Source organism: Stenella coeruleoalba (assembly GCF_951394435.1).
Source record: "Stenella coeruleoalba genome assembly, chromosome: 13".
NCBI classification, from domain to species: domain Eukaryota; kingdom Metazoa; phylum Chordata; class Mammalia; order Artiodactyla; family Delphinidae; genus Stenella; species Stenella coeruleoalba.
Window position 1 is genome coordinate 66,559,532 of NC_137159.1, and position 1,095,200 is coordinate 67,654,731.

At 43.1% G+C, this 1,095,200-nt stretch overlaps 5 protein-coding genes across 7 annotated transcripts; 2 read left to right on the top strand and 3 right to left on the bottom strand.

The window, feature by feature from the left end:
• Nucleotides 1-146,826: 146,826 nt before the first annotated feature.
• On the top strand, nt 146,827-868,882 carry ALK (ALK receptor tyrosine kinase; the record flags this gene model as incomplete). Its single annotated transcript, XM_079941115.1, has 29 exons — nt 146,827-147,493; nt 360,349-360,474; nt 379,969-380,133; nt 546,394-546,595; nt 682,609-682,736; nt 740,023-740,154; nt 747,884-748,015; nt 750,181-750,281; nt 769,128-769,297; nt 789,390-789,484; nt 789,655-789,783; nt 809,834-809,996; nt 820,207-820,357; nt 825,868-825,999; nt 826,748-826,892; nt 829,496-829,678; nt 830,919-831,017; nt 831,499-831,651; nt 832,649-832,753; nt 834,677-834,863; nt 835,546-835,636; nt 835,766-835,830; nt 837,230-837,359; nt 843,440-843,537; nt 855,056-855,148; nt 857,388-857,489; nt 864,664-864,798; nt 865,482-865,572; nt 867,459-868,882. 29 exons carry the CDS (start codon nt 146,827-146,829, stop codon nt 868,140-868,142), a joined length of 4,854 nt encoding a protein of 1,617 aa, XP_079797241.1. The 3' UTR covers nt 868,143-868,882.
• A 3,401-nt stretch (nt 868,883-872,283) lies between these two features.
• CLIP4 (CAP-Gly domain containing linker protein family member 4) lies at nt 872,284-939,574 on the bottom strand. Of its 3 annotated transcripts, XM_079940725.1 has the most exons (17): nt 939,292-939,574; nt 938,823-939,053; nt 934,577-934,724; nt 926,667-926,806; nt 925,807-925,900; nt 924,566-924,727; nt 922,723-922,841; nt 919,518-919,754; nt 916,980-917,115; nt 910,796-910,936; nt 905,320-905,409; nt 904,347-904,490; nt 900,673-900,807; nt 897,463-897,586; nt 892,853-892,917; nt 885,106-885,178; nt 872,284-879,493 (listed from the first exon to the last, which is right to left on the bottom strand). In XM_079940725.1, exons 3-17 carry the CDS (start codon nt 934,707-934,709, stop codon nt 879,172-879,174), a joined length of 2,115 nt encoding a protein of 704 aa, XP_079796851.1. In that variant the 5' UTR covers nt 934,710-934,724; nt 938,823-939,053; nt 939,292-939,574; the 3' UTR covers nt 872,284-879,171. The 3 variants fall into 3 exon arrangements, with proteins under 3 accessions (XP_079796851.1, XP_079796852.1, XP_079796850.1); XM_079940726.1 differs by lacking the exon at nt 938,823-939,053 and having other exon boundaries at nt 939,296-939,574; XM_079940724.1 differs by lacking the exon at nt 938,823-939,053 and having other exon boundaries at nt 939,292-939,573.
• A 24,224-nt stretch (nt 939,575-963,798) lies between these two features.
• PCARE (photoreceptor cilium actin regulator) lies at nt 963,799-972,389 on the top strand (the record flags this gene model as incomplete). Its single annotated transcript, XM_079941311.1, has 2 exons — nt 963,799-967,544; nt 972,215-972,389. The coding sequence occupies 2 exons, from the start codon at nt 963,799-963,801 to the stop codon at nt 972,387-972,389; spliced, it is 3,921 nt and encodes a 1,306-aa protein (XP_079797437.1).
• An 11,477-nt stretch (nt 972,390-983,866) lies between these two features.
• On the bottom strand, nt 983,867-1,027,280 carry TOGARAM2 (TOG array regulator of axonemal microtubules 2; the record flags this gene model as incomplete). Its single annotated transcript, XM_079940820.1, is given in 20 exon segments — nt 983,867-983,957; nt 983,959-984,211; nt 988,159-988,245; nt 994,321-994,537; nt 995,601-995,793; nt 997,695-997,731; nt 997,734-997,788; nt 998,191-998,308; nt 1,002,876-1,003,034; nt 1,005,000-1,005,235; nt 1,012,076-1,012,242; nt 1,015,223-1,015,269; nt 1,018,770-1,018,960; nt 1,019,672-1,019,883; nt 1,020,500-1,020,726; nt 1,020,728-1,020,785; nt 1,021,215-1,021,262; nt 1,021,265-1,021,316; nt 1,022,194-1,022,333; nt 1,027,177-1,027,280. Coding segments are annotated over 19 exon segments (2,580 nt in total). The 5' UTR covers nt 1,022,326-1,022,333; nt 1,027,177-1,027,280.
• Nucleotides 1,027,281-1,037,668: 10,388 nt separating this feature from the next.
• WDR43 (WD repeat domain 43) lies at nt 1,037,669-1,084,872 on the bottom strand. The gene is made up of 18 exons (XM_079940460.1): nt 1,084,625-1,084,872; nt 1,077,709-1,077,846; nt 1,073,707-1,073,828; nt 1,064,520-1,064,640; nt 1,063,613-1,063,752; nt 1,059,289-1,059,391; nt 1,058,708-1,058,772; nt 1,056,622-1,056,793; nt 1,055,027-1,055,113; nt 1,053,678-1,053,809; nt 1,052,214-1,052,345; nt 1,045,940-1,046,026; nt 1,045,311-1,045,342; nt 1,044,258-1,044,321; nt 1,042,099-1,042,212; nt 1,041,522-1,041,591; nt 1,039,333-1,039,382; nt 1,037,669-1,039,231 (listed from the first exon to the last, which is right to left on the bottom strand). Exons 1-18 carry the CDS (start codon nt 1,084,847-1,084,849, stop codon nt 1,039,049-1,039,051), a joined length of 2,037 nt encoding a protein of 678 aa, XP_079796586.1. The 5' UTR covers nt 1,084,850-1,084,872; the 3' UTR covers nt 1,037,669-1,039,048.
• Between the last annotated feature and the right edge of the window lie 10,328 nt (nt 1,084,873-1,095,200).

Sequence of the window (1,095,200 nt, forward strand, 5' to 3'; positions counted from 1 at the left end):
CATTCTTACAGTCAGGTGGGTAACAGAGTAATTCTGGAATAGGACACAAAGGGCCCAAACATCCCCCCAAGCTTGTCTCAATGTAACTTATCTAGATCCTATCCACTGAGGGTGATGGGACTTCTGATATACCCTTGTTTTAGTCAAGGTTGGCTTGGGGACTGTGTGGGGCTTGTCCTCAAAGACTTTGTTGAACAGGGCTGGGTAAGGCCAGGGCTAACAGGAATTATACTTTGATTCAAATCTTTAGTAAAATAAAATATTTCCAATTTAAGAAGCTGAAATGAGGAGCTGGGTCCCAAGGGGAACTGTACTATTTTGTTACAAACTAGTTGTTGCTTCATTTTGGTGAGAATTAAGCTTTTCCCTGAAGTCACTGGATGGTTTGATGATCTTCATAGCAATTATAGATGCAGTCTGGAAGCTGGTGCCAGATGAAAGGAGCTGTCCCTGCGGTCTTTATCCCTGTGTGCTTTATTGACTGGCAAATATGACACAGAGAATTTCAAGCATAATGATTGCTCATCCAAATAGATCAAATCATATTTCTAAAAGCTGTCTTTTTTTTCAAAGCTAATACGTTTGTTCCTAACTCACTCTGGGGCATCGAGTTGTAAGGAACAGATTGGAAATTATTTTATTGATTTTTTTTCTTTTTTATTTACCAAAAGTGAGAGTGATTTCTTTTCCCTGAGTGTTGCTCAGCTGTGAGTATAGCGAAGGACATTAGGAGGTTTGGGTAGAGTTGTATTGGAACAGTTACAGCCTGACTTTGCTGCCCTGGCACATAAACACTCAGGAAAGTGCATTGTGGAGTGAAAGAGCAACTTCACTCTACTGTCTAAAGGGCAAAGTCAACTTTTCTTTATGGCCCTGGCTTAAGTGGCCATTGGAAGAGCTCAGTGGCCTGTGTAAGCAGTGCTCAGCAGACTCACAGCCTCACCAAGCCCTCGAGATCATAGCATGGGACAGCAAAGGCCATTCTCTTAGCTGAGATTCTTTGGGAATTGTCTGATTCAGAATCTTCCTTTTCTCCTTGGCCTCCAGTCTTTTATCAGGAGGGAGAATGAGAAGAGTTTATCTCTGTTGAATCCAGGAGAAGGAGCTTTTCTTGCTACTTACAAGAAGGAGGTGTTGGGTGAGGAACAGGAAAACATTTTTTTCTCTCAATTTTTTCTTTCTCAAGGACTCTCCCCGTTTCCACTTCCAAATTGTTTAAACAATTAACAGTGAAATATCATGTTTAGGATGTCTTCACATGGCCCTGTCTGTTTTTTGTTCCCCTCACTGATTTCGAAAGTTATGCAAAGTGGAAATTTTTATGTGCACTATTAGCAGACAGTAATGACTTACTTACATGACACTGTGCTAAGTAGCTTTACATGCATTACTTTATTTAATCCTCTAAGGAACTCTATGAATTAGGTTATTATATCTGCCTCCAATTTACATAGCCAGAAAGTGTTGAACCTGGAATTCAAACAGAGGCGTATCACCTGAAACTTCAGGGCCTATGCACTTCACCATAAAGCAGCACCACTTCCCAGCTCACTGAGAGTGAAGACATACCTAATCAGGGAGCTTGCTCTGAGGGCCTGGCTTCAAGGTATAGTGGCACCTCCTCATCCTAGCCAAGGTCTTATTGTGGGGCTACCACAGTGATCAGAGCCAGGCAACCCCATAGAGGTGCAGCAAGTTCATTTCTGACTATTTATACTACCCCGTATGACATGCCCCATTCACTGACAACAGGTGGTAGAAGACAATTCTTAAATGTAAGAGAAAGATGCGCATTGGCCTGCAAGCAGCACTTCATCATCATGACAGAAGGAAGACAGTTCACTACCTTATTGAACTTGTGCGTTACCTATTGCTTCATGTTGACCCAAACTGTGTGAATAGATTTTTAATTATAGCTGCTTAGACCTCAGAGTTCTGGAGGTCTCTGAAGAGACCCTGGAACTAGTGTTAAAAGATGGACCCTGGCATCTCCTGGATGCTCGGACTATGAGCACCATGAGAGGAATTCTTCAATGCTATAAACGTTAAGATGTTGCAGATGTACTCCATTAAAATGAATCAGTATCCTATTAACTTGTATGTGTTTGATGTGACCTGTTAAATTGATAAGCACCACCCATGCCTCTCACATAGAGACATAAAGGTAATAAAGCAGTAGTTTTCAATCCTGGATGCACATTAGAGTCACTTATAAAGCCTAGCAATACCTGGGTCCTACCTGAGACCAATTAAAGCAGCCTCTCTGGGTGTGAGGTCCAAGCATCAGTATGTTGTCAAAGCTCTCCAGGTGATTCTAATGTATGTGGGGCTGAGCACCACTGGAGGAAAGCTAAGTCAGCTGTAAAACTGTGTTAATAAACCATGTCCTAAGTAAACTATGATACAGATGGGAATTTGAGCATTAGTGTGCAGTCAGTTGACTAGCCCGGAAGAGGTCTCGGTGGTGGTAGTGGAGTTGCCCACAGTGATAGCTTTGTGGAAGCTAGGTAGGGGAATGGTAGAGAGTGAGGGATAAGCTGATTGTCTGGCAGACATTGCTACAGCAGCTTTGAACTCTGGTGGAATAACTGGCTACGACTATGCAGGACATGGGGTCAGCTGGCTATAGTTCCAGCCAGGTGGTGGCATTGGTGTATTGTTGTGTGAAGGTTTGGGGTGTAGGGATGCAGGTACATAAGGGTGTAAAAGCTGTTGGAATTATGGCAGCCTTATTGAGCAAGATTATAGACCTTGGAGACATATAGGGCAATGGCAGCAGCCCCAGGCCAAAAACAGTGGACACAGAGCTAGGAGGGATCAGGAAGTCCAGGCCTCACAGGTTTCCAGGCCAGTCAGACAGCTGTAAAGATTTCTGTCCTACCAGAATCCCTGTTGGATGCTTCCTTTTTGAAGTTTGTGACATGACCTACCTTAGAAAAGCATCTCTTAGGAACATTTAGAACTGTGCATCTGCAAGTTTATATAGTGATAGTGAAGCGAGGACATTGTAGAGGATGTTATATTCAAAGTGTTTGTTTGCATGGTCTTCATAATTAATGTGCAACTCCCTGTCTGACCCTCTCACCCCATCCCCCACCCCCAGCAAGAATAACAATGCATTGTAACTAGTCCAGAATTTAAGCCTACAAGAAGGCAAAAGTTTGGAGACTCCTAGAGGGAAAACAGGAGGGAAAAAAGCCTCCATCTCTGAACCTAGACCTGTGTCTTAATGGAATCCTGCTTATTCAAGTAGTTGCAAAGGAGCTGGAACGGAATGCAGAGATGTGGCTCAGCCCATTCTGCGTTCTGCATATGAATGGAGACTGGTCATTCAGTCACTTGCTGGGCTTGGAAACTTACAGATCTGGGGCCCAAAGAGGCTAAGGCAGGGCCCATTGTCATTTCATGATGTGGTCCTGTCTCCCATCACCGTATCACCATAGCTCAATGGATGTCCCTTAATGGACTCCAGTCCCTCCCTTCAAGGAGCCCACAATCAGGTAAAGTGGACAGATAATGCACACAACCATCTCTAGGAGAGTGCAGGTTTAAACAGTGGTGTAATACTTCCACCTGCATCCTCACTGTGTTATGAGAATCAGTTAGCCAATATAAGTATAACGTGCAATAGCAGTTAAGGTATTATGTTATCAAAATTCAGGATCTTAAGCTATATTTCAGCTGTATTGCCATATTTTTCATGTCAGAACCTGATGTTTAGTGCAAAATCACCTACACTTTAGAAATGAGGTGAAGCCTGCAGGAACAGGAAGTTCTTAAGCATTATGTCAAGAGGATGCCATTACAATATTTATACATGCTCTGGTTTAAAGTAGCTCCTTAACTATAGTCTTCTTCCTTGCTCCTTCTTCCAAGCAAAATGATGAGACCAACTTTGACATATGGAAGAATTTCTGCAGTGCAAATTATTCTGGAGGAGAAAAACAAAACATGGTTTGCAAATGCTGTCAAGGAAATGTTTCTTTCCAAAGGCTGTAAGCAGAACAGAGCACGTACTAGTGGGTGTGTCTTGTGGCTCTGCATGGCTGTGAATGAGAGGACCATGGGGATGTGTATGCCAGGAACTTCACCCGTGTTCTCCACCCAGATGTTTTACTACAGTGCTTTTATGATCCCGGCATTTTCACCTTGAAATCTTCAAGACATTAAATATTCCAGGCAGCGAAATTCTTACACCTCTGTCTGTCATTATTGTAGACAGGATGACACCTGTATATTAGTGAATACCTTGGCCGTGCTCTTCCAAGAGTTCTGTATTCTTGGATCCCACCCTGAATAGCCTTAAAAGCATCCTTAGAGGGAATGTTTAAATTATGAAGACTATCTCATTTTTCCTGCAGGCTCTTTTTGAGTGAATCTCTTCATAGTCTTACTGAGTGGGAAATGGCGTTGGAGCAAAGGAGAAGCAATGATGCTTTTATCTTACAGCACTTACACACATAGGTGGACAGTATGTGGGGAAAGGAATCATTGCTTTGGTAACGACACCTCATCCAGTGTTGTGCAGCAGCAGTGAAACAGGAACCAGATACACAGCAGAACTATTTTGCTATGAAACACAAAAGGAGCAGAATAGTGTAGTGGATAGCAGCATAAATTTTGAAGTCTGACAAAACTGGCTCTGTCATTTACTAGTTGGATGATTTTGGATGCCGTATTTAACCTTTCAAGGCCTGAGTTTCCTTAGCTTTAAAATGGAGGATAACTGCACTTACCTCATAGAGTTGTTGTAATAACGCATAGAAAGGGCTTTAGCTCAGGACGTGGTGCATTGTAAACACTTAAACACAGGTCCTACTGAAGATATGAAGATAGCCTAGAGCATTTGCTTTACTGACCGATAAAATAAGTACTATTATGTCTGTAGCTGGATGAGAGGTTATAATAGATAAATATTCATGTGTGACTGCAACAGGATATTCATCTCCTGATTTAAATATGTTTCTTTATGACATCATGAAGTTGGGAACTCTCCAAGTGATGCATAGGTGCACAAAGAATGTTACAAACATGTAAAACTACACTTGAAGCTGTCTTCCTAAAGTAAGAGCAAAAACACTGGGTGAAATAGAAATTAAAAGTTCTGTTAAACAAAAAAATAACTTAGTGGCTTCTTAGAAACATAATTTTAATTTTTGTCAAATTAATACATATGTATAATTAAAACAATCAACTAATACTACAAAGTTTATGTTAAAAAACTGTAGGTCCCTGTTTACCCCATTCACCTTAGAGTTCCACTCACCATTGGTAAAGACTTCCAACTCTTTAATTTGGTTGTTTTCTATTTAGCTCCTGTTTCTATTAACATACAATTTATGTCTCATAGTGAGTTTTCAATTCTATATATTATCTGTTGACTTCCATTTCCTCAAATGACTGGTGATTTTTGGACAATCATTTATATTGAATGAGGTCCTAGAAAGTAGATTGGATTTACCTCCCAAGCAGGGAAAGTAGACAAATCTGAAACCCAGGTTGGGATTGTAAGACACTTGTTGACTTGCTTTTCATCTTCAAAGAACTTTGTTGATACTGTTTTCTTTGTCTTTTTGGGCCACTGTCCTATTTATTCCTTTACGGTCATTTTAGTGAGGTTTGAGATGGAACCAGAAATAAATGCTAGGAGTCCATCTATGTGGAAAAATCACATCTATAACTTGTCAGTAGCCTTTGAGAGGCTACTAAATAACAATTTATTTTTATTTATTTTTATTTTTTTTTGCGGTACGCGGGCCTCTCACTGTTGTGGCCTCTCCCGTTGCGGAGCACAGGCTCCGGACGCGCAGGCTCAGCGGCCATGGCTCACGGGCCCAGCCGCTCCGCTGCATGTGGGATCTTCCTGGACCGGGGCACGAACCCGTGTCCCCTGCATCGGCAGGCGGACTCTCAACCACTGCGCCACCAGGGAAGCCCTAAATAACAATTTTTAAACATTACCAGTTACAATCAAATTTTAATCAGTCATTTCCTGTGGGAAATGACAATTCATGTAGAGGGGAAAGAGAGGATTTTACTTCTTATGGCACACACTTTAAAATATATACATAATATACATACACACACATATATATATGTACATATATATTTTTTAAAAAATTAAACTACTCATGATTAATACAAGGACACTTCAGACAAGTTAGTCATCTGCAGTCGTTGTTGTTCAAAAACTACACTATACCAGGGGATGAGATTGTGGTTAGGATTGAAGTTTCCATTCTTTCATTCCCATTTTGAATTGCTCAAAGTTCTGAGGAAAAAGTCTTTTAGGTTATTTTATGCCAGCCTAAAATGGCTTTGGGAATGTTAAAAAAGATTTTTACTCACTTTGAACAAAAATTGATAAGGCCTTGCAATGAAAAACAGTATTTTCTATGATGATGTCTATTGGACTCTAACCATGTACTAACTACAGAATGACTGAATAGGTATTCCAAAATTACTAAACAGAGTAAAGTTAAAGGTTTCAGTAAGGCGTGAAAAGTAGTTTGCCTTTATCTGCTGCAGTTGTCTTGAGTCCAAGAGTGAAAGGCCTAAAGGCAGTAATAGCAGCTGTAGTAACACACCAAAAAACTCAGAGTAGAGGAGAGTCAAGACCAGAATTTGGACCTCTGTAGTTCCATCTTGGTTTCAGCCATCATGCTAAACACAGGAACCAAGTGCTTTTAAACAAAACTGAGAGGTCAGAGGGTGGCATTCTGCCTGGGATGTTTGGAAAAAGCTTTATCAAGAAAAGGACGTCTAAGGTGGATAATATGTCACTGCTCACATGGGCAGTGTCTACTCTCAAGCCTCTGTGAGTTTTAGAAGGAATATATGATTGTAGGAGGTAAAGGACTTGCTGGTACTCTTCATGTTCCTCATTTTACATAAAGATATTCTTGATTTCCATGTAAGGAATGACTCTCTACTTGGAAACTTAGACTCACTGGATTGTAAAGCTACAAAGATCAAGTCAGTATGGTATTGGAATTAAGATAGACTTGTCAATCATTGGCATAGAATTGACAGTCCTGGAACAGATCATCCTTATATGGTCAATTGATTTTCAGTAAAGGTGTCAAGGTAATTCAGTGTGAAAGGAGAGCCTTTTCAATCTGTGGTGTGGGAACAATTGGTTATTCTTGCTGGCACTCTTCCTTTTTCTCATTGCATATGATAAAGCTATTCTTGATTTCCATAAGAGAAGTGACTCTCTACTTAGAAACTTAAAATTACTGGACCACAATGGAATTAAATTAGAAATCAACACCTAGGATATTTGAAAAACTCCCAAATATATGGACATTTAAACAACATACTTCTAAATAATATGTGGATCAAAAAGAAATTACATGGAAATTAGGGAGTATTATGAACTAAATGAAAAATGAAAATACAATGCATAAAAATTTGCAGAATGCATCTAAAGAAATGATTAGAGGAAAATTGATAGCTTTAAATGCTTCCATTAGAGAAGCAGAAAATATTAAAATCAATTATCTAATCTTCTACATTAACAAATAAAGGGCAAATTAAACCCAAAGGAAATAGAAGGAAGAAAAGAATAAAGATCAGAGAAGGAATCAATGAAATTTTAACAGGCAAATATTAGTGAAAATCAATGAAATCAGAAGCTCATCTGTGAAAAGATCAGTAAAGTTGATAAAAATTTTGTTAGACTGATAGCAGAGAGAGAGAGGGAGAGGGAGAGAGAGATTGAAAGATTGAAAGAGAGAGAACAAGAGAGTCAAATTCTTAGTCTCAGAAATGAAACAGGGACATCACAGTAGATTTTACAAACATTGAAGGGTAATGAAATGAAAAATTTTATGCTAATGAACTTGACAACTTAGATAAAATGGATAAATTTCTTGGCAGACATAAATTACCAAAGCTCACTCATAAAGAAATAAATTGAATTGTAGCAAATCTATTGAATACATTGAATTCTTAATTAAAAAACACAAACCTTCCAAGCCCAGATAGCTTTATTAGAGAATTTCATCAAGCATTTAATGAGTAAATAATAGCAGTCCTATGCAAACTCTTGCAGAAAATTGAGGAGGAAGGACCACTACACAATTCATTTTATGAGGCCACTATTACCAAACCCAGATGAGATATCACAAGAATAGAAGACCACAGACTAATATCCATCATGGACACAGATTTAAAAATCTTCGCAAAGTTTAAACAAACTGAATCCAGCAATATGTAAAAATGGCAGTATACCATGACCAAGTGGAGTTTATCCTAGTATTTAAGGTTGGTTTAACTTTATCAAATCAATCAATGTATACACCATGTTAATAAGATAAAAGGTAAAAATTAGTTATTTAATCATCTAAATAAATGCAGAAAATGCTTTTGAGAAAATTCAACAAAATAAAAACTCTCAGCAAACTAGGGCTAGAAGGGAACATCCTTAATTTGAGAAAGGGCATCTATGAAAAACCTACAGCTAACCTCACACTTAATGGTGAATGTGTTCCATCAAAGGTCAGGAATAAAGGAAGAATCTGCTCTCGTCACTTCTATTCAACATTGTAATGGAGGTCTTAGCCAGTGCAATAAGGCAAGAAAAAGAAACAAAAGACATAGAGATTTGAAAAGAAGAAATAAAACTTTATTTGAAAATAATGTTAGCATGTACGTAGAATGTTCTAAGGAATTTCCAAGAAAAAAGGAACTAGAACTAAGTGAATTTAGTAAGATTGCATGATACAAGATCAGAAAACCAAAATTAGCTGTATTTCTGTATACTAGCAAATAACAAGCCAGAAATAAAATTTTAGAAATTTCGTACACAATAGCACAAAATACTCAAATAAATTTAACAAAAGCTTTGTAAGACTTCTACACAGAAAAATATACAACATTGTTGAGAGAAGTTAGAGAATACCTAAATAAGTAGAGAGCTATGCCAGGTTCATTAATTGGAATACCCAATATTGTAAAGATGACTACTCTCCCAAAATAGATCTATAATTTCAATGTATTCTAAGTTAATATTCCAGTTAGCTTTTTTTTAAAGAAATGAAATTGACAAGCTGATTCTAAAATTTATGTGGCAATACAGAGGACCCAGAAAAATCAAAACAGTTAAAAATAAGTTGAAGGGGTTACATTTCTGCTTACAGAGAATACTCTAGTTATAGTGATCAAGCCAATATGGTATTGGCATAAGGATAGACTTGTAGATCATTGGCACAGGATTGAGAGTCCTGGAGCAGATCACTCTTATGTGGTCAATGATATTCAGTAAAGGTGTCAAGATAATTCAGTGATGAAAGAATAATTTTTTCAGTGGGTGGTGCTGGAACAAATGGTTGTTTATGTGGAAAAATGGACTTTGGCCCTTAATTCATTGCCATACACGAAATTAATTAAAACTGAATTAAAAAGTGTTAAAATCATAACAAATTTGTAAGCAAACATAAAAGAATCTTTTAAGCAACATGCATCCAACTAGAGATTATCATACTAAGTGAAGTAAGGCAGAAAGACAAAGACGAATACCATATGATGTCACTTACATGTGGAATCTAAAAGTCAGAAAGAGAAAAACAAATACCATATGCTAACACCTATATATATGGAATCTAAAAAAAAAAAAGGTTATGAAGAACCTAGGGGCAGGATGGGAATAAAGATGCAGACCTACTAGAGAATGGACTTGAGGACACCGGGAGGGGGAAGGGTAAGCTGGGACAAAGTGAGAGAGTGGCATGGACATATATACACTATCAAATGTAAAATAGATAGCTAGTGGGAAGCAGCCGCATAGCACAGGGAGATCAGCTCGGTGCTTTGTGACCACCTAGAGGGGTCCTTATCCCTCCTTATCCCTAGAGGGATAAGGGGGGTGGGAGGGAGGGACACACAAGAGGGAGGAGGTACGGGGATATATGTATATGTATAACGAGTTCATTTTGTTATAAAGCAGAAACTAACACACCATTGTAAAGCAATTATACTCCAATAAAAATGTTAAAAATAAAAAACAAACGACACAAATGAAACTTTCTGTGAAACAAACAAAATCAGGGACATAGAGAATAGCCTGGTGGTTGCCAAGGGGGAGGGAGGTGGGAGAGGGTAGGAGTGGGAGTTTGGGATTAGCAGATGCAAACTGGTATATATAGAATGGATAAATAACAAGGTCCTGCTGTGTAGCACAGGGAATTATATTCAGTATCTTGTGATAAACCATAATGGAAAAGAATTTGAAAAAGAATGTATATATGTATAACTGAGTCCCTTTGCTGTACAGCAGTAATTAACACAACCTTGTAATTCAACTATACTTCAATAAAGATAAACTTAAAAAAAACAAACAAAAAGATCTTTTAAAACTTGGGTTAGGCAAAGATTTCTTTGATAGGACAAAAAAGCTTAAACCATAAAAGAAAGAAATTATAAATTGGATTTCATCAAAATGAAAAACTTCTGCTCATATAAAAACGTTTAAGAAAAGGAATGAAAAGCCATGAATAGGGAAAATTATTTGCAAAATATATATCTGATAAAGTACATACAAAAGTGCAAGGAACTTTTCTACAACTCAGTAGTAACATAAAACAAATAATTTAAATAATGGGTAAAAGATTCAAACGGACATTTTACAAAAGAAAATATCGAAATGCCCAGCAAGCACATGAAAAGATGCTCAACATTATTAGTTATTAGGGAAATGCAAATAAGACCTCTGTGAGCTATTGTTCATATTCCCAAGAGTGGCTAAAGAGATTGACAGTAGTAAAGTGTTGAAAATAACATGGAACAGCTGAAATTCTCATATTGCTAGAGGAAGTGAAAAATAATACAGCCTTCTTAAAAACAAGTTTGGCAGGTGTTTTTTTTTTTTAAATAAAGCTAAACATACACATGCCATATGACCCAGCAATTCTGCTTGCTATCTATACAAGAAAAAAACCACACATGATCACATATGGAGACATTATTCATAGTAATCTCAAGTTAGAAACAACCCAATATCAACCAACTGGTGAATGGGTAAATAAAATATGGAATATCCAAACAATGGAATATCACTCAGCAGTAAAAAGGAAAGAACTACTGATAATCACAACATGGATGAATCTTAAAACCATCATGGTAAATTGAAGATGTCAGACACAAAAGACTCCATACCACATATTGAATAATTCTGTTTAGATGGGATTCTGGAAAAGGCAAAACTATCATTGTAGAAAGTAGATAAGTGGTTGCCTACTACCCCAATGTCAGGGATTGGCTGCAAATAGGTATAAAGGAACCTTTATATCTATGGATGAATTGGATGAACTAAATGGATGAATTACAAGTAATTTATACTTTAATAAAAAATATAAAAATACTGCAGAAAGCCATTTACACAAGTAGCTGGCTTTTTTTCTAGGACTCTTAAAAAAATGTTTTAGCTCTAATTGTTTTCCTTCCTTCATGGTGGCAGTATGTGGTGGCATGAATTTTGGACTTTCAGTAGTTCTGCATGTGAACTCTTAGATGTAGTTGAGCAAGCCTTTCCTGGAAGTATTGGGGTAAAGTGGGGGTAAAAACCTAAATCCAGATCACATTTGATTATTTTGAGAAATATTTAAAAAATAGTTTAGACCACAAAAAAATGACCTGAAATTTTTGGCTAGAATTCTTTCCATCAAAAATTTGCATGCTTGTTTATTTGCATTTTTTAAGATTCTGTAGTGCCCTCTTCCTCCTGTCCCCTTGTTTAATGTGTTGGTGAAGAGAATGATTTCTCCATCTGTTTCCACAAGTGGCAACATCTTATGCTTCTGGAGAATAAATGATGAGAATGTAAATGTTCCTTATTGAATGACCATATTTTGCCTACTCTGTGGTTGACGATTATTTTTAGAGAATCTTCTAGAGGTCTAGGTCTCAACAATGAGAAGAAATAGTAAGCTTTTTGTATCCTGAGCAAAGAAAAGTTGGAACAAAATAGGAGTTGGATTAATGCTTATGAGAAATAATACATTTTTGTCTTGGTTTCTTTGTCTTTCTCCTTTTCTTTCTCTCATTATCTTTCTAGCTTTTATACACACACACACACACACACACACACACACACACACGCACGCGCGTACACCCCTTCATAACAATTGTGACATTTGGAGCTAGAAATGAAGAAGGTAAAATAGAAGTCAAAAAATTCAAAGGCAAAACTTTAAACGAACCATTTCCATTTCCATGATTTTATCCTAAGGAAAAATTAAGTACATGAACAAAGTTTAAGTTATAAGGTTTTCATCTCATTTTTGTGAATAGTAAAACATTTTTGTAGTAGTGAAAAACCAATCTAATGTTAACCAATCTAAATGTCATGTAGGGATTTTATTAAATAAACTACTGTAATTTTATACAGTGGAATAGCATGCAGCCATTAAAAAACCATGTTATAGAATATTTATTCTACTACATGGGTAAATGTTATTTTGCTAAGCACAAGGTCAGGTTTGCTTCCATGACTGGTGGGTCCTGGTCAGGTCTACTGTGGGACCAATAACTCTTTAAGAAACAGTAGACGAAATATACCACTGTGGTGCTGCAAGAATTTCCTTACATAGTTTTAGAATGGACCCGTGAATGCTGGCAACCCCCAATGTCAGGGATCCTTTACCACTTGCTTCTTAAAGTGCAATCCATGCACTAACATCATCCTTGCACCTGAGACTTGTTCGGCATGCAGAATCTCAGTCCCCACCCCAGACCTAATGAATCAGAATCTGCATTTTAACAAAAGTCCCACGTGGTTCCTATGCACATTAAAGTTTGAGAAGCCTTGCATTAGCCTGACTCTGTGAGGGCTGCACAGGCCATCAAACTTTGGGTGCCCTTGGAGAGCTGCACTAACTTATTTGTGCCCTTGGTCTTGTAAATAACTTTGCACTGCATGATTTGCTGGTTTGGAAGTCAGTCTCAGTGAAAACAACATCAATGGAGTTCAAGCCACTATTCTCTCCCATCTTTGAACCAGATCAGCCTTTGTTATCTGGACTAGCTCGTATATATGATTCTAGATTCTAAAATGATTCTAGTTCCTAAAATGTGTTCACTGGGACACTGGTTCATTCATTTTCTCAATATTACCACTTATTAAACCCAGCTCTGTTATAGGCACTGGGGTTACAGCAGGGAACCAAACAAAATCTGTGCTCTCATGGGGCTTATGTTATATTTGGAACTGGTATGAACAGATTAAAAAAATAAGAGCTACGTGGGATTTGTGGCCATATATATTTATTAACTGAAGTTTCTCACATGCTTTAATATATTATTGGGCATTTATAAGTTACTATGGGGTAGAGAGGGTAAGGTGGGCAGAGGTTGAGGATATTCTGTGCAGCATTTGAAAAACTGATTTGACTGGAGCCTCTTTATTAAGGGGATCCTGGAAAGATTCATGTTTTGCAGAAAACACTTTGACAAATGTAATTCCAAAATCTTAAGAGTGAGAGGATTTCTTACTGTTGTTATTGTTATTCAGCTCAGTAGGGTAGGAATCTATTTTTCACAAAATTCAGAGATGTTTATTTCTTCTCTCCTTCACCTTCAAGTAATGATACTTTATACTTATTTAACAACTAACTCCATTGATGCTTAAAACATGCTGACATTACTCCATAATGATGTTAAGGGCAAATGAAGTGAGAGGCTGGTATCCTCACCCACATTTAATAGATGAGAAATTGTGAAAGGAGAAAAAAGTATTGGAATAATAATAACTATAATAGAGTGTGACAGCCAGAATTCTAAGATGGTCCCCATAACCTTCACCCATCATGTTACTCCTGTGATGATATATCTTATATGGTAAAAGGGATATTGCATATGTAATTAACAAAATTAGTCAGTTTACCTTAAGATAAACAGATTATCTGGTGGGCCTCACCTAATCACATGAACCCTTTTAAAAGGAGAGTTTTCTCTGGCTGATGCGTTGATTTCAGCCTATGATACTCAGAGCGGAGAACCCAGTCATGCTGGCCTGGACTTTTGACCTTCAGAACTGTGGATCTTGTTTTAAGCTGTTAAGTTTGTGGCAATCTGTTTCATGTCAGTAGAAAAGCAAAACACAGACCTAGAGAGTGATTGTGCCTCTTATTTAACAAATGAAGAAACTGAAGCCTATGGAAATGAAGTGCTTTGCCTGATAGGAGTGTCTTAGAGGGTCTTTGAGGTCGCTTCCGGAGGTCACTTGCATCTTTAAAATGCAATAGTTTTGTTTTTAATTTATTTTATTGAAGTATAGTTGATTTACAATGTTGTGTTAATTTCGGTTGTATAGCAAAGTGGTTCAGTTATATATATACATTCTTTTTCATACTCTTTTAAAAAATTTATTATTTATTTATTTATTTTTAAAACATCTTTATTGGAGTATAATTGCTTTACAATGGTGTGTTAGTTTCTGCTTTGTAACAAAGCGAATCAGCTATACATATACATATATACCCGTATCTCTTCCCTCTTGCGTCTCCCTCCCTCCCACCTTCCCTATCCCACTCCTCTAGGTGGTCACAAAGCACCGAGCTGATCTCCCTGTGGTTTATCACAGGATATTGAGTATAGTTCCCTGTGCTATACAGTAGGACTTCGTAGTTTATCCATGCTACAATATTATAATAGCTTGCATCTGCTAATCCCAAACTCCCAATCTATCCCTCTCCCACTCACCCTCCCCCTTGGCAACTACAAGTCTGTTCTTTATGTGAGTCTGTCTCTGTTTCATAGAAGTTTGTGTCATATTTTAGATTCCACATATAAGTGATATCATATGGTATTTGTCTTTCTCTTTTTGAGTTACTTCACTTAGTTTGATAATCTATAGTTCCATCTATGTTGCTGCAAATGGCATTATTTCATTCTTTTTATGGCTGAGTAGTATTCCATTTATAAATGTGCCACATCTTTTTTTTTTTTTTAACTTAAAATGGAAATTTTATTTTCCTTCTATACATCATGACTGGGGGGGGGTCATCATTTTATTTATTTATTTATGGCTGTGTTGGGTCTTCAATGCTGCAAGCAGGCTTTCTTTAGTTGCGGCGAGTGGGGGCCACTCTTCGTTGCAGTGCACGGTCGTCTCATTATGGTGGCATCTCTTGTTGCAGACCGCGGGCTCTAGGTATGTGGGCTTCAGTGGTTGTGGCACTCGGGCTCAGTAGTTGTGGCTCATGGGCTCTGGAACACAGGCTCAGTAGTTGTGGCGCATGGGCTTAGTTGCTCTACAGCATGTGGGATCTTCCCGGACCAGGGCTCAAACCCCGTGTCCCCTGCATTTGCAGGTGGACTCTTAACCACTGCGCCACCAGGGAAGCCCCATTCTGATTACCACATCTTCTTTATCCATTCATCTGTTGATGGACATTTAGCTTGTCTCCATGTCTTGGCTATTGTGAACAGTGCTGCTATGAACATAGGGGTGCATGTATCTTTTCGAATTATAGTTTTGTCCAGATATATGCCCAGAAGTGGGACTGCCAGGTCATATGGTAACTCTATTTTTAGTTTTTTGAGGAGCTTCCATACTGTTTTCCATAGTGGTTGCACCAACTTACATTCCCACCAACAGTGTAGGAGGGTTCCCTTTTCTTCACACCCTCTCCAGCATTTGTTATTTGTATACTTTTTTTTTTTTTTCTTGCGGTACGTGGGCCTCTCACTGCTGTGGCCTCTCCCGTTGCGGAGCACAGGCTCCGGACGCGCAGGCTCAACGGCCATGGCTCACGGGCCCAGCCGCTCCGTGGCATGTGGGATCTTCCCAGACCAGGGCACGAACCCGTGTCCCTGCATCGGCAGGCGGACTCTCAACCACTGCGCCACCAGGGAAGCCCATGTAGACTTTTCGCTGATGGCCATTCTGACCAGTGTGAGGTGGAACCTCATTTAGTTTCGATTTGCATTTCTCTAATAATTAATGGTGTTGAGCATCTTTTCACGTGCCTGTTGGCCATCTGTATGTCTTCTTTGGAGAAATGTCTATTTACTTCTTCCACCCATTTTTTGATAGGGTTGTTTGTTTTTTTGTTGTTGAGTTGCGTGCCTGTGATCCATTTTTAATAAACTAATGTGTAAGGTGTAAGGTCAGTGTCTACATTCAGTTTTTTTTTATGTGAATGTTTAGTTGTTCCAGCACCATTTGTTGAAAAGACTATTCCTTCTCCATTGAATTGCCTTTGCTCATTTGTCAAAGATCAATTAACTGTACTTTTGTGGGTCTGTATCTGGGCTCTATTTTTTCGATTGAGCTCTTTGTCTATTTTTTCATGAATACCACCCTGTCTTGATTAGTAACAGCTAAAGTTGTAGATCCAGTTCTCCGACTTTGTTCTCCTTCAGTATTGTGTTGTCTCTTCTGAGTCTTTTGCCTTTCCATATAAACTTGAGAATCAGTTTGTCAATATCCATAAAATAACTTGTTGGGATTTTGATTGGGATTGCATTGAATCTACAGGTCAAGTTGGGAGAATTGCTGTCTTAACAATATTGAGTCATTTTTGGAAAATATGATTTGCCACACTTGATGAGGGCAGGAACATTTTTGCCTCTTTTGCACTGTTATAGCCCCCAAATCTAGATGAGCATTTAACAGGAAATAGATGCTCAATAAATATTTTTATTACATGAATAAGTAAGTCTTTCCAATAGAATGTCCAGCCATGCATTCTACATCTTTTAAATCATCACCCTGTCCTATGCTCTGTGCCAAACCTGGGTGGTGGTGGTCCCATACTCATTTGGACTTCTCTGGACTCAGTTGATGGAACTTGGAGCCTGAGGCTATAACCTCTTCCATTAAAGAGCACAGCATGGGGTAGCTGTCACATGCATACTCAGCCCACCTCTTTTTTTTTTTTTAACATCTTTATTGGAGTATAATTGTTTCACAATGGTGTGTTAGTTTCTGCTTTATAACAAAGTGAATCAGTTATACATATACATACGTTCCCATATCTCTTCCCTCTTGCGTCTCCCTCCCTCCCACCCTTCCTATCCCACCCCTCTAGGTGGTCACAAAGTACTGAGCTGATCTCCCTGTGCTACGCGGCTGCTTCCCACTAGCTATCGATTTTACATTTGGTAGTGTATGTATGTCCATGCCACTCTCTCACTTTGTCACAGCTTACCGTTCCCCCTCCCCATAGCCTCAAGTCCACTCTATAGTAGGTCTGTGTCTTTATTCCCATGTTGCCTCTAGGTTCTTCATGACCTTTTTTTTTTTTCTTACCTTCCATATATATGGGTTAGCATACAGTATTTCTTTTTCTCATTCTGACTTACTTCACTCTGTATGACAGACTCTAGGTCCATCCACCTCACTACAAATAACTCAATTTTGTTTCTTTTCATGGCTGAGTAATATTCCATTTTATATATGTGCCACATCTTCTTTATCCATTCATCTGTTGATGGACACATAGGTTGCTTCCATGTCCTGGTTACTGTAAATAGATCTGCAATGAACATTTTGATACATGACTCTTTTAAATTCTGGTTTTCTATGGGTATATGCCCAGTAGTGGAATGGCTGGGTCCTATGGTAGTTCTATTTTTAGTTTTCGAAAGAACCTCCATACTTTTCACCATAGTGGCTGTATCAATTTACATTCCCACCAACAGTGCAAGAGGGATCGCTTTTCTCCACACCCACTCCAGCATTTATTGTTTCTAGATTTGATGGCCATTCTGACCGGTGTGAGATGATATCTCATTGTAGTTTGGATTTGCATTTCTCTAATGATTAATGATGTTGAGCATTCTTTCATGTGTTTGTTGGCAATCTGTATATCTTCTTTGGAGAAATGTCTATTTAGGTCTTCTGCCCATTTTTGGATTGGGTTGTTTGTTTTTTTGTTATTGAGCTACATGAGCTGCTTGTAAATTTTGGAGATTAATCCTTTGTCAGTTGCTTCATTTGCAAATATTTTCTCCCATTCTGAGGGTTGTCTTTTGGTCTTGTTTATGGTTTCCTTTGCTGTGCAAAAGCTTTGAAGTTTCATTAGGTCCCATTTGTTTATTTTTGTTTTTATTTCCATTTCTCTAGGAGGTGGGTCAAAAAGGATTTTGCTGTGATTTATGTTATGGAGTGTTCTGCCTATGTTTTCCTCTAAGAGTTTGATAGTATCTGGCCTTACATTTAGGTCTTTAATCCATTTTGAGTTTATTTTTGTGTATGGTGTTGTGTTCTAATTTCATACTTTTACATGTAGCTGTCCAGTTTTCCCAGCACCACTTATTGAAGAGGCTGTCTTTTCTCCACTGTATATTCTTGCCTCCTTTATCAAAGATAAGGTGACCATATGTGCGTGGGTTTATCTCTGGGCTTTCTATCCTGTTCCATTGATCTATATTTCTGTTTTTGTGCCACACTGTACTGTCTTGATTACTGTAGTTTTGTAGTATAGTCTGAAGTCAGGGAGCCTGATTCTTCCAGCTCCATTTTTCATTCTCAAGATTGCTTTGGCTATTTGGGGTCTTTTGCGTTTCCATACAAATTGTGAAATATTCTGTTCTAGTTCTGTGAAAAATGCCAGTGGTAGATTGATAGGGATTGCATTGAATCTGTAGATTGCTTTGGGTAGTAGAGTCATTTTCACAATGTTGATTCTTCCAATCCAAGAACATGGTATATCTCTCCATCTATTTGTATCATCTTTAATTTCTTTCATCAGTGTCTTATAATTTTCTGCATACAGGTCTTTTGTCGTCTTAGGTAGGTTTATTCCTAGATATTTTATTCTTTTTGTTGCAATGGTAAATGGGAGTGTGTTCTTAATTTCACTTTCAGATTTTTCATCATTAGTGTATAGGAATGCCAGAGATTTCTGTGCATTAATTTTGTATCCTGCTACTTTACCAAATTCGTTGATTAGCTCTAGTAGTTTTCTGGTAGCATCTTTAGGATTCTATCTGCAAACAGTGACACCTTACTTCTTCTTTTCCAATTTGGATTCGTTTTATTTCCTTTTCTTCTCTGATTACTGTGGCTAAAACTTCCAAAACTATGTTGAATAAGAGTGGTGAGAGTGGGCAACCTTGTCTTGTTCCTGATCTTAGTGGAAATGCTTTCAGTTTTTCACCATTGAGGATGATGTTGCCTGTGGGTTTGTCATATATGGCCTTTATTATGTTGAGGAAAGTTCCCTCTATGCCTACTTTCTGCAGGGTTTTTATCATAAATAGGTGTTGAATTTTGTCGAAAGCTTTTTCTGCATCGATTGAGATGATCATATGGTTTCTCTCCTTCAATTTGTTAATATGGTGTATCACATTGATTTGCGTATATTGAAGAATCCTTGCATTCCTGGAATAAACCCCACATGATCATGGTTTATGATCCTTTTAATGTGCTGTTGGATTCTGTTTGCTAGTATTTTGTTGAGGATTTTTGCATCTATGTTCATCAGTGATATTGGCCTGTTGTTTTCTTTCTCTGTGACATCTTTGTCTGGTTTTGGTATCAGAGTGATGGTGGCCTCGTAGGATGAGTTTGGGAGTGTTTCTCCCTCTGCTATAGTTTGGAAGAGTTTGAGAAGGATAGGTGTTAGCTCTTCTCTAAATGTTTGATAGAATTTGCCTGTGAATCCATCTGGTCCTGGGCTTTTGTTTGTTGGAAGATTTTTAATCACAGTTTCAATTTCAGTGCTTGTGATTGGTCTGTTCATATTTTCTACTTCTTCCCGGTTCAGTCTCAGCAGGTTGTGCATTTCTAAGAATTTGTCCATTTCTTCCAGGTTGTCCATTTTATTGGCATAGAGTTGCTTGTTGTAATCCCTCATGATCTTTTGTATTTCTGCAGTGTCAGTTGTTATTTCTCCTTTATCATTTCTAATTCTATTGATTTGGGTCTTCTCCCTTTTTTTCTTGATGAGTCTGGCTAATGGTTTATCAATTTTGTTTATCTTTTCAAAGAACCAGCTTTTAGTTTTATTGATCTTTGCTATCGTTTCCTTCATTTCTTTTTCATTTATTTCTGATCTGATCTTTATGATTTCTTTCCTTCAGCTAACTTTGGGGTTTTTTTTGTTCTTTCTCTAATTGCTTTAGGTGCAAGGTTAGGTTGTTTATTTGAGATGTTTCCTGTTTCTTAAGTTAGGATTGTATTGCTATAAACTTCCCCCTTAGAACTGCTTTTGCTGCATCCCGTAGGTTTTGAGTCGTCGTGTCTGCATTGTCATTTGTTTCTAGGTATTTTTTGTTTTCTTCAGTGATCACTTGGTTATTAAGTAGTGTATTGTTTAGCCTCCATGTGTTTGTGTTTTTTACCAGTTTCTTCATATAATTGATATCTAGTCTAATGGTGGTGTGGTCGGAGAAGATACTTGATACGATTTCAACTTTCATAAATTTACCAAGGCTTGATTTGTGACCCAAGCTATGATCTATCCTGGAGAATGTTCCATGAGCACTTGAGAAGAAAGTGTATTCTGGTGTTTTTTGATGGAATGGCGTATAAATATCAATTAAGTCCATCTTGTTTAACGTATCATTTAAAGCTTGTGTTTCCTTATTTATTTTCATTTTGGATGATCTGTCCATTGGTGAAAGTGGGGTGTTAAAGTTCCCTACTATGACTGTGCTACTGTCGATTTCCCCTTTTATGGCTGTTAGCATTTGCCTTGTGTACTGAGGTGCCCCTATGTTGGGTGCATAAATATTTACAATTGTTATAGCTTCTTCTTGGATTGATCCCTTGATTGGATTGATCCCTTGTCTCTTGTGATAGTCTTTATTTTAAAGTCTATTTTGTCTGATATGAGAATTGCTACTCCAGCTTTCTTCTGATTTCCATTTGCATGGCATATCTTTTTCCATCCCCTTACTTTTGGTCTGTAAGTGTCCCTAAGTCTGAAGTGGGTGTCTTTTAGACAGCATATATACAGGTCTTGTTTTTGTATCCATTCAGCGAGTCTGTGTCTTTTGGTGGTAGCATTTATTCCATTTACATTTAAGGTAATTATTGATATGTATGTTCCTATTCCCATTTTCTTAATTGTTTTGGGTTTGTTATTGTAGGTCTTTTCCTTCTCTTGTGTTTCCTGCCTAGAGAAGTTCCTTTAGCCTTTGTTGTAAAGCGGTTTGGTCGTGCTGAACCCACTCAGCTTTTGCTTGTCTGTAAAGGTTTTAATTTCTCCATCAAATCTGAATGAGATCCTTGCTGGGTAGAGTAATCTTGGTTGTAGGTTTTTTTCCTTTATCACTTTAAGTATGTCCTGCCAGTCCCTTCTGGCTTGCAGAGTTTCTGCTGAAAGATCAGCTGTTAACCTTATGGGGATTCCCTTGTGTGTTATTTGTTGTTTTTCCTTTGCTGCTTTTAATATGTTTTCTTTGTATTTAATTTTTGATAGTTTGATTAATATGTGTCTTGGGCGTGTTTCTCCTTGGATTTATCCTGTATGGGACTCTCTGTGCTTCCTGGACTTGATTAACTATCTCCTTTCCCATATTAGGGAAGTTCTCAACTATAATCTCTTCAAATATTTTCTCATTTCCTTTCTTTTTCTCTTCTTCTTCTGGAACCCCTGTAATTCGAATGTTGGTGTGTTTAATGTTGTCCCAGAGGTCTCTGAGACTGTCCTCAGTTCTTTTCATTCCTTTTTCTTTATTCTGCTCTGCAGTAGTTATTTCCACTATTTTATCTTCCAGGTCACTTATCCGTTCTTCTGCCTCAGTTATTCTGCTATTGATCCCTTCTAGAGAATTTTAAATTTCATTTATTGTGTTGCTCATCATTATTTGTTTGCTCTTTAGTTCTTCTAGGTCCTTGTTAAACGTTTCTTGTATTTTCTCTATTCTATTTCCAAGATTTTGGATCATCTTTACTATCATTATTCTGAATTCTTGTTCGGGTAGACTGCCTATTTCCTCTTCATTTATTAGGTCTGGTGGGTTTTTACCTTGCTCTTTCATCTGCTGTGTGTTTTTCTGTCTCTCATTTTGCTTAACTTACTGTGTTTGTGGTCTCCTCTTTGCAGGCTGCAGGTTCATAGTTCCTGTTGTTTTTGGTGTCTGTCCCCAGTGGCTAAGGTTGGTTCAGTGGGTTGTGTAGGCTTCCTGGTGGAGGTGACTAGTGCCTGTGTTCTGATGGATGAGGGTGGATCTTGTCTTTCTGGTGGGCAGGTCCACGTCTGGTGGTGTGTTTTGGGGTGTCTGTGGCCTTATTATGATCTTAGGCAGCCTCTCTGCTCATGGATGGGGCTGTGTTCCTGTCTTGCTAGTTGTTTGGCATAGGGTGTCCAGCACTGTAGCTTGCTGGTCGTTGAGTGGAGCTGGGTCTTGGCGTTGAGATAGAGATCTCTGGGAGATTTTCGTCGTTTGATATTACGTGAAGCTGGGAGGTCTCTTGTGGAACAGTGTCCTGAAGTTGGCTCTCCCACACTGACTCCTGGCTGGAGCACCAAGAGCCTTTCATCCACATGGTTCACAATAAAAGGGAGAAAAAATAGAAGGAAAGAAAGAGGATAAAATAAAATAAAATAAAGTAGAGTAAAATAAAATAATTAAAATTATTAAGAAACAAAATTTTAATAAGTAGAAAAAGAAATAAAGCAAAAAAACGGATGGACAGACCCCTAGGACAAATGGTGAAAGCAAAGCTATACAGTTAAAATCACACACAGAAGCATACACATACACACTCAGAAAAAGAGAAAAAGTGGAAAAAATAATATATCTTTGCTCCCAAAGTCCACCTCCTCAATTTGGGATGATTCGTTGTCTATTCATGTATTCCACAGATGCAGCGTACATCAAGTTGGCTGTGGAGCTTTAATCCACTGCTCCTGAGGCTTTGGGAGAGATTTCCCTTTCTCTTCTTTGTTCTCGCAGCTCCCGGGGTTCAGCTTTGGATTTGGACCTGCCTCTGCGTGTAGGTCGCCTGAGGGCGTCTGCTCTTCGATCAGACAGGACGGGGTTAAAGGAGCCGCTGATTCAGGGGCTCTGGCTCCCTCAGGCTGGGGGGAGGGAGGGGTACGGATGCGGGGTGAGCCTGCGGTGGCAGAGGCCGGCATGACGTTGCACCAGCCTGATGCGTGCCGTGCATTCTCCCGGGGAAGTTGTCCCTGGACCATGGGACCCTGGCAGTGGCGGGCTGCACAGGCTCCCGGGAGGGGAGGTGGGGATAGTGACCTGTGCTCGCACAGAGGTTTCTTGTTGGCGGCAGCAGCAGCCTTAGCGTCTCAAGCCCGTCTATGGGGTGCGCGCTGATAGCCGGGGCTCGCGCCCATCTCTGGAGCTCCTTTAAGCAGCGCTCTTAATCCCGTCTCCTTGCGCACCAGGAAACAAAGAGGGAAGAAAATGTCTCTTGCCTCTTCGGCAGGTCCAGACTTTTTCCCGGACTCCCTCCCGGCTAGCCGTGGCGCATTAACCCCCTGCAGGCTGTGTTCACGCCGCCAGTCCTCTCCCTGTGATCCAACCGAAGCCCGAGCCTCAGCTCCCAGCTCCCGCCCGTCCCGGAGGGTGAGCAGACAAGCCTCTCAGGCTGGTGAGTACTGGTCGGCACCGATCCTCTGTGCGGGAACCTCTCCGCTTTGCCCTCCGCACCCCTGTTGCTGTGCTCTCCTCCGTGGCTCCAAAGCTTACCCCCTCCGCCACCCGCAGTCTCCGCCCGCGAAGGGGCTTCTAGTGTGTGGAAACCTTTCCTCCTTCACAGCTCCCTCCCACTGGTGCAGGTCCCATCCCTATTCTTTTGTCTCTGTTTATTCTTTTTTCTTTTGCCCTACCCAGGTACGTGGGGAGTTTCTTGCCTTTTGGGAGGTCTGCGATCTTCTGCCAGCATTCAGTAGGTGTTCTGTAGGAGCCGTTCCACCTGTAGATGTATTTCTGACGTATCTGTGGGGAGGAAGGTGATCTCCGTGTTTTACTCTTCCGCCATCTAGAAGCTCCTCAGCCCACCTCTTGTTAGCGGCCTCATCAAATAAAGTGCAGGCCTCTTCCTCTCTCTGGCAGTCTGCCTTCTGTTTTAAGACCCCAAGAGCCCCGGCTGGAAAGACTGCCAGTAAAGTCATCCCTGGACATCTGTTCTCTACGGGGCAGGTAACTTGTATAACCAGGCAATCACTGATTGGTTGGCTAGGCCTACCTTTTCTCGGAGAACCAAGCATAGAAACTTGGTTAAGTTTTGGTTTGCTGACTTGGGTTTAGCATGAGGGACTTCATCTTGGGCCTAGTCTGGCTACTATAACAGGACAAAACCCTTTTGTCTAGAATTGTTCCATTTCATAGAAGAGAAACTGATTAAACAAACTAAAGTGGTAGGGGAGCTCCTGATTTTAAAACTTGGCTTCTCTGTGGAGTCAGAGGAACCTAATGTTGTCAGCCTACTCTGTTCTCTGCCCCCAAGGCTGCATGGGCTGCTTTCTCTGCCCTTCTGAACATTTATTTCTACCTCTGTTTGCCCAGAGCCCATCCTGGCCTCTACCTGGTAGAGCCTCTGAACCTAAATACCTCCTAGCTTGACTCCTCATGGTTGATTGACTCAGTCTCTGATTGTCCTTATTTGATATTGTTGGCTTTCGGTGGGGGGTGGAGTTGAGGTATTTGGGATCAGGTGTCCACTCTCGCCCTGTGGATGGGGCAGTCTTTAAGAAGTCCATTATGGAGACTGCTATTACAAGTGCCAAGCAAGGGTGGCTGTCACCTGGTTTTGTGCAGCTCTTTTAAGAAACTGCTTCTGCCCTGGCAAGACACACCATATTATAAAGATCCCATTCTCTTCCCTCCTATTCTCTATGAACCCTGTTATCCAGAGATCTTTTATGTCATTTCCTTTGTCACTTAATCTTTAATTCAGCTCTTTCACCCTTCAGCTTTTTCTCATTGATGCTTTTGTCTCTTCTTGGATTAGACTATCTGGAGGGCCTTTAGGGACATACATTTTATGACTCCACATGGTCCTTGGAACCTTCCCTTTCCCTATTTGTTCTAAGAGCAACCCCAACCTCAGTGTGTCCTGGCTTTGAGGGCAAGGACCAAACAGCCATGGCTGGAATGATGGTGACCAGATGGGATAATGCTGATGATATTTGTTTCAGAGGCCCAGCTGCTTGGCTGATGTAAATGCCAGGTGATGTCCATGAACATGACAACTGTGTGGGCTCCAGGGCCACATTCAGCCCTCTGACTCTTCCTGTGAGTCACCCTCACTGGGGGTTGTTGAATCACTACAATCAGGAAAAGGTACTAATACTTGGCACTGAAATTTAGTAGCTCTACTAGCCTAGGGACTTCATTGACTGGAGGGAGAATCAATGACAGGCTCTTTATGACCCAGGGCTTCTACTTAGCACTCCCTAGGCCATCCCATCCAAGAACAGGAACTGTGCTATCTTTGAATGGACATTTGAGAGAGAAAAATTTCTTTTTGTTGTTTTATATCCCAGATATTTATTCCTCTTCTCTACAACTCAGACCTACATCCTATATATCAAGGTGATTATAATCTGGCCTTTGGAAGGTGGGGAAACAATTGATTAGAGATGTTTGGGAATGTCTGACCTTGGCAAGCTAGTAGCTATGATGTTATTAGACTCATAACTCTGTCTTTGGGGAAGTATGTGTTTAGTAGCATTGTTATTCTATGTTTGCTTGCTTAATTGCATCTCTATGCAACCCAGTTTATGGTGTCAAAAGTGCTTTTTTGCTTTCTTTGAGTCTGTTCCACATTCGTTTTTAACTTTTCTCAATTCTGATCAACTCCTCGAAACATTTTCTGCTAAGAATTCTGTTGGATTACTGTAGATTAAATGTCTGAGTTTGGCTTCAGAAGATAAGGATTCTAAGCCTTGGTTGGTTGGTAACTCAGAGTGAGCTTGGACAAGTCACCCTGAGGAGGATGAAGATAAATGGTCCTGGCTCTGTTAACATCAAAAGAGAAAACTTATTGGAAGTCATTTTACTTTTCTGAGCCAGTGCTCTCATTTTAAGGAGTTGTTATACAAATGAGCTTTGGAGCAGCCAGATGTGGGTTCAAATCCCAATAGAAGCATTGATTAGCCATGTGGTCTTGGATCAGTTTCTAAGTCTCATTTTCCTTTTCATCTGAGAAGTGGGGAAAGAGTATCTCATTACATTATGTTGGAGTTCAGTGAAGTGATTTAGATAAAGCATGATATGCATTATATTGCAGCCTCTCCCCAACTCCCCAGCACATCCTGTCCCCGTATTCACCTCTATTTTTTTCATAGCATTCATCAATTTTTAGATTCTATATCATTTACTTATTTTGTTTCGTATCTGTCTCCTCCCACTAGCTCCACAGGGATAGAATTTTTTTGTTTGTTCTGCTCACCTGCTGTATCCCCAATGCCCAAAACATAAGCATTCCATAAATACTTGTAGAACGAATGTTAAATGAATGTGATTCTTGTAGAAAAGAAAAAGAAAATTTATCAGGCTTTTTCTGCAAAGGGCCAGATAGTAAATATATTAAGCTTTGCAGGCAGTTCAGTCTCTCTCCTAAAGAGTCAACTTGGTGTATAGTCTGAAAGCAGCCCCATAGACAGTACATAAACAAATAAGTGTGGCTGTGTTCCTATAAAATTTCATTTGCAAAAAAACAGGACTTGAGCTGGATTTGGTCTGTAGGCTATAGTTTGCCTGTCCCAGCTATAGACACATTGGGTGGTTCTGAATTCTGATGTCATTCCATTTATTTATTTATTTATTTATTTATTTGCATTGGGTCTTAGTTGCGGCAGGCGGGCTCCTTAGTTGTGGCATGCGAACTCTTAGTTGCGGCATGCATGTGGCATTTAGTTCCCTGATCGGGCGCCCTGCATTGGGAGCGTGGAGTCTTAACCACTGCACCACCAGGGAAGTCGCCTGACGTCATTCCTGTAAATCATTAATTTAGAAACAGCCCCATTTGGCTTCCTTTGGTAGGAAAGAGGGAAAGCCCATCTTTGATATTTTCTCTTTGCCCTCCAGATGCGCTCTCCTTGCTTCTCCCTGCTGCCTCTGTCCTAGGGGGCTGACCCTAGATGGCTTTATCCTTTGCCCTCTTGCTTCTGGTTGATTTCAGTGCCTTAGAGGCACTGGCAGGTATTCAGAGCATGGGAGGGGAGGGGGATTGGGGTGCTTATTCTTCAACTTCCTCCCTGCTGCAGTGGAATGGGGAGACTGAGTTCCTTTCCTATAGCCCCAGCTCTTTGCAGCTTCCGATTCTACTGTTTCTTGATCCAGGACTTAGTCATTTTTTTTTTTTTTTTGGTGCGTTCTCTTAGCTCTTTTCACACCTTTGTAAACAGTGCCTTCATTAAACTTGCTTTTCTTACCAGCTTTAGAGGGGCTGTCTGTTTTCTGCCAGGTCCCTGACTCATGTACTGTCCAAAGGAAGAAACACGTAGTGGGAGCCAACTACAGCCTCCCTCATTCCTCATCCTTAACTGCAGGTGCTCCCAGCTCTCCTGTAGCAGTTTCAGAGCTTTTGTTTTTTGTAAGACTTTGTGTTTTCTCTTCTTTTCCTGCCAACAAGGGCAGATAAAAGAGAAAATGACTTGCCTGAGGTGGTAGGTTGACAAAGAAATGAGAGATTCTACTTATTTCTCAAATTCATCAAAAACTAGAACAGAGTGTCTGAATTTTTCAGTTCTAGACCCAGACTTTTCACTCAGTAGCCCTGTCTCTTTAGACAAGTTATGTAACTTCTTTGAGCCTCAGACTGGTTATCCTTAAAATGGGCATAATAATCCCTGCTATGCAAATTTGTATATTTAGTATGATTACAACTTAATGAAAAGGAAAAACTCAACAAAATGAATTCTTAGAATGTGATATACTATTGAAAAAATGTTAAGCATGAAAATCTACAGGTAGTTTTTTCCCTTCCTGTATTTTCCAAATTTCGTAAGTGTTTACTGTTTTTGTTTAGAAAGAAAGAAAAAAGCACAGTCTCTGTCAACTCTACAAAGTGGCTCAGTAAATGAAATGAAATGTTGTATATGTTGTATTCAAATGCACTTTGAAAACTGTAAAGTGCCATGAGAATTAGAATTACTATGATTAATTTACCCTGTGGGTTTGAAACACTGTGATTCAGTAAGTGACCCTTTGCTTGTCTAGAGGGGACTCCTTTTGCCAGGCCCTTTACTCTTGGGTCCTCAAAGCTCAAGGAGATATTACAGGCATACCTCGGAGATATTGTGGGTTTGGTTTCAGATCACTGTAATAAAGTGAATATTGCAATAAAGCGAATATTGCCGTAAAGCAAGTCACATGAAGTTTTTGGATTCTCAGCATGTATAAAAGTTATGTTTACACTGTACTGTAGTCTGTTAAGTGTGAAGTAGCATTATGTCTAAAAAACCATAGCTTAATTAAAAAGTACTTTATTGCTAAAAAATACTAACCATCAGCTGAGACTTCAGCAAGTAGTCTTTTTTTGCTGTGGAGGGTCTTGCCTGGATGTTGATGGCTGGCTGACTGATCAGGGTGGTGGTTGTTGAAGGTTGGTGTGGCTTATTTCTCAAAATAAGACAATAATAAAGTTTGCCACATCAAATAGACTCTTTCACAAATGATTTTTCTGTAACATGCAATGCCGTTTGATAGCATTTTATTCAAGAACTTCTTTCAAAATTGGAGTCAATCCTCTCAAGTCCTGCCCTGCTTTTTCAACTAAGTTTATGTACTATCCTAAATCCTTTGTTGACATTTCCACAGTCTTCACAACTTATTCACCAGGAGTAGAGTCCATCTCAAGAAACCACTTTCTTTGTTCATCCATAATAAGCAGCTCCTCATCTGTGAAAGTTTTGTCATGACATTGCAGCACTTCAGTCATATCTTCAGGCTCCACTTCTAATTATAGTTCTTTTGCTGTTTTCTGCCACATTTGCAGGTACTTCCTCCACTGAAGTCTTGAACCCTTCAAAGTCATCCATGAGGATTAGAGTCAACTTCTTCCAAACTTCCATTAAATGTTGGTATTTTGACCTCTTCCCTTGAATCACAAATGTTCTTAATGGCATCTAGAATGGTAAATACATTCTAGAAGGTTTAAAGTTGACTTCGACCAGATCCATCAGAGGAATCACTATGTATGGCATCTATAGCTTTACAAAATATATTTCTTACATAATAAGACCTGTAAGTCAAAATTACTCCTTGATCCATGGGCTGCAGGATGGATGTTGTGTTAGCAGGCATGAAAACATTAATCTTATTGTATATCTCCATCAGAGCTCTTGGGTGACCAGGTGCATTGTCAATAGCAGTAATATTTTGAAAAGAATCTTTTTTTCTGAGCAGTAGGTCTCAACAGTGGGCTTAAAATATTTGGTAAACCGTATTGTCAACAGATGTGCTGCCATCCGGTCTTTGTTGTGCCATTTATAGAGCACAGGTAAAGTAGATTTAGCATAATTCTTAAGGGCCCTAGGATTTTCAGAATGGTAAATGAGTATTGGCTTCAACTTAATGTCACCAGCTGCATTAGCCACTAACAGGAAAATCAGCCTCTCCTTTGAAGGCTGGCATTGACTTCTCTCTTGCTATGAAAGTCCTAGATGACAACTTCTACAATATAAGACTGTTTCATCTACACTGAAAATCTGTTGTTTAGTGTAGCCACCTTCATTAATGACCTCAGCTAGATCTTCTGGATAACTTGCTGCAGCTTCTACATCAGCACTTGCTGCTTTACCTTGTACATTTATGTTATGGAAATGGCTTCTTAAACTTCATGAACCAACCTCTGCTAGCTTCAGACTTTTCTCCTGCAGCTTTCTTACCTCTCTCAGCCTTCATATAATTGGAGAGTTAGGACCTTGCTCGGGATTAGGGAATGTTATGGCTGGTTTGATCTATTCAGACCCCTAAAACTTTCTCCATATCAGCAATAAAGCTGTTTCTTATCATTTGTGTGTTCACTGGAGTAGCACTTTTAATTTCCTTCAAGAACTTTTCCTTTGCATTCACAACATGGCTAACTGTTTGGTGTAAGAGGCCTAGCTTTTTGCCTAGTTTTTGACCTATCTCAGCTTTTGATGTGCCTTTCTCACTAAACTTAACCATTTCTAACTTGATTTAAAGTGAGAGACATGTGACTCTTCCTTTCACTTGAACACTTAGAGGCCATTGTAGGGGGTATTGACTGGCTTAATTTCATGCTGTTGTGTCTCAGGGAATAGAGAGGCCTGAAGAGGGGAGTGAGCAGCCAGTCAGTGGAGCAGTCAGAACACACACAACATTTATACATTTACTGATTAAGTTCGTCACCTTATATGGGCATGGTTTGTGGTACCCCAAAACAGTTATTGTAGTAACATCAAAGATCGCTGATCACAGATCACCATAACAAATACAATAATAATGAAAAAGTTTGAAATGTTGTGAGAATTACCAAAATGTGACACAGAGACACAAAGTGAGCAAATGCTGTTGGAAATAGAGCATTGATAGACTTGCTTGATGCAGGGTTGCCACAAACCTTCAATTTGGCAAGAGTTTCTTTTCTCTTTTTTTCTTTTTATGGCTGCACCATGTGGCATATGGGATCTTAGTTCCCTGACCAGGGATTGAACCCACACCCCCTGCCTTGGAAGCGTGGAGTCTTAACCATTGGACTGCCAGGAAGGTCCCACCACAAACCTTCAATTTGTAAAAACTACAGTATTTTTATAGTGCAAAAAAAAGCGAAGCGCAATAAAATGAGATATGCCTATACTGGAGGTTGGCAGAGACCCTGATGCTCTGTTTCACTTCTCCTGTGGTACAACCTACCCCTCAGGTTGCCCTTTCCCTTGGGCTGTCCTGATTTCAGCATCAGTTATTGCACCAGTGTCCTAAGGGATTTCCAGAAGCACCTTGCACAGCTCTAGGCCCCAAGGTCTTTTTGCCTGCTACATGAGCTCAGACCCTGCTAGATAGGGGCAGCAGGCACCAGTCCCTCCTCTTCATCACATTCCTGTGCCTGAGCTCATCCTCTGCATGTGCCCTGGCCCTCGGGATTGAGGGAGGATTACAGAATGGGGCATCACGGGCGTTTTTTATTGACCCTCTTTTCTTGTATGTTTTTAGGATGAATCCTTTCCTTTGTGCCTATACGGCATGATGTTTAGTGTTTGCCTTCACTTACCCTCCCAAAGAAATGACTTTCCTAAAGTGGCCCTTTTTTTGTTATACACACACATGTACAGATAAAGCTGAAGTTCCATTTTCCTCCCTTCGTAAAGTCAACCACTGTCATGAAATGAATTTGGGTTTATATTTTATATTAATGTTTTCTGATTTAGAAGTGATGGATCATATTTATGTTCTTTTAATTGTTGCCTTTAAAATTTTTGAATAAAAGTTTTTATTGAAATGTAGCATACATTCAGAAGTTGTACAAATCCTAAGTGTACAGCTTGATCAGTAGTAGTAAGGAGGGGTGGTGGGAGCAGTTCATTGCAGCTTTAGGCAATGAACTGCAGCTTTAGGCAATGAACTGTGGCGGGGAGGGGGGGCGTTCACTGCAGAGAGTTTAAAAGCAAGAGAAAAGCAACCAGGCTGCTTTTTAGTATCATTGTACATTGGCCATTGCTGTGGTAGACCACTCTCATGGTCCCCCTACCTTGGGACACCTCTTCAGGTTGATAAATATCATAGGGTGAACACATCCATGAACTACTACCCACATCTAGTAATGGAATCTGCCAGCACCCTGGAAGACTCACCTATACTATCACAGATTTGTTTTGCCTATATTTTAATCTTATATAAATGGAATAATACAGTATCTACTCTTTCAAGTTTGGCTTCTTTTGCCCAGTATCATGTTTGTGAGATTCACGCATATTGTGTGTTCCAGTAGTTTATTCATTTCTGTTGTTGTGTAATATTTGATTGTATGAGTATACCAAAATGTATTTATCCATTCTTCAGTTGATTAACATTTGGGTTGATTCTGTTTTTGAGCTATTCTGGATGCTGCTGCTCTGAATGTTATTGTGTGGTTTTTTTTGTTTTTTTTTTTAGTTTATTTTATTTTTGGCTGCGTTGGGTCTTTGTTGCTGCGTGAGGTCTTTCTCTAGTTGAGGTGAGTGGGGACTACTCTTTGTTGCGGTGCATGGGCTTCTCATTGCGGTGGCTTCTTTTGTTGCAGAGCACGGGCTCTAGGTGCACAGGTTTCAGTAGTTGTGGCATGGGGGCTCAATAGTTGTGGCACACAGGCTCTAGAGCACACGCTCAGTAGTTGTGGTGCACGGGCTTAGTTGCTCTGTGGCATGTGGGATCTTCCCAGCCCAGGGCTCGAACCCATGTCCCCTGCATTGGCAGGGGGATTCTTAACCACTGCGCCACCAGGGAAGCCCTGTGTGTGTCTTTTGATGCACATATGTAGGCATTTCTATTGGGCATATACTGAGAAATGGAATTGCTTAGTTACAGAGTGTACAGTTGTTCAACTTTAGTAGATATTATCACTTTTTTAAAATGGTTATGCTTATTTATACCCCCGCCAGCAATGCATAAGAGGTTCAGGTGTTCCGCATGCTCACCAACACTTTGTGTAGTCAACTCCCCAAATTTTAACCATTCTGGAAGAAGTGTAGTGGTATTGTATGTGGTCTTAATGTGCACTTCTTTGATCTCTAATGAGTTTAAGAAACTTTTATGTTTATTGGCCATTTGGATACTTCCTTTGTGAACTGCCTGTTCAAGTCTTTTGCTCCAGTTCTGATTGAATTGTCTGTATAATTGATATGCAAAAGTTATTTATATAGTCTGGATAAGCTCGTTTTTTCAGTTATATGTAATGTCTTTTCCTCTATCAATGTTGTGTTTTGAAGCACAGTAGTTTTTAATTTTAATATATCAGTAGATCAGTTTATCAATTTTTAAATTATGATTAGTGCTATTGTATCTTGTTTAAGAAATCTTTACCTGCTACTAAGGTTAATTCTCTTATGTTACTGTCTAGAAGCTTTATTGTTTTGCATTTTATATTTAGATCTGTAATCCACCTGGAATTGATTTTTATGTATAGTGTGAGAGAGGGGTCAGTTTTTTTCCTATGTGAATATCCAATTTACTCAGTAATTGTAAAGTGATGAAAGTAATCATCATGGTTTTGCTCCCAGTCTCAGAGGAAAAGCATTCAGTGATTCAGTGAAACGCAGTGTTTGCTGTAGGATTTTTGGTAGCCATAGTTTGTTGGATGAAGAAAGTTCCCTTCTACTCCGTGTTGGCTAAGTTAGTTTTTTCTTTCAAATCATGTGTTGATTTTCATCAGATGATTTTCCCTTATTTATTAAACTAATTTTTGAAAATTATTTTTCAATTAAATTAGAAAATTACATTGATAAATTTTTAAAATGTTAAATCAGTTTTACTTTTTGGAATAAAACTGCCTTGGTCTTGATGCCTTATATTCTTCTTGTATATTGTATTTTAGTTGTTGCATAAATGTGGGTCTTGCCCCCCATTGCTTTGAGAAAGGGGTTTGCCTTGTACAGATTTGATAGCCCTCCCCCAATAGTGCTGAGACCTTAGGAGATGCCCAGTGAGTTCTTGTGGCAGTAAAGGGCCATTAATCCAAGTAGAGTCAGTCATTTTTCCTTCCTGCAGTCTGGTGAGTTTGACAGTTTGGATGGTGTGATTCTCACAGTGGCTAAGGAGCAGCTCAGGAATGCTAATGAAGGGCTTCCTTTGGTAGTCTCCTGTGAGTCAGCAAATGAGCTCTGTAACTTGGAGAGCCAGAAGTTAATTAGCGCCCCAGTATAGACAGACCCTGATGGAAATAAGGGAATTTTGCCTGTCAGAGCAGACCACTAAGCAGTTTTAAAGATGAGGCCAGGATTGGGGACGTGAGGCAAAAGGTGAACGGAAGCCAGAGCTAGGGTTTATGAATAAAAGTCAGTAAGGAACCAGGAGAGGCCAGAACACGTGGCCTACACAGGATGAGGAGCGGGCCCCAAATCTGGGTATCGCTGTCATCAAGAGTTGCTGTTGACTCACATCTCTCCCTGGTAGCAGAATAGAAGAGAGAAATGCAGGAGTTGTGTGCAGCATGAAGAGCTGAAGCAGATCACCTGCCAGTGGGCGACGATGGATGAGGGATTTTAGGTGTCCTGCATTGCGTGTTCATTTTTCTTTGAGACAGGATGGAAAATCTAAAACCCCACCTGCTTACAAGTTTACTACAATAACCCAAAGAATAAATAATTTGCCAGGCAATATACCATGGATAATGTTCTTCAAATGAAGTCAACTAGACTATAGACATCAGGCAAAGATCAAAGATTGGGGCCTTCCTTGCCCCAAGCTGCATAAGTGATGTCCACTGTAAGTGTTGGACTTGGATGTGCTGGTCGTGCTGGGAAGAACTTCAGCCAGAAAAAGTGTCACTCCCTTGGCTTAGGCAGACACTTAATTAGGTTAGGAGAAATGCCAAAAAGCAACCTGTTGAAAGCTAAACTATTGGAAGGCACCGTGGATAAAATATGCAAAATCCCATGGAGGCAAAAGTAAAGAGGCCTGTAAAACCTCCTGAAATGGGTTTAATCTTCTTTTTCTCCTACTGTGGAAGCTCTGTCCTCTTTACCATTTAAGACCCACGAACAGATACTCCTCATACACTCCCCACCTGAATTTTAATTTATTTAGTTTTAAATAAATTTATTATTTATTTATTTTTATTTTTCTCTGCGTTGGGTCTTCGTTGCGGTGCGTGGGCTTCTCATTGCAGTGGCTTCTCTTGTTGCAGAGCATGGGATCTAGGCGCACGGGCTTCAGTAGTTGTGGCTCGTGGGCTGTAGAGCACAGGCTCAGTAGTTGTGGTGCATGGGCTTAGTTGCCTCCGTGGCATGTGGGATCTTCCTGGACAAGGGCTTGAACCCGTGTCCCCTGCATTGGCAGTTGGATTCTTAACCACTGCACCACCAGGGAAGCCCCCCGAATTTTAATAGTAGGTTGAAGATGGAAAGGAGGCTCCTGATTCTTTCATGTCTGATTCAGGTGTCCCAGCCATTCTGTGTTCCCTAGGAAATGTGCAGAATGGAATGGCGATGATCAAAATTCTGCCTAGTTTAAGCCCGTTCTTCAGAAGTTTAACTATTTGAATGAAATGTTGCTGATGTGCCATACCCATTTCTTACTGCAACAACAATAATACAATAGTGATGTCACCTGGGGCCTCCATAGCCAGAGGAAGGCCTAAGCCGGTCCTCACGGTTTATGCAGATTCATGGTCCTAAGTTGCACTGGACTGGCCAGATGTAAAATTCAGCCTCATCACACACTCACCTCCCCCCGCCCCACCGCGCACTTCTACCAAGGTTTTTTATTAGTTAGTAATTTTGCTACAGATTTGAGGCATGGTGGGGTGGGGTGGGAAGAGGGTGCAGGAGGTTATATTCTGCCTGTCAAAGCCACTAGCTATCTCCCTAGCTTTCCCCTTGCTACTCCCTCATGTTTTTCTCTGCGTTTTCTTTTAGAAATCCTTTTTCTTGTCACATGCAGAGAAGTTTCGCTACCTTCTCTGAGCTCTTGGTACCAGTGATATCCATGCTTTACAGGTTGTATATATCTTGGGTGAGCTTCTCAGGGAAGTTTTCCTACACAGGTGTCTCTTCCTAAGAGATTTGGTACCAGCCCCTTTTAAACACTTTGAAGTGGGCATCATTATCCTCTTTTTACACTTGAGGAGACTGAGGCCTGGAATGAGTTCGTGAATTGCTTAAGTTAACACAACAGGGCCAGTATCCTAAATGAGGTTGCTTGACCCCAAATCCTATGCTGTTTCCACTACTCCATGCTGCTTTTAAGGGCTCCTTGTAAGCATTGCAAAGCCTTTTACCTCCATGACCTCTCCTGTGGTCAGGTAGGAAGTGGGTGCACTTTGTCAGCCTTCATACCATATTGTTGCACAGTGCTTTCACTCACTTTATTTTATGAAAGCCTGCGAGTAACCCCTGTGAGTAACCCCTCACGTGTAAGTAAGCCCTATTTAAAGAAGAGGAAGCTGAAGTTGGGGAGGGAAGTGACTTGGCTAAAGTCCCACCGCTGGTGAAGAGCATACCCGAGGCTAAAACCCAGGCCTCTCCCTTCGAGTCCATTGCTTCTTATACTGTCACTTGACACAAACGCGAAAGGTCAGAAGTTTGTAGAATCCTACTGATTTCCACTTGGTTTTTCAAGATAATGTTTAGCCTAGAACGGAAAGAATAATTGGCTCAGCCACACATGTGGGTTTATCCTACACCTGTCCCCAGGGCTCAGCTCGTGTCTGAAGCTGTGTCATCTCCAGGAGTAGCTGGTGGGTATTAAACCCTGGGAAGGCCAGAGGAGACCTGAAATGGCTGGGCCTTCACATTTATTTTCTTCCCTTCCCTTGGCTTTTTGTGGAGCTGAGCCTGTGATTAATCAGGCTGTGAAGCAAAGGAAATAAAAAAAAACTGCCATGGAAAGAACTCTTATTTATTTAAAATTGAAAAAAAAAAACCCAACTCAGAAAAGACTGAAACATGTTTCCAATATATAGATTTGATTATCTGGCTGTGAACAAGGGGACCTAGTCATTTAAAACTAAAGATTAGATATTTGGCGAGTTTGTTTGATGAATCATTTGTTCTGGGAGGAGCCCCAGGATGGTCAGGCTTCTTTCATCTTCTCTCTGTACATTCTGAGGTGCTAAAATTGCTCTAATTGTTTGATGTCACTTTTTCTCAAGGGCCAGTGTAGGGATGGAGTCAGAGAGGCCCAACATGTCTAACCTATAGGTTTGAACAAGGCTTGTCATCTGAGCAAGGGAGCCCTAGGTGTCTGTCACCAGGAATGACCATTAGACCACCTTCCATGTAGCACACAAATGCGCCAGCACATTTGCTTTTGACTTTGATGGTGAGTATCCATCAGAAACACAGCCCTTATTCAGCTGGGAGCAAAGATGAATGCTTCGTTGAGACAGCAGAACAGAATGGAGGCCATAGGAAGCTGTGGATATTATTATTGTTCTCTAGGGCAGCTCATAGACGAGAAAACCTGGCAGTGAGCGCACAGGAAGCAGTAACTGGCGGATATAATTCCGGCAGTATGAACACTGGGACATATTGTTCAGTGCTTGTAGTTGAATTGCAAAATAAAATCCCGGTGGACAGAAGACCCCTCTTCCCATGAACTCATGCCCTCTCCTCCCTCAAGCTGCTGTGTTCACAACAGGTTTCTCTATTACTCCGCTACTGATTAATTTTCTTCAGGTGCAGTTCTGATCATGTCCCTCTCTTGTTTAAGAACCTGGAGGGGCTCCCTCTTGTCTACAGAATAAAGCGAATTTGGCACTCAAGTTTGCTTTACCATGCTCTCCTTGATTTGTCTGCTCCCACCTTTTCCACATGTCATCCACGCTTCCCTTTTTTCACTCTGCGTTTCAGCCACTGTGTTCCCCATACCTGCTTTCCCTTCTTTTTCAGTTCATGCCTTTCCTTTCTTTTCTTTCCCAAATGCCCTAAAGCTCATCTTTGCATGCAGCCATTTTCCCCATGATTTTAGAGCACTGGTGAAATGATACTTCCTTCTTTAATTCTTCTCCTCCAACTAGACACGCCTTCTTCCTCCTCTGGGCTCCCACAGTACTGTGTCTTTCTTAGCATAGTACCTATCACCTTCCGCTTTGTATAATAGTTGCTTTGTAGGGTTTCTTTTCTGCATGTCTTTACCTCATATGTTCTTTGAAGGCAGATTCCTTATTGTGTCTATCTATTCTGGGGTCAGGCAGGATGTCTTGGGCAGAGTGGGCATCCTGAAATGTTTGATGAATGACTGAATGAATGAATGAGAGGTTTACTGAGGCAAAGGTTAGCAGTCTTTGACCCAGGTTGACACCCAGTGCTTGCTTCTGTCCATCCTTTCCTTCCTTCTCTGTTTTCCTCTTTTACTTTTCCCTCTTCTCTCTTTACCTTCTCTTTTTCTTCTTCTTCTTCTTTTTTTTTTTTTGTTTCACCTGCCCCCAAGCCTTGGTCTCTGAATAGCTCTGCTGGGCATACCTGATCTCTCCAAGTGCTGATTCCTGTGATACAGGGAGTTTTCCATAGTCCCAACAATTTATTTTTGGATTTTTAAAAATTGAAGTATAATTGACCTAAAACACTGTGTTAGTTCCTGGAGCATAACATAGTGATTCAGTATTTCTCTACATTACAAAATGATCACCATCATAGTTTCCATCTGCCACCATACAAAGTTATTAAAATATTATTGGATATATTCCCCACGTACATTTCATCCCTGTGACATTTATTTTGTACCTGGAAGTTTGTACCTCTTAATCTCCCTCACTTATTTTACTCATTTCCCCCACCATCCTCCCCTCTGGCAGCCACTTGTTTTTTCCCTGTATCTGTGAGTCTGTTTCTGTTTATGTGTGTTCATTTGTTTTGTTTTTTAGATTCCGCATGTAAGTGAAATCATATGGTATTTGTCTTTCTCCTTCTGACTTGTTTCACTTAGCTTAGTACCCCCTAGGTCCATTTATGTTGTCACGAATAGCAAGATTTCATTCTTTTTTATGACTTAGTAATACTCCATTATATATATATAAATATGTATATATATGTATGTATATACACATTTTCTTTATCCATTCATCTATTGATGAACACTTAGGTTGCTTCCATATCTTGGCTATTGTACATAATGTTGCAGTGAACATAGGAGTGCATATATCTTTCAGAATTAGTGTTTTTATTTTTTCAGAAAAATGCCCACAAGTGGAGTTGCTGGATTATATGGTAGTTCTATCTTTAATTTTTTGAGAAACCTCCATACTGTTTTACCTAGTGGGTGTACCAACTTACATTCCCACCAACAATGCACAAGTGTTTCCTTTTCTTAAAATCCTCGCCAACACGTATTATTTGTGGTCCTTTTTTTAATGGAATCAAAATATTTATTGCTTTTGGCCCAAGGGCCTTTTAAGGTTTATAGAACAAAGATGAGAAACAATGGCTTTTTTTTTTTTATATGGTAAGGATTGAAACAAAACTAAGGATGAGTTTTTGAGCATGAGACAAGGTTTATTTTAGAAATTCATCTCATAAAAGAAAACATCAGAGCAGTACTTTCTCACACAATTTTAATTGTTGCTTTGATTAAAACATGAAATTGTCAGTTCAAATAAAACCTTTAGTAACTCCACTTTGAATTTACATTAAGCCTAAGCCATCTGTTTGGCTAACTATGGATGTTAACAGTTGTGTTGATACGTCATACTACCTCATCAGATTGGTAGTATTAAATGAATTAATATACTTGAAACATTTAGAATAGGACTTATCATGTAGTTAGGGCTCCATACATTTATTTAGTCATCATTTTTATTACTAAACTTCACCACTTTAAAACATACTTTTTTTTCCTTTGCATTTGTTGCAGCATTTCTGAAGTTGGGATAGTGTTCCATAAACTGATTAGTAGCATTTTTTTCGTTCTTAGTGGTACATAAAATGAGTGTTTCTCTACAATGAGGTACCACCTCACACCAGTCAGAATGGCCATCATCAAAAAGTCTATAAATAACAAATGTTGGAGAGGGTGTGGAGAAAGGGAACCCTCCTACACTGTTAGTGGGATTGTAAGTTGGTGCAGCCACTGTGCAGAACAGTATGGAGGTTCCTCAGAAAACTAAAAATAGATTTACCATATGATCCAGCAATCCCACTCCTGCGCATATATCCAGGTAAAACTATAATTCAGAAAGGTAGATGCACACCTATGTCCATAGCAGCACTATTCACAATAGCCAAGACATGGAAACAACCTAAATGTCCATCAACAGATGAATGATAAAGAAGATGTGGTACATATATACAATGGAATACTACTCAGCCATAAAAAGAATGAAATAATGCCATTTGTAGCAACATGGATGGAACTATAGATTATCATACTAAGTGAAGTAAGTCAGAAGGAAAAAGACAAATACCGTATTATATCACTTATATGTGGAATCTAAAATATGACACAAACGAACTTTTATGAAACAGAGACAGACTCACAGACATAAAGAACAGACTTGTGGTTGCCAAGGGGGAGGAAGAGGTGGAGGACAGATAGACTGTGAGTTTGGGGTTAGTATATGCAAACTATTACATATAGAATGGATAAACAACAAGGTCCAACTGTATAGCACAAGAAACCATATTCAGTATCCTGAGATAAACCATAATGGAAAAGAATATAAAAAACAATGTGTGTGTATATATATGTATCTCAATTACTTTGCTGTACAACAGAAATTAACACAACACTGTAAATCAACTATACTCCAATAAAAAAATAAGAGTTTCTGACAACTGGTAGTGTGTTTAATTCAATAAAATATATTATTTATTTATTTATTTATTTATTTATTTATTTTTGCGGTACGCGGGCCTCTCACTGTGTGGCCTCTCCCGCTGCGGAGCACAGGCTCCGGACGCGCAGGCTCAGCGGCCATGGCTCACGGGCCCAGCCGCCCCGTGGCATGTGGGATCTTCCCGGACCAGGGCACGAATCCGTGTCCCCTGCATTGGCAGGTGGACTCTCAACCACTGTGCCACCAGGGAAGCCCTATATTATTTATTATTACTTGTTTGCTATTCTCATTATTATTTTTGGATGTTTTACTATATTTTTCTATTCCACAAGTGATTACCTCTCTTTACACAGGGATAATCAAATACATATCTCATATGTGCTCTTTTCAATAACAGCCATTCTGACAGATGTGAGGTGATATTGTGGTTTTGAGTTGCATTTCCTGGACGATTAATGATATTGAGCATCTTTTTATGCTTCTGTTGTCTATCTGTATGTCTTCTTTGGAAAAATGCCTATTGAGGTTCTTGCCCATTTTTTTTTTTTTTACAACTGGCCTCCTGTTTATATTTCTTTTTTTTTTAACATCTTTATTGGAGTATAATTGCTTTACAATGGTGTGTTAGTTTCTGCTTTATAACAAAGTGAATCAGCTATACATATACATATATCCCCATATCTCCTCCCTCTTGTGTCTCCCTCCCACCCTCCCTATCCCACCCCTCTAGGTGGTCACAAAGCACCAAGCTGATCTCCTTGTTCTTGCCCATTTTTTAATCATGTTGTTTGTGTTTTTTTTTTTTTTGATGTTGAGTTGTATGTGTTCTCTGTATATCATTATCAGATATATCATTTGCAAATATCTTCTCCCATTCTGTAGGATGCCATTTTGTTTTATTGACAGTATCCTTTGCTGTGCAGAAGCTTTTTAGTTTAATGTCCTCTCATTTGTTTTTGTTTTTATTTCCCTTGACTGAGGAGATAGAGCCAAAAGAATATTGCCAAGACTGATGTCAAAGAGCATACTGCCGGGCTTCCGTGGTGGCGCAGTGGTTGAGAGTCCGCCTGCCAATGCAGGGGACACAGGTTCGTGCCCTGGTCTGGGAAGACCCCACATGCCACAGAGCAGCTGGGCCCGTGAGCCATGGCCCCTGAGCCTGCGCGTCTGGAGCCTGTGCTCCGTAACGGGAGAGGCCACAACAGTGAGAGGCCCGCGTACCGCAAAAAAAAAAAAAAACAAAAAAAACAGCATACTGCTTATATTTTCTTCTACAATTTTTATAGTTTCAGGTCTTACATTTAAGTCTTTAATTCATTTTGAGTTTACTTGTGTATATGGCATGAGAAAGTAGTTCAGTATGATTCTTTTGCATGTAGCTGTCCAGTTTTCCCAACCCCATTTATTGGAGAGGCTGTCTTTTCCCCATTTTATATTCTTGTCTCCTTTGTCATAGGTTGATTGACCACATAAGTGTAGGTTTATTTCTGGCCTATTTGATTCTGTTAATCTATGTGTCTGTTTTTGTGCCAGTACCATACTTTTTTGATTATTGTAGCTTTGCAGTATAGTTTGAAATCAGGGAGCATGATATCTCCAGGTTTGTTCTTTCTCAAGGTTATTTTGGTTCTTATGTGTTTCCATACAAATTTTAGAATTATTTGTTCTAGTTCTGTGAAAAACGCCGTGGTGTTTTGATAGGGATTGCATTGAATCTGTAGATTGCCTAGAGTAGTATGGTCATTTTAACAATGTTTATTCTTTCAATCCATGAGCACAGTATATATTTCCATCTTTTTGTGTCATCTTCAATTTCTTTCATCAGTGTCTTACAGTTTTCTGAGTACAAATCTTTTGCATCCTCATGTAGATTTATTCCTAGGTAATTTTTTGATGAAATTGTTAATAGGAGTGTTTCCTTAATTTCTCTTTCTGATAGTTCATTGTAGTGTAGAAATTCATCAGATTTCTATATATTAATTTTGTATCTTGCAACTTTACAGAATTCATTGATGAGTTCTAGTAGTTTTTGGTGGTGTTCTTAGGATTTTCTATGTATAGTATCATGTCATCTGCAAACAGTGGCAGTTTTATTTTTTCCTTTCCAATTTGGATTCCTTTTATTTCTTTTTCTTGTCTGATTGCTGTGTCTAGGACTTCAATACTATGTTAAATAAAAGTGGTGAGGGTGGGCATCCTTATATGATGTTGACTGCAGATTTATCATATATGTCCTTTATTATGTTGAGGTATGTTCCTTTTATACCCACTTTGTGGAGAGCTTTTAGCATAAATGGATGTTGAATTTTGTCAGAAGCTTTTTCTACATCTATTGAGATGATCATGTGATTTTTATTTTTCAATTTGTTAACGTGGTGTATCATATTGATCAATTTGTGGAGCTTGAACTATTCTTGCATCACTGGGATAAGTCCTACTTGATCATGGTGTATGATCCTTTTAATGAGTTGTTAAACTCAGTTTGCTAATATTTTTTTTAAAATAAATTTATTTATTTATTTTTTGGCTGCGTTGGGTATTTGTTGCTGTGCACAGGCTTTCTCTAGTTGCGGCAAGCGGGGGCTACTCTTCGTTGTGGTGCGCGGGCTTCTCATTGTGGTGGCTTCTCTTGTTGCAGAGCATGGGCTCTAGAGCGCAGGCTCAGTAGTTGTGGCGCACGGGCTTAGTTGCTCTGCGGCATGTGGGATCTTCCCAGGCCAGGGCTCGAACCTGTGTCCCCTGCATTGGCAGGCGGATTCTTAACCACTGCACCACCAGGGAAGTTCAATTTGCTACTATTTTTTGAGAAGTTTTGCATCTGTGTTCATAAGTGATACTGGCGTGTAATTTTCTTTTTTTGTGGTGTCTTTGTCTGGTTTTGGTATCAGGGTGATGCTGGCCTCATAGAATGAGTTCAGAAGCATTTTTTTCCTCTGAAAGTTTTTGGCATAGTTTGAGAAGGATAGGTGTTAACTCTTCTTTAAATGTTTGTGGAATTCACCTGTGAAGCTATCATCTGGTTCTGGACTTTGGTTTGATGGGAGGATTTTTTTTTCTTTTTTTTATGGATTCAATTTTGTTACTGGTAGTCTGTTCATATTTTCTTTTTTTTCCCTTCCTGATTCAGCCTTGGGAGATTGTATGTTTCTAGGAATTTATCTGTTTCCTCTTTGTTGTCTATTCTATTGGCATATAGTTTTTTTGTAGTAATCTTTTTAATGCTTTGCAGTTCTGTGTCAGTTGTAATTTCTCCTCTTTAATTTCTGGTTTTATTTGGTCCCTGTCTTTCCTTTTAAATTTTTCTGGCTACATTTTTATCAATTTTGTTTATCTTTTCAAAGAACCAGCTCTTAATTTCATTCACCTTTCTATTTTTTCAGAGTCTTTATTTCTGCTCTGATCTTTATATTTCTTTCCTTTTAGTAACTTTTGGTTTTGTTTGTTCTTCTTTTTCTAGTTTCCTTAGGTGTAAGATTAGATGGTTTATTTAAGATTTTTCTTGTTTCTTGAGGTAGACTTATATTGCTATAAACTTCCATTTTAGCACTGCTTTTCCTGTGTCACAGATTTTTGGATTGTTGTTTCCATTTTCATTTGTCTCTAGGTTTTAAAAAATTTCATCTGATTTTTTTCAGTGACCCATTGGTTTTTGTAGTAACATATTTTTTAGTCTCCATGTGTTTGTGTTTTTACAATTTTTTTCCTGTAGTTGATTTCTAGTCTCATTCTGTCATGGTCAGAAAGGATGCTTGATACGATATGATATGCTTGATACGATATGATATGCTTGATATGATTTCAGTCTTCTTAAATTTATGGAGACTTGTTTTGTGACCTAGCATGTGATCTATCCTGGAGACTGTTCCATGTGCACTTGAAAAGAATGTGTATTCTGCTGCTTTTGAATGGAATGTTCTATCTATCTATCTAGCTAAACTCCATCTAGTCCAATGTGTTTTTTTTTAAAGGCCATGTTTCGTTATTGATATGTGTGGATGATCTGTCCATTGATGTAAAGGGGTGTTAAAGTCCCTTCCTATTATTATGATATGTACGTTTCTCCCTTTATGTTTGTTAGTGTTTGCTTTATGTATTTAGGTACTCCTTTGTTGAATGTGCATATATATTTACTATTGTTATAACTTCTTGTTGGATTGACCCACGTATCATTACGTAATGTACTCTTTGTCTCTTGTTATAGTCTTCATTGTAAAGTCTATTTTGTCTGTCTGTATGATTATTTTTTATTTATTTATTTTTTTGCGGTATGTGGGCCTCTCACTGCTGTGGCCTCTCCCGTTGCGGAGCACAGGCTCCGGATGCGTAGGCTCAGCAGCCATGGCTCACGGGCCCAGCCGCTCCGTGGCATGTGGGATCTTCCCGGACCAGGGCACGAACCCGTGTCCCCTGCATCAGCAGGCGGACGCTCAACCACTGCGCCACCAGGGAAGCCCCTGTATGATTATTTTAAGTTGATGATCTCTTAAGTACAAACACATTCTAACAACTGCATTTTTACTCCCCCTCAAGTGATGTTTAATATTTTTGACATCATATTTTACATCTTTTTGTTTTGTGTATCCCTTAACTACTTATTATGGATATAGATGATTTTACTACTTTTGTCTTTTAACCTCTCTACTGGCTTTATAAGTGGTTGATCTGCCACCTTTACTGTATGTTTGCATTAACCAATGAGATTTTTCCCTTCATAATTTTTATATTTGTAGTTTTGGTCTTTTCTTTTCCATACAGAGAAATCCCTTTAATGTTTCTTTTAAAGACAGTTTAGTGCTACTGAACTCTTTTAGCTTTTGCTTGTCTTAAAACTCTTTATCTCTCCTTCAAATCTGAATGACAGTCTTGTTCAACAGAGTATTCTTGGTTATAGTTATTTTCCTTTCATCCCTTTAAATATATTGTGCCACTCCCTTCTGGCCTTCAAAGTTTCTGCTAAAATGTGAGCTGATGGTCTTATGAGAGTTGCCTTGTACATAACTAATTGCTTTTGCTTTGCTGCTTTTAAGATTTTCTCTCTATCTTTAATTTTTGCCATCGTAATTGCAGTGTTTCTTTGCGTGGATTTCTTTCGGTTCATCTTGTTTGGGACTCTCTGTGCTTCCTGGATCTGGAAGTTTGTTTCCTTTCCCAGTTTAGGGAAGTTTTCATCTATTATTTCTTCAAATAAGTTCTCTGCCCCTTTCTCTTTCTCTTCTCTTTCTGGAACACCTATAGTGTGAATGTTAGTATGCTTGATATCATCCCAGGTCTCTTAAACTCTCCTCATTTAAAAAGATTCCTTTTTCTTTTTCTGTTCAGCTTGGGTGATTTTCACTACTCTTTCTTCCAGTTGGCTGATCCATTCCTCTGTATCCTCAAATCTACTCTTGATTCCTTCAAGTGTATTTATTTATTTCAGTTATTGTATTCTTCAGCTTCATGTGGTTCCTTTTTTATATTTTTTAACTCTTTGTTAAAGTTCTTACTGTGTTCATCTATTCTTTTCCTGAGTTTGTTGAGCATCTTTATGATCATCACCTAGAACTCTTTATTGGGTAGGTTGCTTATCTCCACTTAATTCTTCTGGGGTTTTGACTTGTTCCTTTGTTTGAAATATATTCCCCTGTTGCCTCATTTTGCCTAATTTGCTGTTTTTATTTCTATGTACTAGGTAGATCAGTTATGTTTCCCCATCTTGGAGAAATGGCCTTATGCAGCAGATGTCCTTTGGGGCCCAGCAGTATACTCCCCTCTGGTAACCAGACCTATATGCTCTAGGGGTGCCCTGTATGTAGGCTGCATGGGCCCTTCTGTTGTGGCAGGGACTATTGTGGGTGCATGACAGGTGGGGCTGGCCCCTGGCCCAGTTGGCTGCCAGGCCTTGCCTCATGTGGATGTTGCTGGGCCACTGATGGGCAGGGAAGGTTCTTGTATGGCTGGATATGGAGATTAGGGGGGCCTGGGGCTGGTGAAGGCCCATTGGTGGGCAGATCAGGTCCTGGGCATGCTGGTGGGTGAGGCCCTGTTCTGGGTTAGCTGGCTACAGGACACTTTATGGGGCCCTGGGGCTGGTGCAGCCCTGCCGGTAGGTGGGATTGGGTCCCCAAGTGGCTGGCTAATCAGCCTGGGGCATCTTGGGACTGATGCCTACTGGCAGGTAGGCAGGTAAGCCCTTGGTGCTAATAGGCTACAGGTAGGACTCCAAAATGATACTTGTGAGCATCAGTTTCCTTGTGTTAGAATGGTGTCCTCCAAGTGGCTGGCACCTGATTTATGTCTCCTGGGGGAGTCCCAGTTGCTTTCTGCCTCTCTGGGAGGCTCTTCAAGATCAGCAAGTGGGTTTTATCTAGGCTTCTTTCAAATCACTGCCTCTGTGCTGGGTCTTGGAGTATGTGAGATTTTGTGTGCACCGTTTAAGGGTGGAGTCTCTGTTTCCTACAGCCCTCTGGCTCTCCTGTATTCAAGCCCTGCTGGCCTTCAGAGCCACGTGTTCTGGGGGGTTGTCTTCCCAGTGCAGGACCCCAGACTAGGGAGAACCTCTGCAATTGTGATTCTTTTCCTGTTTGTGGGTTGCTTACCTGGGAGTGTGGGTCTTGACTATACCATGTCTCTGCCCCTCCTACCCATCTCATTGTGGTTCCTTCTTTATATCTTTAGTTGTGGAAATCTTTTCTACTAGTCTCTAGGTCCATTCTCATTAATAGTTGTTCTGTAAATAGTTGTAATTTTGGTGTGCCCATGGGAGGAGGTGAGCTCAGGGTCTTCCTACTCTGCCATCTTGTCCACACTTGAAACAAATTTTAAAGAAGAAGAACAACAAAGAAACTGTAAAGTCAGAATGGTCTGGTATGAGGAAGATAGGGACCTTTCTCTATATGATGCTTGTTTGCTTTGGAGAGTACATTTGAAAATATGCATTTGTGGAGCATTCTCTTCTGTCCTCTGGGAAACAACAAGTACTCTTTCCTGGCTAGTGTCTCTGCTTACCTCCAGTAGAGGGTTAAGTATGGAGGAGGCAGATGGGTACAGCACTGAATGGCGGCCAAGCCGCTTTTCTTACCAAGATCATTCTACAAACCCCACCTCCCTCTGCAGTCAAGGTTACTGGATATAGTGGTTTGGCTTAAAGAAGCAGGAAACCAGCAAGGTGCTAGGGAAACACCAGGTTGGACTTGAGTCTGGCTTTGCCACACACTGGGGTGTAGGGGGGAACCTGCCAACGTATAAGGGGCTCAGTTTCCTCTTCTGTACAGTGAGAGAAGGGATTGGATCATCTCTGTGGTCTTTTCTAGATCAGACTCTTCAGAATTTGTGATTTGAGATTCCAGATCCAAGAAAAGACTGCCATGGCTCAGCCTGAGCCAGGGCCAGGAGGTGGCAGCACCTGCCCTGTTCAGAGCCCATAGCCTCAGCTGCAGCCGCAGGTTCTGGGCCGTCACTGCTGTAGAGCTGAGGTGGACATCATGCTGCACCCGTGGTTGGACTCTTCAGTTATGTCCCACTGCAGGTTGTTTGTAGTGTCCTGGGTCATGACTGCCAAGCCCTGAGTACAGGAAACACTGATTGCTCCCTCTCTGCCTGCGTCTGACTTCACCTGGCATGACACACACAGACCAGGGCACACTCATCCCCAATGAGGCCCTCGTGACTGGCTCATATCCGGGCAGCTCTCTGGAGCTCCTTGACGCAGACTTGGGTCTCCCCCAGGGCAGGTGAGAGACACATCCATGACTAAGTGCCTGTGTTCGCCCACTCTGAATATGCACTCCTGTCTCCCAGGGACCCCTGTGCTGTTTTTAACAGATGCATTTGCTCACGGCAAAAATGGAAATGCGTGATGCGTGGCATGACTGATTGAAGTACAGAGAAAGTGACTTGGGGGCTGTCCCTCAACTTGTGCGGAGCTTTTACTAATACATGGGGATGGATATAGACACTGAAAATGCAATGGGATGTTTGAATTGCAAGGAACCTGCGAGATTATCTAGTTCAGCGGTTCTTAGTCTCTGCAGGGCATCACCCAGGAAGCTTTTCAGATAGCCAGCTCCAGCCCCACTGAATAAGAATCTCTGGTGCTGGAACCATGGAATCTGTATTTTTAACAAGCTCCTCAGGTATGTCTAATGTGGTTGGTCTGTAGAAAGGCATTTAAGAGCCACCATACCATCTAGTCTGTAACAGTGCATTCAGGGAGCTTATTAGAAACAAATCGAAGTGTGAAGCCCAGCACTATTTTAACAAGCTCTCCAGGTATAGGGGTGACCAACTCATCCTGGCTTGCCTAGGACTTTCCTGGTTTTAGCACTAGAACTCCAATGTCTCAGGGCCTCCCTCAGTCATGGGAACACAGGGATGGTTGGTTCCTTTATGAGGTGACTTTTGTGCATGGTAAAGTTTGAGTGGCACTGGAAACAATCTATTTCCCAGTTGAGGCGATGGGGGCCAGAATGGAAGCAGTTTGCTCATGGACATGCAGTGAGTTAGTGGAAGAGATAGGACAAGGCCTCCACGCCAGCATCCTGGCCCTTCTTGGAAACACTTTGCTGTAAGTTGCTGCCTCACTCTTTCCTACTTTCTGCTAGGAGCTAACCCTGGAGGGGCTCATTACACAGTGGCCATATTCGGGGTGAATAATCTGTATTATTATCTGTATTCTATGGCCTAACCTGAGTGAGGTGTGCAACAATGACAGGTACAGGTGCCATCAGACTTTAATGAATTCTTCCAGGTCTTCTCTTGGCACAGGTGGGTAAGGTGATTTACAGTTTAATGCATTTCCATTTGACCATAATCCCTGGGATAGCAGCATTACTGAGATGGAGAATCCTTGAGAAGGGATTCATACCCAGGGGTATGATCCAGTTGAGTCAGGGTCCTTGGCTGCTCTGCTGCCTCCAGGGTCCCGCCAGAGGACCTGGGATAAATCCTAGCATTGCTCCCTTTGTTCTCTCACCATTGGCTGACAAGACTTGCTAGGCTGTGCCTGATGATCAACAACAGTTTTGATTTATTTATTCCAGAGTGCCTACTGCATTACCAATTAGGTAGGAATGGAGTAACAGGCCAGAAGACTCTTGTGATACAGTGGTTTTCAGACTGGAACATGTGGCAGACTCACCTGGAGGGCTTGTTAAAGCGCAGATGCCTGTGCGACTGGTGATTGGTACATTATTAGCGTCTGAGTGACTTTATCATGTGATACTCATTGATGTCACCAGGTTGGCCTAAATGTATAAGGCAGGGCACTAGATGATTTCTAAGGAGTCTCCCAGCAACAGAAATTTTTACTTATAAATAAAGAATATGTGTCTTTACGTGTGATGTACTTTCATTATCAGTGTTCCCGCTTTCCCTAAGCATCCCTGTATATAGGCTTATATTTAAAATCTCACAAATAGAGAACAATTCTTTTGATGTAAAGGTTTAGCATAGAAATATCATTAACATATAAATATCTAAGACTAGGGGAAGAAAGAATACTAACATTTATTCAGAGCCTGTTGTTTCAGCTGTCACAATAACAGAAATATTAAGCCTTATCAGTCATTTGTACTTAAAACCTCTTAATCTTGGTGTCTGTGGTGCAAGAGTCTCCTGATTTCCTTCCTTTTACCTCCCTGGCCGTCCTTCTCAACCCCCTTCACTAGCTCCTCCTCTTCCTGACTTCTTAATATTGGTGTGCTCAAGGCTTGGTCCTAGGCTCTCTCTCCCTGGGGAATATCATCTGTCCCCTCAGCTTAAAACCCCATCAATATGCTCGTGACTCCAAATTATACCTTCAACGTGGACCTCTCTTCTAAGCTCCAGCTGTCTACCTGACAACTTTACTTGGATATCTTTAGACACCACATATGAAACTTGTCTAAAGCCATATTATATATAAAATCTATTTCTCTATCTCCATAGCCCCTTCTCTAATCTAGGCTACTACCATCATCTGTCTTCTGAGAAATACAATGGTCTCCTTCTGCTTTATTCCACAGCAACCAGATGATGCTCTTAAAATGGAAAGCAGGCAATCTTTCCCATACTGAAAACCTTTTAGAGACTCCCCATCCACATTCCTCACCATGACCCACAAGGGCCTGTAGGAGCTGGCTGTGCCACCCCTCTAAGCCTTATCTCATACCATGTTTCTCTGCAGCCCACATGCTCCAGCTATATGCTTTCTTTTGGTTTCTGGAGCACAACAAACTTTGTCACACCTTTGTATGTGTTGTTCTCTGTACTTGAATGTATGTTCTTTCACTGTATTGGTGTGGCTGGCTCCTCATCCTGCAGGTTTCAGCTTAAACATCTTGATCTTCCAACATCCTTCTCTGACCATCCCATCGTAAGCAGGTGCTCCATGACTTGTCATTTTCTGTTTCAGCCTCTTGTTTACATCTGTCTTTGACCTTACAATCTGTACCTATTTTATGCTTCTAGTCTGATTCCTTGTGTCTTGTCTTGCTCCCCCATTGGGCTGTGGGCTCTATAAGGGCAGGGAGTTGATGGTGGGAAAGAAGCTGACTTCACTGTCTGGTGCACAGAGCAGGCACCAGAGAGTGAGTGAATGTATCAGATTCCATCTGGAGCATATAACCCTGTTCAGGGGTACCAACCATGGGAAAGAAGGAAAGAAGAATGGAGGAAGAGATAGAAGGTTCAGACACGAGGAGCCATGAGCATTGCCAACAAATAACGTGGCCTCCGAATTTTGCTTTAGACTGGCCTGACTGCAGGTTTCCCAACTTGCCTGTAGTATAAGTCATGAGCCTGTTTCACAGACCTTCTTCCTGTGGGTCTTATTCTTCTCCCCTGAGCATCTCAGTAGCCTCTCTTGGGGCATGAGGGTGGCAGTATTTTAGTGCATCCTCAGATCTGTGCCTTTTGGAATGAGTTTGAGGGAAGGAAGACCTTGCTTGTGGTGGAGAAGTGCTTATGCAAAGTAGGGCAGCCATCGAGAAGTTCCCATCTCTCCTCCCTCTCTTATGCTTAGAATACTCAGACAAGAAAAAGCCCCGTACCTCAACAGCCAGAGAGGGCAAGAGATATGGAAGGTAGTATTGTGTATTTGAGGACGAATAGGAAGCAGTAGGTTCTGAGTGTGAGCGAGTAAGAGAAGGTAGAGGATACAGAGTTCTGCTCTGAAAATGACTTGTCAGCCTCTTAGCTAGGCTTGGTCCTGGGTATGAGCACCACAAGGTGGTCTTGGTGTCTGCTTATCATTTATTCATTCCTATATTCATTCATTCATTCAGCAAACATTTATTGAGCACTTGTGATTGGTGCTTTTCTAGGCACTATGGAGATAAAGATGAATGGAATACAATCCCTGCTCTTAAAAGTCACAAAGTTCATTACAGTCATTATGATAAGAACAAACATAGCTCTATGCATAAGTCCCTATGGGAGCACAGAAGAGGAGTCCTAACTCAGCCTGTATAGTCAGAGGAAGCTTCTGGAAGGAATTAACACCTAAACTGAAACTTTGAACAGAAGTTAGCTAAATAGAGGATAGGGGAAGGAGGTGCAGAAATTTATTTATTCACTCTGTAATTGTTGATTGAACCCTACTCTGTACCAGGCACTGTGATAGTTATTTATCTTCTTTTGGAGGCTACCCAGGAAACAATTGCGTGAAGTACTAAGCTTGGTGGGGAGCAGGGAGCTATGGGAGAAGCATAGTATATTGATTTAAAGCATGGATTTTGATCAGACAGAACTGGAATTCGTTTTAAATGTAGGCTTTCACCACTCACTATGTGACATGAGCAAGTTGCCTAAAGTCCCTTCACCTCGGGTTTCTCATCTGTACAGTGGGGGCAGTGATAAACATCTACTGTTGTTGTGAGACTACAATGAAAAATTTATATTAATAATTTAACATGAAGCCAACACATAGTAAACACCCAATAAATGATAAATGTTATAACTATCATCATTATCATTGCAGTAAATTATATAATTAACTTCAATATTTTTTCCTCCCTTACCAGTAAGAGGATTCAACATCCTTTCCCTTTTCCATGTGACTTACAGTGTCTCCCTGTGGGAGGAGTATACGCCTCAGTCCAATGATGGTGAACTTGGCCATGTGACATACTTTGGTCAACAGATGTAAGGATGTCATGTGTACCATGCCTGAGGAGAAGTGTTTAGAGGTGTCCCATGTTTCCAAAAGAATGTCATGTTATAGATTGGGACTGCTCCATCAGCCTGGGCCCTAAAATGAGAAGACGCAGGGAAGAGAGCTGATGTGAAGCCACTGTCATGTAACACGGGAAGAAAGTTAAGAGCTAGTTGTAAGCCACTGAGATTTTGCAGTTGTTTGTTATTGCAGCAAAGATAACTAATAATATTATCATCTTCTCATAGGAGAGGAGAATTAAGGAAGATTCTTTGGAGAAAAGTATTTCTAGGTTGAGCCCTGAAGATGTTCTAAATAGTATTTTGACATAGTGGATGTGGTGGGGAGTATTCCAGGTGAAGGGGAAAAATCCTATAAAGATTCCTGAATTCAGAAGAAAGTGTTGCTCATTAGAGGAATGAAAAAAAGTTGAGAATGAGAAAGGGAGAATGGAAATAAGTGCAGCTGGAGAGAGAGTTGGGGCCACATCATGAAGGGCTTTGTAAGCCATGATAAGAAATTAGCACTTTCTTGTAAAGATAAAGGAAGACCATTTCATGATCTGCTTTTACATTTTAGAAAATCATTGCAAACACTAGGTTAGAGGTGCAAGGAGACATAGAGAAGTCTGGTAGAATTCCAGGAAAAGGATGATGGGCCTGAGAGAACAGAGGGAAGTGGATAAGTGTGAAGTATGTTTAGAAAGTAATGGCAACTTCTTATGTGAAATTTGAGGAGAAGGAGTCAATGATGAGGCCCAGAGTTAGAGATTAGGTGGGTGATGTTCATGGAGAGCATAGGCGAGGAGCGTTTTAAGGGAGGCAAATGAGGAGTATTTTTTGGCCATTTTGGGTTACAGGTGCATGAGAAACACTGACATTCCTCCTAACAACAGCAGTATACCCAGCTAAAAACTACATTGTCCAGCTTCCCTTGCAGCTAAGGAAAGGGGAAGAGTCAAGAGGAAGTGATGGTGCCAATGATATGATAATGCAAACTTTTCCTGAATTCTCCAGCAGACTTCAGCTTGTCACTCACTGGCTAGAACAGTACTGTTTATCATTTTAGGTTTGGTTTGTATTCTCCACAAACATTTTCCTTGTGTGCATATTTTATGATATATAATTTTTGTTTTTCTGTAACTTGCTGTTTTTTAACTCAACAATATATCTTAGAATCTATTCAAGTTGTCACATACAGACCTACATCATTCCTTTTAACTGGTGCATAGTATTCCAATATGAATGAATGTATTACCGGTTATCTGATCACTCTGCCATTGATAGATGCATATATGGTTACATTTGTTTGTTTCCAGGTTTTGCTTATACAACCATGCCATGAGGGGTATCTTTGTACTTGCTTCTTTTTTTTGTAAGAGTTCTGTAAATGTTTCTTACAAAAACAAATCTAACAAATAATGTCTGGGACAAATAATGGAATAAAGAAGGGTCAGCAGGTAGGCATGTTTTCAGTTTTAACAGATACTGTCAATTGACCTTCAGTGTGGTTGTATTGATTTTTACTCCTACTGGTGATGCAAGAGAATAGCTGTTTTCCCATATTCTTCTCCCACATGGTATTATACTACTTAACATTTGGATCATCTGATGAGTGAAAAATAGTATTTAAGTTGATATTTTCATGTCTATTAGAAAGACTGTACATTTGTTTGTTTATTTCTCAGTTGTAAATCTTCTATGAACTGTTTGCTCATATCCCCAGACAATATTTTTTAACTAGGCTGTCCTTTTCTTGTTGATTCCTCAGAGTCTTTGAATATTCTGGATACTTGTCCTTTCTTTATATTTACAAATATTTTAACTTAGTTTTTTAATAATTATTTAATGCTGTATTTTAATATATAGCATTAGGAAAAGTCAGATTTATTTATCTCTGTGATTTTTACTTTTGGCATCTTTATATCCAAGGACATCAAAATATTATTTTATATTTTCTTCTATTTCTTTTATAGCTTTCTATTTTACATTTAGGTATTTATTTCATCACCTAACTGTTCTCCCTCTTCAAAGAGACAGCCTCCTGCTCTAATATCAGTTTTTGAGTAATCTATCTTTCCTCTTCTTATTAGAAATGCTCTATCAATCAAATTCCCATATATACAAAGGTCTGTTTCTGATTCTCTGTGTATTCCATTGATCTATTCCTTACAATGACAGATGGGCTGTATTTACTTCTCCAGATCCATTCTCTATCCTTTTTTACCATGCCCGCTGCCCTGGAAAGCTGTATGGAATATATAGACTACATCAAGAGACACTCCTACACTTGGGCTTCCAGGTGGGTTTGACTAATGGGGGATCTCCAGTAACGGAGGGAGTGACCAGGATGGGGTTGGGGTATTTATTCTCCTGGCTCTCTTCCTGCAGGGTTGCTTTGGGCTGGCTGTGTCCTGCTATGGAAGGTCACATATCTTCTCAACTCCTTCCTTCTAGATTTTGGATTCCAGATTATCTTCCTGTGGGGTAATAGCCCCATTTTGCATATTCTGGGGTAGGGATGGCACTCTTCCTTCTGATTTCCCTAGACCCTAGATCTATATCGTGTAAGTAGCCGGTGTGTAAATAGCCCCTTTATCAAAACTCCCTGGAATCATCCTAATCTGAGTGTACTCTTAGTCTCTTGCTGGGACCCTGAATGATACAGTCACATTGAGATTCTGACTGGGATTGAATTTAATATATAGATTGTTTTGGGGAGAGATGAAATACAGTATTAAATCTCTGTATCCATAAACATAATTGATCTCTATTCATGCCTTTAAAAACTTTCAGTAAGTTTTTATGTTTTTTAAATAAAAAACGCTTTGCATATATATATATATTTTTTTGCGGTACGTGGGCCTCTCACTGCCGTGGCCTCTCCCGTTGCAGAGCACAGGCTCCGGACATGCAGGCTCAGCGGCCATGGCTCACGGGCCCAGCACTTCGTGGCATGTGGGATCTTCCCGGACCGGGGCACGAACCCGTGTCCCCTGCATTGGCAGGTGAACTCTCAGCTACTGCGCCAGCAGGGAAGCCCCCGCTTTGCATATTTTTACTAGATTTATTTTTAGGTAGCTTTTGTTTCTGTCATGAATATGATCTCTTTTCGAAAATATTTTAAATTGATAAATCCTAGTTTATTAAAACGTCACTGATTTTTGTGTAGTGATCTGGATACTTTGCTAAACTCTCTGATGAATTCCAATTATTTTTCAGCTTATTTTCTTCAACTTTCTAGGTATATAATCTCATCTGTGGGTAATAAAAGTTTTATTTTCTTTCAAATTTTTAAATAACTTTAATTTCTTTCTCTTGCAGTTTTTCTTTTTTTGGCACTATGCTGAATAATATTAATGATAATAAACATTCTTTTCTTGCATGATATTGATAGGTGTCTTCACCTAATTAAGCATCTGTTTCTCATTTGCTACAAGTTTTCAGAATAATAAACAGCTGTTGACTTGTATTAACTGCTGTTTTTTAAATCAGTGTGTTTTTTATTAGTCTGCAAATGCACTTTATATACTTTTGAAAAATATTAGTACATAAATGTAGAAGACATGTTCTATTTAAAGACAGTATTTGAAATGGATTTTCAGAAAATTAGCTCACAGGTTAGGAAATGTGGGAAATGGATGTAGGAAATGTTCTCAAATGTGACTTCCAAAAATAACCAAAATAGCAACAATCATACAGTGAGTGCTTATTCTGTATTAGGCACTGTCTCAAGTGATTTTTTAAAAAACTTTTAATTTTGATATAATTTTGGATGTATAGAAAAGTTGCAAAAAATGGTACATAGAATATTAATATACTCTTCATCCAGCTTTCTGTAAATGTTAACATCTTAACCATAATCATAGTACAATTCTCAAAACCAGGAAATTGACACTGATGCAAGACTATTAACTAATCTACAGACCTTATTTGAATTTCATCAGTTTTCCCACTAATGTTCTCTTTCTGGTCCAGGATCTAATCCAGGATTTCACATTGAATTGGCACATCTCCCTGATTCCTTTAGTCTGACAGTTCCTTGGATTTTCTTTGCCTTTCATGAACTTGGCACTTTTGAAACATCCATGCCAATTATTCTGTAAAGTGTTTCTCAGTTTAGCCTTGTCTGATGTTTTCTCTTGAGTAGATTGAAGCTAAGCATCTTTGTCAAGAATACCACAGAGGTGATGTGCCCTTCTTAGTGCATATCATATCTGGGGGGACATAGTGTTGATTTGTCCTGTTACTGGTCATGTTAACTTCACCCACATGATTAGGATGCTGCCTGTCAGGTTTATCCAACATAAAAGTCACTCTTTTCTCCTCATAATTAATAAGAATTAACTTATTTAATTTGTAATTAATAACAATTTTGTGGGGAGATACTGTCCTGCTTCTCATACTTTTTTGTCTACCATACTCTTATATTTTCTTCTCTTTATCTGTTTTGAATTATGGATAAATTATTACAGATTTATCTTCCAGTTCTCTAATTTTCTCTTCAGTTATATCTACTTTACTACTAAACATTTATTGTATTTTTAATTTCAAAATCTCTGATTGGTTCTTTGAAGAATTACCTATTTGAAAACCTCTTATTCCTATTTTATTGATAAAATGTGTAATTAATTTTTAGGAGGATTTTAACTGCATCTTTGAAAAGCCCTTTAAATTTTTTTCTATTACTAGTTCCCCACATGGAACTTCTTTACATTGTTGGAGAGTTACCTCTTATGTTCACCTTCATCTGATACTTAATAATTCTTGGTTCTACATTCATTTTTAGTGACAGCCTTCTCCCCTGTGACCCTGGGACATGCTGGTTTCTTTCCAGTTAGCTAGATGCCCTCTCAGCTGGTGTCATCAGGTGTTTCTTGGCATGGCAGGTGAGACAGCCTCCTGTGCTTCCGGTCATGGTGACTGATCAGTTTCCCACGTAAGTCTTGCATTGTCTTCTCAGGGAGTGTCAGGAATACCCTGTGGAATCTTAGCTTATAACATGCCTTCCTATCTACTTTTTTCCCCCAGTATGCTGCTCAACTTCAGATATACCAAATTTTCTCTCCTTACATGTATTTATTAAAATTTTAGGGGTTTTGGGTACATGACACTTAATGTATGCTAGGCACTGTTCTAAGTGCTTAACATATGTTAACTTATTTATTCCTGGCAACATTTCTGTGAAGTGGGTATTTTTTATCTACATTTTATAGATCAGGAGAGTGAGGCACAGAGATATTAAGTGGCTTCCCCAAGATCACAGAACCAGAGTATTGCCAAACTCAGGTCTTTTAAATCAGATACAAATCTTCCTCTTGCACTTCTCTCCTTATCAGCCAGTGGGCCCAGCAGCTTCTGTAGCCGGGATGCTCCAAGATAACATCCTACCACTCACGTAAACCCTGTAACCACAGAGGCTGGAATTGCTCGAGCAGCAATTAGTTCTGCTGATGCAACCCACAGGACCCTCAGGGCACAATGACATGTTGGATTTTGGACCTTGTTCTTCCTTGCTCTGCCTCTGCTTCAAACACTGTTCTAGGATTATGTTGTCGAAATAAGGTTATTGTAGGCGTCAATTCCCGGTGAGACCTTAGAAAAGTAATTTTTCTTCCTTTGAGCCTGTTTTTTCCAACTGTAAACAAGTAGAAGATTGAGAGTGAAATGGAAGAGGGAATTTTTAGATTTTTTTTCTTCTCTAGTTCTAAGGATTCTTTGAATCTATAATTCATACATACTCATTTTTTAATCATTTCATTGTGTTTTGCCATGTTTTAATCCCCCTTTATTTTTTGTATGAATCAGTCTAAAAATTAAATTAATACATTAAATTTTTGAATAATATACAAGTGCTTAAAATGAGAAAAACACTGTCTGGCTTTCCACCTCTTCTCCTCCCAAATATTACTCCCTGAAGATAACCACGCATGACTGTCTCTGGTTTTAGTTCTCCTGGAGGTTATTTCCATACCTCTTAATAATGTGTGTTTCACCATTACTTGATTTATGAGCTCCAGAAATAATCTATTGGGCCCTGCTTTGAAAGATAAGGATGTACCTCCCCTGTTATGGCCTAGGGGGGAGAACCTTTGCCCCAGCTCTATGATCTCAGCTAAATCCCGGGGGTGGTACCTCTGCAAGATGGGAAATTCCCCAAGTTTGGCTGCTTAGGCAATGTGGAGGCCTTATTCAGGTTTGTGAAGCTGAAAATGTTACCACAGGGAGGCACTGGAGACAGCTTATGACTGTACTCTGAGGAGGGGCTTCCTACTCTGGGGAATAGTGGCTTAGTTTTTAAAGAGGTTAATTAAGAGGGAGTACAGTGATTGTCTCAGATCAGCACACAGTTTTTTGCTCCCAAGAGGGCCTTGTGGCATTGGGGAGCCAAGGAACAGGGGCTACTTTACTATAATTCATGTTTGTTGTTGTTCCAAGCAGTGGGAAATAGCAAGGTCACCTGAAATAGGAATAGCTGAGTGCCCAGAAGTTCTCTGGCCATGCCCAGTGACTGGTATGGGAAAATTTGGAAGTGACCTACGTTATCAAGTTTCTTCCTTCCTGCTGGGGACCCGGAGAGCATCCTTTGGAACCTTTGGGCGCAGGGACTGTGGATAGGTGCTGGGAGCAGGTGGCTGCTCTCTGACAATTAGATTGTACCACAGGAGGCCTGGGGAAGAGTAGGAGCCACAGAGAGGACAATCTTGCAATGCTGATCATCTTTCTTACCAGCGTGGTCTTAGTAGTTCAGAGACCATTGTCACATGCCTGTCACCTGTCAGGCTCTACCCATTCAAGAGTCATAGCCGCTACTAAAGTGCACATTGGCATCCACTTCTCTGTGATACAAGTGCCTTCATGCCTCAGAGCTCCATCAGGAGTCCTCCTCACCTCACTGCTGTTACCACCTGGAACGCAGGGACTGCCAGCCCACACAGAGTGATGATGGGACAGCCCTGTGGACCTCAGCAGAGGGGAGACTTGGGGAAGGCCACACATCTCTACACTGCCCTGCATCTTCCATCCTCCATCTCACCTCCATACAGAGCTGAATGGCTGGTGGCGATAAATTAAGATAATTACAGTATTAGAGGAAAAAAGGTGATGAACCAATGCTTGCTTTGACTTTTTCCATAGTCCAAGGGGAAAAAAACCTAACCAAATAATTAAACTCTTCACTGGGACCCCCCCCCCTTGGGTACACCCTGATACCTAGTCTCGCCTCCTGTGCTTGAGGTTTCTTTTTCACTCCATTTGTGAGAGACTTTTTCCGTTATCCAACATATAAAACCTCCACCTTTTGAAAATTTAAAACTCATAACCTGTATCACAGAGGTGGATCTCATCCCAGAATCTACTCTTTTCACTATACCTCAAACCAGGGACTTGATCTGTAACAGCATAAATGGGATGGGGAGGAGATACTTGGATGGGGTAGGCCAGGGTTGGCTTTGGCACTCCAAGGTCTGATGCCCACTGGAAATCCCTCCATCACTGTGATGGTAGGCCCCTTCTTTATTCCTTGTCTTCAAACCTGTACGCGTGCATGCACGCACACAGACATCTCACAAAGACACACAGTATTTCTCTGAGACAGTGGTATAAAGGAAAAAGAAACATCATTTCTGCAATATCATCTGCATAGATTGTGCTGCCAGGAACAGAGAGAGTGCTTCATCAGTTGTTCTTGTTCATCCTCCCGTATGTCCCAGGCCCATTGCTCTAAAGAGAAAGATGGTCAAAGACCCTGGACATTTTCTTTTTTTAATAATAATAATATTAAATTATAATATTAATAATTTAATAATGATGTAATAATCATTTAAAATAATCATTTGGCCTGAACAAATTCTTAGATATGGTGTCTTCCTCCCTCAGTCTGTAGCACTCATCCGGAAGTGGTGGCGGGCACCGCCACTCCCATGATGACTGGTGTATTACCCTGTTTTATATATCAGAAGGAGGAGACTCATAGAGGCTTTCTGGTACCTTCAAGGTCAGATGTGGTGGAGCCAGGACTAGAACCCAGATCTGGTGAGTCCAGGCCTAGAGCTCTTTCTACCACATTAAAATGGAAGAGAACATTGCTGAGTATATATCTTGTTAAAACAGATTACAATGCCAGTAAAGAAGAAATTAGTGTGAGGATGTACAAGACAGGGGGATCTAGAGTTCAGAATAGATCAAGATATCACTATATTTTCCAAGAAAACCTAAGGAAGAAGGATCCTGTCTGTTAGCTTGGTATAGGAGGACTTGTTCTTACTCTTCAGCCAAATTTTATATTGGCTACTTCAAGGATCTTAGTTTATTCATCTAAAGACAGGAGAGTTTGGATTATGATTGTGCCTTTCCAACCCCAGCATTCTGTGATGTAAAAAGCTAGCATAACACATGATATGAAGTATGGAGAATGACTTCCTTGTCACATGTTGACTCAGGAATGGTAAAGCCATGTAGCAACAAGGCTAATCTTATAGCTGTAGTGTATCTAAGGTCATCGAGTTAGCCTGGCCCTGCAGCCACAGTGAAAAGAAGTGCTTCATTTCATGATTGTGGAAGATGATTGGCCATTATTACGAGCAAAGAACTCATATCGAATTCTCTGTGAGGTTAAACAGATCTTCAGATAAGACACTTGACATGTGAAAGGAAGCTTAAGTGGGTCAAGAAAAAGAGCTGTTGGCTGACACTGAAGGATTCAGGAAGGTCAGATACACGTGTGAAGCGGGGGCCCATAATCTACAAGACTGATGAAAATTTTAAAAGGACAGAAATTTGGTTTGTACAAATAGACAATTATCTGTAAGAATGATGGTTGAGGACTTAAACTGAGAAGAAAGAACAGATTCATTTTGAGAGAATGCTGAAGGAGGAAGGTTTCTGTAATGATCATGCTGTGCATTTGATTAATGATCAGAAATAGTCAGGACTTGTCATTCGTCTGTATCTCTCAAGGGAAGCTGGACACAGTAAAGGATTTTTGAGGAAAACAGTATCTGGTCAAATAGTTCCTTCTATCTCTGACTCACCTCTCTAGTCTACTTATAGTCACAATTCTTGATCTGGAAGCCCTTATCAAAAAATATGGATAATATTCATCTCACAGATTGTTGTAAAAATGTGTATGAAATATGTATGTGTATGAAAGGGCATGGCTACTTGAAAAATCCTCAACTAACATTATTGCTATGCTTTACGGGGACAGCAATAAAGGGGGTGAGAAGGCAGTGTGGTATTTTGGTGAGAGCCATGGCTTTGATATCAGGCAGCGTGGATTCTAATCCCTAACCTGTCACTTATAGATAAATCGCTTAACACCTGGAGTCTCATATTCCCCATCTGTAAAATGGGGATAACAAATCTCACTTGCACAGGTGTGTGACTTAAAGCCAAAATGAATAACATATGGGAAGACTTTGCAACTGCTAAAGCACTGTATAAGTGTGAGGAATTATAAATATTATTATCACTTGGGTCCCCAGTTTATGGGATTGAAAGTCAGCTACTCCAATGACAGATGAGTGGGAATACATGAATGATTACCCTCAAAGTATACTTTTGCTCTTTGCCATCTATCACCAATAAATACTTGATTTACATTTGAAATTTGGCAACCCGGAAAGCCATTAATCCAAATAAATACTCAGCGCTCTGCAAAGCAAAATGTTTCCCAGCCAGAGCCTCCGCCTGCTCTGTGACGCTTGCCTTGCACATGTGCAGACAGACTCATTTGCTGCTGGTGCTGTCTATACTGATTCACCCCTCAGTCAGTCAGCAGCCTGGCATAGGTTGCCACTGTGCATGCAGCAGCTTGCAGGATCTGCAGGCAACTACAGAGGAAGGACAAACATTGTCCTTACGAGCTGACAAGCTAAGAGCTCCTGTCATGAATGACTACTGTTTCTGACTGTCCAGCCTTCATTTACCCTCTTCTGGTAAGAAAACATCAATTTTCCTTTTGTTAACCATCCTTCCCCCACTCTTGCCAGTGTTATTTTTGGGAGAGACTGACCTTAACCCCTTGCTCTAGAAGTGGGGATACAACCCAGGCCTTCTAAACAGAGAGAGCCTTGATGATTGGTTCTGGGAAGGGCAAGTCAGTTTGACCCATTAAATGTCAGGTCCAGAGGTCTTGCTCAAATATTGAGAAAAAAGTCTTTCTGAGCCTCAAGAGTACTATAGACAGCTTCCTGGTATTATTTCTGAGCACCTGGATCTAGCTGGACCTGAAGCTTACATTGGACTTTGAAGCTTACATTGGACTTTGAAGCTTACATTGGACTTTGAAGCTTATTACCCCAACCAATGAATTCCTTTTGCTTGCTTGTTCATTTGTTTGGTCTAGTCAAAGCTGTGCATAGCTTTGTGCATAGTTATAGCAGTGTTCGTTCCTTCAGTCTACACACTACTTATTGGGTGCTTTCTTGTGTCAGGCCCTGTGCAGGGAATTTTGATGACAAAGACATGGGCTCTCCCTTCATGGAGTTTGCAAACTAGTAGGAGAGACACAGAATATTAAAATAGAATATAGTAATTATAATGAGTGATATATGTATGAGGCATTAAAGAGCATAAAGTGGAAGTCCTTAACTCATCTAAGAGTATGTCAGGTGTGGAGGATCTGGAAGGGTCTTCTACCTTGAGGAAATAAACCCTGAGAGGGTACTTACTGGATGAGTAGGAATTATCCAGGAAGTGATGGGGAGGAAAGGAAATATATGCTTGTTTTACCTCTGAGATATAGAGAACGGTGTGTGTGTGTGTGTGTGTGTGTGTGTGTGTGTGTGTGTGTGTAGGTATGTATGTATGCGTGTGTGTGTGTGTTTGTTGAGGGTTGGGGACTAGAGATGAATTACAAGCAGGTTCAGGATTCTAGAATGAAAATGAAAAATCTCATTGGAAAGTGTTAGGATACTGGAAGGAATCTGGATGATGGGAGGAGTCCTTTTAGCTATGGACTTCTCTTGGGTTTTTGACTTCATCCTGTAGGTCATCCATGAAATGTATAAAGCAGGAGAATGTTTTGAAAGATATACGAGCAGCTATATAGAGAATGGGTTTGAGAAAGACACACTTGGAGGGAAGGAAACCAGTTAAGAGGCTCTTGATGAGAAGCCTAAGTTTGAAGAGACAAATATAGATTAGAGAAATATTTTGCAGGTAAAATTTGTAGTGTTAGTGCCTGGTTGTGGGGGAAAAAGATAATAGAGTCTAAATTTTTTTGGCTTGTGTGACTAGTGAAGGTAGATGACCAACTAAAATGATGAGGTTTTTTTGGGCATGGTAAATTTAAGGTACAAGAGGGATGACTGGAAAGATAGACCCATCCATCAGGCAGTTGGATATATAAATTTGTGGCTTGATAGAGAGGTCTGGGTTGGAGAGAGACATTTAGCTGTCATCAACATGTAGTTAAAATGATATTATCTAAGGAGAAAAGTGGGGTATAAAGAGTAGAGCATTTGGAAAGAACCCTGAGTACACCAATACTGAAGCATTGCGCTGGAGTAAAAAGAACCCTGAAAGGAGGCCCTGAAAGAATCGTTAGAAAGATAGGAGAAGAACCAGGAGTGTGTGGTCTCCTAGAAATCAAAGAATAGAGCTTCATGATGGAGAGCGTAATAATCTGTACCACATGCAGTAGAGTATAGGAAAAAAAAGGTTATTCCAAACTACCTATGGTATTTGAGTCAGGAAGTCATCTAGTGATTATAGAGTTGGTTCAGTAGAGGAAGGATGGGAGTGGGAACCAGAGTGGAGTAAGTTGAAGGTGACAATAACTATGACCACTCTTTGAGAAGTTTACCTAAAAAGAGAGGGAAAAGATGGTATAGTAAATGGAAATGGACCCAGTATCAGGGAAGGTTTCCTCTTAAGGACTGGAGCAATATGAGCATATTTCCAGGATAACAGGAAAGAGAGAGATACCAGAAAGGGGGAAGTGGGACATATAAAATGAGAAGGTTTGGGGATATAGCAAGACTTTAGAGCCGGGAGTGGGTGTGGTCAAGGGCACCGTGGATAGTTTGGCCTTGGAAAGGAGGACATGTTATGATAATGGGAGGAAATTTTTTAGGATGGTTATGGGTTTTAATAATTGGATTGGGGAAATCTTTGGGAAGAATACACGTTATGGCTCAGTTTCATAGAAGTAGGAAATGGCGGGGCGAAGGTTGGAAAGTTGAGGACATAATACCAGATAACTGTTTTTCCTCATGTGGCCAGTTGTTTCTAGTTGGCCAGGAATAGACCATGACCAAAAAGATAAGTAGCTGAATGGCACATGGCCCAAAGGCCTTGTCTTTTTCTTTTCTTAAGATATAATTTACTTGCCATAAAATGTACCTTTTAAAAGTGGTTTTTAGTATCAGTACATTCACAGTTGTACACCTATCACCACTGTCTAATTCCAGAACACTTTAATGACCCCCAAAATAAACCCAGCTAGAAGTCACTACCTATTCCCCCCATCCCCCAGTCTCTGGGCAACTGTTAATGTATTCTCTGTTTCTATAGATTTGCCTGTTGTGGATATTTCATATAAATGGAATCATACAATATGTGGTCCTCTTTGTTACCGACTTCTTTCACTTAGCATAATGTATTCAAGTCTCATCCATGTTGTAGCATGCATCAGTACTTTATTCCTTTTTATTGCTGAATAATCATCCATTGACAGATACTCCACATTTTGTTTATCCATTCATCAGTGATGAATATCTGATTTGTTTCATTTTGGGGGTATTATGAATAATACTCTTAGGAATATTCCTATACAAGTTTTTGTGTGGACATGTATCTAGGAATGGAATTGCTTCGTCACCTGATGTTTATGTTTAACTTTTTGAGGAAATGTCAAACTGTTTTCCAAAGTAGCCGTACCATTTTATTTTCCTACCAGCAGTATAGAGTTCCAATTTTTCCATATCTTCACCAACACTTGCTATTATTACTTTTTCAAATAATTATCTTAGTGGATGTGAAGTGGTATCTCATGGTTTTTATTTGAATTTCCCTGATGGCTAATGATGTTGAGCATCTTTTCATGTGCTTATTGGCATTTATATATCTTCTTTGTAGAAATATCTACGCAAATTCTTTTCACCTTTTAAAATTAGGTAATTTGTCTTTATACTGTTGAACTGTAAAAGTTCTTTATGTATTCTGAATACTAGATCTTTAGTAGATACGATTTGTAAATATTTTCTACAGTTCTGTGGATTGTTGTCTTTTCACTTTATTGATAGTAGAGTATCATTAGAAGCACAGATGTTTTAAACTTTGATGTAGTCCAATTTCTCTATTTTTTATTTGATTGCTTGTGCTTTTGGTGTCATATCTAAGAAACTATTGCCTAATCCAAGGTCATGAAGATTTACACATATGTTTTCTTCTAAGAGCTTTATAATTTTGACTATTACATTTAGATTTTTAATTCATCTTAAGTTAATTTTTGTATATGGTATGGGATAGAGGTGCAAATTCATTTGTTTGCATGTTGATATCTAATTGTCCCAGCACATCTGTTGAAAAAGACTATTCTTTCCCCCTTTTAAATTGTCTTGGCCCCCTTGTCAAAAATGAATTAACCATAAATGGTTTATTTCTGGATTCTCAAGTCTATTCCATTAATCTATATTATCTGTTTCTGTTCTTCTGACAGTACTACAGTATCTTTTTTTTAAATTAATTTATTTATTTTTGGCTGTGTTGGGTCTTCGTTGCTGTGCATGGGCTTTCTCTAGTTGTGGCGAGTTGGGGCTACTCTTCGTGTGGTGCGCGTGCTTCTCATTGCAGTGGCTTTCTCTTGTTGTGGAGCACAGGCTCTAGGCGCGCGGGCTTCAGTAGTTGTGGCATGTGGGCTCAGTAGTTGTGGCTCGCGGGCTATAGAGCGCAGGCTCAGTAGTTGTGGCGCATGGGCTTAGTTGCTCCGTGGCATGTGGGATCTTCCCGGACCAGGGATTGAACCTGTGTCCCACTGCATTGGTAGGTGGATTCTTAACCACTGCACCACCAAGGGAGTCCCCAGTACTACAATATCTTGATTGCTGTAGCTTTGTATTAAGTTTTGAAATTGAGAAGTGAGTCACTATTTTTATCAAGATTTTTTTGGGTTATTTTGGGTTCCCTACATATCTATATTAATTTTAGGATGAGATTTTCAGTTTCTGCAAAAAGGCCAGCTAGGATTTTGATAGGGATTGTGTTAAATTTGTAGATCAATTTGGGAAGTACTGCCATCTTAATAGTAGTCTTCCAATCCATGAACGCAGGTGGAAATTAGGTTACTGACTTGAGATTCCTTCTTTTTTAATAAAGATTTTAAAGCTATAAATTTTATATTTGAAGTTTTGGTCTAATAAGCACAATATCTGGGTTTTTCAAGAAACTGGGAAACTGAACTTAGAAAGTCTTTATTTGCTCAAGGTCACATAGCTAATAAACAATATAGCAAGGTTGTAATTTGGAGACTGAATGACTCAAAGTTTGTTTTATTTGTTCTCTATTGCTTTTTTTTTTTTTTTTTTTTTTTTACGCTTAGTCTTCAAAGAGTGACTTTATGTCAGGTGCCAGGGATGTAAAGGATGCTAAGATAAATAAGCCCTGGACTTTGGTCTCAAGGAGCTAACACATTAATTGAGGGAAAGAAATATGTAGATAAATGAGATAGAGTAGTACAGGTGCAGATCTAGATGCCTCTACTGGGATAGTTGTGGTGCAGAGGTGAGGGTGAGGAGTGCTGCCTATGAAATGGGAAAACTTACTCTATTTTAAGTGCTATCAATAGGATCTGAGTTTTACCAGGTAAATAGGATGCCAGAGGGGCCGAGTGACCATTGTGTCTGTGTGTTTTTGATGTAAATACTCCCTTCTCCTGTCTGTGAGGGTCATAGCTTCTTCCTTCATTTTGGTTTGGGAAGAGGGAATAGCATCTTGGGCTCAATTTCCTGTCTGTTTCAGGGGCTTGACACAGCACCACGGAGTTTCGTTGCTGGAAGGAAGGCCTGGTGCATTTAGACAAAAAAAAGAAAGACTTTCAGAAATATGAAGGGACTAAGGTGGCAAAAGGACCTGTTGGATTTGTCTTCTGTGTGGTATTGTGGGCAGGTCACAATGAAAAAGGTCACAATGAAAAAGGCAGGCAAGATTCAGAAAGCATGTGGGCCATTTGGTCAATCTTGGTTTTCCCACTTTGGGCAAGAGATACTTTACTCTCTTCTTTATAAATAAATAAGAGAGGAATTGCAATGATAAATAGCAATTGACTCCTGGCTGTTGTATAGGAAAGACAGTAGGTTGAGGTGGAGTCTGTGGTGATGGGAGAGCAGGCGACCCAACTGAAGTCAGCAGCAGTATTGGCTCAGGCAGTGTGTTGACATGTGGAAATGTGGGCCTAGTTTTCCCAGGTCTACTGATTTTTCAAGAGAATTTGGAAAGTTAGATTTTTTAATAAAATCACTCAATTTTTAAGTGTAGGCAATTTTTTTAAAGACTAGGTGGGCTATTAATCTTCAGGCCAAACATGATACATCTGCAAGCCACTAGTTTACAGCCTTCACCAAATCAGTTTGCAGCCAGGACCCAGCATTTTTGGCTTTGGGGACCAGCTTTTAAAGCATATAGGAACCTGGGATAACTTTATCCCTTGGGGAGCATAATAGCACCTGTGCTGGAGTGGGAATCATTCCTCCTATCTGGGGTCAGACTGACATGTCCTTACTTGCTGTTCCTGGCTCCTTTGGTGAGCCATGCTTCGTGCTTCTGGTTTCCCCCGAGGTCCTTCCTTACTTGCTCAGACACCTGAAGCAGTTATCTCTAGAATGATTGGGGAACACCAAAGAATGCAACTTTCTGGGAATCCCACCAGGACTATGCTGTTCAATATGGTAGCCACTACGTAGGTGTATATGACTGTTCAGCAATTGAAATGTGGCTAGTCCAAATTGAAAGGTGCTATAATACATGTAAGATTTCAAAGCCCTTGCTGTGAAAAATAGTGTTAAATATCTCAATTTTTATATTGCTTACATGTTGAAATGATATTTTGGATATATTGGCTTAAATAAGATGTATTTTTAAAATAATTTACCTGTTTTTACATTTTAAAAGTGTAGCTACTAGAAAATTTAAAATTGCATATTTAGGTGACATATTTCTACTGAACAGCACTGCACTGGGTCCTTCCCATTCCCAGGGTAAATTGGGAAAAGATGATTGCTCATTCTATTCTCATTATCATGGGGACATCTACTCTGAAGCGCATGGGAGATGATGGGACTGTTGTGGGGGAAATAGCCGGGACTAGAAATGTCACATCACTTCTGACAGTTATGCCTTTAAGACAGGCGAATATATGCCTGTAGAGTGGCCACTGAACCATGAAAGGAAATGCAGTCTCAGGGGATGCCTGCAGGCTGACTGACTCTCACAGATCCATTGTTACTTCCTTTTATTTTGACCTCTGACCCTGGGTTCTACTTGTCATTACTCTCTCAGGATCTGGCACATATTTGGACTTGAGGGAGTTGCCTGGGCCATTTTGAATAATAGCCTTTTTTCCTGCAATCAGCATAGAACTGAGCCAAACACTGAGTGTGGATGAGTAGGTTCAGGGATGAGAGGGTCCTTCTATCACCTCATAGCCAGAGTACCACCACTGGAGTCCCTTTTCCTGGCTGGTGTTGGAGGCTGGATAGTGGCCCCCAAGCACTCTGGCTCTGGATGAGAGATTTATTCCCTTAGACCCCTGACAGAAGTTAGGAGTCTGTGTGGTAGACTCCACCCTGCTCCGTACCCCATGGGCCAAGGGGTATTGGGAGGATACCAAGAGAGGCAAGAAAAACCTGGAGCTGAAGTGTGTTCTGTCATCTGGGAGTGCGTGCTCTACAGGAGTGCTGAACGCTGAGTGTGCCAGCAGGAATTTTAACCAGCAGAAGAATCAAAGCAGTAGGGATGAGGGTGCAAGTGTTGGATTAAAAGCATTAGAAATCACTTTCAAAAACACTGTGCTGCATACTACCACCAGCATTATCATAGAAAGGTCCTTTTCTCCTTCCTTCTTTTTGCTCTCTTCCTCCTTTCCCTCCTGTTTCCTTCCCTCCCTCCCTTCCTCTCTTTTCCTCTTTTTGTGCAGGGGCATGAACCTGCCAACATATCTTTGCAATCTATCAGAGCCCTGATTTATACCACTCAGAAGTTTGCATGGCTGTCACCTCATTAAGGTGTTTGTGTCCTGGCAGAGCCTGAACTTGAATCTACCTTGAAGGTGTAATTGTGTGTTGCTAATGTAATGGCTGAAGTTGCCCATGCAAAGAGCAACATGGAAAAGGTCACAGGAGGAATGCAAGGTCACAGAGCCACCTGAAGCGTGCTCAGGATTGATTTGCTCATTTACTCCAATTCCAGAGAGAAGTCTCATGACAGCAGGTAGGACTTGCAGGGGGGAAGGATTGCAGCATGGGCTTGTGCAGATGGGAATGGAGAGGAGTTTATTGTGCTTTCCAACTGCTGAAAGCCTCACTGAGAATCTGAGCACACATAGAGCAATAGCCCCAACCCAGATGCCTGTAAATATGGATGAATCGATGGGAGAGATGGTCGCCTCTCCCCTAAAGATGGCTTGCTATTTCCTCAGCATTAGCAGATTTATCTGCAAAACAATATAGGAAGTTTTTTTTTTCCTTCAGAATAGATACAAAATCCAGGCTTGCTCTCCAGTATTTGATCTACTTCCCAGATTCCTTGGGGAGGTGGTGTGGCATGAGAGATGTGGCTAGATCCACCACTGTGATGCTTTTCTTCTCCTCTCACCCAGGGGAGAATGGCTGACTATACCACAGGGGCCCTCTGCTCCCTTAGATTATATCACATTTATGACTTCAGTGAATATTTATTAAGCACCTGAAATGAGGTGTACCAGGTGCTGGAGGTACTGCAGGGAACAAGGTAAGCATGAAGCCTGCCCTGGTGCTCAACCACTAGCTGAGGATGCAAGCAGTTGCAGTTTGGTAAGTGCTATCATGAGGGACAGAACAGGGTGCCAGGCCTGCACAGAGAAGAGACATCACACCCAGAGCATGTAGCACAGGGAAACCTTCCCAGAGGCAGAAGACCCTGTGAATCCTATATTCATGGATTCATGAAAGGGACTTCAGAATTCATCTTGTCCAATTCTTGCAACAGTGAAGAAATTGAGTACCCCCTCACCCAGAGAAGTAAAGTAAAACCCCAAGTTTACAAGAGCTGGTAAGTGGAAGACCAACTGAACTCAGGCCTCTTTTCTTCACCCTATTATTCTGTTCCATTAAAGTCATTCTTTTCTTATAATGTTGGGTGTTAAACCAACTGAATTTTAAGACATCAGATGAAAGAATTGATAGGGACCACAGTATTGCTATTAATCACATAACCGATATTAGAGAATATGACTGTCCTTAGGTGGAGGTTGAACTCCAGGACTAGGATGAGCTGTGCACCCTGTCCTAGAGGTACTGGAGCTGAGACAATGCATGCACCTGTGGATGGCTTACTTTGAAGAGAAAGAGGAGATCTCGAAAAGGGCTAGGCTACCTTCCCCAGATTGTCTTCCAAATGCAGCATTTGGATGGGCCACTCAGTACCTCCCAGGGCACAGTGAGTGACAGGACAGGAGGAACCAGGAGTGCTATGTTAAGGGAAGAAGGAGGAAACACCAGAAGAAGGGAATAAATACTCTCCCAAAACTCACGTTCCATACTCATTCATTTGCCTGTCAAACTATTTTTGAGCACCTTCTCTTTCTCTGTGCTAGGTGGCAAGGATTTAATGATGTTATCTTGGCTACTAGAGAAGTCATTATTTAGTAATAAATAGTATTTTCCTTGAAGTTTAACATTAGGAGAGGAGGGGTTATTAAACATAAATTCCAAGCAACTCAATCAGTAGTTCACACAGTGCCTTTTTTCCGTCCTTTGAGTTTCGTGAAGAAATCCACATGGGGCACCACTTGCTATTATAAGGCCCTTATCTCAGCTTTGCACAATCCAAGTCACTGTGAGGTGGGAACTGAGTTCTGTCCTTCTGTGCTAAGTATGGAACAATTGTTTCCCTCTTCCCTGTGGCTGCCAGCTGGTCCCATTATGCTGTCACGCCATCACTCCCTCTGTTCCTTCCCGCTACCCCTCCCCTTCCAGTATAAAGCATCTCTTTTCCTTCTCCCCTACCCCGCACCCCGTAAAGAAGGACCACCAGCCTTTGACTCACCTCTCTTCCAAAATTTTAGTGACTTGTCTCTTTCTCGGACTATGCTTAACTGATGTCACAGACCCCTCATTTTGGAGGGGTCTCAGTATAAGTGGGCATTGACCTTAATATAAGTGAGTTTTCTGTGGTCTTACTTTTGGCTCCCCCAAAAAGGAAACCCTGAGAGAAAAATATGGATTCAAGTTATTTATTTGGAGGGGCAGCATCAGGAAGTACCAGTAAGGGAGTGAGAAAGCAGTAGAGAGAAGGGAACCAAGTCAGCCAAGTGTGGGGTAATGAGTAAGTCACTGCTGTGGAACCTGGGGCTCTGTTCCCAGGCCCTGTGTGCAGCGTGCCTCAGAGTTGTTCCTGAAGGCTGAGGAAGTCAGCATATTTATCCACCAGCTCTCAGGCCTCTCTAGGTAAAGGTTGCTCCTGTGGCACCAACTCCCAGAGCAGCCTGGAGGCCAGACAATGCTTTGAGGCAGAGAGACAATGCAGAAAGCCATCCACGTGGAAAAAACTGTGTGGTGACCTCTGGGGTAAGCTGGGGGTGTGGGCAAGGCACTGACCACCTAAGCCATTCTTTGCTAATCTCTCTTTCTCTCTTTTAAAAATAGATCTTTATTGGAGTATAATTGCTTCACAATACTTTGTTAGTTTCTGTTGCGCAACAAAGCGAATCAGCCATATGCATACACATGTCCCCATGTCCCCTGTCTTTGCTAATCTCTTAATCCACTGTTTCTTTCATTTAAAAATATTTACTATACTTGTCGCACTTTTCAATTTTATATTAATTTGTAAGTTCATACGTCTAATATCTGTCTTATTTGCTACCGTATACCCAGTACTTAGTTCAGTGCCTGGAACCTGGGAGATCCTCAATAGTTATGTGTTAATTGAATAATTAAATGAATGAATGACTCCATACCTTTGCATCAGCTTTCTGTTCTTGAGGCGTGTCTGGGACTACCTCTAGGGCTTTAGTTACAAGGGGTAAGGGAGGAGGGAGGTTGGAAGCTATACCTGAATATAGGTAGTTTTCTTCCTGAGAACTTCTATAGGAGTGGGGCATGGCTCTCATTAAAATGTGTGCACTCCTGACTCTCGTAGCTTAAATCTGTAGGGAAACTCTAAGATCCCTTCAATAGCTTACTCATTTGACAAATATCAAGCACCCACTGTGGGTAATACACTGTTTAGAGGTATAAGATATACAAGCAAGGTACAAGATACAAGTCTTGTTCTCACAGACCTTACAGTCGAGTTAGGGGTAATAACATAACCCATGTAAATTACAAAACACCTTACAACCAAGAGTTGGATTACACATCTCAGACTAAGTATTAAGTATTTGTAGGGTTCAGAATCATCAGGGGGATTCAGTATAGCAAAGGGGAATGGAGCAAGCTCTGGACTTGTGAAGAGACTTCGGTTTGGGTTCCTTCTCTATCACTAGACTCTAAGACTTTTTTTTTTTTTGCGGTACGCAGGCCTCTCACTGTTGTGGCCTCTCCCATTGCGAAGCACAGGCTCCGGACACGCAGGCTTAGCGACCATGGCTCACAGGCCCAGCCGCTCTGCGGCATGTGGGATCTTCCCAGACCAGGGCACGAACCCGTGTCCCCTGCATCGGCAGGCGGACTCTCAACCACTGCGCCACCAGGGAAGCCCTTTTTTTTTTTTTTTTTGAGCTCTAAGACGTTTGAGGGCACAGACTAGAGTTGATCCTGAGAGAAGAACTACTCACAATATTTAGAGCCCACAGGAGCTACCTCATTCTTTGCCCCAAGGCTGAGCAGTATGGATTACATTAACGGTGCTGATGCCCTCTGGTTTCTGTTTGGTTTTGACCAATGGAGAACCCAGTTGGTGTGAAGAGAGTGAGGCCAGGATATTGGCATTCCATGGCTCCCTCCCTGTGGTCACCTTGGCCCAGCTACTGACTCTTTCCTAGTCTTTCCTTCAGGGGTCCATTTACCTGAGCCTCTCTCATTCCCTTGGGTTTCTGCTAGCTCTGGATTCCCACACTAACCTTTAGGTTCCCTGTGTCTTTCCTACATCTTGGTAAATAAACCCTCTTTGAATTATCCAATTTCAACATGCCATCTCTTTTCTACTGGGACCTGTTACAAAAACTCAGACCCTGCCCATAAGAAACTAACAGTCCAGTAGGAGAGAGAGTTCCAGACAAGACCATTCTTTTTTGTTGTCATTGTTATTTATTTATTTTAAAATTTATTTATTTATTTTTGGCTATGTTGGGTCTTCGTTGCTGTGTGCAGGCTTTCTCTAGTTGTGGCGAGCAGGGGCTACTCTTCGTTGCGGTGCACAGGCTTCTCATTGTGGTGGCTTCTCTTGTTGAGGAGAACAGGCTCTAGGCACGCGGGCTTCAGTAGTTGCAGGACGCGTGCAAAGTACTTGTGGCTTGCGCGCTCTAGGGCACAGGCTCAGAAGTTGTGGCACATGGGCTTAGTTGCTTTGTGGTATGTGGGATCTTCCTAGACCAGGGTTCGGACCCGTGTCGCCTGCATTGGCAGGAGGATTCTTAATCACTGCACCACCAGGGAAGTCCAAGACCATTCTTAATCAAAGAAAAAGTGAAGACAGCATGCTGATGAGCTGACAAAGGTGTGATGATTCAGATTATAGGTAGCTAGAGGGCCTTTTCAAATTTACTTTGGAATATACAGGTGATAAAAACTGTTACAGAAGAGATTATTAACTATAATTACACTAATTTAATTGTGGCAGCATGATTTACTGAAATAGTAATTGGGGCTTTGTTTTTCACATCATTATTAGAGTATAATTACTTTATAATGGTGTGTTAGTTTCTGCTTTATAACAAAGTGAATTAGACATACATATACATACATCCCCATATCTCCTCCCTCTTGCGTCTCCCTCCCACCCTCCCTATCCCACCCCTCTAGCTGGTCACAAAGCACCAAGCTGATCTCCCTGTGCTATGCGGCTGCTTCCCACTAGCTATCTGTTTTACATTTGGGAGTGTATATATGTCCATGCCACTCTCTCACTTCATCCCAGCTTGCCGTTCCCCATCTCCGTGTCCTCAAGTCCATTCTCTATGTCTGCGTCTTTATTCCTATCCTGCCCCTAGGTTCGTGAGAACCATTTTCTTTTCTTTAGATTCCATATATATGTGTTAGCATACAGTATTTGTTTTTCTTTTTCTGACTTACTTCACTCTGTATGACAAACTCTAGGTCCGTCCACCTCACTATGAATAACTCAATTTCATTTCTTTTTATGGCTAATATTCCATTGTATACATGTGCCACATCTTCTTCACCATTCATCTGTTGATGGACACTTAGGTTTCTTCCATGCCCTGGCTACTGTAAATAGAGCTGCAATGACTATTGTGGTACATGGCTCTCTTTGAATTATGATTTTCTCAGTGTATATGCCCAATAGTGGGATTGCTGGGTTGTATGGTAGTTCTATTTGTAGTTTTTTAAGGAACCTCCATACTGTTCTCCATAGTGGCTGTATCAATTTACTTTCCCACCACCAGTGCAAGAGGGTTCCCTTTTCCCCACACCCTCTCCAGCATTTATTGTTTGTAGATTTTTTGATGATGGCCATTCTGACTGGTGTGAGGTGATACCTCATTGTAGTTTGATTTGCATTTCTCTAATGATTAGTGATGTTGAGCATCCTTTCATGTGTTTGTTGGAAATCTGTATATTTTCTTTGGAGAAATGTCTGTTTAGGTCTTTTGCCCATTTTTGGATTGGGTTGTTTGTTTAATATTGCAGTGCATGAGCTGCTTGTAAATTTTGGAGATTAATCCTTTGTCAGCTGTTTCATTTGCTAATATTTTCTCCCATTCTGGTTGTCTTTTCGTGTTGTTTATGGTTTCCTTTGCTGTGTAAAAGGTTTTAAGTTTCATTGGGTCCCATTTATTTATTTTTGTTTATATTTCCATTTCTATAGGAGGTGGGTCAAAAAGGATCTTGCTGTAATTTATGTCATAGAGTGTTCTTCCTATGTTTTCCTCTAAGAGTTTTATAGTTTCTGGCCTTATATTTAGGTGTTTAATCCATTTTGAGTTTATTTTTGTGTATGGTGTAAGGGAGTGTTCTAATTTCATTATTTTACATGTAGCTGTCCAGTTTTCCCAGCACCACTTATTGAAGAGGCTGTCTTTTCTCCATTGTGTATTCTTGCCTCCTTTATCAAAAATGAGGTGACCATATGTGTGTGGGTTTATCTCTGGGCTTTCTAACCTGTTCCATTGATCTATATTTCTGTTTTTGTGCCAGTGCCATACTGTCTTGATTACTGTAGCTTTGTAGTATAGTGTGAAGTCAGTGAGCCTGATTCCTCCACCTCCATTTTTCTTTCTCAAGATTGCTTTGGCTATTCGGAGTCTTTTGTGTTTCCATACAAATTTTGAAATTTTTTGTTCTAGATCTGTGAAAAATGCCAGTGGTAGTTTGATAGGGATTGCATTGAATCTTTAGATTGCTTTGGGTAGTAGAGTCATTTTCACAATGTTGATTCTTCCAATCCAAGTACATGGTATATCTCTCCATCTATTTGTATCATGTTTAATTTCTTTCATCAGTGTCTTACAATTTTCTGCATACAGGTCTTTTGTGTCCTTAGGTATCTTTATACCTAGATATTTTATTCTTTTTGTTGCAGTGGTAAATGGGAGTGTTTTCTTAACTTCACTTTCAGATTTAACATCATTAGTGTATAGGAATGCCAGAGATTTCTGTGCATTAATTTTGTATCCTGCTACTTTACCAAATTCATTGATTAGCTCTAGTAGTTTTCTGGTAGCATCTTTAGGATTCTCTATGTATAGTATCATGTCATCTGCAAACAGTGACAGCTTTACTTTCTTTCCAATTTGGATTCCTTTTATTTCTTTTTCTTCTCTGATTGCTGTTGCTAAAACTTCCAAAACTATGTTGAATAATGGTGGCGAGAGTGGACATCCTTGTCTTGTTCCTGATCTTAGAAAAAATGGCTTCTGTTTTTCACTATTGAGAATGATGTTGGCTGGGATTTTGTCATATATGGCGTTTATTACGTTGAGGTAATTTCCCTCTATGCCTACTTTCCGGAGGGTTTTTATCATAAATGGGTGTTGAATTTTGTCAAAAGCTTTCTCTGCATCTATTGAGATGATCAAATGGTTTTTATTCTTCAATTTGTTAATATGGTGTATCACATTGATTGATCTCTGTATATTGAAGAATCCTTGCATTCCTGGGATAAACCCTCCTTGATCATGGTGTATGATCCTTTTAATGTGTTTTTGGATTCTGTTTGCTAGTACTTTGTTGGGGAGTCTTGCGTTTATGTTCATCAGTGATATTGGCCTGTAGTTTTCTTTCTCTGTGATATCTTTGTCTGGTTTTGGTGTCAGGGTGATGGTGGCCTCGTAGAATGAGCTTTGGAGTGTTCCTCCCTCTGCTATATTTTGGAAGAGTTTGAGAAGCATAGGTGTTAACTCTTCTCTAAATGTTTGATAGAATTCTCCTGTGAAGCCATCTGGTCCGGGGCCTTTGTTTGTTCAAAGAATTTGAATCACAGTTAGTTTCAATTTCAGTGCTTGTGATTGGTCTGTTCATATTTTCTATTTCTTCCTGGTTCAGTCTCGGAATGTTGTGCTTTTCTAAGAATTTTTCCATTTCTTCCAGGTTGTCCATTTTATTGGCGTATAGTTGCTTGTAGTAACCTCTCATGATCCTTTATATTTCTTCAGTGTCAGTTGTTACTTCTCCTTTTTCATTTCTAATTCTATTGGTTTGAATCTTCTACCTTTTTTTTCTTGATGAGTGTGGCTAATGGTTTATCAATTTTGTTTATCTTCTCAAAGAACCAGCTTTTAGTTTTATTGATCTTTGCTATCGTTTCCTTCATTTCATTTTCATTTATTTCTCATCTGATCTTTATGATTTCTTTCCTTCTGCTAACTTTGGGGTTTTTTTGTTCTTTCTCTGACTGCTTTAGGTTAAGGTTAGGTTGTTAATTTGAGATGTTTCTTGTTTCTTGAGGTAGGATTGTGTTTCTGTAAACTTCCCCCTTAGAACTGCTTTTGCTGCATCCCATAGGTTTTGGGTCATCGTGTTTTCATTGTCATATGTTTCTAGGTATTTTTTGATTTCTTCTTTGAATTCTTCAGTGATCTCTTGGTTAATTAGTAGTGTATTGTTTAGCCTCCATGTGTTTGTAGTTTTTACAGATTTTTTTCCTCTAATTCATATCTAGTCTCATAGCACTGTGGTCGGAAAAGATACTTGATAAGATTTCAATTTTCATAAATTTATCAAGGCTTGATTTGTGACCCAATATATGATCTATCATGGAGAATGTTCCATGAGCACTTGAATTAACGTATCCTGGTGTTTTTGAATGGAATGTCTTATAAATATCAATTAAGTTCATCTTGCTTAATGTATCATATGAAGTTGTGTTTCCTTATTTATTTTCATTTTGGATGATCTCTCCATTGATGAAAGTGGGGTGTTAAAATCCCCTACTATGATTGTGTTACTGTCAGTTTCCCCTTTTATGGCTGTTAGCATTTGCCTTATGTATTGAGGTGCTCCTATGTTGGGTGCATAATATTTACAATTGTTTTGTCTTCTTGGATTGATTCCTTGATCATTATGTAGCGTCCTCTTTGTCTCTTATAATAGTCTTTATTTTAAGGTCTATTTTGTCTGATGTGAGAATTGCTACTCCAGCTTTCTTTTGATTTCCATTTGCATGGAATATCTTTTTCCATCCCCTCACTTTCAGTCTTTATGTGTCCCTAGGTCTGAAGTGGGTCTCTTGTAGACAGCATATATATGCGTCCTGATTTTGTATCCATTCAGCCAGTCTATGTCTTTTGGTTGGAGCATTTAATCCATTTACATTTAAGGTAGTTATCGATATGTATGCTCCTGTTACCATTTTCTTAATCTTTTGGGTTTGTTATTGTAGGTGTTTTCCTTCTTTTGTGTTTCCTGCCTAGAGAAGTTCTTTACCATTTGTTGTAAAGCTGGTTTGGTGGTGCTGAATTCTCTTAGCTTTTGCTTGTTTGTAAAGGTTCTAATTTCTCCATCAGGTCTGAATGAGATCCTTGCTGGGTAGAGTAATCTTGGTTTTAGGTTTTTCCCTTTCATCACTTCAAATATATTGTGCCACTCCCTTCTGGCTTGCAGAGTTTCTGGTGAAAGATCAGCTGTTAACCTTATGGGGATTCCCTGGGATGTTTTCTGTTTTTTTTTCCTTGTGGCTTTTAATATTTTTTCTTTATATTTAATATTTGATAGTTTAATTAATATGTGTCTTGGCGTGTTTCTCCTTGGATTTGTCCTGTATGGGGTTCTCTGTGCTTTCTGGACTTTATTGACTGTTTCCTTTCCCATATTAGGGAAGTTTTCAACTATAATGGCTTCAAATATTTTCTCAGTCCCTTTCTTTTTCTCTTCTTCTACTGGTTTCCCTGTAATTCGAATGTTGGTGTGATTAATGTTGTCCCATAGGTCTCTGAGAGTGTCCTCAATTCTTCATTCTTTTTTCTTTATTCTGCTCTGCAGTAGTTATTTCCACTATTTTATCTTCCATGTCACTTATTCATTTGTCTCCCTCAGTTATTCTACTATTGATTCCTTGTAGAGAATTTGTAATTTCATTTATTGTGTTTTTCATCATTATTTGTTTGCTCTTTAGTTCTTCTAGGTCCTTGTTAAAAGTTTCTTGTATTTTCTCCATTCTATTGCCAAGATTTTGGATCATCTTTACTATCATTACTCTGATTTCTTTTTTCAGGTAGACTGCCTATTTCCTCTTCATTTGTTTGGGCTGGTGGGTTTTTATCTCGCTGCTTCTTCTGCTGTGTGTTTCTCTGTCTTCTCATTTTGCTTAACTTACTGTGTTTGGGGTCTCCTTTTTGAAGGCTGCAGGTTCGTAGTTCCCGTTGTTTTTGGTGTCTTCCCCTAGTGGCTAAGGTTGGTTCAGTGGGTTGTGTAGGCTTCCTGGTGGAGGGGACTGGTGCCTGTGTTCTGGTGGATGATACTGGATCTTGTCTTTTTGTTGGGCGGGACTGCATCTGGTGGTGTGTTTTGGGTTGTCTGTGACTTTATTATGATTTTAGGCAGCCTCTCTGCTAATGGGTGGTATTTTGTTCTTGTCTTGCTAGTTGTTTGGCATAGGGTGTCCAGCACTGTAGCTTCCTGGTCCTTGAGTGGAGCTGGGTCTTAGCGTTGAGATGGAGATCTCTGGGAGAGCTTTCGCCTTTTTGAAATTACTTGTAGCCAAGAGGTCTCTGGTGGGCCAAAGTCCTGAATTTGGTTCTCCCTCCTCAGATGCACAGGCCTGACACCTGGCTGGAGCATGAAGACCCTGTTAGCCACACAGCTCAGAAGAAAGGCAAGAAAAAAAGAAAGAAAGAAAGAAAAATAAAATAAAATAAAGTTATTAAGATAAAAAATTATTAAAAATAAAAAATTAGAAAAGAAAAAAAAGAAAGAACAGAGCAACCAAACCAAAATACAAATCCACGAATTATAAGAAGTGCTGAAAACTATACTAAATAAAACAAAGCAAAACAAAACAAAAAACCCATAAAAACAGACAGAAAGAACCCTAGGACAAATGGTAAAAGCAAAGCTATACAGACAGACTCACACAAAGAAGCATATACATACCAACTCACAAAAAGAGAAAAAGGAAAAAAATAATTTATGTAGATATAAAAATATAAAAAGGAAGATAGCAACCAAATCAATAAACAAATATACCAATGATAGTAAACTCTAAATAGTGAACTAAGATAAATGTAAAACCAGAAACAAGTTGGATGTAGAAAGGAAACCCGAAGCCTACAGTTGCAACCAAAGTCCACTGCCTCAATTTTGGGATGTTTCATTGTCTATTCAGGTATTCCATAGATGCAGGTTACATCAGGTTGATTGTGGAGATTTAATCTGCTGTTCCTGAGGCTGCTGGGAGAGATTTCCCGTTCTCTTCTTTGTTCGCACAACTCCTGGTGTTCAGCTTTGGATTTGGCCCTGCCTCTGTGTGTAGGTTGCCTGAGGGCATCTGTTCTTTGTGCAGACAGGACGGGGTTAAAGGAGCAGCTGATTAAGGGGCTCTGGCTCACTCAGGCTGGAGGGATGGAGGAGTACGGAATGCAGGGCAAGCTTGTGGTGGCAGAGGACGGTGTGACTTTGCAACAGCTTGAGGTGTGACATGTGTTCTCCTGGTGAAGGTGTCCCTGGATCATGGGTCCCTGGCAGTGGCGTGCTGCACAGGCTCCTGGGAGGGGAAGTGTGGATAGTGACCTGTGCTTGCACACAGGCTTCTTGGTGGCTGCAGCAGCAGGCTTAGCTTTTCATGCCTGTCTCTGGTGTCTGCGGTGATAGTCAAGGCTCACGTCCATCTCTGAAGCTCGTTAGGTGGTGCTCTGAATCTCTTCTCGCGCACCCCGAAAAAATGGTCTCTTCCCTCTTAGGCAGTTCCAGACTTTTTCCTGGCTAGCTGTGGTGCACTAGCCTCCTTCAGGCTGTGTTCACGCAGCCAACCCCAGTCCTCTCCCTGGGATCTGACCTCTGAAGCTCGAGCCTCAGCTCCCAGCCCCCGCCCACCCCGGTGGATGAGCAGACAAACCTTTCATGCTGGTTAGTGCTGGTCGGCACCGATCCTCTGTGCGGGAGTCTCTCCACTTTGCCCTCTGCACCCCTGTTGCTGCGCTCTCCTCTGTGGCTCTGAAGCTTCCCCCCTCACCGCCCACTCCCCCGTCTCCACCAGTGAAGGGGCTTCCTAGTGTGTGGAAATTTTTCCTCCTTCACAGCTCCCTCTCAGAGGTGCAGGTCCCATCCCTATTGTTTTGTCTGTGTTTTTTCTTTTTTCTTTTGCCATACCGAGGTACATGGGGAGTTTCTTGCCTTTTGGGAAGTCTGAGGTCTTCTGCCAGTAGGTGTTCTTCAGGAGTTTTTCCACATGTAGATGTATTTCTGATGTATTTGTGGGAGGAAGGTAATCTCCATGTCTTACTCCTCCCCCATCTTGAAGCAAGGCTGGGGCTTTGTTTTTAAAGCTATACAGTGTGCATTTTCTGTACCCCACCGAGGCCTCCCTCATCCCAGGAGCTTCCTTCTCCCCCCAGGAGACAGTGATTCTCCTGGCTTTTGTTTTGCCAAAGTCTGTGCTTCAGGAGGGAATGTGCTGAGCTTCAAGAGAAGGGAAGAAGGTGGAGGCAAGTGCCTGGCATCCAAGAGCCTCAAGATTTTGAAACTGTCAGAGGAGAAAGAGGATTTTAGAACATCCCTGAAGACCAGGAGAGAAAGAAAAGTTCTTAGGTTCATGGTAGTAGGCACCAGTGTGTGGCCCTGGAAGGTACTGCAGGGAGGAGGGAGGACCTCAGAAGAATGGCTCCTTGGGGCACCAAAATAGGCTGGACCTGGTACTCTGGACACTCAGCCTTGGGCCATGAGCCCAGGAAAGAGGAGATGCTCACCTTTGTGAGATTTCATGGGCTTGGACAATGATCATATTAGCGATAGACCATGGACCATAGAGCCATTCCTGAATGATGCACACACACTAGGCCAGGTCCCTGGGAACTTTGCCAACTCTGGGTGAGGAAACTATGCCACAATAGTGACTATAGTTGAATTTCCTACCAACCCAATGAGATGGGGTCTCAGAAAAGAGTCAATTTTATTTCAGGAGGTAAAAGTAATGTAAAATTTCTTATGTTCCATTTTATGGAATAAATTCATACCTGCTACACATGGGTACCTCATCTAGGACTACTGAGAATGCCAGTATAGCACATATCTGTACCACAGATGGATTGATGACTGCCATAGCACTGGGACTGATGAGTTTTGAGGAAGTGGCTGTTTCTCTATTGGAAAAGTGGTGGGCAGAGATGAGTGTGAACTCTTAGAAGTCACTGCTGATTTGGAGAACACCATGCACTAGTGATGAAACTGAGTTTGAAAGAGTACTATAGAATGCTTTAAACTTTGGTTTGATACCCGGTAGCTTATACAATGTTTGGAAGGAAGATAATACAAGTGTAGCTTTGTTAGGTTACACTGACAGTGTTAATTTCTCTGAAATTCCCCAGAGGATACAGAGACATTTGAGACTCACAGAAGGAGAAATTTAAGGCCCTATCTCTGCTTTTATTTTTTAAAAACAAACAAAATTTAATCTCTTTCTAGGATAGAAAGGCATCAGAGACTGATATCACCAGAGTCCCCAGTAAAAAAACTATTTCCCAAGGATTATGATGGGTAGAGAACAGATGTCCAGGGATGATTTTACTGGCAGTCTTTCTAGCCAGGGCACTTGTGGTCTTAGAAGAGAGACTGCCAGAGAGAGGAAGAGGTCTGCACCTTATTTGATGAGGCCGCTAACAAGAGGTGGGCTGAGTATGCATATGACAGCTACCCCATGCTATGCTCTTTAATGGAAGAGGTTATAACCTCAGGCTCCAAGTTCCATCATCTGGGTCCAGAGAAGTCCAAATGAGTATGGATCACCACCCCCAGGTTTGGCCCAGAGCCTAGGACAGGGTGATGATTTAAAAGATGTAGAATGCATGGTTGGACATTCTATTGGAAAGACTTACTTATTCATGTAATACAAATATTTATTGGGCACCTATATCCTGTTAAATGCTCATCTAGATTTTGCGGCTATAACAGTGCAAAAGAGGCAAAAATGTTCCTGCCCTCATGAAGTGTGGCAAATCGTATTTTCCAAAAATGACTCAATATTGTCAAGATAGCAGTTCTCCCCAACTTGATCTGTAGATTCAATGCAATCCCATTGAATTCAGTGCAATCAAAATCCCAACAAGTTATTTTATGGATATTGACAAACTGATTCTCAAGTTTATATGGAAGTTTATATGGAAGTTTATATGGAAAGACAGAAGACTCAGAATAGACAACACAATACTGAAGAAGAAGAACAAAGTCGGAGAACTGATTCTACGACTTTAGCTGTTAGTAATCAAGACAGCGTGGTATTCATGAAAAAATAGACAAAGAGCTCAATCGAAAAAATCGAGAGCCCAGATGTAGACCCACAAAAGTACAGTTAACTGATCTTTGACAAAAGAGCAAAGGCAATTAAATGGAGAAAGAGTTGTCTTTTCAACAAATGGTGCTGGAACAACTAAACATGCACATACAAAAAATTGAATGTAGACACTGACCTTATACCTTACACATAAGTTTATTAGAAATGGATCATAGACATGCAACTCAACAACAACAAAACAAACAACATAATCAAAAAATGGACAGAATAATTAAATAGACATTTCTCCAAAGAAGACATACAGATGGCCAACAGGCATATGAAAAGATGCTCAACATCATTAATTATTAGAGAGATGCAAATCAAAACCAAATGAGGTACCACCTCACACTGGTCAGAATGGCCATCATCAAAAAGTCTACAAATAACAAATGCTGGAGAGGGTGTGAAGAAAAGGGAACCCTCCTACACTGTTGGTGGGAATGTAAGTTGGTGCAACCGCTATGGAAAACAGTATGGAAGTTCCTCAAAAAACTAAAAATAGAGTTACCATATGATCTAGCAATCCCACTCCTGGGCATATATCTGGACAAAACTATAATTTGAAAAGATACATGCACCCCTATGTTCATAGCAGCACTGTTCACAACAACCAAGACATGGAAATAACCTAAATGTCCATTGACAGATGAATGGATAAATAAGATGTGGTACATACATACAATGGAATACTACTCAGCTATAAAAAGAACAGAATAATGCCATTTGCAGCAACATAGAAGGAACTAGAGATTATCATACTAAATGAAGTAAGTCAGAAAGAGAAAGACAAATATCATATGATATCACTTATATGTGGAATCTAAAATATGACACAAATGAACTTTTATGAAACAGAAACAGACTCACAGACATAGAAAACAGACTTGTGGAAGGGGGAGAGGGGTTGGGAAAGGGATGGACTGGGAGTTTGGGGTTAGTATATGCAAACTATTACGTATAGAATGGATAAACAACAAGGTCCTACTGTGTAGCACAGGGGACTATATTCAATATCCTGAGATAACCCATAATGGAAAAGAATATAATAATTAAAAAAGAATGTATATGTATTTATAACTGAGTCACTTTGCTGTATACCAGAAATTAACACAACATTGTAAATCAACTATATTTCAATAAAAAATTTTTTTAATTGATCATAGGCCTAAATATAAAATGCAAAAACATAAAACTTCTAGAAGATAACATAGGACACATCTAGGTGGCCTTGGGTTTGGTGATACGTTTTTAATACAATACCAAAAGTATAATCCATGAAGTAAAAAATTGCTAAACTGAAGTTTACTAAAATTTAAAACTCCTTCTCTGTGGAAGACACTGTTAGCAGAATAAAAAGTAAATTAAAGATTGAAAAAATATCTGCACACATATCTAATAGCACACATATCTAATAGCAACTTGAATGCAAAGTAAACAAAGAAGTCTTTAAACTCAACAGTAAGAAAACAGATAACTGGGTAAAAGGTCTGAACAGACACCTCACTAAAGAAGATATACATATGGCAAATATGTGAAAAGATGCTCAATGTCAGATGTCATCAGGGAATTAAAAATTAAAACAATAATGTGGTATCACTACACACCTGTTAGAATGGATGAAATCCAAAAAACTGACAGCACTGAATGCTAATGAGGATGTGGAACAGTAGGAACTCTCATTTATTGCTGATGAAAAGATAAAATGATACAGCCACTTTGGAAGACAGTTTGGCAGTTTCTTACAAAGCTAAACATAGTCTTACCGTGTGGTTCAGCAATTGCACTCCTAGATATTGACCCAAATGAGCTGAAATCTTATGTTCACATGAAAACCTACAAGTGAATATTTATAGCAGCTTTATTCATAATTACTACAAACTGGAAGCAACCAAGATGTCCTTCAAAAGGTGAATGGATAAACAAATTGTACATTCGTACAACAAAATATTATTTGGTGATAAAAAGAAATGAGCTATCAGGCAGACCACGAAAAGACATGGAGGAAACTTAAATGCATTTTGCTTAGTGACGGAATCAATACGCATGAAATAGCTACATGCTGTATGATTCCTACAATATGACATTCTGGAAAAGTCACCACGTTGTAAGGCAGTCCCAGCTACATGGAGACGTTATATGATGGTGTTCCAGACAGTACTCCCAGCTAATGTCCCAGATGACAGCATCAACTACTAGACATATGAGTAATTCTTAAGGTAATTTTAACCCCCTGATGTCAAGGTACCCTCAGCCTTCTAATCTTATAGCTGAGGACGCAGATATGAGCAGAGGCAAACCATCCCCACATTCATTGCCTTTGTCTGAAATCCTGATACACAGAATCCATGAGCATAATAAATGCCTGTTTTGTGCCACTAAATGGTGGGATAATCTGTAATGAATGACTGGAACATTATATCTCATATTCTGGCTACCATTTCAATGGTAGAAAATTAATTCTTACATGGTGCTTGTCAAGGAAGACTCAGAAATAAAAATATTTAGAATAGAGGTTTACCTGCAAAGAAGTTCAAGATAGTGAGGACTGTCTCTCCAAATTATAAAAAAAACTAACAAACTGAATTTCTGTGTTAGTTTCCTAAATTATCAGAAACTTAGTGGCTTAAAACAATGTCAATTTATTATCTTGAGTTCTGGGGTCAGAAGTCCAAAATGGGTCTCAGTAGGCTAACATCAAAGTCTCAGCAAGTCTACATTCCTTCTGAAGGCTCTAGAGGAGAAACTATTTTATTGTTTTTTTCTAGCTTCCCAAGGCAGCCCACATTCCTTGGCATGGATGCATTCTTCCTTCTTCATTGGGCCAAGTCCTCATGCTGCTGTCTCTGAGTCTCCCTTTTATACTTCCCTCTTCCACTTATAAGGGCTCTTGTGATTTAATTGGAACCAACCACAAAATCCAGGATAATCTTCCCATTTCAAGGTCAGCTAATTAGCAAACTTAATTCCATCAGCAAACTTAATTCTCCTTTGCTCTATGTCTTCACGTACCACAGATTCTGGGGATTAAGACATAGATATCTTTGGGGACCAATTCTGCCTACCAAAGTTTCAAACTAGCTTTACAATCAGTGGATGGGTAGGTATTGATTCTCTATTTAAATGTAACAAAAACATTCAATTTTTAAAACAAATTGTGATGGGCGATGAAAAGTGGATACCGTACAATAATGTGGAACAGAAGAGTTTGTGAGGTACCACCACCAACCACACCAAAGGCTGGTGTTCATGTTGTGTATATGGTGGGATTGGAAGGGACTCCTCTATTATGAGCTCCTTACAGAAAACCAAATGATTAATTGCAATAAGTACTGCTCCCAATTAGACCAACTGAAAGCAGCACTCGATGAAAAGCGTCCAGAATTAGTCAACAGAAAATGCATAATCTTCCATCAGGATAATGCAAGACCGCATGTTTCTTTGATGACCAGGCAAAAACTGTTACAGCTTGGCTGGGAAGTTCTGATTCATCTGCTGTATTCGCCAGACATTTACCTTCGGATTTCTGTTTATTTTGGTTTTTACAAAATTCTCTTAAAGGAAAAAATTTCTGTTCCCTGGAAGACTGTAAAAGTCACCTGGAACAGTTCTTTGCTCAAAAAGGTAAAAAGTTTTGGGAAGATGGAATTATGAAGTTGCCTGAAAAATGGCAGAAGGTAGTGGAATAAAAGGGTGAATATGTTGTTCAATAAAGTTCTTGGTGAAAGTGAAAATTATGCCTTTTATTTTTACTTAAAAACCAAAGGAAGTTTTCTGCCAACCCAATATTTCCATTCCTTAAGGTGGTTTTCACACACTTTTTTATCCATCTACAAACTTTGCATGTGGTAGGTTCTCAATAAATGTTGATTGATTGACCCCCCTCCCCGCCCCCAAAAAGTACAAGTAGGGAAAGTAAGCATATTCACATACAAATTATATTGTTCTGTGGAAAAAGAATAATTAAAATGACATGCAGAGCAATCTGAAACCCATATGGGATGCTGAAACCTGCCCTTCTTGTTCTTGTTTATCTCAGTGAACTCTTAGGGTAACTTTGTGAAGTAGGTGGGATGGATCTGTTATCCATATTTTACAGATGTGAAAGGAAGTTGCAGGGAAGGTGCATGACCTCTCTACAGTCACCCAGGGATCACTATAGAGCCATCCTTGAACTCTGTCTCATGTTTCCAAATCTAATGCTTTTCTCTTGTATACTCTGATGCCCAAGAATCCCCTTGGTCTCTTCCTGTAAAGGTGGATTTCCTGCACGTGTGAAAATCTTACATTTGCTTTTGTTTTCCCCTTTTCATCCTTTCCTGGCCTAAGGGATTTCTATTTTCCCTACTCTGTTTTATGATTTCATTTCCAGCCTGTTCTTCATATGGAACTTGATATTTTGGGGCATTGTCAGGGACCAGCCAAGAAAAGCCAGCACAGAGCAGCTGTGTGAGTGTTTTATCTTTCTCTCCTCTATTACTTGTAGACGCTCTAAATTTTATGCTTTTATACCATTGTGTTTGGACTGGCAACAGCTGATGAAGTCTGAACTTATTCTTAAGTGATGATCAAACTTCCAAGTGTCTTTTAGGATTGTCAAGGGGCAGAGAGAGCCAAAGTCACCAACAGCCCCCTCATTTGAGCATTCACTAACATAACCATCCATCTAGCTTTTTTTTTTTTTTTTTTGCGGTACGTGGGCCTCTCACTCTTGTGGCCTCTCCCGCTGCGGAGCACAGGCTCCAGACACGCAGGCTCAGCGGCCATGGCTCACGGGCCCAGCCGCTCCACGGCATGTGGGATCTTCCCAGACCGGGGCACGAACCCGTGTCCCCTGCATCGGCAGGCGGACTCTCAACCACTGCGCCACCAGGGAAGCCCATCTAGCTATTTAAAAATATTTATTGGACATATTTGGAGAAGTGGAATTGTTCAAGATTACTCAGCCAGTTAGCAGCAGAGGTGGAATTAGGAGAAAAAAGAAAGAGATGGAATTAGAACGCAGTCAACTTCCCCAGCTACACTCATCACCATCACCAAACCATTAATAGAATGTCATGGCAAGATGGTGTGGTCAGGTTGTGAGGACTGCTCATCTCCGTCAGTCCTCAGATGCCATTTTCTAAACATTTTCAAATTCAGGGATTTGTTGACATTGGGAGATGTCAATGTACAGAGCAAAAGACAAAGCTTGGGGTAAGATTGGGGTTTGAATCCCAGCTCTACCAGATATTAGTTGTGTGCAAGTAAGTTAAATAATTCTGAATATTACTCTCTTCTTTGTCTAATGAGAATAAGATAACTATCTTTCTAAGACATTTGTGAGGAATAAATGATATGGTTCACATGAAAACCTATGAAACTATGTGACACATAGCAAGTGCTCAGTAAATACCTGCTTCCTCCCTCCTAACTGTCTGCAGTGCATTCATCTACTCCTCAGCTCTGTCCCTGAGGAAGGAGACACTGAGGGTAGGTCAGGCATACCTGGTAACTGAAATTGTAGTCTTGGTTCTGCTGTTGCCCTGGATTAAGATGCAGCCTAATACTGTACATTTTTAACATCCATAAAAGTGTGGGTAGTCAAGCCTACTCCTCCTAATAACCTCATGAGGTTTGGTAAATGTGCTGAGCTCCTAGGCCTGAAAAATCTGTAGAATGATTTAAAAAAAAAAAGGAGGCTCGGCTTCTAATATCACTATGCCAGTGTGTAGAAAATAAGCAACCAGAGCAACTTGCCAGTGATTGAGAACTGTAAATATTTCGGTCCAAAACAAATTTATAATTGGTCAGAAAGCATTTGATTAATAGCCCCAGGGATTGAAATCCTTTATCAATGTAGTTACTATCGTTAATAGACATGTATTAAAAAACAACTATGCTCTAGGCAGGCTACAAATGAGAATATTTAAACACAGCCCAGATCTACAATGAAAGGATATCGAAAAACAAGCCAAGCATGCATAAATGAGAAATGTACTAAGGGGAGAGGGGGTGTGGGATTAGACTAAGGTGAATCAGGATACCCCCTGAGCACTGCATATGCCATGGAACTCAAAGTCTGAGAAAAAAGATGGGGGAACTGGTCCAAAAGAAAACAGGGAAAATGATAAAACAAGCTTTGAAGGATGATTAAATGCTTTGGGTTGATTCCCCTACAGAAGAAAAGTTTCAGGTTTATAAGACTCCAGCTGTCCATTGTACACATGCACATCCATCCAACTCTCAAATGATTTCCCTCTCTTCCCCTCTGCCCTTGTTGTGATCAATTTCCAGTTTTACCACACTGCAAGTCCTCTGAGGACAAGAATCATGTTTGTCTTTGAATGTCAATCCACTAGTGCTTGTACAGAGTAAGGTGCCTACCTCATATTTATTGGACTATTGAGTTATTAGAAGGGAGGATGGATGTAGAGTGGTGAGGCCACAGCTTGCTCAGAGGAATGAGAAAGAACGGTTTTTTGTCACTACTCAAAAAAGTGTCCTGACACATTAGTGGTAAGGGTATTTGTTTAAATGCTGCAGTGGACATCTGTTAGTTGCTTTCCTAGCATGTGCTGCTGCCTCCCCCATCTTTCTAATAGCACAGAGTTTCCTTCTGTGCTGAGGTGGGGATTACCTCACCTTCAGCCAATTAGTGTAATCTCATCTTCCTTGATTGGGTGTTGTTCTAAGGCCAGATGATAACCCAGGCCTAAGCTAATACTCGGTGCATGGGCATACCTTGGCCACTCTGATTCTTTCAGGTTGGTCCAAATCAAAATGAAGATTGTTAGTCTGCTCCAGGTTTTGGAGAAGAGAAGTTTCATGTTTCTCTCTTTGCTCTGGATGATGTAGAACATGAATATTGTGTTGGAATAACTGTAATCACTTTGCTTCAGTCAGAGATGAAGCAAGTACATGAATAAGGGTGAAACCTGAGAAATGGAACACAATTCTGAATCAAATGGCCCTGAAGACAGCTCTACATTGTGGTTCTCTGTATGAATCAATACATTTCCTTCATGTTTAAGTCAATTTGACTTGGATTTTTAGTAATATTCATAACATAATGCATACTAGGTGATGCACCTGTAATTCTGCCATCAAAGTTGGAATCTGAGAGGCAGTGGCATGGTGGTTAGTAATTCAGGTCTGGCTCCACCACTCCATCACCACCTCTGACACTGGGCATGTTATTTGCACTTTCTGAGACTCAGTATTTCTCATATGTAGAATAGAGTAAGGATAATAGGCTTGTGAGGATTAAATGAGGTAACGCATATACACTGCTAAGCATATGAGACTTCAGAGGAAAGTAGCACAACAGTACTGACATGAACTACACAACTTTGAACAGTCCTACCTGGGATTTTGAGTATAAAAAGACATGTCCTGAGTTATAATTGAACTTCCTTGTCACATTTCTCTTACTTAAGCTCACACACCTAAAGTTCTTTGTGTCTACTTCCTAGAAGGTCAAGTCAACTCAAATGGTTAATTATTAATAACACTGTCCATTTTATTGTGCTTTATTCATTGTATTTTAGTTAGGGTTCTCCAGAGAAACAGAATTAGTGAATGGGATGAGAGATGGAGATATACAGATCTCTCTCTCTCTCTCTCTCTCACTCGGTGTTGCTCTATTTATTTATCTATCTATCTATCTATTTATTTATTTATCTATTTATCTGTTATAAGGAATTGGATAACACAATTATGGAGGCTGAAAAGCCCCAAGATCTGTAGTCAGCAAGCTGGAGTCCCAGGAAAGCTGGTGGTGTAAGTTCCAGTCCAGGTCGAAGGCCGGAGAACCTGGATTGCTGATGGTATATGTTCCAGTCCAAGGGCGGGAGAAAACTGATGTCCAACTCAAGCCAGCAGGAGGCTGAGGTTCCCTCTTACTCAGCCTCTTTGTTCTATTCAGACCTTCAGCTGACTGGATGAGGTCCACCCACGTTAGGCAGGGCAACCTGTTTTACTCAGCATATTATTTCAAATATTAGTCTCATCCAGAAACTCCATCACAGACACACCCAGAATAGTGTATGACCAAATATGTGGGTACCTTGTGGTACAGTCAAGTTATACATAAAACTAACCATGATAGTCAGTAATCCAAAAACGTTTATTGAATACCTCCTGTATGCTAGGTGTTGTTCTAGGCACTGGGGATATGGGAGTATAAGGGTGAGAAAGAAAGAGAGAGAGGGAGGGAGGGAGAGAGGAAAGAAGGAAGGAAGGAAGGGAGGGAGGAAGGGAAGAAGGAGAGAGAAGAGAAGCGAAGAGAAGAGAGAGAGGAAGGAGGGAAGGAAGGAAGGAGAGAAGGGAGGGAGAAAAGAAGAAATGGAGAAAGAAAGGAAGGAAATCCCTATTCTCATGAAGGTGTTTTTTCTGAAAGTTTCTTCATACTTTAGTAAGTTCTATCTCTTTATTGTCTCATTTAATCCTCATAATAAACCTGTGAGGTGGTTTTGACAAGTATTGTATCTTCACTGTACAAAGGAGGAGATAGAGACACAGAGAGATTATTTTGTTGACTTGGCCAAGGTCACAGAGCTCCTAAGCAGTAGAAACAAGACTAGAATTGAAATCTCCTGAAACCAATGTAATGCTGTTTTCACTATACTGGATTTTTATGTACCTGTTTACCCACAGAGAGCTGCAAAGTTGAGAAGAGTCCATTTACAGAATTAGCTATCTCTATTCTACAGTCTGTTTAGGGACAGACAGTGCTATCTGAAGTGTCAAATCATGTGTAATGACTATTACTACTCTTTTGCCGACACACCCTAGCAGCCTTTCTTGCCTTTGTCCAGTGGACAGATGCATTTGAGAAACACACTTGGGTTGGCATCAGTTGACCACTTAATTCTCAACTGAAGATGAGCTCTTGCTTCGTTTAATGGCTCTTAAAATGTTGACATACATGGGGGCACAAAACAGCACTCTTTCTTGTTTTTCCCTCCTAAAACCACAATAAATTATTTAAGGAAGTTTTAATGAAATGCATCTGTCACTTATTAAGATGGATGGCTGGAAGGCAGCTTTCCATTACTGGAAATGGCAGAATCAAATTAGGAAATAACAGTCCTCAGCATCTTCTCCAACTGGCGTTAGCATAATGTGTTGGGGAAAATGCCACCTCAGCAGAAAACTGCTATTGTGTGGGCCAAAGTTCTTTCCCCAAAAGGGTTGTGTTTACCAGTGGTGTTCCTCTTCCCCTTGGTAACTGAAATGGCTAAGCTTGAGAGGGAAGCTTCCTTGCCTAGGACAACTTGCCTTGGCATTTGGAGGTTGGGGCCTCTATTTCACAGCACCCATTCAACAAATACTGGATATCTACTATGTGACCAGCACTCTTTTGACCTTGGGGGTTCCCAGTGAGAGCAAAACTATGTTCCTGTTTCACCTTGCTACTACGCATGATGGGGACACAGTAAATAAAGTTCAGAAAGTGTTTCATGCTATCAAGGTAATAAAGCCAAGCCATAAAGTAAAGAGTAGGTGGAGGAGGGGTTTATTAGAGAGAATAAGATCTCTTTCACAAGTCATGAAACCAAGGCCCTTATTTCAGGATAACCACTGTATTTTTTCTCCAGAGGGAAACTGTGCAGTTAGCATTTTGTTATTATTGTTGATGATGTTAAAAAGGATTTTTGAGATCGTTTAATTCATCTTCCGTCTAAATAAAGGAGTCCCTTTTTCAACAACCTAATAAATGATAGTGGACTAGTCACCTTTTCCTAAATATATCTAGATTCAACTCATATTTTCACAGGAAGAAAAATCAACTGAAAATATTTGTTAATCCATATAGTCTTTCAGCCGACAGTTATAGGCCTCTGTTACGCACTAGGCACTAAGGAGGAAGCAGTGAACAAGGAGCAGGGCATCAGCACGCCATTCATTTTCATACCACTTTATCCTTATGAAGAACTGTCATGCATGATTTTAACCTCTCAACCATCCTGCAAAGTAGGCAGAACAAGTATAATCAAGATATGGAAATTTATGATTGTCCTCAGTGCTATTCTCTAAATATTTCTGGCTTTCTGTTTTCTGAGCACAACCCTTTTAAGTAGTTGTGTCGGTGTGACATGCTCTGGCCAGTGAAATATGAGGATATCATGTCACCAATGGACAGAGGTTCTTAGGGGACCTTTCCCTTCCCACTTTTGTGGTGATCAGGATGCTTGTGTGCCCAACACTGAGAAACCATGGTGAACAAAGATCCCTCCTGCCCCACACTGGATCTGTAGTGTGAGCAAGAAATTAAACTTTTGTCATATTAAGCTGCTGAATTTTATGGTGTTATAACTGCCCCCTGACCTGGCCACAACTAATAAAAGGTTTCATCTGATCACCTTTCCTCACTGGGAGCTTACTCTCTTGTGGAGCAACTTAGCATCTCAGAGAGAGTCCATTCCACTGCTAGAAGTTCTAGGTGTTGGGAAGTTCTTCCATCAAAATTGAAATGAAATCTGCTTTCCCATCATCCCCCCTGGCTCCTCACTCTTCCCTCTGGAATATCAGTGGAGAAACCTACACCTCCTTCTACATGGCTGCTCTTCATATAGTATGACAGGTGTCATGGCTTCCCTCAGAGCTTTGTTCTCCAGGAGAAATGTGACTGATACCCTCAAACTGGTTCTTCAATGACGTGGTTCCCAGATGCCTCATTATTCTTGTTTCCAGTCTCTAGATACACTGTAACTTACCATTGTAGCTTTTAAATGGGGAGATCATACTTTCAGGTGTTTTATGATCACATCTACTACAATGAAACCTATTTTTTATGCTCAGGTACTGAAGCTAAAAAAATTATTAAAATATTTAGTAATCTTTTTTTTTTTTGTGGTACGTGGGCCTCTCACTGTTGTGGCCTCTCCCACTGCGGAGCACAGGCTCTGGGCATGCAGACTCGGCGGCCATGGCTCACAGGCCCAGCCGCTCCGCGGCATGTGGGATCTTCCCGGACCAGGGCACGAACCCGTGTCCCCTGCATCGGCAGGCGGACTCTCAACCACTGCCCCATCTGGGAAGCCCAAGATTTAGTAATCTTTAAGGCAAAATCAATCATATACTTTCTGCTTAAAACCCTTCAAAGGCCAGCATTGTGTTTAGGGTAAAGCACTTGCAAGACTGTAGGTGATCTGACCTCAGCCTCCTTTTTCAGTTTTACCTTCACTGTGTTGGTCTTTTGCCTGTTTGCCCTCAGATCTGTTCCTTTTCCTCCTCTACATTACAATGGGGCTGAAAGAATGCATTCCAGGGCTCTCCTTTCGGCTGGATTCCACCTAGGTTTGGCCTAGCAAAGGCATTGGTGGGGGATGAGGGTGGGGAGGGTATTTCTACTCCCCAACCGCTGTTCCAGGTCGGGTGGTGTCTCCAGAAATGGCTGCATTTTCTCTTTCTCCTTCTGGCTCCAGTTCCCACCAGGCTGTTGTGACCTCTGTAGCCCTACTCCTGACAGGCAGTCATCATTGTGCTGTGTGGCCTCTGCCAGCTAGCTCCAGCTCTGGGCTCTGGTAACCCTCCTCTGGCTTCCTGTTGTCACTGATCACTGAGCTGCTTCCTCATCCTCTCTTTATCTTCTCAACTCTTCTATCACAGTTGTAAAAAAAATTCCCTCTATTAAATTTACTGTGTTTGAAATACCTAGAGAGGTTTCTGTTTTCCAGCATTCTGCTCTCAGCCACAGTGAATATTTTTCAGTTCTTGGGATAAGCCATGTTCTTTCTTGCATGTCTGAAACAGTTTTCTCTTTTCCCTCCCAAACATGACTAACTTCTATTTATTTTTCAGTTCTCAGTATAGGTACCTCCCCAGAGGTTCCCTTAGCACTGTATGGTCACTTTTATCAGTGTGTTCATTTACTGTTGAACTGACCATTACCCTTTGGAATTATGAGCTCATGGCAGGCAAAAGCCATGCCTACCTTATTTATTGTATTCCCAGAACCTAGTGTCTGGCTCCTAGAAGGTGTTCAGTGAATAACGGAAGAATAAATGAATTAGTAATATATGTAAAACATGGTTTTAAACTCAGCATTCTGTATTTTGAAAAGTGAAGTGAGTGCCTTGGTAGATATCAATGATGTCTGGAACTTTGAAGGTGATGAGGAGTGTTTTGGTGAGGCCTTGTATTGTGGCTTTACTTTGTACAGAGACATGTATGACATTGATTTATATTTTGGATGTCTGTGAGGCATGAAATTTCTTGAGTTTTTTACTGCAAAGGAGATAACCTTGGATGAGGAATTGTTGTTGCCAGATGTTGTACCAGATGATCATGTCATTGGCATTGGCCCAAGATGCTGTAAAAATGTGCAGAGGGCACAGATTGTTGGCCAGGGCATCCTCTAGTGCTAAGGTGACCACATGAGGTTTGGCCAGTGGTGCTGACCTTGGGTCCCACCCTTGACTAGGGATGTACTGGTTAGGGGTACAGCAGCTCTCCAGTGGGCTTTATCATGTATGATGCTGCCACTACCACCCATAAGTATATAGACTTCCCTTTCTGGTCACTCAGTTGGTTCCGAGGGGCTCTCCAGGTAGCCAGCGAGCGGGTCTGGGAGAGGGATGATCACCTCTGGTGCCATTGCATCTATCTAGGTATTGAGGACAGGGGAAGCTATCTCCTCTTGTAGGTCCAGGTATTCCAGTGGGCCCAGATTTGGCCCTAACCTGTCAGTACTATTTCCATTTCAATAAGGAGGCCTCTGTGACCATGCTGAGCCTGTAGGATGCTGCTTTTGTGACGTAAGACATAATGGGCAGCTGGGTAAAGATTGGTCTCGTAAAGCTGAGTAAAGTCTGGACTCAGGGTCTGTGAGAGCTTCTACGCATCTCTAGAGGAACCCAATATGTGGCCATCAGTTGCTGCTTTAATATTGTATAGTATGAAGCTGAAGAGTTTATTGCACTGAAAGTTCATGAGCAATTTATGGCCATCATGGGTGGTCCAGAAACTTCAGGAGGGGGTTGCTAATGCCTGTACAGTGAAGGAGTCTTCAGAGGGCACTAATGGGATTGCCTGTTGCATTGCAATTTGGACAGATTTTAGAGACTTTTGTTGTAGGGAGCCCCATTCAAAGTGGGCTGATTTGTGAGTAACAACATAAATGGGATTTAGTAAAATTTGTAAGTGAGGAATATATTGCCTCTAAATTTGAACAGATCCAGCAAGTGTTGGGCCTGCCTTAAATCAGTGGGTGCAAATAAGGTGAGGAGTTGATTCCTTTACCAAGTAATGCTCAGAAATGTTATTGAAATTGTAGAGCCTTGAATCTTATGGGGAACAATGACTCAGCCCTAACTGAAAAAGTCTATGACAAATGTTTGTATCTCCTGTGTGAATGTATCCTTTGAATCTCCTCAAAGGAGGATGTAGTCAGTGTGATGTCATACTTGTGTTCCTGGAGAAAATGCAATGCAGTTAAGATCTTGCCTGCGAAGAATGAGTGTGATGGCAGGGCTCCCCATGGGGAGGCAAGTGAAAGTATATTGTGTTCCTTCAAAGGGGAAGGCATATTTCAGTTGAAAGGCTGTCAAAATGAGCAGTGAAGAGAACATGTTAGCCAAATCTATAACAGCATAATACTTTGCAGTTGCTGATTGAGTGGAGTCAGTAATATCAATGATATTAGATATGGGAACCTTAATTGAGGGAATTATGGTATTAAGGTTAGGGTAAACCACTGTTAGGTATCATTTATTTCCATCAAGTTTGGGCACTGGACAAATTGGGTTATTAAAGAGGGAGACAGTAGAAACAATGACCCCTTCCTTCAGTAAGTCTTGCATAATGGCTTTTAATTCCTGTGGATCGTGTTTTAAAATATATTGAGCTATATTAACTGCTTTAACCAGGTTAAAGGGAGGTGTGGTGAAGGCCTATGGGATCCCATTTTGTGAAACCAGCTATAAGTGCCAAAGACGTTGTTTAATTCAAACTTATTGCTTATTGAGTCGGGGTATCCATGCCCACTATGGGATATTTTAGGGAAATTAGTGCTATGACATTGGGGAATTCAGGTAAGACAAATAATGCTAATGGTTAAGATGAGGCATTGCTGTTTGCCCTATATTTTAATGTCCCATAACTCCCCTAAGAACATAGGTAGGACGTTGTTTAAATTTTGTGGGACCCCAGGTATAATTGTAACTTGACCCCAATATTGACTAAGGCCATGAAGATTTGCCAGTTGTGGGGAGGCCAATGAACCACTAGAGAGATATAAGGGAAAATTGTCCCTGGGTGGTGGCTTGTACCTCTGGGAGTTGCTGAGTACCTAGTAGCAGGTTTGTGGCAGTTGCCACTGCCTAAAATCAGGATATTGGATGGTGGGCCCTTGGGGTGTCAGGGGCATGAGAGTCATGAAGGTCTGGAGGCAACTTGCTATATATCTGGTGTGGCCTGGCATTGGGTGCCTTGTAGCTTCTGCATAGTTTGCTGTAATAAAGCTTGTAACTCGTCAGGGGTTGTGCCCAAGATTAAATGATTGGGAGACCCAGATTTCAGAGTCTCCAATATTAGGCCTTTTGATGAGGTTGTTGGTTTTGGGGAGGCTGATTGCCTGGAGGTCCTTGGTGAGGCAACAAATAACTCTGCACCATCTAATGCTTTCTTAATGAGGCAGCCTGGCTAAAAGGCGGAAGCAAGTCTTTTCGATTCTTTGGGGATGACCTTTAAAAAAAATTGTCTGGTACAGCATCAAAAGGCCCTGTTCTGGGGTAGTAAACACTTCTGATTGATTGGGATGTTTCTCAAAATAGTAATAAATACATTGCATCATGCCAGTTTTCCCCAATAACTATTATTCTTCCTTCAAGTTTTTCCAACTATTGAAGGCATGAACATTTACAGTGGTGGCAGTGGGATGGGTTCATTTCCATGTTGTGAGCACCCAGTAGATGAGAGGAAAGACAGGGAGATGAGCTCTAGAATGCTGTGGGACAGTGCATATTATGGTCCCATTTCAATAGATCAAATGGGTTGCTCAATAAATTATTAATTTTGGGATCATGAGGTATGCCTGCCAACTAACAAATCTCAACAAGTGTTAACATTAATTCTGAACTGTGTTATAGAGGTGCAATAGCCAACTGGTTCCCTTTTCATCTTCCCATTGAATAAATTCTTATAGTCAGTTTTGAATTTCCAGTAGGGCAAATCACAGACCTCTGTTATAGTTTCTTTTTCCTCCACCCGAATAAAAGAGTTTTGAGTAGTTATAAGGAACACTTCGGGGGAGGTCTTGCCCTGTCCTACCTTTAAGTTTCTCCATTTGGGGAATTCCAGTCAGCGTTATAAGGGTCAGGAATTTCACGCCCCACATAACCTCACCCACAAATACCATCTGTTTTGTTGACTGTGGCGCCTATGCTCCACGGTGGAGTTGGAATGGCCGCTGAGCATGCTGATAGGTGGTGGCACACAGAGTCTTCGGTGTTCACTTTTTCAATTTTCCAGTAAATTTATAGTTTCCTCTGGCCCCTTTGGGGAATTGGGATGACACATACTGGTACATTTTCATTAGTATCTGTGCCTCACAGATTTCCCCTCTCCAGTGCTGAGGATCACAATCTTTTTTATGACAGAAGCAAAGCAGCAACAGCAGAGAAGCAGTTTCAGCTGCACAGAGACCCGGTGAGCCGAGTGCCCTGTGGAGCTTGTACCTTAGCATGCCACATACTTAGTTGTTCTTTCTCGTCTTGAGCAACCACCAATGGCACAGTTGTATGTTTGTCCCTGAGTGTTCTCTAGAGAGTCATTCTCAGCCTGGAGTTGGTCAGGCTCAGCTTATGGTAAAATCAAGACACATGGTTCACTCTGAGACGCAAAGATAGATCTGGGCCATGACACACCACCCAGAGTGACTTTAAGGAAGGCACCAATCCCATTTAGGGACTCCTGTACCTAACTGCCAATTATCAAAGTTTTTGATTTAGGTCAGTTAGATCTATAACAGAGTCTCAGTCGGACTCAGCCTGTGCAGCACAAACTAGCTCAGCTCAGAGTGTAAGCTCGTCAGCAGGCCACAGCACAGCTCAAAGGGCATACGGGCCAGCAGGCAGCAGCTCCAAATGCATACTTCCTAACAGGCAGCAGAGCTGGTTAGCAATCCAAAAATAAGAGCACAAACACCCCTAGGTGGTCGTGGTCATTGCCTAGACCATCATGCTTACGATGCCTGTTGTCTTGTGGTTGCCTTGGAGGTTGGGATCAGTCCCTCACCCCAAATTTGCTTGGATGTCGAGACTGATGATGGCACACATGCACCAAGAAAGCATGAAAAAAAGTTCATTTCTCATATATTGGGGCTTTCTGGAGAGAGCAGTTCATGCATCCAAGCCATTTTGAAATGGCTTGAGTGAAACAAGGGGATAGCGGCTTTGGTTTTTACTGTGGTTAGGAGGGCAGGGGCAGAGTGAGTATTCCCATGCATATCCAGGGTTTGTGTGGTTTGGAGTTCTCTGCTGATGCCCAAGGAGAGAGCACCAGGGCTTTCTTACCAGCTTGTCAAATGTGGGGCAAGGGGGCAAGAGGGAAAGAGATGGGGTGGAGCCTGTCAAATATAAAAAATGGAATCAGACTCTTTAATACACTGATACAAAATGTTTTACAAAATTCTGATTTTGGCTTAAAAACTCAAATTGTATCATTAGCAACAAGTTTTGTCAGGTGTTTTCTAAGAGTGACAGTCTCACTTTGCTTTTGACAAAGTATCTGCTAAATACACAAGTCTGAATAATCATAGTTTGTTAGTCATTCTTTCAAGTAAAAGTGTTCCATGGAAAGAGTAGTTAATGCAGCCTGCAACTCAATCGCACAAGGGCTTTTACTCAGGACAGCCACAGAACTTGGGTATACAACAGAAGTGCTTTATGTTTACTTCCCATTTTCTTACACAGACTATTAAGAGACATTTACTTAGGTATCAAGATTTAATGAAATTAAGCCTGTTTACTGCTTCATTAAGGAAATTGGTAGAGAAAGTGCACTTTTCTCTTGACATGAGTGCATGGCTGTGAAGAGCATCATGTCATGACTACTGGTACAGTTGGTGGTGTGGCCTTGGTTCATGCTAAGATGCCAGCAGTCTTACCTAATGTTGCCTCTGTACCATCAGTGAAAATGTCAACTCAGTGAAAAGAGCAAGTAATGTCTTAGTATTATTATGAAAGTAGTTTTGAACTCATAGCTCCCCAAAGTATCCCAGGTACCACCTTGCCCCCTTACAGATGTTTGCATCTCACAGCTTGAAAACTGCTGGACAAGATCAAAATCAAGTGGCAAGGAAGTATACTTTTCCCTCCCTGAGGTCATAGTACGAGGTTGCTACTACAAGGGGGCTGAAGAATGGGACCAATAATTCAACGTACCAGGATGGGTGTCTTATCAATCTCAGCTTGTGTTTAACTGAACTCACTCTCTTAATTTGCATTTTGTTCCAGGTTCTGTTTAGAGGAATCAATAATAAACAATGAATAAGATGTTCCCAGATGAGTAGAGGTTGGACACACTGCAATAAATGATCATAAAGCACTTATAAATAGGTCCTTTGATAGAAGTACATACTTTGTGATAAGGTAGCACAGTAACTAAATCTTCACATTGGGTTCAGAAAAGATTTAACTAAGGATGTGATGTTTAGGCCAAGTCTTAAAGGATAGTAGAAGTAGTTCAGGTAGGGAAAGAAGGATAGGAGCTTTCGACTGAGGAAATGACATGTGTAATGACAAGAAGGTGACAGAGTGAAATCTGCTGACATTTCTTCAAAACCAGCTCCAACTCTGGGCTTCTATGACTGTCTCAGCGACCCCTTTGTTAATCACCGCAGATTACAACTTGAGGCTTATTCTCATCTCTGCCTTCTCCTCTTTATCTGTTCTTTCATTGGTTCATTCATTCATTTGTTCATTTACTCATTCATCAAAAGCATATAAGCACCTGTTAGATATTTTTACAGAGTTGCATCTTATCCAGGTTGGAGCTCAAAAGTCTGAAGTGGAGAAAGTAGGAAATTACTTGGAGTCCATAGTTAACTTCTGAAAATTCTTTAGATCACCCATCAAGAACAATATATATAATTTTATGAAGACACCAAGAGGGGGTTCATGTAAAAAAGGACCTTTACATATTAGACTTACAGAGCCCTTCTGTGAGATGCTTACACTATGAGAGGCACATGGTAGCTGAGTCCTAGTGAAGGAATCAGATTCATAGATTCTGGTTCATGCTCATTCCCTGAAACATGACCACTGAGAGGAGTAGCAGGCAGATGAACATGACGTTTTTCATTGTTCCTCCCTCTTTCTCATGCATGCACATACACACTCCCATAGTTGAATTTATATAGATAAATGCATGTACAGTGAGACTGCCTGCCTTCTATTTTGTCTCTGGTTATGTTGGCACTTACCATTTCTTTTCTGCCACCTCTGTCACCACTCTGCTCAGAGCTGCTGGTTTGCTGTTATGGTCCTGGGTAGCTGGCCTCCTGCGTGCTTCCATCCATTCTCTGCATTAGAGTCAAAGCCTATATGATACCCTATTGCCAGCTGAACACTCAGCACAGACAAGTTTGTACCATGTAATTTTTAATCTCTCTGACTTCTTTTTTCTTTCTTTTTTTTTTTTTTGCGGTACGCGGGCCTCTCACTGTTGTGGCCTCTCCCGTTGCAGAGCACAGGCTCTGGACGCGCAGGCCCAGCGGCCATGGCTCACGGGCCCAGCCGCTCCGCGGCATGTGGGATCTTCCCGGACTGGGGCACGAACCTGTGTCCCCTGCATCGGCAGGCAGACTCTCAACCACTGCGCCACCAGGGAAGCCCTATCTGACTTCTTTATTCATTGAGAATGTGAGGTCTTTGAGGGTAAAGATCATCTCTTTTACTCTCTGTATCCTCAGACTCTCTACTTAGTGGGACCTTCATGAATTCTGGTCCTTTTTGATGATGGTAAAGGTTACATTGAAGTATACATTGTGCCCATTGCATGCAAGTTGATGCCACTTGGGGTTTTTTTCCTCCTATATCCATTCAGCTCCTCCCGCCCTCTGCCTTAAGGTAATCAATGAGCTGACAATGTTTACTCATTTGTGAGCTCTGCTTCTAGGAGACCTAAAGCTGTCAATCACTTATCTTTTGCAGGTCTGTTTTTCAAACCTGATTCTCTTAAAGTCCCTAAAGCAAATACAACCAGTTCTTAAGCATTTACAAGGTTGTTCTGCATAAGAGCAATCACCCTGCTGAGTGAGTTCTTCCTTTTGCCTGGAGGGGCTGTGTGTCTAATGGAGCACCACATACAACAGGGGGGCTCTTCCATGTGCCTCGTCCAGGTGTGTGAAAGAGCAGGGGACCCCCATCCATGCAACACTGCATAGAGTGGAAGTTTAATAAATGTTCCTTATTATTTGTGCCCAACTTCTTTCTAAGAAGAATTCAAGGTAGATTACAAAGAAAAATAAGTTAATCATAATAAATAAAAGAGGCAAAGAAAAAAATGTAAGCTGAAAAAATGTTAGTGCAGAAATGTACACTGTGATTCTATACACTTGTAAGGGCGTGTCATTTATTTGCGCCTTGCTTTCTTGGAAGACCCTACAGTTGGAACTATCATAGGGTCACAGTGTCCTGAGGTTAAAACAATACAGTCAATTGAGAAGCACAATTGCTATTATTGAATCCAGAGAGAAACATCTCTCAAGGATTTCCATAAAGAGAATCCCTATAGTAAACAATGTCCTTGACAAAGTTCTTACAGTAGATGCAGTAGTGGGTTTCTTAGGGCTATTTCTTATAATGTCCCCAAACATAGCCTTAGAAAGGGAGTAGGATATCTTGGAGAAAAGAGGCTTCCTTTGAGTCTGGGAGGGGAGAGGATAGTCCTGAACTAGACCAAGGCAGGGCTGGGCAGGGCTAGGCCAAGCAGGGCTCGCTGGGCAGGATTGAGCAGAACATGAACTGGTTTGAGCAGGGCTTAGCTGGGCAAGGCAGATTGGGCAGAACCACACAGTACTGAGCGGAGCGAAGCGTGGCTGTGCTGTGCTGAACAGGTGCGGGCAAGGACACGCAGGCTGGGCAGAAGTCAGGAGGACTGGGCAGAACTGGGTAGGACTTCTAGGGCTGAGTGGACCAGGGCAGAGTAAGGCAAGGCTGGGCAGGACTGGACAAGACTGAGCAGGTCTGGGCAGAAGACAAAATATAGGAGGGCAGGATCTCAGACTCTGGGAGGAGTTGCTGAAAGAAGGAAAATGTCCTCTGTTCCCAGTAGTCCCTAGAAACTGCAACTGCAGAACTCATCCTCCCTGCAGCAGGGAGGCTGCTTGCCCTGTTTACACTATGGCTTGTGAACCCTGAGGTCTCCCCTGAGGATACTGCCTGGATTATCATGCTCTGAATGAATAGTATCATGGTTGGTGAAGACCATTTGGATCTAATATGTCCTCTTCCTGGAAGGCCCTTCTTCCCTGGAAAGTTCCTTGTCCTTCAAGACCCAATACAAATGGCACTTTGTCTGTGCCACATTCCTGATGCCTCAGCTCTATAATTTGCTGACCCTTACCTGCATCAACCTTGAAGCACCAATAATTTGTATCTGTGTCATTCTAGCGCTGGTTGAAATTCATCCTTTCCTTCCTGCTTGTTCATCATCATGAGTGAAAGTGATGTTACATGAATGATCTCTAATTTGGCACACCTAATATTAGTAACAAATGATTTGTAGTATGCTTCACAATTAATATGTCAGGACATCTCTATTTCAGGAAAGAAAGTGGGGCACGAGAGGATGGTCATGTCTCAGGTCTCAGGCAAGTCCCTGGGACAGCCACCAAGTGTGGGTTCTTGGCTTCATGCAGGAAGGAATTCAAGAGTGAGCCATAGTAAAGTGAAAGGTTTATTCAGGGAGACACGCACTCTGTAGACAGAGTGTGGGCCATCTCAGAAGGCAAGAGGTCCCAGCGGACCAGGTTGTCAGTTTTTATAGGGGTGATTAATTTCATAGGCTAATGAGTGGGAGGATTATTCCAGCTATTTGGGGGAAGGGGCAGGGATCTCCAGGAATTGGGCCACCACCCACTTTTTGGCCTTTTATGATTGGCCTTGGAACTGTCATGGTGCCTGTGGGTGTGTCATTTAGCTTGCTGATGTATTACATGAGCTGTACTGAGGCTCAAGATCTAGCAGAAATCGACTCATCTGCCATCTTGGACCTAGTTGGTTCTAACCAGTTTATGTCATGTCCTTAATGGCTATGTCATTCTTTTATTTATTTATTTATTTTTAAATGTTTATTTATCTATTTGGCTGCGTTGGGCCTTAGTTACAGCATGTGGGATCTTTTTGTTGGGTGAGTGGGGCTTCTCTAGTTGCAGCGCATGGGCTTCTCTCTAGTTGTGGCACGTGGGCTCTAGAGTGTGGGGGCTCAGTAGTTGCGACATGCGGGCTTAGCTGTCCCATGGCATGTGAGGTCTTAGTTCCCCGACTAGGGATCGAAGCTGTGTTCCCTGCACTGGAAGGCAGATTCTTAACCACTGGACCACCAGGGAAGTCCCCATTCTTTTAAAGGTTGTGCCCTGCCTCCCTCCTGTCTCATCTTTACTGGGAACCACTTTCATGGACTAAGATAGATTTTACTGCAGGATGAGGAACTAGAGTTGGAAGGGTCATTAGGAGGTCTTATTAGGAAACAGGCCCAGGGAAGATAATTGACTTACTGGAAGTCCCCCAGAGAATTCAGGGGAGAACCTGAGCAAACTTCTTTTGACTCTTGGTCCGATGTTTTCCCCTTCAAGACTTTTCAAAAACATGTGACTTTATATCTCAGGGAGCTCTGGGTTAATGGCTCTGAAACCAAGATTCTCAAAATGTGGATCAATAACTCTCAGGATTTGGGGATTTGTAGAAACCTTTCTGGAATGATACTTCCCACCCTGAACTTATGATCCCTTTCCCCCATAATCCTATAGCTTCTCCAGGGGCTTCTTCTCTTTTTAATGAGGAGCCCCTGAAGTTGAGTGAGAATCACAAATAAACACATCCAGATCAGCCTGGTGGAAAGAGGATGGACCCTAGAGTCAGACAGACCTGGGTTTGGATCCCAGATTCATAACTTGAGTGAATCACTTACCATCCCTGAGTCTCAGTTTTCTAATCTGTAAACTGGAGAGAAGAGTATCTCATAGGATTGTCATGAGGAATACGAGGTAATAAATGTGAAATGCTTAGCACAAAGTAGGTGCTCAATAGACATATTTTTGGCATTCTCCTTAAAAGAGTCCTCAGATGTAATTTAATAGAGTCTGTTCATGTCTGGGAGTCAGTTCAGAACAGCAGGCTGTTTAGGAGTACAGGCTCTGAAGTCAGACTCCATCCCTAGTTCAGAGCTTTGCGTCACGTAATTACAGGCTATGCCAAGTTGCATAGGTGAGCCTCAGTTTTCTCATTGCCCCTGCTTTATAGAATCATTTTGAAGATTAAATGAAATACTGCGTGCACATGGTTTAGCTGTGCAATGCTTAGTATCCATCAATGCCAGCCATTACCGGCAGTATTATTACCTTATTAAAACACTTTAGACAGATGACAATGAAAATCTTCCAAAGGCTGGGGCTCCCTGCAGCAGACAGCAACTCCTCCAGCTCTACCAACAGGCCTGCTGAACCCTGCAGACACCTCCTGTCTCTGGGCTTGATCCTCTAGCCATTATGAAAATGCAGGGAGCCTCGTGGCAGGTGCCTCTCCCTCCCTATACGTGGTGAGCCTCACTTGTGTAAAGCCTTAGAAGCACATCTGAAAACTATGTACCAAGTGCAGGGGCCCTCTCCTGCCCCCCTCACCCAACTCAGGGCTTCCCTGATCCCCAGCCTCCTCTACTCTCCCAGGGCTGCTGTTGTAGCTCTGGATCCAGGACGACTTCTTAATCCACTGCCCCTCTCCCCACTGCTTGGCTGTCCCTCATTAGCAGTGCAGATTTTCCCAGCCAGGACCTGCCTAATCCAGGGTTTGAAGCTTTACCCAGGTAAACATGTAATGAGCGCAGAACACAGTGGACTCCATCCTGAGGAGGTCAGGAGGATGGGGAAGCAGACCCCTGGGGCCGGGAACAGGAGCTGGAGGAACAGCTGCTGCTGGCATCTGCACTTGCTGCGCCCTACCTCCCCTCCTCTCAGTCTTAGCTGCCCCGGCAGGCTCCGTGGGGGCGTGCACTGGGCTGGCTTCCAGCACCTCAGAGCTGTGGCTCTCATCAGATCAGGTCATGTAACTCTGCCCCCCCACCCATGGCTGAGGCAGGGACACTCGGGGAGACCAGATCCATGATGTAACTGGGCAGCCACTGGCAAGCTGGACTGACAGGGCAGGAAGGGCCCCTCCAGGAGCAGCCTCCTTAGTCATCCCTGGGGGAGGGTCAGGGCAACAACAATGCACTTTCTCTCCCCACAAGGTCCTGTGCCTGGCTGGACCCCTGGGGACTTGCACTGACTCCGAAGGATGATGAGGTCCCAAGACATAGACCTTGAAAGAGGGCGTCTCCAGGGGTCTGTGAGACACAGTGAAATGAAACCACTGCTTTGGAAACTATTTTCATATATGTTATATATGTATCATGTCGAGTTCCATAGTTTGCCTGTGAGGTGGTCAGGGCACATTTATATCCCCAGTTTATAGATGGGGGAACTGAGGCCTAGACAAGATGAGTAAAGGGCCTGATGTTGCTAAGTGAATCAGGCAGGGCCAAGACTAGAATCAGAATTTAGGTCTTCTGACTGTAGTCCATACTCTTCCTAAGGGAGTCAGCTGCTCCAGGCAACTTCACCAGAGGTCTCATCTGCTCCTAGGGAAGGTACTCAGAGAGACCCTAAAAGGTGGCTAGGCCAGGATGTCAGCGCCTGATATAATATGAGTGCTGGGAAGGCTAGTAGGGGAACGAAAAGAGCTCTGATCCCCACTCAGCCAGGCAGCTTGGGTAATCAGTTACTCCACAGAGTCTGTTTCATCTTCTGAAGAATTGGTACAAAAAGAACTGTTTTCCAGATATCCTGGGAGTCTTGTGAGACTAAAATTAAATGAGATGAATGTGAAAGTGTTTTGTAAATTGTAAACAGTCATAAAAATGTATATCATAGTTAATGCAGAGTCAAGGAACCAGGTTGGCAGAACTTACAGAGGAAAACCAACAAGGTAAGAAGAAAGGAGAATATTAAAATAGGGCTGGTTTTCTTTTCTTGTCTCCTTCCATCTTCTACCTTTAGGCTGTCTACTCTTTAAGGGAGGTACTGACATATTTTATTTGATACAGAAATTCCAAGACCAGCTTTAAGATGAAAATGACTTTATGAGATAAAACGCCAACATATATTCATAACTTTCCTTGAACTTCAGATTTTAAGCATGTTATTATATTGATAATTTTAATACCACTCTCTCTACTCCCAAGAATACAAATTACGTATTTATCTGTTTGACACTATGCATTAAAATAAAAACAATTCAATGTGGAAGTGCTAATATAATTTGCACACAGATGCCACTTAAAAATCATGTCTTAAAAATGTCACACTTACCTTGAACAAGTTTTAGTGGGGATACATTACAAAGCAGAGGGAATAAATGCATCATATCAAAAGTTGTAAAATATAGAATCCTTAATCAACTGCAAGTGCAAGTTTAGACTCCAATAAAGGAAAGTAATTATGTGGGTGAATACTTATTTTATTTTATTTTTTGACATCTTTCTTGGAGTATAATTGTTTTACAATGGTGTGTTAGTTTCTGCTGTATCACAAAGTGAATCAGCTATACATATACATATATCCCCATATCCCCTCCCTCTTGTGTCTCCCTCCCACTCTCCCTATCCTACCACTCTAGGTGGTCACAAAGCACCGAGCTGATCTCCCTATGCTATGTAGCTGCTTCCCACTAGCTAGCTGTTTTACATTTGGCAGTGTATATTTGTCAGTGCTACTCTCTCACTTCATCCCAGTTTACCCTCCCCGCCCGCCATGTCCTAAAGTCCATTCTCTACATCTGTGTCTTTATGCCTGTCCTGCCCCTAGGTTCTTCAGAACCTTTCTTTTTTTGTTTTTAGATTCCATACATATGTGTTAGCATATGGTATTTGTTTTTCTCTTTCTGACTTACTTCACTCTGTATGACAGACTCTAGGTCCATCCACCTCACTACAAATAGTTCAATTTTGTTTCTCTTTATGGCCGAGTAGTATTCCATTTTGTATATGTGCCACATCTTCTTTATCCATTCATCTGTCAGTGGGCACTTAGGTTGCTTCCGTGTCCTGGCTATTGTAAATAGTGCTGCAATGAACATTGTGGTACATGACTCTTTTTGAATTATGGTTTTCTTAGGGTATATGACCAGTAGTGGGATTGCTGGGTCGTAGGGTAGTTCTATTTTTAGTTTTGTAAGGAACCTCCATGCTGTTCTCCATAGTGGCTGCGTCAATTTACGTTCCCACCAACAGTGCAAGAGGGTTCCCTTTTCTCCACACTCTTTCCAGCATTTATTGTTTGTAGACTTTCTGATGATGCCCATTCTGACTGGTGTCAGGTGATACCTCATTGTAGTTTTGATTTGCATTTCTCTAACGATTAGTGATGTTGAGCATCCTTTCAGGTCTTTGTTGGCAATCTGTGTGTCTTCTTTGGAGAAATGTCTGTTTAGGTCTTCTGCCCATTGTTGAATTGGGTTGTTTGTTTTTTTAATTTTGAACTGCATGAGCTGCTTGTATATTTTGGAGATTAATCCTTTGTCAGTTGCTTCGTTGGCAAATATTTTCTCCCATTCTGAGGTTGGCTTTTTATCTTGTTTATGGTTTCCTTTGCTGTGCAAAAGCCTGTAAGTTTAATTAGGTCCCATTTGTTTATTTTTGTTTTTATTTCCCTTCCTCTAGGAGGTGTGTCAAAAAGGATCTTGCTGTGATTTATGCCACAGAGTGTTCTGCCTATGTTTTCCTCTAAGAGTTTTAGTTTGGCCTTAGATTTAGGTCTTTAATCCATTTTGAGTTTATTTTTGTGTATGGTGTTAAGGAATGTTCTAATTTCATTGTTTTACACGTAGCTGTCCAGTTTTCCCAGCATCACTTATTGAAGAGGCTGTCTTCTCTCCATTGTATATTCTTGCCTCCTTTAACAAAGATAAGGTGATCATAGGTGTGTGGGTTTATCTCTGGGCTTTCTATCCTGTTCCATTGATCTATATTTCTGTGTTTGTGCCAGTACCATACTGTCTTGATTACTGTAGTTTTGTAGTATAGTCTGAAGTCAGGGAACCTGATTCCTCTAGATCCATTTTTCTTCACAAGATTGCTTTGGTTATTCGGGGTCTTTTGTGTTTCCATATAAATTGCACAGTTTTTTGTTCTAGTTCTGTGAAAAATGCAATTGGTAGTTTGACAGGGATTTCATTGAATCTGTAGATGGCTTTGGGTAGTATAGTCATTTTCGCAATGTTGATTCTTCCAATCCAAGAACATGGTATATCTCTCCATCTGTTTGTATCATCTTTAATTTCTTTCAGCAGTGTCTTATACTTTTCTGCATACAGGTCTTTTGTCTCCTTAGGTAGGTTTATTCCTAGGCATTTTATTCTTTTTGTGGCAGTGGTAAATGGGAGTGTTTCCTTAATTTCTCTTTCAGATTTTTCATCATTAGTGTGTAGGAATGCAAGAGATTTCTGTGCATTAATTTTGTATCCTGCTACTTTACCAAATTCATTGATTAGCGCTAGTAGTTTTCTGGTAGCATCTTTAGGATTCTCTATGTATAGTATCATGTCATCTGCAAACAGTGACAGTTTTACTTCTTCTTTTCCAATTTGGATACCTTTTTTTTTTTTCTCTGATTACTGTGGCTAAAACTTCCAAAACTATGCTGAATAATAGTGGTGATGGTGGGCAATCTTGTCTTGTTTCTGATCTTAGTGGAAATGATTTCAGTTTTTCACCATTGAGAATGAGGTTGGCTGTGGGTTTGTCATATATGGCCTTTATTATGTTGAGATAAGTTCCCTCTATGCCTACTTTCTGGAGGGTTTTTATGATAAATGGGTGTTGAATTTTGTCAAAAGCTTTTTCTGCATCTATTAAGATGATCATATGGTTTTTCTCCTTCAGTTTGTTAATATGGTGTATCACATTGACTGATCTGCGTATATTGAAGAATCCTTGCATTCCTGGGATAAACCCCACTTGATCATGGTGTATGATCCTTTTAATGTGCTGTTGGATTCTGTTTGCTAGTATTTTGTTGAAGACTTTTGCATTTATATTCATCAGTGATACTGGCCTGTAGTTTTCTTTCTTTGTGACATCTTTGTCTGGGTTTGGTATCAGGGTGATGGTGGCCTGGTAGAATGAGTTTGGGAGTGTTCTTCCTTCTGCTGTATTTGGAAGAGTTTGAGAAGGATTGGTGTTAGCTGTTCTTTAAATGTTTGATAGAATTTGCCTGTGAAGCCATCTGGTCCTTGGCTTTTGTTTGTTGGAAGATTTTTTTTTTTTCGGTACACGGGCCTCTCACTGTTGTGGCCTCCTCTCCCATTGCGGAGCACAGCTTCCAGACGCACAGGGTCAGCAGCTATGGCTCACGGGCCCAGTGGCTCCGTGGCATGTGGGATCCTCCCGGACCGGGGCATGAACCCATATCCCCTGCATCGGCAGGCGGACTCTGAACCACTGCGTCACCAGGGAAGCCCCTGTTGGAAGATTTTTAATCACAGTTGCAACTTCGGTGCTTCTGATTGGTCTGTTTATGTTTTCTATTTCTTCCTGGTTCAGTCTCAGAACATTGTGCTTTTCTAAGAATTTCTCCATTTCTTCCAGGTTGTCCATTTTATTGGCATATAGTTGCTTGTAGTAATCTCTCATGATCCTTTGTATTTCTGCAGTGTCAGTTGTTACTTCTCCTTTACATTTCTAATTGTATTGATTTGAGTCTTTTCCCTTTTTTCTTGATGATTCTGGCTAATACTTTGTCAGTTTGTTTATCTTCTCACAGAACCAGCTTTTAGTTTTATTGATCTTTGCTATTGTTTCCTTCATTTCTTTTTCATTTATTTCTGATCTGATCTTTATGATTTCTTTCCTCTGCCAACTCTGGGGTTTTTTTGTTCTTCTTTCTCTAATTGCTGTAGGTGTAATTTAGGTTCTTTATTTGAGAGTTTTCTTGTTTCTTGAGGTAGCATTGTATTGCTATAAACTTCCCTCAAAGAACTGCTTCTGCTGCATCCCATAGCTTTTGGGTCATTGTGTTTTCATTGTCTTTTGTTTCTAGTTATTTTTTGATTTCCCCTTTGATTTCTTCAGTGATCTCTTGGTTATTTAGTAGTGTATTGTTTAGCCTCCATGTGTTTGTATTTTTTACAGTTTTTTCCCTGTAATTGATTTCTACTCTTATAGTGTTGTGGTTGGAAAAGATACTTGATATGATTTCAATTTTCTTAAATTTACCGGGGCTTGGGCTTCCCTGGTGGCGCAGTGCTTGCGAGTCTGCCTGCCGATGCAGGGAACACCGGTTCGTGCCCCAGTCCGGGAAGATCCCACATCTCGCGGAGTGGCTGGGCCTGTGATCCATGGCCGCTGAGCCTGCATGTCCGGAGCCTGTGCTCTGCAACGGGAGAGGCCACAACAGTGAGAGGCCCGTGTACCGCAAAAACAAAAAACAAAAAAACAAACAAAAAAAAGATTTTTTAAAAGACAAACCTTTAGCTATACTGACATAGAAAAAGAGAGAAAACACAAATTGCCCAATATTAGGAATGAAAAAGGGACATCGCTATATGTAATGAATGTAATTATAAGAGAATATTATAAATCACTTTATGCTAACAAATTCAATAATTTATATAAAATGAGCAAATTCCTAGACAGACACAAAAATATCAAAACTGACTCAAGAATAAATAGAAAATTTGAATAGGCATACAATGAGTAAAAAATTCTGATTAGTATCATCCCACAAAGAAAAGCCCAGGCCTAGTTGAATGAATTCACATATATGAATCAAATATATGCCAATCTTACACAAACATTTTCAGAAAATAGACAAAAGAGCTCTTCTCAGCTCATTCTTTGGGGCCAGTATTATCTTGACACCAAAGCCAGACAATGATATCACAAGGAAAGAAAACTACAGAGCATTAGTCTTCATGAAAATAAATGCAAAAATTCTTAAACTAAATCCAGCAACATAGAAAGGATTATGCTCAGTGACCACATGGGATTTATTTCAGGAATCCAAATGGATCAGAGACTTGAATATGAAAAACAAAACCACACAAGTGCTAGAATAAAACATGGGCAAAATCTGCTATGACTTGTGTATATTCTTATTAATTCTGCTTTGAACTTTGTAAAATCCAGATTTAATAACAGAAAAGATAAATTTGACTACATCGAAATTAGAAGAAACTTTTCAATGATAAAAAATTCATGCAACTTGACTCATAATAAGAGAAATTAAAATTAAGATTATACTGAGATACCATTTTTTATCCTTCGGAATTAGGACTGGAAAACAGGAACTCTCATTCATTGCTGGTAGGAATGTGAAATGGTACAACTCCTATAGAGGGAATTTGGTAATATATAACAAAATTACATATATATTTACCTTTGATCCAGATATCCCTTGAAATATACCTCTGACAATAAAGAATACATATCTTCTGGGGTATTCATTACGCCTCCCTTTACTTCCTATTCCTTCACCTCTCAATTTCTGTGAGCTGAATCATACATTGCTAAAGTTGAGAGTATCTACATGATGTTTTGGAATTATAATTAAGTTTTCTTTGCCTTAACTCTAAGTTGATTCCAAAAGTGGAAGCCAACACAAAGCTTTGAGGTTATTTATGAGGAGGTGCTGACTGTTCATTGCAGAGCCAAGTACAATACTATGCTCCAGTTACCAATCTTTCTCTGTAGTTGCAATATCTTTCCTCTTGTACATCTTAAGGGGAAAATCCTCAGATGGATTTCTTTATTACATTCCACCACTTGCTCCAAATCATGTCGTATTTAAGCTGATTTCATATTTGGATTTTGCCTTTCTTGTGCTTGCCCCTCCTCAACCCCTATCCTAAAGTTATGAATTGTACATTTTTCTTGTTAAGAGAAGACTTTTCTCCCTATTCCTTTTACCACTCAGTCTGTCTGTTTTTCAAAATCCAGTTCATTTCTTCTTTAAGTACAGTGATCTCCTATTCTTTGTCAAGCCAGCTGCTTCATATTTGGACCATAATTTTCCTGAGAGCTTTTCATTTTTCTTGGAGTATCTTTTTTATCTTTCTTTGTATATCTAACACTTAATACACAGCAAATGTGCCCCCCCCTCAAATGTTTGTTAAATGGATTCATGCATCCATGTGCTGAGGGGAATACATAGTAGCTAGAAGGAAATTCCCATATATATTTATTAAAATCTTTCTTTCCACTGCTCTCTCCTTTTCTTGTCCTTCCATCTTTTCATTCACTGATTCAGCAAACATTTGGTGAATAACTCTTCTTAAGGGGTTCTAAATCAAATAGGAAAAGGGAGCTATAAAGTAATAATTACAATACAATAAATGTTGTGTTCTGATAGTTTTCTGAATGTAAAACTGACATATAAACAAGTAAGTCTTCACCAAAGGGGATTAAGCTCCTACTACATGTCTGCCCTCTGCATAGATTAACTCAGTTGATTCTCACAGTAGGGTTTTCATGTCTGTGTAATACATCTTTTGTTCATCTTATAGGTGAGAAACAGGCTCAGGGAGATTTGGGCTGTGCCTGGGTTCCACAACCAGCAAGTGACTGAGACATTGCTTCATCCAGTTCTTCTGACTTTAAACTCTTCTGCTCTGTCAAGTGTCGGGTGCCGGCCACAGGTAACTTTTACGTCTCCCAGAACTTAACCCTGCTCAGACATAAGACTGGCAGACAGAAAACACAGAGTTGGATTTAAGAAGATTGTTCTGACTATAACTAATACCCTGGGGGCCTTTAGGGGAAAACAAGCCCAGTGTTTATTGGCCTCACACAACTCTTTTAGTCTCAGCACCTAGCTTCTGTTCTAAGGAGTCCTGGTTTCCCCATCTTGCAGCTGGTCCTCAAACCCACATGGCCAGGCCCCAGCTGCTGGGCCCAAAGGGAGGTGCAAACACAAGCTCCAACCTGCAGCTTCCCTCACTGCTCTGGACATGGGCTTTGCATCAGCTCTGCCTGCAGGGCTTTGTTTAATTATTGTAAACCTGCTGACTTTGTGCTTTGCGGGGTTTCTGTTTGTTTGTTTTTTAAGTACTGGATACTTAAGTTTAGTAAGGGATCTGGAGGAAGGAGTACAGCATTTATCCATCATTGGCCATGTCATTACCAAAAGCAGTTGGTAATTTCCAGGCCAAGATTGTGCTGGAGCCAGCAGTCAGGAGCTCAGCTTGGAGTCCAGGGGTGCTGGGAGCCCTGAGGGACTGCAGAGCCACCTGTTGTACATCGGCAGGCATCCAGACATCCAGGCATAAGGCAGGGGCCTAGTAATGGTGGGGAGGGAGACACAGGCCCCAAGAGCCAGTCTAAGGGGCCCTGCAGAAATGCCAGCTTTGGAAAGTGTGGCAGAGGGAGAGGACACAAACACGGTACATTGCCCTTGAACACCATGTGCTTTTCTTGCTGTGCCATCGAGCACCTCTCGAGGGGGGATGCCGCTGGGAGGGCACAACTGCCCATGCTCTTCCTGACAATTTGCCCTCAGGGTTCATGTAACCCTTTTGAGCATATTCAACCCCCAACTTCACCTCTTATAAAAGCTCCCAGTGAATAATGGGTCAGTATATCTCAGGTTGGAAAAGAGAAGATCACACTGTTCCAGGGAGGGCAGAAATGTATGTAGAGGTAAGGAGCATGGACTTGAAAATCAGAATAAGCACTTTTCCAGTTTCACCTGAGTCACTTCTTATCCTCCTAAACTGGGCAAGGAACTTAGTTTCTCTAAGCCCATAAGATCTATACAGTGGGGCAAATGCTACCTACCCAGTAGTTCGGTGTAAAGAATTAATGAGATAACATTTAAAAGGCATAAGATACAGTGCAAACGCTTGCTGAGTCATGGCTGAGTAAAGGACTCTTAGTCTTACCCCGTGAATAGGCTCAAGGGATTCCTCCATGTTCAGTGGACCCTAGACTGAGGATCCATGCATGTTAGATCCTCTACATGAACCCACACCTTCTTTCTCTTTCTGGGTTTGGCTGATTGTAAAGTACTCAGATTAAGTGTTTTTCTTTGCCTGGAAGTTTCCCTGACCCCCACCAGGCAGTAAACTCCAGGAAGGCAGGGAGTGTATTTTCTTTTTATATTCCAGCATCACTTATAGTGTGTGGTGTAGAAAGATCCAATATGAGCAGAACTGAATTCAGGGTCCAAGTTTGTCAGGCCAGAGTCAGGTGCCTGCTGTGGAGGAGGTAGGGTCAATAGCGTGGCCTGTGCCTTTAACAGAACAGGATCCAAAGCAGAGCAAACTCTTATTCCTGCGTGCCTTGTCTGAGCTGGGAATACCTGTGGGCACTTTAGGCAGATGTAAGCCATTAAAGGGAGAAGAAAAAAATGAAAGGAGAGAAAAATAAGAGGAGAAACAGGAAAAGGAAATATAGACTTGTAATGGGTCCATTATAGATCTTTTCTGATTGCACAAAAAAATCATTGCTTGACTGCACATGAAAATGGAAGAAGAGAAAGAGATGAAGAGCATTAGGGAAAGGACAACCAAACAATGCCTCTGTGAAAAGACTTGGCTCTGTGTCATGCAGTAAATAAGCTCTAGTGAGATTTCAACAACAGGAGGAGGAGAGTATGGGGGCCACAGGGCTCCAGCTCTGGAGTCAGATTGTCTGGTTGTGGGATCCTAGTTCCACCAAATAGCCACTCAGCTAGCTCTTTTAAAACCTGGTTTTCTGAGTCATACAATGTAGATAATAATAATACCTTGTTGTTGTTGTAAGGATTAAATGAGATGATCAGTGTAAAAGCAGTTGTCAGACTGCTTGGTACATAGTAAGTGCTCAGTAAATTATATAAATGTTGATGATTTTTTCTGACTGTCGCAGGCCTGACTCCAAAGCCTCAGAGAGTTAGGGGAAAGTGGGATGAAGAGGAATCTTTGTATATAGGGTAATATGGCCTAGAACAGATCTTCTCTTATCCCAGTTATGTTCATTGAGATGCCCAAAACATTTGTTGCTATGGCTCTAATGGAATTAGTCATATGGAGAGATGAAAATAAAAACAACAGTGGAAAGAATGATCCTGGAGTCAGAACACCTGAGTTCTGGTCTAAATCTCACCACTGCTCAGTTTCGTGACCTTGGGCAAGTTCTATAAGCTCTCTGGGTCTCTGCTCACTCCTCTGCAAGTAAAAGAATTGGTCTATAAGGTCTTTTTTTTTTTTCTCTACAGCAATCATTGATTCTAATATCCAGCCAAATGGAATTCAAACATTTTTTCCTTCTTGTCTACATTTGCTTGTTACCCTACCCATTTGGCTAGGGGCTGCAAATTGATTAATAGGCAAAGCAAATCTCACCAGACAGGTTCTTTGTAAAGGGAATTGATACTGAATAAGTACAAGTTATATCTAGCACTATATGTTTAAGTACTTAAGTTTAAGAACCCAAAGATTTCTGGGGCAGAGGGGAGGGGAGGGAGTGGGCACGAGAAATACAGAGCTTCCTTAGAATGCAGAGCATGATCAGGCATGGGTGTGCATTGGTCCCCTTCTAAAATACAAGCAGTGAGTGAATATGGCAGGGGTTTCCATCTCAGGGAAGAGAGAACCAAGAGCAAACCACAGTGATTGATTATACATAACCAAAGGGTTGTCTGATGGTGAACAGGGGTGAGCTGTCTGATGGAAGAGGACATAGCCTCCCATGGCACTCCAGGGGAGAATGATGGCCAACAGGGCAGATTGCAGATTTCAGTGTAATGTAAGAAGACCCTTCCATTTCATTTAAAGCAGGATCTGGAAAACTTTTTCACTAAAGGGACAGATAGTAGATATTCTAGACTTTATAGGCCATACAGTCTTTGTCATATTTACTCAACTCTGCCACTGTAGTATGAAAGTAGCCATAGGCAATACATAATAAGCATGGCTGTGTGACAATAAAATACTATTTACAAAAGCAGGTGGCCGGCCAGATTTGGCCTGGGGGCCGTAGTTTGCTGACCTTGTCATTAGAGGAACCCTCCCCCACAACTTCACAGGGTGGACAGTGTTCCAGTGGAGGTCGAAAGACCCTCTTAATAGTGCCAAAGTGTATATCCCTGCCTTGGGTACGTGTTCTGATTAGCTGGCCTGCAGGGTGCCTTTAAACAATAAATCCCATGCTTCTTAGAGGGTGGACATAGGGTGAGACCATGGGGTCCTGAGCGTCTGAGAGGGGGCAGAAAATCTTGGAAGGAGAAGCTGGGGCTGATAAGACAAACTCCATGATTAACCTGGAGCTGCTGCTGTCTAGTTTGACGCTTTTCAATTTTGATTTTTTTCTCTTTGAAGGAACAAATTTGGGCAGATTTGAAGGGGATCTTGTAGAGATGGTCAATTACTAATATAGCAGATGGGAAATTTTTTCTTTTTTTTTCTTCTGATATTTTGGTTCCCTTCACCCCATTTGCCCAACATACACACACACACACACACACACACACACACACACACACACACACGCACACACACACACACACACACACACACGCTTCACCACTCACGAGTTGTGTTTACATTTTCATGCAGACCAGCTGGATATAGAACAGGCATCTAAGAACCCCAAAGGAGCACAGCCTGAGCAGAAAGCTGTCGTTCTACTTCACCCCATGGCCTCCTTTTCTTACTTTGCTCCCTCACAATACCATGCCCTTCATTGATTTCCTTCATAATCTGTTCAGTCTTCCTTAAAAATATATCAGGACTTGGAAGCAGAAGGAGGGCTTTGGAGTTGCCGGAGGGACCATTAAGTGTACATACACCAGGCTGCTATTATCTGACTCCAGGCCACCAGGCTCTGCTGCATGTGGAATGTTAAGACACTGGGCTCCTCCAGGGACTGCCAACTGTGGATCCTGTAACAAGCCACTGATAAGTCTAATCTTTGTAAAGCCCAGCTCAGGTGGAGCCACGCAGGATTCTAGTGCTTTACCTGGCCATTCCCTTCAACCAGGAGGGGCTAGGCATCCTTATAGACTTGCAGTGAATTATCTTTCAGTTTTGTGGTGTAGCTGACTGCAGATTTCTAAGACCTGGCCTACTGGACACTTGCATTTCTGTTATTTTAGCATCTTCAGTGTTTCAGAGTAGAAATATGATGGGAGTTGGGGGTCACACCATTTGGGTTCAAGTTCTGGCTCCATCTTTCAGTAGATATGGGGCCTTGGGCAAGTCTCAGCCTTGTGAGATTTAGGTTCACCATTTTTGAAATGGAAATTTAAAAGTAAAATAAAACAAAGGTGTGCTAAGTCCAGTGGATTCTCTTTATTCGTGGTAGTTATGTTCTGTAAAGGAGATGAGAACTCTGAATTAGTGAATACTGAATCAGTGCTCCTGGGGGAAATGCAGAGTTAGGTTTCTGTGAGCCTCTGTCGCAAAAGTTTAATTAATCTATCAATACATAACGCTGGTTTTCTGTGTGTTTCTATTTAAAAACATTTAATATCTATCACTGATTCATTAACATTAAACGCACGGCCAACAGCACTGTGACTCACGTCGGAGTGCAGCCTGTCTAACACGCGCATTTTCTCCGCCTTCTTGCTGTGCAGCACTCCAGCAGCGCAGTTGGGGACTACCATAAACAGTGGAATCACTAATACACAGCACAAAATGTGAAAAACGTGGCACTAAATAGACAGCAGAAAGGACCCTGGTTTATAGTATGAAAACTGAGACCAAAAGAATACCACCTTGTTTCACCTCATTGGGAATGTGTACAAAAATGTTTGCTGCTCTGCACATGTCTGTGAGTGACAGAGAAAGCACTGCAGGTATTGATTTGGGTGTTACAAATAAGTTTTAGTGAGTAGGAGAATTTGCAAATATCAAATGTATGAATAATGATGACCGACTGTGCTTGAGACTCATCATGAGGATCTACTGTGATAAAGTCCAAAGGACCCCATCTAGTACGCAAAGCCCTCCAAGTTCTAACTTCTGCCTGCTTTTCCAACCCTTTCTGTGGTTGCTGTCTGACACACACCCCATTCTCCAGTCATCTTTGCTGTTCTTTGGTCAAGGAGTGCTGTTTCTTACTTCTGTGCCATTGTACACACTATTTTCTGCCTCAAGTGCCCTCTTTATCTCCACAAAGCTATTATTCTACTCAGGGAATGCTAATAGGTAGAAAATGTGGTCTTTCACACATTCTATATAGTTGCCTCAGAATAAAAGGATTTGATTTTTAAGATTTATTTTTTAAGTTGCATGTAAGTCATGGGACAAACGTGAAAATTTCCTTTCATTAAGGACCAGTTTCTTCTGATTCTCCTAATCGTCAGCTCTTGCAGAAACTCAGTCCTGGTGAATGCTCTCAGTATCCAGGGTTGGGAGGAAATTCCTGCTTCATTTTTCCAGGCTTTTGTACTCAAGATCTGTGAAACTCTTACTGTTAGCCTGTGGTTTCCACCCTTGACCTAAGCTTTCATTACATGAGACCCTTTGGAATGGTAAGGTTGGAACATTCATAATCAAAATAACATCAGAAACCAAAGTCAACCGTTTATATCTCAGAATAATAGTCCATCCCTCAGTCCTGGTCACTCCAGGTCAGAGCTGGACTTCCTAGAGATGTGGAACCAGTAACACAGCGAGTCCCATGAGTCTGGATCCCAGGTAATTGTCTCTGACAGCTTGGCTAGATGTCCCTGCCAGCTGGGTTTGAGCTCCCATCTGTTCTTCCTACCCTTTGGACAGGTCTGCTCCATTCTTGCCTTGTTTCATGCCTGCCTCTATCTGTTCCTGGGGCTTGTTTCCATGTATGTTTCATCTTCACTGCTGCCAGCTAATTTCCAGCTGCTCCTGGCTTCTCCCACCTGCATGAGCTGCCTTCCTGCCACCCTTCCTGCCAAGGCTCTGACTGTGCCACCTGACTGCAAGAAGAGGTGGCACCAGGTAGTGAAAGAACACTGGGTTGAGAGTTAAGTAGACGTGGGGTCTGGCTCTGGTCCCACCTCTCGTTATCTGGGTATTGTTCAAGTCCTTTATTTTTCTTTATCCCAGTTGCCCCATCTATAAAATGAAAGGATTGACTAGATTGCTGAGGGCTTTCCCAGCATTCACATTGTGTGATGCTATGAGTTTTTGGAAGGGTGATGGATGGGATGGACCTGAGTTGTCCACAGGTGGCTAAACTACCTTTGACTAGCTCCAGGGCTAATGAAAAATCTGCTCCATGACTGCTTGGTTGAAAAGGTCCAGCCTCCTTTTCTGCATTTCCCAGGCTTGATGGTGACAACACCTGTGTGAGTGCTGTTGACAAAAATAAAAACTGGGCAAAAGTAATAACAATATGGAGGGTACATTATTTGGTTTTCAAAGTAACCTCACATTCATTCATTACTTATCTTCTGGAAGAGAAAAACCTCTCAGGGTATCAGTAAAAGTCTTATTTCTCACTTTTCTGATGCTGTTTGGTGGCTTAGAGATTGGCTCAAAAAGGAAACACAAGCGGCAAATGCTCATGAATCAAAGCAAGAGAATGTTCACTAATTGGGGGCATTTACAATTTAAAATAAATGCGACATGTTGATGATGATGAGGGTGGTGCTGTTGTTGTTGTTGGTGGTGGTGATGATGATGATAATGATAACAATAGCCAGCACATACAGAGCATATAATGTGCGAGGGCCTGTGCTAGGTCTGAATACATACTATCTCATTTAATCCTCAGAGTCACATTGTACTATTGTATTATCCAAGGTCACGCTAATATTGTATAAACAGCAAACCCAGATCTGCTTAGGGGGCAACCGTAATGTTAGTAATAATAGTCTTTTACATGTACTCTCAGTTTATAAGCCATTTCTCATAGATGATACATTTTCTGTTTTGACTTTGACAACAACTCTAAGACATGGAAAAGATGGATGTATCTCATGTTATGGATAAGCTTGTAAGCTGAGATTCGCAAAGGTCTTAACTCCTAAGAGACCAGGCCAACACACTCCTAAGAAAGAAGTGATGAAGATCACTTCGGGGCCTGCATTGGTGATTCAAGAAGGACAATTCCATCGTTGTGATTTATACAACAACAAAGAAAGTAAAGCGTTTACTCTCATGTAGCAAAAGCATTTGCTTAATTGCATGCCCTTTGGCTGTGTTGAAACCTGATTTGGAAATATCTGAGACCATGAAAAGTTCTTACAATTCTTTAAAAAGAAAGCGGTTCCCCTTTTCCTCCGTGAGCTTGGGCTTATTGCTTTTTCTTCGTTTTTTGTTTTTGTTTTTATTATTGATTTTTGTCCTGGTGGCACTCTGGCCCTGCCTGCCCAAAGCTCATTCCTTAGGTCAGTGGAGGGGGGGTTACAGTATTATTGCAGCTACTGCTGCTCTCTGCCCCTCAGTGATGGCTGCTTTTTCTGCTGGGTTTTTCTTTGAAATCATTGAACTTTGAATTTTTATGCCTGCTTAATTTCCAGTCTGTGTTGCCTTGGCTGTGGCCAACCCTTAACCCAGGTGCTGTGCAGAGAGTGGGGTGATGGGCAGTGGAGTGGAGTTGAGGCTAGGGCCCTTCTCCTTCCCACGCTGCTTTCATTCTCCTCAAGGTCAGCCAGAGGGCTCAGACAAGAATAAAAGACAATCTCAGTGTCCTCACTTCCGGTTTCTACATTCAAGAACTTTATGAACTCGTTCTTTTCATCTTTCTTCACATTTCTGCCTTGTCTCAGCTTGCTGCCATGTGCTTTTCTGAGTAACTTTCTTCTTATTTCATCTTCTGAGTCATTCATAAGGATGCTAATCATTTAGAAGGATGGGAGCTTTCCCTACCTGGAGAATGCTTTTTCCTGAACTCATGGAAAGTCTCTTTGATTTGCCCAAGAAGCAAGAAAATGAAATCTAGACTAAGTGGGAAAATATTCTGTGTGAGTAACATATTTATAAGCTCTGGGTGTTATATCAAATCCCCACATTGTGGAGAAGCTTGCTGCCTGCTCCCATTGGCAGAGTATGTAGTTGCCTATATAGTGTGTTTTAAAGTTTGCTAGAAAAGGCTTCCTGCCTCTAAATATGTTGCCTTGCACTCTGCCATTACAGATATATAACTTAGTGTTAAATAATTTTGCCTTCTATGTTCTTGTGATAGGGGTGAGAACTTCTTTCAAAATCAGAATACTCCTAAGGTGATTTTCAGCTAGAATTGTGTTTGACTCGGTAACAGAGTCTGGATTGAGTTTTACCAGGTGCAGCAGATGCCTGTCTATATGCTTCTCACTGCTACTGAAAATATCCTCAATCTTGGTCCGAGGGTTTTTTCAGGCTGTGGAAGTATGTCTGGCCTGTGTGTACAGCAAGCCAGTGTGCTGGAGAGTTAATGCCCTGCAAAAGCAGCCTTCCCCCAAGGATGGATGGGATTTCATGGGTACATGCTCCAACCCCCTCTCCCCTTGGTGGGATAATTCTGGTATGTGTGCTACATGGTCTCTTGGACTTCACCAGTGGGACTAAGCTCCAGTTTCCCACTGTGGTAACTGAATAGATGACACACCATTTTTGGCTTCCTTCCCTTCCCTGTGTCACCATCTCCTGGGATTACTTCCCAAATGAACAACAGTTGAATTCCTATCTGAGGGCTGCTTCTGTGGAAACCCAAACCTAGACACCAAGAAACAGTAGGAAGGCAGAGTCCACAAAGCATGAAGGATCCAGGCTGCTTCTTCCAGCTCTACCACCTTGAGTCTGTGGTTTTCAATGTCATGATGGCAAGAGAGCTGCTGCCTCTCTAGGCATTAGGTCCATATTTCAGTCAGGAAAAAGGAGAAGACACCGAAAGCCAAGACAGAGACCAAGATCTCCCCCGTCAGAGGTTTTGCCATTTTAAATGGGAAAGGTTACCTTCTCCAGAAAGTTCTGCCTGCACCTTTTTTGTCTGAATTGTGTCACCCCCACTCCCACTGTTAAGGGAAACACTGACTGAAACCTCCAGCCCTGGCCAGGCAAGATAGTAGCCACTTGCATGAGTTATCTTAGAATAGGAGGTCCTGGTAAGGAGTGCGGAACTAAAAAGCTACCACCAACTAGAACAACTTGGGAAAGGTCAAAAGGAGAGAGGAGATGCCAGTCCATATGTCCTACCAACCTCCCAGAATCCTTCTTGCTGGAATCCATCTTGGCTGAGTGATGCGGGTGCCACCAGGAAAGACCCTGAGTCAGAATGATTGGCCAGAGACAACCCAGGAACTAATTCCATTACTATAAACCTGAGACCGCAAGCCACGTGGCAGAGCAGTTCTCCTGGGTTCCCTTACCCTGCTGCTCTCCCCCTTCCCAATATAGTCTCTTGCTTTGTCAGCATGTGTGTCTCCTTAGACAATTCATTTCTAAGTGTTAGACAAGAGCCCCACTCTTGGCCCTTGGAAGGAGTAACCCCCTTCCTGCAACACCACTGTAGTGGATACTGGGGAAGCAAACAGTTTTAGCTGAGCATATTACCCTGACGAACAAAACTGGGACTCTCATTGTAAAATAAAAAGAGAATGGATATTGGGCAGGCAAGTAGCAGTATTTGTCACAGAAGTTAATGCCTTATGACGTATTACTAACATCTGACTGGCATGGTTTTTTAGACCCCGCTGCTCGAAGTATCTGACTAGCAGCATTGGAGTCACATGGGAGATTGTTAGAAATGCAGGATATCAGACCCACCTTTCACCTGCTGAATCAGGATCTTCTTCCCCCCCCGCCCCGTGTCATGCGATGCGGCATGCAGGATCTTAGTTCTCTGACCAGGGATGGAACTCATGCCCCCTGCAGTGGAAGCCTGGAGTCTTAACCACTGGACTGCCAGGGGATTCCCCAGAATCTGCTTTTTACCAAGACTCTCCCACCAACCAGGTAATTTGTATGCACAATCAAGTTTGAGAAACCTTGTCTTAAATCACTTTCCTTGGTTTTGAGATGAACAAGGGCATCCGTAACTCTCAGTATCCTTTCCTTGGCCTTGCGAAGTGCCTTCTCAGTGGTAAATTTCTGTGGAATGACTAAGTCATGCCAACCCAGGGTTGGAGGAGAAGCTTCCTCCCTCATCCCTCACAATTAAAGTGATCCCCTCTCCTTTAGACTGCTCCCCTCCCCCGTGCCCTTTGCATCTCTCTTTTCTGTATCATAGTCACTTTTGAACTTCTCTCATTGTTCTCTTGGACCAAAAAATCTAGGATCTTTTTCTCATTCATCTTAGCATCATTCCCACCCCATTCTCTCTCAACACCCAGCTGAGTGCTTTGCTAGGTTAAATTGAGCTGAATGAAACCTTCTTCTATACCTAGTTCCACCTTTTTTTTCATTGCTTTGACTATTCATTTCCATGTTCCTTTTCTTAAAATACAGCACATCCCACAACTAACAAGGTAGTGTTTACTTTCTGGATTTTTCTAGCATTGTTTTAAATGACTATGGTATTGCATAAATAGAAAAATGGAGTGCAGAGATTTCAAACAGTTTTTGGCAGCAGGATTCTTTCTGCAAACATAGAAACTTAGTGTATGCTCAGATTTGAGGCAAGCTGCTGTGCTTTAGTGAAGTGGTGGAGGCCAGGACCCCCAGCCATGGGCCTCCCCTGCAGTTTCCCTTTGAACCCCCATCGTCCTTAAGTGTTTTTGACCACAGTACAGTTGGGTGAGACAAAAGACTCCATGGCCCACCCATCCCCTCTTTTGGTGATGGATAGGAATTGGAGAGGATAAAAAAGAATTGGAGAAAAACAAATCATGATAAATTTGTTGCTAGTGAGAAATATTGGTTGGCCAAAAAGTTCCTTCAGTTTTCAAGTAAAAATAAGAGACTCATTTTCACCAAGAACTTTATTGAACAACATATTCACCCTTTTGTGTGTTCCACTACCTTCTGCCATTTTTCAGACAACTTATAACTCCATCTTCCCAAAACTTTTTATCTTTTTGAGCAAAGAACTGTTCCAGGTGCCTTTTACAGTCTTCCAGGGACTGGAAATGTTTTCCTTTAAGAGAATTTTGTAAAGACTGAAATAAATGGAAATCCGAAGGTGCAGTGTATGGTGAATACAGTGGATGAATCAGAACTTTCCAGCCAAGCTGTAACAGTTTTTGCCTGGTCATCAAAGAACATGCGGTCTTGCCTTATCCTGATGGAAGATTATACGTTTTCTGTTGACTAATTCTGGACGCTTTTCGTCGAGTGCTGCTTTCAGTTGGTCTAATTGGGGCAGTACTTGTTGCAATTAATCGTTTGGTTTTCCGGAAGGAGCTCATAGTAGAGGACTCCCTTCCAATCCCACCATGTACACAACATCACCTTCTCTGGATGAAGACCAGCCTTTGGTGTGGTTGGTGGTGGTTCATTTCGCTTGCCCCAGAATCTCTTCCGTTCCACATTATTGTACAGTATCCACTTTTCATCGCCTGTCACAATTTGTTTTAAAAATTGAACGTTTTCTTTACGTTTACATAGAGAATTGCATGTGGAAATACGGTCAAGAAGGTTTTTTTCACTTAACTTACGTGGAATCCAAACATCAAAGCGATTAACATAACCAAGTTTGTGAAAATGATTTTCAGCGCTTGATTTGGATATTTTGAGTATGTTGGCTATCTCCTGTGTGGCATAATGTTGATTGTTCTCAATTAATGTCTGGATTTGATCGCTATCAACTTCAACTGGTCTGCCTGACCATGGAGCATCGTCCGGCGAGCAATCTCCAGCATGAAACTTCGCAAACCACTTTTGACACGTTGGATCAGTCACAGCACCTTTTCCTACACTGCACAAATCTTTTTTTTTTTTTTAACAAATTTTTTATTTTAAAATAATTTTGGATTTACAGTAGAGTAATTAAGATAATACAGAGAGCTCCCATCCACCTCCACGTAGCCTCCCCTAATGTTAACATCTTCTATAACTGTGGTACATTTATGTATTTATTTATTTATTTTTTTAACATCTTCATTGGAGTATAATTGCTTTACAATGGTGTGTTAGTTTCTGCTTTATAATAAAGTGAATCAGTTATACATATACATATGTTCCCATTTCTCTTCCCTCGTGCATCTCCCTCCCTCCCACCCTCCCTATCCCACCCCTCTAGGTGGTCACAAACCACCGAGCTGATCTCCCTGGGCTATGCGGCTGCTTCCCACTACCTATTGATTTTACATTTGGTAGTGTGTATATGTCCATGCCACTCTCTCACTTTGTCACAGCTTACCCTTCCCCCTCCCCATATCCTCAAGTCCATTCTCTAGTAAGTCTGTGTCTTTATTCCTGTTTTACCCCTAGGTTCTTCATGACATTTTTTTTCTTAAATTCCATATATATGTGTTAGCATACGGTATTTGTCTCTCTGTTTCTGACTTACTTCACTCTGTATGACAGACTCTAGGTCTATCCACCTCATTACAAGTAGCTCAATTTCGTTTCTTTTCATGGCTGAGTAATATTCCATTGTATATATGTGCCACATCTTCTTTATCCATTCATCTGTCGATGGACACTCAGGTTGCTTCCATGTCCTGGCTATCGTAAATAGAGCTGCAATGAACATTGTGGTACATGACTCTTTTTGAATTATGGTTTTCTCAGGGTATATGCCCAGTAGTGGAATTGCTGGGTCATATGGTAGTTCTATTTGTAGTTTTTTAAGGAACCCCCATACTGTTCTCCATAGTGGCTGTATCAGTTTACATTCCCACCAACAGTGCAAGAGGGTTCCCTTTTCTCCACACCCTCTCCAGCATTTATTGTTTCTAGATTTTTTGATGATGGCCATTCTGACTGGTGTGAGATGATCTCTCATAGTAGTTTTGATTTGCATTTCTCTAATGATTAATGATGTTGAGCATCCTTTCATGTGTTTGTTGGCAATCTGTATATCTTCTTAGGAGAAATGTCTGTTTAGGTCTTTTGCCCATTTTTGGATTGGGTTGTTTTTTGTTTTGATATTGAGCTGCATGAGCTGCTTGTAAATTTTGGAGATTAATCCTTTGTCAGTTGCTTCATTTGCAAATATTTTTTCCCATTCTGAGGGTTGTCTTTTGGTCTTGTTTATGGTTTCCTTTGCTGTGCAAAAGCTTTGAAGTTTCATTAGGTCCCATTTGTTTATTTTTGTTGTTATTTCCATTTCTCTAGGAGATGGGTCAAAAAGGATCTTGCTGTGATTTATGTCATAGAGTGTTCTGCCTATGTTTTCCTCTAAGAGTTTGATAGTGTCTGCCCTTACATTTAGGTCTTTAATCCATTTTGAGTTTATTTTTGTATATGGTGTTAAGGAGTGTTTTAATTTCATACTTTTACATGTAGCTGTCCAGTTTTCCCAGCACCACTTATTGAAGAGGCTGTCTTTTCTCCACTGTATATTCTTGCTTCCTTTATCAAAGATAAGGTGACCATATGTGCATGGGTTTATCTCTGGGCTTTCTATCCTGTTCCATTGATCTATATTTCTGTTTTTGTGCCAGTACCATACTGTCTTGATTACTGTAGTTTTGTAGTATAGGCTGAAGTTAGGGATACTGATTCCTCCAGCTCTGTTTTTCATTCTCAAGATTGCTTTAGCTATTCAGGGTCTTTTGTGTTTCCATACAAATTGTGAAATTTTTTGTTCTAGTTCTGTGAAAAATTCCAGTGGTAGATTGATAGGGATTGCATTGAATTTGTAGATTGCTTTGGGTGGTAGAGTCATTTTCACAATGTTGATTCTTCCAATCCAAGAACATGGTATATTTCTCCATCTATTTGTATCATCTTTAATTTCTTTCATCAGTTTCTTATAATTTTCTGCATACAGGTCTTTTGTCTCCTTAGGTAGGTTTATTCCTAGATATTTTATTCTTTATGTTGCAATGGTAAATGAGAGTGTTTTCCTAATTTCACTTTCAGATTTTTCATCATTAATTTATAGGAATGCCAGAGATTTCTGTGCATTAATTTTGTATCCTGCTACTTTACCAGATTCATTGATTAGCTCTAGTAGTTTTCTCATAACATCTTTAGGGTTCTCTATGTTTAGTATCATGTCATCTGCAAACAGTGACAGCTTTACTTCTTTTCCAATTTGGATTCATTTTATTTCTTTTTCTTCTCTGATTCCTGTGGCTGAAACTTCCAAAACTATGTTGAATAATAGTGGTGAGAGTGGGCAACCTTGTCTTGTTCCTGATCTTAGTGGAAATGGTTTCAGTTTTTCACCATTGAGGATGATGTTGGCTGTGGGTTTGTCATATATGGCCTTTATTATGTTGATGAAAGTTCCCTCTACGCCTATTTTCTGTAGGGTTTTTATCATAAATGGGTGTTGAATTTGCACAAATCTTTTTTTTGCATTTCAGTTGCATTTTTACCTTTCTTGAGATAATAAAATGTATTATGCCAAAAATGTTGCTTTTGGGCCTTCCCTGGTGGCGCAGTGGTTGGGAGTCCGCCTGCCGATGTGGGAGACGCGGGTTCATGCCCCGGTCCGGGAGGATCCCACATGCCGCAGAGTGGCTGGGCCTGTGAGCCATGGCCACTGAGCCTACACGTCCAGAGCCTGTGCTCCGCGGCGGGAGAGGCCACAGCGGTGGGAGGCCCATGTACCACAAAAAAAAAAAAAAAAAAAAGTTGCTTTTTTTCTTCCATCTTCAATATCAAAATGGCTATACAAAAATTCGCCAATTTTGATAAGTTTTTTTTTTTAGATGCACACTGATATGACAACTGTCACAATACAATCTAACAAAACTGTTCTGAATGAAATTAATGACAACTAAGTGCTGCCAGAGCCATCTTACGGAAAAAGTCGAATGAACTTTTTGGCCAGCCCAATACATATTGCATAATATTCACATTATAAAAGAAGAAAGTGAGCATACACAAGTCTATATATGCTTAAAAGTGCCTTGTGATTTTAAAACAACTCAGTGATTTTATCACACTTTCTTTGACAGAGGTTCAAGTTATTCCAATGGCACAAATTCACAGGCAGCACATAACACATTAAGTGTCCTTATAAAAGCAAATTAGCACAGGGATATAGATGACTAATATTAAACTTTAATAATTGGAAAAATTGTAGGCCCAAAGTACTGTTAATGCAGCCATATATCACTACACACCATAGAGTTAAACAAATAACTGATAGTACTCTAAATTAATATTAATGAAGCAAAATGAACAGCAGTTTATATTTTGAAAAATTAAAAGTAGCAGCTCTTGAAAACCTCACCAGCTCACAATAGTGTGGTAATCTTGTTGGTAGTAGAATCACTTGGAGTATTATTTGCATTGAGTGAAACTCACAATGGCACTGAATACCTGGTGATAAGAAAGCCGACTTCCTAAAGATTGTTGGTGTACAACTACCTCTAAGGCATTGCACTCACAGTTAGCAGGAGCTGGGAAAGGCGGCCAGGCTTTTCAAGGTGTCCTCACTTTTTAGTGGGTACTGAATTAAACTCCTCTGCAAACTCAAATAGTGAGTACATTTTTAGTTTATGAACGCCAACATTTAATAACCTTGATAACTCAATTTAAGTCGTTACTAAGTAGCCCATAATTCCATGTCATGATGAAAGTCTACAGAACACTCATCATTCCCTGAAGGAAGGGAGACCTCTTGTATTCACCAGACTTTGAAAATCACTGCTCTAAAGAAGTGGAGAGAGAGGTTAGAAAAATGCTTTGCTTCCCTCGTAGGGGCTTCCTTCATTATGTCATGCTGCTGGAGATAGAAGCTAAACTCACCAGTTGGGCTCCCTCAGTAGGCCAGGCATGCATTCATGTCCCTGCAAACTCGCCTTGATGTGGTGTGACTTGCAGGGAAGCAACTGGAAATTCATTAGTGGAGTCCCCGTAGGCCCTAGGAGGCATGTCAGTGGGGCAGCTTCTGAGTGAGGGTTCCTTAATGGGCTGAGCTAACTTTACTCTGTTGCCTAAAGACCAATTTAAAAGCAGTTCAGTAGTTCTGCCACTTCTCACCACATTTGACTCCAACAACAGGAGCTGCCTGTGGGACTCCTCAGTGTTCAAAGGCCATTTTTCAAAGTGAGTGTAGACAGTTTGTAGATATGGCTGTTCATCTGAAGGGTTTGTTGTCCTTACCTGTGACCATAAACTCGGGCAGGCTGCAGATGAGACCTGCTCAGCTTCAGCAGGCTTTGGGGGAAAAGAGGAAGCAGGAAGGGGGCAGAGGTGGTTACAGGGCAACCAATTCTCTCCTACAAAAATGGGAGCCAGCAGATCAGTGATGGGGCAACAAGGGGATGCAGCAGATGCCATTTTGCTCCTGTTAACCTTAATATCTGAGGCAGTTCAAGAGCAGGCCTGGGTTCTGAGACACTGCAGAGTTAGAGGCAAGCTTGCTTCATAAATATGACATACAGAGCTTTGGGTACATGCCCTTTATGGCTGGAAAGATCTCATTGTTATAGTTTCTCATGGCCATCACAGCAAAGGCTGACTTCTTTAAAGAAGGTTCCAAGTTACCTCATCTAGTCCCAGGTTTAATGGACATGTCTTACCCACTTCTTTCAGAATGTCCATTAGAATCTACCCAGGAGTGATTTGCATGTCTCCATCTTCCAATAAATGCATGGGAACCCTTGGAGACTCTGGGTCAAGATAGTTTAGAAATAATGTTTGTTTCCCCTAGGGTGGCCAGAGCAAACAGAGAGAATTCTAAGAACAGCCTGATGATTTAACTTAGACCTGGAAGAGTTGAGGAAGAAGGGCTGGACTTCCTAGGCCCTGGAGGGAATTTCATTAGCTCTTGTAACAGTGATGGAACTGTAAGGCGGTGCTTCTCTTCAAATGTTGGTGTGCATAAGAATCAGCAGGTCTTGAGTGGAGCCCAAGATTCTGAAGTTTTAAGCAGGCATCCCAGGCTATTCTTATGTTCTTCAGGAATTACTGCTTTTAGGTTTGGTTTTACAGCCTGCACAGGGATGACAATTAGTTGGTTTGGGGTCAGGATAAAAAAGTGTGTCTGAAATGACTCGGAGGCTAGGGCTGAAATATGCTTTGTGAGTCAGAGACAGACAAGGACTTAGGGGGTTCAGGAAAGAGATCAGTGGTATATGAATAGGTTTGGTTTCAAAGATTTTGTAGGCATGATCTCCTTTTCTTAAATATTCCTTGAACATTAGTTAGGCCTCAATATTAACTTCTCACTCAGCACCCTAAGCTGAAACTTGTGTATTACCTCCTTTATGGTAATCCCCTTTAGAGGAGAATGTTTAAAAATATCTTATTCCGGTCCTCAGGTCAAGGTTTACCACCTGATTCTGGACAGCAAACTCATTCCTCCAGTTTGAGATGCACACACACATTATCTGGCAGATGCAGGATGGGGGCACAATGATTAATTGGGGGGATCTGAAATTTTGATGGGAGCATGGAGTTTGGAAATGTAAGAGTTGTAATTCAATAAAAAAGTTGTATTTCTCAAGGCATATCCCAGATCAGGCTTAATGGTGAGATATTAGAATCATTCTCATAAAGTTAGGAGCAACGCAAAGCTGTACACTACTGTCATTATGATTTAATTTATTTTTGGAGGAGATAGCCAATAAAACTTGGTAAGAGAAGGAAAGATGGTATAAAAATCAGAAAGAAGCAAAATTATCATTGTTGGCAGGTGATATAGTGTGTACTTGGAAAGTCCAAGAGGATCAACTGAAAAACCATTACAAGCAACAAGTGTATTTGGTAAGAAAGTTAGATATACAAAATGAGTATAGAAAAATCAGTAGCATCCCAATATATAATACCAATAACCAGTTAGAAACTATATCTGAAAGAAAAAAAAATCTGTTTACAATAGCAAAAGAAACAGTAGGAATGAACATTACAAGGAATATGCAAAAACTATATGAAGAGATTGTTAAATGTTACTAAGAACCTGTTTTTTTTTTTTAAAATAAAGACCTCCTGTTTTCTTGATAGAAAGATTCAACATTATGAGGATGCAGATCTCCCTATGTTAACCTGTAAATTTTAAGTCATCTCAGTAGATAAAATAACAGGGTTTTTTAAAAACTAGTTGAGTTCTACAATTCATATGGCAAAATAAAGGAGCAAGGATAGGTAAATTCTGTAAAGGAAGAATAATTGGGAGGAGGGGACAGTTTTCTACCTATTATATTCCTGGAGAGGGGTAGACAGATGGATCCATGAACAGAATGGGGGAACCAGGAGGAGATCCAAATGTAGGCAAAAAATTATTTTATAATAAAGTGGCATTTCTTATCAGTGGGGAAAAGGTTTTTTTATGAAATAAATACTGAGTTAATTCAATGAGTCCCATTAGGAATCAAATTAAAAAATAAAGTTTGACTCTAATTCTTTACCAAAAAAGTCCAAATGGATTAAAAAATTGAAGCATAAAAAACAATCCCATTTAAAATCATGTCAAAAAAAAATACAAACGAATCAACTTAACCAAGGCGTTGAAAGATCTACACACTGAAAACTGTAAAACGTTGATAAAGGAAGTTGAAGATGATTCAAAGAAATGGAAAGATATCCCATGCTCTTGGATTGGAAGAATTAGTATTGTTAAAATGGCCATACTGTCCAAAGCAGTCTACAGATTTAATGTGACCCCCTGTCAAAATACCCATGATAGGGCTTCCTTGGTGGCGCAGTGGTTGAGAGTCCGCCTGCCAATGCAGGGGACACGGGTTTGTGCCCTAGTCTGGTAAGATCCCACATGCTGCGGAGCGGCTGGGCCTGTGAGCCATGGCTGCTGAGCCTGCGCGTCCGGAACCTGTGCTCCGCAACGGGAGAGGCCACAACAGTGAGAAGCCCGAGTACTGCAAAAAAAAAAAAAAAGCCCATGACATTTTTCACAGAACTAGAACAAATAACCCTAAAATTTATATGGAACTACAAATACCCCGAATTGCCAAAGCAATCCTGAGGAAAAAGAACAAAGCTGCAGACATAACCCTTCCAGACTTCAGACAATACTACAAAGCTACAGTAATCAAACAGCATGGTATTGGCACAAAAACAGACATACAGATTAATGGAGCAGAATAGAGAGCCCAGAAATAACCCCACACACCTATGGTCAACTAATCTATAACAAAGGAAGCAAGAATATGCAATGGAGAAAAGACAGGCTCTTCAACAAGTGGTGTTGGGAAAGCTAGACAGCTACATGTAAATCAGTGAAATTAAAACACTACCTCACACCATATACAAAAATAAATTCAAAATGGTTTAAGGCCTAAATATAAGACATGACACCATAAAATTCCTAGACGAGAACATAAGTAAAACATTGTTGGACATAAATCGTAGCAACATTTTCTTAAATCAGTCTCCTAAGGCAAAAGAAATAAAAGCAAAAATAAATGGGACCTAATCAAACTTAAAAGCTTTTGCACAGCAAAGGAAACCATCAACAAAATGGAAAGACAACCTGCAGAATGGGAGAAAATACTTGCAAATGATGTGACTGATAAGGAGTTAATATCCAAAATCAATAAACAACTCGTATAACTCAATATCAAAAAAACAAATCACCCAATCAAAAAATGGGCAGAAGACCTAAATAGACTTTTCTCCAAAGAAGACATAGATGGCCAACAGCCCATTAGAAGATGCTCAACATCGCTAATTATTAGAAAAATGCAAATCAAAACCACAATGAGGCATCACGTTACACCATTCAGAATGACAATCACCAAAAAGTTTACAAGGAATAAATGCTAGAGAGGGTGTGGAGAAAAGGGAACCCTCCTGCACTGTTGGTGGGAATGTAAATTGGTGCAGCCACTATGGAAAACAGTGTGGAGGTTCCTTTAAAAACTGAAAATAGAGCTACTATATGATCCGGCAATCCCACTCCTGGGCCTCTCTCTGGAAAAGATGAAAACTATAATTCAAAAAGATACATGCACCCCAATGTTCATAGCATCACTGTTTATAATAGCCAAGACATGGAAACAACCCAAGTCCCCATCAACAGACAATTGGTTTAAAAAGATGTGATATATATACACACACACACGCACTCACGCACACATATGAATATTACTCAGCCATAAAAAAGTGAAATATTGTCATTTGCAACAATATGGATGAACCTAAAGTATATCATACTAAGTCAGAGAAAGACAAGTATTATATGATATCACTTATATGTGGAATCTAAAAAATAATACAAACGAATCTATATACAAAATAGAAACAGACTTACAGACATAGAAAACTTATGGTTATTAAAATGGAAAGGGAGGGAGGAAGGCTAAATTAGGAGTATGGGATTGATAGATACAAACTACTATACATAAAATAGATGAGCAACAGGGATTTACTGTATATCGTAGGGAACTATATTCAATATCTTGTAATAATCTATAATGGGAAATAATCTGAAAAAAATATGTATGACTGAATCACTTTGCTGTACACCTGAAACTAACACATTTTAAATCAACTGTACTTCAATACAAAATTAAAACGTAAAAACTCATAAAAATACTAGAAGAAAATATAGTGTAAACTTTAAAATATCATATGTGTGTTGGGTCGGGGGGGTATTGTAATCCAGAAGCCATAAAAGAGATTATTAATTTGATAGTTGCAAAATTTGTTTTGTGTGGTAAGATAAAACAATCAAAAGGCAAAAGACAAGAGATGTGTTAGTTTCCTTAACACTTAAAGAAACCCTGTTAATTAATAAGAAGGAATCAACAAATCAAAAGACAAATGGACAAAGTATATAAGGAGGGACTTTACAAACAAGAGGATACAAAAGACTTTTCAAAAAGAAAAATATACTTTGATCTACTCGTAATAGAAGAAATGGAATTTAAAAGTACACTGGGATACCATATTTTTAACCATCAGATTTTAATGATGAAAAGTTTGATAGCAGTGTGATGATGAAGCTGCGAGGAAACAATCACTCTCAACTATTTTGGGTATAAAAAGTGATATATTCTCTGTGGAAGACAAATTGGCAGTACTTATTTTAAATCTGCATACCCTTTGAGCTATTTTACCCCTATGAATTTATTATAGAGATATACTTGCAGTTGTAGAAAATGAAGAGCATACCGAGTTATTCTGTGCAATATGTATTGTTATATAATAGTAATAATGGAAGCAAAGATTTAAAATAAACTAAATTCCATCAGTAGGAGCTGGTTGAATACATGTGGAACAACCATAAAATAGAAGGAAATATAGCCACTCAAAAACACCAAGGCTGTTTTATAGGTGCTGTGATGAAATAATCCCAAATACATATTTTCATAATAAGAAAAGAGCTACAGAGTATATGTATAGCATGCTACCAATTTGTATGTGTGTGCGTGTGCGTTTGTGTGTGTCTGTGTTAGGATCTGTATCAACAGATCTCAAACATTTTGGTCTCCAGAGGCCTTTACAATCTTAAAAATTATTGAGGACCCCACTCAAGGGTCCTCAGTTGTCTTAGAAAATTCTAGAAAACCCAAGAATACACAAGCACACACTCCATTAGCTGCCAAAGTGATGACATGATCACATATCATGAAGCTTCTGGAAAACTGCACTGTACACTTGTGAGAAAATAAAAGTGAAGCATTTGAGTCTCTGTTTTGTAGATAAGTTCATTTGTGTCATATTTTAGATCCCACATTTAAGTTTTATTATGTGCTGTTTATCTTTTTCTTTCTGACTGACTTCACTTAGTATGATAATCTCTAGGTCCATCCATGTTGCTGCAAATGGCATTACTGCATGCTTTTTTATGGCTAACTAGTATGCCGTTGTGTATATATACATCTTCTTTATTTAAAAAAAATTTATTGTAGTATAGTTGATTTACAATGTTGTGTTAGTTTCAGGTGTACAGCAAAGTGAATCAGTTACATATACATGTACATATATCCACTCCTTTTTAGATTCTTTTCCCATATAGGCCATTACAGAGTATTGAGTAGAGTTCCCTGTGCTATATAGGTCCTTGTTAGTTATCTATTTTATATATAGTAGTGTGTATATGTCAATTCCAATCTCCCAATTTATCCCTCCCCACCGCTTACCCCCTGGTAACCATAAGTTTGTTTTCTACATCTGCAGACTTGTGGTTGCCGAGGGGGAGGCTGGGTGGGGGAGGAATTACTTGGGAGTTTAGGATTAGCAGATGCAAACTATTATATACAGAATGGATAAACAACAAGGTCTTACGGTATAGCCCAGGGAACTATATTCAATATCCTGTGATAAACCATAATGGAAAAGAATATGAAAAAGAATGTATATGTGTATAACCAAATCACTTGGCTGTACAATAGAAATTAATACAACATTGTAAATCAGCTATACTTCATAAAATAAATTAAAAAAAAAGTGAAGCAGGTAAATAATGCCTTGGAATTATGAGAATACTTTTGACCTTATGGACTCCCTGAAAGAGTCTTGAACCCCAGGGTGTTGGACCACACTTTGAGAACCACTGATCTACACATATGTGATTGTATATGCACAGAGGAGTTCTGCATGAATACCCCAGAAAAGGTAAAATTGTTGCCTCTGGAAAAGGACACTGGGAAGACCAGGGAACCCTGGTAGGAGAAAGATGTACTTTCACTGCATAACTTTTCAATTCTATGCATGTGTTAGTGGTTACATTTTTTATAAAGAAACTTAAGGATCTAAAGAAATGAACTGAAATGAAAACAGATTTATGAACTATAGAATTAATCAGAGTCATGGATTAAGATCGATGTACAGGAATATTTGTCACAGGATTATTTATAGCACCATGTCCAAAAATAAAGACTGGTTAAACAAATTATGGTACATCTATACATTGTAATTCTCTGCAGTCATTAAAAATCATAAATCCCTGGAATGTTCTGTGATGTGGGAAAATGCTCACAATATAATGTTAAGTTAAAAAATTGTGTAGGATATGACTTTGCATGAACCAAATTGTAGTAATTTAAAATAATACTGGAAGGAAATATAACAAATTTTGAGTCATTATTTTTGGGTGGTGAGACTATGGGTTATTTAAACTTCCTTTTAATATATTTTTGAATTTTTCAAATTTCCTATAATTAATATGTATCACTTTTATAATCAGAAATAAAATGCTATAAGAGAAAGGGAAAAAATGGAAAGTATTAATTCCCAGGGCTCTGAGGGGATGCGTAGCCTCTGTTATAGGTGCTGATGGAGCAGTGAAGTGTTTTTGAGGGGTATCCCGCCTCTGGTTGCTAGACGAGCCTTACCTTGGTTGATGATCCATCTTGGTGGATGTTTGGGGACAGGCAGCACCAGCTGTGATGGATTGGTCAGCAATGGCGTGGCTTGGCTGGGGAAGCAGGTAGAAGGGGGGAGAGAGGAACCTAGTGAAATGGAAGGAGTGGTATACTTGTTATACATTACTTCATAACAAATTAATCCAACCTAAAATAAGAGTAAACATTATCAACTCACAGGTTATGTGAGTCAAGAGTTTGACCTCAATAAGTGCTCTGCCTCAAGGTCTCTTATGAGGTTACAGTCAAGATGTCAGCTGAGGCTGTAGGCATCTGAAGGCTTGACCCAGGCTGGAAGATCTGCTTCTAAGGCAACTTATTCACATGTCTGGCAAATTAGGTTGACTATTGGCAGGAGCCCTTTGTTCCTTGCCACACAGACCTCTTCATAGGGCTTCTTGAGTATCCATATGACATAGCAGCTGGCTTCCCCTGGAGCAAGTGGTCCAAGAAAGCCACAGTGTCTTTTATGGCCAGACCCAGAAGTTGCACACTATCATTTCCACATATTCTGTTGGTGACACTGGTGAGCCCTATTCAGTGTCTGAGGGCAATGCACAAGGGTGCAAACATAAGGAGATGGGGCCATCTTTGAGGCTGGTTACCACTAGTGGACACCTGCTGTTCAAAGTAATAGGCAAGGCTTCAGAGCTTGGCTAGCTTGGCTAGCATGGCTAGTGTTCCACGGCCAAGCATCCTAGACTGGTGGGAAGTTTGAGGGTTGTTACTACACAGTGGGGACTGACTAGCATGGCCATACTGAGGCTGCTAAGCCACCAGGAACCATCTGGCAGAATTTAGAATTTGGAAAGGGGAAGGAAGTATGAAGGAGGCCCTTTCCTCCTGAAACTAGATAGCTCTCCCTGTTTACAGGACTGCTGTCATGTGCTCGGGGCCCAAGTATTAGTCACTGGTATTACAGCCTTGCATCCTGGATACTTTGGATCAGCATGATGTAACTTTATTTTATATAAATCCTTGAAATACCTGCTACGTGTGAAAAATGCAGCATCCAAATTGCCTCATATGTGGAAAACCTGCTATACACAGAGGTCGCATCAGACCACATGTCCAGATTTGTGGATTTGAAAATATGGTCTTTTTGCATCTAGGTTTCCCAGTACTGGCTGAATCCACCTGGGTACTCAGTTCACAGCAAAGAAGAGAAATCAGAGGACTTTGGGGCTCAGTCTTAATGGGATAATCCAGGTCAGTTCTGGATAGCAGGGTGAGTAGTGTTAGGGTCAGATACCCCTATGCTTGGAGAGCAGTGTCTAGGTAGGATCTTTGTAAGGAGTTAGTGCCAGGAAGGACTAGTGAGAGGGAAAGGGCAAGTGTCCCACCTTGTCTTAGTTTGATTTGCCAGGAGCAAAGTCCATCCCAAATTTTCTCAAAAAGTGAGGTGTTTAGGGCTTCCCTGGTGGCTCAGTGGTTGAGAGTCCGCCTGCCGATGCAGGGGACACGGCTTCGTGCCCCGGTCTGGGAAGATCCCACATGCCGCGGAGCGGCTAGGCCTGTGAGCCATGGCCGCTGAGCCTGTGTGTCCAGAACCTGTGCTCCGCGACGGGAGAGGCCACACAGTGAGAGGGCGGCGTACCGCAAAAAAAAAAAAAAAAAAAAAAAAAAAACTGAGGTGTTTATTGCAAGGCCTGATGGAAACCATCAGTTTTTAGGAAAGGGGGCATTATGGTGCCCCACTATTCATGACTCACATGTCAATTCCACACAGTCTCTGCTTCCTAGTTGGAGAGGGAAGCTGATTGGCTCAACCTAGCCTGGGGATGGGCCTCTCTAGAGTCAGGTGTTCACTTCTGGTCTAATCAACCATGGCCATGGCCTGTGTCCCATGATAATAAGCAATGCTTACTCTTGGTTGTGGGCCCAATCAGAAGAAGGGGGAAGGGGGAGAAGATGGGCATCCATGGGAGAGAAGACTGGGAACTAGTATGCATACACCTGGGCCAACAAGAGATTGGCTCATAGAAACCAGTCAGTGGAGAGCAGATTTCAGAGGAAGGGTATTGACTAGGGGGAGGGCCCTGTAAGAACAAGGCTAAGCTCAGCCCATTAAGAAATTAGGGAGGGCTTCCCCGGTGGCGCAGTGGTTGGGAGCCCGCCTTCTGATGCAGGAGATGCGGGTTCGTTGCCCCAGTCTGGGAAGATCCCACATGCCGCGGAGCGGCTGGGTCCGTGAGCCATGGCCACTGAGCCTGCGTGTCCGGAGCCTGTGCTCTGCAATGGGAGAGGCCACACCAGTGAGAGGCCCGCGTACTGCAAAAAAAAAAAAAAGAAAAGAAAAAAAGAAATTAGGGATAAGGTGTGGCTTGATCACAGGAACAAGACAAAAATAGCAGTTATTCGAAATAGGATTCAGTGATTAGCTTGAAAGGCAATTGATGCTAAGCCATCTGATCTTAATTCCTCCTAAGTAGAACCGAGATTCGTCTCTGCATCTGGGTAGGGTTCAGTCAAAGGGGTTCAGTCACCCCTGGGTCTGAATAAGAAAGAAAGTCCGGGACAGAAGACCAGGCAGGACAATGCAGATGTAAAATGATGGATCAGATAGGACTGGCCAGTGGGAATTGCCTGTTATTTTGATCATTAGGACAACTGGAGCAGGTAAACTAGATGTAATCTATTGCTCAGAGATTGACCTGTCTACGATGTATCTGATGTATCACACAGACATGATTAGGCTCTAAGATACCAAAGCCTTCTCCTTGATGCCACTAAAAGTCACAGGCCAGGGCACTAACCTGTGTTGGCTGAAAGTCAGAAAGAACTAAATGGAATGGATACTGTGTTGGTTTGGAGCCCTTAAAAGATTTTTCAAAAGGACTACATTGATAATCAAATTACCCAAAAAGTTTTACTTTTATCTTCCCTGACCAAAAAGGATATTTAAAAAGACAAGAAAATATTAGGATAGCAGCAGGTGATAAAACCAACACGTGCTAGTTGTAGTAATAGCTCATGGCCTTCTTCCCTAATGTACTGTGCTTCAGCAAACATGGGGATTGCTGTGAAGTACATAGTGGTGAACTGTTTGCTTTGCTCTCTCTTGTTGTTTCTTCTCTCTTCAGTAAATGTGAGATTTTTTATAGTTTCCGGGAGAAAGCTGTCACTCTTTGGTGTTTGAGAAGGGTTTTTTCTGTGTCTCTGTGGCCTCTTATATCATGCCTTGTGAGGGATGAGAGCAGACCAAGCTTTTCTGTTTTTCCACGATGACATATGCAAACACTGAGAGGCTGTGCTCTCCTGTTGGCTGTGGATCCCAGGAGAGTTAAGATCGTTTTTTCTCTGGGTAACACCAGTCTTCTAGATCCTGCCTGGTCTAAGTCATCTAAGTCAACACTTTCAGGTTTTCCTTTTCCTTGGGAATCAATGGGTCTGTTTGTTGGATATTTCTCCACCTTGTTGGCTCTCTCATAATAGGATACGTCATCATATGGATATTTCCAGCCAGAGTTATGAGTAAGAAAGGATGGGTCATTTCCAGGTTGGAACTTTTAGTTTTTTGGTGCAAGACCCTCTAAGTTCACAGTAGAGGTTAGCTGCTCCATAGCCTGGATCCCTAAATGATTATGATGATCAGAGCTCTCTGCTGACCTGAAATGGATATGGGTTTTGAGAATATATTTCATCGTTAACGAGATTTGTTTTTTTGTTGTTATTACAGCATAACCTAGCTATCCTGACTGATATACTTTCTTCATGGAAATCAAATTCTATTATTATTTATTATACAAAACTATTAAAAGTATTTGTAAAAGGAAAAAAAAATCACCCATAATTTGCCACCCCCAATAAGCCTATTTATCAGTGTTTTCCTCCAGTTTTTTGTTTTTGTATTTGTAATTTTTGCTTAGTTATAGCATAGACATGAATTCAATTTTGTATTCCGGATTTTCTCATTTAATTTTATCAAGACCTCATGCTAGTAGGAACCTTGTCTGTTTTCAGATTCATCACAGTATCTCTCCTTGGCACCTCATGTAAAGCCAAGCAAATAGTAGGTGCTTAATAAATAATGGTTGAATTAACAACTCTAGCTACTTTCCTCTTAGCATGATGATTATTAGAAGGTATCTTATGTATGACTGGCCAGCAATTGCAGGCTATAGATTCAGAGCTCAAGTCTGTCTACTAGTACAGACACATTTTTTTTTTTTTTTTCCGGTACGCAGGCCTCTCACTGTTGTGGCCTCTCCCGTTGCGGAGCACAGGCTCCGGACGCGCTGGCTCAGCGGCCATGGCTCACGGGCCTAGCCGCTCCGCGGCATGTGGGATCTTCCCAGACCGGGGCACGAACCCGTGTCCCCTGCATCGGCAGGCAGACTCTCAACCACTGCGCCACCAGGGAAGCCCGGACAGACACATTTTTAAAAAGAAATCTTTGTTTTATTTTTCCTGTTTTTAGCATTAGGTTCAAACTCTTTTTCTGGTTCCCTTGGAAGTTCATAGTCTCCTTCTAGTACCTGTCAGCTGTGGTCCTTTGTCTTGAATAAGACCTTTTGGCCACTTGTAGAATCTCATACAGAATTCAGCGTGGACAGTGTCTTAAAACTATACCTGGTTCTTCTTCTAATTTGATGTATGAGCCAAGAGAAAGCAAGGATTTTCCCAAGATCCATAGAGCCTCTGAGAAGGAAGGTTGTGATTAAAATCTTGTTTCCTGAACACAAATCCACAGTTCATTTGAATGTTTCTTCTAGGTCACATTTCCTGCTCTTGTTCCAGGGTAAGCTACTCTGATTATGAGTTTCCAAATGTCTTAGCAATAAGTATCTTCTAATGTCTAGCTTCAGCTCATCTTATTGATTTTTCTCCTACCTTCTTTTCCTTCTCTTGCTTCTCCTCCTCTTTTCCTCTCTCTCCCTTTCTCCTTTGTCCTCCTCCTCCTTCTTTTTGACCAACTGAATGCCTGACTTAACCCTGTAGGTCTCAGTCAGATTTTACAGTTCTGATGTGTGTTTTGCCTTAAATCACACTGCCTGGATTTGAAATGCTGTTTTTATTACTGCTCTTCTTATAGAGAATTCAAACACCTCCTTATCTGAGTTGTCCACTTGACTATTACCAGAAACTGGGAATTTCCTGAGGAGGGTCTTGTGCTTTCAGTGTCCTTCTTGGCCCTTTCCTTTCCCAAGTTATCAACAAGGTGACCCAGAGCAGCCCACCTCATTAACTGTGTCTTCATGGCTTCCAGTATCTCCTGTCTGCTCTCCCTGCTACTCCCACTCCCTATATCTCTCTTTTTTGAGTTGGGCTTTCAGTTTCTTCCTTGTTCACCTCTACCCATTTCAGTCTGTTCTCCCACACTCCACTTTCTGTCTTGTGAGGTCACCAGGATTTGAGAACATGGACTTCTTAGTCAGGTATCCAGGTTTCAATTCTGTAATAAATCCTGTTACCTGTGTAGTCTGTTGTTGGGAAGTTACCCTCTCTGAGCTTCCATTTGTGATCTGTAAAATAGAGATACTGTTACTTCCCCTCACAGTGTTAGTGTGACTCTTAAATCAGATAATACATGAAAATTATTTTGAAATGTGCTGGTCCATAATATGTGCACAAGACATGTTAGTTATCACTTCTGCTCACACTTTTAATCTTTCTGTCTCTATCTTCTCCATTTGCTCTTAACTGCTCTTTTCCATCTCCCATGCTTAGATAGCAATGATATAGAAGTGTCAAAATTATAGCTGTAGGCATGAGGAAGAGGCCAAATTTGTCTCAGTGAGATGTGTAAATTTTGGAGGAAAAGAATCACTGGTTTGAATTCCAGCTCTTATTTACTTGCTGTTTGACCTTGGGCAAATTATTTTGCGTCTCTGAGCCTTAGGTGTTTTGTCTCTATAATGGAAACAGTAATATATATCTTTCCCCAAAAGGCCACTATGTGATGTGATACACACACACACACACACACACACACACACACACACACACACACTCTCTTACAGATGCATATGTATAGTAACCAGTAGCCTCTAGCAATATTCATTTTGTACTTTTTCTAAATTATCTAACAAAAAGAGAACATTTTTGAGATTCAGTGTGATTTAATCTATATAGAGAGGCACTTCTCTCTATAGGGAAATTTGAGAAAATTTATAAAAGCATGAGAATTGAGACCCTTGTGTTCACTAGGTGCGAAGGCAGTGGTCCTGGTGATTATCTGGGAAAATGTTAAACCCTGGCGGGTGTCTTAAGTTGAAAGTCTCTGCAGCCCCCTACTGGCCATTGATTGTAGCTGATTCATAGTTAGTGACAAATTTCTGGAGTCAGTTTGACAAGAATTATATAGAGAAAAAAGGACTGGAGTGGGGAGTGAAAGGACCTGCGTTTTAGTCTTTTTAATATTTCAAATAGAAAATTATTCTTTCACTAGTGTGCATGCCAGTGAAATATGATGAAAATCCAAACATATTTGCTCACATACTAGGAAATTATTAACCTCCATACCTTTTCCTTCCTCTTTCTTTTTCTCCCTCCTTCCCTTCCGCCACCAAGGTAGGAGCATCATTTCTTCTCTGGATCAGGTCTTGCTTTGTTGCTCAGTGAGGGAGATTCAACTCCACTCTGTGCACCAAGGATTGTAGTTTTGTCTACGATTCTAGTGAACCACTTGTTATAAACACAGCCATTATCCAGGTTCTGTGATAGAAGCTCGGGAGAGATGAAGGGAGAGACTGGAGATAGAGCCCTGACTTCACAGGTGAATAAAAATGGCCTGCAGTTCTGAACTCTCACTCCCAAGGCTGTGAACAGGAATGCCAGATCATTATTCCTTCTAGCTAAGTCATTCCTAGATGTTCTTAGCCTGTTACCCATGGAAGGGTATGGGAGAGCAGTGGTTAAGAGCACCTGAGTAAGAGCTTGGGAGGCAAGTAGGACTGTGTGACCCTAGGAAAATCAGTTAAGATCTCTGCGACTCAGTTTCCTTACCTCTAAAACTAGAGTTTAAAATATTTACCTTGCAGAGAGTAAAGGAGGTGACACATATTTAAGCACCATTCTGAGAAAACGCGGGGTGACTGAGATCTGAAATATTTGTTGTAGCTGAATCGCAACTCTGTGAGATTGCCAGCCGCTTCCCACCCTCCCCCTAGTACCTCCCCTCCCCCCCCGCCATTTTTTCTTGTGTGGATGGTGGGATCGTTAGGTTCCCAGGAATGCGTTCAAATAATGGAAGGGTCAGAGAAGATTATGTCTCAGGGCTCTGATCCAAGCTCCGAGTTGGCAGTGTCGCGCTGCCCCTCCCCCCTCCCTTCCCCTGGCCTCCAGTTTTATTCCAGAACTGCTTTTCCGAAGTCGGACCCGTTTACTCTCTTAAATGCAAAATTAGAGAGAATGCTTGATTACAAAGGCCTCTTCCAGTCCTACCATTCATCCAAAACACGCCTCTGTTCACACAGCAGCGAAATAGGGCAGGGAATCTGGAGGAGGGGAAGGAGGGAGAGAGGGAGGAGGGATGGATGGAGGGCGGGGCGGGCTCTGTGCTTTTCTCAATGAAAGCCGAGGCCTCTGCAGATTTGCATAGGAAGCCGACCTCGCCGCGCCATTGGCTGGCGGGTGCGAGCGGGGCGGGGCGGGGCTGAGTGGGCCCAGCTGCGGAGAGGAGTTGGCATTCGAGCCCCGCCCCCGCCTCGGCCCGGCCAGCTCCGGGCTCGCGCTCTCTGCTCCTCCAGCTGTAAGTGGCGGACGCCCAGGCAGCTGCGATAGAGCGGCTCCGGGGGTGGCAGCGGTGGTAGCAGCTGGCACCCCCGCTGCAGCGGTCCGGAGGGTCGCGGAGCACAGAGGCGACTTCCGGCCGCGCTCTGGCCAGCCACAAAAGACGCGGGAGCTGCTGATGAGTGAGGAGGGGGCAGCAAGATTTCGGGCTCTCGGGCCCTGAATGCTTTCACTCCGCTGCTGCCGCCAGGGCCGCTCTGGTGCCTGGGAACTCTTGAGACGCCGGAGGAGAGCAAGGACGCTGAAAACTTGAGCGGCGGGGGCTCGATTCAGGTCCAGAAGTTCAGCGAGAAGTGCAGTCCGAAGACCTCCCGCTGCGGAGGGTCGAAGGAGGGTGCGAGAGAAGGAAGCCGGTGCCCTCGGTCACCCCCCCCTTTCCCCCCCCAGACGAGGAAAAGAAGCTCAGAGGAGCCGAAAACAGCTCAGGAGGCGGCCAGGACAGCAGACAACAGCTCTAAGCCACCGTTCCCAGCAGGAAAGTTGCAGAGGATTGGAGGCCGCTCGAGAGCGGACACACCACAGCTCAGGCCGCGGGGGGCAGGAGAGGACGGTACCCAATTGCCATCTCCCTTCAACCATAGTAGTCTCTCTCGTTCCAGAGCGCGGGGAGCTACGGACGGGGGCGCGGCTTTCCGCGCGGCGCGCGAGAGGCACAGGGTCCCAGCTGCCGAAACCTTCGCGCTTCAGGGTCTCTTGACACGCCCCTGAGCCTCCAGCAGCGTTTTGTTGAGATTCCTGCTCGCCTCCTTGCAGTTGGAGGAAAGGGAATCGAGTGCACGCACAATCCCCCTGAGATCAGGTGGAAGGAGCCCTTCAGGACCAACGACTGTTCGGAGCCCTTTCCCATTTGGGGGGGTGGGGGGAACGGAGGGCGAGGCTGGATCCCGGAGACTCGGGAGACTAGTATAAACAACCCTCCTTTGGCGGGATGGGAGCCATAGGGCTTCTGTGGCTGCTGCTGCTGCTTTCACCGGCAGCCTCAGGCTCCGGGACCGGGACCGAGACCGGCCAGCGCGTGGGCTCACCAGCCATGGGGTCGGCGCTGCAGCCCCGGGAGCCGCTCAGCTACTCGCGCCTGCAGAGGAAGAGCCTGGCGGTGGACTTTGTGGTACCCTCTCTCTTTCGCGTCTATGCTCGGGACCTGCTGCTGCCGCCGCTGTCCCCTTCGGAGCCGAGGGCCGGCCGGCTGGAGGCGCGCGGCTCGCTGGCTCTTGACTGCGCCCCACTGCTTAGGCTGGTGGGGCCACCACCCGGCGCCAGTTCTCCCGCCCCGGCCCGGGCATGGACGCTGTCCAGGGTGCTGAAGGAAGGCTCGGTTCGCAAGCTCCGGCGCGCCAAGCAGCTGGTGCTGGAGCTGGGAGAGGAGGCGATCCTTGAGGGCTGTGTAGGGCCCCCAGGGGAGGCGACTGCGGGGCTGCTCCAGTTCAACCTCACTGAGCTGTTCAGCTGGTGGATTCGCCACGGCGAAGGACGGCTGAGGATCCGCCTGATGCCCGAGAAGAAGGCGTCGGAAGTGGGCAGAGAGGGAAGGCTGTCCGCTGCGATCCGCGCCTCCCAGCCCCGCCTTCTCTTCCAGATCTTCGCGACCGGGACCGGTGAGCAGCTCCCGCCCGAGCGTTTCGGGATTTGGTTTCTTAGAGGCATCAATTTGCAACCACTATGAACTAACCCTCGTTTCCAGAACCTCAGGCTGCGGTTCTTAGCTTTCTTTCCTCCTTCCACAAACCTCCTTCCCCAGTTAGACTGTATTTTCTTATTTTCTCCATGAACGCAGTCACTCCCCAAGGGGACTCTCCTTTCCTCCCCAGCAACCAAGTTGGGAAAAAAGTTTCCTGTTCTTGGAAGAATAACTCTTTCTACTGACTTTACACAGGGTCTCAGCCAAGATTGGATGCCCTTCTTCTGGGGCTCCTGGGACAGTTGAAATCCCTCTAGTCTGTGTTCTGAGAGCTTGGTTCTAGATCTCAGAACTGTTGCCCTTCTTCTTTTCGCTTTGTTCCTCTTCCGGGCCTCCACAGATTTTGGAAATGTGATACACTTTCTCATGGAATATAGAACTCCTTTTCATATTACTGAATCCCACCCAGCTATCCCATCCAAATGCTGGCTTACCTAGAAATTGCCTCTTTTTCATTAATTCATTCTGCTCTCCACCTAACCCCAGGCTGCTAGCCACTCATAGACTCTTGTTCTTCCTCTCAGATGTGTTGGGAGAGCCCTAGAGGAACTAAGGGACAGGGGACAGGACGGAGCTGTGGAGAGAGGGAGCAAAGTTGCCAAGATTGTTTCCTTTGGGGAGTCACTCTGAAGCCAGGAAGAGACAATAGTTGATTTCCCTTTCTTTCCCTGTCCCCAGTTCCTTCTCTCCAATTCTTAGCTTGAATATCTGCAGCAACAGATCTGGATGACAGTCTCTGGCAGGCCTGTTTCACTGCAGATCTCTCTGCTGGAGACTCCTGAAATGGGGTTTCTGTTTCATTTACTCTCATTTTCTTCCCATATTCACTGAGTTGGGGATGTTTATTCAGACACTTACTTCTAACTCTTCCCATAATATCCATTGACTGGGAAAACCAGGTGGCTTTGAATGGATGTTTCTCTTGTAAGACCATTGGGGAAAGGCTTGTCAATAAAATACACAATGTAAGTGAATGAGAAAGCACAGAAAAGAAAGCATGACTTTTAAAAGCCTACACTAATTTCATTGGGCAAAACCCAGCATCTTTTCTGTCATTCTTGTTGTCAGAAATAAATGAAATTCTTATGCTCCACTGGTTACTAATGTCTTTTATTCATTGGATGGAAAGCATTGAAAAAAAGCCCATTGTAGAGCTACAGGTATCTCCCATGCTTGTCCCAACACACACACATGCTCCCACATATACCCAATAGTCTAATGCAGCAGGGATATTCAGAAGCTGAGGTTTCTCAGTCATTGCAGAGAAGGCATACTGGTATGTGGTCCGCATGGAAAACAGAGTCTGGATGCATATTTCAGCATTAGCATTAGTGGCATTGGCACCTAAAATGACCCCTTTGTGTTCAGTTTTGGAATTTACACTAGCTCATGGTAAGAGACAGGGTCTGATGAATTTGACAGTGCTTTCTGTGAACTGAGATAGGAGGCCAATACTGTTGTCTCACTACAGATACTTTTATTTTTTTGGAACTAATTTATTTATATATTTTTAAACATCTTTATTGGAGTATAACTGCTTTACAATGGTGTGTTAGTTTCTGCTTTATAACGAAGTGAATCAGCTATACGTATACATATATCCCCATATCTCCTCCCTCTTGTGTCTCCCACCCACCCTCCCTATCCCACCCCTCTAGGTGTTCACAAAGCACCGAGCTGATCTCCCTGTGCTATGCAGCTGCTTCCCACCAGCTATCTATTTTACATGTGGTAGTGTATATATGTCCATGCCACACTCTCACTTCGTCCCAGCTTACCCTTCCCCCTCCCCATGTCCTCAAGTCCATTCTCTACATCTGCATCTTTATTCCTGTCCTGCTCCTAGGTTCTTCAGAACCATGTGTGTGTGTGTGTATATATATATATATATATATATATATGTGTGTGTGTGTGTGTGTGTGTGTGTGTGTTAGCATACGATATTTTTCTCTTTTTGACTTACTACACTCTGTATGACAGTCTCTAGGTCCATCCACCTCACTACAAATAACTCAATTTCATTTCTTTTTATGGCTGAGTAATATTCCATTGTATATATGTGTCATATCTTCTTTACCATTCATCTGTCAGTGGACACTAAGGTTGTTTGCATGTCCTGGTTACTGTAAATAGTGCTGCAATGAACATTGCGGTACATGACTCTTTTTGAATTATGATTTTCTCAGGGTATATGCCCAGTAGTGGGATTGCTGGGTCATATGGTAGTTCTATTTTTAGTTTTTTAAGGAACCTCCATACACTACAGATACTTTTGTAAAGAACAGCTGTGCTTTAATGTTGTCTTGGCTTCTGTGGTTTATACATGCTACGTTCTCTTTTAGTGCTTAATGTTTTTGTAATGGATATAAAAATTATTTCTCTGGGAATGCAGATTTTCTTCCACTTTCATGTCTCTGAGCATCTCTGGAACCTTCCCATCATTTCTTGTTAAATGACCGTAGGCTCTAGCAGTGTAGATGTTGATGATAGGCAAAAAGGGCCCTTTCTACAGCCCTGAACTTACCTACTATAAACAGGCAGGTTGCTTGAAGTTATCAGTGTTGCCTGTGAAGAGTCACACGCTTAATGCTTTTGAAGAATATACTCCAGTCAAGCGTTAGATAGGGAGTTGAAGCTGCCGAGTGAGGGAGTTTCATGTAGAGATTAGTGTGTGCCAGGAGCTGCTCTGCTACTGGCAGTAGGGAAGCACAATGAGCATCCCAAGTCCTCCATCAGCAACACAGTCCGTTTGGCAGCTGGACCAAGCCCTTATGCATCATTCGATACATCTAGCAATGGTGGTTTTAGAAAGAGCCAGGATTCTGCTATTAAAAGGCTAGAAATTTTGGCCAAGCATTTTTCATCAGGATTGGGATCAAATGTTTATTGATGGGATCAAATAAGACACTAAGTGTAACTGGATGAGGTCCCGATGACCTCCAGAGAGACAGCTTAACTGAAAAGCACTTCAGGCTTTGTGGTGACCGCACTTGGAACAGGCTGGACTCTCCTGCTCTGAGACATATGCTGTCTGCAGTTAGGCAGCCGGCCATGCAGGACTAGAGGCCTAGCTTCTCGCTTTACCACTGCCTCCCCAACCTCATTTAGATACAGTCTCCACTTAAGATTCCCTATGGAGGGAGTGGACACACCCTTCCATATCATGTTTCATGTTTGGGGCAGCATATACTATTGTGGTTTCATTCATTTTCTTGTATGAAAATTGAAGCTTAGGTTCTCACACTTGGATTGATTTTACTGTTTATCATGTTTGAGGAAATGGGTTTCTTCTTTTTATATAGGCTCTGATTTGTAGAAAAGGCATTTACCTGTTCTGTGACATAGGATCTTCAATTAAGCAAAGGAAAATAGGCGCAACTAAGTAAATTTCTCCCTGCTTCTGCCCAAGTAACTAGTGGTCTGGTCTAGAGGGGCGTAATCTTGCTGATGGGACTATCTGTGGGGAGGGAAGCAGAGAGGATGGGTCTTCTTCCACCCCTTGTTTTGAGGGGCCTGGGGCAGTCCATTTATCTCAGACTAAAGACAGGGTACCAAACCAGAGCAGGACCATGGCTAGGAATGTGGTAAAAAATGGAAGGCACCTAGTCAGGACAAAGCAATACCTTCATATCATTTGCAGTTTGGGCTATCTGACAGAACAAAAGAATGTCTAAAGAGGCCTTATAATGCATGACATACTAATGTCTTTTCTTTATGGGTTGTTTTGAATTCATAAATGGGATTGACGTTTCGAAGTCTGAAGTAGTTCCCCAGAGCACCCATTCATGGAAAAGAGGTAGAGAGACAGCTTCTGGGACTGTACAAATGGTGTGCACTATCTTGGGACAGCCCAAACCACAAAAAAGTTGTCTGCCTGGAGGCTACCACATTGCCCATAGCTCCACTTTGTAACCTGTTTTGTAGATGTTTTGACATCTTGCTTCTGCCATCCTCCATGCAGAGGCCTAGAGGATAATGACCTGTGGGGTAAGAGGGCCTGTTTCCCTGTTAATACCCTCCTTCCCACTCCAAGAAAGGGGATATATGATTTGGGACTTTATATGTACCACGGAGAGGCCTAAGCAATTTGGAGTAGGTGTATGCAATGCAACACCCCTTGACCCTTGACCTCACATAACTGTCAGTCCCTTCCCATTTCATTTCTGGAAAGGGCAAAGAGAGAGAAGGAAGATAAAGAGGAGAAACTGGAGCTCCCAGAAGGGATATCGGTTATTGGAGGTGAATTGGGAGGGTTGGAACTAGTCCAGAGAAGAGCAGAGAGCTGATTTAAGAGTGGAAGGGACTGATTTATGATGAAAGATGAAAAGAATTAAATATATATGGCTGGGCTAAGCGGTGATGAAGGGAAAGCCATGGTAACAATCTACAAATCTCTGAGGAGGGAAAGTGGCAGTGAAGAAGAAGAGTTATTTAGTGTGGCCCACAGAAGTAATAGGATGAGACTTTCAGAAGGAAACTTCAGGTTGGATATCAGGGAAACCTTATTTTCTGAAATTGATATTCCTCTGGCTATGGAATGGAATTCCAAGGGAGCAAAAGTGTAAGGTGAGATGTGGGTCAGACAAGCCACAGCATTCATAATTAATCAGTTCTGTATTTTCAAATGTTGAGAAACTGCAACAGGCAGGAGAGCCAGGATGGGGACCAGCGGCAGGAATCAGGATATTTTGGGTTACAACTCTTGAGATTCTCTGGGTATTGATGTTTCCAAGAGGAAAAAAAAATAACTGCATATGTAACTCTGAAGTTTGTGAGAAGTGCTTACAAGAAGATTGTTTGTATCTTGGAAAAAATATTTTGAAATTACTGAGTTTATTCTTCTCTGTCCCCAGATTAAACAGAGTGTTTCTCTGGGGTTTTGGTATATTCAGTAGGCGGAGGCACACTCACCTAGGACTATGCATCTAAGATGCATTTGTAGGTGTGTGTGGCATCAAGTCCTTGGGCAAGACAAAAGGTACCTGGGTCTTGAGAAGATGAGATCAGTTCTAGGTTTGGTGAACTCCTACTGGTACTGAAAACCCTTTGAAATGCTGAGAATATATACAGCTGTTTGAAAGATGGGATTCTTCTAAATCCAGTTGACCCTTTCACAAATTTACAAAAGAGAAATAAGATTCATAAGGGGTTTGTGTGTGGGATGTTGGAGGAGGGAGAGTGTTATCGTTAATATAAATGAGTGCTTTTATAAGGCAGTTTGTCTGCTGCAAGTGAAGAGGGATGGGCCTGCGGGTAGGAGAAGAGGAGAGTTGTGTGAGCAAAAGCTGCAGCCTACTGCTACTCTTAACATTACTGCCTGACAACTTCACTTCATAGAAATTTGCCCAGCCTGATTTATAAAAGACATTTTGCTTTTTTAAATAGCCATTCTTGATGTCCTGTTACAGTTGTATGGAACTTTATAATTTATAAATCACTTTAATATTTATTATTGTTACCAGTCCTACAGTAGGAAGAGCAAGTATTTGCTTTATTTTATAAATGGAGTAACTGGAATCCAGAAGTTTGATAACACTTTTTCAAGGACATTCAGATAGAAAGTTTTAGAACTGGAAACTTTCATTTATGTGTTGAGAGGTTATGAGTTGCTAGAGGATGTGGTAGGTACTGACTAGGACCACAGATCCTGCCTTCAAATCAGAGCTCTTTCCACTACAGGAATCATCTCAAGGTTCATGTTATAAACAACCAAGACATATAAATAGAGGAAAAGCTTTACATTATCTTTGTCAGAAGGCCATACAATAAATATTTGTTGGGCAATAGCCATGACTTGGAAATTTTTCTTAAAATCTTTTTTTTTTGAAAGTTGTTTTGTTTATTTTTTAATTGAGGAGGTGAATTTTTAAAAATATTTATTTGGCTGTGCCGGGTCTTCACCGTGGCACACGGGATCTAGTTCCCTGACCAGGGATCAGACCTGGGCCCCCTGCATTGGGAATGCAGAATCTTAACCACTGGACCACCAGGAAAGTACCACATTTCTTAAAATCTTTAAGGCCCAGTTTCATCTTTTGAAAAATGGGTATAGTAATAGTTCCTATCTCAAGATGTCGTCATGAATATTAAATTAGATGATGCATGTAAATCCTTAACCCAATGTCTGACACATCATAAACTGCTCCATCAATATGAACAATTATAATTTTTCCTAGAAGCAGCAACACCCCAGCATCTGGTTGTGTAGCTTGTGCACTCTACAATTCCAAGGGTTCTATATACATTTTAGCCTATTTGAATGGTGCCATCTGGAGTTGTGCAGTCCTCATGTGTGGCAATACGTGGCAACCCTGGCAGAAATTGTGGTACTGTGCATTCCCCATGCAACTAACTTCTAATTCCTAAGAGATAAGAGGTGAGATCCAGTGGAAGTAGGGAGTGGCCAGGGTGGTAGTTTCTATTGTCCAATCATGGAAGGCCTGGTTTTCCCAGAAATATAGATGAGAAGGGGCGTTGAGGTGTGGTATTTACTTTATTCCTATCAACTATTATCCTCTTATAGGTCTTTTGACCTTGGATTCAGTCCAGAGATTCAAGTAGCATATTTACAATCCAATTCTTTGTTCTTCTGTAGAAATAAACCAAGCCTTAACTTTGTGAAAGTATGAAAACTAATGCCAAGGAAGAAAAGATAGAGGCATTACAGAACAGTGGTTTTTAGATGGTGGATCTTCCCTGAGAGTGATCTGTGCAGTCCAGGTCCCACCATGTCCACAGACATGCTGGACCACTGGCCTCTGATAACTCCTTTATTGTAATTAGCTGGAGCTGTGCCCTTCCTGTACACTTCTAGCCTCACTCTTCATTGTCAAATGGAGAGATGGAAAGGTCTAAATGGTAATGGACATGAGCCCATGAAAAGCAATTAAATCTTTGAAATTCCATGGAGACACATAGCCCATGGACTTGAATGGGAGGCTGACTTAGGAAAATACCTCAACCTAAAATAAGCTGTTAAGCATCTACACTGGATTTTATAGGTGGTGGGTTTTTTTGTGAGCCAGAGATGAGCCATTGCCTCCAAAAGATGCACATGGACATCATCTGTGCTTGGGAGTAGAAGAAGATGGGTGTTGGTGAGGATGGTTATAGGTCCAGGGGTCATGTGGGGAGAGCTGCAAATAGAACTAGCAAGGAGCCCTGTAGATGCCTTCTTCCTTAGAACCATTGCCTTGTCCTCCGATCTAGGTTGTGGCCAGTGTTTCTTAACCTAGTGATGACCTGGGCTCTTTCACACAGTAAAGGTGTGAGATAGGAGCAGTTAAAAGTAAGCGTTGGCCTGGTGGTGAGGTAGTGGAAGGGGGGAGGTACCCCAGTGCCTTTTTGGGTGAACCACATTTCTCAGAAGAACTTTTATTTTCTTCAGTAAATCTTGTGATGAAATTTCCAGCTGGACTGTTCTGAGCTTGGGTCCTTTCCCAGGGAAATTCTGTCAGATTCATTTGGTGATATAACCTAGGCATTCCAGAAAGTGGGAGGCCCCAGAACAGGGCAGGAGGAGAGCTCCCTTGGGGCAGATTCACCTAACCAAATGGTTAATTAAGAGTCTTTTTTCCTTGAATCGTCCCTTTCTGGCTAAGTAACAACAGGTGCATGAAGAGGTAGGCAGCCAGAATTCCCTGGAGTAAGGAAAATGCTAAAGGGTAGGTATGAAAAAAAAGTATGAAATTAAAAATAGAAATCTAAGCATGCTTAAAGGAAATCAGGCAACTAGCCAAAAGAAATCAGAAGGAAAATCTCAACCATTGGCTATATTTTTCATTTTCTCTTATTTATATTTTATTCAGTTTTCACTGGAATATAGGTTCATGAGGGTGGGCATGGGCAGAACTCCTCTATAGATCCTTTTTACATTCTCAGCCCAGATAATTAAAATAAATATTCTTCGGTGAACTGAACACTAGATTAGGAACTAGGAGGCCTAGATTCTTTTATGATATTTTCCTTTATTGGATTTGAAATAGTGTGCAACTCCTTGAGCCTCTGGGTGTTTGTTCCTAAAGGAGATAATACAGATCTTGTCTTGACTACCTCATGGATTCGCTACGAGCATTGTATGAGATAACCTATGTGGAAGGCTTCAGTCTGGATTATTCAGAAATAAATATATAGGGCAGTAGAAAAAATGAATATACAAGATCATGAAAGGTACTGAGTTTCTGCTTTATCCATCCATGGTTTCAGCCAACCCTTGGCGTTAGGAGCAGCTGTACAAGGTCCCAGACTTTGAGGCAGGCCTTAAGTTTCAGTTAACAGCTCAGAAGAACTGAGAAGGGGTTGTGTAGCCCTTCCCCAAGGTTCCTAAAGTGAGATTCTTTCATTGAAATCAGTTTGCTCAATTCCAGAATTCTCTGGAAATGGATCTCTGGTAGTGGGACATAGGAACCTGTATTTTAGCGTCAGAAAATGATTTGTTTTTAAATTAAGGGACAATAAATACAATAAAGTGGATTGAGTGCATTGATCTTGTGTACAGCTTGATAATAATTCACATATACAACACCCATATAATCACCGTCCAGATGAAGATGCAGAACATTTCTAGCATCCCCAGAAAGCTTGCTCCTGTCCTTTTGCAGTCTGTCCACCCCCTAACTAAGGTAACCATCCTTATCATCCATTAGTTTTGTCTATTTTTGAATTTCATGTAGATGGAATCATATCACATGTACTATTTTGTGTCTGGCTTTTTTTACTCAACATGGTTTCTGTGGGGTTCATCAATGTCATTGTGTGTACCAGCATTCTTTCTTTCTTTTTCTTAAATTGCTGCGTTGTATTCCTTTATATGAATATAACACCATTTATTTATACATTTTCCTGTCAAGGAACTGGACTTGTGCAAAATCAAAAGTAAAAGGTCCTATTCTAAATAATGGGTAAAATAATAAGTCAAAGATTTGGGGTTGAAGCCCAAGGCTACTTATTTTCTTCTTTGAACTTCAGTTTTTCTTATTTGTAAAGTGAGAAAAATAATATCCACCTCCCAGGGTTACTGTGATAATTAAATAGGATAAGGCATGTAGTAAGCCCTGACACACAGTTGGTATTCAACAAGTGTTAGTTTTTTCCCCAGTTCTTGATTATATTTCTTCCATTGGTGGCCAGAATGGATTCTTCAAAAGCTTCCTAAAGCAGGGAAGGGGGGCCTTGTTACAAATGAGGTCATTAACTCACAGAGGGAAAAGTAACAACCAAGGACCATGTAAGTTACATGTAATAACTCTTAATTTTATTTTAAATAAGTAAAATACTTTAAATAAAACAAACATTTCTTGCACTCAGTCAAAATTAACAAATAAAATATTCAATAAATAAATCAAAAATTTCAAAACTCTTTGGTCTTATATTCAGGTCAAAGAAGAGAAAAAAATGTAGAGCGGACAGAAAAAGGTGGGCAGAAACACAACAATATTTATATATATAGAGAGAGAGAAAAATGAGAATGACAGAGATATAAGTGGAGAAACTGAGAGAGGAATGTATAAGAAGAGGTAACCCAGGAAAATAGAGGGCAGGAATTATCTTCTGGACACTGAGATGCATAGATATAGAAAACGAGACCAAAAGAGTGACAGAGGGAGAGGGGGAGGGAAGGAGGAAGGGAGGAACACTTGATTATTTTTGGTCTGGAAGGATTATTTTTGCCCTGGTGTCTGAACTTATGACCAACATTATATAATGGTTATTTTCAATTTTATTGAAGTATACTTCACATATAATAAAATGCACCTGTTTGATTTGTTTAATAAATGTATACATCTGTGTAACCACCGTCTTAATTATTACAGTATATAGAACATTTCTGTCAACCCCTAAAAGGTTCACCTTTTGCAGTGAACCCCCTGTACGTCCTGCCCTAGGCAATGTCTGATTTTATTTCTATCGCAGTAGATTAGTTTTGTCTGTTCTGGAGGTTCATATAAATGGAGTCATACAGTATATTCTCTTTTGTGTCTGGCTTCTTTCGCTTAGAATTCCAATGCTTTTAAGATTTTGTTGTGTAGTTGTGTGTATTAGTAGTTTGTTTCTTTTTATTGCTCAGTAGTATCTCATTGTATGAACATACAAGTTGATCCTTGAACAACACGGGTTTGAAGTGCGAGGGTCCACTTATATGTGGATTTTTTTCAACAGTAAATACTACACAGTCCGCAGTGGTTTGAATCCACTGATGTGGAATGACAGATATGAAGGAACTGAACCCTGTATTGGGAGGGCCAAATATAAATTATATGCAGATTTTCAACTGTAAGGAGGGTAGGTGCCCTTAATTTCTGCATTGTTTAAGGGTCAACTGTATTACAATTTATTTATCCATTCATCTGTTGATGGACCATTAAATTGTATCAAGTTTGGGGCTCTCATGACTAAAGCTGTTATGAACATTTTGTGTATAATTCATTTTGTGGACATATGTTGTCACTTCTCTTAAATCATATGGAATTGTTGGATTGTATGGTAAATGCATGTTTAACATTATTAGAAATTGAAAACTATTTTTCCAAGGTAGCTGTACCATATTATACTCTCATCAGTGATGTATGAGAGTTCTACTTGCTCCATCCACATCCTTGAAAATACTTGGTATTGTCAATGTGTGGTGGCATTTCATTGTGGTTTTAATTTGTGTTTCTATGTATTGGTTAGCCAACATTGCATAGGAAATCACCCCCAAAGTTAGTGGCTCAAAATAATAGTAAATAATTTATTATCTTTTATAGTTCCTGTGAGTTAAGAATTTGGGAAAAGCCTGACTTGGTGCTTTTGGCGTGGAGTCTCTCATTGTGGGCAGATATCAGCCAAAACTGCAGTCATCTTAAAGCTTGACTGTGGCTGCAGGATTTACTTACAAGGTGCTTTGCTCACATGGCTGGCCATCTGATGCTGGCTACTGATGAGGTCTCAGTTCTTCACCAGGTGGTCCTCTCCACAGGACTGTTGGAACATCCTTGTGACCTGGTGTCTGGCTTCCCTCAGACTGAACTTCTATTGAGGTGATCATATGGTTTTTCTACTTCTACATTATTTTTTTAATAAATATGATGAACTGTAGTATTTAATGTTCAAATATTAAATTAGCTTTAAATTCCCTGGATAAACCCCACATGGGCATGACTTATTCTCCTTTTTTTTTTTTTTTTTGGCTGTACTCGGGCCTCTCACTGTTGTGGCCTCTCCCGTTGCAGAGCACAGGCTCCAGATGCAGGCTCAGCGGCCATGGCTTATGGGCCCAGCTGCTCTGCAGCATGTGGGATCTTCCCAAACCGGGGCACGAACCCGTGTCCCCTGCATCAGCAGGCGGACTCTCAACCACTGTGCCACCAGAGAAGCCCCTTATTCTCCTTTTTACATATTGTTGGATCAGCCCACTAATACCTTGTTGAGGATTTCTGCATGTTCATGAAGATTACTGGTCTATAGATTTCTTTTCATGTCTTTGACAAGTTTTAGGGTCTAGGTAATGCTGAGATCATAAAATGAGTTGGGAAGTGCTCCCTCTTCTTTTTCCTGGAAGAGAATTGTAGTTTTTTCTTTCTTCAATTATTTTTAGTAGAATTTGTTACTGAAGCCGTCTTGGCTTGGTGTAGACTTTGCTGGAGTGTTTTTTTTTGTTTTGTTTTGTTTTTTTTGCGGTACGTGGGCCTCTCACTGTTGTGGCCTCTCCCGTTGCGAAGCACAGGCTCCGGACGCGCAGGCTCAGAGGCCATGGCTCACGGGCCCAGCCACTCCGCGGCATTGGGATCTTCCCAGACCGGGGCACAAACCCGTGTCCCCTGCATTGGCAGGTGGACTCTCAACCACTGTGCCACCAGGGAAGCCCCAGCTGGAGTGTTTTTAATTACTAAGTAGATTTATTTAATAATTATAGGATTATTCAGATTATCTGTTTATTTTTGAGTGAATTTTAGTAGTTTGTTTGTATCCTTAAAGAAATTGGTTCATTTCATCTTATTTGTTGAATTAATGCAAGTTAGGTTGTTCATAATATTCCCTTATTTTTTTTATGTCTGTAGGGTCAGTAGTGATGTCCCTTCTTTTACTCTTGATGCTGGTAATTTGCAACATCTCCCTCTTTTCTTTGTCATCATTCTGGTTAGAGAATGACCAATTTACCAATTTTATTGAATTAAAAAAAAAAACTTTTGTGATATTGATTTCTTCTATATTATTTTTCTTATTCAAATTTCATTGATTTCTGCTCTGTTTTTATTATCTTTCCTTCATTTTGTTTGCCTTGGGTTTAATTTGCTCTAATTGTTTCTAGTTTCTTAAGATCATTGATGTGAGATTTTTTCCCTCTATTTCAAATATAATCATGTAATGCTAAAATTTCTCCCTAATAACTGCTTTAGCTGCATCGTACAACTTTCATTATGTTGTAATGAAATTTCATTTATATTCAATTAAAGTATTTTCTAATTTTCCACTTGGCTTTCTCTTTGACCCATGGTTATGTATAAGTATGTTTTATTTCTTAATATTTGGAGGATTTTCCAGATATCTTTCTTTCACTGATTGCTAGTTCAGTTCTGATATGATCTGAGAATATACTTGGTTTGCTTTCAATAATTTAAAATTTGTTAAGGTTTATTTTATGGCCCTTATCTTGCTGAATTTCCATGTATACTTGAAAAGAACATGTTTTCTGTTATTGTTGGGTGGAATGTTCAATCAATGTCAGTTAGGTCGATTTGGTTAATAGTGTTGTTCAGGTCTTTTATATCCTTGGTTTTCTGTCTGTTTGTTATATGTGTCACCAATAGAGGAGTGCTAAAGTCTCTAGGTTTTTGTTTGCCTCTTTCTCCTTTCAATTCTATCATGTTTTGCTTCTCTATTTTGAAGCTCTGTTATTTTGAAGCTCTGTTATTATGTGCCTACACATTTAGGATTGGTATGTATTCTTCATAATTTGCCTCTTTGATTTTATGCAATATCTCTTTTTATCTCTAATGATATTCATATTTTGAAGTTTCTTTGATATTAATATAGCCATTCAGCTTTCTTTTGATTAGTGCTAACATGGTATATCTATTCTATCCTTTTACTTTTAATCTATATATTTATTTAAAGTATATTTCTTATTGAAAATGGTTGGATTTTATGAGTTTTTTTAAATTTTTTTTAAAATTCAGTCTCACAATGTCTATCTTTTACTTGGTGTGTTAGACCACTTGTATTTAATGTTATATTTGATATGGTTGGATTTAGATCTACAATTTTTATTATTATTATTCTCTGTCTCTGGTTTTTGTTTTTCTCTTGTCTCTTTCCTGGCACCTTTAGAGTTAGTTGAATATTTTTCAGTTTTAATTTATCTGTTTTTCTGCTGCATCTCTTTGTATTGTTATTTTAGTATTTGCTCTTGGGATTTTATATATGTATAGACTTTCACAGTTTATTTTGAGTTGACAGTTTACTGCTTCAAGTAAAATATGGAAGGCTTACAACTATATATGTCCCTTTACCCACCCCCTTAATATTATAGTTGTCATATGTGTTATATCTACATAACTTAAAATCCTGCTAGACAGTATTTACAATTTTTTCTTTCAGCAGTTATTCGTATTTTAAATAACTTAAGAGGAGAAAACTTGTCCTTTATATTTACTCAGATACATACCATTTCTTTTGTTTTTCCTTCTTTCTTAAAGCTCCAGATTTCCCTATTTTATCATTTTCCATCAATCTAAAGAATTCCCTTTTGAATTTATTTTAGAACAGGCCTTCTGGTAACAAATTCTCTTAGGTTTTCCCTTATCTGAATGTCCTTATTCCCCCTTCATTTATGAAGAATATTTTTACTGGGCACAGAGTTCTGGGTGGACAGTTCTTTTCTTTTTGCTCTTTAAGAATGTTGTTCCTCTCTTTCATAGTTTCTGGTGAGCATTCTGTCATTAAATTGTTCTTCCCTATATGTAGCTATTTTCAAGATTTTTCCTTTGTCATTGGTTTTCAGAAGTTTTACTATGATGAATCTGTGCATGAAATTTTATTTGATTCTCTCCTCTTTGCAATTTGTTGAGATTCTTGATCTGTAAATTTAGGTCTTCCATGATATTTGGGGAGTTTTTCAGCCATTATTTCCTTTTTTTGCCCCTGCACCAATATCTTTCTACTCCCCTATGGTACTCTAATTGCACAACTATTAGACCTTTTGATATTGTCTCACATGCTCTTGAGGCCCTGCTAATTTATTTTTTCAAATTTTTTTTCTTTCAGTTCTGCAGATTGGACAGTTTCTGTGATTTGTCTTCAAGTTTACTGAATCTTTACTCTGTCATCTCTATTTTGTGATAATTTTTTATTTTAGATATATTTTTCAGTTTAGATTTTCCGTTAAAAAATTTCTATTTACCTACTGAGAACCACCTTTCCATCTCTTTTCCAGAATGTTTATGTTTACCTCATGGAACATAGTTATAACAGCTTCATTAAAGTCTTTGATAATTTCAGCAACTGATCATCTTGTTTTTGGCATCTGTTGATTATCTTTCTCCTTAAGAATTGGTCACTTTTTTTGTTCTTCTTTACATATTGTGTAGTTTTAGGTTGCATCCTGGAAAATTTGAACATTATGTTGTTTGGTCTGACACTTGAGTGTGGTTTAAACCTTAGTTTTGTTCTTAAAGCCTTTGTTTTGTTGCTTTGAGTCTGTCCACCCAAGTGCTGCTCACAGGTGAGCTGGAACCTTGGGTCATTTTCTTTACAGAATTAACATATTTCCTTCTCCATCTCTCTCCTCTTCTAGATTTTCCTTAAATTCACAGTTTTACCCACTTGTACTACTGTGGCACAACTCCTGCAACTAGGGTTGCCTTCAGGCAAAACAGAGAGATAAAGAGAAACAAAACAGGGATTCTCTCCATACTCTTTAGCCTGAAGGGGTCCCTTTTACCCAGTCTTCTGGCCTGAAAGATGTGTTTTTTACAGGGTTTCTATTAGAATTTTGGCTACGGACACCACCAGCTAAGCTAGCTCTCTTGAGGGCTTATTGTGAAATGAGAAAAAAAGATAAGAACAAGCAAAGAAGTGGAGATCTCCCTCCATACTCTCTGGATCACAGGGCCCTTTTCCTGGCCTTTTGGCCAGAAAGAAAGGATTTCTCCAGGTATCCTTATGAGCTGCTTTTCCAAGTTTTGACTTTCTTCCTCAATATTCCTGGTTTTATTTACTTCTCAGAGTCCCTTGATAGTTGTTTTTGTATTTTGTCCAGAGTGTTTGGTTGTCAGCTGCAGGATAATAGGATTTAGTGGGCTTACTCCATCTTGGCTGTAGTAGAAGTTCCTTGTTCCTTTTTGAGTCACTTTCAATCTACAATATTTTTCTTTCATCCATTAATATTTAGTGTTGTACCATTCTTCTGTATTTAAATTTGCTCAGATTCTGTTTGCTAAGAGTGTCTTTATTTTGCTTTTATTTCTGAAGATTTTCACTGGATATACTTTTAGGTTGATAGCACTTTAGTGTTGTCCTGTTGTTACATGGTTTGCATTGTTTCTGATCAGAAATCAGAGAAATTTTTATCTGTATTTCCCCTTCTGTTTCCCTCCCTACCATCCCTTGGTTGCTTTAGGATTTTGTGTTTATCATGGGATTTCAGCAATTTGATTATTATGTGTATTGTGGTTTTCTTTATGTTTTTCTTGCTGGGATTTGCTGAGCAACTCTTGGTTCTGTAGGTTTATATTTTTCATCATATTTGGAAATTTTTCAAACATTTTTTCTGCTCCCTATTCCTAAGAATCTAATTACAATTATGTTATACAATTAATGTATTCCCACATTTCATTAAAGGTCTATTAATTTTTTTTCAGCCCTCCTTCTCTCTCCACTTTTGTCTGGATAGATTTTTTTGCTTGTTTTAAAGTTCATTCCCTTTTTTTAAAAAATAAATTTATTTATTTACTTATTTGTTTATTTTTGCTGCATTGGGTCTTCATTGCTGCTCACAGGCTTTCTCTAGTTGCAGCGAGTGGATGCTACTCGTCATTGCAGTGCGAGGACTTCTCATTGCGGTGGCTTCTCTTGTTGCGGAGCACAGGCTCTAGGCACACGGGCTTCAGTAGTTGTGGCACGTGGGCTCAGTAGCTGTGGCTCACGGGCTCCAGAGCACAGGCTCAGTAGTTGTGGTGCACGGGCTTAATTGTTCCATGGCATGTGGGATATTCCCAGACCAGGGCTCAAACCTGTGTCCCCTGCATTGGCAGGAGGATTCTTAACCACTGCACTACCAGGGAAGCCCAAAGTTCATTCCCTTTTCTTCTACAGTGTCTAATCTGCTGATAAACCAGCCCATCTAATATATTTTCAGTTTTGATATTATATATTTTTTTAGCTCTAAAATATCTACTTCCATTTATGTTTCTCTCCTCATTATGTTTATGTTTTTTTAAAAGTCCTGAACATATTTATAATAGCTGCTTTAAAGTTCTTTCTGAGGTAGTCTGGTACCATGGGAAAGAGCACAGCCATTAGAATCAGACTTCCTGGGTTCAGATCTTAGCCTTAATGCCTACAAGCTGGGCTGATCATAGGCAAGTTACTTATTAACCTTTCTGGGCTTCAGTTTCCTCAAAATGGTACAAAGAGATTATCTCTCTTGGAGGGCTATTGTGAGAATAAATGAGATAATACCTAAAGCTCTTAAAACAATAGTGCCTTGCACATAATAAGCACTCAATAAACATTGACTGTTATAATTTTTTAAGTTCCTTTCTGCTAATTAAATTATTTCTCTCATTTCTGTGTCTGTTTCTATTGACCAGTTTTTCTCTTGGTTAAATGTCACATTTTCCTGCTTCTTTGTATACCTAGTAATTTTTTATTGGATGTTGCATATTACAAATATTACATTGTTGAGTATGTGGATTTTGTTGTCTTCATTTAAAGACTGTTAACTTTTGTTTGCCAGGCAGTTAATTTACTTGCCCATCAATTTGATACTTTTGAGGATTATTGTCAAGTTTTACTAAAGGAGTTTAGAGGAGCCTTTATTCTATGGTTAATTTAGGTTTTGTCTTAAGATTTGGCCTTTCTACGGTCTGCACTGAAAGCCTTAAGTGTTCAATGAGGTTTTCTACTCTGGTTATTAAGCACTTAAACATTTCCCAGTTCTGTGTGAGCTGCAGAAGTTTTTCAGCTTGCACTTCCCTCAGAGATGTTCTTTTCCTGATAACTATTCTTTACCCAGCCTTGTGTAATCTCATCCTATGAATGCACCTTAATACTCAGCCAAAGACTCAAGGGGACCCCTGTGCAGTTTTATGGAGTGTTTTATCTCTCTCCATCTAGATGTTCCTTCTCTGGTTTGCTCCTTGATAATTCAAGCTGCATCAGCCTTCCCAAACTCTGCTGTCTGTTACCTCAGGCCTGTGAGACCACCTTGCTCTATTTGGATCTCTCCTTCCTGTATCAGGGTGTGGTAAATGCCTCCAGGCAGAAAATCAGGGCAGTGCTAAAACCTACCACATTTTATTTTCCCTCTCTCGAGGATTATAATCTTGTGCTACTGATTATCCAATAAAAACAGTTTTTTCATATATTTTGTCAGCTTTTTATAATTTCACAGCTTTTTATGACAGAAGGGCTAATCCAGTGCTTGTTGAGTACTCCATCATAGCTGGGCATCTGTATGATGAATTTGGAGATCAGAGTCATATTGGTTTGTTTCCAGAGAAACAAACCCCATGTAAAAAGATGTGAAAAAAGAGGGAAGAAAAGTGAAGGGAAAGAATACAGAAGACCTAGTTTCTATGTTGTTGATTCCCAACAGTAGATCCACAGAGAATCTCTCTCCCACATCTTCCCCTGGCTCCAGGCACACCCAGAGTTGTCCATCTCCTGCTGCCACCAGTAGCAGAACCGGTCCATTTTACTCAGTGAGCCCATTTTGATTCCTTCTTCCAGGATTTAGGTTTAAAAGCACAGGGAAAGACCACATTTCTAACCAAAGATGGAAGAGAAAAGGGTTTCTTTGAAACTGATCAAATGCAATTAAGGCAGAATATACAATTCACATACCTTTGATTAACCTTTACCTAGAGAGAAATGATTGGTGATTAAGAATTAGATGAGGTGAATAATTATATCAGGAATCTGCCTTCGAAGAAATCTCTTTCAGCACTAGAGAAAAAGTTGATAAAAAACATATAGATATAGATGAGAGGGCTCACCAAAGAGAAATCAGACAAAGGAATTCTTTTTATGGATACCTATAAGTTTGGACTTTTGCCTGAGGAAATGCTATTTATTGGTTTGTTTTTTTACTGAGCACTTACCAAGTTGAATGAAATACAATCTCTTTCTCCCAGGAGGAGTTCACAACTAGCTGGGGAGAAAAGGCAGACAAGCCATGCTAATAAATAACTCCAGTGAAAGGTATCACTTGAATGGTGGACAAATGATACAAGTGGTTATAGTGGTTCAGTGGAGGCTTGAAGAGGTCAGTTCCTGCTGGGGTGATTAGGGACAGGTTCAATCTGTACCTCCAGATCCCAAAAACCATTCCTTTACAGTCTGATGAGCTCCACTTGTTCAGTGCATGATAGGAGAGGTGAAGTTCCTCTGAGACAGGAAATTATACCTCTGAAATTTTAGAAAGAATAAACTTATTACCTTTTGGCAGGGAGTCAAGTCAAAGGATATCTACTGAGAATGATGGTTTTCTTTTGGGATTACAATAGAAGTGAGTTAGAAAAAACATCCAGAAGGAGGTGATTTGAGAGGTCTTGGAGTGAGTACATAATTTGACTTGAAAAAGAGAAGGTCAAAGGACCTTTCAACTTGGGGCAATAACAGAAAATAATGCCCAGAGGAAGAACAACTGGTTAGAGAGAGAAAGAGAGAGAGACAGACTGACTGTGGTGTGTGTGTGTGTGTGTGTGTAAGAAAGTAGAACTAGCCAGAACAGAAAGGTCTAAGGAGTATTGGGGGTTGAGGGGATGGGTACTGAGTCAGATACTCTGAATTAGATGTGGGACTGCCTTATTGAGTCAAGAATTTACATTTGATGCTGAAGAAGTCAGAAAGTGTTTAGTTCTTGAGAAGGGGTGATGCATGTTGATTGCACATTGACTGAAGATTCTTTAGGAAATGTAGTTTAGTCATGGGTTTCAGGCCTGGACCACAGGGAGGGCTGGTAGTTGGATCTGAGCCCTGAGAGGCTGTCCTATGGGCTCAGGAATGAGAGACTCAGAGACACCGAGATGTGAGGGAAACAAAAAGGAAGAAGTCAAAGGTCTAAGGTTTTGGGCCGGGGACGCTGTAGACTGGTAGTGTTACTGATAAAGCAGACAGTTAGAATGAGGATCTGGTCTGGGGGAGAGTGGCTAGCATGGTAACAGTTGTAGTGGGTATCCATCTGAGGATCAGGTTATCTGGTATGCACATGGAGATGTGGAGTGGAAACAGGAAAAAGTGAGAGGTCCAGACAGAAGATATGGATGTGGGAGCTATTTACATGGAAGGAAGGTCACACCTAAGATTTAAGAAGGCTCAGAATTAGGCAGTGGAATGGAGTCAATGATGTTATCAGAAAGAACTTTGTTACAAGAAGGAAGAGAGGCCGCTGGATTGTGTGGTGTCATGGAAACTGAGGGAGACAGATGTTCCATAGATGAGTAGAAAGGTCATTGTGTTTGACCAAGAGCCTTCTGGAGAGCAGTCATAGGCACAAGGAAGTTTAGAGGCAGTGCTGAGAAATTGGAGCAAAATGTGCTTATGTAGTAGTTCAGGGAGTCTATCTGTGAAAGGAAGAAGAGAAGAGAAAGAGACTGAGATGTCAGTGATGTTAGAGGGTTCAGCAGAATGAAGAAAGGGTGTGTTAAGGATAGACAAACTTCTTAGTGTTGAAAATCAGAAGGGGAAAAGCTAAAGAGAAAGGAAGCTTCAGGTACCAGAAAGAAAGGGGATAATTGTGTAGCAAGACCACTCAATCTAGGCATTGCAGACTCTTATACAGGCCTCAGATGCCATTCCATCCAGGCTCTGTCTGCTTCTGCAGTCTCTTCTTTACTAGTGTTACTGCCATTTCATCTTTTAAAATATGTCTGGGGGCTGGGGAATCACTATTTTATGAGACTGCCCTGTGCTTGCTGGACAGATCTGTTGGAAAAATATTTAATACTGGCTGAATTCTACTCCTCCGTAACTTAATACTAATGGTAACAGCTACAATTGAACAGTTTTACAGATTACTGTATTTAGTCCTCACTGTAACACAGTAAGGTTGATTTTATTATTATTCCCATTTTATTAGATATTCCCAGATAACTAAGTCTCAGAGAGGTTAAGTCACTGGCCAAGATCACATAGCTAAGGAGAGAAGGACCTGGTATTTGAATCCCAACCAGTTTAACTCTACCCCTATAATCGCTATGTCTTATTGCTCCTACTTGTGACTGTTATTCGTTCCCCAAGTAGTGTCCTTTCTCCAATATGAGGGCCCTTTAAATGTTTAAAGTCAGTTATCCTACATATGCTGGATAATTTCCTTTGTCTCCTCCTTCTTTTCTTTCTCTTCCTTTTTCTCACCTTTTTCTTTTCTTTTTTTTTTTTTAAATTGTTAATTCAACAAATAATTATTGAGCAGCTTCAGAATATCAGACACTGTGGTAGGTGATGCACAGATAGCAATGAATAAAACAGACCAAGGCTTTGCCCTCATGGGGTTTATAGACTGTGGAGGGAAGCATATTGAGTGTGCAAATTAACAAATACATATATAATAAGAAAAGATGATGAATGCTGTGAAGAAAACAGACATTCTAGCCTCCCTTGTCAGTTTTCCTCATAAACTCTGGGTTTCAGAGTGCTCACTATGCTTCTTTCCTCCTGACGCCTTCTCCTCTTAAGGGGTGTCCTTCAGATGAGGACAGTTTCTGCTGCTGTGATCTGATCATTGTGGAGCACGTTGAGACTCTTAACTGGGAATCCTTGTGATACTGCAGCTTAGAGGTAGGAATGGGCAGAACCACAGGCAGGGGTGACTGGAGAGAGGACAGATGTGCAGAGGGCCATGCAGAGATGAAGGATGGAGAGCCCAGGAGTGGGGACAGATGGTTTCAATCCATTCCATGAAGTATGAGCAAAGGTCATGCTAAATAGATCACGAAGCCATGCATCCCCTTCCATTCCACAGATCCTGCCTTTCCCTTCATGCTCCAGCCCCTCTGAACCCACACATCTGCTTTACAAATGCAGCTGAGGAGGAAAACACTGAATACGCATGTGTCACAATGGGCAGCTAAGGTCAGAAATGTGCTACAGAGAAAGGTTTCTCCCCTTTCTCCCTTCCCTCTTTCCTTCCTTCCCTTCTAGTCCCCTCCTCTCAACCCTCCCCTCCCTCTCTCCCTCCCTCCCTTGCTTCCTTCCTTCCTTCTTCTTTCCTTCCTTCCTTCCTACCCTCCTTCCTTCCTTTCATAGTATTAGTCTTAATACCATAGTTTGGAAGACTCTGGTTGGAGAAAAATGTCAAGAAGTACAAATGCAGATTTGATACATCTGACCTTTCTTCTCTTCAGAACAATAAATGTCAAATAGCTTAAAATGACAGCCAGGATGGCTAGAGATTATTTATGTCCTTAAATATTTAGAAACATAGTTTAGACTTAAGTCTAATTTACATGAAGATTCTGACCAATGAGAATCATAAAGACTTTTAAGGGGCCAGCATAAGCAGTGATGTTTACATTTAAGAAAACAGAAAATGTTTTGAAAAAGCATTCTGAAAAATCAGAATAGAATGAAGTGGTAAGTGATTCCTGATAAGTAATGAGAACACTTGATAATATCAAGAAAGTATTTTGTGACACAAAATTGTGTTTGGGTTTTTTATATCTGCATGGTGTGGTTTGGTAGCATTCCAGAGAAAGACCTACAATCCACATGTCCTGTCCTTTGATTAAATACAAAATATTATATATATGCATTTTTACTTGAATCATTTATCCGCATTTTACTAAAGACGTTTTACTGTTAAAACAGAAGGAGGGAGAATTATCTTGCTCCAGCTGTGTAAATCCTGATAGAAGTATATAATCCTTCAGCCTGTGGAGGGTGTCATTCTTTACTCTACCTCATACTCAATTATCATCAGGAGCAGCAGCGTCCCTTTTAGAGTAGAGGCTCTGAAAGGTGTTTTTTGTTTTTGTTTTAAATAACAGCCACATGGCACAGGGATATCGGCTGGGTGCTTTGTGACCACCTGGAGGGGTGGGATAGGGAGGGTGGGAGGGAGGGAGACGCAAGAGGGAAGAGATATGGGAACATGTATATGTATAACTGATTCACTTTGTTATAAAGCAGAAACTAACACACCATTGTAAAGCAATTATACCCCAATAAAGATGTTAAAAAAAATAACTATGAACATTAGTTAACCCGTTTACTTCTGAAATGACACATCATTGCATTGTGTTAAGAAAATAGAATCTGAAGTTAGTTCTGGTTCTGGTACTCAACTCCAGAACTTAGAAGTTCATAAAGTAGTGAGACAATAACATTTTTCTGCTCCTGGAAGTCTCATCTGTAAAATAGAGATTATGTAATAATAGAGATCATTATAGCATTTGCTTTATAGGGTCCTTATGAGGAGTAAATGAGATGATTAAAAGAAGAGTTTAGTACAGCACCTGCCACATGGTTAAAGGACTGGAAATATTATTTATTATCTTCTATTTTAGTATTATTGTTGTTTTATTAATAAAACAATATTGTTTTATTAATAAAAAAACTATTTTTTTGTTCCTTTTTTATATCATCTTTGCTGAAATTTAGCTGTATTCAGAATTAGAGTTTATCCTTTATAAAATACAATTAAGCAAAGAACCCAAAAGAAAGCTTTAAATGTTGTAGACTAAAGCAGCCTATTTGCTCAAAGAGCTAAAGTCATCAGAAAATCAGTGCCATCCCATTGTGCATTTCCTAAGAGTTCCATATGGATCCAGCAAATCTTTTCTTTGTTTCTTTTTTAATGTCAAATAATTTTAATTAATTCATGAAGATTATTTCTAAACTCTTAGGGTATTCACTCTAAGATCTTTTACTTTCATAGCAGAAAAAGTCCTTATTTCTATAATGAACTATGAAGTTTGAAAACCTATGTAAGTTGAGGCAGTGGAAGGAGGCAAGAGAATTTTGGACCAGGAGTCATGGGATTAGGTTTTCATTTTAGGATATGCTGACTTGTCCTATTTGAACCTAGGCAAATCACCTAAACGTTCTCAGTTGTAGTTTCTGTCATGTGAAATAAGTGAGTTCTAATCTCTACTATCCCTTTCCTACTAAAATTCTGTGATTCAAACCTATTTCCAGGGCTGGTTTTTTGAAGCATTACTGGGAAGATCCTATTTCTATAAACAGTTGCAGGGTTAATTAGAATTTCATAGAGCAGTGATAGGAAATGATAACCTTCTCTGATTCTTATATGTTGGTAACTAGCAGATTTTGATAAGAATTGTTTACCTCTAACTAATATACCTTTTCTCCACATCTATACCAGCATTTGTCATTTTTGGTCTTTTTCATGATAGCCATTCTGACAGGTGTGAAGTGATACCTCATTGTGGTTTTGATTTGCATTTCCCTGATGACTAGCGATGTTGAGCATCTTTTCATGTCCCTGTTGGCCATCTGTATGTCTTCTTTGGAAAAATGTCTGTTCAGGTCTTCTGCCCATTTATTAATTGACTCATTTGTTTTTTTGATATTGAGTTGTATGAGCTGCTTATACATTTTGGGTATTAACCCCTTATTAGTCATATCATTTGCAAATATTTTCTCCCATTCAGTAGGTTGTCTTTTCATTTTGTCAGTGGTTTCCTTTGCTATACAAAAGCTTTTAAGTTAATTAGCTCTATTTGTTTATTTTTGCTTTTGTTTTCTTTGCCTTAGGAGACAGGTCCAAACAATATTGCTATGATTTATGTCAGAGTGTTCTGCCTATGTTTTTTTCTAGGAGCTTTGTGGTTTCTGGTTTAATTTAGGTCTTTAATTCATTTTGAGTTTATTTTTGTATATAGTGTGAGAAAATGTTCTAATCTCATTGTTTTACATGTGGGTATCCAGTTTTCACAGCTCTACTCATTAAAGAGACTGTCTTTTCTTTATTGTATATTTTTGCCTCCTTTGTCATAGATTAGTTGACCGTAAGTGCATGGGTTTATTTCTGGGCTCTCTATTCTGCTCTGTTGATCTATGTGTCTGTTTTTGTGTCAGTACCATAGTGTTTTGATTACTGTAGCTTTGTAGCATAATCTGAAGTCAGAGAGCATGATGCCTACAGCTCTGATCTTTCTCAAGATCATTTTGGTGATTGGAGTTCTTTTGTGTTTCCATACATATTTTAAAATTATTTGTTCTAGTTCTGTGAAAAATGCCTTTGGTATTTTTTTTTTTTTTGCCTTTGGTATTTTGATAAGGATTTCCTTGAATCTATATTTTGCCTTGGGTAGCATGGTCATTTTATCAATATTAATTCTTCCAATGCATGAAGAATATATGCATATATACTTTTTTTTTTTTTTTTGCGGTATGCGGGCCTCTCACTGTTGTGGCCTCTCCCATTGCGGAGCACAGGCCCCGGACGCGCAGGCTTAGCAGCCATGGCTCACGGGCCCAGCCGCTCTGCGGCATGTGGGATCTTCCCAGACCAGGGCATGAACCCGTGTCCCCTGCATCAGCAGGTGGACTCTCAACCACTGCACCACCTATACTTCTTAATAGCTTATCGGCTATTTCTTTAACATTGTTCTCCATTCAGCAGATAATCATAGAGACCTCTTGTGTGTTTAGAACTTTGTAAAGTCCTATAGGGTAAAAGACAATAATCGTAAAATGTGGTCCCTGACTTTAAAGAACTTATAGTTCAATAAGGAAGACCAAAAATATGGGATTTGGAGTCAAAAGTTGGAGATTCAAGACTTGACACCAGCATCGATTAGCTTCATGATCTTCATTTAAGCTCTTTTGAGTCCTAGTGAAGTGCAGGGGATGATTCCAATCTCACAGGGTTGTTGACAGGCTCAAATAAGATTATATATGTAGAACAGTGTTCTGTAAAATTGAAAGCCCTGTTAAGCATTACACCAACTATTAGAAATGATACAAGAGGGTGTAGATGTAAAGGCTAAATGTCTTAGAGCAAAGAACAGTGAGTAGGGGGTTAGTGAGTAGAGACTTCCTGATGGAGCTGAGGCTTGATGGGTTCTGGAGATGAGTAGGGTTTGGATAGTCAGGATGAAAGAAGGAGACCACTCCAAGTGGGGAGCATGGAACATGGAGCATGGAGTGAAGGTTGCTCAATTCAGTTTGATTAACTCAACCAGTCCTCCTGGATTACCTAATATGAACCTCATGCTCTACTGGGACTTCTCTGTTTGGAGAAGAAATGTTGTGTTGGAAAGTACAGTTGGGTGGACAAGATGGGATCAGGACATGACAGGAGGGCCTTGGAGAGCAAGTAAGAATGTTTAACCTCCTCATGGCAAGAAATAGGCAGCCATCAATAGGTCTGATATGAATAGCATTTTAGGAAAATGAAATTGGTAATGGTGTGCAGTCTGGATTAGTATGTAGAGACTGGAGTCTGTAATCTGGGGTGGAGGGTGGGGGAAGATTTGGAAAGTGGGATGGTGGAGAAAAGGATGACTCCAGAAAAACTTAACAGACTTTCATGTCAGAGGCAAAAGAGGGAGGAATCCAAGTTTTTCTAGAACTTTTTACCAGTAAGATTAGAATAACAATGGTTCATTTGATAGGAAAGAAGAATTGGGGGAGAAAAGAAATTTGGGAGGAAGAGTTGAGTTCCATTGGCGCATGGGGAGTTGAGATGGTAACCAATTCCAGGCAGCAACATTCTGTAGGCAATTGGAAATGCGGGACTAGAACTCATATAAGAAGTCAGGGTTAGGCATGGGGATTTGGGAATCATCAGCACAGAGACTCATAAATTATGCACTTTGCTTAGGCTTAATTTCATGTTTTTTAGAAGATAAGAGAAATGAAAAGCTTGCTGAATTATGGATTATGCAACTGTATTAAAAGTAATTCTCCCTTTCCCCCTCCCTTCTGTCTCCCTGATGATTTTTGTGTTCTGTTCTTCTCTCTGATCCACTTACCCTTCCCCTAATACTTTATAAACTGAGGGACACAATAACCTCTATTTCTGTCAGATCAGAAGATTGTCAGTGAAGAGATTAAGGTGATCAGGAATGTTTACCAGAAAATATGATGATCCTCTTGGCACCTTCTCCAATCCTTCAGAGATCAGAGGGATACAAACTTTCTCTAGAGGAAAACAACCATTTATATTTATGGGAGGAAATATTAAAGAGCTAAATTCTCAGTTCCCTGGACAGCCCCACTGTTTGTTTTGCAGCTTTTATTAAGTAAAGCAGTGATTCTCAGCAAGAGACAGAGCTGCTTGGCAAATAATGTAATCAGATGAAGTAGGGTTTTCAGACCTGGTGGGTGGACTTGAAGTTGGGACTCCTCTCCTGGCACTCAGTTTTCATTTGTGGTTTGAACTGAGTTTGCACAAATAGCAGATACAGCACTCAAAGTTGAATTTTCTTTAGTTTATCCTCTTCTTCCTCCCCTTCAAAGAGAAAAATTTCCCAGCAATTTGCTTAGATGTTCTCAAGCATTACCTGGTACAGAGAGTATCTACTTGACTTTACATAGGTAATAATGAGGAGGAGGAAGTTGGAGAAATAAGACACATGGTGCTAACATTTATTGAACATCTATTATATGCCAGGCACTTTATAGTCATTCTCTCATTTAATCTTCACAGCTGCAAAAGATGGATATTTTAATCTCTGTTTCACAAATGAGGCTCTGAGGGGTTATGTAACTTGCCCAGATCATGCAATTAGTAAGTGACTGAACTGGGATTGGGATCCCCTAACTGGGGTTAGTTTTCTAAGCCTGAATGTTTCTTTTTTGTTTCAAACTTGTGCTTCCTTTCCATCCCTATTATAAGCAGAAATTATTCTTTAAAAAAAACACTTGATTGTAATTTGACAGAGGCCTGTGGGGTAGGATGAGAATCCAGTAGTTCTCAGATCCATCCATTCCTCAGCTAGGTCACTCATTTCCCATCCCTCTCTCCTTCCTGCTTTCTCTTTTGTTTTTCCTTTACCTATCATAGTGGGATGCCCTCTTCTCTCCTTACAATTCTCTCTCGAGGTGGACAGGTTGAAGGATGAGGCAGAGTGGTAAGGAAATACAGCACCAGGTCCTTCATTTTTCAGGGCATCCTGTGTATACTTTTCGTTGACCTTCTGTGGAGCCTGGTCAAGGGCATGTGGATACTACAGTTTGGCTGCATTACAGCTTCTGATTTTCATGTTGACTGTGGACAGACATTGATAGAAGTACCAACTACATACAAGGTACCATAGTGGGTGCTAGAAAATTACTTTGAAGTAAATAAATTGAAATTTCCTTAAAATTAAAAAAAATGTGTTTAAATATTGGATATTTAAGAACTATGGGTCAAGGATAAAGGAGTGTGGAAGAAAGAGGAGCAGGCCACAGTCCTTAGAAACTAACAAGTTCCTGGGGATAAAAGGCAAGGACGGCTTGATGTGTGGCCCTGGCCACCTGCCCTTGTCCACTACACAGTCACTCTTTGGTCCACAGCCATCAGCTGTCCAGGGCTCTCTATTAGGCAGCCCATTTTCAGTGACATCCCTTGGGTGGCACTCCATGCAGATGCTCTCCTCCCCTTACCTTTTTCTCCTCCTCTGAAATCTAATACATGAATGAATGGATGAGTTGGCCTACCCTTAGGGTAGATGTATCTGGGAAAGACCCATTATCTGGGCAAGACAGGGAAATTGGAGTGGGCCAGGCCCCTCAAAGCACTCCCAGGTCAGTCAGTGCATGTTGACTACAGCCTTCCAGCAAAGTGTTGCTAATAGTGAGGATTTTAGGTCAATGAGGAGGCAAGGCCAGCTGTGAAGATGAACTGAGATGCTGCGCATGAGGCAGTCACCACAGCACTTGGCACGTGGTAAGTGCATCTCTAGATGTTATTTGTACCATGATTATGCTTATTCTCATTGAAATCAGTTAAAATGCTTTTGTCTGCAAGTAACAAAGACCCAACTAAAAGTAGCTGAACGATCTTTTATAATGAGAAGTCAAGAGTTGGTGTGTCTTTAGGGTTGGTTAATTCAGGAGCACATGGAAAGGCAGGAGCACAGGAGCACCCAGGTCCTTTCTGTCTTTCCACTCTGCCTTCCGTAGGGTGGGTGGCTGCAGAAGCTCCAGGCACCTTCACATGAAGCTGAAAAAGGGCAGAGTTTGTCCTTTGTTCCTTCATAAGAGAATGGAAAACTTTTACAAAGGCTGCTAGTCGTTTTCCGCTTGTGTCCCATTTGTTAGGGCTACCTCACATGACTATGCCTAAATCAAGAGGAAATAACACAATTCACATAGTCTCAAACTTGACCTTGCATCAGAATCATTGGGAGGGCTTGTTAAAACAGACATTGCTGGGCTGCATCCCCAGAGATTCTGAGTCAGTAGGTCTAGGGTAGGGCCTGAGAATTTGCATTACTAACAAGTACTCTGTTAGCATAGGGGCCACACTTTAATAACCATTGGCTTAAACTGTTCAGTAGTCATCTCCCAAGTCTAGAGCAGTGCTCTTGAAGTACATAGATATCCCAAACCTGATCAGAGTTGAGGCTCTGTTAGCAAGAAGGAAGGGGGAAAATGCCTGCTGGTTAGTCACATCATCATTTTTAATTTTTGGAGTTATAGAAAGGGCAGAAGGTTTCATATTAGGCTCTTGATTCCCTCTGGGTCATATCTTGTAGGGGTGCTTTCCTTTCACTTAGGACAATCCCAGAGAACGTCTGGATTACCAATTCAACTCAGCTGAAGACAGGAGAAATTTCACTGTCATGCTATTACATGGGCTCTTGGACCTCAAATATTAAGTTTAGTAGACCACTGGAGATGGCAGTGGCTGCTCCTTCCCCCTCTCTCTTCTTCCTCATCTTCCTCTTCTTCCTTCTTTTTTTGTCCCTACAAACTTCAGCATCATATGAAACTTTCATATTTCAGAGAACCAAATTCTCCCTTGTCCTGCAATGTGTCCACTCCAAGCTTCCCACTTTGGGGCTGTGCAGCTCCTTTGGTAGCAAAGGCTGAGGGCCTTATAGCTGGAATCTGAGCAGTCACAGGCTCAGTCATCAGGAAGCTTGATGCTGTGGTTACTTCTAAATGAACAGTCATTATGGATGCTAATTGAACTTGAAGTTAATGAAAAAGGGTTATTTTACAGGGCTTAAGTCGAGGCCAAAATTCTTATTACAAGTTAATTATTCTCCTTAAAAGGCACTATTACAGCCATGATTGTTTCTTATCAACTTTTTCTCTAGTGCTGAAAGAGATTTCTTCGAAGGCAGATTCCTGACATAATTATTCACCTCATCTAATTCTTAATCACCGATCATTTCTCTCTAGGTAAAGGTTAATCAAAGGTATGTGAATTGTATATTCTGCCTTAATTGCATTTGATCAATTTCAAAGAAACCCTTTTCTCTTCCATCTTTGGTTAGAAATGTGGTCTTTCTCTGCACTTTTAAACCTAAAACCTGGAAGAAGGAATCAAAATGGGCTCACTGAGTAAAATGGACCGGTTCTGCTACTGGTGGCGACAGGAGATGGATAACTCTGGGTGTGCCTGGAGCCAGGGGAAGGTGTGGGAGAGAGATTCTCTGTGGATCTACTGTTGGGAATCAACAACGTAGAAACTAGGTCTTCTGTATTCTTTCCCTTCACTTTTCTTCCCTCTTTTTTCACATCTTTTTACATGGGGTTTAAGCATTCAACATAAGAGTTTGGGGGCAACACATTTCGATTCATGTTGACACCCAATTCACCATCACAGCTCTGTGCTTTTGTCAAGCTATTTCTTCTTTTGGGTGCCCTTTCCATTCCTCTCCAACTGTGGCAATGCTCTTCATATCTCAAGTCTCTGCTTAAATGTCAACTCTTCCAAGCCACATAGCCCCCACCCTGCCTCCTTCAAGAGGGATTTACTACCTCAGAGCTGTGACTGCATGCCTTGCCCGGCTGTTTCTATGGCAGTGTCTGTCTTCTTGCATCCCCTCTGCCACTCCCGTAATACCACTGCAGGGAACAGTTTGTGGACCCCCATGGGACATTTAGTTTATGCCCCTTACAATGGAGAGACATATGCCAGAATCTTTTGGCACCAAACACAATGCCTGTGAAATGAATAGAAGGCCAGGGAAAGCCATAGACTCATAACCTGTAGCCAGCCCCCGCTTTTCACTCCTGCCATTGGCAATACTGGAAAGCCACTGACTCACTCCTGTGGTCCTCCTTTCAAATGCCCATTGGCCATAAGGAAACTCCTAGAAGAGCCAATAGCCAATAACCTGCTGATAAACCAGTAATTAACTGGATTGAGGCTCACAATTAACATGGTGAGGGACCTCCTGAATTAAGCCTCTGGAAGTACTATTAAAATGCAAATATAATCCAGAAGGAGTAAAATAAGAAACCATGACCAATCATGCAATACTCATTTACAAAGGCCATGATTTCTTTTCCACATTATTTAACCAGTCACCCAGTAGGTTTCTGAAGGAATGGTACAGGAGCAGGACCACGGTTTAGCCAGGCTGACAGCCACAGCATAGGGATTCTTGGAGCTGCACCTTCCATTCTCAGTTTTTGTCTCTCTGCCAAGACTTCTAGTCATATAACTTTCAACTCACAGCCCATTCTCTTTTAGAGCAAAGCTTTGTCTTTTAACCCTTGTTCACATTGTTTCTTTCAAAATGAAAAAAAAGATCTCCTAATGGAACCCCGATTCACTCCAGTGTTGTCTGCCTTCCTAGGTTGTCACTCATTCACAGTGCAAAATGGCGAGGAGGAGGCTATCCTGAATAATAAATTTCAGGGCTAATTAAGAATTAGAGAGAGAATTAGGCTCAACCAGCAGTCCTTGTGTGTGCCACTGTAACTTGCCAACCCCAAATCCTGCCTTATCTCCAGGCATAAAAGCCACATTAAGTTTTAAGACCTGACTCAATAATATATTATGGATAATGATGACACCTTGATATTAAGTCTTCAGAAAGGAACCTGGGCATATGACTTGACATATTGAGGTTTTACCACTGATAGAAATGTTAGAGTTTTATGGCTTTCACTGATTGTTAAGCAAATACTATATCTTTCTATGGAAAATACTAACCCAAAAAGTGCATTTTAAGAGGAGTATGTGTAAGCAGAGTGTGTGCTTGTGTGTATGTGTGTGTGTTTAACACATTGCCATACTTAGATAGTTCCCTGTCTTTCTCTAAATGGAAAAGCAAAATACTTGAGAATTTAAAGGGAGTTGAAAGTCAAAGAATATCCTGCATTAAAAAAAGTGCTTAGTAGGGCTTCCCTGGTGGCGCAGTGGTTGAGAGTCCGCCTGCCGATGCAGGTGACACGGGTTCGTGCCCCGGTCCGGGAAGATCCCACGTGCCGTGGAGCGGCTGGGCTCATGAGCCATGGCCTCTGAGCCTGCGCGTCCAGGGCCTGTGCTCTACAACGGGAGAGGCCACAACAGTGAGAGGCCCGCGTATGGCAAAACAAAAAAAAGTGCTTAGTGCAGTCTGACTGCACCACAGCTGCCAGGCCCTTGGCCGACGCAGGGAGCCCCGCAGCGATGTGGACTAGGCCGTGTGGATGACAGGCTCTTGGTGCTCCAGCCAGGCGTCAGGGCTGTGCCTCTTAGGTGGGAGAGTTCAGGACAATTGGTCCACCAGAGACCTCCCAGTTCCATGTAATATCAAACGGCGAAAATCTTCCAGAGATCTCCATCTCAACGCCAAGACCCAGCTCCACTCAACGACCAGCAAGCTACAGTGCTGGACACCCTATGCCAAACAACTAGCAAGACAGGAACACAACCGCACCCATTAGCAGAGAGGCTGCCTAAAATCATAATAAGGCCACAGACACCCCAAAACACACCAATAGATGTGGACCTGCCCAGCAGAAAGACAAGATCCATCCCCATCTACCAGAACACAGGCATTAGTCCCCTCCACCAGGAAACCTACACAACCGAGTGAACCAACCTTAGCCACTGGGGGCAGACACCAAAAACAACGGGAACTATGACCCTGCAGCCTGTGGAAAGGAGACCCCAAACACAGTAAGTTAAGCAAAATGACAAGACAAAGAAACACACAGCAGATGAAGGACCAAGGTAAAAACCCACCAGACCTAACAAATGAAGAGGAAATAGTCAGTCTACCTGAAAAAGAATTCAGAATAATGATAGTAAAGATGATCCAAAATCTTGGAAACAGAATAGAGAAAATACAAGAAATGTTTAACAAGGACCTAGAAAAACTAAAGATCAAACAATTATGAACAATACAATAAATGAAATTACAAATTCTCCTCAAGGAATCAATAGCAGAATAAATGAGGCAGAAGAATGGATAAATGACCTGGAAGATAAAATAGTGGAAATAACTACTGCAGAGCAGAATAAAGAAAAAAGAATGAAAAGAATTGAGGACAGTCTAAGAGACCTCTGGGACAATATTAAACGTACCAACAATCGAATTATAGGGGTCCCAGAAGAAGAAGAGAAAAAAAAAGGGACTGAGAAAATATTTGAAGAGATTATAGTTGAAAACTTCCCTAATATGTGTAAGGAAATGGTCAAGTCCAGGAAGCACAGAGAGTCCCATACAGGATAAATCCAAGCAGAAACACCCCAAGACACATATTAATCAAACTATCAAAAATTAAATGCAAAGAAAATATATTAAAAGCAGCAAGGGAAAAACAAAAAATAACATACAAGGGAATCCCCATATGGTTAAGAGCTGATCTTTCAGCAGAAACTCTGTAAGCCAGAAGGGAGTGGCAGGACATATTTAAAGTGATGAAAGGGAAAAACCTACAACCAAAATTATCCAGCAAGGATCTCATTCAGATTTGACAGAGAAATTAAAAGCTTTACAGACAAGCAAAAGCTAAGAGAATTCAGCACCAACAAACCAGTTTTACAACAAATGCTAAAGGAACTTCTCTAGGCAGGAAACACAAGACAAGGAAAAGACCTACAATAACAAACCCAAAACAATTAAGAAAATGGTAATAGGAACATACATATCAATAATTACTTTAAATGTTAATTGATTAAATGCTCCAACCAAAAGACATACCCTGGCTGAATAGATACAAAAACAAGACCCGTATATATGCTGTCTACAAGAGACCCACTTCAGACCTAGGGACACATACAGACTGAAAGTGAGGGGATGGAAAAAGATATTCCATGCAAATGGAAATCAAAAGAAAGCTGGAGTAGCAATTCTCATATCACACAAAATATAATTTAAAACAAAGGCTATTATAAGAGACAAAGAAGGACACTACATAATGATCAAGGGATCAATCCAAGAGGAAGATATAACAATTGTAAATATTTATGCACCCAATGTAGGAGCACCTCAGTACATAAGGCAAATGCTAACAGCCATAAAAGGGGAAATCGACAGTAACACAGTCATACTAGGGGACTTTAACACCCCACTTTCACCAATGGACAGATCATCCAAAATGAAAATAAATAGGAAAACACAAGCTTTAAATGATACATTAAACAAGATGGACTTAATTGATATTTGTAGGACATTCCATCCCAAAACAACAGAATACACTTTCTTCTCAAGTGCTGATGGAACATTCTCCAGGATAGATGATATCTTGGGTCACAAATCAAGCCGTGGTAAATTTAAGAAAATTGATATAGTATCAAGTATCTTTTTTGGCCACAATGCTATGAGACTAGATATCAATTACAGGAAAAAATCTGTAAGCAATACAAACACATGGAGGCTAAACAACACACTACTTAATAACCAAGAGATCAATGAAGGAATCAAAGAGGATATCAAAAAATACATAGAAACAAATGAAAATGAAAACATGACGACCCAACACCTATGGTATGCAGCAAGAGCAGTTCTAAGAGGGAAGTTTATAGCAACACAATCATACCTTAAGAAACAAGAAACATCTCAAATAAACCACCTAACGTTACACCTAAAGCAATTAGAGAAAGAAGAACAAAAAAACCCCAAAGTTAGCAGAAGGAAGGAAGTCATGAAGATCAGATCAGAAATAAATGAAAAAGAAATGAAGGAAACGATAGCAAAGATCAATAAAACTAAGAGCAGGTTCTTTGAGAAGATCAACAAAATTGATAAACCATTAGCCACACTCATCAAGAAAAAAGGGAGAAGACTAAAATCAATAGAATTAGAAATGAAAAAGGGGAAGTAACACCTGACATTGCAGAAATACAGAGGATCATGAGAGATTGCTACAAGCAACTATATGCCAATAAAATGGACAACCTGGAAGAAATGGACAAATTCTTAGGAACGCACAACCTTCTGAGACTGAACCAGGAAGAAATATAAAATATGAACAGACCAATCACAAGCACTGAAATTGAAACTGTGATTAAAAATCTTCCAACAAACAAAAGCCCAGGACCAGATGTCTTCACAGGCGAATTCTATCTAACATTTAGAGAGGAGCTAACACCTATCCTTCTCAAACTCTTCTAAACTATAGCAGAGGGAGGAACTCTCCCAAACTCATTTTACAAGGCCACCATCACCCTGATACCAAAACAAGACAAATATGTGACAAAAAAAGAAAACTACAGGCTAATATCACTGATGAACATAGATGCAAAAATCCTCAACAAAATACTAGCAAACAGAATCCAACAGCACATTAAAAGGATCATACATTGTGATGAAGTGCTATTTATCCGAGGAATGCAACGATTCTTCAATATACGCAAATCAATCGTGATACACCATATTAACAAATTGAAGGAGAGAAAGCATATGATCATCTCAATAGATGCAGAGAAAGCTTTCGACAAAATTCAACACGCATTTATGATAAAAACCCTCCAGAAAATAGGCATAGAGGGAACTTACTTCAACATAATAAAGACCATATATTACAAACCCACAGCCAACATTGTCCTCAGTGATGAAAAACTGAAAACATTTCCACTAAGATCAGGAACAATACAAGATTGCGCACTTTCACCACTGTTATTCAACATAGTTTTGGAAGTTTTAGCCACAGCAATCAGAGAAGAAAAATAAATAAAGGAATCCAAATCAAAAAAGCAGAAGTAAAGCTGTTACTGTTAGCAGATGACATGATACTATACATAGGAATCCTAAAGATGCTACTAGAAAACTTAGAGCTAATCAATGAATTTGGTAAAGTAGCAGGATACAAAATTAATGCACAGAAAGCTCTTGCATTCCTATGCACTAATGATGAAAAATCTGAAAGAGAAATTAAGGAAACACTCCCATTTACCACTGCAACAAAAGAATAAAATACCTAGGAATAAACCTATTTAAGGAGACAAAAGACCTGTATACAGAAAACTATAAGACACTGATGAAATAAATTACAGATGATACAAAAAGATGGAGAGATATACCATGTTCTTGGACTGGAAGAATCAACATTGTGAAAATGACTCTACTACCCAAAGCAATCTACAGATTCAATGCAATCCTTGTCAAACTACCAACAGCATTTTTCACAGAACTAGAACAAAAAATTTCACAATTTGTATGGAAACACAAAAGACCGTGAATCGCCAAAGCAATCTTGAGAAAGAAAAACTGAGTGGAAGGAATCAGGCTCCCTGACTTCAGAGTATACTACAAAGCTACAGTAATCAAGACAGTATGGTACTGGCACAAAAACAGAAATATAGATCAATGGAACAGGATAAAAAGCCCAGAGATAAACCCACGCCCATATGGTCACCTTATCTTTGATAAAGGAGGCAAGAATATACACTGGAGAAAAGACAGCCTCTTCAATATGTGGTGCTGGGAAAACTGGACAGCTACATGTAAAAGAATGAAATTAGAACACTCCCTAACACCATACACAAAAATAAGCTCAAAATGGTTTAAAGACCTAAATGTAAGGCCAGACACTATCAAACTCTAGAGGAAAACATAGGCAGAACACTCTATGACATAAATCACAGCAAGATCCTTTTTGACTCACTTCCTAGAGAAATTGAAATAAGAACCAAAATAAACACATGGGACCTAATGAAACTTAAAATCTTTTGCACAGCAAAGGAAACCATAAACAAGATGAAAAGACAACCCTCAGAATGGGAGAAAATATTTGCAAATGTAGCAAATGACAAAGGATTAATCTCCAAATTTATAAGCAGCTCATGCAGCTCAATATCAAAAAAACAAACAACCCAATCCAAAAATGGGCAGAAGACCTAAATAGACATTTCTCCATAGAAGATATACAGATTGCCAACAAACACATGAAAGAATGCTCAACATCATTAATCATTAGAGAAATGCAAATCGAAACTACAATGAGATATCATCTCACACCGGTCAGAATAGCCATCATCAAAAAATCTACAAACAAAAAATGCTGGAGTGGGTGTGGAGAAAAGGGAACCCTCCTACACTGTTGGTGGGAATGTAAATTGATACAGCCACTATGGAGAACAGTATGGAGGTTCCTTTAAAAACTACAAAGAGAACTACCATATGACCCAGCAATCCCACTACTGGGCATATACCCTGAGAAAACCATAATTCAAAAAGAGTCATGTACCACAATGTTCACTGCAGCTCTATTTACAATAGCCAGGACATGGAAGCAACCTGAGTGTCCATCAACAGATGAATGGATAAAGAAGATGTGGCACATATATACAATGGAATATTACTCAGCCATAAAAAGAAACGAAATTGAGTTATTTGTCGTGAGGTGGATGGACCTAGAGTCTGTCATACAGAGTGAAGTAAGTCAGAAAGAGAAAAGCAAATACCATATGCTAACTCATATATATGGAATCTAAAAAAAAAAAGTTATGAAAAACCTAGGGGCAAATCAAGAATAAAGACAGACCTACTAGAAAATGGACTTGAGGTCACGGGGAGGGGCACCGGTAAGCTGGGACAAAGTGAGAGAGTGGTAGTGTATATATGGACGTATATACACTACCAAATGTAAAATAGATAGCTAGTGGGAAGCAGTTGCATAGCACAGGGAGATCAGCTCCGTGCTTTGTGGCCATCTAGAAGGGTGGGATAGGGACGGTGGGAGGGAGGATGATGCAAGAGGGAACAGATATTTGGATATATGTATAACTGATTCACTTTGTTATAAAGCAGAAAGTAACACACCATTGTAAAGCAATATGACTCCAATAAAAACGTTAAAAAAAAAAGTGCTTAGGATAAGAATGAAGCATTAGATAACATTAGAGCACCCTGATTTTTTTAATTTTAGAAGAAAATATCCTGGCTAGAAGGCATGCTACTTGGGTTCTCAAGTCTCTTACTAATTAACTAGATGATCTTAGATAAGTTATTGAGAGTTTAAGACCTAACGCTTTGTTGGTTATTTTTTTGTTGTGTTGTGTTTTGTTTTGTTTTGAGTTAGTTTTTGCCTCCATTTCTCATATAACCCTCCTAAGCAGCCCTATGAGGGAAGTACGTACACTTTTCCCACTTCACAGAGTCTTAGAGAGGTTAAGTCACTTACCCAAGTGGTAGGGCAGGGCTCTTGCCCAGGGCTCTTGGACCCCAACACCCACCGTCAACCACCATGCTGTGCTGCTGTCTTGAGTCCAACAACACCTTCCACAATGCAAATACTCAGTGAGTGCCTACTGTGAGCCAGGCACGGGGAAGGGGACAGAGACAGAAGTGGCCTCTGTTCTCAGAGCTTGCAGATCAGGACAATTAAATTCTCTCTGGGCTCCTTGATCTTCTACTATAAGAAAAGAGTTCAGGTCATTGATATCCCTTCCAGCCTGAAAGCTTATGAGCATTTAAACAATGACTTCTACTCTTCCATCTCTTTATTAATATTATTAGTCACATGCTTTTATTGGATGGCTGTCATGTGCCAGGTGCTCCACTAAGGGTTTTTATAGAATTATTGAATTTAGTCCTCATACCAGTCTAGGGAAAGACTGCAGATGAGGAAATGGAAGCTCAGAGAAGTTACCTTGGCCAAGGTCATTTCGTTTATAAATGGCAGAGCAGAATTTGAACCCAGCTCTTTTAGATCCATGATCTCCCCCATGTAAACAACTTCTTGAGCTACTGCTCTTGAAATTTAATAAGCTCCATTCATTTAAATGAGCTAATCCCTATTACTACAGATATCATGAAAACAGAATTCTAGGTAACTGAGCAAGTCTGAAGCCTGGGCAGCAGCCTGCTTATTATAGGCAACATTGTACACCAGAGAATTCAGACCTGGACAGCCTCAAACCTGGTGTTTTGTTTGTTTGAAGCTGAGAATGAATCTGGAAACCTTCACAGCAGTGAGAGTTAACATTTCACCACAGTGAATTGAACTTGGGAAGTTGTTAGTTATAAAAACAACAACAACAATAGCAAAGGACTAATGTTTATACACCCCTTTATAAGTTCCCAGGCCTTTCTGCATCCATTATCTCATTTGATAGAGGAAAAGAACAATGGAATGAGTTGGAAGCCTGCAAATATATAAAATGATATTATTGAGTCTGTCAAAGAGAAACTCAGAGCAATGAGAAAAAGGAGCGGGGTCACTCGTCAGAAGCAGACAGGCTTATCTTTAAATACCTGATCAGGATGGTGGCTGAGCAGTAAATAAATGTAAAAGAACCATGAAGCTGTGAATAAATGGAGCAAGCTTTTTCTGAATGGAAAATAGCTGAAATTCCAGAGCCAGGGAAGGGGAGGGGTGGAAATATTCAGAAATTATGGCCTGAGAAGAATCTCTAAAGCTGTCAGGCAGCAGGCGATGAGAACAGCCCATCAGGAGTGGCCCAGAATAGATGGGGCTGTAAATCAAGAGGGGGAGCATTATGGCCATCACAAGGCACCGCTGTGCCTTGCTGGGGAATGGACTGGAAGACTTTATGAGAGCTGGGTCTACCTGGCTCTGGGCATGATGGAGTTGACCGTGTCAACCTTGGGAAGGCTCAAAATTCAACTTGCTTTTAAAAATGGGCCTGAGGGGTTACTTAGATTATCTTGAAGATCTGCAAGTCATTTTTTCTCTCTCTCAAGAGCGTATTTAAAATAAAAAAAGATTATATTCTGTTGGGAAATAATGTGTGCGTGGGAGGAGGGGAGAGGTTCTGGATATATAGGCTTCTATGTGTTTGAATTCCATCAGTGCCCATAGAAGCAGTCTGGAGTGTTGGTGGTGGAAGGGGTGGTCTTGGTTCCAAGTCCCAGACAGGCCACTTACCTATCAGTTATGTGAGCAATCCCTTCAGCTCTCAGCCCTCAGGTTTTCTCAGCCTCAAATTATCATCTATAGAATGGGGACAATATCCCAATTATAGATCATTGTGAGGATCAAATGAACTAATGATTGTAAAGCACTTGACATAGGGTCTAGTGCAGAGTACGTTATCAGAAGCTATTATTGGACAGGGAAATAGGCATATCTCTTCATTCAGGAATCACAATCAGCAAATGAAGAGTGTAGTAGAAATCTTTCTCTGAGTTATGCTGCATAAATAACCTCAAACTCCTGTTGCTTTACAACATTTATGTATTTCTCATTCATGCTGCCTGTTGGTTCCATGGATGGCTGGTACTGTCAGTTCCAGGCTGTCAGTAGGTTCAGATCTGCACCATGCATCTTCTCATTCTGGGATGCAGGATGAAGGGACACCTCTTATCTGAGCCTCCATATTCTCATGGCAGAGGAAACAAGTGCAAGAGAGCTCTGAGAGCCTCTGCTTGGAGCTGGCACCTTGCCACTTCTAATACATTCCAGTTGCCAAAGGAAATACTAAGCTAGGCCAACATCAGTGGGGCAGGGAAGTATATTCTCCCATGGTAGATGGAGAGGGGAGACTAAATATTCGCAGGACAATAATCGAGTCCATCTCAGGGGGTATGCTTGGGATCATGGCTGTGTGCGCACAGTCATCTGACTGGGTCAGGAGGAGATTGACTGAACTCAGTCGAGCCGCTGTTAGGTAAACAGTGGACATGAGGTTGGAGAATGGGCTTTTGTCGAATCTTGCTCTTGGCTCTGGCATTGTGTGGAGAAAGGCTGGATGTCAGGAGGGCAGTGGCTGGGTTCTCCCCACCGCTGTTGCCCTCAGGTATTGCTGCATCTGTGGCTCCGCCTGTGACATGGCAATGACTTCCCTAACCAACCCCTTCAGCTCTCAGCTTTCGGGTGGCAGTTCCAGGTCTGTGTGAGCTGATGGTGAGTCAGTGTCTCCCTAAGCAGTTGGATGTCAGTGTTAACACTTGTTCCCAGACAGCATCAGAATTCAGTGGTTTCTTATAGTTCTCCCCAGAATCATAAAGTGTCCTTCTTTATGGGCCTCAGACTTGTCATTTTTAGATGAGATGTGGTGGAGTGATCTCTAAAGCCATTTCCGGTTTCTATGGCCTTTGACCATGATGATTTGACAAGCGTTTAGGAGGCATGTATGAAATACTTGATATGAAACTTCCTAATGTAGATGTGTTAATGGCAACATTATGCTCATTAAAGCTGCATTGCATTACCCACATTACTATAAAAGGGTAATTGTCACGCGGCATCCTCTCCAGGTCTCCTGTTACACTGGGGTGCTTGTTTCTCCTACATCCTCTTTAAAAAAATCTGCTTAAAGGCTGAAGGGTGTCACTAAGGTGTGTATGACTGATCATTATTTCCATTTTTGGAGGAGATGAGTCTTTACCTCCAAAGGAATGACTTTCAAATACCATGATGTGGCAAGTGTGAAGAGGACGACACTTTGGGCAGGAAGCCCCCTCTTCTTCCTTTTTCCCAATTTGATAAATATTTATAGAGAACCAATCCCCATGCTTTCATTTATATTGACTTACTTAATCCTCACAAAACCCCCCTGAAGGAAGTCAATATCCCCAACTTACAGATGAGAAAACCTAGTTCCAAAGAAATGAACTTACCTACAGTCATACAGCCAGGAAGGGCAGATCTAGGCTACAAACTTAGGTCTATTTGCCTGCAGTTCCCCTTTTATTACATTTTGATGAGATGTGCACTGAGCTAAGAGTTGGGGGCCTCTGTCCAAGACTTGAGCCTGCTTCTGGCCTGAGTGGCCTGAGGCAAGGCTCTGACAATGTGGAATTGAGGCAAGGGAACATTTAGCTACTAGGAGACCTTTGTTTTCAAATCCAGTTCACAGTTTATTAATTCTATGACTTTAGATTAGTTACATTTATATGACAGAACTTATGATACCAGCCCTGCCCACCCCACTGAGATTCTGGGGCAGTCTGAGGACATAATAAATGTGAAAATACTTTGTAAACTGTTTAATATTATTCAAATATAGACACTGGTGGTGGTTCTCCTTAGAAGGAAATGGGAACAAAGCTGACTGCCACTTCCCTTCTTAAAGAGAGGTTCTGCCTGGAAATGAAATCCTACCCCACAAAATGTTTGTTTTGAGGGTTCCAGGATGCAAGAGAAGGAGTATCAAGTCTGTAGCTACTTTGTAGCTACAGAGAGAACAAAAGACAGAATTTCAAACTCACTTGTAGAAAACCCAGTACACAGAAATCCAGATTTCTACCAAAGGCATTCGGGGATTCAGGCTCAGGCTTGTTTGACTTGGAAACTCCCACTTTTTCATCCTAAAACACTAATTAGGCTAGGAACTAACAGAGGTTACCAAAAATGACATGGTCCCTTCACTCTAGTGACATACAGTCTGACTGGAGCAGGGAAAAGGCACACTTTCACAGAACAGCTAAATCACAGTGCAGTGTGGTATGGGGTATTGGGTCTATCACCAAGGTGAATATCTGGTTAAGACAGAGGGTGAAGCTTGCTTCTCTCCTACTGTAGGCAGGAGAGAAGGCCCTGTGTTCCACCTAAAAGTGTAATGGCCTAGAAATACTTGTTTAGAGGACTGAAAACCTCAGGATGTATATGTTTTTGGAAACAGTGCTCTATAGTATGTTTGTAAAGCACCCTGTGTTCTCTTAAGACTTCACTTGACAAAATGTGTATCAACAAACAGCATGCAAATCCCTTTTTTATACCAACAGTGAGTTTCCCACGAGTCAGTAGGAAATGCTAGGATAGGATGTTAGGGTAAAATTTTTCCAATGGTAATGAAACCATCTTAGAAATTGACATGTAACTTGGTATTTTTTCCAAGTGGTTTTTAAATGAAAGTATAAATGATGCAAAGATTGTGGGTATAGTAAGAAGAAATCCTTTTTGGAAAATTAATAGGAAGTCACTGTACATGTCTTGAACTTGACTTCTGTGAAATTAAAGTGCTCCAGGGCTTCCCTGGTGGCGCAGTGGTTGAGAGTCCGCCTGCCGATGCAGGGGACATGGGTTCGTGCCCTGGTCCGGGAGGATCCCACATGCCGCGGAGCGGCTGGGCCCGTGAGTCATGGCTGCTGAGCCTGCGTGTCCAGAGCCTGTGCTCCGCAATGGGAGAGGCCACAACAGTGAGAGGCCCGCGTACCGCAAAAAAAAAAAAAAAAAAGTGCTCCAGAGCTACTACAACATACTGAAAGAAGCATACATGATTTCTTTTGGGTAAATCACAGCGTGTTTCAAGACCACCGGTGCCCATGTGCCTCTGAGTTCTGAACTAGGTTCAGTGACTGGAGCAGCACAACACCTGAAAGTTCTACATGTGATAAAACCTGTGCTTATTTTTATTTATTTATTTTATTTTTTGCAGTACGTGGGCCTCTAACTGTTGCGGCCTCTCCCGTTGCGGAGCACAGGCTCCGGACGTGCATGCTCAGCGGCCATGGCTCAAGGGCCCAGCCGTTCCATGGCATGTGGGAACTTCCCAGACCGGGGCACGAACCCGTGTCCCCTGCATTGGCAGGTGGACTCCCAACCACTGCGCCACCAGGGAAGCCCAAACCTGTGCTTATTTTGATTGAACAAATGGCAAAATCCATTAAAAAATAGGTGCTACAGATATGGTAATTTGTAACAGTTGAGAATTAGCCCAGAAGTTGCCATATTGTATCTAGAGGTTTATATTTCTTTGAATCCTGCTTTGAATTGTATCATTTCTTAAATAAGAAAATGTAAGTTAATATAGTTGTGTTAACATTGGTCATTAGCTAATACATAAGTTCATTTTTTATAGAAAAAAAATTGATTGAACTGTGTGCTCAATGCCTCCAGGCCCAAGGCTCCATACCCAGGAATAGCCATAATTGGGACATTGATGTGTATGACCAGAACCCGAGGCATCAACGTTTATTGGTCAGCAGCTAGCTGAGTCACAGATATTGTCTGAATCTCCAAGAGGTGATAAACCACCAGTGAGTCCTCTTCTCACAGTCATCTTTATGGATGTGTCTCTATTCAAATGAATGGTGGAGAAAAAGGTACCCAGAAGGCTTTATGACTACCTGACCTGACATCCTCATGTGCCAGAGGTTTTCCCTTTAGCCATTTTAAGCTCCCTGTGAAATCTAAACATAAGGATATTTCTTTCTTTTGAAATAAAGGTCTTTGAACATAGCAGCTCTTCCAGTAAGCCTGAGAAGAGATTAGTTGGCTGAGTTCTAAATTAAATGAAGCTACCAGAGAATGAGACAACAGAAACAGTAACAAACAGGAAGGATTTGGGTGCAGTGGAAGATGCAACATAACGGGTTGTCAAAACCTTTTCTTTTTCTTTTTTTTTTAACATCTTTATTGGAGTATAATTGCTTTACAATGGTGTGTTAGTTTCTGCTTTATAACAAAGTGAATCAGCTATACATATACATATATCCCCATATCTCCTCCCTCTTGCGTCTCCCTCCCACCCTCCCTATCCCATCACTCTAGGTGATCACAAAGCACCGAGCTGATATCCCTGTGCTTTACGGCTGCTTCCCACTAGCTATCGTTTTTACATTTGGTAGTATATATAAGTCCATGCCACTCTTTCATTTCATCCCAGCTTACACTTCCCCCTCCCCGTGTCCTCAAGTCCGTTCTCTACGTCTACGTCTTTACTCCTGTCCTGCTCCTAGGCTCTTCAGAACCTTTTTTTTTTAAAGGTTCCATATATATGTGTTAGCATATGGTATTTGCTTTTCTCTTTCTGACTTACTTCACTCTGTATGACAGACTCTAGGTCCATCCACCTCACGACAAATAACTCAATTTCGTTTCATTTTATGGCTGAGTAATATTCCATTGTATATATGTGCCACATCTTCTTTATCCATTCATCTGTCAATGGACACGTAGGTTGCTTCCATTCCCTGGCTATTGTAAATAGAGCTGCAGTGAACATTGTGATATGTGACTCTTATAGAATTATGGTTTTCTCAGGGTATATGCCCAGTAGTGGGATTGCTGGGTCATATGGTAGTTCTCTTTGTAGTTTTTAAAGGAGCCTCCATACTGTTCTCCATAGTGGCTGTATCAATTTACATTCCCACCAACAGTGCAAGAGGGTTCCCTTTTCTCCACACCCTCTCCAGCATTTATTGTTTGTAGATTTTTTGATGATGGCCATTCTGACTGGTGTGAGATGATATCTCATTGTAGTTTTGATTTGCATTTCTCTAATGATTAATGATGTTGAGCATTCTTTCATGTGTTTGTTGGCAATCTGTATATCTTCTATGGAGAAATGTCTATGTAGATCTTCTGCCCATTTTTGGATTGGGTTGTTTGTTTTTTTGATATTGACCTGCATGAGTTGCTTGTATGTTTTGGAGATTAATCCTTTGCCAGTTGCTTCATTTGCAAAAATTTTCTCCCATTCTGAGGGTTGTCTTTTGGTCTTGTTTATGGTTTCCTTTGCTGTACAAAAGCTTTGAAGTTTCATTAGGCCCCATTTGTTTATTTATGTTGTTATTTCCATTTCTCTAGGAGGTGAGTCAATAAGGATCTTGCTGTGATTTATGTCATAGAGTGTTCTGCCTATGTTTTCCTCTAAGAGTTTGATAGTGTGTGGCCTTATATTTAGGTCTTTAATCCATTTTGAGTTTATTTCTGTGTATGGTGTTAGGGAGTGTTCTAATTTCATTCTTTGAAAGTAGCTGTCCAGTTTGCCCAGCACCACTAATTGAAGAGGATGTCTTCTCTCCACTGTGTATTCTTTCCTCCTTTATCAACGATAACGTGACCATATGTGGGTGGGTTTATCTCTGGGCTTTCTATCCTGTTTCATTGATCTATATTTCTGTGTTTGTGCCAGTACCATACTGTCTTGATTACTGTAGCTTTGTAGTATACTCTGAAGTCAGGGAGCCTGATTCCTCTGGCTCCATTTTTCTTTCTCAAGATTACTTTGGCTGTTTGGGGTCTTTTGTGTTTCCTTACAAATTGTGAAATATTTTGTTCTAGTTCTGTGAAAAATGCCAGTGGTAGTTTGATAGGGATTGCATTGAATCTGTTGATTGCTTTGGGTAGTAGAGTCATTTTCACAATGTTGATTCTTCCAATCCAAGAACATGGTATATCTCTCCATCTATTTGTGTCATCTCTAATTTCTTTCATCAGTGTCTTATAATTTTCTGCATACAGGTCTTTTGTCTCTGTAGGTAGGTTTATTCCTAGATATTTTATTCTTTTTGTTGCAATGGTAAAGGGGAGTGTTTTCTTAATTTCAATTTCAGACTTTTCATCAGTAGTGTATAGGAATGCCAGAGATTTCTGTGCATTAATCTTGTATCCTGCTACTTAACCAAATTCATTGATTAGCTCTAGTAGTTTTCTGGTAGCATCTTTAGGATCCTCTATGTATAGTATCATGTCATCCGCAAACACTGACAGCTTTACTTCTTCTTTTCCAATTTGGATTCCTTTTATTTATTTATTTATTTTTCTTCTCTGATTGCTGTGGCTAAAACTTCCACAACTATGTTGAATAGTAGTGGTGAGAGTGCCTGTTAGTATTTGCCTTATGTATTGAGGTGTTCCTATGTTGGGTGCATAATATTTACAATTGTTATATCTTCTTCTTGGATTGATCCCTTGATCATTATGTAGTGTCCTTCTTTGTCTCTTGTAATAGTCTTTGTTTTAAAGTCTATTTTGTCTGATATGAGTATTGCTACTCCAGCTTTCTTTTGATTTCCATTTGCATGGAATATCTTTTTCCATCCCCTCACTTTCAGTCTGTATGTGTCCCTAGGTTTGAAGTGGGTCTCTTGTAGACAGCATATATATGGGTCTTGTTTTTGTATCCATTTAGCGAGCCTGTGTCTTTTGGTTGGAGCATTTAATCCGTTCACATTTAAGGGAATTATCGATATGCATGTTCCTATTACCATTTTTTTAATTGTTTGGGGTTTGTTTTTGTAGGTCCTTTTTTTCTCTTGTGTTTCCCACTTAGAGAAGTTCCTTTAGCATTTCTCATAGAGCTGGTTTGGTGGTGCTGAATTCTCTTAGCTTTTGCTTGTCTATAAAGCTTTTGACTTCTCTGTCAAATCTGAATGATTTCCTTGCTGGGTAGAGTAATCTTGGTTGTAGGTTTTTCTCTTTCATCACTTTAAATATATCCAGCCACTCCCTTCTGGTTTGCAGAGTTTCTGCTGAGAAATCAGCTGTTAACCTCATTGGGATTCCCTTATGTGTTAACTTGTTGTTTTTCCCTTGCTGCTTTTAATATTTATTCTTTGTATTTAATTTTTGATAGTTTGATTAATATGTGTCTTGGGGTGTTTCTTCTTGGATTTATCCTGTATGGGGCTCTGTGCTTCCTGGACTTGACCAACTATTTCCTTTCCCATATTAAGGAAGTTTTCAACTATAATCTCTTCAAATATTTTCTCAGTGCCTTTCTTTTTCTCTTCTTCTTCTGGGACCCCTATAATTTGAATGTTGGTGCGTTTAATGTTGTCCCAGAGGTCTCTGAGACTGTCTTCTATTCTTTTCATTCTTTTTTCTTCATTCTGCTCTGCAGTAGTTATTTCCACTATTTTATCTTCCAGGTCACTTATGCATTCTTCTGCCTCAGTTATTCTCTATTGATCCCTTCTAGATAATTTTTAATTTCATTTATTGTGTTGTTTATCTCTGTTTATTTGCTCTTTAGTTCTTCTAGGTCCTTGTTAAACTTTTCTTGTATTTTCTCTATTCTGTTTCCAAGATTTTGGATCATCTTTACTATCATTATTCTGAATTCTTTTTCAGGTAGACTGCCTATTTCCTTTTCATTTGTTAGGTCTGGTGGGTTTTTTCCTTGCTCCTTCATCTGCTGTGTGTTTCTCTGTCTTCTTATTTTGCTTAACTGACGTGTTTGGGGTCTCCTCCTCACAGGCTGCAGGTTCGTAGTTTCCTTTGTTTTTGGTTTCTGTCCGCAGTGGCTAAGGTTGGCTCAGTGGGTTGTGTAGGCTTCCTGGTGGAGGGGACTATTGCCTGTTTCTGGTAGATGAGGCTGGATCTTGTCTTTCTGGTGGACAGGTCCATGTCTGGTGGTGTGTTTTGGGGTGTCTGTGGCCTTATTATGATTTTAGACAGCCTGTCTGCTAATGGGTGGGGTTGTGTTCATGTCTTGCTAGTTGTTTGTCATAGGGTGTCCAGCACTGTAGCTTGCTGATCGTTGAGTGGAGCTGGGTCTTGGCGATGAGATGGAGATCTCTGGGAGATTTTCACTGTTTGATATTACGTTGGGCTGGGAGGTCCTTTGTGGACCCGTGTCCTGAACTTGGCTCTCCCACCTCAGTGGCACAGCCCTGACTCTGGCTGGAGCACCAAGGGCCTGTCCTCCACACGGCTCAGAATAAAAGGGAGAAAAGAAAGAGGAAGATAAAATAAAATAAAGTTATTAAAAGAAAAAATAGAAACTAATTATTAAGAAAAATACTTTTCTTAAGTAATAAAGAAAAAAGAAACGCACAGATGGAACCCTAGGACAAATGGTAAAAGCAAAGGTATACAGACAAATTCACACACAGAAGCATACACATACACACTCACAAAAAGAAAAAGGGAAAAAAAAAAAATATATATATATATATCGTTGCTCCCAAAGTCCACCTCCTCAATTTGGGATGACTCGTTGTCTATTCAGGTAGTGCACAGATGCAGGGTACATCAAGTTGATTGTGGAGATTTAATCCACTGCTCCTGAGGCTGCTGGGAGAGATTTCCCTTCTCTTCTTTGTTCGCACGGCTCCTGGGGTTTAGCTCTGGATTTGGACCTGCCTGTGTGTGTAGGTTGCCTGAGGGCGTCTGTTCTTCGCTCAGACAGGAGGGGGTTAAAGGAGCCTCTAATTCAGAGGCTCTGGCTCACTCAGGCTGGGGGGAGGGAGGGGTACGGATGTGGAACGAGCCTGCGGCGGCAGAGGCCGGCGGGACGTTGCACCAGCCTGAGGCGCGCCATGTGTTCTCCCTGGGAAGTTGTCCCTGGATCCTGGGACCCTGGCAGTGGCGGGCTGCACAGGCTCCTGGGAGGGGAGGTGTGGAGAGTGACCTGTGTTCGCACACAGGCCTCTTGGTGGCTGCAGCAGCAGCCTTAGCGTCTCATGTCCGTCTCTGGGGTGCGCACTGATAGCCGCGGCTCGCATCCGTCTCTGGAGCTCCTTTACGCAGCGCTCTTAAACCTCTCTCCTCGCGCACCAGGAAACAAAGAGGGAAGAAAAAGTCTCTTGCCTCTTCGGCAGCTCCAGACCTTTTCCCGGAATCCCTCCCGGCTAGCCGTGGCGCACTAACCCCCTGCAGGCTGTGTTCACGCCGCCAACTCCAGTCCTCTCCCTGCGATCCGACCGAAGCCCGAGCCTCAGCTCGCAGCCCCGCCCGCCCGGGCGGGTGAGCAGACAAGCCTCTCGGGCTGGTGAGTGCCGGTCGGCACTGATCCTCTGTGCGGGAATTTCTCCGCTTTGCCCACTGCACCCCTGTTGCTGCGCTCTCCTCCGTGGCTCCAAAGCTTCCGCCCTCCGCCACCTGCAGTCTCCGCCCGCGAAGGGGCTTCCTAGTGTGTGGAAACCTTTCCTCCTTCACAGCTCCCTCCCACTGGTGCAGGGTCCGTCCCTATTCTTAGTCTCTGTTTATTCTTTTTTCTTTTGCCCTTCCCAGGTACGTGGGGGAGTTTCTTCCCTTTTGGGAGGTCTGAGGTCTTCTGCCAGCATTCAGTAGGTGTTCTGTAGGAGTTGTTCCACATGTAGATGTATCTCTGATGTATTTGTGGCGGGGAAGGTGATCTCCACCTCTTACTCTTCTGCCATCTTGAAGCTCCTCTCTTCTGCCCATATTTGGATTGGGTTGTTTGTTTTTTTGATATTGACTTGCATGAGCTGCTTGTATATTTTGGAGATTAATCCTTTGTCAGTTGCTTCATTTGCAATAATTTCTCCCATTCTGAGGGTTGTCTTTTTGTCTTGTTTATGGTTTCCTTTGCTGTGCAAAAGCTTTTAAGTTTCATTAGGTCCCATTTGTTTATTTTGTTTTTATTTCCATTTCTCTAGGAGGTGGGTCAAAAAGGATCTTGCTGTGACTTATGTCATAGAGTGTTCTGCCTATGTTTTCCTCTAAGAGTTTGATAGTGTCTGGCCTTACATTTAGGTCTTTAATCCATTTTGAGTTTATTTTTGTGTATAGTGTTATATGAAAGGGTAGCATCTGCATAACTTGGAAATTTGTTAAAAATGCAGAATCCTAGGCCCAACCCCACCCCTGCTGAACCAGAATCTGCATTTTTATAAGATTTCTAGGGTGGCAGTTTAAAAAGTGGGCCCCAAATCGTTGATACTTTCATTGACAGGTGGGGAGTCTATGTTTCCTGTCCTTGAATCTGGGCAGGCTTGTGACTGTTTTCACCAATAGTTAGTTATTGCAGAAGTGACCCTGTATGACCTTTGGAGAGTAGGTCAGAAATGGCCCTGTAGTTTTCTCTGAGATGCTCACTGTGGGAGAAACTAGCTGTCATGTAAGAAATCTGAGCGCCCTCAGATTGTCATGAAAGCATGTTGCTAATCTGTCTCCCCTAAGCCTAGTCTTCCAGCCACCCTTGCCAAAATGCTGGACATATGAGTGAGGCCACCGTGGAACTGCAGACCAGCCCATCCACCACTGAATACCACCAAGTGACTCTAGTTGGTGCCATAGGGAGTGGAAGAGTCAGCTAAACCAAGCCCTGCCTGAATTTCTGAACCACAGAATTCATGAGATATAATAAAATAGTTGTTGTTTTAAGCCACTACATTTTTGTGGTCATTTGTTACCTAAAATGTATCAGTACCAGATGAACTGTACGCCCAATAAAAATTTGAGAAGCACTAGACAAAATGACAACAATAACTCACTCAGGGAGGCATTGAGAGAAATGTCAAATGCTAGGGTGGTTTAAGATGTTCCTGATTTCAAGTGGGAATGCTGTTCTTTCAGCCTTTCTCTTCTTGTCTTTACTGTGTAAACCACAGCAAGTCTTAAAATAAGACTGAAAACTGACATCTATTAAGTGTCTACACTGCCAAGCATTGAGCTAAGTAAGTGCTTTACTGTGTTATATCAGCTACTCTTCATGTGACCCTATGAGTGAGGTCTAATTATTCCTATGTTATCAATGATGGAACTGAAGCAAAAGAGGTTATATAACTTGCTCAAGGTAAACCACCAGGAAGTTAAATGTAGGTCTCTATGATTTGAATTTCCCTTGACTGCGCTCGGTTTTCTGTTCATGGCACATGGTTGAGATGCATTTGCCCTCAGGCCAGACAAGGTACTGTCAGTTAAGAGCACTCTTACTTTCTTCTCTTTCCTCCTGGGAGGAAATGAACATGGCTGGTACCATAACCTGAGTTTTGAGTTTCATCTTTTTTTATATCCAGTCTCTGATGGAAGGGCTTACAAAGACCAAGATGCAGGTAACTAGAGAGATACAGGACCGGGGTGCTGCACATATGTGTTGAATTGTTCTTAGGCAACAGGTTCAAATGTAATTAACTGGCCTAAGAGAAAATCCTGTCTCAATCTTCAATGAGTAAGTAGATCAGAGCCTAGTTTTTAACCCCATTGAGTTGGAGCTTCTCTGTATATATCTTTTGGGAGAGAAATGTATTTCAATTCAGCATCTTCTACTGAGTGCCACTGTGTGCTTGGTGCAATGCTGGCACTGTTGGGGGTGCCATTACAGTGGTGAAAGAGACTCAGCACCTCCATCAGGACTTCCTCATCATGTACTAATGAGTATCACTGGGCAGAGGCCAGAGGATAGTTGGCCCAAGATAGGCCTGTGCAGATTTACCAGAGAGAGATGGGGTTAAGAGCATCCAAGGAGGGGCATACTTAGAGCAAAGGCCTCAAATAAGGAAAAGGCCAGAGGGATTGGGGAATGGCAAAGAGACCTCAGTGGCTAGAGTTAGTTTCAGGCTTTGCATTGTGTGTGTGGATAGGGAGGGGCTAGGATGGGGAACCCCCATCTTGTTGACCTTCCTAACAGGAAAATAAGGGATTCTTAGTTTTTGGTAAAATTCCCTGTCAGTATCAGCAGTAAGTTTACTTGTTTTTCTGTTTATTACCAAGGAAAAATGTTTGGATATTAGCTGGAACTGCCAGATTCAGCAAATAAAAACATAGGATGCCCAGTTACATTTGAATTTCGGATAAACATGTTCCATACAATATTTGGGATACACATGTGCTAAAAATTTATCTGAAATGCAAATGTAACTGAGTATCCTGTATGAGGCAACTTTAGTATTAGGAAAACATAAACAGCCCCTTGGACGTCTCATGTCTATTCCACAGATGAAGTGAAACCTACTTGGTATTGTCTAATTTTTATAAATAAATGAAGTTTCTAAACCCAGTGTAATAGTTTATGTGTTTATAGTTTATTGTGTTTTGTTTATACATTATTTTTTGTTTCTTTTTTTAAAATGACCTGTTTGCAGTCTGTCACTGGTTTCTTCCTGTCTGCCTTTATTCTCTTGATTTTAACACTTCCAAATCTGACAGCCAGTTCTGGAAGGTGTTCTGCCTCAAGCTAAGGTTTGCCATGAGGTGACACCGAGGCTCTCATATTGATAATCCTTCATTACCTTTTGCGTTTCGCAGCAAACTTGGAAATGTTTGTGTATTTAGACAGCCTTAAGAAAGTGTCCCTGCTTGCAGATGGACAAATTGGGTGGAGGCTGTGGTGTGGTTGGGGGGTCTTCACCAGGCTCAGGATCAGGAAACACAAAAGGACATGCCCCACCCCTGGGACTCACTGGACTGAGGAGCCTCTAGTTTCTTCCTCCAATTTGATGGCAGTAGAAATTATAGAGAATTTGAGTTCTGAGGCCAGGGAAGGGGGAGGAGGACATGCAATGAAAATAATGATGAGAGTGATTCATTTTGACCTAGAGTAGTTGAAGAGGAAGTGGGAAGGTGAGGAATTAGGAAAAGTTTCATGGAGGAGGTGGCATTTCAGCTGAGCATTAAAAAGTCAGGCAGAATTTTTAGCCCATTCTTGCCTGTGGAATCTCATCCACTCTCCCAGTCCCATTACGTTACTTTGTAAAGACTACAGTGGCCCACCTTGTAACAGCAGGCGGAGGAGTCAGGGAGACAGCCAGCACCCTGCTGTGTCTGGATGTGCTGGCCGGGGAGCCCGGCCCATGGGCACGAAAGTTTGCTGTGCCCAACAATGCCACCATGTCCTTTGCTCCAGAGTCAGAACAGTTCAGCCCCATGTATCTCCCTTGCTTCCTGTAACATACAGAAATGCCGCTCTTTGAAACTTGGTAAAGGCACCAACCTTTCAATCAGAAGAGGGAGGATCATAATTAATGATAATAGCCCTGTTTTAATTACAGCTATTTAGCAAGTTAGCAGAACAATAACAGTAACACAGCTCGACCCTGAATGGGACAGGAGCAGCCTGCTCTTTCTCTCAGCATTCACATGGTGCCCCTGGAACTTTGCAAGGCTCAGCTCCCTGTAACTGGAGGGATTGCAAGTGAGGACTAAGCAGTCTGCAGCTCCCTTTAACCCAGAGAAATCTTTCTTCCTTGCTGTCTTCCAGACAATTTGCATCTCATGCCAGGTGCATCTAGCTTGAGTCAGTGGCCTCTGGGGCTGCAAGATTGAAGACAGACCCACATTCTGTTGGGGTAGAGGCAAGAGCTGTGTGTGCAGACCCCAGTGAGCCCCCTTTTGAACCATCCATTCTTGGCTCAGTTCTCTGTCCTGGCCAGACAGCTAATCCTAGAAAGGTAGCCCTGGAAGGGACCTTAGAGAACCTCTAATCCAGAGACTTTCAAACTTCTTAAGGCCAGAAGAGCTGCTCTACTTGAAGGAGAGGGGTGAGAATGCCACAAAACCCTGCTCACCCCGCCTCTATCTTGCCTCTTGTTATAGCTGCCTGGTTGCTCCATGGAACCCTTAAGACTCCTTGAAGAAGTTGTTCATCACCCTCATTTTTAAAATTGGGGGAATAGAGGAAATACAGCTTTCTTACATCTAAGCAATTAGATACGGGAAGAATTAAAACCTGGATCTCCTCTCTCTCAGGCATGTGCCCTTATAAAAAACCCACCTAAGCTACTCTTTCAGTGCTGAAAACCGAAGTCCATGTATCCATAGATCCCCAAGGACCTATAATAGAGGAAAGGAGGAGCCTAGGTAGGTCTTGAGGTGTAGAGAGCCCCTAAGTCAGTGGCTTTTAAGCTGTGTGCCACAAGTGGATTGGAGAATTCTTTTGTGTGTTTGTGTGCGACACTTATGAGCACCCTTTTTTCTTTGTAGAGAAGAGGGTCTATAGTTTTCATTAGATTTCAGTGAGATTCATGATCCCAAATATTTAAGAACAAAACCCAAGCTACTGCTTCCTTTCCAGATCATATCAGCACACCCTCCTGCCCTGGGGCACATCAGCCTTCCCAGCTGGTTCTTTCTACTTCACAACTAATTCCAAGTGACCACAACCTAATGGAGATAGAACCTGACAGGCAGCAAAGGCGTGGAGCAGAATGGAGAGGAGCAGGTTCTTCCCCAAGGCAGCCAGGGGGAGATTGGCTCTGAGAGATGACAAAGTGGCCTTGTCATTAATGAGGGAGATACCTCTCCAAGGATTGGTCTGCAGAAGAGACAGCACTTCCTCAATGCAATCTCTTCTGACAAGACCCAGACTTTAACAGATGCAGAAGAAATCTGTAGGATGGGGTTTCTTGGATCTGCTTTAAATCTGCCACAGCACATTGGCAGTCAGAGGAAATTATCACAGATGATAAAAGAGTTGGATTAGTATCAGATGACTGTGAAGTAATAATTTGTCCTTTTGAAATAATTCAGGTGGCCTTTCTTCTCTGAGAAATTCAACCCATGAAGTTTTGGCCTTGTTAGTTACCAGATTTACAGGAAACTTACTGGCTGCTTCTTACTGAAGGAAAAGAGAAATTTCTCCCTAAAAGACTTGTTGTGGCAATCTTCCTTCCTCTTCTGATTCATAAGTGGGCATGTGTTTGTTTCCAAGGAACAATAACTCTGTTGCTTTTGAGAGCAAAAGGACAGAATAAGCTGGTGTACTACAGCCACCCCATCTTTTGAGTCAAGATGAATAGACGTCCTCGACACCCCAACTTTCTATGTCAGTCTCCTGGGACATGGTTTGGGAGGGGAAGGCATTAGACCAAGGAGCTGGAGCAGAAGAGTTTAAAACAGGCTGTCTGGTCACACACCATTACCAGTCATGACTGGATCAAGGATCCAGTGTAAGGATCTTGCACCAGAGTGTAAATCATTTTCATCACTGAGTTTGCAGGTTAGTTCAGCTGACATTTTTTTCATTGCAAGACCTTCTTGCAGGAGGATGCAGTGTGTTGCTGCTTGCTTGGTGTACACTCCTTATTTCATCATGGCCTGGCACTTTGAGAAGCACTGGTTGAAAATGAAAGTATTTCCTCAAACAGCTTTGTCTAAAGGTTGGAAGTTTTCCAGGCCAGATGCTCTCAGAATCCAGGAGAATTGATTGGAGGAGAGCTTCTTGTCAGCTGGGTCAGGTCTGTGTGTCCTGGTGCTGCCGTGCAGACCTGGGCTACCTGTGAATAGTAGCCCCTCAGGACCATACACTGGAAAGCTGAGTGCCCTAGTCATTGAGTGCAAAGTCATGGTCCTAGAGTCATTGTTGGCAAAGGGTGCTGAGTAGAATTACCTCCCCTGGGGGCACTGGGGCCCACCAGGGTGGCACTACCTAGCATTAGTCCTGTTTCTTGCCTGTTCTCTGCTTAGTGCCTCTGCCTAGACTCTGCCCAGCCAGCCTGCTGTGTTCTCGTGCAGCTCCTTGCCCTGGCCTCTCTTCCAGCTCCATCTATTCGCCTTGCCTTTTTGACTCTGGATTCCTGGCCGATGTAGTCTCCTGATGCCACTTTCCTCATAGACCCAGTGACCCTGTACCCCACACACTTGCTGACTGTAATCCTTCCCAGTCCCTCAGCCCAACTGTCTGCTGGGCTTGGTACCCTGTGCTGGCCTAGCTCCCTTCCTTTGAAATTCTCTTTGCTCCCAAATCTTATGGCAAGGGAGTTCCTTCATCATGGTTATTAGAAACTGCTTCATTCTCCAGAGTAGTGGAAATTCTAAGATCCCAGTAGTGACCTGGGCCTGCTGGTAACATCCAGACCTGAGCTGGGTAAAGTTGTTAGAAAATGCCCCAGCAGGACAGTGCAGCATATTTGTCAGAGAACAAAACTGAGGCTTGGTATTAAATCTGAGGTTGATGGTTTACCAGCTTTTGGAGCTCAGGCAAGTCACGTGACTACCAAACCTCAGTTTCTCAGTCTGTAAACTATGGACAATCACAGGGATGTGTGAGGACAGTAGATGCAGTGGACACACACTTAACACAAGGCTTGACTTATGACAGTTTCCAGTACTATCACTTAACCACCCGGAGACCTAATTTCCCTAAAGACCCATGACTTTCTTCTCTGTTTTTTTCTCTCGAGTTTCTACTTCTCGGTGGGTAGAATACTGCAGCGCCACACTAATATTTCTCAGAGGCAATCAAGTCCCTTTGCAAATGGTAAACAGGTGGTTTCTTGGTAAACAAAAAGCTGTGTACTTGATTTACCCTGCAATCCAACAAAATGAAGGAGACAGCCTTTTATTCTGTACAATAACAGAAAAGCCATTCTTACCAAACAATAACTCTCTTCAATTTGTCTCCCAAGTTGGGGTGGATGGAATAATCACCCCTACAGACTGCAGTAAGCAGGTGCCCCCCAACCCCTGCCCTCTGATCTGGTGGACATGTCTCTCCTCTGGGCCTTGGAAGGAGTCCAGTGTACTGGTGCTGGGTAGAGGGAAGAGGGGCTTCCTTGCCTCTGCTTCACTGGGAGCCACGTGGCAGCTGGTCATGCTTGGGGGAACGGCAGCCTCCTGGGCAGTCTGCTGCATCCTCCTACCACTGAGCCAGGGGCAGCCACGAGGAGCAGCCCCTGAAGCCCACCTGCCCTGAAGGTCTGGGCAGAGCCTCTGTGTGGAAGGACTGGTGAAGTGGGGATCTTGCCCATAATTTGCCTCTGCGTTCTGTGAAATTCTGAGCCAATTAAATTGATGGTGGACTAGGGCCTCCGGAAACAACTAACTTACTCACTAAATGAATGAATGAACAAATGAACAAATGAGCTATTATTTATTTAAAATCTCCTGTGTGCGAGACACCATTCTAGGCACTAGGAATACAGTAGTAAACAAAATGGGAAAAAGTTCCTGCTCTCATGGTGTTTATATTCTGGAGGGGAGAGCAGGCAATAAACCAAGAAATACATAGCATATCAAGGGACGATAAAGGTTAGGGAGAAAGTGAAGCCTGCTAAGGGCGTGGACAGTGATGATGATGCTTTTTTACGGGCAGGGCAGGCTCTGTGCCAAGTGATGTTAGAGTAGGAGTGGGAATGATGTGAGAGACGGAGCCATGAGCATGCCTGGAGGAAAGATCTCCAGGCAGAGGAAAGAGCAAGCGGAGCTCTGAGGTGGATGTCTATTTTGGTCCACAACAGCCTCCAACTTTAGCTTAAAAACAAGGGGAGAAAAAGTTACATATTTATTTCTAATATCTAAGTATGACCCCATGGGGGTCAAAGGAGACACTGATCTTTGAGCAAATTACTCATTGGACCTCAATTTACTCACTTATGATGTAAATGTGCTGGATTAGGTTTGCTCTCAGCTCCCTTCTGTAGGATAGGGTTTGGAGACTGATTTTTGTTATGGGTCCTGGGAGGCTATGAAAGCAGAGACAATCTGGGATCAAGGCATTATACATAGCTGTGGTATCTGTGTTTGCTTCAACCCTTTAACGTTCATATGTGGTAAAGGGACACTCAATAAATATTTGCTGAATGAATGACCTAGAAGTCAGGCAGACAGATGAGGGCCAGGAGAAGCTATTCAGAAATGCAGCAGACACTTGGGAATGAAGGGGCTGGGTGGTTAGATTTGATGACCTTTCAGGTCACTTTCAGTCCTGAGAATCTAGTTAAACTCCAGGGTTTGTTTGAATACAGGTGTTTTTGTTTTTTTTTTGAATACAGGTTTTGCTACATATCAAATTATCTCAACATTTAGTAGTAGCTTAAAACGGCAAACATGTATTATCTCACAGAGTTTCTAAGGGTCAGGAATTCAGGAATGACTTAGCTGGGGCTCAGATTCTCTCCTGAGGTTGCAGTCAGCTGTTGGTCAGGGCTGAAGTCACCTCATACTTGGAGCAGGGCTGGAAGACCTGCTTCCCAGACAGATCACTCATGGGGCTATTGGTGGAGGCTTCAGCTGCTCATCCTGAGGGTCCTCCACACCAGGACCAGAACCCCTGCACAGAGCTGCTGGAGTGTCCTCACCCACACCAGGACCAGAACCAGGACCAGGGACTAGAGTGAGGCAAGTTCTGGCTCTGCACTTCATAATGGCAGCTAGCTTCCCCCACTGTGAGTGACTCAAGAGGGAGGGAGCAAGCCGGAAGCAGCAGGATTTTATTCTATTAGTTGGAGGCCAGTATGTAGGTCCAGCTCATAGTCTAAGGAAGGAGTATGTAAGAATTTGTGGACTTGCAAAAATCACTACATTCACTTTTTAGCCATGGGAGCCTCATCAATTACTTTCCATCCTCAGGTGCTCATTTCTAGCTCTTAGCATAGTGCTTAAATTATGCAAGGCATTCGATTAATGTTCGTTTGTTTGTCTAGGGGAAAAGGCAAGAATGGGTGGACAAAGGGCTGAGTGGGTGGTCAGATATTTAAAAACACATGGGCCACACCCAAGAGATTATAATTCAGTTGGTTTTAGGTGAGATTTGAGGACAGATACGACTTTTTAAAAATAAATTTATTTATTTTGGCTGCGTCGGGTCTTCGTTGTTGCGCGTGGGCTTTCTCTAGTTGCAGCCAGCAGGGGCTACTCTTCATTGCGTTGCGCGGGCTTCTCATTGCGGTGGCTTCTCTTGTTGCGGAGCACGGACTCTAGGCACATGGGCTTCAGTAGTTGTGGCTCACGGGCTCTAGAGCACAGGCTCAGTAGTTGTGGCATACGGGCTTAGTTGCTCCATGGCATGTGGGATCTTCCCGGACCAGGGCTTGAACCCGTGTCCCCTGCATTGGCAGGAGGATTCTTAACCACTGTGCCACTGGGGAAGTCCCAGACACGATTTTTTAAAAAATGTTTTGTGCTTATTAAACTTTTTATGTATTTATTTCTTATTGTGGTAAATTATACATAACATAAAATTTAACCAGTTTTAAGTGTACATTGACATTAAATGTATTTACAGTGTTGTGTAACCAACACCAGTGTCCATTTCTAGAACTTGTTCATTACCCCAAACAGAAACTCCGTACCCATTTAACAGTAACTCCTCATTTTTCCCTGCCTTCAGCCCCTGGTAACATCTAGTCTACTTTATTTCTCTATGAATTCACTTTATCTGGGTGCTTCATATCAGTGGAATCATGTAATAATTGTCATTTTGTGTCTAGCTTATTTCACTTAGCAAATGTTTTCAAAATTCATTATAGCATGTGTTAGAATTTCAGTCGTTTTAAGGCTGAATAATATTACATCGTATGTATGTACCACATTTTATTTATCCATTAATCTGTTGATAGTCATTTGGCTTGTTTCCACCTTTTAGCCATTGTGAATAATGCTGCTATGCACATTGGTGTGCAAGTATCTGTTTGAGCCCCTGCTTTCAATTTTTTTGGGATATAAACCCAGAAGTGGAATTGCTGGATCATATAATTCCATGTTTAACTTTTTGAGAAACGGCTATATGTTTATAAAAGCTCCTCAGGAAATTCTGATTTGCATCCAGAGTGATAAAGACTGATAATAGGTGAGGACTTCTAAGGAGGTTCATCTGATGGGAGGGGAAGGACAGAACTAGGAGTCAAGGCAGATCTTGGTAGTTAAGTCCACGCTGTTTGCTTCTGTGTAAACTCACCTCCAATATCATTCATGAAGTCCCCTCTGATATGAGAATAACTGTATGCAAGTCCAGAATCCACTCTTGACCTCCCCCAATGGCTTCCTGTAAGACTTTCAGAAATGATTTCCCCACATGTATCTCAGTTTCCCCATGTGAAAACCCATATCATGCCTGCTTTCCTTCTCTATTCCTGGCATGTTGAGAAATGACATTGGTAATGTGGAGATAAAATCTCTGAAGCGTGCTTGAACAGTGTAAACAGTGCTTTCTCTGGATGCGTGTGGGCCGAGAGGTCCTGTCCATGATATGGTAACTGCTTTAGGTAAGGGCTCCAGCAGTGTCCCTTACTGTGCACGTCTTAATTTTCTCATCAATTTTTGAGTTCCTTTCAAGAGGGAGGGAAATGTCTGTAATGATGTATCTGATACAGCTTGTCATTGCCAAGGTTTCTTTCAAGTATGCCAGCCTTTGTCACACCAACAGAGCACTTTTTTTTGTACTGGGCTTCAGTTGACAGATGTCGAGTGTTGCTTGGTTCTGGGTGGTAGGGATGGGGCCCAGTGAAGGAAGCCATAGATGAGGAAATAATCTTGCAATTTTTTAAAGCCACGAAAGCAATCACACCAAGTATTTTGGGATGCACAAATCCTGGGGCAGTGGGTCAGGAGGATTTGTACATCCATTTCTTTGCATCAGTAGATTTGGTTAGTAGTTAGTTCATGCTTTGAGAGCAGAGCAATTTCTATTTGCACTTGGTGAGGTCATTGTAAGAATGGCCCTTTTTGGAACTTGTATTTCTCTACTGCTAAATTTGGGCCATGCAGAAAAAAAGAGCTTCCAGACCAAACCAAGTTCCCATGACACATGAGGAAATAGCTACTTTATTGACGACATTAAAAGGGTCAGGTTTTTGAGGCCCAGTGCAGAGCGGAAGCGCTTCTCATGCAACTCTGATCTGGGTGACGAGGAAACGGTGGGGCTTCTGATTGTTCTGGAGGTGGTTCCATATCACAGGCACCCGAGAAGGGTGACTCCAGCTCAGTTGGCTACTGCTCTGCTCAAGATACAGCCACTGGGAGGCATCTGCTTCTTCCTGTCTGGCTTCCATTGAGATGCAGCTTTGACTTCAAATGCTGAATTCTCTTCCTAGAGTTTGGCTCTAGGCATCTTCTGGATTCTGTCTCTGGGCAGATTTCTAGCATCTTGGTTTGTTCCACTGATTTTAGTTGCCCCTCTACCTCTCTGTCTGAGCTGAAACCAACACTTGAGCGCGGTTGTTATTACTGTCTCCCCATCATCACCACTAGGTTTCCCTTTCTGAGGGCCTGTATGTCTCAAATGCCAGAGTTCTGGTCGCACCTCAGCTTCTGTTGCTCCCTTGGCGTATGCTGGCCTGTTACTTTGATAAAACATCAGAGTCAGTGGCAAGAGCTGCAGCCTGGAGTGGACACCAGCAGTGCCCCAGTTTCCTGAAGGGAGTGTGGATGCGGACACAGCAAGCTGAGGAACCCACCCAGTCTAAGTCACTTCCAAAGTAGACTTTGGGAATCCCCTGGGGCTCTTCCAAGGAGAGATGTTATACATCTTTTTTTTTTTTTTTTTTTTTTTTTTTGCGGCACGCGGGCCTCTCACTGTTGTGGCCTCTCCCGTTGTGGAGCACAGGCTCCGGACGCGCAGGCTCAGCGGCCATGGCTCACGGACCCAGCCGCTCCACGGCATGTGAGATCTTCCCGGACCGGGGCACGAACCTGCGTCCCCTGCATCGGCAGGCGGACTCTCAACCACTGCGCCACCAGGGAAGCCCTATACATCTTTTAAACTGCTTACTTTTTGATTGGTAAATGCCCTAGCCAACTTGAAAGTGGGGAGGAGTGCTGGTTTTGGACAAATCTATAGCAGAGATGAGGAAGAAGAAATTTAAAGAAATATATAGTTATGAGAGGCCTTAATGATTATCTACCACATATTTTATTGTTTTGTCCACCTGTTTTGTCTCCTGACCAGATGAGAAAACTGAGGCCTAGAAAGATCATAGGATGTCCTTAATGTCATGCAGCTTTTCACCAGTCAGCTGTATCCCCTGACTTGCTCTTTTCTTAAATTTTTTAGATTTATAAGTTCCCAGTTCTTCTGCATTAAGAATGTTCTGGAGACCAGTTCAGTCAACCTCCTATCATTATTTAAATATTCTAGGGTCTCTTCTATGAAAGTATCTAGAACTTTATAAAAAAGTGATGTAGGTGGAGAGTGTGAGGTTTCCTGAAGCTTGGGTCTAAGGGTCAGTGTGTCCAACAGGCCCATGAGATTATCAGCCCTGTATGTAATGATACACAATCTGTGGCTTGGAGGGCAACGGGTTGCATGGTTTCTTTGGCAAGGAGGGGGTGTCACAAGGCAGGCCTCTCTACCAGATATGCGTGTTTTTTCTCCATTCCGATGAGGCAGGTACTATCGTTGTTCTCAAATTGTGATTGCTTCTTTAAAACTAATGCCAAGCTTCTGTCAGAGATGGTCTGCCATATGCTGTGAACCAGCTGTGTGGCCTTGGACAAGTCACTTTCCCTCTTTAGGCTTCAGTTTTTCTCCTCTGTAAAAAAAGGGGAATTGCTAATACCTGATTTTTAGGGGTCCATGATTCCATGACCCATGTGCTATCAACAGCATTTACTATAGAGTGATCCCAAGCCTCTTTTTAAGCACATCTTCAATTTCTACATTTCTCACAGGCTTTTTATGGTCAGGAATATAATTGGGACCATTGGTTGGGAGTTGATTCCAGAATCAAAGGTTTTGTTGCTGTTAGATGCTGGGCCTACTCTGATTTGATTTTTCCCTTTTCTTGTTGCTTGTGTCTAATGGGCCTAAGCTTCTCACTGCCGTGTGGTTAGACAAAAACCAGCCTTGGGCTTCTATCTATGGAGCACTAGCTGGGTGGGGGTGGGAGGACCCCCATGAGGGAATGTAGTGGCTGATCCCATGAATCCTGTCCAGGACATTCCATCCAGGAGGATTTAAGGGGTCAGTGCAGGAGAGTTGTGTGGATATATTATGGCCTTCATTCTAATTGGAGATAACCCTAGGGGAGCCTGGATTAGTCTAGATACAAACTTCTGCTAGGCCAGAGGAGGCCTGCAGTGGCGGTTGGCCGTGGGCTTGGTTTCGCTGGGATCTCTCTTCTGCAGTCAGGCATCCCCCTCCTCAACTCTGGGCTTCTACCAACTTTCCTGAAGCCAGTGAGGTCTACGCCAAGGTTCATGTGTGTTGAACAGCTGTACCTCTGTGTTCCCACAATGGACTGGAAAAGGAACATGAAACACACCTATCCACAAACTGAAGGCTGAGGTGCAAGACAGTCCTGGAGTCATTACATTTGGCCCCCTTTCCTCCAACAGTGGTTATATGAACTGCCCTGTGATATGGCATGGCCTTGTGGTTCTTGTGGGCAATGAGGATTGCTCTTCATCACAGACCTATAGCACTTAATTTCTCTTACAGGGGAATTGGGAAACAAATCTTAATCAGTCTTGCCCTGATTTTATTTCCCTAAAAAAAGTCTACCAAAAAAGAAATTTATAAAGTAAATAAGGAAATTCACTAGTATCTCTAGACATAACCAGCACTATTAGTTTGAGGCACATCTTAGAATTTTTTCTTTGAGGAGAAATACATATAGTTGCATATTTTTAATTTTATTTAAAATTTGATTACATTTTCCACATCTTTTTTATTTATATATTTTTTAACATCTTTATTGGGGTATAATTGTTTTACAATGGTGTGTTAGTTTCTGCTTTATAACAAAGTGAATCAGTTATACATATGTTCCCATATCTCTCCCCTCTTGTGTCTCCCTCCCTCCCACCCTCCTATCCCACGCCACTCGGTGGTCACAGACCACCTAGCTGATCTCCCTGTGCTATGCGGCTGCTTCCCACTAGCTATCTATTTTACGTTTGGTAGTATATATATGTCCATGCCACTCTCTCACTTTGTCACAGCTTACCCTTCCCCCTCCCCATATCCTCAAGTCCATGCTCTAGTAGGTCTGTGTCTTTTATTCCCATCTTACCCTTGGTACTTCATGACCTTTTCTTTTTTTTTTTCTTTTTTGCTGTACGCGGGCCTCTCACTGCTGTGGCCTCTCCCGTTGCGGAGCACAGGCTCCGGACGCGCAGGCTCAGCAGCCATGGCTCACGGGCCCAGCCACTCCGCGGCATGTGGGATCCTCCCGGACCGGGGCACGAACCCGCATCCCCTGCATCGGCAGGCGGACTCTCAACCACTGCGCCACCAGGGAAGCCCTATGACCTTTTTTTTGTCTTAGATTCCATATATATGTGTTAGCATACGGTATTTGATTTTCTCTTTCTGACTTACTTCACTCTGTATGACAGACTCTAGGTCCATCCACCTCACTACAAATAACTCAATTTCGTTTCTTTTTATGGCTGAGTAATATTCCATTGTATATATGTGCCACATCTTCTTTATCCATTCATCTGTCGATGGACACTCAGGTTGCTTCCATGTCCTGGCTATCGTAAATAGAGCTGCAATGAACATTGTGGTACATGACTCTTTTTGAATTATGGTTTTCTCAGGGTATATGCCCAGTAGTGGGATTGCTGGGTCATATGGTAGTTCTCTTTGTAGTTTTTAAAGGAACCTCCATACTGTTCTCCATAGTGGCTGTATCAATTTACATTCCCACCAACAGTGCAAGAGGGTTCCTTTTCTCCACACCCTCTCCAGCATTTATTGTATCTAGATTTTTTGATGATGGCCATTCTGACTGGTGTGAGATGATATCTCATTGTAGTTTTGATTTGCATTTCTCTAATGATTAATGATGTTGAGCATTCTTTCATGTGTTTGTTGGCAATCTGTATATCTTCTATGGAGAAATGTCTATGTAGATCTTCTGCCCATTTTTGGATTGGGTTGTTTGTTTTTTTGTTATTGAGCTTCATGAGCTTCTTGTAAATTTTAGAGATTAATCCTTTGTCAGTTGCTTCATTTGCAAATATTTTCTCCCATTCTGAGGGTTGTCTTTTGGTCTTGTTTATGGTTTACTTTGCTGTGCAGAAGCTTTGAAGTTTCATTAGGTTCCATTTGTTTATTTTTGTTTATATTTCCATTTATCTAGGAGGTGGATCAATAAGGATCTTGCTGTGATTTATGTCATAGAGTGTTGTGCCTATGTTTTCCTCTAAGAGTTTGATAGTGTCTGCCCTTACATTTAGGTCTTTAATCCACTTTGAGTTTATTTTTGTGTATGGTGTTAGGGAGTGTTCTAATTTCATTCTTTTACATGTAGCTGTCCAGTTTTCCCAGAACCACTTATTGAAGAGGCTGTCTTTTCTCCATTGTATATTCTTGCCTCCTTTATCAAAGATAAGGTGACCATGTGTGCGTGGGTTTATCTCTGGGCTTTCTGTCCTGTTCCATTTATCTATATTTCTGTTTTTGTGCCAGTACCATACTGTCTTGATTACTGTAGCTTTGTAGTAAAGTCTGAAGTCAGGGAGCCTGATTCCTCCACCTCCATTTTTTGTTCTCAAGATTGCTTTGGCTATTCGGGGCCTTTTGTGTTTCCATAAAAATTGTGAAACTTTTTGTTCTAGTTCTGTGGAAAATGCCAGTGGTAGTTTGCTAGGGATTGCAATGAATCTGTAGATTGCTTTGGGTAGTGTAGTCATTTTCACTATGTTGATTCTTCCAATCCAAGAACATGGTATATCTATCCATCTATTTGTATCATCTTTAATTTCTTTCATCACTGTCTTATAATTTTCTGCAGGTCTTTTGTCTCCTTAGGTAGGTTTATGCCTAGATATTTTATTGTTTTAGTTGCAGTGGTAAATGGGAGTGTTTTCTTAACTTCACTTTCAGATTTTTCATCATTAGTGTATAAGAATGCCAAAGATTTCTATGCATTAATTTCTGTGCATTAATTCTACAGGTCTTTTGTCTCCTTCGGTAGGTTTATTCCTAGATATTTTATTGTTTTTGTTGCAGTGGTAAATGGGAGTGTTTTCTTAATTTCACTTTCAGATTTTTCATCATTAGTGTATAAGAATACCAGAGATTTCTGTGCATTAATTTTGTATCCTGATACCTTACCAAATTCATTGATTAGCTCTAGTAGATTTCTGGTAGCATCTTTAGGATTCTCTATGTATAGTATCATGTCATCTACAAACAGCAACAGCTTTACTTCTTCTTTTCCGATTTGGATTCCTTTTATTTCTTTTTCTTCTCTGACTGCTGTGGCTAAAACTTCCAAAACTATGTTGAGTAAGAGTGGTGAGAGTGGGCAACCTTGTCTTGTTCCTGATCTTAGTGGAAATGGTTTCAGTTTGGTGAAATGGTTTCAGATCTTTGCTATTGTTTCCTTCATTTCATTTTCATTTATTTCTGATCTGATCTTTATGATTTCTTTCCTTCTGCTAACTTTTGGGGTCTTTTTGTTCTTCTTTCTCTAATTGCTCTAGGTGCAAGGTTACGTTGTTTATTTGAGATGTTTCCTGTTTCTTAAGGTAGGATTGTATTGCTATAAACTTCCCTCTTGGAACTGCTTTTGCTGCATCCCACAGGTTTTGGGTCGTCGTGTATCCATTGTCATTTGTTTCTAGGTATTTTTTGATTTCCTCTTTGATTTCTTCAGTGACCACTTGGTTATGAAATACTGTATAGTTTAGCCTCCAAGTGTTTGCATTCTTTTTTTTTTTTTTGCAGTACGCGGGCCTCTCACTGTTGTGGCCTCTCCCGTTGTGGAGCACAGGCTCCGGACACGCAGGGACAGTGGCCATGCCTCACGGGCCCAGCCACTCAGCGGCATGTGGGATCTTCCCTGACTGGGGCACAAACCCATGTCCCCTGCATTGGCAGGCGACTCTCAACCACTGCACCACCAGGGAAGCCCCACGTGTTTGTATTTTTTACAGATCTTTTCCTGTAATTGATACCTAGTCTCATAGCGTTGTCGTCGTAAAAGATACGTGATATGATTTCAATTTTCTTAAATTTACCAAAGCTTGATTTGTGACCCAAGATATGATCTATCCTGGAAAATGTTCCATGAGCACTTGAGAAAAATGTTGTTTGGATGGAATGTTGTTTTTGGATGGAATGTCCTATAAATATCAATTAAGTCCATCTTGTTTAATGTATCATTTAAAGCTTGTGTTTCCTTATTTATTTTCATTTTGGTTGAAGTCCCCTACTATGATTGTGTTGCTGTTTATTTCCCATTTATGGCTGTTAGTATTTGCCTTATGTATTCGGGTGCTCCTATGTTGGGTGCATAAATATTACAATTGTTATATCTTCTTCATGGATCGATCCCTTGATCATTATGTAGTGTCCTTCTTTGTGTCTTGTAATAGTCTTTATTTTAGAGTCTATTTTCTCTGATATGAGAATTGCTACTCCAGATTTCTTTTGATTTCCATTTGCATGGCATATCTTTTTCCATCCCCTGACTTTCAGTCTGTAAGTGTCCCTAGGTCTGAAGTGGGTCTCTTGTAGACAGCATATATACGGGTCTTGTTTTTGTATCTATTCATCCAGTGCATATCTCTTGGTTGGAGCATTTAATCCATTTACATTTAAAGTAATTATCGATATGTATGTTCCTATTACCATTTTCTTAATTGTTTTGGGTTTGTTTTTGTAGGTCTTTTCCTTGTCTTGTGTTTCCTGCCTAGAGAAGTTCCTTTAGCATTTGTTGTAAAGCTGGTTTGGTGGTGCTGAATTCTCTTAGCTTTTGCTTGTCTGTAAAGCTTTGAATTTCTCTGTCAAATCTGAATGAGATCCTTGCTGGGTAGAGTAATCTTGGTTGTAGGTTTTTCTCTTTCATCACTTTAAATATATCCTGCCACTTCCTTCTGGCTTGCAGAGTTTCTGCTGAGAAATCAGCTGTTAACCTTATGGGGATTCCCTTATGTGTTACTTGTTGTTTTTCCCTTGCTGCTTTTAATATTTATTCTTTGTATTTAATTTTTGATAGTTTGATTAATATGTGTCTTGGGGTGTTTCTTCTTGGATTTATCCTGTATGGGGCTCTCTGTGCTTCCTGGAGTTCACCAACTATTTCCTTTCCCATATTAGGGAAGTTTTCAACTATAGTCTCTTCCAATATTTTCTCAGTGCCTTTCTTTTTCTCTTCTTCTTCTGGGACCCCTATAATTCGAATGTTGATGTGTTTAATGTTGTCCCAGAGGTCTCTGAGACTGTCCCCTATTCTTTTCATTCTTTTTTCTTCATTCTGCTCTGCAGTAGTTATTTCCACTTTTTTTATCTTCCAGGTCACTTATCCGTTCTTCTGCCTCAGTTATTCTGCTATTGATCCCTTTTGAGAATTTCTAATTTCATTTATTGTGTTGTTTATCTCTGTTGTGTTGCTCTTTAGTTCTTCTAGGTCCTTGTTAAACGTTTCTTGTATTTTCTCCATTCTATTTCCAAGATTTTGGATCATCTTTACTATCATTATTCTGAATTCTTTTTCAGGTAGACTGCCTGTTTCCTCTTCATTTTTTAGGTCTGGTGGGTTTTTTCCTTGTTCCTTCATCTGCTGTGTGTTTCTCTGTCTTCTCATTTTGCTTAACTTACTGTTTTGGGGTCTCCTCTTCACAGGCTGTTGGTTCGTAGCTTCCGTTGTTTTTGGTTTCTGTCCGCAGTGGCTAAGGTTGGTTCAGTGGGTTGTGAAGGCTTCCTGGTGGAGGGGACTAGTGCCTGTGTTCTGGTGGATGAGGCTGGATCTCGTCTTTCTGGTGGGCATGTCCACGTCTGGTGGTGTGTTTTGGGGTGTCTGTGGCCTTATTATTATTTTAGGCGGCCTCTGTGCTAGTGGATGGGGTTGTATTTCTGTCTTGCTAGTTGTTAGGCATAGGGTGTCCAGCACTGTAGCTTGCTGATTTAAAATATCTTTGTAAACATGATTTTAATTACTGCATAATATTTTCTTTAATAGATATATCATAATTTGATTAACTCTTTCTCTAATGGTGGAAATTTACCCTAACTTGTTTTCAAGTACTTTTTTCTTTTGATTTGCTATTATGCATTTTGCCAACTTACTTCACCAAAGATTATTTAAATGTATACTTCCACCAGTAATGTATGAGAATACTCAGCTCACAATACAGCATTATTATCATTTTGCTATTATTATAGATGAAGATCATTATTACCTCATTATTATTTTAATTCAAAATTCTTTGATAACCCATCAGGTTGAGTACTTACCATTTGGATTTTCCCACTTCAAATTTTTCTGTTTGCATTCTTTGCCCATTAATCAATTGGGATCTTAGTGTTTTTGTTTCGTTTGTTTGTTTTTTGGTATTTGCTCATTTGCTTATAATCTTTGTTGCAGATATTATTCGTTAGTCATTGTCTTTTAAAATTGCTTATAATTTTTTGGCATGCAGCTCAGTCTGACAGTATTTTCCTTTGTAACTCTTTGCTTTTAAATTTAGAAAGTCTTTCCCCACAAGAAATAAAGTATTCCTTTATCCATATTTTCTTCTGTTTTATTATTTGATTGTTTATATTACGCTCTTTGATCATACTGAATTTATTTAAGTGTAGGATCTAAATTGATTTTCTACTGAGTAGTTAACCAGTTCTTCCAGTATCAATTTTTAAATAATCTTCTCTTCTTTACTGATTTGTGATACTTCTTTTAACTTTTTAATAAGGTTTGTTTATGGCCTATTTGTTCCTTTTTGTTGATCTCTGTTAGGGGTAATGTTGGGAATATTAGGCAGTTCCTAGTTCAAGGGACAAAGAAACACATTAATCTTACCTTAGCCAAACCACTTGCCTCCCTGAGAGGTACCTAAGGAAGGTATAGGCACAAAGGACAAGCAAATTAATATTTTATTTTTAGCTGGCGTAGGCTCTACACTCTAATATGTATGCTCCAGTTTTCTCTCGCTGCATAACAAACCACTCAAACTTAGAGGTATAAAACAGCTACTTTATTATGCCCATGGATTATATGAGTCAGGAATTGGAAAGAACATCACAAGGACGTCTTGCTTCTGCTCCACGATATCTGAGGCTTCAGCTCAGAAGACTCAAAGTCTGGAAGAGACTGATGGCTAGGGGCTGGAATCATCTGAAGATTTGTTCAGTCATCTGCCTACTGATTGAGGGTGGCTGTCAGCTGATATCTCAGATGAGACTGCCAGCCAGAATACCTGCTTGTCACCCCAGGTGGCTATATGGGATTCCTCACTGTGTGGTGGCTGGGTTCCAAGAGTGAGTGTCCCAACAGAACCAGACACAAGCTTTACTACCTTTTATGGCTCAGAAGTTACGTAGGATCATTTTTCTGCCAGTCTCAAGACTTAAGGTGATAGAAGGAGTGTTAAAGTCACATTATAAGGACAGCCTGTGGGAGACAGCTTCTCATGATGGCAGAGTAGAAGGATGTGTCCTCACTCCCTCTTGCTAGAGCACTAGAATCACAACTAACTGCTGAACAATCATTGACAGGAAGACATAGAACTCACCAAAAAAGATACCCCACATCCAAAGACAAAGGAGAAGCCACACTGAGATGGTAGGTGGGGTGCAATCACAACAAAGTCAAATCCCATAACTGCTGGGTGGGTGACTCACAAACTGGAGAACAATTATACCACAGAAGTCCACCCACTGGAGTAAAGGTTCTGAGCCCGACGTCAGGCTTCCTATCCTGGGGGTCCAGCAACGGGAGGAGGAATTCCAGAGAATCAGACTTTGAAGTCTAGCATGATTTGATTGCAGGACTTCGACAGGACTGGGGGAAACAGAGACTCCATTCTTGGAGGGCACACACAAAGTAGTGTGTGCATCGGGACCCAGGGAAAGGAGCAGTGGCCCCATAGGAGACTGAACCAGACCTACCTGCTAGTGTTGGAGTGTCTCCTGCAGAGGCAGGGGTCGGCTGTGGCTCACCACAGGGACAAGGACATAGTCCGAAGAAGTTCTGGGAAATACTCCTTGGCGTGAGCCCTCCTGGAGTCTGCCATTAGCCTCAGCAAAGAGCCCACAGGCTCCAGTGCAGGGTCACCTCAGGCAAAACAACCAACAGGGAGGGAACTCAGCCCCACCCATCAGCAGACAAGCAGATTAAAGTTTAACTGAGCTCTGCCCACCAGAGCAACACCCGGCTCTACCCACCACCATTCTATCCCATCAGAAGCTTGCACAAGCCTCTTAGAGAGCCTCATCCACCAGAGGGCGGACAGCAGAAGCAAGAAGAACTACAATCCTGCAGCCCGTGGAACAAAAACCACATTCACAGAAAGGTAGACAAAATGAAAAGGCAGAGGACTATATACCAGATGTAGGAACAAGATAAAAGCCCAGAAAAACAACTAAATAAAGTGGAGATAGGCAACCTTTCAGAAAAAGAATTCAGAGTAATGATATTGAAGATGATCCAGGACCTCAGAAAAAGAATGGAGGCAAAGATCGAGAAGATGCAAGAAATTTTTAACAAAGACCTAGAAGAATTAAAGAACAAACACCTAGAAGAATTAAAGAACGAACAAACAGAGATGAACAATACAATAACTGAAATGAAAAATACACTAGAAGGAATCAATAGCAGAATAACTGAGGCAGAAAAACAGATAAGTGACCTGGAACATGGAATGGTGGAATTCACTGCCATGGAACTGCATAAAGAAAAAAAGAGTGAAAAGAAATGACGACAGCCTAAGAGACCTCTGGGTCTCTTTAAACGCACCAACATTTGCATTATAGGGGTCCCAGAAGGAGAAGAGAGAAAGAAAGGACCCGAGAAAATATTTGAAGAGATTATAGTCAAAAACTTCCCCAACATGGGAAAGGAAGTTCAGAGAGTCCAGGCTGGATAAACCCAAGGAGAAACATGCTGAGACACAGAGTAATCAAATTGACAAAAAAAAAAAAAAAAAAAAAAAAGGCAAAGAAAACTAATTGAAAGCAGCAAGGGAAAAACAACAAATAGCATACAAGGGAACACCTGTAAGGTTAACAGCTGATTTCTCAGCAGAAACTCTACAAGCCAGAAGGGAGTGGCATGACATATTTAAAGTGATGAAAGGGAAGAAACTACAACCAAGATTACTCAGATTAGATTACTCTAATCTGAACAGCAAGGATCTCATTCAGATTTGATGGAGAAATCAAAAGCTTTACAGACAAGCAAAAGCTAAGAGAATTCTGCACCACCAAACCAGCTCTATGACAAATGCTAAAGGAACTTCTCTAGGCAGGAAACACAAGAAAATAAAAGGACCTACAAAAACAAACCCCAAACAATGAAAAAAATGGTACTAGGAACATACATATCGATAATTACCTTAAATGTGAACGGATTAAATGCTCCAACCAAAAGACACAGGCTCCCTGAATGGATACAAAAACAAGACCTGTATATATGCTGTCTACAAGGGACCCACTTCAGACCTAGTGACACATACAGACTGAAAGTGAGGGGACAGAATAAGATATTCCATGCAAAGGGAAATCAAAAGAAAGCTGGAGTAGCAATACTCATATCAGAAAAAATAGACCTTAAAATAAAGAATGTTACAAGAGACAAGAAAGGACACTACATAATGATCAAGGGATCAGTCCAAGAAAAAGATATAACAATTATAAATATATATGCATCTGACAGAGGAACACCTCAATACATAAGGCAACTGCTAACAGCTATGAAAGAGGAAATCGACAGTAACACAGTAATAGTGGGGGACTTTAACATGTCACTTACACCAATGGACAGATCATCCAGACAGAAAATTAATAAGGAAACACAAGCTTTAAATGACACAGTAAACCAGATAGATTTAATTAATATTTATAGGGCATTCCACCCAAAAGTTGCAGAATACACTTTCTTCTCAAGTGCACATGGACCATTCTCCAGGATAGATCACATATTGGGTCACAAATCAAGCCTCGGTAAATTTAAGAAATATGAAATCATATCAAGCATCTTTTCTGACCACAAGCTATGAGATTAGAAATCAATTACAGGGAAAACAATGTAAAAAACACAAACACATGGAGGATAAACAATATGTTACTAAATAAGAGATTACTGAAGGAATCAAAGAGGAAATCAAAAAATACCTAGAGACAAATGGCAATGACAACACAATGATCCAAAACCTATGGGATGCAGCAAAAGCAGTTCTAAGAGGGACGTTTATAGCAACACAATCCTACCTCAAGAAACAAGAAAAATCTCAATTAAACAATCTAACCTTACACCTAAAGGAACTAGAGAAAAGAGAACAAACAAAACCCAAAGTTAGTAGAAAGAAAGAAATCATAAAGATCAGAGCAGAAATAAATGAAATAGAAACAAAGAAAACAGTACCAAAGATCAATAAAACTAAAAGCTGGTTCTTTGAGAAGATAAACAAAATTGATAAACCATTAGCCAGACTCATCAAGAAAAAAAGGGAGAAGACTCAAATCAATAGAATTGGAAATGAAAGAGGAGAAGTAACAACTGACACCGCAGAAATACAAAGCATCCTAAGAGACTACTATAAGCAACTCTGTGCCAATAAAATGGACAACCTGGAAGAAATGGACAAATTCTTAGAAAGTTATAACCTTCCAAGACTGAACCAGGAAGAAATAGAAAATATGAACAGACCAGTCACAAGTGATGAAATTGAAACTGTGATTAAAAATCTTCCAACAAACAAAAGCCCAGGAACAGATGGATTCACAGGTGAATTCTATCAAACATTTAGAGAAGAGCTAACACCCATCCTTTTCAAACTCTTCCAAAAAATTGCTGAGGAAGGAACATTCCCAAACTCATTCTACAAGGCCACCATTACCCTGATACCAAAACCAGACAAAGATACTGCAAAAAAAGAAATTTACGGACCAATATCACTGATGAATATAGATGTAAAAATCCTCAAGAAAATACTAACAAACAGAATCCAACAACACATTAAAAGGATCATACACCATGATCAAGTGGGATTTATCCCAGGGATGCAAGGATTATTCAATATATGCATATCAATCAGTTTGATACACCATATTAACAAATTGAAGAATGAAAGCCATATGATCATCTCAATAGATGCAGAAAAAGCTTTTGACAAAATTCAACACCCATTTATGATAAAAACTCTTCAGAAAGTGGGCATAGAGGGAACCTACCTCAACATAATAAAGGCCATATATGACAAACACACAGCAAACATCATTCTCAATGGTGAAAAACTGAAAGCATTTCCTCTAAGATCAGGAACAAGACAAGGATGTCCACTCTCACCAATATTACTCAACATAGTTTTGGAAGTTCTAGCCACAGCAATCACAGAAGAAAAAGAAATAAAAGGAATCCAAATTGGAAAAGAAGAAGTAAAACTGTCACTGTTTGCAGATGACATGATACTCTACATAGATAATCCTTAAGATGCCACCAGAAAACTACTAGAGCTCATCAATGAATTTGGTAAAGTTTCAGGATGCAAAATCAATGCACAGAAATCTCCTGCATTCCTATACACTAACAGCAAAATATCAAAAAGCGAAACAAGGAAACAATCCCATTCACCACTACAACAAAAAGAATAAAATACCTAGGAATAAACCTACCTAAGGAGGTAAAAGACCTGTATTCAAATAACTATAAGACACTGAGGAAAGAAATCAAAAACAACACAAACAGATGGTGAGATATACCATGTTCTTGGATTAGAAAAATCAACATTGTGAAAATGACTGTACTACTGAAAGCCATCTACAGATTCAATGCAATCCCTATCAAATTACCAATGGCATTTTTTACAGAACTAGAACAAAAAAATCTTAAAATTTGTATGGAGACACAAAAGACCCCAAATAGCCAAAGCAACCTTGAGGGAAAAAAACAGAGCTGGAGGAATCAGACTCCCTGACTTCAGTCTATACTACAAAACTACAGTACTCAAGACCATATGGTACTGGCGCAAAAACAGAAATATAGATCAATGGAACAGGATGGAAAGTCCAGAGATAAACCCACGCACCTCTGGTCAACTAATCTATGACAAAGGAGGCAAGCATATACAATAGAGAAAAGACAGTCTCTTCAATAAGGAGTGCTGGGAAAACTGTACAGCTACATGTAAAAGAATGAAGTGAGAACACTCCCTAACACCATATACAAAAATAAACTCAAAATGGATTAAAGACCTAAATGTAAGACCGGACACTATAAATCTCTTAGAGGAAAACATAGGAAGAACACTCTGACATAAATCACAGCAAGATTTTTTTGACCCACCTCCTAGAGTAATGAAAATAAAAAACAAATGGGACCTAATGAAATTTAAAATCTTTTGCACAGCAAATGAAACTGTAAATAAGACGAAAAGGCAGCCCTCAGAATGGGAGAAAATATTTGCAAGCGAATCAACAGACAAAGGATTAATCTCCAAAATATATAAACAGCTCATGGAGCTCAATATTAGAAAAACAAACAACCCAATCAAAAAATGGGCAGAAGACCCAAATAGACGTTTCTTCAAAGAAGACATACAGATGGCCAAGAGGTACATGAAAAGCTGCTCAACTTCACTAATTATTAGAGAAATGCAAATCAAAACTGCAATGAGGTATCACCTCACACCAGTTAGAATGGGCATCCCTCAGAAAATCTACCAACAACAAATGCTGGAGAGGGTGTGGCGAAAAGGGAACCCCCTTGCACTGTTGGTGGGAATGTAAATTGATACAGCCACTATGGAGAACAGTATGGAGGTTCCTTAAAAAACTAAATATAGAATTAACATATGACCCAGCAATCCCACTACTGGGCATACATCCAGAGATAACCATAATTCAAAAAGGCACATGAACCCCAGTGTTCATTGCAGCACTGTTTACAATAACCAGGTCATGGAAGCAACCTAAATGCCCATCATCAGACGAATGGATAAAGAAGATGTGGTACATATATACAATGGAATATCAGCCATAAAAAGGAATGCAGTTGGGTCATTTGTAGAGATGTGGATGGACCTAGAGACTGTCATACAGAGTGAAGTTAAGTCAGAAGGAGAAAAACAAATATTGTGTATTAACGCTTTTATGTGGAATCTAGAAAAATGGTACAGATGAACCGGTTTGCAAGCCAAAAATAGAGAGAAAAATGTAGAGGACAAACGTATGGACACCAAGGGGGGAAAGTGGGGAGTGGTGGTGGTGTGATGAATTGGGAGATTGGGATTGACGTGTATACCCTAATATGTATAAAATAGATAACTAATAAGAACCTGCTGTATAAAAAAAGAAATAAATATCATACAACAGTGCCTCCCAGGACAAACACTGTGAGTTTTGTTATTTGTTTATACCACAAATCCATTGAGCTGGGAACAGGGAGTTGGGTTAGAAAGCAAGTTTCAAGGCATGAGGGGGCATGTGTAAAAGTAACTAATAAATATTTGTTGAATGTAAAAATAAAAAAAAGTTGAGCATGTGGGATGCAAGATATTGTTGTTGCCATCTTTTGATGAGGTACATTATCAGGGCAGGAAGCTTTGACAAGCTGGCCTAGAACATGAGGCTTAGAATATTTCTCCTGCTTGATGTTCTCTTCCCCGAGATACACACATGGTTCGCTGCCTCAATAACTTCATATATTTGCTCAAAGTCACCTTCTTAGTGAAGTCTCTCCTTACCACCCTATTTAAATGTGACTTCAGGGCTTCCCTGGTGGCGCAGTGGTTGAGAATCCGCCTGCCGATGCAGGGGACGCAGGTTCGTGCCCCGGTCCGGGAAGATCCCACGTGCCGCGGGGCAGGTGGGCCCGTGAGCCATGGCCGCTGAGCCTGCGCGTCCGGAGCCTGTGCTACGCAACGGGAGAGGCCACAACAGTGAGAGGCCCGCGTACTGCAAAAAAAAACCCAAAAAAAAACAAAAATAAATGTGACTTCACCCACACCCTGGAACTCTCTATTACCCTTCGTTGCTTTATTTTTTCTTCAATAACACATCATTTAACATGCAATCTAGTTAATTTTATCTTATTATTTATTGTTTATTTCTCCTCTGTAGAATATAAACTTTACAAAGGCAGAATCTTTGTCTATTGACGTTCATGGATGTCTTATAAGTGCCCAGAACAGTGACTGGTACGTAGTAGGTGCTCAAAATTATTGAATGAGTAAATAGATGAATCAAGGGCAGGGGCCCCTCATCCCTTTCTTTCTCCTGGCCACCTTCCTTCTTGGGGCTTCTTTTAAAGCCAGATGAGACAATCAGCCCATCTGTTTTCCTTCTTTTTCCTCTTCTTGACTTCTGGAATACATACTCCCACCTTCCTGCTTTAACTCTATAGCCTTTCTACTCACCACTCCCTCCTTAATGGGTAGTCCTCAGTCTGTTTCAGCTGAAGCATTAGGAGTGCTCTCCAGGCTCTGGGCCTCCCAGGTCCATCATACCTGCTCCTGCCACCCTTGCTGTCCACCTGCTTCTGCAGGGCCCGTGTCTTCTCTGTTGTCACCCACCATGGGAACTGATGGCACTGCTCCCTGGGCAGCTGCCCATTCCTCCATCCTCACCAACTGTGGCTGTGTCATCTCCTTCCACCACACTCCTCACTCAAGCAGTGCAAGGACACTTTGTCCTCAGGACAACTCTGGGAGGCAGGAAGGCCAAATATGGAGGAAATGAGGAAATTGAAGAGCCAGTGTAGTAAAAGAGTTTGCCGAGGTTACAAAGAACAATAGCTCAAGCTAAGATGCCATGACTTGGAGTCCTTGCATCTCCACTTACAGGCCTCTATTTCCTTTTGATGTGGTGACAGTCTTATTTTGTGACTCTGGGCCGCTTCTCAGTCTCTTTGTGTTTCAGTTTTCCCGAAAGGGGATTACAAAACATCCTAAGGCAATTGTAAGCCCTCAAGTTGTCAGGGACAAAACAGCAATTCATGAATCAGTTGAGTAGCATGAGCAGAGCAACAGAATGGTTGAATATCTCTTTAGGACAAGTGAACCTTGTAATTAGATCAAATTACCTTCCAGAAATACCATTTTGACTGTTCTTGATACAGAAGTTACATACTGAGCAAATGACGGTTTTGGGTTATGGTACTTCTACTCCAGCTGCCTTCACTCTGGAGGACATTATGACAATCTCCTGATTTTTTTAAGGACCAGACTTCTTTGAAGGGATGTAAGGACACAAGAAAATAACTTTATTTTGCCTTCTTTGACATGCTCATTTGAGTTCTGGGCCTCGATAAAATGAAGACTATTTTCTAGAAGTTTCCCCTTCAACCTGTCATTCTGCTGTTGTTCAGTGAAGTATCTATCCTGTGGAATGTGGAGTGGGCTGCAGGCTTTCTTTATGTAAATATATTAATCCTTCTGTCACCCTGGAAACTGTCATCCAGTGCCAGCCAGATAATGAATTTCACCCGTCAGATATTGAGCCAGTGTATATATTTTTGCCAAAAGGTAGAAACTGACTTGTTTGCAAGTGGCAAAAATGCCTAGGAATGCACAGTTGTGACAGGCACCCTGGGTTTCCGTTGCTCACTGCCGCCTATGAACCACAGATCAGAGAGAGCAGGAACAGAGAGCCCCCAGGAGCCACACCGGGTTGCGTGATGCGCTTGTCTTGCCCACACGACAGTTGCAAGAGTTTTGGATTTTCAAACAGGTGACTTGTTCTCCATGTGGCACATTTTCAATAGGTCTTTAAGGACTTTTTTCCTTCAGTCCCTTCTCTGTTTCAGTCTCTCTCGACGCCTTTAATCATGGAGTTCTTTTCATCTGCAAGCTCTAATTCCTCCTCATGTAGGTTCTCTTTAGTCCTCGCTAGTCCCTGCCAAATCTGCATATCATAGTGATCAGCCTTCAGCGTAGGAATGTAGCTCATAAGTTTAACCTGTAAATAGAACTGCAGTTTAAGCTCCTTATTACCATAGAAATTAAAAATTCTTCCACTCCCATGTAGGTTTGGTCCTTAGACAAGGTCCGCTAAACCCGCCAACCCCTAGTGGGCTGTGAAAGCCTTGAGCATGCCGCACACTGAGCTGGCACCTCTCCTGAAAGGCGGCAGACGCTGCCAGCTCCCCCTGCTTGAGGCCCCCAGTGTATTGCTCATCACGCTGTCAACTGCGGCTCTGTAGACATGAAGGGGTTTCATTGCTCTTCTTTTCACTCCAGTTAACCAGAGAGTCAGGGGGAGTGAGTTCAGTTCCTGGAACTGAGCTGGAGATAGGAAATGATGTGGAGGAGATGATCTCCTGAGAATCGAGGTGGACTCATTCTACTTCCTGAGGAGTGGGAGGAGACCCTTCTGCAGCCTCTAGGCTGGTCAGGGTCAGCCTACATTTTCCCCATAACCTTGTCTTTCTCTGCCCTGAGAAAGACATTGATGTTGCTGTGGCTTTAGAAACAGTGGAAACAACTGTTTATTTTTCAAAACATAAAGAACTAATTTCCTGCCAAGCACTGGGCTAGATGCCAAGGATATGATGCTGAATAGATTGGTCCCTGCCCCCAGAGAACTTTGGGCCCTGGGGAGAGAGACCTTCGGCATCCAGAGACCTGGTTTCAAGTTCTGAGTCCTCTCTTACTGGTAATATGACTTTGGGCAATAATAACAATATCAATAACAATAATAACTTCTATTTTGGAATGCTAACTATGTGCCAGACAGAATGTTAGGTGATTTCACACACATTATCTATTTAAATAAATTTGCCTTTTCAACTTTCAGTTTCTTTGTACCAGACAGACTTTTTGCCAGCCTAGGTTTTCCTTCACCACAGTCCCTACCCTCATGCCCCCATGACCACAGTCATGTGATGTAGGGATGGATATCTGAGCAAAGATGGGCCAACAGTTTCTTATCCTGGAATTTGGGGATAGGAGTGAGTTGTGTCAGGAGAGAGAGTAGAATGTGAATCTATGAGTGTCTGGGTATGTGGATTGTTATACATCAAACTGAGGAGCAGAGGAAGTCAATTCACACATGAAAAACAAATAAAGCAAATTGGCAGAAAGGTGGAGACAAAAGAAGCTGAGAGGGGTCGTGGGAGTTTCCCAGGCCCAGGTGCCAGTGTGCTCTGGACGCCCAACTATTTGCTTGTTCTTGGGTTCTCTGAGACAGCCTGAGTCCTCGCAAAATCTTCCCTTGTTGGCTGGAGCTAGTATGAATTGTCTCTCTAGCCATTGTAACAAAAGGTCCTAAATAATGCATTTCTTTTGTGCAAGGAGAATTGTTGTCAAAATTAAATGAGATCATGTGTCTGAAGATACTTTATAATCTGTAAGGATATATTTAAAATACATGGGATTATTGGGTGATGAGGATGACCGTGATGATGACAAGATGAGGATGATGATGATTAGCATCAAACAATGATAGACAAGCTAAGTTCTCTATAACATGTAAGATGGGGAGAATTTTCCAAGAGAGATCAAATGATGATGATATAGCTAGATGTTGGGTGGAATAGACCAGGATTTGGTGCTGAACCCAGTGGCTTCCAGGATGATTTAGGAGGTGATCTAGAAGTTTGAGTTCAGTGAGGATGAAGCTTGCATCAGGGGAGCAGCTGCAGTCCCTCTTGAAAGAGTCTCAGGAAGTATTGTCCTAGATTTGCCAGAAAGGGTCTCCCCCTCACCCAAGAAAGGGAGGGCTTGTTTCCTCCTTCTGCTCCTGGAAATCCTAACTCTAATCCCACTATTTTGAAATAGTTCTGGCCAGCTTCTCAGTAAAAGTGGGGGCTAAGTAGCAGTCCCATTGAGTGAACGTGCCCTGTGAAGTCATTTTAGGGTGGCAGAGAGGTCATGGCCATGTTGGGAAGATGTCATTGAGCCAGCCACCAGCTCTGCTAATTTAATTACCTGCAGGTAAGTTCTGCCCTGGATTGACAGGGGCAAACCCATTCAACTTAGTAGCATCAGGCCAGAGTGTGGCTGAGAGAACCTGGCTGACATCTCTGACACCTTTGATGGATATCAGCCCTGCTTGATTCCAGTGTCCTTCAGGGTTGAGGATGGTAGGTGTTTGTCATCACAGTGTGACTCACATGAACTGCTGGCTCTATACACATCTCTTCTAGGAAAAACACTGTCCTTTCTCCCAAGATGGATGTGTCCTCTCAAGCTGCAGACTCTTCCATCGTTAGAGACACCCTGGCACCTGAGACTGTTACAGAGATGTGGCATGATCTTTTTCTCTCATCCAATGGATTTAACCTCTTTTCTTTGTGTTCTCTTCCCCTGGTCATTAAATGAGAGAATATATATGGGAAAGTGGCATGCAAATACATTCATTTATTCAGCACATATGTATGTATTGATTGACTATGTGCCAAGCACTATAGTAGGATTTATCAATGCACTGGAAAGAGAAAGACATGATATCTTGGGACTTGAATTCTAGGAGCAGAAACAGAGAAAAACACCATGCAGTAAAGCAGTGGAAATAATCTTATATTGAAGTGAATGTTGTAGAGGAAATAAACCAGGGGCAGAGGTAGAGAAAGAAAGGATCCACTTAGTTTGGGAAGCCAGGTAGTACTCCTTTGCCAAGACCCAAAAGAGGAGAAGGAACCTGCCCTTCCAGAGAAGAGCATTTCAAATAGAAGAAACAATGTGGGTCAAGGCCCAAGGCAGAAGAACCAGTTGTGTTCAAGACATGGAATACGGCCAGTATAACTGCAGTGTGGCAGATGAAGGGAGGACTGGCATGTGTGGGTAGCTAGGGGGAAGAACACAGACTCTGGAGTCAGACACACATGGGTTTGGATCTCAGCTCTGTCCAACTAGCTGAGTGATCTTGGGCAAGCACTTAACCGCTCTGTGTCTCAGTTTTCTTATCTGGAAAATGGGGACAATAGTATTTATATCTTGGGTTATCATAATTATGAAATGGCATAAAGCATTGTTTCTGTCCAAGGCTTCTGAGAACCAGATGCCAAGACAAGATTAGGTGTGCAACAGATTTATTGGGAGAAATACCTTGAAAAAAAAAGTTAAGGAAGCCAGAAAAGGTGGTGGGTCTTCAGATGTTGATGCAGGTCTGACACCTACAAAGGAGAGGGGAAGGAAAGCATTCCGAGAAAGATTTGACCAGGCCAGAGGGGAGCCCTTGAGCCAAAGCTGCTTGTTGGCAGAATCTCATAGTGGTATCACTGCTTTGCTCAGTCGTTGTCTGGGAACTGCCAAGGCAGAAGCGTGGCCTTGCTGTGGACTCTCGGAGTCAGAGGGGTGGCTGCTGAGGCTGCTGGTCAACCGCGTTCCTGTAGCAGGACATCTGAGCCGTGCATTTTCATGGCTGCCGACAGTATACGCCTTAGCAGACTCTTCTGGTACATAAGAGGTGTTCAATTTAAGTGTAGCTTTTGTTAATAAATTATTATTTCCAAGAAATCTTAATAATCACTGTTGTTATCTTACCCTTGTTTTCTTGATTCTTTTTCTCTTTTTCTCCTCTGCCTTGGCTGTCCCCTAGCCAGCTGGTAGAACCTCCGGACATTACCCATCCTCATGGTTGAGCAAGGGAGTTCCTAACAAGAGTGAGCAAGCAGTTGCCATATGCTGGGATTTGAGAGATAACAATAAAATTACCTTTTCTTAAAAAAAAAAAACAAAAAACCTGTCACATTACCAGAAGTTCCATCATTAAGAATTTCCTCCTTTGGATAAGCCTCAGACCACAGCTCCCAAGGGCAAGATTTCAAAGTCTCTGTCCTTCCTGCCGTGGCCTCCTCCCCTGTCTTTTTGCTGCCTGCCCCTGATTCCTCCATTTATTTGGAACCATCTGTTGATTATTTAATACATATGGGTGAAGTCAGTGGTTTTAAAGTTCTTGAAAATGGCTTGTTTTCAACAACTTAAGCTGCTTGCCGCCTTCTTTACACATGTCACTAATGCATAGGTCTGTCTCTTGAGTGAGCAGAGGCCAACTTCATCTCCAGGGTCTTTTTGGACCAGCCTGGCTGCTATCCCAGAACTGACCACTTGCTGAACAACCGCTGTCTACATTGGACCCTCCAGACCCTGCATCTTCTTGTCACTCCTCTTATCATCTATGGAGGGTCCTGTCCCAGTGCATGGCCCCTCTAGTGGGACATGGCCCCTCTGTATTCTGCCCCATCCACTCAAGTTGTTAAATAAAACAAAGTGGCTATCTCCTGTGAATGTCAGAAAGTTCAACTCCATAAGACCCATCGTCTGTGTAGCCCACTGTTAGCACATAAGAGATACTTTGTGAAAGGGGTAGTTCAACTTTGGGTATGAATTATTACCTCAAGCGATGTTCCTTATCCTTAATTATATGCTGTTATCCATAAAATGTTAGCGCTCCTATGATTCCACGTATGTAACATTATTGAAATGACAAAATTACAGAGCTGGAGAACAAGTTAGTGGTAACTGGGTGTTGAGGATGGGGGCGAAAGAGAGGTGGGTGTGGTTATAAAAGGGCAACACGAGAGATCCTTGTGGTGATGGAAATGTTCTGTACCTTGACTGGTGGTGGTGGATCCAAGACCTAACAGATGTGATAAAATTGCACAGAACTAAACACACACATACACATACACACACGTACACATACACACACACACACACACACACACACACACACACACGAGTACAATTAAAACTGGGGAAATCTGACTAAGACTGCTGGATTATATCATTGTCAGTATCCTGGTTGTGCTACTGTTATGCAGCATATTACCTTGAGGGAAACAGGGTAAAAGGTACACAGCAGGATCTTTCCTTATTATTTCTTACAACTACATGTGAATCTACATTTACCTCAAGATAAAAAGTTTAATTAAAAAAAATGTTAGCACTCCTAGTTCTAATCCTCAGTGGTATTTGTTGAACTGAACCATTTATTTATTCTTTGTCAGTTCTGCCTCTTGGGAGCAATAGATTTCATGGGGCTTTCCTTCACTTAATTAGAGAATGTTTCTACTTCCTTTCCAAAATGTACCTCTGGCTTCAGCTTCTCCAGTGTTCTTATTCTTATAATTCATGATTTTGAAGACATCACTCATACGTCCCTTGGTGCTCTTGCATATGGACTGAAGAATCCCAAAAATTTTAGAGTAACCTCAGTGTTCCTTTGATAGTTGAAACTGCTCTTCTCTGGTTCCCCACCTGTGAATTTTTTGTTTTCTAAAGCAACAGGGATCAGACCACACTCAGCTACAGTCCAATGGTGACTGCACCATGATTCAGTATAGTCAGAATGGGATCTTCTGTTTGGTTTTTATTTTTCCTCTTCCTTTCTTTTTCTTTCCTATGTTTTTGGCTATAGAAACACATTAAGTAGACCTTTGGGGTCCAATTGTGGAGATACTCCCAGGTGAATTCCCTAGGTCTTAACTGGGAACTGAGAACTCTGAATTCTTTAAGTTGGAGAAAACTCCCCTGCTGCCTTTCCCCACCTAATCACATAATCTCAGAGGATCTTGTGGCTTCTTCAAATCAATTTGCCAATTTAATACCCCAAAAAAACTTACTGTCATCTGCAAATTCTGAAAGTGCATTGCACATTCATACTCTGGGTAATTTATAAATAAGGTAAACAATTTTGAGTCCAGTTCTAAATTCCACAGAGATGCATATTCACCCCTTCTAGATGTTTCCTACCTCTAGGTCAGGGTCCTGTATTTGCCAGATCCCATCCCCACAGTTCTCTGCCCAGCACATGCAGTTACACAAGGACAGCTAAGATGACCTAGCTAAAAAGTAAAACTAAGAACCATGGTCTAACTTACTACAGAATCCTAGAGACAGAAAAGACTGGGAGGTCACCTTATTTCTAATTCAGCACTCCTCCTAACTCAAGAACTTCACTTGTTAGACATTCTTTCTTATGTTGAGTTCTCAGCTATGTGCCCTCAGGAGAGACACAGGTCCTTCCACCTACGATGCTTCTCCATAAATTGAAACCCCTGTCCCCTCCGTGTAACACCCACACGCACCTTCAGCCTTTTGTGCACATCAAAGATAGACAGACGACACGACCAGTCCTCCTTTACCCACTTAGATGGGAGGCGTGATTTGGTGAAAGCAGCCTGATGGTGGATTTACAACCATCTGGTTTCAGATATCTTTTCCTGTACCTACTAACTGGTGACCTTGAGCGAATTACTAACTCATCCTCAGACTGCTTCTTCACATGTAAAACCTATCTCAAGAGGTGAGGGGAGAAGTAAGTGAAGTCCTGTATGTAAAATGCCAGGCACATAGTAGGTGCTTTCACCATGACAACGTATGTTACTAGTAGTAGCTGTAGTAATTTACTAAACACTTACTATGAGCTAGATACTGTATGTACCAAGCACTCCACATGCAACATTTATTTTATTCCTCATAACAATCCTATGATAATGACATTATTAATACTGATATTTCCTGCTTTACAGATGAGAGAGCTGGGGCTGGGTTAAGTCACTTGTCCAAGGGCACATAGCTGGAAGATGGTGGAAACAAAATTCAACCTCAGGTTTTCCTGACACCAGAGGAAAGACTCCTAACCTACAGCTCCATGTCATCTGTTTTTCCTCTTCCTCCATCAGAGAAGCTCAATACATTAATCAGGCAGTCTCGTCACATCTTTTCTTGGGACGAGACGGCGAATCAGTAAAGAGCATATGCATATTTTAACTGGAAGAAGCCACAGTACCTCTCACTCGATGTTAATGTAATTATCATGAATTTCAAATTAATGTCATCTGAATTAATGGGGTCACACATTAAGGAACAAAACATGATCTTTAGGGTACTTTTTGGTGTTAAAATGTGATGATTCTATACACATAGAAAATTACAGGGAAGTAAACAATGAAATAGTTGAAGAGTTGGGAAGACTAAACAGAGGCTAGTTTTCATCAGGATTGACCTAGGAGCTGTAAAGCCATGGATGTGCAAAATTGGCAGGGCCTCTGTCTCTCCAATCTTCTCTGACCTGGTGGCTCTAAAGTGAGAACCAGGACTTGTAAATTCCTGTAACCACTTATTTAAGGGAAGCAGGGAGACCTCTGTCAGTGTGTTGATTCCTACTAATTAATTTTTAGGAGCTGTTCTTTTAATTTTTCCTAAAGTTCAAGGATGTAATCCTTAAATATTGACCAACTAATTAAAGGTTATATATGAGCCTATTAATCAAGATTCTTCTCTTTACATTTCCATTTTCCCAGCTGTATGAGGCAGCAATCTCTTGATAGCAGGAGGAAAGGAGTAGCTCTTCCAGTGTCGTTCTCAAGAAATGAGGATGGCACTGCATAAAGAGATGGGTCACTTGGCCATTTAGGCTCAGCACCGTGCAGCGTGAGCTCAAGACTCAGACTGATTCAGGTGTAGGTGTAAGTCTCTTAACCTGTGAGCCTTGGTATGTTCAAGTGTAGAAAGGAAATAATGATAACCTTACTACAGGGTGACTGTGAAGATTAAGTGGCATAATGTATGTTAAAAGTTTCCAATACACTGGAAACCATGGTGCCGCCTCCTTCATTGGTTCATTTAATAAATATTTATTGAGTCCCCCTGTGTGCCAGGCCCATGCCATGCACCAGGATTACAGTGGATTACATTGTTTACAGTGGAAAATAAGGTAGGTTGTTCCTGTCCTCAAAGACCTCACAGTCCAATCAAGAAGACAGACCAGGACTTCCCTAGTGGCACGGTGGTTAAGAATCTGCCTGCCAATGCAGGGGACATGGGTTCGAGCCCTGGTCCGGGAAGATTCCACATGCCATGGAGCAACTTAGCCCATGCGCCACAACTACTGAGCCTGCGCTCTAGAGCCCGTGAGCCACAACTACTGAGCCCGCGTGCCACAGCTAGTGAAGGCTGCGCACCTAGAGCCCATGCTCTGCAACAAGAGAAGCCCCCGCAATGAGAAGCCTGTGCACCGCAACAAAGAGTAGCCTCCGCTTGCCGCAACTAGAGGAAGCCTGCGTGCAGCAACGAAAACCCAGTGCAGCCAAAAATAAATAAATAAATTTATTTAAAAAAAGAAGACAGACCAAAAAAAAAAAGTCACAGATAAAATATGTAATTATAAAATATGATAAAGGACATGGGAAAGAAACAGGGCTATAAAAGAGAATATGCCAAGGGCTGGGGGGAAAAGGAAATGGGAAATTGCTGTTTAATGGGTATAAATTTTTCAATTATGCAAGATAAATAAGTCCTAGAGGTCTCCTGGATGACAGTGTGCCTGTAGCTAGCAATCCTGTATTGTGCACTTAAATTTTTGTTAAGAGAGTAGAGCTCATGTTAAGTGTTCTTAGCACTGTAGAATAAAAATATATACAAATAAAATGAGTGTATTTAACAATAAAAAAGTGTGCACACACATCAAGGCACTCATATTAGTAAAACATTTAGGATATTGCCTGGTACAGAGGATGTGGTATATCAGTGTGTGTTGAATAAAATAAATACGTACAGGTATTAGGGCTTTATTCTAAGAAAATAATCATGGGACGTGCAGAGATTTAATTGCAAGGATGTTTAACCCAGGGTTGTTAATCTAAAGTTGGAAACAACCTAAATGTCAAACAATGGATGACTGACTAAGTAAATCATATTAATCCATAAAAATTAAAGAGAACCCAGAGAGTGTTAATATAGATCGCACAGATAGTGAAGGGTCTGAGGATGTGAAAACTGATATGTGAAGGATGAGAAAGTCCCATCCTGTTCAGGGTGGGTGGAGGGTGGGGGTAAGAGGAGAACATTCCTGGTGGAGGGAACAGTAAATAGAAAGGCTGGGAGGTGGGGAGAAGCCTGGCAAGTCTGAAAGATGAGCCCCAAACAAGGAGAAAACGGAAGGAAGAAGGAGAATCTGAGAGGCTGGGGAGCCAGGCAGGGTCTGATCCTGCCTGATCTCCAGGCTGTAGGAATGAGTTTAAATTTTATTCCAAGTACAATGGATGGGAAGCCTTTGAAAAGCTTTAAAGTGGGAGGATGGCACAATCTGATTGACATGTTAAGAAAACTGCTCAGATGGCTGCATGGACGATGGATGGGGAGAAGGACAGAGGTGGAAGCTGGGAAGCCGGTCGAGAAGCTGCCGGACCAGACTAGGTAAGAGTTGATGGCAGCTGGCCTGGCATGGTCCAAGTGGGGAGAGCAAGGTGGCTCTGAGATACTGTTTGGAGTCAGACAAGTAGGACCTGTGACAGACTGGGCATCCAGTGAGAGAAGGTAAAGAATTAAGGATGAAGCCTGGGTTTTTGGTTTAAATAACAGGAAGATAAAGCTGTCATTTACTAAGATGGGGAAGACTGGTTTGTGAGGAGAAACAAAAAGTTCAGCTCTGAACATGCTGGATTTGAGATGTGTGTGAAATATCCAAGTGGGGAGATCAGACAGGCTGTGGAGGAGTTAGGATTGGAGGTATAAGTTTTGAAGTCCTCAACCATACTGGTGGTTTTGAAAGCCTACATCAGTAAAGGTGGTTTTATATTCCCATTTAATAATAACAACCACTAGTTTATGAGTTTTCTCTATGTTGTTCTCAGTTTAGCTGTCAAACACACCCATTAGGTTGTGTACCATCAGGAGTTGTAACTGAGCGACTTAGGACAGGGGGAGTATTTGTGGAGGAAGATTCCAGAACTGTTGGAAATCTCTGCTGGGAAATCTACTTCTGCAGTTCTGACTCCTACAGCTAGGACTTGAGAGATCTTCTCCACATTGCAGAATGCATCAACAGCCACTGTCATACTCCTTGGACCACCTGGGGTGGCCCGTCTTGGTGAGCCTGGGTGATGGTGGGTGAGGCTGCCAACCTGATTTTTGAGTCTGGAGAGGTTAGGGAGCCACACAGATTTCACTGCAGAAGAGCCACATAGACTTCACTGCAGCCACAAAGATTTCACTGCACAGCCTTGGCACTGACACACCCCATCTGCTTGTCTTATTGTCACCTGGGTGGAAGGCTGTGATGCCCATAGAAAGGTAAGGAGGTGTATGAATTATTAATGCATTGCTACTTTAGCCACCTTAGCATATGCTCCTCCAAGGAATCAAACTTTGTGCCACAGGTCATGGGATAAACACTACATAATGGGCTGGAGTTCTTATACCTGTAGAAGCACCTAGGGGAACAGAAGAGAAAAATCAGTAACAATTTTTGCTCTGTTCTCTATCTTCCCCCACAGGCAGATATGGCCAGAACAGAGTAATAAAATGAAAAAGTTCTCTTGGGCTGAAATGTAAGACAATGCTGGTTTTAGCCCATGTTCTCCTGCTTACTGCCTCTCTGCCCTTTTCCTACATGTCCCCTGAGCACCCCGAATCTCAGCCAGTCTATCTGAGGAACAGGAGCAATCTCTGCCTGCTCTGCCCTTCTCCCAGAACCATCTTAAAGATTAAACAGGGCAATAGGTGGCGGTGCTTTGGTAACATTAAGGTGCCATAGAAATATGAGATTTCTGTTTTCATTTATTCAGGCACTGCCCTGCCCTCGTGGAAGTTACAGTTGGTGAGGAGGCTAAACACTGAACAGACAATGGCAAGCACGGACGTAAAGGGGACAAGAAGAGGTGTCCTTGGAGACTGTAACAAGGGGGGTGGGGCACTTGGTCTTGACCAGTGGTTCTCAAAGTGTAGTCCCCGGACCAGAATCACCTGGGAACTGGTTAAAAATGCAAATTTCCAGGTCCCACCCCAAACCCAAGGAATCAGAAAGACTAAGGGCTTGTGTTTTAACAAGCCCCCCAGGAGTTTCTGACCCCTGCCCAAGATTGAGAACCACTGGTCTAGGCATTCAGGGAAGACCTTCCTGAGAAAATGAGCTCAGTGAAACCTGAGAAAGAATTAGAATTTGGTCAAGACAAAGGGGAGGGAAGTGTGGGGTTAAGAACACTGTTCCAGAGGAAGGTCCTGGCACAAGAGAGAACTTGGTCCTTTTGAAAAACAGAAGTCAGTCCAGTGTGGTAGAAGCAAAGGAAGAGCAAATGGAGAAGGGTGTGAACGGAGCAGCCAGTGGAAGCAGCCTTGTAAACCTTGGGAAAGATTTTTGCAGTTCGTGCTCAGGTCCATGGGGAGCCATTAAAGGGTTTTGAGCAGGGAAGGGCTTTTTCTGGTCGATAACGTGCTATTGTACTTTTAGAACATTTCCTTACAATTCAATAAGGCAGTTAATTGTCTTAATTAGAACTTCCACTAATTCAGGAAAAGACAATATAACTATTGGACCAACCCATGGAAATATATTTGCCTCTAATTGTGTTTGGCACTGTGCTAGGCATGATAAAAAGGATGCAGAAAAAGATGTCTCCTTTCAAAGGATTGAGAACCTGGGTGAGAAGACAGATGAAAGTACACACGCAGCTCCCGGTGAAGCATCCCAGACATCTTCACGTTAAATCTCTAATGGCCTGGGTTGGCCGTGGTAGGATTCCAGAGACTAAGTAGTGAATGAAGGGTGGGGGCAGTAAGACAAGGCTTCCTGGGAGAGGTGGGCACAAGCCTGGCATGGCAGAGAAGGAGGGCCTGAGAGAAGGTGTAGGGACAGGATTAGCTAGGACTCTTCCTGTATCCTGAGGGAGCAGCCTTGACAGGATTTTACAGTTCACATTGGGAAGTACTGGAAAATATGCTGGGAGGAGCAGGCTGAGACCAGATTGTGCTACCAGGCCCAGGGAGGGGAAGCCCCTGGACTGTCCTGACCCCAGATGAAGCCATCCTTGGGGTTGTGGGCAAGGGCACTGCTGGGAGGCCTCAAGCAGGGAATTTTCTGCAATCACCGCTGGGAATATTTTTTCTGTCTCTTTCCCAGGCTCTTGGGCATCCCTGATAGTTGACTGCTTCACACTTGTTTTTAAATCCTTTTATTGAACTATATTAATCATAGGAAAAAGTCACAGATCTTAAACTAACAGTATAAAGAATCTTACCAAATGAACACACCTTTGTTACCTTCACCATGATCAAGAAGCAGGACATGGCAGCGCCCTGAAATTCCCTGTCCCCGCCGTTCCCCTTCCAGCTGCGTCCCTCCGCTAGAGAATCACTGTCCTTTTTTTGTACCGTACGTGCTCTTTGTTTCTGGCTTCCCACCGTTACACGTGTGAGGTCCATCCATACCATTGCCTGTAGTCATAGATTATTCCTTTTCATCGTTGTATGCTAGTCTGTCGTGTAAGTGCATGGCCATTTATTCATTCATTCTACTGTTGATGGGCGTGTAGGTAGTTTCCAGTGTGAGGTTAAAATGCAACAAAATAATACCTCACACCAGAGGTATCAACAATACTTCAATTTAGAAAAAACGGAAACGTCTGTCGAGCACTTCGTCTTGTGCCACGCACCTACTAGGTGTTTTATATCCCTTGCCCCCTGTAATTCTTACACAGCCCTGTGGGGTAGTTTCTGTTCTTTCCCCCATGTGTGGATGGGAAGCTGAGGCGTGCCTGGCCCAAGTCACATGCCAGGCCCATACTCACGAGTATGTCATGGGTAACGTTGAAAGCCAGGAGGTCGGGCTCTAATCTGTGCTCTTCACTGCCACACGGCTGGTGTCAAATGAGTGCAGCCAGCAGGAAGGGCCATGGGAGGAAGGGCAGACAGGGCACCACGCCCAGACAGGGCCGTGGGAGCCCCCACTTCTCAGGGGAGGTGGAGTTTGGGTGGGACCTCGAAGAAGGGGTGATACTTATGCAGGCGGAAAAGAACAGGCAGGTCCTGGGAGATGGGGGACCAATCTGAGCACACTCCTAGGGTGGGCGAGGGGAATGCTGGGGGCCCAGGGAGGCTGCCAGAGGAGGTGAGACCATGGGGAGAGTTGGCATGTCCTGGTTGTACTTAGAGTACAAACTCTAGGAGGATATTGTGGCAGGTCCATCCACCAAGTGCTGCCTGAGTTGATATTGCCCACTCCAGGGTCTCTACCACTTGGCCACTGCTTGGCTCTCTGGCGGTCGAATCTCTGTGGCCCTTACTTCTGCACTTCCTGTGAGCTCAGCTTCCCTTCCTGAGTCAGCTGCTGCCCACCGCCCCCAGGACCAGCCTCCCTTTGGAAAGGCTCCCCCATCTTGTCCTCCTGCACCTGTTGTGGGATCACAGCTACAGGGAGTTCAGAGCCCAGACCTGCCTGAACCTTTCCCTCCCCTCCCCACAGAGCTGAGAGCTTAACCTTCACTCCCCATCCCAGGGAACCCTCTGGACGACAGACAAATCCATTAACACTTATTAAGGTTTTAAAGGCTGGGTATTAAAACACTATGCAGAAAGCCCTGCAGGCTAGCAGAGACAGTTTAGAATTCTCTACTCGTCCCCCTTTCACCACTAGCAATTTGATAATTATCTTGAAGACCATATGGTTTGAAAGCCCATCATCTGCATAGAGATGTTCCTTTCCTTCCTCCCTGTAAGTCTAGCTCAGTGGTTTTTAAACCAGCTTGTGAAAAAGCCTTTCTGAACCAGGTGGTAAACATGAAGCAGAGCACATATGCTGCACTTTATAGCCAATTTAAGGGATTTTCAAGTATAGTTTTGACTCTATGCAATTTTCACCTTTTGCGCTGACTTTGGAATTGAAGTCCCACTGTATTGCTGAGCTGGCTGGGAAGAAACTCTTCCTCCTGCCCCATCCCTGGGGGACTAAGGCACACTCACACCCTCTGCCTCTGAGCCCCCAGGGACCCTGGCAGCTGCATACCCAGTCTTGCCAGCAGCCAAGAGGACACTTCTTGGAGACTTGGAAATCTCTGCCACCTTATGGAGGGATTTAAATCCAGTTGGCTCCTAAGCTGAGCCTATAGTGTTGGAGGCAGGAGCCTGTCTCCCCCACTAGACAATGAGCTCATCTAAAGGCAAGACTGTTTCTTCTTTTCCGCTCCTTTTCTCCCTCCCCCGCTTCCTCTTCTTTCTTTCTTCCTCCTAGCCCCTCCTCCTGTCTTGCTCTCTTCCCTCTTCTTCGTCCCTCCTTTTCTCCTCCTCATCCCCCCTTTCTCCCCCCTATCCCCCAATCCATATTTCCACCACTGAACACAGTGCCTGGCACAAAACAGCTCTTCTGTAAAGTGTGATGGATGAATGAATGTCATTATTTGGCTTCAGAGGAAAATTCACTCTTTTTATTTTTCAGTCTGGGATGCTTGGAACTGGATTGTCATTCACCTTTCTGTCTTTTTCATTATTCCCTGAAAGCACAAACGCAATTTAGGCTATAGTGAAAAATGAAGAGCATTAGACCAACCTTTTAAAGTTGCTTGGTCAGTACTTCCTGCTTGCTTGTACTTCATGGTGCTGTCATCACCGGGTAATTATAACATTAAGTATGTACCTGATTAGCAAGTTGCTTTCAATTAAAATTCCCTGTTGGTTTCCTAGCACCTCAGGGCTCCTGGAGCATTCATTCAGCTCCTTGGGCTGCTGGCAAAGTTTCAGCTCCAGGGGGGATAGGAGCAGACTTCCAGAGGTCCTGGTCAACATCCTCCCCAACTTTCCCAGTACTATTTTGCCAGCTGTGTGGTAAGCAGCTCCAGAAGGGGGATAGCTATTCATAAGGGAGTGCTGAGGCCCTGCAGAGAGGGACGGGAACCCCTGCAACCAGAGCTTCTCTTGGAGATTCGTAAGCCATATTCAACCTGAGATTCTTCCCTGTGCCTTAGCTGGTGGGCCCACCTGGCTTCTCTTCCCATGTTTCCATGCAGAGGAGATGGCAAGGGTGTCAGATCTGTTTCTACTCCTATTCCCTTCACGTGTATTTACAAATTCTATAGCTCAGCAAGAGTCTGGTTCTAGAGGCAGGGTGACCTGCTTATAAATCCTGGAGCAAATGATTTTTTTCTGAACTTCATTTCCTCATCTGTAAAATGGGCATAATAATAGAACCTATCTCTTGGAATTCTTGTGATGATTAAATGATATATATAAAGAGCTTCACATAGTTGCTGGCATGTAATATACTCTCAGTAAGTGGTGTCTACGACTATCATGATAATGACTACTACTACTACCACCACCACCACCAGTAGAAGTAGTACTTCTACCCAGTGAGGAGGTTGCCCAATTTTTGGCAGTCTCCAGAGGAACATGGCATCCCTTTATTGCAATGTTGAATGTCCTTTAATGCCAGGGAGAGGAGGTGGGGATTGGACCACTCAGAAGACTATGGGTGGAGAAAGGAAGCCATTCACAGGATAGACTGAATAGGCTGTGGAGACTGAGAAAGTCTAAATGTGGAGCAACATCAATATTGGGACCTCAACATATGTGCCGGTAAAATTCACTAATACTTAAAGTAAATGCCTATTTCTTTTACAAAGGATTATATCCCCCTTACCATATAAACAAAAAAAAAGTATTACTATTTTATTTCAAGAAGTATTTATTGGGCACTCACTGCATGTCTAGTAGACATGATAAATATTTATTCAATCACCCAGTGACCTTTTGTATGCTTACTCTGAGTTGGGTGTAGGTGTACAATGGTGTACTATGGGAGTTGCTGTACAGAAGGAGGAACTGAGGCACAGAGAAGTCAGGAGCCTTTCCTAAGGGGACACAGTGGCAGGCTTCCTCTCACTTATCTTGGATCCCTTTCTACTGTAGTGCACTGACATATAGTCTCTGCTTTCAAGCAGATTGCAGTACTTCTTATGGAACAAAAGTTATAAGCAACAGATCATTGAGAGCAATCATTCATTCAACAAATATTTATATCCCTACTGTGTGCCAGGTTCTAGGTGATGGATGAATACAAGAGACAAGTTCTTGTTTTCATGGAGCTTATATTCTAGAGGGGAAGACAGACAATAAATAAGCATATATATATATATATATATAAACAAGGCAATTTTACATAATGATAAATATTGTGGAGAAAATAAAACATGAGACCAGCAGGGCCAGACTGTGGAATATAAGACATCATATTCCCAAGTCCTAAATTAAATTTCTTACAATCATGGCCTCAAAATGTATGACCCAGTATGCAAGCACTAAATATAGACGAGACCATTGGCAAAGTCTTCCTTCATGAGGTAGGATTTAATATGAGCCTTGAATGGGAAATGGGGGCTATACATTGTGTTAAAGAGAACCCTGTCATGAACCAGGACACAAGGCCTTTTAAGAGAATTTGGAGAGCCGGATTTCCCCAAATCTGCCTTGGAGCACAGATGTTTTGAGACGCTCCTCAACCAAAGTCTTCTGGGAAAGTCTTTTAACAGTTTTGGGAAATTATAAACTAGATTTCCTTCTCTAGGGTTGAAAAGAAGCTATAAGGGATTGGGGACCTTGGATTATAAAAGATGCAAGGACACCTCTTGCATCTTTTATAATCCAAAGTATCCCAAATTTACTTGACCATAGAATTTTATTTATTTTCAGAACTCTTATTAACATCCCCTAGAATTAAGGTATAAAAGAGCACCCTTTGGGAATCACTGCTGAAATAGAAACGGGGGTTTACATGGGCCTGAGGGATCAGTAGCCTCAGCCCTGGGATCCCAGGGTGGATGATTCACCACTTGTGCCCACGATGGCTCATGCTGGTGATCCTCTCCGGTGACTCAAATCATTGAGTTTCAACTGTGCCTTTGTTCGCTATGATCCACTTGCCATATTTTCACTTTGCTAGCAGAACAAGGGAGGCCCTGGAGAGAGGAAGTGAGTAGACATGTATTCGTAATCCCCCCTCCCCCCCAGCCTAGCTGTGACTGAGCTGGTTATGTGAATGCTCTTGGGCCTTAGACGACAGCCCTGGGAACCTCCAGTGTCAATGTTCTGAAGGGGTCGATATCCACAGGCTATGAGGGGCCTTTCCTTGGGATGGGCAGCGTGTGTGTGTGTGTGTGTGTGTGTGTGTGTGAGAGAGAGAGAGAGACAGAGAGAGACAGAGAGACAGAGACAGAGACAGAGAGAGACACAGACATGGAGGCAGGAATCGGGGTGAAGATGAGTGTATTCTTTGCTATACACTGATGCTAGTGACAACAAAACCATATTTTCTAACTTCAAGCTCTAATTTCTCTGCTGGTGACAGTGAACCTTAGTTAGTCAATCTGTTAGATGACTCAGGGTTGATTTTATGCTCATGAATCTTAGAGACGTAAGGGACCCTAGTAAGAAATCATCCAGTACACTCTCCCAGTAAGAACCAGGACAATGGTTCTAACCTTTGGAGGGTTGTGGACCCCTTTGGGAATCTAATGACAACTATGGACCTTAATCCTGGAGAAAAAGCACAGGGATGTATTCAAATAACATTTCACCTACAACATCAGAGGTTTACAAGCATTTTTACATTGCTTATCTATAATATATTCAATAACCTTTTCTTGAGTACCCATTTAAATATCCATAATTGAGTCCCTTTGCTCCTTGGGATAAAGTGAAAACATTTTTTCAAATGGTACACATGGCCCTGCATGATCTGTCCCTGCTCCCCACTGCCCTCATCTGGCACTACTCGTTCTCTATGCTTCCGTTTGCTACCCATCTAGCCATACTGTTGCCCTGCTGAGGGTTCTTGTGCTCACCTTGCTTCTCCTTTCCACAGGGCCTTTGCATATGCTGTTCCCACTACCTAACATGTTCTTTCTTCCCTTGTTGCTCAGATTAATCCTTCTTATCCTTCAGATAGCAGTTCAGGGGTTACTTCCTCAAGAAGGTTTCCTTGACCTTTACCAGGTCCTATATATCAGATTATCCATTCTATGTTCTCATTAACACTTGTGGATGTTTCTTTCAAAAGTACCTGTCATAGCTGAGTTTTACCTCTCTTTGTGAGATTAACTGGTTGATGTCTGGCTGCCCACTAGACAGTAAGCTTCATGAGGGCAGGGACTGGGTCTTTGGTGCCTAATGATGTGCTTGACACACAGTAGGTGCTTGGTGGTAATGGTGTGTGGGATGAGAGGATGCTCTTTGGTCACCAGTGTGCACTATATCTCAAGGCAACACATTCCATGGTCCCAGGGCTTCTGTTGGCTTCTGGTTTTGATAAGTAACTATTTATTGCATGTCCATTATACTGACAAATTGTGAGAAGTTTTGTCCTTCTCTAAGTAAATCAGTGAACACTTTAGTCTTTACAAAGCTGTTGGCCAGGTCTCTACAATGTAAATTTCCCTCAATGATTAAATCTACACCTAGAACTTGGACTTCACTCTGCCCATCCTTACGCTGTAGGAGTGTATGATAACCATATCCATCAGTAGCCATCCACACAATCACATTTGCAGTTTGTTCCTTCCTTCCTTCTTTCTTTTCTATCTCCTTCTCTCCTTTCTTCTAGCACTTGCATAGCCACCTTCAGGAGTTAAGAAGTTGTCTACACACCCACACAACTCTTGGAGGAAATTGTATGTGTAGGCGTGTACCTGTTGAGTGGGAGTGGGTGCAAAGTATGGCACAATTTCACTACCAGTAATTCCATTTCATAGTTGAAACTAACTCTGTGTGGTCGTGGGGCACTAAGATCCCTTCTAGTGGACAAGGCCCTGGCCTTCCACCCTCAGTCCCATTCCCCTTCTCTCTACCAACGGGACCTCATAATATCAGTATTACTCAAGTCTCACCCGATCATCCTTACCTGTTCACCCTTCCCTGGACATTTGGTCAAGCCATGTCCTGGGGACTTCTCACAGTGGGGAGGAGAGATTGTGAACCTAGCCTCACAAGAGGTGAGAAGCCAGAGAACTTCCCCTTTATCATTTCCTCTGCCCGTTATGCTAGAACATTTGCTAAAAATTTCCCTTCCCCTCAGCATCCTATCACCAAAGTCCAGATATCTATGAACTTTGAGCCCATAGTTCCCCAGATACAACTTACTTCCCCACTTGTAAGAGAGGAGTTTGGATGGAACTAGGTGTGGAAAGGGATGTTTCTACAGCCCCAGGTGCTCAGGGCACACTGCTCTTGTTGTTGAGACTACACAGACAAATATAGCACTTGGCAAAGCTGCTGTCATGGAAATGAGCCCTGCCTGCTCAATACTGCCTCACCTTCTCTCCCCAGTGCTTGATCCATGCTGTGGAGGCCTGGAGGATGGTGCTAATCAGCTCCTGCCCTATTGCCATTGGAAATGTCCAGAGCCCTTACTGCCCCTTAACTACAGCTGCCCCTAACCCAGAAGCGTGATTGTTTATCCTTGGAGACTTGAGTGGTGACTGTGTAGTGGGTGAGAAAGTCCATTGTTAAGTGAGAAAAAAACCAAAAAACAAAAACTGACACATAGGATGTAGCTGTGCACCCCAGTGGAGCACTAGAGTGATGATCAGTGAGCTCCTAAAACACCCCCCAACCAGTTCAGGTTCACCCTCCAGTTTCTGCTTTTTCTGAGATGTGATGGCAGGGCTCTTTTTGAGTTCCCATGATCAGGTATACTTCCAATAAATTCTTTGTTACTTGAGGTAACTCGTTGCAACCACAAGAGTCTGCCTAGATAGAACCTCTCCTAGGGTTCTTCATATATTTTTAAAGTTGTCATAAATATACCTGTCACATTTTCCCTTTCAAATTGTAGACACCTTGAGGCAGGTTTCAATTCATAGTCATCTTTCTAGCTTCTGATACAAATTTGTTAGAATAAAGAGAGAAAGGGATGGAGGGAAGAAGGGAAGGAGAGGAGGCAGGGAGGGAAAAAAGGAAGAAGGAAGGAAGAAGAGTAAGAAGAAAGGAGGAAAAAAGAGAAGGATGGAGGGAGGAGGGGCAGGGAAAGTAATTTTACGAGGTATGTGACCTGTACAACCTGCATGTCATCATACTGTACACCATGGCTGGGTAGGAGTGGGGAGGAGGTGGGATGAGGGTGAATGAACGTTAGTGGCAGAAGAAAGGCCAGACAAGCCCCTGATTCAGAGCAGAGTTTAGTTTTTGGAGAAATTAGTTTTGATGGATATTTTTGGAAGTTGAGAAAATGGAAGTCTGTTTCACTGCCAAATCTGCCTGTTTCAATTTGGCAAACACAGATTTCTTCACCCTGTTTTGTGTTTCAGATGGCGCTGAAATGAGCAGTGCTGGCTAGGCTGTACTGACTGGGCTGGTTGTTCACTAAAGCTCCCTGAGACTCACTGATCACTGAGCACAGCCAACAGAGGCTGCCTGCTATTCCCCAGAAGACCAATAGAGGGCTCTCAAGAATACTGAGCAAAATCGGGTGGAAGTCACCACCCAGAGAGGTTCAACTCTTAATGGCAGTGATTATTATGCTTACCTAACACAAATGGATAGAACTGGATTCAGATGGTAAAGGTACAAGTGAAGGGGTACCTGCCATGAATGCAGTAGAATAAGTTGCTACATAGGAAGGAGCTCAGATTAGGTTAGCTTGTATACAGTATGTATATAGTATGCTGGATATATTAAGACTTGATTCTGTGAACTGTTGTCTTGGAAAAAAAAATCACTTAATTTCTCTAGACCTCAGTTTGCCTACTTAAAGAAAATAATGGGGTGATACTGAGATAGTCTGTATTTATGAGACTTTTTAAGACATAACCTTATATTACTATAACTTAAAACTACATTGAGAACCAATCCGACAAAACATGGCTTACTCAAAAGGAAGAGGGTTAATTCTGTCCCCCAACACAGGCCTAACAAAATGGTCCTATTATCCACGTGGAGTAATAGTTTGAATAGGGATGCTGTCTTTGATGATTAATGAGCTAGACACAGTGTGGTGAGAGTGAAAGATAACATTAACTATAGCCAAAAGACTTAGATTGAGATCTTGACTTTATTTACTAGCTAATCACTTTACCTCTCTGAGTCTCAGTTCCTTCATCTGTAAAGTTGGGGTAATACAAATTTCCTTGCCTACTCCAAAGTGTGAAGGTCAGATAAGATAGTGTAACAGAAGTACTTTGCCTATTGCAGTGTGTCACAGAAATGTTCATCTATTAATAGATGCACTAACTTACATGGTCCTAATTTACTGACATAGTATGTGTGAATGCCTTGAGTCCTTTCGTTCCTGAACTTAAGGTCTCATGCAAACAACATGATAGCCATAGTTTTTCATTGTAATCTTCTTTCAACAGAAAATAAATTAGAAAAGTAATATTTCTGAAATGCAGAGGAACAGGAGCTAGATTTGCAGATCTTAAAACTGGAAGAGAATTCAAGAGACTAAGCAAAAATGAAGCAACTGACAAAGGATTAATCTCCAAAATTTACAAGCAACTCATGCAGCTCAATATCAAAAAAACAAACAACCCAAATTCTGCCCAAAATGGGCAGAAGACCTAAATAGACATTTCTCCAAAGAAGATATACAGATTGCCAACAAACACATGAAAGAATGCTCAACATCATTAATCATTAGAGAAATGCAAATCAAAACTACAATGAGGTATCACCTAACACCAGTCAGAATGGCCATCATGAAAAAATCTAGAAACAATAAATGCTGGAGAGGGTGTGGAGAAAAGGGAACCCTCTTGCACTGGTGGTGGGAATGTAAATTGATACAGCCACTATGGAGAACAGTACGGAGATTCCTTAAAAAAGTAAAAATAAAACTACCATATGACCCAGCAATCCCACTACTGGGCATATACCCTGAGAAAACCATAATTCAAAAAGAGACATATACCACAATGTTCACTGCAGCTCTATTTACAATAGCCAGGACATGGAAGCAACCTAAGTGTCCATCAGCAGATGAATGGATAAAGAAGATGTGGCACATATATACAATGGAATATTACTCAGCCATAAAAAGAAACGAAATTGAGTTATTTGTAGTGAGGTGGATGGACCTAGAGACTGTCATACAGAGTGAAGTAAGTCAGAAAGAGAAAAACAAATACCATATGCTAACACATATGTATGGAATCTAAAAAAAAAAACCCAAAATGGTTCTGAAGAACCTAGGGGCAGGACAGGAATAAAGATGCAGACACAGAGAATGGACTTGAGGACTTGGGGAGGGGGAAGGTTAAGCTGGGACGAAGTGAGAGAGTGGCATGGACTTATATATACTACCGAATGTAAAATAGATAGCTAGTGGGAAGTAGCCGCATAGCACAGGGAGGTCAGCTGGGTGCTTTGTGACCACCTAGAGGGGTGGGATAGGGAGGGTGGGAGGGAGACGCAAGAGGAAGGAGATATGGGGATATATGTATATGTATATGTATATCTGATTCACTTTGTTATAAAGCAGAAACTAACACACCATTGTAAAGCAATTATATTCCAATAAAGATGTTTAAAAAAATGACTAAGCAAAACCACATGATTTATACCCAATACTGAGACTATATTTGAAGTAGGAACTAAGATTCTTTTGTTTCCATTTATTTATTCATTTAATCGTTCATTTCAGTTGCTTGATGCTCTAAGAATACAATTTTTGGAATTAGGGTAAGAACTAGAGTCTAGCAACGGGCTTGTCTACCTATCCATCCCTTCAAGCGTATGTTGGGATGTACCCATTTGCCAGACACCATGTTAGATGCAGGAAGCAATACAAAGATGTGCAAACCTTGATCCCTCCTTTCAAGGAAAGTGTAGCACTCTGCCTGTCATTTGTAAGTGATATAGAAATAGAGATAAATTTTGTTTTTGTTGTTTTAGGATAAATGAGACATGGATGTCAAGGAGGTAGTATAGTGTTTAGGAACAAAAGCTATGGAGTCAGACAGCCCTGGTTCTAATCCTAGATCTGCTAAGTAGACCACCTTTGTCCTTGAGCAAGTTATTTGGCTTTTCTAAGCCTTGGTTTCCTCTGTGTAAATCAGGTTAATGTTATCTACCTTGAAGAGTGGCTGAAGGAATTACATGACCTGATTATTAATTAGTATGCTACTATTTTAGTAGCATATAGTAAACCCACAATACATGGTAGTTATTATTGGAATCATTATTGTTGTAGAGAGCCACAATACCAAGCTATGCTAGATTTCATAAGACAGACGCTGGGAGCCATGCAAGTCCAGAGAAGGGAGCACTCAGCGAAGGCCCTTTGGGGACACTTAAAGGATAAGAGGATTTTCCATTGGCAGATATAAAGAAAAAGTCATTCCAGAGGAGTGAAAGGCCCATCCCTCTGGGAGGGATATGGGCAAAGCAGGGAAGCAGGAGAGAATGTGAGGAGTGCTGGGAATGGAGAGACATTCATTTTGCCATGAACAAAAAGCTCATGTTGTGATCTACTTTTAACGTATTCATTCTGAGTTTGAAATTTCCTTAAAGATATCTTGTCATGTCTCTCTGTGTAGGAAATTGCCTTGATTATCCTAATGTTTTGCTGGTCTGAATTGGAAGGCAGTTACTTGAAATCTTAAAGATGATGAAATTTGTCTTCTGGAATTCTGAGCTACTTTTTCCTCTGCCAGTTTTCCATCTTGCTGGGGCCACCCACCCTGCCCAGTCAACCAGGATCTTCATTTACTTAAAAAAACTTTATTCATTTTTCTTAATACATATGTAATATATGTTTATTGAGGGGAAATTAGAATAAGAAAAACTATCTCTTGTGACCCCCGTGGTATTTGACTCAGCCATCCTCACAAAACACATTCTTTTTTTTTTTTTTTTTTGCTGTACGCGGGCCTCTCACTGTTGTGACCTCTCCCATTGCGGAGCACAGGCTCCGGACGCGCAGGCTTAGCGGCCATGGTTCACGGGCCCAGCCACTCTGTGGCATGTGGGATCCTCCTGGACCGGGGCACGAACCTGTGTCCCCTGCATCGGCAGGCGGACTCTCAACCACTGCGCCACCAGGGAAGCCCAAAACACATTCTTAGAAAAGCTGAGAAACTAATATATAATAAGGTCGAATGGTTTTCAGTGTGGCCCTATTTAAAGGCCATTTGATTTTTGAAGAGGCATAGAGCTTCAAGGTAAATTACTTGGAATTTCAGGCATCCATAGGCACATATGGACGTCATTTTGGGTGGTAAAATGATACCAGTAAAATGATATTTTTGAAGTATTTTGTACTTTAAAAATAAAAGTACATTATTGACCACTTATATACAGATGTTGATTTTATTTTTACTTCTTAAATTATTTTATTGAAAAATAATATATATTCCAAGAAATGCACATTTCTTTAGTGTACAGATTAGTTTTTTTGTGTGTGTGTGTGGTACACGGGCCTCTCACTGCTGTGGCCTCTCCTGCTGTGGAGCACGGGCTCTGGACTTGCAGGCTCAGTGGCCATGGCTCACGGGCCCAGCCACTCCGCGGCATGTGGGATCTTCCCGGACCGGGGCACGAACCCACGTCCCCTGCATTGGCAGGCGGACTCTCAACCACTGTGCCACCAGGGAAGCCCTACAGATTAGTTTTGACAGTTGCATGTACCTGTATAACCCTTATCCTTATCAAGATGTACATTACCATCACCACAGAAAGACCCCTCATTCCCCTTACCTGTAACCCCTCCTACATAGGCAACCAGTCATATTTCTTCCACATAGATTATTTTTGCCTGTTCCAGAACTTCATATAAATGGAATGATACAATATGTGTTCTTTTGTGTCTGGCTTCTTTCATTTAGCATAATATCTGTGAAATCCATAAATGTTGTGTGTATCAGTTTATTCCTTTTTATTGATTAATAGTATTCCATTGTATAATTATATTAAAAACTCTTTATACATTCTCCTGTTGACGGACATTTGGGTTATTTACAGTTTGGAGCTATTATAGATAAAGTTCCTGTGCACACCTGTATGCAAATCTTTTATCTATCATTAATTTTTAGCAGTTTGATGATGATGTACCCTGGTGTAGCTTTCTTTGTATTTATCTTGCTTAGAATTCATTGAACTTCTTAGATCTATAAGTTTGTATTTTCCATCAAACTTGGAAAATTTTTTGTTTTTGCAAAAAATTTTATTTCTTCTTTATTATTATTTCTTTATAATATTGAAGAAATATTATTTCTTCAAACATTTTTTTCTGATCCAGGCTTTCTTTCTGTTAAGCCTATTACCTGTATGTTACACTGCTTAATATTTTCCCAGAGATCACTGAGGCTATATTCATTTTGTTCTTGTCATCCTTTTTTCTCTATTTCTCTCTACTTTTAGTTTGGATAGTTCCTATTGCCTGGTTTCGAATTCACTGATCTTTTCTTTTGCAGTGTCATCTGTTGTTAAGCCCATCCAGTGAAATTTTCATTTTGGACATTGTATTTTTCTCTTCTAGAATTGCCATTTGGTTTTTTTTTCATTTACCATTTCTCTATTATTTCTTCTTTGTTTTCTCATTAAATTTATATTTTCCTTTTAATCTTTGAACAAATTTAAAATACCTATTTTAAAGTCATTGACTGCTAATTTATTCTTCTCTATCATTTCCAATGTGTTTCTACTAGACTTTTCTCCTGGTGATAGATCACATTTTCTTGCTTTTTTTTTTTTTTGCCCATCTGCTAATTCTTTTATTGTATGCTGGACATTATTGATGCTACATCATTGACTGCCTGGATTTTGTTGTCTTCCTTGATAGATAGTTTAATTTTGTCCTGGTAGGCAATCAATTTACTTTTGAATCAGTTCAATCCTTTCAAGGCTTGTTTTTAAATTTTCCTAGGTAAGACATGGAACCTAAGGCTAGCTTAGGCCCACCATTAAGGACTGGACTTTCTGAGGTCTATACTGAATTAATTGAGGATTTTCCACTGTGTTGGTGAGGACTCTCATGTCTCCCAGTCCTGTGCAATTTTCATTAGATTGAAATACAATTTCTAGGATGCAAGGGAAGAGTTATCCTCTGGTAGTTTTTGTTTCTTTGGTAGATGTTATTTCCCTGGCCCTGTGAAGTCTGCCCTGCATATGTGCAGTGTAGTGTTCAGCCAAAGACTAAAGGAGACTTCTCTGCAGGTTTGTGGATCACCTTCTTTGTATAGCTCCCTTGTTTCTGGTACCATATCACATAATTTCCAACCACCTCAGTACCCCTGAAACTCAATGCCTGTCTCCTGGGCTAGATCATGTTTGGGCCCCCCCGTGTTGTACCACAGTACAACAAGTGCCTCCAGATAGAAAACTGAGTCAGTTATGTGGCTTATCTCATCTGCTGCCCTTTTCTCAGAGGTCACAGTCTTCTGCTGCTTGCTATCCAATTTCTGAAATAGTAATTTCATATGTTTTCATTAGGCCATATATATCCTGACCAAGTAAAAGACCACACAAAGTAATTCTTGTTAGTTCATTTTGAATATGGAGAAACTAATGCACTCACCATGGATTGTCTAATGTTACTAATTACCAACCCATGGGAAAGCTGGAATAGTAGCAATATTTTTCAGCTCTTGGTTTCTCTAAACCCACCACAGAGTCTTTTGGAGAAAGTATCTGTAAGCAGATTATGGGGATAAATTGCTACTCATGGAAAGCAAACCATATTTCATAGAGGGGCAACAGATATCAGGGTTCTAAGCTCTGATTTACTATAGAAGTCATTAGTAAAGTTCACCCCTGGATGCTTTTGCTCGGGTGGGGCCATGGAACTAGTTCTGGACAATGAGTTGTTAGCAGCAGTGATGTGCGTTAATTCTGAGGGAACACATATTGCTGGCTGAGTCTTTCTGTTTCTCTTTTCATTATGTCATGGTAACTGGCAATGTTCAAGATGATGGCTCTGTAAACCTGTGTCTTTGAGTGATTAAGTTGAGCAGAGACAGCTTCTTAACTCTCAATGGACAGGTAGCATGGACAAGAAGTAATCCTTGTTTTAAGCTACTGAAATTTGGGGTGTTACATGTTTTCATGGTATAACTTAGCCTATCCTGAATGTCAGAGAGAACTTTGATAAAACTTGATTGTCTTGGGTTGGTTCTCCAGAAACAGAACCTGAGATAAAAATTAGCATGCAAGTGACTTGCTAAAGAAGTGCTCCCAGGGGAGAATACTAAGGGAGTGGGGGAAGCACGATAGGGAAGGGAAGAAACTAAGTTAAGGTGTGATCTCAGGCAAAATTCCCTCAGCTAGTGTGCTGCAACCTGATTTTACAGGGGAATTCTGCAGCTTAAATTATGCCTTGGTGTTTTCCCAACTCAAAGCGAAGGAGTTAGGCTTTCTTATGCCTACACATAGCCAGGGTTGGGGAGAGGAGGTTGGTCCATGCAGAGTCAGTAGAAGGCTGTACAAGGGGATTTGGGTGAAGCACTGGTGTGGTCCACTAGTGTGATCACAAGGGAGGAAGAAAAGGCTCAGTACCTTCATTTTCAGTTATATATAACAAGAAGACTCATAAATTTATTTTTTATGAAAATGGCGTGGAATAAATGCACTGTAATATTATTTGAGGATAGAAATGCTAGTGGTTGCTGAAGTCTCAGATGGAAAGGCCATTTCTTCCTTATGTCAGTATGTTTTGACTGTTGATATATACTCCATAGTAGAGCCACTGAATATGCCTCCCAAATATTTCTAATTTCTCCTACTTTCTCAGCTTCTGAATCAACTTAGAGCAAAATAGAGCTTCAAGATTTGCCTTCAGCTCGTGTTGTTATTTATTATTTGCTGGCTACCATGCTATACAAAAAGACATGGTCACAATTGCTTGTTTCCTTGTCACCACTTGATTTACCCCCTCACTACCCAGCCTGAGTGATGGCTGCCTCTTTATTTGGCTTAGATCACAAGGTTTGGGGGAGCTTGTCTTAAGGGGAAATTTTTCTTAACTAAGAGAGCTGAATAAGTTGCATTGTCTTTCTGCTCTTTTGAAAGGTAAAGCAAATGGAATTTTGCCTGCCATGATTTGAAGTGAAGGTGTGTGCTTTTCTTGCTGTAGTTGATGATATAGTTAGTGCTGAAGGCGGATCGGGGAACTCTGGTCTTTGTGGCTTTGGTGTGAGTGATGTGGAAAGACTTCTAAATTTGGTGCAGTAAAGTGGTTTGGGACCAATTGCCAATTCGGGAGTATAGAATCATACCCCTCTTTTTCTTTCCCTCCTTTTTTTGTGATCTCCCCTTCCCACACTCACACACCTTGTATTTGTTGACATTTCTGGACAGAGTATTTCCTGTTGCAATCTCAGTTCTTCATCTTGATTTCCATTATATTGGCATTATAGCTGATGTGTAAACCAACTTCACTATTAACTTTGGCAAATCTTTACCGTCGCCTCCCACTCTATCTAGTTTCTATATATTAGCTTTGCCCTAATTGTTTAGAGTTGATCCTTCCCCTAGAATTTTCCGCCTCCAGCTCTGTCAACCCATTTCCCAAGATAACCTGTCAAATCAGTTGAGAGAATTGATGAGACTGGCTATTTGGCATTGTGTCAAGCCCACAAAACCTGGCTAACTCAGCTGAACTTTTCACTTTTTATTACTAACTGGGTGGGTATCATGTAGACAGTAGACATACCATATAATTAGAACTCTCAGTCAGTAAGAAGCATTCTTCTCACCTTGTCCCCAGACAGCATTAGCTGAGAAGTCAGTGGTTTTGACCTTACCAGATCTGTGACCTTACTGGACACATTATCTAATTTCACTAGCATTTTGGAGTTTCACATTTCTGATGTGTATCTTAGGACAATTTTAATAATATATTAAACATTTGCATGGCCCTTTGCAGTTTACAAAGTCCTTTTAATTGGGCTAGGGCATTTGTGTGGGCCCTGTGTGCACATGCCTCTCTCTCATGTTCATTCTATATATTCCACCCCTCCATAGGCAACCAATTTTGGGTTTCTTGGTTGTTGCTCTGTTGTTTTCCCCCTTGAGAGATCCACCCCTTTCTCTTCACCTCAGTTTCCTGATTCTGACACATTGAGCTCTGTCTCTGCTTCTTGGACATACTCCTGCTTGTGAGACCCCCTGCCAGAAACTGATGTGATGGGACTCTCCACACTTAGCTTTCTGAAATTACCGCCTGCTTGTCCCATAATCTTGCTTTACCTCTTCCAGTCGTGTCATTTGTCCAGAGTCCTGTGGAATTAACTTCTGAGAATCCAAAATTCCAATCCAGTCTTTTCATGATGTTGAGTGAGATGTCTCACATTACAGTCCCTTGCTTGTTCATCTCCATAGAGGTGACAAAGCAGGCAGGGGACCTCACCTCCCAGTATAATAGTGAAAATTCACCCTTAACTCAAGATTCCTTTCCTGTTGCTAGAGTTACTCCAAATAGCCTGTTAAGTACACTGAGATATTTGTATGATAAGACCTTACCCAGCTGAAGAGCACTGTGAAACTGCCACTTTGCTAGCAGTCTCAGAATTAAGCATGCAATGAAAATGGTTAGCCAGTTCAGGAGATAGCAGCCATTAACTTAGACAGATAATACCTTGCACTTGCTGTATATTTGCTCACAAATAATACCTTGCACTTGCTGTATAATAATGAGTGCTATTAAATATGAATGGCCTCATTTGTCCTCCTGGCATGTGTGTCCCATAGAGAGTGACACATATGTATGTGGCCATTTAGCATCTTGGGAAATGTAGCCTAGACAAGTTAAGAGATTTTTATCCGTAACCAAGGCTAACTATTAGGTGTTGAACCTTGGGAAGGCATTGTATTTGGTAGACTCGTGCCATAAAAGCTGTAAATTAGAACGAGGGTGGGATGAGAAGCCAAAAATATAAACTGATTTGGGTCAACAGTGTTGGGACGGGTCAGCATGGGTCACAGTGCAAACAGTAAAAACAGAAGAGGAGCTGATTAGGAACTAGGAGTTCGGCCTGTAGTGGAGTTGTCGTACCTAAGGGCACAGGGGAAAGAAGATCTAAACTGTGCTTCTCAAAGCTTAATATACATACCAGTCTCCTGAGGATCTTGTTAAAATGCAGATTCTGATTCAGGAAGTTAGTGGTGAGTCCTGGGACTTTGCATTTATAACAAGCTCCCAGGTGGTATTGATGCTGTCTGTTACTGGATCACCTTGAATAGCCAGGTCTCAGGAGTCCTGGGCTGGGGACTGGAGAAGACCTTGCACCAGTAGGACTTCTCTTAGCTGAAGTATCTTTTGAAAGCCCCAGATCTGTTTCTAGGATTGGGGAGGTAATGACTGTCAATGGGTCATACTGGGTTATGCCCATATCCTGGAAATCGACCAGTGATTTTTCTTAGACTGCATTAGGAGCAACCCTACTCTTTGAAGGTTGGGGATTTTTCCCCCTGCATGATTAATTCAGTTGAAAGGAGAGAGAAGTCTTTGCTGTCAGTGTCTTTGTGAAGGACAAAGTATGTATTTGTTCACAGAGTTAAAAGAAATGACTGAAAAACATTTTCCTGAAGGTATTTACAGCCAAGAGCCTCACTAAAACATCCACTACACATTGAATAGAGGGGGTGATAGGCTACACAAACACTCTGTCTCAGCAAATCCAAGCCAAGTCAGTGTTAAACGTCTCAGCAGCCAGTGGCTCCGTGCCACTTCAGTTTGCCAAGGGAGTGATGAAGGATGCCCAGATTGGAAAGCAAAACCTTGGGAGAGACAGCACATTACGGCATCAACTTAATGGAAATATCAAATCTTCACCCAGAGGCTGACAGCTCCTGTGCTTCTATCAGCCCAGAGTATTTGCTGAGACTTGTAGCTACTGGAAGAGAGATCAAAGTCCAGGAGGGGGAAAGAGCCTCACAGACCAGGGCCATACCAGGCTGAGGAGTAGGTATATACGCTTATAGCTTGCAGCAACAGGCTTCAGAGAATCTGGGTCAGCTTTGCACTGGTACCCTGGGATTTTTCTAACATGAGAACTCAGTAGTGTTAGGATGGGTTCACAATTCACTGAGAATTAATCTAATGAATAATGTATTTCCTTCTGTAAATGGAAATTATCTTAGTAGTGGACCCACCTCCTTCATGTGACTCTAAATAAACTAGTCAGAACAGCTGTGAAGAGCCTAAAGCACGTACAGCCTTGCTTGGTAATGATCTTAGGCTCCATGCGGTAGGACTGCGGGTAAGGGATGTTCTTGCTCCCTGATCTTACAAACAGACATTTGGACTGCTTCTCACCCAGCTCTCTGGTCTTGGGAGGGATACCAGAATTTACAAGCTCAACTCCAGTAGGCCCTAAGGGTAGAGCTGGGTTAGTTTAGCCCCATCCGCCCTTCATCCCAGGGCCCTTTGCAAAGCCAGTGGTGGGAGCTTTCTCAGGCTGTGGAACCAGCTTCTCAGAAGGGACATGAATCACCTCAGATGGAGTTTGAGACTGCCGATTAAGTCCCTGACCCTGCCCTCAGCCAAGAGAGCTCACTAAACAAATTGGACTGGAAATAATAACCAGAAATCATCTTTAATAGGTAAACTCTGCAAAGCACTCGTTACTTGATAGCAATTCATAAGCAGAGAAGACCTGTACATTAGAGAACATCACATCATTACAGCGAACTACATGGAGCAAGTGTGTTTCCTGTTGGAAATGTCTGGCTTGCCCCTTCTTAGGTGGTCAGTGGGGTTTTGCATTAGACAGTGAACCACAAATTAGGGATTTTGAACACATTCCTTAGCCTCTCTGACCTTGACTCCTTCCATATAAAATCATCTTAGAGGCCTACCCTTTCAGCTCTGATATTTTAATTTTTCTGTGCTGGACAAAAGCTATACAACGACAGATGCTTCTGAACTGTGTGCTGTTCTGAGACCATTACTTGATATCTCTAAGCCTCTCTTTTCCTTCTAGCAATATTTGCTCCATCACAAATCTCATGATCATGCTTGAAAGATACTGGATTAAGACCAGTTTCTCTGTTAATGTCTAACACTTGGATTTGAGTTCATATATTTGGAAATCAATCTCCTGTAAGAGTACAGCAGCTGAAGGCAAACCTTTCTGAAATGTCACACCATTAACATGCCCCCTTAAATGCTATAAAGTTTGACCCCGGACTGATATCAGCATAGCATGTGCCTGTAGACTTGCAGCCATGAGCTTAGCTAAAAGCATTCTGAGTGTCAGTCCAGTTCTCTGTTCCTAACGGCAAAGAAACCAGGAGATGCCCTCTCCTCTGTGCTCAGTCAGTGCTTGGGGTCCGAAAGACGTGGCAGGTAGCCAGGGAGAACGAGATCTGTTTTATTGTGCCGATTAATCATGAAGGGCAAGACAGGCATTGGTCTGGTGTTGGGTTTTTCTCCTGAGAGTGTGAGAACATTATTCTCCTCATTCCTTGCACACCAGGAACATTTGCTGCTGCTTCAAGCACAGAAAGGGTTGTATAAACATTTTAATATTGCATGAGGCTTGTATAAGATCGACTGCGTTTGTGAATGCTAAACCCTGATACATAAAGAGACAGAGAGAGTAGAAAAAAAAGAGAGAGATTTTTTATCAACTGGGGAGACTGTAGTAATTCAGAATGTTTTGATGATTCTCATTGTAGAATTTTGTTATGGTGATATATCGAAGCCGATGATAAATCAAGCCCCAAATGCCACAAACTACAGGGATATTTTCTGTTTTTGCTTGATTTTTCACACACAAAAAAGTCTTATTAAATCACAGCCATTCTCTCTTCCTTTCCCCCCAAGAGTTTGGGTTTTGCACTTGGATTTCTACTATCCCAGATGGAGAGGCAGGGTTCATATAGATTATAAAACTATTGTGATTTTCTCCTTCCTACAAAACAGACAACCATGACAGAGCTTCTGGGGAGGGCGTGGTAGGGCAGCACAGGGCAGGCCAGTCCCAGGTGGGTATCTGTCACCTGAAAGGGCCTGAGGAAGGGCAGCTGTGTAAAGAAAACTTATTTTGTTTGGTTTAACATCCGTTGAGTCAGAAGAGCAAGCTGTGGATCACCAGGCATCCTTAGTAATGGTTCCCCAGCCTCCTGAACGTCTTTCTTGTAATCCCTCTCCTTCAAGCTCCACCACCTCCACATCTAACTGCCTTATTTTGTTGTTTTGGTTTCTAGCTTGTAACTATTCCTTAGATGCTTCCATGTTTCTTCATCTCCTTCCTAGTCCAAGTTCAAATCATCTCCTGTCTGAATCACTGCACTGGCATCCTAGATAGATTCCTTTATTTTCATCTAGTCAATCCCTGGTACACAATAGTGATTTTTTAAAAATAAAACATAAAATAAGCTTTCCAAGATAAAAACCTATTTCCATTACAACCATGCTTAAAATCACTCAGTGATCTCTTCTAGAATGCCTTTAGATAGAAATGATCTTTAAGCTGGAGTATCTGGTCCTTTAGATCTGCCTCCTGCCTACTCTCCAGCTTCAACTGCCACCATTCCCTGCCTTGCACCTCATTGTTCAATCCTGTTGCTTTACATTCCTTGAAGTACCAAGTTCCCTTGTTCCTCTGGCTTTTCACACACACTTTGTGATATTTATTTAGTTCTCTCCTTCTCCCCCTTGACTGTAATTAGGACATGGACTGAACCATGCTGCTCATCTTTCTCATTGTTGTGCCCCAGTGACTAACAGAGAACCTGGCCTTGTGATAGGCATTCAGTACATATGTGATGAATGAATGGATGGACAGATGAAGAGATGAAGCAAAGAAGAGTCAATGTCTGGAACAGACTTTTTGTACTATAGCTCCTTCCACATATTGTACAATCATTGAATTTAGAGATAGAGGCCAAACAGGGAGGGACCTTAGGGAGAATATGACCAGCCACCTCATTTGATAGGTGAGGAAACCAAGTCAAGTGATTCACTCAACATCATACAGCTGCTAGTGGGCCAAGACTAGAATCAAGGTCTTCTACTGCCTATTCTATTAATCCTATATCCCTTGCCATACCTCTAAAGATTTCATATTTGTCAGCTCTTAGAACTTTAGAGCTGGGAGGAATTTCTTTGTCATTTTATGAGTGAGGAACATTGTTGAGGGTCAGAGAGGTAGAGGGACTTCCTCCAGGTCAGTTTTTGCAAATTGACCAAGTCCTAGAGAACAGGATGGGCACCAGCCATTCAGTTGGAGCCACTGCCAAGCTGAAGTGAGGCAACTCTTGAGCCAAGAGCACATGACTTTTGACTATGCATGAGGCCAGGATGGTGCCCCTAGCAAATGGTCAGAATTCAGATTCAGCTATGCCAGTTTCACATTTCCTCTGCCTTCGCCCAGCTGAGAGCTGGTTCTGCCTTTGTCTTACTGCTCTGGCACTTTAGAACCCTAGGCAGGTCCTGTAAACTGCCAACAGATTCTAGACCAGCCAGGTGGAGTTCCAGATCTACCCCTTGGGCAGTGGGGAGCCATGGAACCACTCACCTTTCTGTGCTTTGGTTCCTCCCTTGGCTGAATCAGGAGGCATCCAGGGCCTGGGAGATGACTTTACTGTATTACCGTGAAAATGTACATAAAATCCTTTGGGCTCCTTAGGGAAAAGGACAGTGTAAATTCCAGACATCTTTGTTATTTCTTTCTGTAGAAAAAGACCTGATTTGAGGCTTAGAAGCTAAGCAAATAGGGACTGAGAAGCTTTGTGAGATCATTTTGCTTACTAACAGGCCATGAGGAATGTCAGGAGAACATGGAGGATAGTCACCTTGGAGAGGCCCATCAGCCCTCAAATCCCCTGTTCTGGGGTAATGTTTAGGAGGGTGACTGTGGGGAGGAGTGGTTTAGACAAGATTGATTTTCCTTTGCTAAAACTTAATCCTGACTGGCAGCAGGAGATTGAGTTTCTCTCTATTCCCCGAGGTCTGAGGAATGGGTACAACAGAGAGAGGTCAGGACAATTCAGTTTGTGAAATGCATTCCAGAGGTCTTTCCATTAGTGCCGGGAAGATGTCAGGACCTGAGTGGTCTGGAGTAACTGAGCTCCCCAGGACCACTCCAGATGTACTTTATCATGGGTGGGTGGCCAAGGCTGTGGGTGGTGATGGCTTCCTTTTCATTCTCATTTGTGGGGGCTGGTCTTGGTCCTTTCAGGGAAGGAGGATTGAGGAAATTCAGGGATCAGAATTTCTTACTGAGAAGGCCCCAGGGTCCTGAAGTTCAGGGCTTCTTCACTTTCATCTCCTATGCAAGATAAATTTACCCAGATTCCTGCAAGTCCTCCTGCAGTCTTCCCAAGAGGTAGATTCTTGGGGACAGGGTGCAATAACAGAGAAAATGAAAACCAAGCAGGGTGGGAGATGGCAGAAGGTGGGGCTAGGGAGAGCTCTCTCCATGACTCGCACAACCTTCCTCTTCTTGATCGGGCACCAGTGGGTGGAAGAGCACAAGGTGGGTTCTACTTGGTGGCACAAATTTTATTGTATCTCACAGTTTTGGTGGGTCAGGTGTCCGGACATGGCTTAGCTGTATGGTTTAGGCTCAGGGTCTCTCCTCAGGTTGCAGTCAAGTTGTTGGTCAAGGCTGCAGTCATCTGAAAGCTTGACTGGGGCTGGAGGATCTGCTTCTGTGATGGCTCATTCTTGGCCTCAATCACTCACTATGTGTACCTCTCTGTAGGGCTACTTGACTGAGCTCATGACATGGTAGCTGCCTTCCCCAGAGGAATTGATGTGTAACCTAAATTTGTGAGTTATGTGCTATCACTTCCACCACATTCTATTTATTGCAAGTGAGTTGCTAAAGAAAAAAAAAAAAAACGAAGAAGGAGTATTAGAGAACGTGTGGACAGCCTGTTACCCAAGGCATCCCAATCTTAGGGACCTATGTTTTCCATCTTCATGTCAAGTGAATGTGGGCACTGGAATTTTCCATTCCTCGCCTGCAGTGGGACCCAACCCCAAGAAAGACACATTGCATTCTGGCCCACTGAGGTAGCATCATGCATCAGGGAGTGTGGATGGCGTAAGCAAGCAGTCACTTCTGGTAACATCTTTCAGTGCCCTGCTGACTGTGGGGAGGCTAGTTCTCCAAATGAAGTCCTTTTAGCAAAAGAGAACAAAGGTGTACAACATTGTAAATCGACTGTACTTTAATAAAAAATGATAAAAATGATTTAAAAAAGAGAGAACAAAGGTACATACATCCTCATGCTGCATGTATTTGTTTTAACCCTTACCTAATGCCCTGACATAAGTGCTACCATACAATTGGTAACATCAGTTTGGTATGGCAGTGAATTTTTCTGTACACAATAGGGAGATGTGAAAACATCAGGGTGGGTGGGAGTCTAGGGCTTCACCCAGTTATCCCTCTCATGGTAATAATTGATAACACTCAGAGAACACTTAAAAGGATCCAATCACTGTTTTAAGCAGTGTTAACTAATTTTCTTCACTCAACAATTCTGTGAAATAAATGCTGTAATTCATTTACAGATAAGAAAACTGAAACACAAAGAGGGTATATAACATATCCAAAGTCAAATAAGCAGCAGAATGTTTTTGAGCCCAGCAGCGTCTGGCTGCTGAATCTGGGCTCTTAGACGTAAGTCCTGGTGGCTTTACACATAGCCTTGAATGAAAAACAAACACACAAACACACAAACAAAAAAACTCCCCCCAAAACAGGGGATAAGGCAATGTTTCTCGATTTGTAATGTGAGTATACATCTCCCAGAGTCCAGGGAAATCTCTTAAGATGCAGGTTCTGATTCAGTAGGTCAGTTGGGGGCTGAGTCTACATTTTTAACTCATTTAACTCATTTAACTCATTTTAAGTCTACATTTTTAATTCTTTTGGGAAAAAGGTTCTCCGCCCAGTCTGGACTTGAGAATCACGGGGGTAGAGTGGAGGAGGGAGATGTTAAAGAAAACAAAAATGAGAACAACCCTTCTGCCCAAGTCCCACCCTGAAAAGTTCTGATTCACTTGGTCTGGGGTGTCTTCCTGGGGAAGCAGTATTTTTAGAAGCACTCCAGGTGATTCTCATGTGCAGCTAGGGTGTAGAACCAATACCCTAGGGATAAATCTGCAGTCCAGGACCAGACTAGTCTTATTTCTTTTGGCAGAAGCTGTGGCATAGGGTCCCCAAGGTGAGGGCCACCCCATGCTGGGCCAGGCATTATCAAACTCTTTATCCGCTATGGAGCTGCTGAAGGGATTGGGGACAGAGCAGCTCAGAGCTACGTTACTTATGCAACAGAATATTCTCGGAGCAGAGCGCTAATGGGCTGCCTTGCTTTGGGGGAGAACAGCAGGTCCCAGGCTGGAAAGCCTGCTTGCTGTTCCGGCCAGCGTGTGCTGGGGATGCAGTACACGCGCCTGGCTGGGCTTCCTCTGGCATCGCATTCTGCATGACACTTTTTGTTTTCATTATGCCTAAATTTGGCCTGCCCAGAGAGCGTGATTAAAATGAAAACCTTATTCTAACCGGGCTCAGAAAATGGGGGAAGGAATCTAAAAATAGGCCACGGAAAAGGGAAGAACTCAAATGGTATAATGACCAAGTTGGTTCAAACACACACACTTGCAGTAATTTCTCTTGGAGAGAGAAGACAGCAGTGACATCCACACAGGTGTTTGTATAATCCAGGTCACATCAAACTCCTCTCTGCTTTACAAATTCAAAGCCCTGGAAAAATGGAAGCAGACAGTAGTAGGAGATAATAAGAGGAATAACAAGTCTCACTCCCTGCTTCTCGCACAGTGGTGCTTGGTGTGCCAAGAGGGTGTCTGTAATGCACTTTTGTTCTCTGCAGAGAAATACTGGATGGTGGGAAGAAACATGTCCTTAACTTTCTAACACAAAGCCTGAGGAGGACTGGCTATGGACACTTGGTTTCTAGTTTCATTCCTTGCTTTCTCTGTAATTAGATAACCCACCCTTAAGAGCTCAGCTTAAATTTAACTCCCTGTAGAAGGCGCCCTCTAGTCCCCTGGCCTAAGTTAAGTTCTCCAGTTCCCAACACCACCTCTGTTTCCCCATTAGGGGACTTGCTTCTCTTTATTACTTTTGTTTGATCTGTGTTTAGCTCAGCCGTACACCTCCATGGTCTTTTACAATACAAGACACTTATTAGATGCTTAGTATGAATGAATGAATGAATGAATGTATGAAGTCTTGGGAAAGACATTTAAGTTCCCTGGGCCTCCTTGTTCAAGTCAGTAAAATATTGATAGAGAGGAGTTTGGGCAGGTGACCTCAAAACTCCCTTTCTCTTCTGAGTCTCCATTAAGAAGGCTTTACTTTTTGTGGCCTAGCAGTCCACTCTTGAGGGACAGAGTGGTTGGCTGGGCACACCAGTGGCAGAATGCATGGCCCCAGCCTTGTTGCTAAGACTTAGGAGCAGAAAAGATCACTAGAAGAGATACCATCTTGCAATCACATTGTGTATTCATCTCACACCTCATCCCCTCAACACATTCGTGCTGTGTGACCTATAATTTATTCTAGTGGTTTGGTGTTGTGTGTGTAGGCTCTGGGGTCTTACCCTGGCTCAAATCCCAGGCTTTACTAAGCTGTGTGACCTAGAGCAAATTACTACTTTCCCTCCCAGTGCCTCCATCTTGCCCCTTGTAAAACAGGAAGGATAATTTTTCTACTTTTTAAGGTTGTTATGAGGATTTAATGAGTTAATACACATAAAGCACTTAAAGCAGGGCCCAAAGTAGGCACTCAATAAACGTCAAGTTTTTTTTTTTTTTTTTTTGGTAGGAGTTTATTAATTAATTAATTAATTTATTTTTGGATGTGTTGGGTCTTCGTTTCTGTGTGAGGGCTTTCTCTAGTTGTGGCAAGCAGGGGCCACTCTTCATCGCGGTGCGCGGGCCTCTCATGGTGCGCGGGCCTCTCTTGTTGCGGAGCACAAGCTCCAGATGCGCAGGCTCAGTAGTTGTGGCTCACGGGCCTAGTTGCTCCGCGGCATGTGGGATCCTCCCAGACCAGGGCTCGAACCCGTGTCCCCTGCATTAGCAGGCAGATTCTCAACCACTGTGCCACCAGGGAAGCCCGTGTTTTTTTTATTATTCCCATTCTCTTGTATATTCCTGTCTCTGCCCCTTTGTCTTTATTCATGAGCTCCCACTCCTCTACTGAAATCTGATTCAGCTTTCAAGGCCCAGCCCCTCATAGACCATAGATCACAGCCTGTCAAGCTGGGAGGAGCCGTGCAGATAATTAAATCCAAATAACCTCATTTTACAGATGAGAAGTCGGAGGCACAGGGAGTCTCAGCCAATTGCTCAGGGTAGCAGAGTCAGCTGGTGTAGCGCTGGCCCCAAACCTGGGGGACGGACCCTACAGCTAGGGTTTTCCTTCTGACACTGGGTAGCCTCCCTCTTTGGAGCTCAGAGCTCTTCTTGTTGGCGTCTTTCCTTCTGGTGCTTGCTCTCTTATGAAGTCTTTTCAGTAGGATGTGGTTAGTAATCACTTTTAGAATAGACTTTCTTGATTAATCTTACATCCCCATTTGTTAAGCAGGTTGTTTTTGTCCATAGTAGGTATTCACCTCTAATAATAATGAGCTATATTGGATTAGGACATCATTATTTACAAAGTACTTTCTGATATGTTGCTATCTCATTGATACAAAAATGCCAAGAGGCAGGGATTATTTTTATCTTCTCTAGAGAAGAGGAAACAGGGTTAGAGAAAGGAAGAGAATTGCTCAGAGCCACCCAGCCAACACAGAGGGGAACTTGTCTGTCTGCAAATGGCCCTGCTCTTCCTTGCTTGCCCGAATGAATGAATCTATTACTTAACGTTTCATGTGGATTTGTCTTGTTTCCTTCACTAGAAGGCCTGGGCCGTGTGTTAAGAATTATTTATATTCTCAAAGGGTCTACAGCAATCACAGCAGTCTCACAATATGTGTTTGTTGAAGAAATAAGTAACAGTTTTCACTGCTGCCTTCAACCTTAAAGAGGTAGGGTCTGTCCAGATACACACATATCGTTGGCTGTGTGGCCTTAATCCACTTACTTCCCAGTCTGTGTTTCTCTTTTCTGTACAATGTGGTTAAAGCTATTTGCCTCCTTTCAAATTGTTGATGATGCTTTGAGAGCAGGCTGGCAACTAAACTTTTGTGGTCTCCTCAAGCTGTTAGAGCATAACCCCGGGAGAAAGAGTGGGTATGGGAGCTTTAGAGGCTCAGTCTTGGGGCAGAGTCTTTCAGGATTGTATCAGGAAGCAAAAGTTGGTGGGGGGGGGGGGGGCATGTTCAGGAGGTGGGAGGGAGGCACATGACTAACCCACTCCCACACCCTGTTCCCTCAATCTTTAATTTCATCCTTATTTCATGAATTAATGATGACACCACTGCCTTAATATTATTCATTAAAGCAGTTGATTCCATGCACCTCTGCATGGCCTCCTCTCTGAATCCCACAGAGAGACCTCTCCACAATCTAACAGCAGAGGCTTCCAAGAGCAAACCTCCTCTCTCAGAGAGGGACCAGCACAAGAAGGGGGCTTGTGCAGTATCCAGGTGCCTCCCTTGCCTTCTAGGTCCCACCAAAGAAATCTGTTTAAACAGATGATGGACCAGGAATACTGGAGTCACTCAAAGACTTGAATGAACAGTCCCTACCCCCTCCGTTTTATTTTTAAATAAATTAGGAATAGCCGTAGAAACATAGAAAATTTAAATTGAACCCAGAGGGGTTACAAATTTAAATGCCTATAGGTGTAGGCAATTTATGTAATGAAATGAAAGAATGAAAAAAGCCCAGTCTGATAAAATGGTACAAGCTGGCTTCAATGAAAGAGGTCAGGCTTAAGTGGACTCTTGCCTTATGGGAATGTGGGACCATAAATGAAGGCTTGCTGTTTTTAAGTGTTGGCAACTGATTTAAATAAAAACAAATTAAAATGACACACACAAAAACTGTGGGATAAACAAGACTGTAGGGCAGGATGCAACCTTGGATACCAATTTGAGATATGGGATGGGTGACCGCATTCATGTAGCTGACACCAAAGGCCCTAGCCTTGGGTGGGAGAGAAGCTTTTTTTTTTTTTTTTTTTTGCGGTATGCAGGCCTCTCACTGTGTGGCCTCTCCTGTTGCGGAGCACAGGCTCCGGACGCGCAGGCTCAGCGGCCATGGCTCACAGGCCCAGCCGCTCCTCGGAGTGTGGGATCTTCCTGGACCGGGGCACGAACCCGTGTCCCCTGCATTGGCAGGCAGACTCTCAACCACTGCGCCGCCAGGGAAGCCCGGAGAGAAGCTTTTGAACACGTTCTGGAGGTCAGAAAGTTTTGGCTACACACTTCCTTTTTTAAAGTGTGCCCCTAAGCGGTGTTTAGTGGTGATTCTATAAAGAAATGCAGGTACTGTGTTAAATACTGTACACACTTTGACTCATCCTCACAGCTTTGCAGTTTGGCTATTATCATCCCCATTTGGCAGAGAAGAAAACAAAGGCTAAGGAAGCCTAAGTAACTTACCCAAAGTCACACAGTTGTGAAGTGACAGAAGTAGGGTTTAACCCTAATTTGGACTGCTGTGCTAGGAATATCTGAGATTCCAGACACAGTCACAAAGCACTCTAGATTTTTATGGTTCTCTGCTTGTAGCCGGCAACATACCAGAAAGCATATAACACTAACGCTGGATCTGCTCATGTATTATCCTTTTATTCATTCCAGATTGGATTAGAGGGTCTCTAAGACTTGACATTCTGTGGTTCTGGGACACAAACACAACTACTACTGCTACTAACATTTCCCTGTGTCGACAGCTTACTAGTTGCCAAGCTCATTTAACTGCATGTAATTCTCACACCAACCCTATGACATAGGTATTAGTCCCATTTCACAGAGGAGGAAACTGAGGCTCAGAGAAGTTAAATAACTTGCTCAAGCATGCAGTTAATAAGGCAGTCCCAGGATTGGGGCTCAGGTAGGTCTGACTCTTAACCCCTGAGCAAAGGTGAGGTGCAGGTTTGGAAAACAGGCGTGGTCTGTCTTCCCAAGGGCCCTGGAAGAGCACTACTGAATCACAGCTCCACCACGTACATTAAGTACAGTGTGACACGAGCAAATCACTTAGCCTCACTAGTGCCTCTTCTGTAAAATGAGGTAATAGTAGCACACCTCCCTCCTGGGGTTGTTGTTGAGTTCACCTGTGTAGAGTGCGTGGAGCCATGCCTGACACATACTGAAGTGTTCCATGTTGTTTCACTTTCTTTTTCCATTGCCCAGAACCTGTGCTCTCACTCCCTAGGAGGTCAGCTGCACATCTGTTCCTCCCTTGAACCACTGTGGGGGAGATTTGGCCCAGACTTCTGGAGAGAAGCTTAAAAGATGTTACGGAAACATTAACTTATCCTTTGTTCCTCTCCTTAAGTGTCTTTCAGCCATGACAGCCACGGACTTAATAGAATTCAGTTCACTAAAGTTCTATTGGTTCTGGATATGAGTTATAGAAGGAGGTTTCCCAGGCAGCTGCTTATGGGACTGGCAGTATAATAGCTATTTGCCACATAATTATGGATTAAAGGATTCCACAAAGACAACACACTTAGATAGTTTAGATGAGGGACTCAGGGCAGGCAGGGCAGGTGTGGATGCTGCAAGGGTGTGTTGTAGAGTTCAGCATTGGTCCAGGGAACAAGTTGTCAAACTACAACGGAGCATTATTTGTGCAGGGGGAGGGGGCCTTCTGTTTTTTGAGGAAACATGCAACCAAGTTCTAGGAGGTTGATTTTTATGCTTCTATTTTCATCTAAGTAATGAATTCAATAGACTGTCTTGAGGGAGACATTGCCCCCCTGTTTGTGATGTAACAAGAATGTGTATTCAGCCTTGCAGCCCTCGATAGGTTTATTTCCTTAGCCTGCTTCCCTCCTCCCCAATCCGCTCTCTAATTCTTACACCTCCGTCCTTAGCGCCAGAGATTCTAGCTTGTGACACCTCTGCTGTGCCCTTCTTTGAAGCTTGCTGGCCAGACTGAAAGGGATGATTGGCACCTTCACCTAAATACAAGAAAGAGAATGCTGACCAGAGGGAGGGGAACCCCAGAAAAGACATCTTCGTGTCTCCTTTGACATCTGGCACAGTGTGAAAACTTAGTAGGTGCTCAGCAAATGCTGGCTGGAGGAAGGCATGAACATGCTGTGCTCATAATCAGCCAGATTTATGGGGATGCTTCTCAGTCCTCCATCACATCCTCTATGAAGTCTTTCCTGGTTGCATCTTCATCCAGAAATAATGTCTTCCAATCTAAAATCCCATGAAGTTTATTACCTCTTAAGAGAGTACCACACTTCACTTCTGTCGTATGTAAGTCTTGGTTCCCTGGCAGGACTGCACACATCTTCAAGTCAGGACCAGTTTGACCCCATCTTTATTATCTGTATGGTACTAGCATGAGCCCATTAGTGAGAAGTGTGCGCATGTGTATATGTATGTGTGAACTTGAACAGCACTTTTTCTGTGAGGGTAGTCCACACTGCAACTCCTAAGTCTGTCTCTCCCACCAAATTGTGAGCTTCTCCAGGCCAGAGGTTGTGTCCTACACATCTTCGCCTCACTAGCGCATGGCAGAAGCTCATGCTCCTCACACAGCCATGTGTATATTCCCCTACGTGACTGTGCTCGCCATCTCTTTGCCAGGGATGCACATTTCTACTTTCTTTCAAGACCCTGCTCAATTACTTCACGCCCACCAGAAGAAGATGCACTGAGAAGAGATGATTTCTCCTTTATCTGTGCCATCACTATACCTAATAGAGAGCCTGGCTTATAGTAGCCGGGCAAAGAGATTGTTGAATAAATAACATACAATTAATACTTTATACTTTCTGAATAGAAGATGGACTCTGGGAAAGGAGACCAGACTCCACTGTGCACCTATTTCTTTTTTTTAAAATTTAATTTAATTAATTAATTTATATATTTATTTATTTTGATATGTATGTCTTTTTTCTTTTTTAAAAATTTAATTTAATTTTTTATACAGCAGGTTCTTATTAGTTATTCATTTTATACATATTAGTGTATATATGTCAATCCCAATCTCCCAATTCATCCCACCACCACCACCCCCGCCACCACTTTCCCCCCTTGGTGTCCATACGTTTGTCCTCTACATCTGTGTCTCTATTTCTGCCTTGCAAACTGGTTCATCTGTACCATTTTTCTAGGTTCCACATATATGCGTTAATATACAATATTTGTTTTTCTCTTTCTGACTTACTTCACTCTCTATGACAGTCTCTACGTCCATCCACGTCTCTACAAATTTCGTTCCTTTTTATGGCTAATATTCCATTGTATATATGTGACACATCTTCTTTATCCATTCATTTGTCGATGGGCATTTAGGTTGATTCCATGACCTGGCTATTGTAAATAGTGCTGCCGTGAACATTGGGGTGCATGTGTCTTTCTGAATATGGTTTTCTCTGGGTATATGCCCACTAGTGGGATTGCTGGGTCATATGCTAATTCTATTTTAGTTTCTTAAGGAACCTCCATCCTGTTCTCCATAGTGGCTGTATCAACTTACATTCCCACCAACAGTGCGAGAGGGTTCCCTTTTCTTCACACCCTCTCCAGCATTTGTTGGTTGTAGATTTTCTGAGGGATGCTTATTCTAACCGGTGTGTGATGATACCTCATTGTAGTTTTGATTTGCATTTCTTTAATAATTAGTGATGTTGAGCAGCTTTTCAGGTGCCTCTTGGCCATCTGTATGTCTTCTTTGAAGAAATGTCTATTTAGGTCTTCTGCCTATTTTTGGATTGGCTTGTTTGTTTTATTAGTGTTGAGCTGCATAAGCAGTTTATATATTTTGGAGATTACTCCTTTGTCCGTTGATTCGTTTGCAGATATTTTCTCCCATTCTGAGGTTTGTTTTTTGTCTTGTTTATAGTTTCCTTTGCTGTGCAAAAGCTTTTTTTTTTTTTTTTGGCTGCATTGAGTCTTCATTGCTGCACTCAGGCTTTCTCTAGTTGCCTTGAGCAGGGGCTACTCTTCATTGTGGTGCGTGGGCTTCTCATTGCAGTGGCTTCTCTTGTTGCAGAGCGCGGGCTCTAGGCACATGGGCTCCAGTAGTTGTGGCACAAGGGCTCAGTAGTTGTGGCTCACAGGCTGTAGAGCGCAGGCTCAGTAATTGTGGCACACAGGCTTAGTTGCTCCGTGGCATGTGGGATGTTCCCGGACCAGGGCTCGAACCCGTGTCCCCTGCATTGGCAGGCAGATTCTTAACCACAGTGCCACCAGGGAAGTCCCTGTGCAAAAGCTTTTAAGTTTCATTAGGTCCTATTTGTTTATTTTTATTTCCTTTACTCTAGGAGGTGGGTCAAAGAAGATCTTGCTGTGATTTATGTCAAAGAGTGTTCTTCCTATGTTTTCCTCTAAGAGTTTGATAGTGTCCCGTCTTACATTTAGGTGTTTAATACATTTTGAGTTTATTTTTGTATATGGTGTTAGGGAGTGTTCTAATTTCATTCTTTTACATGTAACTCTCCAGTTTTCCCAGCACCACTTATTGAAGAGACTGTCTTTTCTCCATTGTATATCCTTGCCTCCTTTGTCAGAGATTGGTTGACCATAGGTACATGGGTTTATCTCTGGGCTTTCTATCCTGTTCCATTGATCTATATTTATGTTTTTGTGCCAGTACCACATTGTCTTGATTACTGTAGCTTTGTAGTATAGTCTGACGTGAGGGAGTCTGATTTCTCCAGCTCTGTTTTCTTCCCTCAAGATTGCTTTGGCTATTCGGGGTCTTCTGTGTCTCCATAGAAATTTTAAGATTTTTTGCTCTAGTTCTGTAAAAAATGCCATTGGTAATTTGATAGGCATTGCATTGAATCTGTAGACTGCTTTGGGTAGTGTAGTCATTTTCACAATATTGTTTCTTCCGAACCAAGAACATGGTATATCCCTCCATATGTTGGTATCATCTTTGATTTCTTTCCTCAGTGTCTTATAGTTTTCTGGGCACAGGTATTTTACCTCCTTAGGTAGGTTTATTCCTAGGTATTTTATTCTTTTTGTTGCAGTGGTGAATGGGATTGTTTCCTTAATTTGTCTTTCTGATCTTTTGTTGTTAGTGTATAGGAATCCGGGAGATTTCTGTGCATTGATTTTGCATCCTGCAATTTACCAAATTCATTGATGAGCTCTAGTAGTTTTCTGGTGGCATCTTTAGGATTATCTATGTAGAGTATCATGTCATCTGCAAACAGTGACGGTTTTAATTCTTCTTTTCCAATTTGGATTCCTTTTATTTCTTTTTCTTCTGTGACTGCTGTGGCTAGAACTTCCAAAACTATGTTGAATAATAGTGGCAAGAGTGGACATCCTTGTCTTGTTCCTGATGTTAGAGGAAATGCTTTCATTTTTTCACCATTGAGAATGATTTTTGCTGTGGGTTTGTTGTCTATGGCCTTTATTATGTTGAGGTAGTTTTCCCCTATGCCCACTTTCTGGAGAGTTTTTAACATAAATGGGTGTTGAATTTTGTCAAAAGCTTTTTCTGCATCTATTGAGATGATCATATGGTTTTTATTCTTCAATTTGTTAATATGGTGTATCACATTGACTGAATTCCATATATTGAAGAATCCTTGCATCCCTGGGATAAATCCCACTTGATCATGGTGTATGATCCTTTTAATGTGTTGTTGGATTCTGTTTGCTAGTATTTTGTTGAGGATTTTTACATCTATATTCATCAGTGATATTGGTCTGTATATTTGTTTTTCTGTAGTATCTTTGTCTGGTTTTGGTATCAGGGTGATGGTGGCCTTATAGAATGAGTTCCTCTGCAATTTTTTGGAAGAGTTTGAGGAGGATGGGTGTTAGCTCTTCTCTAAATATTTGATTGTTTCACCTGTGAAACCATCTGGTCCTGGACTTCTGTTTGTTGGAAGATTTTTAATCACAGTTTCTATTTCATGACTTGTGATTGGTCTGTTCATATTTTCTATTTCTTCCTGGTTCAGTCTTGGAAGGTTATACCTTTCTAAGAATTTGTCCATTTCTTCCAGGTTGTCCATTTTATTGACATAGATAGTCTCTTATGATGCTTTGTATTTCTGTGGTGTCCATTGTAACTTCTCCTTTTTCATTTCTAATTGTATTGATTTGAGTCCTCTCCCTCTTTTTCTTGATGAGTCTGACTAAACATTTATCAATTTTGTTTATCTTCTCAAAGAACCAGGTTTTAGTTTTATTGATCTTTGGTATTGTTTTCTTTGTTTCTATTTCATTTATTTCTGCTCTGGTCTTTATGATTTCTTTCCTTCTACTAACTTTGGGTTTTGTTCGTTCTTCTTGCTATAGTTCCTTTAGGTGTAAGGTTCGATTGTTTATTTGAGATGTTTTTTGTTTCTTGAGGTAAGATTGTATAGCTATAAACTTCCCTCTTAGAACTGCTTTTGCTGCATCCCATAGGTTTTGGATTGTTTTTGTTGCCCTTTGTCTCTAGGTATTTTTGATTTCCTCTTTGATTCATCAGTGATCTCTTGGTTTTTTAGTAACGTATTTTTTAGCCTCCATATGTTTGTGTTTTTTACATTGTTTTCCCTGTAATTGATTTCTAATCTCATAGTGTTGTGGTCAGAAAAGATGCATGATATGAGTTCAGTTTTCTTAAATTTACTGAGGCTTGATTTGTGACCCAGGATGTGATCTCTCCTGGAGAATGGTCCGTGTGCACTTGAGAAGAAAGTGTAATATGCTGTTTTTGGATGGAATGCCATATAAATATGAATTAAATCTATCAGGTCTATTTTGTCATTTAAAGCTTGTGTTTCCTTATTAATTTTCTGTCTGGATGATCTGCCCATTAGCGTAAGTGAGGTGTTAACTTCCCCTGCTATTATTGTGTTACTGCCGATTTCCTCTTTCATAGCTGTTAGCATTTTCCTTATGTATTGCGGTGCTCCTCTGTTGGGTGCATATATATTTATAATTGTTATACCTTTTTCTTGGATTGATCCCTTGATCACTATGTAGTGTCCTTCCTTGTCTCTTGTAACATTCTTTATTTTAAAGTCTATTTTGTGTGATACGAGAATTGCTACTCCAGCTTTCTTTTGATTTCCATTTGCATGGAATATCTTTTTCCATCCCCTCACTTTCAGTCTGTATGTGTCCCTAGGTCTGAAGTGGGTCTCTTGTAGACAGCATAAATATGGGTCTTGTTTTTGTATCCATTCAGGGAGCCTGTGTCTTTCGGTTGGAGCATTTAATCCATTCACATTTAGGGTAATTATTGATATGTATGTTCCTATTACCATTTTCTTAATTGTTTTGGGTTTTTTTTGCAGGTCCTTTCCTTCTCTTGTGTTTCCCACTTAGAAAAGTTCCTTTAGCATTTGTTGTAGAGCTGGTTTGGTGGTGCTGAATTCTCTTAGCTTTTGCCTGTCTGTAAAGCTTTTGATTTCTCTGTTGAATCTGAATATGATCCTTTCCAGGTAGAGTAATCTTGGTTGTAGGTTCTTCCCTTTCCTCACTGTAAATATATCATGCCACTCCCTTCTGGCTTGTAGAGTTTCTGCTGAGAAATCAGCAGTTAACCTTATGGGAGTTCCCTTGTATGTTATTTGTCATTTTTCCCTTGTTGCTTTCAATAATTTTTCTTTGTCTTTTATTTTTGTCAATTTGATTAATATGTGTCTCGGCATGTTTCTCCTTTGATTCATCCTGCCTGGGACTCTCTGTGCTTCCTGGACTTGGGTGGCTGTTTCCTTTCCCATGTTGGGGAAGTTTTTGACTATAATCTCTTCAAATATTTTCTTGGGTCCTGTCTTTTTCCCTTCTCCTTTTGGGACCCCTATAATGTGAGTGTTGGTGCATTTAAAGTTGTCCCAGAGGTCTCTTAGGCTGTCATCATTTCTTTTCATTCTTTTTTCTTTATTCTGTCCATGGCAGTGAATTCCACCATTCTGTCATCCAGGTCACTTATCCATTTTTCTGCCTCAGTTATTCTTCTATGGATTCCTTCTAGTTTATTTTTCATTTCAGTTATTGTATTGTTCATCTCTGTTTGTTCTTTAAGTCTTCTAGGTCTTTGTTAAAAATTTCTTTCTTCTTCTTGATCTTTGCCTCCATTCTTTTTCTGAGGTCCTGGATCATCTTCACTATCATTATTCTGAATTCTTTTTCTGGAAGGTTGCCTATCTCCACTTCATTTAGTTGTTTTTCTGGGCTTTTATCTTGTTCCTTCATCCACTACATAGTCCTCTGCCTTTTCATTTTGTCTCTCTTTCTGTGAATGTGGGTTTTGTTCCATAGGCTGCAGGATTGTAGTTCTTCTTGCTTCTGCTATCTGCGCTCTGGTGGATGAGGCTATTGAAGAGGCTTGTGCAAGTTTCCTGATGGGAGGGACTGGTGGTTGGTAGAGCTGTGTGTTGCTCTGGTGAGGAGAGCTCAGTTACACTTTAATCGCTTGTCTGCTGATGGGTGGGGCTGAGTTCTCTCCCTGTTTGTTGTTTTGCCTGAGGTGACCCAACACTGGAGCCTGTGGGCTCTTTGGTGGGGCTAATGGTGGACTTCTGGAGGGCTCACACCAAGGAGTACTTCCCAGAACTTCTGCTGTCAGTGTCCTTTTCCCTGTGGTGAGCCACAGCCGCCCACGCCTCTGCAGGAGAACCTCCAACACTAGCAGGTAGGTCTGGTTCAGTCTCCTATGGGGCCACTGCTTCTTCCCCCTGGGTCCTGATGCACACACTACTTTGTGTTTGCCCTTCAAGAGTGGAGTCTCTGTTTCCCCCAGTCCTGTCAAAGTCCTGCAGTCAAATCCACTAGCCTTCGAAGTCTGATTATCTGGAGTTCCTCCCGTTGCTGTACCCCCAGGTTGGGAAGCCTGATGTGGGGCTCAGAACCTTTACTCCAGTGGGTGAACTTCTGTTGTATAATTGTTCTCCAGTTTGTGAGTTACCTATCCAGCAGTTATGGGATTTCATTTTATTGTGATTGCACCCCTCCTACCATCTCAGTGCAGCTTCTCCTTTGTCTTTGGATTTGGGGTATCTTTTTTGGTGAATTCCAGTGTCCCCCTGTTGATGATTGCTCAGTAGTTAGTTGTGCTTCCAGTGCTCTTGCAAGAGGGAGTGAGAGCACGTTCTTCTACTCCGCCATCTTGAACCAATCTCTTGCACTTATTTCATTGTCATATTTTATGTCTGTCTCCTCTCCTAGACTGTGTATGTGTGTGCGAGCACATGCATGTATGTGTGTGTGTGTGTGTGTGTGTGTGTGTGTGCATGTGTATGTGTAGCCCGAGTTCCCAGCTCAGTGCCTGATACATAATAAGTGACCCATAAATATGTGCTGAATGCCAGAAACCCAGGTGAGAGATGTTATGGGAGGAAAAACAGCCAGGAATGATTGGAGCATGGTGGACTCTGTGAAGGACCTTGGGGGTTGAGGTCTCCCTATAGATATGGCATCTGTAGTGATGGTTGAGATCTCCCCTCCCCTTCATGTGGCATCAGCCTAAATCAGCTGAGCCAAATCAGTGGTTCTTTGTACTTCATTGGGCTTCTGGTTCCTAGAGCCAGGCTCCATTTTGGTGACACCAGTATTGTTACAATTCCTCAATAGAAGGCAAATGGAATTTAATCTGAAACTCCATGAAATAGGAATGGGATATATATGGAATAATAATGTAAAGTTCTTGGGGGGCAGTGCTGCAAAAAGATACTCAGTGGTTGGTATTAGCCCTGTGTTTTCCTCCCCTCAGGGGTGTGTTGGAGTTCAGCTCACACAGGTCCCTGACAGCCAATTATGTGCGTTTCTTCCAAATCCTGTTCAGCAGCTTTTTGTTGATAGCCAGAAATTGACAATTGTGGGAGTATTTACACCACAGAAATCGTCAAATGCTACAAATCAGAGCTTATCTCCTCTCTTATCCCCAAAGTTGGCTGTTAAACATTTATCAGTGTACCCATGACACCCCCCTTCCCTCTCCTCCAGGTTTTGCTTGTGCATACTTGATTTTTTGTTGCGTGTAGCTTCAATGGGTCCAAGCATAGTGAGATATGTGAAGGAGAATTGGGTGAAGGTGGACTGTGCTGTAACCTGGGTCTCATATCTTCTTTCTTCAGGCACCTGCATCCCCCCGGCTAACACTTGGTAGGCACAAAGAGGCATGGAGGACCTAATTACTGTCATTTAAAAATAGGGATTTACCTTGTCCTCTTTCATATTTGTCTGTGTCCCACCCCCCACCCCCCTTTAGTTTCTTTCCCCTTGCATCCTCTACTTAATTTTTTTCAAGACTTTACTCTATTTGTGCCATCACTTTGCCACATTAGCATCACAGAATCTGGGAACATTTGAAAAGGAAAGGACTTAGACATCATCTGTTACCTAGGAAGGTATAACATAAATATATGTTATTTCTTGTACCAGATTGAATCCACTGATTGAGGCGGCCCTGTATTCTGAGTCTGTATGTGAGCTCAGTGGGAATGAGAGCCAGAATTGATTATTTATGTCTGTTAAGGGTGTGGGATGTGGGAAGCAGGTCTGGCTTTGTGCATGTCATGTAGTTGAAGATCCTAAGTTCAATCCATCTCATGAAATAGATAAGAAAACTGAGGATCAGAAGATTAAATGGGTTGCCAGGGTCACACAGCTTGTAAGTGGGTAACCTGGGATTCAAACCCAATTTCTTTTTCAATGCCTCACCTTGGATTTCATTTCTGCAATGAGATATTCAGCCTTGATGGAGGAGAAGAAAATCATCAATAACATGAATTTTAAATCCAGATCAGAACTAGGAATGGAGAGGCAGAGAGATTACAAATCTTACAACACAATCTACCATCCTCTCCTTGGTTTTGTTGCTTTTGTGCTTCAGAGTTACCTCCTTGTGTGAAATTAGCTTGTGTTAAGTGAAGAACAGGATATTTCTTGTTTGAGGCAAACAATTAGTCCCATCTCACCCCCTGTCAGTGAGTTGTATGCTTGATAATTTGAAAGCTCTGCCTATGCATAGCCTTTGGAACCAGAGAACATCCAGTTTGGAGGGACTATTAAATTTGGTCTAATCCTCTTCTCTTAAGAAATGGTTTGACCTCATGATGATGCAGTGTAACTACTACTATTTTTTAGTATCTCATGGGTTGACAATCTCCACATCTCTTTTAGGTACTTATGGGAAAGATTTTGACCCCATCCTACCAACCCTCTCTCCATTGTGCTACCTCCTCAAGCTCCTCCCCATATCATGCTCTTAAATTCCGAAGGAGGAGTTAAGATGTGCCCTTCCTACCTTTCCACCTTGCCCTTTCTTCCTCACAGCCTGGCGTTAGACTATGTGAATTCTCCTCATTTTTGTGTCATTTTACAACTCTTTTAAGACTTCATCTCTTTGGACCCTGTATGAGTCTGTTCAGCTGCTGTAACAAATATCACAGACTGGGTGATTTAAACAATAGGAGTGTATTTTCTCACAGTTCTGGAAATTGGAAGTCCAAAATCAATGAAGGTGCCTTCAGGATTGGTTTCTGGTAAGGCTTCTCTTTCTGGCTTATGGATGACCACCTTCTCACTGTGTCCTCACATGGCCTTTCCTCTGTGGGTGTGTGGAGAAAGCTATCTCTGGTGTCTCTTCATTTTCTTATAAGGAAACCCATCCTACCAAAGTAAGGCCCCTCATTTAACCTGATTACCTCCCTAAAGGCCCTATCTCCATTATCTCCTCTTAGGGCTTCAACCTATACATTCTGGGGGAACACAATTCAGTCCATAACAGACCCTTAATATAAAGCCCAGGAGATAGTAGGACAGGTGTTGTGATTGCCTTTTTATCAGCCTAGGGTCTGAGGCTCAGAAAGCTGACAGTGTTGCCAAGTGACTTGCATAGTTTGCCAGGCTGGCCAGTGTTGAAACTGAGGAGAGAAGCTGTTTTCTGACTCTGCTCCTGACCTCTTCCCATTGTTCTCTGAGGTCCCTCAACACAAGTCACCCCCAACTACAAAATACAACAGTTTTTTTCTCAGTCTTCATCTTCTTGACATTTAACAATATGACTACATACCCATTATTTTTTTTAATGATGACATCTTAATTAATTTAAATCGTAAAGGAGAAACTGTACCCAGAACACCACCATCTTGACACCATAGCTCTTCTCTTTCGTCTGTGTTACATTTCAAGTTTTGTCCATTTGTATTCATTAGACTCAGATGTAATGAGTAAGTTGGAGCAGGAAATCCATGGGCTTGTCAAGCTTTTCCAGTCAATGACTTGGGAGGATTCTAAAGCTATGGGCAGATACAAGCCCAAGCAGTACGAACTGGTTGCAGATAGACTGGTCCTTTTCCATGAGGCTGGACTATCCAGCAGTTACTTTGTTGCTGTCTTCATAAACCAACTGGCCAATACTAGTTGCTCTCAGGAATTTTCTGGCTTTATGTATATCTCTGGGAAGTAATCATTTGAATTCAGGACAGGGCAGCAGAAGATACATCAAGAGCCCCATGAGGCCTATGCTTTGACTGTATCTCAACATGGTAAGTGGGTGTCATTGGGATTTCATATACTATTCCGAATGTCCTGCATACCCACCCCTACCATCAGGATAAAGGCCTTGAGGAAGCAAGGTGCTAGGCATATATATCAAGAAGCAGCCCTCTCCTGCCCTTAAACCAAGCTTCCTTAATGACAGGGAAGTAGTGAAGGCTAGTAGAATGAATATTGATGGAATCAGACCAAGTATAGTTCACATTTCAACTCTGCCATGCAGCCGTTCATTCTTTAATATCCTCCCTTGTTCCAGCAAAATTTTAAAAAGCCCTGCTGCCTTGTTACTTGCCATTGGGGTGACATTTGTAAGATACTTAACTGATTTCTGACTTTCGGTATAATGGAGATTCTAAGAGCCACTTTGCAAGGCTATTTGGAGAATTAAACAAAATAACGTGTGAAAGTTCCAAGTGTAACACGTGGCACATAGTAGGTGCCCAGAAAACAGTATCTGTTATTTAAAAAATGGATGTGTGTGCTTGTGTTTGCAAAGCCTTGTATAAGAAAATGTCCCTCATCCATATTCTTCTTTAAAACTCATATGCTAGTGGATGCAGTTTAGCTTCTGCATAAAGTTTATGCTGCCCTGGCATCATCAGTAAGGGGCTCAGCGGTCTGATGAAGCAACCCCTGGAAAGGCTTTAGGATTTGAGAACAGCAGGTGATTATGGGTGGGGCTAAATTATTTACTTCATCAACGTGTCTCTGGGCTTTATCATGCAGACCTGTCATAGGAAGCTGTACATAAAGATGAATAATGGATCCTTTAACTCAGGGATCTGAAAGGTCGCTGGGGCCGTGACAGTCATATGAAGTTGTGTCTTCTGCATCCATCAAGATGCAGTTGTGTATGGATGTGAGGCATGGCAGGCAGCATGAGGCTGGATTTTGCTTTCCACTTAGTATTCTGGCCACACTGGGCTGCCATGTGGAAAGGCGATGATTAGCCCTCTGGAGGCCCAGAATACTGTACTTAACACCATTCTTTGCAGCCACTACCTCCTGTGGTGGTGCATTCAGGCCAACAGAGGTGTTGGAGAATGGACCAGGGAGTGTAGGATAAGGCCGTGTCTGTTTTTCCATCTGAGAGGCATCCTGGCTTGAGCTCACTTGTTATCTCCAGGGACCTAGGAAATTGATAGAAAAGGAAAAGAAAATGAGGCAAAGAGACTAATTCTGTCACCACCATGTGATGTACCCAGTGGGGGTCAATTGACTGTTCTTTGTACGTTTCTTGGCCTGATAAGGAGGGACTGACTCCTGCCGAGGCTCCTGGGTCCCAGAGTTTTAGAGAAGTCATGTGGCTTCTCTGAGCTCCCCATGCTTTTTGGACAAGGCTGACTTTCACCTTCTCTCCTCCTTCATAGGGGCCCAGCAACAGGAGTGGAAGACACCAACCAAATGTGCCACTTTGGGCAAGCCATTTCCTGCTCTGGGCCCTTGTTCTCTGAGCTCCAGTCACATTAGTGCCGCATCATCCATGTCCTATTTGTGTAACATGTACTTAATATTTTTTTAAATGGACTAATTTTTTACTTCAGTAAATTTATGTTTAAAGAAGAAACCTCATGTCATTATAGCAAATGGATATGGAAAATACTTGAAAGAATATTTAAAATGAATACCGAGCAATGAGATTAAATTCTTGCTAGATGCTTTGGCTAAATCAAAGGTTCTACACCTGAAGCTTGCTCTCTCTCTGTTAAAAACGGAGCTTGACAAGTGTTAGAGAAGTGTTAAAGACATAGTAGCATCCAATTGAGACTTTGTTTTTGAGGTACTCAGAAGGGATAAAAGAGAACTGAAACAGGAGTAACTTTCTCACGATGTAATTTAATGACATTTATTATCTTGTCCTTGTGTCACCTGCAGCGTTCCCTGGCCCATCTAAAATCCTAACATACTAACAGTGGTATGAATCCTATACTTTGGGGGAAACTGTACTAGGAAGCTTTAGTTCCCTTTCAACTCCAGATTTTTATTACTTCCATCTATTATCCCTAATGATCCCGTAATTAACTGTTTCTATTTCCACTTTCACTTCTACTTGCTTACTGGCTGTATTAAGCCGATATTTGCTTGAACCGCCCACCCAGCACTTTGCACCTTCAAAAAGCTCCCACATGCTAATTAAAAACTACTGACACTTAAATAGCAAATTACTGGAACCTGGAAGCAGACCAAGGAAGGAGCCCCTGAGAATCCCCCTGCCCATGGCTCCTGCCCCTGGCATGCCTTGGGCCCTTGAGTGCAGAGCCCTCCCTAAGGGCTGCTGCCATTCCGGTGAGTAATGCTTTGAGACAGATGCAAAATCGATAGCACTAGACTCACACTGCTCCAGTTATCTTACATTCTTTTTCGTTCACCCTCCCTTGGCTTCCCCTAGGTGAGAGTATGGGGAGAGATTCATCTCCTCCCTTGTTTCTTATTGTATTACTGTTATAGCCACAGGGATGAGAGTGACAGATATTTCTAGGTTGTCAAGGGAGAGATGAGAAAGATGAGCTCTTTGTAGCACCTGACAACTCACCATAAAGACCCAAAGTGCTATTTGTGTTTTTTTTTTTAAATAATGTTTTAATTGTCATCTTCGGTCTGCACAGATTGTAATCCTTGCTGAGGATCACTCCCAAGTGAAAGTGCTTTAGGTGGTTGAATTGTCTGAGATCTCTTTAATGAAGAGGTATGTCTGTGTGTGTGTGTGTTTGTATGTCTATGTTTTCCCTGACAATTGTCTAACATAGACCTAAGATCTTTTCCTTCAAGACCCCTGCTTGTCCTTTTTACCACCATCTAAGTTGAGACCTTCCTCTGCGGCTCCCTCTTTTTGCTTCCTTTCTCTTAGACATCCAGAAATAGCTCGTTACCCAGGCCTGGATGTTCCTTGTGTGGCAGGAAAGTTGTCATGAATCAGTCATTTTGTCCCTATTCTTGTCTCATTTTATAGGCGATGGATCTCAGGAACAGAGAGGGTAGGCATATTCTGAAAGGTCAGAAGTAGGACTAATGGGCGGCACCCTCACATCTGGTGAGCACCCTAAACCAAATGCTGGCCTTCCTCTAGCAAATGGAAAGCACCAGAGGTATGGTGGGAGCCATGGGCCCTACCTCCAGGCAAGGAAGTTTTTATTAGCTTGAGAACCTCTCTGACCTTCTGTTGCCTTATCTGACAAATATGGACAGTCCTCCAGGCTTTACTTACCTCACCTCATGGTCAGGGTCATGGTCACAAGCTGCATGTGAGGTGGTGGTATGAAAGTCCTTTGTGACCTAAAGAATGCTGGGCCAAATATAAGGCTTCAGGGACCAATTCATACCCTACACCCAGCCCCTCTTCAGTTCCTACGATGTCCTTAGTTCCAGGTGGAATGACATGGCATCAAGGGGGGCAGAGCACTGGCTGCTTGTGAGCCCCGCTCACCTGTCTGCGGGGTCAGAGGCAGCAGGCAGGCACCCTTAATGTGCACTTAGAAATTCATCTGTAAATACAGTGGTTAGCTTTTGGAGGATGAGATAATTGTTCTGAAAATATTGTAACTGCTGGCTTTACAGATAGGCAGTCTTTTACATCTGCAATACAGTAACGAGAAAAAGAAAAGGAGATTTCGTTTTCCTGGTTTGCCTCTGAGTATTGTCTAATTGTCTTCAAAAACAATTGACTTGGTGTTTCTTACCCAGCTTCTAATACTCAGCATACATATATTATGTCTCCCAGCTTACTTACCTATTTACCATTGTTGCTTGGGGAAGGTTAATTTCCTCAGTCTAAGTTGTTTGTTCCCTGAAAATGCTGCCTTTAAGGGACACTGAGGCCAATCCCATGGAGATGAGCAGGGAAATGGAGAGCGATGTGGTTTACTGAGACACAGATCCGCAGAATGGTTTGGGTCCCCTCCCCCAGCCCTCCACCTCCAAGCTTGGGATCCCGTTATCTAGCTGCATAACTGTCTTTAATCTACATTTCACTGTAGACAACCCGAAACAATGTTTATTCTACATGAATGAATCAACCCTGGTGCAGCCAATTTATTTCTCGTAGTAGGATAAAAAGACAATTTCCACATGATGGATCTGAACAAACATACAGCAACCTGAATTAATGGTTAAGAAGGTGAAGACCAGCACCCTGACAGCCCAATGTTATTTTTATCTCTAAACAGAGCCAGAGACCATTGAAACTCTCTATTCAATTTTCCACACCTTGACTATGACGAATACCCCAAACATGATAGTGGGATGGCAGACTCGTGCAAACGACCAATTACTATTTTAAGAAGTTAATGACAAGTTGCTGGTCATTTAATTATGGTAAAACAACCAGTTGGGCTTCCCTGGTGGCGCAGTGGTTGGGAGTCCGCCTGCCGATGCAGGGGACACGGGTTAGTGCCCCGGTCCAGGAAGATCTCACATGCTGCGGAGCGGCTGGGCCCGTGAGCCATGGCTGTTGAGCCTGCGCGTCCGGAGCCTGTGCTTCAACAACCAGTTGAAGTCAACAGACAAGGGTTTGCTTGTCCATATTCAGCTTTTCAATACTAGCTTGCGGGAGCTGGATCTCTTCTGGCCCACTCCCTGCCCAAGTCTGCTGCCTGATGAGCTAAGTTGTTCAGAACCTCACATTAATGGAGTTGTAGCAATGGTCTGAATTTGGTCTGAATTACATGGACAATTGCCCAAATTGCCACTTTGTTTTGCTCGCAACGACACAGCTTGTTGAGAACGAGTATCTCCCTGAGGTTGCTTTAAAAAAAAAAAGACTTGGCATTTAATAAAAGCAATTCCTTACTTGCATTATAGTTCAAGCCATTTAGATAATTAAAGAATTCCTTTGAATACATCTTAACTATTTTTAAAAGTTCTCTTATTTTTTAAAAACCCCATTTAGGTTATTTGCACATTCAAAAGGAAACAGAGAAACTGGACTAAACCAGAATGCATGGTTTGGGGTTTGGTATAGAGAGGATGGCTATAATTGTCTAAAATATGTCTTGGACTTTCTTTTTGATTTTCAACCTCCTCCTCTTTTGTCATTGTTGTTACAAACCCAACTGATAACCAGATTAGTTTCAGGGTTTTGTTTCTTTTCCCCTTTCCAGTGTAGGTACAAGGGAAGAGAACAGTGGTTTAAAACTCGTGCTGGCAGGGGGAGATGGGAAAAACAAAGATCCTGCATAATCTGCCAACTTAATAATGAGCCCCTGAATACAGAATTGGCTATGAGAGGTCCTCCCCATTTCCCTTTAGTGACAGGCAAGACCATGGAGTTGCCCACTACAATCAACTATTCAGCTTTCTTCTCCTCTCATTCACTCTCCATACTTTTTTTTTCTTTTTAACGGTACGCGGGCCTCTCACTGTTGTGGCCTCTCCCGTTGCGGACCACAGGCTCCAGACGCGCAGGCCCAGCGGCCATGGCTCACGGGCCCAGCCGCTCTGCGGCATGTGGGATCTTCCCAGACCGGGGCACGAACTCGTGTCCCCTGCATCGGCAGGCGGACTCTCAACCACTGCGCCACCAGGGAAGCCCCACTCTCCATACTTTGACTGAGCTTAAGTGCGTGACTATTTTGGGAGGCATGAATGGGTTTCTTATGTGACTGAGCAAAACATATTTGTACTTAATTTGGTCTGGGAGATTTTATTTTGTTTTGTTTTGATGTTTAAACCAAATCAACATTTGAAACAGAACTATTTTCTTTGATAGTACAGTTTACCTTATAGAACTAGAGGTAGGTTTTGATTTGGAATATATTATTATTGTCATCATTATTATTTATGCCCTTCTAGACCCAGGGGTTAAGAAGTTGTTAATTCTGTGATGTCCCAAACAGTTTTACCCTGAGACTGCATTGCAGTGCAGTGGTACAAAGAATCCTAACATAGGAGTTAAGTGACCTGGGATCCTAGAGCTGACTCTTCAGTCAACAACTGTGACTTCAGGCTGTGATTTCTCAGCCTCAGTTTCCTCAATATGAAATGATGGGTTCCTGGAAGATTTCTAGAGCCTCTTTTAACTTTAATGGTCTGTGTTCTCCTGGCAAATAGAGAGGTACATTTCTTTTCTCCTGGAAAAAGAGAAAAGTCAGACAGGGATTCAGCAGAAAGAAAGAAAGCAAAAATGAAAACGTTAAAGGAAGAAAATGAAGCAAAAACAAGGAATAGAGACCAGTTTCTCTTGAAGTGGCTGTGTTGCCTTCTGATCCTTGAAGGAGGCTGAAGGTAGCACAGCAACAGCATACACAATGCACAATACAGGCAAAACCTATATGTCTTGGTGCTGAATTCACAATCATTAAAAACATGAGAAAACTGAAGCTTTGCTCAGTACACGTGGCAACTAGAATGCTCTCACTCTCTTTTTTTTAACAAAACAGTCTCTGGGATGGAGCGATAGATGACTAGTCATTGAGCTTAAACAATTCTATGCATTTTTCAAATTAGATGCAATGAAGGGGAACTGCAAATTGGGAAAGCAAATGGGTTATTGTTTCCTATGTTTCTTGTTTTCTTCTCTTACTCTTGGTAGGAGACATTTCTCACACCACCCACTGGTTATTACATATAGTTTTTCTTTTCCTCCGTTAAGTAGGTGGGAGAGAGGTCTCCTGCTCCGTCATCTTTTCTGGCTTAAAGGATGTACCTATCTTTCTATCTGTGGATTCCTGGGAGCCTGGGGTGGCTGCTTCAACACCTGTCCCTCCCTGGGGAAGGAGAAGGCTGTGCATGCCCTTAGGGTTGTTCTGCTCTGTGAGTAGGACCCATCTGAATCTAGATGAGAGAGAGAGAGACAGAGACAGAGAGAGGGAGAGTGAGCCTATGGGAACTAACAGCATGCCTACTCTCAGCTGCAAGGCTCTGTTCTGTTACCATGTATCAGAGTTGTAAAATGACTAAGCTGTGAGTTAGCTCCCCAAATTGTCTTGCTCAGGACCTGGAGGCCCCAAGCCTTGGGGAAGCTGTAGTTCTTCCCTTCTGCCTGCATTCCTTGGTGGTGGTTGTGGATGGGATAGATTTGAGCCAAAGGACTCTTCTTGGATCTCAAAGAGAAAAATCGGCTATTAAGTCCAATGTGGGGGAAATCTGAATGCCTCAGGGCCCTGGCCCCTCTGAAAGCTCTCCAGTTGTCAGCTGGAAGCTCCGGGGCCCTTAACCCCAGTGTTGTTTTTTTTGGGGGGGGGGGTTGTTATAAGGGGCTGTGAGCAGTCTGTCCCTAGTGAACAGCTGCTTCTAACAGGGATCCTGTTCCACAGCAACTTATTCTCTGTGTAGACCTAAACTCCTCCTTCCAACTCGCTTTTATAGAACCATCTTAAGATTACGTTTAAAACAAGACAGGGTATAAATAACAAATAAGTTAAATGAATGAATGGTTCAGGGATTGCTGGATTGATGAAGATACATGCAAGGATTTATTGGTCTGCCCAGAGGAATGTTAAGGGCTGACTCAACCTGAGGCCTTTCCTTTGGCCAGCATGGTGGTGGCTGGACCTACCTTAGGTCTTTATTCTCTGAGAGACTGATCCTGCTGTCTCTTGGCCATGAACTCCCTGCCCCAGCTTTCACCCTTTTTAGCCTCAGTCAGGGCATCACCTCCTCTGAGGGATTTCCTCCCTCTCCCATGTTCCTCCCCATCACTCACTTCTAAGCAGTGTGGGTGTCCCTCTTCTGGGCCACCATCATTCTTAGAGGATTGAATGTACCACAGTGAACTACAGTTGTTACTTTGCATATTTGCCTCCCCTATTTGGAGGTAGGGCCTTTGCCCTCTTCTGCACCCAAAGGCTACACAGTGCCTGGCACAGAGAAAATTCTGAATGCAGGTACACTGAGTGAATAAATGAATAGATGAATATATGACCACTGGCATCATGCCTTTTGGGAATCCACTTTTGCACTCCTTGTTCAGTCAAATGCGATTTGTTAATGATAGTACAGTAGTATGTCTCTCATTTTGAGATCTTTTTTTATCATGATTTTTTATCCATTTCTCTTTTTGGCCAACTATTCTCTAACTTTTAAAAAATGCTGAAATTCTAAGGTTCTTAAAGTGATGTTTGGTCATTCTTTCCAACCCATTTCTTCCCTATAGCCCTTTTCAGAACCACTTCAGCATCCTCTTTGCTGCCCTGGCTGGATCTCAGTGGATCACTCAGGAGGTTTTTTTGTTTGTTTGTTTGTTTTTAAAATTGGAAGTTTCTGAAAATGTTTCTTCTTTAGTCAAAAGAGAAATGAAGTGAAAAAAACATGGAATGAAGATCTCTGGAAGCTTTATTGGTTCTGTTGTAATCTTTCTGGTGAGAAATGCCACACCAAAAGGAGCTAGCTGGTGCAGCTAGCTAGGTTTAGATTTCAGATAGTTTTACATCCCCACATCTCACTGATTCCTTACCATAGCTCTGTGACAGAGGAGAGCAAATATTGATATTCCCATTTTCAAGGTGGTAAAACAGAAACTCAGAAATGCTTAATGTCTTACTCAAGTTCTCACAGATAATAAGCTCAGAGGCAGGACTAGAGTCAGGGCCCCTGATGGAACACAGTGTTCCAGCCACTACGCTCGCCATGCTCTCATTCTTTCTCTTTTGTTTTTCAGGAAAATTCTGCAGAAAAGTCAGAATCCCTCCCCCTCTAGGAATAAGCTTTCTGTGCATATTGCCCTTAGGGGCTGGATAAAAGCTTCTCTACCTAAATGGCATTTGAAGGATGAGTGGAGTTGTTTGGGTTACCATCATCCTACCTTTGGATGTCTGTGGAGGCACGGCAGGTTCTAGATGTGGGGGCAATTTACAGAACATGGTCAAGGATCAACCCCTACTTCTCGAGAGCTTCGCCATTCCCTAAATGCACATGAAAGTACCTTTGCTAGAAAGACCTGGACACTAGGAGCAGGGAATTTGTAGTTTGTGATGGGAAAACCAAATTCTACATATTTTCTATCCCACACAAAGTCTATGTTATGGATTATTTCTAATTTCCAACCAATGATTCTCATTCCAGAAATATTTGAAATCATAATTTTCGAGCGGCAATAAAAAATAATTCTTAATTTCTTAGCTTTTCTTTCAATGGGATGCATGTGGATAATTTGCACCTGTGAATGAACCTATGGCTGAGAGTACTTGGCTATTTCAAAATGGAGGGTAGCTGGTGAAGGTACTGATTTCGTAATAAAGCACTCAAAATACTTTTATACATGCACACAGAAAAAGAGGATTTGGCTGTGTTAAAATTACCAAAACGATGGCAGTTATTCCCCTTTTGAATTTAGATTTCTGAGCTTGTTTCCTGATTATCTAATGTAGTAAATGATACTGGCAGGTGTGCTCACCCTCTCCTTCCTGAATCAGTGCTTGATGACAGTTCCAGTGCAGTGCTCTCCTTGGTCTTTAACCCTCAGGCAGTCTTCCCTACCCCAGCTGTAAGACTTGCTTACTGACCAGGGAGATCCAAAGCTCACCACCCACTCTCTTCTGCACATGGTCCCACCCACTCATGTATGCCTTCCCCTTGTGCCCCTTGGATGGCCAGGGCTAAAGCCTTACTTGACTCAAGCTCTTGGGTCAATGACTACATGAATATACGAGTCTAGTCCTTTGGTAAAAGTGAAAAACTCCTCACATTTCCCTCTCTTTTAAAATCTTCAACAAGTATTTATTGAACACCTACCTTGTGTATAGTTATGGACATGAGTAAGAAAGAGTCCCTGATCTTAAGGAGATTTAAAATATAAGAGTGGACAAATAACAAACCAGTGCATAAGTAGTTCATTCATTCAACAAATATTTGGTGAGTATTTATATGCCAGGCATTTGAGATATATTGATGGATGAGACAGACAAGGTCCCTGCATTCAGGGAGCCTATAATCCAGAAAGGGAGAGAGATAATTAAACAAACAGTGACAGTAAGGAGTAATAAGTGATTTGATGGGAGTAGGGAGGATGGGGTGCTCTGGGACCTCCAAGCCAAGGAGGCTACTTTAATCAACTGGGTCTTAAGTGAGATTCAAAGGAAAGAAACCAGATATGATTGGGGATGAAGGGGCAAAGATCAGAGGATGCTTCAAGGAGTATTTGAAAAAAAAATCTATGAAAGATTGATGAATCATAGCAGGAGGAGAGCATTTTTGGTGGAGGGGATAGCATGAGCAGCACATGGAGGTGGGAAAGCAGAGAATGTGTTCAACGAATACAGAGTTATCTGGACTGGTTAGAATACAGTGCGTTCACCCAGTTGTGGAGCCAGCACTGTTAACAGAGTTCAGAACAAATCATTTTTAAATTTATGTCAAAAATCTTTAAAAATGAGTCAAATCTGAAGAAAGGTGGCTAGAATACTATTATAAATCTCCATATACACTTCTGTTAGATTTTCCAATTCTCAATATTTTGCTACATTCTCTCTCTCTTTTTGTGTATACACACATACATGTATGTATATGCTTATATATTTGTAAAGGAAAAGCTCAGCTTTTTCCCTTTCTATGTAAGGAAAAACACAGTTCTTATCTACTGTGTCTTTCTTTATCCTGTGTGTCTCTTTTACCTTCACAGAGAACACTTCACTTCTCACCAAATATGTGGAGGATTTCCCTCGTACCAAGCAATTCTCTGCAACATAATTTAACTCGATTCTGATGCCATCTACCCGAAGACAGCGTCAGATCCCACAGATTAAGGGCTCAGTCCCACAAGACTGAGTCCCTTTAGCCCCCACACACACTTGAGACACCAGTTGCAGGCCCGGGTTATCACCTGAGCTTCTGATCCACCAGTGTAGGTCAGAGGTTCCAGTGACCCCTTCCTTGGGTTCAATTAATTTGCTAGAGCGACTCACAGAACTCAGGGAAACACTTGCTTACATTTACCAGTTTATTATAAAAGGATATGGTAAAGGATATAGATGAACATCCACATGGAAGAGATGCATAGGGCGAGGTATGTATGAAGGGACGTGGAGCTTCCACACTCTCTCTGAGTGTGCTGCTCTCCTAGCACCTCCATGTGTTCACCAACCCACAGGTTCTCCAAACCCACTACCATTAGAATTTTGTAGAGGCTTCCTCACATAGGCACAATCAATTGTTAACTCTCATCTCCAGCCCCTCTCTTCTCTCTGGAGGTTGGCCAGGGGCGTGGGGTAAAGCTGTAAATTCCAAATTTCTAATTATGGCTTGGTCTTTCTGTTGACCAGCCCCCATCCAGGAGCCCAGCCAGGGTCACCTCCTTCAAACAAAAGATGCTCCTAGTGTTCTTATCATTTAGGAAATTACAAGGGTTTTAGGAGCTCTGTGCCAGGAACTGGGGGCAGAGACCAATACATATTTATGTACATCTATATATAATTTTTTGTTATTGTTGTTGTCACTGAACCATTTGACAGTAAGTTGTAGATACCATGACCCTGTGTCTATCTCCTAAAACCAGACAAATGGGATTTTATTTGTACTTACTCTTTTACATTAACAAAAACAACTTATTAAAAGGTAGCTCAACTGCCCCCTACCGCATGACATTCATCATGCACATTTTCACACCCCACTCCCTCCAGCCTCAAGTTTCCTTTAAGGTAGTTTCATCTCCACCTGCATCTTTCTGAGCCTTGAAATGAACAGCTGCCAAGTAGCCAGGTTGCTTGGAGAAAAGGAACAAATTTAAACAACTCCAAAGTCGTTTGCAGTCTCTGCTGGCTTGGAGGAGACAGGGCCATCTGTGCTTCCTGCTCGTATCTCAGGACCCGAAAGAAAGTATTCTGAGGCTTAGGAGAAAATGACATAAAATTAATCCATTCCACTCTCAGAGATCATAATGAAGCTGAAAAAGAGGTACAAAATCAATGCATTCTTATTATAATTTCCAGATTGCCATCTTCCCGTTTGTTCAGATGTGAGTCTGATGGCTCAAATTGGTCTTTGGAATATTTAAGAAGCTTTTTTGGTCCCTTAATATTGGCTTATCAGTTCCAGTAATTTTACCTCCCAGAATGAAATTGGCTGCTAACACTTGGAGGAAATCCATGCTGTATTTTTTGGTAAGTTTTGCTGATCGTCACCCACCAGGCTACAGTAAATGTGCTTCTGGTTTATTAGGAAGACAGCTGTGGAGACTGGATGCTTTATCACAAAACTTCTGGTCATCCCAGGAGCTCTTCCCCAGCAGAGAGAGCCTTTGTCAAGCATTTATCGATTTTTCTTCCTGCACAACGCCTTAGATCTCCTGTTTAGAGGCAGTCTTCCCATTTGACTTCTGGGATAAGAGAGAAAAATCAGGCCTGCAATAAGCGATCCTTTTATTCCTCCTTCAAGGCCATGTGTCTGGGTTTCATAGAGATTAAGAAGCAAGAGAATGGTAGAAAGAAAAAGTGACTGAGTTTGAAGACCAAATCCCATTTTTCAAGTGTTGCAAAGTAATAATTGGAATATGCATCTATATTCTGTTTATAAAACTTTATTGTAAAATAATACACATTATTTTTTAAATGATGGAAAATACAGAATAAAATAATAGTCCATAATTCTACCAACTAAAAATTATTATTTTTTTTAACATCTTTATTGGAGTATAATTGCTTTACAATGGTGTGTTAGTTTCTGCTTTATAACAAAGTGAATCAGTTATACATATAGATATGTTCCCATATCTCTTCCCTCTTGCATCTTCCTCCCTCCCACCCTCCCTATCCCACCCCTCTAGGTGGTCACAAAGCACCGAGCTGATCTCCCTGTGCTATGCGGCTGCTTCCCACTCGCTATCTATTTTATCTTTGGTAGTGTATATATGTCCATGCCACTCTCTCACTTTGTCACAGCTTACCCTTCCCCCTCCCCATATCCTACTAGAGAATATCCATTCTCTAGTAGGTCTGTGTCTTTATTCCCGTCTTACCCCTGGGTTCTTCAGGACCTTTTTTTTTTTCTTAGATTCCATATATATATGTGTTAGCATATGGTATTTGTTTTTCTCTTTCTGAAAAATAATTATTTTTAACAACTTAATATTTCCTGTCAGTCTCTTACTTTGTGAATTTTAAACATAGAAGTGAAAATATATTACAGGAACATTGTTTTTTTTTTTTTGCGGTACGTGGGCCTCTCACTGCTGTGGCCTCTCCCGTTGTGGAGCAAAGGCTCCGGACGCGCAGGCTTAGTGGCCATGGCTCATGGGCCCAGCCGCTCTGCGGCATGTGGGATCTTCCTGGACCGGGGCATGAACCCGTGTCCCCTGCATTGGCAGGCGGACTCTTAACCACTGCGCCACCAGGGAAGCCTTTTTTTTTTTTTTTTACAAGAACATTTTTAAGATCATATTTTCACTTAACATTACATAAACTCTTAATAAACATCTTTTTTAGAGGTTACATAATATCTTATGGATGTCTGTAATTTACTTTGTCATTTCTTATTTCAGGCAGCTAGTTTGCTTCCTCGTTGTTCTGGTTTGTTTTGTGTTTCCTATAAAGATTGCAGCAATGAGTATTCTTATGCAAAAAGCTTTTATCAGATCATTTTCTTGGGATGGATTTCAATAAGTTAAATTACTGGGTCAAAAGGTAGGAACATTGTAAAGGCTATCTATGTTTGCTTTCAGAGAGTTTTAAGAAATGCTCTACCAGAACAGTTTATACTCCCACTAGCAGTATATAAGAATGCTTATCTCACTGAACACTTGCCAGAACTGAATATTACTTTAAAAATACTTTTAAATTTAATAGGTAAAGAAAAAATGCAATCTTATTTTAAATTGCAATTCTTTGCTTACTAGTGAGTTTGAACAATTTTCCACGTTTGTTAACAATTTGTGTGTGTATTTTTTTTAACATCTTTATTGGAGTATAATTGCTTTAAAATGGTGTGTTGGTTTCTACTGTATCACAATCAGCTATACGTATACATATAGCCCCATATCCCCTCCTTCTTGCCTCTCCCTCCCACCCTCCCTATCCCACCCCTCTAGGTGGACACAAAGCACCAAGCTGATCTCCCTGTGCTATGTGGCTGCTTCCCACTAGCTATCTATTTTACATTTGGTAGTGTATATATATCAATGCTACTCTCTCACTTTGTCCCAGCTTACCCTTCCCCCTCCCCATGTCCTCAAGTCCATTCTCCACGTCTGCGTCTTTATTCCCGTCCTGCCCCTAGGTTTGTGTGTATTTTTTGTTAATGTCCACAGACTTTTAACCTACTAGTCTCAGTGTTTTTCTAAATTATTTGGATGATATCAGGAGTAACCACTGTTTGTTGTAAATTTTCCCAGTTCGAAAGCCTTTTACATAATTTTTATGCAGTTTTAAAATTTCATGTTGTCAAATTTTCTTCCTTTTTCTTTTAATTTTTAAATTGCTTTTAATCTTAGAAAGTCCTTTCTTTTCTAGAGATGCATGAGATACTACTTTGTATTTCCACTGAGTTTTGTTATGGATTTTTTAAAACATATTTCATTCTATCTACCTTTTTATGTGGTGAATGATTTGGATTGAGATGCCAAATGAACTTTTTCCCACATAGTTAACCAATGGCTCCAGCAATATTTATTGACTAATCCTGCCCTCCCAACTAAACTGAGATACTGTTTTTATCATGTATTAAATTCTCACATAGACCTGGGTCTGTTGCTGAGTCTCCGTTCAGTTCCACTGGTCTCTTTTTGTTGTCAGCATCACACTTTTTAATTTTCTTTTTCAAAAAAGATGAAAACCTTTTTAAACTATTTGTTGTAACAGAGGAATTTTAGAATAATTTTTTCGAGTTCCAAAGAAAACCTATTGGTGTTTTTGTTGAAATGGTTAAACCTATACACGAATCCAGCCTTCTTCAAGATTCCAGGTTTTTATTTCATCAGTTCATGTTATGATCAGAACTACTGATTCATAAATTAGACAGTAATACAAATTTTCAGATCACTTGGTGCATCTGAGTTGTTTGGAAAGAACTCTAAAATGGAGTGTTTCAAGTTCCCTAGAATTTCAGTTGTTAATTGATCATTAATGACAAAGTCTGTCTCTGGGTCTATATTAGACAAAACGTAGAAACTGGTTGAATGTAAGTCAATGGATGAATGAATGAGATTGCAGATGGGCCATGAAAAGCAAAAGATCTGGCTTACCAGAGGCCTTCAGTGCCATTTGGGCCAAGTGACTGTTAGTTGGAAATTCCTGATTTCAAGTCTGATAGTATCTACCAGTGGTTCCCCATGTATGATACAGAGATCAGAAACTCAATATTTATTGAACTATACTAGGCATTTTGCTAGGTGCTTTTCATGTGTTATCTAACAGAAGAAAAAAAGGTAGAAGAAAGTGAGAGACTTGCCAGAAGTCATGGAGCTTGTAAGAGGTAGAGCCAGACACAAATTCACATTTCTTGGTCTATAGAGTCTTCACAGTCTGTTTCTGTTCCTATAGCCTATGCATGGGCAGGTCAAATGAATCAGTTCTTAAAGAAGGTTATTTCATCTCTTCTAATTTTAATGTGTCAAAAACAGCAAAGGAAGTAACATCTTAGAAATAGAGTCCCAGTAATGATTATTTATTCTTGGAAAAGACCCAAAGATTAATCTTTTGTCCCTATTACATGGAAGTAGATCCACAAAGACATGGGTCACAAGTCTACCAGGGGTGTGCTTGGGGACCAGAGGACTTTGCATAGATTAAAGTCCAGTCCATATCAATTGTGATTGCATAGACATGAAGGCTTGACCTGGTGTCTAGTCTTAACAAGAGCAGACCTTCTCTTATCTGCTTTCCACTCTGCTGCACTCCATCCAGGCAAGATAGTCTAATTATGGCATATGCAGGATTATGAACTGTGGTTTACTCTTCCTAAAAAAAAAAATGACATTAATGTTGCTGTAATCATTCTTTAGCTGCATGTATTAGAGATTCCTTCCCCAGAGCCCCAAACACTTTGCAAATACGATCTCGTTAACCTACATGCCAGCCCCCTGTGGTAGGTCAACCGTCTTGGCGGCATTCGGAAATTGAATTATGCAAAGAGAAAGTGGTCTTTTCAGAGCTGCCTGTCAGCTGAGGATGGGATCAAAATTAACAAGGAATCTTAGAATGTACAGGGCCCTAGATATCACCTGGTCCAAAATTCTTGTTAAATAAACAGGAAACTGAGGCCCAGAGGGACCATATCACTAAAATCCAGGATTCTCAATCATGGCTGTTTGTTGTCATCACCTGGGAAGCTTTAAAAATATGTACCCTTGTCCAGGTTCCCATCCAGACCAGTTTAATCAGTGTCTTTGGGACCTCCCTTCATGAATGGTTTTAAAAGCTTTGTAGATGATTCTAACGAGTAGTCAGAGTTGAGAGTTAGGTGGACAAAAGCAAATCCAGGGACAAAAAAAAAAGCAAAACCAAAACCAAAAAAAAGCAAAACCAGGGACAAAAGCAAACCCAGTTAGGGATCTGTCCATGGCATCCCTTTTTCATTCTACATCATATAGTTTGGCTTATGGCAAAAGTTCTTGAGGTTTTAACAATCCAGGCTGACATCTTTGAAACGGGAAATATCTGTAATAATTTCATCACTTTTCACTTTATTTCATCAGCAGAGACACATTGCAAAGCTGTGGCAACATGATGCTGAAGTAACTGTGTTATTCCACCGAGCCAGTCAATCAATCAGTCAGTTCACTGGACAAAATCAGTCAGATCAGCTAGTTGGCTGACTCAGCCATTTCAGGTAGAAGGGTCCGGCTAGTTGTCTAGGTGTAGACATTACTTTTCTAGACCTTGCCTTTTACAGGAAGGTGTGTTGATATTATATTCATGTGTTATATTATTTTCTGTTGTAAGCTCTGTTCTGGGGAGCACTGGAGAAGCTCAGCATTAGCCTTGTAAAGGAATAAATGAAACCCTATCCTCTGGCATTATAGGGATTAGAGATTCAAGCGTTCCTCACTGTGCCCATAGTGAGTGCTCGATAAATGGTAGCAATTTTTATGCTCACATTGCCCTGGGATATTGTAGCGACCTAGACCCAGTTCTAGACAGGCACATGTGCATGTGAGCGTCGCGCGCATGTGCGCGCGGGCACACACACACACACACACACAGTATACCAGTATGGAGCATGTTTTTAGATTTAGCTCTTTGCACACTTGGTTAAAGGTGAAGGTGGGAGGAAGAAACAACAATCTATTCATACTTTCACCTCCAGGAAAAAAGCAGCTCTACAGAAAGTGGCACTGATGGGGGAACTGGAAACACAAACAACATAAAGCTGTGTCTGAATCAGACAGTGCAGTTCCTCTTACCTTTTAGCCTTCTGTGAGGTACAGCTCTTGTGGGTCCCTTGGCTCCAGCTCCTTAGTCCGCTGGCTCCTGAAGCCAAAGCCCCTTGACCCTGGAACCTGGGATCACTGTTGTCCATCAGCTCTGTAGTTCTGCATATCCTTTTCAGTTTTATTATTTCTGACAATAAGCCAGTCTGATTGAAGTCCTGTCCAGTCCTGCCTGTGACCTGAGTCTCACTCAGTCTCACCTGAATCCCCAAGTCGCTGTACAACCTCGGTTCTCCCTAGCCTCTGCATCACACAAGCAACAAAAATGCTCCCAGTTTCCAAGGCAGGCTGCTGGGGATCTGTCTAGACCTCTCTGGTTTCCGCAGCTAGACCTCTTCCTTCCTTCCCTGATGAAGTCTGTTACATTCACTCGTCCACAGGAACATCCCCTCACTGCCTGCCTCTCACACACTCTAGCCCTTCTTGTCTCGAAACCCGTCATGACAGGTGCTGCGGCACGTGGCCAGGTCGTGAGCCATGTACCTGAGGCACTCGGCAAGTTATCACTAGGCTCCTTAATCTAAACAGCTGTTTCACCGTCAGATGGTTGGGTGAACTGAGACAACTGAATTTGCGGTCCTTAAAGACAGGTCACAGCCTAAAGACCAGGCAGAGGCTCTGGAGCACGTCTCTTATTGACTGTAATCACTGCTTGCTTTCAAGAAACTCTCTTACCTTCATAGAACTCCTTAATATCTGCAGCAAATGATGATGTGTTTCCATTTCTACAAACTATGCTTACATGCCATGCCTAACCAATATTTTCATATACCAACACTTTCAATAAAGACATGGACTTTAGGCTCACTTTGGTGAGATTAATGTTTACAGAAGAGTGCCAAAGAGGATCCTTGGTGACTTTGGTCCCATTCTTTGGTGTAGGGCAGAGTTGGTTATGTAGTCCCAGACACCTTTTCAGCATATGGTAAAAAAGAAATCTATCAACTCTAAAATGTTCCCTGGGTGGATGAGATTCCTCTGAACTTTTCCTGTGCATCCTAATATCAAGGGAATGGAAGATAAGGAGTAGTCAGAACCCATAGGGACGTGGTGATGGGGAGACCAGAGTAGGGGCCAGTGGTGATTCATGGCTGCCATTCATACTAAATTCCTTTTTCTGCTGCAGGGTTCATTTTTAGTCTCATCTGCTTTCTCTCTGGGTCTTAGCCTCGTGGCCTGCACAAATTCGTTTGCCTTGCTTCTTCTTTTACACGTTTTCCCGTATCACATGGGCTCATACCCGTGTAACTCTTCTTTGTTAATGCAAGGCTGTGTGAAAGGTTGTGGAGAAATGAAACTTTTGTAAATCTAATCATCTTTCAAATGTACTCAGGAGCTTTCTATTTAATAGGAGTCAGGCTTGAGTCTTGCACAAAATGAAAAAGACTTTAGCAATCTCACTCACCAGTTTGTCTTCACTGAAAGGTTGTTTTTTTTTTTTTAAATCATGAATTTTCTTAAAGCTCTGCCTCACTTTCCTGAAGCAATGAACAGGTGTCTGCAGTTTGTAGGACCTTGGTATACTCTGCTGAAAGAGCTCTGATCTCCCCACTCCCCTCACTTACTACCCTTGCTTGTATCCAACACTTTTTACCTAACAGCACATGTGCACCCAGGTATTCTGCAGTTCTTGGAGGGAGGTAGGGCAGGTCGGGCTCATGCACAGCCATTCAAGAAATTTGTGGCAAGAATCTACACCCTGTTTTCCTGATTTATAAGCAAGTGCTTGTCCCTCACTTCGCTACACTGTCTCCCTATAGTAGGATTCACCCTACAATGGGATACTTCTTGTCAATGATTTAGAGCATGTTCACCTTGATCCCTCCTTTCTCCATCAGAGGCACATTCAAAACTGCTGTTGGTTGAAGATGCTGCCTTCTTGGATTCTTCACAGATCCTCTACTTGAACTACACTTTATAAACTAAAGCAGAAGGGAGCACTGGCTCTCTTGCTAAACAATTGGGAGAATGGTTTAGGAGGCAGTATAACATAGTGGGATGGCTGGCTTGGGTTCTTGGGTTTGATCATGGTCTAATTAATTATTATCATTGTGAACTTAGACCAGTTTCTAAACCCCTCTGAACCTCAGTTTCCTCATCTATAAGATGGATATATTAATTCAACCTCAGAAAGTTGTGAATATTAGAGAAAATGTGTATACAGCATGGTAGGTGCTGAATAAATAGAAATCATCATTATCCTTAGTGTTTACTAGAACTAAAGTTGTTTTGACCTCATCTTTGTTTTGTCCTTACCTCCCCACTTTGTCTACCCTTCTGTTTCCTGTTACACTGCTCTTCTGGTTTTCTGTTTTCTGTCTCCTCACTCCCTAATTTCTTCTTCTCTCTCTTGCTCCCTCTCACATCTAACGTTATGGTATTCCCATTCTCTTCCATCAAAGGGTCATAAAATTTCAAATCTAAAACAGCTCTTGGATATTCTTGGATCCAGCTCCTGTGTGTCCGATGAGACAACTGAAGCCCAAGGAAATTGACATTTATACAAGGTCACCAGGTAGTGGAACCCTGGAGAACTCAGGTGGATGCTCAGCCTACCTGCTCCTTTATGACTCTGTCTCGGGGGGTGAACACGTGAGGGATGACTATCCCCAGGGAGCCTAGTGGGGAGAGGGATGTTACAGTGCTTAGTCTCCCTAAAGGACAGTGTTTTTCTTCTTTCCTTTCTAACCTCTCAGGAGCATTTTATATTTCAAAGTTCTTTGATAAAACAGCTATAAACCAGCTCATCTCCTGGGGCAGCAAAACTCAGATGAGATTTCTCCTGAAACTTTCTTGTTGTTGAACTGGGGGTATTTAAAAAATTTTTTAGTCATTAAAAAAATCTACAGTTGCTCAGCAGGGATAGTACATCATGAATGAAAAGTAGTGGGCCTTTGATCTAATTTTGTGTGTGTCTGCTTTCTCAATTATAAATGGGCTTTTGTTATGAGACAAGTTGACACTTACAGAGTTTGCTTTTCATTGGTCTGCGGTGAGTTGGGAGCAGCTGAGGCTGTGTTCTCTTTTCTTAGTCCTATAGCAAGACTGTGACTTGACACCTAATTGGACATTGTTGCTTAGGCCCTTTCAATATTCCAGGCATTGAAGAGAGAGAAAATTGTGTTCCATCCAGGAGAATAACACCAAAACTAAATGTCAGGTGACAGTTTAGCATAGTGGTGCCTGATATGAACTATTGATTATGATGCTAAAAAGAGAAAAGCACATCCCCGAGAAAAAAGCAGGAAAAAATGGGGAGCCTAGAATGCAGCAGCTATCTGTAAGTCAGTGCCCTTGAGTAATGACAGATGTCTTGCGTGGGCTCAGATTTCTTTGAATCAGCCTGGAAATGGATCCCAACGCCTCTACCATCAAAGGCAGCAGGAGTGTTGATGTTAAAGCTGTTTTGAGTACTGTTAATGTTGAGGAGGATGGCTTACACAGGACATCCATCCAGAATGTGGTTGGAGGGCACTCTGCACAAGGGTCTGTGAGTAAGGACTGGGGGATCAGAACTGGCATAAACACGTCAAGAAGGCTCATTTGTCTGTGTTCTCAAACAGGCGAGGTGAGAGGCACAGGCACGTGGAAGGCTGCTCTGGGGAGCGATAATTGTGTTTGGAGCCTTTCACTCCGGTGCAGGTCACCGGTTCAGTTCAAACCCAAACTGCTGGAATTGTTATGACTTGATGGATGATGGGAAATCAGGTCGTGGCTCTCATTCGGCTTCCTAAAAGTAGTCCCTGTAATTGGTCTCCTTTCCTAGAAGACTGCCGAAGGCTGGGAAGGGTGACAGGCACAGAACTGTTCTGAGGCCAGGAGGGGGTTCTGCTGGGATGGGGAGGGGAATACATGCTGGGCGGGCACAGAGAGGAAAGGCGGAGCAGTGGAGGGAAGAAAATGCTTTATTCCTCTGGTCCCTGAAAATGCAAGCGTTGCTGGGATCCTGAGTCCAGGCTGTAGGCAGACCAGCTTGGGGACACTGGACAGAGAGTTGGACTGAGTCCCATGAAGAAACTCATGTCTGACCCACAAGCCTCTTTGTCTCTCTCTAGTTCACCTGTAGCACAATTCCAGAGAGTCCTAATCTAATTTCAGGACACGAGAGTGTAACTTGTGAGCTAGCTTCCGGATCCCTTGTTTAAACCTCCAACCTTTCAGGTATCAGGCTATTGTAAAGCCTAGGCTCTTGCAAAGCAAAAGTTTTGGCCCTTAGATTTCAACTGCTTTTCTTGGTTTTTCTACTACTGTCACCCCTTTCCTGATGCAGTGAATGGGGAAAGGCGGGTGTCAACGGGTAAGAGGAAATATATGGAATAAAAAGCCCATCAGTTATTATCTCGAGCGGTCATCCTGCTCCACTTCATTACATGTGTTTCTTTCAAGAATAACCCTATTCCTGAGCTCTAGAAGCCTGCACCCAGGCCAATCAGTGGACCCGCCTATGGGTCCATCGGCTTCTTGTCAAGGAGAAATTCTCCCTGTGGGCAATTCACAAATCCAAAAAGCCCTGCAAAGGTCTATTTTGTAGAGTGAAATAGGGGACAGAGGAAAGAGCCCATGAGAAACCTGGCTGGGTCTCATATTCTATGGCTTACAACCTTTTGGTCACAGGATAGGAGATGAGGGACAAAACTCAATACAGCTCATCACCCGTCGTAGTAAGTAGGCAGTGTCATTTTTGTATAGATGAGAAAGTTTATTTGTTTGCTTTGCACTTTGCAGACGATCTGTTTCTAAAAAGTGTGCCTAGCGTGTCAACTACGTGATCTTGGGCACCCTGGAGGTGGGAGCCCGGTTTCTGACCTGGAAGGCCCATGGGAGAGTGGGGAGGCTGGTGTGCTACAGCTATTGGTAAGCTTGGAAGAAGCCTAGAGAGTGGTTTCCACCTGTCTCTGGAGCACAGGATTTGTGCAAAAGCTTACATGATGGGGTATATTTCTTTGAGGGACTGGCTCTGCCAAGGCAGAAGGTGGGACGGAAAACAAGGGTAGTGTTCTGCAGAACAAAGCGCTACATTTGTGCTCAGTCCCAGAAGGAGGTGGATGTGTTTTAAGTATTTGTATGTATGTTTGTCCTTCATTACACGTTGAACTCCCTGAGGGTAGTATCAGAATCATCTCTGTTTCCTCCATCCCTGGTGGCTGCCAGACACGTAGTAGATACCTAGAAATTACTTCTGTTAAGAGTGAGTAAAGGGGGAGAACAGAGCGTGGGGTAGTTCTACCTTTTCTGAAGATGATGCTTGGCTGCCTTGGCATATTTTTAGTCAGTTCCTACCTGGCCTGCTCTTTGAACTACACTTAAGCATCTAGAAAGTCATCAAAAAACATTTTGCTGAGTACGCAAGAAACAGATCTTAAAAATTAGAACTTAGGTTTCCATGTGATGATAAGGTTAACGCTTGGTCAATGGAAAGGATGTTGGATGTATTTGAAGAATCTCTCGCCATCCTCACCTTCCTCAAGCAACGTGGGCTCTTCCTTGTGGCATCTGTTCCTGCTACAGTCCTCCAGTTGTGCTAACGTGAACCATTCACTTCAGCCGAGGTTGGTGCTCAGATCTTCCCTGGGTGTCCAAGGATTAGCTTTCCACACCTGGCTCCCTCCTGCATGCTCCTGACCCCACATGAACCTGTCATGTTGCAGTTAGTCCCAACCAATAGTCTTTTAAAATGAGCTTTGCCCTTTGAAAACCAGCCCTAAGCACTTTGCATTCCTTTCCTGTTTGAAAAGTTCATTTCTGTTCTATGCTTAGTTCTAAAAATACCCAAGTGAGTGGGAGGCCCAAGCCATGCAGTTCAAAGCTGTTCCAGTAGGTGAGGGTCACAAGGGCTTCACAGTGAACTCACTGAGGTGGATCCATCACCTTCACAGCTTCAGGAAATGAGCTTTGTGAAAGACAAAGTAAGAAGGTGAGCATCCCATCACCTGGCATTCTCAACTCAATGGAAGACAGGACGGCACAGAGCAAGATCCTGAAAGTTGTTGAAATGCCTGAGTCGAAAAGGGCTGTGACATGTCTTGAATTTTTTTTTCCAAGATAGATGCAGTGTTTAGACAGTATTGACTGCAAGTCAACTGATAGTCTTCAGTCTGTGTTTTTGAGTGTGCATGTGGAAATCACGGGTCGATACCCATTGTCTTCAGGGCTGGGATTCTTGATCCACAATTGATGCTGGGTATTTGCTTCTCAGCATTCCCAAGATCAAGGAGTCTTATCCAAAAGCCCCATAAATGAAAGACTGTTTCTGGGTGTGAGTGAAGTGATATACTTGTCCCCTTTACTTATAGTTGTGTCAAAGTGGGTAGCAGAGGCCTGATCTCTGTTTTGACTCCACGCCCTTGGAGAATAAAGGCACGGTGAGATACATGCTGTTCAAACACTAAGCTTTTTACACTCTGTTTATCTGATTCTTCTGTCTAATTAAAGTTACCTTCTACACTTGATTGGTTTTTAAAGCCCAATATTTAGCAATTAAACCTTCTTTATTCTAACAACTGGGTGGCACTTTTCTGAGTGATTTAGCACATGATGTATTATCTGCTAAACCAAGAACTGGCTTCCTTGGAGAGCTTCTCTTCCAGAATTTAATGCTTGGGTGACCACTAGGAACACCCACTGAGGAATCTGTAGACAGAATTGTGTGGATTCAGCTCAGGAGTCCATGGAGCAGGTGTGGGGAGATCCTTGACTTGAATTAGAATGGGGAGACCTGATTTAATCCCCAATGAGGCCACTTTTCTAGAGCTCCCTCAAGGTCTTCGAAGGTGTGCTTTATCCATGTCTATGAGTCATAGCCAGAGAAGCAGGGCGGGTGTTGGTAGGGAAGCTGGCCTGACCCCACCATCATAGAGGGAGCTTAGCCCTGCCAGCCCAGCCCTGAGCTAAGCCTCCTTGGTGTGCAGAGTGCTTGATGGGAGGATGCTGGCAGATCATCTCCACTTGGTCCTTCCTGAGAGCCCAGTCAGACCACCACAAGGCTTTCCTTTTTCCAAGTCCTCTCAGACAGGAAGACCTGTGATAGGACATGCAGGGAGTGGAGGGGTGCCAATGTCATAATCAAAACCTCTCCCCTCATCTCACAAGAGTAGACTCTGTTTCCTAGTCATATTTGTTAGGTTTTTGAAGGACAGAGTTTTAGTGTCATCTTTTCCAGGGAAACAGAGAGGAGGCTGTTAAGGAGATGGTAGCCGTTTTATAGAGAAAGGATCAGTACGTTTACCTCTTCCTCCCGGCCTTGCTCCTGCTGCCCTCCCAACAGACACACACACACACACACACACACACACGCACGCACACACGTGTGCTCATACCCCAGTGGAAACACCTGCACACACATACATGCAGGCACACATGCACATACATACAACCTTGCATGTTCAAAGCCAGTGAATCTGAGCTGTCCGGAAATTCACACATGCTGTCATTCTGGCCTGTTCTCACTCTGGTGGGAGGACGTCTTCTCCAAGTCTAGCATTTGTGCCGAAGTTTATTCAGTGACAGTGGCCCTTCCTGGGAAGCCCGTCCAGCCACAAAAGACGTTCTTTATTTGTTTGAAAGTGTTTTCAGTCTTTTATCCTCACATGTAAGTCCACAGTGATGCTTAAGGGAGGCCAAATTACTGCCACCAAGCTGATCTGATTCACCATGAGGTGATTAGCTCTGCCACCTGACACCAAGGACTGTGGGGCACATCTTAATATATTTGTATTCCCTGTACTGTGAATGCAAATGATTTAAGGTTTTTTTTAGACTTTTTGTCCTTTGCTGAGGACTCCCCTGGGGAGAATAACTGGAACTATTGAAGACCCAGTGTAGTCATTCTGGCACGTTTGTAAGCTTCCTCTGTGACACCTCTGTGCCTGGAGTTGAGGTGTCCTCCTGCTACTGGAGCCCTTCTGCATCTGAGTTCACTGTTTTCACAAGGTGGAAGACTGGGCTGTTGTGCAGGGATGGCACGGAAAGCAAGGGGCCTGTAGGAATGTTCTGGGAACTTCTGTCTGAGATGGTTCTGGGTGAGCTCATAAGCTTAGTGCAGTCAGAGCTGGAAAGGTCTCTAGTCCCTCCCCACTCAAAGTGTGGCCTGAGGACCAGAGAAACGAACATCATCCAGGAGCTCGGTAGCTGCAGTGTCGCAGCCCCCAGCTTAGGCGTGCCAAAGCAGAATCTGCATTTTCACAAGAGCCCCCAGTGATCTGCAGGCATGTAAAAGAGAACGGCCAGTCAGCTCCCTCATCTTATGGGCTATTCTAATAACTGTCCCTCTGAGATATATTGAACTGAGAAAATGTCTACATTGGGGAATGGAAAGGAAGCAATACAGCAGAAATTGGCAGTGTGGAACTCTGACTCTGGGGTCTCTGGGTGGCAGAAGGACCAAGGAACCCAAAGATAGGCAAAGAGATAGACAGTGGCATGAGAGGGCGCAGAGGGAAGGTCTGAGTCGACACAGACTTCCTTGACATCCCTTTCTCCTCTTCTTCTTCTCCATAAAGCCGCTGCCACTAACCTTGTGGGTGCCCACTTCTAGGCTGGGTGATTATTTTAAGAGACCTTGGTCTGTAAGAGTTTTATGGTGTGCTCATTTGTCCAGTCCTGCCAGAGAACTAAAGGTAAAATAACAGTAAGCTGTAAAACAGGTATGAACAGTCTCATGCAATTCTGGTTCTCCCATCAATAAATACTTTAATCTTTGCTTTAAAATAGCAAATGCGAGTTTCACGTGTGAGCCCCAGCTTTGCTGGTACCCTGGGCACATCACTGGGGAGTCAGACCCTGCCCAATGCACCCTCGTCCTGCCCTTGCGGTGGTTTGAGGAGACTCATTCCTGAGACTAGATTAGGAGACTAAGGTCCCAGCTCTGTGTCTCCCTCCCAGTGACAGAGCCACTTACCAGTAGATTGGGGACCAGAACCTGGTTTCTGGGTTCCACTTGTTGAGGCATTTCTACTCAGGTCACCAGTAATCCTAGGTCCACCTTGGCACAGCCGGCGCCCTGAAGGAATCATGAAAATAATTTTGGCTTCCAGGGCTTGACACAAACTAGGACCTAGGACCTGTTTTGAGTTTATCCACATCTTGGTGTCTGGGAGTTCTCTAGTCTTTGAAAATCATGTGACTTTTTCAAAATGATCAAGAATTTTTGAAACACCCTATGAGGCCAACACTTTTCTTGTCGTAACCTTTATGGTTCTCCTTCAAGGCAACACTTTCGCACTAAAACTTTGAATTACAGCAATTGCTCATTCTCATATTCATTGGATCGTTACTATATTCTAGCCAGGAGGCTAAGCAGCTCTACTTAATTAATTTAATCCTACAATAGCCTATGGGTCAGTACTATCATATCCCCATTTTACAGATTAAGTAACTGTCTCAAGGTCATTCAGTTAGTAAGTTGGGAAGCAACGATTTGAACACAAAGAAATCTATCCAGATGAGCCTAAGCTATTAACCACTGTGTTATCGTCCATTAAAGGTATATGGAGCCCTTCTCTCTCTCTCTCTCTCTCTCTCTCTCTCTCTCTCTCTCTCTCTCTCTCTTTCTCTCTTTTCACCTCTGCTTTGGCTTTTTTTGCAGGGGAGGGAGACTACTCATATCCTGCATGGTGGAACTGGTCTACAACTATGAGTAAGAAGTTTGGGATATAACATCTCAGTCCTCCACCTCATTCTTCCATGTGGTGTTCAGCTACTTGGGAGAGGTTTCCTTCTCTCCTAGTGGCATGACTATCTCCAGTTTCTTTGGTTAGCAAAATAACAAGACTATGTCACTTTGCTTTAGGTCAAGTGTTTTGGTAACAGAAATAGTCAGCTTCAGTGAAACATTACCCTGACTTCCAAGTTAGAGAATGGTTTTGCCCACAGATTTCAGCAAGACCTGAGGGTAAGAAAGGATTTTAAAAGCCCTTTTGTCCAAATTCCTATCTAATTTATGACTCCCCTTTATAACTTTCCACCAAGCATCATGTTGTATTTTGGTTTGTCTTTTAATCAGTCAAAGGTGGCCATGTGCTTATTGACACTTTCAATGATTAAAATAAAAGATCTTTTCCCTTGCCTGTACAGATCTTCAATCTGGCTTTCTTTTCTTGTCTCCATCTTTTCTCTTCTTAGAACCTAGTTGTCTGTTTGACATGAACATCCAAGTTAATTACATCCAGAAATAAATCCCTTCTTTCAGTTATAGAATGATTAACTGTGTAAATTTAAATTAACCCAGCACCAAGTCAGCATTTTGAAATCATCTTTTTGGCAACTCTTTGGTGAAGCTTGTTTCATCTACTGATTTTTCTTGGGAGTACAATTAATACTGTCCATTTTCAACGAGGGTCCATATATACACAACCGAAGTCATTTAATTGTTGTCTCCAGTTTTTCTATTTCTCTTTTGGCCTGAAGAGCTGTACCTTTTGTATTTTATTGGAAGAAATTTATCAGACACGTGGCATTCTATTTTTATCTCTTAGGCTCACCTCAGAGTCCAAATGTCAGCATTTTTGGAAAAAGCACTGGGCTAGAAGCCAAAACAACCGAGTGAATCCTAGGTTGGATTCTGCCCTGGGACCTTGGTCAAGGCATTAACCTTTGGGAATCCTGGTTTCATCCTCAGGAAAATGGGCATTCTGCCAGCTCTGCCCTTGTCATAGGATTGTTGAGAGGCTTGAAATAGGGAATGTATATAAGAGCACTCAGTAAACCGTAATACAGGATGGAAGATATAAGGCCGAAGCCCTGGGTTCACAGAATGGTTACGAAGTGGATAAATATGGAGATGGGGAGCCAGAGAGCATGAGAACCCCAAACTCTCAACTTGACAGTTGATTCTTATCTATCTGGAGCATGTGTGTCTGCAGATGTCAGGGAGGGGTTGAGATTAAGTTGCCTCAGAGCTGAGCTTTCTTTTCAGTGAGAAATGTGTCCGTCAGGGCATTTCAGAGCAACACAGAGAGAATGAGTTCACAGTCACTTGTACCAATGTAATGAACACTAATTAAGTATCCTGTTTGTAAATAGCACTGAAGATAGTATAACATAAACCTTACGTGGCCATTTCAGGAGGTGGCATTAACCAGAGGTGTGTTGTTCCGGCCACCACTGTGCATTGCTTTCAATTGCTCTGAGCATTGTCAGGCACCTGATTTATATTTTTCTGACATTTTCATCAACAGGATTAGCTCTCAGTTGGATATTATCCTACCAAATTGTGTTTTTCCCAAGATTTTTATAACTCCAGTGCCATCCTAGTTCTAAGACCTTCTCTTTAAGGAAGTCTTCACATAAAAGAGGTCTTCACAGATCCTCTTCCTTCTCCTGTTCCTTTCGAGATTCTAAATTAATCTCTTTCTTCTTTAAATTCTTATTTTTTATGATGCTTTCTGAAAATAATATAATTTTACGAGGAAATCCATGAAACAAAATTCAGCCCAAAACGCACATAGTGCTTAATGCAATAAATAGTTCAGCTGTCATTTCCATCATCCATCCCAATGGATAAATGTGTTACTTGTATTTCTTTGAAAAATAATGAGTCTTTCAGTTATCAATAATTCTTAATTTTATACCAAAGAAACCCATCTTTACCCATACTTATGTAGTGAGTTTTGCCTTCTATGGGCATCAATGACAATGCATTTTGGGGAAATCTACCAAGGTACTAACCGATGAAGTCAGAGCTAAACCCTCCCAAAGGGCAGAGGCTTCCTCTCCGAAGTCATAAAGAACAGAGGGGAGGGTAGAAGTCACTCTAAGAATGCAGGCTCCTGAGAGATCATTTTGGCTAAATTTCTCTAGTCAGACTTCCTTATTCCTTACTCATTCCTGAGCAATAGCTGTAGGTCCAGTGGTGTGCCTGTAAGTGTTTAACCGTTGGTACTCTGAAAAGGAAAATGTGTGTGTGTATAGACACACACACATAGACACACACACACATTTAATGTATATTTTACTGATACAAAAGATATGTACTGCACAATTTACAGATAATAATAAATAGTTTTTCTTTGTAAATTTAACTTGATTCTCACAGAATGCTTCTGTTGATTTTTGCCAATTTAAAAAAATTTGTAGGCAACATATGGTTGTAATTAACAAAGGAGTAGAGTTCCAACATCAATGGTGGTTGATATTTTTATTTATGTTACCAGGTAAGACAAACATGAAACAACAAAGATATAGGTTGAAACTCCAGCACACTGTTACGTGAGTCCCATTTTCCTGGAACTCTGAAGAGAAAGAAGTTTTTCCTCCATGTCTAACCCAAATCCTTTATGTTGCATGTTAAGCCAGTCCTCTGCTTTGAACACAAAAACAGATAGGAAAACACTATTATGATCTGGGAGAAGAAAGGGCACTCGAAAGAATGAGATTCACTCCTTTTTTACATTCTATTGTTTTATCAAAATTTGTGCCTACCTGTAGTTTAAAAAGGCAAATGGTGAACAAGTCTTGTCAATGAACACAGCAGTCCTCTGCTCCTGATCGTTTGTTTACTAGACATGCCAAGCCATGCCTTTCTTTTCCCTCCACTCTCCCTATAGTGTTACCTTTTAATTTTGTTCAAGTCAATATTCAGTGTTTATACTCTATGGCAATGCAAATTAGATTCATGGCTAAGCCTTTACTTTTCCTTTCATGCACAATCTTTTATTTTCCCTAGGGGTTTTGTTTATTTTTGTTTTGTTTTACATTTACATTTAGATTACATTATATCCTTTTATATTTGCTTAGTTTCCTCTGAATTTATCACTGTTTCAACCCCAAACTCTCTGCCAGTTTTCTAAATGTCTTCTCTACATATCTCATGTGTTCATTCACTTGCCAATCTCATCTTCTTTAAGAAATCTCTCCTGGAACCCTCTGCCCTGCTCTGAACTGGATGGGTTACACCCTGGCATCTGGGGCCCTCCCTTCTGCCTCATCCTAAGAACTTCCTTTGCCTGTCCTGTGTTAAACCCCTCTCTGCCAGTGTCCTGCTGATTCAGGTGTAACATATCCCCATGTAGTGTCCTGAGAAAGAATACAGGGAGGTAAAATATTTGAGACCTTGTATATTTGACAAAGCCATTAACTTACCTTCATATTTGATTGGTAGTTTCTCTTAGTATAGAATTCTAGGTTGAAAGTCATTTATCTTCAGATTTTTGAAGGCATCACTCCATTGTTTTCTAGCTTCTGGTATTGTTTTCTAGCTTTGCACTATCAAGAAGTTCAAAGCCTTTCAAATTCACAATCTTTGGAATGGGATCTGTTTTGCTTTTCTCTTTCTGGAAGTTTATTTGATTATATCTTTGCCCTTTGTGTTTTAAAATTTCATGACACTGTGCCTTCTGAGTTTATTTTTATATTGCTGTATGAACCCCCTTTAATCTGGAAATTCGAGTCTTTCAGTTGAGACACATTTCCTTGACTTGAGTTATTTTGTGGCTAATTTCTTTCCCTTGCGTGTGTGTGTGTGTGTGTGTGTGTATCTGTGTGTCTGTGTCTGTGTGTGTGTTGTTCTCTCTTTCTGGAACTCTTATCATTTGCATGTTGGGCATCCTGGACTTGTCATTTACTTTTCTCCTCTTTTCTGTCCTATTTTCTATCTCCTTATCTTATAACCCTCTGTTGACCTTTCCATTTTTACCATAATATTATAAATTTCATCAGTCCCTTTTTTTTATTCTCTTAGTGTTCTTTTTCTATATTATCCAGTCCTTGTTTGCATAAATGCAGTATATCTTGTTTTGTATCTTCAGGTTATTAAATATATTTTGAATATAAAATGTTTTGTTTGAATGATTCCTGTTAGGTTGCTTTTGTCCTGTGTGATTTGATTTCCATATTTCACATTAGAGACTTTTCTCATGTGTCTGTGAACTCTAGTTTCTGCTCTTATTAAGAGCAGAGCACTCAATGCTGTCTGGAAGCTCTGAACTTGCCATTGAGGCTTGTTACCTGTGGGCTTCACTGTATGCTGTGGCTGGACTATTTTGCTGGAGAACTTCGATATCAGTGTCTTTAGGTCTTTCTGCTTACCATGTTCATATCCCCCTAGGAAAGCCCTCTCAGTCTCCTGCTTACAGGTACAGGTCTGGTGGCTACATTTGTGGAAACCCAGTGGGGAAGAAGGTTGGAGGTCTCGGTATTTAAGATGTAAATGCCCACTCTTTCCCCTGTGTCCAGTACTCTTCCCTCTTCCTCTAGTTGTGCCTGGTGTCCCCTGGACCAGTGGGTCTCCATCTCTCCCAATCCAGATAGCAAATGCACATTTCATTCCTGCTGTGGATTCCACTGCTTCTCAAGTGGAATTTGATCAAGCTTCTTTACTTAGCTCCCGTCCTGTCCCACATTTGCAGAGGTGGTAGAGTCAATTCCTCCTCCTTTTGAGGGGTTCTGCTGGGAAAATGGGGCTGCTTCTAGGCCTCCACAGTGTCAGCTGAGGATACAGCTTTCTCAGATCTATTAAATCAATTGAATATTAGTCTACTCATCCATTTGCTGTCCAGCTTCCAAACTGTTGCTGCTCTTGTCTGCTTTCTCATTCTCTTTGTCCTTGCGAGTTTACACTCCTCTCTCCTCCCACAGCATTTCAGCGCACATTTGTTTCATGGTACCTCTTTTTGTGTGTTATAGTTCACTGTAAACCTGTCTAATGTCTCCTCTGAAGAGGGAGCTCCTCTGAAGGAAGAGATGCTTGCATCCCACATATTCAATAGCCCTTGGTACTTAGCAGTGAGAGACAGCGTGTGCTGAAATGCACCTACACTGAGGTCAGTTCAGTGGCCTGGCTGGCACGGGGCTAGGTGCTGAGGCCCAGAGACTGGGGGCCCAGTCTCTGCCCTCAAGGAGCTTATGGTTGGGTGCTGTTTTCCTCCTTCCAACCATAGGGGGTCTGGTTCTGACTATTGGCCTTTCAGTGGCTAAAGAAAGAAGTGATGGTTCTAATCACAAACTTTCCTTGTTCTCTCTTTATCAGAAAAGAGACATAGAGGGAGGTGAAGACAGCCTAGAAACAAAGAGATACAATGTCTGTAGATGGTAAAGTAAAGGAAGGGCTGGGGTGAGGATGAAAGTGAAGAGGCCCAAGCCCCTTTCCATACTCTTCTTTTATATGAAAGATTGTTTTCTGATTATGCAGTAATGCAAGGTCATTCTGTATTTGAGAACTAGAGAGAAGTTAAATAAAAAACTTGAAGTTGCTGATAATCCCACCACCTTAACATATTCTGTTGTGTGTATATATACAAATACACACACAAACATAATTTAGAATCATACTGAATACAATTTATACATATACTGCCTTTACGCTTAATGTTACATTGTGAGCTTTTCTTACACCACTAAATTTCCTTTGAAAGCATGAGTCTTAATAATTGTAAAATTCTACTGTGTAGATGTATTTTGTATTTTAAACTATTTAGACTCTTAAAAAATTTTTCATTATTATAAATAATGCTTAATTAATAATCTACAATATCATTTTAACCCATTTCTAATTATTTCTTTAGAATTTATGCAAATGGTTTACTGGGTTATGGAAAAAGGACTTTTTAAAAGATCATAATGCCTATTATCAAGCTGCTGAACACAAAAGTTGCACTCATACTTAGTACCACCAGCTGATGATAAAAGACTATTTCTCTAGTCCCTTACACTCGTGTGTGTGTGTGTGTGTGCATGTGTTTGTGTGCATTTCACAAGCAAATTTCATTAAGTTTGCATCTCCATATTTGATTAAACTATCCCCTTATTATTTTTTTTAGCTATTGGGTAGCTACTTTTAAAATCACTGTCTTGTTCAGTTTTGCCCATTTTAATATTCTCAGGTTTATAATTTTTAATTGATTATCAAGAACGTTATATATCAATGTAGTCAAACTTTTGTTGTGTCTTTTCCTTTGGTTTCTTCTTTCTTTTTTTACTTTTGACATCTTCTGACATACAAATTAGTAGATTTTTATGTTATCAAAGCTGTTTTTCTCTCTATGCAGTTTCTTCTTGCTTTATACCAGGAAAGTATACTGAGTAGATGTCCTAACAAGGACGTGAAGAAGTTTCTTTCTCAAAAAGCCATCAGACTTTCCCGGAGTGGCTCAATTACCATTTATTAGGCCCACATTTACTCAGAATCTGAAGGCAGGCTCAGATACTGGATGTGAAGATTAGGCTCTTTAGAGCTCTGGCTCCCTTTGCTAAATGTGTCCATTGTCCCCTCTGCCACTTACACAGAGAGGATGTGCTGGCTGCTGGCAGAACCACAGACATTGCCACAGCTGTCATCAGGTCTCTAAATCATGAAAATTCCCTGGTATCCCCTTGAGATACTCCAGCCTATAATCCACCTTAATTTGAAAGTCCTAGGACCCTCTCCAGAAGACTTGCTTAAACAAGAATTAGCAAAGGCTGCTTCAGGCACCAACTGACAGCCGGATGGTAACAAGTCATTTTTCTCTTCTTGTAGCTACCTAATGAGTAATCGTCAGAACTTCCCCCAGACTGGGGCTAGAAGATGAGCAGTGTTTCTTGGAGTTATGTCCTTTCATCTTGCCTGCTTGACATCCCTGTTGACAGGACACGAGATTCTGGGCCAGATGGTGCTAGGAAAATTATACAGATGAGTGGCAGGAGTCCAGGTGTGCTGAGCAGGGGAAGGAGGCAGGAGAGAGACTGGGTATTTCATCACTGGAGTGTACTAGAAAGAACAGTTCCAGCTGGGGTCTGTCTCTTCTTGAGAGCCCAAGTGATTGATGTTAGAAACAGATTCTGAAATGCCTGTTTCACTAAGGGCCCAGGAAAAATGAATACGTGCATCGTAATGACTTCATCTTCCATTATGAAGAGAGAAAGTATAGTTTGCGATAGAAAGAGTGCTGTGCCAGGAGTCAGAGGTCCTGGGTTCTACTTCCTCATAGGGGGACAAACCGTGCTGGTTTGCCTGGGACTGATGGTTTGCCCAGGACATAGGATGCTTCATTTTAAAACTGCAATAGTCCTGGGCAAACTGGAATGTTTGGTCTCCTAATCTAGCTATGTGGCCTTAACCGTGTTGTTTACCCTGCTGAGCGACTGTCTCCTGACATCTATCCCTGCTCTGCCTTTAAAAAGTTGAAGTAAGAATCACCAAGGTATTGGGAAGCAGAGCAATTTATAACTTGGGTGACCTTAATCAGGTTACTTAAAATGTTTAAACTAGATCTTACTTCATTGTCTCTACAATGAGGGTAATACTAGTGAATACCTCATCAGATTACTATGAGAATCAAATGAAAAATGAAAATTATATGAAAATTCCTGATCACAGTCCCTGGCACATAGTAGACCCTATTATATGTTAGCCATGGTTCTCATTATTAATGTATGTAGACCACTGTCAAAAGTAAACTATACTGATGTCATTATTACTGGAAGAACCCTTGAATTTAGGGAAGTCACCTCTGCCCTCTTTGGGTTGGATTGCCCTCATCCAAGAGCCAGGAGTCTCAGAAGTCCAGGGTGTACAGTGGCTTCCAGAAGAGCCTTTTGGAGGCTGGGCTCTGGGCTAGTTAGGAACCACACCCAGAACCTGGCAGTAAAGATCTCTTCCTCTTCCCCTGGACATGTATTCCAGTTCTGTCAAGGACAGTCATATGCTTCTTATTCAAAAGTAAGGTTGAGGTGAGGTGTTGCAGGTGAGTTATATAAAGGATTTTATTTAACAGTCGTTTATTAAGCTCCAGCTCTGCTCTAAGCCTGATGCTTGTTGTCCTGCATATAAATATGTGGAAGACTCAGTTCCAATCAGATCCTCAGGCACTCACAGTCCTGTTTTGGAGACAGATATATGTAAGTTTAGATCATAGACATTTGTTTAGGTGCCATAACAGAGATGTGTGTGCAGTGCTGGGAAGCCCAGGGAAAGCACCGACTTCCTGGGATATGTCTTGAAGAATGAGCAGAGGATGAGAAGAAAGTTTCAGAAAGTGGAGAGACTATGCACAACTATACAGGCACAGCCTGCATGGAGTATATGGAGTGATTCTTGGAGGCTGAGGAAGAGAATGGAACCTACACTGTGTAAATTTAAATGCCCAGCTTGCAGGTCTGAGAGGTCCAGAGCAGCCTGAAGGGCACTGAACACACTATGAAGGAGCTGGGCTTTGTGGGAGATCCAAGGGGGTCCATCCTAGGTGTTTAACGAAGAGATAGAGAAGGTCAGATTTCTGGATTTGAGCTTGTTTTGTCTACACAGATTTATCCTCGGTTCTGTTCCCCATAGCACTGTTTATAGTAGCAAACGTTAGAGTTGTTATGGATTCCACTGAGTCAGTTATGCATTGATACAATAGAATATCATATGGCTATTTAAAATTATATTGGTGGGGACTTCGGTTAAGACTCCGCGCTCCCAATGTGGGGGGTGTGGGTTCGATCCCTGGTCAGGGAACTAGAGCCCACGTGCCGCAACTAAGAGCCCTCGTGCCGCAACTAAGAGCCCGCGTGCTGCAACTAAGAGCCCACGTGCCGCAACTAAGAGCCCGCGTGCCGCAACTAAGAGCCCGCGTGCTGCAACTAAGACCTGGCACAGCCAAATAAATAAATAAATATTAAAAAATTATATTGGTGATATATATTCACTGGCATGGAGAAGTCAAGGGATTAACCTCGAATAGGGAATCGATTGGACACATTGGATTAGGGTTGAGGGAAAGCTGTGTTCTATTCATGATTGACCACACAGAGGTTACGGGATGTCTCGGGTCCCTGTCCTCTCACTTGTCCCTTAGAGATTAATGATCTCCATCTCCCAGAGTGGCTGTGAGGGCAAAATAAATAAGTTGGTACTGGAGGGAGTTCTAAGGATTCTTGTAAGTGGTCTTCCCTTTCTTTCTGTTTCACCCATTTACAGCTCCCACCACTCCTCCCCTCTGGCCCCAGCCCAGAAAATTGGCCCTGGCCCTATTACATGGGAATAGGAGCCAAGACTCCCTTTTGGTGTCCTAGGGCTAGGGGACGTGGGTTAAGATTTCAGGGGTCTCAGAGGACTGAGACAAATCATCAATAACTATGGAGTGCAGCCTTCAAAATTATACGAAGGGACAACAGGACAGCACCCTCCACCCTTCTGCTACCCCCTGTGACCTGTCAGGCAGGGCCAATTGGTTTCCTGCAGCAGAGGTGCTATGAGCTCCTCTCATAGCTATGAGACCCAGAGGCAGCTGGGTCTCCAGTATCCGATAAACATGGGGGCTGAGCTTGGTTTGATGGGGAAACACTTAATTTCCTGGTTTATGAAGCGCTCATTTTTATTAACTGTCCTATTTTATTAGACCTCATTCATGGCCTGGAAAAATACCTATCCTTGAAGGTCCCAATGCCAAGATCTCCATCCAAGCAGAGGGAAGCTCAAGGGTCACATCTCTGGGGGAAAAGCTGACTCTCAAAGTGCCTAGAAAGAGATAATGTTATTTATATCATTGTAATAATACTGGTTGGGCCTACTATGCGTCTGATCCGAGACTGGTGCCTTATATGTCATCTAATCCTCAACGCACCCCTATATAGTGGATATCATTACCCCCATTATACAGATGAAGAAATCGAGGTTTAGCAAAAGTATACAACTTGCTCAATGTCATACAGCCAGATAGTGGTGGTACATGACCTATACCTAGGTTACCTGACTCCAGAACCATTGTTGAGGCACTACCATAGATTTCTGGATCTAGGAAGGGCCTTAGAGCTCCCCCCACCCCAGGCTCCTTGTGTGGCTGGGTGCCTCCTGCTAGTTGCTTAAGCCTCCCTGTATTCCCATTTCCTCTTCTGCTTCACAGTTCAGAGACACAGTGGGGTGCATCTCCAAAAACTGCTTATATTTTAAGCACTGACATCATCTCAGTCACAATGGAATCCTAACTAATCCTTTACTCTCTCTCTCTCCTGCAACATGGATTTGGCATGGTGCTTTCTCTTGTCAGGTAGATCGAGGTCTATAAGTTGCTCCACAATATATACTCATGGGGCAACTGCAAAATGCAACCCTCCACTCAGCTATTAAAATAGCCTTCCCTCTGTAATGGATTAGTTACTTCAGCAATGAGGCCCATTTGAAGGGAAATCATGAGATAATTGACTGTCGAGCAGTTGAGCAATGTTAAGGTCAATTGTAGTAGAGGTCAATTCATTTGAACAATGGGCTTGCTTCTGTCGGGCCTCATAATGTTGATAATAATAACTTTGGTTTAATGGAAGTGTTCACTGATGTTAGAGAAGAATGAACTATTAGACGTTCAGATTAAGTATTGTCTAAACTCAGAAGGTTTTGGAGCTGGTTTGGTCATAGCAAATGTAAAATCCTCGGCTAGGGAAAAACGACTTTAAAGAACAGATGGATTTAATGTCAAAGGCAAATGATTTTCTTTCCCCCTACACCGATTGACTTGAATTTACACTGTGTAGACCGTGATTATTCCCTGACTCTATATTTACAGCTTCTCATTGGTATTTTCCAGAATAATTAAGAATTTAACCTAGAACAGGCCATTTTTAAGTAGAGGTGAATGCTTTTTGATTTTTAAGTGAACTGTCTAAATTAGGTACTAAATATGCATTGTATTCTCCTTACCTCCTGTTTAAAGGCCTTCTAAACTTCTGGACTCATTACTGGAACCCAAGGGAAGAGACTGCTCACCCCATCCAGAAGTCTGTTTTTGTCTGGGGGGGGTTCCTCTCATCCACAGAGGGCGAGCTGTTTCACAAACGTGCCGCTCTCCCTGGGGTTGTGTGGAACCTGAGGACAAGCCCAGTGGTCTCTTTAATGGGGGCACCAAGGGACTCCCCAGTGAGTCCCCAGCAGACAGCTGCAGGGGAAGGCAGCTCTGTAGTTTTTGCTTCAATTCCACTGGAAATCATTTCCAATCTATTTCTGTTTTGCTTGACAGTGCTGGCTCTTCCTTGTTCCTTTAAAGGATTTACTTCTCCAGGAAGAGTGTAACTCTGCATTCCCCCGAGTAAGGCTGCCCTCCAGGTTCAGCTGAGAAGGAGGGAGATACTCCTCAGGAGTGCCTGCTTTTCCGGTGGAGAGTCTTCATCCTTATTATTGCCACCATTTGGCACAGGAAGGCTGACGTGGCCGGGAAAACTAGGAGCTCTACTGTCATCTGTCTGCCTTAAATGTCTGCCTACTCTTCCTCTCTGCCAAGCTACCTCCCACATTTATAAATGGGGCCTGTTCTCTTAGTTCTCCAGCAATGAAGCCCTGTGTCTGTCCCCTAAGCTCATTCTTTTTTAGTGGGAAGGGGCCCCTAAGGCCCAGTCACCCTGCAGCTGCTGGATTCTACAATGTAACAACAGTTCCTAAGAGAGGGGATGTATTCTTTCTGGGAAGGTGGGCCCTGTGTCCCTGGAAGGCAGATTAGAGCTGCAGAGATAATTCACCAGAAATTTCTGGGAAACCTGCAGCCACAAGCAGTTGTTTCTTTCCTTAGAGCAGAAGGGAAGGCGGGGGCACTGTGAGGCTTTGGAGGGGTGTAGGCATGAAAACAGTCAGAGGTGCGTTCAGAGTTCCAGGATGGAGACGAAGGCATGATGAGGCATGTTGAAGACAGCTCACCTGATCTTACTAAAGGTTAGTGAGTTGTCTGCATTCCAGGGTACCAAGCACTCCTTCTACCTTAAACAAAACTGAGCAGGGATCCCAGCATTTGTGTGTATAATGCCTGTTGCAGGAGAGAGAAATGCCAGTCAAACAGGGCAACTCATGAATCCATGGCACTCACCTGGACCACGTCAGAGGTCAGACTAGTTAGCAAAGATCACGGAGGAGGGCTTTATGGAATCTGATGGGTCCATTTAGCTTTTGAAGTCTAGTGTTTGGAACATCTCCAGGAACGGTGGGCCTCAGTGCATTCTGCACTGGGGTAGCTTGGCCAACAATAATAATACTTGCTGACATTTAGTAAGCCCTTACTATGTGCCGGTGTGGCAGCCGAGAGAATGACGTGCATTTTCTCACTTCATCCTTACCCAGTAAGGATGCAAATATTATTATTACCGCCCCCCCCATAGTCAAATGAAGAAACTGAGACTTAGAGGGGGAAATAGCGTGCCTGAGGTCACTCAGATAATAAGTACGGGAACCAAGAGTCTCACACAAGTTACTTAGACTGCTGAGACAGGCTGAACATAAGTGTGTGTGTGTGTGTGTGTGTGTGTGTGTGTGCAGGGCGGGTGGGGGGGCAGTGATTAACCGGGGGGGGAAGATTTTGCCTACTTCACATTTGTCTTGAATTGTGCTGGCTCCCTTGTGAATATATGGAAAATACCAAATACATATATATATATATATATATATATATATATATATATATATATATATACACACACACACTACAGAAATTCACAAAATGAACTACATTTACCATCACCTTCTCCCCCACAGTTAGGGCTATCAGACAAGATTCTCAGTATAAATGGTGATCAGCCATTGCTATATGGACTTCTATTTATCTGGAAGGCCGATATAAAATTCACAGCCAGAGTAAAGCAATTATCAAAGCTAGTTCTCTAATATTAACAAGAAAAAAACATAAAATTGATACATAACCAATGAATAGTCCTGTCCTGAAGATCTTCTAAGTAACTCTCTTTTAGAATTCATCTTCCTACTTTCAGGCTAGACAGAATGAGGCCAAACATCTTGCCTGGTCTGAAAGCAGGAGTAGAATGGTGGCTGAGTAAAATACTTCTAGCTTAGTCACACTTCCTCTGACTTTACCTCCATGAGAATGATAGGCAGAGGTTTTAAAAAATCCTGTAGTACTGCCTTTGTTTTGGTTTCAAACATGCTGTTGATAACAGCTGTTACTAGTGTACAGTGTGTTTATTGTTGAGTAATTATGTCTTACATTCATATTGGCAAAGCTCTTACTTGCACTCTTACGAGCAGTGGACATCTTGTGTGCACAAATGAATTAATGTGACAATGGCTTTTGACTTTGGAAGCAGTGACTTATTAATACTTTCATCCATACTGTTGTTAAATAAATATTCAGATCTCTCAACATGGTACCTATCACTGATGAGTTTCTCCAGCTACAAATTCCACAGGATCATGTAACCCAGAGGACCAAATTATAGAAAAGAGAGATAGAAACTAGGGACATCTTTCTTATTATGATTTTAAAATCCTGTCCAAAAGCCATAGAGTGTTTCTGATTTAAAACAGTCAGATTGGTCATAGCCAGACATTGGAAACTCCCCAGAGAGGATATCAAGAGGAAGACCTCCTGTGCTATATCCTGTCCCTAGAAGACTAAATCAAAATGACATACCTCTTCTTCCACCCCACACACGTGCATGCACACACATGCATATCCACGGATCTTTTATTTCTCTAGAACTTCCTAAGTCCCTGGTGGAGGGCTCAGTCAATAGTATTGCTTGGTTGTTTTATTATTACTTACTATTTATTATATACCAGCTAAATCAGCCACTAAATTGGAAAAATGGAAAGGCCGACAGAAAACCTAAGTTAGGTGAAGGATGATGAATGTTTTCAAGGAACAGGAAGGTACAATAATGAAGAAAAAGGTCTTGTGTGAGGATCCTGCAGACTTGCATTTAAATTGGTTAACTTCAGAAAAGAGATGAGGCTGGCAAGCAGTGAGGAGACAGCTTGGAAGCACAGAGAAAGGGGATGGGACATGAAAGAACTGCACTTGGAAAATAATCTAGTGCCTTCATTATGTGCAAAGTGAAGTGTGGATTGCAGAGAGAGAGAGAGACAGACAGACAGAGACGGCTTTTAATTCTCAGAGAAGTTAAATTCTACGACAGTGTACACCAAGCATATAAAGAGGAAGTGATCTCCACGCATACAAAGGGACTTGGTAAGACATGGTGAGAACAAAAGGAAAACAAGACGTTACCTTTGAGACTTTTCCGGGCAAATCTGAAATGTCCAGGAAATGGGAGACTTGAAGGTCTGATGGAGTAGGAAATGTATTTTGACTGAAGCCTTTTTAATTGGGAGGAGGAGAAAGAAAGAAGCAATAGAGGTCTGGAGGGGGTCACCCATGGGGACAGGTGATGAATAAGGCAGGAGCGAAGCCTGGGGAGAGAAGAAGAAGCTGAGGAGAGCGCAGGGTTCCACATGCACACACACAGGGTTGGAGAGCAGAAAGGAGCCCGAGGAGGCTTGGTCCACAAGGTGCAGCTCTCGCTCATCTCTGAAACATCCCATGGGCAGGGAAGCCCTGTGGTCAAATCACCATCCCAGACACAACTAGGACAAACCTGATCCTCAGAAAAGGCTTCTCCAGTGCTTCGTTAGTCAGGAACCATGACTGCACGGTATGCCAAAGTGAGTGCCAACCCTGAGTCCAGCAGGCAACCATTCCTCCAGCCAATGTTGAACCAAAAATCAGCCAACCCTTTCATGCTCCCCAAATAAGAGTACTGTGGGTAAGGTGTGAACACTGTCTCTTAGGACTCTGCGAGAGTTTTCTCGAGTGCAAAGAACCAAGACCTAAGTAAGACCATGTCTGTCTGGTACTCAGAACCTTCTAGATCAAGGATCAGAAACTGCAGATGGCATGCCCTGTGTGCTAAGAATGGTTTTCAAAGCATTGCTAAAAACAAACAACAGCAAACAAAAAGAAAAGAAAAAAAGAACTAGTGAAAAATGTGACAGAGGCTGTATGTGGCTTTCAAAGCCCAAAATATTTATTAAATGATCCTTTGTAGAAAAAATTTGCTGACCTCTGCTCTAAAGGATTTCAGGACGTTTAGGAAGAAATCCAGGTGATGTTGACAGACCTGACCAAAAAAATAAAAAAAACAATGGCAACAGCAACAAACACAGGATGCCAACACAATATTTGAGATACTCTTAAACTAAAAAATCACTTGTTGTTTATCTGAAATTCAGATGTAACTAGGCATCCTTATTTCCTTATTTTATCTCGCAACCTGTGTACAGGGCATAAAGGGGTGGTATAACAAGACCCTGGCTTCTGGAATCAGACCACCTGGGTTCAAATCCCAACTCTCCCACTTATATCACTGGGCAGGCAGTTGGCCTTTCTATGCCTCTGCCTTGTCATCTGTAAAATGGGGATGATGGGCTCTCCTAGGGCACCTGAAACAGTGCCTGGCATCAGCCACTGTTACTATATCATCGTGCTCCAGGCCACCCCTCTGACTTCACCTCCTGCTTCTCTCCCCTCCCAGTCTTCACTCCAGCCACAGTGGCCTCCTGGCCCTTTCTGGACCCTGCCACACAGACTCCTGCCTTAAAGTCTTCGCACCCATACTATCCTCGACCCAGAACTCTCCTCTTTCTTTCAGTGTCACCTGCTGTTCTTGACCTCCATGCATACAGGATTCTGATCAGCTGCTATCTTCTTAGGGGCCTTCCCTGACCACTCTGACACTCCCTAGCCCCCTGTTCTGCTTTACTTTGTCATCGTAGCTTTTACCTCTCCCTGACGTTATATATCTGTCCTACTTGTTCCTGGTCTGCTCTCCCACTTAGAATGTCAGTTTCCTGGGGGGCAGGATCTTGCTCTTCTTTTCTTTAATTTTTGAATTTTATTTAATTTATTTTTTTATACAGCAGGTTCTTATTAGTCATCAATTTTATACCCATCAGTGTATACATGTCAATCCCAATCTCCCAATTCATCCCACCACTAACCTCCCCATGGCTTTCCCCCCCTTGGTGTCCGTACATTTGTTCTCTACATCTGTGTCTCTATTTCTGCCCTGCACACCGGTTCATCTTGCTGTTCTTATTCACTGTTATCCCAGTTCGGTATCTGGCTCTTATTTGAAGAATAAATGAATGAATGAATAAATGATGGACTGTACTTCCATACAGGGCTTAGTTCTGTTCTCTTAAAGTCCCAAGGCAGTTCTAAAGCAATCAACATATATTTACAAGGGTCTGCTATGTGGTGGGGAAGAAACAGATGGGTCCTGGCTCCCTTTTGAGTTCACAGCCTGGCTGGGAAGGCAGATACTGCACAAGCACTTAGGAATGATGAAGTAGAAAATCTGAAAAGGGCTGTCAAGGAAAAGTCTTGGGGCCCTTGAGAGCATTTGGGAGGTCAGGGAAGGCCTCTTCCAGGAGGGGGCCTCTGAGCTGAGTCCTGAAGCGAGACCAGCAGGTAGCCAAGTAAAGAGGGGGAAGAGCACTGGAGGCTGAAGATGTGGGCCAGGTGTCTCAGATTCCGCAGCCTATCTGTCCTGTGTGTGTCATTTAGGTTTTGTCATTAGCGTTCTGGCTCCATGCTATGTCAGTACTACTGAGATGGATCTGGGCTAACAGCAGCCTCCTTGCATGTACTTTTCAAAATGTATAGATATTATTCTTTTTGAGTCATTTTAGCACTGGTGGAAAGGGAGGAACTGGCAGGTCTGAAGAGTAATCCATAGGTCGATGATATGTCATAGATACCATGAGGGTCCCAAACCTTCTTCATTGCCATTTTCTTCTCTGTGGGGACATCCATTAGGAAGAGCACAGGCTTCCAGCCATGCCTCAGTGTTCTTCTGCCGACCAGCTGCGACCTTGTGCAAGTTAGCTACCCTTTCAGAGCCTCAATTTCCCCCTGTACAAAAAGGGGAGGTGGATATTAATAAGTGCCTCACAAAGTTAATAAGAGAATTACATGAGAAGGAATGTCATGTGCTCAGTTTGTTGCCCGGCAGAGTCAAGGCACCCAGGAATGGACAGCTCCTGTCTCCCACTTCCCCCTTCTGAAACCCAGCCGTCTTCTATAGGCAGGATCCAGTCTGAGGAGAAGGAAGATGTCAGGTTAGCATTTTCCACCATGTGCCCTTTGAATCTCGGTCCCCTGAGATAGTCTGCAGACAGGTGTCGTGGTAAAATAGGTCCCTGGAGAACAGCTCCCCCAGACCTCAGTGTTTTTCCTCAAAGCACCAACCAATGGCTTTGTCTCAGAACAGAGCCGAGGATGTTTGGGTGTTTGAGACATTGGGGCTTCCTGGCCAAAGCGTTTTGCGATGCAGCCTGGACCCTCATATAGTGCCTCTCCCCTGTGGAGAGTCAGGGCCCCTGAGTGCGGGGTTGAGGTTGAAGCAGGCTGGTCCCTTGAGGGGAGCTGGAGCTAAGAAGCCAACAGCCCACAGACAGTGATGTTGGCTGCCAGTTTCAGAATGAAATCACTTCATTGTGGGAAACTGCTAGAGGGTCCCTCACTGCCACTCCCCACCGATCCCCTCGCCTCCACCTCCCAAAGTTAGTGCTGTTAGAGAAGCTACTAGAGGAGAAACTTCGTAAACATTCCTTCGTAGGCAGCCAAGCTCAAAGTCACCCACTCATACATGCTTCATACCAGCTCTGGGGCTGGGTCTGATAGAAGAGCCCATCTCATATCCATACTGGCTCCCAGCAGCTCCTTAGACTGAGGAGCTATTTTCTCCTGCACATTCTATACTACTTTTCTTCAAATGAATTTAGAAGCTATTGTGCTTAGAAAAATATAAACTCACTCAGAATCATTTTTCTTGTTGATTAATAACAATATCAGTGGCTACTCAGGTACAGCTAACAACATGCATAGGTTGGCAAAAATGTTTAGCCTGAAAATAGATCTTCGTTGCCATATAGTTTTGGAACACTGCTTTAGAATATGCGGTATTCCCTCATCAGAGATGAAGAAACTGAGTCAGGGAGCGGCTGGTATCCTGCCTACAGTCAGTAAGGGTGGGCAGGGGAGGGTGTGTGTGTGTGTGTGTGTGTGTGTGTGTGTGTGTGTGTCTGTGTGTGTGTGTGTGTGTGTGTGTGTGTGTCTGTGTGTGTGTGTCTGTGTGTGTGTGATGGGTCACGCTTCAAACTGCCCTGTCCTGCTCCAGATATCCTTCTGCAGAGAGATGCATCTGGGGGAGAAAGAATGCTGTATCCTTCCTTCTGCCATGCTTGTTCATGATTACCCTAGATGGCCTGGCTATCTTATCTGATAAGCCCGCTCCCATGCTTGGGCTGGCAGCATCCTGCAAAGGCATATGACAGAGTAGAAAGAGAACTGCATTAGAAGTCAGAAAACCTGGATTCTAATCCAGCTTAACCATTTATTATCCTTGTGGTTTGCGGTCAGTCAGTTCATCCTTTTTTTTTTCTTTTTGGTTTCCACACTCACATCTGTATAAGGGGGGAAAAATCTCCTTTGCCTTCGTTACAAAGATGCTACAAAGTAACAAGATTTAAAGCATTTTGAAAACATTTAAAGGAATTTAGCCAGATTCAGGCTGCTGATTGTGTTTAGATGCTAGTGCCAAAAGTGAATGTTTTCTTTTGGCATGTTTAGCATCAAATTCATGGCCTGGAATTATCAAAAACTGACCAGAAAAAGTTTCTTAGAGTCTTTCAAGGGCACCCTGTTATAGTGCAGTCGAGTTTAAACCTTGGGAAGTTGCAGGCTGAAACTGGAAATCGCCCTGGGTAATGGAGAGCCAAACTGGGCCTTACAGCAGAGAGCAGGGTGACTTATTTTTAATGTTTCCAACATGAAAGAATACAATCGATTTTTTTCCTCCTTAATCTCTCCAACTCCCTAGCTTTTATTGTTTCTGAAATAAGATAAACCAAGCAGGTGTTATTTCAGCTCCGTAAACAATCTTTATTTTTCTGGCCGATAGGAATAGAAATTGAGACGGAGACCAGGATTGCAAGAGGAGGAAGCAAGGTAATCAGGGAAATCATTGATCTTAACTTAGTCAACTACTACCACTTCTGCAAATGCTCACAGTGGCTGCGCCGCCCCCCCCCATAACTCACCCTCCAGTCTTTGTCCATACCTCATGAACGTGCGGAGCCTCCAGTAGCAAAATCTTCAGGTGCTCTGGTTCCTTGCTCAGATCAAATCACACTCATTTTTTTTAAGATTAGTGGCTGCTCCAAAAATGACTTCACTTTCTTGATCCAGGCAAATAATTGTCAAATGATTTTGTTTTAATGCCTCAGTGCTGGGAACATTGGAAGGGTTTCCATTTTATTGCACATTCTGAAGTTCTCAACCTGTTTCTCTACCCTTTGTGTGTTTCTGCCATGGGCAGAGCCATGTTAGCTTCAAAGACCTTTTCTGAGTTGGAAGACTGTTGGCAGGATGTTGACAAAAGTAGAAATGAGACTGATGGGCCTAGCAGAGGAGATGGGCACTTATCCTGGGCTTGGTATGAGCACAAGGGCTGGAACGCACACAGCCCCACTAGCCTCAACAGCTGGTGGCAGCTGGACATGGGCAATGCACAGGACATCTACTGTGGCTTCACTTGCAGACCGTGGCAGACACCCAGCTAGCTGCTGCTGGGGGTGGGCATCCAGCCAGCTGAGTGCCAGTCCCTGCTCCAGCTCCGAATCCTCTCGCTCACTTCTGGGTGTGTCCTTCGAATTCTTGGGGAGCAAGGTTTTTCCTTCTTCCTACCTTTAAGGGCCATTCTACAGTGTTGGTATAGTTTTGTTTGTTTTTGTTTATGAAATGTGTTTATTAACTGCATGTAATTGGGTTTTCTTGAGAAACACAGTAACCTCAATTTAGGAACTCTGTGCCCATATATGTAATCTGTGATATGAATTATGATAAACAGAAACTCTGCATTGTCCATGGACAAAGATTTGAACCATTTCCCCACCTTTGAAAATAAAATAAACCCCCCTTCCTTAAGTGTAGACATTTGTAGGGTACAGATGCCTTTATACATTCCATTGTGTGTAATCCTCAGCATGGTCCCCACAAGAGAAATTAAATAACCTGGGGCTCCAGGTCAGGCTAAATGACTATTTGAGGTCACTCTGATGGTCAGATGACAAGACTATTTTTCCTTCTTCCTACCTTCCAAGGCCATTCTGCCATGTTGGTGTCCTTTGTGAGGGGAGAAGCAGCAGGGTATGGAGGACAGGGAAGGTCTTTGGTGACAGACAGACCTGGGTTAGACAGTGGTAGCTTTGTGTAATTACCTTAGCTTTTTGAGTCTCTGTTTCCTTATCTCTAAAATGGGACCGACATTACCTATACCATGAGACTCAAAAATGTTAATTAAAATTACCATCATTGTTCTTTTGAGGTTATTATTAATAGTGTTTCTAGGGTTTATATATATTTTCATCACCAAAGATTGGGGCTTGTGGTCAAACAAGACAGAATATCTGAACTGGAAAGTGTCCCCCAAATCCAGAGCATGAGAACACGATCAGCATGCCCTCTGCCGCTACCTCACCCAGCTACATGTCACCCCACGGAAGGCAGCTTCTGCCTCAGAATTGTCCCTAAGCTTTGGCAGCTTGGAGCTTTACACAGGTAGGGTTCTGACCATTGGGATCCTGTCCTGCCTTGGAAACCAGCTGTCTGGTGTCATTCATTAACTCAGAAGGCAAGAGAAGCAGAAAATGCAGTCGTTGCCTAGGAAGAGAAAAAGAAACTGACATGCTCATACCCAAGATGCATGCGACCCAATGCCTTCACCAGCACCAAGACCACAGGACAGGCCAAACCCAATAACACTACTTCTCCGGTCCCAGCTCCAAGCACTCACATGCGCAGCTGAGGTGCTGTCTGTCTGGGATGACTTCTTTGGCTGCTGCCTCTTCCCTGAGATACTTCTCAAGGCTGCCCTTGAGATGTTGACATGAACCTTATTTCAAGGGTCTGGGGCTGTTTGAGGGAAGGGGCCACACCTCTAATTATCACAGGTCCCAGGGAGAATGTGTTACCATTCTGTGAAATGAGAACTCATTTCTCCTCTCCCTGTCTTGTGGGAATCTGGGGAAGAACTCGATGAACTAGAAAGTGTCACCCTACTTTCCATATAGGCAAGCTGTTGGACTAAAGCAAAGCTACCCTCATGTGGGCCAATAAATGATTGAGCTCATCTGGTTGAAGGTGTCTGAGTTGGAGGAAGTTATGACCTCTTTTTCTTTGGGGACTGAGAGGGAGAATGGGGTCCCACCACCCTGTGTAGGAGCTTTCCTCCTCCTCAGCAAGGATTAGGTCTTTCCTTGGGCTTGGTCCTAAGGACTTCCTTTGGGGATAGAAGGCGCAGCACATCTGGGACCCCTGCCCCTAGTCAGCAAGAAGTCCCACAGGTCCTTCTGGTGCCCTGAGGACATTTATTTAATTCTGTTGTCTATTCAGGATTAGTGTGCTTAGAACTTGAGGAGCTGTTTAAAAAGACATACCACCAGCCCCACACCCCCAAAGAATGTCATAATGAGGGTGGGTAGGTAGGGGTGAGTTGAAAAGCTGCTTTGGTGATTTTAATAAGATTACCTTTCACCTAGACCCCTGGTTTCCAAAATGTAGTAGCCAGAGCAGCAAGGTCAGCATCATTTGGAAACTTGTTAGCAATGCAAATTCTCCGACGCCACACCAGACCTACTTAAATCAGAAACTCTGGCCGTGGGCTGAGAAATCCATGCTTTAACAAGTCCTCCAGGTGGTTTTGATGCATCCTAAAGTTTGAGAGCCACTGTCCTAAGTGGTCAGGAGGACTGGATGCAGGTGAGTTATTTCTGCTCGGTACAGGCCAGGGGACATGCCTTCCATAAAATCTTCTGTTAGTAGCGTTTAAAGTTCTGTCCACTAACTGCCTTCTATGAATCACTCAGGGTTCCTGGGCCTCACTTCAGATTTGCTGAATCAAAATCTTTGCATTTGGGGATCTAGGGAGAGTGCTTGCTTAACATGTCCCCAAGAAGCTTCTTAAGCCTAGTTACTTCTAGTAATTACCTCATTGTACAGACCATCATTACTCAAAGTATAGTCTATGAACCAGCAGCATGGACATCACCTGGGAGCTTGTTAGAAATTCAGAATCTCAGGCCAAACCAGAACTATAGAGTCAAGACCTGAATTTCTAACATGATCCCCAGGTAATTCATATACATGCTAACATTTGAGAAGCATCGCCTTAGACCGTTGGCTTGGACCACCTGCTACATGTGGACAGCTGCTTCTTAAAGCCGTGAGTGGGAAGTGCCATTCCAGAGTAGACCAAGGACTCTCACACAGTACCAGTGTCCCGTGGGTCCTGCCTCAGACATCCTGGAGCATGTCCTGACGTGTAATTAATGGGGTAATAGATGCCCTTGCAAACCACTGGAGAGCTGGTCAACACCTAAGGAGTGTAGGGTTGTGGGTCTTACATCTTTTAAGAACAGAAGTTCACTCAAACATCTTTCCAAACTACCTTTTATTCTTTCCAGAGGAGAAAGGAAAACCCAGTTCACTCATCACCACCTAGCCCAGAGAGGCAAGGTTTAGGACTCACTGGACTCATTCTTTTGTTTGTAGTTAGTTTCATGTAGCTTTCCAGAAAATACTTGCCAGTAGTTCTTTACACCTTAGTGTGAGTTGAGGTTAATTCATCTTTTCTTTGGATCTTGACACTTTTGAAGGGAAGGCTTGACAATATGTGCTGGAACAGGCTCTACTCTTCCATTCAAGGAACTTTAGGCATCAATAGCAGATGAAAAGGTGTTTGGGGGAGGGGACATTCAAATAATGAGCCTTCCAAGAACTCCTCAGTCACGTCTAGTACCTGGACCTAACCTCTGAGTATTGCTGGTTTGTTTCTCTTTTATATTTCTGGGAGGAAAATTGTTGGGCTGAATGGTCTCTGGGACTCTTTCCTTTTTTGGAAATTCTTTGGAGTATTTGTTGAACGTTCATTCTGTGCTAAGTCCTTTGCTGGATATTGAGGGGATGGGAAATTTAAGGTGATGCTTCCTCTGGTCTCCCGGGCTGGAGACCAGAGGAGGACAGAGTTATTCTCTTCCTCTCACTTCAAAATGGATGTATTTGGGTGGTGACCCAGGAGTATCTATAAAGAATATAATGGAAACCTCTACTTTTATTGATGTGAAGAAACTAGTTCATCCATTCATTTGTTCAACAGGTTTTTTTAATGTCTACTACTTGTAGATAGTTCTTCATGAGATTTATTTGATTATGGAAGAAATCTTTCTTGAAAGCACCTGCTTCCAAAGATAAGTTTTTAAAATTTCAGACTAGTTGGAACATATAATGGATAGAGCACTGATTAGAAGAAAAGAACTATTTTCCCACCAGTTTCCCAAAGGGCATTTTGAGGGAAGTCAAGTTGAAATTGTAAATAAGGAGGACCTTTCCATCAGTCAGTACTGGCCACCCATGGATTAGAGTGACCCATCCCCCTCAGAAATACAAACACACACACACACATACACACATGGAACTGGTGGAGGAGAGGCAGAAGGGTCAGCTGTCATTGCCAAGGGCTTTGAGATGAGACATGCACTTGGTGGCCTCCTGAAGTATCTTTCAGCCCTGAGATTTTGTGAGAAATACAGAATTGCATGAGATTCATCTGAAGAATTGTAGTTCTTTTAGCATAACAATATCTACATGGCTTATTCCATTATGTTTCTGCAGGATGAATAGAAGGACTGGCAAATGCAAGCTAGATTTTATTTTTCTGTCCCAAGTGAGAAGACACTGGGAATATGGTTCAGATATAATGGACTGAGTAGAAAACATCAAAGGCTTAGAATTAAAAGGGCAATAGACATCGTAAGGCTAGTAACTGAGAAAAATTATAGGAACATTTTCCTCCTAAATTTGCCTAAAGTTCTAGAATTGTGGAGGAGCCCAGAAGATATCAAGCTTCATTTACTAACGGGTCTCCGAGTTAGTGTCACAAGACCCAACTAGGGGAGGTACTGGAGGTGGCATGGGAGCTGATTTCTGCATAAAATTCTATCACTAGGTAGAAAACTGAGAGTTTAGATTAAGTCATCCTCCTATTTAAAGGGTTCAAACAAAACCAGATCTTGTCATATTTGACTGTATTTGTCTTCTAAAGATCCAGGCTTGAAGAGGCTCATAAATAGTTCTCCTATAATTTGGGTACCTGTCACCAGCATGCACAGACCCAGTCCAAATATTAGCTTTATGCCAGGAATGCGTTTCCAGAGATTTTTGTATGCAATTCTTATTTTTCACAAAAATTAATTGTTCAAAATTGATTTCCAGCTGCTTTTTCTTATCAGATCTTTACACACACCCGTACTTAGCAGTATAGCCCAGTAGCTAAGAGATCAGGTATGGAGTCAAACAGACCTCAGTGGGAATCTTAGCTTTGATTCTTTTTAGCAGTGTTAAATGAGGGCAAGTTATATATCTTCTCTGGACCTCAGTTTCATCAGCTAGAAAATGGGAATATTTCTAATATCTATCCCAGAGGGTTGTTGTAGGACTAAATGAGAAAATATTCATAAAGTGCTGGCAGAGTATCTGACTCATAGAAAGTACTTCATTAAGATCACTTTTATTATACCCGATTTTTTCATAGTGGGGCTTGAGGATGTGGACCAATATCCTAGCATCCTAGAGGTCAGTAATTGATCTCAAGATTTGAACAGTCTAGGATTCCTTCCTTCTTTCATTTCTAACAAATATTTATTTAGTACCTACTCTCTGCTAGGCAGTATTTTAGCACTTGGTATAGCTGCATAAGATAGAGATTATCGCTGCCCTCATGGGGTTTGCACTCTAGGAGGGGAGCCAGACAGTGAGCAAGTGGCTAAACAGAGATGTGGTTACAGATTGGGATGAGCAACGTGAAGAAAGCAAATGATGGGTAGTAATGGATCATACCAGCATATGGGAACCTCCTCTAACAGGGTGATCAGAGAAGGACTGTTTAAGTAGGTGACATCTAAGCTGGGCCTGAAGAATGAAAAAGATCCAGCCAGGCAAAGAACCACTGACCCCTCCATTAGTACACGAGGTAGACAGAGTTTCACCAGGAGTACTCCATCCAAGTTGATAGCCCCAGCTTTCTTCCCATCTGTACAGGAAAAAGACTTTGCCAGCAAGTGGGAAAGAGAGTTTTCCTAATTTTATTGCATATGATGGAAGGTTCAATCATATCACAGTTCTCTAGGGCTCAGCATATTTTAGGATTTGCACCACGTATAAACGTTCTCCAGAGAAACAGAACCAAAATGAGATAGAATATATGTGTATGTTTATACATATAAAATGAGATTTATGATAAGGAATTGGGTCATGAGAATATGGAGGCTGAGAAGTCCCATGGTCTGCAGTCCATAAGCTGGAGACCCAGGAAAGGTGGTGGTGTAAATTCTAGTCTAAGTCTGAAGGCCTGAGAACCAGGAGTGATGCTGATGGTGTAAGTTCCAGTCCAAGGTCAAGAGAAGCCTGATTTTCAGCTTAAACAGTCAGGCAAAGAGGGAAAATTCAACTTTCTCTGCCTTTTTGTTCCATTCAAGCCCTCAGTAGATTGGATGGTACCCACTCTCATTGGGGAGGGCCATCTGATTTACTCAGCCCACCAATTCAAATGCTAATCTCTTCTAGAAACACCTTTACAGACTACCCAGAAATAATGTATAACCAGATATCTGGGCATCCCTTGGCCCAGTTAAGTTGACATGTAAAATTAACCATAACACATCACCAATATACAGTTTCTGTCTATTGCTGAAGAAGTGTAACTTGTGAAAAGAGATTTAGAACCAGAATACAACATTTCTCTGCCACTTCCTAGTTGAGTGAGCTTCAGCAAATTAATCTCTGAGTCTTAGTTTTCTCATCGGTAAAATGTGAGTGTAGCTTCTGTTGTTGTTAGAATTGACATTGAAATGAGATAATGCATACAAAGTGTTCAAGGACTTCCCTGGTGACGCAGTGGTTAAGAATCCGCCTGCCAATGCAGGGGACACGTGTTTGAGCCCTGGTCCGGGAAGATCCCACATGCCGCGAAGCAAATAATCCCGTGCGCCACAACTACTGAGCCTGCACTCTAGAGCCCATGAGCCACAGCTACTGAGCCTGCGCTCTAGAGCCCACGTGCCACAACTACTGAAGCCCGTGTGCCTAGAGCCCGTGCTCCGCAACAAGAGAAGCCACTGCGATGAGAAGCCCGTGCACTGCAACGAAGAGTAGCCCCTGCTTGCTGCAACTAGAGAAAGCCCACACACAGCAACGAAGACCCAACACAGCCAAAAATAAATAAATAAATAAATAAATGAAGTGTTCAGTCTAGTGCCTTATATATAGTATTCACAGAGTAAAACAAGTTTTCCTGTGGGATTGTTTAAAATAGTGTAAACCACCCCTATTTTCTACCCCATGTGGTTAAAAAAAGTCTTTGGCATATGTGATGGCTTTGAAACATGTCTGCCAACTCATTGACACTCCTTCTGTCAAGAGGTGGGGTGTAATTCCCTTTTTAAAAGTGGACTTTCCTAGTGACTCATACCTAACTGAGAGTAGCAGAAGGGACACTGAGTGACTTCTGAGGCTACATTGGAAAAGGTAACAGCTTCCATCTTGCTCTCCCCCTCTTGGGGTGTTCCCCCACCACCACCCTTGGCGCTCAGCCACCAGACTGTGATGAAGATAGGCAGCCACATGGAAAGGCCACTCATAGATATTCCAGCCACTGCCCTGGGTGAGGTCCCCGCCAAGAGCCAGCATCAACCCCCAGACATGTGAGTGAGCAAGCCTTTGGATAATTCCAGCCCCCAGGCTTCAGATACCCCTGCTGACCCTCAGTGGAGCAGGGATGAGCTGCACCTGCCAAGCCCTGCTCAAACTGCATATTTGTGAGCAAAATAAATGTTGTCATTGTTTTAAGCCCTAAGTATTGGAGTGGTTTGATACACAGCAATAGGTAACTGGAATAGCACCCTTCCCTGCCTTGGTCCATTCTACCCCCTACCATAGTGTCTTTCCTTCCATCCACTCTGGGTCCAGAGTAGCAGAGATATTAGGAAGGACATTGTATTGTAGTGAGATCTTGTTTCTTCCAACACCCTGCAAAGTTTTGGGCAAGTAGCTTCTTCTCTGTGGGCTTTAGTTTCCTCCTCTGTGTGCTGGCTTTGGACTAGATACTCTCTCATGCATTTGCTAGTCCCAAGGTCATGTAGGAAACCAATATGGAAATAGGGAAAGTTGCGCGCTTTAGGCATTTTGGATTGTATGTCTAAGTTTTGCATGCTGTAGTATAGAAATCCAATGTTCTCTGAGAGCCTTCTTTGTGAATTTTCAATTAAAGAAAACATAGCCTAAGCACTTTTGATTTGAGAGGGAGATTTTACGTCTCAAGACCTCCAGGTGAACTACGAATGGGCTTCGTTGGAGCCTCGCAGGCCCGTCTTGATCCAATTTTCTAGTAATTCTCATAGAGTCCTCACTAGAACCTGTGCCCTGAAGAGGCCTACAATTCCTGGGGGCCCATTTAACACCTGTAAATTCTCTTTTTTTTTTTTACATCTTTATTGGAGTATAATTGCTTTACAATGGTGTGTTAGTTTCTGCTTTATAACAAAGTGAATCAGTTATACATATACATATGTTCCCATATCTCTTCCCTCTTGTGTCTCCCTCCCTCCCACCCTCCCTGTCCCACCCCTCTAGGTGGTCACAAAGCACCGAGCTGATCTCCCTGTGCTATGCGGCTGCTTCCCACTAGCTATCTATTTTACGTTTGGTAGTGTATATATGTCCATGCCACTCTCTCACTTTGTCCCAGCTTACCCTACCCCCTCCTCATATCCTCAAGTCCATTCTCTAGTAGGTCTGTGTCTTTATTCCTGTCTTACCCCTAGGTTCTTCATGACATTTTTTTTTCTTAAATTCCATATATATGTGTTAGCATATGGTATTTGTCTTTCTCTTTCTGACTTACTTCACTCTGTATGACAGACTCTAGGTCTATCCACCTCATTACAAATAGCTCAATTTCGTTTCTTTTTATGGCTGAGTAATATTTCATTGTATGTATGTGCCACATCTTCTTTATCCATTTATCTGTCGATGGACATTTAGGTTGGTTCCATGTCCTGACTATTGTAAATAGTGCTGCAGTGAACATTGTGGTGTATGTCTCTTTTTGAATTACGGTTTTCTCAGGGTATACACCCAGTAGTGGGATTGCTGGGTCATATGGTAGTTCTATTTGTAGTTTTTTAAGGAACCCGCATACTGTTCTCCATAGTGGCTGTACCAATTCACATTCCCACCAGCAGTGCAAGAGTGTTCCCTTTTCTCCACACCCTCTCCAGCATTTATTGTTTGTAAATTTTTTGATGATGGCCATTCTGACTGGTGTGAGATGATATCTCATTGTAGTTTTGATTTGCATTTCTCTAATGATTAACGGTGTTGAGCATTCTTTCATGTGTTTGTTGGCAGTCTGTATCTCTTCTTTGGAGAAGTGTCTATTTAGGTCTTCTGCCCATTTTTGGATTGGGTTGTTTGTTTTTTTGTTATTGAGCTGCATGAGCTGCTTGTAAATTTTGGAGATTAATCCTTGGTCAGTTGCTTCATTTGCAAATATTTTCTCCCATTCTGAGGGTTGTCTTTTGGTCTTGTTTATGGTTTCCTTTGCTGTGCAAAAGCTTTGAAGTTTCATTAGGTCCCATTTGTTTATTTTTTTTTTGTTATTTCCATTTCTCTAGGAGGTGGGTCAAAAAGAATCTTGCTGTAATTTATGTCATAGAGTGTTCTGCCTATGTTTTCCTCTAAGAGTTTGATAGTTTCTGGCCTTACATTTAGGTCTTTAATCCATTTTGAGCTTATTTTTGTGTATGGTGTTAGGGAGTGATTAATCTCATACTTTTACATGTAGCTGTCCAGTTTCCCCAGCACCACTTATTGAAGAGGCTGTCTTTTCTCCAGTGTATATTCTTGCCTCCTTTATGAAAGATAAGGTGACCATATGTGCATGGGTTTATCTCTGGGCTTTTATCCTGTTCCATTGATCTATCTTTCTGTTTTTGTGCCAGTACCATACTGTCTTGATTACTGTAGCTTTTTAGTATAGTCTGAAGTCAGGGAGCCTGATTCCTCCAGCTCTGTTTTTCGTTCTCAAGATTGCTTTGGCTATTCGCGGTCTTTTGTGTTTCCATACAAATTGTGAAATTTTTTGTTCTAGTTCTGTGAAAAATGCCTATGGTAGTTTGATAGGGATTGCATTGAATCTGTAGATTGCTTTGAGTAGTAGAGTCATTTTCACAATGTTGATTCTACCAATCCAAGAACATGGTATATCTCTCCATCTGTTTGTATCATCTTTAATTTCTTTCATCAGTGTCTTATAATTTTCTGCATACAGGTCTTTTGTCTCCTTAGGTAGGTTTATTCCTAGATATTTTATTCTTTTTGTTGCAATGGTAAATGAGAGTGTTTTCTTGATTTCACTTTCAGATTTTTCATCATTAGTGTATAGGAATGCCAGAGATTTCTGTGCATTAATTTTGTATCCTGCTACTTTACCAAATTCATTGATTAGCTCTAGTAGTTTTCTGGTAGCATCTTTAGGATTCTCTGTGTATAGTATTATGCCCCCATCTGTTGAGTGATTTCTGGCAGATGGTCTCTAAAGGGTGCTGTTTGTTTTATCATTTCAGTTTCTTCTGAAGAAGGATTTGAAATCAATTTAGGGATCATGTTTGGGGACTTTGTCAAAACTACAGGCTCCAGCTCAAACAGGAATCGGTCCTCAGGGGCTCTCTGATGACAAAGTGAAAGTGATCTGGGCTGTTCCCTGTATCCTTGTTCTCATCCCCTTCCTGTGCCAAGTGGTTGGCTTTTCTTTCCAAGTCTATTGCCTCCTTCAATTATTCTTTTATTTCATACCACTGAGGTGCGTCCTGCTCTGTCTTGTGTACAAAACTGTCATGGGCTAGGCTTTTCTGTTGGACAAAAGCTAGCCTGCCTGAAAGGGTCGCTTTGAAAGCCAGGTCTCCAAATCAAATGTCATACCTCTAATAGAAACAGGAGAAACTCTCTAATTAAATAGTACTTCTGGGCAAGCTTTGGAGAAAAAAAAAAAAAAAAGATTGTAGAGGCTTTAGAGATCTCAGCTAGCTTATAGAATATCAATGTGGAAAAATGGATTTGTTTGTTTATCTACCCCCTCACCTCCAACCATGGACAGGCAGATCACGAAACTCAATGTCAGAAAACATTAGTCCTGAGAGCCCAGCCGGAACACAACTTGTTTTTCTTAGTCTGTTTAAGGCTGCTGAGATTGGATTATATCCCTGGGATATTGCGTTTTCTATCCTTCTACTGCCTAGAGCTTGGCCATTATTGTGATATTGGCAGAGATGTTGCCAAAGTACAAAAGGTGCTTGGTGTTATGAGTCCTTAACTGAAGGATGGCTGGCACATGAAGGACCCTGTTCCTCAGCTGGGCTTTGCAGCTGTTGTCCTGACTGCAGCTGTGTGTAAGGTTGGCTCTCGCTGTGGGATGCTCTATCAGTCTTAGAGCAAAGGAAAAGGAGGTAATAAGAGGTTTGGTATTGGAACCTCAATTGAAATTGCAACCCAAGGCATCTTTTATCACCTAGCTAGAATGGGAGAGTAGGTCAGGTTTGACATGCCAGTGGTCTCCTGCCTGAGGTTCTCTGTCCCTGAGCTGTGGTTGTTGGCTTCAGTTGGTTAGAGCACTAAACTAAGGGGTGGACATCCAGTGTTGGATCCCCAGCTTGGTGGAGGATCTAAGATGTAGATATAAAGGCTGTAGGTAAAACGAGAGCCACAGCCAGGGACTAATTTGCCCACAACCTGTAACAGAGGCAGGGCGGCCCATCTCTTCTCTCAGCTCCAGCCCAGGTCTCTGTCCAAGTCCGGCAGCCTGTAAATGGAGTCCGTTGATCACAAGGGTGACTGGAGAAGGGTGTTAGCACTAGTAGCCCATGCCTACTATGGGAAAAGCAATTTTGAGTGCTTGCCCTACAGGTATTCGTCAGCAGTGCCACCTTAGGGTTAAAGATGGTACCTTACGTAATGAACCTGGCCTTGCAGTCTCCTCTAGTAATAGGGCCCTGGGCAAAATAACCTCCCTCCCCAGTTCATCCATAGTCATACAGGCCCTGCCTGAGGTGAGGCTGAATGGAAACTCAGGCCTTGTCAAGTGATAGAGATTGTCTCCAAGTCCCAGGGGAGCCCTGTGGCTGTGAAGTTGTTGGCATGCAGGAGGCCAGTGTTCTCACTGATAGGGGAAGCAGATATCAGGTTTTACTGCAAAAATATTTAGCTTGTTTTTCATGAGTGACTAAACCTTGAGTCCCAGCACTTTGGCTGAGTGATTCTCCTCCCCACCTCAGCTCCTCCTCCAAATCCCCTTTGGACCTCAGTCATGTAACTGCTAGGCCTTACCAACTAGGGTCCCTCATAGCTATGTAGGAGCTATGCAGCTTAAGTCCCCTTCAGTCTATATATATGGCGCCTTCAGCTTGCCCCGGGAACTTTACAAGCGGATGAGGGCCAAAGAGACTTTTGTTTTGGAAGAATCATCAGGACGACTCTAATTTTAAGAAAGGGGTAGATCTTGGTCCCTGTGGGCTTCCCAATGACTAGACGAATGTCACTGGGGGAAACGTGGGCAGGCTAGATTTATTAACCAAGTAGCTCGACCGAAAAGTTCAGAATGAATCTGACCTCTTTTTCAGATTGTTTTTTGAAATTGATTGGCTTCAGTAGGCAGATTATAGGAATTTTAAAAAATCAAGTATTCTTATGTTAGTGTGATTTGTCTGTTTTATTTGACACTTAATATTGACACTCTTCATTACCATTTAGAACCTAATGCTTTCATTTTTAAAATGTTTGTTTCAGTAGCCCATGAAATAGGTAAGAACTGTCATGGTCAAAAGATAAGAGAACAAGAGGATAAGTAAGAGTCTATCAGTCTGTTGATTATCCCTCTGTGTGTCTAACCACCTATCCCTCTGTCTGTCTGACTGTCCTTTGTACTTCTGACTGCCATCTGTCTATCTGTGTGTGACTGACTAGGGGTGCCTCTCCTTCCCTCTTTCAGAATGTCTTCCCTTCTTCCATCCTTTCCTTTCTTTCTTCCCTTTTTTATTGAATAATTGTTTGATTTCCTACTATGTGGGAAGCATTATTTTTTGTTAATTCATGAAGCTGATAGAACTCCTTAGTACCAGAGTGAAGCTTAAAGGTCAAGTATATTGACCCTGCAGAGTTGGGGCCAGAAAACTTCTCAGTGTCAGAATGAGAGGTGTGAAACACCAGTCTCTCATCTCACAGAGAAATGCAATAGCTCTTTGAAGTTCCACTAAACTAGAGAATGAATATGGATGGTGTAGGCATTCAATAAATGTTTGCTGAATTGAATGCAATAAAAATGATAAAAGAGACATTATAAATGCATTTTTTAAAACTTCATTACATGCACTGAAAGATGTTTTTGACATTTTATCTACATTCCTAGTTACATCCCGAATGCCTGGCACGTATGATGATAGAGTTCCTTGCAGTGCCATGTTGTGAATCAGTGGCTGCAGCGTCAAAACCCATGCTGGCCTCCAACAATTTAATTCTAATGTGGGGCGGGGAGGAGACTCACATTAAAGCAGTCATTGATATATGCTTGGTATTCACAATACACATCTCATGAAATCTTTTAGTAATTACATAAAGTGGAATTTATATCCCCATTCCATTTTTTAACAGATGACAAAACTGAGACGCAAATACATTCATTAATCTGCCTCTGTCACATACCTAATAAGTGGTAGGATGGAAATGTAAATCCAGGTTTATCAAACTTTGCAAAATATTTAACCATGTTTTTTGTACCCTTTTCTATGCACCCTTCAAATCACATGTCACAGAAATTATTTTTTGCTATTTTGAGATTTGAGTTATCAATAACAACTATTCTTCCATGTTCTAACTTACAAACATTTCATTTTGAGTCTCATGAAACTTTAAGCATAAAGCTTCAAAATGTCAGATAGGGCCAATTATGTACTTAAGTTCAGGCCAGTCTTTAATGAATTCAGTTCCAATAGGGAATAAATGAGTCTGTCTCCAACAGTCCTTGTATGATCATTTCAGTTTTTCATTTGACACCCTTTCCCCATGTTGAAAGTCCTAAGATATATATACCTAAAACATGCCTCAAAATTTTCCTGGTCTTAAAAACCTGGGCAACCTCCTCTAAATATGAGCAGGGACTTCTTCATGAGCTGCGTTATCACCACCCTGTAAATCTGGGGTGACAACGAAGTAGTAGATGGCTGTGCAAGTTAAAGAATTTGCCCAGTGGGCTCCTATGCTAAATTATGCTGTCAGGACATAAACATGGAAGCCTATTTTCTGATAAAAAGTAATGATATGGGGCTTCCCTGGTGGCGCAGTGGTTGAGAGTCCGCCTGCCGATGCAGGGGACACGGGTTCGTGCCCCGGTCCGGGAGGATCCCACGTGCCGCGGAGCGGCTGGGCCCATGTGAGCCCAGTGAGCCATGGCCGCTGAGCCTGCACGTCTGGAGCCTGTGCTCCGCAACGGGAGAGGCCACAACAGAGAGGCCCGCCTACCGCAAAAAAAAAAAAAAAAAAAAAGTAATGATACGTAGAATTTGAGCATGATTCTTCTGCAAAAAGAACATGTAAATTTGTAATGTGTTATTTACTTTTCAACAAAGTCCATTTGGTTGTTCTTTTTCTATTGACACAGGCTCCAAACTCCATGAGGGCCAGGGCCACTTGGGTATGAAACTCAGTTTTATGTCTACAGCACCCAAGTCCTCAGGTAGTATTTGGTACATAAATGAATGAGTATAATATAGCATAAGCTCCTCCCAGATCTGAAACTGCCCAAGCTGTCTTTCTGTCTTGCTGTTGCTGGTGATCTCTCTGCTTCTCAACTCCTCCCATGCCAGGCTTTGGGTTTCTAGGCTCTCATTAGGCCCACCAGCCTTTCAGTTTTGCTCATCCCCTCTTGTGCCTGTCTTTCTCCTTCTCAGCTTAGCTCAGATACTCTCAACAGGATCATGTGTTCCTCCTGGCTCTAAAGTGCAGGGTCTGAAGTTCAACTCCAACCATTTCCCATCCTCTGTGCAGACAAATGTACTGTGTTATTCTGGGGAACCAGCCCAGGATGTTTCCTAGTGGTAGAAACAGGGAGGATTATGTAAAATACAGCAGATACCAAGCTGGGAAGGATGGTAGAGGTAATACCTTCAGTAGACTCTTCTTTCCTGGGCAAACCTTGCTCATAGCAGATGTCCCTGCTACCTGCTTGTTTTGCTCTGGACTCCCTGGTTTGTTGGTTCTTTTCCTAAAACAACATAAGAACTAAATGCAGTTATTATCAATGTTCTTTGCCCACTGCAGAGCCCAGGGGAGTCAATGCTGCCTATAGTTTGGAGGTTTTGCTGCTAGTGGTGTCACTTAAGATTGGAATTAACGTCTTTTTAGCTGCCATGCTGCATTGCTAGCTATATAAGAGCTTAGGGCAATCATACATCCAGACTTTTTTTTTACATGAAATATTGTAAAATCAGCACCAACTACAACACCCTAAAACACATTCTGTAGTTGTATAGAGGATATTTTTACATTTTTAAAAAAGTAATTCACATTCAACAGGGTATAATGAAAAAAATACAAATATACAAAACTACCCATAATTATACCATTCAACAATATCTTCTGCTAACATTTTAATGTCTAGCCTTCCAATGTGTATTCCATGCATTTATCTGTAGCTATCTATCACATATGTATTTTTTTTTCACATATGTATTTTAACTAAACTAGGATCACACTGTTTGTATTGTTTTATAACTTGCCTTTTTTACTTAACATATTATAATATTTCTAAATCAATAAATAAATTTCTACAATATCCTTTTACTGAGTAATGTTGTATTTTAAGGATACCCATAGTATATGTAACCTGTCATCACTGTTATATATCTACCTGTTTCTAATCTTTAAGTGTTACCAAGTATTACAGGGGATATGATTCAGGCTAAGTCTTTGTGCATATTCTTCATTATTTCCTTGGGATGTTTCTAGAATTAGAAGCAAAGCAATGGATAAATCATTTTAAGGCTTTTGATATGTAAACAATTGATACTTTGAAAACTTCAATGAGTATTATATTTCATCCTGTATTTGGCTTAGATAATTTCAAATCTTGAGTCTGTTTTCTGTTGTATCAGTTGTCACTACAAATTCCATAAACATCTCTTCGATGCCTTGTCACTGATTTTTAAAAAAATATTAAACAAGACAAGGTCACTCGTTTGGCAGGTATTTGCCAAAAGTTAACACTGTGTAAGGCACTCTGTTCTTGATCCTCTTTAATTTACATAATACAGGAAGCATTGTTCCATTAATAAATAATTCAAGATATTTTCTGTTAAATTTGTTCCCTTTCTTTTTTTTAAAGTTATTTATTTATTTTTGCTGTGTTGGGTCTTCGTTTCTGTGCGAGGACTTTCTCTAGTTGCGGCGAGCAGGGGCCACTCTTCATCGCGGTGCGCGGGCCTCTCACTATCGCGGCCTCTCTTGTTGCGGAGCACAGGCTCCAGACGTGCAGGCTCAGTAGTTGTGGCTCATGGGCCTAGTTGCTCCACGGCATGTGGGATCTTCCCAGACCAGGGCTCGAACCCGTGTCCCATTCATTAGCAGGCAGATTCTCAACCACTGCGCCACCAGGGATGCCCCCCCTTTCTTAATGCACTAAATATGTTACTTTGTCAAATTTTATTTTATTTTATTTATTTATTTTATTAATGAATTGATTTATTTTTGGCTTCATTGGTTCTTCGTTGCTGCCAGCGGGTTTTTCTCTAGTTGTGGCGAGTAGTGGCTACTCTTCGTTGCGGTGCGGGCTTCTCATTGTGGTGGCTTCTCTTTGTTGCGGAGCACGGGCTCTAGGCCCACGGGCTTCAGTAGTTGTGGCACATGGGCTTAGTTGCTCCACGGCATGTGGGATCTTCCTGGACCAGGACTCGAACCCATGTCCCCTGCATTGGCAGGCCGATTCTTAACCACTGCGCCACAAGGGAAGTCCCTCAAATTTTAAAATACATTGTCGAAATGGAAATAAGGGTAATTTGGCATGAGGATGACTTCCTTGTTTTTCACCCTGGATTTAAAAATAATTAAAAATATAAAGAGCACCTGCTTACTTTAGTAAATTAGAAAAATTCAGAAAAATATAAAGAAGAAAATAAATGACTCATAACCAAACCATTCAAAGACAATTACTGTTAATTGGTGTATTTCCTTCCAGGCATTTTCTTTGTATATTTTTTACATAGCTGAGATCATACTATATAGGCAAGTTTTCAAGAGTATAATGTAAATATTTCCTCTTGTTATGAAAAACTCTCTGAAAACGTTATCTCTAATGGCTTCATAATATTTCATCATGGAAATAAATATATAGAATTTGACGGTTAATAGTAAAAATGCTAGAGTGAAATTGCATGGGTTCTAGTCCTGATGCTGCCATGGTTATCTTCTGATCTTGAGAAGTTACTTTTCTGCGGCTCAGTTTCCTTATATACAAAATAGGGATAATTACAACCTCTATCTTTTAAAGTTTCTGTAAGGAATACATAAGACAATTCAAATAAAGCTTAAACTGGTACCTGGCACATAATGAGCATACAATGAAAGTTATTATTATTTTTCCTATTACTACTTAATCATTCTACCTATTGCTAGATATTTATCTCAATGTTACTGAGATAACATTTACCATTATAAAATTACTGTAGAGTATAATTCTTCACAAACATTTTTATAACCTTAGAATGTTTTTCATAAGATAGAATCAAATTCAGTGATATGAACACTGTTAAGATTCTAAATATTGCCAAAATTGCTTATGTACAGTATAATGCAGTATTGTTATTCTCATCAGAGAGGTATTGATAGTTATGTACAAATCGGGATCACCTGTGGGACTTTTTTTTTTTAAAGAAGATGTTGGGGGTAGGAGTTTAGTAATTTATTTATTTATTTTTGCTGTGTTGGGTCTTCGTTTCTGTGCGAGGGCTTTCTCTAGTTGTGGCAAGCGGAGACCACTCTTCATCGTGGTGCGCGGGCCTCTCACTGTCGCGGCCTCTCTTGTTGCAGAGCACAGGCTCCAGACGCGCAGGCTCAGTAGTTGTGGCTCACGGGCCTAGTTGCTCCGCGGTATATGGGATTCTCCCAGACCAGGAGCTCGAACCCGTGTCCCCTGCATTAGCAGGCAGATTCTCAACCACTGCGCCACCAGGGAAGCCCACCTGTGGGACTTTTTAATCCTCTCCTCTCATCCTCTCCCCACTCACCCTCATCCTCCCTCTCCCAGATGACATGTGATAATCAGAATCTCTGGGGCATTTGGACACTCTTATCCTTTTAATTTCTTCAGATGCAAAATGAGGATATCCGATATCTATTTCATAGGGTTGTTGTAATAAAATAAAATGATGCATGTGTATAGGGCTTTATACATAGTAAGCACTCAGTGTTAGCCATCATTACTTTATTATTACAAATGACATTAAATTTATAATTTATACTCCTACCAGGGAAGTATAAAATTGTCTGTCTCATTGCCCCTCATCAGTGTTCTGCATAATTATTTTAAAATTTATTTTAAATTTAGTTTAAATTAATTCAAGCTATTTAAAGTATTAATTATTTTAAAATATTTTCTGATTCAGTAAGTAAAAGGTAGCATTTCAGTGTTTTAATTTGCTTTCCTTTCATTACTGTTGGAGTGGAACTTTTGTCAAATATTTATTAGCCATTTGTATTACTGTATATGAGTGTAGGAAGGGGAGGGAGGGAGAGAGAGATAGACGGACAGACACAGGGAGGGAGTAAGGGAGGAAAGGAGATCAGGATCTATTTATTTTATAGGGGTCTTGATTTTGTACTTTTTCTTTTTGCAGGGAGGAGATCTGTTGCTCTTTGGTTAGTAAGAATGTTATCCTTAATCTGACCATGTTTTATTCCTACTGAACTCGTTTTGTTTCCCTATGATCAGTATATGTTTCTAAAGTTTTCCAAGCCCTCTGGTTAATTATCCATTTTAGAATTTTGCCAGAGAGCATTGTTAAGCTTTTAAGTCTATGGTCTCTTAACTCCATTCTTTTTTCTCATTAAAAAAGAAAAAAAATCTGAAAACATTAGCCAGTCTCCTATTCTCTGGCACAACTTGAAATCTCCATGATTGCTCAGAGCTTCCAGACGGTGATGGAGATTGTCTGCAGCAGCACTGTATGTCTGGGCTTGAATGTGGGTGAGGGGAATGAATATAAAGAGCACAGATGACTCGGTTGCAGTCAACGAATCCAGGAAACAGGGTCAGAAAGAGGCTGACACCTGAGTCGAGTGTTGGTTCTATGCCCTGTCCCTCTGCTTGTTCTCCAAGTCTCCCTCCTAATTGGGTACCTAATTTGTTTTTCCATGCCTGAGTTCTCACCTTGGTAACCTCTCAGACTGACAATGTATCTGGCCCTCTCCACCCTTTGTAAGCATCGGAACTCTACATTCAGGCCATCGACTATTGGCCTCTCTGACACAGGCCAGTAGTCTGCCAGGATCTGCAGGTCCAAGCTCTCATTGCCACCTTTTCTGGAGACCACCCCTTCAACCCCCACTGTCACTGTCTACACAGCTCTGAAAACCTGCCCCGTCTATGTGGCTGTGTATGGATTTCAGGTCTTTGCCTGCTGCCCACAAAACTCATGTTCTCCCTCTTAGGCACCATGTGGACTCTCCCTGAAATTTTAGAACTCAGACTTCTTAATGGATGTGCTCAAATTTTGTCCAGCATTTCCTTTATTTACTGTAATAATAATACATTATTGTTTATGGTGATATAAATAGCATTTACTGCATGCTTACTGTACGTAAGGCATTGTGCTAAGTGGTTCATAGGCACTTTCTCATGGAATCTTCAAGGCAAGTATATAAGGTTGAGCCTATTATTGTTCCCACATCACAGATGAGGAAAGCGAAGCTTAGGGAAGTTGAGTAGCTTGCCTGAGGTCACCCTGGTGGTAGTAAGTGTTGGAGCTGTGAGTTGATTTCAGGTCAGTCTCATGTCTAAGCCCATGATCTAAACTCCAAGATGATATTACACCATCTGGGACTCCCCATCTGGCATCCTCTTCCTAATCTAGTTTACGGCTCCTTTTATAAACCTACACCTCCTATCACATATCTCTATAAAAAATGATAATTCAAAACTGGAAGGGGCCCTGGCTGCCATTTCATTCTGCTGGGGTGACATCAGGTTTTGTCCTCCCTGACCATGCTTGTTAATTTCTACATGACTTCTGGGGAGCCCGGCTGGGTTACTCTTCTTCAGTTCCCCCTTGCACTAGCAGGGTGAGGGCCCCACTAGCCACCTGTATGTCTCTCTCTTTGCTGTCATGCTCTCCTATTGGCTCTGTGAGTGGATTTTCATCTACTCACTTCCTAGCTTTTTTCTTGCTCTCACCAGCAGGCTGCTTCTCATTCTGGAGCTTCTCTCTGTTGGTCTAACATCCGTTCCACTTATATCCACTCTGGAAGGTCAGGAGCCCAATGTCTTTACTTTTGGGGTCTCCCTAACAATTAGCAACCCACAAACATGTCTCCCTTCAGTTTTTTCACCTCATGGGTGAGTTAACCCTATTGTGGATATAATTGCTACTTATCTTGGACAAGAAAACTGCACAGATCTACAAATCTGGAGAGTGAGGAAGCCACAGATAGAACTTCTAGGGTGTGTGCTAACAATTCTTGCCTCCCCTCTGCTTGTTTCAAAGTCTGGAACCCAAGCATACCCCCAGTGAACCCCAGTGTACCTGGAAAAGTAGCTTTGGGATCTGGCTTTATCCCTGTAACTTTCACATTCTGACTACAGCAACTTCTTAGTAGTGGCAGATTTAACAGTCATAGTTTCTACTATTTGAAAGTGTCTCTAAATTCCACTATATGTAACAAATCTTCATTTTGTTTAGGTAAGAATTTGAAAGCCTCATACCCTTAGGCTGGGTGTGGGCACAAGTCGCTTAGTGGGTAATTTGATTTTTCTATCTATTGTGGCAATGCATTTTATGGAGGAAATGATATGCTACTTATTCACCTGTGTCAGGATTCCAGAAGTCTCTGGATGTGTCCCCGTGCAAAAAAAACCTAGAGTTTATTTACCCTGTGTGAAAGGTTCAGGGCAAAGTGATGCCTCCCCTCCCACTGCTAATCTGTTGCTGAGTGTGAACAATTAGTAGGGAATTGACTTCACCTTCCTACAATGCCTTTCCAGGTCATGGACAGAACCTCCCTAGAGGTCAGGTGCCTTCTTATACACAATTATAAGTAATATAAGTAGTAGTATCCAATTAGCTTGTGTTTCATTCATCTGCTCCAAATATTTTTAATTCTCAATCCTGGCTGCTTCTCTTGGGCTGGATCAATACAGGGCATGCTATCCTGATGAGAATGGAAACCTTTGGTTTGCATTTGGAGATAGGGAACTGAGGAAATATTTTCATTTCCCATCCAGAAGTTTAATGTTGTGTAGATGCTGCTTGAGTGTAAACTACTCGTATTGAATATAACGTTTTATTCAGCAGGGTTTTATTCAGAGGGTTTAGATTCTTATACACACGTGCTGGTAGCCATCATGTCCCAGTGCTGCCCAGAATCTCCAATGACAGCAAAACCTAGGAAGTCTTGGGGAGAGTGCCCATTATCTTGGAAGCTACTCCTGGAATCATTGCCAAAGGCAATTCCTCAGAGTTTATGCTCAAACCTTAGAAGGCTCCTCCTGCCACTATGATTGAAGGGGCAAGGGAGGGAGCCAAGCCGGCTTGGTCAGCAGATGTCATCAGTCACGATGAGTCACTAATTCTGATGAGACTTCCGATAAGACTCCGGTATGATGACAGATGAGGCCACTATAGCAGTTAACTCAGTCATTTGTAATCATTACTTTTGGACCATTCAATAACCATCCTGTGAAATTATTTTCTGAATTTCCCAGAGTAGAGAAAGGAGCTGAGTTTCAACCCTTTTCTTGGTGAAGCATCTTGGCAGTTATAAACGCTTGCAGGGAACTTTCTAAGGCATTATCAGATCCAACTTTAAGACCCTTATTTACCAAAATCACCTGCTTTGTGTGGGTGATGACACAGTGTTGGACACACCTGCTCTTTTCCTGACTCTGCCCATGGAGTAAGTCCCGGATTCCTCTGTGGCTAACATCTCTGTTTTTGTTTCAAAGTGTCCCCAGGGCAAGATGCAAGGGCGCTCTCTGTCACTTCTCATAATTGTGACTGTGGCCATACCTCTTGGCCCAGAGCTTTCTTCCCCAACAGTGTGCCGTGTCATGGGTGTGTTGTAGATGGCCAGCTGGCAGGCAGAGATACCAAACTGTTGAGGCCTTCAGCAACTCTGGGAGGCTGAGGTGGACCAGGTGTGGCTAAAGTCCCACCCTCACCCGAAGCCAGTTGCCTTCTGTTTATCCCAGTGGGCCATACAAATATTATCATTTTCTCTGTGTGTCATGATATAGAAAAAGGTTAGGAAGCACTGACTTAACCTCTTTGATTTTCATTTTCTTCCTCTCTAAGTTGGGATTTTTAAAAATATCTTACACAGTCATTGTAAGAATCAAAGGCGTGAATGCATATGAAGGGGCTTTAAGAGCTGTCATGCATTTGTTGGGTATATCATCAGCCACAGAGAGATAGAACTCTGTCTTTAGTTTACCCTCCTTGATTGTCCCTTTGAGAATAAGATGGAATTTCTCTTTTTAAAACAATCTTTCCTAAGTTATGAAATCAGAGTACTGCATCTATCCTTGAGGTTCAAGCACTGAAATACATTTCCTACAATCTTGTGACTCCTTTAAGGCATCTACTGGAGCAGAAGTTCTTTGCCTCTGCCCAGTGAAGTGCAGTGATGCTGAGGGTACACAGCATCCCCTGACTTATCTGTATTCACATCTCAGCTGCTCTCAACTCTACCCAGTCCAGGGTCCCGCCTTCCCACTAAAGACTGTCCTGTGTTGCCTTTGACTGCAGGCCCATGCTGTGGGCAGAGAGCGTCTCAAGTTTCCATGGTTTTAGCATCTGTGCCCCAAGGTGTGAGCTGGCTGGTGCTGGCCCACAGGTCTTCTGGAGATGACGTCTCTCAGTCCTGCAGACACAGATCTCACGGGTGGAGAGTAACTCCATCTCCTCAACAGACCTTAAGCCAAATGCTATCTTGATAAGCAAGTGAAAACCGAGTCACAAAACAATATACTCTAAAAGGGTAACACTGGCTTTCTGGATGCGGAGGTATGGGTCATATTTATTTTCTTCTCTAGACCTTCCTGATTTTTTTTCGGATTTTCTGTAGTGAAACTGAAAGAGTATTTGAAATTATCTTTCTAAAAGATGCACTCAAGATGTGCTGCATGAAGGCAAATAACAGCTCCGACATTCCTTCACACTTGCTGGCTCCAAACTACTGCCTCTGCTTTCAGAGTCAGGCGATTTGGAGGCGGTGCAAGCCAGGAGGCAGCAATGTGGGCCATTGAATTTTCTCTTTTCACACATTGCTCTGGCAGCTAATTCCAGGGTGCTCATCTGTATGGTGGCAGCATGACTTTCATGTTTTCCCCAAGGTGTTTTATGGCTTTTTTACAGAGGTACTTTGAATAACTTTCAAAGTCTGCCACCTAGTTGTGGCACGTGGGCTCAGTAGTTGTGGCTTGTGAGCTCTAGAGCGCAGGCTCAGTAGTTGTGGCACACGGGCTTAGTTGCTCCACGGCATGTGGGGTCTTCTTGGACCACGGCTTGAACCTGTGTCCGCTGCATTGGCAGGCGGATTCTTAACCACTGCACCACCAGGGAAGCCCCATCTATCTCTCCTTTATAACGTGCACCAACCCTGAGATGTTGCAATGATTTGTGAAGTTGTTGGACTGCTGTCTGTTGCTGCCCCACCACACTCTAAGCTCCTCAGCCTGTAAGCTTTAAGAGAGATGTTTAATTCTATTTACTAATACATCCTAACTGTCAAGGGCAGAGCTTGGCACATAGGAGATGCTCAATAAATACTCATCAAATGAATTAATCTTAGCTCCTTCCCTTTTGGCTCCAGGGCCTTGGGCAAGTTACTTAATCTCTCTGAGCCTTAGGTCTCATTAGAAATGGGGATAATAATCCCCCTTTGAGAAAATTGTGAGATTGACATGGGACAATGGTTATAAAATACCCAGTATGGGGCCTGTATGCATAATTGGCACACATGAAGTATTGGCTTTTCCCTTACTTTCTTTTTCATCCCAGAGTATTGCACAGAGCAGTAGTTTAAAGGTTTAAGGAACAAAATATATGTCACTCTATTTCTTTCCCCTCCTTCTTTCTTTATTACTTTCTTCCATGGTTAGGCGAGACACAGAATGAAGGGTCAGAAGATCAGTTTCTCGAGTTTTCACTAATGAGATGACTTTGGGTAAAGCACTGGTCCTTCCTGTGTTTCAGCTTCCTCGTATATACGATGGGAAGACATACATAAACAGTATTTACAATCCTTCCCAACTCTCTCACCCTGGGTCTCCGCATAGGAGTCAAGGGTAACATTGGCCACTGCTGTTCACAGTGCAAGATGAATGGAAGCAAGAGGGAAATGCAGCACCAGAACAGGGAGAAGCAAATTAGGTTATTGGCTTATCTGTTTTAATTTAAGTTGAGTTTATTTTAGTAATACAGGTGAAGAATGTTTTAAAATGTATCATCATGACAGTGCCCTTTGGTAACAGCACAAGGATTTCTGATGTATCTTTCTTCAAAAGAGCCTGAGGGCTTTGTATATACTGTCTCATTAATTCTCAGAGCATCCCTAAAGTTGGATGGGAAAGCACGATGAGTTCAGTTTTAAAGGTAGAGAAACAACGCTTCAAAAATGTTAAGTAGCTAACCCAAGGTCTCACGGTAACATCACTGTTCCCAGGAACCCAGGTCTCTATCTAACACAGCAGCCTGTAGACTATTTTGCTTCCGGTTTCTAGAAATGTGTCCAGCCATGGGTGAAAGGTCTTTGTTCTGAGCAAAGTAGTATTTAAAGTGTGGTTTCCTGGAGGATAGACTCTTTTTTTTCTGGAATGAGAGGAGTGACAAGTAGGTAAAGAAGGATTGAAAGGGCTGGAAGTTACTAGAAAGTATTCTGCCCCTCTCCATCTCCCCATCCCAAATGTCATTTCCCTGGACCAGCCAAGGCCCCATTTCAAGGCCAAGCATCAGACCTGGTGGTTGTCATGGAAACAGTGCTGGCTGAGCTTGAGGCCCTGGAGAGCCAGCTGCCCTGACTGAAGGTGTGTGTTTCTAGGTCACCTTCTTGGTTGACCTGAAGGGATTCTGTAGTCCTCAGTTAGGAGAATGCTTCAGGCACCTGCAATCTGATCGGTGTTTCTTCTGTATTTCACACACTGTCACTGTTCTCCAGGGCAATCAACATCATCTCCAAGAGGTCTGTGTTGAAGAGTGGCATTTCTGGTTGGTCCATATATCAGGGTCTTCAGTCCAATGTCCTATCATGATTCTCACTATGTGACCTTGGGTAGGGCAGTTGTGTTTTCTGAGTTTCAGTCTTCTCATCTGTAAAAGGGGTTAACTAATCAGACTATTGTAAGGATTATGAGAGTGAAAGGCCCTGAAAGGCATCAGTAAGTCATAAACCACAGTGATTGTGTAAGTAGTTAGGATCCACTCCTCTACGCTGGAGGTCACGTCTTCTAGTGTAAATGGGCCATGCCCTCCCCAGGGATCACCCTTGTAACTGTCGCTTCCTAACTAGAAATATCAGGTCAAGAGAAGACTAGTTGTTTATGGATAGTTTGTAGCTTCTTGTCCAACTTAGCCAGAGACTACTGGGCCTGCTGGTGGCAGTTGTCCCCACAGTCACTCCCTCACCTGGAAAGAGAAGGGTCCTTCATTGAGGGACTAGTTCCCTAGGCTGCCTGGGCTTTATGTCGCTTGTGGTACATTAGTTATTTAGTGCCTGGTAAAGCTCTCTGAGATCACAAAATGAAAGGCCCGGTGGCAGTTCAAAGTCTTCCTTTTGATTATTATTCTAGTCAGTGTATTTTGGGGGGAGAAGATAGGTTCGAGATCACAGTGGAGGAAATTTCATAAAGAGAGTATGAACAAGCCACAGAAACGGACCCAGAACACAGGGTCACATTGCCCTGCTGATGGAAGCGCTCCGGCCTGGGAGGAGTGCTTGTGTGTGTGTGTGTGTGTGTGTGTGTGTGTGTGTGTGTGTGTGTGTGTGTGTGTGTGTGTGAAGCATCAGGCTATCTGGAGAGTGATACCTTCTTTGTTGCGTTCTTGGCTTAGTTCAAATGCCAATTATTCTTCCTCTACTACCAAAAGCCAGTGAGTCTACCTGGCCTAGGTAGGTAGGACCAGGGACCAAGCACACCTGGAGCAGGGATTCCACGGCAAGAGGAGACATTGCAGGCTCACAGGCCAGTCAGGAGCTCTTTCTTGGGACACTGAGGTCATCTCTAGATAGGTCACAATGTAGTGACTTGGGACACAAAGTCTAAAGGGGCAACATTGAATGTCATATTACCTTCATTGTCTGGCTTTGACCATGAATTATGAGTCACTGATGGCCTACACAGACATGGTATCAGGGCTTACCTGGGGTCTATGCCCCTGATCTGGCCCTGACCTTGACCTTGGGAAGCATATACTACATGAGACAGAACAACAGCCTCCATGAAAAGTTTTTGCTAATTTCTTCTAAATCTATGAGCTTGAGACTTGTGAATGAAATTAATAAAGTATTATACTTCATTGTCACGAACAACCAAGGTAGTTTGAACAGCCTGTTTGATAAGTGGTCTAATGGCACCTTCCTAGGTGGCAATAAGCTGTAGTGGTTAAGGAGGAGGAAGGCCCAGTCAAGTTTTCTCTGGGCCACTCCAGATCCCAGCTCAACTGCTTTGATGGGGCTCCAGCTCAGGAAAGATGGGCAACCTTGGAGAAGGAGGGATTCGGTTTCGGCCTTTAAGAAAGGGTAGAATTTAGGAAAGCAGCAGGTCAAGAAGGACGTTCTAGGCAGAGATCAGCTTGGGCAAAAGATTGGAGACTTACGTGTAACGGAGACCATAGAATGTGAAAGGATTCTGAGTGGGAAATAAGGACGAAAAAGCAAGTAGTGGCCAAAGTGTGATGGCTTCAAATTTACACATTTTAGCCATTTCTGCAGCAGCCTCTTTGTGATTCCCTTTCTCATTTGGGTCTAATATACCCTGCAGGTAACCAATCCCCAAGAGCTAGAACCATGCTGACAATTTCCTTTGTGTTGCATCAATATTCCTTAATGCCATGCCTTGGGAAGGAATGCCTGCTTTTATTGACTGACATATGGGGTTCACCGCTGAATGAACTCAGTAGTTATACACAGGTCCTTTTGGGATCGGGTAGAGGCAAGGTACATGGGTTGAAACTATGCCTTTCAGTGGTACAAGAGAACATTATGAGAAATAATAATTTTTGCTTCAGGACTTGAGCTACCAAGAAAGAGCACAAACCTTCCTGTCAGGGGGGAGTGGGGTTTAGTGAAAGGTGAGGTGGAGTGGGGGCCTTTTAGTTCCCATTCAAATTCCGCCCTGACACTAATAGCTCCTCTCTGAATGAGCCAGCTGGAAGGAAATGTGAAAGCAAACTCCACGAGAATTGACTATGTGAACTGGAGAAGAGCTTAGTGAACCTCTAGTTCAGCCCCCTCAATTTCCAGGCCTGGAGAAGGTGTGGAGAGGTCTTTGTGTTTAGGACAAAGGACACATCTGCTAATTCTCCCTCTTCTGTCTGAAAATCACATATCAGTTTTTCAGACTAAATGAACTGCCTGTCACAACTCCAACATCACTGCTGACTCTAGTAGTCATGTAAATTCACTGAGAAGGTTTCTTTGGCTGCACAGGTGTGGGATCCGCCCCGTGAATACTGAAACTGTTTCCCTGGGCTGCCAGTCCCAGGCAGGAGGCCTCTCCTGTGCACCGGGCCTTGCTGTGCCCGCTCACTGCTGTTTGACATCTGGACAGCTATTTATTTGGTCACATTAAGCTTTGCTTCGTGTGACACAAAATCATTGTAAAAGAATGCATTATTAAGTGTGTTTTCAAATAAGGGGAGAAACTAGCAGGCTGTCACTGATTGTTTTATTGTTGAGAGGAAAATAAATAAGTAAAATGTGTATAAGGCAAGGCAGGAGCAGTTCCAAGGAGCGTTTAGAAGAGAAGCATTTTTACATTTTATTGATGGAGGTTTGTAAAACATGCTTGCTAGTGAACCCATGTAAAGTATGTGATTAGCCTGAGTTAAACAGCTAATAAGTACCAGAGCTAATAATTTTCTCAAAGGCTCTGGTTTCATTATTTGACAAATATTTATTGAGTGCCTACTATGTGCCGGGCATGGGGACATAGCAGTGACTAAGGAGAGACACAATAAACAGATGAATATAAATATAAGCAATAATAAATGCAGGTCAAGGTGATAGAGAGTGGTTAATGGGGTGTGCTATTTTCCTATAGGATGATCGGGAAGCTCTCTCTGAGGAGGTGACATTTGGGCAGAGACCTGGATGGAGAGAGGAAATGACCTGTGACTCTAGGGGAGAGGAGCTTTTTAGGCTGAGAGACCCACCAGTGCAAAGGCCATGAGATGGAAGTGTATTTGGCGAGTTTAGGAATAGAAAGGAGGCCTGTGGGGCTGGAGCTCCATGATCAAGGGAAATATGTTTGGAAATGAAGTCAGAGAGAGAACCGGGGCCAGATCATGTGGGACCTTAAAGGGCTAGGCTATGGCTGAATGCTATTTCAGGGCTGGAGTGTCAATCTGACTGCTGTGTGGAGAGCACACTGAAGGTGAGCAATAGTAGAAGCAGGGAACCAGCTGGGAGCTTATAGCAGTTGTCAGGGTAAGAGGTGATGTGGGGAGAGAAGAGAGGGACAAAATGCAGGTAGAGTCATCAAAATTGTTTGATAAACTGATGTGGGGTGTGGGAAAAAGAAGTTAAGGATTCCTCCTTGGTTTTGACCCAAGTAACCAGGAGAGTTTTGTCATCGCTATCTGAAATAGGGAACACCTTGGGTTTCGGTGGTGGGACATCAAGTTTTTATTTTTGCATGTGTTAAGTTTGTGATACTTACCCAGGAATAAAATGGAGATTTCAAACTGGCAGTTGGACATACATTCTGCTGTTCAGGGGAGAGGTTGGGCCTGGAGATATAAATTTAGTAGTATTAATATGTAGATGGTATTTAAAGCTTTGAAATTGGATGAGATCATTTTTGGGAGTGAGTTTAGATGGAGAAGAGAAATGTCCCAAGTCACCCAACTTTTAACAACTATCAAATAATAAAACAGAGATTCCCTCCCCCATCACATTTTTTAAAAAGAAAAAAAAAAAGCTGAGCTTATTTACATGTCGGGCAAGAAATTCACTGAGTAGTTCTCTAAGGAATAAAAGTCAGAGTTTTTTTTTTTTTTCTTTTTTTGGTACGCGGGCCTCTCACTGTCGTGGCCTCTCCCGTTGCGGAGCACAGGCTCCGGACACGCAGGCTCAGCGGCCATGGCTCACGGGCCCAGCCGCTCCGCGGCATGTGGGATCTTCCCGGACTGGGGCATGAACCCGCATCCCCTGCATCGGCAGGCGGACTCCCAACCACTGTGCCACCAGGGAAGCCCAAGTCAGAGTTTTTAAAGCCTAAGGAAGAAGGTTACATGGTGGTCATACTAATTCAGAATTGAAAATCAGCACTTTGCATAGGAGAGAATGAATTCATAAGTCTGAACATGCTTGTTTAAAACAAGTCCCTTGTTCATTGGTTAAGAGACTTTAGTGAAGTTCAGGAAGGGTCTGGTGTCCTGGGGTCACTTGAAATTCATGGTCATTGATCATTGTCAGCTGGTTAAAACCACTGTGATGAAATACAGTATTCAGCCATGAAATCTCCTGGGAAGTTACTGCTGGCAAGTGGAGAATGTTCCTTTTGTACAGCCCGGAAAATGAGGAGGATCTGGCAAAGAAGAGTAGAGAGGACCTTCCACCGAACTAGGAGGCAAGAACTATGGCAACCAAGGACCATGTGGTCACTGAGATGTTAAGAATCCAAGAAGCAGAGAGGATCGGCGAGGTCCAATGCTGCTGAGAGGTCTGGTAAGAGAAGGACCAAGACTCGTTCATTGTGTATGCAACTTGGGGTCTTTGATGACCTTGACCTGGAGTAGTGGAGACAATCCTGATTTAATTGAGTTTAAAAGAAAATGAGAGGGGATGGGCTTCCCTGGTGGCACAGTGGATAAGAATCTGCCTGCCAATGCTGGGGACACAGGTTCGATCCCTGGTCTGGGAAGATCCCACATGCCGCGGAGCAAATAATCCCGTGTGCCACAACTACTGAGCCCGTGCTCTAGAGCCTGTGAGCCACAACTACTGAGCCTGCGTGCCACACTACTGAAGCCCACACGACTAGAGCCCGTGCTCTGCAACAAGAGAAGCCACCGCAATGAGAAGCACGTGCACCGCAATGAAGAGTAGTCCCCGCTCACTGCAACTAGAAAAAGCCTGCGTGCAGCAACGAAGACCCAATGCAGCCAAAAATAAATAAATAAAATAAAAATAAAAAAGACATTAAGAGAAAAGAGAAAATGAGAGGAGAAAACTAGAGACAGAAGCATAGGCAAATCTTTTTAAGGTATTTAGCTGTGAAGGAGAGCAAGTAATTGGATGATGGCTGAAGAAGAGTGTGAAGGTCAAGGAAGTTTTTTCTTTTCTTTTTTTAAGATGGTGTATGTTTGCTGCAGATGAGATTGGCTTGGAAGAGGGGGAAATTGTTGATGCAGGAGAAAGGGCAGACTATTGCAACAGCTGATTTCTTGGGAAGTGATGAGATTAGCACCAAAGTGGAGAGGCTGCCACTGCTTAGGAATGTAGACAGCATATCTGTTACAACAGGACAGAAGGTAGCATATATAGGTACTGATACCTGTAAGTTGGTAGATTTGTTTCTCTTTTTTCAGTGAAACAAGTTCACTAGCTGAGAAAGTAGAGGAGTGGGGGTGGAGGATTGGAAGCTTGAAGGTAAGAGAAACTTGGAAGGAGTGGGTCTAGAGAGAGGGAGGGTGAATTGAGCCCATTAGCAAATTCAGAAGGATTCCTGGGCAGTCCTGCCTGAGGGTCCTCTTGAGGTTTGTTGTGATTTTTAAGTGAGACTTGTCAGCATCTGGTGTACTCCCCCTCCCCTTTTGCTCCCCTCCTCTCCTACCACCACATACAGCTGCTCAGGACAATTGTGAAGGACAGAAGAAGGAAGTGAGTTGCAGTTGTTTGCAAGGGAATTATTACAGTGGAATTATAATAGTGTTGAACACTGGAATCTAAGCTGAGGATGCAAGAGGGGTGGTGCACAGTGGAAAAAGCTGCGTCAAGAGGTTGGGGGTTTCATTCTGCCTAGACACCCTGTGGTGCCTGGAAAAGGGCTCAGGATATCATCTCCATCTCCCCCACCCCAAAGGAAAAACATAAAACTATCTTATCTGTAACCAATCGGTAATGCCCTCAGTCCAGAATATATTTCCTTACTTTTCTCCTCAGGTGGTCTTGGCCATCACTTGGGCACCTGGAAGCTCTTGCTCCTACTTTCAGCTCTCCTTTCCTTTCTGCCTCTCTCCCCGGGATTCCAAGATACACTCTACTTGAGCCAGCGGGTCTTAATTCACACCGTCACCCCATAAGTCTGTGCTGGTGAGACCCATTTTACTCTGATCCTCACGTTCTCAGAGGGAAGCACCAAAGAGCCAAGTTTTTTTTGTTTTTTTGGTTTTTTTTTTTGCGGTACACGGGCCTCTCACTGTTGTGGCCTCTCTCGTTGCGGAGCACAGCCTCCAGACGCGCAGGCCCAGCAGCCATGGCTCACGGGCCCAGCCACTCCGCGGCATGTGGGATCTTCCCGGACCGGGGCCCGAACCCGTGTCCCCTGCATCGGCAGGCAGACTTTCAACTACTGCGCCACCAGAAAAGCCCTTTTTTTTAAAAATTTTGTTTTAATATTTATTTTATTTTATTTTATTTGGCTGCATCGGGTCTTAGTTGCAGCACACGGGATCTTTCCTTGTGGTGAGTGGGCTCTTCATTGCAGTGCATGGGCTTCTCTCTACTTACGGCACACAAGCGCAGTAGTTGCGGCACGCAGACTTAGTTGCCCTGCGGCATGTGGGATCTTAGTTCCCTCACCAGGGATCGAACCAGCATCCCCTGCACTGCAAGACAGATTCTTAACCACTGGACCACCAGGGAAGTCCCTAAGAGCCAAGATTTTTTCTTGCTTAAATGGATTGCTTCTTATGGCATAGCTTTCCTCTATGCCGGAAACCCCCATTCCCACCAGGGCTGAGGATGGGGGGTAGGTGGTGGAGATGGAGTGTGAAGGGAGCAGAGAGCCTCTTCCCTGCACTTAAATGCAGTACTTTCTTTTTTCTCTTCTAAATGTATGCATATTCTATTAACTTTAATTAGAGCACATTTCTGTGTCAGTGCTTCTGATTTGGGCAAACAACCTCATTCATGCAGACTGCGTCTTTCTCGGTCCTCACCTTCTCAGGTGAGGAGGCTCATCCTCTTGGTTGACGCCTCCATTAGCTCGCCCAGCCTGATCCGGCAAATCACTATCCACTTCCCTCTGAGGACCGTGTGAACCCAACCTACGAGCAGAAATTCTGGGAGTTCCCATAGGGGCGGGATGAAAATGCTTGCTTTCTCTTCAGTATTTAACTTTGAAGATGCCCAAATATTTATTGGCATTTTTGGATATAAAATGGTTTAAGCTTATGTCTTTAGGAATGACCCACAGTGATGCCCATGGCTCCTTGCTGGGCCATGACTCAGCCCTCAGAGCCCTTCCTTTTGAATGATTTCAGATATTTCTTTTCCCTGAATATATAACCTGGCCCTCATCCATATTAAAAGTCATCTGCCACTCTGTGCAAACCCACAGATTCATAAGTGCTTCCTGAAGCCTAGCCCCATCCACTTGGTGCTTCACATCCAGGAAGAAGTTAATACCATTCCCAACCTGTATGGCTAAGAAAAAATGACATCATTGTGAAATAGGGAAATGTTGCCTAGACTTGGTCTTCCTGTTGCTTCAGAATTGCTTAAAATTTGAACTATGCTGATGACGCAGACATAGAGATGCCGATTTTTAATCACATGGGGGTTATTGCAAGGAGTTGGTTGTCAGAGCCTTCTCACATCCCTCGCACTGTTGCCCCATTCTGGAGCATACTCTCATCTCTGACCTTAGCCATTGACTCGTGGGGATGCTGGAGGGCCCTGTAGAGAACTGAGAAGCACCATGCAGTAGTTTGTGGGGGTCCATGAAGGGTGGTGGAAGGAGCATGGGCAATAGCATCAGGCCAATCTGGTCTGTTGCCTCTGGTCTCCTGCCTGGCCACGTGGCCACAGTTAGGGCATCCAAGCTCTCTCAGCCTCAGTTTCCCTGGGCTCAAAATAAGGCCCAATAATAGTATTGATACTTATTCACGAGGTTGTTTTAAGAAGTGAATGTAATCACACACTTAAAGCACTTAGCACAATGCCTGGTCCATGTGTGCTCAGTTAATATTATTAATTCTTTAAAAGTCTAATAAACTCAAGCCTGCTCCTAAGTAGACGTGTGTGGTCTTGGACCTCACTTCTCTCAGCCCCATTGCCCATCTATAAAACAGAGTTGATGTGAGGGTGAAATGAGATGGCTGCTCTCTGAAACTTACTAACATAATTTCTGACCCCTTTCAGTGCATTCCTCTAAGCCATTTTGGAGAAATGCTGCAAAAGATGTATCTGGGTACTAACCAATTCAATTCTTATCTCTTTAGATCAGATGTGGGAGAAAAGTCAAAAACTCTTTTCTTTGTACTCAGAAGCCAGCACTTCCAGGTCAAATCTTTGGGAGGCAGAAAGAAGAGTGTTTCTTTTAGGAAGGAGAACGTAGAATGCCCATTCTGTTCTAGTGGCAGGAACAAGTGGGCTTCACCCAAAGGCAGCACCTGTAGATAAAACAGTAGAGTGGTCTGGAAACAAAAGTCTGCTGTGGCCACTCAGGGCAGTTACTTCCTTAAAGTGTGTGAAGAGGGATTGATACTAAAAGAGGGTTGAAGGAGGATCGCGTGCTGGAGGTGATGTGGAAGTTCCTAAACAGAACTGATTCCCAAACTGATTCTATTTTTTTAACAGAAAAAGCTTTGCCTGCCTTAAAACGTTAGCAAATAGTGATTGAGTTGGGGATTTCTGGGAAGAGCTGCATAAGAGCATGCAGCCTGTGTTCATTTGATTTGTAGATATATTATAATTACTTTTCATCCCACAAAACCCACTTGAGGTACTGTTAAGCAAAGGAATAATGCTGCTTTTGCTCCTTTTCTCTCAACCCTTCTTTCTCTCATGCAAATCAGAAACATTAATCCTTTGTGGCTCCCTGGACTCTTAGTTATGGGAAAACTCATCACCTAGCTTTTTTTTTTTTTCCTGAAAATAACACAGTTGTCAAAACTCATAACTTCTGAGTGCAGTTTCAACACTCTCATTGATAAGGCAATAACCCAAGCAAACAACGTTAGATGAAATTACAAGTCGGAACATAAAGTAGAGTGGAGGCATTATTTAAATGAGATGAGTTAAAGTTCTCTGTAAAGTTGCACAAATTCTGATAAGCAGAATAGACTTTGGATAGAGCTATTAGGCCAAGCCATTAAGTAGCCTGGCTTCTAGTTCATCTCCCAGAGATCTTTGGCATGGCCTAGGTCGCAAGATTCGGACTTCTTCGATCTGGCTGCCCTTGGTAGAAAATGTGCAGTGAGGTCCTGAGGTCAATTCAACCTACTCGTGACTCAGTCTTTTTTCCCCTCATTTTCCAACTGATGTCATGAAAGCCTTTTATGAATTTTCTTTTATAAGCAATATGAGTGACAGCTAAAAGACACATCCCAAGGGCAAAGATCGGTGTTCTCTTTGTCTTTTCAGGTTCCCGTCAGAGCTCCTTGGAGTCACCAGCAAACCTGCCTTCTCTTCCTCCTGATTCTCTTGCCTGGAATCTGACCTGGATAATGAAAGATTCCTTCCCTTTCCTGTCTCATCGCAGCCGATATGGTAAGTATATTTTGATAGTTATTTGTGATGTACAGTCACCATCTCATAATTAAAGAAGTTGTGAGTCTCAGCTTGTGATGTATGGCTTGTCGGGGAGGAAGTCTTTCTGTACCCTTAGTCTCCATTGATACCCAAATTAAGACCGTTTCCCCCAGGACTGGCTTCTCCAGACTGACAGCTGCCTTATGTATCCTGGAGGAAGCCAAGGGCTTTGTTGCTGCCATGTCTCATCCCCCAGCCTTTATATGTGTGGTATTCCTGACATCCCCTTACCAGTCATTAGATGTAATGCTTATTTGCATTTTGACTGTAGCTTTCTAGATACAGGGTTCTAACCCATGAGTGTTTCTAATAGTGATCTCTTGAAGAGAGGATTGTTATTATGAGGGTCTTCTGGGGCCCCTCAAGTGATTTCCTTATGTTTAGGTACCTCCTTAAAAGTACCCAGACGTGTTCCTAGGTATTATTTTCAGTTCATTTGATTCTGCAATAACCTCAGAGGTAAGGAGGCCAAGTCCCATTCCATTTTTAAAGATGCAGAAATTGAGCATAATAAGATCATACAAAGTGGATTTTCTAACTACAAAAGCAGAATTCTTCCCTTCACTTTTTCTCCTAGGGAGCTACCTACACAGACTGGTAGGGTGAGGCCATATTTACATGGTGTAGCATTCCTCATCTTCCATGTTCATCCTAATAGCTCACAGGAGCTGGCCTCTGCAGAGGAAAGGGGTAGGTTTGGAGGAGAGCTGATGTATTTCAACTTGGACATTTTTTTCTTCTCTTGAACTCCTTTAGGGTGAACCCCATGAGGGCAGGCACAAATCTGTTTGCTCCCCACTTTATCCCATCACATAGAAGAAACTCAGAGGCTTGTGCATGATAAATGAATGCAGAGGTCTTTAGGGATGGAACTCACTCATCAGGCCTGATTCAACTAAGTATTTATGAACCTGGTATACACTGAGCTCTAGATTCCCTTCTGGGAATATTTACCTATTCCCGCCACTCAGTCTCTGCCCTGGGCCTGAGCTTTTTAAAGTGCACCTAACAGACCTTCCACCTGCTAGTGTCCCTCTTTCGTAGAGCAGTGAGTCTTGGTTCATATTAATTGTACCTTCATTTCAAACTTAAAAAAATAAATGCATGAAAAACCCTAGGGCAGTTTAGAATTGTACTCTGCTGGGATGTTTCCTGCTATGCTGCTAAGCCTCCCCGGTTGCAGGGGAAGATCAGTAGTTGTCAGGAGATTCCAGATAAGAATTACTTCTTGATTTTATTTAAGCCAGACACTGAGTATCACCTTAGGATAAGGGCAGGTGTTTATAAATAATTGAAATCTTGTCCTTTATACTGTTATTGCTTTGTAAAACCAGATTTGTGATAGAACCAGTCTTTGGATAACGTTTTTTGAATTTGCTCTCAAAGTCATTCAGTATCTACACAACTTCTATAAAATGTAGAATGTCCAAAACAGGCCGGTCTGCCTCCTGCATGACACAGAGGACATTTCATTTGTTCTCTCTGAAGCATCTAGAAAGAGATTTCAGGTTGAAAGGAGAAAACCACCAGAGCTTATTTAAACTGCTACATGCCCACTGCTTGGCTCTGATACACCTGTTTCCTCTCCCTGGGCCTCACCTATCTCATGTATAAAATGAGGGTGGGGTGGCATGCTCCTTGGGCAAAGGAATAGATATGCAAGACTCCTAGGATTCCTTTCAAATGCTCCTTTTAGCCTAGAAGCCTCATGATTTCCCTTCTTGGCGGAGGAGGGAACCCAAACCATTGGTCAGGCCTTGCTGAAATGCTCAGTGAGGGTGCCAAAGTCAGCACCGTCATTGCTACCGAGTCACAGGGTGAGAATAGATGATTCTTGGTTGGTGGCTCCTTGACTGAGTGCGGTGGTAATCTCAGAGCCTTTTCATCTCTTCCTATATTTAATTCAGCGGAGACTCATAAGGACCCACCTGTCCCCACCACCACCGGTGTGTGCCTGGTTCAGTGCCAGATGTTAGAGGTGATACAGAAACAAACATAAGTGAGACTTGCTCCTGCTCTCTCAGAGCTTATTGTCCAGAGAAACAATCCTGTAGGGAGCTCAGCCCGTTGCCACAAAGAGCACCTCTGGGGCACTGAGGTTGAAGACTAGTCCTGAGACACACAGCAGTGCAAACTGAGACTCCTGTTCTCTTAAAGATGTTTGCGGGGCTCAGCCCATATCTCTCTATGAACCAAAGAGGCCAGCAGGCTCACTGGTGGCAAATCCACACCTTTCAACTGCCGCAAAAGACATTTTAAGAAATGTTAACAACTTCATTAATTTTAAGGCCTCAAACTTGGGCAGAGAAATTTGACTGGAAAATTGCCGCCTGAAGGGATAGTTCTTCAGACAGTGAGAAGTAACCAAGACTCAGCAAGCCGATGCGGGCCCTGAGTGGTGGAGCTTGGTGCCTGGCTGGCTGTCTTCACCTGCGTTCTGGGGTGGAGGTGGGCGGGGACGTCCGGAGGGGGAGGTAGGAGAGGGCGGCAAAGGTAGGCATCAACAACCCGACCACAGGCATCATGATAGGCAGTGGCGGGCCATCCCTCTCAGGCAAGCTTGTCCAGTCCTGAATTGAGTATGGCTTTCTTTTCATGGGTGTTTTATGAGAAGAGATGAGGTGGAGAGAGACTAATAAGATTTACTCAACCCAGTCTGTAATTATCTGCTTGAGGAAAAAGTTTGACCTACCTTTTTGAAGTCTCCCCATATTTCTTCTAATTTACGTTGGGGCCTTTTATGTTGTGTAAAATATATTTTCTTCAATGGCATTTGGTATCAGATTCCAGCTCTTTCTTGTCTCTTGTCTTGAATGATGGGAGCCTGCTAATTTCATCATCAACAAGCAGAGCTGCACATTCTTCCCCCAAGGCTTTGAAGAAGCTGGGGGCGGGGAGGGGGGGACATCTAAAGAAAGAATTTGTTTCCTTTTATCATCCAGCTCTGATGCCTTAAGACTTATTTACAGGCTCGGCTAAAGGATTGGACTCCAACTCCCTACCCAGATAAAAACCTGTTTTATTTGGTAACTGCAGGTAGCTAAGAGATTGAGGCCACTGGGGGTTTTAATCACTTTGAGTTCTAGAGCCACAGAAGCAGATGATATCCTGCCCACCTTTAATTCATGTTTGCCTATTCTGGGTGTATGAAGAATCAGATCACCTTTTAAAGTAGAATAACCAAAGTTTCTACCCAGATGAGGCAGAGAAAGAGGATTTTCATTTATTGGAAAAAAAAAAGTTTGATACTTTGCAAAACTCTTCCGTGCCCCCCTTTCTCACTTAAGCTTGTCATAAAATTGTGGTGAGTGAAAATTATTTTATATCCCACTTTTATAGAAATGTAAATTGAGGGCTGAAGACATTCATTAACCGTGCTCCCAAGTTATGGAGCTGGTGAGCATTAGAGAAGACTGAACCCAGATTTTCTGACTTCAAGTCTAGTGCTCTTTCTACCACATCAAAAAGTTAATTCAAAGATGAAGTCCCCACTCTATGGAGAGGGCACTCATTCCCTGGACAACCTGGTGTTTGGACTGAATGACCAATCTGATATCCAAGATGTGGGCAGCTGTAGGACCAAGGCTTGGTGTCCCCAGATTGAGACTATCCCAGGTAGGCCAGGTAATTCACCTCATCCTAGACATGGATGTAGGCCCCCCCAGGCACTATGGGCAGTCTTGCCTTCCCTACCATAGACTCTGGTCCCTGCTATGGGTTCAATATACCCCTAGTGTCCATGAATGTGGCCTTATTTTAAAATAGGGTCTTTGTAGATGCAATTAAGTTGAGTCCATACTGGATTAGAGTAGGCCCTAATCCAATATAACTGATGTCCTTATAAGAAGAGAAAACAGAGATACAGGCATGACACATAGGATGAACACCATGTAAAAATGGAGGCAGAGATTAGAATGACGCATCTTCAAGCCAAGGAATGCCAAGGATTGCCAGCAACCACCAAAAGCTAGGGAAAGGCCTGGGACAGATCCTCCTAGAGCCATCAGAGCGTGGTCCTGTTAACGTCTTGATCTCAGACTTCTGGCCTCCAAAGCTGTGAGAGAATAAATTCCTGCTATTCGAAGCCACCCATTTTGTAGTGTTTTGTTATGACAGCCCTACTAAACTAATGTAATCCTTCATCCCTCCAGTCCTCCAGTGTCCAGAGCACTGAATCCTGGAAAAGAAAGATTCCTCCTAAAATCTCAGCATCAGGGCACAACAAAGCCATTGTTGGACTTTAAATAAAAGTTCTATTAAAACTTTGTCTGCTTTCAAGCCCATTGGGACCCCCATCCAATTTAGGGACTGGTGCTTTTGGAAACAAAGAAAGATTAGACTTTTTAATTACTTCCCCTGCTGCTGCTACCACCAACACCAGTCTTGTTAATGTATCAATTTCTCTGATTGAAAAGACTGGGTAAATTAAATCTCTCTCTCTCAAAAAAAAAAAAAAAAATCAACCTACCACAGAATCAAAAATGGAAAGCAAATAAGTCCTCCAGCCCCCCGTGGGATTTGCTTCATAGCTCTGGCAGGAAGTCAGTTTGATCACATTTCTGAAATTACTTATTTAATGTGGCTGGCCGTGATCTGCCATTCTGCCCTCAGAAGCCTGGTGTCAGTGAAAAGCAGCTCCACAAGGGAGCATCCCTTGTGGACCATTGTCAGGGCTGAAAGCTTTCTTACCAATTCCTCTGCCCTGATAGGCCAGGCCTTTTTGTGTTCTCTTCCCAGCCCTGTTCCACTGAGCTGGGAAGTCAAGTTCATTCCTAGCCCTTGCCTCTGTATTTTTATCTACAACATGGTAAGCACAAGGCTCTGCACGTATTCACCAAAAAGGCTGAGTCCCAAAGGGGACAGCAGTGCCAGCAGTCATACAAGACCGAGGGCAGGGAACATCTGTTACCCTGAGGACCAGTGACCTGCTGGGAACCAATGAACTCAGTCTGTGGAAATCAAGTGAAAAGCAGTTGGCTCAGGTGTTTCAAGGAGATACTTGTTTAAAATGCTCCACTGGATCACATTCCTTGCCTTTAAAATAAAGACATATAGGCCCACTCAATAAATAACAACAATTTATCTCTGTGTTAATGGCAGACTGAGTGAGGAGAAACGGAAAGGAAACAAGTCAGATTAAAAGATAATAAAAGAATGATTAACTAACTGACACAAAAGCAAGAAAAAGAAGTCAAAAGAGATCCATTTAAAATGACTGTCACAGACAGGGAAAGGAATTGACAAAAGGGAAAGAGAGAGATGAATGGGGGAACAGAGACAGAGACACACCAACAGATAGACAATGTGGAAAGGATCACTCAGGGTTGTGTGGTCTCCTGGCCTTGTATTCTTTCTCCTATTAACATGATCTCAGCTCTCACACCTGGGCAGGTGGCTCCCTAAAGCTTGCTCCAATCTTGAGCAACCTCCTCCTGAGGGTTGTTTCTGCATCCCTACCTATCTGCCTGCATCATTTCCCCCTTAGTGTCCCAGAGAATGGGGTAATGTATATAAACATTCTTTGAGCACCAACTGTATGCCTGGCTCTGCTCTAGACATGGCCATGATAAATACAAATAGTACAAGGAGCTCTTGAGGAAGAGGCAGACATGCCTGCTGTATGACAGGTGCAGTAACAGAGGCGTGGCCAAAGCTCCCTGAAACACAGGGAGGGAAAGACAGTTCTGCGGAGGACTTAGGAAGGCAGATGTTCTGGAGACAGAGACTGCTGAGCTGGGCCTTGGACCCCAGGCACCACTGAGATCAGTGAGAAGGGCTTTCCAGGCAGAGGGAATGCATGTGCAAAATGGTGTCCAGGAACAGGTCAAGCCCAGTGACACAGGGTAAAGATGGTCTGAGAGAGATGAGCCTGGAGAAACAGTTAATTCTGGGTGTACTAAGGGTTTAGATATGATCTTACATGTGAAGCATAGGTTGGAAAAGGAAGGGCAGGAGGGGAACCTGGGAGAGATTCTGGCTATAAGGTGAGAATGACTTGGTTGCCCACGTGGGAGAGTCCAGCTTGAGTAATTGAATAGATGGAGATCCCATTATCAGAGTAGGGAGGAGGAGAAACATTTGGCAAGGAGGGATGGTGACCGCGACGTCTAGAGGGAGAGGAGAAGATGGTGAGATCTTTGTTGAACAAGTTACATTTGAAGTGCGTTCAGGACATGCAAGTGAAGAAGGCCAGTAGAGAGTTGTAAATCCATGCCTTGGCTTTGAGGAGAGGGGTGTGATAGAGAATTATTAGCATAGGCTATGGTTGAGGCTGTGATTGGAGGTTGAAGACTCAGAAGGGATACAGAAAGTTGCATTTAAGAAGTAAACAGAAGAAGAGGAGCGTGACAAACAGAGATGAAGAAATAGGAAAGATAGGAGGAGAACCAGAAGGTGGAATAGCCACAGAAACCAAACGGGTAAAGAATTTTACATGTGGGAGTCACCAACAGTGTCGAAGCCACCCAACGAACAAGGACTGTGAGAAGGCCTTTCCTCACTCTGGTAAATACCCTTTCTGTTTTACATACCTCCTCCTTCCCCCATGTTTCCTTCTTTCTCATTCCATTTTGTCCACAGTTAATTTGTTTTTCCTTCCCTTGAACCTGTCTCCCTAGATTCTACCTGCTCTAGCTTGCAAGGCCCAGCTCAGTCCCTGCTTCTATCTCAGAGCTTTTCCTGAGTACCCAGGGTGCCCTGAGTCTCTTTCGCCTTGGAATTTTTCTTATGGAAAAAGTTGATGGAATTTTTTGTAACACTAGGGTGGTATCATCCCCCTCTTGAAATCTGAGAACATTCTGACTGTTTCCCGAACATCCCGAATTCTCCAAGAATCCCACTGTGTGACACCAACTCCACAAAACCCTGGACTCCCCAGATGTTTCTTATGACTCAAGTTACTTTCCTAGTTTGTATTTCATCCTTTTTATGGCCCAAGTGTAAACTAGGTCATATAATAAAGCAATCATGGATGAGTCTAATTTATCCAACCCAAGGTAGAGAAGATGATAAATGTCACTTTTATCTATCTATCTATCTATCTAATCTACCATCTATCTATCGTATATCCACTCATCCAATGGGTGTCTACAGTTTGCCAAGCTCTTTGCTCTTGCCCCTCATAGAGATTCTAGCCTAGTTCACTTTTATCATAGGCCTAAGATGGTCCTAAATGTCCATCTGAATGGTGCTGCTTAAATACTTGTCTGATTGTTTTGTATATATGTGCAATACCCCTGGGTCTGATGGACCATCAAACCTAATAGGAAGGTTTACTTGGGAAATAAGGCTTTTAAGCCTGTGGCATTTGTCAAGACTTCTAGAAATGTATGCCCAAATGAGGACATTTTACTGTATGTAAATTTCAAAATAAATAATCAAACATTAAAAAAATAAAATAAAATCCTTATTCATTCTTTAAAAAAAAGAGATAGTCTGCCTGTTATATTTAGTAGAGCTTCTTTTTGGAAACCATATAGTGAGCATTCACACCCCACAGCTGGTGACCAAATTAACCCCAAATTAGAACAACCTGCAAGGTTGTAGACCTCACTGTTCCCATTTTTCTCACTAAGGAAGGTTATATAATGTCTTTCCACAGCACTTTGCATGTCTGATGTCACACTTTTCTTCATATCTTAGTTATGTGTGGCCCTGAATCATCATGATTCCTAGACTGTAAGCTCTTAGAGGTCAAGTAATCTGCATCTTGTTTCCTTTGCATCCCCAGTACTTACGCCAGTATTTTGTACTTGGTTGGGTTCTTAGTAAACATACACTAGATGAAATTGCAACATTTGCTGAACAATCCAGGGGCAAACTAGGAGTATACTCGAGTCTCTCAATTCCCAATCTGGAGCTTTTCTGCCCCTGACGATCTCTATTTTAGTAAAAGGTATGGATGTTCCCATAAACGCTCTTATTCCTAATGTCATATTAATTGGTTTCAGAACAGACGTGTGTAAGGGGAGAACAGTTCCTGGCCTGGGCATATTTTCATTTAGAAGTCAAAGCTGTGTCTTTAACTACTTTGGGCAGGTTGTTTTTTTTTGTTTGTTTGTTTGTTTTCCCCTCAATCTAGAAAAGCATATTTAGCAGACATGAGTGAGCTGGGAAATTTTTGTTTTGACAGCTTTGGGACATCTGAGACATTGTATACAGAGCATTTCTAACCAGTCTAGAAAGACATGTGTCCAAAACATATGTGGGAAAATGACTGATCAAGAGTGAGAAAAATGAGAGAAAATCCTCTTAAAATGAAATGTTTTGTCAAGAACAATCTCAGGTGCAAAACTTCATGTCAGAAGAACCCTCAGATTAACAAGACTTTAACCCGCCCATTTGAGTAGATGCCTAGAATAATTTGGTCTGTGAGAAATTCATGGAGATTGTGAGCTGTCAGGGCCCACAGCAGTCTGGTCAAACAGCCTCATCTTACAGATGAGGAAACTAGGCGCAGAGAGGTCAGTGATCTGCCCAGGGCTAGTGGCAGAGCTGAGATTCACACTCAGGCTGCCCGCTTGGCAGAGCCCCCATCTAACCCTCCACAGCAGACACGTGGGTGATGGCTCATATTTCCTCAGTACTTGGGCTGCAGAGAATTTCCTCACATGTTACTTCTGAGCGTTGCTTTACTCATATCATCACTTTGATTCCTTCGATCTCTGTCAGCTCAGCGGGTTCATGCTGCCCTAAGGGTTGCATCAGTGTAGGGTCCGTACCATCCCGGTGTGGGTAAAGTCACATCCAGGCTCAGGCTACTTGCCTCACCATCACCTGGAGAGCTTCTTAAAAACAAGATTCTGGGGCCTGGGGACTGTAGGATTAGGTTTGGGAACCACAGGTCTTTCATTCACCTCCTAGTTGCCTTTTGAATCTCCTCTGTGACATCCAAGCAAGACATATCCCAGCCTCTGTTTGAACAGTGGGGAAGAAACTCAAGTTGGGATTGAGTTGTGGAATTCATTGCCAGCTCTGGTTCTTATGAGTGTTATTACCTTCAGTGACTCAAGCCACTCTCTTTGATTCTGATTGTCATCTGAAAAATGGAAATGGGCATGATTCCTAATTGACGGCATTACTGTCAGGACTGACTATAAGGACAGAGTTCCATGTGCTGGAGCACAGGTGCCTCACTAATGCTCTCTGAAGAGGAATCAGACCCACTCCAGTGAGAAGCCAATAGCCTGCATTTTGGTGGCATGGCTCTATTTGCTAGAAAATATTTCCTTAACTTTCTTAAAGTCCCTAACTTTGTCCTCTGGAACCTGAAAGCACTTTACCTTTAACCATGATACTTTCTGAGCTGGAATTTAATGCTATGCAGTCCAGCTTCAAAATTCATACAACTACATAAAAATAAGCAATACTAGTTACCCACCTCCCTGGAATAACCTCATTCCTTCCTCTATTCTTAACAAACTTCCTAGCTAAACCTCTATCATCTGTCAAAATCCTTCCATCCTTCAAGATGCAGCCCAAAAGTTGCCTTCTCCCTGAGCCTGTGATCCTTCAGGCAGAAGGTCTCTCTTGTTCTGTGTCCTCCTGGCTTCACCAGGTCTGCTTACCGTGAGAGCCAGGCGTGAGTAAGTCCATCTCTCCCACTAGATTGGGAGTTTCTGAAGGTCACAGGGTTTGTGCTAGGGAAGCCTGTGTTTTGAGATTGGCATCAGGGAGGAACCTCATGTTCACCTCCAACACTCAGGAGATCCTCACCAGAAGAGACAGAAGAGTAAGTGGGGAGGACCGTCTTGCATGTTCTGAGGTCAAGGCTTCCCAAGACCTTTTCTGGTTATTGGGGCTACCACACCACTCAGAGCTCTCCTCCAACCATCTGGTTTCAGGAATGATCTCATCTGGGTGGATGTCATGCTGAGCAGTGTACAAATTACCAAGGTTTTCACCATGCTCTCTGGAGCTGGCCTCGTTCTCTTAGAGGTACCATGTTCTGCATAAATGCTTCCTGGAAATTGTAGGCAGAAAACTGGACTGGAAGTCCAATCTGGATTTTGGTCTTAGCTTTCTGCTTCTCCAGGCCCTAGGCCATTCCACTTTGGCCAAGTCACTTCACCTTCCTGAGCCTCAGTTTTCCCATCTATAAAATGAGGAGGCTGTTAACTTCAGAAGTCTAATTATTTTCAATTTTCTGTTCTGGGATGAAGAGCCAAGTCCCATTTCTTCAATCTGTAATATTGTTATGTCCACAGATAAGAGAAATGAGAATTGAGCTTTCTGTGCCAATCTCCCACCATTGTGAACATGCATGCACACACATCCTCTTCTGAGATTGTCTTCTGAGGCTGCATTTATATAATTAATTGATTGAAGGAGACTTGGCCCTTCTTTGCTGCAGCTTGATTATAAGTGAGCTAAACAGATGTCTTGAATTGGGCAATTGGTTCCCAGATGCATTGTAGGGGGCAAGCGGTGGGAAAGAATTGAATGATTTCAGTTCTGGGACACCATGACAAATGAACAGTGGTTGGTGGGAGGGGGGCAGACGGGGGGCAGGTCTTACAAAGTGTGTGACAAGATGTTGATGGCAGCTGGTGGATTAACATCAAAGGTGATTGGTGGGCTAAGTGCTCCTTTAGGAGATAACCCAGAAAGGGGGAGTGGAAGTCTCTAATCATCTGAGCCTGAGCTAGAAGTCAGGAATCTTGGGATTCTGCTGACCAGCTGGCTAGAACCAAGTTAGAGCGCTTGCTTCAGCCATCTGTCCAAAAGGGAAATTGGTCTTAGAATGGTGGAGATGGATGAGACTCATCTCATTCCACTACTTTATTTTTCAGATGAGGAAACTGAGGCCTAGAGAGGTTAAGGGACTAGCTTGAAGTAACACCTCAGAGCCAGGGCTAGAACCTAGATCTTCTTACTCAAGGTCTAACATGACTTCACTTCCAAAGGGAAGCTTGATCAGCACATCAAAAAACAAAGATTGAGTGAGGAGCTTCAACAGAGTTTGACATAGGCAAAGTTCTGCCTTCAGTGCTGGACATGCCTTTTATCTCCCCTCTGTCGTGGCTGAGCCTGGAGCCACCTGGAGAGCAAGAGCAATGACTGCCATCACTTAGTAATAATCGAACGATGTGCAAGTCCCCACGCCAGGTGCTTGATGTGTGTATTGCATTTAATCCTCCTCACGGTTTCCTGAGGTGGCCCCTGTTTTAATCCCCATTTTAAAGTGAAAAAATTGAGCCACAGGGAGATTAAATAATTTGCCCTGGGATAACACAGCTAGTAAGTGACAGAGCCAAGCTTTCACCTTGAGCAGCCAGACCGCACGCAGGATCTATGCTTCTGTTTATCCCCCAGACACCCTGGTGCCCCTCTGAGGTTTTGATACAAGACAGGGCAAGGGAGGAGGGTATCTGTTCTGGATAGCATCTCCCTGAGTCCTCCAAGCTCAAGTCAGTTCAGCTCATCTCCAGGTTCCTGGTGGTAAACCTGAGGCACAGGGAGATCAAGTGATGTTGATGTGTTCTGCAGCACAGGCCCTAGGTGGTAAGGACATCCACATATAGTATCTCACTGGTAAGAGAGCACTTCCACATTCGTTACCGTATTTGATTGTCACAGCAGATATTATTATTATTTTTATCAACATCATTACTGTGATAATTCTCTCTGGTTTATCCATGAGGAAATCTAGACTCAAGTGGTTAAATAAATTGCCCAAAAGCACAAGGCTGATTGGCCCAGAGCTGGAAGAGTTTCCAAGAATACTCTAGTGATCTTCCCCTTTCACTCCTAGGCCACCCTTTTTCCTCCCTTTGTTCTCACTGTAGCTTCTGGCCTGTGCACAGACTTGCTCTCCAGCAGGAGATTCCAGCAACCATCAAAAAGCAGCTTGTTGGCAGAAGAGGACATTTAGGATGAAAGAAGCCAGAAAGCCTTATTGGAGATTGTCTGAGCCATCAAATCATTGGGAAATGGTTGAAACCTAGCCATGTATGTTTTTGCCAGCTTATTCCAGAAAAACACAGTATAGATTTTTTAGAATTTTAAGAATTATTTAAGGTATTGTTTTGTTTGTTTTTTACCCACAGCTTTGAATGAAAATAGTAAAAATTGCAAGGTCAGGAACTGGATTTTAGTATCAATCCTGCAACTCACCCACCATGCATCCTTTGGCAAGCCCCATCATGTCTCTGGGCCTCAGTTTCTTCCTCTAAGATGGTCCTCAAGGTCCTTCATGACCTTGAGGTCAACAATTGGAAAGTTCTGGGGAATCCCTTGAGAAAAGGAGACCCCATTTTGTGCCTTAGGATTGGTGGCAGCCGAGGGAGTTCCCTTGAACTGGATACAATTCTTAAGGACGGACAGTATTTCGAGAATGCTGGTTCCTGGAGCTTTATGTAATGAACTGTAGTTTCAAATATAAAGCTCTATTTTATGGCCTCTAAAGGCCACCTATAAGAAAATTGCCACATGTGTATGAAGCTTCACATGGTTCTTTACTGAATATACAAATCAGGTTTGTCAGGAATACATTGGCATTTGTATATGCCGCCCATGAATCAATCCAGCCTCGGCTTAAATGTGCCAATAAGCCAGGCCTGAGGAGGGGAGAGCTGGTGATTCAGTAACTCTGATTTTCAGCCCGGCCCAGGCCTGGTGCCTACTGGAGAGGATGGCATTCGGAAAGGCCTCCACAGCCAGGAGAAATGCCCTCCGTACTGTGTGTGAAGGACTTCCTGACCAGCCACGTGACCCTGGATAAGTCTTTTCCGTTGCCTGGGTCTTGGTGTTTTCACCTGTCCAATGGAAGAAACAACCTCAAATGTCACTTCAAGTTCTAACAGCTGACTCTGCGAATATCACCTTCAGACCGAACTACCGACTTTCCCACGGTACAGCAGAATACTAAGGAAATGGCCATGTGCCATCAGTTGACTGCCCCACATAAATACCGTTTCTCCTGGTAAACAGAAAGCTGTGTTCAAAAGGGCATGGCTATGTAAATTCTGAATCAGCTAATGTGCACTGGAAATTCTCCATTCCAAGCACATGCATCATCTCACAGAGTCCTCCTAGCAGTTCTGGGAAGTTAATCTTATCACTAAGATGACTGAGACTCAGAGAGAGGGAGAGAGTGCCCTGCACTGCACAGCTGACAAGTGGCAGGATTGGAGTCAAATCTCAGGTCTTGTGCCCTATCCCTGAGAAACAACCGTGATGGTGTTAAGGTTGCTTAATGAATAAGACATATGGGCAGAGACACATAGGAAAAGACTGCAGAGCTGGGTAGGACCAGAGAGACCACCATTCAGCAAGTGAGGGGCATCAGGCCCCGTGTCAGGCTATCAGCATCCCAGTAGTTAAACACTAGGTCAAGATAACTAGAGACAGAAGAGTAACCCCAAGACAAAATCACAGTCATGTTGCCATATTTAAACTAGTAGCAAACCTGATAATTCTCTGTTTTCAGATGCAGATCCCAGGGCCGAGTATACAGTTGAATAAACTCTCTTGTGGGCCCCTGATGACCAAAGAAAACTTGCCCATCCCACTGTCAGTTCCCTTACCTGTAACCCTCATCCCTACCCAGGAAACACAAAGGATATCCCAGAAGATGTCAGGAAACATAGACACGAACATTGAGCCCCAGACTTTAATGCACCTGTAGGCTTGGCTTCCTGAGTCATGCCTACGGGGATTAAGACTTGGATCTTATGGGTGTATACACTGACTCAGTCCTCACCTAGGGTATCCCAAGTCCACCTTTGTGAAGGTGGGATCAGGGCCTTTAAGGACAGCTCAGATGCTTCGGCTTCTGTCCTGCCTCCAGCGTGGCCCTGCCTGTCCCTGCATGGGCCCAGTTCCTGTCCTCCCTCACTGCAGGTCTGACTCCTGTTCGTGTCTGTGGCTCTAAACGAGGGGAGGTCTTTCTGCTGCCTTTTCAGTTCATAATTCCGTTTGTGAGATACTGACATCAAGGCCTTGTGGTCCCATGGAGGAAGCAGGTCAGTGGAGCCCAAACAGTCACTTCCTGTCTGAGTAACTTCAGGTGTGACTTCATTTCTCTAAGCCCCAGTGTCATCCTCTGTCAAATGGGGATAAGAGTCCTGCCTACTTCATAGGGATTCAATAAGATAATGATGTAGGGTGCCTGGCATACTGTCTGACCATGGTAAGCCCTCAGTAAATGTTACCAATTAAGCAAGTACTTCCCACAGGCCTTCATGGAGTTCCCCCTGTCTGGGCTCTTCTGTAAACATATGCCCCGTGCTACCAGAGTCGAGAGCATAAGTCCAACCCCAGGCTTGACTTCTGGAACACGTGTAATAAGAGACAAAATGAAGGGTGAAGTACCATGGAATTGATAAACATGGCATTCTTCTCTTTTTTTATGACTCTGCTTTTCACTCTGTGTTATTTGCTTCCAGTCCTCGAGCTGGGCTGAGGCTGGGCGACATCAACCAGTGGGCTCCTATGGACCTGCCCAGGCTGGCATCTGCCACCTGTGGTCATCTGGAAACCAGCCAGCCTTGGGAGGCATGTCTTAAAATCTAAAGGAGGCCCCTAATTTGAATTGTCTTAAGGAGACTTAGGAAACTAGTGAGAGGTCTCTAGGTTTACAGGGTTAGGATGAAGGAGGTACAAAGGACCTTGATCTAAGGGATTTTTTGGGAGCCTGAGGTCAATCTGGATACATAGGAGGGCTGTTGGATTTTCTAAGTCCACCCAAGGGAAGACCCAAGGGTCCAAAGTACACCACGTCTCCCTGTTACCCTTCTGTGGTGTTATGGACAGTGCCTGAAACTTCCATGCAATCTCCTTCTTGTAGCGCAGACTGGGAAGATCCCCATCTCTGCCCAAGTGGCCAAGGCTCGCTTCCTAGGCACAGGTGTTGGGCATGATTGCTTTGGTGGTTTCACACATTCCCAGAGGCTAGATTTCCACCTTCAGATTCAGTGTCAAAGTGCTTGGTCACTGCCAACTCACTACAGCCAAGGGAACTGCATCACTCCGGGCAGGGCCACCACAGGGTTCTTCTGATGGGTTACTGTGCCATTCTTCTGAATGGCTGTGTTTTATACTAGAACAATTCCTTGAAGCTAACTGTTAATTCAGTTTTTGAAATATGATTCATATCCTGGAAGATTTCAGAATATGGGTACAGACTGATAAAAATGCATGAATACACATGCAGACACAGACGCGCACACACACACACACACACACACACACACACATTCACCCTCACGCAGTCATCTGTAAAACTTGCCTGAACCTTCCTTCTTAATTCTTTGACAATCTTGAGGCAAACTGAGACCCCATGGAGTGTGATGCACATTCCACCTCCTTCCCTGGGGAACCTGCTTTAGGGATGACAGCAGGCCCTCATTTAGAGGCAGGCAGGGTGAGGGGACCAACGGTCTGTAAGTTTGGTTGTGTTGGCCAAAGATGAGCTCTATAGAATCACTGACCTTCAGAGATGGAGGGCACCGTAGAGGGGGTATGCTTCATCTCTTTCATTTTCAAATGCAGAAAGCCAGACACAGAAATAGGAATGGACGTGCTGAGGCCCCTCAGCTGCTGTGTGCAGGACTGAGCCTGGAACTATCCTCACTGCTCTACCAAGACCTTTCCCTTCACAGCACTTGACACTCCTCTCAGCAGGCCAACTATTTCCAGAAGATTCCATTACTTTATCTTTCTTCCATGATGGAAGTGACTAGAAAGTGGGGAGCAGTGATTTCAACTATGTGTTTAGCAGGTTCTGGAAAGTTAGATTCTCCTGGTTCCAAACAGGTATGTAAAAAGGAAGGTCGAAATCTCTGGATTCTTCTGCAGGTCAGTCACTTTGTAAAATGGACCTGACACAGAGGAAATATAGATCTGTCTCCTTAGGGTAGTACAGAAGCCTTTACAGGTATGAAAAGGTTGCAGACTTAGTATCTAATAATAACTGAAATATAGCACTTCATAGGTTTCTCATATATAATTTAATCTGTTGGCCCTGGATTAAAATTCTGAAGCTGTGGAGGTGTGATGAGTAACATCTAGATCTTCAGCATTAACCAGCCCTGGGTCACATTCTGGCTCTGCCGTAGGGTAGTCCTTTGGTCTTTGTACAAGTAGAGTAAACTTCCTGAGCCTCAGTTTCCTCAGCTTTAAAGAGAAGACACAATTCCCTTCTCAGTTTTGTTCAGTAGATTAAATACAGTGATATAAGAAACTCCTTAGCACAGTCCCTGGCAGACAGCCGGGGTCAGTGAATGTGATTTCCGGCCCCTCTCCTTGGGCATGGACCTGTTCAACCATTGGGTTGCTTAAGGCTGAACACCTCACGGAAACCCTTAGCCCCTCTGAGTCCTGCCTATAGGAGAGACTCTACAGCACCCACCACAAAGGGGCGGAGTCAGAGGAGGGCTAAAGAGAGAGATCCAAGAAGCATCCTAGGTCTAGAAACTCAGGAAAGGCCTAAGGAAAATGAGGCTTAACCTGGTGTTTTTAGAGAAGGCAAATCCCAGGTATTATTGCTCGAAAGGCACAGAGGCTAGCAAAGGAGAGAGAAACCTGTGTAGAAATTTTATAAGAAATTAAATCAGAATATAGAAAAGCCCAATCTGATTTCACCCAAAATGAGCAATAACGTTAACTCCATTCCTATTTAAAGCCAAAGAGTACATCTTTGACAGCTAAAGAGAAGCTGCCTCAGGGCAAGAATTTCAAAATGAACCCATTTGATAACAGGAGTATCTGCCTAGCTTGTTTTACTAGGCAGGGTCTGACCCAAACACAGCTGATTATCAGACTCCAGAGTTCAAAGATCCAAGAACTGATGGCACTTGAGACTGGGGTTGTAGATTCTGTTGTCTGATTGTCTAATATGCACACAGCGCATTTGCCAGGCAGTGTCTGAGCTGGCATGCCACACTTCTGTCCCAAATAAAAATAGGATGACTTTAATTGGAGAAGAAAAGTCAAGATGGAGGATGGGTCTCAGAAGTTGAAGCTTTGGGAAAGGTACCAGTAATTGTTGATGTGGGAAGGAGGTGGCCAGTAGCTTTCTCTCCCACCTTCTGACTTGATCATTCACTAATGTGGATGGGTCTTGTTAATCATCCCCAGAGGAGCCAGGTTTAATGGCTACACCTTTCGTTATAAGAATAATTTTTGTGCTACAAAGTACAAAATGTTGGATCGGTTTTCTTCTCCTTGCATTCTGCTATCAAACCAGGTTCCTGGCAAGCAAGTCTTGAAGATTAAGACAGCCTACAATTCATGGACACCAACTCATAGCAGCAGTTCAGCCCCCAGAGGCAGGTAGAAATTCTTCAAGGCTGATAAAATATGTACGCAGCAAGTGGCCTGTCAACTCAAACAAGGCTAGCCCTGCCTGTTTCAGCTTGACATTATAAAGGCGAATTGTCTGAATCGTGAAAGGGCGAGTGGTATTAACCTTAGGACCAGAAGGATGGCAGCTCCTGGAGAGCAGCTGGTACATAAATCTCGGCTGGTTGAGAAGTAGAAAGATACTTTAATGGAAGAGTAATTGAAGGATTTTTTTCTTCCCCCGCTAAACTTAGATCGTTTGGCCAATGTCAGTGGGCATTATTTTGCTCCCACTCCAGGGCAGGGCCATCTTCTATGGTGTAACTAAAGGACATTCCAGTGACTGGCTACCTGCACTAGTCTTGGCCCTACTTCTCCTCTGCCTCCTGAAATTCCCAACAGAGACTCATCTTGGAGATCAAGGTAGCAGTAGCTCCAGAAGCAGCTGTTAAAATGCACAATGATAATTGGGAGTTAGTAGTCATTAGCACCACCGCACAGATTGATTTATCAAATTAGTTATAACCCTTCTGAGAGCAAGGACTTTGGAATCTTAACAAAGTCAAATCAGCAGGAATAAAGACGCAGAGGTAGGGAATGGACTTGAGGACACGGGGAAGGGTAAGGGTAAGCTGGGATGAAGTGAGAGAGTAGCATTGACATATATACACTACCAAATGTAAAATAGATAGCTAGTGGGAAGCAGCCGCATAGCACGGGGAGATAAGCTCGGTGCTTTGTGACCACCTAGAGGGGTGGGATAGGGAGGGGATATGGGGATATACATATAGCTGATTCACTTTGTTATACAGCAGAAACTAACACAACATTGTAAAGTAATTATACTCCAATAAAGATGTTAAAAAAAAAAAGTCGAATCAGGAAGGAGCTTTAGAAGACATCTAGTGTGGGTCTCATTCTGTATTTGATGAATTTAAGGCCCAGAGAGGTTAAGTGGCTTATTCAAGGTAACCAGCAAATCAATGGCAGAGTTGGAGCTGGAACCCAGGTTTCACTGGGTACTTGTTTCTAGAATCATCAAGTCTAAACCTCTTATTTACGGATGAGGGCACCAAGTTCCATATGTGAGAAGAGACTGGCCAAGCCTGGATACCAATCAAATTCCCCATATTCCCATCCAATGGTCTTTATATCAAATTTTCCCTTTCTTCACATCCCCAGGGCTAAAGGGAGATGATGAAGTAAAGGGTGGATGACTAATTTGGTTTTGGGCACATATTCTATTGATCCATCAGTGAGCATTGAGGCCTTCTAGGTACAAAGTACTTCAGCCACTTTGGGTAATAAACAACAAGCAAGGCAAGGGAAAGAGAAGGTAAGTGTATCCTAAAAGTAGGGCAGACGTGGAATGATTGGACACAAGGATGATTCATGCAAAGAAGCCCAGAAAGCGATCACACAGAGTCCCAGGACACAGCCTCTTTCTGCATCTTCTCTCTCTCCTTACCCAGTGACCTTCCCCATTCCCTCCCCAAGAGAGAATAAACTCATTAGCTATCACAGCCTTGGCTCTCCTCTCTGGAGGGTGATTGAATAGATGATAGGGCTGTCAAACAGGGTTGTGAGCAGCTTAAGTTCCCTTTGGCCTTCTCTTCTCAGTTAGGATCCTGATGAGGATTTTTCCTGAGCATCAACTGTGGACCAGACTCATGTGTACAGATAATGAATTATACTACTAGTTCTTACAGCAATCTCCAGAGGTAGAAATTATCATCCCCAATGTACAAGTGAGAAAATTTCAGGCCAGAGAGGTTAATTTTCTTGCCTGACTTAGATTCAGACCCATCTGGTTGCAAAGCCAGGCTCTGCCCACTTGACCTCAGGCCCTCTCCATGTCACCAGGTAACCTTACAAGATGCAAATCTTTTCATGGTCCGACTTGTTTAGCTCTTTTTTTACCTGCCTTCTGTGAAGATACCTCCCATAATCTGAGTTATATAAAGAACACTTTTTTTCTCGTAGTCTGCTTTTCTCTTGTAGTCTCCTTTTCATGGAGCTCAGCCACCTGTGGAATTGACAGCCTGCCATACCTCGTTAGGGTGAAGGTTGTGGGTGAGATGGAGGCCAACTTCCTGGAGTGGAGGAGTGGGGCTGGAAGGTCACATTTGGGAGACAGTTTGCTCCACTGACCATTGGCTGTCCTTGCAGGTCTGGAGTGCAGCTTTGACTTCCCCTGTGAGCTGGAGTATTCCCCTCCACTGCACAACCTTGGGAACCAGAGCTGGTCCTGGCGCCGTGTCCCTGCCGAGGAGGCTTCCCAGATGGACCTGTTGGATGGGCCCGAAGAGGAGCATGCCAAGGAGATGCCCAGAGGTAAGGGCAGAGGCCACTGCAAAGCGTCCCAGATGGGCCAGGATGGGGCTGGGATGTCTATTTCTGTTTGAAATTTTGAGGCTTCTCCACCCCTGTTCCATCCTGTTTCCTTTGAAACCTGTTTGTAATATCTGTGCCTCTTCATGTCTTCTTGGGCTATACAAGGAAGAGGAGGTTGCAAGTCCAATTTCAGGATCAATCCAACCCTTTACGCTCTTATTAATGAAAGAAAATAGGATTTCATAGCTCTCTTTCATGCAGATTTCCCAATGTAAATATAGAAGAAAATGTTAATCTGTTTGTTCATTTGGAATGGGGTTGCCAGTTAAAACACAGGACATCCAGTTAACTTTGGGCTTCCAGTGAATAACAAATGATTTTTTAGTATAAGTATGTCTCATGCAATAGTTGGGACATACTTATACTTAAAAATTATTCAAATTATACTAAAAAATTCAAATGTAATTGAGTGTTGTACATTTTTATTTGCTAAATCTGGCAATCCTAATTTGGAAGGTGTTGTATAACTGAGTTAAATGTTAGTTTCAAAGCCATTAATGAATATTTAGACTGCATATTAGTTCTGCAAGGTGCTTCCAGTAGTTCTTTGCTGTTTATGAACATCCTCTTCTAAATTATCAGGACTGGAAAAGGTAGGCTGAGGGTAAGTAGTGGGTGCTTGTTAAATATTTGCTGAGTTTTTAGAGAGAGATGTGGAGGCACTAAGCCCTAGCACTGCCTCAGGTCTCTTTAAGGCAAATCTTAGAGCTCCCAATTCCTTGGACTCAGAAAACTTTACTGACCCAGAATAGACCACCTATATTTCTAACTTTCAGGAAGAAATGATAACTGACATAGTACTGGACTTACTGGACATTCAGAGTAGTATTTTCAGTTTGCAAAGCCCTTCCAACTGCACTCTCATTGGATTCCAATTTTGTGAGGGAGTCAGGACAGATGGGAAAGCTAGGGCTCAGAGAGGGGAAGCAACTTGCTAAAGATCAGCTTATACATGTGGGTCCAGGTCTAGATGTCTGCCGTGATGAGTCATAGACCAGAATACTTTTCACCATATCATGTTTCTGTCTTTGTAGCGAAAGCTGTGGTGACAGCCTGCTGTGGGCCCAGTTCTTAGGGGTGATTATCTCAGGCAGATGCTCTTGGGAAACTAACAGGGACAGGGCTCAAGTACGCTCATGGGAGACTAATAACTAGTAACTAATGCTCCCAGGCTCCTACATCAGCCTTGAGCCCTGAACTATGAGGCACCTTTCTTTTCTACACACTCTCCCAGGCTGACCTTTTCTATTTTTATGACTCTCTTGAAATTTCTTGACTTTGATACATATTTTAAGCTGCTTTCATCTGGATACTGTTGTGTAACGTAGGGTGTATATGTGTGTAGGTGTGTGCTCTTAACCCAATAATGCCTCCGAATATTCTGGAGAACTTATAAAAAAATACTTCCTAAGCGCTATAGCCTAATTCTGATTCAGTAGATCTGAGATAGAGCCTAGAAATCTGTAGATTTTAAAATTTTACTATAAAAGCTAGCATGTGCAAAAAAGTAGATATAACATATATGCAAGGATTAAAGATTACAATAAAATCAGTACTTGTATTCTCATCACCAAGTGTAAGAATTTGAATGCTGTCAGTCCCTTTACAATCTCTTCTGTCCCCCACCCAGATCAAAAATCTCTCCCTTTCCCCAGAGGTAAATATTATCCTGCACTTTGTGTTAATCATTCATTTGCTTTCTTTGTGGCCTTACCACTTATGTATATAGCCTCAAACAACATATAGATTAGATTTGCAACCTGTTATATAAATGGAATAATGTTTTTGTTCTGTGATTTGCTCATTTTGACGCATGTAGCTGTGGTTCATTTGGTTTTGAATCCATTGCAGAAAAATACCACAATTTCTCTCTTCCACTGTCATTAGATATTTGGGTTGTTTCCAGGCTTTTGCTATTACCAACAACTCTACTGTCAGCATTTTTGTGCATGCCTCTTGGTGCGTATGCACGTCCAAGAGTTTCTCTAGAGCGTAGAACTTGGAGTGGAATTTCTGGGTCACAAGGTACAGCTTCCATTTCAATAGATAATCCAATGTATTTTCCAAAGTGGTGGCACCAAGTTATACTCCCTCTAGTGATGTATTAGTACATCCGGGATCCTACATCCTCACCAGTACCCGGTATTGCCAGACTTTGTCATTTTTGTTCATCTGGTGGATGGAATACAGTATGTCATTGCAGCTTTGATTTCTATGGGACTCCGTTTTATTTTATGGTTGTGTAAGTTTCTCAGGTGATTCTGAGGTTTACTGTACTATTGGTGTGGACCCTTTTTCAGGCGTACTCCCATTGAGCCACCCTTAGGGATGTCTCTGTATCCCAATTCCTGACCTCTAGAAACAGTCCTGGCAGTACATGCAGTTTTGGTCATTGTACGGTTTTTTTATCTGATAACTATTGAATTGTGATTACAGTTCAGTGAGATCAGGAGAGAGGGACAAGTGGCAACTGTCCACAGATGTTGTGGTGTCAGACTTTATAACTTTGAAGATCAGTGCTTTTTAAATTTTTAAACAAGTTTTAAAGCAGTGCCAATAGATTATGTATTGCCACTCTCTGACCGGTTTCTCCTCCTCCATCCTCGATCTTATGATCTTTAGAATCTGCCCGTTACTCCCTGTACCGTGAGAAAAAATAAGGAAGGAGAGGAGGGAAGAAAGAAATACTCACTTCTCGGTGGTCCTGACTGTGGAAATATATTGAGGCCTTTATGTTTCTATAAAGCTGAGTCCCAAGGGCCAGAGCATGCATTGAATGTGAACCATTTCCCATTAGATGAATCAGCCAGGATTCGAATCTCCACTTTTTAGTAAGTATTGCCAACTTCCATCTCTCTGAAAAATCACCGCTCTTCGTAGCGTGGTAGAATCTCACATCACTGAAGATTATGATGGGAACAACCATGACAAAGCCGCTGTGGATATACCAGTTCATTTTATCAAGTTCTTTAGTGAACAAACACATCCAAACATAACTTGGGGGAATCTCACCATTATCAAATACTTGTGTTTATTTTTTTGGGGGTCTAATGGAGGGATCTATATTCCACAGCCTTGGTCAGTCTTAGAAACAAGAGACTATCCTCCCAGCTTTTGTAGCGATGCTTCTGGAAGGTCACTGAGAGGTGTTCAGAATTTCCAGTAATGGACCACTCATTGATTTTTGAGTCAACTGATTACATCGCTATCTGTTCCCTGAAGTAGGGTTGCTCCTCATGAAGCAGGCTGATGTATTGTAATGTCCCTTGGCCTTCAGGGAAAGAGGTGAAGGTGAGGGGAGAGGAAATGACATGCCCAATCCAGACAGCAGCAAAGCAAGGACCTAACTCTCAACTCTTTAGAATCTCACTTTCTCTGTCATTTCGGCAGAAATAATACCATTGGTGGAGATAAAAAGGAGTGATGGAGTGCCCTTTAGGGCACTGTAGTCAATAGAGTTTTTTTTTTTTCTTGTTTGTTTTTTAAACTCAACATTTATTGGTTGGATGGTATTTAGACTCTATTACAATATTTCTTGTCAGGGGATATAGAAGAGCCAGAGAAAGGCAGCGAGATAATACCAATCACATATAATGAACTGTAGGAGTATAAATTCTGAATGAATTTAATTTATGGCCCCTGTAGCTGAGAATAATAAGGGAGAAACAATTCAGAGCAGCAAGATAATAAAAAGTGATGATCTTGATAGAACACAATATTATAGATTAATAAAATCTTGAGGAATCATCAGGTGGAGGCATTCTGTGACTTTTTAAGAAGTGTCAGGGGCATGTTTAATGTCTACTACTTCTGGAATTAGTGAGATAAGATTTTGATCTCTAGCTAAGCTTTAGCTTTTTTTTTTTTAACATCTTTATTACAGTATAATTGCTTTACAATGGTGTGTTAGTTTCTGCTTTATAACAGAGTGAATCAGCTATATATATACATATATCCCCATATCTCTACCTTCTTGCGTCTCCCGCGTCTCCCTCCCACCCTCCCTGCCACCCCTCTAGGTGTTCACAAAGCACCGAGCTGATCTCCCTGAGCTATGTGGCTGCTTCCCACTAGCTATCTGTTTTACATTTGGTAGTATATATAACTCCATGGCACGCTCTCACTTAATCACAGCTTACCCTTCCCCCACCCCATGACCTCAAGTCCATTCTCTACGTCTGTGTCTTTATTCCTGTCCTGCCCCTAGGTTTTTCAGAACCATTTTTTTTTAAAATTCCGTTTTAGTTCTTTAAGGAACCTGCATACTGTTCTCCATAGTGGCTGTATCAATTTACATTCCCACCAACAGAGCAAGAGGATTCCCTTTTCTCCACACCCTCTCCAGCATTTATTGTTTGTAGATTTTTTGATGATGGCCATTCTTACCTGTGTTAGGTGATACCTCATTGTACTTTTGATTTTCATTTCTCTAATGATTAGTGATGTTGAGCATCCTTTCATGTGTTTGTTCGCAGTCTGTATATCTTCTTTGGAGAAATGTCTATTTAGGTCTTCTGCCCATTTTTGGATTGGGTTGTTTGTTTTTTTGATATTGAGCTGCATGAGCTGCTTGTAAATTTTGGAGATTAATGCTTTGTCAGTTGCTTCATTTGCAAATATTTTCTCCCATTCTAAGTGTTGTATTTTTGTCTTGTTTATGGTTTCCCTTGCTGTGAAAAGCTTTTAAGTTTCATTAGTTGCCATTTGATTATTTTTGTTTTTATTTTCATTTATCTAGGACGTGGGTCAGAAAGGGTCTTGCTGTGACTTAGGTCATAGAGTGTTCTGCCTATGTTTTCCTCTAAGAGTTTTATAGTGTCTGGCCTTACATTTAGGTCTTTAATCCATTTTGAGTTTATTTTTGTGTATGGTGTTAGGGAGTATTCTACTTTCATTATTTTACATGTAGCTGTCCAGTTTCCCTAGCACCACTTATTGAAGAGGCTGTCTTTTATCTATTGTATATTCTTGCCTCCTTTATCAAAGATAAGGTGACCATATGTGGTTGGTTTATCTCTGGGCTTTCTATCCTGTTCCATTGATCTATATTTCTGTTTTTGTGCCAGTACCATACTGTCTTGATTACTGCAGCTTTTTAGTATAGTCTGAAGTCAGGGAGCCTGATTCCTCCAGCTCCATTTTTCTTTCTCAAGATTGCTTTGGCTCTTCGGGGTCTTTTGTGTTTCTGTACAAATTGTGAATTTTTTTGTTCTAGTTCTGTGAAAAATGCCAGTGGTAATTTGATAGGGATTGCATTGAATCTGTAGATTGCTTTGGGTAGTAGAGTCATTTTCACAATGTTGATTCTTCCAATCCAACAACATGGTATGTCTCTCCATCTGCTTGTATCATCTTTAATTTCTTTCATCAGTGTCTTATAGTTTTCTGCCTACAGGTCTTTTGTCTCCTTAGGTAGGTTTATTCCTAAGTATTTTTATTCTTTTTGTTGCAATGGTAATTGGGAGTGTTTCCTTAATTTCTCTTTCAGATTTTTCATCATTAGTGTATAGGAATGCAAGTGATTTCTGTGCATTAATTTTGTATCCTGCTACTTTACCAGATTCATTGATTAGCTCTAGTAGTTTTCTGGTAGCATCTTTAGGATTCTCTCTATGTAGTATCATGTCATCTGCAAATAGCGACAACTTGACTTCTTCTTTTCCGATTTGGATTCCTTTTATTTATTTTTCTTCTCTGATTGCTGTGGCTGAAACTTCCAAAACTACGTTGAATAATAGTGGCGAGAGTGCGCAACCTTGTCTTATTCCTGATCTTAGTGGAAATGTTTTCAGTTTTTCACCATTGAGAATGATGTTGGCTGTGGATTTGTCATATATGGCCTTGTCATGTATGGTCTTTTTTATGTTGAGGAACATTCCCTCTATGCCTACTTTATCAAGGGTTTTTATCAAACATGGGTGTTGAATTTTGTCAAAAGCTTTTTCTGCATCTATTGCGATGATCGTATGGTTTTTATTCTTCAGTTTGTTAATATGGTGTATCACATTGATTGATTTGCACATATTGAAGAATCCTTGCATTCCTGGGATAAACCTCACTTGATCATGGTGTATCATCCTTTTAATGTACTGTTGGATTCTGTTTGCTAGTATTTTGTTCAGGATGTTTGCATCTATGTTCATCAGTGATATTGGCCTGTAGTTTTCTTTCTTTGTGACATCTTTGTCTGGTTTTGGTATCAGGGTGATGGTGGCCTCGTAGAATGAGTTTGGGAGTGTTCCTCCCTCTGCTGTATTTTGGAAGAGTTTGAGAAGGGTAGGTGTTAGTTAGCTCTTCTCTAAATGTTTGATAGAATTGGCCTATGAAGCTGTCTGTTCCTGGGCTTTTGTTTGTTGGAAGATTTTTAATCACAGTCTCAATTTCAGTGCTTGTGATTGGTCTGTTTATATTTTCTATTTCTTCCTGGTTCAGTCTCAGAAAGTTGTGCTTTTCTAAGAATGTGTCCGTTTCTTCCAGGTTGTCCATTTTATTGGCATATAGTTGCTTGTAGTAATCTCTCATGATCCTTTGTATTTCTGCAGTGTCAGTTGTTACGTCTCCTTTTTCATTTCTAATTCTACTGATTTGAATCTTCTCCCTTTTTTTCTTGATGAGTCTGGCTAATGGTTTATCAATTTTGTTTATCTTCTGAAAGAACCAGCTTTTAGTTTTATTGATCTTTGCTATTCTTTCCTTCATTTCTTTTTCATTTATTTCTGATCTGATCTTTATGATTTCTTTCCTTCTGCTAACTTTGGGGGTTTTTTTGTTCTTCTTTCTCTAATTGCTTTAGTTGTAAGGTTAGGTTGTTTATTTGAGATGTTTCTTGTTTCTTGAGGTAGGATTGTATTGCTATAAACTTCCCTCTTAGAACTGCTTTTGCTGCATCCCCTTGGTTTTGGGTCATTGTGTTTTCATTGTCATTTGTTTCTAGGTTTTTTTTTTTTGGTTTGTTTGTTTCTAGGTATTTTTTGATTTCCTCTTTGATTTCTTCAGTGATCTCTTGGTTATTTAGCAGTGTACTGTGTAGCATCCATGTTTTTGTATTTTTTACCAATCTTTTTCCTGTAATTGATATCTAGTCTCATAGCGTTGTGGTCGGAAAAGATACTTGATATGATTTCAATTTTCTTAAATTTACCAAGGGTTGATTTGTGACCCAAGATATGCTCTATCCTGGAGAATGTTCCATGAGCACTTGAGAAGAAAGTATATTCTGTTGTTTTTGGATGGAATGTCCTATAAATATCAATTAAGTCCATCTTGTTTAATGTATCACTTAAAGCTGTGTTTCCTTATTTATTTTCATTTTGGATGATCTGTCCATTGGTGAAAGTGGGGTGGTAAAGTCCCCTACTATGATTGTGTTACTGTTGATTTTGCCTTTTATGTCTGTTAGCATTTGCCTTATGTATTGAGATGCTCCTGTGTTGGGTGCATAAATATTTACAATTGTTATATCTTCTTCTTGGATTGATCCTTTGATCATTATGTAGTGTCCCTCCTTATCTCTTGTAACGGTCTTTATTTTAAAGTCTCTAAGACTGTCCTCAATTCTTTTCATTTCTTTTTCTTTATTCTGCTCTGCAGTAGTTATTTCCACTATTTTACCTTCCAGGTCATTTTGCTTAACTTACTGTGTTTGGTGTGTCTCCTTTCACAGGCTGCAGGTTCATAGTTCCTTTGTTTTCGGTGTCTGCCCCCAGTGGCTAAGGTTGGTTCAGTGGGTTGTGCAGGCTTCCTGGTGGAGGGGACTGTGTTCTGGTAGATGAGGCTGGATGTTATCTTTCTAGTGGGCAGGACCTCATCCAGTGGTGTGTTTTGGGGTGTCTGTGACCTCATTATGTTATTAGGCAGCCAGTCTTAAGGTCTAGCTTTAAAATGGACAACAGATTAGCAGTTCCTCCCCAAAACTCCTCCCCGACCCCTCGCTCATATGCATACACAGGAAGAATGGGAGTAGACTCAGCTGGGAGTCTAGAGTCTTCCTGTATCAACTCAATTCTCTTCCAGGGCAGTGATTCTCAAGTTTCTACTTTCTTTTGTTTTGTTTTTGGTGGAGGGCCTGGATGGAACTCTGCTACTGAGATTTTCCTGTTTATCTAAGTAGCTTAGTTTTCAAAAAGTTGAGAAATACTGTTCTGGAGCTCTGAAATGACTAGCGAAGCTGCCACAGATGATGAGGTACTGCAGTGCCAGAGTGGGGTCATTTAGCCTTTTGGTCCACTCCTGTTGTACCCTTCTGTGTTAGATTCTAGTAGTTGCTGCAACAAATGAACACAAACTGGGTGGCTTAAAACAACAGAAATTGTGCTTCCCTGGTGGCACGGTGGTTAAGAATCCATCTGCCAATGCAGGGGACACAGGTTTGATACCTGGTCCAGGAAGATCCCACATGCCGCAGAGCACCTAAGCCCGTGCACCACAACTACTGAGCCTGCACTCTAGAGCCCGTGAGGCACAACTACTGAGCCTGTGTGCCACAACTACTGAAGCCCACATGCCAGAGCCCATACTCCACAACAAGATAAACCACGGCAATGAGTAGCCTGCACACCACAACGAAGAGTAGCCCCCACTTGCCACAACCAGAGAAAAGCCCATGTGCAGCAACAAAGACCCAACACAGCCAAAAATAAAATAAATAAAATAAAATAAATAAATTTATTTTAAAAAAACTACAGAAATTAATGTTTTCCAGTTCTGGAAGCCAGCAGTCTGAAATCAAAATGTTGGTATGTTTGGTACCTTCTGGAGGTTCTGCAGGAGGATCCATTCCATACCTCTTCCCTAGCTTCTGGTGGTCAATAATTGCTCCCCTCACTTTGTCTGTATAATCAGTCTTTAGCAAAGACCTCTGGTTTTAGAAGGATGTTGAAGCTGGGAGAGCAGTCAGGAGAGATAGGCAAACTGGAATAGAAGAAACATGTAATTGGAAACACACACACACACACACACACACACACACACTCTCTCTCTCTCTCTCTCTCTCTCTCTCTCTCTCTCTCTCTCTCTCTCTCTCCAGGACAGTACAATGTTCCTTTCTTTTCACTTACATCAAATGGGGTGATCCAAACTGGGACTGTCTATCTACGTCGACTGTTCCCCTGAAGCTCCCTTCCTATTCTGCTCACGCTGTCTACTATGAAGTTTCTGGTTTAAGGCAGTGGTCTCTAAACTTTATTTTATTGTATGCCCCATTAGTAAAATATTTCTGAGCACCCCTGCTATGTATGTATTCATCAATTATATGTATATATTTGTTTCTATTGTATAATACTATTGGTAAAGCTTATTTTGTTTCTTCTTTAAATTAAAATAAAAATAATCATGCACACACTTTGGAGACCACCTCAGGACATCTGTCCTCTATAAATGGGATTGGGTTTGCTAAGGCATGTCACCCAGCCCCAGAGTCATTGATATCTCTGTACCTTTCCAGTCCTTTAAGAAGCCTTCTGGGCAGACTTCCCCCTATCTATTCATCTACCATGTCCTGAGCTGCGCTGGCTGGGCACTCTCCATCAAGAAGGCCTTTCAGACAGGTTTAGCTCTTGTGGTCGCTCTGAGTTTCAAAGACCATTTAGTCTCTTTTTTCAGAATCTATATGGTTTGAAAAGGAAAGGAATCACTTCTTGTCTAAGTGCTATTAATGTACTAACTCACCATCAAGAATCAAAAGATATTTTTCTCTATAGACTACCTGACAGGCCTGAGGAACAGGGTTGCAACCAAATATTTTCTATTGGCTTATCTAAAAACGTATCTTGGGGGTGTTGTTTATCATGGTGAAAAACTAGAAATCATTTAAATGCTCAAACAATAAGGATTTAGTTAAATAAGATATAGTATACCTAAATATTATGCAGCCATTATATTTATGCTATATAAAAATATTTAGTAATATGGGAAAGTATTCAAGGCCTATTATTAGATTTTTTTAAAAAAGGTTAAACGATGTGTGTTATATAACTTGTTTTGTAAAAGAGAAAACTATATGTATATAAGAAAAAAAGTCTTATAAGGAAATATACTAACATAGTAGCAGAAGTTATTTCTAGATGACTCAATTATCAGTGGTTTTTATTCTCTCCTATGTGCTCTTGGTATTTTCCAAATTTGAGTCCATAAGCATGTACTACTTTTATAATAAGATAAAACATGTCATTATTTTTTTAATATAAGGAGATAAAAAATTCTCATTTGAGGCGATGTATTATTGAATTATTTTAGACTTCTTTGGGAAAAAAAAATGTTAAAACATGTTAACTATTTTCTGCCACAATGATCAAAGAATCCAGCTGTACTGGCTTGGGTGAGATAGACAAGCAGATGGACAAGCAGGTTGCGTTCCTGCCTGCCTGAGTAGGTTACAGGGCACCAGCAGTTCACATCTTCTCACAAATCCACTGTACCCCCACCCCACCCTCTTTCTGCTCCGCTTATCCTTGAAGGGTTACAAAGGGTGACCACTTGTGCATAAGGCTCAGGAATGGACCCAGGGGCCAAGTGCAGCATGTAAGCAGGAGTGACATCAGCGTGACCTATTTCTATTCAATCTTTGCCCCTTCAGATGTATCAGAAGGGTTCTGGGTAGTCATGCATTTCATATGAACACAACTTCTCATCATACTAAGGTCAAGGTCACTGGGGCTATTTGTAGCCTCTTATCCCTGCCCCTCTTCTGGAACTCACCATGAGAGGCCATATTAGTTCCCTGGTTCTGCTTACAGAAATGTGTCTGTCATCTCCTGAGCAATCAGGTCACTGGGACTTAGATCTTGACCCCTCAACAAGCTGTGACTTGTGATTCTTTCATACTAATGAGATTCTGGTGCCAACCTGGCAGCTGGACCTTGAGCTCCAGAGAGGGATTTGCCTTAATGAGTTGGCATGTTTTCAGGGTGTCTGGTGAAGTATTTCTTGCCTCCCCATCAGAATGGGCCTCTTCCAGGGTGTTGCCTTTGCCTTCTACAGGAAGCCTTCAGTGGGAAGGGATGGATTATGGTTGTCTGGTGAAGATTGTGCCCTTCCTTAGCTGAATCTAACAACCCTGCCCACAAGGCATGTGGAGTAAGAGAGGAAGACAAGAGTTGGAGGGAAAAGGAACCTGACTCTTGTCACAACTTTGCCATAAGGGATGTCACTTTACCTCTCTGGGCTGTAGGTTCCTCATCTGTAAGGTAAAAGTCTTAGACTAGATTGTCACTAAGGCTACTTCCTGCTCTGATATAAGACTGGGTGTAGGCATATCCAATACAAAAGATAGCCATATACCTGGCACAAAATTTGTGAGCCACAGAAATCCCCACCAGCCTCAAGAGATATACCCATTCCCAAAGACTTAGCCATGGGTTCTGGAAGCTGGACACCCTCATGGCTCAAGTCACTCTTCAGACCACAGCACCAAGATGGGGCATTGCCTCTGGAAACCTATATGGCACTCTTGAGGGGAGGAAGAGGAGCTCCTTGAGAGGCTAGCAAGTCTGAGGAGTGTTCACAGCATAGTGCCGTGAGCTGGTGTGGCAGATAAAATTAGGGCCACCCAAAGAAGCCCTAATCCCAGAACCTATGAATATGTTGCCTTACATGGCACAAGGGACTTTGCAGGTGAGATTATCCTGGATTTTCCAGATGAGCCCAATGGAATCACAAGTGTCCTGATAAGTGAAAGAGGGAGGCAGGAGAGCCAGAGTCAGAGAAGATGTGATGATGGAATCAGAGGCCAGAGAGAGACAGAGATTTGAAATCATTTAATTATGTGCTATTTGTATCAATTTTTAAATTCCATTTATTCTTTGAATCGTATATTTCTTCCCTAAATCAACAATTGGTAATCCCCTACTGAATGCAGGGCACTATAAATTAAAATCTAAGTCAAGGGACACCTAAAATCAAGGGGGGGAAACAGTTCCACGTAAAGTGGCAGCACAGCAGCTGCTGGTGTTGAAGATGGAGGAAGAGGCCATGAGAGAAGGAATGCAGGCAACTTCTAGAAGCCAGAAAAAGTAAGAAAATAGATTTGCCCTTGAATCTCATCCAGAAGGAACATAGCCCACCAACTCATTTTAGACTTCTGACCTCCTGAACTGTAAGATAATAAATTTGTATTTTTTTAAGCCACTAAGTTTCTGATAATTCGTAATAGCAGCCATAGGAAACTAATACTGCTGGTCTTGAGGAACTTTGGAGGAAAAGTCATATGCTTTTGAGGCACCATTCTGGAAAGAGCAGGGCTCAGAGGACTAACTGGGCCTTAGAGACACATTTCCTTGTAGTTACTGTAGGAGATGTCCTTTGAGTTATTGCTGGGAAGGCAGTCTGTAGACTTCCCCCTGTACAGGGAACAGGGCAAACATCTCTGTGGACCAGAAATGGAACAGAAAGAGCAGCAGCAGGAGCTGAGGCTAGAAGTATGCAGCTGCATCTGGGAGTCTGGCTCCTGTGGGTAAGAAGGACTGAAGACACCCCAGGCTAGTACCTGGAGAGGCTCACTGCTCAAAATGGAGGAGCTGGGGTGAGGCTACCTCACCTGTGGAAGGAAGCTGTGATGCTGCCCAGGACAGTTGCTCTGAAGCTCCAGTGAGAGGTAGGTGGAAGATGCAGTGAAAGTACACATGCAGGGCCAGTGGTGAGTGGCTGCCAGTCAGGCCCTGGGCTCTGTCTCAAGAGAAACGGGAAAGAGCTATAGTCTGCAAAGTGATTTTCCATCCATGATTACCTTTGATTCTCATAAAACAACGAGACAGGTAGTGTTAGTGTCCCTAATGTATAGGTTGGTAAACTAAGGCTAAATAGTAGGCTTCAAAGAGAGGAAACTCGGTCTTTTTCATTCATTATGATGTCCCACGTTTACTCAGAAGAAACTGGGTCTTTCTCATTCACTGTGATGTCCCAGGAGCCTGGCCCAGTGCCCAGAATAAAATAGACATTCACTAAATGTTTCTTTCTTTTTAAAATTTATTTTTATTTTATTTATTTTTGGCTGTGTTTGGTCTTCGTTGCTGCATGCAGGCTTTCTCTAGTTGCAGCGAGCAGGGACTACTCTTCGTTGCGGTGTGCGGGCTTCTCATTGTGGTGGCTTCTCTTGTTGCGGAGCATGGGCTCTAGGTGCATGGGCTTCGGTAGTTGCAGCACGTGAGCTCAGTAGTTGTGGTTCATGGGCTCTAGAGCACAGGCTCAGTAGTTGTGGCGCACAGGCTTAGCTGCTCCACAGCATGTGGGATCTTCCTGGACCAGAGCTCAAACCTGTGTCCTCTGCATTGGCAGGCAGATTAATCACTGCGTATTTCTTGACCCACAGATGGAAGCTTAGAGAGATGAAGTAAGTTGCTCATCTACAAAGTCTACAAAGCTGGAATGTGGCAGAGCCAGGTCTTGAACTCCAGTTTTTGAATACTGAATTTCATATTTTTTCCATTATATCAAACTCTTCATAAAACACCGTGCTTCCCAGGCTACTCCTATATAAGACTTACTCTCATGAGATGTCTAACAGTATTCAGAAGTTCAGGGCATCGTGCACACACCAGTGATGCTTGGGAGACTCCCTCTGTTCCATGACACAGCCTATCCACTGTGGTATCTGGTAAGGGCAGTGTCTTCAGAAGGATCTGGGGAAGGCTACTCTCACCCATGTCTTCTCTGCAGATGGCCAGGGCAAGGAGAGCTGCCTCAGGCAGCCACAGCATGAAGCTTGCCATCTGGGCTACATAGCGATTCAATCAGTATGAGAAGATGGAATCCGGTTACTGCAACTAGAACTGCCCTTCCAGAAACGTAGGGAGCATTGTGCTGAGAGTTGGGAGTGGTGGGCTGCCCTCGGCTAACATGCGAACTCAGGCCTCAGTTTTTCAGTTGGTAAATTGAGTGTGTAGGCTCTTAGATAGGCTCTAAGAGCATGTGGAGTTGTCTTTCTGATTTTCTACTTCCTCTTATTAAGGTTTTTTATTAGTGTTATCTGGATTTTTAGCCTCACTGATTTCTGTATATCAAATGGTTCAGATAAGACGCATCTTAAAGAAATATGGACTCTGTTAAAGACAAGCTATGAACCGCTTGGAATTTATGCTTGAAGAGAATTGAGGGAAAGCCAAGACCTAGCAAAGAGGAATAAAATAAAATTCTCTTGAATGGGGATAACTACAGTGTAATTCTACTTACAGTGGAAAGATAATCTTTACTCATTCAAGATGGAGAAAGACTGGTCTAATGTAAGTTGAAGAGAGACCTGGGGGTCATTTTCTCTCTATCGCTCTCTTTCCTGACTTGTTATAAAAATGAATGGAGATGATGCACAAGAGACCACTCTGTAAACAGGAAAATGGCATAGCAGAGTAACACATAGCCCAGCCTAATAACAGTCATCCCAGCCACAGCAGTCTGAAGCAAGGCGTACTGCTCTGTCTTGATTTAAGAATCTTGACCCTAAAAGCCTTATTTGGCCCAGGTGTCCATGTATAACATATTTAAGACTTTTTTGACGTGACAAAAGAATTTGCTGAGAAGGACTGTGCACAGTTTCAAATCTAGTGTCCAGTTTTCCTACTGAAGGATTGGTAAGGACCTTTTACCTGGTTGCTATTGTAAGAGTCTAGGTTTTTCTTATCTAAAGCATTATGATCTATCTTGATTCTCTCCACTTCTTGCTTTAGAATTTTTAGTACTAATTGCTAGTCATACTTAATTGAAACATATTTATTTGGTATCAGTTCTTTCTTAGCTAATTTTTTGGAAGCTGTTATTATTTGAAAGTATGCTGGATTTACTAGACTTACTTGTTAATGAAACTGCCCGCATGCATGGTGTGGCAGCTCCCTGTGTCTCTGTTGTGGAGTACCCCGACCTGCACTTGTTTTCTCTTTGCCACCTGTCTTCTGTCTGATGTGATTGGCATTCTCTGCACTGGGAAGCAATGGAAGAGGTATTTGAAGTATTATGCTGGCAATAAAGAATTAGTTACTCCTTGTAAATAAAATTAGAATGGTCTAAAATGCGAATGCTGCAAATGAGAATGGTCTTCTCATTCTGAAGTAGAATTAAATTCACTTCTGCAGCAAAGGTATAAGATGATCCTGTTCAATACCTTCCCCTCCAATATTGCTTGCACTAACACAAGTACAAAATATTATTCGGGTATCGTTCCTGAGACTATATACTCTGCCTCTCCTAAGAATTATTTTTCTTCATTTATTAAGAGACTGCATTTATACCCCAAAGGTATCCATTCCAACAGTGGTATGTACTCAGGGAGCTGCCAAGTGTGGGGGGAATCAGTGCATTGCTGCTGTCCCTCCCATGTCCAAGCTCTTAACACAGATTCTTCCCTATTTAGTCTTTAAATATAAATTACATCAAAAACATTGAGCATATTAAAATATAGAGCAATCAAAATAATCAGTGTTTCAAAATGAAGAATTTGGAGAAGTTAATAGTCTCAATTCTTTGGGCTTGGCAACCCTCCAGAGATCAACGGCAATTGTCTAGCCTTCACATGAGTGCTTCATTCCTTTCTCTTATTTTTTCTGTCTTTCCTTTTTCGTCTGTCTTCTATCCTTGTGTCCTGTGGCCCTCTTCCCTCCTCAACTTCTATTTCTCCTCAAAAGCGAATGCATCCTTCACATAAACAACTCTGGAGGCAGAATAGGCAGGATCAGCAGGATTAGCTGACACACAGACTGGAAGTAGGCTTCTCCTACCGATAAAGACAAATTCAGACCTGTTGCCTTTTGTGTGATACTTGTACAAGGATAAATTTGAGAAATATTGCTTGCTAGAGAAACAAGAAAGTTGGGCAAATTCTGGAAGTCTTGTGTTTCAAGAGGAAATACTTAAAATTAAAACCTCATGTAAGAGAAAAATAAGCTGAGTCAATTGGCTTCTTTGTCCCTGAGGTCAGACTCAAGATGGAGAGTCAGTGTTCTTCAGAAGGGAACCAGGTGCTAGGATGGTGTGGAAGAAGGATCCCTAGTGAGTCATATCTTTCAGAGGGATTTATATATTGAGCTTCTGCAGGAAATGTAGTTAGCCATACTTTTCCCAACACCTCTATCAGCGGCAGTGGCAGCCCACAACTTTTTAAAAACCCATGTTTTCACAAAGCATGAATAGAGTCATTGAGTCCATTTACCCTGGAAAAGGAAAAGAAAAAATAAAGTGAAAATAGAGGAGAAACAACCAAAAGGCATGATATTGATAAGGAGCTTTCCTGTAAACATGTTGGACCAGATCAAGAAAAAGGATTTAGCCTGCTCAAGAAGGGCTAAGGTCAAGGGGAGGTAAGGCAGCCCTGGGACAAGCTAGGCTATATGGAACCTCTGTGTGAATTTGAAGAAGTTGCCTCCACTGGGTGAAGGAATTAGGAGAAAATGCCTCTTCTGGTTGTGTGCAGCCAGTGCTAAAACTCATAACTTGACAAGCAGAACATGAGCTGAATCTCAGCCCCACTTGCCCCCTCACTTAACACATTTGTGCAGGGCACAATCCACCCAACTGTATACAATGACCCTGTCAATGATTACCAAGGGCTTACTTTACGCCAAGTACTTATCATACTATGCCTTATATGATTCTCTCAATAAGCCCATAAAGTAGTTTCAGAGAAATGAATATCCATGTTTCAGACTAATAAAATAAGTTTCAGAGAAGTAAGGTGAGGCAGGATTTCCAGCTATGGCCAAGTGAAGGGACTGGCAAATTATCTCCCTGAAAAGAAACTCCAAAGCTGGACTAAATTGACAAAAACAACCATATGAGTGCTCTGAATATTGGCCAAATGAATCTAACAATCTGAGAAGCATTTGTGCTTAAGAAGCTGTTGAACTTCTATCTTTCCTTCAGTGTGTGGTTGCAGATAAGACCCAGGTAAGAACGTGGGAGTCTGTGGCATTCTGACCTGGTGCTTCTCCTGTCTACCTAACTTAGTCTACACAGAGGTCCTGCCAAAGTAGGGTACACCGTGAAGACCAACAGCTTCTGTGCCACACTTGAAGGGGGCTCACTTGATTTGGAGGAGGAGGTAAAGTACTTGCCTGGCAGTGTTGTAGGTGAAAGTGAAAACCTATGACTCAACTGGCCTGCGACTCTGTCATGGTTGGGTCAGGCACATTCATGATTGAGACTATGTATATTTCCAGTGGAGATGGGAAAGAGTCCAAGCCAGCCACAACTTTCTAGTCAACCCTAAGACTGGGAATATATGCAGAGGAGACATGAAAGAGATGAGCAGCCCAAGCACTGAATGCACTTTTTTACCCACAAACAGACCTACTGGCAAAAGACAGAAGTCTTACTGGTTCAAGGTGTTTGAGCATATCCTCTGCCCAAATATCTGCAGACCACTAAGCTACACACAAATGACCCATAGGAATTCAGGATAAAAAGTAAAATGAAAACGTTAAAAAAAAGAAAAACTGAACAGAGACATCAGCAGCCACACATTATAGGGAAGATGGATTTCACAGATGTAGCTCAGCCAAGTGATTAAACAAAGGAACTAACTTAAGAAAGAAAACAAAACAAAACAGCAACAACAAAAGGACCATCAACAATCTTCAGGGAAGAAAATTAGAATACACAGTTGTTAGCAGACCTGCCTTACAATAAATATTAAAGTAAGACCTTCAGAGTGAAATGAAATTATAGTAGGAGATAACTTGTATCCATGGGAAGAAATGAAGAACACCAGAAATAGTAAATATGTGAGTTAATATAAAAGACTCAATAATTATTTTTTTCTTATTTTTCTTAACATTTTTGAAAGATATAAGATTATATAAATGCACAATTACAAAGCTTTATTGTTGACTTTACACATATATAGATATAGTATGTAAGACAATAATAGAACAAAGGGTAGGAAATGGAAAGGAGCTATATTTGAACAAAGTTTCTGTATTTTACTGGAGTTAGGTTAGTATTAATCTGAAGTAGACTGTGATAAGTTCAGATGCATAACGTCGAGCAACCACTAAGAAAATAGCTCCAAAAACATTTTTAAAAATTCAACAGAAGTTTTTAAATGGTACATTGCAAAATACTTGGCAGTCAAGAAGGAACAAAGGAACTAAAAAGACAGGAGACATGTAAAAAACAAATAGCAAAAAGACAAGTGTAAATACAACCAAATCACTAGTTATATTGAACGTAAATAGCCCAAACATTGAATCGAAAGACAGAGATTGACAGACTAGATAAAAAAAGCAAGATCCAACTATGTGCTTTCTACAAGAGGTACATCATAGATTCAAAGACAAAAATAGGTTGAAAGTAAAAGGGTAGAAAAATAAATATTTGCAAACAGTAGCCATAGGAGAACTGAAGTAGCTATATTCATATCAGAAAAATTTAAGATTTTAAGACAAGAAACATTACTAAGGAAAAGATGGAAATTTTACAATGATAAAAGAGTCAATTTACCAGGAAGATATAACAATTATAAATGTATATGCATCTAACAGCAGAACTCAAAATACATGAAACAAAGCTCTCACAATTGAGAGGAGAAACAGATAATTTAACAGTTCTAGTTGGAGAGCTCAATAACCCCCTCCCAATAATGAATAGAACAATAAGCAGAAAAGGATATAGAGGACTTTAACAATACTAACAACCAACTCAACCTAACTGACAAATATAGAACACTCTACTCGAGAACTATAGAATGCACATTCCTTTCAAGTGCACAGAAAACTTTCTCCAGGAGAGACCATGTGTGAGGCCATAAAACAGTCTCAGTAATGGAATCCATACAAAGTATATACTCCAACCACAATGGAATGAATTAGAAGTTGACAACAGAAATAAATCTGGGAAATCCACAAATATTAGGAAATTAAACACATAATTCATGCATAAAATAAGAAATAACAAGGGAAATTAGAAAAGTTTAACTAAATGGAAATTAAAATAAAACATAAAAATTAGGGGATAAAACTAAAAAAAATTGCTTAGAGAAAAGTGAATAGATTTACATGCCTATGTTAGAAAAGAAGAAAAGTCTCAAAAAGAAAGGAAAGTAAACCCAGGCATGGAGAAGAAAAGAAACATAGATTAGAACAGAAATTAATAAAATAGAAAACAGAAAACAGTAGTGAGAATCAATGAAACCAAAAGTTGGTTCTTGGAATGAGCAATAAAATTTAACTGAATTAACCATGGGGAAAAAGAGAAGATAAAGCAAATTACCAAAATCAGCAAAGCAAAAGCAAACATCACTACAGACCCTAAAGAAATTAAATGAATATAAGGACATGGTAAATATTGTTTACAATATTACAATAAGTTGTAAATAAATTAAACAACTTGTATGAAATGGACAAATTCCTAGAAGGGCACAAATTATCAGAACTAATTCAAGAAAAAAATAGAAAAATTTGAAGAGATCTATAACAGGTAAATAACCTGAATTAGTAATTAAAAACCTTCCCACAGAGAAAAGCCCAAACCTAGATGTCTTCACTGATGAATTCTAGCAAATATTTAAAGAACAAATATTGGTAACTTTCTTTTAGAAAATAGAGGAATGAACACCCCAACTCACACTATAAGACCCCTCACTTTTCCCAGATACTAAAGGTAGAAAAAGACATCACAAGGAAAAAAAACACCAATATCCATCTTGAACATAGATACAAAAAGCCTTATGAAAATAAGCAAATAAAATTTAGCAACATATGAAAAGAATGATACTGTGATCAACTGGAAATTATCCAAGAATACAAGATTGGTTTAACATTCTCAAAAAAATTAATGTAATACACTATATTAATAGGATAAAGGACATAAACAATATGACCATCTCAATAGAAACAGAAAAGGCATTTGAGAAAATCCAACATCCATTTATGATAAAATCTCTCTACAGACTGGTAATAGAAGGGAATTTCCTAAACCTGATGAACAGCATCTATGAAAAACCCATACCTAACAACATACTTGATGAAAGACTGAAAGCTTTCTCCCAAGATGGTGGACATGGCTTTCATCACTTCTGTTCAACGTTGAAACTTACCAGTGCAATAAGGACAGGAAAGAAAGAAAGATGAGAGAAGGAGGGAAGGAAGGATGGGAGGGAGGGAAGAAGGGAGAAATAAAGGTAAACAGATTGAAAAGGGAAAAAGAAAATTTTCTGTATTACCAGGTAACATGATCCTTTATTTAGAAAATCCAAAAGAATTTACATAAGAAAGCAAAAACTAATAGAACAAAAAAATGAATTTAGGAACATCACAAGATACAAATTCATATACAAAAAATAATTATATTTCTATGTTCTAACAACAGAAAATTCCCAAAGGGAATTAAGAAATCAATTCAAATGATAAAAGCATCAAAAAGAACAAAATACTTAGGAATAGATTTAACAAAAGTGTAAGCCTTGCACACTGAAAATTACAGAGCATTGCTGAGAGAAATTAAGGGATAATATAAATAAAAGGAGAGCCATTATATTTTCATTGATTGGAAAACTCAATAGTGTAAGATGGCATTACTCACCAAATTGGTCTGTAAATTCAATGCAATCCCTACCAAGATCCCAGCAGGTTTTTTTTTTTTTCTCCTCCCCTCTCCCCTCCTCTCCCCTCCCCTCCCCTCCCCTTCCCTCCCCTCTACTTCCTTCCTTTACCCTAAAATCTGTATGAAGATGCAAAGGACCTAGAATATATAAGACAATTTTTTTGTGTAAATTTATTTATTTATTTATTTTTGGCTGCATTGGGTTTTTGTTGCTGCACGTGGGCTTTCTCTCGTTGTGGCGAGCAGGGGCTGCTCTTCATTGCAGCGCCCGGGGCCTCATTGCTGTGGCTTCTCTTGTTGTGGAGCATGGGCTCTAGGTGTGTGGGCTTCAGTAGTTGCGGCACATAGGCTCAGTAGTTGTGGTGCGCGGGCTTAGTTGCTCTGCGGCATGTGGGAATCTTCCCGGACCAGGGCTCGAACCCATGTCCCCTGCATTGGCAGGCGGATTCTTATCCACTGTGCCACCAGGGAAGTCCTATAAGACCATTTTTTAAAAGAAGAAGAAAAATTTGGAAGATTTACATTATCTTCTTTCAAAACTTACTATAAAGCCAAAGTAGTAAAGACAGTGTGATATTGGGGCAAGGAGAGGCATATATATCAATGGGACAGATTTGAGAGTGCAGAAATAAATCCTAACATTTATGATCAATTGATTTTTGACAAAGGTGCCTAGGCAATTCAATGCGGGAAAGGTAGTCTTTTCAACAAACAGTGCTGGGATAATTGGATATCCATATACAAAAAACCAAATTTAGACCCCTATTTCACACCATATACAAAAATTAACTCAAAATGAATATAGACCTAAATGTGAGAGCTGAAACTGTACAGTTTCTAGGAAAAAAAAAAAAGGATAAAATATTTTACCTGGAGTTGGGAAAATAGTTCTTCAATATGACACTACAATCACAATCAATAAAAGAAAAATTAATAAATTGTACCTCATCAAAATTTAAAACTTTTGTACTTAAAAGACACCATAAGAAAATGAAATAAGCCACAGCCTGGTGGAAAATATTTAGAAATTATATATTATGTAAACGATGTGTATAACCCTTGCAATTCACTAATAAGCCTAAAAATCCAATTAAAAATGAGAGTTATATCATCCATTTCAAAGGGATTTAGTGAAAATTAAACAAGATAATACACTAAAGCTCTCCTTTGGCAGTATTTGGCATATGGTAAACAATAAATGGCAGTGAGAGTTATGATCAGAAAAGTTATCACTATTTTATAAATAAACAATTTGAGCTCCAGAAAAGGTAAAGAACTTGCCCTAGGACACTCAGGGTATAAGCAGCAGCATGAACCAGACTCCAGCTTGCAGTGACCAAGGAGGATTTAGAAAATTTCACAGTGAACTTCAGATTGGGTGAGTGAAAGGTGCTCCTTTGTGCCATCCCATCATTCAAGGTGACCAAGGATGGGGCCACCTCCAGTATCCCTGTCCCATCAAGTTCTGCTATTAGGGGAGGTTGTGGGGAGAGGGAGAGGAAGGAGCAGCCTGCCTTTAGTGGGCAACTCTCACGGTCTCACAGCTCTCACTCTTTCCCTCACTTGATTTTCATTAATTGTTTAAACATTATCACAGTTCATTGTCATTAGTATTTGCAATAGAGAAAACTTGGAAGCTACTTTAGATGTCTGTTAATAAGAACTGGCCAAATTAACTAGGATTTAATAACAAGTCTAGTTACAAAATTTAATTTAATTACATAGTTAATTACAAAATTATTACATACTTATTGTGAAAAAAATTTGGATAGGTATATGTACTGACATGGAAATGTATTGATACATAGTAAAATGAAAAATGTAAGTTGTAAAGTACTGTGAGTATTATGACCTCATTTTGGCTTATATGTGTTTATTTATGTATAGAAAATATCCAGGAAGCATTTATATCAAATTGTTATCACCAGTTACTTTTGGAGGGTAGGATCTTGGTTGGAGAGACAAGGGGATAATACACTTTTGTGTCGTTAGAATTTTTCATATATTTCTTTTGTAATTAAAAATGAAAGAAGTATAACATTTTAAAATGCTTTTATTTAAAAATTCTTATTTTTGTCTCATTAAAAAAAGAAATAAAGTTACTTAAAGTCACACAGCTAGTAAATGGCACACTCAGGATTTGAACTCGGGATCAGATATATGCCTTCTTCAGCATACCATCCTCCTTTAGAAGGAACCTGGATGAGAAATGAGGAAGTGCTTCCTAAGCATAGGTTGTGAATCACTGATTCAATTATCAAAAGAGGTCTCAGATTCTCCTGTTTGGGAAATCCTGAAAAATGGATAGTGGTCTAGAATGGTTCAGGAAGGCGATGAGAGTCTTGTGAAGAAACAAGGGCATTGACCAAGTGACTCCTAGAAGCGCCTTTCTTATTCTTTTGTGATGCAACAGAATAAGGAAATACCATTATGTTGATAGTATCATATTAGGTAGCAAACTTTCAAAGCAGCAAGGGAAAAAGGGATCCTAGAAACTACCATCTAGTAATTCAATCCCTGTTAAAACAGTGGAACAAATATTAAGAGGAAAAAAATACTATCTAAGATAATGGAATTATGAGCAATAAGCATTATGGGTTTTAAAAGAACAAATCATGCCAGACAAAGTTGATTGCTTTTTTGATTAGTAGACTAAGGGGATAGAGTAGTCGTAATATATCTTGATTTTAGCAAAAGGTTTGATAGTGTCTCGTGAAATTTTACTCAGGAAATTAATTGAAAATGGCCTAGAGATGAGCACTGTTGTGTGAACTTCAGTGTGGTGGCAGGACAGCAGAAGGGAATGAGAAACAGCAATGTATCATAGTGGGGAGATGTGGGGTGGGAAGGTTCAGGTTAGGGGTCAGTTCTATTTAATTATTTCATTACTTCTCAGGAAGAAGAGGAGGCAGCTCTTACGTGAGTGAAATATATATTATATCTTATCTGTGTGCTTTAATGAAAAAATCCTTTAAAAGCTAGCAAGTCTACCTGGTTTCCAGTCCCAGTTGTAGCCTTGCTCTGGGTCCCAGAAGGAGCCGTATGGATTCAAACAATATCATGTGATCCTATAATGAACTTCAGCTCTAATTCTGAATGATGAGTTAAATATAATGGCCTTAGCCAAGAGCCCTACCTATCCTTGTCACCATGCCCTTATCCTGCCTAGGCTCCCTCTCAACCCCTAATACCTGGGAGCTCTCCAACATCTTGGAGCCCAGCACTCAACCCTAAAATCAACTCTTATTACCTACTATGTGCCAGGCCCATGGTGGACATAAAGGATGAAGAATGTCATAAATGCGTAAGACATGAAGGATAGTTAAGTGACAGAGACATTAAACTGATAGTGATCACTGCTGTAATCAAGTTTAAGGAACATTCTATGGAAAAATAGAGGAGGCTGAGTAGAGGAGAGAGAAGGGGAATTTGGGAGAGCCAAAGGTTGCTGAGGCCAGCTTCAAAGAGGAGGTGCTATTTGACCAGGGGCTTAAAAAAATATTACGTAAGATGGGCAAGGAAAGGGCAATTCACCCAGGGGATGGAGACAAGTTACTCAGCCTCTGTAATTGATCTGTAAAATTCTAACAGTAATCATATCAGCTGTGAGCATTGTTGGGGGGATAAAGTGAAGTGTTATCTGTATAGAACATAGCACTGTGCAGAGCACAGAGAGAGGTTCAACAGTTGGAAGCCATTATGCTGCTGCTGATGGTTGGGGCAAGGGGCAACGTGGGATGGGGTTGTGGTGGGACACAAGGATGGAAAGACATGTTTAGAACCAACTTGTAAAGAAGGACCTTAAAAGTCCCATTAAGGAATCCAGACTTTATAAGGCAGACAATAGGAGGATGTTAATGGGCTTATAAACAGAGGCGGTAACTTGGCCAGATCTTGTTTTACCAAGATCAGTCTGATAGTGATGGAGGAAGAATATAAAGAAAGAGTCAGGTAAGAGGCTACTCAAGTACAAATGAGGACCCAAACTGGGACAGTCCCACTGGGGGTAGGAAAAAGGCTGTGAATCTGTGGTCTGTCTTGATAACTGAGGGAAAGAGAATCAATATTAACTTGATTGCATGGTTTCAGCAACTAGATATTTTGTAATGCCATTATCTGAAAAATGGAGCTCAGAAACAGAAAGAGCAGATCACGAGTTTGATTTTCTATCATTCCATGGAAAGTTTCTGTGGACTTATGCAAATCGTGGCTCTGAATTGTGGTGAGAATGCCCTTCCATCATTACTACCTTTGCTTGTAGAAGTGAGATTTTAATAGGCTGACACTGAGCTGTCTCTCTCAGCTCTCAGAGACATTGACAATAGGAGCAGTGTTGTAGGAGAATCATCTCTGGACGTTTTACCTGGGGAAGAATTGGAAAAATTATACTAATCAGGAGGAAGTAAATGAGGAACCAAGAAAACAAGGGAGTTCCCAGAGATATTACACTTCTCTATTTTTTCCCTCTTATTTTTTTGTTTCAGCAAACAAAGAAACATTCAAAAGTCCCTCTCAGGGTGTTTTCAGTACAGAGCCAAACATTTCATTATTTCCCTATTTGACACATAGGCAAGCACAAGAGAGAAGTATTATAAATATCCCGACCTGAAACATATCAGGTTATAGACTAGACCTATTTGTTGTGATTTCCCTGCATTGCTACATGTGGAACCAAGTCTAAACTCTCTCAACCCCCGATGTCCAATGTTAGATTTTGTCCTATGCTTTCCTTTAAACATTAAACAAAAGAGAATGAAAAATAGCTGAAGAGATTGCCTGGCTCATTGAACCCTGTTGTGAGAACATATTCAGTATGTCTTATATACACGACACATCTGTGAGTCATCCAAAATACAATCCAGTCCTCTTGAAATGGTCCTCGTGAGGTTAAACTCAATAGAGGGAAATTGCTCCAGCACAGCTGTCATCACTGCCTGTGGTTCTTCTTGGGTAAAAGTTGCTGAGAGAATGGGGAAGGGAGTGAAGGAAGATGATGGGAAGGAAACAGAGAGGGAAAGCAATCATTTTTGGACCAAGAATTTTCTTTCAATTTCTTCTCTTAAAGTTTGATTGATTATGTTTACTTTGACTCACCTGAAGTGATTAATAAGAGCATGGCTTTGTGAAAGAATTTTGTGTCAGTGCAATCAAGACAGTTTTACTTAAACTTATTTCAGTTTCCCCAAGACATAATCACTAGGTCATTTTGGAATCATGTTTTATGGTTGGTTGGAAAGATGAATATTATGAGTTTCAGTGGGGGGAAATTAGGCCCACAGTTTAGTCTGCTCTGATTTATGAATTGCCCTTTAAGGAAATATAGTGGTAGTCGAACATGGAGTTATGGAAAGTCAGTGTTGTTCAGAGAATGTGTACAGTGAAGGGAGTATTAGTCCAACAGCCAAACTTTCTATGAGTTGACATAGGAATATGCAGATCTCTGGTTTCTTGTCAATTTTCTAACAGCTCTTAAGCACTTAGTATCTACTAGACACTTTTCTAGGCCTAATGGGAAATACATAGCAGTGTAAAGATATGTTACTTTTTCCAAGGAGCTTATACTTTCATGAAAGTGATGTCACAAGCTTGTGGCAAGGGTTTAACTGTATTGTAAAAGTTGGCACACAGGGCTTCCCTGGTGGCGCAGTGGTTGAGAGTCCGCCTGCCGATGCAGGGGACACGGGTTCGTGCCCCGGTCCGGGAGGATCCCACATGCCGCGGAGCAGCTGGGCCCATGAGCCATGGCCGCTGAGCCTGCACGTCCGGAGCCTGCGCATCCGGAGCCTGTGTTCCGCAACAGGAGAGGCCACAACAGTGAGAGGCCTGCGTACCGCAAAAAAAAAAAAAAAAAAAAAAAAGTTGGCACACAGTTTCCTCTGGGGGAGAAACTGTCTTTTATTTGGAAAAATATATTCATACAAATTGCTTGAGGGTTAGATAGTAGATCTGTAGTCATGGATGTACACGTATTGTGGTGAAAATAATGAGAGGACATTTCCTGAAAGAAGAGAAATGGGAGAGAGGACCGGTGAAGCCATTGTTGATAGTTTCCTACTGGAGGAGTTGTTGAAGGACTGTAGGAGCTGGCATGACTAATGTTCATTTTGAGGTCATTTGTATTCCTCTGATGTAAATTCCTACTCTGAATTTATTGTTGTGCCTGACTACAAAACTATTGTTTTCTAGTAACACACAAATTGCCTTGTATAAGTGGCCTTTTTGATGGAACTCAGGGAAGGGGTCAAGTTTCACCTTGGGGCCAACTTGTTGTAAGACAAACATGACATTGGCACAAATGAGACAATTTACAAGTTTGAAGCCAGAAATGGCCATGAGCACCTGGGAATTTTGGAAATCTTAATTTGAATTTGAAAATTTTAAACTTCCACAAAGTATGGAATTAGAGGTTTAAGCTCATCTTCTCTAAACCTCAGAGGGCAGGGAAGCAGGCCCTAGCTGACTTCTAGACAGCATATGCGTTGAAAAGACAGCTATAAAAGACATAGTATGAAACCTGCTACGTAAGTGAGACTTTAGCAGATAAGGGCTTTTCTTACATTGGCCTCTGTTAGACCGAAGTTTCCTGCTATGCAGATTCTAAATGATGTAGAACAGCCATTTCAGTAAGTGTGTAAGTAGAGTATAGAGTGGTTACAAGGACCATGGAGTCAAACTGCTTGAGTTCGTGTCTTGGCTCCATATTTATTAGCTGTATGACCTTGGGAAAGTTACTTTATTTCTCATATGCGCAATCCAAATAAAGAATCCTACCTTGCAGGGGTATAGTGAGGATTAAATGATTAGTACATGGCAAGGCCTTCAAACACCACCTGTAAGTCCTAAACAATCATTGTTCTTTCTGTTGTTAGGGTTCAAAGGAATTTCACATTCATGTGTCCTCACAACATTGCCATGAACTGTTCTTATCTCAGTCATAGAAATGGAAACATTTGTTTATTCATTAAATGAAACTATAATGAGCCAGACAGTGTGGTCGGTCTTAGGGATACATCCCAAATCACAGAAGCAGTGCAAAATTAATTTATCATCTGTAAAATAGGACTAATAATAATACCTACTTGTAGGACTATGATGAGATTTCTGTGAGGCAACATATATAAAATCCCTAGACCAGTGATTAATACTCAATAAATATTGATATCTTCCCCTTCTTTCCATAACTATGTTACCAGGAGCTAGAGATAAACAGAGGGGCAGTGAGTGCTTTTGACCACATAGGAAGAGGCCCACCATGAGGGCTTCATGGGAGAAGTCAACCAAGTGAGAAGTACGGCGAGCACCACGGTTTCAGTCAGGGCAACCTAATTCTTCTATGCCGTTACGGCCAAAGCAGTGCTTCCAGGTGGGGGTGGGGGAGGGCTGTGTAATCACATTTAGGAGGAGACAAGAAATACAGAAAATAGTGGAAATGAAGAAGATCCCAAAGAGAAGATCAGTGCACTTGGTGCAGCTGTACACACTTTTGACTAGAAGGAAAGTTCCAGTCTTACTGGCTTCCTGCCTGATGCCTCTATCCACGCTTTTTCCCACCTCTCTTTGCCCTCCTTCTCCCCTCTCCCTTGGCCGTATCTCTATTTCTCCTCTTTTTCTTCTTCCCAGTTTTCACCTGATTTTCTTTATCCCCCTTTTGCCCTTACTGCCTCCTATATATCTTTCCTTCCTCATCACACCCCATCTATTGGAAAGAAAGAGGGGACAGAATTAAGCATTGGTCTGAGGATTGACAGAACTGGCATCCGGGGAGTGGCCCCAGCCCCACAGGTGACCTCTGGATGAGAATGGCCTTCAGGAGAGCAGCTGAGACCTGCCACTCTTCTGTTCCTTGCTCCTCTGAACAAATTGGACACAGATGACTCAGGCTTTAAAGTGTTCTTCCGTCTGTGTTCACAGTTAGTCCACGTGCTTTCCTTTTTCAGCGGGTACAGCATCTCCTGGACCAGAGTTTAATCACACAACCAGTCAGCCAGCGTGTCTGGGAGTCTGGGAGTGCAGAGCCCTGGTTGGGCCTGAGCCCCAGAGAGACCCATCTCACCTCCATTTTCCACTTTACATCAGGGACTTGCTTGCTAAGGTCAAGGCTTCCTTCCAAAATTGTACATATTAAACAGCTGTTTATTTTATGATGTCTTGGGATAGGCGTGTTGATCTTTTCAAAAGATATTCCAGCTAATAATACAGAAAATAAGGGTAGGTAAGAAAGGGCCATATTAGGGCAAAGAAAAGGGAAGAAGAAGTGAGGAGAGATGAGAAAAGTGAGAAGATGGAAGGGTATATAAAGAGTGCAGATAGGAAGAGAATAGAAGGAGAAAGGGTATCTCTAAGAGACTGGTTAAACTGCTTATATTAAATTTTTTATGAAGATCAAGACCTGAAAATAAAAATAGATACACACACATACATACATAATACATAAATTAAATTTAAAAAACTAACATCCATACTCACTTTCCAAGTGAATACTGAGTTAGAGTGAATTGTCAGAAATGCCTGGTCCCTGATGACATATATTATAAGTGTGAAAATGAGTTGGCTTTTATTTTGGAGTCTGTTTACCTGATAGGTTGGTGCAGTTTGTTCGCTTGCTCTTTTAATATATGAGGTCTAGTCTCGGCCCTGAGAGACTACGTAATTTGCTTCATTTCCCTGAACTTCCAGTCTCCCGATGTAGAACACAGCAATTTGAATGTCTCACGTTCCTGCTCATTTAAAGTGCCTGGCAAGCTTTTGTGAGCAGTCCAGGTCCTACGCAGTGCTGAGTCACAGCAGACGACAGCGGCAACCCATAGTGGAGACTCCATCCCATCTCCTCAGCTCACTTTCCCAAGGCAGAGGAGCCCACTCCTAATTGCAGTGATGTTAGTCATACACACTTGCCTACCTGAGACCCTCACCAACTGATTTGCCGCGGGACATGAACTGCTGTCAGTGAATGCAATGCTTGTTTCATTAAGTAGCATTGTTCCTGGTAAGACTGCAAACCTCCCTATCAGCCACTAATTGTTTTGTTTGAATGGGTTTAGAGGATCCCGATCATTTCTGTTAACTACCTGCAGGGGGCTGACAGTGAATGTGCATGCTAGGAGGTGGCAGGAGAGGGACCACAGTTCTTGAGCACCTGGATAGACATTAAAACTTGGGCTTTGGGCTTCCCTGGTGACACAGTGGTTGAGAGTCCGCCTGCCGATGCAGCGTACACGGGTTCGTGCCCTGGTCCGGGAGGATCCCACATGCCGCGGAGCGGCTGGGCCCGTGAGCCATGGCCGCTGAGCCTGCGCGTCCGGAGCCTGTGCTCCACAACGGGAGAGGCCACAACAGTGAGAGGCCCGCGTACCACAAAAACAAAAAACAAAAAAACTTGGGCTTTAACTTCACAGTCTTTTATTCAAAAGGAGGTGGAGGGAAGGCTACTGTGAAAGCCTGGTAAGATGTATGTGGTGACTTGTGATAATGAGCCCCTCCCCAGCTGATTTTTTCTTTTTGCTGAAAACTTTATAATCTTAAATAAAATATAAGAGATTTAAAACCCACAGCAGCTGAACAGTAGCTTAAACTGGCTCAAAGAGGGGACTAAACTTATGGTCCCTGCTTCAGTGTAGTTTATAAGTCTCTCTATCTTGGTTTATTCTAGGGGTGAGTATGTAATAAATATTATATATGTGTATTATATATTATGCAAAACATATAATTAAGAAAACTTGTATCACTTAAGCCACCCTAGAAAGTAAATATACTAGCACGAATATGCATGCTCAACAAAATGGCATTCAATGTCCTTGCGTATTACATGTCTAAAGAAAAATTGCTAGTATTTTTTGAGGCCAGGTCAACCTCTGTACAAATACGTGGGTGTTTTGATCAAGCACTTTCTTGGCCCTGGCTCTCCCATCTCCGAAGAGGGGCTCTACCGGACCAGTGACGTCTTTCTGAAAGGATATTCAGTAGTATCTGCCAAATGCTTGACATTTCTTTGAGAAAGGATATATTTATTAACTCACATTTCCTGATGCTAGACGAGATGCCAAATGCACATCTTTCCATGCAGGTGGGCAGTTCAGGTGAGCTAAGGGAAGCCTGGAGAAGTTAAGCAACCTTATCATGGCTCTAAAGCTCTTCAGTGGGAGAGGTGGGCCTATAGTCCACTCTATAGTGGACTTTTAACTGATGTATAGAGGCAGGAATAACCTCATTCTAAGTAGTTTTATGATATATAGAGGCAGGAATAACCTCATTCTAAGTAAATGAGGTTATTTAAATGATGTATAGAGGCAGGAATAACCTTATTCTAAGTATTTTTGTTTCCTTTGTATCTCGTGGAATTACTACAGTCTTTCAACTCGCCTTGAGTGGATCATGGAGCAGTGGGTGGGGGTTGGGGGGAACAGGAAGAACCCCAGAAGCTCCTGTTTTTGTCAGCCTTGTGGTTGGCCACACCTCCTACTCCCAGAACCGGGGACAAATGCATGTCCTGGAGACACTCCTGCCATCCCTCCAGCTGTTCAGATGAGTGAGACAGATGCTTTGGCCGGCAAGTGACCTGAAGTGACTGGCAAAAATTAATTAACTTGCTGTGGAACTAATAATAAGCTGCTGGTTTGTTTTCTCTTTCCCTAACACCAGTCACCAAAGAGTTTTTCATTAGGGGCTGAATGCTTCCTTTGTAACCAGAATAACCTCATTAGTTACAGTTCCATCGTGGCTGGAGAGTTAGACAACAAATCACTGTCTCCTCCTCAGCCACCGTGACCTAACTTGTCATCTTTTATAGTCTTGCTGGGAGGAGTGTCTCTGCACCCCCAACATCCTCCATCCTTTCTTCAAGGTCTCCTTCCAAAGTGACTTTCAAATATACCTACTTACAGTTAGTTTTTTTGTTGTTGTTGTTGTTTTTTCTTGACAGCAGAGCTATTTTGTGTTTGTTGACTCAGGCATTTGTTGGAAAGACAGGGATTCTGGTTGATCTATGTTCATACTCCCAACTCCCCTGGCCCCTTTGTCTAGCCACCTTGGGTTTGTACTCTGCCATTTTCATTCAGATTTGCTGTGTGCTTTACAAGGTGCACATCAGTTTCAAAGACATCTTTCGTCTTCACAGCAACCCTATGTGCTATCCGCATTTTATGGATGAGGTCATTGAGGTTCACAGAGGTAAAATATCCAGAATTATGCTTCTACTGAAAGATGCAACTGGTACAGAGACCAAGACTTTTGACCCCAAGTTAAGTGTTCTTTCTAACATCAAAGCTGTCTCTCGGCTCCCTGTTTTTCCATGTTATCTTTGCAGTCCAGATTTTGCATTCCCCCCCAGCGCACACAGTCTTTCACCTTAGCCCTGTTGCTCCTTTCTTTAAGACTTTTGGGCCCAACTAATTGTCTTAAAACCACCATAAGTAGGTAGCAGGGCAGGGGCACTGGATTGCAAAAGATCGCCTCGTGTGGCTCATCCTCCTTGTAACTTCAGAAATCTTGCTTCTAGCTGGCAGCTTACCCAAACCAATGCCCTAGTGCTTGATGGATACTTTGAGTGAGTGCTTAGTGAGAAGGAGAAAATGAGAAGGCAGACCAGGGAGACACTGTGCTCCTTAACTAAATAGGAAAAAGTTTCTAAGATTTCTTCCTTGACCAATTTTATTCCATGCAAAGAGAAATGGAGAATGAGGAGCTAGGACAATGAAGTCTGTGATGGGGACTCACAGGCTCCAAAACTCCAGATCTACCTTGGCACAGGGTATAGTTGTTTTACTCCTCCCTCATTGGATACCGAGTCTCCCCACAGAGACTCCAATCTCAGGGTCAGACTGCCCGGCTTAAATCCTGGCTTTAGGACTTCCCTGGTGGCGCAGTGGTTGAGAGTCCGCCTGCCGATGCAGCGGACGCGGGTTCGTGCCCCGGTCCGCGAGGATCCCACGTGCCGCGGAGCGGCTGTGCCCGTGAGCCGTGGCCGTTGAGCCTGCGCTTCCGGAGCCTGTGCTCTGCAACGGGAGAGGCCGCGGCGGTGAGAGGCCCGCGTACCGCAAAAAAAAAAAAAAAAAAAAAAATCCTGGCTTTACTACTGACTTGCTGTTTGACTTTGAATAGGTCACTTAACCTCTCTGTGTTTCAGATTCCCCATGTGTAAGGTTGAGACAGTAATAATCTCAACTTCATAGTGCTGTTGTATTAAATAAATTAATGTGTCCATGTCACATAGAAATGCTTGACACACAGTTAATATTTAATAAATATTAGGGGGCTTCCCTGGTGGCGCAGTGGTTGAGAATCCACCTGCCGATGCAGGGGACACGGGTTCATGCCCCGGTCCGGGAAGATCCCACATGCCGCAGAGCGGCTGGGCCCGTGAGCCATGGCCGCTGAGCCTGCGCGTCCGGAGCCTGTGCTCCGCAACAGGAGAGGCCACAACAGTGAGAGGCCCGCGTACCGCCAAAAAAAAAAAGAAAGAAAAGAAAGATATATTAGGTAGTACTATTACATTAGCTAAGAATTGAAATTTAACATTTTTTTCTTTCAATATGTTCCTCTGGATATGGAAAGAAATGTGTGTATATATGTTAGCCAGGTTTCAAAACATGCTTATGGTCATTAGTTCTCCTATAAGTGTTCTGCAGGATAGAAATTTAAAGTGTTTGATTTGGGGTGGTTTAAATATATTCATATAATACTTGAGTTGGAAGGGACATTTGTAAAATTTACCCTTTGTAGCATACAGTCCCATGAGTTTTGAAAAAAACATACACAGCTGTGAAACCACTACCACAATCAAGAAAAAAAATTCTATCACCTCAAAAATTTCTGTCATGTCTCCTCTGTGCATTTGAATTTGTATGTACATGTAAGCTTTTGACCCTCAGACAGAATTATATATTCTTAGAGGAAGAAGTCTATGGATGTAGAGATAGAGATAGAGATATAGGCATTTAGCAGAATGGAGACTCAGCTCCCTTGACCCAGTCTTCGGCTATTGTATGATCACATGTCAATCGATAGAGAAATGCAAGAAGTATTGAGAAACTTGAGATTTAATCCAGCATTTTCCCAAGCTGTTTAAATTCAGTCACTCAGAAAAGAGAAATGCATCTCAATTTTTTCAGTTTTTTTCTACAAAGAGTGTCTAGATTAGTTTATAATTTTTCAAAGCAATTATATGATACATGTTTGTGAGTTTGTTTTAAGAAACTTGATCTCTGAATGGAACTAATTGAGACTTTACAAACAAGCTGAGGATGAGAGTCCAGAGATCATGAGCCTAGAAACTAAGGGACTATCTTCTTGCCCAATGTGGTCATTACTGAGATGTTCTAGGCCCCACTGGACATAGCTCAGAATAATCAAAGGGAGAACTTGATGAGTTCCTCACGGAATCCGTTGTTAGTAAGATTTCAATGTTATTGTACATCTCCTAAGATACTATTTTCAGTGTCTTTCCAAGCAACCAGAAGACTGGCTTAGAGAAACACCATAGGGAACTGGTATATTATAATTTACTATTCCATTGGACATCTTGATATCTTTCCAAAATCATGAACCTCAAACCATTTAATTATGTCCACAAAATGTTACAGTTCCCAGTTTCTCCAAATCTCTAGGTTATTAGTCCTATTATATTCGGTACCTACCAACATTTCTACAATATTCCGAAGTTGCCATTTTTCTACCTACAGGAGCATCTTAAGATCACTTTTCTCTAATCCAGACACACAGAACCTTCTTAGACTTTGAGGGTTAATAAATCAGAGATAAACGTGACTTGTCCTCTTTGTTTTTTGCATATTCCTAATAGGTTTTTTTTTTTTTTCTGTGTTGCGTCTTTGTTTCTGTGCGAGGGCTTTCTCTAGTTGTGGCAAGCGGGGGCCACTCTTCATCATGGTGTGCAGGCCTCTCACTATCGTGGCCTCTCTTATTGTGGAGCACAGGCTCCAGATGAGCAGGCTCAGTAGTTGTGGCTCATGGGCCTAGTTGCTCTGCAGCATGTGGGATCCTCCCAGACCAGGGCTCGAACCCGTGTCCCCTGCATTAGCAAGCAGATTCTCAACCACTGCACCACCAGGGAAGCCCCTAATAGTATTTTTTAACGTTTCTCTGAATTCTATTTCTGGGAACCAATATCTGGTCTTTAGCCGTTCTGATCCATTAAGCTTCTTGATGATGTCTCTAGTTGGTAGAACAAAAGAACTTGTTTTATTGGCCTACAGTAAGCTACCAATGACAGAAGCAGCCAGTTTATCATCTTTTCTTTATTAACGGACATCAGAGTAATTGATGAGGACTTTTTTTTCAACCTCTGGTGTATTTTTTAAATGGATTGATTCTGGGGCATTTCAGTTCATTTACTGACAACGTCTTAAGGAGTAGAATGTGACTGTAATCAATTTTCATTATCATTGTGTGGCTAATAGGGCTAAAAATAAGAACTCTTAATTTGCTGTGGCATGATTGATTATCCAAGAAGGATATGGAAATAACATCTTTTAATATGCCTGGAGAGCTACATTAGACCTTTAAATTTTTCTTCCTCAAAACATATCACTTCCTGTAGTTTTCTATCCACTAATAAAACAACTCAGGACTTATAACATCACTTTTCTCCAGACCTTAATTTCAAGTGATCTCCCGTTGCAGTTTTCATATTCAGTGTTCCCCTGCATACAAGCTCATGGCCAAAGCTTTCTTTTTAATAGATTCTCTCCATCCTGTGTCTCTTGAAATAATTCTTTGAAGCTGTGCTAGATTTGGAAGACCCAGAGCAGCTTCCTAGAGTCCTGACTCTGCTTGTATATGTTCTCTCTAGACCAGAAGTTGGCCATCTGGAGTATGGGGTTCATCACGGAGTCTCCAAGGTGGTATGGTAAAGACAGAAATTTGGAGACCATAAGGCCTCATGAGCAAAGTACTAGGCTGGGAATAAGGAGACATTGGGTCTAGTTCCAACTCTGTTCCATCATCTTAGCCAGCTCTTACTCTTTGGGGCTTCAGCTTCCTCCTCTGTAAAATGAATTTAATGCCTGTCCTGTCGCACAGCGTTGTTGGGATATGCCAGTGATACAGCGTGTATAAATTTTTGCTTTGTAACTATAAAATTCTGTATATTATTTTTATTACTTCTCATATTCTTTCCCTCTCTATTTTTCATCTTCTGTTTCTATGCCTTACAACTTTCCCATTTCCTTACTTTCCAGTAACTTTGGTTACCCTTTGCTCCTGCCTAATAGTTATTGAGCATCTACACATTTCTGGTCCTTTGGGATACGTTGAAGCATCTAATACTCACATTACCTCTGTGGAATACTTATTGCCATGATCTTTTACAGACAAGAGACTGATGTTCAGCTTAAGTTAACTTAGGTAAACAAGTGGTAGAGTCGTGATTTGAACTGAAGACTATCTGATTCTAGGGAACTGTTCCTCAATAGAGTGTTTCTCAGATCTGAAGAGGTTGCTATTTCCTGGCCTGACCTAATTAAAAGATGTGTTGTACTCAAAGGCACAGCCAAAAGAACAGGAATTGGAGAAAGTCCCAAGTGGATAAATTGATGACTTTCTTCCTCTTTAGAAATCGATATTGCTTGTGGCCTTCAATCTGTTCAGGAAACTTTCATTATGGGAAAGAGTAGCTCTCAGTAGAATACCTTCGTCAATCTCCTCATGATTTCAAATCACTGTTATACAAGAGAATTTCTTACCACTTCATTAACCAGCCTCATTCATTTTTTATTCTACTATGGGCAGGAAACTCTAGGCCAGGGAAGGAGGTCCCAATGTGAGGACTCTTATGCCTGGGGATCTATGATAAGGAATCCCAAAATCTGTTCATAGATGAAAAGGTAAAATGCTATCTAGATGCTGTTTTTCAATGCTCAACATCACTAATCATTGGAGAGATGCAGATCAAAGCTGCAATGAGGTATCACCTAACACCAGTCAGAATAGCCATCATCAAAAAATCTAGAATCAATAAATGCTGGAGAGGGTGTGGAGAAGGGGGGACCCTTTTGCACTGTTAGTGGGAATGTGAATTGATACAGCCACTGTGGAGAACAGTGTGGAGATTCCTTAAAAAACTAAAAATGGAACTACCATACGACCCAGCAATTCCACTACTGGGCATATACCCTGAGAAAACCATAATTCAAAAAGAGTCATGTACCACAATGTTCAGTGCAGCTCTATTTACAATAGCCAGGACATGGAAGCAACCTAAGTGTCCATCAACGGATGAATGAATGAGGAAGATGGGGCACATATATACAATGGAATATTACTCAGCCATAAAAAGAAACGAAATTGAATTATTTGTAGTGAGGTGGATGGACCTAGAGTCTGTCATACAGAGTGAAGTAAGTCAGAATGAGAAAAACAAATACCGTATGCTAATACATATATATGGAATCAAAAAAAAAAAGGTTCTGAATAACCTAGGGGCAGGACAGGAATAAAGACTCAGACGTAGAGAATGGACTTGAGGACATGGGGTGGGGGAAGGGTAAGCTGGGACGAAGTGAGAGAGTGGCATGGACTTATATATACTACCAAATGTAAAATAGATAGCTAGTGGGAAGCAGCCACATAGCACAGGGAGATCAGTTCAGTGCTTTGTGACCACCTAGAGGGGAGAGATAGGGAGGATGGGAGGGAGACGCAAGAGGGAGAAGATATGGGGATATATGTATATGTATATCTGATTCACTTTGGTATAAAGCAGAAACTAAGACACCATTGTAAAGCAATTATACCCCAATAAAGATGTTAAAAAAAAACATATAGAAGCAATAGTGAAGAACAAAATACAAATTCATTTAAGAGCATCACTAAATTCACAGGACAGTAGAAGCTGTCTTCATTAACCTCCACTTTTACCAACCCACTGTATTAACTGCTCCCTCTGTAAAGCATCGTGATTGATGCTAACAACAGCCTGAACACTCGAGGTCAACAGGCTATTCTCTAGCATACCTGCACCCTTCTGCTGCCATCAGTTAAGATGTTAGCTTCCCAAGAGTCCCTTGTTTTATTTGTTAGCAAAGATATTTATGGTAATTACAAAATTCAATTACAATGCAAGAACAGAGCCATTGTTTTTATGAAAATTCAGTTGAATGCTTTGGAAAGATTCAATAAAGGCAAGCCACTAAAAAAAGAAGTTGCTGCTGAATGATGCAGGGCCACTCAGAAAGGCTCTGCCGGTTGTCACAGAACAGTTCTGAGGAACACTCTGGATGACACCCCCTCGAATTGTATAGGGCACAACTGCAAGGCAGTGCACAGAGCATTTGCGTTGGGAGTAAGATGACCATAAAAGTTTGGAAAGAAAAGCATGAATATCTTTAAGAAGTCTATTCAAAATTCTCTGCAAATCCTTTTAGGTTCCTGTTCTTCTTTATATAAACCCAAATGGGAAATTGTAGGCAATGTGTTATGGATATGGGGACTGTAAGAAAGATGACTCACAGAGGACCCAAGACCTTGGCCTTGGCCCTACATCAAGATGGGTATGTGAATATATGTACCTGTCTTCTAGTTTATTTCTATTTTGAATGTTTAAGTGTCCTATTTTATAATTCTCTGTCTTAACTGGCTTTTTGGATTAATACATGAACTGCTCGTCCTGGGAGCTCTAACCTTTATTTGTTTACGTGTTTTCAACCAGCAGATACTCAAAGTATAGCCATGATCATGTCATGAAGGGTGGTCTATGAAAAGTTTTGAAGTTAAAAAGATTTGTTTTGGTGGCACTCAGCTAGCTGTTAACTGAGCACAGGGCTAGGTAATGCTGTCATTGTCAGAGAGGGGACCTAGATTCCTACAAACACCCATATCAGTTTCTGTGCAGGCCACATGCTCTCTGAATAGCCCACACCACTGTTGTTCCAAGAGCTTGAAGTCACTAGCAGACTCTGCATTCTCCATAATTACACCCAATTTTCCAATTGAATTATCGCATGATTTAATTCATTGGCTGCATCTGGAGAGCATCAGCATTGTGCAGCTGTTGCAGCTTCAAGAGCTAATTGTTGCTAAGCACATTAAAAGTAGCCCTATTGCAGTGCACTGCAGTCAGAAAGGGAGGGGGTGCAAACTTTCATTTCCCATTTTCTCTTTGGTTGAATCATCACCCAAAGAGCCTAAGGGGTAGAAAACATTTAAGCCCTGTTAACATGGAGACCTCATTGGGTATGGTTACTGTCACTGGATGAAAGCGCTTAAGTGAGTCAGACATATCCAGATACCAAAATGCATAGAGACCTGAAAGCTTTATTTGGCATGTCTCACAGAATCATGACAAATAAGATTAGGTTAGAAATTAAAGGCTCTGTTAAAGGGGAGGCAGTGCATCATCGAAAAAGGAAGCCAATTGTTGATGAGGCACCGAGACATCTGAAGACCCCCAAATCTTAGTTCCAGTAAGAAGTTACCATATATCTGCCACACGACCCTTATGTTAAATTCACCTTAATATGTTTTCATAGAGCATCAACTATGTGCATAGTCATTTGAAGGCTTGCTTCAGTCTAAATATTTCCTGATACTCATCTTCAATCTCTTGTTATTTGGTATCTTAAAGTCAGGGATCTGAAACTCTGAAAAGCATGAATTGGGTATTTCCCTTACCTCCTTCCCTTCCCTGTGGTTCCAAGTACTTAGAGTTTGACTTCCAAAAAATCTTCATCCTCTGCCTAGATTTAGGGCTCTACTCATAGGTTCTATTTTTACTTGAAAGGTAACATTTATGGGCTCATTAAAAGATATCAGGGATGTTCTGTCTGAACTGAAGGCTGGCACGGGAGGAAAGCAGGCCTTGGGGGAGCCATATGTAAAGGCTGAAGGTGGAAATGTGTCAACTGGGGGGAAGAATAGAGGGATGCAAAATGGAATCTGAGGAGAGTCCAGGAGACAGGCAGAAGTGAGGTCATGGGTTTACACCATACTAACTACTAGGGGATTAAGGGAGAGTCTGTATCCTAAATGGTGAGATTCCCAGGCCTATTCCTCCCCAACCAAAGACTTCAGGAGAGTGGCAGTCAGGCATATGCCTACCTATCCAGGCAGGAAAGCAGAAGGAGCCTCCATTAAGAGATTGACAAGCCCAAGAGAAAAATCTATTCATATTGACAGGGAGGGGGGACCCTTTACACAATGGTTAACTCCTGGCCCAATCATCCTCCTGTGAACTTTACAAAGCAATTGACCCCATCCATGCACACAGAGATTCCAACTGGCTTTTTGTTTTTTTCTTAACAACTTTATTGGAGTATAATTGCTTTACAATGATGTGTTAGTTTCTGCTTTATAACAAAGTGAATCAGCTATACATATACATATATCCCCATATCCCCTCCCACTCGTGTCTCCCTGACACCCTCCCTATCCCACCCCTCTGTGTGGTCGCAAAGCACCGAGCTGATCTCCTTGTCCTATGTGGCTGCTTCCCATTAGCTATTTTACATGTCGTAGTGTATGTATGTCCATGCCACTTTCTCACTTCATCCCAACTTACCCTTCCCCCTCCGCGTGTCCTCAAGTCCATTCTCTACATCTGCGTCTTTATTCACGTCCTGCCCCTAGGTTCTTCAGAACCATTTTTTTGTTTGTTTGTTTCCGTATATATGTGTTAGCATACGGTATTTGTTTTTCTCTTTCTGACTTACTTCACTCTGTATGAAAGATTCTAGGTCCATCCACCTCACTACAAATAACTAAATTTCATTTCTTTTTATGGCTGAGTAATACTCCATTGTATATATGTGCCACATCTTCTTTATCCATTCGTCTGTCAGTGGACACTTAGGTTGCTTCCATGTCCTGGCTATTGTAAATAGAGCTGCAATGAACATTGTGGTACATGACTCTTTTTGAATTATGGTTTTCTAAGGGTATATGCCCAGTAGTGGGATTGCTGGGTCGTATGGTAGTTCTACTTTTAGTTTTTAAAGGAACCTCCATGCTGTTCTCCATAGTGGCTGTATCAATTTACATTCCCACCACCAGTGCAAGAGGGTTCCCTTTTCTCCATACCCTCTCCAGCATTTATTATTTGTAGATTTTTTGATGATGGCCATTCTGACTGGTGTGAGGTGATACCTCATTGTAGTTTTCACTTTCATTTCTCTAATGATTAGTGATGTTGAGCATCCTTTCATGTGTTTGTTGGCAATCTGTAAATCTTCTTTGGAGAAATGTCTGTTTAGGTCTTCTGCCCATTTTTGGTTTGGGTTGTTTGTTTTTTTGATATTGAGCTGCATGAGCTGCTTGTAAATTTTGGAGATTAATGTTTTGTCAGTTGCTTCATTAGCAAATATTTTCTCCCATTCTGAGGGCTGTCTTTTCATCTTGTTTATGTTGTCCTTTGCTGTGAAAAAGCTTTTAAGTTTCATTAGCTCCCATTTGTTTATTTTTGTGTTTATTTCCATTTTTCTAGGAGGTGGGTCAAAAAGGACCTTGCTGTGATTTATGTCATAGAGTGTTCTGCCTATGTTTTCCTCTAAGAGTTTGATAGTGTCTGCCCTTACATTTAGGTCTTTAATCCATTTTGAGTTTATTTTTGTATATGGTGTTAGGGAGTGTTTTAATTTCATACTTTTACATGTAGCTGTCCAGTTTTCCCAGCACCACTTATTGAAGAGGCTGTCTTTTCTCCACTGTATATTCTTGCTTCCTTTATCAAAGATAAGGTGACCATATGTGCATGGGTTTATCTCTGGGCTTTCTATCCTGTTCCATTGATCTATATTTCTGTTTTTGTGCCAGTACCATACTGTCTTGATTACTGTAGCTTTGCATTATAGTCTGAAGTCCAGGAGCCTGATTCCTCCAATTCTGTTTTTCTGTCTCAAGATTGCTTTGGCTATTCGGGGTCTTTTGTATTTCCATACAAATTGTGCAATTTTTTGTTCTCGTTTGGTGAAAAATGCTGTTGGTAGTTTGATAGGGATTGCATTGAATCTGTATATTGCTTTGGGTAGTATAGTGATTTTCACAATGTTGATTCTTCCAATCCAAGGACATGGTATATCTCTCCATCTGTTTGTATCTTCTTTAATTTCTTTCATCAGTGTCTTACAGTTTTCTGCATACAGGTCTTTTGTCTCCTTAGGTAGGGTTATTCTTAGGTATTTTATTCTTTTTGTTGCAATAGTAAATGAGAGTGTTTCCTTAATTTCTCTTTCAGATGTTTCATCATTAGTGTATAGGAATGCAAGAGATTTCTGTGCGTTAATTTTATATCCTGCTACTTAACCAAATTCATTGATTAGCTCTAGTAGTTTTCTGGTAGCCTCTTTAGGAGTTTCTATGTATAGTGTCATGTCATATGCAAACAGTGACAGTTTTACTTCTTCTTTTCTGATTTGGATTCCTTTTATTTCTTTTTCTCCTCTGATTGCTGTGGCTAAAACTTCCAAAACTATGTTGAATAATAGTGGTGAAAGTGGGCATCCTTGTCTTGTTCCTGATCCTCGAGGAAATGGTTTCAGTTTTTCACCATTGAGAATGATGTTGGCTGTGGGTTTGTCATATATGGCCTTTAATATGTTGAGGTAAGTTCCCTCTATGCCTACTTTCTGGAGGGTTTTTTTATCATAAATGGATGTTGAATTTTGTCAAAAGCTTTTTTCTGCATCTAGTGAGAAGATCATATGGTTTTTATCCTTCAGTTTCTTAATATGGTGTATCACATTGATTGATTTGTATATATTGAAGAATCCTTGCATTCCTGGGATAAACCCCACTTGATCATGGTGTATGGTCCTTTTAATCTGCTGTTGGATTCTGTTTGCTAGTATTTTGTTGAGGATTCTTGCATCTATGTTCATTAGTGATATTGGCCTGTAGTTTTCTTTCTTTGTAACATCTTTGTCTTGTTGTGGTTTCAGGGTGTCAGTGGCCTCATAGAATGAGTTTGGGAGTGTTCCTCCCTCTGCTATATTTTGGAAGAGTTTGAGAATGATAGGTGTTAACGCTTCTCTAAATGTTTGGTAGAATTCACCTGTGAAGCCATCTAGGCCTGGGCTTTTGTTTCTTGGAAGATTTTTAATCACAGTCTCAATTTCAGTGCTTATGATTGGTCTGTTTATATTTTCTATTTCTTCCTGGTTCAGTCTCAGAAGGTTGTGCTTTTCTAAGAATGTGTCTTTTTCTTCCAGGTTGTCCATTTTATTGGCATATAGTTGCTTGTAGTAATCTCTCATGATCCTTTATATTTCTGCAGTGTCAGTTGTTACGTCTCCTTTTTCATTTCTAATTCTACTGATTTGAATCATCTCCCTTTTTTTCTTCATGAGTCTGGCTAATGGTTTATCAGTTTTGTTTATCCTCTCAAAGGAGCAGCTTTCACTTGTATTAATCTTTGCTATTCTTTTCTTCATTTCTTTTTCATTTATTTCTGATCTGATCTTTATGATTTCTTTCTTTCCACTAACTTTGGGGTTTTTTGTTCTCCTTTCTCTAATTGCATTAGGTGTAAGGTTAGATTGTTTATTTGAGATGTTTCTTGTTTCTTGAGGTAGGATTGCATTGCTATAAACTTCCCTCTTAGAACTGCTTTTGCTGCATCCCATAGGTTTTGGGTCATCGTGTTTTCATTGACATTTGTTTCTAGGTATTTTTTGATTTCCTCTTTGATTTCTTCAGTGATATCTTGGTTATTTAGTAGTGTATTGTTTATCCTCCATGTGTTTGTATTTTTTACAGATTTTTTCCTTTAATTGATATCTAGTCTTATAGCGTTGTCGTCAGAAAAGATACTTGACATTATTTCAATTTTTTTGAAATTTACCAAGGCTTGATTTGTGTCCCAAGAAATGCTCTATCTTCGAGAATGTTCCATGAGTACTTGAGAAGAAAGTGTATTCTATTGTTTTTGGTTGGAATGTCCTATAAATATCAATTAAATCCATCTTGTTTAAGGTATCATTTAAGGTTTGTGTTTCCTTATTTATTTTCATTTTGGATGATCTGTCCATTAGTGAAAGTGAGGTGTTAAGGTCCCCTACTATGATTATGTTACTGTCGATTTTCCCTTTCATGTCTGTTAGCATTTGCTTTAAGTATTGAGGTGTTCCTGTGTTGGGTGCCTAAATATTTACAATTGTTATATCTTCTTCTTGCATTGATTCCTTGATCATTATGTAGTGTCCTTCTTTGTCTTTGTAACAGTCTTTATTTTAGAGTGTATTTTTTCTGATATGAGTATTGCTACTCCAGCTTTCTTTTGATTCCCTTTTGCATGGACTATCTTTTTCCATCCCCTCACTTTCAGTCTATGTGTCCCTAGGTCTGAAGTGGGTGTCTTGTAGATAGCATATTTATGGGTCTTCTTTCTGTATCCATTCAGCCAGTCTGTGTCTTTTGGTTGGAGCATTTAATCCATTTACATTTAAGGTGCTTACCGATATGTATTTCCTTATTACCATTTTCTTAATTGTTTGGGGTTTGTTATTGTACATCTTTTCCTTCTCTTGTGTTTCCTGCCTAGAGAAGTTCCTTTAGCATTTGTTCTAAAGCTGGTTTGGTGGTGCTGAATTCTCTTAGCCTTTGCTTGTCTGTATAGGTTTTAATTTCTCTGTTGAATCTGAATGAGGGCCTTGCTGGGTAGAGTAATCTTGGTTGTAAGGTTTTCCCGTTCATCACTTTAAATATGTCCTGCCACTCCCTTCTGGCTTGCAGAGTTTCTGCAGAAAGATCATCTGTTAACCTTATGGGGATTCCCTTATATGTTATTTGTTGTTTTTCCCTTGTGGTTTTAACATTTTTTCTTTGTATGTAATTTTTGATAGTTTGATTAGTATGTGTCTTGGCATATTTCTCCTTGGATTTATCCTGTATGGGACTCTCTGCAATTCCTGGACTTGATTGACTATTTCCTTTCCCATATTAAGGAAGTTTTCAACTGTAATCTCTTCAAATATTTTCTCAGTGCCTTTCTTTTTCTCTTCTTCTTCTGATACCCCTATAATTTGAATGTTGGTGTGCTTAATGTTGTCCCAGAGGTCTCTAAGACTGTCCTCAATTCTTTTCATTCTTTTTTCTTTATTCTGCTCTGGGGTAGTTATTTCCACTATTTTATCTTCCAAGTCACTTATCTGTTCTTTTGCCTCAGTTATTCTGCTATTGATTCCTTCTAGAGAATTTTAAATTTCATTTATTGTGTTGTTCATCATTGTTTGTTTGCTCTTTAGCTCTTGTAGGTCCTTGTTAAAGTTTCTTGTATTTTCTCCATTCTATTTGCAAGATTTTGGGTCATCTTTACTATCATTACTCTGAATTCTTTTTCAGGTAGACTGCTTATTTCCTCTTCATTTGTTTGGTCTGGTGGGTTTTTGCCTTGCTCCTTCATCTGCTGTGTGTTTCTCTGTCTTTTCATTTTGCTTGACTTACTGTGTTTGGGGTCTCATTTTTGCAGGCTGCAGGTTCATAGTTCCCATTTTTTTTTGGTGTCTGCCCCCAGTGGCTAAGGTTGGTTCAGTGGGTTGTGTAGCCTTCCTGGTAGAGGGGCCTGGTGCCTGTTTTCTGGTGCATGAGGATGGATCTTGTCTTTCTGGTGGGCAGGAGTGCATCTGGTGGTGTGTTTTGGGGAGTCTGTGACCTTATTATGATTTTAGGCAGCCTCTCTGCTAATGCGTGGGGTTGTGTTCCTGTCCTGCTAGTTGTTTGGCATAGGATGTCCAGCACTGTAGCTTACTGGTCATTTAGTGGAATTGGGTCTTAGCATTGAGATGGAGATCTCTGGGAGAGTTTTCGCCATTTGACATTATGTGGGGTTGGGAGGTCTCTGGTGGACCAATGTCTGAACTTGGCTCTCCCACCTCTGAGGCACAGACCTGACACCTGGTTGGAGCACCAAGATCCTGTCAACCACACGGCTCAGAAGAAAGGGGAGAAAAAAAGAAAGAAAGAAAAAATAAAATAAAGTAAAGTTATTAAAATAAAAAATATAAAAATTATTAAAAATTGAAAAGTAATTAATAAAAGAAAGACAGAAGAGAGCACCCAAACCAAAAAACAAACCCACCAATGACAGCAAGCACTAAAAACTATACTAAAAAAAAAAAAAAAAGCCAAAAAACGGACAGAGAGGACCCTAGGACAAATGGTAAAAGCAATGCTATATAGACAAAATCACCCAAAGAAGCATACACATCCACACTCACAAAAAGAGAAAGAGGAAAAAATACATATATATCTCTATATATATAAAAGAGAAGAGAGCAACCAAATCAATAAACAAATCTAAAAATGAAAATAAACTCTAAATACTAAAGCATAAAACTAGAAACAAATTAGATGCAGAAAGCAAACCCCAAGTCTACAGTTGCTCCCAAAGTCCCCCGCCTCAGTTTTGGGATGATTCGTTGTCTGTTCAGGTGTTCCACAGATGCAGGATACATTAAGTTGATTGTGGAGATTTAATCCACTGCTCCTGAGGCTGCTGGGAGATATTTCCCTTTCTCTTCTTTGTTTGCACAGCTCCTGGGGTCAGCTTTGGATGTGGCCCTGCCTCTGCATGTAGGTCACATGAGGGTGTCTGTTCCTGCCCTGACAGTGCGGGTGTTAAAGTAGCAGCTGATTCAGGGGCTTTGGCTCAGTCAAGCTAGGGGGAGGGAGGGATACAGAATGCAGGACAAGCCTGCAGCGGCAGAGGCCAGTGTGAGGTTGCAGCAGCCTGAGCCAAGCCGTTTTTTCTCCTGAGGAAGTTGTCCCTGGATCACGGGACCCCGGCAGTGGCAGGCTGCACAGGCTTCTGGTACAGGAGGTGTGGAGAGTGACCTGTGCTTGCACACAGGCTTCTTGGTGGCTGCAGCAGCAGCCTTAGCGTTCCATGCCTGTCTCTGGTGTCCACACTGGTAGCCGTGGCTCACACCCATCTTTGGAGCTCATTTAGGTGGTGCTCTGAATCCCCTCTCCTTGCACATCCTGAAACAATGGTCTCTTGCCTCTTAGGCAGTTCCAGACTGTTTCCGGGACTCCCTCACTGTTAGCTGTGACACACTAGCCCCCTTCAGGCCGTTTTCACACAGCCAACCCCAGTCCTCTCCCTGGGATCTGACCTCTGAAGCCCGAGCCTCAGCTCTCAGCCGCCACCTTCCCAGCGGGTGAGCAGACAACCTCTCAGGCTGGTGAGTGCTCGTTGGCAGTGATCCTCTGTGTGGGAATCTCTCCGCTTTGCCCTCTGCACCCCTGTTACTGCGCTCTCCTCTGTGGCTCCAAAGCTTCCCCCCGGCCCACCCCTGTCTCTGCCAGTGAAGGGGCTTCCTACTGTGTGGAAACTTTTCCTCCTTCACAGCTCCCTCGCAAAGGTGCAAGTCCCGTCCCTATTCTTTTGTGTCTGTTTATTCTTTTTTCCTTTGCCCTACCCAGGTACGTGGGGAGTTTCTTGCCTTTTGGGAAGTCTGAGGTCTTCTGCCAGCATTCAGTAGGTGTTCTGTAGGAGTTGTTCCACATGTAGATGTATTTCTGATGTATTTGTGGGGAGGAAGGTGATCCTTTCAAGAAAATTGAAATCATATCAAGCATCTTTTCTGACCACAATGCTATGAAATTAGAAATCACTTACCTTGAAAAAGACATTAAAAAAAACCAAACACATGGAGGCTACACAATACATTACTAAATAACCAAGAGATCACTGAAGAAATCAAAGAGGAAATCAAAAAATACGTAGAGACAAATGACAAGCCAAACCTTATGGATTGGATTGAAAAACACGACAATCCAAAACCTATGGGATGGAGCAAAAGCAGTTCTAAGAGGGAAGTTTATAGCTATACGATCCTACCTCAAGAAACAAGAAAAATCTCAAATAAACAATGTAACGTTATACCTAAAAGAACTAGAGATAGAAGAACAAAGAAAACCCAAAGTTAACAGAAGGAAAGAAATTGTAAAGATCAGAGCAGAAATAAATGAAATAGAATCAAAGCAAACAATAGCAAAGATCAATAAAACTAAAAGCTGGTTCTTTGAGAAGATAAACAAAATTGATAAACCTTTAGCCAGAGTCATCAAGAAAAAAGAGGGAGAGCACTCAAATCAATAGGATTAGAAATGAAAAAGGAGAAGTTACAACAGACACCACAGAAATACAAAGCATCTTAAGAGACTACTACAAGCAACTCTATGCCAATAAAATAAACAACCTGGAAAAAATGGACAAATTCTTAGAAACGTATAATCTTCCAAGACTGAACCAGGAAGAAATAGAAAATATGAACAGACCAATCACAAGTCATGAAATAGAAACTGTGATTAAAAATCTTCCAACAAACAAAAGTCCAGGTGAATTCTATCAAACATTTAGAGAAGAGCTAACACCCATCCTTCTCAAACTCTTCCAAAAAATTGCAGAGGAAGGAAAACTCCCAAATTCATTCTATGAGGCCACCATCACCCTGATACCAAAACCAGACAAAGATACTACAAAAAAATAAAATTACAGACCAATATCACTGATGAATATAGATGTAAAAATCATCAATGAAATACTAGCAAACAGAGTCCAACAACACATTAAAAGGATCATACACCATGATCAAGTGGGATATATCCCAGAGATGCAAGGATTTTTCAATATATGCAAATCAGTCAACGTAATACACCATATTAACGAATTGAAGGAGAAAAACCATATGATCACCTCAATAGATGCAGAAAAACCTTTTGACAAAATTCAACACACATGTATGATAAAAACTCTCCAGAAAGTGGGCATAGAGGGAACCTACTTCAAAATAATAAAGGCCATATATGACAAACCCACAGCAAACATCATTCTGAATGGTGAAAAACTGAAAGCATTTCCTCCATGATCAGGAAGAAGACAAGGATGCCCACTCTCACCACTATTATTCAACATAGTTTTGGAAGTCCTAGCCACAGCAATCAGAGAAGAAAAAGAAATAAAAGGAATACAAATTGGAAAAGAAGAAGTAAAACTGTCACTGTTTGCAGATGACATGATATATACATAGAGAATCCTAAAGATGCCACCAGGAAACTATTAGAGCTAATCAATGAATTTGGTAAAGTTGCAGGATACAAAATTAATACACAGAAACCCCTTGCATTTCTATACACTAATGATGAAAAATCTGAAAGAGAAATTAAGGAAACACTCCCATTTACCATTGCAACAAAAAGAATAAAATACCTAGGAATATACCTACCTAGGGAGAGAAAAGACCTGTATGCAGAAAACTGCAAGACACTGATGAAAGAAATTAAAGATGATACCAACAGACGGAGAGATATGCCATGTTCTTGGATTGGAAGAATCAACATTGTGAAAATGACTCTACTACCCAAAGCAATCTACAGATTCAATGCAATCCCTATCAAGTTACCAACGGCATTTTTTACAGAACTAGAACAAAAAAATCTTAAAATTTGTATGGAGACACAAAAGACCCCGAATAGCCAAAGCAGTCTTGAGGGAAAAAAATGGAGCTGGAGCAATCAGACTCCCTGACTTCAGACTATACTACAAAGCTAAAGTAATCAAGATAATATGGTACTGGCACAAAAACAGAAACATAGATCAATAGAACAAGATAGAAAGCCTAGAGATAAACCCATGCACCTATGGTCAACTAATCTATGACAAAGGAGGCAAAGATATACAGTGGAGAAAAGATAGCTTTTTCAATAAGTGGTGCTGGGAAAACTGGACAGCTACATGTAAAAGAATGAATTTAGAACACTTCCTAACACCATACAGAAAAATAAACTCAAAATGGATTAGAACCCTAAATGTAAGTTTGGACACTCTAAAACTCTTAGAGGAAAACATAAGAAGAACGCTCTTTGACATAAATCATAGCAAGATCTTTTTTGATCCACCTCCTAGAGTAATGGAAATAAAAACAAAAATAAACAAATGGGAGCTAATGAAACTTAAAAGGTTTTGCACAGCAAAGGAAACCTTAAACAAGACGAAAACAAAACCCTCAGAATGGGAGAAAATATTTGCAAACGAATCATCAGACAAAGGATTAATCTCCATAATATATAAACAGCTCATGCAGCTCAATATTAAAAAATCCAAAAATCGGCAGAAGACCTAAATAGACATTCTCTAAAGAAAACATACAGATGGCCAAGAAGCAAATGAAAAGCTGCTCAACATCACTAATTATTAGAGAAATGCAAATCAAAACTACAGTGAGATATCACCTCACACCAGTTTGAATGGCCTCATCAGAAAATCTACAAACAACAAATGCTGGAGAGGGTGTGGAGAAAAGGGGACCGTCTTGCTGTTGGTGGGAATGTAAATTGATACAGCCACTATGGAGAACAGTATGGAGTTTCTTAAAAAACTAAAAATAGAATTACCATATGACCCAGCAATCCCACTACTGGGCATATACCCAGAGAGAACCATAATTGAAAAAGACACATGCACCCCAATATTCATTGCAGCACCATTCACAATAGCCAGGTCATTGAAGCAACCTAAATGCCCATCAACAGATGAATGCATAAAGAAGACATGGTTCATGTATACATTGGAATATACTCAGCCATAAAAAGGAGCAAAATTGGGTCTTTTGTAGAGACGTGGATGCATCTGGAGACTGTCTTACAGAGTGAAGTACGTCAGAAAGAGAACAAGAAATATCATATATTAACGCATATATGTGGAACCTATAAAATGGTACAGATGAACCCGTTTGCAGGGCAGAAGTTGAGACACAGATGTAGAGAACAAACGTATGGACACCAAGGGGGGAAAGCCGCGGGGGGTGGGGCGTGTGTGTGATGAGTTGGGAGATTGGGATTGACATGTATACACTGATGTGGATAAAATGTATGACTAATAAGAACCTGCTGTATTAAAAAAAAGAAAGAAAGAAAAGAAAAATAAAAACAGAGATCAAAACCAAGAAGCAAAATAAAGAAAGGGATGGGATTCTCAGAGTCAGTGTTGGGAGCAGGAATAAAACTTAAACACACACACACACACACACTAATGATAACCACAGAAAGTGCTCAGCACAATTAGCTCCAAAATACAAAAGGTATACATGATAGCACATAATTGTGAAATTTTTAAAAAATAGAGAATGAGGAAAGATCATACATCTTTCAGAAGAAAAAATATAGATCACATACAAATAATAAAGAATCAGAGTAATATCTGCCTTAACATCAGCAACTTGGGGATCTAGAAGTCAATTGATAAATGTAATCAAAATCCCAAAGGTAAATAATTTCCAAGCCAAATTTTCATATCCAGTCAAACTTCCATTAAACATGAAGTTAAGGGCTTCCCTGGTGGCGCAGTGGTTGGGAGTCCGCCTGCCAATGCAGGGGGCGCAGGCTCGTGCCCCGGTCCAGGATGATCCCACGTGACACAAAGCCGCTGAGCCTGCGTGTCCAGAGCCTGTGCTCTGCAGCAGGAGAGGCCACAGTGGTGAGAGGCCCGCGTACCACAAAAAAAAAAAAAAATGAAGTTAAAATAAAGATACTTTCATAAATTTAAGGTCTAAAAAATTTACCTTTTATGCACCCTTTCTTAAAAAGATACGGGAGGATGTGCCACATGGAAATAAGACAATAAAGCATGGAATAGGAAAATATGGGAACCATGAAACTGAAACAAAAGACCCATCCCAGAAGAGAAACAAAGAGAATTCTGAATATAATGGCGAAAGGAATTCCTGAAGTGAATTAAAACTGTTGCATGCTACACCATGAATGAACCTCGAAATCATTATGCTAAGTGAAATAACCTAGTCACAAAAAGACAAATACTGTATGATTGCACTCATATGAGGTACCTAGATTAGTCAAATTCATAGAGACAGAAAGTAGAGTGGCACCCTCCAGGAGCTAGGAGGATGGGAAATGAGGAATTATTGTTTAGTGGGTATGGAGTTCCAGTTTGTAAAGAAGAAAACAGTTCAGGAGATGGACAGTAGTGATGATTGCACAACAATGTGCCACTGAACTCTACACTTAAAAGTGGTTAAAGTGGTAAATTTTATGTTGTGTGTATTTTACCACAATTAAAAAAAAATAATCTAAAGTGTTTGTTCTGGAGAGTGGGAATTAGGGAGAAGGGAAAACTGCTTTCTGTTAAAAGCCTAGAGTCCTAGTTGACTTCTTAAATTATGTATGTGTAATACTTTAATAAAAATATTTTTTTCAACTAAAACTAAATGTTAATGCGATAGGCATTCTAGGCAAAAGGAACAAGTGCATGAACAAACTCAGGAAGGCATGAAACAGCATGAGGAGAACCATAGGAAAGTCCACACTCCTGGAGGGTGTTGAACAGGCCATGGGAAGGAGCTGGGGCTTTACTCTCTAGGCCAGTGTTTCCCACAGTGTGGTGTGCACTTACAGATGTACCTGATGATCTTTGTCATTTAATAGTTATATATTTAATTTTAAAGTACCTTCTATTCATAACAAATGACACTGATTTTTAGTTTATGGTGATGATACAAATTCCTTAAACGAAGTTTATAAATGTGAGTTGGTTTTAAGAAAACCATTAAGTTGATAATAATACGAGATGCACACAACTGTGGCAAAAAATCATGAAGGTGGTGCATGGATGATTAAGGTAGAGGAAACACTTTTCTAGGTGATAGGGAGCGCTTGCTGGTTTACATGAGGCAGAGTGTCCAGGCCGAGTTTGAGTCCCATATCAATCCAGGGAATATGAACTGCCTTCTACAACTCTGAGACCTGGAGGCATCTTCAGAGGCAGTCTTGAGGTGGGGCTAGAGCTTCAAATAGCGACTCTCTGTTCTGTAAGTCTGCCTACAAGTAAAAAGAAGTGGCCATTAAAAAATAAAAGATTGAAGACCACAAAAATAGATCATTCTGGTTGTAGGGGACGGGGTGGAGAATTAAGGGAGAAAGGCTGAGGAACAGAAAGACCAACAGAGCAGCTTCTGCAAGTGACCTAGGAGGAGACTATGGCCTGGCCTGGGACAGTATGTAGGAAGAGGGGGAGATAGATTAGAGAGGTAGAGCTCCTGACTGCAGGCATAGTGTTCTACCTGGTGGCAGCCCATCTGAACTGCAAGTATACGCTTATAAAGAAATACACAGCTCTTAGAGAACAAGCCTTATCTGCCCAAATAAAGAAGTGATGGCAGAAGTTTATTGCCATATCGAATTTTCCAACATTAGTTACACTATTAGGAGCAGTTGTATTAGAAACTGATTTTTCCAAGCCCAGAAAAGTATGAAAGTAACAGAGGAACCATATGTTATAGTAGGAGACTGGACTTGGAGCCATCATTCATTCCCTCCTTCACTCATTCGTTTATCCATCGATTCATACAACAACTATTTATTCAACACATATGTGTAAGGAACTGTTCTATGTACTGGAGACCCATCAGTGAACAGAATTGACATCAATTCCTGCTTTCCTGATGGTTATATTCTTGTAGAAAAAAACAAAAAAATAAGTTAGTAAAATATACAATGTGTTAGAAGAGAATAAATTCTATAAAAAATAATAAAGCCGGGAAGGTCAGAATGACAGGGCAAAATTTTTTAAAGGGTGGTCAGTTAAAGCCTTGTGTGAGGGTTGACATTTGAGCAAAGACTTGAAGGAGGTAAGATAATGAGCCATGCAGACATCTTGGGGAAGAGCATTCAGGATGAGGGAGTAGCAAGCACAAAGGCTCTGAGGCAGGAGAACGACTAGAAGGTTCAGGAATAGCCAGGAGGCCAAGGTGACTGGAGCAGAGTAAGTCAGGGGATGAGTAGCAGGAGATGAGGTCAGGGAGGTTTGAGGGAGTTGGGGGGCAAGATGTATGGTCTTGTAGACCATTGTAAGGACTTTGGCTTTTACTCTTTGAGAAAAGGAAGGCCTTTGGAAGGTTTGGAGGCAAGGGGTGACATGCTCTACCTTAAGTTTTAAAAGGATCACTTTAGCTGGTATGTTGAGACTAGACTACAAGAGCTGAGGCAGGTCGATATGTAGAAGGCATTTGCAAGAATCTAGGCAAGAAAAAAAGGTAACTTGAACCAGATGCTAGCAGGACAAGTAGTAAGGAGTGGTCAGATTTGAGGTGTATTTTGGAGGTATTGCCTACCGATGATTTGGAAAGTTTGGGCCTGGAAGGATGGAGTCACAATAACTGGGGTTAGGAATGACCTTGGATAGATCAAGTTTGTATGGGTCGATCATGAATTCAGTTTTGACATGAAAAATTTGAAACATCTATTAGTTGTCCAAGTGGAGATCTTAAGAAAGCAGAGAGATAAATGGGCCTGGAAGTCAAGGAAATGGTTTGGGCTGAATATACAACTCAGGGTCTTTACTAAGGAGATGAGGTTAGCCAAGGAATGAGTGTAGCTAGAGAAGAGCAGAGGTCCAAAGGCTGAGCCCTGGCGACCTCCAACAAGTTGGGGAGATGAGGAGGAACCAGCAAAAGGGATGGAAGAGAGGACGGTGAGGTAGGAGGAAACCCAAGAAGGTCCTGTGTCCTGGAAGTCACGTGAAGACACTATGGGAGTGGGAGTGATCAGTTATGGATAAATGCTGCTGATGGTCCAGGAAGAACACCTGAGGCTGAGGATTGACCACTGGATTTAATAACATGGAGGTGACTGGTGACCTTGGCAGGAGCATCTTGGTGGAAGATGGGACAAAAGCCTGATTGAAATCATAGTTGCTGGGCTCTGGTCCATACCACTAACATGCTGGGTGACTTTGAATAAATCATGCAACTTCTCTGGGGTCCGTTTCCTCATTTGTCAAATGGCGGGGTTTGAAGTAGAAGATCTTTAAAGCCCCTTCTAGCGCTAAAATTAAAAGATTTTGTGATGATTCTAATAAAGCGGGTTTTTCTTTTCATGAAACTGATACCCCAAAAGTATTTGGAATCTGAAACTTGCATGTGGGGCTTCTCTTTTCTCAGAGTGAAGAAAATGTGGGTGGAAATGCAAGACATTCAGCAAACTGACCACTGGGTCTAATGTGAAAGAAGCCAAGTTAGTTCATCGTTTGTTTCAAGATAATGGAACACACATGCACAGACACATTTTCTGACTTTTCCCACAAGGAAAGACACCTCATTTACATTTGTATTTTTGTTTTTATTCTGCGTGTAATATTGATCCCATTTAATTAAGATTTCCAGTCTCTCATTAAACAGTTTGTTTTGGTAATTTCCTGAAAGTGAGCCTATACACTTTGATAGCTCCACCTTTGCCATGGAAGCACCTACCTACTACCACCTGGTGGAAGCAAAAATATTACAAAATAGAGGAAAAGAGAAAAGTAAAGACACTTTCTTAGTTCACTGCTCCCAAGGATTGGTCCTAGGTCTTTCCAGGTAATACTGACTTTGTGATGTCTCCAAGGCCTTGGAGGCTGTGGGAATCTGCATGACCCCATGGAGATCTGACACCTGGGTCTTGGCATGGCTACCTTACATTCAAAGCCAATGAAATCCAGACATGCAGAATATTCACTGAGTATTCCTGGGGGAATGAACTAAGTAAGTGAGGGTCATTAAAATTAATCCTGGTTTTCTGAAACCACTTTAACTCTCTACTTAAGAAATTACCTATGCAAGCATTGTTTTAAAAAATACCTTTTTGAAGAAGTATTCTTAGAAAACTGTTTTTAGTAGAGGTTGAGTTTTGTATTTTTAAGATCTTCCATTCATGTCATAGACAAACTGTGAGCATACCTGGTTGCTAAGGGTTATAAACTTCTTTAAATTATCAGCAAACATGATAGCTAACAACTGGATTCCTACATGAATGGAGAAGATTCTGCTATCTCTGGAGAGTAAAAAACAAAGCAAAACAAACAAAAAAAAAAACCCTTTAATTTGAAAAAAAATAGTCACTGGCATTTAATATGCTAATGCAAAGACACACCAACATGACTATAATCTCTGTGTTTATGAAACTTCAGGGAAAGCTGGAAGCAACTCTAAGCAAGGAATAATAAAAGATGACAGGAAACTGCTAGATTTCTATCACTATAGAACCCCATTCCCTCTCCTCCCCTGATTTTTCTGAGCCAGCTCAGAGAAGAGGGTCTGAGTTACAAGACAGAGCGAGCCAGAGTTGTGACACTGAGGAGAAGGGAGATTTTCCCCAAAGAAGTCTGTACTGTTCCCGAACAACCCTAGGATTCAACACCATATCGAATGAGTGAGATAAAAATATTGGAGTTTCTCTTAATAAAGGAAGCGATTAAATATCACATGAATTTAAGATCACTTTAAAGGATAACTTGACCTGGGTGTTTATTTAGTGAAATAGTTCTGCATAAATGTATAACATTTTAAAATTGTACTACTTGATATTGAGTGGCAGTTTTGCCAATCATGGCAGAAAATAAGGGGAAACAGGGAGGACCCAACTAATGATAGAGACCTACTACATACTATGATCCAAATTTTTAATTTGATATAGGAAGAAATAAGAAATCATTGAAAGCCTGAAATGATCTTAGTTGGAGCAGCAGGCAGGCCAAGTAAATTTAGTAGTAGAAGTGTCAAATGATCAGTGAGTTGGCATTGGAAAGGAGAAAATGTGGCGTATTTGAGTGATGTCATAGAGAGTGAAACAGCTGGTCTTCATAAGCTCCTTCCTGTCACAGTGGAAAGACTTAGAGAGTTAGACTGTGGATCTTCTGGTCTACTCCTCTACACTTTAGATGCAAACTCAAGGCCAGAGAAGTAGGATTACCTACCCAAGTATCAAGGGAATTAGTGCAGAATCAAGACTAGAATCTGTGTTTCCCAGGCTAGTGCTTTCCCAATGCTTCAAGGACATCTTTAAGTCCTCTGTGAAGCTTAAACCTTAAGGGACATGTCTAAATGAGGAACTTTGGTGGAGATGGGCAGGGAAAGCTGCTGTGAAGGACAGATGGGTGGGGGGTGGGGTAGGTAGATAAGAAGGGATCTTCAGCTCTGCTATTATATTGATTTTAGAACATCCAACTAAACACCCTCGGTGCCTTCCTCTTCTTCCTCTTTCTCCTGTCTCATTCAATCCCATGGCCTCAACTCTCATCTCTAAGATAAATGATCCCCAAATCACTTCCTTCAATCTCTTCCAGTCTCCAGTTCTATATTTCCAATTGCCTGCTAGACATTTCCTCCTAGATTCCCACTGGAGTCTTAGGCTGAAGATGCCCAATTGGAATTTATTGCCTTTCCTTCAAAATAACTGTCTTAGTTCCCTGATTAGTACCATCATCCTCCCAGACATCCAGATCCAAGCTTTTAGCATTATTTTTACTTCTTTCTCTTCCTTGCAAATCCCTGATGAACTGCAATCTACTTAGATGCCATCGTCACTGCATCTCTTGTCCCTGCCCCCTCTTCTCTGCCTGCCCTTAGCTCATGCCTTCATTGCCCTGTACGAAGCCTTTTATGATACCCTTCCTTTGGGCTTTCAATGTCCTATACTCTTTTATCAGGATTTTCCTCCAAAATCTCAGACTTGGCTGTGTCACTCCTCTATGAGAAAGCCTTCAGTGTCTTGTATTGCTAATATAATTAAGTTCAAATTTCTTAGCCTAAAATTTAAAACCTCCATAATTGTTCCAACATATTTTTCCATTACTTTACCTGCACACAGGGGCCACTGAAGTCAACTTTGCTAGATTCAGCTGTTTACTAACCCTATATATGTGGTAAGCACCAGGCCTTTGCCATATGCTGTTCTCTTTGCTGGTGATGTCTTTCTTTCCATTGCCAGCCCTGGAAGATTAAACATCTACCCATATTATTATTATTATTTTCACTCTTTGATGCATGTTTCAAACCCACTGTAACCCTTAAAAAACTTTTATTATTCTTCCCCAGACAAAAGGATTCTCTCCTTTAACTTTCTCCCAAACCGTTTTATCTCTTTCTCTTTAGAAATCTTCACTTTTCACTTTCTGTTAGGTATTATTATTTCTGAAGTTTAAATCCCCAATAAATTTTGAGCCCCCAGAGGGTAGAGATGGGTTTGATTTAATCCCACCTAGTATGATACTTGGGTATCATGCTAAGTAGGTGCTCAATAAATGTTAATTAAGTGAATGACTGAGTGAATGTTAATGAATACATTTCTGAAGACAGTCGGCAAGTTGGTTTTGAATGAAGTAGAGAGGTAGGAATGGAAAGAGATTTGGAATTTATTCATATTCTACTGATGGTGGAAATTACACAGGTTTTTATGGTTGTTGCTTTTTTTTTTTTTAAGATGAGGTGAAAAGGCGAGATCCAGGTCTGAGTCAGGGAAACTGCAGAACATAACCCAGGATGAGAAGGGCCCAGTGAAAAAGGAAGCTGAAAGGGAAAAGGATATACAATACCCCTGAAAAGAAATTTATGCAGACCCAGATTTGAAGCCAACCTCTGATTATCTACTATTTATTTATTTTAAAGAAATATGCACCAGATTTTAGTGCTTCCTTTTTTGTTTGTCTCCCAATATATGCATGTGCCAGAACAATCCAGGACTTGATTTACCTTTGCTGATCCGGCTTCTTTTCTCTGAGCTTATTTATGGCCTTGAGAGAGGCATCGTGTCCTTGCTGATAAAGGACAACTGAACTGTATTCTAGGCTCAGTCGCCAAGTTGCTGTACGACTCCTAGAAAGTTGCTTTCTTACCCAGCTGCCAAATTTTCCTGAACTATAGGAAATGAGGACCACGTGTGAAAGGTAGAGTCCTAGACTAGAGCATCTCAAAATTTAAAGTGCATTCAGTCTCCTGGGACACTTGTTAAAAAAAGTTGATTATGGGGCTTCCCTGGTGGCGCAGTGGTTAAGAATCCGCCTGCCAAGGCAGGGGATACGGGTTTGAGCCCTGGTCCGGGAAGATCCCACATGCCACGGAGCAACTAAGCCCATGTGCCACAACTACTGAGCTTGTGCTCTAGAGTCCGTGAGCCACAACTACTGAGCCCGTGTGCCATAACTACAGAAGCCCTTGCACCTAGAGCCAGTGCTCTGCAACAAGAGAAGCCACCATGATGAGAAGCCGCGCACCCCAATGAAGAGTAGTCCCCACTCGCTGTACCTAGAGAAAGCCCACATGCAGCAACGAAGACCCAACGCAGCCAAAAATAAATAAATAAGTAAATAAATAAAAATTTTAAAAAAAAGTTGATTATGTTTCAGTAAGTCTAGGCTGGAGCCTGAGATTTGGCACGTCTAACAAACTCCCAGCTGGACCCACATTGAATAACAGGGTCCTTTTGAATACAGGAGGAACCTTAGAGATCAGCCAAGCCAGTGGTTCACAGCCCCAACTAATCCTTAGGATCAACTGGGGAGCATCTAAGAATACAGATACCCAGGCTTCACACCCAGAGGCTTGGATGGGGCCCAGACAAGTGAGGTTTTAATAAGCTCCCCAGCTCATTCTGATGCATGGCCAGGTTTGAGAACCACAAATATTGTCTGGCCGCCACCCCCAACTAGAGATGGCAAAACCGAGGCCCAGAGACTACCTGAATTCCACGAAGAAAGATTTTGTTCATTTGAAAGGGGTTTTCCTGAAAAAATTACCCCTATGCATTTCGTTACTGTAAGTGAAAGTTCCCCTTTAAAGCCACAGAAATAACTGGGTCCTGTATAAAATTTATTTCTTAAAAGCTACTAACAGAGAAAACCAATGTTTTCAGTCTCTTTTAGAGTGATAAATTCTCTAGGTTACTTTAGTTTCATCCTAATGTAGGGGGTGGTGGTAGGTGGTGGTAAGTGGTGGTAAGGAATGGCTATTAAGCAATTATGTTATTCAAACACATCATTATTATTATTACCATGATGAGTGGACTCATTATAATCAAACAATAAAAGTGTGAATGACTTTGCATTGTTATTAGTGTCTGTCTCAGTGCCCCTGCCTTTCCCAGGGGCTACTGCGTTCAGCAGAGATGATTCACCATGTACCGTACTTGTAGTGCTCAACTTGTAAGCTGTTGGATTAGTTTTCAGAATCCGATGTGGTCATCTTTTCTTTGCTGGTGCTGACCTATTGTTCATTTAAGATTCTTGCTTCCCCCTCGCCCAAATAACCTAATCTTAGGAAGCCTATGGCGTCCCTGTATCCACCCTTGTTGTTTTCCCATCCTTTCTTTCACACAGCAACTAGTGATCATCAGAATTATGAACCGACATTATAATCCCCCTACTTAAAACTTGCCAGTGGCTGCCTGTTTCTTTTAGGATAAAATAAAAATCCTTAGCAGGTCTTCCCAGACCCTTAATAAACTGTTCCACTTCCTTTCAGCAGCCTCATTACCAGACATTCTTCCTTTCCCTCTTGCCATACTGTTTTGGGCTTCTGGGATATTCTAACATCTCCAGTTTCTGGAATGTTTTAACATCTCTCACCTAGGGACTTTATATATGCTCTTCTCTCCATTTATAAGATTTTACCCAGCTACATCATCCTCATCCTTCAGCTCTTAGCTTAAATTTCTGTTGCTCAGGGAGCCTTCCCTGACCACCAGACTAAATTAACACCCCCAGTCAATCTCTTCCGTAAGATCTGGTGCTTCTCCATTGGTAACAGTGACTACACCAGTAATGACTTGCTCAATATCTTTCTTCCTTCACTCATGATAAGCCTCAAATGGACACAGCTGTCCTTTCAAAGCTAATTTCTCATTGTCCAACACATACCTGGCTTAATAGTTGTTGGAGGAATGAGTGTAAGAATCACCAGGCACTTGAACTGACCATACAGAATCCCAGAGATCTAAGGGGAAACAAAGACACTGAGCCTCCTTCTGTCTAATTCTCTGAGTTAAGGGCTCCCCTCCTTTTCCCAGTATCCACATTTCCCCCCAGATACATTTTTAGAAACTCTAAGTGATTAAAATATTTCACCCCTAAACTGAACATCTAGTCCCAGCATCTTAGATCTACGTTTCCTAGAACTGCTGTTGCAGTGTTACTCTTGGAGGATACATGGGTGAAGCTACACAGAGCCCAGAACTATACTTCTGTGGAGATACTGTTGTGGATGCCATTTGCTACAGCACTCCATGTCCCCTATGGAAAGGCCCACCAAAGAAATGGCTCTTTTAGATTTAATGTCAGGAAGAGCTTTGCTTCCTTGGGGAACTGGTGAGTGCTTTCCTTATGCCTACTGAATTTCTGTACCACATTATTCTCTCTTAACTTTTGTTGCCAGGAAGCTCAAAGCCATATTCTCAGCTCAACTTTTGTAACTGTGGAAGCCTATGGCTTGTGTACTTGCAATATAAATTTGCCCTGGTCTTGATTTTCTATTCTAAATGTACTTTCTCTGCTCTTGATTTATTAAATTATTTATAGCTTTCTATTTTAGAGTACGAAGTGTTATAAGCTTCCTCAAATCCTTAGTGGCATGAGGCAGGGAGATATACGAAAGAAAGAAATTCATGAGGCTCTGAGATACATTCCCTTTAAAGTCCAGAGGGTTCCTTTCGCAGGTGGTACTGGCAGGAGCCATGAATAGAGGGAGTCCGGCTGGCAAGGGTGTTCCTTGCCATGCAGAGACATGGCAGAGCTTCTGGGAGAGGGAACCCTTTTGGAACAGCTTATTGAGGTGATTTTGTTTCTGATTCTTGCCAAAGCTATCCTCAAGTGACCCAGAAGTGTTAGTGTCTCTGTCCTCCCCTTGAATTGTTTTCTGGGGAGGGGCTAAATAGAGTAAGCTTTGTAATCTGTCCTGGAATTCCATGTGAAAGCTACATTTCCATTGGCATAAATCTTCTATTATAAGGTCAGAATTAGAGTGCTTTTGTAGACAAGAGTGTAATTTTACTTACTTTCCAATTCTACTTAAGTGTCCAGCATTGCAGTGGAAGCCCTATTTACTTTAAGAATTCATTTCTGTCCCTAAAGGAAACAAGAATGAGCATATGTTCCACATGTACTGTATGCTGGATACTATGTATGTACCTCAGAGCTGATTTAACTCCTGTATCCACCCTGTGCACCAGGCTCATTATCTGCATTTTATACATGGATAAAACAAGGCTCAGAGAGAGACTTGCCCAACATCACCTGGATAATGGGAGGTGGTGCCAGGATTATATCAGACCTTCTGAGCCCAACAAGGCTGATCTTCTACGGTCTACTGGGAAGATCACGTGAAAGCAGGATAAGCTTAGGGCAAAAACCAGGCTGCTCAATGGGTAAGATAAAGAGCAGTCACACGTGGAGCTGGGAAAGGACTCAGAGGCAGGCAGAAGAGAAAAGAAGAGACCTCACTGAGTCCCTGGCCTCATGAAGATGCTCCAGCCCACTTCCATCTCCTTCCTCCATCCTGTCATCTTTGGTATACTACTGTTGCCACAAACAATTTTCCTGACATTCTAGGCTATCCTGGCTGTCAGCATTTTTGCCACTTGGAAATTAGATACAGATAGATATAGATATAGCTATAAATATAGACACAGACACAGACACAGACATAGATATATCCACAGCATTCTTCTGGGTGGGAGATGCTTCTTGAAGGTGAATACTAATCACTGACTATTGATATTGGCAGAAGTTGCTATATATTGAGGTATTGTCATGTTCTGGATCCTTTAGAGGTCTTATCTCATTTAAGCTTCACAAAAGCCTAACATGGTAGACATTATTATCTCTGCATTGCAAGTGAGAAAGCTGAGGATTGCAGAGGTTGTCCATGGTCATGCTGTAAGCAAGTACTGATGCCCCAGTTTCCTGCCTCCATTTTCTATCATTGCTGAGATGCTAGCCATGGTCAGGAGAATTCTCTAAGTATTAAGTTTGAGGTGCCGCTTTAGGGAGAATGGAGTCAATAAAGAGGAATGAATTTCACAGACATTCATAAAGCTCTGATTTGAACATTAGATCTCTCCACTCACTTCATTGACATGGATATTGAGTTTTAATAGCAACTATATATTTTAATTAAATTTAAAATTTTGAGGTAATTATAGATTCACATGCAATTGTAAGAAATAATGTAGAAGATTCCATTTGCTCTTTACAGTTTCTACCAATGGTAATATCTTGTAAAACTGAAGTGTAATATCACAGCCAGAATGTTGAGATTGATAGAGTTAAGATACAGAATAGTTTCAGCACCACAAGGATGCCTCATATTGCCCTTTATAGCCACAGCACTTCCCTTCCATCCCCATCTCTTCCTTTACCCTGGCACCCACTGTTCTGTTCTCTATTTCTATAATTTTATAATTTCAACAATACTGGATAAATGGAACCATACAGTACGTAACCTTTTGGGATTGGCTTTTTTCACTCACGATGAATTCTTTGGAGACTCACCCAAATTGTTGCATACATCAGTAGTTCATTCCTTTTTCTTGCTTAGTAGTATTCCATAGTATACAAGTACCATAATTTGTTTAACCAGTTACCCACTGAACAGCATTGGGGTTTCTAGTTTGGGGCTAGAAATAAAGCTGCTCTAAACATTCAAGTACAGGTTTTTGTGTGAAAATGTCTTCATTTCTCTGGGATAAATTCCTAGGAGTTCAGTTGCTAGGTGCTATGATAATCACATGTTTAGTTTCATATGAGATTGCCAAATTGTCTTCCAGAGTGGCTGGACCATTTTATATTCCCACCAGCAAGGTGAGAGTGCTGTAGTTTCTCTGCATCCTTTCTAGTATTTAGTATTGTCACTTTTTAAGATTTTAGCCATTCTGATAGGCATGTAATATATTATTGTAGTTTTTTTTTTTACATCTTTATTGGAGTATAATTGCTCCACAATGGTGTGTTAGTTTCTGCTTTATAACAAAGTGAATCAGCCATACATATACATACATCCCCATATCCCCTCCCTCTTGCGTCTCCCCATTCCACCCCCGCAGGTGGTCACAAAGCACCAAGCCGAACTCCCTGTGCTATGTGGCTGCTTCCCACTAGCTATCTATTATTGTAGTTTTAATTTGCATTTCCCTAATAGTGATGTTTAACCTCTTTCCTGTGCTTATTTGCTATGTATATATCATCTTCGGTGAAATGTCTGTTCACGTCTTCTGCCTGTTTTCTCATTGGACTGTTTGTTTGTTACTATTGAGTTTTGAGTTTCTTTATATACTCTAGTTACCAGTCTTTACTCAGATACGTGGTCTGCAAATATTTTTTCCCAATCTATAGCTTGTCTTTTCATCTTCTTTTTTTTAAAATTAATTAATTAATTAATTAATTTATGGCTGCGTTAGGTCTTTGTTGCTGTGCGCGGGCTTTGTCTAGTTGCGGCGAGCGGTGGCTACTCTTAGTTGTGGTGCGCGGGCTTTTCGTTGCAGTGGCTTCTCTTATTGTGGAGCACAGGCTCTAGGCACATGGGCTTCAGTAGCTGTGGCTCAAAGGCTCTAGAGCGCAGGCTCAGTAGTTGTGGCGCACAGGCTTAGTTGCTCTGCTGCATGTGGGATCTTCCCGGACCAGGGCTCGAACCTGTGTTCTCTGCATTGGCAGGCAGATTCTTAACCACTGCACCACCAGGGAAGCCCTGTCCTTCCATCTTCTTAACAGGGTCTTTTGCAGAGCAGAAGTTTTTAAAGTTGATGAAATCCAAATTATCAATTTTTCCTTTAACGGATAGTGTTTTTGACGTCAGGTCTAAGGTTCTTTGCCTTGCCCTATATATCCAAAATTTTCTCCTATATTTTTTCTCAGAGTGTTATATTATTTCATCTTCCATAAGTCCATGATCCATTTTTAGTTAATGTACAATTGCTCCAAGACCATTTGCAAAGCCTATCCTTCTTCCATTGAATTGCTTTAGCACCTTTGTTAAGAATATGGGCATGCTTTGTGTGGAGTCTATTTCTGTGTTCTCACTCTATTCCATGGATCTATGTGTCTGTCCCTCCACCAACAGCACACAGTCTTGATTACTATAGCTATATAGTATCTTGGAATCAATAGAGTGATTCTTCCCACTTTATTCTTATTTTTCAGAAGTGTTTTAGCTATTCTAGATCCCTTTTCTTTCTATATAAATTTAAGAATAATCTTGTCTATGTCTACCAAAATCTTCCTGGGATTTTTATAGGAATTGTATTAGACCTTATTATTAGTTTCCTGTGGCTGCTATAACAAATTACCACAAACTTGGTGGCTTAAAATGACAGAAATATGTTCTCTCAGAGTTCTAGAGCCAAAAATCTACAACTGAGCTGTCAGTAGGGCCAGTCTCCCCCAGGAGGCTCTAAGAGGGGAATCCTTTTCTTGCCTCCAGCTCTGGTGATTTCCAGAATTCCTTGGCCACATCACTCTGCTCTCTGCCTCTGTCATTACATCACCTTCTCCTGTGTTTGTATAATTGCCCTCCACCATAAGGACACTTCTGATTGGATTTATCCAACACTTGGATAATCCATAATGATCTCCCCATGCCAAGATCCTTAACGTAATCACATCTGCAAAGACCCTTTTTCCTTATAAGGTAATAGTTAATTTACAGATTCCAAGGATTAGGACCTGGTATCTTTGTGTTCCTACTGTAAACCTATATACATGTCAATTGGGGAAAATTGAGATCTTTACTATGTTGAGTCTTCTAATCCATGAATTTGGTATGTGTCTCCATTCATTTGGACCTTTTTTCATTTCTTTCATCAGCTTTTTGTAGTTTTCAGCACACAAGTTATATACAGGTTTTGTTAGATTTATATATAAGTATTCAATTTTTTGAGCAATTGTAAATGATACCGCATTTAAAATTTTGATGCCCATATGTCCATTGCAGATAAACAGAAATACAATTGATTTTTGTATGTTAATCTTGTATCCTGCAACCTTGCTAAATTCACTTATTAGTTATGTGATTTTTTAAATTGATTCCTTGGGATTTTCTATGTAGACACTCATGTCATCTAAAAATCAGGGCAAGTTCAGCAACCATTCATAATAAAAACTATCATCAAAATAGGTACAGAAAGAACATAGCTCAACATAATAAAGGCCATTTATGACAGACTCACAGCCAGCATCATACTCAATGGTGAAAAGCTGAAAGCCTTACCACTAAATTCAGGAACAAGACAAGGATGCCCCACTTGTATTTAACATAGTATTAGAAGTCCTAGCCACAGCAATCAAGCAAGGAAAAAAAAAATAAAAGGTTTTCAAATTGGAAGGGAAGAGGTAAAACTGTCACTATTTGCAGATGACATGATACTTTATATAGAAAACCCTAAAGTCTTCACCACAAACCTATCAGAACTAATAAATGAATTCTGCAGAGTTACAGGATACAAGATTAGTATACAGAAATTTGTTGCTATACAGTAATAATAATGAAATATCAGAAAGAGAAAGTAAAAAAATGTCATTTAAAATTGCAACAGATTTAAAATCACATCAAAAAGAATAAAATACCTACGAATAAACTTAACGGAGGTGAAAGACCTATATTCTGAAAACTATAAAACATTGATGAAGGAAGTTAAAGATGATACAAAGAAATGGAAAGATATCCCATGCTCTTGGATTAGAAGAACTAATATTGTTTAAAAGGCCATACTACTCAAAGCAATTTACAGAATTAATGCAACCCCTATCAAAATACCCATGACATTTTTCACAGAACTAGAACAAATAATCCTAAAATTCATGTGGAACCACAAAAGACCCTGAATTGCCAAAGCATCTTGAGGAAAAAGAACAAAGCTGGAAATATAACCCTCTCAGACTTCAGGCTATACTACAAAACTACAGTAATCGAAGTGTGGTACTGGCACAAAAACAGACACACGGATCAATGGAACAGAATAGAGAGGCCAGAAATAAACCCACACACCTATGGTCAAATAATCTATGACAAAGGAGATGATTATACAATAAAGAAAAGGCAGTCTCTTCTTCCCATCCAAATGGTGATGGGACAACTGGACAGCTACATGTAAAACAATGAGATTAGAACATTCCTTCACACCATTTACAAAAATAAACTCAAAATGGTTTAAAGACCCAAACCATAAAACTCCTAGAAGAGAACCTAGGCAGAATACTCTTTGACATGAATTGTAGCAATATTTTTTTGAATCATTCTCCTAAGGCAAAAGAAATAAAAGCAAAAATAAACAAATGGAACTTACCTAAACTTAAAAGCTTTTACACAGCAAAGGAAATCATTGACAAAATGAAAAGACAACTTACTGAATGGGAGAAAATATTTGCAAATGATGTGACCAACAAGGGGTTAATATCCAAAATATATAAACAGCTCGTACAACTCAAGATAAAAAAAAAAAAAAAAACAACCCAATCAAAAAATGGGCAGAAGACTTGAATAGACATTTCTCCAAAGAAGACGTACCAATGGCTAATAGGAACATGAAAAGATGCTCAACATCACTAATTATTAGAGAGATGCAAATCAAAACCACAATGAGATATCACCTCACACCTGTCAGAATGGCTGTCATCAAAAAGTCTACAAATAACAAATGGCAAAAGTATGTGGAGAAAAGGGAACTGTCCTACACTGTTGGTGGGAATGTCAATTGGTGCAGCCAGCTTGGAAAATAGTATGGGATTTTCTGTGTAGACACTCATATCATCTAAAAATCAGGACTTTGTTCAGGCTTTGTTTTTTTTCCTCAAGATTGCTTTGGCAATTAAGGGTCTTTTGTGGTTCGTCAAAAAAACTAAAAATAGAACTACCATATGATCCAGCAATTCCACTCCTGGGTATATAGCTGGAAAAAATGAAAACATTAATTCAAAAAGATATATGCACCCCAATGTTCATAGCAGCACTATTTACAATAGCCAAGACATGGAAGCAACTCAAGTGCCTATCAACAGGCAATTGGATTAAGAAGATATGTTGTTTATATATATAATGGAATATTACTCAGCCATAAAAATAATGAAATTCCGCCATTTGCAGCAATGTGGATGGACCTAGAGAATATTGTACTCAGTGAAATAATTCAGACAGAGAAAGATAAATACTGCATGATATCACTTATATGTGGAATCTAAAAAAGTAATACAAGTGAATGTATATGCAAAATAGCAACAGACTCACAGGTACAGAAAACAAACTAGTGGCTACCAAAGGGGAGAGGGAGAAATTAGGGGTATGGGATTAACAGTTACAAACTACTATGTTTAAAATAGATAAGCAACAAGGATATGCTGCATAGCATAGGGAATTAAAGTCATTATCTTGTAATAACTTAAAATGAAGAATAATCTGCAAAAATACTGAATCACTATGATATATACCCGAAACTAATATAATATTGTAATTCAACTATACTTCAATAAAAAATTCCATTTTCATAAAAAATAAAAATAAGGACTATTTTATTTCTTCCTTTTTGATACATATGCCTCTTATTCAACCCCCCCCCCCTTTGTTTTTGCCTTATTGTCCTTGCTATAACTTTCAGTGCTATATTGGATAGCAGTCGTTAGAGTGGACATCTTGTCTGTTCTCAACTTGTAAAGCATTCTGTCTTTTACCATTAAGTATGATGTTAACTATAGGTTTTTTGTAGACTTCTTTTATCAAGTTAAAAAGTACCCCCCTCTGTTCTTAGTTTCTTTAGAGTTTTTATCATGAATGGATGTTGAATTAGTCTATTGCTTTTTCTACATCAATTGATATGATTATGTGATTTTTTTCTTTAGCTTGCCAATATGGTGGGTTATACTGATTGATTTTTGAGTGTGGAATCAGCTTTGCATCCCTAGAATAATTCCCACTTGGTCATGGTGCGTAGTTATTTTTATATATTGCTGATTTTTTTGGTCAATATTTTGTTAAGGATTTTTGCATATATATGCAGAGAGGATATTGGACCATAGTTTCTTTTTTTGTACTCTGTCTAGTTTTGGTATCAGGGTAGTTTTGGCTTTATAAAATGAATTGGGAAGTGTACCTCTTCTATTTTCTGGAAGAGATTATGTAGAATTGGTGTTAACTCTTCTTTAAATGTTTGGTGGGATTCTCCAATGAAACCATCTGGGCCTGGAGATTTCTTTGGGGGGAGTTTTTAAATGATGAATTCAATTTCCTTAATAGTTGTAGGGCTGTTCAAATTAATTATCTATTTCATATTGGAAAAATTGTGATAGTTTGTGGTTTTGAGTATCGGTCTATTTTATCTACACTGTTAAACTGATATATGTGGAATTGTTTGTAATATAATCATATTATACTTTTGATGTCTGTGGGATCTATAGGATCCCTTGATTTGGTCTTCATATTGATAATTTGCTTCTTGCCTTTTTTTTACCTTTGTTATTCTTGCTGGAAGTCTGTCAATTTTATTGATCTTTTCAAAGAACCAGCTCTTTGCATTATTGATTTTTCTATTGTTTATTCTGTTTCCAGTTTTATTGATTTCTGCTCTTAGATTTATTATGCCCTTCCTTCTGCTTGTTTTGGGTTCATCTGGGGTTTTTTTCTTCTTTTTTTGGTTTCTTGAGTTGAGAGTATATGTTATTGATTTGAGAATTTTATTCCTTTCTAATGTAAGCATTTGGCGATATATAATTCCCTTTCAGGGATATTGGCTTTATCTGTGTCCCACAAACTTTGATATGTTGTTTTTCATTTTCACTCAGTTCAATGTATTTTAAGATTTCCTTTGAGAATACCTTTTTGACCCACAGGTAGTTTTTAACATGATAAAGCTATCCCACACCTGAGCACATACCCAAAGTGGAGCCTCTTCATGTTCTAAAGAAAATTTTTGACATGATCATTGTTATGACTATGATGAAACAGTTTCTACCAGAGAAAGAAGTGAGAAATGAAGCCCATTAAACTCATGAAGTAGGTCATCATGGACTCAGTTCACCCCCAACCCAAGGTGCAGTATGTACCCCTGCTGTCTAGTCTGCTGGGGATGTCATAACAAAATACCATAGACTGGGGGGCCTGAACAGTGGAAATTCATTTTCCCATAGTTCTTCAGGCTAGAAGTACAAGATCAGAGTGCCAGCATGGTTGGTTTCTGGTGAGAGCCTTCTTCCAGGTTTGCCAGTGGTCACCTTTTCACTGTGTCCTCACGTATATGAGAGTGAGAGAGATCTCTTCCTCTTAAAAAGGCCACCAATCCTATTGGATTAGGGCTCTACCCTTCATTACCCTTTTAAACCTTATTTATTTAAACTTTATTTAACTTTATCTTAATCCTGTTCAACCTTAATTGAACCTTAATTATTTAACATTAATTACCTCCTCAATCATGTAAATTTAACCTTAATCGCTTTCTAAACTTAACCTTATTTACCTCCTAAATTACCTAAATTTAACCTTAATTACGTCCTTAAAGCTGTATCTCTAAATACAGTCACCATGGGGGCTAGGACTTCAACATATGAATTTGTGGGGGAGTGACACAATTCAGTCCATAGCAGCTACATTCCCACCAGCCCCACACCCTGAGAGTAGAACCTGGCTCTCTCGGCTCTCATGGGCTCAGTTCAGCATCACTCACTTTTATTGACTTCGTACTTCATGCAAAGTTATGCACCAGACAGCATGGAAGTGGAGAGGGAGAAGTCTCAGCCTTTAGGAGTTTACCACCTACTCTAGGTAGAGACTTGCAGAAACTCTCTGCAGGAGGCAGCTGTAAGAGACAGATCTGGACTCACCTCATGATTCCACCACTTACTAGTCATGTGAGACCTGTGCAGTTCACTTATTTTCACCCTTATATGCTAATTAGAGACAATCCCTATTCTGCCTGCCTCAAAGGGTTAGGATGATCAAACGAGGTATGCACGGGAAACACAAATGAAGTGCTTTGCAAAGTTGCCACATGGGAGAAAATGGGGATTTGATTCACATTGTGGGAGCAGAGGATACATAGATCAATGGAGAGGAAACTGAAGCAGGGTACATGGGATGGGAGAAGAGGGTGTAGAGCAGCGGTCCCCAACATTTTTGGCACCAGGGACTGGTTTCGTGGAAGACAATTTTTCCACTGATGGTGGGTCGGGGGGAATGGTTCAGGCAGTAATGTGAGCGATGGGAGAGATGGGGAGTGGCAGATGAAGCTTTTCTCGCTTGCCCACTGTTCACCTCCTGCTGTGCGGCCTGGTTCCTAACAGGCCACGGACCAGTACTGGTCCAAGCCGGGGGCGGGTTGGGGACCCCTGGTGTAGAGCATGGAAGGCTGTGTTGCAAGCTCTAAATTTCATTCTTAAGCAGGTTAACTGTGGAGTTCAATGCTTATTTTTCAGCTTTCAGAAGACCTTGACATCCATTTTCATTTGATGAACAAATAGTGCTTTGAATTGCTCAGGGCAGATATTACTTTCTCAGTTTTAGCCGTTAAAAAAAAAAGAAGAAACTCAGAAAGGTTAACTAATTTGCCAAGGTCACAGAGCTAATAACTGGTAGAGCTGGAATTTCTAACTCCTATTCTAGTCCTTTGTCTACTGTCCCGCCAGCTGCTGTAGAAAGGCACAGCCAATCCCTCGATGGGATCTAGAATTAAAGCACATTTTCATTCTCACAGATTCACACATATTAGCAGAGCCAGAAGTAGAGGCTCATCCATGTTACCAAGATTTCCCTGATTGATCTCAATTCTCTTGAATTTATGAACAGCTTAGACTCCTACCTGGAATGATTATAAAGGCTAGGTTTCCTTTGATTTGTTTTTGAGTTAGTTTTAGACGTAGTCTTCATCATCCTCATCATGAGATATGCCCCAGGGGCCAAAAGCATCACTTATTCAATGATATCTATTAATGAAAAATTTTCTTAAATGAATCTTAATGAACAACATGTATGATACAGAGAATGCATCAATGCTTTATAAATCTTAAAGCTCTCTATATAACTGTAAGAGCTTGATATTCACTTATTTTTATGTAGTTTGTATATATTTAGTACAGTTTTACTTTGGTCATTTTATCTATAGACCCAGTGAATTGACTTTCTTATTTGAATATCTTGAAAATGTACATTTTTATATCCTGAACTTTCACAAAGAACCTAAAGTACCATGTACTACACAAATCACACCTAAATACATCTGTCTAAAGAGGGATTAGTAATAATGGATCCTTGGCCAATGTGATGCTGGGGCTTGAAAAGTTAGCCCACAAGAAAAAGTAGACATCAGTAGGTAACTAGGCTATGAGTCATGCAGGGTGAATACCAAAGTTTCTCAAAGACATAGATAACCAAATTTCAAAAGATCACTTATGATGACTGTAGTATATATTTCCTCCTATATGTGTTTACTAAGTTAGCAAAGCATTAATCTAGGAGGACTGCTATAACATTTATTGTGATACCCTTAAGAATAATATTTTAAAAATTATATTAAAATTGTAAGTACCTAGTACACTCAGGTACTCAATGGTTGCCAATCTTGATTCCATCTCTCTTTTTCTTCTCTGCTTTCAGTAAAAACATTTTCTTCTCATTTATGGTAGTTTGAGTGTCAAAGTCCCTGAGCTACCATATAACTCCCCAGTGCTTGGAATTAGAGACCCTGTACTTAGGCTTAATATCACTTTCAAAAAAGTGAAATAAAATTCCTTATCTCTGATGGCTCCATTAATTCCAGAAAGTCCCTAAGGTTGCCTTTTAGCTACTGTTTTACTTTCCTCCTTCTTTGCAAGGAGAGACTTTTACTTTCTCCCCACTGGCTTTGGAAAAAGCCAGAAGAGAAGGAATATCTGCAGTCCACTTAGGGTACCTTCCTGTGCATCCACAGCTACTGTACTCCTACCAAGTGCCTTCCACCTCACCCTCTTTCATGCCATTGCCAGCACTTTAAGGTACATGTGGCTATTAACGCTTAGTCAGTTTTCTGTCTAGACTCTGAATTGTAGCTGTGGTGCCTCAGGAAGACAACTGACATAAACTACCTAAAAAATAATGTTTTACTATTTATGATTAAAGAACTTTTATAGGCAATGATGGAACATAGAATGGGAGCTGCATTTGTTGGGTACACTACTGCCTCTAGGGTATGCCCATCATTTTATAGGTCTAGAAATGTGAGGCAACCTCCCAGGGTCAGCTTGTTTTCAGTTAGCTTAATGGTTAAGACTCTGGGTGTGGAGTCAGACTGACCTGCATTCAGTTCCTGTCCCTTACCTGCTGCAGTGTGACTTACTGCTCTAAGACTCCATCTATAAAATGGGAATAATAACAGTACTCACCTCAGAGTGTTGCTATCAGGATTAACGGAGATCATGTATGTAAAGGACTGCACAGAGCCTGGCAACTCAACAATATTGAATGTTGTTGTTGAAAGATATATAGTGATTACTAAGTGGACAGCAATGCCTTGGATTGTGGTTTTTTGGAATCTGTGCTTGATGTAACAGAAATAACTACAAGAACAATTTAAGATTATTCAATTTAAGATTCTCCTGTATACCTTAGCTTTAAAAATCCTAAAAGAAGGGCTTCCCTGGTGGCGCAGTGGTTGAGAGTCCGCCTGCCGGTGCAGGGGACACGGGTTCGTGCCCCGGTCCGGGAAGATCCCACGTGCCGCGGAGTGGCTGGGCGCGTGAGCCATGGCCACTGAGCCTGCGCATCCGGAGCCTGTGCTCCACAACGGAAGAGGCCACAACAGTGAGAGGCCCGCGTACCGAAAAAAAAAAAAAAAAAAAATTTCTAAAAGAAGAGTTTGACTACTACGTGGGGGAATTCAATATTCCATTTCAAGAAAGGTTCAAACAAACTCCTGTTGTAGGCCATTATGAACCTGTTCACTACCATAGATGTCTGCTGGATAAAACACTTGTGCTTAGAAAGCAATTTTCCACTTGCTCCATTCCTTCCTTAGAATCTCGAACTTTCTAGCACTTGTATATAGTTACTTTGTTAAATATAATTAGGTTTAAAATATTTGATATGAAAAATTATTTTAACCATAGTTAATAGGCAGTAGTCCTGTGGATTGACTTTGAGTGTGGGGCTTCTTAAGCACCCAGAAACATGTGTGAGGGGGAAATTCTCCCAGGGTGCCCAGGTCTAGATCTGACTTCATTGCTATAGCACACATATAACTAGACAGCGCTCTGTGTGCCTTCTTTAAATAACAACTTGCAGCTTATCATAGAAAGCATGTAATTTTGCCTTCTAAACCCTCTCATAGCAGGCTTAGGCTCCATTTTTATTTTAGTTCCTTGCATCTTCTCTACAAAAGAAAGAATGACAGCCCTGTGTATGTTTGGCGGTGTGCTGCAGCTTCTGTGGAGAGACAAATCACAGAGTTTTGAACATACTTAATCTGTATTATGTAGCTCTTTTATTATGGTCTTTTAAAATTTTTTTTACAGACTTTCTGGTATTTAGATAGCTTCTCCTTTAAAGCTTCATTAATTTAAAAGTTATTTGCATTGAATTGCTTGGGTTACATAGGAACTATTTTAGCAAACAGGTTCTGCAGTCTGGTTTCTGCCAAGGATATGGTTTTAGTTATTAAGGTAGCTAGACATATTTTTCTGACTCAAGCATTTTAAGCAGAATTCTACTAAGTTTTAAAACAGAACTGCACACGATCCTCTTTGTAACAACGTAGTAGGTTTGCTATGCAATAACAAATGAATACAGTATAATAGTTGTGAAGTGGTAAAACTGAATTCTGTCCAAGCAAATTCTGCCATATGGTTCCTGCTGCTCATAAGTTTGGCTGAAATCCTAAAGCATTCTCCTGGTAACTATGGCTGCTTATACATTTAAGTCCCATGGAGTCACGAAAAATTGCAGTAAAGTGAAAATTTGCTATATAACATGTTTTAATGGGGAATACATGTGATTCATCCTGAATGTGCCAAGATTATACAGAAAAGCATAAATTTTTCTTATGGTTTTGTGGGACGATTTAATGCTCATAGATTTCATGTTGACAAAGGTAGAATGCTTTCAGTGAATCATAAGAGGACTAAATGGTGCTTTTATTATATTTGTGGGTCTCAAGGAAACATATATCTGAAATCATAATGGAAGTCAAAGGGAAAAGAATATAGCTTAATACTTACTTTTTAACTTTACACATAGCTGTTTGGGGACTGCCTGAGATGCATAAAGTAAGATGAAGCTTCACTGAATTTACTAATTCTTCATCTGAAGAATTCTTCAACTAAGCCCTGTTGATTTCTCCACTGAATTCTGAAAGAGAATTAATGATATTTCCTAAACCAAATCAAGGTTTGATGCTCTAAAGATTACTCGCTCCTTTTCCCTTTTTCAGCAGTTTCTTTCAACTTGGGCCCTTTGCAGTGCCATCAAAAATGGAACACGCTAAACTTTTCTGTCTTTAAACACACTGTCTTCTTGCTTAAATGGTAATGAATAAATTACTTTCTGCCACCTGACAGAAAGATGAATTGTTTAGCACTTATTATGCAGCCATCTACTTTAAGCCCTGATTACAGTTCAATTCATATTTGATTCATAGAACTTGAAGTGTTCATCATTCCACCCTCTTTCCCGCTTTGAAAAGTCCTGGGACATCTTCATGTTGTAACAAACAAGACGTGACTCATGCCTTCTCATTCCTGTCTCCTGCTGGGGTCTTAGCAGTAAACCAGCCAGAGACACGTTTGCAAGAAACAAGACTTAAGTTGGATGGATCAAATGCTTCACAATTCCCTGGCCCACTGCAGTTCACACAATGTAAATATAATACTCATCTTCATTTGCTGAATTAGGGAACAGAAATGGACTACCAGCCATCTGATGCAGAAATTCGCAGCATCAACAGTGAGCGGTGTTTTGGGAGAGAGGGAGTGGAGAGCAGGCAAGTGTTCTTCCTTGCAAACAGCCCTGCTTTAGAATGCATGAAAAAATGTTATCCTCTCTTGGTTCTGTGTAGAGGGTGGCTGGGGCCAGAGAACAGAGGAGAATTTTCTCTTATAATTGGGCTAGAGAGAAATCTTTTATGAAACAGAGCCATGGTGGTCTGGAAAAGGCTGCTGTTTGCCTTCTGGAGTGTGTCTTGCCCAGCCAAGCCTCTTTGCGTCAGCCAGGCCTCAGAGCCACTGCGGTGCCTGGCATTAAGCATCATTAGGGAATGATGAGCATGATTACCTGACACTGGTATCTTTCTCTTTTGGAAACTGCACCCAGACTCCTAGAAGCAGGTCTAATAACTGCAGTGGGTAGATTGCAGATGGTTTTGGAGAAGCCCCTGGGTGCAGTGATGTTTGACAGCTGGGGAAGGAATAAGAGGAGCATTCTTTTCACTGCAAGTCTCTCCTACTCCTTGAACCTCCACCATCATCTCTGCAGAGATGGAGACCTGTCTTGCTAGAAGGCAATCATGTTCGAAGCAGAAAAGTAGAGTGAAAAAATCACACTGTCATGGTCTTCTCGGGCTGCTGTAACAAAATACCACAGACAGGGTGGCTAAACAACAGAAATTTATTTCTCACAGTTTTGGAGCCTGGGAAGTTCATGATCAGGGTGCCAGCGTGGTCAGGTTTTTGGTGAGGACTGTCTTCCTGGCTTACAGATGGTTTCCTTCTTGCTGTGTCTTCACATGGTGGAAAGAGAGCTCCCATTTCTTGTAAGGACACTAATCTCGTCATGACCTCATCTAAACCTAATTCCACCACCCTCATGACCTCACCTAAACCTAATTCCCTCCTAAAGGCCTCACTTCCTAATACCATCACACTGGGGGTTAGGGCTTCAACATATGAATTGAGGGGACACAAACACTCAGTCTCTTATACATATCGTGAACAGTTTTCCAGAGCCCTGTGCTTCTTCTCACTTCTTTGCATTTTTACAGGTTGTTTCCTCTGATGGGAATACCTTCGTCTATCTTGCCTCTCTTGGCAAACCCATGTTTAAGATGCAGATTGTATCTTAAGTGTAAGAGGGTTCTCTTTTCTCCACACCCTCTCCAGTAGTTGTTATTTGTAGACTTTTAAATTTTTTTTAATTTATTTTTATCTTTTTAACATCTTTATTGGAGTATAATTGCTTTACAATGGTGTGTTAGTTTCTGTTTTATAACAAAGTGAATCAGCTATACATATACATATATCCCTATATCTCTTCCCTCTTGTGTCTCCCTCCCACCCTCCCTATCCCACCCCTCTAGGTGGACACAAGGCACTGAGCTGATCTCTCTGTGCTATGCAGCTGCTTCCCACTAGCTATCTGTTTTACATTTGGTAGTGTATATATATCCATGCCACTCTCTCACTTTGTCCCAGCTTACCCTTCCCCCTCCCCATGTCCTCAAGTCCATTCTCTATGTCTGCGTCTTTATTCCTGTCCTGCCCCTAGGTTGTTCAGAACCTTTTTTTGTTTGTTTTCTTAGATTCCTTATATATGTGTTAGCATATGGTATTTGTTTTTCTCTTTCTGACTTACTTCACTCTGTATGACAGACTGTAAGTCCATCCACCTCACTACAAATACCTCAATTTTGTTTCTTTTCATGGCTGAGTAATATTCCATTGTGTATATGTGCCACATCTTCTTTATCCATTCATCTGTCAATGGACACTTAGGTTGCTTCCATGTCCTGGCTATTGTAAATAGAGCTGCAGTGAACATTGTGTTACATGACTCTTTTTGAATTACGGTTTTCTCAGGGTATATGCCCAGTAGTGGGATTGCTGGGTCGTATGGTAGTTCTAGCTTTAGTTTTTTAAGGAACCTCCGTGCTGTTCTCCATAGTGGCTGTATCAATTTACATTCCCACCACCAGTGCGGGAGGGTTCCCTTTTCTCCACACCCTGTCCAGCATTTATTGTTTGTAGATTTTTTAGACTTTTTAATGATGACCATTCTGACCAGTGTAGGTGTTACCTTATTGTAGTTTTGATTTTCATTTCTCTAATAATTAGTGATGTTGAGCATCTTTTCATTTGCCTGTTGGCCATCTGTATGTCTTCTTGGAGAAATGTCTGTTTAGGTCTTCTGCCCATTTTTTGTTTGGGTCATAACCATGATTTTTAATGGTCATGAAACATTGCATTGGATTGCAATTTAACTACTCCTCTGTTATTGGACATTTAAATTCATTCCAGGTATTTTCTATTTTAAGTAATGCTGCCCTGAATATCATCATGGTGATCACTTTGTCACAGCTTATATTATTTTCTGAAGAGAGATTCTCAGGAGTGTCAAGGTCAAAGGCTATGATGTTACTATTGTGTGTGATGTGTCTTGCCAAATGGCTTTCCAAGGGCCTTGAGACAATTTATATTTCCACCACAAAGTAGAAGTTGAGTGCTTCAACGCACCCTCAGCAGAGTCGAGTTCTGTCTTTTTTTAAATCAGCAAATTTAACAGGTAAGATAATGGCTCATTCACAAAAAATATTTTTCAGCATTTCCTAGGTGCTGGGAACTGGGTCTCACACTGGGGATGCTGAGATGGAGACCACTGGTTCTGCCTATGCTCTAGAGGAAGAAACTGGAAACTAAACTAACAATTATGACCAGAGTCGCAGTTGCTGCCAGATGCAGGGGAGGGACCCACACCTGGCCTAGGAAGTTGGGGAAGGCTTTCTGGAAGGTGTGGGCTTGAGTTTAGTCTTGAATGAAGCATAGTGGTTAGCCAGGTGGAAGGGGCCATGAAGGGCATTCCATACCAAGGGAACAGCATGTACAGCGGAGGTGTGAGGGAGCTGGCTTATTTGAGGAGCTATAAGAGATTGGATATAGGTATGTTTGAAGGAGTGTTGAGATGTGAGGCTGGGTCTAGGTCATGCAGAGAAGCTGGATTCTTTTAAAGTTACAGTCTTTAAAGGTTGTTGTTCTTTGGTTTTGATAATAAAAGCAATCTCAGTAGGACCCTGCAGTGGAGTTTCTGACTGCATAAGATTAGATTTGCCGATTGGGTCACAGTATTAAATGTTACAGTAGTTTAGCTGTATGGATGCTTCACTAAGTAAAGTTAACATGTAAACTACTAGTATTGCTGCTTCACTAAAATGAGGTTAACCTGTACTGTAGCCCATCTGACAGAGTAATGAAACAGGCAGAAATGATCTTCAGAGTCGTCCAGCCACCCCTATGACACCTGTTTTTTGTTCCTCTCCTCCTTCCTAGTTCCCACCACAGTCTTCGGAACCTACCATAGCCAGTTCCTCTCTAAGTAATCTCTCAACACCACAGCGTAGGATTGTTAGGACAAACTTTTACACTAAGATGCTGGTGATTAGTTAAGAGGTCTAGCCCCTCACACGTCTAGAAGAATTTGGATTTTAAAGGGAGTCACTTGGAGATAGAAATTCTTGCAACCCAAAAAAAATATCCAATGTTGGAATTTCAGGCCAGAAGCCTGGCCAGTGAAGGAACTATTTAAGCTTGGGCTGATCAAGCAGTGTCTTCCTGGCCTCTCCATCATCCAGCATAGCAGAGGGCCTTTGTGCAAGTCCAAACCTGGATGTAACCTTTTGTCCCGTGCCCAGAGGTCGGCTTCCTTCACTCAATTGCCCACTTCATCTTCTAGATGGAATGTGGGATCAGTGTCCTGGGATAGAGTGTGTGGTCAGCTGTCTCTGAGAGCTGGTCAGAATCAGGATGATGGCCAGTGGCTGGGGAGGGCTTTTGTGAAATGGCCACATCTCCATAATCTCAACCTCACCTACTTTTTAGCCCTGGTATTAAAAAAAAAAAAAGAAAAGAAAAGAAAAAGAAAATCATCTAGGGCAGTGTTTTTCTTCACTCTTCAGGAAAACATTGTAATTCCCTCCCAGAAGATTTCCTAGATCTTAAATATCAGCTCAAATATTTATGCATGAAAAATTAGAGGCCATGAATGATGCATGTGTTCTAGAAACTCTGCTCGTAAATCTCCCCTCCCTCCTTTGGAAAGTCCCCCAGGAGGGCAGCCAAGACCTCATTTCCAACCCCTATTTGGAAGCCACCTGAGATGAAATTTCCTATTTGTTTCCGACTTGCATGGCCTTTGAATATTAAGCCCTCCCTGTGGCAGATGAGTCTGCTGTCATCTTGTCTGAGATACTGTTCTTTTACTTGACCAGATTATAGCACAGTTGTCAGTTTGCTCTTTAAAAGTACTACTTCACAGGGGATTTGTGAGGATTAATGAAATAATATTTGAAAACCACTTTGAATTTGTATGCATTTTTTCTATGGAGACTCGGGGGTTATTATTTCTTAGTGTTTATACTGTATCTTCCATGTAAGAAGTTTTAAATGCTTTGTTAATATTTGGATGTGTTTCAGTTAGATGATGAAGCTATTGGCTGTTAGAGCTAGAAGGGCTTTTGAGATGGTCTAGTCTTAAATCTTCAGACTGAGGGGCCCAGGAAAAGCCTGAGGCCTAGAGAACCTACTCAGTGTACTCTGTGCCACACAGCTGCGTAGAGTAGAGTTGGTTCTAGAATCCAGCTGTCCTGGCTCCTTGTTCGGTTCTCCATGTCTGCTGTGGAATGAATTGTGCCCCTCCAAACATTCATATATTGAAGCCCTCACTCCCCAGTACCTCAGAATATGATTTGATTTAGAAGTAAGGTTGTTGCAGTTGTTACCAGTTAAGATGAGGTCACTCTGGAGGAGGGTGGGCCCCTAATCCAATTGACTGATGTCCTTATAAAAGGGAGAAATTTGGACACAAGCCACATAGAGGGAGAACACCATGTGAGTGTGAAGACAGCCATCTCTAAACCAAGGAGAGAGGCCTGGAAGGGATCCTTTACCTCACAGCCTTCAGAAGAAAGTAACCTTGTCAACACCTTGATTTTGGACTTCTGGCCTCCAGAATTGTGAGATGATACTTTTCTGTTGTGGTACTTCTTTACAGCAGTGCTAGCAAACTAACACCAAGTCTTTCCTGTTCTGAATACTAATTATTGCCATTTAGCACATTAAGAGATTAAGACAGGAAGAAAGGGAATCATTTGGCCCCGTTGAACCCAGAAGCCCAGCTGCTTGTCCTCATTCACCCCAGGCTTCTCCTGGGGCTGCAATGGGCAGCTGCCCTTGCTTGATGTCCCTTGGAAGCCCTCACCGTGGGTATAGGCACCTGATTCAGCCCATAATACTAAGCCAGTGCCCCAGGAACTGCTTCCTGGCATTCCTCCAACATCCTTCACATCATCAGAAGGCAGCAGCAGGGCAAGTGAGGGCAGCAGCCCAGGGACCCTCGCTGCATGTTGTTCGACAATCCAGGAGGGGTCTTCAACTATAAATGAATGGAGATAGGTGCTAAAAGTCTTCTTGTGAATGAGATGCTGGCAGCTCAGAATCCATTCTCCTAGGATAGAGCACACTGTGCATCAGGGTGGGTTCCTAGGCCTGTCCACAAAGCCCATTTAAGTTGTATTATTCCAGAAGCTGCATACTAGCAGCTGTTTGTGAAGTCACAGTAACATGGAAGGGCTCTTTCAGAGGAGCCGTCAGGCTTGCAGGCAGATTGTGGGGCTTTTAAGAGAGGGAAGGGATTAAGAATGCAACACCTCAGAATTCACACAGTAAAAAGGGATGGAGAGAACCCAGAGAGCTAAAACTCGAGGGTTCAGCACACCCAAGGAATACTTTGGAGAGGTTGTTTTTAAACACACTGGGAAAAGCTGAGTGAATTTGAAAATCAGGAAAAGAGCCAGCCCCGTGAAATCACAGACAATCCCAGTGGAGGCCTAGAGAGGTTAAGGCATGTGTTTGAGGCCACATGGAGAGTGAGTGGCAGAGCAGGGACTCCTGGCTGCCAGCCCAGGGCTCTCTACTGTGCAGACCATCCAAACTTCAGTCCATTGTTTCCAAAGCCACATATCCCTCCTGCTGTCATTTACTTGGTATTATTATAAGTCAGTTAGCTTTTTAAAAAACTTAAATGTATTTAACTTCACCTAAAGCAGTAATATCTGCAAAATTATGGGTTTGATGTTCTAGTTATATAATTTGTTTCTTAATACATATTCAAATTAAATGCATAACTATTTTAAAGTGTTTTATTTTTAATCATCTTGCACATCACCAGTAGTAGCCACCTGTTCCAAAGTTTGGGCAACTCTGCACCAGGTGGTAGCAGGTGATGGAGAGAGGAGAACTGGGGGCGGGATCCATGTCTTCAATTCCTTGAGGGAGAGAGAGTGGACAGGTCGGTAGCACAGAGGGAGGGTTTATCTCTGGAGAGGAGGGAACTTCTTTTCCCAAAATGAGGGCAAGTGGATTCAGGGGCAGAGCATCATTGAAATGGAGGTGAAACAAAATGACAGAGCTCATGCCCACTGACCTTGTTTTTTTTTCAACAAAGCAGTATGGCAAACTGATGACAACTTGAAAGGAGCATGGAGCTTTAGGTTTTAAATTAGAATTGTATTATAGTCCCCTGAGACTCAACCTTGTTTGTCAACGGGCAGAGGCAACTTGTTTCAGGAAAAAAAAAAAAAAAAAAGTTGAACTCTGACCCTCAACTGTGGTTCTTAAAACACTGCTGTAATTGCTTCTGGATTGGATTTTGAAGTTGACCTTTGATCAGAGACATTGGTTTCCTAAGATGAGGCCTTTCCCTGAAAAAAGGCTGGTTTGACTGCTATGAACTAGGCTGAATGTGGGTCAAAGACTAGGAGCATTTCTAAAGAACTGGCCCATCCCCTCCCCGGCAGTAATGTAATCCCATTTGTCTGTGTTTGCTTTTGTTTCCTGTGATTTTGGTGTCACATCCAAAAGATTATTGCCAAGACCAATATGAGCCAACAATCCCACTTCTGGGTATATATCCAAAAGAGCTGAAATCAGGATCATGAAGACATATTTGCACTCCCAGGTTCATTGCAGCATTATTTACAGTAGCCAAGATATGAAAACAACCTAAATATACTTTGGCAGATGAATTGATAAAGAAAATGTGATACAGAAATAGAGACAAAATGTATATATACACACACACATACATACACACACAGTGGAATATTTTCAACTTTAAAAAAGAAGGAAACCCTGCCATTTGCAGCAACATGGATGGAACTGGGAGACATTATGCTGAGTGAAATAAGCCAGACACAGAAAGACAAATACTGCATCATCTCACTTATAAGTGGAATCTAAAGCAGTCAAACTCATAGAAACAGAGAGTAGAATGGTGGTTGCCAGGGGCTAGGAGGAGAGGGAAATGGCCAAAGGATATTTCAGTTACGTAAGATGACTAAGTTCTAGAGATCTAACGTACAGTGTGGTGATAATAGTTAACAATACTGTATTGTATAATTGAGATTTGTGAAGAGGATAACTCTTAAACTCCTCACCACACACTCACACACACACACACACACACACACACACACACACACACACAATGGTAATTTTGTAGAGGTGATAGGTATGTTAATTAGCTTGATTGTGGTGATCTTTTCACAATGTGTACATATATCAAAACATCAAGTTATACACCTTAAATATATATAGATTTTGTATACTGAAGATATCTCAACGAAGCTATTGAAAAATGTAGAAGTAAACTGCCAGAGAGTTCATATGTGGGACCCATCAACACCTGCCATGAATTCTTTATCAGACCAGTTGTTATCAGCACAGGGACTGAGTGCGTACGGTGGGCCATGGTGACGTGAAGCTGGAGGGAAAATGCAAAGATGAGTGAGACCCACTCCTGCTGTGGAGGAGCTTCCTGGTCTAGGATTGGGGGTGGGGACAGGGCAGATATTATTAATAACAAAGATAATTATAAAATGTGAGAAGAGATAACAGCAATGGTACTGAGCACTTACTGTGAGCCAGACACTATATCCAAGCACTCAATAGAATTCATGCAACAACAGTCCAGTGTGGGGGGTAGAATTATTCTCCTCATTTATTGATGAGGGAACGGAGGTACAGACAGGTTAAATAACTTTCCCAAGGTCAAAAGTTAAAGAAAAGTGGAATTGGGGTTTGACTCCAGGCTGTCTGGTGCCGAGTCCTGTACTAGACAGGCCTTGGAAGTGGCGGTGAGGGTTGCCCGTGAAAATTGTGCAAAGGAATTGACATTATAGAAGTGAATATCATTTAACCAAGTTGGAAAGACGAGAACAGGGAACAGAAATTTCAGAAAGTCACAAGCAAGAGCACAGATGCTTGAGGTCTTGTTAAAGAAAAAAATTATTCGTGACACTTGTTAAAGAATGGTAGTGCAGACTTTATTCAAGACTATTGCAATAGAGATTTTATAGTATGGGAGACAGATTGAGCTCAGCCCCGAATACAACGAAAAGTGGGAATTTATAGCCAAGGATTGAAGGGGTGAGGGCAGAAAATTAGAAAGAGGAAATATCAGGAATAACGGGGAATTCTAGATAAATGGGCATAACAAGAGTCTTGCTGAAAGCAGGCCAGGGTGATCAGATACTGAGGATGAAAGATTCTGGCTAAACCATCTTGACAGGATTCTTGCTAAGTTGGGCTCTTGGAGGATGGGGCCTCATTGGGCTCAGCGAGCCTGACTAACATTTGGTCAAGGAGAGAATACGTGTCAATCTCTGAATCATTTGGAGGGGATGGAATGTGCTATCAGTCTAGAGGGGAGAACCTTGAAGAAAAGAGACAAGCTAGTTGAGTCTCCAGGTGGGGCGAGGGCTGGAGGATAGAGAGGGAAGGGAACTAACCATAACTGAGCCTTTACTGGTACCCCAACATCATGCCAGTCACTTGAAATAGGTTAAAATTAAAAATATATATATTTTCCAGCTTTATTGAGATATAATTGACACATAATATTGTATAAGTTTAAGGTGTACAACAGTGGTGATTTGATACACTTATATACTGCAGAATGATTACCACTATAGCATTAGCTACAACCTCCATCCTGTCACAGAGTTACCATTCCTTTTTTGTGGTGAAAACATTTGAGATCTACTCTCTTAGATCTACACTCAAGTATATAATACAGTATATAATACAGTATTATTAGCTAAAATCAATCACCATTGTACATTAGATTCCCAAATTTCTTAATCTAGTAAGTGGAAGTTTGTACCCTTTGAGCAACATCTCCCCATTTCCCCCACCCCCTAACCCCTGGCAACCACCAGTCTACTCCCTGTTTGTCTGAGTTTGCCTATTTTAAGATTCCACATATAAGTGTTATCATACAGTATTTGTCTTTCTCAGATGGATTTATTTCACTTAGCGTAAGGCCCTCAAGGCCCATCCATATTGTCACAAAATGGCAGGACTTCCTTCTTTCTCGTGGCTGAATAATATTCCATTGTATGTATGCATGTATGTACGTATGTACATACATGCATACATACATACCACGTCTTCTTTATCCATTTATCCATTGACAAACACTTGAGTTTCCACATCTTGGCTATTGTGAATAATGCTGCAACAAACATGGGAGTGCAGATATCTTTTTTTTTTTTTGATATTCTGTTTTCATTTTAAAATACGTTAAAATTTAATCATGAGGTGGGGATTATTCTTCCTGTTGAGCAAATAGAATTTCCAAGAAGTCAGGTGATACAGAGCTACAAGTGGCAGAGCTGGGGTAACTAACCAGGTCCTACTGGTGCCAGAGCCCCCTGGAACCTGCTGCAGGGGTTGCTGTCAAGGGAGGGGGTGAAGAGGCAAGGGGTGCTGGTCAGCGGGTGTCCAAGGACCCAGGGGTCCAAGAAAAGCAGGGCACTGGTTTAGGGAAGGAATGACAGGAAGAGTGGAGTGAAAGTAACCCTGCCTCTGGCTCCTCCTCACTTTTTCGGATCCTTGACATCCCTGTTGAGTCTCCTACAGCCTGAGCTCCCTGCGCCAGATCAACACTGGTTGGAAGCAAGATGATGGAGCTAGGCAGCAAACCATGGCTCTGCTTTGCTGTCCATTACTCCCTGTGCTGTGGAGCTCACCTTTTCCCTGACTCGCTAGAAGTGGCCCTGGCTCTGCTAAGCCAGAGGAAAAGCAAGTCCAGCTGAATTTGCACAAAGCTAAGTAGCCAGGCTACCGCAGGGCAGGAGTAAATCAGTCTTGATAATCGCATTTGGCAGTATTCGAAGCCATTTTGCTTGGACAGTGCAAATTCACTTAATGGTACAAAATGCTGTTTATTTGTTATGGAAAAACACTGAAGTCAGGCCCACTACCTGGTGTTCAGAATCTCTGTTCCATAGAGAAGAGGGCTTTATTTCCTTGGTGTAGGAGACATAGATGTGTAAGGTGCTTGTGTACCTAAGTGTTACATGCCCAGCTGCAGACCAAATGTCTGCTGGCGTCCACAACAAGGAAGAGCAGTGTGCGAGCCAGTGGATTGTGTTTCCATTTACACTTGTGTTTCCAAAGCTGATTTTTTTACAGTAAGGGCTTATTCCTGAAAGGAATGTCAACATCTGAAAATATTAGCTAATTTGACTTCCTGAGTAGAAATGCAAAAAGGATTGAGATGATTTATTATGTTAAAGCTCAAATAAACCTTGACAATTAAAAATGGAAAGGGAGCCAAAACTAATCAAAAGGAGAGGAGAATGAGAAATGCCAGGCATCTGGGATAAATTTATGATTGCAGTTGAGCACTAAAGTTAGCTCCAGGCTTCCTTTTGGTATAAGCATTCAAAAAATAATTTGGGTTAATAAAGTTTTTTAGGTTCATTGACAGAAAGCTACTGATATGACCACAATTGTGGCAGAACACTTATGACTAAACAATTAATTTGGGGATTGAAATGTTAACAGGACTAGAATTCATGAACTTGCTCTCCGTTCATGTTTGCTGTTGTACTTGAACATGTATGCTTACTCCGACCCCCCCTTGTGTGAGCACATCCAGAGTGAGAGGAGGTCACGCTCCCTAAGTTTTATATTTGCTTTGATTCCTTTCTTCCCAAACTGGTCTGGCGTTGTTCTTTGATTGTTGACACGTCAAAGAGAACCAGAGCTGGACAGTAAAAACAGATTTGACTCAGGAAGAATTGCAGTAGGAGAAAAGAGACCCCAGTACAGAACAGGGCTCAATTCTGAATACAACAAGGAGAAGTGGGCATTTATAGCCAAAGAGCAGTTGGTGATGGAAAACCGCTCGAAAGTAGGTTAATTCTTGTTGCGCTGACCTAACAGGATTCTTGCTGAAGGCAGGCCTGGGTGATCAGACATCACCTGCGGGAGGCGGCGGGGGGGGGGCGGGGGGGGGGCGGGGGGGTGCCGCATGAGTAATTTCGTCAGATATCGGGGGTGGGGATCTGGATAAACTGACTTGACAGGATTCGTACTACATTTGGGCTATACAGGCCGGACAAGGAGGGACACTGAAGGTCAAGGTGCAGAGGGCTTTGAGGAACCTGGTGAGAGTTAGATCAAGGAGAGGGACTTTGTCCGAAGACAGGAGGGGAGACAGCAAAACTTCCTGTTCCCAGATTCCCCTCCTCCTCAACGTTAACAGCCCAAGCCCTCAGTAAGCACTGTGTAGCCCTCCCACTCCCACCCCCATCCACTTTGTGAGCTGAAGTATCTGGAGAAGTTGCCACTGTGGATTCCTCCACAGCAGGCCAGGCTTCAGGGCTTGAGGCCAAGGGAAAAGAAGGAAGAGGTGAGAAGAGCAGTGGCTGGAAAGAGAATGACCACAAGAGAGAACTCTCCTCTGGACAAGGGTGATTCCTCCTCAGCTGGCTCAGCACTTGTTGATCTCATGATAACTTTGGGAACAGAAGAGAAGTTATCCATGTTGGAAGTAGAATTCCTACATTTGTCTTCAGCTTGAAACCCTGACATGTGGACATGACTGCCAGGAATGAGTGAGACCAAGAAAGCAGAGTGAAATGAAACTTATCAGGGACTTTAATGATCACCCGGATAAAAATTTAAAAAGCTAACTTGAGGGAGGTCCCTGGTGGCTTAGTGGTTAGGATTCCGGGCTTTCACTGCCATAGCTGGGGTTCAGTCCCTGGTCAGGGAACTGAGATACCACGAGCTTCGCGGCACAGCCAAAACAAAAAACAAAAAACCCCAGCAAACCTGAAGCTAAAAGTGAAGGGAACAGATGCAAGTTATATTAGAAAAGGCTTATTTTTTAAATTTCTTCACATTTAAAATCAGAGACACTGCTAGAACACTACCGAGATGGGATGACAAACATATCTCCTGAGTATAAATGCATTAAACAGACCATTAACATGGCAGGCAGTGGAGTGGGGCTTGGGGAGGAGGAAACATGGGTTCTGGTGCCCACCCTGGCATCAAATCTCAGTTCAGCCACTTTCGGGCCATGTGATCTTGGGCAAGTCATTCTGCCTGGATCTGCTCTGGTAAAGAGGTAGTGGCATTAATATTGGAGAGGAAGAACTTATGTGTCTGTCTGCTGTTTGTTCATTTATTTATCCAGTCTCCCAGTAAGGTTTAAGATGGTTGACATAACCATTTAATCAAACTGCTAACAGCACACAAGCAAGCAAAAAATCCCCCAAACCCACATTACAACTCCACCTAATTCACAGGGTTATAATGAGGCTTAAATGAAGTACTATTTATGAGAATGTTTACTTTTTTGATGGGCACATAGTAGATACTTAGTAAATGTTTGTTGAATCTGAAAATATGCTTCCATAGCCCAAGGAGGCAAAGCATTATGGGTTTTGCCCACAAAGCACCAAGGAGAGCTAGAGAAAATATCCTCTGCAGCCTCCTTTCCCTATACAACGTCTCACATCTTCCATCCCCTCAAGGCCTATACTTTTTTTTTAAACATCTTTGTTGGAGTATAATTGCTTTACAATGGAGTGTTAGTTTTTGCTTTATAACAAAGTGAATCAGCTATACATATACATATATCCCTGTATCTCCTCCCTCTTGCATCTCCCTCCCACCCTCCCTATCCCACCCCTCTAGGTGGTCACAGAGCACCGAGCTGATCTCCCTGTGCTATGCAGCTGCTTCCCACTAGCTATCTATTTTACATTTGGTAGTGTACATATGTCCATAAGGCCTATACTTTTGATGGTGCTCTTGCTGCCATTCTCCTGCAGCCCACCATCCCTGGAGTCTATCAGATAAATCACATTTGGTCTGATGGGTAACATTTCCCCGACTGCCCCCTCCCATACCCTGCCTTTATTAGTGACCCAGGTCATGTGAAGGAAACATCTGTTCTTCCTTAGGAGCTGAAGCCTGAGAAATGGGCTACAACAGGAATCTGGGAGAATCAATTAATGGTCCCAGATACCTTCAATACATTTTGCAGTGGGGTCCTGAGGAAAGTACAGCGTCAGCAACTCCAGACTGATTTCGGTATAAGTGAAATGTATTCAAGTAACAAAATTCACAAGCAGACATAGAGCATGATTTTATTGAGTCATTTTTTTAATTACTGTTGAGAGGCAGGATCTAGTTACAGAGAAATGATTTGATCCTGATGCCCAGACTCTAGCTGAAAAATGAGATACAGGGTAACATTTGCCCAATGACCTTTTCCTTCCTCAGGACAATTAATAGATCTTATTTTTGTAGAGCTATGATCTTGTCAGTTTAAATCCGGCTTGCTGACCAAACTGGAGAGAAACCATTGTCTCCAGAAGACCAAATGCCCCTGTCTGCTGCTGCCTGGAGTCTAGTTTGCTGGATGGTGTGAGTGGAATTTTAGCTTTATCAGGCCAGGAGTGGAGTGGAAATAGTAAACATGGAATTCGAATGAAGGGAAAGCAGAAAGTAGAACTCATCTAAGCAGAATGAAACCCTTTAAATGAAACTGCATCTTTCTCAATAATAGCAATTCTAATGTTCTTAGAGTCATTTTTATAATAGCTTTCTCTGGAGTATGTACTACATTAGGGAATCCAAGTCAGAGCAAAGGACAAGTAGTGCCGAATCTTTTGTCCACTGTGCCAACAGTGAGTCATCTGCCATCCATATGCCTTGGTTTCTCCATCCACACCATAGTAATGGCAGTACTTTTTTTTTTTTTTTTTTTTTGCGGTATGCGGGCCTCTCACTGTTGCGGCCTCTCCCCCTGCGGAGCACAGGCTCCGGACGCACAGGCACAGGGGCCATGGCTCACGGGCCCAGCCGCTCCGCGGCATGTGGGATCCTCCCAGACCGGGGCACGAACCCGCGTCCCCTGCATCGGCAGGCGGACTCTCAACCACTGCGCCACCAGGGAAGCCCAATGGCAGTACTTTTAACTCCATTGCTGCCTGGGGGTAAATAGAAAGATTTATTAGCCAATATTCGCTTTAATAGCCAAAAGAGTTATATTGGTATCTAGGTCCAGCACGAATGGATCTAGTGCTTTTTTCTATGCTCACAGGACTATTTGAAGACCTGGCAATAAAGTGAAAGGTGAGATTTACATGAGACTAGGTCTCAAGAACAAAACCAAGACCAATGGGCAGAGGCTTTAGGTGAGGCTGTTTTTGACTCAACCTAAGGAAAGTTACATGAGAGTAAAAATATTTTGTTGATAAAGAGGCTCAAGTGGAGGTGACCCTCATGTCACAGATGTTTCAGGGGTCACTGGACTGATGCAAAATGGTGGGACAATATGACATTGGTGATTCCATCCAAATCTAAGATTCTGGGTTCTAAGATGTTATTCACTTTGAATGGAGAGATGAGTGAGGGAAGACCTCTGTAACAATGGTTCTTAACATTTTTCTTATGTGGGCCACCAGGACGGGCTAAAGATCTCACAGAACCCCTGTCACTCCCCACTGGCCACTGTATAGCAGAATCTTCTCAAAATGAAAGGGCAGACTCAGTGCTTTGGACTAGACTCTGGTGAGGGTAACAAAATTAAAACCATTCACCTTGCTAAGGTGTGGGCATTACAAACTAGAAGTGCAAATATGGGAGACCAACCAGGAGATACAGGGGCACGCGACAAACCACACAAGATACTCACTACTTAATAATAGTCATAGTTTAGAAAGCTGGAAAGGTTAGCTTAAATGTGAGGTAAAAATTCATTTCACACTCCAGAATCCTCTAAGATTTATGCCGCAAGAAGGAGTAATGGCTGCTTAAGGACAAAAACCTTGGTCTCAAAGGGTCATTTTGGTGGTAACAAGGAGCCTCGGGAAGAACCTGGCCTAGAGGTCAAGGGTTAAGTTGCCATTATCTGTTCAAAGTCGGCCTTCACTGAAAAACTACATGAGAGGGCTTCCCTGGTGGCGCAGTGGTTGAGAGTCCGCCTGCCGATGCAGGAGACACAGGTTTGTGCCCCGGTCCGGGAAGATCCCACATGCCGCCAAGTGGCTGGGCCCGTGAGCCATGGCCGCTGAGCCTGCACATCCGGAGCCTGTGCTCCGCAACGGGAGAGGCCACAACAGTGAGAGGCCCGCGTACCGCAAAAAAAAAAAAAAGCTACATGAGAGCAGAAATGGAACCTGTGTCCACACCCCCCCATCAATCACATGACCAGGATTCATATATCAGTTTTGCCACTTACAAGCCATGTGATTTGAGGCAAAAAGACCTAAACTTAGCTTCCTCAGCTATGAAATCATGTTGACTCCTAGAATCCCGAGGCAGGCAACTCACACCTTTATTCATCCACCCTGAAGCATTTACTGAGGGCCTACTATGCGTCTTCCAGGGTTTTAGGCCCTTGGATTGTATCAGAGAACAAAAAAGTACCTGCATTCATAAAGCTTATGTTCTAATGAGGGAAAACAACCGAGAAATAACTAAATATATTTAGAGAGGATTTCAGATGGTAATAAGTGCTAAGAAGAAAAAAAAAAAGCATGCTAAGGGAGCACTGGTAGGCAGGAGTGAGGGGTGAGGGTGATATTTATACATATATTTACAGAGGGTGATCAGGGAGGACCTTACTGATAATGTGGTATTTTAGCAAAAACATGGAAAGAAGTGAGCCAAGCAAATTTCTGGGGAAAGAACATTCCAGACTGAGGATAGAGATAGAAATGTGGGAGTCACTGGCATTTACAGCCATGAGACAGGATGAGATCACCTAGAGAACATGTAGGTGGAGAGAGGCATTCTAGTGAGGTGCCTTAGGGAATTCCAGCATTTGGAGGTCAGGGGGATTATGGCGACCCATGGAATACTAAGAAGGAGGGGCTGGTGAGGTAGGAGGAGAGCCAAAGGAGAGTAGGATCCCAGAAGCCAAGAGAGGGAAGTGTTTGGGGAGAAGGCTCATTATCTGTAGAATACTGTAGATATTCTGAGTACAATAACTGAAACTTGACCTTGGGTTTAGCCACACGGAGGTTGTGGTGACCTTGACAAGAGCCATTTCAGGGGAGTGGTAGGGGAAAAAGCCTCAGTAGAGTGGGTTCGAGAGAGAGTAGGAAGAGGGAATTGGGGGAGATGAGTATAGACAATGTTTTAGGGAAGGTCTGTTATAAATGTCAGCAGAGGAATGGGGATGGGGTTCAAGAGAGTGTTGGTTTGCTTTTTGAGATGAAAGATATGTTCTTTGCTCAGGAATAATCCAATAAAGAGGGAAAATATGATGATATTGGAGAGGGAATCCTCCGGCCCACTGAGGGTTCTTCCCAATTTCTAATGCTGCCACCTCCTCGAGGAGAGAGGCACTGCTCCCTGTACCACTCTGGCCTAAGGGGGAATACCACAGCCCTTATTGTAAGGATATAATACCAGAAATGGTGAACTAGGTTGGGGGTGGCAGACTTTTTCTGTAAAGGGCTAGTAAATGTTTTAGGCCTACTGAGGCTCAGTCTCTGTCACAAACTACTCAACTCTGCTATTATAGCACAAAGGCAACCATAGTTAATAGGTAAATCGTAGGTGTGGCTCAGTTTTGATAAAACTTTATTTACAAAAACAGGCAACAAGCTAGATTTGGCCAACCACTGAACCAGATAATCTGCATCAGGAGATTCTTCTTCTTCTTCTCATTCTTCTTCAGTACAACTGCCCACAGGGGTGCCCAGTTTCTAGCTACTTCTATGTGGCAGGGGCTGTTGTTTCTTTCCCTTACACTTAGGAGAACTCTCAAATACACTTAAATTCTTTGAAGTTCAACACAGAGGCCCAAGACCTGTAATGGCCCATTTAGATTCCCATTTCCTTCCTGGGGTCCTGCCCCTTTTCTCTATGATTGATACCAGGAATATCTACTCTTTATGCCATTTTCACAAGACACCTGTTTGGGTCCAAACTGAAAGCAACTCTTAACGATCCACATTGTGGCTTATCCAGTAAGGCTTTCACTTACTTGCAACTCATTTCCTTATTCCTGGGAGGGAGTCAGGGAAGGGAAATGAAGTGAGCATCTAACACATTGGCTGCTTATTTTCTCTATTGAAAACTTTATTGGAAATATGAGACTTGGAAGCATATCGTATAAAGAATGGTTAGGAAATGTTAGCTTACTGGGCCTAGAAAAAGATGGCTGGTAAGGTTATGGGGGTGTGGCAACGGGTGTGAGAGGTGGGGACACATGGCATAGTCATGGGCCTCTTTCATGGAATGGAAATGGAATCCAAAGGATGGAACCAAGAATATGAGGTCAGACTTACAGGGAACAAATTTCCATTGATGATCATTAGTCATTTTGATTCTGTTAGAGGGGTGGGGAGGCGGCATCACATGAGAATTCAAGCAGAAACTATGGAGAGGACACTCGAAATTCAGGTGTGTGGATGGGCTGGCTTTTTAGTCACCTTGGGTTCCTATAACAAAATATCGAGCCTGGGAGGCTTTAACAGTAAATATTTATTTCTCTCAGTCTGGAGGCTGAGAAGTCCAAGATCAAGGTCCTGGCAGATTCAGCTCCAGGTGAGAGCTCTCCTTCTGACCTGCAGATGCCTAATCCTGCATAGCTGCTGTCCAGCTATGTCATCACATGTTGGAGAGAGAGAGAGAGCACTCTGGTCTCTATTCCTCTTCTTATAAGGACACTAATCCCATCATGGGGGTCCCACCCTCACGACCTCATCTAAACCTAATTACATGCCAAAGGCCCCACCTTTATCATCACATTGGGGTTTAGGGCTGCAACACATGAATTTTAGAAGGACATATTCAGTCTTTAACAGCTAGATGACCTTTTAAGACCTCTTCCAATCCTGAGAGTTTATGAGATCGAAGCTATCAACTCAAACATGGTTTCCTCTGAGCTTTAGATTATTGCCTTCCCCATAGCTTCCTCCAGCAGCTACCCTAGCCCCCAGTGTCATTAAACATCACCTATTTTTATTAGTTGAAATATGCTTGAATATTCCAATGGCAATGATTGAAGGAAGGATTCACTGACTTTCCGAGAGACTTGAATTAACACCAGTATTGCTGCCTTAATACAGCTGGTTTGAGCAGAGCACTCTAATCCAGGGACATTTGTTTGCACAGGCCTGTGGCTTTGTTCCCATGTCAGAAATGTGAGCAGGAACAAAAGCAAGATAAAGCAGAGCGATGTGGCTGGCGTCAGAACATGAAACTCCTGCGGTTGTTGCATATTGTAGTAGAATGGAAAGAAACCTCAACTTCAGCACAAACAGAACACATCAGGCCCCTTTTCACCAGAAACGCTTTATCCCTGTAAGTGTCTTTTCTCAGGGAGGTGTTCAAAGTGGCTTTTAACAAAGCACCTTTTATCCCAGGTCCTTGGGGATATTTACCTGTCACGGATATCTAGAAAACCGGCTGTGAGGGCCAGGTTAGATTCTGGGCCGTGGTTTTTGCAGTCCTTGTTGTCAGTTTGGAGAAATTCAATAAGTGGAAACGCTGCAGGAGTTTGAAAGGTCTGAGTTTAATCCCTGACACATGTCTGAACTTCAGCATGGCCCTTCTCTGCTTTTCTTCTCTGTTGTAACTACTCAGCTCTGCCATTGTAATACAAAAGCAGCCAGAGTCGATATTTAAATGAAGGAGCATGGCTGTGTTCCAATAAAACTTTATTTATGAACATTGAAATTTGAATCTCAAATAATTTTCACATGTCACAGAATATTATACTTCTGATTTTTCCCCAGCAATTTAAAAGTGGAAAAATTATTCTCAGTTCTTGGTTCATACAAAAGCAGGCAGCAGGCCAGATTTGGCCCACAAGCAGTAGTTTGCCAACCTCTGTGTTTGACCTTGAGTATACAATGACAGATGCGATCCTAGCCTCGTGGCACTTATTGTTGATGGAAGAGATGGATATTGAACAAATAATTTGAATCGTTTTTATGTAATTACTAATGTCATAGGAAGGAAAATAAAGAGTTAATTAGGAATTATAACAGTGAAATATCATTTAAATTGGGGAATCAGAAAATGAAATGAGAACAGAGACCTAAAGATGAGTGATATCCAGCCAGGAAAGAGTGGCTAAAAAAGGAAGTCTTGGGCTTCCCTGGTGGCACAGTGGTTGAGAGTCCGCCTGCCGATGCAGGGGACACGGGTTCTTGCCCCGGTCCAGGAAGATCCCACATGCCGCGGAGCGGCTGGGCCTGTGAGCCATGGCTGTTGAGCCTGCGCGTCCGGAGCCTGTGCTCCGTTGCAGTGGGAGGCAGAGAGGAATTATAAGGTCAAACTGATAAACTGACTGGTGAGTTTTAATCCTTCACAGTCTTATCAGGTAAGTAAATGCTCCAGGAAGTTTTCAGAGAGAATGTGGTGGCCCAGTGTGCTGGGGGCAGTGTGAGGGAATGACCTTGTCTCCAAATGTGACACAGGAGAGGGAGTTCCCTGTGCCTTCCTTACTGTCTTCCTATATTTTCCCAGAGGTTCTGGCCTCTTCATCCTGCTCTTTTTTCCTCGCCTGGGAGGCAGGTGAGAGGTAGTGACATTGTGAAGCAGAACAGGAACTCTGCAACTGAGAGTCAGGTGTGCTGCGTTCTGGATTCAGTACTGCCATCCCTTGTCATGTGGTCCTGGGCACATTGCTTACCCTTCCCTAAACTGAAAAATAAAGGACTTTTATACATCAAGAGTCTCCAGGCAGGTGACCTAAGAATGACCGAGTGGAGGGACTCCAGGGCCCTTCAGAGCAGGAGTTCATTCAAAAATAGAGTTCCATGAAAGGCCATTGGACTTGGTGACTGCTGGGTCCTCCCCAGGCCTGGCTCTCTGTGATTCTGTGAAAAGAGTCTTTTCTACAAGCCTGTCCATGTTGGATCCCGAGCTAGGAGGGAACCCAGGTCTGGCTACTCCCTGGGTCAATAGAATGTGGTAGTACCTGTCCAAGCCCTGTGTAACAAGAATCAGGGAAAGATCAAGCCACTTTCTTCAGGAAAATGATAACTTCTATCCTGTTGGCAAACTATGAGGAAAAAACAAAAATATATGATTCATATCAAGGTTGTTCAGATTTCTATTACTTCAGTGGCAGCACAGGTAATTAGTGACATAAACTAGGTGGCAGGCATTTAACTTCCCAGTAAATCAGCATCTTACCATGAGAGGCTCACACCCCAGAGAATTCTGAGCCAGGCCAAGTTTCTGTCCCCTCACACCTTGAGGTGTCACAGGAGGCAGCCTCAGGGCTTCTGGCCAGCTCTATCTAGCTTCCTTCTGTGCCACCGTGAAGCTGCTTGCCTCAGAGCTTCTATCTCCCCCTCCGGTCTGATGATCCAGTAGGCTTTGCGTCTGAGTCTGCTAAGGGACATCCAGACCACACATGGCATGACAAGGTTCTGGACCCGTTTTATTGAAATCTGCCCAAACTGTGTTCCGAGTCACCTGAACCCAGCACTGCTCCCCTGGACGTGTTCTTCAGGCCTATTTGTATGAGGTTCCTGCCTGCCTTTTTTTTTTTTTCTCTTCTGGGAATGTCTTCCCACGGCTCTCTTGACTCTACAGAACCCTCAGAGAAGCTGCGTGAGCACCATAATTCTGTCCTGTTCTCTTTGTGCAGTCATCACACAAACCCACAGGTACTCTTGACACTCCCACTGGGAAGAATGGAGTCTTTAGAATCCAGGCCTTGGGTTGTACCTACTTCCCCTGGGAATATCCCCCTAAGTCACTACCCTGATTTCACATCGCAGTTAATAAAGTCTTTTCATTCATATCCTTGCAATGGACACTCCAGATATCCTCACAGGAAGGTGGAGGAGTTATGATTATCCACTGGGACACATGGGGAAGCTGAGGCCCCAGGATCAAGTCATTAAATCAGGATGGAGCTATAACTGGTACCCAAGATCTTGATTAAGTATGAAATTAATATTTGTAAAGTACTCAGAACCAGTCTGCGGGGCTTGTTTCAACACCAAGCTCCCACTCCCTGGTCCCCTCTGATATTTCTGTACTGTTCACAGAGACCACTTGCCAAGCTCTGAATTGGCTAGTTTGAAACTACTTTTAGAAGGGGCATCAGACAGAAGAAATTTCTCTGCATATAGGCAGAGCTGTGTGCAAATGGCATTTTGGTTATTTTAAACTATTTCACAGTGAATTTGAGCTCCAGAACTGAGTGATTTCTGAGGAGTTGTAAATAGGTTACAAACCCTATTCTGAAACCATTAACCAAGTATAGTTGATGACCCAAACAGCCCTCTCCATTTCCACGTAGATGGATATCCCCTGGGCTTGCCTGTTAAGGAATTTGCCATTAAGCTTCAGTAGAGACACTTAGCCCTCTCTTAATTCTCCAAGTTAAGCTGCCTATTTCCAAATATATGACCTGAGTTCCTTCCTAACCCCCCACCAACCCACCACCATGCCTCTGTGCTCTAATTTCTATTTTATAGCTTATTCACTAGCCCAGCTGTTGAAGTGCCCAGCCCCTCCCTTTGAGTCATCTCATCCTACCATCTAGCTCCCAAAAAGTTCAGCCCTACCTGAATCCTCTGAGCTCCCAGGCCCACCACACTGTGCGACCAACATGGCGCACAAGCAGTGCCTTGCACCCAGGCAGCAACGTGGTCTCGGTGGGACATCTCGCCTTGTCTCCCAGCACCTTTCAGAGTCTGCTTCCCTCATCCCTGTCTTCTGGTTTGCTTCTCCTCTGATGCCAGGAGCTATGTCTTCAGCCTCAACATTTCATTTTCCACATAAACAATGATTTAATTTCTTCTTTTACAGCCTTCATTTCCAAAATTTCTATGGATTTTCTTTCTTGGAACCCCCTCTTGTTATTCCATATCTTATATTCTTTTCCATGAATGCTATTGCCTCCTTTATCTCTTTGAGTTTCTTAAAGATACTCACTCAGAAGCTCACTTAAGGTTATTCTAGTATCTTTATTCACCTCAGGTAAGTTCTTCTGTTTGTCGTCTGCCTTTCAAGGTGTTATTCTCCCACACAGGCTGGAGGATTTCTGGTTTGTGAGCTCATCTTCTACTAGAGGTTTTACCTCTGAATATTCTAGGTGCTACCCCAGAGAAACCATCTTGCAGGGCCTCAGCTCCAGGCTTGAAGGGAAGTGGCTGCTCATCAGGCCTGTGCTGGTCACTGGTTTGACCCCTTCCTGGATGGGTGGTGTGGTTCCCAGCCCATCCTCACTGGTGCAAGGCAGCTCTGGGTCCTGGTCTCATATGACTGGAGCTTTCCTAACCTAGACACAGGTGAGCAGCTCAACACTGCCTGCACCCCAACCTTGGTATGATGGCAGGAGTGGGAGATGACATAGCTTAGTTCTGCAACACCTATGAGCATCATGACCCAGCTCCCACCCTCCTGAGGATGGTCTTGGCTTCACTGTAGGCAAAAAGCATTGGCCCTGTTGCCCATTAAAGATTCCCTTTTTTCTTTATCTCTTTTGAGGTTTAAGGAATCACTATTTGTCTAGTGAGAAGTCTCTTTCTTGCTTTTCAGTATGAGATATATATTAGTTAACTCTTATTATTCAAATATTGTTCTATCCTTTCCTGTGTTTGGTGTACAAAAGTGAGGTATAGCTTATGCTCATTTTCCCATCTTGAACAGAAAGTACAAGTTCAGATACTACCCTTCTGATCCAGGCAGATCCCTGAGAGCCTGCATTTTCTTACAGGCCCTGCCAACAAAGCCCTGGTCACATTCTTATACCCCAAGAGCAGGCCGATTCAACAGCTTAACCTAAAAGCCCCCTTGGTACCTCATGATTCGAGCCCCCAGCTTTCTTAATGGCAACTTCTCATCCCCTGCTAAGGGATTTTTCAGCTTAAAAACGTGTTATCACGTAAAAGAGCCACCATCCTATTCCTGGCGGTCAGTCCCTCGTTGACTTTCAAACATTAAAAAGTACTTAAGAGCTCACACTTGTATTTTATCACATTTGGGATTCTCCCTTATTCTAAGGATGTTCTTGTTACACCATAGGCTTTTCAATTACATAGCACTCCTCTAGGACAGAGTGTAATATTTTTTTGCGGAGTCAGATATTTAAGTGAATTTTATTGTCAGATTTTCTTTGTAGTCATTTTAAAGCCAGACACTGTTTCTTAAGTTACCTTTGCGGGTAACTTATCTGTTGATGACACAGCTATATCTTTTTACAGTGTTCCAGACCATACAACTTAAGTGCCTGGACATTGTTATTTTAAAGTAGAGATTTTTTTTTTCTTTTTTTTGGTTTGTGATTTTCTATGTGTCCTTTTACTTGTAGTTTTAGCTGTTCATATATTTTATCATAGGGAACAGAAGTATGGTTTAAGGTGCCTTAAAATTTAAAACATAATACTTATTTGAATAATATGAATGTTATGTTTATAAGTTTTTCTATTATAAAAGCAATTCATGCCCATTGTAGAATATTCATTAAGTATACAAATGTATAAAATAAGAAAATAAAAATTATTCATACTCCTATCAACCAGAGCCTTTTAATCACTATTAATATTTGGGAGCATTTCCTTCCAGTCTTTTTTCAATGTATGTGAGTGTACATATATATTATATATTCCATAATTAGAATCAGTACATGTGTGTGTGTATATATATATATATATATATATATATATACTATGCATATATATATATATAATTTTTATAGACCACTGTTTTCACTTAGTATCGTGTAATTTTAAATCGAGAGCCAACTGCCCTTTGCTTTCTATATCTGTTGCAGCTCCCTTCCTTCTTTATAAAGTTATGAAGCCATGCACTTTCACGGTGTCCCTGATAAAAGGTATTAGGATGAGAGCAGTTTGCTTTAGGGTCATGCACTGCCTTAGTGTCACCCCTATTTTTCTATACTGAGTCCTATTACACTAGTCCATGTGCAAAGAAAACAAAAAAACACAGTGCGTGTTTTTTAAAAGTACTCTCTGATCCTCAGTTTTTTCCTCCCTTAAAGTGAGGAGATAGAGTAGGTGGTCAAATTTTGGCCCAGCGTCCTTTGGCGGAAACTGGCATTGGCATCAGCACAGTCCTCGTGTGAGCAGCGCTTAGCCCCTCTCCTTTCAATCCTCCTCGGCCCTGCATCCCCTACCTGCCCTGCTGTCCTCTTCCTACGCCAGAGGCATTCTGCATCTCCTCATCTGGTGAAAAGAAAAGAGAGCTCTCTAGGAGCTTTCAAGGTTTTGATTAAACATGACATCAGCTGAGTAGCAGTACGTATTAAAACTTTTATTAAAAACACTGCTAAGGTTCCACGTTAATCAGGAAGCCACATCTTCCCTTAATGGACAGAATTACTGATTAGATCATTAGAACCAGTGAGACCTCTCAGCTGTCAGACTTGTTTTCCCTAATGCAAAAATCTGTGTGAGTCACTCTCATGTTAGGTATTAATAAATTTATTATTTGATTGGTTATGTAATTTTAAGAAAAGGGCACCTGGCTTTGTTGAGGAATTTCTGACAACTCCATGGCAAATGGAAGGACTCGGCACCAAATTAGCAGCATCAGTCATATTCCTATAGGATTTATCATCTTTCACATGCTCTGAAGCACAACAGATATGATGGCTCTGGGAATGAGCACTAAATCTCCTCTCCCTCAACACCGTGTTGACAGTAGCTACTTAAGTAGAGTCTGATTTGTGAGGCTGGCCAGGCTCACTGTCCACTACCTCTGTCACCGCCAGTCAGGGGACTGGATTTCCAAAAGACTGTCTCTTTTCTTTCAAGTTCCTTCAGCTAACTTTTATTAATAGTCTCATATTTCCCAGGTACTTTTCTGTGACCTTAAAGAATTTCATTGATTTTATCTTACTCCCAGTGTTGGAGTGAGTGGTATCTTCATGTCCATTTTGAAGTCTGGAGGTGCTAAGAGATATAGGTACTGACTGGCCCATAGTTACACAAACTAAAAACCCAATGGCCCAGACTGGAATGCTCCCTCTGGGGAGGAATTCAGTACCAGAAAGTCCCCTTTGACCCTCACCACAAAGAGTAATGATGAAAGACCTCATGGACCACTTGATGAGGTCTGACCTCATTCAAGGTGTAGAAGTCAGTATGCACTCCAGAAATACTCCTGGGAAACTCCACACCTGCTCTCAATGCTCCTTATTAGGAGTCAGACCTGCCCCAGTGTGCCCGGGAAATTCTCAGGTGGCTGGAGTCCTTGCCACCACGTCAACACTCTTCTGGAGTCTATTTTCTCAAGGACTGTTTTGTCTACAGCCAACCCCTTACTGTTAGAGCTCCCCACTGGGTTTCATGAGTAACTCATAAATCCTTAACATGGCTCAAGGCTCTCAAAATCTGGCCCTGATCACCCCTCCAGGCTCTGCTTTCCCCTCCCCATCTCCCAGTCATCCTGAATTTCTGTCATTTCTTTAGGGGTCCATACTCTTCTCTTGACTTCAGTCTTCAGACGTATTTCTCCCTTTGCCTAGAACACTTTCAGGTAGGGGAAGATGGCTTGGGAAAGAGAAGATGAGTTGTTTAGGACATGTCGAGTGAAGCTGACAGCAAAATATTCTGAATACCTATAGGCTACTAAAAATATAGGACATGGAGAATGCAAGAGACTGAGACTCAAGCCGTAGATCTAAGAGTCATTTCCAGAGAGAGGGTGATTCCCATCAGTGGGAATAAAAGGAGAAGTGAGAAGTGCATAGGTCCCAGAACAGAGCTTCTAGTGGGGTTTGGGGAAAGAAAAATCTAGCAAAAGGGTGTGGTAGAAACAGGTTCAACTGGGGAGATCAGAGGTAAGAAGAAAATAATAGTGTGTCATTGGAAGTAAGAGAGGAGAGCTGACACTTGTTGAGTGTCTAGTCAGTGCCAACTCTGTATTGGGTAATTTATACACATGTAGCTGAAACTCAAACCTAAAGTTTAGGTTCACCCCAAAGATGATTCCAGTGACAAGTATTACAGAGATCAGTAGGATGAAGGTTGAGAACCATCATTAAATCAAGCTAAGGAAATCATTGATAATTAACAACAGATGAGACACTGTTGAAATGAGGTGTAGTTTTTATTAGTATTTATCATCTTTGGGGTATAATAAAAGAAGCACTGGACTAGAAATGCAGAGGATCTATTCTTAACTCTTCAATTAACTAAGTCACCAATGCATTTGACTTCGTTTTCCACAACTGTGAAATGGGATATGTTACTAAAGGATTTGGTCCTCCAGCTCTTTCTGGAATCCATAATCCTAACCAAGTGAATTTTTCAGGAAATGTACATATCTGACGTACTGCTATGTGAGGCAGAAACATTGCCTACTTTTTTCACTATTGTGTCCACAGAACCTAAAACAGTACCTGGAACATAATAGACAGTAAATATTTCTCAGTTACATATATCTTTTATTAATCTAAAGAAAAAAATAGGCATTATCACATGCAGAACTTGGATAGTTAGGACAGTATATTAAAATTCAAACTTCAAGAATAACAGGTAAAAATTACTGATTGTTCTGAAATAAAGTGAATATTCACATATATTTTCTTTCTAGATAGAAAATAGTGGGAATTAGAGTTGAAATTGAGAGATGGGCCAAGAAGTTTGAGAATCACTGGTCTAAATTGCTCTGCCTTTGAGCTATTAAAATCAGAAAGATGTAAGTCAGTCCAAGTCTTTACTATATAGCCGAAATATCATTATTCAGACGGTGTTCATGAAATTGCGGAAAACAAACCCAAACTGCAACAAGGACAATTCAGTGCTGCGTTTTGGGCTGACCATGTGGATTATACTATAACCTGGGAAGACACAGACCTTTTAAATATACTTACTGTGTTCATCTTCTCTTTTGAGAACCAACTTTTTTTTTTTCTGGTTATAAATTAGCCCCTGTTTATGACAGAACATTTTGGAAATGCAGAACTGTAGAAAGAAGAAAATAGAAACGACCCATAACCCTAGCTAGTAGTGATGCCCTGTTTTATATTTGGAATGTTCCCTCCTGTCTTTTTTCTAGGATACTAATTTTTCATGTAGCCCCTCAAGCTGAGGTTAACTTAGCCATTGGTAGACGGACATTTGGGAGGCCCAGCAGTTAACTTATGCGCTCTCCACGCCCACCTCCACCTTCTGGAGAGCGAGGACGGGGCTCAGTTGTCTGGGTTCCCAGGGTCTGAGTGGACACTGTCCTTTACCCACAACTCCTCAAACACAGTCCTAGCCCCGTTTCCTCATTGTCCAGCCAGCTCGCATCTCCTGAAGCGCAAGATGCCTCGTCTCCGGCCACAGTTCACTCCTGTCATTGTCTGGGGCTCTCCTGTGCTCTCCCCTCAGTTCAGAATTCTCTCAGCTTCAGAGAACCTCTCCCCTGGGCTTCGCTCTCAAAGCCACCACTTTATCTCATCAGACTTCTTTCATTCGCGTACTTGGTTCTAAAATTCATAAAATTTTCCTTTACTTGAAAATGTTCTGTTTTTTCTCTTTGTTTTCCTCTCGCCACCCCCCACCACATTTTCTTATTGAGGGAGGCTGTTTTAAATCCATTACCACACAGAGTAATCTCAGTTATACACACAGCAAGTAGGCAAATCTGGGCGAGGCAGCCACTGTCTAGTGCCCACCCTGGTTTCCAATGTGGATCATTCTGAAACCAAGTTCTACTTTAGCAAAATTGAAAGTGCTTTCACATATCTGAACAGCAAGAAAAAAGTGGAAAATCATCTTAATATTTCCTAATATTGAGATATTACGCTTCATGTAATCTAAATGTTTGAGTATTCATCTACTTGGCATCACTCAGACATCTGAGTGAAAGATTGATTGTTCAGTTTTCATCCAGATGTTTTAATAGTGTAAAAAGATAGATTTGGATGCATGACTTCCTTTCCATTTAGAATTATTTCTTGTAAACACCCAATTTTTCCATTTCTTCCTTTTGCATTTTTATATGGGACTTTATTTCTCTAGCCTCCTTTGTCCCCCCTCCCAGTTTTTGTTTAGAAAAAATGGAGATCTCCATTTCACTGTGTTCTTCTGAGAGAAGTAAAAAATGAAAGAGAAAATCCCACTGCCCTTCAGATACCCTATACCTATGTGTACCTGAAGTGGTGTGCTATTGAATATTTAACAATTAGATCTCCAAAAAAAAGAGGAGACCTTATATGTAGTGTTTGCCTATTTCCATGGTGTAAATCTGCCCATCATGGCTAGTTTGAAGTTACTGACATGATTTTACTGAATGTGGTGTTGGGAAGAGATGCACAGGTCACACCATTATATAGTATTTCCACCATGCAGATACAATATGTGCAGAAATCTATAACCTCAAAAACATAGATGCTAGTAAATAATTAGGAAGTGATGAATTTGATGTATTGATTGCCTTTGTTTTTAATTTAATTTTTGTAATTCAGGATTTCTCACCCTTGGTACTGTTGACATTTGGGGCTGGGTAATTTTTTGTTAGGGGTCTGGCCTGTGATTATAGGATGTTCAGCAGCATCCCTTAGCCTCCACCCACAAGAGACCAGTAGCACTCCTAAGTTGTGACAACCAAAAACCTCTCCAGACATTGCCAGTGTCTCCTGGGGTGCAAAATCGCCCCCTGGTGACAAGCACTGATTTTTTTTTTGCGGTACGCGGGCCTCTCACTGTTGTGGCCTCTCCCGTTGCGGAGCACAGGCTCCGGATGCGCAGGCTCAGCGGCCATGGCTCACGGGCCCAGCCGCTCCGCGGCATGTGGGATCTTCCCGGACCGGGGCACGAACTCATGTCCCCTGCATCGGCAGGCGGACTCTCAACCACTGCGCCACCAGGGAAGCCCCAAGCACTGATTTTAATTGTAAGTTTTTATACTTTAACTTTAATAATAGCGGTACTTAACAACCTTCTCTCAAAATTCCTGAAAATTTAACAATCAGCTCTTGCTCTCTCACCACTGTATCTCCCATAGAGAAGCTTGTCTAGAGAATATACTGCTTTGCCATGGTCACATAGTGTATCAGAGAAAATAAAAAGAGGAGTGTTCACCTTCTGACCTTTTTGGTTTCTGCAGTTAACCACTGGGTTTGTCCCCTCCCAGTAAGCATTGCAACATCTTTCTTTCATTTCTATGAATTAAAGAGTGTCTTGGCCGACTGCCTAACTTTCTTCCAAAGTGGACTTTACTTTGTGCACAGCCCTAGAGTTCCTTCTAAGTGAATGTGATTTTCTGCTCAGCCAGACTTAAGAATCTCTCCCAGATCCTTATGTGCTTTACAAGGAAGCCAGCTTTGGAGTGGGAGGTGAGAAGCAGGCAGAAAATGAAGGGAGAAGGGGCTGCTAAGTCAGTGATAGGCAGTGATCTAGGTGAAGAAGGGCCAACTATCCCAGTCTTGGGAGAGACTATGTCCTGAAATAAGAAATTCTAGTCTGTCCCCATCTCTCCACTCCAGGGGAAGGGGAGCTGGAATGTGAAAATGTGAACTGAGAGTTCTGCCAAGCCATGGGGCTGGGGGGCCCTACCTGTCTCATCCATAGGCAATAAGGTTAGTCTTTGTAGCTATTTGAGGTCATTTCCAACCATCTCCCTTTCTGGGCCTTTCCTGACCTGATGCCCTCACCTTTTGCTCTAACCAAATGCCCAATGGCCCTTCACAGACCGAAGTTACCTTTGGCTTCACGCAAAGCTTCTACTGCACATGCCAACCAGGCACGGGGGAGCATAACCTGTGGGTTAATTTGTCCCAACTTGTGAGAACCAAATTTTAACCCACTGTCCTTTCTGTGTCAAAGAAATGTTCCAATATTGGTAGAGTTTGCTTAGCGGGATATATTAGTTTCCAAGGGCTGCCGCAGCAAATTACCACACACCAGGTAGCTTAAGACAACAGGAATTTATTCTCTTATAAGTCTGTTGGTTTTAAAGTCTGAAGTCAAGGTGTCGATAGGGCCAAGTTCCTTCCGAAGTCTCTAGGGGAGGATTCTTCCTTGTCTCTTCCGGCTTCTGGCGGCTCCTGGTATTCCTTGGCCTATGTTAGTACTCTAATCTCTGCCTCCATCTTCACACGTCTTTCTTCCCTGTGCCTCTGTGTCTCAAATTTCCCTCTCCTGTCTCTTATAAAGATGCCAGACATTGGATTCAGGGTCCTTCTGAACTAAAATCATCTGCAAAGACCCTATTTCCAAATAAGGTCACCTTCACAGGTGCTGGACTCGAGGACTAGGACACATCTTTTTGAGGGACACTATTCAACCCACTGCAGGGGAACTGGGAATGAGGGTCATTTCTTCTGCTTCACCAAACACTGAACCTAGCCAGGAAGTGAGGAGAAGGAAGTCGCCAGCGCCGGCGATCCCTCTCTCCAGGTGTCGGAAAGATGAAACACTGGCAAAAAGAGATCTTAAGCCAAAAAGGCTAAAGATGGACCCGTGAGAAAGGCAGCAGAAAGACTAAAACCCAGAAAGAATTCAGGCCCTGAAAATGCTAGTGACGGCCCCAAAGGTTTGTTTTAGCTCTGTTAACAGTGATAAAGAGAGGGCACAGGCCCACAGCTGGGGGAAGACAAAGTAATATACGTAACTAAGGTTCTGGGCATTGATTAGTTTTGAAAAAAGCCTTCTTTTTTTCTCCCTTCTCCTACCAGCCCCCCTCCTTCCTCTCCTCCCATTTCTCTCTCTGTCTTTGCTGCTTTCCTTCCTTGCCTCCCTTTTCTATCTGACCTTCGGTAAGAAAAATCCAAAGCACAGTCTCCAAGGGGTTGCTTTAGCGCTCTGCGTTTATTTCTGTCTCTTTAAATTCTGATGGAGTCTAGCCTCTGCCTGTGCTCCTCCAGTGTTTTATACTCTCCTGTCTTCCTAGCCATCAACATTAATGTTTCAGGACTTTGTGGTGTAATGAAAGAGGCAGCCATTCCCACTCACCTGAGTCCAGCCCTCCTGTGTGCTTCTCTGTCTTGTTTTCTATGCTTCCCTTTGTTTACTGTCCTAGCTGTGGCTGGCTGGATGCTTTGGTAAGCCTGATATTGCTGGAGGTCCCAAATTTAAGAGGAGCTTTAACTCTTTGAACTTCTTTCTAGTGACTAAAAGGAATGAGAGGAGCATTTCGTGTCAGAATGAGGCACTCCAAAGGACCTGAGAAGTGAAACTGGTTTAGGTGGCATCATGAGTGTTTTGTTTTAATATGGGGGCTACTGAACATGAACATGAGTTTGGATGTAAAACAGTCAACCTTTAGGGGCTTCCCTGGTGGCGCAGTGGTTGAGAGTCCGCCTGCCGATGCAGGGGACACGGGTTCGTGCCCCGGTCCGGGAAGATCCCACATGCCGCGGAGCGGCTGGGCCCGTGAGCCATGGCCGCTGAGCCTGCGCATCCGGAGCCTGTGCTCCACAACGGGAGAGGCCACAACAGTGAGAGGCCCGCGTACCCCCAAAAAAAAAAAAAAAATCAACCTTTAAAAGTAACCAACTGAAAACAAACTCTGGAACCATGCATGCACATGATTTGGGTATTTCACTGTAGACTGATTAATGCAATACAAATTAGTGACCAGTTTTCAAGGAATTAAAACATAATAAAATTACCAATAGCATTATGTTTAGAAGAATTAAATTGTTTCATGGTTGAGGATGCATGTGTCCTTAGCGTGCCCCTAGTCATAGTTATGCACACGGTCATCACTGCCCTGTAGACCTGGGCACAGGTTGGCTAACAAGAAGTCCTTCTGATGACAAGCCAGACAAGCCAGCTTTGGCTGGATGGCATTTGGGGGAGACTCTTCCCCAATGTGCTCAACAACGTCCTATTCCCTGGCACGTAGAGAATTTGATTTGATGACCCCAAAGTCCTTCCACACTGGCAATTAGACAAGCCTGCTACAGGGTACTTCACTGTTTACTTTCCATTCTGCCAAAGAGCTTCCACCTCATACAGAGATAACCACTCTTTGGTCACCGATTCTGTCTTTATAGAAGCACTTTATGCCAGTTCTGTGAATATTGATTGGATCCTCTAGGTCACTAGCTGAATGTTTACTCATCCATAAAATGGGGATAGTGCAACTTCCCATGCTAGCACCATGGCTGAGAAGGCCCCGACTGTACAATAATGGCGGAGTGACCCAATGCTTTAGGTTATTGTCATAGTCATGGCCTGAAAACAGCAGACTGAGTTTTTGAGGTTTCTCTGGCCCTTGTGATACTGAACGCTGTGTGGTATAGCAAAGCCCACAAAGTTCAGGATCCTAGAGACCTGCATTAGAGCTCCAACTCTACTGCTTATAAGCTGTGTGACCTTGAGCACGTTGCTTAATCTCTGCCCCTCAGTTTGCGCTGTGTGCAGACATGGGCCCACCACATTTTTCCTGGGCCCTTCCTTATGCAGGGCTGTTATGAAGACCTTTACCCATCTGAAAAAGAATGAGCTTGGACCAGGTCAGAGCTTCTCCACCTTCACCTGTCACACAGCTCTGGGGCATCCCTGACAGTTGGTCTTGCCTGTGAACTTCACCTGTCATTCATGTCTTGGGAGACCCCCTCTTACTACCCTAAGAGAGCAGATCAGAATGAAGTGAGAGAGAATAGCACTCTTATAATGAAAATGTCAAATCTGCTCTAATTTTTGAATAGACATTAATCCCTCGCAAGCTTTGGTAGTTTATTATTGGTAGCAAATTACTTATGATACACCTCACCTGTCACCGCTCCATGGTTGAAAACTGCAAAGATAATAAGATTTCTTCCACCTCTCGAAATCTCAAACCTCAGCCATGTGTTCAGGCTGTATAAATATAATTGTTGACTACGATGATACCAAATGTATACAGAGAACAGAACCAACAGAGCACCTCCCAGAAGAGAACAAGGGGCTCGTCCACAAGTACCCAAGTGTGTTCACACAGGTGAGAGAATAGCATGGGGGTCAGCTATGACCTGCAGGCCAAATCTGGCCCTTGAGTTAAGAATGGCTTTTACATTTCAAATGGTTAAAAAATATATGAAAAGAAGAAAACTATTTTGTAACACATGAAAATTATGTGAAATTAAAATCTCTGTGTCCATAAATAAAGTTTTTTGGAACAAAACCAAGCACATTTGTTTACATATTATCTATTACCACTTTCTCTGCACCAGCCAAGTTGAGTTAGTTGTAATAGAAACTGTCTGGCCCACAAGGCCAAAAATATTTACTATCTGATCCTTTACAGAAAATGTTCGCCAACTCCTGGAATAGCGTGTGACTCATCTTACCTCAATCCCCAAATCTAGAGAGAAAATGAGAGTTTAATTTCTACTTCATCTCTTTCTCTACAAATAATTAGGGTAACTGTATAATTTATCATCCAAACTGAGACCTTTGTGAGAGTGCCTTAGTCTATTCAGGCTGCTGTAACAAAATACCACTGGGTAGCTTATAAACAACAGAAATTTATTTCTCACAGTTCTAGAGGCTGGAAGTCTGAGATCAGGATACCAGTATGGTCAAGTGAGGGCTCCACCCTCATGATTTAAGCACCTCCCAAAGGGCCACCTCCTAATACCATTACAGGGGGCATTAGAATTTCAGCACACATTCAGACCACAGCAGAGAGTGAAAGGGACAATGGTGTAAACTGAGACAGAACTGGGAAAGCTGGGACACATGGTCACCCTACTTAAAATCCTTGGTGTGAACAAACTAGAGTAAGTTTGTCCTGGTTGGGGTGTGGGGCGGAGAGGTAGGGGGACAGAAGGCCTTGTTGACCCAAACTCTAAGGGGTTCGTTCTCTGGCTTCTTGAACTAGTAGAAGCATCTCTGTACAAGATTGGAGAGGAGGACTGGATCTGGGAGGGTTGACCTCCCCTCACTCTGCCCGCCCACTTCTTTCCTGTCCCACACCCTCATTGTTTAGGTAATATTTCAATGTTCCTGTACATTCTTGCTTTTGGAGGGATAAGCTACTTAAATTTATTTTTTCGTACATAAGAGAATATTGAACACAACATAAACACAGTCTCTCACCTTTATTCTTCTTTTTTTTTTTTTTTTTTTTTGAAATTTACTAAAAGATGTCACCCAACCTCTAGTTATTTGTTTGGGAGATCTGGAATGAAAGAAGCTAAAGAAGGAAATGTGAAGCTGCTGACAGGAATTTTCAGGAAAACCAAAAGCAAAATGCTAAGTATTTGCCCCAGGCCAGAGAACTGACAGTAGCATGTGGTTGAACTGAAAAGGGAAGTGGTTTTCAGGTGCTGAGACCTTTGGTTCGTCCAACTAGTTCATCTCAGGGAAAAAAAGAAACCTGACTGACTCTGATAGAGGCAGAAGGAGAAGTGATCTCTCAAAAAAGTCAGGGCCATATCACCTTGGGCTTTATATTTCATTGTGAAATCGATGCTTTGAGTTATGCTTAAAAATAAGCTCACAGCCTAAGCCAGTTATGAAAGACAGATATAACACATCAAGTAACAGCCAGGGATCATGTGTCTGCTGTACAGGAGACCAGGGACTTTGTGTCTGTGCCTGGGTCTGAAACTTGGGAATATACTGTCCCTCTTCCACATGCAGGGGAATTAGATTACTCTCCCTCCAATTGCCCTGGGGTGTCTCCTAACTCATCAGTGGAGAAAGGCCCACTGTGGGAGCAGAGCTAACTCTCAGGCTAAGGGGAGGGGGGAGCAGGAGGATGTAGGTGCAAAGCTGTGCTTTAGGCCCCGCCCTCACAGGCAGGTGAGGCCATGCCCACCTCAGCCTTATGGATCCCCCATCCCAATGTTCCTTCATCCTGGGTTTTGTCCTGTTGAATCTGGGACTCTTAGCTAAAAAGTCCTGGAAAATAATCACCCCTAACTCTGGGATCCATCTCAAGGATTTTACTTCCCTGGCTTGGGTTTTTGTTTGTTTGTTGTAACCTAGTAGAAAGAAAAGGAATATGTGTATAATGGAAAATTTGGGGTCTTGCCCCTGGATGCTAAATGTACTATATATTTTTTGGTATGTGGCAGTGGGTTGGGGTGGGGGAATCCTCCTGATTCACTTCTAATCACAGTGCATAAGTTGTTACCTGTGTTACTTTCTTCAAAGAGGCCAGGTTAAATGAACACTAAAAGTGTTCCTATGTCCCAGTTAGATAGCAAAACCACTAGCTAAAAGGATCTTAGCGATGACTGATGCATTGCCATGGGCTCAGGGCTTGAGTCTTCAACAGAAGCCCAAAATATACCAAAATAAATTCTGGATTTCAGCTAAATTTAGTTAAATTTAAAAGAGCAAAGCATTTTTTGAAACTTAAAAGAAAAGATGTGTGGACAGTTACTTTGTCCTCAAATGTAGATAAGAATTAAAATAAATTGAACAAATATGTTGAGATAATTATATAAGAAATAAAAAACAGCAATCAAAAAAATTATAAACAGGGCTTCCCTGGTGGCACAGTGGTTAAGAATCCACCTCCCAATGCTGGGGACATGGGTTCGAGCCCTGGTCCGGGAAGATCCCACATGCCGCAGAGCAACTAAGCCTGTGTGCCACAACTACCGAGCCTGTGCTTTAGAGCCTGTGAGCCACAAATACTGAGCCCGCGAGCCCCAACTACTGAAGCCTGGGCGCCTAGAGCCCATACTCCGCAACAAGAGAAGCCACCGCGATGAGAAGCCTGCATATGCAACAGAGTAGCCCCCGCTTGCCGCAACTGGAAAAAGCCTGCGCACAGCAACGAAGACCCAACGCAGCCAAAAATAAATAAATAAAATTAATTAATTAAAAAAAATTATAAACAAAATGGAAACACAAACTTATTTTTCAAAAATACATAGGAAGGGGCTTCCCTGGTGGCGCAGTGGTTGAGAGTCCGCCTGCCAATGCAGGGGACATGGGTTTGTGCCCCGGTCCTGGAGGATCCCACGTACCGCGGAGCGGCTGGGCCCATGAGCCATGGCCGCTGAGCCTGTGCGTCCGGAGCCTGTGCTCCGCAACGGGAGAGGCCACGGCAGTGAGAGGCCTGCGTACCGCAAAAAAAAAAAACATAGGAAGATAGTGGATGTATTAAATATGTGTAAAAAGCCTCATATAAGTAAAAATGAAAAGCATTAATACCCTAAAAAGAAACATGGGCAACATATGAAGCAACAATTCAAAGAAAAATATGTGGAAAAGATTAATAAAGAGATGAAAAATGATTGAGATTCTAGTAATCAAAAATGCAACTTAAATTTTGTAACAATGTATGATGATGGATGTTAAACAATGAAAAAATATAAATTAAAAAATAAATTGTTTTCAACTACAAAATTGGCAACTTTTTTAAATGATAAAAACATAATACTGCCAGTGAAGTCAGTATGAAATAGGCATGCTTCCTATGCTGCTAGCAGGAATGTAGGCTGATGCAATATTTTTGGAAAGTAGTTGTACAATATTTACCAAAAACATTAAAAATGTTTATATCCTTATAGAGGACAAACTAGTGGTTACCAGCTGGGAGAGGGAAGGGGGGAAGGGGCAAGATACAGGCAGGAGATTAAGCGACTCAAACCACTACGTATAAAATAAATAAGCTACAAGGATTTATTGTACAGCACAGGGAATATAGCCAATATTTTATAATAACTTTAAATGGAGTATAATCTATAAAAATTTTGAATCACTATGTTGTACACCTCAAACTAACATAATATTATAAATCAACTTTACATAAATATAAAAAGTTTGTATTTTTTAAACTCCTAATTCTCTTAGGAATTTATCCTAAAATAATAATTTAAAACTTGAACAAAAATATATTCTAGGAAGATCTTTACACAGTTATATTTATAACATCAAAAAACAAAATAAAACCCTGAAAACATGCTAAATGCCCACAAATAGGAAAGCATTAAATACATAGAGAATATTTAAAGTAACAGAGGGCTTCCCTGGTGGCACAGTGGTTAAAAATCTGCCTGCCAATGCAGGGGACACGGGTTTGAGCCCTGGTTCCAGAAGATCCCACATGCCATGGAGCAACTAAGCCCATGCACCACAACTACTGAGCCTGTGCTATACAATATATCTTTGTAACTTATTTATTTTATACATAGTAGTTTGTACCTCTTAATCTCTTACCCCTATCTTACCCCTTGCCCACTCCCTACCCCCACTGGTATCTACTAGTTTGTTCTCTATACCTGTGAATGTTTCTTTTTTGTTATATTCACTAGTTTGTTTTATGTTTTAGATTCCACATATAAGTGATAACATACAGTATTTGTCTTTCTCTGCCTGACTTATTTCACTAAGCATAATACCCTCGAGGTCCATCCATGTTGTTGCAAATGGCAAAATTTCATTCTTTTTTATGGCTGAGTAGTATTCCACTATCTAGCTCTCTCTCTCTCTCTCTATCTATCTATCTACTTACCTACCTACCTATATCTACCACATCTTCTTTATCCATTCATCTATTTATGGACACTTAGGTTGCTTTCATATCTCAGGTATTATAAATAATGGTACTATGAACATGTGGGTGCATGTATCTTTTCAAATTGGTGTTCTTATTTTCTTCAGATTATACTCAGGAGTGGAATTGCTAGATGGATCATATGGTAGTTCTATTTTTAGTTTTATGAGGAGCTTCCATAATGTACCCACAGTGACTGCACAAATTTACATTCCCACCAACAGTGTACAATGGTTCCCTTTTTTCCACGTCCTTTCCAACATTTGTTATTTGTCATGTTTTTGATGATAGCCATTATGATAGGTATGAGGTGATATCTCACTGTGGTTGTGATTTGCATTTCTCTGATGATTAGCAGTGTTGAGTATATTTTCATATGCCTATTGGCCATCTGTATGTCTTTGGGAAAGTGTCTATTCAGGTTTTCTGCCCATTTTTTAATTGGGTTGTTTGGTTTCTTTTGATATTGAGTTGTATGACCTGTTTTGACATTGAGTTGATGAGCTATGTTTTGGCTATTAACTCCTTATCATTCATATTATTTGTAAATATTTTCTCCCACTCAGTAGGTTGTCTTTTTGTTTTGTTGATGGTTTCCGTTGCTAAACAAAAGTGTTTGTATAATTAGGTCCCATTTGTTTATTTTTGCTTTTGTTTCCTTTGCCTTAGAAGGCAGATCCAAAAATAAAATATTGTTACAATTTATGTCAAAGAGTGTCTACCTATGTTCTCTTCTGAGAGTTTTATGGTTTCCAGTTTTACATTTAGGTCTTTAATCCATTTTGAGTTTATTTTTGTATATGGTATGAGAAAATGTTGTAATTTCATTCTTTTACATGTAGCTGTCCAACTTTCCCAGCACCACTTATTGAAGAGACTGTCTTTCTCCATTGTATATTCTTGCCTCCTTTGTTGTAGATTAATTGCCCATTAAGTGTGGGTTTGTTTCTGGGCTCTCTATTCTGTTCCATTGATCTGTGTGTCGGTTTTTGTGCCGGTACCATACTGTTTTGATGACTGTAGCTTTGTAGTACAGTTTGAAGTCAGGGAGCATGATACCTCCAGCTCTGTTCTTCTTTCTCAAGGTTGTTTTGGGTATTTGGGGTCTTTAGTGTTTCCATACAAATTTTGAAATTATTTGTTCTAGTTCTGTGAAAAATGCCATTGGTATTTTGATAGGGATTGCATTGAATCTGTATATTGCTTTGGGTAGTAAGGTCGTTTTAACAATATTAATTCTTCCTAACCTTATACCTAAAGGAACTAGAAAAATAAGAACAAACAAAACCCACAGTTAGTAAAAGGAAAGAAATCATAAAGATCAGAGCAGATATAAGTGAAATAGGGACTCAAAAAAAATTGAAAAGATCAATGAAACTGAAAGCTGCTTCTTTAAAAAGCTAAACAGAATTGATAAACCTTTAGCCAGACTCATCAAGAAAAAAAGAGAGAGGGTCCAAATTAATAAAATCAGAAATGAAAATGAAGAAGTTAAAACCAACACCACAGAAATCCAAAGGATCATAAGAGATTACTAAGAACAACTATATGCCAATATAATGGAAAATCTAGAAGAAATGGATAAATTCATAGAAATGTTCAATCTTCCAAGACTAAACCAGGAAGAAATAGAAAATGTGAACAGACCAATTACCAGTAATGAAATTGAATCAGTAATTTAAAAAAAAAAAAAACTCCCAACAAACAAAAATCCAGGACCAGATAGTTTCACAGGTGAATTCTTCCAAACACTTAGAGAAAACTTAACACCTATCTTTCTCAAACTATTCCAAAAAATTACAGAGGAAGGAACTCTTCCAAACTCATTCTCTGTGACCAGCATCACCTTGATACCAAAACCAGACAAAGATATCCAAGAAAAGAAAATTACAGGCCAATATCACTGATGAACATAGTTGCAAAAATCCTCAACAAAATATTAGCAAACCAAATCCAACAATACATTAAGATGATCGTATGGCATGATCAAATGGGATTTACCCTAGGGATGTGAGGATGGTTCAAAATCCACAAATCTATCAATGTGATACACCACAGTAACAAACTGAAGAATAAAAACTGTATGGTTTTTATGATCATCTCAATAGTTGCAGAAAAACCTTTTGACAAAATTCAACATCCATATATGATAAAAACTCTCAACAAAGTGCCCTTGGAGGGAACATACCTCAACATAATGAAGACCATATATGATAAGTCCACAGCTAACATACTCAGTGGTGAAAAGCTGAAAACATTTCCTCTGAGATCAGGAATAAGACAAGGATGCCTACTCCCACCACTTCTATTCAACATAGTATTGGAAGTCTTAGACATAGCAATTGGACAAGAAAAAGAAATAAGAGGAATCTGATTTGGGAGGGAAGAAGTACAATTATCACTGTTTGCAGATAACATGATACTAAACATAGAAAATCCTATAGATGTCACCAAAAAACCACTAAAGGTCATCAATGAATTCGATAAAGTTGCAGGATACAAAATTAATGTATAGAAATATGTTACATTTCTATACACTAACTGCAAACTTTCAGAAAGAGAAATTAAGGAAACAACCCCATTTATAAACACATCAAAATGAATAAAATACCTAGGAATAAACCTACCTAAGGAGGTAAAAGATTTGTACTTAGAAAAGGATAAGACACCATGAAAGAAATTGAAGAAGACACAAACAGATGAAAAGATATACTGTGTTTATGGATTTCTGCAGATCCTTAATTACCAAGTTTCTCTGTGAGAAAAGGAATCATTTCCACGATCACAGGAGTATAAAGTCACATGTGTACTCTGTGTGCCTTTCCGAGAGTCCCAATGCATGATTACTATATCAAACTTTGTTAAATTCAGGTTTGCCCAAATTTATTTGACTAATATCTTTGCAAAATTCCTGTTGAGATCCTGATGAACCAGCCATTAGTCCTCAGATTTTGCTTTGGAAAAATTCCCAAGGAACATTTATTGCTTTTAAAAGTAGAGGAACAACATTTAACAAATAATAAAAGCGGAAGCTCCCTGTATGATGGAGTGACTGTAAGTGTGGTATTTTATGGATTTACTACCTCCTTGACCTTACATTAAATCCTACTAGATTTGACTCCAGGATGCTTCCTAGGGACTCATTCTCACAGAAACCCCATTCAGATTTGGTGACTTTGGAGGTTTTGGGGGGAGTGGGCTCTGTCTTTTGAGTTTCCACCCCCCACCACCACATCTCGGCCTTGCCTTTAGCACTCTGCTTCCTGCTGCTCCAGAGCCAAGATCCAGGAAAGACAGAGCTCATTTTCCTTGTTACGTGCCGTGGTTAGAGTGGCCAGAATGCAGAGCTGGAGAAGGTGGTGAGACCTTGATAGACACAGAGTAAATAAATCAGGCCTCTAATTAAATTTACATGATAAATAAATAGGTTGTCTCATTTATTTGGTAAACAAATTTAGGCAGATAATGAGATTTCTACTAGAGGCCAGTACAATGCCCCAGAGGCATATGCCAGCTATCACCCTGTTAACATTCCAAGTTTTCTGTAAAGGGCTTATCTGGCTCATCAAGTGGTTGTGTATGTAGGAGAAGGGACACGTGACAGCAAGCAAGATACATGCTGGTACATACAGGAGTCTGTCCTTCCATTTATGGCCACAGAAGAAATCAGAGAATAGCACCCAAGAACGGGTTTTCTTTTTAGGGAAGAAGGAAGCAGGTTTGTCATGGTCAAGGAACAGAACAGATGGAGCATTTATATCTCAGTGTTAAAAATCAGGAAACTGAGGTCAAGAGAATTAGAATCAAGACATGTTCTCTCCTCAGGGCTCTGCTGTGACTAGAGGTCTAGCAGAGAGCCAGGACGTTTGGTTGCATGGAAGAAGCTTCCTTGAGTTAGAGAGGCAGGCTGTGGGATTTCCTCCTGGCCAGTGAGGTGGCCTTAAGCAGATCACTCCATGTCTGTGTGACTTAATTTCTTCATCTCTAAATAGAGACTGATAATGGTGGAAGGATCAACAAATGTTTGTGAGATTTGGAACTCTTTACAAATTGTAAGGCATGATGCAAATGTTTTGTTTTATTTTAACATTATGTAAATAACAGTAGGAAGCAAAGTATAGTAGAAAAAACAATTTCTCTGGATTAAGAAGAGTGCTGGCCTTGAATTCTGACTTTTCATTCTTTTCCCTGTGTGAAGATGACACTGGAAAAAATTCTGCCTGTCTCTGATTCAGCCTGTTTGTCTTTCTGTGTATCCATTCTTGTACTCTTTATTTCTCTAGTTCTGTCTATGAAACAAACATGATCACTTCTTGGAAGGGAATCTTGATGCCAGACTTCGGAGAATCCTGTTCCCTAGAATTACTGTGCAGGTGAACGTTCTTTCGAGCATCGACATAGGAACTAACAAAATGAGTGTCCCTTTAATTCATGAGCCTCTCTAGCCCTGGAAAAGCTGGCAGTTACAGGACAGGTGAGAATGTCTTGGATGGGGTTTCTGAACAATCTGACATGTTCATGGTTCCTCCCCAAACCCAAGGCCTCAATTTTAGGTCCTAATTATCAGACTGGTCCTATGAGCTCCTGCCTCAAATTCCCTCTCTGGGCCTTATTGCCAGAATACAGGAAAAAGTCCATTCTGCATTAGAAAAAAACAAAATAAAAACACATAGAAGGAAAGTGAGTGAGATTCCCATTCTTCCAGGATTTGGGATGGAGTTTATAAGCTCCACTCAAATCTCCCTCCTCCTTGAGCCCTTCAGGATTGCCTCAGCTAGAAGGCCATTCCCCTCTGCTGCACCTGCATGGTGTTTTGTTTCTAACACTTTTAGGCTCTAGTCTCGTTCTCTTCTCCAGATACATTTTTGTCCATGCAGATCTTCTCCTATATAAACAGTGCAAACAACATGAGGTCAGGCCTTTCAAACAGACAGGGCCTGATAAATGCTTGTTGAGTCAATGTTCGGCTTGAGTCTACACCCAAGGACAGGGGAGAGAGAATTGCACCATGACCATCACCTTGCAGCCCACTCTGCAGAGGTGCCACATATTCACCCAGGCCCACGCTACCCTTATCCTGGCTTTTCTCACGTTTCTCTCTGCTTAAGAGATGAGGAAATGAGGCAGGATGAGCATATAAGCGATCCCTGGGCAAAAACATAGAGCCAGATGCCAATCTTCTCAAAAATTATTCTCACTTGAAAAGGAGTAGGAAGAGAGAATAAAGAGACTCCTTCCTGATTCGTGAGTCCAGGAGCTGGGGTCCCTGCTTTACCTGCACTTCCCTAGTCATCTCTGATGGTCAGCATTTCCTGCAGCTCTGGCTATTGGTCCAAGTGCCTCCCACCTCTAGCCTTGACCTGCAGTCTCTAGCCCTCAAGATGCCCCACCTTCCCAGCGTCTCCTCCTCTAGTGCTCTGACTGCAGGGAGTGGTGAGCAGAGCCTGGCGGGAAGTGGGCACAGCAGAGTGGTCCTTGTGGGTGTTCCCTGGGCTCTGGGGCTCTGGGTGAATTCCACCAGGGAAGGCCCTTCTTCTGAACTGTTGCTGCACACAGGCTCTATCCCAAGCAGTTCTTGGGATAGAACTGCTTGGGATAGTAGGGACTTAGAGCTGCGTAGAAAACCTCAACCTTGGGAAAAGAGGCACCATATATTCACCATTACTAATTCACCCCTGAGTCCTGGCCTTTTCTTTGTCTCTGCCTGAGACATGAGGAAACTAAGATAGAAAAGGCCTTTAAGCTATCACTCAGCAGAACCCGACAGGGCTGACCACTGTGGAAACCCATGGGCGAGCTGCCGTTCAGCCTCTTTGAATTGCCGCCTCTGGGCAGCAGGATGGCATAAAGAGCCCCAAACCACGTCAGGGCCCGTCTCTGTTCAAGCTGAATTAAACTGTCATATGGATGGCAACTTTCCCCTCCACATCTGTTTAGCATAATTTAAAAATCACAGCCCTTGCACCTACACTATCAGCACCACATGTGGTTCATCTTCCTTATTACCCTAAATTAAAGCGCTGCCTGGTGTCTGGATTTTCTGCATTGACCGTAATAATGGAGCTCTAATCTGACTCCCAATCCAACTTTGGGAGACAGCACGTTGAAGCGGAGGGGAGTTATGTAAACCTGATTTCCGAGGGCCGCAGCAAAGGAGACCTCCACTGTGGCTGGGCCTGAAGTCCCAGGCTTAGGTTATAATGACATTCAGATGCCAGCGCTGGCCTTGCGGTTGGCTCCTGTGCGTGACAGAGAGAGGGAGAGCGAGAGAGTACACGGAAGCAAGTGCATCTGGGCTTCGTTAGTTGGAATGTAATTTACGAAAGGCAGCTTTTCAGATGTTGGGATAATCAGCAGGCTGTTATCGAGGTAGCGCATGGTAATCATGGGTTGACATGAGCAATCCATGCTCAGTGAAATAAATGGGCTTGACTGGCAGGGCAGCGGTTGGACTTTAATAAAAAACAAATTGAATTTTTTTCCTGCAACTTAATATAAGAATCATCTGGACATATGCATAAAACCCACACAGTAGCAAAAACCCCTCACAGAAAGAAAAATGCCACAGCGCCGGGTCTCAGAGCCAATTTCAGCGTTATAAATTCTGCACATGTTTGGGCAGTGGTTGAGACGGGGGTGGGTGAGGTGAGGAGGGGAAAGCAATGCAGGGACCTCTCAGCCTGATCCCAGCATAAATCACATAATAATGGAAAAGTAATTTAATAGCATCCTGAAGCCTCGAAGTGAATCAGTGCTTTTCCTACGATGAGGCTGGGCTCTGGTGGGTGAAGAACTTGAGGCTGTTGACTCCTAGAATTATGCCCTCTTTGGGGGCCGTATACCCACGTGCCTTGCTCGGTCAAGACTGGAGTCTTCGCTAAGGGGTCTGTTCACCTTTCCTCTATATGCCCAGTGTCCAGAGCACATGGATGCTGTGGCTACTCACCCAGAGCCTTCAGTCTGCCCCGCGCACCATCTCTGCTGTCCTAAGGGCTCCACAGGGCACCCCCCTCCATGCCTCGGAGCAGCTGTTTCATAGTCCAACTAGTTGGCTGTATGCACAGCTTTTCAAGTCTGGCACGTAACAGGTGCTCTTGGACAAGCCTTGGGATGGCTCATGTATGCTGAGTCAGTTTGCAGGGCATAGAGGAAAAGGGCAAAATTTCAGCAAAGAGCACTGAGGACATCGATGAGGGTGTGCAGGAGGCCACTGGAGTTTCTTTGCATATAACAATACAGGTTATCATCAAAGCTGGGCTGAACATTTTCTGTCATGTCACCCCACCAAGTGGACCAGAATGTCATCTTTTTGAAGGTCAGATTAAATAAGCCATGGGCATCTTTAAGGCACCTGAAGCTTATAAGGATACAAAAGGGGAGCAGAGACTTATTTTTCATGGCAAGTTGATTTTAAATATAGACATTTGTACGAGGATGACGTCATCATTAAAGATCAGAGAAAGCCTAGAATTCTAAAGCTGGAATGATCTTAGAAATTATCCATCTGTAGATGAGGAGGCTTGAAGACATAATTACTTGCCCAAGGTCACACAACAAATTGGCTGCAGAGGCAGGGCTAGAACCCCAGGCTCTGGGGTGTTTGGTGCCGCTCCATGTCCTATGGAGTCCCAGACCCATTCAGCAGAGCTACCTACAGATGCTGTAGAAAGGGCCTGGCAAACCAGGAACTCCTTGAAATATCTCACAGCAGATAGCTGCTGCTTCTTCCAGACTGTGCACTCCCCTGTCGACGTTGCTTAGACACCCTTCCACTTCCCACATTCCACTGCCCGTGACTACAGCTCCTGGCATCACCAGCCGGGACAGCATGGAGATAGCAATCAGATTGCTTGAAGGGCAAGCTGTGGGGGAAGAGCTTGACTAACCAGCCGGGATTTGTACTAACCAGCTGGGAGACCTTGGAGAAGTCAGGCTCCTTTGACTCTCAAATGTGGACATGGGATAAACAACTCTGGGGCTTTCGTGGCAGTTTTTGTTTTGCTGCAGTGGAACCCTTTTATACCAGGTGAACCCTTCATTGGCCACACCCTCCAGCATTAAGAAAGAGATGGAGTGGAGTGGTTCTGGTCGAAGGTGGAGAGGAACATGTGCCTTCTTTCTCTCCGCTGCACACTCCTAGCAGACCCTGAGATCGCCTCTCAAGCTCAGGACTCTGCAGAGCATGGTTAGAAAAGCACTGGAATAAGCTGTCTCAAAGGCCCTTTCAGCTTCAGCATTTTATGATTCTGTTAATAGCCCGGACTCAGGTGTCTGAACAGAGACCATATTAATTCAGGGCACTGTACCCTGTGACCCCTCCCGAAGCTATTGCAGATCAAGATCCTCTCCTGCTCTTCTTTGACCAGGGGAGAGAGCCCAGTGCAGCCAGGGGGTGCTGCCCTGGGCCTGCCCACCTCCCTGGTACCCAGTGCCTCTCTCTGCTTTCCCCTGATCTAAGAAGCAGCATAGCTTCAAGGATTGAATACCCTATCCTGCAAGAAGAAAGACCTTAGGTGTCTTGAGAATTGGATTAGGCTGTCCGTTTAGGTTGCTGGAAAAGACTCATCACCTGCCAACTCATATGAGAACTGGGGCAGAGATTCACCAAGCACATGCATCGCTCTCAGATCAGTGGGGTTTTTTGTTGTTGTTGTTGATTTATTTATTTGGCTGTGCCCGGTCTTAGTTGTGACACGTGGGATCTTTGTGGCAGCACATGGGATCCTTAGTTGTGGCATGAGGGATGTTTAGTTGCGGCATGTGAACTCTTAGTTGAGGTATGTGGGATCTAGTTCCCTGACCAGGGATGGAACCTGAGTCCGCTGTCCTGGGAGCATGGAGTCTAGCTACTGGACCACCAGGGAAGTCCTGGGTCAGTGTTTTAAGCCATCTGGGAAACAAGGAAGTTGTGAGACATGTTCCTGTATTTTGCAAAGCTGGGGGTGGATTACACATGCTAAAATGATGGTCCCGTGATGGGCAGTGATGCACGGAGCTGCAGCATCCCCTCAGATAGGACCCTCATCTCCTCTCTCTGCCTTTACTAATCCTTCACTGTCTCAGCCCCAAATCCCCTCCGTGTGGACTTAACCAGCCCGCCCCCTGCACCCATATATTATTATCTGTGTTATATAAGGCAATTAGACGCACTGTGAGCACTGGACTGCTCACCAAATCCCTTCTTGCATGTTTCGCACCTCAGGCAAGGAAGTGCGATTTATTCAGTGACTGCTGGATGCCAGCACAGGTTGTATGCAGACTGTTACAAAAAGTTATCTGTTTTAAGCTCATCTGAAGTGTATATCTTTATTTTCAAGTGAGGAAACTGAGGCTCAGAGGGATAAAATGACTCAAAAAGAATAAAGATCAGGCCCAATATTTGAACCCAGACACACCAGAGGGTATTTTATGAACTCCAGTGCCACTTCACGCAAGGGCATGAAGTCTTGGGCTCCCGAGGAGCAGGAGGGGGCTGACAGGTAGCTAGGAAATTCTGCTAAGGACCCGAGAAGGGACTGCCAGGGGCATCTGCAATCAGCAGGTAGATTTCCTGAGGGTACTGGGTGGACAGAAAAGAGATGGAACCAGGAGGGAGCAAGGGCCGCGCCCATTTCCTGAGCAAACCTGACAGAGCACCCGCTGAGGATGAGAGCCGCTCCCTCACCACGTTGGCAGTGGCCGTTGAGGGCGGGGGGCTGCCAAGCTAGCCTGCGGTCCCAGGGGAGCATGCAGGGTGCTAAGAAGGAAACCGATGCAGGAAAATGAAGAGCACCACCCAGGCTGGGACCTGCAGCCATGGCCCTAGACAGGCAGGAAAGGGGGACTCGGAGTTTTGCTCCTGGTCTCTGAGAGCTTAAAGATCAGGTGAGTTTGGGGCAAAGCATACTTGTAAACTGGGCCATTTGGAATATATAGGCAACCCCTGCTTTTTATCAATACAACATATTTCTCTGTTTCATTCATTTCAAATGAAATGAAATTCATTAATTTCTCCAAAATGTACTTTGGCGAATCAGTCAGCCACACCCCTGTGCATCTACCATTTCACAGAAAAGGGGTCACCGCAGGCTCTTCCCTGGAGCACCTCCTCGTTGTTTCTTCAGCAGTGAGACTAGCAGGAACCTGCAGGCAGTCTTGAGTGGGGAGGTTGATAAGGGAACAGTGTGTTCTCAAATAAAAACGTTTCCCCTGCGACACTCTATACCTCTCAGGATATGCCATTCAGGAGCATATCAACATGTCCCTGACGTGAAGCCCCCCTGCACTCCATTCTGGCCGTGTGCTTGGTAAGCCTGGCGCTAGGCAGACTTGGCCGACAGAAACACCGCTCCAGGGCCACAGCACTGCAGAAGAGCAATCTTCTGCCCAGAAACTTTCCAGAAGGCTGGGAACTCGCTTATCTGCTGGCAAAATTGCCAACTGGGGGATTCAGCGCTGCTTCTCTGCAAAACAGGCGCTGAATTACCCCACACTTAACAAATGGTTGCCCTGCTCTCCTAAGCTTCCAACACAAATTGAATTGTATTTTTTCATTCGTGTATACAGTGGGTGTGCTCTAGCGCCAGCACTAATTTCCCCCAAGCAAGATAAATGCACAGACCTGAGCCTTCCTGCTTATATTATGTCTCATTCCAGCAAATTAAAATGTCACAAAGTTCCAGGATTATTTAGGAGACCCGGTCAGATGGGAGTGGTGCAGTGGAGGCGGGAGACTATCATCTGCTTTCACACCTCAGCCATCACTTAGATAACGAAGAATGAACACTGATCAAAACCTGGTTAAACACTCACCACTTGCCATAAGATGAGAGTCTGTAGAAGGCAGTGTCGATGGAACCTTGCGAGAAGCAAGAATCTCTTGTTTTGGCAGTTTTCTTAAGTTATTTTTACGTTACTGGTATCCTGTTGTGGATCATCCCCCCCCCCCCCGCATTCACTCTTATAACCAACCACAATCCATTTGGCTTAATTCGGTCCTATAAAAATTTTCACCTAGAGTGGCCACTTGGTGAATCAAAGTTCATGAGTAAACAAAGTTCACACGATGAGAATTAGAGTTTGATTTCAAGAGGCTCTGAGAGGAGAATAGCAGTAGGAAATGGAATTGAGTTTGCAGCTGGAATGCCACTGGTTGTGCCCGCCTGAATTCTCTGAAGTTGCCAAAGAACAGGTATTAATAATTTAATACATTGCTTACGCATGACCCTTTTCTCACTGGTATCTCCCAGGCGTCAAAGGGCACTGCAGCAGCTCACTTTTGTCCCTAAGGCATCCTTTTAGGAAAGGGGGTGTGAGTCATCCCATTTTCCAGAGCAGAAAACAGAGGCCCCTAAAATCCTCCTGAGTACTGAGCAGTACCTGAGAGAGGAATGCAGTGCCGCCCCACTCCTCGCCTGCAAAATGGTGGAAGCACTGACCTCAAAGCAATTCTAGGGAACTTTTCCCTGTTCCCGCCCAGAGGTCAGGCTTTTCACACCAAATCTTCATGAACGAGGGTCTGCAAAGGGGCAGGCACTTCATGTGAGAAGTAGTCAAGAGAGGTAGTTCGGAGACTAAAATATGTGACTTTCTGGGACATTTCAATGGTTTATAGAGCCAGTGGGACCAAACACATGAAGTCAAAGCTGTCCCAGAAAATTCAAGATAAATGGTAGCCAACCGATGGGGGCTGACAGTCAAAAGCAGGGGCCACCAAAAAGGCAGGCAGGTAGAAGCCCATCGTAATGATACTTAATCCCCTCATGTGTGTTTCAGTTTAGAAAGAGCCTTCAAATTCATCTTATTCAACATCCTGGGGTCAGAGGTGTCATGGCCCTGCTTTACAGGTAAGGAGGCAGGGTGAGGCTCAGGGAGACGGAACGTCAAGAACAAATCTCTGAGCACAGCTGGGATCCAGACACAGCTCTCCTGGTGTGCAGCCACATTCTGACCACTGCACCACACTCCCTCTCCACACAGGGTTAGAAACAGAGGAGCTTGCTGTCTCTGCTCCAGTATAAATGATGACTGCAAGGGAAGTTTTCAGATGGAAGGTTCTGGCCAAGGACTCTCCTCACTTGAAGCCTTAATACCTGGGGTTCTCACTGCCTGAAATCCTCTCCCCGTCTCATCCAGGTCCCCTCCTGTACGTCCCTCAGGTCTCTGCTCAAATGCCAGCTCGCCAGGGGGGGGTCTCTTCTTGCTACCTACCCATGCCCATCAAAGTTATCCTCCTTACCTTCTTAAAGTTTTCTCCATAGCATTCTCACTTTTTATTTGTCAGTGACCTGTCTCCTTCCTCTGAGTCCAGCCGTGAGAGCTGAGACTTTGTCATCCTTGTTGCTCTATCCCTGTGTCTAGATTAGGAGTTGGCTGTTTCTGTAAAGGGTCACGTAGTAAATAGTTTAGACTTTGGGAGCTGTACATTCTCTGTTGCCACCATTCAGCTCTGTCACTGTAGCGTGAAAGCAGCCATAGACAATGCGTATATCAATGGGCATGACTGTGTCCCAGTAAAACGTTATGGACACTGAAATTTGAATTTTATATAATTTTTATATGTCATAAAATATTCTCCCCACCCCCCCCCACCCAGCCATTTCAAAAGATAAAAAACATTCTTACCTTTTGTATGGGCCGTACAAGACATGTTGGGCTCAATTTGCCTTCAGGCCATAGATTGCTGACCTCCTCGTCTAGCTCAGAATAGGCACACTGTAAATAATTGTTGAACGAGTGACTGAACAAATACTTGCCTTAACCATATCATGCAGTTTTGTCAGGCAACAGGTAATCAGCCATCCAGTGTTGTTTAAGAGGCAGGTGCCATGAAGGGGGCTCTGGAAGTCAGACTTGGCCCTGTGCGCAGGGAGCCCTCAGTCTTGTTGTGCATGTAAGGGGAGGGAGGGCAAGGAGGGGAGGAAGGCAAGGCAGGAGCTGTAGGAGCTTTTCATCAAAACAAGGGGAAGCCAGGGAATTATCCCATCTTCCCTGAAGCTTACCCAGAGACTGGTCCCCTTAATAAAAACCTCTTTGGACCTACGGATGGACAGGATGATGGAACAGACCCACAGATATAGAGATCAAACTAGTGGTTACCAAAGGGGAGAGGGAAGGGGGAGAGGCAAATTAGGGGTATGAGATCAAGAGGTACAAACTACTGTGTATAAAATAGATACGCAACAAAGATATATTGTATAGCATAGGGAATTACAGCCATTATCTTATAATAACTTTTAGTGGAATATAATCTGTAAAAATACTAAATCACTATGCTGTACACCTGAAACTAACGTAATATTGTAAATCAACTATACTTCAATAAATAATAAAATACTTAAAAAAAAAAAAAAAGAGCTCAGTAGCCACAGCCTGAGGGGGGCAGTGTTGTCTTGGAGGCCTGATTCTCTAAAGAAACACTGCAGAATGCTTGTCCCTTAGAGACACACAGACAACTACAGTGCTGTGCGTCTGGGACTGGGGAAGGAATGCACTGGACACTGTGGGACGGCAGGGGAAGAGGCCCCTCCCACAGGCTGGAGAAGTAAGGTGGATCAGAGGCATTTCTCAGAGGAAATAGCTGAGAGAAACCTTCATTCATACATTCAACTACCAAGTGTTGAGAGGCACTGGGGTAGGAGCTGAAGATAAAGACAGGCGTGGGCTTTACTTTGAAGAACTCAACAATTGCTAGAGGTTCATAGTTAACTATTATTTCATTAAATTGGTGGTAGGTGCTATGGAGAAGAAATAGAAGGTGTCATGAGAATACAATAGGCACCCAGGCTAGGTGCCAAGGAGGGTATGGGTTTGTCTGGCAGACAAGTGGGAAGGGGCGTGCCAGGCCTGTGCAAAGGCTCAGTGGCACGAAGGAGCCATCAGTATGGCCACAGTGTGAGGTGTGTGCTGGGGAGAGGGGGTAAGGACTCCCCCTGAGGGGGTGCCCAGCTACCCCAGGGTCTTGTGTGTGGTGCTGAGGAGTTTGGGTTCAATCGTAAAGTCTGAAATTTTTCATTTGAATGGTGGCCAACCATGTCTCTGGATGGTCTAAAATCTTGAGTTCTCCATCAAGGGCTTAAGACCTGTCATCGAATCTGCCTCACAGGAGAATTTGCAAGAAAAGAACTTGCCACCTATACTTAGGGTTGAGCAAACCCCAGACAGCTCGTGATGTCAGCCGAGATATTCTAAACAAAGCATCACAATCGGGAAATGACACTCTGAACACAGACCTGTTTTTCTTTAAAATGGGACATGATTCTACCCATTTTGCAGGATGAAAAGTTCAGAGTTGTCTCCAGTGAAAGTGAGGGTAAGATGATTTCTCTCACATCAGTTCTTAACCTTTTGTCACTCATTCTGACACATTCTTCAGCTGGGTTTTCTTTGTGTTTGCAAGTGTTCTTGTTTGTAAACCACCCCTTTGCATGGCTGAGCTCCTGTGGGTCTCTGGATGCCTCTGAGTATGTGGCTCTGTGTGGCTCAGTGTAGATCTCCTTGGTCCCTCTGCAGACTATTCGTTTTCATCTTTCACCCTGATGGGGGGAAGGAAACCTGTGATGCCATGCCTCCCCCACTCCCTCTGGGCCTGTAGGCTCCTTCTATGGTCCTCTGTTTCCATTTTTCTCTCCTCCAACTTTCTCTTTCCCCTCTTTTGTCCCCCTTCCCCTCTCCCTGCCTCTCTGCTCCATAACTGTCCGTAATATAGACAGAAAATTGTATTATTTTGTTATAATTATTTGAAAAGATTTTATGTTTCCTGCTTTTCATTTAAAAGGCTGATGAGAGAACAGTATTATATTCCTCTCTCAGAAACCGGTAAATAAAAGGTTTTCTTTGTGGATGAGCCCTCCCTGGCTACAGCGTTCTCCATCTGCTTTCTACACAAGGGTGCCCTACGCCGGGGAACTCCGTTCTCATCAAAATCACTCTTGCTAGAGCAGCCAGCTTTACTGTGGGGAGAGTGAAAACTCTAAGAGAGATAAGCTCCAGGGAGCCCTCCTCTGGAGCTGAAGTCGCCCAAGTTCTGAGGAAGAACTTTCTCCACGGGCTCAGCCTTAGATCCCGCTTGCCCTGAGACTGTTTGCATCTCTGTATGAGACCCTGTGGTTTGGACTGGAAGAGGTCCTGAAAATAAGCCAGTTTCACATACTGAGACAACTACATATGCATATAGCAACTCTTTTCCTTAAATCATCTTCCAGGTCTAATGTCCCTGTAATATCTTGAGAATCGATCTTAGTTGTGTTTATCTTCTCTTTCTTTTTAGAAATTCATTAGAATCCTAGGTTTTAATAGTTGCATCCTTGATATAAGGAGTTTAATTGTGCAGCTCTTAGCATGCCCTAGAGAGTCTAATGAGGAATAAATAATCCTAAGTAGCCTCCCTTAGGGATGAGGAATATACTCTTTACCCAGAGGCTCTTGTTAAGGAGATTTGCTAGTTGTTTCTACAGTGATAGGCTACTCCCCAATTAGGTAGGAGATTCCCTCAGGGCTGGAATCATTTCTTATCCTCTGAGGGTGTTCCCTTAAGTCCTTAACACAGGGCCCAGGCAGAGGAAGGATTCCAGACTGTCCCCAGGAGTGCTTCTGTGCCCTCGGATTGTTTAAGCAATGGTTAAGGAACTCTATCAGTTTTCTTCTTGCCTTCATGTCCTCATCTGTAGAAGGAGACACTCTCTCTGGACCTCATTTAGGGGAAGAAAAGGGAAAGAAAGTCCCATTTATTGAGCATGAGTGACATCCTGTGCTTTCCCATCTGCTCTTACCCCTGACTTCTATGAGGCACATTTTAGTAGGAACTCAGGCTCAGTAAGGCTAAGTGATTTACCAAGTAATGCAGTTAAGTGTTAGAAATGGGACTAAGTGACTTCTGGGTAAGGACCTAGAATAGCGGTGGTAAGGGGTCAGTAGGTGTTGATCACTGTTTCTATCACTGCCGTAGTCACAAAACCAAGCTATTGGATTTCCAAGCCCATGCTGTAAGGGTGAATGAGAGGAAACATGCAGAATTCACTGAGGTAGGATGAAGAGCCTTGTACATTGGGTGAAATTCAAGTAGTTTCCATCACATGTAAACTACAAGTTAACAGCCAATGTGGAAAGGGTTTGCCAGTGGGGCTGTACAGGTGGAAGCCTCCCTCCTTGGGTCTCTGGCCTCCTTCTTCCAGCCCAGCCTCCTTCCTTGGGTGGAAAGAAGGCTACTACAGAGGGCCCAGGCTACAGTCTTAAAAAAAAAGACTAATTTTTCCCAGGGCAAGAAGTGGAGAGACCCAGCATAATTTTGGAGCGTGTTCTGTCAGTCCCTCCTGCAGACTGCACCCAGGAGTCAGGCTGATGAAATGGCACCGCCCATGACCACTCCAGTGCCAAGCAACTGCTTTTCCCACCCAGCCCTGCTGAGAATGCACTGGCAACACACACCAATTTTACAAACAAGAAAGCAGGATCCAGAGGAAAGAAGCGTTTTCTCCCCAATTGAAGTTCGTTCTTTCCCCTGTTTTTACCACCTCCGCCGACCAGGGGCCCAGCTCGCATTTCCTCTTTCTTCACTTCAGAGGCTGTGGGATCAGTGTGCAGGTGGAGCTGGGGAGGGAAGGGGGACCCCTTGACGCCCAGGTTCCCGAGGCTTTGCTGCGTCCAGAGACCACTAGGAACCTGGACTTGAAGGGTTTGAGTCACCCGCCTGGAAAGCACACACTCATTCAGAGTTACTGACTGAAACTGGTTCCCAACTCGATTTTCTCTGCCCCTTCTCATTTTCCTGCCTAAACTTAAGCATTGACACTTGTCGCTGCTATAAAATGTAGCCGTGGGGGGAAAAAAATGTCTCTGTGCGGTTGACAAAAGAGAAAAGGCACTCTGTTCAATCAACTGTGGGAGAGACAGAATTATTTATGCTGCCTTTATCAGTCACTGGAAAAGGTAATTTCATTGCTGAATTTCAAGTTTTTCATTAATTAACCACTTTTTCAGTTCAGTGCTCCGCAGCTAGGCAAAAACCCATGGCAGAGCCGTTTTGGAAGGGGGCTGGGGGGAACTTGGCTTTGGCCCTAATGCTCCCAGTGACATATGGATGTTTTCATGTGTTTGTTTTCTGCAGTTTCTTTGGCTGTGTGCTGGTGCAGATATTGGTTGTTTCATTTAAGACTCAGAGTCTCACCCAAACTGTCTGCAATTTAGTATGTCATAATATATACGTGGGTAAATCATCTCTGTGTCATCTTTCTCAACGTTCCGTTATTAAAGCCCATTTATCACGGTAGAATGTCCCTCCAAGAGATGACACAAGGTGCACACGTCCCCGAGTCTGGTATTTAACACTAATAGGCTGAGCTTTCTCTCTGAAGCTAAACTAGGAATTGAGAAAATGCAGCGGAATGAATCAGGAAAATGCTTTCTTGGAGATGGAATGAGATTGAGACTAGAAAGGGGATTCGGAAGAAACCTGAACTCTCCAGATAATTGCTTCCTCTTTTCCACTTCGCTCAGAAAGTGGAAACCTGGCGAGACTTGCCTAGGGAACAGCGAGTGACTTGTTTCAGGGAGTCCGTGCGGCGGCTCTCCATGAGATAGAGGCGTGCAAAGTTTTCAGAACGTTTTCAAGCGTAGCAATGAATGGATGATATTGTGTGATTGTGACATTTCTGTCTGAAGACATCTTTTGGGATCAGAGTCTTTGAAATGTCATTCTGCCAAAACAGAGAGCAGATAAAAGCTTTGTCGATTCCGACACACCTGAGTGGCTACTATGTACCAGGCTCAGGACAGGTTCTAGGCGTGTGGAGAAGAATGTGCGCTTGGTCCCCATGAGCTTATGAGTGAATGAACAGTGAAAAATGGCCCCAGGGCCTGCCTGTTGGCTCTTAGCAAGGCCAGTATTTCTGGGCCCTGGTCACATGATCCCACAGTATCTGTAGGGAATCAATTACCTAAGCCATAGGTAATCAGTTTGTCAGCTGGGATGCCTTGAGTATGTAGTGAGTTTTTAATGTCTGAGAATACCGAAGGCAGTGAGACAACCAAATAGTGTGATCTAGCTTCTGTAGCCTTTGGTCACAGAGCAGCTGGCTTTCCTTAAAGGCCCCTCCTCACTAGGATTTCTTCATTTACAGAAATCACCACCCAGAGTTCCTTACATCTTAAAAAAAAAAAAAAAACTTTTATAATTTATTTTTATTAAAATAACATATTCATTGTGAAAATTTGAGAAACCAAAGCCAGAAAGGTAGAAAAATTACTCATAACTGTATGACTTCAAGATGACCACATTTAACATTTTGGTGCATATCCCCCCAGTTTCTTTCTATGCATATATCTATGTTACATAGTTCATAGATCATACTACAGTTCTGTTTTGTGACTTTTTTATTACATAGAAATATATCATAATCATCTTCCAGGTCGGTTGTTCTCCTCCAGCTTTATCTCCTCTTCACATTGTATGCATGAATTACTTCACTTAACCATTCTCCTTTTTAGGCTGTTTCTTTCTTTCCTTACTATTATCAATATGTCATAATGTTCTGGAAACTAAATTTTACTCACCTCCATATCATTTCTATTAAACAAATTTTCAGTTTTGAATTGCCGAGGCTAAGGTTTTTGCCACATTTCAAAGTTATTGCCAAATTTTCCACCAGAAATCTTCAACCAATTTACGTTCCTGCCAGCAACATGTGTGGCAACTTGTTTCTCAGCATTCTTGCCTTGGTTTCTTACAAGGGTTAACTTCTTAACAACACATGAGTGCTTTGGGGATACACCCAGAACATCTTATTTCTTGTATTGGGAGACAGCAAGTTAATTCTGCTACTATTACTGGTTTCTTAAATATAATGGGACAAGCTAGTGGTGCCTCCTCGATGCTCGAGTGAGTTCTGTGTAAACCCAAGATGTCCCGACCAAGCATGATGTGGCCACTTGAATCCCCGGGAGCCTAATAACTGGTTAAGGTTCAGCCGTGGTGAGTGCCATCATGAATAGGCCAGGATAAACTGAACAGCTCATAAAGTGATCCAGGCAGGGTGGCTCTGGCTGGGCCTTAGCCTGTTTTCCTGACCTGGCTTTCCTCCCCGCAAGCTTGTAGCTCAAGCATGGGACACTAGGTTCAACTTGCCATAAAGGGCAGCTCCGGTAGACCCTGTATAACTAGCCACACTGGAAAAGTCTCTCAAGGCAGTAAAAGCTAACTCGGTGCTGATACACAAAATTCTGAGTCTTAGTAGTGGTTCCCACACATGCCCATAGATTTTTCTCTTTCTTTTCTCTTCTCTTTCCTTCCTTTTTTCTTCTTCCTTTCCTCTTCTCTTTCCCTTTCTGCTCCTTCCTCTTCCTGTTCCTCCTCTTCTTCTTTTTCTCTTTTAACTGCTCTAATTTAATCCCACCAAGTATTGAACTCATATGCAAAAGGTAATAAAATCCTTCTATGAGAAAAACAGAGTTTATGTTCAGAATAACAACCTCTGTATTTTGCAAGATTCTGTGAAGTTGCTGCTGTGCGACAGGGACTGGGTGAGGGGAGGCTGGCTGCTTTTGTCTTGCCGCTCTGCTTTGCCATGTGATAAACCGATCCCGGGGAGAGGTGGCTGCTGGCAATTAAGAGAGCTGGGCCACTGCCTTGGGGATTCTGCACTGAATAATCTGACTGAGAAGGAGATCCCTAGGGTTCCTCTCATTTGTTTGGGCTCTGTTGTTGTTTATTCAGGAGCTAACAAATATTATTTTTCCATAATCCACTTGCTTGATGCCTGGTTTCTAACACTTGATTGGTTTTCTCCTCCCTTTGCTCTTGCTACCCTTCCCTCACTAATTGTAAGCTTCTCTTAGGCTTGCCAAACAGGGTTCTGGGATATCTATCTATATCCATCTATCTATCTATCTATCTATCTTCCTGCACTTCAGTGCCCTTCATGCTCACCATTAGGAAGCTACATGCTAGCAAAACCTAAGTTTAAATCTCCGTTTCACTGTTTGGGGTCTTTTTTATTCTTAGATTTGAATCTTCTTTGCCTCAGTTTTGTCATCTGCAAAAATAGGTGTACTAATCCTCTCTCCCAGGGATTTATGTAAGGATGGAATGAGACTACATTAAATCATCCTGCCATGCAGAGCCACAACAGCCCCACAGTTCACATTGTCAGCTGGAGCTGTGCTGTGCAGTCATTTTCCCCAGCGCCATGCCTGGCACAGCGAGGTGATCGGTAAATGGAAGCAGCTGCTACTGCCTTTCTACTTCCTTCTGAAAACAGCCTCAGGTCAGTAGGCTGTACTGTTATCCCCAGTTGTACATGGGCTGCAAATCTGGGGTCCCAGTGAGAGGTCAGCTGTCCTGACTCTCTGGAAAGGTCTATGAATGGTGGATCTGAAAGCAGACAAAGTCTTCTCCTTCCCAAGGAAGGAAGCAGAGTGCCTAGGAGGGCACATCACATATCCATTGTCTAGGCAGAGCCTAGTCTCTAGAAATGTCATTCTAGTCTCATAGAAATGTCATCCATACCTATGAGAATGAAACTGGTTGCCTTACCTGAGCTGTCCTAAAATCCCCAGCAGACTGCTGACATTCACCTGGTGAGAGTTTGGAACTGATCTAACTAACAAACTATGCAATTCCTGGATCTCTTCTAGAAACAATGCTTTCCATCAGTTCATCCTGGTGGTTCTCAAATTTATCTGCACATTAGAATTTCCTGGAAATTTTAAAAAATTGTCAAAGCCCAGGTCCCACTCAGACCAGTTAGTCACAATCTTGGGGGTGAGACACAGATACCAGTGTTTTTTTCAAGGCACCAGGTGATTCCCATGGCAGACCAGTTTGAGAAGCACTTGATTTAGCGTAAGGTGCAAAGAAGGTGAAGACGGTGCAGTGACTCAGAGCCCAGCATGGTCCGTGCCTGCCATTATCTGGTCCACCATAGCGCTGCCTGCCCCCAGGAAGGTTGCTGGGAAATTTGCTATGGGCCGTGTTCTGTTCCATTGATTGTGATGCTGTTATGTCTCTTGCTAAGGCCTCCTTGCCACATGCGTCCGAGGCATAGCATCTAATCTCTGTTTTCCTTGGAAGAACTCAGAGGAGGCTTTGCAAATACCATAGTGAGAGCCTTAAGGGAAAGTAAACCAGAGTAGAAGTTTTCAATCACTTTGCCCTCAGCAGGCAGGACCCCATTCCCTAGTCTCTCTGTAATAAAGCAAGAGGCCCAGGGGTCCTCTCAGATCAGGTTCTTTCTGAAAGAACCTCTCAGGTTCTTTCTGGAAGAACCATAGAAAAACAAAGTTATTGCAGCACAAACACACCAAAACGTAAAGCAACAACCCAAAGATAACAACTTGTCTCTGACTCAGAGCAGAGCTTTAGATGTCACCACCCTTCTTAAGGCCTCTGATTCCTCACTCATGATGATCTCAGTGGATAAACTGAGCTCTTCCATTCCAGGACTCTGTAAATATGAGTGCTTTTTATTATTATCATTTATTTCTTAGGAGGGAAATGGAGGAAAAAAAAGAAATAAATGGGAGGATAGACTGAGCAACCCAGGGTGAGGCATCCCTACAGATGACCTGGGTAGTGACAAGAAATCTTGGAGGAGATGGGCATTTTGCCACATGGTCTCAATAGAGGTAGGAAACAGTGGTCTTTCCTTCTATAAGGATGGGAAGTGGTAGAGGAGATCCTCCATGCCAGGCACAGGACTAGGTGTTCTGTGAACACCCATTTGACAGTGTCTACTCCTCTGTTGATTTGATTTTGTTTCAATTTTGATAGTTAAAAAGATAATACAGGTAAGAGAAAATGTCTGTCACCCACTTGAGACTGGCCTTTGAGAGTCCAAGTTAGAATGGTCTGTTCCCAAGGTTCAGAAGGATTATCCCCTGAGAGGAGGGTATATTATCCCCAGGGATGGGGGAGGCAACTCCCCACATCAGAAATAGACTATGGGTTTGTATGTTACAAAATCATCAATTGCCCTACCTCCCCCTGGTGTGTCATTCAGCCTCTGCCATGTCTGTCTGTAGAGTTTTGCTAATTTCAGGGGGGAAAGGATCCATGATCCACGTGAGCAACATCACTGTGGATGAGGATGCGTTAGGCTTTGAAAATCATCCTAGTCTACAGATGGTCTCAAGATCAGGCAGGAAGACTAGATATTCCTGAGTTTTTCTATTGCTTCCCTGGATCTTCTCCCAACTCTAACATCAACCCTTCCTCCCCCTGGAGTCGAGTGATCTTTTCTGAATGGTAATCAGTGTCTCCCTTTCATTCTTTAATCCAAGTTACCCCCTTGCAAAAATTGAAAATATTTATATCATAAAAATATGTAAAAGCCTCCTACCAGGGTATCTAGCACAGAGTGAGTGTTCCATGTAAGTAAACTGAATTTGAAATGAATTGTCTTTGGAGAGAGATTTGGGTAATTAATTGTTAAACAGCTAATACTTTCTACCATGTTCTAGGCCCTATGCCAGCACAGAGGAGTCAAACTGACCACTGCTTTGGGAGGCCATGTTTTTGTGAGCAAAGCAATATAAAGACCAGCTTCAATTCACAGCAGTTTAAATGGCCTGTCTAGGCAGGGGATGTAATGGCCTGTCTAGGCAGGGGATGTAATCTTCATTTGATCTTACCCTTGGGAACCAAGTCACATCTCCAAATAGAAGGTACCCTACCCAGGATGGACTAGCCCTTTCAGATCTGCTAAGCCCTTTGCTGAGTAATGTCATTTTGCCAAGGATCCCAACCTCTGGTCACTGGAGCACTTGATAGAAGGCTAACAGTTAAGAAATGTTAGAACAAAGAGATCTTTTCTCTGCCCCCAAGCCCTCCATTCTTGTAAATTGGGTCCACGTTCACTCCAGTGAGTATGTTGTGAAGTGCCAGAGGCAAATGTTAAAATTTTGCAGATGGAAAATGTCGGGAATCTAGCTTCCCCTTTACTTTCTTCTTCCCTCCCCCCTTCCCGGTTGTTCTGCTGTTGAGCCAATTACGAGGAGTGTAATGGCCTGATCAAGGAAAGAAATTGTCCTGCTGTACTTGGCCCTGAGCAGACACCATCAGGAGAATGAACATTTGGAGTCTCCACATTTTAAAGAGGAAATTGACAAATACATGCTGAGAAGGTTATAGGCCTAGAGAGGGGGCACGCCTGATCAAAGAACTGGGGGTATACAGCGTAGAAAAGAGAGAACCTAGAGGTCCTGATAACTGTTTTCAAATAGTGGAAAGAACATTGTGTGGGGAGAGGATAGACTTCCTCAGTCCTGTCCAGATGGCAGGATAGGACCCGTGAATGGACATTAGAGAGCAGCAGGTTTGAGCTTGGACTAGGTCAGACACAGCTCACAATGAAAGCTCATCCGATACAGAAGGCGCTGTCCCATAAGCTGCAGGCAGCACCCTCCTCAAGGTGCTCCAGCAGAAGTTGGATGGCTGCCAGGGAGAGCAGAGGGGGATTCCTGCCCTGGCTGGTCAGAGGATTGCAAGGTTTGTGTGGCCGGTGGGAGTCTGTGCTTCCTCCTTGTCCATTTCTTCCTCTTCCTCTTTCTCTTAATCCTAAATCCATTATTATGTCCTTGCTGAGCAAGGCCGGGGATCGGTGATGCTCATGCTGGCCTACACCCGAGTCCCTTTGCAAACCTTTCAAATAGCATCACCAAGACTCCGCCCCAGACTAGTTAAATAAAAATATCTGGGGATGAAACCCAGGCATCCACATACGTTTATAGTCCCGCAGGTAATTTTAATGGGAAGCCTGAGCTGGGAACCACTGGCCCAGACAAGGAGAGAATGTGATAATAACCCTGCTCCACCCCCTGCCTACCCCAGGCCACTGACATTTACCCGTTTAACATGCTGTATGATATTATTTTTTTTAAATAAAGTTTAGTTTTGTCTCAATATATTAGTAGCATTTAAGTTTAGATCCTCGTAAGTGGTTTTAGTAGCTTATATTCTTATATTACTTTAGCAGGTAACACTGGCATTGAGAGAGATAAAGGGTGTGTGGACATGTGGATATAAATGAACATGATCCGTTTTCAGACACGGTGGATGCTCTACTGACGCTGAACTTTGTTTCCTCTTAAGCTTCTGTGCCTCACCCAGCAAAGGGCCATACCTTCCTCCATGCCCAGCCCAACACTCCTCTTCCAGTCACCAGGCTGCTGTTGTATAGTCAGTCACCTAATAACTGTAATCCGGGCAGTGCCGCCTTATTTTAAAGTCTTTTGAAGGGTGCAAGCATTCTTTTCTCTTATGGCGCTTGTTGTGAACCAGAAAGAAGGGAAGCCATTCTCTGAAATTGTAAGGAGCTGTGGAGCTATACTTAGCTGGTATCATGGGACCTTCTAAAGTTGTGCTGTCCAATAGAAATGTAATACAAGCAACATAGGCAACTTGAAATTTTCTAGTAGCCACATTAAAAAAGTAAAAATAAACAGGTGAAACTAATCTGAATACATTTTATTTAACCCAGTATAGCCAAATCATTATAATTTCAATATGTAAATGATATAAAAATTATTACATTAAAAATCACATTTGAAGTTATTATATATTAATAAGATATTGAGTATAATTTACATAGTACAAAATTTTCTCATTTTAGGTATAAGAGTCAATGATTTTTAGTAATTTTATAGAGTTAGACTGTGGTGTGCAGCTACCACTACAATCTAATTTTAAAACAGGTCCATCATGCCCCAGAAAGCATTCAGCCTATTTGTAACCATTCTCAGTTCCCAGCCCCAGCCCCAGGCAACCACTAATCTAGTTCCTGTCTCTATAGCTTTAAAGGTAATTGTAAAATATGTGTCTTCTGTGTTTAGCTTCTTTCATTTAACATAATGTTTTTGACATCCATTCGTGGTGTAGCGTGTATCAGTACTTTGTTCCTTTTTATTGCTGAATAATATTCCATTTTAAGGATATGCCACAATTTGTTTATCCACTCACCAGTTAATGGACACTTGAGTTGTTTCAAGTCTTTGGCTATTACATATGAATAAAATGCTGTGAACATTCACATACAAATTTTGTGTAGACAAACACAGGAAATGTTTTCATTTCTCTCGGGTAGGTACCTAAGAACGGAATTGCTAGGTATACGTTAACTTTATGTTTAACATTTTAAGAATCTTCAAAACTGCTTTCCAAATAATGAGATATTTTACATTTTTAAAAATGTATTCAAAATCTGCTGTGTGTTTTATACTTTATAACACATTCAGTTTGGACTAGACACATTTCAAAAGCTCAATAGCCACATGGGACTTGGGGCTACTGTATTGGACAGTACAGACCAAAAGTGTCTGCCCAGACAGACATCCTATTCGAATCCCAAGCCAGGTCAGAAGAACACACACAAAAACACACACACGTCCATGCATCTCTAAACACACACATATATGCTCACCATAAACTCATGCACAGCAGTTCCACTCTTATTACTCTTCTTCTATGACTTATTCGTTTGCCTTTACTGAATGTTGCAATAATTAGATTGTACTAAATAAATATGCTTTACAATAATTTATCCGTGGCTTGCTGAAATACATTTCTCACGGAACCAAAGGTGATAAATTAACAGAAGTATATCCCCCTAAATGAAGATATAGAACCTCATGAAGAGTTGATGGCAAATATTCAGAGTATGGCCAGGCAACGAAGATTAGAAAGCTGAACATGATAAAAATTATGTCATAGTTCTGGAAATCTCTATTTCTTGTCAGTGGCGACGAGTGATTAGCCAGTGCTTCTTCTGGCAGGAGTCTGGGGCTTCACCTCTTACTCCATCACTCTGACCCAGTTATCAAAGATCTCGAGATGTTTGGTCTCTTGGCTCTCTGGATCCCTACCAAATAGCCTCGGATGTAATTCTGAGTCTTCAAAACCACCTACAGAGTAAGGGTCTCCAGACCATCAGATGGGTCCCCCTTCAATACACAAATTCCTGGAAAGGCTGTTGAAGTTCCGTTTAGGGTTATCTATACCACTTAAGGCAGCTAAGCTAACATCCGTCCACCTTTTCAGGAACTCTCTTTGCTTTCAGATCTGGGTAGACCTGTCAGAATCTTTCAGAGTGTATCAGATACTGGATGTATATTGACTAGAAAGGTAACTTTCCCACCTGTGCATGTTTATGGTAGTGCTTATGAACAGAAAATTGTAGGCTACCCTCTTAAACTTTTCAGGTTTGATCTGTTATAGCAATTAATGGATTATTTCACATTTCTAAACCTAAAATCCCTGTCAGTTTAATTCAGGAGTCACTTATGGGTATCTCCTATCTGCAGGGACTGGGAGAAATGCTGGGGAGAATGAATAAATAAATGAATGGATGAATTCTGAATGAATGAATCACGATGTGCACCCTTGGGGAGAACATAGACTAGCTGGAAACATGGGCACAAGTCATAATAAGGCACTAAGTTTTGGAAAATGTTATACACAATGTTATGGATGTAGGAAAGGAAAATAAGACTAACTTTGCTTGAGGAAGTTGGAAAAGGCATATCAGAAGGGCAACCTTTGACTATGCCTTAAAGGGTGAGTAGGAGATTTCTAGGTGGAGAAGGGGAGGAAGGGCAGAGGGGATGGTCTGTGCAAAGGCTTGGTGGCATGGAAGAGAACAGCCCAGGATAGCAGTGACCAGCTCTGTGGATTGGGGGCTGGGTCACAAAGTGAACGGAAGGACCTGGGGGCAGGGAGATGTAAAGGTGATGCTGAGTCAGGCTAAGGAGTTTGGGCTTCATTCTATAGGCAAAACTAACAGTAAAAAGGACTCCTGGGAGAGGCAGAATCCATTTAGCCAAGGATTAACTCTGAGATGAGCAAAAGCGTGTCAGTGTGGAATCAAAAATTTTCAAATCTAGGAGTCCTTCCAAGTCTAGAGTTCTATGATTCTGTGAATGACCTAAAGCATTATAACACATGCCGTAAACAGATAAACATGGTTGAAAATGAAGAAGAGATAGGCCTTTGATTAAGAATGATCATATAGTATTTATGGAAGCCAGAAAGAAGGAAGAACTTTTCAGATCGGATTTTGTTGGCATCAGTGTTTTCCACCAACCAGAGAATTTTTGAAACACAAGGACTCAAATGAGGAATGCAGTGCAGACATCATTAGCCAGACATGGGAGGAGGAAAGAGACAGCCTTTCATGTCTTTAAAGGCACTATGGACTCTTAGCCCAGAGGACCCCTTTGCCAGGGCTTCAGAAGAGCACATGCATGCAAGCCCAGACTCCCTGAGTCAGCTTGGAGGAGAAGGCACAGGAGACGGCACATATGCAAATGTCCATCTTAACTCACAACCTAAAATCCCAGCATCCATTATTTTACAGCTCTTTGGCACCCATGGCCTACCTGTGCCTTTTGTTTTGCTCTTACTTCTCTTTCCATTATATGTTCCTTGAGGACAAGGAGGGTACATATACCCCTTTAGAGTCTTCCCCCACCCCACTCAATATAATGCTCTATGTAGTAGATCTAAAATCTGTTTTGTAACCTATCAGTGGGTGTTTCAGATGAAGGAGAATGCTTTCATTCGGAGGCCCTTGGTCAGTTTTGTCTAGCACCCATCTGTTAGTTAAAGGGTTAAAGTAAAGGATGCTGACCTGTCTCTACTACCTGTTCCCAGTCTGCCAACCTGCTGAAACATCCCTCTTGCCAAATGCCCCAGGTTCTGAGACCAGGGAGCTCTGAGGCCTGAGCCCTGAGGGTCTGATTGGAATTATTTCAAAAGTAGTTCCCTAAGAGAGTGTCAGCATCCTTGGCTGGATAGGAAATACCTACATTTCTCAAGACCATTTGGTTCCTGAAAACCAAGCACTTTCAATATGTCTTAATGTTTCCAAATAGGCTATTTGATGACCTGCCCTAGGCTACTTATAAGCAGAATTTAGAGGATATGTCTCAATTTCAAGGTTATGCTTAGTGCCCTTATTCTTTTCTTTTTTTCCATTAAAAAAGGTTGTGTTTGCTTTTTTTCAGTCATCAATCAGTCAGTGAATATCTAGCTGTCTAAAACTTGCACAGTACTTAGAGAACAAAGTATATGTGATTTTTTTTATACCTTTGTAGGATAAATGTTCTAATCCATGGAATAGACCACATGCTGTATGAAATATTGTAGACTGGAGTCAGATAATAAAACTGAAACATTTGTAAGGATATTTCTGATTTAACCAGATAGTATTAAAAGAAGGAAGAAATCAAAATATAGAAGCGTAATTTAATACAAGTTCGCTGGACGAGAGATATTTATAATGTGTAACAGGCTAAACCTTGTAAGTATATACACTACGAATGCAGGCTAGCTTTGGTCCGTTGAGGCCTAGTAACAAACTTCCAGAAACCTAGGAAATATCATGAGTATAAACCTGTGCAGGTAGAATATTGATCAGAAAACCCTAAGCTGAATGTCACTTCCAGGTTTAAATGAAACCTGGATAGTTCTCATAGGCCCCACTAAAATTACTAGGAAAACCTAAGATGTCTTGATAATAACTTTTATTTAAAGGAGAGTGAACCCATGAAGTCACAGTGGCTGCCTTTCTTATGTCCCTCCCTGGCCCACTGCCATTCAGGTCACTATACAGTGACTGTGACCCTGAGAATGTGTCCCTGCTTCATTTCTTGTATCCTTCATCACTGAAAGTTGTCAACAACAACTTAAGTGCTCAGGACAGTCTTATTTATGATAGTAATGATTGTGATGACAGTAATAATGAGAATGAATAGTTACGGGGCCTTTGATGAACACCAGAGAGGATACTAAGTGCTTTTACATGGTTTCCCTCGATGAATCCTCACCACAACACTATAAGAGGGTCCTATCACTGTCCCTATCTTACAAATGCCTTAGAGAGGCTGTTTACCTCATTGTACAGTAAGATCACACCTCATATAATAGAGCCAGGATTTGGCCCAGGTAGTCAAAGCCTCAAGTGCTGGGACCAAAGCTCCAAGTGCTGGGGCCATGACCACTCCAGGCTGCAGCATCTCTCAGGTAGGCTCCCAGATACCAGTTGGGCCGTTACAGGTACAGAGCTCTGATGCCAAGTTCCCCTTGGGGCCAATTTTGCCCATCTCCTCACTCGGTAGGGTTGCAGCTGCTCAGGATTTCAATCCTTTTCTCCTACGTTATGATCCTTTAGCTTGGCTCTTAAGGCAGTTTCCTTCTGCACAAACTTACACCTAAAATAGCCTGAAAAGCTATTATTTCTTCCATAACCAAGTGTTTTTTTCTAAACTGTTTTTGTAAATATTTGACAATTAACCTTTTCTTTTTATTTAGTCCTAAACAACTGACTGATCTTTTTTTTCTGATTTTTGAAACTCAAAGCATTCTTATTTTCCAAAGAAATTGAGAGTCTGCCCTTATTTATTTACCATGATTACCTGTATTAGGATGTAAGATACAAGATACCAACTGCATCTTCAGACTCTCACAATGAGTGTCATTTAACCATCTGCTTCTTTAGCTGGGCTTTAGTTATAGAATTTCTGAATTGAAGGCAACATAAATTATATTCATTAGGTCCAAACCAAGGGAACAAAGAGGAGAGCGAAGTGTTGGGTAGGGGTAGGAAGTAGGCAGCAAATTCCACTTATAGAAATGGGCAGATCAAATACTCAGATTGACTCTTCCCGGTTCAGAAGCACTGGATTTAAAATGAATCCTCGTAGCTCCATGGTTGAGATTACCACACAGATTCCAAGAGTCTGATTTGATGTCATAAACTAAAACTCAAATGCCTACAGCAGCTTGTCAGACCAAGTAATTAATGAAGTGCGCCAAGAGTATGATGATAAATGGCCACTGACCCTTATCCTCAGTGATGGGACACTAGGGAGTGGTGGGGACTATGGAGAAGTAAGAGCACATTGAGACCACTGAGTGGGTAGCAGATATTCAACTCTGGCCAATTACTGCCACCAAAAAACCAGGCCCATTCTTGCCAGACTTTCTTTTTTTCCCCCCAGAGCAGCTGGATATGCAGATATTAATGTGATTGATGTTTCCTGACTTTTAAACATTGACTACCAATCCAAATTTAAAAGCCAGTGCTGACCAAGACCTGGGCCAAAGGAAAGCCCACCCATGGACAATGGCTTCTGAGGACTGATGATTTGCCAACTCTTTCCTAAACCTTCTTCTCCAGGCCTGATATTGTTTCACAATTTAGATGTCACTTGAAATTTAGGGCTTTTCTCTCTCCCTAGCTGTAATAGCTAAGGAAGTCCTAAAGAAAGCTTAGTTTACAATATAAATTCAGTGACTTCACTTAGATTTTCTTTTTTTTTTTCACTTACTGATTTCTATGAATATAATTACGCTTAGAAGTTCCATCCAATACTCATAAAGCAATTGGTGTACCTTTAAATATAGTAATTATTCTTATCAAATATTATTGAAGTTAATACTAAGGAAAGCCATTATAGAACACTCAAGTTCATCAATATAAAATGGCAAATTGGTAAACTTTATACGTAAGATTTGATAGCGTAAAATTGTTCACATTGTTTACATTAAAAACAAAATTAAATGACAAAGAACAAATGGGAATGATTTCTTTTAGCAAATATAATAGACAAAGGGTTAATAGCCTTGCTTTAAAGAATTCTTACAAAATCAATGAGGAAAACACTAAATTTCCTACAGATAACTGAACAAAAGAAATGAACAGACAATTCACAAAAGAGGAGAAATAACTAATTAAAGAACATATGGGGAAATGATTCAACCTCACTAGTAATTAAAAAAATGCAAATTGAAACAACAAACATCATAATTGCAGGCAAGAGTGCAATGAAACAGGTACCTCTATGCATTGCTGATGGACAAAATAGAAAGCCTTGTCGACAAGCAATTAGTTACTATAAACCAAGAGTTCAGTTCTGTTAAGTAAGTATTGAGCTCCTTCTGTGTGCTAGGCATTGGTATATGCAGATGACAAAGGCCTACCCTTATTCTCAATGAGTGAGTGTGTTCTGTATGAGAGAAAGACACAGGTAACTCCATCATTAAGAGGTAAATGGCAGAGGCATCCACAGCATGTGAGAAATGCAGGAGTAAGACCATCACTCAACCTGGAGAGTTCAGAAGGATTATTTGAAGAAATGACCCTGAGCTGACTCTTACAGGGTGATTAGAATGTGGCTGGATGAAGAAGGGCAATGAGAAGGAAAAAAAAAAGAATAGGAGGCGACCTCTGCAAAAGGTAGAGCATGGGCAAAGAGACCTGGTGTCTGCAGGAAGTTTGGAACTGCTGCAGCATCCAGTGTGAAGCAGGAGGCTGCAGAGGGAGCCCAGGTGGCCCATGCTTTGGTAGCATGAACTTCAAACCAAAGGCAGCGCAAGCAGGGAAAGGACACAATTAGATATGCATTTTCACAGTCCCTCATAAAAGTGACTGTGGTTTACTTTTCTAATTTAAAAAGTAACAGATGAAAACAAACAACCCAATTAGAAATTGGGCAAAAGACTTAAATAGACATTTCTCCAAAGAAGATACACAAATGACTAATAAGCACGTGAAAAGATGTTCAGCATCCCTAGCCGTTAAGGAAATGCAAATCAAAACCACAGTGGATACCATTTCATACCCATTAGGATGGCTATTATTGTTTTTTAAGTAAAAAAAAAAATGGTGAGAATGTAGAGAAATTGAAATTGTTGCACGATGCTGATGGGCATATAAACAGTTCAGCAGTTCCTCAAAAAGTGGTATTTCTTAAACATAGAATTACCATATGACCCAGCAATTCCATTCCTAGGTATATACCCAAAAGAATTGAAAGCAGGGACTCAGAAAGATACTTGTACACCAATGTTTATAGCAACATTATTTACAATAGGCAACATTATTTACAGCAACCCAAATGTCCAGCAACAGAAGAATAGATAAACAAAATGGGGTATATATACACTATATATATTATTTAGCTGTAAAAAGAAATGAAATTCTGACAAATGGTACAACATGGATAAACCTTGAAGAAATTATGCTAAATTAAAAAGGACATTCATAAAAAAGGCAAATACTGTATGATTGCACTTATATGAGGTACCCAGAGTAGTCAAATTCACAGAGACAGAAAGTAGAATAGAGGCTACCAGGGGCTGCAGGAAGTGGGTAAATGGGAGCTTCTGTTTGGGATGATAAAAGAGTTCTGGAATTGGGTAGTTGTGATAATTGAACAGTGTTGTGAGTGTACTTAATGCCACTGATTTGTACACTTAAAATGGTTAAAATGGTAAATTTCATGTTGTGTACATTTTACTATAATAAAAAATACTGGAGAAGTAACAGGTGTTTTGGAAAATTCAAAAAAGTATAAAGAAAAATATTCTACCATCCAGAGTTACCCATTTAACTTTTTGGTGAATAATCTCAGGTATTTTCTTTTTCCATATATATATTCATGTATTTATTATAAGTATCTTACCATATCAGGTCATTGCTATCCATGCTATTTTGTAACTGCCTTTTCCATCTAATGATCAAGGGTGAACATCCTAGGTGTTTATACAGTGTGGCGGTTAAGGGGGTAGTAAGCCCTGGAGACAGACCAACAGTTCTGTGTCTTGATTCTGTTGGTTACTTGGCTACCAGCTGTGTGGCTCTGAGAGGTCACCAAACCCTCTAAGCTTGTTTCTGCATCTTTACAAAGAAGATGATAATAATAGTACCAAACACATGGTTGTTGAGATTAAATTAGATCCTAAATATGTATAAGCACAGTGCTTGGTAGTCAATAAAGGAAAGCTATTAGTAGTAGTAGTAGCAGTATTTAATAATCCTCACTTATTTTTTTTAATTATTTATTTATTTATGGCTGTGTTGGGTCTTCGTTTCTGTGCGAGGGCTTTCTCCAGTTGTGGCAAGCGGGGGCCACTCTTCATCATGGTGCGCGGGCCTCTCACTATCGCGGCCTCTCTTGTTGCGGAGCACAGGCTCCAGACGCGCAGGCTCAGTAGTTGTGGCTCACGGGCCTAGTTGCTCCGCGGCATGTGGGATCTTCCCAGACCAGGGCTCGAACCTGTGTCCCCTGCATTGGCAGGCAGATTCCCAACCACTGCGCCACCAGGGAAGCCCCTCACTTATTTTTAAGATGGTATTTTTAGTGGCTTCATGAAGTACTTCATCACATGGATACACCATACATTACTTAACTAATCTCCTATGTCCAACATTGACCGTTTCTAAATATTTTGCTCACATAAATAGTGCAGAGCAACTTTCCAAAAAAGTATTTTTGGATAACTCTATTTTTTTTTTTCAAAGCAAATTCCTAGAAAGGAAACTGTTGGGTCAAAGAATGTGCACAGTTTAAGGTTTTTGATACATGTTGGTGGACTACCCCTCCAGAAAGACTGTACTATTCCGGGGAGCAAGAGAACAACTTTTTCTATAATCGCAAAAAATTGGAAACAACCTAATTGTCTAAACTAAGGAAATAGCTTGAATGTTATGTCCACTTACTTGGAATATTATACAAGTATTTATAAATATGTTTGTAAAGCCTACATAAGAGCATAGAAAATGCTTATGACATAATGTTAAGTGAAAGAACAAGGGATAAAGTATACTTAGTGAGATTATAAATTTTAAAAATTCTATGCGTATGGAGGAACAAAAAAACAAAATAGAAATTTCGAGTAGTAGAACTAGAGATAAATTTTTTCTCTTCCTTTTTTTTTTTCCTAAATTGTTTTTAATGAGCATACAGAAAAGAAAAATAATTTCACTGGGAAAGTATGATTTGCCCCTATATTTGAAGGCTGTTATTATATTTAGTTTCAAATTGCAAGTAGATCTTTAAATAAGCACCCATGGTAATGAAGCCCATATTTCAATTTTCTGGTTGAAAATATTTCAGATACAAAGTCACCTTCTTGAGCCTTGTCTATATTTTCAAAGACTGTGGCTCTTGGAGATTTCTACTGTATGGTATTGGAATCAGCAGCAAGATCAGCAGACATCATTCCCAAAGGAAATTAAGCTAACAGGATTCTGGGAGATACAGCTACATTACCCAGACACAGCCCAGCTGCTTTTGCAAGGGCCATCATCCAGGGAAAGGCTGTAAGTGTTCAGTCATTTGTATGGACCCCCTAGGCTCTGGGCCCCTCCATCTGCACCACCTTGAGCTGATAGGCAGGTTAACTGATATCTCTGAACCTTAGTTACCTCATCTAAAAAGTGGGTATAATAATCACATACCTACCTTACTAAGCTGTTTAAAATCAAATGCAGTAAACCTTGTAAAATGTTCACCTAGTGCCCAGGACATATTAGGCACTCATTAAATGTTAGCCATCATTATCATTATATTATTATCATCCTATAGTTCACTTGCTGTTTTTACAGATAACAGTGAGGCCTAGGGAGATGTGACTTGTAGTTTAGCAGAAAGAGCCATGAATTTGGAGTCACATGATCTGGACTGTAACAGTGCTTGAAGCACGTACTCATCCAGTGGCCTAGGGCAAGACACTTGATCCTCAGAGCAAGGCTGCCCAATAGAAATATAATATGAGCCAAAAATGTAGTTTTCGATTTTCTAGAAACCACATTACAAAAAGTAAAAAGAGACAGGTGAACTAAATTTTAATAATATATTTAACTCAATATATCCAATATTATCATTTCAACATGTTATCAATATAAAAATTATTCATGAAATATTGTATATTCTTTTTTCTGTACTAAATCTTTGAAATCCATTATACCTTTTATACCTACAGTACATGTCAATTTGAGGCTAGATTTTCATCTGAAATAGTTGATCTGTATTTCATAAAATTTATGGTTGAAAAATTAGATTTGCATACCCAAGTTGTTCCAAACATATTTTTCTATTAACTAAATCAAGTATCACTTTTTAAATTTAATTTTTAAATTAAATTTAAAATTTTTTAAATTAAATAAAATGAAGAATTCAGTTTCTTAGTTTCATCAGCTTCATTTCAAGTACTCAGTATCCACGTGTGGCTAGTGGCTGCCGTGGTAGACACAGGTACAACTGGGGAAAGCATCTGTTTCACTGAGTTTTTATAGGATTGTTTGTATGGGAGAGTTTTATAAATCATAAAATTCTGTCCAAATAGATTTCTTCTCCTCCCCAAATCACCCACCTAATGAGAGGTGGCCCAGGGAACAGAGCCCAGCCAGTATAATTTCCATGTATGAACATTTGAAATGTGAACAATACTCACCTTGAGCTTTTCAATTTTTTTTAACCATGACCCACAGTAAGAAGTATATTTTACATAACAACATGGTACACAGAAACGTGTGAGTGTGTGTGTGTGTGTATACATATAGATCAGCAGCCGTTATTTCCCAAGGGAAAATTGCAATATGGATATTTTTAAATTTCATTTTTTTCCTCTTCCTGATCCCCTTCTCTTCTTCCTTCTCATCCTTTTTATTTAATGCTGGGCACTCTATGAACACAATTCTGCTTACATTTCGTTGGCCAGAACCGTGTCACTATCTGTGAGGAAGGCCTGTTAAATCAAGTCATTTTGAAACTTCCAGTCTCAATAAAAGAGAAAGACAAGAGAGAAGGAAGTTGGTCTGGGTGTTGAGTGAGCCAACCTAAGGTATCTGCTACCAGTCTGTTCCCCTCTGGCCTTCCTTGTAGATCATAGTAAGGAATTTGGATTTTAATCTATTGTCAGTAGGAAACCGTTGAAGACTTTAAAACAAGAGAGTGTGACTGACTAAATTATATTTAAGAAGATGGCTATGGCTGCTGTCTGCAGAATGTATGGGGGGAGGGTGAGTGGGACGTGGGAAGACCAGTTAGAAGAAGCTGGATCATTCTAGAACATTTGAGAGCTCAACCTAGACCTTTTTCTCTGCCCAACCCTCCTCAGGCAGGTCCATTATCTTCCTGCACATGAGTTTCCTCTTCTGAAGAACAAAGAGTTGGGGGGGAAGGTCTCTTGGTGCTCCATGGATCATTTCCATAGTAGCATGTGGTGACATGGTAGCCTTCCCCTGCTTTGTGGCTTTGTGGTATGGTTGTCAATGTTTGTCCAGGCTTCGTGCTCCTTCTTCAACCGTGGGGTGACTGAAAGCCACAGCACATGAAATGTCAGAGCTTATTACTATGAGGCTGAGATCCTGTGAGACTTCCACAAGGATATGGGTCAAAAATTGCTTTTTCAAATTTTTAATTTAAAAAAATGCGAAGAACAGCACAAATAAAGTAATACAATCTGCTACCTCTTAGCACAATTTCAAAAGTAAAATGGAAGATTCTTATACCCTGACATCTGGGACCTAAAGCAAAAATTGAACAATTTAGGCTTCCCTGGTGGCGCAGTGATTGAGAGTCCGCCTCCTGATGCAGGGGACATGGGTTCATGCCCCGGTCCGGGAAGATCCCACATGCCACGGAGAGGCTAGGCCCGTGAACCATGGCCACTGAGCCTGCGTGTCCGGAGCCTGTGCTCTGCAATGGGAAAAGCCACAACAGTGAGAGGCCTGCGTACCACAAAAAAAAAAAAAAAAAAAAAAAAAAGAACAATATGATTCCAGAGTTAAGAACCTACATAGAAAAGGGAAAACTTGAGGGAGACCTTCAAGATGCTGGAGGAGTAAGATGTAGAAATCACGTTTCTCCTCAAAAATATATCAGAAATACACTACATGTGGAGCAACTCCTACAGAACACCTACTGAACGCTGACAGAAGACCTCAGACTTCCCAAAAGATATCTATATCTATATCTATATCTATATATATATATATATATATTTCCTTTTTTCTGAGTGTGTATGTGTATGCTTCCTTGTGTAATTTTGTCTCTATAGCTTTGCTTTTACCATTTGTCCTAGGGTTCTGTCTGTCCTTTTTTTTCTTTTTTTTTAAGTATAGATTTTAGTGCTTGTTATCATTGGTGGATTTGTTTTTGGTTAGGTTGCACTCTTCTTTCTTTCTTTTTATTACTTTATTTTTTTTTAAATTTTTGATAAATTAATTTTTTTTTATTTTAATCACTTTCTTTTCTTTTCTTTTCCTTTTTTCTTTATTTTTTTCTCCCTTTTCTTCTGAGCCATGTGGCTGCCAGGGTCTTGGTGCTCCAGACGAGTGTCACGCCTGTGCCTCTGAGGTGGCAGACCTGAGTTCAGGACATTGGTCCACCAGAGACCTCCCGGCTCCATGTAATATCAAACAGCGAAAGCTCTCCCACATATCACCATCTCAACGCTAAGACCCAGCTCCACTCAACGACCAGCAAGCTACAGTGCAGGACACCCTATGCAAAACAACTGGGAAGACAGGAACACAACCCCACCCATTAGCAGAGAGACTGCCTAAAATCATAAAAAGGTCACAGACACCCCAAAGCACACCACAGGACACGGTCCTGCCCATCAGAAAGACAAGATCCAGCCTCATCCACCAGAATACAGGCACTACTCCCAACCACCAGGAAGCCTACAAACCACCAGGAAGCCACCAAAAAAACAGGAACTACGAACTTGCAGCCTCTGAAAAGGAGACCCCAAACAGAGTAAGTTAAGCAAAATGAGAAGACAGAGAAACACACAGCAGACGAAGGAGCAAGGTGAAAACCCACCAGACCAAACAAATGAAGAGGAAATAGAAGTCTACCTGAAAAAGAACTCAGAGTAATGATATTAAAGATGATCCAAAATCTTGGAAATAGAATGGAGAAAATACAAGAAATGTTTAACAAGGACCTAGAAGAACTAAAGAGCAAGCAAACAGTGATGAACAACACAATAACTGAAATTAAAAATTCTCTAGAAGGAAACAATAGCAGAATAACTGAGGCAAAAGAACGGGTAAGTGACCTGGAAGATAAAATAGCGGAAATAACTACCACAGAGAAGAATAAAGAAAAAAGGATGAAAAGAATTGAGGACAGTTTCAGAGACCTCTGGGACAATCTTAAACACACCAATATTCAAATTATAGGGGTCCCAGAAGAAGAAGAGAAAAAGAAACGGACTGAGAAAATATGTGAAGAGATTATAGTGGAAAACTTCCCTAATATGGGAAATAGTCAATGAAGTGCAGGAAGCACAGAGAGTCCCATACAGGATAAATCCAAGGAGAAACACCCCAAGACACATATTAATCAAACTATCAAAAATTAAATACAAAGAAAAAATATTAAAAGCAGCAAGGGAAAAACAACAAATAACATACAAGGGAATCCCCATAAGGTTAACCGCTGATCTTTCAGCAGAAACTCTGCAAGCCAAAAGGGAGTGTCAGGACATACTTAAAGTGATGAAAGGGAAAAACCTACAACCAAGATTATGCTACCCAGCAAGGATGTCATTCAGATTCGATGGAGAAATTAATCTAAATTTGACAGACAAGCAAAAACTAAGAGAATTCAGCACCACCAAAGCAGCTTTAGAACAAATGCTAAAGGAACTTCTCTAGGCAGGAAACACAAGAGAAGGAAAAGACCTACAAAAACAAACCCCAAACAATTAAGAAAATGGTAATAGGAACATACATATCAATAATTACCTTAAATGTAAATGGATGAAATGGCTGAATGGATACAAAAACAAGACCCATATATATGCTGTCTCCAAGAGACCCACTTCAGACCTAGGGACACATACAGACTGAAAGTGAGGGAATGGAAAAAGATATTCCATGCAAATGGAAATCAAAAGAAAGCTGGAGTAGCAATTCTCATATCAGACAAAATTGACTTTAAGATAAACACTATTACAAGAGACAAAGAAGGACGCTACATAATGATCAAGGGATCAATCTAAGAAGACGATGTAACAATTGTAAATATTTATGCACCCAAAATAATTACATCTCAGTACATAAGGCAAATGCTAACAGCCATAAAAGGGGAAATCGACAGTAACACAATCATAGTAGGGGACTATAACACCCCACTTTCACCAATGGACACATCATCCAAAATGAAAATAAATAAGGAAACACAAGCCTTAAATGATACATTAAACAAGATGTTCTTGTTATTTATAGGACATTCCATCCAAAAACAATAGAACACACTTTCTTCTCAAGTGCTCATGGAACATTCTCTAGGATAGATCATATCTTGGGTCACCAATCAAGCCTTGGTAAATTTCAGAAAATTGAAATCATGTCAAGTATATTTTCTGACCACAAGGCTATGAGACTAGGTATCAATTACAGGAAAAAAAATGTAAAAAATACAAACACATGGAGGCTAAACAATACACTACTAAATAACCAAGAGATCATTGAAGAAATCAAAAAAGAAATCAAAAAAATACCTAGAAACAAATGACCATGAAAACACGACGACCCAAAACCTATGGGATGCAGCAAAAGCAGTTCTAAGAGGGAAATTTACAGCAATAGAATCCTACCTCCACAAATAAGAAACATCTCAAATAAACAACCTAACCTTACACCTAAAGCAATTAGGCAAAGAAGGACAAAAAAACACCAAAGTTAGCAGAAGGAAAGAAATGATAAAGATCACATCATAAACACATGAAAAAGAAATAAAGGAAACAATAGCAAAGATCAATAAAACCAAAAGCTGGTTCTTTCAGAAGATAAACAAAATTGATAAACCATTAGCCAGACTCATCAAGAAAAAAAGGGAGAAGATTCAAATCAGTAGAATTAGAAATGAAAAAGGAGACGTAACAACTGACACTGCAGAAATACAAAGGATCATGAGAGATTACTACAAGCAACTATATGCCAATAAAATGGACAACCTGGAAGAAATGGACACATTCTTAGAAAAGTACAACCTTCCAAGACTGAACCAGGAAGAAATAGAAAATATAAACAGACCTATCACAAGCACTGAAATTGAGACTGTGATTAAAAATCTTCCAACAAACAAAAGCCCAGGACCAGATGTCTTCACAGGCGAATTCTATCAAACATTTAGAGAAGCGCTAACACCTATCCTTCTCAAACTCTTCCAAAATCTAGCAGAGGGAGGAACACTCCCAAATTCCTTCTACGAGGCCACCATCACCTTGATACCAAAACCAGACAAATATGTCACGCGGAAAGAAAACTACAGGCCAATATCACTGATGAACATAGATGCAAACATCCTGAACAAAATACTAGCAAACAGAATCCAACAGCACATTAAAAGGATGATACACCATGATCAAGTGGGGTTTATCCCAGGAATGCAAGGATTCTTCAATATACGCATATCAATCAATGTGATACACCATATTAAAAAATTGAAAGGTAAAAACCATATGACCATCTCAATAGATGAAGAAAAAGCTTTTGACAAAATTCAGCACCGATTTATGAGAAAAACCCTCCAGAAAGCAGGCATAGAGGGAACTTACCTCAACATAATAAAGGCCATATATGACAAACCCACAGCCAACATCATCCTCAATGGTGAAAAACTGAAACCATTTCCTCTAGGATCAGGAAAAAGACAAGGATACCCACTCTCACCACTATTATTCAACATAGTTTTGGAAGTTTCAGCCACAGCAATCAGAGAAGAAAAAGAAATAAAAGGAATTCGAATCAGAAAAGAAGAAGTAAAGCAGTCACTGTTTGCAGATGACATGATACTATACATAGAGAATCCCAAAGATGCTACCAGAAAACTACTAGAGCTAATCAATGAATTTGGTAAAGTAGCAGTGTACAAAATTAATGCACAGAAATCTCTTGTATTCCTATACACTATTGATAAAAAATCTGAAAGAGAATTTAAGGAAACACTCCCACTTACCATTGCAACAAAAATAATAAAATACCTAAGAATAAACTTATCTAAGGAGACAAAAGACCTGTATGCAGAAAACTATGACACTGATGAAAGAAATTAAAGATGGAGAGACATAGCATGTTCTTGGATTGGAAGAATCAACATTGTGAAAATGACTATACTACCCAAAGCAATCTACAAATTCAATGCAATCACTATCAAACTACCAATGGCATTTTTCACGGACCTAGAAAAAAAAATTCACAATTTGTATGGAAACACAAAAGACCCCGAATAGCCAAAGCAATCTTGAGAAAGAAAAACGGAGCTGGAGGAATCAGGCTCCCAGACTTCAGACTATACTACAAAGTTACAGTAATCAAGACAGTATGGTACTAGCACAGAAACAGAAATATAGATCAATGGAACAGGATAGAAAGTCCAGAGATAAACCCATGGACATATGTTCACCTTATATTTGATAAAGGAGGCAAGAATATAGAATGGAGAAAGGACAGCCTGTTTAATAAGTGGTGCTGGGAAAACTGGACAGCTACATGTAAAAGAATGAAATTAGAACACTCTCTAACACCATACAAAAAAAATAAACTGAAAACGGATTAAAGACCTAAATGTGGGCTTCCCTGGTGGCGCAGTGGTTGAGAGTCAGCCTGCCGATGCAGGGGACACAGGTTCGTGCCCTGGTCCGGGAAGATCCCACATGCCGCGGAGCGGCTAGGCCTGTGAACCATGGCCGCTGAGCCTGTGCGTCCGGAGCCTGTGCTCCGCAACGGGAGAGACCACAACAGTGAGAGGCCCGCATACCACAATGAAAAAAAGACCTAAATGTAAGGCCAGACACTATAAAACTCTTAGAAGAAAACAGAGGCAGAACACTCTTTGACACAGATCACAGCAAGATCATTTTTGATCCACCTCCTAGAGGAATGGAAATAAAAACAAAAGTAAACAAATGGGACCTAATGTAACTTAAAAGCTTTTGCACAGCAAAGGAAACCATAAACAAGTTGAAAAGACAACCCTCAGAATGGGAGAAAATATTTGCAAATGAAGCAACTGACAAAGGATTAATCTCCAAAATTTACAAGCAGCTCATGCAGCTCAATATCAAAATAACAAACAACCCAATCCAAATACGGGCAGAAGACCTAAATAGATATTTCTCCAAAGGAGATATACAGATTGCCAACAAACACATGAAAGAATGCTCAACATCATTAATCATTAGAGAAATGCAAATCAAAACTACAATGAGGTATCACCTCACACCAGTCAGAATGGCCATCATCACAAAATCTACAAACAGTCAATGCTGGAGAGGGTGTGGAGAAAAGGGAACCCTCTTGCACTGTTGGTGGGAATGTAAATTGATACAGCCATTATGGAGAATAGTATGGAGGTTCCTTAGAAAACTAAAAATAGAACTACCATGTGACCCAGCAATCCCACTACTGGGCATATACCGTGAGAAAACCATAATTCAAAAGGAGTCATGTACCACAATGTTCATTGCAACTCCCTTTACAATAGCCAGGACATGGAAGCAACCTAAGTGTCCATTGACAGATGAATGGATGAGGAAGTTGTGGCACAGTTATAGAATGGAATATTACTCAGCCATAAAAAGAAACGAAATTGAGTTATTTGTAGTGAGGTGGATGGACCTAGAGTCTGTCATACAGAATGAAGTAAGTCATAAAGAGAAAAACAAATACCATATGGTAACACATATATATGGAATCTAAAAAAACCTGAAAAAAATGGTTCTGAAGAACCTAGGGGCAGGACAGGAATAAAGATGCAGATGTAGAAAATGGACTTGAGGACACGGGGAGGGGGAAGGGTAAGCTGGGACGATGTGAGAGAGTGGCATGGACATATATACACTGCCAAATGTAAAATAGGTAGCTAGTGGGAAGCAGCCCCATAGCACAGGGAGATCAGCTGGTTGCTTGTGTCCACCGAGAGGGGTGGTATAGGGAAGGTGGGAGGGAGATGCAAGAGGGAGGAGATATGGGGATATATGTATACATATAGCTGATTCACTTTGTTATACAGCAGAAACTAACACAACATTGTAAAGCAATTATACTCCAATAAAGATGTTAAAAAAAAAAATAAGGAAAACTTCATTTCATGCTTCTCTCCTTCCAAAGTGGATTTTGTTACACCAAAGGCACTTTAGTCCCCTAACTCCTCCCTTCCCTACCCCGCCTACAGCAAATACTTTTATCTCTCCTTCCTCCTTCTCTTTGAATTAAATCAAATGTTTAGTTTTCCTTTGGCTTCTGCTTTCTCTGTCTCATCAAATCAAGTGCTGCTCCATTTTGCTTGAGGATTATCGCAATAAGCTCTTAGGGAAAAGAGGTTTCTCAGCACTTCAGCTTGTTTCCTTCTAGTTATTTGCTTTGCCTTTTATTATCTTTTTTTTGCTGAGTCCCCAGGACACAGAGACACACAGAGTATGTAGAGATCTTTGGCCTTTTCCTTTTTTCCTAAATGAAACCTGTTGGTTAAAAAAAACATAAACAAGAAAAATATGTCTCCCACAAAAAGGTTTGTCCTTTTTAACAGGGTCAGAGATCTAAAATGAGATCTACATAAACATACACACATACACACGGATATATACATGTAAATATATGTATGTATGTATCTATCTATATATATATATACACACACACATATAGAGTATGTCTACACATGCACACACACAAATATACATGTATTCACTGTATACACACACAAGCATAAATATATGTTACCATTTCTAGGGAGCTTTTTGCCTCAGTTAACTTGGACCTGAGAGATAGTTTACAGAAATCCACCAAATAGGCAAATGTACTACCACTTTACGCTACAACTGAACTCATAGTGTTAAGATTAATAATACTGTTAATAAAAATCAACTCCTTCTACCTCCCTTTCCTCCCTTAATGAACACACTTGGTTTTTCTAATCATTAGATCTCAAAAACCAATACCATTTCTCTTCAAAGTACTTCATGATGAAGGTGCAGTAAAGCAATACATTTAAGTTCTGGTGGTGGCGGGTAACAGAGCTAATTCCAAGTATGTGACATCATAGCAGAGTGAGACAGTAAAAGTGCCCAGGGCTGGGACTGGAGGAGCTGGGTCCTAACACAGCTCAGCTGCCTGCTGTGGAACCCAGCCATATCCCTTCAACCCCCTGGACTGAACGTCTCACCTGCCAGGTGAAAAGGTTGGACTAAATAACTCCCAAGGGCTCTAAGTCTGGATTCCTAAGTTATCCCACTTTTAGGCAAGGCATGGCAATGAGGACAATCCCACCTATTCCTTCCTGTAAATTTCAAAACTTTGAACTAAAACCTAAAACCTGAGTTGAGATTACATGGGGTAGCCGAATTCGAATTTGGAAAATAAACAATAAAGGAGCTCTCTCAGTGCCCCCAATTTGGCTTGGCACTTCATAAGACCACGTGAACAGAGGAGACCCTCAAATACTTCCCAGACTGGGGGGACTACCCTAAGCCCCTATGAGTGATTTCCAGAGGATAACTCATCCATCTGGTGCCCACCTGCTCAGGCTTTAGTCTGTGACTTTAGATATGGGGCAGTCAGATAGATGGGCTTGATGCAATCTACTGGAGCCCGATCCTTAGAGCTGTGAAAGTGCAAGGAAAGAAGGTGATGTCTGGGGCAACTGGAGACCAAGCCATAGAACATTTGACCAAAAATATCATCATAAAACTCTATTATGGGCAGGCAGATACTGGGTGTTCCACTGGACAGGGTGTCTGAAAACCTTGCTCCTGGTTCCAGATCTACCACTGATCTGCAGCGTGACCTTGGGCAAGTGTTTAACTTATTTGCTTCTTGGTTTTCTCCCCAGTACAGCAAGGGATTAAGCTATGTGACCACCATGTTTGTTTCTAGCTCTGACATTCTGAAAGTCAGTTGTGGAATGTAGCATCTTTAAATATCCTCAGGTAGAGAGACAGACGTAGTAACCCAGACGAGGCTTTCCAAAAGCATGATTCTGCTATAAGAATCTTAGTTTTTGATGAGAGGACAGTTTGAAAGTCATACAAAGAGAGAAGATTTAAGAGATGACATAGATGTAGATATAGATATATTATTCACTTCTACACTACCTTCATTCTTATCATGATGGTTATTTCCTTTCTCACTTTCTGCAGATGGTCTCTAGAGCAGAAATAGAATAGAGTTTTCAAAGCATATTCCATGGTACATGATACGCAATAGCAAAAGAGTTCTGTGCCCAAAGGAGTTTGGGAAATTTCATTTTATGTTTTACTCTTAAAGAGTCACAAATCTTAATGGCATATTAAGGTTCTAAGATGTCCTGCAAGGAAAGAACCTGTTTGCTTTTGTTTAACTCTGTAATCCTCAAACTTACTTGATCCCAGAGCTTTCTCATACTACCTATTAACACCTTGTGGGGCTGGTGTTCTGTGGAACATACTCTGGGGGATGGCATTATTCCCTGACGCTGCACCTAGTGGCACGTGTCTGCACATTGCACTTCTTCTGTCCATATTCCAGCCCAATAAACCTCTGTTGTTCTTTAAGCCCCCCATGATATGAATGGCATCATTATCAATCAATAGCTTGTAATAATGATTTAATAGTTTAATTGCAATATAGACAATTAGCCAGAGGTGCCAGAACTGTGTGTGATTTATTGAGATGGAAATCTGTTCATTCATGCATTTGTTTATTTGTGTTCTCAGGCAAAGAATATGATTAAGAGCCTTATGGTTCAGGGTGGTGGACTGAGCACACATTTGTCTTCTCTCCTGCAGTCCCACTAAAGCAATAATAAGGGATTCAACAGAGGAATAAATCCTGAATAGCAAACAGAGCAGGAAGGGAACCATGAGTGAATTCTAGAGCACAAAGAGGAGATGGAAGCTGTTGATGGAGGAAATAAAGTGACCAAAGCTGAGAAAATGCTCCCTTTAGAGCAGAGGAGGGAGCCCATCTGCTGGGAGGCACCATGAGTACTGATAAGGGATCCTCTGAAGTAAAGATGAGAGTCAGGAGGAAGAATGAGATTCCTCTGTGGTGTGGTTAACCCATATTGTCTCTGCCGCCTTTTAACCCCATTTTCCCAGATGAAAACATAGCAGGGTGCTTAACCATGAGGGAGAGAAACAGGGGGCTCTTCTCTAAACATTCAAGTGGACTTGGGAGAACTAGGGCTGCTAGTGGGTGTGTTCATGGTTCATGCAGAGCGTGACTAGTCCATGATGCTGGAGTTGGGGACCGGGCACTGCAGGATGGCCGGCTCCCCACCAGCCATCAGGCCAATTCTGACATGGAGAGCAAGCACTGACTGTGTGCAGAGAAGTTTCTATCTGTGCTCCTCGTTTCTCCTGTTTCTATATGAGGGGCTGATCCAGGACCACCCTACATATGATAGCCCAGAAACATGAAAAAGAAATAGCAACAAAAAAAATTGACTCCAGAGGAAACAAAGATAAATTAGGTAATAGAAGTTAACTTGAGGGATAAATCTCTTCAGAAAGATTTAAGACTGAGAAGAGGGAAATGAAAATATCAGAGAAATAATAAAACAAATTTATCAGAGATGAAAGAAATGTGTTTTCTGATTGAAAGAGCCCACCAAATGCTACCGCAGAATTTTTACAGAGATCCATTCCTAGATCCATTGTATTGAAATTTCAGCACCTCCTAAAGAAAGATCCTGAAGGCTTCCAAAGGGGGCGGGGGGAAAGCAGGCTGACTACAAAGAAATTAACAGTAAAACCAGCCTCAGACTTCACCTCAGTCACACAGATGCTAGACAGCACTAAAGCTAGGCCTTCAAATTTCTGAAGCAAAATTTCTGATCTATAAACTATAGCCAGAAAATCTATTAACCAAGTATGAAAACAAAGTAAAAATATTGCAGATATTCAAAGATGCGCCAAGAAGCTTTCCCCTGAGGAAATTTCCTGAGGATGGTGGGACTAATGGAAGAGCTCTAGTGAAAATGAATTCCAGAATAATAGCTGTACTGGAGGCCCGGAAAGCAACTGGTACAAATTAAAAACAGGGTGTCAACGTCTTCAAGAAGGGAGAGATTTTTCAAGGAATGTGTAGAAGTGCTAGAGATATGGTGCAAAAGGCAAATAGAAAATAAATAAAAGAGAAAAACAATTAGAAATTTCTGAAAAAACAAAGTGCACAAGAGATTCCTGATTCAAATAAATATAAGGCAAATTATAACGTGCCACAATTTTGACAAGTGACAATGTAAGACAGAGGAGAGAGAATGAATATTCATTTACTCTTGATGTTAGAAACATTCTGTGTGGAGTGGGATGCATTACTGGACCTATAAAGACGTTTATAAGTATAACCATTGGTCACTGTAGTGAAAATATATATATATAGTTTTCAGTATAAAAGCTCTGTTTATTGATTTTCAACATTTAGCATCAACCTATAAACAAAACACAAGAATTAATCATTCTTACACAACCTTGACAATATAGAGGAAAACATAGCTGCCTTGGGAGGTGGACGTGGAAAAATGCAGAAGAGCAGGAAGACTAATAGCATCATCTTCCAGGGAGGAGAGTCAGGTGATGCTGTCTAAAGCTGATGGAACAAGTGATACATTTGCCATGAAGAGTTAAAAAGGAAAGTAATAAAAAAAGTAAACGGGGATTAAAAAAATAAAGAATTCGAAGGGGATAGTATCATTTTTTTTTACTGTACCATCAGTGTTAAGGAGCCAAAATTGTTGCACCAACAAATAACTCTGTGATCATAATATCTAGAATCATGAAGGCAGCTGCCAAAAGAAATTAGAAATCCTTAAAAATATTTTTGGGACTTGGTGAGAGGAGCAGCATTTGGGGATAGTTTTTTTTTTTTTAATTATTATTGTGAGCTACTCTGAACTATTTAACTCCTCACCATATGTATAAATTACTTTCATTTTTAAAGTCATTGAGTGCCTGCCATATGGCAAGCATTGTGTTAAATACGAGACATTTAGAGGTGGTACCAGCCTTATAGCATCAGCATCTACAGAAACAAATGATGCTAGGACAGGAGCCCTTCCCAGGGATGCATTCATGTGAATTGGAAGAGAGGAGTCAGGGCAGGGAATCACAGTTTACAGAATATTTGGCCAACTGATTGAAACTGTTGGCATAGAAGCCTCAGAGAGGTGAATTAGGAAAAGTCTTTAGGACTTAGGAGCTTGGAGATTTGACATGTTTCCTTTAGATTAATAATATTCTAGGCAGGCAGAGAGAGTTACTGACAGTTTGGAGCTCTAAGTGTCCTTAGAGAGACTCTATCCAACCTTTTCATTTTACAGACAAAGGAACCTTGGTAGTGGCAGAGCTAGGGCTCAAATTCAGTCCTTCTGATTCCAAGTTTAGTGATAGATAAAAGGAGCTCCAGACTGAGACACCCCTCAAAGCTGGAAATCAACATTCCTCACATACCTACTAAGGGCCAGGCACTGAACTGGCCACTCCATGCATGTAGTTTAATTTAATCTCCACAACAGCCATATGAGGGAGGCACTACCCATATTAAATCTGAGCAAACTAAGGCTTAAAGAGTTTAAATGATTCGTCTGAAGCCTAGAACTGGATAGAGATAGAGCCTGAATATGAAAGAGTCTGTCTGATCTCAATATTCATGCCCCTTGGTTTCTGGCTCATAATTTGAGCCCTGCTGGCTGGGATAAGAGCAACACATCCCTATGCCGGTGACCAGAGATAAAAATAATAACCACTTCATATTTAATCATTGAACACATCAACACAATCCAATAATAAGGAATCCATGATCGTGGCACCGTGTAAGCAGGGCTCTTTGATCTGCCTCTCCACCCCTCCATGGCCCACACTGGGGGAAGATCTGTGAGATGCCAGGCCATCCTTCTTAGTTAGAAGGGACCCCAGGAGCCTTCCCATAGCCCCAAGCTATTCTGAGCAAACTAAACAGGAAACAGGGAAAGAGGAGAGAGAAATTCTCACTGACTTTAAAAGATTTATACTGACAATATCCCAAGGAGCTTACGAAATGTATTTTTTCCTTTTGTTTTATTTTTTGGAGGTAGAGGAAAGCTGCTGATGAAGAGAGAGCTCTCAACTATGGAGTTTCATTGAGAGTGAAAATATTTTAAGCTCAGTCCCTTGTTGATAGTCCAGTTGCACAAAATAAAATTCATATAAACATTATCTCACATATTAGAACTGGAAAAGTAATCCATCTTCCAGTCAACTTTGAAAGAGTCTCATTATTGAGGTACTGAATCACAGGAAAGAATTCAAATGTGTTTCCACACCCAGGAGGGAGGAACGGTGGTACAGGAGAAGCCCCAAAGCCCCAGCAACTTCAGCTTCATTTGCTCCTGCTGGGAACTTGAGTTTCGCAGGGGTGCGTGTGTGTGTGCGCGCGTTCGTGCACACACGCACACACAAGCACACTTGCATGTTATCTTTCTGAGAAAAAGGGAAGCACCTCCTTTATTTTGCCCACACTCTTTCTTTTAGTAGCTCAGAAAACTGGTTTCAATCCAACTTTCCACCAACTAAAAATACCAGAGTAGGGTCTCAGACCAAGACACAATTGTTGCTCCCTAATATGTGGCATGTGTGGCTTCATCCTAACCCCGGAATGCACCCCCAATGTGTCTGCAGCAAGACTGTGCCCCCAGAGATGCTTCCAGGGCTCTCACTTGCTCTGAAAAGATATACGCTAGCCTAGTGTTAGAAGCCCCGGTAGAGTCCCAAAGTCTGCCCCTAAAATAGCACCTTTGCTTACAGAGGTAACATACGAAACACATCACATTTGCATGTAGTCTCGTCCTTGCCTAGCGTGAACTGGTGGTAGAGGATGAGGTTGGGTCAGTTTTGATCCCTCCTGCCCCCCACCATACCAAATTCGTCTTCCTGAAGCACCACCCTGATGATGTCCCCGTCCTGCTCAAAAACCGCTTCTGGCTCCCTGTTATCCACAAAGTAAAGGTGGACATCTTTAGCTGGGAATGAAGTGTTCTCTGTGGTCTGGTCCACACTCACTGCCCTTCCTCATTTCTCAGCCTTCTCGTCACGTGTGCCACTCGGCAGCCAAACGCCACTACACCTTTTCTACATTTCTGCCTTCACTCCTCTTCCTCTCAACTCTTGCACAGCTGTTTCTGCCAGTATCCTTGTTTTTCTCTCCCTTTAAGACCTAGGTCAAAGGTCATCTTCTTTATGAGTCTTCCCAGCTGAACCTAATGTCTCTTTCATGGAGCCTCCCAAAGTGCTTTATGTCTTGTGTGTCTTATGACTCTATAACCTCTACTTTTGATTAAAATTAGTGCAGACATGTCATCACCCCTACGGGACCTCGAGTTCCTTGAAAGCCAGAACTGTCTGGCTCATGTCTGTGTCCCCAGGGCAGAGCCAGTGGTTGGATGTTTGCTCAAAGCAGGCATCCAATAAATGAAATTTGAGGGCAGAAAGGAGTAAGGAATCCAGTGAACAAATGGATTTGGTCCAGTACCCATCTGCCCGCCTTTCTCCCTTCCCATCCGTCTGGGCTCCTGAGATATACAACTTGCCCACAAGGCACCCTGGTCATATTTTAGGATAAAGAATACAGTGGGACAATGAGAAAGATACAAGGGAAAGAACACTGGTTAGGAGTCCAGAGACCTGGAGTCTGGTCGGTCTCTGGACTTTCAAATTAAGACTGGGCAAGTCATTTCCTCATTCTGATTTCCAGTCTGCTTCTCTAGAAAAGAGAAGACATTATATTAGATAATCTTAAAGTCGTTTTTTTTTTTTCAAAATTATAACTTTAATATCCACAAATGAGAACTTTATATAAACTCATATAAAGTAGTTAGAATTGGCTGATAGCAACAAGACTTGACGTGATAGTTGAAACAAGTAGAAAGTTGCTATTTTAGTTTGTAATAAATCATAGAAAAAGACAGTTTCTAGCCCAGGCTCAGCAGTTGTACATTGTCAGGGTTTGTAAATGTATTAACTTTTTCCATATAGTCACAAGGTGGTTGCTACATATTAGCTGTCACAACCTCATTCAAGGCAGCAAGAAGGAAATAGTGGTGGGAGTGACACCATCCCTTCTGTAAAGAAAGGAAACTCTTCCCAAGACACGGCCAGTGGATCTCTGCTTACAGAACTCCTTGTTCAAAGCCAAGTTCACTGCTAACTGAAATGAAGGCTTGAGACATGAACATTTAATCAGACTTACAGTACCCCAGTTGGCAAGAAAGAATAGTGAATTGGATAAGGAGTAGATAACCAAGAACTTCAACATCATTGGTGTCGCCTCTTATTATTTATAAAAACAGTTTCATATCAAAGGATGATCCCTGTAAGGATAGAATTATTTAGGAGCACTTTTTAAAAAGGAACTAAAGGCAACCCCAATCTAAACAGTATCAGAAGCAATAGTTTACCTTATTAGAAACAAATTTTGGAAAGGCCCATAAGTTTAAATGAATCATATTCCTACCTAAAACACTGAATTTGTTAATATGCATTTGTTTAATTTACTTTGTTTGAATATGTTTATATAACTTCTATGTTTTCAAGGCAAAACTGGGATAGAGGAGGAGGAAAACATTTAAAAGTACCTCCAATTCCTTCTGGTCCCATTTCCTATTTTCATCTATTAATAATCCCACATAGCTTTCACTATTTAAAGTCCTTTCTAATTCTGAGTCTTTAATTCTAATTCCTTTCTTTTACCTCTGTGCCTGTGACAAGAATGTCTCCCCCATGGTAAAACAGGATAATAATATAGATTATTTACTGAGGGTTGTAGAGCACTTTTCAAAGGCCCATAGGCCATGCTGAAACTTCCCAGTAATTACAGAGGGTTCAGTTTCCAGTACTGACCCAAGTCCCTGATTCAACTCAGAAACAGTCTTGTGCTGACCTCATCCTGATTGTAATTAGAAGTCACATTTATTTACTTCTAGAACATTGCACCTCTCCAAATTCCTGACACAATATGTGTGCTTGGAAATGCTTTGCTTCTGGTAAGCATCCCCTTCCTTCATCTGCATCATTCTTTATTGTAGGCTGCTAGTTCCCTTTGCCTACTCGGTAAATTGGGTTATCTGCAGAAGGAGACTAATTCAAAGCACTGGGGGGTGACTAAAGAAGGCTGAGCACTTGTTAGCTGGTTTCTACAGGAGTTGGGGGTCTTGTGGGACTAGGCTTTCACTGCAAAAAGAGCAGCATCTAAAGGTCCAAAACTTCAGTGCAGAGTGTAGCAAGTAAAATTAATGCACCAGAAGGAATACCGGGAACATAAAATGGTGCCCTGCTTTTATGCCGACAGTAATACCCATGCATACAAGGTGCTTTTAGGTCTCTTGGACTGTGCTGCTGGAGTTAGGGTTGGCCTGCCCCAGAGGGAAACTCTACAGGCATGGCACCAGGAGGGATTTGTAGGGCTGTCTTCATGGAGACCAGTTGCAAATGCATATGATTCATAGACTCAGGAGCTGAAATGAATCTTAAGAGATGATTGACTTCAGCCAACCCTTCCCACCCCATTTTATAAATGAGGAAACCGAAACCAGAGAAAGTTAATGCTTTGCCCAAGATCACTTAGCTAGAAAGCAAAGGAGTGGGAGCCATGATCTTAGCTACATAATAAGTGACCCAAATAAGCCACCCACCTCTCAGAGAAAACCTTGAACTGGTCATAACTATTTGGGAAGCCTAGAGCCAACCCATACATTCCTGGGAAACTCTGAATTGTCCAGCAGATGTCAGTTGAGTCCGAAGTTGGCTTGAGTGTGATATGGAGAACTCAGGTCAGCTCTGATTTAAACTGTGACCCATAGCGTGGCCTGAGATACCCCGGAGTGTCCTGGTTTGTGAGGTGTGGAGATACGCTACGTGGATGTTTATAAGATGGAACTGATGTCCTGCCTCCACTCTGGGAACGTGTACGGAGGGAGGGACTCTCTTTAGGCTGCCCTCCTCCACCAAGAACATCTTAACACTGGGTTGAGTTTCTGACTCTCATCACTCTTTGGGGATTAAATAATCTGTCCTCGTCTTCTGCTTCTTATGGGACTTTGTTAATTGTGCCTACTGGCTGGGAAAGAATCTGTGAGTGTCATCTCTAACTTAGAAGACAGTCGAAATCAAATAATTGATTATTTTATAAAGGTGCTTCCTCTCTACCTGAAACTGTGTAATGTGCTCTCCATGCTTACCTCACATAATCCTCACAACCACTGAAGTAGATGTTTTCATTCCCATTTTACAGATGAGGGACCTGAGTCTCAAGAACATAGAGCTAGTAAGTAGGGGAGCTGAGGTGAGAACCTTGATCTGCCTGATGATAAAGCCCGAGTCCCAGGTCACCATCCTCTTGCCTCAGGCTTTGCTTTTTACAGAGACAACCTAAGAGAGGGGGAAGAGGGCCAGGTGTGTGTAAGGAAGGCAAGAAAGGCCTCCAGCATCGCTGACTCTGACGCCATTGGTCTCTAACTCCCGCCACAGAGCTTATGCTGGTCCTCCCTTCTGGACACGCTGCAGAGTCACCTTCCCTGTCTCTTGGCAGGCGCCTTCCTCCTCCTCAACACCTCGATGAACTCCAGGCACAGCATCTTGAGTCCATGGGTGAGAAGCAGCAGTGAGCACTGCAGGCTGGCCGTCTCGGTGCACAGGCACCTGCAGCCCTCCGGGAGGTACGTCGCCCGGCTGCTGCCCCACAGTGAGGCTGGAAGAGAGATCCCCCTGGTACCCACTCCAGGAAAGCATGGGTAAGTCCTTCCCCGTGTCCAAAACCCATTATGTAAATGGAGATTTGGCTTTGGGCTACAAATTTCCAGAACACCCTGGAAATTTGACATCTACTTAATTGACATCTATTTAAAACTCACAATCATCCTTGAATGGGTAGTAGGGTCCAGATGGAGCCATTACTGCTAATATTCCCTGCATGGTGTCTTGGGCACTGATCTGTGGGGTCCTCTGGCTGCCCAGGCTGACGGTCCTTCCAGAGGCCAGAGGACCAGCTGGCAGAGTGGACATTTAATGAGTGGCTATTAAAGATATTCATTTCCCAAAGTCCAGATGGGGCCAAGAAGAAAACAGCCAAGGGGAGTGTTGAAAGGCCAATATGAAAGTAATTGAATATGCTGGAAACTGGGTTTTACCAGAAGAAATCTGGCGGGAAGGGAAAGAGCAAACAATTGTGGCTGCCCAAGCAGGCCCTACAGCAGTGTGGGACACCACAGCAGAATAGGTCAGGGATGCCGCACGGTATCCGTTCAGGAGAGGAACATGATCTGTTCTAGAACCTCTAAGGCTTGCACAACATTGAAGTCATACCCAACACCCGTGTCAGTGAACTTAAGCCTCCTGGACACACTCACGTGCTTCCTCAGGGACCCATCAGGCCTCTAGAAGTAGTGACGCTGGAAAGCAAACCTGAACAAGGGAACCTCTGTGCCTGCCTTTTTTCTCATTCCATAAGACTTCAGTTTTGAGGGGTCCCTGCTCCGATAATCAACAAGAGTGCGAGATCCTTCTTTGTGGCGCGTTTGCTAGAGAAAGACCTCAAATTTTTCCTTCTAAGAAAATACGTTTCAGAAAGGCTCCATCTGAGCAATGATGTTCCCCATCTCCATGGTGTGCCGGGTCAGTGGGGAGATCCTGCCTACTGCAATTCCCATGAAGCTATATGGCCTCCTTGCTCATTTCTTGAAAGTCTCCACCCCACTCCCCTGCTACTGGCCCATCTGTATTTATTTGTGTTTCAAAGAACTACAAGCTGCTACAATCCCAGCAGGAATGAAATCTTGGCTTCAGAAAAGGTGTTCTCCTCATACCTAAACTCATATCTATCTTCTTGCCTCTGAAATGTCTCGTTGGACTGGCTGGGAGGGACCCAGCCACCAATTGTGTCTGTTCACCAGAAATCAGGAATGTCAGGTGTGTGAGCTGCCCACTATTAGGGATGAGCCGTCTTCTGATGGCCAAGGCTTACTCCAGCATAGCCTCCTTTTCTTGTGAGAAGCCCCAGATGGCAAGGTCTCCCATCCATGGGTGGGGATGGCGGTGGCCTCGGCTGCAGTGCCATCCTGTATGTGTTTGCCCAGCCCCATGAGCTGTTTGTTTTGACTTCTGCTCAACATTCCTGCCCCACCAAGCCTGGCAGAGACCAGAGAATTCTTCCTGGGGCTGCTGGGACTTCAAGCAATCAATCTGTTGAGGTGCTAGGTAGAGGGTAGGGAGACATTGATGTTGCAGGTGGACATGGAGTTTGGGGTCTCCCTGAAATGCAGGCTGAGAATGAGCATGTGTGTGAGAGGACAAGTGCTGCAGGATTTCAGCACTTCCTAAGTAGCAGGGCCTGGTCCCTGTCTAGCATCCTCAGGAAAACGATAGCGCCTCGGTGTGACGGGCCACGGGGGCTTGCTAAGAGCTTTCCCCTCTTTATCTTCCTGTGCTCATAACTACCAGCTGAGTTCCCATTAACAAACAGGAAAACTGAGGCAGAGAGCAGAGGTAGGCAGCCTATTTATAGTTGCCTTAACTGGACCCCAGGTCTCCCCTTTCCTCATTCGGGCTGTTTTTGGGAAACCCATAGCCTCTCAGCAGGTATTCAGGGGGTAAAGGATCGGGTTGGGAAAGAGGAAATGGAAGATGAAGGAACCGTGCAAAAAGAGCTGATCTAGATTCTTTGAAGAGCCAGGGAGCATGTGATGGCAGCCTTTCCTCCTCATGTGTTGAGAACAAGGAGACCAAGACTGCGCGGTACAGGAGGCTGTAAGCGTCCCCTGAGGCTGCCCTGGCCGCCAGTCTCCGTGTCCACCCTGCTGGCCAATGCATTTTCTTCCCAACCTGACTCTTCCGTCACCAGGATTGGTCTGCACCCTGGAGGGTGGGAGCTGAGCCAGGAGAAAGGGAGCAGGGGTGCTGGGCAAGCCCATTAACCTGATGGCTTTGCTAGGGCTGTCCCTACATCTTCAGGGGCTTTGCCTCAGGCCAGGCTCTGTGTGTCTTGTGCCGAGATGTTCTCCCCTCTCCCTGGCAGGGCCATCGTGGAGTTTGGTGATGAGCAAGAGTGATTCCAGTTTAAGTTAAAGATGCCTGAGCTATAGCCTCCCCACTAACAAGATCAGCGTGCTGAGGGCGCAAGGGCGCAGCTGAAGGGGCGACCTGTAGACTGCTTTGCTGCGTGGAGGAGCTCTGCTGCTGGGCCTGGCAAGCTGCAGGTCACAGGCACTTGTCCAGCAACTCAGAGAGCTCTGGCTATTCACGTCGGCCTGGATCCGAGTTGCTCAGCCTCGGTACTATTGACGTCTAGGGCCGGACAATTCTTTTTGTGGGCACTGCACTGAGCATGGTCCTCGGCTTCCCAGGCCTCTACCCACTAGATGCCAGTAGCACCTCCCCTGGTTGTGACAACAGAAATGTTTCCAGACATTGCCAGATGTTTCCTGGGGAGCAGAATTGCCCCACTGAGACCACTGAAATAAATAGAGCATTTTAGAGCGGGGAGGAGCCCTGGGATTTACCCGCTTCAACCGTGTCAGTTCACAGGTGTGGGAACTAAGGCCAGGAGAGGTAAGGGACTTGCTCCCTGTCACGTGATGAGTGTCAGTGTTGGGAGGCAAGTGTCTTGAGCCCTACACTCATGTGTATGTGCCAGCCACTGTACCAGGTACCGGGTTTCACAGACACATAAGGCCCATCCCTACCCTATAACAATAGTAATTGTTATTACTCTTACAATAGTAGTAACTATTGTTAACACTAATTACACACTTCCTAGATGTGCCAGCCAATCACTGCTGTGCACTTTACATGCCTTTTCTTATTTAATACTCAGCAACACAATGAAGCAGGTACTGTTATTATCTTCCATTTCACAGATGAAGAAATTCAGTGAAGCCAAATAACTTGCCCAAGGTCACTGGCTAGACAGGGAGGAGGGGGTCTGAACCTAACCAGCCTGACTTCAGACTGTTTTTACCCATTGCTGGAAGAGCTCAATTGGACCACAGTAGTGCAGCAGAAAAATTATTATGCCCTTGAATCAAAGCCCTAAATTTAAGTCCTATTTCACTATTCAATCGTCAGTTCAATGAACAATCATTTATTGGGTATTTTGTATTTGTTAGGACCATAGAGGTGATAGGGATACAGAAGGCCAGCCTTTGATGGTTCATGAAAGGATATTCCATGAATGAGCTCTATGACCTGAGGCAAATTCCATCCCCACCTAAGCCTTGGTTTCCCCATCTGTAAAGTGGGGATGATGATGCTGGCCCAGCTCACATGGTCACGTGGGGTCATGTGGGGTCATGTGGGGTCAGTGCAATTAAGGATGTGAAGGGCTTTGCACACTCTGAGCAGGATACAAATGTAAGAGACCATTACTTAATACCCTCATCTGCTCTGTTCTGCTCTGCTCTGCTTACAATTGGGGATCACAAAGGATTGAGACTCGTCTGCTCTCTGATTATGGAGTCAGTGTCAGACTCAAGAATCTGTTGGTTTTGAGGTCCTTGGCAGTTTGCTCTGCTGGAAGCTCATTCCCTTTAATATCAGAGATGACCCCAGCAGCCCGTCATTGTGGTCAGGGGGACATGGTGAAATCTTGGCGGTGAGTGATGACTACAGATGGCTTCCTCTCAGAGCAGAACATGGTGGTTCAGGGACCGCTACTGGGAGAACAACATTCGGCATTTGTAGTGGCGAGGAAGGAAGTTGTCACAGCAAAGTCGGCTGGGGTGAGTCTGACTCAGAGGAAAGACAAGTCAGAGGCCACCAAGTCCCCAGGAAACCACTAAGTCGTGAGCACTCGGTGCAGCAGCCTGCGTGGAGGCACGGGAGGCTGGGGGAGGCTGCTGGGGAAGCCCCTCCTCATTGCCTGGAAGGCCGCAGCAGCGTGCATGACATCTAAATGATTCAGAGCGCGAGCGCCTGAGTCTGCCAAGGCAGCCTGGCTCGGCCCGGGGCCTCCCAGGGGACAGCCAACGACGCGTGCCTGGCCTGCTCATCTGCCTGGCCAGAGCGGCCACAGAAGCAAGGAAGCAGAGAAATGGGCTGTCAGACAGCCAGCCCCGCTGGCCACAGAATCCAGCAGGCAGAGGACATCTTAACTCTGAATTAGAGACCACGAAGTTCCATGAATTGAATGAATATAATAATACCTATTTAATATGATGAGTCGTGAAACGGCATGAGGAAGATGGCTCACATTGTACCCAACTGTAGTAGATACTTAATACATGCTAGATCCTTCTCACTCATAATTCATTTAACTCCCATGGATGGAGCGCCACTGTGTAATAGGTGCTAGGAATACATAGCTGGAGATGACACAGGCACGGCCTTCAAGGAGCATCCAGTCCAGTAAGGGAGAAACAAGTAAAAACATCTGCTTATGCAGATGTTTTAAAATTAGGGCCCAGAAATTTTAAGAGGCTGAGCTAAGGTCACTGGCCAGCAAAGCCAGCACAGGCAGCCCAGCTGCTGCTTCTGCCTCCAGCACGTCCCTGCCTTTCAGCTGAAAGAGCAGTCAGCAGCAGTTGGCAGTGTGAAACCGGTGCCTTCCTGGACCCAAGAACACAAGCACAAGGGCTGGCGGTGTCTCAGGCTGTAAGAGCGACTCTCCAGGCCTCCTTCCAGGACATCGTCCCGAGTCTTCCTTCCTCTTCACGCACACAGTTTCTCCTGCAGCCTCGGGTGTCTGGGGACTTTATTATGTGTGACCAGAACTACACAGTGTGTAGTGGGAAGAATTGGACACTGAGGGGATAGAAGTTGCCAATCTTCTGAATTACTAATTCTTTTTTTTTTTTTTTTGTGATACGCGGGCCTCTCAGTGTTGTGGCCTCTCTCGTTGTGGAGCACAGGCTCCGGACGCGCAGGCTCAGCGGCCATGGCTCACGGGCCCAGCTGCTCCGCGGCATGTGGGATCTTCCTAGACCGGGGCACAAACCTGTGTCCCCTGCATCGGCAGGCGGACTCTCAACCACTGCACCACCAGGGAAGCCCTGAATTACTAATTCTTGAAAAGATGTTTTAAACCTAAAGGATTTGGTGATACCCGGGCTTGAGCCAAGATAAGTGGTCCGGGCCTTTTCACAGCACAAACAAGGCTCATTCCAGTGGGTAGCAGAGAAACAAGATTCTTCATGGCATGAAGCTTCACCTTTCTGTGGGAGCTTAACCCCTACACTCAAAGGAGACTTGAGTTCCATCTGTCCCGTTGATTTCCTGATGTGGGAAGCCAGGCCTAGAGGCCTGATGAGGTATGATGAAGGTCAAAGTGCAGGCTCCTGACAAAGCCAGGACTCACGCCCATGTTGGACCCCAGAGCCGAGTTCTCCTGTGCTCTCTTTTGTCTGTCTCCCAGCTGAATAGTTGCATTAAGAAATTCTCAAATTCATTGCCCTTGGACTAAAAACTGCAGCCCCCTGCCCAGGTGAAGAAAAACCCATGTCCGTGCTGTGTACCCACACAGCTGCCATGTTTATTTAAACCAGTCAGTTCTGACCAAAGAGTCCAGCTTTAAAACCAGGAACAATCCTAATGGGAGACCTGCCGAAGGAATTTAACCCAAAGCGATATTGATTCGTGGGCGTCAGGAAGTGTGCTGTCGGTCGGGCCTCCACCGCTAATTTGCAGTGTGGTAGTAGAACAACCACAGTTCCTCCCCACCTCAGCTTCTTACCTCCTGAGGTGGAGATTCCAGTGCCCCCGCCCCTTCCTCCATCCTGCAACGCCAACACGCCACCTCAGGTTGCCACTCAGGATGGAAGAGCAGGAAATGCTAGACTCTGCTCTATGTATGGGCCCCCCAGTCTGGCACACAGGACAGTTACCCACTACTGACCCACAGAGACCTTCCACCGCTAATGTACAGAACCTGGATTTTCCTATAAACAGACCGGTTGGTCTCAGCAGGCTGAGTGAGGGACAGGCTCAGGGTAGGGTAACGTGGAAAGATGACGCAGGGCATTTGATCATTTATTGGAATTGATGACGCAGGGCAGGTGATCATTTATGGAAATTGATGCCCTTGAGTGGCAGTGTCACAATGCTTTAATTTCAGGCCCAGCTTCTTCTCACTTTCAAAGTCATTCGTAGTGTCAGCTTTTCCCTTTTCCCCTTGGTCTGAATAACACACTAATAAATGTACAATAAGAGCTTTAATGTCCGGGTGATTTACACTAAGAAGAGAGAGCCATTCAAAGGCTTTAAAGATGATTTTTAAAAGCCTTAAAACTCACACCTAGGCTTGTCAGGGACATATTTCCCGGACACCCCGTCACAGGAACAGTCGTGCAGCCGGGAGCTCTCTGAGCAGAGGCGGTCGTGAGATTCCAGTCCTAAGTGTGCGGAGAGGTAGGCCCCACACACAGTGTGGGCTTGGGCAAGTCTCTGAGTCTCTGGGGGCCTCAGCTTTCCTATCTGTATAATGGTAATAACCGAACCACCTCATAGGGCGGTTGTGAAGTTAAATTAGATAATGCAGGGTGGGTGTTCCCCTCACCCCTCCCAGCTACCCCTCTCAGGGCTCCTGGGCCAGTCTTCCTCCAGGCTGCTCAGGGTTGTAGGGGAGTGGGTGTAAGAAGGGCCAAGGTTAGCAATTTCATGCCCCTCGGAAAAATCTAGGTTGCACTCCAAAGTACCAGTCCCACTGACTGTGCCTGGATGTATCCTATTTCTCACCCCTTTAAGTAGTAATATTGAAACAGTGATTAAATGCTAGTCTTCTCTAGCACATGGACTTTAAGCCATCGAAATGGTAGGTCTCAAGATTTGGGGGTACAAATAAGAACCACACAGTTTACAAAATCCATACAGCTGAATTTCCCCCCAGTTGATTCTGATTTTATTAGTCTTGGGAAGGGGCATGAGCATAAGAATTTTTAGAAGTGCCACCAGGATTCTGATGTGCATCAAAAATTAAGAATGACAGCTAATATCTCAGTTTGACTTGCTTGATCACATAAGCGGGTAGCTTTCTATAACTATTTACTAAACACGAAAGAGAAAAGTTAAAAAGAAAGCTTGGAGAGGAGAGATGGACTTGTGTGCAGGGTGGAGAGTCATTTCTCTCTCCCTTATGGGTAGACATCCTAGTGACAAGGCTATCCAAGCCTGGCCTGATCCTGCCTGCTGTGCAGCTCCCAAGCTGGGGTAGCTGGGTGTATCCCAGGTCATGGATGGGACTGGTCTCCACTGGTTGGTCTTCTCAGAACACATCTGTTATTCTTTCTTCAAAAGGACTGTGGCTTTCAAGGCCATGGAGACTGAGAAGAATACATAGTGGACTAGAGGGAGCCTGACCTTTTAGAGTCAGAGGGAGTCTCCATCCCATCTATCCATCCATCTATCCATCCATCCATCCACTATTCACCCACCATCTACCATGCATCTTGTTCTTCAGAATGCCGTATATTGTCTCTCATCTAGTTCCCAGGTTAACAGCAGGGCCATGGCACTCTTTTTTGTTCTTAGGAGGTAGACACTATGTTGTCAATATTCATGGTAAATATCTGCACAGTGCTTGTTCAGGGTACCAGATACATCAACATCCATCGACTCATTTCATCTTCACTGCAATCTGTGTCGTATATATTATTATCCTCACTTTACAGATGGGTAAACTGAATCTGAGTGATGAGTAAACTGAGTCACTGAAAAGAGGTTCAGTGATTTGTCGATAGTCATGGGTAACACACAGGGGAACACAGACCTTCTGTGTCTTTTTAAAATCTCATGTTATTTCCCCGAGGAAGCCTTGTAGTTGAACCCTTGTAGCACACCTGGCTCTGGGGAAATTAAGACCTGTTCTCAACCAGTCAGGAAAAGCTCATCTGATATTTGGTCATCTAGTTCTGGGCCACGCGCCTTGAAGCTAGAGTCCTTGGTTTGTACATCTTCTCATTCTTCACAGTGCCTGGCACGGCACCTAGCACATAGAAGGTGTTCTGTGTTAGGTGAACGGACACCAGATCAGTCTACAATAGTTCTGTGATGCAAGTCTTCTTAAACCTAAGCTCTGAAAATTAAAAGTTCAGCCTGAGATCAGAGAAGAGTCTCCAATCAGTCAAAAGATAAAAAGTACTTCTCCCCACCCTCTGCCCACGCCCAGGGATAGATGTGTGATTCTCCCTGGGGCTCAGGAAGCAGCTGTCAGAGTATACCTCAACTGTGAAGGTTGCCACTAAGTACAAAGGACAATTCCTTTCCTGGCAGGTACAACTTTTACTCACGATTGCTTTCATTGATGGGCGTCACGAAAAATAAATGAAAAGACGATCGGCTTCTGCCAGTTTTGACCTTCGAGATTTGACAGCCCAAGGCTTGTAGTGGGGCTCTTTTGAGCTGATTGCTTTCATTTTCCCACTGTGCCCTGGATATTTGATGGATTGAACACTAGGAAGATTAGAGAACTGTGAATACCTGTAAACCCCTCTGGCAAATCCCATAATGATAAATATATGTTATATGCAAAGAGAAGTCAAAATGCATAAAAGCAATCACTTCTCATCTCAGGAGTGCTTACTGAGCTTCACCGTTTCCCAGTGGGGAGGGAGATATTAAGAACAGGTGGAGGAATTAGGCGATACACCACTGGTGTCAAGGAATTCACCCATTCATTCTATCATGCGTCTGTCAACAAACGTTTATGAGTCTTACTCTGTCCCAGGCAGTGGTTGGACTCTGATGGTTCATCCTGCCTTCAAGGGGCTCAGAATGAGGTTTGGTGTTGAACGACATCAGGGACAGTTGCAGTGCTGTGATGGGTATGTGCGCAGGTGCCGCGGAGGTGCTGGTGACAAGCTGGCATGGAGAAGACAACTGAGCTGGCTCTGATGGGAGAAGGGGAGTGGTCAGGCGGACAGTGAGAGGAAGGCACCCCATACAAAGGGGGCACATATGCCAAGGCCTGGCAGCCTGAGAAAGGAGGTGGTGTGCTGGGGCCGCGTGATCGCTCCGCCACCCTGCCCCATCCAGTCTCTCAGCGTGCCCAGACTCTCAGGTGTCTGTCCCACTGGCTTGCGTGGCAACAGAACCCATCCACTTCCCACCGAGGCAGTCTCCAGACAGACGTCTCTAGACCCCCACCCCTAGCCCACCTCTTCTTGTAGCAAACATCCTGCTACAAGTGCTCAAAAGATTTCACCCTGGGTCCAGGCACTTTTCATACTTTCTCTTTCCCTCTGGTAGGATCTACCTCCCTGGAGACAGTCCATGTATGCAACTGTTTTCTGCTCCAGCACAAGTGGATTTCAGAGTACAAGCTCTTTATGCTTTTTGGCTACTGTTGGCTCAGACCCCAGGACTCTCCTGTCATCTTTCCTTCCTCCCCTCCTCCTTTGCAGGAAGAGTAGCTAAGGCACGTTATTCCTCATGGATTGCCCTCCACCTCATTCTCTGCCAGAGATCCTTATTCATTCTTCAGCCCCCAGTTCAATATCTCCTCCTCTGAGAAGCTCTTTTAGGGTTCCTGGAATGGCATTGGCCCTGTGGCCTGTGATGATCCAGCTGCAGTCCTGGCTCTCCCACTAGTCGACAGGGATCCAGTGCTCTCTCATGGCTGACTTCTTCCTAAGTGCCAACACATAGAGGACAGAGAAGGAGTGAGGCTGCTGGCAGAGGGTGAGCCGGCACCCTGGCAGCCCGAGTAGGGGCTTGCCTCCCTTCCTTCATTCCTCTTAATTTGTATAATAATAATAATAATAATAATGACGAGATGGAAAATTTTAGTCCTTGTTTGGGCTGCTATAGCAAAATGCCACTGATTGGGTGGCTTATAAACAACAGAAGTTTATTTCTTACAGTTCTGGGGTCTGGAGGTCCAAGATCAGGGTGCCAGCAGGAAGAGGGCGCTCTTCCTGGTTCATAGTTAGTGCCATCTCTCTGTGTCCTCACATGGTGGAAGGGGCAAGGGAGCTCTCTGGAGCCTCTTTTATAAGAGCACTAATCCCATTCATGAGGGCTTCACCCTCATGACCTAATCACATCCCAAAGGCCCCACCTCCTAATGCTACCACATTGGGGCTTAGATTTCCACATGTGAATTTGGGGCTCAGACCATAGCCAGGAGGTAACTGGTGCTTCCTGTGTGGTGCTGGGCGTTGGTCTAAGTGTCTTCCATGTGTCATCTCACTTAACACTATGCTTACCACCACTCAACCGGGGAGGCACTTTTATTACCTGCATCTTATAGTGGGGAGGAAGCTGAAGCTCAGTGGGGTTAAGTAACTCCCCCAGAGTCACACAGCTAGTACAGCAGACCGGATTTGAACCCAAGTAGTCCAGCTCCAGAGTCCATGCTCTCAATCACTATGCTACGGGCTTCCCTATCGCCAATAATTAGAAATACATTATCATTTATGTGTGATGATTAACCTTTGATTATTCTTAATAAATGCCCAGCTGCATATTTTCTATGGTATATATATATATATATATATATATATATATATATATATATATATATATATATATATATATATATATATATAATCCTTCCCATCCAAAATTAAGGGCAAAATTCTAAGGCCTCAGCCCACAGAAGAAACACATTTTGGAGAGCAGGCAGCCCTGAGAACAGGAACTAGAAAGCATTATGCCTGGCCCTGCAGAAGGTCATAGAAAGTCCAACCAGGGAATGTGGCCTCGGATTCCTATTTCCTGAAGCTCTGTTCCAATCCTGCCCCCTGCCTGCAGGTATCAGGTCTCTGTCTGTGGCAAGGAGGCAAAAACAGGTGATGGAATCATCAACTCTTTTAGCTGTAGTGGAGAAAGTTTAGGTAACCGGTGCTGACAGCACAGGAGTAAAGAAACACCACAACCTGCATAATCACCCAGGTCAGCCTTGTACTCACTCTAGGCCTCAAAGTAAAGCTCCCTGTTTTTCATTACCTGGCCTGCTTCTAAGTTTTCTTTTTTCCTTTTTCTTTTGTTTGTAGTGCCACACTCACATGTCTAGCTAAACCTCTTGCTGTTAGAAGAGAGATGCATTCTTTTATGGTTCAAAGCCTATGTTAAGAGCTGATCAACCAAGGGATTTCACATTTAAAAGGCTTTACAAAAATCTACACACGGATTTGGTGCAATGTCTCTTCCTGAGAGAATCTTACATCACTAAACTCCAAGAGGAGAGTTCCCACTGCTTTCAGATTACTGATAGCTTTCCCTCTGCCAGTGGGTAAGTCTTGTGGTGGCAAGAAAGGGGAGGGCTTGAAAGGAAGGCCACAGCTTTCGAATAGAGCAGGCTGAGCCCAGGCGTGCGAACTACCATTGCCAGTGGCTTGGATATTTCGTGAGGCCATTCACCCAAAGGCACCAGGTTACCTGAGTGTCTGGGGCCTTCCTCCACCCACGGGGTAACTTTGCTGAAATGACTGGTGAGCAATGGGCCTCTGAGGAGAGAGTCTGTTTCCTCCGTGGCCCTGCTGCTTGACTCAGATTTTCAGTCCATTTGAAGGAGTGTGAGGGAGAAGCCAAAGCCGAATTGTTATTCTGTGTTGTACTGTTAATTCTGTGGAACGTTCCTTGAAGCCTTTGAGGATGATAACCTCAGTGACTCTTCCTGGGTATTAGGAAGTCCCAAAACGGAGCAAATCAAGACCTTAAGGAGAGAACTGGCAGGTGAATATTGCAGGCTGCTGTTAATCCTTTGCTTCAAACCCTTCAGTAAAACCCTGTCCAACCCAGGCTCAAGTCTGAGGCCATTGGCATGGCACCAACCCTGACCTGGCCCCGCCTCTCTTGAGCCTGCCTCACCCCATTCCCTTAGACCCGTACTTCATTTACATCAACTACTTACAGTTGCCCCCAAGTAAAGCAAGTTGTTTCAAGCCCTCTTGTCCCCCTCCACACACACACACACACACACACCTGCCTGACCACCACATACAGTCTTTCTCCTCTTTCAAGAATGAATCTCTTAGTTCCTCTTCCATCAAGCCTTTCCTGAGACTCTACACCCACCCCAGGCCATGTTAATTACACTGTCCTTTGCACCAACTTTTGTTGCCTGTTCCACATCTCTATTAGAGCTCTCAGCACTGTACCACGTCTGTTTCTTTACATGTCTTTCTCACCAAGTAGGCTCCCTAAGAATAGGGATGGGCATTATTTATCATTTTATCTCCAGTGCTTAGCACAGTGCCTGACTCACAGTGTATGTTCAAGAAATGCTATCTAGGGACTTCCCTGGCAGTCCAGGGGTGAATACTCCACGCTTCCACTGCAGGGGGACGCAGGTTCGATCCCTGGTTGGGGAACTAAGATGCCGCATGGCACAGCCAGAAAAAAAGAAGAAAAGAAAGGGGCCAAGAACTCTTCAAGAACTTAAGATATAGTTTTAAGGGGAAAAAAATGCACCTAGAAAGCTCTTGACCAAAATTTTACCTCTATCTTCCACAACAACTTGCTTCCTTCTACCCAACCCCAAATATATTGACTGTCCTCAGCCTGTGTCATCATTTGTAGCCTAACCATCCCACACTGCTAAGCAGATGCCGGCATACATTAGCCTCAGAAATAAGTGGTTCCAATGTTTTCTGATTACCCCACTGTGATCCTTTTATCCCTTGCAATTTTCTAAGTAATTTCCTATATATTTTTTCTATGTTTCCTAATCTTCTACTTGGTACTTTTCCCCCAGTTTCTTCCCCTCCTTAGTTTACTGAAGTCTTTACATCCCCACTTTAAGCACACTGGCTCCTATTGAGTTTTTTATCGTTTCATACAAGCTAGGATGAATTCCAGTTGCATTCTCTCCACTGTTCCTTGAATATCCTCTCCATTATCTTGTTTTTCTCTCCCAGGACCACCATTCCTCCCTGACTGCATGGAATTTTATTCATTATTCTATCTCTATCGGATGTTTACCTGCAGGCCTGAGAGAGACTCCTCTGTCTGGAGTTTTGCAGCCTGGTCACTCTCCATAGGGAGCCTCTTGGTGCCCATTGGGTCATCCTCTCAGTAGACCTAGATGATTTCCATTTCTCAAAATCCCCATTTGTCTGTCATCTTTCTTGATTAACCTTCTGTCACCTTGTCTAAGTTGTCTAACTGGCCTCTGGGGTGTGGGGAGCCAGCGACAGCAGATCCATTGTGTACGGAATGTGAGCCAGATGAATTTGGTGGTTGACAAAGCCAGAATTCAGATAAAAATAAAAACTCCTGCATTTCACTGTATGTCCATGGTCCTTGGGTCCTTGGCCTTCTTCTGTGTCTCCAAGTTCACATTCCCACTTAACCATTTATGCTAAGATGGGTTAAAGGCATAGTCTAGCTAGCAGAACTTGGAAAATATTTCAGTCATAGAATTATCAAGCATTAAAGAAGCTTAAAGGTTATTGAATTCATGATACAGCCAGTATGGAGAACAATGGAGGTTCCTTAAATAACTAAAAGTAGAACTACCATACGACTCATCGGTCCCACTACTGGGCATATACCCTGAGAAAACCATAATTCAAAAAGAGTCATGTACTACAATGTTCATTGCAGCTCTATTTACAATAGCCAGGACATGGAAGCAACCTAAGTGTCCATCAACAGATGAATGGATAAAGAAGATGTGGCACATATATACAATGGAATATTACTCATTCATAAAAAGGAACGAAATTGAGTTATTTGTAGTGAGGTGGATGGACCTAGAGACTGTCATACAGAGTGAAGTAAGTCAGAAAGAGAAAAACAAATACCATATGCTAACACATATACATGGAATCTAAAAAAAAAAAAAAAATGGTTCTGAAGAACCTAGGGGCAGGACAGGAATAAAGACTCAGATGTAGAGAATGGACTTGAGGACACGGGGATGGGGAAGGGTAAGCTGGGACGAAGTGAGAGAGTGGCATGGACTTACATACACTACCAAATGTAAAATAGCTAGTGGGAAGCAGCCATAAAGCACAGGGAAATCAGCTCGGTGCTTTGCGATCACCTAGAGTGATGGGATAGGGAAGGTGGGAGGGAGACGCAAGAGGGAGGAGATATGGGGATATATGTATATGTATAGCTGATTCACTTTGTTATACAGCAGAAACTAACACACCATCGTAAAGCAATTATACTCCAACAAAGATGTTAAAAAAAAGTTATTGAATTCAACCCCTAACCAATGCAAGACCCTCTTCCTAAGCCCCTCTGACTTTAGTTCACCTGGCTCCAACCAGTAGCACACTCACCATCTTGCACAGCAGACCACCCCATCACGGGGCAGCTAGAGCTGCTAGGAAAAACTTGCTAATGGCCCCCTCATTGGCTTTGTTCCCTTGGAAAGTTATTGAATGTCTCTAAAAAGTTATTTAATTTCCTCAAGCCTCTGGTGTCTCATCCATAAAATGGGAACAGTAATACCTACCTTGTAGGATCTTTGTGAGGATTATTGCTTTGAACAATGGTAGCTAATATATATTGAGTTCTTACCATGGTCATAGCACCAAAGCATATGATGGCATTTAATACCGCCATTTCCCTATGAAGCAGTACTATGATAATGTATACAAGGCACCTAGGATCATTGGAGTAGACAATATATGTTAGTCCCGTTCCCATTTCACCATTATCTTGATCCTCTATTTCTCCTCTGAAATCACATAGAACAAGCCTACTTTCTCCTAACAAAGCAGTTTTTCATTTGAGGATAGTTTTCATGTCTCTTCTTAGCTTTCTTCCCCAGGCTAAACAATTTTATTTCTTCTCTAGCATATTTTCCAGAGCCACATTCTTCCAATGTGATCTTACTAGTGAAGGACTTATTCTTCAGTGATCTGGAAAACCCCACCCACCAATGTAGGGTAAACTTGACTCTTTCTTCCACTAGCTGTATCTACTGTTTGAAACCCAGACACCCGCAAGTTGACACCATTAGGAACCAGGGAGGCTGCCAGAGCATTCCATCAAAGTCACGTCTCAGACTGTTCCCATCGGTTTTTGCCGATGGAGAATCCTCACGTTTCTCTTGTGAAGAATGCTTTTGTTTACTACTGACATTCCCCAAAATGTCTGATTCAAAAAGAAAATTAATTCTGGCCCCAGCTTTCACGTCATCTTCTTTGTCTGTCATCCTTGTGGTCTGCCAGTTTTGCCCCTTTGTTCCCCTAATTGCCGGAGACATTTTTATACTGAGTAAATTGCATCAGGCTCACTGCAAAATGAATCAATTTGGAAAGAGTATGAGCTGCACTGTTGTCTTAAGTGTGCATTAACATTTAGATGTGTTATTTAAAACAGGTCTGGGGTTAGTGCCAGGGAGACAGCCTCATGACTATTCTGACTCACTCTCTGTGGCTGAACTTCACAGAAGGGAACTGGGGAACCCTGTAACCCATCACCAGCCCTGTTTAATTCTCCATCCCTCTAGGGAACACTGAACTAGGTAAGATCTTTTAAGAGCTCAGATTTGGGAACTTGATTGACAAACTGAGCTTGACTTGGTGATCTCTGAGTGAAACACAGCTGGAAGTAGGAGCCGACGGGGTGGGAGTAGGGGGGGAGCATCTCTTCCTCTTCCACCATCCATCAGACACACACATGACATCTAGGTTTAAGCGCAAACCAGACAGCCAGAGTCCTTGGCAGTAAAACATAGCACACACAAAGAAACAAAACACGCCAGCCACCCTCTCCAGTGTAAAAATTAAACAATTCTCTGGAAACCAGTGAAAAAGAAAAGCTGCCATCCGGATGATCAGGTGGTGATTCAATGAGCTAATTCTTTTACCATCAGGAAAGTCGGGTAATATCTCCATTAGTAGCAGAAGGTTTAAAAATTGGAGAGAGTGGCAACACCAGGACAATTGTCTGATTTATGCTTTCTCAATCACCTGAGCTCATGGCCTAAACTGGTAATGGACTCCATCCATCAAAAAATTATCCCATCTGGCATCCTGGTTTCTGAAGAAATCTGGACATCCTCGTAGAGAACTGGCTAAATGATATAATGTGTGTGAAAGCCCTTAGCGCAGTTCCTCAGTAAAAGGGGGTTGAATCCATTCAGTCTATTTTAATTTTATGTTCAGAGATATGATGGTGCATTAGATTACACAAGAGAAATAAAGCATCAGTTGTATAATGCTATAATTAAGATCTCAAAGCCTGAGATGTATAACCATGAGGATTGTAAGAATGGCACCTTCTCAGGGAGATCTGCCGGACATCTCCGTCCCTGTGTGTCCCTTCTCTCTTAGCCCCTAAGACTCTTTGTGAGTAATGGCGCCAATCTCATGGAAGGTCACCAACTGTGCATATCTGCCCATTTCTCTCAGTGGAGCCCCAGCTTCATGCAGGCTTTCATTTTGGTGTCTACAGGGTCCAAAACAGTGCCTGGCACACAATACATATTCAATAAGTATTTGTTGACTGAGAAATATTTCCAAATAGAACTCAAAAATATTGTCATGCTAATTTCTGAGTTGAAGTAGATGATAGGTAAGGGTATCTGCCTCTGTGCTAGGCAGGCAGAAAGTTGTAGAATCTCTGACCAGAGATAGAACACAATGCATAAAGACCACTGCTGCCACTTGCATAGCACTTACTATATGGTGGGCATTGTTCTAAGAGCCTTTACCTATATTCACCTATTTAATCTTCACCATAGTTCTGTGAGGTATCACTGTTATTATCCCCATTTTATGGATGAAGGCACTGAGCTTGCCCACAGTCCCACTAGTACTGATCAGAGCTGGGATTTGAACCCACAGGGTCTCACTCCAGAGCCCAGGGAAGGGGAGGCAGGGGGAGGATCAGATCTGTGCTCCAACCAAGTCCCCAGTAGTGCACTTATTTCCTTTTATTTATAGGCAAAATTGAAAAACCACTAAGGGGAGGGACACAAACATAACATTTTGCTGGATAAACTGAGGCAGGATGGAGGTAAGGAAGTCTGCATGCATTCTGCTGCTGTGTGGGAACCCCCGCTGAGCTGGGACCCAGACTCCTGCTCTCCCACTGCCCGAGCCCCCCTCAAATCGCTGGACCCTGCCTTCCTCAGCCCTGCTCAGTCAGACTTGAACTGACCATTCACATCTGTGTGAATAGGATTTCCAAAAGCTCTAGAGGAAAAGTGCAAAAAATCTGTCTCTTTTCCAATTGGCTCTGAAAATATCTTCCTCTACTTGAACCTTCCCCTCTTGCTAATGCCTTTTGATGCCTGCACTTAATTGCTTTTAAACAGGAAGCTGCTGTGATCAGAGAATTCAGAGTTACATCTGCATCTTTTGTGCTGAAACTATTTTACCATACGCTTTTAAAGCTGTTTACAGGTTGACTTTGATGAGAGCAATGTAGGTCTCACCGGTCTTGCTATAATTTGACTGGGGAGAGAAAATTATTTATTGATTCTCACTTCAAAAAGAAAATCCACAAGCGTGTTTCCCACAACCACGTAATTACATTCTGACCCCCATCTTGGTGAGATCTTGCACCGTGGCCCACCTCCCTCTCTCTTTCTGTCCAGGGTTGCCTTTCTCTTTGCTTCATTCATTCACTCGTTCATTCATTCATTCACTAAATACTTAATGAGTATTCCTCTACTACATGCAGGGAAATATACGGGATGGTGGGGAAAAAGCTGAGAACAAGCAGAAAAAATTGCTGTCCTCAGGAAGCTTGCATTCTAGAGGATGAAATGAATATTACGTTACTAATTACATGTATAATCATGCAGTTGCCATAATGATACATGACGAAGGAGTATAGGCTTCTATGAGCTCTTAAAAGAGGGAACCTGACCCCGGCCAGGGGATCAGATGAGCCTTCCAGAGGAAGTGGCCTTTGAACTGAAGTCTGAAGAAAGAGTAGTATTATGACTAGTGGGAAGATTCTTTCTGGGAGTAGAACAGCATATGAAGGCCCTGAAGGTGAGATATTTTTGAGGAAATAAAGGAAAACTGATGCATCTGGGTCTGAAAGTAAAGAGAGGGCTTACTGGGGAAAAGGATGGGGAGAAAGGCAGAGGAGGGATCAGACACATTTAGGACCACAACCTTTATCTTAAGAGCCAAGGAAAGCTGATGTAGAGTTTTAAGGATAGAACCGTGAGTGAATTGGAGGTAGAGTAAAAGTGGCTGGAGACTCCAGACCTTTTCAGTGGTCCAGAGGACGGGGAGGGTAGTCCTGTAGTCAGAAAGTGAGGTATAGAGAGACGTGAACAGGCTTGTACATATCTATGTACAAGGTACAATGGACAAGATTAGTGCTGGATTGGATACAGGTGAGAGAGAAAGGAAGGTATTTTTGCCTTGACCAATTGGGTAGATGGAGCGATTCATTAAAACAGGCAAAAGTGAAGGAGGCACACGTGTGGAGAGGAAAGTAGAAATTTTAGTTTGGAGATGGAGTTTTTAGAATCTTATAAACATCCAAGTGGATATGCAGGTGGACATGGGGCTCTGGAGCTCAGAGAAAAGATCTGGGCTGAATAAAAATAAATTTGGGAGTTGTTAGCATGTTGGCATGACTTTGAAGCCAATGGGAACGTATTAAAATGCTTAGGAAATTAACTGGTAATAGATCATCGACCTAAATGTAAAATCTAAAACTATGAAATTTCTGGAAGAAAAGATAGAGAAAATTGCAGCAAAGTTGTGTAAGCAAAGGTTTCTTAGCACACGAAATGTATAAACTATACAACAAAATATTGATCAATTGGAATTTATCAAAATTAAATACTTTTGCTCTTCAAAGGATTCCATTTAAAAAAAGAAACAACAGAATAGGAGAAAATATTTGAGATTTTATCTATGCCTATATCTATACCTATATATCTGACAAACGGCTTGCACCCACCCAGTTAAGAAATGGTCAAAAGACTTTAATGGACACTACACAAAAGAAGATACAGAAATGCCATTAGTAGGTGTGGAAGTGGGTGTGCAGGTGGTTAGCTTGGAACTGGTGAGAGATGGCAGCTGGAGGGGCAGAGGAATCAAGGTCACTTATTTGTGCCCCACTTGTCCCTTGGTCTGACTTACATGGCTAGAATACAGCTAGTCAGAATGGAGCCCCTGATTCATGAATCACCTCCCTCACAAAGGCTTCCTGGGAGACTTCAGCCCACTCTGTTCTCTTTATTTCTCAATTCCATATAACTATCTAAACTAAATGACACTCCGGTGTCCCATCCCATCAGAGAATGCCTGTAGGTTGCTATACTAAATTCTTTGTTTACTTAGTCTATCAACATCCAGTGCTCTCTTTGTTCACAAATTGTTTTGTATAGATGTTTCTGGTTTCCCCAACGGGACTGTTCTTACTGTTCTTTTGCTATTAGTTATTGAATTTTTTTGTTTAAGTTAGGCACTTTACAAATATTGTAGGTATTGAATACTTGTAAAAGCCTATGAAGTAAATGTTACTAACTTCAGTTTACAGGGAAGACACTAAGGCTAAGGGAAATCAAATAACTTCCCAAAGCATTAGAACAGGATTTGAACTTCGGTTTTTGTGGGTTCTGAGTTCTCAGTTCTTTCTGAGTTCTAAAGCCTGCTCGTAAGCACTGGAGACGTGGTCTCCTTCCAGTTGGGGCCATGTTTTATACTTACTTTGCACACCTTTGTGATTGGCATGGTGCTAAGCACATGGCACACGCTAAACAAATATTGATTTGTTCACTGATTCCCTCAACTAATACTTTTATGCTTTGAAATAGCAACCACCTGCCGTGAGGGACTCTTAAGGGGCTTTAAGAATGTCAGTTATTGGGCACACGTCATCCTTGCCAGAGCAGATGAAGAAATTAACTAAAGGAGCTCCAGACATTTTGTCACCGCCTTGGTTTGAGAAGAGGAAGGCAGAGCAGCTTCCTACTCTCTGCTCATCCCAGCTGCCTTTCCACCTCTTCTGAGACTTCTCTTTCCTTCTTCCAGAAAAGCCACAGGAATGTCAGGAGATTGACTGGTCACCTTGACCCAGATCCAACGTAGTAAATTGTGTTACACCCATGATCCCCATAAGGAATTCTAGAGCAGGGAGTGGTGACTAAAGCCACTGCTTGGTCTTTCTTCTTCTGATTGCAAAGTGACAAATCCCAAATGTGAACACAAACAGATAACAAGTATCTTGCAAATAAACCTCCCTCACACGTAATCACCTAATCTCTCTCTCTCCCTCCCTCTTTCTCTGTCTCTCTCTGACTCTCTGTCTCTCTCTGTCTCTCTCTCTCTGTCTCTCTCTCTGTCTCTCTCTCTCTCTCTAGCTCTCTCTCTCTCTCTCTCTCTCTCTCTCTCTAATGCTACCTTCTTTCTTTCTTCCTGGCACTCTAAAGGCCAAACAAGTCTCCATTACAATTGCTTACCTAAAAGGTTTTCTTAGTTGTTGTAAAAGGCATTCTATCGGAAATAGACTGGAATAGATTCCAGTTATGTAGCCTTGATTTTTGCATAATTTAGGGTGAGTCACTGTTCTTTGATGAGTCAGTTCAGGGATAAGAATTCATTCATGAATTAAGGTTTCCAAGGATTCATGAGGACCCAGAGTGAGATACTTGCCTAGAAGGTAGAAAGGCTCTTTTCTTCCATATTTCAGACTTTATATTCAGCGAAAAGCTCAAGAGTAGGCGGGACCAAAGGGATTGTACAAGTAAGTACAGAAAGCTTTTGCTGATCTAATTTACTCTTTTTTGTGTGTGTGCGTGTGAAAACATTTTATGTATTAGATACAAATAGTGTATTTATGAATATATTTAAGATATTGTAAAATTCAGACACTTAGGGGCATTTAAGTTTCAGAGCCACTGAATGTTTCCTGTTCCTTAATTTCTGTTTTTATATTTTATTTTATTTATTGTTTTTAATAGATCTTTATTGGAGTATAATTGCGTCACAATACCGTGTTAGTTTCTGTTGTACAGCAAAGTGCATCAGCCATATGCATACATATGTCCCCATATCCCCTGTCTCTTGAGCCTCCCTCCCGTCCTCCCTATCCCACCCCTCTAGGCCATTGCAGAGCACCTAGGCAATCTCCCTGTGCTATGCTGCTGCTTCCCACCAGCCAACTATTTTATATTTGGTTGTGTATATATGTCGATGCTACTCTCACGTCACCCCAGCTTCACCCTCCCACCCCATGTCCTCAAGTCCATTCTCTATGTCTACCTCTTTACTCCTGCCCTGCAACTAGGTTCATCAGTACCATTTTTTCTTTTTTTTTTTTAGATTCCATATATACGCGTTAGCATACGGTATTTGTTTTTCTCTTTCTGACTTACTTCACTCTATATGACAGACTCTAGGTCTGTCCACTTCACTACAAATAACTCAATTTCATTTCTTTTTATGGCTGAGTAATATTCCATTGTATCTATGTGCCACATCTTCTTTATCCATTCATCTGTTGATGATGCACATTTAGGTTGGTTCCATGTCCTGGCTATTGTAAATAGTGCTGCGGTGAACACTCTGGTGCATATCTCTTGTTGAACTATGGTTTTCTCAGGGTATATGTCCAGTAGTGGGATTGCTGGGTCGTATGGTAGTTCTATTTTTAGTTTTTTAAGGAACCTCCATACTGTTTTCCATAGTGGTTGTATCAATTTACATTCCCACCAACAGTGTAGGAGGGTTCCCTTTTCACCACACCCTTTCCAGCATTTATTGTTTCTAGCTTTTTTGATGATGGCCATTCTGACCGGTATGAGGTGATACCTCACTGTAGTTTTGATTTGAATTTCTCTAATAATTAGTGATGTTGGGCATCTTTTTATGTGCCACTTGGCCATCTGTATGTCTTCCTTGGTGAAATGTCTATTTAGGTCTTCCGCCCATTTTTTTAACTGGATTGTTTGTTTTTTTTGATATTGAGCTCCATGAGCTGTTTGTATATTTTGGAGATTAATCCTTTGTCTGTTGTTTCATTTGTAAGTATATTCTCCCATTCTGAGGGTTGTCTTTTTGTCTTCTTTATGGTTTCCTTTTCTGTGCAAAGGGTTTTAAGCTTAATTAAGTCCCATTTGTTTATTTTTGTTTTAATTTCCCTTATTCTAGGAGGTGGGTCAAAAAAGATCTTGCTGTGGTTTATGTCAAAGAGTGTTTTTCCTATATTTTACCCTAAAAGTTTTATAGTGTCCGGTCTTACATTTAATATTTAATCAATTTGGAGTTTATTTTTGTATATGGTGTTAGGTAGTGTTCTAATTTCATTCTTTTACATGTAGCAGTCCAGTTTTCCCTGCACCACTTATTGAAGAGGCTGTCTTTCCTCCATTGTATGTTCTTGCCTCCTTTGTTGTAAATTAGGTCCCCATATGTGCGTGGGTTTATCTCTAGGTATTGTATCCTGTACCATTGATCTATATTTCTGTTTTTGTGCCAGTACCATACTGTCTTCATTACTGTAGCTTTATGGTATAGTTTGAAGTCAGGGAGCCTGATTCCTCCAACTCCATTTTTCTTTCTCAAGATTGCTTTGGCTATTCAGGGTCTTTTGTGTTTCCATTCAAATTGTAAGATTTTGTGTTCTAATTCTCTGAAGAATGCCATTGGTAGTTTGATAGGGATTGCACTGAATCTGTAGATTGCTTTGGGTAGTATAGTCATTTTCACAATTTTGATTCTTCCAATCCATGGACATGGTATATTTCTCCATCTGTTTATGTCATCTTTGATTTCTTTCATCAGTGTTTTATAGTTTTCTGAGTACAAGTCTTTCTCCTCCTTAGGCAGGTTTATTCCTAGGTATTTTATTCTTTTTGTTACAGTGGTAAATGGGAGTGTTTCCTTAATTTCTCTTTCTGATCTTTTGTTGTTAGTGTATAGGAATGCAAAAGATTTCTGTGTATTAATTTTGTACCCTGCAACTTTACCAAATTCATTGTTGAGCTCTAGTTTTCTGGTGGCATCTTTAGGATTCTCTATGTATAGTATCATGTCATCTGCAAACAGTGACAGTTTTACTTCTTCTTTACCAATTAGGATTCCTTTTATTTCTTTTTCTTCTCTAATTGCTGTAGCTAGGACCTCCAAAACTATGATGAATAATAGTGGTGAGAGTGGACATCCTTGTCTTGTTCCTGATCTTGGAGGAAATGCTTTCAGTTTTTCACCATTGAGAATGATGCTTGCTGTGGGTCTGTCATATATGGCCTTTATTATGTTGAGGTAGGTTCCCTCTATGCCCACTTTCTGGAGAGTTTTTATCATAAATAGGTGTTGAATTTTGTCAAAAGCATTTTCTGCATCTATTGAGATGGCCATATGATTTTTATTCCTTAATTTGTTAATGTGGTGTATCACATTGATTGACTTGCATATATTGAAGAATCCTTGCATCCCTGGGATAAATCCCACTTGATCATGGTATACGATCCTTTTAATGTGCTGTTGGATTCTGTTTGCTAGTATTTTGTTCAGGATTTTTGTATCTATGTTCATCAGTGATATTGGTCTATAATTTTCTTTTTTTATGATATCTTTTTCAGTTTTGGTATCAGGGTGATGGTGGCTTTGTACAATGAATTTGGGAGTGTTTCTCCCTCTGCAATTTTTTGGATGCATTTGAGAAGGATCGGTGTTAGCTCTTCTCTAAATTCATAGAATTCACCATCTGGTCCTGGACTTTTGTTTATTGGAAAAATTTTAATTACGGTTTCAATTTCATTACTTGTGATAGGTCTGTTTATATTTTCTAATTCTTCCTGTTTGTGTCTTGGAAAATTGTACCTTTCCAAGAATTTGTCCATTTCTTCATGGTTGTTCATTTTACTGGCATACAGTTGTTTGTAGTTGTCTCTTACAATCCTTTGTATTTCTGCAGTGTCAGTTGTGAGTTCTCCTTTTTCATTTCTAATTTTATTGATTTGTGTCCTCTCCCTTTTTTTCTTGATGAGTCTGGCTAATGGTTTATCAATTTTGTTTATCTTCTCAAAGAACCAGCTTTTAGTTTTACTGACTTATGCTATTTTTTTCTTCATTTCTGTTTATTTCTGCTCTGATCTTTATGATTTCTTTCCTTCTACTGAATTTGGGTTTTCTTTGTTCTTCTTTCTCTAGTTGTTTTAGGTGTAGGGTTAGATTGTTTATTTGAGACTTTTCTTGTTTCTTGAGGTGAGACTGAATTGCTATAAACTTCCCTCTTAGAACTGCTTTTGCTGAGTCCCATAGGTTTAGGGTCATCGTGTTTTCATTGTCATTTGTTTCTATGTATTATTTTATTTCTTCTTTGATTTCTTGGTTATTTAGTAGTGCACTGTTTAGCCTCCATGTATTTGCGTTTTTTACAGTTTTTTTCCTGTAATTGATTTCCAATCTCATAGTGCTGTGGTTAGAAAAGATACTTGATATGATTTCAATTTTCTTCAATTTTCCGAGGCTCAATTTGTGACCCAAGATGTGATCTATCCTGGAGAATGTTCCACGTGCACTTGAGAAGAAAGTGTATTCTGCCACTTTTGGGTGGAATGTTCTATAAATATCAATTAAATCTATCTGGTCTATTGTGTCATTTAAAGCTTGTGTTTCCTTATTCATTTTCTGTTTGGATTATCTGTCCATTGGTGTAGGTGGGGTGTTAAAGTCCCCTACTATTATTGTGTTACTGTTGATTTCTCCTTTCATGGTTGTTAGCATTTGCCTTATGTGTTGAGGTGCTTCTATGTTGGGTGCATAAACATTTATAATTGTTACATATTCTTCTTGGATTGATCCTTTGATCATTATGTAGTGTCCCTCCTTATCTCTTGTAACAGTCTTTATTTTAAAGTCTTTTTTATCTGATATGAGTATTGCTACTCCAGCTTTTTTTTTGATTTCCATTTGCATGGAATATCTTTCACCATTCCCTCACTTTCAGTCTGTATGTGTCCCTAGGTCTGAAGTGGGTCTCTTGTAGACAGCATATATATGGGTCTTGTTTTTGTATCCATTCAGCCAGTCTCTCTTTTGGTTGCGGCATTTAATCCATTTACATTCAAGGTTGTTATCGATATGTATGTTCCTATTACCATTTTCTTAATTGTTTTGGGTTTGTTTTTGTGAGTCTTTTTCTTCTCTTGTGTTTCCCGCCTAGAGAAGTTTCTTTAGCATTTGTTGTAAAGCTGATTTGGTGGTGCTGAATTCTCTTAGCTTTTGCTTGTCTGAAAAGCTTTTGATTTCTGCGTCGAATCTGAATGAGATCCTTGCTGGGTAGAGTAATCTTCATTGTAGGTTTTTCTCTTTCATCACTTTAAGTATGTCCTGACACTCCCTTTTGGCTTGCAGAGTTTCTGCTGAAATATCAGCTGATAACCTTATGGGGATTCCTTTGTATGTTATTTTTTGTATTTCCCTCACAGCTTTTAATATTTTTTCTTTGAATTTAATTTTTGTTAGATTAATATGTGCCTTGGTGTGTTTTTCCCAGGGTTGATCCTGTATGGGACGCTCTGTTCTTCCTGGACTTGGGTGACTATTTCCTTTCCCATGTTAGGGAAGTTTTCCACTACAATCTCTTCAAATAATTTCTCAGACCCTTTCTTTTTCTCTTCTTCTTCTGGGATCCCTATAATTCAAATATTGGTGCATTTATTGTTGTCCCAGAGGTCTCTGAGATTGTCTTCAATTCTTTTCATTCTTTTTTCTTTATTCTGCTCCTCGGCAGTTATTTCCACCATTTTGTCTTCCAGCTCACTTATCCATTCTTCTGCCTCAGTTATTCTGTTATTGATCCCTTCTAGTGTATTTTTCATTTCAGTTATTGTGTTGTTCATCACTGTTTGTTTGTTCTTTTGTTCTTCCAGATGTTTGTTAAACATTTCTTGTATTTTCTCAATCCATACTCCATTCTATTTCCGAGATTCTGGATCATCTTTACTATCATTACTCTGAATTATTTTTCAGGTAGACTGCCTATTTCCTCTTCATTTATTTGGTCTTGTAGGTTTTTACCTTGCTCCTTCATCTGTGATATATTTTTTTGCTGTCTCATTTTTTTTTTTTTTTATGAGTGGGATTGTGTTCCTATCTTACTGGTTGTTTGGCCTGAGGCTTCCAACACTGGAGTTTGTAGGCCATTGGGTAGAGCTGGGTCTTGGTGCTGAGATGAGGAGCTCTGTGAGACCTCACTCCAATGAATATTCCCTGGGGTCTGAGGTTCTCTGTTAGTCGCTCCACCCCCAGCTTGTGAACCAAGATCCCGCGATATGGGGTGGCAAAAAAAACATGAATAATAACAAAGTAAAAAATAAAATTTAGACTAGGAAACTAACAAATATGTTAGAAAGAATATAAAGATAAATATATAGATGAATCAACAATTGGAAGGTACATCAGTACCACAATAGTTAAAAAGAGGAGGAAGGAAAGGAAAAAAAAAAAGAAAGAAAAGAAAAAACGGGGGGAGGCCTTAGCTGTGGAGGGTGGGGCCTAAGCAAGGGGGAGGTTTGGGTGGTGGGCGGGGCCAATGCTCAGGACCCACAGGGCTGGAAAAGGCCCTGGGAGCTGTGGGGGGTGGGACTTAGGCTCAAGGAACAGAAGGGGCCCAGGCGTGCCCCCCACCCCTGGTCTCAGCGGGCAGAGGACCTCACCTGGGAGCTCAGCAGGCTTCCTGGGCTCGAGTGGGTGGGACAAACGCCCTCCTCTCCTCTCCTGCTCCTCCAGGACCGGAGAGCCAATCCCAGCTGCACTCCTCATCTCCCCGGCCTCCCTCCTATGCCCTCAGGACCAATGTGGCTGGGGGGAGGGGCACCCTGGGAGGGCAGGGGACAGGCCTGGGAGCCCAGCAGGCTCCCTGGGCCTGAGTGGGTGGGGTAATTGCCCTCTGCTCCTCTCCCGCTCCTCCCGGAGGGCCCCTCCCACCTGCCTTTCCTGATCTCCCCGGCCTCAGGGACGAGGATCCTGTCTGGCCTCCACTTCCCCTCCCGCCTCAGTCCCCCCACATCGTACCGGTTCACTTGGGGGTTCCTCCTGTCTCCTTGGGTGGCAGGGTCCCCCACGAGCAGTGGTCAGGCACCCTAGTTGTGGGGAGACGGTAACTCGGAGTCTTACCACACTGCCATCTTGACTCTGTCCCCTAATTTACTCTTAAAACAGCCTTCTCCATGGTTGAAGGATTCCCTGTTCTCTTTAAAGCCTTTGTATCTTGGCTACATTTTTTTTTAAAAAAAAAAGCTTCTTTTAATGTATCGGGGGAAACCAGGGATGTGAAGGAGGTGCTTCAGTGAGAGAGGAGGCTGAAATCAGTAATGCTGGAAAAGGTCAGAGCCAGAATTGTTATTTAAATACTGAATACCCCAAATTTGCTACAAGTTGCTTATGAACATTCACAGAAGTCAGCATCCATTCCCTCTAGAAGCTTTCATTATAAGGAAGCCCCCTGCACATGACATTAGCACCTTAGGCTGTGTGTGTGTGTGTGTGTGTGTGTGTGTGTGTGTGTGTCCCGGAAACAAGCATCTTTTTATAGCATGGCTTAAATATCCCTCTTTCCTGACTCTTCGCACATTGTGGTACCTGCGCACACTACTCACATGCCATTTCCACTACTGAATCAGAATCTCCAGGAGGAGGAGCCTGGGACTCTCTTTAATAATGCATGCCAGATGACTCCCATGACTGGGCGAGCATGGGGAACAGGAATTAGATGGTCTATTGTGCTTATGAACCACCCAGAGATCTAGTTAAATCCAGATTCCGTTTAAGTGGGTCCGGGATGGAGCTGAAATCTGCATTTGTAACAAGCTCCCCAGGTGATGCTGATGCTACTCCAACCACTTTGCCTAGCAAGGGTCTAAAGGAAAGGCAGTGAATGTCCACAAGCAGGTGTTGATTGGGGCTAGAGGCGAGAATAATTAGAGAGGGACCGAGCGGACTTTCTGCTCTCCTTGCTCATCTGATGAGTGATGGTAGAAACGATTCTCGATTCTTGAGAAAGCCAGCAAGGCCCTCCAGGGTGGTAATTCCTCAGTAGACTCACCGAGTTCTAGACCAGACCTTCAGTTTTGCAGGACCAGTCATACTCAAGACTCAGGCAAACCACACTCCCGAAGAACATATGTAAGTCATATATGCTAATTTTTAAATGCCCGATAAAACATATAATGATTGGTTAGAATCCTCTCTTTGGCCAACATATGTGTTCTCTGCCTACAAGCAGGTCCACGTGGGCAGCTAAAACTCAGATCACAGTCAGCAGGTGGCTTGGTGAGCAGACCTTCAGAAGCGTCAGCTGAGTGATTTCAGTGGCCTATCACGCTGCCGTGGGGACACACCTTAAGTCATGTCTCAGTCAGCCTGGCCTGCCTTTCCTGCTCCTATTCTTGCTTCTCCTGAAGCGTTTAAGTTCCACTCATTCCTTTTGTTGCTCAAACACGAAACACTTCTAAGTCCCAGGCACTGGCTGGGCACTGGGTCACAGAAATGTTAGTGAAAATTGAGCCCTACTCTTCCTGATTTGCATCTGGAAGCTACTCTATCTCTTACTTGTTAAAAAATAATTTTTAATTTAAAATTTTAATAATGGTAAAATACACATAAAAGTTACCATCGTAAGCATTTTTTAAAAATATTTATTTATTTAATTATTTGGCTGTGCCGAGTCTTAGTTGTTGCATGCAGATCTTTTAGTTGCAGCATGCAGACTCTTAGTTGAGGCATGCATGTGGGACCTAGTTCCCCAACCAGGGATTGAACCTGGGCCCCCTGCATTGGGAGCACGGAGTCTTACCCACTGGATGACCAAGGAAGTACCTACCATCTTAAGCATTTTTAAGTGTACAGTTCAATTGTGTTAAGTACATTTAAGGTGTTGTACAACCATTACTAACTATGCATTTCCAGAATTTTTCATCCCCAAACTGAAACTCTGTATCCATTTAACAACAACTCCCTATTCCCCTTACCCCCAGTCCCTGGCAACCACTATTCTACTTTGTGTCTCTATAAATTTTACTACCCTAGGTACTCCTATATAAGTGGAATCATACAGTATTTGTACTTTGGTGACTGACTTATTTCACTTAGCGTAATGTCCTTGAGATTCATCCATGATGTAGTATGCTTCAGAATTTCCTTCATTTTAAAGGCTGAATAATTTTCCATTCCATCTTTATACCACATTTTATTAATCCATTCAACTGTCAATGGACATTTAAGTTGCTTCTACATTTTGGCTTGTGAATAATGCTGCTATGAACACGTATGTACATATATCTTTGAGGCCTCTTTCAATTCTTTTAGACATATACCCAGAAGTGGAATTGTTGGATCATGTGGTAATTCTATTTTTAATTTTTTGAGGAACCACCATTCTATTGCCATGGTGGTCGCATCATTTTACATTCCCATCAACAGTGCACAAGGATTCCAATATCCTTGCCAATACTTCTGCCTCTTACTTCAAGCAACTTCCTTAGTTATAATCTGGGCCGTTGCCCCAATGTCCCACCCAAAATATGCTCTCTCAGTCTTCCCTGCCCCCTCCAAATTCTGCTCAATCTCTAAAGCTAAGTCCCATGTTTTCTAAAAGTCCAAGGTCATTAGCCAATGATGAACTCACCTCATCTTTATCTGAGACCACTCCTGTTTTCCCTTGATGATGAGTATCTCATTCTCTAATCACCTCCTGTTACTCCAAGTCATGTTCTACGCTCATTGGTTTTTACCCAGCAGTGAAAGCAATTGGTATTTATTGTAACGTGCTTGATAGAATAAGAAAAGCAAGAAGTGTGCAGACAAAAAGGGATCAAATGCCCAAAGCTTGATTCCTGATCTAAGAACTCTGTACGTGGAGAAAAGAGCCCGAGTCCTATTGCCCCAGAGCACTGTCTCTGGTGGAGGCTTACTAAGAGCCTCTGCACCGTCTAGTCGGACGTCCTTCCCCCAGCCGCAGTCACCCTGGAGAGCACTGACCGTAAACATCATCAGTTGAGGAGAGATGCTTCTCAGAGGAGAACTGGCTCTGGGAGTGCTAACCACAAATTGTAGCAAACCAGAATTCATTAGTTCAGGGGACTGCTGCAGAAGTCTGTGTGAGTGTTATTACAACGTCTGCAGCCATTTACATTACACAAGGGCCAGGTTTTCTTCCATATCCATTCACCCCATGGTGGATGCCAGCAAATAATCCCAGTGGGGCTGCTGCTGGCTACCAAACCAAACAAACGTGATTTTTTTCCCAATTAATCTGTCGCCTTTTGAGTTTGAACTCTTCCCGACCCTTCATTGTGTTCTCTTTAGGGATGCTATAGAAACCCTTGGCTGTCTTATGTTATAGAAAGAGCCTATCAGTGCTGGCGTTGGCCTCTTGGAATGATGATTTCTCTGCCATCACATGAATGCTCTGATGTGTGACATGGCCTCTGCTCTCCATGGCTTGCCCTGCACCCATTTATCAGCATGAAGCAACTCCCTGAAGCCCCAGCCACCACTAATGGCATGGGCAGCAGAGGGCTCAGTTCCAATGTCCCTTCAAGCTCTTCCACCCAGAACGGAATTTCAATCATGTCAGGAGTGTCTGACCCAACACAGATCTCCCAAGCTCATCAGAACCCAAGGGGAACTGGAAGCTCTGGCAGGAAGGAGACTTTTAGGATATTTAAAGCAACTTCCAGCTGGTATTTGAAGGCCTGCCAAGTGGTTGTCGGCCTGTTTGAACTTCTGTGACAGGGAACTCACTGCCCTCCAGGCACTTCAGTCATCTCTAGACAGCACTTTTGTTCTGGAGCTGTTGATGCCCCAGTCTGCTGAGAAGGAACTGGCATATACGTAGGGAGAAGCCCCCTCCCTGGCTCTGGGGTAAGAATTCGCCTTCCTGCCCTGAGAACAACAGAGCATCCCATCTGTTCCCAAGTTATGCCTCATCAAGAGGCCCCAAAGGTTTTGGAGTTACTCTGTACCCAGCTGGCTACCCTTACCGTGGTCCAATTACTACCCACTCCCCTCCCCAGTGGGAACCACGTTTCCCTCATAATCCTAACAGCTGGACCCCCGGGGTGTCAGCAGACCATAAGCAGCCCAGGGTCTCTGCCCTACTTCAAGCCCTCATCACCTCTTGTCTTGACCATTACAGTCACCCTGGACTCACCTCTCTGTCTCTAGGCGCCTTGCCTCCTCTCTCCATGCAGCTGTCAAAACAACCTTCTAAAATGCCAATCTGACAATGGTATCATGCTCAGCATCAGGGCATCCCTCTTCTGTGAAATCAAGCCCATCTTACTGCCGAGCCTTGGGGTCTCTCTGGTTCTCCAGGTTAGTCCACCCCTGGCTGCTTCCCCGACTCCATCTCAGGAAGGACCCCACCATCCCAGCATTACCCAAGGCTGGGATTCTTCCTCATCTCCTCCTTCACCCCTCACCCATATCCACTCTGAGAGCAAGTCCCACCCATTCTACCTACAAAATATATATTTAGCCACTTACCCCCACTCTCCCACCTCCCTGGTCCAAGCCACCATCATCTCTCACCTGGGTGACAACAGTAGTCTCCTAACTGGCCTTCCTACTTCCACTTTTGCTCACATCTAATTCATTCTCTACATAACAGTGAAAATAAACTTTAAAAGTATAATTCAAATTATGTCATTTCACTGTAAACATTTGAATGGCTTCTTATTGGTCTTAGAATAAAATCTGGACCAAAGCCCTGTATGACCTTGCTTTGCCCACATATCTGACCACCTCTCATACTAGTCTCTACAGTCATTGTGCATCTGTCTCTACCAACCACAGGCCCTTTGCACTTCCTGCTCCCCCAGCGTGGAACACCCTTTCCGTGGCTCTATAATCTGCTGCTCATCCTTTAGGTCTCAGCTGAAACATCACCACCTGTGGAACGCTTGCTGTGACCTGTTTTTCTCTATTACACCACCTTGTTTAGTTCATTTTAGCACTACTCACAATCTGTAACTAATTAGTGTACTTGACTCCTTGTTTATTGTCTAACTCGCTCAATAGAAAGAAAGGTCTATGGAGGCAAGGACCTCTCTCTTTCACTATATCCACTGGATTAACCACATCGAACACAGTTCATACCATGTGATCCTCTATAAATTTTGTCCACTGGATGCTAAATGAATCCAGCCCCTGCTGCTTCTTCAGTCTTTCTCCTCTGCCACTCCTCACCATGACACCCACATTCCAGCCATGCTGATTGGAATTCCCTGAAGATGCACACTGTTTTCCATCTCTGTGCCTTTGCACATGCCCCTGGGCTGGGATTCTTGATCTACTATGTCTAACTAGAAAACTCCTCTGATTGAAATATCATCTCTTCTCCACAGCCTTTCCAGCCTCACAAAGCAAAGTTAGTCCCCCAGACCTCCATGGCCACAGTATGGTGCCCGTGGCTCTATTCTTGCTCTTGGAAACTTGGTTATAATGATTCGTTTTCCTATCTCTGTCCTCTGTAAACTCTGATATCCCTGAGGAAATAGAGCATGTCTCCATCTCCCCAACCTTCATGCACAATCAAGTCTAGAACCTCGAATATATTAGTTGCTCAACAAACATTTGTTGAAAAGATGACTGAATGAAGTGGAAGAGCAGTCCCTGCATGTAAATTCAACAGGCCAGGTTACTAATCTCAGCCCCCTGGTAATTGGGTAACTCATAATGCCACTTTGTGTCTCAGTTTCTTCACCTGTAAATTGGGAATAATAAATCATTACCTATCTAAGGATAGTTTAAGAATAAAATAAAACAGTAAATACAAAAACCGTTTGAAAAATATAAACTCATTCATTTCAAAAATACTTGAGTCCTTCCTTAGTGCTAAGGCACTCAAGTTACAAATATGGAGACATGATCTTTTAAAGGGTTTTACTTCTTCAAGATGGCATTAGCCACCCACCATTAAGACACGTCTACCTCCTACTGACTTGGTTCTTGGTCTGCTGCATCTTTGCGTGAACCCTTTGGTTCTGGATTCACTACATACCTGTATAGTCTTGTTTTACTGAAGGTCTCTGCATGCTTTTCAGCTATAATCATGGCTGAGAAATTCCCTTACCAATCCTGGTTCCACTTCAGGAAAACTGTCAGCAGTACACACAGCACCAGGCCCATCCATCTGTGTAAGAGATAATGCAATTCTAAGACAATATTTAACATTGTGAGATGAGGCATAAACTCAATATGTTTTCAGGCAGAATAGAAAAAAATATGTGCCTCATCTCATTAATCACAGTAAGAATGAGGGATGGGGCAGGTACCCAGGCTGGTGCTCTTCCCTTCAAGTTAATCTGTCTTAATACTAGGCCCTTGATAAAAAGAATGCCCATGCCGTTGTTCTGCTTGCTCAATGGCAATTTACATTGGTGGAGCACAAGATTTATGGAGTAACAAGAACCTCTCAGTGATAAAAAACTTGAGTGATCCGTGCTGTGTTTGGAGGTAACCTACTGCAAACACTCTCTGGGGTGAAACTTCAAGAGAAGGATTTCAAGGTAGGTATTTATAAAACTGATCTATTCACAAGTGCCTGTTGGGTTCATTCATTCACTCAATGAACAAATTTCTACTGGGCACTGACTCTTGCAAGAGGCTCTGTTAGGGGTTTGAAGCTGCCAAAGAAACCAGATATGCTCTGTACCCTGGAGGGACCCGCATTTGGGGATATGCAACTCATACACAATAATGAGGGCGCCACGGGGACTGCAAGCTCTACTGTACACCAGTGCCTGTCACGGAGCCTGGCATGGAAAAGCTCATTAAAAATCTGTTAATGACAAGTGCCCATCAACAGATGAATGGATAAAATGTGGTACATGTGTGCAACGGAATATTATTCAGCCTTAAAAAGGAAGGAAATTCTGACACATGCTACAACCTAGACAAACCTTGAGGACATTATGCTCAGTGAAATAAGCCAGTCACAAAAGCACAAATACTATGAGTCCACTTATATGAGAACCCTAGGGAGGTAAGGTTCATGGAGAGAGAAAGCAGAATGATGGTTGTCAGAGGCTGGAGGTAGGAGGGAATGGCGAGTTATTGTTTAACGGGTGCAGAGTTTTGGTTTTGCAAGATGAAAAATGTTCTGGAGACAGATGGTGGTGATGGTTGTAGACCAGAGTGAATGTACTTAATGCCAGTGAACTGTACACTAAAAAATGGTTAAGATGCTAAATTTTATGTTGTGTATAGTTTAACCACCACAACAACAAATTTTAAAGGTCTATCGGGATGTCTAGAGAGAGCTTGAGGCCAGAGATGCAATGGAGTGTTCCACAGAGAAGGGATCACTGGGAGGATATGGGCTTTCCCAGGGAGGTAGGAAGAAGAGGGCGTAGAATTGTGCCAAGGCCACACTCCAGCGGGTCAAGGAAGGGAAGTGTGGTCAGAACTTGCAGGAGCAGTGGGCCAGTTAGGGACATGGAAATGAAGGATCAGAGAGTTCCAAGGGGATCATTTTAGAGCATGACAGACGTTGACCAAAGCCTTTGCATTTGACAAGTAAGAGGTAACAGGCAACCCCTAGGAGAGCTTCTTCAGAGAATTGTGTTGGCAGTGAGACTGCAAAAGGTTAAATACCAAGCGAATGGAGAATAAGACATTGAAGTTTGATAGTAAAGGAAGGAGAATGATGGCAGAAACTTGAAAGAATCAGTGGACAGGGGAGAAGAAAGATTTAGCAAGGGACACAGGGATTGAAAGAAAAGGAGAGATGTTCTAGAAGGATCTGGAATGGTTGGGAAGGATGCTTTGGGGAATTCCTTCTCCCTTTGAAACAAGAAGGCAGGATAAGGAGATGGAGGAGGTATCAGGAAGAAATAAGGCGGAGAACAGGGAGCTGAAGGGCTCCTGTCTCCTCAGGGAAGTGGGAAGCAAGACCGAGTGCTGACAGTGAGAAGACGCGAATGTGCCAGAGAAGAGTTGAGAGTTTGGAGACAGTGTTGTAGGGAATGTGGACCGGCATGGATTCAGCTGAGATCAGAGCCCCTGTGCGTTTGGGAAGCCCAACAATGCTCAGCTGCTGGTGGCCTGAAGGAAGAGAGCACATGGAACATTTCCCAGAGAGACAGGCTTCCCAGGATGGGCAAGGGCATGGGTAAATCCCACCTCCACGAGGCCTGGGCTGGATGGCAAGGAAATCAGGATCCAAAGGAGCTAGGAAGGTGTGAAGTCAGGGACTAGGGTTCATGATGACGGTGAGGAGATGGTTCCGGAAGAAAGAGAAGGAACTTTGGAGCCTGAAGTCCTGGTCGAGCAGCTGTGTGGGATGGCAGCGTCCAGGTGAGTGGTGCTGACAGGGAGTGGACACCATCCAGGTACAGGAACTGTGAGGTCCACATATTTGTGGGATGTTGAAATGTCCCCAGAGATGGTGACAGGGTGATGAGGTGGGAACAAATGTTAGATGAATGAGAAAACCAACCACCAGGGAGGGAAGATGGTGTGAAGAAGAAAGTTTACTTGGCTGGCTAGGACAGGAAGGGGAAGAGCTTGTTGAAAGACAGAGGCGCCACTGTGGGGGGATGGGAGCTGAGGGTACCACAAGACCCAGTCAGTCAGGAAGAAACGGGCTGGGGGCAGGAATCAACTTCCACTGAGGAAGGTTCACTGTGGGAGAAGCGGAGGCCACCCATGAAGAAAGGAGGGCTGGAAGGAGAAGGTGCTGGAGTTTGGAATTTATAGCTTGAGCAATAATTGTGAACAAGCTGGATGAGGAGTCAGGCTAGAGGGACTAGAGGGACGGGAGGGGGTTCCAGACGGAGGCCTCAGGGAGATGTGGTGAGAAAGCGTTCACACTCCAAGCGTCCGTGAACCTAGTGAGCCCTCAGCCTGATGGAGAGGACCCCTGGGAAGGAGGTCAAGGGCAGTACTCAGTGGGTGGATTCTCAAGTGCAGCGAAGCTGGGCTGACAAGCATGTGTCTTGGGACTGGAGGACTCCTATGTGCAAGCATGCCAGCCAGGACACCAGGGTTCTCATTCCAGCTGCCACCAGCCAGCTGTATGAACCTAAGTAATAAGCCTTTTCTTTTTTTCTTTTTTTTATTTTGAGGGTTAGGGGAGCTACTCTGAGTCTTGGACTCCTTTTCTGAAAAATGGGAGTGTTTAGAATAGGTGATCTTTCAGCTTCAAGATGCTGTGATGCTGTGAATCTGTTCCTTGGTGTCTTCATGCCACCACTTCTGCCCGTGTTCCATTATGATGATCCAAGTCCGCCCTGTCTCCATTGGTGGGAAGGATAGACGCTCATTAGAAAAAAGTAGAAGCCCTTGGCTGAGGAAGAATGTCATTACATACTTAATCCGGGCAGCTGCGAGCACAAACGTCTCCTTCTTCCAAATCAGATACAGCCCTCCGGCTCTCGGGAGACAAATGAGCAAAAGGCTGAGGCTCGGCACGTGGAGCCGGGCTGGATCGGGGACCCCTCCTCCCCTCAGCAGGATGCTTCAGCACAGGCCCCAGGCTGCACAGCTCCGACTGATTTTGATTCTTGTGACAACAGAAGTGTCATTGAGGGCACGTGAGCACTCCCATTTTACAGACGAGGAAACCAGAAACCAGAAAGCTGCGGTTACTTCCCCCGCATCTTGTACGCCCTCCACACACACACTCCAATTCTTTGGATCCTGCTTTGGATTCCTGAAAAGTGTCACATTTCAAAGCTCCTCTATATTTTTGCGTATTTTATATCAATGAGTATTTCCTTGCCTAAATAGCTTAACACTTCATGGATACCTCCTCCTCCACAACCCCCTCAACCCAGTCATCATGCCTCCCATTCCACTTTCCAAACCATATTTGGACATTAATCCCATCACCCACAGTCAAAATGCCATCTAATCTGGAAGGAATACAGTTACAATATTAGGAGAGCAGAGAATAAATACTGAAACCCATAACACTTTGTCATCCTCTTAGCTCCTGTATGCACTTACTGAAATGCATTTGGCCAAATGAGAAGAGGGGGAAAGAGAAATGAATGCTAACGAAATTAATAGCAATGGCATAAAGAAATTGTATTTTGACTTATACTATTATTACTTATTATAAGTGATACTATTATAAAGATCTCAGGCACTTTCAGTTAGTTCTGTGTTTCTTGGACTTAAGAAGAGAGAAAAAATTTAAACTTACTTCCTGGACCAGGAGAGTAATAATCATTTTATGACTATGTATATTCATTTTCTTAGCCTCAGACGAAAAAGGTGACCAGGGACTAGTGATAACAAATGTTCATGCTTTATTTGTCAGGGCACCCTACATGACCAAAACAATATGGTTTATGGAGTTCCCATGAGAGCAGAGTATTGAACCTAAATGGAAGAAAAAGATTCTGTCTTCAAGGGATTTGCCTTCTCGGTGGGAATATAGGGCCTAGACACATAAAAGAGTTATAATCAGTTTTACAAAGACTTGCAAGTCACCGCCAAGTGCTGATTGGTAGGGAGCAACAGAGCGTGGGTCTGTGTGGAGCTGACAGAGGAGAAAAGGGCCCTGAATGATCTGAGGTTGGTGAGGACATGCATAGAGCTGGGAGACCAGGTCACTCTGGGTTACAAGCACAGTGTTTGACATAGACCAAGGCTTTGTTCATATTCAGTCAATATTTGAGGCAGAGCATATGTTGGTGGAGAGGTGGGCACCAGGTATTGCCAATAGAGGGAATGGTATGCCAAGCTGTAGACAACATCCCCAGAGCTCTGGTAGAAGTTTTGTGTTCTCCTCTAACAACAGTCATCATCATATTCCAGGCCCTGTAGGTTCATCATCCTGAGATCCTTACAACTACCCTCTCACGCAGTGATGGCAAATGGGCGTCAGCCAACCCCAATTGGCTGTTAGTAGTTGCTTGGGGCATCATGTGGGTGGCATCCAGGCTTGGTGAGAAAGGGAGTCCTGATGGGCTGTGGGATCTGCCATTGGCAGAGAGTGATGTGGTACCCACAAATGTATTTGCCATCTCTATTCTAAGAGATGCCCACTGATTAGATTAGGAAACCAGGGTTAAGTTAAAGAACGTTCATAAACTCATATAGTTGCTTTTTGTGAAGCTAGGGAAGGGTAATATTAGAAAAATGAATCCCTTTTTCAAGACATTTTCCTTTCATCTGTTGTAAAATTGTCATAATATAACAACTTTAACAGAGCAAAAGCCACTCTACCACCACCTCCTGGAAAGTTGTCCCCAAAAAGAGATAAAGATCTATAGCATCTGTGATGTGAATGCCTTAGATGTGGCATCCTTGTGCAGGACACAGCCTGCACAGCTATACATTGATGACCCTGAACCAGGATTTGAAACGAGATGATCTATAGTGGTTCCACTACCCGACACTGCCTTAAGGAAAAAGTGAGGCAGTTGTAGAGGAAAGGCAGTAGGGTTTTAGAGGGCCTTCAAATTTTGCCTAAAGAGCTTGGATCTGATGTAATAGGTAAGGTGAAAAGGGCTGTTTATATGCATATGCTCTCCTTAAATCAGATGTTTATAGGTTGAGTACCTATAAAGTTTCGCATTTTGCGAAGCGTGTTACTTTTTATGTTTTGTTTTGTTTGTTTTCTGCGGTACGCGTACGCGGGCCTCTCACTGTTGTGGCCTCTCCCATTGCGGAGCACAGGCTCTGGACGCGCAGGCTCAGTGGCCATGGCTCATGGGCACAGCCGCTCCGCAGCATGTGGGATCTTCCCGGACCAGGGCACGAACCCGTGTCCCCTGCATCGGCAGGTGGACTCTCAACCACTGCGCCATCAGGGAAGCCCATTACACTTTTTAAAATACTTCAGATAGGTTATTTCGTTTGATCCCTACATGTGAAACTACAGTAGATTCCTGAACAAGGAATCATCATCAGTTGTGGGGGAACTGGGGCATGAATCTCAGAGCAGAAGTTATATAAAGCTTCCCTCTTTTAAAAAAGGCATGCGAGGTTGTACTCCTTTCCTCAACTAGGTTTGAATTCTCTTAACTGAAACTGAAATGTGCATTTCATTATTTGATTCATCAGCATCTCGAATAGACTTGCTAAATCATAGCTCCAGTCACGGGATGTGCCAGAATAATTAATTACACTGTGAATCCTCCTGACAGCATTTTCCAGGGACTGAGGGGGGAAAAAAAAAAAGACTAAACATAAGAAAACTGGAAAATCTGGGTCAACTTTCTATATATTCATCCTGGGCTTCTTCCATTTGAATCCTGGCTTTCTGTAATTGAGTGACCTTGAGCAAGTCACCTCCTGAGTTTCCTCCCCTAATAAAAATGAGAAGGTGGGAATAGATTATCATTCAAGGTGGCAGAAGGGAAAGAGATGATATATTCAATTAGATAATTTGAGGTGCATTTAAGAGAGAAGATTCTTTATAAAAGTGTGGGCAGGGTAAGGGAACCACCAGGGATAGAGCAGTAGCCCAGGGCCAGTAACCACAGGCCGTTACTGCCCCAGTCCTGAAGGGAAAGTGGAGCGCAATTACCAGAATCCAGAGGAAGAGAGCTGTGGAGAGAAGGCTGCCTTGAGAAGGGCAGTGACCTTTACTGAGGTACAGACTGGCATGCCGCAGCAAAGGAAGTAGAGAAGTAGATTCCCCAATGCTACTCTCCTTCCTCCCTCTAATCTACAGTGATGCTCCCCATTGGCCAAACCCAACTAGAAGACAGAAAGCAAAGGAGCTGGGGATGTACTCCATGCAGCTCAGCCTCCTGCAGCAAAAAACAGGGAGAAGGGCAGAGAGGGAATCAGGGGTTGGGCAGGAGATGCCCAGCACACTCCCTGAGTTCATCCAATATGAACATACTCAGTGTACATCAAACACCCTATCCTCTTAAAGCATGCCAAATGGAAACATGTTAGAATTTTTTTTTTTTTTTGAGTAGAGAATGTGCTGGCAACTTAGGGGAACATGGCATAAAGCACGGAGTCTGCCATGGTAGGTGAGCAGAATACATTTACAGAATGAACAAATACATGAAAGAAAGGAAATAGCCCCAACTGAGGTCTAACAGCAAAGAACTATGACTCGCTACACATACACACACACATGCACACACACAGACCGTCTCTAAAGTAAACTTTAAGCTTCTCACAGTGACATGGAATTTACTAGGCAGTGAGTCAATTCTGAGATTCCAACCTTGAGGCAGAATCACTGAGGCACCCAAAAGGTCCATTGTTATGCTGTGTCACAAGCCTGGGCAGACCTGGAATCCCATGATTTTAAGTCTGGGAAGGACTTGAGGAAGCAGCTAGTTCAACCTGCCCCTTTCTATTGCAGGGTGGGTTCCATGAGCTGCAGAAGGGCCTGTCAGATACCCACCTGGACGGGGCAGAACCTGTGTGGGAGCCATGCCCAACCCCTGCTTCCCCACCCGCCCCCTTTAGGACTCAACGCTTCACTCCAGTGTGGCAGTTCTCGTGAGTGTGGGAAAGCTTGCTGGTTTAAAAACTTTCAGATCTTAAAAGATCTCAGAGCCCCAAACTTCGTGGGCCTTCTAAATATCCTTTCTGCAATCTTAGCATTCACCTCTCATCACGATTTTCCCACAGCTTCTGCCCAAATTGTCTTAACTGCACTCTCCTTCGCCATTAACAGAGCCCCTGAAGTGGACTAATACCAGGTCTGAAGACCTAAAGGCTTGGGCTGTTCTTGATACTAATACTACAGATAATTATAAAACCTGCCATTTATTCATCACTTTCTGGATGTAAGGCTCTGATCCAGACAATCTCACATTCCTTATCTCAACTAACCCTCCCCAGACCCATCGAGTTGGGGATTCTGCTTCTTGTTGCTCATTTGGGGGCTCTGGGGTAATTGCCCCAGACACTGAGCAGCCTGCGTGCCTGCCAAGTTAGTGGGAGACTCAACGTATTTCTCTGCACTCACCCCGATGTCTCCCCTGTGCTCTGCAAAGACCTTCAAGGGTAGGAAGAACCTGCTACTTCTCGTGTTTGGGGACCTGTTATCCTGGTAGTGATGGCCTTGCAAAGAGGGATTCTGTGGACTGTATCACTAACCAAGCCCCAAGGGCTCTGCAGGGCCTTCTCAGGGAGCCTTGTTCAGCCTCTTCACCGCATGCAAGTCCTAGACCTGGGTGCTGGAAGACAGGGGGTAGCTAACATTATTGAGGGCCTACTCTGTGCTTTGTGCTTCAGAGAGTCCATGTGACTTAATCCTCCCACAACCTTGTAAAGTCCGAATTATAATTCCCGTTGTACAGATAAGGAAACTGAGATTTGCCAAAAGAGTAAAAAGTGAAGTCAGTTCTGTTTTGAAAGCAAATATTCTTTTCACTACACACTGCTCCCTCAGATAATGAAAGAAAAAAGGGAAGACAGGAAAGCTTCAGAGATCATCTTGGTCAGCCTGTCACTGATGCAGGGACCTCCTAGAAGGACAGCTCATTCTGTTACGGGACGACTGGAGAAAACATTCTCTGATATAATATGACTTTGGCCTTGGCTGGGTTGGGGGACAGAATTTAAGAATGAGGGGAGACCAGGGCCTGGACCAGAGGACTCCCTGAGGCAACTGGAAATGCCAGAATCACGGGAGTGAGCTACCCAGGTGGAACCATATGAAAATATGACCAGCCAGCCTTCCAGTCTTCATCCCAGTGTTGGATAAAAACCTCTAATAGGACAGGGCAGAGGGCAGAGAGACATTAATCCACACTCCTTTGCTGTTGAAGCTCAAGTAACTGTAAATCCACTTAATACTGTTATCAACTAATCCACATCTATCTTATTACTTGAAAGGATAGCAGGAGAGATTTCATCGAAAGCTGAAATGAGATGCATGTTCTCTGCTGCATTACTCCCCGACCTGTGCCAGGCCTAACAGAGAGAAAACGACATTGGTTTGCATGCCTGATTCTGAATTTACCCGTAGTAGCTTTTCAGTGATCCCTGCATTCTTTTCTAAATGCTCCCAAACCATCTGGTTAGATTAAAATTGAGCCAAGGATCTATGCCAGTATTCCCACTATGAAATGGATTTTTAAAATTCAGAACACTTACCTACATCTAAGCTGCAACAGGCATCTGTGTAATCAAGACAGCCTTGAGTTACCTGCATGACTTAGACAACCACACCCTTGATATCACATCCAGCCTCAGAACTCACCTTTAAGAACCTTTATGAACACAAGACATTTCTCTCAGTTTCATTCTTGTTAGCAGAACCGCTGGACCAAAATGAAGTCAACGAGTTTTTGCTAAGCCCCACTTTGTGCCAGACACTGAGCCAGGCCCTGGAGAAGCCAGAACTGAATAGGGCCCAGTCCAGGCCAATTCAGAGTCTCACCCTAAGGTCCTGATTCTTTCTTCCCGTCCCTAATGCCTTCTCCCACTCTTTTTAAGCCACTCTGACCTGAACCACCAAGGACTCACACCGTTGTCTCTTCTCTCCTCAAGGGCAGGGACTGTTTTATTTCTCCATGCCTGCCCAGTAGAGAGCCCCATGTCTTCCATGGAAAAAACACTCGATACACACATGTAGCAAGGGTAACAGTGTTGCTGATGGGTTGGGGAAAGAAGACACAGCCTAAAGATAAATTAGTTTCTGGTTTAGAAGGAAGGGATTACAAAACACATTAACTGTAGTGTTGCCGATTAATATGATTGAGTATTAAAACAGATCCTGCAATACTGTAATTTGGAATGGAAACCATGACATATGCTTCCAGTCAAGCCAAGGGTGGTATTTTTCATTATTAGCTTTTGATTAATCCTGCTAGATTAATCCTACAGCCTATACATTTGTTCTTAAGGGTTTAGTTGCTGTTATGTAAATGAATTTTCAGCATCCAGTTCACCTTTAAGGTAATTAAATTAAGTGTGGTTAGTTAAGGACATTAGGCATCTATGAAAAGTGCCTGAGAAAAATTTCATTTGCTCAGATGAGAAGGTGGCCTTCTCTGCTTCTTTTCCTTCGTTCCTGTTTCTCCCAGGTCTTGGGTCCTCCACATCCCCTCCCAGCCTCCTCTCCTGCTGACTCCAACTAATTTGTCAGTTAAAAAAGGACACATGGGGCTTCCCTGGTGGCGCAGTGGTTGAGAGTCCGCCTGCCGATGCAGGGGACACGGGTTCGTGCCCCGGTCAGGGAAGATCCCACATGCCGCAGAGCGGTTGGGCCCGGGAGCCATGGCCGCTGAGCCTGTGCGTCCGGAGCCTGTGCTCCGCAACAGTGAGAGGCCCACGTACCGCAAAAAAAAAAAAGGACACATGTTGAGTAAAAGTAACAACCTGTTTCATAAACAAGCTCAGCTGCTTCTGACTCAATTCGTTGAATTGTATTCCAGTTTTGATGGTGTAATGTTGCTCACGCACGAACTGTGTATTTAACATGAATTTTAGAATCAAAACTCAGCTGTTGGGTCTAGCAGATTAGAGAACTGAACTTACCTTTTCCTGCCTCCTGGGTAAATATGAAGAAATGTCCCCTTTTAATAGTGGATGCATAGCATAGGGTGGATGGGGAGTAGAAAGAGCATGGACTTTTGAGGTAGGCAGGCTTGGCTTTCAGCCCGTCCAATTCAGTTCATTCGTTCATTCATTCATTCATGCGGTGAATACTTATTGAGCACATACTGTGGACCCACCCCATTCTGGGCATAGGGGAGAAGCAAAGAAAACCGCATTTTATGAGCATTGCCTGCTATTGGTCTTCTTTTTAACATGTTTCTCCCTTCTATGGGGCCACGTCCTCTTCAGAACACCTGCGTAACCAGCAATACCTATTGCCATGTCCTTCAGATTCCAGATCCTGGGCCTTTGCCAGGCTCAGCACCTGAGACAACTCCTCATTTTGGAATAAGCTTCTAGGGCCCAGGTTCTGCCTGCTTCAGTTAACCCATCCTTCTGGAGTTTACACACCCTATTATGCCCCAGTTAACACATTTGTCATGCTTTGTGATTTGGGGCAGGATCAAGCCCCAAAGATTAATATAACATCTTTGGAAGTACTTATGCTTGTGGAATATTTAGCTCAATTAATCATTTATTGAGCATCTATTAAGTGCTATGTATTATGCCAAGCCTCAGGGATATAAAAGGGAAAAAACTAAGATTCAGACCTTGTTTTGAGAAATGTACAGACTAATATGAGATGTAAACATATAAATAAATAATTGTGGTCTCTTTTCCTCTCCTTTGCATAATGCATATTCATTTGCATAGTTCTGCTCTAGTTCATAGTTCATCTCTAATTCTTCTTTAAGTGGAGTTTTTGTTTTTCTTTTTATCCTGAAGATGACTGGTTGTGAATTCTCCTTTAGCAAGCTTTTAGTCCTTTGCTTTCTTCTCAGAGCTTGTAGCCCCACTCACTACTCCAGTGATCCCAGTGATCATGGGTGTTGAGCTGGTGCTAATAAAGTGATATCCCTCTCCTTTGCTCCATGAAACCAAAGTCATGGGCTTGGACAAAGACCACAGCTTTCCCAGGTGGAGGAGGACCAGGCTTGATCACAAGTGCTCAACTAACTTCACCTTCCTGCTAAGTCTACCTGATATTCACACCTCTAAAGCTCTCATCTCCCTTTAAAGATACACCATGGTTCTGGGGCTCCACTGGATCTGATGTTCTCCCCATAGACCGGATCTGATGTTCTCCCCATAGACTGGATCTGGTGTTCTCCCCATAGACCGTCATTACTAAGTGAGAGGTAGAGATCATGAGTAAATTATAAGGAAAAGAATGTTAGATGCCATTTTTTTTTCCATTCTTTGCTTTTTCAACCAACCTCAGTGTAATTTATGAAACATGACCATGAAGGCTATCTCGATTCTTAGCAATGTTATCCAACCTAAACCAACCCTACAGCTCCAATGCGATCAGTCATGCTGGGGGAGCTGCTTGACATCCCCTGAACTAGTGCTGCTCTGCTCCAGAGCTGCTGAGATTAATTAGATGTTTAGGAGAGATGGGGAGTCACCAGTGTTTGAGCATCAGTTTAGGAAGTGACCCCAGCATTCTGCTGAATATAACAGCGCGATGAAACACAACTTATATAATAGCAAGTAGGCACCTGGTAGAGCATGGTGACAAATTATCAAGGAGTAAGTAATAGGAACTTGTCAGTTGCCCAAAAAGCAGCCTACGAAACTAAAAGAATGCAAAAAGTTTAATCATTTACATAGGCGTATATTAATAGCACCTGTTTTGTGCAGAGAACGGTCCTAGGATTACCTAGACTTGCATATGAGTTAATCCCTGCTGCTATGAAGCCAGGGTCTAAGTAGGGCAGGCAGAATGTCAAAGGCTGTTTGTGTGTCTATGTATGCATGCATGTGTGCATAACTATTATGGAAGAGTCCAACAGAAACAAAAAAACAATCTAAGAAAATATGCTGAGCAGAGAAGACCAAAATAACTCCAGCCACACTGGGTCCCTCTTGCCTTTGAATGTGGACTGAGATCCAGGAATAAGTACAGGATAACATGAGGCCTGCGGGGAGGGGGTCAGACATACAAGCTGTCAGTGCTGGGTCTGGCCCTGTCTATGACTCTGATTCTGTCTCATAAAATGACAGATGAGTAAATGAGCAGGAAATTCAATGAAGCAATGTTTAATACCTAGTAAGGTGAGTGGTACATAGTTTGCATGGAGTAAATGTCTCCCCATCTCCTGAATCATCTACCATTAACCCCATTTTACAGATTAGGAAACAGCTTCAGAGAGGTTAAGTGAGCTGCCCAAGGTCACAGGACTGTTAACTACAGAGACAGGACTTCCAACCTTGCATCTGGTGCTCTGAACAATGTACCATGTTGCCTCCCATTTCACATTTTCATGGATTAACCATCTCAAGTAGAGTCCTTTCTTCAGCTGATGTTGGAGTTCATAAGTAGCACAATTCTAATCAGATGCAACCACCTTTCCTCAAAATCCACGCTGGGACTTGGAAGAACAGTGCCACCTTATCATCTAACCTGAATCCTATTCCCTCAGCTTCAGATTCAGTCAGAGCCACAGACGACTGTCTGGGGGCTCAGCAGTTCCCTCCCACACAGCTCTCCCACCTCATGCCCGGCTGCTGTTCCAAATGCAGCAGAGAGCCGATGGGAAACCCCCATTCAAGCTCCCCCACATGCTACTCTGTTTATTTCAGTCCCTTTTGGGCCATGATCCCAAACTGGCAATCCTTAGAAATCCAATTTTTGTCTACTTTTTTGATGAGTCCAGAGTTCAGAAAGTTAGAGTTGCTTTTTAATTAATTCTACCTTCCAGAAGCTGGAAATGCATAGTCCTGCTAACAGTGGTCCCCTCTAACTCTTCTGGAAAATGTGTATGGACCTGTTAGTTGGCATTGTTTTGGGTCATTATTTTTCTCTTAAGACTCTACTTTAGAAGAACTTGCATTTTTGAAATTGCTGTCCTTTAATTCCATAGGCAGTTGATTTAAGCTTCATTTTTTTCCATTAAATGAAAATTAAATTAAGCTCATTATTGTATTCAGCAGGCATTGATTGTACTCACTTTGTTTTTAATTAAATGCTACTATTCATTATTTCCTCCCGTGTAGTACTTTTAATTTTGTTTGGTATATAATTTGGGGTAACAACAATATCAGTAAATTATCTCACATAAATAATATTCAAAGAGAAAAACATACAGAACACACTGTGAAAGCAATTTGAAGGTATTTGCTTATTGTTTTTAATTTACTGGTAGAATATTTATCAGGGAATATTTTTCCATGTTGTTCCTTTGTGATAAAACAGGGCATGCTCATATCTCTCTTCAGCAGCTCTGACTTTTGTAGTTAATGGATGACTTCAAGATGTCATTGATCTTAAAATGCGCTGACTTTATGTGCAACACTGAAGGTATGGTCCAGGGGGTAGATGCTTGAATTTAAGTCTAACAACATTATCAGAAAGCTTCAGAAGAACGTCCAGAGAAGCTTATTTAGTTTTTTCCTATAGCATTTGTGAAGCACTCATTTCATGCCAGTCTCCTGGGTTCTGGAAATGCATGGAATGATGGAGGACCACGGACCTTGTCCTTCTGGTACTTGTATTCTAAAAGCTAGGAGATAACCTAATATATACTGACTCCAACCCTCCAAGAAAACAAGACTCCCATTAACCTGCTGGCAATGCCTAGGCCTTCCTCTACAAGTCTAGACTTTGAGGAAGATCATGTATTTTGCACTCCCTTCCTCTAAATATATCAGAATCATAGGTATGGAATAACATAACTGAGCTCAAAAGTACAGACACCATCTCTCAAATCCAGAACAGAAGTGGAAAATAGTGAGTAGATCAAGCTGCAGGCCTCCAGGGCTCTGGGTAGAGAAGCAGTCCATTCAGCTAGGAATTTGGCCCCTACTTGTAAGTAGTTCTAAGGGTGACCACCAAGATGAGAGCTCAGTGGTCAGTGCTTTAGCCAGGGTTGACAATGGGATAAGCTCCCCCAGTCATACAGGGAGCCTAGGCCAGTGTTTTTAGCAAGCCGTAGTCCTATGGGGAATGTCGTGTGACCTGGAACTGAAGCAAATTGCCAGTGATTGGATCTGATTTTGGCCTTGAGAGAGTTGCAAGTGCCACGCAGACAACTACACAAGGAGGGGTAAGCCTGGCTGGGAAGAGGAGGACATGTAAACAAACAAATCACTCAAAATGAGCCTAGCCTTCAAGTACAAAATCCGAAAATGTAAAAACATGTCAAGAAGGAAGGCTAAAATCAATGATCAGGATATGAATGCTCTTCAGATTAAAAGAAACTTATGTACCAGTCTGAATTGGTTTTAAAACAAGTACATTTAGTATATACTCAAATAGATACATAAAGGAAACTTCTGTTTAAAAAGTTATGAAACAAAAGTTATGAAACAAAAGCAGGCTGACATGAAATCAGAACAGGGAGATATGAAAAGGAACCAACTATAAATATTAGAAATAAAAAGATAGTCATTAAAAATAAAATTTTAAGTAAAATTTAGCAGCTTACTAGATGAGATGAACTCTGGAATGGTCTTGTTCAAATGGAAAATTAGTGGAGTTTATGATTATACTCAAGGATTCACCCAGAATGCAGCAGAGAGAGACAAAGAGACTTTCTCAGTTTTTAAAAAAGCCGTTGAAGACGTGGAAGATAGAGAGGGTCTTACATAGTCAGGTGTCAGGAGAGAGTAGAAGGGATAGAGGAGAATCAATACTTGGGGAAATAATGTGAGAATTTTCCAGATGTGAAGAAAGGCAGAATTATTTAGATAAAAAGTTCACTCCAAGTATGCAGCAGAATTAAGGAATATATATACATATATTCCTTAATTATATGTATATATCAAGGATAATAAAGAGAAAATCCTTAAAAAACTAGTAGAATATTTTTATTTGAGGTATAATTGATATATTAGTTTTGGGTATATAACATAATGATTTGGTATTTGTATACATTGCCCAAGTAGAATATTTTTTAAAGGGATTAGCTATAATCAGAATGTCAAACTTCTCATTAGCAACAAAAGATACCAGAAAACAGTAGTCTGATAATATCTTCAAATTGCTGAAGGAAAGCTGTCAACCTAGAATTTTTTTTCTTTAAAACATTTTTAAAAATTTTTTATACAAGTTTAAAAGGTTACTTTCCATTTACAGTTATTACAAAATGTTGGCTATATTCCCTGTGTTGTACAACACATCCTTGAGCCTATCTTATACCCAATAGGTTGTGCCTTCTACTTCCCCACCCCGATATTGCCCCTCCCCCCCAACTGGTAACCACTAGTTTGTTCTCTCTATCTGTGAATATGCTTCTTTCTTGTTATATTCGCTAGTTTGTTGTATTTTTTAGATTCTACATATAAGTGATATCATACAGTATTTGTCTTTGTCTGTCTGACTTATTTCACTTAGCATAATGCCTTCCAGGTCCATCCACATTGCGGCAAATGGCAAAATTTTGTTCTTTTTTATGGCTGAGTAGTATTCCATTGTGTGTACATACTACATCTTCTTTATCCATTCATCTGTTGATGGACACTTAGGTTGCTTCTGTATATTGGCAATTGTAAATAATGCTGCTAGGAACATTGGGGTGCATGTATCTTTTTGAAATAGTGTTTTTGTTTTCTTCAGATATATGCCTGGGAGTGGAATTGCTGGATCATATGGTAGTTCTATTGTTTTTTTTCTTTTTTGAGAAACCTCCATACTATTTTCCGTACTGGCTGCACCAACTTACATTTGTACCAGTGGTGTATGAGGGTTTCCTTTTCTCCACATCCTCTCTAACATTTGTTATTTGTGTTTTTTGATGATAACCATTTTGACAGGTGTGAGGTGATATCTCACTGTGGTTGTGAATTGAATTTCCCTGATGAATAGCAATGTCGAGCATCTTTTCATGTGCCTGTTGGCCATGTGCATTTCCTCTTTTGAAAAATGTCTATTTAGTTCTTCTGTCCATTTTTTTTAATTGGGCTGTTTGTTTCTTTGATGTTGAGTTGTATAAGATGTTTAGATATGTTGGATATTAATCTCTTATCAGTCATATCATTTCTTTTTTTTTAACAAATTGCAATAAGCTTGAAAGCAATTGTTGTTTCTACTTATAGTCATATCATTTCTAAATATTTTCTCCCATTGAGTAGGTTGTCTTTTTGTTTTGTTGATGGTTTCCTTTTCTGTACAAAAGCTTTTAAGTTTAATTAGGTTCCATTTGTTTATATTTGCTTTTGTTTCTTTTACTTTAGGAGATGGATCCAAAAAAATATTCCTGCGATTTATGTCAAAGAGTGTTCTGCCTACGTTTTCCTCTAGGAGTTTTATAGTATCTGGTCTTACATTTAGGTCTTGAATCCAATTAGGGTTTTTTTTTTTAACATCTTTATTGGAGTATAATTGCTTTACAATGGTGTGTTAGTTTCTGCTTTATAACAAAGTGAATCAGATATACATGTACATATATCCCCATATCTCCTCCCTCTTGCATCTCCCTCCCGCCCTCCCTATCCCACCCATCTAGGTGGTCACAAAGCACCAAGCTGATCTCCCTGTGCTATGTGGCTGCTTCCCACTAGCTATTTTACATTTGGTAGTGTATGTAAGTCCATGCCACTCTCTCACTTTGTCCCAGCTCACCCTTCCCCCTCCCCATGTCCTCAAGTCCATTCTCTACATCTGAGTCTTTATTCCTGTCCTGCCCCTAGGTTCTTCAGAAACATTTTGGGGTTTTTTTAGATTCCATACATATGTGTTAGCATACGGTATTTGTTTTTCTCTTTCTGACTTACTTCACTGTGTATGACAGACTCTAGGTCCATCCACCTCACTACAAATAACTCAATTTTGTTTCTTTTTATGGCTGAGCAATATTCCATTGTATATATGTGCCGCATCTTCTTTATCCATTCATCTGTCAATGGACACTTAGGTTGCTTCCATGTCCTGGCTATTGTAAATAGAGCTGCAATGAACATTGTTGTACATGACTTTTTTGAATTATGGTTTTCTCAGGGTATATGCCCAGTAGTGGGATTGCGGGGTCATATGGTAGTTCTATTTTTAGTTTTTTAAGGAACCTCCATACTGTTCTCCATAGTGGCTGTATCAATTTACATTTGCACCAACAGTGCAAGAGGGTTCCCTTTTCTCCACACCCTCTCCAACATGTATTGTTTGTAGATTTTTTGATAATGGCCATTCTGACCAGTGTGAGGTGATACCTCACTGTAGTTTTGATTTGCATTTCTCTAATGATTAATGATGTTGAGCATCCTTTCATGTGTTTGTTGGCAGTCTGTAAATCTTCTTTGGAGAAATGTCTATTTAGGTCTTCTGCCCATTTTTGGATTAGGTTGTTTGGTTTTTTGATATTGAGATGCATGAGCTGCTTGTAAATTTTAGAGATTAATCCTTTGTCAGTTGCTTCATTTGCAAATATTTTCTCCCACTCTGAGGGTTGTCTTTTCGTATTGTTTATGGTTTCCCTTGCTGTGCAAAAGCTTTTACGTTTCATTAGGTCCCATTTATTTATTTTTGTTTTTATTTCCATTTCCCTAGCAGGTGGGTCAAAAAGGATCTTGCTGTGATTTATGTCACAGAGTGTTCTGCCTCTGTTTTCCTCTAAGAGTTTTATAGTGTCTGGCCTTACATTTAGGTCTTTAATTCATTTTTGTATATGGGTTTAGAAGAATGTTCAAATTTCTTTCTTTTACATGCAACTGTCCAGTTTTCCCAGCACCAATCGTTTCTCCATTGTATATTCTTGCCTTCTTTGTCATAGATTAATTGATCATAAGTGCATGGGTTTATTTCTGGGCTCTCTATCCTGTTCCATTGATCTATGTGTCTATTTTTGTGGCAGTACCGTACTGTTTTGATGACTTTAGCTTTGTAGTCTGAAATCAGGGAGAGTGATTCCTCCAACTCTGTTCTTCTTTCTCAGGATTGTGTTGGATATTCAGTCAACCTAGAACTTTAAAGTCATGTAAAGTATCATTAAGGAATAGGGTCAAAACTAAGACATTTTCAGAATTATTAGGACTAAGAGACTTTACAATCCATAAAATCTCATGAAAAGAATATTCAAGAATGTATTTCATCAAAAAGGAAAATAAATCTGGAGGCAAGGTATGGGATAGAAGAAAGAGTAGCTCAGAAATGATTAAAATATGTTGGTAAATTTTAAGATATTATAACTAATCATTGATTATAAGAAATAATTTAGGATATTTTAAACGTTAAAACTAAAACTCTAAAAAAAGTAAAACAAGATTGGAAGTGGTGTTCAATATGTACTTCAAGGATTATAAGTTCCATGTTGTTTTGGGGAGAAGGATAGAAACACAGAAAAAAATTCAATTTAGTTTTTCTTAAAAATAAATTATAGTTAAGTATGTATGTAAAATGTTAAGACTGTTTCAAAGAATAGAAAGATAATCTATAGCTTCTAATTGAGGTGAGGATAAAGTTAATATAATATGCATAGCATATACTATATATGCTATAGTATATATGGTATCTATACTATATATGATATAGTATAGTATCTATCTAATAGAAGGTAAGGGGAAAAATAAAAGCAAGAAAATTGTAAAATATCAAAGAGATAATGATGGTTGTTGGTTGAAATAGGTTAAATATATCAGTAATCACACAAAAAGATAAATTAACTAAAGTCACCTATTTAGAAGACAGATTTTCACAATGAATTTAAAAAGATAAACGTAATCTAGCTACCTACTCCTTACAAGAAGCACACCTAAACAAAACCACACAGAAAGATCGAAAATAAGGATATGAAAAAAGACACACCATGTGACCAGAAGAAATGATTAATATCAGACAAAATGGAACTCTGAGCAAAAGCTTGTAATATGGATAAGGGACACAACAAAAATAATAAAAGAAGACTCTAGCAAGAAGACATAGCAGCAGTAAATGTTCATGTACTTAATGATGTGGCCTAGTTATATGTAAAGTAAAAGAAAACTGAGCAAAAACAAAGAGGAACTGAAAAAGCCACTCTATCAGAAATTTGAAAAACAGAAAAATAATTAGTAAGGATACAGAAAATTTTAAAGAAATTAACATGTAGCATCTTATTATGAACCCAATAAGTATAGAGTTGGCATTCTTTCCACAGACACGTAAAACAGTTATAAAAATGTACCACATTCTATATTCAGGAGTCTTACATTTCCCAGGACTGATGCCATAGAAATCATATTCTCTGATCACAGAGCAATTAAATTTAGAATAAAAATAATACCAACATATGTTTGAAAACATAAAAATGTCCTACATGACTCATGTATTAAAAGACAACCACAGTGGAAATTACTAAGTATTTAGAACTGATATACAATAAAAGTGCTAATAAAAATTTGTGAAATGCAGCTACAGTGAATTTTGAGATCAAATTTATAGCCTTATATACAGTTTCCAAAAAAATTTATGATTTAGGGGCTTCCCTGGTGGCACAGTGGTTGAGAGTCTGCCTGCCGATGCAGGGGACACGGGTTCGTGCCTCGGTCCGGGAAGATCCCACATGCGGCGGAGCGGCTGGGTCCGTGAGCCATGGCCGCTGAGCCTGCGCGTCCAGAGCCTGTGCTCCTCAACGGGAGAGGCCACAGCAGTGAGAGGCCCGCATACCGCCAAAAAAAAAAAAAAAAAAAATTATGATTTAACTCAACAAGTTACAAATTTAAAACCTAATAAAACTTAAATTAAAAAAGAAATTTTAAGTTTTTTTTCTTTTTTTAAAAAAAATTAATTTATTTTTGCTGTGTTGGGTCTTCGTTTCTGTGCGAGGGCTTTCTCTAGTTGTGGCAAGTGGGGGCCACTCTTCATCGTGGTGCGCGGGCCTCTCTTGTTACAGAGCACAGGCTCCAGACGCGCAGGCTCTGTAGTTGTGGCTCATGGGCCTAGTTGCTCCGCGGCATGTGGGATCCTCCCCGAACAGGGCTCGAACCCGTGTCCCCTGCATTAGCAGGCAGATTCTCAACCACTGTGCCACCAGGGAAGCCCAGAAAATATTTTTTTTAAAAGGGTAATAAAGAGTGGTTAGCAAAGCTGGTTCTTTGGAAAAAACGAATAAGTCAAACAAAAGAGAAAAAGGAAAATCAGGCAATAACTACAGCTACAGTAGAACTTTTTAAAAATAAATTCAGTGTCAATAAATTTGAAAACTTAGATGAAACACAATTTTCTGGAAACAGATAAATTGCAAACATTGACTCAAAAAGAAACAGAAATGCCAAATAAACTGATAATGATTAATGAAAGTGAATCAATGAAACTTAGATGAAACACAATTTCCTGGAAACAGATAAATTGCAAACATTGACTCAAAAAGAAACAGAAATGCCAAATAAACTGATAATGATTAATGAAAGTGAATCTTCAACACCCCGTAAAAGATGCAAGATCCTTTCTAACCCCCCAGAAACAGATAAATAAACCTTATCTTTTACAAACTATTTCAAAGAATAGAAAAAAGGGTAAAACTACCTAACTCATTTAATATGGCCAGCATACTCTTGATAACAAAACTGACAATAAAGTAACACTTTAGACCAATCTCATTTAATACCGTAAGCCCTAAATAAAATACAAGCAACCAAATACATCAGTGTATTTTAAAAGTATATATAGCATAACCCATTATGATTCGTCCCAGGAATGCAGGGATGGATCAGTAACGGAAAACCTATTAAATAGACAAAGCCATTTTATCTATCTATCTAACTATCTATCTATCTATCTAATTACCTACCTGTATAATAATAATATAAAAACATTCATGAAATAGAAAAAGACTGAAGTCACGATAGTGACTACATCTATGAAGAGATGGAAAAAATAGGATTCAGGAGGATAGATAGAGTGGCTTCAACTTAAAATATATATTATTACATTAAACAAAACCTAAATCAAAATGGTAAAAAAATAATGATTTGATAAAGCTGGGTTGGGCACACAGGTGTTATTTAAATTATTCTCTAAGGGTTTCTACGTGTTAAAAGTATCTCACAATTTAAAGTAAAATGTTACTTAGGGATCATCTGTCTTGGGACTTCTCATCCTTGGATGTACATGTAAATCATATGAGAATCTTACTAAAATGCAGATGCCGGTTGGGTAGGTCTCTGGGCTGGGGCCTGAGATTCTGTACTTCTGAAACGTTCCCAGGTGATACTGATGCTACTGGTGCATGGACCACCACGCAAGAGTAGTTCTCAAACCTGGACATACATTAGAGTTGGTTGGGGAGCTTTAAAGAGAACCTGATGCCTGTGCCCCTGCCCCAGAGATTCTGATTCAGTTGGTCTGGGGTGGTGCCTACACATCGGTCCTTTTGGAAAGCTCCTCAAGTGATGCTAGCATACAGATGTGATTTAAAACCATTGAGTGCAACTCATTTTATAGCTAAGGAAACTAAGGCTCAGGAGAGGCAGATCCGTGTTCGGGTTGTGCAGCTTGCTGGTCACTAGAACCTACTCTTGAAATTCCTTTTCCAGTTGTCTTTCTAGGCACAATATTTTTACTTCAATCCCTTCCAAGCTCCTGCCCTTCAGGTTTCCAGTTTTAGGGTGTCTGTTGCTCATTCACTCTTAGCCCAATAACTGTGTAGTCATAGCCGAGTGAAATAGGATTGGGCAGATCCAAAGCATGATTGTAAATCGAGTCAGGCTGCCACTGGCACTCTTCAGCCACCTCCCTTCCCATCCATTGCCCCTCCGGGCACAAACGGAAACCCTCTTGTGGAAGTTCTTGCCATGGATTTGAATAAATGACATCACGGAGGAATAAAGAACTTTCTTCTCCAAAGTTCTTCAGGTTTTTGTTTTGTTTTGTTTTGCTTTGTTTTCTCTTGCACAGCACTCTCCTGCTCTCTCATCAGCTGAAATATACAACACTGCAGTCATTCCATTGCACTAACAACACTCATTTATGTGCAAAGGACCCGTGAGAACCACACATGTATCTCATGCCGAAGAAAGCCTTAGTACGTGACCTCTTGTCACGCTATTAACTTGACACAGGTTTCAAACATTAGGTAAACTTTTCCCAGGTGTTCCCAGCTTTCATTCTTCTAGCCTTGATCTCTGTTTTTCCTTACTAATCCACACTGATTTGATAATCCTCCCTCAGATGTAGGCATAGACATCTTTCACCCTTAGTTCTCCTTGACCTTGAACAAGTAGGATTTATGCCTGAACTTCAAGTCCACCTTCAGATACAGAATTCTGGAACTACAGACTTTAAGAGTTTAGAGACTAGAAAATCTCACAAATCAACCTTCCCTTTTGTAAAACCACAGCGGTGGCATAACTTACTTCTACTCATGGCATGTTTTCCAGTGGTGTATCTCATACTGACCAGCTGAATCCTACCCCTAGCAATACCTTTCCAAGCCCAGAGAGAGTCTTTATGGTTCAAACACTAGTGGGGGTTTCATTTCTAATACTGGTCTCATACCAGGACTGTCTCAGGGGAAATAGGCAATGACTGGTTAGGATTCACCCAGGGGTTACACTAAAGGTTTATACTTTGTCCATTTGGGATCTGTGGTCACAGGCAAAAAGGGAAAGGCACAATTGGCTTAATTAGGATTTCTAACAAGCCCACTGAACGGGCTGTATTCTTCGGGCCGTATTCTTTCTTCTAAGGCAGGTAGGATGTGGGGCAATTAATTACTTTCCTTTTTTTGTAAGAAGAACTGAGGTTTAAGAAAATCAATCCACAAGTCATTCTGTTGCTGGGTTTTAAATAGTACCTTGACCCTCTTCCCTGAATACAAAGTAACTACTGTATCAATAGTCATTCCTTTCTACTTATCATTTTTCACGGCAGGAAAGCTGTGAACCATGTAAAGAGAAAAATGACAGCTGCAGAGGAGTCCCAGAAAATCATATTTAAGGTATACAAAGAAGAAAACTTAAGACTCAAAAATCATCAGAAATGAAAAGAACTTAGAGACAATGAGTCTAACACCATTGAAGAAATTGAAGCCTAAAGAAGTAGCTTTGCCAAAGTCAGAGACTCTAGAAAGCTAAAGAAAGACAGGGACCTAGGGTCTGGCAGGCACAGAATAATCAGTTAAGGTGGGCCTTCATTTATGCAATGTGTGCTGATAAAATAGTACACATAAATTGATTTTTGGTAAAATCAAATCATAAGTGAAGTCTATTATAGGAGCTTGCAGTTTACAGGAATCCTGTGATAAAGACTGAAAAACAAATTTCCCTTCCCCATTGCTTAATCTGGGTTTGTCCACGGGGAGTTGCTTGGAGCCAAATATGTTGGCAAGTTAATGAGTTCTTTCTTACTGCTGAGTCTGTTTTCTCACTAAGATGAAAATGATGAAATGGTAAAATAGTTAAAGCAATAAACTACAGGTCAGGAATCCAAGTTCTAGTTCAGATCTGCAATGCCACTAACCAGTTACGTGGGCTTGGGTGAGTCACTGAACCTCCATAGGCAGCTAATTCCTCACCAGCTGTTTTAGAATAATCTCTAAGGCCTCCCCTTCCCTAAATCTGTTACTGATCCTCAGACGCAGGAACGTAGGCCCCCAGTAGAGGAATACACTCAGGTGCTATATGCAGTGACTCAGAGGACCGCACTCAATCTTTTTCCTTGTTTAGGACCTGCTCAGAGTGTGATCCTTGCTCATCTGCAGCATTACCACCTGCGAGCTCATTAGAAACGCGGAATCTCAGGCCCACCCAGACCTCCAAATCGCCAAATCTGCATTTTTAGCAAGGTCTCTAGGGGATTCATATGCGCATTGGGAAGCATTGGCTCAGGACACCTCGTCCAGCTTCCCAGATGATAGTTTTTCTTGGAGCTTCCTCGCTGCCCGTTTTCGCATCCACCTGTGTGTTGATAGTGCTTGTCAGGCTCTAGCGGACCCAGCCAGCCCCAGTTCTGCCTCCCTTCCTGTGTCTGACTGACCTCTCCTCTCGGCTGGTGTGTAAAGTAATGGCGTAGGTTGACAGACAAGATCAAGAAAGGTAAACATGTCCCTGGGGCAGGGGGACAACAAAAAAGCAGAGACAAGACATATAAACAGACAACCTGGAATCAGTTCAGAGATAAAGTCCCATACAACTCAATCAGCTCTGAAAATACTTACAATATGTTATGTCTATTTAAGGAGTCATTAGACAAGTTTTTCTAGGTCGAGAATAAAAAACAAAAAGACAAATAAATAAAAGAAAAATAAGAATATAAACAGGCAGTTCACAAAAGAGAAGTAGAATGGTCAATAAATCCATGAAAAGATGTTCAACCTCAGGGAATTAAAATTAAAGCAACGAGATAACCATTTCAACATCTCTCCAAATGGCAAAAAATGTATCTTTTATTCTTTTTTAAAATAATATTTTACTTTTAATTGTGAAATATTGCAGACATACAGAAAATAATATAACAAACACCCATGTACCCACTGCTTAGAATAGATATTAACATTTTGCCCTATTTGCTTTTTTTCTTTTACCCCTTTTTCAGTTGATAAGGCTAAGGCTTGGCTCCATTCCCCCTTCATCTCCCCCATCACTCTCCTGAAGTTGCTGGGTGTTATTCCATGTGAGACTTGGTACTTTTCCTACATATGAATGTGTCCACAGTCAATGCATATTCTTGTTTTGATCATACTACATATGTCTTTTAGAACTTGTATTTCTTCACTCCACATTGGGGGATTTTTCTGTGTTGATATATAGTTTATCCATTCTTTTTAAATGGCTTTTTATCATTTAACTGAATGAATACAACAGTGAGTCACAGGTTGAAGGGAATGAAAAAAAGACTAACAAATTTTAGTTCTTTGTCTAGTATATTTTAGCTCAAAGATTTCTGTACCAGATTCCAAGAATCCCATGCCCCTTTTCCTGGTCTAAACCTGTGGCTTCCACCCCTGAGATGAATGCTCTCCTCCACATTTTACTAACCTCTCCCAAGGTCACTGCCAGAATGGAAGCACTCATGTCTCTCGGTGGTGGCAGAAAGGCAGAGGACCAGCAACCCTTAGGGCCTACAGTAAAGCTGCCTCATGGTCCCCTGTCTTACCCCATAGTCTGCAATCAAAGTGTCCATGATTGGAAAAGGCTCAACTCCCTGCATCCAACAGTACAGGGGGAAAATGCAAATACTTTAACGCTGCAATTTATCCTAAAGGAGATTTGCAAAGCCGCATGCCTGAGATTTATGGTGTGACATCCAGAGATTTCATGCACTGTATTTCTCATTTATGGGCCTCAGTTTAGTTAAGAGAAAAGAAGCTATCTAGAGCAAAAACACCCTAAAGCTTTGGTAAAATGGGATATTGAATTAATTCCAAAATCACCATGTGGATAAAAAGTGAGTTTCAGACCCATGTGTTCAAGCATCCCCTGGCCTGCTTATTAGCTCCCTCCTAGGTCTTGTTGACAGCGCTGTGCTCTGAGAAACCTGTGCTTAAGAGCGCAAATCCTACAGCTCTCTCATGCAGGCCTGGAGCCTAGAAAGCTCAGGGTGGAACCTTTCCCCTAAGTAACCTGGTGATGTGACTTGATTTGCATATGCAAATGACTCATTCCTAGTTGGTCTGCAGGAGCCTGGAGAGCACAAAATAAGTCCTCTACTTCAAAGCTCTCCTGAAAAAGCACAGGGTAAGGGAGTAGTGAAGAGAAAGCAGTGGCCACCAGGGAGACAAGTCCTCCACCTGCCCATGGCTGTTTCCACATGCACACACGGATGACAGCACCTGTCCTACCTTTCTTGGAAGGAGCTTGAGTGACTCATGGCAGACAATGGATGTGAGGGCTGTCTTGAGGCTGCAATGCACTTTATACAAAATAAGGATCATTATAGTCACGTGCACAGTACAAGATGGTTTGTTGATTGACTCTAAAAAGAGATTACAGGAGGGAGACGTATACCACATTCATTTATAGGTTTATGTTTTATATGTATGAACATGTTTATGTTCACCTGTGTGTTTGTATTCATATTCATATTTGTGATTATATTGATATTCATATTTCTGTCTATTCGGTCTGGAGCCAAAAGCAGGGAACCTAGAGAGCTCTGAGAAGCTGAAAGTGAGGCAGTCTCTTCAATTCTTATGGATGGAGAAGCATACACCAAGTGGGGCAGTGCTTTGTACAGCTTATCAATATTGAACTCAGACTTGGGAAAATAGTCTTTTTTCTTTGTTGTTTAAAATCGATGTGTTATCTGCTGGCAGAAGATCTTGCCTTGCCTTGCCTATATGCTCCTGCACAGCACCTCCATGTAGAACCTGAGCTGTCTTGATTCTAAATCACATTCAGCTGCAGCTCACATTTCCTGACTGCCGGCCTCATGCTGGCCGGGTAAGTAATTTGCCCTAAGCCATCCAGGCCCATCTGAAGTCCCCACCTTTCTCATTGCCCCTTACCACACTGAGACCCCACTTTCCTTTGCATCTTTCCACATGCCCGATGCTTGCCATCCCTGCACCTCTAAAACTGGCAGCTGGTTAGGATCTATCACCCTCAGAACTGCTGTCTCCCAGAGCAGAAGAGCTGGAAATTGCGAAATGTTACCCCTTTAGTCTATGACCTTCAAAATCTGGGAACCACTCCAGGTTGTTAAGAACCACATAATGTCTCTGATGAAGCAGCCTGAACCTGAGGGTGGGGACTTAACTGACTTGCTTAGCTGGGAAGGAAAGAAAATCAAACATCAATTGAACACACATTGTGCGCCAGGCACTCTCCTAGACAATTTCACAGTTTCCATCTTCCTAAATCCTCACCACAACTAGAGAGACAAGTGTTGTAGTTTATTTTATGATATAGAATCTCCGAAAGGTAAGCATTGTATCTCAGACCACACAGCTGGTAAGTGATAGAGCAACTTTCTGTGTTGCGTGCTGCGCCTCTGGCCTGTGGGATGAGGTGGTACTAGGCATGTTGATATGGGTTTATAATCTGCAGGTCCCTGGCTCATTCCAGTCTCTATGACCCACTCAAACCCTCTGTGCCAGGCATCATCTCCCTGTTCCTCTTCACTTACCCAAACCTAACCCAACCTGCACTGCTCAGCTCAGCTCTCTGATGGATCACCTCTTCCTGTAGAGCCACAGTCTTTCTAGTCTGGCGTCCCCACTCTACTGATCCTCCGCCCACCAAGTGATAAATGGGAATCCCGCCTCTGCATCACCCAGTCACGTCCCTGAAGGCATAGTGCAGGGCCCAGGACAGCCATCTGTGGCCCTCCATGTGGCTGGAATGCCATTGTTAGCATTCCATTATTTGGTTCAAGAATTTGTCTTTGCTAATAGGGAAGGTAATAATGCACTAAGCCTTACTGGGCATTTACATCATTCTTTGATTTCACTTTATGAAAGCAGTTTTGATAAGAACAAGACTAGTAGGAAGTCTATTGGAGTTGCTCAAGGACAATTAAAAGAAGAATAGCAGTTGAGAAGAAGATTGAGTGGGAGAGGGGTGACAGAGGACAAGGTTGACCTCACCTGAATGCTGACTTGGCCTAAGGGCCAGATAGGTGTTGACTGATTGGTCAAGGATTCTGGAAGGGAGAAGTAGAATAATTCTTAGGGATCATCTAGGCCTGTTGGCAGAAATTACAAAAAAAGAAGCTAAGGTTCAACAGAGGTAGCCGTCAATCTTTTTTAAAACACACATCTGACTGTGCCAATCCCATACTACAAGCTATTCAACTGTTGGCCACGGCAGCCAGGCTTAGATGGAGACAAACCTCTCGCAGGACACACACCCATTAGCATATGCAGATTCTGACTTTCCTTCCATTCAGTACATAATTATTTAGTGCCTGATACGTTTCAGCCCCTTTAGGAACCAAGTGAAATGTCATTTCCTCAGTGATTTCTTCATTGCTCCCAGTCTGATTAGTCCTCCCATGCAGAACCCCTGTGCTATTCTTCCATAGTATTTGTCACCCTTTGTAATGAAACATTTATTGGTGTCTTTATTCGCTTAAAGTCTGCCCCTCACACCCGAACTAAGCCGTAAACTTCACGAGGCTGGGAGGTTTGTTCGACATAGTGAAGTGAGTTGGTTGTCCAACGCATAGTAGATATTCAATAAATACGTCTTAAATGAATAAATGAATGAATAAAATGTGCTAGGGACTGGAGATATAGCTAACAATAAGACGATATGGAGTCCACCCTCACAGAACTTAATCAGGACAGAAAGGGGAGGCAAAGCAGACAGTTATCAATGGGGCAGGAGTAATGATGCTGATGCAGATTTCCAGGGGAATGGGGTGGGGGGCACCATCCTTGCTCTACTCTGCCCCCTTCCCATCCACTCTTGAAACTGACTAGAATGCAAGTGAGTGAGAGTGAGGTGCACAGTGACTGCGCTAAAGAAAAACAACTATAAAAAGGCAAGTCAATCAGTACCTGAAGAATCATTGTTAACAAATTACTAGCAATGCCTCTCACAACAAATTTCTGCATGTGACATTACAGCGAGAGAGGCTACAGGATGGAATCCTAGTTCCTTCTGCCCGTGGGGTTGCTTTGCAACCTGCCTGACCTGTCTTTTCCCTCCTCTCATCTCTTTTCCCTGGGTGCCCTCACATCCCCTGAGTCCCAGCCCACATGCCATGCTTTCCTGCCCTTTCCTGTGCTCCCTCCCACCTGGAAGCACCGCCCTCCTCCACCTGGAAAGCCCTCCTGACTGCCTGGGCTGCCAACTCCCTCTCTCTTCTGTGCTCCTGCCCACTCTCTGCCTCTTCCACCATGGCCCTGGTCATGAGCTATATCCATATCCCTAAATACATACAGTAGTTGTTTCTGTATAGTGGGATTATGTGTGGTTTTTATTTCCTTCTGGATACTTTCAGAAATTTTCCTTTTTTTTCTACAATGTATCTTTCCTACAATTATCTTTATAAATGGAGGGAAAAACTGCTGGTGTTTAAAAAAGATTGTGGGTATTGTATGTCTGTCACTTCCGCAATACTCTGGGAACATCAAGGCCAGAAACACGGTCTTTTTTGTTTCATCTTCAAACTTAGAACCTATCGTGTGCTCATTGTATGTCAGATGGACAGATGGATGGATGGATGGACGAATGGGGAGAAGAGGGCAGCAACTGAGTTGACAACTAAAGACATGGACCTGAGCCTCAGTTTATCATCAGGAAAGTGAATAACAAATCCTATCGGTCTCAGCATCACAAATTAATAGATCATTCCCAGGGAGTTTCGTGGCCATTCCCTCCCATAGCAAGTGCTGGTGGGGCTTGCAGCTCCCTGGGATCTCTGGCCCACTGTCCCCACGCTATCTGTCTGAAGTTAGCCCTACATGGCACAACTGAGACTCTCCTTTCATTGCGGTTGTGGAACTCGATGTCACCAGTCGCATTGCTGCCTGTCTGGCATTTTATACACATGCTTTCTCTGTTTATTGTGATGTCAGTTTGCACAGTTTCTCTTCAGGAGCTCAGAGCCTTTCAAGCATGAGGCTCCTGGAGATGAATGAGCCTTTATCGGGACCTCAGCGCTCTTTACTCAGTGGGAGCCAGCTGTGCTCTCAGCTGTCTTAACTTTTCAGCCGGAATTTTCAAACCTTTGACTGAGAGGCCAGGGCCAAATGGAGACTGGCCCCAGGGGTTTGCCGATATCTCCACGGAGGAGCGGGGATTCGGCCACACACTAAAGGGGAGGGAGTGAGGACGGTGACACGTGCCTCCCTCTGGTGCCCTCTGGAAAGGCCTGGAGATGTCATCTCATGCAGCTAACCCAAGTGGCCCAGAGTGTTCACCAGTGTGAGGGCTTGGAGAAGGGAGGAAGCCCCGCAGGGTAGGGAGGGCCTAGGGGATAAGACGGAAGGAGATTCTGCCACCTACAAAGTATGCGGCCTTGGGCAGGGCATTTCCCCTCCCTGAGCCTATTTCCTCTTTAGCCAAATGGCAATGGTGTGAGCTGAGATAATGTGGAACACTAATAAGAGACAGGAAAAAATAAGGAAAAAAATAAGGAAAGCCCTCCTGTTTGAAGGTTGCCTTTGGGCTCCCTGCGCCCCGTGGCACTGAGATGTTCCTCTGGTTCAGCTGCGGGCCGGGCGCTGGGGGGCGGATCTCCAGGGCTGCCTGCTGACCTGCCTGCTGCCTTACTCACTGTCTCCTCTCCACTCCCCTCCCTCACTGCCGCTCCAGGAGGTGAGCTGCAGAATCAGAGGCAGAGTTGACGCTGAGTGGGGGAGATAGGAAAGGACCTCAGATTAGACAGAGGAGCCCTGAGGCAGCTTCTTCTGCAGAAACTTCGAGGGTCCTCTAAGGTCTCCCTTCAAAGTGACGCCAAAGCCTGGGCCTTGACAAGTGGCAGGAGTGGCAGACAGGCCCGACAGGCAAAGCACTTTGAGTAGTTAGTTAGTTCAGGTTTTTGTGCTCCTCTGTCTTTGCCTTTCAACTTGATCTGATGAATCAACCTTCCCCACAACCGTCTTTCTCTTCTGGCCCCGACTGACTTTTATTCCTCTAGAAGACCAATCTGAACTAAACTTCCCCCAGTCCAACAGAATAAGAAATGAATTCAGGAGTAAGTTTCTATACTGCAATGCCATCTTGTGAAAGAGGGCTAATTCCTGAATTCAAAATTTTTTCCCAGAGGCAAAATAGGTAGTATTGCTCCAGAGTTAGTTACGCAGTGGTAACTGGAACTCTGTTCGTGACAGTTACACGGAGCCCACTCCTTGGGCGTTTGGGAAAAGAAACACAGTTCTGCTGAGGAACAGAAAATCATCACTGCTGCCGTCAGCATCCCCAGCCACCACTCATGTCTTTTCTTCTTTGAATATTTTAAATGAAATATAATACATATGCTAAAAACCACACATCAGTGCATAAATTCTTACAAAATGAAATTATTCATAAAACTACCACACAGACCGAGACATGAAACATTTCCCAGCGCGCGAGAAGCCTCCCTATGCCCCTTCTGGTCATTACAGATTCCTTAAAAATATTCATTATTTGGACTTCTTTCCCTATAGACTAGGCTTTCCTGCTTTTAAAATGTATATAATTTTATATGAATGAGCATATGAATAATATTAACTGTTTTTTGTCTGTGAGCTATTTCCATTTAGTTGTATGTACTGGCAATTCCATTTTCATTGTGTAATATTCCATTTTATAGATGTACCCCAGTTTATCCAGTGAATTAGGTTGTTCATGTACATGTCTTTCAGTGCACATATGTTTGCATTTCTTTCAGATATTTACTTAGGAGGGTCAAAAATGTGTGTTGGGCTTCCCTGGTGGCGCAGTGGTTGAGAGTCCACTTGCCGATGCAGGGGACGTGGGTTCGGGCCCCGGTCTGGGAGGATCCCACATGCCGCGGAGCGGCTGGGCCCATGAGCCATGGCCGCTGCACCTGCACGTCCGGAGCCTGTGCTCCCCAACGGGAGAGGCCACAACAGTGAGAGGCCCGCGTATCGAAAAAAAAGTGTGTGTTTGTTCAGCCTTAGAAGATATTGCTAAGCATTTTGCCAAAGTGGTTGTACCAATTTACACTCCCTCCAGCAGTATATGAGACTTCTAGCTGCTCCATATTCTCAACTTGGTAGGGTCGGGTTTTTGTTTATTTTGTTCTGTTATGTTTGTGTTTAGCCATTCTACAGGGTGTGAAGTGGTATTTCATTGTTCTTTAACTTTTCATTTCTTTGATGAATAATGATGTTGAACATCTTTTCATATGCTTATTGGACCTGTGCAAATCTTTTGCTCTTTTTTGATGTTATTGTACTATATTTTTTTTACTATTTATTTTAGGAGTCCCTTATGTATTTTGAACAAAAGTCCTTTATCAGATATATGCATTATAAATACTGCACATCTTTTTCGCCAGTTCGTGGTCTGCCTTTCCAATTACTTAACAGTATCTTCTAATGAGAAGAACTTTTAAATTTTTATGAACTCCTATTTACTAATTTGGGGTTATGGTTAGTCCTATTTATGTCCTGTTTAGGAAATATTTACCTACAGCAATGTCATAAATATATGCTCCTATGCTATCTTCTAGAAGCTGTATTATTTTGCCTTTCATATTTAGGATTATAATTTATTTAATGTGGATTTTTATATATGGCATGAAGTGGAGATGCAGACTCACTTTTTCAAATAGGTAGCCCATTAATCCAGCACTATTTGTTGAGAAGATTATCTTTTTCCCATTGCATTTCAATGGCATCTTTGTTATAAATCAGGTGATTATAAGTTTGTTTCTGAACTCTGTTCTATTCAGTTGGTCTCTATGTGTCTGTCTTTGTGTCAGTACCACTCTGTTTTCATTAATGTAGCTTTATGATTTATCTTGATATCTGGTACTCTAAATGCTCCAACTTTGTTCTTCTTCAAGATTGTCTTTGCCGTGCTTAGCCCTTTACATTTCCATATACATTTTAGAATCACCACACACACACACACACACACACACACAAATCTGATTGGGATTGCATTGAATCTCTAGATTAACTTGAGGAGAGTTGATATTCTCACGGTACTGAGTCTTCCAATCCATTAGCGTAATAGAGCCTTCCATTTACTTAGGTCTTCCTTAATTTCTCTCAGTAATATTTTGTAGGTTTCCTTGTGTTCTTGCCAGTATTTCTTTAGATTCATTCCTTTGTGATCTTTAAGTGCTTTTGTAAAAGTTGTTTTAAAAATTTTATTTTTCTTTTATGACTAGGTTTTTTTAAATATAATTTTTGTTGTATATTGATGCTGTATCCAAAGACTATGCTAAATTTACATATTGATTCTAAAAGTTTATAGATTATTTTGGATTTTCTATCCTGTTATCTGCCAAAGTTGACAGTTTTATTTTTTCCTAAATATTATTCCTTTTATTTCTTTTCCTTGCCTTGTTGTATTGGCTAAGAGAGCCAGTAAAATGTATATTAGAAGTGGTGATAACGGATATCATTGTTTCATTCCTTAACTCAGAGGAAAGCTTTCAGTATCTCATCATTATATATGATGTTAGCTGTAGGGTTTTCAAAGATGTCTTTATCAGGTTGAGGAAGTTTCCTTCTGTTCCAGTTCCTATGGTTGCATCACAAAACTTAGCGGCAAAAAATGTCCATTTATTATGCTTGAAGATTCTGAGAGTCAAGAATTTATACAGAGGCTAGTAAGGAAGGCTTATCTCTGCCTCACAATATCTGGGGCCTCAGTTGGAAGACTTGAAGTTGAGGGGGTGGAATCATTTGAAAGCTTGTTCATTCACATCTGGTGGTTGATGCTGGCTGTTGGCTGGGGGCCTCTCTACTTGGGCTTCTACATACAGTCTCGCCATACAGGCTAATTTGAGCTTTCTCATAGCATGGGGAATAGGTTCCAACAGCAAGTATCCTGCAAGAGGTCAGGGTGGAAGCTGCATTCCCTTTTATGGTCTAGCCTCAAAAGTCACACGGCCACACTTATTGTATTCTATTCAGCAAGCTGCTCACAGAGTCCTGCAAGCTCTGGCAGAGCGTGGGGGGGCAGCATATTGCTGTGGCCATGTTTGGAAAATATAGTCTGCCACAACTTCTATAGCTAATGGGCTGAGGGTTTTAATCATTAATGGGTGATGAATTGTGTCCAATTCTTTTTCCATATCTATCAAGTCATTTATATAATATTTATTCTTTTTTCTGTTAAAGCAGTGAATTACACTGACTGAATCTTGAGAATGAAACCAACCTTATATCTCAGAGTTAAGCCCACCTTGTGGTGATGGATTACCTACTTTACATGTAACTCATGTTGATTTGCTCATATTTTGTTTAGAACTTTTGCATCTGCGTTCATGAGAGAGATTGGCCTGTAATTTTTCCTCCTAGTAAGCCTTCTTGGCTTTTGTTATCAAAGGTATGGTAACCTTGTGAAACAAAATGGGAAGTCTCCCTTATTTTTTTTATTTGCTGTTGAGTTTGTATGAAATTGGTTGTACTGGATCTTTAAATATTTGGAAGAATTCACTGGTAAAGCCTAGAATAACCTTTATGGAAAAGTACTTGATTATGTACCATATTACTATGCCGTTAATTGTTACCTAGAGATCACTAAAGTATATATTAAATTAGTATGCTTACCATTCCTGCACAAGGCAAGAACCTTAGATTACTTAAATTCCATTTACTCCCACCCTATCTTTTGTCCTTTTGTTGTTATATATTTTATTGATACACATATTTTAAACCTCTCAAGGCAGTATTACTGTGTCAAAATAAATAGTCAAAATTTATTTAAATATTCTTGCACATTTTTCCTTCCCAGTGCCCTTGAATTCCTTACATTACTGTGCTTCTACCTGGAACCATTTTCCTATCGCCTCAAGAACTCTTCTTAATATTCCTTTTAATGAAGGTCTGCTGGGGAAAAACTGCTCAGCTATTTTGACTGAAAATGTCTTTATTTTACTTTCATCTTTGAAGACAGTTTTCACTGGGTAAATAATTCTTGCCTGACGGTCATTTTCTTTCTGTGCTTTACGTATATCACTGTTCTCTTCTGGCCTTCATTGCTTCTGTTGAAAAGTCAGTGTTCAGGTTTCTTGATGCTTCCTTAGAGGTAATATGTTTTTCCCCTCTAGCTATTTTAAAGATTCTCTTTTTGTCTTTGATTTTAAGCAGCTTTATTATGATATGACTATTTATGTTTATTCTGTTTGGGGCTTATAAAGAAACAATGTTTTGTTAATTTCAAAAAAATTTTTTTTTTCTTCAGATACTGCCTCTGTCCTTTTCTCTTTCTCCTCTCTTTCTAGGACTTCAGATTACATCTATTTTACACCTTTTCATTGTGTCTCATATGTCTCTCTGACTCTTTTCTGTGTCTTCCATTCTTTTTTTTTTCTCCCTGTGATTCAATCTGGCTATTTTCTACTGGCCTCTCTTTTAGTTTACTAATTCTCTCTTCTGCTGTGTCCAATCTGCTATTAAGCCCATCTATTGAATTACTGATTTCAGTTATTGTATTTTTCACTTCTAGAATTTCCAGTTGATCCTTATTTCATAGATTCATGTTCTCTGATGAAATTCTTTATATTTCACTGATTTTCTTGAACATATTTTTCAGATAATTATTTTAAAATATGTATTTGATAACTCCAGTACCAGACTTCAAGGTCTGTTTTTCTCTTTGTTTTTTTATCTTGGCTTTGGGTCATTTGGCTCTGTTTCCTGTCATTCCTGGTAATATTTTATTGAATTCCAGAAGCTTTAGATGATGTTCTTCTTCTTCAGAAAAGTTTCATTTTCTTTGGCAGGCAGGTCACGTTGATTCAATCAAGGAGTAGATGATTCAGGGCTGTGGAGTCTCAGTGAAAGCCTGGGTAGAATTGGCAGAAATCAGCAACTTACTGACAGACAGTGAAGGGGCTGGCCTGAGGAAAGGAGGTAGATTAGTATTGGCAAGAGAGAAAGAGAAGTCAAACACTCTAAGCTGAGAACCTCAGTGACAAGGAGAATGATGCCATTAGGAGAGCTGCAAGGAGGATCCGAATTGGGAAAGAATAGGGAGGGATTTGATTGCCATGGAGTTGGAGCATGCCTGTGAAAGGATGTTGGGGCTGAATAGACACAGTGATTTCAGCTTTTTGGAGAGAAGCCCTTGAAATACAAGTTAAAACTTAGAGTCAGAGGGACCTTATCAAAATACTTAGGCTAATAAAAGCTGCAATATCCAAAGACCACCTGCTGCTTTCTTATTTGATATTCTTGTTGACATCACTGGCTCTTCCCAGGCCCTGTCAAATCAAAGGTTCTGGTATGGAGAAATCAGTTTGCCACAAGATAATGGCTAATGTTCACTGATTTGGGTAATTCCTTATGTTGGTCCAACATATCCACAGATGTGAATAGATTGAACATTTATCTTTTCATTATCTTGTTGACAGGATGCCTGCTCCTTCATTCAGATTGGCGGTGAGAATAGCTTCCTTAGGAAAGCTTCTTAGCACCATCTTTACCTTCTCAGGCCTCACTAGGGCTGGCTACTTCCAAGACACACCAGTCTGTACCATTAACGGTGAGGCAGCTACTGCAGTTTGTTTTGTGCCAATTCAGTTTGAACCTGACCTTTTCATCTATGAGGATAGAAGGGAGAAATGTACGCTCGTGAACTTATATTGTACCCACACCTCCAGTAAGCTGACATTCTTCTAGTCTGTTATGTCCATGGCTCCTCAGTTTCACCACAAAATATATCTATTGGCTCTCCGACTGTTCAGCACTGGTCTAGATTAGCAGGACTCAAACTTTTTTGTCCCAGAATCACTTGACAGTCTTACAGATTATTGAGGGCCCCCCCAATTTTTGTTTGTGTGGGTTAAATGTATTGATTTTATATTATTATTAACCTCAGAAATTTAAAAAATATTTATCTATTAATACATTTGCAAACAATAGTAAATCAATTACACAGAAACATAACATATTTTAAGAAAAATAAAACATTTTTACCAAAACGAAAACAAATTTAGTGAGAAGAGTGGCATCGTTACACATTTTTTTGCAGATCTCTTTAACATCTGCCTTAGTAGAAATCATGTAGTTTCTGGAAAACTCTACCATATTCTCATGAGAGAATGAGAGCAGAAAAGGCAAAGAACATCTAAATATGATTATGAAAATAGTTTTGCCCTTATGGATCCCCTGAAAAACACTCAGGAACCCCCAGGGATCTCTGAGGCACACTTGGAGAAGCACCGGTCTAGCTGATTAGCTTTTATACTAGAAAGAGTGAGAGGATTCCAAGTTCTGGTCTTCAGTCAAGCTCTTCTTTTTAAATGATCCTCTCAGCTTTTAAAATCAGATTTAAGAGTGTGTTTGAACTCTTTCAAGTGACAGAGATTAAAGGTAAACTAAGTGAAAAAGCAAGATTAATTGGCTCATGTAACTGGGAAGTCTAAAATACTAGGATTGGGCTTCAGATTCCACCCTGTCAAGGGGCTCAAGAATTCCCTAGAATGTAAGCATTTAGAGGACTTGTTCACTGCCACACCCTCAAGGCCAAGAACAGTGCTAAACACATCATAAGTACTCTATATAGGCTTGCTAATTAATTAAACAATAGATTAAGTACTGTTAGCAGGACTCTGTTTCCATTCCTCAACTCTGCTTACCTCTTATTTCTATTATCATTTCCCTAGAAGCTGTAGTCAAACTTGGTTCTCAGTGCTCAGAATCCTAGAGAAGACATTTTTTTCTTCACACAGCATCTATATAATTCCCAAGAAAGGAAAATCATTGCCCTTTCTTGGGCCATGTGCCCAAGCTGGATCAATTATTGTATGTGAGGGGAATGGGTATCCCCAGCTTAGAAGGAGAAGGGGAGGGGATTATTAACAACCCCACCAGAATCAAATCAAGTGAAAATGTGGCAGTTCCCCAGATGAAGGAACTAAGCATACATCACACAAAATTACGGATGTCCACTAAAGATTTCATAGATAATAACCTATCAACAAATATCTAATCACATAACTCAAATTATCAGATGTATAATATGTGGTCTGGTCACTCAGTGATCCAGAAAACTGGATGCCACCCAAGTTAACAACTGGGTGATTGATTTGTGATTATTCAAGTTAGTTTTAGTGACTGAGCTCTAGAACAAACTATTTGACTTTTCTCTACCTCACTTCATCAAATCTAAAATATGTGAGGGCATTGCTGTCCTGTGTCACACCATTTAGAAACCATCAGTGATTGCTTGTTACATATAAGAAAGAATCTCAAGGCCAAGTCCTTTCATCCAACACAGTGGTTCCATGGTTCCTGGCCTTTTCAAAATTGAGGAGCCCTTTTTGTTTTTAAATTTTAATTTTTTTTTTTTTTGCGGTACACGGGCGTCTCACTGTTGTGGCCTCTCCCGTTGCGGAGCACAGGCTCCGGACGCGCAGGCTCAGCGGCCATGGCTCACGGGCCCAGCCGCTCCGCAGCATGTGGGTTACTCCCGGACCGGGGCACGAACCCGCGGCCCCTGCATCGGCAGGCAGACTCTCAACCACTGCGCCACCAGGGAAACCCGAGGAGCCCTTTTAATGACTCCCATGTAGTAGAAGTTGTTTAGTCATAAACATTAATTGATTAAAAAAATGATAGTCTTATCAATTTAATAACACTTTAAAATTTGCACCATTAGAGCATCAACATGTATTTGAATATTGTTATGCATATTTTGTGTGGCATATTTGACAGTCAGTCTCCAAATAAAGTTTGATGTGTGTGTGTGTGTGTGTGTGTGTGTGTGTGTGTGCGGTTTCCATGACTCTCTGGACATAGAATGACAACAGATACTGAGAACTAAGATATCAACACATTAGAGAGGTTTGGAAATTCTTTTCTAAGGTCTTTACTAATATTTTCATGGAAGAAACAACCCATGTGGTGCCCTGGGACCATGAAAAGTTGAAAAATTAGTTGAATTTTTAAAATTCAATTTTAGCTCCATTTATTAGCTGTATTTCTTTGTTTTTATATCTTAGTGGGTTTTTTAGAGTTTTTAGTATTCATCTTAAAGTTATCAAAACCTACCTTTAAATAATATTGCTTCATGTGTAGTATAAGGTATATTGGTGTATGTGCAGTCCCCACCCCCCAGCCTTTGTACTGTTGTTGTTATACACTTTAATTCTACATGTTATAAATCCCACAATACCTTATTATTTTTGCTTTATGCTGTCAGTCCTTTAAAGGAATTGAAAAATGACACCAAGTGTCTCTTATGTTTACCTACATATTTACTCTTTCTGGCATTCTTCATTCCTTTGTGTAGATCCGAATTTCCATCTGGTATTTTCCTTCTGCCTGAAGAACTTCCTTTAACATGTCTTATAGTGAAAGTTTCTATCAGCTTTTTGTTGCAAAACTTTTACTTTGCTTTCATTTTTTAAAAATGTTTTTGCTTAAAAAAATGTCAAAGTTGACAGTTTTTTCTTTCAGCACTTTAAAGATGTTGCTCTGTTGTCTTCTGGCATGACTTCTAACAATGAGTTGGCTGCCATTCTTATGTTTGCTCCCCTGTACATAATGTATGCTTCTTCTCTGGATGCTTTAAACATTTTTTTAATCATTGTTTTTAAGCAATTTGATTATGATAGGTCTTGATATGACTTTTTGTTTTTTTCAGGTTGGGGTTCATTGAACATTGAACATAACTTAACCCTATTACTACTAAAGTGTGATTCTTCTGAGTACTTTACTGAATGGTATTACTAGGTCTGTCCACTCTGGCTGGTGGCTCCAGGAATTGTAGCCTATTGCTTTCTGGTGCTTCTTTTCTTGTCCTCTGGTGGTTTTCTCACATACATCCATGAATTCATACTCAACCAAAGGGGATTCCTCTGCAGATTTCCAGGGTGTTCATGTTCTCTCTCTCTCTCTCTCTCTCTCTCTCTCTCTCTCTCTCTCTCTCTCTTTCTCTCTCTCCATCTTCCTCTCTGGTATCTTGCCTGGAAACCATAGATAGCTACTTTGGTTTTCTTTCCAAACTTCCATCTTGGCCTCAACGCAGCAAAGTCAACACGCTCTGTTTGGGCTTGCTTGCCCTTAATTGCAACCTGAAAGCTTCTTCCAGGCAATAACCCGGGGAAATTATAAGACTCATCTCATTTCTTTCCCTTCTGTCATGTACCACAGTCTTGTGCTGCCTGTTGTTCAATACCTGAAACCCACCACTTTATATGGATTTCTGATTGTTTATGACAGGAGACCAATCCCTATAGCAGTTAATGTACATGGGCAGAAGCAGAAGTCCCGTAAGGAGCTTTGAATAAATGAAAGCAACAGCAGACTTTTACATTTAAGACATTTTTTCAGTATTTAACCTGCCATTGTGGATCTCAGAACAACAGTCATCATTTTCCGTGGTATTTCAAATGAATATTTGGAATCTATCTGCTTGCTGCAGGAGTCAGTCCAAAACAAGGGAGTGCATAAGTGCTAATTTCACATTTATAAGAGAAGTGAGCATCTACATTGTCCTGTAAAGTTCCAGCTGAAGTCTCAAAGAAGCAAATAAAATTATCACCCACATGTTTTTGCTTTATTATTGATAACATGTTAGTTTTAGGTCAGATTATGGTATAGATTTTTATGTTTATATTATATGACTGCTTTGATTATACAATAATCCCAAATGTGCTATAATATGTTCAATATATTCATTCCCATTTTATAGGAGCTGGAACATAATTTTATTATTTCAAATGATGTTACATTTTGCTCCTGAGCCTTGTTATTGGCTATATTTATAATTAATTGGATCCTACATCTTTGGTTAGGAGCACAACCCTTTTTATGGCATAATTCCTATGGGGGAAATAAGAATCATTTTATAATTATTTGCTTTATAACACTGTTTTCAGGGACATATTGTGGCAAAAGTAGCCTTTGCTTTAAACAGCTTTAGTTTAACTCCTGCATTGCTCCTCAACACAGTATGTGTATATGTCTTATCTGCTGAACTAGGTAACAATGTGCTAAAAACAAAGATCAAGTATTGTAGTCTTTTGTATCTACAATTCCTTACATATAAGGGGAAAACAGCAAGGCATAATGCTACTTTATTTTAAACTATATTTTAAATCAGCAGAACCCTTTCTTCAAATTATGTTTTATATTTGACAGTCCAATTTATAAAATAGATTAATAAGAATTATTCTAGTTGAAGTGGGATAAGGAGCCCAGACCCCCACTCACTTCTATTGCAAGGTAGTCACTGGAACACCTTTATTGTACAGTGAAGCTCCAGGGTAGGTGGTTCAGGATTTAGAGTCAGTCCATCTGAGTTCAAGTCCAGGACCCACTATTTACTTGCTAAGAGATTTTAAGCAAGTAACTTAACCTTCTCTGTGGCTGTTTTCTATAAAAGAAGGATTTTAATAATTATAACACCCCTGGATCAGTTAGGGATGCTTTTAGCTAAAGGTGACAGAGAAAATCTAATTTAGAGTGCACCCTCAAAAAAACCCAAAAAACCCAGAGGTTCCTTTTTTTCCTTTCTTGTAATTAAGAACAAGTTCAGATGTATTCAGTTGCTGAGGGTTTTTTTTTTCACAGTTTAAGTGGTATTGTTGAAGACCCCCAGATCATTTTATCTTTCTGCTCCACCATATTTAGCATCTGGGCTTTCATCCTTATACTTGTTGCTTTACAGTCACGAGATGACTATTCATTTATGAGTTTCTGAAAGAAAGAAGGGGCAGGCATTCGCCTCAGGAAGTTGTTTTTTAGTTCAGGAAGGGGAATTCTCCCCAGTGTACTTCTTTTTATATCTCATTAGCTAGAACATGCCCATTTTTTGCCAATCAGTTGCCTGAAGTAGTTTGTTTGGACGTCAAAAAAATTTCCCTGGACAGGATACGGGACCCATGTTTCCAGGTTTCATGGGATCTCCAGCCCAAGAGATAAATGCATCAGGATGCTGCTGGCAGAGAAGAAGAGAGCTCTCTGGTGTCTGCCGTGTCTGCCCCCACACCTACCTGATGGCGTTTAGATGGCTGCTGTGAGCTTCAAATGAGGGCGTACATGAAAGTGATTTTCAAACTGCAAAAGCACCATCCACATGGGATTCTTTATTATATTAACTTCTTGGTGAATGTTTGAGAAGTGAATGAAGGTGAAAATTTCAGTAGAGAGTAGGAATGACATTGCAAGTCCTCAATCAGTGATTATCAAAGTATACCCCCCGATGCCTATATTAGAAGGCATCAGAAAGATTGATAATTAAAAATATAAGTTCAGACCTACTAAAATGTTAGGTGAGTCCCAGAAACCTATATTTTAATACATTTCCCAAGTAATCCTTATGCCCCTTAAAATGGAGAACCATGACCCTGCATGACTGGGGACAACCCAGTGAGGTAGAGCCAGGTGTTCTTGCATAGATGTGCACATGCAGTGGGTTTTTTGAGGAACGAGGGAGGGGAACACCAAACAAAGGAGCAGACTGCTGAATAGCAACCATACCTTCTCTTAAACCTGAAACACACTGTAAGCACTCAATAATGTTGGCAACTTTTATTATTATTGACAATTTTCTCCAGCACCAGGAGACCTAGATCTTAATGGAAACTTCAGCTATGGTTCAGTTGTTCAGTCACCGTCTGTGAAATGAACTCACTATCGCCCAAGCTTGCTAGCAGTAGACACCATGGAAGTCTCCTAATTCAATCCACAGGGAACAATAGGAAGTTTTCCAGTGCATTCCATAGGTCAATAAGAAATCTCAAGACTCAAGACTGTTTCGAAGTTATTTGCAAGACTTATGTAGTATCTTTAAAGGGTATAGACTCCCTCAAAAGAAAGAGAGAGTAAAACAAATTCAAGCTGTAATGATTAGTGGCATCTCCTTAGCCCAGGGTGTTGGGAAGGGCAGATGATAAATTACTACAAAATCCTTGACAGAAATACTGAAAAGGTCTACATAATATAACGACATAGCATGTCTGAAGCTAAGTATCTGGGTATGATTAAGCAGATCCTTTCCTGGTTGATTTTGAAACAAATTAATCAAGTTGTAGGTGATCATTCTAGGCTGTGTGTCCCAAGTTGTATAACTGGAGCTGAAAAATATTTGTGTATAGCTATAGATATAGATATAGATAGATGTGTGTGTGTGTGCGTGTGTGTGTGTGGAGGCACATATACACATATATACATATATGTTTACATTTATATAGATATACATATATACACACGTTGTAAAAATACTGAGAGTCACATGGTCAATATGGTTATTGGTTTAAAAAAAGCAGATTGCAAATGTTCATTTGTCATTCTTTGAGCCTTTTTCCTACAAGCCAAGCACACCTCTAGAGCTTGCACCAAGGCTATTTGTAAGCACAGCACCTGAGAACTTCCTAAACTTTCTAACATGTTAACGGTACCTTCAAGGTGCTGAAAAGTTAGGAAGAGCAGGGGGAGAAGTATATGGAAATAAGGAGGATTTTTTTTTTACCTTGGACAAGACACCTAGGCTCTCTCAACTTCCATTTTTGCACTCATGAGATGGGAATAATAATACTGACAACACAGCTGTTCTAGGGATCAAATGGAATAATGTGTAAAGCACCTAGTACAGTCGCCAGTACATAGTAAGCCCTTGATAAACCACTGTTATTTTTACTTTTATACCCTCTATACTTAGATGTGATAGGTTTGAAGAAGTGATTTGAGCCTAAGCTCCCTGATTCATAGTGTTCAAAGGTACCACCTGAGAAAAAGAGGGACAGTCCCGACCTGACCTGGCCAGGTATGCTGGGGGCTCAGGGCCTGGCCTGGGCTCCTGTTGGAAGAGTTCTCCCTGAAACCTGCAGGCTGCAACCTGCTCTCCAACAGGGAGCCACAGATGTACCAAAAGTTGGATTTGGAAGAAGGCTTAGAGAAACACTCTTTGGCATCATCCTTTAGAAGTCCAGGTCCAGCCAGCTGCGGAACCCCTCCCCACTCCTGCCTCAAGCAGGGACTGCCCTCCAGTCTACCTCCTCATCCTGTTTCTGAAGGTCACCTGAGCATAGGTGGGCAGGTGTGTAGATCCCCACCCAGAAACACCATTCAGCAAGGTGGATGAGATTCTGGTTCCCACGCCTGAATTAAGCTGGTGCTAAAATGTTTGTCGGCCCAATGAACTAGGTAGGTTAGGATGCTTTCCTTCACTTTTGAGACCTAGAAAGGTATTTCTCTCTTCTTGTTTTAAACTCAAGAGAGATTTGCAATGGTTCCTCAGGTGCACCTTTCTGCCTTCACTTTGCTTTAAGGAATAAATTATTCTTAAGGCATAAAATAGAAGGAAGCAAGTTCTCCAGACTCACTTATAATTGTGTTCCTTCTTTGAGTATGATCATCTTTGTGCAGAAATGTTATTCTGTGCCGTCTCCATCTGTGTGGCCACTTTTCAGTTATAATCTTGTAAGGCAAGGAGAGGTTTCGTGAAAATTAGATATGCTCTGTGGGGAAGGAAACCAGTATGTGTTGAACAACTACAGTGTGACAGGCATCATTCCAGATATTTCACGTATGATATCTACTTTAATCTTTAAAATAACCCAGTAAGTTAGATGGTAATATTTCCATTTTTTTACTATGGTAAAGTATACATAAAATGAAATTGACCATTTTAAATGTAAAGTTCAGATGGCACTCACATTTTTCTGCACCTGTCACCACCATTCATCTCCAGAACCTTTTGCATCTTCGCAACTTGAAATTCTGTACCCATTAAACACAAACTCCCTATTTCCCTCTCCTCCCAGCCCCTGGCAACCGCATTCTATTTTCTGTCTCTATGAATTTGACTACTCTAGGTACCTCATGTAAATGCAATCATACAGCATTTGTTCTCTTGTGTCTGGCTCATTTCACTTAGTATAATGTCTTCAATGTTCATCTATGTTGTAGTGTATGTCAGAATTTCCTTCCTTTTTAAGGTTAAAAATATTCCACTATATGTACATACCATATTTTGTTTATCCATTCACCTGTCAGAGGGCACTTGGGTTGTTTCCACTTTTGGATTATTGTGAAAATGTTGCTATGAACATTGGTGTACAAGTATCTGAGTCCCTGCTTTCAGTTTTCTTGGGTATATACCTAGGAGTGGAATTGCTGGCTCATGTGGTAATTCCATGATTAACTTTTTGGGGAACTGCTAAAATGTTTCCACAGTGTCTACATCATTTTCTATTCCTACCAACGATGCAAGAGGGTTCCAATTTCTCTATATCCTCACCAACACTTGTTATTTTCTGGTTGTTCTTGTTGTTTGATTATAGCCATCCTAATGGATGTGAAGTGGCATTCCCGTATTATAGGTGAGGAAGCTGAGGGTCAAAAATCTAGGGTAACTTATTCAACAGCAGGCTATTAGTAAGCAAAAGAGGCTCAGTTCTAACCTAGAGCTCCTAGGCCTCAAACTTTTTGCTGTATTCCTTGCATCAGCACAATGCTCAGAACTCAGGGCCCTTGGGAAAACCATAGAGGAGAGAGTCTGTTTAAGAGAAGAGCTCCATTGAGTCTGTTTCTATCTTGAAAAGCCACCCAAGGATGGACAGACTGTTTCCATGATGTAATTACCTGGTCAAGAGCACAGCTCAAAATTTCAGTTTCCACAGTTATAAATAGAGGCTTTTGAATTCCCGTTTCTCTCACTTCTCTTGGGCAGTCAAGTGGTTTTTGACCTTGTTCCAACTAAGGTTCCCGCTGAGGATATCATGCATGTTCCTTTCTGCAGCCAATTAGATTGTTCTGACTGTGGAGCTAACAAACAGTTCTTGTTTGAAAACTCAGAGTGAGAGAGAGAGAGACAGAAAGACAATGAAATAGAAGCATGAGGGAGAGAAAAAGATAGTAGATTCTGAGGTTGGTGTAATTAGCATGGTGTAAACAGCATTTCAGCAAGTTAAACAACTTCCGTGTCTGTCGCTGGCCTACAGGATGACAGGAGTCTCCAACTGGAGACCAGACATAAGGTCCCACCTTGCAGCTTTCCTGGGATAGGAGAGGCTTCCATATCTTTGTCATCTGACAGATGACACCAGCCAATGCTTGGACAGGGCAAATGCCTTGACTGAGATCCCACAGCTAATAATATGAGAGGCAAGAAAGGCCCCCAGTCTGCTGACAGTTCCCCTGGGCTTCTGCACTGTTCCACTGGCCTCCTGCTTCAACACTTTGTGAAAGAGGGTGACCAAGGGCCCCTTTCTATTAAAGTCTAGTCTATCCCACCTGCTAATGCCTACTATTAGCAGCGTGAAAGATGGGGCAGAGCAGTGTGGAGTCAGAACAGATGATGTCTAAGACCCTTTCAAGAGCTTTGGATGAGCGGGAGCTGGGCTTGAGTTCTGGCTTCATGACTTTAGTGCTGTGTAAATTAGGATCGGTCATCTCACTCTCTGAGCTTTATTTTCCTCATCTGTGGAGCAGAAATATTAACGTAATTTCAAAGAGTTTTTACTGTGAACAGCTAAGGAAGTATATAACTAGATGCTAGGCACACAATTAGTCATTTATAGATAGAATTGAAATAATGTTCATCAGTGAAATTTCATTCCTTGTACTGGAAAGACATCTCAAATTTTGAGCCCTTCTTATGTCCTTAAATTTGGAGGACGGCGCAGCACATGAGTTTTTACATCCTGCACTTGAAAATAAATTCAGTTCTGTAGGCCATCCCAGGATGGGCTGTTTCACTGAATTAATTTTGCTCCAATGTCCAACAGTCTATAGAGACTCACTTACTCAAGCCCTCAGGACCCAGGCCTTAGACTGTGCCAGTTCAGTTCAGCAGCCAAAGTTATTAACCTGCCCACCGAAAGCTGGAGAGTTCTCTTAGGAAGGCATTGCATGTGTTAATCCAACCACTGCATTTAAGCCAAGTCATTAACTACTTTAAATCGAATTCAGTAAATGTGTATCGAACACCTAGAATGTGGCATGGGCGCTGGGTTCCGGGAACACAAAGGTAAATAGCCATAGCCCCTGCTTGGGGCATATCCCCGAGCCCTTGTGTATCTAGGCCATGTGACAGGTGCTGTGAGTGAGCCTTTTCCTTGAGGACCTTAACAGGGCTGTTATGTTTCACATCTTCTGAGTCTTCCCAAAGGCGTGCACTCCCTTCTTCCCACACTTCCTCCAATTCTTCTTCCTCCCTTCCCTCCCTCTTTCCCTCAACAATTTTCTCCCTTACTCTATTCCATCCTTCTTTCTTCCTTCTCACCTTCCTCCCATTCACAAATAATTAGCTAATTCCTACTATGTAAAAGGTACTGTTCTAGAACAAGACAGATAAGCCCTTGCTCTCAAAAGCTTATATTTTTTTAGAAAAATCTTTTATTTTAAGATAATTTTAGACTTATGTAAAAGTTATAAAAATAGTACAGAGTTCCTATATACCCTTCACCTAACTTCCCCTTCCACCAACATCTTATATAACCATAGTATAAATACTGAAACCAGGAAATTAACAGTCCTACAGATATTATTAGCGTTTTTTTCCAGTTTTCCTACTTCTTTTTCTGGTTCAGGAACCAGTATAGGTTCCTGTATCATGTTTAGTCATCACGTCTCCTTATTTTTCTCCAGTCTGACAATCCTTCAGTCATGACCTTGACACTTTTGAGTAGAACCGGTCAGATATTCTGTGGAATGTCACTCAATTTGAGATTGTCTAATGTCTCATGCTTAGATTGTGGTTCTGCATTATTGGGAGGATACCACAATAGTGATGTACTTGATGTCAAAATGTTTTGTCACTGGTGCTGTCAACCCTGGGTTACATTTGGAAAGTTAACACTTGGTATGGGTGGTTTCTGATAGTTTTCTCCTCTGTAATAAAGTTACCCTTTTCTCCTTTATAATTAATTAGTATCTTGGGAGTTAGTTTGAAACTATGCAAATATCTTCTTTCTCATCATGCTTTCACCCACGGATTTTATTACACATTGGTATTTGAGTGCTTCCTTAAGAAGCCCATCTTTTATTAGGAAGAGTTAGACAATAAAGAAGAAGCGAACTAAATTAGATGATTTTAGACAGTGAAAGGGTTGTAAAGAAAATATGAGAAGGTGGGGTGACAGAAAGAGAGGGCTATTTTAGACGGCACATCAGGGACATCCTCTCTATGTAGGTGACATTTGAGCTGAGATCTGAGTAACAAAATCCCAGCTGAATGAGATCTGAGAGAAAAGCACTCGAGGCAAAGCACAGGGCAAGAGCAAGAGCCTGGAGACCAGCATGAGCAAGGCCTGCTTAAGAAAAGGAAACAAGCCAGGCCTGGCTGGCGTGGGGGTGAGTAAGGGGTAAAGTGGTGGGAGCTAAGGATGCAGAAGTAGGGAGAACCAGATCAGGTGAACCTTGAAGGTAGGGTAGCAAGCTTAAAAGTTTTCTAAGTGCAGTGCATCTTCCTCCATTAAATATGTTCTCTCTGTGCTGCCCCATAGTATATTCGTTAGCCACATCCACAACTTAAATTTACATTTCGATTTGCTAAAATAAAATAAAATTGAAAATTTACTTCCTCAGTCACACTAGCCACATTTTAAGTGCTCAAGGGTTCCACTGTGGCTAATGACTACCCCATTGGATGACACAGATATGTAAATTTCCACCATGGCAGAAAGCTCTATCAGATAGCCCACTTACGTATGCCTTCTGGAGGTCATTTATTAGGTGTGTTTCTATGGGTGATACAGAGTTGAGTGAGTTACGGGCCCGGCTCTCCAGTAACTTTAAGGCTAGTAGACAAATAGGCAAATAAGCACAATACTAGGTAGCATGTATTAAGACCATGGCATAGCACAGAAAAAAATACTGTAGGGTTTGGACGAAGCACTTGTAACTGGATAGCCAGAAGAGGCTTCTGAAGAAGCAGTGCTTAGATGTCTGGAAAGATCTAGAAGGATGGTAAGATTCTGATGGGTTGAGATGAAGAAGTTTGGTGTGAGCCGAAGTTCTGGAGATGTAAAGTTCCAGATGAGGATGACGAGTAGTCTAGATTGGCTGGCGTTTGGGGGTGTGTGTAGGAGAATGTAAGGGGAAGATTAGCTGGCAGGTGAGCCATATCGTGTGAAAGGCCTGGAAGCCAGGCCAAGGAGTTTTATCTTTATCCCATAGGCAGTGGGATAGGGAGCCACTGGTGGGTTTTTTGGCGAAAGGAGTAACCTTACAGAACCATGGTATATGAGGTGGACTATGGTTGGGGAGAGAGACAGACTGCAGGGAGAAGGTTGGAAATCCATGTGCAGTAGAGCAAGCGTGAGGTCATTCCTATTCCACCATATATTTTTCTAAAACCTAAAAGCATTCTCAAGCACATAAAGTTAGGCTGCTTGAAATGTAACATTTTGAAGATAAATGTAACATTTTGAAATAAACTTTGAGACTTGAAAATATACTATTTACTCCGTATAACAAACAGATATGTTACATAACTATAGTATAAATACTGAAACCATGGAGTTGATATTAACATATAAAGCCCACAGGATCTGATTTGGGTATAAACAGGTGTTCTTTGTGAATGTTTATTCACCAAAATCAGGGTTTTTTAGACATTAGGCGTCATAAAAATGACCCGGGCAACATGCAGCAGCGCAGAGTGCTGGGTCCCACCCCAGGGGTTCTGATTTTTTAGGTATGGGATGGGGCCTGGTGACATGGATTTTAACAAAAGAAGCAGTAATCTGAGGAAAGTCACCCAAGAAACACTACCCAGTCCTAGTTCCTTATGAGCTCTCTGTCTTCAAGTTAACAGATTCCCCTCTTCATTAGTTATAGGCTATAGCCCTGCAGATATAAAAAAAGAAATGTTCCCCTTTCATTATGCCTTTTTCTCCCACCTCCATGAAGTAGTAGACTTAAGAGGACTGTAACATATTCTTCCACTTACAATTTCTTTTATCCAGTTTAAATAGGCTTAAAGAAGTATCCCATCATTTTCCTCTTTTTCTCCCAAGTGCTGATTTCCAGAGCTTGATCTGTCCACCTTTCTCCCATGCTTCCCTTGTAGAGACATTAGTTTTGCATTGCCCCGTCCACCCTGCACAGCTAAAGCTCCTGCGAGCACAACGACCTTGTTGAAGTCACTTCCACGGACCTTGCAGGGCTCTGCCAGTGCCCTGGGATTACCACATCTAGCACTTGTAGGACCCTCAGAGCTCTGGTCCAACTGGTACCATGAGTGTTCTAATAATCCTGCAGAGCTAGAGTTGCTACCAAAGCCATTTCACAGATGAGATTACCCAATCTCAGCGGGCTTAACTGGCATCCTTAGGGGCACACAGTAATTATCTGAGTGATTTTGAACATAGGTCTCTGAACCCAGCGTCCCATATAGGTTTTTGGTTTTTTTGTTTGTTTTTTTGTTTTTTGCGGTACGCAGGCCTCTTACTGTTGTGGCCTCTCCCGTTGCAGAGCACAGGCTCCGGACGCACAAGCCCAGCAGCCATGGCTCATGGGCCCAGCCGCTCCGCGGCATGTGGGATCCTCCCGGACCGGGGCACAAACCCATGTCCCCTGCATCGGCAGGCGGACTCCCAACCACTGCGCCGCCAGGGAAGCCCCAGGAGCTTTCATATTTAACATGGCCCCTTTCTTCCAAATACGTCACATTGCAGACAAACTGCTTGCGAAAGGAGCTTCAAGATTTCCCTTGGCAATCCATGCCTCTGTGAAACAAATGGGGGTTTTGACACAAGAGCCTCATATGCACAGACAGTTCCTGTAGGGAAGTGACTGGGGAGGGAACTAGCATCCAGGAGCCCTCGGGTTCTTCAGCCAGATCCTCAGGGCCATTGTCCCCTCGGAGGGCTTCCCTGCTCCAGATGCCGTGCCTCCAGGTACAAACACAGGTGAAGCAAGCTGGGTCTGGACTGTGAGCAGAAACATACCTAAGAGTCCAGACTGTCAGAACCTGCGTTAACGGAGACCCCAACACAGGGACTGGCCAGACCCCGATGTGCAAATATCCTCTTGAGACATTTGCCCGGCAGCTTGAAGAGAAGGTAGGAAACATGTAGCCCTCAGAGTGCAAGACCACAGCCACTGCCTTGGGAGGCCTTCTCTGCTTCCACTCACCTCCCTCCCACCAGGCAAATAAATATGCTTTCCTGTAGGCCCCTGTGGACATTGTTTAGACCTTCACTTACCACAAAAAATTCAACTTAGTTGATAAGGTATATAGTTCCCTACGCTACTGTGAGCAGGTTCCGTGTTCTCCAAATCCTAGCCCTGGACCCTGCTTTCTGGCATGTAGTAGATGCTCAATACAGGTTCAGCTAATGAATGAACAAATAAATAAATTACAGGGCGTGACAGCTGTCTGCCACTCTTGGAAGACTGTCATGCCAAGAGGGATTATTTCTGCCCTTTGTGCACCAGTGGATAGAACTAGGATCAAGCAGTAGACGCGATGATTTTAACAACATAAAGTAGAGGGGTTTGTTTCATTTCGCTTTCTAACCGCCTGGACAATGGGAAGTTGAGATGGGTTAACTGCTGTGGAGCAGGCAGTGAGAGCCCCATCACAGGGGTTCAAACCGGTAAGTGGAGGAGGATATGCAAAGATGTTAAGGGGACACAAGCATGGGTGTCTGGATGGGCGGCTGGTCTAGTCATCTTTAAAGTGTCTTCCAACCTTGGGACTCTGATTTCAGGATTTGTTTTTATTTACCTGCATGGCTACTTTATTGGCCTGAATATATATGGGGATATTTTTCATCTTCCAGAGTAATCCGAAGCAGCGTCTCCACTTACCTAAGAAGCTTTTGGTGGGCAGCATGGATTGACTTATAGTGGGGCTGACTTGCATGTTGCATGATTCACTGTGCTCTATAGATGCCCCCAAACACGTATATCATTGTGTCTGCTGTTCCAAGATGACACTGTTATTTCCCACCTGTGCAAATACAGCTGTAAAAAAGTGATGCATGGCCAGCCATCCCTTCCCTAGAGTGTAGACAGAGAGCACACACCCTCGGGCCTAACACGCCCAAGAGGCACACACACCCTCTTCTGAATTTCAGTACTCGTTTTCAAGCCGGTTGAGAAGGGAAGAGAATTGCAAATGAACTCACATTACCAGCAAAACCAAGCCAGGCTCTCCCCTAAATTACTTTGTATATTAAGTCTGTGGACTGCAGAAACCCCTGCGTCCTCTGTGGCTTCCTGGAAAATGAAAAAGGTTTCCAGCAGTTTCAGCAAACAAGCAGACTCTGAGCCTTCTCTCTTTGTTAGAGATTTGATTCAAACTGTGTCTGCTAGCAGTGAAATACAAAGGGAAAGAAAGTCAGTATGGTATAACTTTGAAATTTTTAGCAAGCGCCACGGGAAAGAATAATAAACTATAAATTGCTGCATCTGGCCCTAAATTTACAAAGAAAACAATAATACCGGAAACTAAAAATGTTCCTCTCCTTTGTCATTTAAAAAAAATAGTTTCCGACTCTTCATCACTTTTTGTTCACCCTTTTCCTTCACCAATTGTTGAACTGCATCAAAAGCAACATCGCTTTCTCCCCACCCCTCCCTTAGACAATACACTTGTGAGGAAAACTCCACACTAATTCACGCAGCAGAGAGATGGGGAGAAGTTGAGAGTGGTAAGGCCCTCCGCCCCAAACACAAGAGGTGTGGGTGCGTTTTTGATTAGGAAGCAAAGGCAGGAACTTACCCGGAAGACCAGTGCCATTGACCCTGAGATGTAAAGTGACATCTGTGTTCAAGGTGAAATCCCTGCATTTCTCCCCCAGCCACCCTCTTTTCTTACCAAAGTTGCCATTGAATCGTGTCATCTCCTAATAGAAACAGACTGAAGAGAAGGACGGGGCCTGACTCCATTTTCCCTTCTTTTATGTGTGCTCAGCAAACCAGGACCAATTCTATTTCATTCATTCAGGACAATCGTCTTGGACTGCATTATGATGAACACATAGGATTTTTCCCCCTCCTGAAACCACTGCTTGCTGTGCTGCTCACAATAATTTCCCAATCTGACGAAAGCACCGCATGTCAGCAGACCTGTTCTGTGTGTACTCTCGGTCCCCATGCTACCCAGATGTTGTGGTGGCTTAATCTGAATGCCTCCAGCCCAGAGGCGAGTGTACCTACTAGAGTCGTTTCTGCAAGAAATCATAGTGGGCTGCTCTTAAAAAAAAAACAGAAAATGACCTCTGGACAAGTAATAGGGCTTGGCCCCTAGAGGGTCAGGGTTAAGGGAGGTCTGTTCCCTGCTTCCTCCGTTATCTCAGGATGGATGGAAGCAGGAGGAGGCCGGATGACATATCAGGGTTAGTGCAGCTGTACCATCGTCGTGGGTAATGAACCAAGTGGGTGGCAGAATCAGAGGACATAGAGAGGGTCTCTAGGCACAGGGAGGGAGCCGCATCATTTCCTCTCTCTGCAGCCTGGCTCCTCTAGGTATATTAAAGGTATTGACACCTGGGCCTCACTGCTGAGGTTCCATTTAATTCTTCAGGAAGGAGGCTGAGCACTGATAGGTTTCAAATCTCCCCAGGTGATGTTAGTGTGCAGCCAGGGTTGAAAACCTCTTGTCCAGACTTCGGAGGAGCAGAAGAAGGTTGCAGAGCACCCGACGCAGGGTTAATGGACAGTACATGTGAGCTCTTCTCATGAACGTTATTATCGTTAAGCCAAAGACTGGTTGCACATCCTAGGAGCATCGGGATTGTAATCCCCTGGAGGGGCTGGCCTTGTCCCAGAATTCGTGTCTGCTCACGAGTTTCCACCCGCGAAGATGTTCAGTAAACATAACCTGATTTGTTAAGGTGACCCCTAGGAAGCAGTTCAACTTGATTTTTTTTGTGCTTATAGCTGTGAGCTATGACCATGATGCAATTGTTTTGAAGCATCCTGGAGTTGGGTCAGGACACATGGGTTCTTGTTCAAGCTCTACCACCTTGATCAAGTCCCTTCCCTTCTCTTAGCCTCAATTTACCCATTTGTAGAACCAGGGTGTTGGATTATTTGATCACTAGAGACTCACCTGCTCTGTCTTTGGCTTTAGAAGCAGAAGTTAGCAAAGCACTCCTGTTTGTCTACTAACAGGAGACTCAGGCTAGGAGCAGTGATTTAATAATGCTCTTTGGTATTTGGAAAATAAGCAATATCAGAGGCACAGATCCAGGGAGGGGTAAACATGTTTGGAAGGATACTTAATATTACATACTAAACACATGGGGAAGAGGGGAGAAGGGGGAGAGATTCTGGTGGAAAGGTCAGTTGGGTCTAGGTTATGAACAGTCTTGAGTGCCTTGATCAAGTATTTGGACTTTATTCAGAACAGAATCGGGCACCAACCATGAATGTATGTCAGGAAACTGATGCCCAGCTGTGTTGTAGCAGCCAACTCTGGCATCCACATTGCCAGGGAGTCCTTAAGGGAGGACTCGGACCTTACTCTGCTTCCATCACTAAGTGCCTGGCACCATCATTGTTCAATGATTAATGAATGAAAGACTGCTTAACTGATGTCCGATATCCTGATGAGTACTGAAAAGGGATCATGACCAGCTGGTAAGCCACACAGTAAACTCTAGGTTCCCTAACATCCGTATTTTCTTAAACACCTGGAAGGGTGACTGACGTTTAAAATATTCTTCCTGATTCTTCCGAGGATATAAACAGCCTTTGGCCACCAGATCTTTCTAAGCCAACACAGGGACACTATTTGCACATAATTTTGCATGAAATGTAGTCATTTACATATATTTGCATAGTGCTTTCAAAAAGTCTTAATTCCAAGTATGTCAAATAAAATAAAACAAGTTCGTGTAATCTACTGCCATTGTATGTTGGCCCAGCTTGGGGATCCTGGTGGTGATGGGGCCAGATTTTAGAAAGCTGTGACCACCCCTGGCTCAGTGTATCCAGGGGAAACAGACACGGTGAAGTGTGAGAACAGGGGACTCTCTGGCAGGGTCAAGTTTCAAGCATCTGGACAGCGCTCTGTAGTTCACAAACCCAATGTACATCCCTTATTTCATTTAAGCCTCACCAAAACCTGTGTGCTTGGTAAGGCTGGGGTTGCTATAAACTTTTCATTAGCAAGGAGGTTACAGAGGTGAAGTGACTTGCTCGTGTCACGGTAGTAAATGGTCATGCCTAGACTTTATTCCAAATCTAGGCCTCTTGGTCCTTGGAGACTTTATGCTCTGAGAATTGATCCAGAGTTCCGTTGAGAAGAGGCAGAATGTCCCCATTTACTGCTAATCCAGTGTCTCCTCTTCAGCCTCCACACTGCCATTGGGAAACTGTACAAGGGAACCCCTGATGGCTCAAAGACAGTGTCGCCTAGCCGGTGATGCATCTGGCCCTAAGTAATTGCCTTTTTATTGTTTGAGACAGTTATCTGAAAGTTATGGTAATGGGGTGAAACTATAAGCAGCTTACAGGTTACCAGAACATGAATCCTTTCTTTTTTCCCTCTGATTTCTTTTTCCCTCTGAGCATCTCTGTGGGACCTTTTCCACTGCATTAGGTAGAATTTATTTTTAGACTTTTCTTCTTATGACATACTATCACCTATCCACCCTTGCTTAATTACTCATTTCCATATTTGCTAAGATATAGATATAGTTATATAGAAACATCTATCATATAGATAGATAGATAGATAGGTAGGTAGATAGATGTTTCTGATGTAGGTCCCAGACAGGAAGACCTCTGGTCTAGGGAGTAGTGTTCAGGAGCACCAGATACACACAGATACACACAATGGGAAGTGGGAGTCAAATCACGGGCTTTGGGGCCAGACGGAACAAAGTTCAAAACCTGGCCCCTCCATCTTGGATAACTTGACCTTGGCCTCTTTGAGCTTCAGTATCTTCATCTGTAAAGGCAATGGGGCATCTGCACCTCCTAGAAGCTCAGACTGATGCTTTGAGGCTGATCCTATGCATTTGGGTGAGCCTGGACTGGACGGGCTTGAGCAGACCTGAAGGGCCATCCTAGGAGGCAAGGAATGTTCCCACGCTGCTGACTAATCCCTGAGGCACAGCCCACACAGTGCCTATGGCTCACAAATACTTTTAAGGCCCCATGAAAACATTTTAATTTCTTTGAAAATCATAGGGAGGAAAATGAGCTTTTAGGTGGAATAAAATGTTTTAACATATAATATTAATATATTGGTTTGGCCGAAAAGTTCGTTCGGGTTTTGCCGTAGCATGAAAAACCCGAACGAACTTTTTGGCCAAGCCAATATTTGTACACCAACGCAATTGTAAAATCGAATTTTTAATGTGTTTTGTGGAGGAAGGGTCCCATGATGGCAAAAGTGCCCAGGCCCTTGGAAGTCATAGATTAGTTTTCTGGGGCTGCTGTAACGAAGGACTACAGACTGGATGGCTTATTCTCTCACCATCTTGATGGCCAGAAGCCTGCGATCAAGGTGTCAGCTGGACTTTGCTCCCTCTGAGAGTCTGAGTAGAATCCTTCTTTGCCTCTTCCTAGCCAATGGTGGTGGCCATTGATGCTTGGCATTCCTTGGCTTGCAGCGACATCACTCCAATCTCTGCCTCTATCATCACAGGCCCTTCCCTCTGTGTGGCTTTCCTTTTTCTCCTTGTTAGAACATCAGTCATATTGGATTAGGACTCACCCTAATGACCTCATCTTAACTTGATTACATCTACAGAGACTTCATATAAGGTCACATTCACAGCTACCCAGGGCTAGGACTTCAGCGTATCTTTTTGGAGCGTACAATTCAACCCAAAATAGAACCTGAGTAGAAGCAGTCTGATGCCCTATGCGTCCTGTGAGCAGGAACGTGTTTCAGTCAACAGCACCTGCATCACACTGAACTGTCTGTTAATTTGAGTTCCATGGTTTTGTACATTTGTTTGTATTTACTTCGCAAATAATTATTGAATTATTTTGTTTGGTTTCAATAGTCATGCAAAGGTTATAAGCATAAGGAGTTTATACCCACTTCTACGTTATATATTTTAAAATAACATTACAATACGAACAGTTTGTCAGTTCAGGTAGTCCTTGACAATATCCATTTGTTCTATTTAAAGTACCTGCACGTTGTTTCAGTACTGCAGCCCCTGGGGTCTAGATGAATGCCAGATGTGAGAGGAGATGGTGGCTTTGTAAACCTTGTATGTGTGAGTAAATCTGTTAAAAGCAGCTTGCCTGGGCACGTGGTCAGATTTCAAACTCCCTGCAGGCTTGTGTACCTCTTAGGACCAGCGTATGCCCTAGGGTAAATGTTGGGCCTTGACATGGCCTGGAGCCAAGGCCAGTTCCCTTAGGATCCTCTCCCACCGCACCCATGCTTCTCAGCAGTACTATCTGGTCCAAAGAGGGGCCAGATTCTGGCTTGAGTCCCACAGGGAGGTCTGGCCTCGAGATTGCCAAGCTCCAGAATTCTAAAGAAGAACTGGCGTCCAGGACAAGTCCACAGCTCCCCTCCCCCAGAATCAATAGGAGCCCCAGGGTACACGAAACCCTACTCCATTGACCCTAATGGCCCCGAGGACAAATTTGCCCTCAGCAGTGAAACAAGAGAGCCAGTCCAAGGTGTTTGCTTCATGCTTTTTGATCCAGAGATGGATTGATGGACATTAGATGGAATTCTCAGCTCCACTTAAATATCCCTAAATGCAGACCCCTGGAGGGTGGGGACGATATCTGGGAGAGTAGCCTTAAGTCACTTGCAGCAAATAACAAATATCTTTGTTCTCTTTTTATCTTTAACTTTTTCTTGAGTTTTCCAAAACGTTTAAACCTCATTCTTTTAAAAAATATTAAACTAACTTATTTCCTCAAAAATCTTATATTAAAATCAATGCTTCTAAAAGATATTTCAGATTTATTCCATAACATTGTGCCTACCACCAACCTCATTCCCTTCTCACCTGCAGGACTTCTTTCTTCTAGGACCAGCCAAGGGGAGAAAACACTGAGTATGGAACAAGCAGACTTGGCTTAATCGCTGATTCCAATACTTAATAGATATTTGAATTTACACAACCCATTTAACTACATTGGGCCTCAATTCCCTAATCTGGAAAATGGGTACAATAATACCTCTCATCTTCCTCATAGTCATGAAGATTGAATAAAATAATGCTTGTGAAAGTTTTTTAAAAGGTAAATTTCTATTTAAATGTGAGCTATTTTTATCACTTGTCAATGTCCTTCAGGCAAAGGCCACCAGTAACACACCTGTAGCTACACAAGCTGGGTTTATTACTAGTTGCAGTACAGAAAAGACACCATGGGAAACATGGGGTGTTTCAGTAAGAGGGTGTTAGAAGGAACCTACCATAGGATTTGGGCTTTGGTTGGATGATTTGAGGGAGGTTTAGGGAAGAAGGGGGTTGCTCTAAATTGGATTCTGTACAAAAGTAGGGACAATTCTATGATTGGGTATCTCAATAAATCTTCTCAGAGAGGAAAGACTAGAATGAGGATCATGGTGCAATTGTAATTGGTAAAGAAGAAGTAACTCATCTTTGTTGCAAGAGGGAGGTGTCTGGTATTTTGTATGCAGCACAGTGATCTTATTTCCATCAGTGCTTAGAAGGGCCCATGCTTTGTCTCATTTTATCATGATCTCAGAGTAACCCTGTCCGAGCTTAGTATTCTGTGTTCGTTTCTGATAGGAGAATAACGTGGCCAAGCTGTGAGAGCCAGGCCGGCTTCTGCATGTCAGGGGCCGCTCTTCTTTCTCACATCACACGTATTCAAACCAACAGTTTCCCTGTAGAACCATGGGCCTAAATGTAGTTTCAAAAATAGATGCACCTAGAGTAGGTAAGAGAGAGAAGGAAGAAAGGAGGGAAAAGAATAAGGAGGAGGGAATGAGACACTTAGAGGGAAAAGAAGTTACGAGGCTGTCGTGTATCCACCCCAAGAGGCCCTAGGAAGAGAGGAAAAGCTCAAATAAATTGAGTTGATTCCACTTCATAATTGGTCACCATTGGAGGCAGCATCAAAAGGACAGCCTAGAAAACACCAATGCTATTCAATTCCCTTCAGTGGCTCCAGTTTAACCAAATCCTGTGGATTTGGCCCTAACTGTTACCTCTCCCACTCCCCCTGAATTCTATGTCACATAGCCCTTGGGGTCTGTGCTTGCTAATGGTTTGAGGAGAATTTCAGAGCCATTTTCTCCTCTGGTCTATGATCAAATTGCACAGATGTTTCATAAAACTTAAAATGACTAAGCCATTTACCTCAGGTGGCTGATCAAGCAGGTTTAAAGAATTTCAAGGTATCAAGGAACCACAAGTGCTGAGTGGAAATTGAATTGCCGTCACAGATACAGTTTGTCCATTAAAAGCTCAACTTGATGGGCTAATAGAGAGTTATCAGCTGATGAGCAAACATCAGTATGATAGCAACAAAACTGGCCTCTGTTGAAAGGGGCTCTTCTCAAAGACCTCATGATACCCAGTAGAAGATGAACTCTTGATACCTGCTATGTCTCAGTTAATAGCATCAGTTGAATCAGATTAATTTAAAGGGACTAATGAAAATGATGTAAGAGAAGAGTTTGGAGGTTATAATTTGATGTGGCAATATCAGCTGAAAGATTATGAAACCAGTCCCCTTGGGAATAGGTACAAGTGATAGAAGTTAGAAGGGAGCAAAGGGTCCTGGCCTCATTTCTGTCAGTTCACCATGTCTTCTCAGGAAGATGTGGCAAAATTGGTTGACATCTATCGGTAAATTTTTTAAATGACTATCAGATTTCTAAGGAGTTCAAGTCTTACTGATGGTTTTGTAATAAATGGATCTTACACTTTTCTTGCATTACTAAAAATGTTCTCTGGCTGTACCTGCTATGCCTCTTGGCCTCTAGCTATCTCTTTTTTTTTTTTTTTTTTTTTGTGGACCAAAGTTATACTCAAAGTCAAATCTTAGCATTATTGAGTCCATGTCTTATACAGAAAAATAAAAATACCAAAGGCAAAGGTGGAAAATTAAATGGTCAACAAGTGGGAGGAAAGAATCTTAATGACCAAATGGATCCTACCTTTGCTACTTGTGGTAGTATGCTCAGGCTGCTATAATAAGAATACTACAGACTAGGTAGCCTAAATAACGAACGTTTTCTCAAAGTTCTGGAGATTGGGAAGGCCAAGATCAAGACACCAGGTGATTCGGCATCTAGAGAGAACCCACTTCCTGGTTTGCAGAGAGCCACTTTCTTGCTATATCTTGACGCGGTGAAGAGAGGAAGCTCTGGTCTCTTCATCCCCTTATAAGACTACTAATTCCATCACGACAGCTCCACTCTTATGGCCTAATCGCCTCCCAAAGACCCTGCCTCCCATCACATTGGGGATTTAGTCTCCAAAATATTAATTTGGGGGGAAGAGTGGACACAAACAGTCTATAGCACTATAAAGGTTAAAGTTGCCAAAATCTGTCTAGCTGACTGCTCTTGACACAGTTCCTCAATAAAATTGGCAAAAGGGTGAAGCTTGTATTGCCTTTTGGAGTCAACTTTACCTGTATTCAGATCTTAGCTTCAGATTTTATTACCTCTGTGACCTTGGATAGACTTCATAAAACTTGTACAAACTTCACTATTCTTATGTTTATATATATATATGTGGGGGAGAGGGCAATACTTCACTGTGTAATTGCCAGAACCAGGTGAGATCATGGATATAAAAGCACCTAGCATTGCACTTGGAGGTTCAAAAACTTTGAGATGTTATGTTGTTCTCAGTTATCTTCTTGTTTACAGCACCCGGCAGGGCCACCTCTGACAGATGTGTAAAGGGATTACTCTTGAAGTAGATCCAGCAGAGTGGTTCTGGTGGGCTGAACACTGCTGTGAGTCTTCATGTTGAGAAATGAGCTTTGACATTCCAGGTGAAAGAGTTTGATGACTATTTGGCATTTAATCATTTGAGTGCCAGGCATATAGTAGGCTCAATATATATTGTGTGTAATGAATGAATGTCAAGTGGTAGAAACTCTGTTTCCTTTAATTGATTAGTTCATTTCCCCTGTGTTTTGGGTCAAAGCCACAAAAATCTATTGGTAGAAATGGTAATGGCCCACTAAATTGGGAGCTTCCAAGGACACTGCTTAATACAAAGCAAGTACTTTCTTGAACTGTACTGGGTTCTTTAAATAGTTGTACGACCTTGGGCAAATCAGTTCAGTTCTGTAGTCTTAGTTTCCTTATCTACTAAATGACAGCTTCGGGCTGGAAGATTTCCACCATTCCTTCCAGTTCTAATGATCTGTGATCCGAAATTGTGTCACTGCAAATGGATTTCCTACTGACCTAATGGGAAACATACAATTGCCTTATCTGCCAACCATGAGCCCAGCAATGTCCATTAGAATTAGAAGGCGACTCTCCGTTGTAAGTGGATGATGTGTATGTTGGGGAGTGATCAATGCCTTTCCTTTGTGAGCGAGGTGTGATTTTGATAAACGCCTATCTTATGAATTTTAATCATGTGGCTTGTCAGCGCTCCTCAAACTCTAAATACCAAACTATTGTTATTACTCATGGACTGATTTAGAACCAGGTCAAAAAAACAAGTCCCAAACGTTAACAGCTGAAATATTTATGATGCAACTAGCGTTGCTTCCAAGTAATGCACACCATATTCAGGAAAAAACACATTATGGCAATCCAGGCCTTAAATTGATGAACATGTTTCCATTTTAGCCTGCAAATTGTTCATCAGAGAGCAATCCATGTGAATTTGATATTCCTAGGAGGCAAAGCCGGGGTGAGAGTGAGCCTTGGGACTGATTCTGCTTGTCACCTTTCAGAAAAGGAATAAGCTATCCCCAATATCCCATTGTAGCCCCAACCCTATTTTCATTAGTCCATTATGCCCCTCCGTCCTCTTTTTTAAAGGACAATGTGCCTACTTAGAGTGTATCATATAGATAGCTATATAAGATTGATACAGGAGTTTTTGAAAATATTCAGTTAAAAACTGCATGCATTCCCTTTGGAAATGTAACCAAGGATGATACATTAGGGATTCTTGTACAGGTGCAAGTGGTGACGTGATATGGAAAACATCCTTTATAAAACTGCAGGCAAAAGTATGCACCCCTATGCCCACTACTTCTTCACACTTTCCTTTACTTTACAAACACCCAGTGACTGATCCAGATATTGGGAGTTTGGGGTCAGAGAAGCTCTGAGTTTTGAAACATCTTGTAGATATTCCATTAAATTTGGCCCAAGAGATCCAGAAAGCCTTAATAGGAATTACCAGCAGGACAGGGTGTGTACACCAGGTAGGAGAAGCCATTTAGGCTAAATTGGCCAAGGTAGTGAAGAAGGAAAGAGATACATTTTCTTGTAACTTTTAACAAAAGAGTAAAATCCATCAATCAGTGAGCAAGCACTTATTAGGCACCTGCTCTGAGCAAGGCCTTGGGGTAAGCACTTGGGGAGAGTACAAGTTAGCAGAAATTTGGTATTCTTTCAGATATAGTATCAGGCCTCCTAATACTGGTCTCTTGTCCTCTCATCAAAACCCTCCAGAACCTTGCTACTCAAAGTGTAGTGCACATCAGCATTACCTGGGAGCTTGTTACAAATACAGAATCTTTAGCCCCACTCTGGACCTACTGAATCAGAATCTACATTTTAACAAAATCCTCCTGTGACTTACATGCACGTTAAAGTTTAAGAAGCACTGCGGAGACCAGAGGAGTCTGAGAAACTGTCACTTAGCTAAGCAAAGGGTACTTACAGGGGGCGTCCTGAAGTCCCTACCATGCATCCAGTATTGTCATAACAGACTTTTATATCAGTAGTTGTTAAACATTGCCTGGTCACTTGGGAGACAGAGATTTTCTCTACAAGTCTGATAAAGAGGACATTTTTGTTGATTATGTGAAATCATAGATGGTCCAGCTGGGTAGGATCTTACTGACTACAGATTCCCTCCTGGTAGAGATAAGGAAGCCCAGAGCAGGGAAACGATCAATGGCCCATGACTAGTAAGTGGGAGAGCTGGGGCTAGAACTGAGGTTTCTGAACTCACTGCTTATTCACCTCCACTTCACTGAGAAATGAGGACAGAGGCCCAAGGGCATGTCTGGATGAATCACTTACAAATCAATTGCTGGTCGATGGATCAGATGGGCAAAAAATGACATCTAATTTACCATTAGGTAATCCACTGCTTAGAGTCGAATTCTCAAGGGGAAAAAATGGAATCATAATAACACAGTCATTTGTACTGTAATCAATGCCATGGCATGAGTAAGGACAAAATTGATACTGACCAAGTTTCATCAAATAAATGACCTAGTTATCATAAAATCTAAAGTTATTTGTCCCAGTACAAACCCAGGAAATAACTGTGTCAGAGAGAGGCCTACGTACCTGTAACCTAGGCTTCAGGGATTGAGGGGGTCTCCCCAAAGTTCCTTTTATGCTAAATGTCCGCCCTCAAGTTCCATCCTTCAAGAGCCCGTAAAATGCTGCCTCTGCACTCAGCGAGTGGGAATGAGAATGGAATGAGATGAAATGGTGCAGAACACTTGCTCCTATACTGACCTGGGAGCTCCTAAAGACAGAATGCACATCTGATTCATATCTGCTTCCCAAAACATCTAGTACTTAGTAGGCTCTCAATCCCTATTTGGTTGGTGGAACTTTTAGGGGGGTGCTCTTTTGTAAATCACAGGTCGATTCAGCTTCTATAGCAGGAATCACTGCAGCAACTTCGGGGAGCCTCAAATCTGCTGGCAGCCATCACCAGAGGCACAGACCTACCTGAACAACCCCAAAGTCCCTGTTGCTGTTCTTGCTTGCAGTTGGTGCAGTACACATACCTGTCAGTCAGCTGAGTCAAGGGGCAAGTAGACAATTTGCACGTAATCCTGAGCAAGAAGAAAGGTTTAACCAGATTCATTAGTCAGTCCTCATGTGCCTAGAATAGACCATTATGAATGGAGAAGACAAATCACTTCAGTGGTTTTGATTTGTGATTTAGTTTTGGCTAAAATTCAGAGTTAGTTGCTTACAGGAGTCAAGAGGATTGACTCTCACCTCCTAGTTAATCCATTAGCCTGAATGTTCCGCTCTTCACCCTGTTGTTTTCTGTCTTGCAGACATAGCCTTGAATACAAAGTAATGACTCTTGGGGGACACAACCTGAGAGCATGTTATCTTCTCATATTTCTCATTTGGTTTGATTTTCCAAACTCCTAGGTCCCTCTGTGTCTTCAGCTATTTTAGTGTTGTCCTTTCTGGTTTGTTCCTTATAATAGTTCTCTTGTCTCTGGCATCTCCAAATTTATTTTTTGTGGAAGTGATTATGTTTCCAAGAACTCTTACTTTTACCCCCTAGTTATAGAAAAAAGCCATCCCTTTGCAACGTAGCTCCTTGACCTCACCTTGCATTGCAGCCCAGCTGCACTTCATCTGGAATGCTGACAGAGTGTACCAGCACTGCCCTGACTGGGCTCTCAATCAAAATGCCCCCAAACATAGGAGATTTGTGTGGAATCTAGCATCAGAAAACATGGGAGACCATATACAATATGTGGCCTATGCCTTGCACATTCATTTCTTTGTTCATTCATTAAACACTATTCATTAGTTGTTCTCTTTACATCAGGCAATGAGCACCTGTCACAGTCTGGGTATGCCCATAGGGTCCATTGTATCTCCACAGTTGACTTATTAGCTTTACCTCTTTGCTTTTTTTATTTTTTAGGAGTTGCTGTTGTGCAGGGATTGGCAAACTATGACCCTCAGGGCAGCTACCTGTTTTTATAAATAAAACTTTATTAGAATACAGCCATGTTTATCTGTTATACATGTTCTATTGCTGCTTTTGTGCTACAATAGCAAAGTTGAGTAGTTGTAATAAAGACTGTGTGACCCTCAAACCTAATATATTTACCATATGGCCTTTTACAGAAAAAGTTCCCCTACAGTTGGTTTACAGCATACTTTGCACATTTTAAAATTGGCTTATATGGTTTTTTGTTAATGAGTTCTAAGAGTTTTTTGTATATTCTGGATAACACGCCCCTTATCAGTTATATAATTTGCAAATATCTTCTCTCATTCTGTGAGTTATCTTTACACTTTCCTGATGATACCCTTTAAAATGCAAAAGTTTTTAATTCGGGTGAATTCCAATTTCTCCATTTTTTTCTTTTGTTGCTTATATTTTTTGTGTTATATCTAAGATTCCATTGCCAAATATAAGGTCATGAAGATTTACTCCTATGTTTCCTTCTAAGAATTTTATAGTTTTAGCACTTAATTTAAGCTTTTGACTCTCTTGAGTTAACTTTTCTATGGTATGAGGTAGGGCTCTAACTTTATTCTTTTGCATTCAATATCCAGTTGTCTCAGCAACATTTTTTGAAAAGACTATTTTTCCCCCATTAAATTGTCTGGGTATCCTCTCAAAAATCAATTAGCCATAAATGTGAGAGTTTATTTCAATTCTATTCCATTGATCTATGTATTTATAGTTATGCCAGTATCACATTGTCTTGAATACTGTCACATTATAGTAAGTTTGAAATCAGGAAGTATAAATCATCCTATTTTGTTCTTATTAAAATCTGGGTCACTTAAACTTTTATATGAATTTCAGGATCAGCTTCTCAATTTCTACCAAAAAGTCACCTGAGATTCTGATAGAATTACACTTAATCTGTAGATCAATTTGGAGACTATTGGCATCATATCAACAGTGATGATGAACATGGATTTTTTAAATTTATTTAGATATTTTTTATTTCTTTCAACAATATTTTGTAGTTTTTAAGAGTATAAGTATTGTACTTCTTTTATTAAATTTATTTCTAAATATATTTTTGATACTATTTTGATACTATTTTGATACTATTATAATGGGATTGTTTTCTAATTTCCTTTTTTGGATGGTACATTGCAAGTGTATTGAAATACAATTGATTTTTGTATCCTGCAAACTTGCTGAACTTGTTTACTTGTTTACTAATTCTAATATTTGTTAGTGAATTCCTTAGGATTTTCTGTATATAAGATCATGTCATTTGCAAATAGAGATAGTTTTACTTCTTCCTTTCCAATCCTTCCTTTCCTTATTTTTCATGCCTAATGCCTTGGCTAGTACCCCCAGCGTTGAATGGAAGTGGCATGACCTGATATCTTTCTCTTCTTCCTGATCTTAGAGGAAACCATTCAGTCTTCTGTAATTAAGTATGATGTTAGCTGTGGATTTTTTGATAGATGCTCTTTATTAGTTGTCTTATATTCCTAGTTGTTGATTATTTTATCATGAAAGGGTGTTGGATTTTGTCAAATGTTTTTTCTGTATCTATTGAGATGATCCTGTGGTTTTGTTTTGTATTCTACTGATATGGTATATGACATTAATTGATTTTGAAATATTAAACCAATCTTACATACATCCCACTTTGGCATGGTGTAAAACCCCTTTCATATGTTGCTGGATTCACTTTGCTAGTATTTTGTTGAGGATATTTGTCTATATCCATGAGAGATACTGCTCTGTAGTTTTCTTTTCTCATCACGTCCTTGTTTTTGGTATCAAGGTAATACTGGCCTCATAGAATAAATTGAGGGGTTCCCTCCTCTTCTATTTTTTGGAAGAGTTTGTGAAGAATTTGTATTATTTCTTTAAATGTTTGGTAGAATTAAGCAGTGAAGTCATCTGGACCTGAGATTTTCTTTGTGGACAGGTTTTTTTCTTTATTGCTAATTTAATAAACTCTCACATATAACCTAGTTGGTGTCTACCTAGGACTTTGTCTACTTCATCTAAGTCATCTAATTTACTGGCACATTTAAAAAATAGTATTTCATTACAATCCTTTTTATTTTGTAAGGTTGGTATTATAGTAATGTGCCTTCTTTCATTCCTGATTTTGGTGATTTTCGTCTTCTCTATTTTATTCTTGGTCAACCTAGCTAAAATTTACCAATTTTAGTGATGTTTGCAAACAACCAACTTTGATTTTCCCTATTTTTTCCTGTTCTCTATTTCATTAATTTCTGCTCTAATCTTTATTATTTCCTTCCTCTGATTGATTTAGGCTTAGTCTGCCCTTCTTTTCTAGGGTCTTAAGGTGGGTGGTTAGGTTATAGATTTGAGACCTTTCTTCTTTTTTAATGCAGGCATTTACAGCTATAAATTTCCATCTAAGCACTGCATTAGCTGCATCCCACAAGTTTTGGCGCATTATTTCTTCATTTTAATTCACCTAATTCTTCTTTGACCCTGCTATTTAGAAGTGTGTTGTTTAATTTCCATGAATTTACCAAATATGTTTCTGCTGTTGTTTTCTAATTTTATTCTGTCATGTTCAGAGAAAATAATTTGTGTGATTTCGATCCTTTTAAATTTAATGAGGCTTGTTTTATGGCCTAGTATGTGGTCTATCCCAGAGAATGTTCCATGTACACTTGAGAAGCATTTATATTATGCTATTGTTGGATTAGATGTTCTATATCCTTCTATTAGGTCTAGCTGATTTATAATGCTGTTCTATTCTTCTATTTCCTTGTTGATCTTCTGCCTAATTTCTATCCATTGTTGAAAGAGGATACTGAAGTTTCTATTATTGTGAATTGTCTATTTCTCCCTCCAATTCTATCAGTTTTTGTTTCATGTATTTTAGGACTCTATTGTTACATATGTTTATGTTTATAATTTTTATATCTTCCTAATATATTGATCCTCATAATTATGAAATATCCTTTCTATATATAATAACATTTTTTGTTTTAATATCACTTTTGTCTGATATTAGCATACCCACTCCAGCTTTCTTATGGTTCCTGTTTACATGACATATATTTTTCCAGCTTTTCACTTTCAGCCTGTTTGTGTTTTTAAAATAACATGTATCTCCTAAAGACAGCACGTAGATGGATTTAGGTTACCTGCTAACCTTTCAGTATTTTGTATATATCATCCCACTGTCTTCTGGCCTCTATTGTTTCTGATGAGAAGACAGCTGTTGATCTTATTGGGGTTCCTTTGTAAGTAACAAGTCACTTTTCTCTTGCTGCTTTAAAATTTTTCTCTTTGTCTTTGACATTGAGCATTTTTACTGCAATAAGTCTGTGTGTGGATATTATGTGTTGAATTGTGTCCCCAAAAGAGATATGTTGAAGCCCTAACCCCCAGTGCCCGTGATGTAACTTTATTTGGCTTCAGTGAGGTCTATTTCCCTTGCAGGGTGAAGATTCTGAAGTCACTCTTCAGTCTTGGTTATGCTAGGATGACATCCTGCAACGTCAGTGGTATTAACAGGGCTCTCTTGAACTGTCTCTTTCCCTGACTCTGTTAAATTGTCTGCTTCTAGCATCACATCCAGCTGTTGACTGCCACAAATTATTATCTGATAGCTCTATTGTTTTTGGCAAAGTTCTGGGGACATATATTCCTCCAGTCTGATCCAATTAAATGTGGGTCCCTTTGCATTCTTTGAAGTTTCTTTTGAACTCAGCTGGGCTCTTCCTAGCTGTCTCTTTCCCTGGTTCTCTCTGGTAAAATAGCTGTCCTACTGTTTACCTTCTGCTCTCATGAACCTACCAGTCTCTCAATTATTTACCACCAAAATCACCATTGTTTTCAAGAGCATCTTTAGGCCTGAACTCTTCCACACTGTTTCAAATAAAGTCAGTTCCTTTCAAGAGAACTTTGGAGATATCTGTTCTTATAGCCTGCCTCTCCCTGGGGCTGGGGACTGTTTCTCTTGGAGTGACACCCTACTTTATGGGCAGGGTGCTGGGCAGGGTTAGTAGCTTCTCTTCTTCTCAACTTGCCTATTCCAGCTTGGCACCTCCATCCTACACATGAACTGTGGTCAGGGTAATCAAGACCCCAACATTCTCAGTGTCCCATGTTTCAAGTAGAGCCTCTACTCTATGAGTGGAGTTGGGTGTGGTAAGAGAGCCTTGACCTCTTGACCACACTTGCCTGGAGTTTAGCCTCTACTACACATGGCTGGGGAAGATGAAAACTGTTATTGGCCTGCCCCTCCTGGAGAGGCTCCAGAACCCTGGATCAGGAGCTGGGGATAGAGGGAGCCCTGTGTTCTTCGCTGAAACTGCCTGGAGTGGAGTTTCCATCATGTTGAGCAGGGAGAGGGAAGGAGGGTTCAAATGTCACAGATGCTCACTGTTCTTACCGAGTTTTAGTAGGTTTTCTTGAATAAATGTTTTTTCATTTGCTGTATGTCCTCAGACAATTTCCAGAGGCATTAAATGATTAGGTTTTTTAAAACAATTTTCACCAGTTATGCGTCTTTCACTGGGGAACAGGTCTTCAGAGCTCCTCATGTCACCATTCCAAAAGTGGAGCCCCTCTGCAATTCTTTATCTTTCTGTCTCTCTCAGACCAGATGGGGAGCTCCTTTGGAATAGGGGCTGTATCCAAATAATAATTGCTGCCTACATTTACTCTGAACTATGCTTGGTGCTCTGTGAATATTATTTCTAATCCCCTCAATAGCAAGTTGGTTATTATCATCCCTCCATAGGTGAGGAAATTGAAGCTAAAGACAGCAAGTGACTTGCCTGAAATCTCGCTGTTAGTAAGTATTGGAGCCAAGAGCCCAAACCAAGTCACTCTCTCTAACGTCTGTGGTCTTCCCACTTCACCATACTGCCATTGTGCTCTAGTGTCTGGCATAGTGCTTGGAATACAGGTACTGGCTGAATGAATGAAAAAAAATTACAAATGAAAGGATAAATAATTGAACTCTCAGGCATAACAAGCCCAAGAACATCTATCAGCACACAGCTCTTCTCTCTCCTTTCACGTTTTGCTTTCAGGCTGATTAGTGCATCTTCACAGCAACTTCTCTGACTTTGCTAATTAGTTCCTTTGCCTTAATGGCAATCATAATATGTAAGAACAACTTTAATCCTAAATTTGTTAAATTAAATCAATGGGTACTATATAGTCACAATGTTCAGGAAGTATAGTACTAAGCTCTCTGGAATTTGCAAAAGGTCTTCCTTTGAGTTTATTTCAGCAACAGATCATAGTAGTATTATTTTGTGCTATCTGATTTTTGCATAATTCGTCAGTTTGGCACCTTTTAGGTTAGTGATCTTTAATGCTGTATTGTTCAGAAACTCAGATCAGGTATGTCATTAGCAGTATGACTGTACCTGAGTCTATTTCTGACAAATACAATGATCTGTTGGACACCCTAAAAGTTGAATCAGTAGCTTCATTCCTAAAGTGAGCTTTATTTTTTCTAAGTTTCACTTTTTCTTTCTCTTCTCTTTTCTTTTTTTGAATTAAATTTTCATTACCCAAGTAACACATGAATTTATTCTTCTTGTGGAAATTTCTATGGATACATATTTGTGTGTGCATTTGTAAGACACAAGAAGATACATACCCAAACTTAATATAGTGATTACCTCTTGGGAAGGGAGTGGGAAGGGGAAGAAGGGAGCCTGCTGGTGAAAGAGGACACTAGGCTGATCTGTAATGTTTTAATATTTTACAAGGAGAATGTTTCCTCTTCCTCTTTGTTCCCTTTGTTCTCTGTCATTCTTAGTGCAAACATGTGAGAATGTGTAAATCCCTACCTGTACACGAGGTAAGTTCAGCCAGAACCGCCGAGTGAGCCTCCCCAGTGGCCAGAGGAATCATTCACCCCCTCTTAATTGTTCTTATTGAGTCGGAGAATGGGGGTGTCATTATTCTCGCCTGTGCCTTTTTCATCTACAATGTACATTTTCTGTTAGCTTGTCCTGCTGCAGTTGATGGCGGTTTTATTGATTAGATCATTTGCCTGTAAACACCAGCTTGATCACGAAGAAGCAGGGAGAATTGAAGACGTACTTCTAAAGGCATATTCTGTTACCAGTAGCAAGCCGCTGACTTACTTGCATCTTCAAGCTGAGGCAGCCTGGAGAAGCAGATTGAGATGTAGCATAACCTAGGCATTGACTCTGACCATCTTCCCAATTGATGCTAATTGATCCCATGTAGTTAGTCACAAAAGGATGCAGATTGTTGGTTAGGTCGATGCAACGTGGTGGGGGAGCCAGGACTTTAGGGTTTTGATCCTGATACAAATCCTAGTTTCACCACTAGCTGAAGGGATCATAGGCAAGTAACAGTCGTTTTTAAGTCAGTTTTAGTATCTTTCCTCCCCTTCCTCCTCTTCATTCTCCTCCTCCTTTTAGATTTAGAATTAAGTGAAATTACATGCGAAAGAATGTAGTTTCATGAACGCTGGGGCACATAGAGATAGTCTGTGATCGACTGCCAGATTTGTTTCCCTGTGCTAAGACAAAAAAACAAACAAACAAACAAAGAAACCTCTTCTCTTTCTCCTTCTCACACTAATGTGCTCTCCATTTCTCCTCCTAAAAATATAAGGAGTAGTCCTCACCCATGCCCATCTCCCCTGGCATTGTTGGTGACATACTTACAGGTAAGATCCCTTAGACTAAACAGAGATTTGATGCAGAAAAAAAATAAAGTACCAAATGCTGTTCTGATTGAGGTTTGGGGTTGTCATAGACCCAGGCACCACTTCCGAAGCAGTTCCTGAAACAACTTTTAAGATGAAAGACTTCCAATATCTATAGAAAGAGTAAGACTTGGGATCCTTGAGGAACAGTAACCCCAGGCCATGCTGAGTGCTTCCATCCTTTATATGGGGACTCTCATGAAGAAACAGCAGCTGGCAGGAGATGTCACTGGCATTTCTTATTTCCATTTGATAAGCTTGGTGTAAAGGATATCCAACAAGTCTCAAAAAGAAAACAAACTAAATCAAAGCTTCTTGAGCAGCATGTTGCTTTCATCAAACATTTCCTCAGAAAGTAAGTGTCAGGGCAGCTGGAAGAGAGAAAGGTGAGTGTCGCATTCGACTGGCACCTCAGGAAACACTCAGACCTACTAAGGCCGAGGTGCTGCTCTAGGTGGTAAGAAGCCTGGGACCAGAGAGGCCTCCCATAGGAGCAGGGATGAGGTTTTTCTGAGTGAGTAGATCCCACCAATGTGCGGCCTGCAGTTAGTCATTCCTAAGGCTGTCCCTGTGCAGAGGGGGACTGTGTTTTCTGTTAGTGAGAAAGTAACCCTCCTGGATCTCACCCGATTTTGCTGGGTACCTTTAGGTTCTTCTGAAAGGACTGGACTATCATTAAAGTCAGCCCTTTACTTCTGTGATCCTGGCCTAGAGGGACTGAGCCACACCTACCTTACCTCCAGGCTCTTAAGAGACCACCTGGTTTCAGTCTCAGACTCACAGCCCTTGGCCTCTCCTCATAGACAAAGCCCAAGGAGCCTCAGTGTGGAATGAAGTTGTCCAGGAAAATTCCAGAATGGGGTTCCTCTAACAGCTGATCCTAATCATTCTTAAAAGTTAAGAAAAAAAGAAGTTGACTATAAAATGAGTTGCTTTTCTAGGATTTCTAGCAAACAAAGGCTCTTCTTGACAGTGAGGTGTCCCATAGAGTTTACGATTTGCAGAATGGGGCTTTGCAGGGAAGTTCAAAGGTAAGGGCTCTTCTTTACCCCCACTGTGGCTGTGATCTGGGCAGAGGTGGCTCAAGATGCCTGACCAAAGCCTGGCACTTAGGGTTCTCCTGCCTGACTCAGATGCTCTGGCTTTCTGAGACATACGCGGCAGCCAAGCTGAGCGTGAAACAGTGAACTTGGAGTCAGGAACCACATCTGTAACCCATTGCTCATCCCTGGTGGGGTCAGAGAGCCCAGTCTCCCACTCACATACTGTTGGAGTAGGAAGAGGCCTTAGAAATAATGTCCAACACCTTTGCGTTTAAAGGAAACAGGCCCGGAGACATCAAATAGCCTTCCAAATGCCTCCTCTCCCAGAATGCCCCTCAAAAATCTCATTTATCTTAATATTCTCAGCCACCTGCAGACATAGGACATCCGCTCAACGAATGTTGAATGAACGAATGTACATTGTGGTGGTGACTCAGTGGCAGAGCTGACATTAGCACACAAAACTCTCTTTCCTACCCCATCACTCAATAAGTCAACACTTACCACGACTTAACCAGCACGTTCAAGCACAGTCATCTGGAGCCAAAGGCAGACTCACAGAAGGTGGCCTCCTGCTTGCACTCAATCTGGACAGCTTTTCCTCTCATTGCTCAGTTGACTTCTGGATTGAGGGGCTGCAGCTTGCAGTACCAGCAGAGGATATTCATTGACTCAGGGAATGGATTGGAGCCAGTTTCCCCTTTGGATACCAGGCGCCACCAGGGAAGCCCGATCACTCATTCATTTTATATTCATTCATCATTTAAAAAATTATTTATTAAGAGTATGCATCATGGGGCTTCCCAGGTGGCGCAGTGATTGAGAGTCTGCCTGCCGATGCAGGGGACACGGGTTCGTGCCCCGGTCCGGGAAGATCCCACATGCCACGGAGCGGCTGGGCCCGTGAGCCATGGCCGCTGAGCCTGCGCGTCAGGAGCCTGTGCTCTGCAACGGGAGAGGCCACAGCAATGAGAGGCCCGCGTACCGCAAAAAAGCAAACAAAAAAAAAAATGAATGAGTGATCAACAAATTAGTTAATACTAGACAAACTTCCCCTTAACCTCTAATCTCTATTTTCCTATGCCACCCAAAGCAAAGAAACTCACTTCTTAGTAATATGATTTGAAAAGCAAGGTAATAAAATATCTGTTAGTAATTACGCTTTTTTTTTTTCTCTGAACTCCTTGTTTGAAAAAATACTATAAGGGAGTAGAGTATAAAAGCTTGGAACTAAAGGCTGGGTTTTCTGGTCCCAGGAATCCCCAAGGAGCACTGAGGTGTAGAGGTTGGAAAACATAAGGAATTAGACCAACCAGAGCACATAGAGGCTGACTGCTTTCTGGTCTAGGTGAATATTTTTTAATTGCAGAGTTGATTCAGGCCTCAAAGGTCATGAACTGGGAAATCTAGCTCTCTGTGGTTTTACTCAAATTAAGGACTAATCGAATCCAGCCAGTAAAAGCAAACCACTTCTTGTGGGTTGTGAGTATAGGGTAAGAGAAGAAAACCAGCAAGCAAGAACTTATAGGGGTTCTGTGCCCCAGGATTGTGAAGCTTACAGGTCTCTTCTGTAGATTTTCGCAAATAGAATTACAACTGAACTTGTGGCAAATAAATACATAAAATAAACATGTCCTGAAGCATACTAATTAAAAGCCCAGCCACTAAGGTTAGTGAACTCTCAATGTTAAGCATGGTATTCGGCTGAATTCCAGTACGTGGGACCATGATTCTTAGCAGCTGCAAGACTAGAACACAGCAGTTCCATTCCTTATGCATGTAAAGCACAAGGGATGGGACAGCATTGGGGAAGAGTCTCTTCCTGGTGTCATATCTGGGCTTTTTATCTGGCTTGGAAATTGTCTAGTTGGTGATCACAGGATGTAGGCTAGAGGCTGCTTAATCAGAAGAAAGAGCCTTGCCTTGGAATTAATATACTCTGTCACTAGCTGTGTGGTCTTGGGCAAATCAGGTCCTTCGCCATCAGTCTCTTCATCTGGTGAACTAAGGGATTAGAACAGAGGGTCTCTCCTTTCAACCCTAGGGCTCTCTTTTGTGGATGAAATTCTATGTGTCTGTGAATATTTGTTCTTTGTAGCATCTATAGGACTATCACTTTGAAGTATAAGTTTGCCTCTTGAACAGATTCAGGAATTTTGAGGAAAGGAAGGAGAATGGGTTTCAGAGGTTGATTCACAAAGCAAAGGAAGGATGCTAACATTGCTTGACCTGAGAGAATCTCTAACAGGAGTAATTCTTGTCTTACGAACAAATATTTATTGACTGCATACTACAAGGCAGGTGTTGAGTCAGGTATTGGAGGTGCAACGTGGAGCTTATAGTCTAATGCCATTTTACGCGTGGAAAAGCTGACTTTTAGAGGGGTTAAGTAATTGACACAGGGTCAGGTAGCTATTGGTGGATGAAATCTGAATTTGAGCCCTCATCCCTCTGACTGCTGTAGTATGTCACATTGCATCCTGGGAATCGAGACAAAAGGACCAAAAGGAGCCTGAGACTGGATCTGAAGTCTTGATATTCTTCCTCGTGGCTCCACGAAAGTGAGTTATTCATGCTTCCTGACACTATCCCCAAAGTCTGATAGCCTCTGAAAATCCCTTGTCTCCCGTAATGATTATTGTTGAACCATCTTCTGTTAACTCATGCTAATCCCTTGGAAAACTGCTTCTGGAAAACTCAAAACTAAACTTCTGAAGCCTGGCCCTTGGGTGCCATATTTGATATTTCTAGAAGCTAAAAGGGGACTTAGTCCTATTTCACATCACAAATCAGGTACAGGAAGAAATAGCTAAAAAGATGGCTCTCCTGCAAATTGGAGTTCCATTCCCTAATCCCATTCCCCAAAGCCCCTGGCTTCTTGTTGGATTGGCATATAGGCATTCAGGCTCCTGGCAGAGATTGTGAAGAGCGGGTTCTGTACCCATCCCACCCTCCCACTTCTGACCTGCAGCCTTCGGGTCTCAAAACAGTGAATCTGACTGGGGAGCCTGCTCATTACAAACCAGTGGATTGAAGAAGTAATTCACCACCCTAAGGTCACTCCTTGCTCACAGTCTCTTGTAGAGATGCAGGGTAGAGATCTCAAGGATCTAAGGGATCAGGATGGGGCTGGGGAAAGGGTAATGACCTGAGTTTAGACTCCATCTTATGCTAAAAGGATAAAAAGAGTTTTTGAGAAAAGCATGCCAGGTTAGGTGACCAAAAAGAGCTTTAGCAGAAGGAACGAGACTAGGGATAAAGGATGTGCTTTGGGAGCAGAGTGGAAAGATTATGGGTTTGAATGCCAGCTCAGCGTACTAACCATGCACTTTGGGTTACTAGGCATCAGTGTCTGTGCCAGTTGAATGGAGATAACACATCCTGTGGAAGGTTGTGAAGATAGTTGCTAACAAAAGTCGAGTTTGCAGTAAAAGTTTCCTGCTATTATTTTGCTGTATTTGTATTGTATTATCCTTCATGAATCAGGCAGGATTTCAGACCCAGCATGTCAGCACCATAGCATTCTGGATAGTCACTTGTTAGTGAGGGAAGGGGAAGCTTAACTGTGAACAGAAACATGTGATTTTGTTGTACATATGTGTGAGGTGCATATATGTGCACGTGTGAGTGTGCCCATATCCTGTGCAGACATGCAGGTGTATGCGTGTCCCTGGGCCTGGAGCCACACCTCCAAGTGGCATTCTTTGAAGTGACTGGGGGTTCTGATAACCTCCCTTTTCATGCAGCCTGCCTTGAATGTGGCAGTTTGAGAATCCCAATTATAGACTCTGGTCTCAAAACAGCCTAGAAAAAATCAAGACAAGCCTCACAAACATTGTCTCATTAGTTCAGTGAAACCTTACTAATTTACCCTAATTGTGGGGAAGGATTGTTTTCATGCGGGAAATGTCTGAAAGGGGCTTGCTTTAATAAATAGACAGGACTTGTTTGTAATTAGTGGTGCCACTCACACACAAACAATCAATGTGCTTAGTCCTTAAAAACGCTTTGTTCTCGTAAGCGGGTTGCACATTCCCACTGCCATCTTGAAGCTGCTAGTGTAAGGGGTGACCTGGGAGCAAGGGTCTTTTATTTTCCTTCTTATTTCCAAGTAAACAACAACCTAACAGACGGCCAAGGGGATTGAACTAGGGCTCTTTACAGGGAGAGAGGGAGACAACAACAGCAAAGCTGGAGAGTTTTGGCAAGAGTTAAGACTCAAAAATCCTAAATGCTAATCCCAGCTCAGTCCCCAAGCGGTCAAGTTACTTTATCTCTCTGGGTCTCAGTTTCTTATCTCTCAAGTGAATGAGTTTACCACAATGGTTTCTCATTGCTGTTAAATCATAGCATTTCAGGGCTGGAAGAGGTCCTAGAGATCATCTGATTCAACCCCTTGATTTCCTTGTGTTCTTCTCATACTCTGAAGCTTCCTGAGCTGCAAATTATGAAGGTTGAATATATGTTTAATGATACATGTGACTGAGATAAAGGCTCAGGCAAGAGGGCGGGACTCGAAGAACTTGACTTGAATCAAGTTCCAAGCAGAGAACAGATGAGCAGCCAACAGGGCACCTGGAGAATGGGCAGCCAGAGAAGCCAGAAAGGGGCAATGGGGTAGAGAAGTGGGCAGGAGGACCTAGGGTTCAACAAGCAAAATAGGTCACCAACAGAGCAGGCAGCAGGCAGGTGGGAAGCCCCTTAGGAATCAAGAACCCAGAGAAGAAGAGCCTTAGCAATGAAAGGCAAAAGTCAGCAAAAATATAAGGCCACAGCCCCAAAGTCCCAAAGAAGAGGATGAGGCCTGATGGAGAGCCATTGGCCCTGCCAATCGTGGTAATTACAAGGCTGGAGGTCCAAAGGTCTCTTCTCTGATTAAAGCAATTCAAGGAAGCCCTGGGCTTGTGAATTGTTTCCTACCCTCTGGAGACATGTAGAATAATGGATGGGAGGACTGGCTGATTGAAGGGAGCACCATGTGGTGGGGGACAGCCGGGAAGAAATGGTTCAAAGCAGCAGGAAGTGCAGCACTGGTGGCCCAGGTGACCCATCGGATCAGAGCTGGAGCTGAAGATCTGAAAGTCATCTGCACAGAAAGCAGCACTGAACCTGTGAGAATGGGCAAGCTCTCTGCAGAGAGAGAAAGAAAAAGGTCAAAGACGACCTCAGAGAACACTTTATTCTGGCTGGATAAACAAATTGAAAGGTGACCTATCCTCTTACCTCACTTGAAGCTAATAGTGAAGTATGTATTGAGGACAAGTGGAGAAAAGACAAGTGACATTTAGAGGACACAAGAATAAATATGGGCTTTCTTCCTTGAGTTGCATGTTACCAGGTCCACCTGTCTGTGCCTCCCCTCCACTTGCATTACTGTCCACCGATGAGATGGCATCTCCATTGTCTCCAGAATGCAAACAACAACTAAATGAGTCCCTGGTTTTCTTTTCCTTTAGAGAATATGGGTTGAGATGTGGAAGACACAGAAATAAATCAGCCTCTCCATGTGGTTGTTTGTGTGTTTCCTTCTCCCTGGGCAATTCTATGCCAAAGAAAATATCAGTTTTCTAACTGAGCATCTTCATGCTCAAAACTGGTGACCTTGAGGCAGTTGTCTGGGGCAGCAATCTCAGAAAGGTCTGCCTGCCTCCTAAATGCTCGTCTTCTCAGCCTGAAATTCCTAGAACTAAAAATTATCTCATCCACTCATCCTCCTTTTTTTTTTTTAACATGAAGAACCAGTCCAGGAGAGATGAAATGGCTCACTCAAGGTCATTAGTACATATAATGGTTAGATAATATTTCTCAAATCAGAGTATTGTATGAGCCCTTTTTAAAGTAAAAAAAAGGATACTTTATGGGTCCCTGTAACACATGCTTTTTCCTCCAGGGAACCCCAGACTCCAGGTTAAGAGTGCAGAGATTAGTTCAAGGTGACTGGTGGTAGGGACTTGTCTCCCAAAGGGCCAGGCTAAGACATTTTGTGTGCTCCTCTCTCAGCGGCATCCTGAGCTCCAGTTGGCTCATTGCCCTGTATGGCCCACGCCCATCCGGAGCTCCTGGCACGTTCTATAAACAAGGTCTTTTCCTGAATACTTTGGCCTCTAGGAGTCTTCCCAGACCCCACCCCGGAGCCTGCTCACTCTTCCTCCTTTGACTATGGTGATACATGTTTCTGTGCCTCCAGTCCTAAGGGTCTCTGTCACTGTTTGGTTTCCAAGGCACACCATGAGGTATTGGCCTTTGTTTGGCTCACCTGCTCTCTAAAAGCTACACTCATCCAAGGTGAGGCAGAGGAGGATGGAGGAGACGCCAGGCGATGTGATGGCTGGGCCGCCATGACATGGCGCGTGGGGGAGAGAAAAGTCAGCGGCCCCATAGGAGGAGGGCACAAGCCCAGGAAGCTCTGAATGGAATGTGGGTAGAAAAGGCTGCTGGTCAAAGAGGGTGTTGTGAGGACTTGATCTATAGCATGTGGGAACTGGAGGTCCCTCGGGAAGGCCTAGACCTACGCCCCTATTTTGCAAATAAAGAAGAAACCAAGTCCCAGAGACCCAAAGGAGCTTGCCTGGTCCCACATGGATCAGGAGGCAGTACAGGTAGTGGTTAAGAGCGTAGTTTTGAAGTTGAGCAGACCTGAGTCCTCAGTTCACACTGCATCTGTTACTAGCTGGGTGACCTTGAGCAAATCACCTAACTTTCTTCAGTTTCTGTTTCCTCATCATGATAGACCTACCTCATATGGTGAAGGTTGAATGAAAAAAATGGATAGAAGTGCTTAACACAACATCCATTAGAACTGAACTTAACACAACATCCATTAGAACAATTAGAACTCAGTAAATGTTGACTATGAACAGCAGCAAAGGTGGAATTAGAAGCCAGGTTTCCTGAAGCCCTTATCTGGGATGTTGCACATCTCGCCCATAGGGGATAAATTCATAGGTTTACTTATGGTTGAGCCTGGGTGGAAAATATGGTCTGCTAAGAAGATAAAGAACTGCCTCAGATCAGAAAGTTAGGAATTCTAGGCAGCTGGACGTGTTGCCTGGAGAGCTGAGGGACAGTTCTGCCTGCCCAGGCTTGAGCAAGGAGCACAGGTGATGCCTGTGGACTCCAGGCACAGAATCAGATGTGCTGCTAATTGGGACGGCTGACACACGGACAAGATCAGAGTCTGCCACGGATGGGGGATCAGGAAGTTCTGCCTCCCCATCAATATTCATGCCTGTTCTTTCCTGAAAATTCTGTTCTAATTTCATAATACAGAAGGTCCATGAATTGGGCAGCCATCTCAGCTCTGCGCAGACTCTGCAGATGAGTAGAGAAACCATCAGTGATGGTTGGACCTGACTTCAGAAGTGTTAGTCATCGGTCAGACTGAGGCCCCTGAGCCTAAGAGGGACCTCATATTTACTGAAGGCAATCTTGAGAATGGGCTGGGAACAGTTCAGCTCATAGCCTCACAGATTTTCATTCCACCTCAACTTCTAAGGAGTCTCAGTACAAAGGGGTTCTGGGCAGAAGGAATGGAGAGTGAAGAGGTGTGGGAGAGGGGCTTCAGGAGGTCAGAGTCTCAGAGAAGCCTAGGGAAGACACAGGCATATCTGGTGGAATGATGTGTTCGTTCCTTTGACCTTTTCTATAGAAGGTGCCATGGCCTTCCCTGAATTGCATCCCCAGGGAACAGTAGAGGGTGACTTGTCCCAAGGTCATGCTCATCAGTGATAGGGATGGAGAAATGTCACTCTGGGCCTTGCTGGCTCTGCAATTAGTCAAATGCTTTGCTTATAATACAATCACAGCTCTCAGCTCTGATTATTGGCATCATCAACATCATCTATTAATGGATTTTGAGCTGCTCTGGGTACAGGGCATTGTACAAGATGCTAAACAGTGCCAGATTCAGAAAGTGAAAGACAGAAAAGAGCAGAAAGTGGACCAAATCAGGCATCATTCTGTGTAGCAAGATTTAAATCAGCCTGAATCCATTCGTGTGTGCTAATCTTAAAGGGCCAGGGCCTTCTAAATTTCAGAAAGGCATTAATTATTCCAGAGTCTTCTGTATCCTTCCTCTCTCCATTATTTTCAACTGCTTACTTTTAACTAGAAGTATTTAAACTTCTATTAGTTTTCTTTTATCCCTTTTGTTAAATAAACTTTCCTTTATCACCTCACAGTCTCTCCTGGTGAGGCTGTCTGCAGGAGGAGAACTAAGCAGAAATCCAACAGTTAGAACAAAATAAATAGGTAAAGGAGGACTTGCCTCCAAGTGAGCCAGAGCGCGCTGTGTTTGCACAGTAGTGCCTTGCTACCTGGCATTTCTACCTGAGGTTTCTTTAGTAGCTTAGCACAGTGAGGAGACACGCTTTGCTGAAAATGCCCATCACCCTGGCATGAAATGTGCTCTACCCGCTACAGAGCTCCAAACATCTGTTCTGCCTCCTTTCATGCATGTGCTTTTAAGCTGATGGTGGGAGACAACCTGCCAGAAATGTCTGAGTTTCCACCAAAGACCTATTATAGGTTAGAAGGCAGACAGCATTGTTGTACTGAAAACCTGTTCATCAGAATTTCCAGAAGGAACAGATATGAAAGGTTCAAATGAACTCTTCAGGGTTTCTCCATCTAACCAGGCCTGAAGCTCTGCCCCTCATTAATCTTTAATGAACAACAAAGAAAAATGTGTCGCTGGCCAATTATCATGTAGGGTGGCAGATGCTGAGAGAGGAAGAGTCCCCGGAGTCACATCATTTAAAGGGACACTGTCAAAAAGAACGTCTTATTTTGAAACGGATTCCCTGACCTGTAACATTATCTATTTCTTGTTAAACTTAAATTGTGCTTCTCTCTCGACACTTCTACCATTGTCTCTGTCTTGGGGATTTGAACTTTAAAACTCTGGAGCAATCAGGTGACAGAAACTGAAGGACTGACGTGCTTTTCCTTGTGTCATGATGCCTACTTGGACTGTCTTTTCCCTGCCTCTATTTCCTTCAGATTTCCTCCTAATTAATCTTGTCCCATGCTGAGCTAGGCTCTCCCTGACTTTGAGTTTTCTTAAGCAGTCTCAACATGTGAATATAAGTCCCTTTAGGGCAGGATCTATGTCTCATCTATATCCAGGACCTACCACGTGCCTGGTACACAATATGCTCAGTAAGTGTTTATTGAATTCAGTGAAATTGCTTGTATGCACCTTGGGCTAATCTATTTCTTATTCCATGCTACCTCTTTAGCCTTCGCAATTAAAACATTCCTTGAGGGTAGGATTCCTGTGTTATTCTCCCTTTGCCCTACCGCTAAAACACTTGCTACAGATTAATGTAACAGGACCTCCACATGTTGTGTGGCCACATTAATTGTTGTTCAAAGTCAGATTTTTATACCAACCCAGCGTGAACTATATAAAGTGTCCTGTTGGAGTGCATCGTTATGTGCTCTCTATATAAGATGAAACTAGGCTAATCTGACTAGATTTCCTTTTATAGACAATTTTATTTTTAGGTTTAAATGCAAGGATCTCAATGCTATATTTTTAGGATTCTATTTACATCAGGAGTCAATCAGAAAATGTTTTGAATTTAAAAATATTAACCCCAGTTAAATTCTAAACAAGTTGCTGAAGAAGTAGTTTTGGAACTTTTAGAAAAGAATGCGGCAATTCCAAGAGTCAACACAGGCTCACCTAAAGCCAGTCCTGGAAAACCCTTTCTTCAGAAGGGGTGTGAGATTAGGAGGATAAGGGAAAGTGACAGACAGAGCATCTTGATTTAAGCACCCATTTGACAGTGTTTCCCTTAATATTCTGGTAGATGAGTCTGCAGCAAACTGAACGCTTGTATCCGAAGAGGCATAGTGAGTGAGCTCTGTCCATCTGAAAGGTGTCTCTAAGAGAAATGAGAAAGGGCTTTGCCTTGACCTTTGATGACTCTTCCATGTTTTTAATGCATGACCGAAATGGTGGCAGAGAGGGGATCAACATTTGTTCAGACCTATGACATTCTAGAAGCCACATGTTCATTATCTCATTTCATAGGGGGGCTGATCTACTGATGACACCAAGCTTGGTAGGAAGGCTGATACTACAGATTCTAAATTCTGGAAACCAAACCAGTTAAAATTTGCTGCAGGAAATGTGATGGTCCTGCACTCAGGTTCTAAACAATCTGCTGCTTTGAGCCACAACCTATAAGAGCTGGCTTGGAAACAGCTTGTGGGAAGAGGATTAGAGAGGGGTGGGAAGGTGGAGAGATTCCGATTGATTACAAGTTAACATAAAGCCCTGGTGTCCTGCAGCTGCTTGAGAAGACAACGCCCTAAGGGGCAGCAGGTGCAGAACCAAATCCTAGGGAGGGTTGACCAGTATTCCCTGCATCAGCCAATCCAGTGCAGGGCACTGCCAGCGCCCTAGTATCCAGGAGCTGAAATCAGCTTCAGGAGTCATCTAGCTGTATTTTTGTCGACGAATTGTAAAGGGACAAGCTTAAAAGACGTCCAGAGGAGAACGACCACATCAAGGCAGGTACCAGATATCAAAACAATAGAAATCTATTATAACATATATTTTCAAAGCACTCTCCTATTCATTCTACCATGTAGTCCTTCCAACAGTCCTGTGAGGAAGTCAGTGAAATAGAGGAGCCGTGAACAGAGAGGTGAGGTGACTTGGCCAAACCACCAGCCAGTGAAAAAGCCAGATCTCAAGCCAGAATCTCTGGACTCTCAGCCCAGCGCTCTTCCTAGGAGCCATGCTGCCTGTCCAAGTCAGCTCCCGGGCCAGCCCTCACCCAGCAGCTGCTCCCTGCAGGGCCTGGCGCAGAGCAGCTGCATAACAGACAACTGCACCCGTGGCTTTCAGCAGAGCTGGAGCTGGAGTGCCCTGGGGAATGGCTCTGCCAGGTTTTCACTCAACACCCTTCTGCCAAGCCCACCCTCCCTGCCTGCACTGCTCTTTTGTGAAGTGAGGGATGTAAAACACAACCAAATGCAAACCTGTGGTCCCCTGCCAGCCTGGCCCTCAGAGCTGCCCCTACTCCTAGAAACAGCACCCTGATTATCATTCATTATTTCTACTTCTTAGTATTAAAGCTCTTTTAATATGGCATTGGAGACCACTGGGGAGTTTTAAATTTCATGTCAAATCAGAATTTATGGGCCAGTTCTGAAATGTTACCTCTGGGCTCAATAATTGCAATTCCCTTTTAATCGCTCTCTTAGACACCTCTGTTAAAAGACTTCAGTTATTTGCACACAGTGGCCCCCGGGATTGGGCCAATCTGAATACTCAATTCGTGTCACCCTCTTTTGGAATCTTGCATATGAGGCTTTAGCCATGGGCCCAGTTTGAAGATACCAGGTCTAACAAACAGTCCCACAAGGAACCTGGGAGGGTTCTTAGGAATCTCCCCTCACAGGGAGTTGGAAGTTCAGGGATCGTACCTCCATCTACCCCTCCCCCTCCACTCCCCAATAGGAAGCAAGAAATGAATGCGTTAGGACGTGCATGTTCCACCATGCTTGTTGTGAAAGCTGTTCAATTCTGGAAACATGCAAATGATGTTGGGAATTTTTCCATGGGAAATAGCTTAAAGGAATATGATTTGAGGATTCAGGTGGGAGGGTCAGGGAGGGGAGAGATCCTTTAACTGAGCCCTAGGGAGCCCTGTGATGTTTGGGGGAAAGTGAAAGCAGGTGTTATCTGAGGGGTTGTACAGTATTGGAAAGGGACCCCCATCACCAAGGACAGAAAGAGGATACAGGAGCAGCAACAGCCTGTGAAGGGCAACCATGTCACAGAGAAGAGAGAACAGCTGGAGTGACAGCAAGCTCTTACCCTCTTCCCAAACATCCAGCTAGACCAGGGTGTAGTGAAGGGGCTAAGACAGAATGCTGGGGGCAGGAGTAGCTAAAGGAGCTACCTCTGAGGTGTCACTAGTGCTTTATAGCTGGTGACAGCAATTTGTATGGGAGAAATGCACCGCTCTGTATCCAGAATCACCAGTTGCTGAAAGAAGGTTTAATTGTGGGGCCGAAAACATTTGCTTCTGTTTGACAGTGGGCTGGGTGGGGGACAGAGCTCAGACTGGGAAAAGGGGACTTCACCAAAGAGGCTTGGGAGGAAAAGAGAAAACCCAGGACTCAGGGCCTCATACACTGATGCTCCAGTCCTGACCTTGAGTGAAGGCAGCCAGGAGGGAATGAGACTCCTCGATCTTGGCGAGGAGGTACCCCAGGCCCTCTGTCATCAGCCCTTTACAGGCTACAGAGGGATTTTCTGCACTGGCTGGCGCAACCTGTGAGAAGACAATTAGTGGCCTGGTCCAAAGCACGAAGAGCCTTCATCACTCAAGAGTATTGATCTAACAAGGCAGTGGACTAAGGGGCATCTCCAAACAGAGTGTAGTCACCCCATGGGCAAAATGATTCATTGGGGGTACTATTAACATAGCAACTTATATGTATTACTCATCTAAAAATAAGATATTAAATTCTACTAATATTTGATATCAGATTGACAGGGGTATGTGTGCATGCTCTAAAGACTTTTATAATAAAGGAAAATAAGTAATAAGATCTTTTAAATTAGATGATGTACTTGATACTAAAGGATACGATGACATATAATTTAATTCAATACGGGACTTTAGCCCCTGGTCCACCCAAGGCACCTGCCCACAAAACACAAAACAGAGCCAAGTCATAGGTGAGGACTAAAGGGCCCCAGTTACCTTTACTCAGTTCAGTAAGAGGCAACGAGGATTAGGTGTCAGATACTGGCCCTAAGTTTCTAGCGTCTGTGATCTTTTTCTATTTAAAAAACTGAGTTCCATTTCCTTCTGCTTTTCATGCCTCAATTTTCTCATCTGTAAAATGGGAAGAGTTATATATTATCCCTGTCCCATAAGAACTGATATTTATTTTCATCCATGTAAAAATGCCAGGGAAAGAGGAGGCTCCCAACTCAGATTTTTCCCAGGCCCCTCCCTACACACATGTTTTTCATGCCCCCGCCAAGGGATGGCTCTAGAAACAGAACATCATTAGCGAGGCTCCACATGTACCAGTGTCAGGCAGACATCATGGCAGCCAATCCCCACACGCCGAGGCCCTTCCTGTTTCTGGAGTCTTCAGGGGATGGAGAAGAGAGCACCAGCCTGGGAATCACAAGACCAAGCCCTGGCACTTCCTATCTAGTCCTCTGAGGAAGCCCTGTAACCCTTTATTCCACTCTACCTGGCTGTGGGACTGAGGATAAGAGCACCTGTGTTCTTGTCCCTCAGGGGGGCTGTAAGAATCAGGTGAGAGGGTGTGTGTGGAAACATGGAGCCACTCAGATGGGAGCCAGTGTGCTGAGGCAGTGGTCCCATGGCTGTCCCAAGAAGCACTCACCCTGTGAACCTGAGGATTCTGGCCTGGGGGTCCATCTTCACCCTGAGCCCATCTCTGGTCTAGATCTCCTGATACATGCAGTAAGTTCTGTGCTCTGCACGCGGTGGGCCCTCAAGAAACTATCTCAGCCGTCTCTGGGATACCTCTCAGCTCTGAAGATGTGGGATCTCTGAGTGTCTGAGGCCAGCCTCCCCATCTCCTACAGCAGCCCAGGCTACATCCTGTTTCTGTGGGAAGCCAAGGCATAGAGAGACATCCACGGACTTCAAGTTTGACAGGCCAGAGTTTGAATCTCAGCTTAGGAAATGTTGCTTACTAAATCGAGAGCAAGATAATTCGCCTGCTGGAATTTCAGTTTCCTCATCTGTACGATGGGGCACCAACTCCTACCTCTCACAGCCCCTAAGAGGATTAAATGAGATGGCTGTGTAGAGTTCCTTTTTATCCAAGAGTGGTCAGTATTATAACAGTTATAATAATCTAATAGCAATATAGCAAGTATTACCATCATTGCTGGATGTCGTCACTGGCGGGTTTCCAAAGGCAGAGATGCTAGCAGAACACAGATTCCCTTCCACATCCTTCAGGGTCCACCGACAGCAGCGCCTGCTACCCAGCCCCTGCTCTGTGAGCATGAAGAGCCAGAGATGAGTGTCTGCCACCTGCTCGGTGCAGAGGCAACCAGCCCCTAGAATCAAAGGCTCAGGGCTGTTTTGAATGATGTCTCTGAACCTGCTGCAAGCTGTCAGCAGAGCTTTGGAAACACCCACAGTGCTCACACTAGCCAGGAGCTCCTTTGCTGGACTCTGCCCAGCCTTCGTCACCGTCTGCTCCTGCAGTCCTCTGTCCTTTGAGGATGCCTTAGACTGAGGAGGGGAAGAGGACTCTGCTTGCCCTCTGGGCTCCACGAGAAACATGCCAACCGTTGGATAGGCTCCAGCTTCCATGATCTGTCAGTACAAGGCCTGAGCAAAAGGGTGGGTCTTACAACCTCATCCCCAGGAGTCAGTTGTTTTGACTCTTTGGAGGTCTCTGCTTGCCTTGGTTTTAACAAAACTGCATTTCAGCCTCACCGGTGGCTCTGGTGACCTTTGTAATACAGTAGGCACTCAGGCAGCCCTTTCTAAGGCACTGTGAGAGGCATACATCCCTTGAGAGGCAGGTAAAGGAAGATAGGCTATTCCTGTCTTATAGGTGAGTGTTCCCCAAGCCCTTGTTGATTAAATAGACCCCTGAAGGGGGAACAGGGAGCCTGCCCTTTCCAGAAAATTGCAGTTTCCAGTATATAGGGCCAGGGCCAATGTCAAAAGATTCTGAGTGTTCAAGGCTTTCTTATTATAAATATTCATAGTCCAAGATGAATTGAGAAGGGGGAGGAAAGCTTAGCCCACGCCTAGGGATTCCTGCCCACCCCTAACCCCAGCCCACATCTTTCTGGCTCTGCTTCGCAAGTGCTCTGCTTCTAGCGCATCCTTGCAAAGCTCCAGGTCACTCTTTTGAGCTGACCCTTTCCTGTCATGTGAGAACTGGTGGTGGAAATTTCAGCCCAGAAATTGGCTCCCGGCTAAACATACCATGGGCACAATCTCAGGGCCCCTCAAGTGGTTCCATCTGCTACGTTCTAGAGAGCTCCCACATGGCTGACACAGTAGAATCCTGAAGTTCAAATTCCATTAGTTTCTTCAAGCATGGCTTAAAGGTATGAGCGTCACCCAGGCGAATCTAATGGGCCCGTGGCTCCTGGGTTAGTAGCCAGCACTTGCTAGTATCATTCTAAAGTGGGGCCTCCCCGAGGCGAAGGTGATATTGCTCATCCGGGAGCCTGAGGTAAATGTGTAGGAAAGTGCCCAGCGCTCTTTCTGGCCCCAAGGAAAATGGGGCTCCTCTGCGAGAAATGAACTCTTTTCCCAGCAGCCTGTGGGCTGCCTGTCCGTGGCGGGGGTCGTCACATAGAGGGGTGATGCCACGCGTCATCCACCGTCAGTAAAAATATTGTAAAGTTTGTTTCTCCACTTGCGGGGGGGGATATTTTTTTCTTTTCTGTTATTGTTTATCATAAAATACTGAGTATAGTTCCCTGGGCTATACAGTAGGTCCTTGTTGTTTATCCATTCTGTATATAAACGCTTACATCCGCTAACCCCAGCCTCCCAGTCCATCCCTCCCCCAACCCCCTCCCCCTTGGCAACCACAAGTCTGTCCTCTATGTCCCTGAGTCTGTTTCTGTTTCGTAGATAGGTTCATTTGTGTCATACTCTAGATTCCACATATAAGTGATATCATATGGTATTTGTCTTTCTCTTTCTGACTTACTTCACTTAGTAGGATAATCTCTAGGTCCATCTGTATTGCTGCAAATGGCATTATTTCTTTTTTTATGGCTGAGTAATATTCCATTGTATATCCGTACCACATCTTCTTTATCCATTCATCTGTTGATGGACATTTAAGTTGCTTCCATGTCTTGACTATTGTCAGTAGTGCTGCTATGAACACAGGGTTGCATATATCATTTTGGATTAGAATTTTGTCTGGATATATGCCCAGGAGTGGGATTGCTGGATCATATGATAATTCTATTCTTAGTTTTTTGGGTTTTTTTTTTTTTTTGCGGTATGCCAGCCTCTCACTGTTGTGACCTCTCCCGTTGCAGAGCACAGGCTCCGGACGTGCAGGGTCAGTGGCAGTGGCTCACCGGCCTAGCCGCTCCGCGGCATATGGGATCTTCCCAGACTGGGGCACGAACCCGTGCCCCCTGCATCGGCAGGCGGACTCTCAACCACTGCGCCACCAGGGAAACCCCTATTCTTAGTTTTTTGAGGAACCTCCATACCGTTTTCCATAGTGGCTGTATCAACTTACATTCTGGTGGGGATGATTTTGAACTATCCACTTATATTGGTTTGCTAGGGCTACCATAAGAAAGAACAAACTATAACAAACTGGATGGCTTAAACAACAAACCTTAATTGTCTCACAGTTCCGGAAGTCCAAGCTCAGGGTGGCACCAGGGCTGCTTCCTTCTGAGGGCTGTGAGGGAGAACCTGCTGCACACCTCTCTCCTAGTTTCTGGTGGTTTGTTGGCAATCTTTGGAATTCCTTGACTGGAAGATGCATCACCCCAAACCTCTGCCTTCATCTTCATGTGGCATTCTCTGTGTGTGTGTGCCTGTCTCTGTGTCCAAATTTCCCCTTATTATAATCCCCTTATTATAAGAACATGGTCATATTGGATTAGGGCCCACCCTGATGACCTCACTTGAAATTGATTACCTTTCTAAAGACTCTATTTCCAAATAAGGTCACATTGGGAGGCACTGGGAGTTAGGACTTCAACATAGCTTTTTAGAGCGACACAATTCAACACAAAACACCACCATTTCTAAACATCCCTTCTAGGACCAGAGTAGACCAGCCAGAAATAACAAATGTCACTTCCTTCAAGAAGCTTTTCTACAAATGTCTCAGGGAGAGTCAGGCACATCTTGCCCTTGCTCCCCTGTACCAGTCATTCGGTCCAACCTGGAAGATGAATTCCCTAATCAATGAAGAACAGCCCAGTAGAGAAAACATAGAAAAGGGATGCTGGGTACAGGGAACCCCCTGAGCACATGCACAGGGGCAGGAAAGAGCCCTGCCATATACGGGGAACCAGAGGCGGGTCTTGAGGGCAATGGAGAGGGCAGTGGTCATGCTTGAGTTTTAAAGAAATTATTCCAGACACATGTATAGAATAGAACCCTTCTGTGTCTACAGAGTAGAGGAGAATAGTTCAGGCCTCAGTCCTTCTCTGCCACGTGACAGGATTGAACATGGTGATTTCCAAGGTTTCCAAGATTCATGCCAGATTTACATCTTTCAACCCCACAATAACGTCATCTACTATACCTGCCACAGTACAGTTTAGGCTCTAGCAGGGCCACTGAGCCTCTCTGTGCCAGGGGCTCGGGATATGGTCCATCAATGCCTCTGGCAGTTGCCTCCATGCCCCTGGATGGCCACCCAGCAAAGGGGCAGTACAGGAGCAGTGTGTGAAATGGGGACAAACCTGTGGGCTGTCCCGGCCCCGCCCAGCCAGGACCCTCCATCCTTTTCCAGCTGAGCACTATCCCAGCCCCAGAATTTGCTTACAGCGCCACAGTTTATGGCCAGGTCTACCCTACCGTATACGGTTTCAGTACAGTGGCCTGACTTGGCCAGAGATTTATGACTGAAATGGAGCCTCCTCTGGGCTTGGGCATCAGCATTTTGCTTGGCACAGGGGCTTGAGTTCACACTGAATGAATCAATACATTAATGCATTAAATGGCATTTAGGCTGGTTCTCTAGGGAGCGAGATGGGAGACTGGATCTCATTTGAGCACAGGCAAGGAGGACAGCTTGCCTGGGCTCAATTCCTGGGCCTTGAGGCGGGGACACAGGTTTAAAGCTCCAACCCCTGCCCCATTCAGGACTCAGGGCTCAAGCTGGAGGCAGACTGGGCCAAAGGAGGGATCCTCCAGAAAATGGCCACATTTCAGGTTTCAGTGTTTTCTTCATCTTCTTTATCTGGCTCTGCGGAGGATGTATTTTAAAAAAACAAAAACAAAAGAACTAACTGCATTGAGTTGGCTTGAAAAAAATGATTGTATTTGAAAAGAACAGGTGGTGCTAAAATTTTATTGGAAGGAAGAGAAAGTTAGGAAAACAGATTCCAGACTCCCCCTGGCTGCTGGTGGGTGATGTGCCCAAATCCCCATACAGAAGAAGTTCCATGGGCGAAATGATCACCTGAGCCTCTACTCAGAGAAAAGCCACCACCCACCCTGCCAGAGAGACTGAAGAGTCTGTGGAATGGGGAACCCCTCTGGGATCCCCTCCTGTGCTCTTTTCTGTAATTTTAAATGATTCCTGGAATGCTGGTACCAACCAAACTCTCTCCCTTCTCACTTCCCCGGCCCAGAATCCCGCTGGTCCCTCCACACAGCCCCCGATGGGGGAGGCTCATGGGATGCTGGAGGAGATAGTGACTGGCATGGGACCTAATCCAAAATTCAGAGAAATCAAAGGGGGCCTCAGGGCTCTCAGGCTCACTACTTCTGACTTGAAGAAGTTTTCTCTCACTTGATTTTTTGCCTAAGTAATCAGTGTTCCCTCCTTTAAAAAAAAGAAAACCGCTAGTGAATCCTCTGTGTATTTTTTTTTAATCTTATTTATTTATTTATTTTAGCTGCATTGGGTCTTTGTTGCTGCACGTGGGTTTTCTCTAGTTGCGGTGAGCGGGGGCTACTCCTCGTTGCAGTGTGCGGGCTTCTCACTGTGGTGGCTTCTCTTATTGCAGTGCACAGACTCTAGGCACGCAGGCTTCAGTAGTTGTGGCACTCGGGCTCAGTAGTTGTGGCTTGCAGGCTCTAGAGCGCAGGTTCAGTAGTTGTGGCGCACGGGCTTAGTTGCTCCGCAGCATGTGGGATCTTTCCAGACCAGGGCTCGAACCCGTGTCTCCTGCATTGGCAGGCGGATTGTTAACCACTGAGCCACCAGGGAAGCCCTCTAGGTATTTTTAAATACAAACTAGAGCAAAGAAATGTTCTTGGACAATAAGCTTAAAACCAATAGTTGCTTGAGAATCAACTTACACCCTTAAACATTTTATTTTAATTTGCAATTTCTAAGCATATGCTGATTCACCAGTCTCTTGCTGTAGGGCCAAGGCCTTTGCTTCCAGTGTGGCCCTGTTGATTGGGAGTTTTGCATTGTCTTTCCATGTAAGTCACATTCATGACACCATGACACCACAGCCACGATTTTCAGTTTCAGTTTCTCTAAGATGGAAATAATTTTAAAACACTCGTGAACCAATCTGAAGGTTTTGGGATTTTTAAGGTTTTTTTCCCTTGATCTTTTCTGTTGCCCTATTCACATCTAGTTAAACAGCAATTATTTTTAGTGACTTACCTCTACTAGTCTTCACAAAGTAATTCCAATTTTTCTTGCTCACATTGTATCAATTTAATGAGTACAGTTGGCATAAACAGAATTGGGAATAGCTAAATTAGCTCAGGTGATAGGGGTGGAAAGTATAGGAGCACTAGAGAGTAACCTTGAACATTCAGTAACCTTAAACATTCAGAGCAAGTGTGTTCCACTGAAAATAGAATGTAGAGATTATGCTAATCCAGGAAGCAAATTGGTCACCAGGAGGTCATTTAAGAACATTTCTTCTACTAACATTTTTTCTTATAACTGTGGCTATAATCAGTCTACTCCCCTCCACCCCACCCCCAGTGGTTTAGGGGTGAGGTCTGCAGAGGTCGACTCTCAGTCTCCTCTTCGTGGCCTGGTATATAGAATGTAGGAAAAAACTCTCAGCCAGGGACCAGGGTGGATATCTGCCTCCCTCCCACAAACCCATGTATTCCAACCTGGTTATGATGATGTGGAACTAGAGGAGAGAAGGAATAAGACAGCCTGGGACCTCACTGGGAGAAGCCAAAATATTTCTTGGAGAAGGCCTTTTCTGAGCACTGCTACTCTTCAAATACTAGCCACCTCCAACCCACTAGAAAGCTCTTCTATAAAACTAGCTATTTACATTTAACATAAATTTACACCCATGTGCAATATAGTAGAAAGTGCAACAATTTTGAAGATAAATCGTCTTCGGTTCATATTGCCTCTTACCATTTACTACCTGGGCAAGGTTATAAGTTCTCTGAGCCTCAATTTTCTCTCTTATAAAATAAGGATGACAATATCTGTTTCATGCATTTATTGTGAAAATTAAATGAGATAAAGTAAGATAGCTGCCTTAAATCCTTTCTGGAATGAATAAACACACACACACAAATAAATGAAATGTATATCGAGTGCCGGGCACAATGTTCCCTGGGGTATCTGCATTTGTGCATTTGTCTCTTTAGCTCCCCATGGGAGACTGGAAGGAATCCCAAAAGTTTTGCTGTTCTGGGGTGGGAGGCTCTCCCCAAATCCCTGAAATCCTGTCACACATGGTCAGTCTCCTGTTTCACCTTCTTGTAAAGTCATTCCTTGTAAGGTCATCCGCCGTAGTGGGTGTAGGAGAGAAAAGAAACACTAGCATAATAATGCATATTAATTAATATTAATGCATATTAATAACTAATGCATATTAATAACAGTATTAGCTAATGCTTACTGAGTGTCAGCTAAGTACTGTACATGTCTCAACCCACATGGTCTTCACTACATCCCTATAAGGCTCTATTATTATCCCCACTTCTTAATGATGGAACTGGGCACAGAGAGGTTAGGTAGGTAGCTGGCCAGAGGTCACAGCCAGTAAGAGGCAGAATTTAGATTATAAAACTGGAAGTCTGCCTCCAAAGTTTCCACTCTTAATTAACATATTTCTCCTGAAGGAAGGAAAGAAAAAGGGAAGGGAGGGAGGGAAGGAGGAAGGAAGGAAGGAAGGAAGGAGGGAGGGAAGGAGGGAAGGAAAGAAGGAGGGAAAGAAGGAAGGGAGGATGGAGGGAAGGAGGGAGGGAGGGAGGAGGTAAAATTAGAAGAAGCTAAAGAGAGGCCAGGAAAAAGAGCCCAGCACCATTCAATTTTGTTCTTTGCTCAAAAGCATGACAGAAGAATTAGGGGAAACGCAGTCTGGGAACAGTGTCTTGGCCCCCGCCTCAGGAAGGCTGGGCCACCTTCTGGATGCCTGTCACCCATACGGTATCTCTGATAGAAATCAAAACTGCTTTCCAGCCGCCAGTGCTGAGGTCGCAGTAGAGTCCACTGTGGCCCCAGGGAGCCCAACCCTGTCTCAGCACCCCTCTGCTCCCACAGCTCCCCTCCAGCAGAGCCAGAGGCCACCCTCAGCCTCAGGGTAGCTCTTTTCCACCACAGGCTCGTGGGAACCACATCCTGAAACAACCTGAAACCTAGCTTCCATCCAGATCCAGTCCTCTCCAGGACACATGCATCTAACTTCTGGGAAATTTTGAAGGACAAGGAATAACAAAGCCAGGGCTACTTGGGTAAAAGACCCCACACCACATGCCAAGTGTTATTATTACAGAAACTTCACTAGACAAAGGACTCTCCAGTAAAATTTACATTGATCTGGCATTTTCTACTCCTGCTCTCTCCCATAAAAATGCTTTCAAAGCAGGCTGGTTTAATGGAAACAATAAAAAGTAGTGCTGAAAGGTTTATATTTGCTGCAGAACTACTACAAGGTCTATTTTTAAAAAACCTTGAAAGTTATGTGTGTTTTATTCCTTTAGGATGAGATTAGGGAGAGAAGTGCAATTGAGTTTTTTTTTTTTTTAATTGATCTAGACAAGCTCCCACAGGCCCAATTCCTTATTTCTAATGAATCTTCACACGGACGTCCGGCCACTTGTCAAGAGAGAGTCTTAGCAAAGGGACATGTGGAGTAATGTCAGCTGTGAGGCCTGAGTCTTGACAGTGTTATGCTCGGTAGTAATAATAATCATATGACTGAGCTCCGTGTGAAAAAGACGTTGCTGGCTGTCTAATTGTGTGGTTTCCATCATCCTCAACTTAACCCATGAGCTTGGCTATCCCAGCACGGGGTTAGTCGCCACCTGAATGACTTGGCTGTTGTAGCCACTACAGAACATGAGAGTGACCACATCTTTTAGCTTCAGATCCCCAACCGTGTTCACCAGGGCCAGAAGTTGAAACAAAGGCTCAGGAGGACATGGTTTCTAACCTTAAGAAGCTTAAAAGAGACAGTTTAAGGGGGTGTTCATAGGGACTATGGAGTCACATGACGCTGGGTTTAAAATTCAGCAAGAAGAGCAGAGCATACAGTAGGCCGTCAATGTTAACTGTTGCTGTTGATCACATTATTAGTGCTGTTATTATTATCACTGGAATTGTTGCTCTTGTTAATATTCATATTGCTAAAGATGGCAGTGTGGGAATATGTGGAGTTAGCGTCTCCCCACAACTAGGGTGCCTGCGGCCGCTGGTCAGAAACCCTGACACCCAAGGAGATGGGAGGAACCCCAGAGTGAACCAGTAGGATGTAGGGGGACTGAGGCGGGTGGAGAAGTGGAGGCCAGACAGGATCAGCGCCCCTGAGGCCGGAGAGATCAGGAGAGGCAGGCGGGAGGGACTCTCCGGGAAGAGCGAGAGAGGAGCGGAGGGTGATCGCCTGGCCCACTGGGGCCCTGGGAGCCTGCTGAGCTCCCAGGCCAGTACCCTGCCCTACAAACCCCCTCCAGGCCACGTGGGTCTTTGCGGGCATAGGAAGGAGGCTGAGGGGAGAACAGGAGAGGCAGGCAGGAGGGGGCCGTCAGAGACCTTTCTCTGATGGAGTCTCTTACTGCTTCGCAGCTGAGCTGCGGTTTGTCACGTCTCACTGTCTTTTGTGTACATGGTTCTCACTCTTCCCGTCATACCTTCCCTATCTCTCTGGGCAGTATTTGACTTCTGCCTGAGGTTTGAGTCATTCCTTACCTCCTTACTCACATCCTGTTTCTCCATGAAAACCTCCGTGATGACCCCGCTCACTTCGATCTCCTCATTCTCTAATTTTGTATACACTCTGATCCGTACCAGCCTGTTGCTATTTGTTATCTTGGGTTTTGTCCTCTGATTGCTTTATTTGGGCAGATCTTCTATTCTGTTAGAAAAATCTTCAACTTTAAATGGACTGTGAGAGCATTTTGTACTTTCGTATTCACTGTAGCACATAGCACAGAATAGGTGCTTAATAAATACTTGCTAACTCATCAATAACTGAAGCAGAAAGGCACTCTACCACGACTAAAAGATTTTGTCTACAAATTTGGTTGGCCTTTCTGCTCTGTTCCACTGGCCTATTTGAATATCCCTGTGTTAGTACTGAACTTCATAATTACTATAGTTTTTTAATTTATTTTTTTCTTTTCTTTTTTTTTTTTTTTTGCGGTACGTGGGCCTCTCACTGTTGTGGCCTCTCCCGTTGCGGAGCACAGACTCCGGACGCGCAGACTCAACAGCCATGGCTCACAGGCCCAGCCGCTCCGCGGCATGTGGGATCTTCCCGGACCAGGGACGAACCCGTGTCCCCAGCATCGGCAGGCAGACTCTCAACCACTGTGCCACCAGGGAAGCCCTATAGTTTTTTTAAAAAATAAATCTTGATATCTAGAGGAAAGCCTCCTATCTTTTTCTTGAACAGTGTCCTGCCTGTTTGGCCCTTATACATTCAAACTTCCTTATAAATTTTAGAATAAGTTGTTAAGTTCCTTTAAAAAAATCTGTTGCAAGAGGGATGGGGGGCTGGGCGAAGTAGGTGAAGGGGATTAAGAGGCACAAACTTGTAGTTAAGAAATAAGTCACGGGGATGGAACCTACAGCATAGGGAACATGGCCGGTAATGTTGTAATAACTTTGTAGTGACAGAGGTAACTAGACTTATTGTGGTGATCAATTCATAATGTATATAAATGTCGAATCACTATGTTGTACACCTGAAGCTCGTATAATATTTATGTCAACTACACTTCAATTAGAAAAATAAAAAGGAAAAATAAATAAATAAGGTGATAAATATATCTCCAGGGCAAGAAAATATTATTTTGCAAGTACAAACTGGAATTATATCTCAAAAGAAGTGCTTGTCACAAAATTAAAGTTTTTTTTGCGCCTTAATAGAAAGTTAACTTTTAGACAGATAAATTAACAAATTATGTTAATGTTATTTTTAGTGTCAAAAAATAAAAAATATCCGTTGAAGTTTTAGTTGGTGTTACATATAAACCTTAAATCAGTTTGAGAACTGACATCTTTACAATATTCAGTCTTTTAATCGTAAGCTTGGGATATTGCTTTATTTAATTGGGTCCTTTAAAAATATCTCAATAAAAGTTTATGATTTTCTCTACAGATATTTTGTACTTGTTTTGTTAAGTCTATTCCTAGGTACTTTAGACTTTTTGATGCTCTTGTAAGTGGTATCCTTTTAACTTGAAACCCAGAAGTACACAGCAGAGATGGAAAGAAAGCTCAAAGAGAAGCCCTCTATTTGTGGTCTGAGGAGCAGGAAAGGGGTCTCCTGCTAGACAGAAAGTGGAGGAAGTCCCTGTTTTCTTTTGTGATTGCTCTTTTTTACGTCTTTGGTTCTTTCCCACCGCAGTCCCTAGGCAGTCCTGCATGTTGTAATAGCAGCAAGGGATGGCCACGCACCTAAAACCCCAAGGGAGGGGAACCCTTGTTTCTGGCCAGAGAAACTGTGGTCCCAGGAACAGGGATGGAATCCCCATTAGTTTTTCTTCTTTTTTCTTACTGCTTGGCCCCATAGGCAGAGTCAATCTCAAAAGGTTATATGACAGGGGCTCCCCTGGTGGCGCAGTGGTTAAGAATCCGCCTGCCAATGCAGGAGACACGGGTTTGAGCCCTGGTTGGGGAAGATCCCACATGCCGCGGAGCAACTAAGCAACTAAGCCACAGCTACTGAGCCTGCATGCCACAACTACTGAAGCCCGTGTGCCTAGAGCCCGTGCTCCACAACAAGAGAAGCCACCACAGTGAGAAGCCTGCACACTGCAACCAAGCGTAGCCCCCGCTCGCTGCAACTAGAGAAAGCCCACGTGCACCAACAAAGACCCAACGAAGCCAAAAATAAAAATAAATAAAACAAACAAACAAACAAGAAGGTTATATGACAGAGCAGGGAAATTAAAGCCTAGGCATTCTACCCAGAGTATCAGGAAGGGGTGCCTCTGGGAGCAGGAAAGTGTCAAGGAGACCGTGGTGAGGAAGGAGCTCAAGGAAGTGATCTCAGAATGGTGGGCTTACTGCCAGGTTGTGTGTGCATGCGTCTGACCACGGGCTTCGGTCTCCTGCACAGACCACTGCCCAGGTCTCAGACTGACTACTGGGTGGCTCAGCACACGAGACAGATCCCAAATAGGCTTTGGCAACTGAACTGACGTTGGAGCCACAGTCACAGAAGATGGGTAGGAACTGCCAGCCTGAAACTAACCGCCTGCTAACTGTCGAATGCCTGCTAAAACAGAACAGAGCAAAACAGTCAGCACTCTCCATGGAATTTAAGCAAGACCCAAAGTCCTGTAAAATATGTTCATACTGTACAGGATACAGTCCAAAGCTGCTCCAGATATGAAAAGCCAGGAAAATCTCACCAACTCTCAAGGAAAAAGACGATCAAAAGATGCCAACCCTGAGATTATACAGACGTTTATCAGATAAAGATTTTAAAGAATATATTATAAGCCTCTAAGAATTAAGGGTGAACCCTCTTGAGACAAATGGAAAATTTCAGCAGAGACATGAAGGTATAAAAAAAGAACCAATAATTCATATACACACGCACACACACACGAGTACAAGTAAAACTGAGGTAATCTAAGATTGGTGGATTGTAGCAATGTCGATATCCTGGTTGTGCTTTTATGCTATAGTTTTGTAAAATGTCACCTTTGGGGAAAACTGGGTAAAGTGTGCAAGAGATTTCCCGATACTGTTTTTTACAACTGCATATGAATTTCCAGTTATCTCAAAATTTTCAAATAAAAGGAAAGACTCAAACGGATATTTAGGACTGAAAAATATAACTGAAAATAAGCAATTACTCTGTGAGTTGACTTCACAGAGTCTCTCTCCCCCACCCCCAACCCAGTTTCTGCTGTTGTGGTTCTGGCCCTCACTCCTGGCCTCTGCTTCCAGTCTCTCCTCCTCTGGTTCCTTCTAAACTTTGCTGTTGGGGTAATGTTATTCACCTGTGACTGTTCATGCCATTCCTCCTTTGCAAAGCCCATCAGAGGCTCATTCCTTACTGAAGAGCTCCGGTTCCTTTGCCAGCACCGTTACCCTCTAAGATGTTACTGTGGCCCATCTATCCAGGTTACTTCTCCTGTGTTCCCCGAAAATCCATTTTATTCCAGCCAAGCTACTCATCCTTCTCTGACCCTGTCTTTCTTTAAGTTTTTTTTCTTTCTTTTTATCCATCCAAAATGGCAACCTTCAGTTTTTTCTGTTCATACCTCCAGTATTCACTGGAAGAAATCTGCCGTATCTCTCAAGACCCATATTGGAATGTGATCTTCTTGATGAGGCATTGATTTATCTTTATAACCATGATTATTGTCTCCTCCTTCTATGCTAGGGCTTACATCAAACATGTCCTCATATTATGGTTATTCATGTCTTTCTGCCACACCAAATTGAAAAGGTCTTCCTTTAGGGCTGGGACCATGGCTTGTTTTGTTTGCGACGCTCAGAGTGCCAAGCTCATTTTTCACCCAGAACGCTTTGTAAGTGAGTAGAATTGGAATGGATGCTTGATGGAATTCGAAACTGGTGTAGTCCATTAGGTTTCTTATTTACATAGTTTGGTTCTGTAGAATTGAAACAGAAGTCTTAATATTAAGTAGAGTATCATTCGTGAGCCCTCTTTTAAAATCAGTGTTTTGGGGAAGTTGGGTGTAGTGAGAGTCGGGTAGTCATTCAGAGAGTACAGGGTTTCTTACTATCTGACTCTGACTTAAATGAACAATTGCTTTAATGATTTGCAGAAATTTTTACCGCAAGTTTACTATCTAAATAGACAGTCTGCTACAATGAGTTTGCCTGCACACGCCAGTGAAATCATGAGTTGTTTGCAGGCCTTAGTAAGTGTGCAGCCGTCACAGCTGTACCAGGTTTGCTTTACACGCCGGCACTGTGCAGACACACTAAGAGTGCACTAAGTATCAGACACTTAGATAGCTGGGTTTTAAATGCTCTATATTATTTAGAATTCCTTAGTGGATTTTTAAATAGGTGGAAAAGATACTTTAGTGATATTTGGGGAAAGTGATTGGGGTTTTCAGATGGGCTTAAGAATACATTCTTTTCTTTCCCCTTTAAATAATGAAACATTGGGGAAACACTTTCTCTGGTTGAGAAGACAATTTGATCAGAAAACATCCCAAATTTCAGGCATTCAGAGTAAACTACCTTGTTCAAAGTCATCAGGCAAATGGTGAGCAGAGCCAGAACTGGAAGTGGACAGCTCCAGAGAGACAACTGGAAGATAATGGATGGCGACAGGCCATCCACACTGTGCCTTTGGCTTCCCAAAGTCCGGATGGCCTCCCCTCACTGTCATATTGATTGACTAAAGCGCCAATGCTGAGATGGCCACAAATCCCCAGCACATGGGTACAGCTGCACTTGTGTCTCTAGGAGGCTCTAGGTTAGAACATAACCTTCCCCTTTGCAAGCAGAAGTAGAGTTGCCACCAGCCAAAGAGGAAAACAGGACCCTGATGAGCTAGTTTCATGACCACTGCGATGTCAACAAAGAAAATGGAGGCAGAGAGAAAAGAGAGCTTGAGTTTTTTTTCACAGGGTTTTTGCTGTCTCTTACACAAATCTGAGCCTAGGTCTAAGCTTGCCCTTTTTCAGTCCCAACTTCCCTGGTTATAAAATCATGTTTAGCAACTACTCTGAAAGTTATTAAAGTTGCAGCAGGAAACTATGGGAGGCCAGAGAATTTCAGACAAAAGTTATTGCATCAGTAACTCAGAAACTAATCCCTAAAACAATTGACACATTTTTCCAGAGGGCTAGTGCCAATATAGAAATGGAAATCATTGTCAAGGGCCACTATGTACCTGGAATTAAAATCCATCATTCCTCAGAGCAGAGAGCTATGATTTTGGAAGAATATGAATAGTCATGCCTTTTATCACCATATTTCCTCGAAAATAAGAGTCCTTTATTTTTCAAAAGAACAAGAAAAATTCTGCTCTCTTTGTGTTTTTCCTTAAGGACCCCTCATTTACATTTTCTTTTCAAATTTTTTTTCTTTGACAGTCACACATTTAAACAGAAGGCCTTCTTTTCCTTATTCAATTGTACTGGTTTTATTTTGGATAGAAATCCTGTTGGGTACAGTAACAGAGAACAAACTACAACAGCAGTAATCCCTTCTACAGCATCTATTGTTGGGAAACTTAATACACTTTTTTTTTTAACATCTTTATTGGAGTATAATTGCTTTACAATGGCGTGTTAGTTTCTGCTGTATAACAAAGTGGGTCAGCTATACATTTAATACACTTTTATTAAATGGCTGAGGCACTGGCTCCAGTGATCTGAATTAACTACAGAAGAGCACAGAAAGGGAACAGAAATGCCTTCTGCCTTCAGCAGAGCGCACTGCATGCCCAACAACATGGCAGGGACCGGAGACAAAAACTCCCATCCAGGAACACCCACCTGAAAGACCATAGATTGCCTTAGGCGGCGCCTTCATTACCAAAAGTTAACAGATGGAAAAGATTTAATGGGATCTTGGGAATTCCCTTGCTGTCCAGTGGCTAGGACTCTGCGCTTTCACTGCCGAGGGCCCAGTTAAATCCCTGGTGGGGGAACTAAGATCCCGCAAGCTGTGCAGTGCGACCAAAAAAAAAAAAAGATTTGATGGGATCCAGTGTTAACAAGCAAATAAGCAAATGGAGAAATGGGCCTTCTGATTCACTGTTGGAGGACTGACAAAATCCTCAGAGTTTTAAATGTATGTACACTTTGACCCAGGTTCTAAGAATTTGTTCTAAGTTAGTATTTACGTAAGCACACAGGGTTAGCCTCAGCATGAGAGGAAAAATCAGGAACAATGCACAAATCATTAAAAATGCAATCATTGAAATGATCATGTAATTTATATTTATTGTCTTGTGACATACTGTTGAGTGGCAAAGTGCAGTCACAGCAAGCTTATGTGTGTATGACCTTATCTGTGTAAAACTGTAGCTAAAAGGCTGTTCACAGAGGAGTTCACCATGGTAGTCTCTGGATGACCTTCTGGGTGACTTTTACTTTCCTTGACCAACTTTTCTGGATTTTTAATATTTTTTTAAAAAAATATTTATTAAAAAAAATATTTTTTTAATATTTTTTATACTTGGGGTTTGGGAGGGTGCTTTAAATTTTTTTCAAACAGAAAGCTAGTCTTTCCCTAAGTTTCCCTAAGTTCCTTCGTACTTGTACTGCCATACCTAAGCCCAACCTAGTGGCAAAACACTATGAAACATTGTGATGAGTTCATGGGTGTATCCAAATGTGAAAATTCATTGAATTGTACACTTTTGTACATGTGATTTATTTATTGTACATCAATTACACCTCTTTAAAAGGAAAGAAAATACAAAATAGTCCAGGTAATTTCCATTCTCCACACAAAATTGTCAAAATAACTATATACATAAAAAAAAACCCTGAATCAATTTTGGAAAGTAAATTTGATGTTCCAATCAGTGACAGGAGGCTACTCCAAGAGGTTAACAGCCTGAGTGAGGTGTAAAAATGTTCATTTAGCTTATTCTCCGTTCTCCAGCGGTGTCAGTGTCCTTGATTATAGATAGATGCAGTGCTCAGTGTTTGACCAGCTTCCGTCTTCTTCTGTTTGAACCTTTTTGCGGAGTCCACGTCAATCTTAGGTAACTTTTACCCCAAAGCATATGCTTCAGTGCACTTTAATTTTCCTTCAGTAAATAAATAGCACTTGCTAGCTTCCCTTAAGTAGCTATATAGCAAACCTGAGGGTTCTGAGACTTTGGCATCTGATAAAATTACAAAAACCAAGCATTCTTTCCAGAGATAATAATGAATACACTGATAAATGCTTTGAAGACAATTCCTTCACTCTGCTGGCAGATTTTCTCAGACATGTATATTCTTTTCCTGTAAGACTAGCTACTGAAGTAGTCCAAAGGTCTGCAGTTGCCTAAAAAGTATGACAAAAGGAACACCAATGGTTACAGTGGGTTTAAGACTTGGGTCTCTGAGTTAGCTGGACAAGAAAGAAACAAATGTGTGTGTGTTGCCGTCAGAGTCACCATCCTCAGAGTTTTAAATGTACATACGCTTTGACCCAGGTTCTAAGCATTTGTCCTAAGGCAGTATTTACATAAGCACACAGGGTTAGCCTCAGCACAATCAGAAAGAGGAAAAAGGGTTCCACCTGTTGGTGCGGCATGAAGAATGTGGGCCAGTGCAGGGGTAGGACCTCTCTGCGGGTTAGGTCTGCTTCTCATCACCGTTTTTCTATGCTTTTCCCCTCTGCTTTCCAATGCAACCAGTTGGACTGTGCTGCAGGGAAGAATTGGGCGCCCAGAGAACCCGTTCCGAGTGGCCCTGGAGTACATCTCGAGTGGAAACCGAAGCTTGTCTGCGGTGGACTTCTTTGCCCTGAAAAACTGCAGCGAAGGTATCTGAATCTGGCTTTCCCCTCCACTCCTTGGTAGCTTGTTGTCGTAAGTGGGTCAATTACCTGCCGCCATGATTAGCTGGGAATGTGCTCACTTATATAGAAATGTCTACAGTGCTTTGGGTCTGATTGTGAGTATTGTCAAGTGCTCCAGAGCTCAGCTGATCAATTTTCAAAGATCGAGTATAGTATTATATCTGCTTAACTTAAAACTTTATCAAATAGAGTATAGTCTTTGTTAGATAACACATTAGCTTAACTCCCCTGGCTGTCAAATACTTTCAGCTGTGGTTTTGTTTTGTTTCGTGGAAATTTTCAAATGTTCACAATTGAATAGAATAGTGCAGTGAATCGCCATGTACCCTCAACCCAGTTTCAACAGTTATCAACATTCTGCCATTTTTGTTTCACCTATATCTCCACTCCGCTAACTTGATAATGATTAGTATTTTACTTTTCTTCCTGAGGTAAAATCTACAACTATGTATTTTTAATGATTTGATTTAAGCTGTCGTTAAGGGACAATGTGGGAAATGGTTATATGTGAATTTTTTGCTTATTTTGTCAAAATCTTTAGGGCATGGTCCACTGTGTCATTGAATTTCTTTTGCATAAGCCCTATATTGTGAATTTATTTCAAGATTTATTACCAAGAGAGGACATCTCTCTCCTGAAGTATAATTTGTTGATTTTTTTTCTTTTTGCCTTTGTTGCCAGGCAACTCTGAACTAAATGCAGTACTTAATCACAATAATTATATCTGTGTAGTTTTTTGTTGAGCTTATTTCCCCCTCCCTCTACAGAGTTTTTGATCTTCTATTCTTATTTTCAAGATCATGTTTTATATGTATCTTTCATTAGACGTTGCCTCAAGTCTGACTGGTATGCAGGATAAGATTGACCATCAATACATATATGAGGTCAATCTTTCCTTGGTTCTTCAGAAGACCTAGGGTCATAATTATAAACATCCTTTATTATTTCCCACATGTAGAGGGTATACAAGATGGGCTTGAATTATACAAATCTTCAGGGAAAGAGTTGCTTTCGTTGCCACTGTTCTGCTGTGCCTGTCTCTTCCCAGTGGCTCACTGGGAAGGGAACTCTCACCTGTGCCATGGAACCTGTGGTCTGGCGGCCCAAGAATGAAGTGTTGACAGGAAGGAAGCCTGTGGCACTCCCAGACCTAACCTCTCCCTTTAGACTGTCCATGAACAACCATGAAGGCCCATGACACACAGCCATCTGTTGCAGGTAGAGGCCCCGTTTTGAATCTGGAGCTGGTATACGAAGCGGACCCCCTTTGGTAGGGAGCCCACTGACCACCCAGTTCCTTACGTTGCTGTAGCTCTTCATTCATTGCTGGCCTTGCAAGAACTTTGAAAAAGCGTATTTGTTTCTTTTTTTCTTTAATCAAAACTGATTTATGTGTGGGAAAAAGAGAAGTCACCATAACATGATAGATTGAACTTCAGTTCAAGTTGAAAAGTTGCTTAGCCTGTGATGTGAGGCACTGTACAAGAAACATGTGGTTTGGGAGAAAGCCAGGAGCTTGTACGAACGTTTCCACACTCACGAGCTTAGGGATTTGTGAACCTCTCTGTGTTCACAAATGTCAAGGGTCTACCTACGTACTGTCCAAAAGAGGCCATGTGTTGAAATGGAGCCGGTTAACAAGAATGTGTCAAGGAGAAGGCATTAGTTCCCAGAACTGGCCTAATTGCATTTGAACAACATCAGGAGAAGGGAATAAGTGACTACAAAACTCCAGGTATCAGGCCCAGCACAAATAGTCCTGCAAAAATTCTTTCTACCTTTGAAGGACATCAGCCAGTTGTGCACAATTTTCGTCCCCTAGAACTTCCTTTCAGCTACAAAAGTTTTCCTCTGTAGCTTATGTTGCATTTGCAGTGACCTGTTGCACAGTTTAAAAGACATGTTTCTTTTCTGCTTCTCTACCTTTATGAAGCCAAGAGAGATGACCTCTCTAACTTTCTCTAATGATCCAGAAAGTGTTTCTTCTGGCAGGACACCCTCTTAAGGAGGGAGAAAAGAAGTCTTCATCTGATTCCCTAGGGGAAGTACACTGGCCAGGAGACCCAGGGAGGTTCTCATGACCCAGCTACCTTCCTTCAGAGGCTCCAAGTCCAAGAACAGATGGCTTCCATAGGGAACAGGTGTCCTTTATGCTCCTTCTCAGGCTTAGAATCCTGTGACCACCAAGGGGTGTGAAGGGATCACTGTGGATCTGTGTAAGGCAGAGAAGAACAAAGTGATCCCAGTGTGTCCTGAGAACTTCTAACTCTTCCTCCTGTTACAGAACAAATTCAGGTGCATATCAGTTGGTGTGGACTAGTTGCAAACATAAGAAGCACCCTAAAGCTACCCTCATATATTTAAAGGGAAAGAGTTGTTTTGGAGGCATACTCAAGGCCTGTTTGATATAGACAAATGTCTGCGTTTTCTGAGGTCATTGCTTTAGTTAGGTCATGAAGAGGAGGAGCTAAGAGGAGAGAAGTAATATCTTTGAGGGGGTGATGCTGATGACATGCTAGCCAGGTTGTTAATAGGTTTGCAGGTTGTCTGGTCTACTTTCTATAGAACTCTACAACCCTTCCTTGTCCCACGTGAAAAGAGGTGCCTTTTTTTTTAAGAAGATGTTGGGGTAGGAGTTTATTAACTACTTAATTTATTTTGGCTGTGTTCGGTCTTCGTTTCTGTGCGAGGGCTTTCTCTAGTTGCGGCGAGCGGGGGCCACTCTTCATCGCGGTGCGCGGGCCCCTCACAATCGCGGCCTCTCGTTGAGGAGCACAGGCTCCAGACGCGCAGGCTCAGTAGTTGTGGCTCACGGGCCCAGTTGCTCCGCGGCATGTGGGATCCTCCCCGACCAGGGCTCAAACCCGTGTCCCCTGCATTGGCAGGCAGATTCTCAACCACTGCGCCACCAGGGAAGCCCCCAGGAGGTGCCATTTTAATTAAACTGGAGAAAGGGGAAGTTGGACAATTTTCCTCGCATAGGAGATGATATCTATCTGTGGGTGTCATCAGGGCAGAGGTCGTGCCTCTTTCCTCTCTGAATCCTGACACCTATCACAGTATGTAACAGTTAATAGCCGCTCAGTTAATAAGCAATAAAAGCTCACATCTGTGGAGCACTTACCATGTGCACAGGCAAGGTGCTGATCCCTTTAGGTGTGTTAGTTATCTCCTGCGAGCTTTACAATAATACTAAAACATAGGTACTATTATCCTCATTTTACGTGTGGGGAAACTGAAGTTCACAGAAGTTTCTAAAGTTGCCATAGTCATTCAGTTAGGGAAAAGTAGAGCCAAACTCAATCCCAAGTCAACTGGATCACCAAGCCAGTATTTCTGTCCATGACATTCTGCTGCCTTAATGGAATGTGTAAAGGCTGGAGTTTTATAGATTACTGGAAACCTTAAAATTACCCTTGACTCTTCCTCTTATCCCTACATCCAGATGGTCAAGTCTTGAGCTCTAGGCTTGTGGCTGCCTCACAGTCTACCTGTTGCTATCTAGATGCTACTGTTACTGCTTCTCAAGTTTATCCTTCTGACTTCATTCCTCAGCCATGTGCCTTATCCAGGCCTTCACATATGCATACTGGGACTTTGGCAAGAGCCAGCTGGTCTCCCTGATATCATTATCCATCCTTCGCACATTACCAGGAAAATCTCCCCCAAATTCCTTTTCTTGTGGCACTTTCATGAGGATTTCAGTAACTTCTTATTGTCTACCACGCCAGAAATATGAGGGCTAGAATGGACCACCTCACTCATTTCCTGGGGCCAGGAAAATGATAGGCTGGGGGTCACCCAGCCAGTTGATGGTAGAGCTGGACCATCTTGACTCTGACCTTGGTATTTTCACCACTGCTCAGTCTTGCCTGGAAAGCCCCAGTGTCTCTGCCTGATTTCCAAGGTTCTTACAATCTGGCCCCCCTGTATCTGTTCAACATTATGCCCTCTGTTCTCTACACCTTCTGTCCTCTAGTCAGACTGGTGTTCTGTACACTATGCCAGGAGTGCCCTACTTGGTCCCAGGCCTTTCATTTTGAACACTGATTGATCATTTATGATCTAGCTTGGAGCCCAAACCCTCCAGAACATCATTCTCAGCTAAAGAAATTCTTCTCGGAAGACTTTGCTCTCTGCATCTAAATTTAGTAGCTGTTTTATAATTATTTCTCAACTAGTCATTTTAGGACCCTAACTTGAGGTTCAGAACCTTGTCTTCTATTTCTTTTATTTCTCCAGGGGGCAGTTAACACCATGCTAAATACATAAGAAACACAATGTAAATATTTGTTGACTGATTGGCTAATCAATCAATTGATAAATGCTACTCCTGCTTTTATAGCTTTGGGCTACTACTCCCAAAAGAAAGTAGCAGTGAGTGGAAATTACTTGGAAGAGGTTTTCCCCTCATCTTGAAAGAGCAGTGTGTATATTCAGCACTGAGGGGAGGGATGTCAGCTCCTAGAGACACCCATGCCCTGGCTCCCAGGGAACCCTTAACCCTTTCAAAACGACCTTTCTTCAGCAGACAACCCGGAGCAATAGGATTGTGAAGGACACTCATGGGGACCCCTCATGTTCAGAGAAAGCTACAGAAAGACATATGTCAGAATGGCAGGATTAGCATACTGAAAAGGATTTGAAAACTATCAGTGTGCCTCTGACCAGCTCATAAAAATACATATTGCAAACACCCATCTAGCACCTTCTGTGTGCCAGGTCCTGTTCTAAGCACATTGCTTATAGTACTCATTAAGTCCTTATTGCTGTGAGGCATACGTTATTATTATCATCACTCCCATTATATGGATGGGGAGATCGAGGCACAGAGGCCTAAGTAATTTACCCAAAGTCTCACCGCTTTGGCTCCAACTGGCTCCAGCATCCATACTCTCATCTACCACACATTGCTGCTACCTGTAGAAGGTCCCTGCTGGACAGGACCTCAGAAAGCATCTAATCTGCCTCCCTCCACCATGTGGAAATTGAATGCACAAACACCTAAAGATTTACCTTGAACTTTGACACACTAAATTACTGATTAGCCCAATGTGCTTTCTACTTCCATCTCAGGGTTGTCAAGTTCTCACTTTTTCTAAGAAACCAATTTAGAATTTCCCTCTCCCTGCCCAGATGGGTCAAAGGCAGTTTAGGAGGACCACCACCCCCTGATCAACAGTGGGCAAATCAAGGAACTAAAAATGGCTCCAGTGTAAGCTTAAGCCTATTTTACTGCAGGTCACCATAGTTCCACTTCTCTCTAATGAACCTGCAAGAATCTCACAGCTGAGGTCTCCCAGGTCAGCGCCACATTCAGCTCACTCACAGATTTCTCAACAAGAAGTGCTCTTGACCCCTTACCCTATCAAGACATCTCCCTACACATTACCTCTTCTGATCCATTCAGAGAGGGTGTCAGAATCTTCACATTACCCGTGGTGGGGGGCAGGGTGGATATTTCGCTAACTTCTGTAGTTCAGGAAAGGGAAGAAATCCAAGGTGTCAAATGCAGTCCAACCACCGTGGGTACCTTAAAACATGTGTCCCAGAAGAGTTGGAGATGCACAGATATCTTAACCTCTCTGGGCCTAAAATGAGTGCATTTGAACTAGATCCACAGTCCTTAAACATTTTTTAGAGGCTGAACTCTTAATTCAAATAAAATCTTATATAGAAGTCCAGTATATAAAATTACACAAGCAGAGCTGCCCTTGAGGAAGTGAGGGTGGGAAACCCACCCGTTCCACAGCCCTTGACACACCCTCCAAATGGGTTTTCATGAAGTACAGTTTGAGAACTCCTGGACAGTCTGATTTTCAACTCTCGTATTAACTCCCGCTTTTTGATCCTATCATATTGTACTTATTTAAAATGTGATAGACAAAAGTAGTTACATTAACCATACCTTCTTTAAATGATTAAGACTAAGCCCAAGGCTATTGTACTTTGAATATGGGCCATTTCCACAAGACAGATTTTTGTCACTGTGGGTCCTGGCTTTGAGATGCTAGGTATGGAGCTGATATGAATGTTTCCAGTAAAACATGCGTGGCATCTCCTGGCCTTGTCTCCTCTCTCTTCTGACTTCACCAAAGATAGTGATGGGCAGTGGAGGATGTCCTCCTTAGACCATGAGTTGACAAGAGGAAATGAGAGAAGCTAAACAAACAGATTCTAATCTTTGGCCAGCCATCTGGAACCAATTAGCCTCTAGAGTAAGCTCCAAAATCCAGCTGGGTAAAATGAAGGAGTACCTCATGGGCTCCTGGCAGCTTGGCCCAAACTGGGCATTTTCTGTTCCAAAAGCAAGCAATGCCCTGCAGGATCTTCAGTCTGTGCTTGTAAAATGAAGATTACTATGACACACTGTCTTGGGGCTGCTAGCAGAAAACTCTCTATGTAACAGACTCATTTATCCCTCTATCCATCCATGCATTCACTCACTCATTCGACAGATATTTACTGCGCAGTACTAAACTAAACACAATATGTATATAGTGACACTGATATAAACTTGTTTCTGTCTTAGGACTTAGTTTTGGTGTGGTGGCTTTAAGATCTCCATTCTACTCGGCATAAACACTGCTTTCCAAAAGACCTCCTGGCTTATATTTAGTGTGCAACGGAGGTATTGAATATGTGCTCCATTTGTAGAGATGTCTTCCTCCAAACTAGTTGCAATGCGCCTTTCTCAGACCACAGAACGTGCGCTGAATCAGCAATCAGGGGATTTAAGTCCCCTTTCCACCTCTTATTTGCCATAGACTAGCCAACTCTGTGGATCAGAAGGGACATTAAAGGTGTCCCCCAGAATTGGCACACTGATCGTTTTTTAGTTTAAAATAAGAATAACAATATGTCAATGGCTGTCCTGAAATTGACCTTAATCATGAGGGTCAAAAGAGAAGATGGCTGTGGAGGTGTGTTTGTAGGTATTGCCCTGAGCTACCTGACTTCTCTGCCCTCACCTGGCCTGAGGCCTTTAAAAATGAAGCTGCTCGCTTTCTGCTGCTCGGTTTCTCATGGAGAAACTACTATTCACAGAAATAAACTGGCTCTTCTGACGCCTCCTGCAAACGTTTCATGTTAATGATAACCAAATGCCAAGTGGGCAGTGGGAGCTGCACCATTGCCAACCTGACGCTGGCACCCAGGTGGACACCACCTGGGTTGGTCTCTTTAAGGGACTGAATCAACTGTGCGGTGGTGGGAGCTATTGCTTGGAAGTGAAAGCCAAGGAGAAATGGGAGCCACAGCCTGGTGTCCTCACTTAGTTCTCACTGTGTCTTCCAGGTGGAGGGTAAACCCCGTTTACCAAACACTCCCCTTCTTAATTCCCAATTTCTAAAGCTTCTTGCCCATAATTTATCTGTGGACTATACTGTTTAAAATGATGATTTCATCTTGCCACTGAGATGTACCCACATTTCCCCAAATGCCTCCTCACCTCAAGCTTTCGCTCCAGCTCTGCCCCCCTCCCCCATTCCCAATATCTGCCTGTCCCAGTCCTACAGGTCTTTTAAAATCTCAGCTCAAATGCTGTCTTCTCCAAGAAGTCTCAGCCCAGAATTGTGTTTCCATATATTTCTGTTTTAGAACAGTCTACTTCCTTCCAGAGTTATTTATGTCTTGCTCAATAGATGGATGCTAGGTTCTAGTTTTAAAAAGACCGTGTCTTTTTTTTTTAATCTCCTATATCCCAGTTAGCAACTAACAGAGTTTTTCCCATGGTAAGCAATGAATAAAGGTTTTGCTGTTACAATGTAGGAGAGAGATTACAGGCTTTGGAATCAGACAGAATGAGTGTAGAATTCCAGCTCCATCACTTACCACCCTTTTGAGCTCAGAAGAGGTTTTTTGTTTGTTTGTTAGTTTGTTTTTATCTATGAGTTTGGGTTTTCTCATAAGTAAATGGAGCTAATAATATATAATTATGGGTTTGCTGGGAAATTAAAACTGATATTGTGTGAAGAGCCCCTAGGACAGTGCTTGGCACAGTAAATACCATCTTCCTCTCTCTCCCATGTCCCCTGACTGAGCTAAGTGTCCTCATTCTGGAACCAGGGCTGAATAATTCTGCACGACTAGCCCAGGGTGTGTTATATATTTGCAGGGTCACACCCACCTTTCACTTTAATTTTTATTGTTTTTTCTTTAATATATTACCTTTTTAATAATTTATTTAATTGTTAGTTTATAGAATTTAATTTTCAATAGTAATTGTTTATCAGCTAGCTCACAAAATTTCTGAAAATTTAATAATCAGCTCTTGCCAATGAGTATGAGCTGGCTGTAACCCACCACTGCACTCTTTCCTTCCCAGACTGCTTTTTCTAAACCCCAGAATATCATCTTATTCATATATCATCTTATTCTTATATCATCTTATTCATAAACATTTCAGCATACACCTCTAAAAGATAAAGACTCTTTAAGAAAAAAAAGAAAGAACCGTAATATCATTATCACACATAACAATTTTAATAATAATTCCTTAATATTCCCTAATAGTTCTCTAATCAGCATGTAAATTGAATCTACCTTTCACTCTCACTCTGGGCATTGTCTGAACCATTGGGCCGAGGGAGAGGTTATCCCATGTCCAGCAAAGACCCTGACAGCCCAGATCTACATTCTGATTTTGAAGGAAGCTGCTTCTGTATGCTTTTATCTCTAATACAGTCATTTTTTCCTTTGTGACTCAGTGCACAGAATCCACTGTGTCCCCAAAGGAGAAAGACCATTTAATCCTGTGGAGATGACTGGAGACAAAGGAAGAGCCTGAAAGTCCTTTGACCTGCTTATCACACTGTCTCCTCAAGCAGACTAAACATGGGGTCTAAAACAACCAGGCCCCCAGCTTGTGGAACCAGAAAAGAACTTTGTCCGCCCTTCCTTTCCCTACTGATGCATAGCTGCTGTTGGCTTATGAATGGCTTATTCATAATCACTAATAAAGCCAATGAGAAATGCCCCACGAAGTGCTTGGGAACAATAATGCCTGCTTGGGCGACTATTTTAAATATTCGACCATTGAAAACCACCTGGAAATGGGGGCAGACACAAAAGGTCTTAAAATATAAATAGATAAGGAACCAGTGTGCTGAGGTCATTGTACTCCCAAAAGACAATTACTTCCAAATTACAACTACATAAAAGGAATAATTGAAAAGATTAATCACACTAAAATAATTGGTCTATCTGACAAGTAATTTGGAGCAATATTTAGTCATTGACATCAATGTCTAGTAGTAAAATAGTAATGAATTTCATTCTCTGACTAATGTATTTATTTTATTAATGGTACTAAATGGTGTTGTTACTGCTTATAAATATTTCATAACTTTTAATTCATTAAAATGTTCAAGAAATTTCCAAAAGTATTTATTAGCTTTAAATCATTCTTAGTGTTCAATATGCGATTACCACTCTGCCTGGGTAATTAAAAAAATTATTATTTTGGGTAATGGGAGCCTCTTTGAATGCGGAGGATTAAGCCCTGGTTATTAATGAGACTATCGCTCCAGCTGGTGAGGAATGAGGGACTTGGTGAAGCTGTGTTCCCTCTTCAGGTCTCTAAGGCCCTTCTGTAGCCATTCCTTAACACCTAGGGCTGTGAGGCAAACAGGGCGGACCCAGACCATTTAATTCTGGAGATGATAACCCATGTCTAAACTGACACTTCTCTTTCAATCCACCACCTCTCCCAGCCCCGTTTCATCTTCCTGGAACAGCTGAGAAAAAAATTCGTATATTCCAACCTCGCCCCTTCTGTTTCTTTCATTCTTTGATAGAGGCCATAACAGGTGAAACAGGCAAAAAGATGCAACAGAAAGAACAACGAGGGACACCACATAATGAATAGTGGAAGGAGGATAGGATTTGGATGAGGAAAACATGGATTTGGGTCCTGAGTTGTTTGGGTGCGGCGCATCCGTTACATCCTGCGGTACTGGATAATTCGTGTGTGAAATGAAGACAGTGGTACCTGCCCCAGGGTCCGTGTGGGGATTAAATATGTTAGTCTGGGTGCCCACATGCCTGGAACCTAGTGGGAAATCAAACAGGTTTAGTTCTACTCTTCTCTAAGTCCAAAGAGTGTGTCATGGCGGTATTGATCCAGTGGCCTTGGCACCTCTTAATTAACCTAGTACAAACAGTTGGTACGAGTCATCAAGGAAAATCAGGCCAACAGGGAGCTGTACAACTCAGGGACTTGGTGAAGTCTAAGGACAGGACGCCCCCTGGAGGAGGGGTGGGATAACTCCGCTCTCAGTGCTCTGCCCCCTAGGTCTGAGATCAGGCTCACTGCACTGCCTCCAGAGGCCCATCTGCACAGGGGATGGCTAAAGGCATTTGGTTGTGGGCAAATGGGGAGGGGGCGGGATCCACCAAGTGGCTTGAGGTGAAGTGTGGCCAGCGCTTCTCACGCTGGGATGCGTGTGCCTCAAGAATATATAGTGATGTTCTGGGAGTTTCCAAACCCACAGAATCCACATGGTACAGCTTTCCAGACTGGAGTGGAAGGACATTTTCTATTAAAATTTTCAGGGCTATATATTGGGCTCCAATGAAAACTGTGCACAAATTTAAGATAAAAGACCTTTTCTGCTCGTAGTGATTCCCCAGATTCTGGGAGGCGACTTCACCCTTCTCTGCCATTGGGGGAACATCAGAGGGTATGTTGGTGAAGCACCATTCCAGGGGGACAGAGGGACATGGGTAAGAGGAGGTACAGCCAGGCCTGGGGTCACCCACTGGAAAGCTGGTGCCAAAGGGAAGGTATCCTCTCAGTGCAAGCCATGGATGGGCAGAATGGCAGGCAGAACCCAGGTGACACCGGAAATCAGCAGTGGGGCCCTCATCTACCAAATGAAGCAGAGAAGGGCTCAGTTCCTAAACTTTAGGTACCAGATCAGGGACGGACTATCAACTATGAGATTGCAAAGTCCCCTGTGCATTGGCCTGAAGCTTCTTAAATTTCCCCAAGGACAGAATTGATCTCAGAGTTGGTTTGGTTTGGTTTTTGTTTGAAGGGGGACACAGGGAGGGGTACCAAACCTTTGAAGATCTGGGAGACATCTTACTTCCTCTCTTCCTGGACCCCTGGACAGAGCGCCTCACATCAGGGGTCTGGGAACGTCCGGAGTGGAGGACAGTGAGGGTGGGCTGAGGGAGCTGCCTGCTCTGCTCGCTGATGGGCGTAGACTTGGGAGCTCAGGAGCCTGCACTGCTGCTCTCTTCACTCATGGTTATTTTGCCATTTGGGGCCCTCTCTGTCTTCAAGTTATGCTGTGAGCATAGCTTTTGTGGAACTTTAGTTTGCCTTTCTTGTTGTGATTTGCTTGGGGAAGAAACACTGGGAATTGCTCCGCAGCTGCCTGGAAAGCCCCACAATGCACAGCTTGCAAACTGCAGGGCAAAAGGTCTCTGGGATCCCTGCTTCCCTAGGCTCCGACATTCTGGGATTCTCTGAGAAACTTATGGGTGGTTGTAGAGTCTTTCGGCTTTGGCCGCTTTTGCTTCTTCATTTAGCTCTTAGCCAGCATTTTGTGTCTATAAAACACTTAACAAACATTGACTAATTACTCCTCATTAATCATTCATGCAACTGGTAGACCAGGGTCTTATCATTTCCTTCAAGAACATGGGTGTAATATCCTGTCTGGATCCCAGGTCACACTCAGGGGGGCGATGGGGTCATCATGGCAGCACTGGGATCCTGCAGAGCTCGGTGGGGGAGTGGGCCAGAAGGCGGGCACAGGCTCTGTGAGGCTACAGCCACACTAGGATGCCCTTCCGCTCTATGAACAGGAAGGACAAGCGGCAGCGCCAGCCAGTGGCAGCTGAGAGGCAATAAGCTTTAATCAGAGGCTTCTTCCTGGAAATTCACATGAACATGATAAGTCTGTTGTCTTAAAAGGCCCAAGGAGGTTAAATGCCTCAACTTTCTTTTGCTTTTATAAGCTGATCCTTTCACTATTTGTGAAATGTAAATATAATGAAAACATTGGCTCTGATGAGCTCCCCAGTGCTACGGGGACAGGCAGCCCAAGTCTAGGGTCAGGAGGCAGCCTATCTGTAGGTTTATGGCTCAGTGCAGGTGAACGGGCTGTCACAGCTGGGAACAGCAGCAGAAGGGACCCTGGAGAAGGTCACTTGGGTCTCTAGGAGGGTCAGGAATGGAGCAAGCTCCCTGCACCCCAGTCCCCAGAGGCTGAGGAGAGCCTGTGAGTAGCCCAAAGCCTCTGTCCTATGGACTTGGGCCCATGAGTGTATATAGCTGGAGTGAGAAATGCCCAGAATTACATTATGTGGGTTAGAACAGAAAGCAGAAAATTAGAAGGAAAGATGGTGTCTGTTTTCCTTCCTATCTTACCATCTCAGGAATGATATCTTTCTTTCTTGTTAGTGCACAGACACAGACGCTTGCTCACTGGCTATCACGTGCTCTCTCTCTCTCTTATTTTATCTACAGAGCATGTGTGTACACTGATGTTACAGGCCTGTCATCTAGGCCATTCTTCCCCTGGTGTGGCCCTTTTCCCCATTCCTTTCTCTCACCTCTTACCTGTGGCTGTGTGTAATGCCAAAGCTTCTCCTCCTTTCAGAGTCCTGTCATGTGTTCACTCTGTGATAATAAATAAGTAAAGGCAGACAGATCATTTTCCTTCTCAGTTGTTTCTTGGGGCATCCCGTCGACAGCCTCTCGCTACATCTCCCTGCCCTCAGCCTCTCTTCCCTCTGTCTCTCCCAGACTCTGGATATCTTTGTCTTTTTGTCTGTTAACTCATTCTCTTCTCATCTTTCTTCCTCTCCTTGTGAGGAAAAGAAAAGTGGGCCGTGGAATAGCCTTGGGCTGGCTGTGGCCGCCTCCATTATCAGTGAGCCCTGCTCTGCTTTCACTCCAGGCACAGGCCTGAGGCTCTGCGCCCACAGACAACAGCTGAGACAGGCAGGTTGGCTACACCGGGGTGGATCTGGGGTGTGTGCACATGGAGTCTTCCTCTTTTCTTCCTGATTCTAAGCAGAGATTTTCTCCTCTCCTCCTTTTGCCCTTTCCCCATGTTTCCTCCTTTCCTTTCATGTAGCTGTCACGCTCTCATTCAGCAACCTCACCACTGCCCCAAAACACACACGCTCCCTCTCTCTCTCTCTCTCTCTCTCTCTCACACACACACACACACACACACACACAGAGAGAGAGAGAGAGAGAGGGAGAGAGAGAGGCACGTACATACTCATGAGCAGTGAGGAATTTTGAGGGACATTTGGATACGGTGACCCTGAGGAGGGCCTTAGGGGCAAGACCACCGTCTTTAGTTGAGAGTGAGGTCTCACCTAAGATGGAAGTCTTTCCTGGTGTTAATCACATGGCAAAGGCAAGGATCTGGGTAGATAAGAGGGTCTGGTGTTTTCCTCTTGGGGGTCAAGAAATGGAATTGGAGTGAGCTCTTGGGTACTGGAGCTGAGGTTGCGCTCACTGCATGGGAAGACACTAGAAGCTAGATAGGAAAACTAGCTGGGCTTGGGAAAACTTTCTTCTCTTCTGGGGTCAGCAAAGCACAGAGTCTAAGCTCATGGTGCACACCTGAAGTTTTCTCCCTTGTCTTTCCCAGTCTTTAGTAGAGTTGTGTTGAACGTTCCAGCTTACCTTGCTTGTACTCCAAGAGTTTTGTCTGGATACTGTCCAGGGTCTTAAAGGATTTAAATGTCACTCCTGAGACCAGATTGAAGATGGCAGTAGTGGTCCACAGGATTCTCCAAGGAAATGACAAACCTTAGAAAAAGAAGGAGGAAGGGAGGGAAGAAAAGCAGAAGAGAGAGAGCAAAAGCTTGAAGCCTAGCCCCTCCCCCCCAACCAGGAAGTCCTCCTTCTGGGCCAAACTTGGAGGTTCTGATCTTGCATTGATTAAGGAAGGTGGAATCTCCCTACCTGGTATATGTCCAGATGTATAAATTGGGCTTCCCATTTTCCCACCATCTACTAACTGGACTCCACAACAGAAATCCAGGCTTCCAGAACCAAGGCTGGAGACCTTACTAAAGAATCCAATCTCTTGAGACTTTTCTAGATTTAAAAATCTTTATTTTCACTTCCATGTTATTATATAATCTGGTGCAACTTCATCAGAGGCCCCACTGACATATGAGGTTCCCCCGTCTCTAATTGTTGGTTGTTGCTTTTCAGAGACAAAAACTAGAAAAGGAGTCACACAGTCACTACGAATGGGCTCTTTTGTCAGGTGCAGAACTCCTCAACTGCACCTCCACCCCAGCCCTTGGTTCCCACGCAGACAACTCCAGTAAGTGTGGTAGGAGAGGTAGCCCAGGGCTCTGTGTGCAGAGCTCCAGCAAGGCTTTACAGGACTCGGGTGGGTCATCCAAGTACCAAAGCCTGCTTGACTTCTGCTTCTGTTATTTCCCCCTCCTGCTAAGTTGCAAGCCTTCCACCTTATCTCTGTATCCCTAGCTCTTGGCTCAAAGCCTGCCACATGATAGGGGCTCTATGAGTTTTTATAGAGTGTTGAATGAGTGAACGAAAAAATGAGTTAAGAGGGAACAGTGTGGAAAGTGTCTGTGAAGGCCAAGTGGAGTGGAAAATTGAGATCAGCAGCTGGAAATTGTAAACAAGGCAAATGTATCAATGTTTCAGATGATTTCAGATATTCGCATAATCATTTAGGTGGACATTCTACTTTGTAAGTATAGGCAAAGACAAACGCACCCTATAGCATAAGCTTAAATTCCAGATTCTCCCCTGCCAAAATAATAATAATAATTATTATTATTAGGACTTCCCTCGTGGCACAGTGGTTAAGAATCCGCCTGCCAATGCAGGGGACACGGGTTCGAGCCCTGGTTCGGGAAGATCCCACATGCCGCAGAGCAAGTAAGCCTGTGTGCCACAACTACTGAGCCTGCGCTCTAGAGCCCGTGAGTCACAACTACTGAGCCCGTGTGCCACAGCTACTGAAGCCCGTGAGCCTAGAGCCCGTGCTCTGCAACAAGAGAAGCCACTGCAATGAGAAGCCCACGCACTGCAGCGAAGAGTAGCCCCCACTCGCAGCAACTAGAGAAAGCCCGCGTGCAGCAACAGACCCAACGCAGCCAAAAATACAATAAATTTATTTTTAAAAGAAATTAAACTTAAGTTGGCTCTTCGGAGAACCCCCCATTTCCATGGATGGCAAACAGTTAATCTAAAGTCAACTCTGAATGGGAATTTTCTTTGTCCCTTTTGAGTAGTTCAGAATTCTCCCCTTTGCCCTTCCCATTCCTCTGGGGAGCAAGTAAAAATGGGAAGGTTTCTGTGCCATGTGGTAATGAAAGAGCCATCCACTCTGGGCTCCCTTAAGACATTCATTCAATCTCTGTTGGCCTTTGGTCATCGGACCAGGCCCGTGAGAGTGACTGAAAGAGGGAGTCTTGCTTGCAGGTCCACATGGATCGCTCCAGCTCCGTCCGCAAGCCTCTGCAGCTCTGCCCACGCCCACTCAGCCACCTCTGGGCTCCTCTCGGGGAGACTCTGAGGCCCTTGACACCCTCCCATGCTGCTCTGGGTTCAGGAGCACTTTCTACCCTCAGCCTCCCAGCCGCCCCATTCCACTCTCCTGACCCTACTGAAACAGGCCCAGTGCTAACCCAGGGCACACAGGTCTTCTTACTTGCAACTACCCTCAACCTCTGGTCTTTGTGTCTTTCCCACACCCTCGCCAGGCCATGTCCCAGGTAGGAAATGCACAGACCTCGTTGCCCTAGCAGGGCCACTCATGTGCTCCCCTTTTCTAATTGTCTGTGGGCTCTATCCCACACCATTGTCCATTCTGCCCCACTCTATGTTTTTATCTAGGCAGTTTCAGGCCTGTGTTTTGGGGCCTCATCAATTCTTCGTGCCAGATACACCAGACTCAATTTTTTTAACTCCAAGATCTGGTTCACTCTCCAGAAGTCCAGATCTTACCATTGAACATCTGCTTGTCCAGTGTATCTGCCCTCCCCCATCCAAGGCAGTGTCTGGAGAAAGCAACAGCAACTCTCTAAATGGAGGCGAATGAGGAAGTGGGTCTGCAAAGCTTAGGAAAAAGAAACCTCAGATGATGCTCCAAAATATTATCATATTTGGAATCATAATTTTCATAAATATCATATCATCACACCCCCGACTCCAGCTAAACAATCCCCGGGGGGCGTTTCCAGTGCCCCTTTCTAACGACCTTCATGGAAAGCATCCCCACGGCAATTCTGATGGGAGACAAAGGACTCTAAATACTTCAAAATTCTAAGATGTTCCAGCCAACACCCGCTCCTTCTGGGTGCGGATTGTCGTCCTGAGTCGAGCTCAGAGCCCCACAGATCTGCGTGTGCATCTCTGTGGTTCCCCCCATGGTCTTCCCTGGCAAAAGATCATGACCTAAGGCAAACCCAGCCTGGGTTGTGTGATGGCCAGATTCATTTTTTGAAAGCACCTCTTCATCTGTTTCCTCCTCAAGATCCCTATAACCTGTGGAGTCAAGGTCAAATACCTTGAATCCTCACTTCTCTGCCCCAACCTGCCAGCCCAGACTTCTCCATCTTGGCCTCTGACTAAATCCCACAGTCCAACCCACCAAATCAACAACCTGTCCTCCGAACAGGCCAGAGATGGTCATTCCACTGGTCCCAGCCCCCTCTGTTCATCAGGGACCATCACAACTCTCAACTCATCCCCCAGTGACGTCCGTGAGCACTTCCCACAGTATTGTCGTTTAAACCACGCATCTGGCACTAACTAGCCTTAAGGCATCCACTGCTCATGGCTTCTCATAGAAAGTGATTTCACTTTTAGTGCTAGTCTATGTGTTATGCAGAGTCTACCAACTCTTGATTCCTCCAGCCCCCATGAGAAGGTGTCCCTGCCCGTCTAGATGGTACACTCTCTGAGGACCATGCACCGCAGTGAAACGGATTTTGGAGCCACACCCCCAAATCACCTAACTCAGCCTCTCTAAGCATTGGCTATTTCTCATTGTAAAATGAGAGTCATTATAATGCCAACTTTGGAGCAATGGGCTTAGACTCAGTGAGACAACCTGTGTAACAAATTGGCACAGGAAATTTTCAAAACCTTCTCTTCCTTCTTTCTCTTTAGAGTTCTATATTTCTTCCTCCTTCCTGCCCCCACTCACCAAAATGGGTCCTACCAGCTCACACAATGGCCCAATGCCTGAAACATAATAAGTCCTCAATAAAGATGTGCTTGATGGATGAAAGATAAATAGATGAATGAATTAATGAGAACAAACAGCATGTTAGGATCATTCTATTCCCACACTTGCTCTCTATTCCACATTCAGTCTCCACCAGGACAGCTGCACCCAGGCTCTGAGAGGCCTCCTGACCACTGCCCTGAGCCCCAGCTCTCCTTCATTCGTTTTGCTAAGGAAGAGCTTGACAAGGATCCCTGAGCAGGCTTCGGTTTCCTGGACAGTGAAAACCAGGGCACTTGCGAGGAACGATAGTTGGCGCTTTCCTCAAGGACAATGTGTCCTTCAGAAACAACTGGCAGGATTTCTATCAGAACTGATTCCGTCTTAGCACAGGTGTACTAGGGGCTTCCAGCTTTCCTAAGCAGTAACATGAGGCCCACAGCAAGCCAACCTCATTAGCTGGAACCTTCCCCAGGTTAACACCTGCCCTGTGTTTCAGAGAAATCGCCACATCTCCTCACGCTGTTCTGTTCCCCTTTCCAGGAGCCATGAGGCAATGTGATCATTACCTAAGCTGGGCACTTCTGTTCCAGGTCTGAGAACACCAGATGTCTTGCCGTGGAGGTGGGGTAGCTGTCTTAGACATAGGAATCTGGATGAAAATCCTCCTTTTAATTAATCTCTCATCATGAAAGACTGCAATTCAACGTAGAACATTAACTCAGTCATATTTAGTTGTTTCCCATTTTGAATATGTGTTTATGGCCCATAATAATGAGGGACTGTGAGGTTGGGTGACATTTTTAAGGGCTTAGATGTATTTCAGAGAGACCATTAGAGTTTCTTAATCTCAGTCCCAGGATGGGAGGAAGAAGGAGGTCTCATAGGGAAAGCTGTGTCAGTCCGCAGCAGTGGTACCCCAGTTTCCAGCTACGGTATTATATTCTCCCAATGCTTTTCACAAACAGATTGCAATCTGGTTTCTTCTATACACTTCTTAATAACTTTTCTGAAGAGATGACTGAGTCTGAATTGTTGACAAATTCTACAGCTTTCCAAGTATCCTGCTTTCACAGTGGGAATGATGAATTGAAGAGTTATTTCTGTTTTTAAAATGTGTCCATCACTGAGGTCCCTGGGCTTGTGTACAAAGATTAAAAGACACAATTCCCTCAGAAAAATATACTGAGTAACCTATATGTAGGCCAAGCCAACTACAGTCTAGACAATCCTCAAACCTACCCCTTAGATCCAGAGGTGACAGTGGTCCAGGGAGCTCATAGACCTAGTGGACATGTCCCAGTAGAAGTGAAGGTTTCATGAGGGTATGAGGGAGGAGGACAGCTGACTTCCACCTACACTTGACTTCCCAGTCAAGAGACCAACCTCTTTGGGGCTGAGTGCTGTGAGCTCAGAGAGGCACCACTCCATGGAAAAGGCCCTGCCTCCAATTCCCTGGATATGCTGTTTTCCAGAAAATAGCCCAACAGCAATGGATGAAGGCCCCAGGAATAAGGAAGCCAAAGTGGGGTCTGTGCTCCCAGGAAACAGACATTCCCAAAGCCATTGATTCATTATGTTAGTCCACACCCCAGGCTGTGCCTGAGAAGAGATCCCTGAAACCCCACACTTGTAGGAAAAGGCTCTAGACATCCAGGATGAAAGGGAAACTGGGGCTCACCCCCTTTCACTCAGGATCCCTGGAGAGGGGAAGAGGCAGGTGCAAAAGAAAGGGAAGGGAAGGGAGAGGCGGGGAAAAGAGGGAAGGCAAGGCATGGGTGTTGATAAAAGCATTCAGAGGAACATCTTTGCCTTTTCCACCCCAAATATCAGCAATGTGGTGGAAATGCTGGCTAGAAAGTTAGTTGTGGTGGTAGCCCATGTAGATGGGAACCAGTAGAAGGGAAATTACATATGCCTAACACTTTCATTCAATGCAGTTTTGTTATTGTTCTGGGGGGGGCTGGAGTTTGGGGGGTTGTGGTTTCTTTCAGCATCTGCTCTTTGCTGGCTCCGAGCTAGATCCTGGGCAATATAAATATAAAAGCAACTAAACCAAGTTTCCTGGCCTTAAAGAGCTCAGCCTAGTGCGTAAGGCAGGCACTGAAGGAAGTCATTACCATACGGTGAGGTGAATGCAGATAAAATGGTTTCTCAGCGCTGTGGAAATAGGGAGAATGCAGTGACTAACTCGGGGCTTGCGTGAAGATAATTCAGCAAAGCTTTAGAGGGGAAGCTGCGTATAGAAAAGCACAGAAATTTTTCTCTTCCTCTAGAGAGATCCATCTAGCTCCATGAGGCTCCCTGACCCCCCTTCCCTCCCCCGTCCTGTACGATCGATCCACTCCCCTTGCTGCATACACACCTCTCCTGTGAGAGTCTTTCCGCACCTTGTCACACAGTAAACACTCTGCCTCCTCCTAATATACTGTGAGCTCCTTTGCACGCAAGGACCATGTTGTGCTCACGTTTGCACCTTTAGCACCTAGGCCATTGATGTAGAATGTTGTGTGTCAGGTCGTGGGTTGCTAATAAGTGTTTGTTGGAAGGAAAGAAGGAAGGAAGGAGGGAGGGAGGGAAAGAGGAACTGAACTTCTTAAACTTCCAGCACTTACCTCCAGAACCTCTGCCATCTCCTGTATTTGGTCTCCTTCTAGTACCGCCTTCTCCATGATTGTCTCCACGATTGTCCCTCTTTCCCACACACACTGCTAATTCTCGCCCCCCATCCATGCCTGCACTCCCCGCATCCATCCACACTCTCCCTTTCTCTGTTTCTCCTCCTTTTCCAGCCCCTTCCCACTTCCCGTCTTACCCCCCAAGCCTTTTTGTCCTTTCCCCATCCTTCTCTCCCTAATTTCCCATTACTTTAATGGGGTCAGAGGTCTGATACGGATCATGAAAAGCAATGAAGTGAGGGAAAGGATGAGCCCAGTGTAATTTGTTTCCAGTCTTCTTACGCCTTAGGTCAGTGAGGAGCAAAGAAGAACCCTGGCCCAGTGCCTCCACAGCCTTCACTCTCTGGGTTGCTGGCAGTGGGTAGACCGCAGTATCCAAGGATCACATGGCCAATCCATTTTGAAAGTTTCCAGCCCAAAGCAAGAGTCATGCAGAGCCCCTGCTCTGCTGAAAAAGAGCCCACCCAGTGAGCCCAAACTGTAGATCTCACGGGAATCACCCATCCCGGCCTCCTTACTTCACAGCTTAGGAAACCCAGGCACCAGAGAAATCAAGTGACTGACTCAAGGTCTCACAGCAAGTCACGACTGAGCCAAAACCAGAATCTGGTCTCCAGACAACTAGTGCAGTGTTTTTCCCACTACAGTGCATTGCCTCTGCCTGTGGCATACATTTCCTGCATGCCAGGATTGATGCAGCACACACACACACACACACACACACACACACACACACACTCTCACACACACTCTCACACACACACACACACACACACACACACACACACACACAAGGGGTCATTCTTCCTGCAGAGAAATGCATCCAGTTATGGGGAGGAAAGTGACAGCTGCTTAATAGCAGCTCTGTGGGATGGTTCTGGACTTAGAATGTGGAATATTATCTCCCATTAATAAGTTAGAGGAGGCTCGGGGAAACAGAATGTAATTACCCAAACGACTCTTTTTCCCAGATACCAAAACCAGTTCTCCTGCCCTGGTGAATAATGCTGGCGGGTCTTTTTTTTTTTTTTAACATCTTTATTGGGGTATAATTGCTTTACAATGGTGTGGTAGTTTCTGCTTTATAACAAAGTGAATCAGTTATACATATACATATGCTCCCATATCTCTTCCCTCTTGCGTCTCCCTCCCTCCCACCCTCCCTATCCCACCCCTCCAGGCGGTCACAAAGCACCGAGCTGATCTCCCTGTGCTATGCGGCTGCTTCCCACTAGCTATCTACCTTACGTTTGGTAGTGTACATATATCCATGCCTCTCTCTCTCTTTGTCACAGCTTACCCTTCCCCCTCCCCATATCCTCAAGTCCATTCTCTAGTAGATCTGTGTCTTTATTCCTGTCTTACCCCTAGGTTCTTCATGACATTTTTTTTTCTTAAATTCCATATATATGTGTTAGCATATGGTATTTGTCTTTCTCTTTCTGACTTACTTCACTCTGTATGACAGACTCTAGGTCTATCCACCTCATTACAAATAGCTCAATTTCGTTTCTTTTTATGGCTGAGTAATATTCCATTGTATATATGTGCCACATCTTCTTTATCCATTCGTCCGATGATGGGCACTTAGGTTGTTTCCATCTCCGGGCTATTGTAAATAGAGCTGCAATGAACATTTTGGTACATGACTCTTTGAATTATGGTTTTCTCAGGGTATGCCCCGTCTGAAAGCTGTCACCACTGCTAACAGCACGGGGACCTGTTTTGTCACTCCGGGGTGTGGATTTGAGGTGCATCAGTTTCCTGAGGGCTCCTGAGAGAGTCTTTCCAACAAGGAGGATCTGGGCAACTTTGCTGCTCAGCTTCTGACGGCGCAGCCTCCGGGAACCCCCCTCAGATGTGGCCGTTCTTCTCCACTTCTCCTGGCCTCTCACTGAGCCCCTGGCAGCCTCTTTGGCTCCAGGCCCCAGTGACAGGATGAGTAGAGAGTGGGGATTCAGAGAAACACTCTATCCTTGGAAGAACCAAGAACAAGTGGGCTTCCTACCACCCCTCTTTCAACAAACCTCATACACAAGCATCTCAACTATAAAGCACAAAATTTAAGCATAACTAATTCATCTCGTCAACCCAGAAATAACTTCTCCTCCTCTAAATGTCTGCAGGCTTTTATTTTTACCACCATTATGGTACTTACGTTTTACCACAATTCCTTGTTATTTGTGCTTCTATCATATCTGCCCTAACACTGCTACTCTTAGAGGATAAGAGTCCATGAATCATCTCTGTATTTCCGCAGCACCAGACATCTACCACAGAGCCGTACACATGGAAGATGCCCAATGAGTAAAACCTTAACATGAAGTCACTAAAAAAACAGGTTCAATACATGGCTTTAGAGCAAAGAACCCACTGTATGCAGGGGTGAGCCTTGTGTAGGAAGCTCTGGGTAATGTGTGTCCTTTGTACTTGCTACTCTGCAGAGGCCAGTAGGCCTCCCAGAGGCTAGACCTGAGATGGGGGAGGGTTGTGTGGCCAGCGCAGGACAGCGTACAGACTCTGCAGCAGCTCACTATGCAGAAAGAAAGGAAGCGGAACCCACTCAGGCTCAAATGGAGACTGAGACAGAAGGCTCCCTCATGGCTGTGTGCCTCTGCCTTCCCGAGCAGAGTCAGTGGACGGCAGAAGGCCAGGGACACTTGAGATGAGGTGGAAAAGCCACAACTCACGGCTTGTAAATCTGATCAGGCTTTCGGACTGTGGACACCCACTGCCCTGGACATGAGAAGGGAATTGAAATGCACATCTTCTTCCCCACAGCAATGTGGAAACATTTGGACAAAGTCTGCAAAGACATAGGCACCACCAGAGGGCCGAGCTGCCTCAACTCTGTGTCAGGTAGAATACAAGATGGAGAGAGGAGGGGAGACGGTGGTGAGACCACCCAACCAGGCCGCCTGCTCGGGAGATGTGCAGCCTGGGGATGAGCTGGGTGGTGCTGGCCCCCTTCTGGGAGGTGAGCTGGCCGGAGCAGCCCACTAATGATACCGAGAGCCTGTATCAACTGAGTCTCTGGAAGTCCAACTAGAGAGTGTATTGATCCCAAAGTCACCCTCAGGTGGAACAGCCATAAATTACCCGTCAGCTTTTATTATGTGAGAGACTTTCACATCCTGAGAGTTCGCCTTTCTCCCTTTGATTATCCTAATGAAATACCATGACTTGGCCCAACCCCAAGAAAACACCCAAAGAAGAGGGAACAGGATTTCTAGGCTAATTGACTAAGCTCCCCGCTGAGAAGGCTGGGACACCAGCCCTGCCAGGAACTCTGCTGCGGGGGCGGGTGGGGTGGGGGGGACAGTCTGAAAGCCGTATAGCACAGCTTCAGTGGAGCTTGAAGGGGATGGAGGTTAGGATCTCGGTGCAGAGGAGCAATGGGTCAGCCTAAATAACCCCTCTGTCAAGGCATGGGGGACTGTCTGCAGTGCAAACCCTGATTTGATGATCCAGGGAAGACACCAGTCCCAGTTTGCATGACTGCCGATACTACAGTGCAAGTTGAAAGGCTCCTTTTAAATTCTGCTTTGGGCCATCCTTCTAGATATACTTAGAATATTTCTAATTGTTCATCCCTTAGTTGAAAAAGTCCTCTGCTGGAACCATTTATTTATTAATTCCCCAAATACATATTAATCACCTAGGAATGTGCATAGTAGGGAATCTCTGATCCTCACAGAGCTTGTGCCGTCGTCAAGAAGAAGGATATATGACAACCAGTTATAACAGAATGAAAGGCCACCGTGGGGGAAGCTGTGGAAACAGAGAAGAGCAGGTGACTCCAAACGGGAGAGGTGGCATCAGTGCGTGCCTCTCTCTGAGACCACACACCATTGATTTTATGGAGATGCAGATGAGAAGCTGTGCAGAGAGGTGGGCACCCACGAGTAGAGTAAATCCGCATTCAGGTAGAACTGGTGAACAATCGACTTTCCCGATGCTTGAGCAAAATTAAGATGGAAATGGTTCCTCCGGAGCCCTTAGAAGAATTTGCTTTCAGCCGGACTGCTTCCTGGGGCCCAAATGCCGGGAGACTTTTGTTCTTATCTGGAGACAAACAAGACGGAGAGCCCTACACGGTAGACTGATTCCCTAACGTTCCTCCTGAGGCTCAAATATTTATCTGAGTAAGGGATCTTCATCTTTACTTTTCACCTTAGACTAAAACATTTATTAAAAATTATAGAGTTTGGTTAGTCTTATCAGTCATCATTCAGAGAATTAAAGTTCCAAATAAATAAGATAAAATATCTTCTGAATACATTGCTTAATTCAAAGAACAAAGCCTATCGTTGGATTTTTTCCTACATTTCTGTAAGTTGTCCATCACACACACACACACACACACACACACACACACACACAACTTCAGAGATACCTTGACAAACTCGGTATCGTATCGGTTAAGAACTCTGGCTCTGCAGTCTGACATTCTGGGCTCAAGTCTCCATCCTGCTATTTACTGGCAGTGTGAACTTGGTCAGTTCCTTTTCTTCTCTTAGTCTCAACTTATCCATCTGTAAAATACTGATAATAATAGTACTTATCTCACAGAGATGCTGAGTGGAGTAAATAAGGAATTGTATATTCTGGCTTTAGCACAGTGATTAGTACATCAGGAGGTTCGATAACTAGTAATTATTGGATTATAAAGACCCAGGAAATGACCAAGCCAATGAGATATCATTAAGCATCTCAGAAATCAAGGGGATAGTTCCTGAGATACACCGTCGACCACCACATGTAAGAAGAACACTCTTTCTGCCCACCCTTCCAGGAGACCCTGCTAAGTCAGCCTGCAGATTCTGCAAAGGGGAATTGTTAACAAAAAAGAACACACCAGGTAGAGTCCCAGCCAGAGCTTGGCACTTCACACGGGGTACTTTTTAATTTTTTTAAATTTTATTTTATTTATTTATTTTTTATACAGCAGGTTCTTATGAGTTATCCATTTCATACATATTGGTGTACATATGTCAGTCCCAATCTCTCCATTCATTCCACCACCACCACCCCCTCCCCCCCACTTTCCCCCCTTGGTGCCCATACGTTTGTTCTCTACATCTGTGTCTCTATTTCTACCTTGCAAACTGGTTCATCTGTACCATTTTTCTAGATTCCACATATATGTATTAATATACGATACTTGTTTTTCTCCTTCTGACTTACTTCACTCTGTATGACAGTCTCTAGGTCCATCCACATCAATGCTCCATTTCTCAAGCATCGGGAAATTCGACTGTTCACCGGTTCTACTTGAATGCGGATTTACGCTACTCGTGGTGCCCAATTTCATTCCTTTCTATGGCTGAGTAATATTCCACTGTATACACATACCACATCTTCTTTATCCATTCATCTGTCAATGGGCATTTAGGTTGCTTCCGTGTCCTGGCTATTGTAAATAATGCTGCAATGAACATTGGCGTGCATGTGTCTTTTTGAACTGTGGTTTTCTCTGGGTATATGCCCAGTAGTGGGACTGTTGGGTCATATGGTAATTCTATTTTTAGTTTTTTAAGGAACCTCCATACTGTTCTCCATAGTGGCTGTATCAATTTACATTCCCACCAACAGTGCAAGAGGGTTCCCTTTTCTCCACACCCTCTCCAGCATTTGTTGTTTGTAGATCTTCTGAGGGATGCCCGTTCTAACTGGCATGAGGTGATACCTCATTGTAGTTTTGATTTGCATTTCTCTAATAATTAGTGATGTTGAGCAGCTTTTCATGTGCCTCTTGGCCATCTGTATGTCTTCTCTGGAGATATGTCTATTTAGATCTTCTGCCCATTTTTGGATTGGGTTTTTTGTTTTTTTAATATTGAGCTGCATGAGCTGTTTATATATTTTAGAGATTAAGCTTTTGTCCATTGATTCATTTGCTAATATTTTCTCCTGTTCTGAGGGTTGTCTTTTCATCTTATTTATAGTTTCCTTTGCTCTGCAAAAGCTTTTAAGTTTCATTAGGTCCCATTTGTTTATTTTTATTTTCATTACTCTAGGAGGGGGGTCAAAAAAGATCTTGCTGTGATTTATGTCAGAGAGTTCTTCCTATGTTTTCCTCTAAGAGTTTTATAGTATCTGGTCTTACATTTGGGTCTTTAAACCATTTTGAGTTTATTTCTGTGTATGGTGTTAGGGAGTGTTCTAATTTCATTGTTTTACATGTAGCTGTCCAATTTTCCCAGCACCACTTATTGAAGAGATTATCTTTTCTCCATTGTATATCCTTGCCTCCTTTATCATAGATTAGTTGACCATGGGTGCATGGGTTTATCTCTGGACTTTCTGTCCTGTTCCATTGATCTATATTTTTGTTTTTGTGCCAGTACCATATTTTCTTGATTACTGTAGCTTTGTAGTATAGTCTGAAGTCAGGGAGTCTGATTCCTCCAGTTCCATTTGTTCCCTCAGGATTGCTTTGGCTATTCGGGGTCTTTTGTGTCTCCATACAAATTTTAACATCTTTTGTTCTAGTTCTGTAAAAAATGCCATTGGTAATTTGATAAGGATGGCATTGAATCTACAGATTGCTTTGGGTAGCATAGTCATTTTCACAATATTGATTCTTCCAATCCAAGAACGTGGTATATCTCTCCATCTGTTTGTTTCATCTTTGATTTCTTTCATCAGTGTCTTATAGTTTTCTGAGTACAGGTCTTTTACCTCCTTAGGCAGGTTTATTCCTAGGTATTTTATTCTTTTTGTTGCAATGGTGAATGGGAGTGTTTCCTTAATTTCTCTTTCTGATCTTTTGTTGTTAGTGTATAGGAATGCAGGAGATTTCTGTGCCTTGATTTTACATCCTGCAACTTTACCAAATTCACTGATTAGCTCTAGTAGTTTTCTGGTAGCACCTTTAGGATTCTCCATGTAGATTATCATGTCATCTGCGAACAGTGACAGTTTTACTTCTTCTTTTCCAATTTGGATTCCTTTTATTTCTTTTTCTTCTGTGATTGCTGTGGCTAGGAGTTCCAAAACTATGTTGAATAATAGTGGCAAGAGTGGACATCTTTGTCTTGTTCCTGATCTTAGAAGAAATGGTTTCAGTTTTTCACCATTGAGAATGATGTTTGCTGTGGGTTTATTGTATATGGCCTTTATTATGTTGAGGTAGGTTCCCTCTATGCCCACTTTCTGGAGAGTTTTTATCATAAATGGGTGTTGAATTTTGTCAAAAGCTTTTTCTGCATGTATTGAGATGATCATATGGGGGTTTTTTGTTTTTGTTTTTTTCTTTGCATTACGTGGGCCTCTCACCATTGTGGCCTCTCCCGTTTTGGAACACAGGCTCCAGACACGCAGGCTCAGTGGCCATGGCTCACGGGCCCAGCCGCTCCGCGGCACGTGGGATCTTCCCGGACCGGGGCATGCACCCGTGTCCCCTGCATCGGTAGGCAGACTCTCAACCACTGCACCACCAGGGAAGCCCGATCATATGGTTTTTATTCTTCTGTTTGTTATTATGATGTGTCACATTGATTGATTTGCATATATTGAAAAATCCGTGAATGCCTGCAATAAATCCCACCTGATCATGGTGTTTGATCCTTTTAATGTGCTGTTGGATTCGGTTTGCTAGTATTTTGTTGATGATTTTTGCATCTGTATTCATCAGTGATATTGGTCTGTAATTTTCTTTTTTTGTAGTATCTTTGTCTGGTTTTGGTATCAGGGTGATGGTGGCCTTGTAGAATGTGTTTGGGCGTGTTCCTTCCTCTGCAATTTTTTTGGAAGAGTTTGAGAAGGATGGATGTTAGCTCTTCTCTAAATGTTTGCTAGAACACATGGGGTACCTTGAACATTCCAGAGCGCAGGGAGAACTGGGAGGTTGGCACAGCACTCACCTATGACCAGGACAGGATGAGTTTTGAATCTGACCATGGTATGACCCTAAATAGCAAAGGCACCTGCCGTGAAAGTTTGCCAAGATTGCTGAGACTTCAGAAATAATATAACTGATCTTTCTAGAAGCTAAAATCAGTGACCTCTTCTCCCTGGAAGAGCCACCCAAGTCTTCAAAGAAGAACCATCTGAGCTGGGCCTTGCCAGGGGGTAGAACTTGGACAGAGAGATGTGGAGGGTGATCCAGGTGAGGGGACAGTGAGAACAGTGTTGAGGAGGGAATGAGGGCAAAGCACTCTCATCCACCTCGTCACCATTAATCAGAGCCGACCCATATTTAGTCCTGGCCAGGTACCAAACCTTGTGCTAGGCCTTTAGATGGGTTATCTTATTATCCTCACCCGAACCCACATGGTAGCTCATTATCCCAATGTATATTTTTTTAATTTATTTATTTTTATTTTTGACTGCCTTAGGTCTTTGTTGCTGCGCACGGGCTTTCTCTAGTTGTGGCGAGTGGGGGCTACTCTTCGTTGTGGTTTGCAGGCTTCTCATTGGGTGGCTTCTCGTTGCAGAGCACAGGCTTTAAGCTCATGGGCTTCAGTAGTTGTGGCACGCAGGCTCAGTAGTTGTGGCTCGCGGGCTCTAGAGAGCAGGCTCCATAGATGTGGCGCACGGGCTTAGTTACTCCGCGACATGTGGGATCTTCCCAGACCAGGGCACGAACCTGTGTCCCCTGCACTGGCAGGTGGATTCTTAACCACTGCACCACCAGGGAAGTCCTATCCCAATTTTAATACAGAGAATTGGAGATGCTGAGGCTTTCATTAGAGCTAATATATAAGAACAAAGTGACAACCACGGTCCTGACTAAACCTTTTCATTCAATTCGATGGGGAAAAGGCCTGGGGCTTGCTTAGGAAACTGTGACTAGTGGAGGTGGCTGAAGGTCCTGAGGGTGGGGTTGGGAGTTTTTGAGGAAAGTTAGACTTGGGGCAGTCCAGGGAGTGTTACAAATGGTGGGGAAGGCTTCAGGCACTAATAGGTTTCAGTTCCTATCCAGGAACCTGGAAGAGTCTTTACCCTCAGCTGCACTCAGGTCTCTCCTTCCCTGTCCAAGGCAGCCCAGAATAAACAGCACCCAGCAGCTGCACAGGAGCCCATGCTGTGTGCAGAGCCCAGATGGTGTGCTTGATTTTCTTTATTTATTTAGGTGTCATTTTCAGCATGATTGAGTGATTCCACCACCCCAGTGGGTCTGCTCGGTCTCCTGTCCCAAAATCAGACAGGAGGAGTGGAGCAAGCTTGGGGTTTCTGAAGTATACTTATCACTCATTGATTGAGCCAACTCTGAGCAAGCAGTTTCTACTAAATTGAGAACCAGGGGTAGCAAAATGCAGGAGGGTAGAAGGGAATACTCAGGTCCCTCGATTAATACTTTAGTGAAAATGTTAATTTTCTAATATTTTTTTACCTGGGAGTTTTTTCCCCCAAGTTAAATCTAATGTAAAGAAGCAAAAGAGTGAGAGTTAAAGATGAATGGATAAAGAAGATGTGGCACATAGGTACAATGGACTATTACTCAGCCATTGAAAGAAACAAAACTGAGTTATTTGTAGTGAGGTGGATGGACCTAGAGTCTGTCATACAGAGTGAAGTAAGTCAGAAAGAGAAAAACAAATACCGTATGCTAACACATATATATGGAATCTAAGAAAAAAAATGGTTCTGAAGAACCTAGGAGCAGGACAGAATAAAAACACAGACGTAGAGAATGGACTTGAGGACATGGGGAGGGAGAAGGGTAAGCTGGGATGAAGTGAGAGAGTAGCAATGACATATGCACACTACCAAATGTAAAATAGATAGCCAGTGAGAAGCAACCGCACAGCACAGGGAGATCAGCTTGGTGCTTTGTGACCACCTAGAGGGGTGGGATAGGGAGGAGATATGGGGATATATGTATACGTATAGCTGATTCACTTTGTTGTACAGCAGGATCAAACACAACAATGTAAAGCAATTATACTCCAATAAAGATGTTAAAAAAATAAAAAATAAATTAAGAAAAAAAAGATTGAGAGTTAAAAGTCAGACTGCCTGAATTCAAATCCTGGTTCCATCTTTACTAGCTGTGTGATCTGCAGTGAGTTACTTGACCTCTCTGAGCCTCATTTTTTCATCTGCAAAAAGGCAGTTACTAATACTACCTACTGTTAGGGTCATAAGGAGATAAAGTGGGTCAATACTTGTAAAACCTCAGCACAGAAGCTGGCACATGTTTAGTGCTCAGTAAAGGTCAGCTGCTATTAGTCTGTGGAACGAACAAAAGCAGGGCTGCCGGGGTTGCATGGGGACTGAGGGGCCTGCAGTTCTGCCCCTTCAGCCTCCACCCACACTCTCCATGCAGGCTCTCGTGGTCCCTCTGGGGGCCCTGGGCAGTGGTGAGCCAGCACATGTTTAACAACTGCCTCTCCAGAGGGGTAGGAGAGAGGGGGCCCTGATTTTAGCATTTGTCAGTTTCTGTAGTGCAGACATTCCCATGGCCAATTTTAAAATCCCACCCTGAGGTGACTGAACATGGACTTGGGAAGAGATGCAGGCACACGATTGGCTCCGGCACACCACTGGACCTAGGGCTCTGAGGAGCCTGGTGCAGAGCCCAGGGAGTCTTACTCCCCTCCTGGCTCTGGCTTTGTATATCCCACCTCAGGGTAACCCAAACTTTGGAGCTAAGCTTCCCCTAATGTTGGGCAAACATCAGGAATGGGCAGAGTATGGAGCAAGAAGAAAAAGGCTTGGAGAGTTCAGGGTCTTAGTTTTATGCCTAATCCAAAAGGCAATGTGTCTGACAGTTCAGTGATTCTTAATTAGATGAGATTGAATCAGCAGAACTGCTTCTGTGGCTTAAAGGATTTCCCTTCGAGTGCAGCCATTCAATTACTGCCAGGGCCCATTGGGCAACAAGCCTCAGCTGAGGGATGAGAGCACGGCATAATGGTGTGCATTGCAGAGACCTGGAAGGGTGGTGTGTGTGTGTGCGCGATGTGAGAGCACCTCACCTCTGCCCCTATGAGGCAGGGATAATTAAAGCCTCTGAGTTTCAGTTCTTCTATGTCTAAAATTGCGATAAGGAGGAGAAAGGATAAAGAGGAAGATAAAGAGTTGGCCCGGTGTCCCGTGCACCCCTGATGGGATGCTGCTGTCGCCTTGCTCTGCTAAAGAGCTGCCGCTTAACCTCAGCTGGAACATGGCCCAGAATGGCTGCCTCGGCCCCAAATCCACCCCAGGACCCTTCAGCTGAGCCCTCACAGGCAACCAGCACTGCCTCAGTCTCAAATTCTGAAGAAAGCCATCTGACTGGCCCAGATAGACCTTTCAAGCAAGGGCAACTAAACAACGGGTGCTCAGCTAGCCTGTGGTGGGGCTGCCCTTCAGTTTTGGCCAGGAAGGGGTCATACAGCATGGAGAGAACGCAGCCACTTAAGGCACGACAGACTCCTTTAGAGCCAGTGCCGGTAGCAGCCTCTCTTCAACCTCCTGCCTTCCTTGGACACGTGTCCAGTCTTTTGTGGCCCCTACATACTCAGATAAAATTCTGAAAGACCTTGTGGCTGGCACATGAGACCACCGGAAGGTCACACAAAAGGTGCAGGTGTTAGTGGGAGGATAATGTGGGACGTTTGAGCTGCAAGTGAAGGAAGTGCCTCTGTCTCAGAGTTGAGGCTCTCCTGCAAATAGGGACCAAATGGTTGTCCTTTGTTCAAAGTTTCAGCATTTGTCCCTTTCTCTCCCTCACTTTGAGTCTCACTATCCTAATCAGGGAAAAAGCAGTGAAGATGTTTTCCTTGTGGAGTGTTTATGAAGAATTTCGCAGCGTCTGTATGCATTAGGTTGAATCATATGAAATTGTGGTGTTCGTGGGTCCAAAATGGTCCATGGTAGGCAATTTCAACCTAGTAGGAAGCGTTCAATAAATATTTTCCCTTGAGCCCCTCACTTCGCCATGACCTCCTCCACCCAAAAATACGGAAGCCTCAGCACTCTGCCCTCGGGTCCCTTACAGCTCAACACAAGCGTGAGCACAACACCTCTCCCTGCTGTGCAGACGGGCGGCTTCAGCTCAGACAGCGTCTTGTAAACCCCTGCGCTCTGCCCTCTAGAGATGGGGCCTGGCTGTGCGTGGTGCCAGACCCAGACTCGGCAGCACAACAAGAGCTCTGTGCTCTCAGGCTGGAAAGTTCCAGAGATGAGTCTTCAATCAGGTTTTGTTTTGTTTCTCCTCTCTTTCCTGGAATTTGGAGTAATTGCAAATGTAAATACAGAAAAAGGTGAAAAATTGACGGTTGATTGATAGGGAAGAACAATGCCCCCAACTCGTTACCCTCCCTTGGAGCAGCCCTCTGCCAGCCCAGTAGCTCTTCTCAGCCCCTGTGGCCCAGCCGGGCCTGGTGAAGGAGGTGGGCCACGGAGGAAAGGGAGGTCGCTGAGGCAGAACCCGGAAGATGCCGGCCTGGGGGCCAAGTCAACCCCTAACGTCAGGGGACTCAGGACTAGCCCCTCCCCTCAGATTCCTCATCTGCAAGATGATCAATCAGTCAGGTGTGCTCTCACTCCAGTTCAGCATCAGTGATGTCTGAGACAGGGGTGCCTATGGTCAGATACCCTGGAATGAGAGGGGCAGCCAGGTGAGCCCTGTGCCAACTGTGGTGCTGAATGAGTGGTCCCTGCCCATTCACTCCCACTCCCTTGACCCTTCTCACCTTTCTCCCTTCCCAGAGACGCCCTCCCTCAGGCACCGTTGAGCTCTGCCCCCTCCCCACACCCCCTATTCCTCACTGTCCCCCAGACAACACCTTCTGACCTCTCCTCTCCCTCCTCTTACCCATCACCGTCCCGGTGCCTTGGGGTCACTGCTCTACAGATGGATCTGAGGTGCCCGACTTGCTCATCGCTGATTAATTCGTCAGCAGCGCGATCTCACATAACCCTTCTGGGCCTCAGTTTCCCCAGTTGACCTGCTGTTTCCTGTGCCTTCGCTTGAGCACGTTCACGATCGCCACCGGGCACACACGTGACTTTGGGGGCGATATGGGAGAGCAGGGCTGGGGCGCGGCCCTCACGCTGTACCCACCTCGAGACCTCGTGGTCCACTACAGCTGGAGACTTGTTCGCGGCGTTCCCGCAGGCATCGCCGGCCACCCCGTGGCTTTTAAGGCATCTCCGCCTTTCCTCCTTACCTACATTCCACAACTGATAACAGTAATAAGCCTGTACCCCTCGTGAGGCTGACCAAGGGCTTTCACACCCGGCACTGCCTTTGCTCTTCCCCACACTCCTTATTGTGTCCGGGTTACCAGTGGAGGAGGTGAGGGCGCAGACAGACGTGAAGTGGAATGGCTACCGGTCGGCACACTGGAACACAGACGGCTGACTTCTAGCCCCCTGCCCTCTCCATAATACTGCACCACCTTGCTCTTCCACCTGTAGAGGCTAGAAGAAGAGATGGTGGCCGCAAACGTTGGGGCGATGACAGGGCTGGCTTCGCTGGGGCCAGGCCTCAGGAGGTTCTGAATTCCCAGGGCTACGCGGTCCCCAGCAGGAGAGTTCTTGGCTTTTACAGCCAACATCTGCTCTTCACGTGGATCAGCCCCAACCGAGTGTCGGTTCCTCTCATCTTCTTCCAGCCAGAGCCCTCTGCTTAAGGAATAAGCACGCGCCTTCCCCACGGCCCCCCGCGGCCCCCCCCGGCCCCCCGCTGAGGTAACTGAACAGCACCTGGCCCATCCGGTTCTCTCCAGCCTGACTCCACCTCAAGAATTTTCAGCGGCAGTTGTTGCCACAAATCACTGAGTCTTTCCATGTATTTGCCCAGATTTCCCAAGTTGAGAATCTGATGGCTCTAGCTTACTTCTTTGAGCTGGACCACATACGTTCACATACGTCCAGGTTATGGACAGCCTAGGGATTGGTTGTCCCTGGCTCAGTCAGATGAGGTGGAGATGAGGATACAGGAACTCGGGGCAGTGCAGGCAGCAAGACTGACACATCCCGTGTGGGCATGTTATTTGTGCGCTGGCCTTTGCCTGGGACACCCTCCCGTCCGTCCTTGTCAGGTGGTCCCTACTGATCTGCCATGGCCCAACCCAAGTGTTGTCTCCTTTGAGAAGCCTTCAGTGAGTGTGAGTCAGTCCTACCTCTAAACTCTAATACATGTCTCCTCGGTTTTCCCATATGTCTTAACCCCCACAAGAATATAAGGTCCCAAAAGAATAAAAGTATGTTTCATCTATCTTTAATAATTCTATATATTAATTCCAAAAAAAAGCCATGATATAACACAGTATCTCCTACCACTGTTGGGGTGAAAAAGTGCCCCCTGTTCAAATACATGTAATGAATGTTGAGTTTTAAAATGTTGCCCAAATTTCTCTAGTATTGGGCTTCTCAGAGCCTTTAATTTGCTAGCTAACGTGCAATGTTAGACAAGAGTCAAACTCAGCAGCCCGAATTCAGAGCCCAGTTCAGGACCCGTTCTGCCTCATTCCTTCCATGTGGTCTGGACAAGAACCAAACCTCTTAGTGGCTTTATAGCGACTTCATAGAATTATAACAAAGATGAAATCGCATAATATGTGTCAAAGTGCTTCAGAAACCATGACGTTGACCATATGAGTGATTTACACTTGCTGTTGTATGAAGAACCAGTGTGTGAAGAACTCTGGTCCTGTTACTAACTGGCTTTGTGAATTGGGGCCTCTGAACTTCAGCTTTTCAACCATAGAATGATACTATTGATACATGGCCACCTTCTCACCTTGCTTCCTACCAACCTGATTGTCCAAGCTGTTGTAAAGCCCCAGCGAACTGAGGCCCATGGGTGCCCTGAGGACCCACAGTGCACCCTATGAATGAAAAGCATTTATTATGATGATGATTGGGCTGAGGTGCCCTCTCCAGAGAGCTGCCAGCTCTTTACAGACACAGTTCATTCATTCTCCTAAGCAGACCCATATGGACCATCCTGGGGGACCATCTGGCTGGGTAGATATGCCAAGTCAGCCTGGGAGAGATGAGGAGACTGCCTCACTGGGGTGGGGGCAGAATCCCATAACTCATGCTGTCAACCCACGGCCAACCTGGCACAGACTGTGTTGTCTCTGAGAGAAGGGAGTAGACTCCCTCGCTCCCAAATCTCCCCAGTCCTCAGGGACCAGTTTGTCATGTTAATAGGCAGGCCATCAAGGTGACGCAGCAAAGCCCCATAGCTGTTCCTTATAGCCAAACCCTTACAGCAGAGGTTCTCAAGATGTGTTAAAGGACCACAGCACTGTCATAATTAGAAATGCAAATTATCAGGCTCTATCCTAGACCTGTTGAATGAAAGATTCTGGGGGTTTTAAGAAAACAGATTGTGGTGCGTGCCGAAGTCTGAGAAGCACTTTCGTGGAGGAATTCGCAGGTTCAGGTGCAGAGCTGCTCTGTGGCTCATGGGAGGCGTTACGCGGACGTGGAGGGTTAGCGCGAAGGCAGCCCAGTTCCTGAGCAGTCATTATTCTAAGGGCTGGAGCCGGAGAGGCGATGGAAGTTAAAGTCTCCCCCTCACAACCCCGTTACTGCCCCTTCCTTCCCCCTTGTTGCCCAAGTAGCCCCTGCATCTTAGGAGTGGATGGGACAGTAATCCAGTTCTTTTATAATTAATTCTTTTATAATCTTATTAGATGTAAGAGGAGACAGGCTTCCCAAATTCTTTTGCTTAGGAGCCCGGAATGTGGACCTAAATCTCCTCTCTGCCTTCTAAGAAAGGCGCCAAGGTCTTAGCTGCAGGCAGACCCCAGCAAGCTCAGAGCATCGGCCGTGTCACTCCTTCCCCACCCACCCCACCCCAACCAAACCAAATGATTAGCTTTAGTGGTCTTGTTTGGTATTTCTTCCAAGTGTTAATGGAACTGCTCCCCCCTCTCATTGCTAAGCAGGGACATCTGCTCTGACAGGTAGCCCCAGGTTAATTAATAACCAGGATGTGATCAGAAGCAAGTAGGCACACTCTCTGTTTAGCCTGGCATCCCCCAGCAACATTGTCTTATCTGACTTGGGAACCTCAGGGCCAAAGGCCATGCTGTGTCATTTATCTCTGCAGTCCCACATGGCATGTAGAGGCTGCTCTGCAGCTGTTTTGATTGGGGAGAATCTGCCCTGGGTTCACCAGAGTGTTATCAGCAGAGCCTGGATTGAAGTTCAGCGCCAAGCTGCAGCCCTGTAGCTGGCAGGCAGCAGTCCCGGGAGGCTTGGGGTTTGCCAAGGTCAGTGCCTGCAAGGATGTGGATCTGACTCACGATGCAGGTCAGGGGAAGCTTGAGACTGGCCTGAGGCAAGCAGGAATTGCTACCAAAGATGTTGGCACTGACTGTGGCAGAGAACCCATTGCCATCCCCTGTCTGCATCATCAGGGACCTCTCCACCCATGAAGAGGCAGGGGGCAAGGGGAGGGGCTTAGGTTTCGGAGCCTGAAAAATGACTCGAAAACTAAACAATTGAGTGGTCTTTGGCAAGTTACTAGACCCCTGAAAATTCTTTACCATCTGGATTAGGGAGAGAGCAAAACATATGTTGCAGGGTTGCTGTGAGAATCAAGTGAGCTATCATATACAAAGTACCTTATCACATAGGGTCACTTTCTCTTCTCCCCAGCCCCTCTGGGAACTCGATACTTTGAGGTAAGGATATAGGATTTTACTCAAATTTCCTAAAAATTGAGTATAACAGATTCCCAATTAGTTGCATAATGGCTTGCAAAGTGAAATAATGGAATGGTCTGGCCACACCAATACTTGGAGTTGGTGTTGGCCACTGGCTGATTGGAGTAGCTTCTCAGAAGCTTGTCATGTGTCCCTCCACGTGTAGACACTAACCCCAAACAGAAGCCTCCCCATTGCGTGCCCCCCCGCCACCCTCCAGGGTCTAGGCTCTGAACTCAGTGGGTGGCATTATCAAGAATGGAGAAGGAGAAAGACTCCGTACCACATGATTCCATTTATCTAAAATGCAACCGAATCTAGCGTGACGAAATGCAGACCAGTACCGGGACCCAGGGCTAGAGGGAAAGGATGGACTGAAAAGGAGCATGAGGAATTTCTTGGGGGGTGATGGAGAGATACTCTATTTTAATTATGGTAATGGCGTCACGGGTATATATCACTGTCATACTTCATCAATTTGTACACTTCAAATGAATGTGGCTTATTATGCATAAAATATTCGTCAGTAAAGTTGACAGAAAAAAAGAAGGGAAGATGTCTCGGCTCCTGAAAATTATTGTGAGGATGATTCAGCAAATGTAGGCTACATGCTTATTCTGCCTTTGTATAAAAGAACAGTCAGGACTTGAACAGGTATTCATACACCAGTGTTCATAGCAGCATTATTCATAACAGCCGAAAATGTAGAAACAATCTGTGTCCATCAGTAGATAAACAAATTGTATATGCATACAAGGAATTATTTGAATAATGAGGCTGAATACCTTAAAAAGGAATGAAATTCTGACACAGGCTACAACATGGATGAACCCTGAGGACATTATGCTATGTGAAATAAGTCAGTCACAAAAGGACAATTGTGATTCCACTTATGTGGAGTCCACAGAGTAGTCAAATTCGTCAAGACAGAAAGTAGAAGAGCAGTTTCCAGAGGCTTAGGGAGGGGGCAATGGGGAGTCAGTGTTTAATGGATACAGAATTTCAGTTTCGCAAGACAAAAAGAGTTCTGGAGGTGGATGGTGGCGATGGTGACACAGCAATGTGAATATACATAATGCCACCGAACTGCACACTTAAAAATGGTTAAGATGGTACATTTTATGTGTATTTCACCACTATTTTTTAAAATTTTAAGTATGAAAAAGGGAGGGGACACCAGCTGGCTGGCTAGTAGTCATGCTGCCTGGTCAGTGTGCCCTCTACCAGCGCAGCAGCCCACCTGGAAAATCAGATTCCAGCAGAGGCAGAGTACCAGAGCTTCCGAGGAATGGTCAGGGCCCTTTTGTTCAGGCAGGGTAAGAGATCTCACTCTTAGAAGGCTCTAGGATGTTCTAGAAGGTGTATTGGACTGGCAACCAGGAGATCATGACTCTGGTCTTGCTCTACCCCTTACAACCCATCTGACCTTGAACCAGCTTTCTCATCTGTAAAACGGAGGTGGACAATAATATGTCGTAGAATTATAGTCAAGATCAAATGAAATAATTTATGTTATTGAGCTTCAAAAAATGAAGAGTGCTGTGCAAATGAAGGCCTTTATTATTCTGAGTCACTGCTCTACAAGAGAGACAAGTGAGGTCAGTGGAGCAGGCGTAGACCAAGTCTGACCATCAGGGCAGAAATTAGGAGTGGAATTATCCCACTGATTGTAATGGAAGCGTGTTGCAGAGTGAACGACCAGCTCTTAGGGACTGCCTGGCCAGGTCAGCTGCCTCCGATTCATTCATCTCCTCCCAGTTGAGAGACTGACAGATGGACGCAGGAATTGCTTCCTAGTTCAGTGAGTGAAATGGATGCAGTGAATAGTTGACAGTTTACCCCTGAGCCAGTAAGTCCAAACTCCTCTGCACTGTGTTGGGCCTGGAACACATTCAATCTGACATAAGACAGAACAGAAAATGTATCAGAGTTTAGTTGATTTGTTTACTTAGCTGTCAAAGGAAATCAGATGTCGAGATCAGCAGTGCAAAGTAGCAATTTGTGCCTCTGTCAGAAGTGTGGGTCTAAACCTTGACTTAGAAGCCTTGCCAGAGCACTGTGGACATCTCGGGGATGCAGTAGCCCTGAGAAGGGCCAACAGCTTGGTGGTCCAGCGTGGGTAAGGTCCGTCTCCCCATCCCTACCTACCACAGGGCTCGCTGTACCAGCAGGAGGTTCTCGGGTGTGGGTCAGGGGTGTGGTTGAGATATGGATTCCTGAAAATAAAGCAGAGACTCCATTCAGATGGTACCTTGCTAAGCATGATGTTTTCCTCTCTAAAAATGTATGGAATCCCTGCTCTGCCTGCCTCCTGGAGTGACTGTGAAAAACTAATGAGATAATGGAAGTGAAAGTGTTCGAAGGGTTTCACGAATAGAAACGCAGGACGAATTGGTCTCCTTAGAATGTAAGCCTTGGTCTAGGAAGAGGGGGAGGATTGACTCTCTCGTGCTTCTTTTAGGGTAACTTTACTTCCTTTTTTCTGATTATAAAAGTTATATATGCCCATTATAGATCACATAAATTCAGAAAAGGTAGAATAAAGAAAACTCAAAGCATTCAAAATCCTCCAGCTCAGAGGTAACTTTGGCTGACAATTTGATATATTCCTTCTAGTTTTTCTCTGTTTTTTTCTCATGGGTTTTGCCATGCTGTCTCAGCATTCTTAGAAACAGGAGGGTTTGTCTTTTTTTTTTAAGTTAATTTACCATGAAAATGTTCTCATGTTAGTAAAAGTGTTTAGAAACATCTCTTTGTGTGACACAGCTGTGCCAACTGTAATTACCATTCCCCTGTCATTGGATTTCTTCCTTCTTTGTTTTTACTTTTATGTTATTATAATCTGCTATGAATGTCTTTGGGTCTAAATTATCTGTATAACTCTCTATTTCCTCAAGGATGTTTCCTAGAAGGGGAACTTTGGGGTTTTAGAGTCTGAGCAAAATTGTAAAGCTTCTTGTAACCAATTTCCAAACATTTCTAGAAAAGTTCTATCAGTTCATATTCTCACCAGCAGTATGTAGAAGTCCCTAAGCCACTACATCCTTGCTAGTAATGAATATTATTTAAAAATCTTTGCTAATTTAATGCAGCCCAGCTTTCTAAGATCTAACCCTCAGTTGACTTATGTGCTTCAGAGATAGCACTATAAAAAATGGCTAAATGAACTTGCTGTTGTATTGGCTTTACAGATGCAGGTGAAGGTGTTAGCTGTAACACTGATGAGGACCTGGGAAACCGTTTCTCTTAGAGCTCAATGTCAGAAAAAGCATTCTCCTAAGAACACTTTGAACCTTATAATGGATCCTGTTTCCTTTTTTGCTTTGGCTACTAGGAAGCACAGAAATGTACTTTAGCCAAATTTTAGTTATCATGTAGAAATTCTATGGCACATTTGTACTAAAATATTACCCTTAGATCACCCTGATTTATTTATTTATATCTCTTATTACATGTAATTGCAGGTAACCTCAAATCCTTTTCCGAACAACCTAGAAACAGTTGAGTTTTTCATCTGTTATCTTCAAGGACTTGAGCTTGTTTATTCCCCCTGAAGAGAGTAACTTTGCTTTCAGTAGAGTGTACTTTATAAGAAGTTCTGACTTGTGGTCCTCACCTTCATTTCCTTTCTGAAACTTAAACTCAGAGTTATGCACACAGAGGTCTCCAGCACCAGAGTCTTGGTACAATTTAAATGTGCTGCAAGTTCCACCCCACCACACCTACCCCTTCCCATCCCCTCCCCCACTTCTACCTTCCATTGGCGGGAGGCCTTCGAAGTTTGACATGACCGTAGCAGGAAGTAGACTGCTTAGCTCAAAGATGTCTGTGCTCAAGCATCTTCCTGAGAGTCTTTTCTTTGCTGGAGCCTACTTTAGACATAAGACATCCCAAACCAGCAGATCTGGCCCCGTCGATAACTTGGATGAGTCCCAGTCGTCAGCACTGCTGGCGCTGGTCCTTGGCCCGGGGTCTGCAATAGGCAAAGAGGCTGCCCTGCCAGCACGCTGGCGATGCTGCAAGGAGGTCCGGAAGTGGCTCTGCTGCTGCTCTGAATGCCAGGATCAGACTGCAGAGCTGCCCAAACCTGGGGTCTGAGCCAGCATCCTCCTCCCACCTGGCGCCTGCCCTCTCCCCTCGGCGGTGCTGAGCACTTCCACCAAGAGCTGCGAGGGGAATGCAGCACAGAGCAGCCCCCTCTGAAGCCAGGGCCTGCCATCGTCCACCAAGAGGCAGGTGTGTGCCAAGCAGCAAGGGGGGCCTCGTCCACCCAGAACTGCTCAGCTGACAAGGCGGGCCAGTGACTGCCAGTCCAAGCTCAGAGCAGAGCTGCCTGTCCATTCTCCTCATCGGTAAGGTGGAATCCCAGGTGTGAAGACTGGAGAGGGAAGTGTTATGGGCCAGCCTCTCTCTGACTGCTCTCCTAAATGCTGATTAACCCTTACAATTACCTTGCAAAAGAAAAAGACATTTTTCTCATTTTCAAGAAGAGGAAGCTGAGGCTCAGAGAGGTTGGACACATCCAGGGTCCCACAAATATTAAGCGGCTGAGCTGGGCTTGAATGTGGTCTGCTACTTGCAGAGCCTTCAGTCCCTCCACTCACTGTGCTCAGAGGCAGGCGGCGGGGGCTGTGGCTGGGAAGACTGGGACCCATGGGGAGAAGCCCTGTGCGATCTCCATCACAGGGAGCAAGGCCAAAGCCGTGACGCATCTGCCCGCCCCTCCCCAGACACCATGACACGGCCATGCCAGGGCCGGGCTCCACACGCTGCTGGCACGCGGTACGGGTGGTGAGGAGGAAGAAATAGACCCCTGGAGCAGAGGAGGAGAGGGGAGAAGGCACCCCTACATCTTCAGGCCAGTCTTGGCTTCACTAAGAGTCCATGACCCGTAAACCACTGCAGTGACTACAGGGTAGGGAGGGGCTGTGGAGCCCTCCGCTCTCGGAGCTTCAAGGACCACCCCTCGTGACAAGCTGGGGGAGGGCAGCAGACAGGAGCTTGTGATGGGGAAGCTAAGTTAACAGGGACCGACCGGGACCAGCTGGATCCCAAGGCTCTCTGCCTACACCTCACCCTTCTGCAGCCTGTGGGTGTGTCCACACACAAGACCCCTGTGCCAGCTCCTTCTAGAGCCGTGCCTTCCCAGAATGCTCCCTCACCTCCGGACCATCCTGCACGTGCTACCCTGAGCCACAGTCGGAGTCCTCCTGGCACTCCCCGAGCTCCCTGATGTAACCCTGTCCCTGGGCCCTAACACCACGGCAGCCGCCCTGGGAGGCCCCGCAAGAAGAAGGGGTGTGGGTGGTCCAGCTCACTGCCCCTCGGCACCATCCCAGCCAGCAGTAGCCTACTTCTCTCATCTGCCTTTGCAGATAAAGGTCCACGAGTGCCCGAGGCTTAAGCCTCAGTGCCGTCTTGTACGTCTTCCTCCATCATGCCATAGTCCTATCCTGACGACTCTATTTTTGAAAGAGTTCTCACCAGCCCCCTTCTCTCCACCCCACAGTCCTATCCTGGCCTAGATCTGCCTAGATTCCTGCGATGGCCCTCTGGCCACCAGCATCTCTGTCCCCCAGCTCCACCCTACCCCACACCTTTCTCCACACCCTCTAGGACACGGTCCTAGTCCTGTGTCCTGCTCTGGTCCTGTCCCTTCTGAAAGTATTTTAGATATTCTTTGTCATCTGTGGGCTTGCATTCCCTCTTGTCTATTCCTGAGATTCTAAAATGGCCTTTTCCACCCTGGTGGGTCTACCACATTGGTTAAGAGCATAGACTTCAGAGTCAGGCGGGCCTGTTAGAATTCTGGCTCTGCCAATCCTCTGTGACCTTGCAAAGGACTCTGCAAATCATTGGATCCCAGTTTCCTTCTCAGTAAAATGTAGACAATGACAACAACTTCGTGTAGATGCTATGTGGTCTGAATAAGATAACGCATGTTGGCTTTTCACGAATTGCTTCCGGCTTCTTTTTCCAGCTTGCCCCAACCCCCCAGCTCATACTTGGGGTCACCCAGACAACCTGCTGTTCCCTGAGCATGCTGTCCTCTTCCTGGGGCTCCCTTGTCCTTTCTCCTTATTTGGTGAACTCCTGCCCATTCTCTGAGCACAACTCAAGTGTTGCCTCTTTTCTAGAGTCTTCCTTTACCCCATAATCAGACACCTCTCCTCTGTGTGCCTGTCATTCGTACGTTCCAGCTTCTTATTTCTGAGCAGCAGATACTCCAGAGTGCAGCTGCTTAAAACAACTATTCTGCCTCACAGTTTTGTGGGACAAGAATTCAGGCAGGCCTCAGCTAGGTAATTTTTTTAGTACCACGTGGCACTGATAGAGGTCACACAGTGGTGTCCAGCTGGCAGACCGACTGATGGGCAGGGTCCAGGATGGCTTTTCTGCATGTCTGCTGCATTGGCAAAGACGGCAGGGAGGCTGGGCTCAGCTGGGACTGTCCCCTGGGTGCCTACACATGACCTCTCCAGCATGGTAGCCTTGGAGGAGTCAGTCTTCTTACATAGAAGCTCCAGGCTCCAGGGCCAAGTATATCCATGAACAAGTGCTCTAGTCTCAAAAGTCACATGGTGGCTTCTACCATATGCAGTTAGTCCAAGCAGTCCTGGATTCAAGAGAAGGAGACAGAGATCTCCACCTCCCAATAACCCTCTCGAGAGGATTATTAATGAATGTATAGATCAGTTTTAAAACTGTCACAGTACACCTCTGTTACCTATTTTAACACTTATCAGATGATGATTACCATGATGAAAACTATTTGTCCACATATTTGCCCCAACATACAGGATGGCCTCAAGAGGGTAGACTATGTCTTCTTCATCATCTACCATTTATTGAACACCTATTATGTACCGGGCACTGAGGTTCATCTCTAATATATCTAAACCTTAAAACAACCCTGCAGGATGGATGTTGAAGCTCAAGGCAATTGAGTACTTTGTACAAGACCAAGTGGTGAAGTCAGAATTCAGATTTGGTCCATCTGCCCCCAAAACCAATCCTCTTTGCTTAGCCTCTGCACAGTTTGGCAGATTACAAAGACCAGTGGAGATTTGGGACAGCAACACAATTAAAAAACTTTCCATCAGGTCCATCTAAAATGGGTCGTCCTCATACTCCCAGAAGTTCCCTAGCAGAACCGCTCTCCTCTCTGGACCCTCCCTGAACTGAGAGAGGACACGTGTCTGTGCCCCTGAGACTTTGTAGGTCTGCCTAAGACCTGTGGGCATGAACAGTCCTGTAGGTGTCCTCAAATATCTGTTCCATCAAAATCTTGCCTCTTTTCTCACCTATTTTCTCTAAAAGAAATTGTAAACTCTGTTCAGTAGCACTTTACTCTCAAGCATAGAGTACCAGGCAGGAACCCCCCTGGGTGTTCAGGAAATACTAATAGAAGTGGAAATGGAGCCCTGTGTGCCTGGGGATCTGCTGGGCCTGAAGCAGCCCTCAGCGTGATGTGCCCTACATTTATTTAATAGCAAGAGTAGAGGCTGAGAGGACTCTAGCTGAGCTGGGAGCCTCCCCATAGGCTTTCCAAATTGTCTTTCACATTTATCACCATTACTCCCCCCAGCCCACCTGGCACCCTCCTCCTACAAATGGAACTCTTCTCCACTATTCCCTGTGGTTGGCTGAGTCTTTGACCCACGGCAGTGGGGAGGGAGCCCCTTACAGCTCATCTGGTCCAACCCCATCACTTCACAGACAAGCAGACCGAGGCCAAGAGGGTGCAGGCCTGGTCCAACATCACTCGGCTGGTGCGTGGCAGTGTCAGGGCAGATCTGAGGCCTCCTCACCCCCAGGCCAGTGTGTTCTTGCTGCATCCAGTGCCTCACACACTAGCATATTCCACTGGAAGCCAAACAGAAGGGGGATTTAAAAGAAGAGGAAAGAAGAAGAAGAACCTGAACTTCTCGGAGAGCCACTGCCACGGGCTTTTCTCATGAGGCCATATTGATGTCTTCTTGCCCTGCCGTCTTAATTAGGGCTTATTTTCAAGGCCAGCATAAATCAATAGGCTGATAATCATACTTAAGAAAGCCAGCATAATCATCTTCTTGGGTTTTTTTAAATTGTGGTAAAATACATATAACATGAAACCCTTTTTAAGTGTACAGTTCAGTAGTGTTAAAAATATTCATGTTATGCAACCAATTACCAGAACTCTTTCATCTTGCAAAACTGAAACTCTGTACCCATGAAACAACAATTCCCCATTCTCCCCTCTCCCCATTCCCTGGAAACCAGCACTCCACTCTTTGTGGAAGTTGAATTTCTATGAATTTGGCTACTCTAGGTACCTCATGTAAGTGGCACCACACAGTATTTATCTTTTTGTGGCTGGCTTGGGTCACTGAGCATAATGTCCTTAGGGTTCATCCGTGTTGTAGCATGTGTCAGAATTGCCTTCCTTTTTCAGGTTGAATAATATTCTGTTGCATGTATATACCACATTTTATTTATCCATTCATCTGTTGATGGACATTTGGGTTGCTTTCATCTTTTGGCTATTGTGGATAATGCTGCTATGAACATGAATATACCTTGCTTTCAGTTATTTTGGATATATACCCAGAAGTGAATACCTGCATCACATGGTAATTATATGTTTAACTTTTTGAGGAACACCGTACGGTTTTTCGCATTGGCTGCACATATTACATTCCTACCAACAGTGTACGGGGCTCCAATTTCTTCTCCACATCCTGCCAACACTTGCTATTTTCCACATTTTTATGGTAACCATTCTAAATCACGCATCTTCTTATGTATTTCAGCTATGTCCATTCAAAGAATCAAGTGAAAGATAATACACACAAAAAATGGCTGGTACATAGTAGGTACCCATTGAATATTATTTCTTCTTATTATTATTATTTTAACCTTCTTCCCTGCCTGTCATCCAGCTTTCCTTCTTCATTAGATTTCTCCCAATTTTGTGGTTCTGAGAAGGTCAGACCCCAACATGAGAGTCTTAGAAGAGAACTAAAAACCAAAAAATGTAGAGAGATTCTTGACTCCTAGACAAAGCAAGTGACCTTGATCATTTCATAGGAGACTCTACCCCCTTTCCAGATTTCTTTGCCTATCTAAATGAATAACACAGAAGCTCTTCACATTTCCTCCAAGGAAAACTTTGCTTCATCTTGACTCTGACTGGAACACTGAACATTCATAGCTTGGGGCCTGGTCCCAGCCTCCCTCTTAGTTTTGAGCCTGGAATGGAAAGTACTTTCTGACAGTGTCTCAGCCTCTCGCTACCTACTGTGAATCGGCCATCACATCTTTCCTCCCACCCCGTGTGGCAAGGTCCCAGCAGCCCCTGCCTGCTGCAGCTTCCTCAACAGCCCACCTTCCCCAGTTAGTGCTTCACTGTACGTGTGAGTGTGCAGCCATCGTCCTGAACTGGGTTGGCAGCACTGAGTGAGGTCTTTAGACAGAGCAGGCCACAATCACTGCAGTGAGCCTCTTACATGACTTGGTTGTTATATAGACGAATCCCAGCTATGTACACATGGAGCCATGGGGGTTGGGACTAGGTGAAGTCCTCCTCAGTGAAATGCCTTTTCTCAAAAATACAAATTCTAAATTGTGAGTAAAACATAAGTCCTGCTTCTGAAACCACTGCCCAAAGTTATTTACTGAAGAGTCTATATAACCTATTCTTTTTTTTTTTTTTTTTTTGCGGTACGCGGGCCTCTCACTGTTGTGGCCTCTCCCGTTGCGGAGCACAGGCTCCGGACGCGCAGGCTCAGCGGCCATGGCTCACGGGACCAGCCGCTCCGCAGCATGTGGGATCTTCCCAGACTGGGGCACGAACCCATGTCCCCTGCATCGGCAGGCGGACTCTCAACCACTGCGCCACCAGGGAAGCCCTATAACCTATTCTTTTAACAAACTTTTATTGAGAGCCCACTATATGCCAGGCACTGTTCTAGGAACTGGGAATTCAGCAGTGAAAACACAGACTAAGCTCTCCATCCATCCTCTTAATGCTAGTGGAGGAGAAAGACTACCAACAAAACGAATAAGGACATTGTATATTTGCCCAACTGTAAGTAGCAAGGAGAAATAATACAGCAGGGAAGGGAGACAGGAAATGTCTAGGGTGGAGTCAGGGGAGAGACTTTAGATCAGGTCACCAGGGAAAGCCTCACTGAGAAGGTGACATTTCAGTAAAGACAAAGGAGGTGAGGAGTGAGCCTGTTGTGGCTTCGGTGAGATCCTATGGGAATGTCAGGTAATAATAAAAATAAAATCTTAATCATTTGCTACACTCACTGGTTTACAGAGTACTTTTCCATAGCTATCTCCTTTGACCCCAAAAGCCTCTGATAAAGATGAGATTTTTGTCCAGTCCAGGGGATAAACTATGAATTCTGATATTCAAGTCCTATCTTATTCCACTATGCCTGGACCGTGTCTTAGCACCTACCTGGTACATCGCTCCCCTAAAAATATTTGACCAGCACTTGAGGGGCCAGAAGCCAGTCCAGAACCTGAGCCAGCCTCACCCTCCACCCCTCCACATTCCCAAGACTATGGGGCCTCTGTCTCCAGCTCATCTTCTCTCTGTCACTCCACTTGCTTGCAGTCTGCCAGCCTCCCTCTTGTTTATTTCTGGGGCTACTAACATGGCCTTTTCCACCTGGTAGGTCTAGCATATTGATTAAGATCATGGGCTTCAGAGTCAGGTAGACATCAAATCTGTCTCTATGACCTTGGGTCCCAGTTTCCTTCTCAGTAAATTGGAGATAATAACTACTTCATAGAGTTGCTGTAGGTCTAAATAAAATGATGCGTAGAAAGCCTTTAACACGGTCCCTAGAAGATGATAAGCACTCCGCGAATGGTAAGGGTGGTAGTTATTCTCATCGTGACTGATATCTGTATCAGCACCCAATGGCTATCTTGTCTCTTCATCAAGCAGCCGTTCCTTCCACCATGGCTTCCATGGATGGAATGGAGGCAAGATGACCTCCCATCTGTCTTCAAGAAGTCGAATCTCCCCGACTCCCTTCTGTGGAGGTGCCTCATGGGACCACTCCCCCTAATCAGCGTTCCTGTCTCTACTCCTCCAGCCTGAATGATCTCTACTCCCCCTCGCTCTCCATCCCAAGCAGCCTTCTCCACTGTGTAATCTGCATAGTCCCTCCAGTGGTCTCAGTTGTAGATGTAATTTGTTTGTGATTAGTATTAATTCTCCAAGGTGCAACTGGAATTGTTCATTGTTTACTGAACAAGCAAGAGGAGAAAATGACATAGTGTATGGGGAGCTGTGGTGCAGAATGGTTAAATGTCATCGCTTTTTAGGGAGATTAATGGTAAATGTGCACCGAGGTCATTTACAACATTAAAAATAAAATTATTGCTTTGTCTTTTCAGCAAAGCAATGAAGATGAATGTCACATAGAGAAACCTTGGGAAAAGGACCATGCAACAAAATCAAGGGGTGTTGAGGCTACAGAGAGAAAATTTTTAATTTTTTAGGAGAGCTCAACCACAGAAATGAAACACATACTGCTTTCCTACTGATGGCCTGCAGGAATCCTTGTGGTTCTTCATAAGTTTATATGAAGACCAACCCTGAGGAACTGGGATTTTGAAACCAGCTCTGTCATGTCAGCTGGCAACCATGCTTTCACCCTAGCACCATCCTTGATGTCCCCTCTCCCTCAGCCTCACCTCCAGGCCATCAGCCTGTCCTGTCAGGGTCACCTCCAACACGAAGCTCACATCACTCACTTCTTACCAGCTCCACCACCAGCAGTCTCAGGCAGGTTGCCTCCATCACCTGCTTGGTCACTTACAATGGTCTATGAGCTTGTTTTCCCACTTCTATTGCCCTCTCTAATCCATTCTCCCTAAATCGCTCAGAATGACCTCTTTAAAAATCAGTGACAGGGCTTCCCTGGTGGCGCAGTGGTTGAGAGTCCGCCTGCCGATGCAGGGGACACGGGTTCGTGCCCCGGTCAGCGAAGATCCCACATGCCACGGAGCGGCTGGGCCCGTGAGCCATGGCCGCTGAGCCTGTGCGTCCAGAGCTCCGCAACGGGAGAGGCCACAACAGTGAGAAGCCTGCGTACCGCAAAAAAAAAAAAAAAAAAAAAAAATCAATGACATTATTTTCAGTCTCTTGCCTAAACCCCTTAAGCAAAATTCACACCCCTCCTCACAGCCTGCAAGATCCTGCCCAACTAGGCCTCGGCCTTCCTCCCCAGTGACCCTTCATGACCCAGCCCTTTGTGACTTTTTGAGCCACACTGGCCTTTGCTCTGTTCCTAGATCATTAGCGTCATTTCTCACCGCCAGCAATGCACTCCCTACTCCTCCACAGCCTTTTCACACGGCTGACTTCTCTTATTCTTCAGTATCAGCTCAAATATCTCCTCCCCAGAGAGGGCTCCCATGGCCCACCTATCAAACTAGGTCACCCATGTCACCTTCCGTTCACTATTCTAACCCCAGGCTCTTAGTAGAAGCTCTGAACATAGTCGTTCAATAATTGTAAGCTTGAATGGGATTTGGCTGCGGGGGGATGTGTGTGTGGAATTGCTACAGTATAACCTAAAGGAATTAGCAGTTTCCAGAATGCAAGGAAATCCTACCTCACCCTGTTCTTCTGCTTAAACCTGGTGATCTCTCTTGTACTTCAACATGCATTCATTAGCGCTTGCCATGTGCCAGGCACTCTCCAGGAGATAAAATAAGTACGACAGACCCCCTGCCTCAAAGAATTTAGAATTTAGTGGGAGAAGCTAGCAATGCGGACATAATTGCCCAATGTGAGAGACGAGTTCACAGTTACAGGTGTATAGCGATTGCCAGAGCGCCCCAGAGGGAGGCACATGTCTTCCTTCAAGAGAGAAGAACAAGCAGCTGGGGAAGGTTACACCTGAGTTAGGAGGAGTTGCTCAGATGGAGAAGATGATTCTAGCCCACCCAATCGGCTTACACAAAGGCTGAAGCCGTGGCTGCGTGTTCAAAACACCGCAAGTCATGGTCTTGAGCTGAAGGTGCAAAGGAACACGGTGATCTGGGAAAGTGGGCTGTTCCGGGTGTGCTAAGCCTCAATTTGGACTGAATCCCGGGGAAACCAGCAAAGGTTTGGATTCGGACCCGAAAGGAGCTGGGCTCAGAAAGCTAACTGGTGGTAGGGGTGACTCCAGAGACAAATAATCTTGAAAATTCATCATTGCAATTACTCTTCATAGCTATTATTTATGTTGCAAATTACCATTGCGTTTGTTTCTGCCACTGCTTTGCTGAAAAGGTCTGGCCCTGTAGATCGTCGCCTCTACTGTGCGATGTGAGGGATCCCCAAAGGTGCTCTCTGTCCCCCAAATTTGGCCTGTCCAACCCCTCCATTGACCACTTCCCACCCAACTTCCATGGCCAATTCTCCCAAACTCCTTGGGACACTCTCTAAAATTAGCTCATAAGAACCCCACATACTGTTTTATGTACCCAATGTCATTTGATCCTCACAGAAATCCTGTAAATTAGATAGCCTCTCCAACTTGCAGAAGAGAGAAGCCTGTGAGCTGTGTCAGGGTTCACACCACTAGCTAGCAGAAGAGAAGACTGGTAGCTAGTGTTAGTTTCTCTGTACCTTAGGGGTCTCTTCAACACAAACTAACGAAGTGGTGCCTTGGGCCTGCTGGAGTCATAACAGAAATGGAATCTAGGCATGAAAGGAGCTCTGACAGCTCTGAACCAAGGAAGGAATTGTCCGGTGAGAGAGAGGGTGGTGCTGGAAGGCTTGGGATTCTTCCAAGGGGAGAAGGAACTGAAGATCCATTCATTTCCCTAACACTAGAGGTCCTCAGGTTGTGGTGCACCCAGTTTTCACCCAGGGAGCTTGTGGAACATGCTGGATCCAGAGTCCCCCCGAGATGTTCTGACCCTGTAGGTCTGCAGTGGGGCCCCGGAAGCAGCCTGATTTCCAAGCTCCATGTGACGGATGCAGAGGGTCTACAGACGCACCATCAAGGCAGTAGCCTAAGCCCGTGGTCCATGTGAGTGGCTGGCTGCGGAGAGTCTACAAACAAGGCAACTGAGGCCCAGAGGAGTGACCTGCTCATGGCCCCAGAGGCCTCGTGGCAAAAGGCGAGGCCTCGAACCAGCTCTCCAGACTTCCAGCACAGCACTTCCTCACCCAGCCCGCTGGGCCCTCTGTAGCCGGGCCCTCTCCTCACCGATTTATATTTTGAGTAGGAACCCAAGATGCCAGTTCTTTAATGAGGTTGTCCACACTACAATTTATGAGGCCAAAGCCCTCGGCAGGACTGGTCTCTGCCAGGCTTAATTTACACAGTTCTCAGACCTTCCAACATCCCCATTAACGTCCACGCAGAGGCGGCGGCTGTTAGCCTGTGAGCACTGTGGCTACGTCCTCATCATGTCACCATCCATTTTCGTGTCTCTGGGCTTCTTTACCCTTGAGCACCGGATTCTCCTCGTCCCGCGAAGCAGTAAGTTTCTACTGGGAGCCTGGCCCAGCCTCTGGGCTCCAGCCAGCCCCACTCCTGACCTCCCTATGCTGTGGAAGTCAGCCTCCTCCCACACGTCATCTCTCCTTCTCTTTAATTAAGAGCAAGACCCCCTTCTCACTGATGCAGCACTCAATTTTTCCCCCTTTAATGAGTGTCATTAGTTAGGCAAGAGCAAGCAGGTGGGAGATGGCCTGAAAGCTGATACAAATGCGCCTTTTTTAATGCTACATAAATCACCGTAATTAAAAATTAATTAAGTGCCCTAAAACTTGACATTTGTTTAAAAAAAATTGAGTTAAGAGAGTTGTGTAGATTTTGTAGCATCAAATCTCCAAGACATGATTGAAGGAGGGGAGTATGTGTGGGTTTCTGTTTTGAATGCGCAATTAGGGAGAAGGAATCACTCCCAGCGAGTGAACCCAGTTAGTCACCCATGGTGTCAAATAGAGGTTCATGTAACCTCACCCAGGCCACACGTGTCTCAGGTGCAAATCTGAACCGATTTCTACTGCACCCAGAGGAGAGAAATGGGCAAGCAAGTGTCATGCTGTTTCAGGAGAGATGTTCCAGGATGCAAATGACAGATGACTGAGACAGGAAAAGCCAACATGAGGAAACCAGGGGAAGCTTGGTGGGTGAGTGACTTGGCAGCAGGCTCCAGGAAGTCATTAAATGGTCAGCATTAATAAAGATGACACACACTATACCAGGTCAACCCTGTAAACAGAGAGCCACCAACAACCATTGCTCAGAACTGCAGAATCAGGATGTCGAAGATGGAAGGGGTCTTGGAGGTCGGGTTTGAGGCCACCCCCCCTCATTGTACCAGGGGGCAGTGGAGAACCCAAGGGGTAAAAGACCCACCTAAGACACACAGGTGCTCAGGGGCAAATCCGCCAGCCTCCAAGGAAGTGGTTCTCAACCCTGTGCTCATGAAAATCATGCCCAGAGCTTTTAAAACCACCAGTGCCAAGGGCCCGTCCTCCAAAGATACTGGTTTCATTGGTCCAGGTGGGCCCTGAACATCAACAGTATTTCCAACTTCCAAAGTGACTCGCTGGGCCGTCAGGGTGCTGCTCCAGAAGATGATCTAATCCAAGTGATGGGAGAAGAACCCCACCCGGGATCATCTGACCAGGTTCTGGGCCTTCCCTGTGGTTTACTAGCTGTGAGACCTCAGGCAAAGCACCTAGCAAGCAATTGGTTGCATTTTGTAGCGCCTTACTGCTTAGAAAGCATTTCTCTATCCATTATTTAATCTCTTGAGTCCTCACTCTTCTGATTAATCAAATGGGAATAATAATAACTATTCTACCAGTTTTTTATGAAGTTCAAAGAGAGAAGGATTAGGAAAGCACATTGTAAGCTCTTACAATGCTATACAAAGGTAAGGAATGGTGACAGTTTACTACCCCCAGTGACTTATATTGTTATTCTGGGAAGAGCTACCTTTTCAAAGGTAATAAATAAATTTCCGTACAGAAGACCCTTGCTAACAAAAGGTCCCCAGGCAAGAGTTCTCCCCAGAGTGGCTTGATCTTAGCTCTCCCTAATCTTGCTGTGATTAGGGCATTTGGTGTTTCAGTGGTTTCCAGGAATCACAGGCACTCGTGGTGGGAAGGCATCAGGATGTGCCAGAAGAAAGTGGGTGCTGGATCTTCTTGTCTAAGCTCTGCCCCTTCCTTGCTGCATTGGAGCAGGTTGTGACCATCCAGGGCCTCAGGTTACCCTATTCCACAAGCCAGAACAATCATTTCACAACCACAGAAAGGATGCTGTTTCAGAAACTCAGGCCCTTGATTAAAACCATTCACCAAGGGTACTTTCCTCCTTGGAATTTATGGGGCCCGTAAAAAAAAGAACTGGAGAAGACAGAGCAGTTGTTTTTTTGTTGTGCTTCATTAGTTTTGAGTTTGGGCTGCTAGAAGAGATCAGAGTACTAGGCATCCATCTAATTGAATCTCTCACAAGCATAAAGTTCCCTGTGGTACGGAGGAGGCTGTACGTCGCCAGCCAGGGAGAGGAGGTAGGGAGGGGCAGGTAGAAGCAGGGCCTAAGGGGCTGACTTCTCTGGGCTGTGGCTGTGCAACAGAGAGGTCCTGGGGATAAACACTGGGGCATCCAGAGAGTGGAAGCGGCACACCCCTCCCACGACTGGACCCCTTCTTTGTCCAGGTTTGGGAGTAAAGGGCAGGGATACTGACTCCCTGCCCTTTCATACCCATTATCACCACTCCTGAGGACACTCATCACCTGGGGAGGGGGGACCCCATAGACAGACACGGTACAAAGGATAGAGAACAAGATGTGAAAATGTGGGTTTCCACCAATCTCTCCAGCAGTCCATGTAACCACTCAGAGCCTTTGTATTCTCAACTATAAAATGGGCATGATGATAGCTTCAATGGATAAGTTCAAGTCCCAAATATTGGGGTGGGGAGACCTCTATACAAGGTACTGTTATAGATTCATGGAGATAAGACTTGATACCTTCCTTCAAGTCACTTAGAGTTTGGTGAGGAAGACAGGCATGCAAACAGCTGGTTATAACGTATCAGCAGAACGTCTGCCAAGTTAAATGCAAGAAGAAGTACTGTCCTGTGGTATCCCAGGGGAAAGGACAGTCCATGGATGGGGAGAGAATGGGAGAGTCCATGAAAATGTCACAGATGAGGGGCTGAGATCTGTATCCCCATTGCTGAAAGAGGAGGAGTTGGTGGAAGACGTTCCCTGATGAGAGGGCAACCTTAGCAATGAGAGAGCAAACCAAGACCTACAAAAGGCGACCCACACGTTACCTACCAACCCCACATGGAACAAATTCTCTAAGGTGCAAAAGAAGAAGAAGAAATCACCAAGGAAAATATGGTTAGGTTTAGATTACATACAAATTTTAAACTCCTAGATATCATTATAAACAGAATGAAAATACACGTAAAATACTGGGGGAAAATGTGAAGCATGTAATAAATAGTTTCACATCCTTATTAATAATGTCGTACAATTCAATAGGAAAACGTGAATACCCTAACAGATAAACTGGCAAAAGGAAGTGGGCAGTTCCCTAAAAATCAGAGTAAAATAAAGCTAATAACACGTGCAAAAAAATATTCACCCTCGCAATCACAGAAATACAAATAAAACAGCAGGGGGATACTTTTAGTTAAAAATAGTGATAATATTCAGGGTTGGCCAGGATGTAGTAAGAGGAACATGCATGTATGAACACAGCTGGTGAGAGTGTAAATTGGATTAATTTCTAGAAAGCAATTTGGCAATATGTGTCAAGGGCCTTTAAAATGTTTATACCCTTTGATTCAGTAATTCCACTTCTGGGAATCTATCCTATGAAAATAATCTGAAAAGCGGGTGAAAGTTTATGCTCAAAGATACTCTTCAAAGTGTTATTATAAACAGTCTAACACTGCAGTCATTGACTGACGTTGAAATAAATTATGGTACGTATCACGTAGTATTATAACCATTAAAAAGTATTCTTATGAGGACTTTTTAAGCCCTTGGAAAAGCTTGTGATATAATGTTAATTAATTTAAGCAACATACATATATGACACAACTATACACACCTTTAAAGCACAGGCCAAAAAACACGAAAGAGAAATCTACCGAGATGTAAAAAAATGACGGCTTCTGGATAGTGGGATTCTGGGCATTGTTTTGTTGATTTTTACCCTGGTTTTGAACTTCAGACAATAGGCATATATTTTTCAAGTGAAGGAAAGTAAAAGAAACTGTAAAAGTAAAAGCTCTTTGGGGAATGACAAGTAAGTGGTATATGAAACGTGCATGTGTTCGTGAAAACACACGATGAGAAACAAGGCCTAATCATAAGGTGTGAAGAAAACAGGACACAGCTTACATTTGTTTCCAAGTTGAGGAAGGCTTGACAGGCGTTTTATGTGGCTCATGTTTTCTTCGGTCGGGCTGGGAATGAGGGCCATAAGGTCCTAACTGTATTTCGTGATCATGTACAAGGCATAGGAAAAAATACTTTGGAAACTAGAAATCACCAAGCAAAAGTGAAGGAGAATTTTTCTTATTATCCTAAATACGTCGACGTCTTCCTCACATTACTCCAAACTCTTGCTGCTATCACCAGGTCTACTTCGTACTTTGACCTTCTTGTCACCCTCCTATCAGAACCCTGTGATTATATTGGGCCCGCCTGGATAAGCAGGATAATCTCCCACCTCATGATCCTTGTCTTGATCTCACCAGTAGTCTCTTTCACCACATAAAGTAACATATTCACAGGGTTGGGGGATTAGGATATGGGTATTGGGGCAGGGTGGGGGGACACAGCATTATTCAGCCAGCCACAGAAGCATAACCTAATGTGCAGGGTTTTTGTGAACCCTCCCAGGGGCCAGGCACTGGCTAGGGCTGGGAACACACAGAGACTCAAGCAGCTTAGCAGAGAAGATGGGAGCATACACGTGTGTTCTGGTGCCAGGTTGCAACGAACCAATGCCAGATGCATCTAGAGCACAGCGTTCATGGGGAGAGACAGAGAGAGGTGAGACGGGAAAGGAAATTTGGGCCCACATCACAAAGGACCTTTAAGAACAGGTTAAAGGGTTTGGATGTGATTCCCTGAAAGAAGAAGGGCCTGTGTTTCCCATGCCCAGGAACTACTGAGAACGCCCAGCCAGGCTGGAGGCTGGTCTGACAATGCCAGGTACCATCCGCCATCAGCTGACACATTGAGCCTTATCTGGACTAGCCTGTGAAAGAGGGCCCAGGGCCACCTCCAACACCCCCTTCCATGAGATGGAGAGGCCAGCTTTGCAGTCTGACAAGCTGGGTCTAAATCCCACTTATCAGCTGTGTGACCTTAGGCAAGTCACTTAACCACTCTGACTCCATTTCCCCACTTAGGAAATGGACACTATTAAGACTTGCCTGGCTTCTTTACAGAACCAGATGGGCTGAGGTATACAGAGAGATTCTAGAAGTAAAGAGGCTGGACTTGATGTTAGTTTCAGTGCTGTTGGGAACCAGAAAATCATGGAATTTTAAAGATCATCTAACCTGGAGAGTCCCACATCACAATCAGCTGTAAGGTTTTATTAAAATAAAATTTAGTAAAGAAGAGTCTAATTTCACAGCCAGGGTTAAAGAAACCCGCCCCTCATGTGAGGCCCAGAGAAGCTGTGGGGCTTGGCCAGGTGAGGGTCCTGGTTCATCCTCTCCACCACCCAGCTGAGCATTGAGGTAGGTAGTATGGGGGTGGGAGGACTGTTGAGGCACTAGCTACCATCAGGATAGAGCTAGGAAATAGGACAGAGAGCAAGGCAGCCAGACCTGGGGGGTGGGGATAGGAGGTCAACCCAGGTGGGCCCTGCCCTCTCATCTCTACAGGGGCTAGAGGCTCCCCCATCCCATACCAACCGAGGCTGGGTATCAGGAGGCACAGTCAGAAATACCAGCCAGGCCCTTGCTAGGCGGTCCCCAGGCAAGGGACCCATTCAGTAGGCAGGCTGGGCCAGGCCAGCTGAAGCTTGGCTCTCTGAGGTCACAGGTTAATAAATTACCATAACTCATCATTCTTGATACAAAAGCAAATATCTGCTAATATGTTTGCTATAAACTGCCCCCTCTCCCTTCCTCCACTGGATAATATGACTTATCTAAGAATTTCAGAATCGGACAAGACCTTGGAAATACCGTCAAAACCCCTCCTTTTGTAGATGGGGAGACAGGGGGCCAGAAAGAGAAGGAACAGGGTCAGCATCACACAGCCATTCATGGAGGAGCCGATCCAGGGCCCAGAGCCCTGCTCTTACGACGGCGTTCTTTTCATTTCAAAACAGGAAGTGCTGTGTGTTTTAGTCACTCCAGTGGTGGAATCTGGGGTCAAGAGCATGGGGACGATATACTGGACCAGATATGCCTGTTGGTACCCCAAATTTGACCTTGAGGGGAAAGCTGTCTGTGTGCAGATGAGACTCCACCTGTAGCTGTCCACCTGGCACACTAAAGCCGTGGGTTGGAGGACCCCAAAGTGTTGTGGAACATGGCTCAAACCTCGGGCCACTCTACTACTCACATCACAGCCAGGGGGCCGGGGGGTTAGGGCTTTGACTTCCTCTTAGCCTCCTGGTGTTGACCCTGGTTTCGGCCAGATGAAAATGGGGTAGTCTCAGACCTTGAGGTGTGAACGGCGTGGGAGGGATGCTCTCCCCGCAGCCTTCCCACGGGGCCACCCAAGCTGACCAGTGTCATGTGTCTCTGTGTGCTCTCCAGGAACATCCCCGGGCTCCAAGATGGCCTTGCAGAGTTCCTTCACTTGCTGGAACGGAACAGTCCTCCAGCTCGGGCAGGCCTGCGACTTCCACCGGGACTGTGCCCAGGGAGAAGATGAGGGCCAGCTGTGCAGTGAGTAGATGGGGCTGCTTCGCCCGCCCTGCCCCACCCATGCCCACATGCCCTCCTTCCCCCACCATCAGAGGCTTGAATGACCTCCCTTATGACCAGGGCCACTTGTGTCCTTCTGGTGGCAACTTTCAAAAGCTACACAGTCTTCAAAAGACAGGGCTAAGACCCATGGTCTAGAAACAGCATATAATTAAGAACCAAGCAAGATCTTATAATTTTTGCTCTCAACAGCCTCATGTATAGAGAAAAAGTGCAGACTAAAGGCCAACTCTAACGTGCCATGAGAAGCCCTCTACGCCAGGACCTCCGTCACATTTTAAGCCTTTCTTTCATCACCCACCTGCCTCCCTCCTCCCCGCAACCTTCCATGTACCCCAGCTCTAGCCATATCAAACCACCTCTCAGCTCCCTCACACCTCCCTGGCTTTGTTTGTGTCCTATCCCTTCCCCAGAATGCCCTTTCCCATCTTAAGTCATATCTGCTCCTTCAAGACTCACCTCAAGAGTCAGTCCTTCTGGGAAGCCTCTTCTGACCATTTCCCACAAGTATAGTTGGTTCTTCTCCCTCTGGAACCCGCCCCCTGGAATCCATGCACCGTAACATTCATTACTTTTTAACAGCTTTTTAAAGATATAATTTACATACCATACAATTCACTCGTTTGAAGTGTACGATTTAGTGTAGTCACAACTGAGCAACCATCACCACAATCTAATTTTCGAACATTTTTATCACTCCAAAAAGAAACCCCTCGCAATCTCTCCTCATGTACCTCCAATCCCTCCCCCCCACCGACCCCCTCACCCACTGCCTAGCCCTAAGTAACCACTAATCTACTTACTGTTTCTACAGATGGGCATTTCATATAAATGGAATCATATAATATGAGGTCTTTTATGATTAACTTCTTTCACTCAGCGCAATGTTTTTGAGGCCCATCCGTGCTGTAGAATATATCAGTACTTCATTCCTTTTTATCGCCACAAAATATTTCATTGTAGGGCTGTACCACATTTTGTTGATCCATTCATCAACGGATGGGCATTTGGGTCGTTTCCACCTTTTGGCTATTATGAAAAATGCTGCTGTGAACATTCATGTATGAGTTTTTGTGTAGACAGATGTTTTCATTTCTCTTAGAAATGAAATTTCCTACCTAGGAGTAGAATTGCTGGGTCGGATGGTGACTCTATATTTAACATTTGGAGGAACTTCCAAGCTGCTTTCTAGAATGGCTATACCATCTGACAGTCCCACCAGTATTGTGTAAGGATTCCCATTTCTCCATATCCTCAGCAAAACTTACTCTTTTCTGCCTTTTTTTTTTTTTTTTTTTTTTTTGCGGTACGCGGGCCTCTCACTGCTGTTGCCTCTCCCGTTGTGGAGCACAGGCTCCGGATGTGCAGGCTCAGCGGCCATGGCTCACGGGCCCAGCCGTGAGAGAGCTTTTCCCAGGGATCTTGTGGGATCTTGTGGGATCATGTGGGATCTTCCCGGACCGGGGCGCGAACCCGCGTCCCCTGCATCAGCAAGCGGACTCCCAACCGCTGCGCCACCAGGGAAGCCCTATCTGCCTTTTTATGTTAGCTCTCCTAGTGTGTGTGCATCCGTCACATTTCATGGAGGTGGCTTCCATGTCTCTCTCCCTCACTGTGGACAGAGTGGGCCTAGTACTCTTCCCCATACCAAGATCTCAAACGATTTCTGGCACAGCATAGGTGCTCATTGACTCTTTGTTGATCAAAATGAATAAATGGGTTGGGAAACCTGGGTTCCCTAGAGGAAGCCGGTTGCTGAGGTCGCACTGGTAGTCAAGGGCAGAGTTAGACTCCCAGCACAGTGCTCCCTCCACTTGAAGACAGTGTTCTCGGCTGCTCCCTTGCAAGGAGTAAACACTCTAGAAGTTTTTTCCAGGGAAACCACGGACACTTCTAGCACACATATATAATGAGCTAAAAAGTAAACTAGATCCTGGAGCAGGGACAAGTAACACGGCATCTGTCCCTGTAGTGCTGTAAATCCAACACAGGGGCAGGGAGTGAAACAAGGGTGTTGTGGTTGGGAAAAGATGCAGCAGCCTGGGGTGCTGTGGGGCTCGGACACCCAACAAATGCCCCTCCCCTCAGATACACCGGCCCCAAGATGCTGTGACCTGCCAAATAGCTTTTAAGAAGGTAACAGTGTCCCCCAGGTCATTTGGAGGACAGATCTTCCCTTAGGGAAAGAAAGGTTTTATTTATTCCCTTTTAAATGAAACTATAAAGAAATCCATTTTTCAATTTGAAAATCGTCCTTTTTATACAAAACATTCCGATGAAGTTTTCCAATAATCATGGAATAGTGGTTGGTCAGATAAAGCTCAGGAAAGAGTTGCAGGTAAAGCCCTTTGCTTGTTCCGCACTGTTCTGCTCCTGGCTTCCTCTCGGAGCTCTCACTACACACATGGACCAAGAGGAAGCTAGGCCTGCCCATGTTGCCCTGGACAGGGACCTGTCTGTGTGTCTCTCTAGTTATTTGTCTCTGTATTATTTCCAGCAGTGCCTCTGAGCTGTGTGACTTTGCTTTGGCCTTTTTAAAGTTTTTGATACCCACTTCCCAGCTGAGACACAGGTCAGGGAGTCCATGTCCTGATTTACAACTGGGGAAATGAAAGCACAGAGAAGGTAATTGATTTGTTCAGGGTCACACAGCATGTCAGGAACAGAGCCATGATTAGAGCTTGGAGCCTGCAGGATCCAGCCCATTATTGTGGACTTAGGGCACTTTCCCACCATTTCGGGGCTTGCCATTAATGTGTTTTCAGAGCCAACTCCAAGCTTGAGGGCAGCCTGGTCCCAGTAAGGAAGGCAGGCGCCTGGAGCCCAGAAGGCTTTTCAGCCACACTTGAAAAGCTGTTCTGACCAGCTGTCAGAATGACCACTCTGCCCTGAAGAACACCCCCATGGAGCTCTTTGCTACAGAAGTCGGTTGCTGGAAGGGAAGGGGAGTTCAGTTAGAAGGAGGATTCTTCCAATCTTTTGGCCACTCTGACCTTGGCAGTACTCAGCAAGTATCCTTTTCCTTTTTGGGCGCCCCACTCTCTCTGGCATTTTTGCTGTTTTCCCTACCACACTGGCTGATGTTGATTCTGGAAACCATCCCCATGAAAATAACAACAATAATAATAGTAGCAGCTAACATTATTGAGTACTTTCTATATGCCAGGAGCTGCTCCAAACACTCTTCGTGCGTTAACTTATTTCACCCTCACAGCAATCCTATGTGATGCTATTATGCCCATCTTACAGATGAGGAACCAGATTAGTCCATGATCAGACTGTTAGCCAGTGGCTGAGCAGTGATTCAGACCCAGTCTGATTCCAAAGCCCATGCTCTTAATCACCGCAAGCCAGTTTCACTTGTTTCGTGAGTTTCCAGCAGTTTCTAGCACAGCCTTCACTACATATCTACCCAGGATGAAGGGATGAGGAAAAGGCAGGGAAGGTCCAGGGCTCTTCTGGGGGATACTCAGATCATTCGTCTCCACCCTCTAGGCCTCACTTTCCTCGTTTCTAATATGAATTGGAACATGATGCCCGCTGACGTGCTGACGCCCATGATGCATTAAGGGCAGTGCTCTTGACCTCACTTGGTCCTTCCCAGGTGGTCTGGAACCTGTTAGAACATTTTCTCTGAGCAGTGGTCACTTTAAGCCTGTTGGGGATGTCCAGGTCTTCTAAGGAACCCCCATGAGGGTCAGTAATCTTGAGCGAGAGTTTTCAACGAAAAACTGCCACGGCTAGAATTTGGAGGGGAAACGTAGGTTGTGTCCTGTCAACTCCCAGCCTCAGCCCCCCACATTTTCTCTAGAAGGAATTACACGCACACACTACAGCTTCATTCAGATTACCAGACGCAACCTTGTGGGACATTTCTGGCTGGGACAAGTAGGGGACCTGAAATGGAGGTGGTACCGCCCTTGCCCTTCTCCATCCGATCCGTTCACACCCCGTCCTCCAAGCCCACACACCATACACCGCACACCTTCTCTTTCTAATTAAACATTGCCGATCCATGTTTACATTCCAGGATGCTGTAACCCACTGAAGGGTGTCTTCAAGGTTCCCTGTGTGTCCTGAGCAATGGCCTCAACGGCATGCAGTGCCCCAGAAAAGGGTCAGGTGGCCCCGCTTCATCCCTTGGATGGGTCATTGACTCTCTCAGTATTGCAGGCAGCTCAGTCCCCCTCCACGTACTCAATAATCTCATCGGTTTGGTGGGCATACACTTCCTATCAGGCAAAAACAGGTTTTTTTTAAAGTTTATTTCTTTATTGTAAAGTAAAACATGTTGGTTGTAAAACATTTGGAAAATCAAAAAAGTACACAGGAGAAAATAATTATTGCCCATAAGCCTCCCTCTCAGACATTCAGAGATAACCATAATATTTTGATGTATTTCTTCTAGCACTTTTCCCATGACTCTATATTTTCAAGGAAATGTATAACACATATTTATCAAAAATGTTAACAGCGGGGCTTCCCTGGTGGCGCAGTGGTTCAGAGTCCACCTGCCGATGCAGGGGATACGGGTTCGTGACCCGGTCTGGGAAGATCCCGCATGCCGCGGAGCGGCTGGGCCTGTGAGCCATGGCCGCTGAGCCTGCGCGTCCGGAGCCTGTGCTCCGCAACGGGAGAGGCAACAGCAGTGAGAGGCCCACATACCGCAAAAAAAAAAAAAAAAAAAAAAATTGTTAACAACGTTGTGAGAAGAAGTAGTGTCATCTGGCCTGGAGTTTACACTTGGCAGCTCCTGGCAGCTGGTGCTAAGGTCACATCTCTATGACTCTATCAATTTGTGTCTCTTAGAGTGGAATCAGGTGTCGTAAGTGCCAAATGTTCTGGGATTGATTGACCCACACACAGCCGATTTGGCCATCCAGCCAACAGAATAACTGGCTGCAGCCCAAGAAGGGGGTGGGTTAGAGCAGCGCTTCTCAGACATTAAGGTGCAAAGGAGTCACCTGGAGAGCATTAAAAATGCAGATTCTGATTCACTAGGTCGGGAAGTAGGAAGGAGAGACCTGAGATTCTGCACGTCTAACAGTCTCACAGGTGATGCAAATGTGACTGGTCCCTGGACCACATTTTGAGTGGCAAAGGGTTAGGAGACTGAACCCACTCCCATGTCATTCAGCAAATAAGTATTTCGGTCCTACAGTGTGCCAAGCACTGAGCAGGTGATCAAAGGGGGTGACACCTTAGACACGACACTGGGCGCCAACACTGCTCAGCAGTGGACTTCCCAGCAATTTCCCCAACCCGGCCTGATCTGCCAAGGGCTCGGTGCTGGTACCCACCCCACCATCGTCCTCAGGACTGTTCCTGCTGAGCACATGCCCTGATGTGCTTACAGTGTTGGAAATCCTCTCGGCACTCCTGCCCACCCTTCAAGGTTTTAATTGGCACGTAAATTGCCCGTTGACCTAACTATTTTTGCCTACCTCGTCTCCTTTTATTCAGTCAACCAAAAAGAAAGGGGCTTCCACTCCCAGCTCACCCTGGACCCTTTGTCAAGCTGGGACAAGGACGGGCCTCCAGAAGGTGGAGAGTGCCAGTGACTTTCCTCATTCCTGTCCCAGCGGGAGGCATAGGCATTTCCGGAGAGGCAGCTGAGGGACCTGGCTCTGCCTCTAGGGCAGTGTTGGCAGTTTCAGCCTCTCCCCTGCTGCTAAGTTTCCCTGTCCCGGGTATGAGTGATCATTAATAACGCCACCGCCGCTGTATGTTTGCTCAACTCTGTTTGCAGAATGTTTCCACTCTCTCTCCCTTGCTTTGTCCTCAAAACAGCCCTTCAAAATATACAGTAATCTTACCCCACTGTATAGATGAGGGAGCTGAGGCTCTGAGGAAGGAAGTGACTTACCTGAGGTCACAGAGCGGAAGGCAGTGAGGCCAGGACCAGAGCCCAGGTGTCCGGTTCTGATGAGGTACCAACACCCATAAGTCAGGCTAAGTTCTCTGCCTCTACCTCCTAAAAGGGTAAGGAGGGAATGATACACTGTGCAGGACCCAGCTCAACCCTGCCTCTTCCTTCTACCAGGGGCCCATTGCCTGCTAGAATCTTCCATCACGGTGTTCAGTTTAAAGCATATGTGTGAAGGACGCTTTGTGGAAGGTCACTTCCAGCTACCAGTTAGTTTTTGCTAAAGAAGTGAATGTGAGATCCCTTGAGGGGGGCATAAAAAATAAAATAGAAAGATCTCCTTAGTTTTTGGATTTTTAATCAGGGGAACATGCGGCGCTTGCGGGGGGGATGATTTCTTCAGGGGGGTATAAATGGGAAGAGATGCTCAAAGTCAGTGACAGCCTGTTTTAATTTATAATTCTGCCTCTGTGTGAAATGCACAGAGAATCAGGGAGAAATGAGTAATAATTCACTAAGGTGCTGTCACAGCCAGGAAGCGGTAGGGCCGTCTTTGTCAGCCTGCTGTTGCCAAGAAGGCTGAGACAGAGGAAGGACACTGAGAGCGGTGGGTCCGGCTCGAGAGCTGCTGTGTGGAGACAGGCCTGGCCGGGGCTGTTGGGTACTATCAGGGTAGCCGCCTGGAATGGCCCACTGGCTCCTCGGGGCTGAGAGCCTTCCCTGCAGCCATTCTCCAAGTAAACTGGAGCAAGGGAGCTCTCTCTACCCCTCTCCTCCTGTCCTCCTCCTTCTGTGGGCAGTGGGGAAATATATGGTGTATAGAACTGACTGTGACCTCTTTAATGGGACCCGAGGTCGGGCTGATGTAGGGAAAAGCGTTAACAGGGCCCTTTATGCTGAGCCAACAGATGATATAAAGAGGCCCCAGGGACTGGGATTGCTTGGTCAGGATAGGCTCGGTTATGCGGCAGTAATAAACCATCTCCAGATTTCCGTGGCCTAACATAACATTTACGGCACCTGTCCACTAAGCGTTGGGGTGGGAGGGGCCTCTACTCCTTGGGATCTCTCGTGCTGGCAGAAATGCCGCCATCATGCAGCAGCACCAGGAACGAGAACTCTCCTTGGCTGCTTTAGCAGAAGAGAGAGTCTGAAAATGACACCAGGGCTTTTCACAGCCTCAATCCACAGGAGATGCACAACACTTCCACTCACGTGTCATTGGCCAGAACTAGCCATGTGGCTTCACTTAACTGCAAGGGGGTTGGGAAATAAAGGGGAGCAAATAGATAGTTTTGAGCAATATGTGTCTCTGCACGCAGGGGTGATTTGAGGGACCCAAACCAACCAACCCCCAGCCAACACTACCACTGCCACCACCACACTCTTATCATTGTGCCATTAGAAATGCCTTTCAGTGAGTTATACACTGGCTTTTCTAGGATCATGTTCATGGTGGATCTGTATAAAGAGCACAGAATTTAAAAGCAGAAGAGCTGGGTTCAAATCCCACCTGGGTTACCTGTCGGCTGTGTGACCTTGGTCAGGTTGCTTAACATCTCTGAGCCTCTGCTTTTTCATATATAAAACTGGGTTAGCAATACCCCATATTATTATTTTTTGAAGATCAGAAAAGTATAAACCAGCACACGTACAAGTTAGGGATTGGGCTTCTCTTCACTATGAGCATGATTAGACATTGAGGGTCTGGCTGGGGAGCTATCATTAACGAGGATGGTCGTGCCTGGCTAACTTTACTTGCTGTTGGCATATTTTGCCTTTAGCAGTCCTGGAAATGACTGTACCCCTGTGCTCTCCCTGAAGGTAAACTCCCTGCTGGTTTTTACTGCAACTTCGAGGATGGATTCTGTGGCTGGACCCAAAGCTCACTGTCACCCCACACGCCCCAGTGGCAAGTCAGGACCTTAAAGGATGCCCGGTTCCCGGACCACCAAGGTACCACCCTCTCTTCCCTTCCCCTGGTGCTCACCTGGCCAGACAATAGACTTGGGGTACCACCCCAGAGGCACTGGACCTCCCCCAAGGACCTGCCCTGGGGTACACCTACACAATTCCCTCTTCACACTCTCTTGAGCATTAGAATGATTGAATCAAGCCAAGGCTAATGTCACCTTTTGATCCTTAAAATGAGAACTTTGATCAAGGATTAGCTGGAAGATAAGAATAAAAGCAGCAATAATAATAATCCATTCATCTGACAAGTGTTTGTTGAAACCTATTACGCATCAGGAACAGAAATCCTTGAGAGATAAGGAAAACTGTAGCCCTCTTTATGACCGGGGAGGCTAAGGCTCAGGTAGGCCGTTGCGTCATTTGCCCCAGAACTGTGCCCTGGGAACCTTGCCCCATATCTAGACCATTGCCTGCGGCCCGCCTTCCTCGGTCATACCCCCCCAACCCCGCATCCAGCTGCCCCTGGCAACTCCCACCCTCCCCTCATTAGAGTCCCTGCTTGACTGCCAGAGGGGCAGAGGGCCTCCACACACCCAAGAGATGCCACCCATGCTGGGCTGGGCTGACTCCACGCCCGGAGGAACTGGCCTCGGGATCAGAGGAGGTCTGTGAGGCCAGCATATCTCCAAGAGCTGGGCAACTGGAGAGGCCAGACCACCCAGCCATGGGCCTATCCTAGGTCTGTACACAACTGCTAGGACTGAGCAGGCCCTGGGGCCCACTTCTCTGCAGGATGGCGGGCAGGGGCGTCTCTCTCCCTTCCCCTCCCCTGTATCTACCTGCTCTTTGTGGAGCTAGAGTCCCTTGTACCAAAATTTCTCTCTTTCCAAGCAACGATCATACATCCTACAGATTCCTTTAAGGATTCATAATAATGATAAATGTGAGAGAAGACAATGTCCAGATCAACCACTGAGGGTCTCAGAGCCCGTGCAGTCCTGTCCTCGGTCCCCAGAGCTGGCTGCATCTAGTGAGTTGGCTTTGGGCCCCATTAAAACGGAGGCTGAGTCATGGCACCACAGGGGAGCGCTGCAGGGCCCTCCCCAGACGTGGAGGCCAAGAGCGCCTGCTTCTCCTCCCGGCCTCCTCACCGCTCTGTTGAATACCTCTAGTGACAGGGCTCTCATTGCCTCCAAAAGTAGCCCTTTCCATTGTTTAACAGGTCAGAATCAAACACCGCTTTTCTTCGTCGAGCCCCACCCCTCTGTAAATTCTACTCATTGGCCCTGATTTCTGTCTCCTGGAACCCCACAGAACTGGACTATGCCCTCTCCCACAGAGGCAGCCCTTCAGATATTTGAAGACAACCATCATGACCTACCGACCACGAAAGGCCTTTTCTCTCCAGGGTCACATAACCCCAGCCACTTGATGTCTCCTCAAGGATGGGCAGGGTGCTTTCTAAGATTTCTGGCCTGGCCTAGTTACTCAGCTCTGGACCCACCTGAATTTGTTACTTGGTAGTAACTCTATAAAGACTTTGCTAAGAGAGAAAAATAGAAATGAAGGACTGAATTCCTACTTGGGGTTCTCTGAGGCCCCTAAAAAGTCGTGAGCTCACTCTGGCCCCATCTCCATAGCACCTACCAGCTACAAAATACTCCTGGAGGTTTGCAGATGCTTCTTCCCACCACCACGTGGGGCTGGGGCTCATGTTCTGCCAGGTTTTCAGGCAGGTCAGTGCTTAGAAAACAATAAGTGAGTCTTCCTGGTCAGGGCATGGGGCACAGGATGACCTGGGCTCCGGAGAGGGGAGAAGACAGTGAAGGTTTAGAGACCATTGGAGGGCAAAGCGCTGGCATGACTGGATACGGGGGGCAGGGGTGGGCCTGGGGGAGTCCAGCATACTTCAGGCAGCTCCCGGGCTAGGGGCTGAAGCTGGTGACCTTGGGAGATCAAGGACACAGTAACCCAGGTGTATGGTGCTGGGGCATTGCAGGCCATTTGGAATGAAGACCTTTGCATGAGCTAAGTTTTGTAGACAGTGGTCAGCAGGCTGTCTTCTCCATTAGAGGCCGCAGAAAACCTGTATCCTTAGAGATGTCCTGAGGCTAGAGAAGCATGGTGCAGGGCCCATTAACCCTGCACCCCGAGGCCCTTCAGTGTGCGAGGTTGGTGCGTCTTTGACTCTTTTCCTCTCTGCCCAGGCCACGCCCTGTTGCTCAGCACCACCGATGCCCCCACCTCTGAAAGTGCTACGGTGACCAGCGCTACGTTTCCTGCACCGATGAAGAACTCTCCGTGCGAGGCAAGTCTCACTGTTCCTCTAGTTCTCTGCCTTCTCCTCCCACCTCTGGGCACTTCCAGATGAACCCACACAGATGAGCAAAGTAGCCTGACGGTCGGGCTGCTTGTTCTGTTGCAGGAGGACAAGAGGGCCATTTGAGCCAACTTCTAGGCAGACAGTACCCACCAACGTGGTAAAGTCCCATCTGCAGAGAATCTTACCTTAAACACCATACTCAGCTTCACTGAACTATTTGCAATAGGACCTTGATTTAAACAAAACCAAAAAGTATTTCCAAGGCACAGCAGGGGAGGGTAACAGCGACTTGCTACAGAATCCTTTTTAAAAATGTCAATCTCTTATAATACATTTTAAATATTATAGAACATCAAAACTTTGACTTACATAAATTTCTCTAAGGCATCAATGGCATTCAGTGAGGTACCTCCAGAGCCACTTAACCAAATGATTCGTGTAGCTGTTACCTCTTTAATGTGAAGACTGAAGGTGCCATGATTCTTAACACAAGGTCACATTCTCTAGGGACCAGGAGATGTGCTAGACCCCAGCAGGGCCCAGTGATTAAGCTCGTGGACTCTGGAATCAACTACCTAAGTCCAAGTCAGGTTCCATCACTGACTGGCTGTACAATTTGTTTGATCAGCTAATAACCTCTCAGGACCACAGTTTCCCCACCTGGAAAGTAGAGACAATAAGAGTGCCTACCCCAAGGAGGGGAGGCTTAAATGGGTTAATATATGTAAAGGGCTTATCACAAGGTCTGGCACAACGTACGTACTACAATAGTTAACCAACAGTCTCTGGTACCCTGTATAATTATGCAAAGGAGAAAGGGAGAGAGGAAGAGGACTTAGCCAAAAACCTGCCTCCATGCTCTTGGAGAGCCGGGCCGTGCCTGTGCTTCTCTGCACTCCCACCAAGCACTGCGTCAACGCCTTGCACACAGTAGAAAGCCAGCACAGAGTTTACATTCGTCTGTCCTCTCTTTCTGGAAACTCATAGGTGAAACACCTTTCTGGCTTCATTTCAGGAAAAGCTCTGTGCCCTTGGAGCAATTTGTTCCCTTTGAAACAGTGGGCATTGTGAAACCGACTAGATTCGCTTCCCCTCTGAGGGGCTGCCGGCAATCCCAGGCAGGTGGGGCTTTGACCAGCAGAGATGCAGGAAAGAGCCTCCCCCTGCTTAGGGGTACAGGCAAATTCAAGCCCTCCAGGCTTTTTGTGAAATAAAAACCCACAAACATAAAAAAAAAAGAATGGAAGAGATGTATCAATGATTTTTTTTTTTAATCAGAAGAATGGTCAGATTAAATCTCAGGCTTTACCCAGTAGGCAAATAGGGGTTCATGATGTGTAGTTTGTAGCAGCCTTACTCCTGGTTCAATTTTATAACTACGTTTGCCCCATCTTCCTTACCCTCTCCTAGTTTATGTTATCTGGCTAGGTTTTGTGTATCTCTGTGAGCCACCTTAAATCCTTTCTTGAAGAAGTCAGGGCACAAATAAATAGAGTCATTATGTTAAATTGTATTTGAGAAACCACGCTTTCTGGTGCAGATGATGGAATTACTCAGTCATCATTGATATTTCTCGGGTGCCACAGAGCAGCACCTAGAAAGGGAGCTTCTTAAGAGGAGATCTAAATGAGGAGAGTTGGTTGGCCCATCTGAGAGGTGAGGGGGATCCTTAAAAGCATTTCATCTTTAAATTTATTCTTCACTGGATTTAATATGAGGCTGATTTCAGAAAAAGAAATGTCAAGGTAAAACTGGTATTTTTCTAATACTTCATCATTTCTCTAATAACCTTTGGGTTGATCAATAGCTTCAACAGGTGTTTTGTTTTACTCGCCTGTTCTATTATTCCTCCAGTCACATTTGCTCTGGGCGGTTTCCGCTATTTCCTGCCCTTTTCCAGAACTTGGCTCAGCACAAGGAGTGAAGGGAAAGCAATGAGTCCAGTCCGCGATCAGCTCGGTTATTTCGCATTCGGGTTTCAGACTATTCATCTCAGGCTGATGGGTCTTTGAATTCCCAACGTTGGGGGAAATGTTTTCATCAGAAAAATAAATGACCAAGATAGAAATATGCATTTCCAGGTTCGTAAGCCCTGCCATCTATTTCACTCGAATCCTAAATGCCGAAGGCAGGAAGTTGATTTCCATCTCTCCGGCTGGCTGAATGTCAGCGACGGGGAAACGGATGTTGCATTGCTGTGTGAGACTGTGTGAGGTTAACCCCCCAGCCCTAAAGAGGCCTCCGATGGCTGTGGGGCCCTAGTGCAGGAAGGCGGACACCGGATAGAGCCAGGGGTGAAGGTCTCTGATGAGGGGCGAGCCCACGGGAGCAGGCGGCCGGCTGAGCTGAGCTCCAGGCTGACACCCACCACTGAGCATCTTCTCTAAACCCTAACAGTCCTGGTCCATGGCCTCCAGGGAGCTGAAGTAATTGCAGAATAGCTCAAAATACCCCAAGAAACCCCACAGTCGTCAGTGGGTTCCATAGGGGAATTGGTGTCGCCTTCGATGCCTTTCCTTGGAAATCTAGCTGTAAGCAGACTAGTAGGCCTAGGTTTCTCCAGCTGTGGTCACTTGGAAAACATGACAAATGCAGATTCTTGGGACCCACCCCAGACTTCCTGAATGACGTACCTGACAGGGGCCCGGGGATCTGCATTTTCAAACCCCACACTTGGTGATTTAGATGAGACTTAAGAGCGACTGGCCATAGGCGTCCTTGCCAGTTGTGACCAAAATTCATTCTGAGCTCACGCTGAGAGTTGTCCTCCATTACCTGGGACTCCAAAGAATGTGCTGTGATTTGCCTTTTAGAAAGATGAGTCACAGAAGGGGGCAGAAATGACAGGGCGGGGGACAGACGTGGTGGAGACAGAAGGGGCTGGGAGAGCACCTCTCAGAGCCCGCGTGGAGCCGGGTCAGGTGCCCACCGAGAACGGAGACAGAGCCAGGGTGTGTCTTTGTGCCAGCCAGCTTGCAGAGCACTCAGAAGCCTTCCAGCTCCGGCCTCCTCCCTCCAGACCCCTGCAGCACCGCAGCCAGCCGCCCCTCTCCACCGTCTGCTCTCGGTGCACACGCTGCGTCCACCCCGGCCTGCACGCTTGCACGAGGGGCTTGAATATTTAAAGACTTCCGCCCAGCCCTGCCCCGCCCACCTACCACCAGCTATTCCCTGCGGGAAAGTGAGGCACCACTTATGATATATTCCAATTTTATTTTATTTTTATTTTGCTGAGCTCCAGTTCAATTAATTAAAGTTGCCTCTGGGGAGGGGAGCCTCACGGTGGCTTTCCTGCACTCGCTTGCTGTCAGAACTGCTGGCCTCCGCTGTGGCTGGGAGACACACTGGGATGTGTTTAGCATTGCAGCTGCTGGTAATAAGAAGGACGGGAGAGTGGCAGAGGCCGTCTCCACCCCTCCCCTGCCTTTCACACATCCTAGAAGCCCGAATGTCTCAACAAGCCCAGTGTGGCTTGAAGTTCTATTTTATTTGAATAGCCTGCCTGTGACTAGAATAGTTTATGCCATGTTCTCAGGACAGAACAAGGCTGGGGGGGCGGGCGGGGAAATGGGCTTCCCTCAATCTCCTCCCCCCTCCAAAACATGGAAGTAGTTTTTCATCTATGAGCTGCAGGAATGAAAGGGACACAGGAAGCGGCACGTGAGCCACTTAATTTGTGGTGACAGCCTAGGGCAGGCCAGTTCCTGGCTACTGGTCTTCTGATCTTGCCAAAGCTGCAGCCGCCTCTGAGCTCTCCCTGCACACGCGTGCGAACACGCAGGCACACACACGCTAGGGCTGGCGCACGGCCGGTCCTTTCTACTCCTGGCATCAGCCCTGTGGTGATAAAAGCTTTCATTAGCGGCTAGGAGCTGCTGAGATGGGAGCAGAAGGCGACCAGAGGGCCTCCTCCATGTCGGCATAAGCTATCTGGCCTGCAGGGAAGGAGACCTCAGCTCCGTGTCATTAAAACCAGCAAATGTGGCCAGAGGAACGTGGGAGAGGAGGCTGGCATCTGGAATTGCCTTCTGCCACCTGTTAAGTTCTGCTCAAAGGCCCGCTGAGGAGGAGCCTGCTACGCAGGCAGGGCCCCCGAGGCTGGAGGCGAGGGAGTTGTTCAGCGAATTGCACTCTGGTTGATTTTGTAAGGCTTTCCAGGCTGCTGGTGACCATTCCTGGACACAGGGCCCATCCTCTCCCAGGGATTTGGCTGGTGGGGCATTCTCCAGCATCTCGGTGTAACCCACAGTGAGTGTCATGGCTGTGCTGATGGGGCTTGGTCAAGCTGGCCTCACTCCCTCCCCATGGGCAGACAAACAGGACTTCCAGATAGGAAGAAGACAGGAACTTCGTGACTCCTGTGTTTTAACAGTTTATTAAATTCAATAGCAAAATCCCCCTTGGAAAGGCAAAAAAAAGGAGAATAAGAGTAACAATAATTCCTCTAGGATGGCTTGAGGTAGAAAAAAATGCAAAACCTGAATGGCTCTTCCTTTGTCAGCCCCACCAAACCCTCAACAAGCAGGAGCTAAAGATGCTAAGAATATTCTATGCAGCTCACTTTCTGGAGTAGATCCTAGGTGTCAGGGGCTGCCCCGCCCGTGATCTGGGTCAGGGTTCATGCAGGGCTGCCCAGGGGATGGAGCGTTCCATCTGTTCAGGACAGGAAAGAAATGTACCCAGAGCTGCACAGCCAGTACATACAAAATCAGGATCAAACTCAGGCCTTATGACTTCAAGCCTCGTGCTCTTTGTCACATTGCCCTGTCCCCGGCAATGGTGGTACCTTCTCAGTTTCTGGGGAGTTGATGTGGGCCTCAGAAGCATCCCTGAGGACTGGCATGGCTCTCACCTAACCCAGAGCCCTCACCCTACCTCACCATAGATTCCTCATCTCCAGAGGCAGGAAGGGAATTCATACCATTTTGTAGCAGACTAGTTACCCACTTTGCCTCTCCTCAAGCTGGGACTAGTTGCTGGGTCTAATTCCTGAGCAACCGAGGCGACACTGCCACTCACCTTGTATGTGCCTTGTTCTCAGCCCCACGTGCTCTCACTTATTTTAGCAAATCAGGAAGGAGAAGCTACCCCAAGGGGCTTCACGAGCTTGATCCCGAGTAAGGCTGTCATTTCCTGGATTCATTCAACATTCTGCCTAGAACATGGGCCCACCTGGGGAGAAGCAAACTTCAGCTTTCCCTTCTCCCTACTTACCGTCCTCCCCTGTGTCTCAGCTGAGTGCTGACTGGGGGAAGAGCAAGCAGTTTCTTCCAGAGTCCACCTAGGAGAGCCTCTGCCTTGTGTGGCCAAGCAATGCTGCACAAACACTTTGTGGTGGCTGCAGAAACCCTCTTTGTAAACAGTTAGGGCTCAATGCCAAGCTAGGGGGGATTCTGGGGCAACACCATGCCTAGCTCCCCTCCCACGAGCCTGAGCACCTTTGCACGGTGTTTGAGGTCTGGATATCCAACTCCCATCTCATCTAATGCTGTGACATCCACTGCAGTGACAGAACGCTCACCGACTCACAGGCAAGTCCCGCTCGTCTTCGGACAGCTCCAGGCTTCAGTGTTTGCTTAAATCAAGAGCGAATCCAGCTAGACTTGCCAGGCTTGCTTTTGCACCCTCTACTCTCTGCACCCCTCCTCTTTGGCTTCGAGGAGCCTTGAAGAAGCAGGGATAGAACTCCATGCTTCCTGTGCGACATCCAGCTGGGCTGTCCATCTCTGTCCAGGACGTCATGGTGGGCCCAGCAGGAAGCACAGGGCCCCTCTGGCTCCCGTGTGGTGATGCTGACATCTCAAGCAAGTCAGAGCAGCGCGGTGGCCCCAGGCAGCTGCCTCCCCCCCTGCCCCATGGCCCGAGAGTTGTGACATCTCCCATGTCCAGAGGAACCCAGCTGGTCATTCGGGGTCAGGACAAAAGGAGCATCACCAAGGCAGTGTGACGTGATAGGAGAAGCAGCACCTGGAGGTCATTCAGACCTTGGTGGAATCCTGCCACTTTCTAGCAGGGTGACCTTGTGCAAACACCTCACTCTTCTCAGCTTCAGTATCCTCTGCAGGGCTGTTGGGAGAAACGAGTAGCCAAGATAGAAGAGTGCCTGGCCCGGATCTGGACACATGGTAGATGCTTAATAAGTGTGGTTTCTGCTCCTCCACTGCTGCTATTACTATTATTACCTTTTTTTTTTTTTTTTTTTTTTTTTTTTTGCGGTACGTGGGCCTCTCACTTTTGTGGCCTCTCCCGTTGCGGAGCACAGGCTCCGGACGCGCAGGCCCAGCGGCCATGGCTCACGGGCCCAGCCGCTCCGCGGCATGTGGGATCCTCCCGGACCGGTGCACGAACCCGTGTCCCCTGCATCGGCAGGCGGACTCTCAACCACTGCGCCACCAGGGAAGCCCTACTATTATTACTTTTGTGATGAGTCCAAGGTCAAAGGCCAGAGCCTGCCCTATCCTGAATCTGGAGAACTTGGTCAGGGGTGGCACCCTCAGGACGAGATACATGGCAGCTGCCAGGATGGGACCAGAAAGGCAGCGTGGAACTTGGCTGGGTTCGATGGGCGCACAGATGCCTGGTGAGAGGACTGAGGAAGGGAGGGGCACAGAGGGTCCTCACTCAGGCGGGGAGCCAGCGAGTATTCATTTCAAACACACCATGTGACCAGCCATGCAGGAGACAGACCGCAGGAATCTGGGAACTTTTTAGTGTTTATTCAGCAGAAAAGTTAAGAACACTTACTTTCAGTATGACAGGTCCTGGTCTCCAAGTTACTTATGAACCACGTGGCTATGTTACATTAAAAAGCAAGCCAAAATTCTTAAATAGAGCCCTCAAACACCCTAAATCTTTGTACTCCTAGGAGAAAGAAACCTTCCCTTAGTCTGGGGCTAAGGGAGGGACCCTTAATAACTGTAGAGTAACTAAAGGAGTACGGTAGCCCCCCCTTATCAATGGAGGATACGTTCCAAGACCCCCAGTGGATGCCTGAAACCACAGATAGTACCAAACCCCATATACACTATGTTTTATCCTATACTGACACGTGGGTAGTGTATACAGCATGGATACACTGGCCAAAAGGATGATTCATGTCCCAGGCGCGACAGAGCGGGTCAGCAGGAGATTTCATCATTTTGTTCTGCTACTCAGAACGGTGCAGAATTTAAAACTTATGAATTGTTTATTTCTGGAATTTTCCATTTCATATTTTTGGACTGCAGTTGACCTTAGGTAACTGAAACTACAGAAAGGGAAACCGCTGATTAAGGGGACTACTATATTTTTTAAATAGTGATCCCCTCCTGTGTGTCTGGCACTGTGCTAAGCATCTCACTTGCATTATCTTATTAACAAAACAGACTTGTGAGGAATTGTTACCCCCATTTACTGATGCAGAATCTGGGGCTTCAAAAGCTTAAGTAACTTACTAGTCACCCTTGCTAGTGAAAGGCAGAGCCAGGATTCAAAACAGGTCTGTCCAACTCCAAAGCCAATCCTGCAAACACCCTAAGGTCACTGGACTAGACTTAGGTCACTCAAGTCAGTCAGTCTCCCTAATTGGGAATAAAACTGCCTGTGTTACTTGCTCGAGGATCAGATGAAAATAGGAAAGCTCTTTGCAATCTCTACAATATTTTATGAATGGCAGAAATTATTATTATCCCTCTTCTTACTCTGCATAGGCGTGAAGAAGCCACTGCTGACATAAATTCAGACGTTCTTATTTCTCCTCTGGGTCAATTAGCAACATGCAGACAGCTTGGGAGCATTCTTTTGCACAGTTCCTAGTATTAGCACCGGGGGGATGTGCCCAATGAACCTGCTTCATCATAATTAATTAATTAATCATGCAGCTTCTCAATCGTGAGTATAACCTTGATCCAGGATAAGCGCAAACAAGGAGACTCCTCATCGATTCTCAAGGGTCCAACCAATATAGCCCTACTGAGATTTGGAGTCCAAATAATTCTTACCTCAGTACCTAGAGCTGGGAAGCCACTGGAACCTAGCATTCTGTCACCACTTACTGTAATGTGGTTGATGCTGCCAGAACACGTGCTAATGGGCTAAAGTAATCAACAGCCATTGTAATTACAGTCAGACATAATTAATTTAATACCTTTGAGTCATTCAAACTTAATACCTCAGCCATTACATGATGAAACTGAGGCATAGAAGAATTACTGTCAAGGCTCGTGGGTGTGAATAAAGTCCTCCTGGGCACTTGGCAGAGATTTGGGTCCGATTCCAAGTCCACCTGTTCGTCATACGCCCCCTTGTGGCTCCCACTAGTGGTGATCATTATAACACGTTCGTGTGGTCCACATGCACGGGCCAACCTGTTGAAAGCACACTCTCCCCAGCTGTCAGGGCATAAACACTCCCCAGGCGGCTTTGCGACTTGCAGATACTCTCGTGCCTGGAGTCCATTCTCTTTCTGATGGCTGTTCATGAAGGTTGTAGGAATTTCATTTCACAGAGTCAATCCTGTTCCCCAGCTAAAGGATTTCAAAGCTGTTTCTCAGCATCATCTCTATCACCTACAGAGAAACTGAGGCACAGAGGAGGTTGTTTGCCCAAGATCACCTCATTACAATGTAACTCAAAAGAAAATATTGTTTCCTTCCCACAAGACTGGAAAGATAATTCTATAGGGAACCTGGAATATAAAACACTGGGCTGAAATTTTTAATACAGCATCCTTCATCCTGTCCTATTCTGCTTTTTGTGAGCTGTTTATCTCTGTCGTTGTTCCCTACCTGCTTTTTCCAATACAGGAAGAGGAACTAACATTGATAAATGTATCTGGTAAGCTGGGCACTGGGCTCACATAATCCTATTAAAGTCTCCTAGTGACTCTATAAGGAGAGTACGGTTGGCCCCATTTCACAAATGAAGACTGAGGCCCTGAGATATTATGTCATAAATAAAGACAGAAATGTTCTTTCTGATTCCAGAGCCACAGCATGACCCCACTTCATTCCCCCAGAAGCTCCCACCTTCCCTTGGTCTTCCTTGCAAAACCCACAGTTCAGGCCAGAGAACCTGATCCTCCCCAAAGCAGTGAAAAGACAGCATTCTCTTCTCCCACTTTCCAATGATATCGGAATCCTCCCTTGATGCCTTTTTTAATGCAGTGTTTATTGTTTTTTCTGATTACAGAAACGCTCTGCATTCATTGTAGAACATTAGGAAAAACTAAAGAAGAAAATTGAAATTGCCCAGTTTTACCCTCCAAAGATAACCCCCGTTACCATGTTTGTAAATTTCTTTCCAGGCAGATAAATGTAGATTTGAGCAGAGGGATAGATAGATAAAGGGTTTATACAAATTTGGTATCATACCGTATAAGCATTTTGTGTCTTCTTCATTACTTAATATTGTATTTTCCTAGATCAATATCATTCTTCATAAATATGATTTTACCCTAAATTTATTCATTTTGTTCTAGTTATCAAAAGTAATGGATGTTCATTGTAAAAAATTTAGAAAAGAAAGAAAATACCAAAGAAGGAAAAAAATACCCGTAACTTCGTAACTTCACCAGCCAGGGTCCAACAAATATATAATCTTCATTGCTTTTCTTGCTGTGTTTTTGCAAAGGGGACATGTGGATGTCCCTGGCTGGGTGTTCTATGGCTTCAGTGTGATGCCTGAGAAAGAAGGAAAGACATGGGGTGCTGTTTTCAGAAAGGATCTCAATGTTTTAAGTCTCTTACATGGCCAGGAATCCTTATGCCTCCGTAACTGCAAGTATTTCCCAGCATATTTTATTTGCTTGTTATCAGAAATCTGCATCTGGCCTGCTTCTTGCTGAGTCGGGTTGATTTTTCATTAGGCTATTTATAGCTAGAGAGTTGGTGTTTATTTTTTCTGGGTGAATTAGAAGATGGTGTACAAAACACTGGGTTTTGCAGTGAATCAGTACTCTCAGTTAAAATTAATAAGACCATATTGAAACCAAGGACCTCTTAAAATTACAAATTCAACCAAGGGAGAAAGGGGGGTGGTGGGAGGAATTGGGAGATTGGGATTGACATATACACACTATTGATACTATGTATAAAATAGATAACTAATGAGAACATACTGTATAGCACAGGGAACTCTACTTAATGCACTGTGGTGACCTAAATGGGAAGGAAAAAGAGGGGAAAAATTCACTTTGCTGTGCAGTAGAAACTGACACAACATTGTAAAGCAGCTATACTCCGAAAAAAATTAATTAAAAAAAATAAAATTACAAGTTCACACCCAGAATTAACAGCCCTGTTGCATCTTAGATTGGGAAGAAGCTTTAGCCTCCATTCAAAGCTTGGATGTCCTTGACGACATCCCTAATCCTGGCCATCCAGTGAGTGCTGGGTGACCCATAGTGTGGGGAATATCGAAGGAGTACCCACCCCACCGCCACAAACAAGCTCATTTCTGAGCATCTCAGTCTGTTAAAATGTGTTTTCTTCTGTTTAAGTGAAATACGCACTAGAACATCCATTCTTGGTTTTGTCTCTACTGCTAGAATACATGCAGCCCTTCAGAAATTCAAAGAAACGTAGCACCTCCCCTTCATAGCATTTCCTATATTTGGGGGTGCTGCCTGCTAGTAGACATTATTTGATACCATTGAGTCTCTTTTGTCCAACTTCAGCCTAAATTCCATACTGATTTTTTTTTAATTGGTTCAAGAGAAACTTGTGAAGTTGCCACAAGATATGCATAGCAAACAGGGGGCATATTCTAGACATAAAATTGCAGTCATTACCTCTGGAGGAGGAAAGGGCCGTGAGAGAAATAATAGCATTAGGCCTGGCCACGAGGCTGCTCCTGCTTTGCATACAGAACTTTAATTAATAAAATGACAAACACTGGTAGCACATAATTGGAAAGTCTATTGGGCCCCACCAAGAGGGAGGGAAAAATGGCCCAGAAAGGGCAGGCTGGGGCCAGAAAATACAATTGCTGGTGGCGTGCTCCTGGCGTTGTCTCTTTTCACTTGTCTCATTTGTTGTCTGCATGTAAAAGGGTTTATTAGTCAAAAGCTGTCACTTATGATCTATATCTATTAGAATGGGTCTAGAAAGGATCAAAAATTTTATTGTTACAGGCTCCGACAAGTGTTACTTCCCACAAATATTATGTAGGATTTGTATAAGATTTCCCATATTTGTGTGAATACATTTGAGGTACACCACACACACACACACACACACACACACACACACACACACACACGTATTTGTGACTATTAATTGTCTGGCAGAGGCAGAAACAAAGGTTGTAAATGGTTTAAAATGCACTATATCGGTAATTCCCCCAATATGAAGATGCTTCTATGATAAGATCTTATTAAAATATAAATTCTGATTCAGTAGGTCAAGGGTAAGGCCTGAGACCCTACATTTCTAACAAACTCCCAGTCATGCCAACACTGCTGGTCCACAGACCACACTTTGAGCAATGAGTATCCAGAAAACCTTCACAAGACACACCCAAAAGATTTATGTATTACCGTAATATGTTACATGTGTATAGCTCTATAGATACGGTAGAAGGAACATAGAACCTAGTATGGAACCCAGGTCTGCAGCATATGGGCTTAGTGACCATGCATGACATACTTAACCTTTCTAAGCCTTAGATTCCACATCCGAAAAATGGGTATGATAATATATACAGGAAGGGATGTTGTGAGTGTAAAATGAGACAGCATGTACGAGTGCCTAGTATAGCTCTCTAATATTCAATAAAAAGTCAGTTAATGCAGGAATAAATTGCAGACATAGAGAATGGATTTGAGGACACGGGGAGGGGAAGGGTAAGCTGGGGCGAAGTGAGAGAGTGGCATGGACATATATACACTACCAAATGTAAAATAGATAGCTAGTGGGAAGCAGCTGTATCACACGGGGAGATCAGCTCGGTGCTTTGTGACCGCCTAGAGGGGTGGGATAAGGAGGGTGGGAGGGAGACACAAGAGGGAGTGGATATGGGGATATATGTATACATATAGCTGATTGACTTTGTTATACAACAGAAACTAACACACCATTGTAAAGCAATTATACTCCAATAAAGATGTTAAAAAAAAGAAAGTCAATTAATGAAGTGCTTTATCCTGTAGGGCACCCAGATAGAAATTGGTCTCATTAAGATCAAATTCCAAGAGAGTTTTTTGCCTACTCTGGGTACCTGAACTTGACTGTCAAGATCAAACCAGGTCTACCTGATTTGAGTATCCATATATAATGACATCAAAAGGGTTATTTAACCTAGGGCTATATAAAGAAAATGGAAGACTTCAAAAAGGACTTCAGCCTTCAATCTGTTCTGGGAATCACATATAGCTGCTCTATACACTTAGATACAAGTAATTAATAAGGGATATTCTGTAAGAATTGATATCCGTCCTCCAGTTCTATTGAAGAAATTGTTGAGGACCCTATCCTGTAGGTCCAAGATGATAGCTCTGGTCCTGTTTGCATCCTCAGATCATCCCTGCTCACCCTCAGCCCACGGATCTCTCACTCTCAAGGTCATTCTCAGGCTTTGCCCAAGGATTGTGTGGCAGCCACATGAAGACCCTCTGCTGAGGACTGTGTCCTCCCCCACTGCAGGAAAAACACTCCTTCTATACCTTGGTGGTGGTGAGCACAGCATAAGCCATTTTCTAGCTATTTAATGATTGCCTTTTACTCAAAGTCCAAGGTGAAAATGGACCCCTCATGGAGAAGGCCAGGCTGCTTCCTGCACTAAGTAGCCCCATCTTCCCAGTGGTCTCAGCCTGGCTGCATTTTAGAATCACCTGGAGAGATTTGAAAAACTGTCAGTGCCCAGGACCTACCCAAGGCCAATTAAATCAGAATCTCTGGGGGTGGAGCCCAGATGTGGGTAGTCCCGAAAGCTCCCCAGGTGATCCTAATCTGCAAAGCATGTTGAAAACCACAGGTTTAACCATTTCATTCACTATATGTGAGCTCTACTTTCACATTCTTTAGTTCACTCAATCTTTTTTTTTTTTTTTTTTTTTTTTTTTTTTTTTTTTTTTGCGGTACGCAGGCCTCTCACTGTTGTGGCCTCTCCCGTTGCGGAGCACAGGCTCTGTATGCACAGGCTCAGCGGCCATGGCTCACGGGCCCAGCCGCTCCGTGGCATATGGGATCTTCCCGGACCGGGCCCGAACCTGTGTCCCCCGCATCGGCAGGCCGACTCTCAACCACTGTGCCACCAGGGAAGCCCCACTCAATCTTTATAAGCACTTTTAAGGCCAGCAGGGATGGTATGGTTATTATCACAAGTTTGTCTATAAGAAAATAGAGGTTCAGAAGGGGTAAGTGGTTGGCTTAAACTCATACAGTTAATTCTTTCTGGCCTTGGAGAACAAACTCCAAGTTATCCCATTGTCAACAGGCAAGGAAACAAGGAGAGTCTGACAAGCCACCTGAGAATGAATGTTGATACAAAGAGCAGTTGCTTCTGGCATGTTCTGGAAAGGCAGTGGGACGAGTGATAGAAGCAGAGGGGCAAGGCCCTAGAGGCTGCTCTCTAGTTCCATGCTTCTCTGCAGATTTTGATGCAGTAGGTCTGGGGTCGGGCCAGAGATTCTGAATCTCTAACGAGTTCCCAGGCAACATGGATGACACCAGCCTGAAGAGCCCTCCTTGAGTAGCAAAGCACTGACTGACTCTTAGAAGCAGAATCTGGAATCACTGGGTTTAAGTACAGGTGAGAAATGGTTAAGTGAAAGGCTTTAGGTTCTGCACTGCCTGTATCTTGAGAAAGAACAGCATCTGCCTGGCTACCTCACATCTTACCAGACACTCAGTGGATGAAAAACATAAATGGCCAAAAAGCATGCTTTGCTAGCTGCTCACTGACTGCCAGCAGGCAATCTTATTCCAAACCATTTGCATCCATTTCCAGAACTAGACTTTGCTGAAACTCAGACAGTGCACACCTCGGCTTGAGCTTGGCTATAGGTACCTGTTTCCTAAATAGGTGGTAATATTGTAAGATGAAAGTTAATTTTTAATTCTTCTATTTATTCATAGCACTAAACTGGATTAAGCGGCCATCTTGACCCAAATCCTGACTATCTTATGTCAAGTGTCTTGACTTGACTGTCTTATGTCCTCACTGTCAAGTGGCTCTGATTACTTTCCCTTTTGCTGTACTCAGCACAATTGCAGTTACTCATTTAAATTCAGACTTCCTGACTAGACGATAAGCTCCTTGAGGGCAGGGAAGAGATGCATAATGTACAGCACAGAGTAGGTATGCAATAAATATTTGTTGAATGAATGGATGGTCATCTCTCTCAAGGACTGATACCCAGAGGGAGCCCGGTAGACCTCTTAAGGAGCTAAGGATGCCATCCTAGGCACCATCCCTTGGCAGCCAGCCCAGTTCTCTCTTGCCCAGGCTTATTGTCATAAAATACAGTGCAGGAAGATGGAGAAGCTCAGCAGTCACTGGTCTATGGCCCCGTGTCTATTGTATAAGACAGGACTATATCTCACCGACATGCTCATGCCACTAGCAGAATCTACTTCAAATGTAGTTTCCTAAGAGCAACTGAGAACTATACAGTTTGCCTACAGCCAGTTGGCTGCGAAGTGGGTAGACCCTGCCCCCTTTCCGGGAACCTGACCCCTGGAATGCAGGCAAATGCTAAGGAGCTTCACAGGATGCAGAGCTGGTTTCTGTCCCTGAGAGGGGGAACCTGGTAAAGAGGAGGGTCTTCTTGTGTACGTATACATTTTTATTCCTTCTTACATTGATCGGCTCCTACCATGTGCCTACACTTGACAACTACTGTGAATTCAAGATGAATAAGACAGTCTCTGCCTTGAAGCAACTTGTGGCCCAAGGGGGATGAGGGTAGGAGGGAAGACAAGGCAGCAGAGCTACACCCCGTGATGGTCCCACCAGCCTCCGTTATAAGAGTTCAGACAAGGGGGATGTCATTTCTAAGACAGGTTAGAAGAAATGGCTCCATGAACAACAACAAAAAAAAGATTGATTTTTTAAGTGGCAAGAAGGAAAGAGGAGGTAGAAGAAATGGAAGGATCAAAAGCACAGAAGCAGAAAAACGTGGCAGGTGCAAATCTGGCATGTAGACCTGTGGGGGGAATCTAGGAACCCACACTCCTTTAGCCCCAACCTGTGGACTCCTGGGTGAAAACTCTGGCAGTTCCCACGACTTATCTGGTCACTCTAAGGTAATACACACCTAAAGTCTCTTCAAAACCCAAAACACATGCGTATTGAGAAATCAAAATTCCCATCCCGTCAAAACTTCTGTCTTGCTTAAAGTCAGGGCTTCTTCCTTTCCCCTCCGCCTACCACTCTCGGCCCTGTTGCAGATTAAAAGCCTGGAATCTGGAAGACGGTGATCATTGGCCTCTTTCTTCTTCATCCAACTCTCCTCCTCTTCTTGCTAACTTCTGACCCTTCAAGATCTTAAGTGCAGGGAAAGAGAAGAGGTAAGGAGAATAGGGAAGCTCTTACTTGGCCCAGACTGTTATAGTGACCTGCGTTGGTATTCTCCAGATGTGACAGGTATTTAAGGCTTACTATTTCTCACAGGGGGCACTTTTGCGGTTTGTTTGGAGGTCTACCTTTCTCCCCAGTCCCTCCACTATGGCTGGGAATCTTTTGCCTTGACTAGGGCATATGTGTCTCCCATCCAGTTGGTCACTTACTGCTTACTCTGCCTTTGGACATCTCAGGATATCTGCAGCTTCCTTCTGCTGAGTTCTATTTACCCCTCCAAGCAGCCCTTGCAGGCAAGATCTAAAATGACTGGCATGGGCTCCTTTGTACACGGCCCCCTCTAGTGTAGTTTATGTGCAGCCCTCATGCATTTTTTTTGCCCCAGCAAACTCTGGGAGCGCAGGCCACCCAAAATTGTCACTTCTCCCTTGTTCTGCCATCAAAGCAGCTAACCACCCTCTTGTTCATACTTTAGATTTTCCAGGTGAGAGATTGACACTAATCCGCTGTGCTCCCAAATTGCAGGGGGTAAATATTGAGTACTTGTTATGGTAGCACTAAAACCACTCTCTCCTGAGTTGGGATGAAAAGGGAGCCTTCTTCACAGGAAGGTGAAGTGAGGTGAAACTCATGATACACCAGAAGCACCTTCCCAAGACTCTCTCTTAGGAGTCAACCACCAACTTTTTTATATCCAAAGTCTGGTTGAGGGATTAAGAAGTGTGTACCCTATTTTCATCCACGTCTCTTGAAAGCCCTGTATCTCGCTATGCTGTCAGACTTCCCATTGAAATGTAATATCTATTGCCTCAGGGCTTGAGCCAAAATTCCTTTTTAATATTGTGTGGCACTATGTATTATCTCATCTAATTGGCCCTATAACCTTGTAAGGTAGATAAAACAATTCCCTTCTTAGAGAATAGAGAACTGAGCTTCAAATTGACCAAAGTGGCAAGAACAAGTTTTGAATCCAGATCTCTCAGACTCTAGAGCTCTTAGACCATCCTAGGAGGATACATGTGGCTCAGCAAAAGTACTTGATAGATATCCATTGAATGATTGGAAAGTTGATTTGTCTAGATTATAGAGGAATGTGAATGGCTTGATATTAATTGATAGGGAGTGAGAAACCATTGCAGAGTCACAGATGGCAGTGATAAACAGGAAAATGTGACAGAGATATACTGAAGAATTTAGAAGGGAGAAAGAATGGATAGGGAGAGGCACTTTTGGAGGCTATGGAAAGAGTACAAAGAGAAAGTTATAGAGGACGTGGTGAATGTTACTTTAGAGTCATGAGGGTAGAAGCCAGATTGAAGGAATTTAAAGAGAGAATGGGCAACAAGGAAATAAAGGCAGTGGTTACGTACCAGTTATCCAAAATGTTAACATCTGAATGGAGGTACAGAAATAGGTTGCAAGCCACAGGAGCTAGCAGGATCAAATAAAAAATATTTTTCCAGGATACGTGAAACCTGATCTTGTTTGTAAATAGAGGAGCCAGAAAGTAGAGAGACTCTGAAGGTACTGAAGAAAGGAAGAGCTGTTATTGAGAGCAAGGACGAGGGTAGCAGGGTGGAAAGAGAAGGGGTTAGAAGAAAGTGAAGGACACATCTTCCTATAAGACAGGGAAGGAAGAGAGAAGGTAGGTAAATAGATAATTATGCTGTGGGGAAAAAAAGAGGTTGAAGGAGATTGCACCTGGTACAGTAAATCTTTATCAGTAAAGTAGGAATCAAAATAATGGATCGGGAATTGGGGACCAAGAGGTGACAGCATCAGTGATTGAGGAAGAGTTTGAAACACCCACTGTGCTATGTGTGTTAAGAAATCAACTGTGGAAATCACCAGTGGATGAATAAGTACCATGAACATGAACCATCCAGGACATTAAGGTTCAACAGTCCAAATCAGCAATATTCTGTGGCCAGGGAGCAAAAGGAGAAAAAGCATGTAGCAAGCATTGCCCCAAGCTGGTCGCTGCAGGATAATGAGCTGAGGGCTGAGAGGGTTTAGTTAGCAAGAGTAGGATTAAAATTTCCAGTCATGGCATCCAGACTGCTCAAGAAAGCCAAGTGGGACCAGTGAAAAAATTTAACAGATTTGTGAGATTATCCTGGGACATGCAGTGGAGACAAGTATTTGCTACACTGGATTTGGGAAAATGGGAAAGGAATAAGCGAAGAGGTTATATGGTTATATAGACCAGGCTTACCAGGCTCAGGGGTGGCCTTCTTAGTGAAGGGTTGATATGCAACAGAGCCGGGAGTCTTCTGCTTCAGTGCCTCATGGTACGTAACCTCTTCGATCAGATTGTGAGTCAACCATGAGTTTAGAGTCTAGGAGAAAAGCAGTAGTGGTTTACAGAGAGGCATGTTTTCAAACAATGAGAATCAGAGAAAAGGAGGGATCATAGCTGATGAAAACTCCAGGTTGCCATAGGACATAATTTATCTTCCTTTCTATAATAGCCATTTTTATTACAGGATCTGAACAGGAATATTTAGGACAATGATATGCTGTAGTTGTCCTAAGTTTTAAATGTTGTTTATAGATTGTCTATCAAACGTACAACCTCTATTATTTTAAACACAAAGAGCAGAGACCTTGTTTATAGTATATACTGCCTCTGGGCATGACTGTACTTAAACTTTCTGAGATAGATTGGTTACAGTTCCCTTTCACATGTCTTAGGGTACAATGCCATAGAAACCTATAATAAAGACACAATGAAAACATATAATTATATCTTGCCTTAGGCAAAGTGTGCACCCTCATTCTGAAAGATACCACATTAAAAGATCTTTATAGGTAGATTCTTATCTCACTTTTGCCCACCAGTGACCACAGGTATCAAGTCATAGGGTCTCCAGTTAGCTAAGACATGACATGGTACCATTCAAATAAGATTATTACACTCTTTGGGGAAGGAATAAAAATCAATGATTCCTAAATCGCTAAAAGAAATTGAATCACAAAATCACTTGCCCAAGGTCACAAAGTGAATTGGGGCCACAGACAATAATCTTTGGGTCCTGTTTAGGAAGTTCATTTAATACCCTGTTGATCTCGATATACCCTTAGAGGCAGAATCTTGTGAAGTTTAAGATGATGACATCAACCTGAACAAAGTTCCAAAATTGCCCATCAGTTTCCCCCTCTCACCTCCTTGAACCTTGGTGAAAGCCACTTCGGGAGACCGCGAGTGAGATCAGGCTGTGGGTGACCAGCTCTCCTCACGGGGAAGACCCTGGCTGAGTCTCCAGCCAAATCCTTGAGAATTCCAGGAAGGTAAGTAACACCTAGTCCTTCTGGCTCTTCTCTCCCTTGCAGCTCCGAATGTCCTGGCTCATCCGTGGAGTGTTGCAGGGAAATGTCTCCTTGGTGCTGGTGGAGAACAAAACCGGGAAGGAACAAAGCAGAATGATCTGGCATGTTGCCACCACGGAAGGCTTGAGCCTGTGGCAGTGGACGGCGCTGCCTCTCCTTGATGTGGCCGACAGGTGGGCCTTTACCCAGCCCCATCAATCCCTTTTCCTGTATCAGCCAAAATGCAGAGGGGCCCTTGTCTTCCCTCCCCCTATTCCTTCTACCCAAGACACACATCCAGATACGCACAGACACGTGCACACACAAATGTGCACACACATTCTTCCTGCAGACTTACAGGAAGCACTGAGTTTCTCTGAGGGGTTTCCATGCTAATGAGATGAGTATCTCTCACGCCTCTGGCCTGGCCTGATTGGCTGCCTCCAGTATCTGTAGGAAAAAGTAGAACCGAACAACTCATATGACCCCCAAAGAATAATCAGGCTTTATGTGTATATGGCATTTGCTCTTAATTAATGGATTTTGCCTTACTTTTCCATCTGACGTTCTATTTATTCCTTATTAACAATAAGAAAACCTGTGACATAGGTAGGACAGACCTTATGGAGCCTCATTCCTGCCCTTTTACAGGGTTCTCCTTCACTGAGAACCAAAGAGGTGAAGCAACAGCAAGTCGGCATTGGAGTGAGGACTGGTGCTCTGGCCAATCCCAGTCCGTGCTCTGTGGAGCCTGGTCCCCAAAGCAGGTGGATGAGAAATTCTTCAGTAAACAGGGGAGTGCTTCTACCAAAGGCCCCGATTCCTAGTTAGATTCTAGGACTAATGCCCTTTGTAACCTTGAACTTCTCTGGACCTCAGTTTCCTCATCTTTAAACTGAGAGGGTTGGACTAGAGGATCATTAACTCCGCGTGGCTCAGAAATGGAGCAGTAACTTCTCTGCTCAGCTGCCACTTGTCTCCCCAGGATGGCACCAGTCTGCCACCTGCAGTCGGCCTGGAGCCAGCAGTGCCTGACCAGCACAGTTGCTAATGTGATGCTCCGCTGTGTCACACTGAACTCTCACAGTCGGTGCTGGTCTGTTCCGGACCAAAAAGTGACGGGGAGGGAGGGGCTCATTTATATAAATGGGACAGAAAACTGGATCTGGAAGGGATCTTTAAGCCATCTTTACTAGGCTAAATGTCAAAGCCTACGATCCAGGGCAGCCTCTGCTTTTGACTCCCCAGTACATTCAAATTGCTGTTCTAGTGGATCCTTCGAAAAATGAGGGCAAAGAGCTTAAGACAAAGTGGAGGGTGATGCCCGTTGACACACAGCTTTGTAAATATATAGCTGGGTCCCAAACTCTTCACCCAGATTTCAGAGTCTGCTATTTCCAAGAGCTCATAACTCAAGCTGTGCTGTCACACGAAGCTGCCATCAACCTCTAAGCAGCAGCTTCCCGCTCCTTCAGACGTGTGTGGGTTAAAGATCAAAGCACTTGGACATCCCAGGGCTCACTGCTGCCCCCAGGACAAATGGATTTAATTAAAACGGAGGAAGGGGCAGTGTGGGCGCCCTCACCATAGACTAGTCTTTTGTCCTTCGGGATTGCAGGGGCTCGTGTGCAGGGCATGGGGAACAGGTGGGTAATGCCAGAGTCCTCCCTCCTGGGAAATGCTAAATTAATTCAGATGAATCAAAAGGTTTTTTTCTCCTCGATCCAGCAAGTCCTCTCTCTTTCATAGCCACTCCAGGGGATTTAAGGCAAGTAAGATGTTGACTCTGTTCACTCCCGTCGGCTAGAGTTTTGTTTGAAGGAGACTTTGTTCTTAGCCTCCCTCCTTCCTGTTAAAGGCTGTTTACCAGACTGACATTTCCAATACTGATATTGAGACCAAACCGTCCTGTGGGGATTCAGACAAAGGCCAGCTTGGTTGAATGATGCCTCGTGACCTAATAAATGTGCAATTACACAAGTGGCCCCATTCACCGGGCGCCTGCCCACCACTGACATGCTCTGATGTGGGATGCTGCCCTCCCCACTCCCTGGAACTAGAGATGGTATAGGAGGCATCAAGACCCAGAGGCAAATGGAACTGGAAGAGAATGAGGCAGAGCAGCTTTCACTCGCTGAAATCCAGCTAGGCTGTAGATGTGACTGCCCCATAAAACCGAAGCAGACCTGTGGATGACAGAGCACAGGCTTTAGAGTCAGAGAGTCCCAAGTTTAAACACTGGCTCAGCCACTAACTAGTGTGACCTCGGCCAATTACTGAACCTCTCTGGGCCTTGGCACCTACATCTGCAAAATGAGTATAACATCAGTACAATTTTACAGGATTATTACAAAACTAACTAAAGTAACTGTCAAAAGCATCTATGTGTAGTACATGTCAGTGAAGTTTATTTCCCACACCCTGCATCATCATCCCTTAGTTTTGTGGCCTCAGATAATTTATTGAATACGTGGTACAAATCACAACCGCTGATCTTCCAAGTCAAGTCATATGCTATTATTTTTTAAATGTATTTATTTTATTTATTTATTTTTGGCTGCATTGGGTCTTCTTTGCGGTGCAGGGGCTTATTGCAGTGGCTTCTGTTGTTGCGGAGCACAGGCTCTAGATGTGCGGGCTTCAGTAGTTGTGGCATGCAGGCTCAGTAGTTGTGGCTCACGGGCTTAGTTGCTCCGTGGCTTGTGGGATCTTCCAGGACCAGGGATTGAACCCATGTCCCCTGCATCAGCAGGCAGATTCTTAACCACTGCACCACCAGGGAAGTCCCAAGCCATATTCTATTAAACAAAGATAATAAAGTCTATCTCTTAGGCTTGGAGAAGTAAAGTGCTTGGTGAACTGCCTGGCTCACAGTAAATGCTTAGTCAGTAGTAACTACTAACAATAACTATGATATAATAATAATAATAATAATATCTCCCCATCTAATGCCTCAGAAAAGGCTAAGATGGACAGTTTAGCAATAATAACCAGTCATGCAACCCTCAGATGGGGGTACGTGTTCATGTGAATTTGTGGTCGTCAGTGCTCTGTAGACTTCTTATAAAGGGGAAGCACATACTCCCTCTTACTTTCAGGGAGAGTGAGCTATAGCTGCCCAGATTGCCAGAAAATGAAAATGGGAGGATGGAGAAGGTAGAGGAAGAAAATAAATAAGGGAAAGAGACAAAGAAAATGGATAAAAGGCAAAGACCAACTCCCTTCCTCCCGACCCTGAGATAGACATTGGCACCTTACCATCTGCCCACATGCCATGAAGTGTCATTAGGCAGGTCCTGGCTTCAGCTATTCAGCACCTGCCTCTTGGACAGCTCTCCAGCCATGGACCTTGAGAGGGCAAGGACTTCATTCCCTATGTTGTCCCAAATCACCTCTGCTCCCAGGTTCCCCAACCTCCAGACATTACAAAGTTTTAAAAGCAACTTTATTAGGGCTTATGGATTAGCCCTAAAGAGCTCCCAGGCTCTAGAAACTCGTCAGAGCCCCCAGACATTACATGAAACTAGCCTCCACCTAGATATGGCAGTGCCCTCCTGTCTTGTCTCCTTGCCTCCATTTTTTATCCCCACCCAATCCAGTCTACACAAGGAAGCTGGAATAAACTTTCTGAAATATAAATCTAATTATTTCTCATTTTTTACATCCTTCCATGGCTTCTGTGGTTTTTAGAGTGCCTTTCAATTTCCTTTAAAGAGACCTTCATTTAGGCCCACATGTGCTCTATCCAACCATAACCTCACCAGCCCCTTTTTATACACTCTTCTATTACTCTACCTGGTAACCTCACTAAACTTCTTTCAACTCAGTTGCATCATGATAAGTTCTTACTTCCAGGCTTTTGCACCTGCCATTCTCTCCACACGCACTGTTATTCTACCTTCCATCTCCCTGATTACTACCCTTCCTTAACTTTTTAAAGAAGCGTCCCCAGACCCCTAGACTGTATAGTATACATACAATACAGTCTCATGACCCTTGAAACACCCTTATAATGACTTATCACTCTTTGCTGTCTGTTTTTTATTATCTAAATATACACGCCAACAAGGCAGGAATCAGGCCTCTCTTATATTGCGGTTTCCTGATTGTGTAGTACCATACCTAACACATATGCCCAATAAATGCATGTTGACACAATAAAGTATTGAGGGAAATTGCATGTATTTTCAAATTCCAGCTGAATTAACTGAGAATTTCACTTACTGGAATCCATCTAATATTCTTCCTCTCTTCAAACTACGTCTAACAAAACAGATAGAATCACAGTTTAAGAAATACTACTGTACAGTGTTCTGTATATCAGAACAATACCTGTGTCCCATCAGATGAACCCAAACAGCATTTGTTACTCTTGTGACAGGGAGTTCTCTTTAGACACTTGCCTGGTACCTGCACTCTCTTTGTCTCTGGGCACTGTCCTGCCACAATCACTTTGTAAGAAAGACTTTGATCTTAATTGTGTGCCCTGGTCCTTGTGAGTAGGGAGACCCAGAACTGGGCACTTGAGAGTAAAGAGCTGTATTCAGATTGCTCCCACCTCACAGTAGTCCTTCTGTCAAGACTCAGAGAATGTGCCATAGGTGTATACGGGCCGCTGACAGGGAGGCATTGATCCATGGAAGGATATTTCTTCTGTCCGCTTACAAACCGGCAAAGTGATAGAAACAATGCCATAGTCTGTCTTCATCATGAAGTGATAGGAACTTCACAACCTACTATAAATAGTGGCAAGAAAAAGCTCCAAAAGCCGTGCCCAAGATGCTTTGAGCAGTGGCAGTGCCCCTGGAGTAGAGACATGTGCTCTCAAGGTAATTTTTTTTCTATTTTTTTAACCTTTCTTTTTTTTTTAATTTAATTTTATTTACTTTTTTATACAGCAGGTTCTTAGTACTCATCCATTTTATACACATCAGTGTGTACATGTCAATCCCAATCTCCCAATTCATCCCACCCCCCCCACCCCCCGCTGCTTTCCCCCCTTGGTGTCCATATGTTTGTTCTCTACATCTGTGTCTCTATTTCTGCCCTGGAAACCGGTTCATCTGTACCATTTTTCTAGGTTCCACATATATGTGTTAATATACGATATTTGTTTTTCTCTTTCTGACTTACTTCACTCTGTATGACAGTCTCTAGATCCATCCACGTCTCTACAAATGACCTAATTTCGTTCCTTGTATGGCTGAGTAATATTCCATTGTATATATGTGCCACATCTTCTTTATCCAGGCGTCTGTCAATGGGCATTTAGGTTGCTTCCATGACTTGGCTATCGTAAATAGTGCTGCAATGAACATTGGGGTGCATGTGTCTTTTTTTTTTTTTTTTTTTTTTTGTGGTACGCGGGCCTCTCACTGTTGTGGCCTCTCCCATTGCTGAGCACAGGCTCCGGACATGCAGGCTCAGCGGCCATGGCTCATGGGCCCAGGCGCTCCGCGGCATGTGGGATCTTCCCGGACCGGGGCACAAACCCGTGTTCCCTGCATCGGCAGGCGGACTCTCAACCACTGCGCCACCAGGGAAGCCCTGCATGTGTCTTTCTGAATTATGGTTCTCTCTTGGTATATGCCCACTAGTGGGATTGCTGGGCTGTATGGTAGTTCTATTTTTAGTTTTTTAAGGAACCTCCATACTGTTCTCCATAGTAGCTGTATCAATTTACATTCCCACCAACAGTGCAAGAGGGTTCCCTTTTCTCCACACCCTCTCCAGCGTTTGTTGTTTGTAGATTTTCTGATGATGCCCATTCTAACTGGTGTGAGGTGATACCTCACTGTAGTTTTGATTTGCATTTCCCTAATAATTAGTGATGGTGAGCAGCTTTTCATGTGCTTCTTGGCCATCTGTATGTCTTCTTTGGAGAAATGTCTATTTAGGTCTTCTGCCCATTTTTGGATTGGGTTGTTTGTTTTTTTAATATTGAGCTGCATGAGCTGTTTATATATTTTGGAGATTAAGCCTTTGTCCGTTGATTCGTTTGCAAATATTTTCTCCCAATCTGAGGGTTGTCTTTTCATCTTGTTTATGGTTTCCTTTGCTGTGCAACATTAGGTCCCATTTGTTTATTTTTGTTTTTATTTCCATTACTCTAGGAGGTGGATCAAAAAAGATCTTGCAGTGATTTATGTCAAAGAGTTTTCTTCCTACGTTTTCCTCTAAGAGTTTTATAGTGTCCCATCTTACATTTAGGTCTCTAATCCATTTCGAGTTTATTTTTGTGTATGGTGTTAGGGAGTGTTCTAATTTCATTCTTTTACATGTAGCTGTCCAGCACGACTTATTGAAGAGACTGTCTTTTCTCCATTGTATATCCTTGCCTCCTTTGCCATAGCCTAGTTGACCATAGGTGCATGGGTTTATCCCTGGACTTTCTATCTTGTTCCATTGATCTATATTTCTGTTTTTGTGCCAGTATCGTGTTGTCTTGATGACTGTAGCTTTGTAGTATAGTCTGAAGTCAGGGAGACTGATTCCTCCAGCTCTGTTTTTTTCCCTCAAGACTGCTTTGGCTATTCGGGGTCTTTTGTGTCTCCATACAAATTTTAAGATTTTTTGTTCTAGTTCTGTAAAAAATGCCATTGGTAATTTGATAGGGATTGCATTGAATCTGTAGATTGCTTTGGATAGTATAGTCATTTTCACAATACTGATTCTTCCAATCCAAGAACATGGTATATCTCTTCATCCGTTGGTATCATCTTTAATTTCTTTCATCAGTGTCCTATAGTTTTCTGCATACAGGTCTTTTGTCTCCCTAGGTAGGTTTATTCCTAGATATTTTATTCTTTTTGTTGCAACGATAAATGGGAGTGTTTCCTTAATTTCTCTTTCAGATTTTTCATCATTAGTATATAGGCATGCAAGAGATTTCTGTGCATTAATTTTTTATCCTGCAACTTTCCAAATTCAGTGATTAGCTCTAGTAGTTTTCTGGGGGCATCTTTAGGATTCTCTATGTATAATATCATGTCATCTGCAAACAGTGACAGTTTTACTTCTTCTTTTCCAAATTGTATTCCTTTTATGTCTTTTTCTTCTCTGATTGCTGTGGCTAGGACTTCCAAAACTGTGTTGAATAAAAGTGGTGAGAGTGGACATCCTTGTCTTGTTCCTGATCTTGGTGGAAATGGTTTCAGTTTTTCACCATTGAGAATGATGTTTGCTGTGGGTTTGTCATATATGGCCTTTATTATGTTGAGGTAGAGTCCCTCTATGCCCACTTTCTGGAAAGTTTTTTATCATAAATGGATGTTGGATTCTGTCAAAAACTTTTTCTGCATCTATTGAGATGATCATATGGTTTTTATTCATCGATTTGTTAATATGGTGTATCACATTGATTGATTTGCGTACATTGAAGAATCCTTGCATCCCTGGGATAAATCCCACTTGATCATGGTGTATGATCCTTTTAATATGTTGTTGGATTCTGTTTGCTAGTGTTTTGTTGAGGATTCTTGCATCTATATTCATTAGTGATATTGGTCCGTAATTTTCTTTTTTTGTAGTATCTTTGTCTGGCTTTGGTATCAGGGCGATGGTGGCCTCATAGAATGAGTTTGGGAGTGTTCCTTCCTCTGAAATTTTTTGGAAGCGTTTCAGAAGGATGGGTGTTAGCTCTTCTCTAAACGTTTGATAGAGTTCACCTGTGAAGTCATCTGGTCCTGGACTTTTGTTTGTTGGAATATTTTTAATCACAGTTTCAATTTCATTCCTTGTGATTGGTCTGTTCATATTTTCTATTTCTTCCTGGTTCAGTCTTGGAAGGTTATACCTTTCTAAGAATTTGCCCATTTCTTCCAGGTTGTCCATTTTATTGGCATAGAGTTGCTTGTAGTAGTCTCTTAGGATGCTTTGTATTTCTGTTGGTGTCTGTTGTAACTTCGTTTTCATTTCTAATTTTATTGACTTGAGTCCTCTCTCTTTTTTGGATGAGTCTGACTAATGGTTTATCAATTTTGTTTATCTTCTCAAAGAACCAGTTTTAGTTTTATTGATCTTTGCTATAGTTTTCTTTGTTTCTATTTCATTTATTTCTGCTCTGATCTTTATGATTTCTTTCCTTCTGCTAACTTTGGGTTTTCTTTGTTCTTTTTTCTCTAGTTCCTTTAGGTGTAAGGTTAGATTCTTTATTTCAGATTTTTCTTGTTTCTTAAGGTAGGCTTCTATAGCTATAAACTTCCCTCTTAGAACTGCTTTTCCTGCATCCCATAGATTTTGCATTGTCATGTTTTCATTGTCATTTGTCTCTAGGTATGTTTTGATTTCCTCTTTGATTTCTTCAGTGATCTCTTGGTTATTTAGTAACATATTGTTTAGCCTCCATGTGTTTGTGTTTTTTACATTTTTTTCCCTGTAATTGATTTCTAATCTTATAGCATTGTGGTCAGAAAAGATGCTTGATATGATTTCAGTTTTCTTAAATTTACTGAGGCTTGTTTTGTGACCCAAGATGGGATCTATCCTGGAGAATGTTCTGTGCGCACTTGAGAAGAAAGTGTAATCTGCTGTTTTTGGATGGAATGTTCTATAAATATCAATTAAATCTATCTGGTCTATTGTGTCATTTAAAGCTTGTGTTTCCTTATTAATTTTCTGTTTGGATGATCTGTCCATTGGTGTTAAGTGAGGTGTTAAAGTCCCCTACTATTATTGTGTTACTGTCAATTTCCTCTTTTATAGCTGTTAGCAGTTGCCTTATGTATTGGGGTGCTCCTACGTTGGGTGCATATGTATTTATATTTGTTATATCTTCTTCTTGGATTGATCCCTTGATCATTATGTAGTGTCCTTCCTTATTTCTTGTAATATTCTTTATTTTAAAGTCTATTTTATCTGCTATGAGTATTGCTACTCCAGCTTTCTTTTGATTTCCACTTGCATGGAATATCTTTTTCCATCCCCTCACTTTCAGTCTGTATGTGTCCCTAGGTCTGAAGTGGGTCTCTTGTAGACAGCATATATATGGGTCTTGTTTTTGTATCCATTCAGTGAGCCTGTGTCTTTTGGTTGGAGCATTTAATCCATTCGCGTTTTAGGTAATTATCGATATGTATGTTCCTATTACCATTTTCTTAATTGTTTTGGGATTTTGTTTTGCTTTGTTTTGTTTTTGCGGTATGCAGGCCTCTCACTGTCGCAGCCTCTTCCATTGCGGAGCACAGGCTCCGGATGCGCAGGCTCAGTGGCATGGCTCATGGGCCCAGCCACTCCGCGGCATGTGGGATCTTCCCAGACGGGGCACGAACCTGTGTCCCCTGCATCAGCAGGCGGACTCTCAACCACTGCACCACCAGGGAAGCCCTGGGTTTGTTTTTGTAGGTCTTTTTCTTCTCTTGTGTTTCCCACTTTGAAAAGTTCTTTTAGCATTTGTTGTAGAGCTGGTTTTGTGGTGCTGAATTCTCTTGGCTTTTGCTTGTCTGTAAAGCATTTGATTTCTCCATCGAATGTGAATGAGATCCTTGCTGGGTAGAGTAATCTTGGTTGTAGGTTCTTCCCTTTCATCACTTTAAGTATATCATGCCACGCCCTTCTGGCTTGTAGAGTTTCTACTGAGAAATCAGCTCTGTTAACCTTTTGGGAGTTTCCTTGTATGTTATTTGTCATTTTTCCCTTGCTGCTTTCAATAATTTTTCTTTGCCTTTAATTTTTGCCAATTTGATTACTATGTGTCTCTGTGTTTTTCTCCTTGGATTTATCCTGTATGGGACTCTCTGTGCTTCCTGGACTTAGGTGACTATTTCCTATCCCATGTTAGGGAAGTTTTCGACTATAATCTCTTCAAATATTTTCTCAGGTCCTTTCTCTCTCTTCTCCTTTTGGGACCCCTATAATACGAATGTTGTTGCGTTTAATGTTGTCCCAGAGGTCTCTTAGGCTGTCTTCATTTCTTTTCACTCTTTTTTCTTTATTCTGTTCTGCAGCAGTGAATTCCACCACTCTGTCTTCCAGGTCACTTATCCGTTCTTCTGCCTCAGTTATTCTGCTACTGATTCCTTCTAGTGTAGTTTTCATTTCAGTTATTGTATTGTTCATCTCTGTTTGTTTGTTCTTTAATTCTTCTAGGTCTGTGTTAAACATTTCTTGCATCTTCTCAATCTTTGCCTCCATTCTTTTTCTGAGGTCCTGGATCATCTTCACTATCATTCTGAATTCTTTTTCTGGAAGGTTGCCTATCTCCACTTCAGTTAGTTGTTTTTCTGGGGTTTTATCTTGTTCCTTCATCTCGTACATAGCCCACTGCCTTTTCATGTTGTCTACCTTTCTGTGAATGTGGTTTTTGTTCCACAGGCTGGAGGATTGTGGTCTCTCAAGGTAATTTTGAAGGACAGCACCAATTCAAATACTGTCTTGATGTGTACTTAGAAGTTATCTCATTACTTTATATCTCCCTCGTATAACTGGTTTTCTCCATTCTCTCCCCACTTCATCAGCTTCCCCCCTCCCCCCGCCATTCAACTGCCACTCCTTCTGTTGGAATTAATTCTACCTTTTCTCAAAATGGAAGAAACGCAAGTTCTCTCCCTTTATTCTAATTGTCAGTCTCTTGCAGGGACATACCCTAGTTTTCCTCTTTATAATTATATATCCTAATAAATTAAGCACAATCCTCCCACACCATCCTAAGCTTTGACATGCTTACAGTGCAGAAGCAGATGCTAAGTTCAACTCATTACGAGATGGATTTGGAAACACCGTGAATCAAGCCATGCCCTACAAATCACTGCAATCGTACCGCCAAATAGAACGTACATAACTTATCACACGTATGTAGGCTCTATTCCCCAGGACTATCACTGTAGAGGCTTTTAGCCACACAGTTTAACAAGAAGAAAATGTTCCCTCTGGAGACATTTAGATTTCTGTTCCCTTTGCATCCTTGGTCCTAATGACAAGTGGTGTGTTTCACAAAGGCATCTTTCAAATGGGATTAATTAGACTGAGAGTTATGGCTTCATGTACTTAGACCAAAAACTCCTCAGAGTCAAGATTTTTCTCCTAGTCCATTCTTGTTTCTCATTCACAGAATCCCTGTTTTATATACGCAATACTTTCTCTTTGTGTAGCATCTTCTGTGTTGAGAAGGGCATTAGAGGGACATTTTCATTACTTATTCTTACCTGAGTAGAGAAGTACTCTACTCAGTGAGTGAAAATCCAAAGTGGAGATCCAGAGATTTCTAATGAACGTTAGTTTGCAGGTCTAGTTACGCCCCTGAAAGAGTTGTGTTTGATTCCTATTTTTGTGAGTTGAATCACAGCTTCCTCATAGAGCCATGGAAGTTATAAATGATGATGATTAGAGCTAGCATTTGTTGAGTCCTCACTGCATGGCAGTCACTATAACAAGTACTTAAAATACATTATCTCATTTCATCCTTAAAACAGTCCCTTGGGGGTAGATACTATAATTAATCCCTTTTGTATAAGAGGAAACTGAGGTCTAAAGAGGTGAAATAATTTTCTCTTGCTCCTGAGGCTAGTCCGCTTCCTATGTACATGTGTGAAGAAATGAAAGCACAGTGCTTGGCATATAGTTGAAAACTTGGTATATAGTAGCCATTACAATTAACAAAATATTTTGGTTTGGGGATTTTTTTAGGCCACACCTCTTACTCATTTTGAGTTAGTTTCCTTTGCTTCATCCACCCCCTGAGATCCATTGTCTTAATTCCCCACCACCAGCTCCTGCTAGAGACCTCCCCCGACCCAGCCCCACCCTGCCTGCCTTCCTTCTCTCACACCTCCAGCGGGGCAGCATCACAAGCCCAGGGAGATTCTCCACTCTTCCTTCCAGAGAACACCATCAGGATAAGCAGAGGCTTCGAGACAGGAATGGGGTTTTTTTGTTTTGTTTTGTTTGTTTGTTTTTTGCGGTACACGGGCCTCTCACTGCTGTGGCCTCTCCCGTCGCGGAGCACAGGCTCCGGATGCGCAGGCTCAGCGGCCATGGCTCACGGGCCCAGCCGCTCCGCGGCATGTGGGATCTTCCCGGACCGGGGCACGAACCCGCGTCCCCTGCATCGGCAGGCGGACTCTCAACCACTGCGCCACCAGGGAAGCCCCGAGACAGGGATGTTTTATGTGCGTTCAAGAATAGCCAAGTAGGCTGTGTCAGAGAATCCTGAGCCGTCTCCTTGGAGAGGGTGGCTGTGGATATTAGGTCAAGTATCTTGGACTCTGGGCTGTGGGGAATAGAGAGCCATGAGCAAAGCGACGCGATGGAGGATGGGAAACTGAGATTGAAGACTGTTGGAGGCTCTTGTGAGGGACCAAACATTATCTGAGCCTCAGAGTGGAGCTCAGAAAGGGAGAAGAGGAGCTGCGGGAGGCACTGCCTACCAAATGGCACCATCAGCCTGGGACAGGCTTGGGTCAGGCCTCCGAGAAGAGGGAGAGAGTGGCTGGGGTCTTAGCAATGCAGTGTGCAACCAGGCATTGACATATACAAATCAAACATTCATAACTCTGGAAGGATCTGGCCTTGTTTCTTTCTCAGAAAACATCCCAGATCATTGGAGCAAGGAGTAGATTAGCAGCTCTGAGCTTTAAATCCTATTTCTAACACTGATTTACTGTGATGTTTGGAACAAGTTGTTGCTTTTGATTGCTACATTTCCACAATCAAGAGTGCAAAACAGTGAGACAGATCCGGCCTGTGAGGCTGGTTTAAGAAGTAGTTGCTCAAAACAGCAATAAATGAAGCCCTTTAGAATAACAGGATGTTCAGATCTGCTCGAGATTTTATTGGTCATATCCACAGCTCAGTTTACAAGAAAAAGGCATACATTTTTCTTAACTCTTAGTGCCTCTGAAAATGTAGCCCTGTGTTCTCAGCCCCTTCTCTTCCCAGGCACAAGGTTTGGAATTGAGGAGATACCAGGGCTGTTGCTATTTGAAGCAAAGCAGCTGGATTTCCAGCCGCCTGATTGACCTCCCACCCACACCTTCAACCTGGCTCCCAGCCCCACACCTCACTCCTGAGTGATTCTCCCGTCCACAGCACTACCATTCTTTTCTAGGCATTCAGTTCTTCAGTCTTCCTTGACTTCTCTCACTGCCCAGATTCAATGTTTTCTCAAGTTGTGTAGACTGTAGCTCTATGGGGGCAGAACCAATAGGGACTTGACAAATCTCATGGTCAGAGAATAATATGAATTACAAGTCTGTCTGTATTCCTCAAGGTCCAGTTCCATGTCTTATACATCTCTATACTCCCAGCTACAGACACAGTACCTGACTCATAGAAGGTGCTCAAATAATCTTTGCTTGAAGGCAGAGGAGGAGATATGTAACTTATAATACTGCCCGAGGAAGTACAGATTTCTAAAAATAATATAAAACAGGAACAACAAACTAGAATCTCCCATACTGAAGAAGGGCTTCCAATATGAAAGTACTCATATTACATAGATTTTAAAAAACCATAGGTGCACCTGACAAGTTTCAGTGACTTGCCCAGGGTCCCACCAAGTATACAGCCCATTCTTCACCTCACTTTACCTTTTGAGACTCTGCTTCCACCACGCAGAGAAGGCTGCTACTTCACCCTCATAAAGATATTTGTGTCAGGGAGAAGGGAACCAGCAACCACCCTTTCCCTGGATCTCCTCTCCATGGGGAGGGCCGCCATCTCTGGCACCATCTGAGCCCTCCAAGCCACAGGCTAGCTCAGCAGCAGTGGGTAGAGGATGAGGCTAGTGTTGGAAATGTCTGTGTGTCCTGAGAAAGGTGGAGCAGGTGTCCCAGTCTTTCTGAGATGAGTGGGTATAGGCGCTTTCTGGCTCTGAGGGGCTGACTGTACTTCACCAGTAGTATGGAGGACATAAGAGGCTAAGCGAGATTAAAAGAGTTTGGATGGTTCTGCAAGGGATGGCAAAAAAAAGTGGCTGGGAAAGCAAGAGGCCCGGGTTCCCATCTTCCCTCTGCTACTGTCTCCCTGTGTGACCTGGCAAGTCAGATGATGCTCCCAGGAGGTCCCTGCCCTTCCTTCTTCAGCTCTCTTCTTATGCTGGTGCCCCCAGAGATAATCTAGCCTCAGTAACTCAGAAGGGGACATCAAGCCCGAGAAGCTCGCTCTCATGCTCTCTCTCTCTCTCTCTCCCTCTCCCTCTCTCTCTCTCTCTCTCTCTCTCTCTCTCCCTCTCCCTCTCCCTCTCCACCTCTCCCTGGGGAAAGTACATTAATTCTCCTCCCTTGGGACACTTGACACACTCGAGCCTGTGGGGCAGGTTTTTTTGTGCACAGATACCTCCCGATGGGCCAGGGCTCCAGGAAGCAAGATTTCCCTTTCACCTTTCCCCTGAAAGCCTGGGGCCCAGGGATAGCTCAATATATGGGACACAGAATGAGAGAATGAAAGAGCAAACTGGGAACTTGCTGGAGAAGGGCTTCTCCCCACAGTCTGGCAGAACATCCTTGTGGTGGGCCTTTCCGATAGGAGGCAAGCCAGAGCACACGTGGGCGCCAGATCCTTAAGAGTCAGCCTCCAAAATGAGCAGAGACAGCCAGTGCCTGGAAGGCTGGGACTGGGAAGGTTGGAGCGTTCTCCATGCTCGCTCAGCCGGACGGAAGATTCATTTTCTCCCCTATTTCACCCCAAAGCGCTCCCTCACAGAAGCCAGATTCACTGTGAAAGATCTGTGTGGCCCTTGGCAGCACTGGAATTGCTCTGTAATGACTTTTCCCCTCTCTGTTCTTGATGTCATTATGCCCAGAGGGGAGACCATGTCAGGAGATGGTAAATTACTCTGCAAATGGGACTGCCGGGGAAGCAGGGGGCTCCCAACTGCTGAGTGTGGCCTAGAATGTCCAGCCCACCGCTACTCTACCGTGCCGGAGCCAAAGACTCCTAGCATCAGGGCACACGTGCCTGGCCCTGGCCGCGTTGATCCTAGCCAAGGCTGGTCCCAGGCACCCAAGGCTGGCCATCAGCCCTTCTTCTTCCACTGGTAACTGAAGTCAATTATGCAGATAATAGGATGGATGCAGCAGGACTTTGTCATCACATACATCGTTCTAATAGAAATGCATGCAGCGACCCGAGCTTTGCGACGGTCCATTTTAGAAGCCTTTTGCGGAGCAAGTCAACTGCACGGTGAGAACTGGAAGAAAGCGTGTCTCCTCAGCATATCTGCCAGCCCGATTCTAAGCAGCCAGAGCCCGGAGAGCCCCAGCTGCGGAGAGGGGTGCGGGACGCTCCCACCTCCCAAGCCCGCTGAATGGTCAAGCTGCAGAGAGGGGTGCGGGACGCTCCCACCTCCCAAGCCCGCTGAATGGTCAAGCTGCAGAGAGGGATGCGGGACGCTCCCACCTCCCAAGCCCGCTGAATGGTCAAGCTGCAGAGAGGGATGCGGGACACTCCCACCTCCCAAGCCCGCTGAATGGTCAAGCTGCGGAGAGGGATGCGGGACACTCCCACCTCCCAAGCCCGCTGAATGGTCCACAGAGTAATCCAAGACGTGCAGAAAGGGATGCGGGACACTCCCACCTCCCAAGCCCGCCGAATGGTCCACAGAGAAATCCAAGACGTGGTGCCTAGCCATCAAATGCCTGTCACCCAGCCCGCCCATTCTTTCTTCTCTCTCTCCAAAGCCTTCCTATTCCCTCAGTCCACATTCAGACGCACACCTTTTTGTCAGCTATTTAAAATCAGTAAGTGAACTTAATTAGGTTTGTCAATCCCTAAGGCTGGCAAGGTGGCAAGTAAGGCATTATATCCACCGTCCATTAACAATCTGTGGCCTGAACGAGGTTGTGCGTTTCTGAGCTCTGCGTGAGCTGCCTCCGCACCTCCCATGCAGACATCTGCCCCGTGGGTCTGGGCGGCACCTGATGCCAAGGCCGCCCCTCTACCCTGGCCCTCTGCCCCAATGGCCAGCTCACAGAAGCCCCCTGGGTCAGCTGTCAACAGGCCTCTCTGTAAAGCTAAACGAGACAGAGTCGGGGGGCTGTTCTTCATGCAAAGCCAGGCTCCAGCCAAGAGCTCTAGCCAAGTCTGTGTTAGCAACAAGCTCCAAACCCCACTGGCTGGAAAAGAGGGAAAAAGCAACGACCACCCAGGCAATCAAAAGCGTCTTCTTTGGAGAAAGAGAAAGCCCTGAGGAGGCGTGAACTGTGGAGGGGCAGGGAGTGAAATCCCCACGGCTGAGGGCCAGACGGAGGGATCTCAGCTGCCACGCTCTGAAGTGACACAGCTCAGTAAGGGAGCTGGACAAGCCCCAGAGAGCTGGCTTTTCCTTGTCGCTGACCAGGCTGCCCACAGAGAGGGAGAGGGAGGCTGTGCCGGCCCTGAGGCTCTGCTTCCTTTCCCCACACAGAGCTGAGGCTTTGGGGCAGCAGAGTAACCCGTGCACTTGTTAGAACCACCTGGCCCCTGCCATCCTGGCAGTAATGTGGCATGGACCTTGTTTTCTCTCAGACCCAGAGCAGTCCTCCTGGTATGTGCTAAGACCCAAGACCTGAAGCCGCGGCTGACTCTGGAGCGTGACTTGGTGTCTGCACTTAGATCGGAAAGACTCTGAGAGCCTTGAGGGAGTCTCACCCATCCCCAGCTAGGAGAGGGCAAGCAGAGCCAGGAACAAACTCTCCTTCACCTGAGGTTCAGGCAAAGATGCTCTGCGAGGTACCATCCAAAGTAGAGAAGGCTGGGTCTGGTGGGCCCTGATCGCCACCTGGTCTCCTGGCTAGTGGTCCCACAGAAAAGAAGCTCCTAGGTTGGGTCTTCTGTTCCCTCCCTGCCCCATCATCCCCAGACCCCACTCCCCAACTGCCTCTGCTTCACCCCTGCCCCCCCCCCCCCACTTCCCAGCCTGATCCACCTGTCCCCTCCCTGCATCCTCCAGAGTCTGGAGCATTTGGGGGAGGGTTGGCAGCATGGCCTCCTGGGTGGACAGAGGCAGCATCACATGTTTACATCTGATTCGGCATCTGACTGAGTCTTCCCTGATTGTTATGAGTGTTCCTGACTCAAAATATGTGCAATTCCCAGTGTCAGTCAAACTCTTTGAGACAGGAGCTGCCACTGCCGTTGCCTTGCGGAGCCCTTTAGAAACTCTTCTATTTAGGAACCACTCCAGCACCAGCATGCATCGTGCCATCCATGCTAAGAGGCCAGTGGCTGGATGAGAACTTTGCAGCTCTAATCTCTCAGTAATAAGAAGGAAGGCAAGAGAGGGGCAGGGAGAGCAGAGAGGGAAGGGGAGACATGCATTTAGGGGAAGAGATCAGTTAGGGGGAAACAGGGGTTTCGGCCCTCTCCCCCATGCTCGATAGGCAGACAGGTGTAACTTACTTTCTCATGTTCCCCAGGCCCTCCTGGAAAGTACTCCCATGATGCACCTCAGCACTGAAATCGGTGCCTGGCCTGGCCCCTTGGCCTATGGAGGACAGTCTAGGAGATGACGAGTCTGAGTGGAGAATTGGAAAGGTGGACGGAGGGCCCCTTCCCCGCTGCTGTGCAGGAGCGTCGGGCAGATTTGCCTCCCTGATGTTCCACCAGGGAACGTGATTCTTCCTAGTCACCCTCTCCAAGTAGCTCTAAGCACCTGTTTTCTTGCTGCCTGGGAGCAGTCTCTCCCTAACCCTGGCAACTGCTGTAAAGAGAATGAGACAGCAATATTAGGGCGCTTGTTTGCCCCTTGAGAATCCCAGGTCTGGCTGTGCCTGGGGGTTACACAGGCTCCAGCTAGGAGTTCATCTGTAGACCACGTCCCCTGTGGAGATCCAGGAAAACCACACCTCTGACCTCGCCAAGACTCGTGGAGAAACCCAGTGCAGGTGTACTCCCCATCTCCGCGGCCTGGTGGAATTCTCCCTTCCTCTGAGTTCTCAGAGCATCTTACCGCCACCCCTCACGTGGCATCCACCTCCTTCTAACTGATTCTACACCGACATAGACACCCTTTGTCTCTCCACTGGTCAGCAAGCAACTTGAATGCAGCATCTTGTCTGATTTCTTTTAGAATCCCTTGTAGGTCTGAAGTAGGACCCAATACATATACATGAGAGGTGTACGTGAAACGAAAATCCTCTCAGTGGGTGCTTGTCAAGGTCATCACGAAAGACGCCTCTCAGAGGCCTGTGCCAACAGCTGGCTGGACAAGTTGGGTGGGTTCGGCCCCTCCTGCACAGTCATCCAGCCCAGACCAGGATCTGGGGACTCTCCACTGGGCACTCTTCTTTCCAAGCCCAGCCAACCGCCAGCCCTCTGTACCGGTCTATCCTAATGGAGGCACGTGGGCCCCATCATGGGGAATACGGCCTGAAGGCGCCAGTGCGGTTGGCGTGAGTACAGCGGGTTCAGGCCTTGCCTCTTCAGAATCAAACCAGGTTTGGGCCCCCTAATCGTGACTTTCAAATAAGAAGGATTATTTGTGATCGACCAGATTTCATAAGACAGGTAAAGGCATAGACGGATGTACGGAGTAGCTTGGTTAAGAGTAACTGATCACAAAAACACTATTTAGATAAAAGTTTGATTTTGTTTTCAAGTCTTTCCCCCACAAGAGGCAGTACTTCTTCTCTGGTCCCAGCATTGAGCCCTTCTACGTGTGGATCAGAGGCCATCCGCTCACGGGCACGATGGGGGCTTTCGGCCTCTGTGGCAGTTCACGCACTGACTATAAAGCTTTGCTGCCCTCACTGCAAATCATAAGCAGACATTCTTTCTCCTCAGGTTTCTTTCCTTTGTGCCTCTCCTCCCTCTGCTAAGGCTGTTTCCTGTGTTTGCTCTGCTCTCTTTGCCCCGCCTTCTGCATGCTGTCAATCTCCCACTCCTGCCAGCGCTTCTGTGTTCTGCTCTTGCTACCCCACACTGCCAGCTCCACTGTCTGAGTTCCCTCTCCCCTTTTGTTATACCAGCATTTTTGAACTATAATTTGCATACCATCAATTCACCTGTTTTAAGTGTACACATCAATGACTTTTAGCAAATGTACGGAGTTGTGCAAAGAACACCACACTCCAGTTGCAGAATGTTTTCGTCCCCCCAAAAAGAACTCTTGTGTTGGTTTACAGTCAATACTGTTCTCCTTCCCAGGAAACCGCTAATCTGCTTTCAATCTCTATAGATTTGCCTCTTCTATACGTTTCATATAAGTGGGAAAATGTAGATGAATAGTGTCGTGAGGCCTTTAATTACCATCTGGCTTCTTTAACTTAGCGTAATGTTTTTGAGGTCTATCCATTTTATAGCCTATAACCATGCCCGTTCTTTTATATTGGGGAGTAGCATTCCATTGTATGGCCACCGCATGCGTGGTTTATCCAGTCACCCATTGGTGGGCATGGGTTGTCTCTCTTGATATTTTAACATCCACACCAGAGACTGTGCCTGCTTCTGTGCAATCCAAGGTCATGCTGGATTGACTTTCTGAAAGGTGGGAGAGGGTTTTTAAGTTCTCAGGAAACTCACTTTACAGCAGGACAGGGCTGGCTATCTGAAGTCTTCCAGGAGGATGACTTCCCAGGAAACAGATGAACCAAAGGTATTTTCTATTTATCCCACTCTAAAGCCTTCCCTGGCCACAGTCCCAGGATCTGATCCTCCAAGGCTGTGAAAGAGATGGAAGGAAACAGTACGTCATGGGTTTACTGTTAACATTTATGGCCCCCTCCGTGTTGCTTACAAACACTCCCAGGGATCACACTCAAATCATTTAATATTTAACAGTCAGTCGGGCACTGCAGAGACCAACCCCAGTCAGAACTGATACTGAGCAAGACATGGGTTCCTCGAGATCCCTCTCTGTGTGAGGAGTTAACCTTTCAGTTGCTGGATAATGAGGAATCCAGGGGGCTCCAGGGACAGAGCCATGCTGCCTGAGGCAATCAACAAGCAGAGGACACGTGGGGGACAGAGGCGCCTTATCAGTTGGCACAGGAGCATCTCAATAGTTTAATAATGTCTTCAGCCCCGCCTGTGAGCACCAGCTGGTACGAAGCCTAGCCCTTCTGCCCACCCTGCACACCCAGAACGCACAAGAGGTCTCCTCAGAGTATCCGGGAGTCCTGATCTCAGGCCCCAAGCTCCAAATTCCATTAACCTACAGAGCAGTCCCACAGAAAGGGAAGTGCCCTGTGCTGGAGAAGCAGGGAGATGTTGACGGCTCCCCGCTCGCCGCCTCCCTGAGATTAGATGAGGCTGATAACAGCTACAGTTGCGAGCCGGGTCATCAGTGCACATTGGGATCGTGCTGGACGTTGAATCCAGGACATGACCCACCCGCGTAGTTTCTCACACCCGCTCCTCTTCACACGCCTACAGGTTCTGGTTGCAGATCGTTGCCTGGTGGGAACAAGGATCCAGAGCCACCGTGGCTTTCAACAATATCTCCATCAGCCTGGACTGCTACCTCACCAGTGAGTGCACCCTGTCCCCAGCACTTGCCCCCAACCCAGGGTATCCTGGGCTTCACAGTCCCTCTTAGACCCAAGCCCGTGGTCTCTGCCACCTTCCCCAGGGCGCGCTCATCTCTCTCCCTTAAGCCGAACCTCACTTAACTCAGCCCGTGGGGTCTTCTCTATTCTAGTTGGTGGGGAGGACAAGATGCTGCAGAATACGGCACCCAAGTCAAGAAATCTGTTTGAGGGAAACCCAAACAAGGAGACAAAACCCTGGGAAAGCACACCAAAAGAGAACCCCGTCTTTGACCCTACAGGTAAGGGTTCAACTTACATATCTGAGCAAAGTGATCTTATGTCGCAAAAGGTAGAAGAAAGATATGTGCTGTGATTGGGGTGGGGAGAGGTGTTCATAGAATAAAATAGTCGACCTTTAGAAAGAACATCACCTACACCCTGGCTAATGGGCTCCAAGAGGAAGCTGTTTGGTTGTCCTGTTCCCCGGGGAAACGGAGCTTGTGAAAGTTGTGCAAAGGAGCAACTGTCCTCCACAGCTGGGAAGTACCCAGGCCCCGGCACAAACAGGGGAACCAAGCTGGTACCCTTGTCTCAACTCAGTCCTTCGAAACCACTCCCCATTTACTGAACAAAGCAAACCTTCCATCGATTTCTTCTCCTCATAAAGAGGGCTGGGCCCAAGGCCAAGGTTATCCGTTGCTCAAAGGCAGACTAGCTCATCAGCGGTAAAACTCTCCAAAGCTTCAGGTTCACCGCATCTCCCCAGAGCTTGGCTCCCTTCTGAAGCTGTTTAATTCAGCATCCCCTGTGCTGAAGGACTTCTCGTGGGGCCCTTGCTGCTTCACACATAGGCCTCGTCAGCCTCTGGCCCTAAACTGCGGGTGTGACTTCTCATTAAGCTTTATTTGGGGCAATATGAGGACGATAGCCCAGGAGACGGCATTTCACGTAGCTCTGAGAGACTGCTCTGAAGAGGCAGGGGGGACAGTCAGTGTATATGTGGTTTTGGTGAAGGGGGAGCACGTGCAGTGCAGCACACAGGACAGAAGGTTGCTGCTAGTCTCATGAAGGTTACAGCTAGCCACAAGGAGCAGACATTACCACGAAAGAGTTTAGTGCTTTCTCTAGATATAAGGAGATGCAAGGATTGGGCTCATAAAATATTCTCCTGTGGCTTCCCTGGTGGCACAGTGGTTGAGAGTCCGCCTGCCGATGCAGGGGACACGGGTTCGTGCCCCGGTCCGGGAGGGTCCCACATACCGCGGAGCGGCTGGGCCCGTGAGCCATGGCCGCTGAGCCTGCGCGTCCGGAGCCTGTGCTCCGCAACGGGAGAGGCCACAACAGTGAGAGGCCCGCGTACCGCAAAAAAAAAAAAAAAATTCTTCTGAAAGTATCTAACTATTTGAAGGCCTGTTCTGCCAGTTTTTTTAGAGCACAGAGTGTCTCATTCCTGATCTACCCCCTGAGCTCCTTTCAGGGTGACTGGAAGGTCAGCGGTCACAGCAGCTTATGATTTGATCCTTGTAGAGGTAGATGCCAAGTGCCAGTTTGTAGTTGACAAGCTTAACCTAACTCAGAGCTTCTACCCGGGAGAGGCCCCTGGAGAGGAAGGGAGGGCTGGGGGCAGAGGGAAGGGGAAGGAAAGAACAGTCAGTGAGCACACCTGACCCTGGGCTGGGGCGTCTCACACATCTACTCCTCTAGTCCTCACTCTGGCCCAGGGCCCGCTGCCGTTATTAGAACTGCAGGGAGGAGAGCGATGATGGGGAAGAATGTAAACATCCCGCAGCTGGTAGGAAACGGGGCCCAGACGTAGCCCTGAAGTCTGCACTCTTCAGCCAACTGAGCTACTGCGAGTATCTAATTCTCCTATCAGAGATCAGCGCTGTAGACGGAAAAGAGCTGGGAGAGTGGCCCAGACGAGAGCCCCTGCATGATCAGTAAACAGATCTGCTCCCAGCCATCCCGACAAAGGACAGAGGAGGCTGGATAATAAGATTTTCTCCCCAAAGTTCAGCACTGTCAGTTTCTGCTGGGCTTGGAACAAGGGTGGCTGGTGGCATTTCCACTCTCCTCCCGGCAGGCTTTCGAGCAACTCCTAGAAATGCAAACGCCAGTTGGGTCTTCTGAAAACCTTCGCTCGCAAAGCTTCCAAATTTCTAAACGCTCCTCACGTCCCCCAAGCCAGCCCTTCCCTCTGATGAGGGCCTGACCCTCTGGGTCTGGGGATTTCCTTGCGCCCAGCCCACGGGGCAGAGCTGAGCCGCTGTAGCATCCAGGCAGGGAATAGCCTGTCCAGGTGCTTCATGGAACATTCTCGGAAGCCTCTGAGTCACTTCACCTAATCAGATGAAGAAACTGAGAGAGAAATGGGGCGAGTATTAAGGCTGAGAAATTACGTTTGTCCGCTTTGCACATATAGTGACACTAACCATATGGTTGGGATGATGCAATCACAGGCTGCAGAGCTCGTGCTCGCTCTCTCTCTCTCTCTCTCTCTCTCTCTCTCTCTCTCTCTCCCTCTCTCCCTCTCTCCCCCTCTCCCCCCGCCCCCCAGCAGTAATGACCACTGGGGTGAGGAGGTGAATGCAGGCTCTGTCACCTTCTCTCTCTCTAAAAGCCCAGGTAAGGACAGGCAGGACCCTCCCCCGACCCCGGGCCAGACGGCTCTGCCTCGGCTTCCTAACCCATCTCTCCTCTTTCGAGCTTACATATTGTGTAGGAGGGCAGGATGGAATCAGCTCAGTTTACATGCAAACAAGCCCAACCCACAGGTATCCATAACTTGCAGAACCCTGGCATCAAGCCACAGTCTTGCCTTTGAGTTGGCTGGTGACAGTTGGTTTACTGTATTCTGAATACACGTCTGTGCCAAAGGTTGGTGGGGAGACAATTAAAAATGTGTGGAAAAGAGCACTGGACCAGGAGTCAGAACTCCCGGCTGGCCTACACTAGCAAGCTGTGGTCCTAAGACAGGTCTCACCTCTGTCCGGCCTTCCATCCCCTCATCTGATGGCTGGGGCACGTCAGCAAACTCTCAGGTAACAGTTCGTGTTTGAGGGAATAACGCAAACACAGACAAAGGAGAGAAAACTGCTACTTTTGAAAATCAAGGTTGAAGTAGACAGTCTCCAGGTCCCTCGCCATCCCCAGCTCCATGGTTCTAAGAGCTGAGGGGATTTGGCATAAGGGAGCCAGAGCTCTCCTTGGCCCACTGCTAATGTGCCCAGAAGCGAGGGTGACGCACTGTCCATTTCCACACACACTCCTATGATTCAAGGACAGATGCCAATTCCAATGAGAAAGTTTTATGTGTTTCACATAAATTGATTGGGTCTATTTCTGCTAAATGCATTATCCGTTCACCACAGAACAACTATTAGAGTTAATAGAATTTGTAGCTAGAGCCATTATGCTCCAAGCACACCCTTCTGGGGATGACAGCGTTATTGGAAGGCAGGCTTCACGGGGCCTGGCCTCGCTCACTCAGAGCTGTCTTCTCACTCACTGGGGGTCTTTGTTTCCATCAGAGCCTTTCGCACCTGCAGGCCCAGCCAGGCTCATTTCAGCGGCATACCCCATTAGTGAAGATGTACCAGTTCCTAAAGAAATGCATGTGTCTCATCCAGTTCCAGAAAATCCTATCGTCTTATCAGCTGTTGGCATTACAGACGACCTCATGCCAGGTTGGAGGTACAGAGGCGGCTGGCATCCCTGCTTTAGCCGGGGCTCTTTACTGTGTGCCAGTTTTGAAGGCAGGAGGCCCCCAAAGCATTGGGAGGACAGGCAACAAGTAAAGGTAGACGCCCCACTCACTCCAGGGGGACCTCAGAATAGACTTCTTAACAGCTTCTTCCAGAAATAACCAGTGACGAACTGGGACTGCATGAATGCAGCAGCGAGCAGGTCGGCTGTTGGGGACCTAGATCTGGCCCAGGGTTTGTCTGTGTCATCACGTCATCTGCTTCTGGTTACCTGGCTGGGGGAGGGAGGACCCACAAGCGCTCCTGGTTAAAATGCTGATTCCTGGGCCCCGCGGACCTGTGTAATCTTAATGTCTGAGAACGAGAGGTCAAGCTCTGCCTTTTTAACAAACTCACAAGGAAAACCTGGTTTGAAACAGAGTTTAGGAACCCCAGGCTGCAGCCCGACCTCCTCGATGCAGACGGGCGTAGACCTTGGGATGGAGAGGAGGCGGGCTCGAGGCCACACAACATCCTCCGAGGGTTCAGCTCTCAGACAGTAAAGGCCTCGCCTCATGCGTCTCCTCGTTACACAACAATAATAACCACGATCACTGAGCACCGCCATGTGCTGGGCTCTTTCACGTGCATTATCTCATTTGCTCGTACTATAATATTACCCCCCATTTACAGATGAGGAACTTGAGGCCCACAGAGAGGAAGTAACTTGCTCTAAGTTATACAAGTTGTGTAAAATGTTAAAATCACATGCAAAGTAAAGTTTTCTAAGTCAAATAGCATTTGGAAGGGCAACGTTTCCTTCAAGAAACCTTAAAGGAATCCCACTGTTGAACGGGTCTTCTAGAGGAATCTCTCTTTGAAAAACCCTGAACTGAAAATGTCAGTTTTTGCTTAAACAGAGCACATAGGCATCTTCACTAATATTCAAAACAGCACACCAGGCGTACAATGCACCTCCGCACATGTAAGAAAGCTGATCATTGCAGCTAATTTGCGTCTCTCCGTGCACCCCAGCCTTCGTGGGTGCACATGAAAGGCACTTCTGTCGGCACCCGTTCAACTGCGGGGAGCCCCTCTTTGAGAGCTGGGCCGGCACGGGGCTGTAGATATAATCCTCGGAACCCGTTCGGGCACTGGCCGTTTCCCTGCTCAGCTGGCCTGCTGTTTAACCATGTGCTGCGCGTTCTCTCTTATCCACTGATTTTAGATTATCACCTATTTATAGCCAGAGTACTAGTGATAACGCGTGAAGCACCAGCTCTAACAAGGCTCGTGGGCCCCCAGTCACTGCGGCAGGCTCGGCGCCCTCCAATTAGGATGTCACTCTTCGTTTGGGTGCAGCTCCCTTCCCCAGGAGCTAGCGCGGCTGTGCTCCAGGGAGAGAGGTAGCTTGGAACTAATTCGTGACTCACAATCCCCATTACTCATGTTAACAAGTCCCTCCCAGAGCAAGAGGCTCTCAAGCTGGGGCGCCAGTCAGCATCCCCAGGAGCTGGCCGACACCAAGACCCAGGGGCAGCTTGGTGGCCGAGGGAGAGACAGCACTTCTGCAGGGACCCGGTGATGGTGACAGGGAGGAACTGAAGGCTGGATAAGAAGCCATGCTCCCTGAGCAGAGCACCCACTGGCAGCAGAGCTTCATGGGTTTGCAGACGGCCCCCTTCCCTCTGCACGCCCGTCTCCAGCTATTAAGCACACTAGGTGTCTCTCATGTGATCCTTACAGACTCTCCCCACCAGTCCCCCAGGAGAGACATCACGGTCCATCTCCCAGCCCTGCCACCTACTTAAAGCCACTCACTTCTCCTTTCTATGCCTTTGTTTCCTCACATCCAGAAAAATGGCGCTTATATTGTTAGGGCTTCCATCTCATAGGTTTGAGGAAAGGATCACATACGTGAATTGGTGTCAAGGGCTTAGAGAGGTGCTTGACCCAAAGTGAGCTACATGAGCTGTCATTATTTTCCCTATTTTAGAATTGGGAAGACAGAATCAGAAAGGTTATGCGGCTTACCTCACCAATCAGCTGCAGACCCAGGGTTCCCACTCAAGCCGGCTCACCCCAGAGTCTTCCCGCTCTAGCCCCATGCCCACTAGGAACAATCCCAGATACCACCCAGCTGCTGACTGTGGTTAGGGAGAAGCTCTTGCTACATCCAGACTGGGTACATCCATCTTCTCTTTCCACGAGGAGATTCAGCTCAGCGTTCAACACAGAAAACCTCATTGCTTTCTAGTTAATGTGTTCACAATTCCCTGAATCTCTCTCCTAGAAAAAAAAAAAAATCACATCGAGCCGAGTTTAATTTAACAGGCCTGTGCTGGTGCCCGCTCCGTGCCCTGTCCCGTGCTGGGTGCCTTGGGGCCTGCAGCTGCGAACAAGCCAAAGCGCCCCTCATGGAAAATGTACCAGCCAGAGCGGGGCCCACATAAGCCCGACATGAAGCCACTGTTACCCCAGTACAAGGGAGTCTCTGCATCTCTTTTCAGGTGTCCAGTTCTGATCACAGCTGGAATTAGGTCAGGTGCCCCCACTCCCCAGCTCTGCCTTTATCCTGCCCTGGATGGTGAAAGGGTCTCCATCCAAGACTGGTGCCTTGCAAATTATGCTGAACTGATCATCATTTTTGAAAAGAAATCCAGTGTCCTTTGAGAAAGCAAGGAATCAACAGTGTACTTCATAACTGCCCGACCCTGGGCCCCACTGGAAAAATAGTGCAGCAGCATCCAGCTCTGGCAGACTCAGAAACGCTTCACGAACCTCCAGCCTAATACGACGTGCTGGTTGGCATTATGGCGAAGCTGCAGACAAAATGCCTTCACACCATGCCGTGGTTCCTCTCAGTAGCAGAGAGGACCCATTGCCTTTCTCTCTCCTGGCTGGCCTGAGAAAACATGTTGTTTTTCCCATTTGTTTTAGTGAAAGATTACATAAGTGAGAGACAGTAAATGACCTGGGAACTCTGAGCTCAGCACGCCTTGATTAAGATCGTTTAGCTCCAAGACTAACAGGACGCAAAGGCCCCTCCGTCAGTGCAGGTGCGTTAAGCACTTGTTATTTGGGAAGCCCGCTTTTAATTATTGTCCTTCTCTCAGACTTGCTTGTTCTGCCTGCAAAATAACCCTGCATCCCCTCGGGGCCTATTCAGCTCTTTGCTTGTTAGAGCAAAGCTTCAGCGATCCTGGACAGAGAGGTTTTTTAAAATTTATCTGGACCCAGAGCTGGACAGTGGAACTAGGGGGAGAAAGGCTGAAATGCTAACTCTAGATCCCAAAAGGCTGTTCCTCCCTGCTTGCCCCTACATTGCCAAAAGGAAAAGGAACAAGAGGTGGAATCACCTTAGCCATCACTGAGTCAGGGAGAAGAGAGAGGGCACAGGGAATAAATGGGCCCACCAGCGCCCTCCACACTGGGTGCTTACCAAGAAGATGAGGCCAAAGAAAGCATTGGTTTCTGGGGAGGGCTTTGGGGTATACAGATGGGTATCTATTGCTTTGAAATGAACTACCATAAAAATATAGTGGCTTAAAACAACACACATTTGTTATATCAGTTTCTGTGGGTCAAGAAACCAGGCACAGCTTAGCTGGGTCCTCTGCTTCATAGTTTCTCATAAGCTTGCATAAGATGTTAGCCAGGGCTGGGTCTCATCTGAAAGCTCAATTGGGGAACGAATTACTCCCAAGCTCACATGGTTGTTGGCAATTCCTGGAGAAGCTGATGATGAGAAAGAGAAAGAGAGACAGAGACAGAGAAATAGGGAGTCTACTAGCAAGATGGAAGTTACAATCTTATGTAACATAGTCATGAATATAACATCCTGTCACCTTTGTCATAGTCTGTTGGTTAGAAGCAACTCACAGGTCTCGCCCACACTCAAAGGGAAGGGATTATGCAAGCGTGTGGCTACCAGGAGGTAGAGATCACTGGGGCCACCTGACAGCCTACCTGCAGTGGCTTTTGTGTGTCAACCAGTCACCAGGAAACTTTGAGAGCTCATTGTGGATTCTGATGGGCAGAATTCCTGGCAGCAATCTCAAGCCTCTCTGTTCAACATTCCACAGGCACTTAAATATTCACTAAGTACCTACTGAGTGCCAGTCCATAGCAGAATGGAAAATGGACCAACAAAGAATTCTAGAGACCGTGGTTCCAGCTGTGGGACTTCAGGAGAGTCAAACATTCTGAGCCCCAGTTTTTTCTTTATTCATAAAGTAGTGGTAATAATTACCTGCCACAGTTCTTTTTCAGAGCTGGCTATTGTAGTGAGCAAATGAGATCATTTGCTTTGAAAGGTACAAAAGAATATGCTAATATAAAATGTGTGATATTATTATTAACATTATTAAACTACATAACAGAAAAGACTAAGCCAGTTCCCTTGTCCCTCATCTGTTGCCTTCTCTACATTTTCAGTGTATTTATAATCCTCCTCCTCCACCTATGAGCTGTGCACTCTTTTATTTGTATGTAAGTATGTGTTCTGGGCATATTTTTCCTTAATTTTTTTAATTTAATTTTATTTTTTTTGCGGTACACGGGCCTCCCACTGCCGTGGCCTCTCCTGTTGCGGAGCACAGGCTCCGGACACGCAGGCTCAGCGGCCATGGCTCACGGGCCCAGCCGCTCTGTGGCATGTGGGATCTTCCCAGACCGGGGCACGAACCCATGTCCCCTGCATCGGCAGGCGGATCCCCAACCACTGCGCTGAACCAAAGAGCTGAATAAAAAATTAAGCCCTCCTTAATTTTTTTGCGAAAGTTTCAAGCACATTCTAGTTTTTGCCCTCTTAAAGCTAACCGTCTTAAGAAAAAAGGGGGCAGTATTTTGCATGTTGGGTCCTTTTGTTCAATCAATTCCCCCAACCCAGCTGATCATCAATTTGTAGGTGAAACCCTCAAACTCCACTTGGGGGAAATATGTGACTTGAGTAAGGACATAGAAGATTGCCCCCCAAAAGGCCCACTCATCAGTATAAATTGAAAGAGGGTTTTTTAGTCTTTCAAAGCTTGCCAAGATCTCAGAAATAATGGGGACGTCAGGACTTTCTCCAGGGACAGCTTTTCAAACAAGTCCCAGGTGGTTGGATCTGAGGGGCCTGATTTGGTTTTTATAGTGAGTATTGACAGTGACTGCATAATAATGTGAGAGGATATTTTATTCTTTTCATTGTTATTTTTTATTGAGTGACTGACAGACTCAATGACCCAGTTCTGGGATTAATGTTCACAAGTAAGGAAAATAAGGTACAGCTTGGGCTTCTTCAGCAGCCCAGCTGAAAGTCAGAAAAACTCCTGGGCCTCAGAAGAGCTCCCTGAAAAAGAGGAGTATTTCTTTTCCTTCACCCAGATGTATGACTTGGGGCCTACTAACTGGTCCATTCAGTCTAACAGCTGATCGGCTCCCTCAACCATGGGGCCGGTGGCGTGTCCACACTGCTAAGGAACAGGACTCGACTGTTTTCTTAGAGACACTGCAGGGCTCCCTGCCTCTCAGTTATGTGGGTGTGGGTGTGCGAGCGTGAGTGTGTGCTGGTGTGTGTGCGAGTGTGTGAAAGTGTGTGCCGGCTCCTTGGGAGCCTACCCCCTCTCTGCTGTGCAGTCATGAGTAAGACAAAATTTGCCTTTCGACACATCCATCTGTACCACCAGAACGCCTCTGGTCCGCTCCATCCTATGATGTTCTAACGCTAATACAAGAGCTCCAAAGGGTCAAAGATGCTTCCTTTGAAGCGTGCACAGTACGCGCAGCATGTGTGAGCTCCCCCTTCTAACCCCTCAGGTGGGTGTGGCGGCTGGCGTTTGGCCTACTCTCTTTTTTCTATTTTTTTTTCTTGGTTTTGTTTTTGTTTTTCATTTAACAAAGGTTTATTAACTATCTTCTGTGTGACTGGCACTGTTTTAGGTCCTGGAGACAAACAGTGAACAAAATCGGCTAAGCTTCAATCTTGTAAAGTTTGCACACTAGAGGGAAAAACAGGAAACAAACAAGTGTACAGATGATGTAGTTTCAGATGGTGATGTGTTATGAAGAAAATAAAGCAAGTTAAGGGGACAGAGATGACAGTGGCAGAGCATGTGTGCTATAACGATGGGTGTTAAGGGAGAGAACTCAAGGCTTCGTCAGGTGTGCCTCAGAGCAGAACCAGGATAATACTATTTGTTACTATCGTCAAGACCCCACTTTTTACTCCTGGGCTGGCGTGGCCTGGGGAACCTCTGAGGCCCCTCTACAACGTAACTACTGCTCTCATAAACTCTAGAGGCCTTGACCATGAAGTGTGCAGACACAGAGCAGAGTGTGGTAGAGAAGGGGGAGCACCCCTGGGCTGAGCAGGCTGGGCCGGGGGGAGTGACCCAGACACCTGCTCTCCTCCAAGGAAGGCAGGCTGAAGGCCACACACAGTTTCTAAAGAAGCATTGGAAACCCGGGCCCAATCCGGCCTGGCATTGCTGTTGGAGCGAGAGCAGCAGGACTCTCTGGTCAGTGGTGTTTTCTTTGCCAGTTGGGAGGAGATCTGTATTCTAGGAAGGCTCCATCCACATTACGTCTGATCCAGCCAATGTCCAGCAGCCCAAGGAAGTGTCCAGTCCAATAACAAAGATTACTGTTTAGTTGACTGCTGATGTGGGTTCGGGGGCCCTATACATGACTAGTCTCATTAGTTCAATGCCTGATGGTGTCAAGACTCACATCTCTGTGATCTTTTTTTTTTTTTGGCGGTACGCGGGCCTCTCACTGTTGCGGCCTCTCCCGTTGCGGAGCACAGGCTCCGGACGCGCAGGCTCAGCGGCCATGGCTCACAGGCCCAGCTGCTCCGCAGCATGTGGGATCTTCCCGGACCGGGGCACGAACCCGTGTCCCCTGCATCGGCAGGCGGACTCTCAACCACTGCGCCACCAGGGAAGCCCCTCTCTGTGATCTTTTTGGCCTTTTCCTCATGCTTGTTGCCTCATGGCCACTGCATCTCCAGGTACCATGACTGCCCTCAAGCGGGAATAGGAGAGACTTGCCTCTTCCCTTCTCTTCTCTAGTATAACATAGTTTGTCTTCTGTCTTTGGTCCACCATTTGGTCCTACTTGCTCCCCCACGACTTCCCTTTCTGCCCTGGACATTTGGATTCCCCCCTTTTCACGTGTCCCTGTTCTCCAATTCATCTTAGAAGGTCCGGGACCCTGACCCAGGAGTCAGGACACTTGTTCTTCTAGCTCCTAAGCACTTGGCCACTTGGGCTGCCTGCGCCTCCATCTGCCCATCTGTCAGAGGTGTCACAGTCCCAAGGCCTTGTAAGGATTTCACCCTTCATGATTTAGAACCAAACAATAAGCAAGAACTAGTAACCATAAAGCAGTGAGGGGCGCTGGCCTCCCACACTGTTGCCTCTCTCCCAGGAGCCAGTGGACCTTACAACAGGAGGCACCAGACCAGGGTTTTCTCTCCCAGGTCTGTGCACAAGAGCAGATGAGGGCAGAAATCAATGACGCTTCAGGCCTGAGTGTGGCAAGGCGGGTATTTGAACCACTGCTACTTCCCACTTAAGCCTCAGAACCAAATCCATTACGTGTGACCCCCAGCTGGGTGAGTCTGCAGCACCCGTCTCAATGTCAAATACTTTATTAACACAACTCTGGCCTGAAGCCAACTTGGGAATAACCAAATTAGCCCTGAGGCCTCCCTTAACTTAATTTTTACAGCTCTGCTTTCAGGATAGTGTCTTTCCTGTGACCTTTCCGCTCTCACGTGTTACTCACTTCCCCTCAGGGAGAAGGGGGTGGCTGAGAACACAACACAGACGCCATCACAGGAGCCATTAAAAACTGCCTCAGATTGCCAGGCGTCAGAGCTGTTTAGGGTAATTCAGTCCTGAAAGCAGCTTTTATCTCAACAGCCCAGATTTGCTGCCCTATTGGTGGGGGGCCGGCTTGTTCAGAGGTTCCTCTTCGCGAAGGGATGTCTGCCTCCCAGCAGAGAGGGATGTGGGCCTCTGGTCTTTGTTCCCCAGGAGACCTCGGCTTTTACAGGCATCCTGCCCATCTAGAGGAACTGCGTGAGGGTCTAGGGAGACAAAGATGTAAAAGTGAAGAAGAGATTATGTGTGTGAGCACGTCTAGTACAAAAGACAGAGCTGGTATTACAATTACTGTTGTTACCCCCTCCTAACTTCTCATCATCAAAATAGAACAAGAGAGAAATGACCAGAAAGCTACGCATGAGTAAACGAGGGGTGTGTGTGTGTGTGTGTGTGTAGATGCAAACAAATTCAGTCTGAGAAACAAAGTAGAACAACAAGGAAAATTCATCAACTGAAAACTGTTGTAGGAAGAGTAAATGTGATGTTCCCCTTCTCACTTAGTCTCTGTAACCACAGGCCATTTCTTTAACTTTTCTACATGGTTGCCTATCTTATGAGATAAACGTAACAGTTCTTCCCCCTTCCCTATCTACTGACCTAACATGGTTTTAAGAAACTAAACTAACTGGAGGATGGAGGTGCACCATCCGTGTACTGTAATTAAGTACATTGAAACTGAGGGACTAAAGATTCCCAGTCTTGTTGGTTCAGAATCACAGCAGCATCCTTTTATCTGAGGATAGAAGATACTTCTAGTACCTTCCACCATCCACCAAATATAAATACATTCCAAAACTCTGAAATAAAGGTTTTTTGTAGCTAGCTCCCCCTCAGTCTGATGCACAGAGAGGTATAGGGCCCTTCTCATGCCCTCACCCAACATTAGGTACCAAATAAGGTTAATCAGAGAACATCCTGAACCACTGAGAAAGCATACCCGACAGCAGAGAGAGAGGACAGTGAGTTAATATAAAATATTTATATCTGCAGCCATTTAGTAAAGGGTCAAATAGCCCTAAACAACTTAAGTCCAAGTGGCACTATCAAGAGGAAGTTAAATTATACTTAGTGGGCTGTATCCAAAAAAAGGGCAGAATATGATGTAATAGCAAGTTCTAGGCCATGGTCAGTGGGGATGTCCCTGAGGTGAAGTCTGAAAAACCCTGCAGTCCCAGGCGTAGAAATACAGGTGAGGAGCCTGACTAGAGAGATGGTATAAAGGAGCTAATCATAGCAGATGGTGTCAAGTGATTCCTAAATTTTAAAAAATTTTAAGGATTCTGGAAAGACGGCAGTGATGCCAGTAACAGCATAGTTTTTTTGTTTTTGTTTTTTTATCTCTCTGAATCCCTATGCAAAAATCAAGGAAACGTGTATCAAAACTGAAAACCCATGTATATTTACAAAAAAAATTTTTTTGCAAATATATTCCCCTCCAACCCCAAAATACAAGTGAGTGAAGACAGAGCACCAACAACCATAAGACCTGCATAGTATCAGCATCTGAACAAGGGGAAGAGAAGAAAGGCTATCTTACAAACCTGAGAACAGGAGAACCCCCAAATAGCTGACAGGTATTTGCTAGAAATGACAGACAATCTGAAAATAGCTACTGAAACTAGGAGAGTTCTTCCCCAACCCAGTGGTGTGTGAGAGCAAGGGGCCTTTGGTAAGATCTGAAGGAGCTAGAAGAGTCTGGCCACTGAGCATCCTTTCCGGGAAACGACGCACACTGAGAAGAACTTTCTAGGACTGGAATCAATATTGACTAGGATAGGGATAATAGGGACCACAAAAAGAGAAGATATCCAGATTCAAGTGGGGGAAACAAATAGAGCCAGAAACGTCGGAAAGCAAACTGCCATAGTTTTTAACACTATATGAAAATTTAAAAAGTGTAGAGGGAGCTGTGTAAAGTTAGAAAAGCTCCTGGATCCTAAAAGTTCTAGCAAATTAATTTTATGTTAGAATGCATAAGTATCAAGATCTAACCCCATCCAAATTACAATAAGAATTTTAAAAGAACAGAGAGGACATAATAACATCCCTACAGAAAAATGAAAGCATACCAGAAAGACAGGCCCACAGAGGAGATGACAATTGTAAGCTATTTCAAAATGAGTTAACAGACAAGAAAACAATGAAAATAACATAAATCATTATTATAAAAATCAGAAACTAGATGGTAGAACTCTCTAAAGAATTTGAAATAAGAGGAAAAAATAATTTCAGAAATGAAGACTAAATTAGAAGGTGTGCAAAAGCAAATAAACATAACAGTTAATGCCTTATGAGAAATAGAAGGTGAAAAGAGAAACTTTTTTAAAATCAAAAAGATGGTACACATCAAAGAGAGGCAAAGAAGATCGAACACACAGATAACAAGAGTGCCTGAATAAAGAAAACCAAAGAAGGGAGACAAAACAAATATTTAAAGCTATAATTCAAGAAAAATGTTCTTACTGAAACTACTTATTAAAAGAGCGTATCTGTATATCTGAGAATACTGACTCATATTGAGCAACACCAAAGTATCAGTATATTATAGTAGAATTGCTGTCCCTTAAGGAAAAAAAAAATACTGTGGGCACCTAAGCAAAAACAGCTAATGATTTATTAGAGAATGAAATTTGGGTTATCATCAGAGTGTTTGACAGCAATACTTTATACCAGAAGAAAATGGAGTAATATATTTAATATACTCAAAAGGAAAAAATATTATCAACATTCAAGAACTCAAGGAATATTGCTCCTATGAGCCCCTCCTAAGGAATCTACTTGAAAACAAACTTCAAACAACCAAAGTGACTAGAGATATATCAACGTGATTGATATGGGCATTAAGCATACACTAGTTACAGACTAACTAAAGGTTAAAGAGGAAAGAGTAGTATATGTAATGGCAATGTGCCCAAACAATGTAGATAATGTTCAACTTCGAGAAATTTTAGGAGAATAGAGAGCACATACACCAAAAAAAATGTTTTTACAGATCTCAGTTTTTCTATTGATTATGGTATAGCAGTAGTATTGTTACTCTGATACTATTGTGTGTATAATGGAGGATAAAGTGAATGAGTAATTATAGAATATTCTAATTCCATTATCACCTTTGTTCTTGAAAACCAAGACTCTCAGTGTGGAAAAAGAAATACAGATGTAATATAGAAGAGGATAAATGAAAAACCCTGTAGTCCTGAATTTGATTTGGAACTGTCAGTGTGAACTCATGGGTATTTTGTCATATAAATGTGTGTGTGTGTGTGTGTGTGTGTGTGTGTGTGTGTATTTATACTGATATACATATGTATACAACATGTATATTTTCTAGCTCTGTCCACTAAAGAAGCCTAGAAACAATCACCAACCCCGTAGCAATAAGTGTCTATAGCACCCAGATTTTATACTTAAAAACCTTTTTTCACTAAAAGAAACCAAAGCTTTTGAAAAAATGGCTGAGCCCAGGTCGGGGGAAGGAACATTTCATCATACCAGATAGCAAGGAAGTAAAAGAACTCAGGAAGCTACCACTGACCAAAAATGTGACAATTTGAGCTTCTAAGGAATAATAATTATGATTAATTAAAACTCAAAATATGTTTAAATTCATGTATTCATAATGATATGCAAACAACTAATTAGTCGACTTCAGAGGATGATAGAGGACCAATTCATTACCTTGAACACTGCAAATAAGGAGAAAGAATTGAGCATTTATCCTGCCTTTCCTATATGAACTATACCACTGGGTAACAACATGGTAGGTGAGAGGAAGCATCTCTTTATAAATATATGTCAACTAATAAATAAGGAAAAAAGTATATAATTTGAATATCATTATTTTGCAACTCCCAATAAATAAACGAACCTAGGCATTAAGCTTCAACAACTGTTAACATCAAAAAAAGACAGCAATAATCAGACATTGATCTTGTATCTAGAAGGGGATGCTACTCCATTCTTTAAAGAGTTGAAATGTTTTAACCTCACAATGGCAACGATATGTATATTGCTTTCATTTTGCCCTAATAAGGAGAACAACTTATTAATTTTCACCATGTATTCACAAGAAGGGCTACTTTCTCCAATTTATAATAAAGAATAGTGTCATATACATTTATGGATGGTGAATGATTATATTTACTTGGATTTTTGGTCATTATTTTGCTTAGCAAGATCTACGGTGGCCATCAAAATGGTTCAATACGCCACAGCTCCCATGAAGTTCAGCTCAGTCAACAGATATGGATAAAATTGAGCTCCGTGGATCAGAATAAAAATGGTATATAAGATCCACAAGAGCCATTGAGCACTCTTCTGTGGCACAACCATGTAGGCCTTTGATGTGAGGCAGATCCTTATTATTGTGATTAGTAATGATAGTTGAGAACTTATTTTCCTTTGTATCACGTTTTATTTCTTTGCATTCAATTGAGCAGATGAGATGGCTTAGCAACAGTAATAAAACCAGCACGATCACTACCTAGCCTATTTTTTTAACATTGTGCTGTGTATTACTAATTGATTTGTTTCTTCTTGGAGGGGGCTGCAATATACTTAAAATGAAACCCAGTGCTTGATGGATTTTTCTTTCCTCAGCTGTCTATAACCAATCAGTATTTTGATGTTTGTGGGTTCTTTATACAATATAGCTGTGACTATTAAACTAGGTTTCCAGTGGGTGGTATAATTAAGAACAAGATAAAGCAGTTCTTGTCTTTTCTCTCTCATAAATGAGTTTTAATACAATGGTTGTTTTTTTGTTTGTTTTTTAAGTAAGAGAAGAGGAAAGAGCCGGGTTTCCTCCCTCGCCTGCTCCCAATCCAGGCTCCTCCTTGGGGGCCATTTAATCCTCCTACAGCTCCACAGAGCCTCAGGGATCAGTGTAGACTCTCAGCTGGGGAAATGTGAGGCCCCTTGAACTCTCAGATTGGCAACTTGGCGTCAAGCTCACCTCACTGCTGGTCTCACTGTGACCTTGATCTTCTCTTTAAAAACCAAGATTTTTCCCTTGTTGCTTATTACCCAGTCCCTCTCATATGTCTGCTTGCTGATCTTGTAAACATTCCAGTTACCAGATTCCCTTTTGACACCCCCTGGCTCCCCATGGCCTCTCGGGGGGCCAGAGTCCTGACACTGAGCAGCTGTTTTCCCTGGTTTGTGCCCATGACCCCCTAAAGTGCACCCTCTGCTAGGCTAAGCTACTGTGGGACTTTCTGAGGCTGAGGGTCTACCTACCACATACCCTGATCAGACTCCTCTCCCCTCATGGTGGCCTGCCTACTCTCTGGTCCTGAGCAAACTTGGTCGGGTTTAACTGAGCTCTGGGCTCATAGATTTAAAAAGGGGGGGAAAAAAAACAGACTTCCAGAAAGGTTCCATGAGGATTTCATGGTAGCACCTTTTCAGGTCTTGAACTTAAACTCAGAAGATCTATGTTTAACTCCTAGCTTGACTGATTATCCACTCTGTTTACAGCAGGCTGGCTCTCCTGGAAAAGTTGTCATATAATGCAAATATTGTCCTCCCTCCACCGTGGCCCCAACCTAGTATCTACTAATCTGAATCTTCAGGGCCCTGGAATCTGTATTTTTAAAGGTCCTTAGGTGGTTTGGGAACCACTGAATTCAGATATCTCCAAGGTCCCATCTTGCTGTGGCATTCTGTGATGTCTGTGAGATTCCAAACAGAATGAGCAAAGAGAACCGACAGGATGAAGCCTTAGTAAGACAAGCCACACACATCAGAAGCAGGACAGCCCTTCACAATGGGCAATAAACTCAGAGAATTCATACCCCCAAGAAGTGCTGCTGGTGGGACACAGAAATTAATTCCAAACAACTTTGGGCAGATTTACGAGAGTCAGAGCCATCCAAGGGAGCAGGGAGGACCACCATGCCTCGAAGGCTGTGGGAGCAACAGAATTCCAGCTGGGTGAATCATGGGTTTGACCTGGGATGGCAAGTCCTCTATTCCCATGGAATCTACTTTAGAAAGAATTCCCGCTCTGGACCTCTCCATCAGCAGTTGCTGAAAATGAAAACAGAATTTTGTGCATAGAAACCACCTGCGACTAATATATGTCCACTGAGTTGGGAAAATATTGGTCCCTTTATTGAGAAACAGCCCTTAGAGTCCCTTCTTTATGGACTGGAGAACATAAATCTTGAGATTGGGTGTCTCTGCTTCCTTACAGTCAAAAACTGAGCAGGAAGTTACACACTTTTTTAAGCTATATTCACTATGCGTCTCTAATGCATAATGTTGTTCTAAGCACTTTGCTTAGGTCATCATTTAGTACTCCACAGCATGTCTAAGTACTAGGTGTTATTACCTCCACTTGTTCAGATTAAGAAATTGAGGCTCAGAGAGGATGTAGCGTTTACCCCAGTTCTCATACCTCATCAGAGGTAAAATCCAATGAGAAAATTTGGCCCATCTGGATCCAAAGCCCATTCCCCTCTTCCTACCCCGTCAGATGCCCAACTTGGCCAAGAAGTAGAAGCCCACCCTCTCTGGGAACATCTCAGAACCTTCAGAGCAATGTTAAGCGAGGCAGAAGAGGGTCCTGCTGAAGGACGTGCTCCAGTAGGGTGCCGAGCCCACGCCTGCCTGGAACTGTCTTCCTCAGCACACTCTTCAGGGGAAAAAAAATACATATTTATATTTATGTCTAAATTCTTTAATTTCCAGGACTGAACTAACTAAGTGAACCGTCATGCTTCTGCCCCAGATTGATAAGGCTGCCCCCAAACCCAGGCTGCTCGCTATAGGCACAGACCGAACCTGCAGAATAGGCTTCAAGGAGCTAGAGACCACGGGGAGGAGTGTACTTTTTAACTTCTTTTCTGAGCTGTTCTTTTTTCCCTGCTCCTATCGTCATCCCCAACTCACCGAGTTTAAATTCCTAGGTGCTGTTGGCGGAGGGATCCCTATACACAGAAATTCTGTCCGCATTTCCCATCGTCAGGAACAGCACCGGCCTTGGGTGCAGGCAGGTGTCAGCGACACAGCTCACATTTTTAGAGTTTTGGACTTTACAGTGACCTTTCATACCCCTCGCTTTCTTTAATCCTCATGGCAACCCAGCCCCTTTCACAGACAATGGGACATGATCAAGGTCCCATAATCAACAATGATGAGGCTGCTCCCGAACTCGGATGTTCGTGCTGATTTCAAAGCCTGAATCCTTTCCGCTTCTCCCCTCTGGCGCAGCCCACACATGTGATTTGAACACTGGAGAGGGTGAAAGGACATCTGGCCAAGACAGCTCTGCTGAAATGCCTCCAGTAGAGAGTTAGTCCTTTGAATGAACAGGTTACCCCTTATAATACAAATAGATGAGAAAATTAACAATCAGCCATTCACACCAAAGATGAATGGATTCGTCACCTTCTTGCCCTTGAAACAACCTTCAGAAACCAAATAGAAACCAACATCTTCATTCAAAAAAATGAAGCCAAGAAAGGTATTGAGTGCTCAGTATTGAGTAGCTGTATGCGTGAGAACCCCAACTAGAGCTTCGGTCTCCCCACCTCAGCTCTGGGGCAGTGTCACAAAAGCCCACCACAGCCAGCCCGGTTTTCCGATTATCAAGACTGCCCAGTGTAATCTCAATCTGATTGCTAATAATTAGCAACCCAAATTAACCTTTCATTTTTGCATCAAGTTAGCTGAAAGTCATCAAAAGAATTTCATGCTTCAGCAAACAAAACTATATACACCCAAATTAATTTTTTCATAATTTTCTGTAGGTAGAGTTCGACTTAATCACTTTAAAGGGAAATAATTTCTTCAACCTTATAATGAGATTTTTGTATTTTAAGTAAAAGTGATTTATCAAGAGCACATTTTTTTGGAAGTTTTTATAGGTTGTAAACATGTTAAAATTCCTGCCAGGATGAAATCTGACAATTCCCCAAGGTCCAGCCAGGCTCAAAGATAGAAAGTTTGGAAGGAATGGCCCAGTGGCAGTGGAGGGGTGGGGATGTGCTGGGTGTTCCTGAGGCACCCCCAGAAGGCCACCTAAGAGCATTGGGTGCTCCGGGGGAGGACAGAGCACCAGGAAGCGGTGAGGGGCTTGGAAAAGAACGTGCCCCAAAGGCAGATGTGACCTGTTTCCCATTTTTTACACTCTGTTACATAGAGAGCCTGAGAGCTGCTTCTAATGCATTTCCAAACCCAACCAATGTGGGGGAGGAGGGCATGGAGCTGACTCCGTGTCCACTTTACTCTTCTGATCTTCTCCAAGCTAAGAAGATCCTATATGCAGATATCAAACTTTCGGAAGCGGGTTAGATCCAGTCACAGTAGCACAGATTGAGCACCTGTTCTTTGCCCAGCACTGTGCTGGACTCATTGAGAAACCAGGAGAGGACCTGGCCACCGCCCGCCTGTCTCACCTGAGAGGGGTCTTCTCTCCCTCCTCAGAACCTTCCCAGTGCAATGTTAGCCAGACCCTCTTGAGGCTCTTTTTCTGTTACTGTCCTGTCTTGTTGCATCCCTTTGGGTCTCCCTTTAGTAGGCTGTAAGCTTCTTTAGGCCAGGCTCCAAGTCTGCTCCATTTGTGTCGCTCCCTTAGTATCTATCTGGTCCAGGGCCTGGCACACAGTAGATCTTCAACAGAAGTTTCCGGTTCAAATGACTGATTAGTGTTCCTTGCCCCGACATGGGTACCATCTTGGAACGTGGGTTTGGCCTCATGGAGCGGACAGCTCAGAGGCAGCAGAGGGAGGCCCACGGAGGAGGGAGGGCCAGGCCAAGTGAGTGATCGCCTTTCCTCTTGTGTGCAGTTCACTGGCTGTTCACCACATGCGGGGCCAGTGGGCCCCACGGCCCGACGCAGGCCCAGTGCAACAATGCCTACCGGAACTCCAACCTGAGCGTGGTGGTGGGGAGCGAGGGCCCCCTGAAGGGCATCCAGACCTGGAAGGTGCCAGCCACCGACACCTACAGGTGGGTATGGGGGAGGGGGAGGGCAAGGGGCAGATCCACCCTCCCGAAGAGGACTGGGGTCCTGCCGTTGGGTGCATGCCTGCTGTCCTGGGGTGCCCGGGCAGGCCAAGGCTCCGAGGCCACAGACTCTGGCCCACATGGGAGTGTAAGGGCTGGAGCTGGGGAGATTTGGGATAATGGAGTATGGCAAGAAAAGAAGCTGCGTCCTCTGTCCTCAAGGAGCCCAGACTCATGTGTGGAGATGATATGCATGCGTGCACCAGCTTCAGAACATTCTCTAGCTTTATTAATAACTGTAATTATAGTGAGCTGTTCTTTGAACTTCATGCTGTTCAAATAGGCAATGAATGTCAGAATGTTTGGGAGACAAAAGTGTGCTACACGTGCAAGACGATTTCTTACGCTTGAGCCTCCTTTCCTGGGCCTTCACTGTGTGCAAGTGAAGCAACTATTCTGGAACTCCTATCCCAGGCCCAACCCCACAGTGTTCCACCAGAGCCAGGCCAGGCTGGAGGGAGGCCCGACTCCAACGGGCACTCAGCTAAGCGAAGCTAATGGCAAGGCCTAGACCAGTGGCTCCTAACCTTGAGCGGGCATCGGAATGACAGGAAGGCCAGTTAAAACAGAGATTGCTGGTTCCACTCGCGGAGTGTATGATTTTATAGGTCTGGACTGGGGTCCAAGAATATGAATTTCTTTTTTTCATGCTAAACATTTTTACATTAATGAAGCAAATATGACAAAACACTGACATTTATTGGATGCAGGTTGAGGAGGGAGACACCAGTGGTACTCACTGTACTCATGGTATCCATCCATATTCATTCATTCACCGAGAATCTGAATTTCTAGCAAGTTCCCAGATGACGCCAATGCAGCCGCTGGGTTGACCACAGCACATGCTGTCATCCTCGCTCAGCTCGATGCCGTGGGCAAGGCCAGTGCCGCAGTCCTCATTTTACAGTTGAGAAAACGGAGGCTCAGGCGTCAGGAGCTTCCCACGGCCACGTGGTCAAGAAATGGCCTCCAAGCCCAGACTTCGGAGGCGCAGCTCTGCAGAGGTTCCTCCCACCGCACACGGCTGGGCTGTGTAAACAGGAAGCATCGTAATTTTGCTGTCATTTGTGCAGATGCCCCCTAGAGGCTGAACACAGTGGGAAGTGAGCTGCTTCCCCTCCCGCGGCCCCCAACCCCCGGCACATCCTCAGCCGCCTGGGAAGGAAAGGGGCTTCTCAGGTTGCCCTGTTTTCCGCACATTCCCACCCCTGGGACTTCAGTGTAAATGCGTTCCGGGGAAAGCCCTGAGTGCTTTTTAAATGACATTCTGGGCAGGAATGCAATAACAAGGCTTGACTGCAATCAGATTAGCTGCTCCAGGTCCCACACATCCCTAGTAAATGGCCAAAGACCTCCGGCTACCCTTGGCCACGCCATACTGAGCAGGCCGGGCCTCCCCTTCCGACCTGGCTGAATTTCCAGGGGTCATCCACTGTCCTAGAGAGAAGGGGATGCATATCTGTTGAGGACCCACTAGGTATTCCTCCTCCTTTTCGCAATGAGGTAGATGTTATTACTATTGTTTTTATCCATATTCCCTTGATTCCGTATGAAGAAACGTGTCAGGAAGCTTAGCAATAGATCTAAGGCCACTCAGTCAGTGACAAAGCTGGAATTTGAACCCAGGACCCTCAGTCTCAAAGTCTGTTGGTTCTTTCCATTAAAACTCCCACTCAGGAAACAGGAAATGGAAGGGGGCATAGGAATCATGCAGCACCCACCTCCAGGAAGCCTCCAGAAGTGAGAGCCTGGGAGGGGAGGCCCCACCGCCTGAAGGGATAGTGGCCAGCCCAGCCCTTGGTGCAGATCCCCACATACAAAAAGCAATGTGAAGAAGAAAGCAGAGGAGCTGTAAGGCAGACAGAGACCTCAACACTTTACCCCCAGCAAAACCCATTGTCCCATCCCTGCCCAGGGCAACTCCCAGGCTAGACTGGCTCGAAGTCCTCTGCGACTTATGGAGGTCCTCTTGAGCTGCGTTCCTCCTGAGATAGTGTGAATCAGACCCACTTCCAAACTCGGGTGGGTTATTTAATCTCTTGAGACTCTGTTTCCCCACCTGTAAAAGGCAAAGGTTGGGGGTTGCTAACACCTGCCCAGTTGGTTGCAAAGATCACGTACAAGTGCCTCGCACATGCCCTGCACGTGGCAGGTGCTCCCCAGCCCAGGTGACGGCAGCGAAATCCCCTGGAGTGGTGTCAGGCAGTGGCCAGACAGCATTTCCAGGAACAGCCGTAGTTCCTGACTTCTCTGCTTCCAAGGACTTTTTTCTGACTTCTTCAGCTAGGCCCTGCCTTTTGAAAGGTTTTGCCTGCCAAACTACACTTATTAAGTAATAATTCATTTTCCTATTTTTTATTAATCACAGCCACATCTAAGTCTAGCCAGGTTTCTGATCTGTGTAAATTGCCACAGTATAACCACCCGTGTTGCTACAAGCCCAGCCCAAATCAGACAACGGTTTCCGTTTCTCTCTTTGGAATATTGAGACTAGCTCCCAGCCCCCAGCACCGCCCGCTGAACACTCCGAAACACGCGCAGGAGCCGTTTCTCTGTTGAAGCAGGACACTTCGAAGTACCCACATTTGTAAAGGGGACTTCTGATCGGGACTTTTTGGAACTGGCCTGAGAAGCACCATATCAAAATGGAAGAATCAAAGCCAAACAATGTTGCCTTTGGGTTTTTGTTGTTGCTGTTGACTCCTTGTTTTTTAACCCAACAAAGACTTACAGATATTCCTGACCCCCACCTCATCCTTGACCCTGGATGAGGCTTGAGACTTGGACAATAATGTCTACTGGTCACATAACATCGCATCAAAGAAGCAGACCATTTAATGATTTGCTATACAGACCACATCGAAATGTCCCCAAGTCAGAATATCCAGGTTGAGAAGTCAGGTGCCCTTTTTCTGGAAGATATTTTCTCCATATTAACTAATTCTTATTTAGTAAGTGCAGTTCGTCTAGTGAGACAAATGTAGGACACACAGGAGGATGGATGTAAAAGGTTCTTGAGAACAGAAAGGTTGGAATCATTCCTTAGGGAGTCCATCTATTCCTGGAAGAGTGTGGCGCTCAGCTAGTTCTGCCTGGCTGCAGCTTGAGGCCTGGCACGATTATTGCTACAGTCAAGGTCTCTACCTACTGCTCAGAGAGGTGAGGGAAAGCGAGCTATACTTATCAAGCACCCACTGTGTGCCACAGTGAGACGTCATTGCCTGGGGCTTGCTCAGGGATGCATACAGGTAAAAAAAAAAAAAGAAAGAAAAAAAGAATCTTTTTTTTAAATTAATTTTTATTGGAGTATAGTTGATTTACAATGTTGTGTTAGTTTCTGCTGTACAGCAAAGTGAATCTGTTATACGTATACATATATCCGCTCTTTGTTAGATTCTTTTTCCATATAGGTCATTACGGACTACTGAGTAGAGTTCCCTGTGCTATACAGTGAGTTCTTATTAGTCATCTATTTTATATATAGTAATGAAAACACCTCCACTCTTAATTAACCGGTCATTTACCCGGTGTTCCTCTCCCATCTTCTACACCTTTGTCTACTACCACGAAGAGGGAGAGGAAGGACAGGCCAGGAAGGAGACAGGTGGGACGTGCCAGGCTAAGGTGGGGCTTTAGGGGCAAAACCTAAATCCCCATCTCCTCCCCACACACGCACACACTGCTTTCCTGCCCTGGGCTTCCCCTTCCCCTGGATTTGCCACTTCCTCTGTCAGAACAGGACAGGTGTCCATACCTGCTCCCCTCCTGCTTTGCACGTCTCAGCGGACCATATTAAGCACCTGTTAGGACACTATGCCTATATAAAGAGGTGCAAGACCCAGTTTCTGCCCAAGAGGAGCCCCAGTCAGCGGTAGATGTAGGAACAAAGCATTTCAGTGTGATGTAGAAAGTACTGCAATGGAGGATTACACACAGCCCTGTGTCAGAGGCCAGGGGAAGGGCCTGAGTTCATGGATGGCTTCCACAGGGAGACAGAAGCCTGAGTTAAGCCTTGAAGGTGACAGAGTTGTCTACGAAGACGAGGGGAGGGCCTTCCTGGTGGAAGGAGCCCCTGGGGCCAGCCAGGGCCTGCAGGAGCTGAAGCAGGACCTGGCCCTGAGGCTGGAGCCTCACCTCCCGAACACGTTCAGCTCCTTCTGGTGCCAGCGTGATGGTGGTGGTGAGAGAAGCAAGTGGGGAGGCAGGGAAAACAGAGGGAAGGCTGGTGAGGTCATGCAGGCAAGAGTCACATGGGGCTAAACCAGGGCAGGGGAAACATGGCGGGAGAGGCCGAAATGTTTGGGAGGTAGAATCGGCATGACTGGAGGACTGGGTGGGTGGGATGGGAGCGGGAGGGACGCCTGATCTGGGAGATTTCCAAATCTTGGTTCTGAGCGCCCATGGAGGAGGGCAGCTAAGGTGGATCAGAGCAGGAGCGTGGATTGTGGGGTGTGTGCTGGGGCAGGAGCCTCAGCCTCCGCCTAAAATGGAGACACACACTGACTGAGTCCGGCTCCAAGGCCCGGGGGCATTTAGTGCGATTCGGCGTGTGACACCCCGCGCAGGGCCAGTCGCATGCAGACGTCAGCCAGCCAGCCTCTCGCTGTCCTGACTTCTTCCCCTCTTCATCCTTCCCTCCCTCCGCCCAGCCCACAGCCTGTTCTCCTGCCTCTCCATATCCTTCCCTGTCCCCCTCCTCCCCCAGCTTCCCACGTACACACACAAATACACACACGCACATGCATGCGCACGTGCCCACGTGCACACAGATCGTCTACAAAAACTTAGATCAAGCACAGCCCGCAGCTCCTGATGACAGTTCTCACATGGTTCACTTGTTCCTCGGACATCACGTACAAGAGGTCTCAGATCCCAGCTGGAGCCAGCAAAGCCCCCCAGCCAACCTGGGCCACAGCTGTTCCTAACGGCCTCCATCACTGACGCTAGTTTCCTCACCTGGCTCCACAGACCAGCACGTGCAGCTGGATGACACCATCGTTCAAATCCACAGGCGTCCCATGGAGCGCCTACTGCCTGCTCGGCTCTGAGCCGGGGTGGTGCGGGGCGAGGGGCCTCCGGTCGTCTGCCAGGCCCTGAATAGATGCTGCAGAACTCGTAGAGAGGACTGAGCCTCTGGGGCCTTGCAGTCTTTGCAAAGGCCACAGGGCAGAAAAGTTCAATAACAGTCCACAATGCCAATCAAGTTCTAAACAATTGTAGAAGAGAGTCACAAGTCATGATTCATTGCCAGAGTAATTGTGCAGATAGCCACAGCCATGAAGAGCACAGAGCAGGGAAAGTGGAGGGAGGGGGGCAGCACTGAGCAAAGATCCATGAGCCGCAGGCAGAATGAAGTTTGGGTTCAACTTCTGACACACTGTATGACCTTGAAAGTGTGCTGCCCCTGCTCTCATCTGTTGAAGGAGGGGTTGGAGAGAGAGGTCACTGACACCTCTTCCAGCTCTGATATTCCTGGGTCAGGAAGGTGGTAGGGAATGAGTGGACGATGAGTCTTACTCATTGGTGCAAAACTGGAATGGAACTGGGGCAGCAAGGAGCACACGCCTCCACCGCTGACCCCCGGGGGTGTCATCTGATGGCTCGCTTGACCCATCTGGATCATACGACTGTGTACCTGCACAGAGCTCTCGCCCTGACCAAGCCCTGCACATACCCAATGTCTCCTGTGCTCTCACGGCAGACCTGGAGGCAGGATGGATACACAGGGCGGACCTAACTCTTCTGATTTCACAGAGGAGGAAACCGAGACACAGAGGATGGAAGGGACTCACTCAAGGTCCCACTGGGTGTTAGAGGCAGAGCCCAGAGCAGGTGTGGAAGAGAAATGAGGTGCTTCCTGCTTCCCCTGGGGGGGGTCCTCTCACTCCTTCCCCCCCTCCACCGCCCCCGGCAGCCCCACCAAGCGTGCCGCTGACACCGCCATCACGCTGCACACCAGCTGTGCTCTCCTTTCAGGTTCCAGCAGGCAGCCACTTTGATTTGCAGCTAATTCTTTATTTTAAGAAGATTCACAACTCAATTACATCACGTAACGATAGCTCACAGTCAATAATACAAAACGCAAACCCAATAAACATCCATGCTGACTAGGGGACGTGGGTTTAGATGAAGACAAACAAAAAAATTACAGCATCAGCTCGTTGAGAACAGTATCCTGTAACTTCCAGTAAATTGGAATCACTGCGAGGCATTTTCCCCACTTGAGTGGCAAGTATTTTAATTTGTTGTCATTTGTCAACCATCCAAATAAGTTGTTTACAAGCGATGGGAAAAGGCTTCGAAGATTCAGGCTGAGGTCATTATTCTGGCACAAGTTTGTGTAACATGATTCGTACAGTTCGGGGGTCCTCAGAGCACCAGGGCTGGCTTTATGCTCCCACTGCCTCCCTGTGGAAGTAGGTCCTGGGTGAAACTGAACACCCTTGACCCTGGCTCCTCGGCCACACCCTGCTCCACCTATTGCCCTGCTCTCTAGAATCCGGGGCCTTATTCACTCACCCCCTTCTGCTTCTCAGAAGTCACCCCAGGAGAGGAGTGGACAGGCTCCCCCAGGTGTACATTAGCACAGCAGTTACTATTTGTTACTCACTAGCTACCCTCCAGGGGCTGAACTAGGCCCCTTATAAGGGGCATTATCTCATATAACTCTCACAACAACCTTTTAAGGTAAATATTCTTATCCCCCTTTTATAGATGAGGAAACTGGAGTTCAGAGAGGGTACATAAACTACCCAAGGTCACACAGCTGGCGAGTAACAGGGTCAGAACCAGGAGAGGTAAGCAAGGTGCCTTGGACACAAAAGTTCAGGAGGCTCTGGCTCTCAAGGTTGATCAAGTGCAAGGCCAACACCCGGGCAGGAGATGTCTAACCCAGTTCCTGGCCCTGAGTGAAGGAGTTGGATTTGGATCCAGGTCTGTCTGCATCCAGCCTGTGCTCTTTTCACTGTGGCGCAGCCCACCCAGGAGGAGATGGGCCTTCTAGTAGCAGCTAGAAGTTTCCAAAGGAGTGAAGCTCTGTGGTGGGATTTCAGGCCTCACAGGGCTGATGAGGGAGGCACTACCCCCTACCAGTAGCCCAGGTGGGCAGCCGCCAGTCCCGTGTCTTTAAGCCAGTAATAGTCCAGGTGGAAACGTGGGGCTGAGGCCATCACGCAGGAAAGCAAACTCCAGCTGCTGACACCTGGGTGCCAATCTCTACTGTCTCCTTTGGGGTCTGTAGAGCTGACCCCAGCCCAGAGTCCCCCTTGCACTTGGGAGCAGTTTGTAATCTTTTCAAACCCACTACTTACCCTCATGAGGGCAGGGGTCCTCATTTTTTTCCTTGGTAGGGGAAGCTGAGGCTCTGAGAGGTTAAGCAAGTTGCCCCAAGTCACACAGCCAGCAGAGCGCCCAGGGTATGACTCAGAACTCAGGGCTCTTTCCATCCACTTCACTGCCAACAGCCAGGTCAAGACCCAAATGGGGCTGGAGTTCAGACTTGGTTGGGGGCAAGAGAAATAGGAAAGAAGGCTTAGAGAGGGGAAAACGTGTCAGGAACAAGCAACTTCTAAAATATAATGCTTTGGCTAAATTTAAACATGTGAAAGAGTTCAGAACGATTCATAATGCATGCGAATATGCAGAAAGGATGAGCCGGGTACAGCTTTCCTCTCAGACATAGCAGGAGTGGGCAGGGTGAGGACTCCCTCTTGGGCCGCAGTTTTCCAAGCCCACAACACCTTCAGATGGAAACGACTTTCTTAGGTAAACTGCCAAAGCCCCGGAACCTTGGAGGGGCCAGCAGGATAGATGTGGCCCGTCTACGCCCACGTTGCTGTCTCTACACTCCACAGAGTCTCTGGAATGCCCAGCACCGCCCCGGCCCCAGGCTTGCCTTCTCTGAGCTAAATAATTCTGCTGCTTTCCTTTCACCAATGAGCCTTCCTTCTTCCTCAGCCTTTTAATTGTCCTTATCACCTCTCCTTTTCCAATGGGTCAGGAGCGAGGGTGTGGCTGAGGGTCTGAGTGAATTAGGATGGGCCAGTAGCTTCTCAGACCACTCTCGTGCATCATATAACCTCGCAGCAGCATGTCGGAGGGGAAATGGGCTCCATGAGGGGAAATGTAGAGCTCTGGACCAGGGTTTGCCCGGTCCAAACGAACCCCTCTGGGCCTCGGTTTCCTCAACTGCCAAGTGAGATTGCTAACAGCTACTGTCTACGGCTGCTGGGGGGACGCCATAGGCACTCACGCCTGGCACATTGCAGGACGCTCAGGAATCGGCCCTACTTCCCTCTGCAGAGCTACGACGCCCCACTCCCCCACCCCAGCGCCTAGGTTTCCTGCCTCTTCATTCACGTTCACACAAGCCTGACTCGTACCCTCCACCTCTTTCTGCTTGTCTGGGTCCTACCCAACCATCATCTCCACCGTGAAGCCGACTTCAGACCCACACCCCACACGCCCCAAACCAGCCAAGGCCTCCAGCTCCGCTGCCTCAATGTCTGTCGCAGTCCTCCGCCTCTTTCCCGGGCCCCGAGCACCTGATGGCCCTGATTTGTGCCAAGACCTGCCACTTTCTCGGGGCTTTCACCCATTATCTCCTTCAGATGTTGAACCTTCCCATGCCCCTGTGAGTTCGGAAAGGAAAGAATGGTCCCTCTTTGACGAGGGAAGGATCTGGGACTCTGAGAGGTCCACTCCTCACATGGAACCCCAGAGCCCTTTGGTGCCTCCGCTTTGCCTCCCCGATATAACCACCCCCACAGGGAGATGTCATAACTCTGTCTCCCCAATTTCTTTAGAAGCCCCCCGAGGGCCTGGAGCCCATCTCCCGCCTCGTCTTAGGCACGTGGCCTTATGCCAGTTTGCAACGATCTCCCATCGGTGCCGGGCCCCGGAGACAGGACAGTGGGCTCAATTCTCCTTCGCTCTCTACAGAGACCTCAGGTCCTCACCTGCCACGTTAGCCATCAGCTGGCCCTCCAGGCTTGTCTCCGCAGAACAGGCCCAGGCTCTGCCTTAGGAAGGCCTCCAGGAGGCCCCTCCCATGCTTGGAACACAGGACATTTCCTAGAAGTATAGGTGGAGAAGCCGCCATGTGCGCACGTGTGCAAAACCATCTTGCAGCTCTCCCCGGAAGCTTTTCTTCAAGGACCTTGGATCTGAATATGCAGGGACTTGAAAGCCCCCCAAGTCCCTCTCCCTGGCAGCCGGTCTCTGGGGAGGCGTGTCTATCGGGCACGCGAGCTGTCTTCAGGGCACACCGCTCTTCTGGTACGGTTCATCAGTTGGGTCCTTTCTCCCCCATCCCTGCTTGACTTCAACCCAACAACCTAAGAGGCAGCAGAAATGCTCCCGCATCCCCACTTGCTGGTTTTATTTTCATCATGATTGGTTGTTTGTTGTCCGCACACACGTTGCTCCAGAAGGAGTTGCTGGCGGGATGCGAATAAACAGTCTGTGCTCATAAACACCGCTCTCCTCAATCATCATGTGGGACTCCTTGTGTCTAGACCCCATAGGGAGACTTTAAAACATTGTACCAACTCAATTACTGTTCCTTCAGCCAGTAAGAATAATAATAAATACTTAGTGGGTGCTTCTTACGTGCCAGCCACAATTCTGAGACTTGCGACACTTCATTTCTTCAATCTTCACCACACACCTGGGCTAGAAGGTAGGTTTTTCTTATCCCCATTTTACAGATGAGGAACAGGAAAGTTCAGTTACTTGTCTAAGGTTGACCACATGAGTCCTTTGCTCTTGGACAGGGAGAGAAGTCCATAACAGGAAACCCCAGGTATTCAGGACACCATCACCCCAACAGCCCACATTAATACAGACTCACCCTGTCTTCATCTCGTCTCTCTCTCCCTGCCCCCCTTCTCCCTCTCTTCCTCTCTTCTACCCCTTACTAGTTCTTTACCTTCCTAGCTCTGTGAATGAGGCATCTCCCTGCCCCTCTCTGAACTTGACCTCCCTCTCCTGACAGTGGGGAGAGGACCCTCCTTGCTGACCTCATGGGCTGATGCAGGGGAGAGACTTCCAGCACGAGGGTGGTGCGCTCGGCCTGTTAGGAGCCGCTGGGTTGACAGGAGGGGAGTCAGTTTTCATACCATGGCAGGAACCCATGCGCTCTGTCCTGTTGCAGCATATCAGGCTACGGAGCTGCTGGCGGGAAAGGCGGGAAGAACACGATGATGCGATCCCACGGCGTGTCTGTGCTGGGCATCTTCAACCTGGAGAAGGACGACGTGCTGTACATCCTGGTCGGGCAGCAGGGGGAAGATGCTTGCCCCAGTGTAAGTGCCCAGAGCGGGGGTTTCTCCTCCACACTCACCAGTAGCCAGGCAGGTCCCTCAGAGGACACAAACACTGCACACACGCCTTCGGAGACCTCACGTTCAAAGATGGCGGGACTCACCCTTTGTTCTGCCTGCAAACGCTCCTCCCTTTCCAGGGCCATTTGGGTGCATGAGAAGGTGGGTGGTGTGGCTTTGGGGGTCGCACATCCCTACAGGCACCAAGGCTGAGGCATGGGTTTCATGAGCAATCTTTCAAACTGAAGAGCTGAATTCTGCTAAAATGGACAAATGGTGGTTCCTCTTCGCACAAGTGCGAGTTGAAGCCCACTGCCTAAGCTTTCTTGCAAGGGCACCATTGTCTTTAGCCATATTATCATAAACAGGAAAATACCAGACTAAACATGTCTTGTTCAGCTCAAAATCACAGACTCATAGCCACATATATGCATATAAAACCATAGGAAAAGTTCTGAAAGATACAGGTAACAGTGGTTGTTTCTGGAGAGGGGACTGGAGTTGAGGGTGCTTTGTCAGTAATGTCTGATATTGTTACAAAAATAATGCATTCACATATTATTTATTATTTGTGTGATTAAATTTTTTTAAGTATTTTAAGCACAGACTCAGAGCTGAAAGACCATGTAATCCACTACCCCCATTTCACAGATGAGAACATGGAGACCACAGAAGTGAAGGGACTTGTCCAGAGTCACTCATAATGCAGCACAGAGACTCTGGCTCCTATTTTTGCTGCCCCAAACTTGCTTGGGGCTCAGTTTCTACAGCCTTTTCCCCTTTTCCACTTATAACACATCTCTAGACAAGCCAGACTGTCATCCTCTGCAGCCCCAGAGACAACCCTTCATTCTGGTTCCTGACCCCACTGGGGGTGTCCAGCTGTCGAACAGGGAGAGCTCCAACAGCAGTACTTAAGAAAGCCAGTAGTGGTCTACAATGACCAGGAAGGGGAGACAGTGGAGACTGATAAAGCAGCAGCCATGCCTCTTGCCTGTGCTGGGGGACGCAGGACCCTGGTGGTGCTGGCTGTCTTGATGGGAACTCAGCACTCTGCAGGGGGTTCTCGGCATTGGGCCAGGCCACGCCCTCACCTGAGGGTGAGCTTCTGCACTGGGTGGGACCGGGGCAGGGATCTGGGTTCTAGGTCTCAGGACCCAGGGCTCCTTCCCCAGAAACTTATTCAAGAGCAGAGTTGGAAGACAGATGTGGGAACAAGAGCTATGAGAAAGCAGTTCAATTCCACTGAATAACCTCAAGGCTCCTAAGAGCCAGGCCCCAGGCTGGGAGCCAGGAGTAAAGTATGTGCCCTACCCCCAACCCCACCTTAGAGGCTGAAAACCAAGCAACAGGAGTAAGCTGCGCAGGCGCAAGCTTGTGCATGAGAAATGTCTGGACTCTTTTATTTAGCAACTATAATCAGGACTTTCCAACCTGATTGTTAAGTGTTAAGCCATTACATTACAAGCCGCTGTAATTTTCACAGGAATTTATTGAGTGCTAATGTAATTCTTCCATCTAAGCAGAAAGATTGCATTGACTTCCGCAAGGAACTTTTACTTGATTGGATTGTCATCAATTACGTCTTTTCACAGGACTGAGTCCTTCTTTTTTAATTCAATTGTAATCTACTTGTTCCTCTGGACTGCTGCATTTTATCATTTTATTAATCAACCTACTTGCTCTCAAACCTTGGATGTGCCAGGGAAGTTCCAAAGAAGCCAGGGACGGAGAGCAGCCCCCTCTGCTGGTCGGGTCGGGCATAGCATGGGCATGGGGAAAAGAATTGCTCTTCCCAGTTGCTCCACACCTCCGCCCCTCAGGAGTCATTTGAGAAAGGGAGAAAGACCTTTTACAGGCACTACCTCAATCTCCAGTCCTCCCTAGGCCGAAAAATGGACTTCACTAGAGAACGAAGTGGACCCCAAGAATTAAACTTGCAGGCTTTGGCAGCTCTGCTGGTTCTACTGCATTTCTGCGTGGAGTGGCTCTTCCCGTGTGCCTGGCCAACCCAAGCCTGGAATGGGCTCCAGCTGCTGGAACCACCCCCCCATACACACACACACACACACACACACACACACACACACACACACACACACACACACACACACACACACACGCCCCTCAGCCCCCGTCCTGTACACTGTAGGCTGTTTAGCAGCATCCCTGGCCTCTACCCACCAGATGCCAGTAGCATCCCTCAGAAATGACCATCGAAAATGCCTCCAGACATTTCCAAACATCCCCAGGGGAGCAAAACCATAGGTCTAAATGTTAGCTTCCACCACTACCATCACTCACAAGGCAAGTATTGTGAAGGGCCAGCCCACACCCACCCAGTTCCCAAGTCTTTCAAATGTATTCAGCAAATATGTATTGAGTACCTACTACACGCCAGTCACAGTTCTAGGAACTGGGGAGATATTCATGAACAAAAGGAAGATCCTTTGCTCTCATGGAGCTTACATTGACTCCAGGGGAAGAGGGACAAACAGACAATAACCAGTAAACGTAAGTTCCTCAGGACACCCAAAAGAGACAGGGTTAAGGTGCATAGAATTAGGGTGAAGGGGAGTCAGGTGTGCTGGAGTTCAGAGGCAGGTTGCAATCGTAAATAGAGTGGTGAAGGGAAGCCTACCGAGAAAAAGACAGCTGAGCAGAGCCCTGAAAGAGCTGAGGGACTGAACCAGGAAAATAAGTGGGGACTCCGGCAGAGCAGAGGCCGAGTCCCCAGGCGGGAGCGTGCCTGGTGTGCTCAAGGAGCAGCCAGGATGAGTGGGTAGAACAGGAGGGAGAGTAGGTGAGAGACGAGGGAGGGGTGATGGGGACCAGGTCAGGCCATCAGAAGAACATACTGAAGCCATAGGACGGTTTTGAGCAGAATAGTGACCTGAAGCGATTTGCATATTAGCTCCTCTGGCTACAATGTGGAGAACAGACCACTTGGGCCCAAGGGAGGAGTCGGGGGCAATGAATCTAATGGCTATTGCATTAATCCAGGCAAGATGATGGTGGCTTGGATAAAGACAGTAACAGTGAAGGTGGTGAAAAGCGGCTGAATTCTGGGTGTATTTAGAATATAAAATCCAAGAACTATGCCCGAGCCACTGGAAGGAGGGAGCTGCCTTCACGAGAGCTGGGGCCCGCTGCGGAAGGAGCAGGTTCACTGAGCTCAGCTGATCTGGTAGACGGCCAAGGGGAGGCTGCTTGTGGACAAGGAAGACAGGCCACTGGCGTTCAGGAGAGAGGTCTGGAAAAGAGATGCAAATCCAGGAGAGGTCAGCATAAACTGAGACAGGTTGAGATTGTCTAGGGAGTGGTGTAGATGGAGAGGACCACGGGCTGAACCCTGCAGACCCCCAACATTTAGAAATGGAGAAAAGAGGAACCAACAAAAGAGGCGGGGAGGGGGGAGCCAGGGATGTAGAGGAGACTCCAGAAGTCAGGTCAAGAAAGCGAATCATGGAAAAGTGATCAGCTCCTCCAAATGCAGCTGTGGACCCAGCAAGATGCAGACTGAGAAGCGAATCAACTGTTCCCTCCCCCCACCCCATTCAAAGGAGACACCTGAGCCTCCGGGGCAGCGGGGAATGCGCTGACGCTGGGCTCTAGTTAGACAAAGGCCATCCTGCAGCCCAACTGCTCCCTCCAGCAATCTCCAGCCATCGGCAAGTTCCATTCAAGGGAAGAGGGCATCCCCAAGGGGTGGGGGCCCCACTGCTGCCAGGCAGAGGAGAGGAGGAAAGGGAACATGGTCAGAGGGGATGGACCTTCTTAGCACCACTGGTTCGCACTGGGCAGCTCCCCAATTTCTTTTAGTTATTTATTTAGACTTTTTGGCTGCATCGGGTCTTAGTTGCATCACGTGGGATCTTTCGTGGCGACGCGTGGGCTTCTCTCTAGTTGTGGCGCGCGGGCTTAGTTGCCCTGTGCCATGTGGGATCTTAGTTCCCCGACCAGGGCTCGAACCCGCGTCCCCTGCATTGGAAGGCCGATTCTTAACCACTGGACCACCGGGGCAGTCCCGCAGCTCTCCAGTTAATAGAGGAGGACAGATCCAGACAGATGGCCCAGCAAAGCTCCAGTCAGGAAGTGAGACTGGACACTGTCTTCTGTGCTCTGCTCTGCCTAGCTGGCAGCACACACTTCCATGCCCTGTCCCTGGCTCTGCCCTCAGAGCATGCCCCTTGCATCTCAGGCCCTCCCCAGGCAGCGGTTGGCAGGGTTTCCTTCCAGCAGACTCCATGCCACTCGGCCCCCGCCCCAGCCCTGAATGGCATTGCACATACACAGGAGAAATGTCAGCTGTCCACAGTAGCAATTCAGACCCTTCCACCCACACTAAATCCACTCTAAAACATATCAAATTATTTCCATCATTAAATCCAAAATGCCATAAAACAAATTGCATCTCAGCTATTTATCTGGAAATTTCTCTAGTACTCATTCCCGGCACCCCTGAGTGCTTTAGCATAAGGAGTCACTCAAGATGAATTGCCACGTCCACTGGCTGGTTACACAGCAACATTCGATGAAAATTTGATGTTTTGTTGGCCTTTTTTCTATTAAGCGAAAGCAGTCATTTTCCTCCAAGGTCAGGCCAATGCGTGGAGAGTTCGTCTCAGCTGCTGTGACTGACAAGCAGGGTGGCTGTTCTTGAAACGCTGCCCTCTTTATTCAGGGATTCCAGGCTTCTGGGTCACAGGAATTTCCAGCATGTCCCCAGAGACTCCCAGGTGCCTGGGCCCACACCAGGTGGAATAAAATCTGAGTTTGGCCTCCCACTGTTTTCTTCTCTTTACAAGATACTTCAAACTGCAACTTCTCAAAAAACCTCAGTGGCTCCTCGCTGCTTAGAGAATGAAGTCCAGCTCCTTCTCTGTTTGTACTCAAGGCCTCTGTCCAGGATCTGACTGTCCAGTTAGGTTCCCTCTACCCACTCCCATTTACACTCCCGCCAGCACTGTCTTACCGCATGGGGCCTTTATCACCCCCTCTTCAGAATCCAAAGGACCCTAACAGGTCCTCCTGGACCACCTCTCTGTCCTCAGATGGACTTTTCTGAGCCAGAGAGACTCCTTATACTTTTCCTCCCAAATACCACACTCACCTCCTTCCCTCTGGACTCATGCTGATCTCCTCCCCTGTAATGTCCTAATTTTCTCCCATTCTCAGTGTTTAAAAATCTCCCCATCCTTCAAGGCCCAGGTGAATGCCACCTCCCCCAGGCAGTCCTCCCTGCTCACCAGTCCAGCAACAAAGCCTCACTCTCCCTCCTCAACTTCCCATGCATTTTCTTCTAAGCTGTCCCTGTGGTCCTTCTCCAATACTGCCCAGAGTGACAGTTATCTGTGTGTAGTTTTTGTCTCCTCAATTCAACGGCAAGCTATTTGAGAGATCGTCAGACCCTATCTTTAAACATAGAAGGTCTGTGTGCTGGGAGGTAGAGAACCCTGGGCACAAACCTGAGGTGCTTTTTGTTTCTCCAGACAAACCAACTAATCCAGAAAGTCTGCATTGGAGAGAACAACGTGATAGAAGAAGAAATCCGCGTGAACAAAAGTGTGCACGAGTGGGCAGGAGGGGGCGGCGGAGGGGGCGGAGCCACCTACGTATTTAAGGTGAGGTCTGGGTGCCAGCTTCCCCAGGGCAGCGCCTTCTCTGTGTCCTGGTGTTGGATCCTCAGGACAGACCTGGGAATGAAGCACCTCGAGTGCTCTTAGCCCCGTTTAAAGTTGAGGAAACCAAGGCCCAGAGGGAATATAAGGTTCCCTGTCCGTCCAGGAAAGGGCAGGCCCTTCTCATGTTGATATGCCAGCTGGATTTCACCACGCACACCTTTGCCATCCTGCTTCAGAGTCCCAGAGGGTCCCACTGTGCCCTCCTCTGTCCTAAGGTGGACTTTTCTTACGTCATCGAAAATAGGCAAAGGTTTCCTGCTGGGTCTTCCTGCAGGGACGGTGATGCTGAGGGCTTATTCTTGAAGTTGTGGGGATCAGAGCAGAGACCCCTGAGTGTGCAGAGGAAGGAGAGAGGGAGAGAGACCTGCTTCTGCACACCAGCTGCCAGACCCCTGAGGCTAGAGAGGAACTTCAGGAAAGGGGCTGTAGAAACAGCCTCCTCGTATGCAGAAACATTTCTGTCGCCTAGTGCTTTTGCTTCACGTACTGAACCTGGACTAATACACGAGCCCGGGGCTGGAGGGGATGGAAGAGCTGATGGGTTGTTGTAACATGAGATCAGGGCCCTCAGACCACTGAGATGTCACCCACTGCCCAGCAAACACTCGGCCACATTTAAATTGCTCAGGGGTCTCCAGAGTGGGAACCCCACTCGGTTTCTCAATCTCTGAATGTCTCCCCTGGGCAGATGAAGGATGGAGTGCCAGTGCCCCTGATCATTGCGGCCGGCGGTGGCGGCAGGGCCTACGGAGCCAAGACAGACACGTTCCACCCAGAGAGACTGGAGAATAACTCCTCAGTTCTAGGGCTGAATGGCAATTCCGGAGCCGCAGGTAAACCACTGCAAGCCCACCCTCTCCCAGAACATTCTCCCGGGACTGTGTGAGCTTCAGCTCGGCCGGGCGCCATCACACACCTGTGGGCATCTTAGTCGCTGGCCCTTGAGATGCTGGGAGCTCTGGATACTGGTACCGGGATCAAGAGAGGAAGGGCAGGCCACACGCTGGGGACCCAGAGGCCGCCTTGCCAGCACGGGGTTTGGACTTGCAGAAGGTCACTGAGAAAATGAGGCAGGCGGCAGCAGTCTGACCGCCAACCCAACCGTACCCGGGTTTTACCAAATGCAACTGGATGTGAGCAGGTGGAAGGAATCTGGGCAGAGTCAGGCCCCCGGGCCCCTGTGGCTTGTTCGTACTTCCGGGCCCCGGGCTGCCAGGGCACACATCTCCTTGCTGGAAAATCTCTTTCTGGAATCTCCATGGTTGGGCTCTCTGTCTCCTTAATGAGAGCCAGCAACGCAGAAATAGGGGGCAGACACCAAAGGGGATGTGAATTCTCTGATTCCTCCCAAGTCAGCCATTCCTCTTTGTATTTTCTTTTTTCCACAATCAGATCGAGGGAGGATTTTTGAAGGTGTTTAAGATTTGAGATTAATTAAAATAAACACTCAGACTTTCTCTTCAATTGAGAGAGAGATAGAAGAAAGAGGAGAAGCGGTCACAGCGAGGAATTACCGCAGTGATACAGTGCCCCTTACATCCGTCCAGCATGTAATAAATTACAAAGCACTTCCACATCTATTATACATGTGCTTTTCAAAACAGTCCTGTAGGGTTTTCCAAACATATAATTTCATTTTACAGAAGAGTCAACAAGCTCATGGAAAGTTGGTGGATTTTTTTCCTCAAAATGGCCAAACTGTTTCGTACTTAATCCGTTTTTTAAAACACTGCTGTTGCTGTTTTTATTTTTACGTCCATCGTTTTCTTTTCCACACGTTTGCTTGAAGGCTGCAAGATAGAGTGGGGGTCGGAAACCAACTTAGCTGGGGACTGTGCAGGACGCAAGGGTAGGGTGCTCCGGGCAGGAGGGCAGACCTGGTATCAGGCCCATCTCGTCCTAACTTGTTCACTAAGCTCACGGCCCCAAATAGCCAGCAGAGCCCACTTCCGACTAACGGCGCTGAGGGGCCTTCCCTCCACCACGTGACATCAACCACCTTGACTGGCCCCATACCCACCCTCTGGCTGGCAAAGGGAGGCCAAACACTTGGAGTCCTGTAGCTTCCGAAGCTGACAGAAGGTCCTCACGACTTGTCCAGGACCTCGTTTCAGCTCCGCTTGTCTCTGTTCCAGACCCAAGCTTCTTCCTCACCTCGACCTCATTTCCTGAAACCTGTCTCCCTCTTTCTAGCACCATAGTCATCCCTGTCTGCAGCTTTCCCCACCTAGACGTCCCTCTGCTGCCCCCTCTGGGTCCAGAAGAACCTTGGCCACAAGTTCTCCCAGAGGACCCTTCCGGGCAGGTTGACCCTTCCGGGCAGGTTAACCCTTACGGTTCCAGCAGACACACGCACAGCTGTTTTTCCCGGTTCCCACCTGCCAGCATCTGCTGGAGCAGAAAGGGCTTTGGGGTCTTCTGGAGTAAACTGCCTCTTGAAATGTCACACAAAACGATATGGGGAGACAAGGTGGGCGTCCTGGAATTTCCAGGGCCTCGGGAGAGATGTACTGTGGTCTGCCTGTGGCCTTAAGATACAGTTACGTTCAACCTAGCTCTGTAAAGAACATTTCGTTTGCAAGAGCTCAGAGCAGGCCCAGGCGTTGGGAAGCACAGCTCCAGCTGCTGCCACTGTAGCCAGAGCATCACCACCTCCACCCACAGCTCTCTTTGCTCTTGACCTCGGAGCAGCTCCTTAGAAGCAGGCAGGCAAGACACTGCCTGAGCGTCAGAGTGTGAGGCCTTCTGCCTGTGTGTGTCCTGCCTCACAAACGCCCAGCGAGCCCTCCACTTGGCGGTTTGTAAAATATTTCATACGCTCCCTGTCTTCTTTGATCCTAACATCCACCCCATGAGGTGTCTCATTATCTCCAAGTGACAGGTGAGGAAACCAAGTCTCAGGCCGGGGAAGTTCTTGCCTAGCAGACAATTAAAGCACTTTGGGTTATCTGGTGCCTTAATCCAGGGCTCCTGCTAGGAATTTCACTGCCGTGACCTCGGCAGGGTTTTGACAGCTGGTCCCGGTTCTTTGAGATGGGAAGCAGTTAATGAAATGCAGGCCGGGCGCTTCAGGAGTTGGCAGGCATAGAGGGAAGGCAGAGGCAGAGTTTAGTAGTCGTGCAGCCTGTCCCCTCCCCCGTCCCTCACCGAGCACACTGCCGGGCTCTTGAGCCAGAGGCCTGACAAGAAGCTGGGGCGCGAGGGGCTCCCATCGGGACATGCACGACTGTGGCCAGAGCAGCTCTCCCTCGGGCAAAGGGCACGCTCGGCCGTGGACTCTGAAGGCCCCAGGCCCCACTGAGGACAGGGCCCCTGGGCACTGGACAGGGGCAAGCACCCCTCGAAGACACCGAGCCCCGCTTCCTTCGCCAGGCCCAGCTGCTGCCCAAACCCAGCCAGCACCCTCACCTCGGCGTTTCTCCGTCTCATCCCACAGGTGGCGGAGGTGGCTGGAATGATAACACTTCCTTGCTCTGGTCTGGAAAGTCTTTGCTGGAAGGTGCCACCGGAGGACATTCCTGCCCCCAGGCCGTGAAGAAGTGGGGGTGGGAGACCAGAGGGGGTTTCGGAGGGGGTGGAGGGGGGTGCTCCTCAGGTGGAGGAGGCGGAGGATATATAGGTAAAGATGATTCGCGTTCAAGGTGTCACTGCCCTCCCCACTTAGTCCTAGGCACCTCACCTCCCTGTCTGCCCCCCGGCCCCTGCCTGCACGCCCCTGGCCCACCCCCAGTGTGGACTGTAATGTGACCTTGCACGCCTTCCCCCCAGCCCCACCACACGAGCCAGAGGCAGGGTGTTGGCTTTCGAGCCAGCATCCTGCCTCGAGGTTTCAATAGGACAGCATCAAGATCCCATATGATTCTTGATCTCCCCCAAAGCCAATGATAAAGGGGCTTTGGCTTCCCAGCCTCTCCTCTGGGCCTCCCCCAAGGACGCACTGGCCTGAGAGCCTTGGAGGCCAGACTCCCCTACCCCGTGCCTCCCTTCGGATGGCCTGGCCCGAGTCCTTGCCGATCCCGCTCCCTGAGGGCCTGGTGTGCAGCTTCTGGCCTCGTGGACTCCCCACACTCCCTTTCCTGCCCCAGCCCGCCAGCTTCCAGAAGGGCGCCATTCCCCCTGCTGATGGGTGCTTGCCCTGAGGGCAGCTGCGGGCAGTCCCAGCCCAGCCCTTCAGCAAGCAGCTGGCCCCTGGCCCCAGCTCTCCTCTGGGCTTCAGAGCAGAGCAGAAGAGCCTTCTGAAGCTGAGAAGCATCCCCACAGACTAGGACACAATGCATGCACGCGCTGTGATGTGCTGTCCGTGTTTTGCTTTACGCTGTGTGTGAGATGCTCGTGTTGACCAGATGCTCTTCTTTTCCAAGCCTAGGGTGGGTGGGCGGAGCCCAAGGGGAGGAGCCCAAAGATAACCCAACCCCCACTGAAAGGAGGGACAGGAGCCTAGAGGCACAGGGGCCCATCCCCCCTGCCCCAACCCTGACCAGATGGGACAGGACAGCCACTCCTCGGTGCTACTGCCCGGCCAGTCCTGGAAGAGGGGCCAAGGGGCCAACCCAGCCCGGGGAGACTAGAACTCTTCTGACTCTTGCTAACACGGACTGCTTCCTGGGGGGGCCCAGCAGAGTGGTGAAGACCCCCCAGCGGGAGCTGGCCCAGACCTGGAGGAGAAAGTGGCCCACACACCAGGCTTCTACTGAGCCGAGCCCCAAGTGCAGCCCCTGTGCCCTGAGCCTCCCTTCCCTCCCCACCGCCCCGCCCTCGAGGCCCCTCCCTGACCCCGCTGCTTGCCCTGCTGATGCGCACATGTGTCCAGACTTGGGCACCCACCTCTCTGCGTTAAACTCTCCTCTGGTTTGCCACAGGTGGCAATGCAGCCTCAAACAATGACCCCGAGATGGACGGAGAGGATGGGGTTTCCTTCATCAATCCACTGGGCATCCTGTACACCCCGGCTTTAAAAGGTACCCCCTCTGCCAGGTGGCACAACCAGCTTCCTTAAGCCAGTTCTCCCTCCCGGCTAAAACTCCAGGGCTACTGATGTGAGTCCAGGACACAAAGGTGTGATCGTGGGTCCCTTGCAGGCAAGTCTACTTAGTGGTCATCTCACCAAGTTTCCTGGAAATCAGGATGCGTGATCTGATTTGGACACAGAAGGAGAAGACTGGCCAGCCCTAGAAAGTGCAACAGTAATAGGCCCGGTACCTGTACCAACCTAAGTGACCCTCGTGTGGACCCTCCCACTTGCCTGCCTGGCCTCTGTCTGAGTTCCCCTCACCAGATGCGCTGTGGACTTCCCTGCACAGGCAGCGCTCCCAGCGGCAATGGGACGTAGGAGCAGGGACCAGAGAACCTGCCCTGACCAGCTGGAGACAGAGCGCAGAGCCTGAGGGTGGGGTTCAGGGCGGCCTCCGCCCGAGGCTGACCCTCCCTCCTTCTCACCAGTGATGGAGGGCCACGGGGAAGTGAATATTAAGCATTACCTGAACTGCAGCCACTGTGAGGTAGATGAGTGCCACATGGACCCCGAGAGCCACAGGGTCATCTGCTTCTGTGACCATGGGACAGTGCTGGCCGAGGACGGCGTCTCCTGCATAGGTAAGGGGGTGGCGGAGGGAGCCCAGAGCTTGAGCCACAGCTGGTTTCTTTGGTTCTGGGACACCTCAGATGCAGTTTTGTAAACTTCCTGACACCCCGTCTGCCCCCAGCACCAGTGCTCTGCTGATGGGTAGAGGGACCTGTGTGTGAAAGGTGGGTCACGGCCTAAGAAGGAGTCGCAAGTCACCTAGTCCCACCCCTAATCCCGGATGTGACCCCCACATCCCCACCAGGGGACCGGCCCATCTCCACTGGACCCCCCAGCGCCAGGGACCTCAGTACTCCTAAGGCACAGCGTCCCATCGGGGAGTCACAGCGCCAGACCTGTTCCTTCCAGCTTCCACTCCTGGGCTCCCTGCTCACAGGGGCCCTTCAGGCGCGGCGTCTGAACACAGCGCTGCCGTCCTCCTCCTCAAGTCTTTTCCACATTAAATAACCCGTTTATTTCCATCCATTCATGTGGGACACAGGTTTATGCCTCCTTCTCATCCTGGTGTTCCAGTTGTCAACGTCCCTTTTGAAATGCAGTGTCCGGGCCCAGGCACGGTGCCTCGGTGTGGTCGATGCCAGTTTGCACCCGGGCGCTCCCTCCCATGCGCTGGGCCCGGTGCGCTCGCGGACAGAGAATCATTTCAGCCTCTAGAGTCTAACTGACCGGGACGCTCTGTCGCTGGGTCGTACTGAGCTTGTAGTCCTCTAAGGTGCCTGAATCTCTTCTGCAGCCGCTGCTGGCTCTCCTTTCATCCTCATCCTGTCATGCACATTTGATGTTTTGGATCAATGTCCAGATTTTGACATTTATCCCTTTTACATATTCCCTCCCCACGAAAGCTACTGTTGAAAGTTGTAAAACCAGGACAAACCTGCTTCATGCCCTGGTCCTCTGAAAAGGATGGTGGTCCAGGCGTCCAAGGCTGGGGAGGGTCTTTCTGACTTGGGGCCAGCTCAGAGGAGAATCCGTGTGGTCATTGGTGCCCCGTGGGGACCTGTCTTCCAGTGTCGCCCACCCCGGAGCCCCACCTGCCACTCTCGCTGATCCTCTCCGTCGTGACCTCTGCCCTCGTGGCCGCCCTCGTCCTGGCTTTCTCCGGCATCATGATCGGTGAGTGTCCCAGAGCCCCAGCACTTCCAAAGCGGGGCAGGGAAGGCAGACCTGGCAGAAGAGAACAGCATCTCAGGCTGTGCCGTGGATGCCGAGGTTTCACTCCGGGTGGGCAGTGATGAGGGCAGCCACGCCAAGCCAAAACAGAAGGCCCCCTCACTCCACCCCCTGCACATCCCTGCTTCCTAGGAGCCATGATTCTGAACCTCAGCCCTGTGCATAGCCCCCTGGTTGCTCAAGGAGGGGGCACTCTTCAGAGTGCTAAAGGTCAGCCCCACCCCAGGCCTCCCTTTCAGCTCTCATCAGACCTGGGCTTCTTCTAGTCTGGCTCGCTTCCTGTGTCGCGCCTCCAGCCCGCCCTTCCCCACTCCATGCAGAGAATGCAGAGCTGGTTCCTGACTGTTTCCAATTAGGCCAGTGAGCCAGGGGGTGCTGACCTGCAGGTCGCAGAGGGCCCTGCATGGTCCAGCCAGGCTCTTCCTGCTGGAAATGCCCGGGACAGGTGGGCAGGGACCTGAGGGGAAGCAGAAGGAAAGGCTCAGCTCCGGACAGCACTTTCAGGCCAGCCGCTCGAGGGCAGGGAATCTGGGGGGGGACAGGGAGGTGGCAGCTAATGTGATCCCCCTGATGCCATCCTGCAAAGGGCAGGATGACGAGAGCTACCTGGCTGCACGCTTACCACGCGATGGGTGACTGACACATTTTAGTTCACCAGACCCTCAAAGAACCCTATGATCACGGTCGGCATATTTCACAGAGGAGGAACTGAGCGCACAGGAGTTGACTCACTTGCCCCGGCCCCGCCCTGTGAATCACCCCCGTGGAGTCTGCCTTATATATAGAATGTTCTCACCCATAGTAGTAACAGTGATAGTGGTCACTTGTACTGGGAAAGCTGTTTAGAACTTTCCAAAACCACTTCTTTCCTTTCTTTCCTCCTTTCTTTCTTTCCTCCTTCCTTCCTTCCTTCCTTCCTGCCTTTATTTATTTATTTTCGTGGCACTGCACAGCTTGTGGGATCTTAGTTCCCTGACCAGGGATTGAACCCACACCCCGGCAGTGAGAGCACCGTGTCCTAAACACTGGACCGCCAGGGAATTCCCTCCAAAACCATTTTATGTTGGTGAATTCATTTCATTATCACAAACCTAGGGGACGGGGAGTGGGGCTTTAGGAGACAGGGCAGGAGTTATTGTCCCTGCTTACAGAGAAGGAGACTGAGATCCAAAGAGGTCACGTGTCGCTTGTCAGTGTCACAGCTTGTAAGTAACAAAGGCAGAATTAGAACTCAGGCACCAGCTTAGACCCAGTTTAGAGACCTTTCACTCTGTGACGGTCTCCAGCTATGTGGCTTGGCGGTTCTTCAACTGTAGGAAACACAGGTGACCAAGAACCCCAGCTGTACTCTCAAATCCATTGCCATGCTTGCCTCACCCAGCGCCTGGGCAGAGCAGAGCTGCTAAGGCAGGCCCCCTCCTGGAGGCATGGGACTCCTCTGACAGCCGACTGCAGATCGGCTGAAATATGTCCTTCACATGGGGTCAGACTTTCAACACAGTATGGTGGCTTCCCAGCCTTCCTGGGTTCCCTCCCAATTATCTCTCACAGGCATTTCCCCTAGTAAAATCCTTGCCTGTTTAATCCTGTCTTGGGTCTGCTTCTCAGAGGACCCAAACTAATGTGCCTCTGCCCCTGCACGATACAATAAATGTTTCCATTCATATGATTTTAAGCTTTACATTTACTTTCATCTTTCAATTAAAGGTACGCTTTCACATCTGTAATCATTTTGTTCGTATGACTAAGTGTGATGGAAAGATTTAGATCCCTGTGGAGGAGCTGGAGATCCAGGAAGGCTTCCTGGAGGAGGTGGCCTGGCTGCCTGGCCCGGGCCACCTTGCGCTGACCTCCGTGTGTCTGCAGTGTACCGCCGGAAGCACCAGGAGCTGCAAGCCATGCAGATGGAGCTGCAGAGCCCCGAGTACAAGCTGAGCAAGCTCCGCACCTCCACCATCATGACCGACTACAACCCCAACTACTGTTTTGCCGGCAAAACCTCCTCCATCAGTGACCTGAAGGAGGTGCCCAGGAAAAACATCACCCTCATCCGGTGAGTGCCCATCACTGTCCTGGGGGGCAGCGGGGGGTGTGGGGGCGGCAGGGAAGGGAGAGCTCCAGGGGGCTGGATGTCATCCCTGCACCACGAATTCCTCCGGCAGCAAGAAGCCAGTAGAGCCACCCCTCGGGGCCCCCCCAGCCCCCCCAGGGAGAGAAGGTTCAGTGTTCAGGGCCATTGGGGGGGTGTTTGCTTGTTCAACACCCCATATACACATGGGGTTGGTACAATGAGAGGAGGATTAGATGGGAGGAATGGGGCTCTCCTCAAAATCCGCCCAAGTGCCCCTCCCCAGGCCTTGCTCCCCTCCCCACTCCCAGAGCACCCTGTGCACGTGTCTGTCACTCACCAAGCACACTCCAGGGGGTGTCCACCAGCTGTCTGTGCCCCTCCCCACCGGCCCCAGGGAGCACAGGCCTCCCTGGCGGGCTGAGCCTTAGTCCCCTCTAGGCCCCTGGCAAATATTAGAGGCTCAGTAAGTGTTCACAGAAGGAATGTCCAGCCAGTGTCCTGAATCCTGGCTTGGAAACTTTCTTGCCAGGTAGACCAATGGAGGCCAGGACCGACGAGCAAAGCCAGACTGAGGGCGTTACCCTTGAGGGTGTGCGTGACCCCCTGGCTCCCGTGTGCGTCCAGTAAATGTGCCCCCGTCTCATCTCGCCTTCTCTTTGAACAGGGGTCTGGGCCACGGCGCGTTTGGGGAGGTGTATGAAGGTCAGGTGTCTGGAATGCCCAACGACCCGAGCCCCCTGCAAGTGGCTGTAAAGGTAAGAGACGCCTCCCTTGTGGGCCTGACCTTGGCCAGGGGTCTCTGTAAGTGTGGCTCTCTGCTGAAAGCCTCTGACCTCTGCGGCTCACAGCCTCCTTCTCCTTCCCACCCTCCCTTCTGCGCCCAGACGCTGCCTGAGGTGTGTTCCGAACAGGACGAACTGGATTTCCTCATGGAAGCCCTGATCATCAGGTAACGATACAGGGAGACACCCCACACCACTGCCCCAAGCCTGTAAGGGACACGAGATATTTCTAACAGGCACATCTCCGAGGGAAACAGGACTGTCCTGCAGCATAGCCCTCCCTCTCCAACAGGAGACTCTCTAAATTCTTAGCACGTCTTACCAGAGTGGAACCAGCCCCCTGTCTTAGAAAAAGAATCCAATCGATAGCGCTCCACCTTCAGTCCGCATCCCTGTGTCACCAGCTGGTTCTTTTCCCCCTTTTCTTAAGAAACAGAGCAGCTGGTTGTTGACAGTAGAAGATACAATCCTCCTCCAGGTATCTCTTCCACCAGGTGCTGGCGCCAACCCCAGCTCTCAGCCCTCATGTAAAGGAAATGGGCCCCCAAGTGATGGAAGGCGCCCACCCTGGTCCACCCAGCTGGCCTGACCCTTCAATTGGTGGATCTGGGGCCCCCCACGGGGAGTCTCAGTGGCCGGGGCTCTGAGAGCAGATGTTGGACCTTGAGATCTGGCCAGGCTCATGGCCTCCTGGTGCACTGGGGAACCTCAAACATCCTGAAGGCTGGGGCAGCCCGAGGTCTCCCCTTGACAGAAGTGGAACGAGTCCAGAGCAGCATGTGTGGTGCGCTGGGTCCATAGGAGGATAGCAGCAGGCTCAGCCCCTGCTTTAAAAATGACGTATTTTCTGACTGAGCATGTAGTATGTGATTATTGAATAAAACCTGGAAAGTAGGAGAGTAGATGGAAGGAGACCCGAATCAGTCCATCTCCGTACTTGGCAGTAACTAAGCAGCATTATATTTGGGTGTACAGTCACCCGGTGTGTCACCTCTGCACGCGTGCGCCCACGTGGAGTTCCCTGGCCCCGCTGCCTCACGTGTCCCGATAGGATCACGTTAACAGGAAAACCCGAATCTCAGAGCCCCCATGAGGAGTCCACAGTGGGATCCGTGGCCCACTTCCTTGTTCTCTTCCACACACGATCACCTGGCAGGTCTCACGCAGTCCCTCGGGAAAGCAGTTCCTCTTCCGCCTGAGGCCTTCCTCTGAAAACCCAAACCCCAAACGTGAATCCTGGCCAGCAGTCCGCGCCCCAGCCTCAAAGCCCTCCTCTCCCCACCCCGCCCCACCTGCTCACCCAAGTTCCTCCTCACCCCCTCGCCCCCAAGCAAGTTCTTTCAAGCAGACTGAGCTCCCGCCAGACCTGCCCTCTGGTTCTCCCAGCTGCTGAGCAGCCGGATTATCCTCTGCTTAGGCCCAGCCTGGGAGCCCTGCTTCCCACATTTACAGAAAGCATTTACAAAATGCGGCTTCTGAAAGCATAAATCTGTACCCGGCTTTGCCCACTTAAGGTTTTCCCAGACTCAGCTCAGTTAAATTCGGTTACTCCCCTCTGCTCTGCAGCAAGTTCAACCACCAGAACATCGTGCGCTGTATCGGGGTGAGTCTGCAAGCCCTGCCCCGATTTATCCTGCTGGAGCTCATGGCGGGAGGAGACCTCAAGTCCTTCCTCCGAGAGACGCGCCCTCGCCCGGTGAGTGAGAACCAGCCTTTCCCAGTAGCTGTGCCGGGGGACGGAGCAGGGGGAGGAAGGAGCCAGGGTGGGCAGCCTGGGAAGCAACATACTCAGTGGGACCGAGGGAGTCGGCCCATGGGCTCGGATCTGGGGGAAAGGCGGGAGAGAGGGGCCAGAAGGTGGCCGATGGCTGAGCCCAGCCCCAGGGATCTTGTGCAAGTCTTGTGCAACAGCTTCTCCAGGCTGTATCTATTTTTATGGCCTGCTGATTGTGGAAAACCAAAACTAGGGACAAGCACAGTGGGGGGACTTTCATGCCGGCTGTGTCACTCACTCAACCAGCTGACTTGGGGCAGGTCACTCTGCATCCACCTGTTCTGAACCCCACTGTCCTCATCTCTCAAATGTGGACATCCTGACCTTGTAGTTTTCCTATCATAGTAGAGTGCTGGGGTATTTAGGAAGGTGCTGCATACATGTTATGGTTAAAGGGCTAGAGCTTGGGGGAGTGAAGAAACCTAAGTGACCCACCCACGCCCAGCCCTGCTTGGCCATTAGACAACCTGCTTAGGGCAGCCAACCCCCTCTAACCTCAGCATCTGCAACGTGAACTCCTCGGGCTAGGCTAGAACATCTCGGACAGAGATCATTTATAAAATACAGCACACTGGGGGAGCCCGGAGTCCAGCTGTCCACTCCTGTCACTGCCGGGGTCTTCAAGAAGCCTGGACCCTGGAAACTGGAGCAGAGCAGACCCCTGAGTTAGGACCTGACTTCCTCTGGTTGCCACTGGACTATGAGAACCACGGGGAAGACTTGTACCCTCCCCACCCCCAGGACAGCAGAGAAAGACCGACAACCGCTCTGCCACAGCAAGACCAGAACGGAACGCTCTCCTCACGAGGACCCCAAGTGGTTGCGGAAACCTCGGAAGGTCACGCCTGCTCCAGTCCACGCCTTCGCTCAGGCTCAGTTTAGAAACCGCATCCTTAGTAGCCTCCACACCGTTCCCACAAGCCTCTGGGTGGCCTCTCTCGGCATCTAAGAGGAATCCGCTCTAACGCCTCGAGAAGATGAGTGTGTGTGCACCTGAGCACACCTGGCAGGAGGAAGGGGCTGGGGGAGGGGCAGAGAGAACTAAGCCCACCTCGCGGTAATCCTCATCTGCATTGTCACAACCACCCTGTGAAGGAGATGGTACAGATCTCACCCCATTCTGGAGACGGGAAAACAGTGGCTCAGGGCGGTCATGTGACTTGCCGAGGTGCACAGGCAGTGAAAGAGCTGGGGCTGGAGCTCAGGTCTGGTGGATCCTGATTCCATGCTCTCTCCAGCCTGCTGTGCTGTTTATCCAGATGGTCCCCTTCGAGAAGCCCTGAGTGCCAAGGTGAGGGTGGGTTGTTCAGAGCAAATGCCGCCAGCTATGCCGGCATCTCTGCCAGGTCTGGGCACCAGCCTTGGCTTTCCCACCAGCACCCAGCAAGGCCGAGCGGTGCTGGGAAGCAGTGCCTCTGGCAGACGTCACACGGAACACTTGGTATCACACTTTGGGCAGAGGCCTAGCTCTGGCTTTCCCACTGGAGATTCCTGGGGCTTGAGGACAAGAAAGTATTGTGACCTCCTTGTAAAGGGAATCTGGGAACCCTTCACTTGGCAAGTCTGAGGACTTGCAGGCAAAGGTATCTCTCTCCCTTGATGATGAAAGAGGATTTGGATGTTGTCTCAAAGAACGAAGCACCAGCAAGGACAAGCAGGTCACGGATCTCTCCCACCACCTCCAGCCCCAGTGCTGCCCCCAGGAGGCTCAGAGCAGGAGCCTGCTGCCGAGTCCCGACCTCTAGCTGCAGCCACCGCCCGAGGGATGCCCACAGCCAGCAGAAGGTCCACTCCGCTCGGGAGAGCCGCTTCTAAGGGTCGGGATTCCCCCGACCAAATCTGCCCGCTAACCCTTGACCCTGCTCTTCCGTGTGGCTCTCCCTGCCAGCCGTGCCCCTTGGTAGCACCCCAGTCCTCCTCCTTACCCCTCTACACACCCACTCGTCTCAGGTGAGCTGGTCGTTCCTGAGGGACTGCCCACGACGGGTGATTTAAAACGTCGGATCACAGCCTCCAGAGTGACCCCGTGCAAATGTTTGTAGCAGCAACTTCCGGCCGTGGGTGGAGGGGTGGGGAGGGGGGGAGGAGGTTGCTAGGTGTCCTGCTTGATTCTCAGAACCACAAAACCCAGCTTAGTGGAGTGGGGGTCAGGTTGACTGTGAGGAAGGAGCGCGATTCAGAAGTGGACCGAGGGGGCTAATATCAGCAAATCCTACACATGATGAAGACGGGAGGGGCTGGCTGATGGACATCAGGGCCGGAGAGATACACGCCCTGAGGAGAGCGTGGGCAGAGTCGTGCCTCCAGCCTGTGGAGCTCACTGGATTCAAAGGCCTGAAGTCCACCTGATTCATTTGTTTGAAGTCCTTGAGTCTCCAGGCTTACCTGATGATGACCTGATGTGTGCAGGCACCCGGCTGGGCACTCAGAGTCACACGAGCACTCTGTACTCACTTCCTGCCATCCCCGGGGCTCAGTGGCTCCATGGACCATCAGCATAGAAGGACATGAAGTAATGATGGATATACAGACTCAGAAGACAGAATGGGTACCTGGGCCAACCATGTCTGTCATGGAAATGAAATTCATGGGTACAGAGGAAAACATCGTTTGGTCCCAGGACCCACCTCCTCAAGAAGGAAGGACCCTTTTAATGTCAAAATAACTTTGCAGATGCTCTCTTTATTGAACAAATTTTTATTGAGGGTTTAAGATATGCCAGATGTAGGCTAGTAGCTGTCTTTTAATATCAGTTGATTCAATCAATAATGACAAAGACCATTAAGGAGTCAGTAATCTCTTTATTCAAGGTGGCGGTCATTGACTGCTATAGTGTCTATAGCTGTTTGGAACATGGTAATCCTGTAGGTAATGGCTCTAGAGAAGAGGCTCAGTACAAGACGGCTTCTTGGATGTCAGAGGTGAACAGCACAGAGGTGAGAACCTCTGGTTGCAGCTAATGCTTAGGTTTTCATCTTTGGCTTCAACTTTGCCAAATACCAATGCTGCCTCCAAAACGCGTGGAGGGGTATTTTCTCGGCCATGTCAGGAGCCAGGAATATGAGGGCCCAGCACCGTTCGCATCTCATCACTTTTCAAAATGGATTTTTGCCACGTTTAGTATTTTGTGTCCCCTGTCTGCATTCTTTGCTTCTTCCTTTCATCTTTCCCTCTTACCCTCATATGTGTCCATGTTAAAATATACCCCTAGTCTGTTTTTCACTTGGTGAAACAGTTCCTCCCCCATGTCCTGTGACCCTTCATCTCTAAATGCAGAAGCTACTTAAGGAAGGAACAGGTATCAATATTATTCTGTCTTTTGTTAGTATATACATTATCCTTTGGAAATAGCCCCTCAGAAACTGCGAGCAAAGAAATTATTCCACTTCAGTGGGCCTCTTTTCTCCCGTGTCAAAGTAGGATATTGGTCAAAACAGTGTCCCTGAAGGGAACTCCGGTACCCTGCGGTGCTGCGCACTCACACACGCTCAGGAGAATTCCTCGGTCAAGCAAACATCAGAGCCACGCAGACTCCTCTCTTCCCGATTCTCAACACACATTAGCGTACAGCAAAGACTCTGATCATTTCTGTGATAAGGAAGCCTATTTAACCCAGGAATTCCCATGCCTGTTTGATTGAATTCCATCCCACAGCCTGCTTTGGGAAATACTGCACAAAATCCTCTCTGAGTACTGGGCAGGCTACACCCATAACCATGGCTGCCCGAGTTGCCAAAGGAAGTGCCGCATTCAGTGGCGAATAGGGGGCAGAAACCCTGGTTCCAAGGCCTTCTTTGCCCAGGAAGGATAGAAATGACACTGAGCACACTGGCTACACTCTGCACTGCTAGTTTTAAGTATCGGTTTTGCCACAGCATCCACACCTCCGCCACCGCGCGCGCGCGCACACACACACACACACACACACACACACACACCCACCCACCCATGGGTTACCGTCTGTCTGCTCTGTTCAGACTGATTAGCGGCGCGGTTAATTTGCTCTGAGCAGCCAAAGACAGGGAGCCGAGATAATCCCGGCCCGTGGGTTAATGCATGGGAAGATTTAGTCCCTCCAGCACACCAGACTCATGGAGCATTTGAGACGTCAGTGGTCCTTGCATCCTGAGTGATGGGGGCTAAGACACAAAGAGACCCGGGGGGAGCTAGGACTGGGTCCTCTTTGGCAGGAACAGAAAGCAATTTGAAAGAAAGAGAGAGAAAAGATTGTTCTAATACTATAGCAAGATGGATGCATATTCCCCTTGGAAATATATTACTTTCCTTTTCCCCAGGAGAAGGGGACTGTCTCTCACAGTGCCCAGTACTTCTCAGCCTGACAAGGTCCCGGGAGAAGCCCAACACAAGAGCCATTTCCCGAGACCCCACAGCACCCCCAGGAGCAGCCCCCTGCATAACTGCAGAGCCCTCTATGAAGCGCTCACTCTGTGCCTCTGACTGTAGGTGCTCTTAACCATCCAGGGAGGCCAAGAGTGTCATGCTGATTTCACAGACCAGGACATGGTGGCTTGGACAGAGGCAAAGCGGTCAGCCCCAGCTCACACAGCCAATAAGGGACGAGCAGGATGAAGCCCAGCTCAGCTCAACCGAGCACCGGAATGTGCCCTCACGGCATCTGTGTGCTGCATCCGTATTCACTTGGGTACCATGCGCTGCGCCCATGGCTACTCCGGCCCTTCTCGGACACGCTCTCCCGAGAAACTCCATTTTAACTCCTAGAATCCTACTTCCCCCAACCCAGATCCTTAAAGCCCAGTTCAGGGCAGTTTCGGCTCCACCCTGTTGACTGTGTGACCTGAGCCTCTCTGAGCCCTCAGCCCTCGCATCTTTAATACAGAAGTAACCTCTCTTCCCTACCGACCACACGGGATGTTGCATCAAAGGAGATCATGTCCTGGGACTTGCTCTGTTGCATGTAAGGCACTGCCGAGTGGTCCATGGGCAGAGACTATGCCCCTCCCTGAGTCTTCCCTCCCCAGAACTGAAGCATATGCCCTAGACAAACGCCTCTCTGCCTCCTTCAGTCCCGTGCTGTCTCTCCAAGGAGTCCCAGGGAGGTCCTGGTCTGTGGCCGGCATCTGGGTTAACCCTAGTTCCGCTGTAATCAACCAACGAACCCCCTTGTTCACTGAACCACGGCAGCGAGCTAAGGGTCGTATTGGAGACCACGGAAGTGGACGCTGAAGGCCCTGCCTCGGGTACCTCGAAGTTTCCTTGGGGACATGGTAAGATAGGCACAGAAGAGCGCAGTGAATGTGACACTGCATGACGACGTGTTGCTGCAGACTTGGGGGTTTAGGAATTTAAAAGACACCAAGGAGGGCATAGCCCTCAGAAAAGACTTCCCGGGGCTCCACCAGGCTGCGGGGAGGCAACGGCGGGGTGCATCTCGGGGGCAGCGGGGGTGAGGGGGCGGCAGCAGCTTTTGCACAAAAGAGAATCATGCAGAAAGGCCGGAGATGGCTCTTCAGCTGCCCATCATTTTCTGGAAGCTTTCCTTTTTCAATCCACTTCAGGTCTAGGTCTTCAGGAAGAAAATTAATTTTTTAAAAAATATTTTTAAGCATTTAACTAGAGCATTTCTAAAACAATATTAGCCCCCTTTATTTCCCCACAGGCCTGTTTGTATGTTTGGGGGATCCAAATGTTTATGAAGATTGAGGTGGAAGAATGGGCAGAAAAAGTGCAAAGGGGCAGGACGTCTGCCAGTCCCGGTTCCTGTGGTTTAGGGCTCCAGCCCCGCTCATCTGGGAGCTGCGACCCTGTAAATGTTGCGCCCACCTGCAGAGATGGAGTCTTTGGTCTGGGCTGAGGCCCAGGCATCTGCATTTTTTAAGCCGCCAGGTGATTTCGAATGTGCAGCCAGGGCTGAGACCCTGGGGGTGGCGCACCTGTGTGGCCTCCTAGCAAGCATGGGAAGTGTTTCAGACCTTCTCTCCCCCAAGAACTTCTCATCATCTGGTCACTTCTGTCTGCCACAGAATCAGCCCTCCTCCCTGGCCATGCTGGACCTCCTGCACGTCGCTCGGGACATCGCCTGTGGCTGCCAGTATCTAGAGGAAAATCACTTCATCCACCGGTGAGTCTAAGTGGCCTTGCTCTACCCCCACCTTCTGTATGCTTCCCTACATGTCTCAGGGCCCCAGCTCGTGCCTTCAGAGCAGAACAATAGGTCTCTCTCCAAAGCTGTTTGGATGGCTCAGCTTTGTCTTTAAGATGGTTATCACTCTACCAGGGCTTCATCTGGCCCATAGGTAAAGTGGGATCATAAGACATCCATGCCAGCACTGGAGACCCAGATGAGCTATACCTGACCCCCTGCAGGGACTCCTGCCTGTGTCAAGTCCTAGATCATGTGAACGTTTCCATATCTAGAAAACTGGGCTCCTTAAGGGAAGTTTAAGGAGTTTGTATTTTCACATATCTGACTATGAGTAACTCGAAGGCAAGGACCCTGTTTTATTCATCTTCATATCACTGGCACATGGTGGGGCACAATAAATATTTATTGGATAAATTATTTTTTTCTAAAATACTCTGAAATGAAAAATAACGATTATTTTCTCCACCTCTGTACTTCATTTCTTCTACTCTTCTACTCTACTCCTTGTGTTTAAATGGTGTTTTCACTGGTACATCAAGTCCATGTGTAATGCTATAGACATGAGAGATGACACGTATGTCTTTCCATGTGGCCATTCATGGCTTTCTCAGCAGACAGCTTGATTCTGAAACCTGAAAAGTCAAATAGATTGTTAGGCTCTTTGCAAAGCTCTTCCTAACCATTTGCTTCTAATTTAGTAAATAACAACCTGGTGAACTAATAAACATTCATTAACCCATCCAGGAGTATAAGACATGTTCCTAATAATTAGAATATGTAATACAACATAGAAAAGGAGAGAATATGTATGAGTTTAGAAATAGAAAAGCGTGTAGGTAGATAACAAGCTACGCTTCCTTCCCTAATAAAAATGGGGAAGTTGAAGGTCAAGAAATACACTGGCCTAGCTTCCCAGAACCATTCCTGAAACAAGGCGAGACGCTCACATCGGCTCATCCTTTGACTGTCACTTCATCACTTTGATCTTCAGATCTTCCTGTTGATTTTCAACCTTTCCAACTTGCAGATCATTGTGCTTGATAGAAATAACAGAAGTAAAAGAGAAGCCAGGCTCCATTCTTTCTGTTCTCCTCCAACCCTGCCATTGTTATTCTTGCCCTTTTTAATGTGTACACAGCTTTCCATAAATCTCAGCTCTGGGCTTTATTGTTGTTCCGACATGACAAGGTTGTACTCTTTTTGGAATTAGTCCTTGGCTAGAGCCATCTTGCCATCTTTTGTCCACGTCCTCTAAATCTGGGCTCATCCGAGAGCAACATGTGCTGTCACCTTGGTGAATTCAGATCTCTCCCTTCGCTTCTCCCTGAGGTCGTTTCTGCCTTAAAAAAAAAAAAAAAAAAAAGATTTATTTATTATTTTATTTATTTTTGGCTGCTTCGGGTCTTAGTTGCGGCACGTGGGATCCTCGTTGAGGCATGCGGGCTCTTCGTTGCTGCGCACGGGCTTCTCTCTAGTTGTGGCGTGCAGGTTTTTTCTCTCTCTAGTTGTGTCGCACGGGTTCCAGAGCACGTGGGCTCTGTAGTTTGTGGCATGCAGGTTCTCTAGTTGAGGCATGCGAGCTCAGTAGTTGTGGTGCACGGGTTCAGTTGCCCCGCGGCATGTGGGATCTTAGTTCCCTGACCAGGGATCAAACCTGCATCCCCTGCATTGGAAGGTGGATTCTTCACCACTGGACCACCAGGGAAGTCCCCATTTCTGCCTTTATATCTCCACTCCCACATTAGTCACCAAGCATCCAGATTCTCTGACTGAGGGATCATATCCATCTTTCCTCTGACGTTTTGAAATCTGCTTTCCTAGAGGCATGATAACATGTTGAGTATATCCAGTGCTGTTATTACAGATAATAAGATAACAGGATCATATTCTCTTAAGATTCTTATGGCTTTCATATCTGTAAATAGTTACTGAAGGTCAGAATTAGATCCCAGAGTAACAGTCTGTTGCTCCTTTTATCTTTTTTGAGAAATGAAATTGTCAAAGATTGAATCAATAATGTATCAGATGATCGCTTTATAAGCAAAGGGTGACTATTAGCAGAAATTGTCCATCTCGATCAGAACTGTCTTCTGAGGTAATTGGTTTGAAGAAAGCATCTTTTACATCTTCTAACTGGCTTGAGGTCTGTGGCACACTCCCCCAATAGGTTTACCTTAATTCTCTTTCCTCCACCCAGTGTCTGCCTTAAGATTCGCAGACTCCCATGCAACCACACCTGCTGAATTCAGAGTGGAGCTCCCTCACCAGATCCACATGCTTCCATTTTTCTATTAGATCTCTTTCCTTTGGACATGCTTTATTGCCATTTCAATAAATATGTGTCATTCTACCAATTCTTGGTGTGTTCTATGATGTTACCTTTACTTTCCTGCCATTAGATTCAAGATCAATTTTTTAAGCAACCATTCCCTGCACATCAATGGAAAGACCTTTCTGGATCCATAAATATTGTTCCTGGTCTATTTCACTGTATTTCTCTTGAGAAGCAGTGGCTATATCTCTTACTGTTTTTTTCTTCTTTTTGACGTCATATATGTTATGCTTTTATGGTTGCCTTAGGGCATTTTATGCGCCGTTGCTCCTCGAAATTCAACTTAAACCTTCTGGATCAGGGCAGTGGCATTAATGACATCCATCTCCCACCCTGACCCATTGTTCTGATCTCCTAAGCCATGAGGCCCTATCCAGACCCTATTTTTAATACTATCCAGTTGTTTATTCTCCATGTCCTTCTTTCTCAGCCAAAGGTCAGAACCTTCATGAAACCAACTGAAAATGTGAAAACACCACCTGTTCCCCCCAAGGAGTACTTTTTTTTTTTTCCCCGTCCAGGACTTTAATGTTATTAGAAACCCATTCCAGACTTCTTCTGGCTGCATCCTTAATCCCCACATGCATGTCAAGAATGGGTTAGCGGGGCTTCCCTGGTGGTGCAGTGGTTGAGAGTCCGCCTGCCGATGCAGGGGACACGGGTTTGTGCCCCGGTCCGGGAAAATCCCACATGCTGCGAAGCGGCTGGGCCCGTGAGTCATGGCTGCTGAGCCTGCACGTCCGGAGCCTGTGCTCCGCAACGGGAGAGGCCACAACAGTGAGAGGCCCACGTACCGTTAAAAAAAAAAAAAAAAAAAAAGAATGGGTTAGCAGTCAGTGAGTAGAAGTTGATGAATCTTGGAAAGCTTCTGATCAAGGCTTACAGGTGTGCTCTGGGAGGATAGGCCATCTGGAGAATAACAACTAAGAAGACAAGGTAACTTTCTAACTCGAAAGAAGCGATTCTTTGGCCACATAGCTATGATGCATACAGCTTAGCAAAGGCTTTAGATAAAATCACAGATGTAAAAACCATAATGGCTTATTAAAAAATAAAACTAGAAGTATTTGGGAATACTTTGACCTACTTGAATCTGGTCATGGAAATTATGCTGTTCCAGGATACTCCTTCATCCAACCGGCAAAAACCAACCAGCAATCTGTACAGAACAATAGCCTACAGCCAAACGCATTTCTTACGTCCCTCTGTTATCTTCTCTTAGCTTAAGTGTTTTTGATAAAATAAGGATAATGATAGCACCTTGTGTCTTACAGAGTTGTGAGAATTAGATATGAAGCACATAGAACAACGCTTAAGTACACAGTAAAAGGCCAATCACTTTTCTAGTTCCTATTATAGTTATTTTCATTATTATTATCCCATTAAACATTTCAATCATCTCCCCAAATCCTTTTCCATTTCCCTCTTAGTTCTTTTTTTTTTTTTTTAACATCTTTATTGGGGTATAATTGCTTTACAATGGTGTGTTAGTTTCTGCTTTATAACAAAGTGAATCGGTCATACATAAACATATGTTCCCATATGTCTTCCCTCTTGCGTCTCCCTCCCTCCCACCCTCCCTATCCCACCCCTCCAGGCTGTCACAAAGCACCGAGCCAATATCCCTGTGCCATGCGGCTGCTTCCCACTAGCTATCTACCTTACTACGTTTGTTAGTGTGTATATGCCCATGACTCTCTCTCGCCCTGTCACAGCTCACCCTTCCCCCTCCCCATAACCTCAAGTCCGTTCTCTAGGAGGTCTGCGTCTTTATTCCTGCTTTACCCCTAGGTTCTTCATGACATTTTTTTTCTTAAATTCCATATATATGTGTTAGCATACGGTATTTGTCTTTTTCTTTCTGACTTACTTCACTCTGTATGACAGACTCTAGGTCTATCCACCTCATTACAAATAGCTCAATTTCGTTTCTTTTTATGGCTGAGTAATATTCCATTGTATATATGTGCCACATCTTCTTTATCCATTCATCCCATGATGGGCACTTAGATTGTTTCCATCTCCGGGCTATTGTAAATAGAGCTGCAATGAACATTTTGGTACATGACTCTTTTTGAATTTTGGTTTTCTCAGGGTATATGCCCAGTAGTGGGATTGCTGGGTCATATGGTAGTTCTATTTGTAGTTTTTTAAGGAACCTCCATACTGTTCTCCATAGTGGCTGAACCAATTCACATTCCCACCAGCAGTGCAAGAGTGTTCCCTTTTCTCCACACCCTCTCCAGCATTTATTGTTTCTAGATTTTTTGATGATGGCCATTCTGACTGGTGTGAGATGATATCTCATTGTAGTTTTGATTTGCATTTCTCTAATGATTAATGATGTTGAGCATTCTTTCATGTGTTTGTTGGCAGTCTGTATATCTTCTTTGGAGAAATGTCTATTTAGGTCTTCTGCCCATTTTTGGATTGGGTTGTTTGTTTTCTTGTTATTGAGCTGCATGAGCTGCTTGTAAATTTTGGAGATTAATCCTTTGTCGGTTGCTTCATTTGCAAATATTTTCTCCCATTCTGAGGGTTGTCTTTTGGTCTTGTTTATGGTTTCCTTTGCTGTGCAAAAGCTTTGAAGTTTCATTAGGTCCCATTTGTTTATTTTTGTTTTTATTTCCATTACTCTAGGAGGTGGGTCAGAAAGGATCTTGCTGTGATTTATGTCATAGAGTGTTCTGCCTATGTTTTCCTCTAAGAGTTTGATAGTTTCTGGCCTTACATTTAGGTCTTTAATCCATTTTGAGCTTATTTTTGTGTATGGTGTTAGGGAGTGATCTAATCTCATACTTTTACATGTACGTGTCCAGTTTTCCCAGCACCACTTATTGAAGAGGCTGTCCTTTCTCCACTGTACATTACTGCCACCTTTATCAAAGATAAGGTGTCCATATGTACATGGGTTTCTCTCTGGGCTTTCTATCCTGCTCCATTGATCTATCTTTCTGTTTTTGTGCCAGTACCATACCGTCTTGATAACTGTAGCTTTGTAGTATAGTCTGAAGTCAGGGAGCCTGATTCCTCCAGTTCCTTCTTTCGTTCTCAAGATTGCTTTGGCTATTCGGGGTCTTTTGTGTTTCCATACAAATTGCAAAATTTTTTGTTCTAGTTCTGTGAAAAATGCCAGTGGTAGTTTGATAGGGATTGCATTGAATCTATAGATTGCTTTGGGTAGTAGAGTCATTTTCACAATGTTGATTCTTCCTATCCAAGAACATGGTATATCTCTCCATCTATTTGTATCATCTTTAATTTCTTTCATCAGTGTCTTATAATTTTCTGCATACAGGTCTTTTGTCTCCTTAGGTAAGTTTATTCCTAGATATTTTATTCTTTTTGTTGCAGTGGTAAATGGGAGTGTTTTCTTGATTTCACTTTCAGATTTTTCATCATTAGTATATAGGAATGCCAGAGATTTCTGTGCATTAATTTTGTATCCTGCCACTTTACCAAATTCATTGATTAGCTCTAGTAGTTTTCTGGTAGCATCTTTAGGGTTCTCTATGTATAGGATCATGTCATCTGCAAACAGTGACAGCTTTACTTCTTCTTTTCCGATTTGGATTCCTTTTATTTCCTTTTCTTCTCTGATTGCTGTGGCTAAAACTTCCAAAACTATGTTGAATAAGAGTGGTGAGAGTGGGCAACCTTGTCTTGTTCCTGATCTTAGTGGAAATGCTTTCAGTTTTTCACCATTGAGGATGATGTTTGCTGTGGGCTTGTCATATATGGCCTTTATTATGTTGAGGAAAGTTCCCTCTATGCCTACTTTCTGCAGGGTTTTTATCATAAATGGGTGTTGAATTTTGTCAAAAGCTTTTTCTTCATCTATTGAGATGATCATATGGTTTTTCTCCTTCAATTTGTTAATATGGTTTATCACATTGATAGATTTGCGTATATTGAAGAATCCTTGCATTCCTGGAATAAACCCCACTTGATCATGGTGTATGATCCTTTTAATGTGCTGTTGGATTCTGTTTGCTAGTATTTTGTTGAGGATTTTTGCATCTATGTTCATCAGTGATATTGGCCTGTAGTTTTCTTTCTTTGTGACATCCTTGTCTGGTTTTGGTATCAAGGTGATGGTGGCCTCGTAGAAGGAGTTTGGGAGTGTTCCTCCCTCTGCTATATTTTGGAAGAGTTTGAGAAGGATAGGTGTTAGCTCTTCTCTAAATGTTTGATAGAATTCGCCTGTGAAGCCATCTGGTCCTGGGCTTTTCTTTGTTGGAAGATTTTTAATCACAGTTTCAATTTCAGTGCTTGTGATTGGTCTGTTCATATTTTCTATTTCTTCCTGATTCAGTCTTGGCAGGTTGTGCATTTCTAAGAATTTGTCCATTTCTTCCAGATTGTCCATTTTATTGGCATAGAGTTGCTTGTAGTAATCTCTCATGATCTCTTATTTCTGGAGTGTCAGTTGTTACCTCTCCTTTTTCATTTTCTAATTCTATTGATTTGAGTCTTCTCCCTTTTTTTCTTGATGAGTCTGGCTAGTGGTTTATCTATTTTGTTTATCTTCTCAAAGAACCAGCTTTTAGTTTTATTGATCTTTGCTATTGTTTCCTTCATTTCTTTTTCATTTATTTCTGATCTGATTTTTATGATTTCTTTCCTTCTGCTAGCTTTGGGGTTTTTTTGTTCTTCTTTCTCTAATTGCTTGAGGTGCAAGGTTAGGTTGTTTATTCGAGATGTTTCCTGCTTCTTAAGGTGGGCTTGTAGTGCTATAAACTTCCCCCTTAGAACTGCTTTTGCTGCATCCCACAGGTTTTGGGTCATTGTGTCTCCATTGTCATTTGTTTCTAGGTATTTTTTGATTTCCTCTTTGATTTCTTCAGTGATCACTTCATTATTAAGTAGTGTATTGTTTAGCCTCCGTGTGTTTGTATTTTTTACAGATCTTTTCCTGTAATTGATATCTAGTTTCATGGCGTTGTGGTCAGAAAAGATACTTGATACAATTTCAATTTTCTTAAATTTACCAAGGCTTGATTTGTGACCTAAGATATGATCTATCCTGGAGAATGTTCCATGAGCACTTGAGAAAAATGTGTATTCTGTTGTTTTTGGATGGAGTGTCCTATAAATATCAATTAAGTCCATCTTGTTTAATGTATCATTTAAAGCTTGTGTTTCCTTATTTATTTTCATTTTGGATGATCTGTCCATGGGTGAAAGTGGGGTATTTAAGTCCCCTACTATGAATGTGTTACTGTCGATTTCCCCTTTTATGGCTGTTAGTATTTGCCTTATGTATTGAGGTGCTCCTATGTTGGGTGCATAAATATTTACAATTGTTATATCTTCTTCTTGGATCGATCCCTTGATCATTATGTAGTGTCCTTCTTTGTCTCTTTTAATAGTCCTTATTTTAAAGTCTATTTTGTCTGATATGAGAATTGCTACTCCAGCTTTCTTTTGGTTTCCATTTGCATGGAATATCTTTTTCCATCCCCTTACTTTCAGTCTGTATGTGTCTCTAGGTCTGAAGTGGGTCTCTTGTAGACAGCATATATAAGGGTCTTGTTTTTGTATCCATTCAGCTAATCTGTGTCTTTTGGTGGGAGCATTTAGTCCATTTACATTTAAGGTAATTATCGATATGTATGTTCCTATTCCCATTTTCTAAACTGTCTTGGGTTCGTTATTATAGGTCTTTTCCTTCTCTTGTGTTTCTTGCCTAGAGAAGATCCTTTAGCATTTGTTGTAAAGCTGGTTTGGTGGTGCTGAACTCTCTCAGCTTTTGCTTGTCTGTAAAGGTTTTAATTTCTCCATCAAATCTGAATGAGATCCTTGCTGGGTAGAGTAGTCTTGGCTGCAGGTTTTTCTCCTTCATCACTTTCAGTATGTCCTGCCACTCCCTTCTGGCTTGTAGGGTTTCTGCTGAGAGATCAGCTGTTAACCTTATGGGGATTCCCTTATGTGTTATTTGTTGTTTTTCCCTTGCTGCTTTTAATATGCTTTCTTTGTATTAAATTTTTGACAGTTTGATTAATATGTGTCTTGGCGTATTTCTCCTTGTATTTATCCTGTATGGGACTCTCTGTGCTTCCTGGACTTGATTAACTATTTCCTTTCCCATATTAGGGAAGTTTTCAACTATAATCTCTTCAAATATTTTCTCAGTCCCTTTCTTTTTCTCTTCTTCTTCTGGAACCCCTATAATTCGAATGTTGGTGCGTTTAATGTTGTCCCAGAGGTCTCTGAGACTGTCCTCAGTTATTTTCATTCTTTTTTCTTTATTCTGCTCTGCAGTAGTTATTTCCACTATTTTATCTTCCAGGTCACTTATCCGTTCTTCTGCCTCAGTTATTCTGCTATTAATCCCATCTAGAGTACTTTTAATTTCATTTATTGTGTTGTTCATCGTTGCTTGTTTCATCTTTAGTTCTTCTAGGTCCTTGTTAACTGATTCTTGCATTTTGTCCATTCTATTGTCCATTCTATCTCCAAGATTTCGGATCAACCTTACTATCATTATTCTGAATTCTTTTTCAGGTAGACTGCCTATTTCCTCTTCATTTGTTAGGTCTGGTGCATTTTTATCTTGCTCCTTTATCTGCTGTGTGTTTGTCTGTCTTCTCATTTTGCTTATCTTACTGTGTTTGGGGTCTCCTTTTTGCAGGCTGCAGGTTCGTAGTTCCTCCTGTTTTTGATGTCTGTCTCCAGTGGCTAAGGTTGGTTCAGTGGGTTGTGTAGGCTTCCTGGTGGAGGGGACTAGTGCCTGTGTTGTGGTGGATGAGGCTGGATCTTGTCTCTCTAGTGGGCAGGTTCACGTCTGGTGGTGTGTTTTGGGGTGTCTGTGGCCTTATTATGATTTTAGGCAGCCTCTCTGCTAATGGGTGGGGTTGTGTTCCTGTTTTGCTAGTTGTTTGGCATAGGTTTTCCAGCACTGTGGCTTGCTGGTCGTTGAGTGAAGCTGGGTGCTGGTGTTAAGATGGAGGTCTCTGGGAGATTTTCGCCGTTTGATATTATGTGGAGCTGGGAGGTCTCTTGTTGACCAGTGTCCTGAAGTTGGCTCTCCTACCTCAGAGGCAGAGCCCTGCCTCCTGGCTGGAGCACCAAGAGCTTTTCATCCACACGGCTCAGGATAAAAGGGAGAAAAAGTAGAGGGAATTAGTAGAAGTATGAGGAAAGAAAGAAGGAAAGGAGGGTAGGAAGGAAGGAAGAAAGAAAGAAAGAAGCAAAGAAGGAAAGAAGGCAAGAAGGAAAGAAAGGAGGGAGGGAGGGAGGGAGGAAGGAAGGAAGGAGGGAAAGAAGGAAAAAAGAAAGAAAGAAGATACAGTAAAAATAAAATAAAGTATAATAAAGTTATTGAATTAAAAAATTCTTATTTAGAAAAAAAAAAGGGACGGATAGAACCTTAGGACAAATGTTGTAAGCAAAGCTATACAGACAAAATCTTACACAGAAGCATACACATACACCCTCACTAAAAGAGGTAAATGGGGAAAAATCATAAATCTTGCTGTCAGAGACCACCTCCTCAATTTGGGATGATTCGTTGTCTAAAGGAGGGAAGGAAGGAAGGAAAGAAAGAAAGAACGAAAGAAAGAACGAAGGTAAAGTATAATAACGTTATTAAAATTAATTATTAAGAAAAACAAATTTTTTAAAAAACATGGACGGATAGAACCCTAGGACAAATGGTGGAAGCAAGACTATACAGACAAGATCTCACACAGAAGCATACACATACACATTCACAAAAAGAGGAAAAGGGAAAAAATCATAGATCTTGCTCCTAAAGTCCACTTCCTTAATTTGGGATGATTGGTTGTCTAGTCATGTATTCCACAGATGCAGGGTATATCAAGTTGATTGTGGAGCTTTAATCCGCTGCTTCTGAGGCTGCTGGGAGAGATTTCCCTTTCTCTTCTTTGTTCTCACAGCTCCCAGGGCTCAGCTTTGGATTTGGCCTTGCCACTGCGTGTAGGTCGCTGGAGGGCGTCTGTTTTTTGCTCAGACAGGATGGGGTTAAAAGAGCCGCTGATTCGGGGGCTCTGGCGCACTCAGGCCGGGGGGAGGGAGGGGCACGGAGTGTGGGGCGGGCCTGCGGTGGCAAAGGCCGGCGTGACTTTGCACCAGCCTGAGGCGCGCTGTGCGTTCTCCCGGGGAAGTTGTCCCTGGATCCCGGGAACCTGGCAGTGGCGGGCTGCACAGGCTCCGCGGAAGAGGGATGTGGAGAGTGACCTGTGCTCGCACACAGGCCCCTTGGTGGCGGCAGCAGCAGCCTTAACGTCTCCCGCCCGCCTCTGGATTCCGCGCTTTCAGCCGCGGCTCGCGCCCGTCTCTGGAGTTCCTTTAAGCAGCGTTCTTAAACCCGTCTCCTCACGGCCCAGGAAACAAAGAGGGAAGGAAAAGTCTCCTGCCTCTTCAGCAGGTGCAGACTTTTCCCCGGACTCCCTCCCGGCCAGCTGTGGTGCACTAACCCCTTCAGGCTATGTTCAAGCCGCCAACCCCAGTCCTCTCCCTGAGCTCCTTCCAAAACCGAAACCCGAGCCTCAGAGCCTCAGCTCGCAGCCCCGCCCGCCCCGGCGGGTGAGCAGACAAGCCTCTCGGGCTGGTGAGTGCCGGTCGGCACCGATCCTCTGTGCAGGGATCTCTCCGCTTTGCCCTCTGCACCCCTGTTGCTGTGCTCTCCTCCACGGCTTCGAAGCTCCCCCCTCCGCCTCCCGCAGTCTCCGCCCGCGAAGGGGCTTCCTAGTGTGTGGAAACTTTTCCTCCTTCACAGCTCCCTCCCACTGGTGCAGGTGCCGTCCCTATTCTTTTTTTCTTTTTTTCTTTTGCCCTACCCAGGTACGTGGGGAGTTTCTTGCCTTTTGGGAGGTCTGAGGTCTTCTGCCAGCCTTCAGTAGGTGTTCTGTAGGAGTTGTTCCACGTGTAGATGTATTTCTGGTGTATCTGTGGGGAGGAAGGTGATCTCCGCGTCTTACTCTTCCGCCATCTTCCGCCTTCCCCCCTCCCTCTTAGTTCTGAGACCTAGAATTGCTTAGCTATTTTTTTCATACTGAAGTATAATGTAGAAAGGAACTATAGGGAAGAAAAGAGAACCTTCAGATTGGAGGTGAAAATCCTTGTGCTGAGTATTATACATTTATCTTTTCAAGAATAAAATTAGGAAATGCATTTTCTCATTTTTTTTCTTCCCAGGGACATTGCTGCCAGGAACTGCCTCTTGACCTGTCCAGGCCCTGGAAGGGTGGCCAAGATTGGAGACTTCGGAATGGCTCGAGACATCTACCGGTGAGTACAGACTGCCATCACCCATCAGAGCTCACCTCCTCAGCTTAACCCCCTCAAGAGAGTGTGACAAGGCTGCTGTGCCCTAAAGCACCTCTGCTGCCTTGTCAACCCGCCACCTAAAATGTCATTAAGTTCCTTTTCAGGACATGGGAAGCCTTAATCATTGCTCATGCCTGAAGGGCTAATTCAAGGATCACACTGCCTGCGATAATTGACACTAAGCTGTTAATTAGATTGTCTTTCTGTTCCAACTCTATAGTCCTAACATGTTCTGAGACACAGAATAACCTGGATACTTGACATGGAAAATGTTTCTAAGTAAACTTTAAGTTGCTTAACCCCTTTCCTCAATACTCAGGAATTCTAAACAGGCTTAGCTTCCATCACCCCAGGCAAGAGCACCTTAGAACTGACAGGAAACTGGGCCCAGCTCATCGCTCTTCTTTTCTAACACCAGGAGACACAGGAGTGTATTCAAAGCCCATAGGTACTTAGCTCAGCTTCATTTCTTTTCCCCTGTAATATTCTTAAGGCTACATTAAAAAACAAAGTAAATTTTAATTTAAAAAAATACTCTATTATACTTTATCCCACTCTTCTCTTCCCAACCCCTAGTTTCTTTTTTTTTTTGGTCTGTGCCGCACTGCATGGGGGATCTTAGTTCCCCAGCCAGGGATTGAACCCGTGCCCCCTGCCCTGCAGTGGAAGCGCAGAGTCCTAACCACTGAACTGCCAGGGAATTCCCGTTTCTTCTTTGTCTAATTATTTACAACAGTGACTCACTCCATTAGCTGAGCAAGGGACTCCCTTGCATGGTCACTAATTACACCTTCCCTAATCCGGAGGTAGAGTGAGGAGGGATGGTCATGTAGACCTTTCAGTCTTTGGAGAATAAGGGAGACCCTGAAGGCCTCCCACGGAACTGGTAAACAATCTCCGTGGGGTAAGAATGCCGATGGCATCCTGTTACCACAGGACAGCAGTACCTAGGAAATTAGGAGTTAGCAATGTTTTCAGCTACAGTCATCTACCACTGGTATCCACCATATACCTTGCTAATGCTCCACGTCACCCTCTTCTATCACCCAGAGTCTCAGCGTTCCTTCCCCTCCTGTCTCAGAGCACCCCGGGAGAGCCTGTGCTCTAAGACACAAATGTTGCAGTGAGACTTAGTGAGTCACATGATCTGGCCCTTCCTCTCCATCCTCAGCACCGACAGTTCCCCAGCTCTAGGCTTCACTGCCCAACTTCCCTACAGCTCCGGCTTCCCACAGGCACCGCACAACGCCACATGTCAGGAATGGTCTTCCTCGAGAGCTGCTTTGCCGTTCCAGCTCCAACAGCGCCCCCAAAAAACTTCTCCTATACTCTACCCCCCCTTTGGGTAGAACAAATGCATTCTTCATTGCTCACCGAGCTTCGTACATACCTACATCATCACGTGTTGTTCTTACTGCAGCTGATTCTGTTTCTTCTACTAAACCATACCTTGGAAGAGAGAGTCTATGACTTATTTGTGTCCTCAGCACGTGGCAGAACACCTGACACATACTAAGTACTCAGTTCATGTTTATTGGAGTAATTAATCTAGGCAGCTGGTGGGGAGCCGCCTCCCATAACACACCAGGCATGGGAGCACAGTGGTATGAATTCGGTTATTAGTTTTTATCAGTCAGTTGCATTAATGACATCAGTGACAAAAACTAGTGAGTCACCTCGTGCCATGGAAGGCAGGTGCTCTCCTGGGGGCTCTGCTATGGCATGCAGCTTCCCGCCCGCTGCCTAGAGGGTTCCATGTCGAGCACCTGTATTGAATTAGATGCTGTGTGAGTGCCGAGGAGGATCCAGAGTAGGACACCAGCCCTGCCCTCAATTCTCCCATTTGGGATCTCGCGTTACCGTGGATCATCGAGAACAGTACTTACAAGGTTGGAGTAATGTTATGCATTGTGAGCTGTAATAAACAAAACCCATCAGGGAACTCTAACTACCTGCCAGCGGGCATTTTTAGTCATTGCGTAGCTCTTTCCTTTCACACCTGCAGTGGGCTGTTCTGTCTCCTGTGAGGTGACACTAAGGTTGTTAACTAGGTGATCTGTGTCCCCTGCTCCCCTCCTGAACCACAAGCGCCCCTTGTTAATTTCAGTCCGTCAACCGGTAGATGTTGTTGCCACTCTCTCAAGGTACCTGGCTCAGAGCCATTTCCAGAACCAAGTCCGCTTTTCTCTTCTCCCTACAGAGCGAGCTACTACCGAAAGGGAGGCTGTGCGATGCTGCCGGTCAAATGGATGCCCCCGGAGGCCTTCATGGAAGGAATATTTACTTCTAAAACAGACACGTGGTGAGTCTTTCTGCCGCCCTCCTCCAGGTCCCACCGTGGGCCTTAAGGGAGAGCTCGAGAGCCAAATGATCCCACACTCTCGTGGGGAAGGGTAAGAAGAATCAACATACTCTCCTACGGGAGCTCTCAGAGGTTGGCGTACATCGAGCATCGGAACCACCGGAAAGGCTTTGGTAAAACACAGGTAAACACTGGACCCCACCCTGAGAGCTTAGGATTCAGAAGGTCTGAGGTGGCTGAGAAGTTGCATTTCTAGCAAGTTCCCAGGCAATGCTGATGCTGCAGGCTGAGGGACCACACACTGAGAGCCACACATAATAGCGAAGTTAGATTTATTCCAGGAATGCAACATTGAGTTAAGACTAGAAAAATTGATCAATGAAATTCTCCACATTGACAGAATCATGGAGAAAAGGAAATAATTATGAGCACAAAAGTGCTGCAGGTGATGGTGGTGGTGAGACCCCTTCTACAGCTAAAAATCAGTTTGGAAAACACTGTCTGCACATTAGATGTCCAGAACTTATTCATCCCGCATAACTGAGACCTTGTGCTCCTTGACCAACATCTTCCCCTTCCCCTCCCCTCAGCCCCTGGCAACCACCATTCTACTCTCCGCGTCCATGGCTCCGCTTATGAGTGTTTGTCTTTCTGTGTCTGACTTAGTTCATTTAGCATACTGTCCTCCAGGCTCATCCATGTTGTTGCAAATGGCAAACTTCCTTCTTGTTCATGGCTGAGTAATATTCTATGGTTTACATACATGCCACATTTTCTTTATCCATTTATCCATCAATCAATATTTAGGTTGTTTCCATATCTTGGCTATTGTGAATAATGCTTCAACGAACGTGGGAGTGCAGATACCTCTTCAGGATACTGATTTTATTTCTTTTGGATGTATACCCAGAAGTGGGATTTCTAGATCTTTAGTTCTATTTTTAATTTCTTGAGGAATCTCCATACTGTTTTACATAATTCCTGTAAGAGCAACACATAATTTTTTAAATGGCAAATTGAACCTGTGCTCCCTCCCAAAATACACACACACACACACACACACACACACACACATATACAAGGGAGTCTTTTTAGTTGCATAAAAATCCACAAGGTCAAAGACAACAAGGACAAAATTTGGGAAAGTGGAGAGTTTACAGACAAGTGGTCTCTTACTTAGAAAATTAGAAAGTTGATATCTAGGGCCATCCAGAAGCAGCCTGGTTCACTCTGCCTGATCAGGAGCCCCAGAAAGGCCCAGGAATGGAAGGTGCCGGCACCTCTGAAAGTAGAGGTGCAGCAGAGAGGAAAATGAGTTACAGATCTGTTTAAAAAGTAACTAGATCATTCCCTCACCCCATCCCTCCTCTACCATCACACAGGGCTGGGGTTCCTTCTCTGAAGAGGTTGAACTAAAGTCTTTCCGGCCTTAGGGACATCAGACATCAGCAATTCTCTACTATAAGCATACATATATATATATATTTTTTTTTTTTTAAGTCTACCTACTTAAAGGTATAATGCCCCCTCCATCCCCTCAGTGCCAAGAACACGGCAGCTAGGCAGAAGGAGATGAGGAGATTCTTGAAGGAGGGACTGACCAATGAAGTGAAAAACTTCAGACACCACAAGTGCTAGTGGGCTGAATAATGGCCATCCAAAGGTATCAGGCCCTCATCCCAGAAACCTGCCATTGTTCCCTTATAAGAAAAAAGGAGTCTGCAGATGTGATTAAGTTGAGGATCTTGAAGTGAGACAGTTATCCTGGATTATCCAGTGGGCCCTAAATGCCATCACAAGTGGCATGAGAGGCAGAGGGAAGTATCATACACACACAGAGGACAGAGGCAGAGGCTGAAGAGATGTGGCCACAAGCCAAGGAATTCCAGCATCCACCAGAAGCCGGAAGAGGCAAGGAACAGTTCTCCCCTAGAGCCTCTGGAGGGAGCGTGGCCCCGCGGTCACCTTGCTTTCAGCCCACGCGACTGGTTTCAGACATCCACCCTTTGGAACTGTGAGAGAATAAACTTGTGTTGCTTTAAGCCACCAAGTTTGTGGTACTTTGTTACAGCAGCCAGGAAACTAATGCACCTCGTGAAACAAGCGAGCCAGTTTGCCCGCCAGTTGACAAGCTTATCTACATAAAGCTTCCCATCAGCTTTGTCGTGTCCCAGTCTTAATACATGAACAGACAGCCAAGAATCAACAAGCACTTGAGAAAAGATTCTGATCTGAAGGAAACAAACGTATAAAAAGGAACTTGGAGGAAGAAGAATGCAGAAAACTTAGGAAAACTTTTAAAAACAATATCCTCAAAAGTTATATTATTGCAACCATAATCTAAAGACAAAAGATTATTTAAAACAATGTTTTTAGGGAAAAAAATTCCTGGATATAAAAATATGATGAGAGAGCCCTCCAACGAGATGGAGCATTAGTTCCCCAGAGCCCATGTGGGCAGCACACGGCAGCATCCTTTCAAAGAGCACAGGGAGCGAAAAGCAGGGAGAAGAAAGAAACTTGGCAAACGCTACCTCAGCCAGGCGATCAAGGTCAACGTGAACAGTGACAGATCATGTTGCTAGCAAGTACCTTCACCTGATATGATGAAATGGCAACCTCTGTGGTCTTTCTCCCAAAACCCAATAACTCCACTCTAATCCTAAGAAAAACAGACAAATCCTAATTTGACATTCTAGAAAATTCCTGACTGGTACTCCTCGAAACTGTCAAGGTCATCAAAAACGAGGAAAATCTGAGAAGTTGCCAAAGTCAAGAGTAGCCTAAGGAAACATGACAACTAAATATACCGTGATGTTCTAATGGGGTCCTGGAACAGCAAAAGGAAATTCAGCAAAAATTAAGGAAATCTCAATAAACTATAGGCTTTAGTTAATAATAATGCCTTAATATTGGCTCGTTAATTGTAAGGAATGTATCACATTAATGTAAGATGCTAAAAATAGAGGGAACTGAGTGTGAGGTATGTGGGGACTTTCTGTATTATCTTCATAATTTCTTTACAATCTAAAACTGTTCTTAAGAAAATAAAGGTTTTGTTTTTTAAAAGATGATGATAGATGTGTGAAAGTAATGGAAAGATTGGAAGACAGAGTCGAATAAATCTTCTAGAAAATAAAGCAACTATAAATAGATGGAATAGATAGGAAAGAAAAGAAAATTAAAGGGATTAGACCATTAGACCCAGTTAGCTGAGAACTAGGAGTCCCAGAAAGAATGAATAGAGGAAATGAAAGGAATAAAAATATCAAAGAAATAATCCAAGAAGATTTCCCAGGACATATGTTTCCAGAGTGAAAGCATCTAGCAAGTGCCAAGCACTGAATAAAGAGAGTAACACAAGAGCACATCATCATGAAATTTCAGACCAGTGGTGATCAAGATGCTGCAAGCTTCCAAGGAGACAAATAAAATCATAGTAAAAAATGATCAGAAGGGACTTCCCTGGTGGTCCAGTGGGTAAGACTCCATGCTCCCAAGGCAGGGGGCCCGGGTTTGATCCCTGGTCAGGGAACTAGATTCCACAGGCATGCCACAACTAAGAAGCCCCTGTGCCGCAACTAAAAAGATCCCACATACAGCAACGGAGTCCATGTGCCACAACTGAGACCCGGCGCAGCAAAAAAAAAAAAAAACACAGATCAGAGATGAATGGCACAGTGGTTGAGAGTCCGCCTGCCGATGCAGGGGACACGGGTTCGTGCCCCGGTCCAGGAAGATCCCACATGCCGCGGAGCGGCTGGGCCCATGAGCCATGGCCGCCGAGCCTGCGCGTCCGTAGCCTGTGCTCCACAACGGGAGAGGCCACAACAGTGAGAGGCCCACGTAACACACACACACACACACACACACACACACACAAAATATATATATATATATATATATATGTATATCACTCTGGCTTCCATTGAAAATAGACTGGAGTGGGGCAGGTGAAGATGAGAAGCCAGTTAGGCGAACACTGCTTATTTCTAGATAAGAGATGAGAGGGGCTAGACCTAGTGGCGGCAGTGGAAGCCATTGGCCGTGGTCAGTTTCAAGCTCTGTCTTGAGAGTAGTCAACAAGACTGTGCTAAGTTGGATGTGGAGTGGAAGGTGTGGGGAAGAGTGAGATCAAGGACGATTCCTAGGTTTGCTGCTTGAGCAGACAGCTGGACAGTGGTACTGCCGAGCTGGAAAGACTGGAGGAGGAGAGGGTTTGGGTGCAGAAAGAGCTCGTTGGAACATGTCAAGTCTGAGTTGTCTATTAAAATAGGCCGGTGGAGATGGCGGTACATGAATTTGAAGCTCAGAGAACTGCAGCGAACTGTGGATGGAATCAGCTGGAGATTTAAATACGATACAGTAACTTTGGGGTTCCCATTTTTCCTAAAAGTGCGCCCCACCCTCTACCATAATTGGGGCCAGTGGTGGTTCAGATGGAAGGGGCAGGCAAAGTGTGAACACGGAGACAAAATTGGAGACAATCTTCCAACTTCAAGTTATGAATAAAGGAAAATAAAGTTTAGCTTTAAAAGGTGATAAACATAGCACAGTTGTGACTTTAAATTTTTCATCAGATTATATTCATTGATTCAAATTTTTAAAATAATTTCATCAGCAATCACTTAAGCTATTTCTATAATTTCAGGCAGAGCAAGTTCAATACCAGGAGAAACAGAGTGGGATTTTTTTCTTATATTTGTTTCTGTTTGATTTTGAATGCTTTGGTGCAAAGCTTTGGACCTTTGCATAGTAGTTCCTATTTAGGACAGGTTCAGCTTATAGGTGATTAAAGAACCATTTGGCATACAAAATATAGATTTACCTTATCTGTAGGATTGCTAGATAAAATACAAAATGGCCAGTTAAAATGGAATTTCAGATGAACAGTGAATAATGTTTTGGTATAAGTATGTCCCATGCAGTGTTTGGGATACACTAATACTATAAAGTATTTCTTGTTTAACTGGAATTCAGATGTTACTGAGTGTCCTGTCTGGTTATCTGCTAAATCTGACAACACTACTTACCTGAAATTATCCACGTTCTATAAACAGCATGACTTCTTGCTCCCTTGAACTCTAAAGTAAGAAAATAAACACCGATTTTCAGTCTATACAGTGGTTCTCTCAAAGGATACTGCAATCTATCTCCCTAGCTGTCTATCTAGACAAGCAGAAAACATATCGCTGGAATTCTTTAAGCCCTGCTGCCAGTTTCATCCATGATTTTGCTTATTTTGTTTTGCCTTGGGGGAAGACCACCAAACAGAGAGGAATAATATATGCACCAGGCAATCTGTAGGTAGTAGAATTAAGAGATCTAATAATGTATTCCAGTCTGTCTTGAATTAGCTGTATAATAACCTCTGCTTCAGCCTTCTCACCTAAAATATATGGAAAATATCTTTGCCCAATTCTCCTCACAAGAACCTTTGAAATTTCACCTAAATTATGTCAATAAAAAGTACTTTGTGTTCCTTAGGAGATGGAGGAACTATAGTTCTTTACAATTTTTGAGGTAATATTTATTAACATCAGAAAACTACAACCAGACACAAAAATTAAAATAGGCTCTTTTTTTGGTCAAAAAGCTAATTATGAAATTAAAGTTTTAAAATAAAAGTTTTAGTCAAAATATCAAAGCAGATGATTTTGGAACATGATAAAAATCATTATAAAGTTCATTTAAAGCAAATAAATGAGAAATCAAATACATTTCTTTAAAAAGAGAGAAATAACGGGAAAATGCCCTACCAGATATTAAAACATAAATACACAAAAAGTAAAAGAGAGTAGTATCAGTGCAAGAAGGAGGCAAATCGATGAAGTGAATAGATAGCCTGGAACAGACCTGTTTTACTCACAAGTCAATAGTTGAAGAGAAAATTATTTTAGGAATATGTATTGTTCGAAAAGTGGTTTTAGAAGAGCTAATAAAGTGACATCCTTACCTCACACTATACACCAAACTCAATTCCGACTGGATTTGGGAAGAGAGAAAAAAACAAATACAACTGGAAGAAAATAGCAAATATTCATCTAATTGCTGGTAAAGAGAGGACTATAGAATCTATAAAACAGATGGAGGAAATCACAAAAAAAATTTTAAATAGATTTGACTACCTAAAAATAAAAATCTTTGCCATGCTAAAAAGGAGAATTAGAAAGCAACTAATAGAAGTTATTTGAATTGTGGATAAAAGGTTAACATCTTTGATATATCAAGTTTGTCTATAAATCAAAAAACTGATCGATACCAAAACAATATGTGGTTTAAAATGGACAATATGTGGTTAAATATGAACCATTCATAGGAGAAAAAAATGAATTAACACACACACTCAACCGTGTTAATTATCAAGTCAATGAACATAATTTAAAATATTCTACCATTTTTTACCTTAAAAATCAGCAGAAGTTCTCAGTGTTGGTGGGAGTGCCTGATGCACAATGCTGGCTGATGGTCAGAGTGACCCCTTGGGAAGTCAAATGGACAATATGGGTAACGAAGGTTTCAGTGTTCATATTATTTTGACCTAGTAATTCCTTTAAAATTATCCTAGATTTTACTAGATTATCCTAATTCTAAATTGAGGAAATTTATCCTAAGGAAATTATCCTTTTAAAAATGTATAAAGATGTTCAGCACAGTATTTTTAAATATTTTAAAAATGTAAAACAGTATGGAAATGATACAGCAAATTGTGGCACAGCTACTCAGTGGAACACTCTACAGCCATGTCAAATTCTATTTATAAAAATGTTGGTATTAGCATGCAGAATGTTTATGCTATAATGGAATTTGCAAAAAAAAAATCACAGCAATTATATAAAAAAAATCTAAGCACAGAAACGTGAACAAAAAAAAATAACATGCTGGTTATGTTTTTATGGAGCTTCACATGTGACTACTTTCTCATTCTTTTCTTTTTCTCCATATGAAGAGTTCTTTATTGTGGAAAAAATGTGAAATTTAAAAAATTAAAATTTTACATTGTGTACGTCTGTGTGTGTCTATGTATGTGTGTCTGTGTATGTGTTTATGACCCTGTGTATATGATATGTATGTGCGTCTGTGTATTTATGTGTGTGTCAGTGTATGTGTACACGTGTGTCAGTGCCTGTGTCTGTGTGTGTACCCGTATCCACATCTCCCGTCCTGTGCGCAGGTCCTTCGGAGTGCTTCTGTGGGAAATCTTCTCTCTTGGATACATGCCGTACCCTAGCAAAAGCAACCAGGAGGTTCTGGAGTTTGTCACCAGTGGAGGACGGATGGACCCACCTAAGAACTGCCCCGGGCCTGTGTACGACTCTTTTAGGAATTTCTACAAGTTACTAAGCACAGTTTTCCTTTTCAAGGAATATCTGCAGCCACATATGCTTTTTTGTTTTAAAATAAGGAACCAGACGGCTGACCTCATTTAATATGCCCCAAGAGAGGACTATGTCTGTGGCTTCAATGGGTTAGTCTTCCAGCCCCGTGAAAGCAATAATGTCACACCTGAAAAGGTATCCGTCGTCTGGATGGAGGCTGTGGCCTCACCAGGCTCACACGCCTCAAGCACCTCCTAGGAATCTGTGTCCCAGACTCCGCCCCTGCCGCCCTGCACCATGGGTCTTGAGTCTCCTTTAAGTGTTTCTATTCCCTGCGTTTTCTGCTGTCCTGTCTGGCATCCCTCGTTCCCACAAACAAGGCAGATGGGAAATAGAATATTCTGTCCCAGAGCTGACTTTAATTCAGGAATGGAACGAGAGGAGACATATGTAACGTAAACACCAGGATGTCCATGTTCACGAGCCCTATGTTATATACACCTTCACACTCTGCCCATCAGCAGAGGGCAACATGTGCCAACACGGGACAAGATGAGTCCCCACCCTCGAAGACAGTACCATTCCAGTCCCATTTAGAAAAGTGCTGGGGGAAAAAACGTATTTTTCATCCTGTTTCTCTTGATTTTAATTAATGTGCTTGTTCTTATTTTAGATACCGGATAATGACCCAGTGCTGGCAACATCAGCCTGAAGACAGGCCCAACTTTGCCATAATTTTGGAGAGGATTGAATACTGCACCCAGGTATAAACATTTCCGCCCCCCTTGGCCAGCATTTATATGGACAAGTCTTGCAGATGGCAAATACCAAAATGGGAAATAACAGTTACACCAGCCAGGAAACATGAGTTATGATCATGAGGACGAATGTTAATTATCTATAAAGTAAAATGAGTAGTAGCTCAGTTTGCCTGTTTTGTAGACAAATACTAGTCGCTGCCACTTAAGAGGAGCTGAGGCTTGGAGAGGTTTTGTCCAAGCCACACAGCTTCCCCGCCATCCCGCTCGTCCCTACGCAAATCCCGCTCCCATTTCCATCAGTAAGGACTAAGTTTTTCCTCTTTTGATAGAAATGGGATACCATTTCTGCAGACGACTATGCCTCCTACCTCCTCAAGAGAGGAGGCCATCAAGTGAGAACCCCCGCCCCCTCCGTTTCCTTCGTCTCTGCACCTGCGCCGTCCTCAGTGGAGCCGTGTCCTCCTCTCCTTCAGGGCGGCCCCTCCTTCCGCACCACTCGCACCACTTTCAGGCCAACACTTACCTCCTCTCCGCTGTATGTGCTTTCTTTCCCTCTCTTGCCTCTCATTCCGTCAGGATATCTAGTTCTGGAGAACATTTTAGAAGTCAGACAATAAGCCACTACCTCTCTAAACTCCCTCTCATCTTAGCTGTGACAATAGACATACCCATTTTCACACTGTAGTCATTTCCTGTCCTCATGATTCCATCTTTTCAGGTCCTTTGGGCTCGGAAGGCATTTATCTACACAGACTTCAAGTTATTCGGGGTTCTTTCAGAGAACTTTACGTTCAGTGGCTTTTAGGTTATTATGTTGTAATATTAATGGAATACATCCACTTAAGTATATATACTTTGGAGTAATTTTCTTCTCCAAAGTACCTAAGATCCCTCTTAAAAGCAAGGAACTCTGTACAAGCATATTTTGAATGACTCACTATAGAGATTAATGATTAATAGGGAAGGAATTAAGACTAAAGCAGAGAGAATTAGAAGGTAGTTGTTTTTTACTCTTAAACTCTTTACTGATGAATACTGGACCTATATGTTTTTCTGTTAAACCGAAGTAATGGTTTTTCCAATTTGCATAAAATATTACAGAATCAAGTTTCTGCAACTTTAAGCTTTCTACCACAGATTTTCCTCAAATCTCTGGCAACTGCCTTCCGCTTTTCTGTATTAGTCTGTTGCTGTAAAAATGATCTAGCACAGAGCTGATTTTGTAAACGGTTTTCCTCGTAGCACTTCAGTATTTCCTGGGTTTCATCAGATACAAACTAGTTAAAGAACCACTGCATTGTGATATTGGCCCGTGTAATGATACGATGACTACACCCAGAAATGTTATAATCAAGTGTAGCCCATCCAAACATGATGGAAATGGAAAGACGAGAACTAGAGGTTAACCTGTTAAGCCCACATAGTGTGTCTCTCCTCTCCTACCCTCCCCTTGCCCCCAACACACACACAAACACACACACACTTGAAGTCAAACACATAGACTTTTTAGTTGAAAGGAATCATTTTTAAAAGTAATTTACAATCTTTTAAATCCATTAATCTGTAAGATTTGCCCAAAGGTGGTCTCTGCGAAGTCTTTCCTGACCCCTCTCCCCTGCCCTGGCAGTGGGCCACTTCCCGGCACCCTCTCCCAGCACCCTGCAGGCACTTCCGTAATGGTACTTATCCACCAAGCTCTCCAAAGATGAGGATGATTTCCCGTTTCTTATTCCCCCGTGCTTATAAATTAGCAGATTCCCAATGAACACTGAATAGTCTCTTCATCTGTAAAATAAGTTCGGATGACATCCGCGCTAAGGGAGCTTCCAGATCCAACATGTTTGGCCTGTGGTTCAAAGTTTCCGTCCGTCCATTTCTCCCACCTGTAGGACCCAGATGTGATCAACACTGCTTTGCCCATAGAATACGGGCCCCTCGTGGAAGAGGAAGAGAAGGTGCCCATGAGGCCCAAGGACCCTGAGGGAATCCCTCCTCTGCTGGTCTCCGCTCCCCAGGCCAAGCGGGAGGAGGGCCGCGAGCCAGCCGCCCGCACGGCTCTGCCTTCCACCTCCTCGGGCAAAGCCGGCAAGAAGCCCGTGGCCGCAGAGGCCTCTGCCCGAGGCGCCAGGGCGCTGGCCGTGAAGGGGGGACACGTTAACATGGCATTCTCTCAGTCCAACCCGCCCTCGGAGCTGCACCAAGTCCAGGGGTCCAGAAACAAGCCCACCAGCCTATGGAACCCAACTTACGGCTCCTGGTTTACAGAGAAACCCACCAAAAAGAGCAATCCTCCAGCGAAGAAGGAGCAGCGCGAGAGGGGGAACCCGGGCGGCGAGGGCGGCCGTGCCATCCCGCCTCCCGCGGCCGCCGGCCACCGTCCAGGCACCTCTCTGCTCCTCGAGCCGTCCTCGCTGACCACCAGCCTGAGGGACGTGCCCCTGTTCAGGCTGCGCCACTTCCCGTGCGGCACCGTCCACTACGGCTACCAGCAGCAGGGCTTCCCCCCGGAGGCCGCCGCCCCGGGCCCGGGCCGCTACGAGGACCCCGCGGCCAAGAGCCAGCCTGCGCCCTGAGCCCGAGCCGCAGCCCGAGGGCGGCGTGCGCCAGGTAACGGGCCCTCCGCAAGCCCCAGAGCAAACGTCACTTTTCATTCTGTGCCAACTTGTTTTGAAGTGGCACATCACAAGCTGTATTTTCAAACTGCTTCAAGAGGTTTTGAGCACGGGTTCATCCTGTTCTTTCAAGAGGAGAAAATCTCATAAAGACGAATGATAAACACGAGTCCCGAACGGGGCTGCGCAGGGTTTTGACGCACGGCTGGTGTCCACCTCTCCCTGTTTCTTTCCAATCCTGTGCGCTCCGCCTCCACGCACGCAGAACTAGCGCTCATGTGTTTCCTAGTTGGAGTCATAGATGTTCCCTTACCTTGTTGATGTGGGCATGGACCACTTGAGGACAGAGGGAACAGAAATAAGGGAGTTCTCTGCGGTGAGTCAGCGCGGGGAAAGACATTCTTTACTTGGAAAAGAAAAATCATAGACAACTCGCTGAAACGTCACTGTGGATGACGTTTGGATGTTTTCAGTTGTGGTGATTCATCGACGATCGTAAAAATGTGGTAAATAGTTACGGTAGTAGAGAGAAAATGTGTATACACTCATCTAAATGAAATGCAAACACTCAAAGTGCTTTGAGATGACAAAACACGGGTACAGATCGAGAGATTCCAACATCCAATTAATATACCTCATGCCTTAAAAGAACCCTCCTACTAAAAGTGAACAACTGAGTGTGAGGTTTCCTACTGGGTTGAAAACTCAAGATTTAAATTATTACTTACTTATTTTAAGACTTTCCACTAAAATAAACTCCGATGATTTAAAAAGAAAAAATTTAAGCAGCAGTGATACATGGAAGCAGAGAAACATATCCACTCATGGGCATTAGTGTCAAACCTTCCAACAGTTTCAATCACGAAGCTTCCCAAGTTGAAGTTTCTACTACTAGTGGTGGATCATTGGAGTAGCAGGCCCTCCGACGGTCCTAAGAAGAGGTACGAATGCAGTATCGATCCTTCCTTCCTCGGGCTTCACCCGAGTTTTCGCTCCCTTAATCATGTGATCCTAGCATACACGGAAACACAAATTTGCTGAAATACACAGAGCATAATCTGTATATCTGTCAACTACAGGGTAAAAGAGAATTTTTTCTCTGGGTGGCAATGAGTAAAGGAACTAAGGAACACTTGGAGTGCTGAGGTTGGCAGTGACACATTAGGATGGGAGTTCTGAACTTGGTTTTCGCGGATGAAATTTATCTCCATGCAAAGGAGTTGGGAATCTGTTAAACCTTACACATGTACATATGCAGTGATGCTTTATCTCATTCTTTCTTTCTGCTCCCCTTCGTTCTCCTGCCCAGTTTCTTTTCTGGTGGTAGCTGTGCCAAAACATCACTTTGGGAGGAAAGCATCTTTTATCGCTTGTTAGGCACTAAGCATTCCCAAGCGAAAGGACAGTGTTTATCTACCTTTTCTCCTACCTTCTTAAGTTCACCTACATCAAAAGTCTCACTCTGGGGCTTCCCTGGTGGCGCAGTGGTTGAGAGTCCGCCTGCCGATGCAGGGGACGTGGGTTTGTGCCCCGGTCTGGGAGGATCCCGCGTGCCACGGAGCGGCTGGGCCCATGGGCCGTGGCCGCTGAGCCTGCGCGTCCGGAGCCTGTGCTCCACGGCTGGAGAGGCCACAACGGTGAGAGGCCCACGTACTGCAAAAAAAAAAAGAAAACAAAAAGTCTCACTCTGGTTGTGGGAAAGCCACTCTGTTCTAAGCCAACACTAGACCAGTGAGTGTTGATTCCTCCCATGGCAGAGCCTTGCCCTAGTCAGTAGTTCTGTACATCTCTAGAAGCACTGACACCCTGGACACCACTTTTCCTTTAACTGCCAAAAATATTTTCATCAGACACACATGAAGATGAACCATCCATGAACTCATCTCTAAATACCTGTTATCAATAAAGTTTTAGCTCATGCCTGGTGCGAAGTCAAGTCTAATTATATAAACATTAGTCTAATTTGTAAACCACCTGAAGGGGTGCAAGAATCACACTTTGAAAAACACTCTCCTCAAAGGATGACAGAGAGCTGTCAAAACTGAGAAGAACAATTTCATTTTATATTTGTAACACCAGTAGCCAGTGAAACAGGGAGCATGTTACGTGGTTAAATAGCCAACTCTTTCATTAACAAGGAAAAACATCTTAGCCCTTTCTCTTCTTAAAAACTACAGATCCATTACATTTTCAGGTTGTGCCTTACTACCACTGAGATTGATTTGTTGATTCTCTCTAATCATCTTTATTGGTATCAATTTTCGTGTAAATGAGAGTCCAATCTTAAAAGCTTGTATACGTGGAAAATAAACAACTCCACACTGAGATATAACGTCCTCAAGATGTTTTATTTAACTCACTGTAAGCCCAGGTATTGGCACGGTATTAATCTGGACTGTTGTACACTCAATATTGCTCCAGCCATATGGCTCCAGCAATTTGTACAGATGCTGTGGACTCACATATTTATTAGTTATGATGCAAAGTCCCACCCAGAACATGAACAGGCACAATTAAAAGTCTGTAGATGTTATGGGAATTAAACCATAAGCTAGTATAATTATTCTTATTCCATGTCTAGAAAGAAGCTCATCAGAGTTCACAATCGTTCCATTGGGAAATCAGCAATCTGTGAGGAATGACCAGTTTATCCATACGTGGCACCTCAAAATGACAGCCAATCAACATAGCAGGAATGAACTTCATGTTTTAGAAAGAGTAAGGTATACTTAGTAGTTGAAAGACCAGATTCTCTAGCCCGTTAGGATGTGAGTCCTGGCTCTCCATGGCTTATCAGACCTGTCAATACCTCAACGTCTCCATATATTGTACAAAATTAGGACAGTAACTTCCCTTTCTCACTGCCCCTCAGGAAGATTATAAATTGTGTGAAAACACAAGCACTCCCTCTCATGCCTCTTGAATTCCCAAGTGATTTGGGTTGGGTGTGGGGAGAATTTCAACAGTCAGCGTGTGTCTCTACACACCTGCCCTCCCCACCACCCCCGTCTGGCCCTCCCGGCCCCCCTTCTGTGCCATGTTGGCTTTGCCTGTCACTTATTTAATGACGGTAGCAAGAACCCTACCAGAACCAAGGGCTTTCAGGGCAAAAGAAGAATGTGAAGACTCTCTACCACACTTAGTGTTAAAAAATAAGCATCAAAGGAAGATATTTAACCCATTGGATGAATTCTTTTTAAAAATTTTCTGGCCTCTCCATGTAGTGCTTGGTAAGCGCTACAGCTGTAAGATATTACGTAACCACAGATTAACTTCAGCCCATAAAATGTGAGGCTTTTGCATCCAAATCCACGTGGCACAGCACTAAGAAATTCTAAGGGATCAGGCTATTTTGCTAGATTTTTCTCCAGTAATAGTAGGATTAAAATTCACATGAGCTTTGTAGACCTAAAACATGACGCTTATGAATTTAGACTACTCTGAATAACAGACTTCCTATGACAAGATTCATAAAATGTATGAAGTGTGTTGTCAACCTGTCTTTAGCTAATGACTTTTTAAATGGGTCCCCCAAGAACATACAACTTGACTTTGCTAATTTCATTGCAGCAGATGGTTCCCTATGCTGTTGTGTGAACATACAAAACGAAAACCAGCATTCCCATAATCCTCCACAGGATGCCCTAAAATAAAAGATAATTATCAAGAACAACTGGTAAGGCTTCTATTCAGATTCTGTTTTGATTTGGTATCCTCAGTAGGTGTGTTTAAGTTCTAATGCACCACTCAAGTACAAAGCTATTTTTAGCCCTAGCTTAACAGCTTTAAAACATTTGAAAAGCTCAGTGCAACAAAAGAATATGGCATGGAGTTGGGGGGCAGGGAGGAACACGGACACTAACCACAGCATCAGAGCGACGTCTCTCCCCTCTTCGGCTGTTCAGTAAATGTAAACACGCGTGTAACCCTTCCACGTAAAGATGGCACCACCAGGGTAGGAGAACCGCAGGTCCTGGGTCTGCCTGCAGCGCCATCCGCCGTCCATTCCTCAGATCCTTCTGCTTGACACGTGCTCCAGCGGTTGCCTCACTCCGTTCATCTGCTAAGGCCTACTGCCTCCTTGAAAGCAATTGCTCACAATTAGTTATCCCGCCATCACTAAAAGGCTCGTTGGGTAGGTGCTTTTCAGCCGGTATTAGCTGAAAGGCAGTCTTAACAAATGAACTCACTAAGCCTTAGCAACTAGTAGATTAACGCTCCCTAGAGTGTTGACATCTTGAGAGGTTATTTGCCAGTATAGATGACTATCAGACTGTTAAAACCTCAGATGGTTATGATATGTTGCATGGTTTAGCGCTCATCAATTATTTGAGAAACAGCAGGCAGACCGAGCAGGAGTTAAGGGCGTAGGTGTTAGACAGCAATTACCTACCTACATGACCCGAGCAAGTTAAACTCTCACTTTCTCATTTAAAAACATGAGCAGTTTGGTCTCAGAGGCCCCCTTCCTTTGATTCTGAAGTCTATGATTCTGTAAGACTTCACCTCTGTGTCAGGTAAATCCCAACACCTGGCCCACAGTTGGTAGGACATGACCGGTGTGTGCGTGCGCACGTGCATGTGTGTGTGAGACCCTTAATCCATTCCAAGGCTAAAGCCAATTAATTCAGTGCACAATCCCAGTGAGCCTATATTTAACCTTTATACAAAAGCAGACCAGAAAGAAGTTTAGCATCAGTTCTCTGTTTATTGTTCTATTCAAAGATCTCTGTAACAAATCACAAAATCATTAACATGGCAAAATGAAGTTGCTGTCTGGGGTGGTTTCCTGAAAGAAGCAAAGCTGACGCAGGACTGTGAGAACCACGTCTGTTTAGCGACCTTCACGCTCACCACGGCACCACTTACTCTCTATTACATTTGCCACAGTGGCCACCTTATTAGCAAAGTAAAATCATGCAACTTATCACTTGAAGCGTTATCTTTAACCACACCTAATACTCGATGACAGATCTGACGCACTTGCTGTCAGTGCTCATTCCCAGAGTAACAAAGCCCAGGACAGGCCACACGTTCGCAACCAGGCAGTGTGTGTGGAGTCAGGCATCTCTGAACAAGCACCATGGAACCATGATGATGAGGAATTCACTAATGACAGGAGTCTTCTCTCCCAGTCACCATTGGATTGGAGAGAATCCCTCTTTTCGGGTTTGTGGAGACACCCACTGCCACTGGAGGGCAATTTTTGGAAACCTGTTCCGAATTATATAGCGTTGTAGTGGATCTAGTAGTAGGGAATCCCCAAAAGACAGCCAACTCAAATGCCCCAGCAAAAGACCAAGAGAAGATTGTGACAACTGCAGGCAACTGTCTACATTTTAGCGCATCTAACAGTTGAGGGGAGAAAAACCAGTTTAAATATTTTTGCATTATTTCAAAATTATATTTATGTGGTAGTTCACAGTTCTCAGTAAGAAGGAAAGTAAGATTAAAGACAAATTCTTTTTCCTCATGTATGTACCAGTTAGCAGCCGGTGATGTTTTATAAAAGAAACTAAAGCAGAACATGACACTGAATTCTCCTCTGTCACACCCCAAGGAGTGTGAAGTGAGACCTCAAGAAATCTCATGCTATTTCTTACTTCCCTAAGCCCTAGTCCCTTCAAGAAAGAGAAAAGATTGCTTGAGAAAAATCACAACATTTTAAACTGATACATATAATCTACTGGAATTCTTATTAGAAATCCATTTTTACTGGCAGGTTCAATAAAGGAGACTGAAAACTTTCACTTTAATCCTCTTCTGTATTGTGTATAATACAAAATCTACTTTCCCCTGTCACCAATTGGGACTTTTATGACTATTAAAATTCATTTTAAAATCCATTTTAGGATTTTTCCCAAAGATATTGTGTAGTAACACCTATCCTTCATAACAAGAACTGTCATGGACAGCCAGTGTCATCAACAACACTGTTGACTGAGATGTAAGCTGAATCTCGGAAGTCGTATTAGAGAAAGAATAAAAAGAATGGCTTGAAGCTGTGCATGTAATTTTAACATGATTCATTTCCATGTCAGTCTGATTTGATTTGTTATGTGAAAAATAGTCCAGTCTTCAAGAAGGTAAGGGTACTTTCAGTAACACCTCTATCAGGCTGGAGGTGAAAGAACTTAACCTCTGAGATCAACACAGGTCAAGGAGAACACAGTATCTGGATATTTAAACTTCCTAAACTTTAGGAATGCTTCAAATTCAAATTCAGTTCAGCGCAAGTAGCTTCCTGATACTCCCTATTTAATTTCATCTATCCAATTCAAACAACTCCGACTAAACATCCAATCCTAAGACCAGTTCCTCCGAGGACAGAGGCGTACAAGATGTGCCTGAGTGTAAGGACCTGCGTATCTACAGGAGCAACAAACTTGACATCTGGGTTCATTTAGGGTTTTAGAGCTGAAATTAAAACCATATTTATGATCATTTGTCAAATGACGGCAGTGATCACTAGGGACAGGTTATGTTTTAAGCTAATAGGCTCAATTTAAACACCTAGAGTATCTTTACTAACATAACTCAGAACTTGCTGCCCTGCTGCAGCACCACGACCACACTTCCCTATCTGAACTGAAAAATAATGAGACCTGCTGCTGCTTTATCGTGAAAATTCTATTCGTTATAAGATATTCTAAAGGGACGAGAGGAAAAAGGTTCCCACACCGCTTGGTGCCTTTCTCGTCAAGGGAAAAGGCTACAAGCAGAAAAGAAATTTCATTTCTACCACGCATAATGAAAATATATTGTTGTCAGTAACATGTGCCCATCTACTCTAATTCCTCCCCATAAACTCCTTTTTCCCTTCTGTAAAAAGGAGCACTGGCAAAAATTTTGCTAGAAAAAATTCTTTTTGCCTACGCAAAGGCATCATATTCTGCTGGTAAGAAAATCTTAACATGATCTACTTAACTTGTTCAGCCCACACACAAGCTCCACTAAGAATGTCTGTTGTATATTCAAGCAGCTTATGTGACATTGTTTGTAAATAAGAGCCTATGTACCAAGGGATATTACTAAACAATTACTAAAAATATATGTGATGTGAGTTTTGTATTACCTACTGTGTTTGTATTACAAATAAGTGTAGTGAAGCAAAGGGCATGAAGAAAAATAAAAAATAAATTCTCCTACTTGCTTGCCATGTGGTGATACATATTATATGTCTCTGAGTCAATCATTTAGATAACAAATATCCAGTGAACGGTTAAAATTACTAGATCTATTTCTTAACTAAGCATGATTCCTAACACATTAGGTCTCTAGCCTCAGTCAACGTGGCTTAAATAATATTATCACATAGCCTAAATAAGCAGGTCCAAAATAAAACTCTGAAACAAAAATGCTTGGCACCGGAAACCAATGCTGTGCACACCTGGGTGAGATCCAGTTCATCCTCTCTGTGTTAGACCACACATGTTACTGTGTTCCCTAAATTACCATCATATCACAACAGAAATTCAAAACCAGCCCCAGGGACAATAGACAGGCAGTTAGGTGACCCCACTGTGTCTTTCCTGCCCCCTTTTCTACCCCTGACACCCAACATCCTTCTATCTCCTTCATGTTACTATTTTGGGGTAAAGTTGGGCTACCATGACTCAAACCTTTCTTGTCCTTTGTCCTCCCCTACCCAGCAAAATTTACCCGTCCCACGGCCTGGTCTCTCAAGCCCACCTGGCTGAAGCTGGCGAGACAACACCTCTACTTTAAACCATCGACAGCCTCCACTGCCTCTGTTCATTTAACAAATGCTTCCCGAGCCTGCAGTAGGTGCCAAGTGTTATTCCAGGTGTTAGGGAGGAAATGATGAACAAAACAGTCAAAACCCATCCCTCAATCCAGTGAGGGACAGGACAAGTAATGAGCAAAAAGTTGTAGCATGACCAAGGGTGGTAAATGCTAAGGAGAAAAATAACACACGAGAGGGGATAAGGAGTTCGGGAGAAGACAGTGCAACGGTCTCACCAAGATTTCAATGCCTCAGCTCAGATTCCACAAATGTCTGTATCTCAACACTTTTCAGCACTTAAAAAATACTCCCATCAAATTACCTGGAAATATAGAAACAAAGCCTTTTAGTAGAATGTAGATACTTATTTATATATATTTTGAAATCTATAAACGCAAGGTTTTCTATCCAACCCTAAATAAACAAATGAAATCCCACTGATATAAAAGATAATTAAGCAATTTTAGAAAACCAAAGAAATACATTCTTTTCTTAAATGGCTCTCTGTCCATCAAAACAATATAATCGGAGAGTAGCTAAAAACATAACTTCATTTGCTGAGTAGAAGCATGGTACTTTTAAGACTCTCTATAGGACAAGGGTCCCCAACCCCTGGGCCGCACAGCAGGCGGTGAGCGGCGGGCCAGCGAGCAAAGCTTCATCTGTATTTACAGCCGCTCCCCATCGCTCACATTACTGCCTGAGCTCAGCCTCCTGTCAGATCAGCGGTGGCATTAGAGTCTCATAGGAGCGCGAACCCTACTGTGAACAGCACATGCGAGGGATCTAGGTTGCGTGCTCCTTATGCGAACCTAACGCCTGATGATCTGAGGTGGAGCTGAGGCTGTGATGCTAGCGCTGAGCAGCGGCTGCAAATACAGATTATCATTAGCAGAGAGGTTTGACTGCACAGAGACCGTAATAAATCAATTGCTTGCAGACTCATATCAAAGCCCTATCAGTGAGTGGCAAGTGAAAACAAGCTCAGGGCTCCCACTGATTTTACATTACAGTGAGTTGTATAATTATTTCATTATATATTACAATGTAATAATAATAGAAATAAAGTGCACGATAAATGTAATGTGCTTGAATCATCCCGAAACCATCCCCCCACGCCGGTCCGTGGAAGAATTGTCTTCCACGAAACCGGTCCCTGGCGCCAAAATGGTTGGAGACCACTGCTATAGGGTAAGGATGGGACAAATCCAAGTCATTACTGTAAGAAGAAAAAAGTGAACTACAAAGCATATATACTCTGAGTACCTGAGAAGAGGAGAGTTGCAGGCAGGGTCAGTGACAACATGCCACTCCAAACCAAAACAGCTTCCCTTTTTATTAATGCTCAAGACATGAACTTTGAATGACATAAGCAAAACACCAATGAAAACACCTAATTTTTATGTATAGTATACGTAAACATACACATTACATGGATTTAATAATCCTAATCTAAATATGAGAACAATTGGTTCTCTGACCTCAAAATAAATTCAGTGTTGGCATTACTGTTACTAACTTACAGGGTTTTATATTTAACAGGAAGAATTATGGACAACCAAGTTCAGTGTAGTCATGGACTTCACGGTAAGGTATAAATAGAGTTTTTAAGAAATAAACTATATAATAAAATAAGTTTACTTTTGACACAGTACAGTCACTTTCTTCAATCAAAAATATTCCTTGATTACAAAGCAGCCTTATTTTGCAAATGTATTTCAGGAAAATAGCTCTAGCAATATTTGAAATTTCACACCTTTTTAAAAAGGCAGCAAAGCAAGAGAATTTAGATTTTAAATAGTATATTGCAAAATAGTTCAATGTATTATTTCTAAAGCACAAAGCAAGCTCCGTTTTGAAGGATGCTTTTTATCTTATAAAGCAAACTATTCCACTATTTCCGTGGTAGTTTAGAGTCTAAATATCTACAATAAAAGATATATCTTTATACATACAGGACAAACTTCAATACATACCCACAACACAAATGCTCTGCACTATTACATCACTCTATTACGAAGCTTAGTTTGTTAACATGTGCTCAAAAGGAAAATAAAAACATGATACAGTTCTGCAGCTTTATAACAGGCTGAATTCTGCAACAACTGAAAATATAAAAAGAGCAACAACAGCAAACGCAACACCGGTTTTATGAATAATAACACAAAACATCAAGAAACCATAAACATTTAAATGAATAGCTACTACATTCTTCTTAACACATCTTAATTTGCTCTCTTGTCATAAATATAATTTTTTTAATGTTTTTCATATCCCTGGAGGAAATGATGGCCAATCCTCCACAAAGAGGAAAGTGCATCATGCTTTATTTTAAAAGTGCTTCATATATGTATGTTTTATAGATATGTCCCATAAGGAAGTTAATTAAGCACGTGCAAAAAATTCTAATTGTGACTTGAATTTATAAACCTAATCATGGGTTTTTGTGGTTCCTCCAGATGAGGCAGTCAGTCACTAACACAGAAGAAAGATCTGAGATGACACGCTTTGTACAGCGGAAAGAGCCCGAGCCACAGGTCAGGAGACCCACGTTCTAGTTGTAGCTCTGGTAACCAGCTAGCCTGTGACCCCGCGTGAGGAAGAGCGGCTTTAGAACCTGGCAGCGGGCAAGAGACTGAGCTCCAGAGTCCCTTCCAGGAATGCCTTACCTACAGTCCTAATGTACCTGTAGGTGAGGCATTCCTGGAAGGGCAAATAACTTGACCCAAAGACATGAAAAATACCTAGTCACACAGCTATTATTCTCTTACTGTCCTTATTAGTACAGAAAGAAATAAAAACTCTGAAAATACTTGACAGAAAAAGGTCATGTGAAGGTCTTACGTTAACCAAAGCTATTGAAAACCTTCACAGTTATGGCATATGGAAAATCCACTATTCTGTGCAAAAATGAGACAGAGTAAGCAACATCAGTCAGTCACTTAATGGCACATTTTTTCCCAAGTCTCAGAATTCTCTTGGGTCTAAAGCTTTAAATCTTAAAAAAAAAAAAAAGGCTGATTTTGAGATTGTTTTAAGAGAACCATGATTCCCACAGTTCGTATTTCTAGCTTTTTAAAGGAGTCTCTCTGAATTGTTATAATGCTTTTCATGAAGATAGCTCTGTTTTCAAATTTTAAATAACGGCTAAAAGCTAAATAAAGTAAACCATTTGCCATGGACTCTTTATTTTACGTTGTGTGTGTGTGTGTATGAGCTCATTTAATACTGTAGAAGTTTAACTCAACAATTCTCATCCACAAGCTTTGACCCGTTTATTCCCCGGTAGGTCACTCTGCTGGGCCTCACTAGGACCCCGTGGTTTGGCCTGCAGGTGAAGTAGCGTTTGTCCCCCACTGCCCCATCATTCTTTCCCTTGGCGCTTCGAAGCTCCAGTCCAAGCCAGATCCCTGAGGCAAAGTCAGTGGGGCCCAGGTACCTAACGGTGCCCATCTCGTTGGAGCTGGTGAGGAGGACCTGGGAGCCCTCGTGCAGCCTCACGCGCCCCTCCAGGCCGCCGGCCGTGGTGCTGCTGCTCCAGCTGCGGCGCAGAGCGGGCTTCGACCTGTGCAGAGGGAACGCGAGAGAAACTCTGAAGCACGAAAGCCACGTGATGCAATTCACCGTATTCGTTTCCACAGCCAGGTTCACAAGTCATTCACAAAAGGGCATACTTTATGTTCACAACTTGATCTTTTTTATTCTAAATAGCAATATTAGGATATACTTTTCTTTAACATTAAAACGTTTTTCTCTTCTGGCTATTTTAATACTACCCTAATCTGGATTGAAGATTTCACTAGCAATTTATATATGCGCATGCCCTCGGTAAAAGAGCAATTAGAAAAAAGACACCTACACCTGCTGAACAAGCAAAAGGAAAAGAGCCTAGTGGTTTGGCCGTGGTAAATAAAATGCCATTTTGCTCACCTTTCAAATACTCCTTTACATGAAAACCATTTCTAAAAACTGTTAATCCACAACTTTAGAAACTACACACACACGCACACACGCACACACACACACACACACACGCACACACCTTCTACGAATGAACTCCAGTTACATTTAAGGGTTTGCCACTCTCCCTGTCACTAACATTAGGAAGGACCTTAGTCGTCTGGATCAGGATCCCTCCTCTTTTCTCTACAACAAAACATTACTTACAAGGCACTGCCTCCCAGCACCCGCCACCAGCCTGACCTGATGACACAACTACTGGGCACCCACACGTGGAACCCGTCCAAGGCCTCATGCCAATACTGCTCAGGGCTTCCTCCACTGTCCCTGGGAAGTAGCCAACTCTGCCCAAAACAGAAACATGCCCAGGAGCTTGTCCTATGACCTGAGACCTCCCAAAACAGTCATCCAGAAACCACCACCAGTGGAGCCTTCAACCCACCAGTCCACGCCACCTCTCCTCCAGGAGAAACCCTTCTCCCAGCCCCACAGTAGAGACAACTCGGAACCTGTTACCAAAACTGCACGGAGCCTGACTGCGAGCAGAGTCTGGGTCCTGCTTGGTTTCTATTTTATTCCACTCTCCGTATTTTTAAATACACTCTCACACACCATGTCTCATTTCTTCCTATTAACGACCCCGAGAAGGGAAGAGCACTCTAATTTTATGGGTAGGAAAACTGAGGCCAAAGCCTGTCCTATGCCACATCTGATAAATCCTAGTTATAAAATGTAATGAAAAAAATATCATTTACCACGTCAAATGCACAAATACAAAGTTAACAAAGAAATACGTAAGAGCTGTAAGAAAAGTATAAATCTTTACCGAAGAATATACAAAAGAAAAATGAAAAAGCTTTGTTCCTGGATAGAAACATATATATATAAATGAATCCTCCCCAAAATGATATTTTTTTTGCAACCTGATGAAATTACTCGAATTTCACATAATGACGGTATCTATCGTGTCCCGAGCACTTACTATGTGCCAAACACTTCACATACATTATCTCATCCAACCTCGCCCAGACCAGGGAGGAATTTGAGGCTAAGAAAAATCAAGCTATTTGCCTAAGGTCAGAGAGATGGTAAAGAGGAGACCTGGGGTTCAGATCCAAGGTCGTCAAGCACAAAGGCCAGGCTCTTGCTCACAACCACAATGGGTATTAATAATTAAGAAAAGGTTGAAAAATAATAATATGGCAAAATTTACATTGCCATTATGTTAAATTATAAAATTACAAAAATTAAAACAATGTGGGGACGTCCCTGGTGGCACAGTGGTTAACAATCTGCCTGTCAATGCAGGGGACACGGGTTTGATCCCTGGTCCAGGAAGATCCCACATGCCACGGAGCAACTAAGCCCGTGAGCCACAACTACTGAAGCCCGCGTGCCTAGAGCCCATGCTCCTCAACAAGAGAAGCCACCGCAAAGAGAAGCCCGTGCACCGCCAACGAAGAGTAGCCCCCACTCCCCACAACTACAGAAAGCCTGCATGCAGCAGCAAAGACCCAACGCAGCCAAGAAATAAATTAAAAAAAAAAAATGTGGCCCTGGCATAAGAATGTACTTTTAAATGACACAGAGAAGATGTTTTAGAAAAATACATGCAATTATTTCATATGTGATAAGAAGTAAAGCTTCAAATCAGTGGGAAAGGAGTGAACATTCTAATTAGGAATGCTGTAAAACCTGGTCATTTATTTGGAAAAGAATATGATTCTTACCACACACTACATATTTTAAAAATCCCCAAGAGATTAAAGAGTTAAATGCATAAATTAAAAAAAAAGAAAGAACTAGGAAAAAATAAAGCTATTCATCTGAACACACACAGACACACATACGCGGGTGGGGAGGGGGAGGCGGACATGCGTTTAAAGAGTATGCCACCTACCATTAGTTCATGTTTTTTCACGTATTATCAAATGCCACAAAAATGTTTCATATCACAGCACAGCACAGTCTTTAAAAACACTGCAAAAGTCACACTGAGTAAAATTATTAAAGAAGAAGAATAAAATTATTATTATTATGGGATATGTTAAGGGGAAAATCTTTCAAAGAGTATATAGAGTATGATTTGTCCCACTTTGCTTAAAAATTCAGATACATGCATTAGAAAAAAGCTGGAGAAGTATATGACAAAATGCTAACAGTGATAATCTCATCTAGGTGATAAAATTACAGACAATCTTGATCTGCATTTAATTTACTGTAATTTTTTCAGATTTTGTCCAATCTACTTTCATAATCAGAAAAATTTTAAAGAAAGAAATAAGTAATAAACGAACTCGATATCCAAGCCAAAACTTAATAGTTTGGGTAAAGATTTAACATTCCAATAAGAATGATTTGATTCACGTTACGTCAAAGCTCTAAAAGCCCAGGGAAGTGAGAAATTTGTAAATTACGCTACACTGGAGAGCATTGCTTACTCCTTCAAAAACACTAACGGATCACCTATGAAATGGCAGGTCCAGAGCTAGGCTCCAGGAACTTGTGCATAGTAATCTGTAAAACGTTACAGATCCTGCAATAAAGACGGGTACAAAGCAGAAGGCGCACAAAAGAGGGAGAAATCTATCCTCACTCAAGGTCCCAGGGAAGACACTTCAGCGAGGAAGTGACACTTGAACAAATCTGACAGATGAGCAGACAGAGAAGGGAAGCAGACATAGTCATGGGAGCAAAATATATTACGTGTAACTTAAAAAAAATTTTTTTGAACAGCGCAGAGAGTTTAGCAAATTGTCACTTGTGAGGATTTTACCACGAGAGCTAAGTCCAGAGAAACAGGCAGGCCTGTACACGCTATGCCAATGAATCTGGATTTCATTCCGCGTTTGAGAATTCAAAAGCTTTACGGGACAGGCAGAAAATGAGAACATGGGACGTGAAATGATGGAACCTGCAGCCAACCGGGTTATATGAGTTCTACCCAAAGACATTCAAATTTGAGCTGGCCAAATACATCATGTGGACAGGTTGGGTTCCACAGAGAGGACCCAATGGAGACTCTCAGGAGATGCACTCTGAAAACACGGGGAGAAGCTAAGTTGGTAATGATGGAAATGAGATGTAGCGACAGGTGAGCTACAGATCCCAGGCTGGATGCAGACGGTGGGAGAGAGGATGCCTGTGCCTACCAGGTGGCAGTGACACCTATGCTAACATCTCAAGCTCCCTGTGTTTATTACCCCCATGCTTGGTATTAGATATACTAAGAATTCTGAAGACAGAAGAATTGCTTCCAACACCCCCTCCATCATTTTTTCCTCTGAACGAAGGTGTTCATCACCACCACCTCAATAAGCCAACTGGAGAAGCACATCTGCTCTTTCTCAAAAACGGCGCAGCCGGCTGCTGCTTCCCTTTCCTCAGCCCTCTTTTGCAAACATGCCCTCTTTTGCAAACATGCCCTTTGCCCCAATTCCTTCCAGTTTCTTATGCAGGGATTTTCATTATCTCTGACTATATTTTCCATGTTTCTTCTGGAAGTATCTTTTATTTCCATATGAATAGACAAGAAAATGGCACAGGGTTTGATAAATGTCAATAAACTCATTTCTTCAACCCACATTCTTCAGAATACATCATGCTTCCAGATTAAAAACAGCACAATATACAATCAACTCTGTCACTTCAGCAGAAGGTCATCCAATCACTACAATGTTTCTTACCCCTGAGATCAGGGACAGGTTTCCTAGGACCTAAAGTCTAAACACCTAATGTCTTTCTTTTGTTTCGTATAACACTGATCACCAAACATCTGGTCACATATTGTTTAAGTAAAAACTAAATAAGTTTTAAATTGATTATATATCCTCAATAAGAATATGTTTATTTTTTTTAAAACAGGTACTAGAGTCAATCTGTAGAAGTATCAGTAAAGCTTCATTTATTTTTATTTTCAAAGAAAACCAACAGAAGTACTGATATTTTCTTCTCATGTCAACAGATCATCTTGTACATATCCATACCTGCTGTATAATTCCCACGGTTCAGATTTCTCTCTCCTTCCCTTGCTTCTCTGTATCATGTTCTTCCCCTCACCAACATCTTGACACTGATTTTGATACCTTTCCCCCTTCAAAATCCTTTATATCCTGCTTGCCTCTTCTTAGTAATTTCTTCCATTCTGCCTAAGAACTCTTGAATATCTTCAATAAACTGGAGCATAAAGTTATTGCCCTTAAACTCTTTCAGCTACTCAAGTGAGGAGACCAATTTTAAAATCTCAGAATTGGTAGAGGTTTTGAGGAAGGGAAAAAAACAAAACAAAACCCACCCAACTCTGCTAAACAGTACCTACCAGTGCCTCAGGACCCGTCAGCGTTCTCAAGTGAAACCTCAGATCTTGGCGAGGCCTTCCAATAACTTCATGCCAGATTATTATATAAACTACCTGCCTGTTGCTCATGTGATCGTCAAGTCCTCTTGTGTGGGCTATGATTCCTAGTGGCTTCTAGGGCCCCACAACTAGTGCACTTACCTACTGAGCTAGACGTTTTTCCCCCAGGGCATTGTTCATAGATTAACTGGAAGGATTTAAAATTAAAAAACAAAAACAAACAAACAAAAAAACACCTCCTTAACCTAATCAGCCTAGAAGAGCCTCATATTCCTCAAAAGGTTAAGAAGTTCCTAAACGTCTCAGAAAACTATTAGGGGGAGTAAACTGGGTCTGAGGTCTATAAATAGCAATATAAATGAAAAAGAGAAAAGGAGATTCTCTCTACAAAGAAACAACAACAACGAAAAAGGGAGCAGTATATTCTACAAGAGGAAGTAGGAGTATTTTTTAAAATAATAATAAGATGACCTGATGCAAATAGGCCTGACATTCCTTTTATGGACTTCCCAAAATATTAAATCAATTCTCTGACTAATCAAGTAAACAGAGTTTAAAATCAGTCCACCCTATTCAATGATAATACAGAATGTAAATTCCTCCAACTTTTATTAACAGTACTAAACCTCTTTGAAAATATATTCCGTATACTACTTTTAGTCACTGGTGACATTTTTAATTGAGCTTGCAAAGGAGGGAGGAAGAACTCTTCTCACTGACACACTCATCACACCTTTCCTCCTAAGTGTTAAAATTCTACCACGCAATGTAAAAGATACAAAATCCCACTTTTATTTCTTCACAGAATCCTGTCATGTTCATCCTGAAAGGCGTTTTTTCTAAATCTTCTTAATACTCACTTGGCAAAAGCATTTCTTCTGTTAATCTCTTTCTGGGAAGAAGCAGAAGTTGTACTGAAACTTCTCCTAAAACCTAAATATGAAAGTTAAGGTCAGATGAGGAAAACTAAATCACAAATTCACAGTCCTTGTTAAAAGTTATCTTTTATCATTTCTTCTACAGACGTTCTATTCTACCAAGTGTTTCTTTGGAAACAGAAAGCAAAGAAAATAAGTGCATGTAGATTGTAACAGTTTAGACTTCTTGATGATTGTTACCTCACCTTTCTCATCAAACTATGCACTACATGAATAAGTTAAGATCATGACATTACTTTTGGAGGTTTTTATTATAAACTTTCCTGAAAACCAAATGAAATCGAATTACACATTGATAAAGCTTAATCTTTTTACTCTCCAATATTATAATCTTGATAAATCGTATTAAAAAATAAAAGGATAAAAATGGTTTAAAAAAACACTATCACTAAATATACCCCATTTATAAAATTCTGAACAATGAATTTCAGAGCTTATGATTGTTGCCATCCCCAAATGACAGAGTTATTAAAAAAAAAAAAGAAAAAGACTTCACAAAAGGTAAAGTCTTTAAAAGATGCTTTTAAAAAAGAAAGGGATTTCCAGTTCTGGCAGTTACGGCCCACCAGATGTGCTGCGTGAACCTCCCGAATGAAGCAAGTATAATTTAAAACAACTATAATTTTTTTTAAAAAAATACTGTTGACCTCATACAAGTGGCACAATTCCAAAGAGGCCAAAAACCAAAAAGAGAAACCATGGAAGGTTTCCCCCAAAGCAACCTAACCACCTTGTACCCCAGGACTACACTGCCCTCCAGAGAAGCTGGGGCCTGCCAAGATGGGGTCCTAACAAAAGTGAGGGTCCCGAGCAGTTCATCCTCAGTGTCAAGTCAAATGAGAAACAAAATGAAGCACCACTCAGAGGAACACAAAGGAAAGCAGCTTGTGTCAACCCCACTGTGCAGAAAGCAAAATGTTCTCCCCTCCAGATCTGTGATCACCAGCCAAATTCATTTTATCTGTGTAATATAAAGACGACAACAACAACATTGCAGAGAACGTAAACTAAGGTTGGCAGTGCCTCTAGGCAACTGGCAGAAGTAAACACAGGCATACCTCAGAGAGACTGCAGGGTCGGTTCCAGACCACAGTAATGAAGCAAATATCTCAACAAAACGAGCCACAAATTTTTTGGTTTCCCAGGGCATCTAGAAGTTGTTTACACTATACTGTAGTCTATTAAGTGTGCGGTAGCATTATGTACAAAAGAAAAAAAATACACATACCTTAATTTAAAAATACCTTATTGCTAAAAACTGCTATCCATCATCTGAGCTTTCAGTGTCACAATCTTTTTGCTGGTGGAGGGTCCTGACTGATCAGGGTGGTGCTTGCTAAAAACTGGGGTGTCTATGGCAACTTCTTAAAACATGACGGCAGTGAAGTGTGCCACATCGACTGACTCTTTCTTTCACAAATGATTTCTCGATGTAGCACGCGATGCTGTTTGATAGCATTTTACCCACGGTAGAACTTCTTTCAAAATTGGAGTCAATCCTCTCAAAGCCCGCTGCTGCTGTATCAACCAAGTTTATGTAATGCTCTAAATCCTTTATTGTCATTTCAACAATCTTCACAGCATCTTCACCAGGAGTAGATTTCATCTCAAGAAACCACCTTCCTCGTTCATCCATGAGAAGCAATACCTCATCTGTTCAAGTTTTACGATGAGACTGCAGCAATTCAGTCACACCTTCAGGCTCCATTTCTAATTCTAGCTCTCTTGCTATTTCTACCACATCTGCAGGTACTTCCTCCACCGAAGTTGTGAATCCCTCAGAGTCGTCCATGAGGGTTGGAATCAACGTCTTCCAAACTCCCATTAACGTTGATATTTTGACCTCTTCCCATGAATCACGAATATTCTTAATGGCACCTAGAATGGTGGATCCTTTTCAGGTTTTCAATGAACTTTGCCCAGATCCATCAGAAGAATCACTGTCTATAGCAGCCAAAGCCTTACGAAATGTATTTCTTAAATACTAAGAGTTGGAAGTCTCAGAATTACTCCTTGACCCACAGGCTGCAGCATGGATGTTGTGTTAGCAGGCACGTAAACAACGTTAACCTCATTGTACATCTCCATCAGAGATCTTGGGTGACCAGGTGCATTGTCAATGGTAATATCTGGAAAGGAATCTTTTTTTTTTTTCTGAGCAGTAGGTCTCAACAGTGAGCTTAAAATATTCGGTCAGCCACGTTGTAAATATATGTGCTGTCCTCTAGGCTTTATTGTTCCATTTACAGAGCACTGGCAGAGTAGATATAACATAATTCTTTTTTATTAATAAATTTATTTAGTATTTTTTAAATTTACTTTTGGCTGTGTTGGGTCTTTGTTGCTGCATGTGGTTTTTCTCTAGTTGCGGCGTGCGAGCTTCTCGTTGCGGTGGCTTCTCTTTTTGCGCAGCACGGGCTCTAGGCACACGGGCTTCAGTAGTTGTGGCACGTGGACTCAGTACTTGTGGCTCCCGGGCTCTAGAGCGCAGGCTCAGTAGTTGTGGCCCATGGGCTTAGTAGCTCTGCGGCATGTGGGATCTTCCCGGACCAGGGCTAGAACCCATGTCCCCTGCACTGGCAGGCGGATTCTCAACCACTGCGCCACCAGAGAAGTCCCAATGTAACGTAATTCTTAAGGGCCCTAGGATTTTCAGAATGGTAAATGAGCACTGGCTTCAACTTAAAGTTACCAGCTGCATTAGCCACTAACAAGAAAGTCAGCCTCTCCTTTGAAGCCTCACACTGACTTCCCTTCTCTAGCGATGAGAGTCCTAGAAGGCATCTTCTTCTAGTGGAAGGCTGTATCATCTACACTGAAAACCCATTGTGTAGTGGTGCCACCTTCATTAACGACCTTAGCTAGATCTTCTGGATAACTTGCTGCAGCTTCTACGTCAGCACTTGCTGCTTCACCCTGCACTCTGAGGTTATGGAGACGGCTTCTTTCCTTATGTATCATGAACAAACCTCTGCTGGCTTCAAACCTTTTCTTCTGCAGCTTCCTCACCTCTCTCAGCCTTCATAGCATTGAAGAAAGTTAGGGCCTTGCTCTGGATTAGGCTTTGGCTTCAGGGAATTCTGTGGCTGGTTTGATCTTCTGTCCAGACCATAAAAGCTCTCTCTGGATCAGCAATAAGGCTGTTTCTTACCATTTGTGCATTCGCCAGAGTGGCACTTTTGATTTCCTTCAAGAACTTTTCCTTTGCAGTCACACATGGCTAACTGTTTGGTACAAGAGGCCTAGCTTTTGACCTGTCTCTGCTTTTGACATGCCTTCCTCACTAAGCGTAATCATCTCTAGCTTTTGATTTAAAGTGAGAGACATGCAACTTTTCCTTTCACTCAGAGGCCACTGTAGGGTTATTAATTGGCCTACTTTCAAGATTTTTGAGTTTCAGGGAATAGGGAGGCCCGAGGAGAGGGAAAGAGATGGGGTAATAGCCAGTTGGTGGAGCAGTAAGAACATACACATTTATCGATTAAGTCTGTCATTTTATATGGATGCGGTTCACAGCGCCCCAAAACAATTACAATACTAACATCAAAGACTACCGATCACAGATACACCATAACAAATATAATAATAACGGAAAAGTTTGAAATATTGTGAGAATTACCGAAATGTGACCCAGAGACATAAAGTGAGCAAATGCTGTTGGAAAAATGGCGCCAACAGACTTGCTCAGTGAAGGGTTGCCACAAACCTTCAATTTGTAAAAAATGTAGTATCTGAGAAGCAAAAAAAAGCAAAGCACAATGAAACAAGATATGCCTGTATAATCTTCTCAAGAGGCATCAACCCAGGCTTAAAAGAATTCCCATACATTAAATTCTAAGTAAAATAAGCATTTCACAACAATAAATAACAAAATTCACAAGGAAAGAAGGTGCCACAAGTTAGGCTCAACAGAAACAGATGGCAGAATCAGACTCACAAAGACTTCAGATATTGAATTATTAATCATAAAAAGTAACAATATTTAAAATGTTTAATAGCATAAAAGAAAAACTTGAAAATGTGGGGAAAGAATAAGTGACAATAAGTAACAACCAAACAGACTTGCAAAAAGAAAAAAAATGAAAACTTTGTAATTAAAAAACTTCGCGGCTGAATTAGGCAGTAGAATAAACATAGCAGAAGAAAGAATCAAGAAACAAGAAGATAACCCTGAAGATATCCAGAATGCAGTCCAGAGAGACAAAGTTGTGAAAAATATGAACGAGGCGTGGGAAAGTGAAAATGTGGACTATACTACTCGTCAGAATTTTGGAAGGAGATAATAAAGAGCATGAAGGAAGAAATATTTTCAGTATATGGGCAAGAATTTTACAGAATTAATCAAAGATACTAATTCCGAGATCCAGGAAGACCCAAGATGCCAAACAGAATAAACAAAGGGAAATCTCCACCTAGACATAATCATAGCAAAACTGTACAACACAAAGGAAATAGAGAAGATCTTTAAAAGCCGTCAAAAAGCAAAGATAAACCACCTACAATGGTATGGATTAAGGAGACTGATAGCTGATTTCTCAAAAATTTGACAGAAGACAGAAAGCAGAAGAATTATATTGTCAATGTGCAGGGAGAAAACAGCTTTCAAACTATAATTAAAATTGCACCAATTTTTACTTTTACTCAGTAAAACTATCATTAGAAAAGGCAGACAAAAACTGAGTTTCCTACCAATAGACCCTTTCTAAAAAAATATTTGAGAATATAGATGAGGTAGAAACAAAATGATTTCAAGTGTAAGTTCTAAGGATTAATGACGAAAGATATCGGTAAATATTGACATGCATGAGCAAATTAAATAAATATCAATTATATAAAAACTATTATAATAATGTGAAATTTGTGAGGGAAACAAAATAGAAACTCAGTTTCTAAGGACTTCCTATTATTTGAGAAAGAGTAAACATAATGATTAACTTTAGGCTTTGCTAAGTATGTATGTCAAAGTACCTAATTACTAGGAAGCATATTCATAGAATGTAATTTTTATACAAGTAAAAAATTAAATGGAAAAAAGAGGGGGTAGCAATATAACCAGAATGAAGTCAAGAAAGAAAAACATTTAAGTACAAAAAAGTTGAAAAATTAGAAAACAAATGAATAACAAATAAATCCAAATATATTACTAACTACAATGAATGCAAATAGGTGAAACTCAGATTAAAAAACAAAGGTTGTCTTTTTCTAAAAAAAGTAAAATCCAGTTATATTCTATTTACAAGATATTCCAGGGGCTTCCCTGGTGGCGCAGTGGTTGAGAGTCCGCCTGCCGATGCAGGGGACACGGGTTCGTGCCCCGGTCCGGGAAGATCCCACATGCCGCGGAGCGGCTGGGCCCGTGAGCCATGGCTGCTGAGCCTGCGCGTCCGGAGCCTGTGCTCCGCAACGGGAGAGGCCACAAGAGTGAGAGGCCCACGTACCGCAAAAAAAAAAAAAAAAAAAATGATAATAGAAGATATTCCAAAGACATGAGAACATAGAAAGATTAAGGCAATGGCTAGAAAAAGATTTTTTAGGCAAGTACTTAACCACAAGAAGGCTGATACAAGGTAAAAAGAATTACTATAAAGCAATACCACTTACATTAACACCAAAATAAAAAAAGAAACAGGTAGGTATAAATCTAATAAAACATGTATAGAATCTATATTAGGAAAATTATAAAACTCTGATGAAAGAAATCAAAGATCTAAATAAATGGACAAGCACTCCATGTTCATGGATAGGAAAATTCAATACTGTTAAGACATCAGTTCTTCCCAATTTCATCTATACATTCAATGTAATCCCAATCAAAATACAGCAAATTATTTTGCAGACATCAATAAACACATTGTAAAGTTTATATAGAAAGGCAAAAAGCCCAGATAAACCAGCACTACATTGAGGGAGAAGATCAAAGTCCACTACTAAACTTGAAGAATTTCTATACGGCTGCAGTAATCAATAGTTTGGTATCAGCAAAAGAAAAAGACAAATAGATCAACAGAACAGAATAGAGAGCCCAGAGATAGACCCACACTAACACAGTCAACTGATCTTTGACAAAAGAGCAAAGGCAATTCAATGGAGAAAGGATAGCCTTTTCAACAAATATGGTGGAACAACTAAACATTCACATGCAAAATAATGAATCTAGACATCGACTTACACCTTTCACAAGAAATAACTCAATGAATCATAGATATAAATGTAAAACACTAAACTACAGGACTTCTAGGAGATAACATAGGAGAAAATCACAGTACCCTTGGGTTTGGTGGTGACATTTTTGATACAACACCAAAAGCACGTCATGAAAGAAAAAATTGATAACTTGGACTTCATTAAAATTAAAAACTTCCACTCTGTGATAGACACTGTTAAGACAATGAAAAGACAAGTCACAAAACATGCAAAAGCATAATGGTTTGCTATTTTGACAACTTAAAAATTAAAAACTCCTGCTCATCAAAAGATGCCAAAAAAGGAAGGGGAGGGGGTGGCAAAAGACAAGTCAAAAACTGGGAAAGATATTTGCAACAAACAAAACTGACAAAATATTAGTGTCCAAAATATATAAAGAAACCTACAAATTAATAAGAAAAAAACAAACAAACCAAAAGAAGAATGGGCAGTAGACGTGAATAGGAACATCGTGGAAGAGGAAATGTTATGTGGTCCATAAACATGGAAACAGGCCCAACCTCATCTGCAATCTGAAAAGTGCAAATTAAAACCACAAGGAGATACCATTTACACCCATCAGATGGGCAAACAAGACTACTGTTGGTGAGGTGAGGAGTGACAGAGACTCTCATCCACTGCCCACGTGAACAGTTTGGCACACCCAGGAAGACTGAAGATATGGGTATCCCATGCCTGGCAATCCTGGAGACACTTCTGCAAATGTGCACAACGGCACAGTTTCTAATAGTTAAAAACAGGATATAACCCAAGTATCCATCAAATATAAAATGAATAATGTATTTTAATGGAACACTAACTAACATAGCAAACAACAATCAAAACTAAACTTGAAGACACGGGGAGGGGGAAGAGTAAGCTAGGACAAAGGGGGAGAGTGGCATTGACATATATACACTACCAAATGTAAAATAGATAGCTAGTGGGACGCAGCCACATAGCACAGGGAGATCAGCTCGGTGCTCTGTGACCATCTGGAGGGGTGGGATAGGGAGGGTGGGAGGGAGACACAAGAGGGAAGAGATACGGGGATATATGTATATGTATAGCTGATTCACTTTGTTATACAGCAGCAACTATCACAACAATGTAAAGCAATTATACTCCAATAAAGATGTTAAAAAAAAACTAAACATATATTATTTATTGACATATCTATGGGGGATAGACATAAAGAAAATCAAGGGAATAATTAACATAAAATTCAAGATGCACAACCTGAAGACAGAGTATACGAAAACGGAGGCAGGTGAGACTCAGGGGATACTCAGGGGTTTCTATAGGACATACAGGTAATCATCATCTTTGGCTATGGAGTGGGTAACAGATGTTGTTTATGATTACACAAACTATACAAATATATTTCATATACTCTTTTGTATACATATATACTTTACAATAAAAATTTTTCATTGAATAAAAGCAAAGAAATAATTATTAGGAACATAAAACTGTGTAATCTTACCAGGATACGAATGATTCTGTTTATTTGAAGAAATTTCTGAAAGAGTATCCAGGGAATCTGTTACTCTGTGAATAAAACAAGTAATGCAAACCTCATTAGAAGTAGCTGGTCTTCAGATTTAAGACTGGTGCTTAACTGAGGATTTCACACCAATGGTTCTTTCTTATTTCACTCGTTCGACAAGCATTTACTAAGCATCTATCATGAGCCAGGGATGAACTTCAATCTAGCACCACAGACAGGCAATATAAGCATAGTAAGTACAGAGAAAGTCAACTTCAGGTGACTTCATTTCAAATAGGGGCCTGACTTTGCTTCTTTGGAGCTTTATTTTCAAAGATGAAACTAAAAAATGTGAAAATTTTATTTTATGTGAAATTTAACAAATGTTAGGTTATAACTGTAAAAACACCACATTTTTACATTGAAAAAACATCAGCTGAGTTTGTGTATATATGTGATTTTTCTGATAAAACTGGCTAATACGATTCAACATGTTTTATTTTGTACTTGACTCTAAGCACAATCATAAAGGTCACGTTCACGATAGGTCTATTTCTTTGATACTCAAATCATTCTTTATTTTTAAAAAGCCAATCCTATAACAGTCTCATTTTCTTCCAGTTGTTTACTGACCTAAATCTGCAGTCTTTATTCTATCAATCACTTGCATCAGCACACTTTGTTACCATAAAGAAATCCTGCAACTCTTACAATATTTGCAATTTCATCTTGCAATTCACATGCATCATTTTCACAAGATACATAACATACAGCAATCAATGAGAGACTAATGAATGCAAAGAATATGACTTGATGAAGAGGACAGATACTTGAATTAAGCTGTGATGGAGAGTTGAGAACTTAATTCTAAAAGTGATCAGTTCATTAGTAATAAGGATGCAATGGTATGAACTGAGAATAAGAAAATTAATGCTATGCTGATAAAAACCACTTGAGTAAAAAATAGACAGAGAGAGAGAGAGAAAGATTAGATCCAGTCAGTGTCTTAGAATTTCTCTAAAGTAATATTGGTTGATATGTAAGTTAATAGAAGAAAAAGCATTAACTAGATGATACTTGGGTGATAGTAGAAAACCATTCAAGCAGAGGAAAGTACCATGTGCATTCTGGGAACTATTAAAATAAAAAAATTGTAAACGGCCAGCTACAATCTGGGGAGGAGTGCAATATAAGGTGAGGTTGTGATTGGTCACTATGTGATTGACTGTTCTCTCAGGAGTCCCTAGTTTAAAATTCTTCCTTCTTGAAGATCAGTGTTATCTTTAAAGAGCTCCAAAGCTGGTTTAAATTAGAAACTCCTCAAAATCAGGCACCATGTCTGTTTTATTTACTTATAGAACGCCTAGCACAGCACAAAGTGCTAAAAGACACTTAATAGTATTTGATGATGATGAATGAGACAATCAGAAGATGATAGGAAGACAGCTGGATAGAGAGAGCAGTTCATTTAGAGAGAGCGCCCTGCTTCTTCTAAGATGAGGGGGCTGCTTTTAAATGAATCACCTTAAAGAAGACCAAATAGATGGCAAAAAAAAGTAAAAAATGTGTGTTCCATAAACAAAGCAAGAAAAAGAAGGGAGAGAGAAAGAGGCTTCACAATATAACAGAGAAGAAAGCCGTTACAGCATAAAAACACTGAACAAAATTTGATCAATATTTACTGTGCACACAACATGCCAGAATGTGCTCCTTGGGTAATCAAACATGAGACGGAGAACCCCAGTCCTCATGACTAGGAGACAAATAAAACTTAGGAGAGACTGTAGCAATGATCAAAATTCAAAATGTGAAATACAGTTTCTACTAAACTCTTATCACTTTTGCACCACCATGAAGTCAAAAAATGGGTTAATGAAGCAATGTGTTAATGAAGATTTGTTCAAAGTAATATGAGAACCCAGAAGACTGACGGGTGACTCAGTATGGATTTTATTCCCAAATCAATCATTTATAAGGTATAGGTCCTAAAGAAAGTCACTGGGCCTCTTTTAACCATTATAGGGTAATGGTTAAGAGTACACATTCTGATACTACACTACCTGAGCTCAAATATCCACTTGGGAGCTGTGTACAACTGCACAACTCACTTAACCTCTCTGTGCCTTACTTTCCCCACCTGTGAAATAGGGATAACTGCAGTACCTGACACACAGGGTTGCTGCAGAGCAGTGAACAATACATACAGAGTACTTAAAACAGTGCCCGCACGTGTAAGTGCCACTAGCTACTACCTCTTTTTCTTCATTATAAAATGACTACCAAGAAAAACCCCAGCAAACTGCCTAAAAGCAAGGGCTTAGGAAAAAAACAACAGCAAAATAACAAACCTGGGCTGAGTCCAGCTCCACCATTAACTACTGTGCGAGATCAAAATATCCCACCCAAAACATGCCACTCTGGTGCAAAGATTATTTTGAGCTGAAGACATGTGAGAATCAACAAATGCAGGAAGAGGCTTTCTCTGAACTCCCCTTATCTGCCTAAAACAGATCTTCCCAAAAAAGAACTGAATTGTCATAAATCCCCTTCCCGGGAGTTTCATCAAGCAAAGACTGACTCTCATCACAAGAGAGAACATGAGGAGTTACCACCACACCCCACCAGACACTGTCACAGACTATCGTATCCCCATCCATTTTCCTAAGGGCCCACTAATCTTTCCTAACATCATCTGCTCCCCCACAGTGGCCGTTCTCCCCCTCCCTTTCCCGTATTGAGATGGTCTATAAACTCTTCACTCTCACCACTACTTGGGGCATTCACTGCTTTCTGTGATGCCCCCATGCATGTAAAATTAACATTTAATAAGTGTGCATGATTTTTCTCCTGTTCATCTATCTGTTGTCAGTTTAATTCATAGACAGGACAAGTTTTTCGTCCCCTACAGTAGCTATAGGACTTTAGCAAAGCTACTGTATCTCTTGTAACTTTTCTTCACCTGCAAAAATAGGAATAATCATATTACCTTATACCTCACTGGGCCTGGGGGAGATTTATGAAGTAACATGGTACAGAGCCCACCACTTACTAAATGCTCAATAACTATTTGTACAGATCCTCCTCAATTTACAACAGGGCTACGTCCCGATAAACCCATCTTAAGTTGAAAATGCATTTAATACACCTAATCTACTGAACATCATCACTTAGCCTCGCCTACCTTAAATGTGCTCAGAACACTTTCATGCGTCTACAGTTGGGCAAAGTCATCTAACACAAAGCCTATTTTACAATAAAGTGTTGAATGTCTCATATAATTTATTGAATGCTGTACTTCAAGTGAAAAACAGAATGCTTGTATTGGTACAGAAGGGTCGTAAATGTATTGGTTGTTCACCTCGCGACCACGTGGCTGACTGGGAGCTGCTGCTGCCCTGCGCAGCCATCTCGAGGGAATATTGTACTGCACATCGCTAGCTCAGGGAATGATCAAAATTCAAAATGTGAAATACAGTTTCTACTGAATTCTTATCACTTTTGCCCCACCATAAAGTCAAAAAATCGTAAGCTGAACCATTGTAAGTCAGGGACCATCTGTAGTTATTCTTTTCCAGCTCACCTGACCAAATACTTATTAGGATCAAATGAAACAACATTTAATTGAAGGTACTTTGTAAACTGAAAAGTATTATACGTTAAATGTTATAAAATCATAAATAATAAGAAAAGAATTATACTAAGTACATCATAGAAGAAGGAAAAGAATACAAAAATTACATGTAATTATTCAATAAGAAAAACAAAGTGAGAAAGAAAATGGATATAAAACCTATTAAATCTGCCAGGAGGCAGTCACACAGTCCAGTTGGAAGGGAACAAGATGGGACTCCGAGGTTGAGATCATAGATCTATTCTCATGAATGTGACTATACCATACATGTTATTTCCTATTTAAAGATGAGTATCCCATTTCCCATCCACTGAAAAGCATACCCAGCCAACTTCTTTCAGCACATTAAGTCATTTCACACAATAGTACCTGGAATTTCATGAGGACTCACTTCTGCTCAACTTTTTTTTAAAAACCCAGAGTGAGCTGGTACAAAAGTGTACTATCTTAAGAAGAAACACCGGGGAGGTATATTATATATAAATCCTTGAAGCTTCACTTCCCCCAAAGATCTACTGCTTATCTATTTTTGAAAACTAAGGAAATCAGAGGAAAAAGCCATTTTGGTTCCATTAGGTTTGTAGGAGAATGAATGGGGTGCCTGCTGGCAGGAAATTTAATGTAGTTAGGATGTGACTGAGGCAATCAGAGAGCATTTTTACTTTTGTTTGCATGACAGATTAAGCTTGCTGCTCTCACTGTTCAGAGCGGCAAACACCACTCCTACTAGCCTACACATACTCACAGGGTTTGCAAATGAGGAATAAAGGAGGTTTTTAAAACTGCAAATCCTCAGCAAAGCAAATTTAGCTTTCCATGAGCCTTCCCTCTGAAGAAGGTGGCTGGTTAACCCCATGAAAGAAGACATGGGCTACAGTCAGGGCATGTCTTTAATATAAAATTAGGGACTCTAACTATAACCCACTGCACATTACAAAAAGTTCTTGTGAATAGTGTAAATTTCATTGTTTCTCACCTTTGTACCCTGGATGGGGGAGCAAATATTCCATATCTTGGGGAACAACTAAAATACTGCACACCTCCAACTGAACCATCATTCTTGCCATGGGGTTTATCAAGCTCTATCCCGTACCAATATCCTAGAACAAGAACATGGGATTTTAAAAGCATCTGCACTTTATCCAAAATTGTTATGCTATTATACAAACCCAAAGTCTAGATGGTTTAACATTGTCACAAATGACCAAAATCCTCATGACCATTAAACTTTCACATGATAAAATTATAAAACAAAATTTGAAAAATTTTCAACTAGAAAAACATTTTACAAGCATAATTGCAGAGTTGTACATTAGGGGAGAAAGATAAAATGTACACACACAAATTTGGCAAGGATTAGCTATTATACCAGTAGTGTATGACCAAAACATATCTAAAAGCTACAATAAGAAACTGTCCTTAACTCGGTAGCATGGTCTGTTTAACTTGAGAGCAGTGTAACATGATACCGAGATGTATAAATCATAAACTGAATATGCAATCTTTTCATTTTACTCTTCCAGTATTAGAATACCACAAACAGTTCTGAAATAATTAAAGGGGGACAAAAATAATATGGAAAATATGACTAGACTTCATGGTGACTCTTCTTTTTCTTTCATTTTTTCCCTACCCAGGAAGGAAAAAAATATCATTTTTAACCTAAATGAAAAGATTTAGGTTGAGTTAATAGGAATAATTTTCTAAAAGGCTTTTAAGTATTTAAAAGCGCCCACTCTGAGGAGAGTAATAGGATTTCCTTTTCTAGAGAGCATAAAATTAAAATAGTGAGGTTGCTTTTAGTGTGGCAAATATTAGATAAATGGACATATACTCCTAGAGTAATGGCTCTGGATGAGGGTACCTCCAGTTCAGTTAAAAGTACCTGACAGTCCACTCATTTTTGTATTTAAAAGTAGAATACAATAGTAATTATATGTGGTCTCTTAGAATCAGTAACAAATAAAAAAATAAGGATACAGATATTGAGAAACTTATGACAAATGACAAAATACAAAAATATTGTTCCCTTCAGATTAATAGTTCAAAGAGTCAATTGTATAACCTCTAAAATGACAATCTAGAAGTTCTTAATTTTTTTCCTCTTACGTTCAAAAAGATGATACCTGAGTCCATTCCCGATATTGGAGTTTGAGTTGAAAAGACTAACGTAATGCGTGTAATTGTCTTTTATACCTAAACAGTCCTACCCTGCCCAGGTACAGAGTAAGGTATACAAACCCACTGCTCAGCCATACTAATGCTCAGTCATCGCATTTCTGAATGCCGCTAACTGGGTTACTCTGGTTGCCATCGTTATTTCTGAGTGCCACGGTTATAATTTTCCAAGTTTTACTTCCTTCTGCCTTTGATGCTTTCCTATATAATTTTTGCATTTTCCCATTTTAATACACCATATCACTGCTACATGTTTACCATGTAACTCCTGAAAGTGTGTAGCACACAGCAGGAAGGCATTATGGCAAGTGTTAACCATAGTGACTGCATACTGTCTGGATACTTTCTTTCCGAGGTGGCACTGCTAAACATGCTGAAGGGGCTAAACATGCCCTCTGTCAGGTCTAGATCTTATCATCTATAAAAAGCCTAGATATTACCACTGTCCTATAGAATTCATTGATCTAAATTTTGATGCCACAAGAAATACACGCTACTTCTTTCTGAAAGAGCAGAAGGACCTTAATGAAAAATTTCAAACTTTTATATTTGCTTATTACTTCTCAAATTTCTAAATGCTCTACACTAGGAGTTTAAAAATTAAAATTCAACCTACAACAACTGCTTCCAAACAAAACAAACCGTTCGAGCCTTGTTTAATAAAACCAGAGAAAGGAAGCTCAGAAGACATAGTGATTGTGGAAAAATAACCTACCTTTGGGATTCCTAGGTTTTTATTTGAGAACCATATTAAGAACATTCTAACTAATCTCAATTACTAGCTGGTGCCCTAAGAGAGACATGAATTATAAAACATATAGCCCATCTCCAATCCATTAGTAGTTGGACTGCAATTAAAAATGGTACTAATGAAACAAGAATGTGTTGGGAGACAATTCTCCATGTTTCTACAGGCCTTATGGACAGAGGCACTGACCGTCTTTTCATGGATGTTTGTAGAGAAGATGGCCTTGGGGGATGGAGACAGAGTCTCCCCCGGCACAAAAGACAGGAATGCTTATCGTCTAGTACAAAGGTTCAGATTCCTTAAGCTCGGGGCTCCTCTCCTATAGCATAAACCACTGGGTGTACAGGTGTCACCTGGCCCTCCCTATCTCACCCCCTGGGAACTGGGCTCAGGAAACAGAAGAGAATGCTGCCACTTTGGCTACCACTATTGCAGAGAGCACTGAGGTCCTCTATCGCTGACCCAGCAGCCTACCATCTTCTGCCAGCATCTATGAAACCATGGCAATCCAACTTGTTAACTTGCAAATAGGGTAAAATCTCAGATCCTTCAGAGTTCTTGACAGAAGGCTACAAACTTTTTTTAAAACATCAATGTTCTAGGTAACCATTTCCTAAAATGCTGCAATGCCACCATGTGTCAAAACAGCATATTGCTATTTAAAAATACAAACATGATTTTATTCAACCGGCTTCTGTTTGAAATTACAATCAGAAATTACTGAAAATATAAAAGAAGGATAATCTTTACTTTTGGAAACACAATGTTAATTTAAGTCTAGATTGGAGTGAGTATATAAATACACAAACATGCATTTTGAAGATCCCACAGTGCGCAAACATTTTTCATTTTCCTTTGAACCGCTTTGTTTGCTTTTCTCTCCGAGCCACTGTTAAAAGCTGTATCAGTAAACGCACAATCCACTCATTTTCAAGATTATGCTTAGCACAAATCTAATCCTCAAATGTTTTCTCTGTTATTTAGCACACTTGGCAATCAGTGAGAGTAAAACTGGAGAGTAACAACTAACTTTAACTTTAGACAATTTAAAACACAAACGGCAAAAAATTCATTAGTAACAATCAACCTGAGTAAAAACAGTCTGCATTTGAATCAATGTTTTCCATTTTCTGTGCCACAGCCACCACCCACAAGAACTATTCATCAAGAATTCTCTATAAGTTTTATTTACATGTAAAATTTTGAACCTTTTGTTATCTAAAGAATTCAAGTTGAGCAAAGACCATACAGATGAGTTACCTGGAGCGAAGTTTGTTGTCCCAAAGAACTTAACGGTACCAATTCTCTGGCCCACCACCAACACCCTATCTCCAAGGCGGAGTTCTCCTTCGCAGCGTGCATTACTTGCTACAGATGTTGCTGAGGAATTCAAACCTGTTTTGGGGTTGGTTGGGGAAGGGGATGGGGCAGGAAAAGAGAAAAAACAAAGGGAAACTCAAAAAGCACATAAGCCAAAAAACTACTATTTATTCTAACCAGTCTAGTTAGTTGGAGATGTCAACATATGCTGCCTTTCCTTATACACAGCATCTAAGCTGTGTTTCTCACATGTGAAGTAAAGCTACTCAAAAGAAATTTGAAGGGTTTCCTGAGACAATCATTGCCACAGGAGCTTACACTTGATTCCTGGTGAAGTATCAGCTTTATCCGACTTCCTGGTGGCACTCTCTACTAGAACAGAGGTCAGCACACCTGTTCTGACTCAAGGGCTGCATAGTAAATATTTTAGGCTTTCCAAGCCATACTACTCTGCACAACTGCTCAACTCTGCGGTCACAGCACAAAAGCAGACAGACAAGATGGGCACAACATGTTCCAATACAACTTTATTTACAAAAGTAGGTGGTAGGTTGGATTTGCCCCATGGGCTATAGTCCACCCATCCTTATTCTAGTAAAACGCTAGAATCATAGTAGTTCAGTGGGACTCAGTGTAAATGATACATACATAAATGTAATTTAAAAGTGAAATTGCTATAAGATTCCAATTACCCCAAATTGATTTCCTTATTAGAAACAAAAGCACTCCCTGCCCAGACCTCGATTCAAACCTAAAGCCTGCAACTCCCGCTACTGCACATCAGGAGTCCTGGAGAAACACTGCCTTGAAAGCTGTTCAATTATAACAGAGAAGAGGTGGGCCCCTGAGGCTTCTCCCATCAGTCCATGAACAGATTTGAGTGGCTGTCATCTGAGAACGCCTAGGGAACCCTGCGTGAGGGTGCGGGATAGAGGGTAAGTCAGACTGTTAACAGGGAGAAACTAAAAACATGGTAACAAATGAGGAACACAAACTCAGGGAGAAGGAAGGTCTGGATCAAGTGTACATTAAAAAGTCCTTGGCCCTCAAAATAACTAACATTTCCCAAGCACTTCACGGTTTACAAAGCGCTTTTCGTGAGAATTATAACCATAGGTAAGAAATAAACTCAGGAATTAATGAAGACATGGTGTTCACAGGAGTCAGTGGCACACCTGACTTAAAACCCTGACCCTGTGACCAGAAACTCTCACGTCTGTCCCCACGCTGCCTGCAGACAATGGACCAAGGACAGAGAGTTCAACGTGGACTACAGTGGGGCTGAGCTCACAGACGTCCTCCCCAACCTCTCCCATCCCCCAGTCTCTTCTCTCTGCTCCTCTTTCTCCTTAATCCTCTGTCCTTAGCTTCCCCTAAATGTCTACCCTCTGCAGTCCACATCTACCCCAAATGCAAACGGACAGAGAAAGCGGAATAGCCACTCACTCTAGCAATACTTTCTTAAGGAAACATCTCTGGGGTTCGGAACTTTCTCTCACACATCTCCCTCCCCTTTTAAAAGGACCTCCTTCTCACTCTAGTTGATAACTCTCTTCATCTCTACTATTATTTAGGTCCACAAACCCCTCAAATTTATAGAAAGAAAAAAAGGTTAAGTATGTAGGCACACTAGAACTATACCCTTATATAAAGGGTAAAAAAGATAATTCCATACCCACACATAAATTTTAAAATCAAGTCAATGTCAAAAGCCCAAATTCCAAATGAAGAGGGCCTTAAAATGTAAATAAAATGAGGACAAACGGGATTGCTACATCACTGCATCTTTTCACCTCTGTTCCTCACAGCATTAAAGAGAAACTGGTTTCAAGGGAAGAGGAATCTATTCAGAAAATAAATATTCAAGCAAAGTTTCCAGGTTCTCCACTTTTAGGGCCTCAACTTTTAACTTTATTATATCAGTGTTACTACTGAGGGTTTGGGGTTTTTTCCCCCATACAATAAAGTATCTTAAAGAGAAAAAGAAATCCTGTCATGAACATTTTCTACAATAAAATATTGGTTCAAGTATTAAAAGTATTAGAAAAAGAATCTAGTAATTACTATGAGGCTCATTAAAAATAAGTTATGGGCTTCCCTGGTGGCACAGTGGTTAAGAGTCTGCCTGCCAATGCAGGGGACACGGGTTCAAGCCCCAGTCCAGGAGGATCCCACATGCGGCAGAGAAGCTAAGCCCGTGTGCCACAGCTACTGAGCCTGCGAGCCACAACTACTGAGCCCACGTGCCACAACTACTGAAGCCCCCGCGCCTAGAGCCCATGCTCCGCAACAAGAAGCCACTGCAATGAGAAGCCCACACACCACAATGAAGAGCAGCCCCCACTCGCCGCAACTAGAGAAAGCCAGTGCGCAGCAACAAGACCCAACACAGCCAAAAATAAATAAATAAAACAATTTTTTTAAAATAAATAAAATATAAGTTATGCCAAAGTGGCTTCATTTTCTTTCTATGCAGGTAAATAACTGAACTGCAGTAAATTCAATATATATGTTGATTTCAACAAGAAAACGTGTTTTATATATCCTTACACATAACTGAAGAAATGTGGACTGAATGGGATCATGCAGGCTTCACAGCAAGTTAAAAAGGTTATCACTGTCAACCTCTCCTACACAGTTTTAAACAATGACTTGGCTAAAAATAGAGAAAGCATGCTTTTTAAGTAAGAAGATAACACAAAAGTGTGTGAAAAAGCTATACACAAGATATAAAAAACAAAATTCAGAGGGATAAAAATTCAAACATTAAATTAAATGAAAATAAATGTAAAGTCCTATGTCAAGCCACAAAACGAAGAGACTTAGCATAAGGCTCTGTCTGAGCCAATGACATAGTGTGGTCACCAGAACTGCATGAGTAGCCTCAGACTGGACTTGTACCGAGAGGCAGTGGTTCAGCTCTCTACCAGCAGGCTGGAAAGGGTCTGGGGACCCTACAGCATGAAGAAGAGCTGAAGGTACTTGAGACAGAGGCGGACTCTGGTAGCAGCAAAGCATCAGATAGACCTGCGGGTGAAGCCCAGGTGTGCACTTAGAAACTGCCACTGTGCACCAATGCCTAACCTCCCTAAGCCTCAGTTTCCTCATTCATAAATTGAAGATGATCATAATAGTACCTACTCCATAGGTTTATTTTGAGAATTAAATGAACTAAGGTATGTAAAATTCCTTTAATAGTACCTGAAATAGTAAATAACATGTATTGACATGTTAGTTATTATTATTAGGTTTAGATTAGAAAAGAGGTAAGTAAAGAAAGAGAACAGACCGTATGGTTTCCAAGTATCTGAAGATCTATCATAAAGTTCTAACACGAACCTTACAGGGGCTAGAGTCCATAGATACATGAGGAAGAGAAGAAGTCAATCCAGACAAGGAAAAATGGTAGGAGCACGAGGGAAAGGCACAGAGATCCAGAGTGTGCTGACGAAGGGGAGGGAGGTGGGGGGCTGGGGGGAGACAGGGGAGGAACAAGTAGTTCAACCTGACTGAAGTCAAGGGTTCCTTCTACACATTTAAAAAGAGCAAATCTACTTACAAACAAACCAAGATAAAAAACACCAAGAAAGCCTGGTTGAAAAAGCCATAGATACCGGCACTGGCTCTAGATGAGACAGAAGGGCTTTTGCTCATTGTCTTCTTGTTATTGCCACTTGCATTCAGTGTCTTGGAGTGACTCTGCTTGTGCTCCAAAGAAGATGTAGAGGAGGAGCTGCTGACGGATGCAAGCAGGGTAACTAAAACGGTACAGGAAAAGAACACATCAGAGGGTGGGAAATAAGAAGTGAACCAATGAGATGCTTTTCCAGGTAAATCCTTCTGAAACTCTCCACTTAGCTTCCTCAGTTGTGGATTAACTAGTGTTGAATTAAATGCCTGATTTCATCAAAATAGACTGCAGTTCATACATACAAGATTTTATAGCCCAAGCAGTTTTAAGGACCCAAAGGACCCACACTATATGATGGCAGTCTCATACAGGAGAGCGCTGTCACGTCACTAATTAGACCAACTACCTATCCTAACCACCGCTGTCTCACCTCTCACTTAAGATGAGTTAGTAGAATCACATCTTATTTATATAAAAAACATACTAATGTGTTTTTAAGGTAACAAAAGCTTAATATTAAAATGTTCTGAGTTAACCTGAAGGCAAGCAGGAATACTTCTGAATTTTCTATTTGTGCTCTATTCACCCAATGATTTGACAGCTAAAGGCAACTTTAAATGCTGTTATCAAGACATCTACACTATGGAATTTCCTTTTATTCTCTTAATCTAGTCCAGTAATTCTCTAATTTAAGTGTACATGAGAATCACAATACAGGATTTTATACAAAAAAAATATGTGTGTGTGTGTGTGTGTGTGTGTATAATATATATATATATATAATATACACACTTTATTATGAGCTGCTTAGGGGATTTTTAAGGATAAATTTTTACTGTAGTGATTCTTCCCTTACAAACTTTAAACTTTAGCCTCATATAAGCTACATCACTATATTATTTTAAAGTTCAATCAGTAAATTAAATTTTGAAAATAGAAGTTATAAATTATATTACCATCTTTCTCTGCTCCAGTTTTCAATTCTTCACCAGGAGGCAATGAAAGTGTTGATTCTGAAGCACTATCTTTTTTTGATGTCATTAATCCTAGAACACAAACAAAACACTTTCAGCAAGAACGAATTTTGTTTAACATTAAACAAAAATATGTATTTGCTTTCTTTTCTAAATTTTATTTATTTATTTGGGGCTGCACTGGGTCTTTGTTGCTGCGCGCAGGCTTTCTCTACTTGTGGCGAGCGGGGGCTACCCTTCTATGCAGCGCGCGGGCTTCTCATGTTGCGGAGCATGGGTTCTAGGCACACCGGTTTCAGTAGTTGTGGTTTACATGAGCTCAGTAGTTGTGGTGCACGGTCTTAGTTGCTCCGCGGCATGTGGGATCTTCCTGGACCAGGGCTCGAACCCGTGTCTCCTGCATTGGCAGGTGGATTCTTAACCACTGCGCCACCACGGAAGCCCTGTATTTGCTTTTTAAAGTACAAACCTCCTTCATTATCTAAATCTTATCCTCTTCTGAGAACACGCTGGATGATAAATTCACAGACGGCAGGGGCCAATGTTTCATTATTTAAAGGGGAAAGAAAAGAATGTATTCCTAAGCCCATCTGAAAACCCCCATCACTTTCCCCAAATATCACTAAAGTATCTTTTCCACCTAGTTAAAAATCCACTAAGGAATTCTAAATAATATAGAGCATTTAAAACCCAGCTATCTAAGTGTCTGATACTTAATGCACTCTTAGTGTGTCTGCACAGTGCTAGCGTGTGAAGCAAACCTGGTACAGCTCTGGCGGCTGCACACTTACTAAGGCCTGCAAACAACTCATGATTTCACTGGCGTGTGCAGGCAAACTCATTGTAGCAGACTGTCTATTTAGATAGTAAACTTGCGGTAAAAATTTCTGCAAATCTTTAAAGCAATTATTCATTTAAGTCAGAGTCAGATAGTAAGAAACCCTGTACTCTCTGAATGACTACCCGACTCTCACTACACCCAACTTCCCCAAAAAACTGATTTTAAAAGAGAGCTCATGAATAATACTCTACTTAATATTAAGACTTCTGTTTCAATTCTACAGAACCAAACTATGTAAATAAGAAACCTAATGGACTCCACCCAGTTTCTAATTCCATCAAGCATCCATTCCGATTCTACTCACTTACAAAGCGTTCTGGGTGAAAAATGAGCTTGGCACTCTGAGCGTCGCAAACAAAACAAGCCATGGTCCCAGCCCTAAAGGAAGACCTTTTCAATTTGGTGTGGCAGAAAGACATGAATAACCATAATATGAGGACATGTTTGATATAAGCCCTAGCATAGAAGGAGGAGACAATAATCATGGTTATAAAGATAAATTAATGCCTCATCAAGAAGATCACATTCCAATATGGGTCTTGAGAGATACGGCAGATTTCTTCCAGTGAATACTGGAGGTATGAACAGAAAGAACTGAAGGTTGCCATTTTGGATGGATAAAAAGAAAGAAAAAAAACTTAAAGAAAGACAGGGTCAGAGAAGGATGAGTAGCTTGGCTGGAATAAAATGGATTTTGGGGGGACACAGGAGAAGTAACCTGGATAGATGGGCCACAGTAACATCTTAGAGGGTAACGGTGCTGGCAAAGGAACCGGAGCTCTTCAGTAAGGAATGAGCCTCTGATGGGCTTTGGAAAGGAGGAATGGCATGAACAGTCACAGGTGGATAACATTACCCCGACAGCAAAGCTTAGAAGGAACCAGAGGAGGAGAGACTGGAAGCAGAGGCCAGCAGTGAGGGCCAGAACCACAACAGCAGAAACTGGGTTGGGGGTGGGGGAGAGAGACTCTGTGAAGTCAACTCACAGAGTAATTGCTTATTTTCAGTTATATTTTTCAGTCCTGAAGTATCCGTTTGAGTCTTTCCTTTTATTTGAAAATTTTGAGATAACTGGAAATTCATATGCAGTTGTAAAAAACAGTATCGGGAAATCTCTTGTACACTTTACCCAGTTTTCCCCGAAGGTGACATTTTACAGAACTATAGCATAAAAGCACAACCACAATATCGACATTGCTACAATCCACCAATCTTAGATTACCTCAGTTTTACTTGAACTCGTGTGTGTGTGCGTATGTATATGAATTATTGCTTCTTTTTTTATACCTTCATGTCTCTGCTGAATTTTTCCATTTGTCTCAAGAGGGTTCACCCTTAATTCTTAGAGGGTTATAATATATTCTTTAAAATCTTTATCTGATAAACGTCTGTATAATCTCAGGGTTGGCATCTTTTGATCGTCCTTTTCCTTGAGAGTTGGTGAGATTTTCCTGGGTTTTCATATTTGGAGCAGCTTTGGACCGTATCCTGTACAGTATGAACATTATTTTACAGGACTTTGGGTCTTGCTTAAATTCCATGGAGAGTGCTGACTGTTTTGCTCTGTTCTGTTTTAGCAGGCATTCGACAGTTAGCAGACAGTTAGTTTCAGGCTGGCAGTTCCTACCCATCTTCTGCGACTGTGGCTCCAATGTCAGTTCAGTTGCCAAAGCCTATTTGGGATCTGTCTCGTGTGCTGAGCCACCCAGCAGTCAGTCTGAGACCTGGGCAGTGGTCTGTGCAGGAGACCGAAGCCCGTGGTCAGATGCATGCACACACAACCTGGCAGTAAGCCCACCATTCTGAGATCACTTTCTTGAGCTCCTTCCTCACCACGGTCTCCTTGACACTTTCCTGCTCCCAGAGGCACCCCTTCCTGATACTCTGGGTAGAATACCTAGGCTTTAATTTCCCTGCTCTGTCATATAACCTTCTTGTTTGTTTGTTTTATTTATTTTTACTTTTGGCTGCGTTGGGTCTTTGTTGGTGCATGTGGGCTTTCTCTAGTTGCGGAGAGCAGGGGCTACTCTTCGTTGCAGTGTGCAGGCTTCTCACTGTGGTGGCTTCTCTTGTTGTGGAGCACGGGCTCTAGGCACACGGGCTTCAGTAGTTATGGCATGCGGGCTCAGTAGTTTAGGCTTAGTTGCTCTGTGGCATGTGGGATCTTCCCCGACCAGGGCTCAAACCCCTGTCTCCTGCATCGACAGGCGGATTCTTAACCACTGCGCCACCAGGGAAGCCCCTGTCATATAACCTTTTGAGATTGACTCTGCCTATGGGGTCAAGCAGTAAGAAAAAAGAAGAAAAACTAATGGGGATTCCATCCCTGTTCTTGGGACCACAGTTTCTCTGGCCAGAAACAAGGGTTCCCCTCCCTTGGGGTTTTAGGTGCGTGGCCATCCCTTGCTGCTATTACAACATGCAGGACTGCCTAGGGACTGCGGTGGGAAAGAACCAAAGACATAAAAAAGAGCAATCACAAAAGAAAACAGGGACTTCCTCCACTTTCTGTCTAGCAGGAGACCCCTTTCCTGCTCCTCAGACCACAAACAGGGCTTCTCGTTGAGCTTTCTTTCCATATCTGCTGTGTACTTCTGGGTTTCAAGTTAAAAGGATACCACTTACAAGAGCATCAAAAAGTCTAAAGTACCTAGGAATAGACCTAACAAAACAAGTACGAAATATCTGTAGAGAAAATCATAAACTTTTATTGAGATATTTTTAAAGGACCCAATTAAATAAAGCAATATCCCAAGCTTACGATTAAAAGACTGAATATTGTAAAGATGTCAGTTCTCAAACTGATTTAAGGTTTAAATGTAACACCAACTAAAACTTCAATGGATATTTTTACTTTTTGACACTAAAAATAACATTAACATAATTTGTTAATTTATCTGTCTAGAAGTTAACTTTCTATTAAGGAGCAAAAAAAACTTTAATTTTGTGACAAGCACTTTTTTTGAGATATAATTCCAGTTTGTACTTGCAAAATAATATTTTCTTGCCCTGGAGATATACTTATCACCTTATTTATTTATTTTTCCTTTTTATTTTTCTAATTGAAGTGTAGTTGACCTAAATATTATATTAGCTTCAGGTGTACAACATAGTGATTCGACATCTATATACATTATGAATTGATCACCACAATAAGTCTAGTTACCTCTGTCACTACAAAGTTATTACAACATTACCGGCCATGTTCCCTATGCTGTAGGTTCCATCCCCGTGACTTATTTCTTAACTACAAGTTTCTGCCTCTTAATTCCCTTCACCTATTTTGCCCAGCCCCCCATCCCTCTCTCAACACATTTTTTTTTAAAGAAACTTAACAACTTATTCTAAAATTTATAAGGAAGTTTGATGTATAAGGGCCAAACAGGCAGGACACTGTTCAAGAAAAAGATAGAAGGCTTTCCTCTACTAGATATCAAGATTTAATTTTTAAAAAAACTACACGGCTTCCCTGGTGGCGCAGTGGTTGAGACTCCACCTGCCAATGCGGGGGACACGGGTTCGTGCCCCGGTCCGGGAAGATCCCACATGCCGCGGAGCGGCTGGGCCCGTCAGCCATGGCCACTGAGCCTGTGCTCCGCAACGGGAGAGGCCACAACAGTGAGAGGTCCGCGTACCGCAAAAAAAAAAAAAAAAAAGAAAGAAAGAAAAGAAAAAAATAAATAAATAAACTATAGTAATTATACAGTTCATTACTAACACAGGGATATTCAAATAGGCCAGTGGAACAGAGCAGAAAGGCCAACCAAATTTGTAGACAAAATCCTTTAGTCGTGGTGAGTGTCTTTCTGCTTCAGTTATTGATGAGTTAGCAAGTATTTATTAAGCACCTATTCTGTGCTATGTGCTACAGTGAATACGAAAGTACAAAATGCTCTCACAGTCCATTTAAAGTTGAAGATTTTTCTAACAGAATAGAAGATCTGCCCAAATAAAGCAATCAGAGGACAAAACCCAAGATAACAAATAGCAACAGGCTGGTACGGATCAGAGTGTATACGAAATTAGAGAACGAGGAGATCGAAGTGAGCGGGGTCATCACGGAGGTTTTCATGGAGAAACAGGATGTGAGTAAGGAGGTAAAGAATGACTCAAACCTCAGGCAGAAGTCAAATACTTCCCAGAGAGATAGGGAAAGTATGACGGGAAGAGTGAGAACCATGTACACAAAAGACAGTGAGACGTGACAAACCACAGCTCAGCTGCGAAGCAGTAAGAGACTCCATCAGAGAAAGGTCTCTGACGGCCAGTTTCAAGAGTCGAAACTTTTTCTGATAAAAAAAGTCACTAAAATTCTTGAATAGGTGAGAAACATAAAGCTAGTTGTGCTGCATAAATATTTATCAGAGGTACAGAAGTCTAGCTTTGAGGTTAGATTGGGGGTGATAAAAGTATGGAAATAGAAGGGAAAAAAAGGAAGGAACAAATCTGAAAAACACTTGTCAGGGATTAAAATCATAAACCAAGAACTTTGCAGGTTTTATTAAATGCAGGTTTCACAGGCAGCTAACCAAAAAGTGTGAAGCAATTTAAATATAAGGCATTCCACAGAAAAAAGTAAAACACGAACAAGATATCAAACTTTCTGGTTTGACCTACCAGTATGTACTTTTGACGTTACATGCGCTACATCAATTTTCTGGGACCTGACGAGAGGTACAGCTTTTGTAGGAGGAGTGTGTGCTGTATTCTTCCTTCGATCTTTTGCTTTACTTATCTTTGAAAGGGGCGCAAAAATACCTAAAAGAGAATGCAGAATTTTAGTGTTAAGCAATTAAAAGCACTTCAAATAAAAGGACAAGTACAGCCATTCAGTAATATAAATCTTTAAGTTCTTTTTTAGTGTCTACTAGGTGCCCTGTAGTGAGAGACAGAGAAAAAGTACGTCTCACTCAGTACTTGCCCTCAGAGAGTTTACAATCTAGTTGTCAAGACTAACAACATAGGGCTTCCCTGGTGGCGCAGTGGTTGAGAGTCCGCCTGCCGATGCAGGGGACATGGGTTCGTGCCCCGGTCCGGGAAGATCCCACATGCAGCAGAGCGGCTGGGCCCGTGAGCCATGGCCGCTGAGCCTGCGCATCCGGAGCCTGTGCTCTGCAACGGGAGAGGCCACAACAGTGAGAGGCCCGTGTACCGCAAAAAAAAAAAAAAAAGACTAACAATATACACAATAATTTAAGAAGCACATAACATTAACGAGGCACTAAGTGAAACTCAGGGAAAAGAGAATTATAATTATTTCTAAGTACTGGCAAATAACAGTGCACTATATAGTACAAAAACTATTCCTCATGTCCCTTTATCTATAGCTCCTTAGAACATATTTTTTCCCATATTATAGCTTTTTATGTTCATGTTTTATCTATCTTCCAGACTTTAGAAGACAAAATCCAATACTCATCTCTGCATTCCCCCAATGTACCTAACTATAGTGCCTTACACATAGTAGGGATATAAAAAATCTTTTTGAGTATAAAACATAATTTCCCAAGAGGCTTAGCCCTCAGCTTCTGACAACTGACAACAGAAACAATACAGTGTGTGTTGTGTGGGAAGGTATGTGGGGACAGGGGGTGGGGGCTGCCTGTTTGCTGCAGCTAGGAGTATAAAATTCCATTAAAAAAGAAATTTATCCAGGCATAAAATTACAGTATATATAAATATGCACAGACATTAGAAATAGTGAATATGGACTATAAATACCAAGATTATTTGGCTAAGACATTTAAGAAGAAAAAATAAAGACATAATATGTACATTATACACTACCATTCAGTGTTTACGCCTAATCTAACAAAGACACATTATGACTAAAATGTAATACATTAAAACAACTTGTTTTAAAATAGGTTTGATGAAATGCTCAAGATTACAAAAAGTGAGTTCTTTGTTTATAGCTAACAAGTGCAAACTATACTACTTTTCTGCTAATCTCGAAATTCTTTCCTCCATCAGATTCTACAATCCTTCCTCCTGATTTTCCTAGCTCTTTTGACTTCTCCACAATGTTTTCTCTCTTCTGTGTCCCGCCTATCAGATTCGCTTTCTATTTTTTTCTCTAAATTATTTTCCTTGCCAAATACACACACATGCACACACACACGCACTCAAGCTTGATGATGATTACATCCAGTGTTGCCAAGGGTTTGAAGAAATAAATTATTTTATACTGTGGGATGTAAATTTGTAAAATCTTACTTGAAGACAAAAATTCTGACCTAATTTACTTTATGGCATTAATTATAAGGAAATACTGTGAACAAGGTTACAAACTTACGTTTGCATATTATAAGGAGAAGATAGACTTCAAGAGCCAAAGCAATTTCTAGTTTACTATTAAAACCCAATCATACTTTTGGAAATTAATTTACGAGAAAATAATCCAAATAGGAGGAAAAGACTGCATACCTGAGTATATCATCACTGCAATACTATATGTAGGAGAAAACAATTATTTGGCAATAGAATAAATGAATCCACTATGTTTATGAACTATGACACCACTGTTAATAAGTAAAACAATAAAGATTATGTAGAAATATAGAAATATATGAAAAGTAAATCAAGAGAACAAAAATTGAGTTGTATGTTTGATTACATTATGATTATATCTGTGAAAAGTTGTATGTGTGGATATAGGAAGGACTGTAAAAAACAGAAAACCAAAACATATTTGAGTGCAGACCATAAATTATTTTTCAAACCTGTGTCATTAATGTCACAATAATATTGTTCAATGAATGAACTACATAGCTCTTTCTCCTTGTTTTTTTTTTTTTAAATTAACTAAATCATTTGGGAAAACCAAAACTAAATTTAAAGCAATGACAGACTGGATATAATCAAAGCCCAAAGTGTGCACTGTGTATGGGTTAACCTTCCTGTTCAGAATCTCATGCTACTCAAAGTACTGACGGGACTCTCCTCAGATCTTGACATACAATGATAAGGCTTAACTAGAAATAAACACATAAGGAAGAATTATTTTTAAACAGAAGAGTAATGAATTTCTGGATAAACATGATCCATTTTGTTTAACCACAATTCCTCCCAAAACTCCACTAAAATTTTAGTAAGAAATAAAAATGGTACAAACTCTAAAGAAAAAAGAAAATGATAAAAAAAAGAGAAAAAAAGCTAAAGCTTCCAAAGAAGCTTCCAAAAACAGGGAAAAGGACAAAAACAGAAGAAAGGATGACTCTGAAACTTCTAAACAGCAGCAGTGGAAGCTCAGGATGATAGCTGGCAAACTATGGCCTGAGAGCCACATCCTCCCACCGCCTATTTTTGTACCGTTCTGTTGGAACGCAGCCACACCCATTTGTTTACATATTGTCTACGACTGCTTATTCACTACAACAGGAGAGCTGAATAGTTTTGCAACAAGGGACTGTATGACCCATAAAACCAAAATATTTACTACCTGGCCCTTTACAAAAAAAGTTTGCCAAATTGCATTAGACAATAGAGTATCACCTTCAAAATACTGAAAAAATGTGAATTTCAACCTAACACTCCTTATCCCACTAAACTATCATATGAAGTGTAAGGGTAGAAATAAACATTTCTGGAATGTAAAGTCTCAAAAAATTCACTCCCCATGAGTCCTCTGTCAAAAAGCTACTGAAGGATGTGCTCCACCAAAACAAATAAGTAAACCAAGAAAAAAAAATGACTTAGTATGAACACCAAATCTTTCTCTTCATAGTATGAAGTCAAAAGATGTCTAAAATTGGAAAGATTCATATATTATTTAAAATATGAATATGAACATCAGAAGATACATCTAAAGAAGTCAAAAAAGTTCTTGCCTCTAAAGAACAGGTCTCAGAGTTAAGGAAGGGCAAGCCAGGAGAGGGTTTAGCTGTTGTTTTAATAAACCTTATAATACAACTTGACTTATTAAACTAGGTATATGTGTTCACTTTGGTGATTATTAAGACATAAAAATAGTATTACCAAATATTAAAAATTATAAAAAAAATTTCATAACTGCCAAAACTTAGAGAAGCAACCAAGATATCCTTTAGTAGGTGAATGGAGAAATAATGGAGGACTGTGATACCTCCAGACAATGGAGTATTATTCAGTGCTAAAAAGACATGAGCTATCAAGCCATGAAAAGACATGGAAGAAACTTAAATGCAAATTACTAAGTGAAAGAAGGCATTATTAAAAGGCTATATACTCTATGATTCCAGCTATCTGACATTCTGGAAAAGGCAAAACTATGGAGACAGTAAAATGGTCAATGGTTGCCAGGGGCTGAGGTGGGAAGGGATGAGCAGGTGGAGCACAGAGGATTTTCAGGGCAGTGAAAACACTCTGTAATACGGCAATGATGGATACATGCCCTTATACACTTGTCCAAACCCACAGATTATACAACACAAAGAGTGACCCCTAAGGCAAACTATGGACTCTGAGTGATTATGATGTGTCCATGCAGGTGCATCCACTGTAAGAAATGTACACTCTGGTGAAGGGATGTTGATAAAAGGGGAAACTGTGCATGTGTGGGCAGGAGGTATACAGGAAATCTCTGTACCTTCCTCTCAATTTTGCTATGAACCAAAAGCTGCTTTTAAAAAGATCTTTAAAAAATTATTATAAAATTTTTACAATCAAAACAATCTAATATGTGCTAGAATTAATAGATCAGTGGGACAAAACAATCCCAAAACAGACTATAGCATTTATAAGAACTTAATTTATATTAAAGGAAGTCCAGCAAGCCAAAGGGAAAATGACAGATTTAGAGAGAGGAAAAAAAACCCAAAAAACTGTTGCTGAAAAGAGACAAATGCTTTGGCTTCTGCTTAGTCAGGGGGTTCTCTGCCTCTCCTGCTCCCCACACCTCAAGTACTGACAGTTTAGCAAAGATCTGGCTCAGACTACTGAGCTGGCTCAGCAGGAAGGGCTATTCCCATTTTTATATAGTCCAACACATGACCTTGCCCCCCAACTTACCGTAAAGTATGTAAAAGGGGATGGAGACAGGGTCCTTGCGTGTCCATCTTTGTCCTAATCAAGCATGCCTCTCCTTGGAACGATGGGATTTGGGAGGCCACATGCATTCTGTTACAATCTAAGCATTTCTCATGGCTCTGATTTACATCTGCTCTCTGTGTTGCTAAGGGTCTTGATCTTGCCCTTAGTCTGCTTGACAGTTGCCAAAATTAGCTAATAGAGTAAAACTAAACTTAAATTCTTATCCTTATACAACTAACCAAATAAACTCCAAATTAAGTAATGTGATATTTAAAAATTAAAACATTCAAAAGAATAAAATATATAACCTATAATGAATTCTGGATTAGGAAGAACTATCTACTTTAGCATAAAAGCAGTTATAAGAAATTATAAAGGAAAAGTCTTTTAACGGCATAAAACTACGTGTCCAAAAACACTGCAGATGAAGTTCAAAGGCAAATGACAAACTGGGTGAAAAATCTGTAATAAATATAAAGGCTTAATATCCTAAAGATGCATTTATTTTTTAAAAACTCATCAGTTTTTTAAAAAGCTAACATCCCAATTTTTAATTGGCAAATAATATGAATAATTATTTCTTGGCAATTGCCAAGATAACACAAAAAATACATGTGCTACAATAGAACATTTTAGGTATCTTATTTCACCACAGTCAGAATAACATGAATTTAAACAGAAATTTTCACCCATCAAATTGGAAAAATTAAAGGAAATTGAGCCATAAAAAATCACATTTTCAAACAATATTTAAAGATTTGAGGAAATTATAATAGGATGTCAGATAAAAATGCAGACTATTTAACTATATATAATCCAAATTTTGTGGAAAAAATAAACAGAAAATATATACAGGTGATTTTATTTTTTTCTCCTTTTTTATGTTTTTTAAATCTAATGTAATGGGCATTTTTTATAAACAAAAATTTTTAATAATATACCCCAAAATGAGGCTCCATCTTAAGTGTATGACAAAAGGAAACTGGTGATTTTGATAAATTCATAACAGCTAGCAAATAGTTAACATTTTGGGGGTGCTTACTGGGAACCAAGCACTATTCTAGGTGCTTTATATATTTATCAACACATTTAATTCCCACATGAACTCTTGCGGTATTGCTATCCTCATTTTACAGAAGAAAACTGAGGCACAAGAAGAGAAAGAAGGTCCCACAGCTGGTAGGTAGAGCAGCTGATTCACACCCAAGCAGTCGGGCTCCAAGGCCCATACTCTTCAACACTGTACCATATACTGCCTTCCCTGTCGAGCTATAAGATGAAATACTGCGCAACCAGGGAAATTAATGTTCTGGGAAAGTACTTCACAACAAGGAAAAATATTCACAACATAGTAAGTGACAAAAGCAAACTGAAATCAATGTGTCAAGGTGTGTGTGTGTGTGTATACGAGAGAAACAGAGAATATAAAATAAAGCAAACATTTGTCTGAAAAAGAATCATCCCAGCTCAGGAGCACAGTAATAAAGTTGGCCTCACTAGCTTTTCAAGTTTTTCAATCTCTAGAGCTCTGTATGTCCTTGGTAATAAAGAACAAAATCCCTCCTTCAGTCATGACACCACCATGAGCAGGATTCAGGAAGGTCTCCAGAGCTAGGTGCTCTCCTAGTAAGACACCCTCTCCCAAGCACAATATTGCTCACAGTAAGAAAAGGGCAGTCACTTCATTTATTACATAAGTAACCGGGGAGAAAGTTTTATTTAAAAATAATAAAAGAGTAAAATTTTATTATTTTAAATTAATTCTCATTAAATTAGATAGTATGTAACTTACCATATTTGGGGGCACATTTAAAGTACTGGACTTTCCCAACACTTCCATTGTTTTTTCCTTCTGGTTCATCCAACTCAATGCCAGCCCACTGCCCACTTGCAAATTCAGTTGTTCCACAAAATCTTAATGTTCCAACCTAAAGAAAACATAAATCAGAGTAACTTTTGAGTACTACCAGTAATTCTAAGTTTCCCACTCTTGCAACTTTATCATGGAAGTCTTTCAAAAACATTCTCTCAGGGCTTCTCTGGTGGCACAGCGGTTGAGAGTCCGCCTGCCAGTGCAGGGGACACGGGTTCATGCCCCGGTCCGGGAAGATCCCACATGTCGTAGAGCGGCTGGGCCCGTGAGCCATGGCCGCTGAGCCTGTGCGTCCGGAGCCTGTGCTCCGCAACGGGAGAGGCCACAACAGTGAGAGGCCCGCGTACCGCAAAAAAAAAAAAAAAAATTCTCTCAAAGTAGACTTCAGAAGAAGGAAAATATTACCAGGGATAAAAAGAGACATTAAATAATGATAAAAGAGTCAATGGACCAAGAAGGCATAAGAATCCTAAATCTATATGTACCTAACAACTGAGCTCCAAGACATATGAAGTGGAAACTAATAGAACTAAAAAGAGAAATAGACAAATCTACAATCACAGTGAGACTTCAACACACCTCTCTCCATAATCAACAGGCCAAGAAGGCAGAAAACCAGTAAGGATACAGAAAAACTGAAACCTGAAACCAGCTATAAGCCAGTTTGACCTGACATTTATAAAATATTCCATTCAAAACAGCAATACAAGACTTCCCTGGTGGTGCAATGGTTGAGAATCCGCCTGCCATTGCAGGGGACATGGGTTCAAGCCCTGGTCCGGGAAGATCCCACATGCTGCAGAGCAACTAAGCCCGTGCACCACAACTACTGAGCCTGCGCTCTAGAGCCCACGAACCACAACTACTGAGCCTGTGTGCCGCCACAACTACTGAAGCCCACGCGCCCAGAGCCCGTGCTCCGCAACAAGAGAAGCCACTGCAATGAGAAGGCCGCGCACCGCAACGGCCTTCCGCTCGCTCCGCAACCGCCCCCAGCTTGCCGCAATTAGAGAAAGCCCATGCACAGCAACGAAGACCCAATGCAGCCAAAAATAAATAAATAAATTAATTTTTTTAAAAAAGAGAAACACGGAGAACTAAACACACAAACCCTATCTATACCTAGCACTCTATCCAAAAATTAACTCAGAATTAAATGTAAAACTAAACATAAAACCTAAAACTGTAAACATCTAGAAGAAAACATAGTAGAAAATTTCTCAGATATTCTAAACACACAATCCATGAAATAAAATTTTGATAAAATGAACTTCATGAGAATTTAAAACGCCTGCTCTTTGAAAGACAGTCCTAAGAGAATGAAAAGACAAGCAATAGACTGAGGGTAAATATAAATGAAACAAGACTGGCTCTGAGGTGACAAAGGTAAACGCTGCCGACTGATATACGCATGTTCGTTATATGTTTCTACTTTTGTATAGCTTTAAATTACTCAAAATAAAAAGTAGTAAAATAAAACACAGAATAACTCTTCTAAAAGTCCATTCTCAGACGTAGGACAGGAATACTAAAGAAGCTGAATATTAATCCAAAGGGGACAAAATGCTATGCGTTCATAATTTCTTGGTATTTTAGCTCCACAGATAGGACAACGGAAAACTAACAAATGTCCATGAATGTATTCTTGTGGAAGTTGGTAAATGTCATTCTCAGTGTAAAGTTGCTTTTTGAAGCAACTTTCTTAGTAACTCAAATGTTCAAATTTCAGTGTTTTCTGAGAAAAGTGCATAACACTCCCCACGAAGCCACCCAGATGTTTAGCCGTAGCTATTTTAGAAATTCCACACGCAAGCGCAAATTCCCTGTCCCATTCTCCATACCGAGCTCCCAATTGGCCCCAAAAAGAGAAAAACAGCTCTCCCATAGGAGGTTTTTAAAAAGAGAGAAGGGCAACAAGTGAAAGCCACCTGGAAACTGAGGCTCTGGAGAAAGAGGTGTCCAGAGAATCTTCAGTCGGGTGGCGTTGGGAGTCCTCTTTCCCACATACATTTTCATTACCAGGTTGAAATCATATCTAAGATTTCCCTGTTTGTGGGATCAAGAAGCCAAACACCCAGGAACAGTGAGGGTCACCTTTGCTCCGTTTCTGTGCAGTAGTAGCTGTGGGAGAATCACTACTGAGGAGGGGTGCGAGCGGGGAGCTGCAAGGGAAACCCTGCAGGCTGGATGCCTCTAAATTCACTCGGCAGCTCCACTATGCTCCACTTTTCTCCCATTCAAATAAAGATGTCTTCGTTATTCAGTTTGAATAGTTTATATTCTTAAATTGTGCTTTATAGTAACCGTGCATCTAAGTTTCAAGTTTTCCATTAAGTATCCTTCTACCTACATATGGAACTTAAAAAAAAAAAAACTCAAAACCACACTGCACCCTTGGCACACAGCCCACATAATGACCTTGGACATCGCTTTAGAGACTGCAGCTACTGACTATACCTTCTGTCTTGCAATAACGACACGATCCCCCAGCTTCAGGCCAAGTGACGTCAGCATCACCTTGCTAGTAACACGGTCGTAACTTGGAAGCAAGGGCTTTGAGAGATCACACGACAGAGGCACCGCATCGAGCAGCATCTGCTTGATTTCTTTAGCAGTTGCCGCGGCATCGGCCATTTCTAAGGGCATTTCGACCGGGTCTGGGACAACGTCAGCAGGGATCTGTCCTTTGTCATTCTACAAATAAAGAGCAGAGAAATTTTTCAGTTCATATCTGCCCAGAGCTCTACACGGTCATATAAAAATATTTTTGGAAAAAGTAAGTTAAATTCATCTATCATTTATTTATTCAAAAATATTTACTAAACTTCTACCACCTGCCAGACACCATTCTAAGTGCTAAAGGCACACAGTGAAGAAAACAAAAGCCCCGCCCTCAGAAAGCACACAGCCTGGTGAGAGGCAGAACATAATCACACACATAAAACGTATGGTGTATCGAAGGGTAAAAAGTGGCAGAGAGAACAAAGCAGGTTAAGGGGGACAGGGAACACGGGCACAGAGATGGCGATTCACACACAGGGGTCAGGGAGGGCCTCGCTGCTGAGAGGCACTGGCGCAGAGGTCCAGGGAGGTGAGGGAACACAGGGCAGCTCAGCTGGTGGGGACCGAGGTCCAGGCTCAGGGAAGAGCAGGAAGGCAGTCAGTGGGAAGAGAGCCTGGCTGCACAGGCTGGAGACAGAAGTCACAGGACTGCCTGGCTTCCCAACCCCAGACCCGAGACTCCCTCCCCTCCCCCAGAGCTGCCACCTTGGCTCTGTGACCTCGACCCATCCTGCCCACTCATGGAGTGACTCAGATTTTAAGAACAGAATCTACTTCTAAAATCTGGGCTGGGATTTATCCTGCAGCAAGCAAAAATGGGCAGTCACAGGCCCACTAACATTTGCACAGTGTTTATATAAGCAAAATCCTATCATATAAATTATCTCATTTGGTTATCACAGCAAGAAAAAGCTTGTGAATAAAACAGATAAAAATTTTTACCTGTTAAGAGTCTGGACTGTAGCAGAAGACACCAACTAAACAAGTAAGATATCAATACCATTTCCAGTTTGCCAATTAGGAAAATTAGGCAAGGAGAGATGAGTGACTCGCTCAGCATCATCTCCATAATTACTGCAGGGATGACACTGCAGTCCATGTCCAGCACCCACTGGACTCTCAGCCCTTCTGCTGCTCTGTGCTGTCCTACCCTCAAACAAGTTCTCTTTCTTCTACGTTCCCTAACCAAAAACTCAGGCTTCATCAGAAAGATTCCAGACCGTAATCTTTTCTTAATAAGATGAACCAAGATTCTTTTGCTCAGAAAACTTTTTCCCTTTCCTTCTCCTCTAATAATTATCTTCAAATGCTCCACATGGATAAAAGCATGAGGCTTTTAGAACACATTTAGTTTGCAAGCGCCTCACATTTTTTATCTTAAAATTCAAGTCAGTTTCGTCCTAAGTAAAAACATGGTAGGAAGACATATTATCAAATTTCTGGGACAGTGATGAACTATTTTGATGCCCGATTTTTTTTTTTTCAAAGAAAAAGTACAAAATGTAATGAAAATACCTATAGCGCTTATCGTACTCTTGAGAAAAAGACAGAGGGAAAAGAACTTTTTTTAATCAACAAACCTGTCATGATAAGTTGTAAATAAGCTATATTTACAATGAATATTTACTTCAGATTTTTAAGTCCTCACCTTTCTAGAGTAAGTCACACACTTCCGTCAATTCCTATATAAAATAAAACTTCTGTTTAAAAAATACTAAATAATAATAAAGTAACAATGATATCATGTTAACATAAGGCGGCTTGTTCATGATTAGCTATAGAATTCCATTTTCTTCTAAAGTAGTGGCTGTCAGGGTCTGATCCAAGGGCTACTGCTGACCCACATATTGACTGCTTTTTTTTTTTAAGTATTAACCTCCAAAATTCGGTAATCTATTAATTCTTTGGGGCCTGAATTGGTAATTTACCTCAATGACACACTTCACTGCATCTTACTGGGTTCAAAATATTCTCTCCACTAATAGGGTCTTGTCAACAGTTGTACTAGCAAAAGCAGACACGTATCACCTTCACACTCCAGCCAAACTGAATTACCATCTCCTAGCCTTTGTGCACGCTACTCTCTCTGCCTAACATGCCTTTCTCAGCTTCCTCCTGTACCTGGTTAATTCTTAACTACGTTCAAGCACTCAACATCACTTTTGCCAGGACACACTACAGTAAAACTGACTGCTCTCTTGTCTGTCCTCCCCTCTAGACAATATTCTCTTTGAGGACAGAGACGTATTTGTTGTTGTATTCTCCCAGTGCCCAATAAACAAGAGGACCTGAAGGAAGGAGGGAGGGAAGGAGGAAGAAAGGGGTTGATTAAATAATTAACGGGGTTAAACAGAAAGAAAAGGGGCAAAGAAGTAGGGAGGGAAGGGAAAACAGGAAAGCAGAGAGGGAGCGAGGAAAAGAGGACGGGAAGAGGCTTTTTCTAACATTGCCCACCCCTGCCCCTTCAAGAGAAGGCACAGACCCAATTAAGAATCCCTGCCAGAGCAAGTCACTGCTATCAATATAACAGAAAAGAACACTGAGAGCCACTTTTGGGAAGACAACAAAATACCAGATGATTTGAAGATTATGAAATTCAATCCTGTGTGTTAACTTTGTAAATGTATAACATTACCCTGAAAAAATAAATGTTTCCTTTAAGTCGATTTTAAAGGTTTACTGCACTGTTAAATATGCATTTTTTAAATTGTCTGAAATAAAACTTCTTTCCAAAAGAATTTAAAATATGATTTAATACAGAAATATAACTTTAAAATATGCGCTTTTATTTAACAGCTAAGGTTTTATAAATATACCAAAAGCTTAAATGAAAGATATTTTTAAACTCGAAGATGATACTTTAAAGAGTATTTTACTTATCTGAATGCAAGTAAGGTTTATAGAGCTTATCAATATAAAAGGACTGAAATTCACTGCTATGCCTTAAATTTGAGACAAAAGTTTATCACCATTACTCTTTACATGCAGCACAAAAATATAAATTATTTACCTATATAAGAGCTCTACAACAACATCCAGATTCAACTCTTTCCTGGGAGATAATGTTAGATGTTTTTATTCTTTTAATTTAACCTCTTACCCTAAATGCAGGGTTTGCTCCATGCTCCAATAAGCATTTCACAGTACCCGCACACAGGTTATATGCAGCAATATGCAGAGCTGTTCCAAAATTAAAGTCACTGCAAGTGGCATCCACATCTGCAATTAGACATCGCAAGCGTATTAACAAAATTTTCAAATTAAGCTAGTATAAGGTAAAAGGAGACAGGCTGGGTTTATTTGGGGGAGGAGGGGTATTAGCTATTTATGAGACTTAAACCAACCCACTGAAAGGACGATTCTCACAATGGAACAAACTCTTCATATTACAACCTACTTAACTAATACTTTTCTTAGTACAATAAAATTTCACTATCAAATGGACTGATATTAGCATGGGTTTTCCAACCATCACAAACTAAACTATATTTTAAAGCAATTAATGGCAATAATTCATATTTGTAAAAGTAACTATCTTAACACACTCTCTCATTAAACCTCTTGCATATTTGCCATGACAACTATAATGTAGTAGGGTTTAGGTCAGGGACTAGCAAACTATGGCCATGGCCAAAACCAACTTACCATCTGTCTTTGTAAATAAAGTTTTATTAGAACACAGCCACATAGTCTCTGTGGCTACTTTCACACCACAACTGCAGAATCAAGTAGTTGCAACAGAGACCATGTGGTCCACAAAACCTAAAATATTTACTATCTGCCTCTTCACGGAAAAAAATAGTAGGTAAAACAATGGAGAATTCTCAAGACAGGAATAAATTAAAGAGTAATTAAACATATGCATCATGCTTACATACTGTATTCATTCACAATACTTTATTCAACAAATGAATTTGGACTTCACAATAAGAATGGGAATCTTGCAATTCTAAAAACATTTTAATAACTTTCAACAAATCATCACGATGCTATACAGCAAATACTCCAGATTTGGGGATCCCATTTTGACTGATTTTAGAATATGGGTTTAATATACCTCTGGTTCTGCCAATCCGACCTTAATCTAACTACAGCTCCACCATCCCACACCCTACCTACTGTTGTAAACAAACTAAGACATGCTCAGGACACTCTCCTGAGCTATTAAAGACACTGTACTATCAAGAGAGGCTTTCTTCCTAACATCATTCAAAAAGTGAAAAAGTAAAAAGGTAAAGAGGAGATGGACAATTATACAAAGCAGAGGTTAGAAACAGACATTCTGGGAAATTTATCTATGCCATCTCTAAAACAAGTCTTCTACAAATGGAGAAAACACTGCATACAACTTTTAACTTAAAGTAATACTACTGCACTTGCCCTCATTTTTTTCTCAAAAGAAAACTGACCCCCTGAGAGGACCCAGAGAGAATGTCTAAATACAGGACTGTGGTTTAGATATTATGATGTTCAATTTTAGGATAGCATCATTAAGACAGGAAGAAAAAAAAAATGAAAATCTATCCCTTAATGGAATCACAGAATTTCAGAACTGAATGCCACCTAAAATAAATATTCTTCATGATTTCAATGTTTAGCTCTGAAGGTTTTATTGCTCTATTTCTGGCTACACAAGTAAGACAAAAGAAGTATACATAGATTCAATTACACTTTATAAAATCCATGTTATACTGGGGGACTTGAAGAGATATAAAAGGCCAGAGAACACTTTATTTCGTTTCTCTTTGTACTAAGTCTTCTGTGAAAGGATAGTAACTAATCTTCAATAAAGAAAAGTTAAACTGTTTCTGAAAAATAAAATGGGATTGGAGGTCACATGGAACAAGATGGATTAGAAGTAAAAGTATCTTTGAATTATAATTTTTATGCCACTAATAAAGTATTCAATTAATAACATCTAATGGAGATCTTACAGTACTTGCCTTTTGGTTTAGATGTCTTCAAAATCACTCTTATAAGTTCAGGGACATCAAAATAAGCAGCATAATGCAAAGCATTCATATTTGTCCAGCGACTCCGCAAACTAACATCTGCTCCCAGATCGATAAGTTGAGTTGCAAACTTTACAGCTGTATCAACATCACCTAGAGAAGGTTTTCTAAATTATTTTTCTTCAGTACAAATTCCAGTGGATGGCCATCTACTACCTCATCTAAAAAGCCAATGCAAACAGCGTACTGAATATACACTTACAACTCAAAAAATGTAACAAGGAATTTATTCCAGGAAAATAATCAAACCCAAGGGCAGATAAAACACTTGGCTGTAAAGATGTTCATCACAGCACTTTTTATTACGAATAAAATTTTGAAACAACCTAAAAGTACAATAATAAGACACTGGTTAAATAAATTATGAGACATCCATATAATGCAATACTACAGAGCCATTAAAACCAGGGCTACACAGAGTGCACTCTGTGGACCACTGACGGTCCCAAACTGTAATTCATACTTTCTATAACTCTTTTCTTTTTCCCTATGTAATCATTTCTTCTGAATAAATTAACTGAAATATAATTTTAGGCTTTTGAAAAATACTTGGGCTTGTATTTTGTCTTTATCTCATTTTTCTATTACAAACTCATTTTTATTTTATTTTACAAAAGTATCACTCCATGATGGATTAGAGAAAAAAAAAAAAGTCCTTCACTATCAAGTTTAAGAAGCACTGTATCAGACTATTGAAACAGGGAGAGATGTTCACAGTATATAATTAAGTAAGAGGCAGGTGTAAAAATTAGTAAAGAACAGGCGAATATCAATTTTGGAAACTATGCACATATGTTATGTATGTAGGAACAGACCTTAGACAGACCTAAAGACCAGGTCTGTAGGATTGGGACTGCCTGGAAAACAGAGCATGGATTGTCAAACCTTGCCATAAACTCCAGGTGTTACCAGTTACTCTCACCTAGCAAACAGGCTGGTATGAAGCCTGTTCCAGAAAAGTTGGGAGGTACCAGGAGATTATAAAGACTCCCTTGAGAAAAGGGAGGAAAGGCAACAAGGTGTGTGGAAGACCTAACTGAATCCTCGCCTATTCAGGGAATATTATTATCACCAGCCAGGTGCCCTCCCAGGGACTCTGGTTGGCATAAACACAGTTATACAAGTACAAATACAGATGTCTTAAGCCATTAACAGATTCACCACACACTTACCAATACCATGAGCTCCAGATTTGCAAGTATAATGTAAAAGAGTCATATCTGTCAATCCATCTCTGTCATTCACGTTGCAACCTCTCTTAAGAATCTGAGGAAACCAAGGAAGATATTATTACAACATAACGTCTACTGATTTCAAACCAATGCTGGGAAACCAAGTTAGTCTATCTTATTAAATTAGTTCTCAGTAAAATGAGTAGACAGAACTGGCTTCTCTTAAGGATAAATTTTAAGTCTGTACCCTACAACAAAAATGAAAACTGAACTTGTCACCAGACGGAAGGAAATTCTTAAAGAGTATTCCAAAGTAATTTGGCACCCCAATATGTTCCTTAACTTCTCAAAGGACAAGCAAATTTCCTTTCTAATGGGAGTAATGGTATTTTAAAAAAGTATAAGCTCCCTCTTCTTACAACGAGACAGCATGCTGGTCAAGGAACCCAGCACTATTCTTTTATCCCTCTTTCAAAAAATCAAATATTTTTTAAAATTATATTTAAGCCTAGATCTTTACCAAGCCACCCCAAAGTATAGATAAATGTGACAGTAATCAAATCACCTCATGAAAGTATATTTTTAAATTTACAAAATCAACTTGTACAAAGGAAGAAGGCTCCCTCTGCTCCCACCAAGAGTCAGATGTCAGAACTCCAGATGCAAGGGAGTGAGGAGCATGAGGGAATAATGGAAAGAACGTACTAACTCACTGCTCCATGAAAACCTATGAAGAACAAGCATCAGCATCTTTAAAAGGTTTCCCCTTTATCACCACCTTTCCATTCAGATGGGGGAAAAAAATCTATACAATTAACAATCCTAACAATACAAGACTTAACAACGTTAGAATTCCTTACCTCATTTCCAATAACGTCAATATTTTGCTGGACTTGAGGAACCCACTGTCTTAAAATGGCAAATAATTCCGATACAGAAGTTTTGGGATCGAAGAGAATTTCCTGGCATGATGTATCATTAGGATCAAAGAAAGAAAACTCTGTTTGAAATTTAAAAGGTGTAAGTTAAATTTGTTAAAATTTCAAAATAAATACATTGAAAATAATAAACAAGACCAGGACTCAAATGACACAAAATATTTTTAGGTGCAGAAAAAGTAGATTTACCTTAAGCAATTCTCAAAACCAAAGTCAGGACCACCAAAAATTATGAGGCATTTCTGAACTGCTATGAGAATGCAGTCACATTCATCACACTACATCTTATCACAAATGAAACAAAAATCTGAGCGTACTGATCTTAAACGCTGAAGTTTCCAAGAACTTCTAAAGCACAGAAAATCTGTCAAATTTTATAGGTATTTTCACCTCTCAAAACATAAACATGTCATGAACAGTAGATCCACATCATGATTACAACATACATAATAGAAAGAAATACGCCAAAATCTCAACAGTGTACTAGAACAATGTGTAATTTTAAGTATTCTTTTTACTTCTCTGTTTTCCTTATTTTCTATAATAAACAGGCATTACTTTGAAGCCTTGGGACAGAGTGATTGGGTTATTTTGGAGTATGTATCAGTAAAGACATGGAATACTAGACACAATTGAACATGATTTTTAAATCTTTTAAAACTTCCTTAAGATTCAGAGAGAACAGATCATCCTATGGCTAGAGAATAAAAGAGAATAGAAGAAAATCAGATTCTACTATCTTGAACAATCTATAAGAAGGTAGGGAATCTAAAAAACCAGAAGCATCTAAAGAAGAGAAGCATTAGAGAAGCAGTATTTGCTGAGTGCTTACAATTTACCAAACACCTTACAAATCTTCCCAGACACCTTACCTGACAGGTATTATTATTCTCATTTTGCAGATAAGGAAACCAAAGCTCAGACTAAATAACACCTGCTCAAACTCACACAGCTAGTAAGTGGCAGATTTGGGGTAGAAAATCAGGTCTGTCTCCAAAGTCTATCTTCTGTCCTCTATTATGCTGTCTCCCCAAGAGAATTCACTATTGAGCTCAGATTTTAACAGCATATGTGAGTAGCAGGATTTGTGTGGCTTTTTTATTTTCTTCTTTGTGTCTTTATTGATTTTCCAAAATTATACTATGTACACACAGCTCTTACTTTTAGAATCAGGGTAACTGAACGATGAAAGGAGAAGCACAAAACCAAGGACGTGTATAAAAGTAGAGCAGTCCGGGCTTCCCTGGTGGCGCAGTGGTTGAGAGTCCGCCTGCCGATGCAGGGGACGCAGGTTCGTGCCCCAGTCCGGGAAGATCCCACATGCCGCGGAGCGGCTGGGCCCGTGAGCCATGGCCGCTGAGCCGGCGCATCCGGAGCCTGTGCTGCGCAACGGGAGAGGCCACAAAAGTGAGAGGCCCGCGTACCGCAAAAAAAAAAAAAAAAGTAGAGCAGTCCATCAGAAGAGAATCAGAAAGACTAAAACTAAGAGCATGTACTATTCAAAATCTCAGAGAACAAAATGGTCCTCTACAAACAGAAGAGTCAGAAGAGAATCAGTATGCAACACAGATACCAATTTCTCAAAGATGTGCGTGTGTTTCCTATAAATAGCAGTTTACTGGAATTTTTTTTTGGTCTAATTGATTCAGCCATTCAATAAATATTTATGGATCAGAGACATTTCTAGGCATTGGGCATTTCTAGTAGAGAAATTCCTAAATATATACCTAAACAGACTCTTCTGCATGTGTCTACAGGAGACATGTACAGGAATGCTTATTCTAGCATTGGTTATAATAGCAAAATAACTGGGAAACTGAAACATCTCTCCATAGAGGATGTATAGAAAGTGGTATATCCATAGGATGGATTCGATGCTTTCTTACAACGAAATAAATGAATTCGATATCTACATTATGAATTGATAAGGATAGGTCTCAAAAAAACATACTGATCAATAAAATAAGTTGAAGAATAATATACAACATCTATCGTTTCCATAAAATTACAAATACACAAAGCAATCCTATATACTGTTTATGGGTGCTCATATATGTAGTAAATGTATAATTAAATGGTCTGCAATCTTCACACTAAATATAAGATGGTGGTTGCCTCTGGGGAGCAAGGAAAATGGAGCCGGAAAGGAAAATGGAGCGAATTTCAACTTTAAGGTTTTAATTCTTGTAACTGAAAAACAGGAGCTAAAGGAAATAAGATACTATGCTAATAATTATTCTTTCTGATGGTGGATATGTGTGACACATGTTTGCTATCACTATATTTTCTGCATTTTTAAATGACTTCCCATTTTTAAAAAATGAAACACAATGGAAAAAGAACATAATAACAATAAAAGTGCCAATAAATGTGTAAGGCTTATTTAAAGAAAACTGAAGTGGTGGGTGACTTAAATGGAGAGACACATCATGTTCCTGGACTGGAAGGTAAAATATTTAAGGCTGTCAAGTTTCCCAACAACAATTATTTTAAATAATTTCAATTTTAATCAATCAAAATTTCACCAAGATTTATTTGTGGGAGGAGACAGACAAAATTATTCTACTGCTCATCTGTGCCAGAGCTTCTCAAACATTAACGTAGATAGGAATCACCTAGGGATCTTGTTACGATGTAGATTCCAATCCAGTAAGTCTCAGGTGGGGGCAGGGACTGCATTCTAACAAGCTCCCAGTGATGCCAATGCCACTAGACTAAGTACCACGTGATGAGAAGCAAATATCTAGACAGTAAATGTAAGAGAAATGAGCAAGAACATTTTAACTAAGAAGAATAATGATCAGAGTAGGGGGTAGGGGACACTAGCCTAATAAATACTAAAGCATATAATAATGCTTCTGTAATTATATGCTGAGATAATGACAAACAGCAGACAGCTCATTTAAATACTAATGATAATATGTTATAAAGTGTCTAATAGGTGCCAGGAACTGTTCTATGCACTTTACATATATTACCTAATTTAATCTTCATGACAGCCATATGAGGTAGGTACTTTTTTTTTTTGGATGTAGGTACTATTATTGTTCTCATTTTATCAAAGAAAAAACAAAGGAATAGAGAAAGTAAGCCATTTGCCCAAGATCACACAACTGTGAAGTGTGTGAACCTGTTGAGTCAGGATCCTCAATCCTGTTGAGTCAGGATTGGCCTATAATCCAAACTCACCTATAATCTTAAACTCTATGCTATACTACATATTAACGAATCTAACTACACCCAAATTTTAAGCTTCCACACAGAAAAAAAAAAAAAAAAAAAGTTTTAATCAAAAGAAAGGAGGTGAAGGGTAGATGGGAAGGATACCCCACCAAGTCAAGATGGAGTAACAGGGACCATATGTGTTCTTATTTCTGAAACAACCAAAAAACGACAACAACAAAGGAAAGAGATGAAATGAGGTTTCCAAGACACTGGACATCAGTTAATGAAAGACACAATCCCTAAGAGACAGGATACAAACAAGGGAGTCTCACAACTGCCTCCATGTCTCTGCCCTGAGACTTTCCAGATTTCAGCAGAGAGAGAGGGAAACCAAGAAAAAGCCCAGCAGACTCCTTGAGTTGCGGAGACAAAGCTGAGAGCTCAAGGAAATAAGGCAGCTAGAGTTCACAGGGCAGTGTATCAGACAGGAGAGAGATGCAAAGCAAGAGAACCCCAAAGATCTGAAGAGAGTCCCCCTTGAGTATTTAATATATGCTTATGAGGAAAAACCTGAGGTAAGGGAAAGAACCATCCAAAAGAATTAGAGGGATTAGTGCCCAGTGATCATACAGAGCCTAGAACTGTGCTTGTTCCCGCTAAAAAGAGTGAGAAAAAAATTCATCAGGCTTTGGGTAGAGTACTCAGTAGTGAGGAGTAATTAGCCCCAGATTAGCACTGCTCCAGAACCACCTAACAAATCATAAAGGCAAGATCTGAAAAGGTCAAACACTTTCCAAGTAATTTAACTGCATCCCAGAACAAAGCTCAGGAATATTTACAGAAACAGAAAAATATCCAGCACCCAGCAGGTAAAATTCACAATGTCTGGCATCCAATCAAAGACTACCAGGCCTGCAAAGGGAAAAACGTGACCCATAATCAGGGGAATAGTCAATCAAAACAGATCTAGAGTTGACACAAATATTATAATTAACAGAAAAGGACATTAAAACAGCCATTGTAACTGTATTCCAAATGTTCAAAAGGTTAAACAGACCCAAATCAAACTTTAGTGATGAAAACTACATCTGAGATGAAAACTACACTGGATGAGATCATCAGCTGATTAGACACTGCAGAAGAAATGATTAATGAACCTGAAGACAGAGCAATAGAAACTACCCAAAATGAAATACAAAGAGAAAAAGAGTTCTTGAAATATGAAAAAAAGGCATCAGTGAGCTGTGGGAAAACTTCAAGTGGTCTAATATTTGTGTAACTGGAGTGTCTGAAAAGGAGGAGGGGCAGAAAAAGTATTTGAAGAAATAATGATTATCCAAACTTGATGAAAATTGAAACCTACAGACCCAAGAAGCTTAACAGTCCCCAAGCATAAGAACATAAAGAAAATTACACCAGGGCACATCACAGTAAAATTACTCAAAACCTATGATAAACAGAAAATCTTAAAAGCAGTCAGGAAAAAAAGATCATTACATACAGAGAAACACAAATGACAGCAGATTTCCCATCAAGACAAGTGGGAACACAGTGAAGCAACATCTTTAAGCACTGAAAGAAAAAGCTATCAACCTAGAATTCTATACCTAACAAATATATTTTTCAAAAGAGACGATGACATAAAGATGTTTTCAGACATATAAAAGCTGAAAGGATTCCTCACCAGCAGATATGCACTGCAAGAAACATTAAAGGAAGCCCTTCAGGCAGAAGGAATGTGGCATCAGATGAAAATCTGGTCTGCACAAAGGAATGAATAACACTAGAAATGGTAACTATGTGGGTAAATAAGATTTTTTTGTTATTATTATTGCTTAAATCTCTTTAAGAGATAACTTCACTGTTTATGTAAAAATAATAACAATACACTTGGGGACTTTTAATACATGTAAACTGACTCTGAAGGCATTCAAAGCAAAATTGAGTCCAAAAATCTTTGTAGTCTTGCAGGGTAACCACCTTGAGGGTCAACACTGAGCTGAATGTCTAAGCTCTGGTTTGTGTGGGTTGGTTTCTTTTTCTTTGTTTCTTGATTTTAATCTCAGTCTCAGTCTCACATTCAACGGCTCCCATTACATTTAGGATAAAATACAAATTCCCTACCAAACGATCCTGCCTGGTCTGGCCCCTGCCTTTTCCTCTCCAACTTCATCTCCTGCCATTCTGCCCTTCAACCACTTTGCTTCTCAGCCTCAAAGGCCTTCCACTATTTCTTAGGACACACCAAAGTTTTTTCCCTGACTGTGCCTTTGATTTCCTATCCTTCTGCCTGGAACACTTCTCTCCAGGCTCTTCTCTCAACCAGCTGCTTCTGATTCTCCAGATGACCAGCCCATCTAAAACAGCCTCTCTGCTCCATTATCCTCTGCCGCAGCACCCTGTTGCTTTTCTCCACAGAATTCATTATAATCTATAATATTTATGATTGGTTTCTTCATTTGTTTGTTTATTGTCTGTTTTCCCTCCTAGAATGTCGGTCTTGGTCACCGTGCTATCCCCAGCATCTAGGACAGTACCTGGCATATAACAGGCCCTCAACAAATACTTACTCAATAAATACAACCCTGGATGCCACATTTTAAGGAGACACTGCCTGACTACAGCATACTAAGAAGAAAACAACTAGAGTGAAAAAGGTCTAGAAATCCTGACAATGAGAGACTGGTGAAGGAACCAGAAATGTGTAGTCTAAAGAAGTACAGACTTAATTTAAAATGTCCAAATTATCTTCAAATATTTGAAGGTCATCATATAAAGAAGTGTTTGTTCTACATATCAAACCAGTTAGCCAAAGTTTCAAGGAGACATACTTTGAGTCCATATACAAAAACAATTTTATCACAACTAAAACTTTAACAATGAAATGGACTATTTCATTAGTTTCCCACTATTGACAATATCCAAGCAGCTGAATGGTTATCTATCAGAGAACCTGAAAACATAATTTCTATACTGGGAAATGAGTAGGGAAAGCTGAACTATAGGTCCATTCAGATTCTAAGAATCTATCGTTCTAAGAATACAGGCAATTTTTAATTTCACTTATACAAAGAGAATAATATCCATTATCACCTTTCATCCAATGTATTTATTCAACAAACACTGAACAGCTAACATCAACAAATGACTACATTAGCCCAATGAGATAAACAAAAACAAAACATGATTCTACTCCATCCAAAGAGCTATAGTCTGGGAAAGGAAATAGGACAGTTATGACTCAAGACAGAATGAGGGAAGTGCCATTAGCAAGGTACAAAGTGCTTTTCAAGGTTGTTCCCGCATAACTGATTTTGTTGTATCTGAAAATCCATATCCAGTCAATTTTTGTAAACACTGCAAATAACTCCCAAGATCTAGTAGGCACAGGTTTTACGTAACACCTTTGATGACTGCAAGGCAAGCTGCTATAGAATATGAACACATAAAATAGCATACCTGGAGATGAGTAGTTATTAGAATGGATATGACTAAAAAGACAAATTCACAATCCAATCATTTTATATTCACTAATATTTAAAAATTGCATTATCTCTACCTCCAAAGACAATTTGAAATGGTGGCCCAATATTTTACTTGAAAAACTCTAACTAAATTAGAAATGTAACACATCCATCAAGCTTATCTCCTGGTTTTCTTTTATTCCTTTATCAACTACCTGATAAAATAGGGTCCTGGGGAAATAAGTCTAAATAGATAAAAAACTAGAATACTCCTAAATTTACATTTTACAAAGAACATTTAAATGAACCAATTTAAATATGAATCAATCTCACGCCATGTTCCAGGGAAAGGTCTCACCCTCTCTAAGTACAGGGCTTTTATTGTTTTGTTTTACTATACTTTGTGTATACACTGATAATTACAATGGGAGACAACTGAAACAGGATCCAAATTAGGCTTGCTTGTGTATTAAAACACATCACTTGTTGTTACATTGTCACCCAAGTTTGGATCATTTCAGCAGTGATTATTTGGTTTGTTAATTGGAATCCCAGTATTGCAGAGACAACAGGGCCCTTAAAGATGGCTAGTGCACTGTGCTTTTATGTCTTTTCTTTCTTTTTCAGTACATGGCTTTTTAAGCAAGTCAATATATTTAACCAAAATAAATACATCAATAGCAGAAGAATGCTAGATGTCTAAGCACCGCTGCATTCTAAAAATAAAATCCTCTGAATCCACCATGGTGCTTAAAATGAACGTTTTTACATAATAAAAATGATGACAGCAGAAATAAAGCGTTTAGCTTAAGAGGCAGAAAAAGCAATAAGCAATTGTTATTTTTGAAAAAGGAAAATTTAGCAATTTTATGAAAACCACAACAAATGGTTTCAGGAAAAATTAGGAGTACAATAAGGGTGTAAGACAGGGCTTCCCTGGTGGTGCAGTGGTTGAGAGTCCGCCTGCCGATGCAGGGGACACGGGTTCATGCCCCGGTCTGGGAAGATCCCACATGCCACGGAGCGGCTGGGCCCGTGAGCCATGGCCGCTGGGCCTGCGCGTCCGGAGCCTGTGCTCCGCAACGGGAGAGGCCACAACAGTGAGAGGCCCGCGTACCACAAAATAAAATAAAATAATAAAAGGGTGTAAGACAGAAGTCAAGTCACCAGTTCACAGAAAATAAACACAGCAACTTAACGTACCACAGTCTGAAGGCATTGGTGCTGCAGAAATGGAAAAGATAACTGGTGTATCAGAACCTTGAAATAAAAATGGGTATCTTCCAATCAACGAACTTCCTTCTAATGGAAAATCCGGAAGGTCCTCTATGGTCATCTTCTAGAAAGCCACCTTTAATGAAAGGGGGGGAAAAGCATATCTATTATATTTGTATGCAACTTAGAATAACTGCCTTCAGTCACAAAAAGCCTATTTTTAAAAAATATCTAATCTATTGACATTTTTAACTTCAACCTTCAAAAATCTATTTTAGAGAAAAAGGGAAAAATATTTCCTTTTAGCGAACTGTTGTTAAAGAATATACATTGCTTAACACTGTCTCTCAGGGTCAACAGCATATGTAATCTTTTTAGGCAAAGATCGGGAGTAATTAAAAACTACTACTATATATTTCCTAATAATAGGTGAAAACATTTTTTAAACACTGAGCTACCCTAAATGGGTGATGTTCTCTTTACTCGCAGTAACAAACGAGATGTTATCCCTTGTAGGTGCATCTCTAACTTCTCATAGGATCTGACACAGGTTCTATCATCTGTCATCCAGTAGCTCATGCCACGTGCTCATCACATGAAAAAAATCTAGTTTAAAATGTGCTCATTATTTTCCAACATCCCAGAAACCTTTACTGAAAATTGACCATATCACTTGTACAAATTTAAATCTAGGAGCTTACCGACATGGTTTCACTTAACAACACAGAGGATCTGTCTAGTTCGTCCCAGCAGAAGATGGAAGGCCATGCCTTTTAAACCACATCACTTATACTACCTCTCTTTTCCAGGAAACATGAGCACTCAGAATAAATATGTCTAAATTAGACAGCTGCTGCACCCCAGCACACATATCAGAGATGACACAGAATGCAGAGAAAATGTTAGTAAAACTGAACTCTGAAGCTTAAAAACCTTCCAGTTTCTTTTGCACCAAATCTTTGCAGTCTGAAATATTACGAACCTCTATATCTGTTCAAAATATAAGCAGAAAACTATATTACAAAACTAAATAAAGGTGATTTTAGATTATTTCAGTAGAAAGAATAGAATAAGTAAAGATGGTTAACAGATAGCTTACTCTAGCAGATAATGCCATGCTAGATATTATTCAATGTGTGCTCTATTATACTTGGTAAACCAACTCTATGTCTATCACCTTTACCTATCATGCTTACCTACCATCACCACCCTGCTCCAAAGAAACAGTCACCTTTCTGAGCTAAGAGGTTTGTTTCCAATTAGATTCATATGTTTTCTGAATACCAGCAGAAACTGGTAAAGAGTAAGGCAATTTCTTTTTTCTCATAAGGTACATGTTTACATGGACATGGATATTATATATCAAATAACTTAATACAGTGTTACTATGTTAAAGGTATTCAAGGTTTCTTGGATGCTAAAATTACTCGCCACCCAATACTTTGAATCATTTTGACATTACCCTGGCCACATAAATAGGAAAAGTTGTTGCCATACAGCATGGTGAACTTCCTCAAATACTAACAATTTCAAAAAGTAGCGCCTACCACAAAGACAGCCCTCCTTCAATACTATAGCTTCTCAGTATTCAAAGTCAGTCAGGATTTCTACTTGTTGGCTTCTACAAATTACCTACCTGGCAGTAAATTTGAGCAAAATAGTCTATGCCGGGTATGAAGCATCCTTTAAAGTCAAGGACCAGAATTAAAATTTAATAAATATTCATATGTACAAGGCACTACACTATTCTAGATGTTTCAGAGAATACAAAAATGAGTAACAGATGGTCCATGCTTGTTAGGTAGCTTACAGTCTACTAGGGTGAATAAAATAGTACTAATAACTATAGACGATAAAACTGAGTGAAATATGTTCCATAACCTAAGTACAAGGAACATTTGTTATGGGAGTTCCTGAGAATCAGAAATGGTGCAGTGAAAAAAGCATCACTGAGATGAGTCCTGAAAGATGAGTAGGCAGAAATAGGGGCATAAATTTAAAAGGGGAGCCCATTAAAGGAATAGCAGGCTGGAACTCAGGCACATCTAGTAAGAAGAAAGGCTGTTGTGGTTTTTTAGGACTCTCCTCAGTAGTGCTTTCTATACCTGATCAAACACCAAACCACTTAATTCCATGAGCACTGGAAACGGTTGATTTTTTAAAAGGAGACTGTCCTGATTCAAGCTGTCTTAGGAAGGTTAATCTGACTACAATCACACTTTGGGACTCAGCCATGTTTTTAATGCTCCAGCAAAATGACTAAGTGGTTTTCTTTCTGAGCTGGTTAAGAGGAAGCCACCTTTCAAAACCTCCCTTTCAAAGAGTGGGGTTTCCCATTCAAAACTATTTTTTAAAGTGATCTTCAGAGTGTACCTTTCATTTTTTTGTAGACTTGAGATCCTTAAAGACAGGAACTGTATCTTACACGACTATCACTTGCCCCAGGAGCTAGATTAGTGTTTTATACACAGTTAATAAATATTCAAATCCTAGATTTGACGTGGAAAGATGATTCATTCAACAAGATGTAATCAACTTCACTTTACATATTAGATATTTCAAACCCATAGAAGCTACTATATTACCTGAACAATGCAGTGAATATTCTTCATGTTTTGTGTCTGCATTGCATTTTCCCCTGGTCCCATTCCCTTTCTTTCACACGAAAAGCCCAACATTCTACCTTTTGTCCCACTTAAGAAAGCTATACACCTCCACAAACTTCTGTAGAGTTTTAGTTTAGAATCCTTTCCTAAAAGCGATTTCTGGGTCTAAGGATCTGGGAATCTTGGTTAAACCTAGAGATGTGCCTAGCTGGATTGAGTATATACTTTCATTTCAAATCCTACTATGGTTACTTGGTGAGAATGGATTATGTAAAGATATCCAAGATTAAAAGTTGGCCCCAATTAACTGTGTACATAACAGATGCAATAACAAGAATCAACTTCCCCAAAGTTTGATTTACATATGAATCTCATCACCCCGAATCAGCTCTGAGTAAATGCAACTTGTAACATGGCTCTAATATTTTGTATTTTTTTCAGAGATACCTGGTCAATGCGCTAACATTAACATAAGTGCTAAAAACATAAATGCTCAAAAGCCACATGTGTCTCGTGGCTACCATACTGAACACTGAAGAAAGAACACTCCCCTCATCTCAGGAAGTTCTACTGAATCAAACTCTAGACAAGAAAACAATATACAAATGCCTGAAACAACAAGGAACAAAGGCTAACAACCTAAGCAAGCCTATGGTGGCATACTTAATTATACATAATTAACAAGAGAACAGTAAGCCTAAAAGTAACCAGATGTTCGCAGATTTACACTGGGATAAAGTGTTAAGTTGATTCTGTAACATGAAGATCACTAGTATGTTTCAAAATTGGAGTTGTTATAAGCCATAAAAGACATCATATAAATATTTTTCTAAAAGCCTTGCTGATAGGGGCTGTTTCTGGTAAATCTGAAACGTCCAAAATAAATCCTGCAAAATACTATACCATGTGCCAAATCTTCTATAAAACAAATAAACAAATTCATTCTATTTCAAGATTCAATCTTACAGCCCAGGTAGTCCATATCAAACGAGAGTATTTCAAAATGCATATTTAAATTAGCAAAATAGGATGGAAACCAGGATGGCTTTGCCTCATAAAAATGCAGAAAGCTAGACTTCTGCCAATTTCAATTATCTTCTTTCTCTGCACAGTTGCTTCATGTCCCGCACCACGTGATCTTCTGCCATTTAGATGACTTTAATTCGTGCAGAAGATAATATAAATGACAAATGTCAATGTGAAAGTGAAGTACAATTAAAGTATTTGGCGGATGTTTCAAAGGAGGGTGTTTCTTCATCGAAATATTTAAAGGGCACCAATTTATACTATGACGTTGCTACAATGTGAAGCACAGTCTAGCTGGGAACATACAGCAAGTTATCATCCCATGAGAATATCCTCCTCTGATACATATCAAAACATTGCCTCAGAGTTTAAATTCAAATTGCCTACATAGTCTCTAGATTAATGAACAACCTGACATCTAATTCAAAAGAAAGCTGACATTATAAACCCACCAATTTAACCCACAAGGATGAGGAGTCTCTGTTTAGCAGTCTCAGCGCAAGTGTTTTCCCTAACTTCCCTTCCCATGATTTAGAATTAAGGAATCTCGGGGTAGCAAACGACTGGAAGCAGAGTCATTTGTCTTAGCTTTGAATTCTCACCGGCAAAAGGTTTCTCAAACAGCTTAATAAGCAAGGGGAGTAATGAGAGATGTGAAGAGGCCCCTTTCAGGAAAACCACGAAGGGCTGGGTACAGCACGCTGCCCATCGCTGCGCGCGAGACGCTCTCCCAAGGGCGTCGGGGCGGTCAAAGCTGGAGCTGCGGAGCGGGGGCCGGAACTCAGTTCCGCCGTGGGGTCCAGCCCGTCCCACACACCTGGCAGCATCTCATCCTGAAGTTAAACCGGCGGGGAGGAACAGAAACCAGAAACCCGGCTCCCCGCCTGTGGGCCGTTCCAACCCCGCCCTCGCCCCAGGGAGGCCTCCAGAAGCCGGAGACTCCGGCGCCCACTGCAGGCGACCGCGGGGCTCCCAGCGCCTCCGCGCTGCCCTCCCCGAACCGTCAACCGGCCCTCGAGCACCCGCACCCCCGCCCGCCCGGCACGGAGCCCCCGCGCCCTCCCGCCCCACCTGCCTCCTCCTGTCCTCTCCGGGCGGCCGACGGGGAACGCAGGGGCGCGGAGAGAAGGCTAAGAGGCGCGCTTCTCCTCCCCGCACCGCTCTCCGGTAGCCGGCCGCGAGGCCTCCCGCCGCGCCACGCTGCGCAGCGCAGCTCCGCGACCTCGCCCGGCCCCTCCCGCCTGCCGCCTCCGCGCCGCGCGCGCCGAAGCCTGGCCCCACGCGGGGTCGGCGCGCGCGCGCGCAGTGCAGGCGTCCCGGCGGCGCGCAGGCTTCGGCCCAGGCCCGCGCACGCGCCGGGGAGGGGAGACAGGCGGGGAGCGCGCGCCTGAGCTCGCCGCCTCCTGCCTTCGACCCCGGAGCCCCTCCGCAGAGCGACGGTTGAGGCTCGAGGTTAGAAAGGTCTGGTGGGCTTCGGGCGTCAACCCTGCGAGGATCGGGCGCCACTGTGGTATTTCCACCGCAGCCGAGGCAGGCTCTCGGCGGAACCCCGCCTGGCCTTAGGCCATGCTTGGGGAAACAGCCCATGGCACGCTGAACAGACGCTCCTCCGTCAAAGCCCTTAGCTAGACCAGTCTGACTGGCCTCCCAGTCTCACATCCCTGGGCTGGAAGCACTCCAACACCTTCTTAGGGGCTGGCACCACGTCTTACCCTTTTTAGGCTCCCCAGTATCTAGCCCCATGCATGGCCCAGAATAGGGCCATCAGTCAATTACCTGTTTGCAGGTCTTGCTGTAAAAAGCCTAGTCAAGGCTATAGCCAAGTTGAATGATTACACCCAAGGGTGTCAGTGTAGAGGCAGAAGAGGATGCATGAGTAGTCGTCCCAGAAGTTTATTTCCCCTGATGCTTTGCTCCCTTCTCGCCCCCTTCTCTCCTTCCCCCCTTCTCCATCCCCCAAGAATCAGAAAGTGGTGATGAATGCTGACATCCTGGTCTGTGGAAGGAAAGGTGTTACTTGACACTTAATGAAGGGACTTAATGAGTCCATTGTTTCCCCAGGACTGAAGTTTGTAACAGGGAGCCAGTAGTGTTCCCCTGTAACAACTTTCTCTGAGGCCTTTTTATTCTGGCTCTGATATACCAACTACTACACTGTACTTCCACGTTCACCAAATGCAGTGCCTGGCAAGAGCAAATGTTGGACAAATTAATGTCAACCACGACTCTTCAAGAGCAGAGGTAAGTGCTCGGGCACTCAAGAGCATCTTTTCCTGTTAGAATAATTGATTCCAGACCCTGGAAAAGACCCCCCTCCACTTGCTTGAGTCCTCCTTACGATATCCTCCCACCAAGTTGCCATAGTTGAGCACCTCCAGTAACCAGGAATTCACTTCCTTTGAAAGCAGCCATTTTATCTTTGACCAGCCTTGTTGAAAAGTTCTTCCTCCCTTAGAAGCTAAAATACAGTTCCCTGCATCTCTTCCTTATTGGGTTCTATTTCTACCCTGAAGACTCCAGATCATGTCCAACTCCAAGGAATCCAGGGAAAGCATTCTCAGTCCTTTAGGCTGCTCCTTATGAGACATGCTTAAGATTCCACTCACCAGCATTTTAAGGGTCTCTTTATGGTGCATCCCAGCTTGTCTAGAGCTCTCTTAAATGTGACGCTCAGGAGCGAATGGGGTGTCCTGTTGAATGCAGAGAGGAGAGAGACTGCCACCTGTTTCTTGGCCCTATGCTTCTATTAGCATAGCTCACAGTATCGAAATACTCATTTGCGACAGTCACATCCCATTGTGGAATCGGGTGGAACATACTGTCAACTAAAATTCATAGCGCTTACGCAACGTTTAAACACCATGACCATCCCACAGTCCCTGGTCAGCTGCCAGTTTCTCTGTCCCTGCAGGTTCAGCACCTTATGCACTCTCAGGGATGATGATGTGACACAGATGCTTCCTCCTCCCTTCGGGGGGTTCCGCCTCCCTCTCTCTGCTCTCATCACACCCAGTTCTCGTCTGACCCCACCCACCTCTTTGACTGGTTAAAAGAAGGAAAATAATCTGCCCTTGGTTGGCTTGAAGCAACTGTAAATAAGCCCTATTGTCAGTAAGCCACAGAAATTCATAAAGGTCTATGTGTAACAGAAGGTGCTGTTGGCAAACTTTCCACATATACAGTTCACTTTATTGCTGATTTAAATTATCCCTCTGAGAAACCACTGTTAGTGGTTGACAGGCTGTGGCTGGCTGAGTTGCTTTTCACTATAATGAAAGTCTGTATGAGAACCAGCCAGGCCACTAGCTTTTTCTGCTACACCCAAACACTATACAGTGCCTTGGCAAATTCCCAGGATACCAAGCCATTAGAGAGAGAATCTCCCACTCACTTGCTTACATTTACTGAAAAAACTGAAGTTACTCCCTAGACCATCATCAAGAATGCAAGCACTGATTGGAGTCATGCTTCTTGGAACACCCCATGGGTTATACAATCCTCAGACCAGGAGTTGGACTGGGTAATGATATGGGGCCAGAACTGGGAACATGAAACGTCCACTGGGATGGGAAGGCACATGGGGAAATGGTCCAGCTGCAGCTGCTGAGATTCAGTTATATCTGAAGGCACAACAAGGTTCCTGGACAATGTAGCAATAAACCACAGTCCCAGGAGGTGACCAGCCTCAGTGGTCAGCATCCATGTGGAGAAGGGGACATTACTGACTGACCACAGTTTGATTCCTACCTATGGGATCTTACTTGCCTTCACTTTACCAATGAAGAATCAGACTCCAGGAGGCTGTGGAACTTGCTCACTGTACCCTGGGACAGAAATAGGATTCAAACCCTAGTCTGTCTATCATGAAGGCCTGTGTTGATCCACAATTTTGTATTATCTGCACAGGGTGTACTTTGGGGCATTCAGGACACAGAAATGCTGCGTTGAGCAGCAGGGATCATTGAGAAATTCAGATAGCCAATCAGAATGTCAGCATCAGGAAGGTCTGTCAGGGGCTAACAGGACCACAGTCCATGAGAAAATGGTTGGGGAAGAAAATCAAAAGAAGACAGTGTCACTGCTGGTACATGGACTGAGGTATTGGGCAGGATATGATTCACGGGGGAGGAAGACAAGGGCTTGTTTCCAGAATGTGAGTGTACAGGAGACATCCAGCTGTTAGAATTGGGGTGCCAGATTGGAGACCAACTAGCAGAGGTAGTTAAATATAGACTATCAGAGCCCTGGGTAGAACCCCTAAAATCTTCCTATCATGTTTGCAGATGATAAAATCATCACCATAAAAAACCCAACAGAATCAACTATTAGACATTATACGTGAGTACAACAAGGTTGCCAAATACAAGATCAATTTCTAAAAATCAGTCGTTTCCTCTACTTCATCAGTAAGCACCCAGGAAATATAATAGATTGTAAGAGACCATTCACAATATCAATAAAACTCTAAAGCACAATATTCAAGAATTAACCTAGCAACTTGCAAGAACTTTATGGAGAAAATTAAAGTTCTATTTAAGGACATAAAAGAAGATTAAAAAAAAGAAGATATACTATGGATAGGATGACTTTACAGTGTAAAAATATCCATTTAATCTCTAAATTCAACGTTATACCAACCAAAATTCCATCAGGAACTCAAATTTTAAGGAACTTCCATAAAGTTACAAAATAGATAAGGAAAAATAAAATTTTAAATAGTTAAATCAATTTTGAAAAACAAGAACAGAGAGAGGAAACCTACCCTGCCAGATATTACATCATTACTACATAGTGATAAAAATAGTATGCTACTAGTACAGAAACAAATGGAACAGCCACACAGAATAGAACCCTCAGAAGCAGACCCCTGGGACCTCAATATATGTAAATGTGGGGCTGCAAATCAGTGAGAAAAATATAAATTATTTAGAAGATGGTTTGGGGGAAACTAGATTAGTTTAAGAAGAAAAAATAGAGTTGGATGCCCCATGTCTACCATATTCAAAGTGAACTCCAGATTGATTAAAGATCTACATTTGAAAAGTAGGTACAATGTAGGAGAAAATCTGTATGAATCAGGGGTAGGGATTTACTTCATAAAACAAGACGGCAAAAGTGCAAACCTTAAAACAAAAGACTAGGTGATTTGACTATATCACAGTGAAGGTTTCTCTTCAATGAAAAATACCATGGAAAAAATTAACAGGCAGCTGACAAATTGGGAGAAGATAGATATTCAAAAGCAGCTAGGGATTCATATCTAAAATATGTAAGTAACTTTTGCATATCAACAAAAAGAAGTCAGAGAATCCAATATAAAAGTGAGAAAAGGATAGGAATAGGTGATTCACAGAAGGGAAAGCCAGGATAGCAAGCACACAGAAGAGATGCTCAAACTCACTAGTAATGAGAGAAAGGAAAGACAGACAGTGTGGTACTGCTGATAGCCACTGGTTTGCTGGTATATATCTTAAAAACAGCTGGGAGTTGAGGGAGAGTCCTAATTTGTAGTGTTTGTCAGTTTCCATGGTACAGATACTCTCACCCCTGCTGATTTCAAGCTACCAGTGTGAAGTCACTGAACAAGAAATTGGGAAGAAATGTGCTCAGTCAGCTCTCATGAGTCAACTCCAATGCACCACTATTTACCCATCAACCTGGCAAAAGTCAGAAAGATAATCCCCAGTACTGGCAAAGATTTGGGGAAATGGGAATCCTCATGCACTGCTGATGAGAATTTAAACTGCTAAATACATTCTGTAGAGCAATTTGGTAACATTTAGTAAAACAAACAAAAAAAATTATCAGCATTTTTTATAACTCAGCAATCGCCTTCATAGATATGCCTCAAAGGAACCATTACAAGCGTCCTATAGGAGCTTCCAGGAAGCCAGTTTCTCATTTACTAGGTGATCTCTTCCAGTCCCTGGCTTTAAATACCATCTCTATTTTCATGATTCCAAAATGTCTGTCTCCAGCCCTGAACTTCAGACATATATTCATTTGTCTACTCAACATCTAATCTAGAGTACACTCTAGATTAATAGACATCTGTTAATAGGCATCTCAAATATAACATGTTCAAAATAGAACCCTTACCCATAACCTTTTAAAAGAAGAAGCTCCAGGAGGACAGAAGTTTTCGTCTATTTCTGTCACTGCCATATCCTCAGTAACTAGAACATATCTAGTATCGGGCCCATAGTAAAAATTTAATAAATATTTGTTGATTGAATGGGCCTGGTCCTTTAAGATTTCAGTCTCAGTAAAGGTAGATTATTATGTCCAAGGAATTTAGAAATCACAGAAGTTGTCTTTGTATCACATGCATGCACACACTCTAAAGTGGGAGGCATTCATACATCACTAAAGCTACATCAAGTTGTCTTTCCAGCAGCTGTTTACAAAACCAATACAGCTTCATCTCTGTTCACTGGAAATCATCAGCTGCTATAATAACATCTTGATTAGGGGTTGAGAGAATGTCAGACCCACTGGAACATCCTGAGAGTGGGTAGAGAGCAGCTTGCACCTTGTCAACAATGGATCAAATGACTCACCTAACAAAGAAAGCCATTGACAGACCAATTAGCTGGTACTGAGTCATGAGAAAGTCTCCTTTGTGACAAAAACAGCATTGATAATAAGATCGGTTCTGACATTCCATACCTAACCATATTTGCAACAGCAGGGAACAGTTAAAGTAAAAATAAGTGTGAATTGCTTTCTTAGATTCACACGGGGTTCAACCCAAGAAGAAGTTATAGTCTATCTTTTCAAGGCCCAGCAAAATATATCAGGCAATATCTTTATCATCATCAAGGTAATCACAACCCTAATGCACTTCTGAGGAAAAGCCACCTGAGTTTCTAACGAGGGAAAAAGAAGGAATCTGTCAGCACTCTTCAAAACGGAAACCCCGCCTAACCTTTATGTCCCATATCTGATATACTCTCTTAAGGAAAGCCTGAAACAAACGCATATTTTAAAATTCGAGCATTTTAAAGTGAAATTAAGCACCTAAGAATAGTTACCTTGAGTCTTAGCCTTTATCAATTCAATTTCTGTAGATTTTTTTAAAATAGCAAATGATTTTTATAAATGATTTCTCCACAGACAGCTTAGGTTTTATATTTAATATGTGCTCAATAATGACCTGCATTCAGAATGGAGCTGAGGCAAGTTTTACAGATGCCCTTAGGGGTTGGAAACCTACTCTTTCTGCGTTTCACATCACACTTCATCAACCACTTTGCCGCATAACAGTAACGCGGCAACCACTTAGCTATTACGTAGTAATGTAAGAATATATTAATTTTTTGGATATGTGCCCATTGCACAAAAGCACAGTGCCAGCAAAAAAAAAACCCAGCCACTCAGCTTTCTTGGCTGCTGTCCATCCAACAATGTGCTGATGTTTCTCCAGCTTCACCCATGCCCTAACTCAGAATTCAACGCAGGGAGTCTCTCAAGGTTCAGCTTGTCAAGTGAGGCAGCACACGCCTGCTAAGGAGCTGCATTTCACCAATTTAGAGGAATCGTTGCTAGTAACAATAGCCTAGCATCTTTGCAAGCAATGGCCAGAGACATCATGGACACTGTGTGTCTCTGTTGCAAAGACTACTGGCCACGCTCAGATCTCTGATGCAGCTGAGATCGGGCACCTCCTAGCACACTGGTCCACACGGTCCTCAGCTCCTGCCATCCAAAGAGGCCCAAGAAAAGAGGTGTGACCTGTGAGGGGAGCTCCTGGTCCTCCTTTGTCAAGCATGTACTAAATAATTCTAAGTATCATAAATGCCATTAGATACTGCCCTGTCCTCAGGGAGCTTATAGCCTAACTGAGAGGAAAAAAATTAAAATTCTCCAAAAAATGGGAAGCAGGATAGAATCCCGGGCTTTGAAGTCAGACTTATAGGGTTTGCCTGGAACCGAGAGTGTTCCCAGGTTACGGCACTTTCAGTTTTAAAACAAAAACAGTGCCAGGGTTACCGGAATAAGTTGGTCACCCTACAGACAGATGAAAGTTCAAGTTTAATTACCTTTGGGACCTTAACAAATAAAATAACTTCTCAAAGACTCGGATTCCTCATTTATAAAATGGGTATCAGCGTAGTACTACCGTACCACATATTTCTTCTAAGAATTCAATAAGCTATTGTATAAAGAGAACTAAGCACAGTGCCTACTATTGAATAGTTGATCAATAAGTGTTAATTCTGTATATACAATCAATAATACAAGATAGCATATAATGAAAGACTGAATTAGATGTTTGTGGAACTAAAAACAATGGAATAAGAGATAATTGGATCATTAAGAAAAAGTTCCATAGTGATAGACTCAACAGAAAAAATATAGATTGCCCAATTCAATTTGAATGTCAGATAAACAACAAGTAATTTTTTAAGTATAAGTATGTACTGTACTTTTAAAAGTTATTTGTTATTTATCTGACATTCAACTTTAACTGTCTATCTAGGTATTTTATTTGCTTAAAATGGCAACCCTACATAGAGGAGGTAGAACTCAATTCGTCCTTTAGAGGAAGAGGGAAGAAAGAAATGCCAGGCAGAGGGATACCCATGAGCTGCAGTGGACCAAAGACAGGAGCAGTGCATGGGATGCCTTGTAAGTTTTTAGAGCAAACACTTTGAGATCCAGGCTAAAGAGGCTAGATTTAATGCAGAATATATGGGAGAGTTAGAGGTAAGGTGCAGGGTCCTGGGATAAGGTGAGAATCCAAAGGAAGAGATGCTTCACAGAAAGAATGAATGAGACATTATGAAGGAAAAGAGTGGATTCCATATTTTGAAACCAAGCCACTTTGAGCGGGACTTTGTAGCCAAGGAGATCAAGTATGTGGCTATCATTATAGTTAGGTAAGTGGCCTGAATTCAGCCACGTCACTCCTGGTGGCAGCAGGAATGGGGGGGAAAAAGGGGTTGGATGCAGAGAGATATTATGAAGGAAGGCTATATGGAGAAGGCAGTAATTAAAATTCTAATGTGAATGTGTACTTGCGCTATAAAAACTTTTTTGAATCCCTGCAGGATCATTATTGGTGACCTAAATAAACAATTATGTATAACTCTAGAGAGGCATCTTGAGATAAGTTAATTCAGACCAAGAAAAAAAAAATAGGGCATTTAATGCCCTCTTTGCTCTTCCCTTAGTAGTAAGAGGAGATTAAAGCTATGGGATTCATACATTTCCCTCCTCGCTTTCCCCCCTCCTCGGAGACTCCACAGGGTTCTCCTGCCCGCCAGAAATGACAGAGCCCTTCAAAGAGAGTGAGTTCAATGCAGCCAGGCAGTGAGGGGACTGGGAAACTCAGGGCAACTTCCCTTGGGGTCTGTGTTACTATTTTGGACCTCCCAAGCAAGTTACTTTTTCCTGATATGTGTACATGAAATTCTACTCTTGTAGCAAATGAAAAAGGTACAGACCCATTTGGTAGCTTTTCCCCAGAAGGGCAGTGCTTCTCCTTAGAAACACTCCCTGGCATGAGCCTGTAACTCTGATTCAAAGAAGCAAAGGGTTCAGAATATCTGCCTTGAGGTATATGTGAAACCAAAACCCAATGATCCTACAAGAACCAGACCCCAAAGATCTGCTTAGAAGCTCAGCTCTAAGCATTTTATCAGCTTCTGATTGCTCACACTGACATTCTTTTTATTTTTTGAATTTTTGAATTTTATTTTATTTATTTTTTATACAGCAGGTTCTTATTAGTTATCTATTTTATACATATTAGTGTATATATGTCAATTCCAATCTCCCAGTTCATTCCACCACCACCACCACCACCACCACTTTCCCCCCTTGGTGTCCATACACACTGACATTCTTCAAGGTCATTTCCCACCTCTGCCAAGCGTGATAAAGCCCACCCCTTCCAGACTGCCCTCTGCATCCTTGTGCATGACATTTCTTATGCTTACACTTTGCATCCAGTCAATCTCTATCTTTCCAAATCCTGCTACTCTTCCAGAGCCTTCCTACATCTCACCTCTTCCGTGGAGAGCTGGCTCCCTATCTACTCCAAACTACTACTCCTAATTTCTCCCTTTCACTTAAGGAAGGACACATATTAAAACCCAACTGTGGGCTTCCCTGGTGGTGCAGTGGTTGAGAGTCCGCCTGCTGATGCAGGGAACATGGGTTCATGCCCCGGTCTGGGAAGATCCCACGTGCCGCGGAGCGGCTGGGCCCGTGAGCCATAGCCGCTGAGCCTGCGCGTCCGGAGCCTGTGCTCCGCAACGGGAGAGGCCACAACAGTGGGAGGCCCGCGTACCGCAAAAAAAAAAAAAAAAAAAACTGTAAACTATTTTGTATTAGTTGCTCATATGGAGGCATTTTGTTCAGCCTTCCCAGTGAGGTCTGTAGATTCCATGAGGGCAGGAATTATTTCTTTTTGCCTAAAAGCACAAATACCTACTTTCTGTATTAAATTTTAAAAATTAAAGTCATAACAAATGTATCACACTAATGCAAGATGTGAGCAGAAACTGTGAGGGGCTTGAGAGGCTTATAGGACTTCTCTATACTGTATGCTCAATTTTCTATGAACTTAAAACTGCTCTTCAAAATTGAAGTCTACTAATTTAGAAATGTTTAATTTAATATCTTTTCCCAAATCCTGAGTTCCATCCTCTCTTTCAAGAAACAGAAAGAAGCAAAGAGAGAAAGGGGCAAAGAAGACATTTAAAAGATAGACCTACATATAAAAGTCAATTGCTTTCCTATATATTAACAATGAACAAATGGATTCAAAATTAGAAACACAACACCATAAACACTAGCACCAAAAAAAAAATCTATATGAGGAAAACTAGAAAATTCTGCTGAAAGAAAGATCTAAATAAATATAGAGGTATTCCATGTTCATGGATAGGAAGACTCAATATTATTAAGATGTCAGTTCTTCCCAACTTGATCTATACATTCAATGCATTTCCAATCAAAATCCCAGTAAATTATCTTGTGGATAAGAACAAACTGATTCTAAAGCTTATATCGAAAGGCAAAAGGCCCAGAATAATCAACCCAATATTGAAGAAGAACAAAGTCACAGGACTGACAAGACTCAATGTAAAGACTTAACCATAACGCTATAGTAATCAAGACAATGTGGTATTGGCAAAAGAAAAGACAAATAGATAAATGAAACAGAATAGAAAGCCCAAAAATATACCCACACAAATAGAGTCAACCAATCATTGAAAAAGGAACAAAGGCAATTCAATGTAAAAAGGATAGTGTTTTCAACAAATTGTGCTGGAACAACTGGACATCCACATGCAAAAAAATTAATCTAGACACAAATCTTACACCTTAAACAAAAATTAACTCCATATAGATCATAGACATAAATGTAAAATGCAAAACTGTAAAACTTCTAGAAGATAATAACATAGGAGAAAATCTAGGTGACCTTGCATTTGGTCATAACTTTTTACATACAACATCAAATACACAATTCATGGAAGAAAAAATTAACAAATTGGACCTTATTAGAATTAAAACCTTCTGCTATGCAAAAGACCCTGTTAAGAGAATGAAAAGGCATCCATAGACAGGGAGAAAATTTTTGCAAAACACATATCTGATGAAGGACTTGTACCCAAAATATACAAGAACTCCTAAAACACACCAATAAGAAATCAACCCAACTAGAAAAATGCGCAAAATATCTGAATAGCCTTGACCACAGAAAATACACATACAGATGGCAAGCAAGCACATGAAAAGATGCCCAACATTGTAAGCTATTAGGGAAGTGTAAATTAAAATGAGATATCACTACAAACCCATTAGAATGCTAAAACCCTACATAATGACAGTACCAAATTCTGGCAAGAATTTGGAACAACCAGAACTCTCATTCATTCATTGTCGATAGGATTGAAAAATGGTACAGCCACTTTGAAACGCAGTTTAACAGTTTCTTACAAAGCTGAGTATAGTCTTACCACATGATCCAGCAATCTCATTCCTAGGTGCTTACCCAAGTGATTTGAAAACATTATGTCCATACAAAACATGCACATAAATGTGTATAGCAGCTTTATTCATAATTACAAAAAGATTGGACACAACTAAGACATCCTTCAATAAGCGAATGGATAAACAGATTGTGGTACATCTATACAACGGAACATTATTCAGCAATAAAATGTAATGAGCTATCAAGCCATGAAAGACTTGGGGGGAATCTTAAATATATATTGTTAAGTGAAAGAAGCCAGTCTGAAAAATCTACAATACTATATGATTCCAACCATATGACATTCTGGAAAAGGCAAAACTGGAGACAGTAAAAAGATCATTGGTTGCCAGGGGCTGGGGAGGGAGGGAGGAAAGGACAAATATATGCAGCATGGGGATTATTAAGGGCAGTGGAATTATTTTTTATGATATTATAATGATGAATACACAACATTATGCACTTGTCAAAACTCATAGTCTGTACAACACAAAGAATGAACTCTAATGTAAACTATGGACTTTAGTTAAAAATAATGTATCAATACTGGCTTATCAATTGTAAAAAGGAAAAAAATAAAAAGTGGATTGTGAAGCATTTTTAATTTATTCAGGTTTTTAAGCACTGAACTGACTTTCTGACTTTTTGATGCTATTGGGTAGGAAAGGATGCATTTATGTAAAACATACCTAAATTGCCTCACAGTCTATGTCCAGTTACTGAAACCTGTGTTAATTTGTCCAAAATAATAGTATGGTTTGTCCAGCATGCTCACCTGTGCCTTAGCAGAAATGAGACTTCACCAGAGGCCTAGGCGGGCACAAGATTCATTTTATGATGAAACTTACCCACATCATGTCACGGTCGTCTTAATGTCATCCAGAAAAAATTTTTTTCAATTTCTCATGGGTCTTCCTCAGCAAGGGCACAAATTGTTTAGAGTGTTGGCTGGGAGTGTATGGAAACAGGTGTATTCATAATGGGCTCCCTTGGGCCCATATGCAGATTCCAGCTAGAGAAATCCTGGGTGGTGGTGGCAGGCTTTGACTTGCCTCCCTGGGGTGGAGTCCTCCTTTAAGTGTACTAGCCTGCTTCTCTACAGGCAGCATATACACAATAATGACATTGCCTGTGGTGCTATGGTTACCAGATTTAAAGGGCCAGAGGCCATTAGCTATGACCCTTAACCTACCTCTTACGCTCCAGCAGCAATGGCAGAGGAGAAGGAATCGTTAGTGGGGCCTGGCCCTTCACTTCATGGCAAGGAAGAAGCCTGGGAAGCTGAAGATACTCTCCCAAAGAGAGATGGGGGAACCAATACCCTGACTCATTCTTCTCCCTCCCTCCAAGTTCCTGCCAATGCCTCTCAAAGGTGGGAGCCCTAGGGCCCTGCCCACCCCCCAGGGTACCAAGGCTTGGCAGTGGGCCTAGAAGGGGCAAACAGAAGATATTCAGAAGAACCTGCAATTTCATACTTCCCCCTTTTAGAATCATAGGCTTATCATCTGGACTGAACCGCCTCAGAACTTCAACACATGTTCTTGTTCTACCAACAAGCATTAGCTCTGCTTTCTAATATAAAGAGAACATTTTGAACAGAAATTGGAATATATTTTGTCATGATTTCTGATGATAAGACATTGTGTTGACTTTTTGCACTGCAGCCACAGATGAGCAATAACTTGGAAGAGCATCCCATAATGATCCCATGGTCTGTTCTTGAGAATTTACTGATACCTGGCTGCCTTTAAGTATTGGAGCCAGTACAGATTTCACAGTTACTGACTCATGTGTGCAAAAACGTAATTTTCTCTATTCTCCTATAATTGAGTGTAATTTCAATTTATAATTGAGAAAATTTAATCTAGTCACTCTCAGAGAAATTCATTTGAATTCAGTCATTTCTTAGGCAATTCAAGTTTATAATTCAGTCACAATTAGGTTGAAAACGTCCTCTCTTTTATCCTCCCTGCCCTCTCCTCTTCCCTGGAACTGATCTCAGCTCTCAAGGGCTTATCCTAGGAGCCCACTTCTTGGTCTTAATCTGTGCTGCCTGGTTCTGGGTGTAGCAGATGACACATGCTCCCTTGGGGGGTCTGCAGGACACAAGGGGGTTCCCATTAATTCTCTCCATTAAGAGGGTAGCTCCGTCCTCACCTGGTTTTCATACTTCATCTTGGGCCAACCCCCTGGTTCTCTCTCTTTCTCAGCTAAATTTTCTCTACACAGAAACCTTCAGGACATTGTGGGTGTCCTCTTATGCCACTCTGACCTGTGGGACACTGGGTCTGGCCAGTCTTCTATCCTCTTGTACCTAGACATGCCACACCACCATTCCTACTTGCCACATCAAGAGGACCTGAGGCACTTCTCCCCGAGGCTTGCTGGCTTGCTCTCTCCCCAGCCTCAGGCTGTGGTCCAGGGAGGGGGCACAAGTACCTCTTCTGTCAGGAGCCTCCAGATAAGGCCTTGAGATGCACTGAAGAAATCTGATGCACATAAGTAAAGAGAAAAGCACATCCATTGACCTGTCACACCCCAGTCTGCCGCAGTATCCTCTGGTTTATTTCCATTTACTATTTTACCTTGTAAGGTAATACTAACGGTCATTAGATTAATTTTATTTCATAACTGAAATTGACCAGAAGAAATTTCTAAACAAGATTGTTTCAAAAATATTTTGGGGGGACTTCCCTGGTGGCACAGTGGATAAGACTCCATGCTCCCAATGCAGGGGGCTCGGGTTCGATCCCTGGTCAGGGAACTAGATCCTACATGCATGCTGCAACTAAGAGTTCGCATGCCACAACTAAGGAGCCCACTGCCACAACTAAGACCCAGTGCAACCAAATAAATAAATTAAAAAAAAAAAAAATTTGGGGAAACAGCTACTTGTTAGAACATATGTTTATGGCTACCCCAGCACTCTAGGACCCCAAGTTCCCCATTCCCCCACTTCTGACGACTTACTTAGATATGTAAATTACTGAAGGATGGTGATCAAATTAGCCTCCTTACTCAATAATCACACTTGTTATCCTCATAAACTTCAAAGCTCATCTCTCACTAAGTGCTTACATACATTTTCAAGTCATCCCACTGGTTTCTCATTTTGTGACCCCAAAGAACTTAGTATAATACGTCAGCCAGTTCACTTCCATTTTGAGAGTTCTTTAAAACATTAAAACCAGTCCCAGAAATCCCTACAAGAGGCTGTAAGTTACAGTCATCCATCTTGAAATGTGTCCACTGTTAGCTGTTTCTGAGACAAAGCTCAATCTAGTCAAGCCATGTCCTCCCATTTCACGGGGTCTCAACTTTAAAAATAATAACTTCCTAATAATAATAACAACAATAATAATAATTTCCTGAATATAAATTTGTCCAGGTATGTTACAAAGTATAAATTTAGCATTTCTAAACATGACGACACAGATAGAAATTACAAAGGAAAAGGCTGATAGAGTTGATCACGTAAAATGAAAACTTCTGTACCCCCCAAAATACCATAAACAAAATTAAAAGGCAAAAAGAAAACTTAAAAAAAAACACCAATGGCATTATGACAACTTATAAGACCAGTCAAAATGTTAATATCTTAAAAATTAATAAAACAAAGGTAAACACCTCATTTTTTAAAAATGAACAAAGGATGTACAAGTAATCCCTGAAAGAAAATATACAAATGACCAACAAAGTATATAATTTTTAAAATATACCAACTTTCTAATAAACTCATAAATGCAAATTAAAATGAGATGCCATTTTTCCTCTTTAAGATCAGCAGATTTTTTTTTTAAAGGGTAACACCAATGTCGGCAAATTTGCAGTAAAGTAGACACGTATTCACACTGCTGCTAAGAATGTAAACTCGTAAAATATTTCTGGAGAATAATTTCACAATTTGTACCAAAAGCCTTAACAATATTTATATCCAGGGGGAGCATAACTCTCTTCTCCCTGCGTGGCTGCCCAGAGTACCTCCAAAGAGTAGGGAAAGTTGGGGGGAATAACTTTACAGTTGAACAACCTGACACACACTGCGTCAGCCAGGTCAACACCAACATCATAATCATCGACATCAAGGTCTACTTCAACAGTCGTAAATCATGCTGACAGTACATATTCTTGATATGATGTAATAAAAATGGCATATTACCTCTGCGATCTTCCTCTCAAAACCCCACAGCCCCGATCTAACCATAAGAAAGACAGTCACTCCCATTCTCCCAACTCCTCAGCCCCTGACAACCATTAATCTGTTTTCTGTTTCTGTGGATCTCCCTACTTTGGATATTTCATATAAATGGAGTCATCTATGACCTTTTGTATCTAGCTTCTTTCACTTAGCGTGTTTTTAAGGTTCAACCATGTTATAGCATTATCAATACTTCACTCTTTTTATGGCTAATATTCCACTGTATGGATATATCACATTTCGTCTATCCCTTCATCAGTTGATGGACATTTGAGTTGTTTCCACCTTTATCTATAGTGATATGGCGCTATAGTGAACAGTGAATAGTGCCGCTATGAACATTCATACACAAGCTTCTGTTTAAACATATTGCTTCTATAATAAATAAAAATATGCCATTCTTAAAAAAGTAATATCTCTTTTAGTCTTGTCAGGCTGCCATAACAATATACCATAGACTTGGGTGGCTTTAACAACAGAAATTTATTTTCTCACGGTTCTGGAGACTAGAAGATCAAAGTTCCAGCTGACTGAGTTCAAGTATTTTAATCATCACTTGCCTTAGTTGTTCTTCAGGGTCAGCCTTGGATAATTAATCTCTCTTAAACATTATTATAAATACTTGGCAGTTTGGGGGAAGGCTATTTTTGTCTTCGTAATCCCAAATTTATACAAGGAATGCATTCAAAAAAGTTGGGAGTGAGCAGGAATGAAATTTCCCAGGTAAGGTTATAAGCGGGGGTTGGAGTTCCATCCCCTAGTCAGCCCAGACAAGCCATTCTTATGAGTGTAAATGTTAACAAAAGAACTGAATCTGCTATCTACTCTTCAATCCAAGGGCAATTTTGCGGAACGCTCAGAAAATGTTATAGTATTTAAATATAAGGAAAATTGCACAGTGTTGGCTATGACGTTACAAAGGCTCTTTAGCTAGTCTCTCTCTTCTTGCTTTGCAAACCCTGGGAAATCCTGAGGCTCAATTCTCACCTGCATTCCACCATGAATTCACATCATCACCTGATGTCTTTCCCCAAATGTGACACATACGCAAAACCAAAAATAACAAGAGTAAAGAGTCTATTTTGAGAAGTTCATACAACTAACAACCAAGATCTTTCCAAAGCCCAGGGTACATCTGTTTAAAAGTAAATATACAGAAGTCAAGAAATTAGATTCTGTTGTTATTTCCCTACTGGGAATTAGCAAGTGGTCCCTCAGTTTATATGGATGTTAAAACAATTTTTCCATGGGTCTTTCTGATAACATGTGAGCAGTGATCTAACAGCTATGGAAGAATTCTTGATTAATTCCTCCCCTGTGTGCTGCGTTCTGACTCCAAGGCCAGGAGCCCTTCCCCGGCACCATCTTATCTTCCCCATGTTAAGGGTGCAGAGACTGAGACCTGGAGGTCAACGGCAACGAGCTAAGGATTTTTCTTGGGCTTGGGGAGTGGACGAAAGGGCAGCAGTGAAGAAAGGAGGGACTCCATTCAGCCAGTGAATCAAGGGCTTTTCAGGGCACAGCCTTCTTTACAAGCACCTCAGTGACAAGCTCCCAGAAAACCTAGGCTTAATTTAATCTTTCCTGTCTTCCTGGTGTGGGGTCTTGTCTAATAATAACATTAATTTCCATTTGTACGTGTTCAGCTTCACAACCTGCTCCTCCGGCGGCATGAGCTGCATGAGGCGTAATTAATGAAGGTGTGTAAAGTGTTTGCAACGGAGCCTAGCACCCTCACGATGATAAACATCACCACCACCATCATCATCACCATCCCTAAGTCAGTAGGATTTCATAATTCACATTTCAGTTTAGTTTTATTTTTGTGCATGAATTGCCTTCACATTAAGAAGAAACAGTAAAATCTTTTCTTCGGTTTTAAAAATACTATAACTACTGCATTAAGAAAGTTGGAAGGGCATGAAGGTATTGTATAATCTGACTGATGTCTGTACTATTTGAGCTGAAATCAGATCAATATATCTGGACCAGTGGCAGTGGGAGAATTCCATGGTACAGGGTTTGAGATTTGGGTTCCCCTAATGATCACTCGTAAGGAAGGGATGGCGATCGGACTTCTACATTATTGCTCTGAAGGAAAATACCTTGTTTGCTGTTAAGGCCAGACTCTTACAGAACCACAATCCTAATGACAAGGGTGTTAGAGTCAGAAGGGACCCTGGAAACCATCTATGATGTGGCACAGGGATTGTGACAGCCCGGAGTTGGGCACTGGCGAAGTCCCAACAGATCTCTACTAAATCCCTTCCCAAGGTATTTTACAGGAAAGCCCAGTGTATTAAACAGAGAAAAATGGAAGTGTTCAGTTAAAGCTGAGGTGTCCCTCAGACCCCTCACAGGCTCTTGAGAGCAGAATTTTAAAATTATCAACACACTTCCACCCCTCATTTTGACCCATCACAGCAGACAGCCTGAGACAGTGGAAAGATCAGAGCCTGAGAGTCAGCCAGACCTGACGTTTAAGTCCAGCTCTGCCACTTCATTAAGATGTTTGTCTCTGACACAGACACTGGCTTCTCAAATAAATCCTGTATTTCTCCATCCATCTACACCATGGGGTGGCTGTATGAGGTTATGTCTATGTGCATTTCTGTGAAGGACTTTATCCTGAGAAACATCTGTCTCAGGAAAGAAGAGTTAGCAAATTCACGAACTGTGCTTTGCTTTATATGTATAGACTCGTTGCTATTTATCTTTTTGTTAAAGTAAGAGGTTGTTGCCTCGATTATACACATCACTGTTTTTTCTCCTTAAGTGTGGTGAACGGATTGGGATTGACACACATACACTAATATGTATAAAATGGATAACTAATAAGAACCTGCTATATAAAAAAATAAAATGAAATTCAAAAAAAAAGTGTGGTGAACGCTGTAACATGGAAAATGTCTCTGATACGTTTAAGTTAATGAGGATAATACAGTGGCAGGATGATTAGCAACTATGCAAAATATATGTACAAATAGAAGAAAAGAGTGGAAAGTAATAATAAAAATTACAATGTATGTAAAATGCAAAGATGTTTATGAAATGCAAACATTTTTGCTGAAATCCACATCTCTTACTTTAAAATATCGCTGGAAATAGAAGTCTACTTTACCAAGGAGAGACTTGAATTAATTGGTAGTTAACATAAAGCCATTTAACATATTCAGTTCCCTGGTCCCAAGCACCGCTCTGGCTGCGAGCCAGCTGAGGGCCAGAGACCCCGGAGTCTGGGCTGAGCGCAGGGGTGTCAGAGTTTGGGACTTCCTGTGGGATCCAGAATTCAGGGCTAAGGGCTGTCTGAAAGTCGCCACCCAGAGACATAATTTAAACCAATGACCATCCGGCCAAGTCATCAATCCAAAGGTCCTTGTCAGAGACAGAGACAGTTTGGAAGGGCAACCTAGAGGACTTCTTTGGGCTGCAGGGCAAATCCAAAGTTGCTTCTCACAGATTCCTGCAGCCCTCTCTCTGGTGGGGCTGGATCTGAGCAGGTGACTGAAAAGTCCAACATGTGTTGAACTGCTAACCCAAGAGAAGATTGAAATAACAGCTGTCTTATTCCCCAAAATGTAGTAAGTACAACACAGGCTTTGGAGTCAGAGAGACAAGGGTTCAAATCCCAGATCAGCTACATGCTAGTTATGTGATTTGAGCAAATTATCTAAACTCTTCAGCCTCAGTTTCCTTATCTGGAAACACGGGTGTGGCAGAGGAGACTACTGGGCCTCTAAAATTGGGGCTCCCTTCCACGGTATAGAGATGTTGCTGGAAAGTAGCTATCCTGCCAGGGACTGATTTCATTTCCCAGGACATTTCCATCTAAGTGGGGCTATGTTACAAGGCCTGGACATGAAAATGTGGGCAGAAATTATGGGTGTGTCAAAGAAGCTGAGAATCCAGTATGATTTCCCCATACTCTCTTCCCCTCCTGCCTTGGAAGTCATGTATTAAAGCTGTCAGTGTTTCAAAATGGAAGGGCCTAGATCCTCAAATCACCACTTGGAGGAGAGCTGTTTAAGACAGCAACCCAACTAAGAACTTCTACCTTGGCATTGGGTAAACAATAATATCTCTTCATGTGTTAAGTCACTGAGATTTGGGGGTTGCTTGTTACAGTAGTTAGCATACCCTACGGTAAATATCTAATTTTTAGGGAAGAATTTAATCTATTTCAATAAAACAAGTTACCTTATCATACCAAAAAAAAAAAAAAACCCAAAAAACAAAACAAAAACAAACACACACAAAACAAAACTGGATAAATTCTTGCCAAATTTGGAAAGTACATTTAAGGTACTTTGATGCCATATATAGGCTACATAGTATAGAAGACACTTATTTTGGTGGCTTCTCAGTGGCAACTCAAAGAGTTAAACAGTCAACCCCCAGAAGTACAATGAGAGGCCTGTGTAACTCCTGATTCAGACAATAAGACATACAGAATAAGAACTGGTGAAAAGACACAGGGGTTCCTAATATGATCACCAAATCAGAAGCCACTTAGAGCAGACACCTGAATGTCACGTGCTGGTTTCCACAGAATTGCCTATCACATGAGCAACTCTGGATGGATTACTCTAAGGTGTGTAACAGTAGCCAGGTTAATTTTTTAATGATGGTTACTGGTTCTCCTCAGCAAAGCAGGGGAGGCAAGCTAGTGAAATGATATACGTAAAGTGCCTAACACAGTGTCTGCAACCAACCGCTAGCTCCCTTTCCCTGCTAGCTCACCACAGTCGTTGCTTGCTTATTGCCTCATCTCACATCTGGAGCAGGAAATTGTGTTGCAAAGAACATTCCTTCGGATCTGAAGGACAAACTGTGCCCTAGGCTTGGCTAGTGGAAAATTTTTCTTAGTTTTGAAGGCTCAGGAGAGCTCACTGGTGATGCTGACAGAATTTGAGAAATAAGGCATGTTTTTAGGTTGCTTAAATGAACTTCAGTGTTGGCTCAGAATCAGTGCCACATGAGAACCATCTTTTGCTGACCAATTAGTTCAGGGCCACATGAAAAAAAATGGGGTGGAACTTATTTGACATGTTGAAGGGCAATGACGATTCCTTAGTAAACAAAGGTTTACTGTACATAGTTATGTTTTGGATGTCATGGTTTGACCTATAATATGTCCAGATCTTAAAAAAAAATTTAGTGACCTTTTGAATGTGGAGCCTAGTTTTTCCCTCCTTGAGTGTGAACTGTACTTATTGATTGACTTCTTATTTTTTTGGCCACACCACACGACATGCACGATCTTAGTTCCCCGACCAGGGATTGAACCCGTGCCCCCTGCAGTGGAAACTCGGAGTCTTAACCACTGGACCGCCAGGGAAGTCCCTTGATTGACTTCTAAAGAATAGAATGTGAGGCAAGTAAAGGTGTTTTTGGCTTCTGAAATTAGGACAGAGTGGCCTCCTCCTTGCTCTCTCTTGGACTTTTCACTCTGGGGGAAGCCAGCTGCCATGTTGTAAGACACTCAAACAGCCCTATGGAGAGGTCCCCATGATGAGGCCCTGAGGCCTCCTGCAAACGTCCAGCAAGGAACTGAGACCTTCTGTCAACAGTTATGTGAACAAGCTACCTTGGAAGCAAATCAACCAGTGCCAGTCTCTACCCTTCAAATAACTGCAAACCGGGCTGATGCCTTCACTGCAACCTCATGAGAGACCCTTAGTCAGGACAATCCAGGGAGCTGCTCCCACATTCCTGACCCACAGAAACATAACGTTTCATAATGAGATAATGTTTGCTGTTTTAAGCTGCTAAATTTGGGGGTTATTTGTTATGCAACAATAGACAACTAATACAGGGACCCTTTTCCAAGACCAAGAATCTTATAGCTGGGACTCTCTTAGGCACAGAGTAAAGTATACAATATTGCATTTTAGTTAGGGGCGCGTGTGTGTGTGTGTGTGTGTGTGTGTGTGTGTGTGTGTGTGTTTTAACACACATAAAAGGCAAAACTTAAGTGTACACCCAAGGACTTTTTACCTATGCATATACCCGTGTAACCACTACCCAGGTCAAGAGATAGAACATTTCCATTAGTCTAAGAAATTCCCTCATGCCCATATCCAGTTAATAACTTTTACCAGAGGTAGCCACTTCTCTGAGTTCTGTAACTATAGATTAGTTTTGTATATTCTTGAACTTCCTATAAATGGAACTATTCCATATATACTCTTTTATGTCTGGTTTCTTTCACTCAGTATAATAATTTTTAAGTTTATGTTGTTACGTATTTCAATAGTTTGTTCCTTTTATTGCTAGGAAGTATTCCACTGCCCAATTTATTTATTTCCCTATTGACAAATGTTTGGATTGTTTCCAATTTGAGGCTATTATGAATAAAGCTAGGGCTTCCCTGGTGGCGCAGTGGTTGAGAGTCCGCCTGCCGATGCAGGGGACACAGGTTCGTGCCCCAGTCTGGGAAGATCCCACATGCCACGGAGCGGCTGGGCCCGTGAGCCATGGCCGCTAAGCCTGCGCGTCCGGAGCCTGTGCTCCGCAACACGAGAGGCCACAACAGTGAGAGGCCCGCATACAGAAAAAATTAAAAATAAAAAATTTTTTTAAATAAAGCTAATATGAATGTTCTTGTACCAATCCCTTTTGTGGACCTAGGCATTCAATAGTCTTGGGTAGATCCTTAGGAGTAGAATTGATGGGTCAGAAGGTGGGTGTATGTTTAACTGTTAAACAGTTTTCCAAAGTAGTTGGTCACTTTTACATTCCCACTGAAAGTAATGCTTCTTTTTTTTTAATTTGAAGCCACACCAGTTTGAAAAGAAAGAAAAACAAAAGCGAGTCTTAATGAAAAATGAGAGGCAGTGAATAAAGAGCTTCCTAAATTATTTGGAATAGTCAAGAAAACCAGTCTATAAGGCACAGAGCTATCTGACAGCTGATCCTCCGGGCAAATACTTTTATTTTGATTATTGGTTTGGAAACAATTTTAGTCACTTAGATCAAAAGTTTTCACAAAGATGATTCAAGCAGGGGCCAAAATCCCAAGAGGAGAAGAACTTACATAAAGAACCCTTCAGATGAGCTTTGCACTGTGTTAAATGGAAGAGAGAAGAATCTTCCCACATGGTGTGCTTGTTTACGGGGCCAGCCCAGGCTGTGACAAATGAAACAACTTTTTGATGCCTAACGCAGTTCGCCCTCAGGCACTGAGTCAGCTTTGTGTTTCCCATGAGTCCTGCTTCAAATAAACAGATAGGAGAACTTGATTAATTAAGCACTCTGGGGCACAGGACTGTGATAGGCCCCAGGCTCTGCACACAGGCTGGTAGCCGGTCTGCAGCTTGCTCCCGGCAGAAGAGTCCTAAAACCCACAGTGTTATTTTCGTTGGTTGTATGGGGCTCAGTGAGAGAAAATGAAAACTGTAAAGCCAGAATATAAGTCCGTTCTCAGCAACTTCAGGAGATGCTCGATGCAATCTTTTTTCTATTAGGAAAATTAAACATTGTCAATGAGCTAAATAACCAAAAATATGAAATGGTTAAATCAAAGCCTCTCTTCCTCCTGCAGTTGGTGGGAATTATTGTGTGTTTAAGAACAGAGAAATGACACAATAAGGCCTTAGAAAAGTCCTGAGGCATCAGTGTGCCAAGCAGAGAGCCGTCTGCACAGACGTAGAATGGCAAAAACCCGATCTGGGGCTCTAAGCCATCTGTAGGCAGTTATTCCCAGACAATTCAGGAGACGACTGGGGCTTGGTCCTGGACAAACTAATGAATTTTCTCATGACTTTATTACAAGTGACTTAGATGCCAGGGGGAAAGGAATAAGGAATACCTTTTTTTTTTTTTCTTGAGTACCTACCTCTTACCAAGCACCACACCAAGCACTTGCCTAGCATTAGCTGACAATTGACTTAATCCCCCCAACAACTCCACGAAGTAGATATCACTATCCCCATTTCAAAGATGAGCTCTGCCCCAGGGAAGTTAAATCACTTGTGGAAATTCCCCCAACTAAAAGGAGAAGAGCTCAGTATTTAAACTCAAGTCTTCCAACTTCAAACCCCTGCTCTAGACTTTACTGACAGCAAAGAAAGTTTTAAAGGAGGTTTTCTTGTTTTTTTGTGTTTTTTTTTGCGGTACGCGGGCCTCTCACTATTGTGGCCTCTCCCGTTATGGAGCACAGGCTCCGGACGCGCAGGCTCAGCGGCCATGGCTCACGGGCCCAGCCGCTCCGCGGCATGTGGGATCTTCCCGGACCGGGGCACAAACCCGTGTCCCCTGCACTGGCAGGCGGACTCTCAACCACTGCACCACCCGGGAAGCCCTAAAGGAGGTTTTAAATGGGCAGCTGCGACCTTAGCCATGGGCAAGAGCACCAGGCTCAGACTGAGTATAGAAGCTGGGCTTGAAAAGGAAAACACATTTTTCCCTTAAGTTCTACTCCTAATGGCTCTCCACTGCCCAGGTTTAGCTTATTTTCCTATGAGGAAGGTTTAGTAAAAAGCCTTTTCCTGTGAGAGCATTGTCTCCCCGAGCCCCTATAGTCCACAGGGACCAGCCTTAAGCTTTATACGATGGAGAGTTTTTCCTGCTTTCCCCTCCAAGGCTCCCTGCGATCGACCTCCCTTTTCTAGTGTAGAGGAAAGCCTTCTTTATTCCTGTCTATTTAGAGATGTCCTCCAGCACTAGAAAGTCGTAGCATTTTTATAAGCCACACAAACAACAATGTATCACCTCAATTCCCAGCTACTGTGCAGTTTGGGGGTCTTCTGGGTGGCAGCAGGTTGGAGCACACTCAGCTAGTTTGCCCTTATTAAACTGTGAAGGTCACTTCTCTGCCAGGATTCATAAACGGTCAGCCCTCGCTTCCCCTCCACAAGTGTGTCTCTTCCAGAGCCTTCTGCAATTATGGCTCATTTCCCTAGGTTTCATATAGCAGGCATCTGAACAGAATTAAAAGCATACGCACGTGCAAAAATAATCCGCTTCCCAAGATAGTAAATGCTGAGTTCTATATTAGAACACGTGTGAGCGCTGACTGGCTAGGGCGTGATTAACCTAATAGGCTTAAAGTTCCACTTGCCATGCACATCTGTCAGGACACGAGCAAAATGCAATCCGGTAATCCACGGGACTGAAGTCCTCGAGAACTGCCCTGTGGCTCACCAGCGGCAGAGGGTTCAAAACTTAGAACAACACCAGAACGGCGGCAGCATCACTACCTCTACACGATGGGGCCAAGGAAGTAAAGAAAGCCGGTTCCAAGTTTAGGACGTTGCACCTTGGACTTCAAAGGATTCTGGCTTGGAAACTGCCTGGATGGACTAGTAAGACTGCCTTTTGTTCCTGTTTTGAATACAATTCTCTGAAAATTGTGAGGGTTGCAGATGGGAGATGACTACAGGCTGACATCATGGGATGTACACCTTCCCACAGTGATATTGTTAACAGCGTTGCTAAGAGTGGCATCCAGTTTTTTAAAAAGCCCAAAGCAACTCTGCCAGGATGTCAGGGGCCCAGTGAAAGATGCTCCATCCCTTTGCTGGTTCAAAACTCCACCTGCTATGACTCTGGAGGGGGCTCGTCCCAGGGACAGAGGCCAGAAGAGCAGCAAAGTCCCCGGTGGATCCAATCCGGGGCTGAAAGTCTTTGTCAGCTCACCAGAGATCCCACTTCGGGCAAAAGGAAAGACATGGAAGGACTGATCCCAGAAACCAAAACCTCCCCATCCCAGCTGAACAAAGCACAGAGCTACGTGGCTACAGACGTTCCACTCAAGAGACAGAGTTCCCATGGATCACAAGGGGCGGCCTTTTCTGGGGAAGAGAGTGAGGAAAGCAATACCCGGGAGACTTCCAAATGGGGAAAGAGGCCAAAATGTCACAGGTCGAGCAAACAGGGCCATGACTGCCAAACCATCCTTCCTGCCCACGAGTCTGAAGACAAAGTAGACTTCCCTGAGCCCCTGGTGAAGGCCCACCAGCGTGCTTACACCTATCTGCACACCTGCCTCTCCAAATACGAAGCAGTTATGAGCATCACCCATTGCGCCACGCAGACCCAGGAGCTGCTGCAGCCCATGGTCGGCTTCCTGTTGCTGTGTTTTGATGAGGTCAACCAGCTCTTAGGGGAAATCTCCAAGGATGGAGAAGAGCTCCTCCAGGAAGTTAAGGAGGATCTGGCTTGGCCTTTGAAGAAAAGAGAGCCCCAGGAGCAGCCAGATCTCTTGCAGCAGCTTCTGCAGTACACAGTTAGCAAGCTGCAGGCGCTCAGCGGCACGGTGGCCTCGCTCTCTGACAGCCTCCTGGAGGGCTCCGGCCGCTACTTCCAAGGCGCCGCGGGCCACCTGGGAAACAAGCTGTGCAAGAAGAAGGGTGCGGATGAGCACCTCCTCAGGGTTCTGGGGCACCTGGAGAGCTTAGCGAGTGGCCACGGTGACCCTGAAGTGCAGGGCCTACCCTTGTGCTCTGAGGACAGTGGCATCGGTGCTGACAATGAGTGTGTGCAGCTGGCAGACAAACTGGGCAAGCGAGCCAGCTGGGACTTCGTGCTGGAGCCTGCAGAGTGGAGGCCAGCGATTCCACCCACAGTGGAGGCCAAGCTGTCCAGACATACCTGGCAGCAAAGCCCATTCTGGATGGGTTCAGCCAGACCCCAGGACTGCCCGCTCTCCAGGCCTCTTACAGCAAAGGTTCAGCCAGCAGTGCAGGGTGGATCGGGGAGCCCCTGGCCCTCCAGCACAGGCCCAGAAAATACTGCCTCCAGGCCTTGGGGGCTGGGCCAAAGCGCTCCGTGTGATTCCCCTGGGATCAGGATCTCCAGGGAAGCACACTTTCCTAAAGGCTCCAGGTTGATGGACACTCCGCCCCTCAGTGAATGTGAGGACAGCAGCCCAGAGGCGGAGGAAGACAAAGAGAGCTGCCTGAGTCCGCGTGCGGGGCAGGGAAGCGCTTCCCATGCAAGGCCTCGGTCTTCACCTGCCGGTGGTGCCGAAAGCCTATTTCAACCACACCCCCGGAGGCTTAGGAGCCCCCAGGACGAGGAAATGATTCTGAAGATGAAGGAAGCAATCAGTGAAAGGATCAAGTTTGTCCCCCTGCCCTCTGAGCACCAGGAATGGATCGAGGAAGAGGAGAGAACCGTGGTGGCCCCAAGACCGAACACGGCCAGCGACAGCAGGAAGGCCCCCTCAAGGCAGAGGAGGTCCCAATCTGAGGGGTGTCTGAAGAGCCACGTGGAGGACCCCACGCTCCAGGAGCTGCGGAGGGTCCAGAGAGACCTCAGCCAGAGGCTGGAGGCGCTTTGCACCCGGGACACCCGACGGCAGGGGCACAGCCAGAAGCAGGTTCTGCAGCCCAGGGCAACAGCGCTGAGGCCTGACCACTACTGCAAGGTCACCCCAAGCAGCACCATCAGCAAGCTGAAGGCGTCCCTCACCAAGAACTTCAGCATTTTGCCAAGTCAGAGCACCTTGCAGAAATGCTGTCCCCACCCTGAGGGAGAACAGCCCTGGCCGGGAAAAGCTGAGGGGCTTCCAAACGTCATGCCATCAGGTGAGAGGGCCAGTGAGGCTCCCAGGGCCCGGGACTGGAACATCAAGAGCTGTCCTACCAGAACATCGGTCAAGAAACTCATTGAAACTTTCAGTCCCACCGAGGGTCTAAGGACACTGGGGGATTCCAAGGACTCTGGGCCGAGCCCCTGCCCCAGGAAGTGGGGGGTCCCCACCATGCCTCCCAGATTCCCCATTTACAGGGGACTTGCCCCTTTGTATCCAAAGCCTCGAATTTCTCCAGCAGCAGGTGGAGAATCTCTCAGGATGGGCCCAGGCTGGAGGCCCTTTGCTCCCACCTTTCCCCCTCTGCTCACAGCAGAAGCGTCCAAGAGTGAGGACCTCAACTGTGAAACAGAGGAGAACCCAGAGCATCTCCCTCCACCGCCTCTGGAAATCCTGATGGACAAATCATTCACTTCCCTGGAGCCCCCAGAAAACAGCAATCTAGCAGAGAGCTCCCTTGAAGGGACCCACGTGCCAGGGCTGGGAGGGGCTGGCCCCGCCCGGAGAACGTGGGCTTCCCCAAAGCTAAGAGCCGCCATGAGCCCCTCTGACCTGCTGCCCAGCAAAAGCACGGCCACCCTCGCCAGGGCCCGCAGCACAGAACCAGGGAGAAGCAAGAGCAGCTGCAATCCCGGAAAGCTCGCCTTGGACCTCAGTCACCCACCAGCAGCCAGCGGGAACCCAGAGGTGCAGGGCAGCAGGGCTCAGAGTCAGGCACGAGCGGACAGGGCCACAGGCCTCTCCAAGCATCCCCGGAAGGTCATCCACTGGCACCACTCCAGCCACACATCTGGGCAGGGCAGGACCTCGGAACCCAGCCTGGCCAGGCCAATGCGAGGGCCGCATTCTCCCGAGGCCCCAAGGCAGAACCAAGACGGAAGCCCCGTGCTGGTCAGGAAGGCCTCTCCCACGAGGGCACACTGGACACCCAGAGTGGACAAGAGGCACTCAAGCGTGCCCCCCACTCACAGACCTGCCCAGCCAAGTGTGCCCTGTGTGCACAGGTCCCCCAGCCCACCGCTCAGCCCTCCAGCGAGCCCCAGGATGCTAAGCCCCCCAACAGTGAAGAAACGAGCCTCCCCTCCCCCCCAGCACAAACTGTCCACCCCTCCCTCGGCAAGCCCACCCGCTCGGCACAAGGTCTCCAGCCCCCCTGCCCAGTGCACAGAAGCCAGTTCCCCTGCCTCTGGCCCCTCCCCATCTCCCCCAGCATCTCCCAGTCAGGGGCCCAAGGAAACAAGAGATTCTGAAGACAGTCGCGCAGCCACGGCCAAAGCATCCGGGAACACATGTTCCATCTTCTGTCCAGCCATCTCCTCTCTGTTCGAAGCTAAGTCACCATTCTCAACAGTACCCCAACTCACCCCACCATCGCTGCCACCTGAAGCTGGAGGTCCTTGTGGGACCCCGACAGGATGCTGGAGGAGCAGCTCAGGGCCACGACTGAGGGCGGACTCACAGCGAGGGACAGCCCTGTGTGCCCTCAACCCTCAGCCTTTCATCAGAAGGACAGCTTCTGACTGCCAGCCGGGCATCCGCCTTCACCTGCCTGTCCCGGGCACCACCAGCGACGCTTGTGAATCCCAGCTTGGCCAGAGCAGGTAAGGAGAGTCCTCGGGCCACAGCCCTGCAGTTATTGGGATAGAGCTGATATGCCCTTAGGCTCATCTGGGTCAGTAGTTTTCAAACTGTGCTCCCAGAGAAGAGCAGCTGGGAGAGGGGTCTAGGAATGTCCTATCTCCCAGTCCCCCATGCTTAAGCAACCGTCTTTCATCTGTTACACACTTCAGGTTCCCGAGAAAGATTTAATTGCAAGGGGCTCTGCTGTACTAAAGATAAAGTTTAAAAGAAAAATTAAAAAAAAAGTTTAAAACAATCAGGTTGGTGCCACCACATGTGCCCCTTATTTTACACTTGGGGAAACTGAGGTGAAGTGACTTGACCCCCAAAGTTGAGTCATTGTCACCTGTCTGGAGCCAGCAGCCTGATTTCTGTCTTTCCTGGTTTACGGCAATAGCCCAGCATCTTAGTGGGACGTGCTCAAATTTTTGGTCCCAGGACTTCTTTAAGCTCTTCAAAATCGAGACCCCCAAGGAGCCTTTGCCTATGTGCATTGCATCTATCGCTTTTTACTGCGTTACAAATTAAAATTGAGAGATGTTTAAAATATTTATTAATTGAAAAAACGACCCCATTCTATGTTAACATAAACTATATCCTAATGAAAAGTAACTATATTTTCCACAATAACAAAAAAAATGAGCGAAAGGAGTGGCACTGTCTTATAGTTTTACAAACCTCTTTAGGGTGTGGGCTTCACAGACAGACACTTGGATTCTCAGACCTTTGTCCACAGTCAATCTGTTGTGATATCACACATCATGTAGTCTGGAAAACTCCACTCTACATTCCTGAAAGAATAAGTGAAAAGGGCACATAACATCTTAGTATTATTATGAAAATAGTTTTGACCACGTGGACACAACCCCCCGGCCCCCCCCCCCCGAAAGGATCTGGGAGGCACCCAGGGGACACACCTTAACAAACAGCGGGTCCTGGAGGTATTGGATGTAAAAGTCTGGCTTCCCCATACTCCTGAGGACCTGCCCCCACTTCTGCAATCCAGCCTCATCTCCATCTCCCCTTTCAGAGGAGTGTAGAGCAAGAACAAGACTCTCGGGCTTCCCTGGTGGCGCAGTGGTTGAGAGTCCGTCTGCCGATGCAGGGGACGCGGGTTCGTGCCCCGGTCCGGGAAGATCCCACACGCTGCGGAGCGGCTGGGCCCGTGAGCCATGGCCGCTGAGCCTGCGCGTCCGGAGCCTGTGCTCCGCAATGGGAGGGGCCACAACAGTGAGAGGCCCGCGTACCGCAAAAAAAAAAAAAGAAAGAAAAAAAGAACAAGACTCTCCATGAGCACTGAGCACCAGAACCCAGGCGGAAGGGCTGCCATGCCTGCCCTGGGCCGGCTGAGGTCTAAGCGTGCCTTTCTCATGAGGGGCAGCTGACTTGCATGTCCTTGGCCCAGCCCCGCAGACAGGTCTGGGCATGCAGCTACAAGGGGGCGTGACTCAAAGTATAGCCACTGCCTGGGAGTTGAAAGGATTTGAATGGTGGTGTGATTATTTTTCAGAGTTTATGGGGACACGCATCTTTTCCCAAATTGTAGCACGGGGAGAAAAATGTAAATCTGAGGTCGATTAAAGAGGAACTCTTATCAATGTGTCTTGATATCATATCAGACAAAGCTCAACCCACAGCAGTCCTTGCTATCTTTGCATTGCCCACAGTTGTGTAAATGAGAAGTTAATTTCTGCCAGAGCGATATGTGTTACAGACTTCACAGTCTGTCCTGGCATAAATGGTAGTTTTTCACAAAGTACCAGGCAGTCAATTTTAAATAAAGATATTATCTCGGGAAAGTTGTGCATGGTTATAGTTCTAGAAACTTCCCCAGCCCCTTGAAAGAAATGAAATATTGATTATTTTTGCAAGAATCTTAATGTAACGTTGCTCTTTTCTTAAATCTAAAATGAACTTCCTACAGCACAGTGCCTTTCATCTGAGAACCTCTATAAATGTTATTGCATTATTCCTCACACCAGCCAGTTATTCAGTTATTAGATTTCTAAAACTGTGCCCTTCCGGAGAAGAGCTTGAGAGAACAAGGACAGTAAAATGGCATTAATTAAAAACACTAACATTTTAAAACAGCAGGAGCAATAATAAAGCAACAGAAAATTGTTCAAGGAGAAAATATTGCCATTCTTGCAGGTTTCTCCTCGGAATAGGGCGGCCTTAAAGGTTGTTTTATGTCCTGAATCTCAATATTCAGAGAGATGAGGCGGGATGGGGAGTAACTGTAGCTTTAAAGAGGGAGGAGGATTCATAAAGAGGAGCCTTCCCAAGGTCACGTGGAAGGTCACAGAATGACTCACAGCCATTCCCGTACCTCCTGGTCAGACCACACGTCTAAGCTGCTCCAGACTGTGAAAATGTGAGCACGTGACGAATGTGATGGGAAAATGCCTATTCCCCAGATACACACCCCACTCCCCACTCAGCCCTGTAAAACTGGCGTCTGGGAGCAGAAGTGCACCAGCTGTAAGAGGAGGGCTTTTGCGGCTCTGGAGATGACAAGCATTTTTTTCTGCCCTTCCTGTGTATGGGAAACAATGCCAGGGAACGGAGCGTGATTCCCCCGAGATCATGCAACAAGCCAGTGCCCGAGAGCCAGAAACTCCTACAGGCTGTTTCCCCAAGCAGGGACTTGCAGGGACAGCCCTACCCATTGTATCTCGCAGCTGAGGCAGGCTTGCAGGATGCACTGGCCTGTGTCTGGTGTTGACCCCCTGCAGGTCAGCCCGTGCCGCTTTTTTAGAAAAACTGATGGTGTTGATATCTTCCCCATCTTGGGGCCCAGGGATTGGGCACAGTCCTTGGAGGCTTCCCCAGGAAGCTCTGTTACTGAGCTTCAACTGTTATTTATGTGTTGAATGCCCAGGTGAAGGCACCTGTCTCTATCCAGGTCTCAGTGTGCCCAGACTTGCTCCGCTAAATGCGGTGCTTTTAATTTTGCCAGGACTGGACCAGCCAGTCAGGGTCTCTCTGCAGCCCCCTGACCCCGTTTCCTGGAGACCTGGGCTGCCTGGCTCCCCAGCAGGTCTGGGAACAGGTGGAAACACGGCCATATGGCAACCAAAACAGTCGACCTCCTGGCCTGAGCCTCACACATATGTGGGACCTGGTTGGGGGTGGGGAAGACACAGTTCAAGAACCAAATCCTGCGTCACACGTCGGCGTCGGCCTCCACTGACACTGCGTGCCACGGCCTGTCCTCTGCTCCAGTCTGGGAGCAGCAAAGTGTCACGCCCCCACCCCTGCTCAAAAGGGGCACAGGAAGAAGAAAAAATAAGGTGGGAGCTGTGGCCCACAAATCACTGGGTCCTGCAGGGACTTATGATGGGGCCGGAGGCTGACAGAGATGAGACTGGCTCTAAGGAAGAGGGTGGGTTCCTCACTGCCTGAAAATCACGTATGACGGCCAGTGTCAGTGCCCACCCCACCCCCCCCCCCCCACCATTCCTGCCACCCTGATCTTGTTAGGATCCAAACTCAAACTTGTCCTCCACTGGTTGGACGTCCCACGTAAGCGTAACCACGCAGAGCCGAGCACACTCATAATACAGTCGAGAAGGTGCCGTCACGGGCAGAGAGAAGGGCTTCTGGTCTGTGCATGTGCGGAGCTGGGGCCAGTCCTGGTCCTCAGGTGACTGATGGAGAGGCTCCGAGCCTCAGGTGCCCACCTGTCATATGACAGGGTGGTCCCTCAGGTCCCTTGCTGGTGCGACTTCCTAGTTCTACTACAAAACAGCACTAGTGACAGCCGACAATTTAGTGAGCACCTATCATATGCTGGTTAGTGTGCGGAGAGTTTTCCAGGCGTCATCCAATATTGATAACTTTGAGTGTCCTATGAGATGGGTATTATTACTATCTCCCTTTCACAAAGCAGGAAACTGAGAATCAGAGAGATCAATCAACATGCTATAGGTCACACAGCTAGTAAGTGGAAGGGCCAGAACTCGAACCCAGACAGCCAACTCCACCCTCCACGTGGTCTTTGTCAGGCTAGCCTGGCTGCCCGTAGCCAGTGTGGCTTTCCGAGCTGGTCCCCCATCTGGCCTAGGCCTGATCTGTGCTGTGACCACCCTCCATTCTGTGCTCCCAGAGCACATTGGGTGTCCCTCTCTGTTCCCCTCAGCAGCTGGGAAGCTCTATTCTAGCCATATGCCAGGTCTGAGCCAAGCAGTTTTCATTTTATTCCATTCAGGAAAAGGGTGGCAGCTGAGCAAAGCAGGGTTTTTTTTGCTGTTATTGTTGGCATTATTTTTGATTCAACTAGCTAAGCCTAGCTCTTTATTAAATAAGAAGTGCTCTTAAAACAAAAACAAAATAAAGGCCTGGCTCCCGAGTTCCTGAGGGAGACGCTTTGTTCACAGCAGCAGGATCTGGGCATCCGAAGAGAGAACAGGACTCAGCCTGTCCTCTGAAACGCCAGGAGCTTGGCTCTCACAGTGCCCAGCCACAGCAGACACCCACAAGGACAGCACCAGCAGGCAAAGCTGATATGGAAAGGCAGAGGCCTGGCACCAAGAGTCCACCAGGTCTGTGGGTGACACAGACGGGAGGGCTTGAGAGAGACAGAATGGAGATGGGGCGGGGCCAGAGGAACGAGGAGGGTTTGATTGGCACCTGTGCTTTCTCTCTGCAGCAGCGAGGAGAGCCCCAAGGACACAGAGCCATGGAACAGTCCCTGTGCCCCAGAACCGAAGGGCGGCAGCAGGGGTGCACCACCCCCAGAGCTCTGCGTGCTGGGCCACGGGCTGCAGCGGGAGGCCAGCGCCAGCCATGCCCAGGACAAGCGCCAGCAGAAGGAAGTGGCCTGACGGGCTGGCTGACTGAGTCACACTGATGCCAGTCACCCCAGAAGGCAAGGGTGACAGCCAAGCGTCAGACAACCCCAGAGAGGGTGGGCCAACCAAACTCCTCCTGAGAGGTAGGAAAGGCCTGGAAAGGGCACTGCCCAGAGGCTCTCCTAAATTCTAAACCATCACTGTTTGCAGTCCTAGATCCTGGTTTGCCTTGGGGTTCAATGAGTAACTATAACTTTGGACCCCACAACGAGACTCTTTAATCCTTCAAGTGCTGGTCTTAATTTAGCAGGAAACGATATTTACCACGTGCTGCATGAGCCAGGTGTCTTACTTGGGTTCGCTCTGTGAAACCATTTAATTCGTTCAACAATGAATGAAGAGAGAGCATTCTCCTGGTTTTTGCAGATGAGAAAACCAAAGCACCTCTCCTCCATTCACTCCCCACCCCCCCCCCCCCCCAGTGCCTTGCCTGAGGTTACACAGCTAGGAAGAGAACAGAGTAAAACGTGAACAGGTGTGCCTGGCTCTAGACTCTATTGTCTTTCATTCCTTTTTATTTTTTTGAACATTTCATTGCCCTTGACTGTTCCATCTGCAAGCATACGTATGTACTTGTGCAGGTGGAAAGCTGCTGCTTCTGTTTTTTTAAGGTTAAATAGTGGCACAGCTTTTATGTGCCCATCATGAGCTCTGTTTAGAAGCTGACTGCTCCAGAGATAAGAAGCCTGAGGTGGCATTAAGACACACAGCTCCACCCACCCTCCTTCCCAAGCTCAGCTCCAAAGCCCTAAAAGCAAAGCTTCCAGCCCAACAGTGCAGCCCTGCTGCGTCTCCAGCTAAGCCTGTCTCAGAGGCGTATCTCAGATGCTCTACCCCATGTACCCACATGCCTCTCAGACTGAGTGGGTACAACCGACCCTCGCAAACAAAGCAGCCTATTCTCTGAAACCCGTGGGGGCTGAAGCTCAGAAGGACGTGTGGGTAAGGCAGGCACGCGCGCGCACACACACACACACACACACACACACACACACACCCTGGTCTCCCCCAGGGGCTTCTTTGCCAACTTTATTCCCAGGTCATCTGCAGAACTTCTGCTGGAGTTGAAACTGAAGTGAAGAACCATTGTTCATGCCCCAAACCTGCTTCTGCCAATGAGCTAGATATTCGCTGCAGAATTTGGAATTTTTCCACTGGAGGCTGTGGAGTGCTTTCTATTTAGAAAAGAATTTGCAGTAATTGGGTGATTCAATGCCAGCTCAGTGGGTTGTCAAAAGACAAGAATTCTCATCCACAGGGTACAGCTAAGGGCCAATCCTCCACATCTGCTTCAAAGCTGATTTTTTAAGTTTGGAAAAATTATAGACTTCAAGTCCTTTCTTGTTGAAGTAGATCACGACTCAAGAACATGTTAAACTGGGTCCTGAGGACTAAGCTCCCTCCCCCAGGGATAGGCTGCGGCTCCAAGTAAAGGATCCCCACCTTGACCTGTCCAGTTATTCAGACAGGGGTGACAGGGACAATCTCTTCCAAGGCACTCAGGAACAGTTGATTAAACTACCAAGAGGGTTGCTGAGGCCAAGGGGCTGGAAGGCAGCAAAGGTGTAAGATGAAGGAGTGCCAAGCTGACCCCGGAACAGATGAGTCAAAGGTATGTTTTTTGGGCTACAATCCCAACTACCGCACTCAGCCCATATTACATGTGAATTCGACTTTGTATAAAAGAAATTAAATCCACCCCAATAGACCATTTGTGTGGCATCCACGGGCTCACCCCTCCTGAGATCAGGCCTTTCCTCAAATCTGTGTCTTTGTCTGTGCCTGGGAGAGCACACTCCCAGTGGCCTTGAGGGGCAAGCCCCACTCCACAGCTTCTCAGATGGGTCCCTCTTACCCACCCTCCCCCTCCACCCAAGAACCTCGTGCTTGCCGGGCTCAATCCACTTCCGGTGCTCAAGGGAGAAGGGAGAGCAGGGTGTTTTTGTTTTGTTTTGTCTTGTTTAATTAAGCCAATGGCCCCAACCCATTAAAGACTCATGTGTCTGTTCTTTTTCTTCACAGTTAGAAACCAAGAAGGAATGTTGGGTATAAAGACAAAAGGGCATCCACATAGGAGATTCATTTAAGAAGTGCGTATTATACCCATATTCTTATTGGGGCCGACTCGTTTCTGGGGGTTTACAGCCATCCTCCATGCACACGGGGACCCCAGAGCCGTGGAGAGGGAGGTGTCCAGCCCCCTCTTTATCCAACACATTAGTAACATAGCAAAGAGTGCTGCCCCAGGGGAAAAACACAATTTTCTAGTTCCATCAAAAGGATTCATGGAGTAAAAAAGCAAATATAATATTCTAGTGGAACAGTGATAGCTTTTTGCAAATATAAATACAATCTTCAAGATGAAATATATCTTCTTTCCGCAGCTTGGTTCTGTGCGGTCGTTCACCCTAAGCAGCATCTATTTTCCTTCCTCACGTCATACACCCAGTTCAGAACCTAAAATAATCCACGTTGATAGAAAATGAAGGGCAGACAAACCAGAGAGACTTTTCCTTCATTGTGAAGTGCTTACGTTTGGCAAGACTTGCCTCATAAACCCTGCAACATGAATGAAAGGGATTTTGAGAAATATATTCTATTTTTCTGAAATAAACCAGCGTTTTGCATGTATCAGAGGAGCTGGTGCCATGAATTATTGTGTCAACATGTTTGTCAATTGATCGTCTGGTTGACTGCGTACAGGCTGCCAACACCCACTCTATCTGCCAGAGCAAAGCTTTTCAAAGGTAATATATTTTTAAGTAGCCTCACATCAAAGTCTGTTGAACTGCTATAAAGTAAATGTGTTCTGAGCCTATATTAACAGAGCATGTTATAGTGCACTATGGTTTCCGCCCTGTACCTCCCTGAAGTTTAAATCAAGGTCCATCAATCCAGCCACGTGGTTTTATGAGATGTAATTAAAGATGCGTTGCACAAGCAGGGGAGCAAACAGTTAACGCACTCAGGACTCTAATCCAGTTTTACGGAGGACCCTGGGCGCTGCTGGCTTGATTACACTCATGGACTTCAGAAAGTAACTTAATGATAGTCTGAAGGCCCTGCATCAGGTGACTATAGAATTCAACCGACCTGGTAGCCTGGGTTCCGAATGCAGTAATTTCAGACACCCTTGAAGTCAAGCACCCAAGGCAACAATCTGGCTGGAATGGTGGCACTGAGGACTGAGCTAACGTCCCTAGACGAACCTGATAGGCCTGAACGGAAGGAAGATCTAAACAGAAGCAGAAGGAGGAAGAAGGAATGGTGTGGTACACGTGATCGTCACCCTGCGAGCCAGTCTTTCTCCCACTCCTGATGGCTGGGCCGGAGGCCTGACACTTCCATCAACCCGCCCCGTGACCTGGCTTATATGGGCTCGTTTCTTCATCTACCCGGCAGTGACAGCAATGCCAATCTACTCATCCTACCCTCTGTAAGACGTGAGCAAACCTGCCTTTTCTAAACCATCTTATGGAGCCATTTGTGGGGACTGAATTCATAATCCCTCTGCCATCTTTGCTTTTAATGTTCATCTCTGCCATCTCTGCACGCTAAGTTTCTGATTAAGAAAAGAACTCAGGACCATTTCCCCCCTCCTTCTAGATCTGAGCTTTGATCCTTGGAGAAAGTTAAAAACAGCTGTCAAACTCCGCTAGAATTGACTTCCTTCTTTGAAGGATTCCATGTCTTTCAAAGTGAAAAGACTAAAACATTTAGCTGGCAATCACAACTACATATGTCAAACATACCAAACAGGAAAAAAAGCAGATTAAGTTTCTGAATCTCCTAGTTATTCCCACGTTGAGTCGTAAGTGATCTATCAGTCAGCTGGTAGGAATGACTGACATGCCTTCAGAATAGCAGGTTTTACTGGGATAAGACTGGAGTTAATCATAATTATATTTTTTCTCTGTGTTTAACACTCTACTTTTTCAAAATAGAATTATCTACATTGTTTCATTAGATCTTTGGGGGGAAAAAATCCTAGGAGATGAGCAAAGCAAGTATTTTTTCAGTGCCTTTTACAGATGAAAAAAAAAAAGGGAGGCTGAGAGATGTCAGATGTTTTCCTCCAAAGACACATTGCCAGCTAGTGGCAGAACAAGTCGCCTAGCCCCTGGCCAGCCTTGGTTCTAACACCTATTGCAACGATATTTAGATTATTCCAGGGGGCAGCCTAGAGAAAGATACAACAAACTTCTCTGGAAGAAATTCTCAGTTTTCACAAAAAGGAAATTTTTCATATCCGGCCAAAGTCTAGCTATAGTTTTAGCCATTCCTCTTAAACTAGCTTGGATGGAAGCTCAAAATTTCCAAAAGAATTAAAAAAAATAATAATCCCCTCAACGCACCTTAACCACTCCTCATCTACCGCCCCCCACACACAGATAAAACTGCCCCTGGCATTAAGAAAAAGTCTTGTCAGAAAACTATTTGTGCCTCGTTGCCATGACCCCCCCGAAGTGGGCTTCCAGGTGAAACCTTCTGGCAGGAGCAGACAAAGCCTCATTCTGGAGACGCCTCTGAGGCTTCACTGTCAGTGTCCCAAAGTGGTAAAAACCAGTGGATGAGACAGAAGGGAAATGCAGACCCTGGGAAACAGATTGCCTTCGTGAAAATTACTTATCTAGCTTTTCTTTCTCCTTTGGAAGGGGACAGGATTGGCTGTGTTTACAAAACCTGGTGACATTCTAAAGCTTTTGTTTAGATAACAGCTTCTGACATCAGCCACAGAGGTGCTGGATCACTTTCTGGATGTAAAAATTCTCAAGGAGAACCCAAAGTGATGCTAATTAATGCTAATTAAGTGATGCTAATGTCAACCCACAGAGAGGTAATTATAAAGCTGTGATTAAAACAAAACAAAACCTTCAAATGTTAGAGCCTTCTTCACTGAAACACCAGGTAGTAGGATACAGAGATGCCATAACGCCTCCCTGAGTAAGCCCCAGTAACAATATGGACAAAACTGGACCCCCTGAATGGTCCCTGACTCAGAAACGCCCACCTAGTGAGCAACCTGTATGCACAGTGATGCTGCCCTGACTGCCTGGCCAGGGGACTCCTGAAGCCCAGCTGGGAACAGGCAGTTAGGACACTGCTTCTGCAACCGGCCTGATCTCCAGCAGATCAGACTCCCAGGCCCCAAGGACCCCGTTGCCTGTCTCCCTCCCTCCTCCAGTCTCCATCCCTCCTCCCCAAGCAAACGTTTCCATCAAACACATTTGGGAAATACTGGCTTAGGGACGCTGACTCTCAAGTGTGCGCTAGCCTGGAAACCTAACAGCCACTAAGAGCACTGGGACATGCCCCAGGCTCTTGACCTTGAGGGTGTATAAGAATGGCTGAGGGTTCTCATTCAGTAGGTCTGGAGTACGACCTAGGGGTCTGCACTTTAACAAGCACCAGCAGGCCGCGATCCACACTGCGTCTACACCTTCCTCCAGGCCAACAGCTCCACTGATCATGGCATACCTGAAACCTCCCCCTTTTTCTGTTCCTCTACCTGCCCTTGAGTCCCTGCCAGAACACGAGTGACTGTGGCTGACTCCCTGGCTATCGCAAGCTCTATAAAGAATAGAGAGTCTTTGCATTTCTCATTTGGTTGGTCTTCATTTATTTGCACAAATCCTATCCCACCAAAGGCCACGGTTGGATGGCCAGGTGTCTGCAGCAAGCCCTGGTGATCAGAGCAGATGCAGCAGACCCTCTCTGCCCTGAAGGTTTTAGGGCAGAACTCTGGGGCCAGACTAACTCCAAGAGACCATGGGATTTTAACTGGTCTTCTCAAGGGGCTCAGACTGACCCAAGGGGAGGTCAATATCTGCGAGCCATAGAGTACCCTGGAGCATGCCAGGCGCTTTGGAGTCAAACAGCCCTGAGTGCAGATCCATGCTCAGCCACGCCTTAGCTGTGTCCCAAGGCCTGGCCCCCAAATTGTGGTCCCGGCCAGACCAGTGGCATGGACATCCCCTGGGGGCTTATTGGAAACAAAGGATCTCGGGCCCCACCCAGACCATCTGAATCAGAGTCTGCACTTGAACAAGAGTCCCAGTGATTCCCAGGCGTTGGCTGAGGTAGCTTATTAAGCATCTCTGAGGCTCAGTTTCCTCAGCAGGAAATGGAAGAAATATCTTTCTTACGAGATGTTGAGAAGAATGACGGACCAGGAACACGGCAGACACTCCGTTGAGAGGCTGACCCCTCCTCCGGTCTTCCCTCCTCGGGATGCTTTTTCCTCCCTCCATTACCAGGAGACGGAAGACGATCCCCCTTTCCATCAGTATTTCTCCTTTCTTTTCCTATTGGCAGGACCAAATTATAATATAAGGAAAATGCTTTCAGCAAGAAAGTGCTCGGAGATCCTCCCAGCCATTCTGCCCCCAGCTGAGAGTCAGAAGAGGCTTGGAGGGGAGGGAACAAGCCTGCAGGGAGAAGAGCTTCCAGATTTCTCCTGGGGTAGGGGGTGGGGATGCTGAGGGTAGCTGTGAGGGACGTGTCAAGTAAGGAGAAGGGGGAAGGCAACTGGAGAGGTGACAGGCTCCAGTGGCAAGAGCAGCCCTAGCTTCCCAGCAGAGAGGGCAGACCATGCTCCGTCCTCTGAAACAAGCCCGGCCAAGTTAACAGTGGGTCTCAGGCTCCGCAGGTCTCCAAGGTAACATCCACTCCTCCAACTCCAAGGGCTGCAGAGCCCGCAAGACCCTGGTCCTAGCTGAGCCTAGACCTGGATCCTAAAGCAATGTCTCCAGAAACATAATGGCCAATATTCGTCAGGCGTTTCCTGTGCTCATGGCCTCGTGTTAAGTATTTACAAGAATTATCTCATTAATCGTCACAACAGCCCGGTTAAGGTGGGCAATATTGTCATCCTCCTCCCACCCACTTACCACATATACAACACACACACACACACACACACACACACACACACACACACACACACACACACACACACACACACACACTGGATTGGTAAGGGAAGATCAGAGAGGTTGACAAGTGTCTCCAAGGCCACACACCAGGAGCAACAGTGCCTGCACTCGAGTCCAGCCTCTCTGACTCCAGTGCCTGGCCTCAGTCAGCCTCTGTCCCCAGCCCAGGACACCCCAGGGCTGCCAGTTGGGAAGAGCTGGCAGGCCAGGCACCCACAGGGCCAAAGCCACTGCCACTTTCTACACCTTTGATTTACTGTGGTTTCAGAATTTGGCCACCCATTAGAATCACTTGTAGAGAAAAGAAAAAAGAGAAGAGAGAAAAGAAATGGATCAAGAAGATGTGAGATACACACACACACACACACACACACACACCCCAGAATACTATTTAGTCATAAGAAAGAAGGAAACCCTGCCATTTGTAACAACTTGGATGAAACGAGGTCATTTTGCAAAGTGAAATAAGTCAGACAGAGAGAGACAAATACTGTATGATTTCACTTATACATGGAATCTAAAAAAGCTGAATTCGGAGAAACAGACAGTGGAGTGGTGGTTACCAGGGGTTGGGGAGGTGGGGGCCAGGGGTGGGGACTATGGGGGGACATGGATCAAAGTGTACAAACTTCCAGTCAAAAGGCTGATAAATTCTGGGACTCTACTGTACAGCAGGGTGATTATAGCTAACAGTTTTGTATTATACACGTGAATGTGGCCAAGAGAGTAACTCTGAGATATTCTCAACACAAAAAAGAAATCGCAATTGTGTGAACGGATGGAGGCTTGAGCTAAGACTGCGGTGGCCATCGTTCTGCAATATGTAAGCGTATCAAACAAAACATTGTGAAGCTGAGGCTAGTCATCAGTAGATCCATTAAACTATAACTTGCTTAATAAATAATAACTATAAGCTGCCTACACCGATCAAGCTCGCTTTAATTGTTTTCACAAAAACTTGCACGTCCTCCTAGCATTACATAGCCTAAACAATAACATGTTTTGCCCAAGTTATTTTCCAGGAGCTTGGAGTCAGCTGTTGCCCAGCTCAAGCCAGTTAAGACTGGTTGGGACAACTGACCCTCCAACTGTGCATGCGTTAAGTGTCATGACCTTTTGAAGTCAGAGGGCCAAAAACTTCACCCTCAGAACATGCTAAGGCCACCATTTTCTGAACATGTGTCCCATGAAGAAGCACGTAGCCTAGTTGCACCTGCACAGAACGCAACCTTTTTCTTACCTCACCTTTTTTCTTATCTCCAATCACCTTTCCCCACACTCCCCACGCCTCAGAACCCCCCTGCTTCTTTATCCTACAAATATCCCAGCCCCTCACCTTCTGGGGAAGCAGATCTGAAACGTTCTTCCAGCTCCTCGCTTGGCTGCCTTAGAAACCCTTTCTCTGCTGCAGACCTCAGCATCTCAGCGTTTAGCTTCCTGTGCGTCAAGCAAATGAAATCTGGTTTGGTAACAACTGCACACCTTAAACTTACACAGTGTTATATGTCAATTATACCTCAATAAAGCCTGAAGGAAACAAAGAAAAGGAAAGGAAAGAAAGAAAAGAAAGAAAAGAAAAGAAGAAAAGACAGCCGTCTGGGCCCTACCCCATACCCATGGAACAAAAATCCCCGGGGATGGGCCCAGGTGTCAGCATTTTTAAAAATCTCATTGGACGATTCCGAAGTACAATGAGAATGGAGAAACATTTCTCCACTCAGGAGGCAAGAAATGAAGCAGGGAAGAGAGAATAAGATAAGAAGTGGGGCCTGTAAAACAATTTTCCTAAAATCTCAAAAATTCCCAAGCAAGGAATTCCTAAGCAGTTACATGTTCTCAGACAAGACTTTGGTTCTCGATTCTCACAATGGAGAGAGAGAAAGAGAGAGAGAGAGAGAGAAAAGCTCTTCCATAGCTCGATGCTATATTCCCACCCCAAGAGCACCTTGGGTGAGTAGAGCTCCTGGCTACACGCACAGCCAGCCAAGCAAAGAATGAGGTGGGCTCTGCTCAAACCCGCCGTGGCTCTCAGGACAATCTTCATTTCCCATTAGGTCTCAGTCCTGCAGGCACTCCCAACAGGCCCAGGTTACTAATAAGCTGTCTTCCCTTTGTTTTAAAAGTAATGATGTGGGAAACTTTTGAGACAAAATTTCCACCCAGCCTCCCCACTGAGATTGTGCCAGGGGTGTCGCCCTCAGAGCCCAGCTGCCCAGAGACTAGATTAAAACCTGAAGTAGTGAAGGGAAAAGAACCATGCAATGATTTATTCTTTGCTTTTCAGCTGTTTTCAGTTATTTTAAACACCCACCTGTGAGGATGGGTACAGAGCACAGGAGATGGGAAGCTTCCGGTTTGAAGACAGAAGGCAGGACCCGAATGCAGGCAGACAGGGCAACGTCTTTGAGCTTAATTTCTGCCTTCAAAATCCTTGGGCTCCTACAGTTCTAAAAAATCCTGAAATATTCTGATAGGCTCTAGGATCTTGACCAGCAGAAAATGTCAGTCTCAAACTGAAGAAGTCTGCTCAGACTCCAAGCAAACTCAATTAATTAAATTGTGTAAAAGTTTAATTTCAGCCTCTTGGGCATCTTTGATGTTTGCCCGGTCAGTCAGAATCAACAAAGGGCATGGTGGTGCCGGGGAAGTCCCTGCTAAGGTCACAAAGAGGTGAGAAGCCGCTAAGGCTGTGGCTGAAATTACCCAGCACACTTAAGCTGCCTATTAAAAGCCCAAGTCCCAGGATGACTGTACCACGCCCAGGCTCACCCCAGGGCATTCGTGGCAAGGGGGGCGAGCGGGGGCAGCCTAGTTACACCTGGCAACATTGCATGAGCTGATCAGAAGATTCCCAGCCTGCTCTGCCCCACACTCTCAGGAGGGGCTCAGAACAGAGAAGTGGACCGATGTTGTACCTCGGGGTGGGTGACAGTGGAGAGAGGTCCACTGGTGGGCCTGGCAGAAAACTTGCTGGCATGAAGCTGGGCCTCAGGGCCTGGCCATCTGGATCTGCCCCAGACTGCTGCTGTGGGTCTGGCTCCTGGGTTGGGACTGGGATGCTGCCCCTTCAGCCTTCACCTTACCCATGTGTTTGAGGTCACGATCTGAGCTCTAGTTCTTTCTGGTCACACTGTTGTCAGCCGGCCACTGCCCCCAGGCAAGGCAGAGACACTCCTCCTGTGTCTAGAGCCCCAGCCCTTGGCATCCATCCCCCTCTCACTGCCAGGACCCCATTTCCCATTCCTCTCGTTGCTCCATCAGTGGCTCCACCTTCTTCGTGTTCTGGTCCAGCCTGCGTCCAACACACCTCTCCAGGTCCACGATCCCATCCAGCCCAGCTGGAGTAACCTGTGTGGTTTCAGAGCTCCCGCATGACATCTGCACACCGTGGTGCTTTGTGCTTCACCCAGTCCTTTTGTTTACGGTATTTCAAATGTGAATCATCCTCCAGTCCTCTTCAGAACCAGCCAGGAAGCCACCTTCCAGAGAAGGCTGTCAGTAACGCCAATGTCAAACTCTCCTTGCCTTTAGATCCTGTTAGAATGTTCCCATAGGACATAGGACATAGGATGCTGCACTGAAGATTTTGTAACGCAGAAGCAGGATGTCCCCCAGAGATGCTTATGTTCACCCCAAATCAGGCTTATGACAAATGGGCTGGATTTGAATGGCCAACTCAGGGTCTCTGGGTTCAGGAGGGCTTTTCCAGCTGCGCACAGATAGGAGCCCCAAAATGGTCTGCAACATGGGGATCTGTGCTATACTTTTCTCCCTCATTCTTCGTCTCAGTAGCATCAGCAGCTGGTTTTGCTGTTGTCGTGTTTTGTTTTCTTTTTTAATTTTTTATGTGTACAATATTATATTTTGACTTCTGTATACATTGCAGTGAGCTTACCACCAAAGGTTTAGTTTCTATTCATCACCATACAGTTAATTCCCTTTCCCCTATCTGCTCTCCCCCCACCATGCCCCTTCCTCTATGGTAGCTGCTACTCTGTTCTCTGTATTTGTTTGCATCTGTTTGGTTTGTTCTTTTTCTTTGTTTTTTGCTTTCGTTCTTTTATATTCCACATATGGGTGAAATCTTATGGTATTTGTCTTTCTCCATTTGATTTATTTCACTTAGCATAATACCCTCAAGTTTCATCCATGTTGTCACAAGATTTCATCTTTTTTATGGCTTATAGTATTCCTGTGTGTGTGTGTGTGTGTGTGTGTGTGTGTGTGCGCGCGCACATGCACTGCATCCTCTTTATCCATTCATCCAAAAATGGGCACATAGGTTGTTTCCATATCATGTTTTGTTTTCTTTGTCGTAAACCTAGCTACTAGAAAATTCTGTGGGGGTAAAAAAGTACAAGATAATAAAACCTTAGAAAAATAAGTAATTATTTTATTTCTACCTCAAAATACACTATGTACATCTGGACCTCTATGGGGAAGTAGACCAGGAGATTATTCCATCATAAAAATAAAATAAGATAAAAATAACGATTGCTCATTCTAGATCTGTCTTTAATCCAGATGAAAGGGGCGTGAGCTGCCAGTTGTCTTGCTGTCAGGTGCCCTCCCCCCGCGCCCCGTCAGTGACCTTGGGGCTGTCTCACAGGGATTCCGGGTCTAAGAGCTCCTGGAGCGTTTTGAGGACTTGCTTTGGCTGGCTGGCGGCCAAGTCCTGCAGCCAGGAGCCCATCTGCCCCTGGAGGCTCCTGCACAGCCGGCAGACGGCCGTGCAGACGCTCCCACCGCGCCCGGGCAGGATGCCGTTCCCGAACATGTTATTCAAGAAGTACCAGAGGACCGGAAGTACGTGGCACTCCACGGCCTGGGGCTTTCGGGGGTAAACTGAGGCCACCAACACTGTCAGGCAGAAAAGAGGGAGAGTCACTTGAGTCAAGCACTCTCTCTCTCTCCCACTGCCTTCTCTGGGGACACCAACTCTGTCCCCCAAAAGGCAGGCAACCCAGCAGGGCCCACTAATCCATTAGACGCACTACCTAGGGCTCATAACACACTTAGGGGCCCATGGAAATATTTTAAATTCTTTTAAAATCAGAAGAAAAAAGTCTGAAGCTATCCAGCCTGATTTCTATTTGTGTTCCTACCAACCAGTCATAAAGTACACTTTTAAACATTTTTTTTACAGAGGAAGGGGTATGCGAAGGTGAAAGGGCTCAGGGCATATGACAGTATAACTGGTCCCTGAGGCCCAGGGCGAAGGAAAGAGGCAGACGCATCTCGATTGCTATCCTGCCTCTGTTATTTACTAGCTGTGTGAGCTTGAGAAAGCCACCCAACCTTTCTGAGCCTGTTGCCTGATCTGTAAAGTAAGGATAATAATTCTGAACCAAACTCCTAAGACTGTTAGAGATTAGATAATACGTGTAGGCGAAGTGCCTATGCAAGTAGGCATGTGACAAAGAGTAACTTGGTCCTAGTAGTGCTTTAATCTGCATTACCACCTAGGAGAGTTCACACAGCGAAAACTTGTACTAGGAAGAAAGGTCGAGACTCTCAAATGAAGCATTCTGGAAGATAGAACAGCCAGTGGGAGATAAAACCAGCACGGCCTCCCCAGTTTCGATGCCACACCTCACGATAAGCCCAGCAGTGATGCAGGAGGCATGAACGTGCTTTGGAAACCATCAGGCTCTGCACAGACCCTTCATTCCAGTGAAGAACGCCCCAAATCTGGTTACCCCAGGCCCCCTGCCTTCTCGAGACCCCAGAAAACCCAGAGACAGGCTAAAACCTGCCAGCAGGCTCTCCGTCACACAGTAATTGCAGGGCTGCCTCCAACGTCAAGGCCTCATCAAGGGGTACCCCAAGCCGCTTCAGAGGGGCTGCTCTGGCCCGCAGCCTTGGTCGCGTCACCCTACGTGCGTTCGTGCAAATACTTGCTTGACAATCAGCACGCTGCCTGTCATCCCGCCAAAGGATAAGTCCTGGGGAAGGCAAACAACGCTTAGAGAAGCACTTGATTTATTTATGGGACAGAGAAGTTGGAAAGTTCCCTGAGCAGAGACACACCCGGGAAACTAACACTGCCGGAGCCTGAGTCCAGGGCTCAGGGCTATGCATCTGTGACGCCATTTCACTCTCACCCAAGAGGCAGGACACTCGTCTGTTTCACAGCGGAGGAAACCAACACTCAGGGGTCGAGGAGCTGGCCCCAGATGCCACAGCTAACAAGAGCAGAGGACAGAGGCCAAGCCTTCCTTGACTCTAAAGCCCACGCTCTTCCCACCTCTTGCTGCCCCAAACCTCTTGGAGTTCCACGTTTTAGAGGCTGGTCTGGAGTTTTGTTTTATTTTTAGAGAAACCTCCAATTTGTTCTTCCTTCATCAACTTCATCCAACCCACCAGGATATTTTGCAGCGGGAGCCCTGTAGGGTCCCTCTGATTTCAGACCCAGCCTGGGACAGTGGGGAACCGGAGAGGATGGCCCAGGCCCCCCTCAGCTCAGCCTGACTCTCTCACTGTGCCATCTCCCATGAAATGTGTACCTTGACTCTCTGGCCATACCCTCAAGATTCCTGCACCCCACACTGGGGGCCTCCCCGGGGGCTCCCGGTGACACAGAGCCCTCCAAAGTCAAGGTGGTCCTCATTCCTGGGAAGGCAGGACTGCACCCAGTGAGCCACGCCAGCTGCGCCAACTTCATAAAATGGGGCCAAGAGGTGAGAGTTATGTTACCTGTGCTGGAAAAAGGCTAAGAAGGGAGGGCACAGTTAACCCTAAAGCCACCTGGTCAGCCCCAAGGGTGGTGGGAGGGTGGGAGGGGCAAGGGGAGGTGGAAGGGGGGCAGCCAGAGGGAACAGAAAGAAAACTAGTCATCCGATTAACCACCTGTACTGAACAACTCTAACTCAAAGGTTTCCTAAACCTCCACTGAATCTCTGCTGCAACCGGAGGTGAAAACTATCGCAGGAGCCAGGCCCAGGCAGGGCTCCCCTGACCCCACCAAATGGTGAGGGGTTCACCTGCCCCTAACCTGCCACACCTCCCCCACTCCTCCTTCCTGGCACCTCACCCCGGACCCTCTCCTCCTGCAGCGAGGCATCTACACCCCGGCCCCAGGAAGCTCACGTCCACCCTTAGACCACATTCACCTGCCTGCGGGGAGCAGGTGGCTCAGGAGCTGGTAGGGGGGCATCACGAGGAAAAACCCATTAAAATCGAGCTTAAAAGACAGCTGAAGTAATTAGCAAAAGATTTACTCCTGCGTTAAGCTGTGCTATTATGAGTCCACGCCTTGCGTCAATTGAAATTTTCTTCCCTGTTCCTGGCTGACACAGAGTTAATAGAACTATGTAGAAACTCTTGTTTTTGAGATCTCTTGGATATAGAAGGGTAATATGTACAGTAAATGAATACCCACTCGCCTCTGGGGCCCATAAATTACCTGTACAAGGACAGGTAATCAGAGAATGCTGATTTTGAGTAGCAGAAAAGAGTTCCTTGTCTGATACCCAACGTGGTCTCAGTTACGTGACCCCATTCTCACCCCAAGGCACCCACAGCCTGGCACTGCAGCTGCATCGTAGCCCCCATCAGATGGCCTCACTCGCGCCATCTGTTTGGAGCAGGTCTGGCACCTGGACTGGAAGTAAGGGGCCACTCCAGGGACACGGGGAAGACTGAACCAGGGCGCAGAGGCAAGGCCAGGAGCAAGAGATGGGACGGCGGAGGAGTGGGAATGACGCCCTTGGGCAGGCGACATGCACTGAGTTCACCCCCGGAGAGCTCAATGCTGGGAGGCCCTGGCTGGGCCAGCGACTGAGGCTGGCACGCGAAACTCAGGCCGGAGGGTCAGGGAGAAGGGAGACAGAGGAGGCGATGCCAGACCAAGTGGGCACCACCCCGGTGGAGGAAGGAGAGTGAGAAGGGCTTTGCCCGTGGGCAGGCAACAGGGAGAGGATGGGAGGTCTGCCCCTGCAACGTGCTGGCGCCCAGAGGCCAAGGCAGGGGCCACCCAAGGAACGGCAGCACCATACAGAGGTTGAGGGCTTGGCTCTGCAGCCCAGCTCCCGGAGACAAATCCTGGATTACTAGTCAAGGGACCTTAAACTTCCTTAGCTCCGTGTTTCTTATTTCTACAAAAGGGACAACCATGGAACCCACACCCTCCTTGTGCGGTTGTTATGAGGAGTAAATGACCCAGTGCATATCACTGGGGGTGAATAAAAGGGGCAGAGGCTAGAAGGCCAGGCAGTGACCTGTGGGGCACCCCGGGGACCCTGGACGCCATCCTGGAGACTGTTGGGAGCCACGCAAGGATGTAAGCTGGGGGTGGCATGATCCATGTGGATCTTAGGGGGGCCCTTGGGAGTCTAGAGAACAGATTGGGTCCTCCTGCCTCCTTCCTAGGTGGGACCCTCCTAGTATGGGGGAGGAGGCTTTTGGCAAGTTCAGTAACCTGTTAAGTAACCTGCCCAAGGTCAGAGCGACAGAGCTGCTGCTGACCCAGCCAGGCACCATGAGGTGGTGTTGACCCAGAGAGGTGGATTTTTCTGATTCACACAAAGGTACCCTGTGGGGCTAGTGGAAGCCCCAACTGCAAAGAGGAAGAAATGCATAATAGTTTCTTTAAAACTATTTTGGCTGTGTACAGACCTGCCTCATTTTGACCCAAAACAAAGATTGTCTCTGGCAATGTGGGAATTATTTTTTAAAGCAGATTATCAACTTTTTTTAAATGGTCTGTGGGGATTAGTTGATGATTTTTGGTCTAAGATAAGTAGGTGGTTCAACTACATGCCAGGAGAGAAGAAGAACAGAGATGGGCTGGGAGGCTGGATGCTCACCGGACAGACGTTCTGTGACATCAAGCACTGCGCGGCCACTCAGGAAACGCACCCGCCCAGCAAACGCTCGTAGGAGGCCAAGGGTGTCTGGGAGAGACGGAGAATGTCAGTGGCCATGATGCTGTGGCCCGAGCGAAGGCACCAACTGTTCAGGGCTAGGTACCCGCAGTACCTACATAGAGAAGAGCCGCTTTGGGAAGCTGAATTAATTTTTCCAGGTTATAATGGGGCCACTTTAAAAAGTGAATGTACATGGGGTGTTTGGGGAACAGTGATAGTTACACTATCATTTACTCCCATAGATCCATAGATATTGTCTGTGCTTCCTCAAAACTGCTTTGGGGCAAAGGAGGTAGGTAGATCGATAGACCGATCAACCACAGCAGGCACAGCAGAATTCCATGGGAGGTGGGCAAACAGCAAACTGCATTCCTCAGGGATGTGGCTGTGGGCCTTCCTGCGCCTGTCTGGGAGGTGAGGTGCGTAACCACAGCAGCCCCAGCAAGTGTGTCCTGGACTTCCAGCTGCTGACCATCTCAAGGCCAGATTTCTCTTTGCAGGGGACAGAGATGAGCAACCTGCCTAAGGAAGTCTTTCCAGGCAGGTTCCACCTTCTCTGAGCTCCTTCCGTACCTCAGCACAGAGCCCCGGCATCCCCGGAGATGTACAAGCAAAGCTTTGTTTTTCCCATCAGGAAACCATTAGTTGAGAGCTAACTCCTACTTCCCTTGCTCTCCTGCTGAGACCCGTCAGAAATATAGAGCAGAAAATGTACCCATGCACATCTCTGCAGCTTGCAAAAGCTCCATCCGTAAGTCCAGAGTCTTTAAAATAATTTGTTCTGGGAGATAAAAGAGAGCCCAGACTCTAGAACATTTCAGTTAGCGAGAAGTGGTCTCAGGGTGTCCTGGTAAACCTGTAAATGTGTAAGAAGAGATTTCTATATCAGCATCACCTGCATTATTGTTTCCAGGTGCTTCTGTTTGTCCCACCCCCATCATCAGCCATGAGCTCACCTCTGAAAACAAGGCCCTCTCCCTCCTTGCTCTCCCCCATCAACACTCAGTCCAGGACACTCTATGGGTGCCGCTAGACCTCCCCTCTCCTGGCCACTGGCATGGCCTCCCAGAGCCTGAGAGAAGTAAAGAACCTGGGGGTTACTTGAAAATGCACATCCAACAGACATCTGTGCCAGCCCATGCTCCCAGGCACACAACAGGCGCCCAATAAATGCTTATGGCGAACAAGGCAATGTTGAAGCAGAGACACTAAGTTGGCCCAAACTGGTCTATAAACCCCAGACACCACCCCGAGGAGCTGCCTCTCTGCCTCTGACTACTTCCATAGTGATGGCTCACCTTTCAGGTCACACCCACGTTTAATGAGACAGCAGCTAAGGGGGTGGACTCTGGGTCCAGATCGCCTGGACCTTCCATGTTTTACTGTGTGACGTTGGACAAGTCACTTACCCTCTCTAAACCACAGTTTACCCGTCTGTAAAACAGGGATAATACTCGTACCTTCCTCATAGAACTGCTTAGGATAGTGCCTTGAGCAGATAATTACTATGCAAGTATCAGTTATTGTGGCTACTATCACTATTATTACCTAAAATACTCTGAAAGCCCAGCAACCTTCATGGTAGGGCGTCCAACTAAGAGGCTGGAATCTAACTTTCAAAAACTTAAAAATCCTGCTCTGTTAGCCTAGCCCAGGGTTTTCATAGGCTTCTCTTCCACACCACAAGGAAGCCACACTGGCTTTGGTGCTGCCCACGCAAAGGGGCAAGCAAAGCCCTTCAATATAGAGAAAATAGCCACGGGCTGGCAAGCCAGACACCTTGGCCTCCCTGGACCTAGCCTCCCCTCCCCACAGTGGGGCTGAGGTCTAGCGGGCCTCTCACCTCTATTCAGCCAAACCCCAAGGTCACTGAGCCACGTCATCCCCAGGCTGCCGGGAAGCCAGAGAAGAGCTTTTAAGAAAACATAAGAAGCATGCTACGTGGACAGTGGCAGCAAAGACACTGCAGTCAAACCGGGCTCTCAACAATAAGCACAAGACTCAGTAAGTTATAATATGTCACACAGCCAAATTCTCCGTGGCCAGGAAAACTAGGTCTGTTCATTGCAGGAAAACTGGGAAAGATCCACTGAAACAGAAAACTACAGGCTATGCCACAGCACGTGACGGAACTGGTAAAAGTGACTCAAGTGTGTCGTTATATGTAATGCTCACGCCTGCTTCTTCTAAAGAAGGATGCAAATTTAAATGTGTAATATTATCATGACGCTATACACAAAGATGCACAGAAGAAAATACCTAACATAAAAAACGCTAAATGTTAATAATGGTTTCTTTGAGGAGTTGGGACTGTAAGTTTTTTTCCTTCCGAAGGCTTCATATTTTTCACTTTCTCAATAATTAATAAGTACGACTTTTACAGTGGAGGAAAATAAAGTTTATATAAATATTATTTAAGTTAACTAGAAAGACTACGTAACAGTATGGGAAACTGGGTGGTATTAAATGAAAGGAGCAAAGTCAAAATTGTATTTACAGGGGCTTCCCTGGTGGCACAGTGGTTAAGAATCCACCTGCCAATGCAGGGGACACGGGTTCGAGCCCTGGTCCAGGAAGATCCCACATGCTTCAGAGCAACTAAGCCCGTGCGCCGCAACTACTGAGCCTGCGCTCTAGAGCCCATGAGCCACAACTACTGAGCCCACATGCCACAACTACTGAAGCCCACGCACCTAGAGCCCGTGCTCCGCAACAAGAGAAGCCACCGCAATGAGAAGCCCGCGCACCGCAACGAAGAGTAGCCCCCTCCTCACCACAACTAGAGGAAGCCCACGCGCAGCAATGAAGACCCAATGCAGCCAAAAATAAATAAATAAGTAAATTTATTTTAAAAAAAAAATAATAAAAAACTAAATAAAGTCAGAGCAAAAGAGCAGAAGTATTGTAGATCTGAAGCTGCCCATTTCTGAGTTTATCTGCTCCCTCCAGCACTGGCCAGGGGCTGCACTACATTAAGAGAACTTTTTCTGGCGTTCAGTCTAGCCAGGAGTGTGGTGAGCTGTCAGCAGCCTGATGCTTTAATTAGTGAAGTTTCTTCTGTAACTAACCCAGTAACAGAGCCCAAAGACACAACCAGCCAGTCTGCTGAGGAACTGCCTTATCCCTGGAACAACTCCCCTGAAATCAGAGGGTCTCGGTGAGGAGTAGAAAGGGTGCCACTCCAGGCTCAGCCCCAGAGAGGCCTTAAGGCAGGCAGTGACAGAGGGCAGAGGGCAGGGAACAAGGCTCCCAACGTCTCCTTTTTTACTGTCCCCCAAAAGGGGACATAGGTAGAAATCCCACCTGTTCTGTCAACCAGCACATCACCGCCCCACTCACCCTAGGGAACAGGAAGGGACTGGGAGAGACGTGGTGGCTGATGTGTCGATTTTGTCACCCAATTCCAGAATCAAGAGGTCACCTAAGAAGACCAACCTCCCAGTTTGGCTGTGCGATCTGGACTTTGTGCCAGAAGACGGCCTGCCTCACCTGTGTTCTTGACCTCCTTGGCCCCCGTTGAGCAGGAAACAAACAGTAACATGCTGTGACTTTCCACACATTTATTTCACAGCACTTCACAGCTCCTCGCCAGCCTGAAGCCCAGAATCCCTCCTGGGGCACGAAGAATCCGGCTTGGGAGAAAGCTCCCGCTGCTCGAAGGGCTCCACGCCACTTCCAGGAGGGGCCTCTGGGTGCTAAAGTTCGACTAGAGCTGCCCGGGCTCAGCCTGGGTGATACGGGAAGGAAGATGTACACCCTTCTCTCCTGTCACACCCGCCCCAGCCTCTGTGTCCACCACCTAGTCCCCTGAGACAGTGGGAAATTTCATTACTTGCATCCGTTTTTCCCTCTGCAGGCCAGGCCTAGACCATTCCAGGCAGAAGAGAACCATTCCCTGGGAGAGCTTGATTCCACCCCTGGTACTCCCTGACAGGGATGAATTCTCATTGGCAACCTAATCCCTCCAGTTCTGACCTTCACGGATTTAGAAGCTGGATCCTTACGTCACAGTTAAGAACACTTCCAAAAGCAACGTTGCTGGTTGGGTTGAGAGAGTATGGCTCACAGCAAAGCCCTTGACCACGCCTGCTCAAATGACCTGGAGCCAACACCCTGAACGTGACACTCTGGAGCCTTGTGCCAGGGGGTTAGTGGGCTCCATCCATCCCTTTGACCCCATTCCATTCCAGCCGAGCGCTGACCTAAGGATTAGAGAGAAGGGCAGTGCCCCTCTCACTTGCCTCCATTCTCCCGGCACCAAATCCTCCGGCTGATGGGCCAGAAGGAGCATCGTCAGCCATCCCCAAGGAGACCCTGTCCCGGGAGGAAAGGAGAAGTATAGGCATCTTCCTGGTTGCTGCAACCTGCCTCAAGGTGTGGTCAAATCACAGAAGCAGGCCATCCCCAGGTCCCCTTTCCAGGGTGTCCAGCCCAAATGGAAACAGCAGGGCCCCACGTAGAGGGGATCCGAGTCTTGTGACAATATGAGACACCAGATTCTGCAGCCCAAAGTTCCAAGGCTCCAGCGTGCTGAAGGAGGCCGACTCAAAGGCAAAAAGGGGAAACTAAAACACCTGGAGGGGGAAGAGTTAAAAGCTCCTCTCGCCAGACAAGGGTGCTTAGCCTCTTCAAATAGCTAAAGCCTATTTTGTTTGATGCAGGTTTTCCCAATAAATATAGGGCCTGCGGTGATTTACCAAGAGCCTTGGTTGTTGGCAACAGCAATCTCACTTACCCAGAGCAGCGCCGAGAACAGCCGTAATTTAGAGCTGGATTTATTTTGTTTGTTCTACAGCAACACACTGAGCAAATCATAAATTCCCTCTGAGATGAAGAGAGGAAATTGACAATATTTATGATTTCGAGAGGCGGAGAAGGGCCTGACCAGGCCTTTGATTTGTAACTGAAACGTCTCCTGGAGGCTCCAGCCAAGGACACAGCTGCTGTCCCAGCCTCAGGGAGCTGCACTCAGGCCAGGGTGCAGTATGGGGAGGAGGGGTGGGTGCGCCAGGCAGTGTTTCCAGCCGTACCACGGGGATGCTCGGCACGTCCTAGAGGCAGGACATTGCTCTGTGTTCATCGGGACATACGGCAAAAGCCAACAGCGGTTCTCAGATCATACATTTCCTCCCAGCAAGGCAAGATTAGGTTGTGAAAACTCGTGGTTCTACTGGTCTGGACATACGTCTATCATGTACTACATTCTCACACACCGGAGGTTTCAAACTTGCACTTCAGTCTGTGTACTAGATACACCGAATATCACCGTCTAATCATCTACGAAAGGATGGATAACAGAAGTATCAGCACCAAGATTTCCACCTAACATTCAAGAACCAAGATGTGCTCCTGCAAAGCACATAAGGAACAGAGGAGCTCCTGCCTTCCCTGACGTCTCTCCCATAGCTCCCACCTTTTTGTTCTTTTCATTCCTCCCCCAAGCCTCCACTCCACCCTCACTCTCCACCCCTCACCCCAAATCCCTCCCACCCCAAGCCCCGGCCCCAGTCTTCCTAAAAGGCAACCCTCATTCATTCCATGCTCAAAAAGCCAATGGGTCCCAGCTTGACTCCCATGTCAGACAACCAGGGTGGCCACCTTTGTCCTCTCCAACAGGCTTACCCTACTGTCTCACCAGCATCCTGCCTGGTCCCCATACAAGCCACATCCCCTGCTACCATCTCTACAACTGAAAAAAATTGACAACTCCTCCTAGCTCCTTCTTGGCAATCGTGATCTGTTTTCCCATCAGTGCCCTGTTGGCTCACTCACTGTGGTTCTGTGTGACCTGGGGTGAGTCATTTCCATCACCTGTACCACAAGGAGGCAAGACTAGATATTCTCCACATCTCCTCTACTTCTAACAGGTGGACGTCCCATGGAAAATCCTGCCAACCAAGAACCTGGGAGGCCCTGGGCTGCCCACCCCTGCCCTACACAACCTCTGGGGAAATATTTGGCCTGACAGCCAATCAATGCCTTTCACTGCTCTGCTGATTCCCAAGCAGGGAAGGTGGGAATGTCCAACCCTAACCCTACGGAGGGACAAGGGAGGGAGCCAGCTGCCTACCAGAGCCAAGCAGGGGCTGTGGGCAGGCTCACCCAGACTCTCAATCACTACATCCAGCGCCGTCGCCGCAGCAGTGTAAATTCCTGAGTTCTTGGAGTTGAGGTTGTCTGCTACAGCAATGATGATGGAGAGCAGCACGGGCTGTAAGCTCTCTCTCAGGAGGGGCATCATCCTGGAGAGGGACTCCAGCGCCCACTGGTTCACTTTCCTGTTGGAATCCTGAAGCCTTAGGGTGAAAGCATCAAAGACCTGTTGAGGGAACAGAAACCAAGAGCCCATGGGAACCCAGTCTGGGCAGGAGTCCCACAGCCCAACTAACTGCCCTTGGAGGGTACTCCTCCCGCATCCCTGACAGGGGCCATCCAGCCTGTGCCAGAACGTTCCCAGTGACGAAGAAGAGCTCACCTCTCAAAGGGGGGGAGGACAAGAGGGGAAACGACTGTACACTGAGTACTCGATGACTGCAAAGGGTGTAGGGTGTGGAGCATCTCGTTAGGTACTCTGCACTCGCTCACGGAGTGATCTTAACGACCATGAGGCACGTGTTCTCGTCCTCAGTTTACCATTAAAAAAAAAAAAAGGGTTTCCCTGGTGGCTCAGTGGTTGGGAGTCCGCCTGCCGATGCAGGGGACACGGGTTCATGCCCCGGTCCGGGAGGATCCCACATGCCACGGAGCAGCTGGGCCCGTGAGCCATGGCCGCTGAGCCTGCGCATCCGGAGCCTGTGCTCCGCAACGGGAGAGGCCACAACAGTGAGAGGCCCGCGTACCGCAAAAAAAAAACAAACCACCAAAACAAAAACTGAGTCTGACAAAGGTTAAATGACTTGCCCAGATCACACAGCTAGTAAGAAACTTGAAGCCTGTGTCTTAACTACTCTTCTATGTAGAGTGTCAGCTGCCTCACTTCCGGAAGTAGCAGGCATCTGCCCTCATTTCCAGCCTGTGGAAGCCTGTGCTTACTCCGAGCCACATGTTCTGCCCCCAAAACCTCATGTGCGTAGCTGGATCAGGAGTCGCCCTTAGCTGCAGCATCCTGCACCTCTGCCCTCCTCCCTGTAAAACTGCTGGGAGGATGAAAGACACCCAGGACATCTCTGAGTGGTCCCAGCGCACCCAGCAGGAGGCGAGGCCCTTGCCCAATTGGCCACTTCCAGAGAGTCTTATGGCATTACCATGGCAATTGGATAGCGAGTGCTTGTCAGACTCCCTTTACCCTGAAACGATGTCTGGCGCAATGTCCAACCCTGTCCCGAGTTTTCCAAAGTTGCACCCACCAGGGAAAGACAGGGCAGAGACGGGGCAGCACTCACCCGGACCAGGTTGGCGGTGATGAGCTCTGGCTTGGCCTTGCAGTGCTCAAGGAGCCGCCCCACGCCTTCCATCCGAGACTGGTACTCCTCGGCCTCCAGCAGCCGCGTCAGCTCCCGCAGCTGCTCCGCCATCTCCAAGGCACCCCGCGTGGAGGAGCGCAGCCCCGCCAGCTGCGGGCCACTGGAGCTGAGCCTACGTGGAAGGAGCGTCTGACCTGGGCAGCCCCAGGGGATGGACACATCTCCTGTCCCGTGCACAAGCCCCAAAGACAGGTGGGGCTGAAACAAGAGTTTCACTTGCAACGCAGTCCATCCCAGCTTCCCCTCCACCTGCCGCTTGGGGACACAGGCCTTGGGAACTCTGGAAATGCTTTTTCCTCAGGGGGCAACAGTTTGGTTGCCTAGAGCTCTATCCCCTTATCAGGCAGCAGGGCTCTCTCTTCCTGCCTTTTTTTCCTCTTTTCAGAAGCTACGTTAAGAATGGGGTGAGGGGGACTTCCCTGGTGGCGCAGTGGTTAAGAATCCGCCTGCCAATGCAGGGGACACGGGTTTGAGCCCTGGTCCGGAAAGATCCCACATGCCGTGGAGCAACCAAGCCCGTGCACCACAACTACTGAGCCTGCGCTCTAGAGCCCACGAGCCACAACTACTGAAGCCCGTGCACCTAGAGCCCGTGCCCTGCAACAAGAGGAGCCACCACAATGAGAAGCCTGCGCCCCGCAATGAAGAGTAGCCCCCGCTCACTGCAACTAGAGAAAGCCCGCGTGCAGCAGTGAAGACCCAATGCAGCAAAAATTAAATAAATGAATAAATTAATTAATTAAAAAAAAAGAAAAAAAGAATGGGGTGAGGGAGCTTGGACTGAGGGGGTGGAAATCCATGGAAGGATGACTGGCACAATTTAACCTAAGAGTGGGGGAAGGTCTTACCAGGAGCCTGTATCCTGAGCCCTGGCTGCCTAGGCTCTGCTTACACTCCTCCGGAACTAGGGAAATGTTAAGAAGCTCTGTTGTCTTACATTGGGATCACATGCCCATCATTTCCCCTGGCCTGTTTCAGCCAGCATGGGAGCCTCTTCACACAGAACTCCAACCGCCCACTGCCAACTCAGACCTGGGTCTCTGAGCTCATGCCCTACACCCAGGTCCCACCCAATAGAGCCCCACATCATTCTGACATTCATCCCTACATTCCACACTCTTTGCCTACTGAGTTCCAAGAGAAGTGTCAGACACTGAGAATAATGAGATGAGAGATGTGGACTTTGCCCTCAGGAGCTCACAGACCAATGGGAGACAGAGGACTGAAGGAGGGGGGCAACCGGCCCCACCGGAGGACATGAGGGCAGAGAGTCAGAGAGAGCTTCTGGGAGAAGGTGACAGGTGAGCCACATCTTGTAGGATAAATAGGCACGTTCCGGTACAGATGGCGCAGCACAGGGAAAGGCACAGGAGTGAGAGAGAACGCAGGGAACATGAGCTGAGAGAGCATGCGTGGGAGAGACAGCAGGAAGCTTCTCTAGAAGAGGTGGGCAGGGGGCTTCCCCGGGGGCCCAGCTTAGGAGTCTACACATGTTCCTCCCGGGACATCGCAGAAGGGTCTTAAGTTGTGGGCACAGGAGTGACTGTCAGATTCCTGTTGGATTTCTAACCCCTCCTAATGCCCACCCTCTAGCCCCTTGGCCCATTCCTTCTCATCCGCCTTGATTCCACCTCTGCCTCTAAACTAGTCCCAGGCCGGCCACTCTGATGGGGAAAGGCCCTGCTGCGCTAAGTGAATGGAGAAACTCTGAGCTCACACAAAAAGGCTGACCAACAATGCATCCCACTTAAACTGCACCTACACGGCCAACACTGCAGGAGCCCATCTCTACCAGCAGATGCCCCTGAGCCCAGTATTTGCTCTCCCCAAGATCTGGGTGAGGGAACCCTCCCCATAAATTTACCCATGAGTCCTGCTGACCCAACTAGGTCTCAGTCACAGCCCAGATGCACACCCCTCCCCACAGGGCCACCACGGCGGGCCCGGGCCAAGCAAAACATCTCCATCAGCAGTCTTGGATGGGGAGCCCCAGGGAGACAAGAGCTACTGTACCCATCCTCGCCGGGCAGCCCATTCTCACACACCACAGACTCCTCGACACCTTGCGGCTTTTGGCAGATGGAAGTTCATCACCATCTTCTATTCCCTTGAAAAATACACACAGAACATGAACCAAAAGGGGTGGCCCTATGGGGAACGGCCAGACACTCCAGTCTAGACCAATAGATCTAGAACAGGAATAATCTGTTCCACCTGGGAGGGCACAGGGGAGTCTTCCAGAGCACTGGTAATCGGGTCACGGATCAAGATCCCCACTTAAAAGATGGAGGCAAAGAGGCCCAGGGAGGCTCAAGAGACACAGGCAGTGAGAGGCAGAAGCAGGTCTGAGCACCAGCAAGGAAATTCCACCCGTCAGGAGTTGTGGATGAAATCGAAGCCTCTGGAGTGCATGCCCCCCTCCCCTGACCAGCGTGAGGGCTGTGAGCTGCCGGGCTCAGCTCTGATTCCCGCCCCAAACCAGCTCACACCTCGCTGCCTGCTGACTCACCCACTGTTTAATAGCTGTCATGACCTTCTGCAAGTCGTGGGATGGGAGGGACTGCTTCAGAAATGCATCAAACCTTGTGTTTGACATTAAGATATTCACCATCTTCCGGCCATAAAACCTGCCATTGGAGAAAGAGCAGGATGAAAAACAACCACAGAAATGCAATATAAATTTGCTTTACATAATTCTTCTAATTGCAGTAAGAGAATTTTTAATACTTTTTCTCATTATGACAGTAATCCCCACCCAGTTAAGAACTAGATTCATGAAATAAACAACCATAATCTCATTATCAAGAGAAAACCACTTAAATTTGTACATATTTTCTTATAGTCTTTTTTCCAAGCATATATACATTTTCAGTGATATCAGCATATATACGCAATATTTACCCAGCTTTTTTCACTTTACCATTAATCATCTTCCCACGTCATCCTCTTCAATGGCTAAATAGTATTCTGTTAGATGACTATACCAAAGTGTATTAACATTTTTCTAGCATGAGACATTTAGAAGTCTGAGGAAGTGTGCAGTGGGGCAGTATAGGGGGGAGTGGTCAACTCTATCTGATAAACAGTGGTGGGTAAGGGGGGCATCAAGGAGGGCTTCACTGAAGAGGTGACCTTGGGTTGGGACTCAAAAGATGAGTAGGAGTTCACAAGTGGGATGGGATTAAGGAGTAAGTGGAGGAGGGAGACATCCCAGCGTCCATAAGACAGTCTGATAGGTCTACAGGTGTGTGGTTGGAGAATAGTCGGCGGGGACTGGACTCAGGGAGAGAATAGGCTAGAGAAGAAGATAGGACTCAATTTAGGGAGATGTGAAGGAGTTGGGCTTTAGGCTGCAGGCAATGGGAAGCTGAGAAATGATCAGATTTGCACTGAAGTCAAAATGTCTCAGGCAGCACTGTGGAGGACGGATCTTTGGGGACAAGGGTCGGGGCCGGGAGACCTGTTAGGAGGCCATTATAATAGTCCAGGCAAAAGATGATGAAGGCCTGACATAGGCAGGAGGGTGGGGGTAAGTAGGGACGATCAGATTCAAGAGCTGCTAAAGAAGATGAAATTGCAGGGCTTGGTAGGTGATTGGAGCGGAAGCCCAAAGCATCTAGAATTATCATACTTCACTCGACCTAAAACTCCACTGATTGTAAAATGCACCATTAATTTATTTTCCACTAAGGAAAAACAGAAAAAGAAGACACTGGTGATTTCCACTGCCTCCAGTGACACAGCCCCGTGTGCGAAGGCCATCCTTTTACATGCTATCTCAGAAACAGAAGTGACACTTTTGTGGGAAGTGTCCTTCCTTCCTTAGGTTGGATAAAGTACTTGTTGGTTGCTTTGTAAGAAACTGTGGAATTTGGGTCATTCTTTCAGTGATGAATATTTGCGTTAATATCGAATTTATGCCCCATCGCTCTATTTCCATGCCTTTTCTCATATACGATAACGCTTCATTTCAATGCCAAATAATAATGTAATATTTCTAAGACATTTTAAACGCGATTAAACCCAACAATTCTCCACAGTGACTCCTTAAATAAATATAAAAGGCTAAGCAGGAAAGAAAGGCTCATAATGTAGTTCCTACGATGCAAACTGTAATTCAAACATTTATACAATGAGCAACAACGATCAGGTTTGCAACTGTATAGATAGTAAAGCCCAAGTCATAACTGCTGCCTGGCCACCAGCAGCTGTGAGATGCCTAGGATTCTAAGATATTAAAACGTGGAGGGGGAAAATGAAGTATGAAATTCCCCATTCTGCATCTAGATGACTTGGTAAATAATAGTGACTTTAATAAGAGAAGGAACACAGCCAGAGAAGCAGGTTTCAAGAGAAGGCAATGAGCTCATTTAGGGACAGTTTGCACTGACGATGACAGTGGGACGTCCCGGTGATGGGTCCTGTGGGGGCATCAGAGCGATGGGACAGATGCTCAGAGGAGGGCTGGCCTGGAGGGAGACACGGGGAAGCATCAGAGTTTGCCGTGGCTGGAGCCACAGGAAGTGACGGCACCTCTCAGAGAAGGCTGCAAAAGCGAGACGAGGACGAAGACACTCCTGCAGCCACGGGCATCGGGGTGTGGGCAGGCGGGGGAGAAAGGCACAGAGGAACCAGGAAAACCAGGGAATGTGGTACCATGCAAGCCGGAAGCATAGGGTTCCAAGAAGGAAAATGAAGTGCTGTCGACGCCATCCAGTGTGAGAGAGAGGGTCGGAACGGAGAGGGGTTTAGATCTGGAGAGATGCTGGATCTTAACGCCCATCCCCCCACCAACAGTGAAGAACCAGCCAACCAAAACCTTCTACTTCCCTGACAATAGTCTTCCTGCCAGTAAATGGCACTATCATTCACCCAGTTGTTCAGTTTAAAAACCTCAGCATCATCTTTGATTCCTCTTTGAAATCCTCAGCGCCCAACTGCTCTCAGCTATGCCTTCAAAATATACCCTACTCCATCCCTCCTCCCCCTGCTGCAGCCTCCGGCACCTCTTGCCGGGACTCCGGGGTAGCCATCTGCCTGGCATCCCTTCTCCATCCTGGCCCCTCTCCCCCACCATCAATCCTCCAGTAAGTAGTCAGAGATGTTTTTTGTTTGTTTTTTTTATAAATAATTTGTTTATGAGGTAACCAAAGGGAATATTTTCTAAAAAATGATAAAGCTGCCCAAATTGTGAATCACTCTTTCCCCAGATCAGATCACCCAGCAGCTTGGAAACCAGGAGGAAAGCTTGCAGATCATTAAATCTGGTGCGTAGGGTAATATTTTCATGATTAGTCTCCCCTGAAAAGTCCAATTTTTTTTTTTAACTTTAGTCATCCAGCCCTTTCACTGGTCAGTGAGTCAAGGAAGGGATTTAACAATAGATACTAGGGTTGAGGGGTTGTCTCTTCCTGACCTGGTTTTCAAAAACCTGGATCCTTAATGATATAGGAAGGGTTTGAGGCATATACAAATTATTTTGGAGAATACTGTAGTAAGACCAAAATTGTCTTGCTGCCCCCTCTAAGAAAGAGGACAGATAGAGGATAGTTCAACAGTAGTGGGTCCGATAAAGAGAATCTCTGTGCTATCTTCATGGGCTGATTCCTGGAGAGGTAGAAAGGAGAGGCAGAAAATCCCCAAACAGGATCCTGCAGAGACAGCAAGTTCCAAGCATAAAAAAGCTCTGCTTTGTCTAGGCCTTCTTCCTCTCCATCGAATTTCCCAAAGCCTAACATTATGTTGTAGGAGGAACAGAATAAGAGGTGTTTTTTTGAATCAAAAGGCTAGCAAACATATAAAGAAGCACTCAAACTTGTTAGTAATCAGGGAGGGGAAAAAAAGTATTCGGAAACAGCCATGAGCTAGAACTTTTCCCCATCAGATGGATAAAAATGTGAAATCCAGAAACTGCAATGTTGTAAGGATGTATTCGCCTCGGAACTCAGGAGGGAGGTGGAGGAGCCCCGCGTGCATGAGGGCTCCCGGCGATGCCTGGGTGGCCTGAGTGAACACGGCCCTGACCTCACTCGCGCTCCGGGCAAATCCCCAAAGAGATCCTCCTGGGCTCTGTCAGGGGCCACTTACAAGGACTGAGGTACAGCACCGTGGGAGTGCACTGGGCAGGGTGGGAGGCATCCCGTGCGTCGCATCCCTCCAGGGTTGCACTGCACGGACACCCCACACGAAGGCACTGCCTCAGACACAACACAGGACGCAGTGTGGACGTGCCCTCTGGAGCTGTACCGAGCGTGCTGGGGGCCCTAGACATGGTGATAACACGCCATGAACCGGGGAGTGTGATTAACTGCACCCCAACACCAGGTTTTAAAGACAGTTAATCAGATCCTATCACTCTCCTGCTTAAAACCATCTAACACTGCCTCACACTCCTACTGAAAACATCCTCCAGTGCTTCCGGTCACACCCAAACGGGAATCCCAGCTCCTGACCAGGGCCTGTGAGGCCCCCACCCCGGGCCTGGCCTTGCCCTCTCCGTCTCATGGCCTGCCACTCCCCTCACTCACGGTGCTCCGCAAAGCCTCGCCTTTCTCTTCATTAAACAGCAAGCTTATCCCACCCGGGAGCCTCTGTACTATCTTCCTTTGCTGTGACTCTTGCACCCCAGACCCTCCAAGAGCTGGGTCCCACTAGCCCATCAGTTCTCCACTCAAATGTCACTCCTTAGAAAGATTTCCCCTGGCTCTCAATCTAAAGTAGCCCTGACCCCGTTCTCTACTACCTCTTGTTTTACCCCTTATCTGTGTCTAAAATTGTCGTAATTATTTACTTGCTTATTACCCAACTAGGAGGTAATCTCCAAGACAGCAGGGGCCTAATTTTTCTTATTCACAGTCATATTCATAGTCATGAAAAGAATGCTTATCAAATATCTCTTGAAAAATTGAATGCATGGATGGCCTCATAGAGAATGGAGCTGGGCTGGGACAGGAACTAGAGCAAGATTGCAATGGCTAGAGAGGGGAGCCAGGGGCAGGGGGTAGTGGCCATTCCCTGAGCGGGCCCGGCTGTGGCGCTGTGGAGAGGTGGGACGACAGCTGCAGGGAAAGGACACAGCTTCGTCCACCGACTGTCCTTCCGAGTGGCCCCGGGGAAGCTGAGCGACTTGGGCCTGGGCCCTCGAGGCTGGCTGGTTGCCTTGTCTGCCCTGGGCTGGCCCTGGCCCCGCATTACCTGGCGTCCTGGTTGGAGTCCGGGGCCAGCCTCACCAGGTTGTGCACCAGCATGTCTGTGCTCTCTCTGGTGCCTGAGAGAAGCCTCTCGGCGCCCATCTGCTCCCGGACGACCGAGAGGTGCTCGGCAGTGCACTTCCAGACTAAGGGGTTTCGGTGGCTGAAAGGAAACACAATCACGGACAAGGGCCCAGCCAAGGGATGCGGTGTGTGGGTCCCCAGCCTGGCACACACGGACCTACAGCTGTGCATCCATGTTTCAGGCCGCAGTGGGCTCCAAATTTGGTCCCGAGCAGACTAAAGGGAATCTTCAAGGAAAGAGCAGACCTTCCTGACACTGGAACTAAGGATGATGACAGGGTAGACTGAGCACGTGAAGACACGTGACGTCACCAGATGCACTGTGCGCCTGCCATCCCCGTTCCTTCCTGAGCTCCTGTCCTGCCTTTGCCTAAATGATGCACTTCCCCACATTTTCTCCACTTAGAATAACCTACTTCTGCCTTCTGAGGCCTCCAGGCAGAAGTAGTGCTCCCTGGGGGTGGCAGTGTCCTTGTCCGCTGGGAAGTACAGGGGTACCCGCGTGGCTTCCTCTCAGTCGGATCCCCCATGCCCCACGGGTGCCGGGCACATGCCGACCCTTCAGCGCTTCGTGGGAGCTTCCTGCACATTCACTGAGCTGAATTGAGACGGGGCCGGGGGGATAGGAGACTGATGGATGATTTTAGGGAGAACCTGAAATCTTACAGGAGGAACCCATCAGGATGTCACCTCTTTATTTCTCACCCCATTCAATGTGGATTCAATGTGCCCACAGTCCATGAGGTGACACTGGCCCTGGGGTCCGTCCCAGTGGAACACAAAGGGAGGCTTCTGGGCTCTCCCTACTCAGTTTGGTCCAGGGACCAGCATCATTAGCACCTGAATCAGAATCAGCATTTTAGCCAGACCCCCGGGCATTCAAATGCACAGCCCTGTACCAGGCTCCCCTGGTCCTTGCGGACCACCGTCAACTGTCTCAGTTTGCTGCGAGCACAGCCTCCCTGCCAGGCACCATACTGAGTACCTTCAAACCAGCGTCACCTCAACTCTGTAAGCTACTCCTGTCATCATCTTGCAGGGGAGGAAGCGGCGGCATGGGGAGGAATCCAGAGCTAAGTACAATTCATTTCTCCCGAGTTAACAGTAGCCACGGAGGGCATTCAACAGATGCGAGGTGGAGGCAGCCGCTGCTCTACGTGCTCTTTCCTGAATCAATTCCTTTACTCCTCACAACAGTATTAGCAGTGGGTTGGCCAAAAAGTTCATTCGGGTTTTGCCCTACGATGTTACGGCAAAGCCCGAACGAACTTTTTGGCCAACCCAGTATTATCCCCCTTTTACAGATGAGGAAACCAAGGCATGGGGAAGTTTAGTAACAATCCAGGATGTGAGCCCAGGCAACATGGCTCGGGGGCCTGTAGGCAAAGGCCTCTTGACTGCTCCAACACGCCCTGGGTTCTACCCAAAAGGCCACCCTGCATAAGGGTCGGTGTCGTAACTGGCTTGCTGGGGTTGAGAGCTGTTTCACCCTGTGGGAGAAAGGGCTTGGGAAATGCTTCTGGTTTTGCTGCTGTGTTTGGTTTTTACATGAAGAGAAAGCAGATCTGGCTGCAGAAATGCTCCAGTGGCTGCCAGCCCCCTCCTCCACCCCAGAAGGCCAAGCGGTACCAGCTGGAGGAGGTCTTGTGCCTTGTTCTCCTCGTGGCCCAGATTTCATCAGAAGGAAGCACCCCTCCCCTGAGACAGTGGCAGGGGCTCCTCAGGCACAGGCCAAAGGCTGCCTCTGCCGCCCCGTCTCTGGGGACATTACCACAGCCACTACGGGCTCCACAGTGTTGAGCAGACAATAGAACCTGTCCCTTCCCAGCTGGGACCCGGGGCTGCACTGAGCTCCCCTCGTTACCCACACGCTGGTCCAGGAGAGGTGGGAGAGAAGCCCACCAGGGAACAGGGGTCTTCCTCGCCCAGGAAAGTACGTGAGGTGCCTGCGCCATCTCCCTGCTCCTCCCTCACCCCAGCGCCTCTTCCCCTTTGCATCACCTGCCCAGGCCACCGCCCCCCCAGACAACAGGCCCCCACATACTAGATGCCCGCCGAGGTGAGGGCCACCAGGGAGCAGGTGGGGGTCACGTGCTGCACCATGGCCCCCAAGGACCGGCTGGCCGCCCTCTGGATGAACTTGCTGGTGTTTCCCATCTTCTGGAGCAGGCAGCAGGCGATCTCTTCAGCCTCCTGGTCCATATTCTTCTTCAAGGCCCGGAAGAGTTCTCCCAGGGTGCTGATGGCCACGTGGGACACCTTGGAGCAGAGGTTGGTGACCTTGGAGAGAGATGGGAGGGGGACCCTGCCAGGCTGCTGGGCCCTGCCAAGGGCTCCAGCACATACGAAGAAGGAACCCTGCACCACCCTCCCACAGACTTCACCCTCACCAGGGCCTAGGCCTCGCCAGGCTAGAAACGGAAACCCTGCAGCTGCTCTGGGCACAACAGTCCCGTTTTAAAGAAACACTGTTACTGTTGCTATCATCATAATTATCAATTCTATTATTATCATTATCATCTGAAATTTGTGCAACACTTAGTCTTGAAAACACAATTATTTAATTGGACCTTCACAGGCCCCCCACTGGAACAGTCTGTTCCCAAGGGCATGGGTCATGGCCTCCACTTGTGATACGATACATTTTACTGCCCCTCTGAGCCCAGCCTAGGCCAAGTTCTAGCCCCATAGGAGAAAGAATTTGGGAAATGTTACAACTGCCCAGAAGTTAGAGATCTGGCCCAGAACACTCCATCCCTCCTGAGGCATCCTAAGTACAGAGGACAATGCAGGGCTATGACAAATGGGCACATAAGATGCTGATTGTTTCAATACCCAGAGATTAGAAATAAGGGAACCCCAGGCCTCAGCTTTCCAATCTGAGAAATGGGTGGCTAGCTCCTGCTTCAGTGGCTGAGGGCTGAGAAATAGGCAGGGATGCCCATGTTGCAGGGAGCCGTGGGCACCTCCATGGCTGCTGTGTGACCCACACTGAGCAACACCACCAGGGAAAGGGGACTGGCTGGGGGTCAAGCGGAGTACACAGGACACAGGAGGCCTCACCTCTCCAGTCACAGCCAAGGACACGTCGTGCAGCCTCCCAGCGAGGACCTCCGAGTGACAGGCCGCCAGGCGCTGGATGCTCACTAGGCCCTTCTCCTTCATCTGCCTGAGAAGCAAGTCCAGGCCCGTCACAGGCAGTGGGCATGGAAGGAGCCCCCTCCCTCTGCAGACCAGGGCATGCCCATCACCACACCTCCACCGCAGTGCGGAGGGATTCAATGGCCTCGGCGGCAGGGTGTCCTGGTGTAACCCCCAGGCTGAAATCCTAACCATCCCGTGCAAGCCATTCTACGGGGCCCGGGGCCCATCCCCACCCAGGATGGAAGCCCACCCCAGAGCCCGGGCCTACGCCAGACACAAAGCCAGCACCTGCAAGAGAAGGCACTTGCACGCGAGGACTGAAGACGAGGAGGCCTTCCTGCAAAGGTTCTGGACCCCAAGTCATCGCTCTGCTCGCAACTAAGACTGTGTGTGGGAGGAACACGGGAGCAGAATGAACTCGACTTAGAAAAATGAAGGGCTGTGACCTTCCTCAGGCCCCCACGACAGCACCACGGAGTCAGATCGTACTTTCTAGGGCTGGCTCTGGTGCACTGCATGGGGCAGGCGCAGGTGGCCAGACCCACAGGCACTCCCCCTCACGCCTCCTCCAGGGGACAATGCTTCCTTCTGATGAAATCTGGGCCACGAGGAGAGCCACGAGGGCCTGCAGTGGGGGAGGGGGGGGCGGCGGCCGGAGCACAGGGAGTGTTTCCTCACCAGTCGCTGCGGTCCAGGCACTGCAGGGCATCCACCAGCCCCAGCTCTGCGTTCGAGAAAGGCCTTAGCTCCTTAAAAGCCCGAAGGTCCGTCTCCTCCTCTTCTTCCCACTCAGGAGACCCCAAAGTAAGCACCGCAGGTAAGGAGTGAGCTGCGCTCACAGAGAAGGAAAGGAGCAGGCGGGTGTTACCCAGCGGACCCACGACCCGCACAGCGCCGAGCCCACCTTAGGGGGGCACGCAGGGAGAAGGGAGCCGTGAGGGTGAGAAGCCAGGGCCTGGGCTGCACTCCCTGGGGAGCCACAGAGATCACCGAACTCCTACCCCTGGTTGACAGTTTCTACCCCTACCACCGCCCATCTGATTATTATAAACAAGCTGGCCTGTGATAGGCTCTTGATGTCATGTGACCAAGCCCACCGCGCTGGTGACACACCCAGAATCCCGCCCTGTCTGTGGCTCGAGGTGAGGCCAGCAAGTCTGTCAAGGAATGACTCCCCTGCTCTCACCTCATCCCCACCCAGGAGCCCGTGTTACGGCTTCTCCTCCTCCTTCCCTCCGACTCTCCATCCTTTTGTGAAGCCACCCAAGACAGGGAAGTGGCCCAAAGGCAGCCGGCGGGAGGAAGCAGGAGACAGTGAAGGCACCGACGAGACGATTAGCTGACACTTGAGTGGTCAAGATGTGGCCACACTTGCAGGGACTGACAATAAGCAGGGATGTTGTTTAAAAATCAGATCACGTTTCCTAGGCTCTCCTTCCTTGGGGACAGATGCCAGAATCATAAAATTCTAGAACAGGAAGGACGTTTGGAGGTTTCCATCTGGTCCAATGCTCCAATCAGAGAGCTGAGGCACCAGAAGCCCACAGAGGCTGGGGACGCCCACAGTGCCTCAGTTCCTCCATCAACAGAGCCTGAACTGGAATCCAGAGCTCTCACTTCCTGCCTAGTTTTCTTCAGAGGTTCGTCTTTACATGACTTTCCCTATGGCCTATCTAGGAGGTCCTGAGTAAATCTGAATCGGGGCAGTCCTTTATTTAAAACCAAGAAAAAAAAGAACTCGTTCCTGGATTCTCCTCTCAGCTTTGCCATTGGATCAAGATTCATTTGCCAAAGATTCATTAGCCATAGTCCCTATGGGCCACCATCACCTTGAGAGACCTTGGGTGACCTTGAGTCTCTGTTGTCTATAAAATGAGTGGCTTAGGTTAGATAGCTCAATATTTCCCAAGTGTCAACCATTCAGTTACCAATTTCATGATTTTTTTGCTATATCTCTAAATTACTTTTACTTTATTTATATGGTACTTTTCTTCAAATCAACCCACTTTTCAAATCCTAAATAAGTTTATTTTAAAGGGAAATTTATGTCACTACCATAATTGGTAAATGATTAGTTGTCATGGTATACGATAAATATGGACAGTAAAAGAACATTATAAACTCAAGCTGTAAAAGGACAGTCAGCGTCTGATGTCTCAAGCTGGGAGAAGGATCTCTTTGTTTAAAAAGGAGATTCACAAGTCTTAGAGAGGTGCTAAAAACTAGCACCAGATTAAGACTTTCTACTTGATGGAATCAAAAGGATAGAAAGAGAATAGAAAAGGGAGGTCAGTCAATATTATTTCTAGCACAAAAATGATGCTCTATTCTACCAACAATGTCCACATTTAAAGAAACTCTGAACCAGGTTGGTTGTTTTCAAATGTTCTTTACTAGCAAAATCTTTTCAAATGAAATCCCGCATGGAGCCCCAGTATTCAAAAAGGGGAGACAAAATAGACACTCCTCTGGTAGAATGGGGACAGGGCCTCCCCTTGTCCCTTGGCACCTTCCTGAGTGTCCCCATAGAACCTTCAGCTCCTCAGATCCCAGTCTGTCACCAGCCCTGTCCAGCCCTGACATTTTATGAGGCAACAAGCAAGAACCCAGGGTCTTCCCAGACCCCTTTTTTCCTCTTCCTGGTGTTTCCAGCTACTCCCATGGAGGCTGCTTCCAGCATCTGTGGTCCCGGTGCACTGGTGAGTCCTCTAGGACATGTCACGCAGGCTGGGCACACCTGTCCAGCCATCCACAATTCCCGTTACAACGCCCTGGGTCCCCAGCCTGGCCCCCAGATACTTCTGACTTCCAGACACTGTTCCTGTCTCTGGCAAGGTGACCACCCCAGGCTGCCCCCTCCTCCGACATGGGCAACTGGCAGAAGCAGAGCAGCAGAAGTCACCCTTGCCACACCCCAAAGCACCCCAAGACAGTGTAGCGAGGGGGACACGTGCCCCCCCAGCCAGTTGGTCTAGGTCCCGCCTGAAGCACGGCAGGCAAAGCTGAGTTCCTGCTTCTGACAGGGATGCTGGGCAGTGAGGCCCTGTCGGCCCGCTTCCTCAGGATGACGCCAATGTTGTTTCTGCAGGGGCTGCTCAGCCCAGTGGGCACAGAGAGGGTCCCACTGCCCCGGAGGGTAAGGAGGCCTGTGGAGGCAGAGAAAGTCCGAGGACAGAGCTGGTCCTGCCTGTCCCCCGGCCCCAGAGTCCCCCTTTGGAAATGGGCCCATCAGTGAGCTACAAGACAGCAGACATGGCTCCCTGTCCAGTCTCAGGACGGAGAGGGTGGGAGGCGTGGACAGCCTCTCTTTTGGCCCAGGTGTTGGCCAAGAAGTCTCCCCAGCCTGAGGGGGCCTTCCCAAGCACCCAGTACCTTCCTTCATCAAGGTCCTCCGGGAGCCCAGGCTCTGGGAAGCGAGCTCCCTCCCCCTCTCCCTCTCCGGCTCCTTCACTCTCTGGACCAACTCCATCTCCTTCATCTGCTTCAGCTGCATCTTCTCCTGGGCAGACCTGGCTACGGTGACCTGGATCCGGTACAAGATCAAGGCAAACTCCATCACGCTGGAGACCCAAGTGTGCTTTCTATACCTTCTTCATTCCATCAGCAGGAATGAGAGTGGCTCCTGTGTGCTGATTGCTGCTCCGAGAATGAACAAAAGGTCAAAGGCCTTGCTCCCCATGAGCCACATGGAGTGGGCAGATGACGGCAAACAGACAGCCTCTAGTATCAGGCAACATGCACCGGAAGGCAAGTAAGGGACACAGGGTGACGGGGCTTCTGTTTCGGGTAGGGAGACCCAGAGGGACTCTCAGAGGCGGTGAAATTGAAGCAGAGACATAAATGAAATGAAGCAGGGAGCAGGCCCTGAGGCTGACGTGCGCTGGGCGTGGCTGGGAGTGCTGAGGCAGGAGCACCCTGAGTCAGAGGAGAGGCAGGACACAGGTGGGGCCGGAGGGATGGGGCCGGAGTCACAGCACACTGGGCCCTGTGGTCCATGGTGGGGGCTTGGGCTTTTCCTCCGGAGGACACAGCAAGCCACTGGAGGTTCTGAGCAGAAGAGTGACATGATCTGATTCTTTTTTTTTCTTTTTCTTTTTATTTGGCTGGATGGGGGGTATTCTCTAAGTGTTGTTTTTAATAACTTTTTATTTTGAAATAATTTAAGACTCACGAGAAGTTGCAAAAGTAGAACAAGGGGTTCCCATGAGGTGGGACTTGGACTAGGATAGCAGGAATGAAGATGGTAGAATGGCTAGATTCTGGACATGTTTCAAAAGTAGAGCCCACAGCTTTGGCTGATATATGAGGTGTGGGATGAGAGAGAAAGACAGGAGGCAGGGATGGGCCCAAGATTTGGGGCCGGAGCAGCTGGAAGGCTGGAGTTGCCTTTTACTGCCATTCATGGAGAGGGGACATGGGGAAAAGGAGGTTTTGCGGGGGTAACTGTTCAACAGTTAAGCCTTGGACGAGGTAAGTTTGAGATATAATTAGAGACCTAAATGGAGACGTCGAGTATCAGTTCTATATAAACATAGTTATATAATTTAACAGCTACTGGAGACTGGGGAAAGTCTGGGCTGGAGAGGGAGACTTGGGAGTCCTCAGCATAGAGGTGGTACCTAATGCCATGGGCTGGATCAAACCACAGGGGCCCGTATAAATAGATAAGACGCTAGAGGTCTGAGCCCTGGGGGCTCCAGTACGTAGAGGTCAGGAAGACAAGGAGGCACCAGCAAAGAAGGACCAGGAAGGAGCTAATTTTGATGTAGTCAGACAAGCAAGAAAGAAGCCATCCCTCATCTCCGTCCCTCAGTGGGGAATTCAAGAAGGATGAGCCACAAAAGCTGGCGATGGGTCAAGCTGGAAGAGCACTGAGATGTGCTGCACATGGGAAGGTGGCCTCATTGATGCCTCAATGGGGGCAGTTTCAACGGGGCTGGCGGGGACTAAGCCCCACTGGCCTGCACTCAGGAGAGGATGAGTAGAGACACAAGGCAATATTTTTCTTTGGTTTTAAGAGAGGAGAGAGGAAACAGAGAGCTAGGATGCTGGTGGGAATGATCCCGTTTCAAGGAGAACATTGTTGATGCAGGAGAAGGACAAGTGCTGGAGCTGGAATATTGGATGGATTGAGCTAGAACAGTAGGAGAAGGAGGTGAGTGAATGGGGTGCTTGAGGTTGAGAAGTGACGGTGGTGAAGTTGTTTGCAGTGCCAACGTCTACAGTATGACCATGGGAGTGAGCGGCTAAGGTGGGGTGGAGGATGAGATCATTTCATGGCCCTGAATTGTTCTTCCTTTGTCTCATGGTCCGTCACCCTCGCTGGAGTGGGAGGGTGTGGTGCCTGGACCTTACCAGCATCACTGGATCCCATAGTCTATGCATACAGCAGGCTTTCAGGGTATGTTTATTGCACTCTTATATCTCTGTTTCAAATGATGACCATAACAGTGACTCTCCACGTTTCACTAAATTCATCCAGACGAGAATCTGGATGAATCATCTGGATCAAGGTCACCTTAGAAGTCCAAGTTATTTGTCAGCCTGACAGGCACAGGCCTTTGGCTGATCTGCCTCTGAGTCAGCTGCCTCTGGGTTGCTATTTTGGGTGTTGGTTCAAATTACTAAGCTTGGTTCACCTAAGCCCCTCTGCACTCTCCCCCACATCCTACTTGCTTCTGAACCATGTGTGACCTCCTTCTGCCCTCCCTTCTTCCCTCATCCCCACCCCTCAGTTCCCCACTGTACTCTTCCCTTCACCTCCATCCTTCTCCTCTCTTCTTTCTCTTCTTTTCTCCAGCCTTCACCCCAAACCCATCTATAGGGTCTGGCCTCAAGTACTAGGGGCAGCTGCCTCGGGGCTCTTCCTTGCTTTCCTCAAGCTGGTCCCACACTTACATATTTCAGAAACATGTGTGTGTTCAGCCAGTGGTCCACTCTGACCCCAGCTTCCTCTTCCCCTCGCTTTCCAGGTACCTTGGTGCCACTCTCCTTCTGGTCCTCTTCTTTTAGCAAGGGCTGGGTTTCTTTGGCGTGGCTGAAGGAGAAGGCTGTCAGAATAGGAGCAGACTGAGAGGAAGGCAGGGCAGGCTTCTCAGGGGCAGCAGACCTGTCTCTGACGGACAGGACCAAAGGTTTTGGCTCTGAGGAGTAGAGAACAAGAATGGAGCTGAGGACGCCCAGCACCCAGGAGCAGCAGCCATCCCTTTGGGGCTGAGGCTCTATGGCCCTGTGGTTGGTGTGACATTTTCCTGCCTAAGCCCCTCACCCTCGGTTCTTCTGCCCAATGCTTCCTTGCTGGAGAAAGACACAGGTTAAATTGACTCTACAGGGCGGCACTGGCACGTATAGACCAGGCTGCCCAAGGACCAACACCCTCCTCCTTTCATCCCTCTATCCATTCATTCAACTAGTATTGCACACCTTATTCTAAGACTGGGGGTGGGGGGATGCGGGGAGTGAGGAGGGAGGAGGCTGGGCAGGAAATAGGGGCAGATCGGTTATCTAAGAGTTTTAAGATATTTCCTGAGAATGTAAGTCTGTTTTAACTGGGAGGTGTGTACTTCAGAAAAAGGAAAAATAAAATGAGCCCACTGATTGTTATATACCACCATGCTCCTATCTGAGACTATGACACAGCGTGAAGGGCCCAGAGAACTAATGCCAGCCCAGGGCTCTCATTTTACAGACAGGAAAGCTGAGACCCAGTGACCTTCAGGTGCTCTTACAATTGATAAAATACAAATTCATTTCCAAAGGACATCAAATCCATAGTATCTCTTTGTCATTCTATATTTTCCCAATTAATGGCTTCAAAGAGCACATTTCTGGTAATAGAGGCAGTGTGCGGGTAAGTTCATTCGTTTTCTCTTTTTTTTTTTTTTAAATTAATTAATTTATTTATTTTTGGCTGTGTTGGGTCTTCGTTTCTGTGCGAGGGCTTTCTCCAGTTGCGGCAGGCGAGCGGGGGCCACGCTTCATCGCGGTGCGCAGGCCTCTCACTGTCGCGGCCTCTCCCACTGTGGAGCACAGGCTCCAGATGCGCAGGGTCAGTAGTTGTGGCTCATGGGCTCTAGAGCGCAGGCTCAGTAGTCATGGCGCACAGGCTTAGTTGCTCCGTGGCATGTGGTATCTTCCTGGCCCAGGGCTCGAACCCGTGTCCCCTGCACTGGCAGGTGGACTCTCAACCACTGTGCCACCAGGAAAGACCCCATTCGTTTTCTTTTAATGAAAGAAATGTTAACCAGGTTCTCCTGCTCACAAAGTTTGGAGTTCACTGTCCTTGAGTGAACTTGCAAATCAGGGGTCCTCTGGAATTGGGGTCACCATCTGGGGCTGCCTGAGGCTGAAAAAGGTATGTTTTTTTCTTTTCCTTTCTTTTCTTTTTTTAATATTTATTTATTTATTTGGCCGCATCTGGTCTTAGTTGCGGCACGCGGGATCTTCCTTGTGGCACATGGGCTTCTCTCTAGTTGTGGTGCGCGGGCTCAGTAGTTGCGATGCAAGGGCTCTCTAGTTGTGGCACGTGGGCTCCAGAGCACATGGGCTCAGTAGTTGTGGCACGTGGGCTTAGTTGCCCCGCAACATGTGGGATCTTAGTTCCCTGACCAGGGATCAAGCCCATGTCCCCTGCATTGGAAGGCGGATTCTTAACCACTGGACCACCAGGGAAGCCCCAGAAAGGGTGTGTTGAGTCTGGGGGTCCGGCAGGGCTCCTGGGTCACCCCAGATCTCTGCCTGGCTCACACCTTCTGCCAAAGATCCCTCCTGGGAGAAGGATCCAAGGCCGAGGGAGAGGAGGGGCGAAGCCTCCATCTGCCCAGAAGTAAGGTAGGACCGAGGGTACAGGTGTCCAGGTGCCAGCTGACCGGGGCAGGGACTGCGGAAAAGCCACAAGATTGGGGGAAGCCCTCAGCTTCAGACAATACCACGTGAGCCCCTACTACGTGCCAGACGTGGTCCCCAAATTGGGCAATGTTGTTCCCAGCTGACAGCTGGAGGGTCAGAGAGCCCCTTAAGGACTTTGCCACTTTGTAGCCCCTTCTCACCTATGCCTCCAAGAGGCACCCTAGAAAGCCTTGTCCAAGCAGCCTGGCCCCTGCCCGCTGGGGACCTGGTTCTCAAGCAGCAAGCTGGTGAGGCGGACGAGGGCGTAGCTACAGGCTCGTGTCCCCTGGCCCAAAGCCCCGCTCCAGGGCTCTCAGGGTCGCTCTGAAGGGACACTGGGTGCTGGCGTGCGCCACCAGACTGCCCCAGCTACCCCGCAGCAACCCAGCCGGGGAGAGGGGGAGGGGCAGTCACCACACAGGTTTCTGTGCCAGGCCTGCCCCTCGGGCGCAGCTGAGCATCTTAACCCTGGGGCCTCTTGGGCAGCAGCCTCCCCCTGGGCAACTGACCCACCTGCTGAGCTGATTACAGAGTAAGCTGCTGGGAAGCTACACAAGAGTCCACTCCCTCCTGCCCGTCCGCACAGCAGCCGCCTCTAGCCCCCCATCGCCTGCGGCCCAGGCTCAGGGTGCTCCGCCCAGGTCCCCTCCCCCAACCTTCCATCCTCTCCACAAACTAGGTCATCAGGCTGGAGAGCCTCCCTGGGCCTCGGCCACCTGCCTCACTGCCAGCCCGGGTTCGCTCTATTCCCCTGATGCTGAAACCTTCCGGGATGGGCTGACTAAGGCATTGTGGGATGTGGTTTAATTTCTCACTCTGTCTGGAGAGGAATCCTCTATTCACTTAGAACCGCGCAGGGGCAGCAGACACACGATGGGTCAGAAGCGCCAGCTTTGGAGCCGTGAGGACCTGCGTGCAAATGCGTCAAGGCTGCTTTCTGTGCCCTGAGGCCAGGGAGAAGGTCCAGCTTCAGTTCAACCCCTTCCTCTGTCAAACGGGGACAGCGCCGTCTCTCTCAGCTGGGTGTTCGTGAAGCAACTTGCGCTGGTGGAGGGCGGCACAGAGCTGGGGCCACCGTCCGTGGCACCAGGGTGGCTTCTGCTTTCCCGTCTGTGAAATGAGGGGTTTGAGTCTGACAGCACCCAGGTCTCCTCTGGCCCTAATTCTGATCCCATGATCCAGCCCAGGAACCAGAGAGTCAAAAAACACATGGGGGTGTGCACGGCGAGTACATACCCAGTGATCTGGGGGTCTTCTCCCAAGGCCCACCCTCCCCAACCAATCTTAAAAGAATGGGGGAGAAAAAAACACCCGTGAGAGATGGCAAGCAAGAGCTCCTGCTGTGAGGAGCCCAGGCTAGCTCCAGGAGGGGGCAAGGGCCGAGGGAGCCATGGGTGGCCCTGTAACGAGGCTCCTGGCCAGGGCTTCAAAGCCGCAGGAGATGCAGTCCCTTCCGCAAACTTGAGGGCAGGCTGACCGGCAGGCCAGGCCACGCCAGCCTCAGTGTCCAGACACAGCTCCGAGCCCTATTTTCCAGAGGCACAGCCCATCCATTCCCCAGGAAGCCACCTCCACATGAAACTGCTCAGTCCAAAAGGGAGCCCCGTGCCCTGCTCTGTCCGCAGGAGAGCGGCTGCCGCAGATGAGGATAAACCTCCTTCCAGCTCAGAGCAGACTGAGTTCAAGTCCTCCGAACAGCCCCCACTCCAGGAGAGCTCGGTGATCCCCCCACCCTTGCCCCTCAGGGTCTAGAGGGACTGACCCCCTTTGCTGCTGACGGGAAATCACCACTGTTTTGTAACAGAGGTTCAATCCCAAACTAAGCACAGGAAAGGAAGATGGGGCATTCCCGGCACTGGTTTTAGCGGGAATACAGCATCACTAAGACAGATGGCAATCCCTGCCTTCATGGGCTTACATTCCCGTGAAGACCAGGTATACCTCATCCAACATGGATTTTCTCTTCTCACGGGGAGATGCACAGACAGCAGGACCCCCTGGGGGGCTGACAGGGTCACAAGCCACAACGCAAGGACTGGAACACAACATCCTGTGCTCTGGCCTCAGAGGATTCACTCAGCGGAAAGACCCAGGCCGGGGTGGCTAGAAGACAGGCAGTAGGAGAGCCCGTTTCAGTGCCTGCCCAGATCCAGGGGCCCCTATCCGAGGGGGTCTGTGGAGGTCAGGGGACCCGAGGTCTACAGGAGGGGCAGAGCTTCAGGGTGGGCCTGGGCCAGTCAAGACTCAGAGTTGCTCCCTGGAACTCGCACAGCCTCTTGGGTCAGGACCTACATGGAGGGGTTGTGTGTTTTGCAGCCAGTAGGCAAACACCCCAGGGCACCCAGCCTAGGGAGCCCCTCCGCTGCGTCTTCACTACGGAACCCACCACTGCCCAGGAGCACTAACAGGTTTGGGGGGCAGAGGTGGAGCTGGGCAATCCCTGTGGTTGCCCCTGGCTGTCTTGTTGGGCTTTGCTTTCACCTGGCACGATGCCTGACACAGAGTGGTGCTCCATAGCTTTTAAGTGAGCACATGGATGCATGGCTGGACGGGAGGATGGATGAAATGGAAATGGAGTCTCCCTCCCAGCCATTTGTTAGCCTCACAGAGGCAATGGAGAGAAATCCATGTCACAACCAGACAGCAAATGGGCAGATACTTATTATGTGACTAATCCATGGCCAGGACCAAGCTTGACACCATGGGAGCCACAGAGATTTCCAGATATGGCCCCTGCCTTGTAGTGCTCCAAGTTAAAGAATAGAAGTGAGGTTTAAATAAACGTGGAGCAAATCAGTGGGCGGGAGGTAGTCAGGCAGTGCACAGGCTGGATGCCTGTGGACAGTGCTGAGAAGGCGCTTCCCTTCCCCACTCCCCTGAGGAGGCCAGGGAAGACCTGAGAGCGGGGGCAGATGTGGAGCTGGGGCTTGAAAAACATAGGAACTGATCGGCGGGCCAAGGCGGAAAGGCTCATGTTGGGGCTGCAGAGAGGTGCCGTCCAGGGCTCGGCACAGGCATTGGGAAGGGTGGGTCGGAGCCTGTAGAGCAGCACAGGAGGAAGTGTGGAGTGGTGCGCTGGGACACGCTGAATGTCTGGCCAGGGAGACTCATCTTTACGCTGCTGGCACCAGGAAGTCCATAAATGTGAGATGCATGGAAAAGGTGTATTCAGGGGGTGGATGAAAACACGAGATTAGGATGGAGAGCCCAGGGCTGCAAGGAGACCGGGTGGGAGCTATGGGGGCAGGTCAAAAGGGAGCCAGTAAGTGCAAACTGAGAGGAAAGGCAGGGGCAAGACGGGGATGGTAGCTTTTGTATTTTCTCTTACTGTTCAAGAAAGACCTAATGGGATGCGGCAATCTGCTGGGAACAGGAGGCAATAGGAGCAAAAGTCAAAGATGATGCTGCAATTGGAAGATCAAAGGGAACACCTGCACCTTGTAGGAGGGAGGCAGTTTGGGGAAACATGAGGTGCTCTGTCCGTGATGCCGTGACGGTGGCACATCCTCCCTCGCTGCCTCTGATGCTGGATCTGCCTCAGCCATGAGGACCCTGAGGGTGCTCAGCAGGAGGATGGAAGCACAGAGCTTGACTCTGGAGAGACCTCAGGGTGAGAGCAGGGGACACGGAAGTCACCCATCCCCCATGATCTTGGAAGCCACTGCACAGATAAGATCCCAGGGGAGAACAAGGAGGTGGGGGGCAAAGGGCTCTGGAACAAATTTAAGAAATGATGAAAGAAGGGGCACAGGAGGCTTCCTGGAAGGTCAAGAAGCAGGTTTAAAGTCAGGAAGGTGAGGAAGAGTCCAAGGGCATCAACAGCTCAGATGGTGCAAAAAAGTCAAGAGCAGTGGGATGGGATGGGAGGGTCACTTACCTGGGGCCAGAGAGTCATGAGAGCCACCAAGAACTCTCAGAGGGGAAGGAGAGGAGGGTGTCTGAGCAGGAAAGGAGGAGGCAGTGCCGATGGGGAGGAGGGAGGTCAACTGCGAAATCAGGCAGAGAACTCAAACCCAGGAGCAGGTCCACAGTGGGTTCCCACACTGCACCAGGGGTGGGAAAGATGTGGACACGCCTACAGTCAGAAGGGAAGACAGCGTGGGAGACAGAGGGAGAGACAAAGCTTGAGAGAAATAGGTACAGCCGACCCCAGATAAAGCGCACGCTCTCGCCCTCTCTCTCTCTCTCTCTCTCACATACACACACAGTCACTCCAGCAGTCTGGCCTGACCACAGGGATGTCTTTGGCCATGTGAGAGCACCCTCTGTCCCACTTACCAGCCGTAAGTCCAGATTCATTACAACACAGAGATCCTCTACCCACTGATTCCCAGCCTTTTGGGGGTATGAAGACCCCTTTTAAGTTCAAAAGTTTTGTGGACTCCCCCCCCCCATATACACAGACACGATAATACTTGTATTTTTAGTGTCCATTAATTAAGAAAATATCAATACGTCGTCACAAACAGCTACCATGAATTCAATAGAGCTTTAAAATAATTTGTATTTTATTCATCACTGCAGCAACCACACACTCAGGATACTGGTAGAAGACAGAGGCTGAGACACTGTTAATTAAGCCCACACACCCCTCCCGCTGGAGTCAAGGGTGAGAGCTGTGACGACCCCAGGTCTGAGGCTCACAGTGCAGGACCTTGCCCCTCACACGCCCGGCCCCTAGAGTTCTGCCCTGGCGTGGAGGCTTAGCCATAGGGAGCCCAAGAGGATCTTGGGGGGTAGAGGAGAGAGGGCTGCAAGGTACTTTTGACTTAGCGCAGCTTACTGTGTGGTGGCAGGCCTCAGGCCCATGAGGATGTCCTGGCCTGGAGGCAAGAGGCTGGGAAGGGAGCCAGGCGTGCAGGAGGAGGTCCCGGCGGGCACCTTGTCCTTTGGGAAGGGCGGGATCACAATGCCCGCCAGGGACTTGTGCATCTTCTCGTCACTGCAGTGCAGGTACTGCTGGGACACCTGTGCCTGGGAGCGGAGCTGGAGGAGGGGTCTGGTCCATGAAACGTTCCATCTGGATGCTCACCTCGCAGGCAGTCCCTTCTATCAGCAGCCACCTGGGCAGAAGTGCTGGCAAGTATCCTCTGTTTCTCTTTCCAGCCACACAACCCTCAGACCTCCAGGTTCATTGTTTCCTTACCATTTTAGGCAAGAAGGGAATCCCCTCATTCCTACTCCAACCCCTTTTGTTATTATTATTATTTGTTTTTCTGTTCTCATTTCAGAAAATCCTAGAACGTCAGGGCCGAAAGGGATCCTCAAAAACATCTGGTCCAATTCCCTCTTTTTAGTGCATACTGGGGCCCAGGGAGGGGAGTGACTTGCCCAAGGTCACACAACCAGTGAGGGGCAGAGTGAAAACCAGAACCCAGATCCCCGGAGTCCCAGCCCAGCATTCTTTCCCCTCTGCCACAGTTCCTTACCAAAAATGGGGAGGGCCAGAAGCATGAGGAATTCTGGAACATTTATATCAGAGATGGCTTGGGAACCACCAAGTGTAAGACAGGTGGTCACACAGCCTCTGCTCAGGAGGACTGGGCTCAGTACCTCTGGGGCAACTCCCAAGCCAGAGGAGACACCTCCAGAGAAGCTCAGGGCTTGGGAACAGGGGTTGGTAAAGGATAGAAAGAAAAACAGAAGGGCAGGGAAGCAAGACTCAGAGCAGTCCAACCGTCTTACCTCCTGGGCACCGGGTCTCAGCTCCTGGGGTCCCTGATGGCTCCTGGGTGGGTCCAGGCCTTTGTCCTTGGTTCCGCTGGCCTCCGGGGTGGTGGGGAGGCTCTGGATGGGAGTCATCGGCCTGGGCATCCTCAGCAGCCTCTGAGAGGCAGCCCGGGGAATGGCGGTCCTCAGGGGAACTCCTTTGGGGGCTCCCCCAGGATCCAGAGAGGCTGTAGGGGGTGGGGACGGGGAGTAGGTTAGTCCCAGGAGTGCGGGGAATGGGGTTAATTGAGATGCTGGCAACAGGGCTTTATGTCCTGGGGCAGCTGAGATGGAGAGATGAGGGTGCAGATCCGCCCCCAGCTCCACCCGCACCACTAGACTCTGCTGAGTGTCCTTTCCCACGCCTGTAAAATTTGGTAGAAAGTGTCAATCAAAGTTACCTATTTAAAATTCAGAGGCAGGTTGGGTAGAAAGGGAAACAAAATCAGTACTGAATTAGGAGTGAGGACAACAGGTTCTAGTCCTTGCGGCCATCTGAAAACCACTGGGTGGCGTTAAGCATAGCCCGTGGGAGTGAAAGAAGAATATAGTCAGATTCGTGTTCAAAAAGAATTCCTCTGCAGCGAAGCCTAGAAGACTAGAATTCCTCTGCAGCGAGGGTGAGAATGGGGAGGCAGGTCGGGAGCTGCTGCAGAGGCCCCGGTGGGAGACGGCGTTCCAGGGAGGAGGTGGAGGGTGTAGAGAGAGGGTGCTTGGTGGGTGCCCCCTGACTAGCCCAGCTGCCAGCTGGACACCTGCCGGTCCTCACAGCCCAGGTGGCAGGTGGACAGGCCCAGGGCTCACCTCGGGGAGATGCTGCCAAGCCCTCCAAGAACCTCCTTGTCTTGAGCTTGTCCTTAATCTGAGTGGTGTCCCGGGCCACACGGTTGGCCTCCGACTCCAGCGAAGGAAGTGGCACCAGGGGCTGGGGGCCCAGTGACAGGGCCCCGGGCTTCCTGGGATGGCCATTCCTGGCCTGCCAGCCCTTCAGGGAAGCACCCAGCTTGAGGCTGCCAGGCTCCCCACATCCATCCACTCAAGAGCTGCGACGGCTTCTCTAGCAGGACGCTCAGCACTGGCCGGAGGGAGGCTGAGGGAAGCAGAGACCAGAGCTGCGGTGCTAGAGGAGCCCAGGTCCTGAAGCCAGGGACCACAGCCCTGCCTTCCCGGGGTTCCTAGAAGAGCCCCACTTCCCTGTTCCTGCGGGTCCCCTCCGTACAACTCCATCCCCTGAGGCACAGGATTGAAAGGACCCACCTAAAACCAAAGGGCATTTTCAGTAGGGACCAAAGTAAAAATAATACCTGCCAGTAGCTTGAGGACACAGCTGGGCATCTAAACACACCCATCTCCTCCCTCCAGGACGAGGCCCAAGCTCTGCTCCGTGGTCACTGGCCCTGACTGGGCAGCTGTCAGGTGGAATCCCCCATCTCTGCCCAAAGGCCCCAGAAAGGCTGCCCTGGGCACTTGAAGGTCGTTTGATGTGACCAAGTCACTAGGCCCAGTCCGCCAGTCTCACTTTTTCCAAAAGTCTTTGGGCTGGAGTCACTGCTTCCCCCCGGGAGTGTCCAGCACTGGTCCAAGAGATGCTCCCACAGTACACGGCCAGCGGAGCCAGAACCTTGCCAGGGGACAGAAACATAGGGAGAGCGGCATCTTAGAGTCCACTGAGGCCAGGACTGAGGACAGACTGCCCCGGGCTCTCTGCAGCCTGTCCCCCAAAGCAGAGCCTGGCCCTCAGGTGGGGGCTTGCCATCCCAATTCCAGCCAGCCAGGGCACCATGATCCCCACCAGAGCCCAGTCTTCCCCGCCCTCTCGGCCTGACTTCTACCCCCAGCTTGGCTCCAAACCCCTCCCCCAATTACACCTTCTCAGCCTCCTTCACAGGCTCCCCAGGTGCCCTGCCCTGAGCACCGCGGCCTGTTTCCTGAACTGCTCAGGCATTCCCGATTCTCCACACTCCTCCCAAGGGGTTTCCAGGCCCCTGCTCCAAGCCCTCCAGGGAGAAGTGGCCCTCCCCCTCACAAGCACCCATTCTCTCCAGGGCAGGACCTCTGATCCCCTCACTCTGCAGAGGAGACTGAGGCCCACACAGCTGGCTCCCAGTGGCAGCGCCAGGCCTGGGACCCAGTCTCCCGCCACACAGCTGGCCACACTGTTCCCACTCTCCTGCCCTGTCAGCTGAGGAAACGGGGCCAGCCGGTGCTCCTGGAGGCCCCACTCCTGTATCCTCTGCCCATCTCCATCTTCCCACCACAGAAGACCACGCTCAGCCCCTCGGCCAGCCCACCAGCTCGAGAGTGGAGGCAAAGCTCAGGCTGAGGAGGCCATAGTCAGGCCAGGGAGGCCCCTGACGGACGGCTGAGCAGGGAGGGCCCACAGACAGCCTGGCCCGGATGGAAAAGCCCGGCAGCCCAGCTACATCCCCCAGGCGGAGCCCCTGGGAGTACCCGAGGAAGATCCCCACCCCCTCATGACTTCCCTAGGTGCCCCTTACCTGGGGGGACAGCGTCACGGGTGCCCGTGCCCTGGGTGGAGAAGGCACCTGGGAGGTGGTCTGCAGGGAGCAGCTACTTTCTGGGCCGTGAGTACGATCCTCAGGTATCCAGAGGGCCCCAACCTGTAGCATCCAGGGACCTATGATGGGGAGAGGCAGAAAGGAGTCAGTACAAACCACAAACGCTTTCTATACCACTTCGCGGGAAGCCCGCCAGGAGTTAAAGCATTCTTACAGTGAAGAAATCTGCCACTAAACCAAAGGACGCTTCTTTTATAACATTTGGACTCTCTTGGACGCTTCAAAATTACCAAGTCCCCGGGCTGCATGACTGTAGGCCGAGTTCATTGTGAAGAGTGTCCATGAAACCCATGAACCCGCCTTTGCTCTTGGACAACTCAGGGTCTTGGGGAAGGTGGAGTTTATCAAGGGGGAGTCTGACACTTTGTTTCCCCATCAGTTGCTACTTTCCTCATCACTCTGCCAGCTGCCCTGGAATCTCACGCTGAGTGTCAAGCTTTGTGACCCCTCTTATCACGCAGGTACGCGGTAGGGCCTCCCTGGAGGCCAGCTCTCCAGTTTTCTCTCAGGCGCGCCAGTCTCCATCTGTACCAGGCTCCTGGCCCTTGTTCTCACTTTGCTGACCAAGCCAACCTCAGACCCTCTCAGCCATTTCAGTGTCCTGTGCTGACCGCTTGAGCACGCCAAGCCCTTCCCAGCCTCCCTTAACCCTCTGGGGTCAGTCATCTGCTCCCGCCCTTGATCTGAGTTCATTCTTTTTCCATGTGATAAGGGTCTACCCGCAGATGCTGTGACTTCACACAATTTTCTAAATTCTCTGCTGAGATAACAGTGACCCATTTTCACCCTGACAGGCAGGGAGGTGAACGGCCAGAGCTGATCAGTGATAAAATCAAGGGCAAAGGCCACATCTCCCAAATCTCCCAATTTCTACTCGAGAGTAGGTCCCTCGAGATATCATCTGGGGACAGGGCAGGATGCAATGCCAACTTCCTTTTGCTGAGCAACAAATCCCAACTCAGGGGCTGAGAAAACCTGCCTTCCGTCTGGAAGCCAGCCCGCCGCATCCCCACACAGGCCCCAGAAGGCCGAGCGGCTCCTAGCCACCCTCCTGGCCAAACAGTGGCTCCAGCCCGGCCCAGCCAGCATGGCCCCAGCCCAGCCTTTGCCTGGTCCCACTGATTACAGCCTCAAGCCACTCGGGTTCTCTGTCTGAGGAGAATTTTCCTCACGATCAGGGGAGAAGGCAACCCCCTGTCTGCTGACAGCTGGGATAGGGCTTTGGCCACATGGTAGTGACAAGCTGCCAGGAATAGCCGAGGGACACGGTACTTCTCTCGAGCAACGTGGAGGGAGATTCTGCTCCACGGCTCCCAACACCCCGCTCCTCGCCCCACTGAGTGAGAGACTCAAGACAAGGTGGCTGCTTTGGGCAAAGCCCAGAAGGAACATTCCTGGGGGGACAGACCTTCCACGGCTGAATTAAAGCAAACGCGCTGGAGTCCAGGCTTTGGGGGCAGTGAGGGTTGCAGGCCACACAGACACCTGCTACCCATTCCCAACCAGAGCGCAGACTTTCTGTGCGAATTCCATGTGGAAAAGCGACATTTAGCTACAGCCCTTGTTCTCAACCTCAGCTGCAGATCAGAGTCTCCTGGAACTGATTAAAATGACAGATTCCCAGGCCTCACCCCAGGCCCCAAGTGAGGTAGAGTTTTCTAGGGAGCAGCCACAGGGATCTGTTTGGGGTTTTTTGTTTTGTGTTTTTCTTAACTTCTGAGTGACTCTGATGTTCAAACAGGATTGAGAACCACTGGGCTATAGTTCAGATTCCCTTTATACTAAGAGACCAGCCCTGTTTCTGACCTTAGGCTGCCAAAGTGGATATTGCTACTCAGTCTGCCCAGAGCATCACGTCTAGGAGGCTAAAGAGGAGATCTGGAGCTGCCTCAGAGTACAGATACGTGAGTCCAGCGGCACCTTCTGAGCGAGCCGGCCCTCCACCCGACTCCCCACAAACTCCCTGGCGGACGAAGACGGCCCAGGTTCCCCCGTTCCCTGAGGGACACCTGGGCCCACTCCGTAGCTTGCCCAGGCAACCCAGTCGGCAGAGCCCCTTTTAGGCCCGCCCACCACTTGCATCCACACCTTTGAGCCCTCGGGCCCGCAGGGTCTACATGCAGGACCTCCTCAGTGCCTGCCCACGGGGAGGTACCCACAGCTGTGGACGGACAAGCATGTCTTATGTGAGAGCAGTGGGTGCCGCCTCCCCAGGACCTGGTGGGAACTTAAAGATCTATGTCCAAACTATAAAAACCAGGATCAGAAATTCCATTCCAAATGTGAACAAAGCTTTCGGGTTTGGCATGGACAGTACTTAGTGCTGACCCTGAGGCACAATTCACTGAACCCCCATCTGACCTGGCACTGTCCTGGGCACCAAGGAGTGTGTCCCCTGTTGGAAGAGCCAGCCCCTGACCTAAAGGGCTAACAGCCAGGGGGTTCTGGGGACCAGGGTTCCGTCCTCACCCCTGAAGTTCTGGATCGCCCAAGATGGCTGGCTCCTCCACCCCCGGCCTCGGTGTCTGCACTCAGGGAGAGGAGTGGCCCGAGGTAACTGACGTTGTCTACTCCTTCCACTAAAGCAATGGCTAAAGAGGTTCCATGGTGACCAACACCACAGGAATGAAAAAGGCGACAGAAGGGACTCAGGTTTCAGGTGGAAAGGAAACAAACATGGAGTCTCCCAGGAAAGAATGTCGGCCCCAAAGACAAAATCCCAACCGCCCTGTACCTTGCACAGCCCGCAGGGAGCCAGTGCCCCACTCCGGGTCCACCTTGCTCCCAAGGGAGCTGGGCAGAGTCTGGTCCTCACATGAACAGCCCTTGGCAGGAGGGCCAGCATCTGAGTAGGGAGGAGAGACCAGAGCAGGGGGACTGGGGAGGGGGTCGGCTCCCAATCCTGGAATAAGTCAGAGAGCTCATCTGCTCAGATGTGTTTGGTGGGAACAATAGTGCCGTGTCCAGGCGAGGAGAGAGAGAGAGGAAGGCGAAATGGCCGAGTTACCACACTTAGTGTTTGAACCCAAAATATGTGCCCCCCTTAAATACTCTCTGAAGAGGCGCCCCGGGTGTAGGCAGCCCTCCCACCCCACAGCCCTGCCCCAGCCTGCCCCTGAATGCCCACCTCGGGACACCTGGAACTCTGCTTTGAGGTTGACACAGCTAGGTTGGAACCCTGCCCTGCCCCTCTTTTTTTTTTTTTTTTTAAATAGTTATTTATTTATTTATCTGGTGGTACCGGGTCTTAGTTGCGGCAGGTGGTCTCCTTAGTTGTGGCATGTGAACTCTTAGTTGCGGCATGCAGGTGGGATCTAGTTCCCTGCATTGGGAGCACGGAGTCTTAACGACTGCACCACCAGGCAAGTCCCCTGCCCTGCCCCTCTTGAATTAACTTGGGAAGTTTATTCAATTCCTCTGAGCTTTGGTTTCTTAATCTGAAAAAGCGTCCTAACAAAGGGCTTTGTTAGGATTAAATGAAGTCATGTACAAAAATAATTCAGTACCATTGCTGGTAGGTAATCAATCACGAATGTCAGGTCTGAGTTTTTCCCCCTCCTCCCCCACCCTACATGAACACACACGCGCACACATTCACACACAAGTACAAACGTGCAAACCCACACTACCTTTAAAGTTACCAGGGCCCAGCCCTCCAGTCCTACAAGACAGACCCAGGTGACGCAGGTGCCCCTCACGAGGAGGAGACAGATGTGTCTATAGAGTTAAGAGGCTCAGCCTAGATGGGTCTCCAGCTGTCCTCATGGCAATTCTATGCCATGCAGGGAATGCTCGCTGCAATGCCCAGAGAACACGGTCTGTGTTCTGCAGTGCTCTCTCACTAGGTACCTGGAGACCCTCCGTGGAAAAGCTGCATCCTCGCGGGGCCGGGAAGGAAACAGGATCAAGATGGGCAAGGAAGGGCTTCCCTGGTGGCGCAGTGGTTGAGAGTCCGCCTGCCGATGCAGGGGACACAGGTTCGTGCCCTGGTCCGGGAAGATCCCACATGCCGCGGAGCAGCTGGGCCCGTGAGCCATGGCCGCTGAGCCTGCGCATCCGGAGCCTGTGCTCCGCAGCAGGAGAGGCCACAACAGTGAGAGGCCCACATACCACAAAAAAAAAAAAAGATGGGCAAGGAAGGGGGAAAGGCATGCTCTGAGCAAAGGCACAGAGGATCGAACGGGCCTGCGAGTTTAGGATTTGGCAGGAGTGCCCAAGTCTAGGCAGGCGGACCAGGGCCGGTACCTGCAGTGCTCTGTCAGGTCTGGGTTTGTTCTGCAGGCGAGGGGAGCTCTAACGATTTCGAGCAGAGGAATGACATCATCTGACCTGTGTTTTCGTGCAGACCCCTCAAGAGGGATCCGGGACAGACTTTCCTAGAGAAGGAAGTTTTTGACAAAATTTTAGGACCGAAACAGAGACACTAGCCCAGCCTCTGGACTAAGCACAGAAAATATATGTGACTTAACCAAGATTTGCCACTAGTTATTGCCAGAGTTTAGGCTGGGCAGAACACTCCTTCCTGTACCCCAGGTCTCTCCTTGAAAATAGTCACCCATCCACACCTCCATTCCTCACACACACCTGTTCCCCTCCCCACACAGGAGGTAGCCCACCCCATAGACCTCCAGGGAAAACTCTGGGTGTTCTCAGGTGAACCTATTGGATTTGACCTCCTGGGTTCAGTCTATCACTGAAAGTCTGAGATCCACTCACTCACTCAGTCATATGTGAGGAACTAAGATACAAAGGTAAATGAGACTAAATTCTAACACCTGAGAGCTGTGTGACCACAGACATGTTACCAAACTTCTCTGAGCCCCAGTTTCTTTAATTGCAAAAATGGAGATATTGCCTACCCTACTTCAATAATATATTCAATAAAATACAAAAATCACTCACCAATGCAGGGGACAATACCCCATGGTGTTAGTGTCACTGCAATGAATGAAGCTCACAGCAGCTGCAGGTGGAGAACATGTTTGGGTGGACAGGGCAGGAGGTTGTGAAACTAATCCTGGAGAGAGAGAAGAGTGTGATATACACTAACAAACACAAGGTAGATAGCTCGTGGGAAGCAGCCGCATAGCACAGGGAGATCAGCTCGGTGCTTTGTGACCGCCTGGAGGGGTGGGATAGGGAGGGTGGGAGGGAGGGAGACGCAAGAGGGAAGAGATATGGGAACATATGTATACGTATAACTGATTCACTTTGTTATAAAGCAGAAACTACCACACCATTGTAAAGCAATTATACCCCAATAAAGATGTTAAAATATATATATATATTATATATATAAGTTAATGAATGAAAATTAAATAAAATGTAAAATTCAGTTACTCAGACACACTGGCTACATTTCAAGTGACCACATGTGGCTAGTGACTACCATACTGGACATTACAGTCCATCATCACAGAAAGTTCTGTTGGATAATACTGAGATTTAACATCCAGATTATAGAAAATACAGGGAGAAAGAAATGAGTTAAACCCACAATAGGGAAACAATCAAATCCAACATGTGGCTCATTCTACAAGACAACTAGCCTGGTCTCTTCAATGTCAATGCCATAGAAAAAACTAAGGGTGGGTGAGGGGAAGAGGGGGTCTTAGAGCAAGAATAACTAAAGAAGACTCAACAACAAAATCCAATGGGTGCACCTTGACTGTATACTGGTTTGAGAAAAGCCAAATATAAAATACATTTGGGGAGAGACTTCTCTGGTGGCGCAGTGGTTAAGAATCCACCTGCCAATGCAGGGGACACAGGTTCAATACCTGGTCCGGGAAGATCCCACATGCTGTGGAGCAACTAAGCCCGTGCACCACAACTACTGAGCCTGCGCTCCAGAGCCTGCGAGCCACAACTACTGAGCCCGCATGCCACAACTACTGAAGCCCATGCGCCTAGAGCCCATGCTCCGCAACAAGAGAAGCCACCGCAATGAGAAGCCCGTGCACCGCAGTGAAGAGTAGCCCCTGTTCACCGCAAGTAGAGAAAGCCCGCGAGCAGCAACAAAGACCCAGTGCAGCCCAAAATTAATTAATTAATTAATTTTTAAAATAAGATATTTGGGAAAAATTGAATATGAACTAGATGATATTAGGGAATTACTGTTTGAATTTTTTGGTGTAATATGGTATTGTGATTGTGTTAGAGGTCATAATTTTTAGAAAATTCACACTGAAGTATTTAGGAGTAAAGTTGTCATGACATCTCCAATTTACTCTCTAAAGGCTCAGCAAAAAAAAGATGCACACAAATGTAGATGAAGCAAAATATTAACAACGGCTTAACCTAAGTGGTGTGCATAGAGAGAATCATACTACTTTTAACTTCTGTATATTGGAAATCTTCATAAGGTGGGAAAAGAAGTTAAGTGAAAAACAAATTCTGCCTCCACACAGTCATTGACATAATGTAAAACCATGGTTTTCAGGGACAAAGTCTACTGGGAAAATTAATGTAGTTGGTGAACAGTATTGTGATTTTTCTCTGATTCTGGCCTTATTGTTATTTACTTCACTTTTGAAATGCAGGGAAATGTGGGTTCTAGCTTCCTGTGCTCAGGGACTCTTAAGAGACTAAGAGCTGCTGCTGCTTCCCTGTTGGCCAGGCATTTGGTCAGACTGGTGTTTGTAGTCCAGTGCAGGGTGTGGTGGGTCCAGGAGGGATGGAGGTAGACCAGTTGCCTGCTCCATGGGTACTGCCCAAACCAGTGTATCTGGAGGTGCCAGCCCACAGCCTAGAGACCCGATCTCCTCTAAACTGGGATTCATTTTCGGTCCCTCTCATGATGCATGTTGCTGGGCTAGGGACATTCAAGGTTCTCTTTTGGGACCTGGTCACCAGAAAAGAAAGAGAGCTGGAAGCATCTCAAGGTTTCTCTGGGCCAAGCCCAGGGGTGGGGTTCAGAAAACAAACTCCCCCACCCATCATGGGAGTTTACACAGGAAGAGGTCACAACTAGCAGCTTTTCCTCAAAATGTCTCGTCTGCGATAAGAAAAAATTTGCACAAAGCAAGGCTGACCTCTAATGGTCGTTTTTCACATTGACGTCGTCCTTCTAACTTGAGAAAGTAACCAAGGCAATCTGGTGAGGATAGGAGAAAAATGTGATGACAGTGACCGGGTGTTAAGTGCACTCGCTAAACTCAGCAAATTCAAGCAAGAACAAGAAGCAACACACATGTGCTCTGAACTCCAGACACAGCATGTCTAGTGAGACAGAAAGGGCCATCTGGGGACACCTGAGAAAAACTTGCCACTTAACTGAATCAAGGACCTCCCCTGTAAGTGTTTGAGTTTTTTAGAGTGTTTTCAGGTGTTTGAGGTTTGAGGTTTTTAGAACACGCCTGTTAAGCATCTATTTGCCACTCACTGTAATCGTCCTTGCTTCCTAGAAGGCCCTCCCTCAAGGCTTGGGTCACTGTACTCAAGTCCTCAGTTCTGATCCCTGGCTAGGAGTAGATCAGTCTCTCCTTTCTCCTGGCTTCCACAGCACTTCACCTGCGAAAGTAAATGACGCTTGCTTCATTCTACCTTGTATTCTAATTAGTTGCTTAACTGTATCCTCCTACTCATCCCCATTCCTGCATTATACTTGTCACAGCCCTAATCCCAGGGACATTCCAATGCTGTGTGTCAAATGCAATCAACTGTATGCGAAACACTGAGAATCCAGGTGTGGGAGGAGAGAGGCAAAAAAATTCCTTCCCCATGAAAAGATTCCCACCTACACAGACCCCAGTGCTTCCCCTATCCTGCTGAATTAACACACACACAAAACCATTCATTCATGAGGTAACAGTCTGGTAAATATGATGTATAAGAATCTTATGTACTTTGCCGAGGCTGGGATGCTTACAGACTCTCAGAGGAGCAACTAGATCATTACTCCCAATGTAATTATCCCAACCTAAGGAGGTCGAAGCAGGAGTCACCATTTCCCAATTCTTAAAAAATAATAATCATATTATATGCCTATCCAATGAGAAAAGTAAATATTTTACTTTTCAAATGAGAAAAGCAAATTTTAATGTTATAGTACTCCATGATGAAACCAATTCTCTTAATCTGTTGGTTTATCTCAAGCCCAGTCAAAATTCCCATCAGATTTATTTTTAACTTGGGAGAAAATTATTTGAAAGTTCATCTGTAACCTGCTATAGCCCACTGATAGGCAATTTGACAGTAATTACTAAAATTACAGGTCATACCCTGTGACCTAAAATTCCCCTTCTCGATACCCACCCTAGGAAGATCTCGGTACACGTGCACCAGTACAGACAAGGTCACTGCCACCTTCTTTATTTTTCTGAGAAATTGGAAACAACCTCAGTGTCTATTAGGGGATGGCTCAACAGCCTAAAACCACTGCAGCGGTTCTCAAAAGGGAGTAGGTTCACAGAACAGCAGCATCAATGCCACCTGGGAATTTGTTAGAAATGCACATTCCCTGCCCCTCCCCACCCCACTGACTTAAAACTCCAGGGTGGGACCCAGCAATCTGCTTTCACCAGCCGGCCAGCTGATCCTGATGCAGTTTAAAAGAATGAAATAGCTCTATATTACTAACTTGGAAAGCCCTCCAAGATATATTGAGTAATAAAAAGCAAACTTCAAGCTGCAGAATGCTACATACAGTATGATACCATTTATGTGGGAACAAAGAAACTACTTATTTCCTAAGAGCACATCTGTAGGTACACAAATGCATGAAGGTTTGGAGAGATCCAGAATCTAAAATAACAGTGGTTACCTCTGCATATAAACCATTGCAAGTGGGGAGAGAAGGGGTTCAGAGGTGGTGGGCAAAGGGCTCACCCGGGGGAATGAATACTCAGACCTCCTCTCCTCCCACCCTCCCATCACTTGCCAGTACCACCCACTTGGCTGACCCTCCCAGAAGCCAGGAAAGGGAGCTGGGCTGATGCAGTTTGTAAAACTCAACCACCGAAGGCGAAGAGCAGACGGAGAAAGGTGGAGAGGGGATCTGGAGAGGCAGAGAATATCCAGCTCTCCTGAGAATCAGCAAGTGGCTGGATTATAACATCATAGACGGACTGTAAGGCAGCCAGAGAGAACTTTGAGGCAATAGAGGGCAGCAGAGGGCAGCAAATAAGGGACCACCCAAAGGCCCTAGGGTTCTTCCCCAGCTGTTTCCGCTTGTGTACACAGATTCTCTGAAACTGTAATACTACATTTGTTTTGCTTAAGCTGCATCTAGTAAGTTTTTGTTTCTTACAACCAAAGAATCTTTACTATTTTAACAATATGGAAGAATGAAAAGGCAAAAATATTTAGGAAAATATTTCAAAGAAGTATAAAAAGGTACCAACAACAACAAAATGACTTACAAAGCACAAGAAGAGAGATCAATAGAATAGAATGGACAGCACTGAAACAGACCTACCATATGGCAAAGAAAACACAAGTCTATGGGATAGGAAAGGAGGGTCTTAGTCTGTTCAGGCTGCTATAACAAACTACCATGGGCTGGGTGGCTGAGACAACAAACGTTCATTTCTCAGTTCTGAAGGCTGAGAAGTCCAAGACCAAGCTGCCGGCAGATCTGGTACCTGGTGAGAATCTGCTTCCTGTTTGCGGATGGCAGTCTTCTCACCATATCCTCATACGGCAGAAAGGAAGCAAGCTCTCTTGTTCCTCTTCTTATGAGGGCACCAATCCCATCATGACGGCTCCCCTCTCATGACTTAATTACTTCCCAAAAGCGCTATCTCCAATAACATCACATTGGGGATTAGGGTTTCAACATACGAATTTTAGGGAGACACAAATTCAGTCCACAGTAAACAGTATTCAACAGTGTGGAAAATACTGGTGTGCGCAGGGGAATCCTAGGTTAGAGCCTCATCTCACAGCTATACCAAAAATAATTCCATATGGATGAGAGCAGCAGCTTTCAAACGTCTTACCCACAGAAACACATTACGTTGCAACCTCTAAAACAGTTACCCTTAGCTACATGCAATGCACCAATCTTTTCTATAATTACCTTTTCTACTTTGAAAAATGGTGGTTGCAACCTACTTTATTTCACAATGCACTGATACATCACAACCAGTTACTATAGAGGTAAATATTAAAAAAAACAACAACATAAAACGACTAGAACAAAATATTATACAAGAATTATCTTCCTAGGGGGAAATTTATTAAGCTTAAAAATAAGAAAACTATAAAGGAAAATAGTATGATAAAAGGCAAATTGGGAAAAAATATTTGTGCCATCTGTTTGGCAAGAGGTATCTTTAACATATAAAAAGCCCTTACAGGTAAATAAGACAATCCCTTTAAGCATGGACAAGAACCTGAACCCACAATACTGTTAAGAAATACAAGTCGTAACAGAATTGCAGGTGACCTGAGGTTCATGATGAGGTGGAAACACACTATTTTGTGGGGTTGAAAATCAACACAACCCTTCTGGAAAAGGGTTTTGGCAAATTTCTTTAGTCTGAAGAGAATATTCATGTATTTAATTAAGTAACACTACTCATGGGAATATCTCATAAGGATACATTTAAAGAAAAATACAAAAGGTAAGAACTTCACCGTAGCACTACTTATAACAAATTATAATAGGAGAGTAAGTTCAAGTTTAATAAGGCAGAACCACAAGCATTCTTCTTTCAAGGGATAATTAACAATATTTTATGTGACAAAGAATAATATTAATATGCGATTCCAATTTCATAAGAAAAATGTGTATGCACTCATGCAAAGAGAAAAATATTAAAAGGAGATACACCATAACGTTACAAATGGTTAACCTCTCTTAACATTTTATTTTCCTTCTTTATGCTTTTTTTTTTTTTTTGCGGTACACGGGCCTCTCACTGTTGTGGCCTCTCCCGTTGCGGATCACAGGCTCCAGATGCGCAGGCTCAGCGGCCATGGCTCACAGGCCTAGCCGCTCCGCAGCACGTGGGATCTTCCCAGACCGGGGCACGAACCCGTGACCCCTGCATCGGCAGGCGGACTCTCAACCACTGCACCACCAGGGAAGCCCTATGCTTTTGATATGTTCCAAAATATACTCAATGAATGTCATAGCTTGTAAAACAACAGATTTTTAAAATGCGTTACAGAAAAAAGACTTAAGTTCACTTTTTCACCTGTGGAAAAGGAGGACTGTGCTTACCCATAAGGCTCTGTCTGAATTTCTAAAAAATGTCAGAGACAGAAAGGAGTTTCCCTTAAAACTTGCGCTCCTCCCCCTCTCCCATACTGGAAAATGCCTAACACGAACTGAGCTTTCGTGTTCAGTGTCCCACAGACACTGCTCCATTCAGTTCTCACAGCATCCTTGTCACAAACAGCATTGTCGTTACTCTCCCGTCACAGACCGAAAAAAGAAATTAAGCAGATTTATCACTGCCATGTTGTAGTTCGGACCCAGAATTGGAGCTGTCGGCCCTAACTCTGGGGTCTCCACAACAGACTCATTGTATTCATATTCGCTCTCATTTCCTGAACCTGATCCTTCCACCAAAATCACCAGTTAAGAGATTTTGCCAGTTGAACCACCATGGAAATGTACTTAATGCCACAGAACTATACACTTAAAAATGGTTAAATGATATGTATATTTTACCATAATAATAAAAAAAAATTGGGGGGTGGGGAAGTGCAGACTTTGCCAGGTTGGGGATAATTAATGAAGTCAAAGTTTGGCAGAAAATAGCAAATTTGTTTCTTAGGTGTAACCATATTTGGTGGTACTCATGGTCCCTGAATCATTAGAATGCACCCTAACGGGCAGTCCTAAGTGGGTGCCTGAGGAGACCCAAACACCGACATTCCACCCACAGTAACGGTCCTGTTAAAAGAAGGGTCAGGGGACTTCCTTGGTGGTCCAGTGGGTAAGACTCCACGCTCCCAATGCAGGGGGCCCAGGTTCTATCCCTGGTCGGGGAACTAGATCCCACATGTGTGCCGCGACTAAAAGATTCCACGTGCCGCAAAAAATGAATATAAATAAATAAAAATAAAAGGAGAAGGGTCAGAGCAACATGCAAGGAAGCCAAGAATTCCAACGCCTTTAGTACCGACTACACACTGTCCACTAACCATCCAATTCATGTCTCTTCCAATTCCACACTCTGGTGCAAAGATAATCTTCCAGTTAAAAACTGGTTTTTACTGTGTGACCTTCCTGTGCAAAAAGAGACATGTCACCACCCAACATGAACACTGCTCCACTGGAGAGGTGTAGTGTATTTCTATTAATAAATACACCATTTAAATACCAATTTCTCTTGGAAGCCTGGCTGATGTTCTGACTATATGAAACTATTGATACATCAAGTCTAGGGACAAGGACAAAATTACGTTTCTGATCCTGTGGAAGTAGTGGCCCAGTTCTGGACCATCATGCCCGCACAGGGTCAGCTGAGGCAGCCAAGTTGTCTCGGACTTCAGCGACTGCACTGCCAGACAACCACATCCCTTCCCCTCTTTCAAACTAGAACAAAAGAAAGTACAAGGCCAAAGGCAAGGCTGTAACAACATGTTTTCCTACATACTTATTTCCATTAGGAAATCCTTTTTAAACTTTAGCGTCCAAAAAGAATAATATTCCCTTGGCCTTTGAGCCACTATTACCCGGAAAGAATATGCCAGATAGGTAATTTTTTAAGTGGTAACTTTCAACTTTTGGATTTTCCATTTGACATCCGTCACCTGCTAAAGTGCGATTTATAATCACCCTGTTCTCAGAACTATTTTCATATTTTAAAAATTACCCACACATATATGAATATTCATTATAGTGCTGACAAGTACAATTCCATTTTCTCACACCAAGTCAGCCAGCACCGTACAGAAGAGAGAGCGCCACCTACCCTATGCTTTCTTCCTTACTGTGTTCCTGTTCGAATGATGCCTGCTAGTCCATTTACACCGCTGCGGTCTCTCGTTGCGCCGGTTTTGTGATCCAGTGTACAGCTTGGACACGTGACGAGGGACAGTGCCTAGGTGCCACAAAGGCACCACAACACTACTGCATTAAGAGAACAAATGTTATGCCCGAGTAGCCTTCCAAGAAAGGATCAACAAGCAGTCACATGAAGGGCATCACAAAAGCCATTGCGGCCAGGAAGGATCCACCAGTAATATCAATTACAGCTCAAAGAAACTACAGCTGAAGGATGTCGAGAATTAAAAATGGTAGAGTAAGTAAACCTCAATTTCCCCTACCTCACCTTCCCCCTTTGTGTCCCTTGCGGTTTCTCCTCTCCTCCGACGCTGGGTGCTCTTCCTATGCACATTCACTCCCTGGAGAAGCAAACCCAGTCTTGTGGCTTTACTGACCCTCCATCCAAACTCGTCCCTCAAATCAACTGGGCATGGACTTGCATTCCTAACAGATACCTGTAACTTAGTATGTCCGCAATCCAATTCCTGATCTCCCTCCCCTAAGCTGCTCCACCCACAGCTTCATCCTGGTGCTGCAGCAAGTCATACCCGACTCCCCCCCTTTTCCTCACACCTCTCGGAAACCCAGCTTGCTCTAAACTAGAAACAATCCCTGAAACTAACCAACTATCACCAAGCCCATTACTACTACCCTGGCCTAAGTCCCCATCACCTCTCACTCCGTTGCAGTCACACTGGTCTCCTCTCGTGGTTTCAACACATCACACGTGCTGGCCTCTGCTCATGCCATTTCCTCCACCTAGAACACTCTTCCACAGATACCCACTTAGCTAACTTCCTCACCTCCGCCTAGTCTATGTTCAAATCTCTTGTCAATAAGCCCTACCCTGATCACATATTTAATTCTGCAACTGCACTCCCTAATCCCAACACCCTTACTCTTTTCCCCCCGGAAGTCACCATCTTCTAACATACTATATAGAATTCATTTACTCCTATACCTTGTACAGTTAGTTTATTGCATACTTCTGATAGAATGTCAGCTCCTTATTAGTTAGTTATTCACTGTCATTCACTGCTACTCAGTGATGTATATGTACCAAGCAACGGACTAATCTGAGAGTAGACAATCAATAAATATGTTACATGAATGAATGTACATTGTTGAGAATTTACCTCCACAAAAATCTTAACAGCCTTACATATATAGCATCAATGTACCCAAATTATCTCACTACCCAGATCCCTTTTTTTCATTTCTTTTTATTATTTCTTTTTATTTATTTATTTTGGCTGCATGGGGTCTTGGTTGAGGCATGCAGGCTCTTCATTGCTGTGTGCATGTTTTCTTTTCTAGTCATGGCGCACAGGCTCCAGGGTGCGTGGGCTCTGTAGTTTGCAGCATGCAGCCTCTCTAGTTGAGGCGCACAAGCTCAGTAGTTGTGGCACATGGGCTCAGCGGCCCCACAGCATATGGGAACCTAGTTCCCCGACCAGGGATCAAACTTGCGTCCTCTGCATTGGAAGGTGGATTCTTTACCACTGTACCACCAGGGAAGTCCCTAGATTTCTGACCCTCAAACATCCCTCTGCACTAAGGCTTCAAAAATCCCAAACCTGAAGCCTCAACATCTACTTACATCAAAACATACTAATATACTCATCTATGCCCAAAAAGAATTTACTTTTACAAATTAACCTCAAATATCGCCACCTATTTAGTATTCTTGCCAAAAAACATTTAAATGAGAATCTAATCATAAGGAAGCAATCCGACAAACCTGGACTGTAGGACATTCTGTAACACAGCTTAATTTATGTGGACTTAAATATCAAAATCATGAAACACACACAAGCGGGAATGGGGAATATTCTGGATTAACAAAGCAATGACAGCCAAATATAATATGTGATCCTTGATTTGATCATGAAGAGACGGTTAATTATTAAAAATAAAAAAGCTAGGAAGAAAAATTAACCTCAAAAAAGACACCACCACATACTCAAAACTTTGTTGTCTGGATTAGGAGTGGAATACCCTGAAACTAGAAAAGTCTTTGCAACAAGTTTGTAATTTAACTCTGGATTTGTCTAAAACAAGAAACAGTAAGCAATTACTACCGTTCTCTAGGTAGAGCCAGGTGCGGGGGAAATCTGACCCAGGCCACAGGACATGGCCTGAGCCATGGGCACGTGCACCCTTGTGACTGCCACCGCAACCTCGGGTGGTGGGAGCGCGGCCCTGCCAGGCGGGGCAAGAAACAACCACTAGCTCCTAACAAAGTTCTTGGTTCCTTCACTTTGTTACAAATGCTAGATTATCCAAAAAGCCTTGAAAGCATTTATCTATTAATGCTAGTGGAGTAAGATGATTTTTTTAAAACCTTCACACAAGCACAAACCTGTGGCTGTGTTCCCCTACATATACCACAAGACAAGCACTGGGTAAAGATGAATATTTATTCACTTTACAAAGAGAATGGTATTAAATTGCCATAAACAGCTCCATTTATAGACAAATATAACTATACATTACACCAGTCGCTGACTCTAACTTTCCCAAGATGCTCTATATGGCTCCAGCTCTATTAGTTGAGCACAGAAATCTGTCTGCCACCGATATCAGAAGTCCCTCAGAGATAATGGTTTTATGTTTTACATATTCACACGTGGGAAAAATAAACCCATCTCCCCAGCCCTTTCTTAGAGTTGAGCTTCCATCTGCATGTTCCCTAGAGAGCACTAAGCAAATACTGGCTCATTCTTTTAAAAAAACAAACAAACAAAAAAAAATTACTGATAATTTGAGAAGGCTTTTGTAGCACACCAAAATATTTCTTTATACACACATAAAAAATCTTGAGTCGGATTTGTTTTAAGGTAAACATACCCTAACACTGCCAAGAGTGGGTAATGAAAAGGAACACATTAAATTATGGAATTATAAAAATATTTTCTTTGGAAAAAAATTCCAACAAGGTTATCATTAATATCTAAAACCAAAGAGAAAAAATAAACAACTGTTCTTTGACCCATTAGTAATTTAAATAAAAATGAAAACCTCTTCAAAAGCAGCTGTAACTGAATCTTTTAAAAAGTTGCAGGTAACAAGCACTTCTAAATCTATACACTGATGATTCTTTACAGGCAACTTGCAGTCAAGAAAAATCCTCAATATGGCTAATTCTTTAGTTTTTAAATTATCATAATTTTTCTGTGTTTTAAAAAAATACTTCACATGACAGCTTAAAAAATAAGTGGTTGTTTTGGGGAAGCACTCCAAATATTCAATCTGACTCAAATCAGATTACCAGTCAATAGAGAAGCTAGGGATACTGGTGATTTTATTTTTTTTAGTCACAATCATTTTTACTCCAGTCTTTAGTTTATCCCTTCACATTTTATGAAAATGTACCAAATTAAAATTTTTTCACTAGTGCTGCTTCATACCAGGATGTGATGAAAGATACCAACCTGAGATAAGAGCTGACTCCTTCACAAAAGTCCAGTTCTTGACCCTTACATGGGAAATGTCTTTATCTTCACTTACATCAATTCTTGGCATAACCAATCATACCAGGATATTACATTATAAAAATATACCATATATTGGACACTCATGTCAGTACACTGCAGAAAATGTATCTATTTGCTGTGTAAAGTTTATTAACATTTGAATGAAACTCTTATTTACACAGTTAAGTCTGGGGTGCTCAAGACAGCAAAGTGGCATGGGAGCCACCATTAGGAATTTGGAAATGTGCAGCGGTCCTTGGCATCTGTCACGGAGACAACCCTCCATAGGAGAACTCGGCAGCAGTGGGTAAGGTGAGCCAGTTTCCATAGTTCATTTGACTTGTTCCTCTGTTCATTCTTCTTCACTTTCATTTTCAGGATCTAAATCAGAATCTCCATTTAATTCCTTTTCACTTGCCACGTCTCTGTCCTCACCATTTTCTTCATCTTTTTCTTCAGCATCCTCTTCTTCCTCTTCGTCAACATCCTCATCTTTTTCACCTCCTTTCTCTTCCTCATCTTCATCCCAATTATCCTGGTAGAGATATTAAGCAAGGAAAGCATGATTGAAGGCCTCGTTCTTACAGGGTACAAAGATATGAGGCAGATTCATGTACCAGGAAACAAATTACTCACATCAGAATCCTTATCTGCTATTTCATCATCAGACTCCTCTTCAGAAGATTCTGCAAGAAGGGGGAAACAAGCTTTAACTTTGTGATCAAAGCAGAGGACAGAGCCCAGAAAGCTAAGAAGAATCAGATTCCTGAATTTATTTTTAGAAATATATTCAGCTATCAACCAAGAAGGAACATTGTTTATATTCTTATCTGCATAAAAGTACATGTATTATACTATTCCATCAAGATCTCATTGATCAGGACAAAGTATCAAAACCCTAACAAAATCCCATCTAAAACACTAAGTCGCTGTACATTAACTATACTTCAATTAAAAAAATAATTAAAAAAAAAAAAAAAAAAAAACTAAGCCGAGGATGTGGAGAAAAGGAATCCCTGTGCACTGCTGATGGGAATGTAAACTGGTTCAGCCACCATGGAAAACAGTATGAAGACTCCCCAAGAAATTAAAAATAGAATTACCATATGATCCACCAAGTCCACTTCTAAAAATATACCAAAGGAAACGAAATCAGGATCTCAGATATAACTGCACTCCCATGTTCGCTGCAGCATTATTTACAATAGTCAAGACAGGGAAACAACCCAAATGTCCATTGATGGAAGAATGGATAAAGAAAATGTCACACACACACAAAATAGATTATTATTCAGCCATGCAATAATAGGAACTCCTGCCCTTTGCAACAACATGGATGGACCTTGAGGGCTTTGTGCTAAGTGAAATAAGTCAGATAGAAAAAGGTAAATACTGTATGATCTCACTCACATATAGAATCTACAAAAACAAGATTCAATGATACAGGGAACAGATTGGTGGTTGCCAGAGGTGTCAGATAGGGGTGGAGGAAATGGGTGAAGGTCAAAAGACACAAACTTTCAATTATAAGATAAGTCAGTCCTGGGTAGATAATGTACACCACGGTGACCACAGTTAGCAATACTGTAGCGTTTATTTGAGAGCTGCTAAGAGAGTCAACCTTAAAAGCTCTCATCACAGGAACAAAAGATTTATAACTGTGTGGTGATGGATGTTAACTAAACATTGTGATGATCATTTCACAATATATACATATAGGATCATTATGTTGTACCCCCCTAAAACGAGCACAGTGTTACATGTCAATTATATCTCAATAAAACCGGGGGGGGGGGAAATCACAAAAAGTATAATTAATTAATTCAGGTATGCTTTTATGTCCTTCAGTTATATTTTATAGTTTTCTCTATAAAGGTTTTGTTTCATTTTTTAGAGGTATTTCTAGGTACTTCATAGTTTTGGTTGCTGCTGTGAATAAGATCTTTTTTCCTAAGACATTTCTAACCGGGACATTATGGACATACAATACATTATTGAGACATAATAATGCTACTGATTCCTTTTTGCTAGATCTTGGTATCCAGTAAACTTGCTTATCTGAATATTTCAATGGTGTGACTAGATTATCAAATAATGAGATGTACTAAGACAGAATTTCATTGAATTATTTTTCTATATCTATTAAAATAATAGACAGTGCTCATGATAACCTGTTAACATGGTAATAACTACATTAACAGATTTCTTGATGCTAAATCATCTTACAATCTTTAAATAAATTCTACTTGGTAATGACATATTATTTTACTTAAGCACTTCTGTAATCAATCTGCTACTTAGGATATTTGAGGATGGCCTGAGATGTTATTTTCTTGACTATACTTGTCCGATTTTGACTCATAAAATGTCTAAATTGTTTGTACGTGACAAAAAATGGCTTGTTCCTTAAAGACTGGTAGAAGTCACTTATAAAACCTGTGTCTGGTACCCTACGGGGAAAGGTTTTGACTGAATCAATTTAAAGCTATTAGCTTGTTCTAGGTTTCTATTTCTTTTTAAGTCAATTTTGGTCATTAAAGTTTCCCAAGAAATTACCTACACCATCTAGGTTTTTTGTATTGACATAGTTTGTTCATAGTGTTCTTCAAATCTCTTCCATACCTAATGCCCTTTTTTGTTTCTGTATTATATTTGTGCCTTCGCTTTTTTAATTTGATCACATTTTTGCCAGTTTTGCCACAAGCTTGCCCGTTTTATTAGGGAAGGTGTGTGTCAAAGCATGATCTCACACTGATGTTTTTACAAAGTCACAGAACTGAGTCAATGTGAAAAACTAAATGTTCAGCCTATGCCCCAAGCTTTACCTTCTTCATACACCACCTTTGCCTTCTGTGCAGGACAAGTCGGTCCCTTAGTTTTTTCTGATGCTGTAACCTGAAAGATAATCAAGTGCTATTGTGAAGCAGAGTGTAAGTTTATCTCAAGTATCACAACGTTCCCCAACAGTAAACTCATCCGCAACCACTATAACAGATGACCTTAACACGATGTAGATCAAATACAGGGCAAAAGGCATATTCGTCAAATACAAGAAAGAGTTACTCCGTAAAGGCTGAAAATACTTTTAAGGTAATCCAATTTCTTTCTGCGACAAAAAGCTGTAGAAATACCCTGTGACTCGTTGCTCATAGCACCACAACCACTCTAACTGTATTAACAACTGAAATATGACGGTGAGAACCTCCGAGTTAAAGCTGACACAGGCAGAACTAAGTAAACTTACTGTCAAATATATAACATTTCCTAGTCAAAAACTAGGTCCTGATTTACCAATTTTTTGCTGAAACAGGGTGCTTTCAACATTCAGGTAAACAATCCTTATTCCTCTCTCCATTCCCATCGCATTCAAAAGTTTAGCACAAAACAATCTGATTTACTCACTTGCGTGATTAGAAGGATGAGCTTTCCGTGAAGGTGGGAGAGTTTCTGAAAAGTTTTTACTCTGCTTTCCATTAACTGGTACAGTGTCCCCAGCTGGGGTACCAGGTCAGGCAACTAAGGAACAACAGCAACAAAAAAATGATACTTTGATACTATTATAATAAAACATGGATGACAAATATATAAATCATGCTCAGATATGCCTGAGTATTCAGCCCCCACAAATGCTTGCACTTCCAGTGGCAGTGGCAGTGTACACACAGCCTAGCAACGTCTCAAATTTTCAGAGGTCTTTACTGTCCTAACAGCAAAAAAAAATACATTAAAAAAATAATGATGCAAGGTCCGAAGGAGAAACTGCAAGAAGAGACAAACTGCAGGGTGGGACTTCTTTGTGTTGATCTTATTATTTCAGAGAAGATCAATATAAAGGAGACACTAACTAAAGAGTAACCCCAAGCACATACCTCTGGGCTAAAAAGGGCTTCACTCTGAAACTTCCTCTCTGATGATATCACACTATCTACCTCCATTAGGTCCCAGCAGCTGGAGGAAGCTTTCACAGCTTCCAGAGACCAGCAGGACAAAGTGACAGAATACAAAGCTGACCTTATGGTATTTCAAACATACTTCCTGTTAATTAACCCTCTGAGTTATACTTCAGAAATTAAAGCAGGAAATTTTCTTTGTCCCTCCAGAGCTTCAGAAAAAGGGACCCCACTCTTTGCCCTTTAATTAGCCTTTACTTGCCCTCCTATCTCTGACACGAGAGTAAATAAGAGTGTTTCATTCAAATGTTAAACTTTAAACAGTAAAAATGAGAGTGTCTGTACATTACTAAAGCCCCCATGCCTAGCACAGTCCTTGACTTAGAGAAGGTACTTAAAGATATCTGATAAGGAAGGAAGAAATGAAGGAAAGGTGGGGGAAGAGCACTGTTTTCTGAGGAGAGAAAACTGTTTTGGACTGGAGTCCACCCTGTACCATACTTCCATGGTCTATTTTGCCCTGACCTAGAATGTTATACGACTACTACTCCAGTAGTTATAACTTAGGGGTTGATTCCAGAAGGGATTTCACTACAAGTCCACCTAGGGCTCTTTTTGCTTCTAAGCAATTCAATGAAGTCACAAAATGAGTGTCGTCCTATGCTTGTGGTAATCTTTCCATGCCCATCACCACGCCACTCAGACACTGCCCCCAATCCAACTCCCAAGATTTCTGTAAGCAGGGAAACCCAATATGCATTCTTACTGTTTCCTATCTCTTCCCCACATTTTAACATCCTGACAGAGATCTCCACAGACATACAAAGAACGAACTGCCGAACTCAAAACAGGTTAACCAATGGTTTTTCCTATCTCAGACTACTGAAGGAAAAGGATCCTGAGACAGAGAACAAGGGACAGTGATCAGGCAAGAATTGGGTGAAACTGTTAAGAAGGATAGAGCTATAGTTTAAGGAGTAATTAAAAATTTTCAACTATCCACTAAAATCTTTCAAGAAAACCTATTGTAAGGTTCTAGATAACCAAATAAAAGAAGAATGAGTCAACTGCATAATTTTATTTCTAGCTTAAACTATAATTAAATTGATGATGTGGCAATAACCCAGCTCATATTGTGACATATAAAACTGGGGTTTTTTTGGTGTTGCTTTATGATTTTACGCTCCCTCCCTTCCATCTGTATAGGTAATCAAGAGCTGACAGCCCCAGCAAAATGTCAGGTATTAAGATATTTATTTCATTTTTATCACAAGGTAATATAGATACGTTAGCATAGATATAAACTTTAAAAAGCTACTAAGCTTTTAGAAGAGGATGGGAGAGATACATACAATGTAAAGATAATTTTGCTAAACAGGTATGTATATAGAAAAACACCTGAGGACTAGTATGTAACTTTTCTCCTTTCTGTATTTTTCAAGCTTCTCTACAGAATATATATTACTTTTAAAATCTGGGCCAAAAAAGGGCCAGTTTATAAAAGGTAACAATGATGACAACATGACATTGCACCTGCGGAAAAAACAAATTCTTTAAAAGCAGCAGCTGATGGTTAAAGGGTAGATGGAGAGAAAATGGTTTTGTTAAGCCATCAGTTGATGATCCTTATCAAAGCCAAACTGTTCAGCAACTACAGGTGAAAAGACTTACTGTGGATAAGTAGGATGCATGGATCGTTAGCACGCATTTTAGCCACTGAACCATTATAACAGCACTGAAAAAAAAAAGAACAAATCAACTGATATTCACAAATTCAAAATTAAATACAACGGAGTTATAAAGATCTAGAAAATGACTCTAATAAATAACCACTGTGAGTATGACAGTCGTTCATTCTTTCACTGGGTCTATTTGAGGTCTGTGTAATATACTCATCTTTTGAGGAAGGGAGGGGGTAGTAGGATGGACTAGATAACAGGACAAAAATCCCTTCCTCTAAAATAATTCAATTCCAGATATAAAACCTATGCTTTACTTCGTAATTAGCTGATACCAAGGCAGTAAACTGGGCTCAGCTGACTTTGCATTTTATGCTCATATCTGAGCCCATCATCTACTCATCATCAGGTACAAACAGCAAAAGATTTCCACACCAACATTAAAAGACAAATATAGACCAAAAATGTAAGCCGGGCCTAATTAATGAAATCTTTAGATTTCCTCTGTGAGTTCCAAAGGCTAATGGAGCCTATCACGAAAAAAAATTTAGAAAAGAAAAACTATATTATAGACTCTGATAATACTATAGTGCAAGCTGAGATCTTTGAGATATCAACACCTTATATAAATATTTAATCATCAAATTAGCAAAAAAGACCCACAAAATTTAGTTATATAAAATCTTTCCTTGTAGCATCTTAAGCAACTACCAGAGGCTGAGCAAGTTCTACAGATGTCCAGTTTTACACATCGTGATTAGGCCTGAATTATTAAATCAGACTAACCCATTAAATGACCTGATATATAAAGCTGAAAAACCTCCAATTTTCTGAAGGAAGGAAAAACTATAATACAGTCTGAGAAATAAGAATCATTCAATTTAAAATAAGTGCAGAGAGCAATATCTGACACTTTGAGTTTTATTAGTTAGAATCTGAGGCTACCTACTATGTAATCTCATGCTGCCAGACACTGCTGTTTTTAAACAATCACATTTAAAATATTTATAAAATCAAAGCAATTTAAGTCGCCTAAACATCTTACCTATTAGGATGTCCTTGTAATCTCTTTGTAAGCTGAGGAGGAGAAAAACAGTATTAGCAACAGTACTTCAGAGGCAGCCAATCTCCATGAATTCCCATGATAACACATCCGTAAGAACAAGGGAAAGAAAGACTGTATTAGGAAATCATTATTCTTAAATTTCCTAACTCCTAAATGTTCAACCAATTTAACATAATCTAGGAATACATTCCCAAAATAAAAATAATTATCTGATAAAAATCTAGGCTAGGATTTATATGAATGAATGTCCAGAACACACACAAAGACAGAAAATAGATTAGTGGTTGCCAGAAACTGGGGATAAGGACAAATGGGGAGTGATTAGTGGGTACTGGATTTCTTTTTGATGTGGCAATTGCACAATCTGTAATATATTATAAAACACTGAACTGCACACCTTAAAGGTATGTAAATTATATCTCAATTTTTAAAATACATAGAAAAAAATCTAGATTAGGCAAATTTTGTCTGAGTAGATCTAGTGATCATCTATCATCGACTCTAAATACCCTGCTTGCTTACATACAGCAAATCCATTTCTCTGAATACTGGATTTTGTCTTTGAGTCATAGCATTAGGACCTTAAAATGAGAAGCGTACTCAGTTACCTCTTGCAACAATGGAATGACAGCATGCAGGGGCATCCTTAGTACAGTTCTCTTTATTAGGTTTAAGTTTCTAGTTTGAAGTACTTTCTGTGAGAAAAAAAAAAAAAATGTAAATAAGCATACTCAGAAACTAAGGACACTACAGGGAATACTGTCACTAAAAATTATCTTAAAAACCAAGCAATACTCAACTGTAGCAAATAAAGATTAGGAATAAATGGAGAATGTTATATTATGTCTTATGGCTATCAGACAAGTACAGGCTTCAAGTATCAGGACATTTACTCCATTAAACAAGTTTCTGCTCCACAAATTCTAAATTCTTATAAGCTAATTTTTGATATAAAACAGAAAAGAACACCTCTCGACATTTAAATACAGGTATATACACCACTTTAGAGAAGTTCTCAAACCTTTGTTTTATGAAACATATCTTGTCATATCAACACAAGAATGAGCAAAACACACTAAAATCACATTACAAGGAAACATACCTTTTAAATGTTTTTGATAAAATTTTAAGCCAATCAAAAGATCATATAATGAGTGCTTGAGTCAAAAACTTTAAGGGTGAAACGCAGTCTCCACCCCACGTTGTATGGATAGAAAAGGAGATAGAGCAGATTAGTCCAAATTCTGGCAGGCCTTTCTGTTTCTCCAAACCCCACCCAGATGCTTCATCTATAGGAGAGGGTGGGAAATGAGTCCTTTCAGGTTTCAAAATCCAGATACCACCCCCTTCCTCTTTAATACTTTTAAATATTTATCTTTCAAAAGAGTTTACAACTAGAGGAACTTCCCTAATGGTTGGTGCATGCTATGTTTTGGCTGTTGTTGCTATAAAGATCATGTTCAGGATATGATCAGTAGAGGTATTACAGGGCAAAAACGCGGAAAGTTCATTTTCAACCTACTTTAATGGTCTTAACATACCCTTTCAAAATTCCCTATGGATTTTATTTGCTTGTAAAAATATCTTTATACCAAACCCTTCTTAAATCTATCAAGTACTATTTAACAACTATCACTGACATAATTACAAAGTTTATTATGCAAAAGAAAGATTATGTATTTTTATACATAATCACTGGGGAACTGACGGATGGACTGTCCTAATATTGTCATTTTCAAATAATCAGAACACAAGGTTCAAAGCAAAGTATGCTGAGAAGTTAAACAATAATTCACAAGGTGTCTGATGATACTAAACATCCCTCAAATCAAGTCTTTGTTATAGATCAGCTATCACAAAGTTCCAATGATGTACAAGTTACAGGGAACATTGTCTGAACTAGTCTACAAATACTTTTTTTTTTAAATGAAGTACAGTTGCTTTACAGTGTTGTGTTAGTTTCTGCTGTACAAGGAAGTGAATCAGCTATATGTATACATATATCCCCTCCGTCTTTGACCTCCCTCCCACCCATCTAGGTCATCACAGAGCACTGAGCTGAGCTCCCTGTGCTATACAGCAGGTTCCCACTATCAATTTTATACATGGTAGTGGGTATATGTCAATCCTAATCTCCCAATTCATCCCACTCCCCCTTCCCCCTGTGCCCACATGTCCGTTTTCTATGTCTGCATCTCTTTTTGTTAAGGTACTCAATTTTCACAGCATGTTCACCAAACTACCAGGCTTCACTGTCTTAAATGGCCAAGTAGAATAGTAACACTTTAGGTCAAGGAATACAATCTTGAACTTGCTGCTGCACATTATTTATACCAAAAGCTTGGTTAAGAAACATAATGTAGGGCTGAAGGTTTGAAAAATACATGGTTTGTGAAATCCTCTAGTGCTCTAAATGTTAAGTGATCAGATAATTTGTTGTCCAAACTGGGACACTTCTGTGAATGAAAGGAGTCACTATTAGTAATTACACCAAGTTAAGAGGTGTAAACCAAAACTGTCACAGGCAAATGATGGTATGTATGGCCTAGCTATTTAGAAGTTATTCCAAACTGCAGGACAGAAAAATGTAACAAGCTCTCAGATAATCCTTGTGCTCACTAAAGACAGAGGCTCTATGATAACAATTTTCAAATTAAAAATACACACAAAAAAAAGTTATCCCAAGCCAAGCAAAATGATAATGAATAGAGGAGTTAGCATTATTAACTTCTGCCAAGACTATAAACCACAGCTACAAGTAGCAAGAAGATGATACTGAAGATGGGATTTTTTTTTAAACTTTACTGTATTATAACTGAAACATAACAGTGCACAATTTAAAGTGTACTATTTGATCAGTTTGACATACATTTACCCATGAAACAAACACTGTAATAAACATTCTATCACCCTCAAGTCTCCTTGGACCCTTTACATTCTATCCTTCCCTTCCACCCCACCGTCCTCAGGCAACCACTGAACTACATGCTGGTTTGCATTTTCTAGAATTGTTCTATAAATGAAATCAAACTGTATGTACTTTTTTGTCTGGCTTCTTTCTCACAGCATAAGCTTGAGATTCATTCATGTTGTTGATGAAGCAATATACATTCTTTACATTGTTAGATAACAATTTATCCCTTCATGTGTTCAGGGTTCTTTCCAGTTTGGGGCTATTAAAAATAAGGCTGCCATGACCATTCATGTACAAGTCTTTGTATGAACATTTGTTTTCAATTCTCTTGGTAAACACCTAAGAGTAGAACGGCAGGATCTTATGGTAGATGTGTCCTTCACTTTTAAGAAATGGCCCAACTGTTCTCCAAAGTAGGCGTACCATTTTACATTCCCCCAGCAAGATATGAGAGTTCCAGTTACTCCACATCCTCCCCAATAGATGGTACTGGTCTTTTAAATTTTAATCAGTCTATAATGGGTATGTAGTGTTGTCTCACTGTGGTTTTAATTTGCATTTGTGATGATTAATGATGTATAATACCTTTACATGCACTCACTGGCCACTGGAATTCTTTTACGAAATATGTGTTCACGCATTTACCAATTGTTTTTTATTTGAGTTGAGTCTCACTACTGAGTTAAGAGTTCTTTATCAATTCTGGATATAAATCCTTTGATGTATAAGTTGGTTTTTTTTCCCCAGGCTGCGGCCTGCCTTTTCATTCTCCTAACAGTGTCATTTCAAGAGAAAAGTTTTTAATTTTTATTAAATCCAAATGACCAATTTTTCCTTAAGTGTTTCATGCTTTTTGTGATGAACCTAAGAAGGCTTTTTCCATGCAAATCTGCATAACATTTTCTCCTATTTTCTTCTAGAAGTTTTGAGGGTTGGTTTATACATTTATGTCTGTGACCTATTTTTGTGTAGACTTTTGTGTAAGATGTGAGGAAAGAGTTGAGATGCATTTTCTTTCCATATAGATATTCAATTGATTCAACTGCAACTGTTGAAAAGACTTTGCTTTCCCAATTGACTCAACTTAGAAGCACCTTTACTGAAAACCAATTGCATGTGGTCTATTTCTGGACTATTTTTGTTCCTTAATCTATATTTATGTTTTCACTAATACCAAACTATCTTGATTACTACAGCTTTTTCTTGAAATCAGGTAGGGTAAGCTCCCTAGTTTTGCTCTTCATTTTATAATTACTTTGGTTATTTCATGTCCTTTGAATTTCTAAAAGGTAGCTGTGCTGGAATTTAATTGGGAATGTATTGGATACATAGAATAATTTGGGGGGAATTGCTCATCTTAACAATATTGAATCTTCCAAGCATGAACATAGGCCTTGGTTAATTTCTCCCAATTTTTGTAATTTTCAATGTAGAGGTAGAAACATCTTTTGTAGATTTATCCTAGGCATTTTTTGGTACTACTGCAAATGGGAACTTCTAAGAAATACTTAATTTAAATAAAATTTTTAAAATATTTAAAAATCTATAACTCCTATGGGTGCCATGAATTATATAAATGACTGAGCCTATCTTTTTTGCATAAGCTATAGACTATTTCTTTAGGTCAAATTGCCACTTTCCTAAAAAGCCACAAACTTTAATGTCAAGTGTTCTACAGCAGGGATTTTTAACCACACCTTTGGTCCTATGTTGCATACCTGACACTGCTCACTTTCTTCTTTCTTTCTTTTTTTTTTAATATTTATTTTGGCTGCACTGGGTCTTAGTTGCGGGATCTTTTAGTTGCGGCATGTGGACTCCTTAGTTGTAGCATGCACGTGGGATCTAGTTGCCTGACCAAGGATTGAATCCAGGTCCCCTGTATTGGGAGTGCGGAGTCTTACCCACTGGACCACCAGGGAAGTTCCCTTTCATTCCTATTTTTAATGACCTCCTATTATATTTCACATATCCTCAGAAGGTTATCTTTGGAAATGAGGAACACACTTTCCAGGGGAAAAAGTATTTGGTTTATTTTTTTACTTGCCTCTTTCTCTTTAGAATGCATGATATCCCAGGTAATACAGTATGGGAATACTCCTATATTCTAGTTTTTCTTTCTTTTTTTTTTTTTTAAAGGTTATTGACTTCTACTTAAACAATATGACGTATCACCTCAAAATCCTGAATAATGAAAAGATCTTACACGTACAATTCTTTACAATTTAAGAAGTGCTTTCACAAACATCATTTCCTTTACTCTCCCAACAACTCTATGACACCTGACAAAAGTACACACTGTCACATCTGAAGTGCCAGATGATTCTAATCTGAATCTCTTCAAGCTTCTAGATCCAACTACCATTGTACAGGAATATGATGGACAAGAAGTATATTAAATGATACTTGTTGGGTTAAATGACCCAGTAAAATGGATTTGCAGGAGGCAAAATCCAGAATGTGAAATCTCTTTAGAGCAAATAACCTAGCTTCCCCAAATTGCAAAAGACAGAAAAGGCAAATCCACCAAATAGTGTGGACTTCGTTGGGATCCAGTTTTGAAGAAAGCAAAGAAAAAAAAACTTTACAAGACAATCAGCGAAAGATAAATACTAACTGGATATTTGATGATTTTAAGGAATCACTGTTCACCTTTTTAGGTGTGATAATGAATTGTGGTTATGTTTTTTAAAGGAATTTCTATTGTTACAGTTGAACAGGGATATATTTGTGGATGAAATAAATAATAGTTCTGAAATTTGCTTCACTGTAACCTGGGTAGGGGGTGAGCAAACAGATAAAACAATAATAGATAGACTGGCTAGTGCTAATAATTTTTGAAACTGGGTGATGGGTTCATGGTGGCCCACTGTACTGCTAAATGTTTTGAAATGTTTCTTAGAAACAAAACAAAACAATAACTGGTTCACTTGTACTACTGAAGAAGTTTTCAAAGCACAGTTAAGTAAGCAATGATGGCAGATAAGTTATATTTTAAAAACACTGTCAATTGTTTTCTATAGCTTATTTCTCACCAAATCCTCACCTAGGTTTGTATGCCATGTTAAACTAAAATTGACCTCCCAAAATACATACACTCACAAACTATTTTAAAGGTAAGTTCAGGTTTTTAGATATGCCTGGTTTCCCCCCTGCTGTTTTGCAAAATCCCCTTAAACACAAATATAAGATATTCCCATTTAGATCAAAATACAAGTCAGAGAGACCTTATTCATAGGCTGCATATTAAAGTCACATCTACACTAAGTGGCACCATAATATCACTACGAGTCACTAGGAATAAATGCACTTAGCAAATATAAACTGCTTTAATCTGATCACGCAGTGCTTAAGTCCAATTTTTTACACTTAAATTTTCTCTACAGACCACTTTCAAATTCTGGAATTTAAGAGGACTAAATTAAGCAACATCGTACAAGCAGTCACCAACTTACAAACACAGAAATCGTAAGTGCCTCCCTTTTATATACCCCCAACCCTCTTGAATTTTTCCCCCAAACCTCCTATCCATTGCCAAGGTTCCACCTCACCGCCCCCTCTCACGGCCAGGGGGAATTAAGTTTCTGGAATCCAGAGTAAAAACTCAGGAACGCATTTTCCTACAGAAAAAAATATAAATTGTGATCTAGAATGCTGAGTATTATAATTCAGCTACACAATGTTTATAAAGGCTTTTGTGAACTAAAGCCTAAGAGCCTAGTAACAATTCACAACAATATTTCTATGAGAAAATGCATTCCAGGTTCAAAATAATTTAATACAATCCCTTTGTAGGTTGGTGACTGTCTGTATAGTGCCACCAAGTGATATATATTTGACTAAACTCACAAAACATTAAATTCAAGACAGCTACATAACATGACTATTCATTCTGTAAATGTGCTGTCAATCACTTTCTAAGAAAAATTAACCATCTTAATTCATTTAAAAACTGCTATAATACTTACATTTAGCATTTCAAAATCATTACTTTCTAAACCCTGTGTGAGGAGAACTGGAAAACTGTTTGTCTGTGGAAGGGTGTCCTTTTCTTTTTTCGCATCTATATCCAGTGCTCCCAGGCGTTCTTCAATGCTAACCTACAGAACAGAAATGACCAGTTAATGTTATATGAGACAACACCTAAAGCAGTTTGGTCAAATTACTTTGTGCTTATGTCTCAGAAGACAAAAGCCACTGACTGATTCACACCTCAACACTGAAAAACACAAATACGCTCTTCCTCATTCCAATAGAATCTCATCACCATAAGGCCAATGTCGTAGACAAGTGTAATACCTGCAATCCAAGTTTCCAAGTGTAATACCTGCAATCCAAGACTCCAGTGAAAAAAAATGAAAACCATGATTTGAAGATGTAATTCATAAAATCCCCTCTATATGAAGATTCAAAAAAGACAAGGACCAGGCAACTGATTACTAAAGCACAAGAAAAGACCTATAATCACAAAAGCTTCCCCTTCTGTAATTATCCCTTGCCATCAACCTCGGATCTTTTGCTAACAAATATTATCAAAAGAGCATAAAGACAGTTACGTTCCCCCCAAAATTTATAAGATGTCTTCCTATTTTTCTGTTTGTTTGCTATACAAAAACTCACTTGTACATAACTAATCCCTTATGAAAGCAAATCTAACAACTACGTTCTGCCAGCCCCTTGGAAGCTCCATCAAAATACGAACGTTCTATTACTACCAAAGCAAACAGAGAGGCTTTGGTAAAGCCTCCTGTTTGGGTTATGTTTTATGAAAAACACTAAAAAGGTAGGAAAAAATTAAAGGGTAGGATCTAGGCCAAACTAGAGGAAGTTGACACCTTATTTTTAAATCAGATATCATGTTATTGAGAAACAATTTTTACGAACAGCAGTGTTATTCCCCAACCCCCCACCCCCAATAAAGCAAGACATTTAAAATCAGGTAAAGAAACACTCTTTCTCTAATGATAAAACAGTTAAAATTCTAGATTACTTAGACAAGAGTGACAAGTGAATGGAAGACAAAAAAGAGGATTTTTCACAGACAAGTACAGTAATCACAAGAGGGTTTTAAGAGTTGAGAAAAAATGAAATTTATAAGCACTTTAAGAGGTTATAATGACGATCACTTTTAAAGGCTAACTAGCATTAAACCAGCCAGGAATGCTCAGACAGCCAAGAGACAAGGCATCACTGGAACTCAGCAACATGCGAAACCCAATGAAAATCATCACAGCAAGTCCTGGCTTAATCTACAATTACCTTATCCAGCTAACAATGACCAAATGGCCAGAAGAGCACCCTCTTCAGTTAATAAGAGTTTTGTCCTCTCCATTTTCTGAAGTTTCAGCTTTGGCTCCATCCAATATAATTCTTAGAATCTCCCAAGTAATCTTAAATTTCAAACTCAAAAATGGTCAGAATGAGTGGATTACCTCCTTTTCCCCTAATTTCCTCTTGCTCTCTATTTCCTCAGTCTGTGGAGGAGCAGGCTTGATAGCTGCATGATGACCAGGTATCCCAGGCACCAGAACTTTTGCTTCAGAATTCATCACTGGTGTTCTCACCTGTTAAACAGGAATAGTAGGGGTGTGACAAAGGAAACTGTCTTACTCTTTGCAAGATTTATCCCCAATGAGAAAACTAACAGCTTTTAAAAGGTTTTCCTACTGAAAAACTTAATGTAACTAACTCAATAGGATATGAATTAAAGATATATTTTAATTGAATACTGGCATTTAAGTATAATCTGAACATTCATTGTTTTAAAGCCTGCAACATGTAAGAGTAAGAACCAAGAAAAACAAAATCTACAGATCACGCAATGACACACTGACTTAAAAATTCAGGGGACAGGGGTTCGATCCCTGGTCCGGGAAGATCCCACATGCTGCAGAGAAACTAAGCCCATGTGCCACAACTACTGAGCCTGAGCTCTAGAGCCCACAAGCCACAACTACTGAGCCCACGTGCCACAACTACTGAAGCCCGTGCTCCGCAACAAGGGAAGCCACCACAATGAGAAGCCCGCGCACTGCAACGAAGAGTAGCACCCGCTCGACGCAACTAGAGAAAGCCCACGCGCAGCAACAAAAACCCAAAGCAACCAAAAATAAATAAATAATTTAAAAAAAACGTTAAAGAGTGAAGCTGTACATTTTATGACTACCTCCAATAATTGATCTTTGCCAGAAATGCTCAGACAGCCAAGAGAAAGGTGTCATCTCTGAAACTCAGCCAGAAGCGAAACCATTTGAATGTCATCATAGCATGTCTTGGCTTTCCTTTTTTTCATTAGACTGCCAAACACATGATGTCTCCATGTAGATGCCACATTATATTCAAAATAAAGCATGACAATAATGTTCTTATATCTGGTATTTAATTCCAGCCCCATCATGGATTTAGGTTTTATTCCACCCTGAAATACAGCATTCCTCTCAACAAAGTTTTGCCCCTTTAAGTATATAAATTGATGAAATAATTTGATAAATTTGATACTGATATTTACTCAGTGATCCTGCACTGGGGGTGGGGTAGAGGAGGAAGAATTAAATAAATCCAAGGTCTTCAACTTCTAGTCACCTATTCACTCATTCGTTCAACAAATCAAGAGCACAGAAATGAAAAAAGTTTTACAGTCTTAATATCTAAAACCTAATCCCACAAAATTTGTTAAGACAAGATCATAAAGAGGATTTTAAGAGTTTAAACATAGTATTACATAACAATTCAATTCACTCAAATATCTTTTTTCTTAACTTCTAATATGAAATGCACTCACCTTTGTTATAGCTGTTTCTACTTTTGGGGCCCAGCAGATTGAAATATCTCTTACTAAACACATATGAGGTTCTTTGGAATTTAAAGCCTGGGAATAGAATTTTAAAGAGGGAAAGGGGGTGGAAGGTAAAAAAAAAAAGTGTCAAACAAAGTAACTGAGAGTAAGAATAAAGTGAAAAAGAAATGCATTTTTATAAAAATACAAAAAAGTATAGAAGGCTTCCACAGAAAACTCCTGGTCACTCAGACTGATCACCATTCAGATTGATGCCATATGAGGAAAATGGGTCACCTCTGAAGATACCAGGCATAATGTTCACTTCCTTCAGTTATGTACTGCTCAAATCTTTCACATACGCAGTTTTAAAAGACCGACATTTAAAACGTAACAGATTTTAAAGAAAACATTATTAGCTCATCATCTTATAATCTATCCTAAAAAAGACTGATCCTACCCTAAATTTCCTACTGCTATCCTTCCACAAGCTAGTCAAAGACAAGCAATGCTGATTAATAAAATGCTCTAAGGTGAATCTCTATGTCCTGATATGGTATTAAACAGGAGGGGAAGTGAGATGCAGCTAAGTACATATGTACCTACAAGGCTTTAAAGTTATAGGTAATTCTCTATACCCACCTAATCAATATCTGGAAAGACACAAAGCACACAGGAAACAGGCTGCATCTGGAGAGTGAGGTTATGAGATCCACGTATGGCAAGGAGACGTATGTTTACAGTTTAACACTTCTCTCCCTTTTTTGTCACACCATAACCATGTATTACATTTTTTTAAAGTAAGAAGTATTTTTAAATAGACTCAACAAGAGATTGCTTAAGCAAGAGATATTCCTCTCATAGTCTCTCACCTATTGGACATGCTCATAGTAACTCACCAAAAGTCTCCAAAGAAACTTCTGTAATCAAAAAACCTAAACCACTGCCCCACCCATTACATTTCCACTTAGAATACTCAATGCATGCTATTACTACAGGATCTCTTATTAAGATTTACCTGTGGCTACTGAGCACCTGAAATGTGGCTAGTCCAAACTGAGATGGGCTTGTAAGTGAAAAATATACACCAGATTTTAAAGACATAATACCAAATAAAGGAAGAAGGGGGGCAGAATATCTCAAATAACGTTTTATACTAAACATTAAAACGATATTTTGGATATACTGGGTTAAGTAAAATTACATAGTTGACCCTTGAACGATGCAGGGGTTAGGGGCGCCGACCCTCTGTGCAGTCAAAAATCCACTTATAACTTGTTCATAGTTATAACGTATCCATAGTTCCGCATCTGTGGTTTCAACAACCTTGGATGGTGAGGTACTGTAGTATTTACTATTGGAAAAAATCCATGCATAAGTGGACCCACACAGTTCAAAACTGTGTTGTTCAAGGACCAACTATAAACAGAGTTCTCACAAGTTAAAATAAACCATCCACTGAAAAGTCCTTCAGTTAAGTGGAAACATATGACATCTTCTTAAGTATTCCAATAAGCAGACCAATATATCATTTTTAAATCATTCTCTTCCACAGACATGTTGATGTTGCACTGCTTTACTCCAGAGGAGCAGCTACGTACCACTCGCTCAATGGTGGGCTGAAACCAACTGCCATATACAAGCAACAATGACATTTTGTCGGAGCAGAAACCAGCTGCTAGAATAGGGACGGGTTTTGGTGTTGATTTCTTGCCTTTCCCAGGCGTTGCTATCTGAATTGTGCAGTTTGAAGTCAAAGGCTTTTTGCAGTATCTGGGAATGGAAAAAAATGAGATTAGAAAATGTGAAAATAGCATCTCACACTAATTCTTTGAAGTTGGTGTCACGAAATGTGACCCTCCCCCGGCCTCCACATCATCAGGAGTGACCAGTGTCCCAGAGCACTAGTGTTCCTGTCAAGACTTCATCTATCCCCACCCTGCCAACATTCAAGACCTCACCACCAAACCCTGCCTTGAGGCACAGCTGCTCTTCTATCCCACTCTGTCAACCCTTACAAATGGCCCCAAGCTCCCAAGTGCTCTCTCACCACCCCTCTGAGCTTCAGCCCCAAATGGCTCTGTTCTTGCCCTACTCTAATCAGCCCCATCTCTAATTGCTTCCAACCCCTGAATCCTCACCATGACCTCTGCATCAGAGTTCCAGGAGCAAAATGATCAGCAAAATATAAACAAAATTAGATCCTCAACTTCTCTAAGAGCTCTCCTCACCTTGCTTGCCTCGGCAGCCTTCCCCACACCCTTAGTGCCACGACCCTTGGCAATGATTCAAGTACGCTTCTTGTTCTTCACTAACACTTCAAGACAAGTAGTCTCTCCCTCCACCACCTCCAAAACCTTTGAAATTGCCGTCACCAGCTACCAGCTACATTCCCCTCCTGCCGTCATCCAATGGCCTCTGGGTCACTCAGCATCTCTTAAAGATGTGAGTGGCTGTCACTCTGTCCAACAATTCCACTGAGGAATCCCTTTCTTAGTGATTTCCATATACAGCATGCAGTCTGACGATCCTTCTGACACCCTGCCCTCTCAGTTCCTTTAGCCTTCTACCTCTATCAACCTTGTCCTTCCCTGTACCTTAGCCACACGCTCCTCACACCACAGACATCTTATCACCACTAAGTACACACCCTCCATAATCCCAACTGTAAGCACCCCACTATCTTTCCAACTCACTCTTCCTAGTTTCCCAACTCCACATCCATCTCTATCCAGGATTTTTGGCCTCTGCTTTGGGCTTTACCCTTCTGTGGTCTATTCTCTTCACATCAGATAGAACGACTTAAAACTTAATGTCTTAAAACTTAGGTCAAACCTCATCAATCCTCAGTTTAAAATCCTTCAACAGCTTACTACTGCCCAAAGAGAAATGCCCAAGCCCTTACCATGGCCCACCACTTCTGGGCCCTCAACTATACATTCCATGCATACATATGACTATATAAATAAAGGCCTCAAGTGCTACACATCAAAATGTTAAGTTACCTCTAGGGAGTGGAACTCACTGGAGGGAGACTTGAGTTTTATAATCAATTGTCTATGCATCCTGAATGTTTTAAAATAAGTGTATATTACTTTCATAATCCCTATATAGAACTGTAAAAGGAAGAGCACCAACTGACAATAAAAAGTTGAAACCATTTTAAAGTTTAACATAATTCTGCACATGACTGAGTCTCAGACCATGTTTATAGCACATGCAAGAGTTGGCAAACTTTTCTATAAAGGGCCAGATAGTAAATATTTTTGTTTGGGGGGCAGGGTGGGGTACATGTGGTCTTTACTGGATGTGGCCTGCAGGCCATAATTTACTGACCCCTGGTCTATGACTACTACACATCATATCAGCAACTCCCCTCTGTCCAACAAAACACAAGCATTCACTGATACACAAATGTGTGACAAATGTGTGACACTATCAAAGTTAGAAATTAAGGCTTCACCAAAGTTCACAAGCAAAGCTTTCCTACTGAACCAATTTCTTTTAAAATAAAACTTGAGTTCTCACTGGGAATGTATGTAGTCATATGGACAAAGAATTAAGAAGGCTTTCAGAACAATCTAAATGAAAAGTAACATAAAGCAAAGAATATTGAGGTGGGAGTATAAATAAGTAGCAAGTCAGGGAAGAAAAATAAATTTCTGACTTGAGAAACTTCTTACTTACCCATTTAATATGTGTTCAAAAAGATGAACTTGACCATCTCTGCAAACAACAGCTAACTTGACAGGCTAAAAGAAAAATGTAACATTAATAGGTAATATACTTCGGTCTACTCTAATAATTACTTATGAAAATCCAACTACCCTCTCCACCCTTCAAATAACAAGAGATAAATCAAAACAGTAAGGATGTTCAACTCTTGAATTTAAAAATAATCACTGCCACCAAAATAACAATTCAAGTAGTTGTTGTCAAGCCTATAAATAAAAGTTTAGGCTAAGAAGACAGCACAGTCCATGAGAACGCAGCATGGAAGTTAGAGGAGCTAAGTCAACAACCAAGTGCACTGGCTGACAACAGGGAACCAACCGGCAGGCCCACATGTCAGGATTACTGAAAACGCCACTGCGCCCTGTCCTCTCCCCTCATGAGCACTCAATACAGAATCCAAGGATTACTTCGAATAGTCTAAGATTTTTATTTTGTTCTCTCTTTCCTGAATCATCGAATCATCAAAACCCTGATTTTAAAAAATAGTATTTGTGAAGTCCAAAAACAAATTCTCTAAGAAACAAGCTATTTACCTCTTCTTTATTTTCTGACAAAGTCAAGTCAATATAGACAGGTTCGTCTGTAACTGTAAAAGACATCACTGCATTCTTCTCTTTGTTTTCTGAACGGACCTGCCTAGATAACAAAACCGATGATTAGATAATGAGACATTTAAAAAAAAAAAAAAAAGGCAAACACCTAAAGGGAGTTACAGCAATCAGCTCCCAACAGCATTTTCATCTTTTGAAAGCTAAATAAGGTAATTAAAGATCAAAATAAGGGAAGCATTTGTGTCACTACCATGTGACATGGTTATATGGGAAAAGAGAAAGCACTAATGCATTTGTGGCAGACTTAAACAATGAGCAACGTTCTTTTCCATTAACCTATTTGTCTATCTTGATGGCAATGCCAACTGTCTGGATCACTGCAGCTTTGCAAGTTTTGAAGTGAGTTTTCCAACTTCTTTTTCAAAGTCATTTGGCTATTCTATGTGCTTTGCATTTCCAATTGAATTTTAAAATCAGATTGCTGGGATTTTGACTGGATTCACTTTGAATCTATAGATTAATTTGAGGAGGATTATCACAGCAATACTGAGAAAACAGAGTCCAGAAATAGATAAATAGATAGATAGATAAATGATCCTCACTATTGGCTGATTCTTTGAGAATCTGCCTACTTGCTAAAATTGATTTGTAGACCCCGAAATCACTATTTGTGGTGATTTCATGGTCTTTAACAGGTATACATAGAGCAGTGAGGCATATGAGCAGCCCAATGCTCATGAGGTTTAACAAGGCTATGCTCTGCCTTTTTACTTCGGCTTTCATACTAAGTATTCTTTTTCCAGCCTATTTAGCGCCACACTTTTTGCTTTTATGCTTTTGGTTGGTGATTTCACTATTTAAAATGGCCCCCAAGTATAACGCTGAAGTGCGGTCTAGTGTCCCTAAGAGTAAAAAGGCTGTGATATGCTTATGGAGAAAATGTTTAAGTTCGATAAACTCTGTTCTGACGTAAGTTAATCAGCTATGTGTTTGTGTGTATGTATATAAATAAACTAAGGTATCTTTAAACAGAAATACACATAAAACAAGGTTATGTATTAATTAGATGACAAAAATGTTATAACCAGAGGCTTGCAGAAACCAAACCCTGGTGTTTCCCCAAGGAGTAAGAGTTCAGTATCACTGAATCAGTGCTCCTGAGGACTTCATACAACATAACTACTGCAAATAGCAGGCAATTGACTCAACGTGTATATATGCAGCACCAATTCACTGGAGATAGTACTGGGAGTACTGGGACCACTGGATATCCAAAAAACAAAAACAAACCCATGAACCCCAATCCGTTCCTTGAACCATATACACGAATTAACTCAAAACAGATCACAGAACCAAATAAACACAGGACCTAAAACTAAAAAACTTCCAGGAGAACACTTTTGTGACCTTGGGTTAAACAAAGACTTCAAAACATGATCTGTACTTCATCAAAATTAAAAACTGCTTCGTTTCAAAAAAAAAAAACACAAGCCACAGACTAGGAGAAAATATTTGTAAAGCATATACCTAATAATTTATTTATATTCAGAACATACACAGAACTCTCAAAACTCAGTGAGAATACAAACAACCCAGCAGAAAATAGGCCAAAATATTTGAACACACACTTTGTCAAGGAACATATCCAGATAGCAAATAAGTACTTAAAAGATTCTCAACATCAATAGTAATTAGGAAAATGCAACTTAAAACCGCACTGAGATACCACTACACACTTATCAGAATGGTTGAAATTAAATGACCATATAAAGTGTTGGTGAAGATGTGAAGGAATTAGCACTCTTACGCACAGCTGGTGGGAACGTAAAATGGTACAACCACTCTGGAAAAAATCTGGCAGTTTTTTTTTTTTTATTCTTATTTATTTATTTTTGGCTCAGTAGTTGTGGCATGTGGGCTTAGTCGCTCCACAGCATGTGGGATCTTCCTGGACCAGGGTTCAAACCCATGTCCCCTGCGTTGGCAGGCGGAGTCTTAACCACTGCACCATCAGGGAAGCCCCTGGCAGTTTTTTAAAAAGTTAAATATACACCTATCGTAAGATGCAGCCATTATACTCCTAGGTAGTTACCCAAGAAAAATGAATCATATGTCTGTAAAAAGACTTGTACACAAGTGTCCTTAACAACTTTATCTGTAATATGCCAAACATGTCAACAAGCCTGTAGACTGAGGTGGGGAGGGGGATTACAAAGGGATACGAGGAAACTCTTGGGAGCAATGCAGGTGGCCACTGTCTTGATTGTGGTAATAATCTCACATTTGTATACATATGTAAAAACTTAATTATGCTTTTGCTTTAAGTACATATAATTTATTATGTCAATTATACCTCAGTGAAGCTGTTTAAAAAATCTGGGCACAAATTTTAAAAATTAAAATAAAGACTGAGTAACAGAGTAACAAGCGTGGCTTACAAACATGATTCAAGATCAGTTTCTTTTTATTAACTACTGAGACTTTATACATTTACCAGTAAACAGTCTTTCAGTATTTTTGTGTCTAGAAGAAAATTAAGAGTTGATTTGATAAATTCTAAATATTTCATGCATAATAACTTCGTAATAAAACAAGATTCATTCTAAAATTAAGTTACTCATACTATATACATGCTCAAAATCACTGCTCTCACACGACTACACACAGCAGAAGCTGCTATTTTAGCACATCAACAGGAGACGGTACTTCCTCCTTGCAGTAATATGAAAGGGTTTTTCAGTTGTTTTTTAATTTTAATCTTCATTCAGTGGCAAGAAGCCTTCAAATGTTATTTTCTTTCAGAAATGTGTCTTTCAAAGGTAATTATAAGGGAACCCTCGGCTTGCTCTACCTAATAAAACAAAGTTTTCATGAATGGCCTTTGGGGGCAGCCTTTCAATATGCATTTTAATCTGTTTGTTTTTTATGGTTTACTCCTCTGTTACTAGGAAGCCTCAGGTATACACAAACTATCTTCAGGATCTTAAGACAGCAGAAATCAACTTTTCTGCTATACAAAAAATTTTGGAGCTGGAGACCCCTAGTCTCAGGAGCCAAAGAGGTGAGGCATTAAAGACTGAAGCACCTCAGTAATGTCAGGAGATTGGGGTGGCCGATTTTAACTTTTTTGGCATTACTAATTTCTTATGTTAGGGATAAACCCTCTAGAACCAAAATAAGATATTCCAATAGGCGCTCCTCAAAAATGAAACACAGGACAGAAAACCAACACAATTTGATTATAAGAGGCAAAATTAGGAACTAAGCTGATGGTCTGGAGGTGAACAGAGGTCCACCTCCAGACTGACATGAACCTTTCCCCACACTACTACTTTAAGAAATACATATTTGATGAGTATCATTTCTGAGTATTATTTGGTATAAATTTACAGTAACTTTATACAGTCAAGAGCATGCTCAACTAACTGATCATTAGGATAAGAAACTACTTCTATTTTTAAAATATCTACGTATTCTGTCCATGAACATCAGGTAAAAGAAAAAAAGTTAATTTCACCATTAGATGATGTTATAAAATCCAAGAAATTTCTTATTATTTCTTAAATTTAAAAACTTTTTGATGGTTCTTCAATACCAAATAGATTTTTACTTTCAAAAGTAGCTTCAGGGCTTCCCTGGTGGCGCAGTGGTTGAGAGTCCGCCTGCTGATGCAGGGGACGCAGGTTCGTGCCCCGGTCCGGGAAGATCCCACATGCCGCAGAGCGGCTGGGCCCATGAGCCATGGCCGCTGAGCCTGCGCGTCCGGAGCCTGTGCTCTGTGGCAGGAGAGGCCACAACGGTGAGAGGCCCACGTACCGCCAAAAAAAAAAAAAAAAAAAAAAAAAAAAAAAAAAAAAAGTAGCTTCAAAGGGAATTAGTGACAGCAACCACTGCAAGGAAAGGCTACTGGGATTCTCAGACACAACCAAGGAATTTAAGGTCCTCAGTAAACCATCAAATAGGCATTACTGCACTAACCCTGACAGTCATCTCTTTCAACAAAATCAGAGATTTTCCTAAAAAAATTTTTTAAAAAGGTTTTTAAATTGCCCAGTCACAAAAATATTCAGCCCACTCTATCTCTAAACAAGCATGGAGGAAGTTCTATTATGTAATGCTCTTAAATTTTTCTCATAAAGATCTGATTTTTAGGCAGGCTCAATTCCTCATTACAAGTCAATATAAAATAAATCTAACATTAAATACAATAAAGCAAATCTCATATTCATCTTTTACATTAACCATATAAGCTATGACCGATTCTTTCAAGGCAATGTTACCTCCCAAAATCCAAAAGACTACATACCAGACATTAAGTAACCGGTCATGTACTGCTCCAGATAAGAAATAAAGACCTGTAATTCCATCAAAGGGTTGGCTCTCATTAGGAGGTCTGATAGTTGTGAACATAAGTGATGAAACCGGCGTTGCATGTCCCGTGAAATGCTAGAGAAAGTTAAATCTCATTTAGGAGAGGGTGTAAAGCAGTAACAAAAATTAAGAGTTCATATGTATCATAAACAATATACATGATACACATCTGAAATCAGAGCTCCAGACTACTAAGGTTATTTGTGCTATATTCCTCTCACTTTAAAAAACTCCATCCAAAAAAATCTCAACATTAAAGCCGTCCCTTCCAACTCCCGTGAGCCTACCCCACAATCTTTACTTCTTCCATATTTGTGTTAAAGATTCACTTCATTTTATCCATTTTAAAAGGGGTGCCTAGGTGCTCAGACACAGCCAAGGAATTGTAGGTCTTCATGTTACTCTCAGTGAGTTGAAACCACAATTTTGAGGCATCATCACAGCACCAAAAGTTCAGTAACCCCTGAGCACACTCAAAATGTAATTCTAAATCTCCACAGCTAAATACAGTAATATACCAAATGCTGGATGCAAGCTAGAAATAAAAAATTACTATCATTATTATATAATTATATTATTATTGAAGAGAGTAAGATACTTAACTCAAATTCCACTCATTTCATTTTCCATTTACATTCATTCTTCCAATGCATGCAAAAAGGACATGTCTCATCTATTTAACAGATTTGGAGGACTACTTTTGTCTATTAATTGTACTATTTCATATGCTTGAAAATAACACATCTGTATTCTTAAAACAATATTCTTTGGCTCAGACTTCTGCCTTTCTCCATACTTACTCTAGACAACTGTTATGCTTACAACTAATTTGATTCACTCACTCTGTAGACTTCTTTGGTCTCCAAAACCCATAGTTTGATTGTTCGACCAGCTGAAAGCAACATCTTTCCATCTGGGCTGATACACAGGGAACTGACGCTGCTATTATCACCTTTCCATTTGCTGTATTGTGAAGAGAAATAAAAACATCTCAATGAATGGGGAGGAAACTTTACTCAAAGCAAAAAGAAAACAAAAGGCAAACTAGGAATTAAAAATACCACTCAAGGGGCTTCCCTGGTGGCGCAGTGGTTAAGAATCGGCCTGCCAATGCGGGGGACACGGGTTCGAGCCCTGGTCCAGGAAGATCCCACATGCCATGGGGCAACTAAGCCCATGCGCCACAACTACTGAAGCCCGCGCGCCTAGAGCCCATGCTCCACAACAAGAGAAGCCACCGCAATGAGAAGCCCGTGCACCACAACAAAGAGTAGCCCCAGCTTTCCGCAACTAGAGAGAAAAAAAAAAAAATACCACTCAAGGTTCTATGCCAAACTGCATTCCCTAAAATCCTGACTCAGGTAACCAACCTTGGACATATCATCAAGGTAATGCTTCCCCAATAGGACAGAGAATCTTAAGAGGTACCAGGAAATGGGTTAATAAGAGTTATAAGAATGTAAAATGGATAGCTGTGTCTCCTGTGATCCATGGTGATCCTGTTAATGCCCAGAAAACTATCATGCTGGCTGGACCTCTACGTAGAACCCATCCTATCCCCTCCATAGTTCCTGCATTCTCTGGAAGGTTGAGAACTTAATTTACTTAGTAACACAAATGATCTCTCAACCTACAGTACAAAAAGATTATTTCTACCCCAAATCCACAAATATACGCCCCTAGCTGATAAAATAAAATAAATTAGGTAAAATGATCCCTTTCTAATACCACAAATATGATTAACAGCAAGAGTCTTTATAGGCGGTTGCATACGTTAATGCTATTTATAAGCAACAAGGAGCCTGGCTTGGCTATTCACTTATAAAATCAAGAAGTAACAGTAGCACGGCTTCCCTGGTGGCACAGTGGTTAAGAATCCGCCTACCAATGCAGGGGACACGGGTTCAAGCCCTGGTTCAGGAAGATCCTACATGGCATGGAGCAACTAAGCCTGTGCACCACAACTACTGAGACTGCACTCTAGAGCCTGTGAGCCACAACTACTGAAGCGCATGTGCCTAGAGCCCACGCTACACAACGAGAAGCCACCGCAGTAAGAAGCCACACACCGCAATGAAGACTAGCCCCTGCTCGCTGCAACTAGAGAAAGCCCATGTGCAGCAACAAAGAGCCAGTGCAGCCAAAAATAAATTAATTTAAAAACAAAAAACAGAAGTAACAGGAGCAATCTTCTTACGAAAAAAGGTTAGTTCTAAAGTGGAAGAAAACATATTGCTCTGCCAGTCACACTGGAATATGTCAAATTACTCATTTGGAAAAACAAAATTAGATTCCTGTCTTATATTACATACACACTAAACTTAATAAATTAAACCAAAACTAACTGATTAAAAGTATTAAAAAAATACTGGGGCTTCCCTGGTGGCACAGTGGTTGAGAGCCTGCCTGCCGATGCAGGGGACACGGGTTCGTGCCCCAGTCTGGGAGGATCCCACATGCCGCGGAGCGGCTGGGCCAGTGAGCCATGGTCGCTGAGCCTGCACGTCTGGAGCCTGTGCTCCGCAATGGGAGAGGCCACAACAGTGAGAGGCCCGCGTACCGCAAAAAAAAAAAAAAAAACAAAAAAAAAACCATGGAAACAAATGACAATGAAAACACGATGACCCAAAACCTATGGGGCGCAGCAAAAGCAGTTCTAAGAGGGAAGGTTATAGCAATACAATCTCACCTCAAGAAACAAGAAAAATCTCAAATAAACAATCTAACCCCACACTTAAAACAACTAGAGAAAGAAGAACAAAGAAAACCCAAAGTCAGTAGAAGGAAAGAAATCATAAAGATCGAGCAGATAGAATCAAAGAAAACAATAGCAAAGATCAATAAAACTAAAACCTGGTACTTTGAGAAGATAAACAAAATTGATAAACCCTCAGCCAGACTCATGAAGAAAAAAAGGGAGAGGACGCAAATCAATAAAATTAGAAATGAAAAAGGAGAAATCACAACTGATACTGCAGAAATACAAAGGATTATAAGAGACTACTACAAACAACTATATGCCAATAAAATGGACAACCACGAAGAAATGGACAAATTCTTGGAAGCGTACAATTTTCCAAGACTGAACCAGGAAGAATTAGAAAATCTACACAGACTTATCACAAGTAATGAAATTGAAAGCGTAATTAAAAATCTTCCAACAAACAAAAGTCCAGGACCAGATGGCTTCACAGGTGAATTCTATCAAACATTTACAGAAGAGCTAACACACATCCTTCTCAAACTCTTCCAAAAAATTGCAGAGGAAGGAACACTCCCAAACTCATTCTATGAGGCCACCATCACCCTGATACCAAAACCAGACAAAGATACTACAAAAAAAGAAAACTATAGACCAATATCACTGATGAACATACATGCAAAAATCCTGAACAAAATACTAGCAAAGAGAATCCAACAGCACATTAAAAAAGGATCATACACCATGATCAAGTGGGATTTATCCCAGGGATGACAGGATTCGTCAATACACGCAAATCAATCAATGTGATACACCACATTAACAAATTAAGGAATAAAAACCATATGATCATCTCAATAGATGCAGAAAAAGCTTTTGACAAAATTCAACACTGATTTATGATAAACTCTCCAGAAAATGGGCATAGAGGAACCTATCTCAATATAATAAAGGCCACATAAGACAAACTCACAGAAAGCATCAGTCAATGGTGAAAAACTGAAAGTGACCACTAAGATCAGGAACAAGACAAGGATGTCCACTCTCACCACTATTGATTCAACATAGTTTTGGAAGTCCTAGCCACAGAAATCAGAGAAGAAAAAGAAATAAAAGGAATATAAATTGGAAAAGAAGTAAAACTGTCACTGTTTGCCGATGACATGATACTATACATAGAAAATCCTAAAGATGGCACCAGAAAACTACTAGAACTAATCAATGAATTTGGTAAGGTTGCAGGATACAAAATAAACGCAGAAATCTCTTGCATTCCTATAAACCAACAACAAAATAGCAGAAAGAGAAAGTAAGGAAACACTCCCATTTACCACTGCAACGAAAAGAATAAAATACCTAGGAATAAACCTGCCTGAGGAGGTGAAAAACTTGTACTCCGAAAACTATAAAACACTGACGAAAGAAATCAAAGATGACATAAACAGATGGAGAAATATACTGTGTCCTTGGACTGGAAGAATCAATATTGTGAAAATGACTATATTACCCAAAGCAATCTACATATTCAGTGCAATCCCTATCAAACTACCAATGGCATTCTTCACAGAATTAGAACAAAAAATTTTACAATTTGTATGGAAACACAAAAGACCCTGAATAGCCAAAGCAATCTTAAGAAAGAAAAATGGAGTTGGAGGAATGAGCCTCCCCAACTTCAAACTACACCACAAAGCTACAGTAATCAAAACAGTATGGTACTGGCACAAAAACAGAAATATAGATCAATGGTACAAGACAGAATACCTAGAGATAAAACCATGCACATATGGGCACCTAATTTACAACGAAGGAGGTAAGAACACACAATGGAGAAAAGACAGCCTCTTCAATAAGTGGTGCTGGGAAAACTAGACAGCTACATGTAAAAGAATGAAATCAGAACACTACCTAACACAATACACAAAAATAAACTCCAAATGGATTAAAGACTTAAATGTAAGACCAGACACTATAAAATTCTTAGAGGAAAACATAGGAAAAACACTCTGACGTGAACCACAGCAAGTTCCTTTTTGACCAACCTCCTAGAGTAATGGAAATAAAAGCAAAAATAAACAAATGGGACTTAATTAAACCTAAAAGCTTTTGCACAGCAACAGAAACCATGAACAAGACAAAAAGACAACCCTCAGAATGGAGAAAATATTTGCAAATGAAACAACGGACAAGGGATTAATATCCAAAATATACAAACAGCTCATGGAGCTCAATATCGAAAACACAAACAATCCAGTTAAAAAATGGGCAGAAGACCTAAATAGACATTTCACCAAGGAAGACATACAGATGACCAAGAGGCACATGAAAAGATTCTCAACATCACTAATTATCAGAGAAATGCAAATCAAAACTACAATGAGGTAACACCTCATGCTGGCCAGAATGGCCATTATCAAAAAATCTAGAAACAATAAATGCTGGAAAGGGTGTGGTGAAAAGGGAACCCTCCTGCACTGTTGGTGGGGATGTAAACTGATACAACCACTATGGAAAACACTATGGAGGTTTCTTAAAAAACTAAAAATAGAACTACCATATGATCCAGCAATCCCACTACTGGGCATATACCCTGAGAAAACCATAATTCAAAAAGAGACATGTACCACAATGTTCACTGCAGCACTATTTACCATAGCTAGGACATAGAACCAACCTAAATGTCCATCGACAGATGAATGGGTAAAGACTCAGCCATAAAAAGAAACGAAATTGAGTTATTTGTAGTGAGGTAGATGGACCTAGAGTCTCTCATACAGAGTGAAGTAAGTCAGAAAGAGAAAAACAAATACCGTATGCTAACACATATATATGGAATCTAAAAAAAAGTTGTACTGATGAACCTAGTTGCAGGGAAGGAATAAAGAGATAAGACATAGAAAATGGACTTCAGGACATGGGGTAGGAGGGTGAAGCTGGGGCGAAGTGAGAGTAGCATCAACATACATACACTACCGAATGTAAAATAGTTGGCTGGTGGGAAGCAGCAGCATAGCACAGGGAGATCGGCTTGGTGCTTTGTGATGACCTAGAGGGGTGGGATAGGGAGGATGGGAGGGAGGCTCAAGAGGGAGGGGATATGGGGACATGTGTATGTATATGGCTGATTCGCTTTGTTGTGCAACAGAAACTAACACAGTATTGTGAAGTAATTATACTCCAATAAAGACCTATTAAAAAAGAGAAAAAAATATATAGGCAAAGAATACTCAGAATACATAAATAGCTCTTTGTATTCAAGAAAGAACTCCTTGAGTTTAAAAAAAAACTCAAAATAAAAATAGACAAAGGATATATAAACAAGCAATTCATAGAAGAAACACAACTGTCAATAAACATGAAAACACCCAACCTCACCAATAATCAAGGAAATGCAACAATAATGTATGAAAACTTTTCCTTTACCCTCATTGGTTCCTAACATTCTTGACAATTTCTCACCAATTCCCAGAGCTTCAACACTCACCTGTATTCCTTATTCAACATCTACTCACTGAATTGACACACTTTAAAAAAAAAGACATGATCACCATCCTGACAAGCTTCCTGAATCTATTTCGCCACTGAGCACTGAAAAGGCCAGCACAGAGCCAACACCACCACACCCCTGTCCCCTGTTACTTGTGCAACCCTCCTCCATCAGCAGAAACTGGGAACTTGTTAGAATTCCCAAGCCCCAACCTAGACCTACTAAATCAGATCTGTAAACATACATAACATATGTGCACATTAAAGCTTGAAAAGCACTAGATCAGAAGATTCCTCTCTGGGAAATGCGACAGGTTCCAGAGGAATGACCTACACATCCTGATACTGAAGGCCTCCCAATCACTCTACAAATGAAGCCCAGCAACTGAGCCACACACCCACAATGGCTTTCCAATCAGCTTTTCAATGTTTCATTTTCGAAAACCAACAGGCAGCTGAGGATCTCCAGTCACTTGAAGAATGCCTTTAACATGAAAGAAACCAAAATCAAACAAAAATTAAAACACATTCTCAAGAGGGAGATGACGAAAAGTAAAGTTTAAATCCTATAATATCTTCAGAGAGTTAGAAAATATTATACACATGACAGAAACATGACACAACAAAAAAGAAATACTCAAAGAACGAAAAACAGCTCCCAGAGGTTAAAAATTTAGAGAAACTTAAAATTGCAATACAAGATTTAGAAGGTGAAATTGAAGCAATTTCCCAGGTAACAGAAGAAAAAGACAAAAGAGAAAATGAAAATAAGGTTAAGAGACCAAAAGGATTAGTCCAGGAGATATAACACCTAAATAACAGTATGTAGTATAAGAGAAAGATCAAAGAAAAGAGAAGGAATGACATTATCAAATACACAGTATGAGAAGAACGCAGAGCATGAATTCCCAGGCTAAAGTGCCAACATAATTCACTGACTGAAGAAAAAAAGCACAGGATATTTTAAAATATAAAAATAATGAACAATGAAAGCCAAAAAACCAACGAACCAATGCTTCAAAATCCTGAGGGGAGGGCTTCCCTGGTGGCGCAGTGGTTAAGAATCCACCTGCCGATGCAGGGGACACGGGTTCAAGCTCTGGTCTGGGAAGATCACACATGCAGAGGACAACTAAGCCCGTGCACCACAACTACTGAGCCTGCGCTCTAGAGCCCGCGAGCCACAACTACTGAAGCCCAAGCGCCTAGAGCCCGTGCTCCGCAACAAGAGAAGGCACTGCAATGAGAAGCCTTCGCACCGCAACGAAGAGTAACCACCTGCTCGCCGCCAACTAGAGAAAGCCCACGTGCAGCAATGAAGACCCAACGCAGCCAAAAATAAATAAATAAATAAATAAATAATTTTTTAAAAAATGCTGAGGGGAATTATTTCCAACCCAAAAGTCTGTATCTTCAAATTATCAATTGAGATTTTGCTTGTCTTCCAGGAAGCTACCAATTTGTGTGTGTCACCAAAAAGAAGGAATAAACCAACAAAGAGAAAAATGGGATCCAGGAAACAGAGGCTCCATCTGGCAAGAGAATTTTCAAGATGATGAAAGGAAATCTCAGGATAATCACTGGAAGAAGGCAGAGAAGTCCGCCAAGAAATAAATGAAACTGGAGGGAAGCCTCCAAAGATTAAATAACTGATTGATTAACTGATGTGTCTGAAAATAAATGAGATTTACACTATTGCAGGAATGAGACTGAACTAATGACAGGTATATACAAAACTAAGCAAATGAACAATAAAGCAATTATAAACCCCAAGAAAAGCAAAATTCTGTGCCAGAATATAAACAGTACAGTCCAAGTCTCATCTGTAACAATAGTTAATTAGGCATATTGTGAACAATGAATACTGCTTAATCAAAGTGTGACATTACAATATCGGGAAAATGGGGACAGAAAAAGGTAGAGGCTAAGAACTAAATCCTCATCCTCTATAGTAGGAAATCAACAGATAATACCTAAAATGGAAAATAAACTCAGTTACCTATAGCATAAGAATGCCAAGAATGAAACTGGAAACAAAATATTGTATGAGACAGCACAGTTTGGATGAAAGCTCAGACTGTGATTCAACCTATTTCTTAACTGTAAAACAGGGATGGAGACCACCTTGCAGTGTTACAAATACAATACTGTGTATAATATGTTGAACGGTGCCTTGAACATTATTAGTCCCTATGTGAAGAATGTGACTTGGTGAACTCTCATCCAGACAGCATTTAAAAAGTACAGCTGCGGGCTTCCCTGGTGGCACAGTGGTTGACAGTCCGCCTGCCGATGCAGGGGACAGGGGTTTGTGCCCCAGTCCGGGAGGATCCCACATGCCGCAGAGCGGCTGGGCCCGTGAGCCATGGCCGCTGAGCCTGCGCGTCCAGAGCCTGTGCTCCGCAACAGGAGAGGCCACAACAGTGAGAGGCCCGCATACTGCAAAAAAAAAAAAAAAAAAAATACAGCTGCATGGGCCCCACCCCTGACCTAGTGGATGAGAATCTCCACAGGCGTCTCTTTACAACTATGAGTATGGAAACTACCACCGCAGGTAAATGGAATGAACTTACTGAACCTCTAGGCAAATGATTATTCTCTGCCCCTCCAGCCCCAAACCCTCCTTAAAATTCTAAGCCTCTATCACCACCCCTTCTGCTGGGTCTTGCCTTTCATGTGTTACTTCAATTTGCTTAGAAACTCTAAAACCACTTCCCTCTTCTGAGTTTCTATTAACTGCACCACTAGACACCTAGTAAGTTCAGAAAGCTGTAAACTTAGTTACATTTTATTTAACTCCTTTCTTCACTCAATAGCACCCCCTCCCCCAATCCTACCCAAGATTCTTCTTGGTTGGTACCTTTTCCATTCTTTCTTCCCACTCTTACCATCCTACACCCGGACTATTACAACCACCACCTGGGATCTAGCTTCTCTGCCTGTGCACTAGCTCCTTCCCATATATTTTACACAGTGCTAGCAAATTTTCTTCCTAGAGCATTATTTTGGTTACTCTGTTCCCAAGACATTGACCTTCAGTGTCTCATGCTTACCAAACAGAATCTAAAACTCCACCAAAGAAGTTTGACTACAGTAGAAAAACACTGTGCCAGAATTCAAGACAGCAAGGTTAGAACTCCCCTGCCACTTATTAGCTGTAAGACCATGGGCAACATTATCCTCCTTAGGGTCCTCATCCACGTAAGTTCAACCGCATTCAACTGTCCACATTCATTGAGCATCTACTATGCAGTCAATCACAGGATTAGGTGCTTGAACTAAAAGAGCTGTCTGAGATTTTTATCTATGACACTTAAGGCCAGACTCTCTTATAAGCTACTTTGGCTCATATCCTCCACCAACCATTATTCCCTAATATGGGCCTCCTCTAAATGCCTCTACTGGGTTCCAAGTAAATCTTTAACTTCCCTTTCGCCTAGCCTTTGTTCCTGCCACATCTCCACCCTCAAAAGGATCCTCCCACCCTCTTCTTTCCAAATCTTACCTCTCCTAGAAGACCCAGTTGAAAACCCTTCTCTTCCACCAGGCCTTCCCAACACTATCCTAATCATTTGACCAGTAATTACTTGCTACCTTATGGCATCTCTTGTGCAGTTATTTTACTCTTGTACCATTATTTAACTTTTCTGTTAAAATCTTCCATGTCCAATTTGATTAAATGTTCCTTGAGAACAGTCTGTAACCTTACTAGTAGTGTCTACATTCCCCACTGTGTCCAATATCAAACTTTACTTACATCAAGAATATAGTCTTGATTTGTCAAACTCTAAAGCATTCCCAAACAGTAACCAAGTTACCCCAGAACCATCAATGTTACTCACCACTTTACTTTGCACGTCTGTGTGTTCCATTCCACAATATGTTTGTCATCTGAACAACTATACAAACAGCCATTGTCTTGATGCCACTGTATGCAATTGACTTTGTTGTCATGTCCACCACTCTGCAGATTTTTTAAAAAATTAAAAGAAAAAAATAAAGCTCATCTGTTATGACAATATGCACCCTAGAATCATTACTAAACACTTAACTAAAATGTTAGGCCTTAACCTAACTAAAAAAGCCTACCCATTAACCTAACTAAAATGCATCTATCCATTTCCAATATCAAAAATGAGATAAATCTTCTATAACTTTATCAAATGTTAACTTTCCCTTCTCCTCTGCTAGAAAAACATACTTCTACATCATAAGTCAAACGACACTAGTCCTAAATGCCACCTGCTTTTGACAGGAATGCCAGCACTAAGCATGATAAAATGCTTCATGTACAGTGGCAAAAAGTTTGGGACACTTGAGTGAACTAATAAAGTCAAATCTTAAAGGGTTTAAAAGCATGTCTAGTTAAAACTATCCTTGAAAATCCCTTTACACCAAAACTATCTCTCAACTTTAAAAATCAATGTTCCTTCAGGGAAACACTAAATGTTTCCTTGTGTTGCAGCTCATACCATATGAAACTTTAAACACACTCAGCACAGCAAGATGCTGGCTCACTCAGAGGCACACAGGAATGGCGAAATCAACTGGGAAAGAGCAAATTCAAGTCTCCTGTCTCACACACATTCCAGGACAAGCTCATTCAGCAGAATTAAGGTGCTAAGTCACCTACGCTGTGAGCAATTATTTTCATTCTTTCCATCTGAATTCACATTAAATATACGTACAATGAGTCACCACTGTGTACACATCTAAGCATAAAAGTTAAAACTCAAAATCACTACTTCCATCATACAGATTGCTCCCATCTCAAAAGAAAAATATTTTTCAAAAATATTTATTTTTTGGCTGCGTTGGGTCTTTGTTGCTGTGCGTGGGCTTTCTCTAGTTGTGGTGAGCAGGGTCTACTCTCCGTTGCGGCGCGCGGGCTTCTCATTGCAGCAGCTTCTCTTGTTGCGGAGCATGGGATCTAGGAGCGTAGGCTTTCAGTAGTTGTGGTGCACGACTCAGTAGTTGTGGCTCGCAGGCTCTAGAACACAGGTTCTGTAGTTGTGGCACACAGGCTTAGCTGCTCCGTGGCATGTGGGATCTTCCCGGACTAGCGCTTGAACCCGTGTCCCCTTCCTTCCTACGAGCTATCTACTCAAAGAACTAAGTCCTACATTATAGCCACACACACAAAGAACTGAACAAAGGATATGAACAGATAAATTCCATAGAAAGAATTCAGTAAGAAAATTTTTAATAGTAATTCAAGAGATACAAAGCAAAACAAAGTGACATTTTTAGTCTGTTCATCTACCAATTTGTTTAGCATTATAATATCCACCCTGGTAAGATTACAGGGCACTATCATACGTTGCTAGGGGCTAGCGTACCTTTTTGGAAAGCAATCTAGCAGGTGTCCACTCATTCATTAGTTACTCATTCAACAAACATTTACTCAATACCAATTACATGCCAGGCACTACACTAGGCACTTTCAATATATAGTTATGTCTAAATCTCAAAGTCATGCAACGTAGGTTATATAATACTGAAGAGATGAGAAGTTATATTACTTATCCTTGATCATATAACTAGCAGGATTCAACCTCAGGATAGACTAGTTCCAAAGCCTGGGCCCTTTCTACCTCACCACGTCATCCCAACACTCCTTGCCCTGACCCTCTTGGTTCCTTTCTAATAAACTCATTCCCTGCTAAAGATTTATATATAATCCTGGGAGGTATCAAATTGATCTAAAAAGGAGTTCTAGGCTCCATCAGCATCATGTCTGCAGCCACAGTAACTGAGTAAAGCAGCTATCACAGTGCACCAGATACTAGGTACGTACTGACCACAGAAAACTGACCAAATCAAAGGATGGGACCCAAACTATAGTGGGGTAAAAGCCCACGAGGACCACACTCAACTTGGAGGAAGGAGGAATAAAGGGAGATTTCCTTTACATATACCTCTGAATGCTTTAAATTTTTTTCAGTTGTATATTATTTTTATAATCTTTAATATAAAAACAAGTGTTATATTTTTATTTTTATTTTTTAAATAAATTTATTTATTTATTTTTGGCTGCATTAGGTCTTCATTGCTGCGCGCGGGCTTTCTCTAGTTCCGGCGAGCGGGGGCTACTCTTCGTTGCTGTGTGCGGGCTTCTCATTGCGGTGGCTTCTCTTATTGCAGAGCATGGGCTCTAGGCACGTGGGCTTCAGTAGTTGTGGCATGCGGGCTCAGTAGTTGTGGCTCACGGGCTCCAGAGGGCAGGCTCAGTAGTTGTGGTGCACAGGCTTAGTTGCTCCGCGGCATGTGGGATCTTCCCGGACCAGGGCTCGAAGCCGTGTCCCCTGCATTGGCAGGCGGATTCTTAACCACTGCACCACCAGGTAAGTCCCAACAAGTGATATATTTTTAAATGCAGATATAAAATCAGATAAAAATTTTCACCTATCAAATTAGCTGGGTTTTTTTGTTAGCCTTACTGCTGCTTTAATGGAATAATCAACGATGGCAAAAACACCACTGAAATACACGTACCGTCCTTCCACTGCTGATACAAGTACAAATTAGAAAAGCTTTCAGAAAATTGTTATACTATGTATAAAAAGGCTTAACACTCACACCTTTGACTCATTAATTACAGGTTAGTAATTCTGGGAACCCGTGTAAGAAGAAAAGAGTTTTATAACAAAAAAATCGGAAACTACCTAAATAGCAAGAGTTAAACCACCAACGGACTACCCCATTTACAGGATTTTATGCAGTCACTGAAAACGTTTATAACTAGTTCTCGACAAATATGAAAATTACTCATGTTGTAATTTAAAGGAAAATATCAGAATACAAAATAGACAGAACCCAACTGTATTTTTTAAACATATGCATAAAGCAAAGAAATATGCAATCTATCAAAAGAGGTTCTCTCGGTGATAAACTTAGGTATAATTGTTTTCCCTTTTCAACTTCAGGTAGTTCCAAATTGTCTATGGATAGATGTTACTTAAAAGAGAAAACATTCTTTTATTCATATATACAGAAAGCATTCCTATATACAGACAGGAGTTAAGTGAACACCAAAAACATACTGTAGTAGACACTGTCTGAAATACATTATGCCAGTTAAGTTACTGTCTTGCAGCACCAAGCCCTCACTTCTCTGCTCTGGACGCTGGAACTGGGACTCTGCAAACCCCATTTCTGCTTTGCCAGCTGGATCGTTAGTAGGCTCCCCCAATAAGGGTGCAGGAGGGAGACAAGGCTGGAGTAGGAACAACGGAGGTGTTCCTTCCTGTCTCCCAGTTTGCATCACCCCAACATTTCTTCACCCCAGCAGGGGCAATCCTTTTGACAGCAGCTGAACCCAATATGCAGTTTTTTCAACACCTGGAGAACCAGAGACACCAGCAGTCAGCTAAAACCCCCTCCTCAGAGGTCTGGACCTTAAGTCTATGGGGCCACTCTCCCTCAAGAGACATCAGCACAGAGAGCAATACCTGCTTCTCAAAGGTCTGAGTTTCAGCAATAATTCCACCACCTCCCTCGTTCCCTAGCCCTGGAGGTGGTGCGCTCCTTCTGCAGCTGCTGTCTGTGATACTCAGAATTCTTTCTACCCTTTCTTATTTTAAGCCTAGTCAATAGTTCTTCACACTCTTCATATCCTGACCTATAATAATAACTAAGTTACCTATCACAGCTTTAACAAATATTACTGTTCAAAATTTTAAATATGGAAAGGGCAGAAAAATGCCCCCATACTGCAGATCCTATAGCATATCCTGAGCTGCTTTGTTTTTAATAAGTCTCTAATAATCAGTTTCCTGTCATCGCTCTTTTATATAATACACACACACACACACACACACACACACACAGACACACATACTTACTATCAATTTACTGTGTAATTCTCCTTTTACTGTACTGTATAATAAAATACTACCAACTGCTGTACCAAGAGCCAACAAGTCAACCTGGTTACTTGTCCCTATAGCTTCTGATTTCCTTTTTTTCCTCTGTGGACCTTCCTGGAAAAAAAAGAAAAAACAATTTTTTACTTTATTATTTCAAACACTGAAACATCATTAATGCATAAATGCAAATGCCCACTAGCCCACAAATGAATGTGACTGCTTCTAAGAAAATTTTTTTTTTAAAGTGGAGATGTGATTTGCTCTCAGATGATTTCTTTCTCACTACTTAGAAAATAATTACTCCAATGGAAAGAACTCGTAATACTCTGTCCCCATCTCCTACCTCTCTGAAAAGAAGGCAAATAGGATAACTGAGCATGCTCTTGGTAGTATTCTACTCTTAACAAGTCCGAACAGCCTCAATGCTGCTTCCACTTCTCGGAAACCAACCATTCCCAACAGGTCCAAGTGAAGACTCCACTCCGAAGCAAAGAGATTACAGATCCATACACAAGCAGCCAATGCTTTCCCCCTCCTCCCTCCCCCAAAAGCTTTCCTTGCATTCTGGCTTCATTTTCAGGAAAAGGGACTCAAATGTTTTTATATTTATAAACATACAATTACCTCACTTAAGAGTCAAAAAATGGTTGTAACTCGTACAGCAGTGCAAAGCACACACTAAAGAAGTTGTTCCAGTGACTCTTTAAGGGTCAGTATGAAAGTTCCATGTTGTCTTCGTGATTCTAATGACTTAAGAGGCACAAGTTTCAATCTAGTGTCAAACAGCCCAAGACTTCTTTGATTTAATTCAAAAAATGAAACGAACAGCTCATCTATCCATCAGAAAGACAGCCAATTGGTCACAACTTTAGAGTACTACTTTAGAGTTTATAATGCTGAATAATAATTTATAATTTTGAAACTTTTCTTCCATATGTTTATAATTTTTTAAAATTAAAGCTTGCTAGCCTATGTTTTAGCATAAAGAAGTTCTGAGAAATCCATTCTTTTAGTGTAAAAGAGACCAATATTACAGAAAAGAGAACATTTTCTCCACAGTGGAAGATCTTTGCTCCACAGCACAAAAAAGCAGCCCAGGATACATAAAATCTGCCCAACCCAGAAAACCACCAATGAAAACTACGATGTTACCAGTGCATAAAGAAAATCAAGGAGCAAATTTATAAGGCATTTTCCATTTTTTTTCTCTTAGTTATCCTCTAGAGATGTTACATTTGAAGAATTTGATTCATTGGACGCTCTAAGTCAACAAAAAGTTAAAAGATTTAACAAAAAATAAGATAACTTTAAATACAGAAAAAATAATGAACATTTTGCAAGTCCTGAGAAACGTATCCACATTAATAAACTCAAAAGAGAAGTCACAATTAATAGCCAAAGTATAAAAACGTCTGATGGTCCCGTCCCCTCAGTAACATTCTTAGTCAGGAAATGTCCTAGGCCCCACCTTCAGTTACATGAATTTCTAAAGCCGCCTCTGAATGATTCCAGAGGGCAAATGTGGTTTCTGCATAAGGTTATGGACATAAACACCTATTTCAGGCAAGGACAATAGAGGAAATTATACCAACCTACTACTACCTCATCAGAAAACTCTCCTCTGAAAGATTCTAGAAAGTATTTCTTCTATTCTTGGTTTTCCCCAAATCAAATTAAAATTATCTACAATGAGGTTTCTAACGTATGAAACATAGGCTGGTCCAAATATGTATATGTTTTTCTGCAGATGTGAATTTGCATTAAAAAGCACAAAGAAATTTTAGAAATTAAACGTTAACATATTCAAAGCCCTGATTTCCCTATCAGCAAAATCTCTATTTTTAGGAGAAGCAAGCAGAGGCTAGTGGTAGGAGTATCACAGAATCTATGCCCAATTTTGAGGATCACTGGTCTAAACCTAAATAATAATCCAATTAATTAACCTCAAAGAACTAATGACTCATGTATGTTTTCTCCGAGTTGGATGATCTTTTTAAAAATAACTTCCCATTCAGCAGGATGTGCATGTCCAAAAAAGTAAGACATCAACCAGATAAGAAGTTTATATAACCAATGTGCATTTTAGTGAAATCTAATATTTTAACTATTACCCCATTACTAAATATTTCTGAAACCAAGAGTTTAGTGGTACTGATGATTATAGATTATGACAGACTTTTGTTGGCATTTTCTATCAGAACCTGTTATTTCTGTGATCAAAAATTTCAATGACTCCCCAGAGAAGAGTAAATCAAAAAAACTGTTTGGTAGGGCTTCCCTGGTAGTGCAGTGGTTGAGAGTCCACCTGCCGATGCAGGGGATGCGGGTTCGTGCCCCGGTCCGGGAGGATCCCACATTCTGCGGAGCGGCTGGGCCCATGAGCCATGGCCACTGAGCCTGCATGTCTGGAGCCTGTGCTCCGCCACGGGAGAGGCCACAGCAGTGGGAGGCCCGCGTACCCCAAAAAAAACAAAAACAAAACTGTTTGGCATTCAAAAGCATCCACAATTTGCCTCCAAACCACCTTTTCCAGTCTTATTTCCAATTCCATCCTTACATTGCACTCCCTAATCACGAATACACTTTCCCATTTGCTTTTTCCTCTTTTGGGAGGGGCCTTTTTCTATCCATCTCAATTATCAATTTGGTTAAAAATCGATCCTTGCTTCAAGGTCCACCTCAAATATGATCTCTCCACAAAAACCTCTTCTTTCAGACACAGTATATCTGAATTGTCTGTATTTCTTCTTTAATGTCTTAGTCATACTGCTTTGTTTCATGTCATGTGCACATTAATTACATGTGTAAATATATACAGTGAATGGATAGGGTAGGCTAAAAATTTAGTTCATATATCTGTAATCAGAAAATCTGAGTTCCAGGGAACTCCCTGGAGGTCAAGTGGTTAGGACTCTGGCGCTTTCACTGCAGGGGCCCAGGTTCGATCCCTGGTCAGGGAACAAAGACCCCACAAGCCTCGTGGCGTGACCGAAAAAAAGAACAAAAACAAACAAAAAAAGAAAATCTGAGTTCCAGAAAGTACCAGGAACGAAGACCAAAAGGATTTGGTCTATTACTTAGACTAAATAGTCTTTTCCAATGTGAGGGGCTGACCGAGCTAAGCAATAAATGCCAACAGCAGTCTCAAGAAAGCAGTATTTGATCCAGAAGGCAATCAGAAGGCTGAGTGAGTCTAAATGTGCATGATTTATAAACGCAAGGCATAGTACAAATGAAGTGAAGACAGAGGGGAAAAGCACATCCAATTAAGCCCTGACTCTTTAGACTAAGATCCCAGAGTAAGAAAAGAGTTTACATGGAAAACCAATACACACACTCATAAAAACGTGTATATAGCTGAAACAAGTTTCACCAAAAAACTTATCCTTTACCATGCAAAATACACTCTAATATTGTCTACTTCATCACTGTAATGCTGTCACAACCCACCAAATCTATTTCACAATCCACTAATGGTTCAAAACCTATTTGTGAAAAATATTGACCTCTAGTCACTGAAAATTATGGCAAAGTTTCAAGTTTCACTCTGCAATTAGTCTCCTATGCCATTTCTTGGCCTATCTTAACTGTCACTTACTCTGGCAAATGTCTAAGTTTCATAGGTAACAATGAACAAAATGTGTGCATTTTACATGTAATTACCTACAGTATGTACATCAAAAACAAATTCTAATACACAGGAACTTCTATTTCTGCCAATAAGATTTATTAGGCAAACCATAGCCTTTTGAAGTTTAAACACTGGAGAGACCGTAAGACAGAGCATTATACAGGAACACAACTGGATTGTGCTGCGTCCCTAAGGGTTAGGACTGGGGATGCTCAGATTTTTCCTAGAAACATCCTTAATGCTGCTGTGCTTGCCCTGTCCAATGCCTGAAATGCCATGTGCCTCCTTTAATAAGCACTAAGCCGTATGGGGTCATTTTAACTACAGTGACAGCAAAGTAACATAAATGCATTTATTGTGGTAGCCAGTCTGTTTCTTCAGGGCTCTACAGCAGTTAGAGAAGGAAAAATTGAAAAGTTTGGAATTAAAGGAGCAATGAAATAGCAGGGTCAGTTCCTGGGTAGCTCAGCCACTTACTGTGTGCCTCTGGCATATCATTTACCATCTCAGCCTCAGTTTACACACATAAACCTGAGGAACTCTAAAAACAGCACCCATGCATAGTCCATCAATCCATCTCCTTGCACTTTTCTCATCATCATCTGAGGTCCTCTTCCCCCCAGGCTCCATCACCCAAATAAAATGCTCAGCTATATGATATATACAAAAATCTTCTAAAACCTACTGTGACATAAATGCAAAGAATTATAATCATTTTGCGACCAAGAAGCAATCTAATTTTTATAAAAATTTATGAACCACTGCTTTAGCTCCTGTTACCCAAGAAACCCAGCACCAACTCATTTTTCTCCACTGATAAGAGTAATGTCACCAAACTTTGTCCTTGGGTGGCAAACTGCCAGTTACTGAACCAGATGCAGAATACTCCTACAAACTGATTTACACGTAAAATAAGGGCTTAAGAGAGCATCTTAAAACTTAAGTGGCAAGGATCATAACCCAGGGACCTGGGAGCAAAGGCAGAAAATGAAGAGTGATTTGTAGCAACCGCTATCTTTAAAAATCACATCCTCCCAACTCTCAATTCTGTGACTGAAGATCTAAGGTTACAGTAAGAGCACTGGCCCAGGAGTCAAAGTACTTTGACTCTAGTGGCTACAGCTACTTCATTGGTTAATAAGGCTTTGGAGAAGTCATTTAAACTTTCTTAGTTCTGATTCTCAGTTTTTAAAAATGTAACAATTACAGGGCATTTCACAGAGTCAGGTGACTAAAGTGAGAGCATACAAGTAAAAGGACACTGAAACCTGTTAGAACTTTTTTTTAATGTAGTCCAACTCTTTTTCAAGGAGGCCTCCAAAAGTAAAGTGACTTGCTCAAGGTGACAAAACAAGTTTGAGTCCTGGGTATGAAACCAAATCTAGGTATTTTTCTATTGTATCAGACTGCTATAAATAATCCAAAACTGACTTTTAACAGGAAATTTAAGACCAGGCAAAAGTTTTACTCCTGACACATACAATATGATTGTAAGTCAAGAGAATATCAAGTGGGTGACAAATATCTGCCAGCCTAATATGAATGATTTGTTCCAGATAATAGAGTTGGGCTCTAAATACCTGCATTCTAGTCCTGGTTCCATTTTTGGTTTTTCGCAAGTTGCTTAATTTTCCAAAGTCTCAGTTTCTTCTTCACGAACAAAGCAAAAAGTTAGTCTTTATCTACCTTGCAGGACTAACCATGCAAATAAGAGGTAATAACAACAATTAACACTTGCAGCACTTACGTACCAAGAACTACTCTAAATGCTTTATGCATCATTAAGTATGTTAACCTTCACAACCACTCTATGAGGTGAGTACTATTATTCCCATTTAGAGGCACAATTCCTACGATGAAGCCAAGCCTGGGTTCAAAGTGAGGAGGTATAGTTTGGGTCCATGCATCTAACCACTGCTCCACATTTCCTCTCACCATTAGAATTATTAACACTTTACAAGACCGTTAAAATACAAACACAGAAATTTGAAAAGGAGAAATATGCAGAGTGCTGTCATCTTAATGACAACTGATTTTTTTTAAAGTCCTAGTTTTGTGCTTGACTTAAGGTCTCTTTAATGATCAACAGGAGTCACTTCATCCAGAAACTTTGAAAATCAAGCTTAAGATCTGAAAAACACCTAAACATACTCATCCAAAGTATAACAAGTTAGATGTATCCCTACTTTCAACCTAAAAAGTTAGCAGAAAGTTTCCTAGGATAGTCAGGTGGAGTTAAGATCTATACTAAACACTAACTTTTTTTTTTCTTTTTTTGTGTGTATGTGTTTAAATACTAACTTTTTAAGGTTTACACACAGTGTCAGCTAAATATCACACAACTCAATACCTGATGCTTCCAAATCACACTGCACTGATTCGGGTTGGCTACCTTATACACGCAGTTCCCACGTGCGTGTGAAATAGTGCTGATGTAGCCAAGTGACTCCACAGTGAATGACGTCTTTCATTGAATCCCCAAGAGTGAGAAGCCTTCCCTAACTCAGCAGTGCCCCGTGTAAGAGAAACTTCACCTGGACTCACGTTCGTTAAGTTAAACTACAACTTCACTTTACCTCCATATCCTAATGCAGACTTCAGACTTGGGGAAAAGGGGATGTATAAAGGGGGAGCCGAGCAGATGTTAAAACTTTAAAAGCAAGAAGGTTCAGATGGCTTACAATGGAAACGAGTCTGGGAAAAGTCAACACTTTCAAATAGTCACATCCTGGACGTGGAAGAGAACACGTGGTGAGCCGGCCCCCAAGAGTGGGGGGTGGAGGGGGGTGTCCGGAAGCAAGGAAATAGACTTGTTCATTCTAACTGCCCAGCGCAAGGCCGATGAGCTGGGTAGGGGTCGGAGAAGAACAATACAGCCCCAAGGTGGGGCTCTGTCAAAAGCCAGAGCTCTGAAAAGCGCAAGCAGGAGAGCCAGGCCTGGTAGCAGGAAGCCGCTCCTGGGGGACCCGGGGCCTCGGCGAACATGGCGGCCCCCGCGACGGCTGGACCCAGACCACATGGAGCCCGCCAGGAGGGCTTCGGTCCGCTGCCCGTCGGATCCGGCCGCGCCCTCTCTCGTTGCCCTCAGGACAGGCCACGCACGGGGCTGACGGTGTGGGCCCAGCGCGCGCCTCCACCGCGCTCTGTGCCTCCTCGCCCCGGGCCTCGGAGGGCCACGCGCGATGACGGATCGCGCGCCGCCGGGCCGCGAAGCGCTGAGGCTGAGCGGCCACCCGCCCCGCGCCATCCAGCTCGCTTTACCTTGGCCTGCAGCCGCGCTGGCGCCCAGGCCAGGCAGGTGCAGGTACCGCTGAGGTGCGCGGAAGGCACGTACTCCTGGTGCAGCCGGTTGCTGGCTGTCTCCCACACTCTCAGGTGACCGTCTGTAGACGCTAAAGCGAAATAGGCCTGGCTTTGCGGCGAGAAGGCGCAGGGGACGCCCGCGGGAGAGAAGGGGTCCGCAACACCTCCGCCACCCGCCGCCATTGCTGCTCTGGCTCCGCGGCAGCCACGTGTTCGCCCGTGCGCAGGCGCACCGGTACGGGGCGGGGCCTGGAGGGGGAAGTGGGGCGGAGGGAGTGCAAGGAGCAGAGGGAGCGGCTCTTTGCGACGCAAGCGAGCGTTGGACGGCCTACCTGTGGACGGTGGCCCAGTGGGCTCAGTACTAACTTGTTCTGGGGACGTGTGAAGGGGCTTGACAAGACTCCTTCCTTTAAAAAAGAAAGAAAGAAAGAAAAAGTTTTGGGTTTTTTTTTTTTAATTTAAATAACATGATTGAACGAACTGTTTGAAAGAAATGTTTACTTATAATTCCGTGATTGTGACAACTGTTTCCATTTTTCCTTATCCACTTACGGGCTGTAATCATGTGTTCACATAACAATTTATTCAATCATACCAGTGTGAAAGTAACGGTGGGAGAGGCTATTCGCTCTTCTTTCGTCAAGATTTATCCCATGTTACTGCACCAAATAGACAGTTTTTTTAAGGTCTCCGTAACATTTCACCAAATCTATGCATTCTGATTCAAGAAATGGCAGGTACTGTTCAGCCCACACACAGCTTACTGACCAGCAGGAAAGCCATAAAACACTACCCTCAGGGCCATGGGAGACTCTTGAGTCTTTCACAAGTAGGGAAAGCCATGGTAAAATTTGCAGTTTATGTTATTTGGAAAGACATAAACTGATCTACATTTTATTTTATTTATTTATTTTTTTTTGCCGTACGCGGGCCTCTCACTGTTGTGGCCTCTCCCATTGCGGAGCACAGGCTCTGGACGCTCAGGCTCAGCGGCCATGGCTCACGGGCCCAGCTGCTCCGCGGCATATGGGATCTTCCCGGACCGGGGCACGAACCCGTGTCCCCTGCATCAGCAGGCGGACTTTCAACCACCGCGTCACTAGGGAAGCCCTGATCTACATTTTAAAAGGCCTCCTGGATGCTGGATGGAGACTGTAGGGGGGCAAGAATGAAAGCAAAGAGACAGGAGAGAAGGAGGATGGTGGGTTGGACTCGAACGACGTGGCAGAGGTGGTGAGAAGTGGTCCAAATCCAGATTTAATCTGAAGTTGGAGCCAACAGGACTTGCTAAATGGATTGATTGTGAAGGATGAGGAAAAGACATGAGTGAAGGATGACTCTAAGGCCTGAGGGAATAAGTGAATGGTGATACCATTAGCTGAATTGAGGAAACGGGTCTGGGTGGAGTAGAAATCAACTGTTTCTGTTTTGGACAGTTAAGTTTGAGATGTTCAGTAGACATCCAAATAGAGTGGTTCAGTAGGAAGTCAGATATATGAGTAGATCACATTAGCATACAGATGCTATTTGAAACTGTATGGTTAGATCATCTTGGGTGTAAGTATAAATAGAGAAAAAAACTTAGCCCCAAAAATGTGCCAATTTATCAGGAATAGGAAGAGGACCCGGCAAAGGAGATTAAGAAGGGATAAGAGTGATGAAAGCCCAGGAGAATGAGATGCCCTGGAAAGCCAAAAATTTTATAAGGATTTCAGAAGCAAGACATAATCAAAGCCATGTCAAATGCTGTAAGATGAAGACTGAGAATTAATCAGTGAACTTGGCAAGATCAAGACCATTGGCGACTTTTCAAAAGCATTTTTAGCAGAGAGGTAGGGGGAAAAAACTCATTTTAGAGAGTAGAGGGGGAAATGGGAGGTGAGAAAGGGCAGAAAAGTATAGACAACTATTTCTAGGATTTTTGTTATAAAAGAACATGCATGAGGGACTTCCCTGACGGTCCAGCAGTTAAGAATCCACCTTTCAATGCAGGGGACGTGGGTTCGATCCCTGGTCAGGGAACTAAGACCCAGTGTGCCGCAGGGTAACTAAGCCTGTGTGCCGCAAACACAGAGTCTCAACAAAGATCCAACACAGCCAAAAGTAAATAAACAAATAAATATTTTTAAAAAAACCACGCATGAGTCTGTGTGAAGATAGGTCTGACCTAGAGTTATGCATTTGTTAGTCATAAATATACAAATAAAAATAAAAGCTTATTTTGCACTTACTATATGTCAGGCACTGTTCTAGGTGCTTTATGTGTATTAATTCATTTAGTCCTCACAACAGCCCTAGGATGTAGAAACTATCAACATCTACATCTTTCCGATAAGAAAATTGACATAGAGCCGGGCAATGGAGGAAGAGCTTGATTTCTAACCCAAGTCATCTCTGAGCACGGCAACCTGATCCAATGAGAGTATGTAGTGTTTATATAGATGACCCTCCAATACCCAAGCATATCAATTCCTTGACCTCATCCCTTTCAGTAATCTCTATGCTACACCAGCCACTCACTCCCATGGTCAGGTAGCAGACCTTGCCATCCAAATAACTGCACCTCTTCCATAATCTCAATTTCTACACACTACTCTGTAACCACCAACTCCTATCTTTCCAGCTCACTCCCTCTAGCTCTCAGCATCCAGCCAGTCCTTCCACCCTACCGGACCATCAATTCATTTGATCCTACAGTCTTTTCACCAGCCCTCATCCCTACTCCCCGATGGCTGCACTACCCCCTTAATTTATCCTAACCTCTGTCATTACAACCCTCAACTCCCTTGCCTCTTTCCCACAAAATAGTCTTGGTAAAAACCACAAGCTTGGGGAATTCCCTGGTGGTCCAGTGGTTAGGGCTCTGAGCTTCCACTGCTAGGGGCCCAGGTTTGATCCCTGGTCAGGGAACTAAGATCCTGCAAGCCACGCGGCGCTGCCAAAAAAACAAAACAAAACACAAGCCTGGTAAAATCTAACTCTCCACCTACAAGCAGCTGAACATGATTAGAGAAAGCCACAGCCACTTTATTAGGACTCTCATCTACTTCGAATTCGTGACCACAAACTTCACATGGCAAGTCGATGCTAACAGATTATCGAACAGTTGTTCCCTAATCCATTCACCCTTCCACTGTCCTAGACATTAGGACAGACTGTCCTATTACCCCAAACCTCCTCCTCCTCCATCCTCACTCTCAGTGGATGATTTTGCTTACAATTTCATGAGAAAACAGAAGCAATCACAAGAGCACTTTCACAAGCTCCCAATACCACGGAATCTACCCACTTGTGCTCCATCTCTCCTGGTCCTATGGATGAACTTGCCGTGATCTTAGCAAAGGCCACCCTTCCACATAAGTTCTAGATCCCAGCTTCTCTTGCCCATTCAAGAATATTATTCCCAAAAGTCTTTCCTCTATCAGTGTCAATTTTTACTTCTCAACTTAATCCTTCTCAAGGATATTATTCCAGAAAGTCTGTCAATTTTTACTTCTCAACTTAATCCTTCTCATCAACATATAAACATACTGTTATTTTTCTCTTCTTTAAAAACAGAATTCCCTTGACCCCTCTTCCCCCTCCATTACTGTCCCAATCTTTTCTTTCCTTTAAAACAAAACTAAAAGAAAAGAGAATAGTCTAATTTTCTCAATTTCTCTCCTGCAATGGGACTTTCAGCCCCACCCACCACTACACCAAAACTCTTCTCAAGGCCACCAGCAAGTACCACATTGCTACCATATGTGTCCATTCTAAGTCTACATCTTACTTGACTTGTCATTAGCATGCTTGTCTTCCATGACGTCACACCCTCCTGGCTTTCTCTTACTTCTCTGGCTGCTCTTCTTATTCATTTCTCATGGATCTTCCTCACGTCCCACTCTCTAACATCAGGGTTCCTTACAGCACTACTTCTTTATCTGTGCATATGTCTTTCCAGAATAAAGACTGCATTCTCCAGCCTTCTTTGCAACAATGGTAGGCCATATGACTATGGGCCAGAACAAAATATCCTTAAAGTGAGAGGGTATGCTATTCTCCATGGCTTTTTTCTTCTTAAACCCTGGAACTGAAATGTAATGGCCAAAGCTGAAGCATCCGTGTTGGACTTTGAGGAGAAAATAACATGCTAAGAATGGTAGAGCAGAAAGATAGCAGAACCTAGGGACCCTGAAGCATTATATATGTCCTAGACCAAATCCTCAGGACTTCTTTTATACAACAGAAAACAAACTTCCCTCTTGTTTAAACTACTACATTTTGGGTTATGGCACATGCAGCTGAATCTAATTGTGCTGATTCTTTTCTATCCTTTGCCTCAGTTGGTGATACCACCAGCCACCCAGTTAGCCACTGTAAAAAGCAAGGAATCAACCCTGATTATTACCCAGCCCCACATCTTACTGCCACCCAAACCATACCCACATGTGATCAATCAGCAGTCTTTTTTATCTCTGAAGTAATTCCACATTCAATTTCCTCATTTCCATCCAATTCTACCACCTCTGTTCTTGTTTGAGCCTTATATCTCTCACCCGAACTGCCACCACTGCTTTATTTGGACTCCCTTTCTCCAGGCTGCTACATTTTTATGATCTTTGCAAATCATAAATGTGACCATTCTACCTCTCTACTTAAAACCCTTCAGGGACTTCCCTGGTGGCACAGTGGTTAAGACTCCGTGCTCCCACTGCAGGGGGCCCAGGTTCGATCCCTGGTCAGGGAACTGGATCCCACATGCATGCCACAACTAAGGAGCTGGCAAGCTGCAACTAAGGAGCCTGCCTGCCATAACTAAGACCTGGCGCAACCAAATAAATAAAAATAAATATTAAAAAAAACTTGATTACTTTACAAAACAAAAACAAAAATCTTCACAAGCTTGCTGACAATTATGGAAGAAATTCTATGCTGCTCAATATATATGGACTACAGAACAATCTATAACCTGGTCTCTGTCAATCTCCCCAGCATCATCACTCACTCACTGTAGACTGCCTCAAACATCACAGCCCAGGCTCTGATCTGATCCTGGTTTCCTGCCCTACCACCTTTGTTCTGGCTTCTGCTCTCTTACTCATGCCCATAATTTACGCTCTTCCAATCCTCTCTCAGGCCCCAATGCCAACCCTTCATCCAACCTACTAACTAACAATTTAACTTAACTAATTCCTATTAGTCCTAAAGATAATAGGAATTATTAAAGATCCTACCTATCCTTAACAAAAGATTAGCAAATCAACTCCAGTAATATATAAAAAAGATTATATACCATGATCACATGGGATTTATCCCAGGAATACTAGGTTTAACATTCAAAAATCTAATATGCCATATTAATAGAATGAAGGATTAAAAACACATGATAATCTCAAAAGATACAGAAAAGAATTTAACAAAATCCAACACCCACTCATGATTTAAAAAAAAAAATTTAACAAACTAGGCGTAGAAAGGAACATCCTCAACTTCATACAGGAAAACTACAAAAAAACCCCACAACTCACTTCCTACTTAATAATGAAAGACTGAATGCTTCTCTCCTGAGATTGAGAACAAATCAATACTGTCCATTCTCAAAAATTCTACTCAATATTTTACTGGAGGTTCTAGCTAGTGCAATAAAGATGTTAATAATAATAATAATAATGGCATGCAAATTGGAAAGGAAGGAGTAAAAGTATCTATTCACAGATGACATAGAGAAAATCTCAAGGGATTCACAAAAAATTCTAAAACCAATAACTGAATGTAGCAAGGTCATAAGATACTAAATCAATATACAAAAAAATCAGTTGTATTTCTACATACTATCAATGGACAATCTGAAAATTAAATTAAGAAAACGATTCCATTTGAAATAGCACCAGAAAGAATAAAATACTTGGGAATAAATTTAGCAAAAGAAGTTCAAGACTGGTACTCTGAAAAGTAAAGACATTGTTGATAGAAGTTAAGGGAAACCTAAGTAAATGGAAAGACATTCCATGTTCATGAATTGGTAAACTCAGTATTGTCAAGATGGCAATTCTCTTCAATTCACCCTATACATTCATGCAATCCCTATCAAAATATTATCAGGAGTTTTTTGTAGAAATTGATAAGCTGATCCTAAAATATATGTGGAAATGCAAAGGACCTAAAATAGTGAAAACAATTTTTTAAAAGAAGAACAAAGTGATGCAGCCACAGTACATGATTTCAAAACTAACTATAGTGACAGTAATCAAGACAGAGTGATAACGCAAGTATGGACACATGGAGCAATGGAACAAAATCAAGAGTACAGACATAAATTTTTACTTCTAAAGTCAACTGATATATACAAGGTGCCAAGATATTTAATGAACAAAGAATAGTTTTTTTCATAAATAGTACTGGGCCAATTGGATATCCACATGCAAAAATATACATAAATAAATAAGATGACAAACTACCAATTAAAAAATCTGCAAAAGACTTGAATAGACATTTTCACCAAAGAAGATACATGAATGGCTAAAAAGCACATGAAAAGATGCTCAACATCATTACCTGTTAAGGAAATGCAAATCAAAACAACAATGAGATACCACTTCATGTCTACTAGGATGGTTATAATAAAAAAGACAGACAATAACAAGTGCTGGTGAGGATGTGGAGAAACCAGATCCCTTATCTATTTCTTGTGAAAGTGTAAAAGAGACAGCTTCTTTGCAAAAGAATTTGGCAGTTTCTTAAAAGAATTAAATATGAACTTCCTTTGCAACCTAGCAATTGCACTCCTAGATACGTACCCATAGAAATGAAAACATATGTCCATGCATACATTTCATAGCAGTATTATTATTCATGTGGCCCCAAACTGTGAACAATCCAAATGTCTATCAAGTAGTGAATGGAGAAACGAAATATGGTATATCCAAACAATGGAGTATTATTTAGCAATACAAATGAAGTACTATTGTTACATGCTACAACGTGGATGAGCCTCAAAAGCATGCTAAGTAATGCTAGTTTTGTTTTCAAGCCTTTAACTTCTGCAGATCTGTCAATAACTTTAGCAAAATTGATCTCTGCATATTTATGTTCAATAGTTAGTGCTGCTAGATTTGTCAATCTATATTTGCTCCCAATTGCTAGACAACATTTTGTAGTAATTTAAATTTTAAACGGTTTATTTTACATGAAACAGCATACACACAAATAGTTAAGAAAAGGCTGAAACGTAAGGTTGAGTTTGACGTAAGGTTGAGTTTTGTCATAAAAATCATGTTTCATAAGGGATTTCAAATATCGTAATACTGTTCATGCCTTTGTTTCTTTGAGTAGCTAAGTAGTTTTCGGATGTCTCTGCAGCTGAAACATTTTAAACACAAACAAAAATTTCAAGTAGTCTTGGAATGACCAATTGAAGTTCTGCTTCTTGAATTTCCAGTTGAAGTTCTGCTTCTTCATCTTTATAACTGTTGTGCAGTCATTGTTTATTTTAAATATCCTGTTTTAACACAGGAATATGTGGTACCACAGGGGCTGGAGATGTGAATTATTCTTGAATGATTCTGAAACTTTCGGAACTTAAAAAGAACTCTTATAAGTGAGTCCACATGTGTCAGGGCCAACTATATAATTAGGAGTTCTTGGAATTAACTTTCTTATACACTATAATGTTTATCAGAGCACAAGTAATAAAAATGTGCTAATTTGAAGCATACGTACATACATACATACACACATACATACATATGTAATTAAAACCCTTGTTTAGAACTTGAGACAATCAAATATTTGGGGGGAGAGAAGTATCTTACTCCTGACATTGTTCAGAACAGGTGACACCTGGTGATAAGAGGAAGCCGACTGGCTTTCAGTTGGTTTTGGTATTGTTTTTGAATTCCTCACAGACAGTACACCTCTTTAGTGCCTGGATGCTGGGCAGAGAGCTCCCACCACTCTGACCTTGGAAAGCCACTGTGTTTCCCCTAATGGACTGTGAATTCTCTGAGGGCTAGAACTACTCCCATCCCCCTCTTCAATCTCTGTACCCTCAGCCTAGCACGACGCACGGCACACAGTGGATACCCAACACACGTTTATCGAATAACTGAATGAAACAGTGTAGGATAGGAGTAGGGAGGCTTCAGATGCAGGTAGTCAGATTTGGTGGTGGCTAAAGGAAATGGACAGGAAATCCATGGGAACTGACCACTGATCAGAGGTTGTGAATGTATGTCTGTGAGTGTTGGAAGAGAGTGCTGCAGAGAGAAGAATCACAGATGACCTGGAATTTTCTAGCCTGAAAGTAACAGAAAATCATGTGACTTTTAAACTCATATAGGGAATATAGGAGGTCCAGTGTTCCAGGGGATGGGACAAAAGGTGGAAATGACGACTTAGTTCAGTTTGGGCCATGCTGTTGAGGTACCAGCAGGTCAACCAGAGATGGTGTCTAGTAGACAGCTGAAAACACAGATTTTGTATTTAATTTTTTGTTTAAATGATGCAAGTGGCTTGTTAATAGTTTTCCATTGTCTTTTTCAATAGTGAACACTGCTTCAGCTACTTTATCCCTAAATAGGCTTTTGAGCAGAGCTGGGAACATAACTGTTACTTGTACAAGATTGCAAACATCCTACTGACAAATTTTAGGAACACAACACATTTTTTTAAAATGGGGATTGCCTCAACTAGCTAGCATGCACCTGGGAAAGAAAATGCTAGTTGCCTTCTAATCCATTTCCCCCTTCTTCAATATTAATAGAATTTCAGACTTTTGGTTAGGCTGATATTCAGCTGTAATAAAGACTAAATTTCTCAGCTTCCCTTGCTACTAGATCTGGCCATGTGATTAAGTCCTGGTGAATGAAATGTAAGCAAAAGTGATATGTGTGTTTTTAGGGAAGTGTGTTTAAGGAAAGAGGGCATGACCTTCTTCTCTCTTCTCTCTTCTTACTGACTGAAATTGGGATGTAATGGCTGGAGCTTGAGCAGCCATAAGGTAAGCTTTGGAATGGAGACCACACCCAGGAGTAGCTGACACTTCAGAGGACCATCTTAGCTCTGAATTTCCTACCTTCACTTATAGCCAAACAGTATCCTAGTATACAGCCTTACAAAATAGTGTGAATTTACAGAGCACAAACAAGAGTCAATTAGGCAGGATTTCCTATAGTATGAAAGCTCACAACAGTGACACTTGTACATGGTCTTGCTAAGGTTTTACTATTGCTTATGCTCATTCATAATCTTTGATACAAAGAGCTAATGTGAGAAAAAGATTAAAGTATGACTACAATTTTACAAAAACTAAATAAAAAGCAATACATAGAAGAAAGATTAGGGACTTCTCTGGTGGCACAGTGGTTAACAATCCACCTGGCAATGCAGGGGACACAGGTTCGAGCCCTAGTCCGGGAAGATCCCACATGCCACAGAACAGGTAAGCCTGTGCACCACAACTACTGAGCCTGCGTGCCACAACTACTGAAGCCCACACACCTAGAACCTGTTCTTTGCAACAAGAGAAGCCACCGCAATGAGAAGCTCACACACTGCCATGAAGAGTAGCCCCGGCTCACCACAACTAGAGAAAGCCCGTGCACAGCAACAAAGACCCAACGCAGCCAAAAATAAATAAATAAATTTATAAAAAGAAGAAGAAGAAGAAGAAAGATTATAACAGTATTTGTCTTGGGTGTTCAGGGGAGTCCCCTCGAGTGAGCTAAGCATGATTACAAGTCAATTATGCAAAGTAAATAAATGAAGGAATTGCGAATGAATAGATGGATGGATATGCCCAAGGTTTTAGGTTTTAAAAAGGTTTTAAATTTTGAAGAGTTTATGAGTATTCATAAACAAAGAGAGTGAACATAAACACAAAGTTTAAATGCTTCACAATTTAGAAATCAGAAGATTGGTTATTGAGTTCTGCAGTGTGAGTTGACGACAACTGAGAAAGAGATGGAGGGTAGAAGGGAGGGGTGCAGTGTAGAGGTACTCTGAGGCCCAGACTAGCACTGGACCCTGACCAGCAGTAGGGCTGGTGGGATGGAGGTGACAGTCAGGCCGTTCTCCAAAAGAAGGACCCTGAGGAGAAGGAAGGACGATCTAGGATCCTCTCCAGGAGTTCAATCCCAAGGAGGACTGATCGGTTCTCAACATTCTAAAACGATGGCTCACAAGGTGCTAACAAACTGGTTCTGAATCATGCTGTATACTGTCCTTTACTTTAGGAACCAAAAAAGGTGTTTAGTGAGTGGTGGTGGGTGATGATAAGTAAGAAGCTTCTCCAAGTCTAAATATCATGCAATTTTTCTTTAAAACTATACACATATTTAAGAAAATTTTAAAATTCTCTAGATTTAAATTTGCAATTTCTAGTAATACAACAGTAAATCATAGAGGAGTTCTACAGGGTCCAGATTCAAGTTAGCAGCAACTCAGGAAAAAAATGAAAAGGCAAGAGAAAGGAAGTTATATTCTTAGACTTAGATACTTTCTATTTCACTAAAAGTCAGTAAGAAAAACTTCAACAGTTCTAAAAAAGCTAAGT

What these genes read in the sequence shown, in the direction of transcription:
- CLIP4 (XM_079940726.1), bottom strand. Translation starts at nt 934,709, where the DNA reads ATGACCATAGAGGACCTTCCGGATTTTCCATTAGAAGGAAGTTCGTTG. An exon ending in GACAACAAACTTCGCTCCAG is followed by an intron (nt 897,587 to 900,672) that starts GTAACTCATCTG and finishes TTCTTGTTCTAG; the next exon opens with GATATTGGTACGGGATAGAG. An exon ending in CCCCCATCCAGGGTACAAAG is followed by an intron (nt 892,918 to 897,462) that starts GTGAGAAACAAT and finishes TTTTATTCACAG; the next exon opens with AGTAACAGATTCCCTGGATA.
- WDR43 (XM_079940460.1), bottom strand. Translation starts at nt 1,084,849, where the DNA reads ATGGCGGCGGGTGGCGGAGGTGTTGCGGACCCCTTCTCTCCCGCGGGC. An exon ending in CAGACGTGCAAAGTAAAGTG is followed by an intron (nt 1,064,641 to 1,073,706) that starts GTGAGTAACATT and finishes TTCACAATACAG; the next exon opens with CAAATGGAAAGGTGATAATA. An exon ending in TCATTCCATTGTTGCAAGAG is followed by an intron (nt 1,045,343 to 1,045,939) that starts GTAACTGAGTAC and finishes TCTCCTCCTCAG; the next exon opens with CTTACAAAGAGATTACAAGG.